General features: G+C 51.6%; 357 protein-coding genes across 357 annotated transcripts; 171 read left to right on the plus strand and 186 right to left on the minus strand.

Annotated features, from left to right (window-relative positions):
- Positions 1 to 6,577: 6,577 nt before the first annotated feature.
- Positions 6,578 to 7,615, minus strand: N7510_001034 (uncharacterized protein; the record flags this gene model as incomplete). Its single annotated transcript, XM_056972961.1, has 2 exons — positions 6,578 to 6,728; positions 7,482 to 7,615. The coding sequence occupies 2 exons, from the start codon at positions 7,613 to 7,615 to the stop codon at positions 6,578 to 6,580; spliced, it is 285 nt and encodes a 94-aa protein (XP_056838078.1).
- Positions 7,616 to 22,018: 14,403 nt separating this feature from the next.
- Positions 22,019 to 25,792, plus strand: N7510_001035 (inositol polyphosphate kinase VIP1; the record flags this gene model as incomplete). Its single annotated transcript, XM_056972962.1, has 3 exons — positions 22,019 to 24,256; positions 24,355 to 25,658; positions 25,720 to 25,792. Coding segments are annotated over 3 exons (3,615 nt in total), but the record flags the coding sequence as incomplete, so codon positions are not given.
- Positions 25,793 to 25,962: 170 nt separating this feature from the next.
- On the plus strand, positions 25,963 to 27,207 carry N7510_001036 (diacylglycerol/lipid kinase family protein; the record flags this gene model as incomplete). Its single annotated transcript, XM_056972963.1, has 1 exon — positions 25,963 to 27,207. One exon carries the CDS (start codon positions 25,963 to 25,965, stop codon positions 27,205 to 27,207), a length of 1,245 nt encoding a protein of 414 aa, XP_056838080.1.
- A 124-nt stretch (positions 27,208 to 27,331) lies between these two features.
- N7510_001037 (lipase ROG1 family protein) lies at positions 27,332 to 30,271 on the plus strand (the record flags this gene model as incomplete). The annotated part of the gene is made up of 1 exon (XM_056972964.1): positions 27,332 to 30,271. The coding sequence occupies one exon, from the start codon at positions 27,332 to 27,334 to the stop codon at positions 30,269 to 30,271; it is 2,940 nt and encodes a 979-aa protein (XP_056838081.1).
- A 90-nt stretch (positions 30,272 to 30,361) lies between these two features.
- Positions 30,362 to 31,373, minus strand: N7510_001038 (inositol monophosphatase family protein; the record flags this gene model as incomplete). The annotated part of the gene is made up of 3 exons (XM_056972965.1): positions 30,362 to 31,040; positions 31,108 to 31,189; positions 31,250 to 31,373. The coding sequence occupies 3 exons, from the start codon at positions 31,371 to 31,373 to the stop codon at positions 30,362 to 30,364; spliced, it is 885 nt and encodes a 294-aa protein (XP_056838082.1).
- Positions 31,374 to 31,692: 319 nt separating this feature from the next.
- N7510_001039 (protein HGH1) lies at positions 31,693 to 33,015 on the plus strand (the record flags this gene model as incomplete). The annotated part of the gene is made up of 5 exons (XM_056972966.1): positions 31,693 to 31,713; positions 31,773 to 31,818; positions 31,867 to 31,970; positions 32,023 to 32,136; positions 32,191 to 33,015. The coding sequence occupies 5 exons, from the start codon at positions 31,693 to 31,695 to the stop codon at positions 33,013 to 33,015; spliced, it is 1,110 nt and encodes a 369-aa protein (XP_056838083.1).
- Positions 33,016 to 33,373: 358 nt separating this feature from the next.
- N7510_001040 (uncharacterized protein) lies at positions 33,374 to 36,498 on the plus strand (the record flags this gene model as incomplete). The annotated part of the gene is made up of 8 exons (XM_056972967.1): positions 33,374 to 33,762; positions 33,817 to 33,875; positions 33,942 to 34,297; positions 34,352 to 34,711; positions 34,764 to 34,917; positions 34,982 to 35,489; positions 35,543 to 36,374; positions 36,430 to 36,498. The coding sequence occupies 8 exons, from the start codon at positions 33,374 to 33,376 to the stop codon at positions 36,496 to 36,498; spliced, it is 2,727 nt and encodes a 908-aa protein (XP_056838084.1).
- Positions 36,499 to 36,926: 428 nt separating this feature from the next.
- N7510_001041 (transcription factor IIF subunit TFG1) lies at positions 36,927 to 39,200 on the plus strand (the record flags this gene model as incomplete). Its single annotated transcript, XM_056972968.1, has 4 exons — positions 36,927 to 38,285; positions 38,347 to 38,637; positions 38,695 to 38,932; positions 38,980 to 39,200. The coding sequence occupies 4 exons, from the start codon at positions 36,927 to 36,929 to the stop codon at positions 39,198 to 39,200; spliced, it is 2,109 nt and encodes a 702-aa protein (XP_056838085.1).
- A 289-nt stretch (positions 39,201 to 39,489) lies between these two features.
- N7510_001042 (tetrafunctional fatty acid synthase subunit FAS1) lies at positions 39,490 to 45,804 on the minus strand (the record flags this gene model as incomplete). The annotated part of the gene is made up of 2 exons (XM_056972969.1): positions 39,490 to 39,957; positions 40,012 to 45,804. 2 exons carry the CDS (start codon positions 45,802 to 45,804, stop codon positions 39,490 to 39,492), a joined length of 6,261 nt encoding a protein of 2,086 aa, XP_056838086.1.
- A 1,038-nt stretch (positions 45,805 to 46,842) lies between these two features.
- N7510_001043 (trifunctional fatty acid synthase subunit FAS2) lies at positions 46,843 to 52,537 on the plus strand (the record flags this gene model as incomplete). Its single annotated transcript, XM_056972970.1, has 3 exons — positions 46,843 to 47,362; positions 47,426 to 52,368; positions 52,427 to 52,537. 3 exons carry the CDS (start codon positions 46,843 to 46,845, stop codon positions 52,535 to 52,537), a joined length of 5,574 nt encoding a protein of 1,857 aa, XP_056838087.1.
- Positions 52,538 to 52,845: 308 nt separating this feature from the next.
- N7510_001044 (tRNA (guanine26-N2)-dimethyltransferase) lies at positions 52,846 to 54,951 on the minus strand (the record flags this gene model as incomplete). The annotated part of the gene is made up of 1 exon (XM_056972971.1): positions 52,846 to 54,951. The coding sequence occupies one exon, from the start codon at positions 54,949 to 54,951 to the stop codon at positions 52,846 to 52,848; it is 2,106 nt and encodes a 701-aa protein (XP_056838088.1).
- Positions 54,952 to 55,315: 364 nt separating this feature from the next.
- On the minus strand, positions 55,316 to 56,361 carry N7510_001045 (MCP1 family protein; the record flags this gene model as incomplete). The annotated part of the gene is made up of 2 exons (XM_056972972.1): positions 55,316 to 56,103; positions 56,169 to 56,361. The coding sequence occupies 2 exons, from the start codon at positions 56,359 to 56,361 to the stop codon at positions 55,316 to 55,318; spliced, it is 981 nt and encodes a 326-aa protein (XP_056838089.1).
- A 157-nt stretch (positions 56,362 to 56,518) lies between these two features.
- Positions 56,519 to 57,223, plus strand: N7510_001046 (putative C2H2 finger domain protein; the record flags this gene model as incomplete). Its single annotated transcript, XM_056972973.1, has 3 exons — positions 56,519 to 56,527; positions 56,581 to 56,607; positions 56,660 to 57,223. 3 exons carry the CDS (start codon positions 56,519 to 56,521, stop codon positions 57,221 to 57,223), a joined length of 600 nt encoding a protein of 199 aa, XP_056838090.1.
- Positions 57,224 to 57,556: 333 nt separating this feature from the next.
- N7510_001047 (pyruvate dehydrogenase (acetyl-transferring) subunit E1 beta) lies at positions 57,557 to 58,906 on the minus strand (the record flags this gene model as incomplete). Its single annotated transcript, XM_056972974.1, has 4 exons — positions 57,557 to 58,028; positions 58,088 to 58,374; positions 58,448 to 58,571; positions 58,656 to 58,906. 4 exons carry the CDS (start codon positions 58,904 to 58,906, stop codon positions 57,557 to 57,559), a joined length of 1,134 nt encoding a protein of 377 aa, XP_056838091.1.
- A 333-nt stretch (positions 58,907 to 59,239) lies between these two features.
- N7510_001048 (metallophosphoesterase family protein) lies at positions 59,240 to 61,068 on the plus strand (the record flags this gene model as incomplete). Its single annotated transcript, XM_056972975.1, has 2 exons — positions 59,240 to 59,400; positions 59,451 to 61,068. The coding sequence occupies 2 exons, from the start codon at positions 59,240 to 59,242 to the stop codon at positions 61,066 to 61,068; spliced, it is 1,779 nt and encodes a 592-aa protein (XP_056838092.1).
- A 177-nt stretch (positions 61,069 to 61,245) lies between these two features.
- Positions 61,246 to 62,537, minus strand: N7510_001049 (enoyl-[acyl-carrier-protein] reductase; the record flags this gene model as incomplete). The annotated part of the gene is made up of 2 exons (XM_056972976.1): positions 61,246 to 62,287; positions 62,341 to 62,537. 2 exons carry the CDS (start codon positions 62,535 to 62,537, stop codon positions 61,246 to 61,248), a joined length of 1,239 nt encoding a protein of 412 aa, XP_056838093.1.
- A 298-nt stretch (positions 62,538 to 62,835) lies between these two features.
- On the plus strand, positions 62,836 to 65,246 carry N7510_001050 (glutamyl-tRNA(Gln) amidotransferase subunit HER2; the record flags this gene model as incomplete). Its single annotated transcript, XM_056972977.1, has 5 exons — positions 62,836 to 63,322; positions 63,578 to 63,691; positions 63,754 to 64,078; positions 64,136 to 64,311; positions 64,369 to 65,246. 5 exons carry the CDS (start codon positions 62,836 to 62,838, stop codon positions 65,244 to 65,246), a joined length of 1,980 nt encoding a protein of 659 aa, XP_056838094.1.
- A 126-nt stretch (positions 65,247 to 65,372) lies between these two features.
- Positions 65,373 to 67,241, minus strand: N7510_001051 (SPRY domain-containing protein; the record flags this gene model as incomplete). The annotated part of the gene is made up of 1 exon (XM_056972978.1): positions 65,373 to 67,241. The coding sequence occupies one exon, from the start codon at positions 67,239 to 67,241 to the stop codon at positions 65,373 to 65,375; it is 1,869 nt and encodes a 622-aa protein (XP_056838095.1).
- Positions 67,242 to 67,512: 271 nt separating this feature from the next.
- Positions 67,513 to 69,101, plus strand: N7510_001052 (snoRNA-binding rRNA-processing protein ENP1; the record flags this gene model as incomplete). Its single annotated transcript, XM_056972979.1, has 3 exons — positions 67,513 to 67,881; positions 67,937 to 68,181; positions 68,237 to 69,101. 3 exons carry the CDS (start codon positions 67,513 to 67,515, stop codon positions 69,099 to 69,101), a joined length of 1,479 nt encoding a protein of 492 aa, XP_056838096.1.
- A 1,037-nt stretch (positions 69,102 to 70,138) lies between these two features.
- Positions 70,139 to 72,503, plus strand: N7510_001053 (bZIP transcription factor; the record flags this gene model as incomplete). The annotated part of the gene is made up of 5 exons (XM_056972980.1): positions 70,139 to 70,353; positions 70,402 to 70,859; positions 70,940 to 71,224; positions 71,342 to 71,472; positions 71,916 to 72,503. The coding sequence occupies 5 exons, from the start codon at positions 70,139 to 70,141 to the stop codon at positions 72,501 to 72,503; spliced, it is 1,677 nt and encodes a 558-aa protein (XP_056838097.1).
- Positions 72,504 to 72,862: 359 nt separating this feature from the next.
- On the plus strand, positions 72,863 to 74,101 carry N7510_001054 (uncharacterized protein; the record flags this gene model as incomplete). The annotated part of the gene is made up of 1 exon (XM_056972981.1): positions 72,863 to 74,101. The coding sequence occupies one exon, from the start codon at positions 72,863 to 72,865 to the stop codon at positions 74,099 to 74,101; it is 1,239 nt and encodes a 412-aa protein (XP_056838098.1).
- A 748-nt stretch (positions 74,102 to 74,849) lies between these two features.
- N7510_001055 (uncharacterized protein) lies at positions 74,850 to 79,530 on the plus strand (the record flags this gene model as incomplete). The annotated part of the gene is made up of 14 exons (XM_056972982.1): positions 74,850 to 75,037; positions 75,088 to 75,603; positions 75,653 to 76,177; positions 76,229 to 76,444; positions 76,492 to 76,565; positions 76,614 to 77,288; positions 77,516 to 77,812; positions 77,860 to 78,144; positions 78,198 to 78,384; positions 78,439 to 78,817; positions 78,871 to 78,902; positions 78,954 to 79,071; positions 79,124 to 79,345; positions 79,396 to 79,530. The coding sequence occupies 14 exons, from the start codon at positions 74,850 to 74,852 to the stop codon at positions 79,528 to 79,530; spliced, it is 3,849 nt and encodes a 1,282-aa protein (XP_056838099.1).
- A 360-nt stretch (positions 79,531 to 79,890) lies between these two features.
- On the plus strand, positions 79,891 to 81,844 carry N7510_001056 (uncharacterized protein; the record flags this gene model as incomplete). Its single annotated transcript, XM_056972983.1, has 10 exons — positions 79,891 to 80,174; positions 80,243 to 80,417; positions 80,470 to 80,624; positions 80,675 to 80,699; positions 80,752 to 80,882; positions 80,930 to 81,059; positions 81,108 to 81,204; positions 81,257 to 81,526; positions 81,586 to 81,670; positions 81,727 to 81,844. 10 exons carry the CDS (start codon positions 79,891 to 79,893, stop codon positions 81,842 to 81,844), a joined length of 1,470 nt encoding a protein of 489 aa, XP_056838100.1.
- A 271-nt stretch (positions 81,845 to 82,115) lies between these two features.
- N7510_001057 (uncharacterized protein) lies at positions 82,116 to 83,950 on the minus strand (the record flags this gene model as incomplete). Its single annotated transcript, XM_056972984.1, has 10 exons — positions 82,116 to 82,199; positions 82,256 to 82,371; positions 82,426 to 82,453; positions 82,517 to 82,714; positions 82,771 to 82,985; positions 83,043 to 83,186; positions 83,246 to 83,577; positions 83,629 to 83,701; positions 83,757 to 83,770; positions 83,829 to 83,950. 10 exons carry the CDS (start codon positions 83,948 to 83,950, stop codon positions 82,116 to 82,118), a joined length of 1,326 nt encoding a protein of 441 aa, XP_056838101.1.
- Positions 83,951 to 84,381: 431 nt separating this feature from the next.
- On the minus strand, positions 84,382 to 85,455 carry N7510_001058 (uncharacterized protein; the record flags this gene model as incomplete). Its single annotated transcript, XM_056972985.1, has 1 exon — positions 84,382 to 85,455. One exon carries the CDS (start codon positions 85,453 to 85,455, stop codon positions 84,382 to 84,384), a length of 1,074 nt encoding a protein of 357 aa, XP_056838102.1.
- A 381-nt stretch (positions 85,456 to 85,836) lies between these two features.
- N7510_001059 (Major facilitator superfamily domain general substrate transporter) lies at positions 85,837 to 86,410 on the minus strand (the record flags this gene model as incomplete). Its single annotated transcript, XM_056972986.1, has 2 exons — positions 85,837 to 86,226; positions 86,276 to 86,410. 2 exons carry the CDS (start codon positions 86,408 to 86,410, stop codon positions 85,837 to 85,839), a joined length of 525 nt encoding a protein of 174 aa, XP_056838103.1.
- Positions 86,411 to 86,463: 53 nt separating this feature from the next.
- Positions 86,464 to 87,405, minus strand: N7510_001060 (MFS transporter; the record flags this gene model as incomplete). Its single annotated transcript, XM_056972987.1, has 2 exons — positions 86,464 to 86,965; positions 87,026 to 87,405. The coding sequence occupies 2 exons, from the start codon at positions 87,403 to 87,405 to the stop codon at positions 86,464 to 86,466; spliced, it is 882 nt and encodes a 293-aa protein (XP_056838104.1).
- Positions 87,406 to 88,104: 699 nt separating this feature from the next.
- On the minus strand, positions 88,105 to 88,503 carry N7510_001061 (uncharacterized protein; the record flags this gene model as incomplete). The annotated part of the gene is made up of 1 exon (XM_056972988.1): positions 88,105 to 88,503. The coding sequence occupies one exon, from the start codon at positions 88,501 to 88,503 to the stop codon at positions 88,105 to 88,107; it is 399 nt and encodes a 132-aa protein (XP_056838105.1).
- Positions 88,504 to 88,672: 169 nt separating this feature from the next.
- On the minus strand, positions 88,673 to 89,265 carry N7510_001062 (uncharacterized protein; the record flags this gene model as incomplete). The annotated part of the gene is made up of 2 exons (XM_056972989.1): positions 88,673 to 89,009; positions 89,105 to 89,265. 2 exons carry the CDS (start codon positions 89,263 to 89,265, stop codon positions 88,673 to 88,675), a joined length of 498 nt encoding a protein of 165 aa, XP_056838106.1.
- A 659-nt stretch (positions 89,266 to 89,924) lies between these two features.
- N7510_001063 (putative cytochrome P450) lies at positions 89,925 to 91,350 on the plus strand (the record flags this gene model as incomplete). The annotated part of the gene is made up of 2 exons (XM_056972990.1): positions 89,925 to 90,033; positions 90,083 to 91,350. The coding sequence occupies 2 exons, from the start codon at positions 89,925 to 89,927 to the stop codon at positions 91,348 to 91,350; spliced, it is 1,377 nt and encodes a 458-aa protein (XP_056838107.1).
- Positions 91,351 to 91,853: 503 nt separating this feature from the next.
- N7510_001064 (putative allergen) lies at positions 91,854 to 92,645 on the minus strand (the record flags this gene model as incomplete). Its single annotated transcript, XM_056972991.1, has 1 exon — positions 91,854 to 92,645. One exon carries the CDS (start codon positions 92,643 to 92,645, stop codon positions 91,854 to 91,856), a length of 792 nt encoding a protein of 263 aa, XP_056838108.1.
- A 2,755-nt stretch (positions 92,646 to 95,400) lies between these two features.
- On the plus strand, positions 95,401 to 96,210 carry N7510_001065 (putative extracellular soluble lytic transglycosylase; the record flags this gene model as incomplete). The annotated part of the gene is made up of 2 exons (XM_056972992.1): positions 95,401 to 95,543; positions 95,604 to 96,210. 2 exons carry the CDS (start codon positions 95,401 to 95,403, stop codon positions 96,208 to 96,210), a joined length of 750 nt encoding a protein of 249 aa, XP_056838109.1.
- A 366-nt stretch (positions 96,211 to 96,576) lies between these two features.
- N7510_001066 (uncharacterized protein) lies at positions 96,577 to 97,029 on the plus strand (the record flags this gene model as incomplete). Its single annotated transcript, XM_056972993.1, has 2 exons — positions 96,577 to 96,713; positions 96,771 to 97,029. The coding sequence occupies 2 exons, from the start codon at positions 96,577 to 96,579 to the stop codon at positions 97,027 to 97,029; spliced, it is 396 nt and encodes a 131-aa protein (XP_056838110.1).
- Positions 97,030 to 99,215: 2,186 nt separating this feature from the next.
- Positions 99,216 to 99,570, plus strand: N7510_001067 (transcription factor domain-containing protein; the record flags this gene model as incomplete). The annotated part of the gene is given in 2 exon segments (XM_056972994.1): positions 99,216 to 99,334; positions 99,354 to 99,570. 2 exon segments carry the CDS (start codon positions 99,216 to 99,218, stop codon positions 99,568 to 99,570), a joined length of 336 nt encoding a protein of 111 aa, XP_056838111.1.
- Positions 99,571 to 99,630: 60 nt separating this feature from the next.
- N7510_001068 (uncharacterized protein) lies at positions 99,631 to 100,856 on the plus strand (the record flags this gene model as incomplete). The annotated part of the gene is made up of 2 exons (XM_056972995.1): positions 99,631 to 100,133; positions 100,190 to 100,856. The coding sequence occupies 2 exons, from the start codon at positions 99,631 to 99,633 to the stop codon at positions 100,854 to 100,856; spliced, it is 1,170 nt and encodes a 389-aa protein (XP_056838112.1).
- A 1,413-nt stretch (positions 100,857 to 102,269) lies between these two features.
- Positions 102,270 to 103,706, minus strand: N7510_001069 (uncharacterized protein; the record flags this gene model as incomplete). The annotated part of the gene is made up of 4 exons (XM_056972996.1): positions 102,270 to 102,923; positions 102,974 to 103,359; positions 103,422 to 103,563; positions 103,629 to 103,706. 4 exons carry the CDS (start codon positions 103,704 to 103,706, stop codon positions 102,270 to 102,272), a joined length of 1,260 nt encoding a protein of 419 aa, XP_056838113.1.
- Positions 103,707 to 104,157: 451 nt separating this feature from the next.
- Positions 104,158 to 106,259, minus strand: N7510_001070 (NAD-dependent malic enzyme; the record flags this gene model as incomplete). Its single annotated transcript, XM_056972997.1, has 8 exons — positions 104,158 to 104,456; positions 104,549 to 104,916; positions 104,964 to 105,230; positions 105,283 to 105,416; positions 105,470 to 105,598; positions 105,649 to 105,852; positions 105,903 to 106,124; positions 106,200 to 106,259. The coding sequence occupies 8 exons, from the start codon at positions 106,257 to 106,259 to the stop codon at positions 104,158 to 104,160; spliced, it is 1,683 nt and encodes a 560-aa protein (XP_056838114.1).
- A 499-nt stretch (positions 106,260 to 106,758) lies between these two features.
- Positions 106,759 to 107,886, minus strand: N7510_001071 (putative C2H2 finger domain protein (Kin17); the record flags this gene model as incomplete). Its single annotated transcript, XM_056972998.1, has 4 exons — positions 106,759 to 107,424; positions 107,476 to 107,679; positions 107,731 to 107,743; positions 107,795 to 107,886. The coding sequence occupies 4 exons, from the start codon at positions 107,884 to 107,886 to the stop codon at positions 106,759 to 106,761; spliced, it is 975 nt and encodes a 324-aa protein (XP_056838115.1).
- A 432-nt stretch (positions 107,887 to 108,318) lies between these two features.
- Positions 108,319 to 110,425, minus strand: N7510_001072 (uncharacterized protein; the record flags this gene model as incomplete). Its single annotated transcript, XM_056972999.1, has 3 exons — positions 108,319 to 108,887; positions 108,938 to 110,339; positions 110,396 to 110,425. 3 exons carry the CDS (start codon positions 110,423 to 110,425, stop codon positions 108,319 to 108,321), a joined length of 2,001 nt encoding a protein of 666 aa, XP_056838116.1.
- A 272-nt stretch (positions 110,426 to 110,697) lies between these two features.
- nctB (negative cofactor 2 transcription regulator complex subunit NCB2) lies at positions 110,698 to 111,327 on the minus strand (the record flags this gene model as incomplete). The annotated part of the gene is made up of 4 exons (XM_056973000.1): positions 110,698 to 110,817; positions 110,872 to 111,131; positions 111,205 to 111,231; positions 111,306 to 111,327. The coding sequence occupies 4 exons, from the start codon at positions 111,325 to 111,327 to the stop codon at positions 110,698 to 110,700; spliced, it is 429 nt and encodes a 142-aa protein (XP_056838117.1).
- A 689-nt stretch (positions 111,328 to 112,016) lies between these two features.
- Positions 112,017 to 112,896, minus strand: N7510_001074 (SDR family oxidoreductase; the record flags this gene model as incomplete). The annotated part of the gene is made up of 3 exons (XM_056973001.1): positions 112,017 to 112,053; positions 112,112 to 112,482; positions 112,543 to 112,896. 3 exons carry the CDS (start codon positions 112,894 to 112,896, stop codon positions 112,017 to 112,019), a joined length of 762 nt encoding a protein of 253 aa, XP_056838118.1.
- A 749-nt stretch (positions 112,897 to 113,645) lies between these two features.
- Positions 113,646 to 114,343, plus strand: N7510_001075 (zinc finger CCCH domain-containing RNA-binding protein; the record flags this gene model as incomplete). The annotated part of the gene is made up of 2 exons (XM_056973002.1): positions 113,646 to 113,946; positions 114,015 to 114,343. The coding sequence occupies 2 exons, from the start codon at positions 113,646 to 113,648 to the stop codon at positions 114,341 to 114,343; spliced, it is 630 nt and encodes a 209-aa protein (XP_056838119.1).
- Positions 114,344 to 114,766: 423 nt separating this feature from the next.
- On the plus strand, positions 114,767 to 115,875 carry N7510_001076 (non-structural maintenance of chromosomes element 1 family protein; the record flags this gene model as incomplete). Its single annotated transcript, XM_056973003.1, has 3 exons — positions 114,767 to 114,884; positions 114,944 to 115,551; positions 115,609 to 115,875. 3 exons carry the CDS (start codon positions 114,767 to 114,769, stop codon positions 115,873 to 115,875), a joined length of 993 nt encoding a protein of 330 aa, XP_056838120.1.
- A 606-nt stretch (positions 115,876 to 116,481) lies between these two features.
- N7510_001077 (fungal specific transcription factor domain-containing protein) lies at positions 116,482 to 118,832 on the plus strand (the record flags this gene model as incomplete). The annotated part of the gene is made up of 9 exons (XM_056973004.1): positions 116,482 to 116,491; positions 116,565 to 116,679; positions 116,746 to 116,829; positions 116,883 to 117,077; positions 117,133 to 117,247; positions 117,308 to 117,732; positions 117,784 to 118,300; positions 118,355 to 118,434; positions 118,490 to 118,832. The coding sequence occupies 9 exons, from the start codon at positions 116,482 to 116,484 to the stop codon at positions 118,830 to 118,832; spliced, it is 1,884 nt and encodes a 627-aa protein (XP_056838121.1).
- Positions 118,833 to 118,873: 41 nt separating this feature from the next.
- Positions 118,874 to 120,720, minus strand: N7510_001078 (arylsulfatase; the record flags this gene model as incomplete). Its single annotated transcript, XM_056973005.1, has 2 exons — positions 118,874 to 120,225; positions 120,279 to 120,720. The coding sequence occupies 2 exons, from the start codon at positions 120,718 to 120,720 to the stop codon at positions 118,874 to 118,876; spliced, it is 1,794 nt and encodes a 597-aa protein (XP_056838122.1).
- Positions 120,721 to 121,186: 466 nt separating this feature from the next.
- On the plus strand, positions 121,187 to 123,253 carry N7510_001079 (sugar porter family MFS transporter; the record flags this gene model as incomplete). The annotated part of the gene is made up of 11 exons (XM_056973006.1): positions 121,187 to 121,266; positions 121,319 to 121,359; positions 121,419 to 121,448; positions 121,504 to 121,610; positions 121,661 to 121,740; positions 121,792 to 122,042; positions 122,093 to 122,159; positions 122,220 to 122,385; positions 122,444 to 122,637; positions 122,704 to 122,859; positions 122,920 to 123,253. The coding sequence occupies 11 exons, from the start codon at positions 121,187 to 121,189 to the stop codon at positions 123,251 to 123,253; spliced, it is 1,506 nt and encodes a 501-aa protein (XP_056838123.1).
- A 505-nt stretch (positions 123,254 to 123,758) lies between these two features.
- treA (alpha,alpha-trehalase treA) lies at positions 123,759 to 127,125 on the plus strand (the record flags this gene model as incomplete). The annotated part of the gene is made up of 4 exons (XM_056973007.1): positions 123,759 to 123,770; positions 123,828 to 124,766; positions 124,787 to 125,851; positions 125,908 to 127,125. 4 exons carry the CDS (start codon positions 123,759 to 123,761, stop codon positions 127,123 to 127,125), a joined length of 3,234 nt encoding a protein of 1,077 aa, XP_056838124.1.
- A 583-nt stretch (positions 127,126 to 127,708) lies between these two features.
- Positions 127,709 to 128,384, minus strand: N7510_001081 (uncharacterized protein; the record flags this gene model as incomplete). Its single annotated transcript, XM_056973008.1, has 2 exons — positions 127,709 to 127,929; positions 127,988 to 128,384. 2 exons carry the CDS (start codon positions 128,382 to 128,384, stop codon positions 127,709 to 127,711), a joined length of 618 nt encoding a protein of 205 aa, XP_056838125.1.
- A 699-nt stretch (positions 128,385 to 129,083) lies between these two features.
- N7510_001082 (cupin domain-containing protein) lies at positions 129,084 to 129,665 on the minus strand (the record flags this gene model as incomplete). The annotated part of the gene is made up of 1 exon (XM_056973009.1): positions 129,084 to 129,665. The coding sequence occupies one exon, from the start codon at positions 129,663 to 129,665 to the stop codon at positions 129,084 to 129,086; it is 582 nt and encodes a 193-aa protein (XP_056838126.1).
- A 763-nt stretch (positions 129,666 to 130,428) lies between these two features.
- On the minus strand, positions 130,429 to 132,604 carry N7510_001083 (transcriptional regulator family TF; the record flags this gene model as incomplete). The annotated part of the gene is made up of 2 exons (XM_056973010.1): positions 130,429 to 131,503; positions 131,556 to 132,604. The coding sequence occupies 2 exons, from the start codon at positions 132,602 to 132,604 to the stop codon at positions 130,429 to 130,431; spliced, it is 2,124 nt and encodes a 707-aa protein (XP_056838127.1).
- Positions 132,605 to 133,026: 422 nt separating this feature from the next.
- On the plus strand, positions 133,027 to 134,543 carry N7510_001084 (putative MFS monocarboxylate transporter; the record flags this gene model as incomplete). The annotated part of the gene is made up of 5 exons (XM_056973011.1): positions 133,027 to 133,065; positions 133,106 to 133,342; positions 133,383 to 134,177; positions 134,233 to 134,330; positions 134,390 to 134,543. 5 exons carry the CDS (start codon positions 133,027 to 133,029, stop codon positions 134,541 to 134,543), a joined length of 1,323 nt encoding a protein of 440 aa, XP_056838128.1.
- Positions 134,544 to 134,943: 400 nt separating this feature from the next.
- Positions 134,944 to 136,216, minus strand: N7510_001085 (uncharacterized protein; the record flags this gene model as incomplete). The annotated part of the gene is made up of 4 exons (XM_056973012.1): positions 134,944 to 135,364; positions 135,419 to 135,798; positions 135,856 to 135,963; positions 136,046 to 136,216. 4 exons carry the CDS (start codon positions 136,214 to 136,216, stop codon positions 134,944 to 134,946), a joined length of 1,080 nt encoding a protein of 359 aa, XP_056838129.1.
- Positions 136,217 to 138,044: 1,828 nt separating this feature from the next.
- N7510_001086 (uncharacterized protein) lies at positions 138,045 to 139,516 on the plus strand (the record flags this gene model as incomplete). Its single annotated transcript, XM_056973013.1, has 2 exons — positions 138,045 to 138,073; positions 138,199 to 139,516. The coding sequence occupies 2 exons, from the start codon at positions 138,045 to 138,047 to the stop codon at positions 139,514 to 139,516; spliced, it is 1,347 nt and encodes a 448-aa protein (XP_056838130.1).
- A 115-nt stretch (positions 139,517 to 139,631) lies between these two features.
- N7510_001087 (cytochrome P450) lies at positions 139,632 to 141,185 on the minus strand (the record flags this gene model as incomplete). The annotated part of the gene is made up of 1 exon (XM_056973014.1): positions 139,632 to 141,185. The coding sequence occupies one exon, from the start codon at positions 141,183 to 141,185 to the stop codon at positions 139,632 to 139,634; it is 1,554 nt and encodes a 517-aa protein (XP_056838131.1).
- Positions 141,186 to 141,477: 292 nt separating this feature from the next.
- On the minus strand, positions 141,478 to 143,282 carry N7510_001088 (putative serine peptidase, family S28; the record flags this gene model as incomplete). Its single annotated transcript, XM_056973015.1, has 3 exons — positions 141,478 to 142,738; positions 142,788 to 143,005; positions 143,058 to 143,282. The coding sequence occupies 3 exons, from the start codon at positions 143,280 to 143,282 to the stop codon at positions 141,478 to 141,480; spliced, it is 1,704 nt and encodes a 567-aa protein (XP_056838132.1).
- A 1,150-nt stretch (positions 143,283 to 144,432) lies between these two features.
- Positions 144,433 to 146,034, minus strand: N7510_001089 (uncharacterized protein; the record flags this gene model as incomplete). Its single annotated transcript, XM_056973016.1, has 1 exon — positions 144,433 to 146,034. One exon carries the CDS (start codon positions 146,032 to 146,034, stop codon positions 144,433 to 144,435), a length of 1,602 nt encoding a protein of 533 aa, XP_056838133.1.
- A 639-nt stretch (positions 146,035 to 146,673) lies between these two features.
- On the minus strand, positions 146,674 to 149,936 carry N7510_001090 (glycine decarboxylase subunit P; the record flags this gene model as incomplete). The annotated part of the gene is made up of 2 exons (XM_056973017.1): positions 146,674 to 146,729; positions 146,789 to 149,936. 2 exons carry the CDS (start codon positions 149,934 to 149,936, stop codon positions 146,674 to 146,676), a joined length of 3,204 nt encoding a protein of 1,067 aa, XP_056838134.1.
- Positions 149,937 to 150,373: 437 nt separating this feature from the next.
- On the plus strand, positions 150,374 to 150,562 carry N7510_001091 (uncharacterized protein; the record flags this gene model as incomplete). Its single annotated transcript, XM_056973018.1, has 1 exon — positions 150,374 to 150,562. One exon carries the CDS (start codon positions 150,374 to 150,376, stop codon positions 150,560 to 150,562), a length of 189 nt encoding a protein of 62 aa, XP_056838135.1.
- Positions 150,563 to 150,589: 27 nt separating this feature from the next.
- Positions 150,590 to 152,255, minus strand: N7510_001092 (putative phthalate transporter; the record flags this gene model as incomplete). The annotated part of the gene is made up of 7 exons (XM_056973019.1): positions 150,590 to 151,055; positions 151,107 to 151,324; positions 151,382 to 151,527; positions 151,581 to 151,698; positions 151,754 to 151,882; positions 151,938 to 151,977; positions 152,041 to 152,255. 7 exons carry the CDS (start codon positions 152,253 to 152,255, stop codon positions 150,590 to 150,592), a joined length of 1,332 nt encoding a protein of 443 aa, XP_056838136.1.
- A 2,236-nt stretch (positions 152,256 to 154,491) lies between these two features.
- N7510_001093 (dienelactone hydrolase) lies at positions 154,492 to 156,114 on the plus strand (the record flags this gene model as incomplete). The annotated part of the gene is made up of 3 exons (XM_056973020.1): positions 154,492 to 154,738; positions 154,790 to 155,227; positions 155,276 to 156,114. The coding sequence occupies 3 exons, from the start codon at positions 154,492 to 154,494 to the stop codon at positions 156,112 to 156,114; spliced, it is 1,524 nt and encodes a 507-aa protein (XP_056838137.1).
- A 2,190-nt stretch (positions 156,115 to 158,304) lies between these two features.
- N7510_001094 (uncharacterized protein) lies at positions 158,305 to 159,621 on the plus strand (the record flags this gene model as incomplete). The annotated part of the gene is made up of 4 exons (XM_056973021.1): positions 158,305 to 158,469; positions 158,571 to 158,946; positions 159,015 to 159,132; positions 159,189 to 159,621. 4 exons carry the CDS (start codon positions 158,305 to 158,307, stop codon positions 159,619 to 159,621), a joined length of 1,092 nt encoding a protein of 363 aa, XP_056838138.1.
- A 921-nt stretch (positions 159,622 to 160,542) lies between these two features.
- N7510_001095 (MARVEL domain-containing protein) lies at positions 160,543 to 161,156 on the plus strand (the record flags this gene model as incomplete). Its single annotated transcript, XM_056973022.1, has 3 exons — positions 160,543 to 160,578; positions 160,629 to 160,850; positions 160,914 to 161,156. The coding sequence occupies 3 exons, from the start codon at positions 160,543 to 160,545 to the stop codon at positions 161,154 to 161,156; spliced, it is 501 nt and encodes a 166-aa protein (XP_056838139.1).
- A 379-nt stretch (positions 161,157 to 161,535) lies between these two features.
- N7510_001096 (glutamine synthetase family protein) lies at positions 161,536 to 163,175 on the minus strand (the record flags this gene model as incomplete). The annotated part of the gene is made up of 5 exons (XM_056973023.1): positions 161,536 to 161,566; positions 161,619 to 162,299; positions 162,348 to 162,400; positions 162,452 to 162,714; positions 162,872 to 163,175. The coding sequence occupies 5 exons, from the start codon at positions 163,173 to 163,175 to the stop codon at positions 161,536 to 161,538; spliced, it is 1,332 nt and encodes a 443-aa protein (XP_056838140.1).
- A 465-nt stretch (positions 163,176 to 163,640) lies between these two features.
- N7510_001097 (Aldehyde dehydrogenase C-terminal) lies at positions 163,641 to 166,300 on the plus strand (the record flags this gene model as incomplete). The annotated part of the gene is made up of 7 exons (XM_056973024.1): positions 163,641 to 163,872; positions 163,926 to 164,152; positions 164,208 to 164,459; positions 164,789 to 165,133; positions 165,187 to 165,659; positions 165,710 to 166,133; positions 166,187 to 166,300. The coding sequence occupies 7 exons, from the start codon at positions 163,641 to 163,643 to the stop codon at positions 166,298 to 166,300; spliced, it is 2,067 nt and encodes a 688-aa protein (XP_056838141.1).
- A 764-nt stretch (positions 166,301 to 167,064) lies between these two features.
- On the plus strand, positions 167,065 to 168,075 carry N7510_001098 (oxidoreductase, short-chain dehydrogenase/reductase family; the record flags this gene model as incomplete). The annotated part of the gene is made up of 4 exons (XM_056973025.1): positions 167,065 to 167,114; positions 167,173 to 167,684; positions 167,742 to 167,778; positions 167,832 to 168,075. The coding sequence occupies 4 exons, from the start codon at positions 167,065 to 167,067 to the stop codon at positions 168,073 to 168,075; spliced, it is 843 nt and encodes a 280-aa protein (XP_056838142.1).
- A 52-nt stretch (positions 168,076 to 168,127) lies between these two features.
- N7510_001099 (Zn(II)2Cys6 transcription factor) lies at positions 168,128 to 169,809 on the minus strand (the record flags this gene model as incomplete). Its single annotated transcript, XM_056973026.1, has 2 exons — positions 168,128 to 168,955; positions 169,009 to 169,809. The coding sequence occupies 2 exons, from the start codon at positions 169,807 to 169,809 to the stop codon at positions 168,128 to 168,130; spliced, it is 1,629 nt and encodes a 542-aa protein (XP_056838143.1).
- A 2,699-nt stretch (positions 169,810 to 172,508) lies between these two features.
- Positions 172,509 to 174,420, plus strand: N7510_001100 (MFS transporter; the record flags this gene model as incomplete). The annotated part of the gene is made up of 4 exons (XM_056973027.1): positions 172,509 to 172,770; positions 172,791 to 172,909; positions 172,964 to 173,353; positions 173,413 to 174,420. 4 exons carry the CDS (start codon positions 172,509 to 172,511, stop codon positions 174,418 to 174,420), a joined length of 1,779 nt encoding a protein of 592 aa, XP_056838144.1.
- A 265-nt stretch (positions 174,421 to 174,685) lies between these two features.
- Positions 174,686 to 176,043, minus strand: N7510_001101 (putative acid phosphatase; the record flags this gene model as incomplete). The annotated part of the gene is made up of 3 exons (XM_056973028.1): positions 174,686 to 174,718; positions 174,780 to 175,802; positions 175,855 to 176,043. The coding sequence occupies 3 exons, from the start codon at positions 176,041 to 176,043 to the stop codon at positions 174,686 to 174,688; spliced, it is 1,245 nt and encodes a 414-aa protein (XP_056838145.1).
- A 787-nt stretch (positions 176,044 to 176,830) lies between these two features.
- On the minus strand, positions 176,831 to 177,650 carry N7510_001102 (GNAT family N-acetyltransferase; the record flags this gene model as incomplete). Its single annotated transcript, XM_056973029.1, has 2 exons — positions 176,831 to 177,087; positions 177,152 to 177,650. 2 exons carry the CDS (start codon positions 177,648 to 177,650, stop codon positions 176,831 to 176,833), a joined length of 756 nt encoding a protein of 251 aa, XP_056838146.1.
- Positions 177,651 to 178,357: 707 nt separating this feature from the next.
- Positions 178,358 to 179,613, minus strand: erg6 (sterol 24-C-methyltransferase; the record flags this gene model as incomplete). The annotated part of the gene is made up of 3 exons (XM_056973030.1): positions 178,358 to 179,252; positions 179,316 to 179,350; positions 179,410 to 179,613. 3 exons carry the CDS (start codon positions 179,611 to 179,613, stop codon positions 178,358 to 178,360), a joined length of 1,134 nt encoding a protein of 377 aa, XP_056838147.1.
- A 385-nt stretch (positions 179,614 to 179,998) lies between these two features.
- Positions 179,999 to 181,206, plus strand: slt11 (Pre-mRNA-splicing factor ECM2; the record flags this gene model as incomplete). The annotated part of the gene is made up of 2 exons (XM_056973031.1): positions 179,999 to 180,136; positions 180,190 to 181,206. 2 exons carry the CDS (start codon positions 179,999 to 180,001, stop codon positions 181,204 to 181,206), a joined length of 1,155 nt encoding a protein of 384 aa, XP_056838148.1.
- A 239-nt stretch (positions 181,207 to 181,445) lies between these two features.
- On the minus strand, positions 181,446 to 181,943 carry N7510_001105 (LYR motif-containing protein; the record flags this gene model as incomplete). The annotated part of the gene is made up of 1 exon (XM_056973032.1): positions 181,446 to 181,943. The coding sequence occupies one exon, from the start codon at positions 181,941 to 181,943 to the stop codon at positions 181,446 to 181,448; it is 498 nt and encodes a 165-aa protein (XP_056838149.1).
- Positions 181,944 to 182,166: 223 nt separating this feature from the next.
- On the plus strand, positions 182,167 to 183,563 carry N7510_001106 (putative ribosome associated DnaJ chaperone Zuotin; the record flags this gene model as incomplete). The annotated part of the gene is made up of 2 exons (XM_056973033.1): positions 182,167 to 182,460; positions 182,514 to 183,563. The coding sequence occupies 2 exons, from the start codon at positions 182,167 to 182,169 to the stop codon at positions 183,561 to 183,563; spliced, it is 1,344 nt and encodes a 447-aa protein (XP_056838150.1).
- Positions 183,564 to 184,384: 821 nt separating this feature from the next.
- On the plus strand, positions 184,385 to 184,618 carry N7510_001107 (kinase-like domain-containing protein; the record flags this gene model as incomplete). The annotated part of the gene is made up of 1 exon (XM_056973034.1): positions 184,385 to 184,618. One exon carries the CDS (start codon positions 184,385 to 184,387, stop codon positions 184,616 to 184,618), a length of 234 nt encoding a protein of 77 aa, XP_056838151.1.
- A 1,373-nt stretch (positions 184,619 to 185,991) lies between these two features.
- On the plus strand, positions 185,992 to 186,354 carry N7510_001108 (uncharacterized protein; the record flags this gene model as incomplete). Its single annotated transcript, XM_056973035.1, has 1 exon — positions 185,992 to 186,354. One exon carries the CDS (start codon positions 185,992 to 185,994, stop codon positions 186,352 to 186,354), a length of 363 nt encoding a protein of 120 aa, XP_056838152.1.
- Positions 186,355 to 187,310: 956 nt separating this feature from the next.
- On the plus strand, positions 187,311 to 188,777 carry N7510_001109 (SNG1 family protein; the record flags this gene model as incomplete). Its single annotated transcript, XM_056973036.1, has 3 exons — positions 187,311 to 187,431; positions 187,491 to 188,579; positions 188,629 to 188,777. The coding sequence occupies 3 exons, from the start codon at positions 187,311 to 187,313 to the stop codon at positions 188,775 to 188,777; spliced, it is 1,359 nt and encodes a 452-aa protein (XP_056838153.1).
- Positions 188,778 to 188,977: 200 nt separating this feature from the next.
- Positions 188,978 to 189,352, minus strand: N7510_001110 (Con-6 family protein; the record flags this gene model as incomplete). The annotated part of the gene is made up of 3 exons (XM_056973037.1): positions 188,978 to 189,074; positions 189,121 to 189,246; positions 189,303 to 189,352. 3 exons carry the CDS (start codon positions 189,350 to 189,352, stop codon positions 188,978 to 188,980), a joined length of 273 nt encoding a protein of 90 aa, XP_056838154.1.
- Positions 189,353 to 190,507: 1,155 nt separating this feature from the next.
- On the plus strand, positions 190,508 to 190,828 carry phoD (phosphate:H+ symporter; the record flags this gene model as incomplete). Its single annotated transcript, XM_056973038.1, has 2 exons — positions 190,508 to 190,606; positions 190,658 to 190,828. 2 exons carry the CDS (start codon positions 190,508 to 190,510, stop codon positions 190,826 to 190,828), a joined length of 270 nt encoding a protein of 89 aa, XP_056838155.1.
- A 2,018-nt stretch (positions 190,829 to 192,846) lies between these two features.
- On the plus strand, positions 192,847 to 195,004 carry N7510_001112 (uncharacterized protein; the record flags this gene model as incomplete). Its single annotated transcript, XM_056973039.1, has 9 exons — positions 192,847 to 192,991; positions 193,043 to 193,095; positions 193,158 to 193,430; positions 193,486 to 193,563; positions 193,620 to 194,015; positions 194,070 to 194,125; positions 194,174 to 194,463; positions 194,517 to 194,602; positions 194,660 to 195,004. The coding sequence occupies 9 exons, from the start codon at positions 192,847 to 192,849 to the stop codon at positions 195,002 to 195,004; spliced, it is 1,722 nt and encodes a 573-aa protein (XP_056838156.1).
- Positions 195,005 to 195,521: 517 nt separating this feature from the next.
- Positions 195,522 to 196,004, plus strand: N7510_001113 (uncharacterized protein; the record flags this gene model as incomplete). The annotated part of the gene is made up of 1 exon (XM_056973040.1): positions 195,522 to 196,004. The coding sequence occupies one exon, from the start codon at positions 195,522 to 195,524 to the stop codon at positions 196,002 to 196,004; it is 483 nt and encodes a 160-aa protein (XP_056838157.1).
- Positions 196,005 to 196,398: 394 nt separating this feature from the next.
- On the plus strand, positions 196,399 to 198,620 carry N7510_001114 (alpha-galactosidase D; the record flags this gene model as incomplete). Its single annotated transcript, XM_056973041.1, has 5 exons — positions 196,399 to 196,508; positions 196,555 to 196,853; positions 196,920 to 196,976; positions 197,031 to 197,829; positions 197,885 to 198,620. The coding sequence occupies 5 exons, from the start codon at positions 196,399 to 196,401 to the stop codon at positions 198,618 to 198,620; spliced, it is 2,001 nt and encodes a 666-aa protein (XP_056838158.1).
- Positions 198,621 to 199,647: 1,027 nt separating this feature from the next.
- On the minus strand, positions 199,648 to 201,545 carry N7510_001115 (S53 family peptidase; the record flags this gene model as incomplete). Its single annotated transcript, XM_056973042.1, has 3 exons — positions 199,648 to 200,361; positions 200,417 to 201,378; positions 201,437 to 201,545. The coding sequence occupies 3 exons, from the start codon at positions 201,543 to 201,545 to the stop codon at positions 199,648 to 199,650; spliced, it is 1,785 nt and encodes a 594-aa protein (XP_056838159.1).
- A 1,451-nt stretch (positions 201,546 to 202,996) lies between these two features.
- N7510_001116 (putative amino acid permease family protein) lies at positions 202,997 to 204,677 on the minus strand (the record flags this gene model as incomplete). Its single annotated transcript, XM_056973043.1, has 2 exons — positions 202,997 to 204,450; positions 204,512 to 204,677. 2 exons carry the CDS (start codon positions 204,675 to 204,677, stop codon positions 202,997 to 202,999), a joined length of 1,620 nt encoding a protein of 539 aa, XP_056838160.1.
- A 2,443-nt stretch (positions 204,678 to 207,120) lies between these two features.
- On the minus strand, positions 207,121 to 208,033 carry N7510_001117 (basic helix-loop-helix domain-containing protein; the record flags this gene model as incomplete). The annotated part of the gene is made up of 2 exons (XM_056973044.1): positions 207,121 to 207,648; positions 207,710 to 208,033. The coding sequence occupies 2 exons, from the start codon at positions 208,031 to 208,033 to the stop codon at positions 207,121 to 207,123; spliced, it is 852 nt and encodes a 283-aa protein (XP_056838161.1).
- A 1,524-nt stretch (positions 208,034 to 209,557) lies between these two features.
- N7510_001118 (NmrA-like family protein) lies at positions 209,558 to 210,543 on the minus strand (the record flags this gene model as incomplete). The annotated part of the gene is made up of 2 exons (XM_056973045.1): positions 209,558 to 210,229; positions 210,283 to 210,543. The coding sequence occupies 2 exons, from the start codon at positions 210,541 to 210,543 to the stop codon at positions 209,558 to 209,560; spliced, it is 933 nt and encodes a 310-aa protein (XP_056838162.1).
- A 1,674-nt stretch (positions 210,544 to 212,217) lies between these two features.
- N7510_001119 (uncharacterized protein) lies at positions 212,218 to 213,368 on the plus strand (the record flags this gene model as incomplete). Its single annotated transcript, XM_056973046.1, has 2 exons — positions 212,218 to 212,920; positions 212,974 to 213,368. 2 exons carry the CDS (start codon positions 212,218 to 212,220, stop codon positions 213,366 to 213,368), a joined length of 1,098 nt encoding a protein of 365 aa, XP_056838163.1.
- A 647-nt stretch (positions 213,369 to 214,015) lies between these two features.
- On the plus strand, positions 214,016 to 214,587 carry N7510_001120 (putative GABA permease (Uga4); the record flags this gene model as incomplete). The annotated part of the gene is made up of 3 exons (XM_056973047.1): positions 214,016 to 214,093; positions 214,173 to 214,425; positions 214,487 to 214,587. 3 exons carry the CDS (start codon positions 214,016 to 214,018, stop codon positions 214,585 to 214,587), a joined length of 432 nt encoding a protein of 143 aa, XP_056838164.1.
- A 596-nt stretch (positions 214,588 to 215,183) lies between these two features.
- Positions 215,184 to 215,707, minus strand: N7510_001121 (putative GPI anchored protein; the record flags this gene model as incomplete). Its single annotated transcript, XM_056973048.1, has 2 exons — positions 215,184 to 215,554; positions 215,599 to 215,707. The coding sequence occupies 2 exons, from the start codon at positions 215,705 to 215,707 to the stop codon at positions 215,184 to 215,186; spliced, it is 480 nt and encodes a 159-aa protein (XP_056838165.1).
- A 321-nt stretch (positions 215,708 to 216,028) lies between these two features.
- On the minus strand, positions 216,029 to 216,613 carry N7510_001122 (uncharacterized protein; the record flags this gene model as incomplete). Its single annotated transcript, XM_056973049.1, has 1 exon — positions 216,029 to 216,613. The coding sequence occupies one exon, from the start codon at positions 216,611 to 216,613 to the stop codon at positions 216,029 to 216,031; it is 585 nt and encodes a 194-aa protein (XP_056838166.1).
- A 129-nt stretch (positions 216,614 to 216,742) lies between these two features.
- On the minus strand, positions 216,743 to 219,332 carry N7510_001123 (glycoside hydrolase family 55 protein; the record flags this gene model as incomplete). Its single annotated transcript, XM_056973050.1, has 3 exons — positions 216,743 to 218,371; positions 218,420 to 219,065; positions 219,121 to 219,332. The coding sequence occupies 3 exons, from the start codon at positions 219,330 to 219,332 to the stop codon at positions 216,743 to 216,745; spliced, it is 2,487 nt and encodes an 828-aa protein (XP_056838167.1).
- A 1,380-nt stretch (positions 219,333 to 220,712) lies between these two features.
- Positions 220,713 to 223,244, plus strand: N7510_001124 (threonine/serine exporter family protein; the record flags this gene model as incomplete). The annotated part of the gene is made up of 1 exon (XM_056973051.1): positions 220,713 to 223,244. The coding sequence occupies one exon, from the start codon at positions 220,713 to 220,715 to the stop codon at positions 223,242 to 223,244; it is 2,532 nt and encodes an 843-aa protein (XP_056838168.1).
- Positions 223,245 to 223,635: 391 nt separating this feature from the next.
- Positions 223,636 to 225,150, minus strand: N7510_001125 (uncharacterized protein; the record flags this gene model as incomplete). Its single annotated transcript, XM_056973052.1, has 1 exon — positions 223,636 to 225,150. One exon carries the CDS (start codon positions 225,148 to 225,150, stop codon positions 223,636 to 223,638), a length of 1,515 nt encoding a protein of 504 aa, XP_056838169.1.
- A 356-nt stretch (positions 225,151 to 225,506) lies between these two features.
- N7510_001126 (anoctamin family protein) lies at positions 225,507 to 227,929 on the minus strand (the record flags this gene model as incomplete). Its single annotated transcript, XM_056973053.1, has 3 exons — positions 225,507 to 227,255; positions 227,334 to 227,782; positions 227,836 to 227,929. The coding sequence occupies 3 exons, from the start codon at positions 227,927 to 227,929 to the stop codon at positions 225,507 to 225,509; spliced, it is 2,292 nt and encodes a 763-aa protein (XP_056838170.1).
- Positions 227,930 to 228,885: 956 nt separating this feature from the next.
- On the plus strand, positions 228,886 to 229,179 carry N7510_001127 (uncharacterized protein; the record flags this gene model as incomplete). The annotated part of the gene is made up of 1 exon (XM_056973054.1): positions 228,886 to 229,179. One exon carries the CDS (start codon positions 228,886 to 228,888, stop codon positions 229,177 to 229,179), a length of 294 nt encoding a protein of 97 aa, XP_056838171.1.
- A 655-nt stretch (positions 229,180 to 229,834) lies between these two features.
- On the minus strand, positions 229,835 to 230,800 carry N7510_001128 (uncharacterized protein; the record flags this gene model as incomplete). The annotated part of the gene is made up of 1 exon (XM_056973055.1): positions 229,835 to 230,800. One exon carries the CDS (start codon positions 230,798 to 230,800, stop codon positions 229,835 to 229,837), a length of 966 nt encoding a protein of 321 aa, XP_056838172.1.
- Positions 230,801 to 232,658: 1,858 nt separating this feature from the next.
- N7510_001129 (magnesium transporter CorA family protein) lies at positions 232,659 to 233,867 on the plus strand (the record flags this gene model as incomplete). The annotated part of the gene is made up of 2 exons (XM_056973056.1): positions 232,659 to 233,197; positions 233,270 to 233,867. 2 exons carry the CDS (start codon positions 232,659 to 232,661, stop codon positions 233,865 to 233,867), a joined length of 1,137 nt encoding a protein of 378 aa, XP_056838173.1.
- Positions 233,868 to 234,045: 178 nt separating this feature from the next.
- Positions 234,046 to 237,443, minus strand: N7510_001130 (aromatic acid exporter family protein; the record flags this gene model as incomplete). Its single annotated transcript, XM_056973057.1, has 5 exons — positions 234,046 to 234,166; positions 234,239 to 235,047; positions 235,095 to 235,184; positions 235,208 to 236,947; positions 236,991 to 237,443. The coding sequence occupies 5 exons, from the start codon at positions 237,441 to 237,443 to the stop codon at positions 234,046 to 234,048; spliced, it is 3,213 nt and encodes a 1,070-aa protein (XP_056838174.1).
- A 1,556-nt stretch (positions 237,444 to 238,999) lies between these two features.
- Positions 239,000 to 241,336, plus strand: N7510_001131 (uncharacterized protein; the record flags this gene model as incomplete). Its single annotated transcript, XM_056973058.1, has 3 exons — positions 239,000 to 239,003; positions 239,093 to 241,027; positions 241,083 to 241,336. 3 exons carry the CDS (start codon positions 239,000 to 239,002, stop codon positions 241,334 to 241,336), a joined length of 2,193 nt encoding a protein of 730 aa, XP_056838175.1.
- Positions 241,337 to 242,777: 1,441 nt separating this feature from the next.
- Positions 242,778 to 243,194, plus strand: N7510_001132 (WW domain protein; the record flags this gene model as incomplete). The annotated part of the gene is made up of 1 exon (XM_056973059.1): positions 242,778 to 243,194. One exon carries the CDS (start codon positions 242,778 to 242,780, stop codon positions 243,192 to 243,194), a length of 417 nt encoding a protein of 138 aa, XP_056838176.1.
- Positions 243,195 to 243,590: 396 nt separating this feature from the next.
- On the minus strand, positions 243,591 to 244,394 carry N7510_001133 (class I SAM-dependent methyltransferase; the record flags this gene model as incomplete). The annotated part of the gene is made up of 1 exon (XM_056973060.1): positions 243,591 to 244,394. The coding sequence occupies one exon, from the start codon at positions 244,392 to 244,394 to the stop codon at positions 243,591 to 243,593; it is 804 nt and encodes a 267-aa protein (XP_056838177.1).
- A 916-nt stretch (positions 244,395 to 245,310) lies between these two features.
- Positions 245,311 to 246,003, plus strand: N7510_001134 (uncharacterized protein; the record flags this gene model as incomplete). The annotated part of the gene is made up of 1 exon (XM_056973061.1): positions 245,311 to 246,003. One exon carries the CDS (start codon positions 245,311 to 245,313, stop codon positions 246,001 to 246,003), a length of 693 nt encoding a protein of 230 aa, XP_056838178.1.
- Positions 246,004 to 247,008: 1,005 nt separating this feature from the next.
- On the plus strand, positions 247,009 to 248,783 carry cpdS (uncharacterized protein; the record flags this gene model as incomplete). Its single annotated transcript, XM_056973062.1, has 5 exons — positions 247,009 to 247,174; positions 247,233 to 247,378; positions 247,436 to 247,856; positions 247,907 to 248,623; positions 248,683 to 248,783. 5 exons carry the CDS (start codon positions 247,009 to 247,011, stop codon positions 248,781 to 248,783), a joined length of 1,551 nt encoding a protein of 516 aa, XP_056838179.1.
- Positions 248,784 to 249,516: 733 nt separating this feature from the next.
- On the minus strand, positions 249,517 to 249,966 carry N7510_001136 (YjgH family protein; the record flags this gene model as incomplete). Its single annotated transcript, XM_056973063.1, has 1 exon — positions 249,517 to 249,966. The coding sequence occupies one exon, from the start codon at positions 249,964 to 249,966 to the stop codon at positions 249,517 to 249,519; it is 450 nt and encodes a 149-aa protein (XP_056838180.1).
- Positions 249,967 to 250,886: 920 nt separating this feature from the next.
- Positions 250,887 to 251,337, minus strand: N7510_001137 (extracellular guanyl-specific ribonuclease RntA; the record flags this gene model as incomplete). Its single annotated transcript, XM_056973064.1, has 2 exons — positions 250,887 to 251,264; positions 251,323 to 251,337. 2 exons carry the CDS (start codon positions 251,335 to 251,337, stop codon positions 250,887 to 250,889), a joined length of 393 nt encoding a protein of 130 aa, XP_056838181.1.
- Positions 251,338 to 252,215: 878 nt separating this feature from the next.
- N7510_001138 (amino acid permease) lies at positions 252,216 to 254,222 on the minus strand (the record flags this gene model as incomplete). The annotated part of the gene is made up of 8 exons (XM_056973065.1): positions 252,216 to 252,622; positions 252,685 to 253,056; positions 253,109 to 253,203; positions 253,257 to 253,436; positions 253,487 to 253,644; positions 253,702 to 253,828; positions 253,881 to 253,992; positions 254,054 to 254,222. The coding sequence occupies 8 exons, from the start codon at positions 254,220 to 254,222 to the stop codon at positions 252,216 to 252,218; spliced, it is 1,620 nt and encodes a 539-aa protein (XP_056838182.1).
- A 1,146-nt stretch (positions 254,223 to 255,368) lies between these two features.
- N7510_001139 (putative nuclear envelope protein Brr6) lies at positions 255,369 to 256,865 on the minus strand (the record flags this gene model as incomplete). The annotated part of the gene is made up of 3 exons (XM_056973066.1): positions 255,369 to 255,731; positions 255,790 to 256,679; positions 256,754 to 256,865. The coding sequence occupies 3 exons, from the start codon at positions 256,863 to 256,865 to the stop codon at positions 255,369 to 255,371; spliced, it is 1,365 nt and encodes a 454-aa protein (XP_056838183.1).
- Positions 256,866 to 258,529: 1,664 nt separating this feature from the next.
- On the plus strand, positions 258,530 to 259,086 carry N7510_001140 (SRPBCC domain-containing protein; the record flags this gene model as incomplete). The annotated part of the gene is made up of 3 exons (XM_056973067.1): positions 258,530 to 258,583; positions 258,645 to 258,794; positions 258,856 to 259,086. 3 exons carry the CDS (start codon positions 258,530 to 258,532, stop codon positions 259,084 to 259,086), a joined length of 435 nt encoding a protein of 144 aa, XP_056838184.1.
- Positions 259,087 to 260,062: 976 nt separating this feature from the next.
- On the plus strand, positions 260,063 to 261,458 carry N7510_001141 (SUN domain-containing protein; the record flags this gene model as incomplete). Its single annotated transcript, XM_056973068.1, has 2 exons — positions 260,063 to 260,401; positions 260,457 to 261,458. The coding sequence occupies 2 exons, from the start codon at positions 260,063 to 260,065 to the stop codon at positions 261,456 to 261,458; spliced, it is 1,341 nt and encodes a 446-aa protein (XP_056838185.1).
- An 828-nt stretch (positions 261,459 to 262,286) lies between these two features.
- On the minus strand, positions 262,287 to 262,511 carry N7510_001142 (uncharacterized protein; the record flags this gene model as incomplete). The annotated part of the gene is made up of 1 exon (XM_056973069.1): positions 262,287 to 262,511. One exon carries the CDS (start codon positions 262,509 to 262,511, stop codon positions 262,287 to 262,289), a length of 225 nt encoding a protein of 74 aa, XP_056838186.1.
- A 1,269-nt stretch (positions 262,512 to 263,780) lies between these two features.
- Positions 263,781 to 265,435, plus strand: N7510_001143 (IST1 family protein; the record flags this gene model as incomplete). The annotated part of the gene is made up of 2 exons (XM_056973070.1): positions 263,781 to 263,848; positions 264,226 to 265,435. The coding sequence occupies 2 exons, from the start codon at positions 263,781 to 263,783 to the stop codon at positions 265,433 to 265,435; spliced, it is 1,278 nt and encodes a 425-aa protein (XP_056838187.1).
- Positions 265,436 to 266,185: 750 nt separating this feature from the next.
- Positions 266,186 to 268,268, minus strand: N7510_001144 (putative MFS transporter; the record flags this gene model as incomplete). The annotated part of the gene is made up of 3 exons (XM_056973071.1): positions 266,186 to 266,849; positions 266,903 to 267,368; positions 267,422 to 268,268. The coding sequence occupies 3 exons, from the start codon at positions 268,266 to 268,268 to the stop codon at positions 266,186 to 266,188; spliced, it is 1,977 nt and encodes a 658-aa protein (XP_056838188.1).
- Positions 268,269 to 269,078: 810 nt separating this feature from the next.
- N7510_001145 (arylsulfotransferase family protein) lies at positions 269,079 to 271,316 on the minus strand (the record flags this gene model as incomplete). Its single annotated transcript, XM_056973072.1, has 4 exons — positions 269,079 to 269,362; positions 269,420 to 270,902; positions 270,959 to 271,087; positions 271,188 to 271,316. 4 exons carry the CDS (start codon positions 271,314 to 271,316, stop codon positions 269,079 to 269,081), a joined length of 2,025 nt encoding a protein of 674 aa, XP_056838189.1.
- Positions 271,317 to 272,982: 1,666 nt separating this feature from the next.
- Positions 272,983 to 273,902, minus strand: N7510_001146 (sulfotransferase family protein; the record flags this gene model as incomplete). The annotated part of the gene is made up of 2 exons (XM_056973073.1): positions 272,983 to 273,695; positions 273,758 to 273,902. 2 exons carry the CDS (start codon positions 273,900 to 273,902, stop codon positions 272,983 to 272,985), a joined length of 858 nt encoding a protein of 285 aa, XP_056838190.1.
- Positions 273,903 to 275,862: 1,960 nt separating this feature from the next.
- Positions 275,863 to 277,657, minus strand: N7510_001147 (AP-2 complex subunit sigma; the record flags this gene model as incomplete). The annotated part of the gene is made up of 6 exons (XM_056973074.1): positions 275,863 to 275,964; positions 276,018 to 276,248; positions 276,352 to 276,381; positions 276,452 to 276,475; positions 276,525 to 276,680; positions 277,082 to 277,657. The coding sequence occupies 6 exons, from the start codon at positions 277,655 to 277,657 to the stop codon at positions 275,863 to 275,865; spliced, it is 1,119 nt and encodes a 372-aa protein (XP_056838191.1).
- A 274-nt stretch (positions 277,658 to 277,931) lies between these two features.
- Positions 277,932 to 278,928, minus strand: dph5 (diphthine synthase; the record flags this gene model as incomplete). Its single annotated transcript, XM_056973075.1, has 3 exons — positions 277,932 to 278,529; positions 278,611 to 278,735; positions 278,794 to 278,928. The coding sequence occupies 3 exons, from the start codon at positions 278,926 to 278,928 to the stop codon at positions 277,932 to 277,934; spliced, it is 858 nt and encodes a 285-aa protein (XP_056838192.1).
- Positions 278,929 to 279,605: 677 nt separating this feature from the next.
- On the plus strand, positions 279,606 to 281,523 carry N7510_001149 (transcriptional regulator SPT3; the record flags this gene model as incomplete). The annotated part of the gene is made up of 3 exons (XM_056973076.1): positions 279,606 to 280,583; positions 280,635 to 281,459; positions 281,518 to 281,523. The coding sequence occupies 3 exons, from the start codon at positions 279,606 to 279,608 to the stop codon at positions 281,521 to 281,523; spliced, it is 1,809 nt and encodes a 602-aa protein (XP_056838193.1).
- A 313-nt stretch (positions 281,524 to 281,836) lies between these two features.
- Positions 281,837 to 282,543, minus strand: N7510_001150 (blue light-inducible protein Bli-3; the record flags this gene model as incomplete). Its single annotated transcript, XM_056973077.1, has 2 exons — positions 281,837 to 282,262; positions 282,340 to 282,543. The coding sequence occupies 2 exons, from the start codon at positions 282,541 to 282,543 to the stop codon at positions 281,837 to 281,839; spliced, it is 630 nt and encodes a 209-aa protein (XP_056838194.1).
- Positions 282,544 to 282,695: 152 nt separating this feature from the next.
- On the minus strand, positions 282,696 to 283,642 carry N7510_001151 (uncharacterized protein; the record flags this gene model as incomplete). The annotated part of the gene is made up of 2 exons (XM_056973078.1): positions 282,696 to 282,784; positions 283,324 to 283,642. The coding sequence occupies 2 exons, from the start codon at positions 283,640 to 283,642 to the stop codon at positions 282,696 to 282,698; spliced, it is 408 nt and encodes a 135-aa protein (XP_056838195.1).
- A 526-nt stretch (positions 283,643 to 284,168) lies between these two features.
- On the plus strand, positions 284,169 to 284,807 carry N7510_001152 (U4/U6-U5 snRNP complex subunit SNU23; the record flags this gene model as incomplete). The annotated part of the gene is made up of 1 exon (XM_056973079.1): positions 284,169 to 284,807. The coding sequence occupies one exon, from the start codon at positions 284,169 to 284,171 to the stop codon at positions 284,805 to 284,807; it is 639 nt and encodes a 212-aa protein (XP_056838196.1).
- Positions 284,808 to 284,978: 171 nt separating this feature from the next.
- N7510_001153 (baculoviral IAP repeat-containing protein) lies at positions 284,979 to 287,637 on the minus strand (the record flags this gene model as incomplete). The annotated part of the gene is made up of 4 exons (XM_056973080.1): positions 284,979 to 286,932; positions 286,984 to 287,093; positions 287,164 to 287,442; positions 287,500 to 287,637. 4 exons carry the CDS (start codon positions 287,635 to 287,637, stop codon positions 284,979 to 284,981), a joined length of 2,481 nt encoding a protein of 826 aa, XP_056838197.1.
- Positions 287,638 to 288,072: 435 nt separating this feature from the next.
- On the plus strand, positions 288,073 to 289,584 carry N7510_001154 (phosphatidate cytidylyltransferase; the record flags this gene model as incomplete). The annotated part of the gene is made up of 1 exon (XM_056973081.1): positions 288,073 to 289,584. The coding sequence occupies one exon, from the start codon at positions 288,073 to 288,075 to the stop codon at positions 289,582 to 289,584; it is 1,512 nt and encodes a 503-aa protein (XP_056838198.1).
- Positions 289,585 to 289,874: 290 nt separating this feature from the next.
- Positions 289,875 to 291,246, plus strand: N7510_001155 (histidinol-phosphate transaminase; the record flags this gene model as incomplete). Its single annotated transcript, XM_056973082.1, has 3 exons — positions 289,875 to 289,960; positions 290,011 to 290,181; positions 290,238 to 291,246. 3 exons carry the CDS (start codon positions 289,875 to 289,877, stop codon positions 291,244 to 291,246), a joined length of 1,266 nt encoding a protein of 421 aa, XP_056838199.1.
- Positions 291,247 to 291,740: 494 nt separating this feature from the next.
- Positions 291,741 to 293,438, plus strand: N7510_001156 (putative integral membrane protein Pth11-like; the record flags this gene model as incomplete). Its single annotated transcript, XM_056973083.1, has 1 exon — positions 291,741 to 293,438. The coding sequence occupies one exon, from the start codon at positions 291,741 to 291,743 to the stop codon at positions 293,436 to 293,438; it is 1,698 nt and encodes a 565-aa protein (XP_056838200.1).
- A 568-nt stretch (positions 293,439 to 294,006) lies between these two features.
- N7510_001157 (DNA-directed RNA polymerase core subunit RPB5) lies at positions 294,007 to 294,847 on the minus strand (the record flags this gene model as incomplete). Its single annotated transcript, XM_056973084.1, has 2 exons — positions 294,007 to 294,684; positions 294,746 to 294,847. The coding sequence occupies 2 exons, from the start codon at positions 294,845 to 294,847 to the stop codon at positions 294,007 to 294,009; spliced, it is 780 nt and encodes a 259-aa protein (XP_056838201.1).
- A 256-nt stretch (positions 294,848 to 295,103) lies between these two features.
- On the plus strand, positions 295,104 to 296,610 carry bfr1 (putative nuclear segregation protein (Bfr1); the record flags this gene model as incomplete). The annotated part of the gene is made up of 2 exons (XM_056973085.1): positions 295,104 to 295,235; positions 295,390 to 296,610. The coding sequence occupies 2 exons, from the start codon at positions 295,104 to 295,106 to the stop codon at positions 296,608 to 296,610; spliced, it is 1,353 nt and encodes a 450-aa protein (XP_056838202.1).
- Positions 296,611 to 297,390: 780 nt separating this feature from the next.
- N7510_001159 (uncharacterized protein) lies at positions 297,391 to 297,824 on the plus strand (the record flags this gene model as incomplete). Its single annotated transcript, XM_056973086.1, has 2 exons — positions 297,391 to 297,442; positions 297,496 to 297,824. The coding sequence occupies 2 exons, from the start codon at positions 297,391 to 297,393 to the stop codon at positions 297,822 to 297,824; spliced, it is 381 nt and encodes a 126-aa protein (XP_056838203.1).
- Positions 297,825 to 298,859: 1,035 nt separating this feature from the next.
- On the minus strand, positions 298,860 to 299,810 carry N7510_001160 (alpha/beta fold hydrolase; the record flags this gene model as incomplete). The annotated part of the gene is made up of 1 exon (XM_056973087.1): positions 298,860 to 299,810. One exon carries the CDS (start codon positions 299,808 to 299,810, stop codon positions 298,860 to 298,862), a length of 951 nt encoding a protein of 316 aa, XP_056838204.1.
- A 630-nt stretch (positions 299,811 to 300,440) lies between these two features.
- On the minus strand, positions 300,441 to 301,094 carry N7510_001161 (uncharacterized protein; the record flags this gene model as incomplete). The annotated part of the gene is made up of 1 exon (XM_056973088.1): positions 300,441 to 301,094. One exon carries the CDS (start codon positions 301,092 to 301,094, stop codon positions 300,441 to 300,443), a length of 654 nt encoding a protein of 217 aa, XP_056838205.1.
- Positions 301,095 to 301,509: 415 nt separating this feature from the next.
- On the minus strand, positions 301,510 to 304,889 carry N7510_001162 (glycoside hydrolase family 35 protein; the record flags this gene model as incomplete). Its single annotated transcript, XM_056973089.1, has 7 exons — positions 301,510 to 302,837; positions 302,894 to 303,569; positions 303,624 to 303,758; positions 303,810 to 304,188; positions 304,248 to 304,550; positions 304,611 to 304,687; positions 304,755 to 304,889. The coding sequence occupies 7 exons, from the start codon at positions 304,887 to 304,889 to the stop codon at positions 301,510 to 301,512; spliced, it is 3,033 nt and encodes a 1,010-aa protein (XP_056838206.1).
- Positions 304,890 to 305,816: 927 nt separating this feature from the next.
- N7510_001163 (tRNA (cytosine-C5-)-methyltransferase) lies at positions 305,817 to 308,668 on the minus strand (the record flags this gene model as incomplete). Its single annotated transcript, XM_056973090.1, has 5 exons — positions 305,817 to 306,147; positions 306,201 to 306,703; positions 306,781 to 308,320; positions 308,404 to 308,588; positions 308,645 to 308,668. The coding sequence occupies 5 exons, from the start codon at positions 308,666 to 308,668 to the stop codon at positions 305,817 to 305,819; spliced, it is 2,583 nt and encodes an 860-aa protein (XP_056838207.1).
- Positions 308,669 to 308,937: 269 nt separating this feature from the next.
- Positions 308,938 to 310,188, plus strand: N7510_001164 (uncharacterized protein; the record flags this gene model as incomplete). The annotated part of the gene is made up of 3 exons (XM_056973091.1): positions 308,938 to 309,049; positions 309,256 to 309,318; positions 309,392 to 310,188. The coding sequence occupies 3 exons, from the start codon at positions 308,938 to 308,940 to the stop codon at positions 310,186 to 310,188; spliced, it is 972 nt and encodes a 323-aa protein (XP_056838208.1).
- A 321-nt stretch (positions 310,189 to 310,509) lies between these two features.
- N7510_001165 (mitochondrial processing peptidase) lies at positions 310,510 to 312,169 on the minus strand (the record flags this gene model as incomplete). The annotated part of the gene is made up of 5 exons (XM_056973092.1): positions 310,510 to 310,900; positions 310,956 to 311,650; positions 311,707 to 311,784; positions 311,838 to 311,963; positions 312,020 to 312,169. 5 exons carry the CDS (start codon positions 312,167 to 312,169, stop codon positions 310,510 to 310,512), a joined length of 1,440 nt encoding a protein of 479 aa, XP_056838209.1.
- Positions 312,170 to 312,370: 201 nt separating this feature from the next.
- Positions 312,371 to 313,342, minus strand: N7510_001166 (SDR family oxidoreductase; the record flags this gene model as incomplete). The annotated part of the gene is made up of 1 exon (XM_056973093.1): positions 312,371 to 313,342. The coding sequence occupies one exon, from the start codon at positions 313,340 to 313,342 to the stop codon at positions 312,371 to 312,373; it is 972 nt and encodes a 323-aa protein (XP_056838210.1).
- Positions 313,343 to 313,863: 521 nt separating this feature from the next.
- N7510_001167 (rRNA 2'-O-methyltransferase fibrillarin family protein) lies at positions 313,864 to 314,856 on the minus strand (the record flags this gene model as incomplete). The annotated part of the gene is made up of 2 exons (XM_056973094.1): positions 313,864 to 314,571; positions 314,635 to 314,856. The coding sequence occupies 2 exons, from the start codon at positions 314,854 to 314,856 to the stop codon at positions 313,864 to 313,866; spliced, it is 930 nt and encodes a 309-aa protein (XP_056838211.1).
- A 476-nt stretch (positions 314,857 to 315,332) lies between these two features.
- On the minus strand, positions 315,333 to 316,150 carry N7510_001168 (uncharacterized protein; the record flags this gene model as incomplete). Its single annotated transcript, XM_056973095.1, has 2 exons — positions 315,333 to 315,830; positions 315,887 to 316,150. The coding sequence occupies 2 exons, from the start codon at positions 316,148 to 316,150 to the stop codon at positions 315,333 to 315,335; spliced, it is 762 nt and encodes a 253-aa protein (XP_056838212.1).
- A 2,058-nt stretch (positions 316,151 to 318,208) lies between these two features.
- On the minus strand, positions 318,209 to 320,585 carry N7510_001169 (CCAAT displacement transcription factor COY1; the record flags this gene model as incomplete). Its single annotated transcript, XM_056973096.1, has 3 exons — positions 318,209 to 320,181; positions 320,232 to 320,399; positions 320,450 to 320,585. 3 exons carry the CDS (start codon positions 320,583 to 320,585, stop codon positions 318,209 to 318,211), a joined length of 2,277 nt encoding a protein of 758 aa, XP_056838213.1.
- A 339-nt stretch (positions 320,586 to 320,924) lies between these two features.
- Positions 320,925 to 324,732, plus strand: N7510_001170 (uncharacterized protein; the record flags this gene model as incomplete). Its single annotated transcript, XM_056973097.1, has 2 exons — positions 320,925 to 323,720; positions 323,785 to 324,732. 2 exons carry the CDS (start codon positions 320,925 to 320,927, stop codon positions 324,730 to 324,732), a joined length of 3,744 nt encoding a protein of 1,247 aa, XP_056838214.1.
- A 488-nt stretch (positions 324,733 to 325,220) lies between these two features.
- Positions 325,221 to 325,752, minus strand: N7510_001171 (U6 snRNA-associated Sm-like protein LSm7; the record flags this gene model as incomplete). Its single annotated transcript, XM_056973098.1, has 3 exons — positions 325,221 to 325,348; positions 325,405 to 325,476; positions 325,563 to 325,752. 3 exons carry the CDS (start codon positions 325,750 to 325,752, stop codon positions 325,221 to 325,223), a joined length of 390 nt encoding a protein of 129 aa, XP_056838215.1.
- An 841-nt stretch (positions 325,753 to 326,593) lies between these two features.
- On the plus strand, positions 326,594 to 328,475 carry N7510_001172 (Zn(II)2Cys6 transcription factor domain-containing protein; the record flags this gene model as incomplete). Its single annotated transcript, XM_056973099.1, has 2 exons — positions 326,594 to 327,209; positions 327,268 to 328,475. 2 exons carry the CDS (start codon positions 326,594 to 326,596, stop codon positions 328,473 to 328,475), a joined length of 1,824 nt encoding a protein of 607 aa, XP_056838216.1.
- A 682-nt stretch (positions 328,476 to 329,157) lies between these two features.
- Positions 329,158 to 330,288, plus strand: N7510_001173 (intradiol ring-cleavage dioxygenase; the record flags this gene model as incomplete). Its single annotated transcript, XM_056973100.1, has 3 exons — positions 329,158 to 329,394; positions 329,466 to 329,947; positions 330,018 to 330,288. The coding sequence occupies 3 exons, from the start codon at positions 329,158 to 329,160 to the stop codon at positions 330,286 to 330,288; spliced, it is 990 nt and encodes a 329-aa protein (XP_056838217.1).
- Positions 330,289 to 330,977: 689 nt separating this feature from the next.
- N7510_001174 (fasciclin domain-containing protein) lies at positions 330,978 to 332,634 on the plus strand (the record flags this gene model as incomplete). Its single annotated transcript, XM_056973101.1, has 2 exons — positions 330,978 to 331,862; positions 331,927 to 332,634. 2 exons carry the CDS (start codon positions 330,978 to 330,980, stop codon positions 332,632 to 332,634), a joined length of 1,593 nt encoding a protein of 530 aa, XP_056838218.1.
- A 276-nt stretch (positions 332,635 to 332,910) lies between these two features.
- N7510_001175 (PAN-complex poly(A)-binding subunit PAN3) lies at positions 332,911 to 335,532 on the minus strand (the record flags this gene model as incomplete). The annotated part of the gene is made up of 6 exons (XM_056973102.1): positions 332,911 to 333,938; positions 333,992 to 334,346; positions 334,396 to 334,587; positions 334,889 to 334,965; positions 335,016 to 335,164; positions 335,426 to 335,532. The coding sequence occupies 6 exons, from the start codon at positions 335,530 to 335,532 to the stop codon at positions 332,911 to 332,913; spliced, it is 1,908 nt and encodes a 635-aa protein (XP_056838219.1).
- A 405-nt stretch (positions 335,533 to 335,937) lies between these two features.
- On the plus strand, positions 335,938 to 337,555 carry N7510_001176 (clathrin-mediated endocytosis regulator UBX3; the record flags this gene model as incomplete). Its single annotated transcript, XM_056973103.1, has 2 exons — positions 335,938 to 336,066; positions 336,125 to 337,555. The coding sequence occupies 2 exons, from the start codon at positions 335,938 to 335,940 to the stop codon at positions 337,553 to 337,555; spliced, it is 1,560 nt and encodes a 519-aa protein (XP_056838220.1).
- A 176-nt stretch (positions 337,556 to 337,731) lies between these two features.
- On the minus strand, positions 337,732 to 339,137 carry N7510_001177 (uncharacterized protein; the record flags this gene model as incomplete). The annotated part of the gene is made up of 2 exons (XM_056973104.1): positions 337,732 to 338,553; positions 338,604 to 339,137. The coding sequence occupies 2 exons, from the start codon at positions 339,135 to 339,137 to the stop codon at positions 337,732 to 337,734; spliced, it is 1,356 nt and encodes a 451-aa protein (XP_056838221.1).
- Positions 339,138 to 340,286: 1,149 nt separating this feature from the next.
- Positions 340,287 to 341,616, plus strand: N7510_001178 (DUF2867 domain-containing protein; the record flags this gene model as incomplete). Its single annotated transcript, XM_056973105.1, has 2 exons — positions 340,287 to 340,536; positions 340,664 to 341,616. The coding sequence occupies 2 exons, from the start codon at positions 340,287 to 340,289 to the stop codon at positions 341,614 to 341,616; spliced, it is 1,203 nt and encodes a 400-aa protein (XP_056838222.1).
- A 715-nt stretch (positions 341,617 to 342,331) lies between these two features.
- On the plus strand, positions 342,332 to 343,951 carry N7510_001179 (uncharacterized protein; the record flags this gene model as incomplete). Its single annotated transcript, XM_056973106.1, has 1 exon — positions 342,332 to 343,951. The coding sequence occupies one exon, from the start codon at positions 342,332 to 342,334 to the stop codon at positions 343,949 to 343,951; it is 1,620 nt and encodes a 539-aa protein (XP_056838223.1).
- Positions 343,952 to 344,928: 977 nt separating this feature from the next.
- Positions 344,929 to 349,507, plus strand: N7510_001180 (pleiotropic drug resistance family ABC transporter; the record flags this gene model as incomplete). The annotated part of the gene is made up of 2 exons (XM_056973107.1): positions 344,929 to 345,577; positions 345,627 to 349,507. 2 exons carry the CDS (start codon positions 344,929 to 344,931, stop codon positions 349,505 to 349,507), a joined length of 4,530 nt encoding a protein of 1,509 aa, XP_056838224.1.
- Positions 349,508 to 354,371: 4,864 nt separating this feature from the next.
- Positions 354,372 to 356,201, minus strand: N7510_001181 (ferric reductase family protein; the record flags this gene model as incomplete). The annotated part of the gene is made up of 1 exon (XM_056973108.1): positions 354,372 to 356,201. The coding sequence occupies one exon, from the start codon at positions 356,199 to 356,201 to the stop codon at positions 354,372 to 354,374; it is 1,830 nt and encodes a 609-aa protein (XP_056838225.1).
- Positions 356,202 to 356,954: 753 nt separating this feature from the next.
- On the minus strand, positions 356,955 to 358,287 carry N7510_001182 (phosphotransferase family protein; the record flags this gene model as incomplete). The annotated part of the gene is made up of 3 exons (XM_056973109.1): positions 356,955 to 357,396; positions 357,461 to 357,966; positions 358,021 to 358,287. 3 exons carry the CDS (start codon positions 358,285 to 358,287, stop codon positions 356,955 to 356,957), a joined length of 1,215 nt encoding a protein of 404 aa, XP_056838226.1.
- Positions 358,288 to 358,956: 669 nt separating this feature from the next.
- N7510_001183 (putative 2-deoxy-D-gluconate 3-dehydrogenase) lies at positions 358,957 to 359,854 on the minus strand (the record flags this gene model as incomplete). Its single annotated transcript, XM_056973110.1, has 3 exons — positions 358,957 to 359,406; positions 359,456 to 359,671; positions 359,723 to 359,854. 3 exons carry the CDS (start codon positions 359,852 to 359,854, stop codon positions 358,957 to 358,959), a joined length of 798 nt encoding a protein of 265 aa, XP_056838227.1.
- A 581-nt stretch (positions 359,855 to 360,435) lies between these two features.
- Positions 360,436 to 362,703, plus strand: N7510_001184 (uncharacterized protein; the record flags this gene model as incomplete). The annotated part of the gene is made up of 3 exons (XM_056973111.1): positions 360,436 to 360,539; positions 360,603 to 362,162; positions 362,211 to 362,703. The coding sequence occupies 3 exons, from the start codon at positions 360,436 to 360,438 to the stop codon at positions 362,701 to 362,703; spliced, it is 2,157 nt and encodes a 718-aa protein (XP_056838228.1).
- Positions 362,704 to 362,872: 169 nt separating this feature from the next.
- N7510_001185 (SDR family NAD(P)-dependent oxidoreductase) lies at positions 362,873 to 363,769 on the plus strand (the record flags this gene model as incomplete). Its single annotated transcript, XM_056973112.1, has 2 exons — positions 362,873 to 362,928; positions 363,007 to 363,769. 2 exons carry the CDS (start codon positions 362,873 to 362,875, stop codon positions 363,767 to 363,769), a joined length of 819 nt encoding a protein of 272 aa, XP_056838229.1.
- Positions 363,770 to 364,163: 394 nt separating this feature from the next.
- On the minus strand, positions 364,164 to 365,435 carry N7510_001186 (NAD(P)-dependent alcohol dehydrogenase; the record flags this gene model as incomplete). Its single annotated transcript, XM_056973113.1, has 2 exons — positions 364,164 to 365,318; positions 365,379 to 365,435. 2 exons carry the CDS (start codon positions 365,433 to 365,435, stop codon positions 364,164 to 364,166), a joined length of 1,212 nt encoding a protein of 403 aa, XP_056838230.1.
- Positions 365,436 to 365,901: 466 nt separating this feature from the next.
- N7510_001187 (60S ribosomal uL22 domain-containing protein) lies at positions 365,902 to 368,288 on the plus strand (the record flags this gene model as incomplete). Its single annotated transcript, XM_056973114.1, has 10 exons — positions 365,902 to 365,982; positions 366,047 to 366,145; positions 366,198 to 366,429; positions 366,482 to 366,564; positions 366,623 to 366,904; positions 366,957 to 367,169; positions 367,295 to 367,402; positions 367,559 to 367,772; positions 367,893 to 368,080; positions 368,136 to 368,288. 10 exons carry the CDS (start codon positions 365,902 to 365,904, stop codon positions 368,286 to 368,288), a joined length of 1,653 nt encoding a protein of 550 aa, XP_056838231.1.
- A 358-nt stretch (positions 368,289 to 368,646) lies between these two features.
- On the plus strand, positions 368,647 to 369,366 carry N7510_001188 (putative haloalkanoic acid dehalogenase; the record flags this gene model as incomplete). The annotated part of the gene is made up of 1 exon (XM_056973115.1): positions 368,647 to 369,366. The coding sequence occupies one exon, from the start codon at positions 368,647 to 368,649 to the stop codon at positions 369,364 to 369,366; it is 720 nt and encodes a 239-aa protein (XP_056838232.1).
- Positions 369,367 to 369,927: 561 nt separating this feature from the next.
- On the plus strand, positions 369,928 to 371,501 carry N7510_001189 (VHS and GAT domain-containing protein; the record flags this gene model as incomplete). Its single annotated transcript, XM_056973116.1, has 5 exons — positions 369,928 to 369,973; positions 370,042 to 370,112; positions 370,167 to 370,208; positions 370,267 to 370,659; positions 370,740 to 371,501. The coding sequence occupies 5 exons, from the start codon at positions 369,928 to 369,930 to the stop codon at positions 371,499 to 371,501; spliced, it is 1,314 nt and encodes a 437-aa protein (XP_056838233.1).
- Positions 371,502 to 372,108: 607 nt separating this feature from the next.
- Positions 372,109 to 372,366, minus strand: N7510_001190 (uncharacterized protein; the record flags this gene model as incomplete). Its single annotated transcript, XM_056973117.1, has 1 exon — positions 372,109 to 372,366. One exon carries the CDS (start codon positions 372,364 to 372,366, stop codon positions 372,109 to 372,111), a length of 258 nt encoding a protein of 85 aa, XP_056838234.1.
- Positions 372,367 to 372,649: 283 nt separating this feature from the next.
- N7510_001191 (ankyrin repeat domain-containing protein) lies at positions 372,650 to 375,481 on the plus strand (the record flags this gene model as incomplete). Its single annotated transcript, XM_056973118.1, has 1 exon — positions 372,650 to 375,481. One exon carries the CDS (start codon positions 372,650 to 372,652, stop codon positions 375,479 to 375,481), a length of 2,832 nt encoding a protein of 943 aa, XP_056838235.1.
- Positions 375,482 to 375,493: 12 nt separating this feature from the next.
- Positions 375,494 to 375,976, plus strand: N7510_001192 (ankyrin repeat domain-containing protein; the record flags this gene model as incomplete). Its single annotated transcript, XM_056973119.1, has 1 exon — positions 375,494 to 375,976. One exon carries the CDS (start codon positions 375,494 to 375,496, stop codon positions 375,974 to 375,976), a length of 483 nt encoding a protein of 160 aa, XP_056838236.1.
- A 1,016-nt stretch (positions 375,977 to 376,992) lies between these two features.
- N7510_001193 (cation diffusion facilitator family transporter) lies at positions 376,993 to 378,495 on the plus strand (the record flags this gene model as incomplete). The annotated part of the gene is made up of 2 exons (XM_056973120.1): positions 376,993 to 378,172; positions 378,254 to 378,495. The coding sequence occupies 2 exons, from the start codon at positions 376,993 to 376,995 to the stop codon at positions 378,493 to 378,495; spliced, it is 1,422 nt and encodes a 473-aa protein (XP_056838237.1).
- A 542-nt stretch (positions 378,496 to 379,037) lies between these two features.
- N7510_001194 (transcription factor domain-containing protein) lies at positions 379,038 to 381,260 on the plus strand (the record flags this gene model as incomplete). The annotated part of the gene is made up of 5 exons (XM_056973121.1): positions 379,038 to 379,063; positions 379,121 to 379,249; positions 379,307 to 379,919; positions 379,974 to 380,471; positions 380,529 to 381,260. The coding sequence occupies 5 exons, from the start codon at positions 379,038 to 379,040 to the stop codon at positions 381,258 to 381,260; spliced, it is 1,998 nt and encodes a 665-aa protein (XP_056838238.1).
- Positions 381,261 to 381,511: 251 nt separating this feature from the next.
- N7510_001195 (GNAT family N-acetyltransferase) lies at positions 381,512 to 382,192 on the minus strand (the record flags this gene model as incomplete). Its single annotated transcript, XM_056973122.1, has 1 exon — positions 381,512 to 382,192. The coding sequence occupies one exon, from the start codon at positions 382,190 to 382,192 to the stop codon at positions 381,512 to 381,514; it is 681 nt and encodes a 226-aa protein (XP_056838239.1).
- A 613-nt stretch (positions 382,193 to 382,805) lies between these two features.
- N7510_001196 (MDR family MFS transporter) lies at positions 382,806 to 384,743 on the plus strand (the record flags this gene model as incomplete). The annotated part of the gene is made up of 4 exons (XM_056973123.1): positions 382,806 to 383,053; positions 383,122 to 383,425; positions 383,484 to 383,982; positions 384,037 to 384,743. 4 exons carry the CDS (start codon positions 382,806 to 382,808, stop codon positions 384,741 to 384,743), a joined length of 1,758 nt encoding a protein of 585 aa, XP_056838240.1.
- A 1,077-nt stretch (positions 384,744 to 385,820) lies between these two features.
- On the minus strand, positions 385,821 to 386,270 carry N7510_001197 (uncharacterized protein; the record flags this gene model as incomplete). The annotated part of the gene is made up of 1 exon (XM_056973124.1): positions 385,821 to 386,270. One exon carries the CDS (start codon positions 386,268 to 386,270, stop codon positions 385,821 to 385,823), a length of 450 nt encoding a protein of 149 aa, XP_056838241.1.
- A 995-nt stretch (positions 386,271 to 387,265) lies between these two features.
- N7510_001198 (uncharacterized protein) lies at positions 387,266 to 387,925 on the minus strand (the record flags this gene model as incomplete). Its single annotated transcript, XM_056973125.1, has 1 exon — positions 387,266 to 387,925. One exon carries the CDS (start codon positions 387,923 to 387,925, stop codon positions 387,266 to 387,268), a length of 660 nt encoding a protein of 219 aa, XP_056838242.1.
- A 304-nt stretch (positions 387,926 to 388,229) lies between these two features.
- N7510_001199 (uncharacterized protein) lies at positions 388,230 to 388,751 on the minus strand (the record flags this gene model as incomplete). Its single annotated transcript, XM_056973126.1, has 1 exon — positions 388,230 to 388,751. The coding sequence occupies one exon, from the start codon at positions 388,749 to 388,751 to the stop codon at positions 388,230 to 388,232; it is 522 nt and encodes a 173-aa protein (XP_056838243.1).
- A 664-nt stretch (positions 388,752 to 389,415) lies between these two features.
- On the minus strand, positions 389,416 to 390,216 carry N7510_001200 (MBL fold metallo-hydrolase; the record flags this gene model as incomplete). The annotated part of the gene is made up of 1 exon (XM_056973127.1): positions 389,416 to 390,216. One exon carries the CDS (start codon positions 390,214 to 390,216, stop codon positions 389,416 to 389,418), a length of 801 nt encoding a protein of 266 aa, XP_056838244.1.
- A 584-nt stretch (positions 390,217 to 390,800) lies between these two features.
- N7510_001201 (MBL fold metallo-hydrolase) lies at positions 390,801 to 392,035 on the plus strand (the record flags this gene model as incomplete). Its single annotated transcript, XM_056973128.1, has 2 exons — positions 390,801 to 390,892; positions 391,012 to 392,035. 2 exons carry the CDS (start codon positions 390,801 to 390,803, stop codon positions 392,033 to 392,035), a joined length of 1,116 nt encoding a protein of 371 aa, XP_056838245.1.
- A 499-nt stretch (positions 392,036 to 392,534) lies between these two features.
- Positions 392,535 to 395,452, minus strand: N7510_001202 (glycoside hydrolase family 55 protein; the record flags this gene model as incomplete). Its single annotated transcript, XM_056973129.1, has 2 exons — positions 392,535 to 395,120; positions 395,378 to 395,452. 2 exons carry the CDS (start codon positions 395,450 to 395,452, stop codon positions 392,535 to 392,537), a joined length of 2,661 nt encoding a protein of 886 aa, XP_056838246.1.
- Positions 395,453 to 397,242: 1,790 nt separating this feature from the next.
- On the minus strand, positions 397,243 to 398,932 carry N7510_001203 (aminotransferase-like domain-containing protein; the record flags this gene model as incomplete). Its single annotated transcript, XM_056973130.1, has 4 exons — positions 397,243 to 397,696; positions 397,752 to 398,137; positions 398,190 to 398,817; positions 398,871 to 398,932. 4 exons carry the CDS (start codon positions 398,930 to 398,932, stop codon positions 397,243 to 397,245), a joined length of 1,530 nt encoding a protein of 509 aa, XP_056838247.1.
- Positions 398,933 to 399,388: 456 nt separating this feature from the next.
- On the plus strand, positions 399,389 to 402,123 carry N7510_001204 (uncharacterized protein; the record flags this gene model as incomplete). The annotated part of the gene is made up of 2 exons (XM_056973131.1): positions 399,389 to 399,955; positions 400,015 to 402,123. The coding sequence occupies 2 exons, from the start codon at positions 399,389 to 399,391 to the stop codon at positions 402,121 to 402,123; spliced, it is 2,676 nt and encodes an 891-aa protein (XP_056838248.1).
- Positions 402,124 to 402,971: 848 nt separating this feature from the next.
- On the plus strand, positions 402,972 to 406,298 carry N7510_001205 (ankyrin repeat protein; the record flags this gene model as incomplete). Its single annotated transcript, XM_056973132.1, has 1 exon — positions 402,972 to 406,298. One exon carries the CDS (start codon positions 402,972 to 402,974, stop codon positions 406,296 to 406,298), a length of 3,327 nt encoding a protein of 1,108 aa, XP_056838249.1.
- A 426-nt stretch (positions 406,299 to 406,724) lies between these two features.
- N7510_001206 (RTA1 domain-containing protein) lies at positions 406,725 to 407,632 on the minus strand (the record flags this gene model as incomplete). Its single annotated transcript, XM_056973133.1, has 2 exons — positions 406,725 to 407,416; positions 407,482 to 407,632. The coding sequence occupies 2 exons, from the start codon at positions 407,630 to 407,632 to the stop codon at positions 406,725 to 406,727; spliced, it is 843 nt and encodes a 280-aa protein (XP_056838250.1).
- A 394-nt stretch (positions 407,633 to 408,026) lies between these two features.
- On the plus strand, positions 408,027 to 409,284 carry N7510_001207 (uncharacterized protein; the record flags this gene model as incomplete). Its single annotated transcript, XM_056973134.1, has 4 exons — positions 408,027 to 408,142; positions 408,196 to 408,578; positions 408,668 to 408,761; positions 408,825 to 409,284. 4 exons carry the CDS (start codon positions 408,027 to 408,029, stop codon positions 409,282 to 409,284), a joined length of 1,053 nt encoding a protein of 350 aa, XP_056838251.1.
- A 1,548-nt stretch (positions 409,285 to 410,832) lies between these two features.
- N7510_001208 (Hsp20/alpha crystallin family protein) lies at positions 410,833 to 411,978 on the minus strand (the record flags this gene model as incomplete). Its single annotated transcript, XM_056973135.1, has 1 exon — positions 410,833 to 411,978. The coding sequence occupies one exon, from the start codon at positions 411,976 to 411,978 to the stop codon at positions 410,833 to 410,835; it is 1,146 nt and encodes a 381-aa protein (XP_056838252.1).
- Positions 411,979 to 413,165: 1,187 nt separating this feature from the next.
- N7510_001209 (putative pyridine nucleotide-disulfide oxidoreductase) lies at positions 413,166 to 414,818 on the plus strand (the record flags this gene model as incomplete). Its single annotated transcript, XM_056973136.1, has 1 exon — positions 413,166 to 414,818. The coding sequence occupies one exon, from the start codon at positions 413,166 to 413,168 to the stop codon at positions 414,816 to 414,818; it is 1,653 nt and encodes a 550-aa protein (XP_056838253.1).
- A 135-nt stretch (positions 414,819 to 414,953) lies between these two features.
- Positions 414,954 to 416,824, plus strand: N7510_001210 (putative general amidase; the record flags this gene model as incomplete). Its single annotated transcript, XM_056973137.1, has 3 exons — positions 414,954 to 415,265; positions 415,317 to 416,604; positions 416,673 to 416,824. 3 exons carry the CDS (start codon positions 414,954 to 414,956, stop codon positions 416,822 to 416,824), a joined length of 1,752 nt encoding a protein of 583 aa, XP_056838254.1.
- Positions 416,825 to 417,684: 860 nt separating this feature from the next.
- Positions 417,685 to 417,909, plus strand: N7510_001211 (uncharacterized protein; the record flags this gene model as incomplete). The annotated part of the gene is made up of 1 exon (XM_056973138.1): positions 417,685 to 417,909. The coding sequence occupies one exon, from the start codon at positions 417,685 to 417,687 to the stop codon at positions 417,907 to 417,909; it is 225 nt and encodes a 74-aa protein (XP_056838255.1).
- A 1,230-nt stretch (positions 417,910 to 419,139) lies between these two features.
- Positions 419,140 to 419,540, minus strand: N7510_001212 (uncharacterized protein; the record flags this gene model as incomplete). Its single annotated transcript, XM_056973139.1, has 2 exons — positions 419,140 to 419,439; positions 419,490 to 419,540. 2 exons carry the CDS (start codon positions 419,538 to 419,540, stop codon positions 419,140 to 419,142), a joined length of 351 nt encoding a protein of 116 aa, XP_056838256.1.
- A 1,511-nt stretch (positions 419,541 to 421,051) lies between these two features.
- Positions 421,052 to 422,376, minus strand: N7510_001213 (uncharacterized protein; the record flags this gene model as incomplete). Its single annotated transcript, XM_056973140.1, has 3 exons — positions 421,052 to 421,357; positions 421,419 to 421,769; positions 421,822 to 422,376. The coding sequence occupies 3 exons, from the start codon at positions 422,374 to 422,376 to the stop codon at positions 421,052 to 421,054; spliced, it is 1,212 nt and encodes a 403-aa protein (XP_056838257.1).
- An 862-nt stretch (positions 422,377 to 423,238) lies between these two features.
- On the plus strand, positions 423,239 to 423,613 carry N7510_001214 (uncharacterized protein; the record flags this gene model as incomplete). Its single annotated transcript, XM_056973141.1, has 1 exon — positions 423,239 to 423,613. The coding sequence occupies one exon, from the start codon at positions 423,239 to 423,241 to the stop codon at positions 423,611 to 423,613; it is 375 nt and encodes a 124-aa protein (XP_056838258.1).
- Positions 423,614 to 425,083: 1,470 nt separating this feature from the next.
- Positions 425,084 to 426,335, plus strand: N7510_001215 (uncharacterized protein; the record flags this gene model as incomplete). Its single annotated transcript, XM_056973142.1, has 2 exons — positions 425,084 to 425,123; positions 426,097 to 426,335. The coding sequence occupies 2 exons, from the start codon at positions 425,084 to 425,086 to the stop codon at positions 426,333 to 426,335; spliced, it is 279 nt and encodes a 92-aa protein (XP_056838259.1).
- A 1,337-nt stretch (positions 426,336 to 427,672) lies between these two features.
- N7510_001216 (uncharacterized protein) lies at positions 427,673 to 428,299 on the plus strand (the record flags this gene model as incomplete). The annotated part of the gene is made up of 1 exon (XM_056973143.1): positions 427,673 to 428,299. One exon carries the CDS (start codon positions 427,673 to 427,675, stop codon positions 428,297 to 428,299), a length of 627 nt encoding a protein of 208 aa, XP_056838260.1.
- A 240-nt stretch (positions 428,300 to 428,539) lies between these two features.
- Positions 428,540 to 429,016, plus strand: N7510_001217 (zinc finger CCHC domain-containing protein; the record flags this gene model as incomplete). The annotated part of the gene is made up of 1 exon (XM_056973144.1): positions 428,540 to 429,016. One exon carries the CDS (start codon positions 428,540 to 428,542, stop codon positions 429,014 to 429,016), a length of 477 nt encoding a protein of 158 aa, XP_056838261.1.
- A 2,837-nt stretch (positions 429,017 to 431,853) lies between these two features.
- On the plus strand, positions 431,854 to 432,239 carry N7510_001218 (uncharacterized protein; the record flags this gene model as incomplete). The annotated part of the gene is made up of 2 exons (XM_056973145.1): positions 431,854 to 431,991; positions 432,039 to 432,239. 2 exons carry the CDS (start codon positions 431,854 to 431,856, stop codon positions 432,237 to 432,239), a joined length of 339 nt encoding a protein of 112 aa, XP_056838262.1.
- A 1,497-nt stretch (positions 432,240 to 433,736) lies between these two features.
- On the minus strand, positions 433,737 to 436,332 carry N7510_001219 (ATP-binding protein; the record flags this gene model as incomplete). Its single annotated transcript, XM_056973146.1, has 6 exons — positions 433,737 to 434,794; positions 434,847 to 434,892; positions 434,945 to 435,046; positions 435,111 to 435,989; positions 436,075 to 436,221; positions 436,270 to 436,332. 6 exons carry the CDS (start codon positions 436,330 to 436,332, stop codon positions 433,737 to 433,739), a joined length of 2,295 nt encoding a protein of 764 aa, XP_056838263.1.
- A 2,070-nt stretch (positions 436,333 to 438,402) lies between these two features.
- N7510_001220 (uncharacterized protein) lies at positions 438,403 to 439,305 on the plus strand (the record flags this gene model as incomplete). Its single annotated transcript, XM_056973147.1, has 1 exon — positions 438,403 to 439,305. One exon carries the CDS (start codon positions 438,403 to 438,405, stop codon positions 439,303 to 439,305), a length of 903 nt encoding a protein of 300 aa, XP_056838264.1.
- A 2,552-nt stretch (positions 439,306 to 441,857) lies between these two features.
- N7510_001221 (zinc-coordinating transcription factor SFP1) lies at positions 441,858 to 443,732 on the plus strand (the record flags this gene model as incomplete). Its single annotated transcript, XM_056973148.1, has 3 exons — positions 441,858 to 442,198; positions 442,314 to 443,367; positions 443,421 to 443,732. The coding sequence occupies 3 exons, from the start codon at positions 441,858 to 441,860 to the stop codon at positions 443,730 to 443,732; spliced, it is 1,707 nt and encodes a 568-aa protein (XP_056838265.1).
- A 1,630-nt stretch (positions 443,733 to 445,362) lies between these two features.
- N7510_001222 (transcription initiation factor IIA large subunit) lies at positions 445,363 to 446,971 on the minus strand (the record flags this gene model as incomplete). Its single annotated transcript, XM_056973149.1, has 4 exons — positions 445,363 to 445,402; positions 445,457 to 446,448; positions 446,701 to 446,802; positions 446,954 to 446,971. 4 exons carry the CDS (start codon positions 446,969 to 446,971, stop codon positions 445,363 to 445,365), a joined length of 1,152 nt encoding a protein of 383 aa, XP_056838266.1.
- A 573-nt stretch (positions 446,972 to 447,544) lies between these two features.
- On the minus strand, positions 447,545 to 449,371 carry N7510_001223 (WD40 repeat domain-containing protein; the record flags this gene model as incomplete). The annotated part of the gene is made up of 1 exon (XM_056973150.1): positions 447,545 to 449,371. The coding sequence occupies one exon, from the start codon at positions 449,369 to 449,371 to the stop codon at positions 447,545 to 447,547; it is 1,827 nt and encodes a 608-aa protein (XP_056838267.1).
- Positions 449,372 to 449,920: 549 nt separating this feature from the next.
- On the plus strand, positions 449,921 to 452,174 carry N7510_001224 (Kelch motif domain protein; the record flags this gene model as incomplete). Its single annotated transcript, XM_056973151.1, has 3 exons — positions 449,921 to 450,143; positions 450,205 to 450,291; positions 450,355 to 452,174. 3 exons carry the CDS (start codon positions 449,921 to 449,923, stop codon positions 452,172 to 452,174), a joined length of 2,130 nt encoding a protein of 709 aa, XP_056838268.1.
- Positions 452,175 to 452,626: 452 nt separating this feature from the next.
- On the plus strand, positions 452,627 to 454,276 carry N7510_001225 (glycoside hydrolase family 1 protein; the record flags this gene model as incomplete). The annotated part of the gene is made up of 4 exons (XM_056973152.1): positions 452,627 to 452,880; positions 452,947 to 453,419; positions 453,478 to 454,063; positions 454,135 to 454,276. 4 exons carry the CDS (start codon positions 452,627 to 452,629, stop codon positions 454,274 to 454,276), a joined length of 1,455 nt encoding a protein of 484 aa, XP_056838269.1.
- Positions 454,277 to 455,863: 1,587 nt separating this feature from the next.
- On the plus strand, positions 455,864 to 457,623 carry N7510_001226 (Zn(II)2Cys6 transcription factor domain-containing protein; the record flags this gene model as incomplete). Its single annotated transcript, XM_056973153.1, has 3 exons — positions 455,864 to 455,943; positions 456,005 to 456,951; positions 457,058 to 457,623. 3 exons carry the CDS (start codon positions 455,864 to 455,866, stop codon positions 457,621 to 457,623), a joined length of 1,593 nt encoding a protein of 530 aa, XP_056838270.1.
- A 686-nt stretch (positions 457,624 to 458,309) lies between these two features.
- Positions 458,310 to 460,349, plus strand: N7510_001227 (Amidase; the record flags this gene model as incomplete). Its single annotated transcript, XM_056973154.1, has 1 exon — positions 458,310 to 460,349. The coding sequence occupies one exon, from the start codon at positions 458,310 to 458,312 to the stop codon at positions 460,347 to 460,349; it is 2,040 nt and encodes a 679-aa protein (XP_056838271.1).
- An 871-nt stretch (positions 460,350 to 461,220) lies between these two features.
- N7510_001228 (uncharacterized protein) lies at positions 461,221 to 463,220 on the minus strand (the record flags this gene model as incomplete). The annotated part of the gene is made up of 3 exons (XM_056973155.1): positions 461,221 to 461,604; positions 461,658 to 462,065; positions 462,120 to 463,220. The coding sequence occupies 3 exons, from the start codon at positions 463,218 to 463,220 to the stop codon at positions 461,221 to 461,223; spliced, it is 1,893 nt and encodes a 630-aa protein (XP_056838272.1).
- A 664-nt stretch (positions 463,221 to 463,884) lies between these two features.
- On the minus strand, positions 463,885 to 464,716 carry N7510_001229 (putative DNA repair protein Dds20/Mei5; the record flags this gene model as incomplete). Its single annotated transcript, XM_056973156.1, has 2 exons — positions 463,885 to 463,974; positions 464,033 to 464,716. The coding sequence occupies 2 exons, from the start codon at positions 464,714 to 464,716 to the stop codon at positions 463,885 to 463,887; spliced, it is 774 nt and encodes a 257-aa protein (XP_056838273.1).
- A 220-nt stretch (positions 464,717 to 464,936) lies between these two features.
- Positions 464,937 to 467,609, minus strand: N7510_001230 (ubiquitin ligase complex subunit HRD3; the record flags this gene model as incomplete). Its single annotated transcript, XM_056973157.1, has 4 exons — positions 464,937 to 465,331; positions 465,383 to 467,308; positions 467,376 to 467,513; positions 467,570 to 467,609. The coding sequence occupies 4 exons, from the start codon at positions 467,607 to 467,609 to the stop codon at positions 464,937 to 464,939; spliced, it is 2,499 nt and encodes an 832-aa protein (XP_056838274.1).
- A 795-nt stretch (positions 467,610 to 468,404) lies between these two features.
- Positions 468,405 to 473,769, minus strand: N7510_001231 (DNA-directed RNA polymerase II subunit RPB1; the record flags this gene model as incomplete). Its single annotated transcript, XM_056973158.1, is given in 4 exon segments — positions 468,405 to 472,827; positions 472,839 to 473,242; positions 473,308 to 473,378; positions 473,430 to 473,769. 4 exon segments carry the CDS (start codon positions 473,767 to 473,769, stop codon positions 468,405 to 468,407), a joined length of 5,238 nt encoding a protein of 1,745 aa, XP_056838275.1.
- A 685-nt stretch (positions 473,770 to 474,454) lies between these two features.
- N7510_001232 (Set1-mediated histone H3-K4 methylation subunit Swd1) lies at positions 474,455 to 476,086 on the plus strand (the record flags this gene model as incomplete). The annotated part of the gene is made up of 5 exons (XM_056973159.1): positions 474,455 to 474,524; positions 474,579 to 474,640; positions 474,689 to 474,777; positions 474,831 to 474,971; positions 475,036 to 476,086. The coding sequence occupies 5 exons, from the start codon at positions 474,455 to 474,457 to the stop codon at positions 476,084 to 476,086; spliced, it is 1,413 nt and encodes a 470-aa protein (XP_056838276.1).
- Positions 476,087 to 476,782: 696 nt separating this feature from the next.
- Positions 476,783 to 478,098, minus strand: N7510_001233 (class I SAM-dependent methyltransferase; the record flags this gene model as incomplete). Its single annotated transcript, XM_056973160.1, has 2 exons — positions 476,783 to 477,716; positions 477,782 to 478,098. The coding sequence occupies 2 exons, from the start codon at positions 478,096 to 478,098 to the stop codon at positions 476,783 to 476,785; spliced, it is 1,251 nt and encodes a 416-aa protein (XP_056838277.1).
- A 573-nt stretch (positions 478,099 to 478,671) lies between these two features.
- N7510_001234 (WD40 repeat domain-containing protein) lies at positions 478,672 to 480,037 on the plus strand (the record flags this gene model as incomplete). The annotated part of the gene is made up of 6 exons (XM_056973161.1): positions 478,672 to 478,984; positions 479,044 to 479,143; positions 479,196 to 479,262; positions 479,326 to 479,663; positions 479,711 to 479,837; positions 479,894 to 480,037. 6 exons carry the CDS (start codon positions 478,672 to 478,674, stop codon positions 480,035 to 480,037), a joined length of 1,089 nt encoding a protein of 362 aa, XP_056838278.1.
- A 470-nt stretch (positions 480,038 to 480,507) lies between these two features.
- Positions 480,508 to 481,777, plus strand: N7510_001235 (zinc-binding alcohol dehydrogenase family protein; the record flags this gene model as incomplete). Its single annotated transcript, XM_056973162.1, has 4 exons — positions 480,508 to 480,622; positions 480,882 to 481,094; positions 481,163 to 481,533; positions 481,595 to 481,777. Coding segments are annotated over 4 exons (882 nt in total), but the record flags the coding sequence as incomplete, so codon positions are not given.
- A 334-nt stretch (positions 481,778 to 482,111) lies between these two features.
- Positions 482,112 to 484,825, plus strand: N7510_001236 (histidine biosynthesis protein HIS4; the record flags this gene model as incomplete). Its single annotated transcript, XM_056973163.1, has 3 exons — positions 482,112 to 482,961; positions 483,011 to 484,564; positions 484,626 to 484,825. 3 exons carry the CDS (start codon positions 482,112 to 482,114, stop codon positions 484,823 to 484,825), a joined length of 2,604 nt encoding a protein of 867 aa, XP_056838280.1.
- Positions 484,826 to 485,155: 330 nt separating this feature from the next.
- N7510_001237 (Cytokine-induced anti-apoptosis inhibitor 1) lies at positions 485,156 to 486,152 on the minus strand (the record flags this gene model as incomplete). Its single annotated transcript, XM_056973164.1, has 2 exons — positions 485,156 to 485,412; positions 485,519 to 486,152. The coding sequence occupies 2 exons, from the start codon at positions 486,150 to 486,152 to the stop codon at positions 485,156 to 485,158; spliced, it is 891 nt and encodes a 296-aa protein (XP_056838281.1).
- Positions 486,153 to 486,624: 472 nt separating this feature from the next.
- On the minus strand, positions 486,625 to 487,538 carry N7510_001238 (rRNA-processing protein UTP11; the record flags this gene model as incomplete). The annotated part of the gene is made up of 2 exons (XM_056973165.1): positions 486,625 to 487,383; positions 487,443 to 487,538. The coding sequence occupies 2 exons, from the start codon at positions 487,536 to 487,538 to the stop codon at positions 486,625 to 486,627; spliced, it is 855 nt and encodes a 284-aa protein (XP_056838282.1).
- Positions 487,539 to 487,923: 385 nt separating this feature from the next.
- Positions 487,924 to 488,488, plus strand: N7510_001239 (uncharacterized protein; the record flags this gene model as incomplete). Its single annotated transcript, XM_056973166.1, has 2 exons — positions 487,924 to 488,080; positions 488,226 to 488,488. The coding sequence occupies 2 exons, from the start codon at positions 487,924 to 487,926 to the stop codon at positions 488,486 to 488,488; spliced, it is 420 nt and encodes a 139-aa protein (XP_056838283.1).
- Positions 488,489 to 488,939: 451 nt separating this feature from the next.
- N7510_001240 (putative transcription initiation factor TFIID, 31kD subunit) lies at positions 488,940 to 489,833 on the plus strand (the record flags this gene model as incomplete). The annotated part of the gene is made up of 1 exon (XM_056973167.1): positions 488,940 to 489,833. One exon carries the CDS (start codon positions 488,940 to 488,942, stop codon positions 489,831 to 489,833), a length of 894 nt encoding a protein of 297 aa, XP_056838284.1.
- Positions 489,834 to 490,092: 259 nt separating this feature from the next.
- On the minus strand, positions 490,093 to 495,103 carry N7510_001241 (Fibronectin type III domain protein; the record flags this gene model as incomplete). Its single annotated transcript, XM_056973168.1, has 9 exons — positions 490,093 to 490,494; positions 490,577 to 490,665; positions 490,735 to 490,910; positions 491,014 to 491,058; positions 491,116 to 491,247; positions 491,433 to 491,527; positions 491,828 to 494,685; positions 494,737 to 494,930; positions 494,988 to 495,103. 9 exons carry the CDS (start codon positions 495,101 to 495,103, stop codon positions 490,093 to 490,095), a joined length of 4,107 nt encoding a protein of 1,368 aa, XP_056838285.1.
- Positions 495,104 to 495,595: 492 nt separating this feature from the next.
- N7510_001242 (putative lipin Smp2) lies at positions 495,596 to 498,040 on the plus strand (the record flags this gene model as incomplete). Its single annotated transcript, XM_056973169.1, has 3 exons — positions 495,596 to 495,704; positions 495,757 to 496,125; positions 496,179 to 498,040. 3 exons carry the CDS (start codon positions 495,596 to 495,598, stop codon positions 498,038 to 498,040), a joined length of 2,340 nt encoding a protein of 779 aa, XP_056838286.1.
- Positions 498,041 to 498,541: 501 nt separating this feature from the next.
- N7510_001243 (uncharacterized protein) lies at positions 498,542 to 499,435 on the minus strand (the record flags this gene model as incomplete). The annotated part of the gene is made up of 1 exon (XM_056973170.1): positions 498,542 to 499,435. One exon carries the CDS (start codon positions 499,433 to 499,435, stop codon positions 498,542 to 498,544), a length of 894 nt encoding a protein of 297 aa, XP_056838287.1.
- Positions 499,436 to 501,576: 2,141 nt separating this feature from the next.
- N7510_001244 (uncharacterized protein) lies at positions 501,577 to 503,366 on the plus strand (the record flags this gene model as incomplete). Its single annotated transcript, XM_056973171.1, has 4 exons — positions 501,577 to 501,998; positions 502,052 to 502,662; positions 502,715 to 503,085; positions 503,142 to 503,366. The coding sequence occupies 4 exons, from the start codon at positions 501,577 to 501,579 to the stop codon at positions 503,364 to 503,366; spliced, it is 1,629 nt and encodes a 542-aa protein (XP_056838288.1).
- Positions 503,367 to 504,405: 1,039 nt separating this feature from the next.
- N7510_001245 (glycoside hydrolase family 47 protein) lies at positions 504,406 to 506,090 on the plus strand (the record flags this gene model as incomplete). The annotated part of the gene is made up of 4 exons (XM_056973172.1): positions 504,406 to 504,632; positions 504,686 to 505,733; positions 505,783 to 505,957; positions 506,005 to 506,090. 4 exons carry the CDS (start codon positions 504,406 to 504,408, stop codon positions 506,088 to 506,090), a joined length of 1,536 nt encoding a protein of 511 aa, XP_056838289.1.
- A 550-nt stretch (positions 506,091 to 506,640) lies between these two features.
- N7510_001246 (PEX11 domain protein) lies at positions 506,641 to 507,500 on the minus strand (the record flags this gene model as incomplete). The annotated part of the gene is made up of 3 exons (XM_056973173.1): positions 506,641 to 507,021; positions 507,085 to 507,242; positions 507,311 to 507,500. 3 exons carry the CDS (start codon positions 507,498 to 507,500, stop codon positions 506,641 to 506,643), a joined length of 729 nt encoding a protein of 242 aa, XP_056838290.1.
- Positions 507,501 to 507,987: 487 nt separating this feature from the next.
- On the plus strand, positions 507,988 to 510,113 carry N7510_001247 (uncharacterized protein; the record flags this gene model as incomplete). Its single annotated transcript, XM_056973174.1, has 8 exons — positions 507,988 to 508,186; positions 508,248 to 508,355; positions 508,430 to 508,540; positions 508,623 to 508,728; positions 508,793 to 508,955; positions 509,009 to 509,091; positions 509,145 to 509,348; positions 509,405 to 510,113. 8 exons carry the CDS (start codon positions 507,988 to 507,990, stop codon positions 510,111 to 510,113), a joined length of 1,683 nt encoding a protein of 560 aa, XP_056838291.1.
- Positions 510,114 to 510,415: 302 nt separating this feature from the next.
- N7510_001248 (M20 family metallopeptidase) lies at positions 510,416 to 512,134 on the minus strand (the record flags this gene model as incomplete). The annotated part of the gene is made up of 1 exon (XM_056973175.1): positions 510,416 to 512,134. The coding sequence occupies one exon, from the start codon at positions 512,132 to 512,134 to the stop codon at positions 510,416 to 510,418; it is 1,719 nt and encodes a 572-aa protein (XP_056838292.1).
- A 916-nt stretch (positions 512,135 to 513,050) lies between these two features.
- On the plus strand, positions 513,051 to 514,166 carry N7510_001249 (threonine aldolase family protein; the record flags this gene model as incomplete). Its single annotated transcript, XM_056973176.1, has 1 exon — positions 513,051 to 514,166. The coding sequence occupies one exon, from the start codon at positions 513,051 to 513,053 to the stop codon at positions 514,164 to 514,166; it is 1,116 nt and encodes a 371-aa protein (XP_056838293.1).
- A 346-nt stretch (positions 514,167 to 514,512) lies between these two features.
- N7510_001250 (M24 family metallopeptidase) lies at positions 514,513 to 515,898 on the minus strand (the record flags this gene model as incomplete). Its single annotated transcript, XM_056973177.1, has 1 exon — positions 514,513 to 515,898. One exon carries the CDS (start codon positions 515,896 to 515,898, stop codon positions 514,513 to 514,515), a length of 1,386 nt encoding a protein of 461 aa, XP_056838294.1.
- Positions 515,899 to 517,498: 1,600 nt separating this feature from the next.
- N7510_001251 (uncharacterized protein) lies at positions 517,499 to 517,876 on the minus strand (the record flags this gene model as incomplete). Its single annotated transcript, XM_056973178.1, has 1 exon — positions 517,499 to 517,876. The coding sequence occupies one exon, from the start codon at positions 517,874 to 517,876 to the stop codon at positions 517,499 to 517,501; it is 378 nt and encodes a 125-aa protein (XP_056838295.1).
- Positions 517,877 to 518,815: 939 nt separating this feature from the next.
- N7510_001252 (uncharacterized protein) lies at positions 518,816 to 519,396 on the plus strand (the record flags this gene model as incomplete). The annotated part of the gene is made up of 2 exons (XM_056973179.1): positions 518,816 to 519,108; positions 519,162 to 519,396. The coding sequence occupies 2 exons, from the start codon at positions 518,816 to 518,818 to the stop codon at positions 519,394 to 519,396; spliced, it is 528 nt and encodes a 175-aa protein (XP_056838296.1).
- Positions 519,397 to 519,533: 137 nt separating this feature from the next.
- Positions 519,534 to 520,274, minus strand: N7510_001253 (superoxide dismutase; the record flags this gene model as incomplete). The annotated part of the gene is made up of 3 exons (XM_056973180.1): positions 519,534 to 519,641; positions 519,699 to 520,178; positions 520,227 to 520,274. The coding sequence occupies 3 exons, from the start codon at positions 520,272 to 520,274 to the stop codon at positions 519,534 to 519,536; spliced, it is 636 nt and encodes a 211-aa protein (XP_056838297.1).
- Positions 520,275 to 521,201: 927 nt separating this feature from the next.
- Positions 521,202 to 522,160, plus strand: N7510_001254 (oxidoreductase, short-chain dehydrogenase/reductase family; the record flags this gene model as incomplete). Its single annotated transcript, XM_056973181.1, has 3 exons — positions 521,202 to 521,317; positions 521,378 to 521,692; positions 521,746 to 522,160. 3 exons carry the CDS (start codon positions 521,202 to 521,204, stop codon positions 522,158 to 522,160), a joined length of 846 nt encoding a protein of 281 aa, XP_056838298.1.
- Positions 522,161 to 523,052: 892 nt separating this feature from the next.
- Positions 523,053 to 523,364, minus strand: N7510_001255 (uncharacterized protein; the record flags this gene model as incomplete). The annotated part of the gene is made up of 1 exon (XM_056973182.1): positions 523,053 to 523,364. One exon carries the CDS (start codon positions 523,362 to 523,364, stop codon positions 523,053 to 523,055), a length of 312 nt encoding a protein of 103 aa, XP_056838299.1.
- A 4,277-nt stretch (positions 523,365 to 527,641) lies between these two features.
- On the plus strand, positions 527,642 to 528,886 carry mdm12 (ERMES complex subunit MDM12; the record flags this gene model as incomplete). Its single annotated transcript, XM_056973183.1, has 1 exon — positions 527,642 to 528,886. One exon carries the CDS (start codon positions 527,642 to 527,644, stop codon positions 528,884 to 528,886), a length of 1,245 nt encoding a protein of 414 aa, XP_056838300.1.
- A 406-nt stretch (positions 528,887 to 529,292) lies between these two features.
- On the minus strand, positions 529,293 to 530,218 carry N7510_001257 (putative BAP31 domain protein; the record flags this gene model as incomplete). The annotated part of the gene is made up of 4 exons (XM_056973184.1): positions 529,293 to 529,671; positions 529,734 to 529,837; positions 529,892 to 530,026; positions 530,198 to 530,218. The coding sequence occupies 4 exons, from the start codon at positions 530,216 to 530,218 to the stop codon at positions 529,293 to 529,295; spliced, it is 639 nt and encodes a 212-aa protein (XP_056838301.1).
- Positions 530,219 to 530,860: 642 nt separating this feature from the next.
- dus3 (tRNA dihydrouridine synthase DUS3) lies at positions 530,861 to 533,132 on the minus strand (the record flags this gene model as incomplete). Its single annotated transcript, XM_056973185.1, has 3 exons — positions 530,861 to 530,942; positions 530,996 to 532,885; positions 532,936 to 533,132. The coding sequence occupies 3 exons, from the start codon at positions 533,130 to 533,132 to the stop codon at positions 530,861 to 530,863; spliced, it is 2,169 nt and encodes a 722-aa protein (XP_056838302.1).
- Positions 533,133 to 534,031: 899 nt separating this feature from the next.
- N7510_001259 (glycoside hydrolase family 31 protein) lies at positions 534,032 to 536,613 on the minus strand (the record flags this gene model as incomplete). Its single annotated transcript, XM_056973186.1, has 5 exons — positions 534,032 to 534,106; positions 534,313 to 535,328; positions 535,385 to 535,607; positions 535,665 to 535,777; positions 535,845 to 536,613. The coding sequence occupies 5 exons, from the start codon at positions 536,611 to 536,613 to the stop codon at positions 534,032 to 534,034; spliced, it is 2,196 nt and encodes a 731-aa protein (XP_056838303.1).
- Positions 536,614 to 537,677: 1,064 nt separating this feature from the next.
- Positions 537,678 to 540,638, minus strand: N7510_001260 (putative serine/threonine protein kinase (Kin4); the record flags this gene model as incomplete). Its single annotated transcript, XM_056973187.1, has 1 exon — positions 537,678 to 540,638. The coding sequence occupies one exon, from the start codon at positions 540,636 to 540,638 to the stop codon at positions 537,678 to 537,680; it is 2,961 nt and encodes a 986-aa protein (XP_056838304.1).
- A 1,879-nt stretch (positions 540,639 to 542,517) lies between these two features.
- N7510_001261 (senescence-associated domain-containing protein) lies at positions 542,518 to 544,103 on the minus strand (the record flags this gene model as incomplete). The annotated part of the gene is made up of 2 exons (XM_056973188.1): positions 542,518 to 543,419; positions 543,479 to 544,103. 2 exons carry the CDS (start codon positions 544,101 to 544,103, stop codon positions 542,518 to 542,520), a joined length of 1,527 nt encoding a protein of 508 aa, XP_056838305.1.
- Positions 544,104 to 545,130: 1,027 nt separating this feature from the next.
- On the plus strand, positions 545,131 to 546,303 carry N7510_001262 (serine hydrolase domain-containing protein; the record flags this gene model as incomplete). Its single annotated transcript, XM_056973189.1, has 1 exon — positions 545,131 to 546,303. One exon carries the CDS (start codon positions 545,131 to 545,133, stop codon positions 546,301 to 546,303), a length of 1,173 nt encoding a protein of 390 aa, XP_056838306.1.
- Positions 546,304 to 549,824: 3,521 nt separating this feature from the next.
- On the minus strand, positions 549,825 to 550,130 carry N7510_001263 (uncharacterized protein; the record flags this gene model as incomplete). Its single annotated transcript, XM_056973190.1, has 1 exon — positions 549,825 to 550,130. The coding sequence occupies one exon, from the start codon at positions 550,128 to 550,130 to the stop codon at positions 549,825 to 549,827; it is 306 nt and encodes a 101-aa protein (XP_056838307.1).
- Positions 550,131 to 551,367: 1,237 nt separating this feature from the next.
- Positions 551,368 to 552,462, minus strand: N7510_001264 (Ldh family oxidoreductase; the record flags this gene model as incomplete). The annotated part of the gene is made up of 1 exon (XM_056973191.1): positions 551,368 to 552,462. One exon carries the CDS (start codon positions 552,460 to 552,462, stop codon positions 551,368 to 551,370), a length of 1,095 nt encoding a protein of 364 aa, XP_056838308.1.
- A 793-nt stretch (positions 552,463 to 553,255) lies between these two features.
- Positions 553,256 to 553,948, plus strand: N7510_001265 (SIMPL domain-containing protein; the record flags this gene model as incomplete). Its single annotated transcript, XM_056973192.1, has 1 exon — positions 553,256 to 553,948. The coding sequence occupies one exon, from the start codon at positions 553,256 to 553,258 to the stop codon at positions 553,946 to 553,948; it is 693 nt and encodes a 230-aa protein (XP_056838309.1).
- Positions 553,949 to 554,157: 209 nt separating this feature from the next.
- N7510_001266 (Dabb family protein) lies at positions 554,158 to 554,595 on the minus strand (the record flags this gene model as incomplete). Its single annotated transcript, XM_056973193.1, has 3 exons — positions 554,158 to 554,251; positions 554,300 to 554,528; positions 554,577 to 554,595. The coding sequence occupies 3 exons, from the start codon at positions 554,593 to 554,595 to the stop codon at positions 554,158 to 554,160; spliced, it is 342 nt and encodes a 113-aa protein (XP_056838310.1).
- A 235-nt stretch (positions 554,596 to 554,830) lies between these two features.
- On the plus strand, positions 554,831 to 557,016 carry N7510_001267 (Zn(II)2Cys6 transcription factor; the record flags this gene model as incomplete). Its single annotated transcript, XM_056973194.1, has 3 exons — positions 554,831 to 554,982; positions 555,033 to 556,011; positions 556,063 to 557,016. 3 exons carry the CDS (start codon positions 554,831 to 554,833, stop codon positions 557,014 to 557,016), a joined length of 2,085 nt encoding a protein of 694 aa, XP_056838311.1.
- Positions 557,017 to 557,375: 359 nt separating this feature from the next.
- On the plus strand, positions 557,376 to 558,811 carry N7510_001268 (acyl-CoA dehydrogenase; the record flags this gene model as incomplete). The annotated part of the gene is made up of 3 exons (XM_056973195.1): positions 557,376 to 557,473; positions 557,544 to 558,392; positions 558,445 to 558,811. 3 exons carry the CDS (start codon positions 557,376 to 557,378, stop codon positions 558,809 to 558,811), a joined length of 1,314 nt encoding a protein of 437 aa, XP_056838312.1.
- Positions 558,812 to 559,391: 580 nt separating this feature from the next.
- On the plus strand, positions 559,392 to 560,350 carry N7510_001269 (uncharacterized protein; the record flags this gene model as incomplete). Its single annotated transcript, XM_056973196.1, has 3 exons — positions 559,392 to 559,796; positions 559,860 to 560,067; positions 560,142 to 560,350. The coding sequence occupies 3 exons, from the start codon at positions 559,392 to 559,394 to the stop codon at positions 560,348 to 560,350; spliced, it is 822 nt and encodes a 273-aa protein (XP_056838313.1).
- Positions 560,351 to 560,543: 193 nt separating this feature from the next.
- N7510_001270 (glycoside hydrolase family 31 protein) lies at positions 560,544 to 563,684 on the minus strand (the record flags this gene model as incomplete). Its single annotated transcript, XM_056973197.1, has 2 exons — positions 560,544 to 563,431; positions 563,480 to 563,684. The coding sequence occupies 2 exons, from the start codon at positions 563,682 to 563,684 to the stop codon at positions 560,544 to 560,546; spliced, it is 3,093 nt and encodes a 1,030-aa protein (XP_056838314.1).
- A 730-nt stretch (positions 563,685 to 564,414) lies between these two features.
- On the plus strand, positions 564,415 to 567,247 carry N7510_001271 (fungal specific transcription factor domain-containing protein; the record flags this gene model as incomplete). Its single annotated transcript, XM_056973198.1, has 6 exons — positions 564,415 to 564,450; positions 564,732 to 564,820; positions 564,885 to 565,510; positions 565,562 to 565,682; positions 565,749 to 566,006; positions 566,182 to 567,247. 6 exons carry the CDS (start codon positions 564,415 to 564,417, stop codon positions 567,245 to 567,247), a joined length of 2,196 nt encoding a protein of 731 aa, XP_056838315.1.
- Positions 567,248 to 567,406: 159 nt separating this feature from the next.
- N7510_001272 (fungal specific transcription factor domain-containing protein) lies at positions 567,407 to 569,566 on the minus strand (the record flags this gene model as incomplete). The annotated part of the gene is made up of 3 exons (XM_056973199.1): positions 567,407 to 568,798; positions 568,864 to 569,417; positions 569,497 to 569,566. 3 exons carry the CDS (start codon positions 569,564 to 569,566, stop codon positions 567,407 to 567,409), a joined length of 2,016 nt encoding a protein of 671 aa, XP_056838316.1.
- Positions 569,567 to 570,091: 525 nt separating this feature from the next.
- N7510_001273 (retrograde regulation protein 2) lies at positions 570,092 to 571,937 on the plus strand (the record flags this gene model as incomplete). Its single annotated transcript, XM_056973200.1, has 6 exons — positions 570,092 to 570,280; positions 570,549 to 570,774; positions 570,801 to 570,880; positions 570,937 to 571,323; positions 571,385 to 571,719; positions 571,790 to 571,937. 6 exons carry the CDS (start codon positions 570,092 to 570,094, stop codon positions 571,935 to 571,937), a joined length of 1,365 nt encoding a protein of 454 aa, XP_056838317.1.
- A 500-nt stretch (positions 571,938 to 572,437) lies between these two features.
- N7510_001274 (uncharacterized protein) lies at positions 572,438 to 574,509 on the minus strand (the record flags this gene model as incomplete). The annotated part of the gene is made up of 2 exons (XM_056973201.1): positions 572,438 to 574,400; positions 574,457 to 574,509. The coding sequence occupies 2 exons, from the start codon at positions 574,507 to 574,509 to the stop codon at positions 572,438 to 572,440; spliced, it is 2,016 nt and encodes a 671-aa protein (XP_056838318.1).
- A 396-nt stretch (positions 574,510 to 574,905) lies between these two features.
- N7510_001275 (uncharacterized protein) lies at positions 574,906 to 576,776 on the plus strand (the record flags this gene model as incomplete). Its single annotated transcript, XM_056973202.1, has 3 exons — positions 574,906 to 575,595; positions 575,655 to 576,237; positions 576,298 to 576,776. The coding sequence occupies 3 exons, from the start codon at positions 574,906 to 574,908 to the stop codon at positions 576,774 to 576,776; spliced, it is 1,752 nt and encodes a 583-aa protein (XP_056838319.1).
- A 632-nt stretch (positions 576,777 to 577,408) lies between these two features.
- Positions 577,409 to 579,502, plus strand: N7510_001276 (uncharacterized protein; the record flags this gene model as incomplete). Its single annotated transcript, XM_056973203.1, has 2 exons — positions 577,409 to 578,283; positions 578,344 to 579,502. 2 exons carry the CDS (start codon positions 577,409 to 577,411, stop codon positions 579,500 to 579,502), a joined length of 2,034 nt encoding a protein of 677 aa, XP_056838320.1.
- Positions 579,503 to 580,508: 1,006 nt separating this feature from the next.
- Positions 580,509 to 581,477, minus strand: N7510_001277 (bZIP transcription factor; the record flags this gene model as incomplete). Its single annotated transcript, XM_056973204.1, has 1 exon — positions 580,509 to 581,477. The coding sequence occupies one exon, from the start codon at positions 581,475 to 581,477 to the stop codon at positions 580,509 to 580,511; it is 969 nt and encodes a 322-aa protein (XP_056838321.1).
- Positions 581,478 to 583,605: 2,128 nt separating this feature from the next.
- On the plus strand, positions 583,606 to 585,161 carry gwt1 (putative GPI anchor biosynthesis protein Gwt1; the record flags this gene model as incomplete). The annotated part of the gene is made up of 2 exons (XM_056973205.1): positions 583,606 to 583,701; positions 583,758 to 585,161. The coding sequence occupies 2 exons, from the start codon at positions 583,606 to 583,608 to the stop codon at positions 585,159 to 585,161; spliced, it is 1,500 nt and encodes a 499-aa protein (XP_056838322.1).
- Positions 585,162 to 585,343: 182 nt separating this feature from the next.
- On the plus strand, positions 585,344 to 587,306 carry N7510_001279 (amidase; the record flags this gene model as incomplete). Its single annotated transcript, XM_056973206.1, has 3 exons — positions 585,344 to 585,471; positions 585,535 to 586,112; positions 586,171 to 587,306. The coding sequence occupies 3 exons, from the start codon at positions 585,344 to 585,346 to the stop codon at positions 587,304 to 587,306; spliced, it is 1,842 nt and encodes a 613-aa protein (XP_056838323.1).
- Positions 587,307 to 587,691: 385 nt separating this feature from the next.
- On the minus strand, positions 587,692 to 588,522 carry N7510_001280 (Cyclic-AMP phosphodiesterase class-II; the record flags this gene model as incomplete). Its single annotated transcript, XM_056973207.1, has 1 exon — positions 587,692 to 588,522. The coding sequence occupies one exon, from the start codon at positions 588,520 to 588,522 to the stop codon at positions 587,692 to 587,694; it is 831 nt and encodes a 276-aa protein (XP_056838324.1).
- A 35-nt stretch (positions 588,523 to 588,557) lies between these two features.
- On the minus strand, positions 588,558 to 589,286 carry N7510_001281 (Cyclic-AMP phosphodiesterase class-II; the record flags this gene model as incomplete). Its single annotated transcript, XM_056973208.1, has 1 exon — positions 588,558 to 589,286. One exon carries the CDS (start codon positions 589,284 to 589,286, stop codon positions 588,558 to 588,560), a length of 729 nt encoding a protein of 242 aa, XP_056838325.1.
- A 362-nt stretch (positions 589,287 to 589,648) lies between these two features.
- N7510_001282 (uncharacterized protein) lies at positions 589,649 to 590,193 on the minus strand (the record flags this gene model as incomplete). Its single annotated transcript, XM_056973209.1, has 2 exons — positions 589,649 to 589,954; positions 590,164 to 590,193. The coding sequence occupies 2 exons, from the start codon at positions 590,191 to 590,193 to the stop codon at positions 589,649 to 589,651; spliced, it is 336 nt and encodes a 111-aa protein (XP_056838326.1).
- A 463-nt stretch (positions 590,194 to 590,656) lies between these two features.
- On the minus strand, positions 590,657 to 592,337 carry N7510_001283 (SSH4 family protein; the record flags this gene model as incomplete). Its single annotated transcript, XM_056973210.1, has 3 exons — positions 590,657 to 591,429; positions 591,502 to 591,795; positions 591,860 to 592,337. 3 exons carry the CDS (start codon positions 592,335 to 592,337, stop codon positions 590,657 to 590,659), a joined length of 1,545 nt encoding a protein of 514 aa, XP_056838327.1.
- A 457-nt stretch (positions 592,338 to 592,794) lies between these two features.
- On the plus strand, positions 592,795 to 594,406 carry N7510_001284 (aminopeptidase P family protein; the record flags this gene model as incomplete). The annotated part of the gene is made up of 2 exons (XM_056973211.1): positions 592,795 to 592,915; positions 593,028 to 594,406. 2 exons carry the CDS (start codon positions 592,795 to 592,797, stop codon positions 594,404 to 594,406), a joined length of 1,500 nt encoding a protein of 499 aa, XP_056838328.1.
- A 240-nt stretch (positions 594,407 to 594,646) lies between these two features.
- Positions 594,647 to 595,584, plus strand: N7510_001285 (uncharacterized protein; the record flags this gene model as incomplete). Its single annotated transcript, XM_056973212.1, has 3 exons — positions 594,647 to 595,006; positions 595,056 to 595,386; positions 595,442 to 595,584. 3 exons carry the CDS (start codon positions 594,647 to 594,649, stop codon positions 595,582 to 595,584), a joined length of 834 nt encoding a protein of 277 aa, XP_056838329.1.
- A 708-nt stretch (positions 595,585 to 596,292) lies between these two features.
- Positions 596,293 to 596,706, plus strand: N7510_001286 (uncharacterized protein; the record flags this gene model as incomplete). Its single annotated transcript, XM_056973213.1, has 1 exon — positions 596,293 to 596,706. One exon carries the CDS (start codon positions 596,293 to 596,295, stop codon positions 596,704 to 596,706), a length of 414 nt encoding a protein of 137 aa, XP_056838330.1.
- A 1,031-nt stretch (positions 596,707 to 597,737) lies between these two features.
- Positions 597,738 to 600,120, plus strand: N7510_001287 (J domain-containing protein; the record flags this gene model as incomplete). The annotated part of the gene is made up of 6 exons (XM_056973214.1): positions 597,738 to 597,767; positions 597,830 to 597,914; positions 597,974 to 598,200; positions 598,254 to 598,919; positions 598,963 to 599,902; positions 599,963 to 600,120. The coding sequence occupies 6 exons, from the start codon at positions 597,738 to 597,740 to the stop codon at positions 600,118 to 600,120; spliced, it is 2,106 nt and encodes a 701-aa protein (XP_056838331.1).
- A 1,839-nt stretch (positions 600,121 to 601,959) lies between these two features.
- N7510_001288 (Zn(II)2Cys6 transcription factor domain-containing protein) lies at positions 601,960 to 603,236 on the minus strand (the record flags this gene model as incomplete). The annotated part of the gene is made up of 3 exons (XM_056973215.1): positions 601,960 to 602,797; positions 602,855 to 602,952; positions 603,030 to 603,236. Coding segments are annotated over 3 exons (1,143 nt in total), but the record flags the coding sequence as incomplete, so codon positions are not given.
- A 1,447-nt stretch (positions 603,237 to 604,683) lies between these two features.
- Positions 604,684 to 606,435, minus strand: N7510_001289 (D-arabinono-1,4-lactone oxidase; the record flags this gene model as incomplete). Its single annotated transcript, XM_056973216.1, has 1 exon — positions 604,684 to 606,435. One exon carries the CDS (start codon positions 606,433 to 606,435, stop codon positions 604,684 to 604,686), a length of 1,752 nt encoding a protein of 583 aa, XP_056838333.1.
- A 438-nt stretch (positions 606,436 to 606,873) lies between these two features.
- N7510_001290 (putative gelsolin repeat protein) lies at positions 606,874 to 611,880 on the minus strand (the record flags this gene model as incomplete). Its single annotated transcript, XM_056973217.1, has 3 exons — positions 606,874 to 607,129; positions 607,182 to 611,661; positions 611,727 to 611,880. 3 exons carry the CDS (start codon positions 611,878 to 611,880, stop codon positions 606,874 to 606,876), a joined length of 4,890 nt encoding a protein of 1,629 aa, XP_056838334.1.
- A 703-nt stretch (positions 611,881 to 612,583) lies between these two features.
- N7510_001291 (Small GTPase superfamily ARF/SAR type) lies at positions 612,584 to 613,417 on the minus strand (the record flags this gene model as incomplete). Its single annotated transcript, XM_056973218.1, has 4 exons — positions 612,584 to 612,715; positions 612,770 to 613,065; positions 613,121 to 613,137; positions 613,197 to 613,417. 4 exons carry the CDS (start codon positions 613,415 to 613,417, stop codon positions 612,584 to 612,586), a joined length of 666 nt encoding a protein of 221 aa, XP_056838335.1.
- Positions 613,418 to 614,558: 1,141 nt separating this feature from the next.
- N7510_001292 (GNAT family N-acetyltransferase) lies at positions 614,559 to 616,868 on the plus strand (the record flags this gene model as incomplete). Its single annotated transcript, XM_056973219.1, has 1 exon — positions 614,559 to 616,868. One exon carries the CDS (start codon positions 614,559 to 614,561, stop codon positions 616,866 to 616,868), a length of 2,310 nt encoding a protein of 769 aa, XP_056838336.1.
- Positions 616,869 to 617,495: 627 nt separating this feature from the next.
- drs1 (putative ATP-dependent RNA helicase DRS1) lies at positions 617,496 to 622,965 on the plus strand (the record flags this gene model as incomplete). The annotated part of the gene is made up of 6 exons (XM_056973220.1): positions 617,496 to 619,217; positions 619,269 to 619,947; positions 620,618 to 621,039; positions 621,330 to 621,717; positions 621,774 to 622,086; positions 622,140 to 622,965. The coding sequence occupies 6 exons, from the start codon at positions 617,496 to 617,498 to the stop codon at positions 622,963 to 622,965; spliced, it is 4,350 nt and encodes a 1,449-aa protein (XP_056838337.1).
- Positions 622,966 to 624,665: 1,700 nt separating this feature from the next.
- Positions 624,666 to 626,818, minus strand: N7510_001294 (uncharacterized protein; the record flags this gene model as incomplete). The annotated part of the gene is made up of 2 exons (XM_056973221.1): positions 624,666 to 625,510; positions 625,573 to 626,818. 2 exons carry the CDS (start codon positions 626,816 to 626,818, stop codon positions 624,666 to 624,668), a joined length of 2,091 nt encoding a protein of 696 aa, XP_056838338.1.
- Positions 626,819 to 626,912: 94 nt separating this feature from the next.
- N7510_001295 (uncharacterized protein) lies at positions 626,913 to 627,230 on the minus strand (the record flags this gene model as incomplete). The annotated part of the gene is made up of 1 exon (XM_056973222.1): positions 626,913 to 627,230. The coding sequence occupies one exon, from the start codon at positions 627,228 to 627,230 to the stop codon at positions 626,913 to 626,915; it is 318 nt and encodes a 105-aa protein (XP_056838339.1).
- Positions 627,231 to 627,617: 387 nt separating this feature from the next.
- On the plus strand, positions 627,618 to 629,006 carry N7510_001296 (uncharacterized protein; the record flags this gene model as incomplete). Its single annotated transcript, XM_056973223.1, has 1 exon — positions 627,618 to 629,006. One exon carries the CDS (start codon positions 627,618 to 627,620, stop codon positions 629,004 to 629,006), a length of 1,389 nt encoding a protein of 462 aa, XP_056838340.1.
- A 590-nt stretch (positions 629,007 to 629,596) lies between these two features.
- Positions 629,597 to 630,001, minus strand: N7510_001297 (uncharacterized protein; the record flags this gene model as incomplete). Its single annotated transcript, XM_056973224.1, has 1 exon — positions 629,597 to 630,001. One exon carries the CDS (start codon positions 629,999 to 630,001, stop codon positions 629,597 to 629,599), a length of 405 nt encoding a protein of 134 aa, XP_056838341.1.
- A 1,020-nt stretch (positions 630,002 to 631,021) lies between these two features.
- N7510_001298 (putative esterase) lies at positions 631,022 to 631,648 on the minus strand (the record flags this gene model as incomplete). Its single annotated transcript, XM_056973225.1, has 1 exon — positions 631,022 to 631,648. One exon carries the CDS (start codon positions 631,646 to 631,648, stop codon positions 631,022 to 631,024), a length of 627 nt encoding a protein of 208 aa, XP_056838342.1.
- Positions 631,649 to 633,498: 1,850 nt separating this feature from the next.
- N7510_001299 (uncharacterized protein) lies at positions 633,499 to 633,714 on the plus strand (the record flags this gene model as incomplete). The annotated part of the gene is made up of 1 exon (XM_056973226.1): positions 633,499 to 633,714. One exon carries the CDS (start codon positions 633,499 to 633,501, stop codon positions 633,712 to 633,714), a length of 216 nt encoding a protein of 71 aa, XP_056838343.1.
- A 1,103-nt stretch (positions 633,715 to 634,817) lies between these two features.
- N7510_001300 (Major facilitator superfamily domain general substrate transporter) lies at positions 634,818 to 636,906 on the plus strand (the record flags this gene model as incomplete). The annotated part of the gene is made up of 5 exons (XM_056973227.1): positions 634,818 to 635,210; positions 635,288 to 635,385; positions 635,460 to 635,810; positions 635,867 to 636,007; positions 636,072 to 636,906. The coding sequence occupies 5 exons, from the start codon at positions 634,818 to 634,820 to the stop codon at positions 636,904 to 636,906; spliced, it is 1,818 nt and encodes a 605-aa protein (XP_056838344.1).
- A 1,236-nt stretch (positions 636,907 to 638,142) lies between these two features.
- On the minus strand, positions 638,143 to 638,923 carry N7510_001301 (zinc-binding alcohol dehydrogenase family protein; the record flags this gene model as incomplete). The annotated part of the gene is made up of 2 exons (XM_056973228.1): positions 638,143 to 638,311; positions 638,379 to 638,923. 2 exons carry the CDS (start codon positions 638,921 to 638,923, stop codon positions 638,143 to 638,145), a joined length of 714 nt encoding a protein of 237 aa, XP_056838345.1.
- Positions 638,924 to 639,624: 701 nt separating this feature from the next.
- On the minus strand, positions 639,625 to 641,066 carry N7510_001302 (MFS general substrate transporter; the record flags this gene model as incomplete). Its single annotated transcript, XM_056973229.1, has 3 exons — positions 639,625 to 640,376; positions 640,431 to 640,804; positions 640,882 to 641,066. The coding sequence occupies 3 exons, from the start codon at positions 641,064 to 641,066 to the stop codon at positions 639,625 to 639,627; spliced, it is 1,311 nt and encodes a 436-aa protein (XP_056838346.1).
- Positions 641,067 to 641,337: 271 nt separating this feature from the next.
- Positions 641,338 to 641,547, minus strand: N7510_001303 (uncharacterized protein; the record flags this gene model as incomplete). The annotated part of the gene is made up of 1 exon (XM_056973230.1): positions 641,338 to 641,547. The coding sequence occupies one exon, from the start codon at positions 641,545 to 641,547 to the stop codon at positions 641,338 to 641,340; it is 210 nt and encodes a 69-aa protein (XP_056838347.1).
- Positions 641,548 to 642,228: 681 nt separating this feature from the next.
- Positions 642,229 to 642,537, plus strand: N7510_001304 (uncharacterized protein; the record flags this gene model as incomplete). The annotated part of the gene is made up of 2 exons (XM_056973231.1): positions 642,229 to 642,359; positions 642,411 to 642,537. The coding sequence occupies 2 exons, from the start codon at positions 642,229 to 642,231 to the stop codon at positions 642,535 to 642,537; spliced, it is 258 nt and encodes an 85-aa protein (XP_056838348.1).
- A 151-nt stretch (positions 642,538 to 642,688) lies between these two features.
- On the plus strand, positions 642,689 to 644,673 carry N7510_001305 (uncharacterized protein; the record flags this gene model as incomplete). Its single annotated transcript, XM_056973232.1, has 3 exons — positions 642,689 to 642,863; positions 642,919 to 643,071; positions 643,139 to 644,673. The coding sequence occupies 3 exons, from the start codon at positions 642,689 to 642,691 to the stop codon at positions 644,671 to 644,673; spliced, it is 1,863 nt and encodes a 620-aa protein (XP_056838349.1).
- Positions 644,674 to 645,428: 755 nt separating this feature from the next.
- On the plus strand, positions 645,429 to 646,486 carry N7510_001306 (urate oxidase; the record flags this gene model as incomplete). The annotated part of the gene is made up of 3 exons (XM_056973233.1): positions 645,429 to 645,565; positions 645,627 to 646,273; positions 646,350 to 646,486. 3 exons carry the CDS (start codon positions 645,429 to 645,431, stop codon positions 646,484 to 646,486), a joined length of 921 nt encoding a protein of 306 aa, XP_056838350.1.
- A 1,206-nt stretch (positions 646,487 to 647,692) lies between these two features.
- Positions 647,693 to 649,229, plus strand: glr1 (glutathione-disulfide reductase GLR1; the record flags this gene model as incomplete). Its single annotated transcript, XM_056973234.1, has 3 exons — positions 647,693 to 647,844; positions 647,896 to 648,731; positions 648,796 to 649,229. The coding sequence occupies 3 exons, from the start codon at positions 647,693 to 647,695 to the stop codon at positions 649,227 to 649,229; spliced, it is 1,422 nt and encodes a 473-aa protein (XP_056838351.1).
- A 749-nt stretch (positions 649,230 to 649,978) lies between these two features.
- pbs2 (mitogen-activated protein kinase kinase PBS2) lies at positions 649,979 to 651,829 on the minus strand (the record flags this gene model as incomplete). The annotated part of the gene is made up of 2 exons (XM_056973235.1): positions 649,979 to 650,347; positions 650,396 to 651,829. The coding sequence occupies 2 exons, from the start codon at positions 651,827 to 651,829 to the stop codon at positions 649,979 to 649,981; spliced, it is 1,803 nt and encodes a 600-aa protein (XP_056838352.1).
- Positions 651,830 to 652,324: 495 nt separating this feature from the next.
- Positions 652,325 to 653,209, plus strand: N7510_001309 (uncharacterized protein; the record flags this gene model as incomplete). The annotated part of the gene is made up of 1 exon (XM_056973236.1): positions 652,325 to 653,209. One exon carries the CDS (start codon positions 652,325 to 652,327, stop codon positions 653,207 to 653,209), a length of 885 nt encoding a protein of 294 aa, XP_056838353.1.
- A 421-nt stretch (positions 653,210 to 653,630) lies between these two features.
- N7510_001310 (uncharacterized protein) lies at positions 653,631 to 654,347 on the minus strand (the record flags this gene model as incomplete). Its single annotated transcript, XM_056973237.1, has 1 exon — positions 653,631 to 654,347. One exon carries the CDS (start codon positions 654,345 to 654,347, stop codon positions 653,631 to 653,633), a length of 717 nt encoding a protein of 238 aa, XP_056838354.1.
- Positions 654,348 to 657,246: 2,899 nt separating this feature from the next.
- Positions 657,247 to 659,039, minus strand: N7510_001311 (uncharacterized protein; the record flags this gene model as incomplete). The annotated part of the gene is made up of 4 exons (XM_056973238.1): positions 657,247 to 658,041; positions 658,099 to 658,658; positions 658,729 to 658,911; positions 658,976 to 659,039. 4 exons carry the CDS (start codon positions 659,037 to 659,039, stop codon positions 657,247 to 657,249), a joined length of 1,602 nt encoding a protein of 533 aa, XP_056838355.1.
- Positions 659,040 to 660,061: 1,022 nt separating this feature from the next.
- On the minus strand, positions 660,062 to 662,228 carry N7510_001312 (putative MFS monosaccharide transporter; the record flags this gene model as incomplete). Its single annotated transcript, XM_056973239.1, has 4 exons — positions 660,062 to 660,766; positions 661,160 to 661,371; positions 661,535 to 661,691; positions 662,043 to 662,228. The coding sequence occupies 4 exons, from the start codon at positions 662,226 to 662,228 to the stop codon at positions 660,062 to 660,064; spliced, it is 1,260 nt and encodes a 419-aa protein (XP_056838356.1).
- A 417-nt stretch (positions 662,229 to 662,645) lies between these two features.
- N7510_001313 (uncharacterized protein) lies at positions 662,646 to 663,753 on the plus strand (the record flags this gene model as incomplete). Its single annotated transcript, XM_056973240.1, has 2 exons — positions 662,646 to 663,319; positions 663,375 to 663,753. 2 exons carry the CDS (start codon positions 662,646 to 662,648, stop codon positions 663,751 to 663,753), a joined length of 1,053 nt encoding a protein of 350 aa, XP_056838357.1.
- Positions 663,754 to 664,499: 746 nt separating this feature from the next.
- On the plus strand, positions 664,500 to 664,936 carry N7510_001314 (uncharacterized protein; the record flags this gene model as incomplete). Its single annotated transcript, XM_056973241.1, has 2 exons — positions 664,500 to 664,535; positions 664,664 to 664,936. 2 exons carry the CDS (start codon positions 664,500 to 664,502, stop codon positions 664,934 to 664,936), a joined length of 309 nt encoding a protein of 102 aa, XP_056838358.1.
- A 1,112-nt stretch (positions 664,937 to 666,048) lies between these two features.
- On the plus strand, positions 666,049 to 667,443 carry N7510_001315 (anaphase promoting complex subunit DOC1; the record flags this gene model as incomplete). The annotated part of the gene is made up of 2 exons (XM_056973242.1): positions 666,049 to 666,517; positions 666,590 to 667,443. 2 exons carry the CDS (start codon positions 666,049 to 666,051, stop codon positions 667,441 to 667,443), a joined length of 1,323 nt encoding a protein of 440 aa, XP_056838359.1.
- Positions 667,444 to 667,722: 279 nt separating this feature from the next.
- On the minus strand, positions 667,723 to 669,191 carry leu2A (3-isopropylmalate dehydrogenase LEU2; the record flags this gene model as incomplete). The annotated part of the gene is made up of 6 exons (XM_056973243.1): positions 667,723 to 667,952; positions 668,053 to 668,680; positions 668,755 to 668,850; positions 668,922 to 668,990; positions 669,042 to 669,062; positions 669,141 to 669,191. The coding sequence occupies 6 exons, from the start codon at positions 669,189 to 669,191 to the stop codon at positions 667,723 to 667,725; spliced, it is 1,095 nt and encodes a 364-aa protein (XP_056838360.1).
- Positions 669,192 to 669,748: 557 nt separating this feature from the next.
- Positions 669,749 to 670,826, minus strand: N7510_001317 (CDP-diacylglycerol--inositol 3-phosphatidyltransferase; the record flags this gene model as incomplete). Its single annotated transcript, XM_056973244.1, has 3 exons — positions 669,749 to 670,117; positions 670,192 to 670,568; positions 670,637 to 670,826. 3 exons carry the CDS (start codon positions 670,824 to 670,826, stop codon positions 669,749 to 669,751), a joined length of 936 nt encoding a protein of 311 aa, XP_056838361.1.
- Positions 670,827 to 671,454: 628 nt separating this feature from the next.
- ptcA (type 2C protein phosphatase PTC6) lies at positions 671,455 to 673,205 on the minus strand (the record flags this gene model as incomplete). Its single annotated transcript, XM_056973245.1, has 3 exons — positions 671,455 to 672,416; positions 672,503 to 673,087; positions 673,145 to 673,205. 3 exons carry the CDS (start codon positions 673,203 to 673,205, stop codon positions 671,455 to 671,457), a joined length of 1,608 nt encoding a protein of 535 aa, XP_056838362.1.
- Positions 673,206 to 673,741: 536 nt separating this feature from the next.
- On the minus strand, positions 673,742 to 675,603 carry N7510_001319 (putative RNA splicing factor (Pad-1); the record flags this gene model as incomplete). The annotated part of the gene is made up of 4 exons (XM_056973246.1): positions 673,742 to 674,000; positions 674,059 to 674,538; positions 674,593 to 674,901; positions 674,954 to 675,603. The coding sequence occupies 4 exons, from the start codon at positions 675,601 to 675,603 to the stop codon at positions 673,742 to 673,744; spliced, it is 1,698 nt and encodes a 565-aa protein (XP_056838363.1).
- A 552-nt stretch (positions 675,604 to 676,155) lies between these two features.
- On the minus strand, positions 676,156 to 677,391 carry N7510_001320 (fatty acid alpha-hydroxylase; the record flags this gene model as incomplete). The annotated part of the gene is made up of 3 exons (XM_056973247.1): positions 676,156 to 676,309; positions 676,360 to 676,608; positions 676,661 to 677,391. The coding sequence occupies 3 exons, from the start codon at positions 677,389 to 677,391 to the stop codon at positions 676,156 to 676,158; spliced, it is 1,134 nt and encodes a 377-aa protein (XP_056838364.1).
- A 1,173-nt stretch (positions 677,392 to 678,564) lies between these two features.
- N7510_001321 (uncharacterized protein) lies at positions 678,565 to 679,853 on the plus strand (the record flags this gene model as incomplete). Its single annotated transcript, XM_056973248.1, has 2 exons — positions 678,565 to 678,727; positions 678,799 to 679,853. 2 exons carry the CDS (start codon positions 678,565 to 678,567, stop codon positions 679,851 to 679,853), a joined length of 1,218 nt encoding a protein of 405 aa, XP_056838365.1.
- A 657-nt stretch (positions 679,854 to 680,510) lies between these two features.
- Positions 680,511 to 682,132, plus strand: N7510_001322 (uncharacterized protein; the record flags this gene model as incomplete). The annotated part of the gene is made up of 2 exons (XM_056973249.1): positions 680,511 to 681,381; positions 681,438 to 682,132. The coding sequence occupies 2 exons, from the start codon at positions 680,511 to 680,513 to the stop codon at positions 682,130 to 682,132; spliced, it is 1,566 nt and encodes a 521-aa protein (XP_056838366.1).
- An 889-nt stretch (positions 682,133 to 683,021) lies between these two features.
- On the minus strand, positions 683,022 to 686,008 carry N7510_001323 (CeGAL family transcription factor; the record flags this gene model as incomplete). Its single annotated transcript, XM_056973250.1, has 5 exons — positions 683,022 to 684,528; positions 684,588 to 685,363; positions 685,417 to 685,497; positions 685,558 to 685,851; positions 685,913 to 686,008. 5 exons carry the CDS (start codon positions 686,006 to 686,008, stop codon positions 683,022 to 683,024), a joined length of 2,754 nt encoding a protein of 917 aa, XP_056838367.1.
- Positions 686,009 to 687,317: 1,309 nt separating this feature from the next.
- On the minus strand, positions 687,318 to 689,034 carry N7510_001324 (coatomer subunit delta; the record flags this gene model as incomplete). The annotated part of the gene is made up of 4 exons (XM_056973251.1): positions 687,318 to 688,221; positions 688,277 to 688,473; positions 688,527 to 688,970; positions 689,032 to 689,034. 4 exons carry the CDS (start codon positions 689,032 to 689,034, stop codon positions 687,318 to 687,320), a joined length of 1,548 nt encoding a protein of 515 aa, XP_056838368.1.
- A 472-nt stretch (positions 689,035 to 689,506) lies between these two features.
- On the plus strand, positions 689,507 to 691,942 carry N7510_001325 (uncharacterized protein; the record flags this gene model as incomplete). Its single annotated transcript, XM_056973252.1, has 1 exon — positions 689,507 to 691,942. The coding sequence occupies one exon, from the start codon at positions 689,507 to 689,509 to the stop codon at positions 691,940 to 691,942; it is 2,436 nt and encodes an 811-aa protein (XP_056838369.1).
- Positions 691,943 to 693,350: 1,408 nt separating this feature from the next.
- N7510_001326 (DUF803 domain membrane protein) lies at positions 693,351 to 694,827 on the plus strand (the record flags this gene model as incomplete). The annotated part of the gene is made up of 6 exons (XM_056973253.1): positions 693,351 to 693,360; positions 693,421 to 693,446; positions 693,538 to 693,628; positions 693,686 to 693,776; positions 693,839 to 694,291; positions 694,347 to 694,827. The coding sequence occupies 6 exons, from the start codon at positions 693,351 to 693,353 to the stop codon at positions 694,825 to 694,827; spliced, it is 1,152 nt and encodes a 383-aa protein (XP_056838370.1).
- A 676-nt stretch (positions 694,828 to 695,503) lies between these two features.
- On the plus strand, positions 695,504 to 698,496 carry N7510_001327 (uncharacterized protein; the record flags this gene model as incomplete). The annotated part of the gene is made up of 4 exons (XM_056973254.1): positions 695,504 to 695,723; positions 695,786 to 696,519; positions 696,572 to 697,896; positions 697,929 to 698,496. The coding sequence occupies 4 exons, from the start codon at positions 695,504 to 695,506 to the stop codon at positions 698,494 to 698,496; spliced, it is 2,847 nt and encodes a 948-aa protein (XP_056838371.1).
- A 161-nt stretch (positions 698,497 to 698,657) lies between these two features.
- Positions 698,658 to 698,888, minus strand: N7510_001328 (uncharacterized protein; the record flags this gene model as incomplete). Its single annotated transcript, XM_056973255.1, has 1 exon — positions 698,658 to 698,888. One exon carries the CDS (start codon positions 698,886 to 698,888, stop codon positions 698,658 to 698,660), a length of 231 nt encoding a protein of 76 aa, XP_056838372.1.
- Positions 698,889 to 700,062: 1,174 nt separating this feature from the next.
- N7510_001329 (putative importin beta-2 subunit) lies at positions 700,063 to 703,002 on the plus strand (the record flags this gene model as incomplete). Its single annotated transcript, XM_056973256.1, has 3 exons — positions 700,063 to 700,164; positions 700,229 to 702,841; positions 702,901 to 703,002. The coding sequence occupies 3 exons, from the start codon at positions 700,063 to 700,065 to the stop codon at positions 703,000 to 703,002; spliced, it is 2,817 nt and encodes a 938-aa protein (XP_056838373.1).
- Positions 703,003 to 704,412: 1,410 nt separating this feature from the next.
- On the minus strand, positions 704,413 to 704,908 carry N7510_001330 (CVNH domain-containing protein; the record flags this gene model as incomplete). Its single annotated transcript, XM_056973257.1, has 2 exons — positions 704,413 to 704,609; positions 704,776 to 704,908. The coding sequence occupies 2 exons, from the start codon at positions 704,906 to 704,908 to the stop codon at positions 704,413 to 704,415; spliced, it is 330 nt and encodes a 109-aa protein (XP_056838374.1).
- Positions 704,909 to 705,669: 761 nt separating this feature from the next.
- On the plus strand, positions 705,670 to 705,993 carry N7510_001331 (uncharacterized protein; the record flags this gene model as incomplete). Its single annotated transcript, XM_056973258.1, has 1 exon — positions 705,670 to 705,993. One exon carries the CDS (start codon positions 705,670 to 705,672, stop codon positions 705,991 to 705,993), a length of 324 nt encoding a protein of 107 aa, XP_056838375.1.
- Positions 705,994 to 706,243: 250 nt separating this feature from the next.
- Positions 706,244 to 706,997, plus strand: N7510_001332 (uncharacterized protein; the record flags this gene model as incomplete). The annotated part of the gene is made up of 2 exons (XM_056973259.1): positions 706,244 to 706,532; positions 706,612 to 706,997. The coding sequence occupies 2 exons, from the start codon at positions 706,244 to 706,246 to the stop codon at positions 706,995 to 706,997; spliced, it is 675 nt and encodes a 224-aa protein (XP_056838376.1).
- Positions 706,998 to 707,635: 638 nt separating this feature from the next.
- N7510_001333 (putative C6 transcription factor RosA-like) lies at positions 707,636 to 709,546 on the plus strand (the record flags this gene model as incomplete). Its single annotated transcript, XM_056973260.1, has 4 exons — positions 707,636 to 707,745; positions 707,803 to 708,108; positions 708,162 to 708,389; positions 708,439 to 709,546. 4 exons carry the CDS (start codon positions 707,636 to 707,638, stop codon positions 709,544 to 709,546), a joined length of 1,752 nt encoding a protein of 583 aa, XP_056838377.1.
- A 1,362-nt stretch (positions 709,547 to 710,908) lies between these two features.
- N7510_001334 (N-acyl homoserine lactonase family protein) lies at positions 710,909 to 711,795 on the minus strand (the record flags this gene model as incomplete). The annotated part of the gene is made up of 2 exons (XM_056973261.1): positions 710,909 to 711,706; positions 711,760 to 711,795. 2 exons carry the CDS (start codon positions 711,793 to 711,795, stop codon positions 710,909 to 710,911), a joined length of 834 nt encoding a protein of 277 aa, XP_056838378.1.
- A 412-nt stretch (positions 711,796 to 712,207) lies between these two features.
- N7510_001335 (putative 26S proteasome-associated ubiquitin C-terminal hydrolase) lies at positions 712,208 to 713,305 on the plus strand (the record flags this gene model as incomplete). The annotated part of the gene is made up of 3 exons (XM_056973262.1): positions 712,208 to 712,249; positions 712,315 to 712,409; positions 712,483 to 713,305. 3 exons carry the CDS (start codon positions 712,208 to 712,210, stop codon positions 713,303 to 713,305), a joined length of 960 nt encoding a protein of 319 aa, XP_056838379.1.
- Positions 713,306 to 713,567: 262 nt separating this feature from the next.
- On the minus strand, positions 713,568 to 715,652 carry N7510_001336 (uncharacterized protein; the record flags this gene model as incomplete). Its single annotated transcript, XM_056973263.1, has 2 exons — positions 713,568 to 714,344; positions 714,396 to 715,652. The coding sequence occupies 2 exons, from the start codon at positions 715,650 to 715,652 to the stop codon at positions 713,568 to 713,570; spliced, it is 2,034 nt and encodes a 677-aa protein (XP_056838380.1).
- Positions 715,653 to 717,160: 1,508 nt separating this feature from the next.
- On the minus strand, positions 717,161 to 718,805 carry N7510_001337 (Zn(II)2Cys6 transcription factor domain-containing protein; the record flags this gene model as incomplete). Its single annotated transcript, XM_056973264.1, has 2 exons — positions 717,161 to 718,667; positions 718,735 to 718,805. The coding sequence occupies 2 exons, from the start codon at positions 718,803 to 718,805 to the stop codon at positions 717,161 to 717,163; spliced, it is 1,578 nt and encodes a 525-aa protein (XP_056838381.1).
- A 558-nt stretch (positions 718,806 to 719,363) lies between these two features.
- N7510_001338 (uncharacterized protein) lies at positions 719,364 to 719,958 on the plus strand (the record flags this gene model as incomplete). Its single annotated transcript, XM_056973265.1, has 3 exons — positions 719,364 to 719,433; positions 719,502 to 719,848; positions 719,908 to 719,958. The coding sequence occupies 3 exons, from the start codon at positions 719,364 to 719,366 to the stop codon at positions 719,956 to 719,958; spliced, it is 468 nt and encodes a 155-aa protein (XP_056838382.1).
- Positions 719,959 to 720,253: 295 nt separating this feature from the next.
- Positions 720,254 to 722,339, minus strand: N7510_001339 (nonhemolytic phospholipases C family protein; the record flags this gene model as incomplete). The annotated part of the gene is made up of 5 exons (XM_056973266.1): positions 720,254 to 721,164; positions 721,218 to 721,604; positions 721,655 to 722,043; positions 722,096 to 722,178; positions 722,226 to 722,339. The coding sequence occupies 5 exons, from the start codon at positions 722,337 to 722,339 to the stop codon at positions 720,254 to 720,256; spliced, it is 1,884 nt and encodes a 627-aa protein (XP_056838383.1).
- Positions 722,340 to 722,921: 582 nt separating this feature from the next.
- On the plus strand, positions 722,922 to 725,292 carry N7510_001340 (multicopper oxidase-domain-containing protein; the record flags this gene model as incomplete). The annotated part of the gene is made up of 7 exons (XM_056973267.1): positions 722,922 to 723,327; positions 723,380 to 723,484; positions 723,548 to 723,876; positions 723,933 to 724,090; positions 724,141 to 724,341; positions 724,397 to 724,820; positions 724,924 to 725,292. 7 exons carry the CDS (start codon positions 722,922 to 722,924, stop codon positions 725,290 to 725,292), a joined length of 1,992 nt encoding a protein of 663 aa, XP_056838384.1.
- Positions 725,293 to 725,678: 386 nt separating this feature from the next.
- On the minus strand, positions 725,679 to 727,584 carry N7510_001341 (Auxin Efflux Carrier superfamily; the record flags this gene model as incomplete). Its single annotated transcript, XM_056973268.1, has 4 exons — positions 725,679 to 725,751; positions 725,811 to 727,042; positions 727,102 to 727,268; positions 727,332 to 727,584. The coding sequence occupies 4 exons, from the start codon at positions 727,582 to 727,584 to the stop codon at positions 725,679 to 725,681; spliced, it is 1,725 nt and encodes a 574-aa protein (XP_056838385.1).
- Positions 727,585 to 728,033: 449 nt separating this feature from the next.
- On the minus strand, positions 728,034 to 729,625 carry N7510_001342 (phosphatidylserine decarboxylase 1; the record flags this gene model as incomplete). Its single annotated transcript, XM_056973269.1, has 2 exons — positions 728,034 to 728,218; positions 728,284 to 729,625. 2 exons carry the CDS (start codon positions 729,623 to 729,625, stop codon positions 728,034 to 728,036), a joined length of 1,527 nt encoding a protein of 508 aa, XP_056838386.1.
- A 49-nt stretch (positions 729,626 to 729,674) lies between these two features.
- N7510_001343 (uncharacterized protein) lies at positions 729,675 to 730,555 on the plus strand (the record flags this gene model as incomplete). The annotated part of the gene is made up of 2 exons (XM_056973270.1): positions 729,675 to 729,740; positions 730,103 to 730,555. 2 exons carry the CDS (start codon positions 729,675 to 729,677, stop codon positions 730,553 to 730,555), a joined length of 519 nt encoding a protein of 172 aa, XP_056838387.1.
- Positions 730,556 to 730,634: 79 nt separating this feature from the next.
- Positions 730,635 to 732,251, plus strand: N7510_001344 (uncharacterized protein; the record flags this gene model as incomplete). The annotated part of the gene is made up of 1 exon (XM_056973271.1): positions 730,635 to 732,251. One exon carries the CDS (start codon positions 730,635 to 730,637, stop codon positions 732,249 to 732,251), a length of 1,617 nt encoding a protein of 538 aa, XP_056838388.1.
- Positions 732,252 to 732,915: 664 nt separating this feature from the next.
- Positions 732,916 to 733,379, plus strand: N7510_001345 (uncharacterized protein; the record flags this gene model as incomplete). The annotated part of the gene is made up of 2 exons (XM_056973272.1): positions 732,916 to 732,965; positions 733,190 to 733,379. The coding sequence occupies 2 exons, from the start codon at positions 732,916 to 732,918 to the stop codon at positions 733,377 to 733,379; spliced, it is 240 nt and encodes a 79-aa protein (XP_056838389.1).
- A 396-nt stretch (positions 733,380 to 733,775) lies between these two features.
- N7510_001346 (uncharacterized protein) lies at positions 733,776 to 734,672 on the plus strand (the record flags this gene model as incomplete). The annotated part of the gene is made up of 2 exons (XM_056973273.1): positions 733,776 to 734,280; positions 734,476 to 734,672. 2 exons carry the CDS (start codon positions 733,776 to 733,778, stop codon positions 734,670 to 734,672), a joined length of 702 nt encoding a protein of 233 aa, XP_056838390.1.
- An 829-nt stretch (positions 734,673 to 735,501) lies between these two features.
- N7510_001347 (uncharacterized protein) lies at positions 735,502 to 735,922 on the minus strand (the record flags this gene model as incomplete). The annotated part of the gene is made up of 2 exons (XM_056973274.1): positions 735,502 to 735,646; positions 735,756 to 735,922. The coding sequence occupies 2 exons, from the start codon at positions 735,920 to 735,922 to the stop codon at positions 735,502 to 735,504; spliced, it is 312 nt and encodes a 103-aa protein (XP_056838391.1).
- Positions 735,923 to 736,429: 507 nt separating this feature from the next.
- On the plus strand, positions 736,430 to 736,903 carry N7510_001348 (uncharacterized protein; the record flags this gene model as incomplete). Its single annotated transcript, XM_056973275.1, has 1 exon — positions 736,430 to 736,903. One exon carries the CDS (start codon positions 736,430 to 736,432, stop codon positions 736,901 to 736,903), a length of 474 nt encoding a protein of 157 aa, XP_056838392.1.
- Positions 736,904 to 737,331: 428 nt separating this feature from the next.
- Positions 737,332 to 737,724, minus strand: N7510_001349 (uncharacterized protein; the record flags this gene model as incomplete). The annotated part of the gene is made up of 1 exon (XM_056973276.1): positions 737,332 to 737,724. One exon carries the CDS (start codon positions 737,722 to 737,724, stop codon positions 737,332 to 737,334), a length of 393 nt encoding a protein of 130 aa, XP_056838393.1.
- Positions 737,725 to 738,056: 332 nt separating this feature from the next.
- Positions 738,057 to 739,570, minus strand: N7510_001350 (uncharacterized protein; the record flags this gene model as incomplete). The annotated part of the gene is made up of 4 exons (XM_056973277.1): positions 738,057 to 738,168; positions 738,238 to 738,834; positions 738,948 to 739,279; positions 739,361 to 739,570. 4 exons carry the CDS (start codon positions 739,568 to 739,570, stop codon positions 738,057 to 738,059), a joined length of 1,251 nt encoding a protein of 416 aa, XP_056838394.1.
- Positions 739,571 to 739,796: 226 nt separating this feature from the next.
- N7510_001351 (40S ribosomal protein uS8) lies at positions 739,797 to 740,431 on the minus strand (the record flags this gene model as incomplete). Its single annotated transcript, XM_056973278.1, has 2 exons — positions 739,797 to 740,056; positions 740,299 to 740,431. The coding sequence occupies 2 exons, from the start codon at positions 740,429 to 740,431 to the stop codon at positions 739,797 to 739,799; spliced, it is 393 nt and encodes a 130-aa protein (XP_056838395.1).
- Positions 740,432 to 741,749: 1,318 nt separating this feature from the next.
- N7510_001352 (karyopherin beta) lies at positions 741,750 to 744,603 on the minus strand (the record flags this gene model as incomplete). The annotated part of the gene is made up of 5 exons (XM_056973279.1): positions 741,750 to 742,051; positions 742,108 to 743,521; positions 743,580 to 744,386; positions 744,441 to 744,499; positions 744,564 to 744,603. The coding sequence occupies 5 exons, from the start codon at positions 744,601 to 744,603 to the stop codon at positions 741,750 to 741,752; spliced, it is 2,622 nt and encodes an 873-aa protein (XP_056838396.1).
- An 821-nt stretch (positions 744,604 to 745,424) lies between these two features.
- N7510_001353 (uncharacterized protein) lies at positions 745,425 to 748,320 on the minus strand (the record flags this gene model as incomplete). Its single annotated transcript, XM_056973280.1, has 6 exons — positions 745,425 to 745,840; positions 745,939 to 746,088; positions 746,148 to 746,214; positions 746,265 to 747,008; positions 747,059 to 747,975; positions 748,077 to 748,320. 6 exons carry the CDS (start codon positions 748,318 to 748,320, stop codon positions 745,425 to 745,427), a joined length of 2,538 nt encoding a protein of 845 aa, XP_056838397.1.
- A 489-nt stretch (positions 748,321 to 748,809) lies between these two features.
- Positions 748,810 to 750,676, minus strand: N7510_001354 (uncharacterized protein; the record flags this gene model as incomplete). Its single annotated transcript, XM_056973281.1, has 2 exons — positions 748,810 to 750,378; positions 750,434 to 750,676. The coding sequence occupies 2 exons, from the start codon at positions 750,674 to 750,676 to the stop codon at positions 748,810 to 748,812; spliced, it is 1,812 nt and encodes a 603-aa protein (XP_056838398.1).
- Positions 750,677 to 751,603: 927 nt separating this feature from the next.
- Positions 751,604 to 752,626, minus strand: N7510_001355 (uncharacterized protein; the record flags this gene model as incomplete). Its single annotated transcript, XM_056973282.1, has 1 exon — positions 751,604 to 752,626. The coding sequence occupies one exon, from the start codon at positions 752,624 to 752,626 to the stop codon at positions 751,604 to 751,606; it is 1,023 nt and encodes a 340-aa protein (XP_056838399.1).
- Positions 752,627 to 754,117: 1,491 nt separating this feature from the next.
- On the minus strand, positions 754,118 to 754,816 carry N7510_001356 (bZIP transcription factor; the record flags this gene model as incomplete). Its single annotated transcript, XM_056973283.1, has 1 exon — positions 754,118 to 754,816. The coding sequence occupies one exon, from the start codon at positions 754,814 to 754,816 to the stop codon at positions 754,118 to 754,120; it is 699 nt and encodes a 232-aa protein (XP_056838400.1).
- Positions 754,817 to 755,243: 427 nt separating this feature from the next.
- N7510_001357 (arsenate resistance ArsH) lies at positions 755,244 to 756,238 on the plus strand (the record flags this gene model as incomplete). Its single annotated transcript, XM_056973284.1, has 2 exons — positions 755,244 to 755,765; positions 755,819 to 756,238. Coding segments are annotated over 2 exons (942 nt in total), but the record flags the coding sequence as incomplete, so codon positions are not given.
- Positions 756,239 to 757,124: 886 nt separating this feature from the next.
- Positions 757,125 to 758,132, minus strand: N7510_001358 (uncharacterized protein; the record flags this gene model as incomplete). Its single annotated transcript, XM_056973285.1, has 4 exons — positions 757,125 to 757,312; positions 757,376 to 757,721; positions 757,770 to 757,874; positions 757,929 to 758,132. 4 exons carry the CDS (start codon positions 758,130 to 758,132, stop codon positions 757,125 to 757,127), a joined length of 843 nt encoding a protein of 280 aa, XP_056838402.1.
- Positions 758,133 to 758,865: 733 nt separating this feature from the next.
- N7510_001359 (arsenic resistance protein) lies at positions 758,866 to 760,226 on the minus strand (the record flags this gene model as incomplete). Its single annotated transcript, XM_056973286.1, has 4 exons — positions 758,866 to 759,522; positions 759,582 to 759,668; positions 759,722 to 759,864; positions 759,917 to 760,226. 4 exons carry the CDS (start codon positions 760,224 to 760,226, stop codon positions 758,866 to 758,868), a joined length of 1,197 nt encoding a protein of 398 aa, XP_056838403.1.
- Positions 760,227 to 761,099: 873 nt separating this feature from the next.
- N7510_001360 (arsenate reductase ArsC) lies at positions 761,100 to 761,507 on the plus strand (the record flags this gene model as incomplete). Its single annotated transcript, XM_056973287.1, has 1 exon — positions 761,100 to 761,507. The coding sequence occupies one exon, from the start codon at positions 761,100 to 761,102 to the stop codon at positions 761,505 to 761,507; it is 408 nt and encodes a 135-aa protein (XP_056838404.1).
- Positions 761,508 to 762,358: 851 nt separating this feature from the next.
- N7510_001361 (bZIP transcription factor) lies at positions 762,359 to 763,055 on the minus strand (the record flags this gene model as incomplete). The annotated part of the gene is made up of 4 exons (XM_056973288.1): positions 762,359 to 762,392; positions 762,471 to 762,586; positions 762,640 to 762,969; positions 763,029 to 763,055. 4 exons carry the CDS (start codon positions 763,053 to 763,055, stop codon positions 762,359 to 762,361), a joined length of 507 nt encoding a protein of 168 aa, XP_056838405.1.
- Positions 763,056 to 764,034: 979 nt separating this feature from the next.
- On the minus strand, positions 764,035 to 765,977 carry N7510_001362 (Zn(II)2Cys6 transcription factor; the record flags this gene model as incomplete). The annotated part of the gene is made up of 3 exons (XM_056973289.1): positions 764,035 to 764,958; positions 765,011 to 765,154; positions 765,204 to 765,977. 3 exons carry the CDS (start codon positions 765,975 to 765,977, stop codon positions 764,035 to 764,037), a joined length of 1,842 nt encoding a protein of 613 aa, XP_056838406.1.
- Positions 765,978 to 766,752: 775 nt separating this feature from the next.
- Positions 766,753 to 767,611, plus strand: N7510_001363 (uncharacterized protein; the record flags this gene model as incomplete). The annotated part of the gene is made up of 2 exons (XM_056973290.1): positions 766,753 to 767,033; positions 767,095 to 767,611. The coding sequence occupies 2 exons, from the start codon at positions 766,753 to 766,755 to the stop codon at positions 767,609 to 767,611; spliced, it is 798 nt and encodes a 265-aa protein (XP_056838407.1).
- An 851-nt stretch (positions 767,612 to 768,462) lies between these two features.
- N7510_001364 (uncharacterized protein) lies at positions 768,463 to 770,709 on the minus strand (the record flags this gene model as incomplete). Its single annotated transcript, XM_056973291.1, has 1 exon — positions 768,463 to 770,709. The coding sequence occupies one exon, from the start codon at positions 770,707 to 770,709 to the stop codon at positions 768,463 to 768,465; it is 2,247 nt and encodes a 748-aa protein (XP_056838408.1).
- A 703-nt stretch (positions 770,710 to 771,412) lies between these two features.
- N7510_001365 (uncharacterized protein) lies at positions 771,413 to 771,730 on the minus strand (the record flags this gene model as incomplete). Its single annotated transcript, XM_056973292.1, has 1 exon — positions 771,413 to 771,730. One exon carries the CDS (start codon positions 771,728 to 771,730, stop codon positions 771,413 to 771,415), a length of 318 nt encoding a protein of 105 aa, XP_056838409.1.
- A 361-nt stretch (positions 771,731 to 772,091) lies between these two features.
- Positions 772,092 to 772,433, minus strand: N7510_001366 (uncharacterized protein; the record flags this gene model as incomplete). Its single annotated transcript, XM_056973293.1, has 1 exon — positions 772,092 to 772,433. The coding sequence occupies one exon, from the start codon at positions 772,431 to 772,433 to the stop codon at positions 772,092 to 772,094; it is 342 nt and encodes a 113-aa protein (XP_056838410.1).
- Positions 772,434 to 773,395: 962 nt separating this feature from the next.
- N7510_001367 (uncharacterized protein) lies at positions 773,396 to 774,220 on the minus strand (the record flags this gene model as incomplete). Its single annotated transcript, XM_056973294.1, has 2 exons — positions 773,396 to 774,045; positions 774,100 to 774,220. The coding sequence occupies 2 exons, from the start codon at positions 774,218 to 774,220 to the stop codon at positions 773,396 to 773,398; spliced, it is 771 nt and encodes a 256-aa protein (XP_056838411.1).
- A 2,301-nt stretch (positions 774,221 to 776,521) lies between these two features.
- N7510_001368 (uncharacterized protein) lies at positions 776,522 to 776,851 on the plus strand (the record flags this gene model as incomplete). The annotated part of the gene is made up of 1 exon (XM_056973295.1): positions 776,522 to 776,851. The coding sequence occupies one exon, from the start codon at positions 776,522 to 776,524 to the stop codon at positions 776,849 to 776,851; it is 330 nt and encodes a 109-aa protein (XP_056838412.1).
- An 804-nt stretch (positions 776,852 to 777,655) lies between these two features.
- Positions 777,656 to 778,528, plus strand: N7510_001369 (nucleotide diphosphatase; the record flags this gene model as incomplete). The annotated part of the gene is made up of 1 exon (XM_056973296.1): positions 777,656 to 778,528. One exon carries the CDS (start codon positions 777,656 to 777,658, stop codon positions 778,526 to 778,528), a length of 873 nt encoding a protein of 290 aa, XP_056838413.1.
- Positions 778,529 to 778,829: 301 nt separating this feature from the next.
- N7510_001370 (CybS family protein) lies at positions 778,830 to 779,803 on the minus strand (the record flags this gene model as incomplete). The annotated part of the gene is made up of 3 exons (XM_056973297.1): positions 778,830 to 779,115; positions 779,181 to 779,247; positions 779,554 to 779,803. 3 exons carry the CDS (start codon positions 779,801 to 779,803, stop codon positions 778,830 to 778,832), a joined length of 603 nt encoding a protein of 200 aa, XP_056838414.1.
- A 1,440-nt stretch (positions 779,804 to 781,243) lies between these two features.
- On the plus strand, positions 781,244 to 782,902 carry N7510_001371 (beta-glucosidase; the record flags this gene model as incomplete). Its single annotated transcript, XM_056973298.1, has 1 exon — positions 781,244 to 782,902. One exon carries the CDS (start codon positions 781,244 to 781,246, stop codon positions 782,900 to 782,902), a length of 1,659 nt encoding a protein of 552 aa, XP_056838415.1.
- A 502-nt stretch (positions 782,903 to 783,404) lies between these two features.
- N7510_001372 (uncharacterized protein) lies at positions 783,405 to 783,614 on the plus strand (the record flags this gene model as incomplete). The annotated part of the gene is made up of 1 exon (XM_056973299.1): positions 783,405 to 783,614. One exon carries the CDS (start codon positions 783,405 to 783,407, stop codon positions 783,612 to 783,614), a length of 210 nt encoding a protein of 69 aa, XP_056838416.1.
- A 71-nt stretch (positions 783,615 to 783,685) lies between these two features.
- On the plus strand, positions 783,686 to 786,149 carry N7510_001373 (uncharacterized protein; the record flags this gene model as incomplete). The annotated part of the gene is made up of 5 exons (XM_056973300.1): positions 783,686 to 784,568; positions 784,629 to 784,658; positions 784,724 to 785,298; positions 785,363 to 785,481; positions 785,561 to 786,149. 5 exons carry the CDS (start codon positions 783,686 to 783,688, stop codon positions 786,147 to 786,149), a joined length of 2,196 nt encoding a protein of 731 aa, XP_056838417.1.
- A 674-nt stretch (positions 786,150 to 786,823) lies between these two features.
- N7510_001374 (Zn-dependent exopeptidase) lies at positions 786,824 to 788,261 on the plus strand (the record flags this gene model as incomplete). The annotated part of the gene is made up of 2 exons (XM_056973301.1): positions 786,824 to 787,523; positions 787,573 to 788,261. 2 exons carry the CDS (start codon positions 786,824 to 786,826, stop codon positions 788,259 to 788,261), a joined length of 1,389 nt encoding a protein of 462 aa, XP_056838418.1.
- Positions 788,262 to 788,657: 396 nt separating this feature from the next.
- N7510_001375 (MDR family NADP-dependent oxidoreductase) lies at positions 788,658 to 789,692 on the minus strand (the record flags this gene model as incomplete). The annotated part of the gene is made up of 1 exon (XM_056973302.1): positions 788,658 to 789,692. One exon carries the CDS (start codon positions 789,690 to 789,692, stop codon positions 788,658 to 788,660), a length of 1,035 nt encoding a protein of 344 aa, XP_056838419.1.
- A 765-nt stretch (positions 789,693 to 790,457) lies between these two features.
- N7510_001376 (uncharacterized protein) lies at positions 790,458 to 792,140 on the minus strand (the record flags this gene model as incomplete). Its single annotated transcript, XM_056973303.1, has 2 exons — positions 790,458 to 791,095; positions 792,089 to 792,140. 2 exons carry the CDS (start codon positions 792,138 to 792,140, stop codon positions 790,458 to 790,460), a joined length of 690 nt encoding a protein of 229 aa, XP_056838420.1.
- A 53-nt stretch (positions 792,141 to 792,193) lies between these two features.
- N7510_001377 (uncharacterized protein) lies at positions 792,194 to 792,616 on the minus strand (the record flags this gene model as incomplete). The annotated part of the gene is made up of 1 exon (XM_056973304.1): positions 792,194 to 792,616. The coding sequence occupies one exon, from the start codon at positions 792,614 to 792,616 to the stop codon at positions 792,194 to 792,196; it is 423 nt and encodes a 140-aa protein (XP_056838421.1).
- Positions 792,617 to 792,969: 353 nt separating this feature from the next.
- N7510_001378 (uncharacterized protein) lies at positions 792,970 to 794,016 on the minus strand (the record flags this gene model as incomplete). Its single annotated transcript, XM_056973305.1, has 1 exon — positions 792,970 to 794,016. One exon carries the CDS (start codon positions 794,014 to 794,016, stop codon positions 792,970 to 792,972), a length of 1,047 nt encoding a protein of 348 aa, XP_056838422.1.
- Positions 794,017 to 794,913: 897 nt separating this feature from the next.
- Positions 794,914 to 795,411, minus strand: N7510_001379 (uncharacterized protein; the record flags this gene model as incomplete). The annotated part of the gene is made up of 1 exon (XM_056973306.1): positions 794,914 to 795,411. One exon carries the CDS (start codon positions 795,409 to 795,411, stop codon positions 794,914 to 794,916), a length of 498 nt encoding a protein of 165 aa, XP_056838423.1.
- A 1,252-nt stretch (positions 795,412 to 796,663) lies between these two features.
- On the minus strand, positions 796,664 to 797,848 carry N7510_001380 (NAD(P)/FAD-dependent oxidoreductase; the record flags this gene model as incomplete). The annotated part of the gene is made up of 1 exon (XM_056973307.1): positions 796,664 to 797,848. One exon carries the CDS (start codon positions 797,846 to 797,848, stop codon positions 796,664 to 796,666), a length of 1,185 nt encoding a protein of 394 aa, XP_056838424.1.
- Positions 797,849 to 798,238: 390 nt separating this feature from the next.
- N7510_001381 (uncharacterized protein) lies at positions 798,239 to 799,665 on the minus strand (the record flags this gene model as incomplete). Its single annotated transcript, XM_056973308.1, has 6 exons — positions 798,239 to 798,605; positions 798,659 to 798,689; positions 798,746 to 798,813; positions 798,864 to 798,981; positions 799,033 to 799,429; positions 799,495 to 799,665. The coding sequence occupies 6 exons, from the start codon at positions 799,663 to 799,665 to the stop codon at positions 798,239 to 798,241; spliced, it is 1,152 nt and encodes a 383-aa protein (XP_056838425.1).
- A 922-nt stretch (positions 799,666 to 800,587) lies between these two features.
- Positions 800,588 to 800,815, plus strand: N7510_001382 (uncharacterized protein; the record flags this gene model as incomplete). The annotated part of the gene is made up of 1 exon (XM_056973309.1): positions 800,588 to 800,815. One exon carries the CDS (start codon positions 800,588 to 800,590, stop codon positions 800,813 to 800,815), a length of 228 nt encoding a protein of 75 aa, XP_056838426.1.
- Positions 800,816 to 800,967: 152 nt separating this feature from the next.
- On the plus strand, positions 800,968 to 802,440 carry N7510_001383 (Winged helix-turn-helix transcription repressor DNA-binding; the record flags this gene model as incomplete). The annotated part of the gene is made up of 5 exons (XM_056973310.1): positions 800,968 to 801,201; positions 801,259 to 801,385; positions 801,435 to 801,558; positions 801,616 to 802,073; positions 802,130 to 802,440. 5 exons carry the CDS (start codon positions 800,968 to 800,970, stop codon positions 802,438 to 802,440), a joined length of 1,254 nt encoding a protein of 417 aa, XP_056838427.1.
- A 154-nt stretch (positions 802,441 to 802,594) lies between these two features.
- Positions 802,595 to 804,720, plus strand: helA (putative DEAD box RNA helicase HelA; the record flags this gene model as incomplete). The annotated part of the gene is made up of 2 exons (XM_056973311.1): positions 802,595 to 802,968; positions 803,028 to 804,720. 2 exons carry the CDS (start codon positions 802,595 to 802,597, stop codon positions 804,718 to 804,720), a joined length of 2,067 nt encoding a protein of 688 aa, XP_056838428.1.
- Positions 804,721 to 805,169: 449 nt separating this feature from the next.
- On the minus strand, positions 805,170 to 806,695 carry adB (adenylosuccinate synthase ADE12; the record flags this gene model as incomplete). The annotated part of the gene is made up of 4 exons (XM_056973312.1): positions 805,170 to 805,880; positions 805,971 to 806,422; positions 806,512 to 806,580; positions 806,656 to 806,695. The coding sequence occupies 4 exons, from the start codon at positions 806,693 to 806,695 to the stop codon at positions 805,170 to 805,172; spliced, it is 1,272 nt and encodes a 423-aa protein (XP_056838429.1).
- A 615-nt stretch (positions 806,696 to 807,310) lies between these two features.
- N7510_001386 (uncharacterized protein) lies at positions 807,311 to 810,238 on the minus strand (the record flags this gene model as incomplete). Its single annotated transcript, XM_056973313.1, has 3 exons — positions 807,311 to 808,724; positions 808,779 to 810,084; positions 810,142 to 810,238. The coding sequence occupies 3 exons, from the start codon at positions 810,236 to 810,238 to the stop codon at positions 807,311 to 807,313; spliced, it is 2,817 nt and encodes a 938-aa protein (XP_056838430.1).
- Positions 810,239 to 811,271: 1,033 nt separating this feature from the next.
- N7510_001387 (Zn(II)2Cys6 transcription factor) lies at positions 811,272 to 814,490 on the minus strand (the record flags this gene model as incomplete). The annotated part of the gene is made up of 3 exons (XM_056973314.1): positions 811,272 to 812,165; positions 812,223 to 812,275; positions 812,336 to 814,490. 3 exons carry the CDS (start codon positions 814,488 to 814,490, stop codon positions 811,272 to 811,274), a joined length of 3,102 nt encoding a protein of 1,033 aa, XP_056838431.1.
- A 600-nt stretch (positions 814,491 to 815,090) lies between these two features.
- N7510_001388 (uncharacterized protein) lies at positions 815,091 to 815,279 on the plus strand (the record flags this gene model as incomplete). Its single annotated transcript, XM_056973315.1, has 1 exon — positions 815,091 to 815,279. The coding sequence occupies one exon, from the start codon at positions 815,091 to 815,093 to the stop codon at positions 815,277 to 815,279; it is 189 nt and encodes a 62-aa protein (XP_056838432.1).
- Positions 815,280 to 815,761: 482 nt separating this feature from the next.
- Positions 815,762 to 817,708, minus strand: N7510_001389 (MFS transporter; the record flags this gene model as incomplete). The annotated part of the gene is made up of 3 exons (XM_056973316.1): positions 815,762 to 816,563; positions 816,624 to 817,506; positions 817,612 to 817,708. The coding sequence occupies 3 exons, from the start codon at positions 817,706 to 817,708 to the stop codon at positions 815,762 to 815,764; spliced, it is 1,782 nt and encodes a 593-aa protein (XP_056838433.1).
- Positions 817,709 to 820,787: 3,079 nt separating this feature from the next.
- On the minus strand, positions 820,788 to 822,314 carry N7510_001390 (uncharacterized protein; the record flags this gene model as incomplete). Its single annotated transcript, XM_056973317.1, has 2 exons — positions 820,788 to 820,979; positions 821,937 to 822,314. 2 exons carry the CDS (start codon positions 822,312 to 822,314, stop codon positions 820,788 to 820,790), a joined length of 570 nt encoding a protein of 189 aa, XP_056838434.1.
- Positions 822,315 to 823,453: the final 1,139 nt, after the last annotated feature.

The raw sequence follows: 823,453 nt of genomic DNA on the forward strand, positions 1-823,453 counted from the left end.
TTGCCGTTCTCTGGCTTACACTATTGCACGGTGATTTGCAGATCCGGGGAGATAAGAGATTAGAATGCTGGGGCGGAATATTTCAGGACACCAACCAACTTTTTTCACCCAGAATCGCCTGATGGTTCACTCTGTAGTGCGCAACCATATAGTGTTGTTGGCTCTCTCTTTTAGAGTACTTACGGCTGCGCCATTTGTCGAGATCGGGGCCTAGTCCCGCCAGTTCCCGTCAATGGTTGAAAGGAGTGCAGCGTGCAGCTGATGGATCTCCATGCACTAGTACATACATACAGTGGTCCCACTCAAGGCGAAGCTAGAGAGTTTTGTCGTAATGATCTTTTGGTCTTAACGAGTGATACTACTGCGAGGAATGCGCCTACAGCACAGACTACCCTACTGAGTAGGCAGGGTACAGGCAAATTGTTGGTACGCCTCAAGGGCCAACTTAGGCATATTATCGGGATGACGGTTCTCCTTCCTAGTGGGCCATTAGGCCGTAACATTTCCCATATGACTATACATAGTGAAACATTGAGAAACCTATGGCTTATTATACGTGATGCGGATTTGCCCTATTTTTTGAAGAATTTAGCTGATAATCAAGGTAAAGATTTAATTATTTAAGATCGAACTAGAGAGTGTTTCTACTAATTAATACGACTCAATACTTATCGTATTCATTAATATTCCCACGACGCTTCCGATCCATTTATAGACTATAGGCAACGGATGTTTGGCTTAATCATTCTCTTCCCAGTCTTCTAGAATGTCCATGTTAGCCGTATTAGATTCATATTTAGCTTCGATAATTAGCTTTAGCAGCGTAATAGTCAATCTTAAATAGCTATTATATTTAAAAAGCCTTATTGATAGTAATAGATATCCTAAGCTAGGCGAGATATACGTCTACTCCTACGCTAGTAAGTATTTAGTATAAGCTATAGTAAAGGTTTATATAAATCTTGAGCTTATCCGACTAAGTTGTCTTTAGTTAGGGTAGTACTTTAGTCTATCCTTTACTTAAAGACCTTTAAAACTATTATTGCTATATATTAAGACTTTACCTCTCTATGGCGGTTAGGCATTAGGCTATTATCTCAAATAATCCTTAAGATTGTCATACAGACCTCATTCTAACCCGTTAAGACATAATTTACTTTTAGTTTTAAAGTACTATACTGTGTATTAGAGGTAGAGAAACGATAGGTATCCAAAGCTACTACTTCTGTAAGGAAGGGCTAGCTTTAAAGGAAGAGAACCATTAAAGACTAACATAAGTGGTGACAGATCATAAAATAACATATTAGCCTACTATTACTATATTTCAATTAATTAATTATTTAAAAATTCATATCTACTGGTCAAGTCTTAGTGGTAATAATTAGTGTATCTACACTACATAGTTCAAACTCTAGTAAAGGTAAAACTCATATGAACCTACAATATGTTGACCAAATAGGGCCGCTATCTAATCTTATGCGCATACATATGACATATGACTATTTTCTAAATCTCGTAGCGTTAAATAGCTCCCCTCTATGCTTATAGTATTAACATAATTAATAATTATAGCCTTTTGACTTGGTATCTGTTAGGCTTAGCCTTTTATATACCAAAAGATTCATATTCATCCATTCATTTAATATGTTTTATCAAGAAGGTAACTGCTTCTAGTGTAGAGTTTGGATCAAAGCCCACGAAGAAAATATTTTCGGACCAAGTATTAGCCGAATGGCTTTGGGCAAGGCGATTTCCGATACACGACCACGAACGATGCATTTTATCTTCGTATTTCCAGTCAACCGGGCAGTGGCACCGTTGTTCCGGATCTGATGCCGTATCTAGATGGTGACAGGGTTACTGTTGTGGGTGGCTCAATGCACGGCACTGTTGTTGATGCAAAGACCAATGATGATGGCCACCTCGCTCTTGATGTTCCGAGTGAGGTGGCCATGGTAGATATCTATATCATAGATCAGGCTTTGATGCTATATAGCGATTTTAAAAACCCCAAATAGCTATCTATATAGTATTATCCTTCTCATTGTCTTACTAATCTTAGAAAATAATATAATTGTGATTGAAGATTGTAATAGACTTTCACTTCTTCTATAAAAATCTTCAAACTAGAGAGAGAAGACAAAGGGAAAGCAGACCGTTAAATATACAAGTAAGGAAATTAGGTCTACTTTGGCACGTATATAGATGTTTAGTTAAACTAGTATCATATCTAATTCGTATAGCATAAAATTCTTATATCGGCCGACCTAGTTTCTAGGCCTAGATGGAGCCTTAGGGCTATCTAGCAGGCTAATAATAAAGCTAACATACATACTTTGATCATAAATATTAAACTAGGGTAGCTGTTCTTCTAAATAGGCTTATTATCTAAAATAGGCCTCCGTAGACGAAAAGTAGCTCTATCAGGTAATAAATATCTTTTCTGCTTATAAATCTACTATCTCGACTATCTAAGAGTTCTAATAGGGTGTCTTCTCTGAAATGCCCTTATTATCCAGCGTCTACTAAATCCTATAAGTAAATATTGGCTCTTCAACCATAGAATAATTTGAATATATAGGAGATAATTTATGCTGGCTAAATATAAAGCTAGATGAGATACCTATCAACGATTAACCTTATCTACACTATTCGTTAGACTATATGAGTATAAAGTTTCGATATATTAGAGAAGATAATCCCTAAATACTCCTCTAAAGAATTATCAATAAGATACAGGTATATTGAAGATTAATCGCTATCTATGAATGATATTATTAAGGACATTTAATATCTAACTACAGGATTGGGCTCATTGATCATGCTATGAATATGGACAATTTTCTAAATCATAATGGGAGATAACTAATTTACTAATAAACGACCTAGTTCTTCTCTACTAGATTCTCGTAACTAGTTAGTATTAAGGAAAATTAGGACGACGATCAGGGTGAGAGATGGGGTAAGCTCTGATGTACCCGCCCGCTGTAGCCGGACCCTCACCGCTCTCGCTGCTGAGGGCCAAGATCAGTCTAACGGGCATTCAGTTTAATAGTCATTTCTTACCCCCCAATATTTCTACCTAGTATTAAATAACTAACCAGCACGATATCCAAATTTAGTCCTGAAGTCGAGGCAAGAAATGCTGATGCTTTGAGCGCGTATTATGATCGTGGCAAGCCAAAACTCTCCCCCCTAGGCCAAGAATTTGACATTCCCTACAAACAGTTGTAGGGACACCTTTAGGGCCGCCAATCTCGTTCGGCTCCTATAGGACCAAATAGGGCACTTGACGAGGGCCAAGAGCAGGCATTAATTGCCTAAATACGTTTACTTGACCGTGCCAATCTCTCACCTCTTCCGTACGAGATTGAGTACGCTGCAAATGACATTTTGACGCGTAGTGGTTCCGATCGACGCGTTAGCAATAGTTGAGTATATCGTTTCATAAAACGCCTCCTTAAATCCTTTAAATTTCAAACCCAAAAAACTATCGAAGCGAAGAGGTTAGACGCTAAGAGACTACTAACAATAATTGAGTGGTTTCACAGATTGGTTAATGAGATAGAAGCTATCAAAGTCGGACCGAGCAATATCTACAACGTCGACGAAACCAGCTTCTAACTCGGCCAAGTAAAATCTTAGAACGTTGTGACTAAGTTTCCAGATAGGTTAAGAATGTCCTAACTAGTGGCATATGGGAGTTAGTGATAGCAATTAAGTGTAGTTAACTGTTATCGTAGTAAATGGTTAGGTAATGCCTCTAATGATTCTATTCGTAGGCATAGTCTATTTTAAGAGCTAGTATCGATATCAGAAAAATTTTCTAGAAGACTATGCATACTATTACGATATCCCAACAGGCTATAATAATAAAGTAAGGAATTATATTATTTTAGGGGGGAAGCCTAACAAATTTTTAAATTTAGGTATATGTATACTAATAGCTTCAAATTTTTAACGACTATATAAAACCACGGCTTCTATATCGCACGCACTATCGATTATTGATTCTTAATAGCTATACCCCCTATATAACGTACGGTTTCATGAACTTTTGTTAATAGAATCGGATGCTCCTATACTATTTCCCTTCTAATCTTACTATCTTCAACCTCTCAATTCTAAGACTTTCCTCGTATATGAGCACTACTATCGGAAGGAGAATAATTGGACTAAACGGTAGGGTAGATTAGTCACAGATAAGAGGGATTTTCTACGTAAAATCTATGTTTAAATGTAGACTTTCATAACTTTAACTATACGGTATGCCTTCAAACACTACGGACTTTAGCCCTTCGATCCTAAGGTCGTTTGCTAAGAGCTTCGACTAGATAATAGGCTAGATCTAGTCGTCCATAATAGGGGCGAGGAATATGAACTTCTAGAGTAGGATTTCAATTATAGTCGTCAAGGGAAAGGAGAAGTTAAAGGGGGAAGTCGAAGGGGATCTAGAAACACTAGAAATACTACCCCCCGCTTCAAGTTCTACAATCAAATCCCCACTAACAGCTATCGCAAAATTATAAGAAAAAAATACCGCAAAGGCAATGGAGAGCTTCCTAGATAATGCTATCCCGAATTAAATAAAATAAAGTGTCGGGTTAAGCGGATTCAGGAGGAAAGTCTTCTATAGGCCTAGCTAGCGGCTTAGGTATGTACCGATCTTATACGCTACTAAGAGAATTAGGAATTAGTTAATGCTGAAAAGTCTAAGGCCTAGTCATCGAAATGGGGTGCTCTACGAGTCAGGGACTCGAATATCCTCATCCGGAATAGGGATATCGTGAAGGGTGAGTAACAGGCGGAAGTATGAACGTGAAGCTAAACAGTTAGGAGATTAAATGAACGCCGCACCGAAATTAGGGAGCAAGAAAATCAGAGAAGAGAGGCAGAGCTTGAATCGGTCAATAGAGATGACGGCTAGCCACTTTATTCTATCGATAGACCCGGGGGGTGAGGGGGGACTTCCATTAAACTGAGTGTGAAGGCCCTCACCGGAGAGAGCGGTAAGGGCCCGACTTCTAGGGGGCGGGTATTTGGGTTATTTAGGGGAAATGGAAAATGATTATTATATTGGGTTCCCATACAAAAAGTCAACATTATCATAAGACTGAAATTTCATTAAACTATGAGGACCCACAACCGCGCAGCGTTGGAGGTCCGACTTTACGGACGGATTAGGTTTTTACATGAATTAATTTCTATAAGGCTCTATGACCATGTAATTTTGCACATAAGTCTTACTATAAAGAATAGAATAACCACTTAAGATAGAAACCTACTACTCTGGTAAAGAAGACTTAAAATAGTACTGAAATGGTATAACCGGCCTTTTTAAAAAATTGTAATTTATGAAAGGCCCCGGTTAGATAGGAAAGAGGTAATAGAGCGACTTAGTATAAGATAAAGATATACTAAATCTTAATGGAATTTGCATACGACAATAGTTCGTTTAGGCTTATAAATAAAAATAATAAGGTAAATATAATAAGTAGGTCATATAATATTACGTGCTTTAATGGATTATATAGATTGAATATATGGAGGAATATTATCTTTTTGATTTCAAAGCTATGCTACGACAATCTTTATAGCCTCCTACTACTCGGTAATACTACATATCTAATATTATAAAATAATAATACTTAACCTAGTCTCTATGTCTTATAGAACGGTATTTATAATGAATAGATAATTATTTTTCCTAGTTAGCGATGATAGGTACCTAAATTAGATAATATCTAAAAATACCTTCTTTTAGACTATAACCGATACCAAATATATAATGGTAGAGTAAGCCGCTCCTTGCCTAATGGGCTACAATTATTGCAATTATAGACGTTCTATATAGACATCATTACAACTATATAAAAATCAAGGCCTTATAGGTATATTGTAGGGCTAATTTACATACAATTTCTCAATATTTTCTTTTCTAGGTTTTAAGAATGTCTTATTTACTATGTAACCGGGCCTTGCATTTATTACATCAAATTCCAGGCCCTCGTAACGAGGGCCCGCCACCCCAAATTGAAAGATTTACCCACTGTACGATTTCAACCATCAATTATGAAACTAACACACAGGAAATATAGATTATTTGCATAGTGTATAGATGTAGTAGAAACAGGACTTAGGTATAGCTAAGAATTTCACTTCTGACGACATTTCTTAGCCCTCTTAAGCTTCCTGATTTGACTAATACCTTTTAAGATCTACTTCCGCTTTCACTTCTCGTAATTAGCTTTCTCGCTACGCTTATACTCTTTTCGCTTCATTTCTTTGATAGAATCTGATGATATGATTGATACCTATAATCTGCATAGTCTGACGACTAATATTATAGCGAGCGTGGCGGGTTGCCATAATAGCTTCTATCCGATCGAATCCCCCCTACAATTTGTAGGCTAATGTAGCCTATGCTTTAGCTCCTTTCACAAGCTTATCTAATGCCTCTTGGAAGCGATTTGAATTACGATTATAGAACCTAATACGGTCGCTTGTACGCCTAACTTTATTAGCTGTTTTCAGAGTGCTGGATTCCGTTTGTTGTGAGGTTATTGATAGTAGTGTGTTAGATCGAAGCGGTGTACCAGCATAGGTTATATGACGTCAAATCCTCTGTAATTAATTCAAAGCTAAGCTTTACCATATGGGGACGAAAGGTTTTAGCCCGAATTTCGCCGATTGTATAGAGGAGTTCATCCTTTGTAAAATTCAAGCATCTAGTTATAGTCAAACGCTATAATTGCCTCACTATACTAGTGTTTATAAACGCTAAAAACACCAACTTCGAGAGAGAATAAGATATGACTTATATGGGGTAGTAAGACGAATAGATTCTTCTCATAAAATCAGATGAGCTAACGCGATGAATGTGACCTAAAGTGATCGTATAGAATAATCTGCTTTGCCCTACTATACGACTGATTGTCTACTTATAGGATAGCTAAACCTATTAGTAGGCTAATTAGTCATCCATATAGGTTAACGTTAGTTAACTATGTGGCCGGATGTCAGATCAAGAAAGAAAATCAATAAAGAATTCAATTTGAGTACGTAGTCGACGGGAGATCCAAGTTGAGAAAGGGAAGAAGAGACCGAAGAAGAGTCTCTACTTATCTACAACAGTCTATGTCCTGTGTCACCTGTCAAACGCAGTCTTCAAACGCAGTGATGCCAAACGCGGTCCCGTCAAGCGCAGACCCGTCGAGCGCGGTCCCGTCATGCGCAGTCCCGTTAAGATCCCATCAAGTGTGGTCACAAACTAGTCAGTATTAGTAAGGGCAATATGCTCATTATCCTAAATAGCATTAGCCTAACATACTCACGCCTGTTTAGCACTAAGGATAATAAGTAGTAGGAAAACTATTAGTGGAAACGGCTTCTAAAATAGTCACAGATTCGCGATTTGTCACAGATCTATTTAACATCTTCTTCTTAGGCTCTCTTATGATGATGAATTAGTCTCGTCTGACCCTAATTTGGAAGCCTGTTTCATTAAATTTGTGAATATCCTTAGGGAGAAGCCCGCTCTGCTTCGCAACGCGTTTATAGTCTTCAAACTATCTCTCAGCCATAGTTCTATCCAATGTAGCACTCCTTTCGACATCAAAAGGCCTCTCCTACGTCGCCGGTAGTATTAGGAATGTCGTTTTAAAAAAGTGTTTGAGCCAACGGTCGCCGATCGTAGGAGGATTAGTTAAGGCGTCCGAATAGGCTTTTTCGAGAACCAATTGGCTACAATACTAATTTACCTTCGATCTATCAATGCTGTCACTTCATCAAAGTAGTAAATATAGTCACATAAAGCCCTTTCTTATGCAGTATAACTTTAGCTTCCGACCATTGGGTGATCTTTAAAATAGCGGCTTTCCTCTATACCATCTCCGGCGAAGCCGACCATTAAGAACCGCGAATGTTCGCGCAGTTTTCGCGATATGTGGATTTTTTTTTTGCTAGGATAGTGATTCCATAGCTTAATTGTTTAAGCCTCAATGTCTTGATTTGTTTTGGGCATTTTTATGAGGGTGGTTGATAGAAGAAGTGGGGCTAGGGTTTGGGAAATTCTTTCATTTGGGTGATCCCTTAAGATATATATATTCGTCGCATATACATCTGTCCTTTTTAGTAATGCAGTAGCATAATTTTTTTAATTTTGATTTTGATTAGTTTATACTATTTATTACACACATTGATAGCTTCATACCAATAATCAAGTAAAATTAACATATGTTGTTGAGATAAAGAGTTACGAAAATAATGAATGTATTTACTATGGTATTCTGAGGTGGCGCGCTCGCTTGTGGATTACATTAGCTTGATTCCTTAACTCTATATATAGCCTCCTATCTACCAAGGCTCATTATATAGGCTATGGGCTTAGTCCTTTCTTACACTTTAGTTTTTATACTACGCGTTCTATATGCAAAGTACGGTTTTCCTCCATAAGAATTGCTATGATATACATCGCAAGCTTGCATGCCTTAACATTTTGATTAAACACCCTATCTATAAACGTAGGGGAACTCTATAATCGACGACTAATTAGGGCCTTGACTAATAGAGCTATTCAATCTAATTTTCTAGGATCTGTAGGTGTTTGAGGGCTCTATGTGCTTGATCAGCTGTCTAGTCGACTACCTAAAGGGGTAGGTGTCCGAAGTCGAACATTACGCTTGTCCATGGCTGTAGCGAGATAATATAGTACTAAAATAGCCACTTCAACAGTATTTTGGATAGTTAATGGTTTAAATGCTACTTTATGGGCCTATAGGAATATTGTAATAGACAAGATCAAGCTTATCGATATAGTTGACTCCTACTCGGGCTTTAGCCCCAATTACCCCTCTATATACACGCTTTAGATGGCAAAATAGCCTACATCCAAAGACTATAATAGGTATAATGAATATAGAGGCATATAAATTGTAATAATATCCCTTTCAGACCATAGTTCAGAGCATGATCGATCAAAGCCAGGCATTAAATGACTATTATAGCCGACTAGAATAAGTGGTCGGACTTAGTACGACTAGTATAAAGGATCGTCATCCCCTTCCGCTTATCAAAGAGATAGTATAGAATATAAGCTACCTGTATGGTTCATAAAGCTCAATGTCATGGTAGTATTCCATATGAGTTGTATAAAGCCAAGAGAGGAATCAAAAATCGCCTTTCATACGTAGTATGGCCTTTTCAAACAGATAGTTACCCCTGTCGGCTTATAGGAGCACCTATCACCTTCCAGAGACATATTGTCTAAGTACTACAAGAGTACCTACACGACTTCGTCTTAGCGTACGTTAATAATAATACTATTATCTGATGGCCGGTCGACTCAGGGGAGGCCGTCGGACGTCACAGCGGAGACCTGGAGAGAGATCATGGAAAGGAAACGAACGGGTAGTGAAGTTGTATTGATCATGATTCATGATCTCCCAGAAGGGAAATCCTATCTATCTACGGCGGTGGGCGCTGACACCTCAGGCACCCACCCATCATTATCTACTTATATAGATCCCTTATAGATTGTCGTAGGAAAATAGGATAGGCCCTTTAGAAACTCTAGGATGTACGACTTTAGTATAATTTTAAGTCTAAATTCGAGAAATCGGAAGTTTAATATCTTATTCATTATATGCGTAGGGGAAAACCTCTATACTGACCCTAAAAAGGTTAATGTGATACGTGCGTAGGAGAGGAGTCCTTTATGCAACTTAAGAAGTAGGAAGTTTTATTAGGTTCGCGAATTTCTATTAATCGCCCCCTAAAGTCGGACTCGGACCCAAAACGCTGCGCAGCGTTGGGTCCTCCCTAATAATGAAAATTTTTCTTCTACCTACCAACTTCTGAAGATATTTAAAATGCTATCCCCTATCTGTCTATAGGATAAAGTGGCTAACCATCAGATATCTCTGTTAACCTGTTTAAGCTCCCCTGCTCTCCCCCGATTTTCCTGATCCCTAATTTCTGTGACCACACTTGATGGGATCTTAACGGGACTGCGCATGACGGGACCGCGTTTGGCATCACTGCGTTTGAAGACTGCGTTTGACAGGTGACACAGGACATAGACTGTTGTAGATACGTATCTCCAGACTGACTGACTCTTCTTCGGTCTCTTCTTCCCTTTCTCAACTTGGATCTCCCCTGGACTACGTACTCAAATTGAATTCTTTATTGATTTTCTTTCTTGATCTGACATCCGGTCACAATTTCCGCCTAGCAGATAATTTTAGCCTACTTCTATTTAGCCTCTTCCTACCTCTCGTCTTTGTTTCTCCGTCTATAGTATCCTAGGACTATATAAGGGTCTTTGGAGTCCCGCATATAAAAGACATTAACGCGGTCTATTATAGATAGTTTTTTTGTGTCTATAGAAAAAGGTATGTACGTTTATAAACGTCAACAGGCGGCCTCTCGATTCCTAATTTTGCATGAAATTTTTATATAACTCGCCAATTTATCTCTCTATTTCGTACTATTATCTCAGTCTAAACGCTTAGAACTATCACGTGCTTTACCTTTCTATTAATTTTTTTTTTTACGAAATATATTTGTTCACTAGATCTTTTGCTACTTAATTGATTAATTGTAGAAGCAAACAAGTATATTCTTCTTAATCTCAGGGGTAGTAGTTAAGGTTTGTATAGTGAAAATAGAAAAGATTATAATTCTCTCTATATACCTATTGATGCTTTCTGCTAGAGATTCTTCTTTTATACTTCATCTGTCTAAACTACGTCGTTTAAGCCCATTTCTAATATATTTATATTGTTTATACTATGTTCTATCTATATACATTCTTTCGATCTTTATATGTAATTAATTGCATAGTTAGGGTATAAGGGCTTAGACCAAAGACGGACTTGGGCAAAATTTGAATTCTATAGATTTTTTTGGTTTTGTGGGTTGGGGGGGGGGGGGGGGGGGGTGTTATGTAAAGAGTAAAGACAGCTGCTCATTCTATAATAATTTTTCTCCTTATTATTTTCGCGTTACTAAAGTATTCCTTTTATCCTCTTTCACCTTATCTCTTTATAATAATAATATCGGCCCTTCTCTATATGATTACTTTCCCTTCGAATACTCTGAAAGCTAGTCTACTACGCCCACTACTTATAAGCTACCCCACTATCGATTAAGTGCATTATACCCAACGGGGAATAATAATAGGCGCTTTAATCTAACATCTCCAAGATTAAGTTTATCAAATAGTGGCTTATAATTTAATATACGATAAAGCATAAGAGGAGAGAGCGTCCTTCTTGGGCAAAAGGGGCTGGCTATATGTCTAAATTATAACGCTACTTTACTGCAATTCTAAAGGAGTATTAGATTGTCAATGGAACTAAAGCTTTTACTATTAATAATGCATTAAATAATGGTATAAGAATCGCAAACCGAGGAAGGGACCGTCAATATGCCGGTTTTATCTAATTTCTATATATAGCGCAAATTAATTAATTAGTTTAGCCTAAACTGGCTACTTAGAGAGAAAAGGAAACCCTTAAATAATACTCTAGTCATATTTCAGACTGAAAAACATAGTAAAACCGCTAAGTAGAGATCTAACCAGTAAGATATTATAAACACTTTGAATAAGCCCCGTGATCTTGCGGTTTTTATTAACACGAGCCGTAGAGAAGAGAGAACTTAAGGAATTTTTGGCCTTTGAGCAAAAGTTAGTTTCAGTCGAAGATATCCGGATAAGATAAAACTCTCCTATCTAATGCGCTATGGGCTACAAGGCTTTTAATCTAAGCTGGATAAGTAAAGCCATTTATAAAGGTCTAGTATATAATGCTAAATTTAGATAAATAGCGACAGATTAACTATCTTCTTTGTCTTATACTAGTACACAATCTAGAACAATATCGCTTTAGAAGTGTAATAGATTAGAATAGTAGTTAAATGACTGTTATAACTACCTAGAGTAAGTAGTTGCAATTTAACCCTTATGTGACTACTAGCTTTTAGGAAAAATAAATTTCTAGCTATTAAAGCCTAATTTTCTCTATAGTCCTCCTATTAGGACTAATTTCAATTTGCTAATACTTAGGTAAATTATTATACCATGTATATTATTAGTATAATAACGGTCTAAAGACTATTATTTGGGGGGAGGGAAATCCCGTCATATCTACATGTTTAATTGATATAACCTATTCGCCGTTCCGTAGTCGTAGGATTAACCTCTAATCGTACTATTCGACTCTTATAATGACTTGGCGGTCAGGTATACTATAAAGCCTATATCGTCAAAATTGTAGATATCCTCTAATTAGATACTACTGTTATTAATTATACGCTGTGTAAGCTTCAACTATGGTAAAATAGTATGTATATCTTCAGTAATAGACTAAGATTTCTAGCCTACGTATAAAGATTGAGTAGTTTTAAGATATAATAGCTCAGACCTATAGTAAAATAATTATTTAATCTTAATTCAAGTTTATATTACTTGTTATAGATATAATATTATACTAAGTAAAAGATCTAGGAGGCTAACGTGACCTTAATACCTTTCTTTATTTGTAAGCCTAAACAAACGAAAGTCGTGTCCTAAAGCTTAATAAAATCATTATATCTTTTATCTTATACTAAGTCGCTCTATTGTCTATACTTTTTAGTACTAGTTAAAGAAGTCTTCTTCTTTACCTACGTAATAAATAGGTTTCTAGGCCTAATAAGTAGCTACTCTGTTCTTCATATTTCTAATTCTTCATCAAATTCCTAACCAAGGTAGCCCCTTAAACCTATAGCCACCTCCCTAGACCTGATTAATACAACAAACCCTAGACGAATTGATAGTAAAACCTACCAATGATATTAACTACTAAATCATTACAGCCTAAGCCTCTATACGTTTCTATTAGGACTAAGCCCTCTATTAGGGATCCTTATACGCCTAGCCTTTAGCCTAAATAAGCTAGTGGTACTAAGACTTAACCCTATTAATACCAGGTAATAGCTCATGGGTTCCTAATACTATTACAACGTTAGAAATGATAACCTAGCTCTAAGAGTACTAGAAAGAAGAATAACTTTTGTGACCAGCCTAGCGTGATTGAGGTGACAAACGCCAAGACTGTGCCTGGCGCGCGATATGGATTCTGTAGATAGTTGAGACTCTCTTTTGTTTCTCTTCTTCCTTTCCATCTCTAGCTTGGAAGTCCCGTCGACCATAGTACTCAGACTGAATACTATCGTTTTCATTGTTTTTTCTTGAACTGACTTCCCAGTCACAGCTTTATCTTAAAGGGTCATTAAAACGTTACGAAGAAACCAGCTAAAGACCTTCACTACGTAGAAGAGAGATTAAATTTATTCTATAATCCACATTAGAATATAACCACTATAATTGAAAGATTAACTTTCTACCTCTAATATGAATTTAAGGACGCACTAGCTAGGTTAGCTTTTAACATAATATGCATGGGGGGCCAAAGTATTAGCCCAGTCGCGTCGCGTTGCCCCACTAATTTCAACTGCCTATCTCTCTCTTAATATGCGTCGCTTTGGAACTAAAATTAGTGGAAATCAAGGGCTAAAGGCTGAATTATCCTGTGAGACACGCTTAGCTATCATTTATAGCCTTGCAAAAGGGATATCGCTAATAAGAATTGTGCGCGAGAATTATGTCTCCTATAGCTTAATTTACTAAAATAAACGCTTCTTTACTAACACTATAGTCAAATAAAGGCCCTAGAGTAGTTAGCCTTAAAAGTTTAATACTATTATAAGGCGCTATATATTTTAGCTTACGCGTTAGCACCCTCGGTAGACATATATAGCGCTCGGTGCAAATATACCTAGTATAGATATAAGAATGTCGAGATCTACGGTTAGACGCCTCGTACGGATACACAGACTTCAGAAATAGAAGTTAAAGAAGTGAATACTATTAAATAAGGAGATTTTTTTTTAAAAAAAAAGGTCGCTTTTTCCTATAAGTAGGGGGGGGCTTTAGGCAGTAGGAAACGTTCATTTTTCTAACGTAGCGTATAACGCGGGATTAAATTCTCTAATCTAATTCATCCTCCGCTTCTAGAATGAGGCTTTCTTAAAAGAGCTTGTGAACTTAACTGGCTACGAGCAAGATATTTCGCAAAAAATTTAGGCTATAATTTGGATTAGTGACTAGTCAAAGTTAGTGATTATAGAATACGATCTCGAAGCTCCTCGCAACGGATAATCCTCGATCTCTTGTATCAACGCTCTTAGAGATAGGTTAGTTAAAATCTATGTATCTGATTCTATCTTCTACCAAGACAATGCGAAAATCTATAGGTTAGAGCATACATAGGAATGGTTTAAGCGTCGTAGGATTCACGTCGTTGAATAGCCTCCGTGTTCCCTTAATTTAAACCCTATCGAAGTTGTCTAGTCGCTATTAAAACGCGAGCATTTTAAGCGATACCCTAGTTTAGCGAATAGTAGACCTCGTGAAATTAATTAGGAGAAATTAATTCCGGAATACGCTAATCGATTCATAGAATCATATAGGTTAAGGGTCTATAGACTAGCTTATGCTCTCTGTTCCTCGTAAAATCGCGGCTGTAAGAGCTACGTAGGGCTGCTATACACGATATTAAGATTTGACACCTGTTTAACTACTATAATTAATTTGGTTGATTTACTGCTAGTAGTAGAAGAGAGAGATTTTTGAAATGGGTACGTGATTATGTAAATTAGGAGCGTCTTAGTTAACTAACGTAATTCACAAGCGACTCGCCCACCAGATACACCATAGTAAATGCAATAAATGAAAACTCAATATCTCTACAACAATAGCTTAATATGGAGTCCTATAATATCCTAGTATTATTTTGATCATATCACGTCTCCTGATAATGTTTATAAGATTTAGAATATTAATAATGTTGTTCATGATTTGGATATATTTATCTGCACCTTACGTATGTGTATTTTTTGGTAAAGCCACAAACAAATAATTTATTCTGAAATTAAGTTGGTTCATATTATTCCTTATACCCATTAATAGAATCGTCCTAATAGTCAAACAAATTTAACCTATGGTTGTTGAAATATCGAGTTGTAAACATAATGCAATTACTATGGTGTTTTGGGGTGGGCGAGTCGCTTGTGAATTTCGTTAATACTTTTGACCACTGACTGCAGTAAGTTTCCAAAGTACCTAATAGGCGGTGTATATGAAATACTATCTTCTATGTATTTATTACCTTGAGGGATATCCAATAATAGGTATTTAGATATTGATTTTCCTAAAGTATTTAGTTTCTATAATCATATGTAGAATTTCTAAAAAAGAGGTAGAGTGTATAGATTCTTTACTATAATTTTATTAAGTCCTTAGTAGTTAGTATAAAGGTATAGTCCGCTATTATATAATGTAATTTAGTATACGAAAATATGTATTTTTAATCCAACTATAATAACTATGTATATTAGTCCAATAAGGAGATTGAACCTAGTAGCTAATTGATAGCCATTCTAGACCCCCTGATATCTAAATAGTCTTAAAATTCCCTAATTTGGCCACTCAGTTCAATTTAACAACGTAAGGCCCTTTAATAGTTCCTACTATAGTTGCTATTCGAAAACCTCTAAATTAGTCTAATTATTACTACTCTCCTACTCTTTTATAGTATAAGGCCCTCAAGGGATATTTAGGCGAGAGCCCTTTTATCTATAGGATCACTATTACCCTCAACAATCTTCTATTTAGAAGTAGAAATTCATCTAAATTTGTATAACGTCGATAACTAATAGTTACTAGAAGTGTATAATACTGCATTAGATTTTAGGAATTGGGGAAGACAGTAGTTAATCCTCATTTACCGTTATCCCTATAGATAATGCTTTATGGAGTAGTTAAGGCCTGAGCGATTATCTTGAGGGGTATCTAGTTGTTGTACGTATATATTCCTTAGTAGTTTATAACCTTTAATTAACCTATCGCTACTGTACTATCTCGCCTATCCTTATATTTAGAACATAGCTTATCTACTCTCTTCTATAGTAGGATTTCTATATTCAAATTATTTCTAACATAGGGGCTAATATCGACTAGTAGAATTTAATAGGAGCCATGTAATATACGTATATGATGGGAGGGAGGTATTAAACTCTTATATAACTTCAACTATAGTCTTATAAATAGCGAGATTGTCTACTACTAGAGCTACCTATTGGCTGAGGAGTCTATAAGTTTATTAAACCAGCACAACTAACGTAATCCACATGCGAGCTGGACACACAAGCGAGCTGGACACTAAAACGCGATCGCGCCCCAACGCGTCAACTTCTTCATCTCAACTACCCACCATGCCCCCAATTCGAAGTCAAAATCCAAGAAATTCTGTTGAGCAAGAGGGTAGGATCCTACTCGCGAACAAAGCCTATCAGAATAAGGAAATACACTCTATTCGCGAAACTGCGCGTCGATTTCAAATCCCAACTCGACTCTTACGACGCGACTACATGGGACTACATTTCGAAAAGCTGTACGCGCCAATAGTCATAAATTGACTGAAACTGAAGAGCAATCGCTCCTACAGTGGATTTTCTCTATGGACACGCGTGGAGCAGCTCCCCGACCTAGTATGGTAAGGGAAATGGCCAATATTCTTTTGGCAGAGCGCGGTAGTCAGACAGTTGGATTAAACTGGGTCTACAACTATACTAAGCGCCATGACGAGCTCAAATCGCGATTCCCGTCGATACAATTATCAGAGAGCAAAATGTGAAGACATAAAGGTTATTCAACCATGGTTCGACCTTGTCCGAAGTACGATTGATGAGAATGGCATCCAACCTGAGGATATCTACAATTTTGATGAGACTGGCTTTGCAATGGGGCTTATTGCTACTGCGAAAGTGATTACAAGAGCTGAATACTACGGTCGGAGATCGATTTTACAGCCTGGAAATCGCGAATGGGTCACATCGATCGAATGTGTGAGTTCTACAGGATTTGTACTCCCACCATGCATTATCTTTAAATCGACAACCTACCACCAAGAAGCGTGGTATACCGATCTACCCCACGATTGGAGAATCGAAATTAGTCCAAATGGGTGGACCACAGACGAAATTGGGCTTCGATGGCTCGAAAAGCACTTTATCCCTAAGACTCGCAGCCATACTAGGGGTAAATATCGACTACTAGTTCTTGACGGCCATGGTAGTCATTTGACCCCCCATTTTGATTGATTGTGCTCTGAAAACGATATTATTCCTATCTGTATGCCACCACATTCCTCGCATCTACTACAGCCTTTGGATATAGGCTGTTTTGCCCCCTAAAGCGCGCATATGGGGGGTTGATTGAGCGCAAAGCACGATGCAATATCAATCATATCGACAAGCTTGATTTCCTTGCGGCATTTCCACAGGCTCGCGCAGAAGCTTTTAAACCAGCGACTATCCAAAATGCATTTTCCGCAGCTGGTTTAGTACCATATGATCCTAAACAGGTCATTTCAAAGCTCAATATCCAACTACGGACCCCTACTCCCCCAGGAAGTCGACCAGGGAGCCAATCGAGCGCATGGTCCCCTAAGACGCCCCATAATATCAAGCAATTAAATCGACAAGCTTCATCGATTAAGGCATTGCTAGAAAGGCGCTCGCAAAGTCCTCCGACGCCTACAAACTTATTGTTTGATCAGCTTCTTAAGGGCTACCAGCTCTCACTACATCATAATGCACTTCTTCTCAAGGATAATCAGGACCTTCGCGCAGCAAATGAGACAAAAAAGCAAAAGCGTAAGAAATCGAATAGGCGCACAGCTCATACAGAGGGATTTGAGGTCTTTGAGGGTCTAGAGGCATTTAGTTGTCTTAATCAGACTAATGAGACTACCCCCGCGGAACCCGATGCGTCAGCTTCCCAGCCAACCAGACGCGCCCCCCCCGCGATGCAGTGACTGCAATCAAATAGGTCATACAAGAAGGAGTTGTCCCAATAGGTCTAATAGGTAGAAATTTGAAATTATTGGCGTTGGTGGTTTAATAAATCGATTCAAAATATTGGTAGTTGAATTAGTGTCCAGCTCGCTTGTGTGTCCAGCTCGCATGTGGATTACGTTATAGTTCTCACATTTATCCAGTTATTCTCATTATACTATTTAATTCTTAAATTAGAAATGCTACTACTAGCCCTTCTAAATTTCTAAATATATAACTTCGCTACTTCTTTAATTACTCAAGCGAGTAATTTATGAAAGCTATGGAGATTTATGTAGAAATACTGGGTTATGCGCTATCTCGATTTCTTAAACCTAGAAATTTCTGTAGTAGTTCTAGATTAGGTACTACCTAATATAGGCTAGTTTTATTATAATTGTAAACATAGTAGGACTAAAATAGGATATAAAAAAAGGAGATTTCTATTTAGAGCATCTTGACTCGATTTAGTATGGGATATAATATTATGGCGACTTTAAAAACGACCAATGTAATCCACCAGCGAGCGCCGCACCCCAAAACATCATAGTAAATACATTATTTTCGTAACTCAATAATTCAACAACCACAAGTTACCTTTATTTGGTTATTAGTATAGAACTATAAACACGCGTAATAAATAGTATAAGCTAATTGAAATACTACGCGGCTCGATTTAGGCCGGGAGCTAGCTAGATTAAGAGGATTACGCATTATTGTGAGATAAAAGTAGGTCTTATAACCTCTCTAAATCGAGGAACTAAGTAGTAGGATAAGAGGAAAGGTAGAAAGGATTTATGAATCATTAAAGGTTTGTTAAAATAGTAAGGAATTCTTTAAAGAAATTAGGGGTTCGCTAAGCGTAGACTTTGGCTAATCCAGGCTATATCAATTAAGGAAATTACTATAACTATAGTTCACTGATTAGAAAAAGGAAGATATTGATTTAATGTAATTCCCGGGTGAGTGGGCCAAAACACCATAGTAAATGGGATATCATACAACTCGATATCTCAAGAACCACAAGTTAATTCTTTTTGGATGTTCGGTTAGGTAATATTAAGAGGCATGGTAAATAGTATGAACAGCCCTAAACCTGAATTAAAAGAATGTTACCTTATATTACCAAAAAATACAGTTCCGGAGACGACAAACATATATATCTGAACCCACAAGTATTATAAACCTTTTAAACATAATAAATAGGCTACCTATGATCGAAAAAGTACTATCATTTTATAAAACCTCATATTAAGCTATGGTGTTGGAATATTGAGTGGTAAAATATCCTATTTACTATGGTGTTTTGGGCTGGCCCACTCACCCGAGAATTACGCTCGCCTAACATAGACTTATAAATGAAGTAAAAAGTAAAGTTTACTAGATTATATTCTATCTAGCTATCTAGCTCTATGTATATTTGAGTGGTATATTTTTAACTATTAATTCACTATAGCAGAAAAATAGACCTATTTGCCCTTTATAAAAGATAGGCTCTAGCTAGGAGGACCCAACATAACCAATACGGAAGGCCCGATTAAGTATAAACCTATTAGAACCGTTTCGCTAGTTGTTTACTTCTATCTTACTATCTTAGCTTGATCTGTTAAACACTTATATATCTAGAAATCCTAGTTTTAAGAGCTAATAAGAAGTCTTTATTAGAAAGCCCTAATTCTAGCACTTATATAGTGTTAAACACTTAAGAGGTTAGAAATATAATTAGATAATTAATCTAGTTATAACTTATAACGTTAGTAACTAGGGATTACATTATAAGTCATCTATCTCTACTATAGTAATAAATTCAGTATATATAAAAAAGCCTCTGTACTACTATAATAATTTTAGTATAAATTTATTAGGCTATTTATCGCCTATAAAGAATTGACGTAGAAATCTAAAGGCGAAAAGATTTCATCCATTTTGTAGTCCTTATAGCTTAATTACAAGAGTTCTAACTACAAACTGAACTTATTTGTTTTAAGGTAGTATATAAATCATTTAACGTTACAGTTCTTGAAGCGATTATGAATTAATTATTCCTCTAATGTTTTATAATTATCATAACTATAACGGCTCATTATGCCATAGTTTGACATTGTACGAGGCACAATCGACAAAAACGGTATCCAAACGGAGAATATCTACAATTTTGATGAAACTAGCTTTGCAATAGGGCTAATAGCGACCGCTGAAGTCATTTGTAATAGCCTAATACTATAGTTAGAGGTTGGTCCTACAACTATGGGATCGTGAATAGGTTATACCGATTGAATGTGTAGGTACGATGGGATTTGTACTTCCCCTAACTATCACCAAAGCTAGAACCTACTACTAAGAGGCTTAGTATGATAACTTAACGATTAGTTACAGAGTCGAAATCACCGATAATAGCTAGATTATAGACTAAACTATCCCTATGATTACGAGTCATACTAGGGATAAATATCGACTACTGGTTCTTAATAGCTATAGTAGTTATCTATCGCCTAATTTTGATTGATTATGTTCTCAAAACGACATTATTCCAATTTATATGCCTCCGCATATGTCGTATCTATTATAGCCCTTGGATGTAGGCTATTTGCCCCTAAAGCGCGTATATGGAAGGATGATCGAGGCTAAAACGGTGATGCAATATTAATCATATCGATAAGCTTGATCCCTTAAAGTATTCCTATGGGCTCACGTAGAAGCATTTAACCCATCAACTATCCAGGATGCTTTCGAAGTAGCTAGTTCAGTCCTATTTCATCTAGGGGGAGTCAGTTCAAAACATAATGCTCAACTTCGGACACCTACTCCCCTAGGTAGTCGACTAGGCAGTCGATCAAGCGTGTAGAGCCCTGGCACGCTAGCAAACTTTAAACAACTGGATCAACAAGCTTTATCAATAAACCCCTGATTATTCGACGAATACAAAGCTCCCTAAGCCCTATAGAGAGGCAGGTCGACTAGCTTACTAGAGCTACCTAATTCGCGATGCACAAAATGGCAATTCTTCGCTAGTAAATCCACGATTTACTGGCTATGAATAAGATACGAAAGAAAAGCGTGAGAGGTCTACAGAGCGCGTTACTCGATTCTAGGGATTTGATAGTTATGAGGGTAGGGAGGCATTCAATGGTCTAAAGCAGGCTAATAATGTCTGGGATGCCCCTCGCCCCCCTCTCCCCCACGATGCAGTGACTATAACCAAGTTGGGCATAAAGAACGTATTGCCCTAATAGGCCTGATAGGTAGGAATTTGAAATTGGTGGCCTTCTTCTGGGAGTCACTCTCTCGGCTGTCAGACAGGCCTGACAGCACTCCCGCATAGCGGCTATACATAAAGCAAGCTACATCGGGCAAATGAACATTGATTGATTGTTTGGTGGCGTTCATGGTCTAATAAATCGATCTAAATAGGTTATAGTTGGTTGGGTGCGGCGCTCGTTTGTGGATATATTTATTGGCAAAATGCGATTACTCGGTATAGAAAATAATGGAAACTCACTTAAATCTAAACTAAAGAATTATTTGATTGTATTACCGGAACATATAGCTACACAACCTATAGATATATACATCTGAAGCAGTAAAGATCACATATTTTTTTAAACATCAGAATTAAGTTAGATATGATCTAACTAGCACTCCGATATAATCAATCTCATATTAAGCTACTGTTGCTGAGATATCAAGTTGTAATTTATCGCATTTACGGCGGGTGGCTCGTACGGGGATTACGCTCGGCCACGATTAGTCACTAAGGCGGTGAATCCCACCGTTATCGACCTTATCTTCTTCTGCTTCCTCATTCCTCTTCACTTGACCAATCAATCGATCAATCCATTCATCTTCCAGAATGCCTGCCCCCCTACTGCATACTGACCTGCCTTAATCGATCAACTTCCTCCTACGACCTTTACTGGTCGCCCTGTTCCTCAATGGATCGCAGCAGCACCAGCGGGCCTTCCGCCGATCCCCTCCAGAGCGTGGTCGAACACAATTCCGTCGTCCAATCTACTGTTGATTCCGAGCCCAATGAACGAACGCCCACGGGACTTATCCCCCCATTCCCCCTATTGGAGAATCCTCCAGATCTGTTAAAACGGACTCGGTCTCAGATCCTCGCCCCGCAGGTCGATTTGGACACTCGACTCGCTCGTCAAGTCGCGCACTGAGGCGGTTCAGTGGAAGTACGGCTGCCAGCACTGCTGCGAGCTCAATCAGTGAACTGGAATCTTCCTCAGTGAAGCCATGGCGCATTGGAGTCTGCGCACTGGATGTCAAAGCACGCAGCAAGCCCAGTCAAAACATCCTCACTCGTCTCCAATCGAAAGGAGATTTCGAAGTCATTGTGTTCGGAGATAAAGTCATTTTGGACGAAGCCGTAGAGAACTGGCCAGTATGCGATTTTCTCATTGCCTTCTTCTCTGATGGTTTCCCGCTGGACAAAGCGATCGCGTATGTCAAACTCCGGAAACCGTTCTGCGTCAATGACCTACCGATGCAGAAGGTGTTGTGGGACCGGCGATTGTGCTTAATGATCCTGGACCACATGGGGGTGCCGACTCCCAGGAGAATGGAAGTCAATCGGGATGGCGGCCCCGTACTGGAATCACCGGAACTCGCACAGCACATCTACAAGCTCACCGGCGTCAGGCTGGACGGCCCAGAAGATGGGACTGGGGGTGGCGCTCCTCGAACCCAGGACGTTTCCATGTCCGAGGACGGGGAAGCTCTCATTGTGGACGGAAAAGTCTTCAAGAAGCCGTTTGTGGAAAAACCGGTGAACGGCGAAGACCACAACATTCATATCTACTTCCCCAACGATCAGCAATATGGCGGCGGAGGCCGCAAGCTCTTCCGAAAAGTTGGAAACAAGAGCTCAGAATATGACAGTGACCTCGTCATCCCGAGATCAGTAACCGAAAAGGATACGAGTTACCTGTATGAGCAGTTCCTCCGGGTTGACAATGCGGAGGATGTCAAGGCGTACACGGTTGGACCTGACTTTTGTCACGCCGAGACTCGCAAGTCTCCCGTGGTTGATGGGCTTGTGCGGCGTAATACGCATGGAAAGGAACTCCGATACATCACCAAGCTGAGCAAAGAGGAGGCGACCATTGCCTCGAAGATCTCCAATGGATTTGGTCAGAGAATTTGCGGTTTTGATATGTTACGTGTCGGGGACAAAAGTTATGTCATTGATGTCAACGGCTGGAGTTTCGTCAAGGACAACAATGACTACTATGATAAATGTGCCAACATCCTCCACCACACATTCTTGAGCGAGAGACGCAAGTTTGAGGAAATCGAATCCTCCGAACCACCCTCGCCGGACTTAGGACAATCCCGAAGAAGCACCGCTGGATCCCACAGGCAAGCACTGAAGACGTTGCTCAAGTCCCCGAGTACATCCCGGCTGTACGGCAGCCAGAGTACTTCAAAAGCAGCCGACAATGTCCCATCATCAGATACATCTACCGCTGCTCCCTCCCTCGCCTCTTCATCAGGTTTTGAGAATCCCGACCAAGGAACTCATTTCAGCACCACGAATCCATCGGAAGGACGCTCTAGTTCGCGTGGCTACAGTCCTTCCAACACGAAATCCCCGGCCATTTCACTGCACATTGCCAACGAAGAAGCCCCTCCGCCTCTTCCGGCCTCGAAGCACTCATGGAAGTTGAAGGGCATGGTAGCAGTTATTCGGCATGCAGACCGCACTCCCAAGCAGAAATTCAAGTTCACCTTCCATAGCCAGCCGTTTGTGGATCTGTTGAAGGGCCATCAGGAGGAGGTCGTGATCAAAGGAGAGGCTGCCTTGTCTAGTGTCTCGGAGGCCGTTAAAATAGCACTAGCGCAAGGGCTGGAGGATCGGGATAAGCTCAAACTGCTCCAAACCTCATTGGAGAAGAAAGGCGGTTGGCCAGGGACCAAAGTCCAGATCAAGCCCATGTTTCGAAAACGGAAACCGGAGGAGATGCGAGAGCAAATCCCCACCGTTCCGATAGCCTCGTCACGAGATGCTCCCTTGGAGGAACCAACGTCGCCCATATCAAGTGAACCCCCGGTTGACAACGAGAGCCTTCGCCGGTCACAGACCCGGAGTGACTCTATCTCTGGAGCCACATTCTCTCGATTCTCGGCTGCTGAAAATGACCTCATCCTGGACAAACTGCAGCTGGTCATCAAGTGGGGAGGAGAGCCGACGCATGCAGCACGTTATCAATCGCAGGACCTGGGGCTTAACATGCGGGATGATCTCAAGTTGATGAACAAGGAGGCACTCAATAACGTTCGTCTTTTCACGAGCTCCGAGAGAAGAGTGAGCACGAGTGGTAGGTTTCAGTCTACTTGTTACTTGAAATGTTTGCTGATCATGGTTGAGTAGCTCAAATCTGGGCTTGTTCTTTTCTTGATCAGAACGATTTGCCTGATGATTTCATTCAAGTGCGAAAAGATTTGCTTGATGATTCGAATGCTGCCAAGGATGTCATGGACAAGGTCAAGAAGAAGCTGAAGCTACTCCTGCGCGAAGGATCCGCACCGTCTCAATTTGCATGGCCCAAGGATACCAATATTCCAGAGCCCTCAGTGGTCCTTGCTACCGTGGTGGAACTGATGAAGTTCCACCGCAGCGTCATGCGGCATAATTTCGAGAAGCTCAATAGCTCTGCTCGCGGCTCACCGGACAGAAGCCCAGAAGCCCCGGGTCAGTCGAATCAGGTGGATTCGCAGACGGATAGCTCCCATATTTCTTCTATCCAGGGTCGCTGGTGTGCTGGTGAGGACCCACGACTCTTCAAGGAGCGATGGGAGAAGCTTTTCGCAGAGTTCTGTGACACCGAAAAGGTTGACCCTAGCAAACTCTCTGAGCTTTATGACAGCATGAAATTCGATGCGCTGCACAACCGACAGTTCCTGGAATGGGTCTTTGTGCCCCCGGATGATGACCGGGAAGAGGATGAACGGAGCAGCACCAAAGGCAAGGGTTCCACCAAATCGGATCTGGCTGTGGATAAACCACCCTATGAGGCCACGACCGAGAAATCCGAAGAGCGCTCAGAGAACCAGACCTTTGCCCACCGGCTAGGCTTGAAGAAGCGCGCGCAGGCCCTAGATTCTCTACCGCATCTTCGGGCACTGGATGATTCCTATGGCCATTATTTCAAGCTGTTCCCGGGCTCGAACTCAACCAACTCCAAGATGGATGAGCGGCTGTCCAAGCTGCGGGAGCTGTACAAGTTGGCCAAAGTTCTGTTTGACTACGTGACGCCTCAGGAATACGGCATTACGGACAGCGAGAAGCTGGAGATCGGCCTCCTCACGTCTCTCCCTCTGCTCCGGGAAATTGTGCGAGACCTGGAGGAGGTGCAAGCCTCCCCCGATGCGAAATCGTTTTTTTACTTCACCAAGGAGTCCCACATCTACACGCTGCTGAATTGCATTCTCGAGGGCGGCATCCAGACGAAGATTGCGAGAAGCGCCATCCCCGAGCTCGACTATCTGTCACAGATCTGCTTTGAACTGTACGAGGCCCGGGACAGCGAGTCGTCGATCAATTCCTACTCGATCCGTATCTCTATCAGCCCTGGATGCCATGCGTTCGACCCGCTGGACGTGCAACTGGATTCCCGACACTCGATCGGCTGTACGCCCCGACGTAGCCTGACGGCCCATCAGGATTGGAAGGAGGTCATTGAGACCCTGAAGGCCAAGTTTGACACGTCAGTGACTACTCTTCTTGTCCTTGCTTCTTTTTTTCTCCCCTACTGACCGAATGTTTAGGGTCAAACTACCCCAGTCATTCATTGCCGTCAACCTCAGCGACAAACATGTGTCGCAGCCCAGCAGCCCCTAGTTTTGTAATAGTTTTTCTTTCTTCCTTCTAATTCTTTCTGTCTTGTTGTATTATTACTAGAAGAAGGATAAACAAAAAGGACAAATCATAGATGTATGTCGTGATCAATGTGCAGGTTTTATCGCCCGGGGAGCCCGATAACACATCTTTCCCCCTCCATCCTTCCCACGATGGCGGACGTCGTAGACCCGGCGCTTCGATCTGGCGAAGACTGGATTGCGCGGGAAGACATTCTGGGAATCCTGCCCACGGCAGACCTGGCCTACCGGGTGCTGTTCTTCGACAGCGGCCATACTCGCTTGAAGACGGTGGTTATCCCCACCCTACCCTCGGAGCTGTCGTCCCTGCTGGTCACCGATCTTCCCGCCCACCTGCAGCACGGTTTGCTCCAGGTCGTCATCTCCGCGCGGTCTGGTACGGGGACAGCCCCCGCCGTATTCTCAGATCTGGTCCAGCCTTTTCTTGCCTCTCTGGGGCGGGACTACGAAGTCTATGAGACCGAGACCGAGAACACGATTTCGGAACTGGCTCGGACGAAATTCCTCGAGCGCGCCTGCCAGGGGATCGCGCAAACGATCGTCCTGCTCACCGGGGATGGCGGGCTGGTAGACCTGGTCGACGTCTTCTACAAGTCCGACCGCACGGTGTCGGTGCCGCCCACCATCGCCCTGATCCCCTGTGGGACCGGCAATGCTATGGCCAGCTCCATTGGGCTCCGATCTGGACCGATGTCAGGTCTACCGGCCCTGCTCCGGGGCCAGCCATCTTCCCTCCCCGTCTTTGCCGCCCAGTTCTCCCCCGGAAGTCGGCTGGTGATTGACGAGGGCCGTGGACGGGCTCGCATTGACGACTCCCATCTCTACGGAGCGGTCGTTGCCAGCTGGGGGTTTCATGCGGCGCTGGTCGCCGACAGTGACACGGCCGAGTATCGGGCCTTCGGGGCCCAGCGATTTCAGATGGCAGCCCAAGAGCTACTCTACCCGTCCGACGGCTCTGTGCCTCATGCGTTTCGCGGCCGTATCACGCTGACCTCGGCGGAAGGCAGGCAGGAGGAACTACCGGACCCGGAGCACATGTATGTGCTGGCGACGCTGGTTCCGCGACTGGAGAAGGAGTTCCTGATCTCGCCGGACTCGGAGGCACTGAGCGGGCAGATGAAGCTGATCCGGTTCGGACCGGTGAGCGCAGACCAGGCCATGAGCCTCATGACGCGGGCGTATCAAGGCGGACAGCACGTGCAAGACGAGACGGTGACCTATGTCGAGGTGGACGCGTTGCGCATTGATTTCCAGGAGGACGAGGAGCGATGGCGGCGGGTGTGTATCGATGGCCAGATCGTCGCGGTAGAGCCGGACGGGTGGATGGTGGTGCGAAAGGAGCCACGGCGGATGTTGGAGGTGTTGCGGGTGCTGTAGCTGTCGTAGGTGGTGGTCAAGTGATGGTAGTTCGTACTGTACCTACACTAGTAACTCTTCCCTTCTTCACCCACCCATTCACGCACCCACTCCCCACCCTAAATAAATATGGCCCCGTCCTCCAATGCTCGTCACGCCTCGAACTTACGTGGCCGCCCAGTCCGAACCCTGTGAAGGCCTGCTGCCGCGCTTCTACGCTCTTGCGGGCTGGCGCTCTTCCCCTGCCAACATGCTGCTCGTCCACCAGCTGGGCAGCGTCCGCGTCGGCGAAATCATTCGGTACACTGTCACCTACACACCCGCCGCGGACCCGATCCAGCCCATCCCGTCACAGCTCCATGTGCGTATCAAGAACACCTCCGCCATCCCCCTGCGCGCCGCCTACCTCCATGGCCCCTACACGCTCTACACGGCCTGCTATCCCGCTGCCTTCGATCCCAATCACAGGTACGACCGCGCAGAGATCGAGGGAAGCCCGCAGTTCGAACCGTACCTCAAGGCCGGCGGTAACTGGGACGCGGTCGTCAAGGTGCCGCCAACTCTCCAGGACGAGCCTGCCCGCAGCGTGACATGGGTGATCGAGATTGTCTCCCAGGTGCTCTTTTCAAGCAGCGCTGCCGTCCACTTCGAGTTGTTGGTTGGCCGCGACAAGAAGTCCGTGGACCTCTTTGGCGGACCGTGGACCGGTGGACGAGGCCCGGCAGCCAAGTTGCATGAACATTGGTCCCCCGAGACACGGGGTCAGCAGGTGCGGGCAACCAAAGGTGTTTTCTCCAAGTCGATCTTGCTACGCGTAGATGACACCAGCAGTCTATGGAACAATCCACCGTTACCTTCGGCCAAGGAGGTGGCCACGAGTACAGGGCCAGACAGGCACGATTCAGATCAACCCTTGCCGGACACCCAGGAATCCGAGAACGCGCTGGAAACATCTCCAAAAAAGAAGAAGATCCATCTGGTTGTGTTGACGCATGGCCTACACAGTAACTTGGGCGCGGACATGCTATATATGAAGGAAAGCATCGATGCCGCTACTAGAAAAGCCAAAGAAGAAAAGCTTCGTGATTCCGTTGAGGATGAAAATGACGAGGAAATTATTGTCCGAGGCTTCTCCGGCAACGCAGTGCGCACCGAGCGCGGCATCCAATATCTCGGCAAACGTCTGGCCAAATATGTCTTGCTGATGACATACCCAGATCAGCCCTACTTTCCCCTGAAGACCTCCAAGTCTGGGCCCTTCTCACGACCATTCACGTCTCGTAAGAAACAGACCGAGCAGCCCCTGGGACCCCATCGGGCTTCTGAGCCCAACGATCCGGAGTCTGACGACCACCCGTATCAGATCACCAGTATCAGCTTCATCGGACACTCCTTGGGTGGGTTGGTTCAGACCTACGCCATTGCATATATCCGGAAACACTCTCCCGAATTCTTTGAATGCATTCGGCCCGTCAATTTCATTGCGTTGGCCACTCCCTTCCTAGGTCTCAGCAATGAGAATCCAATGTACGTTCGATTTGCCCTGGATCTCGGCCTCGTCGGCCGCACCGGTCAAGATCTCGGGCTCAGCTGGACGGCACCCAAGGTCCGCAGTGGCTGGGGCGCCCTCATCGGAGGCCGAGGAGGGGAGCCGACGAATGATCAAAGTCATGCGGATCCCGGTTCCAAGCCGCTGCTACGAATTCTCCCCTGTGGCCCTGCCCACGAAGTTCTTCACAAGTTCCAGCACCGCACTATCTATTCAAATGTGGTTAATGACGGGATCGTTCCGCTTCGGACCTCCTGTCTGCTTTTTCTGGATTGGCGTGGCCTTGATCGAGTCGAGAAGGCACGGCGAGACAATGGACTGGTTGGAACCATGGCCGAATGGGGCTGGGCCGAGTTGACGGGGGCAAATTCGAAAATCCCACAGATCGCTCGCTCTGGTGGAGAGGCAGGCGTCGAGAGCGAGGTGGACGTCGATGGGCTCTCGCTCTCCCCATCCCCTAACCAGTTCCTGGCCAGACCCCAATTGTTATCTGCCAACGGTGGTGCGGGAGAGGGAGAATCCAAGGACAATCTCGGTCCCTTGGACAGCATCTTCTCCCTCTTTCGCCCGAAAGAGACAAGGGGTCCATCCAGCAGCAAGCAGGCCAAGATTTACAAACGTAGCCAGACCCTCAGCTCGATGGATTCTGATCAACCGCCGGCCATCGTGCGCGGCAGCTCCTTATACGAAGATGATGGGGTCCATACGCCCCCCAGAACGACTTTTTTTGAGTCCGCCGGAGATCTGCTCATGCCGCCACTGCCTCCCACGGACTTCATCCTAGATCCCGCGACGCGCCCCCGCACGATCTTCCATGATCGCATCTACCACCCCGACGACATCCCACCCCCGCTGCCCGTCAAGCGGCGGACATTGAGCTTCAGCCCTTTGCAAAACAAGACGAAGGCAAGTGCAGTCCCAGCATCCGCAACTCAACTGCCTTCTGGTGGTAGTGCCAATGGAGAGCACCGCGAGAGTGGCCTCAAGGTGGAGGAGAAGATCGCGCGAGCCTATCACCGTGATCTCCCTTGGCGGAAAGTGCTCGTCCGTCTCGAACCCGATGCACACAATAACATCATTGTGCGCCGTATGTTCACCAATTCTTATGGGTGGCCAGTGGTCAAACATCTGGTGGACACGCACTTTGGCCATACTCCTGTCGCCGAGCTGGATGATGTGCTGAAACAGAATGTGGAGCGGGCGAAATCACCAAACATTGGGCCCACGAGCTCCGGAGATGAGATTGAAGGCGCGTCCGACTCTCTGCGATCTGACACGCCGGTCGATAAGACCTGCCGGGCCGGACAGGCCTTGGGGCTGGATCCCCGTTCAGATTTCGAGCCATCGGAAGACTCCGCTTTTCATGGGCGGTCGGAGACATTCCCGTTTGATGAATCTCAGGAAACGGCCAGTGTTTACGGCGCATCTCATCCGCCTGAGGTCTGGCGACAAGATTCGGCGCGGTGGACTGACCGGGAAGTCGATGAGGATGACTGCGAGTCCGGCTTTGAGGAAACTACCTTTCGCTGGTCCTAGACTGTCCTGATTGGGGATTGTACATACTTTTTTTCTCTATATATTTGTGCACACAATAAATACTATGGTTTAGGTCAATCCGATGTTCGATCAATATTCTAGTTCACCCTGTACATGGCTCCAGAACTCTTCCACTAGCTCTCGCTGTCCGCTGCCATTGGGAGCGCCGCGCACAGCGAGGTACTTGCGCCCATCCAGGCGCGGCTCCCACCCTCCGGGGCTTCCGTCTGCCATGATCCCCCCGGCCTCGGTCAGGATGACCCATCCGGCGCAGACATCCCACGCCCAGCAGCCGCCTTCCCAGTACAGGTCCAGCGTGCCGTCCGCAACGGCGCAAAGGTTCAGCGCCGCAGAGCCCATGCTGCGCATTGACCGAACCATGGCTCCGCCATTTTCCTTGGATTTGCCCAGTTTCTCAAACGTGCGGATCTTGGTGTCCCAGTTTTTCCCATTGCGATCCGAGCCCCATTCGACGCCGATGAGCGCATTCTCTAGGCCGGTCAGGGGTTCTGTATTATCGCCCTTGAGGGGCAGGGGAGTCTTTCGGTTGAGGAAGGCTCCCTGGCCCCGAATGGCAGAATACAGCGTCTGGGTGGATGGGTTGTACACCACACCTACTGTCGGTATTCGCCCCACCGCGAAGCCGAGAGAGACGCAGGCGTAGGGGAAGCTGTGGACAAAGTTGACCGTTCCGTCGATTGGGTCCACAACAAATGTCGGGGCGTCGGTCAATGGACGCGCCGGGTCATATGTTTCCTCGCCGTGGAACCTGGAGAGCTCGCAAGAGGAGCGCATCAGTTCTTTCCCGCGGAGGAGAGGATGAGAATAATACCTACTCGTAGTCCGGATACCGCTCCTTCAGGGAGGTCGAGATCATCTTCTCCACTGCACGGTCATACTCGGTGACCAGATCGGCACCTGGTGCGGGATCAGCTCATTCATGCCTGGTTTGTTGATTGTTCGATTTGGAACACGGACTGTTTTTCTTCGAGCCGGTGCCACTGGTGTCGGGGAGGGCATTGGTGATAATCTCGCCCGCCTGGAAGGCAAGAGACACCAGAAAGTCGTGGATCTCGGGCAGGATTGGAGTGTGGTCGACCATGGCGGGCGGTTAAAGGAGGAAACGTGGGGGGGGAGGGGGATGGATCCGCGCTAGATGGAGGGCCTGTATGGTGGGGAGAGATCTGACCTATGTATAACAAGAGGTGCTAGGTATAGATAATGATACCTACCTAAGTTAGGTAGATAGGTTGGTAGTACATGCAACGGAGAAGGGAAGTAGGGAAGTAAAAGAGAAAGGGAAAGGGAAGCGTGGAGACGGAAGGATATGACGTGCGGTTGGGCGGAAAAAATTATAATGTACATTATTGTTCACTCTTCTCTCTCCATCACCACCACCACCAACACTACGCCCACCCACCATGCCGACCGAACTGGAGGAGGTCAGTTCTCCCTCTTGGTAGTTTGACTGTCGAGTCACTAACATCAATCAATCAACCAGCTGGTGGAATTCCTCCACCACGGCAACACCCAGATCAGACAGATCGGTATGCGTCTCCCCGACTCCGACTCCGACCAGACCTGACTCCCCCTAGCCTGCGAGAACCTCGTTGGGTTTTCCACCGCTCAGCCCGACCTGTTCAAGCGACACCAGCTGCTGCCTGTGCGCGACCTGAAACTCCTGGCCCGTGACTACCCTGTGCGTGCAAAAACCAGCCCTGGTGACTCTATCCACTGATGCGCCTGGATAGCCGATCGCCAAAAATGCGTTGACCATGCTCATCAATCTCGCGGGCGATGAGGAGGTGTTGGCCAACTTGGTCGAAGATGAGACGTTCCTGGAGACCTTGCTACTAAAATTGACGGTGGGCATGTACTCCCTCATCTCCGGTCGTGACACTGACCTGAGAGGGCGGTAGAACGTTAAAGAGCCCAATGCCGACGAATTTACGATGCTCCTGGCCAACATGGCCAAGTCAGATCGGCTACAGAAGTTGCTCACGCTGAAGCGCAAAGCCCCCGAGTCCGTGTCGTCGTCCGAGAATGCCATTGACCAGCTGATGGATTGCTTTGTCAAGGGCGCCGAGGGAGCCCTCAATAAGAATGCCACCTACGACTATCTGTCCTACCTGTTTGCCGACCTGGCGCAATCGGAAGCGGGCCGGGCCTATTTTGTCACGCGCCAGGAGTACGATGGGGTGGTTCCGGTCACCAAGCTGACGGTGTTCACCGAGCACCAAAGCGACATTCGCCGCAAGGGCGTGGCGTCCACTATCAAAAATATCTCGTTCGACGTACCCTCCCATCCCATGCTCTTCGCCGAAGACGAGGTCAATCTCCTTCCATACCTCTTGCTCCCGATCACCGGACCCGAAGAGTTCTCGGAGGAAGACTCGATGGAGATGCTGCCAGATCTGCAACTGCTGCCGCCGGACAAGAAGCGGGATCAGGACCCCAGCATCATGACCACCCACCTGGAAACCCTGCTGCTGCTGACCACCACTCGAGAAGGACGTGACAAGATGCGGGCGGTAAAGGTGTATCCGATTATCCGCGAATGCCATCAGCAGGTCTCGGACGAGAATTTGCAGGAGGCGTGCGACCGGCTGGTACAGGTGTTGATGCGTGACGAGGAGGGCGAGGGTGACAAGACCGAGGGCGAGCTGGCGCAGGCGCAAGCAGCGGTCGAGGGGCAGCCACCAGCGGCGGCGGACGAGGATGAGAAGGTGGTGGAGCTGTTTTAGATAATCATACACCGTATACCTAGGTAAATATAGAGATCAGGATATCGGTATACCTCCATACTGTCTACATCGTGAGAGAAAAGAAAGCAAGGACTCATAGTGGGGCCGACTGGCTGGCTGCGTGGGCGCACGGGCACATTCTTATTCTTTGCTTTCTCTACACTACTGCAGGAACAGAGTAGTCCTCTTTCTTTCACCACGGCCATCCCCCTTCAGCCACGGAGGCCCTCTTGTCCCAAGCAGCAGCAGCATGTCTGGGCCAGAGTCCTCCCGCCGACAACGATAATGATGAAGGAAACGCTCTGATTCTGTCGACTGCCCTCCCTCCCTCACCCTGGCCCAGCGCCTGTGGGCCTTGATGTCGCGCGCCCCTCTGCTGCGCTCTTCGCCAGCCCTGGGCGCCTCGTCCTACGGTGCTGTGCGTTTTCCATACGACCCCGATGACCCCGGCCCCTCGGCCACGAGGATCCCCGCCAAGAAAAGATCGCGTTCGTCCCGCCGCCGACGGAACAGCGGCTGGCATGCCCAAGCGCACCACCGACGACCCTCGTCGGCCACATCGGACGTGGGCCTGGGCGCCGACTCCAAGTGTTCGTTCGCGACCGGGCTGGCCATGCCGGGTAATTCCGCCTTTCAAAAGACCCCGTCCACGTCGCCCGACATGACCAGTGACGACGATGAGGATGTTCTAGACATTGATGACGAGGATGACAAGTCGACGGATGATGATCCTCCAGACAATTCCCCGTATGACTGTTTCTGCCGAGTGTCTCGTGGTGAATACTAATTGACAACCATTAGTTATGCCCAAGTGCGTGCTTCGGTCCCGGCGACAGATGACATTACCCTTTCGATCAACAGTAACTATGCCTTGCCCAAGAAACCCTTCCTAGAATCACCTGTCTAATATCAGTCACAATTTATAGCCCCTCGCATGTGGATCCTCGCGTTGATCTTTTCATTAACCGGCTCGGCGGCCAACCTGTTCTTCTCCCTACGCTATCCGAGTGTCGCAATTACCCCGATTATTGCTTTGGTCTTGGTCCATCCACTGGGCAAGTTCTGGGATTTGCTTCTCAAGCGGACCGATGACCCTGTCGAGGTCTTTGAGAATGGGACTCTCCACCACCGGGAATCGCCTGCGACTGACCTCGAGCTCTCTAATATCACCTGGACCTCTCGTTTCAGACTCTGGCTCGCCCAAGGCTGTTGGAACGAAAAAGAGCACGCCTGTGTCTATATCAGCAGCAATGTCTCCTTCGGATTTGCTTTTGCAACGGATGTAGGTGTTTATACATACCTTTCACATCAGCCTACCATCTCACTTCCGTATTAGGTCATTATTGAACAGCACAAATTCTACAAGCAAGAGGTCCCGATTTCATACCAACTTCTGCTCATAATCTCGACCCAAGTTCTCGGCTATGCCTTTGCGGGCCTCACTAGGCGATTTCTGGTACGACCATCGGCCATGATCTGGCCGGGGACTCTAATGTCCACGGCCATGTTCTCCACCATGCACAAGTCCGTCAACAAGAGAGCAGATGGATGGCGAATTTCTCGATACCGGTTTTTCATCCTAGTGTGGGGAGGTGCCTTTCTCTGGTATTTCGTCCCGGGGTTGCTCATGCCGGCGCTGAGTTACTTCAATGTCATCACTTGGCTAGCTCCGAAGAACGTCGTGGTGTCGAACCTGGTAAGGCTTTCCCGATCCTCCACCGCAGATCATCTCTGATGGACCATCTCAGTTTGGCGTGGCCTCGGGCCTCGGCATGTTCCCTTTAACCTTCGACTGGGCACAGATTGCGTACATAGGTTCTCCTTTGCTGACACCGTGGTGGGCGGCCGCCAATATTGTGACGGGATTGGTCGTGGTCGTCTGGTTTCTCTCTCCGATACTGTGTAAGTGTATCAATTCCTTGTCTACCATAGACTGACCAGTAGGACTGACGCGCCCACATGGCAGATTATAAAAATGTTCTCTTTTCCGCATACATGCCGATCCTCTCAACGGCGGTTTTTGACAACACTGGGCGGCCATACAACGTGAGCCGCATCTTGACCAAAGATTTCTTGTTCAATTGGGAAGCATATGAAAAATATTCTCCGGTCTACCTTCCAATCACTTACGTGCTCTCCTACGCTGTCCAATTTGCAGCGTTGACATCGTTGGTCACACATACAATTTGCTGGTATGGAAAAGATATTTGGAATCAAACCAGAAAAGCCTTTAATGAACGACAAGACCTACCGAACTTGGAAACATACCAGCCGTTGAGTGGAAACCGCGGGCCTGCTACTGGTCGACAAAGCTATGATCTTTCCCGCAATAGTTCTCGCGACAATCCTCGGGAGAGCTTAGGCGTGGAGGATGTTCATTGCCGCTTGATGCGCCGTTACAAAGATGCTCCGTTGGCATGGTACCTCATTGTGCTTATCTCCATGGTGGCAATTGCTATTTTCACCGTCGAACAGTACGTACGCCCTGCCCCATCCATCCTTTGATCTTGGACTGAGATGTGACTAGCTACCCGGTGCATCTGCCCTGGTACGGATTGCTTTTGGCTTTGGGCGTCACCGCTACATTCTATGTTCCGATTGGGATCATCATGGCAATCACCAACCAGCATAGTAGTCTCTATCTGATCTGTCAACTTCTCTGCGGAATTGTTTTTCCCGGACGACCGGTGGCGAACATGATATTTGTGACGTACTCCTATATCAGTTCCGCTCAAGGGATCAAATTCTCCGCAGACCTGAAGCTAGGCCACTACATGAAGATCCCTCCTCGCATTCTTTTTGGTGTGCAGATGGCAGCAACCCTGATCTCAAGTCTGACACAGATTGGGGTTTTGAACTGGATGTTTACCTACATCCCGGGACTGTGCACTGCGCAGGCGATCAATGGCTTTAACTGCCCCATTGCTCGTGTCCACTTCAACGGAAGCGTTCTCTGGGGCGTTGTCGGGCCGCAACGTTTCTTTGGACCCGGAGGGTTATATCGACCTCTTGTGTGGGCGTTTCTGGTCGGTGCAGCTGCTCCTTTCGGTGCATGGCTGCTCGGGCGTCGGAGCAAGAAGAGCTTCTGGCGCAAAGTCAACTTCCCCATTTTGTTCGGTAGCCTCAGTTGGATCCCTCCGGCCACTGGGCTCAATTTTTCCATCTGGGCACTGGTGTGCTTCGTGTTCAACTTTGTCATCCGGCGGAAAAAGACTGCCTGGTGGGAAAAGTACGCGATGACGCTATCGGCCGCCCTCGATTCCGGGCTGGCATTTGCCGTTGTGGTTGTTTTTTTTGCCTTCATCTACCCCGGCTGGGCCGAGGGGCTCCAATGGTGGGGTACTGAGATCTACAAACAGGTGAGTTGATCCATGTCTTTGTCCTGTCTTGTTGCTAAATCTGGGATACAACTAGGGCTGTGACTGGATTGCCTGTCCGTACAAACCACTCGGGCCGGGCCAAAAATTCGGACCTTCATCTTGAATAGCCGAGCGAATCAAGCCCAATAAATATCATGTTTTTGTAGAATCCGAAATATAGTTATCCGTCTAGGTCAGCTATTTATACTTCTACTGTACTCACTCCACCACCCACGCCTAAACTGCTTACTCAGCGTGCCATCCGGCCCGTTCGCCTTCACCTCACCTCATTCATTCATTCATTCATTCATTCACCTTCCCCCCCTCCGTTATTATTCTTGTCTTCCACGCCTTCTCTCTGTTAGGCTCAAATCATAATTGTTCCCTCCATACCCCGATTGCTGCATCAACCCTTCCCTTGGTTCTATTCTCCCTGCTCCCTTTCCCATCCCGTGTCCCTGGAGGGCTGACTCGTCGATGCGCCCCGGCGATCACGTCGCCTTCGACTCCTCGCACCGCCTGTCGCCTGATCTCCTTCTCTGACCAAGGAGAATGTCGACCCCTAAAAACCCCATGAATGGTCGAACCCCAACGGGGTCTAACGGAGCTCCGCCGATGAGAATTCGCCGCCCGAAAGTGGCAGACCCTTTGGTTCGACCGAAGAGAAAGCCCACTGCCAAACCTGCCGGGACTGCACCCTCAGGTAACGCGACCGCTACGAAGACCCTGCCTACGCACCCACCCGCATCGAATGCCCAGCCACCAGCGCAGCCGGAGAAGATTCGTCTTCCGCCTACGCAGAACAATGCCGCTGTGAATGGATTCAGTGGCCCCTTAATTTCCGAAAAATATGTCGACTACCCGCTTGTGACAACTAAGCGAGCTCTACGGGAGGGGCTGAAGCATCACATTGCGAGGTTTGCCTCGAAGAAGAGTGTTGACCCTCGAGATGAGTCTCAGTTTACGCGACCAGTTCGACTTCACCGCCGCGATCCGCGATCCAGATCCAGTGAAGTAGACAAGGGCCATGGCTTTGGGGATGTTGGACCGGATGGCCAGCCGTTAGCGTTGAACGAAGCGGAACGCGAAGCTCTTGATGCGAGAAAAGTAGCGCGCGAGAAAGAGCGTGCTGAAAACTTGGCCCAAATCGCCCCCGCTGTTGGAATGGGCCCGAAACGATCGAATGGCCCCAAGCAAAAGACACAGCAGGTGTACAAGTCAGACTTGACTCCTGAGGAGGTGGCGAGGGCGCGACTCAAGTACGAAGAAGCGCTGCCCTGGCATCTCGAGGATTTTGACAACCGCAATATTTGGGTAGGAAATTACGAGGCAGCCCTGTCCGAGACCCACGCGATGTTTGTCCTTGAAAATACAGGCAAAATGAGGATGGTCCCCGTGGAGAAATGGTACAAATTCAACGCCAAAAGCAACTTCAAGGCTTTGACGATTGAGGAGGCAGAAAAATACATGGCCAAACGGATCAAAGATCCAAGATGGTTCATGGAAAAGCAGCAGGAGATCGCCCAACAGAAGGAACTAGAGCAATTTGCGAAACAGCGCAAGGTGTACGCCGGTAAGCAGGGCGTTGCTGCTGGGGGTGGGGAGGGCCTGGAGGCCGGCGAAATGGACTTCGAGGAAGACCGCTTTGCCGACGATGAAGAGCACGACGATCTTTTCAATGATGACGAGGATGCCAAGGCTGCCGAAAAGCGGATCAAGGAAGACCAACTCAAAGCGAATGTCTTCGATCTCAAGGAGGAGAAGGATTACGAGAACGAAGAGCTTCGGGAAAAGAGGGAACGAGAGGCTCGTCGCGTGCTAGGGAAGAAAGTGCGAAAGGCGCTTAAGAAGAGAGAGAGAAACTACGACTACAGCAGTGGGTCGGATGCAAACCCCTATACTGATGACGAGGTAAAGGCTACTTCCCTTAATGACCAAGGATCAACTCATATTAACGAGTTTGTTATTTCAGAGCTCCGATGACAGTGAAATCGAGCGGCTGAAGGAAGAAGAGCGCAAAGCAGAGGAGGAAAAGAACCAGAAAGAATCGGCGTCGTCTTCCAAAGGAACCAATACCCCTTCTGGCCGCCCCAAGCATACGGACGCCCTGAAAAAGATTGCTGCATCTCGCAAGCGTCCTGGATCACCAAATGCCTCCGATGCTAGCGGCACTGATACCTCGCGGAAGAAGGCAAAGAGCAAGCACCAGACCTCTCAGCCTGCATCGCGCCCTATGTCTCCCTCTAATGCTTCGTCAGTCCAGGTACGTGTTTTGTTTCCCGTTCGGAGAGATTAATTTGGCCCCACTAACCCTTACCAGACTGGCAAAAAGCGTGTCCGGAACATCCCACCTGGTGCATCTGGGTCTGGGAGTGATGTGGATGGAGGCGCCGGATCTGCAGGGGAGATGAGCGAGAGCAGCAAGACTAAAAAGCTGAAGTTGAACCCTCCGGCCCCAGGATCCCGAGGTGGCACCCCCAGGGATCACGAGCTGGAAGCCCTGCAGGCGGTGGCCGAAGCTTCTCTGGTAGCCGTGCAAGCAGTCCTGGTAAGATATTGTTTGTGAGAGCTTTCTCTTGGACACTCCATACTGATTCCACGTTAGGTCAAGGTCGGTCAACCCCGGTACCAGCTGGAACATTCCCTACACCGGCGGAGATCCATGCGGCCATTCCACCGACAGGAATTCTCAGCAGCGATCTCCTGAGGATTTTCCGTCCACGCATTGGAGACGACCACAAGAAGTTCATCTCCATTGTCAAAGACGTCAGCGTCTATGGGAAGGAGGACCGGATGCTGCGGCCTGGTCCTTGGAGAGAGACTTAAAGACTGGATATGCGTACATACTTCTACACCCACATTTTGAGGAAATAGATTTTGTTACCGTCTTGCCTTCATTCTACTCTAGCGATTGTTTACAGCAAGGAAGTCACTTGACAGAAGGAATTGAATTATTCAGAATTAGAAACATGTACATGGATTGCAAAAAAAAACAAAATAACTCCGCCAGCTTTAGACATATCACATCATGACCCACTGACCAGGTCTCTCTATGGGAAGAACAACACAGCAGGCATTATAGACGATGGTTAATCAAGACGCAAGTACAAAAGGATCAGGCCGTGGCCCGAGCCTCGTTGCCCTCTTCATACTTGTCCCAGTTCGCCAGGATCGACGCGATGCGAGGCGAGTTGGTGAGCCTATAGACATCTTCAAAGTACTCCTTGGTGATCTCGAAGGGACGGGCCGTGACGTTGGGGATGTACTTGCCAACCAGTTTGCTGGGATCGATCGTAGTCTTGTTAATCTTCTTCAGCAAGAAGGACCGGAAAGGCTTGACACCGGAGCGCAAGAAGGTACTGTGGAAGGGCACGTCGATACCCTTCAGCGGGATGGTCGCGAATCCACGCTCCAGCGAGATGGGCCGGGGCTTGGCCTCGGTCTGCTTGACACACTCCTGGATGATACTGACGAGGTGAGCCTTGAGGTCCTCCAAAGACATGCTCTGCATGAGAGCCGGAATATCAATGTTCTGGGCTTTGAGGAAGTTCAGTAGGTTTGTGAGGCAGTCGAGAGCGCGCAACTACAAGACAGTTAGCAATGAGAATCATAGGAGAAAGGGGAGAGAAAAGCTTACATCACCCGCAGCAACGTACTGCATGTTGGCGACGTTGTAGTTGACGATCTCCAGAAGCCAACCGGTCACCTCCGAGATGTTCTCCACCACGTATTGTAGCGCCTGCTCGTTGAAGGTCTTGGAAATGCGGCTGGGGTTGACGGCACACATCGAGTAATTAGAGCGGCCTTGCTCGTCGCGTTCGACCGCGACCTGCATGGTCAGACCGCGGTAGAACACCACGGACACCAAGCTCTCAATTGGCATGACATCGGCTAGGGCAGCAAGGGCCGAGTATTCACCAAGCGAGTGACCGGCAAAGCTACTGTCGCGTTGCACTAGGCCCTTGGAGCGCATGTCCTCAAAGCTGGCCTTCTCCATCAAGGTCAGAGCGGGCTGGGTGAATTGAGTGGCGGACAACAGGCCTGTCGGCGACCGGTAGGTATACGAAGCAGTGTTCTCATCGATCCCCTTGAAGATCTTCTCCGACTTGATAGAGCCATCAGCATTCACGGACTCGAAGGTCATCGCCATGTAGTTCTGGCGGATGGCCTTGCCCCGTGGGCCACCGAAATAGACGGTGAGCTCCTTGGGGTTATTCTTGACGATGTCGATAATGGAGAGACCGTAATTCTCAATAAAGTGGCGATCGGCCCGATCCCAGACCTCCTTCGCCACGGGGCTGCTGGCGTAGAGCTCCATACCCATGCCCTGCTCCTGAGAGCCCTGGCCGGTGAATACATAGGATGTTACAGGCTGCTCAACCTCCGCCTCACCTAGCAGGACCTTCTCTTCACTGTCCTTGTTGCTGGCTTCGACCTTGATGATCTTGCGACCAGCGATCATGCCAACATGCTGGAGCTTGACGGTGATCATGTCGTTCGGCAGCACCATGCCGACCAGCGAGACGTGGAAACCACGAACGCGACCGATGTTGTTCTCTGCAGCCCAGGTCTCCACGAGACTGCGAACGGCGGCGCTGCTGTACATGCCGTGGGTGATTGTGCCGGGCAAGTTGGCGTAGCTGGAGAAGACACGCGAGACGTGAATGGGGTTGTAGTCACCGGAGACGCGGGCATACGTCTCGTTAGATGCCGGGGCACGCAGCTCCAGAGCAGTCTTGCCGCTGAGCGGAATCGGGTTCTCAAAGTAGACCGGCTGCTCGATTGACGTGCCGTTGCGCTGGAGGTAGTCAATCACCGGGTTGCCATGGGAGTCGCCGGCCTCATAATCCACGGATGCCACCTGGATGACCTCCTTGGTGGGCAGCTCTAGCAGAACCTGACCAATGGTCTGGACGTTGCTGAAGACGGTCTGGTTCTTGAAGCGGATCAAGCTCTGCAGGCGGAACGTGAGGGTCTGGCCCAGAAGCTCGATCTCAGACTCATCCATGCGGAACCACTCCTTGGAGCGGAGAATGGCCACATCGCGGCTGGTGGCGAGGTGGACCTGCATGGGTACCTCATCCTTGCGCTGGAAGGTGTTCTCAAAGTCCGAGTAGGCACCACGGTACAGGAACTGGCTCGTGACATGCATGATGGGCTGGCCTTCCCGCTTGATGGTGCCACACACCTCGACCATCTTGCCCGACTCCTGATTGATGACGGCGTTGATCTGAGCAGTTGTGTCCAGGACATCGCCAACCTTCAGGGGCTGAGCACCGGGGACCATCTTGAATCCATTGGACAGATGGACCAGCTTGAGGAGATCGCCGTCGATGGTGCGAGGGAAGATAGGCTTGGTGATCGCCTTCCAGCCCGCGACAATAGCGAAATCCATGGGAGCGAAAACCTCCTTGCCTGGGCGGTCAACGAAAGCCTCGCCAGTGTTACCAACCGCGTGAACGAAGTCCGCAACAGCTTGAGAGGAGATAGTCTCTCGGCCACCGTTGAAAGTGGCAGTGGTGGGGGTGTCAAACGGCACATCCTTGTTGCCAAACCAGATGCGGTAGTAGAATTCCTTGATGCGGTCGTTGCGGTCACCCATGACCTCGCGGATAGGAGCGTATCCCGTCTCCGGGTGATAGGTGAACAGGAAGGTTAGGGGCACCACGCCACCTTCAGCAGTGCGTCCTTCGAACAGAGTAAGGCTAATTTGACCATTCTCGTTCATCCGAGCCTCGACAGTCTTCACCAGCTTGCCAGATTGGTAAGGCTCCCGCACGCTGATGACGGTCTTGGTCGGGTCGCTGGGATTCGCAATTTCTACGTACATGCCTCCGGTAGGAGCCACGATCCGCTTCATCGGGTTGGTCTGGAAGCGGTGGCCTTGGACAAAAACGTCCGCTAGGAAAAGTGCGTGTCTCCATGAATAGGAGTCGCCAGCCAAAAGGCGCAGCCAACGGTCGGAGTCTGGCAAGGCGGCGGAGGGGGAGGATGACAGCCGGAAGCTGATCTTGGTTGGCTCTTCTGAGATGGTGAGTCCGTCCAGCTCTGGCTCTTCATCAGAGGTGGGAATCTGTCCCCCGAAGTACTCGATCAAGGGAATCTTGGATTCGTCACCTCCGTAAACATCCTTGATTAGACCAGCGATGTGCCCGTTGTGGACGCCATCGAGGATGTCCTTCACGGGCTCGTCAATGATATTAGAGAACCGGGCAGCCATGGGACCCTGCAAGATACAGGTTCGGCCGACATCCTGGCCGACAACTGCCTCGAGATCTTCACTCTGCCATAGCGAGTCTTTCTTGAACCAGTACTCGAAGCTTTCGTCAAGCGCCGGAACGAAGGGAACAGGCTTCTGTCCCCTGCGTTGGCAGAGCAGCAGGAAGTGTTGCGCATCCTGTGCGTTGATCAGCTGAGATGCTGCCTCAGGGTACACGGCGAGGATCTTGTCCACAGCGGGATACGGGGTATCGAGCTCAGAATAATTCTGCAGCAGGGATGCTTGGCCCTCGGTAGTGGTGAAACGCTCCTCGACGCGGCGGAGGAAATCGCCCGTAAGGCGCTTTAGGGAGTCATCGATCCAGCGGGATTCATGCTTGACGTACATGAGATCCACCATGCGGTGAACCACTTCGGTGTAGGTCATATCCTCCAAATCCACCGCTTCTCCGGCAGCATTGCGGCCGAACCACACTTTGTGGAAGTCATCGTTCAATTTCTTGATGATGTAGTTTCGCTGCTTCTTGAGCTCAGGAATACGCTTGGCCTTGTCCAGCTTGAAGATCTTCTGGTCCATTTCTTGCCAGAACAAGACACCGCGGGTGGCAAGCTTGTGAATGGGCTCGCCCATCTCAGACAGAACGGTGACAACACCACCAGCAGCACCCTTGTAGGTCTTCTCCCAGTCAGCATCATCCACACCCGGGGCATCAGCGATAGCCTTCTTGGCATTGCGGGAAGTGTGGGCCTCTTGGGCGATCATCATGCGACTGCCGAACAAGCACCCATCGAAGGGCATCGAAGGATATCCGAACTTGGCAGACCAGGTACCTGAGAGGTAGGGATAAGTGTCCTCGGAACCACCGAAGCCACTACCAGCGACAAGCACAATGTTGTCTTGCTTGCGGATGCGGCCATACATCTGGAGAATGGGTTGGTGGAAATCCTCAAACGAATGATGGCCACCACCACGACCGCCGGTCCACTGAAGGATGACAGGGAACTTGGGGTTTGCCTTCGCAATATTGATCACTTGCTGGATCGCATCGACGGAGCCGGGCTTGAAGGCAATGTGCTTGATACCAAGAGTCTCGATATACTCATTGGCAACCTCGATGGAAGGAACACCAGCACCAATGGTCAACCCTTCGACAGGCACACCATCAGCGCGGAGTCGCCCGATGAGAGGGATCTGCCAGGCCATGGCACGGGGGTTGACGTAGATCAGGTTGACCGTGATGCCACGACCCGGAGGAATGGCCTTCTCGATCTTGGTGATGGCCTCGGTCATGGTCTTCGCATTGTAGTAGCCACCACCAGCGAGCTCAACATGATAACCGGCCTGCATTGTGGCTGCCACGAAGTCCCATGGAACAGTAGTGGGGGTCATACCAGCCACCATGACGGGGGGAATGCCCAGCAAGCGGCTCATTTTGGTATCCACATAAGTCTGACCGGTGGAAGTCTTAATCAGACGCGGGCCATGCTCTTTCACCCAGTCCACGGCGTATTTGACCGAATGCTCATCACGATCAAATAGCTCCGGCGAGTAGCCGACCTCCGCATTAGTGCCATCCATCTCACCGGCCAGAATGACCCGAACGCCAGTGCCGTCTTTGTTCCGGTTGGTGAGAACACCCAGACCCGAGATGCCACCAGGTCCGAAGTCAATAATATGGGTGGCACCCGGGAAGACTGTGGCTTGTTCCCAGTTGACAGGATCGTGCGTGATCATGCGCACGAGGGCGGGCACCACGTTCTCATCGCCGAGTTTCCGGAGATCCTCTCCCGACTTGGTGTTAAAGACGGCAATGGCTAGCGATTTGGCAGGAATATCGATGTCCTCAAGATCTTCCAGGATCCGGACATAGGCCGAGGTTAGGTACTGGCTGTGGAAGGGAGCGGTGATGGGGAGGAAGCGGTTGACAAAACGGATCTTCCGCTGCGTGAACGGAACGCGGTTCTGGTCCAGGCCGGTCGGTGCCTTCACCTTGCGCAGACGCAAGTTCAACCCGTAGAGAGAAATGGGCGGACCCGTCACCACGAAGTTGCGGGCACTGTTGACCAGGGAGATGGCGATATGCCGGTCCTCGGGCAAGTGCTGGTTGGTGGCATCGATGTGTTCCTGCACGGCAGCACGCGAGAGGTCGCGAATGGACAGCATCGGGGTGGGAGCGCCCTCACCATTCTCCATCGAGTCCTGCAGAACGGACGGGGCAATAGAGGTGCGCGGGTACGCTTGTTGGCTGCGCAGGCCGATCCAGAAGAGCATGGTCAGGGCATCCCGGGCGGCCTTGCCGAAAGACTCCCAGCTGGTGGCAGTTGCGATGGCGGCCGCAGTCACCACGCCCTGCGAGTGACCCGTGGTGCCGCGAAAGCGATCGAGGATCTCACCTGGCTGGCGGCCCAGGACCTTGCAAGTGACCATGTAGTGGGCCAGCTGGACCAATCCGATCAATGGCAGGCTCACGGGAGCAGAGACCAGGTATTCGGTATCTGGCTGATTATCCCGATCCTGTAGCCATTGAATGATATCCAAGCCCTTGGGGTACAGCTTGCTGGCCTCGGGTTCGCGCGAGAGCGATTGCAAGAGCTCTGCCGAGGATGTGATGAGGTCTTCGACAAAGGATGGGTACGTGGTGTAGATGGCGCGTAGTTCATCAAAGTATTCCTCAATGTTTCCTTGGCCGCCGAACACGGTGTAGATGCCCGCCGCGTTGTCGGAGGCAGCCCGGAACAAGGCCGAGTCGTATGGCTTGGTGGGCCGACCAGCGGCGGCTCGACCAGCGTAGTAGGCCTCGACCACTTGAAGCTTTTTGGCGACAATTCCCGGAAGGGCGGCAGCAACCGCATGTACATCATTACCGCGCATGAACGCGCGCTCGAATTCGTTCAGGACGAGCTTCAAGACCTCCAGGCAGGTGCCCTGGGCGTCGTCCTCGCCCTCTTCCAGCTCGCGGGCGACATGACCGATATAGCGGGCGACCAACTCCGCCACGGACGATGGCTCGTCGTCCTGAGCCAATTCATCTGTGGGCTCGGGTAATGAGCTGGTGAAGCTGTCTTTCAATTGCGAGGCGTGGAAGTGAAGCGAGGTGGGGACCAGGAAGGAGAACTCGAGGGAGCCATGCGAAAGGATGAGAGGGCGGAGGGATTGGGAGGAGCGAGGGGTGTTGATGCCGGTCTGGGGACCGGTCGAGGTGCCGTACATGATGGGCGGGCTGATTGATCACTGGAAGTCAGTCTTGGGGGAAGAACAAGCTGGCAGAGGACCAGTCGTACTGTAGGAATCCTCAACTCAACTCAACGCAGCCCGGACACACACAAGTCCAACCGCGCAAGAAATATCACAGAGGGAAAGAAAGAGGATTGCCGGGAAGAAGAAAGAGGATTATTGGGACATGGGTGGTGGGAATAATACTGGAATCCGGAGAGTCGACGGAGACAGAAAAAAAAAGACGATCCGCTGTTGAACCGCATCGGGCCCAATGGGGTCTAGCGTGGCATGAGACCCGCCCCAATGGCCAAAACGGTTGGGCTGGGTGGTACTGGTATTACCCAGAAGAATACTTCCGGGGATTCTTGAAGGCCACCTTGGGCCCAGGACTCTTCGTCGGTTCAGACCAATGGAAGAAACCTCCGCATCGTGACAAGAGGTACCAGGTCGGAGGATGCATACCTCGAAGTGGTTGCTGCTCCCGGATCATCTGTAGCTCTCCCGCCTGCACCAGCGCGGGCGAATCAGTTGCCGGGCCCAATAGATGGTGGCCCACCCCAACGGCCTCACCACTTCTACGATGAGTATTACAAACGATGAAATTATGTAGGGATCTTCTTTCTCTCTCTCTCTGTTTCTCTCTCCCTTCCTCTCTATCTCTCTCTCTCTCACCTCTCTACACCCACTCCAATTCCCACATCCGCCCACCCAAAGTCAACGGCGGTCCGGTTCCAGACATTCGTCACAGTACCGTATCGCACGGCCCACCCGATCAAGGATCCCACTTTTTTTTTCTTTTCGGTCCCTCGACACCTTCCATTCCAGTCTGAGTGATTGATCCCTGCTGGCCATTATTATCTCTCTCTCTTTCTCCTCTCATATCCTTCCCTCCACTCTGGCACTGGCGGAACTCTTGATTGTCGGTTCTTCTTTTCTTTCCTTCCGCCCTTCCGTCGCGTCCGCAATCGCTCCAGGACGTGCTTGCGGCCGCCTGCACCTGTTCTGATCAATTGATACCCCCCGGCGGCTACTATGCGTCCTGAAGTCGAGCAAGAGCTGGCTCACACCTTGCTGGTGGAGCTGCTCGCCTACCAATTCGCCTCTCCCGTCAGATGGATCGAGACACAAGATGTGATCCTCGCCGAGCAGCGCACCGAGCGCATTGTCGAAATCGGTCCCGCAGATACCCTGGGTGGAATGGCACGGAGAACTCTAGCGTCCAAGTATGAAGCCTACGATGCAGCCACCTCGGTGCAACGCCAGATTCTCTGCTACAACAAAGACGCCAAGGAGATCTACTACGATGTCGACCCGATTGAAGAGGAGCCCGAAGCTCCTGCAGCACAGCCGGCCGGTACCCCGGCCTCAGCCGCAGCGCCCGCTGCAGGTGCTCCTGCAGCTGTCGCACCTCCTCCTAGTGCCGGGCCCGCTGCGGCTGTGGAAGATGTGCCGGTGACGGCAGTCGATGTGCTGCGCACACTAGTAGCACAGAAGCTAAAGAAGAGCCTCGCGGATGTACCGCTGTCAAAGGCCATCAAGGATCTAGTTGGAGGTAAGTCAAGCTCCTGCCAGGAATGAAGAGATCGCCGAGATTAACACGACGCGCTTCGAACAGGTAAATCCACATTACAAAACGAAATTCTGGGAGACCTGGGTAAAGAATTTGGCTCCACACCAGAGAAGCCCGAAGATACACCGCTGGATGAGCTGGGTGCCGCGATGCAGGCCACTTTCAACGGCCAATTGGGGAAACAGTCGTCTTCTCTCATTGCGCGCATGGTCTCGTCGAAGATGCCCGGTGGGTTCAACATCACTGCCGTTCGGAAATACTTAGAAACTCGATGGGGCCTGCAATCCGGCCGTCAGGATGGAGTGTTACTGCTCGCCATCACCATGGAGCCCGCCTCCCGTCTCGGATCGGAGGCCGACGCCAAGGCCTACCTCGACGATGTCACCAACAAGTATGCCGCCAGTGCTGGGATTAATCTTTCCGCCCCAGCCACTGGTAGTGATGGTGGTGCCGGTGGCGGTGGTATGCTCATGGACCCCGCAGCCATCGACGCCTTGACCAAGGATCAGCGGGCTCTGTTCAAGCAGCAGCTCGAAATTATTGCCCGTTATCTAAAGATGGATCTCCGCGCAGGAGACAAGGCCTTCATCACCTCCCAAGAAACTCAAAAAGCACTGCAGGCCCAGCTGGACCTGTGGCAGGCGGAGCACGGCGATTTCTATGCTTCCGGCATTGAGCCTTCATTTGACCCACTCAAGGCCCGTGTCTACGACTCCTCGTGGAACTGGGCTCGCCAGGATGCCTTGAGCATGTACTACGATATCATCTTTGGCCGACTGCAGGTGGTGGATCGCGAGATTGTCAGCCAATGCATTCGCATCATGAACCGCTCCAACCCTCTCCTCCTTGACTTCATGCAATATCACATTGATAACTGCCCGACCAACCGGGGCGAAACCTACCAGCTGGCCAAGGAATTGGGCCAGCAGCTCATCGAGAACTGCCGGGAGGTGATGGAAGTGGCCCCCGTGTACAAGGATGTCGCCATTCCCACTGGTCCTCAGACTACCATCGATGCTCGAGGAAATATTGGCTATAAAGAGGTTCCTCGTGCTAGTGCGCGTAAGCTGGAGCACTATGTCAAGCAAATGGCGGAGGGTGGTCCGATCTCCGAGTACAGCAACCGCACCAAGGTCCAGAACGATCTGAAGAACGTTTATAAGCTGATCCGCAAGCAACACCGTCTCTCCACGGCCTCGCAGCTTGAATTCAATGCCTTGTATAAGGATGTTCTGCGCGCGCTTAGCATGAATGAGAACCAGATCATGCCCCAGGAGAATGGGCATGCTAAGAAGCCTGGCCGCAACGGCATCAAGCGCAATACGGCACGCACAGGCAAGGTGGAGACGATTCCCTTCTTGCACTTAAAGAAGAAGAGTGAGCACGGCTGGGATTACAACAAGAAGCTTACCGGGATCTATCTGGATGTGATGGAGACGGCCGCTCGCGCTGGCCTCAGTTTCCAGGGCAAGAACGTTCTCATGACAGGTGCCGGTGCAGGTTCTATTGGCGCTGAGGTTCTGCAGGGTCTGATTAGTGGTGGTGCCAAGGTCGTCGTCACTACGAGCCGATATTCACGTGAAGTGACCGAATACTACCAGGCCATGTACGCCCGCTACGGTGCCCGCGGTTCCCAGCTGGTCGTCGTGCCCTTTAACCAGGGCAGCCAGCTGGACGTGGTGGCTTTGGTCGACTACATCTATGACACCAAGAAGGGCCTTGGTTGGGACTTGGACTTGGTCGTTCCCTTCGCCGCCATTCCCGAAAACGGCCGTGAGATTGACTCGATCGATTCCAAATCCGAGCTGGCTCACCGGATCATGTTGACCAACCTACTCCGTCTATTGGGCTCGATCAAAAGCCAGAAGCAGACCCATGGCTTCGAGACTCGTCCTGCCCAGGTCATCCTGCCCTTGTCCCCCAACCACGGTACCTTTGGTAACGACGGCCTTTACTCCGAGTCCAAGCTTGCCCTGGAGACCCTCTTCAACCGCTGGTACTCTGAGAATTGGAGCAACTACCTCACCATCTGTGGTGCTGTTATCGGCTGGACTCGTGGAACGGGTCTGATGGGCGGTAACAATATGGTCGCCGAAGGTGTTGAGAAGCTGGGTGTTCGCACGTTCTCTCAGCAGGAGATGGCTTTCAACCTTCTGGGACTGATGTCCCCTGCCGTCGTCAACCTCTGCCAGCTCGATCCGGTCTGGGCCGATCTCAACGGCGGTCTTCAGTTCATTCCAGATCTCAAGGGCTTAATGACCAAGCTCCGGACCGACATCATGGAAACGAGTGATGTCCGCAAGGCCGTCATCAAGGAGACCGCCATCGAGCACAAGGTCATCAACGGCGAGGACAGTGAAGCTCTGTACAAGAAGGTTGTTGCGGAGCCTCGCGCCAATATCAAGTTCGAATTCCCTCACCTTCCTGATTGGGAGAAGGAAGTGAAGCCCCTCAACGAATCGCTCAAAGGCATGGTCAATTTGGACAAGGTGGTCGTCGTCACTGGTTTCTCTGAGATCGGCCCCTGGGGTAACTCTCGTACGCGATGGGAGATGGAGGCCCATGGTAAATTCTCGCTTGAAGGCTGCGTTGAGATGGCGTGGATCATGGGCCTGATCAAGCACCACAACGGTCCACTCAAGGGCAAGGCCTACTCTGGCTGGGTTGACGCCAAGACGGGCGATCCCGTTGATGACAAGGACGTTAAGCCGAAGTACGAGAAGTACATTCTGGAGCACACTGGAATTCGTTTGATTGAGCCGGAGCTGTTCAAGGGCTACGATCCGAAGCAGAAGCAGCTGCTCCAGGAGATTGTCCTTCAAGAGGACCTGGATCCCTTCGAGGCCTCCAAGGAAACGGCAGAGGAGTTCAAGCGCGAACATGGTGAGAAGGTCGAGATCTTTGAGATCGCTGACTCTGGCGAATTCACCGTCCGTCTTCGCAAGGGCGCTACGCTTCTGATCCCCAAGGCACTTCAATTCGACCGCCTTGTTGCCGGTCAGGTGCCCACAGGCTGGGATGCTAAACGGTACGGTATCCCTGAAGATATCATTGAGCAGGTGGACCCTGTCACCTTGTTCGTCCTGGTCGGCACTGCCGAGGCCATGCTCTCTTCCGGTATTACTGATCCGTACGAGTTCTACAAGTACGTCCATCTCTCCGAGGTCGGCAACTGCATTGGTTCAGGTATTGGAGGTACCCACGCTCTGCGTGGCATGTACAAGGACCGCTACCTGGACAAGCCCCTACAAAAGGATATTCTGCAAGAGTCCTTTATCAACACCATGAGTGCCTGGGTCAACATGCTGCTCCTGTCCTCCACCGGCCCAATCAAGACCCCAGTTGGTGCGTGTGCCACGGCCGTGGAGTCTATCGATATCGGTTATGAAACCATTGTCGAAGGCAAAGCCCGTGTGTGCTTCGTTGGTGGCTTTGATGACTTCCAGGAGGAGGGCTCCTATGAGTTCGCCAACATGGGGGCCACTAGCAACGCCGAGGACGAGTTCGCCCACGGCCGTACTCCCCAGGAGATGTCGCGGCCGACCACCACGACACGCGCTGGCTTCATGGAGTCGCAAGGTTGCGGTATGCAGCTTATCATGAGCGCTCAGCTCGCCCTTGACATGGGTGTGCCCATCCATGGTATCATCGCCCTGACGACGACCGCCACTGACAAGATTGGCCGATCCGTTCCTGCTCCGGGTCAAGGTGTCCTCACCACCGCTCGTGAAAACCCGGGCAAGTTCCCTTCGCCTCTGCTGGATCTCAAGTACCGTCGCCGCCAGTTGGATCTGCGCATGAAGCAGATCAAGGAATGGCAAGAGTCCGAACTCCTCTACCTACAGGAAGAGGTGGAGGCCATGAAGGCTCAGGCCGGCGAATCCTTCAACGAGTCGGAGTACATGCATGAGCGTGCTCAACACATCGAGCGTGAGGCTGTTCGCCAGGAGAAGGATGCCCAGTTCAGCCTTGGCAACAACTTCTGGAAGCAGGATTCACGCATTGCTCCTCTGCGCGGAGCTCTGGCCACCTGGGGTCTCACGGTTGATGATATCGGTGTGGCCTCCTTCCACGGTACTTCGACTGTTGCCAACGACAAGAACGAATCCGATGTGATTTGCCAGCAGATGAAGCACCTTGGCCGTAAGAAGGGCAATGCTGTGCTGGGTATCTTCCAGAAGTACCTCACCGGACACCCTAAGGGTGCTGCCGGTGCCTGGATGTTCAATGGCGCCTTGCAGGTTCTGGATACTGGTCTGGTTCCTGGCAACCGCAACGCCGACAATGTGGACAAGGTCTTGGAGAAATTCGATTACATCGTGTATCCCAGTCGTAGCATCCAGACCGACGGCATCAAGGCCTTCTCCGTTACCTCCTTCGGTTTCGGACAGAAGGGTGCTCAGGCCATTGGTATCCACCCCAGGTACCTGTACGCCACTCTTGACCAGGCCCAATACCAAGCCTACAAGACCAAGGTGGAAGCTCGCCAGAAGAAGGCCTACCGCTTCTTCCACAATGGCCTGATCAACAACAGCATCTTCGTTCCCAAGAGCAAGGCGCCCTACGAGGACAACATCCAGAGCCAGGTCTTCTTGAACCCAGACTACCGCGTGTCAGTCGATAAGAAGACCTCCGAGCTCAAGTACTCGGCCACGCCCCCCAAGATGGAGAGCCCGAGCGAAGAGAGCACCCGGCAGATGGTCGAATCCCTGACCAAGGCCAACGCCTCGCCGAACTCGAAGATTGGTGTTGATGTGGAGAGTATCCAGTCCATCAACATCGAGAACGAGACCTTCGTGGAGCGGAATTTCACACCGAGCGAGCAGGAATACTGCCGCAAGGCGCCTTCCCCTCAGGCTTCGTTCGCGGGTCGATGGAGTGCCAAAGAGGCAGTCTTCAAGTCCCTGGGCGTGAGCAGCAAGGGTGCTGGAGCTGCCCTCAAGGAGATTGAGATTGGAAGCGACGCCAATGGCGCCCCCGTGGTCAATGTAAGTGATGACTACCTTGTGTCTCCTAATGAATTAGTGACTGACCGATTCTTTCTAGCTCCATGGCGCCGCTGCCGCTGCCGCCAAACAGGCGGGCGTGAAGCAGGTCAGCGTCAGCATTAGCCACAGTGACACGCAGGCTGTTGCCGTGGCGGTCTCGCAGCTTTGAGATGCGCGTACATTCGTGTTCCATAGAGATGTTTTGTGACTTTTATTTTGAGACGTGATGATTGTGATTTATGTTAGATTGCGGGCCAGTTCCGTCTCCTGGCCTGCTTGTTTATAATGGGAGTAATGACATTTTCTTCTTCGTGTTCTATCTATATTAATCTGGACGTAGATCAAAGAGGCAATAACCCCTGGAGCCACATAGATTTTTGCATCAGTATGATGTCGCCTCCAGCCTGCGGTTAACTACTATCGAATTTCGTTTTTAATTCATTTCTTTGCATTTGAGATGGGTTACATGTACAGACGTTACTCAGGTTTCTTCGCCGTGACCGCTGCACGATTCAACGGTCCCCAGTTCTCTCGGGGATTAATCTGGTACCGCACCAGCCGTCTCTTGGTATGCCTCTCTGACGCCTCCCGGCCCAGAGCCTCATCGAAGACGACGTCCAGCTCGCTTGGATGCGGCCGCTTCGTTCCCCGTGTTACAACCGGCGCCCCGGCCTCAGTAGTCGGTTGGACTTTTGGATCGGGACCTGTCTCCTTCGAGACAGCGCCCGCCCAAGCTTGTCGCGACCCAGAACGATACAGAGTAGCTTCCACGTGAGTGATCAGATCTTTCACATCTTTTCCTGCCTCAATGGCAGAAAGAAGGTCCTTCTTTAGCAGAGAAAGCCATTGGTCTTCGTCATGCAGCTTGCGCAGGTTATCGCGACTCTTGCCCATGATGGCAGCGCCAGGGGTTCCGGTTTTCAGGGAAGTCTCCTTGATGGGCGATCGTTGGCGAGCCCACTCACGCATGATCTCCCAAATCACGTCCCAGGGCGCATCGGTGCGGATCGAGTTTGGTTTTGCGTGGCTGCGCGTGGAGCGGTAGCCGAGGCCGCGGAGAGCGCCTTTGAACTCATTAATTGGGATAGTGGATGTGTGCAGGACCTTGGAGAGGAAGCTCAGAGAGAAGTAGAACGGATACGGCTCTGAAACAGCGGGGTCCATACGGGGAATAATCGCTGGGTATTCCGCATTTGTGGCGCTAGGAGCCGGCGTCTGCTCTGGAGAAGGCTTAGAAGAGAAGGAACTCAAGTCCAGATCTTCCTCGAGGGCTGTGGTCAGCATACCCTCAATCCGAGGAATGGTGTGGTAGAGGTCGCGGTCAGCGCTGGGGAGCATGTCCAGCATCTTCTGGATGAAGTGAGGGTTGTGCAGCGGACCTGCCCACATGGGGCCACCCAGATGCGTCTTGAAGCCGCAGTGCTCGCAGTTGGGGCCGGCCACTGGCCCTTGGGACACCCCAAAGTGGTAGACGGGATTTCCCTTGCGGTCGAGCTTGCTCTTAGTCGCACCGAGGGACTGCGTCGACCAGGCACCACATCCGGCGTCACAGTTGTAAACGACCATCGTATTTCCGGCCAGGAACTTGACCTGCGCAGGAGATCGATAAACGCGCACAAAGACCCGAGCGTAGAAGTCGATGGATAGCGAGAGCAAAGGCTCAATGGCCAGTCCGTATTTGGCGGCGGACATGGCGAGGCCATTCAAGATCAGTCGCAGGCCGCCTTCGTGACACTGTGAGCCTTTGAGTGGGATGCCACCATAGAGAGAAAATGCCTTCTCCGAATACCCCGTGGAAGCCCAGACACCTGCGTCGGTGCAAGTGACACAAAGCAGGCCGCCATCCTTGACTCCCAGCACTGCGGCATCCATGAATGGGGCGGCGGTGCCATAAGGGTCCAGATCGATCACATCGAACCTGTTCGTGTTATTGCGGCTGTACATATAGGCGCGTGCATCACCGAGATTTGGCTGGATGCGGTTTTCAAGCCCATTGTACTCGATATTTGTCTTCATGGAACGGATCGCAGATGCCGACAGGTCATTGGCCACGACTGTCGTCACGAATGGCAGTTCGGAGGCATAGCGGAGCGCACGCAGACCAGTTGCGGACAGGGCATCGAGGATGGTAAACGAGCTGGTCCGATTGGGATCGGACTGGATCTCGGGGTCATTCTGAGCCGGAGCTGGCTGCTCGCCGGCTTTAGTCTCTCCCTCGGTCACCGGTTTCGAAGTCTGATTCTCTTCCTCTTGTTCACTTCGCTTCCTTTTCTTCCCCTTTGTCTCATTCCCAGCCGGCCGCGACTTCTGCCTCTGCTCTGCTTTCTGCTTTTTCAGATCCACCAGGTGCTCTCCGTAGGCGCGGATGGCCAGAACACTCAAATCGCGATTGAATTGCTGGATCGGGTTGTAGAAGACCGACTGCACCTCGTCATCGTCCTTGAGGTCTTTCTTTGTTCCCTTGGAGGCGGCTTCTTGGGAGGGCGGGTTCAGGATATGGGCCAGGCCCTCTTTGATGGCACGGTATTCTGTGCCTTTGTGTTGCACCATCTTGCTGGGTGTTTCCACCGTAGGATTCTCCATGGTGCGAGCGGTATTTGAAAAGAAGGATCTCGTCGTGAAGGATGCGGTAATGGAGGATTGGAGTGCACAGAGATGACAAGGATGCGCAAGGCCGATGAGACTGCGGGAATTAGAAACGCATCGTGCGGTGAAACAAGAGGCAGCGGACAAGGACCCAATAAGGCTCATGGACTCGGAGGTTGAGTGAGCATGAGAGCCGGGGTTGGTTGCGGGAAGGAAAAAAAAAAGAGGCGGCAGAACGGACCGACCAAGTGGATCGAGAGTACAAGTATATAGTAGTTAGTAGTATTTAGTATTAAGATTAATTAACTATTCTATCACAGACAATAATAACAATAAGAGATAAATACAGAGATCACACCCTTCATAGCCAGTCGCCAATGACCGGCACCTGGCTGTACATCTCGTTCCAGCCCTTGGCCTCCCAGCCCGCGCCATCGCCTGCCCGGCCGACAATCCCCAGCGCGCCGGCAAGCCAGAGGGAGGCGCCCAGGGCCGTGATGCCATTGACCATCCACCACATCTTGCGCTGCCGCTTGGCACGCTCCGGGTTGTCCGAGTGGCCGAGATAGCCTCCCAGAGAGCCCTCGTTGCTGCCGCGCTCCCTCCGCGCCGTAGTCACCTTCCAGCCCATCCAGGTCGCCCATCCACCAACAAAGTGCCAAACGCCCGCCGTGACGAAGAACAGATAGAACAAATTCCAGAACGTAGGGCTGCGCGCAAAGCCATGGGCGACATATCCTAGTCCAACGCCGGAGCTGCCGCCATCGACAATCAATGGGGTGGCGCGGTTGACGAGAACATGAAGCCCGATGAGCGGCGCAAGAAAGTATCCCGTACGGGCCTGGACAGAGATCCTCGGCCAGAAGGACAGTAGGTGCCGCTGCGCGCGAGTCTCAGCACCGTAGAGCCGGGCTCGCCGTGAAGCACGGATATTGCGCAGAGCAATTCCAGAGGCAATGTGCGTCAGGATGGGGATGGTGAGAACGAGATGCTCGAGGCCGGGGGCTTGATAGACGGGCCGTGTGAGCAAGAGGTACGATTCGCTGGCAGGGACCGAGCGAGTTGCCAATGGGATGAGCGAGGTATTGACAAAATGCAACACGGAGAATGCGGTGGGAGGGTATGTCGAGTATCTCTGGAGGGCCGATACTGTTGTTGGTTGATTCAATGGTCAGCGTTTTCAAAACGATTGGGGGAGTGGGAATTGCACATACACCAGGTATCCCACCTATTCCCTCGCAGGCCGAGCTTGGAGATGGGAAATCCTGGCTCGGGGGAGGTTTCTGAAAAGTACTCGCCGCTCTCCAGATCCGGGCTCAGGTCGTCGACGGGCGAAGGATCCAGCTCCTGCATGGAGAAGAGGGACCGCGCATCGCCGTCGTCGGTGGAGAGTTTCTTGAGATCCATTGTGTATTCAACAAAAGAGAAGAAGAAGAGAAAGAGGAAATTCGTCAGTCGTGCATTATTGTTGTTGTTTGTTGGTTGGGGAGGGAAAAAGGGAAACAGAAGACTTTCACTTTTCTCTCTTGCTCCACCGCCAACAAGCACAACCAACCACCCCAAAATGCCCCCAGTATGTGATATTAGTATCATTAGTTGTCTCGCTGCTAATTACTGCGCATACAGAGAGGCTTCACGAACCCTGCCCCCAAGGTATACATTCTCCACCCCAATCAAGCCTGACTTAACTAACCGCCGCAAACAGACCGAGTCCGCGCGCTCGGCGCTCAGCTCCTTCACCTGCACCCTCTGCAACAAATCCTACTCGCGCCACCCAGAATATGAAGCGCATATTTCCTCCTACGACCACCAGCACCGCAAGCGCCTGCAGGACCTGAAGCAGCTCTCGCGCGACCCCAACGCCGCCGAGAAGGCCCGTCGAGCGGAGCGCAAAGCCGACGCCGACGCCGGGCTGCGAGTCATTGATAAACCCGGGGATACTGCGGCGTCAAATGATGGGAAATCCGCCGGTGGTGGCAGAGGAGGTGGTGGCTTCAAGAAGGGGGGCTTCAAGAGCTCGTTCGCAACTGTCAAGGGCACCGCGGCACCTGCATCTGTCACGAGGAAGAACGTACTCGGCGACGACGGAGATGGGGATGACTCAACGAAACTAGCAAAGAAACAGTTGGCCTCATCTAAACCTGCGGTAGGTTCCAATCTCGCTGGTGACGCGGAGAGTGATACCGACGAAGATTACTACGATCCTCGACGGCCAACGGACTGTTTCGCCGGATGTGCAAGCATGCGGACAGCTGGAGCGGCGCGGTGAAAAGGATGGGCAGATACATCGTGGGGAGTTACGCACAGGCATTAGATGGGAGCATGGCGTTATGGATAGGATACCTCTTTGCAATCAAGGTTCGGATTGTCTATATTTGCAAAAATCAAAGAACCAACAGGGCCGTTACGCTGCGCGGAAAGAAACAGATCCTAAGGATGTAATCGTACACGGCTTTCCAAGAATCTGTCTAGGAGAGAATAAACGACGCGCACATAATGAGACACACAACCGATATAAAAAAATAATAAGGACAGAGGAAAGGGTACTAGGCACAGGGTTTGATTAGGGCGAGCCGCTCACTCGCCCTTCCGCCATTTTCACTCACAACCGCAGCAGCTTCGCAGCCTGGCCGACAACAGTGTCCTCCTGGGGGAAGGCCATGTTCTCCAGACCGACGGCGTACGGGGTGGGCACCTCAGCACCAGTGACCCGGACAGCCGGGGCGGTCAGGTAGTCGAAGCCGTACTCCATGGAGAGCGCCAGAATTTCGGACGAAAGACCGAACATGGGGAAGCCGGACTCGACGACCATCAGGCGGCCGGTCTTCTTGAGCGAGGCGATGATGGTCTCGACATCCAGAGGCTTGACGGAGCGCAGGTTGATCACCTCCGCCTCGACACCGTACTTTTGCTTGAGCTGAGAGGCGGCAGCCAGGGACTGGCCGACACAGCGGGAGATGGAAACAATGGTCAGGTCCTTGCCGGGGCGCTCAATCTTGGCCTTGCCGATGGGCAGGACAAAGTCGCTCTTCTGGGCGGCCTCGCTCATCGGGAAAACCTGGCCGTACATAAGCCTAGCGGGCGGAAATTAGTTCCCCGGTCCAGCAGATCTCGGAAAGGGCCCGTCACTTACTCGTTCTCCAGGACCACGACCGGGTTGGGGTCCCGAATGGCAGCCTTCAGCAGACCCTTAGCATCCTCCGAGCTCCATGGAGAAACCACCTTCAATCCCGGAATGCTGCCGTACCAGGCCGAATAATCCTGCGAGTGCTGGGCGGCCACACCGGCGGCAAACCCGTTGGGGCCGCGGAAAGTGATGTTGCAGGGCTGGATGCCACCGGACATGTAGTGGGTCTTCGCGGCCGAGTTGATAATCTGGTCAATGGCCTGCATGGCAAAGTTGAAGGTCATGAACTCGCACTAGGTGCGGTCCGCAATTAGCACAGGCTCTTCCGGAATACCCTGGGGTTCAATCCCAGACGAGAGAACTCACAATCGGGTGTAGGCCAGACAGAGCAGCTCCGACAGCCAGACCACAGAAACCGGCCTCCGTGATGGGGGTATCAATCACCCGCTTGGGTCCGAAACGGTCCAGAAGTCCTCGTGTCACCTTGTACCTGTAGCAAATGCACAATGTCAGCGATCCAGTCATTCCACTATTGGTATTGCCGCCAACTCGGCCATAAGATCATCAAACATACGCTCCGTTGTACTGTGCAACCTCCTCACCCAGAATGAAGGTCTTCTGATTGCTCTCCAACTCCTCCGCCAGGGCCTCGTTCAGCGCATCGCGGACGGTGACCTCCTTGACACCACCCTCGGTCGCATATCCCCGGGAGCGCAGAACCGAATGGGCGCAGGCGGATTGAGGCAGGGCCGGGCGGAGAGAGGAGGAAGCAAGGCGCGAAGACAGCAGGCGAGCTGCTGGGCGGAAAAGCCGGGGAGCAGCCATGGCAATGAATTGGTGGAAGACGAGAGAGCAAAGGCGTCTACCAAGGAGAAAAAAAGAAAGACAGAAAGAAGTGGCAGGGGGAGGTCGATAGTAGATAGAATAATAATAGTTAGAGGAAATCTTTCTTTCCTCTGGCGACAATCCGTTGGGCCCGCTGACTCAGCCGCAGCTCACCGGCCGCTGCTTCCGTTTCGGGATTGTAATGTCACTTACCATCTCCCTTTCTTGTCTGTCTGCTCTCCTTCTTCTCCGTTTACCTGTTCCTATTCCCATACGAGGAAGGAGGTACGGTCGCTCCCTCTCTGAATGTCATCCCCATAGCCTGCCGCCCTGATGTTGCTGCTGCTGTGGCTGCCGCTCTTCCCGTCGGCGCTCGCCGCCCAGCCTTCGGCGCCCGACCCCATTCCCGCTCCCCTGCGCGGGCTCGAGTTCGGCCAACTCAACTTCCTCCACACCACCGATACCCATGGCTGGTTGGCCGGCCACTTGCAGGAGTATGCTCCCGAGGGTTGACCCCCTAAGGCCCTACTGATCCCCGTCGCAGACCATCGTACGCGGCAGACTGGGGAGACTATGTATCGTTCGCAACGCGCATCCGGGAAAAGGTGGAGGCCCAGGGTCAAGACCTGCTGGTCATCGACACCGGCGACCGAGTAGAAGGAAACGGCCTGTATGATTCGTCCGAACCCAAAGGCGTCTACATCTCGGAGATACTCCGTCACCAGCACATCGACCTGTTGACATCGGGAAACCATGAACTGTACAAGCAGAACACATCCGAGGCCGAGTTTTTCACCACCATCCCCAACTTCCGAGGCAACTACATCGCGTCGAATATTGATATCTTCCGTCCCGGAACGGAGGAGCTGGTTCCACTGGCCCCGCGATACAAGAAGTTCACCACTAAACAACAGGGCATCCGCATCACGGCGTTCGGCTTCCTCTTTGATTTTACCGGCAACAACAACCGGACCGTGGTACAGCTAGTCGAGGAGACCATCAAAGAAGATTGGTTCCAAGAAGCCATTCGGGACAAGGACGTGGACTTGTTCCTGGTGATCGGCCATGTGCCGGTCAAATCGCAGGAGTATCAGGCAATCTTCAAGGCAATTCGGAGCATTCGCTGGGGTATCCCAATCCAGTTTTTCGGTGGACATCTCCATATCCGCGATTACGCTCGCTACGATGCCAAAGCGGTTGGTGTGGCAAGCGGCCGGTTCATGGAGACCATCGGTTTCCTGTCCATCGACGGGCTCTCCACCTCCAAGCCTGTGTTCAAGCGCCGGTATATTGATAACAATCTCTTCTCCCTCCGTCATCATAGTGGGCTCGATGAATATGAGTTCCCTACGGAACAAGGCCGAAACGTTTCGCGCCTCATAGCCGAATCGCGCAGTGCCCTTCATCTGGATGAGGTGCACGGCTGCGCTCCGCGAGACCTATGGATGTCACGGGTCAAGTACCCAAGCAATGACAGTATTTATACCTGGTTAGAATCGCAAGTGTTGGTGGATTCGCTGAAGGACGAATCTCGTGGTGAAACACCCGCGCTGGCCATTATCAACACGGGAGCCATCCGGTTCGACATTTTTCAAGGCCCATTTACACAGGATACAACATTTATTGTCTCTCCTTTCACGAGTGGATTCCGTTATGTGAAGGATGTCCCATATGACAAGGCACAGCTGATTGTGGAGATCTTGAACAAACAACCCCAAATTTTGCGCACTGCTCACTTTTCGCCTCTCACCACCTTGGCGCCTCCCGAGCAACTAGCTTACTCGAACGATATCGTGGCCGACCTGACTGTCGGTGCTTCCAATCCACTGCAGGTCCCGCTGTCGGGCCAGGAACCGGAGCTCATCCCCGGGTACACAACAAAAGATGATGCAGGCACTGATGGCGATGATACCGTTCACTCACCCATCTCCTTTTACCGGGTACCGAACTGCATCCAGGCCCTGGTGGCTGCCAATGCCTCTGCGGTGCCAGAGACGGTTGATTTGGTCTACATTGATTTTATCGAGCGACATGTGGCGCTGGCCGCCAAGTTCGCTGGTCTGGACGTGAATTTTACGCAGGAGAGCGAGGTGTACATGCCGTCCATGACCCTGACGGACCTCATCTTGGACTGGGTGAAGACGTATTGGAAATGTGAGTGAGTGCGATCTAGACCGAACATAGTCCATCTATATCGAGCCATCTTGGATGGTATAATGCATCTGAACGCGGTATCTACTTCCTTTCCTGATCAAGTAGAAAGCTGCTCTGCAGTGGGAATCACATAAATGTCGCATAGACAAGGTTCTCTAGATATAATACAGCCGCGCCATCTCCCTTCAGTCACCGCCAGTGAAGGTGAGAACGCCCTTCCCACTGCGATAGCCACCCAGAGTACCCTGGACACTCTCTGCCAGCTCCGGTCCCTCGGTGTCCCACGACCACTTGACATCGTCGACGGGGATGTCCTGGAACCGGCCCGCCCGGGTTAACTGCAGCACATCCTTGATCGTGTTCTCCTTGAGCTCGGGATGCTTGTCCCCCCACTTGCTGACCCAGAATCCGTCAAAGGCAAGATTCTTGAAGATCAGCAAGCCCGAGGGCAGGGCCACCGGCTGCTTGGACATGGCTCCGTATGTGACCATGTGGGAGTTGGGAGCCAGGGTCTTCGCCAGGGCCGTGGCGCTCTTCCCGCCCACGCAGTTCAGCGCCAGACGAATAGGTTCCCGGCCCTGGCGAGTGAGCTCGTGGACCATCGCCCGGAAATTGCCCGTGAGCATCTCCTCTTCCGTTACGACAGCAGTCGCGCCCAGGTCCTTCAACTCCTGCTTGAGCGCCTCTGTCTCTTCGGGCGTCTTCCTCTCGCGAACAACATTCAGGGTCTTGATACCCCATTCCCGACCCAGCTGGATAGCGGCGCGACCAACACCGCTGTTGGCTCCGTTCTGGATGAGCCATTCCTCCCCGGCGCGCATCCAGTCCCATTCACAAAAGTCACGAATCATGCGGTAAGCCGTGACGGGGTTGACGCTGACAGTGCCGATCTGCAGCGGCGTCAATCCCTCCTTGTTATCGATCTTGATCAGCTGCGACTCCTCCAGCTGCGCGTGTGTCCGCCAGGTGCCTTGTCCCGTCCGCTTCATGATGACCCAGTCATCTTTGCTCAGGTTCTTGACGCCCGCACCGACGGAAATGACCTCGAACGCGCCCTCGTTGCCGCCCACGGCGGCAGGCTCGGATGTGCCAAGCGTGGTCTGAAATGGCGGTTTGCTTGGGTAGACACCTTGTATCTGGTTGACATCGGCCGGGTTCATAGGCGCCGTGAGGAGGCGGAGGTTGACTTGCGTGCCATGTGGAGCGGAGATCGAGTGCTTGTGTAGACTAATCGTAGACGGTCAGTCGTTTGGTGTTCTATCGGGTCGGGCAATACCTACGAGAGAACATCCTTCGGCTCGCCGTATTTCGAGTAGATGAGCGCCTTCGCCTGTGTGTAGCCGTATGTCGAGATCGCTCTCCGGCCCTCGGCCAGGGAGGACCGGGATGCAATTAGCGGCGACCAGGCTGCAGCTCGAGGTATGCCCGGGCTGCGAGCGCCCTGGGTGACCGCTCGAAGAACACCGCGCGAGAGCATAATTGAAGAAAGATGGAGAAAGGGGGAGAGGGAGGAGGAATGGAAAGAGAATGATGGAAACAGCCGAGATGACGTTACTGCGCTCGGTCCGAGATCCACCGGGTTAATATGTAGTTTGCAGTGTATAGGTAGTATTATCTATGTAATAAATCAATAGTGAACATATAACCACCATAATACTACCTGGGGTATGTCGATAGACAGTATGTAATCCGATGTCGTCTGTCAGTCCCCTTTGCTCCCCTTCCTCTCTTCCACCATCCCTTGTCCACCTACTTCCCTCTTCCACCCCTCCACCATGGCCAAATCGAGCTCCGACATCTTCATGAGCATCAAGCCAGAGCACATGAACAACATCGCTTCGGGCGCCAAGAACCATGAATATCGGGGCTACCTCCTCCCATCGAGCGTGCGTCGCATCTGGTTCTATAGCACGAGTCCCGTCAAGCGCCTTGAATATATCGCCCACATCTCACCAGGGAAAATTCCTGGGCAAGTCCCAGAGGATGGCGGGATCGGCAATGCAGACTTCAACGCGGGCCGGAAGCAATCCAAATACGGCTACGAGATTCTCCAGCTGTGGCGGTTACGGCAGCCGCTCAGCTTGGAGCAGGCCATCACGAGAGGGATTCTGAAAGGGGCGCCCCAGAAATATTGCTGGGTGTCGTGCAGTCTTCTCCAGAGTTGCCCGCTGGACCGACAGGATCTCCTGATTTCCAAATTATCCGAGGAGCAACCTCCTAGCACTCTCCCGGCCCGGGGGGGGGATATAGATCTATACCCGAGTATATACAAAGACCATCTACTCGAAATATATCTACAGGGAATTTTTGACTCTAAACCATATTGTTTGTTCCATCTCCAAAACACAGAGCTTATATATACAAGGGCTAGTTGTAGTTAGTTATATTGTATATACTAACCCCTCGTTGTGTGTACATGAAGCACGGGCCACCGCGGGAATCCACCTCGTTCTTGTTCTCCGACTCTTTTGAACCAACTCCTTCACCCACTCTCAATGTCCCTTCGTCGCGAGGCAGAGAGATGTGTCGCTAATCAACATGCCCTCGGCCTTAATGCCTTTATCACTCCATTGCCACGCGCAGGCCAATGGCTGGACCGCGTGAAGGAGGCTGATCTGCGCAGGGAGCAAGGTACTGGCGAGACCACCACTTTCCCTGGCGCAGTCATAGCTAACGAAGACATGGTGATTCAGGGAACCCAAGGTCTTTCGTTGATGGCCGTCTCGTCTCTATCAAGGACAATATCTGCACCCGCGACCTCCCCACCACGTGCGCGTCGGGGATCCTGGACAAGTTCTCCAGTCCGTTCAATGCCACCGTTGTCGAGCAACTCGAGGCCGCTGGGGCCGTCATCGCGGGGAAAACGAATCTAGACGAGTTTGGCATGGGATCACACTCAGTTCATTCACGGTTTGGTCCAGTGAAGAATGTGCGACAAGGCGGGGATGGGCAGGCTGTCTCCGCCGGTGGTAGTTCCGGGGGAAGTGCAGTTGCTGTCGCTGCCGACCAATGCTATGCGTGAGTGATGCGCATTCTCTCTTCGCCACATTGGCTAATTGGGTGAATGGTCTACAGCGCACTGGGAACAGATACGGGAGGCTCTGTCCGCTTGCCCGCTGCATACACGGGGACAGTTGGGTTCAAGCCATCGTACGGACTAATATCACGATGGGGAGTGGTCGCATATGCCAATTCTCTGGACACGGTTGGAGTCTTGGGGAGAAATGTATCTACTGTCCGGCATGTCTTCGGTGGGTTCTAGGTCGTTTCGATGTGGAGGACCTCCCACACTAATCAATTCCCGATAGGCATCGTGAACCAATATGATGCGCGCGATCCTACGAGCCTCTCATCTTTCTCTCGGTCACGGATCATGTCGCACCTCCAGACACCCCGATTGGCCTCCCGATTGACATCTGCTCCCCTTCGAATCGGCGTGCCGGTGGAATATAACATTTCCGAACTGGCCCCTTCCGTTCGCCGTGCCTGGCTTCTCTCTCTGGCACACCTGCAAGATCAAGGTCACACCATCTATCCAGTCTCATTACCAGCAACGAAACACGCCCTATCGGCTTATTATGTCCTCGCACCTGCCGAAGCATCCTCGAACTTGTCAAAATATGACGGTGTGCGCTACGGGACTCGCGCCAACGGCCCAGACAGCGATGGCCAGCCAGATGGCTACCTTTACGCCAACACGAGGGGCAGCGGGTTCGGATCAGAGGTGAAGAGACGCATCCTTCTAGGCACTTTCAGCTTAAGCGCAGATGCAATCGATAACTACTTCATCCAAGCACAACGGGTGCGTCGACTGGTCCAGCAGGACTTTAATGCCGTGTTTACAGCCAAGCATCCGTTGGCCGCGACCGATACGCAGGACACAGAGCGCCGTCCTGAGCAGCCGGATGTGGACGTGCTCGTGTGTCCGACGGCCCCCTCTGCGCCGCCAAGGTTATCGGATTTCACGAGACCGGCCGCCGAGTCGTCACCCCTGGACGCGTATGTCAACGACGTGTTCACAGTCCCAGCCAGCTTGGCTGGTCTGCCCGCCATTTCTGTGCCGGTCACGGTGGATGGCTCCAGTCAGGATCCGGATGTGGCGGGTATTCAGGTAGTAGGCCAATACGGAGACGATGACCTGGTGATGAGCGTGGGCGAGCTGCTGGAGGGTCGGAGACTGAAATAATTGGATACTTGTATAGCACCCACCCTCTTTCGATACCTATATGTATGACTACGATGAGAGAGACTAAATTTATGATATTCGAAGCCTTGCAATTGGTATATTCCTGCCGAACGCCTCATCCATACACTAAGACATTTCTACGTCGCCGTCAGCCTCTGTTGCTACAGGAGCGTCCGCACCGACAGAAGGATCCACGGCGTGGTGGGGAGTGCCCGCGCTCATCGCATCTTCCAGTGGCGGGTTCCCTGCAGCGTCGCCGGTGGCCGTCGGCGTCTGGTGATTGCTGTTGGCTGCCGAGTCGGACACCCCAGCAGGCGTGGGAGCAGACACAGCCGAGTCGAGCGCAGCGCCGACACCACCTTGTAAAACCTCGGATCCACCGACCACACCAGACCCAGGCCCGTCCGGGCCCTCGGTGCCGTTATTCCCAATCACGTCGCCGTCGACACCACCCCAGGTGAACATGGCTTCCACTTCATCCACAATATCGGCCAGCACATCCTCAACAATCTGCTCATTGTATCGCTCACCCATGGCTCGGATAGGCTCTCCAGTCTCGGTGCGCTCAGGGGGACCAACCCACCACGGGCCTTCAAAGCGGCATTCCGCCGCACCGCCGCCGTAACAGCTCACAGCGGGATAGTAGCCAATCATACCGTCATCAGCATTCTCCCGCTCGCCAATCCCAAGATTATTCGTGCCATTGGCGAGACGACTCGCTGGAGGTAGGAATGCATAGAGTTCCTTGAACGGCGTGCCCATCTGGACGCCATTTTTAAAGATGGTAATGCTAGAGCCGGGAAGTGTCCGAAGGGAGGCATCTTCACTATTCAGCGGAGAGGGCGGACCGAAAGTTGGAGTTTCCTTGAGATTAAACGCATAGTCACGGAGCTGTTTGGTCGCAAAGACATTGGACTGTTGCCAGCAAAAGTCGGTTTTCCAATGGAAGGGGATGCGATCTCGAATGAGATTAAACGCAACGGGAGACTTTGTTGAAGAGCTGGAGCTGCCGTCTCCATCCACAGCGGGGTCGAAGGTGCCTTCGACGATTTTCTTGTGTAGAGACAGCGGCGGGAGAGTGATAAGCATGCCAATGACATCGCCTTCGTTAATGGCTTCACCCTTGGGGAAGAAATACTCGCACCGCATCCGATTCACCACTTCTCCGTTCACATCTCGAATTCCATACCCGTAGCAGTCCACTCCGACGTTGACGTCGAGATCGGCTTCGCGCCGAGCGAATCCAAACCGAACATGGCCTCGCGGAGCAGTACCAGGACCGCCGTTGTGCGGTGTTGATTCAGAGTCTTTGACCATGCCACTAATGATTCGCGCCTCGTAGTAGAAAGTACCCTCTCGTGCGCAAACATTGGCCCTAGCTGTGTGCCATGAATCGTTTGTCGCCACCGCCGTGGCGTCTTTCGAGAACGAGATCGCGGCTGGGGAATCCTCGAAGCTGAATCGTGCATGGTATGGCCGGACATCTGTCTGGCGGTACTTAATATGCGGAAATCCAGGATCCGCAATGGCGTAGGTATATCGGAATCCATTCTTGTTTGTGAGTTTATCCACAACTTCATAAAAGTCCCAACTCTGGCCCAGCACCTCTGACCTCTTGCTGGTGACAAGATTGAATTGGCGAGTAGGAGGAGGAAAGCGATCAGACTGGCGAGGTTCGGCGAGAAGGAGTGGGCGGAGAATACTGAGATCGGAGCTGGGGAGAGCGGTGCTGGGAGCGGCGGTCGCCCGCTTTTTGGGCGGCGGTGCGTCCGGATCTAAGCCTTTGGCTTCGCGCTTCTTGCGACTGTCCCGTTTGTTGCGTTTGGCGCGAGCCGTGTCGCCTTGGACCGATCCAGTGCTGGCTGGGGCTGGCGAGGATCTGGCGTTGAGATCTGAGAGAGGAACGGGGAGTACCGGCGCATTCCCAGGTGCCAAGGTCGGAGAATTGATATTTGACGAGGGTGCAGAAGACCCAGGAGCTGTGCCGGAAGCCATGGCATGAACTTGGCTGGTGACAGAGTATTGAGTATAATGGGTGTTCCCAGCTCTGGTCGAGGAACAGGAAACATGGGCGGTCAATAGATAACACCAGCAGATCAGAAGGCGGTGGATGGATTAGAGGCCACCGCCAGGCAGAAAAAAAAAGAAAAGAAACACGGATCACCTGACCCAGAAAATTATCCGCACTTTTTCTTGCGGTCAAACAGCCACAGAGCTCCTTCGGTCGGTCTGGCATTTCTTGCAACAGCCAGAGATCAGATTCAATATGCCCAAGACCCCAACTTCTCGTGCTGCTGCGGCGGCACGCAGACACAACCCTTTGGCTGAAGATATTGTGTCCGCGGGGCATCTGCGGACCCAGAGCAGCAAGAAAGGCAAACGCAGAGAAAACGACGAGGAGGATGGCGAAAATGGCGAACGCTACATCGATGCGAAGATGTCACGGAAGATCTTGCAAATTGGCCAGGATTTGGCGGACGAGGATGCTGCCGAGCAAAAAGCCATGGGCTCGACGGAGCCCAAAGTCAACACCGCATTCGACTTTGACTCCCGGTTTGACGATGAGGAACCCATGTCCGACGACGAAGACAAGTTTGGCGATGAGGAATGGATTGATGAGGAGGTTGAGGAAGTGGTAAGGGTTCCTTGACGGTCACCGGTGTTGGTTGCAGTTCTAATCGGACATACAGGAAGTTGATCCCAACGATCTCGACATGTTTAACAAATTTATGCCTGGCCACGAGGAGGACCCTATTTTCCACCCGCAAGAGCCTGGCGCCGGTGGCCAGACCACAAACTTGGCCGATTTAATTCTGGAGAAGATCGCCGAACATGAAGCAAAGCAGTCCGGCCAAGGCGGGCCGTTTATTCAAGGTGGTGGACTGCCCGAGGATGCGGTTCAAATTCCTGCCAAGGCTGTGGAAGTATACGAGAAGTGAGCCATTCTTGCCGTCGAAACTACCTGCGAAGCTAACGGTTATCTCTGCTAGGGTCGGCATGATTCTCTCTCGCTACAAATCCGGCCCGCTTCCCAAACCGTTCAAGATCCTCCCCACCGTTCCGAACTGGCCGACCCTCCTGGACATCACTCGGCCCGAGTCTTGGACCCCCAATGCCGTCTATGCTGCAACCCGGATCTTCATTTCGTCCAAGCCCGCGGTGGCCCAAGAGTTTATTTCGACGGTGCTGTTGGACCGCGTCCGGGACGAGATCCACGAGACCAAGAAGTTGAACGTACATACCTACAACGCGCTGCGCAAGGCTCTCTACAAACCGGCCTGCTTCTTCAAGGGACTGCTCTTCCCACTGGTGTCCAGCGGTACCTGCACCCTGCGCGATGCCCACATTGTCTCATCGGTCATTGCTCGTGTCTCCATCCCCGTGCTGCACTCCGCCGCGGCGCTGCTGCGCATGTGTGATCTGGCCGCCGAGCAGTCGCTGAGATCCCTGGAAAGCACCGGAGCCGTCAACGTCTTCATCCGGGTCTTCCTGGAGAAAAAGTATGCGCTGCCGTACAAGGTGATCGACGCCCTGGTGTTTCACTTCTTGCGCTTCCGCGCGACGGACGACGATACGATGACGGACGGACCGACGGGGCTTCACTCCAAGGCATATAAGCTGCCGGTGCTGTGGCACCAGTCGCTGTTGGTTTTCGCCCAACGCTACCGCAATGATATCACGGAGGATCAGCGCGAGGCCCTTTTGGATCTGCTTCTGGTACGCGGACACAAGGACATCGGGCCGGAGGTGCGGCGGGAGCTTTTGGCTGGTCGGGGGCGCGGCGTGGTGGTGCCGGACCCGGAGAAGCAGAATGCACTGGATGCCGGGGATGATACGATGGATGTGACCATGTAGATGGTGGAAAGGACTCCGACCCGATCCGATTCATGATTCGTTTCCTTTTTGTTTTGGGAATGGCGTTTTGCGTTGATGTCTGCATTATTGGTTGTATATACTCCTTATTCCCTCCCTTTCACCCTGTCTCGAAACCAATCCCAAAAGCATGACGACGACGATGAGCCCCTTGGCCCCTTTCTCTGCCCCTCATCCACCTGTATACCTTTTCAGGAGTGACCCCTGTCCGTGAGTAGTTAGTCGACGTACCTGCATGGTAGTGTAGGATCGGATTGCCCCTCGGTGGATCCGCACGTTCCCTCGCCTTCTGGTGACTTCGGTCGTACTATTATTATTAGCAGAAGATATTCCGCCAATCTGGACTCAGGGGGGGGCCACGGGCATTTGGCGGGGCGCCTTTTGGGGAGCCCGTTGCGGCGGGGAGATTGAACGAATCCACCGCTGGGTTCCAGACAGAGTGAGACCACCCTCCCTCCTCTCCTTTCTGCTCGCAACCATTCCCCTGGCCAAGACCACAATCAATCCAATCGCATCACCTCCAAAACGGCGGCCATCGACTCCAGAGCGTGTCACGACGAGATCCACCGGGCGGAAAAGCATCAATCCAAGAATAACCACGATGGCCCCAAGACCCCCATGTGGGGGCGAGGCAACAACAAAGAGGGCTGTGTTTCAGCCCCCGACCCGGTATGTGACCATCAGCTGAGAATGCTGTAATTTACGTCCGGGTCGCGTCACCACCGGCGTGGACTATGGGTACGGTGGGTCACACCGGTACCGGTGGTACCACCCCTTGCGACCACGCTGGCCTCTACTTAAACCGGGTCGGTCGCCCCATCCAGACAGTTGTCCTTTGTTCACCATCCTCCCTCCGGCTGACTCATTCTCCTTCTTTATGGTGTATCATCCCCAGGATGCCAACGTGGCCTTTGTCGGCGTGACTACTCTCTAGTAGACGTGCGTGATTGAACTCATCTTTCATCCCACCACTACACGCTATCCTCCCTCCACCCATCCATCCACCCCCACTGGCCATGATGGAATCCCTCACCCCCGAACTCGACTCCCTGCCATCCACCCCGGCTCCCCAAATGCCCTTGACGGTGTCCCCAGCAGATACCTCGCTGAGCTCGCCGGAGCCCAAGGTGGAGCCGCTGGATGACGAGGACGACGAGGCGGAGAAGAAGCCGACGAAGAAGAGAAAGTCCTGGGGCCAGGAGCTCCCAGTCCCCAAAACCAACTTACCCCCAAGGTACGACAGCACCACTCGACGATCGACTGCAGGCACTAACGATACCAGAAAACGGGCCAAGACGGAAGATGAAAAGGAGCAGCGCCGGATCGAGCGGGTTCTGCGGAACCGCGCCGCCGCGCAGACCTCCCGGGAGCGCAAGAGGCTCGAGATGGAGAAGCTCGAGACCGAGAAGATCCAGATGGAGCAACAGAACCAGTTCCTGCTCCAGCGGCTCTCGCAGATGGAGGCCGAGAACAACCGCCTGAGCCAACAGGTGGCCCAGCTCTCCGCCGAGGTCCGCGGATCTCGCAGCGCCACACCCACCAAGGCCGGCTCCCCCGTGGCGGACTCGCCCACCCTCACGCCGACCCTGTTCAAGCAGGAAGGCGACGACCTCCCCATGGAGCGCATTCCGTTCCCCACTCCCTCCACCACCGACTACTCCCCGACCCTCAAGCCCTCCACTCTGGCTGAGGCCTCCGACGTGACACAACATCCTGCTGCGGTGTTGTGCGACCTGCCGTGTCCGTCGCTGGCCTCGAAGGAGCTGGAAGCGCGCTTCCCCTCTTTGACCTCGAGGGTCCCGCTGCAAATGACGTTGCAGCTCCTCTTTCTGACGATGACTTCCGTCGCCTGTTCAACGGTGATTCACCCGCTGAGCCACATTCTTCATTCCCTGAAGACGGGCTCGCCTTTGATGTTCTCGACGGAGGAGATCTATCAGCATTTCCCTTTGATTCTATGGTTGATTTCGACCCCGAGTCTGTCGCCCTCGAAGGCGTCGAGCCGGCCGGTCTTTCGGATGAAACTACTCACCAGACTGCTCGCATGCAGCCCAGCCTTGGCGCGTCCACTTCGCGATGCGACGGGCAGAGCATTGCAGCGAGCGGTTAGTGAGTCGTTTTCTCTGCAGGGCTGGTCGACCGATGCCCCCGAGGGTCGGCCAACCTGGGCGTCGTTGTTGACCATGATGTGGGCGATCGATAGTCTCGACCGGTCGCGACAGAGGCAGACAACAACAAGAAGAAAAACATCGGGTCGGCGACGCAGTTACGGAAAGATGACTCGGAGTACACGGAGTTCCTGGCGTTCCCGTTCGAGCGAGACGTCGGCGTCTTGGCTCACGGGCAAGCCGTTGTGAGGCTTTTATTTGGCTGTATTATTAGTGTCTAGATTAGCATCCAGGATTGATTGGCTTTTTTGGACCTTGGAAACTCCCCCCAGTATTATGATCGTATTATTTTCGTAAAGAGGTGGGACATCCTCAGAGCGAGGCAACCCAGTCTGGAGCCCAGACCGAATGCGGTCAGTGACGTTGCCACCACTCATGTTCTCTTCTTCCTTCTCCACCTCCCCGACTGCGCAACACCAATATCAACATCAACAATCTACCACACCTGCGGTGTCTGTACTGTGTCCCTCCCCCCCTCCCTGTATCATCATGGTCCGCAAAGATCCCATCTTCGAAGCCCGCACAAATGTTAAGGTGTGTATGGTTGCCTATCTGCCCCTCTTCCCCCGCCACCGTCCTGTCCTGTCCTGCCCGATTCGGCTTCCTGGCTGACTTTAGCCTCGTCCAGTTACACTCCAATCGGCTGAAGAAGGAGGCCGTCCGCGCAGAGGCGACCTTCAAAGCTGAGAAGGCCAAGGCCGACAAGGCCATGAAGAATCGCGAGTTCCAGATCGCCCGCATCCATGCCGCCTCCGCCGTGCGGGAAAAGCGACGCCAAGTCACCCTCAAATCTGAAGCCGCCCGTGCCGATGTGATCATCAACGAACTTAAAGCCGCCCAGAGCACGCGGGACACCTCGCGGACGCTCGCTCTGGCCTCGCGGGGCCTCGACGCGGCCTCTAAGAGTGTTAACTTGGAGCACCTGGTGGCGCACGCCAACAACTTCCTAGCACGGTCGGAAGACTTCAAGATCGCCAGCAGCGCGATCGAGGATGTGGCTCAGGGTGTGTCGATGCAGGAATATGGGGCAGAGGGCGAGACCGAGGTGGATCGGCTCATGGAACAGTTGGCGGATGATGCAGGCTTGGATATGCGCATGGTTCTGGAGGAGGATAATGTACCCAAAGAGCAGCCAGCCAAGGAACCGGAGGCGAAGAACGCCGAGGTCGAAGATGGACTGGATGTGAGACTGCGTGCATTACGGGCCGGCGACTGATCTCCCGCATTTACGACATTATGCTCTCGTCTTTTCTTTTTGGGGTCTCTGCTATGTTTCTTCTGTGGGAGGGCGTACTACTATCATTATCTGTATATGTTGGCTGAGCGCGACAAGTCCAGTTCACTAGTTAAGCGATGATGTGACTCGTCCGTCGGCACTTTTGCCCCGAAACACACGCCCCCAGGCCAGCTCCGGCTAGCGGGCTTGGCTGGACCCTTGGCGATGGATCGCTGCGAATCACGACGGGCCCTGCGCTCAAGTCTTTCATCCTGTTACTTATTTATAACTCAGGCAGTTCGGCCTACGCCTGCCGCCGCTCTCTCTTTTTCCTCCCGGACACATCCTAGGGTTGCACCATGGCACCCTCACGCTCATTTTTGTTTTGCTTCTTGTCACTCGTTTGGACTCCGGTCGTTCTTGCTGCGCCATGGATTGTGACGGACGACTTTGAAAAGGTGGTCATGACCAATCACCCCTACTACTGGGCGTCCACCGAGGTCGAGGTGATTACCTCCATCGAATCCATCAGCCCGACGGCGACGGTCATGCCCGATGTTCTCTCGACTATCACTTCGACGGGTAGCGGGTACTATGCCTCAGACGTCACTGTGATCGAACAGTTGTATCCCACCGGCGCCGGTGTGCCAGTGAATGATATTCAGCTCTCCGCGGACAATTTCTACCGTACCACCGTTTACTATGTCAACCTGGTCTATACTGCCTCTGCAGGCTGCTCGACGCAGTTCACTACGACCACCTCTGCCGTGGTGACTCCTCCGGCCCTGGTGGGCAGTGCGCTGCCCAGAACCTCGGTGTCGACCTCGACCTCGGTGGACAATGCCCAACCATTCCAGCCGACGACATGGACCATCGACCAGGTGTGGGTGGCTCCCACGCAGGTTCCCACCCGCACCCTGGCTTCATTGAGTGCCGAATACGCGCCCACTAGCCTCTACTACGACTCGGGCTGCCAATACACGCCGCCGAACGACTACCCATACTACTATTCCGGCTATGATGGAGACTACAACGAAGAAAACTGGTTCTTCGACCCCTGGGGGATGGGCATCTCCTGGTTTGCGATCGTGATGATCTGTATCCTGGGCTGGTTCGGACTGATCCTCATCATTGGGTTCATCGAGGCCTGGGTCCGCTTCCGACGCATGATGACGGGCTGGCAGACCCGCAGGGGTCTGCCTGTGATGTGGGCCTTTCTCATCTTCCCCATCACACTCCTGTTGCTCATTTTCCGGCGGAGGGGCTTCCGGGCTCGCACGCAGTCGGAGTCGGCGGAGCTGAAGAAGAAGTGGGATGCTATGAGTGGATGGACGAAGTTGCGTCTGTTCTTCGTGTGGGGATTCCGGTACAAGTATCCGCCGATGCTTGGCGGCCCTCCTGCTCGTGTCAGCAAAAAGGCCGTCAAAACATCTGGCCCGCCCTTGCTGCAGGAGACACCGGCGGCATCGCGGACAGGATCGGCTGATGGTCCGTCTGAAAGTACACGCCCTGAGATGGGTGAGGTGCCGCATGCCCAGTCCGCGAGGCCCGAGGCGTCCGGGGCTCGGTCCGACGAGGAAATTGGGCGTGCCCAGTGATCGATGCCATAATCGTTGATGGGAGGCATGGAGCTGGAGATCAGATGGAACCGATGTTGTCCCAACAACATAGTATAAAAAGTGTACTTAATCTTAATCAAGGATAGAAACAAATTTCACTAACTTCGAGTCAACTAGATTCCTTATACAAAAAGATCGAGTAATTATTTGCTGGACGGCTTTGGTATTATATATTGTGTGTCCATCCCATCATTATTGACTTCTCACTTACCAACTCAAATGTCCATTCAATACTACTGTCTCTTAGAAACAAAGGACAAGAAACTGACTAGAGCTATTAATAATTTCATCCCAGCATCGAGAAACCATGCTCCAGCATTAAAAAATTTTAACCAAAAAAAGATCTCAAGTTGAATAGGAATAGCCGAACGCGGGGGTCGAACCCGCAGCCTTGAGATTAAGAGTCTCACGCTCTACCGATTGAGCTAGCCCGGCAGGGCTTAGCTGCAAACTGAGGATCATGATCCAACTACCGAAAATGATGGGAGGGATATTCAATTATCAGGCTAGATGGGATGTGATGATGATGTTGGTGGATATCCGAGCAATACTCGTTACCCACTAAAGCCCAAGGCCGGAGTTGAACAGGAATCAACCGGGAGTACGCCGACGAAGTCATTTGTCGGGCCTGACTATTGTGATTATTCTTCCCGTCCCTTGCTAGTGCAGCCCCCATTTTCATCCACCTCGGCCGGATGGAGCCCGCGGAGACACCGCCCATCCTATAATGGAGGCCGATACAGCACGGCCACCACAATCGCAGCAGGGCAAGCAAGCGGCGTGTCTGAACTGCCGCCGGAGCAAAATCCGCTGCAACCGCCTGCCCGGCGAGGCGCGCTGCGAGAAATGCAGACACGCCAATGCCGACTGCATTGTTCCTAGTCACCACCTAGGGCGGCAGAAGGGAGTCAAGAAGTATGATTCTCGTGTAGTTGGCAAATAAATGAATGCTGATGGTTTTACAGTAAACGAAAAGGATTGGAGAAGGCCATCCACCAAATCGAGCAGGCTATCAAGCGGCCGCGGGTGGATTCTGGGGATGGTCCTGGGACCGATGATGCCCAAAGGGCGATTTCGGGTTTGCAAGAGCTACTAGATAAAGTCCAGGGCCATCTAGTACAGAACACAGCCAGTGAATTTGCCGACAGTTCTCATCATCTGCGCAATTTGCCCTCTCCCCAGCGAGACACCCATGCAGATGAGAGTCTGACTCTCGATGATGCAGAGAACCCCCTGCAGCTTCTTGCGCGGGCCTCTGATCTCCAACTCTCTCCATCAGAGAGGCACCATGTACCCAACACATCACCATTGCCTTCTGTGGCGCTGCCGACACTGCCACCGGAGACCACCGGCGTGCTTGCGGAATCGAGCGCACAGCCGTTTTTTGTTCAAGCGAGAGCGAGTTTGGATATAGGTCCGGAGCTGGACCCTGTGGATTTGGGACTCGTCACATTTGATGAAGCAGAGTCCTTGTTCTCATTGTAAGTATCTCCCCCGGTGTTTGGAATGATGACGCTGATTCTCGAGCAGTTTCTATCAGAGTCTGGCACATACGCGATGGGGCCTGGATCCTTTAATACACAGTGCTTCTTTCGTGCGCTCTCAGTCTGCATTCCTCTTTACTTCCATTTTAGCCGCATCAGCCTTGTTTTTGCCATCTGCAGCTGCGTTGTCCACGAGGTTGTCGAGACATTGCAAATGGCTCGCAGAGCGGGTGATCACGCATCGACATCGATCCGTCGAGATTGTCTTGGCTTTCATGGTGCATGTTCCATGGATGGCTCCCGGTGATAGCCTGGGGGATGATGATACTTGCTCATATCTCGCCATGGCACTCACTGTGGCTTTGGATCTGTCCTTGAACAAAATTGTCGTACCGTCCTCGAGCTTTGACCAGGGATTGCTGAGCCGGCTCGCAAAAGCGGACTGTATCGACGCTAAACGGGCATTGCATATGGATGGATTCGATGATATCGATCCGGCCTCGAAATGGGGGAGGCGATTGCTTCGACGACGAGAACGGACCTGGATTGCTTTATTTGTCGTGGAAAGGGGGTAGGCCTTCTTCCCAATCAGCGAAATAACTTTTCTCTAACACAGATTTAGTGTCTGTCTCGCTCGCGGAAGAAGCTATACTGTGCCTCCAACGGCACTCATTGAGCATTGCGATCACTGGCATGATTCCGACGTTGCAGATTTACGCGATGGACCCATGAATTCCATGGCTGTTCTAAGAAGAGACCTGGATGATCTATTCAGAAAAGCCAAGTCGAGCTGTGATAGTTATCGTGTTGTTGACACCGGGGCTGAGGCGGCGCAAACGTATGCTCTACATTCTGATGTCCAGATGGTTGCTGATTATGATACAGAATCAAGAAAACCATTGAGAGCTTCTACGAGCAGTGGTATGCGACATGGGCATTAGCCATTGGTGAAGGGGAATGTGAGTATGATGCTCCCTTCAAAAGACATGGTGCTCATCAACAAACAGCTCGGTCGCTACCGCCATACGTTGAGATCTTGGTTACCCATACTCAGCTCTCCACATACGGCGGTGTCATTAACCACCCCACGGCTCCCGTTGAAGTGAAGCGCTTTTTCCGGGCTGCCGGGCTTTCTTCCGCGTTGAATGTTCTCCGAGCCGCTATACAGGGCGAATCCCGACTCAAGTCTATGCCCAACAATACTGTCATCATGATCTCCTTTGCTGCATGCTCAGCTCTCAGTCTAAGCGTCACCCCAGGCGACAGCAGGTCCAGCTTAGCACCCAGCGTTCGAACTCTCATTGAAGAAACAGCTGGTGTCCTAGAACGGATTGGGGCCACACCAAGCCATCGAAATGGGGCTTCGGTGCTTTATGGAAGGTTTCTGAGGGAATTGATTCGACGCGCACCTGCAATCAACCCCAATTCTCAACCCCGACTCGATCAACCAGAAACTGTTCTCCAGCCCGCTTGCTTGGATGATAACCATGATCCTACATTGCCCGTCGCTCAGTCCTCATTATTACCCCCCGAAGATCTTTGGTCGGAGCCGTTGCAGTTTTCTGCTATGTCAGATGGTCAGATCATTGATGCGGTCAATCGAGCTGGTACTGCGTTTGGAGCATCTATTCCCGATGTGTCTATGGATAATATGCTTAGCTGGGATTGGCTTGACTTTGTCAGTACGGATTTTGGTCTTTGAGAGTGTGCTAGCTAGCCTACCTCGAATATACTCTGTATTATACGGCAAGGAGATTTATTATGCCTTGGTGATATGACGTCAAGTAAATCTTGATGCCGAATGTGCTGGTCCCACATTCGGCACCCAGATCTGGCCCCGCCGTCCGCGCATGGCAACATATTAAATCGCGGAATTTCTCTTTTTGCTTCGATGATCTTTTGCCTCCAGTCGTAAATATGGCAACCATGCGCATCTCAACTGCATCTCTGTCGCAAAGAGTGATCACCACCTGCCGACCTCGATTGTATCTTGGCGTTCGGTGCCGAAGCGGGCATTCCTTTGCGCCGATAGCAAAGGCGCGCGATGGCGACCGCAAATACTCGACAACCACACCAGCTCCGTCACTAGCGCCAAAAGTCGAACGCGGTGGCTCCAAATTGTTCAAGGATGCTGACGCCGCCGTCGCCGACATCAAGAGCGGATCCACGATCCTCAGCTCCGGGTTTGGACTGTGCGGGGTGGCAGGTATGGTCAGTGGAAATTGTGCACGAGAGAGAACTGACCGGAATCAGAAACGTTGATCAATGCGATGCACCGCCGAGGTGCCGATCAATTACACTCGCTGACCGCGGTCTCGAATAATGCCGGTGCCGCGGGCAAGGGCGGCCTCTCGACGCTGTCACAGAATGGCCAACTGAACCGGCTGATCCTTTCGTATTTGGGGAACAACAAGGCACTGGAGAAGAAGTACCTATCGGGAAATATTGCCATTGAGCTCTGTCCCCAAGGCACCTTAGCTGAGCGTTTGCGGGCTGGAGGCGCGGGTATCCCGGCATTCTACACTCCGACTGGTGTCCGTTAGTGGTCGTGTCATCTCGCGAATAAAGTTCTCATACTGATTCACACATAGGCACATTTATCCAAGAAGGCAAAATCCCTGTCCGCATGGATCAGTCGGGCAAGGTGTTGGAAAATGGCAAGCCGCGCGAGACGCGAGAATTCAATGGCAAATCGTACTTGATGGAGACCGCACTGACGGGTGATGTGGCGATTATTCGGGCGTGGAAGGCAGATGAGGCTGGAAACTGCGTGTTCCGGTACGTACACAAGTGTAAATGGGCTGATGATTGCTGATTCACCTGCTTGGTCAGGTATACAACGAAGGCCTTCGGTCCCATTATGGCCAAGGCAGCGACCCTGACTATTGTTGAAGCTGAGAATATTGTACCCATTGGTTCTATTGACCCGAATGATGTGGATCTTCCCGGCATCTTCGTGGACCGTGTTGTGCCGGCGACCGACGAGAAGCACATTGAGATTAAGAAGCTGCGCACGAACGAACACAGCGCGACTGAGCCCACTCAAGACGCAGCCTTGATTGAGAGAAACCGAATCGCGCGTCGGGCGGCCAAGGAGCTCAAGCAGGGGTATTATGTCAATCTGGGTGTCGGAATTCCCACACTGGCACCGTCGTACTTGCCCAAGGATGTCAAGGTCTGGATTCAGTCGGAGAATGGTATCCTGGGAATGGTAAGCCGATGACTATCGGAATCGGTTCGAGTACAGACACTAACTAGATGAAGGGCGAATATCCCACAGAAGAAGAATTAGATCCGTAGGTATTCCAGTCTGGCTATTGGCTTCAATTTTCTAACATGAGAGGCAGGGACATCATCAACGCTGGAAAGGAAACCGTCACACTTGTTCCCGGTGCCGCAACATTTGACAGCACTGAATCATTTGGTATGATCCGTGGTGGCCATGTGGACGTGTCTATACTCGGTGTATGTCAATTACCCCAAGCGTGAAGCTCTTGAACTAACGGACGCTTCGTAGGCTCTCCAAGTTAGCGCCAACGGCGACCTGGCCAACTACATGATCCCCGGCAAGGTGTTCAAGGGAATGGGTGGAGCCATGGACCTGATATCGAACCCGGAAAAGACCAAGATTGTCGTGGCCACCAGCCATGTGGCCAAGGACGGCTCCCCCAAGATCGTCCAGGAGTGTAGCCTGCCGTTGACGGGTGCCAATGTGGTCAGCACTATCATTACTGACTTGGTAAGTGAGAATTTCCCAATTGTCAAAGAAGTCACTAATGATGATCGCAGTGTGTCTTCCAGGTCAACCGGGCCACTGGAGAGCTCACTCTGACCGAACTGGCACCGGGGGTGGAGGTCGAGGAGGTGCAGCAGAAGACCGGGGCCAAGTTTAGCATTGCTGAGAACTTGGAGATCATGGAGTAAATGTATATCGTGTTAAGATAGCTCGTATAGAATCAGACTGCATTCCGAATATTTCCCTAGAAGTCAGTCATATTACTCGGACTTCCAATTTCTTACTTTCTCTTTGCCTCTTGGCACGGGTAGCAGATCTGGCCCCGACAATTCCCAACACAAAACCCGGGGTTTTGCGGGGAAGCACCAATAACCACACACCGAGGCAAGCTGCGCGGGCTCTAGAAGTGGCCGCCGATAACTAGGGGGGTTTTCACTATTTGTCGCTTCTTCAACTCCTCCACTCCTGCTGCTGGTCACTCTGTATTATTCCCTCCCTTGCTGATTGTATTCCCAAGGACCTCTGTCTCAAAAAATCAGTTCTGAACAATGGAGCGCAAATCCAGAACAGTGGAGCTGGAGGAAGCCAAGCAGGCGCCAGTGCCGCTGGAGCGATTCGGTGATGTCGCGCACCAGGAAAAGCTGACGCGACGGCTTCTGATGAAGCTCGACTTCAGAATCCTTCCGATACTGGCTCTCCTTTTTCTGTGCTCTTTTCTCGATCGCACGAATGTGGGAAACGCCAAGATTATCGGGCTGGAGGACGATATCCATATCTCGGACCACGAATATGATATTGGTTTGACGGTGTACTACCTGTTCTATATTTGCAGGTGAGCTGTCCCCCCCTTTTTTTTTCTTGTTTTCCCCGACTTGCGCTAACAATTGACACACAAACTAGTGAGGTGCCGAGCAATCTCGTGCTCAAGAAGGCTTCGCCTAAGATCTGGCTTCCATTCCTGACAGTCGCGTGGGGTATCATTACGATGTGCCTGGGGTTTGTGCGGAATTATGGCGGGTTCGTGGCGGTGCGGGCTATGTTGGGTATTGCGGAGGGTGGCCTGCTTCCCGGCATAGTATGCGTCTCCTAAAGGGATTTCCACGATGGGAAAATAACCGCTTGCATAGGTGTTATATTTGTCTGCCTTCTATAAACGGAGCGATCTCGCACTACGCATTGGTCTGTTTTATATAGCAGCCTCGCTGTCCGGTGCCTTTGGGGGGCTTCTTGCGCGCGGGCTGGCTGCGATTGCCCCTAGAGGCTTGGCGGAGGGTTGGAGATGGTGCGGTAATGAAGCAGATTGTGTGAAAGCGTTCGCTAATTTATCGATAGGATCTTCATCATAGAAGGACTCTTGGTGAGTGAGCTATTGTGCTATCAAGGCGAATCCTTGTACTGATCATTGACAGACTGTTGTGTGTGGCGTGTTGAGCTACATCCTCCTTCCCAATTCCTTGGAGACATCCTCTTTCTTGACGGCTGAAGAGCGTGAGTTTGGTCGGGAGAGGTTATCGATGGATAGTCCTCGAACTCCGGATGGGTGACTAAGCCCAGAAACCTATTGTAATTCCTTCCTAACCAGAACAGGGTCCTGGTCGCCGAGCAAGAAGCTTTCAAGTGGTCCGAAGTGCGGCGTGGCTGCTTAGAGCCGCAAGTGTGGCTCTCTGCGTCGGCGTATTTTGCTGTTTTGTCCGGACTTTACTCATTTGGCCTGTTTGTATGTGTCCCGGCTTGAGGTTTCTGGAACATGTCTAATACTTGGCAGCTACCGACCATAATCGAAAATCTCGGGTTTGCTGGGAACGCCAATGACGTCCAATTGTGGTCTGTGATTCCGTACGCCGTGGCATCTGTCCTCACAGGTAGGAATCTCTAAGTCGACTTAGATTCAGCGGCATACTCACTCGCTTGCAGTTGTCGTCGCAATTGTCTCGGATCGACTTCGCCTCCGAGGAATCGTCATGCTTTTCACGCTCCCAATCGCCATTATCGGTTATGCCGTTATTGCCAATATTGACTCACCTCTCGTTCAGTATGGAATGACTTTTCTCATGGCCACGGGGATGTACGCCAGCGTGCCCTGCATTCTGGTCTGGATGGCAAACAACTCCGCGGGCCACTACAAGCGGGCTACCACATCGGCGCTGCAGCTGGCGATTGCGAACTGCGGCGGGTTTGTTGCGAGTATGCGTATTCCTTTCCAGAAACGTGATCAGATGTTCTGACTCCCTCTTCTATCACAGCATTCAACTATCCAACTAAAGACGCCCCACTATTCCACAGGGGCCATACGATTATTCTGGGACTGTTGGTATTTGCTTGGTTCATGTATGTTTTGCTGCAACTTTCTCAATAGATCGTCTACTGACAATTGATATTAACAGGATTTTATTCAACGTGCTCTACTGTATGAAGGTCAACCGTGACAAGAAGAACGGGAAGTATGATCAATATGCAGGGTATAACGATGATCGCAACCCAGAGTTCATCATGGTCCTATAAGGCCGAGAGAAACAAGAACTATAATGACCAGGAAAAGGAGACCGTGAACTATGTTTCGGTATAGAGCAGCACGAAGCAAGTGACAAGCAATGGTAAGCGTTGTATTTGAATGTACCGTTGTTGACTCTCTTCTATGTCTATCTTCTATGTTCTCTCTTCTATGTTCTATCTTTTATGTTACCTGAGTACGAATCGAGGGCTGGCTGTATCCCGGTAACGATCTAAAAAAATTACAAGCCCTCTTCCTGCAAGGTGTGATGCTTTCCAATCATTACACATCATTAGCACAAGACCAACTCTGGGAACCGGAGTCGTTGTGAATCGCGACTCCCGACACGTATAGACCCAATCCGCACTAGAAAAGTCAGTCATGAACTGGGGTGGAAAATAGACAAGCAATAAGAGACTCACAATAGCACAGGCAATGGCTAAGATCAGAATATTCCATATCGTCAAAATAGTCTTCCTGATGTTCCGAAAGTATTGGCCTTGGTTCATATGTAACCAAAAGATGGCAGGAAGTCCGACTATTCAGTTCAAGTCAGCATTAGTTTATACATCGAAAGGGGTCTCGAACATACAGCTGAACCAGCTTCCGAATAGTGCACTCTGTGGGTAATCTCTACATTAGCCAGCGTTTCAAGTCGGGGTACAACGTATCTCGAGACATACAATGAGACTCAGAAGGTCATTAAAAACAGGGATCGATTCCGCAACGACCCAAGAGACGACCCAGACTGCGAGACAAATCGCAACCCAGGACCCAATTGATAGGAAACTTCGGCTGTGCATTTTGTCGGAGCCGCGGAAAAGGCGCACGTAGATGTATTTACACGCGACATGACCCAAAACGACACCGGAGAGGATGGTCTGTACTTATTCAATTAATGGGCCGGGGAGATGCAGATTATTGGTCAAGGACTCACCGTCGGGATGGCTAGACCCCAGGCGATCTTGCTCATCAAGGGACTCAGAGATAAGATGGCAGGCGACTGGACATCGGGTCCCACGTAGCGATAGATTATCAGTGCGCTAATCAAGTACAGGACTGTGTCGACAATTTGAAGCATTGCAAGCGACTTGTTGAAGGTGCGGGGGTCTTCCGTCTCGGACATGAAGCCAAAGTACGCAACATGGGCGACTAGAAGATCAGATTAACTTGGTCCACTTGGCAATAGTACAGAGTATTTCAACTTACGGTAAGCGAAAATGATGTTGGTCACCGACAGAAAGCCCTCACGGAAGCCGACTGTCGTTGTGGCTTGGAGCGGAATATGACCTTTTGTCTCGACACCCGCAGCGATCATGGTTACCACCGTCGCAACGAAAACGCTCAAGAATGCTGAATGCAGGTCAGTCAGACTGCATTATCAGATGAGGACTTTTGAAGGCTGCACTCACAAACAACAGACATCCAGTAGACTTTATCCATTGTACGTGGCAAGGCGCCTAGGAAGCAAATGACCAGTCCAACGACACCAAAGACCAATGTGCAGGTGCCGTGATTTGTCAGTACATTCATCAAAATGTTAAACATCAAGATGTTGCTTGCGCAGAGAAAGATCAGCAACAGTAGCTGGCCGAGACCCAGCAATTCGCGGCCAAAACGGCCCATCAAGAGCTCGCCAGCATCGCCCATGCTGTGAATCTCGGGATGGCGGAGTTTGAATTGGCCAATCGCATAGCCAGTGTACCATGAAAGAGCTGAGATGAACAAAATCATGATTGCAGCGCTGTATTGAAATGTTAATCAATGTGCCTTCAAAGAGGAGAAAGATACATACGGAGCCATTCCAAGGGTGGCCACTGCAGAGGGTAGAGAAAGGATTCCCACCGAGACATTCTCTGCGATCATGACTGTGATTTTTGTTAGAATTCAGGGGTTCAATGGCAGGTGATTCTTAGAGCTCACGCATTCCACAGTGCCTTATTATCCATGATTAGCCTTGACAATATTTCGGTCAACCAGGAGCTGGCCACTCACCACCACTTCATAGTCCGGTACTTGACCTCTGCTGTCTCCTCATTGCCAAAAGGCTCCAAGTACTTTCTGTCCGCATCCTCTTTGAGGAATTCCTCGGCTCCATTTGATTCTTCGTCACTCATGCTGGGCAAACTTTCTCCAGTTCTTCTTTAAGTCCGGATTTTTGGCGAATGGCAGCCCGAATGAATAAAGTGATAGAATTATGCCAGCATTAGCCAATAGCACCGATGTTTCAGAGACTAGGCTTCTGCAGAAATGTATGCAACAATGCCATCCCGGCTAAGCCAAGAAAAATTCTGAAGAAAGCCTTCCGGGGAGCTGGGTGGGGCCCGGATTTTTTACCACCTGCCGCGTGGGGACTTGACATTGTCGGACGGTGCCGAACGAGAATTTGTTCATATACATCTATTCCTATCTACCATCAATTATTGCTGTGGTGTAAGTGTAGGTAGGTGTCGAAAAGGAGATTTGACATGGAACTATGTATAACAAGCGCCGGCGCCAGACCCCAAGCTCAAATTCCAAAAGCGAAAAAAAAAATTTCAAAAAAATTTCAACCCCACCATCCACGATGCTTCCTCCAATCCTGACTGGTAGCATCCTTGAGATCATCCGTACTAATCACATCGACGCCCTCCTGCACAAGGACTTGCCAAACGTGATTCCGCAGGCCACGAGGCCAGTTAGGCGTGCCCCAGTACCGTACCTTCAGTCCAAGGTCGTGCGCCGCCTTCACCTGCCTGCGGAGTCGCACGAGCTGGCCTTGTGAGAAACGATTGAGCGCGACGGAGCCTATTGTTTCGCGGAAGTCCGCTGAGGCGTAGTAACTGTTGAGAGGGGTGTAAGGAACCCCGGGGGCGATTTTGGAGCGAGAAGCTGCACTCGATTGAGCTGGTGGAGAATCCAGTGCAGTGCTCAACTCATCGAGGGGAGCATCATAGAAGACATCTCTCGGAGTGTTCTCTAAAACATGGTTGAATGATGCGTTGCCCGTTACGACAACAGTGATAGGCCGCTGAATCAGGTCTGAGCCATTTACATAGCTAAGAAACCCGTCTTGTCGCAACGGTTCTAGCTGCTTTACCAGATGAGACCAGGTCTTCTCGCCATTGTCTTTGACATCGACCAGAAGCAAGAGGGTCTGGGCAGGATCCGTTGTAAACACACCCGCGATGTCATCGGTACTCGTACTCCGGGTAACATTTTCGGCCATCGCATTGTGTTTGTAGAGCATCCGCCTTAGTGGCTCGAGATACAGTTTGCGCAAAGTCTGCTCTGACGAGAGCGTGTACTGGGTATGGCCGACCAATAGTTCATCGTCGGACAGCCAGACATCAGTCTCGACACTGATACAACCAGCGGCGAGAGCGGATTGTAGCGGTACGCGACGCCAGTAGTCATTGTGGGAGTGACAGGGTACAGGGATCACGCCGTGAGTCGACCAATGCGGGAATATGGATGTGTCGTACGAAAGAAACAAGGGCTCCAGGTGAGCGTCGAGGACGGGGAAGAGAAAGACGAGGCCGTGCCAACTTAGGGCTAAGATCTTGAGGAGGCCGCTGCTGAAGATGAGTTTTCTGACCTTCTCACAAGGGAAATAACATACAGAAAGAACACCAGAGCACATAGCGGTCGCAGCACTGCTCGACAGAAGAGCGCTCTGGTCGACCAGGGTCGGGAGTTGCAGCGCTCATGGGAGCATTTCCACCACGAGGAGCGCGGCTGCTTCGTCCAGAGCGGCACCGGGTTCATCTCCATTGACCCCGGCTCTTCCGAGATGCGCTCTAGGGGAATGAAGACATGAGTGGAAGCCATGGCCTGGAGAACATCGCCCAGCGCGGCCACAAAGCTTCGTTTGGCTTATACATACTGGCCCCTAAACTCTAAAAAGCGTCTGCCTAACTATCCCAAACATAACGTGCTTACGTGGGTGGCTCGAACCATTGGAAAATGTCAGAGGGTAACGAATCCTTCGGTTTCTATTTTGGACCCAAAAACCAACAGGGTCCTACCGTCCTTCCTGTTCCTCATCCTGCTCCGTCGGCTTGCGCTTCGCGGCCTCTTTGCCCGCAAAGCTAAAGAGCATCCCCAGGTCATAGATCACCTTCAAACAACCCGCGATAATGAACGAGACACCGAAGAGCTGGTTGCGTGCCAGAACGCCCGTGATCAACGGCCCCATGGTCTGACTGAGTGTTTTGACAACATTCACGGCGCCCATGATCGCCGTGCGCTTGTCCGCGGGCAGCGCGGCGGCCAGGAATGCGGACCGCGGGGCCACATCCATGCTTTGTGAGCATGCTCGCAGAATCAGGAAGGTCAGTGCCAGCGGCAGTGAGGGCATCACCGAGATGAGAGATAGACAGACTGCCGATGGCAGGTGCGTAAAGACCATGGTCTGTAGTGAATTAGAATCAAAGGTTTTTAAGGGCAGTCAACTATCGTACCTTGACATTGCCGATGCGCTTGGCAATGGAAGATGCGACCAGCATGGACGCCGCCGAGATGAGACTGCTGATGGAGAAGATGGTTCCAAGCTCGCCCTCGGGCAGGGAGAACTTGCGCTTGAAGAAGCTTGTCATCCAGGACCTAGCCCTTATTAGCAAGCAGGAAAAACGTATTGTAGTGTTTCCACTTACTGCGTTGCCAAACCGGACGCGAAGGCATCCAGCCCGAACAGGATAAACAGCCGGATCACGAGCGACAAGAGGTCTTTCTCAATCGATTGGAAGAGCTTCTTCTTTTTCGGTGGGGCTTGATCAGACTGGCTCTGGTCAGCCAGCAACGGTCGGGTTTCCGAATTCTCCTGTCCCTGGTCTGGTGTCTGGGCCTGCGCCTCTTGGTTCTTTGCTTTCGGCGCTGCTTCCACTTTGTGACTCAGGGTCAGGGTCAGAAGGAGCTTGACCACGCCGATGCCCGCGTAGACCAGAAAGAAGGCGCGACACGCAGGAATAAATTCCCAACCGTGGATCGACTGAAGCGAAGTCAGGATCCATCCGCAGATCAAACTGCCCAAGGCCGAGCCTGCGGTGCCGATGAGGGAGTACCAGGCGAAAACATCGCTCAGATGCTCCTCCGGCGTGAGATGCGCCAGCGTGGACTCCTCGATGGCGCGGAAGGGGCCAATTTCACCTCCACTGCCAGGCATCAGCCATTAGTCAACCACCAAGGAAAAAATAGTCAATGACAATACATACCTGGGACTGATCACACCAAGGACCGCGGCCGCCAACAGTACCCAGTAATTATTGAATCGTGCAAAAACAACCCCGCTGCCGGCCATGAGGATGGAGCCGAGCGACAAAACCGCGCGGCGACCCATGGCATCGGCACAGAGGGTGAGGAAAAAACTGATCACGACATCACCGGCCAGGGTCAGCGTCATGAAGAGGCCGATGCGGTCGTCCGAATTGCCCATGGCCGACAAATATGAAACTAGAATCAGCGTGGAGCCGAAGTAGGCAAACATGCGCACGAAACGCTGGGCACACAGCAGCTTGATGTCGCGCGACGACTGCCACATGGTGACCAGGCCCAATTCGCCTAGGATTTTGGCGACCATATTGTGCTCGGTCATGGTGGGCAATAATGATGGGGAGAATGAAGGGAAAGGAACGCGGGATTTAAATGAAACTAGAGCAAAAGCTTACTTATCTACCGGTGGAGACGACGACGACGACTTCACAAGAGTTATTATTGTCAAAGTTCGGGCCCTCACGGCATTTCCTAATTTTGACTAGCCGATGATTACAGTAGTTAGTTCCGCCCTTAAATTGTTGGGCATTCTTAGATTTACGACCTCGGGGTTTAACGACCGTCCCTGCTACCCAAAATTATGTGTCCAAGATAAAGAACGGATTCACGATGTACGAAACGTCGCCTTCCTATACAATCCGTTGATGATAGGAGGAGACATTATTAAACCCGCCGATCATGGCTTCAATGATATAAACAGTCAGAGAGTGAGTTCAGAAGAACAGGGCGACATCTTTATTGAAGATATGGATACGGCCTAATTAGAAAAGTAGCAACGTTATGCAGTTTTCGCTATATATATACCGCCCGGCTGCTCAGATGCTAGGCGGATAAAATTTGTATTAATTGGACATACTCTATGTCCCACATTTGGCCCTCTGATGGGACCGGTGACGATGCATCGGTCTCACACCCGATCTCAGCATTCCGCCGGATGTCTGGCGGGAGCAGAAAACCTCCCTTAATACACGACCAGGGACTAACCCCCCCGAGCTGACGCCACGTCCGCCACCCAGAAGTGCTATGGACAGATCGGCGTCTCAAAATGTTTGAAGACGACCGCACGACAAGTGGAATCCGTGGGTTGGCCCATACAGAGCACCGAGCCCGACAGGCCTTCCATGTCGGTGTCGTCGAACATGGCCCGCCAGAGAAGGGCGAAGGACTGGGTACGCGCTTTGCGATCCCATAGATACTCGGTCCTTTCAACAAAGGCCTTCTGCAAAGTGCCAAATGGGTCTCGTCGATTCTCCTCCTGGGGCTGTTCGCTGACAGCATTGAGGGCCATGGCGAAAGCAAAATGACCTTCCAGGCCGTCGCGATAGTCACCCCAGCCGACAAATCTCGCTGCCCCTGGGGGATTCGACCCTTTGGGCAGCCGGTCGCTGGTGACGACCGAGGTGTCATGCTCGATAGTCATACCTCTTTCGGCTCCTCGACGAGCCACACGCTTTTACCTAGGGGCGAGTTCTCGGTGGATTTCATCTTCACCACGTCTTTCACATTCATCGATGCGGACCTGCACAAGATGGACTTCAACCGGGCTTCCCATCCTGAAACCTTGTGCACTGTCTTCTCTTGGGGCGTCTTCACATCAATGAATCCGTGTGTGAGCACAGCAACTCCTTGCGAACGGGATTGCCGCTCCTCACCACTGTCTTGGTGGAATAATGCACGGCGACATCATATCCCAGTCGCAGGAAGCCAAACGAGGGCACATATCCCTCCAACCACGACGCTTCGATATCCTTGCGATTCTGAATAAGACGATCATGAATCCGGAAATCGACACCCAGAGTTTGTTGCCAGTCGTCTTGGTCGTCTTGAACATAAAGGGACACGGCGTCGGCGAGCGGTGGTGCGTGCGATGCAGGCGTTGATTGCTCAGCGTCACAAAGCCCTCTTGCAGAGCTCTGGCGGCCGCCTCTTCTATGGCGCATCACTCGTCGGAGGTCGCTTCTGCAGATCAGGACGGAGAGTGAGCACTGATTTATTTTGCTACATACGCTACTTTTATAAACCGACTTGACACCAGACTCGACTCCCGCGGCGAGTGGCTAGAACCCACCGGCAGCGTCCCTTGTCGGTCCACACAATCGGCGGGGATAGGTGGGTATGGGTATGGCTGCGCCATGACGATGAAATCCTTGCAGGCGGCATAAGATGAGCTACGAATGGACATTATGATTCGCCTCCGCCGGCACATATCACCATGATGTCAGTTTCCTAGCAACCACCGGACCCACCGAGTCCGAGCTCATAGTCGACAGCCCACACACGCCTTGACGGGTTGATGCTGATAAATCGAATTACCCCCATCGGGCCAACGTGGTGTGAATGTGAGCGGTCAGGACTCGTTTGAGCCGTGGAGAGCTATCCCTCGTGCAACCCGAGGCCTAGCTCTGCAGAATCTGACGGCTGACAATTGTGAGGAACCCTATTGTCTCAGTGGTTGTACTACAGCCCGTAGTGTCTCCAGATGGCTGCAGATGGGCCCTCGGATAGTCTGATGGTCTGCCAATCCCGGCTAGATCAGCGCCCGCCAGTCTGCGCTATTACACCACAATCGCGCCGATCTCTTTAGCTAGGCCGAACCTGTCGATGAACGATGGAGCCCAGCCGAGCGCCAGATCCGCTCGTCCCCCAATCAACGAGGCTGTCACGATCTGTGGCCGATCGGGTCAGCCTGCCAGCTGAAGATCGGTGAAAAGCTGCCGGCGCTTTAAGCTGGCCTGCCCGCCCCCTTTCCTCCCTGGCTACTTGCAGTTTACTACATCGATTGGGTTGTCTTTGCTCCCCCAGTCTGTATTCTAGAGCAAAAAAGTCTCCCATATCCACATTATGCCCAGTGAAATCCCACAGCCGCCTGGTGTCCCGCTTCTGGGCAATGTGTTCGATGTCAACCCCAATGAAACATGGAATTCGCTAAACAAGTTGGCCAAGCAATATGGTAAGTGGCAATTTCGTACCATCTTTGGCTCAATCGATTAATCGGACAGGCCCTATCTTCAAAATCAACGCCCTGGGCACGCAAATCGTCTTTGTCGGTAGCGTGGCCCTTCTTGAAGAGATCTGCGACCAGAAGCGATTCCGCAAGTGCGTGACCGGACCCGTGGTGGAAATCCGATACTCCGTACACGACAGTCTGTTCACCGCATACGATGATGAAAAGAGCTGGGGCATCGCACACCGGATCATGATGCCGCACCTCACGCAGTCCGCGACCGACGGTCTGTTCAACGATATGGCAGATGTGATTTCGGACTTGACGAAAAAGTGGTCCTCGGGAAACAAGAAGAAGGTTTTGCTCACAAACGACTTGGACCGGATGCTCATGGCGTCCTGCATGCAGTGTTTCTTCGGCCAGCGAATCAATGTCTTGGAAGGTCAGGAACCTCCCCTGCTCAAGGCCATGGACGGTGCCACCATGGAGGCGATGAAGCGGCCTACTCGACCCAAACTTTTAAACTGGCTGGTGTACCAGCGCCGCTTTGAGAAGGACACAAAGATCATGCGCGGTTTCGCGGCCGAGGTTGTGAAGACCGGGAAAAAAAACCCGGAGATTACTAGCAAGTACTTGCTGGGTTCACTAATAAATGGCACGGATCCCGAGAGCGGAAAGAAACTTGAGGACTCACAGGTGATCGATGAGATTGTTACCGTTTTCATCGGCGCTGCGACGGCACCGAACCTCGTATCCTACGCTCTGTACTACCTCATGCAGAACCCGTCCTGCGTTACCAAGGCCTGCGAGGAGATCGATTCGGTGGTTGGACCGAACAACAAGATCGACCTGGCTCACCTCGAGAAGCTAAACTACGTCGAAGCCATCCTGCGCGAGTCGATCCGTCTCTCTGCTACAGCACCCGGCTTCAACATCGAGCCTATTCCCTCAAAGGACAAGAGCCCCATACTCCTCGCGGGTGGTGAGTACCAGATACCCCACGACCAGGCTATGATTGCCGTCCTCAATTCTGTGAACCGCGACCCAGCCGTTTTTGAAGACCCCGAAGCGTTCAAGCCTGAGCGTGTCCTCGGCGAGAAGTGGGACAAGCTCCCCGCCGGAGCAAAGAAGGGCTTCGGTAACGGCAAGCGCGAGTGCATCGGCAAGCTCTGGGCGTGGCGGTGGTCGTTCTTCACCCTTGCCAGTATTCTTAAGGAGGTCTCGTTCGAGCTGGCAGATCCGAAATATGATTTGCACTCCAACGGTGCGTTCAGCATCAAGCCTCTGGATTTATATGGTCTGGTCAGCCCCCGGCAGAAGTAATATGCCCCTTCGCAATAAATCTTCATTTTTCCATCAGCAAATACGAAACTGTCATTGATGAATCTGGCAATTGAGCATTATGATAAATGTCGAGATATCTCCTGGAATGGAAACATTAGTCGGCTTACTTCATGATCGTCTCAGGTTCAGGCCAATGGAATTAACCTTGGAACTACTTGAAGTGCATTGCCTCTTATCGTAATGATTGCGTATGCGATGCGGTCATGAAGCGCCATATTTGAAAGTTTGGATATTGCAAGTCTATTTAAGTAGCCTGTATCAATTTTGAGACAATACTCCCAAGAAAAAAGAGGATATATTCTCTTTAAAAAGCGAACGACATTGGTATATATAAAGATCCAAAGGCAAGAAATGAGAATCGACCCGCGAAAGGACCAGCCTAGTCTCAAGGATATATATTCAAATCGAAACAAAATCCATACCAGCTGGGGTCAAACATCCACAGTACAATCTTTTTTCATGTTAAAGGGAAAGAAAACCGCTTAGCCGCTGTAGTCGAGGGTGACGGCGAGACGGACAGCGCCGCCAGAGATGTTGCCACCGATGCCACCGACATCAGTCTGGGCAGTAGTGTAGGCGTTGTCGACGGAGGCAGCGTTCTCAGTCATGGAGGAGCAGGTGTTGGAGAGGATGTCGCAGATCTGCATGCCCTGAACCTCGAGGCCGGCATTCTGGGCAGCGATGGCAGAGACGTCGAAGCCAGACCAGCCGCTGTTGCCAGTAGAGCCGAAGTCGAACTCACCCCAGGTGGAGGCGTAGCCACCATTGGAGTCAGTGGGGATGGAAGAGCCGGAGGCGGCAGCCCAGCCACCCTGGGAGTCGGAATCGAAGGCAACGTACGTGGTCTCGCCAGAGGAAATGGTAAAGGTCTGCACGGCATTGCCGAACCAGCCGTCCATCTGGCCGTCGGGGCCGATCTTGTTCCAGATGGCGACGGTCCAGGTGCCAGAGCTAGGGCCGTTGAACTGAGCAACGTACTGGTACTGGCTGGCGTCCGACTCGGACACCTGGATGATATTGCTGCCGTAGGGGTTGCCGACGTTACCGGCGTAGCTCACGCCACTGCCGGAAGAGCTAGTCTGGCCGCCGAAGCCCGAAGTTGAGTACTGGCCACTCGAGGGGGTCGAGGACCACGAGCCACCAGCAGCAGAAGATGAGGAAGATGGCGTGGCAGAGGCAGTAGCGCTGGCCTGGCGGCGCTCGAAGCCCTTAGGAGCAGCGAGGGTGCCGGTGGTGATGGCTGCCAGCAGCAGAAGAGACTTGGAGAATTGCATTTTGGAAAGGATTGACCCGAAAGTGAGTGTGTAATAGAAGAGAGAGTGGATGGGTGAAGCCCTAAAAGAAAGAGTGTCTTGAAGGAATTGAAAAAATGAGTGTAAAGAGTGACTGACTTGTTGTCAAAGAGAGTGTGGTTGAACAAGAGAAACCAAAGGCAGACCAATCGAAGAAATAAATACCTTTTGGACGGAGAGAACAGAATCTGCCGGCCCACCACCATTGCCTCGCTGACGAAGACACGAGGATATGACCCAGTCGCTTTCCACGGTGCCTGGTGCCTGGACATTCCATCCTTGGGTCAAGAGCGGCGGATAGAGAGGGACAGCACCGTCGGCGCCAGAAAGTAGAAGGGGACGCCCTTGGGTCCAGAAGGGCCGACACCGCGGTTGGAGGCGTGGCTGTAGATGTGCCATTGGAGGCTTCATAAGGGGAGGCAGTTGTCCCAAGGATTGGCGCGAGAATTACAACGGTGAGAGGCGTGATTGGCCCTGGGTGAGCAAAATGCAATTCTAGATGGGCAGTTCATCATTGGCAGCGCCGCCCTGTCATCATGTGGGCCCGGCGGCGGTCCAGAGGCACAGGATGGACCCAAGATCCCACTTGAAAGCATTTCAGTTCGGCAGGACTCGACGGTTGGCAGCCGAACTGGGGCTTTGTGACGTTAGAGGCGCGGTCGATGGCTGGGCTGAAAGAAACCACAAGTGACCGTTTACAATGCGGTCCTTTGATGGCCACGGAGGTTGACCGGAACTCAAATTTTGATCAAAGCAGACACAGCAGTGGGGTCGTGCTTGGCTGCGATGGGGCTGGCGATATAATCAGTCTTTGTCTTCTTCTTTTTTTTTTAAAATCAGTTTTTCCCTGCGTTCATGGCCACCGAGCAGCTGAGTCTTGACTATTTATGCCCGGACTGTGCTCCCCGGCACTCAATGTTCTTTGACTGGAGTTCACACACAAAGCAAACTCACACACAAAAAAAACACACAAAAGGGGGTGAAATTGGCTGCCGTTCCATGGTTGACCTAGAGGCGGTCCAGGACCAGTTGGGGAAAAAGCAATGCTATTGGCCTTGTAGTAAAGAAAAGTGGGTAAGTGTCGTCAATAGCCACCAATCAGAATACAATTCCGATTCTTGGCAGGGCAAGGTCGCCTCTCGACGAATCAGTAAAGACAAAGGACCCATGGACGGTTTGATTGTGCCTGGACCCGTGTCGTGGCCCTAGCGCTTGGCGACACTTACAAATAGAAACAGTTCGGAACGAAGAATAAAGTATCGCTAGCTTGCTACAAAGTTCTAGACAAAGGCCGTGGATACCAAGATAGGTAGTCCGCCCGGTGGTGGGCTGGTGTGAGCCTCTGTGTGTCGCACACATTATTAGCGGTCTTGTCGATTTATTAGAAGCTCCCCGACAGCCCTTATCTTGTCAATGGTCTTGGTCTCCCTCGGTGGGGGTGACTCGTAGACTTGGCCTCCGCATGGTCCCACCGAGGCGTTGGCGACTGTAGTCTAGGCGCCAGGAGAACTGAGATGGAAGTATTATAGAAATCAAAACCTGTGGTGGGAGCCAAGTTTGCCCATCTTTTGCGCTGAGGCATCACTATAATTGGACCTCGCACATATGAGCTGTACTTGAAATCCCAGTCGACATTGATAAATGATATTCATACAATATTTTTTCTGCTATTGTTGACAAGAAAACACAAGAGGAATTATCAGAATGAAGATTTTGAATCATTAAACATTCAAAACGAAATAATCTTCATGTAGCGCGATTTCCTTTCCAATGTAGATACCCACTTTCAACAAACGTGCTGCTATACACAGCAAACCTTGGTGCCCAGTCCGACGTTTTTGATTCTCAATTGCTGATACACTCTGCGTCTCAGCTTAGCACGTTTGGAAGCGAGTGACTTTCATTCCCTATTCGAAACAACAGCAGCGCAAATTTATTTTCCGCTCTTTTTCGCTAGACTGTACACCACCTCTCCGTCTGACGGCTCTATGAGTTGATGCCACTACTAAAACGAGGTTTGATATTATAGAAAGTTGGAATATAAAGGATATCAGTATTGGTTATTTGTCTTGTCATATTTGTCACTATTCCTTGTTCCTGACGTCGTTGTGTGGACAGTGACTGACCCTTGCCACCCGCCAAGAAGAAAAAATGCATCAGTTCCGTAATCCTGGATGAATTATTCGGCAAAAATAATCTCTTAGGAGCATCTTGCCTCTAGACTCGCCGCTTCGTTACTGTTGTAGACCGAGAGATTTGATCGACAGACATTGCGCCTTTAACTTTTAGCCCAAACACTAGTAGCTTCGCCTTGCATCAAATCGCCAATCAGTGGCCTTCAACCATCATCTACTGGAGCTGCTCCCCGGTCATGGTTGCAATATAAACAACCCCATGAATAACTGGGCCAATGAAAATTTCTTGGGATGGTACTGCTGTAACAGGGACTCTGGCTGTAACAAGATCGTCGTACCTTGCGGGGAAAGCCCTAGTTAAAATGCTTCCTAATCGAGAAAATGGTTCTTCACGTTCTTCGCCCCTCACGCCTTTTTGCATGACAGCAGTTACTAGATGTAGAAATTCGTCTGAAAAACAATGAGGTTGGGCTATTAGCTTACTTTTTCATTTTGGACTAGCAAGATTGACCATGTGAGTGGATTTAAAGGCTCACCATGCCCCGGCCTGTAAGTTCAAATCACATTTCTGCATCAGAAATAATTCCCCACTAACTTCCGAAATGGTCGTCTTCAAAGTTGGTATTATCGTTGCCGTGGCCCTTGCAGCCACATCCAGTGCCCAATCTGCCAACCCTGGTGTAGGCATAAACCCCAAAGCCCAAGGCGCAACCACCGACGTGACGGAAAGCACCGGTCCCAATGGGTATGAGCAACATGTTTTAAAGCAAATAACCTAAAATTCAAACGCTAATTGAGTCTCCAGATCCGAGGATTGGCTGAATACTGGAATCAAGGGCGATGGCTGGAACCCTCCCTTCATGACTCTGGAAGACATCTATCATATCTCGCTCCAGGATTTCTATAATGGTACTGGAGCGCGGTGTGCACAATATGATAAGTTCTTCCAGAGCGCAGGACTCAAGTACAGTGTTGACCCTGTCATCTTGGCCGTGATCGCGATGCAGGAATCTTCATGCAACGCGCATGCTGGTGGGCCGACTCCAGGTCTCATGCAGGTCTCTTGCGCCAACTATCCCAACCACATATGCACCAACTCGACTCAGGATAACGTGGATGCGGGTACAAATTATCTTAGATCGCAGATCAACGCGGCTGGCGGGAATGCCATTCAGGCCTTTGGCGCGTATAATGGCTGGTTCACGGCGGGCAGTGGGCTGAATGGCAACAAGGGTCTTACTCAAGATTACCCTTGCTCGTCAGAAGGCCAGGCCAATGGTGAGCCCCAGAACCTGGATTACTTGCATCAGGTTCTGAATGGGTGGTTGATGGGATTGGATGTGTACGGGTCTGATGATTGGATCGGCACTTACAAGTGTGATCAGTCCTGCAGTGATGGAAGCCTCTGTTAGATATTGAACAGTACAAAAGATGGATGATTCTATTTATAAACAGAATTTTATGACACTCATGATAACTCCACCGTTTGGCCACTCTTGTTAGTCAAACTGAGCCTGGTCGAATATTTGAGGGATTAAGCCAACCCCACGCCGAGGTGCCCTAGACCATCAAATACCTTTTGGCACCACACATACTTCTCCTGGTGTTCATGAGAAAGAAAGAAGTGAGCAGCCTTGGAATACTAGTTTTTGGTGGGTAAAGTACGAATGGACTGTGCGTACTTTTGACGTCGACTGCTCATCTCCCTTTCCCGCTTCCCATTCACTCCAGAGCAGCGAGATTGCCCAAGACGCACAGGCTCCGGACAGGATCCCAAGATGGACCAGAATTGGCAGACCATTTCTCTAGATCGCAAGGAGACTACTGCTCCTCTCGAAAAGCTCCACGAATGCCTCCTCAGCCAGAAGGCGTCGCTTTTAGTGCCTCTTCTTGCCGTTCCTGTGATACCACACAGGTTTGTGAATTGAGTGTGACCAGCCAGACTACTATCCCACTGATGACACGTGCCCAGCCATGAACATGTCGAAGGTGTCCCGGGAGAGAAAGTGGAAGACGAGGACGACGATTTGGAGTATACGAAACGCCGACTGAAAAATGGGCTCCTCAAAATCATTCTAGCAAGGCAGCTAGAATCGAACAGCACAATGAAGTGGACAGCAAGAGTGATAGTGTTAAAACGAAGTCCCTTTCAGGCTGCTTGCCATCTGGGACTCATCATATTATCTCTGGGAACTTGGAAACCATCGAAGATACCTTACAGCTCAGCTTAGTGAATCGATATTTCTGGGCTCTCGGTTTGACACATCGAGGAACACATTGTGGCATCGCTAGCTTTCTGGGCAGGCGAAGAGATTGTGTGCGCCGGGGTTGCTCAGAACCCGGGGACTATCCACCAGGGGTCTTGTTATGGTGCTTATGTCCCAATAAGAACTGATTTATTGTCACTTTCAGAGTCGAACAACTATAGGTGATAAGGAGTGAGTCAATATCAGATTCAAGTTCCAGAAAAGATTAGTATATTAGAAGCATCTGAGACACCTGGCTAATAACATTAAGGATTATCAAACCGAATGAAGCCAATTTCAAGCCATTTATCGGCATGTTTGAGGAGCCTCGAGGGAGCCTACATCACCAATTTAGCTTCGCTACTGACACAAGACCTCACATACTTATTTAATAGAGCCGGTCTTACGCATTACAGGAGTCACAAAGAGAGTCAATTTCATGCAGTTGTTACAGATAGTGCTCATAGTTGGGAGGTGACACAGGGACTTCTTCATAGCGCGGTGGATTGCTTTGACTTAACACCTCGTCTATGTCGCCATCGGCTTTGTCAATAATTTGAAGAGGAAAAGATGCATTTAATGCAGTCCGTGGCGGTTTACGGTCTACCAAGTAATGATTGTAGACGCTGAATGTATCCTCAGTTGTCAAGATATCGAGTTTCAGTCGATGTTCAACAGTGAGCATCATCTGTTCTTGTGTCGTAGAAAAAAGCATTCTTGGAGAGTAGTTGGTAATGAATCCGCTGGGTTGAAGAAAGAATTGTAGCAGCCCAAATCAACTTCAGATGTTGGAGCTATGGCCCTAAAGAACGCTATCTCAAGCGGAATTTCAATAGAGGAATCCATATGCCGTGGCAAATGTTCCGTTGTGGTGAGGTTTTGTTGTATTGTCCAGTACCCTTTTTGGAATCCGTTGGATATTTCACGTACGGACGATCGGTCTTCGACTGGGTGATATTCCGGAGAGCTTCTGTCTTGACATTCGGGCCGATTGAAGAGTTTGGTAACTTCTTCTACGCGCCATCGAATTCCGCGGACTGCCATACACGTGTATTCGGTAGAGCGAACGGCAGGCGTAGGCGGTCGGACGAACACTTTCACGTTGAGAGAAATGTTTAACCTCGTAATAGAAGCGATATCCTGTGTAAGAATAATCTTGGTGACTAGAGATGACTTTGGATACGTGCGAGTGTGCTGAATTGAATGGCGCTCGGGTATGATTCGACGGGAAAAGGTGATCTCCTGACTCGTACTAGAGATTGTCCCATTCGCTGTGCTCATAGAAGCGACGAGGAAATATGATATGTGCCCCAAGTTCGTGGCTGACGTGCCAGGTATGTTGGCTGAGATGGGCATATAGAAGGGAATCTTGTAGATTTTTCCTCCCTCTAGAGAGTAACCGATTTGGCTATCACCGCCGAGAAGGGGCACATGCAGCGTCAATTCTTCAATAATTGAGCAGATTCGCGTAGTGTTGGGGACACTTGATTTTGAACTTGCCGAGAGCCAGCGGTTTAACCGACTCAGGAAACTGACACTGCCATGTATGTCTTCTCGATCTGTGCTCGACAACACACGAACAAGACAGATTCGGAGCCGACTCAGGCCAGCCAATTCTGTCTCAGTGTGACTTGTGAGCACTACTGTTGCAGGGATAGGTCGAGGATAACTGTCTCCTATCAAGTTGAAGTATATATCATGCTGTGATGGGGACTCCAATCTCAATTGTATTGTACCCATGGCTGTGATTGTTCACGATAGGGGGTCGAGAATGCTACATCTATAAATCTCGCCACGAACGTGTCACGCAAACCACATACCATCATACCCTGGGACTATTAATCAGCAAGTATATCAAAGGGGGAAGAGCTACATAATTGAGGGTAATCGCGCTAGTCTTTCAAGGGCAGCCAAGGTCGGCGAACAGAGTCCGATCTTCATAACGTATATGCATCAGGCCAATCTTCAAGGAATGATTCCCGATTTGTCATTCCAGAGTGAGTGGGCAAGGTCGTCACTGGAATATAATATACACCAATCATCGTTCTTGGCGATGGCCGACCGCTTCTTGGCTTCCTAAAAGAGAATAGGGGATTTGGCTTTCCGAAGCGTCGTTTCTCTAAGTTAAAGAATCTTTAAGACTAGAATTTCGACAAGAATTTCTCCCTCCCATGAGTACTTTCCTGGCTTTCGTGACAAAGTTTTTTTTGGAAATTGAAATCTATGAAAGAAATCAGCGCAGCCCCGTCATCTACTTCATGTTGGACGTGTCGCCGCCGCCGCGTGAAATGTGATCGACGACTTCCCAGATGCCATAAGTGTTCCTTCTCGGGTGAATATTGCCAAGGATACAGCGAAGTAAAGCCCTTGAGATGGACCAATGGCGTGGCTAGTCGAGGCAAGCTGACGGGAAAGTCTTTACCAATTACTGATGGAGCAACTGCTCCGATTGCAATGTTGCTTTTAGACCCGGTTCTTCAAGACTTATCCCCAACAGATCGGCGTTATATTAAATATTGTACGTGAAATAGTGAGGATCTCTCATAGGAATTGCTGACTTGAACTTCAGTTGATCAACATTGCTCCATGGAGAGCGTCCTCTACGACTCCAATTCAGCCAACTCTTTCAGGGAATTTATGCGGCTTATTCCATCAAGCTCGGCGCTCCTTCATACGATCTTATCGATCGCAGCCTTGCACCAAGCCCAGCGAAAAATTGATGGCCGTTACATCAAATTTCAGCAGCTACTATACATCGAAAATGGTACTGTTCTAGAACGCGCGACGACCACGTCGGAACAACCATCTGCCATATACGACGCTTTGATGCATAAGCAACATGCTTTGAGACATATGCAAAAAGAATTACTAAATTCTGACTTTTGCAATTTCGATGGCACAATTGCTTCAATCCTGTTATTAGTGTGGCAGGACTTGATGGAATCTGGAATAGATTCATGGAGATATCACTTGGATGCACTGAAGGGAGTTGTGCAGAAAAGGAACTGCTCTTCAAAAAAACAGAATACGAAAATGCAGGGCTTCGGTTCTCTAAGCCTTTATGAGCATTTTGAAATGACGTATGCAACGTATGCGTCTCTTTTTTCAAAAACCCTGCTTTGCTGCCTTGTCCTAACTATCACAGTTTTCAAGTTCTAGGCACGACTTTTGTGAGAACCAAACAATCTTATCATCCCTTGTTTTCTACGACCCCTACAATTCAAATCATGAAACTCTCCGATGGCCAATCATGGGCCGGATGCCCAGCAGAGCTTCTCTACGTCATTTCCCTTCTCAACAACATTACAGGATCCCAGCCAGTAACTTCTGGTTTCAAAACACACCTTTTGTCTACCTTCGAGGATTTTTCGCCGATGAAATGGGCAATTGCAAGTGAAAGCCCTAGTCTCATGAAGCCCAGATATCATTTTGCAAGTGCGTATAAGGAAGCCGTTGCTATTTACATGTATCAGGTTATGCATGAGCTATGTGAAAGGAATTCTGTTGGAATACCCATCGCGGTTTCAATTGATTCAATCATTTTACATATCCGATCTCTCTGTCATGAGGATGCTCATTTTAAGTGCTTGGTATGGCCTGCATTTGTTATTGGAGCGGAAGCGCGGCAGGAATCCCAAAGGGTGGCAATTATTCAAGTGTTTGAGCACCTTTGGACTATTTGGCGTTGTCAGAATGTGAAAAATGCATTGAATGTGCTTACGGATTTGTGGGCTCGACACGATCAAAGAGGATATTCTGGCCCGTGGATCGGCGATATTCATGGATGGGGGATGGATTGGATCTTTATTTAACATTTACTCATATCAAATTTCAGATATTTGTAGCATAATGCAGTGTTAAATTTGCATCTGAGATCTCCACCGCTGACTATGTATTCATTCTAGTTGCGAAAGCAAAATCTTGGCTCAGCATTCTCCCAAATTTTCATTGTCTAGGGTCTCGAGGGAAATTTGGGTAGGGAGCAAAGAAGGAAATAAAGAGCGAAAGAACAAGAGAAAGTCGAGGGAGGGCCCCTTGATATGGGCCGGGCTAGGTGACTTCACCCTAACGTAATCCACAAGCGAGTGAGCCACCCCAAAGCACCTTAGTAAATGCATCATTTTGACACCTCTTAGCGAACTTCCGGTTCTCAACAGGACGGTAAAGATCGGGTTGGAACTCTCCCCTCAAAGGGAGGGAGACGGAACTCGGCAGTATTGACCTTTGTCAGAGGACCGTAGCATTCAGTATACTGCTGCACAGATCATTGCTGCACAGATCATTGCTGGATAATCCATTGGTGTTGGCCTCTTTCAGGTTTGCAGCATCACTTGTCGCTTCAGGGCTGGCCACTTTTGGGTATGAGCCTCAGCTTTCAGATGTATCAGAGAAAAAGAGCAGTGAGATAGTCAAGTTTCTAAGCCTACAAGAATGATATGTTTCTCAAGATAAGTGCAATTACGATCGCTACAGAAGAGAAGCACAAAAGAAAGACAGACTCCAGCACTCATCTAGTCTAGCCTGATGATCGTTATCTTCGTCGTCGCCGCCGAATTTATGGTGGTGGACTTGGAGATCGGCAGACTGGATGGCCTAGCCGGCGAGAGAGAGCTGTAAGCGAGGTGTGCGATCAGAATCAGCGGCGAGATTGAGTCAGGTATCGGCGTGGGGTTTGCCTGGAACTCTTGATTCGGGGTGGCTGTTGGTCCCCGGAATTGGGAACGAAGGTCGTCTCCACCTTTTCTGTCGTCCGCATGAATTGGATTATCAAGGACAAGAGGAAGCAATTATGTCATCTCCCGGGAGAATTGTAAACAGTTTGATGGACTGTTTCATTGCTAAAATTTCTCAGAAATCGCAGTACGGTTTATTAAGTACAAAGAACTAGAATCATGCCTCAATAAGGCAACGGTGGCCTTGCGGGCCCATCAAGAAGGCTGCTTTGATGTGCATGTCATCTTCCGTCATTCCTTCTTTTGTGGAAATGTAGGCCTGAGGGAAGGCACGGAAAAAGAGGGTCGTGGCCAGGCGTAATTCCATTCGAGCAAGGTGCATGCCGATACAAACTGACATGAATGTTACCAATCTGATAGGCTCTTTCTCGGGCAGCATGGATGGCTTACTGCGTGATCCACCCCCGAATGGCATCCACGATTCCTTCATTGCTTTTGTAGTATTTTCCCATCTTTCAGGTGTAAAGCTGCATTTTTTTTTCAATTAGTAACTTAGAATAGTAGATTTGAGAGGAAGAAAGCGGCCTGCCTTTCTGGATCAGGGTAAACCCCAGAAACACGATGAAGACAGTAAGCACTGGTCGACACCGTCAATCCACCCTTGATATAGTATCCATTGAATTGAGCACCTTCTGGTGGGACAATTCTTGGCAATGCACCAGGAGCAGCAGAGTATAAACGCAGCGTTTCGTCAATCACATGGTTGAGATATGGAAGATTTCGGAGGTCCTTGTCCGTATACTCTTTTGGGAGTTTCTCCAACTCAGCTACGAGTTTGTCCCGGATGCGGGTATCACGACAGACGGCGTAAGTGAGATACGTGAGGGAAACTGCGGTAGTATCACTACCAGCGATAATGTAACCCTGAGCTTCGTTCTGGATATCTGTCTCGGTCATACAACTCTTTTCAGTGTCAAACACCTTCGTAAACAGAGTAAGCTTTGCGTTTTCCGGGTGCTCCGCGAGAATCTTTTTATATCGCTCAATGCATTTCCTAGGATACATAGCGAGTCTCTTTCCGGATGCAGCAACTTTGTTGAAAAACGGGATAGGCAGATAGCGTCCCATCTTGATCAGATTAGGGAAGACCACTCGGAAGGGCTGGATGGCCGAGATCTGTTCTAGATCCATAGAATATTGGTTTTTCTAAGGACCTGTTAGTAGCTGGTGCAGTTAAACTTCTTTTGCTTCCCTACCTCACCCGCCTCTAGCATTTGGAACGACTCCCCAAAGCTCAGCTCGCCGATGACATCAGTCGCAAGGAATAACCACCACTTGAAAACATCGGACACGCCCCGTGTCTTGAGTTCTCTCATGATTCCATCAACAGCCATGCTGGCTCGCATATGGACCAAGGGTTCATGGCGCGTTAGCGACGAGTCCGACATGGCCGTTGCTAGCAGTCGACGACGACTAGCATGGAATTGCTGATTGGCGGTGGAGAAGATGTTCTCGATGTTGTTCGCAATGAACCGGCGATACAGGTCTCCTTTCACAAACGGAGTGTTGGTTTTGTGGATTTCTTTCGCGTTATGATAATCGTTGATGTCGACCTGGAATGTGTTGATTCGAACGATAGGCCCTAAAGAAGACAGGAAATATGAGCGAAATATTTCCCCAAGTTCAAATTCTATAAGCACCCACCATACTGCAAGTGAAGCGAATGGATATAGGGCAGGATCTCGCCGCGGAGCCAGTAATACCAATAGACCGCGTCTGTCCACTTCGAGATCTCGGGACCCGGTATACTCGCAAGAGGATTTGTGATTCCTTGGAACAAAAATTTCTGATATTTTAAATCCAACTTAGCTAATTATAGGTCCATATGAACCTAGAAAAGGCTTCACATACTAGAATGATTAGTCCCAGCACCCCGTAGAGGACTACTGAAGGGTTGTGAACCACTGCTTCAATAGTTGGCTTGATCATCGTGTTTTAAGCCTGTGTCTTCGGATGAATCATCCGGATCCATCGTGGAAGACCATCCTCTTCTTATACTTAAATTCTCTGTAGGGACGAGAGGCAGCAGCCTCGTGCATTTCTCGCACTCGCTGTTGTCCGAATGCCGATTAGTCCGTGACCCACTTTTTGCACAACACATTGTACAAGTAGCACAGACGTGATTGGCACGATGCAAGTAGGGATCATCCGATCGACGCGGGGCATCGGATTTTGGAGACTCCGATGTTAAAGGCCGATGAGAGACCGTGTCCGATCAGACAATAATAGATAGGCCTGAGATGTGCTTGGACTAACTAGCAGAAAGGAATTGACAGCTGTTTAGGACAGGAAATCTGACTACATTATCAAATGTAAATTCCTCCATACGTTGCTGCTGAAGCACTCCGACTTCACAAATACCAACCACCGCGACCGATTCTTATACATTAACCAGAGGCCGATAGGCAGCATCCCACATTTGTACCCGGATCCATTCCTTCAAATCTGCCTCATTTGTTGGAATTCCATCCTCCTGGGCAAGACCCTCATCCACGGCGCACTTGATCACAGCCGCGGCGATGTCGACACTGATCTCGCGCACATCCTCAACGTCGGGCAACAACGGTCGATTGGGGTCTTGAAGAGCGGGTGACTTTTCCTTCAGTGCCTTCACAGCGGCCACAAGCATCTTTTTGGATAATATGCGGCACCGTGACAAAACAGCTCCAAGACCAATTCCTGGAAAGCAAGTGGAGTTGTTGCACTCCGCTATCGCAAGAAAAGGAATAATCGAATTATAAAGTGTTCTCTAAAAGGATGAGGGCCCTTACCGATCTCGTGTTTGACGCCCTGGTATTCCACCGGAGGGAATGGACTGCCTGTGGCGACCAGAGCTCGACCTTCGGTCCACTCGTAGATGTCTTCGGGTTTTGCCTCATGTAGTCGTGTTGGATTGCTCAGTGGAAACACAATTGGACGTTCTACATGCTTAGCCATTTCTTGGACGACGTCCTGTGTGAATGCTTTCGGCTTCGTGGAAGTTCCAATCAGCACATGGGGCTTGACATGCTTCACCACTGACAGAAGATCAAGCCCTTGGCCTTCAGGCCACTCGCGGTCCTCGCGTGCAAATGGCTGTTGGGCTGGGGTTAGCTTTTCTCCAAGCGATTTAACGAGCAGTCCAGGTTTATCGATGCACCTAAATATGGTCAGTGCCAGTCACCAAATGCTCGAAAAATTGCGTACCATATCTGGTTGAAAGCATCCGTCTTAGACTTGTGAGTTTCTGTTGCAATGGCGTCGGCAATTTGGTCCGCGATTCCAGTTCCCGCTGTGCCGGCACCAAAGATCACGACGCGGACATCTTCCATTTTGACCTTGCTTACGTATAATCCTGCCATCATGGCTGCAAGCGTGACACATCCGGTGCCCTGAATGTCATCGTTGAAGCAGGGAATCCGTGAATGGAATTTGTCAAGGATTCTCTTTGCGTTATCCAGCCCAAAATCCTCGCTGATATCATTAGACATATTCTTAAGCGAGGTCGACGAGGTATTCGACGTACAAATGAATCAGCGCCTTAGGAAAGCGCTGTCGGGCAGCCTTTACAAATTTTTCCACGAAGTCGTCGTACTCCGGCCCGCGGACCCTGCGGTGACGGAGTCCCAGGTATAAGTCGTCATTCAGAAGCTCCGCGTTCTATGATATCATCAGCTGAGTTGTTAATAATAGTATTGTGGGATGTATCTCACATCTGTTCCGCAATCCAGCACCACTGGAAGCTGTCGTGAAGGATGAACTCCAGCGCAGATGGTTGTAAGCACTAGCTTGGCGACCGAGATCAGAATGGCACCGACACCCTGATCTCCAATGCCCAGGATCTGCAATTGATAGTGAGCATGCTCCATCTACCTTCAGATTCATCAATTACCTCTTCTCCATCGCTGACCACAATATAGTCAACATCCTCCGTCCTCTCGAATTGGGCCAAACTTTCCTCGATTCGATCCTGATCCTTGATGTTCAAAAAGCATCCCTCCGGCTTTCGAAACAATCGCGAGTAATTTTGAATAGCGTCACCTTCAGTCGGTGTATAGATCACACTGAACATCTCTTTGAGATGGGTTTGCAGAAGCTAAACTACCATTTAATCATATGTATCTGAAAAAGACGAGACAAGCTCACCTTGTAGAAAAGTACTTCATTCTGGGTCTTCATGCTCGCCATGAACGTATTTTTTGATAATTCGTCGGGCCGACTGCTGTATTGCTCGTATGCGCGCCGAACCTGCTCATCCAGGGTCTGGATATTTGGCGGGAGTAGGCCGTGTAGCTTAAATGCATCACGCTCTTTAGTGGGAAAGGCAGAACCTTTGTTGAACTGAGCGTTTGCGAGGAGCGCAGAGCCCTAAGAGAATCTTAGTATATAGCTGCTTGCTCACACACTGTCCCCCGCACGCTCAGTGAAAGAGAGACATCTCACCTTGTAGGGGCATCTCAACGGCCCTGATGCCGCCCGAGGCAAGTGGCTGAATTTCGCCATGGGCAGAAAACCAAGGGGACACACTTTACCAAAACCAATCCGAGAAAAAGCAAAGAGGGAGGAGGGATGGAGGGAAAAAGTGGTCTGGGTTGGGTGATGTCATCGCAGCCACGTAACTGGACGCCATGTATTTATTCTCTTTCTGGACTAGGTACAACAACCATGGAAATACAAATAATCGTTTCTAGTTAATCTCCCTAATCACATGCATGGCAGGTGAAAAATGCAACTAGTACGTTCTCCTTGAGGTCATATGCATGATGTATCTATCCAGTCTCTAGTAGGTAGAAAAAAATCAAGCCAAAAGGAATATTAACACTGGGCTGGAGCGCCTGTGACTGTCGGATCCTCTGAGACTTCCTTGAACGAAGCAGACCAAGTCGTCAAATCAGACACGGAGGTTGAAAGAGACAATTCTGGTTGAGATCGCTCGCTCGCGGCCCGAGCTCACTGCGGAGGGGTTGGTTGGAGAAGATTCTATTCGTGAGACTGGTTATTTTCACGAGATCTTTGGCCGCTTGGGATTGGTAAATTTAGAATCCGGACGAGGCCGTTTCCGCTCCATGGCCTCCATCTCGGCCTTCATAATTCTCTCCTGCTCCGACATCTTCTTGGGAGCAGCCAAAACAGAACCTTTCTTTCCTGCCAGTGGGTTCTTCTTCGCTGAAGCAAAGACGTTTTTCGGCTTCTGAGCACCAAGTGACATCGATAGTTTCACAGGAGCCTGGGAAGTAGGCGCAGGAGGATCCGTGCTGGACATATCCGCTTCGGTATCATCCTTGGACTCGGGGGAATTCGTCGTCGGTGGCGAGGGGAGCTTGTCGATGGCTGGCTTAGACCCAAACCCAATATTCAACTTCACTTTCTCTCCTTCCTTGCGCTGCAATAATTTCGCTTCCGGATCCTCGTCTTCAGTCTTCTCCGCATTGCGCTGAGCCCGCTCGATTTGCTCCTGGATCAACTTCTGTTCCCTCTCTTCATCACCCTTATCCTGTCGCTCCTTTTTCATGATTGCTTCGCGCTTCCGCATAGTCTCAGGGCTGTTATCGATCCATGATACGAATAGTCCTTTCTCTGTCTCCTCGACCCGACAAATCCCCTCCCTCCCGAGGTACGCGGCGAACTGGGATAGTGATTTCCACTCGGTACTGTTCATGTGCACGTGCTAGAAAAAAAAGTTAGCATATGGTACCCAATATAGACCGTAAAAACTGACTGTTTTTTCTGCAATGACTTGTTGATAGAAATGGTTTATGTGGACCTGTTTTTCCCCGTGGGTCGTCCGCAGCAAGTCGATAAAGTTCTTTTTGAATTCGTTTGAAAACTCCCGGATTGCCTTCCCAGAGTTTTCGCCGATGAGCAACATTTGTCTGACATGGCTTTCGCTTTGAACATGACACTTGAAGCCATTCTCGTCTCTCTAGATGGGCGTTAGCTAGACCGAGGACAGGATAAAGCATGAGAGACTGACCATTTGACGTTCACTAGAGAGGTGTTAGCAAGACCGGGGAAAAGAGTTGGCATGAGAGGCTCACCAGGCTTGGCAGTACCAGCGCAGTCGACCTAATCCCTTGGATTTGATCTTATTGCCCAGATCTTTTGTACTTCCTATCTCAGCGCGGGGCATTTTGACAGAGGAACGTAGCTTGATTGAGGTGAAAGAGGATGTGGCGTTGAAGAGTTCGGGAATGAGTTCAAGATCGACAGTTGGGCGGAGAGATCAAATGGATCATGTCAGCATAGTCACGTGATGTGATAAAGACTCGGATTCAATCTCCAGGCAGAAGAGTGAATTAATGCGAAGCAGTGGGATGAAATTGAAACTCGTATAGATTCTGAGATTGAAGATAGCTGCGAAGAAATTTGGCCAAACTCCCCGGATCCTGCCTACCGACACAGCTACTGTGCTTTTCTAGAGTGGGCATCCATAGCATACAGTACAAAACAGCAACACATAAAACAAGTTCTTTCACGCATAAGCCAACTTCGCCTTTTCCAAGAGATGAAGAGAAAACAGTCAGTTTGTGCGTTTAATCATTGAAGAGAGGTTGCCACCACGTTACAGGACGAATTCGTGGATTGCCGATGGTCCATTCTCGTTGTACTCCACACGACTCATGTAGCCTTTGCTGAGACCCTGGTCGAGGACAAAGAAGACTTTGGCAGCCATCTGAGCGCCAAGGAACACGGCCTCCTCCATGCCTCGACCCCCCTGGGATGCTCCCGGTCCACCAGCTGCGCCGCCCGCATTGCCGCTAGCGCCAGGAGCGTTGCTGTTGCCCTGGTCCTTAAAGTCGGGGAAATATTCGGGAGGCTTGAGGGTCTTGACAGAGTTTGGCGTCTGGGAGTGGCCAGTCGAGCGGTGATGTGATAGATCCATCGATGGGGTGCCCGGGGTCATCTGGGGCATTCCCGGATTGTTGTGGGTTGCTGCCACCAGGAGCGGGTTGACACCATGCGCGGCAGGGTGATACATGGGTCCCGGTTGGCCCATCGGAGCCGGTGTGTTCGTTCCACCGGTGGGCATGGGAGTGGTGAAGGTCGAGGGGATTTCAGATGTGAAGATGGTCCCAGACGGAGAGAGCATGAACTTTTGGGTAATGACACCAAGCAAAGCCTGGGTGAAGCCTGTTTCCAACATTAGCCGACATCATAAGAAGTACGCAAGGCAAACCAACCTCTGACTTTGCTGCCGTTTCCGACAATAATCAGGGAGTCCCACAGCTCGCTCCGTTTTGTGGCGTCGGGGACGGCCAGAATGGTGTGGTGGATCTGGGTTGCAATGTCCTCCAGGATGCCGCTCGTCAGACGGTCTTCAGATTGCTGCCGAGGTGTCGCAGTCAGGAAGCGCTCGACGCTCACTTCAACTTCCCTCGAATGCCGGATGTAGCGTCGGGAACCATTGACCACCGCATCATCTCCCTCCAATGGGACGAACTCTTCAAACTGGAAGGACGCTTTCTCCTTCTTGGAATTTGGCAAGCGAGCTTGCTTCGGCTCCACCGCGCCCTTTTTGTTTGTGGCCTTCTCTTTCTCCATATTGGCAAGATATTCGGTGGTATTACCACTGACAATGGCTGCGACATCTAACACGCCTTCATCGTCCTCCGCATTATTATCTTCGGTCCCAGTTTGAGTGCCCTCCCCGGGGCCCCGAGGAACGGAATCAGTTGTGCCATCTGCTCCTGTCGATGCAGCTACAGCTGGATTGGCGCCCTGTCGAGCAGTGGCTGCATCGCCAGGGATCGGGGTTCCCGGAGGGAGAATCTCGGTGATGTTGCTCCGTTTGAGTTGCTCGCACATTTCCCTTGTGAACCCCTTGGAACCAAGGAGCTCCACGAGCCGGTCAGTCATGGCATCTCCTCCACAACCTTCCAGCGCGATTCCTCTTCCGTGTTCGTTGACTGCAAAGTCCGTTACGGCAGTCACGTCCACCTTGCCCTTTCCAACATCGATGATAGTTGCAGTGGAGGTGCCGTAGCCATAGCAAACGGCGAGTGCAGAGTCCATGAGACTGAAGGCGGGGGCCTTGAACTTCTCAAAGACGAATTGGGTGATGGCCTCGCGATCCCGGGCGGACCAGACAGGTTGGGCGATGAGCATGATGGGGGTATGGAAAGGCGGGCTCAGGGTATTATAAATATGTGTCAAATGCGCAAAGAAACAGGGCCAGTCGACGATGCGCCCGTTCTCGATGGGATAAATGGCGCCTTGGTCGGACGTCACGTCTTCCTCATAGAGGATCTCTTCGACGGTCTTGGGCTCTTCTTTATTTTCAGTCTCGCCGGCACCTTCACTCTGCTCTGCCCCTTCAGTGGTCGCGGGCTTGTCGCTCGGCTCGCCATTGGCCGTGCCTTCTTGCGCAGTAGGCTCGGCGTCTTTCATCTCCACGTCCTCCTTGAGCCTGTCCGTGCCATTGCTGATCTTGACCTCCTGGCGCCTCTCACGGATCCGATATGGCTCGTATTCACCCTTCTGCTCGGCAGGGAACATGCGCGTGGGGAAACGGAATCGCGCGGGCGTGAACGTTTCGGGTAGACCGAGCTGCGCCAGGGTCATCTGTGAACCTGGCGCAATCAACTAGAGAGAGGGTCAGCGATGTTTGAGGAAAGGACAGGTGAACAATCCACACGCACCAGAATATGCTCATCCTTGAAGGGCGGCATCCTTGAGGCGGGAAGATGGGAAGGGCGCAAAAGCTCCGTCGGACATGGATTGAACCAGACGAAGGGGAGGCTGGGCGGTGAATGGATTTACTCATCCTGGACCAGTTAACACCACACTACATCTGGATATACTCATACGCATCGTGTCATTATTAGTAGATCGAGTCCACATCAAAAGAGAAACCTAAGAAAAAAAGAAAGAAAGACTCCAGCCCAAATGCAAAGCGCCCCTTTTCTCTATGACCAGCAAGAGACAACCATCCTCATCGTCTTTATTCAGGCCCCGCGTTGTACTTCTCCGTCGCCGACCGGAACAATTCCTGCTGCTGCCGCATCAGTTCCTCCTCAGACAGTCCGCTTTGCTCCATCTTGCTCTGCTTCTTTTCGCGGGACTAGTCGGCAGGTCAGCCACACCATCCAGCGCACATCCGGGGCCAAAAACCTACCTTGAGCTGCTCGCGGTGCTCCTCCGCGATAGCAAGCACGCTGGGAATATAATCCCCAAACCCCAGATCTCGCAATGCTTTCTCCACGTGCTCGCAGGCAATCGTCTTCTTCGCCTCCTTCTCGCTGATGTCGTTGGCCTCGGAGGAGATCAGAGTGATGAACTCAACGCAGCATTCCATCAGCAGGTCGCGCGCATCCTTGGCGAAGGTTTGCCCAGATGATGGGGGTAGGATCTCGGTGATGATCTTTTGAACCGTCGCTGGAGAGAAAACCGTTAGTGAACCATACTCGAAAGAATCAAGAAGAGAATAAGACTGGGTTTCCAGGCGTACCTTTGGGAAGCGACAGGTCGTCGTTTGCTGTGGATAAAATCAAGGCATGTCAGTAGAATGCCGCGCACACGGGTCATGGCAAGCGCTGAGATCCGACTTACAGCTGAACTCTCGATCGGACATGATGATGGATAGTTGGCGTGTCTGTCTTTTGTTCGCGTCCGCCGGTGGATTGGTTCACTAACTATGTCACGGCAGAATGACACCGCCCTCATCCACTTTATCAGGGTTTTTCCTTTTTTCTTCTTTCCTCTTCTTCTCTTCCCACTCACCTTTTTTTTTTCATGAAAACATCACCTCAACACTAATAATTACTCAAGGTATGTTCTCCCATTCTACTCCTTCTACCCTCATTTTACCATGATGAACCTTGTTGTCGCCCCTATCATACATACTATGGTGACGTTACCTGTCCTAGCCAAACGGACGAACTGATAATTTTGCTTTCCATCTGCTGTGCATTTTGACTCCTCTGGTGTTGCTCCTTGCTGACTATGAGAAGAATTCTAGGAAATCAGTCTCAGATGCTCTTCAATTCCCCATAGTAATACTAACAGGTATGCGAAGACTTTTTTCCATCTCCCTCCCTTTTCCCCTATTCAATGATGATCAACCTACATTCCATGCTAAGTATGAAGGTGCACTGCACCTAATGCTTCTAAAATGTAATGCTTTTCATCTTTCGGCTGATTGATAACACACTATTCTCATGTTGAAATTTGGCATTGATCCTTCTCTGGCAATTGATGCTAATTTGCTGTACAGTGCGACCCTGGGAGACCTTTGCTAGATCCAGAATATATCACCCTTATTTATGCCTGAAATGTCTCGAGCTCCTTGTCATTCCATCTGTAGGCGTGTCAGTAAAATCAGTAAAGTTCACCGGTACTCATAGGTTATGACATACGATAGAAAGCGCCCGCTGAGGTCCATGGGTGCATCCAGCACCAACTTGGCCATGACATGGCCCGGCTGCTCGGGCTGGAGAAGCTTTCCGTCCTTGTGGACCGTCGTAAACTTGGAGTGCATCTCGTTATCCAGAGTGGTGGCATGGTCCTCTCGCAACGCCCGTTGCATCTCGGTGTCTACCATGCCAGGTCGAATGGACACCGACGTCACGTCGGGTTCCTCTGAGCCCAGGCTCATGGCAAAGTTGTTCATTGCCGCCTTGGTGGCAGCATAGATAGCCCAACCCCTGTAGGCATTGACCGCAGCGCCAGACGAGGTAAAGATGATTTTTCCTTTGGACTGGCGCAGAGCTGGGAGAGCTGCTTTAGTCTAGAAGGAGAGATCAACAACTAGATTCTTCATATGGAGCAAATTGGACCAAATACTCACAAAGGCGACGAGACTGATGAAATTGATATTAAAGCCTTCCTGCCACTGCTGCACCTCCGTGTCGGCGAGCTTGCCCACCTGGCCCAGGATGCCGTGGTTGAGAACCATGCCATCCAGCTGGCCGAAGGACTGGAGGGCCAAGTCGACAGCCTTTTGGGCCAGAGAGAAATCTGCCAGGTCGCCGTTCAGGACCTCGACCTGCTTGCGGTACTGCTCCTTTAGCTTCTGTAGAGGTTCCACGCTGCGGGCGACGACCACCACATTGTGGGATTGCGGGGCGGAGAGCAGGTACTTGGCTATGGCCAGACCGATGCCTCTTGAGGCTCCTGTGACGATGATGGTCTTGGCTGCCATTGGTGATATCCTGCATCGCAGGTTAGGGATGGGTTATAGTACAGGCCCGGCGTTCTCCATGTCTGACCCGGGGTATCTGGCAAAACTCACACACAAAATATACACAGGATCAACAGACTTACTTCCACACCTGATTTGTTTATCGTCTTCCCGGGAGCGTTGTAAGGAGAATGTTCTTCTCAGTGCGGGGCTTAGTCAGTCGTGGGGTGGCACTTCTCATTTCAAATCCACGTCATACAACGGTGTTGTCTGTAATTGTAGGTAAATACAGCATACATAGCATATCTGTTAGGATTGTTGAATAGTGATGAAATCCCTATTGGGGCGAGGAAATCATTGGACTGAGTAGCAAACGTCGTGTCGTTCTCGAAATATATACATATTTTGCATATAGGTCACGCAACTAACTGTTGACACTTTCCCACCTTCAACTAACAATCCCAAACAGGACAGACAAGCCCGTGGGCTAGATTATACCGGTGATACTCCATCACCTTGTTCATTTCTCTTCTTGCACTGCACTTGGCTTCCCTCGAGCATAGATCGGATGAAGGTTGTTCCATCGCCTTTAGTCAGCGCCGCGGAGCTTCCAGAAACTTCAGGCATCGGCAGTCCCGAGTCGAGCTGTCGTTCTCTGCCTTTGCCTCTTCACTTCTTCACAACCAACCGCCGCCACTCCCTATTCCTTCTCGTCATTCCCATCTCCTGATCATCGACCCTCACCGTCCGACCACCCACCACCACCCGCCATGGCCAACTATCTCGCCTCCATCTTCGGTACCGAGCAGGACAAGGTCAACTGCTCCTTCTACTATAAGATTGGCGCATGCCGCCACGGCGACCGCTGCTCCCGGAAACACGTCAAGCCGTCATACTCGCAGACCGTCCTGATGCCCAACATGTACCAGAACCCCGCCTATGACCCCAAGAACAAGATGAACCCGAGCCAGCTCCAAAACCACTTCGACGCTTTCTACGAGGACGTCTGGTGCGAGATGTGCAAGTATGGCGAACTCGAGGAACTTGTCGTGTGCGACAATAACAATGATCGTAAGTGGAAGCTTCTGTTCCCCTCCGCCCCTGGTGGCGTTTGCGCTAACGTGTACTCTTGTCTACAGACTTGATCGGCAACGTCTACGCACGGTTCAAATACGAAGAAGACGCGCAGAAAGCCTGCGATGCACTGAACTCGCGCTGGTACGCCGCCCGGCCCATATATTGCGAGCTCTCACCCGTGACGGATTTCCGAGAGGCGTGCTGTCGTCTGAATAGCGGCGAAGGTTGTGTGCGCGGCGGGTTCTGCAACTTCATCCACCGCAAAGACCCTGGCCCGGAGCTCGACCGGGACATGCGACTATCGACGAAGAAATGGTTGAAGGAACGGGGCCGTGATGCACGAAGCGTTACTCGGAGCCCGAGTCCAGAGCCGACCCGGCGGATGTATTAGCGGGTGCCCCTGGTCAGGAACTTTCTAGAGTTTGTCTATTCCTTTTTTTGTTTCATTCTCGGCGTTGGGCGAAGACACTGGGTGATTCGATTCTACTTTCCTTTGCGCGGCGGGAGCGTCTAGGTCGGGGTTTCTCGGTTCTATCCTCTGGTGCCGTTGATTGACATTTGTATTATGATGATATCAGACCCGCAAGCAATTATAGGAGACTTCATTGCCTTAGTTGGTCCCGCGTGATCGTGTAGATGTTGATGTTCGAAGTGAGTCTTGGCATCCACTTTGTACTTTTCCACGCCAAAACGCGAACTTCGCGTCCCCCACTGCCTCGAACACCACGACACATTTTCTACCCAGCGCGCAGGATCTGCCCTTCCCGGTCTTGAATCGCATTAGACCCAGCTTCAGAGCAACTTGCTCTGCATCATGGACAATGTCGAGTACAACGATGCCAACCGCGCCTTCATCCAGGCCTTCATGGCGCGCTCATCCATGACCTTGCCAGAAGTCCAGCCGGTCCTGGCAGCCATTATGTCACTGCACGGTACATTTCTCCGACTCTATAAGGTGAATATCAGTTGCTGACTCGACCATTTTGCACAGAGGGTCGTCCAATCGAGCCCGACGATGTCACCACCGAACACCTCTCCTCCTTCATTTCCGCCGCCAACTCGGCAATATCCCCCTTTGACCTAGAAATCCGCAGCTCCCTACATCAAGCCTCTCAAGCAAATCCACAGGGTACCACCGACCCAACGCCGGAGCGGTTCTACGCGCTTGTTAATACAACCAGCGATGCTCTAACGCAACTTGCGACAACTCGCTCCGCCGACGAGATTGCCTTCGTCAAGAGGATTCTGGACTACATGTTCGATACAAATAACACCCGGCGGTGTGAAGGAATGGCCATTTCAAGCATACAGGCTATCCAACAGGCCAAAACTTCAGGTGATACTAGTCGGCGGCGGTCTACGAATGTCGGTGGCGCGCAGGCGAACCAGGGGGGAACTGCACAACCACTGAGCATGACACAAGCAGAGAACGTTATGAGGCAGCTGGTCGATGAAGGCTGGTTCGAGAAGAGCCGCAAGGGGTTGTTTACCCTCACTCCGCGGGCGTTGATGGAGCTGCGTGGCTGGTTGGTCTTGACGTACAATGACGATGTCACGCGGATTAAGAATTGCGCTGCGTGCAAAGAAATCATCACTGTGGTAAGGCATTATTCTTCTTCGTGAAAGAGCAGACATAGTCTAACCACCGACTGCTAGGGCCAACGCTGTGGCGACCTTGATTGCCCAGGTCGTCTGCACGACCACTGCATGCGGAACTTCTTTCGAATGCAGCAAGCAGAAAAGTGTCCCGTGTGCAAGGAAGAGTGGCCTGGTGACAAGTTTGTGGGTGAGAGAGCCATAGCTGCGCAGCAGGGCCGACCACCGACTGTTGCTGTCCAGCGCGAGACCGCACCCCCGTCGAGCATGCCGAATGGTCACCATAATGCATCTGAAGTGGAAGATGGCGATGAGGATGAAGGGTGAAGCAGCCAATGATAGTGACGACATTGACGATCTGAATTGCAGGACCAATTCATCCGCGGGTAATACTGGGGTCCAAGGGCCGCCCCAATCGAGATGACCCAACAAAGTGCGATATCATGGGATTAACCCGAAATGGAGGAAACATAAGCCCTCCCATGAGGTGGAACCTGGCCCTCTCGCCTCTTCTAACTAGCTCCTTCTGCGAGCGTCTGTTCGACTGAAGTACCATAATTCTCTCTGGGTCAGTGACCAGCCCAATCTCAGCAAGCTTCTTCCAGCCGGGAAAGAATATTCAACATAAACAATTGAATAAATGTATCTAAATCCTCTAGCCTTGTAGTTACTTAATAATGTATCCATATTATCTAGCGGATGTCGTTTGCTCCGGGAGCGTTTCGTACTCCGCTTTTGCTTTCTCTCCGGCCCGAACGGACCTTCTCATCTACACTCGGGACAGCAGCGATGCCTGCAACAAATAAATCCCGGCCCGGTAGGCACTCTCTCCCACGCCCCAGGACATGTAAATTGACCAGGTTAGGCTGTCTCATCTGCAAAGCACGCAAAGTGAGTATCTCATCTCGCCTTCTCCCAGCCAGACCCCTAATCATGAATGCAGGTAAGATGCGACCACCCATCTGGACCTTGTCCCCAATGCAATCGCTTGGGCTTGAGCTGTCCGGGGCTATCAGATGAAAAGATGACGCATCAGGACCTGCACGCGATCGTCGAGAATGCCTTTCAGCGTGCGGGGCGGCGGCGACGGGTGCAGGGCGCCTGCCACGAATGCCAGGTTGCCAAAATGCGGTGCTCCCGCGGCAAACCCAGTTGTCAAAGGTGTACATTGAAATCTCTGTCTTGTAATTATTCCAGTGAACGGGGCAAGCGACGGCGCGTCGACCAAGAAGGCACGGAGGAACTGCCCGTCCAGGAGTCTCAAAGCGATGACCGACAACGGTTTGTGTGTCGTTCCTGCGACCCTAGAATTCCTTCTCATACATCTGATTTAGGGAGTCTCCTTCAAGTCTCCCCGATGACCCGGTTCATCTAAGAGAACTTGTCGAGTCTTATTTCGTGCATGTCCACCCTCTCCGCTGCCTGAGTTTTATCCACAAGCCATCTTTTATTCAGTCATTGGACCGGGGTGCGGCAGAACAGGAATTTGGCCAGGCGTTGATGTGTATTATCTGTGCCTTTGGAGCTCGGTGTGTCTTTCTAATCGTCTGGCGCTTTTCCCTTCTGACCGTTATTGCCACCTAGACATTTGGACTCTTCTTCACAGGTGGAGAACGAACGACTCAGTTTATCATGGGCAACCAAAGCTCAGGAACTTGCTTTTCTCAAGCTAGGTAATCCGAGTATCTCCAATTTGATGGTGAGTTGAAAACAAGAAAAGCCCCAGTCCTAGAGACATGGCTAACCCACGTGTACACAGGCATTGGTTCTCTTATGCGAATGGCATATGCAGTTTGATCAAGAGAGTACGGCGTTTATGATTGCGGGTACCTGTTCACGCTTAGCCCAGCTGCTGAGACTCGACTCTGAAGCTACTGACCAGAGCTTGACGGGAATCCCGAAGACATTACTGACCGCAGAGAAAGAGGCAAGGCGCAGACTGCTTTGGTCTTGTTATATCCTGGATGTGCATATCAGTTCCGGAGTTGACTTGATCTCCAACTGGCCTTCATTACCACAGACACGTCTACCATGCTCGATTAGAGATTTTATACTGCAAACAGAGCTTGAAACAGGGACCCTTCAAGAAGGGAGCGATTACATCGATGCACTTACTCGGTCAACCAACATGTGTCTTGAGGCTTATATTGTCCATGTCGTGTATTTCCGGAAACAGGTTCTGCGGTGAGTTCAGCATCTTGTGCCAGAAATTCGCATGCTAACCGCAAGACACAGCCTGATTCGACGTTCCGACCCTAGCGTGCTCTCTGATTTTACCCAGCTCATTACCCAACTTGAAAAATGTGGTGAAAGCTTCCCCAGACACTTGCATCTCAACGAGATCAACGCATATGTCAATGAGGAAAACAATCAACTCTCGTCCTTCTATTCGCTCCATCTACTGTACAACCAGTGCTTCTGCGATCTGTACCGAGTCACTCTCCCAGGATATCGATTTCCTTTGTCCGCAATCCTTACAGAGCAGAGGCCCGATAGCGTGCGAACCCTGCAGAGTCAGTGCGCGTACTACGCTCAAAGGATCACAGCAATTCTCCAGAATGCGTTGAGCCGAGGGACCAAAGGATTTGGTGATCCAATATGCGCAATTTGTGCCTATGAATCTTCCAAGATCCAGATTGTATATGCTCGAACCTGTGCAAAGGAGGACAAGACTGCTGTCACCCAGAACTTGGGTATCAATCTAACTGCCCTGGACATTATTACCCACTGGGATAAGAAGAGGGTTGTTTTGGTAAGCCTACAGTCCTTTTTTTTGTCTTGCAGTCCGTCTAACTGCTTCTGTCAGGTATCCTCACTCGCGAAATTACTCCAAGATTTCGGATTTTCGGATTTAGCCGGTGAGTGGCTGTCACGAAACAAAATGAGGTGAGTGTCCACAACAAGCACGCAATGATAGCAGCCCCATTAATATTGGTTCTAGATCTCAAAGCAGCGATGATGCTCCACCAGAAACGCACCACCTACACCCTTTGGCCCTTTATCGTATGACTTGGAAGGAGATTTCATGGCCACAGAGGATGGACACTAGTATCGCGTCAGCTTTATCCCGCCCAAGTTACTGGCCTGATGCAGGTAATGGCGATAATCGAGTACAGCAGAATAATCCTCACACTTCTGCTCAAATGGAGGAATTGCCTTTCGATCTGGAAGGGATGCCTTCAGTAGAGGATCAGCTGCTGCCGGATGTGGACTCCTATCTACAAATGGCGGATGATTTCTCGAATTACCTTACTTGGGATCCGTGGAACTTTGGCTACTCTTAGGATAGAAATCTAACAGTTGACTGATTGTAACTAGTTCCTATCTAATGCGGAATCTTGTCTGCGTATTGTATAGGGACATCGCTTTTGCCAATGAATCGGATCCAGCGACCAGTATCTTCAAACTCGTCCGGAACACTTGTGATAGGGTGTTTGCCCTCTTTCAACTCCCCTGCCAGGCCGACTACGCCAACTTCCTCAGCGTAGATATTCCACAGTCTGAGCATCTCGCTGACCAGCTCCGGCGCCTTTTGGCTGAGGTCATTTGTTTCACCGGGATCAGAAATGATGTCAAATAGCTCCCACCTCTGAGGGCCCCGAGGCAGCGGCACATATGTGATCTTATAGCGACCCTTTCGCAACGCACCGCTCCCCGCGATTTCCCAGCCCGTGACATGATCTTCGTCATGGATGGCCAGCATATCGCCATTGGTTTGCGACCCGCCACTTGCCATTGCATCCAAAAATGGCTTCCAGCTGACTCCTCGCACAGGAGCAATTGATCTTCCCTTGTATGTGCTCCCCGGATGCTGTAGTCCGGCATACTCGAGGATAGTGGGAACAATGTCCATGACCGTACAGAACGAGTCAACAATGCGACCGCCGGGGTTCTGGTTGGCGACCGGCTTCACAACCAAAGGAACTCGGCAACCACCCTCCGTCGAAAACATCTTGTACAGCCGCGAAGGAGCCGTTGCCGCTTGCGCCCAACGACTTCCATACCAGACAAAGGAGTTGCCTCGGCCGATATTCTCCAGCGAATTGTCGTAGTACCGGTTAATGTGGGCCACAATGTCATCACCAACAATAGCTTGTGCTTCATAGCTAGCGCCTTCTGCGCCATTGTCTGACATAAAGCAGATGACTGTGTTGTCGTATTCGCCCGTGTTCTTCAGATATTCCAGAACCCGCCCGATGTTGTCATCCATGCGGCTGACCATACCTGCAAAAGCCTCCATGGATCGAGCAGACTTCGCCTGTTCATCGGCAGTCAGGTTCTTCCACTCATCGGGCTCCCCGGGGACCGTGACAATTTCATGAGGCACCACGTCCTGCGCTACCATACCTAGATCCTTGAGTTTCTGCAATCGGCGCAGTCGCAATGATTCCGGTCCATCTTCATAAATACCCCGGTACTTGTCCATGTTCTCTTTCGGAGCCTGCAGGGGCCAATGTGGCGCAGAGAAGGGCAGATAGGCGAAGAATGGCTTGGACTTGTCACCCTCAGACCGTTGTGACAGAAAGTCGATCATCTTGGAGGCATAGTAATCTGATGAATAGAAGTCGTCTGGCAATTTATTGATGTACATCGAATCCTCCATATGCAATGCTGTTACTGCTGTCTCAAAGAAGCGAGGGGGCTCTTCCGCGATATTTTCGTACTGTGGCTCATATCCTACAAACACAATTACTTTCTTCTTCCCCCAATAGTCATTTAGTCAGACATACCGTAGTGATTAGCACAGCCTGGCAGCAGAGCAAATGACCGCTCAAACCCGCGCATATGCGGACCATATTCTTTCTTGAGACCAAGGTGCCATTTGCCCGACATCACAGTGTGATACCCGCCCTCACGCAGCAGCTCGGGCACGGCAACCACTTTATCTGTCAGGTATCCTTCATGACCAGGGGCACCTTGGTGAGCAGGAGAGTTTCGCACGAGCTCTGACAGCTGTCCGAGTCCGGTCAAGTGGTGATCCGTGCCCGTCATCAGCATAGCGCGCGTGGGCGAGCATGCCGCCGCAACATGGAATGACGTGAATCGTAGACCCCCTGCAGCTTGGGCGAGAGAATCGATATTAGGCGTGTTGATTTCGGAACCGAAACAGCTGCAATCGCTGAACCCGAGGTCGTCAGCGACGATAATGAGGAAATTGGGTCGGGATGCCATTGTTGAGGTCTGTCCAGGAAATAGAGACAAAGGAAAATGAGGACCTGGTACATAGGATGAAGGAACAAAATCCTTCCCCCAGCTCCCTTTTTACACCTAAAACATACATTTCCTGAGCCCCCCCCCCACCGCCCACTTTGTTCTAAGGTGTGATAAGCTGGGGTGCGCACAACAGAAGACCCGCCGGGGCTCGGCATTCGGCAGGTCGTTCTCGGGGCTCGGCTTCGCCTCTCGCCCGGCTTTCGCGAAATTCCATTTAGCCAGTCTACCCCAGATTTTGAATTGATCAATAGGATATGGGTCTCAAAGGGCAGTGGAGACCTTGAAGTATGCTCATCCGAAAGAGGTATTGCACCATCAGCCTTTCAGGAGTGGTGGTATATAAGCCCAATATGATCTCCCGGGCGAAGGGGCTAGGATTTTGTGTATGAGCACTTTGCCCCAAGACCCTCAGCTTTATATCAAAATGGTAGTAAAAGCGCAAGACGGAACCTCCTTGAAGGAGCGCTTGTCATGGTTTACACCAGTGACGGCTTTTCTGACTTTGTACTTCTCCCCAAGCGCCTGTGGTGTTGTTTTGCTGATACCGATTTTGCAGTTACCTTTCCCTGGCAGCACTGAATTTCGGCTATGATGTTGGTATGTATAACTATACCTCGCCTCATATAAGGGAACCTAGCTGACGTATGTGATTTTAGGGACTTTTTCTGGGGTTCAGGCCATGGATCGTACGCTACGCTAGTTTCGTTGCTGCATGAGAATGGCTTGCTAAAGTATAGATAGCGTTTATTCGTCGTTTCGGTTCATACGACAAAGCAACTCAGGATTATGTGATTCCGGGTTACTTGGCCTCGGTGATGAATTCGACTCCTTTCATTGGAAAATTGATTGTCTGAACCCTCAACTTAGTTTACGAATAGGCCGTTGACAATTCCCACAGGGAGCTTTGGCCTGTGGCATTATCACAGAGAGATGGGGACGGAGAAGTGCGGTTGCCGTTATGGCATGTGTTTCTCTTGTGTATGTTATTTCCTATAAACTCCTTGAGGATTTGGCGCTGACTCTTACAAGAGGAGTCACTCTGCAAACATCGGCAACCACCGCAGCCCAGTTCACCCTCGGCCGCATCATCAACTTCGGCATGACGGGTTTCTGCATCGTGGTGACACCTATCTACCAAGCAGAATGTTCACCACCAGTGCTGAGAGGACTGATCTCATCTACAGTACAGTTCCAGATCATCCTGGGCCAGCTTATTGCGTCGCTGGTTAATTTGGGAACGGAGAAAATAACCTCGAACTCTTCATGGCAAATACCTATTGGTACGCGTTTAGAAGCTTACGGAAACTGATGATACTGACTGCGGTTTTAGGACTCCAATTTATTGTGCCCGTCTGTATTCTGGCGCTGTTGCCATTCATGCCAGAATCGCCGAGATGGTGAGTAATGATTTTTGAGAAGCGTACTAAACAATTATATTGACATTATTATCAACAAAGGCTAGTTTCTAAAGGCAGATATGACGAGGCAGAGCGGTTTCTGAAGACCCTTCGACCAAAAAGTGCGACAAGCGAAGAGATCTCGCTTGAGATCGAATACCTACAGCACTCAAGTGCAAATCAGGGCAAAGGGTCGTGGAAAGAAGTGTTCGACAAGAAGAATCGGGTACGTCGACGTCGAACTAGCGATTCCCACGGTGAACTGATTCAAGGCAAATATATAGATCCGTACCGCGATCGCTGTTCTGGTGATGTTCTGCCAACAGATCACTGGCCAGGCCTTCATCTCTCAGTATGGCGTTGTCTTCTACAAACAGCAAAATATCAGTGACCCATTTTTATTGAGCGTAATTCAGACGGTGATTAGTGTCGTATGCAGCGTGATCACGTTGCTTTTCGTGGACCAGGTGGGAAGACGGTGAGTTTCTATCATACTGGTTGAGTGTAAAAACCCAAGCGCTAATCGTCCATGCCACTGATACAGGATGATAATTTTGACGGGCGGCACCGCGATGGGATTCTTCCTGCTCCTGGTAGGAGGAATGGGCACGCTGAAGAACCCTGGGCCTAATGCCAAACGGACAATGGTGGCATCTCTGATGATGTATGGGGCATCGTATGCTCTGTCATGGGCGACCGTGTACGTCCTTTTATGTCGCCTATACATGAGCTCAAATCTAACGCGACGCAACTAAAACAGATCCTACATTATCCTCGGCGAAGTGGCCAACAGTCGCGTCAAGGAAAAAACGAGCGATCTTGCGGTGTCGATTTCGGTGCTCACCACTTTCGTGGTGTCGTTCACTCTCCCGTATCTGTTGGACGCGCCGTATGCCGACCTGGGACCCAAGGTTGGATTTATTTACGGCAGCATCACGATCGTTTCGTCAGTGGTGGCGTACTTCATGGTTCCCGAGATGAAGGGGCGCTCGTTGGAGGAAGTGGATCGGCTGTTTGAGGCCCGAGTGCCGCTGAGGAAGTTTCAGCAGGCCAAGTTGGAGGAGGATCTGGAGCCGGAGAAGAGTGGTGCTTGAGGGATGTAACTCAAGATTTGGCCCCTGAACCCAGACCTTTAATATGTATGCATCTTAGGGTTAGTTCGTTATGTACGTTCATTTAGTCAAATAATCAAAGCAGACTTTGTGGAACTAAGTATTAACATTGCCGGACAATTGTCGGGGATTAACTAGGTTCCACCTTTTCGCCGCTGCCAAACTCTCCAGAGTCGATGACGAGGCTGCCCGGCGCACAGCCGGTCAGTTTGCCGGAAAACATCGGCTTGCCATTGGGATTGACCGGGTTCCCCACACAGGATTAAACGGGGACCAGCCACAGACAGCCCCCTACGCCATTACCCACCTTCCCTGACGGGCAGCTCGTATTTCGCCGCCGAAAAAGCATCTAAGCTTGGACGACGATTATTATTCCCCACAGTCCGACCATGGCTGGATCGGCATAATTAAATATTTTGTGTGCCCCGGGCGCGGAACGCGACTTTCTGTTTCTTCCCCAGATTTTACCCAAACAACAAGCGGCAAGATGCGGTCCAAAGTAAGTAAATTACCCCCGCAGCGCGAAGAAATGGACTGACTGACGTCCTTGAATCAGTCACTGACCCGGGCAATCTTGCCCTTGCTTCTGTCGCTGGGAGCTTCTGTCGAAGGGTCTTCCCCAGCAAATAATCGCGTTCGCCAGGCTTTCCGTCGACACACCGATTCGGTAGCCAACTCGAGCCAGAATGTGTACCAAACCGACTTCCCCGGAGTCACCTGGAACGAAGAGCACTGGCTTCTCACGACCACGAATATCCAACAGGGTATTTTCCAGGCCAGAGGTTCTGTGGCTAATGGGTATTTGGGTATCAACGTTGCGAGCGCTGGTCCCTTCTTTGAACTTGATACTCCGGAAGACGGCGACGTGATCAACGGCTGGCCTTTGTACTCCAGACGCCAGACCTTTGCGACAATCGCTGGCTTCTGGGATTCGCAACCTACAACCAATGGCTCCAATTTCCCCTGGCTGTACCAGTACGGAGGCGACAGTGTCATCAGCGGCATTCCGCACTGGAGCGGGATCATTTTGGATCTGGGTGGTGACAATTACCTGGACGCGATGGTGGACAGCAGTGCCATCTCTAACTTCCGATCTACTTATGACTTCAAAGCGGGTGTTTTGCTCTGGTCTTACCAGTGGACACCAAAAGGCAACAATGGCTCCTATCAGATCACATACCGTCTGTTTGCCAACAAGCTGTACGTCAACCAGGCTGTGGTGGATATGGAAATTATCCCATCCACGCATGCCGAGGGCGAGATTGTGAATGTACTAGATGGCTTCGCTGCTGTTCGCACCGACTTTGTCGAGTCTGGTCAGGACGATGGCGCTATCTTCTCTGCGGTGCGACCGAATGGAATTAACAACGTCACTGCCTATGTCTACGCCAACCTCACTACTGCATCCTCTGGGGTGGACTTGACATCTCGCAAGCTTGTCAATGACAAACCATATGTTAATCAGAACGCATCATCCATTGCGGAATCTGTTCCTGTGAAGTTCTCCCCGGGCAGGCGGTGCGCATCACCAAGTATGTTGGTGCTGCGTCCACGGATGCCTTTGCTGACCCTAAGCAAACGGCTAAGCAAGCTTCACGCACGGCTCTGACCAATGGATATTCCAAATCGCTGCGCTCACACATCGCTGAGTGGGCAAATATCATGCCCGAAGACTCGGTTGACCGCTACTCGTTTCCTGGAAATGGTTCATTGCCTGCAGATAGCAACATCATTGACTCTGCAATCATCGCTGTCGCCAACACCTACTACCTTTTGCAAAATACCGCGGGACAGAATGCAATCAAAGCAGCTTCAGGTGCTCCAATCAATGAAAATAGTATCTCTGTGGGTGGTCTAACCTCCGACTCATACGGGGGACAAGTCTTTTGGGATGCCGATGTTTGGATGCAGCCCGGCATTGCTACCTCCCACCCACAGTCGGCACAGCGAATTACCAACTATCGCGTGGCCAAGTATGAGCAGGCGAAGGCCAATATCAAAACTTCTTTCGCTGGCTCCCAGAATCATACCACCTTCTCTCCAAATGCAGCCGCGTTTCCCTGGACAAGCGCACGTTTTGGCAACTGCACGGCCACCGGTCCATGCTGGGACTACGAGTACCACTTGAACGGTGACATTGGCATTTCGTTCGTCAATCAATGGGTGGCCAGCGGTGATACACAAGGCTTCAAGGAGACACTTTTCCCTATCTACGACTCGGTCGCCACTCTGTACGGCGACCTGTTGGTGCAAAACGGTTCTTCTTGGACTTTGAAGAACATGACAGACCCTGACGAGTATGCAAACCAAGTCGATGCGGGTGGATATACCATGCCGCTAATTGCCGAGACGCTGATGCACGCCAATGCCTTCCGCCAACAATTTGGGCTTTCTCAGAACGAGACATGGAACCAAATGGCTCCTGATGTCCTTCTGATCCGCGAGAACGGCGTTACCCTCGAGTTTACGACAATGAACGGGAGTGCCCTTGTCAAGCAGGCCGACGTTGTTCTGAACACTTATCCCCTAGATTATAGCTCTAACTACACCATTCAAGACTCACTGAATGATTTGGACTATGTGAGTACTGCATGATTTCTCCTTTCGAGCTGGATATGTACTTACGCACTGAGTAGTATGCCAACAAGCAGTCGCCTGATGGACCGGCCATGACATGGGCTATCTTCTCGATCGTCGCCAGCGAGGTGTCACCTTCCGGATGTTCCGCTTACACGTATGCTCAGTACTCGTACAAGCCGTATGCTCGTGCGCCGTTCTTCCAACTCTCAGAGCAGCTAATCGATGATGCTACTCTCAATGGCGGTACCCACCCGGCTTATCCTTTCCTGACTGGTCATGGCGGTGCCAACCAGGTCGGCGTATTTGGCTACCTTGGATTGCGTTTGCTACCCGACGACTTCCTCCATGTCGACCCCAACCTGCCACCGCAGATCCCTTATTTGAGCTATCGGACTTTCTACTGGCGTGGATGGCCCATTTCAGCTTGGTCGAACTATACGCATACTACCATCAGCCGTTCTACCACAACTTCGCCTCTGGATACTGCCGATCAGCGCTTCGCCAACCAGACCATCCAGGTTCAGTCTGGAGCGGAGACAAGGACAACTGTCTACCAGCTACCAGTGATAGGATCTGTCGTCATTCCCAATAGACAGATCGGATCACAGAACACGGTTGCCGGCAACCTTGTGCAATGCCAGCCTGTCCAGTCATCTGATTCATTTGAGCCAGGCCAATTTCCCATCTCAGTGGTGGATGGTGCCTCCTCTACCAAATGGCAGCCTTCATTTGCGGTAAACATGAGCTCTGTCACCGTTCCACTCCCTGGGGTTGAGGTTGGCAGTATGGTCTCGGGCTTTTTCTTTGACTGGGCACAGGCACCTCCAGTCAATGCTACCGTGATCTTCCACAACAAGACCATCCAGGACCTTGCCTCGGTCTATGCGTCCTCCACCAACAGTTCCGACTACAGTGTCGTCGCCTCTCTGTCGGAAATCAAGCAGTCCAACCCTTACACGGCAGACACCACAAACATTGATACAGTTGCCATTCCAATCGGCAACACGACCAATGTGACTCTGTCATCTCCAGTGCCCGCCGCTCGCTATGCTTCATTGCTCATTGTGGGCAACCAGGCTCTTTCCCCGGTGGATGTGAAGGCTAAGAATGGTACTGGTGCAACTGTTGCCGAGTGGGCTATCATTGGTCAGAACCAGCAGTCTCAGTCAAACTCGGGCAGCACCAAGCGGGCCATGAACCGGCGCGCTGCGGCAGCAGTTGCTGGCTCGGCTGGGACTATGCACCAGCGGCGTCAAGCCCTTCCTCTCAACTGAGCGAGAGATAGTTTGGATGAGAACATTCGTTCCACAATGTATTTGAGTATTTGTTTACATAGTGATGCCTTCTCAGTACAATATATTTTCCCTTTGAATTAAGTATCTTGCGCCGAATCTGCTGCTTTATGATGCACCGCTTTGAAAGTGTAGATCTGAAGACTAAATATGAATGGCTGGCCTGTATTAGTATGGTTATAGCATAGATATGAATATGATGAGGGAATCAATCATCGAGAGTAAACTGATCTAGAAAATTGAATGTGTGCAAGCCCCCCTTGATGCCATCCGTAAACATGTCACCAGCAGGTTCTGCAACATAGACGCCATTTCAACCAGAGGGCTTGGGATAGGATAATTGATTATTTACTCTAAGGAAAGACGTGATACTACAGGCAATTATTGGGTGTGGTACTCTATATATTACTGGCCCTTGAGGCTCGCCTCGACGGGTTCATCAAAGAATCTGTTAAAAATATTCGTAAGCAGTCTGAGTTCCATATCCTCGTAGGAAATAGATGTCTTCAAAATTTAGATATAAAATGAACTGCAAAATAGAGAATATGAGAAGAATGTATTTCGTTCATTCCAAAGACCGAACCATTGAAGTGACTCCCTCAATCGTCGCGGTAGGATCACTGCGATCCACAAAGCCGAATTTCTCATACAGAGGAGCACCATCCTTACTGGCATCCACATACGCTTCTAGACCCCTTTGATCTGCAATCTTGCATCCCCAACCGACAAGCAATGAGGCAGCCCCGCGTCTTCTGTAGTCAGGATGAGTGGCTAGCATGTCTAGATCTGGACACCGAAGCTTATCAGCATGATCAAGGATTAAAAGACTAGGCGGATATCATACAAATATGATTCTTATCCCCCATAATCCTTGCCCTCCCCCTATCCAATCCTGTAAAGAAAGCATCGCAGTCTTGTCCAGGCATCTCAGCATGCCACGGAGGAAACCGACTACCGCGTTGTTGGAAGTCAACGGCCATATCCCATTTGGCATAGGCGACCAGTTTAGACCGACCATCTTTGTCAACTAATTCTGGGTCGACAACCTTAAGGTATTTCTGGAATGGCTTGTGAAGGAGGTCATGCCGATTGGCATCATCCCACCATTGTCGCACACTCGAGGTATCAGGAAACAGATGACGCATTCCAGGATCAGTGAATGCAGTATACCATAACTCAGTTATAGCAGGAATATCCTCAAGAGCAACAATACCCAGCTGGAGGGAATTAGCTGCTGACATCCCGAGTATGCGTTGTTAGACAATGCCACTAAAGGTCCAGAGAAGCTGCTTGTATGTGATTCTGCAATTGTAAATTACCAAATAGCGGTCTGCAGATAGTCTCTTAAATAGGTTGCTGCAATGCAGTCTTCCATCGATTTCGATCTTGGCTCTGCCTGGTCTTACATGCCCCGCACCAACCCCTGCTGACCGGACAATGTCCGCCACCACATGCAGTAAGCGAGCAAGTAAGACCCGAAAATTCAGGGTGAGAGAAACGCTGGTACAGTTAAAATAACAAGATTGTATACACATAAACTTTAGTGCGAATGCAATTAGTAATTCGGGAAAATGACAAACCCCGAGCTTTTGCTGCCCTTCATTTGTTGCTGGTTCACACTCTCGCCATAGAGAACCACCCTTGGGCATCATTGGGCTGATAGAATGGGCTTGCAGACAAAGAAATTAAGGATGCTGCATGGTATTACGCTGACCCGTATGTGAAAGCTCAGACTATCAAGGATCATGTGGCATTTTGTAAGTATTTCCTTCATATTTTGATGGTTTGCTGACCGATACCGTTCAATCTACCAGACAAGACTAAGGCGGACGTGACAATCCAAGAATGAATCAAATGTTCGCATATGAATGGCACGAAGGTACAAAGGTCTAATTACATCTGAATTGCAATTTAAGACATCGGTTGATGCAACAACCGTTTCACTGCCCTTGCCTACCCCCTTCACTTCCTGACTTCTCATAAGGTTCATCGTAAACCTCTGTCTCCATAGGTTTGCCTTTGATAGTAAGTTGCTGAATTGGCAGAAAAACAAATAGTAGACGACACCACTCCGTGTCACTGCTATTCCGAAAGGCATGAGCTGTCCCTCTTTGAACACTGACATCTCCTCGGTGAAGGTGCCGAACTGAACCAGAATCCAGAATCAAATCGACCTCCCCTTCCAGTACAACACCGTAGTCCAGACTCACGGTTCGATGCATTGGCGTCACCTTTCCCGGACGGAGATCGATCAGCCGAAATACTGTTCCCTGGCCCGTGGTAAGCCCAGGTGGCTGGTGAAGAAATTCATCGTACATAGCTACATCGGCTTCATCATCGATTGATACGGGAACACTAGTTGTTGCGTAGAGGAGGGCGATCTCGCCATCTTCTCCAGCAGGCTTGGATGGGATATAATCGGGAATTTGGGAATGGGAGACAAACACTGCTTCGCCGTCGGTACTGTGGGTGGTGATATAGCGGTGGATGTAAGGGAGGTCGTTGTCCTTGTGGGGGGGCATTGTGGATCGACCGAAATGGCATTTGGAATCTATGAGAGTTATAGATAGACACGTGTGGGCTGATAAGATTCAAGTGAATATATATAAAATATTCTTGCTCTCTTTCTCGGTATCGGACCAGAAGTCACCTCATGATGGCATCACCTCAAAACTCTGTGAAATACTTCGAATGATTTTCGTGACGACATTATGGAATAATTACTTGCAACTCAACCAATAATAATAACACACTTGGTTGTCTACCAACTAATTCTCATATTAGGGTCTGACAGTGAGTACATCGAAAGTCTTTAGCGACGTGCCTTGTCCAAGATATTAAGCTTGTTCCCAAGATGATTCTCCACCATGCACTTGTGTCCATACGTGGTTTTAATTCTATGCTTCATCTGACTTGCCGTCTTTTCGATGCTTTCATGCAGGCTTGTGCCAATGTCAAACTTGGACTCATTGGATTTGGCCACCAGAACCTCATTCTACAGAGCTTCCCAGTTTATCAGTCCATCCCAAAGCATCCGCCAGTTTGTGAACACCTTAATACGCGTGGCTTCTCCATTTTTGATAAGGTCCGCGATACTTTGGGTGTCAGAATTGGAACTTCTATCTGTAGATCGATAAATGGTAAGACAAGCCATATTTTCAATTGTTAAGTGGTAATTTTCCATTGTCTGACTATGAAAGCTTGGGCCTATTTTGATTAAAAGCAACGCGCCATGACAGGTAGTGGGGCTTCGAAGGATGTCTATACAAAAAACCATATAACGACTCATTCACATGGCAAAGTTGCGTTGGTCAACTCGGTCAAAAGATCTGTCCAATCGGGTGTATCCAGTTCAACCTGAGCACTTTCTTCCAACATCTCAGACCAAATATCCTCAAGATGCATTGAAATTGCCTCAGAACCTACTCCAACACCCAGAATTGGCTGCGAGTAATCATTCTGAACCGGTTGATCTGAAACTTCTTTCCTGGATCCTGAAAGTGTCGCCTGTTGTTGTTTTGAAATAGGAGCAGTCTGAACCGGAATCGGTGAAGGCTCAGATTGAAAAGCACCAGCTAGTGGTCGCTTTTGCAGCTTCCAATGCCTTTGTAGAATGGCCATCATGGCATTGATTCCTTCCTTCGCAATAGAAGAAGACTTTTGAGCTCGGTTTAGCGTTCGACAAGCGTCAAGCACTTCTTGCTTTCTTTTTTCGGCTAGGATATCATCCCAGTTGAAGCACACATCTATCAGCAGAATAACGGCAGCCATGAAAACATGATGCATGACTGACCACACTACTGAGCTATGTGGGGTAAATTGAGGCTCTTCTTCATCCATAATCCGCTTTACCTCCAGCACTTTTCGCGCAGACTGAAGACACACGACATGCGAATAGGAATATCTGGGGTCTTTTGAACCTCGAACAAAGTAATGGCGGTGCAAACGACAGAGCCGAGAATGATACCCTTGTTGCAGCAGAGCCCTTTGATAGGCAATAGTCGGCCGCTCGCGATAGAAGGAAATAAATTCGCGTCGGGATGACTGATCAAAACGGAAAAAGTTGGGAACTTCAGCGTATGCTTGCTGGATTCTGCGATCAAGGTCAAGGATTTTGTCGTAGGGTACATCTTGCCCGTGGAAATGTTCGAATGCCGTCTCATCCACAATTTGACGGCATATAACAGCTAGCTTTAGTCTTTGAAGGGTGTAGGACATGGAAGTTGGCGTGCAGAGAGGCATTCCGTTGTCGTTTTGCTCGAGATCATCATCGTCGAGATTCAATGGCTCTCGAACGTTCATGTGATGCATATGGATAGTGTATGTCCACTCCTGGGGCCCACTAAGAAAACCTAGCAACCTATAGTGCCTGTATTAGGTGAAAAGTAATAGTTTCTGTTCGGGAAACATACCATTCATATGATACTAGGTCCCACCACAGTCGTCGCTTTAGTTCAACGTCCACTTTGTCGAATCCAGTTATTCCACGTTCTTGAATAGCCCGAGGAGTGTCCAAAAGATGCAATCCAAGGCTTTTTGCCTGGCTGACCAATGATCCATGCAAAAACAAGCCACTGACAGACGGGTTTGAGCTCATACTGGGTAAATGATGGCCAAGGATCATTGTTGCTTGCAGACCCTCGACAGTCGGATTTGCAATATGATTGCTTTGTATTAATGCAGCACCAGTCAAAAAAGCAAGCTCTTGACCGCAAACTTCTGCATATTCAGAGGCTTCGGTCAACAGCTGGAAGAAAGTGGATGTGGAAATGATGCTGAATATCAGAGCTAAGTGATTCAAATCGATTGACTCATTACGAGATACCTTTTCGTAGATGTTCTCGATAGATCGTTCCACACGAGCAGGGATTATCAAATGGTATAGATAATCAAGAAAATTGCAGTAGTATCGGAACAGACTGATCGTCTCCGTCTTTGGCGGCAAATAAGAGGGCAAGTGAATGGTAGACGGCTTTTCGCGAGACGCAAGGTGACCACTGTGAATAATTGCTAGTAAACTACTGGTTATTCCGTTGCGCCGTTGTGATTGAAGGCGATTGTCAATATGACGTTGTTGAGAAAATTCTTCTCTTAAAGTCGGTGGGAGAGCAGTCGGTACACGGTGGCTCATGACAATATTCTCAAGCCAATCTGCAGTAATCAGGGGTTCATTTCCAGCCTGAATCTGGGAAGCGGAATCTTGGTTTGTCTGAGGTGGCAGAGACATCTCATTATTGTTTTGAGAAGGCCTAGTCCCCTGCACCCTAGGCTTGACGATAGGCATCGTTACCCGTGGTTCATAGCTGCAGGCTAGCCCACGCGCTGAGCAGCTACTACACGGAAGTTGCCGGTCACATTTCAACTTTTTCTTCCGACATGATTCGCAAGAGACCGGGTCCTGTCTAGACTGTCTTTTAGGAACTGCTGGCGAAGGGATATCGGCTCTTGATTTTCGTTTCATGATTCTCTGCAGATAACATGGGAATTCTCGAGAGTTTTCAAGATGTGTGGCCAGAGAAAGAGCGCACGTCAAAGAACCGAACTGAATCTCCCAGTCGTAAGGAGAGCATTCCTGAGCCTGCAATCACGGGAAGTGATAAGTGCCCGGACGGTCCGCGGATACTCCGGCCAGTCATCTGTGATTGGCTTAACCTGTTAAAGTGGGTCTCATGTACTACGTAGCCAGAATACTTCGGAGTCTCCGTAAGACTCGGAGACGGACAGCTTTTTTTGTTTACATTCATTCGAATATAAATATGGATCATCATACGCTACATTCAACTTTGCCGATATTAGAAACACCTATCAACGGACTGAAGAGCCCTGTCCATAATATTGCGGCGTGATTGCTTGTTTCATCATCGAACAACTAAATACATCAAAATGTCGACCGAAGACAAATTGCCGAGCGAATATACGTACGTATTGTCGGTAATCATGACAATATTATTATAATTATAAGCTGAAAGCACGTTATCTTAGGTCACGAGCATGGCTTGTCATCTTCGGAGCTTTCACAAGTCTCTTTTGCACAGTGGGCTTTTTGAACTCGTTCGGAATCTTTGAAGAGTACTATGCGACAGTCCAACTTGCTCACAAATCATCATCAACTATTGCTTGGATAGGAGCTATATCTATATTTTTCTTATTTGCGATTTCGGTCGCGTCTGGAGCTATGCTTGATATTTTCGGTCCGGGGGTAAGTCGCTCAATATCTACAATGAGCAAAAGCTTACTAGAAATCACGAGGTTGTCAGATTATGCTGTATATAGGAGCAATTGGCACCGTGTTCGCAGTCATGATGACTTCTCTTTGCAAAGAATTCTACCAATTTCTGCTCGCTCAAGGTATTCTCCTGGGAATTAGCATGGCGCTGGTGACCTGGCCCATGCTGGCTCTGGTAGGGCAGTATATCAAGCGCAAACGTGCCGCAGCCATGGGAATTGTCATTGCCGGATCATCGCTGGGCGGGGTGGTATGGCCGATTGCCATTGACAAACTACTCCACAACCCTCGCATCGGCTTTCCGTGGACCATGCGAATCGTTGGGTTTATAATGCTCCCGTGCTTGCTGCTCTCTTGCATTTCAGCGAGGCCTCCTGCTAAACCAGAAAGTAATTGCATGGAGCAAGGAACAGGTCTTGGAAGCGTCGAACCCAAGACAGAGGAGAAGGGTCCTAAACCAGATCATAAGGCAGAGGCATTGAAGCTATTCAAGCAACGGCCCCTACAACTGTTGTGTCTGGCCATGTTTATCACATACTTTGGCATGTTTTCCCCATTCTTCTACACCACATCGTATGCAGTGCACAGAGGATTTTCCCAAAGTCTATCATTCTACACGGTTTCGATCATGAACGGCGCTTCCTTCTTCGGTCGCATCCTCCCGGGCATTCTGGCCGACAAGTACGGCAAGTTCAATTGCTGCATTGTGGCATCGCTATCTTCTGGAATCGTTGCACTGTGTTGGACACAGGTGTCTTCTGTGGCTGGTTTGGTAATCTGGTCAGCCGCATATGGATTTTCGTCAGGGGTGAGACGATTTCATTCCCTCTATCTCAATTCAAAATGCTGACAAAAAGAGATAGGCCATTCTTTCACTTCAGCAAGCTTGTGCCGCCCAGATAGCGACTCCCGATACAATTGGTTTGGCAATTGGGAGCGTTGTCGGTTCCACAGCACTGTCGTATGTCATGTCTTTCCTATTTGACTACTAACCAAACTAAACTAATCTGCGTTCCTCAGGGCCATGGCTGGTGTTCCTATAAGCGGTGCACTTGCCGGAAAATACAGTTACCTTTCGCTGTCTTTGTATTCAGGGGTGTCATTAATACTAGGCGGCGTGCTTTTAATAGCCTCCCGTCTGGCCCAAAACCGACGGCTTCGAGCTATAATTTAACATGGGCGTTTAAGGTTGTCACATTCGGTTTCAGTGGTTCCCAGTATAGATTCGCCTTTCAAATAGACTTATATGATTTTCAAATTCGAGGCAGGTGCCACTGAAGAGAACCTATTTTGCATGAAGTGGTTTTCGCAGTTTTTCAACCTTTGACGAGTTGCAGAACCCTAGGGGTGCGGGGCAGCAGCATCTTAGTGGGGATGCGCGACATTCATACGTGTTTTTCGAAGATGAAAGCCATGCCATGAAAGCAATTGCTCTACAACTATTATACAATTTGTCTGTAAAGCATAGACAGTCCCATAAAGCAATCTGAAACATTCCGTTGTACCAGAATAAATTTACCAATGCACAAAATAACGCCGAGTCCATGCCTCCTAACTGGGTATATATCTGTAACTCATGCTCTTGATCCTTCCGGAGACAAATCCCGTAATGCAACAGAGTCATCATTCTCATTATCCAAACGATAGAATTTTCCTTCTGGACTTAGGGAGTCACGGATCCGTGGCCGACCAGCTAGGTTCAATGAACCAGTCCCTCTAAAGTGCGTAGTCGGGCCGTCTAGATCAGGTATGGGAATGTCTCTGCGTTTTCTGTTCGGTTGACTGCCTGAGGATGTTGATTCCTTGTTGTATTGCGAATTTTGCAAGCGGAAGACCGAAATTATGAGTGGTCCCAGGGTCGGAAGGCAGGCAGCGATAATAGAACAACAGGACTCGACGCTGGTCCATAGGGAGACGCGAGCGACGCCATAACTGGGATCCGACATGTCAAATCCGGGGAAGCAGCTGAGGCGGACAACAGAGATGACACAAACACTGTATGATAAAGGTTAGCAGGTATATATCAAACAAAAACAAGAAGAATCATACAAAGTACCCATGCCGAAGGCACCCGAGATCAGAATCTTTTTTCTCCGCGAGAGTTGTAATGACCAGACCATCGGCACGCTGAGCGCAACAACCATGATATCCGTTATCATGTTGAAGCTACCATTTGCAATTCCGAATTTGCGCATGTCGATGCAAGTCTTGTTCTTTATCGACGTGTCCCAGAGTGCCTTAAGCGGAATGCAGGTGAACATAGTCGCAAAGAAGCATGATATCCACCAGGCAATCACGATACCGCCAGCAATATATGCGGCAATGCGGAACCGGGGATGGACGCTAAACACACGGTAGTATAGGAGTAGTACTGAGACTTTCGTGACCGTCTGTGTAAGAAAGTAGACTTGTTGGAAGGCAATGAGGTTCTAAAACATGAATAGATAATTAGCTTTTGTTACCAATTGAAACTAATTGGAGTTTACCTTGGCAGTTTCGGTGCGCTGCCACGGAGTAAGGGCTTGGATATGGTGGCCCGCATCCAGGTATTTGTCTGCGTAGAGGATGCCGATGCTGAGTGAAAGCTCGCAGACCTGGTTCGGCAAATGTTAGTCAAACCCATGAAATATAAGCCTCCGCCCAATTGCGATGCGATAGCGACAAAGGCAATCATACCATGGCTGCAAAAATAGTCCAGTCATCCCACCAGAAATTAACCTTGGCGTAGACCCTTGATGCGACGCGCAAAAGCACGACGACGAAGGCGAGCACGGTCATTATGATCACCGCAGGGAAGGTACCCCCTGAGTCGTTCTGTGCCAGATAGGCTGGCGTCAGAGCAGCCATGGCGGGGATGGCGTGGAGAAGAGATGCAGGGCGAATTACATTCTAGTCTGGGAATATTTGCCAGTCGAAACGAGGAAAAGTAGGCAAGAAAAAGAATAATGAAAGTCAAATCAATAATAACGGTTAGTAAAATTGTTAATAATAATAGTGAAGGGTGGTATTTGTTACTTAGGGTCGCTAGCATGACTTCATAGCGAACTAGACACCAACAAGTTAGAGCAGCGTTCTTGAGGCGCGCTCGGAAGGAACTAACCGGAGCGGCGGGACACAGCACGCGCAGTCACTGGATAGGAGGGGAGTTACAGTTCTAACCTTTCCCGTCCCTGGAAAAGGAGGTGTCCGGTTAACAAAGCAGCGCTCCACCTCGTGGGATTTCTCCACCCGCCCCCATCTTGTATGGAAGACTGTTGAGCAGGATATTCGATCCCGATTCCTGCTTGAGGCTAGTGGCAATCGACAACCCTCTCGTGGCCGACGCTCGAACCATAGAGACAATAGTACTAGGTAAGGGTTGTGAAAATCCTCGTCCCGAGGTTGTGGCTCACTATCTCCTAAATCTTGTCACATGGCGATTGTTGGCAAAATACCAAAAATGGTTGCTTGGCAAAAGGTGTAAGTGGGTCTGCCCCTATGCAGCTCCCAATTCTTAGCAAAACATAATCTCCGAGTTGCTTTACTGAGTGTCAATTCAACTCACAAGTCGGACTGCTAGTTAGTACATAGTGCTATACGGCAACCTAAGCCATATGTAGCATGTGTCATCTTGACTGGGACAAGTCATGGTTGTGGCTTAAAGCTTGACGGAGTAAAGCGCCGGTTTGCCGGCCTTTCTCAGAAACAAGGGACTTACAGTGCTGGCGTTCCCCGCACATAGGCATGGCTTTGTCGACTTCCATGGCTGGCACAAAACGTCGAGTTAATATTCAAATGATTGGCGGAGCTACTTTTGGCCCCTGCATGTTGTATAAACGCTGCACAGTAATTAGTTAGTGGGGCCGGTGTGGCTGTTGGTGAAGAACGGCGTTGAAGAAGGCTTGGATTCGAATAATTTTAACCAATTACTACTGTGGGCCAAAAATTGTATTCCGACTCGTAAATATTGGCGGTGGCTATCCGGCCCAATACTTCTCGAGTCACGAGCGCAAAAATGCCTGGTGAATCGTCATTGTGCGCTACCATCCTATCCAGATATGGCCCGTGAAATCAATTTGAATATGTTCCAACGATCCATTTGGGTCTACTCAGGAATCTTCGAATTTACGGTTGGCTTCGAACAAATTTAGACAAGTTACGGAATACAGTTCGCCTTTTATCAACCGTGTCTGCTGGACCCATGGCGCCAATGATGTTCTGGTCTTGGCCGGACACCATCCTCTTACATGCTGTCTCAATAAACTGGTCTAGAGGCATACCTATAGCGCGTTCTTTCCTCTCGTCCGATATCTGCGGTGGCTCTGATGAGCAGGACGTCTTGTACTGGAATGACAACTGTTTTGATTTTAGGTGAAATGTGGTATAGGAGTAGTTGTGTTTTAATTTTGTTCTCTGTATTGCAATGAACGAAGCAAATATTTCTACACTCCATCCCAGATGTCTTAACTCCATGCTGTTAGCAGCTCTATAGCGAAGAACAGGGCAGGCTAGGTATCAGCCAATGGATGATACGCATTGCCTGTGCACCCCACTAAGCGTCGAAATGGTATCCCAAAATGGTTTAACGTGTGGCAACCCCGGACCACTTAATAATAGTCGGCCATCACGTTAACGTTAGTTAGCAAGCTATCGCATCACCAGACTCCGATGATCTCTCTCTCTCGGTTGCAAGCCCATGGTGTTTCGCGGAAAGCCATCGAAAGCGTGCGAGAGATGTCGAATCCGGCGCTTAAAGGTAAGAGCAGACCCTCTCTCTTTTTTTTTTTTTTTTTACAGAACAGAAGTAGTTGAACATTGGAACAGTGCGATTTCCGCCCAGAGGCTTGTAGCCCATGTCGCCGGGCCAAAGTTGTCTGTCATGGCTATCGCGATACGCAGCAGCTTCGCGTCCACGATGAAACCAAATCCGTCCAGCACAGGGTTTTTCTGCCTCGGTCGCTGCAGCAGCCGATCGAGACACAAGCGCGCGACGCATTCCTCGCCCACTACGTCGCGCCCGTCCTACGCGGCTGGGATTTCCTCGCGCCCGTCTCCGTCACTACCCCATCCTATCTACTTTCCAGTCTGGATGCTGTGAGCCTAGCATATCTGGCCCACCTACAGCACTCACCGTCAATCTTGGGTCGGGCCAGGTCACAATACTCGACTGCACTGCGTTTAATGAATAAGGCGCTTCTGCCATCTTCAGGTGCAGCATCCAAGCACAGCATGCTAACGGGCACTATGCTATTAGATCTCTTTGAAAAGATCACTCATTCTGGTCCCAGTAAAGTGGAGTTTTGGCGCAGCCATATTGATGGGTCGCTGGCCCTGATCCAGGCTTTGGGCCTAGATTATTTCCGAGACTATCCGTCCTTACGCATTCTGTCTCGGCTTGTTACCAACTGCATTATCTCGTGTGTGACGAGCGCGACTGCTGTACCGCAGCAGCTGATTGAAGTGCGCGCACACCTTACTCGACAGATGAATCTTGAAGACCCCAAATGGAAGCATGCTACTATTATGATCGAATATGCAGCCTTTCGCGAGGCACTCCAAAAATCAGTTTGGACTATACCGAAGTACATTTTCGTCGCCCAAGATATTGACCAGAGACTTTTGGATCTGTCCCAGAATATGCCAAAGGGTTGGGAGCCCGAGGTACACGTTCTAGACATGTCTCTCGAGATCCCCAGTCGGCTGCTATTCTACCGAGATCGCCACGTCACCCAAATGGTGAATGCTCTACGGCTAGTCCGAATTCTTCTGAATGAATTTCTTCTAGAAAGTTATCAGAAACAAGATGGTATTAACAGTCGACTTTTCGAGGAGCCTGCTATCCGTGCAATCACATCATTAATCGATGACATATGTGCCAGTATTCCGCAATACGTGCGCTGCCAATGTCAATTCTCCACAAGACCTCAGCAGCATTCACCAACCCAAACTCTTGACTGCCAGCGGCTTCTTTTCCCTCTCTATGTTGCTGGACGATCAAGATGGGCTTCTCTGAAGCAAAGAGCTTGGATAATGCAGCAACTGCGTCATATTCACGCCCACTTTGGTCTTCACAACTCGTCGGTCTTGGTAAAGCTATTGGAGTCCCAAATGAAAATTGATCCGTGGAATATATATGCCATGCTGGGAAGCTATGGATTCGCTGCGTGAAGGATAAATGCGAGATACGAAATAACATTATAAAAACATTTCATTCGCTGAACTTCTGCTATTTGCAATTCCATAAACACATAATGGCCAGAGACCGAATACAAATTTTCATGATCTAAATCTCATCCGACGCATATAACTTGACGGGCACACCCAAATCATGCATCATCGTCAAATTCGATTGCTTGATAGGTTCCTGGCGGGGGTGCGGATCCGCATTTTCAAGGGAGTCAAAGTGCTGCATGAGGCGGACCACTGTGTAACTGGCTTCTGTGAGGGCGTATTGCTGACCAAGGCAGATGCGTGGCCCGCCGTTGAAGGGCAAATACTCCCATCCATGCTTAGCGTTCTCCTCCCAGCGCTCTGGCCGGAAGAGGCGCGCGTCGGCGCCCCAGAAGTCGGTGCGGCGGTGCATCGCGTAGACATTATACATGACCATGGTTCCCTTCTTGATATAAATGGGAGACCGCTGGTCAGGCCCACCTCCGACGGGAAGGGAGGTATCCTTGGTTGCGACGCGGAAGTTGGCGGGCACGGGAGGTTGGAGACGGAGAGTTTCGTTCAGTACATATCGCAGATAGGGAATATCCTTCAGCTTCGTCTGAGTGATTTCCCGAGGGTTCTTGCTATCACCGAACATATCAACAATCTCGCGGCGGAGACGACTCCAGACGTTCGGGTGGCGTGCCAGATAGAAGAAAACAGAGCTCAGCAAGCTGGCGGTGGTATCGCGACCGGCAAGCAGGATATTGAGCATGTTGTCGCGGAGCATCTTTGGGTTGTCGGTCTGTGCAGCCAGCGCCTCGAGGAAAATGTAGCGACCATTGGGATCCTTCGATTCCGGGTGACGCTTGGATTCAAGGGCGATGTTGACATAGTGGTCGACGACCTCGTGCACTTTGTGAACAGCATCGCGAAACTCTTTGGGGTTGACGACCCAGTACAGACTTTGAGCGCGCGTGCGGGCGGAGAGCCAATCTTGCGCGGTATTGAAAGCCTCCGCAAAACCTGCGGCATTGCCGACAGAGTATTTCTCCAGAACACTAGTGGTCTGGCCCGGCGGAGACATGCAGCCAACCGATTCACCGAATAGGAAGTGAGTGGCCGAGTCGAGGGTCAACAGGAAGAACAGGCGCTGGATGTCGAAGCTGCTCCGATCTTTGGGGATCAGATCAATGAGGTTGGTAATGTGGTCGTCCAGAAGGGCTAGATCTGCGACTTGATCTCTTGTAAACTGCGGTCGCAGCAGTCCACGAGCATGCGTCCACCCGGCACCATCGAGCGTAAAAATGCCGTCTCCGAGGAAGGGATAGAACTGCTCGTGGCGAGTCCCCAAGCTAAAATCCTGGAACTGAGTCGCTAGAATTGCCTTGACATTCTCCGGCTCAATGGTTGAGAGCATACTCCGCGAGAGGAAGCGCAGGTGGAACGTGTAACCGTAGACGGCGTACTGGGACGCGACATGCTCGATCCAGCGCTTCTCACGCACGGCTTTGGTGAGGCGGAGAAAGGCCGGAATCCCCCATAATGAGGTGTCGCCGGGGGTGGAAGGCTTGCAGTGCAGGGCTTTCGCATTCCGGCGGTGATGATATAATTGGACAAAATAGTTGATGGTCAGGAAGGTCGCGTACAAGGCGGCGACCAGGGCGACAAGGGGCGTGGCCAACATGGTGAGGTGATACCAGATGTGTGTAACCTCGACCCCGGACTGTCCCTAGGCGTCCGAACTATATATCATTGTTTGTTACATATCGTCATTGCAGATGATGCGGCAAGCGGGGAGTGGATCAAAGGCCTCGGTAGCGCACGTGAGACAGCTCGCAAGCTGGTCTGAATCGGGTTTAGCTACAAACAAACTATGCACAAATATGTATTGAAGAATCCCCCCGAACTCCGACTGCTGACTGACGGACTCAGGCTCTCTTCAACCCCCATACCCACCCACTGCTCCAGTTCCCCGACTATGCATTCCCGTCTCCGTGGCTCTTGGTGCGGGGCTCAAAACAGGGTAGCCATTCCCCCAAGGCTCGGTAGAACAGACTGCGCGACGCATTGCCCGGCTCAAAGTTGGGGTCAAAGTCAAAGCAGTGCTCCGCGTTAGGCATGATATACCCAAACAGAGTGTCCTCACCCGTCTTCACATTGCACTGAGGAATATCCGTGGAGAATGTAACGCCCTGTGGGGCCCAACTTTCCGTGGCGAGGGGAGACAGGGTCCGCCACGGGTCGAATTGGCCGCCGCTCCAGTACACATTGGACGGGCGGATCGTCCAGCCGCCAGTCCGCTTGTTCAACGCATCCGTCTGGGGCTGTTTTGGGAGAAGACCAGACGCAATGCCGTCCGGGAACTGGCGGTGACAGGTGTACAACCAGTACTCCAGCGACTGGTACTGGGACAGCAGAGAGTGAGGACCGAGGTTATCGCTCTGGAAGTATCCCCACTCGGAGCAGAACTGCCAAGTCCAACTGATATCATCCGGAGTGGTGGAAGGCGGGTTCAGTACACACGACAGCGGCTGTGTCGTGTTCAGCCCGTCACAATTTGTGTTGTAGTTGAAGTTGATCAGCTTAGTGAAGACCGGCCACGAGGCATACCGCATTGCAACGTACTCATTGCCTCGGCTAGATGCAAACCCTTCTGGTCCGGCGATACTGTTGGTATCTGGATCGGTTTCTAGCCATTCGCAAAAAGAGCCCAGACTGCCCTCGCCGCCACCCATGCCGTAGGCTTGCCAATAGCCGTAGATGCCTGCCAGCGCTGCACTGAAGTCGCCATTGTTGTTCTCCTCGGCCCCGGCTCCGAAGAAGATCGTCTTGATGTTTGCAGCCGACGTCTCATCCCTGGATAGCTCTTCATCGATGTACTTCAGCGCGGCTTTGATGTCATTGGCGCAGTTCTCGTGTCCGTACCCAAGCATTCCAGCATAGACCTGGTCGAAATAGATACTCATGTCAATACGAGCCTCCACTGGCGCTGAGGAAGCATAGGAAGCGAAGATAGTATCCGGGTATTGGTCACGCGTGAAGGCTGATCGAATACCTGAGTAAGAGCCTCCGACCATGACCCAAGGCGTTGTGTCCGGCGACAGCTGCTGGCCGTTGCGAGTGAAGTTCTGGGCAAAGTATGGGATATCCGCCAGAGCTTGCTCGGTGGTCAGGTATTTGAAGTGCTCAGGCGGAGTGCTGTTGCTAATAGGGAATGGCAGAGATTCTCCATAGTATCTACTGCTGTGTTAGCCCAGATATCTGAACAGCGGCCAGGTGAGCAGACCGATGTTCCCAGACGATGCCCATGCCATTGAATTCCTCCAAAATCTCCGAGAAAAACGAGGTCTTGTTGGCAGCCAGATATGCCATCGCCGAGTTCTCAGCACTTGCTTCGCCTACATCGTACACGAAGATCGGTCCTCCCGGCTGATAGTAGTGCTCGCTGACCCAGTAACGGTTCTGGTAGGTGCCGACAGACTCGTCCTCGTGGTCAATGGGAATCTGCAATGGCATCAGAATAGTTGTTCAACCTCTGTACCCTAATTAAATTCACCGTCGTCCATTCCGTAGCAACCGCGGCCTTTGTCCGACCCATAAACATGGGCAGATGCACCCGTTCACGGTTTCCATATTTCATAAAAAGATCAGGGCTAATACCCAACTGAGAAGCAAGCGACAAGTCCTTGCTAAACGAAGCGGCAGACAACCCCAGGCCGGCCACTGTGCCCGACAACACCGCCAGAGTCAGAGTCGCCAGACTGATGAACGAGGAATGCATGGCTGAAGTCGAGATGATTTCCAGACGATCATCATGGACGAGAACATGCCGTATATAAACACATCACAAGATGGGCAAGGCATTCACCGCGGTTCCGAGAACAATCGGGGACAATACTATGAATGTTTGCATTCGTGAAGCTGCTGCGGGCACCCCGAGTGGGTTCGACGATCCTAATCGGGCCACTTGGGCCTGCCAGGCACATCCGAGACAGATCCATTGCGTGCGGCACCGGTGGGTCTACGCCTAGAATCTCTGCGCGTGGCTCTGGCGTTCGATGTAACACCTCACCAGGGTCTGCAGAGAAGAGGCACCTCGAACCATTTTTGTGAGATCGTTTTACACACCATTGGTTTCTGCCCGTCGGTCGCCGTCGGCCTTTGGTTGCACAGGCAGCCATCTAGATGACAATTATGGACCATGGTCGGGGAATTTAGGACAACATCATTTACAGTCAATTCAAAGCCGTAGTTTTCATGAGACTGAGAATGTTTTGTTGATGTTTACTCTTTCCGGAACGGGGAGTTGAACAAACAGGCTTCCGAAACCAGAAGTATGTTTCGTGCCTATGTGTTCTCGCTTGTCTAATTGCATGTTCGAGGCGGAGATTAATTTACTATTATCTGACAAACAGAACAATGGAACGCCATTGATATTGTTCTTCTGCATTTTCTGCCAGCTTTCTAGATCCCGCAATTAAACCGATCCACAACACGAACCAGATAAGTGTTATCGGTGAATCAGTAAACAGGGGTTTCGCCATTCCTGGAATCTTCGGCGCCATCAAGGGATGGCGGCTGAGTGCGGCGATCAGGATTGATTGGAATGCGTTTAGCCGGCCGGAAATGTGCAGCGCCCAGCGTGAGACAACAATTCCAACAAAATTACTGCTCTTAATTAAACGCGTTCCGAGTGGGTGCCTTCGCAAACTAGGCTGCAGCGATGGTTCTTGGCCGGATTTTCCTCATGCGCGAACCATGGCTTCATCACCTTCTTTTTCAGTCCTGGCTTCACTGTGTGAGCTTCCAGTCCACTATTACTGATATGATATGATAGAATGAACTTCCAAACAGTCCAATTGTTCTATAATGATGTATATCTTTCTTCGAAATCTGAACAGGGCGAGACGAAAAGTCGCTGAAAATCAATATCAACCCCGGGAATGCACCAACCTCCCCCCAACCCAGACAGATCTCACGTTGCGATCATCTCCGCTCCAAACCCACTTTTGGATCTTCTCCTCCCAAGTCTCCTTGCCAAAGAGATCGACATTACCCATCGGACCAGGCTGCACAAGGCTCTGACCAGTTCCATGGCTACTCTCCACAGCGGAGTCGAGCGGGCTCCGATCAGCCTCCTTCACGCTACCTAGTTGAATCAGCTGCGTGTCCCATATCATGCCCTTTTCAAAGCCGCCAATATCATTCGCCATGTCAACGACGGCTGCGCCGCCGCGCGTAGCAAGGTACAAACTTTCTTCAATAGACAGTTTTTCTCTCCCATCCGACTTGGGGTGCGAGTTTGTACATGTCTCTGCTTGAAAATCGGCCGTATGACCCAACAGCCTCGAGGCAAGACAGGCCTGTCGGGCTGCCTCCAGGATACTGGGGCTGTAGCCCCCACTCACGTCCGTCCCAAGGCCAACAGTCACACCTTCGTCGATATAGGCGCGAACAGGAGCGATGCCTGATCCAAGGGCCGAGTTGGAGGCGGGACAGTGCGAGATCTTAGCGTCCCGCTGACGAACCAGAGCGCGCTCGTCTGGTGTGAGATGGACTGCGTGCGCGAGAATTGTCCGCGGCGTGAGAAGCTTATATTCGTCGTAGACAGCCGCGTAGCTTACACACTCAGGGAATAGTTCCTTGACGAGAGCAACTTCGTTCTTGTTTTCGGAGATGTGAGTCTGGATGTGCAGTGGTGGGCTATACGCCGCAGCGAGCTTGCCCAGGTCCTCGAGAGCGGGTCGCGTGCAGGTAGGCACGAAGCGCGGGGTCACAATTGGCTTGATGAGACTGCCCTTGGGGTCAAGGGTGTGGATGTACTCGATCGTAGACTTCGTCGCGGATAGAGAGTCTGCAGCGGAGAGATCCTTGTAGTAGGCCGGGCAGAAATCCGGATTGTCCATGCATACTCTGCCGATGAAAGCGCGCTGGCCGCGAGTATAACACAGCGCAGCCAAAGCGTTAGTAGCGGGGACATGCACGGTTGCAAAGTATGAGGCGCAGGTCGTGCCGTGGGAGAGCGTGCGCGCAACGACTTGATCGTAGACGCGCTGGGCAGAAACCGGTGCATCTCTGGGACTGAATTTGCCGTCCTTGTGGTCGGATTGAGACCCGAACCCCGACTCGACCGGGAACGTGTATGATTCCAGCCAGTCGAGAAGAGTAGAGGAGCCGAATAACCCGGCGTTGGGGTATTGAGGCGCATGGATGTGCGTGTCGATGAAACCCGGGAAGAAGAACTCATTCAGGTCATCGCTGGCAGTCACAATTTTCACTTTGGTCTGTTGGCCCGAATGGCCATTGACTTGAGAGTCCACATCCACCCAGCCTTGCTTCTCCATCAATCGCCGAAAGGCATTGTCGTCTGTTGCCTGCCAATCGAAGTCGGCAATGCGGCCATCAGCAGCAGAAACCCACAACGCACCGGTGTTTCTCAGCAGCACGGGTTTCTGGCCGGCTGCAGGGTTGCGCGACAATTGAATGAACGTGCCACGGTAAACCGTGAAGTCGTAAGGTGATGCAGCCATCATGTAAGAAGTGGATATAGAACAAGTCTAGAAGGATGCGTCTAGATGCAGCTGCAGATCAGGGTCCACTAGCGACAGGCATGCAATAATGACAGAAGGATTGGTTTCTCTTCCGGGCAGTCGGACAGGTCAATATATGTCTTCTCTGCCGCTCTCATGCTCTTTCCCGAGCGCGAGGGGCGGACGAGAATGTCGACGGACAGAGCAATATCGATGTGCGGAGTGTCCAGGCTGTTCCTTCTTGATTTGAACGTCGGCTCTGCTAGGTTTTTGGGGAGGAAGGACGTGGGATCAACAGGGCGAAGGTGATTGATTGTGCCTGGTCTCGGGGATCGGCCGTCTCCGATGGAACAGTGTGTTACTGTATTATACTCGGACTACGCTACGATAAGGAATGGTACCCGTCACATCCTGTACGCGGGCTGATAAGAGGCCTGATAAGCCCTTGGGCGGCGGCTTCTAAACCCTAACGACAAACCGTCGAGGTGGTATTAATAGCACTGGAAAGATATGGATGGCAATGGAAAATAATGTTGAATCCTTTATTCTAATCAAAACTAATAACCATCGTCATCATCAAAAATAAGAAATGTTGAATCGCGTATACACAGAATTAACAGCGTGGGTATCGTAGATCTTTCTCTATACAGTGTCCTCGACAGGGCCGCAAGTGCAGAACAGGTTCTGGTCACCGAAGGCTACGGAAAAAAACGTTAGCACAGGTAGCCAGAAGAAAAGGAAGGGGATAGGAACATACCATCATCAACCCGCGTCACCGACGGCCAGAACTTCTTCTCCAGCAGCAAAGGCAAGGGGTACGCCGCGGTCTCGCGCGTGTACGGACGGTCCCACTCGGTCGACAGCAAATCGCGCTGGGTGTGCGGCGCCATCTTGAGCACGTTGCCCTCCTTGGGCTGCTCGCCACGCTCAACCTGGGCGATCTCGTGGCGGATGGAGATCAACGCGTCACAGAAACGGTCGAGCTCATCCTTGTTCTCGGACTCGGTGGGCTCGATCATCAACGTGTTGGCGACGGGCCAGGACATGGTTGGGGCGTGGAAGCCGTAGTCCTGCAGGCGCTTGGCGATATCAATGGCCTCGACACCGCAGGTCTCCTTGAAGCCGCGCACGTCGAGGATGAACTCGTGTGCGCAGCGGCCGTGGTCGTTGGTGTACAGGATTGGGTAGTGGGGCTTCAGGCGCGAGAGGATGTAGTTGGCGTTCAGCAGAGTGATCTTGGTGGCGTGTGTGAGTCCGCGGTCACCCATCATGTTGATGTAATTGAAGGTGATGGGAAGGATACTGGCACTGCCCCAGGGAGCGGCGCTGATGGGCGGCGATGAATTGTCACCACGCTTGGACTGCAGATACTCGCTGGTCGGGTGCGAGGGCAGGAACGGACGCAGGTGCTCAGCCACACCGATAGGACCGACACCAGGGCCACCGCCACCGTGAGGGATACAGAAGGTTTTGTGCAGGTTCAGGTGGCACACATCAGCGCCGATCTCGCCGGGGGAGCAAAGACCGATCTGAGCATTCATGTTGGCGCCGTCCATGTAGACCTGGCCGCCGTTCGCGTGCACTAGTCGACAGGCCTCCTTGACACCAGGCTCGTACACACCAAAGGTACTGGGGTAGGTGACCATGAACGCGGCCAGTTCGTCCTTGTGCTTCTCGCACTTGGCCTGTAGGTCCGCGAGATCCAGGTTGCCGGTCTTGGTGTCACACTTGACCGTGACAACCCGCATGCCGGCCATGGCGGCACTGGCAGGGTTGGTGCCGTGGGCGGAGACAGGGATCAGGCAGATGTTGCGCTTGGAGTCGCCCTGAGCCTCCTGGTACTTTTTGATGACGCGCAGACCGGCGAACTCACCTTGCGCACCCGAGTTGGGCTGCACAGTGACCTCGGCCATACCGGTGATGTCGGCCAGCTGCTGCTCCAAATCATCGATCATCTGCGTGTAGCCCCTGGCCACATCAGCAGGCGCAAACGGATGCATCTGGGAGAACTCCGGCCAGGAGACAGGGATCATCTCTGTGGTAGCGTTGAGCTTCATGGTGCAAGAGCCCAGAGGGATCATGGAGTGGGCCAAAGAGAGATCCTTCGACTCGAGGTGGCGGATGTACCGCAGCATCTCAGTCTCGGAATGGTAGGTGTTGAAAACAGGATGGGTCAGGTAGGGCGAAGTGCGCTCCAGGCTGGCCGGCACAGATGCGAGGCCGAGAGTGCCATCAACTTCGACAGGGGCGAGAGACTTGTGAGCAGCGAAGACATCCAGGACACCCTTGACCTCTTCCCGGCCGACAGTCTCATCGAGCGACAGGCCAACCTTGTTGCCACCCAAGCGACGTAGGAAGATCTTTTGAGCGCGAGCCTCGGCCATGATGGCATCGGCCTCGGCAGCACTGGGAAGTTCAACGGCCAGGGTATCAAAAACAACACCGGCATCAGTAGCGTTGGAGCTCGCGGGAGCATTGTATCCCATGGCGACGAGCTTCTCGCGAAGCAGAGTGGTCATGGACATGATGCGCTGAGCGATGGACTTGAGACCAGTGGGACCGTGATAGATGGCATACATGGATGTCATGTTGGCGAGCAGAGCCTGGGCTGTGCAGATGTTGCTAGTAGCCTTCTCGCGACGAATGTGCTGTTCGCGAGTCTGCAGAGCCAGCCGGAGAGCGCGATTACCAAGGCGGTCCTTGGAAACTCCGACTACACGGCCGGGAACCTTGCGCTTGTACTTGTCGGCGCAAGCGAAGAATGCAGCGTGCGGGCCACCGAAGCCCATGGGAACACCCAATCGCTGGGCGCTACCGAACGCGATATCAGCACCGAACTCGCCGGGTGCCTTCAGGACAGTCAAAGCCAGCAGATCCGTAGCCACGCTGAAGGTACCGCCCTGGCCGTGGATAGAATCACTCAGGGACTGGAAATCGAAGATACCACCCTCGGTGTCGGGGTACTGAGCCAGAACACCAATCAGGTGGTCACCCTGGTCCTTGACTAGCTTGAAGTTATCCGCCAGAATGTCACCAACCACCAGGTTGATGCCAAAGCCCTCCGCACGCGATTTCATCACGGCAATGGTCTGCGGATGGCACAGGTGCGAAACAACGAACGACTTCTCGGCCTTCTTCTGCTTCGAGGCCGGCATGGTGGCAAAGGACATGGTCATGGCCTCGGCGGCGGCGGTCGCCTCATCCAGAACCGAGGCATTGGCAAACGGAAGACCGGTCAGATCGGCAGTCAGGGTCTGAAAATTCAGCAAAGACTCCAGACGGCCCTGGCTGATCTCCGGCTGGTAGGGCGTGTAGCTAGTGTACCAAGCCGGGTTCTCGAGCACATTGCGGAGAATGACCGGAGGCACGATGGTCGGGTAGTAGCCGGTGCCAATATACGTCTTGCCGGAGACATCAATGTTCTTGCGGTAGGTGTCCAACAGCTTGAGCATATCGGTTTCGCCCAGGCCACCTTGCACGGGGGAACGGTACAGGCTGATATCGGCGTGGGGCTGGGTGACCTTCAGGTCCTTCTTAGACATCACGTCCGCCGGCAGGACTTGCTTGACGAATTCGTCCAGCGAAGCCGCCGGAGGGTCCAGGACGGCCAGCATCTCGCCGGCCGCATCGGGAGACGGACCAATATGGCGGCGGGGGAAGGTGTCGAGGGGCTGGAAGATATCCTGGGGGTGGGGGTCGCCATGGTCGGCGACAGTGCTAGTGTACACTCCTCGGCGAGTCGAGGGAGACGGCTGTTGCTGCGAGGAGTTGTGCAGGCAGCGGCGGCAGGCGTTGAAGGGCGACAGCGATGCCGTCCGCAGCGAGACCGGGGAAGGGGCGGCGCGCAGACGCGACCGCAGCACGAGCTGGCGGCCACCGCGCAGGGCAAACCAGGATGCCGCCATGCTGGGAGAGGAGCTAGGATGAGGTCGGAGGAAGAGAGCGGCAGCCAGGAGGGCACTCAACACAGCTCAAGGAGACAAGATAACGAGAGGAATGAAAAGAAGAAAGATTCCATTTATGATTTGCAGCTCTTTTTCTTTTTTTCTTGTCTTCGTTCCAATCTTGGTTCCTCTTTTTCGTTTGACCTCGGGGCGCGGGCAACGGTATCGGAAAACCAGATAGCAGCGTTATCGGACGAATGAACGCTGCGTAATGGTGTCACCATACGGTACTGAATACGCCGACGGAGCACTTTCCCGTGGGAAAGCGGCCGTTCAAGGGAAACCAGAGTTACTTTCTCCACTACTCGTTAGATGACTAGGACAATGGTATTCACTATTGAGTCCAGTTGGGAATAACTGTCGGGTGAAGAGGTCGATGCATGGGATTGTTCCCATCCATGGATGTCTCGGTGCACCTCGAACGATACACCACCGATGCCACCATGTCAAATGGTATAGCGAAAGTCCGGAGAGCCCTCAATGACCCGCTTTCCTTGATCAGCCTGCCGGTTACAATGCCGAAACCACACACTCAGCACCAGGACTATCAGAATGATGAGGATGTTACACCTATGCTTCCCAATTAGCACCGCTTGCAATCCAGGCGGAAACACCTACGCTATGGCTGCCCACATGCCCGGCCGATACTCCGGAGCGTCCTGATCGCGAAATACCAGACTACTCACAATGCCCCCAATCCCGCCGAAGCCAACCAGCGTGGCGCTGGAAAAGGCTCGGGTCCATTGTCCGCGCACATTGTTGGCCTGGTACGCCATGCAGGCGGGAATGTTGGCATTCGCGCCCGCGACGGTGAGGAACACGCCCGCGTAGCGCGTGGCATTGCCCTTGGCGAACCCCATCAGCGGTAGTCCGATGATACAGATGAGGGCGTTGACTATGAGGATGGCGCCCCGGATGCGGTATTTGTCGCCGACCCAGGCAGTGGCATACATGAGGATGCCCGCCAGACCATACGGCGGCGCCACGAGACATTCAGACTCCCCCACGCCAAACCCCATGCCGTCACGGAGGATGATAGGCAGGAAGTAGGCGATTGCGTAGGTGACCGTTGTGAGACAACTATAGAATGTTCAGCTGCGATGGATCGATCGGAGAGAAGTTCTTACGCACAAGAAGATCATAGCAAACCCCCAGATCTTGGGGTCTAAGGACGGTTTCAAAAACTTGCCGAGTGAGAACGCCTCCAAGTCACCGTCTCGACGGTCCTGGTTGATGCGGCGGATAATGAATGCGCTCTCCTTCTCATTCAGGAACCGCCAGGACTTGGCTGCTCGGTCCGGAAAGTCGACCAGGAAGACGAAGCATACCATCCCAATGACACCCGTGATCTATTCCATAGTTAGTGGGATGGATTTCTTTCCACCGTCAAGGTCAACCATGCGCACCACGCCCTCTAGGATCAGGATCCAAGACCATCCATTCAGCCCATGAGCACCGCTCAGTTGCATCAGGCCGAACGCAAGAATACCGGACAGTGACCCCGCGACACACCCAATCAGATAGAAAACAGAGAACCGCTTCTGCACATCATCTGCCGGGACTGTGTCAGAGCATGTTTCTTCAATTTAGAACTCTATCACCTACATCGAGTATACCAGCAAGATAACAGGTAAACGCAACCGGGGAAATATCCTGCCTCTAAGACACCGAGAAGCACGCGCAGGCCAACCAGTTGACCAAAGTTCTTCACAAACCCCGTTCCCTATAGACGACCTCGTCAGCACAATCTCGATAACCCACTGTGAAAGGTTTATTACAATCATAATGACAGCCCAAGATATAATGATGGTTGACAAAAAGATCCTCGGCCCAATTTTGCGGATGAGAATTGTCATCGGCGGCTGGAAGATAACGTACGGCACGAAGAACATGAGGACGACGATGGACTGGTTCACTGTCAGCCGTGGAAGACCCCGCTCATAAAATTCCACAGGTACTAACATAGCGATTGTCCACATCGAGCTTCAAATCCTCAATCATACTATCGCGTTCAGAGTGGTCAACAATCCCATCAGCAGCCCCAACACGCATGGAGCTGTCTTACCCAGCGATGGCGGCCATGCTCAGGTTGGTACGGTCCATCAGCGAGATGCAGTATGCCAGACCCGTCATGGTGACCAACCGACGATCCACCCGGCGGATAATTGCCTTTTGTTCTTCGAGTGTGAACTCTTCATCTTCCTGACTACTGCTGGGTGTGTGCTGAGCAATGTCCTCGATGCGGTCCACGGAGGGTGGTTTGTCATCTGGGACAGACATTTCCTCCTATAGATGAAAAAAAAAATGGTGATAGACTAGAACTGATAATAGGGTGAATGTCTTTGGAAATGGTTCAACCGACTACTTATTCCACCCGCAAGGTGTCAGCTATATGTAGACGCAGCCGTGACAACCATACATCCATGATATCACTAGATTACTGGTATTACGCTCGGGACGCTCACACCACGGCACAGCTGATTCAGTCTACAGTAGCCGACAGGAAGTGGGCAGATGCCTCGGGTGATTGGCAAAATACAGTAGTGAGTTGCAGGAGATGCAGAGCCAAGTTCCCGACGGGGAGGGGACGTGTTAATAGTCCCCACAATCGATGGCTCTGCCTGCATCGATGTTGCTGGGTTATTTGGGGTTGTTTGGACAAGAAGATGGGGCTCGGATACTCGCCACGACGATCTGGGGAGGGAAGGGGCATAAATGCGGGGAATGGGAGCTGCTTGGCCCTTGGCAGCTTGACGCAGGGATCTACTGCCTCATTCTGTAGCAGAGTGGCTTTTTTTTTTCTCGTGTAGCTCCGCAAGAATACCAGTCATGTGGGACGGGACTCGTCTCGTCGTGTCTCTGGAGTTGAAAGAGCTAGCCACGTCGCCCAGAGTGAAAACTGTACAACATGATATTGGGTACCATCAGCAAGGTCCCGCTAAAGAATCCTGTAGCAAGGAGACAGTTGAGTATAAAAGAGACAGGCCGCCCGCTGAACACGACGCAAGTAACTCTAATTTTTGGATTTGATCCTGCTACTCTGGAGGCAACTATCTGGCCAGACGCACCAAGTGGACAAGGAAACCAGAATGAAAGCCACCTAAGAGCTAGAACACATGAACGGACCACCTTCTCCACACAATGTGAGGGGAGGGGTATAGATCGGACGATATGCAAGCCCCACGTTTAGGATGCATAGGAAATGCAAGATAGTTAGGTGGTCTGGTCTGGATGCAAGCCAGAAAGGGAAAGGCTATTGACTTGATGGACGTTCTCAAGGTCATGATTCGCTATGCTATTGAGGTTATTCGCGCTAAGTACCATGACACAATTTCCAAATGACCATCATTGCAATGCGAGCGCTCAGCACAAAGTCCAGATATCTTCAAATTTCCTCTCTTCATCTTCCACCGGGATCAAAATCTCGCGCTCGTACCATTCGACTCATCTTGTTCAGCGATCAGGATAGGCCTAAATGCCACAAAGCCTAACAAATGCATTTCTAGACGCGAACAGCATGCGAGGACAGTGGCCACCACCTGAGCTATACAAAGGAGCACAATGGTCTATCAATCATGTAGCAGAACAACATACCCATCCACTTCCCGCTCGAGTGTTTGTACGCAGATTCCTACACCATTGATCTTTCACGGGGACAAGAGAGGTGGGTGACTCTAGACCATTGTAGTTGATATTGCGAGATGAGATAAGATGCAAAAGCGACATTGCACAATTTGCTGAGCAGGAGGACCACGCGATACCAAAGGGCATTTGCGGATGCCAAGAAGAAGGACGCTTGTGGTGGAAGCTCCGCTTACTTTCTACCCCAACAAGACAGGGGTAGTTAGCTTGTGGCACGTTTATTGTACTCAGATGATATGGGATGTGATAGAGTCTTATATCATTCACAGTATCAGTATATGAAATATAGGACTCTGTGTACTAATTGTAACACCACAAATTCTATAAAGCTCTTTGGAGGTGAACCAGAGGAGCAGCAAGAGGATGTCTAACATAGTTCAATGCAGACACAATATATTATTGGGCCTGTATACACAATTGAATCTGAACCTATCCCTTCGACGGATGTTCATCAGTCTGTAGATCAGGCAAATACTCCCGAAAAAAACGTTGAACTGACAGATAGCTTAATTCACGATCGGCAACAAGTACGTGCGGTAGCAAACAGCTTGTTAGGCTAGCATTTCATTCGATAATCAATGAGCTATCCTGCTACCTAGGGACCAATAGCAAGTATTATTATCCAATACAATATCCACAACTAAATTAAAGAATAAATTAAAAGTTCCATGAATTGTGGCTGCGATGACGTTGGCGGAGAAGGCAGTGACGTAACTGGCAAGGCTGGCCCGGATTCTCTTATTTGAGACACCCACTGATATTCGCTTGAGCGCCTTGAATTTTATTCTTGATTATTGTCCTGCGCCAACAACCAGAGAGACTCGACAGTTGCAGTGGTCATCCTGTCGACCGCGCACAGAAGTAAATAAAGAAAATGGCCACCATATCGATCAGCGCGCCTGGCGCGAGCAACGGGTTCCTCTACAACAACGGCTCCAACAATGCGCGGCTGTGCATCACTTCTGAAACGGCAGAATTCGACACGGAGATAATTCAAAGCTGGCAAGATGAAGGATTTGATGTTCTCTATATACCCTATAATGGAGGTGGAAAGGAATACGAGTCTCAGTTGAAGTCAGTCAAGGACGGACTGGGCGTAGGCGAGAACTACGCTGTGATCGGTATGTGCTCATGGAGTGGAATATAGCGAAATGGCTTCTGACCTTCCAAAGCGTTCGGGGACGCTGCCAATTATTGCCTTGACTATTACCTCAAACCTATCCACGCCGGCCGACTTTGCGCTCTTGTCGCATACTATCCGAGCAACATCCCAGACACCCGGTCTCGATTCCCAGCCTCGTTGCCGGTCCTCGTACATCTGGCTGGAAAAAAGGTTGATGTGACTACTGTTCCCACCGCGCTGGGTCTTCAAGGAAAGAAAAGGCGCAAGACTCGTCCCATCAACCCGGGCATTGGAACGGGAGAACGTCTAGAATTGGCATATCCGGCATACACCTATGATTATGCTCAACCAGGGTTTGCGGAGGCCGATTTGGAAGAGTATGATCACTTGGCAGCTGGCCTGGCTTGGACCCGTACTCTGCATGTTCTGAGAAAAGGGTTCTCAAGAGAAGCAGACCTTGAGAAGCGATGGGAGGACCACCAAGAAGGCAAGTTAACGCACTTATTTGGCCAAAGTAGAATCTAACAGTTTGTAGCTAAATTTTTTGCCTCCAACCTGTCCAAAACCATGGATGGCTACGTCAAGCATAAAACCCCGACGGTTACTTTCACCTCGACCTTGAGTGGGGCAATTGGGGCCCAGGCACTTAGACGCTTCTATGAGCACCACTTCGTTGGAAAACTGCCACCATCCATGCGCCTTCGCTTGCTGTCGCGTACGACAGGAGCGGATCGGGTTGTCGACGAGTTGTACGCAGGATTTGAGCATACTCAGGAAATCCCATGGATGCTGCCAGGAGTACCTCCGACCAACCGGCGCGTGGAGATTGTGCTGGTCAGCATTGTCAGTATGCGCGCAGGACGACTCTACTCGGAACATGTCTACTGGGATCAGGCCAGCGTATTGGTGCAGGTCGGCCTTCTTGATCCCAAACTGGTTCCTAAAACTGCCGTGGGGGTTGACCGACTCCCTGTCGTTGGCCGCGAAGCCGCTCGTCGGATTCTGAATGAAGATCCGGAAGTTGAACAGGAAGACTATCACAATCGACTGATTCGCCGTGCGCGTGCTCGTGCTAAACGTGATCGCAGCTCGAGATCGTCGCAGCTCATGGAGGAATCAGCTGCCGAACTTAGGAGTGAAGCCGAGGCGCCATCGCTGCCAGGCCAAACGGGCAAGGGGAAGTCGGTGGTGCGGGATCCCCGTCCTGCAGGGCCGGAGCGGACTGCGACAGAAACGACTGGGTATGAAGAGTCGCATGAGCAGGCTCCGGAAGACGATGAGGGATTCGCAACCGAAACTGAATCTGGCGCACCATCGAAAGCTGCTTATGTTGAGGATGGCGATGGCGACAACGATAGCCCGACTCAGCAATGACGGTTATCTTCTGTGTGCTGGGAGGGAATCACTAGAATCCTGCCTTGGATGGCGATGAACAGGTGGATGGTGATACGTATGGACGCTGTGGTCTGGGAGTCTCTGGTTGGGTGTTTGGTGGACTTTGTTCTCATTATGAGTGATGTTCTTTCTGCGGATATCTTCTGCTTGGGGCTAGTTATTGCGAGCCTTCCTGGTATGTTCTGCCATTTGACTGATCTGTTTCAGGAGCTCTTTTGTGTATATGGTTGAATCAGCAGCTGTCTAACTTGAAAAATGACAATTGTGCTTAATTTTATAACATTCATATTCCAATTTTATTCTGTCTCCCTCCAAGCGGAATCCTACCCAGGCGCTTACGCTACACGGACATTCACCCACGATAAGCTTCTTTCTTACTATGCGAGTACAACACGCGTCAATATCTTGGTTAAAAGTTGAATAACAATACGAATTGGACATACTTATGGAAATAATACTGTTGAATCAAAACATAAGCAACTCCGGGGCAGGTCAGCCATAAGAAACTCGGGTGGACATCCCAAGTATGGCTAGATCGAATCTAAGAACCGAAGTCACTCTTCCAAATTGACAAAAACACTCTTCAGTCTTTCCGTCCTTCTTTTGGGCGCCTCTTTTTTTCGCCTGTTTCAGATTCTGCAGGCCGAGGGGAGAAATAACATTGTGTTATTCCGAGTAGATAGTTCGGATTGCGACTCTTGAACGCATCGTCGAGATCTTGTGCAATTTTTTGCTTCTTCCCTGCAACAATGTCAAGTTTGTGGACATCTGAACAACATGCACAGTGTACCGTGCAGTGTCCAATTCCTTGTCTACCCTGAAGTGCGGACGACGCACGTTCCTCGCAGCAGCCACAGGCGCGGCCACAGCATCCTCCTCGTTCTGCACAATCTTCAATCAGTTCCTTCTGGAGATACCATCTCGGGCTTTCTCTTATCGAATAATAGATCAGTCTTATGAATCCAGGAATCGTCTCTTCCGCTTCGGATAGCCAGCGCTCTTGACGCCGTTGTTCTATGCGAAGACTTTTCAGTTCCCCTTTCCACCGACAACTATTCATACAGTCAGCCCGGGTTTTCGGGGTTTTTTCTGCTCCCATTAGCTTCTTGTGCAAAGCCTCCTTTCGCTGAACGATTTCACGGAGACGCGTGTCGGCAGCAATAACGGAATAGAACGGGTAGCCGGCGATTTCATTCATGCGATAAAAGAAAGTTCTTTGGCCCCAGTGAGTCCCGTAGTCTTTGTTGGCTATAAAAGTACCTTTGTCTTTTGACATTCCGGCGTGTATCGTAGCCGATGAAGCTAAATAGATTGGTGATCACTTAACGTAAACGGTTGGCGTGGGGAGTTGTTGGTTCGATCTTTAGTTAATCAGTGGTCGGGATGACCAATATAAATTGTTGAGAAGATTATTATTGGATGATCTGTAGGAGAGGAAAATTCAAGGGGTTGAAATCGCCATGACCTACCTCTTGTGGATGATGGATGAGCCGCCACCAGATTAGGACTAACTCTATTCATGCCCGCTGAATACTACCTAGGCTGTTTTCATTCCGACATATAGTAAGAAGCTACCTATATGATTGTTGAGACGGAAGAAGTGGCAAAGGGGAAATCCTAAACGACACTATCTGAGTCAGTATCGAACTTTCTTGACGTTCTAGACTCAATGTTTTACAGCATCATACCAGCAATAGGACTTATGCTGTTCTATTTCTCTGAAAAAGGACTTGCTATCGTCCTCTTTTCCTTCTTTCACCGATTGTTGAGTGGTATATATCAACATTTTCTGATAGTCGGGGTCAAACAGAAGCCCTTATTGTGGTGTATATCATAACGGACTTCCCCGCATTCAGGAGGTCAGATCCTTTGAGTTCACAAACAAGGCCAATCATGATCTCTCCTATTACAGACCAGGGTTTAAGCTTCTAGTAATCTTTGGATGAACTCTGGTGGTGCCAGCCTTTATCACTAATTTGCTCCACTTTTTGAACACGAGAAGCGGAGACCTCCGATGTGCACCCGTTCTCCCTAAGATGGACTTAATTTCGATTGAGATAGAATATAACTATATACTTATTTCTGCGTGAATTCTCCTTCCTCTTTTCACTACGCAATGATCGCTGTGTTCCCCTGGGCTTGGGTGATCCCAGTCCTTCTTTCATCGCCATGCCTGCCACCGGCGCGGATTCCGAATACGACTCTGGTCCACAATTACTGAGAGATATCTGGGCGCTTGCAGCCATTGCTATTATTGTCGTCAATCTCAGAATATTTGCTAAATTCAGGATCGCGAAATCTGGATGGGATGATATTCTCATGGCTCTTGCATTGGTTAGCAACCCTTTTATTTGTCCAATCTGTTTCCGATTCCAGTGGCTTTCTACTTTCTGTCTTCATCCTAGAGCAGAAATTAACCATTCATTATTGCATAGCTTCTGGCAATTGTCGGATCAACCATGGCTACAGTGGCCGTGAATCGCGGCTTTGGTCACCAAGTTGGAACCTTGGAACCGAGCGATGTCTCCAGAATCATCGAGTACGACTACTTCACACAGACCTTTGGAATTGTGGGTGGCACACTTGGGCGCGTCGCTTTTATCGTTTACGTTATCGGATTGCTTGGTGTTAGCACATCTCACAGAGTTACTTTGTGGGCCCTTGTTGTGCTCCAACCCATCGTCAACCTTGTCTTTATCCTCATAATTTTTCTCCAATGCCCAGGACACGGGTCTGGTATTTGGGCGCACTCTGGAAAGGTGAAATGTTGGAGCCCTCGTGTTCAAGCATATTATGGATACTTCCAGGGATGTAAGAAAGCCTGTCCATGTCCGCGACGCAGCTCAACCTGTGTATACTAATGATGTGGTCTGGACTAGCGTTCAACTCGGCAACTGACCTTTATCTCGCGGTGTTCTCGACATACATATTCTGGAGTCTTAATTTGAAAGTGAGAGTCAAGCTGGGTCTGATAACTCTACTCGGGATGGGGGTCTTGTGAGTGAACATATATCCTTGCTGAGTCTAGGCTAACTGAAAACCATTATTTATAGTGCGATGATTGCGTCTATAATAAAAACGGTACAAACCCATGTTCTTGCAACAACAGACAAAGATCCAACTATTGCAACCATCAACCTAGATCGCTGGTTATATATTGAAACCTATCTGGTTCTCATTACGGCATCGATCCCTTGTCTCCGGTCCCTTGTCCGATTGATCAAGAGCCAGATATCTAGCACGGACAGATATACTCATGAACTGAGTTCACCATATACTGAAAACACTCTCTCGCTATCAAGAGCCAGAAACAGAGTCTCGGTTATTGGGGGTAGAGGGATGAAACGAATTGCAGATGGAAGTGACAGTGAAGATGGTGATATCGGCAGCAGCTCCCATGGCCAACTCTCTAGATCTGAAGGAATCCATAGACAAGTCGAAGTATCTGTCACAGTAGGGGAGGAACACAAATCCAGTATTGTATAATGAAGAACACGAGCTCTTTCTTGGTATTACTGTTCCAAATCCCTAAGACGTAGAATCACGCAGAGATACAGGATAGTTTGACTGAAAGGTGGTCTAGTCGGTTGACTCGGGATCCATATTTCGCCCTAAATCCAACCAGATTTCTGAACCTTAACCATGATAAAATCGCTTTAGCAAAAGTGCTTTTCCTGGGAATTTCCAGAAACTCAAGAAGAAGTTGAGCTGTCTATTTGAAGTAAAAAATGCTTTGGTAATAATAATATTCTTTGATTAGGTTCAGGATCTCTTACATAGGAGAATTGTGGTATACGGTGCCAATAAAAGCGCTCACGCACAACTGAAGGAGCAAAATGGTGCACCACCAATTCCTGTTGGGATCTAAAGATGACATAATATCATTTGACGAGCGGTCTCTACGCGATTCCTCTTCCATCATTTTGAGAAAGACTAATACAAATTGGGGTCGTATGGCTAAAAATAACTTTGAAATCACGCTTGATGCAAAGACTTGAATGTTGTCACGAATCAAGGTTAACTAACTGCAGGGCTGAAACATAAATAGAACCTGAATGAGTTGGGCTGGATAATAACCTGCAGGTATTTGGCCCCAAATATATGGCCAGTTGACGATCAGAACCACTATCGGAAGAGTCGTCGTTGTTGGTTGGCTAGGGCTCACTCTGCGGGCGGTTAGCGGCGAGGCTCAGCACTTGGCGGCCCCCTTCGTGCATCTCAAGGCAGATCAACCCTGGCTGTTTTTTGGGTGGTGTATCTTTAGTCACTGAGGCTCTCGCAGAAACCTAATATATTTACCCAGCCTTTTTTGAGTGATAAATTGGCATCCAGCTTCCCATCCACTGTACTCAAGACGATCACTTACTTCAACACCCACACTGCGAAGAAGCATCTAAACTTATCAAGATGAATCTAGGTTCCGCAATTATTCGAGGATTCCAAGTAAGGAACTGTCCCTGCTACTTTATTTTCAATCGCTAATAAGCCAATAGTTGATCTTTGGGATTGTCGTCCTCGGACTCTCAGTGACTCTGGCCAAGAACCAAGTAATTTATGCTGTACCTGCAGCAACAGGCTATGCAGCCTTTACTGGTGGTATTGGTATTGTTTCTGCTCTACTGGGAATTGCTTCTCTGTTTGTTGAGTCACTTGAGGGTCTTATTAGCTGGGCCGTTGATGGGCTGGCAGCACTTGCACTTCTTGCCGGGGGAATTGTATGTGGCATCCAACTTAACTTGCTTTCGATGAAGAAAAGTCTGACTTTGCTTTCCTACTAGACGTATGCCGTTCTTCTCCGCGGGACCAACTGCTCCAATCCGGAAACTTTATGGCAGAATACTATTCTTGGCGGAGGCTGTACCACTTACAAAGGAACCTTTATTTGCGCATATGATGGTAACCCGGGTAAGCTGGAGGAGCAGTGCAGATCGGCGACGGCTGATACTGCCTTTATGTTCATGACATTTATCATGTGTCTCGCTGCTGCCGCTTTCGGTTTCTTCACTGCCGGCAGGCGCTGAAGAATATGAACCTATCAAGTCAGCCGTACGATCCACCAGGGGAGTTTTTGTCATGGACAGCATGAGATCAAAGTATTTTGGGAATGCATATGTTGTTCAACTTAGCCTGTTTCTTTCATGTCAGGGAAAAACGTCGTTCGCTATGATTAATACCCCATCTGGTTCTATGCAATATAAATCATCATTCCTTTTGGAAACTCAAGAAAGAAGTGTTGTCTGGTTTCCCTTTTATCCCAGTGAACCTATTTGCAAACGACGAAAACATAAGATCTTGAGTAATAAATTGTTCTTCACATTTATCAGATATACCATGTGAGTGTCAAATCTTATTCTTAGTGTAATCCTAATTCTGATGTGATCCATAGCCCCCAATCTCCTCCTAGACAATTTCAATATACCTCTTAAGCTCCCTGTAACCGAGTCAGTCAATGAATTCACAACCAAAAGGTCCATAAATCTTACCAGTCAGTCACTGCCTCCCTCCAGAGACCCAACTCATGCTGTCTAGTCGCCGTAAAGAATTCGACAAACTCTTCGTCCAAAATTTCCCGAGCAATGCTATTCGGTGCTGAGAAACGTACTAGAGCCAGATCTAGTGTATTGGGAAGTAGTTCTGGGCGTGGGTCACCCGGTCTTCGCGCTGACATAGGTGGCACTTTGATCTCCAGTTTCTTCTGGACCCCACGCCAGCCTGCTGAAAGGACAGCACTAAGTGCAAAGTGTGGATGCAGATCCGCGCCGGGGATGCGCACTTCAAAGCGCGTGGCACCAGGCTTGCAAACTGGAGGTGTGATCAGACGTATCGATGCAATGCGGTCCTCCAGGCCCCAACTGATGTGCACCGGGGCCCAGTAGTTCTCCACAAGGCGTTTGTATGAGTTTACACTCGGGGCGAATAACGGCATAATATCAGGGAGAGCTTCAAGCAGGCCAGCCAAGAAGTGCCGACCTGTATCAGAGAGATGGGCGATGTCGGCCCATCGAGGATTTTCTTCTGGTGTCTCCCTCGCGAAAAGATTCTGGCCATGGTTATCGGTAAGTGAAATGTGGATGTGACCAGAGCTACCAGGCATCCCCTGCATGGGTTTTGCCATGAAGCATGGTGTTACTCCATGGTCAACGCCAAGAGATTTGGTGAGGAACCTGAAATAAGATTAATTTTTGCTTCAAGATATTTGAGAGAATGCCCACTTGAACATGGCCACCTTATCAGCCATCTCGCTAATTTCACACACTTTTAGTGCCTATAATAGTAATTAGATAGGAACCACTCCAGCTGGAAACAAGTACTATACCGCCTCATATACGCCCGGCCCACCCTCAGTGTGCCATCCTTCGATTCCACAATTTATCTGGGCGCAGGTATTAAAAATGTCGTAGAAGTATTTCTTGTTGGCAACCGGACGTGTTGAGCTGTAGCAAAACATGCCTTGAGTCAACGGCCGCAGAGCGTTAGGCGCGTTCTTCTCAAGGAACGCGGCGAGGTTAGGGTGTTGTGAGACAGAACTGCCGTATCCGTCTTCGGAGGGAGTCTGAAAGTTCATGAATTCGAGTTCGACTGTATCGCGTTAAAATTAATTAACTCTCATCCAATAGAGATATCGTGGGACCTGCCTCCTGCCAAAGCCTGGCATCCGTTCTCTGCAAGCCGGTCACAGATGCTCTTCAACATGCTCCTCCCGTCCGCCGAAACGGGCTTTCCGGCATTGAGAAACCGGACCAGAAAAAAGGAATGTTCTCTTCCCATGGAAGGCGGCGAAATGAATTCAGGTCTGGAACAGCTAGGAAATCCGCATATCCCGACTCTGGAGGCGCCACGCGAGCATCGGTCGTCCATAGCATGTCATGCATATCCCAGCCGAACACAGCGGAGCTAAATCCAAAGCCGGTTTTCATTATGCCCAAGAACTTTTCCTTTGACATGACTTTTCCTCGTAGGACGCCATCACTGTCGATACCGGCGACCTTGACTTTAATGTCATCCGCAAGCAAATTGGGGAGAGTCTCGAGAGTGATCATTGTGGGAGTTAACATTCTGCGCGAAGCATAGATGACTGTTCAGGGAAGTTCGAAAATTAAGGGAGCAAAATGAAAAGACCGCTTTTGGTGCATGATTGCTCCGTTTTATGATAACCCATCGTGCGGGTCATCTAACCTTGCCATCCTTCCCGAAAGTCGAAAGCCTACGGGCACCAGTATCGCGCGCGCGGTAGAATTTGAGTGCTACCGCGCACTGTATACTATCGGCGCAGTTGATAAAATGTCCACAATGCATTGCGAAGGAGCCGATTCCCTGCCGTCGGGTACCATTTGCTTCATGCGACGGGCATTCCCGCGGTCCGCGATGGTGGGGCAATGCGCGGCTGTCCACTCAGCGCACCAGAGCCGCGATGGATCAGGAACATCCATAAAACGGCTGTGCGAATAGACACATATGAGACTTGGACATAATTAGTGACTGGACTGACTTGGTCGGCAACCAAAATGACACGCACACTTCGCGTTGCTGTTCTCGAATGCGACACTCCAATTGATCCAGTGAAGGCCCGATATGGAACATACGGAGATTTGTTCAGTGGTTTGCTGCAAGAGGGCTTCGATTCACTCTCAGACTGTGCTGCCAATATAGCCTTGCATACCAGCAAGTGGAACGTGGTGGAGAACCCAGTTTATCCTGCCATTGCCGATTTCGATGCCCTTCTCCTTACTGGAAGTAGTACGTCAGTAAAGAGTCCGGTTTATAACTCACAAATCGTCTAACCTCACTAGAGCATGATGCTTTTTCCGATGCACCGTGGATAGTTAGTCTCACCAACTACATTCGCGATATTTTTCAACATCAGCAGAAGCCCTTGATTGGAATCTGCTTTGGACATCAAATCATAGCTCGGGCCTTGGGTGCGCGGGTGGAGAGAAGTACGGCAGGGTGGGAGATATCAGTAGATGAAATCAGCCTAACCGATGTTGGGAAACATTTGTTTGAGAAAGATACACTAGTAAGTCCGATTTTCGTCTCAAAAAAATGCCCTGTGAGCTAAATTATTGTTATAGTATTTACAGCAGATGCATCGTGATATAGTTCACGATGTGCCGAAAGGATGTGTGAATCTCGGGCATAGTCCTCGTTGTGGTGTCCAGGGATTGCACATCCCTATGAAAGTCTTGACAGTTCAAGGTCATCCCGAGTTTAATGAATTTATCATGTCTCGAGTACTGGAGACGCGGCACAAACAAAAGGTTTTTGATGACAGTCTATTCCAAGACGGAATGTCCAGAGCTGGAAAGCCGCATGATGGGAGTCTGGTAGGAAAAGCTATCTGTAAATTTCTCCTGCAGTGAATAAAAGGATTTGCCAGTTGTGTGGAATGAGGCTTGAATTGTAAAAACATGGTGCACAAGATTACCTCTAAGACTTGGGTAAACCTTGAGCGATCCTAGCGCGTGGAAACAATGACCGCGCTGAGAGGCCTACGGTCCCACATAGACTATAAAGTCCGCTCAGCTTGCCCACTTGAACTACCCCAGCACACCACTTTCACTAAGTCCTTTAACCGTGAAAATATTAAAAACACAATATGTCGAACCACATTCGTACCATCTGTCCGTCGACTCATGAAATCATCTACGACCAGCCAGGCACCTCTTTGGAGGAAGCCATCCAAGTCGCCTCCGCATCTAAAACTGCGTTTCAATCGTGGCGGGCTGAGCCTCTGAACCACCGCAAAGCAATAGTATCCCGAGCGCTGGACATAATTGACAATCGGAAAGATGATCTTGCCAGGGAACTGACTGCGCAGATGGGGCGGCCAATCAGGTACTGCGGTGTCGAAATTAAGACCGCTCGTCTTCGTGCTGAGTACCTACTTGATATCGCTGAAGAGAGCCTGGCAGATTTGCCCGGTCGCCCTGAAGCCGGTTTCCGGCGCATGGTCAAACGCGTGCCTGTCGGGCCGACGCTTATTGCAGGTGCATGGAATGTAAGCATCCTTTGGCACAGAGAAAAAGAAATGGTTGTTGATAATCAGCATAGTATCCGTACCTGACCACTGTCAATGGTCTCATTCCTGCTTTATTGGCGGGCAATAGTGTTATCCTCCGTCCATCACCACAGACCCCATTGTTCGGGAACCGGCTACTCGAGATTTTCTCGGAAGCAGGGCTCCCAGCTCATGTACTCCAGATCATTCATGTTGGAAGCCTTGATATTTTGGATCAGATTTCCCAAATTGGTGACATTCAATCTATCTCATTTACCGGTTCGACAACAGGCGGGATCCGTCTGCGCGAGGCAACTGCCCGCCACATTAAGCCGGTAAATCTTGAACTGGGTGGAAACGATCCTGCCTATGTGCGCGCAGACGTGGACATCAAACATGTCGCAGAACAGCTGGTTGATGGGGCTATTTTCAATTCTGGACAAAGCTGCTGTTCTATCGAGCGGGTCTACGTGCATGCGGATGTCTACGATGAATTTGTTCGAGCAGTACAGGATGAGTTGAAGTTGTGCGTTCCTCTTTATTCTTGAAAGTCGATTTCTCTAATAACTCCCATAGGTACAAGCTCGGTGACCCTTTTGATGAGACAACAACCACTGGCCCGGTTATTTCCCAGGCAGCAGTGCGAAAGATCAAGGAGCATGTTGATAACGCCCTGGCCAAGGGAGCGACAGACTCTACTCCAGGAAACTCGAGTTTCTCTCTGGCCAAAGCGTCGTCTAATCAGAAAGGAAACTATGTCGCTCCAATTGTTCTGACCAATGTCAATCACGAAATGCTTACTTTGAAGGAAGAAACATTTGGTCCTGTTATGCCAATTATGAAAGTGGCCAGTGACGACGAGGCCATTGCTTTAATGAACGACAGTGACTACGGACTGACGGCTAGCGTGTGGACGAAGGATATTGCCGTGGGAGAAGTGCTTATTGACCGGATCGAGGCTGGAACAGTGTTCATCAACCGCTGTGACTATCCAAGCCCGGTAAGAGACATTATCATATAATTATTGCTTGAAGCTAACATTCCTCAAAATAGGATCTTGCCTGGACAGGTTGGAAGACATCCGGTTTGGGATGTACCCTTGGGCCGCGTGGATTTGATGGATTCGTGAAGTTGAAGAGTTACCATATTAAAGAGGCGTCCGCATGAATGAGCTATTATGTACCTTGAAAGCTGCAAATGCTTCCTTAACTTTCGATTGGAATGAGATTATCATTTGTGTTCACTTGTATATTATAACAACGAAAGTTCAATTGAATAATCAACCCATCCAGTGACCTGGACACCACAGCATATTTATATCACCACACACGGATACCTGAAGGGCGATTGAATATACAAACTGTAAGGTTGAGTTATTTCCACGCGTTGCTATTGTTACAATTTCATGATTTACTGGCCATCTTCCTCAACAGTCATATGCATCTTCTGCAAGATGCTGACTGGATCTTGTGGGACCCACATCATCGCGGTCCCGGACCGCGCTGGACCAGGAACCAACCCTCCAGAAAGTGGGATCCAGCTACACCCACACAATATTCAATTATCGCCCCCTCATGCCCCGCACTGATAGAAAGAAAAGTGCTGTGCCGCCGGGTATAGACCGCGTTCGGTTTGTGAAGTGATAGACCAAACGCAAGGCCGTCGAACAGTACCTAAGACCGCGATCATTTGCCCATGTGGAGAAACACGGTGCTAGCCATGGCGGTACAGCTTGTAGTCGCACCAAGCTGAGCTATCGAAAGATTCTCGGTGGGGTAGGAAAGAAGAGAAGGTCATGGGGTAGAAACCAGAATATTTAATGAAGAGCTGCTTTCCTAAGTCTTTCCATTGCCAGTCTTTCACCAAATACATTCTTCGAACTACCCAACACAAAATACAAACCCTACAGATCCATAATCACATCTGAAACAATGGTAGGGCGACTTGCAGGCAAGAACGCCGTTGTCACCGGCGCAGCCGGGTATGTCGTCCCTCATCCCACATAACTCAAGGGGACGAGTCTAATAGTGGATAATTAGTGGCATTGGGCTCGAAACAACAATTCTCATGCTCCGTGAAGGCGCCTCGGTTTTGATGACCGATATCAGTGATACAGGACTTAGCACGGCCCTTAGCAGAGTGAATGAGATTGTCCCACCAGCTTCCCGTGCCGGGAAGGTCGAGGCCAAGGTTGTTGATGTCTCGAACGAGTCCCACATTGAAGCCGCAGTTGCATACCTTGATTTATGGGGTGGATTGGATGTCATGTTCAACAATGCAGGAATCATGCATCCCCGGGACGGAGACTCGGAGGAATGCCCCGAGGAGATTTGGGATCGGACAATGAATATCAATGTAAAGGGGGTGTGGTTTGGATCCAAGCACGCAGTGCGCAGCTTTCGAAAGCACGGGAAGAAGCGCGGTAGCGTTATCAACACAGCCAGTATGGTTGCATTGGTTGGAGCTGCCACGCCGCAGTTGGCATACACCGCGAGTAAAGGCGCAGTGTTGGCCATGACGCGGGAATTGGCTATTGTGCATGCACGAGAAGGTAGGACCTTAAATGTGGACTCACAAATGGACACAATGCTGACGTGAACCATCGCAGGATTCCGCTTCAATTCGCTTTGTCCTGCCCCGCTCAAGTATGTGACCATCGGATTCGGAAAAAGACATGAAAAAGCTGACAAAATTGCAGTACCCCTCTTCTCCAGGACTGGCTGGGGGACGACAAGGAGAAGCGATTCCGACGTGAGGTACATTTCCCCACGGGTCGATTTGGAGAGGCGATTGAGCAGGCCCATGCCGTCATCTTCCTTGCTAGCGATGAGAGCAGCTTCGTCAATGCAGCAGACTTTGTTGTAGACGGTGGATTAACCAAGGCGTATGTGACGCCGGAGGGCCCGGCGACTCAGGCTCCGAAAAACTCAGTCCAATCATAGATCGAGTATATGTGATGTTGGTATATAATTCCATCCAGAAATCCTGCCTTAATCAGGCGAATGAGATCCAGATTTGGTTTTGCTGCATCGCTTGGCAAATATTCCATGGCCCGGATTGAGCTGCTGGTCGTTGCCACATGGCTTCAAGTAGAAGTAAAGTCCGCTGCATATTACCAAGGCCGAATTTGTCAACCATGGCATTCAACCTTCGTTTGAGACCGTCCTGCTGCTCTGAGTCCTTAAGACACGACCCAACTACCGCGATTGGCCAACATAAGCCAGAGTTTATGCGAGCAGTAGGTGTCAATTCGTCCAAGTAAACCATTGCCTCGGTTGCGGCGGCGTTGATTAGCCCCTGATACATTCCGTCAGGTGTGTATCGAAACCCTTGCAATGACATGTAGAGGTAGGCAAGCATCGCTTGTTGGAAAATGAGGCCAGCTAGATGAACTTCTGGCGTAACAGAGGGATATGGCGACCAGCGCAGGATCTGAGCTTGCAAGGATGCAAACATTGCAATGTCATCTGCGGTTGGCACAGGAGCCTGTGCATCTTCCATCATCCATTGTCGGCCGAGATCAAAGATGGACGGAATCAACAACAAAAGCTCTAGCCAGCAGCCGCACAAATTCCCCACATACTGTGAAGCGAGAAGGTGGCGAGCACGTTGTTCGAGGTCGAAGTTGAGGAAGAGCTGTCCACTGAAGCGAGCATCAATTGAAATCATGCTCACGGTCGCTGTGTATGTGTAATATTCGATTACGAAATCTTTCAGATCTCGGGGAACTGCGGCATCGCTTTGTTCGAGAAGCTTAACCAGAAGTGAGTGGGCTGCTGACAGATGATCAAAAACAGTTCCGTTCACATCTCCTTTGGCTGTCTGTTGGACTGTCAGCAATTCACGTCGACAAAATCGCGGTTAATGCGCCATACTTCAGTAAAACACATCACGAGAGCTCCCACTAGAAGCATCAACGGATTGGATTCTTTGCCGTCGATAAATTCTGTCACACCACGTCGAAAAAGCTGAAGAGCCTTCGTGTAGTGACTGTGGGCGATAGCATCGGACTCATCTCGATGTCGGAAGGCGCGATGTGCTGCACTTTGGGTGAGCACTAATTGCAAGAGCAGGTCGCTCGTGAACGCAAGTGGCACAATCTGGACTAAGAATGGATTGATAGGTGTCGAGCCATTCGCCATGCAATCCGCTGTATTGGCTAAGTAGTGGCTCAGAAGCTGGTAAGACTCAGAGTCATAGCCAGGTAACATAGATAAATTCCGGGGCAAGACATTCCCCACAGCCATGGAAGAAATGAGTCCTCCATCGCTGTGACTTGCATAGCTAGCGATTGAAGGACGTCGGTCCGCGAGATTTGGTGAGGCGGTTTCATCCGGCTGGTCGCCAGTGTGGAGAGATTGATTAGAGGCGAATGAGATAGCAGATTGTCGCCTTGCGGTTGAGGCCCTAGGCACCTCAATTGCATCAATGTCATCGACGCTTTGAAGGATATCAGACTCCTGTCCATCGGCAGCAAAGCCTTGCATTTCTTCGGGTGGTCTAGATCCTCTTTTGCCGGGTACAGTCGTGGGCCAGAGACAGCTTAGGTCATTGCGCGTGCACCCACCGCAGATGGGGCGGACTTCGTCGCACTTCTTCTTGCGGCGCCTGCAAGACCAGCAGCCGGTGCGCACGCGAACTATGCGCTGGGTGCGGGTCTGTCGATCTGGCGGCATCGTGAATCGACAATGGAAGGATGCTAGGGAGATCCGACGGGGTGAATTGCGAGGAAAAGAGGGGGCCAGGGAAGCCGCGCTGATACCGATGGAACGGGTGGAGAACAACAACTCTATTTAAGATACAGCGGCAACTGTAGGCAGCACGCGCTGAGTTACAATGTGGGGATTTTAATCTACAACGATATCGTATTACATCTAGTGTTGCGCCTGTTGAGGTGATTCGCATTATCTATTAACACAGTGGTATGAGGAAATCTCCATTCCTCAAATCAACAACACTCGCATCTCCGATTTGTTGAACACGGAGTCACGCAAGATGTAGTCACTTTAGAGACCAGAACTCGTGCTTCAGTGAGTGGAATGTAGATGTGCATGGCTTTGGTTTTGTCCGCCAGGGACCTGGACGATCCTGAGCCCCATGTTATTTTGACAGTTAACTAGGGCCAATAATGCAGTCCTGAGCTGATCCCCAGTAGCAATCTTCAATACTCTGTGAAGTAAGATTCTAAATAAAGGTTTTCGATTTTGCATACCAAGCCCGTCAATGAGATGCGATATATTGTGATGCCAGAAAGACCGTGTAGGAGATTCTGTCGCATCTGAATAATGAACTGGGAATCATTCTCCTTTGTCGAATCCAAAAGGTAATCATGAATGTTGCGAGGGGCTCTCTTGCTGGAGAAGGCCTTGATTGCAAAAATCTCCCTCTCCCTTCAGAATCTTGAAATCCTCGGTACACGGTCGTGTATTTTTCGGGAAATTGAATTGCGTTGTCTTGCCCCAAAGTCCCTTGGACATTTAAAGGTTTAAATATCCGTAATATCATGATTAATGTCTGCTAGACTGTAAAGGTTCAAAAGGACGGCGAATTATTGGGCTGAATACATAGTGCCTGAAATACATGGCAAAGATATGAAACGCTGATAAATTTCCGGGACGAAGTTGGCTACGACTTTTAGTAGTGCTATAGACTTCTACACCAATCTTTTGCAAAAGCTTTAGGCAGCTTTAATGGTCCCTGTAAGCCATATATGTTCAAGAAGAATGCTCTGGAGGTTTCTTGCCAGCAACTACTTCTCAAAATAGCCGCATTATAGGGTGGTCTGCTGACAGTCTTACCCATCTGACTGAATAGACAGGATACTAGCTGTCCCTATAGCTATGCTAAGTTGTCCGGGAGTGGGTGAGTGCAACATGTGGCTGTCTTGAAGCTCGCGTCACCAACCCCGAAACAAGTTTTAGACGGCCTTTATAACCATCCAAAGATCAGGTTGGGTACCGTTCTTAGATTATACCTCACTGTGCCACAACCAAGCCACTAGCGTGGTCGGGAAGGTGTTGGACCGGCCCTTTCATTGTCCTAGGGCCCGGTTCAAATCACCCGACTATAAGTGGATACTATATCCAGGCTCAGGGCAGCCTCATGCTACGAGTTGTTGTCTGAATTCTAAGCCTCCGGGCGCAAATGATATAGGTGGTTCGTATAGTCTGGCCTCAGATACCAAATAGAATGTCGACATAATAATAACTGATCAAAGAGGCTGTTACTCGTCATATCATGCTGCCCAAGTTCCAACCAATACACAATGATGGCATCTTGTGATCTACTATCATTGTGCTAATCATTAAGTGGCTCGCAAAGACTTTACACAGAGTGTATCTCCCACCCTAGGGTAAAAATTTGTTTGTTTCACATGAATATGAACATGGAAGTACCAGTTCTATAGTATTCAATGTTACAGAATGGTTATAATAGGAGCATAACACTCAAGAAGAAACGGCATTGTCAGCCACATGAGACGAATGTCTAGCAGTTGAGCTAAGGAGCTGATATCCACTTCGTATTGAACTAACTATTCCACTTGAGCTATTAAGTTCACGAGGCATGGGCGAAGAGGTTCTGAGTTGGGTAAAGATCCGGCGTCTACTGAGATTAGCCGGAGCAAAAAGCATTGCACATGCATGGCATCTAATTTTCAAGAATCCACTCAACCTCCTTTCTCTTTTGATATAAGTGTAAAGGCGCAATTGAAGTGACCATCATGCGGTTAGTAGATGGCGCTTATGTTGAGATGTTGGCCCAATATGCCTGAGGTGTCCATCTGAGCGCCTGCTTTTGTATCTGGGTTTGACTACAGGAATTCTGACCAGAAATAGTCACTCATGCCCCAGGACGTATTATAAGTTATCAACAACCTCAGGCTTCTTTCTTATTATTATTTTGCCTCCTCTCTTGAGATGTGCTAAGATGTTACATCCATCTCTAGTATGCTCACGTGATCTCTTGTGCCGAGTCCCGAGTGTGAGTAAACATATTTTCCCTCTTCACATCACTTGGACGGGATAAGCCGCCGCAGTAGGGATTTTATGCCCGTCAGGTTGCCCCTCCCCATGCCTGGACCAGTCCGGTTTTCCGTCAATCTTCACCGGTCCGCCAATGATAGGCTCGAAAACTGCAAAATGCTTTCATGGCGAACCCGCCCATCGGTCTTAAGTCTCTCTTTTTAGTATCGCCGTTTGTTATTTTACAAATATGCTCACTGCTGGAAGTGCATCGGCATGGAAATAAAATCTAATTGTTTTCTCTCTCTTTTCTCTCTCCTTCCCGTTTATAAGTGTCGTGTGCCCTTTTTCGGATGTTTAGACTCCAACCTCGGCCCGACTAAAATCGTTGGTTCTGTGCATACTTTGCAGTCATGTCTAGAGAGGAAAGTGAAATTGGCTCGGCCAGATCACGCTCTACGTCATTATCCAGCTCTCGTTCGGACGACCAAGTATCCCGTACTGAGTCCCGTCAGCCAGGTTTGGCCGAGTCCATCAAGTCGAAGTTAAGAAAGTCGAGGTCCAATTTGAGCACGGCTCGTGTGGACCGAGTCTACTCCGCACCTCACCTGGACAACCAGTCCGTATATCACAGCGATGAAGAGGAAGACGTTCCAGCGACAGACGATGAGAAAGGTATAGACTCCGCCCTAGAGTTGAGAGGGGGGTGGTAAACGAGCAAGATACGGATGTGGAAAAAGGAAAAGCACCTCAAACTGCGCTAGAGAAGTCGCAAACGGCAAGATCAGCCAGGTCTGCTCAGGACTCGAAGCTGGTATGTTCCCTTCCCGCTTCTTAAATACAAACAGCACGATATTGACCGGTACAGGTTACATGGACTGGTCCCGATGACCCAGCCAACCCGAAGAATTGGCCGAATAAAAAAAAATGGGCTGCCACTATTACCGTTTCTTGCTTTACATTTATCTCCCCGGTGACTTCGTCTATGGTTGCTCCCGCTTTGCAATCGATGGCATCCGATCTCCATATCACAGACGAGGTTCTGTCTCAATTAACACTGTCGGTCTTCGTTCTGGCCTACGCAGTTGGCCCTCTGTTTCTGGGACCGCTCTCTGAGATCTACGGCCGAGTCATTGTGCTACAACTAGCCAATTTGTTCTATCTCGTCTTTAACATCGGTTGCGGTGTGGCGCAGACCAAGGTGCAAATGATTGTTTGTCGGTTCTTCGCCGGACTAGGAGGCAGTGCTCCACTAGCGGTAAGTTGACCTGGTCAAATTGTTTATAGGCATTCTATGCTAACATGTAGTGCCTATAGGTTGGCGGAGGTGTTCTTTCTGACTGCTTCAGAGCTGAAGAGCGTGGCAAGAGCATCGCCATTTACAGTCTAGCACCGCTCCTAGGCCCAGCACTGGGCCCAGTTGCGGGTGGCTTCATTGCCGAAAATACGACCTGGCGCTGGGTCTTCTACTCGACCTCCATCGTCGACGCAGTCATCCAAGTTGCTGGTTTATTTTTCCTGCGAGAAACCTACGGCCCCAGAATCTTGCGTGACCGCGCCAAGAAAATGCGCACAGAAACAAACGATGCGAACTACCAAACCGAAGCAGAACGACAGAACAAGACCCTTCCCCAGGTCCTCCGTATCTCGCTCGTCCGTCCATTCCGTCTGCTCTTCACACAACCCATCGTCCAAGTCCTAGCGCTGTATATGGCCTATGTCTACGGGATCATGTACCTTGTTCTCTCCACATACCCAGTTCTCTGGACTAGTCCCGCGTACTACAATGAGTCAACGGGAATAGGTGGACTGAACTATATCTCACTAGGTCTGGGATTCTGGCTCGGCAGCCAAATATGCGCCCCTTTGAATGACCGCATATATCGCCGCCTCAAGGCACGGAACAACGGCGTGGGTCGTCCGGAATTCCGCGTCCCACTACTTACTGCATCTGCCCTCCTCATTCCAGCCGGGCTGTTCATCTACGGCTGGACAGCTGAAAAACATTCGCACTGGATTGGGCCGAATATTGGCGCTCTCCTATTCGGTATGGGCAACATCGTTACATATCAGTGCATTCAGACCTACATGGTCGACACATACACGCGCTTCGCTGCGAGTGCTCTGGCTGCAGCTGCATTTACTCGTTCACTTTGCGGATTCGGATTCCCTCTCTTCGCGCCATATATGTACGATGCGCTTCACTATGGCTGGGGGAATAGTTTGCTGGCATTCATTGCCATTGCCATTGGGTTTCCTGCCCCGATATTTCTGTGGAAGTACGGTGAGAAGCTGAGGAAGATGAGTCCTTATGCTGCTGGCTAAGGTGATGACTGCACTCCTGAATATTTGCATATATTATGCTTGCACTTTTTCTATACTTGCATTTGGCCGATGGCCACCCTGCATTCAACATATATACTGATCATGATCATGTCAAAGGGAAGGTTCTTTGGATGTTCTACAAATAATTTCTTCGATTATATGTTCAAAGTGAGCTATTTTCCATGGATTCAATATGCATTACATACAACTTTTAAAGTAAACATATCGATATACCGACCTGCTTAGCACCGTAGCAACGTCACCGCTATGCGGTGATACCCCTTTCCTTCCTGCCGTGCTATTGTTCAATATATGTCAGCTTGTGTTCAAAAGAAAGTCAGTAAACGATTGAAGCTTACCACAGTGCGGCTGTAGTGAATGCCAACGTTGGTTCCGCTGACCGAGTCAAACGGAATTGGGCTGGTGTAGTCGTAAGTGGGCTTCAAGCCACGGTAGGTCTTCTTAACAATATCAAGAATACCGTGGCCAGCAGTGCAGCGTTCTTCCGTGGTCGGAATAGGCCACTTAGGGGAGTACGTGGAGTATTCGTTCTCGGACACAGGGCCCGGGTAAGTCTGGTTGATATAGGCGTTGCTGGTATCAACCTCCCAGTTGACGTAGCCGGTCTTCTCAGCAACCTGCTTGAGAATGTTGGCACCGCAGTCCCAGCGTCCGAGAGAGGGAAGGCCCCAGTTGGCGGACAAGGAGGCAATGACGGAGTAGTGGGTGTAGAAGGTGTCATCGGTGGTACCCTTCAGATGCTCGGGAATAGCACCGCCAAGCAGGAAGCTGAAAACACGGTTAGGCTTCGTGTAGTTGCCAGTCTCGTCGAAGGTCAACAGGAGCAGGGTGTCCTTGTTGAAATACTTGTTCTTCAGCAGCGGAGGGATAAATCGGGCAGCCCAGTCACCAGCAACGGTGATGTTGCTATCGTGGGCATCGTTCGTCATGTTCGGGGTAATAAACATGTACTGGGGCAGTCTCTCGTGCTCCAGGTCCTCGTAGAAACTGGTGAAGTTCTTGATCTGGCGCAGGCGGGTGTTATCATTGGTGACAGAATCAAACAAAATCAGCGGGTTGTGCTTCCGCATGTATTGGTTAGCGTCGTTGTTGGAATAGCTGTAGCCCTGATAGCCAGCGTAGGGCATGTCCTCCTGGTACTCGCCCCAGGCGATCCTCTTCGTATCGAAAAGATCCGCAATGGTCGAGATGTTTGCGGGCATCTGGTGGAAGTCATCATTGTCCATGCCGAAGTTGTCACCACTGGCCGAGGCGCAGTAGTTGGGCTCGGATGGATGAGTGGTGGCAAAGTAGTTGGTCAGAGTAATACCCTCCTTGGCCAGCTTGGCGAAGTTCGGGTCCAAAGAAGCCGTCTCATAGTCCTATCATACCCGTTAGTAGATGTCCTCTAGCAAATTCCGAATGTATACTTACGGTGTTCTCGATCCAGATATCCACGAACCGGTCAAAGGCCAGGCCCCTTACATTGGACACCGGGGAGTAGGGCAGCACCGAGGCACGGGCGGCCGCAATCTCCGCCGGGGTGTAGGTCTGCTGGGGGTTAGTCTTGGCATTGACGAGGGAGAGAGCCCCGGCCAGGGTGAGGATCTGCTTCGTGAACATGATTGCCCGCAATTATTGGGATTGACGCTCGATGAAAAAAGGAAACAGCAGGACGATCAGGACAGCGCACGAGGCTTTATAGCCCTCGAGCAGACGCTAAGCAGCGCAGCCATTTCAGCGAATTTCTGAGAGGACGAGTGTATGAGTGGTTTGAAGTAAGGGCACGTTGCTGTCTACTCGGGCTGACTGGTTGATGGGTTGATTAAACACAACCCGCATTGGGAGGTTGGAAGCGGGTCGTGCCGATGGTGTGCCTGGCAGTAGCAGCACGTGGGTGAATAGCCGTCCACGGCAGGCCCGATTATTGCATACCACCCGAGCAGCAGCCCGACGTGCTAGACTAACCGAAATCACAATAAGCCACAAGTCAATGCACAAGCTTTCACATTCGCGACCTTTACTACCTTCCATATCGGAAACAGAGTGATGCGTTTTTGGAGCAATATTTAGTATACCGTCCGTCAGACTCAGGAGCAGGTAGATCTTTAGTATTACTGTTATTACTATACGGTAACCATCCCCTTCCTGCATAAAGTTTCGATAGGCCACTGTAAACCGTTCATCCTACAAACAAGGCAAATAAGGGGGGGAATCTGTCCAGTCAGCCCGGCCATCTAGCTAGAGTCTGAATTCCAGTCTATCAACCTCAAGGCGGAGTTTTTAGTTAAATCTGCTGTATGGGGTACAATCCTAGTAGATTATGTTTTCCGCTTCGTGTGACAGACTTGATTGGAGACTAGCATCTGCTGCTCCACAGCGAAGCTGTATCAAAGAAACAAACGCATGGTTATAAGCCCTTCCAGTTGACAAGTACAAGGGACTTCGTTCCTCCACCTCTGCTCTCAGAGATAGGCGCCCAATCCTTCAACGTGCAGACAACCTCAAAGTTATTTTTCTCGAAGACTCTGAGACTGCCTTTATTCTCAACAAAAGCAGAAGCCTTGAGTATCTTAATATTCATACGCGGCACACCCCAGTCTTGGAGAACCGTTCGCATTGCGTACGTCATGATCCCCCGGCCGTGGTGAGAAGGAGCTAGGAAGTCTGCAATGGGCCATTAGAGACAAATCATCAATAGTAGGAATAAAGAGAAAAGAGAAAGATTTACAGCCTGTTCCCCAAACAATCCTCTCGTCCCCAGCAGGTAACTCCTTATTCAATCGCTGCGCCTCGGCTCTCTCCTTACTACCACGCTTATGTTCATAGAACACAGATCGATCTATCCCAATGTCACCAATCAAGATATCCTTAAGCGGATCCCCAGTCTTAGGGTCCTGCTCTGTGACCTCACGAATAACGGTGAAAGGACAGAGATCAAAGAACTGTTGCTCCTTGACCGATGTCTCGAATTCCACGCGCAGGGCACTGAGAACTGGCTCTGCCGCTTCGCATTTCGTTTTTACCCATTCCTCTTCATGTTCACGGAGATAGGGGTACGGAGGGCCACTAAGTTTGAGGAAGATTCTGGGGTCATTGAGGAGCTGAACTTTTGCATCGATTGTTTCTTCTAGTTGGTTCAGACGGTGGGGGGTGATGATTATGTTGGATAAGGGTTCTGCTAAGCGTAGGTACAGCTCTTTTGTGTGGGTGTTGTAGTGGACGGGCATCTTGGCTGGCTAGCTTGTCCAGTAATGACAATTGGACGTTATTTGGTACAGATTTCTACGGAGAGCTGGAAGATGTTTTTCACTCGCGTTGATTAGTCATATTGGGACGCCTTAACTGTTAACTAAATCCACGTATCATAGGCAGTATAGATGAGACATTGCTTATTTCCAAAACATGTCATTTCCAGGCACTTCATATACTAGGTTTCACGCAGCATGTGATTAGGGTTTGAAAGAGCATCTTTGTATCAGATATCACCTTAGAGGATCAATATGAGGGGCGCCGAGTGTTCCATCTTGAGGGAGGCACACGTGAGTATGCTTCGTCACTTTGGCTTTCCGGGCGTAGGCAAAAGGTGAGGGTAAATGTGGAGTGGGGGAGGGAGATAATGGACAGAATAATCGAATCCTTTGCCCGTGAGTCTTGACTCAATGGCTATTACATATCTATCTCGACAAAAAAACAAGACCCAATATGAAAACAGAGACATAAGAAGAAAAAGAGACGGGTCGTCAACAGATAACGGCACCAGCTCCCCTATCCAACAGACAACGAGTGTCAAACAGGGACGGCAAGAAACATCTCGGCGGCAAGGGTAATTAAAATGACATCCAGAAGGGAAGAGAAACGGAGGGAAATCAGAAAAAGCCGCGAGATCAGAGAAGTATTTGTACAAATCAGTACCGCATCCACGCTCGTGGCAACTTTACTCGGGCTTGCGGCCGACCATTAGGTACATGGGAGTGAACAGATTCTTCTGAGCACCCTCAACGAGGCAGTCAGCAGCCAGGGCCAAGCTGTCGGCGGTCTTCTGGGAGCCCTTGGGGACAAGACCGACGGTCTCACCGGCGCCAACGATGCGGTGGACAATACCACGGCCCCACCAGGTCATACGGACGATGGTGAAGAAATCCCAGATGGAGCCCATGTGCTTGAAGGATCCCGCCAGCGGGTAGTACCAGGGCACAGCATCCGGGCGGGCAGCCAAGTCCTCGTGGTGGAGAACCTCGAAGCCGGCATTCTTGAAGGCCTCGAGGCCCTCCGAGATCCGCACCATGTTCGAGATACCATCACCCTGCTCGATACCAAGACGGATGCGGCGGTGGTCGGGGTTGTCGTTGTCATACTCGTCAGTCATGAGCCACTCGTAGACACCAAAGGTACCACCGGGTTTCAGGACGCGGAAGATCTCCGAGTACACACCCACCAGCTCGGGGGCGTGGACGGTGGCCTCAATGGCGTAGACGGCGTCGAAGGAGTTGTCGGGGAACTTCATCTGCATGAAGTCGCCCTTGACGAAGGCCATCTTGTCGGATAGACCCTGCTGCTCCGCATAGTGGGTTGCCCGGTCGATCTGGTAGTCGTTGTTGTTCAGGCCTGTCACATGCGCGCCGGTGAACTTGACCATCTCGCGCGCAGGACCACCGACACCACAGCCGACGTCCAAGACCTTCATGCCCTCTTTGATACCCGTCTGGAGGGCGAGGTAGTGCTCATGGCGGGCAATGGCCTGGCGGAAAGCCTCACCATGGGCGAAGCGGCAGAAGTGGAACGAGGAACCCCAGCCGTACTCGTAGAAGTCGGTAGCCAGGTTATAGTAACTGGAAGAGAATGAGCGTTAGGGATGCACCGAATCGCAAGGAGGGATAAAGGGCAAAACATACTGCCGAGTCAGGGTAGCATATTCCGTTCTCCGAGCCTATCGTGCCACAGCATTAGTATCATCGTAGTCGCTGGCAGTATGCAAATCCAGCTCACCTCACGAATGGCGTCGGTCTCCTCGGCAGAATCCTTGTTGTCCCAGTGCTTGAAGTACTCGTCAACGGCAGCCTTCTGAGAGGCAGCGTCCTTGCCGCGCATGGCAGCAAAGCCACCCTGGGCCTTGGCCGACTTGCCGTGAAGGGCCTTGTTGAAGGCCGCATCACGCGCGACGTCCTCACGTTCGAGAGCAGAGGGAGCCATGATGAAAGAAGGAAAAGGGGTCGCTGGGGATGGGGAAGCGTGGAGAGATGCGAAAAAAAGGTAGGGAAAGAGAAGAGTGGAAACAACTGGAGAATGTGGAGGGGAGAAGAAAGGAGAATAAAATCATATGGCGACCAACTTTTTGGGTCAGCCCAGGCCAATCACACGCCCCTGAATCGCGCGGGATTGCTCCTTCCCGGGCTGTGGCGGTGCCGGAGTCTGGCTGACCCGGCGAGGGAAAAAATGGCCTGACGGGTCATGTGACGAGATTGCTCGGTCAGCCACACGCCGCACGCCACAGTCAGGCAGTCTTCTATCGATAGTTAATAATCACGAACTCTCTCTTGCAACACTCACCACACACCCACACCGTCTCTCTCTCATCATGCCGCCCCAGGTGAAGAAAGACCTTAACCGCTCCGGCTGGGAGTCTACGGACTTTCCCTCTGTCTGCGAGACCTGCTTGCCCGAGAACCCTTACGTGCAAATGCTCAAGGAAGACTACGGCGCCGAGTGCAAGATCGTATGTTTCTGCGGTTCCTCTGCTTTCGGATCGAATACTGACCCCCTCGCTAGTGTACTCGTCCATTTACCATCTTCCGCTGGAAGGCCGACCGTACCTCCCGCCAAAAGCGAACCAACATTTGCCTGACCTGTGCCCGCCTCAAAAACTGCTGTCAATGCTGCATGCTGGATCTCTCGTTCGGCTTGCCGATCGTCGTCCGCGATGCCGCCCTGAAGATGGTTGCGCCGGGTCCGCAGAGCTCCATCAACCGAGAATACTATGCGCAGGAGCACGAGAAAGAGATCGAGGAGGGCCGTGGCGGAGTCGAAGAGTACGAAAAGACAGACGACAAGGCTCGGGAGCTGTTGCGGCGCTTGGCCAATAGCGAGCCTTACTATCGGAAGCCACGACGCATCGAAGGGCCCCCAGCCGAAGGAGATGACGGTGAAGAATCTACGAAAGCCGACCAACCGCGAACACAAAGCCGCTATGGAAACGGGCCTGGTCCCGTTCGCACCAGTGAGGGCCGCCTTGGAAACCGGCTACCAGGGCGTGGAGGACGAGGCGGCGGCCGTGGTGGTCGTTTCCCTGGTACTGCTCAACTACCGCCATCGCAAGAGGACATTCTTCCTCCAGCAGACCCGAACATCACCTCGCTGTTTGTGACGGGCGTGGAGGACGATTTGCCCGAGCATGCGCTGCGGACATTTTTCACACAATTTGGCCAGCTGCGCTCGCTAATCTGCTCCCATCGGTCTCACTGCGCCTTCATCAACTACCTCAATCGGGCCGACGCCGAAGGTGCGGCCCAGCAATGTCAGGGAAAGGCAGTCATCCAAGGATGTCCTCTCCGGGTGCGCTGGGGCAAGCCGAAGCCTCTCGATAACATGAATGACGAAGAGAGAATGAAGAACGCACGGGAAGGTCGCCAAGCCGCGGGACCGGCTCCCAAGGGTCCGCAATCCCGACAAAAGGCCATCACGGCCGCCGGCGCGAATGCAGACCAGGAAGAGAATCCTCGCAACTATACCGTGGCGCCGCCTCCGGGATCTGGCCCAGTTCAGTACGCAAGCATGACGGGCGAGTAAAAATATAATGATGTGGTTGCATGTAACTTAAGCTATGGAGCGGGCGTTCACATGGTTTGATCTTTATTTCTATGCAACTCGATGTATTTCCAGAAAATTACCCCGGGGACGCCAAAAAGTACACAAGAGTCGGGTATATTATAATACAAATCCACTGAACAAATTCGATCCACGTGCTCTGCGTCGGGGCATCGCTTCGTGAAGATGTGCAGTAGCGGGATGGATGATGATAGAGTGGATCATGACGAACACGCCTTGTGGATTTTGACCGATTTTCCATCAACCTTGATCGATTCGTTGTCTCCTCGCTCGATTTCGTCGTGGATCCGAAGTTCTAATATGAAGTTATCGATTAGTCCGGTCCAACCCAGGAACAGCACAAGAATTCCTAATTCATATAGGAGAGTAGTTAAGAACATACGCCATTTCGCAGACTCATCTTCCGCCTCTCTCGCACCCTGCACGAGGTTATGGCGCAGGATATTGGCAACCTCAATCGCGTGGTTTATTTGCATGCCGGTATCAATGCCAACGCGGCGGTTTTGGTCGAAATTCTGGCGAGCTTCCTGGCGTGCGGCCAGCAGGACTCGGTGGTCATCTAAATAGAATGGTATGAGCATGCGTCGCATGGTTCCAGGTAGAAGGCGGAAGAGAGACAAACTGTGAAAGGCGACTCGGGTGGCACGGAGGAGTTGCCGGTAGGCACTCCTTGCGGAGAGAGCAGTTGGGCCTGCCATGAGGATGCCGTTCAATCCACTGTACTAATTCCGGGGGAGGTCAAAAGACGGATAAAGCAAGACTCCTCGACAAGAGTAAGAGAAAGAGTTGAAGCATCCCAGATCGGCCGAATGTTGATTGGCGGTAGTCAAGGCGGGGATCTCTGGCAGAAAAAGGTACTGCAAAAAAAATCATCGTTTTCTCCGCCAAAATCTACACAAAACACAACCACTCAATTCCACAATGGCCGCTGTGCAGACTGTCAAAGTGACCCTGCCCTCCCTGCCTCAGGGCTGGAGTGCTGACAAGGACTTCAAGCCTGTTGGTGCTCTGTCCGCTGCCACCCAGCGGAACCTGGAGCCTGTTGGCCCGCACTTCCTGGCTCACGCTCGTCGCAAGCGTCACCACCGCACCTTCTCTGAGGATGAGCGCATCCAAGCCCAGCACAATGTCAAGAAGACAGAAGATGAGGACGATGGGGAGATCTCTGAGCCGGAAGACCCCATGATGCTCACCCGCGAGGCCAAGGACTGGAAGGTTGGTCTCATTGTCCTCCTGCTTCATATATTTTCAATTCTGACCCGTTCTAGGCCCAAGACCACTACGCTGTACTGGGTATTACCAAGTACCGCTGGCGTGCAACCCCCGAGCAGATCAAGAAGGCCCACCGCAAGAAGGTCCTGCGTCACCACCCGGACAAGAAGGCCGCACTAGGTCAAACCGACGAGAACGACAACTTCTTCAAGTGCATCCAGAAGGCGACCGAGCTGCTCTTGGACCCGGTCCGCCGTCGCCAGTTCGACTCCGTCGATGAAGCTGCTGAAGTCGAGCCGCCCTCGAAGAAGGCCGTCCAAAAGGGCAACTTCTACAAGCTGTGGGGACCCGTCTTCAAGGCCGAGTCTCGCTTCTCGAACAAACAGCCCGTTCCACAGCTGGGCGACGAGAACAGCGCCCAGGAAGATGTCGAGACCTTCTACAACTTCTGGTACAACTTCGACAGCTGGAGGACCTTCGAGTACCTGGATGAGGACGTTCCCGATGACAACGAGAACCGTGACCAGAAGCGTCACGTTGAGAAGAAGAACGCCAACGCTCGCCGCAAGCGTAAGACTGAGGACACTGTCCGTCTTCGTGAGCTGGTCGACGAGTGCCTAGCCCTGGACGAGCGAATCAAGAAGTTCCGCCAGCAGGCTCGCGCGGGCAAGGACGCCAAGCGTAAGGCGAAGGAGGACGAAGCCAAGCGTCTCCAGGAGGAGAAGGAGAAGGCTCGTCTGGATGAAGAGCAGCGCAAGAAGGAGGCGGAGGAGAGCGCCAAGGCCGATCGCGAGAAGAACAAGAAGGCGAAGGAGGCTGCCAAGAACGCCGCGAAGAAGAACAAGCGTATTCTCAAGGGCTCCGTCAAGGACGTCAACTACTTCGCCGAGTCCGGCGAGCCTTCTGCCTCGGATGTGGATGCCGTTCTGGCTGATGTTGAGCTCATAATGGCCAAGATCGACACCGAGGAGCTGGCTGGGCTGGCTGAGCGTCTGACTGGCGCTGGCAAGAACAGCGCTGCTGTCAAGTCCGTCTACACTGAGGAGGCCAAGAGACTTGTCGGTGCTGGCAAGATTAAGGAAAGCGAGGTCAAGATCTTTGTTTAGATGTCTTTCTACTTCGTTTCTACTAGATCTGATGGTCTGTTCTGCATGTTATAGAGAAGATGAATTTAAATAAATAACGTTCTTTGGTTCCCAGTCCCACATTTCTTTGATGCAGTAATTCTCTTTCTACTAACCTCCATGGCCTTTAGTACTCCCCCCGGACCCACACCGCGACGTTGTGATGGCCCGTGGGGGCGAGTATGGTTATATCATAGCCCCAATCTGTATGCTTTGTCCATCTCAATCCAAATTCCGGTTGTGTACTTATACTCCGAATCAGAAAATGGTGGGTGCAAAACACTATCCATCTTGTCCGTTGCGATCTGCCGCTCTTGGCCGGTGATGCATTGAAGACTGTTCAGATGGGATCAGCTACGTGAACAGTGTTGACGAAATTCTTGTCGGCCTTGTCCTCTGCGACACTAATGAGAAGACAGGTTGGGATCCTGTGACAAGCATGAGACTCGTGGTGCCGTCTGGATATTGAACCCATAGGGCCGTGTGGAATTCTGCTGCTGTGTCATTGTTTCTTTCCTTAGGGTTCTTGAAGAAAGTAACTCAGGTTCTTTTAAGCATATTGATAACTTATCCCGAGCTTCCAGAGACACAGGCTGTTTCTGAATTAAAATGCACCTTGTTCTTGTGTAGCCTTTTATAGGAAAGACAACGCTGTCTATAGATCATGAGCTATATATTCCCTTATTTGTTTCACAGGATGCATGGGAGGCTTTGTCGGAAGAGCAGCGGATGACCACTACGAACGAACTCCGTGGCTATATTATGCAACTGCGCGCATTTAAAAGCAACCACATCGGCTGATCATGGCCCAGTCCTCGTCCACATATGCCGCGGAAGAGGCGGGACTATTTCACAATGAGGAGCTGTTCAACAAGTACATCATCTCGAGATTACCACCAAAACTGCTAGATACATTTCGAACGACAACTAGGGCGACATCGTGTGCATATCACAAAATTACTTTCACACACGGTGACATCGCGCCTCGCAATATCATGGTCGATGATGAGGGGGATATCACTGGGATCCTTGACTAGGAAGATGCCGGATACTACCTAGAATAGTGGGAGAACATCAAGGCGTATCGGTTCTGGTACTATGTTCCCGGTTGGGAGATGTACCTATCGATAGTACTCCCACCCGACTATTCAGCGGGGTATCTTGCAATGGCTTATATATTTCTCAAAATTCACCATAAAAACGAGAGACAGCATGACCATGGTCAAAATACATCCAGATAGAACCGACAGAGTTTGCTAGAGGTGCGCATAGATCACCGAGTTGATCTGTGCTCCAGGCGATAAGCCGATCTACAGGCACGGGTCAGTGGAGGGGAACTCCGATTTAGGTTGCAACGCCAACGATGTGACCAAGTTGAAACTTTCTATAGCCCATCTAGAGGGCCCAAGTGCTGTGAGAAAGGGAGAGATGTGGCTGTGGAAATGAAGGGTGTCCAAAAAGGGGCCTCTTAACCTCAAACCATTCATTCATTGTACCTGGAACATAGAATAGCGACACCTCAAGGGAAGAACAATACGTATCCATTATTTAACCACCGATCGGCACAGAATGCCCCTCATCGCTTCTAAAATTGTTGTCTTAGGGCTCGGAAAAGATATCTTAAATCTTGAGCGGTCGAAGAATATGTTGCATCCATCGGAATATCCATCGACCTTGGTTGCAATACACCAATGCAGTATCAATCCCCTCACCAAAAAACCTCATGTGTACTCCGTAGACTTCACCCTGTCTGATGGTCTCCGAATATTTCCTAAGCAAGGCGACTGATATACGTGGACTGCTACGTAAGACGGCGGAGCGTGTTTCATTCGCCCCACAACTTTTCCTTAAATAGAATAGATGATCGCCCTGGCCCCCCGGCATGGGATCATCCGAAGAATGGCCACTTATTGCCGTCAGCCGTCGGCCGTCGGTGCTCCCCGGTGATAGGACTGACGTCCGTTGTTGCTAGGATCGAGTCGCACTAATAAATGTGACGCCGGTGGGGAGAGCGGGTCGCAGCTCCCAAGCGCGATGTATACGTAGGCCCTTCTGTCTCTGCAGGAACGTAACGGGGGCTTGGCATTTGTTTGGTTGATCCCTCAGCATGAAACAAGGTGGCCATTTAAGAGGTCATAAGCCCCCATCCTGGTGGCGGATCGGGGCCAAAGTCAATCGAAAGGCCAAGTATATAGAGCAGTTGGACTTCCAAGACCGGTCTGACAAAAGGCTGAATACCTCGCCACGAGTACCAATCACAGGGTATGTACACCTTGTCATCTAATAATGATGCCCTGCAATGGCGTGATCCGGGGTAATTACTGACGATTTCTATCGCAAGATCAGACCTGCTATTTGCAATCTATACCATTGTGCCCGGCCCTGGCCGTAGGAACTGTTCAATAATACCATGTCTTCCTTCTCTCGTCGAGTTTGCCTTGTGGCAGCCTTGTACTTCATTGGCGCCTCTGCGTTTCCCATGCTACCTCGCAATCCGCCATGGTCTTTCACCTTATATCAAGGCACAGACTGCAGTGGGAACTCCAGTCTCTACGAGGGCACTGGCGGCACTGGCTGCCGCGCGGACCTCATTGACGTCGCCCCAGCCTATATGCTGCACTCCCAGATCGGGGACGGCTGTCGGATTGAATTCTTCGACAACACCATGTGTGACAGCTACGAGATCACCGACATCGCAGGGCCGAGGAACCCTACCGATATGTGCAAGGCCCCTGGTCGTCATGTGGGTTCATACCAGGTCTCCTGTGATTAAAAGTTTTTTACATTATCTCGATCCTGGGCTGGCTCCCAAGTACGACAAGGCGGCTTTTTACGAGTTTTGTTGTTTTCAAGTTCAAACGATGTGGTCACAGCTGGTTCCATTCTGCTCGCTAGATGACTGTGATTCTTCGGCGGACCAGTATACGATATTAGAAATTGATACCCCTAGAGTTAGCGAGATGAATTTATGCTTTTGGTGTTTTTGAACCTGGATATGCGACATGTAATAAGTCAGTACTTCGGTTGATATCGTCCGTGCGTTGCCCAGCGCAATTACTACCTGGCAGGGATCATGGCAACTGTCCCCGTTTTGAAACATTCGGCGCCCATCCAGTCCGTCGCCGTGCAGATTGCGCAATACTATTGCTCTTATCATTACGCATGGTTGTCTCCTAGTTTGATGTGTCCCTGGAAGGCGAAAACAGACTCCTGCAACCAGAAACAGGGTTTAAGAGTAAGGCAAGGGATTGACGCGGGGGAGCCTGGACACCAGGCCCTGCTACAATACTTACATGGAAAATGGATATACAGTACTACAATATAATTTGCATATTAGATGTACAAATGATCTGATTCTCAAACAGTCCAATGGGAGAAATTCTCAGATAAAACACTCTGCTTTACCCGATCTGTCGAGGCCCTTTTGCAGAATGGCGACAGGTATATATTTCACACCTGGAGATACAGGATATGCCACAAACAATATTATTTGGTCGGTCGGAAAACCAGCAATCAGTTGTCCTTCAAGTCACTAAAATTTGCTTCTTTGCTTCGATCAAGTTTTTTGCTGAGATCGACATTGCCGAAAGCAGCAAAATGCCGACACTTTTTTCTTTCCCCATTGAGAATGGATCGGCTTTCCCCGGATGCATCCAAGCAACGCAGAATCGCTATAAAATGACCTGCGCGCGTCTTGACATAATCCTGGCATATTATTAGTCGTCCACCATGCAGGCTCAGAAAGTTGAAGGGCTTGAAGAGAGCGCCCAGTCCCCCGCACCGGTATCATTTTTTGATCCGGCGCTAAAGGAGGTCCGGCGGCGCGTGTTTGTGCAATGGGGTCGCACCGGTGAGTGGGAAGCGCCTAGGGATGAGGCAAGGGGTTAGCTGAAAAACATGACGTTCTAGTTCTGATTCTTTGTGTCTTCATCCTTGCTGTCCTCTCCATCTTCTGGGGATCGCAATTCGGCGTTGAAAACAAATTTGGGGTGCTCAAGGTCTGGGTTGTCGACTTCGATGGCCAGATAGGCCCTTATGTCACCAACGACACTATCGTCGGCCCTGTCGTCACCGATGTGACCCGACAAACCCTTCAATCAAATGTTCCTTCCCTCGGGTACACCATTAGATCGCCCGCCGACTTCGACTATGACCCTTGGGCCGTGCGCCAGAGCATCTATGACGAACACGCCTGGGCGGCCATCATCGTCAACCCCAATGCGACCAGTCTGCTGCGCGCTGCGGTGGCCCGCGGCAACACAACCTATGATCCAACGGGCGCGATCCAAACCGTTATCATCTCGGCACGCGACCAAAACGCCTATCCGACCTATATCCAGCCGCAACTCTCGATTCTCCAAAATGCAATCCTGCTAGAGTTCGGCCCGCGGTGGGCCCGAGAACTAGTTTCGCAACAGTCGTCCACGAACCTATCCAAGGTACCTCCACAGGCCATCAACCCGGGAATCGGGTTCACGAATATCGATCTGCGCCCGTTTGTGCCGTACGTCGCAGTGCCGTCTGTGACCATCGGCCTGATCTACTTGATCATTATCTCATTCTTCAACTTTCCGTTCCTGATGCCCATCCACGCGCTGTTCATGAAACCCGAGGGTCATCCACCACTGAAGGCGCCGCAATGGATCATCTGGCGAATATGTTCCGCGATCCTCGCATACTTCTTCCTCTCATTGTTCTACTCCTTCGTCTCATTGGCCTTCCAGATTCCCTTCAGCAACCCGACGGCTTCGGATACCCAGCCGGCCACCAATGCTAATGCCTATGGCCGCGGATCTTTTGTTGTGTATTGGATGTTGAATTGGGTCGGAATGGCCGCTCTGGGGTTCCCCTGTGAGAATATGGCCATGGTGCTGGGTTTCCCATGGAGCTCATTCTTCTTGATTTTCTGGGTCATCACCAATGTGGCCACTGGATTTTATCCCGTTGAAATGTCCGCTGGATTCTTCCGATGGGGCTACGCATGGCCATTGCACCGGAGTAAGTTTTCTTTTCCGTCTACCTGGTAAAAAAGTCTAACTATATACAGTTATCGAGGCTATTCGCACGATCCTGTTCGACACGCACTCTCGCATTGGCCTCGACTTTGGGGTCCTGTTCGCGTGGATCGGCGTCTCGCTTGCATTTTTCCCCGTTGCGACGTTCATCATGCGCTGGAAGGCGAAGCGGGGACTGTAAATATGAAACCGGCTCCAATTGTTCTACTTTGTACATTATGTAACCATAGACGGCCGCGATTACTGGCACCTGCCAAAAACACCACCACAGGCTTTGAATTCAATATAGCTACATATACCTGATCTACACATGCGCAGTATGATCCACATGTACATGTATATTCAAGCCTAACCACATAGTACATACATAACTCTTCCTTCTTAATCAGCTGGCTGTTCCGGGTGTTCACCCATTGTCTCCAGCTTCTCGCGCGCCTGCTGCCTACCGACATCAGTGTTGTTGGGGTTGTGCATGGCACTATGACAGTCAGCTTCGAACGCTCTCTCGTATTGACAGCACTTACGCCTTCAGACCGCGCTTGACGTTGCCTTCAAATCGATCATCATCACTCTGGGTACCCTGGTACCGATCGAGTTCCTCTCTTGCGTGGGACTTAGCGGGTTCTGAGACTTTGGGGTTGGAGATAGCGCTGGAAGGAGATGGTCAGCAATCCGGATTTGCGGAGTAGGCCGAGACAAAACATACGCCTTGTAGCCCCGGAGCTTGTTCTCAGCGTTTCCGTTCGCACGACCCATCGCGGATATTTTGGATTGGACTGTCGTGTCGAAAGACTTAGTAGTATTCACAAGTGATACGTATAATAATATCCTTGTTCGGTACCGTTGAGCGAGCTTTACACAGCGATCTATAAATACGGTTTCTGGCGTGCCACCCGTGGCCAAACCGTGGCGTTGTGATGTTTCCATGACATCGACCAGTATGCTCCCGCAATTGGGTGGAAATTTCATAGACTACATACCGAAAATGCTACTTGAATCGGCTCATTGCTATTCAAATGGAATGGAGTAGTTTTGAGTGTCGTAACTTTACACGAGACCAGGGCTGAGTATAATGGCTCTTATATCATCCTTTTACTACTTAGGGATATATGACTCTCATAGTAATGGACTGTCTGCAAACCATCCGTGCCCCCACCGGATTCCTCCTCCGATTTTGCCTCATGATATTGCCATGACACCATGGCCGGCGGTCTCGATTCCCTCTTTTCTCCACGGCGGACGTAAATCCCGTAGCCTTGCACGTGCTTGTATCTGTCACACTTCCCATTCAGGCAGACAGTCCCATGGGCTTATCTCACAGGCATAGCTGGGGCAAGCAGGGGGCGTGGCCCCATTATGGCTCTCTGATTTGTCAGTTCCAGATGTAGATGTTTTTAAGGTTGTTGCAGTATGATAGCTTGGCAGGTACATCATAAACCATACTACAGCTGCAGATACACCATGTACCTTTGCAACCCTATGGTCTGTGTGACCTTCATCTACCCGGCAGGCAGGAACTCGATACTCTCCGGTTGACTAGATCTTCTCCATGTATTGTCCTCCTCCTCTTCCTCTTCCTCTTCTTATTCCTCTCTCTCGCCTCCTTTCTCTTCTACCCGCTCACTACCCGACCGTCTTCCTTGCACTTCCTCATACACTCCCATCACCCACGTTCACATTAATCCCACTAAACAATCAAACTACACAAGATGAATAGCAATGGCGGTTTGTTTGCGGCCAATAGTGATGATATGTCGACTATGACTGATCCTTTCGAGCGCCGTCGCCAGGCCCTGGCCCAAATCGACAATGCCAGCTTTGGCTGGCGTCACGTCCGGGCTGTGATTGTCGCTGGCGTTGACTTTTTCATTGATTCGTATTGACATCTTTGCCATCAACCTGGCCGTGAGCATGCTGGGTGTTGTTTTCTGGCAGGGTGCTGCATCGGGCCCTGGCAAGATCCCCTCCAGCTCGGACACTGCCATCAAGGTTGCTACTTCGGGCGGCACGGTCATCGGTCAGCTCTCCTTTGGCTGGCTTGCGGATGGCATCGGTTGGTAGGGCATGTACGGTATCGAGCTTATGATCATTACTCTCGTTACCCTCGCCCAGGCACTTTCTTCGAGCTCCCGCGCTGTTTCGATCACTGGTCTGCTCATCTTCTGGCGCAGTATCATGGGCATTGGCATCGGTGGTGACTGTCCCCTCTCATCAATCATTACTTCGGAGTAAGTACCTGGATCGGAACGTCATCGAATCCTACTCTTGAAATGACAATGCCAGGAATCTTGAAAGAGGCATACCCAATGAAATGACATTGAGGACAGACAGATGAAAAGCAAAACCTACATAGTCTAGGCACGCGATGTGAGCTGGTCCTCCAGCTTCCTCAGACACATCTTCAAGGGCGTCTGAGTGGCTACTAGCAAAGAACAGGAAAAGGCGACCGACGATGGCATTGATTTCTTGAGCGGAAGTACAAAATGAGTTCTTTGTTCTAAAAAAGTGTCTGATCCCTGAAAATATTGATCTGATGTTGAAGAATATTTTGCCAGGATTAATTTATGCTTTACGTGGCGGACTGTTAGCGCGCCACTCGCATCAGCGGCTCGGCTCACTATTACATAGTAGTAATTATCTAACTGGTAAGGGGTGCAATTCGATCTCTAGAAGTAGGGGTTGTCCACATGAAAAACGTAGTAATTTGATCTATGAACGAGGCGTGCTTCACGCTTAATCGCGATACCGATGGATCCATTGAAGCCGATAAAATTTTCACGAGTTATCTTGATCAAATCGGGATGAAGACGGTAGCCTTCCAATGTAAAACGGGCGGCGGCCAATTTTGGTCAACTGGAGTCGAAATGACAAGACTGAGGATGGTGTGCAGTGTACGATGCATTTACAAACAACTACTACATACCGAGGCCAATGCCGGAGACTAACCGAGCCCCATTTACAAAGCGACCCATGGTATATCATTTAGCGTATATAACTTAGCGCAGCTTCCGTAGTGCGGCGGCACCGGGACACTATTGTACTCCGAAGACTAACCGGTCGAAAAGCGGCAGGGACCCCGACGCCGCGACAACATGTCCCAGGTGCTTCCGATGAATGACCGAACAGATGTCAAGACATCTGTGGGGGCTATTTTCAGGGATGGGATAACAATACATAACGGGACAAAATCCCGCATTTCGGGAAAGTTGGGTTGGTTGCACAGTCTCCGGTTTACCCGGAACTATCGTACATACGTACTCTGGTGCTCATTTACCAGCTGCACTTAGCCCGGAAATGCAGAGTCGTCGGCAAACCCGGTCTTCGATCGATGCCGATTCGTAGGTTTTGTTAGGCTAGGCTGGCGCACGGGAGGGGCGTTGGGCGGCGTATGCAGCAGGGGTGAATGGTGAACAGGCTAAAGTAGGGCCAATTCATCCGGCGTTGCAGGGCAGGTCCAAGTGTGGAGAACCAGGTTTGTCTATCCCCATTTCTCCATCCGGAGTTCGAGTGGACCCGAGTCGGTATGCACAACCAATGATGAATGAGTCTTTGAGCCGTCTTTTTGTCCCATTTGTTTCAACAAATTCGGGTTCGGCCTACGGCTAAGACCGACCACGATTCACGTTTGGTGTCCTGTGTAGGAAGGTGACAGACACGTTCAAAGCTTGTTGGCACCATCCGAGTTATCCATGGTTTTGCAGGCGCCATGGCTGCCGAATAACCAACGCGGATAAATTCTGCCCACTCTCAAACGCGTACACATCTACGCGCGCCCCACAGTCCCCCCGTCCTCCATATGTCCAACATCCAGTGATATGACCGTATCGGTGACGCTATAGAGTCCAGCCATGGCCTAGCGTCCGAACTCGAAGTACCACCGAACGTGGTGGGGCTTCGTCTACGGTGGGTAAACGGACACAAGCGACACGCTTTGTTCAAGCTTGGTGCTTTAGAGGCCGAAACTTGGTACGCACGGGAAACCGGGGTCTGATGCCATTACGGCCCCCCATGGGGAGGGATAAAGTCCCGGGGAGACTTTATCCAGTGATTCCGATACTCGTCGCAGCCGGTGCCAGCTGAATAAATAGATCTGCCGATCCCGGTTGAGATCGAGACCGGTTGGTGACTTTCTATAATTCCTGTCTAATTCATTTTTCTCTTATCCTTTCCATTCCATCTTATTATCCTCCACACTATCTCTGTCGTGGGTGTTCATTCTCTCATCGAGTGTGTGCCACCCGTGATCAATCATGGGCCTTCATGTTGGCGGAGAGACGGCCATCTCGGCCAAGCGTGCTGAGTTGGCGGGCAAGGGTGGTATCCAGGGTCTGCTCAGTAACAAGAAGACCTCCGCCATCGGATTGTTCGCTTCACTGGGAGGTCTGGTGTACGGATGTAAGTGGGCAGATAAAAAATACCACCACGTACGCTGACAGCAGCTGGCAGATAACCAGGGAATGTTCTCCCAGATCTTGACGATGCACTCTTTTAGTGATGCTGTGAGTACCAGACCGATTGGAAAACCTGGGAACTTCAATGCTGATAATTGTTCGGGGTGCAGACCCAACAATTCGCCGCGACTACGGGTATTAAACAGGGTCTATTGACTTCTATCCTCGAGCTCGGTGCCTGGGTGGGAACGCTGTTCAACGGATACCTGGCTGATGCGCTGGGTCGTCGGCTCACGGTCGTGGTTGCTGCGGTGGTTTTCTGCATTGGTGTCATTGTCCAGGCTTGCACCCAGAATGCCAATTACGTCTTCGGAGGTCGATTCGTCACCGGTCTGGGAGTTGGAAGTTTGAGTATGGTCGTTCCACTGTACAATGCCGAGCTGGTGAGTTGCACTCGCGAAACATCATGTATAGAACAACAACTGATTGGTTTGCAAGGCACCTCCAGAGATTCGTGGCTCGCTGGTCGCTGTGCAGCAGCTTGCTATCACTTTTGGAATCATGATCAGCTTTTGGGTAAGAATTGGCACCCCGACGCTTAATATCAAGCTTCCTCTAACTGACTGTATTAGATTGGTTATGGAACGAACTACATCGGCGGCACGGGCGCCAACCAGGCGGACGCTGCGTGGCTCATTCCTGTCTGCATTCAAATCCTCCCTGCTATCGTCCTGGGAGTTGGTATTGTACTCTTTATGCCTCAATCTCCACGCCATTTGATGAACACTGGCCGCGAGGAGGAGTGCCTAAAAACTCTAGCTCGCCTCCGCAGCGCGTCCACCGATGATCTTCTGGTCCGCATCGAGTTCCTGGAAATCAAGAGTCTTTACCTGTTTGAGAAGGAGACTTCCGAGAAGAAATACCCTGATTGGCAGGACGGCTCGTTTTCCAGCCGATTCAAGATCGGCGCTTCCGAATATCTCTCACTTGTCACCAACCCTTCTCTGTTTAAGCGAACTGCCGTTGCTGTATGTCTGCTTGAAAATATTAAAGGCACTGGACATTTGCTGACCATTTCCCAGTGTCTGATTATGACTTTCCAGCAATGGAATGGAATCAACGCAATCAACTACTATGCGTGAGTACCGGCTCCCAACCCTCGGGATTATATACTGATTATTTAAAGGCCGTTCATCTTCCAGAATATGCACCTGCCGGGCAACACTATCACCCTGTTGGCCACGGGTGTTGTTGGTATTTTCGAATTCGTTTTCACCATTCCAGCCGTGCTGTGGGTCGATAAGATTGGCCGCAAGAAGATTCTGATTGCTGGAGCCATTGGTATGGCCTCGTGCCATTTTATTGTTGCTGGTATCCTGGGTGGCTTCAACCACAAATTCGACGAGCACCGTGCGGCCGGCTGGGCCGGTATCGTGTTTGTGTGGATTTTCGTGATCAACTTTGCCTATTCATGGGGTGAGTGACATACTCTAATCGACGTAACTGTACACCGCTAACAAACTGCTCAGGTCCCGTGGCATGGATTGTCGTTTCGGAAGTTTTCCCTCTTTCCATGCGTGCTAAGGGTGTCAGTCTTGGTGGCAGCAGCAACTGGGTGAGTATTCCTCTGTGTTGCATCACCAAATATTTTGCTCATAAACTTTTCATACAGCTCAACAACTTCGCCGTCGGCCTGTCCACTTCCCCGTTCGTCAAGACGAGCCCAATTGGCGCTTTTATTTTCTTCGGCTGTATCACCACCATCGGCGTGGCCTACGTGTATTTCCTGGTCCCCGAAACCAAGGGCCGTACCCTGGAGGAGATGGACGAGCTTTTCGGAAGTACTGGTATTGCCCAGGACGATGCGCTCCGCAAGGCACGCATCGAAAGAGAGATTGGCCTGCTTGCTCTGCTGGGTGTCGAGCACGCCTCCGACGACAAGCTCGTTGTGGCCGAGACCGCTGCCCACAAGGAGGAGATCAATGAGGAGACGACAGAGCCCAAGACCGAGCTTTGAAGCTTTCCCATGACACAGCGGAGTGTTGATACTCTGGCTGCGATGTAATCAATATCATCTAGATAGTATACGGAGTTCGCTTTACCCATTCGGGTCAGGACTAGACGCATTTTGGACTCGTAACAATCTGTGCTTGGTGTGCTTCTTATACTTTTTAAATCAGCAATCAATGATTGAATACCCATCACATACGCCTGACCTCGATTCTGGTCAATTATTTAAAGTAAAGTTCTGCCATACAGTAGTTAGGGCTGTCTTGTATAGCAGAACAGTGGAGGACTACTTAAATGTCGTCGGGCATGAGATCCGAGCACCAGTCACAGGCCATTTTCTTACCTAGGGTTATGCTTAAATTAAGAATCGGACGCACCTGGATGCCTTGTTTCCTATCTTTTGCATCTACTTCAATCATCATCTCTCCGTCATCCGCACTTCATACCTCGTAACCTTCCCGATGTTCGACTTCGCCGCATACTTTCAAATTTCACCATAAACTCCATACGACACTCTGTTCAAAATGGCTGCCCCTAGTACTTCGATAGCTTATCCTCCATCTTCGACTGCCTCCAACTGCAATGCCGCGAATGTTTGGAACCCCCCTAGCGGCGACCCGGCCTGCGCGTCGCGCATCACTGGCAACATCACAGACGTCTTCAACGACTGCTGCGGTCAAGCCACGCCCCACACGTACGCCAACGACTGCAGTATCTATTGTCTCGCCCAAGGCCAAGACATTGATAAGCTCCGCTCCTGCCTGCAGACCAAGAGCGATAACCATCACGACGTCTTCTGCAACACCGCCAACGCGAGTGCTACTGCTACGGACGTCGGCGTAGGAAACACTTCTGCCACCAAAGCCCCCAAAGCTACCAAGACCAGCAGCGGCTCCTCGGTGTCTCATACCGAAAATGCGGCGTTGGCCAACCAGCCCGTTTCCAAGGCTGATCTAGGTGTCGTTGCGCTGGTCTTTTGCTCTGCTCTGATGGGCCTTTTCGCTTAAGTCAGGTGTTTCACGGTGTTATTTAATGAGTTAATGATGAGATCGAGACTGGGATGAGATTATGGGCGCTTTAGCTTTCTTATCACTGTTTTCTTAACTGGAGGGTGAAAGTCTCTACTGGAGTTGCATTTGTTTTCGTATTAGTAGTCCTCGGTTGTGCTTTCTTTATTGACTATTAGGTTGCGATGCAAGTAACTAAGGGATCCAAATGAATTACATCATCCTGTTTGTACAATTCCCTTCTAGGAAATTTTCCGTCCTCTCCACTTTGCAGCTCGACCCCGCGACTTCGTGCGGGCGTCGAGACGGTACTCCAGCGGAGAGAACCAGCTATAAATACCTACCTTAAACACAGTAAATCATTGAATTGCTGCAATAGATACAAATCATCACAATGCTGCCGATTTTTTTCCCTTTGTTGGTTGTGCTGCAGCTGCCCATCAGCTCAGCTTCCGCGCTGAGACCTCAAAACGACAATGGTGTTGCAAAGACACCTCCCATGGGGTAAACGCGTTTTTACTTAGTTTTAAATTCTTGCTAAACTTTCTAGATGGAACACATATAACCACTACTCGTGCTCCCCGAACGAGAGTATTGTTCACTCCAACGCGAAAGCTCTAGTTGATCTGGGGCTTGCTCCACTCGGCTATCGCTATGTCACTACCGATTGTGGCTGGACGGTCCTGGATCGAACATCTGATGGCTCTTTGACTTGGAACCATACGTTGTTTCCTAGCGGGTTTCCTGCATTGGGGCAGTTCATTCACAATTTAGGTCTTTATTTCGGAGTGTATGAGGATGCAGGGATTAGATCTTGTCAGACGACTATTCCGCAGGCTGGAAGCTTGCGTGAGTGATCTGTACATCCTTGAGATAAATTACAAAGTGTTCTTGCTAATATACGGCTTACCGCAGACCATGAACCGCATGATGCAGCGACCTTTGCCTCTTGGAAAGTCGATTCCCTTAAGTGTAGGAATCATCTCCAATCCAGTTTCTTTTGTTATCTTACTTATGCTCCAACAGATGATAATTGCTACTCCGACGCCGCAGCTGGATACCCCGATGCGGATTATACTCCCAGCACATCGCCGAGATTTCGATATGCCAACATGACCAAGGCATTGGCAGCTCAGAACCGCTCCGTGTTGTTCCAAATTTGTGACTGGGGTGTCGACTTCCCTGCACTTTGGGCTCCAGCCCTGGGTAATACATGGCGTATCAGTAACGACATCATTCCAGACTGGAGGACCATCTTCCGGATCCTTAATCAAGCCGTCCCGTCGACTTCATTTGCGGGACCAGGGCAATGGCCTGATCTAGACATGCTCGAGGTTGGCAATAATGTCTTTACAACACCAGAAGAGCAGACTCATTTCTCGATGTGGGCTATTCTAAAGAGCCCGCTCACTATTGGCGCGGCACTGAAGGATGATTTGACTGCTATCAGCGACGTCTCCTTGGAGATCTTATCGAACAAGGACGTTATCGGCTTTAACCAGGATTCTCTGGCGCAGAGCGCGAATCTCCGTCGACGGTGGTCCGAGGCTGGATACGAGGTTTGGAGTGGACCATTATCTGAGGGCCGGATGGTGGCTGCATTGATTAACTGGGCCAATGAATCTAGGGAATTGACAATGGAATTACCCGACATCGGGCTGCAGCATGCAAAGATAGTCAAGAATATCTGGGCGAAAGAAACGTTGAGGAATGTCCGCACAACTTATTCAGCTACTGTGGATGCTCATGGCATTATGTTGCTAGAGCTGGAAGACGCTATAGAGGCAGGGCTTTATCCCAGCAGCCTCTTTGCCACTTCAAAAGGGTAAGTAGTCCATGATCCTTGTGGATACTCAGCGATTCGTGCTGATTATCTCCAGCCACACTACAACTTTCAAGAATGTGTATGCAAACACCACAAGCGACAACTATACAATCACTGTTTCTTTCTCTAAAGCTGCTGGCACTTCAACCAAGTTTAATCTGGAAAGCTCTTCAAGCTCACAGAGGAAACAGGTTAATGTGCCAGCTTCCAAGCGCAGCGTTTCGTCAACAATTTCCTTGAGAGCCGGATCCATGAACCAAATCTCAATCGATACTCTCGAGCCCATCGACTCTATTCGAATAACCTCCCCTCGGGGAAAGTACTATCCTTGTACTGGATTTTCTCTCTCCGGCTCTGCAGAGCTCGAAAAGTGCGGCGCGGGGTTCTGCCACCCTGTTGGCTCAAAGATCGGCTATATCAATGCCACCAATACCGCACGAGCCACCATTCCAGCTAATGTGTTGCACTCCAACACTTCATCAAAGTACCTTGAGCTGGATTACATTAACAATGACATTGCTTTCTCCACTTCATGGGGCTGGGGTTCCAACTCGAGGAATATCACTGTGTCTGTCAATCACGGAACTCCCGTTCGAATTGAGGTACCTCTCAGTGGACGGCACAGCGAGCTTTTTGGGCCTGGGATGGGATGGTGGGATAGTGCAACCCTGGGTCTTTTGGTTGACGGGTGGAAAGATGGGGATAACGAAGTGGTGATCGGGAATGAGGGCATCATCGATGGGTTTACATCTTGGGCAGCCGATTTCGTGGGCTTACGGTTTTATGACTGATTTGCCTGGCATATTGCATACAGCATCCATACAATGACTCTCGACCAGCTTGCTCGAGTAACTCGTCTCTATAGTTCATGTCCACGTAATCTACCTCCGTTGTATGTATTGATAGGGTGCAGGTCACTTTGTTTTTCTTCAAGATCTCCATCCATCGCTCGACAACGTTGATCGGTTCGGAGCCTTAAGAGTGGCTTTAGAACCACCGCCCCCACCCTTTTGTCGATAAAAAATTTCTACTCTCCTGCCCCTCGAGCCGTGGAAGTCATGGGCGGTTGGAAAAAATCATTTTCGAAAGATCTATCTCCACCTGGCGCCCTGATGGTAGGCGACGACCAGGAGAACCAAACACATGGCTCCCTTTCCCCTTCGATATTATGGAAGCGGGATATACTCATGGGCATGAAGCAGGGGAGGCATCCCGTGGGCTGTGGTCCAATTTCGCGCTTCAACTTTGGGAGGAGCACGTTAAAGATATCCAGCGGTTGACTCCAGGGGAGGCGATACCCCCTACAGCACCACCATTCAAGTAAATTATCCTCATCCATTCTTCAAACGCCCATGTCCTTTATTCTCCAGCTTGCACGTCACGTCATTTCCAGAGATAATCATTCAATCGATGTCACTTTGTGTTTGGATTTCCGTTTGTTTATTCTGAAGAGCCCGGCTGACGCGGCTGATTGCAGCATTTTGAGTGATAAGTAGGCTCGAAATGTATGAATGAACTATGAAACGTAAGATATTATCTTCAGATCATGAAGTGCAATCAGAATTAGGATGTCTACATTATCTATATCTGCGAGGCGAAGACTTCTCTAAACTGGTGCTTAATTTCCCCGACCGCATTCATAAGCTCAATTATGTCATATTGTGTGTAAAACAGAACGCGAATAAAGATCAATTTATATGTATTTGCAGAAATCCTAGGTGGCAGCTATGTGCACCCTGCGTGAGAGCATCTACACCCTATTATTCTAGGAACCACCTGCCAATTGACCGGAGACCGACATAATCAGAAATGCAACATCTAGTTGCCAACAGCCACGTTCTTCATTTCCGCAAAGTTCGGAGTGCCGAGACCCGTGACAGGATCCCAGCCCTTAGTAGCGTTCCAGCTGGCATATGGAACGTAAGGGCTGCCATTGACGCCCTGACCTTGGGAGCAGCCAGTGCTACCGCCAGTAGTGATGTCGTTCAGAACGGAAGCCCCGTTGGCATAGAGCCAGGGATTAAGGAAGCCCATCACAGGCTTTTTTGCGCGCAGACGGGCATCGTTGAGCAGAGCAATAACTCCAGCAAAAGTCGGAGAAGAGCACGAGGTGCCTTCCAGGCTGATGAGAGAGCCAGCGCTATACACGGCGTAGTTTACGCCCTGGGCGGCAACGTCGGGGAAGGCCCGGCCCTTAGGGTTAAATAGACCAGCCCACTGGTCGCCCAGATCCTCAAGGTAGGCGCTGACTGCGTCGTTCTGGTAGGATGGGCGCTCCCACAGATCTGAGAATCCACCCGATGAGAAAGAAACGGCGGTCTCGGGCGATGTGTGGGTCGTCGCACCAACCGAAGTCACCCACGGACAAGCCGCGGGGAACTGTGGAGGGAAGTGAGTACGGTTGGAGCCGTCGTTGGTTATGCAAGCTCCTCCGACACCCGAGTCGCCAGACGAGAAGAGGACGGAGACGCCACGGCTGCCAAGCTGTGTGAATAGGTTGCACACGCTGCGGGCGTACTTCTCAGGCACGCTCTGGAAAGATAGTCAGATCATAGCTGCCCCGAATCGCTTCAGAGAGATATCTTACCTGTTCATCCTCCCCGTACGAGGTGGAGATAACCTGCGGCAAATCATCCTGGTCCATTTTGAGCACATTTTGTAAGAAATCCAGGTACGGCTCATTCTGGTCATCTTTCTGGCTTGGTTCCGCCGCGTCTGGGACAAGCGGCGCACGACCGCCAGTACTGAACTCAGTAACCGGAATAGGAGAGCTCACGCCGATGATGTACTGGGCGTCTAGGTTGGCTTCGCTAGAATCGCCGGTGTAGCTCTGATTGTTCTTGCCGCCATTATAAGTAATGACCGAAAAGGAATTCTTGGCATAGGGAGCGATGTTCTTCTCGAACAGCTCCAAGTCGGAGTAACGAGCGTACTGCTCAAGGTAACTGGCAAAGCCTACTTTGCTGCCGCTGCCAGCATCGGCCTCATAATCATCAACGCTGTACAACTGCTTAAGGCACTGCGGAGTAATAGAGTTGTTGCAATCTCCATCAGCAGTAGCCTTTCGGAATGACTCCGTCGTGCGCTGAGGTTTGATATGCATAGTGGAACGCTCTGCATGCAGCTGACCAAAGCGCGTGGTAGGGGACACAAGATTGATATGGGAAGTCAGGGAGTCCGGGATCGAGTATTCCAAAGTGCGGAGACGCTCAACGTGCTTCACGCGGTTCATATAGTATTGGAAGTTCGCGTCCAGCAGCTCATTGGCAGTGTTCACGGTGGTTTCAAAGGTGATCCAATCGGCGTCCTGCTCGATCTGCGTAATTCCGGCATCCTCTAACCATGCACGAACCGAATCCACAGCATCGCTACTCGGCTGCAGCATGCGCTTCATCTCCTCGTGGGTCTGGAAGTGGTTGCCATAGTTTGCGTTGTCAGGGGTCGACATGTCCATCACGGCCTTCTCAAATCCGTCGACATCGCTCTGCGCCAGGGCAATCTGCAGACGAAGGGGTTGATTGCCACGAGGGCTGCGGGAGTGAACCCATCCTATATAGTGCCAGTTGCTCAGTACGGATCCAACTCGAAAAACTCTCCACGAACTCACCCTGCGGCACATGAGTCAACTTCTCAAAAACATCCGCGGCGGCGGAGGATGTCATAAGCGACATAACCGCCAGGGACAAGGCCCTACGGTTCAATAGGGATCCAAGCATGGTAAAGGAGAGTAGGTAATACGCTCCCCCAAATTACTTGCGAGGGATAAATAAGGCCAGTATAAAACGAAATAATCAATTTGAACGAAGGGCAACAATCGGTACTCGAACTATTTATTATTTATGGTTGCATTGGAGAGGGGAATGAGGGACCATCAACGGAATGCGGTGCCCAGAGAGTCTAACAACACCCATTGAGGACACTGGAGTATGCCTCCAAGGTCTCCGGCCGCACTGCTCCGGTGGGCTATTGGGCGGATATCCGTCGGCCACCCCTCCGTTCAAACTTCTCTGACAGGGATTGGATGCCTTGTTTGATCGGCTGCCGTGGAGGTCCAACGCGTGAGGGGACATTGTTGCACCAGAGCGGGATGGCGCCGAGGTGCAGCCTGTGATGTGATCGGTATGGAAGCATCTCCCTGCCTGCGCTGAAACATTGCTACCCTGTCCTCCGAAGATGATGGTGCAGCGTCCCTGATGATCGGCGGGAACCGTCCCCTCGTCTGGTCTAGGACAGGAAGGGATTGGCAACGGCGCGACGCGTAAATAGAACCAGTAATCAATCAGTTAGCGTGGGTCGGGAGCTCGTGCAGAACCTAGAATCAAACTGCACAACCGCACCTTCCACAGCAGGCTAAAGTCGGCCTCTTATGTTTGTGCTGCAAGTGCTCAGGAAACAAAAGACACCCGAGAGTAAAGGAGTCGATGAAATCCGGAATGCGACCACCTGTGCCTTGCCAAGGGGATAATCAACTTGGCGAAGATCTCTCGACCAATAAGCCAATGTCTTCCCCACCATGAGCTTGGTGAATTCTCGGAGTCCGCGATGAGATTCCAGAGATCCAGCATTTTCCAAGGTTCTCGGATCGGAATTCGCAACCCTAAGCTATCGTCGGATCTAATTGGTGCCAGGCACCAGTGATCTCATGCATCGTCTTATAAGCAGAAAATCGCCGTGGTCACTAGGAATATGCATTCAGGGCGCGTAAACAATTGTTTTTTTTTTCGGGTCCACTGTTGCTCTCGAGTGACCCCCATGCGCGCTCTGACTGATATAAGAGCTTATGCTGCACGAGACGAGGGCGTGGCATCACCAGCCTCGCTGCATGATTATACATTCTGCACCGTTTTGGGCGCCAAGTCCGCAGTTCCATAATATTCCGAGACGGTGTGTCCAAGAGAGGTCGTGTGGTGGTGGCATGAGACAGCAATTGCAAGTGACACAGAAAAGTACCTAGGCAGTGAACCAGTGATCGTAGATTTACAGCATATGTCCACATCTACTGTTTCCTGAAAGATGAATACTCAAGAATTGGTTTTATACACATTTCCTAGGTACTAGAACGGATTGAAATTATAGAGTACTATTCAACGCCAGCCAACAGCCCATGCGTAGATACAACATCAATATACACTGCCAATATACTCTCCACTGCCATAAGCGCGCTCATCTACTCCTTGGAAACAGGTGGCTGCACAGGCTCGGCGGCGACTTCCATCTGCTGCGCCATGATTATATCGGCGATGGCGTCCTCCGTTTGGAGGTATGTGCGGCTACCCCGAATGAACCAAAAGGCAATGGCAATGACGAGCATGACCCCAAACACAGCAATTGCGTAGTTCATGTCGGCCGGTGAAGGGTTAGGGGCTCCGGGGAAGAGGAAGAAGATGGTCGTAATGATGCAGTAGATGATGCTGACCCAGTTCAGAAGCGGGCCCCAGCGGCCCAGGTGGAATGGGCCTGGCTTGAGCTTGTCACGGCCGACTATGAGTAGGGACATAATGGGCATGGCGTAGGAGACGGTCAGCGCAATGGTGCTGACACTTAGAATAGCCTCGAGCACAGTGTTAGCGAAGAGGTACAGGACGCCGACTAGGGCAATCAGGAAGCCCTGGAGCCACAATGTCCGTGCAGGGACTTGCCAGACTGGGTCGACGTGGCTGAAGTATCGGCTCCAGGGAATGCCGCCGTCACGGGCAAATCCCCAGGTCAAACGAGAGCCGGTTGTCAGAATACTGATACCCTGACCAACTCCGTTCCAGATGAAGAGGGAGAGCAGCACAGTGGCGCCCTTCAGACCGATAGTCTGGAGCATAAGCGTGATGAAAGGCAGGTCTGCGTTGAGAACCTCCTTCACGTTCTGGATACAGAACAAGCACACTACCATGAAGATGAACCCAGTCACTGCACCGAAGAGCACCGCCATCCAGATAATGCGTGGGGCGTTACGACGCGGAGCAGGGATCTCCTCCACCATGTGGATGACCGAATCGAATGCGGTCAGACCGTACGCGGCCTGCACTAGGCCGGTAAACCAGACCACCCCGTTGCTCCAGCCTGTCTTGTTTATCCAGTTTCCAAAAACGAAGCCAGCAGGCTGGAAGGATAAACCGGGTTTCACGCCAACCGTGATCAGGAGCGCCAGAGAGAGGACGACGAAGAGACCCGTGAACCAGATGCCGACGAAGTTGTTGATCCACGGGAGCACCTTGTCTTTCCGACAGCCGACAACATTGATGACGGTCAGCAACAGGGTCACACCAATGTAGACCACGAAATTGAGCCACCCCTCGTTGACGCCGGCCCAGTTCGGCTCGAACATGGTCCTCATTCCCAACATGAACTCAGACATAAAGGCGATCTGGGAAGCCGACAACGTCCACCACCCAAAGGTGTTGATCCAGGCACACATGTATGACGCAAATCGGCCAAGTGGTGTGTTCCACAGCCGGTATACCCAGTAGGCTTGGCCCAGAGCCGTCGGCATGCTGCTGGTCAGCTCGCCCAGCGACAGTGCGACACAGAGATTACAGGCGGTGACCAGCACCAGACCCCAGAGAATCGTGATAGAGGCGCCATTTGTCAGGCCACTGCTGAGATCCTGGGCGAACGTGGAATAAGTGCCTAGGAAAACCAGGTTAGTATGGAATTGACGACCGTTTTTTCAGGACAAGTAGGAGCATACCCAGCACACAGAAGGCGAGCGCCAACATGCTCCACATATCGAATTTCCGCGTCAAGGCCTGGTCGTGGCCCAGCGCCGCAAGATCGAGCGCATCTTGCACATCTTGGTCAGTCGACAGCGACGGCTTGATAGGCTCAGCCAGTTGGTTCGACTCCAGATCCGTCATAGTTTTATTCCAGCCGGAAGCGTTAAAGAGCAATTCAACGGGCAAGCAGGAGGGGGGGGCACTTCCATTTTCCACTGAAAGATAAACCTGGGGAAAAAAGGGGATAGACGAGCGAGATGACGGATTCTATATAGTCTTCGCGGTCATGATCTCGTTCCGCGCTGGGTCGAGTCGAGCAAGGATCACCCCCCTCAAGGAGGCGTCGTGTCAAGCAAACTTAATTCCAGCCAGAAAAGACCGGGGCAGTGAGATAAAGCTGGGGACGAAAATGGAGCGACCAATGACAGACACCACAGAGACAACGAAAGTTGTGGGTTGTATCAAAGCGATTGGTCACAGGCTGGGGTGCGCTTGATAATGGAAACGATGAGCACGAGATGGATTTTGTGGGATTTTTGCGGGGATTTTCTGTGCCGTTCGGATGGACTTCCTCGAAGTGGGCCTGGCTCTGGTGGTTGTGGATGGTCCTCCCCACCAGGGGGATGGGTACAGTTTGTATGATCCGGAGAAAGGACCAGGCTAGCCTCGATCAATGGCTGTTTCCATAGTCATAGAATAGTTCTTTGAACTCCATGATTGTGGCGGGCGGCGATGTCTACTCCTAATCGGAAGGATCGGAATTCACGACATTGCCGGAAAGGAAAAGTGAGCGAAATGCGTCTTTTCTTCCTCCCACCAGTTCGAGAGGTCTCGAAAAGCCTCAGATATGCAGCCGCGATGCACTCCGTGCGCCATCGGCCAGCTACTGTCAGCCTCTGTACTCCGTAAAGCCAGCCGAGTTCATCGGTGGCGACAACTTGTTCCCGATAAGGAAAGTACATCCGACGAGATAAGCCACTCGAGTCCTGCCACAGGGAGCATTAGCTATCAAATCTACCGGAAAGCTTTCATATCTCGAGATTCGAGATACTATCTGACTATCTCTAGAGTGGTGATGCGCGGGCTTCACGATGACCCGAGATTTCCCTTATGCACACTCATGTCGTTTGAATGGACAGAAAATTGGAGCATCGCGATAATCCCCGGCTCCTGCAAGCTGCTGAGGTGTGCAAGTAGTGACCCAGGATAATCAGACAAAAGGGAAGCACGACACGATGGGGTTCTAGCTGACCAGGCAGCAGCCCTGTGTCGCTCGAAGCTGTCGCGGAACAGAGGCGTCGGGGTTCGCCTTGAACAAGGAGAACACCGGATGTCGCGTCGTTAGAGCTTGGCTGAATATGGCGTCTACATACAACGATGCACTTGATGAGAGATATCTCTGTCCCGCTGCGAACGCCGATGTAGAATCGCTATTGGCCTGTATCGCCGGGTCTCGGCCCCAAAGTCTCTTTCTCTTTCCCTTCTCGGGGACGGGAGGTGGGTTTGGGTCGGGAACTGTTGCAATTAGAGTAGATTGGGACGCCTCCCCGGGATTATTGAATCGGTGGAGTTTCTGTGACAATTGGTTTCTCGGAGCATCACTAATCGTGGGGAGATAAACAGCTGTTACAGCGTGTTTTCATAAGGGATCTTCGGGGCCTCGGGTGATATTCAAGCACCGGATCAGCACCCCGACCCCGATTGGGGAATTTGAGCCTCGCCCGTCTTTAAGGTCTGATGGACGCATTCTGGAAGACATCTAGTCTCTGCATCCCTCATCAATTGACCAATAGCTCATAGTGCCGGAAGCGGGTTGGTTCCGCGAGCTGCCCATAGCTCCTGTTTAACTTTTTGCGGCTTTTTCGCGATTTCGAGGTATGACCATTTCGAGGTGTCATCAATCCGAGGCCGGAGGGTCATGCGTAAAAGTATTCGTATCATTCTACAATAATGTGTGTTAAAACTCGGTTATGCGTGCCGGAGAGGACACATCAGTTCTCATCAAAGTGTCTGAAATGATGTGGGTATCTTGATTGTCTTTGTTCTTACCAATAGCATCGTTTTGATGGGTGTGCACACCCGTCGAATCCCAAGTCCCGGATGGCCTCAAGAAAAGCTGCCTTACTCTGGACTGCACTTTTTTTAGAGGATAAAAATGTAGAAGACAAAATTTGAACAGACCTTTATATGCAAGGTGCACATAAGGAGAATGGCCCCAGTATATCCCTTTTGGGTATGTGTCGCGCCATCGATGACAGAGCTCCACACCATAGGTGAACATGTTATAGGTACATCCGGCTGCACGTCATGCCTTGGACTTACTTGATTGGGTGAGACCGCAGAGAACAGAGCAGAGTTGAGCAGAATCAGCCCAGTATCAGCTATTACATCATTATTTGACTATGGAAAATGAAATTGACAAGTTTAACAACAACACAAAACAGAAGACTTTTCTGTCGTCAATAATCAGGATTGGAGAGACCTAACTACGCCTAAACTCCGGCCTCCATGTCCCTTGGAACGCCAAAAAATAGAAAATGACGAAAACATTGTCCATGGCTCACAAATTCGCAATGAGTCGATTTCAAAACGGATTGGAATTCTGCCACTGCCTTCCCGGCAGGAGATTCTGTTTCAGCAAGCCCAATTCCTTGCGCACAGCCTGGTTTTCTTGCTGCATGTTCTCGATATAGGCGAGGGCATTTGTGAGAATCTCGGATTTCTTCAAAGAACTCGCCCCACCCTTGGGGCCATGCTTCAGAATACTTGCGGGGGAGATGGATTTCTCCAGCGAAATGAATTTTGCATTCATGTTTGAGCGGTAACGTTTCTCGATGATGTTGTGGGCGGCGCGCTTGGCGGCATTGCGTGTCTGCGGATCCTGATTGCCGGTAGACAGGCGATTAGAAGGATTCTCCGATGGACTGCGAGATTTGTGATTTGGTGTACTCTGGTTCGTTGAGTCTGAAGAGGAGGCCCGACTTTGTGGATGAGCATTGTATTGGGGAGGAACTGTCTTCATCACTTGGGCGACGGATGGCTCAGACTCAGATGTGGTTGAGTCGAAGGACGGGTGCTTGAAAGACCATGTTTGATCGTCACTATCAAACTCCTTCCTCGGATGTCAGAATCAATATTTTGATTGAGAAAGAGCTGCATCTTACTGATAATACCGAAGCGCTATCCTCCGCCACGGGCAATGTGCACCCATTTATCCCAACCGGAATGGCAAAAGGGTCCATAAAGAAACCCTTTGACTCTTTGTCGACCAACTTGTTAAACACGTCAAAAGAAAGTGGATCAGTGGCCGTGGAATTCAAGGCCAAAAGATCGGTTGCGTTGTCGTATGTCCAGTTGTCGGAAAGAGGATCAAAAAGTTCTTTGGTCACAGGGAAGAAGTCAACTGGTCGAGTCTGAGGACTCATCGGTTGGCTGGTGAGAAATTTCTCATCTTCCTGCGAGAGACTGGAGAGAGAACTTGGTCGAGAGAAATCCATTGTGATGATGCTTGAAGATGCTCTACTCAGACCGGAGTGGGCAGCAGGGAGACCTTTAAAATATGGTTCAAAGAAAAGGCACGGGTCATCTGCAAAAAGGGTATACGGTACTGTGGCAATATATCGGATATCAAAAATAAAGACAGCAGGCTACCACGGAATAGAATTGAGTTTACGTCGGCCGCACCACAACAATATTATATATGGGCAAACACCAACTTGTGAGAAAAAGGACAGGAGCGTTCATTCCCGAGTATCACCCGGAGACTATCAATAGAGATTCATGCTTGCCGCTCCTTGGCTAAAGTGACAACCGAGAATTAGCTTGTGATGTAAGGCATTGCCATTTCCCAGCAAAAGCCCTGGATGGCTCCCAGTTCAATGCCCACGGAGAGCTCGATCCGAAGTCACCCCAGGCTGGACCCTATAACGGTGGCCGGCTCCGATGCCAGCCACCAGAGCTGTGGACCCAGTCAGATGTCAGAGGCGCAATTAAAAACAATGAAGAACTGCGGGCCAGCAATGAAATGAGTGAAAATCAGCAAGTGGCTGTGGGGCCGTTGGATCAGCAGCCGCCGGCCGAGACTCGGAGCCGACGTCTAGTCAATGATGCATGTCCACACTTAACCAAGTACTAGTACCTTTGTACGTTATTGTTTGCCTCGCAATTATCGTTATTCTTTCCTCTTATCCCTAGTGACCCAACAATGCCCTGTTCTACTGTAAGCATAAGCCACGACCAGCACGCACAATACGAATCTAATTTAACGGGTTCCCTAAAATCATACTTCAGTTTCTCGACGGAAGCAGGTTGTAATGATCTATTCTTGAGCATATTTTCTTTGCATATGGATATGGAAGATGTGTTTGGCCGACCATCATATTTCTCACTAGGGTCACTGCAGAGCATTGTGGAACACATATGTTTGATCAGCTGAAGTACCACCGTCCGGCCTCGACACACTAAAAGGTCTTTTCATTTTAATGTCCTCAAGTAGGCGGCATCCGCGCATTCAGCCGTGGTGTCATTTGGGTCATGATTTTCTTTTGCCCCGAACTTGCGCTCCTATTCAGCCCGATGTCTGCTGACTTCTGAGTCAGATGGGCCCCTAGCTGTATCTGCTATTCTTTCAAGATACATGATCGAAATAGGTCTACTACAAGTTTTCTGAAGGGCTGCGGAGTAGATTTGCTCAAATGGCGATTGGCTAGCTGTGATCACCAGCTATGGATCGATCTAGAGTAATAGGGGAGGGATAGGATCTTTGCTGTCGACAAATAATGTTGTCTAAATTTGGCTCTAATTGCCCCCCCCCACATAATTCAAGGTCTCAAGCTTTGCGATCTTGTTATCTTGATCCATATTGACCAGACCCATTATAATTGACATGGACTTCTTTGGCAATCACGGCACCATGTCTTCTGGAGAGGCAGCAACTTCCATTGTGCTGAGGATTTCTGTGTTGCAAACATATCACTTTCTTCCCCCTCTCCTTGCAAATTAATTGCAAGTTAAAATATCAATTATTCTAATAGTGCCTTAATGGTTGTCTCAAAGTCCTCGGGCTCTCTTCCCAAAATGTTGGCAAGAGCTGGAGACACGACAGCAGTTTCTCCTTGCTTAATAGCCTCCCATGCTGTGGCCCACTCCTTCGACAAATTCACACTATGATAAGTATGTTTCTTACCAACCTGCGGGAGTAAGGCATACTCATCCACAGATATTTCACGAACTCTGAGAGGTTTTCCGACTGCTCGGCCCAGAACATCGACGGTGTCGGAGAGAGAAAGCTCGCGTGGTCCAGAAAGAAGTATCTCGCCATTCAGGTAAGCGAATCCCGACGGGTCCTGGGTGTACTGTACGATGAGTTTGGCAGTCGCTTCGCCCAGTTCGTCTTTTTTAGCCCATGCTACACCTGGCCCACTACCAGGGTGCGGAATTGTAATCTCATCAGCTGGGTTCTTGAGATCAAACCACGCAGTGTAAATGGGAAAGGACTCCGAGTACAGCCCTTCACGGACAGCTGTGTATGTAAGGCTGCCCGACTTTTCAGAGAGATATTTCTCGGTCGCGATGTGCGCTCCCATCACATGCGCGAGGCTCTGGTCCTTTGAAATACCGGCAAAAGCTAGCGACGAGTAGAAAATATGCTTCACTCCGCTTTTAATGGCAGCGTCGATCGCCAAATGGTGGGCCTAGGGAGATTTGGTTAGACCTTGAGAAATTATTCCGTCATTTTCATGCATACGTTGATTCGGTGCTGTATCTCAAACGACGCATAAGAGATGAGCATCAGCGTTTCGACCCCGTCAAATGCCTTATCCAAAGTGGATGGCTCATCATAATCCGCCTGCCGAACGGTGGCGCCATTTCGGCTAAATTCAGACAGCTTCTCGGGGTGCCGTGCGATGAGAATGAGCTGTGAAGCGGGGACCAGTTTCGTTAGATGATTGACGATGCTCGTGCCCAATCCGCCCGAAGCGGGGAAGATGCCAATCTTGGCGCTCATGTTGCGATGCAACGCTGTATGTCGTAATAGGCAAAGTGGGACTTGAAGTCGGTAATGCAAATATCGAGAGTTGAACGCCTTGCCGAAACTGTCGGGTTGGAGAAGAGTGAAAATAGCCAGATATGATGTTCCTGGATGTCTTATATGCTAGTCTCTTTCTTTCGGGCTTGGCGTATGTTGATCGGCTTATAAATCTTAATGGATTTTCGGCATTGATGAAAGCTGGCGCTAATGACGTTAACTCCGTCGGTAGAATCACAAAAGGTTGCTCCACACTACGTGCTCTTCATGCTGTGAACTCAGAAGTGCGAAAATGTCCTCATTTCTCGGTGGGAGCACGATATTGCTTAATATACACTGATATTTCTTAAACAATAGGACAGAACTTCATTGAGTAGAGGTGTCATACCCGCGTTGGAGCCCATTACGGATAAGCGTCCTCCAATGAGACTCTCTTTACAATCTGATCATTATCAATCTGATAGGGTTGATGGACTCGCTGTGAATACGCAGATATGGCAGTCAATTTGTCCTCTGAAAGACCAGCACGCGATGGCCGTAGTGCGATTATAGGACTGTCAACATGAAACTGCTTAATTAAAGCACTTAACGATCATAAAAAGTTCGTTCCGGTATAACCGATAGAATGAACGCTGAGCCTAGCTCAGTCAGGACACGGACGAGAATGTTTAGGAACGTGTGCCGAGGCCGAACAAACGAGTGAAAAATGCCGGTCGCGGTTGTCTTTCAATCACAGGCCTCCAATTACTGTGCATTAGGAGAGCTCCCGAGCATACTCTCCTAGCACGTGCTAGGCTCTCTATTGGTCCGATACTAAATACCCTAGGCGACATGGTCGACTAGACAAGCCGAACATCGCATGAATTCAATATATTCACTCAAAACGGTATGTCCAAGCTTTACCCTGCTGGTAAATTTTGGACCCAGTGATTTCACAGTTAAATTTTGAGTTATGACCTGGTCGCTATCCTTGGGCTTGCCAGTCGCCCAGTGTTCCTGAGAACCATTTCATCGGAGGGCCTGAGATGGTCTGTTCCCTGAACGAATTCCATGGCTCCAAAGGTGATAGGAAGCAATTATGGTGTGAATTCGCATATGGCGCTGCTAGACTCTCCGATTTCTGAGCGTTTATTGGCAGATCGAAAGATTTGATTCAAGGAGTGACTTTCTCTCTATGACCCTTTTAACCTGAATAAACACCCACAGTCCGCTCACTAGCCAATTAGAATAAATTTTCTAACCCGAAAAAGTGGAGTGTCTACATTGGCAGCCCAATGACGTGCCAGCGTGGGTATTCTAGACAGACCCACATCGCCGTTTCCGGCAACTGTTGAATATTGACCTCACCACTCGGAAGAATCTTCCTCACTGTAATGATCTGTGTCTTAGCCTCCCGATTGGGGAGTGTACCTAGTCCAGTCTAGTTGGCTCCAGGGATTTAACGACCCTCGTTCGCTCAAGGTCCCGAGCCAGGCCCTGATCGATGATACATGGATCGAGATGTGACCCTCTGCAAGCCAGTAGTGACGTCTGCGACAACATTCTGTTCCTACCTACTGTGAATTAAATAGTGCTATTAGAGCATCCCGTGCTTTTGCAGTTAAAAAAAATCGTGTAATCCACTCCGCCTATTGCTGCCCCCAGATCATCACGATGGTTTTGTTCAAAAAGCGCCAGTCGGTCGATCAGTCGACTCTTGGGCCGACGTCGACTGGTGGAGGATCGACTACTGGGCATAATGGTGGACGTGGCCAGCTTCCCATGTTGCAGTTCCCGGACAGCATCCGCTATAACATCCTCTGTGTCTTCGGAGAGTTCGTCGGCACTTTCCTGTTCCTGTTCTTCTCCTTCGCTGGAACCCAGGTGTCCATGACGCCCAAGCCTCCGGATGGATCTCCACCCAACACATCGAATCTGCTGTACTCTTCCTTGGCCTTTGGCTTCTCGTTGACGGTCAACGTTTGGGCATTTTTCCGTTTCACAGGCGGGCTCTTCAACCCGGCGGTATGGAACGAATTGATCTTAGTTTTTATAATCCTCAGGCTAACAATAACAGGTCACCCTCGCACTCTGTGTGACTGGCGGAATGCCCCCCTTCGCGGCCTCTTTGTGTTCCCCGCGCAACTTGTCGGTGGCATTGCCGCTGCGGGTGTAGTGAGCTGCCTGTTTCCAGGACCTGCCAACTTCGGTACTCGACTTGGTGGCGGTACCTCCATCTCGCAGGGTCTATTCATTGAAATGTTCCTGACCGCACAGCTTGTTTTGGTCATAATCATGCTGGCTGTGGTCAAGCACAAGTCGACCTTTCTGGCTCCCGTGGGAATTGGCCTCGCCTTCTTTGTGTGTGAGATGGTCGGTAAGTTGTCATATAGACTGCAGGGTGAAACACTTATTAACAACTGATTTCAGGTGATTACTACACTGGTGGCTCCCTGAACCCGGCACGATCCTTGGGCCCCGACGTCATCAACCGCTCGTTCCCGGGATATCATTGGATCTACTGGGTCGGTCCGCTGCTTGGCTCCCTTCTTGCCTCAGGATTCTATAAACTGCTTGTCTTTGTCCGTTGGCAAAACATCAATCCTGCTCAGGACTTAGAGGAATGGGAAGCCAAGCTAAGGAAGGGGTCAACAGCTCCTTCCGAGCATACTGTCACAGATCAGGGTCATGGACAGGACCAGCGCCAGTTTTACGCTGATGTCCCCCGTTCCAATGGTGGCAATGAAGTCCCCCATCCTAATAGTGGCAATGAAGTCAGTGGAGCTCAAATGCGCCGCGAGTTGCCCCCCGATGAGCAGGTTTAAACCTGCATGGCTCCTACATTTCGAGAATGTTTAACATTTATCTTTGGGATGAAGAACCTGACAAGGCTTTGAGTTGACTTGAATATTGAAAAAAGTGGATGACTCTGCTACATACACGGTAGAGTGAGGATGTATGGGAAGGTTGAGGTTGTAACTGGTTAGGACATTTTTTATGAAGGACGGCTCGTGCAGGCTCGGCATTTATTATTTGTCCATACAGCATCAGTATTCGTTAATTTTTTGTATGTTCATGAATTTTCAAATATCGATACCATTGCTCTTTATGTGCCATTGTAGCCATATTATTTGCTTTATTCCACGGCCAAACAGGGGTGCTCTCCAACACAACACTTGGATAGTGGCCAATATCGGACTATACCGTTCGAAGGCATTTTATAGACAGAATTGACCCCCTGATACGCACCAGCGTACATACGTGCACGACTGGGACAATTAGGTATTGCTCCCTGGGTTTAGGCTTAATCTATCCAACATGCAGGGAGGACCATTTATTGGGATCTAGCCAAACTGTCGCCTACAGTTTGATCCACAGCAGCGCGATAGATAAGGCAGTAACACAACTGAGCCAGCATCGGATTGTGGTATGATCGAATGCGGCCTGTGATTCAAAGGCTGCCATCTCAATCATGAAGACACTCGAAACAACAAGGAACAAGTGCGTACCAACTCGGTCTCCACCGTCAGAACGGTCCATCCAACAGTCTGTGTGTCCGGGCTCTAGATCGGAGAGAAAGATTCGGAGGCAAGTTTGATTCGTACATTCTGCTTACTTCCGACACCTAGAAACGCCACCGAGGTGATGGTGCAACAATCCTGGCCTGGCACGCGCAGGGACTGCAGGGAGAAATCACTCGTTCGCAGCAGGACACGGTGCAACAACGCATGGGCAGACGCATGTCATCCCGGTCGAAACTCCCCGAAATCGGGGGGTTTTACACGGGACGACTGAGCAAATCAATTGCGTATGTTTCGGTCGCGTATCTTGTCTTTGGCGTCATTTTGTCCATGTTTCCTACAATGGGACCGAATCCATCGCGTATGCCACTTTTCGTTCAGTTTTAAGTCTGTGAGAAACGCTAATTGACCGTAAACCACAGCATCTGACATGAACTACACCGTGGTTATCAACGGCTTCGTGTGGTCTAGTTGCATGGCCTACTACTTCTTGTTCGTACACCGCTGGTATTCTGGTCCATAAATGACAGTCGAGAAGAACAGCCCTGCCAACCCGGATAACACTATCCGTGCAAGTGTGCCCCTTCAGGACGTTTATCGCTCTACGTCTGAAGGAGAACCTGTAAAGACGGATTGGTTTTGCTTTTGCATCTCTCAGGTGCATTGCATGATACTTGCTATATATTCTGCATGTTTCAAGTTCCGTCTACTACTCTGAGGACCCTGGGCAAACTCCGAATGAATCGGTCTGGCCATTCTTTCGCGTTTGGTTGCATTTTCAAAGCAATGATTTGCGCATTCATTAGCATTCGCGATTAATATACTCGTGATTTTCCGGTTTGAGATAAATGTTAGTGGCTTGGGACAGGTATTTAAGAAGTTGACGGGATTGTGCATGGACAAATTGTTCAATTGTACAACCGAACTATATATATACAGCTTTCCAAACCCCGTAGGTAATATAAACACCATCCCATCCCCTCTCTTAGGGGGAACCATGATAAAAAGCGTATGAACACACAGTCAAGGAAAGTCGTGAAGGTATAATAATAATATCAAGGTCCGAGATCAAAGACATTAGGATTCTCGGAAATGTCCAGGGAGAAGACCAGACACCATTTACAGGGCGGCCATAATCCCGAGCATACCGGCCATACCAGCAACAGCAGCACCGACGGCAGTAGGGCGCGCAACGGCACCATTGGTGGTACCACTAGGGCTGCCAGTTGAGCTGCCAGTTGCAGAGGCGGAGGGGGTCGTGGTCACCTTGGTGACCTCGGTAGCGGTGGCCTGACCGTTGGAGTTGGTCAAGGTGGTCTGGCTGATGGCAGTGGACCACTTGTGGGCGATCTCCGAGCCGGCGGAATTGAGGTCTGTGACACCCGCGCTGTAGGCGCTCTCGGCGGCGGTAGCAATCTGGGCAGCTTCGCCGGTCAGAGTCTTGACGGCGTTCTCGCCGCCGGTCTTGACCTCCCCCAGATCGAGGTAGCCTCGGCGGGAAGGTCGGATATGTCGTTGATGCCTTTCGAGATACCGACGCCAGCCTGGGAGAGGATCGAGTTGATGTCAGGAATGTCGGGGTTAGGGTTGGCCATAGCCGCAGTGGCCAGGAGAAGGGCGGAGGAGACCAGTGTGAACTTCATTTTGCTAGTGGGCTTGGTAGAATGAGGTAAACTTTGGAGGTGGAAAAGAGTAGTCTCAGGTGGAATTATTTGATCGATATGGAATTCAATAGTCCGGGGGAGAGATGGCCCCTTTATGTATGTGTAGCGTGGATCCAGTAGCAAGGAAATTTCCCTGAGTATTCATAGTAACGGGGCTTAGTTAACCTCTGACCGGATGCCAAGCAAAAAAGGGCATCTGGTGGCTGTGGCGACATCATTTCAGCCCTGTCAAAATGCTGCGAAAATGGAGATCGGCGACATGGTGCCGAAAGGGGATGCATGACTTCGCCCCCGAGAGCTTCAGGTCCGCTCCATAATCCTGGAAAGCCAATCGTCATTGCATCGGGGTCCACCAACGGCCGACAGTCTAGCTGTGTGTCTCTCACGTTGGGACCATTCGTCCGTGTTCTGGGGGAAAGAAATTAAACTATTGGTGGTAATATGCGCGATGGAGGTTAGCACAGCCACTATTATTATCGGCTCCGATTTTAGAAATGTGGCATACAATGCCGTTAACTCTGCTGCCTTCTGGAAGCGTCGGAAGCCTCGGCAGTCACCGCCCCAGGAATAGGCAGGCCCCTTGACGCCTAAGGGGAGACCACCCCACAGATCAATTGCCAGAGGCTGTCTCAGTGGGCGTTGGGGTGGATGTGGATGGGTCGCCCTTGCGACTTTTCCCGAATACCGGTGGGCCAGTGACTTGGTCGGTAACAAGCCTCTTGGGGCGGGCTTGATCCTGACATAGTAGTGTAGTTTCATGACGATGATGGGAGCCAAGCGCCGTTGCACATTGATGACGTTGGAATAGTAGCTAATTGTATGATCATTATTGACCTGCTCAGTGTGAAACAATAATGCAGGAAAGATAATTGAATCCTCAAACATTGGTACCTGAGGGTAATAAGTCACGTGCTGATCTAATAAAAGAAACCAAAAACCAAGGTTCAGATTATTCTCTAATTGGTCTATCATATGTGCAGCCAACTAGTATGTATAGATAATAATGATTATTGTTCACCGGGTGGCAAACTGTCGATATGCCTGGATGATGGCCTCCCAACCGCCGGGATGGCTCCTCTCGGGCGGATTCGTCTTCCCATCCAGGACCATGACCTCCGTCATGCGCGTGCTGATCGAGTACCAGACCAAGTTCTGCGGCGCACCAACCACGCGCAGCATGTTTGCTTGGCATTTGCCCTTGCAAGGTTCATTGTACTTCCCATTCCACGGTCCATCAAAGAAAGCCCAGGCTGCCGAATTATACAGCGCGATGTTGGACCCGCCGTCGACATTGGTGGCCAACGCAGTGCGGCATTTCTGATCATCTGTTGCGCACCATGAATAGTCTGGATCGCCGTACCGTGCGTTGGCAGTCCAGGGCGCTGGTGCTGCCTGGAGCTCTCCAGAACCCTGCATGTACGGGGTCTCCGATTGCAGCATCCCGGCGTAGACGTTCTGCGCGTTGTGGAAGTTGTAGTTGTAGAGCCAGTGATGCTCCGAGCCTGTGCCGGTCAGCCAAGTGCCCTTGGTCGACTCCACGAGGACTCCGCGGCCGGTGGAGATGATGGTGGTCAAGTTGCTGTCCAGATTATGATCTGCAGTCCAGCCCCAGAAGTTCTCGATGTATGCCGACGAGCTCTCCGTCAGATGCATAACCATGAACGCGGCCATGCAGTCCTTTGGGTCCTGTGATGTGCAGGCGCGGGAAATGTTCGTGTCGGCCGTGCCGCCTACTGTCACCATCGTGTTCCATAGTCCCACATCTCCAGGAGTTTCGCCGGCGGCGTTGACCTCGACTATTTTGGCCCCGGGGAGAATCTCGCCTACCGCGAAGCGCATATCTTGAATCTCAATTAGGCCCACATCGCCGGGGTTCCCGACCTTCACGACAGGTTTAGGGTTATTGGCATCACCAAAAGCATCGCCGTACCCAGAAATAACGGACCACGCTTCACCCACGATTCGAGATCCCACCGGAATCAGTATGGTATTCGTGACTCTGTAAATTCCAAAGGGGATATAGCTGATCTTGCAGTCGGCGGCATTCTGCGCCAAGATGGCGTTCAAGGATGCAGTATCGTCTGCCAAGCCATCGCCCGAGACCATGTAGCCGGGAACAGTCTTGACATTGACAATTTGGTCGCTATTGAAGTCACCATAGGTGGGCTGCCTTTTGGTGAAATATTTCCCGTCCACAAGAAGATTCTCCGAACGCGTGGTCGTCCAACTTCCCCCAGTCTGGTATCTACCGGGGGCAATAGTGCCCCAGTTCCAAGTGTCGACATGGCGGGTGGCGGGCAGTCGGACATTGCCCTCAGCGTCAACCGCAATAGGAGCGTTCGTATCATGTGCCAAATTTTGAATGGTGAACTGGCTACTTCGGCCTCCTGGATCGTTGGACGAGTCATAAAACCTGATGACAGGGCCCGAGTTTATCGATGTCGAATCGAGAAGCACCAAACTCCCCAGCGAGTTCCCGGTCATGTTGATTCCAGTCCCACAGTCATTGAAGATAGCACCTTCGAGCAGCACCGTCCATCCTCCCACCGCATCGAAAGCAGTGCCGCAGGACTTGAAATAGATATCCTTGAAGTTGACTTGCTGGTTCGAATTCTTAATGCCAACCGCGCCACCGGTTATGTACTGTGTTTTGTTAGGTTAATAACCCAAAGATAGCGCATTTAAACTCACCACATCCGTCACAGCAATAGTCGATCCGCCATTAATATCAATTCCAGTATGCCCGGTCGAGGTTATCGGCATGCGAATTTGCACATTTGTCAAGCCAGACCCCTGCGCGACTCCCCACTGCAGGGCAGTAATGGTACTGTTGGCGTTGACAGCTGTGGTATCCAAGATGACATTCTTCATGAGCGTCATAAAGCTGGTCTCCGGGGGTCCATTCTCTTCATCATATCCCATGAGGAGATATTGGCCACGAAAGTTCGCAGCGGCGGCGAGGATAGGCGGGTTCAGAGGGTCTCCAACAATGATAGTGCCCACTGTCAAGTTCAGTGTGCTTTCCAACTGATACGTACCACCAGGCAAGAACACTTCAGCAGGAAACCGCGTTACACCTTTTCCTTTGCGGCTCCCACCGTTGCCGTCGTCGTTGATCGCTTTCTGCAGGCTACTTGTCTGGTCGCCCGAGCCGTCATTGACAACTGAGTAGTCCATGACATTGCGATAGACCGGGTATCTGTTCGTCGTATTGGCGTAAGGTGCGAATCCCGCGCCATCTCCGCTATGATCTTGATCATCGAGCCAGTATGTACCCGACGAGACTGCGGGACCGGGGCATGCTTTCGTGGCGGCCGCGAAACTGGGACTGTTCGAGCTGTAGGTTTACAAATTAGCAAATGAATGCTTCATTTTCACCACAAACAAGATACATCACATGCGAAGACGCCGGAGCTGAATTTTCATGAACGTAAGGATTCAGCCAGTCCGGCGGCGAGGGGATTGATCGAATGGGAGCATGAATAGATCGAATAGACTCGGGAATAGTTGGGATGAACTCGTAAATCGGTCCAATGGGAACAATTGCGCTCGAAGCTGTAACAATAACCGCTGCGAACGCAGTGAAGGAGAAGGTGTTCCACATCCTTTAATAGTCAGTCCTCAATCACTCCTCGTCCTCGCATCAATCCCAATCCCACATACGCCACAAGAACGAGAGAGACAAGAAGTTTGTAGAAAAGAACGAATGACAAAACTCAAAATATTTTTGAGAGCCTCGCAACAGAGAATCATGGAACGTGACTACCACGGGTAGCTATGGGCCTGTCAAGGTGGTGATTATCTTGGATCTGGAATGCAGGCTGGGGGGTTGGGCCGATCGTCGCCCCTTGCGAGAACCGGGATTTTTGAACGTGCCGGTGAGAGGTGGGTGCAAAGCCGAGGGTGTCAAATAATTGGACTTCAGCAAGGCTTTTCCATTTATGTATTGGATCTATGTAGTGTGCGATCTCGTAGCATCATGGGATTTGTCTTGGCTTATCCTTCTCCAGATTAGGAATATCGTGTCTGGGCGATTGATTCCTTCCTTGTGGCTGATTTAAAGTAAAAATTTCCTTAAAATCACACGAAGGACATATCTTTAGAGTTTACAGTAATGATCAATATTGACCTTTAGCGATGGCGAAACTCTGAAAAGCCACATGGCTACGGCTAAAATTCGGGACGTGGCATCGACCGGACCAACTCCTTGCGTCAGGGGTTATGTTTTGTCCTAGAAACGGGACAAGCTAAAATAGCATGCCGTAGAGAAGAACGCACCAGCCAAATATGTGAACATACCTACCTCCACTTACAATCCACAAGAAGCAAAGAAGTGGGCTTGTTCCGTGTTCGCCCTAGTTCCTTTTGCCAAAGCATCTGAAGGCCGAAGATACTGCGAAACACAAACAACTGAAAATTTACAATTGGCTTAGATTTTAGAAACTCGTGCATCTTACAGGCTGTCACTAAATTTTCTCCAGTAAACTATCCATCTGACTTGCGGACTGTCATTCCGATATAGTGACGTTAGCATCGAGAGCCGTGGGTCGTGCGCGGCAACAAAGCATAAACTTCTATAGTACTTTCCGCACATATTGCCTCAATGAGCTCATAACAGTGAAGAAAGTATATTGGTAAACTGTTGCTCTGCTACTGCTACTGAAGACTCCTTAAACGACTCATCGATCGCTTTGCAGTCGGTCTGGCCAAAGAAACACCGCTCTATCATATATTCATTAAGATCTCGCGCTTACGAAAAGGACGTCCTTGGACTTCGAGAACAAAGTAAGTGTCATCCCTCACATCGATCATTCACTTGGCCACGGATCGTGGTGATAGAAATAGGGCCTTCCGAACAAGGACATTGACGGCACATGGTAAGCGGGATGGTGACGCAAAAAACCTCAGCTTTCTCAGCTTATTCTTTGTAGCGAAAAACACCCGATGTTGAACCAGTGAGGCTACGGCAGTTCCTGTCGCCTCCATGTCCGAGCAGGAAAGAAGCAGCGAGGATTCATCTATCCACAATAGCAGCGGGACACTGAGAGACCGAGATCCCGAAAAAGCGGGATTTCCACCAGGAAACCAAGAAAATGGGGATTCGGAAAACAACCAGCCGGGCGAAGCATCTCGCATGCCGCGTGTCCGGTTTCGATCAAATGCCAGTTTCTCTCGAGAGGCGCCTCGAGGTCCTCCGCCAGAGGATCTGCATGCGGAGTGGGATAGATCGCAGCGCGAGGGACTACCACATCGGCCAACCATGCCTTACTCGCACGAGTCTACGGATATCTCAGATACGCCGTGGCAGGATCGGACCAACCAGGCTGATGGGACAACAAACAAAGAAGACAAGGCTGCTGATGAGAAAGCACCGGAAGAGGACAAGAAACCAATCTATAATCCCGAGCGATGGGCGCCGTCCAGCGTTAGAGATCGGTGCCATTCAGTAACGAAATCCATCAAACACAGAATGACAAGCATACTCAACGTGCTGGGACGTCCTGCCGCTGATGGAGATGATTTACGACCCGGTCTGTACCGACCAGAATGGGCGTCTGGAGGAGAAGTTCCTCTGTCAGACGTCACAGACAACAATCAAAAGACTGATGAAGAGAAGCGGCAGCACCAGGGAGCAACCAGCTCCGAAGCTCATCGTCTGGTGCGAGATCTGACACAAGATCACTCGGCCAAGCGTCGCAAAGGTCGCGGTAGACCGTACCCCCAGTGGGGAACCGAATTCAGCGGACGAGAGGATGAGTCCGCCCTCGACTCGGGGCTTCGATATCGTTCTGGTGGTGGTGGGATTTTGTCGCAGTTGATTAAACTCAATAATCCCAGCCAAGGCCAGAAGGGGGCCAGTGGCACCGGTATGTCTCGAACATCAAGTCAGTCTTCTGTCGATACTTCGACACCGCGCGGTCCAGCGTCGGGTGCTACTTCGACCGCGGCGACACCCAGCAAGCGGGATAGGCCTAAGTGGTATAAGAAACCACCGAATGCTTCGACGTCAACTCTGATTGGAGCCGGATCGGGAAACATCAGCGGAGCAACAACCCCGGTGTCCAGTGAGGTTATGTCGGCAGCGTCCAAACGACAAGGAAAACTTTCGAGCGGGAATATGAGACTGGAGGATGAGATCCGAGTGACGGTGCACATTGCCGAGATCATCGCTCGACAACGGTATATCATGCAACTTTGCAAGGCCCTCATGGCTTTCGGGGCGCCGACCCATCGACTGGAAGAATACATGCAGATGACCGCCAAGGTGCTGGAGGTGGATAGCCAGTTTCTCTACTTGCCAGGCTGCATGGTCATGTCGTTTGATGATCCCTCGACGCGCACAACGGAAGTTAAACTAGTCCGCGTTGCCCAGAGCGTCGACCTCGCTCGTCTCTCAGATACCCATCTGATCTATAAAAACGTCATCCACGACGTGATCGGCATTGAAGAGGCAATCCAGGAACTGGACGATATTCAGAACAGAAAGCCTCGATTCAACAAGTTCATTGTCGTCTTGGTGTACGGTCTGGCTACTGCAACCGTCGGCCCGTTCGCCTTCAACGCTCGACCCATCGACATGCCCATAATCTTCATCAACGGGTGTCTCGTAGGCGCGATGCAGAACGTTGCCGCACCACACTCGGTGCTCTATTCGAACGTCTTCGAAGTGACAGCCTCAGTGCTGACATCCTTCCTCGCTCGAGCCTTTGGCAGTATCCCACGCACCGTCGTGGATGGGAAACGACAGGGAAACTTATTCTGTTTCTCAGCCATCGCACAAGCCTCAATTGCATTAATCCTCCCCGGGTTCTTGGTGCTCTGCAGCAGTCTCGAGCTACAGTCCCACCAAATTATCGCAGGTTCCATCCGAATGGTGTACGCAATTATCTTCTCCTTGTTTCTTGGCTATGGCATCACCGTTGGCACAACCCTCTACGGACTCATGGACGACCACGCCACATCGTCCATCACCTGCCCGCCAGAAGGCGCATTCAAGAATCCCTATCTGCAGCGGTTTCCTTTCGTAGCCATCATGTCCGTCTGGCTTCTGATCATCAACCAAGGGAAATGGAAACAAGGGCCGCCGATGACCATCATCGCAATCTCGGGGTATATCAGCAACTACTTCAGTACGAAGAAGCTGGGCTCGAACTCGCAAGTCGCGAACACGGTTGGCGCATTCACGATCGGCATCATGGGAAACCTGTACAGTCGTCTCTGGCACGGACACGCTGCAACCGCTATTCTACCTGGAATCTTCGTCCTGGTGCCATCAGGTCTCGCGGCGACAGGCTCGTTGATCACAGGCGTGCAGTCTGCAGATCAGATTCGGCAGAATATTTCATCGAAAACTTCTGCGAACTCTGCGCCTGGGGCGGGACTGTCTAGTAGTTCGATATTTAGTCTAGGTTTCGGTATGATCCAGGTTGCTATTGGGATTACGGTGGGACTCTTTTTGGCTGCATTGATTGTTTATCCGTATGGCAAGCGGAGGAGTGGATTGTTCAGTTTTTAAGTTGATGTTGGTGAGCTATCCCGAGTTGAGTGCTTGCTGGAACTGGAATTGATTGTATATACATTGGAAAGTTCATAAGAATCAGACTGGTATTTCTTTAGAATCATGAAGGACGGGATGGATATCGGATATCCGAATATGACTTCATAAAGTATTTTCAATGCCCTACAAAGGGACTCTAATTTGACTACAGACCTGCTGAGCACCACCGATAATAATCTGACATGACATAAATAAACACATGCCCCATCTATACAACCCCAGCTAAACAACACAACGCTATGCACGGTCAAGAAAGACGGGGAACCAGCCACGAGGTCGCTCAAAAAGCGTCCAACAAAACGAAGGTTAACAGGCGATATAAGACATCAAGTTAACCCCAATTTAGATATCATACATGATCTATCGAGGTCGCTGATGTGGATGTGGATGTAGATGTGGACGTCGTCTGGTCCCGCCAGGCGGCGTACCCCAAAAGCTCTAGAAGGTGTCGTTCACGATGCACAAATGCAATGTAACCGTCCGTAACAAGGAATCTTTTCGCATGATCCAATAGAATTTTGGATCGAGAGGGAGATGTGGAAAGGGCGATGAGGAGGGGAGGCGACAGGAGAATCTCGTCACCAAGGGGACCGCGTCGAGCGCACTCTGACAACATTCCACGGGTGTTCTTGTCACAAGCAAGTGACTCGCCGTACTGCTCCAACATTCTATTTCTCGTTATAAATTGCAGGACCGACTCCAGCGAGTCAGTCTGGACAATATTCTGTGGTAAGGTGATCTCTGCGTCTGCGAGAGCCCGCTGCATGGCGATAGCGTACTCCAAATCCTCGAACAAGGGTGTAAGCTGCATACTCGCAGAGGACAAATCACCCAACACAGGTCTATCATAACCCAGTTTCTTTCTCCAGAAGAAATTGCACACGATCAGTGAGACGATGCATGGGATCAGGACAACATATCCCCACCAGCGCTCAGCCGTAACCATCGACGCGGCGCCGGCGACCAGCCCATTAAGCCCATTCACAAAGGCATGCCATTTAAAGCAGCTAGACCGAACCTGCAGCCTGCTGCGAATAGTGTCGCTCGGTTTCTGGGCGAGGATAGCCGCGTCGTGGACGCGGAGCCGGTGCAGAAGGTACGCCGACCAGATAGCGTTGACAAGACCAAATATCGCGGCCAGCGCGTTGCCAATATACCCAGACAAAAGATTGCTCGCCTTGTAGACTCTGCGGTCCGCTCCGCCGATCGCCATCAGCGTCCCAATACCAACAAGAACCGAGCCCGCGCCCATGAGCACATCCATGACGATGCGGTCCACGACCTCCGTGCCGAGTTCACGAATCCCAACACCCAATCGACTGTCAAACAGGCTCGCCAACTCAGGGTTTCGTTCATGATAAACCCGCAGTCGCTGGAGATACTCCCTCTCCGCGCGCAACAACTTCACATTCCGCCACGAGAGTCGAAAATCCTTCACCGCGACAAGGGCCATCCCCAACGCAAACGTGCCGCCAATGCCCATCAGCACAGCAGCAAAGCGCGGCACGGGGATCCGGTTCCAGACATTAGCTGCGAAGTCGCCTGCATTCGCTAGCTCGAGGTATCCCACGCTGGCGAGGAGACTATTTTTGAACTGCTGCTGTTGCCAGAGCCGAAAGCGACCGCCGCGGCGGACCAGGACAACGGTGTCTTTTGTTGACTCGAGGGATTCACGCCAGGTAAGGTCACTTGCTTCGCGGAGGAGTTTGGGGATTATCGGCTGTGGTGGAGTGGATCCGAGGACTGCGAGTTCCACGTCGGAGTCGTCCATGGTTTTTGAGAAAGGGTGGGCGATGTGAGCTTGTGACGAAGGGGTGATGAGAGTGTCGCAGGAGGAGGAGGCGGCGGGTGTCGTCGTCGCCATGGTGAGAAGGGGGAGGGCATGTGTTGGATTTGGGAGGATTTCACACTCCGGGAGACATTGTTTGAGTGGCACGACGAAGGGTGAGGTGGATTTGGACAGAAAGAAGGATTTGAAGCAGTGGATGTCCACGTAGGGAGAAAGAGAGTGTAAGGGAGGAAGAAGAAGGCAAGAGGAAAGTAAAAAAAGAAAAAGAAGAGAAGAGATGGGAGGAAAACCACGGGAGCAAGTCTGATAATAAGGCCATAAGGATCGGCATTAGCCGGCTTGGCAATCCCGTAGGGCTGAACACGTACAGTACACAAGGCAACCACATTTCAACTGACATACTTCTACAGTAGTAAATATCTAGAACTAATCTATGCAGCTTTGGACATTTTTTGCGCATGCCCTGCGGTTCTATGCGTATTCAGTGCGCGGATCAGCTTGACCCCCGCGTCCGTCATATCGGTCGTGGTCGAAATGTGAGTGTGTTTAGGCCCGTTCCAGAACTGGGCCTCACGGTCGGATCCACACAGGACTTCGTCGTGCGAGAGTTCACCTGTTGGTGATGGAGTGCCATCTGGCGAGGGTTCTATAGCTGTCGTGGAGCAGTAGACGTTGACTTTTTCGTTGAAACGCACGCGGTGCCGAGGCTTGGTGGTCGACAACACGAGGGAGCCGGGGGCTCCTGCTTCTGCTGCTGCGGTGCGTGCTGTGAGGACGCCCTTGCGGACTGCATACCGCCGGGCCTCCTCGCGGGAAATGGTATCTGAGAAGATCTTTCGCAGAGCGGTGGCGACCGCGAAGCGGGTGGCCAGGTAGGCTTGCTCCGCGATGAAGATCGTTAGTAGGAGGTAGGATAGGCGGACATCGGAGATAGGTCCGCGATAGAGATGCACGATGGCTGCGGTGGAGAGTGTGCCCAGCCAGGCCAGGAACTCGAGCCCTAGCAGCGAGGGGCCGATGGAGTCCGATCGGATGGGGGGCGGGCGCTGGCACTCGAGAGTCAACTTGAAGAAATCGCCACGCAGTTCGAGCCAGTTGTTGAGCAGAAACCCCAGGGGCACCAGGGGCCACGCCACGCCAAACAAGGCCAAGTATCCGAACTGCACGCACATCTCCAGGATATCCTCCTCGACATTGTATTCGTCGGCATCGGCCTCGGCGCGCACGCGTGCCAAGAAGGATGCTTCATCTGGCGAGTCAATCAATAGGAAATTGGAGAGACTGGCCGCTCTGGATAAGCTGCGCTTGCGGCCCATTTCTGCTTTGCGGTCGCTGTAGCTGCGCCATTTCTGCCATAGTGTCTGCTTGACATAGGGCAGCACCACTTCTTGGCCGAAATTGAGGACCTGTGCCGTCATCGACAAATAAACCACTTCCTTCTGAAGCCGGGTAGTGTCCACCTGAAAGTCGGTGTATGGTTTGATCGACTTGGTCTCGAGGCCGATTCGCCGCAGGAGGTCCAAATGGGGCACGATGAATGCCCCGAATGGGACATAGACATATGCAGTCAGGATGGTAGGGAGAAAGGCCGTAATGAAATGCATGACAAAGGTCTTTTGCGTTTGGGCCAAATCGTACTGGTCCTGCGTGCGGTAGTTTTCGTAGTCGGTCAACCACGTCGCCATGTTGGTTAGAAATGGGTTAATGATGGGGAGGGAGAGCGAGAAGAGAACCGTGGGCACGAATTCCAGGTACCCCTTCAGTGGCCCATCATAAACTTCTGAGATGAACACTTCCGAGGCAAAAGTGACCACAATCAACGTGCCGAGAGCCAGGGTCGCGACAGACGCAAACGGGATCAGGAGTAACTGGCGCAAGAGCTGCTTCCACGCCGGAAAGATTTGTTCGAGCTGGCCCGTGATCGGATCTCGGATCTCCTTCTCCCATTGGTACTGGACACGATTGACCTTGAGCCGCGCGACGCCCTTCACACCCCATCGCAGGCTGAGATCGGCCTCGCGAATCTTCCAGTACTCGACGAACACAATACACCAGAGACACAGAACGGCGCCATAGAGAACCGAGTACGGGCCCAGATACCTCCAGCCAATGACTCCCAGCACCGCGGGCACAATGAGGAATAGCGAATAGCATTGAATGAAAGCGTAGTAGAATGCAACCTGCAAGGACGGGATCGTCCAGCATTGTTAGTGGGACAAATGCAAGGGCAGCAGACGACGAAGGCAAGAAGCAACAACCTTTTCACCAAATAATGCTCGAATGATATCCAGATCCTTGGCGGTCAACACCGTTGTTTTGCTCCATTTCCTGAGGAGTTCGCCACAGGCGTCCTGGTCGTGTAGAGGGAACGAGGCCGTGACGTTCTTCCACTTTCCGAATTTGGGCGTGACGCCGGCCCCGCCGAGTTCTTTTTGCCAGGTGATTGTGTGGTAGACGGAGCGAAGCTCTTCCGCGGGCGTGTCTGCGCCGGCAGTCGCGTTTTCGTCGCCCACGGGCAAGCTGTGGGTGATTCCACACAGCCAGTCTTTGAGTCTGGCTTTATGGATCATGCGGCCTAACTGGTCGCGCGGGACGCGGACGCAGACCAGGAGAGATGCACCATGGCCGTGGCGGACCTGGACGCGAAGACCAGCTTCGGTCAGGTCGTGGATGAGAGTGCGGTATTCTGCAATGGCCTGTTCCTGGTCTGAGGGGTCCGTCAGTACCAGTATATGCCAATTGTTGTGAAGAGTAATGTACCAATGTCACCAAACTCGTACTGCAGCACCCAGTCGACGCCGAGATTGTCGTTCTCCTCATCGGCATCCTTGCCATACCCTGCGAGCCAAGACATCTTGGGTCGGGGGATGGGCAGTGGAAAAGACGGTGAGACAGAGTGGAGGGAAGACGGAGGGAAGAAAGAAAGGGAAAACAAAAGCCGGCAGGGATGTGGGGGAAAATAAGCACAAGGGTTCCACCGTAGAATCTTCAAATGAGCATAGTTGTCGGTCCAATTGACTCGAACTTATTTTCTGTAGTTTGTTTAAGATTGCGTTTAATTATCACATCACATCCAATCCTACTTCCCGGACTCTCCCTCCGGCGGTCTGTTTGTAGAATCGATCGGACCTCACGCGGACCCACGATTAAGCTTCAGCCCTACGGGAGCAGGGCGGGATGTTTTGCTCGCCACCAATGGAGTTTGCTGATCGTCGCAGGATGCTGCGTTGGTTGGTTCTGTCCGTTATTTGCTTGCTACCGTGGTCCCGGTCAAGAAAAATTCTCCAATGGGTGGCAGACGCATGCTGGCGGCACTCGGGGTTTTCTGTGTAACCTAAGCTCGCGCAGGGCCCCACCCACTATGCCTGTGGGTGGAAAGCAGGCCACGAAGTATAATCGGATGCAGTGGAGGGGAACAGGGAGAATCGGCAAGAATGGAGGATTCTCTAGGATCCTTAGTATGTGATATTGTTCATGCAAAGTCGACATGATGATGCTTCGCTATGGAATTGAGGGATTACTGGCGGACTGGGGAAAATGCTGCTGCCTGACTAGGCCAAGCGGGACTATGGAATATGATTATTATCACCTCCTGGCCAAACAATGCTGCCGTCGCGGACTATGATTAGTGACAGAGTTAACTAGGCAATCAACGATGTGTTATTCTGGAAATTCGGTTGCCTTCTCGCAAGGATAATAATGACGACCACCACGCAGGCACCAGCATTTCAGCCACACGGCAAAGCCACGCCGAGGCGGTGCCGGGACCTGCATTCTGCAGCGTCCAGTATATACATAGTTCATTTTCAAATGGGCTTCCAGCCGGCCACCCGCAACTACCGACACACAAACACAAAGATACTGTCGATGCCCTCCTCCCCCATCATCCTTGACCTCATGGCTCAGCGCTTCCTCAGCGGCCAACATGCGGCCATCGGCCTGAGCCTGGTCCTCTTCATCTTTATGTTCCTCCCGACACTGCTCATCCTCGTGGCGGTTATTGTCTTCTTTGCGTTCTACTACCCACGACTGAGCAGGTCCTATGTGGTGGATCGAGAGCATGGGGAGCACTCAAAGTCAAAGCAAATCGAGATGAGCAGTTGATGCGAAAGTAAGTATGAAGAGAATCAATGTAGTAGAGTAAATTCTAATTGCGAATTCCAGGTTCTTGAGTTTATCTGCATACAGTCTGTCTCGAACCCGGTGTCACCACCCACTCTTTCATTGTTTCTCGAACTGTAATGCCATGACCAGCTAGTCTACGTTGGGAGTTTTTCCGGAGTACCCCTGTCGAATCGGACGTGTATTGCTTCTTACGTCGATTACTTACTACTTGTCAATTATGTATTAGCTTGTAAATTCAGTACACCTGGCACCACCATACCCCACCCCCAAGACAGCCCACCCTCGGCGAGGGAGGGGAGACAGCCCCACCCGGGAGCTTAACAATCAATCACCAGTGGTTGTACCAAGATGGCCCCAAATCTAGCTCCCTCAAAGCATGAGCTTATCTACGACATGATCTACAGTGGGGAACTATCTATATCGCAGATGGCGCAGGCTGCTAGCTGTAGCAAGAGAACCATCTTAAGAATCTTCTCTAATATACGGATGTTTGGCAGCGTTAAAGCACCGCCTAATAAAGGTGGACGACCCCGTAGCATCACTCCTATGATGCTCGAGGCTTTGTGCGATCGCCTGCTCGGAAAACCTACTTTGCTCGTTGTACCTTGGCTATATGAATCTGGTAGTGCATTACTCAAGCATGCGCCTTGGTCTGGGCGTCAATCCAATCCCACAATTCCGTTCCCTTGCCTTTCTCTAGTGCTTCGTGGATATCCTCCCTCGGGTTGCGGGCCTGAACTCTCCCCCACGGGATGATGAGCCCGCCCTGCTGCTTCTCTGTGATCTCCGGGCTGAGGCCTGCATATAGCTCGGTATAGCCGCCTAGCTTTGGTGGATGTAGCAGCCTGTTTACGAAGAACATCGTGAGTTTGGTCTGGGTGTTGTAGATCTCTGTCTTTAGGTTGCCCGGATTCTGAACCACGCTGATGATGCCGTCTTTGCCATAGCGCTTCCCGGCTTCGTCAGCAACTATCCAGTTTGCCGCCTTAGACACCGCATAGTTGACGAGAGCGTTGTTGGTCCCGCCCTCCTCGATGTCCTTGAGGTTGTAGCCACCCTTCGGGGATAGCAGCTCTATAGAACAGGAGCTGGTCCAAATAATGCGGACGCTATTCTTTGGAGAGGCTACCGCCGCCGCCTGCAATTTCGGGAGGAGGAGCTGAGTGAAGAGAAAAGGACCAATGACATTGATTCCCATATGGGCCTCGAATCCCTGCTTGGTCTTAGAACCGACCTTCACACCCCCAACCCCGGCGTTATTCCATATGATATCGAGGCGCGACTCCTGCTCAGAGAATGTTTTGGCAGCACTTCGGACCACGTTGAGGTCGTCGAGGTCGAGATGGAGGAACCGAAGACGCGCAGAGCCAGATGGGTCCGCAGAAACGATGTCCTTGATGGCTTGTTCAGCACGTTCCTTACAGCGGCTGGCCATGTAGATGACGGCACCGGTAGGGTAGAGCATCTTGATGAGCTCGTACCCAACGCCCTGGTTCCCGCCGGTGACGATGAACACGCGCCCCTCTTGGCTGGGGACATCTTTCTCGGTGAAGGTCGGTGACGGCGGCCAGTACTGGGTCAGCATGGAACGGAGCGCCATGGTGGATATCTGTCTCTAGCTTATATGTGAGTAGTGTTGTCAATCTTCACGCCCAAGGTCGTATTGAAGTCGTAGCGCACCTAGTCGGTGCTCAGAGTCCTTTTATAACTCCGCAAGATTCTATCCCGTAATAATGACCCCGTGATAAAGGGTTTATTACGTTCAGCTGAGGAAGTAAGTTGCCTTTTCCCTCCAATAGGCTGCTTACTATAGGCTGATTGGGGTAGAGATTACCGAAACGCCTTAGCTTGCTTACTTTTTCACTCTTGTCCCTGGGGGCCTCATTTTCAGAGGGTCTAATCCCTCGCCTTGTCCTGGGGGGGCCCTAGGTAGAAAGCGGAGCAATTATGCTAAACACAAAAAGGTAAGGCGCGCAGGTCCATGCGGCTGTCGATAAGAAAAGCGAGCAGTAAGCATGCTTATACACGCGCCGTTGCAAACAGGGCGATGACGATATCCATCCATCAATTACATTTGAAGTATACGACGACCAGACATAGAGGGTGATCTCTCTAGAAACGATCATTTATAGATAACATTAAGGCGGTATTATCTAGCCTAACTCGTCGGCTACGGGCTATCTTCCGTCGTGGAATACTCGCGGCGTCCTCCTTGATCTGTTCCTAATAAGAAATAGGTAGTAGAGTTAGGTCTTGTTCTGTATCCTTCACCATGGCTCGATGTTTTATTTTGACTCTCTATTCGATCTAGTAGTAAATATAGTCTAGAAATTATTTGTCCTAAGCACTTGTATCTTCGCGTTCAACCGCGGGATGAAAACTTAGTTGGTCGGACGTACGGTGGTGTAAGGAGGGTGAACATTCACCAACTATAGCCTTAGCATCGGGTGAAGGGCAGATCACTCATGGCGCCTATTCGTGGTTAAAGTAACCGGGGGTAGGGGTATATGAGGGATTCCGTTCCTAGAGATTATATTGTTTAGTTCGGTAGGTATTATCATCGTTGAAAGGAGCATAAGTCATCTCCCCAAGGCATATGATGCCACTAAGGAGTCTAGTAACATCATTGTGTGTTAGCTTCTACCAAGGGGTGTCACAGAGCGTAAAGAGAGCTGTGGCTGACAGGCTGAGTAGTGTGATAAGCAGGTTCATGAGTAGTCTGCAGGTAAGCAATGAATGTAAGTCACTATTTGCAATGTCTAGTACCAAGTAACTACCCAAACTGTCACTTAGACACAGGAAGTGGGAGAGGAAAGCGACCTTGCCAGATTCTCGAGGCCTCTCAGGCTCTAGTTATGACTTGTTTGCATTTTCATGGAAAATTCTAGTTGCCTGGGATCGCCAATTCAGTTACAAGACAGAGAAATGTATTATAAGTAGAGTAAATCACTGTATTGATTCTGACACAGGAATATTGATATTCCGAAACCATTCCTAATATAGACTAGCGGATATTGACATTACGGTTCAGGAAACAATGAAAGAGTGTAGGTGGTGTCACCAGTTTCGAGACGGACTGTAACATTGCGACGGAGTCTATGGGAATATCAGCTGGAACTGTGGACTGGCTCTTCAGATGAATGATGTGTAATGAAATAATCGATTCAACAATGACACTGCCCGACATCCTACCCCCATTATTATCTTTAATCTGCTCACCCAAACGAAGCTGCCTAGCACCTCGACTAGTCTCCACCGGCAACGGATAGGGCTGAATGTCGGGTTTTCCATGCTTGCTCGCGATATACTCTTTCCTGGTTTTTATTCTCTCTCTCCTTCCTACACAATCTCTATGACTGTTCGACACTTTTCGCCATTGCAGCTCGCTCCGCCTTAGAATCGGCTGAAGACTCGAAGGATGACTACAGAAACAACCAGACCTCTCTCACCAATTCATAATGAAGAAATCACACACCCACCGATCCACCACCCAGAGCCGGCGCTTCAGTTTCTTCTCCTCCCAGAACCAAGAAACCATCACCTCCTCCGTCTGGGAAGACCTGAAGGGCAGCTTAGACCACTTACTCCCTGGACGACGCCAAAAGAGCCTCCCAGACCCCAACCAGCCCGTCTGGTGGCTCGACATCCATGATGCCACAGATCAGGACATCGCATCCGTCGCACAGACACTGTCCATCCACCCGCTGACGGCGGAGAACATTGCAACCCGTGATACAGGCGAGAAGGTCGAGGTGTTCCCGAACTACTATCTCATATCCTTCCAGACGCTCGTGAGCTCGCGCTCATCTCGGAGCGATGACGACGGCCACCGCGCGGACATCCCGCCATCGACGGGGCTGTACATTTTGGTCTTTCACTACGGCGTTGTGACCTTCTCGCCAGGTGGATGTGGCCATGTGCATCGTGTGCGGCATCGGATGCGCAAGATGCACGATCCAGCGATATTGTCTAGTGATTGGATCTGCTATGCACTCATGTATGCCTTATATTCTTGCCTCTCCTTCTAAATACATCATATTAACATTGCTAATTAATACTCCCCATGCAGAGACGACATAATCGACAGCTTCGAGCCCTTCATGCGGACCATCGAGCGCGAGTCCGAAGCCATCGAAGACCAAGTCTTCATCGTGCGCATCGACGACGTCAAAGCGCTCATACCGCAAGTCGACTTCCTCCGCAAGAAAATCACACATATCATCCGCGTGCTACACGGCAAAGTCGACGTGCTGAACGGTTTCGTGAAAAGATGCCAAGCACCGGACAAAGGCGGTAGCGTCGACGCCGTCTTCCCCAACGGAGACCTGCTACTGTATCTGGGCGACGTACAAGATCACCTCGTCACAATGTTGTCGAGTCTCGCGCACACCGACGAAATCATCAGCCGGTCGCGGGCGAATTGTCTGGCGCAGCTGAATGCCACGAATGTCCGGGTTAGTTTGGCGATCAACTCCACCATGAGCAAGGTGACTCTTCTCGCGGCCATCTTTGTGCCCTTGCATCTGGTGACAGGGCTGTTTGGGATGAATGTTGAAGTGCCCGGGCAGCTTTCCAGTGGGTTATCTTGGTTCTTTGGGATTGTGGGTGTGTTTGGTGCGTTTGTGATTGTTTGTATTGCTATTGCAGCGAAAATGAGGTTCTTATAGATTTAGATGGGATGACGGTCATACATGCAGCAAAAGAGGTCCGGCAATTTGCATATTGACGCGGTATGGCTCAAACTGTGTGAAATTTTCAGGGGCGAGGCAGTAACGTCGTCCGCTGGCGACAAGAACCCCTTCAATTGGACTAAGTTTGTATCTAAGTATACAAAACTATATAGAATTACCTGTCCTCTTCCTCTTCTTCATATGAGCTCGACATCAGTCTCGCCGACTCAGTATACCGCTGCGTCTGTCGAAAAGTGAAGTCAAAGTTCAGCTCACCGACCAGCTTCCTCACATTACTATAGACGCGTTAGTACAGCTTCCATTTCAAAGCATAGAGTACACCAGAGAGGTGTAGCAGAACAACATACTCAAGTAGCTCCTGCAAGCTGAAGCTAACAACCGACCGAAGCACCTCCAACGATGCAAACGCTGAGAACGCCGGGTCCTCCACGTGTCGAATGTTTAACAGCTCACCATCAATCCTCCGCATCTGGCGCGCAAGAGGAAAGGAGTCCGGAATAGACAAGTACGGCGGCAAGGGTTGGGCATTCATGATCGCGGCGGATAAGTGGCACAGCAACGAAGTAATCTGGTGGGAGTTGAAGTCTGGCGATTTCAAAGCAATCTCTGCAAGCTGTTCCATCCACTGACCGTCACTCTCACGCTCTGGGTGCTCCGAGTCTATCGACAGGGCATCGAGTTTCTGCGTGGTATGCGCCATTAAGGACATGCTTGTCAGAATGCGCTGAATCTCCGAGATGATATTGTCATAGACCTGCTTGGGGAACTTGCCTCCGATCGGAGGCTCAAAGGTGCTGAAATGGCTGTGCATGCGCAGAGCAGTTAAGAGCATCATTTCCTCCTTGAAGATTTTATGCCGCGAGGCCTGAAGTTTGTGTGCGGGCGAGTGAGTGTCTTGAAGTTTACCTAGCTCGCCGCTGAACCAGAGCTCGATCGTCGCATGCATGCAGCTGTAGAATTCGGCAAGCACGAACAGGCTCCGGCCGAGGAGCTTGCGTAATTGGGATTTTGCTGTAATTGGGTACGGGAAAATCACCCAGAAGAATGAGATGGCGCAGCCTGCTGCCACCGCTGCTAGTTTGTAGGGGCCGAATAGGTAGATTGGGTAGTATGGCTGGCCGTTGGAGGTTGCCTCGTCCAAGCCGAGTTTGCGAACCTTTGTGTTGTTAGTTAGATATGAGCGAAACGAGGTTATAAACATACCTGCAGCTCATAGCCAACAATCACATTCAGGGTGACGATGGAAATGACAGTTGCGCCAAAGTATTGCGGCACCTTGACATAAAAGTAATACTGGAGGTAGTCAGTAAATGAACGTCATACAGTTGTGTTGGAGTACATGCCTCGAACACATTCGCTAGATACAGGAAAATAATCACTCCAGCCGTCTTGCCGTCAACTATATACCAGACAATCAAGCTGAGAACGAGCGATATCACCGTCGCCACTATGCGCGCCACGAACCCGAACATGGTCTGTCCGCTGGTCGGGTTCATGCCGATCACAATGACAATCATAGCCCAGATACATCGTTGCCGAATAAAAAAGTCTTGCGTCTGGTGAAGAAATGCCAGTATCCCAACTGAGAAGGACGCGGCTGCCACCCGGAAACCAAAGCTACTCTGGTCGGATTTGATCATATGAGAGACAGCTCGCAGTCCCACACTCAATTTTTCGAAAACATTCGCGGGCGGCAGGTGTTCGGGATCTGGAAAGGTAGCGTCATATTGTGGACGCTGGACCGTCGAGGGATCTGCATGCGGAGGTTGGCGACGATCCGATTCCGTATCGGCAGCTTTCTTGTCGGTGCTGAGAGACAACCATTCGCGAATGGATTTCTGCTTGGGGAAAATCAATCGGCCATGTTTTATCGTCCCATCGGCAATTTTGCTAGCTGCAAACTGCACAAGCTGCAGTGTCGCGTTAAGCAGATCACCCTGCAGATGGCCCATGTACAGAATGAGGAAGAATTCCTGGCGCACATCGCGATCCACGGCAATAATCTGCGAGCCAGACTCCGTGGGGATGGGTTTTTCAGAGGCTGAAAATGCCTCAAGGGTCGCGAGCGCTTCGGGCAGGTGCTTCCAACGCGAGTAATAGTTGCGCAGCTCATGTTTGTACCTCTCCACAAAATCGGGTTGCAGTGGGTTGAGTGTCTCACCCCTTGCTTCCTCATCCTTAGCCTGCACTCCACCCTTGCGAGTCTTTTTCTGCTTGTCCAAATGCTTAGGCTTGATAAGCTCCAGGGACAAGAGAAAATAGTGGAGCCCCAGCTTGACAAGGTTAGACGCGCTGAGCAAACGCTCGTGTAGGGTTTGCGCCACTTGTTGGATTTCCGAATGTTTGAGGCCCCTTTCGTCATCAAAACCGTTGTCCCCGTCGTCGTCATTACATGAATCGTATGGTCCTTCATTCTTGATAATCATCTCCAGGATTTCCGGCAGCATCGACATTCCAGACAGCGGAAGCAACAGACTCCTAAAGAGCGAGGCAATAGTGTTAAGATCTTCGGCTGACAATTTCCCCCATGCAATTTCATCCTTCGAGTAGAACAGATCGGCATGAAGCTTACTATGCAGCCCGTTGAGCTTCGCCATGGATGCCTGCAAGTGCTTTTGTTTGGATTCCACCACATCCGGCTCGCCCTCGATCTGCATGTCCCGCGTACGCATCGCAGTCCATGCTCGACGGAGCAGGCTTCTCCTCGTCATCAGTGCAGTGGCTGAGCTGTCTTCCACAAATGATATCTGGGACTCCAGTACCCCTTCGACGGAAGTCGCGTAGCCCTTGATGTCGTGGAAGACGTTGCCTCGACTCGTGATGGGCAAGATCAGCAACGACACACCAGTTGCAACGGCGAACCCAATCATGAATCCCTTGAGCAGTCGAGATATGAACCCGAGTCCTTCGGCTAGTGTGGTAAACATGCCTGCACGGGTGATGGTAACCGAGGCAAAAATGGAGAAGGCAACCATGGGGTCCTGAAGCTCCATGGGTCGCAAAGCACGAAGAGAATTTGCAGCCCTGTGCATACAATCAGTAATGTGTTCAGAAGACTTGGGGTTAGCATGCATACCAGATCATGAAAATCAGCCACACTGCGGCCACGGCACAGGCATCGCTGTTGTACCCGTTTCGGACACTCTCGCTGGCATTGGCGGGAGCGTTGTGCTCTCTTGCTTTGACAGAGCAGAACACTGCAAGACAGCAGAGAGAAGCAGAGAGACCGGTAGAGACCAGGTCGAAGAACATGATTTTCATGAATTTGGCTCGCGGCATCAGACCTTGAGCAACTATCGACATCAAGGCGGATAGATAGCCAATAGTAGTGGTGATATTAGAGATGGCATCAGTTTGATATCTGTAATAATGTTCAGCAAAAGACACCAATATATGGTTGATATGGCTCGGTACATCGCAATCACAAGGGTCGGGATCAATGCACCCTTTAATATCATAAGCACAGTACGCGAATCCAATTCCAGCCTGGACCACCAGGTCATTGGATTTAGATATCTGATTTACGTTGTTAGCGTCTCTTCGTGAGAACATGGATATAGGTCCTCACCCGAGCATCCCAGACCGAGATGGCCCGGACGCCTTTTGAGTCATCGTCCTAGTTGTGGCCCAAATAGACTGCACCGTATCGAAACTTAAACGACAGTCAAGCAAAGGAGAACAATTGGCATGGTGTGGACAGAAAACTCTCAACAGGCAGGTCGATCTGATTATCGTGGGCTACATGCGGATCGGGGTCGATCGGGATGCCGTGCCGAGACTAATGCCGATCTGAGGGGCATATGAAGTGGACTGACTTTTGACACTTCATTCGGCCAGAAGCAAAGTTTGGTCTTAGAGATCCTTCGAGACACCGGCATCGCCCATCGGCATTAACCAGAACTGAGAGCCTCGATGTCGATGGTTCGTGCTCACATGACGCCGGATCGAGAGGCGTATTTCTATGTTTGACTGTCTAGTCTGTGTGATCTTGATATTTTGTTTATTATTGATACTCTCGAATGATTTTGACTCTCTCTCTCTCTCTCTCTCTCTTTCTCAAACAAAAAAAAGATAAAGGGCTTCTAAATGGATGAGAGTGGCGACCGCGGAAGAGAGATTTGCCGCCTTTGAAACTCACTTGTACAACAGCGGGAGAATCTGATTGACGACTTTGTTTGTCTCCATGACATGGCTAAAGCAGTCAAAAGATTGGGATTGTTTTGTCAGGCAATTTTCTATGTTTTCTGCTTTGTCTGGGCCTTCAGCTGCAGAACATGTGGGTATGGACCATGTCCAAGTTGAAGATATATATCATCGCAGTGAGAGAGATCTGACAGCCACAACAAACCTTATAATCTTGCTCATACATACTGGAGTAACAAGAGCCCAGCCTAATAAAATGAATACTTCAAACTATTCCCCACTACGGAATTTGCGATCTTATCTCATCGTGATCGCATTATTCTACCCAGTCCCAACAAAATCACAATACCAACCGATTCTGGGGACTCAGCCACATTGCGGCGGTTGCGGAGAGGCAGTGGGGCTCGCATCCATGGCTCGATTGGGATCTGAGGCAGTGCGAGGCACAACAATGGCTCTTAGTGGATTGTACAGTCATTATCCGATGGACTAACTGTCACAAATGTATAATGACAGCCACAATGCGTTGGCCAAGATCCCAGTCCACCTCGGTCGGTTACAGGGCTCATACGACCTGGCCAAGGACGCCACCTCACACCAATTACTGCGATCGGCACCGTGGCCCTATCTGCGAGGGTGGTGGTGTTTTTAGACAGTGACATCATGAAATAAATACAGGGATACAGCTGACGCAGCGAACGCGAGTCCGAGAATGTGTCGGAGTGTCAGGGTACTCGTCATGCATTCCAATTGGATCAGATCGTAAAGGCCATCCTTTCAGTTTTAAATAATGGGTCACGCCAAGCTGCCAAGCTCAGCAATCAATATTCGATCGATCCGGTTTTGTCTAGTCGGCCATCCTTCCTTCCTTTTAGTCCGCTTCCACGTTTTTTCCCTTTTCTTCTTCCTCACCACCCCCCAGGCTTCTACGCCTTCTTCCAATCCACATTTGGTTTTCCTAATACATGCGTGAGTGACTCCATGTCGTCGTCATCTTCCTATCTCGCTGCGATCTGTCTTATCTCGTATCGTTGACTGACTCTGCTGTCCCCCGACAGACCGTATTAACTCGTGGGCGAAAGCTCACGCAACGGCTCGTGTTCCCTCCAACCCAGGTTCCTCCAAAAGGGCGAGTCAGATCCCCGAGAAAACCTCTTGTCAAGATGGACAAGTGAATCCGTCCACCCCGGGCGCGCCCATAGCTCCCGATGAGTCCAACAATACCCCCAAACCAGGCCTGGGCCTGCGCATGCGCAACGGCTGCATCCGGTTCGGCAATCATACCAAGGACGCCCTCTTCCACAGCTGGGTCAATGTCCTGCTGATATTTGTGCCTGTGGGTATCGCGGTCAAGGCGGCCGGCCTGAACTCCGGCGTCGTCTTCGCGATGAACGCAGTGGCCATTATTCCGTTGGCTGGTCTGCTGAGCCACGCGACCGAGAGCGTCGCCAGTCGTCTGGGTGACACCATTGGTGCGCTCATCAACGTCACCTTCGGCAACGCCGTGGAATTGATCATTTTCATTATTGCACTGGTCAAGAACGAAATCCGGATCGTTCAGGCGTCACTACTAGGCTCTATTTTGGCCAACCTGCTCCTGATTCTGGGCATGGCTTTTCTGCTGGGAGGTCTCCGCTTCCAGGAGCAGATCTACAACAGCACCGTCACCCAGATGAGCGCCTGTCTTCTGAGTTTGAGTGTGTGCAGTCTGCTACTCCCGACTGCTTTCCACGCATCCTGGTCGAACAGCAACGAGGCCGACACCGAGACACTCAAGGTCAGCCGCGGGACCAGCGTGGTTCTTCTGCTGATGTACGTCCTGTACATCTTGTTCCAGCTTAAGTCGCACTCGTACCTGTACGCGAGTATACCTCAGCAGATCATCGACGAGGAGTCGCACCCCGGTGTGCTGGCGGAATTCTTGAACAGCTCTTCCGATTCGTCGACGAGCTCTAGTGATGAATCTGTCGATACCACCACTTCGTGGACGACGGCCAAACGAATCAAGCGGGCAATGAAATACCGCAAACATCGCAAATCAAGCACGAGCTCCGACCAGTCAAACCAAAGAAAAACGATGGGCGACCGAACATTGTCGACTGAAAACCAAAGCTCCTCTGTTGGTAACTCCATCGCCGATCCCAAAGATGATAACCAATCTTTTGCAATTGATTTCGCCGATGATGGACCTTATGATGCCGATGAAGACGGTCGCAAGGGCTCTGAGGTCCGCGCGCGTGACTTTGGACAGGCGCTGAGTCGCATTGCAAGCTCCAAAGCCGACGAGAAGACCAAGAAGCGTGAGAGGAAGAAGCGCCGGGCTGAGCGGCGACATGCAGAGAAACAGGCAGCGAGGCAGGCCAAGGCTGCGACTGCTCAGGTTGAAACTGAGTGTCGTGGCATGACGGGATCCGCCACGGCTCCCAATTTAACTCAAGTCCAGACTGAGCTCGACATGGAGAATGGTGCTGCGGGCATGCCCAAGAGAAAATCCCCCTTCGGACCTATTCCATCGCTGTTGTCCAACACCGTCTTCAGCTCTCAGTCGCCGGGGAATTCTCCTCACATTGGGACCGGCACAACGCGCCCGTCCCTGGCCCGGAGTAACTCATTGCCTGCCCATATGAGCCCACGGCCTCCACCAGCTGGCAATCCCGTTCAGTTTGCCCGTGGTGCTGCGCGCCAACCCGGTGCGACAGATGATATTGTGGTAAACCCAGTCATCGAGGAGCCAGAGCCACAGATGTCTCGTACCGCAGCCGTTGTCATGCTTCTGATGTCCACTGTCCTTGTGGCTGTCTGTGCCGAGTTCCTGGTCGATGCCATTCCCACCATGATTGCCAACGGGTCACCGGTCAGCGAGGCATTCATTGGTCTTATCATCCTGCCCATTGTGGGTAACGCGGCTGAGCATGTTACGGCCGTCAGCGTGGCCACGAAAAACAAGATGGACCTTGCCATTGGCGTTTCAGTGGGCAGCAGCATTCAAATTGGTACGTCTTCCGTGTTTACCTTGCTCAACGCCCAGTCCTAACTCATATCTTATAGCTATCTTCGTCACTCCTTTGGTGGTAATAATTGGCTGGTGCATGGAAAAGGATATGTCCCTGTACTTCACCCTCTTCGAGACGATTTGCCTTTTCGTCACCGCATTCGTGGTCAACTTCCTCGTTCTGGACGGCCGTAGCAACTACCTGGAAGGCGCGCTATTGATCGCCGCATACGTGATTATCGCCCTGGCTGCCTTCTTCTACCCCAACACCAATGAGTCCAGCAAGCTCGCCGGCTCGGAGCCCAATTAGTCGGGACGGCCATGCTGATCGGTGCAGCTCCTCTGCACTGCGCATGCAGCAGCGGGACGGCACACCCGCTACCGCTTGAGTGGCTTAGGGTTTGGGGCATGTTCAGCCGGCAGGATCACTTCTAATTTAATGTCTTGTGGGATGGGAATCAGCTGCATTTTTTGTCCTTCGCTTCTGTATCTTCTTGAATACACACTCTTGTCGATATGGGGATGGGGACCAACCCCATCCCAACACCCCACCAATTCTGCCTGCCTACCTAGGAAGTACCTAATAAATTCTGACATGGCTCCCGAGTAGCGATACCAGACGGGCCCCAGAGTCTAGTCTACTTGTGTAAGAAGGCTGCCGATCTCTTAAGAAGCCATTGATATCACCACCTTGGTCACTATAGACGGGACCAGTAATCACATACTTGAGATATTTTGGTTAGCATCTCTCTTGCTGCCGACCAGCGTCTTTGTCTCGGCCGTCCTGACTCGGAGCTAGACGATAATGCCCCGAGCGTAGCAAGCAGTGTATCAGGAACTAAGGAGCGACACTAATTTCGGCTGCGCCACGTGTGTCACTGCGAGTGGCTGTGTTTCGGTCCTACTGCTGCGCCACTTGTTGATACCCGAATCATCCGTACGTAGTAACCAAGGCACCTAATGACCCAGCAGAACGGAAATTCCATGAACTGTTGTTATCTTCTGTCTGACCTGATTACTGACACACCCATAGCATAATTGAATATGATTCCCAGTCAGGGGAATAATAATGACAATCCAGCACAGACCATCTGTCGAAATAATCAAGCAACGGCCGGTGTGGAGTCTAGCCGCTCAGGAGTTGATCAGCTTTACCGGTGCTTTGTCCAGGGGGCAGTGGAGAGAGTGTGACACCCTAACCAACGAAATGTCCGTCTTACGGTCACACACTGGTGCGGTCCCATGCCCCCACAACTGAAACTGCAATGCGGTTATCAACTGACTATCAGTTGTCTCTCAGGGGTTATTGCATCTGCCTAACCGGAACGGAACGGCGCGAGAATTCATTGCGCCCCTCCTTTCATACTGGCCTACACTACTACTAAGCTAAAATCCCGCAAGACGGACCAAAATGATGGCAGACATTGGTGCCGCCGCCCCTTTTCGGCACCGTTTAGTTACTATTAGTCAATTTTTAAGCTTCTCGGTTCGACAAGACTAACGTGTAATGGATAACGATCAAGTACTCTATTAATATGCAAGCTGCATCCTTCATGCCCGCAATGTGAGAGTTTCATTGATCTTACTGGCATTGTTGTCCTTTTTTTCTTTTTCTACTTATTGCTTATAAAAAGCTGCCCCTCTTACTCCACCACACACTCATCCTACTACTCTCTCTCCCTCTCTCCCTTTCTCCTTCTCTTTTCTCTCTCACCATTCCTCTCTGAATACCTTCTTCCTACAATATCGGAATGGCCTACGCTCCACCCTACGGTGACCCCTACGCTCGCCCTCCCTACGAGCGCGGTTCGTACGGCGCACCACCACCGCTCATCCGACCTCCCGCCATCCCCCCGCCGCCATTGCCCCCAGGCTGGAGGCAGGAGTGGGAGCCCAGTGTGCGCCGCGCCTTCTGGGTGGAGGAGGCCACCGGCCGCTCGCAATGGGAGCCGCCCTATGTTGAGCCCGCGTATGCATATGAAAACCGAGGTCCTCCGGGAGAGTATTACGCCGCGCCGCCTGGCCCCCCGCCCGTTGTGTATGAGGAACGTACCGAATACGTCGAAGAGAAGAAGAGCAGCAATGCTGGGAAGTATTTGGCGGGTGGTGTTGCGGGTTTGGCGGTTGGTGGTCTTGCCGGCGCTTTTCTGGAACACGAATATGGTTAGTTTTGTGTCCATGGGTTATTCATGTACGAGGTCGTACTGATTCTATGTATAGATGAGCATGAGGAAAGAGAGGATCAGGAGGAGCGGGATGACGCCTATGAAGAGGGACGTGAGGATCAGTCCTATCAGGACTACCGTGAAGATGATGGCTGGTAAATGCGGTGCTTGAAACCTTGCGGCTTTCTTTTCTGTGTGCTTTGCTCCATTGCACTGTTGTTTATGCTCTGGGATACTCTTTCAACGCTGAAGCCGATGTTTACTTTTCTGATGAGCACTTTCAGCATTCCTTTCGTTCGATCTTTATGCTTGTGGAATAGGGCTTTATCATAACTGCAATTCCTTCAAAGATTCCACCAAGGTACTCTATACTCTCTACGCATAAGTTTATTTAGTTTGTTACTCTTTCCAACACAGAATCTGCCCGTGCAGCATCGCAAACCAACCATCTGGATCCTCCACCCAAGTCCGCCACCCCGATGCGATGTTCTCCAAGTCCTGGCGGCTCGCATAACCTTCTTGAATAGACATAGTCGTAAACCCAGAGGACTGCGCCCTCTCCGCCATCGACCCGCCCCAATACGCCCTCTCCTCATCACTACTAAAGCACCAAGTCCCAACACTTTTCTCAATCTTCTGCCTCGCAAAGCCCGCCTTCGCCGCCCAGACATGGATCATCCTCCCGGGATGAGGATTCCCGCCTTTAGTACGCTGCATCTTATCCACTACGTCTTTCCACGCGGCAATTCCTTCATTCTCGGGATACCACTCAAACGTGGCAGAGTCCCGAGCGGCAACAATACCGCCGGGCTTGACAACGCGCCGCATTTCTCGTAGAGCCTGCACGGGGTCCGCGATGTGCTGCAGGACCTGGTGCGCGTGCACGACGTCGAAACTGTCATCTGGGAATTTCAGTGCGTGGATGTCGCCCACTTCAAAGCTGATGTTGGTCACCCCCGCAGCAGCGGCGAACTGCCGCGCGCCCTCTAGTGGGTCGGGAACGTATTCTACGCCCACGACCTCTCCGTCTGGGACATACTTGGCGAGATCCGTGCTGATGGTCCCTGGGCCGCAGCCCACGTCGAGGATGCGCATGTTGGGCTTTAGGTGCTGGAGCAGGTAGGGAGCTGAGTTGGAGGCCGTGCGCCAGCCGTGTGTGCGCATGACGGAGCTCGAGTGGTCTGTTGTGTAGACTTTGGCCATTTTTTACTCCTTCCTTATGTGCTGTGCTTGAGTGGTTCGGTTGGAAATGGTTAGAGGGGTAAGATTGGGTGTGTGGACAGGTATGGTATTTAGAGCTGAGAGTCGCCCCTCACATCACTTTGTGTTCGGAGTTTCGGATTTAGAACGTGTTCCGGTAACCTTTTCTGTCCCAACACATGAAGTCTCAATCATCACTAGGAAGGAAAGCATGTCAGAACTGTACATGCGCTAAATTCGCTAGATCACTTGGGTATGATACAACTGAATCTCAACATGTAAACCGGGTAGAGTTGACGTATAAAAAGTAATTCACATTTATTTGATCATAAACATATGCTTAACATTTCTCTGCTTATCGTAGCGGCGTAGGCCCATTCACGAGCAACTGGTTTCCAAGCATATGAATGTAGTTGCAAGCCAACGAAAGCCCAAAGTTTCAACGAGAAATGGCACCTCAGCAAAGAGTGTATCAAACATTTGCTGTCCCAAGTACCGCGCTAATATCCAGCCGATCATTAGCGTCTAAACCACTGAAAACTACTATTAACGGTATGTCCCTTATAAGGAGGCGGTAAAGAAAGGTACTTTGGAGCCAGACTTTAGCACCGTCCAACGTAACTATAATATTGATACTGTGAGTACCGTCGGGACGATACTAATAAGACTGGTGGAAGTAGTTAGCTAGCTAACGTGCGGGCTCAATTAATAATGCAAGACTAATTATTTGTCCGTCTAGTCCAGCTGGTGGTTCGCCTCCTTGGAATGTTCGGTGATCCGACAGTCCATGCGACCCTGCCATCAAAGACCCTTTATGACGTCATGGACTAGGAGCTCTCAGAAAGCTGGCCCTGAATTTTAATTTTTGTACTTTTGCATCCTCTTAGATCTTTTACTAGCGAGGGGGCTTGATTTCAAGATGGTGGGGTCAGCGCTTGTGGTTATCTTCCAAGCGTTCAACACCCTCGACATCACAGGTCCAATATCCATTCTTTCCAACTCAAATTTCTTCATCACAATCGCCGCAAAAGATGAATTCACCACATCACAAGAAAACATCATTGTTAAGAGAAACATTTCATTCTCCGAAGCCAAAGAGCACTTAGCAAATTACGACATCCTCATAGTCCCCGGCTCACGATCAAGGAACATCTTGCCCTATGTTCAACCCGAGAACGGGCAGTTACTGGAACTCCTCGACGTTATCATAGACTTTGCAAAACCACAATCCCCAATCCAAGCTGAACAGAGACAAAGGACTATTCTCTCTGTTTGCGTGGGCGGATTACTCCTCGGAATTGCAGGCATACTAGACGGGCTCACAGCGACAACGCATCGCCTGGCGACGAAGGCTCTACGAACCGCGTGTGAAGAGTACATCATCAAAACGCCTAATGCAAAAGGCACGCGGATACTTCCCGAAGATCCATTGGATACCGTTTCATATTGCGATGCAGGGATAAATGAATCTGGGGTCAGGGTTATTACCTCTGGTGCGGTTACCAATGGAATTGACGCTGCGTTGCATTTTGTTGCACTTCGCATGGGACGATCAGCTGCTGTCGAGGTGGCAGAGCTCATTGGACATAATTGGAGGGAAGTGAAGGCATGAGAAAGACTATGGTGAATGGAGGGAACAAGTGGAATAAGCTTGATGTCTATAATTTTAGTCCATTTTAGGAGTGTTTGCCAAATGTGTTGCATACGAACGTTCAATTTGACCACCCTTTAGACTACTTTGGAAACCTTCTAGACCACGATCTCAGATGCCATCGATGACCTTATCTCAGATTGAGGGCCAGATGTGATTTTAACTTTTAAGTAGTATAGAGTGAGACCAGATCTAAAACCAAGCTCTTTAGGTGCGAGGATCCTCGGGGGCCAAATACTAAAATAGGGAGGAGATATGCATTTGTTCTCTGCCAGTGGAGAACCTCCTGAGTCAGGGGTCTAACTAAACCACTGCTGCCTGCTGATAGTCTGCGCTGAAGCTTTGCACTGTGCTGATCCTTATGTGGAGCCTATCGCGGACTCGAAATTTCTTCAAGACACAGCCTCAATCGAAGACTCGGGTTTCAATTCACAGAGCCTCGTTTGTGTCATCGGGCTTCTACGGACTCCGTGTGCGTGGATTAGCTGGGTCATGGCTAATAGGCCGGATGAGGAAGGTCACTATGACATGACTTGATCTTCAAAATTATCCAACAATCATGTCTCATTGCGAAGGCAGCAGCACAATTTCTTTGCAAGGTTCTGTCCGATCGACCAGCCAATTATCTTATTTAGGCAAAACTACTGCATTGATTCTTTATCGGGACCTTTTGCACGGTCGGTTATTTCGTGGTCGCCCTGAGCGGAGTGCAACCCTCATCAACCCCGCAGCACGGCAACGAATCGTGAGCTCTTCTCCAATACGTAATTGTCGGGTTGCTCCGCTCAAGTTACGACCGTCGGAGATCTGCAAGCGCCATTAACAAATACATCAGTTTTCCCCACTACTCCGGTTGTTTTATCTATCGGAGGCCGTATCTTCTCAAAAATATAAAGCAATGGCAGATCTGCTATTTTCTCCGCTTTTCAATTCAAGACACAGTCAATAATCGGACACGAGTAATCCATGATGCGTGTCTTGGCTTCTATTACGTTATTTGTGGCTGCGGCCTCAGCCTTGCAGAGCCCTCATCGCAAAGCCGTGCAACACAAGAAGCCTGCTGTTTCGCGGAACCACAAAACTCCATCGTCTGGCCAGACGGAGCATCAGTACCGGACTAAGGCAACTGAGAGTGCGTTACAGGATCGATTCATTTTGAACGAACCAAGATGCTGACTTCCTCTTGCTAGAATTCCTGGTCGACGGCGCCAGTTTCCCTCAGGTCCCTTTTGACATTGGCGAGAGCTATGCTGGTCTCCTGCCTAACACTCCTCATGGCAACTCTAGCTTGTTCTTCTGGTTTTTCCCCTCTACTAATCCAGATGCCAAGAAGGAGGTAGGATAATGCTAAGCGATCATCACCACGAAAGATTAAGCTGACTTCTGCATCCAGATTACGATTTGGCTTAACGGAGGCCCCGGATGCAGTTCTCTTGATGGCTTGCTCCAGGAAAACGGGCCCTTCCTCTGGCAGTCTGGAGTTTACGAGCCGGTGAAGAACCCGTACTCGTGGACCAACCTGACCAACATGGTCTATATTGACCAGCCTGCTGGCACTGGTTTGTCACCAGGCCCCGCCACTGTCCAGAACGAAATTGATGTCTCCAATCAATTCAACGACTTTTGGAGGCGGTTTATCGAGACCTTTGGCATGCAAGGCTACAAGGTTTATATCACTGGCGAGAGCTATGCCGGACAGTACATCCCATATCTTGCCGCCGGAATGTTGGATCAGAAGGATACCACCCATTTCAACCTGAAGGGTATCCAAATCAACGACCCATCTATCAATGAGGATAGCGTTATGATCTATGGTAAATTCTCATATACAAACTTGAACTTCTTTGACGTTAACGCAAAATAGCGCCCGCTACGGCGGCATTGAACCATTTCTCTAACGTCTTCTCACTGAACGACACCTTCATGACCGAAATTAACCAGCGCGCTGAAAAATGCGGACACAACAAATTCCTGGAGGCGACCTGGACCTTCCCTCCCCCGAAGGATTTCCCGCCTGCGAACGCTGGACCTGGCTGTGATACGTGGGACGAGATTGTCAAGGCAGCCACCTATATTAACCCCTGCTTCAACATGTATCATTTGACCGATTTCTGTCCCTTCCTTTGGGACGAGATGGGTTTCCCCTCACTGGCTGGTGGCCCGAACAACTACTTCAACGAGTCTGCCGTTCAGAGAGCTCTCCACGTCCCACCTACCAACTACGCCGTCTGTGGTGGAGATATCTTCCCCAGAGGAGATGGATCCGTCCCTAGCGCTCTTGGACCTCTTCCTAGTGTGATTGAGCGAACGAACAATGTACTCATCGGCCACGGGTGGTATGACTATCTACTTTTCATGAACGGCTCGCTGGCCACCATTCAGAACATGACGTGGAACGGTGCACAAGGCTTCCACCATCCTCCTGTTGAGCCCCTGTTCGTTCCATACACCGATGCTTTGAACGCAATTGCCAATGGTGATGAATCGTCTCCATTCAATGCAGACGCCGGTGGTGGACTACTGGGAACAGCACACACCGAGCGTGGGCTGACTTTCAGCACTGTGTATGGCTCTGGTCACGGTAAGCACAATCACATTCATTCAATCTCAAAATCCGGATTCTAACTCATTTGACTACAGAAATCCCACAGTATGTTCCGGGCGCTGCTTATCGCCAACTGGAATTTTTGCTTGGCCGCATCGAGAACCTTCAGCAACGGGGACCCTTTACCACCCAATAGAAACATAGTTACTTTAGGAATGGCTTACTTGGTGTCTGTCATTTATAACATTGAGAAAGCCTTACCTTCCTTTTAAACCGATTATTGCTCATGCACCATAGTCTCTACTATTACTATGGTCCATAATTTGCTTGATAGAGCTACCATTTTAGACCTACCATCTCTACTTCCGCGTGTAGTACGCCACATTCCAGAATTTTGACGTTGTCCAAAGATTTTTCACAAGATATGCTTTCCACAATGTTGATCTTCACAGCGCTATCCCGGCCTCTACTAGATGATCCATGGAAGCTCACCTTGCTTAGGGGAAGTCTGATGCGCTTGCTACAATATTGGGCCATTGCATGCATCGTCACCACATGTTCCAACGCTGAGGCTTTACTACAAAAACGGACGATCAATGGAGATCGTCAGACACGAGCGGGATCGAGGTCGACGTCCAGACAATTATCATCCAGATCACGGCGATATGGCTATGTCTTTCGTTCGCTTGAAAGGATGGACTTGGGACGAGCTTCCCTAGGGTTGGGAGTCTTGAGAACCGTTGTTGACTATGACTTCACTCCGCGTTCAATGTCTCCTTTTTGAAGCAAGCATTGCCCTTCTTTTGGTTTACTTCCATTTTGATTAAGCAGTGTGACCGCTACCCATACACTATGGAGCAAAATTCAGCAAGCGACTGTCATAGAACCAGCCTCACAGACAGCAGTCCCTCACAGAAATTATTCCCTTCTTAAATATCATCAGCGATAGCATCAACCTCGATCTCAACAAGCATATCCTTATTGATAAACCCATTCTGAACAACAATCATCGTAGCTGCAGCGCCAATCTGACCATTTTCGCAGGGGTGATGCTTCCCAAGTATATCTCTAAACCCTTCTCCCACTGCTGTACAGTCCTCATGGCGACTGACGAACATCCTCACTCGAACAATATCTTGAACACCCTTGCCACCGACAGCTTTGATAGCCTTGATGCACTCTTCGATGGCTACACGTGTCTGTTGTTTTGCGTCGCCTGGAAAAAGGATTTGTGGTGAGCTGACTGGCGATTGAGGATCAACGGCAGTGGTGCCTGAGACGAAAATGTGATTCAGGCGGCGAACTGCTCGATAATATCCAATGCTTTCTTCGTAAGGTGAAGTGGTGGCATGGCATTGCTTTGTATTTGTAGATGACATTGAGCGATAATCCTAACAAGCGAAGTAGGGGAGAGAGAGGTAGAGAGATAGAGAAGACAGTGGTTCTGGTAATTCCGGAACTTCCTTATTGAACTGCTGGTCTTCGTGTGAGAATCGGATTTGCAGGCAAGATCGTATGACTCATCATACCGTATAGTTGGTATGCACTGAAGCCCTACCTGACACTATTTTCGGCCTAGGAGCACGCGTACCCCGCATTCGAGCAGGGCACAAAATCCTTTCCGCCATAAAAGGGTACAAATACCCCTGTTCCCCTGGAATTCCTTTCATACTTCTCTCTACTGAGTACCCCTGCAATGGTGGGACATGGCCTCAACAGCACAACAGAGAGATCACTAGCTATCAAGCTTGAAGGTCTAGTTCTCAGACTATACCCTAACAGTCCGATGTAGCTCGAACAATACTTGATCTACTTCACGTCCCACCATTTTTCGAGGCCTCTTCTTGCAAAGTAGTGTCTCGTCCACTGAAGCAGAGTTGAAGTGCTCTTGCAATCGGTGCGATAGAGGTGAATGGCTAATACGACACCACTAGGACTCGGTGAGATGTAAAGGAGCAAGATAATTTGGTCGAATGCGCTCGCTCCGTGTCATTAAATTAGGTACGTCTCTAGCGTGGAATGCACCGGCTTTATCATGCCATTGTCATTTAGAGGGTACGAAACCCCGGCAACGACAAGGACCGACGTTTTCGCGAACGTGCGGGTGTCGATTGCTGTTTGCCTCTACGTACCCAAATCAATTGTGAAGACCAAACAGCATGTCGGCATTACATCCCATGTGTCTACATGAAAGTCGGTCTCCCACATTCTAGTTTAGATAGTTAAATGTTCATTGTCATCTACATCTATCGCGATCACCACCAACCAAAAAAGCCATGTTTCCTAGTCTCCTTCTAGCTTAGGAAGTGCATTCCTTGAAATCGTCACCGCTAGCTCCAGTATGTGTAATCAGACCAGCCAACTCATCCTGCCCGTTGAAAACAACTCGATCCGCACCAGGTGAGCCGCTCGTAAAGACTTCGCCAGAGCTCATGATAGGGTACTCATAGTACTCGCCCGAGACGGGGAAGTTGAATCCCTCGTAGTCGTGATACTGGTGCGGGTAGTCGTCGTTGGTGTTACCGGACTTGTACAGCTTGTAGCCTTCCGCCTGGGCAGCGGTGACGGAGCTGTTGGTATAGCAGTTGCTGCCACAGGTATAGGCACATGAGCGAGTGGCTTTGGAGGTTGGGAAGGAGAGAGCTGCCTGGACCAGGAGGGCAGCAACGGCGAGGAGCTGGATAGCATAAGCAATTAGGTTGGTTTTATACTCTGAACTTGGGTCGCGGCGGTACCTTGGTGTACTGCATGTTGACAGAGAACGGACCGGATTTTATCGATAGTAAATCCGGGAGAACAATAGTTCCAGATCAAACGCCAACGGGACTGGTTTGACTTCTGTTTGTCCATACAGGGTGGAATTCATCCAGTTTATATAGACGATCCGAACCCTGTTGCCTCGCCTGTGCCGTCCTGACCAACTGTGTCTGGTTGTGAGCTCTCCGAAACGCCCGCAATGTTTGTTCTTGCGATGTTACATCTGCCACCTTGCAGCGCGTCCCACGGCACATGCAGTATATATTGACCAATAGAACCATGTAAGTCCAGTAGAATCGCCCGGTTATCCCGGATCAGGGTCTTCCACCGATCTGCAGGTGGCAGACTGATAGGGGCATGAACGAGGTACACAGGATCGTTGATTGGAGGCACCCAGTCGGTGTGAAGGATTGCTTGGTTCGGGTCGTATTGTTAGAAAGCGGGGATCAAGTCTTCCGCGATGATCGACATCTTACGTGCGCATTCTATTATTCGAAGGGGTCCAGAGCTTATGCAGATTTGGGTATAGATCCCGTGGAAGTTAAGTTATCGGGCCAATAATAGTTGACCTTACGGAGAACGTTGCTGACTTCGAACATGGGATTGGTTTGGAAGGGGTTGGCGAGAAATAGCAACTCGCATCTGAGAAAATGTCATGCACGGGCACAAATGACTACTAAAAACAAATCTATGAGCTATCTATCATTTCAAAAGACAGCTACTAAGCCTTGGTCTACGCCGATCACACCCCCAAAACTGAACGCCGGCTCTCCGACGGATTCCGCATCAATCGCTATCTCGTTTCGAGTAAATATACATAACTGATCTCGCTCGTGGGGGATTATATTCCACATGAAATAGAAAGACTTAATTATCCTACCACCACATTAACAAGGCGAGACCACCACTCAGGACGCTTCTTGGCCAGAGACTCATCCTCCGAATCCACAAACTCTCTTCTCCCTGTCCAGATATCCATTTCTTTCAGTTTGACCACCTTGGTCTTGTTCCAAACTTTATACACAACCGCGAACAACACAAATACCGGCAGCAAGATATAGTTGATAACAAAGTCTGTCGCGCTGAATGGATCCAAGAAGCAGGTATATCCCTGGAAGAAGATAAGGAAGACATTGGCTGCGAGTGAAAAGTAAGTCCCCCACGGATAAAGTGAGGCCCGGTATGGGAGTGTTGAGGGATCCTGTCCTTGAGCAACCAGGGCGCGACGGAAGCGAATATGGGCGACACAAATCACGGACCAGACGATGAAGGTAGCCACTATACAAAAACATGAGCATCAAATATCATAGCGTAGTTATGTCGGAATATGGATGATTTACCTCCTGAAAGTGTAATCAGTGCAGAATAGACCTTACCCGCGCTGGAACCCTGTGATAAAAACACGATGCACGAAAAGATATTGGAAAAGATCAATGCCACCCATGGTACTCCTTTGCTATTCGTGCGACCGATGAAGCGGGGGGCTTTGCCATTCCGAGACATGAAGAGCAGGGTTCTAGACGCAACGTACAAAGAGCTGTTGCCTGCAGAAATGACGCTGACCACGATCAGAGCATTGATGAGATGAGCAGCGGGCAGGATGCCCGCTTCCGTGAGGGCGATTGTTAATGGAGAACTGGCTGTTTTCGAGTTTGAACCCAGCAGATGTTTGTCATTGTAGGGAATAAGGATGCCAATGAAGAACATGGTTCCTAGTTAGGGCAAAAGTCAACATCTGGCCATTTGAATCAGGCCTTCACTTACCAATATAGAAGATCATAATCCGCCAAAAAACCTGTCGAATTGCTATTGGCACAGCTTTTCGAGGATTAGATGACTCTCCAGCAGTAATTCCCACCCTAGATGCCATTAGTGATCCACATTTGCGCCTTTGAGATAGTGGTAAGCGTACATCTCTGTGCCAGCATAGAGGGTTCCCGCCACCACAAATGTTTTGGCAACGCCATTGATCGAATCCGCAAATGCTCCCGGATCATGCCAGTATGCAAATCCAATTTTGCGCGGTCCAATTGCACCAGCGCTGATGCAAATTGCCAAAATAAAAAATACAATCAGAGACAACACCTTGATGCTAGGACTTGTCAGTACCGCTCTCATGTTGACAAAGATCGAGGCACATACAGAGAAAGCCAGAATTCCATCTCCCCGTATGCTAAAACACCCAAATTGGACAGACATAGAAAAAGCACCCAAAAAATAAGAATCCAACCCCATTGAGGGACAACTTCGGTCCAGTATCCGATGACAAGCGATATCGAATTATATTCGTTGGCCAGAACCTAGACACGTTCTCCATTAGCATAGATCCAACCAAAACTCCTCACGAAATCCCTTACCGTCACCCACAGATACCAATATGCCCATCCCAAAGCGAATGCAAGAGAATCATCGACAAAGCGCTGCGCGTACTCGACGAACGAGCCAGACACGGGGATGATGGTCGCCATCTCACCCAGAGCTTGCCTATTCAAGCATTAACGTGTGCTCAAACTGCAGAGCTAATGCGAGCAATTACATGACGAAGAACACGATGATACCAACCAGGGAAAAACTGATCAGAACACCTCCTGGGCCGCCCTCGTTTAAAGCAGTACCAGACCCGACCAGCAATCCAGGACCAATGATTCCTAGAGTAAGAGCATAAATCAGTTTCCTTTTCTCGTTGGTCTCAGACGACAAAACACAAACCTCCGATCGCAATCATCTGCAAGTGTCGGGACTGCAATTGCCGCTTCAACGGCGCATGCATAGGGTCGACGGCTATCTCCTCGTCGCACGACCGGAAGCTCTTCGCATCCCCGTCATTGTTGACAGGCGCCCCGTATTCTTCTGCATTGTAATTAGTTTTGTCCGTCATTGACAGCCACGGTTAAGTTCGGAGACAAATTGACGAGAGGAAGGATATTCCACGAAGCGCAATTGGGGGGTAAGAATATTTCATAAATTGACATTCCTCACGAACATCATTGTGGCGCGGGGACAACAGCAAAGGACGCCTAGCAGCTCGTGAGCAGCCTCGGGATCCACCACCCATCATTTGCTGGCGATGTCGTGATAAGCCCCGAGCGGAACGTCATCGAAGATCCTTCAAGCCCAATTTAGTGTATCGGCAATGTGCCCAAACTGTTAAGGGTTTGGAATCTACTTCCCCGCAAAAGTGAGAGGTATGCTAGAAGTGAAAAACCATTAGCCGGCTGTTTGACGTTTGATTCACTCACATCACTGAACTCGGAAGCTAGATCTCATCTGCAGCGGGTCTCCACCGTTAACCACTTGGCGGGGCCGTTGCTGATCTGGTGGATGTTGCAGTCGCACGTCAAAAGGTAATTGATGGTAACACTGGTGTCGGCAGAATCAACCTTGCACATTTCTCCGTATACCATAATGAATTCGTATCATGAATTCATCAGTGGCTGTACGCCTCATCCTTCCAGCCACAAGAACCGCGTGAGATAAGCTTAAATCTCGCGTGCAAACAACAAAAGGTCAGCTGATCACAAAAGAAATTTAAGCAAAATGTGAGGCCTACATGAAAACAGCAGCAGCATAGTTAAACTTTACTTTACTCAAAATCTATACAAGTATACTTGGATAATATCTAATCCCTTTTTTAACCGGCCCTTGATTTCATCAACTTCGTCTGAGAATCTGGGAATTTTGTCATCATCGTATCAGAGCCAGGTGTGTCTATGGACTCACTTCCTTTCCGACGGAAAACAAATTAGTCATGTAAGATGTACCGGTCAATCACAAGCCGTGTCCGGAAAAGGGCAAATGCAGTCAGATCAAGGTTGTTTGGATGAGAACAGATCAGAGCTTTCATGGGCTTCATAATAAAATTGGTTCAAAACAGATACCTAGATACAAGAATAAGAAACACCATGGCTATGGTATAGATGCGACACTAATTTCAACCCCAGACCAAGTCCAAAAAGCCCATCAGTTATGCTGCCAGACCAATTCCGAAAAGATGAAGACGCCAAACCCAAAAGCTTCCTGCAAGCTAAGCAAACCTGCGGCCACGCTTTGCTGGGCTCGGGCTCCGCAGGTGAGTTTCCCGTTCGCGACTACGTTCGGTGACAAAATCCATTGACTGCGTGTTCTCAAGCATCAAGGGAGCGTCTTGTTTCTCTCCATACGGAGTTGTCGGGGTCTGTCGTGGATCCTGTTGGCTGAAGTAGCCAAAGGTAGGGTTATTCTGGAGATGCAGTGGCTGGCTATGCATAGCCTGATTTTGATGGGGATGTTGGTGGGTGTAATTAGGAGCGGGTTGCGAGTAATCCTGTTGGTTAAAGCGGCTTCGAAATGAGCGGAAGGACCAATTGCTGACGACAGTCACAGTCGAAATGGTCGCCAGAAAAAACAGCTGCAGAAAGAATTAGTGAGATTCAAGCCAATGGCTTAGTTTTGGTGGCTCAACGTACAATCGCTTTCCAACTGATTGGATCGATGAAACTGTTGATGATGATAGCCATAGTATGCGCCGACACCTTGGCTCGCCCGACTTTGGCGGGATCGCGATTCATGCATCGCTCCCAGTTCTCACACACGGTTTCTAGTGCGGGTAATCGGTCACCTCCTCCACATTTATTGTCCACATAACTTCTGGCGCAAGTTGCCATCTCGGCCAGAATCGTATCCGATACCTCCTCTGCCGCCTGCTCAAACTCGGAGCGAATCGCCGACACAAACCCGAAGACCACATACACGGCGAGGGAGAACAGTGACAGGTTCACTACCAGCTGAGCCCACCATGACAGGATGCTGGGGACATTGGGATGTGCCTCAAGGAGAGCGAAGAAATCTGAAAATGAGGACATGCGCGATTGACCTGCGCCTTGGCTCTGTGCTTGTTTCACAGGCTTCTCTCTTTTCCTTTCGCTGCTGCTGGGCCGGTCACTCTCGTAATCGCTGTCTGTCCGAATCTTCCGGTCGAGCTCCCGATCTCGTCGCCTTCTTTTCTGTACTCGGCGCGCAAGTGCATTTGAATAGTGATTCACTCGCGGGATTTCACCTCGGCCTGGCGCAAATCGGCCATAGAGGTTGAAGAGTGAATTCCGTTTCCCTGACTTCATTGGCTGCTCGGGGGTATCCTCATTGTCCGCATTCTCGGGAGACGACATGTTTTCGGCGCCTGATGAGAAATCCACGTCGAATTTTCGAGGGGTCGTGAATGCTGGTTGGCCGAAGACTGCTCTGGGGGAGTCTGGCGCGCGCTGGGCCCGCGGTTGCGAGAACAGGAAGGGCTGTGAGTTCGGCTCGCGCAAGGCGGGTAACGGTTTCTTCTCTGGTGAATCAAATACACTGTGTGTACCTGTGGCCATGGGTGAGTGTTAGAGAGCTTCTCCGGGGTTCCCGGTCCATCTGGAGTGGTGCTAGGTCACTCACGCTTCTTGTTGTCATGCTGCATGCCGAGCTGGTAAAACGGCGAGGTCACGTCCCCGGGGGCTCGTGTCTGCCATTCAAAGTCCATGGGACTCTCTGCGGACCGCTTGTCCATCTTTGCAGGGTCCACCAAGGATGCGCGACAGATGAGGAGGCGATAGCGTGGAGGGAAAAAGCGGGATGGCGGAGGAGCGAAGTTTTGTTTGGGAACGATAAACACCCGCAACCTTGGCAACGGACGGACTAATCAGGCACCACCACAACACGATTACGCCTGTCATCATAAGAAACACCATGAGAAGTGAAGAAATAATGACTGATCTATTGAAGACACTTCCAACCAATTGTATTGACAGAATATACAATAGTAGGTCCAGGCAGAAAGCAGAAAAAGGTAGCAAACGCGGACGTCATTCACCCTGTTTGCTCTCCGGCTTGGGCCTGTATACCTCTCTCCCTTGCATGTCCACCACTTTCTCTTCTTTCCTCAACTGTTATCCACTGCATGATTTGTGGCTGCCTTCTGCTACACCCGTTGTATTGTTTTCGCGGGCATGGTCTACTATCTGGACGGCGAGTGGTCTAAAGCAGCATCACACTCCGCATGAGCAAAGATACGACCTATTCTGTTCGTGAGCAAGGCGTTTAGTGACTAGAAGGGTCGTAGACATCATAGCTCCGAGCTAGAAGTTGCTTGTGTGGGAAAAATCGTTTGTGGGGTTCCCCGACATTCATTTGCTTGACCAATTACGCGAATGGCCTCGGTCTGACGGCGCTCGAGAAACAGGTGAAAGCGAGATCAGCCATCGAAGAACCGATTATCCACGCCCAATGCACTTCGACCCATCAAAGTCACTTAGATGTAGATATGAAAGCTCCGTTCTCGGAGCATCGATCGGGGCTCCAATCCGAGATTGCAGGTGCCAGAGGCCACCAACAATATCTTGTACACGCATTACCCATCAAGGTTAATACCAAGCATCAATCATGAAGCCAAGCTTTCTTGCACATTTCTTGGGCGCAAGCCAATATCGAATCTTCAAGTAGATCACGATTCTTACAAGCGAGCATGGTATATGCAGCACATTCATGTGTTAAATGAATCTGTCCTACCTCAATTGCAATTCTATTTCTATTAATTTAGCTTCGAGAAAAAATGTCCGCAACAGGCCTGATTGTTAAGGCATAGCGTGGCAGCCGGTTCGGATTGGGCTACGCGGAGATTGGCTCTCAGAGTCCATAATAATTGCCAAGGACCTATGCTGATCAAAAAGTCTAGAACACTAGCAGATGCCCGGCAGTTTGATTAGGATGGACAGGCCACCTAGCTACCGACGAGCAGGTTTTCACCGAGCAGGTTTTCACGGGATAGTGGAGGGAACATGGTTCCGAGATGAAAAAATCCGTGACAGGAATTGTAACGTCACGATGAATCATGTAATGATAATGCTTCTCCGCAATACCTGAATAGCCACGAGTGTCCGAGGAAAGAAAAGTCCGTGAAGGCTGAGGTGGATAGTCAGTCGGTCATGAGTTCACAGTGCGTTTGAGGAGATTGAGTTGTTGGAGAGAAAGAAGGAGGAGGGAGAGGAAGCAGTGCGAGGTCGGCCTTTTTATAGGGAGCATTACACAGTTACTGAAGCAAACGATAGTCTTCTTTCACGTTGCGGTCGGGGCCAGAAGCAAAACCAACTTTGCCAGTGTTGTCGTCGCCTTTTCTTCCCCTTTCCCCCTTAATCTCGATTCTCTTCAAAATTCGTAACTACCGATTCCTACAAAATGATCGAAACTCGGATCGAAATTGCTGCCCCGCCCGCTAAAGTGCGGGAAGTTGTACGTACTAGATTAGCAACCTCGAGCTAATAGTGGTCGCTGATTGTTCCTTAACCAACAGTTCCTCAATTTCTTAGCACACCCAGAATGGCACACGAAGTGGTTGAAGGAAGTCAAGCCTGCTGACGACTCCAAAACGGGCCTATCACTTGTGCCGGGTGATAAAGTTCATGTTCAAATCGGAGACATGAAGTTCACTGCTGAAATCAGGGTAGGCATGCATAGAGAAGCATATTTTATATCAAAAGGGGCAATGCTGAAACCTAAGAAAGGAAAACTCCGAAAACCTGTTCCAATGGCAAGGTCCTCCAATCTTTACCGTGGCCGGCCTCCATTCCTTTCACATAGAACCGACCAACGATGGATCATCCACTATTTTCAAGCAGACTGAGGACCTCAAGGGATTGATGGCTTGGCTCATGAGTCCTTATCTTCTAGGAAGATCCATGGCCGCTGATTTCGATGCCTTTAACAAAGATCTCAAGGCTCGTGCTGAGACCTAATATAGCGGTGTCTCCGATCGCTAGGGGATGAGTTTCAATCTCGTTGTTACTATCGTAAGTGTTGTACCTTATTGTAGGTTTCATTAAATTAGCATATCTGCCTCTAGTGCTTCTACACCTCTAAACGCAAATGTAATGTTTCTCATAGTAGATAATTGTGATATTGCTCTCGGGCCATTGGATAGTGCTGATACTAATTTTATACTATCAGTCCAGGGATTATAGCTCGAGGTCGAAGAGTTTCTTCCGGCTTTAATTAATTCATGTGCTCCTGCCGGGGCCACGCAGTGGTCAACGGCTGTTCCACACGAACTTCGAACGGCGCATACCTGTTCCACAAGCAATAATCGACTGATCTGTCCGGCCCCACAGTTATACTCGACCGCCGATATAGTTACATATAGTGATGGTGTGATAGGCAACGCCAGTGAGTCAATCTCTGAAATCTCTGCTTCGGGCCTAGAAACCCAAAGGAAATAAATACGAACATCAAGCTAGCGTGCCAAGGATGAACCGCCGGGGTACCCTAGCCCATCATTGGTCGGGGATGTTTCTGTTCCTGACGCTAATGACTGAATGGGTCCATGTGGCGGCGCTACCGGAGGTTAGGGGCTTTGACCCCCCCGGCGTTGGTTGTGATGGGAACCACATGGGCCCTAAGTCGGGGCACCATTAGCTTAGCGCAAATCTTGCCCTTTCGATGGAAGTCCGTCCCTCGGTTGGGTCCGGTCGCCACGGACCCTGCAGGTTTTACACAAGGCTATGTTTTCATGGGGCTCATCGCCCAGTTCGCTACTTTCTCTCTTCTCGTCATCTCTGTGAGCTTTCGTCTTCTTACCCGGCCTACGGCCTGTCACTCGTTTAAACCTGTTATTCTTCACTTCTGTTACTCCTTTTATTGGTAATACTCTCGGGTCGTAACCCTAGGGTCGCGCTTCTACGAAAATCCACACCCCAAAACAGACACGTTCACACAATGAAGTTTGAGATCACATCATCCGGCGCCGCTGCGCTGGTTGCACTCATTGCTGGTGCCGAGGCTGCCCAACACGGTCATCACCACCACCAACATCACCATGAGGTTCGCTCCGTTCCCGAGGTCGGCACAACACTGGTGAAGAAGAGCGGGCAATGTCAATTCCCCACGGATGCTGGTCTGGTTGCCATCACCCCCAGTGAGGAGAATGCCGGATGGGCCATGAGCCCTAACCAGCCCTGCACGCCGGGCAGCTACTGCCCGTACGCTTGTCCCGCTGGTCAAGTGTCGATGCAGTGGGATCCGGAGGCGACCTCGTATACCTATCCTCTTTCGATGGTAAGCTATCCAAACCTCAAATCGTACGAGAGGTGATATCTGACTTGGATTGTAGAACGGTGGACTCTATTGTAACGAGAACGGAGAGATCGAGAAGCCCTTCCCCAGTCGACCATACTGTGAGGACGGCACTGGTGCGGTGTCGGTCATCAACAAGGCTGGCGCCCCTGTGGCCTTCTGCCAGACTGTGCTCCCTGGAAATGAGGCCATGTTGATCCCAACTCTGGTTGAGGACGTGGCCACTCTCGCTGTGCCCGGTGAATCGTACTGGTGCGGGACCGCTGCGCAGTACTACGTCAACGCCCCTGGCGTCCCGGCCGAGATCGGCTGTGTCTGGGGTACATCTTCCAACCCGATCGGTAACTGGTCCCCGTACACTGTCGGCGCCAACACTGTCGCCGATGGCAGCACCTACGTGAAGCTCGGCTGGAACCCTATCTACCTGCAGCCCAGCACGCCGTTCCGCAGCGTGATGCCTGATTGGGGTATTTCCATTGAGTGTGAGGGTGACGGTTGCAATGGTATTCCATGCTCCATTGATCCGTCGGTCATCACCACCGTCAACGATATGCTTGGTGACGCCGTCACTGGTGCTGGCGGTGCGACGGGCTGCACGGTGTACGTTCCTGCTGGCTCGAAGGCCAACTTCATTGTCCACCGGAAGGGTGACGATGCTGGGCCGCTTCCCTCCAGCAGCGCGGACCCTGTGGAGACTCCTACTCCTACTCCCACCTCCACGGAGACTCCTACGGAGACTGCAACCTCCGCCTCCACTGACGAATCAAACTCGAGCTCGACTACTACCTCGATGTACAGCAACTTTTCAAGCATTGGCGCGCCCATGCCCAGCCAATCTATGACCATGGAATACAAGCCCCATGTGCTGCAGCCGACTGGCCCCGCTCAGATCACCCCTGCCGGGTCGAGCTCGGGCTCGGACTCGAGCTCCACCGCTGCATCACCCTCGGCCACCGGCAACAGTGCCGCGAGCGCCACAATCTCCAAGCTGAGCCTGGGGCTCGGAGCTGTGGTCGCCGGTGTGTTTATGAACCTTTAAATCAATCCAAACTCCCTAACGGAGCCTACACGCCCGCTGAGCATGGGTTATGTCTGGTAAACATTTTCAACCCTCGGGCAACCTTTTTTTACCACTTCACTTCTCGATACCACACCTTTTGGCCTATTCTTTTTATACGCATCTACATGTGGATGTTTGCATTCTTCTTCTTGACGACTTTCAACGCTTCCAGCTTTCCAGCTTGATGACGACTTCTTTTTATATATCCCCTGGCTATTCAGCATTGCTTTTTTCTATTCTATTTCACCTTTTCTAGATATCCCCCCTTTTTTTTTTACTTTTCCTTCCTATATGCATTGGGTCTCTTTCTTGGGCATGGGAAAACAGGGGTTCTTATAAATAAAATACGCTTTTTGGACCTATGTACTTCTAGGGCGGATTTAATCCGGCCTTGTAGAGTAATTATTCATTGTAGACATTGACGTTTGATTAGGGCTACCTCATCAAGTAACACTATATGCTTACGAATGAAGCGGCGGAGGTCTATATTTGAGCCTCACAACCGAATTTTATATCTGGGCACTCCAACTCGACGGCTGCCAGCCAGCATTCTTAGGAATTGAAAGGATAATCAAGGGACACTGCATAAATGCCAGGCATATGCAACAGCCGGTAGTTTATGCACCGAATGAAGTCGAATTCGATTGTAAAATATTCAGCACGAGAATCCCGTTCCAGCCTTCCATTTATGATGAACCTGATATGCAACCCAATTCCAATAGACAAGGGCATATGCTCCTGACCATGTTCTCAATATATATGTTTCATTCCGTATTGAACGCCAATAATATGAATTTATCCCTTCTGCTATACCTCATCAATTGGTATAATCATATCAGGCCTCCGTGCCTGGACAGCCATTGTATTGAGGTTGCGCTGCCGTAATTGACGCATGTAAGTCTTCTGTTCTCGCGACATGTCGGGGAGTGAGTTGTCTTCGATGCCATGGTACATGGTCCATACACCGAATCCGATGAGAATGAAGACGACACAGCCGACAATAATGAGGAAGACGTAGAGAGCGAACTCCATTGTTTTTGGGGGAGGAGTTGATTCAATTCACCTGTTTTGCCAGAAGGAGGGGTAAGTTTTGGTAACAATTGAAGACAGATTTGATCGTATACACACACTGCTAGCGAGGAAACTTTTTTTCCCTTGATAAACTGTAGGGTTCGAGTAAGAGATTTTGGGTGTCGCTTACGATTATTGGAAAATCAGTGCGAGAGCCCTACATATAAGGGGGGCCCCAGCAGCAGGGCAGGATCTATTTTCTCTCTCCATAACTTAGGGCTATCTCCGAAGTATGTGATCCAAAGATAGGACCGGAGTGAGCCTTGAATGAAACATTTCTATACCGCATCTTACCCAAAAAGGAATGGCGCCCTGAAAAGCGAGCGCCAATGACATCATAAACCGAGCCGGCCAATCACCATCGCTGTTGAAGCACTTCTTGGCAGCTTAGTCATGGGATCTGGAGCCCATTGCCATCAATCCATGGATTAAAGAAGAGCCCCTCCAGCTTCATCGAATGCCGCTGAAATTGCGCTAATGTACCTGGAAGTGCCTAAGATTCTCAGCTAGCAGCGACTTGCTTATTCTCCACTTTCCCGTTTCTCCGCTAGCAGGCCGTTTGTTGACAATCATGCCTTTTTTCTCCCTCCAACTCTCCAACTAAACTAGTACTGTAAGAAGCGCCATCCTATTTCCTGCCACTGTCTTAAAAACACTGGCAGGCACACTGGCATAAACATCCCCGCAATACGTATGTTGATCATATTGTCTAACCTTTAGGAGGACAACCAAAATGCGGCAGCGGATGCCATAAGAGGCCAGTGCCCTAGTTGTCCAAGTGATCTAAGGGGATTCCAAGAGAATCAAAGCTCCAACTGCATTTAATTGCGCCAGTAGGACTCCTTTCTAGCCACATAAAATGCATTCAATGCCAGCCTAAAAGTGGGCAGTTTGGTTTTATCTTCTGGTCTACACTGCAACTACAATAACAATGGGACTTGCAACCTTCCCTCATTCTAGGAATCTCCTACGAGACAACATCTTTCTGTCGGTGAAGACAACATTACAAGCCTAGGTTATGCCGGTGTGCCCTCTCCGACACACCACAATAACCACCACTATTCTTGACCACATCCGGCGATTTGATGCCTGGCCACCTACCCTCTAACAACAAGTATCCTCACCGCAAGAGCAAACCAACCTCAACATTGTCATAGTTATATAAAGTGGGCGTTCTTATATACGGCTGACTTGTTCTCGAAGCACTCAGCCAGATCAGAAAATGGCCAGATGACTTGGCTTCCGAGCTCATTAGGCTGTCTGGTCAATCCATTGCGAGAGTATCCGGCCTCGTTCAGGTGCGTGCTCTGGCGATTTGGCTCTTTGTATAGCTCATCACCATAAACGTGGTTGCCTTAGGAGGTGAAGACAAAAGGAGAAATAAATGTACTGTTGGTTATCTCGTCTTCCCCGCCTTCCTCTTATCTTCCAACCACAGTTTCAACTCTCACTCACACTCGACCTACCTCACTCACTCACTCACCACTCACTATGCCGCCCTTAGCGCAGACAGTAAGTCTCCCCTCACACATATCTTCTTCCATCCCCCAGACTACCATCCATCTCCCTCCCTCCCTGACCTGCCCTCTGCCTACCCCGCACCACCACTACCACCACCACCACCACCATCTCAATATCCCAGCACCCAGCTGACAACCAACGCCCCAAAGACGAGACTCGTCTCCACACTCCGCCTATTAATCCCTCGTCTCCGCCTCCTCCAAAAGAAAGACACAGCCTTCTCAGTCGTGCAACGGCGCGAGCTCGCCCAACTCCTCAGCGAAGGGCGCGACGCGTCCGCGCGAATCCGCGTGGAGAATGTGATCGCAACGGACATCGCCGTAGAGGTGATGGAGATGGTGGAACTTTACTGCGAGCTGCTGCTTGCGCGAGCGAATGTGCTCGACCAGCTCGCTTTCAACGAGAAGGGGACACGTGCGCGAATGCGCGCGAAGGAGCTCCTTAAGAAACAGAATCAGGCGCAGGCGGGGGGCACGGCAGGGTCGGCTACCGCTGGTGCTAGTGGAGGGGAATCTACTGGGTCGAGGTTTGGGTTCTCCTGGCTTGGAGGGTCTGGGGGAGGGGGCGGGCCGAAGAGAGAAGGCACGCCGCCCAGTACAGCTGCTCCAGAAGACTCCGGTGCGGCGCTCTCCGACGAAGAAAACACCTACATGGACACCGCGCTCGACGAAGCAGCTGTCGCAGTCTTCTACGCATGGCACCGGTTCCCGCATGAATTGCGCGAGCTGACGATGCTGCGCACGATGCTCGGCGAGCGATACGGGAAGGAGTTCATGACCTTGGCACAAGATAACAAAGTGGAGGGCGTCACGGTGCCTGAGCGACTGCTCAAGGGTCTGCGCGTGCGTCCGCCGACACATGAACTCGTGGACAGTTATTTGCGGGAGATTGCGAAGGCATATGGTGTTTCCTGGCCGGAAGGAGAGGCCGAGGGACAGGCTGTGCTGGGGAGTGCGCCGCCGGAGTTTGTGGATGAGGAGACTGCCACTTCCAATCATAAGGGAGATCAGGATGACGATGGGAATGAAGGTGGAGGTGATGTGCTTCCCTCGACACCCAGCAAAGAGTCCCAGGCTCGACCAACCCTATCCGAGGCACGGCGTGCGTCTGAAACAAGCGAGCTGAATAAAGCGACGCCGCCGCGGGGATCGATGGCGGGGAGGAGCCCTGTTAGCGTTGCGCCGCCAGGCCCGAGGAGTGACAACCCCAATCCAAGGGTGAAAGTCCCCGGGAGTGAAGAGGAGAAGAAGGACTCTGGCTCTGTTGCGAAGAACGAAGGAGCTGCGAAGAGCAGCAAAGGGAATGGGATTCCCGAGCTTGATGAACTGACTCGACGATTTGCAGACCTGAAGAGAAAACCTTGAGAGTAGAGGAGCTAGAATGTCGGGAGATAGTTTATCTTAGCGTTCGTTTTGTGTCAAATATCTTGCTTGTTGTCTTCGATCTGTTGGAAACGAGACTAGACTTGATGCAGATGCAATTGCAATCAATTACAGCTATTGGCTGGCCTACTATGAACTATTGATTCCAAACCCTGAATGAACTGAAATGATCTATTATTGACGAGCATATAGTTATAGCACACGAGGCAGGATCCGTCCGACATGAAGAACAGACCTCCCCCAACATAGATAGATACATCCAATCCGTCTATCTTGTGGCAGCGGATCATCGGGGTATGTTATCAAATCAGACGGTAACAGACTGCCCGGACCAGAACTCTATATTCTAATGATCGCACGCAGCCGCTCCATCCCATCATCTCACCTCACTTCATGATGACACGAGTGTGGAAGTAAAGAGAACAGGACGGCTCTCAAAACAAACAAGCAAAAAGCATATCAACAGGGTAAAATTGCCGAGAGCAGCGCGTAAGATGCGAACAGAACAAATGGTATCCAAGATAGGACTCAGCAGGGAGAAAACTGAGAGTGGGAGTGGTATTCCGCTTGTCCTGAGAGTGAGATCGAGAGATAAGAAAAAAAGCCAAAAAGAACCCAGACCGACACCGAGTGACATGCAAGAAATGGAAAAGAAATTGTACAACGCAAGATTTGAAGCCACAACACTGGGCGCATGCGCACACATTATTACATCAGCCTCACAGAGGCGCCTCAGTCATGGTAATCTTCCTCCTCGCCGGGAAGAGTGATTTCATGTCCCGAGCCCTCGTACACGAAAATGGCAGCCACGCAGCCAAAGATGGACACGATGGCAATAACCCACCAGGCAAAGCCGACCATGCCCACGTCCAGACCGTAGCCGTACCAGGCACCGGAGAAGATGGGCCCAATGGTTCGGAAGGCAGAGGAGACGGACTGGCCGATGCCGTGGATGGTGCCGAGGACGGACGGGTGCGGGGAGCAGTTGTTGAGCAGGATGATGGAGGTGGGCAGGGTGAAGGTCCGGGCGGTGACCTGGAGGAAGAGCACGACGATGATCCAGAACCAGACCCAGGGGCCGTTGGCCTGGCCGGGCGGCGGGATCGTGGATGGGGCCAGTGAGATGTATGGTGCTAGGGCGTAGGCGAGCGGGAACAGGGACAGGAAGTACTGGTAGCTCTTGGCTGTGCCGAGACGGCCGTTGATGGTTGGGTAGATGGTGAACTGGAGGAACATGCCGATCACGCCGAGGATGGCAGTTGCGAAGCCGACACTCTGGGGCAACATGCCCAGGCCGCCGGTGAAGATGAAGGGGAGTTTCCGGGCAGGGCTGGCGGCGTCGGTGGGGTCGTAACGGGGAGTGGACAGGAAAAGCAGCCAGAGGTTGTTGAAGGCGCTGTGGTTGTTGGTCAGCATTTGTCCAATCTTTTGGTCAGGTCTAGTACTCACCCCATCTGGAAATCGAAGAAGGCCTGTGCGATCAGGGTACACAGCACGTTCTTGGTCCAGATCCTCCGGAAGGGCAGCACGCGCTGAACACGCATGGGCTTGGCCTTCTCCTCGAGCTCGTAGCTTTCCGCGCGATCCAGCAGAGGGCCGTCCTCTTCATAATCACGGAAGGGGAGTCTCGTGTACAGGGGCGACGTGGTGGGCACGACATTTCTCATGCCGCGGCCGAAGAGCTTCATGAGGATCGCACCAGGACCAGGCTTGCCCTTGCAAGCCGCCAAGGTCTCTTCGAAGCCGTACGCCACCAAGCCGGCGCAGAAAGTCAGGAAGAAAAAGTTGGCCAACATGGGCAGGGCATAGGGGTATGTCTGTAGCCACTGCACGCCTTGTTCGCCTCCAAACGATGAGTTCGGCCCAAAGAGACGCGGATAGGCGATTACGGGGTCGGAGAGCATCCCGCCCATCACTTTAGAGCGTGTTAGCGCAGACTCACTCTCTTTAGAGACGGGGACAACCAACCTGGACCAAATAGCGAGGCGATGTTGAAACCAATGGGCAGGATCAAGAAAGCACGGGAATGGTATTTCTTCTCCTTCACATTCTCCGCAATGCTAGTCCGGATGATACCGACGGTGCCGTTAATGGCACCACCGAACGAACGCCAGAACACGGCCTGCGCGAACGACGTCGAGAACGCAACCCCCAGACATGAGACCGCCGTGCCAAGCAGACCGACCAGCAGTACGAATTTCCGGCCCCCCCACTCGGCATCAGCGACCCGGCCCCAGGGGATCGCGGTCGCGAACTGGGCTGCGGTAAAAGCGCCCTGGAGGATACCGGCCTGGGTTGCGACGTCCGAGTCGGAGAGGTTAACATCGAAGGATTTGAGCTGGTAGAACATGTAGGCCTGGAGGGAGGCGATCTGTAAGAAATCAAAGACTCGGCATAACCCGAGCACGGCCAGCTGGCCCTTCCGGGGCAGGGACATCCAAGTCACGGCGGCGGCCCGGGTGGTGGGCGGTGGTGCACTGGGCGAGGCGGACAACTCGGCCTCTTGCAGAGCCAGAATCTGCGCCTGGCTCTGCGACCGGCTCCGCGCATGCAGGCTGTTGCGGCCGTCCAGATCCATCGACGTATTCCTCATCATGTTGGGGTCATCGAGACCAGGAGGACCCTCGGTGACGCTGACGAGGGAGAGATTGGATTCGCGGCGACGGCGGGTGGGAGGAGGGGGAGGGTGCGAGGAGGGACCCGGGTCGTCAGTGGTGGTTGAAGTGTCCTGCTGCTGGAGAAGGTGTTGATAGCCAGTCGACCAGGAAGTCGTACGCGCGTGGCGGGCTTGATCGGTTTTATTCCTCGTCGGCATGGGGGACGGTTTACGTCAGGTGTATTTTTGGTATTAGCACCACTTTGGCCCCCAGAGACGGAAAAAGATGGATGATGATGGGAGTGTCAAGGGAGAAAGATGAGCTGGTCTACGCCTCGGCCATGGTTCGATGATTCGCTCGCGGTCAATTCGTTCCCATCTGATTGTAAATTGACTAACTATTTGATTGAGGTCCACAAAGGGGGGGAAATCCCTAACTAGTCATCCTCATGGAATGTATTTCGTACTCTTACTCTTACCAGATCGACACTACCACTGTCTTGGCAAATTGAGATGAACCGTGGTGGATTCATTTCGGTACCTTTTGACTTGACACAGCCTTGAAGCTTTGCCGACACGAGATCCCCATGGCCCCCGCGTCAGGCACATTCGGTGGCTGTGACGGATCTTTTTTTATCTCACGACGGAGACGAAACGAAGGCCATCAACACAGCCTACCATCGTGGCAATGATCTGCCGCTGGAGTCGTCTAGGGTAGTATGAACTATGCCTGTCACCACCAAAGCAAGAAAAGTCTGCGACAACCCGCCCCGGGATTTGCAGTGGGCCCAGTGACGGATGGTACGGTATGTAATTTTGCGTTAGGGCCGTACCGCGTATTTCCGTATCGTATCCATTGCCTCTTACTCGTTTCTTTTTTCTCTCGTTCCGGAGGGACGCCGGACGACCGACTCTTTTAAAGAAGAGAACAAGACACATACTCAATAATCTCCGATTGATGCAAATTATGTGTGACCTCCTCCCAAATGCAGTATATCGCCAACCTATATGTACAGTGTGTAGAATATCTCATTCCATCCGCTCCCGCCGGGGACTCCGCTCCGACAGCGGGAAGTAGTGCGGCTCGTCCTCCCCGGTCCACCGGCGCCAGTTCCACCAGGGCATATCCGTCCGCAGTGGGAAAGGCTTCCGCTCAGCCATGCCGTTCAAGGGCTCGGCGGACTCGTCGTGTGGACGAACGGCGAACCGTTGCTGCATTTCCCGCTGTCGGCGCTGGTAATAGCGGAGGCCGTATACGACGATGCCCGCAAGGGGAACTAGCACAAGAATCATGGCGCCCCAGGCGAGCATGCCTGTAACAGAACAGGGTTAGCGGGTGGCATCGGTGTAGACAAAGAAGAAAAACTTACGGCCCATGGTCCAGTTCTTGTGGTGCGAGTAGATGCTCTGCGGGGTGCTCGATGGCTGCGACCAAATATTTGGGTTGTCGGGATCGATCCAAGGCACGGTGTTGACGCCCGCGGGTGGGATGGTAGACGAGGCGCTGTCGTCGCCAGGGAAGCCGTATCCCGACGCATCCCGACACTCCTCGTCCTGACAGAACTCGCGCAGCTCGGGCGATGGGACAAAGGTGTATTTGCGTGCCGAGGAAGCAAGGACCTCGCCATTGCGATCGATAGCTTCTGCCTTCGTCCAGGTATAGAAACTCGTGTTGGTATATTCGGTTTCGAACCCGTTCTTGGCGACCTCGTCCAGAAACGTATATGGACCGGTCATATTGGCCGCACCGTAGAACCGCCAGCTCTTCACGCGCGTGGCACCATTCCAGCTCACATAGAAAGTTGTAGGGGAAAAAGGATCGGCGGAGCGAGAATAAGTCCAGAGAGCCGGGGAATCGGAGGGGTCAGCGTCCCATTCGAACTTCTGAGCGCGGTAGTTCATGACCGTATTCGTCGCAAACCTCGCCCACATGATGAGCTCACCGTCCTCGGTATGTTCCGAGATATAGGGGTTATTCCCCCATCCCATGACAACATTGCGGTTCGGCAGGAGTTGGAGATTACCCTGGCTAGAACTCAGCATCCGATTGCTAGGAGGCCCGTAGTCCCGTAGCTGTGTGGCGGTATTCTCAACATGATCGATGAGAATGATCATGCCGCTCGAATAAGTATGCGTCTGGTTGTAGCCATTATAGCCGTTATTGTAGAGCGAGACCACGGAATGCGTCGCATTCTCATAGAGCCACCGTGCGTCGTGTTGTTGCGAGAAACTAAAGTTGATGTTCTTGAACGATGGGTTTGCGCCATGCAGTCTCCAGATCACACTTCCGTCCTTGCCGGAGATCTTATAGATAGCGCAGGTGTGGCGCGACGACACCAGATAGTCACCGTCGGCATTCTTGTCAATCGAATTGATGTGGAAATAATCCCAGGGCTCGGCGACATGCAATCCCGTGCCGGACGTATCGGTGTGCGCGGGCCACGTATAACTCATTGAAGGGTCGACATGGTCGAGCGCATGCCATTCAAATAGCACTTTGCTCGTCTCCACATCGACTTCCTGGAATATACTCTCCATCAACCAACCGACCCCGGTTTTGATGTTCCAGGGGGTCATGTCGAATTGGCGCTGCTGATACACGGTCATCAGGGCAGTTTTGCCATCACCAACAGGCCGGAATTCATGCATATCGCTCGAAGCCATTCCCCCGCCGGGCTGCACAGATCGTACGATGCGGTACTGTTTGTCGAGGATCACGCCATGACCGCGACAATAGCCCTTCTGTTGGTTGCCCTGGAAGAAACAGAGGTGGTCGGCGCCCTGATATTTGCAGACGTGCATGCCATGGGCATTTCCAGGTCCCGAGTTACCCCAGCCGCTCCATACGAGTTCCTAAATTCCCGTCAGTTTTCTCCACCTTTGTCGCGGGGGGCCAATATGCGGCGTACTCCATCATTATCGAAGATATACGGGCCCGGATTCTTAGCCTCGTAGGGCGTGATAAAGTAGTACCCGGGACTCAGCTTCTGGGGACTGCTTTTTTCGATTGTAAAGACGGGAGGGTAGATGTCCGGTCTCTGCGCGAAAGAAGTGCCGAGGGTCAGTAAAAGAACAGTAACATGAATTGAGGACCGAAAGCGCAAAGGGCAGGGAGAGAAGGGCCAGATCCCAACGCACCGACTTGTAAAAGGTGGTATCCTCAGCGTTCGCGCCGGAGATCGCGCAGAGCCAGAGCGCCACGCCCAGTAGGACGAGTGCCGCGGGACCGAGCGGCCTCACGGCGGAGGAAAAGACGACGGCGACCATGGATCCTCCTTCTTCAGATCATCGCAGAGAGGATGGGGATAGGTGCAGGAGGTGTTTAAGGGGGAAGCAGACACCAACATCGAAAAACTGGGACATAGGGGAATGATCGGCGAGCACGGAGAGGGAGAGATGGGAGCGAGTACGGAAACTCGCCCCTTCATTCTAATTGGCCAGGAATCCGACGGGGGGGAGTCAGCGGCTATTGGTTCATCCTGGATCGTATACATGCATGGTCAATGTATTTCTAGGAAACGATCCAGACTAACTACAGTTGCTGGATTGAATATCCAACTTGTCAGGCGAAGGTTTCCCAGTGTTCAACCTTCGGGGTTGTGCGAGCGATCGGTAAGGTTCCCCAGGGGTGGCCCAATACAACTCACTATACGGTAATGGTATTTCGCTAGGGGCCGCGTCAGTCCGTGAGGAGGCAGAATTCGAGATCGATCTAGTCTACTATACAACGAGACAGTAGGATGAGTAGCTTGAAGAATATTCGAATAATCTCACACCCATAAAATACCGGATCCTGCCAGGCGAACACCTACCACGGTTGCGCCCGTCGCACCGATACCCATCTCCGGCGACCGCCATGTGCTGCACGGACCCAAGTCATTGAATCATCTTTCGCCCAGGGTAACATTATTCAGATCTCTGACTCGTACTTACCAGAGATAGTGATGTATACGAATATCATAATCGCAGGGATCATGAAGTATTCAGGCCGAACACCAAATACATTGCTATCGCGATACATTGATAATTACCTGGGCGTACAGGTCAAGTCCATGTCCAATAATCAATTATACTCAGCCATGAAACGCATCCCCGACATGAACGGAGACACACCTAATCTAGCACGGACCCCAAGTGGGGTTTACAGGAACTAGTAGTGGAGGGGAAACGTCAAACAAGAATACGTACAGAACGGCCCCCTAGTAGCAGTGGTGTACGAGGCGTTCTGTTCGAATCACTTCACCTTTTCAGCATTTCGTCAAAGGCCACCCGCTCTAGGGCCCCCAAGGCATTTAGCACAGCCGCCATACCGGCAGAGATAAAAAAAGAATTCTCCAGCAGATGCACAGACGCCACTAACGACAGCCAAGGCGCTAGGGTGGCCAAGCATCTGGTTTGGTGGCTTGAGTACCGTACGAGTACGAAGTAGATTTGGGGTAAATCATCCGATTCCTGATGGCATCTACTCCGAGACAAGATATATGCTTCCAAAAGAACAAAATAGGTATACTGTACTATCTTCATTTTCATGCTCATCTCACAACTCTCACTCCATGTGCGCCTGGGCCGGGACGAACGGGGTCCGTTTGTACCAGGCTGGATCAGATCCAGCCAGCAGGAAGCGGCCACTTTGCCTCCGGCGATGCACAACGTATATCTTTTTGGGATGATCCAACAAACAAACAGTCCTTCCTGATGTAATGATGCCTTCCATGGCACAAACCAGAACAGTGTTCCCGAGCAAAAAGGAAATAATTGCAAAGAGAGAAATGCCAACACACACAAAAGATATATACTGAAATAAAAAAGTAACAGAAAAAAAGAAAAAAGGGGATATTAGAAGTAAAAGTATGGCGAGGTTGCAGTTCAATGCAGACAGAAGAAAAAGATCAAAGCAGTGGGCGCCCGCGCCTCACTTGAAGGAGTGAATGATTTAGCGGGAGAAGCGCTTGAAGGCCATGGTGGCAGCCAGGCCGGTGGCCAGCAGGGCACCACCCATGGTGAAGGCCTGGAGGGCGGCGTTCATCATCTGGCGGCGGTTGCGGGTGGAGCAGCGCTTGTAGAAATCGGCCATGTCGTTGCCACGGGGGAAGGGGTGGTCCGGGACCTCCTCCTCCAAGAAATCGCAGAGCGGAGCCCAGCCGTCGTTGATGTTGTACTCCAGCAGGCGCTCGGGGGGCACGAGGCTGCGGACCTCAGCGACGTGGTCGTTGTAGACCTCCTTGCCCTTGCCGGGGAAGTCACCGCGGAAGAAGGTGTCGAAGAACTTGTTCAGCATGGGGTAGTACATGCCGGCGGCCCAGGAGAAGTTGGAAACGAATTTGTGCTCCGGGTCGGACACGCGCCAGTGGACGGTCTTCATGACGGAGGCGTGCCACGGGTCGACGTCGCGGGTGGTCAGGATGACCTTGGCGTTGGGGTAGGCCTCGATCAGCTCCTTTGCAAAGGCGCAGGCGGGCCAGTCGCACACGGCCTGGCAGTCACCCAGCAGCTGGTCCCACTCCTTCCGGCCGAACTCGCCCACGCCGTCGTACTTGGCATTGAGGGCATCGTGCCACATCAGGCAGTCGGGCGGGTTCTCAACCGAGGCGCACATCATGTGGTAGCACTTGGTGTATCCGAGGCGCTCCAGAGCCTTGCGGAGAGCTAGAAAGAGATCAGTCAGGATGAATGCTCTTCCATTTTCGGTTTTACAGAGCAGAACTCACAGGCAGTTCCCGTGCGGCCAACACCCAGAGCCAGCACCTTCATGGGCACCGTCCGGTGGCACTTGCGACGGTCGATGCATGTGTCTTCGGTGAAAATGTCAGTGGCGGGCTGAGGAGCCAGGTTATCGGACAGCATCATCGACATTGTGATTGGATTGATATGCTAGATATAGGGATTGTAAAGAGTGTATAGGATGAATTGGAAAGAGATAAGGGAGGAAAAGGGAACCAAAAAAGTTATCGAAAGGGGGGGGAGGTTTTTAAGCCGGGACGATCTTGGGGGTCGATAAGTTAAGGGGGCGCGGACAGGAGAAGGTATGTCTGTTCCAGCGCCCCAATAATAACCGGTGTCGAGAGTGGCGATGTTTCCACTCTGCCTTGGCCCGGGTGGACTGCCAATCCTTACCTCCCTGGATTCAGCCTTTTTTTAACCCAAACCACTCTTTCTGCTGCGGCGAGGCAAATCATGTTGCTGGCCCCCAAAGTTGGCTTTCTGATCTCCCTGCTTCTTCAGCGATCAAACCCGCCACCTGTGAGGGCCAGAGAACGCGTTTCAAAAGGAGACGTCACGGCTGACGTACATTACGGAAGGCCAGGGGCGGAGCCTGTCTGTCTGTATGGTATGTATGGTATGGCTGTATGTATCGTATGTATCGTATTGCCAAGACTCAGCCGCGTAATGATTTTGACTCTGAGTGGCCGATTTGCGGCAGGAACACGCGTAGTGCTGAAAGACTCCCGGACGGTATTGCAGCAAGCCGATTTGTCGACTTGTCAGTGAGAGTCGCAGTACTAGCCATCGTACAACTGTTGCATGCCGAATGCGCATCGACGGTTATCACACACGTTCCCTCTTCTGCTCATGAAACTCCGTCGGTGATCGTCCGATTCATGGCTAATGAGTGGCTGTCTGTCCGCCGGAGAAATCCAAAAAAATCCAAAATGGTCAAAACGCCCCGGTCGGTCCACCGACCCAATCCCACAGATTGATTGAACAGTGGGGTCCCCTGTTGCTGGGTCTCGACCGTGCCGGATTCGTCCATGGAAAATTGCCAAGAGAAGCAATTAAACCCCCTTTCAGCCGGTGAGATCGTCAAAGTGAAAATCTGGTCAGGTACGAGGCGCCACCTGGTTGATGGAGTCCAGACACGAGGGGGATGAATATCTCTTGCCCCTTTGGGGTTGAGGGGCTTGAAGGCTTGAAGGCAATTCTCGTCATGCTCGTCAGGGGCCGGAGCGCATGTATTGGATTGGGCGGAGTGTATCTATGTGTGGTGTTGTGACGGGTGAGAAGGACCATCAGCGTAGGGTCACTTGTGGGTGTCGAGTGGCACTGGCACTGGAGGTGGTGGTGGAAGGAGGATGTATGGCAGGGAAGAAAGTAAGTAAACGTGAGGCTGTTGTTTCAAGGGAGTGAGTTGGATGTTGTTTGGTGATGCTGGTATAGAGTCATCATGAGGTAGTCAGTAGTTAGTGAGTTCGAATCCATCATTCTGGCACACAGATATTAAAAGAATGAAAAGGCACACGAGAAATAGAAGAATGTGTCCGTCTTTTCAGTCGAAGAGAAAAAAAATCACCACCGACAGCAGGAGCGTGGTAGGCACTCCTTAAATGTGCCATGCCAAGCCCGCGTGCTCACCTTCGCCATCGATGTCGCGATCACCTCCATCTCCGCCGGACCAGGGTCGAGGTTCAATTAAAGATTAATCTTATCTGAGCTTAACAGGCCGAAGAAAAGACATGGCCCGTGGTATGGTTATGCTGGTGCCTGTCCCTCCCGCCGCCTCTACGGCAGTGATTGTCGGCAGTTGGGGGCTACTGTACGACAGACCCGGACGTCCAGGGCGGACAAGAAGAATCAAAAAGGGAAAAGCTTGGCATAGGACCCTGGATTGGGCGGTGATCTCGACATTGAGCCAAGGAATGATGGCATCTCATCTGGAGCAAGTGCAATTTCTTTTTTTCCCCCATGTACACAGACAAACAATAGATATCCCCTGAACCCGGAACGCCATGCAATGGATGGATGACTGGAACAACGGCAATGTTCTAGGCCCGCCATTATAGTAGTAGCAGTGATAGTGAAGCTGACAGGAATCAAATCACTCTAGCTTATCCAAATGTTCTAGCCGGGTCAGAACGACCTGCTTGCTCGTCTCTTCAATCTCGCCCGCGAGAAAGACCTCGTCCAGAATGGCGTAGACCTGGATGAGAGTTAGTACATCCAAGAGAATATGTGAAGCCCGAGCGAACACACCTTGTAGAAATTAAACACCAAGTCCAGCTCACACACATTCCCAAAGAACTGGTCCAGCACCTCGACAAAGAAATGGATGGCCTCCAGGTATGCCAGCTCGTTGTCGTTGGCGTCCACGCAGACGCAGAAGAATAGTCCCGCGTACCGGCGGTAGACGATCTTGGTGCTGCGGCGGAATTCGACAAAGTTGGACTGGTATTTCTGGTCTCGTGGTGCGACCAGGCGGTGGACCTGAGTAGGTGTTAGTGTGGGTGTCTGCAGTGAGGAAGTGGGCTTGGGCGTGGTGGTGGAGGAGGAGGAGAGGGTGGTTGTGGTGATGACGGGTGGAACGGACCTCGCCTTTGAGCTTTACTTTCTCCTCATCCTGCCGCTGCGGTCAGTACGATTGTCTCTTCGAGGGGTCCAGATGGACACTCACGCTGTACGGCGCATACCACTTCGCCAGTCGAGTCTTCCCCCTTTTACCGGCATTAGTATGGACTCGAAATATGTCCTGGGGATACTCACTGGCGGTTCTGGACCAGGATAAATGAAAGAACCATCGCGATAGAGATCACCTGGCCGGCATCTGTCAAGCTCGGGGAGTTGCAGAGTGTCGCCGTTATCAGCAAGAGCTCCCCCTCGCATACTGCCGAGGCTCACCGCCTTTGTCGACAGTGTATCCTGAGAGAACAGTAGAGGGTGTAGTTAGTCTGCTGGAATTATTCTTGTTATTGCGCTGTTCCTGTGGGCAGAACGTTTTAGGATCGTATAGGAATGTATTTAGGTAACCAATATGTAATTGTGGTGAATATGTAGCGCAATATATAGACATTCATAAGGCATTGAATTCGTCAGACCCGAACACATGTGCCAAAGACACGCACACAGACCCAAAACTCCATTGCTCAAAGGGGATAAAGCCCTGCAAAAGGCTGGGGTGTAGCCATGGCCCGGCACGATCAATCGTTGGTGGCAGTGGTGGACGTGCTCAGTCGGTTGAAGAACTTGGTCAACCGAGACTAAACAGATCAACAATTAGCATTCATCCAGCCAGACTGAAAGTCCAATAGAAGCAAACTCACAGCAACACTCCGCGGGGTCCCTGGGGATCCCGGCTCACTGGGCGGCTCATTCTTCTCACTCCCGTAACTAACATCATCAAACTCATCCTCCTCCTCTTCCTCCTCGGAAGGAGGATACCAGCGCTCCGGATCCCCATTATAAACCAAGTGCCAACCAATCTTCTCACCAGGCGCAATACGATCCCTCAATTCCTCCAACGCAGCTGTCTGGTCCTTCGTCAAGCCCGAGCCCTGCTCAACAGCATCCTCAATATTCTGACCAGGCCCTATCCCCGCGGGGATCTCGCCGCCGTCAGGGATGGTCAGCACGCGTGCGCCGACGTATGCATAGTCCTGGCTGACGGTGTTGCTGGTCTCATCGGCGGGATCGTAGTACTCGATGAAGCGCAGCTCCGGCAGGCGAGGCATCAGGTCAGCCTGTGTTTTATTGAACGATTCGAGGAGGAGTTCCGTCGTCAGCGGTTGCTGGAGGTATTCGGCTGCCGCTTCTTCCAGGTTGTGTAGCACGATGTACACGCGGATACCGGTAAACCCTGCGCGGGGCCAGCGGAAGCCGTGGAGCATGTAGACGGGCATTGTGGTGGTGGAGGGAGAGGATGAGAGGCAAGGGTAGAGAGCAATCGTGGGTGGTGTGCGGAAAGGGTGTAGGAGTCAAGTCATTCCGACATGGCTGGGGTTGACAAGGGTTGGTGATACATCGAATTCGATCGGATTGACGTTTGGCCCGAGCTCGACTAGTTGATCCACTAACCACCGAGATCAATTGGATTACTATACAAACAATAGTAACTAGTTAATTGTTGAGGGTATTTTGATTTTATTATCTAGCATCACAACTCCTGTGAGATCATCACAAACTATGCCCATACCCCTTCTGATAGCTCGCATCAAACGTCCCCTGATCCACCGCGTACGTTCGAATATAGTCCCTCTCCAGATCGTGCGTCCGGCGCCCCAGCAGCACAAGACTATGCAACGGTGCCCCCATCTCCACCTGCGACAATTCCTGTAGTGTCCCAACAACCATTTTCTGGTCCGGCGCGCCCACGCGTGCCGCCCCGACCGCCAGACTGTCCGGCCCGTACACACCCTCTTTGCGCTCCTCCTCCGTCTCCAGCATCTGCGCCGCGCACTGCGCAACAGTCATGTATCGCGGCGGCTCAAAGATGCGCCGCCCACGCGCGAGGTTCTCGAGCGACTGCTCCTTCACCTTGATATCCAGCAAGACCAGGGTGTGCAGGCCCATCTGCACGTTCTCCTTGACACGGTCGTAGAAAGAGGATGGTTTCCAGGTTTCGGTGAAAAAAACCATGCTCACGGTTTGGCCGAAGTTGTACAGCTGCAGGCCGGTGCAGCCGATGCCGGACATGATGGAGGCGTTGGGCACGACGCGGGTTTCGATACCTAGTTCGCGGGCGCGGAGGACGAGGTCGGTGTGTGTTGTTGCTCTGGATATGGATCAGTATGGGGCCGGTCAATTGGAGAGCAGAGAGAGAGAGAGAGAGAGAGAGAGAGAAAGAAAAGCATACCCGAATGGATCGCCGACCACTAGGAATACCACATCCTTTTGGTCTGCGCCGGCCAAGATGTCATCGCTGCCGCTCTCTACCAGTTCACGGTCGGCCTCAATCACTGGGCGGCCATAGAACGCTTCCTACTGGCCATTGGGCATTAGATATCGGGAGTTGTATAACAAGATCAAGAACACTCACGAGCTTGGCCTTGTCGACCAGCAGAATACTGGTGTATGCTTCGAGGTAGACTCGCTCGGCCTTCTTGACAATCTCCAGTCCGCGGACTGTGATGTCGGTCTCATCTGCAAGACCCAGGCCTACCAAGTGCAACATATTGGCAGAATTGAGGGAATAGAGAGAACATGAAAATCAAGTGTAGGAGAGAACGAATCGGGCGGGACGCGGAACAACCTTCTCCCGGCTATCTGGATCTCCCTATCTGCGGCCATCTGTCGCGAGGTACTTCACATCGTCAGTTTGGTGCTGTGGAATGTGTCGCGAGAGGTTGTTGGTTCCCTACGCTGATTAATTGTCGCGGCGCACTGGTGTCATTCTCTCTGCTCTTCTCTCTTCCCCTTCTCCCTACCATTGACCCTCCACCGCCATCATGAGCTCAGATCGTGCGCCAAAGTATCGGCAGGAGATCCAACAGGTGAGTGCTCTCTACCCTCCTCTGTGTCGTCAGTGCGTCAGTGTCTGGATGTCCTCCTGGTCTCGCAAATAAAATGCCTGGACCATGACTGGTGTGGACGAATCTCGCGCAGGCACCTGGTGCCAGGGCATTGCCTGCTATGCCTTCTCAATGAGCTGGTGCATCTTTTCATGCGGTGCTGCTTCGGGAATAGCCAAACAGAGAGTGTCTTGTTAGGCCTTCTGCTATCTCGTCTTGCTGCATGCCCAACCTGCTTCCCTCTCATCCTTTCTATCCGCTTCACAACCGATCACACCTCTCTCTTCACGCACCCCGTTCATTCTTAACTCTCTGCTTCTTATCCTGTATCCTTTGCACCATGTATGTGATGGTCCAGAAACCGGTCAAGAAGAAACACTGCTCGGAAACTCTCTCTGCGAGCTCGAGCTTCGAGATCCTGCCCACCGAGTCTGAGGTCACAGACACCGGCTCTCCGACAGAGAGTGATCGCGAGATCATGAAGGCTGCTTGGCGTTTCATGAGGGATTACTTCCCGGGAGTTGAGCCTGATCTTGAGGATGAGAAAGATGTCCCCTACGAGGCCGACGAGGAGTCTGGTGATGAAGGTGTCCTGCCCTGGCACGAACAGCCACCTACCCCGGAGCAGGTCTACTACCTGTCCGAGTCTCCTTCTACTGCCTCTACCAAGAGCGAACCGGGCTCTGATGACAATGCTCCTACCCCAGGAGATTTTGGCCAAGCTGCTTCGTCCCATGAATATGCGTTTGCCGAGGAGGCAGAGGAAGAAAAGGAAGACGATGAAAGCTCCGATGACGACGAACCAACTCACATGGACGGAGATTCCAACGACAACGGCGACTCTTCTGACGACCAGGCTGGCTCAGGCCTTGGTGGAAATGCGGCGATCCCAAAGGGAGACCTCCAGCACGATGCTCCTGCCGCTGACCAGGCTGGTTCGAACCGCGATGGAAAGTCAGCAGGTCCAAAGGGTGGACAACCCAAGCCTCTCAAAGCAGTTGGCCTCATCCTCACGCCTTGTTTGACTAACCTGCTTCTGAGTCGCAACCCGGGCTATGGAGATGAGAGCGAGTTCGCTGCTTCCGAGAATTTCAACGTCGACCATGAATCGTCTGGTTCAGATACCGATTCCCAGGATTCTAAGGACACCCAGGAGGACATCCACACTGACGACAAGACTGACACTGAAAGCTTCTTCAAGGAAATGCTTGCTGATTTGATTCAAAAGATGATGTTTGTTTCTGGTGAAACTGCCGAGCCGTCCGCCGAAACCACCACCCTGATTGAAGAAATCACTCGCCAGCAGGTCATCGAGATTGTAAGAATGCCCCACCCCATTCTTGTATGTTCTGCGCTAACCCACTCACAGCTGAGCCGCAGCACCCAGCTTGCTACCCGTCGTGGCGTGCGCTCAATCTCCACTGACGATCTCATCTTTCTGATTCGCCACGACAAGGCCAAAGTCTCGCGCCTGCGCACTTTCTTGTCCTGGAAGGATGTCCGCAAGAACGTCAAGGATTCAGATGACAAGGGCGGTGGCGATGCTGCCGACTTCGCAGCTGCTGATGACACCATTGCTGGCGGCGTTGCCGGTCCTCAGGATATGGCAGCCAAGCCTAAGAACAAGCGTGCCAAGGTCGGCCTTGCGTGGGATGTTAATTCCTTCTACTCCATCCAGGTCCCAGAGCGTGAGGACGAGGAAGACGAGGAAGAGGAAGAACAGAACTACGCAACCCTGCAGCGCCTTGCAGCTGCCGACGAACGCACCAAGTACATGACTAGGGAGGAGTACGTCTTCTGGTCTGAGTGCCGCCAGGCCTCCTTCACCTACCGCAAGAGCAAGCGTTTCCGCGAGTGGGCCGGCTTCGGCATCGTGACTGAGTCCAAGCCGAATGACGACATCGTCGACATCTTAGGTTTCCTCACCTTTGAGATTGTCCAGACCCTGACCGAGGAGGCTCTGAAGGTGAAAGAGCGTGAGGATCATGAGAAGAACCGTGGTGGTGGTGACAGCGAGAACTCTAAGAAACGCAAGCGCGAGACCGGTCTCTTCGATCCGCCTGAGGAGGGCCGCACTCCCATCGAGCCTCGCCACGTCCGTGAGGCCTATCGCAAGCTTCAGGCGACTCCGCAGAAGCAGGTCGCCATGCTGCTTCACAATGGTCGGGTGCCAGCTCGTCTGCCTCTTAGACTGGTGAGTTTTTTATTTTCTCATGTCATCTACTTTCCCTTGCTTACTGACATTGCTACAGATCTAAGGTGCGTTTTCTTTTTTATCTTATCAATTGTTTAAAGAGGTCTGGCGTTTGAGCGATATGAATTCAACGATACCCATGGTCCAAGGGGGGTTCATTCTACTGCGATTGAGGTGCATTGCTTTTACTGGTGACTGATGGGGAAGGGAAGGGGGAGGTTCTGCACATGTTTGGAGTATCAGACTGGGCACATACGTTACGGGGGACAAATCCGGTATTCTTTTTGTTTTCGATATCAGAATCCAAGTCTTGTTCATTTTTATTTTAATAAACCCCATTCATTCAAGAACAACCGATAAATGATTCTTCATCCATCTCAATGGCTCCTCCTCCACTCCGCAAACTCCTCCTCCGTAATCTCCCTAATAGAATTAATACTGGGCACATCCCCTTTAACAGCCCCCTTGACCGTGTCAACCGCACGCCCCAAAATCCCCTTCTTCGACGCAACATGCGTCGCCAGCTTCGCCTCCAACCGAATGACACCAATGCGTGGATCCGTGGGCCCGCCATCGTGCACCCCGTCGCCCATGTCGCCCAGCCAAGCCTTTAAAGCGGGCGAGTAGTATTTTTCCACAGTTTCTGGGTCGGCGAGCACGCTGGCGGATCCGGAGATGCTGGCCCAGCCGCCGCTGATCGGGTCGAGGAAGGACATGTTTGTTTCTCTGGGGTGAGTTGTGAGGTCCATTGTTTTGCCGGAGAAGAGGTTTGTGTGGAAGATTAGGTCGATGCCGCCATGTTCCTGGAGGGCGAATACTGGTTAGCTCTTGTGGGAATGACAAGAGGGATCACTCAAGTATGGAGGAGATATCACTATACCTTTGCGGCTAGTGCCATGCAGCGCGAGACCAAAAGATCCCCATTCGACTGCATGGTAGTCAACATGCCGAACTTGATTTCCGAGATGAAGTTGACTAGGTCCTCAATCTTCTGGGTCATTGGTGGATTCTCGAAGTTCTGTGTTTTGTAGGGATCCACGGAGTGCTGGCCCGTGGAGGTGTTGATGGTTGAGTCGGCGGACATGTTGACGGTGGCGAAAATATGTAAAAAAGGTAGCGCAGTTCACTCGACAAATATACAGGTGTAGGTTGGTATATAGTTGTATGTAGTAGTTTTCCTGCTAGCTGAAGTGGTCGCATCGGTATTCTTATGCAGCTGCTGGCGTCGATGTGACGTCAGTGATAGATCAGGTTCTCAGCTATCAACAACGGGTCATTGCTGCCCTTGCGTGATGTGCTGATCTTATTGATGACGAAGTATAGATCTGGCCGTTGCATCTTGCAGTTAGTTGACATCTTCATTGAAAGTTACATACATATCATGGTAGAGCTTACTATTGCGCTGGGTGTCCCAGTGACCAGCTCACAGGAGGATCAATAATGGTACACACATAGATAGTAATACCTCGAGGGCACTGGATTCTGGAACATAAAATAGTTCCCAGCGATCCAGCCTTGTCTCAGTGAGCAGTTGGACAATATCCCCCTAATTGGCCATCCTGACAGGGACAAAAAGTCAGCAATTCGTTCATACGAAGAAGGACTATTCCACTCTGACCTCTGTAGAAGACACCACAAAATATGTAGTAGAGCAGACATAACCCCGATAACAAGTGCTGTGAAAACCACAAGTATATATCAGCCTCATACATATCCCCAACAACAACAACCCCCAGATCAGTGAACCACGAACCTTCATACCCCCACGCCCTTGAAAGCCTCGCAACCCTCCTCGAAGCCTTCCCTTGAAACCACCAAACAGGCACCTGCCGACAAGTCCTCCCCTCAACAACCCAACACCCACCCCTGGTGGCGCGACATTCCAAATGGCGGCGGCGGCGGTCCATGATCCTCCGAATGCGCCAATTACAGAACGACTCGTCTGTGCGGAATGAGCATTGCTCCATGGGGCACTCTAGTTTGCGCTCGAAGCGCTCGACCAGCCAGTTGACTTTTAAATGCACGCCTGTGTAGACTAGGCGGTAGAAATGGCGGGAGGTGTGTTTTAGGGCCAGTGCGTCTGGGTAGGAGAGGTAGGTGGTTATTTGGATGTGAAGTTCGGATGGGAGGGTTGTTAGGCTTTGCTTTGCGAGGGTCGGAAGTTGATTTGGAGGTTGGGCCATATTGAATTGTAGTGATGCTGCCTGGAGGTGTTGTTGGGGGGTGCTTGATATATGTATGGAGGGCTGGAAAGTCGGTGCCTGGTTTGCTTGTCCGGGTGAGACTGCCACGATGACTGTAGTATCTAGGATTGTAGAATTCCAGCAATAATGGAAAGTATGTCTGCTCTTTCGATACTTCTCTAACGGCCTATTTAGTTATGTACTGTGTGACGGGACCATCACCTTGAGGCTGAGCAGACCCCAGCCCCGACGCCACAACATCAGCACTAGCTAACTATTCCTTCCCAGCATAGGGAGCAAAAAAATGATAAAACCAAAAGAAATATGTTAATGATCGTTCGCACCGTCATTTACAATAATATAGCTATAGCTCCTCGTACATACAGCCCTCATTGCTGGCGCTTACTAACCCACCCGCCACTCGAGCTCCAAGTTCCTTTCCACTGTATCTTTTCCTGTCCAGACAACCACCAACACCAACACGTTCTCCAAATCCCTGTTCGCAAAGCCATAAAAACCTATCAAAATGCCCAAACCCACAGCCGGCGACTCCGACGTCTCCTTTCGCAAAACATGGGACAAAGAAGAATACGCGCAAAAAGCCGCCGACGAAGAAGCACGTCGCAAAGCCGAAGGCAAAGCACGATACGAAGCAAAGCTACTGGGCAAGAAATACCATGCCCCAGTTGACTACAGCGCATTGGACGCAACGAGCGCACGCAGTCAGCGACTGGATGTGTACTCGCAAGTGGGCAAGACGACGATCGTGGCGGCGGGTTCAGCAGTGGGCAAGAAAGGACGAGGCGCCGGGTTCTACTGCAAGGACTGCGACCTGACGTTCAAAGATAACCTGCAGCTTGTGGAGCACTACAATAGCAAGCAGCATTTGATTGCGACGGGGCAGAGTGGCGAGGTTGCCCGGGCGTCTGTTGCGGAGGTAAGGGAGAGGTTGAGGATGTTGGCGCATCGGAAGAGGGTGAGGGAGGATGAGGAGAGGAGGGCGTGGCAGCTTGATCTTGGGGAGAGGTTGAGGGAGCGTGAGGAGCTGGAGTCGAAGGAGAGGGAGGAGAAGAGGCGGAAGAGGAATGAGAAGCGAAGGAAGGGTGGGGAGAACGGCGTGAAGCAGGAGGATGAATGGGAGGGACGGTTGGGCATCATTGCCTGATTTTTATGGGGGAAAACAAGTCATAGATACCCGGCGTTTTTGGAAGGGCTTTACTACATATTAGGTGTTTTGCGTGAAAGGCATTCGCATTGCAGATTGAAATAACATCATATCAGATTAACGCCGATGTCCATATTCCCCAAAAGAACTAACGCCTGGCAATGTTGCAACTCAGTCAATGCACTCGATCGCGTCCAGCCGCCGCATGGCGCGTCCACCTTCTCTTTCGAACACGCCGACGAGCCTCTCGCATTCTCGCTTCAGCCGTTCCTCGCCATTCTTTGCATTCCACATAATCCATTCCTCCACTGTCATCTTCTTCTCCGGGCTGGTCAGCCCTGCTTTCGCATCTTTGAGAACTCCGGCCAGATCGGCGTTCTCTTTGTCGCTGGCTTCGCCGGAGAGGATGAAGTCAACGTCCACCGGAGTCCACGGGTGTACCGGCTTGGCGGAGATTTTGCGTTTTGATGGCAAAGGCGTGGTAGCTGCCAGCGGGGTGTGGTCCTTTGGTGGCGATACGACAATTGGTGGACGTGATGCTGAAGGCCGCGCAGATGGTGGCCGATTCTCGGCATCTGAAGACTGCGGTGACATTGATGGGGTGCTTTGATGAGCTGCCGGGGGAGGCGAGGCAACTTTCTCAGCCTTACGCTGCTCAGGAATATTATGACGCGACTGGGAACTAGTCAGGGACTCGGCGAGGTGCTTCTCGGCTGGGATATCGCTATATCTCTTCGTGGTCTTTGCCGGCACATCGGATGTTGTCCAGTGTGAGCGTTGGGGCGTTGGAGAAAGCTGCTGCGGAGGCGCTACCATCTCGACTTGGTCAGACATATCCTCTGGAGTCTGGAAGTTATCGTCATCGTCAACTTGGACGGGAGACTCGAGGACCTCCTCTGGCTCGACCGGCTCCTCATGGCGTGTTGTCTTCTTGTCAGATTTCTTGGACTTCTTCGCCGGGGCATCCTTCTTCTTGGTTCCCTTCTTCGACGCAGCCTTGTTGGCCGGTTCAGGTTCAGGCTCAGGTTCAGACTCTGGCTCTGGCCCCCGACTTGGCTCTGGGTGACGGTTGATAATTTCCACAGACACAAAAGACTCATGGCGGTCATGATCATCAGCAACAGACTTGGCACCGATTGACTCTCGCATATCTTCCGCCTTGGGCTTGGTTTTCTTGGTTCCCTTCTTTTTGGGGGCTTTCGCAGTCTTCGACTTGGCTGGTGATTCCTTGACCGGTGAGTCAATCTCCTCCAGTGCCACGGGCTCTTCGCGATCAGCATCTTCTTCCGTATCCTGCGCTTGCTGCTCGGTTTTTGTGGCGGCCTTGGATTTCTTGGTCGATTTTGTTTTCTTCAAAGTACGCGTCCCCGCGGGCTCCGGTTCTGGCTCAGCTGATTCCTGGTCGTCGGCTTCTAGACCTGCTTCGATGGCCGCCTCTATCTCCGAATCACGCGGCACTCGAGCTTTGGACGTTACTCGGGAAGCTGTAGAAACATCGGAAATCTTTCGACTCTTCGATGCATCCCCCTTCTTCGAGGCCTTCCGACCCTTTTTGGTCTCTTTTTCAGGGACAGGCTCATCCACTGGCTCAACATCCGGCATGGCGTAGTCATTGGTCTCGTATATTCTTGGTTGCGCGATGCTGCTGCTGCGTGTTTTCGTGGCACGTCGCTTTGCAGGAGGCTCCTCAGGCTTTGTGTCTTCCGGTTCTTCAATGCTGACAGGCTGCGCGTTCATCTCCTCGCTGGCTCGCTTCTTTCCACGAGTCGCTCGTTTTGGTTTCGTTTTCGGTGGCTCTGGTTGCGCAAGTTCGGTGCTCTCGACATCTATCGCCTCGACGGGTTCTTCTTTCTTGCTCTTCGTGCTCTTTCCTTTGCCCTTAGTAGACTTCTTGGTGGACTTGGATGATTTTGTGGTAGCTTGCGAAATGATGCTCTGGTCCATTGCGTCGTCGACATCCATCTCGGGCTCCTCAGCAGCAACTGTGGTAGCAACGGACTGTGTCGACAGCCGTGATATTTTCGAACCACGCGATTTCTTGGCTTTGGATGCCTTCCCTTTCTTGGTTGGGGGCTGGGCAAAGACGAAAAAGGAGCAATCCGAGGAGCGGCGGTGGTGTTCCTCACTGCATGACGGTTAGGAGTGATGCTCCAAGAAAGCGCTATGGGATACTTACAAAGGATCATCCTTGGGCTCCCAGCCGTCGAGAGACAGTTTACAGTAGACACAACTGGCCAAATCATTGCTTTCTTCTGTCGGGGCAAAGAACCACCCGCCTTGGACCATCTGTCGCGCCACGCGTTAGCATGAGCTGAGAGTGTGTTTGAGACAACTCTACCTTATCTGACTGACACACCCATCCTCGCTTTCCATCGTGAGGCCATGTCGAGCCAAAGGTGGCAAGTCGCGCTTGTGTGACGCGCTCGCCTGTCGGATCCTCGATCTCGGCGGGGTTGGAGCTGCGTTGTTGGATATCCATCATAATCGCCCATGCGCAATCCGGCGCATGCTTGAGATGCTCGTCAATCGGGTTATCCTCCTCTTCCCAGCCATCCAGTGCTCGGTGGCAGTGGAAACAGGTCGTGTTGTCGGGATTGGTCTCGTAGGGCTTATAGTAGAAACCCGCATGCGCCAACTAGGAATTCAGCAAGTCAGGGATTAGACAACAGTTGGAAAAACATTCTGAGCATACATCGGCGGGCGAGGGACTCTTGTGAGGCCATGCAATGCGCTTGGAGCCTTTTGTGGCGGACGATCTCCGCTTCTCAGGCTTCAGCACTATATCGAAGCTGGCCAGGCGGGCAGTGAAGGTATCCATTTCGGAGCCCATGATGTGGTGTCGAGAAAGGGACAGCTTGTCCCAATGCCGATAACTGAAAACAAGGCCGCGTCCTGGGGGTGGGAGGTCAAATGTGCCGGTTCAAACAAGCCCGTGGTGGTGTCTGTTTACTCGGTTGCCGGGCATGTCAACACACGCCCTCACGTGACGTGCACCGCATTACCTAAGCCAGCCCAAACAGGAAGGCATCTCGGAAGCACGTCAGAGGGAAGGAGCCAGTGCGACATTTGTTTCCTCCATTCTCGCCCACACATTGTCCCTGCCCACTGCCTGAACCAATCGCCGATGCTCTCTGGTCTGCTTCGTTGCTCGCGCCGTGCGCTCCGTCCCTCTTCCCGTTCCGAATTGCAGCCATGCGAGAAGTAGCAGTACGCACTTTAGATCACTTCTAGCGAGGCCAAGAATACTGACCATCCGTTCTTCTAGATGGTTGCTTATCGGAGCGCTGGCCCCGGCTCTCTCTCGCGCGTTCGGGTCAATCTTTCTTCATTTCCGCGGGTGTCCGCTTCAGCCCGCTCCTTTTCGACCGAATCCCGCCCGATCTTTCAGCATGGCCGTCCCGGGTTAGTGGGACACGGATTGTCTAGCAGCTCCAGGCTGTCCCTGTTATACGGATGTACGAGGACATCGTCGGCATCATTCTCGACCTCCCCATTACTAGCGGATAAGGATTGGGATCACAACCCGAACCTGTCGATCAGCAACTTCTCCGAGCTTCCGTCCAAGGATTTTGGCGTGAACCAGCACATGATAATCAACCAAGAATTCAAGGAAGCTCTGCGGCAGATTCTCTGGCAATTCCGAGCACCAATTCGCTATGCTTTTGCTTATGGATCCGGGGTCTTCCCACAATCCGGCAGTGCGAGTCCATCGACCCCCACACACCCGTCCGCCCCGGTAGCTATCCAGCAGATGCAACAAGGGTCTGGGAAAATGATTGATTTTATCTTTGGGGTCTCTTATTCCCAGCATTGGCACTCTTTGAACCTGGGCCAACACCGTGACCACTACTCCGGCTTGGGCTCGCTCGGCTCGTACGTGGTGTCGCAAGTGCAGGACCGCTTTGGGGCGGGGGTATATTTCAACACCCATATCACGGTCAACGGGACCTTGATCAAATATGGCGTGGTGAATCTGGACACGTTGTGTCGCGATCTCACTCAGTGGAATACCCTGTACCTTGCCGGTCGTCTGCACAAGCCGGTCAAGATCCTGCGGGACCACCCCAAGGTTCGGTTAGCCAACCAGATGAATCTCCTGTCTGCTCTGCGAGTGGCACTGCTGCTGCTCCCAGAGCGGTTCAGCGAGTTCGAGCTCTACAGCACCATTGCCGGGATCAGCTACAGGGGAGACCTGCGCATGGTCCTCCCGGCCGAAGATCCCAGTAAGGTGCGCAATATCGTGTCTGGTCAGATGGCGCACTTCCGGCGACTGTACGCGCCACTAATCACCAACCTCCCCAACGTCAACTTCCAGGACCCCCGCTGCAGCCAGAACGACTGGATCGATGATCCCGACGCCATCCTGGCCATGGCCCAGGACATGGACCCGGTCAGGCGCGGCAACATGGTCCGGCGTCTCCCTGAGTCGTTCCGCGAGAAACTATACTTCCAGTACCAGGGGCGCTATGCAATCCCGCGGGTGGAGTTCAACAAGATGATGGAGGAGAGCACCGACACCGAGCAAGAGGTCCGGCGGCCGCAGGGAGGCCCCTTTGAACAGCGCATTGCCAGCGACAGCAAGCTCCCGGAGGAGCTCTCGACGACCATCATGAAGACGATCCGGTGGCCCAGCACGGTGCAGACCATCAAGGGGCCGTTGACGGCGGGTATTGGCAAGAGCTGGACCTATATCAAGGAGAAGCGGGAGAAACACAAGAAGGCGCGCAGCAATGCCGCGGCAGCCAGCGAGCCGGAGAAGAAGGAGAAGAAGGAATGAGTAGTTAGGGTTTCATCTACATGTATAGGGTCATTGGGCATATGAGGGCGTTGTGATTTTGGCATGTACCAAGAGAATATCAGCATACATAAAACTTTTACTATAACAGTGCCTCTTTATTATTGCCTCCAGGGATCTCGTACCCGGAAAGGGTGTTCTACTCTATAGTTGTCCTGACTCATTCCACCTCCCATTATTCATTCCGCCCGATAAAACCATCTCCCCGCCACCCCACCAACTTTTTCCCTCGACCTTCCTTGACTATCCTGGCACATATATACCACTGCACAATGGCAGCACGAACATCACCCTTCGACTTGTCAAAATGTGCACGGCCGAATATCCTGCAATTGCAGCCCTACCGCTGCGCCAGAGAGTGTGTCCGCCCTGCTCCCCCGATACCGGTGGTCCGCGCTAATGAGTCAGTGACTACAAAGATGACGGGACGAACGTGCTCCTCGACGCCAACGAGAATGCCTACGGGCCCGGTCTGGCCTTGAATAGCGAGGGCGCATTGCAGGCAGATGGCGCGGGAGTCTCAACAGGCGCATCGAAGCCTGAGATCGATTTCCTGGGGTTGAACCGGTACCCGGATCCGTACGTACAAACCCTCAACAGAAGACAAGACCACATCCATCTGATTTTCCGTCAAGGCACCAAGTCGAATTGAAGCAGCTCTTCTGTAACCTTCGCAATACTCACCACCACACCCCCAAGACCCTCCAACCGGAGAACCTCTTCGTCGGCGTCGGATCGGACGAGGCTATCGATGCGCTGCTCCGGTGTTTCTGCGTGCCAGGCAAGGATAAGATCCTGACCTGTCCGCCCACATACGGCATGTATAGCGTGAGTGCGCAGGTCAATGACGTTGCGATCGTCAAGGTACCTCTCGACGCAGCCAATGGGTTCCATCTCCAGCCAGACAAGGTCAACGAAGCGCTCTCGGCAGACCCGTCCATCAAGCTGGCCTACATCTGCTCCCCCGGGAACCCGACGGCGAACCTGATCCGCAAGGAAGATATCCAGGCGGTGCTTGAGCATCCGACGTGGAACGGGGTGGTGGTCGTCGACGAGGCATACATCGATTTTGCCGACGAGGGCGCCAGCCTCGCCGAATGGGTTACGGAGTGGCCGAACCTGGTAGTGATGCAAACGCTCAGCAAAGCGTTCGGACTAGCCGGAATCCGACTTGGCGTGGCGTATAGTTCACCCGCGATCGCAAAGCTACTCAACAGCCTCAAAGCACCATACAACATCTCTAGCCCGACCAGCGCGCTTGCAACGGCCGCGCTGTCCGCGCCCAACATGGCCGTGATGCGCCACTACCGCACGCAGATCGTTGCCCAGCGCGAGCGGCTCCTGCGCGAGCTGCCGCTAATCCCTGGCGTGGGCCGGTTCCTTGGCGGGCACGCGGCCAACTTCCTACTCGTGCAAATCCTAGATAAAGATGGGTCGCCCAGTAACGTCACCGCGACGGCGACTTACGAGGCTATGGCGGAGAAGCGCGGCGTGGTCGTGCGCTTCCGGGGTAAGGAGCTGGGCTGTGAGGGTAGTCTTCGGATTACGGTCGGGACGGAGGAGGAGGTGACTACGTTTTTGCGTGAGTTGCGAGCTGTCTTGGCGGAATTGCATGCTAGCCAGGGGATTGAGTCTGTTCGGTGATGGTTATCATGATTCTGGTGATGAGGGTTTGGCCGGACCTGGCGAGTAATGATAGACATAGAGGGCAGGAGTCCGACGGGTCTCCTATCAATTCAGGATGCAACATACACTGGGGCGCAGCCATTCAGCAGTCAAGCCCGCGGGTGGGCCGTGCCGTATTGATCCTTGCTGATAGGGATCTTCCTACCAGCACACCGCAATCACGAGTGCCCAGGGACTGGACTTATCATTGCGCGATTAAAGCCCTAACGTCACTGGCTGGACTCGACCATGTTATCGTATAACTCTCTTTGCTTGTGCCCCGGGTCAGGCCGACCCCCTCTCGCGTGGCTGAACCTTCATTGTCATCTATCTCTCGTTGGATGATTACTCCCTTACATATACCCGATTACCTCTCTCTTCTCTCTATCACGAGGAATTCTCATCTTCCTCGCCCACGACCGACCCGAATCAGGCCCACGACAGCTAGCTATGTGAAGCACCGACCACCCGCCATGGCCGGCCTTAGCCTCTCCCCCAGCCCGCCCGCCAGCCAGACCCGCGAGCAGGTCAATCCGACCCTGATGATGAGCTGGTGGGCAACCGCCTTCTCACTCGCCATCATCGTCGTCCGGCTGTGCGGGCGCTACATCCGCATCGAACGCTTGTTTCCCGAGGACAAGGTCATGATGGCCAGCGTGATCCCGCTCGTCATCCGCATGGTGTTGGTGCATTTCGTGCTGCTCTATGGAACGAACAACACAACCACCGCGGGACTGTCGGCGGCCGATATCCATTCGCGACAGCTCGGCTCCAAGCTCGTTCTCGCAGCCCGCATCTTCTACGCCATCTTCATCTGGACGGCCAAACTGACCGTCTGCGAGTTCCTGAAGCGCGTTACGGGCTTGGTCTGGCGCCGGTCTGTCATGGTCTTCCTGCGCATCGTCCACTTCTTCCTCGCCTTGACCCTCGTGGCTGTCGTGTTCGCAACCCTCATCGAATGCCACCCCTTCGACCACTACTGGCAGGTCGTGCCCGACCCCGGACCCGCCTGTCGCGCCGGGTACGCGAATCTCATCACAATGGGAACCTGCGACGTGATCACCGACTTATTGCTCATCGCCTTTCCCGTGCCCATCGTCCTCATGGCGCATATGCCAATCAAGCGCAAGATCTCGCTCGTGCTCCTCTTCTGCCTCTCGTTGATCCTCGTCGGAATCACTTGCTACCGCGTGCCCTCCGTGATCGAACACCGCGGCTCGCAGCAGTATCGCTCGCTGATCGCCTCGTTCGAAATCCTGGGCGCAACAGCCGTCTCCAACTGCCTCGTCATCGGCTCCTTCGTCCGTGACCGCGGCGTCAAGAAACCAAAGTATAAGCCTCAGCAGGGGTCCGCCTCTGTCACCGAGAGCATGGATCACTCCTCCGTCCGCAGAAACACCGTCATGCATAACCAATGGGGCAGCGACTCCGACCTCGCAGCGGACCTGGGCATCCGCCTCCATCCAAAACTCTACTCGTCGGCTTCATCCGCCCTGTCGGACCTGCCCATCCCCCGCCCTGCGCCGCCCGTCGCCGCTTATGCAATGGCGCGCACGGGGACAATCGACCATACCTGGTCCTTTGCGGCAGATAGCCAGAAGAGCAGACCCTCCGCCGACTACCAGGACAACGACCACGACGGTTACTGCGCTGTCTCTCCAAAGGAATACATCCCCACCATCCAGTCCCCGCGCGAGAAACCCCTTCCCCAGCCGTCCTCAACCTCAACCCTCTCCTCCTCGCGTCGGTTATCTTTCTTCGATGTCGGTGGGCTATTAGATCCAACCCCACACTCGCCCGTCCGTCCACAGACCCTGGCGCCAGACCACGATCTCCTCGAGCCGCAGCAACGGTTCCGGCATGGAAGTCGTGCGTTTCTAGAAGATATTGGCGGCATTACACGTGTGGCTTCTTCGCCGCCTTCTGCTGTTGTTCCGCCCGCTGCTCCGGCTGTGGCTGCTACGCAATTCCCAGTTCATCCCTCTCAGCAGGTTCCTCCCCTTCACACCCACCCTTCTTCTCCTCTTGCGGCTAGCGAAACGGCCGCTGCTGGTGCGCTGCCGTTGCCGCCGTATCGGCCGCCCTCGGACATGTCGATTCGAGTGGGCGCTGAGTTGCAGGATGTTGGTGGGCTCTTGTCTGAGCATAGCGGCTCGAACAAGAGGGGGTGAGCATTTATTACATATGTTAATACGCCATGCGTGACGAATCTTCTTGTTCTTGTGTTTCTTTCTGCCGGGTGGGGTTTGGTTTGCTTAGGGGTTTAATTTCTGGTCTGGGAGTTTGTGTCCTGGGGTTTGTGTCTGGTATATCCCCGTGGCTTGTCTAATATTGGAGTTGGCTGGGTTGGAGTTGGTCTTCAACGGACATAGTAGTCTTGACTCTTGTCATATACACGACCTCACGACAGACACGAATTTTGAACATGTAACCAATTTTCAAAGACAAGAAAGCATCAGAGACATTTCCTCTAATTGATTGATTGATTGATAGCGACAATGGACATTACTATGTAGATCAGAAAAATCCTCATCCCCATGTCCCACAATGAATGTCGGAGACACGCTTCGCCGGTACGCCATGCTGCCCATAATACAGTATTTTCTTTCTTTTTGCTCCTGGTCGCGGTGGGTATCCATCTCTTTTTCTCCCTGAGGTATCATGTCATACGTGGGGTACGACTTCCACTCGAGCAGACGCAGACTCGACAAACCCTGCAGTAGAAATCCGATCCCCGTCCTAAATCACCCAGCGATAACTGGCATACCGCCCAGCCGTCTCACTCTTCCGAATAATCTTCACCACCTGCCCCCTCCGGAGACCCAGATACCTTGCCACAGGATCCGACACCTGTATGCGCGGCAATTGCGACTCCTTCAGGCGGTACCGCTCCAGCAGACGGGCCTTCTCCTCCGGACTGAGGAGCACATGCTTGGGGACCAGTTCGTGGCGGGTGATGTTGACCAGCAGATCCTGCTCCTGGAAGTGCTCGCAGATGCGGCCGGGGATGCCCGACAGTAAACGCACAGCCGAGGGCGAGATGGGCGTTTGCGTGATGAAGATGCCGGTGTGGTAGTTGTTCTCGTCGATGAAGTGGTTGAAGGTCCGCACTTGCTTGGTGCCCACGGCTGTCGAGTCGGGGCAGAAGTCTACGTAGATCAGGCCGCAGTCGGGCTGGGGGTCGGGGTTGGATTTGCTGGGGAGGGGTGTATATTTCTGTTTCATGAGCTCCGTGGGCCGCGCGGAGGTTTTCATCTTGTTGCGACTAGGACGGGGGCAGGGTGGATTAGCGGGTGCCTTTTGTTGCGTCTTCTTTGGATGGATGGGTGCATACTCAGGATATCCCAGTGGATCGGAGAATTTGTCCTTGAACTGGTCCAGTGTGATCTTCAGTTCACCCTCTGTGATTTCATAGCCCTGCGTGCCGAATCGCAATAGTCAGCTTTGATCAAGGGCAGTCGGTGGTTGTAGTGCCTACCCGGTCGACCAGCAGCTCCAGCACTGTCTTCCAGGTGCGCCAGAGACGGATCATCTCCGTATTGGCAGCATCTGCATTCTGCGACGCAATATCTCCATCCATGGTCGCGGTGGTGGAGGGTGGGTGTGAAGGGGGAAAAAGGTGAGCGGCAGGCGTGTTACAGAACAAAAATCGACTGGCGGGAACATTTAATTCTGCCCGTCCATTAGTTAAGCGGAGAACCAGGCCGAATCATCGAAAGGGGAATGGCCTCGCCGGTATTATTATTTTTCGCTGTCCCGTCTTCGTTTCTTTCCTCCCTGTGTTCCTTTCTTTATTTCTCTCTTCTTTTGAAATAATTTTTTGGGTTTCTTTCACAATGGCTGCTGTCGCTGCTGCTGATGTCCCTGCCTCAGAGGCTCGGGTCAAGCCGTCCAAGCCCGATGAGGAGGCCTACAAGGCCAGTCTCGCACAGGCAGAAAAGGAGCACACGGCTGCTCAGGAGAAGCTGGTATGATCATCCACTGTCACTGATGGTCTCATCATATTTTGAGCCATCAATTCCACTCCCATCACTCATGCCCTCACTCGGGACGGTGTGCCCTCGTGGTCGGGTGGCCGCAGTTTTTGCCCGGTCGAGTCAATGGCTAACAAATTCTTCTTAGGCCGCCGTCAAAGCCAAGCTGGAAGGTGCCAAACCCAACAACCAGGACTCCCCCGTCGCCAAGAAGCAGCAGGAACTCCGGACCGAACTGTCGGCGATCCGCCAGAAGCAACAGGGTTTCAAATCCTCGCGGTCCAGCACCCTGGAGAAGATCAATGCGATCGAGTCCACTCTGAAGGCCCGCATTGCGGAGCAGAACAACTCGCGCGGCAAGATGTCGTTCAAGAGCGTCGACGACATCGACCGGGAAATCGCCCGTCTGGAGAAGCAAGTCGACTCGGGCACCCTGCGGCTGGTGGACGAGCGCAAGGCCCTGTCGGACATCTCGAACATGCGCAAGCAGCGCAAGAGCTTTGCGGGACTGGATGAGGCCCAGAAGGGCATCAATGACCTCAAGGCCCAGATCGCCGAGCTCAAGAAGACCCTGGACAACCCGGAGTCCAAGGCCCTGAGCGACAAGTACACCGAGATCCAGAAGCAGCTGGATGCCATTAAGGCCGACCAGGACGGCGTGTTCAAGAACCTCAACTCGCTCCGCGATGAGCGCACCAAGCTGCGCAACGAGCAGCAGCAGAAGTTCGCGGCTATCCGCACCATCAAGGACAACTACTACAAAGCCCGCCGTGCCTACAAGGAGTACGAGGATGAGGCCTGGCGCGTTCGTCGTGAGCGCCAGAAGGCCGAGCGGGATGCCTTTGAGCGCGAGAAGCGCAAGAAGGTCGCTGATAAGAAGCTGGAGGAGGCCTCGCACCCGGCTTTCTCGGATGAGATCCTGACCGCGCACGGTCTGATCCGCCACTTCGACCCGGCGTACAACTTCTCCGCGCTCGGTCTGGATGACAAGAAGGACCAGGGCAGCAACTTCCGCGCCGAGGTCGGCCGCAAGGTGGACGACTCTGGTCTGAAGGGCGTGCGGGTTGTGCGCAAGGAGGAGCGCGAGGAGGACTACTTCGCCGGCACCGGCGGCAAGAAGGGCAAGAAGGGGAAGAAGGGTGGCGCCGCGGCTGCTGCTCCCGAGGCGGCCAAGTTCAACATGAATGTCGGCATCATCGAGGAGTTCGCCAAGGTCAAGGTCGATCCGCCCATGAACCAGGCCGACGTGCCCGCCGTCGTGGAGAAGCTTGCTGCGAAGATCCAGGAGTGGAAGAAGAACCAGGCCAGCAAGACTGAGGAGGTAATTAAGCCATTGTTTCCTACCCGCTTCCATTTTTGCGTTTGCTAATTCTATGCACAGAACATCAAGAAGGCCAAGGAGGAGATCACCCGCCTGGAGGAGGAAGAGGCCAAGATCGCCAGCGAGCCCAACGGCCGCGCCACCGATGATGCGAAGAAGCCCGCGGTCAAGAACGGCGTGAACGGTGCCCCGACGGCCGAGGCCGAGCTGGCGCAGGAGAAGGACGCGGTGGCTGATGCTGCGGAGGAACTGAAGAAGGCCTCGCTCGAGGACCAGGCATAGTCTGTCTATAGCATGGACACTCTGTATTTTCGTGTTTGCGCGCCTGTGCATTATTCCATATTCCGGATTGTCTCATACGTGGACCGTTGCGACTTAAAAAGTCTCGCCTCAGCGAATGTGTCATATTCCAATCTATAGCTTTCTTATCATCCTCCCAACCGACCTGCCTCTCGCAGTATAGAAATTGGTGCCTCAGGCACCAATTTTCAGGCACCAACTCTTACTTATCCGGATCCCCGGACTGCCCAGTTGACGCGTCACCTGCTGTCACTTCTCGGCGTTCTCGGCGCTTCCCGGTTTCACCTCTTGCCGCCCTTGCGTTTCTTCTCGAAACCTTCGATCTCTCACTCGCTTCCACCTCCTCTATTCTCTCGTATCATATATACCAGCTCCGAGCTCCAGCTGTGCAAGGACCACGCCTTGACGCCCCACAATTCTCGGATCTGCACGGCAGGATTGACAGCTTCGCTCGCAGCTCCACATCCTTTCTATAGCTATACCAACATGTCTTTCAACAAGCCGGTATGTGCACACCACATCCTTGCAATGACCTCCCTTCATAAATATCTCATCCATTCCGCCGCGAAATCAATAATCAGTTAGACTAATACCCATGAACACCTCAGACCAGCCCACCCCCTTCCTACCAAGGGACTGGCGCTTACGGCCAACAAGGCGGCGCCGCGAACGACTACTACGCGCAACAGCAGCAGCAGCAGCAGCAGCAGCAGCCGTATGGAGGTTATCCCCAGCAGGACTACAATTATGGTGCCCAGCAGCAGATGGGCGGCGGCTATTATCAGCCTCAAGGTCAGCCCATGTACTATCCGCAGCAGCCGGGATATCCACCACAACAGGGATACCCGCCACAACAGGGATACTACGCCGATGGGAACCGCGGGAACTCCGGTGCTGGTGGTATTTGCGCGGGCATCATGGCTGCCCTGGCTTGTTGCTGCTGCTTGGATATCTTATTCTAGGTAGCGTCGTCGGCATCCATCCTGCTTGACCTGGAAACGGGTTGGCTGTTTTTCGGCTAGGCGTGGCGGCTTCATAGATATTCCTATGCGTGTGTGTTGCACTGTGAGATAGGAGGGATGGATTCGGACGTTGCTGTGGAAAATCTAGAGCCGGTGCTGGGTTTGGGTTCGGGATTGTTTTTGGGCTAATGGCGTTCGTGTTTTGTTTTTGGTGTTGCTTGGAATGGTGGTTTATTGGTGTCTTCTTTTGTTGCTATTTATCCTTCCTTTGTTGGTCTGCTGTGCTTATTCTTAATATACATACGGGACTTGTTCATTTCGTTTCTGTGTAGTTACTTTCCCACCTGTCACAAATCCTTAGATGGATGGTGCTAACTAATAGTTATCAAGGTCTGACCCAATACCATCCCGCAGTTGCTAACCATGGGCTCTACTGGTGAATCACCACTGGACGGTCACTGCCGGCCCAGCATAATCCTTTCGTCCCTTGGTCATGTATATCACGAGACTGATGATGAAGACAGCTCCAAAATATAACCACACTCCAATTAAAGTTGTCCAGCGTCACTGAGGTATTACTTGGCCACAGTGAAGAGAACAGCGCGAAATAGCAATATACCAGCCTGATCACGTTCACAGCCAATCCCCATCGTCCCATATCCCATCGACGAGGTGGAAGGGTATCAGGATGCCAAATCTTCCGGTAGATAATACAGCTAATCGAGATAATGTCTGTGGACATAAGCGCGGCCACATTGAGAGAGATAATGGCATTGATTGCAGTTGCGGATCCGATGTTGATGAGAGAAAGCGCACAGCCCGTGCCCTATACGGCGCAGCTCCGATCAGTCTTATAGTGGTCACTTTAGGTGGAAACCCCTTATCCTGTTAGTATTTAGCGGTCCCAATGGCTGTATTTTGGAACATTCTCCGTGACTAGAAGAGAGAGAAAATGCGTTCTTATGTGGAGAACGAGATAAAGGAAGTAATAATGCAGAATACTAGCTAGAAGACGTCCTTGTCGATACAACCTCTTCACACCTGTTTTGCGTATTTAGACACGAATGCCGAGACTTCCCGCATAAATCCCTTGGGGTTTTCTTCCGCAATGTAATGAGCAGAATCTTCCACCGTCGCAACCTGTATATGACCACCATAAACCTCGGCCACCATATCCCTGGCCTCAGAAGCATGCCGACTTTCCGCACCACTTAAAATAAGCACAGGCCGCATACACTTGCCTTTCAGACGTAGCAATTCGACATTTTCTCTGGCATCCTCTTCAAAAGCTCGATATACTTCAAAGGCACACCGAAGGGCTCCCGGTTGCGAATATTGCGAGGTGTAATACTCGAGGTCAGAAAGTGATATGGCGTTAGCGTTAAAACTTTGCTTCGAGAAAAAATGATTCAGGTACATCTTTTCCCTCCCACTGACAAGTGATGGTGCCAAGTCGTCAGGCGCGCAATGGAATATGAAATGGAACTGCTCCGGCATCCTTTTGTTTGATTCGTAGGTAGAAGTTCCGGGAAGCGGGCATTCGCCCCAGATAACACTCGCTACATGTTGCGGATACAGTGAAACATAAGCATGTGCGATCATGCCACCGATGTCATGGCCGACCAGATGAATTTCGGACGTAATGCCAAGATGGTCATGAACAAGGGTGAATAGATCTCGAGCCATCGTTGACTTTCTGAAATCGTGAGATGGATGCGACGATTGTCCAGCCCCGCGGTAGTCTGGAACTATTACACGGAAACCTTTATCAGCAAGTGGCTGTATCACATGCCGGAATTGGTATGAGGTTTGGGGGAATCCGTGGATTAGGACTATGACTCCCTTCGACGGCGATGTGGCTGGCGGTTCGCAGTCGATGTAGCTGATCCGGATCAACTGGGAATCATCCTCAGAGGTTTTGATCCAAGCATTGTGCTTTTTCCAATTGGGAGGGGAAATATTGAACTGGTTATCACTATGATTCATGGCTAATGATTCCGTAGTCCAAAATTTAGTAGAACAGAAAGAAGCAAACTGGCTTCATAAAACAACCACAATATATAGTTACTGCTCGATAGTTAACTATTCGTAGGTGGATTTATAATCACTTCTTATATAAACATTCCATTGTTGAGCCGGATCCATATGACAGAGTAACTATGATATCATAAATCAAGTTTTGCCTGAATAGAACACCGCGTAGATAGAGAGACTTTACGAGTATATGCCCTCGATGATAGGCGGGACGGAGATAATTTCCTGATGCATTGAATTTGGCAGGGTCTGCCCCCTTTGGCTATCGAGAGTTACGCGAAACCGTAGTAGACATCAATAAAGACTATGCGGAATGGAGGTTACGACAATCCAAATAGTGTAGCGTCTTACTGAAAGAAGTCTGTTTTCAATAGATCGCATATCATATATAGTTTCAGTATCTCGAGTGAAGAAGATAAACCAAATGTACCTCAGAAGACTCATATCATAACAAGACCCAGATACATCAAAATCATCACGCATAGCATAGCAAAGCAGAGCGGAGTATAAAAGCACAAAATGGGTATCAGTAAACTCCGATCCTAGCCAAAAAAAAAACAAAAACACCACTAATACAGAGAATCACCGATACCGACTGGCATACGAGCTCCCACCTCCATACTCGCGGGGATCAACACTGCGATAAGCACCCCTCCCACTCGAATTGCGCTGGTGCCTCCTCGGCACAGTGGATACCGACGAAACCACCGAGGATTCTTCTTCAACAACCTCCACGAGATCATTCTCATCTGTAGTCGTCGTAGCAGTGACGGACTCCTCGACAACAATGCGATCCGAGTCCCGCTCGCGACGGTATCGTGACGACAGCGGCCGGCGACTATCGCGCTCCTCAACCACCTCGACGACATCGCTGCGGCGCCGACGGCTGGATGGACGGCTTGAGGATAGCGTTCCGTGCCGGCTGCGTATGACGATCTCTTCGTCGACGGATAAGCCTCCGTCTCGCGCGAAGCCGCTGGGATTCAGGGCAATGATGATTAGGTAGAGGAGGAGGACGAAGCCGCCCACGCTGCCGAGGACTATTCCGACCACTGTTCCGGGAGATGTGTTCGAGTTTTGCTGGCCGTAGGTGCTCGGGATCGAGATTGTGGTATACCGGCGTTGGTTGGCGCTTGAAGAGGGGGAGGCGATGAGCTCTTCGCGTTTGAGGGGGAGGGAGAGCGGCGCTGCTTTTTCGGAGGATAGGTCCCCCGCGGGAGGAATTATGGGGTCCATTTTGCTTTTTTGGAGCGAAGAAAGTGGTTTGGGTTTTGTAGAAGTGAGGTCGATGGTTGCCTGGGGAACTTCGGCTGATGGAGGTTGGGCGGAACTCCGATGGCGATGCGTTGGTGGGAGGTGGGAGGTGGATTCAGCAGTCGATCATGGATGAAAATGAGAATGAAGGACAGCAGTCGTGACCCGAGAAGGGCATGGTAGTTAAAACAAAACAAAAAACAAGGCGAGACAAGGGAGGAGGAAAGAGGAAAGTAAGTGCAAGGAGAGGCTGGGATGATCGGCGCTAGTAGTAGTTCCTGTGATTATCGATAAACAAACAAGCCCTAAGTATACGGGATAACCACACCACACTTCTTCTTGATTCACCACTACCACCACTAGCTATTATATACACCAATCAATAATAGGTAGATAATTAATATGCACCCGCTCGCTTCTCCCACTTCGGCTGCTCAACCGACTGCACCTTGCCCATGCCGGTCAGCACCGGCGTGGTGTTCACCAGCTCGAAACTCTCCAGGTTCGCACCGTTCGACTCCTGCGCCCACAGCGTCAAGGCCACCCAGTTGGTACCACGGTAGTTAAGTATGCCCTCTGGAACAGGGTAGCTCGTCTGGGGCCCGATGTTGTTCACATACTTGCCAAACTGGTATCCGTTGACAAACAGCTGGGCACGATACGCGGACTGCGTGGTGGAGGAGTTGCCGAAGTTGAAGTACAGAGGAATATCATAGCCCGACGGCAGATCTAGATCGAAGCTAGCACTGTAGAAGCGGATACCAGGCTCCGATAGACCTTCCAGTGGACTGCCAGAGTTCCATCGCTGCGATGGCGGCTGGGGCTGGTGGAAGCCCTGGCGTTCGGCGTACATCCCGCCCTCGTTTAGCGGGCCACGCACCTGATCGCGGTAATCCTCGCCGCCGAGGTTGCCAGACATCTTCCAGGTGATGGAGCTGGCCGGGCGGCCGGACAGGGCGTAGTCCAAGATTCCGCGGGGGTCTTTCATCTCGTCCGAGCCGACCTCGTTCTCCTCCAGACCCATGTTATCGACGACCACTGTGATCACGTAGGACTTGCCGGCTTGGAGCTTGGGTAGCGAGTATGTGGAATTGTAGTCCGAGTAGACGCTCGTTCCAGCCCACGAGCCGACGTAATTCTCGTTCAGCCAGACGGAATGGCCGTACGCCAAGCCGCCCTGGGTGTGCACCGAGAAGCTGTCCTCCGTGCCGGTGGCAACGAAGTGGCCGCGATAGACCAGAGTGCCTACATTGAAGCCATAGTCGCACGAGTAGAGCGAGGTCGGCGTCATGAGTGGGTTGACACTGTTTCTGGTGAAGGGCTGGTTCGCCGCCGGCCAAGCCGAGTCGTCGTACGAGTTTTGGATCTCGGGGAGCGAGTCAATGTACTTCCAGTCGAGATCCTTGAGGGTCGGGATCTTGAGCTTAGGTGCCGAGTACTCGACATTGGTGGACCAGATGCCGTTCTTGTCAACTTTGACATGAGCCTTTTGCCCGTTGATCACCAGGTTCTTGGCCTTAGATGGAGCACCAATCACTTCAATAGGAGTAGTGGCGTTGAAGTCCGCAGTGATATGGAGATCACTGCCTTGCAGATAAGCATTCCGCACGAGATAGCCGGCCTTGATGATGATCGACGAGGCAGTGGTGGTCTTGGAGCTGTAGCCGGGGGTTGTGCCTTGGGCTGGGAGCTCCGGAACCCAGTAGTTGAAGGCGGAGTTTCGGTCTATTAATTACATTAGCTGTGAATCAACAACTCGCATAGCCTTGAAAGAGACTTACCAAGGAGGAAGATCTTCAGGTCGCCCACCTGGACAATTTGACGAGTGGGCGAAACATCCCATCCAATGATGACGGATTTACTATTTTGCTTGGACGCAATCTTGGACTCAGAGCCCTCGAGGACTGACATCTTCCCATCCACAGCAACCTCCAACTCATGATGCTCATCAGCACCACCGTACAGAACGAGAACCTTGTGGTCAGCGAACTGCTTCCAGGTGAAGATTTCAGCCGTCGAGTAGATGATATTCGTGCCGGCCACATCGTAGTCAACAACATGAATCTTCGAGTCACGGCCATTGAGGCTAAGGTTGCTGTCACCGAGTTGCGGGATGGTCAATTGGCCAGCGCTTGTAGGGACCTTGAGCTTGTACTGGTCGGACGACTCGCTGGAGTAGTCGGTGTGTCTAATCACGAAGAACGACGTATCCGAGCCGTTGCTTCCAATCAGAGGCGTCACCGTCAAAGCGGCATTGTTCGTGTACGTGGTCGTGGTGAGGTTTCGGGGCTCCGTCAGAAGGTATGCCGGAGACACTTTCATGAAATTTCCAATCAGCTTGAGCTCGCTGTACTTCTCCCGGGTGATGTTGCGCGACTCGGCAATCGCGGAGCCGTAGTCATAGGACGAATAGCCACCAGGATGGCCCAGGTTGCCCCAGTTGGAACCACCAAAGATCTGTAAAAGTCAGGAGCTGGCCGTGGACACGGAAAAAGCTGGGTATCTCCATACCATGTACAGATTCATGATAGCAACGCGGAAACTGAAGTTGTTCTTGTAGAACACTCTCTCAAATTCGCTGTTCAGAAGCTCGGAGCAGGCGAAAAATCCATCGCCACCCCATGGATCAAACGAGCCACCTTGGAACTATAACCCCATTAGGCAAGCTTACTCCAAAAACAAAAGACGACGACATACCTCATTGATTGAATACGGGGTCGAGGGGCTCTGCTCCATGTGCAGGGTGTAGTAGTCCGTGGGGAGGTCACCAGAGGGCCAGGTGGTGGGGTTCGCACAGTCAAACCCAAGGGGATAGCCATCATGGCCGTAGATATCGACCGCACCAAGGCCGCTGCCAGGAACATTGTGGCCGCCGGGGTAGGCATCGTTACTGATGAGAGGCACGACGATGCCGGCATTGCGAGCCTGGTCCTCAACATACTGCATGTACGCGCCATTAGGGAAATCAACGCCACAGCAGGAGCTGGAGTACTCGTTTTCAGGCTGGTAGAGGATGACCGGGCCGCCGTTGGTGATCTGCGCTTTGGCAATTGTCGAAGCGACGTTAGAGACGTAGCTAGAACCATAAGTAAGCAGCTGCAAACAGCTGGGGATGCGAGCATGGAACAAACATACTTGTCGGTGGCCTTCAGATACGCCGTCTGGTTGGTCCGCAGAGTGGCATTCACGCGTTGAAGCCATCCCGGGAACCCACCACCAGAAGCTTCGGCATTGATGTACGGGCCCGGGCGAGCCAGGAGATAAATACCCGCCTCCTTGGCCGCTTCGAAGAAGGGCTCCAAATCGAACACGCCCTCAGCACGGTAGTGGCCCGATTTACCTTCCAGCAGAGCCCAGTGGGTATAGAACGAAACGCAGTTGAACCCCAGAGCCTTGACCTTCTGGAAGATATCAATCCACAAGGACGGAACGGGTAGTCTGCGGATGATTCATGTCAAAAACATTTTGCTCCCAATCGAAGTTAGAGACCGCTCATACCGGAATGGATGAACTTCACCGCTGAAGATCATGAGTCTCTCGCCATTGATAAACAGCGAGTTCTCGTCCCAAGTCACCTAGACACATACAACCGCTGCGTCAGTATAGTTCCGACATGCCGCAAGGGACGAGGCCGAAACGTACGTGTTTCTGCAACAGAGCCCTCTTCGCCGGGTCCGAATGCTCTCTGATCGTAAAGCCATTGAGATTATGGGTAAGTGCAGCACCCGCTGCCTGAGCCGCCAGACAGGCAACAGCCCAAGTAGACAAGAGCTTCATTTTTTCTTTCTTTTCCCTCGGACAACGACAAACAAGGGATCGTCGGGGGCGGGGGGAGAAGAATGAGGGACGGATCCCTACCACTAATTTATAGATCGGTCCGGAGAGAACAAGCAATATGGGAGATGCAGGCCGGTCCCTGCACAAGAATTCATTTCATCATCTCATCATCGACAGGGGCATGAGGCGGGGGCGCGTCTCCCAACGCACCCACCAGTCGCTGCGTGCCGATGATGTCGAGTGTCGCAGGGGATGTGGACCTGCGCCAGCTCACTCGGGGCAATTACACTGAAGATCCCCCAGCGGCGAGGCTGTCTGGGGAGCGGGGAGCCCACTGCGATTTTTCCACTTATTGCAGGTCGTGCACGGTTATCAGGTTCTGGTCTTTTCGTCGGTGTTTGTTTCAACCGAGTTCATGTTGCTACGCTCTGTCGGTCCTCGCCAGGCCCCCCCCCCCAGTTGCTAGAGTTCACCAGCATGGCTATACATAGCATCCCTCTCCAATCTTGCCGGATACTGTAACCATGTCAGTGGACATGGCCTGAATGAAGAATAATCAAGACGAAACCCATCAATCTCCTGCGGGGTCACAATGACCTGATCAAAGTCGGCAAAGAAACTTGATCAAGACGCCGGGCAGGTGGCTGAATTTACCCGGTGCACTAGCTAGGTCATCCACTTCAGAGCTCCATCCAATCCCCCACTATGTAGGCCGAGTATGTATGCCGACGATTCTCCGACCCAAAAACAACCGCATGCAGATCGCTCCACCAAGCGGAATCGGGTAGATTATGTTATGAAAGAGCCGGCGATTCGGGGAATTATCCATGCAGAAGAAAGTAAGTACTTTTTTTTTAATACATTGACCACCATCAGTCATCGTAAATAATTGTAAAAGAAAACATCTGGAAAATCCAAGTTCAATGGCTAGACCGTTGTGTTGAAACGGTCCTCTTCGTCGCCTGCCTTTGTCCACGTCTCCCGCGTGTCAACTTGCTCCTGCTCATCCTCGGCCAGCTGGACATTCTCATGCATCATCGCGACGTCCTCGGCTTCGACGGCCGGCTCGAGAGTGGGAGTCTCAACCGCCGACGTGTCTGGGGTCGAGATGTTACCCTCACGTTGCATCTTCAGCGTGCTGTTGATGAGAGGCGTGTCGTCATTGAAAAGACGCAGCAGCATGGCCCGGCGCTCCTCTTTGGGCAACATGAGGTTCAACGAGTGCAGAGACCGCCACAGGGGCAGCACCATCCGCTCACTAGATCCCGATTAGTACAATTAGAATTGAACTCCAAGAATGAAAAGACCTACCTGATGCCATCCTCAGCGTCGCTGGCTTCAATGCGCAGAATGCTGCATCCCATGGGAATGTCCTTGACCTGCTCACCGATCTCACCGAGAGCCCTCCAGCCATCGTCATCCACCTTCGGGAACATCTCCACGAGCAGCCGGTGCAGAGTAGGCTTCTTGGTCAGCGTGATGGTTCGAGCGGGGCCTAGCGAAGCCTCTATGATGCGCAGCCCGTCTGTCTGGATGCGCCACCGGCACACATTCTCCCGCTGTGCGTCTTGCTTCACAAACATTTTCACACCGCAATGCACGAACTTCATGCCCTGGCGCTCATTATGTGTAAGAATGTCGCGCGCCAAGGCACTGGTGTAGTAGACCGTCTTCGTCGGAATTCCTTGGGCGTTGCGGACCATAAAGCGGTCTCGGGGGAACCGCTCGGATAATTGATAGAACTCGTAGATGGGCAGAAGCACCTCATGGTTGGGGTCGAGATACTTGAACGGCTCCTCCTGCTGCGGGCCCCTCTTTTCAAGGGTTTCTCTGTTGATGCTGTCGCAGCGGTTGCAGTAGCAGTGGGCGTCGAGTCCCCAGGCGTATCAACATGCTCAGTTTCGACTGTATAGGCAGGCCGATGAATGGGCCGGTCTCCAATCAGAACCTCCGTGCCGTCATCAAGCTTGGTTTTCTTAGCCGGGACCTCATCTTCGAGGTTGTCGTCTCCCACCCGCTTCGCCGAGGTAACAGTATTCGAAGCGTCAAGGGTCGCGGAGTATGGAAGCTGGTGCGAGGACTCGGCGACGGTTGCGTTCTTCGAAGCTTCTTCCTGCGCTTCCTGGTCGGGAACAACAAGATCATCCAGTGCCTGTAGCTTCTCCAGAGGACGCCCATTTCCGTTCTTGTTCTTGTCAAGCTCAGCAGCGAGGGCCGCCACTGATGCCTTCGGGATGACATTGCTGTTCTCCGACTTGGCCTTGATCTCGGAGGTCTTCTCGAGAACCGTGATGAAGAATCCACCGGTATCCTGCATGTGAGGGTAGATACGGATGCACCGTTCGAGCGGCAGGTCAGCCGTCTCTCCCGTCGGTGCGAACATGCCCTCGGCGAGTCTTCCCAGACCCTCAATGCCTTCTTTCTCTCTGTGCTCCTCAACCTCTTTCCAGCTGTTCCAAATACGACCTTCACGGTCCATCACCTTCCAATTCCGCAGGCCGGAAGCCCTCTTTAACCCGGGCAGCTCCTGGCTGCAGTCGATGATTTTCACATTCGCTCCACCGCCGCAGCGCTCAATTGCACTGGCGACCACAGCCTCGTTCTCGACGGGGTTCATACTACACGTAGAGTAGACAACCCGACCGCCAACCTTGAGCATCTGCAGGGCGCGAACCAGAATCCGAGCCTGGGTGGCGTACAATCCCAGGGCGTTGGCCGGGATCCACTCTTTCCAGACACTGATATTCTTCCGAGCAGTACCGTCTCCAGAGCAAGGAACATCAGCCAGGATGCGGTCAAACTTCAAGTATCTGTTCTTCTGCTTATTGCCATCCTCCGCAGGCAGCTGCGGCAGCTTGATGGACGGATACATCGTAGCATCGTGGTTCGTGACAATCAGATTCGCCGAGCTCAGTCGCTTCAACTGGTGGATCAGCATATGAGCCCGCTTGCTGTCGCTGTCATTAGCGATCAACAGCCCAGTGCTGCGGCCGTCATCATCCAGTCCCTCCGGGCCCAAGGGCTCCGGACCAGCATTGCCGCTCTCCAATTGCTCCCGGACCTGCAAGATAGAATCCTCCTCACCAGCATGGATCATTTCCATAAGCTGCGCGGACTTGCTTCCCGGTGCGGCGCACATATCCAACACCGTCATCCCGGGCCGCACATCGATGAGCAGCGGAGGAATCATACTGACAACCTCCTGGCGGCTGATGTTCCCGACGTCCGTCTCGGCGACAAGGAACTTCTGGAAAGCGGAAAATGGCGCGAACCGTCGCACCACATTCTTCGGGGTGGTCATCGACCACGCGAGCTGGTCCGGGTACCATGAGACTGGGCGCGGCGGCTCGACAAACTCGCCCTCGTACTGGATCGAAGTGATCTTGGGAATATAGAAATCCTTGAGACGCTGCTGGACGGCGAGCGCATGTCTGTAATTGTTGCAAACCTCAATTAGCTTCATTGTCTGGAAAACAATTATCCACGTGTGGAAGGTGTGGTACAAGAGACATACCCTCGCGAGCCCGTAAAGCGGAAGCTGTTAGGGAGATCTCTTCGCATGGTAGTCCAGAATTGCTCCCGCTCCTCCTCCGGAATAATGCCCGGCTCATTGTAATAGCGCTCGAGCTTCTCGTTGCTCTTAGGGATATCTTGGTAGGCCGAAGGCTTGCGCACCCCACCGCCACCACGGCCACCGCCCTGTGAGAAAGATGGTTAGTACTTGTTGACAATTAGTTAATAGTTCCGCATCTCACTTTTTTGCCGCCTCGTTTGCCCATGGTGTTCAAAGCTGAAGACTGGTGCAGTTGTGTAGCGCAGACAAAATTATCAAACCAGATCGGAGCTGGTTCGGCCCGTGCTTAGCTAATCGTTACCGAATCGGGCTAAGCGGCTTAGAGACGAGTATGAGATGAAATAACCATTATTCTCTCCGACATCAACACCCCAAATCTCACAATTCTTCTTGTCTGCAACTGCGATAACGCTCGCGAATTACAAACTGATTTTTATTTTGCCGCTATCTCAGAACTACCGGCATCGATTCATCATGTCCACATCGGACATCTCCTTCACAAGCCTGGGCTTAGTAGTCCTCGACGAGATCCGAGTCGCAGATCAAACCCCTTTAACAAATGTAGTCGGGGGCTCTGGAGCCTACGGTTAGTTTGCAGTCTTTTGTATCACGACATAAATCTCCACTGACATTGGAGCCAACCACATCCTACATATGCAGCTACACTCGGAGCTCGATTATTTCTTTCCCCTCCACAGAGCCGCTCAATAGGCTGGCCGATCCATATTGGAAATGACTTTCCTGTATCTGTGCAACATTGCCTGGAGAGCTGGGGTACGACGTTGTTTATAGAGAAAGAGACGGATAAGCCATCAACTCGGGGTTTACTCGCGTACGAAGATACAACATTTGGACGTATGATTCACCATTGCCTACTACAAGTCTTGATTGCTGTTGATGAATTCGTACTAACTTACTAATCTCCTAGCCAAGGATTTCAAGTACACTACACCCGTCCTCGCAGTTCAAGACAGCAGCATAGCGAGCACGGCACTTCTGGGTTCAAAAGTGTTTCACTATCTCCAGGCTCCGCACGATATCATATCTCGCATCGAGAGTCTTCTTGCTCTTCGTCATAAGGCAAGTATTACGAACCGCCCTCTGATAATCTGGGAACCTGCGCCCCCGTCCTGTCAGCCCGAGAACCTACAAACATGTCTAGAAGCCGCAGCGCTGGTCGACGTGTTTTCTCCAAATCACCTAGAATTAGCCGCTTTCTTTGGAGAATCACTCTCACCATCATCTTCGGCTTCAGCTTCAGCTTCGGACAAATATCCAGAAAAGGATAAAACTAAAACCAGAATCGACGAATTGGCATTGAAATTTGTGGATAGCGGTGTTGGTCCGTCCAGAAACGGGCTTGTGCTCATCAGAGCTGGAGAGCATGGATGTCTACTTCGATCACGCACTCTTCCTTCTCCGATGTGGTTTCCCCCGTTTTATGACCTCAGTTCCGACTCCAGGCCGCAAAAGCAGCATGCGAAGGTAATTGATCCAACCGGAGCCGGGAATGCCTTCCTCGGTGCATTTGCGGTGGGCTATGTCAAGACGGATGGAAGCGTCGTTGAAGCTGCGTGTTATGGTTCTGTGGGTGCATCTTTTGCTTTGGAGCAAGTAGGTATGCCGAAGAAGACCGAGGAAGGAGGCGAAGAGCTGTGGAATGGGGTTACTGCGTTTTCGAGGTTGAGGGAGTACATGTCTAGAAGTAGGGTAGATGTCAGATGAGCACAACGGAATTGAAGCTACGTTCCTATTATGGAAGATGAAATAGTATCAACAAAGGAAAGAATCCAATTCCCAACAGGAGAACTAACTCGACAAAAGAAACAGTCTGCTGTCCCTCCTTTCGGAGAACAGAACAGACGATATAAAGCTCTACTGTGGTACAACCAATTAACTGCTATTTCACACAGGTTGGGATCTAACAACAATCTCCAAGGGCAATGATTGATAATACATTCAAACACAGACACAAAAACCACCAACCACCTCTCTGGTGGCAAGCAGTCCAGTCAGTCATCTTTCACACGCAGGACAAGAATCAAATCACGACAGCATGCGGGTCATGTCGTTACGGATGCGCTGGTAGTCGAGGACACCTTCGATGCTGCCAACGGCGCTCATGGCGAGGTCCTGATCCCACAGCTTGCGGGTGGCGAAGTCCATGACGTCCTTCTCAGAGATCTGGCCAACGGCGCGCTCGATGTCCTCGGGGCTGAGGCGGCGGCCGGTGGTGATGATCTGGCGGCCGATGTCCTCGGCAACGGCAGTGGTGCCGTCCAGAGACAGGAGGATGGAGGCCTTGAGCTGGGCCTTGGCGCGCTCAACCTCGGCGGAGGTGACGTTGTTGCAGAGGCGGGACCACTCGCGGAGCGTGAAGTGGACCAGATCATCCAGCTGGGTCAGGTTCTCCGAGACCAGGTAGATACCCCAGAGACTGTTGGTTGCAATATTAGCAGCAACTTCAAAATTTGAGATGGCGAGAAACTTACCCAGTGTCGCTGTAGCTGGTGGAAAAGCTCATGAAGCTGTTGGCAAGGTTGTGGTTGTTGACGTGGGCGCTGAGCTTGCTGCCGAGGAAAGGCGACTGGCCCATGGCACGGTCCCAGTTGCCGACGATGGCCTGAGTGACCAGGGCAGTGAAGTAGTCATCATCCTTCCAGCTGACACCCTCGACGGCCAGAGCAATGTGAGCGGAGCCGATAGTGTCATCACGCAGACGGACCTCGGAGCCAATGAACTCGGGGGTGCGCTTCTGCTCGGCAGTGAGAGCCTGGGCCGCGGAGGTCGGGGCCTTGCTGGGGAGAGCGCCGAAGTGCTGCTCAGCCAGACGCACAAGCTGCTCGTGAGGGATGCCACCGGAACCGACCAGGACCATGCGGTCGGCAGTGTAGTTGGTCTTGATGTAGTCGGTCAGGTTGTCCCGAGAGATGGTCTGGATGTTCTCCTTGGGGCCGAGGATGGTGCGGCCCAGGGGCTGGTTCTGGAACGCGGTGGCGTGCAGGTGGTCGAAGACAACCTCCTCGAGCTGCTTGTCAACCTCCTCCTGCTCGCGCAGAATCACGTCGCGCTCCCGCTCGATGGCGGCGGGCTCCAGCTTGGAGTTCTGGAGGATGTCGGCGAGGATGTCGACGGCCTTGGGGACGTCGGCGTTGAAAGACTTGGCGTAGTAGACGGTGTTTTCACGCTGCGGGTGCCATTAGTACCTTATGAGGGGGACTGGTTTGGGTATTCTGGCCATACCGAGGTGTAGGCGTTGAGGTGAGCGCCCATGTTCTCGATCTCGAGTTCCAATTGGTGCTGCGACCGCTTGTTGGTGCCCTGTAAGACATGTCAGATACACCATTCGCGGTGGGAGGTTCGTAGGATCCGACCTTGAAGGCAAGGTGCTCGAGGAAGTGCGCAGTGCCGTTGGTCTTGTCAGTCTCTGCCCGGCTACCGGCATCGATCCACACGCCGACGGTGGAGGTCTGGGCCCATGGGGAGTGCTCAGTGGCGATCTAAGTTGTGTTAACGAGATTGTCATGCCATTGAGATGGCGTGCGGGGGGACACACGGTGAAACCGTTGGAGAGGGTCGTCGACTGGGTGGTGGACGGCAACGCAACGGGCGACGCAAAGCCTCGCTTGACGGGCTGGATGGACTTCAGAGCCGCACGGCTCCGCAGAGCCTGGTTGAGGTTGAAAGCGAGGCGGCGGGAAGCCATTGTGTGGGAGATGGCAGGAAGGAGAGGGTGGGAGGGAAGGGAGAGATGGAAAGAGCGATTGAGTAATGGGGTGAGTTGAAGTTCGGAAGGCAAATTGTTCGCAGCCAATCATGTGACCCCCATTATACTTGTCTTTCCGATTACTTCCTACTTCTGCTTTCCGTCCTGTCGAGGACTCAACAATTCGTTTATATGATAACCCTACTGTATAAACCCGCTGGCAAACTGCTGAATATTCTCCAGCATCCCTATATCCGCCGCAAAACCCAGCTGGAACGCCCGCGCCGTGTCAAACTGCGGCGTCCACGACTGCACGATCTTATCCGTCGCCGCATCGTACTTCTCCTCCACGAGGGCCCGTCTCTCCTTGCCCCCCACCACCTCCAACGCATCCAGCATCTCCTGCACACTAACCTTCAAGCCCGGGAGGTTAACAGACCGCGACTCCCCAAAGGCCTCCTTCGGTACATCACGCGCATGAAGCAAGTTCTTGACAATTGTATGCGGCGAGCAGATCCACATCTCCGTCTCCTTAGCGACGGGGAGGATCGCCTTCTTGCCATGGAAGGGTTCGCGGATGATATCACTCGCAAAACTGCTCGCCGCCTGGGTAGGCTTGCCCGCTCGCACTGTGACGGTAGGGAGACGCACGCAACGGCCGTCGAGAAAACTGCGGCGCGAGTAGTCATTCAGTAGGGTCTCAATGATCAGTTTCTGGGAACCGTAGGACGACGATGGCACGGGCGCGAAGTTGGACTCGTTGATAAGGAAGCCGGGTGGTGCGGGCCCGTAGACGGCCAGCGACGAGGTGAAGACTACCTTCACGCCGAGCATAGTGGCGCGCAGCCGGTCGAGGATGTACCGTGTTGCGTCGAGGTTGACCCGCACGCCGAGCTCGAAGTTCGCCTCTGAGCCGCTGGACATGATCCCATGTAGGATGTAGACGGTCTCGTAGGGATGCGAGGCGTGGATCAGCTCGTCGACCTCTTTGGGGACGGTTAAGTCGGCGCGCACGCGCTTCAACCGGCTTGCGTGTTGTGTCGCTGACTCTGGAATGGCTGGTTCGACGACGTCGGTTATGGTCACGGTGGTCGAGGCTGGGGTGTTGGCCAGAAGGGCAGAGGCCAGTTCCTGACCGACGTAGCCGCCGGCGCCAGTGATGAGAATCGACATGTCGGTGTAAGGGAGGGTGTGGAAGTGATACCGTATACTAAATTAATTGACGGAGAAATGAACGATCCCGCGCCTTTATAGTTCCTTCGTCCTTGCGGGGTTGGCCGAGAGGTCCAATGCCCCCACGCTTTCTCTCCATCATTTCGTATCCACCGATTCCGAGTTGGGAGTCGTGGTCGGTGGGAATTCCGATACCCGACTGGCCCCGGAGGTGGATGATGAAGGACACGGCGCAAGTCCGAGGGTTCAACACAGATGTGTGGGACTAATTCTTTTTACTCAACTTTACTTCTGAAGAAGTAACTAACAGCCAGTACGGTCTCTCATATTCTAGACGGCGTAGACGACGGACACATTCCAGCGTGTAGATTTCAATCAGAACAGAGACCTAAATTTTTGCGACGAACCAACAGATAAGAAAAGAAAAAGTACATGGGCAAGAAACCTGTCGGACAGAAAACACTGGACGCCGAGAGAAGAAAGCATAAATGAAATAGACATGAGAAACAGCCAACCCGTATTTATGCAGACCGCTTGTAAAGACCGGCGACGATACAGTGATCACGCTCGAACGGTTCCAGGGTCAGCTGCTCCTTGGGCTTGATCTTCTCCTCACGCATCTTCTGGACCTCACGGGCGAAGACAACCTCGGGCTTAGCCGTGGAGTCAATGCAGTTGGCCTTGATGGAGACGATGACACCACCCTCGGCCTTGAGGAACATGTGGGCGTTCAGGCCCACGATACGAGCCTGGTCGGGCTGGGCCACGTCGGCGAAGATGACATCGACCATGGGCACGAGCATGCGGTAGCGGAGCGGGTGACGGGCGTCCTCGACGATGGGGATGACGTTGGTGCGGTGCGTCGCCATGCCGATCAGATCACGACCGGATCGGTGAGAGAACTCGACCGCGTAGACGTTACCAGTCGGGCCAACGATATCGGCGACGTGGCTGACAGAGGTACCCGAGGCAGCACCCAGGTACAGCACCTTCGCGCCGGGCTTCATGTAAATGTCGTCCAGACCACCCAGGATACCGGCCGCCAACTTGCTGCGGAACGGGTTCCACACGCGGTATTCCACCTTGGTGACAGCGCCGTCCTCAGCGGGCGACTCGACCGAGATGCGCTTCTCGCCGTAGACGGCCTCGCCAGGGGTCAGGTTCTTGGAGACGAGCAGATCCTCCTTACCACCACGGGCGACGAATACACCGGCGTGACGGTGGGGTTCCTATACAATGGGTGTGTGGTTAGCGACTATTTTTTTTCTTGTCGTCGAAAATCCAGCACTTACAATGATAACCTTCGCACCACCCCGAGCACCACTCGCGCCGCCACGGCCTCCACGAGGAGCACCACGACCACCGCGGCCGCCACGACCAGGGGGGCCACCACGACCACCACGACCACCGCCGCGGCCGCCAAAGCCACCTCGGTCTCCAAAGCCACCTGAGAAGAAGAAAAAACCAACGGTCAGCACACCAATCTCCTTCAATTGCGTCCGCAGACAAGACATTGCATGGTCATTGAGCCGGTAATCTTCGCCAGCGACAAATGCCCATACGTCGAACTGCTGCAGAAATCGACTGGGTAAAACAAACCTCGACCACCACGGCTTCCACCACGACCGCCACCACGTCCAGGGGGGCCACCACGGCCTCGAGGAGTAAAGGCCATTATTGTTGTGTATGAAGAATAATGTCTGTCGAAGGAGCTGGGTCACGCAGCTGGGAGGGTTGAATGGACTGCGAGCTCTGTCTGGAGTGTCGGCGTCGTTGCTGCGGCCGAGATTTTTTTTGCTTCGAAAATCAGAACAACGCTAGCCTGACATGGTTAGTGTTTTTTGCTTTCTTCTGTTCGTGCTGAGTCATGATGGTCACATGACATGTTGAGCCCTTTCCTTTTACGAAGAAGAAAGAAATTCGTAAATTATTCAAATACTACTAACTAACTATAGCCTCCCCTTCTATATACAGAGCACACAAAGACAGACTAAGATGATCCAAAGAAGTAGTAGTTGGCCGAGTATTGCATGGTAAACGCAGACGGCATGCCTTTGCACGTCGTGGGCGGGTTGCCGCCAGCCGTGTTGACCCGGTAGACACTCTTGTAGTTGCCCACCGTACCAGTGGTCGCAGAGAGATAGAGCCACACAACGGCTCCATACTCGCCCTTGAACGCATCCGAGGGCGGGTTGATCGAATCCTGCTTCTTGGTCATGGCGATGCCGTACTGCTTGCTGGTGGAGGTGTCGAGGTTGAACTCCGGGGTGGTGGAGTCGTAGAAGAAGTGGTGGCCCATCAGGTCGATGTTGGCCGGTGGGAGAGCGGTGTACTCAAAATCCGGCAGCGGAATGTTGTATGCGATGTTGGGCAGCATCTCCATCAGGTCAGGGAAGTTAGCTGCGATGCAGGTGGCGTTGTACAGGTTAGCGAGGGCGCCGATGGACACCGGGATGGAATTCTCGGTCGAGTCTGCACAGGTGTAGTTCTAGGAAATACGACTGTTAGTGCGCGACTTTCGAGGATGTTGAGTAAATGACATACCTGTGTGCCTCGTCCAAGCGCAACGTACATTGGTGAGAGGCCAGTGGGACTCGGGAGGCCAGACGCATAAGAGGGTAGCGTGACTGCGGACGGGTTGCAAGCCATGGACGGGCTGGACTGATGTTTGGCGTTATTGATGTGCTCGCTCACTTTGCTGTAGAATTCAGCCAGATTCTCTGAGTAATTGTAGATATCGTCGAAGAAGCGGGTCGGCTGAGCCAGGGAGACTGCCGCGAGGCAGACGAGGAGAGATGGCAGACGCATGGTGGTGACTTTTGGAGGGCAATATGTTCAATGGGTAAAGTAAAGGAGATAAAGGAGGTATTATGTTCGTTAGCTTAAGGCTGTCCAGCAGATCCGAGAAAGAAAGGAGTGAAAGTGAACAGCGTATGAAGGAGAGATAGACATCGCAATCGGACTAGGGAATGACGGGTAAATATAGAGATGCGATCCTTCAGTCCAAGCTCAAAGGTCGAACTCGAAACATCTATAAACAGGATGCTGGCGGCTGCAGGGCGCTAGCAGGGATGCTGTCTGGGCACAGCAACATGATTGGCACGGGGCCGGCGGTTACTGCAGTCGCACCAGGCCAGACGGCGATGTTATTGGCGCCCGATCAATATGGCAACGCGCTAAGCAAAACAGCGAGTCCTGAGAGGGCGTCTCGCACCGGGGGGGTGTTGCTAGGGGGAAATTCTCCGGACTATTAATAAATCTGACTGCTCTGCCATGTGGATTCGGCGGTTACCTGGTGCTAACTAAAGGAGTTGCGTGCCGAACTCATGGTCCTATCAGGGTTCGCGGAAATTCGATCAAAATAGATGTTCTTCTCTGCTTATGGGACAGCATCGGTTGCAGCTACCCTGGTCCTTTCACTGGTCTGGCTATTATTGCGGGGCGGGCAGACCCATTGGATTCTTTCTTCCCCATTCGGCCTCTCGTTACAAGGCATGGCGCATCACTCACTTCTGGTGCATAGTCCTTAGCGCATACTGGTCATTCTCACTAGGCAGCAGCTGTTTGCTATCTATATCGATCTATATCCAGCCGACATTGGTGAGGAGAAATTCTACCCGAGGAGGCGGCGTCGATATGCCACAGATCTATATCTGGGGACGCTAATGTACCACGCGATCCCACAACCGTGCCAGATATACAGAGAGCCACGGCTTATCTACCCATTATCGATTGGTGTGAAATTGTTGTTTGCGTGTTGTTTGTTGAACAGTGAGGGGTAAGTTACTCTGTGATATATACGTTTCTCGCCCACCTTATGTAGATTCCTCATCCACACAAATAAAATCACTCAATTATCTAACATCTAAACAACTACAGATGAAAGTAGCCTTATTTATTGAATACTAAACAAAGAATAGCTTAATACTCCAAACCACAAATCCTCACGGCTAGTGGTATTATACGCGCTTAGAGCAGTCTAAATTTCCAAGCACCCTGAGGTCCCGCTCATCGGGCCTCTTACTTTCTCCTTTGTTCTTTTTGCTATTTTTACACGGGGAGCCAAGTTATAGGTTTACGCAAGACGAGGGCGAGGGTAGAGGATGGAAACTTTTGTTTTTCTCTTATTTTTTGGATGTGTAGGGCAGGTGCATCGGTGGATTCTGCTTGCTTGATTTGGACGAAGCCAGCCAGGCCTTTTCTGTCTTTTTGGAAATAAATTTTTCTATTTTAATGTCATGTTTATTCAACAATGCATCTTAAGAAATTTACTGGATGCTGTTCAGAGAATATAGTTGTTGCAATTGCTGATCATGACATGGCCTGGCGTTACTTGGAACAGAAGACTTTCGAGCCCAACGATCTACAAAACTAGGTTGGTCAGTTTAATCTCGAGATCTATTCAATCATCTCAATTAGTTCATTTAGCTAGAATCTATCCAAAGGAGGTGGATAGTATCTTGCACTTGTTGATCATGACATACTCCAGCGTCACATCAAACACGAGACGTTTGAGCTTTGAGCTAGACATCAAACCCATCCAGTTATTTGCTAGAAAAAGTAAATGTAAGAACTACAAAAATACATCACACCTGACCTGATGACTAGAGTGCATGCAACAGGGTCATCCCAATCAAAATGGAACAGACAACGATACAGAGTAAAACATCCAACCAACCCAAGGTTGAATGGCACTCAACTCTGTCAGTCCAAGCGCCGAGATTTGATCAACAGAAAGTTTTTTTTAAAAAAAAAAAATAATAATAATTCCGGGTCCTTCGCCATTCCAATATCAGACACATTCATCCATGCTAATTACTTTCCTCAGCCAGCTAAATCATAACTACAGATGGTATACAGCTCATCTCAGCCTCCACGGCTGAAGCCTTCCTGCTGCCAGTCATCACCGTGCAGCTGACTACTCCCACTACCGCTGCCAATACCACTGCCGCCACCACTACTCCCATATGCGGCCGCGGCGGCGCTACCTACGGCGCTCATGGCGGTATGTTTCTCGATCTCCATCGTACTCATATAGTAGAGCATGGTGAAAATGAGAATATGAAGGGCGAAACAGTATCCCGCAAAGAGGTTTCGGCTGGTCCGGTTCGCGAGGATAACGCGGGTAAGCGAGAAGACGATCCGTTCGGGAAGACTCATGCGCTTGTACGCTCGTGCGGATTCACGGCCGCGGAACGCTGCAAATGGCGAGATGCGGGCCTCGTATGCGGATTGGTACCGGTCAAGAGATAACCCTGAGGGTGTATCTGCGTTGTACACAGATGTCGAGCTAGGTGCGTTTGCATAGGATGATGCAGATGTCGAGGCACCTTGGCCTCCCCGGCTGTAGGTCGATACGTACCGGGTCTTTTCGTAGAGACCTAGGTTGTCTTTCTGGAGAGAGGCAACTTCCTGCCGAAGGGATTTGACTGTGCTGTACATTTTCGACAGCTCCTCCTCTAGCTCGGAGTTCTTTTTCTTGAAGCGATCTCGCTGCGCTTGGACCATGGGTAGGATGCCAGACCCACCGCCCACGGCCTCACCTGCACGGATCGCATCCATTGTGTTCCCAGACACAGCGCTCTGGTCGAAGCCAGAGATGATAGATGAGGTGGGTGATGTCGCACCCCGACGCGACGGGTATCTGGAAGAGTAAGTGCCAGCGACAGACATTGCTGCTGATGGGAATGTATTGGCCGCCTCTTGCTGCACACGGAGCAGGTCATTTTCGAGAGTGCTCGAGAGACCACGAGACTTTCCGAGTTCCGCCTTCGTCGTCGAAAGCTCGCCACGCAAGCTCTCGAGTTGGCCCTGAAGATCACGGTGCGATACCCGCAGTAGCGTAAGTTCGTCGGTCAATTTCTTGTTTCGAGCCAGCAACAACTGCTCCAAGTTCTTGTCCTTGGATTTCGTGGCAGCACCGTTGGTGTTGGCTTGCTCTTCAGCTGCCTCGCCCGTTTCGTCATCATCGCCCGCAGTGAATTCAATGGACTTGATCATCTCCAGCTCCTGACGAATATCCTCGTAATCAGACATCTTGTCCAATCGTGATCGCAACTCGTCTCTCTCGGCTACGGCCTTCGAGCTAGTCCGCTCCGACTGAAGGAGCTTGGCTTCCCACGAGTGTCGATTAGAGTCCTTATCATAGCGTGCAGCATCCAGTTTCCGTAAGAGAGCCGAGTTCTCCGACTGAAGGCGCTGGTACGCAGGGTCATCATCGACGGACGTCGATTGGTGCGAGTGTGATACAGCTTGGGCCAACTCGAGCCGCAGCTGCTCGTTCCGTGCCTCCACTTCTCCTAAGCGCAAGCTTGTTTTTTCCAGATCAGCAGAAACAAGCTCCAGCTCAGCCGCAGCTGCCCCGCCCCGAGAGTTGTCATCGCCATCGCCATCGCCATTGCCCAGACGTTCAGACACTTCATAGCTCGCTTTGATTTCTTTCAGCAAACGCTCCTGATTCTCCACTTTCTCTTCCAAACTCTTTTCCTTAGCGGCCCAGTTGTTTGTCTTTTCTGACAACACTGCTTCCCAGGATGCTTCAATCTCCTTAGCCCGAGTCTCCTGGGTTTCCTCCAACTTCTTTCGGGCAGCACGCTCTTCTTGTAGCCTTTTCTCGGTTTCCTCTTGCTGCGTGGTAAGACGTTCAACAGACCGCTGCAATTGGTCTTTCTCGGAGGTAAGTTTAGGGACTGTATCTTCGGAAAGTACGAGGGAATCGACCGAGGCTTCGAGGAGTGGGTATGGATCTGGTGCTTCGGATAGAGAGGAGTACAGTTGCAGGAAGGAGGACGAGGATGTTTTCCCTTGGTTGGTCAGGACGTCGATGAAAGACTGGTAAGCTGTGGATGTGTTAGCTGCTTATTCCATGTCTGCGCATATGTAACCTCACCTTTTATCAGCCCTTTGTATTCCGTCAGTTTGGACTGATCGTCGAGTTTCTTAAAGTCCTTCGTCTTTTGCGCGAGGTCTTTCCTTTGGACGAGGGAGTCCCGCTGCTGCGCAACGATATCCGAGGCCGTTGTATCGAGCTTGGCGATTGTCGCTGCCAAATCAATGCCTAGCCCAAGGCGTCAGTGGCCGCTCCAGTGTAACTTGCGGAGATCTTACCTCTCCAGGCGGCAATCGCGCGTTGGTACTTAGTAGTTTCCTCCGAGAGTTTGGCAGAGACTGGAGGTTGGGATTCCTGGCCATCTTGTGCGATCTCATCAGGCACAAGGCCGTCTGTGATGGCGAAGGAGTCCATGTTGACCCTGCCAGGGAAGATGGAGACCAAGTGTCACTGCGCGGAGAACGGGACACGCGGCGCCCGGACCGACGATGATCCGATGATGGCGATCGAGCCGGGATAGTATGTAGGTTAGGTAGTATTCACGGGTATTCACGGAGAGATGGCAAGAAATAGATAGTAATTAGGGAATCAAGGTAGGAATCATCATATACTCCGTAGTTAATACTCTCGAGGCAGTGCCTGAGTAGTCAGCTCCCCTGAGGCTGACTGGTCTGACCGCCTTCGCGAGCGGGAACTAGGCCCCATCGATAGCTGTTTCCCCGAGCTGCCTGTCTCACCACTCATGCCACCACCATGGCTCCGCCTGACGATGGCTTCGGTCCTCGCAAACGGCGGAAGATTAGTCCGAAGGGAACCGTACCATATATCCTGCGGACCCTGTTCGACCAGGTGCCCTTGACCACCGAGGAACACAGCTCCGAGGTGCACATCACCTGCGTGGAGTACTGGAGTAAGCTGCCCGCACCGAACAGGAGGGAGGAGCTACCACTAACCCAATGGCTTGAAGATGAAAACTTATATATCGGCACATCTGCGGCAGAGATCCTTCACTTTGTCTGCCTGCCAGCCTCTGACGAATCGAACGAGCCCACCTTTATCCTGGCATCGCGGCTGCCGATCTTCTATGTGCAAGATGCTGGTCAGCCAAACAATCAGCCCGGTGTCCAACAGATGGTCATTCTGTCCTCGGTGAATAAAGCATGCGTCCTGTGCAATGGCACGGTCACGTTCTACCTGTTGCCGGAACTTAGCCCAGCCTTCGATTCGACCAAGGTCAACCCCTGTCGCTGGATCGGTGGGATGGATCTGAACCGAGACCCAATGGACGAGGAGCCCCCAACAGTGATGATTGCTATGCGGAACAGGATAATGTTGGTCCAGATTGGTGATGAGGCGAAACGAATCAAAAAGATCGATTTTCCAAGCTGTTTGGTCGCGGCTCGAAGAGGGACAATTGCCTGCGCAGCCGATACGCATTCATACTCGCTGCTGGAGGTGGAACAGCGGCAAAAGATTTCGCTTTTTCCAATATCCTCTTTGAGCGAGGTCTTTGAACCGGGACAGATGGAAGAGATGACGCCGGCATCCCACACCTCTCCGAGACGATCGCCATCATCATCCTATCCAAGCTCGCCTCTCACGGATGCACAGGGACACGCCAGAAGCACCAGCCTTAATGCGTTTGTGGGGATGCTACAGCCCCAGGCGCAAGCCAGCCAGCAGGATCGAGCGTCAGCGGGAACGCCGGATCCTTTTACGTCTTCGGGGACTTTGAGACGGTCGAGCTCAGAAGAACGTGACGAAGATTCCAAACAGGTCACCGAAGAGACCGAGGTTCCATCTGCAGCTACCGACAGCTTAAAGCCGTTACCGCCATTACCGAAGCCAATTACGAAACGACTACTCCAACCTCATGTGGCGTCTCCAACTCCTTCTGAGTTTCTTCTGGTGACTGGTACGGATGAAATGGAACCAGGCGTTGGAATGTTCGTGGACATGGACGGCGAAGTCGTCCGAGGCACCATCAATTTCCATAAATATCCGAAATCCATTGCGGTCGATACGGGCGAGGATGATCATCTGCTTCAGCCAAATGACGAGAATCGCGAGGAGTGGATCCTTGCCGTGATTGACGACAGTGAAGAAGAAGCATCATCGCGATACCTACTGGAAATGCAACGGTGGGATGACGACCCCGCCGAAATCGAGCGCAACAAGCGATGGATAGAAATACCCTGTGCTGCAGAAGCAATTGCAGCTCAAGTGGGCCTGGGCCATACCATCAGTCCGAGCCATCTCGAACTGGATGACATCGGCAAGATCCTGCAGATGGTCCGTCTCAAGACGTCGACGTTATTGCCCTATATCCCAGACCCCGATCCAAGGACGCAGGCATCAATCGAACAGATCCAACGAGAGAAAGATCTCCTCGAGTCTCAAGAATCGACTGACTCTGAAGGGCCCAAGAAAGCAGAGAGAACATCTTCCCGAGACTGGGAGACTCAGCGGATTGCTGAAGAAGCTAGATTCGCGCGCGGACTGGGCAAACTTCAAAGCAGTCTTCTGGTGTGGTCAGGTTCTCAGATCTGGCGCGTGCTGCGCAACCCCTTGGTCGTCCAGCTCGAGGATAGTCTGCAGAATGCCCAAAAGGATTCAGTCTTAGACCGGGACGCGGTCGTGGACTTGATGATGTCGTTTCAGGACACTGAGCCCAAATCCGAGGCCGAATTCATCGGCTTGGGTTATATGAGGCAGAAAGCAAGTTTGCTGCTGTACGGAGACTTGTTCTCGATGAAACCAGAGAACCGCAGCGACGCAGTCATCGACACCACGGAACGAGCACTTTTGATTGGCGACTTGGATCCTCGCCTGGCATTATTGTTCATCCCACTGCTGCGATGCGAGGTGTTGCAAGGCCCGCAAGGAATTTGGATCCACGCTGGCTTGGCGACTGTTGTAGAAAAGTATATCGAAGCAGTCGGCAAAGTAGACTATGCATCTTCTCGATCATCTGTCTTGGACATGGTGAAGCGCTTCCTTTTCTCTTGGCAGCAAAAGAGAGGATATGGGAGTATCACTGACGAAGATTATGTCTTTGATTCCACCGACGCGGCGCTCTTGCATCTGCTTCTGGAGCAAGATACCAACTTGACCGCAGGGCACCGGACGAACTCCTCAACTCGCACCGAACTAAACAGGCTCGTTGATAACTGGAAGGGAAACTTTGAGCGGGCAGTGGCGCTTCTGGAAGAATACCAGAGACTTTTCCTGCTCAGCCGTCTTTACCAGAGCCAGAAGATGTCTCGCAATGTGCTCAAGACATGGCGCAGGATTGTCGACGGAGAGAACGATGCCGGCGGCGAGGTTACCGTGGCTAGTGTCGAGGCCCAGATGCGCCGGTACTTGGTGAGGATCAAAGACACGCAGTTGGTCGAAGAATACGGCGCGTGGCTGGCGGGGCGTAACGCCGAGCTGGGAATCCAGGTGTTTGCAGACAGTTCGAGTCGGGTGAGAATTGATCCTGCGGATGTGGTGGAATTGCTCAAGGAGCGAGCCCCCAATGCGGTCCAAGTTTACCTGGAGCATCTGGTTTTTGCCAAAAACGCAAGTCTCGACCAATTCTCTTCGCTATGCTTGTCTAACTTTCGCGCAGTACACACAATACGCCGACGACCTCATTTCTTACTACTTGGATACCGTCCTCTCAGTGCTTCAGTCTTCCCCTGCCGCGCGAACCTCTCTTTCAGAATCCTACTCAACCTACCGAGCCCTGCGCCCTCCGAAACCAACCTACCTCAACTTCATCACCGAGAACACCCCCGCCGAACGCTGGTGGCAGTCTCGTCTGCGTCTGCTCCAGCTTCTAGGTGGCAGCTCGGGCACCCAATTCACCACCTCGCCCGTCCCAACCGGAATCAGCTACTCAATCCCCGCCGTTTTGGAGCGCATTGAGCCTTTCCAGGACGAGCTCGTCTCGGAATGCATCATCCTCGACGGACTACAGGGCCACCACCGCGCCGCGCTCCGCCTCCTAACCCACGGATTGGGCGACTACGACTCCGCCATCCGCTACTGCCTATTCGGCGGGCCGCGCCACCAGGCTGGCAGCAGCGCGCCGCCCGAACTTGCCGAGCACGGCCTGCAATCTACACTCTTCCGACACCTGCTAGACGAGTTCCTGCAGATACAAGACCTGTCCGACCGCATCGAGCGCACAAGCGATCTTCTCGCCCGCTTCGCGGCCTGGTTCGATGTTCGCGAGGTACTGGATCTTGTCCCCGAGGCTTGGAGCGTGGATATCGTCGGCGGGTTTCTCGTGCACGTTTTCCGGTCCCTCGTTTCGCAGAGCCGTGAGGCGCGCGTGGAACGCGCGCTCAGCGCGAGCCTGAATCTGCGCGTTGGAGTGGAGTGCATTGATGGCATGGAGAAGGCTGGGCCGTGGGTTGAGGAGACGGATGGTGTGCGGCGCTTGAAGGATCTGACTATGCGTCCTTTGCCGAGGCCTCCTGGGGAAGCAGAAGATGATGATGCTGATGGAGAGGGCGGTGATGGAGCGGCGGATGATTATGGGGATATGATGCAGCCTGTTTCTGATACATAATGTTGTGCCGTAGAATTTGGGGATCTGTACAGAATCTGTGATACCTCCGTGTCTATATCTTCTTCAACTGAAGCGTTCTGACTATGCATATTTTCCTTGGTGCTGGTTAAGTCTTTGTTCTTGCATTTGCTCATTTTTTTGATAGTGGTCTAGGTAGTTATATCCTTGGGAATTTTGACGTTGAAGTGTTCAGCAGTGAACGACTTTCTATCATTCGAATCCCGTGAATAAAAAGAAACCCCGCACCCAACAATACGCCCCTCCATTCCCTTCGTACATAACCGCTGAGCCATTATTTTGGATGGATGAGAAAGAAGGCCCAACAAGATGCGGGCGCCTCAAACTGGCAGCTCGCTCGACTGGAATGCGAGCTGATAATGAAAAGAAACCTTTTGAGGAACGTTGCTCATGGCGCCGAGGCAGCCGCGCCAAGAATGTAGTGAAACCAGTGAAAACCTTGACCAGAGAGTACATAGTAGATCAAATATTTACTCCTCGGGCTGCACGAACGGATTGGCGATCTCCTCGCTGCCGTCCGCGGGCGAGATCAACACGATCAGAGTGCCGCGCGCCACGATCAGGCCCAGCGAGCGGGTTGTTTGGTTGCCCTCGTCATCTGGCATCAGTCAGTAAAAAAGTGAAAAAAAAAATTGAACTACAGAGATGACGCACCACGCATAGATTCCTTGACGTCGTCGAGAACCAGATTCATGAGCTGGTCGTAGCCCTTGAGGGTTCCAGAGACTGCCAGAAGTAAGCAAGTTAGTGACTTACACTCATTAGATGCAGTGAAAATCAAAAAGGAAAAAAAAGGAAAAAGGACGACATACCCTCGCGACCACCATTAAACTTCACTTGGACCTCCTTATCCATGTACTTGTTGAGGTCGAGGATATTTTCCTTTTTGGGCTTCTCCTGCGCACCGCCACCACCGCCACTTTTCTGCTGCGAGCCCTGCTGGCCGCGCGGGCCTCCGCGGCCACCACCACGGCCCCCTCGGAACGATCCTCGTTCGGACATGGCTTGGCTGGTTAGCAAGCACGTCACAAAAAGCACACAAATCAAAAAGGGGAAGAGCCGCGCAGAACGGTTCCAGCTGGGTTTTTTGGAGGGGGGGGGGGTGGGGGTTTGGGCAGTTGTGCCCTTTCGTCGCAGGCAGCGGGACAGCGGACCAGTAAGGAACCAGGGAACCGGGGGAAAGTGAGATAGTGGAATGAAGATGTATGAGGGATTTTCCGCTAGGACAGACAGGCAGACATACCTAGACTGGATGGACTAGCTAGATCAAGCGAGAGGAGGTGAATGGAGGTGGAAAGAGAGCGTAGAGAGTGGTTGGATTCCCGCCCCGGCTGTCACAAATACGTCCATCCATACATACCGCCCCTTTCACTAATCAAGTTGTTCCCGCCGGGGAGTGTACCAGGCAGCTGCAATACCACAAGCGCTCGATCGACGGGCCGATTACGCCATCTTCTGGGACTGTGCGCCATTGTCGATGGGGTGCGAAACACGCCTTTCCACTGGTTCGGTCAGGGGGCGCCTGTAATCCTATTCAGGGTCTTTCCCACCGTCTAACGTTTAGTTGATAGCACTAGGAGGACCCTGAAGGGAAACTTACCGTTACCATACCCGTACCCAGCGGAGGCGGGACTCCGCTGGCACATCAGTTGTCTCTCACTGTCTCTGTCTCCCTCTGTCTCCCTCTCCCTCTTCTTCTGTCTCTCCTACTCATGGTCTCAGGCCCATCTTCCCCAGCGGCAACCCCCGCTTCTCCTCAGCCCTAACACGCAGTTCCTCCGTGCTCTTCTCTCAACTCTTCACATCTCTAATCTCGGCCGATACTGGACCGCCCTCGCTCGCCATGGAGTCCCGAGTAGAGACGGCAGAGCCGTCGAACAAACGCCCTCGGTCTCCCACCAGTGACTTCCCTCCCCTGACCGCCAAAGCTCCCAAGACGCACTCGAACCACCTCCAGATCAACTATCTCGCCCGCCAATATCCCGACAACCTCCCGCTGGTATCCGTCGACGACACCATGCCGGCGATCATCCACCTGCTTGGTGAGTACGACGGTGTGCTGCACCGGCATGAGAGCATCGCCGGCAACCTCGGCGCATGCCCGCTGGGCCCCATCCTGATTAAGCGCTTCGAGCGCCTCTTCGACGGGCCCCCGCGCGTGCTCAAGACGCACGGCAAGGATGGCCCCACCGTCACTTGGCTCGATGTAGTCGAGTTCGCCAAGAGCAAGCCCGAGCAATTCAACCTGGAGAAGCAGCGCGACGGCGTGCGCGTCTGTCAGTTCTACACGAAGCAGTGTCGCGTGGAGATCAGCGAGGAGGACTTTGTGCTCATCGCTTCCGGCATGCCGCAGAAGATGATTCCGCCGCAGCCGATTATCGAGGATGAGGAGAAGGAGCTGGGCGCGCTGGAGATCTTGGAGAAGAATATGCAGCAGATAATCCAGATGGCCGATCAAGGTGAGTCGTGGTCGCTCCGGAAGATGTCGATATCAAACCCTAATTTGCCCATCTATAGTTTCGGCGCGAGCTCGGCAGCTGAACCACCGCATGAAGAACCGGCGAACCGCCATCGTGAGCCGGCGAGAGAACGATGCGTCTCTGAATCAGCCCCGCTCTGCCGGGGAGCCCTGGCGTGAGGCGAACGGTCACAGCTCGGGGTCCCTCTACGCCTCCTCGCCCTCGGCTGGGTTTGTCGCTGTCAATGCGCATCGCCATGATGAGGAAGAGAGTCTTTCGTCGCAGTTTATGTTTTCTCACTCTAACACCGACAATGTCACCATGATCAACGGCACCTCGATCAAGGGCGCATCCCCCACGACGCGTGCCGAGCTGATGAAGAAATTTTTTACCACGGCAGACCGCCAGGCGCGCGGCTACGATGATCCATCGAACCCCAACCCGCCGCCCGCACGGCCGCGGGCACGGGTTTCCGATGCGGCCGAGTACAGCCTTTACAACACCGCGGTGAACCCGGTCGCCATCCCCAGCACGCCGTCCTCGCTACTGCCGCCACCAAAGGCGAGCTCTCAGGAGAAAGAAGATGGAGGGCTCTGGAAGCTGGAAATGATTGCGCGCATGAACGAGTTGAAGCGCGGGGAGCGTCTGACGCCGCCTTGCGATCGGTGTCGGCGGCTGCACATGGACTGTCTCAAGAACCTGACGGCGTGCATGGGATGCACCAAGAAGCATGCCAAGTGTTCCTGGCGGGAGGTCAAAGAGGAGGAACTGCTTGCGGTCCGACCGCACATCCTATTCCCCTCCCGCTCAGGCGAGGAGTCGCCAAGCGGTCTTCCTACGACGGGCGTACATACCCCGAGTAGCGCCCCGGGGCCCCTGGAACGCTCCGAAGGGTCATTGGCAGACACCCACCATCATTCGCATCATAACCGGCACGAATCCGCCCCGAGTGTTCCGCATATCGAGTCCGGATCGACCGCCGCGATGGCCTCGGACAGCTCACCCCGGCGAGCCCTGAGCGAGAGCGATCAACCCTACCACCAACGGCGCGTCGCAGCCGGAAATACCCGCCCACCACCCCCACCAGATGACGATGATCCCGACGCAAACCAGCGCCTGATGCAGGCTATCCTCGACACGGTGGATCACCACACGCGCGTGGCGGCTGCCGTTCAGGAGAAGGAGCGGGGCGCCGAACGGCCCGGGGACGGCAGCACTGACCGGGATGCCGAGCGCGATCGGGAGCGACGGCTAGTGCAAGCCTAGTGTGGGATATTTGTCGCCGTGTGTTTAGTGTGTACAGTGAAAATGAGGGCTTTTCTACTTTTTGATATGTTTTGTCTACCAGCGCTTGGAGTTTTGTTTTTGGATGGAGTGATGGACCGACGGGATGGGATTTCTGCGGGATGCATGGAAATAGTTCGCATTTGGGCCATTCTTGTTTTTATATTTCTATACCAATTCTCTATACCAATTGAGTTTGGCATGTTCAGCTGCAAAGGTACTGCGTAGGATCGGATCCATCCGAAAGGAAGAAGTTATAGCCGAGTGATGTCCCACAAGAGGGCGGAATGCTTCCTAACATTGGTCATCACCCGGTGGGGTACGTAGTTATGAACTAGGAGAGCTGCATAGTTTTTGTAGCTGAGCGCATCACAGGCGGAACATGATTTACCAGGTAGATCCTGCTCAATTTGTGTGAACTAGGAACTGCTCCGTAATTCCGTGCTCTGCATTGGTTGACTGGCGGGGGGTCTAGCGGGGTGTGTGTTCTATGTTAACTAGTTAATTATCAATCTCTGAATCATCGAAAACGGGACTGCGGGGAGACGCCAACTGCCGAGTTCAACGCCGGATATCAGTGATTTAAATAAGAAGCAGCCCCTACCCCAGATTCTTCATTTTTTTTTTGTTGTTGATCTGATTCCCTTCCGCTTTTGTTGTCACCATGGATCCCTCGCAGGTCAAGATCCCGCCGATGAAAGATCTCACGGCAGAGAACATCACCGAGAATGTCATCACCATCAACTCGCTCTGCGAGGACGAGCGCATGAAATACGTCCTCGAGCGCCTAGTCACGCACTTGCACGACTTTGCGCGCGAGACCCGCCTCAGTAGCGACGAGTGGATGACGGGTCTGCGGTTTTTGACGGAGGTGGGACAGATTTGTACGGATGTGCGGCAGGTATATACCCACCCCATTGGCATATATCATCATTAGAATAAAGAGTATGTTTTAATGTGGGTGATGAACAGGAATTCATTCTCCTCTCCGACATCCTCGGCCTCTCCATCCTAGTCGACTCAATCGACCACCCCAAACCACCGGGCTCAACAGAAGGCACAGTCCTAGGCCCATTCCACACACACGATGCCGAAGAAATGCCCGCCGGCGAGTCGATCTCGCATGATCCCTCCGGCAAACCACTGCTGGTCGTGTGCACCTTGCGCGATACAAATGGGCGTCCCATCGAGGGCGTCAAGATCGATATCTGGGAGACGGATTCCTCGGGTCATTATGATGTGCAGTATGCTGGGCGCGAGGAGCCGGATGGGCGTTGTGTCATGCGCTCGGATAAAGAGGGTATTTTCTGGTTCAGGGCTATTACCCCCGTGCCCTATCCTATCCCCCACGATGGGCCTGTTGGACGGTTGTTGAAGAAGTTGCACCGTCATCCGTATAGGCCGAGCCATATGCATTTTATGTTTGAGAAGGAGGGGTATGATCATTTGATTACGTATGTTTCACACTCTCTTCCTTCCTTTTCTATTTTACTCGAGGGAGAGAGAATGCTGATGATGTGATAGCGCACTCTACCTCCGTAACGACCCCTACGAAACCTCCGACGCCGTCTTCGGAGTCAAGGACTCCCTCACCGTTGACATCGGCAAGGCGGGCCCGGAGATCGCGAGCAAGTACGGCGTGCCGGAGGGCCATGCCTTGCTCACGTATGACTTTGTGCTTGTTTCTGATGCGGAGACGTCTGAGTTGCGCGCGAAGAACTCGATGATTGCGCTGGATAAGTTGGGACGGAAGGTGAAGATTGTTAATGGGCTGCCTGTGCCGGATTTGGATTGAACAATACACACAAGTAAGTGTAATGAGGTCCTGGGGCTGAGTTGTGGCGAAGTATTTATAGGTGGATGATGGATGCAATTCTGTATATACCTTTTCGTTTAGTCAGTTCATGAGATTTTGAGACTATTTGAGGGAAAGCCATGTAACACATAATCCGAACGTAACGCACCAGTCCTGCCGATGATTGTCGACGCCATTTCTCATAATTGCTGCACCATACCGTCCATATCAGAATATACGCCTCATCCATAGAGATATAACTAGCTGATTGACTTGTTTGTCGTGTCACAGTGCAGTGCTTGGTTGGACTAGGTGTGACGCACTGGACATAGAGGTACACACCTAGGCAGTATGTACCAGCGTCGCACCTCTTTCTATATAGAACTTGGAAGTGTCTAATGTTTTAGGTAGTACGGAACCGGTAGTATGTGCAGCACAATGCACGAGACACATCTGACCGAGTACGAAATCTCAAATATTGATTGACTCGCAAGCAGGTTGTTGCGTCTTGTCCCACCCTCTCCGGACAAGGATCTCCGCCCTTCCTAGTTAGCAAATGAACATTTAGTTATATAGCTATATAGTAATGAGCACTCGACCTGTTTGTTTGTTTGTTATCCTACCTATCCTATCACATTTCCATACTTGTTGTTTTGTGCCTTGTCTTGCCCATATTCCCCCCGCCCACGATGCGGTTCTCTCACCTCTTCCTCCCAGTAGCGGCTGTGGCACCGCTATGCTCTGCATTTGTAGTTCCGAATGAGAAAGTGCTAGGCCAGCTTTGCTTAGAGAAGCAGCAGCCTGAACAAAATGCTGCAGAGCTGGGTGTTTCTTCTCATGGTGTGGATGTCGAGGAGGACGATATTGATACTGATCTGTTGTGGGCTCTTTCCATGATGAAAGATGAGCAGGACTCCACTTTGGATGTTGTGGATTCTTATTCTTATATCACCACCCCGGAAGAGAGGGTGTATAATACCCCGGAAGATGGGGAGGATGAAGACGATGGTGATGATAGTGACAGCGACGATGACAGCGACGATGACAGCGATGATAATGAGGATGACGGCGACGACGACGACGACGATGGAGAGCACAGAGCCCCCCACCGCCGTCCTCGTCGTCCCCACCCACAACCACGCCCAAACCCCTGCCCAGGCTCAGCTCTCTGCCCTGCAAAGCTCACAATCTGGGAACTCCTCAACGAAGACCGCCAAACGGCTCACCTAGCCGACATCCTCTCGTCAGATAAAAAGCTCGTCACACTCCTAAACAGCAGCGCAGCGAACTACACAGTCTTTGCACCGACAAACCGCGCCCTCGCCCATTTGCCGCGCGAAGGGAAAGGAGGCAAAAAGCCATCGCGCAAGTTCCTGAGCCGATTACTGCGGTACCATGTTATTCCCGGCAGAGTCAGTGTTGAGGAACTTGTTGCTGCTGGACTGCAGACGCTGCCGACACTGTTTAATGAGTCTGCGCTGGGGAAGAATTTGCCGCAGAGGCTTGTTGTCTCCAGGGGGTTTGGGGAGGACGTGGTTCTCAATTGGGGAGGGAGGGTGGTTGTTGGTGATATTGTGAGTATACCTAACACCTCTACATCTGATGTATAAAGAAGAAGAGAAACTAACCATTCTACAGGCCGCAACAAACGGCCTCATCCACGCCGTAAACACACCTCTCCTCCCACCCCCACTAACCCTAGCCCAGCTCGAGCTATCCCCCGAAAAATTCAGCACATTCTCATTCGGCCTCTCCAAAACCGGCCTAAAGAAGAGCCTGGCCAGCCTGGCTAACAAGAAAAAAAAGAGTCACAAAACCGGCCGAGGTGGAACGACCTTCGTGCCTACTAACGAAGCATTCAAGCGTCTCGGCCGGCGCGCGAATGCATTCCTGTTCTCCAAACGGGGGGAACACTGTCTCCGTGCGCTGCTGCAGTATCACCTTGTGAGCAATCAGACGCTTTATTCCGATGTGTTGTATACATCCACCGGTGGGGTTGAGGTGCTGAGTTCCAAGTCGAAAATGGGGGGCGATCAGGGGGTGCATCTTGTTTTGCCGACGAGGTTGGGGAATCGGACTGTCAGCGTTGATCTTAAGTATAGACAGCATGGGGATGTTGTCATGCGGGTGAATGGGTTTGAGAGGATTGTGGACTTGGATCGGATTGCGAGGGATGGGGTTGTGCACGTTCTGGATCGGGTCTTGATTCCGCCTAAGATGGTGGGTGGAAAGGAAGTCGAGGCGAGTGAAGATTCGGGGGAGATGACTCCTGAGGAGTTGGAGGAGAGGCTGCTGGGAGAGTACGAGGTTGAAGCAGAGCAAAACAGGATTCATCCGGAGTTGTGATGATGACCAGAGAGACAGATCAGATTGCATTGGAATAATTCTTCATTCTTTGAGTTATTTGACTGTATATCCATCGAACGGCAGCTGCATGCCTCGTAAACCAAAATGCCTGCCTTCCACTCGCAAAGCCTCGCGGCTACAACAATACCTCTTCTCTTTCGTTCCCTTCCTTCGTATTGCTTGCTGTTCCGAGAAAACCAATAAAAAGCAATCCCAAATTCATATAATCATAGCATAGCCACATAGTCCAAAAAACCCCCCTCCCGCCCGGAGTAGTTAGTGCATTCGCCGCGTGGGCTTCATCAGCGACTGGAAGGACGACTCGAGTGCCTTCTTGATCTCCTTGTAGCTGACAATAAAGCAATTCTGCTCGTCCCGGCTGATCAAGGTAATCTTCTCATCGGTGCCAGCGTCCAGCTTGTTCAGACAAGCCAGAACATGTCCCAGATCGACCACCGGATCACCCTGAGCATCCACCTGATGGAAGACGTAATCCCGGAAGATCTTAAGGAAATATCGCTCGCCGGTCTCGGACCATTGCCGGTCATGTTCGTATTCTGGCCGCTCGTTGACAAAGTTCAGCTTGGTCATCAGGCGCACCAGACGCCCGTTCTCGAGTTCGCGGCTGAGATCCGATGTGAGCTGGTCGTCCAGATGGAGTGCCGAGTCAAAGGTCGACATCAGCTGGGACGAAATGCCCGTAATAAATATATCGATCGTCCGATCCTGGTCCTTCTGAAGCCCATTCAACAGCCAGAAGACCGAATTCTTCAGTTGTGGGCTGTACGCCCGGGTAAAATGCTCCATGGCTTTGGTCGGGTTGTGCATCACATTCGGCTGGTTGGCACCGAGGGCCACAATCAGTTGCCCGAAATTGACCAGATCCTGCCGCTGCAAATCGGCCACCGTCCGCTGCGAGTCAAACTGCACCACATCCAGAACGCCACAAGCGTTCAGACGAATGCGGTTTTTGCCGGTCAACAAAACCTTGCTCGGTTCGAGGACGCGTGCGGCAAGGCCGTTGGTGTGGATCGATTTGACAGCGTTCGCAATCTGAGTCATATAGCCCCAGATCACCTGCTCGGGGATATGGGTGTTCGGCCGGTTTTGGAACCGCTGACCAGCACCCAGGTGCTGCTCGGCAAGGGTTTTGGACAGCGGATGATAGTCCGTCACAAAGATCAACGAGCTGTCTTGGAAACTTCGACTGGTAAATGCATCATGCAGAGTAACCACACTGCCGTTGCACACCCGCTTCCAAGCTTGGACGGATCGGATGGCCTTTTCGTTGGTCAACCGGAAACCTGGACCGGAGGTTAGTCATGAGTTTCTTTGCAAACTAAATAAAAGACCATACCTTCTAGTCTTCGGAGGGCATAAAAGTTCCCATCTTTACTGGATTGCGCTTTATACACCCAGCTGGGGTAGCCAAACGTAGCCGCGTTCTTCTGGTGAGTGAGATCCAAGGGGACGAGGGAATGGAAATAATCGACTTGGGAAGGCAGTTGTGTGTCTAGTATGCTGTCAATCTCACTGCGCTCTCGAAGGCAGAATGGGTCCAACGTACTGGGTAGGGTTTGCAAGGTGGCAGCAGCCTTCTTCTGGAGTTCTTCGCGGAAGTCACTGGGAAGAAAGAGATCATGGACATTCCGTTGGTAGCCCAGGGTGTTCTGGTTGTGAGGGCCAATCGGGGCATAGAGATGGTACTGGACCTGCAGGGCGTCAAATCATCTTCCGACCAAGATTCAGGAAGTAGCATACCGGTTGCTGGAAGCCAGTCTGGTTTCCGAAGAAAGCGGCTCCCCCTAAAGCGGCCGCAGGATCGTGAGAGTAAGGGTTGGTCGGCACGGGGCCCACAGCACCTGGAGTGCCCAACGGAGTCGAGGCACTGACAAACGGATCGAAGGCGTTCGAGGCTGTGAGGCCTCCATTACCGTTACCTTGGAGGGGCGCCTGAAAGGACGGGTCAGTATGATAGAAGAAATGAGCGTGACTTGAGCTGTGATGTGGGTAGTCGTATTGTTCGGGAGGCTGCCACGCCCATGTTATCTTTGGGTGTGGATCAAACGGGTCTAAGGTAGAAGGGTCCATGCGATGGGATGGACGTGGTGGCACGCAAGACACAATGGGATCAAAGTCGTCCGCCAGAGCATTTAAGCTCCGAGTAGAGCGATTGGAAAAGGATCCCAGCATTGTTTGTTGAAGGGAAGGGACGAAAAGTGTTGTACTGAAGGAAGGAACCAGTCAAACTTACCACGTCAAAGCCCTGCGGTACAAACTCCTGCACATCGGCCACTGTCCAGTCGGGCGTCGCGGTTTCATGTCTCGCTGCTGGGGTTGATTAGCACCAATTCATCTCGATTCTTCGGGCAGACTCATACGGGATGCCGCAGTGCGCGGCTGGAATGGAGCGGCGTTGGCGGCCTTGGGCGAGATGGTGGACTTCTTGGGGGTAGACGCGCCATTTCCCGACAGCAGCGACGGGGTGAAACTAGGCGAGTCCACGTTGAATCGTTTCTTGTTCGCCGCGCTGATGATGGTCAGTTTTTAGGGCGTCTCTGAATCATGTTGGGACGAGTCTTCACCTCTCGGCCTGAGCTTGATGTGCGGCATTCAACTTCATCGGATCGTGGTTAAAGGCACACCCTAACGCTCGAGTCAGAGCCATTCAATCGACACCCTCGTCAAGAATACCTTTATCCTCATAGCGACATCGTCCATATATGGTTACATTGCGGCACAACGTATCTTTCGCGTTCTCTGCTTTCCACCCCCAATCAGTCACTCTCACAGGTCTTCCAGATTGTTCATCCATCCGATCTCACCTCGTGTCTTCATCTTGGGCGACCCCGTGGTGCGACGCGCGTCGTCCAGCGGCGGCTTCCCGGTGGACGCCATAACCTGGGATGACTGATACCCACAAAACGGTACGGATCAGCGCAGTAGGATCTCCATTGACATCGGACTCGGCAAGACGAAGCGGATCGGTCTGCTTGGGATAAGCCGCATTCCCCTATGATCCGATGCCTCGCGAAACAGGTACACGGCGCGCGGCGGCGGGTCAATTCTGGACGGAATCCGGGACAGCGGTCAAGGGCAGACCGGCCGGAGTAGGTGGCATGCGCTTTCCGATAAAAAAAAGGATATAATAATAGTCGCGAGCAATTATGAGAGAGTCGAACGAGATGACGCGGGGCGAACTCGGAAGGGGGAACGGAAGTGCCAGGCGGTGAGGGAGCTTGGAGAGAGGACAGCTTAGCTGCACGTACTACGTTCCGTTGAGTACTTTCCCTTGTCATCAACATGTCTGACCTCGACATCGGCCAGCTCTCCGACAGTGAGAGGTCCGCGCTGGAGACCTACACTACCCTGACCGGCCAGGAACCTGCCGAGGCTATCCCATTACTGCGTCGGTCACAATGGAATGTCCAAGTGAGTGGTGGTTGGCCTCATACACTAGTAGCTATCATGCTGATACACCACTCCACAGATCGCCGTCTCCAAGTTCTTCGATGGTGAAGGCCCCGATCCCGTCGAGGAGGCTCGCTCGGCCCTGAACAACCCTCCACCACCTCCACGGCCAGCCCGCCGCACTCAAAACCTCATGTCGGACGATCTCACGGGAACCCTATCACCACCAGCCACTCGTAGAGCCGACATCGCACCCCGAGTCGACACCCAGCCCGAAGACCAACCTGTCTACCGCCCGCCATTCATCCTTGCCCTACTCTTTACCCCCTTCAGCCTGGTCTACCGACTCCTCGCCAGCTCATTCCGGCTATTTGGGACGCTCTTCCCATTCCTGCCGCGGCTATTCACCGTCACCGTCAACCCCGCTCTACAAGGCGCGCGCCGGAACACAACCGGTCGGCGAGCACTAGGCCCCAAGGACACGGCGGCGCGGTTCATCCGCGAGTTCGAGGAGGAGTATGGCTCGCACGCGATTCCGTTCCTAGAGAACGGATACAACATGGCGCTGGAGAAGGCGCAGCGCGAGTTAAAGTTTCTGTTGGTGATTCTCATGTCCCCAGAGCACGATGATACCGCCGGCTGGGTCAGGGATACGCTGCTGGCGCCCGAGGTGGTCGAGTTTATCAATGACCCCCAGAACAACCTGCTGGTATGGGGCGGCAACGTCCGAGATTCCGAGGCGTACCAGGTGTCCAACTCGCTGCGGTGCACCAAATTCCCTTTTGCTGCGGTTATTGTGCACACGCCCAATGTGTCCTCGACCGCCATGTCGGTGATAGGCAGAATCGCAGGCACCACCTCTTCGTCTGAGATGGTGACCCGACTGCGGACCAGTATATCGTCCAATCAGGAGCCGTTGGAGCGGATCCGATCCTCACGCGCCGAGCAACAGGCCTCCCGCAGCCTGCGTGAAGAGCAAGACTCCGCCTACGAGCGATCGTTGGCCATTGACCGGGAACGAGCGCGGCAACGCCGTGAGGCAGAGGCGACGCGGCAGCGTGAGGAACAGGAAGCGGCAGACCGACAAGCCGCAGAGGAGAAGCGACAGCGTGATCTCGCGCAATGGAAAGCCTGGCGCACACAGTCTCTTCAGCCCGAGCCGGGAGCGGATGTCAAAGATGCCGTGCGGATTAGTGTCCGACTTCCATCTGGAGAGCGACTCATGCGCAAGTTCGCACCAGACGCAGATATCGAAGAATTATACGCTGTCGTAGAGTGTTACGAGATACTGCAGGACGAGGCACGGCCAACAGATGTGTCTGCCCCGGAAGGGTTTGAGCATCAGTATGGTTTCCGCTTGGTCTCTCCTATGCCGAGAGCGGTGTTTGCGGTCGATGACGGGGGCACGATCCGTGATAAGATTGGGAGGGGTGGTAACCTCCTGGTTGAGCCGATTGTGGATGAGGAGGATGAAGATGAAGAGGAAAAGACGGAGGAGGAGACGGCATGATACTGTGCTCTGCCTTCTCTTCCGTGTATTACTTGTTTAGTACTTTGCGTTCAGCATTCTGGTGGGCTTATGAGATGAATACCACGTACTTGATGACAATTGTCGAGTCCTTCAAGTAGTTTAAGCCTGGTCGTGTTTTCCTTACGTATTCTTTGCTATCGATCAGAGCAACTATATCAGCAAAGAGACTTCGACTCCCCTGCAAAGTCCCGAACGACATCCAAAAACCGATCAACATCCTCTTCCCTATGAGCCAGATTCAGCGACACAAACCCACGCCGACCAACCATGATCCCGCGTTCCAACATGTAGAAATAGAAACAGTCCCGTAACGTCTCAGTATTCCCACCTCCCCCAAAATGAATCCCAACCGCGCTCCCCATCCCCGAAAACTCGATCCCCATCCATTCATGCTCTCTCGCAATCTCATTCCCCCGTTGACGCAACCTATCACCCAGTGCATTCAACCCCGAAAGCGACTCCCTCGTCACGAGCTTCGAAGCCGCCAGCGCAGCACTCATAGTGAAAACATTATTGTTAAACGTACCAGAGTGGGAGAGCACACGACCGGTGCCGGGCGTGCCGACAGCGGGATCAAATTGAGACATGATATCCGCCCGTCCGCCGAATGCACCGAATGAGAATCCCCCGCCGATGTACTTCCCCAGCGTTGTCATGTCCGGGCGTATCCCAAAGTGGCCTTGCAGGCCGTTGTAGTGTAGACGGGAGGTGATGACTTCGTCGAAGATGAGGACGGCGTCAATTCGAGTGGCTTCTTCGCGGAGAAAAGTGAGGAATTCTGCTGTTGCGGGTAGCATCCCCGCTGCGCCTTGCATTGGCTCGACTAGTATGGCGCCGAGGTCTGAGGTGATTAGCTGCCGGGTGTGCTCGATGTTGCCGTATTCGCCGAGGATAAAGTCGAAGGGGAGAGTCATGGGGTTTGTATCGTTGGCAAATGTTAGAGTACCTCCATGGTATCCGTTTCGAAAGACCAAAACCTATGTATGTCAATGAGCGAGAGAGTAAGCGGGAAAAGCACATATCATACCTTCTTCCTTTCCGTAAAAGCCAACGCAGCAAGTAGCGCAAAAGTATTAGCCTCCGTGCCGGAGTTACAAAACCTCACATAATCAATACTCTCAAACCTCCCCTTCAGGATCTCCGCCAGCTGCGCCTCTTTGTTCGAGACCGCGCCCATGCTGAAGCCATTCGACAGTGCTTCTTTGACTGCGTCCTCTATCACGGGGTGCGAGTGGCCGTATAGCGCTTCTGAGAAATTGGACGTGAAATCCAGGTACTCTTTTCCGTCGAGGGAGGTGAGATATTGCGCTTTTCCACTTTTCATAGTCAGAGGGAATGGAGTGGAGCTTAGGACGGATCGCGTGTTGCCTCCTGGTAGAGATTTGCGGGCATTGTTGTGGGATGCACGGGATTGTGGGTTTGTGGAGATGAAGTTGTTTATCAGGGTTGAGAGCTTTGTTTGGAGGTTAGCAGCATTGGCATCTGTGTCTGCTCCTGGGGGTGGCTGCGGGGTGGTGGTGGTGGTGGTTTCGGGGTGAGGTACTGCGGTGGTGTTGTTCATTGTGAAGATTTGGATGGAGGGTTCGATTTGGATAACAGTCTTCTCTCGTATAGGGACAGGTAGTTTGGATGACTTTGTTGCCTGTGCTTAGGGCTGTTGAACATGTGTCTTGCTGAGAAGACCGATCATGTCCAAGCCCCCGCAGGTGGGGTTGTGGAGTCTTGTCGTTGAACTAGTCAACTCCTATCCAGGTGCGTATAGATCCAGGGTTTAGTTTCACGATAATCTCTCTGATTCTTCAGAATATTGGCATTAGATTAAGAGTTAGTCAGCGCATCATCCCAACATGCCCTTGTATATCATCATGTAACAGGTCCAATCACCGGGGTTTATTTCGTTGGGACCCTTTGACTATACCTCGGCAAACGGCATTGATCGTCCTGCTGGATGTCAAAAGTATGTGCCATATCTAAATCGGTCTCCGACATCAGTCCGTGATCAGTCCGTGATCAGTCCGTGAGAGAGACCATGCGGGGATGTGAGTCTGCAGAGATGTCGGTCTGCGGCGACCTCCTGTAGATCCTTTTTACATATTTAATTTGCCATCCTCTTTGAACAATAAATCCGCGCGCCTCTTCGCAGCTGGATAGGTTCCGAATATCAACATGTATCCTCCTACCCTTCTTGCTTTTGCCTTTGCTTCAGTGGCATCTTCAGTTGCCACAATTGCCAATCCAACCCTAACCATCAACGGGGTCTCCTTCGCTACCCGCGCGCATTGGATGCGTCTCGCTAACGAAGCACTTTCCCTCGTCGGTGGTTCTTCCTGCCCATTCGCAGCATTCGGGTCCGTAATTGTCAACCACACACAACATCCAGATGGGCTGGGAGAACTAGTGTGTATGGGTGCTAATTCGGCGAGTCAAACCGGGAATCCGTCATTGCATGGTGAGATGAGACCAATAAATAACACAACACAACCCTTTTTGTTTATCTCTAATTGCAATATCTGGTACATATCCTAGGCGAGATGGCCGCTATTAAAAACTGCACCGCTATTCTCACAGACCCGCGCGGCAAATTTCGGATGAGTCCGACAGAAGCTCAAGCTGCATTCACCGATCTGAGCTTGTACACGAATGCAGAGAGCTGTCCGATGGTAAGCACCATTAGCAACCCCTATTCTATTTTCATCGAGTCTTGGAGCTGATGTATATACACAAGTGTGCCTCGGCCATTCGCTGGTCCGGGTTCCGGGAATATATCTATGGAACTTCCATTGACACGCTCATCACAAAGGGATGGGGTCAGATCCGCGTGGCCTCGGTGGACATCTTCGAAGCATCTTTCGATCTCCCTGATCAGGCTCGATTGATTGGGAATGTCTTGACCAATGAGACGGATCCTTTCTTCCTCTGGCAATATGATCCTACCTACCCTTGTCCCAATGGGTGTTCGCGTACGAGCGATGGGTCGAGTTGTCAGTCTAATGAATCAGAGACTTAAACAATGATACTCCTTTGTAGGCGCACCCATCTCAGCGGAGTAAGCAAGTCTCCTTACTACGTAATTCAGAAAATAAAAAGTGTTCGTTGATTACATGAAGTTCGTCCCGGAGTTACGGCACTCGTCGTTGGGCGCGCATGACTGCTGTCAGATTCCACGGAAGTTTACGGGCAGCTTTCGGGTACCTTCGGACATACTAGTGACCGAGACCACCGAGACCAGAGATCAAAACCTCGATAAAAGAGTCGCAAGCGCTACTGTTGTCACCCCTTCAATCCTCTTCCTTGCTATGTTGATACATATTCCACATAATTTAACGCTTTCTTCACTGCGGCTTACCAGTCAAACAAGGCTTCGCGTCGCCATAGCACAAACTCGACCACGCTCTCACTCGCCTCTTTACTATATCCCAGTTTCACATTCTTTGCACACTAGCTCAGCACAGGGAACAAAAATGCTATCAGCACCCGTTCGTGCCGTCTCCTTTCCAAGTGAAAGCAAGCTGGCATCGTCATATAAATCCGCTTATTTCGTCGACGCATTTGCCGTGTCCCTTCCAATACATAAGTCTGGAGAATACAGCCCAGATGCCCTCGCGCGAGCTTTGTTTTGCGAGCCACCTGCCTGGTTTTCACTGCTGATGTGGATTAGAGATCGAGTCATGTCGATCTTTGGCGTGAAGCGCTCCACAGAGATACAAGCAGCAGCTGAGAAAAAAGGCATCGATACTATTGCAGTATTCCCTGTAATCTCGCGCACGGAGAATGAGATTATCGTGGGAGAAGTTGACAGTCATCTCAACTTTCAGACTTCAGTTCTGATACGAGAAGATCAGCATATTGCAGCGGGTCATAGGGACAGTAATGAAAAAGGCAAGGAGATGGTCGCGACAACGGTGGTTCATTGTCATGGGCTCTTTGGGAAGGCCTACATCATGATCATTAAAGCCTTCCATGTCATGATCGTTAAGAACGGTTTAGCGAGGGTACCTAGGAGGATTAATTCCAATAGATTGCCAGGTGGAGAACACTAGGCGAATTGCCTCTCTGTGAGAAATGAGGAAGGTCTACCAAGTCTCTCACCTCGAATTATAGTACTGTATCAAAATGTCAGAGTCCCCTCTTTTTTCCCAATCATACTAAGTTCGTGTACATCATTGTGTACTATGGTGTGGTTTGCTCATGACGAAATCCAGGCAGTTCGATAAATGCTAATCGCCTCGCCTCGGGTCAAACAAACAAATAGCAATTTATCGAGCGTTCCATGAACAGACCACAAGCCTATAAGCGGTCATTTGAGAATGCCATCGCAAACTCTCATCTTTTCTTCAGCCCGCCATTTAGGTTTTGCTCGAAGCTCCGCAGGGGCAAAATCGGTTCGAGAGATCCTTGCCTCGATCATCTAGAAAGAGAAGAAAGTTGTGGCAGGGGAGTCATTTATAATAATGCCCCCCAGCGTTCCCTCTGTGATTCCCGGGGCTTGTGATTTGCTCGCTGCTTGGACGACGGCACCGGCCCCGGGGTCCCTTCCAATTGGACACATATTCACCAACATTATACTATCCGCAAGCCGATCAAGGGCCTCGATATCACGTGTTTTAGGCCGACAATTGTATCATGTATGTGTGCCTGATGTTTTGATATCCAGATGCAAAGTTCCCTTCCAGCACAATACCCGAGTCCAGCTTCAATATTTTTTGATCAAGAAAAAACTTGTTATAGCGACGAGTCATTCTTTTCCCTTACCTCATGTTATCGCCTCCTTCTTCTTCCCTTCTATCTCGCGCAGTTGTATCCCCATCAACGGAGGAGTCGCCATACTCATCCGCCGGGTTGGGACATGCCAATAACTATGCCCCACCCGAACCCCAAGTTCCACCGTACGTATCTAGGCAAGCACGAACCTGGGGGAGTGCGTCCGTATCAACACATGAGGGACCGTGCCATCGTCTCTGTACTACGAATCGTTTCGAGGGGAGCCGCCCCTTCAGTGTAGAGCCGGTCCGCCGAGTGCTGCGGATCTCCAAGGCACGACACCGTCCGGGCCCGTTACCAAGGCCTGGTGAGCCAGTAGAGCCATTCCTCTTCGTCTGTGGACTCTTTGAGGCTATGTTCAACACCCTCTGCTGCGTGTTTGGCCAATGGTGTGATCAGTGCGGACAAGCTGGTCTTTTCTCAACCAAATCCTCTCTATGCCCTCAAGGAGTGCAGTTAGAAGTGACCACCGGCCAAGAGGGGCTTGTCAACGCATGCCTTTGTTACAGATGTGCGGTCACTGCGCTTCCGCTCCAGCCAGCAGGTCTGGTGGATCGTCTGTCTTGGGAACTCAACATTCGCGCTTGGGCCTGCCTGGAAGCCCGCGCATACGCAGGATCTATCAAGTGCTTGCTCACTTCCCAGGGTAGGGTTCGAAAAAGTCCTCCCAGTGCCTCCCATTTTGCCCAGTTCACCAAGTGGTGTTTCAACAGCGCTGAGGCTGTGGGGGTAACGGGTTTACGACTCCCTTCGCCTCCTGCGTTCCTACCCATCACAACAAATACGTCTGCAAGAGACTCTTCTTCGTCTGCATGTCTCACTCTCACAACCAACTCTCGTCAGCAACGTCGCCTCACACCAGCCCTTGTCACCCTCCACAGTGCCATTGACCGGCTAGGCTGCCCAATTGGTGTTTATTGGGCAACGGCCGGTTATCTAAGCCTGCCGGATTATACAGCAACCGTGGCTGGAACTGACGTTATGGGACCGATGTGCGCAGCTTCCTACTATCTCTTTAAGCAGTATCTCTTTAAGCAGTACGTCGGTCGCACCACAGGCCTGCCAGCCTCCTCTGCTAGAATTTGGTGGAATCTGGCTACCCAGAGTGATAGTATAGGGTGGCTCGAATGGGGCCTCAAAAGTACGTGGCCACTTTCCGCTGATCTGGATTGTGAAGGTGGGCTCGAATGGATGGTCTGGCGTGTATACTCCACTGTCTTGTACGAGTGGTTCAACCGAGGTGGCCGGCGGAGGCAGCTTGTGTGTTCGCCTGGACAGGTCGGAAAATTTGCCTTCGACTTCACTCGCGCTCTCGACTTTGGTGACACGGACATCTGCGTTAGCTCCTATCTTCACAGGTTCAGTCATGCTCCATCCGCCCTAACATGTCAATGTGATGCTTGTGAAACTGGCCGCACCTCAGTTGCTGGGATGTGTGTCTTCACTGGGGGATATAGCTACGAGGCGATCACTCATCCAGGCCTTTGGGCTAGCGTTGAGCGTCATGCTAGTCACATAGTCGATGCTTCTCCTCTTCATCTGAAACCTCTTGTTCAGGCGGCTATCGATCACACAGCCAGTCGTTTCCGGATTACGGCCCAGAAACTTCCATGACCGTCCCGCTCGGCCTCGTAGCCGCTAGAGACACTTGCACCCTTGCGTATGAACCCTTACCCTCACTACGTTCGTTTCGGGGTATGGAAAACTGTGCTATCAGTACAAGCAGAGTTGCCAGAGTTGCCGTACTTCGGAATTATTTTCCGGGAATGAAGTCGCAAGAGTGTCGAGGTATAGCTGATTTCGAAAACTACTGTATGATTTCTTATCAATGCATCCAACCTAACGGAGACGGCGCAGTGATGGTGTGGCCTGCGACTGGGCTGAAATCAGGTTGCCGCAAGCAGATGAGGCGTCCAAACGCGTTGTGTGGATAATGCACTGCACAAATTCCGCTGAGTCATGATCTCTAAAATCTCAACCAATCGGATGCTCTGATCCCGGCATCCGAGACGGCAAAAAAGCATCCGCCCTTGTTCAGCCTCGGAAGGGGCGAGTCCCGTGCGGTGCACGTGGACCAGAACATGGCAGATGCATGTCGGATTTTGGATGAGTAAGTATGAGATGGAGTGATGGATAGGCAGTATGACGAGTCCGATGAAACAAATGATCGAATCATAAGAATATCAACGTTCTTTTCTGGTCGATCCAGGTCCACCACCTTGTATACTGGTGGGAACGGGAGTGTGGCTTTCCGCTCGGCTGCTTATCTCCAGTTCCCCCGTTTTCCTTTTATGGGTCTCGCCTCCGGAGCCAAGACTCGTCCCGGACCCGATTCGCGATGCAATCGATTTTTTCTTCTCGTTCCGTCGTGTGTTCTTCGATTCTTATTTATCCCTACATCCTGTGGCGCTGACACTCATTTTCCCTTCTTTCTTTCTCGTCATTCTTTCAGATCTTGTTCATCTAAACCCTAATTTTTTTTCGTGTTCTATTCTGGCAGACGCGACCCACTGCCTGCCCAATTTATGGTGGCATAATTTCTATAAATAATCATACACCCCCTTTCCCCTGACTGAGGGTCGACGGCCATCATGTCTCTCCTGGGGACGATCAACCCTAATTTCAACCCGGAGTCAGAGCAGACTGCCGCGGTTGAGGCCCGACGACATGACCCGGCCGGCAGCGTGAGCTCCGACGACACGGCCCTCGACAAGGTCGACAAAATCGGAGATGAGCAGGTCATTGAGGCCGAGGTCACTCGCCTGGCCCGGCAGTTGACTCGACAGTCGACGCACTACTCGGTTTCCGGCGAGGACGCAGAGAACACGTTCGCGAGTACCAAGGAGGACTCCACGTTGAATCCGGCCAGCCCTAATTTCAAGGCCAAGAACTGGATGAAGAACCTGCTGGCTATCACCTCGCGTGACCCGGAACGCTTCCCGCAGCGGAAGGCAGGCGTGGCGTTCAGGAACCTCAGCGTCCACGGCTTCGGCAGTCCGACGGACTACCAAAAGGATGTCTTCAACTCTGTTCTGCAGATTGGAGCGCTGGCCCGTATGCTCACCGGAACCGGCAAGCAGAAGATCCAGATTCTGCAGGATTTTGATGGTCTGGTGAAGAGCGGTGAGATGCTGGTCGTTTTGGGTCGGCCTGGCAGTGGTTGCTCGACTTTCCTAAAGACCCTGACTGGAGAGATGAACGGAATTTACAAAGACAAGAATTCCCACATGAATTACCAAGGTAAGTTACTTATAGAAAGCTAAGGGACTTATATCTGACCGAATCCTAGGTATCTCGGACAAGTTGATGAAAAACCAGTTCCGTGGCGAGGCAATCTACACGGCCGAGACGGACGTCCACTTCCCGCAGCTTTCCGTGGGAGACACGCTCAAGTTCGCGGCACTTGCTCGCGCCCCTCGCAACCGGCTACCCGGCATCACGCGCGATCAATACGCTGAACACATGCGTGATGTGGTTATGGCCATGCTTGGCCTGACACATACCATCAACACCAAGGTCGGCAATGACTTCGTCCGCGGTGTCAGTGGTGGTGAGCGGAAGCGTGTCAGTATTGCCGAGGCCACTCTGTGCGGCAGCCCTCTTCAGTGCTGGGACAACAGCACCCGTGGTCTGGACAGTGCGAACGCGCTCGAGTTCTGCAAGACACTCAACCTGATGACCAAGTATGCCGGTGCCACGGTTGCAGTGGCCATCTACCAGGCTTCACAGAGTGCCTATGATGTGTTTGACAAGGTGACGGTGTTGTATGAGGGTCGCCAGATCTACTTTGGCCGCACAGATGAGGCCAAGGGGTTCTTTACTGACATGGGATTCGACTGCCCAGAACGTCAGACGACCGCCGATTTCTTGACTTCCTTGACCAGTCCGGCTGAGCGAGTTGTCAAGCCTGGCTTCGAGAACCTGGTCCCGCGGACACCGGACGAGTTTGCGACTGCCTGGAAGAACAGCGCCGCTTATAAGAACCTGATGAAAGAAATCGACGAGTACGAGCAGGAGTTCCCTCTCGGGGGCGAATCAGTACAGAAGTTCATCGACTCTCGTCGGGCCATGCAGGCGAAGAACCAGCGAGTCAAATCTCCCTACACTATGTCCGTCTCGCAGCAGGTCAGTCTCTGTATGGTGCGAGGATTCCAGCGTCTGAAGGGTGACGCGAGTTTAACTCTGAGTCAACTCATCGGCAACACCATCATGGCCTTGATTATCGGTTCCGTTTTCTATCAGTTGCAAGACACCACGGACAGTTTCTATTCTCGTGGTGCTCTTCTGTTCTTTGCGGTTTTGCTCAACGCCTTCGCTAGTGCACTCGAGGTAAATTTCATTGTGAAATACCGCTCACCTATACATATGCTGACGGATTACCAGATTTTGACCCTCTATGCGCAACGTCCAATTGTCGAAAAGCAAGCTCGCTACGCCATGTACCACCCGTTTGCTGAAGCAATAGCGTCCATGTTGTGTGACATGCCATACAAGCTCCTCAACGCCGTCACTTTCAACATCACGCTCTACTTCATGACCGGTCTTCGCAGGACTCCCGGTGCCTTCTTTACGTTCCTTCTTTTCTCCATAATGACCACCCTGACCATGTCCATGATCTTCCGAACCATTGCTGCCACCTCGCGCACGCTGTCTCAGGCTCTGGTGCCCGCCGCCATCCTGATCCTGGGTCTGATTATCTACACCGGCTTCACCATTCCGACTGGCAACATGCTGGGTTGGTCTCGATGGATGAACTACATTGATCCGATTGCGTACGGTTTCGAGTCGCTTATGGTCAACGAGTTCCACAACCGGGCATTCAAATGCCTACCCTCATCTTTCATCCCTGCCGGTCCCGGCTACGAGAACGTGGGCGCAGAAAACAAGATCTGTTCATCCAAAGGTGCTCGCGCAGGCCTGAGCGTTGTGTACGGCGATGACTATCTTCATGACGGCTTTAATTACTACAACAGCCACAAGTGGAGGAACCTGGGTATCATGCTCGGCTTCATGTTCTTCTTCATGGCCACGTACCTAGTCGCCACCGAGTACATCTCAGAGTCCCAGTCCAAGGGCGAGGTTCTTCTCTTCCGTCGCGGACATGCCCCCGGAAAGCGATCTGAAGACGATATCGAGCAGTCCGAGATTGTGAGCCCGGCCGAGAAGACGGACGAGTCGAGCGGCAAGGAAGTTACTGCCAACATCCAAAAGCAGACTGCTGTCTTCCATTGGCAAGACGTGTGCTACGACATCAAAATCAAGAAAGAGGAACGCCGTATTCTGGACCACGTCGATGGCTGGGTTAAGCCGGGTACTTGCACGGCTCTCATGGGTGTCTCCGGCGCTGGTAAAACCACTCTTCTGGATGTTCTTGCGACCCGTGTCACCATGGGTGTTGTCAGCGGCGAGATGCTTGTCGACGGTCGTCTCCGTGACCAGTCCTTCCAGCGGAAGACAGGTTACGTTCAACAGCAGGATCTGCATCTCCACACGAGCACCGTCCGCGAGGCTCTTCGCTTCAGTGCTATTCTCCGCCAGCCGGCTCACGTCTCCCATCAGGAGAAAGTTGACTACGTGGAGGAGGTCATTAAGCTGCTTGGCATGGAACACTATGCCGACGCCGTCGTTGGTGTTCCCGGTGAAGGTCTCAACGTTGAACAGCGCAAGCGTCTTACCATCGGAGTCGAGCTCGCTGCGAAGCCGCAGCTGCTCCTGTTCCTGGACGAGCCCACATCCGGTCTTGATAGCCAGACCTCTTGGTCCATTCTCGATCTGATTGACACCCTCACTAAGCACGGCCAAGCCATTCTCTGCACCATCCACCAGCCCAGCGCCATGCTCTTCCAGCGGTTTGATCGTCTCCTCTTCCTTGCCAAGGGCGGCAAGACCGTCTACTTTGGTGAAATCGGCGAGAAGTCTTCTATCCTGGCCAACTACTTTGAGAAGAACGGCGCACCCAAGCTGCCAACCGAGGCCAACCCGGCAGAGTGGATGCTTGAGGTCATTGGTGCCGCCCCCGGATCCCACAGCGACATCGACTGGCCTGTTGTCTGGCGCGAGAGCCCCGAGCGTCAAGGAGTGTTGGAGCACCTCGCAGAGCTGAAATCGACCCTCTCCCAGAAACCCGTGGAGCCAACCAACGACGACCCGGACAGTTACAAGGAATTCGCCGCTCCCTTCTCCGTGCAGCTGTACGAGTGTCTCGTCCGTGTCTTCGCGCAATACTGGCGCACGCCGGTCTACATCTACTCCAAGTCGGCGCTGTGTATCCTGACCGCATTGTACATCGGGTTCTCCTTCTTCCAGGCACAGAACAGTATCCAAGGTCTCCAGAACCAGATGTTCAGTATCTTCATGCTGATGACCATTTTCGGCAACTTGGTGCAGCAGATCATGCCGCACTTCGTGACGCAGCGCTCCCTGTACGAGGTCCGTGAGCGGCCCTCCAAGGCATACTCGTGGAAGGCGTTCATGACAGCCAACATTCTCGTTGAACTGCCCTGGAACACGCTCATGGCCGTCCTCATATTCGTCTGCTGGTACTACCCGATCGGTCTCTACCGCAACGCAGCACCGACTGGCGAAGTGCACGAACGCGGCGCGCTGATGTTCCTGCTCATCTGGACTTTCCTGCTTTTCACTTCGACCTTCGCACACATGGTTATCGCCGGTATCGAGCTCGCCGAGACAGGTGGCAACCTGGCCAATATGCTCTTCTCGCTGTGTCTAATCTTCTGTGGTGTCCTCGCCACTCCACAGGCCATGCCCCGTTTCTGGATCTTCATGTATCGCGTCTCGCCATTCACCTATCTGGTCTCGGCTATGCTCTCCACGGGTGTATCAGGCACAGAAGCCGTATGCGAGCCCATCGAGTACTTGAAATTCAAGCCGTTATCCAACGAGACTTGCATCCAGTACATGGAGCCGTGGATCAAAGCTCGTGGTGGTTATCTTCAGGATAACTCCGCTACGGATGAGTGCTCATTCTGCACCATCTCTTCCACGGATACTTACCTCGCTGGCGTCGGGAGCTATTACAAGGATGCATGGCGCAACTTTGGATTCATGTGGATCTACATCGTTGCTAACGTCTTCCTGGCCGTGTTTATCTACTGGCTGGCCCGCGTGCCCAAGGGAAGCCGCAGCAAGAGCAAGAAGAGCTCCACCTAATTTCTTCATCCTTTTCTTTTAATTATACATAGGTCCTTTCCTTTCGTTTCTTTTCTTGTTGCATATTTATTCCCTGTCATTTTCCTTGTCTCCCTGCATCTTGCATATGTCTCTACTCAACCACAAGATCCTCTCCGGTCTTCGTTGCGCATTATCTCGGTTATTTGTATTTTTTTTGATCTGTATGTGCAGTGGACAAATGGGGGTTACATTAGAGATAGAGGATGGAGGGGTTCCTCAGAATAATATATATGAGGCATGATACAAGCCAGACTCTTCCTTCTTTTCTTGATAACTAGTTCACGGTAGAAACCAAGACGGATGTAAACAGCCCCCTTTTCCGTCACTCATCCTTCCTATCCAAAGACCTTTGCCAGCAAAATTGGAGCGAGCAGCCTACAGAAAAGGCCAAGCAAACGACTTCTTAATGCACTCAAGGTTGTATCTGTAAATCACGCGGAACGGGCCGCCTGGAGCCTAGTTCTCGGACGATATGTTACCTCTACTTTCCCACACGGGGAATAACATCCTCTATCTGTGGGCTTATTGACCAAGGTGATGTGCTATAAGCGCTGACCACTAGCAGCGACGGAATGTTACTGGTGGATTATAAATTATGGTCTTGGCACTCGCTACTCCATTTCTCTTGATATAAATCCTATCCATAGGGCATTAAACAGGAGTCCTTCCGAGTCGAAACCTAATAAGCACCCCCGTCTTTCTCGCGTATAGATTTCCAAACACTGGCTGTGAAGCCTTGCTAAATCAACTCAGTGAGTAGGACCCACAATTGGAATTGCCAATTGTGAAGGTGCCAGGTTCTCCTAAGTAGGCGATCTCAACGCTATTGTTTGAAGGATCACAGATGGGGTCGTTTGGGATGTTCAGTAAGCAGAAAAACAAGTTAAAGGCATAACCGGAGCAGGTCCCAGGGTATGTTAAACAATCCACGCAGCAGTCATATGCATTTGTCGCAGGTGCAGAACTGAACGACCCATTAACAGGATTCGCTGAGCTGAATCTTTGACCATAAATATCACTGATTTGGTTGTCTGGGCCGCAAGCTGCATAGTAAGTTGCCACAGGAACTTCCACAGTAACAGTGTCAGTTATAGTCTAGTAGATTAGGTTAGTAACACATATTGAGGAGCTTTGGCATATGAGCTTACCTGTGTGCTTATCGTGGTGGTTGTCACTGTGGTCGATACTATTGCACTTGTGCTAAATGTGAGTATTGTTGAAGCAGCAACTGGAGTACTCGTAACCGCTATTGTGTATATCTTAGCGTATATCCAGGAACAAGCTATAAAAGTCTCTTCTTTGAACACTTACTTGACGTAAATTCAGTTGTGACAATGGTAGTTTTGGCAGGTGGTGTACTAGTCACTGTCAACGTCGCGGCAGTCTTAGTTATCGTACTTGTAGTAATAACCCTGACAATGCCAGCGCATGTTACTGCAGTAGGGTAGATAGGAGGGTTGACGACAACACGAGCAGTTTTTTGGTCGGAACGTATAGACATATGCAATGTATCTGCTCTGTGAGTGACTGCGCCTTGCTCTGTGGCAGCCGTCTGCCTAGGTCCATTGGTTGACTGGCTCAGTGCAGAAGCCGGAGTAAATCCAGCAGAAGGTAGAATAGTAGTTGTGGTGGAAGTAGTTGAAGTAACCTATTCAATTATTAGTAATGTGAATCTAATAAATTGAGCCTCAAATGTGCTGATGATGGCCAAGTATGAAAGCCATATAAACGGTCTCACGTAGGGAAAACAAATACGTACCGTAGTATCACTCGTAATAGTTTGTGTATTTGTAAGGGTGTCATAGTTGGTTACCACACTAGTCGATGTAAGTGTTGTTGAGAAAGTGTCTGTACTCTGGTCTAAGACGCTTGTAGAATATACGGTATCTGTCACTACCGAGGTAATAGTCGATGGAGAAAGAGTTGATGTTTTGATAGGGGTCGAAGTTGTTGTGAGAGTGGCATGACTAGAAACAATTTTAAGTTAAGGGGTCTGCAGATTACTCGGAAACATCAAGTCATAAGGAGCATACCTAGTGATAGTAAGGAATACACTCTTAGTGCTTACCCTACTAGTTGAGGTTCGGCCGTATTTGGTCGTACACTCATCTAGTAAGGTGGAAGTAGAAGCCGTAGCCAACGCTGTAGAAGCCACAGCTAGCAATACAAACCAATTAAAAAGAACAGTTGCCATGTTGCCAGGTTGTCGGATTTGATCCACTACGGAAAAAAGGGAACAATCATTCTATATAAATAGCGAGTATATTAATAAGGGGAGTATAAACCCTTTAAATAGAATTTACACAACCTTCCAACGCCTTATGTTTGACGTTATGTCGAATATAAAAACTACTATATTACCTAGTCGAACCAATAGTGCTTTTTGGTCTAGCGGTATAGCATTTTTAACACGTTACACTTGAGCAATCCATATTAAAGTATCGTAGACAGCTACCAATTAAATAATTTCGAAGTGATATTTCAAGTAATAAGGCTGCATTCCACACAATCGCATTCTCCATTTCCAGCATTTTTGTCTCATTGCGAAAAACTTTATGCTTCTGAACATTATTGAAAATGGCTCAAAAATGAATACTTTGGTCGAGCTAAATCTATCTGTCCCCCGAAAGATGGTGAAATTTGACTACCAGTTAAATACACCACGGTGTTTCATTTTACCTCCGAAACAATCACCAGGGCGTGTAAATTTCACTACTCTAGGAGTAGATCAGTTGATTTGGCCACCTTCAACCACATCTCAAGCCCCCATTCTACCTCGGCAACAAAGACCAAGGCGGCTAAATTTGACCACCCTGTAGATATGTTACAACATACCATTCCAATCCATTCCACCGCCTCCCATGACTGATCGGGTTGATTAACTCCGTTACATTTTGAGAAATTATCGTGAGTCGATACCCAGCGCGCCAGTTTCCTATTCCAGTAGTGTATTGGAGATAGGCATAGTGTGAGGATGAGCGGGGCCTATCTATCCAAGGTTACCTTGATGATTCTACGGAGCGATTTACCTTCCAACTTGAAGGCGAAGAGCCCTCTGAGGAGCGACGCATACTAGTCGCTATATCTGACTGTGCCTGTGGCAAAGTACGCGATGTCAAGAACTACCTGGAACAATCATCCGAAAAATCATTTTTCCTTCATGGCCACAATCATCACATCGGAGAGACGTGTCTCATTATGGCTTCCCGAGGGGAAAGCCCATCTATGGTTTCTCTCCTTCGATTATGGCGCTAAAGTAAAGCGACGAACAAGAACGGAAGACTGCTCTTATGGAGGCATCCCTTTGTGGTAAACTGGAAATTGCAAAGATACTCCTTTCTCGAGGCGCAGATCGAAGTTTGTACGACCCAAAAAAATCCAACGAGCTCTCGATCTGATCCAGCCATCTCGCGAAAATCGCAAAGAGAGACACGCAGCCGGAGGTGGGGTCTGGACCGATCCGTCAAAGGAGCCCATTTACTAGGATATTCTCAATCGAGATACTGATCGGCGAGAAATTGTGGGGATCCTTCGTTGGGAGAGAATTATATTCTAGGGCAGAATGCGAGCCACAAGAACCGGAAACTGCCTATCACTCGTTCAAAAGGTCCTCCAATGGCCAATCAGTAAGTCAGTATGGTCCGATTCGAAAGTACCCTATTTCCAACTCTTTGAAAACAATTGCCGTGCTAGAAAGGGCCAGTCCTTTTCCGTCTATAGCGGCAATGAATGGCTGGGGACACTCGGAATGGTCTTCGGCCAGAGTGAGCAGCAAAACTGGACCGAAAAGGTCTTAAAGTTCGCCGATATTGCTGGTCGTACTTTGGCCGTCCATCCCATCAAAGATCAAGGAGACTAGGGGCAGTTTCATGCATCCCACACCGAGAAGCAGTTGATCGCATATTTCGTCGACCGGCATGTTTTTCTACAAGAAGATAAGACCCTAAATCCGCGATTTGAGGAAACATTCGCGCCTCAAGAATTGGAGATCAAGGAAATGGCTTCTAAATATTCCAACATCCATAAAATCTATCAACCTGAACACGACAGGAAGAATCTTGAACGTGAACTATGAGACAAAGACGATCAATCACTCGGAGATGAACATGTTGAAGGAATGGTTCGGCGCTTGAAATCAAAAGTTGCACGTCTTAGTGGACAAATTTCCGTCCCCGAAAACCATCCTGAAGAGGAAATGAGGGCGCGGGAGAGTCAGATCCGATTGTACGAATGGGAAGAAAAATTTCATAGCCGCCTTAACCGTATGTCAACAAAGGAGCCAGAAAGGACTTCGCGACGGGCAAAGTTTTCTGGCTAAGCAATGTCTGTAAAAGGAGGCGGGTTTTAGCGGGATTATCCACTTCTTAAACGAAAGGTAACGCCTCGGTGAGGGCCGAACCTTGCTCGGCCCGCCACTTCTCGGGCAATTTTAGCGGTGAAACCACCTCAATTAGACAATCAGGCAGGGTGAACACAATGAATGCATTAACATCCTACTGCAAGGAATAACTTCAACTTTAGTAAGTAATTTGCAGTCTCGGAGAGATCGCCTCCCTTGCCGTTTTCAAATATCCGCACGCCCAAATCTTCAACAAAGGGGCCTTTTTTGCTTGAGGTATAGAACCACAACACTAACGTAAGGGAACACAGAACTACATGCAATATTTGATTAAGAGAACTCCCAAAAAATTAGGCATAAGGTAAACCCCTTCGAAAATCGGGCATTCATTCAACTGTAGTAGGGAACAAATAATAAAAAGAGATAGTACCTCGTTGATCAACGATATAGACATTATCCCTTAAGTAAAGAACAATCTAAGTCTACCCCCAGAAAGAAAAACATCTACCACGTAAAGGCCTCCTCCACAAAATCTATCACAGCGCCTCGTCCAATCCTGTCCCTCGCTGCATCCCGAACCTCATCCGCAAATGCACCGGGTCCACAAACCGAAACAAGGGTAGCACCCACATGCACAAGAAGCACTTCGTCAAGAACAACACCGGGACGACAGCGTCCAGAAAGCATCTGCACCGACGCAGACGGAGACACAATATCGGCAGCGCGACGCGGTTTCGAGACGAACAGCTTGACAACCAAAATCTCGCGCCGCATCGGCAGCCGCAGGATTTGGTCCATGTATGGACGGATCCATTCCAAATGGTCTGTTGAGCGGATTGACCAGATGAGGTAGATTTTGCGTGTCGCGGCGCGGGAATCTGCGGCGCGTTGGATGAGGTCGCGGGTGTATTGCAGGTGGTGGGTTATTCCGGCGCCGGCGGAGAAGAGCACTGTCGTGCCGTAACTGGTTGTGTTGGCTGGGTGGGAGCCGTACGGCCCTTCGAGGAAGCCTGTCATGCGGATGGTTTGGTTGGGGGAGGCGTTGGCTAGGTTGTAGAGCTTGCGGGTCATGCCTTGGCGGGCGCTGACGATGAGGGCTATTTGGGTGTGTCGGGAGCTGGGTGTTGAATGGAATGACTGTTTTTCTAGTGCTGATGGGCTGATATCTTTGTATTCTGGAGATAGCGCTTTCTTGGTGTTTGGTTCTGTCCAGGCGATGGAGAATGGGTGGGACATCCACCACGATAGTCGCGGGATGTAGGCATAGACATGGCAGCCGGGTTTGACCTGCACTAATTTGGGGAGGTGGAAGGTTACTCGGCATGCTTCGCCAGGGAGAGCTTCGACAATCATATTGGTGAAGCCGTTTGTAGGAGACATGTTGAGGTGGATTAGTCGAAGGAATCGGGCGCTTCGTTCGAATATCCAGATGGCCGCAATGATATTGGCCCAATACTTCTGTGGCAGGCTGTCCAGATTCAAATGGAAATAGACGCCGAGAAAAGCCAGAAACGCCAATAGCTGATGCAGATGCAAGAAAGTTTCGTAGAATGCATGGCGGATAGGTGATAGAGAATGCATTGACATAAAGACCACCGAAATTGTTCCCACCAGGCCCCAGCTAAAGAACGGCGTATCTCGCAGGCGCATGAGCATGTCAGCGAAACTCTGCTCATCGGAGGCGTTGATAGCCCAGGCAGTCGTGTGGATGATGACTTCGAGCACAATAATCCGGCCCAGCCAGCGGTGCAGAAGATTGTAGGTGTCGAAACTGATATGCAAGAGAGAAATCAAAGGGTTGTTGCGACCAGCCAGAAGGAAAAGAGGCACCATGTTCAAGACGGCCAACGTTCCAGACCGGCCACGAAGCTCGGCAACCAGTGCTGCCTTGACGTTGACTCTGTAGTCAAGATAAAAACAATATGCCAGCTGACTGATTAGATAGAATATGACCAAAATTGCCTGGAATCGGGATGGCAACGTGCCCATGCTGATAGCTGACGAAAGCTGGATTTCGCGGTTATGTCTCTTCTTGCCCAGCGGCGCGTATAGCAGATGTTTCTTCGCTTTTGCCCACAAAGTAGACTGCTCCTGGCTCCAGAATGTCTGTTGGCGCCTGTCAGCCGCCGACGAGGTAACCTGGCGAAGATAGGCATGGCTGATTTGGGCGATGCGGCCACAGAAGACGCTCAGCGCGAGGAGAACGACCGAGGTGTAGATAATGCGAGTAAACAGGACGTCGAGAGGGATGTTGACACCACCTAGGCCTCTGGAGTATTCGTAGATGTAGGTGACATTTGGCCCGTAGGACCGCGGTGCTAGGTGGGCAGCCATCGAGGTTGGCCACCCTCCAGCGGGTGGGATGCGAGTTGGCCGACTGCAGTTGTTCGGTGATAGGAGTCACCTTGAGAGCTGCATGGATGGATGTTTACATGTAGAATATGTGGCTGGAGAGAGGAATGCGAGACAAGATGGGATGAGATCATACAGATGGTTGGAATGTTGATGACATCCTCTCAACAAAGAGCTATTCCCATTGTCTGGAACAAAGAGGGCAACAATGACGATCATCCGGTAGGGGCTGAAGGCTTGTCTTTCAAACCCGCTCCGAAACAATTAAACATAATGCATCGTCTCTTAAATAAGACCAACGGTTGTCGAATGAAACAATGCAATTGGCGAGACGCCGGCCTGTAGTTCCACTGTTTCAAGCGCATCGGAAACAGCCCTGAAACGCGGCGCTTGCACAACTCGACTCATCGACCGTGATAGTTTCTTGATTGGACAGTGAATAATAATTAGTAATAACAAGATACGGTGCGTCTCGAAATTGGTGTCACCACCTACACACTTTCATTGTTTCTCGAACTGTAATGCCAAGACCAGATAATCTATGTTCGGGAGTTTTTCCGTAGTACCCCTGTCAGTATGACATGCATTGCTTCTTACGTAGATTATACATTCGACATGCAGGGTTAGTTAAGTAGCCGTGAATTTCTGAGGCTAACTAACCAATTTCTATGAATGAAACGTTCCGCTTGCACAAAGAATAACAGCAACTTCAAAGGCTTGCAAGAAATCCATTGACTAGATGGGAGCTCTAGCTTCCCCGACGGTTTCCAGAGAATGCTGCACATGAGCAAAGAGGCATGCAAGTTCCGAATTATGAATCCATTCATAGTCCTTCCTCCACGAATTGACTATGATCTCTTTTCCAAGTGTCGCGACTTTCTCGATTTGCTCGGACGTACCCCATCCCGGGGAGATGGTGCCAAAGCTGAGAAGGTGGCATCCGACCTGAAGAATAGTTCTCCAGGCGCGACTTTCAGTTTGCTCTCCCAGACCCTCGGCATAGCCTTGCATCATCCAAAGCCCCGCATCGATCTGCTTGTATAACCACAGGGCGTACATTTCTCCGATCATTTCGCCATGGTCCAAAGCAGGGACTCCGAGCTGAGCCATCTCCCAGTCTACCACAAAAATAGCTGTTTCTTTCTCTCCATCGAGAGGGACATCCTCAAGCAAAACACTACAGAGTAGGATAAGCCTAGAGCTCAAGTCGATAGCACATATCCAAATAGTTGACTACTTACTTCCCAGTCCAAAAGTCACCATGAATAGGTACAAGCCTCGGAGAGCTGTTCTCCAATTCCTTTTGTGCCATTTCCTTGACCTGGACGAAGATGTCTCGTGCCCCATTTAGAATATGCGGGAAATCCTCAATACGCTGTAAAAGCCAGTCATAGTTGATCATATGCTTCAGATTTTGCATGTCCTGGTTAAGCTGCAATGTAGCGAGAAACTTGCGCTCCTTCAGCCCTTGCGGCACACCATTGTGAAAGGCAGTAATATATTGGGCTAGTGCTTTTCCCAGCCAATGACATTTCGATCGTAAACTTTCTGCAGTCGGCGATAAAAAGTTCTTTAGAGAGTACTGTTTCAAATTTATGGCGCCAGGAATATACTCCAGTATCTGATTATTGGTCCTTTCGTGATATAAATAGCATCGTGGCGTCTTGATGATGAACTGGAGCGCTCTCTCATGATGTAAAGTGAATTGGAAAGAAGCAAGCAATCTCAGACACTCAGTCTCGATTTGCTTAATGAAGTCAGCGAATTAGCTAATTAGACTCGTGAGGACATGGTTTCTTACAATCCGGTCAATGCTAATTTTGCTTTCCGGTGCCACAGCCATATGGCCCTCGCCGTGTTTGATGACCACATCTCTTGTGCCCTCCCGGAGGGATCTAAATAGTCGCGCTCGAAAAACAAAGTTTGATGAGCCTCCGGATAGAGTTTCAAGCGAGGAGCATGCATATGGGGTATCTCTAAGCCACAGCAGTAGCTCGCGTTCTATTTCAATTGTGGTTTTTGGGACTCCCATCTTCAAATTCGCATCAGGGAAATTAGAGACACTCATCTTATGAACGATTTATACAAGAACCCGAAGGTAGCTGCCTGGTTCTACAGGAAACTAGGCTTCCTAGGCTGAAACATTCCCGTATTGTTTGTTTTTTTTTTTTTTTTTTTTGTCAAAAGCACCGAGATAAAGACAAATAGGCACCAGTGACAACATCAAAGCTAATACAGACTAGCGGATATTGACATTACGGTTTGAGGAACAATGAAAGAGTGTAGGTTATGACACCAGTTTCGAGACGGACCGTACAGCAGCAGAGTAAACCAAATCCCCAAGAGAGGGATGTGAGGTGACGTAGACAATCAAAGCGGCCGGATGTGCAACATACCCAACGGTGAATGGCTGATGTTTCCATAGCCTGGGTCCCAGGCAGGTGAGCTTTTTGCTTTTGCTTTAGGATTCTAATTTACTTAGTCGGAGGCGAGACTGGCTGTGCATACAATTTATATTCGAGAAGACTAGTGACTTAAAACACATCAGTATTATACCACTTAGTCCCTGCATTCAATTAGATTACGCTTGACATTACTATAAGATACTTGAGTATTTACAGACATTTGCTTTCTATTTTTGTATACAGGTCATGAACTTCGCTTCGCTCGGTGACTTGAACCTATACGCGAAAGCGCACACAGTTCATACTATAATCTCTAGATAGTGTCTCTTTGGCTACCGTCCCATCCACCCACCGTCCACAGTAATAACTTCACCAGACACATATCCACTCGCCGAACTCGCCAAAAAGACAACAATCCCCTTGAAGTCCTCCGGCTGACCCCAGCGACCCGCAGGAATACGCGCCATGATTGCAGTGTTACGGTCAGCATCATTAATGAGCGCGGTATTCATATCCGTAGCGATATACCCGGGCGCAATCGCATTGACATTGATTCCCTTGCCCACCCACTCATTCGAGAGCGCCTTGGTCAGCTGTCCGACGCCACCCTTGGAGGCGGCATAGGCGGGCACGGTGATGCCACCCTGGAAGGTGAGCAGGGACGCGACGTTGATGATGGAGCCCCGGCGGGCGGAAGGGAACTCGGAGGCATCGCGGGCGAGGAGGTAGGCGCCGAATTCGCGACAGAGCGTGAAGACTGAAGTGAGGTTCACATTGATAACCTATCACAGTCAGTAATTGTGGAGTGGTGGTGAGAAACAAGAGACAAACTTCATCCCAGTCCTCGTCGGGAAACTGGTGGCTCGGATGCCGTCGCTGGATGCCCGCGCAGTTCAGCAAAATCTGCGGCTTGATGCCCTGGCTGACTAGGGCGGGCATGATGCCCTTGATGGCTTGTCGGTCGGACAGTTCGGCGACGTGGATCCAGGCTTTGCGGCCTAGACGACTGACGATCTCGTCTCGGGTCGACGTGTTGGACTCGTCTCTCTAAGGGACAGCGGTTAGCTTGAAATCGGCTTCTTGATGCATGCCACGTACCTGGATCAGCACGATGTCTGCGCCGGCTTCCGCCAGGGCAATGGCCATGGCTTGGCCGATGCCGCGCGTGCCGCCGGTGACGATGGCGGTCTGACCGGCCACAGAGAAGAGTGAAGCGACTGTTGCTGTCATTATTATTATTATTGTGTGTTGTGTGTTCCAACAGAGACAAGACGCAGGTTCAGATCTTTTATCGGGGCGACTCCCCCACACGCGGGGTATTCCCAATCGGGAATGCAATTGCCGTCGGCGATTGAAGATTTGTGTCTGTTTGGGTGTATATCAGTTGAAAAAAAGAAATCAATTCCTGCATTGTAGGTATTAGTACATATTAAATGTTTATTTATGTCAAATTGATCAAATTCTTTCAAATAAACTGCTAGATATGCTGTGTTTTTGTCGCCAGCGTCTCGAACGGTCAATAGCCGACGGCAATTGAATCCGTCCAACATCGACGACATCAGGAGCTGCGCCCACCGCACAAAATACTATTAAAATGGCCAATTCAAGGCCCCAAAGTATTTGGGAATAAGTAATCAATAACGTCTACGAGCCTACATTCAAATAAATATCTCAATAGCCCTAATATACCTGCTAGAATCTGATGAGTAATGAACCCTGCTCGTGTGGGTCTGTGCCATCCTCGTGCTTTTGTACAAGAATTGTGGGCGACAACCAACTACTCCCTGCTATAGCCCAAACCTGAATCCTTCATGGAGCTGGAGTCACCACAAGACCTGTCCCGCTCAGATCACATCGCCAAGCGGGTATCCCGCGCGTGCCTGCATTGCCGCCAGCGTAAATCCCGATGCGACCTGTACGTTTTGCGGAGGGTGTTTCCCCGGATCTTCACAGAGACAGACTAATCACCCCGTGACAGAGATAGCAACGGCAATCCCGGTAAGCCGCCCTGCCAGCGCTGCGTACGCGAGAACCGCGACTGTGTTCTGGGCGGCTCCAACCGCGGCGGGCGCCGTATTCGCAAGAATAAAATCAAGAACTTCACCCCGGGTATTCTGTCGCCCGGAAAGGACTCGGATACGTCTAGTCCCGATAATAGGAGACATTCTGCTTCTTATCCCGGTCCTGTGGTCTTTTTGCCGCCGAATCCGCCTACCTCTGCCGGTGCTGTGGTGGACGATGATGAGACCGCTTCCATCGGCTCTGTCCCGCGCAACCCGTCAGATGCCTGGCAGTGTCTGACCGGTATTGCTACTCAGGGCGGTGCAGACCCTGCCGCTATATCAGCGCACACCAACCCTCGCTCAGGTAGCATTTCCTACTCTGGCCTGCGCAATGGGGTTCCCGACTTCACTACGCCCAGCACGGGCATCAGAGCATACCGCCTGGTCCATTCGCGTTCTCTGGACCCGGAAACTGTGTGGCAACTTGTGATGCGCTACGAAGCCAACTTCCACCCGTATCTGCCGTTAGTGCCGCGCAAGTATTTCCAACGCCCTGCGCTGGATGACTTTGCCACCAACGAAAAGCATCTGCTGACTGCCGTCCTGACCATCGCCTCGAAAGATCTGGTCGATCGGCCCGAGATCCATGAGTACTGCTCGAAGTATATGCACGAGCTAATCTCAGGTATCGCAGCTGGTGCCGAATGCGATGTCGAAGCCGTGGAAGCACTCCTCTTGCTGGCCGAGTGGGAGCCACAGGGTCTGCGTCCACGCATCGAACGCGTGGGACGAGGCGAAGAAGATCGCGCGGCGTGGATGCACGTCGGGCTTGCACTGCGGTCCGGCTACTTCATCGGACTGGATCGAACGTCTTTTCGAGGCGATCCTTCTGGGGATCAAGAAACGGAAGCGCGTCGGCGACTGGCCTGGGCCAGCTGCTATGTCTCGGATAGGTTAATCTCCGTGCGAATTGGGCGCGCATTCTGGTCTCGCGGACCAGGTCCAATGACTGGGTTGTCCAGCCAAGATTTCCCGTCGCTGCAGCCCGTCAAGGATGGCGATGAGGATTATGCAAAGATCTTTCAGGCTATGCTGGATCTGACGCAACTATATGGCAATGTCCACGAAGTGCTGTACTCCGGCATGCGCGCCAGCAATCAAATGATGCTGATGGGCGACTACGTCAAGTACGTGGATGACTTCCGGCTTGCCATCTTACGATGGAAATCACTCTGGGGCTCGTTAGACTGTTCTCCACCGATGCGGGCGACGTTGCAGCTGTCTTACGAGTACCTGCGTCTATACACGACTGCTTTCGCCTTTCAGGCTGCTATTTCTCAGTCGCTGGTGAAACCCAAGAGCGACGGAGTGTCTCACCGCGAACAGCTGCGGGCTACGTTTCGGAATGTGGCGTCGATGCAGGATTCTCGCTTCATCTATGAGTCCGTCGATGCGGCCAAGGCATACTTGACTATTCTCGTGGACTCGGTTGATCCAGAGAGACATTTACATTTCATGCCGTTACGATTTTACCTGTGAGACCTTTTCACTTGTAACAGCAGGATCCAGCTAATCAAATCCAGGTATGCCATCTACTCCGCCGTCTTTCTGTATAAAGCGCGGTCGTTCGGCATGATGGTTCCCTCCGAGGAAGCAAAAGTGCAAGGCCTAGTCGCACGAACCACCGAAATCCTTAAACAAGCAAGCGCCGGACCAGACGATATTGGATCTCGGTATGCGCGGCTGCTCGAGCTTCTCTGGAAATCCAAACCGCCAATGGGCAAGACCTCAGCAGAAACACCACAGAGTAGCGACTTTGCAATGCAAAGCGCGCTCTCAAATCCAGTTACCGAACACAGTAGCTACATGCACTTCAGTCCCGCTAACGATTTCTCATGGCTCGATCTCGAGGCCGTGGGCGACTATGTGTCTGGCGACCAAATCCCCGGTGCGGGCATGCTGGGCTTCGATGCGTTCCAGAATGCCAATGCCGAACTGTACCAGTCTGATCAGAATCGGTCACAGGCATGGCAGCCTGCGTGGATGGGTGATCTGAGCAGCAATCTCCTCTTCTGATGATGCTGAGTGTCAATATCGGCAAATGTTTTCGCCCTGCGGGGCAGGCTTTGCGGGGCCATATCCACCCGGCCATATTCTCGGCGGTCCGCCCGATATGCTGATATAGCCGAGGACAGACATGCGTTTAGAACTTCTACTCTTGCATCCACTTGTGATTCAGCGCAAAATGTCCCTCAACGAGATCAAGGGGCGTCTGGCTCTAATTACCGGTGCTTCGGGCGGGTAAGCTTCACCTCTTCAGCTCATCACACAGCAAAAGCATCAAGCATCACTACAGAACAGGACTGACCATGCCTCTAGAATCGGCACCGCCTGCGCCCGGCAACTCGCCTCCGAAGGCGTCCACCTAGCGCTCACGTACTCAACGAATCTAGACGCAATGAACACGCTAATAGAGACACTCAAGTCCGTCCATGCAGACAAACAGCTCCGCATCTCCACACACCAAGTAGATGTCGGTTCCGCAGAATCCATTGGGGCAATGTTCACAGAGATCGACGCACAGCACGGTCAGCGACCGGACATCCTGGTCTCCAACGCCGGGTACGGGAAGCGCTTCCCGAATGTGTGGGATATTACCCTCGAGGAGTTCGACTATACGCTAAACGTCAACTTGCGTGCGTCGTTCATCCTTGTAAAGGGCGTCGTTGAGCATATGAAGGCTCAGCACTGGGGCCGGATTGTGCTGATGTCTTCTATCGCGGCACAAGGCGGGGGCATTAATGGATGTCGTATGCTGGCCTTCTCCCCTCCTTTCTTTTTTAGATGTGACCGACTAACTTTGGATTTAGATTACGCCGCATCAAAGGGCGGTCTTACCGGCATGATGAAGAACCTTTCTACCCGTCTTGCCGAGTTCAATATCAGCGTCAACGACGTCGCTCCCGCGATGATCGGTGACACAGGGATGATCCCCAACGCGGCAGCGATTCCTGAAGTCGCGGCCAGCATCCCACTACAGAGGCTGGGCACACCGGAGGAGACGGCTAATGTTGTTACTATGCTGTGCAAGACCGGGTATATGACGGGGCAGAGTCTCCTGCTGGCTGGGGGACTGAAATAGGGGAGTTTAAGGCAGGATATACGTGATATTACGTGGTGTTCAAGATTCAAGTGTCTAGCAGGAATCAGGCCCAACTTTAAGCATGTCATTACAAGTACCTAAACTCTATCCCATAATCAGAGCAGCATCACATATATGTTCAATCCATTCTGGACCATATCCGTGTTCCCCAAGGTACCCCCACACATGAACAACCTTGAACTTGCCAACTCGGTATTATATATGACTTTACAAGGGAGATATATAAATAGCACATGGTGATGTGTGAATCTGACTTTTACTACTTTTGATATTTATATTTTCGAAGGGCAAAATTAAATCCATGCTCTGATATATTCTCAATATATATATCCGACATTTCCATTTTGGTGGGTATACATGCATACAAGCGCAACTAACTCTCAATCACAACCTTGACTACTGGCTTCCCCATCTCATCAACCCCCTTACCAGCAAGCTCGAACGCACGCTCCCCATCCGCAAGCTTGATCCGATGCGTAACGACCTGCTCCTCCACCTTGGCCATCTTCCCACTCGCCATCAACGCAATAGCAGCCGGGTACGCATACCCATCATACCGGAAGACGCCAATGATATCGACCTCGCGCAGCGCCGCGGCGCCAACGGGGAGTGTCTGGATGGGATTTCCCATTCCGATCTGAACGAGGATGCCGCCTGGTGCGGAGGCGTAGATGCCTGCCTGCACGCAGGCTGGCACGCCCGTGCAGTCGTAGACGCGACTGAAGCCGGGGACTGGAAGATCGTCGCCGCTGACAGCTGCTGCCGTGAGTGTGCCTGCGACGCGTTGGGCATTCTGTAGTGCGAACGCGATCTGTTCTGCGTGCGGAGCATCCGGCGCAGGAGGCGGATGGGCAGGATCACCGCGAGGAATCAGCGCTGTCTTCAGACCTAGACCCAACGCCTCGGCAATCTTCAATCGCGAGGGGTCGATATCTGCCACTACGATAGAAGTAAACTGCTCTGATGTAGCCAGCGCAGAAGCGAGGAGTAACCCGATGGCACCCGCGCCAAACACCAGCGCCGCAGTTCCCTCTCCCGCACCCTTCGACAGAGCCACCTGCTCGGCCGTCGGCGGCCTCGACCGCCGAATAGCATGCAAGCACACAGCCAACGGCTCAACCAAGGCTCCACCGGCATCAGACACATTGTCCGGCAGGAGATGGCACATGTTGGCGGGATGATTCGTCCGCTCCATGAGCGTACCGTCCAGGTGTGGGAACTGCTTCGCGCTGCTGCGGAACTGCATCGCAGTGCAGATATTGTACCGGCCCTGCTGACAGAGGGCGCACTTGCGGCACGGCAGACCGACTTCTAACGCGACGCGGTCGCCGACCTTCAGGTTCTTGACGTCGCCTCCAACGGCAGTGACTGTGCCTGAGGACTCGTGGCCTAGACACATTGGCTCGCGGACGACGAAGTCGCCATTCCGGCCGTGGGTGTAGTAGTGTAGGTCGGAGCCGCAGAGGCCGGTGGCTTGCACGGCGACTTGGACGGAGGTGCCGGTTGGGGCGGGTACGGGGCGTGTTTCCTGGGGGGTGTTTGTTAACTACCTGTCTTGGGTTTAATATCAAGATATTCTTTGTCTTACCAGGCGCAGGTCCTTCGCACCGTGGAGGACAAGCGCATTGACGGATGTGTCTGTCATGGTGGCAGTGTGTGTGCGTTGTTTGAAAGGAAGAGAGTCGAACAAGAATTGACATGATGTGATGATTCCCCTCATAAACCCCCACTGTTTCTCGTGGGGGATCCGGACTTGGTCCGTGTCGGCTATCGAACCAGATGCCGCATTTTCAATTGCCGATGCCGTGGGATGATTGGGGGTGTCCGTGTTGGTATTAATCGGACAGAGGATGAGAGGTCATAGAATCCGACTTATTCAAAGAGTAACGAGAGGAGAGATGCAACTATATGCCCTAGGCACAGACCTAGCCCTAAGTCATCAACTATAGTAGAACTCGCAGTTAGTGTACTTCCAAACACCGTACTCTGTCATCTCGGAATTCAGGCTCCACCTGTGGGGGTTATCTATCGATAGTCGCGGGGTTCATCTCTTCCCTTTAGCCAGTTCTTCTCTCTTTTTCGCAACAATATCCCCAAAAGCAACCGCCAACATGCCTTCCGCTCTGCTCATCGGCGACATTATACACGCGCGCAAGGAATGGGAGAGTTTCTCCTCCATCCTGACGCTCAAAGTAACGTCGCCTAGTTTATTTTCAAATTTTAATTTTTTAAACTCCAATTTCTAATTCGCAACAGGAATTCCCCAGCGGCGGCAGACAAGCATTCATCCAGAACTGCCAGGCCGGCCAGTACGACGACGTCGTTGCCATCTACCGGTCCAATACGTCCAACAAGGTGCGAACGAACCCTCTCTACAAAAGGTCATTGGCTAAACGCGCGTCTTTAGCATACTGGTCCCTTTAACTCGGAGTTAGTTGCCGTCCTCCCGCAAACCCTGCGCTACATCTGCCACAACGGCGCGGGCTATGACAACATCGACATCGCTGCCTGCTCGCAGCGCAACATTGCTGTTTCCAGCACGCCAGTCGCAGTGAACAACGCCACCGCCGATGTGGGCATCTTCCTCATGATTGGCGCATTGCGACAGGCCTACGTGCCACAGGCGGCTCTTCGCGCTGGTGAGTTCATCTGTCTACGCTCAAAATAATTGCCCACTGAAAACAGGAATAGGAACCTGGCAGGGAAAGACCACATTGGGCAATGATCCCAAGGGCAAGGTGTTGGGGATTCTGGGGATGGGGGGTATTGGACGGGTATGTGGATGGATTTACTTGCCTTCAGACAGAGCTCTGCCTAACGAACGGGAATCAGGAAATGGCAGTGCGAGCCAAAGCCTTCGGCATGAAGATCCAGTATCACAATCGCTCGCGGCTGCCCGCTGACCTGGAAGGAGGCGCGACGTACGTCTCGTTTGACGAGCTGTTGGCGAATGCGGACGTGCTGAGTCTGAACCTGGCGCTGAACGCATCCACGCGCCACATTATTGGTGCGACGGAATTCGGCAAGATGAAGGATGGTGTAGTGGTCGTAAACACGGCGAGGGGAGCCTTGATTGACGAGAAGGCGCTGGTCGCGGCGCTCGACTCGGGCAAGGTATGTATCCAATCTTCCCGGAGGAGAGTCTGGAAGTTAATGATGGCCAAAGGTGCGCTCTGCCGGTCTGGACGTGTACGAGAATGAACCCGAGATTGAGCCTGGGTTGGTAAATAACCCGCGCGTGATGTTGCTGCCGCATATTGGCACGATGACCTTCGAGACGCAGCGGGAGATGGAGATTTTGGTGCTGGATAATCTGCGGTCGGCGGTGGAGAAGGGGGAGTTGCTCACGCAGGTACCAGAGCAGAAGCGGCAGGCCAAGGTATAGACGGGAGGAGGATGGGCAGAGTACTTCAGTTAATAGAGACACGATAAAATAAATGCCTGAGGCACCAATATTTACTTACATAAGACAAATCACCTGACACGTTTAGGGTTCTCGCTTAGCACCTGACCTCGCAAAAATCCACACTCGAAGAATCCGCGACCGACAGCGGAACCCATCACCACCCGACAAAGGACCATCGACTTCCTCTCGCCAACTCCTCCAAGATGGTGAGTCTGACTGCTCTCTTGCGTCTCGATGACAATTCCTCTGCCCAATTCCTCTTCGATGCCGCTCCCCTTGTCACCACTATCGGCTCGTCTCATCATCTTGAAATTCGTCAAATTCACAGACGCACCAAATGCTAACTCCCTCTCTCTCTACAGGTCCGTTACGCCGCCCAGGAGATCTCGGCCACGAAGAGCGCCCGCGCGCGGGGCTCGTACCTGCGTGTCAGCTTCAAGAACACCCGTGAGACCGCCCAGGCCATCAACGGCATGAAGCTGCAGAAGGCCCTCACCTTCCTCGAGAATGTCACCACCAAGACCATGGCCGTCCCCATGCGGCGGTACGCCGGCAGCACCGGTCGCACTGCTCAGGGTGAGTGCTTCCCTTTTATTTTATTTTGGGTGTGGGAAAAAAAACTTGTGGGCGTTTTTTTGGAGCGCACGATTGCAGGATGAAATTGATGGTTGAATTTTTTTTCTGACAACCACCCAGGCAAGCAGTTCGGTGTTAGCAAGGCCCGCTGGCCCGTCAAGTCCGCCGAGTTCCTCATCGATCTCCTGAAGAACGCCGAGGCCAACGCGGACACCAAGGGTCTCGACACTGGCAACCTGGTCGTCAAGCGCATCCAGGTGAACCAGGCTCCCAAGGGCCGGAGACGCACTTACCGTGCCCACGGTCGCGTACGTTTCTTGAATCATGTCCCAAAACACCAAACAATAAACTAACTTTCTCCAGATCAACCCCTACATGACCAACCCCTGCCACATCGAGCTCATCCTCACCGAGGCCGAGGAGCAGGTCGCCAAGGGACCCTCGGATGCCCTCAAGCCCCGCCTGTCCTCCCGCCAGCGTGGCTCCCAGATCCGCCGTGCCCTCACTGAGGCATAGATAGATCAGTGGATGGATGTGAAGGAGAAGGGGCGATGATATGATGATGCTGTGTGCCCAGAAAAAGAAAACAGTCGCAGTGAGCGGCGATTTTCTTCCCGCATCTCGTCTCTCTGTGATGTCTGTTGGACATGGATCATACGATTGATTGTTTTTTAAGGTCATGGCGCCCAGCACGCATGGAGAACAATTTCAAAAAGTTCAAATACCACGATATCATTCTGTAATCTACTAGGTTTTTGTATTACAACAATATCGGTAGGAAACAGGGAATAATCTGCTGCGGGGCTATTTCTTTCCTCGACAACCATTCCTCCGCTACCCATCACCTAGTAGAGGTATATACAACATCCACACCATGTCCCACCTCAAAGACTACCGCCTCCTCTGCTTCGACGTCTACGGCACCCTAATAGACTGGGAATCCGGCATTCTCTCAGCCTTACAACCTCTCCTCTCGAAAAGCACCACTGTATTCCCCAATGCGCACCTGCTGACCGTCTACCACTCCCTCGAAAACGCCCAGCAGCGCCAAACCCCGGACATGCCCTACTCGCAACTGCTAGCAACCATCCACCCAACCCTCGCCTTGCAACTAGGTCTCCCACCCCCAAGCCCCGAAGAAAGCACCGCATTCGGCAACACCGTGGGCAGCTGGCCTGCGTTCCCAGACACGGTGGATGCGTTACGCCGACTGGGGAAACACTACAAGTTAGTCGTTCTGTCCAATGTCGACAGGGAGTCCTTTGCGCGCTCGAATGAGGGCAGTTTGCAATCTGTGCCCTTTGATCTAGTCATCACGGCGCAGGATGTGGGGTCTTATAAACCCGAACTACGGAACTTCGAGTATATGATTGAGAAAGTGAAAACCACCTTTGATATTCCTAAGACAGCGATTCTGCAGACGGCGCAGAGCCAGTTCCATGATCATCAACCGGCCAAGAAGATGGGGATTAAGACTGTTTGGATTGAGCGACCGGGGGCTATGATTGGGAAGCAGGGGGAAACAGTGTTTGATTGGAGGTTTGATACACTAGGGGAGATGGCGGATGCTTTGGAGAAAGAATCGGGTCCATAGTATGCCATCAGGAGTAACTAGGTAGTAGTACGTATTATGTCATTGTTGATGTTGTTAGGGAGGGATTTTTGTTGTTATGGGTAGGATCGTAGTTCGTCGAGTTAAAAATAGATAGATTGATGATCCAGATGGCCCCAGACACGACGATCACGTTTCGTGATATGGTTTGAATATTAGCTATAGCTTCCATGAACGGTCTAGCGATATTATCTCTGGTTTAGCCATAGTTCATTGTAGCTCGCCTTGACCGTGCACTCTATCGCTGCTGACTGCTAGGCACCGACTTGTGCGGCAACATAGTTGCAAGCTGACGCAGCTCAACCAGAGAATAACCAACGGCGACCATAGAAAACCCCCTTAAACACGTCAACGGACATCTGCGCGTACAACCTGTTGGCAGTGTCTTCGCTTGGCGGGGAGGCTGAGGCCTCGCTTCTACTCCGTGGCTTTAATGGGCTCTGGCCCCCATCAATTATTAGTACCTGTGTTTTTCTTCTATTTTGCTTCTTAACCTTCGCTTCGCTCTCTTCCTCCCCTGCTTTCCCCCAACCCACCACCACCATGAAGCGCTTCCTACGTCTGAACCGGCGAGAGAGTGAGCAAGAGAGTGAGTCGGACTGCTCGTCTCTTCCCATCCCGCCTCCTGCTGCAAGGAATGCTGACAGGATCACCCAGGCCCCTCTGGTTCCGACAACGAACCATCCCACCCCAGTGACTCCCCCGAGGGCATTATCCTAAAAGAAATTGTGTGTTTGTTGAGATTGAAAGAACAAACTCATCCCGACTAACAATAAGTCCAGACAGCCTTTTGCGAAACCAGCGGTGCCCCACAACACAGCTCTGTATGTACTCAACCACCGCCATCCTCCCACTTCATACTATGTACATTCAACTGACAAGGCCCACCTGATACAGACCGCCGGAGATGAATTCGTCCACCTGCCCCTCATCGTCGAAACCGCCGAAAGCAGCCCCGTCGCCGCCAAGGAGGCCGCCCATCGCATTCGCAGGTACCTCTCCGAGCCAGGCACAACCCCGAACCACGTCCAGTACAACGCGATCATGCTCATGCGCATCCTGGCCGACAACCCGGGTCACACGTTCACGCGCAACATTGACGGCAAATTCGTGGCCACGATCAAGACCCAGCTCAGGCAAGGGCGCGACTGGCACGTGCAGCACTATCTGCGCCAATATCTGAGCACGCTGGAGACGCAGCGCCAGTGGGACCAGGACCTGGCGCTGCTGTTACAGATGTGGAGTAAGGAGAAGCACAAGGCTACGCAGTCATGGGTAAGAACCTGTTTCTTTATTTTTTGAGAAAAAGGCGTAGCGCAAGGCACCCACCCGCTAACCACAGTCTCTCGAATTAGACGGACCGCCGGCCGATGGGAGGAGCGTATCCGCCGCCGAATCCGCAGAACCCGCAGCAACAGAATTACAACTACTATTCGCGTCCGCAGGCACCGCGCAACGTGCTGCCGGGCCCGGAGGAGCTAGCGGCCCGTGTCACCGAGTCGCGCAATTCCGCCAAGCTGCTCACGCAGTTCGTGCAATCGACCCCGCCGACAGAGATGGAAAGCAACGATCTGATCAAGGAGTTCACGGACCGCTGCCGGACCGCTTCGCGCGTCATTTCGGGCTATATGCAGGCGACAAACCCAGCGCCCGACGACGAGACGCTCCTAACCCTGATTGAGACGAACGACGAGCTCTCCGTGGCGCTCTCGCAGCAGCAGCGCGCAGTGTTGAAAGCGCGCAAGGCCCGTGGCTCTGTCAGCCAGAGCCCCAACAATAACTCCTCCCGCGAGCGCAGCCCGCAGTCAAACAACAACAATTATGTCGTTGCGTCCGGCGCTATTGGGCCCATGTCGGCGAGTGCAGCGCCCCGCTTGAGTAACGATGTGCCGTCGCCTTTAATAGATATAGATGATGCCGCAGAGCCAGCGCCCAACTCGGGACCAACTGCCCCCCGAACTACGAGCCAGCGGTATGAGTATAACTCGGATGAGTTCCAGGTGCAGAACCCCTTTGCGGACGACTTTGCTACGAATGACTCCGATTCGAATCATCCTCATAGCACGACTACGACGGAGCCCAGTGGTCGTGTTGGGATTGTGCCTACTGAGCATTAGCGTTGAAGAGCGGATGGTTGTTGAAAAACATGTTGGGTTATAAGCTTTCTTTTTTGGGGGTTGTCTTGCCCTTGTTCTTGTCTCTCGATAAAGCGTTTTGTTGCCGTTGTCTGCATTCACCCATGATACCTCCGTGAAGCACCATTTCTTATATTTACTTGGATTATATGATTCTTTTCGTTCGAAGCATGCATACAGAGTCTATACCCGCCATACGCAGCCCAAACAAGATCGGTTGTATGGAATATCTGAGTACAGCAAGCCTCTCGAAAGTTAGGAAATCGTTGGTTTATCTGGCATTTCGTCTGATATTACTTCAACGACAGTATTTCAGGATCCACTCTTGTTGAAGCCAAGCCCAATTCTGATCAACGACCTGTAGCCTTCGCATGTAGATATTTAGAAACAGTACTTCCAGAAATCGGGGTCATCACCTACACACTCTCTCTTCCCCATGTCAGGGCACGCCAAACCATTTTAGCAATAATCTAATATAATATCCCCGATTGGGGCCTTGTACCGTAAAAATCCCGAATCATTTTATTATACTAGCCTATGTTTATTACCTTTCGGAGCTGGACAGTGCTACTACCCCTGTACCCCACAATTACTCCCAATACCAAATAGCGGGCTGTGGGTTCTGCCGTTTGTACCACGGCAGCCGGTAGCCTCTCCTTTGATAGCATTTGACGCTATAAGGCCGCAAGGCTCCTCGTGTTCGCCAGTGGTCCACGGGGAATCTAGCGAAGAGAACAAGTACATAATCGGTGCCAAGGTTCAGCGGTCGATGGTCATCTGATCGTGGGGCTGAGGTCGGCCTTCCGTTTGCTAGTGGTTGGGACTTCGGCTCTGCTAATAACAGCATCATTGTATGCACCGCCTATTGAGCATGAATTCAACATCGTTTGGTCATGCAAACGCGGGGTTTCAGTTTGGGGCCAATTATGGACCGATCCACATCTCATCCGGTACGTTTAATGAAGCATTTTCCAAGCCGGGCCAAGTTGACTGAAAGCCACTTTTCGACCCAGACCCACCAGATAACCCACAGCAGAGGATAGACAACGGTTCGAATCGCTCCATATCAGTCAAAGAGACTATCACTAATTATAGTGGTAGAGGTGCTTGGGTCTCTGGCATTCCCGCAGATGCTAGATCGGAGAGACAATATCGAGCCATGTCATACAAATACCTGCCAATGGATTTTGGAATTGGAAAAGTACCAGTCTTGGAGGAGCCAGTCCCGTGGCTTACTATGGATTAAGGGCAAGCCGGGTGCGGGCAAATCGACACTGATGGTGTTCCTGCACGACAGACTCAAGAGATTACAGGACAGCAGTCAGGGTATTCGGCTTGACTTCTTTTTCACCGCTCGGGGCACGGAGATGCAACGAACACCGCTCGGGATGCTCAGATCGTTGCTGAACCAGATCTTTATCCTCGACGAGACCGTGCGCCCTCAGGTGCGCGAGACCTATGAACAACGATGTAAGCAGTTTGGATATGGTGAACGTAAGTGGGAATGGCCACGAGTGGTGCTAGAAGAGTTACTGGCAGGTGCGATCGTGGCATCCGCCAGTCGACAGCAAGTGACGGTTTTTGTCGATGCACTGGATGAGGCTGGGACTGAGTCTGCTCAACAGCTAGCAGCATATTTCCATCGACTTATTGATCGCGCAGAAAAAAAGAACGCGGCAGTAAAAATTTGTATCTCATGTCGACACTATCCCATCATGGAAAGTGCCCGGGCTATAGAGATATATGTCGAAGACCATAATCGTGCAGATATCGCCACATATATCAAGGACATCCTTGCTGACACAGAGGTCGGAGACAGTCCTAGTGATGCGGCGGGGGAGGTGCTAGTGGAAAATCTGATCCAGCAAACCAATGGTGTGTTCCAATGGGCTCATCTCATAATGCCTCTTATTAGGCAGAGGATTTTCGAAGGTGAATCGTTTGACGACATCCGTTGCTGGTTACACGAGGTCCCAGCCGGCCTGGAAGACGTGTATATGTACATTCTAAACAACGTGATAGAAGCAAGGAATCGGGATCAGTCGTTCATGTTGTTTCAATGGGTGTCCCTGGCCGAGCGACGACTCACTGTGACAGAAATGCGGTATGCCTTGGCTGCTAAGAATGCCCAAATAACGCCTTCCCCACAAAAATGGGAGAAGATCCACGGTTTTATCGAAAGCGATGCACGCATGAAGCGAAGAATCAAGGCTCTATCTGGTGGGCTAGCCGAAGTAGTCTCAAGCAGTGATGACCGAGAGACTGTACAAGTGGTACACCAGTCGGTCAATGATTTCTTGCGTGCGAAAGGACTGGGGCTTTTGAGTCATCATATCGGTGCCAACACGTCACCTATGGATGGCGAGGAGATTCTATTCCAATGCCAGGCAACTCTCTACAGATCATGTCTGGTTTATCTAGCCAGAGTACACATGCCTCGAGAAATTTTACATAATCTTCAGATGAAAAATAACTTCATCCAGAGTTGCCCATTGGTTATTTACGCCACTGTCAACCTCTTCATTCATGCGGAAAAAGCTGCCGGGCGTCGAGCGAACGTGCTGCGGAATGAACAAGTTATCCTACAGCAAGTGATACATCGATGGGTCCAGATTTACCAGATGCTAGATCGGTATGATACAGCATGCCCACCGACAGGCACAACACTCTTACATATGGCTGCAGCTGCCAATCTGGTTGACGTCATAGAATCAGCGGTGTCGAATGGTGAAGATGTCGCGAAGGAAGACGGAATTGGAAATACAGCTTTCCATTTAGCAGCTCGACGAGGTCATATAAGAGCGGGCAAAATACTCTGGAGCAAGGGAGTCGACCGCGAGGCAAAAAATGAAAAGGGAATAACACCATTAATCGAAGCGGCCGGATGCGGGAATGTGAAATTTGTCGAATGGCTCCTGCATGAAGGAGCCAAGCTTGAAACAACAAGGCATAGGAGTGGAGGTGCGCTACAGCTAGCTTCATTGGGAGGTCATCAGAGTGTGGTGAAACCATTGCTTGCGGCCGGTGCCGATGTCAATGCCCAGGGTGGTGAATACGGCAATGCCCTACAGGCCGCTGCATATAATGGACACACTAAAATAGTGCTCATTCTCCTTGATGCTCACGCCGATATCAACGCCCAGGGTGGTCAGTACGGCACTGCCCTACAGGCCGCTGCATGTATGGGACGCACCAAGATAGTGCGGATTCTCCTTGATGCTCATGCCAATATCAATGCCCAAGATGGTAAATTTGGCAACGCCCTACAGGTCGCTGCATGTATGGGACGCACCGAGATAGTGCGGATGCTGCTCGACGCTCATGCCGATGTCAATGCCCAGGGTGGTAAATTCGGCAATGCCCTACAGGCCGCTGCGTTAAGAGGAAGCACTGAGATAGTGCGGCTGCTGCTCGACGCTCACGCCGATATCAATGCTCAGGGTGGTGAATTCGGCAACGCCTTACAGGCCGCTGCATGTATGGGACGCACCAAGATAGTGCGGATTCTCCTTGATGCTCACGCCGATATCAATGCCCAGGGTGGTCGATTCGGCAACGCTCTACAGGCCGCTGCATGTAATGGATACACTGAGATAGTGCGGATGCTGCTCGACGCTCACGCCGATGTCAATGCCCAAGGTGGTGGATCCGGCAACGCCCTACAGGCCGCTGCATGTAATGGACACACTAAGATAGTGCGCATTCTCCTTGATGCTCACGCCGATATCAACGCCCAGGGTGGTCAGTACGGCACTGCCCTACAGGCCGCTGCATGTATGGGACGCACCAAGATAGTGCGGATTCTCCTTGATGCTCACGCCGATATCAACGCCCAGGGTGGTCAGTACGGCACTGCCCTACAGGCCGCTGCATCTACGGGACACACTGAGATAGCACGGTTGCTACTCGACGCTCACGCCGATATCAATGCTCAGGGTGGTCAATTTGGTAACGCCCTATAGGCCGCTGCATGTATGGGACGCGCCGAGATAGTGCGGATTCTCCTCGATGCTCACGCTGATGTCAATACCCAGGGTGATCCGTATGGATCTTCTCTTGTGGCGGCTGTTCATGAGGGCCATTTTGATCAAGTTCAAATTCTTCTTAACACTGGCGCAGATTCGTTGCTCGCAGATGAACTCGACCAGACTCCTCTTCATACTGCAGCTTCGAGAAACATGCTCCATATTCTCTATCGATTTCGGCGTTTCACCTCGACTATCAACGACCAGGACAAGCTGTTACAAACCCCTCTCCATCTTGCTGTCTGTCTCGGTCACATCAGATTCGCTATTATGCTTCTCAACCTTGGTTCCGATCCTTGCCTTCAGGATGGCTATGGCAGAAATATCATGGACTGGGCACTGAGGCACGAACTCTTGATGCACCAAATCCGTAAACATTGCCCTCAGACCGTCTTGACCCCTGATCAGATCCTAGAACAGGGGGTTCGCTGATCGGTCCTGCAAATCTCAGATACGTTTCTTCGTTTCAAGCTAAACTCTCCATGGCCTCTTTTGCAACAATTGGGTCGCTATTTCTTGTTTCTCGACGACGTGGGCAATGCGCGCTATCTATTTCAGCTACATTTGTCTCAGAAGAATGTCTTCCACACTGGCTTATGCGAAGTTATCTGTGATGCTTGCTTGTAAACGTTATATCACCGAGCCTCGTTTTGTGTGCAGGACCTGTGCCCATGTGGATCTATGCTCGTCCTGCGTACATAAATACCCCTAACACAGCCGATTACACCCAAATAAAGAGCATAAAACATTTGAAATATCCGGTGTGCCTGATAGTGAATATCGACTCACTGGACCGGCATCAGAGCAATTGAGCTACTTGTTGAGCAATTTTATACAGGGACGCCCTGTGCCAAACAATCAAAAAATTAAGATAGAGCCATCAAGTGATTCCATGTCTTACTCGGTACCGAAAAAGGCAAGTCTCATTTGGAGGACTATTTTTGACCCAACAACAAGAGTCTTTACTCTTCTTTTGGAACTTTTAGCGGTTTTGTTAGGATATTGGTACTTTTAGTTCTGTTTAAATACATTTCTCTAGTTCATAGTTTCTCGCTTGGCGTTGCCTATACAGTAAAGAAACATGATGTCCTGTAAAGTAATGACACCGGGATATGGTAGCTGTTCTTAATAGTACAGCAGGACTTGGCACGAGGGTGAAGAAACAATGAAGAAATTTAGGTGGTGACACCGATGTCCGGAAGTACTGTACAACTATATATTGTTGACTGTTCGTACTTCTATAATCAATTGTAGAGAATAAAAAGATCATTCTTCATATTTCGCAATCAGCATTCATTCAAGGTCTAGCTACGCCATAGTTACACCCCTCGATAAGATAAGAGCTACGTAGAGCTCTTCCCCCCAAAAGTTGAACCAACCAGAGAATTGCACGACCCTTGCGCCACCATTCTTCATTCCAGCCAAAGGAATTCTGGCAGACACGCACCATGGAGGACCACCTGCGCCAAAGTATCTCCAACCACCCATTCCAGCATCGACACCACGGTAACAGCAACTCCAGCTCACCGCACTCACTCCAGCCCTACTGGTCCTCCGAGACCAGAATGACGCCACTCTCTATCAACGCGGCCACCACGACAGCCCTTGAACACGATGAGTCTAGCATGAGCCGACACCCGTACGATGAGGATACTACCACTGAGGATGCAGAGGGACAACCTCCGCCCAGGTATACACTTGAGAACGACCCCTTCCAGCTCGCGTCGAAGATCAAGTCCGAAGAAGAAATCCGCCAGATCCAGGCGAATATATCACGCAAACGCGACTCCACGCAGACAAGCAGCAATGGCCAGAACGTGGTGGATCTCGTCAAAGCACCGGGCCTGCGCGGCAAACAAGCCCTAACGACCAGGAAACTGCAAGGCTTCTACGAACGCCAAAATGAGAATATTCAGCGCATGCTCAAGCCTGTTGAGGAACATGTCCGCGCCGCGCGCGAGCTCAATTCTGATAATCGCCTGAAATACCGCATTGCCGTGTATGGAAGCTTCGCGGCGAATATCATTCTCTCTGTGGTGCAGGTGTACGGCGCCGTGTCGTCGGGATCGTTGTCCCTGTTCACGACAATGGCAGACGCCATCTTCGACCCGATGTCGAATCTGACGCTTTTGCTTTGCAACAAGGCTGTTAACCGCGTCGATCCGCGCAAGTTTCCCGCAGGCAAGGCGCGGATCGAGACGGCGGGGAATATCTGCTTCTGCTTTCTTATGACTGCCGTGTCGTTTATTCTGATTGCGTTTTCGGTGCGTGAACTTAGTGCGGGCTCAGAGGAGGAGACGAATTCGTTTCATCTCCCGTCCGTCATCGCTGTTGCTCTCGCCTTTACTACGAAGCTTGTTCTGTTTCTTTATTGCTGGACGCTGCGCAATCGAGTCTCGCAGATTCGGATCCTGTGGGAAGATCATCGCAATGATTTGCTGATTAATGGATTTGGTATTCTGACTTCCGTCGGTGGGAGTAAGTTACACTGGTGGATTGATCCTATGGGCGCTATTATGCTCTCGGTGCTTATTAGTTGTTTGTGGTTGCATTCTGCGTACGGGGAGTTTCAGCTGCTTATTGGCGTTACCGCTGATACGAAGATGCAGCAGTTGATCACGTATATCTGTATGTCCCCGCCTTCCCTTCCCATGTTTTCTTCTGCGCACTGTTTCTGTGCAGTTCAAGCCATAATCTAATCAACCACAGCAATGACCCACTCCCCACTAATAACAGCAATCGACACCGTCCGCTCTTACACCTCCGGCCCGCGACTTCTCGTCGAGGTCGATATCGTCATGGACCCGACGGAGTCGCTGCGTGCTACGCATGACGTCGCGGAGGAGCTGCAGATCAAGCTTGAGTCCTTGCCCGACGTGGAGCGCGCTTATGTCCATGTGGACTATGAGACTACCCATAAACCGGAGCATTTCCTTAAGAAGGAGCTTTAGAAGTTTGTATGTGTGTCTTTTTCCGAATGTTTTTGAGTGAAGACCTTTATGTCCCGGTGTTGGTGGTTGTATTTCTGGTTGTTTTGATTCTGGGTTTCTTCTTGCTTGTAGATAGAAAAAGCATTGCTACTGGGCCTAAAACGTCATTTAAATTATTCATAGAAGATAAGAACTTAATTAACCTGAGCCATTATAATGTATATCCTCTCACTCAAGATAGTTGCAGACGCTAGCATCATCATCCTCTGTATCCATTGGCATTTGTTCTAGCCAATAATATTACAGTCGTTTTTCGTATTCGGCATTTTGTCTTGCCGTCTCGACCGGCAATTTTACACTTGGCCGATGTTTGTCTGGTTTGCACTGGCTCACGCGCCGTGGAACGAATACCCGGCATAAGTTGGACCCCTAACTGGATTTAAGGGCGGCTTCTGTTAATAACGCCTTCATGAGCCTCTTGTTTCTTTGGTGAACCGACAGGGAACAGTGCCCAGACTCGAAATTGGTGTAATCTTTCAAAATCGGATCACTATCCAGCAACAATGGGTCCCAAAAAACGGTCTATTGCGTGAGTACAAACCCAACGACCTATTCCAACCGAGTGACTAACTCACCTGGACTCTAGTTGTAACCGGTGCCATGCCCAGAAAATAAAGTGTTCGGGGGAGACACCTTGTTCACGATGCTGCCAAGTTGGACAGGGTAGCGACTGCCGATATGTTGCTCGCGATCGCAAAATCCGAGTTGATGAAAGGTTCGTCTTTCCTCTTCCCTCTATCCTCCTCGGGGCCACTTTGACACAACAATCCAGTTACTTGGAACAACTTCTTAGCGACAGCAAAGAGCTTCGCAAACTTCGCAGTACTCTCAGTAACAGTAGCATTGTCGACGCTACCGACACTGATGTTAAGGGTCCTGCGGTACCACAGGCGTTTTCAATAAGTCGATCATCTAACCCTCCCACCTATGTGAGCGAGGCAGCATGCCCAGCTTTTGCAAGCCGTCTATGCAAGTACCTCCAGCCTTCCGATGATTCGGCAGAGAACCTCCCAGAATTGCGCTATACAGATGAATCAACCCTGTCAGCTCTGCTAGACATCGACATCCAATGGCCCAGTCTGGCATATGCCCAATTGCTAGTGCAAACGGCCCTCGGCCACGTCAACCCATCTTTCCATTTAGCACTGAGGAAAGAAACCCTCGATGTTCTGCAAACCATTTACCAAAAAGGAACATTCGACGACCCGACCCTAAAATGTAAATACTTCGCTCTCTTTGCCCTGGGACATGTTTATACTACGCCTCGAGACTCTTCGCGGTCGGCTCCACTGCCTGGTGCTGGCTACTTCGCGAAAGCACATTCTCTCATTCAGTTCATTCCCGAACGGGCCAGTATAATTCATGTCGAGAGTCTTCTCTGCATTGTATGTCGATCTAACTATGACGAGACAGAAACCAACGCTGATTTACATTAACAGGCATTTTACTGTCAATTTATGAACAGATTCCACTCTGGCTATCGGCTAGTAGGGACCGCATTGCGGGTTTGTACCAGTCTCGGTTTGCATCGCCCCGTCGCGGAGAGTCAATCCTTGGAACGAGAACACTGTTTACGATTGTGGTGGACTGTTTACGTGCTAGATCGCTTTTGGGGACTAAGACTAGGGTCTCCTGCGCAAATTGACGATAAAGATGTACATCTCGACCTTCCATCAGAATCTGTTTCGAAGATGCACCACGAACAATTCGCCGATAGTACTTATCAAAACGCTACCATCGGACTGGCCAAAATATGCGGGAAAACGATCAAGGAGATCTACAGACGGCCACACTCGCCTGCAGGCTTTTTGCAGCACGAGCAGAAGATTTTGCTTCAACTTAGGCACTGGGCCCGGTCTCTTCCTGAAAGTATGAAGCTTCAACAGGGAAGGTCCAATCCTATACACCTTGTTCAAGCGCATTTGCAATTTAACTTTGTAAGTTTTTTCTTAAATAGATCTGTCATGTCCACGTTAAGCTAATGGTGACTACAGTGTCTCATTGTGGCAATTCGGCCTGTCCTGCTCTATGTTCTCTATGAGATGCGTCCCGGTCATTCAGATAATTGTAAAGTCTCATCAATTGCGACAACGTTGAGCGAAGCATGCATCCACACCGCGAGGCAATCTCTGGCCAGGTGTGTGGAAGTGTGGACCACTGGAGCTGTAGCGATATTGGGCTACTCATTCCCATCCTTTATCTTCTCATCTGCGCTCATATTGATGATCTCAAGCATCTTGCCATTTGGAAATTCAAGCGATCTCGCTTCTGCTGAATCTGGTATGGAGATTCTTAGGGTTATGAGTCTCTCTGGGGATATCCTGGCGAGGAATTCTTATGAGCGTCTTCGATATGTCCGGCAATGCTTTGAAAACAGCACAGGATGTGCTGGTCCGTCTTTTGCAGACCTTAAGGCAATCGGTGGTCCGGATGAACCGACGGCAGCACACTTTGCAGACCATAAAGATATTTGTGGCCCCGACCAATCACCTGCAGCATCTTGCTACCTTCCACAAACCACTCACTATTCAATTGGCCACAATGGTGAGTCTGCACCTGTCGGTGATGCCTCATATGCAGTTCCCGAGCTGGCTCTATACCAGCCAGACCTGCAGGCATTCTTGGAACTAGATCAGTCAGGCATAGAATGCGATTCATTAAAGGACGGCGGGCTGCTTGCCGATATTGATGTCTCCTTTTTGTGGCCTCCAAGTCCCCAGTTCTGAGCTACCTGCAAAGCCGATACCCTTTTGTCATCTTATTTCGACCAAGTCTTTCTGTGATGTATGCTTAAATAGCTCCGTTATTAATACATTCAATTTCTGGAGAACGTTTCCAGACAGCTAAAAGTGTACAATGTGGCAGAAGCCCCGCTTGATTAACCTTAACTCTTAATCAAGTATCAACTCCAAATCGATGTCATTTAGTTCGTTGTATATTAGCTCCTTGTGTCAGCCCTTAATGTAAGGGCTTGTCCCTATTCACGGGATATGCGATACATCATGATAAAACCTGATCGTTCTGAAAACTTCGGCGTGCTCGTATCCGCGGGTAGTAGATGAGCATCGCCGTTGGCAAGGAACGCTTCTTTCAGTGCACACCTTCCTACCAGAAGGAACCCAATACCCTCATATAACTTCACCGCCGCGTGATTACTGGGCTTCACCATAAGTCGTACCTGGACGACAGACGGCTGGGGACGATAGAATTGCAAATAATCGAGCGCTTCTTGACACAATTTCTTCCCCAGACCTTGGCCCCGATATTCGGACAGCGTGAACAGGCTTAGCATTTGCCATCTTTCTTCCTCCGTATCCCACTTGGGGGCCGGCTGGCCCGATTCCGCGGGAAGAGTAAAATCGGCCGGTGATAATGGGCCCCGGATGCTGACTTGGCCGACCCATTTAACATCATTCAACCATGGCTGATCAGCATTTTGTGATGTGGCGGCGCAGATAAACACCTCGCGGCCTGGGATAGTCAAAAGATTGACCCAGTCGGCTTCTGTATAGGCTGCTTCGAGTTCGTATGTGGAGGAGAATGAAGCAGGGGAGGATTTGAGGGCGTTCAGGCGCAGTTTTCGGTACTTCTGGGCAGACAATGCCACTCCTTCGGTCTTGGAGATGCGGAAATAGATATAGGTGAATTTAGATGTCATAGTGGACAGAGTGAATGTAAACGTTAGAACTCCGAGGCCAGCTGGGATTTCCTAGTTACTTCGTGGGTTTTTATAGTACTTTGTAAGTAGTGGGCCTTCTTGCGTACCCACTACGGCTAAGAATCAATTCGCCGATCCGTTTTCACAGCAATACTCGAAAACAGATTCTCTGCCGGAGTCTGGATTTGCGTATCCACTAGTAAATTACTGGATAGTGTCATGTGACAATGATTGAAAGCGATGGTATTCAGGTCTAGCTATCATGTCCATATTTATAATAGAGAAGCGGAAAAACCTATACATACAGGTGCAATCTTTCCACATCGGGGCACAGTTTTCTGATTGGGAGAATGCCAGGCGAGTCAGCGTCAGGATGCGGCAGTTGGATAAATTACCCTAGAGCCATTATACTGACAAATCTCTGTATAGACTAGTAACGAATGCACCTAATGGGGCCGAATCGGAGGTCACGAATTGTCTAATATCGAAGCTATCTAGATTACCCCTATTGAGAATAGTAGGATCCTGGCGCTGCTGCCTGCTTGTCCGTCCTTAGCTGCCGTCCACCTCCCAAGGCGAAAGACTTCATGTACACGGAAGCTTGCCAACCAGAATGTCTCCGATTCCGTCTGCGGAGAACGAAGTCGCAGTGACCGATGTGAGGGAGTCTACTGCACACGAAGAAGCTCAGGAATTGGAGGATATGAGAAATCATGTCAAGTTCTCAAGTTTGGTCTTGATTTCAATCGTACTGTGCTTGGCGACTTTGTGCGTAGCAGTGGACAATACGATAATCTCGACCGCTGTCCCTCGGATTACCCATGACTTCCACAGCATCGACGATGTGGGTTGGTATGCAGCGTAAGTTTTCCATGATCCGTCAATTCCGAAGTGAGGCTTTTGGAAAACACTAACGGATCCTTGAAAAGAATCTACCCATTGACGTCCTGCGCATTCCAACCTTCCTACGGCAAGATGTATACGCTCTTCTCCAGCAAACTCGTCTTCCTAGCAGCGTTGCTGATATTCGAGATCGGAAGCGTTGTATGTGCTACCGCACCGAATTCTCATGTTTTCATTCTTGGACGCGCATTAGCAGGTCTGGGGTCTGCTGGGATACAAGCAGGTACTACACTCATTCTTGCTGAATGTGTTCCGCTACACAAGCGACCGACATGGAACAGCATCATTGGTAGCATTTTTGCAGTCGGGAGCGTAGCTGGGCCTTTACTGGTATTTACATATTCCTTATCCGTACGTAATTCGTTACAGTGATTGACTACTGGAGCAGGGAGGAGCGTTCTCAGATTCAACTACCTGGCGTTGGTGTTTCTACATCAATCTCCCAATCGGAGGCGCTGTCATGATCTTCATCGCCTTTTTCTATGACGGTAGCCGCGGCGGCAAGAGAACATTTGAGTCGACCGGATTTCGCAGCCAGATCGCACGCTTCGACTTGGCTGGTACTTTCACCTTTGTGTTGGCAACGGTTTGTCTTCTCCTAGCACTCTCATGGGGTAGGACCACATATGCATGGGACAATGCCCGCATCGTAGCCCTGCTGATGGCTGCTGGTGTCCTGTTTTGTTCTTTTGTCGGCGTCGAATACTGGAGGAAAGATGGCGCCATCATTCCTTTGCGTTTACTACGCAGGCAAAGCATACTTGCAGCAATCTGGTTTGGCCTCTGCCTTGGAGGTGTGTTCTTTGTACGTGATTCCAACGCAGACTTCACAGTACATCTGGCTGACCAAGATACTATAACCTTCCAGGTCAATGTTTTTTACATACGTGAGTATCGAAAATAGTTGGGGTGGTAAAGATAAATACTGACCTAGATTTCAGCGCTATGGTTTCAGCTCGTCGATGGTGTTTCTGCCGTCGAATCCGCAATCTTGTTCATCCCATTCATGCTTAGTGTCGTTGGTGGATTCATGTTCGCAGGCTTTGGGACCGCTGCAACGGGATATTACACACCTTTCGTCTACGCTAGCTCAATTCTTATGTCGATAGGTACTGGCTTTTTGATGACTGTTCGGCCTCAGTACACCTCGAGAGCCAAATGGGTCGGATTTCAGATCCTGTGCGGAACCGGAATTGGCCTAGGAGAAGAGCAAGGACTATACATGGTGCAGACGACGCTTCCTGAAAATGATGTGGCAACTGGTCTCGGGATCATCTTGTTCGCGCAGACGTTTGGCGGAGCCGTCTTCGTGTCAGTTGCGCAGGCAGTCTTCTTGGAAAACATCACCAAGACACTAAAAACACTGGCCCCGAACCTGGACCCTCGCTCTGTTCTAAGCGGCGCATCGACGGCCCTACCGGGCTCTTCTCATGCTCAGGCATCACCAGAATTGCAGGCAGTCTATGGCGTGGCGGTCAAAGACGCTCTTCGTGTTGGGCTTATACTAGCAACGGTCTCCAGTCTAGGTGCCTTGTTGTACGATTGGAAAAGTTTGAAGACTGAGCTCGATAATGGAAGGGATGCACGTACCAGTGATCATGAGCTGGAACATGTAGCGGAAGTTCGAGCAGAGGGTATAGTGAAATAAAGACCAATATTAACGTGCGGAACAGGCGGAGACTATAAATGAATCAATTCAAACAAATAGATTGCTTGTCTACAGTAGTTTTCGACATCATTTTAAATCAACATTCACACGACTTGATTCTCGGAATACATCCGAAAGCTACTAATCTTATTTCAGGTCACCGCTTTAAATTTTTGAAATTTCGGCCAAATCGTGATATTAATGACCTGCTACACTCGGGTCACGTCAAAACAGTCTCAGGGCCGATTACATCCATGCACACATACACACACACTGCCTCTCTTTCTCAGGGCTGGGGTGTTACTATTATAATTTCAGCCCTAAAAGCAATAAGAATACGCTATTCTCTGTAACACCACCTGAAGAGCTATATTTAGAAAAATGGGAGGCTATAGAGGAGGCTATACGAGCCACTCCGTCAACATTTAGTGGGGTTAAGTAGATAGTCAAGTGAAGATCCACAAGGAGGCTCAGCCTCTGCGCTAGAACCAATTCATATTCCTATTTTAGATAAGGTAGTCATGTCATAGTAGATCAGGCAACGATTCTCACATGGGTTGCCTAAAGAGGCTATAGGCGAATCCTGAACACAGACAGCTTGGCTTGTCTTGGCACGAACAGACTAACTGACTCTCCACAGCCGAAGGGATTTTCAATGATTCTCTTTAAGGCCGATACGACACCATGTCGGCCAAATCTACAAAAAGATGAATCATCGTTATAATACCGTTATGCCCAATGGAATCACGCTGAAGCGCCAGGTAGCTCTGTTGATTTGACAAAGATCGTCCGCCGACTTTCCCCTTTTCCTTGACTGTCACATTTTGCTCATTCGTCTTACGCCCACTAGTCAAAAAATAGAAGGCTGTGCCTATGCGGTAGAGAGCAAAACTTGGTATGTAAAGATGATATTGTTTTCTATGGCTTCTGCCAATTGTGATTACATTTCAGAGACGACTTAGAGCCCTTATTGTCGATGATATTAATAGAACATACCACAACTCGAAATACTCTAACCATCCCCCTGGCTCCTGCGGTAGCCAGCCAACAAACAACATCTTGTCAACCCCTTCCTAATCACAGTACGAAAAGACCAGCAAGGACTGCAGCACCGCCTATCACCATTTCTTGAGCTGTGGCAATCGGCATGGCCGCATTGGTGGTGGCAGCTGCAGAACCCGAGCTTGTAGGAGTCGCCTCGTTGGTCGCTGGAGTTGTGGTAGCACCTGCTGCAAGCTTCGATGATGCCGAAGAAACCTGCTCTGAATAATCGCTCGCAGTGAAGGGGATCTTTGTGAAGCAACCGTCGGAATTACCCCCGCTTGGCATACTCCTTGGTAAAACATTTCTGGCTTTCATGTTGGAATTCGTGCTCTCAACGCAGCAATATTTATCGGGGCCCAAAGCGACCAGGCCGCCAGGGCAGCATTGGCCGTCCCAACTGTTCCAGTTCGCGGGGCAACTGGCTGCCGTTGTAGTGGCCGCGAGGGAGAGGGCTATGAACAGAAGATGCTTGAATGATGGCATTGCGAGTTTCAGATGGACCAGATGAGGGTAATTATGAATGATTTAGCGTGTTGAGGGACTCTGAATATGGATTGTGCTTAACTTTTATAGACAATATGGATGCCACGCAGCTTGCTGGGACTGAGTCGCCTTGCGCACGGAGCTACGATAACTTCCTTCTTGATTAGTGTAGAGACTCCGAATGCGTTCCCTTAACGAGGAACCAAGGACAAGGCTGACTCTATCCAACCTATTCGTGACTGGGGGGCCTGGACGGAGAATAGGGGGCCTGGACGGAGAATAGGGGGCCAGGAAGAAGAATAGGGGGCCTGGAAGAAGAATAGGGGGCCTGGAAAGAGAATGGGGGGCCTAGAAGTAGAAGGGGGAGCCTAGAAGTAGAAGGGGGGGCCTAAAAGTAGAATGGTTGGGGGCTGGATAGTACTTGAATTGGGACACGCGATACATGAAGATCCAAAAGCGGGGAACCACTATTAATAGGTATTAAGTGCATAGGAGTTTCATGTAACATACAAAGACTATATGGCTCTCTACACCCACACACAGCGTTCTTGAATGTAGTAGCGATATCATTCAATGCAAAAACTCCTGTGTTTTTCAATCCTGTAAAAAATTGCGTGTTGATTTTTCAAATCTTGAATTCGACTTGTCTTCAGCAGAATCCAAGCCTTACCAGTTGTGTCACGTGATGAATCAGCGACGAGGACGCGCCATCTGAACAATGATCATCGTTAATTTCAACTAATTTGATTGGAAGCAATCGAATCATTTCTTCTAGCGAAAGTTATGTATCATTCATTACGCTGTAGCTGAGCAGTCGAAGAATGGAATTTTATCGTCTGTTGTCTGCCAAGTTCATGGCTCGCAACCAAATCTATAAATCCCTGGTAGAGCAGCATTTGACAAATAATACAGAATTTAGGTTAGGTCTGATCAAATTTGCAAAAAACCTCGTTAATCCCGAGGCTAAGTAGCACAAGTTTTTTTATTTATGTAGATCAAGCAGAATTCGCACCAAATACAAGAGTCGGGGCAGACAGTAACCCTTTCTGGACCAGTCTGTCAACGGTCGCCTCAATACGAGCAATGTTGTTCTCTTGCTGAGGCCCAGTATGCTTGATTTTATGGTAAACAGTCTGCAGAGGAAAGATAGTCGAAGCTGGACCATAAAGCTTCATCTTATCTTGCAGAAGATATTCCATGCTGGAACATGTCTGCCCCGAAAGCTGGAAGATATCCTCCTGAATATGGCCAAACTTGATGCCACTTGACGAAATTGATTTTTTGGAAATGAGAGATGGAAACCACGATACCAGTTTCTCAAGCTCATCTAGACAGATGATTTGGAAAGCCCAGAGATGAATGTATACGTTGGCAATTGTGACGTTAGGGAACCACAGAGCGGGCTTTTTAGGTGATGAAAGGTCTGATTCAGAATCTCGCATAACAGGCCAGTGAGGAAGTGTCACAATTTTCTGCCGTAGCGTCACTTCCCACTTCTCAAGCCGGGAGAGTACATCAACAAGTTGATCGATAATGGTTCCAACGTTGGAAGTGCTAGCTTGGTATGGAGCCTTTGGCAGATGATCAATCTGCTCTAGAACGGAAGGAATAATTGCAGCCTGACTGAGAAGGTCTTGCATGGGCGATGGCTTCATTGTGGTGAATGGTACACGTATCCATTTTTCTAAGGCGAGGAATGTTTTTCGACGATCCTGGAAGGCTTTGATTACCTGACAGTTCCGAATCAGCCTAGTTTTCATGGAAAAATTTACTGGGTCAAAATCTTATACCAAAAGAGGCCTGAATCCAACGAAAAGTTTGTGAAATACTCCCAAGGTACACTGTTCTGGGCCACGGGCCTGGAATAATTGTGCAACACCTTGGATATGTGTACCTATACCAGGGGCAGAGTTCGGAAACATCAACTAACATATGTGTAAGCAGGCGTCGTAGAAGGTTCTAACTGAGCTTACTTACCTCTGTCAAGCTGAGACACATTATGGCTGCTGCAAATTCGGCGTGGAAAGGGCAGTCAGTAGCATCAAAGCCGTGCCTTAAAGCCTGGATGGCTTTGTGATAGCTATGTGTAGAGTCGATGATGTGACCATTCCGCTGAGGGTTCTGATGCATAAGTGAAGTTGCCAAAGACTCTATTGCCGCTGGCAAAACGCTATCCTGGTTAGTTTGGTTGCTGAGTGTTGGCAGCGCTTCCACCCAAGCGCCGCATATTCGAGATTGCTTGTCGTCAGGACAGTCCTTGATATAAGGTATCTCATCTTCCGGAACGTAGTTCTTCACAAGTATTGCGATTTGATCATCTTTTTTAGATTGAGCAAGACTTGAAAGCTGTAGTGGGGCTTGAAGGACCTCATGGCCGGCATTTGAGATTTGTGTATTATGCGATTTCTTTCCAGGGTCACCCTGGGTCGTCACTTGAACCCGAGTTCGCTTTTTGCGAAAGGAAGTTTGCGACACAAACATGAAATCCTTCTGATATCCATCACATTTTCGACCCGTGAAAACGCATTGGGTACAACCCGGACGCTTTCCATCGCACTAGATGGACGTTGGTTCTATCATCCTTTTGAAAGAGCAAATATAGGGGCTCTTACTCCAATTTTCCGAGTCCTACAAGTCTGACAGACAGATTTCTGTTTGACCTTCATCTTCAATAATAAGACATGACATACTGTGACATGTCAGCCTTGGACCACTCACTGACTCAGGTTTGAGCGTACTGACTAGAGTGTGTTAAATATTGTTGATAGTCTGATCCTTTGATTCTTCGGGTGTCAGTGGCATAGTGGAGCCGCCTTAGAAGAATGCAGATATCCAAGAGGGGAACTCTTGCTGGACGATCGAGCTAGATGGGTGGCGGTGATCTCGACGCTGCTTCCCGCCACCATCCGTGTGGAGTGGTAAGTCAGCCAATCATCAGGATTGAGGAAGTCTTGGCGGAATATAGGACCAAAAGCGGTTAGTATATGGTCGCGAACTATGAACACGGCTGAACTACGTTTCTCCCTGGATTCCTGTTTTTCATGGTGGCGATTGGCGTTTCAATTCTGTCGATAAACTAGCGGTAGGCCCACAAAAGAGCAAGGAAAACTAAATACGTTTGCACAGATAGACCGATTGTTCTTGATTACAAAACCTTCTGGGCTTTTCCGGGTACCAACCAGTGCACCTTATCGTTGACCCCCTCCTCAATCAGAACCGACTTGAGTTCTTTCCCAGCTTGCTTGAAGTGGCCCCAGGACTCGAAGTGCATAGGAACGAGGACATCTGCCTTGAGTTCACGGAAGAGACGGGCGCCTTGCTTACCGTCCATCGTGATCTGCAGGGGACCATCAGGAAGCGGTGCGTGCGCGCTACCCAAGTTAAGGATAGCAGCAGTAATATGCCACTTCTCAGGGATCTTGGTCAGCTCCTCGATGTAGACCGTGTCACCAGAGATGTAAACGGCATTGGGACGGCCGTCAGGGCTAACACCAAATTCCTCTGTTGTCAGGATAAAGCCAGTACACTCTCCGCCAGGAAGATGCTGGCATGGGGTGCCAGTCACCTCAAACCTCTTTCCTCCGATAGCCAATGTAACGGTTTCCCAAGGGCGAAGACCGCGGACACCAGGACGAGGAGCTAGCTTCGTTGCGCCATCCATAGTAGTGAGGACGTGGCGGCCATCCAACAGTCGGCGGCCGACTTCGTCCAAGTTGTCAGGGTGGTCTTCATGGCTGAGTAGAATAGCATCAATTGGCGGCAAATTCTCAAGACCAAGGGCCGGGGTGTCCGTATTTTTGAGGACAACGATACCCAGATCCCATTCGGTGCCGGCAGGAGAGAAGAAAGGGTCTGTGAGGATTTTGACACCGTTGATGTCTAAGATAGCAGTTGCTGTACCGATATGGGTAATTGTGAGAGAGATTTTGGTGTTTGAAGAAGCCATTTGTCTGAATGAGGAGTAATCAACAGATATAAGTTGTTGTTGAATATTTAGTGGTGGAGTCTTAAAGCAGAAGGTAAAATTTCGTAGGAATGTCGGGCCTCAGTACTCTTGAAGAGAAATCGAAAGATGCTCTGGGCTCATGCCGCTTAAATAGATCATTTCGCCTTTAGGCCTTTACAAATGCATGTGGGCCTTGATTATTCAATATCCGTCCAAAGGATGTAGTTAATCATATTATGATTATTAAGTTCGAATCCTTGGAACAGGCCCAGTAATGTATCAAAGGGCCCAATCTGAGAAGCACACGTAAAAGTGCTTCGAGAATAACCCAAAGGCTGATTCCTAATATGGCGTGAATGACATAAAGCGCTAACCGTAAATGGCAATATTGGCCGCCAAGACTTGAAGTCTCCAAGTCTAATTCCGAGCCAAATTGGGTCTAGTTTCCTTGGTGTTTATCTATTATGGCCTGTTTACGTTTGACTCATCGACTCTTGGTTCGCTTATTGTTAATTCATGATCGGGCGCGCGCTCTTGACAGTTCACAAGCAACAGCATCTGTAACTATTTAGTTGACAACAAAGATGGCTCAACATACGTATTCGATGCCCAAATCGGAGTATCCTATTCTGCAGATCCCAAGTGGCTCGACAGTGAACGTCTCAGTCATCGATAAGTACGTATGAATATCGAAAGAATTCTGAAATTCTAGAGATGAATGTCGTTTAAATGTTCTGTAACTTGACATGGATGGGCCTCCCTACCAGAAATCAAGGCTAATGAAAAACATCGAAGCTCTCGCATGCGGCTCCCCTGCTCTCACCTCCTCACCCCACTTATTCCGCAGCACGAAATGCTCAATTTGCCGTCTTTCTCCTTCCTGATCGAACACCCTACGACAAAACGTAAGGTACTATTTGACCTGGGTCTCCGGAAGGACCTATCAGCGTTGCCCCCTGCAGTCCAGACTTTTCTCTCTGAATCTGGCTGGGACTTGACTGTGACGAAAAACGTCACGGAAATCCTAAAGGAGAAAAATGTACTTCCGGATGCTATTGAAGCTGTGGCTTTAAGTCACCACCATTTCGACCATTTAGGCGACCTAAGTCAATTACCAAAAGATACCAAGATCATAGTCGGACCTGGCTTCCAGGAGGCATATTTACCTGGATGGCCAATCAATCCCGAATCGTCTCTGATCGACAAAGACTGGCAAGAACACCCTATCCAGGAAATTGCCTTTAGTGACAAATCTACAAGCCTTTCAATCGGCGAATTTCAAGCCATGGATTATTTCGAAGACGGAAGCTTTTTTCTACTCAATGCCCCTGGACATACAATTGGACATCTTGCAGCGTTAGCAAGAGTGACCGCGGGCTTCCACTCCAGTTCCAAGTCCAGCGTTGAACATCACCCGAATGACACATTCGTTTTTTTGGCAGGGGATATCTGCCACTATCCTGGAGTGTTTCGACCAACGCAATGGCTCCCTCTTGATTCTAACGCTCACTCTATTATAAACTGCTGTCCACAAACGTTTTACCACGACATCCATCCAAAGAAGAGCCATGTGATGCCGTTTTATGAAATGCCAAAACAAGCAACAGTGGATGAAAAAGCAGCGAGAGACTCCATACGGAAACTCTATGTTTTTGATTGGAGTGAGGATGTCTTAGTGATCATTGGACATGACACGTCGTTGGTTGGGAAAGTAGACTTCTTTCCGAAAACTGTCAACGATTGGAAGAGCAAGGCCAACAAGAGTAACCTGCAATGGAGCTTTCTGGCCGACTTTGGCAGTGATCTAATTAGTTCCTAGTACCCTAAACCTTGACATGGTTCAACGCCTAAGTGTAACTATGGAGCAGGCTTAGTTAGTCATATTTCCGCTACATTGGCGCTGTCGGACTAGATAGCGGCTACCAGTATCCGTTGGAGTGTAGTTGTTTACTTAATTTATCCGATTGCATTCATCGCAAAGCATGTATGTATGCCATTGCCTCAACAAGTTAATTCTATTAATGATGATCTCATAAAACAAGAAAAGGCAAGGTAGGGGGGGAGAAAGTAAAAAACCGAAGTGGATACAGAAAAAAACGAGGTATCAAAAGAAAAATCATCCGATGCAAAAGGTTAACGAGATTGGAGATTTCACTTTCTTCCCACAGCCCAGTCAGTTCACATCCACTATCCTATCCTCGTATTTGATCCCGGGTATGCATCATATGCAAGAATCATAGAAACGGAATGAGTGGATGAGTAGTAGACGAACGAATGCAGTATGCAAAATGGGAGAGAAACCAGCGAATCCAAACCCTTTAAGCAGCGAGCAACTGCTCAAAGAGAGCGATTGTCGAACAGTAGTTGCTCGTGTTATCGGACTCCGGCACCATGCCCTTACCCTGCGACGAGGTGACCATATTGACGGCGGCCTTGGTGCTCAGACCGTAAATGTGGACATCGGAGCAATCGATCTCAACCATATTCTGCTGGCAATCCTCAGACCGAAGGCAGCTCTGCGCGTAGTTCTCGAAGAAGCTGTACAGACCCGCGCCGTAGATGTACAGATCCTGCGAGCCCATCACGCGCAGACCCCAGGACTTGCGGCAGGAGTTTGTGGTGCAGGTCTCGAAGGTGGGATCATTCCACGAGGACTGGGGTGTGAATGGGGTCAGGGCGTTGGGGTTTGATTGGTAGTAGGGTGTTTCGGTTTGGATTAGACCCATGAAGACGTTCTGGGCGTTCGAGACCTGATAGTTGTATAGCTGGTGGTGCTCGGAGGCGGTTCCCCACATCCAGACTGGGCCTTGAGATTCGATAAGCACACCGCGACCAGTGTAAACGTTGATCTGGGAGTGGTCGGGCAGGTCGAGTTCGTGGTCTGCGGTCCACATCCAGGCGTTTTCGATATACGCACTCGCTTTCTCCGTGATATGCAGAAGCAGGAACGCGGCGATGCACGAGGCCTTGGGCTTGGTGATGGCGTGAGGTGTCTTGGGGCAGTTGCTGCTCTGGAGCTCGGTGCCAGCGGCACCACCAACGCGGACATGGACGTCCCACATACCTGCCGAGCCTTGGGACGACGCGGCGACGTTCCATTCTACGAGGATCGCGCCGGGGGCGGGACCCTTAGTCGTAATGATCAGGTCACTCATCTCCACGCTGCCGACGTCGCCAGACTGGCCGATCTGCAGCGCGGGAACGGGGTTCTGCTCGTCCTGGAAGTTACTGCCAGACGCCATGATCATCGGCCAGACTTCACCAGTCATCTTGATGTTCTTGGGGACCTTCAGCGTCGAGGTGATGACGTACGCGCCGTGGTCGAAGTACACCACCTGGCCATCCTGTGCGCTATCCAGGATCTTCTGGAGGGCTGCGGTGTCGTCTGTGGTGCCATCACCTTTGGCGCCGGCGGATTTGACACTAACGAATGACGAGGCAGGTACAGTCTCATAGAGGGGCTTGGATCGTTCAAAGACAGCACCGCCGCTGAGGAGGTCAGCGGGCTTAGAGCCCGCCTTGACCGCATGCTGAACGCGAGCCGAAGCAATGGCCTCGCTTGCACCGCAGGTACCAGTGCTACCGCTAGAGCTGCTGCCAGAGCTGCCACTATGTCCATGGGAAGAGCCGCTGTTGCTGCTCTGGGTAGGCTGGGCAACAGGTGTGCTCTCGACGACGGGATTGTTATCGGGAGTGACCTCACTAGAAGGAGCGGAAGCAGGCGTGGCATCCGGAACGGAGGCGTCGGGGACCTCTGTGGCGCTCAGGATAGACAACCAGCTGTTGTCAAAACCAGGCAGACCAGTGAAACCTTTGGGAAGGTCTAGCGTACGACTCTCGCCAGTAACAGTGGGAACGGGAGCAGGCTTGGCAGCGGTTTCGTCAGGAACAGTGTTTGCCGGTGCTGGAGCATCAGTGGCAGCAGGGATGGCAGTGAGATGAGTATGGGTCGCAGGACACGCCATGATAGTCTTCATGACAGTCTCAACAATAGTCACAACTTCGGGTTCAGACTCGGCCTCAGCGTCACGCTTGCTGATTGTCTTGGAGGGCGAGTAGGCATTTCCTTGCATCCAGTTGTTGACCACCGAGCCACCGGCCAGGATTTCATCCCCGTCAACGCCAGCAACGGCCACCTTTGCTCCGGAGAAGTCCACATTGTCGAGGACAAGAACGCCACCACCGATGGGGATACTATCGCGGTTCCAGGCGGTCACCACACCGATGGGAGTGTCGGTGAACTTGCTATCCAGCATGAGGACCGAACCCACGGTCTGGTTGGTTGGCGAAGTGGACATGTTCAGCCCAACCTCGCAGTCATTGATACTGACAGACTTGAAAGTCCACGCCCAGTTCCAGTTCATGAAAATGGCCGTGTTGCAGTTATTGAATATTAGGTTGCGAGTCGTGAACTGCTGGTTACCGAGGAACATGCCGTAGTTACCACCGTTGAAGGTAAGATCGGACATGAAGCCTCCAGAGCCATTGTCCATGAAGATACCCTGCTGCTTATTCGCTTCACCACCGCCCTGGACCATCTCGAACCGAATATTCTGCAGAGACGTAGCCTGGCCAACCTGCCAGTGGATACCAGCGCCAACGGACTGGGGCATAGCAGTGAGATCGATAACCAGATTGCGAATGGCGCGGAAGAAGTTGTTCTGATTGGTGTACCAGTTCGCACCGTCGGCCTCGTACGGATCGGCGTCGATGACCGCCATCCCGGCGAAGCTGGGCGAGGCTTTGATCACCGGCAGGTCGGTGGCATCTCCCACGATCTGGGTGTAGTAAAACTGGATGATCGGCTTGGAGACCACGTACGTGCCCGGCGGGAAGTATACCAGAGCCGGGGTGGTAGTGGATGAGTCGCAGCCCTTGCCGCACCGGTTACCAGACGAGATAGCCTTGTTGATCGCAGCGGTATCATCCGTGGTACCGTCACCTATTCATTGTAAGTTTGGATCTTGATCGTCAAACATGAGGACATACCCATGGCTCCAAAATCCTTGACATTGCGAAACACCTGATAGTTGGGTTTATTGGCGAAGGGCACGATACCCTGGTGCTTCATATTGGCAACCCAGTAATCGGACGAGTCAGACGCCCTCGCCGCAGCGAGCACTTTGTGGTTCACATGGGGAGAAACGGGCACTGCGCCGACCAGCGAAGCAGGCAGACCCAGCAGCAGAATGAGATGGGCGAGAAACAGCGCCACAGTAGTTTGTAAAAGAGCCATCTTCAAGATGACAGTCGCTGAGCCCGCAGCGAGACCTGGAGTTCTAAACGAAAGAAAAGAAAGTATTCAGTCACCCGTACCGAAAAAGAGGAAGCTCGAGTCGGCGCTTAAAGCAGAAGCGACGGACCCAAACAAAAGAAGGGAGTGAACGACTGCTTCCGCACAAAGATTGAATGCGAAGGCAGAAGAAAGGAAAGTGAATGTAGCCCACCAGGAGCAAAAAATGACAGAATGAGGCAAAAACAACAATGGGAGAAAGAAAGAGAAAGAGCAAAGGGAAGATGGTGGACAATAAAGCGGTCGTACTCACGGTAACTGCGTTGTAACACCTCCGTATGGTCCCTGGCACACCGACACAACCACCAATCAAACACACCCTCGCCCGCCACCAGCCAATCGCAGACCCGACCGGTGTATTGGCGTTGAAAAGTGAAACGCGCTGGGAGTATGCTGAAACGCTGAAGGAGGTGATCGCTGGGCCGAGCGTTGCAGATTAACCGACAGTTAGATAGGAGGGGGAGTGTGGACGGGTTGGAGTGGATAAAGCACTGTCCCAAAGACTCCAGAAGAAGGAGAAGAGCAATGGCTGGACTGGGGTCTACGACCTATATACTGCCTATGCGGCAAGCCCCTTTCGCGCCTAAACGGGGTATGCCGGTTTGACGGATCGTCCATTCCATCTGTATCTATCTGGATTGCGAGAGCGCATGGTGTCGCGGAGCGGATGGGTCGGAGGAAGGGGGGTGGGAGTTGGTCGGGAATGGGAGAGGTATCTGGGCAACTGTTAAGCGCGAGGTCAAGGAGCAAGTGGAGCTCCCACTTCTAGTGTTGATCCCGACTCAGGGGTTGTGGTTTCTTAATCACTGAGGGTGTTTGATTATTACCAGGCACTGGCTTCTAGCAGTGCTTTCCCTTGTCGAACCTTCTAATAACATCCTACAATGATGGTACAATCGAACTCATCCATCCACGCTCCCGTTGTCAGGGATGCCCAAGCAACGAATGGATAAACATTCCAGGGCGGGTGGGCCAGTGGACGCGGGTAGGTAAATTCCTAATGACGAGTGACAGGCACCACCAAAGTAAAAGAGCTACAAAAAGGCCCCGCTGGACGACACGGAATCTGAGCGCGTGCTGCCTGGTCTAGACTGAAACGAATTCTTGTCGAAGGCGAGCAAGAGGATCGACGAGATGGACGAAGTAACTCTCTTTACATACTGTCATACTTCAATAAATGGCAGGACCGGCAGATGCACGCCACAGAACAGCCAAGCTTCGGGTTGGCCCCAGTTGGGGTTGTGCTTATGTAGAGTAGTACAGTAGTTTGTTCCAGGTTAATTGGTATTATTGTCAGCCACTAGGTTCTTAGTAGCCGTGTGCATGTACTCCTGGTCACTAAAGAGATCAGATACACGGTCAACTGATTTGAAGCATAGGATTATATATCTCTCTCGGTCCCGTAAGTACGGTCTGAACACGACTCAGTACTCACACCCGGCCCCGAGCCAAAGCCGAGTCAGCGGATCGTTCGGCATCTTCCGTGCTCGGCCCTAAAAATCCCACATTGAGGATCAGACGAGGCGCAGTCCTTGCATCCCGTGTATATATATCATTTGCCACTCTCTTATATATATCCCTTCTCACTGCATCACTATTTACCACGATGCATTGGGACGGTGTGGCAGCGTAGTACTACATACACGTCCAGTCCAGTCCCGATTCCGGATCCCCGGCACGGACCGGCCGACTGGCTCCCCTGGCCTGACCCGTGGTCCTGCGCCACCACTAAGTTACTTTTGCACTCGGTCGAGAACGCGCGCCAGTCTACGCACGCCCTCGGTCAGGTGACGCGGCTCTTCCCACGCAAAGCACAGGCGGAGGCAATTGTCAAATTTACCATCTGTCGCCGCCGACGAGTCGCCTGGGAGCTGGAACATATTACCCGGGGCGAGGCGGAGGTTCTCCGTGCTGGCGGACAGTGACACAATCTCCTCTGCTTGCAGTGGAGCAGGTAGCGCAATCCAGATGAAGTACCCGCCTGCAGCGACGGGGGAGAGCGCGGGGAGGGTCGCGCCGCGTGGAAGGAGGTGCTCTTCGATTGCGGTGCGGAGGAGGTGGTAGCGCTCTGCGTAGGCGGGTTGAAGAACATCTGTGATGTGATGCTGCAATCCACCCGTGGGGAGTAATTGGTCGATGATGGCGGAACAGAGCTGTGAGGGTGCGCCGCCTGACCGGGACGAGCCTCTGGATATCTAGCATGTTAGACTGTGGGACACAATATTTCTACCGGAGGACATACACTTGCGACAACCCGTAGGCAAACTGCTCCGTTCCCTCGGCCCATCCAGTCCGCACCCCGGGCCCAATCAGCTTGCTAAAACTGCCGTTGCTCATTGCATTGCCCCATATGTCCTGCGGCCCGCCGTCCAGATGCCGGTCGACATCGACCAGGCGCGGGAGGAAGGACTTGTCGGGTGCGGCGAGTTTGCCCGTCGCCGTTGTTGCCCACTGCAGCATGTCGTAGACATCATCCGCCATGATGAGCGCATCATACTTGCGCGCCAGACGGACTAGGCCCTCTCGGCGACGGAGGGACATGATCTTGGTGGAGGGGTTGGAGAAGGTCGGGGTGGTGTAGATGATGTGTTTATAGATCTTCCGCCAGGGCTGCGGCGATTTCATCTTCTGCGAGACAGTCAATCTTGGCTCTCCATTATTCTCATCTGAGGGGAAATACCGGCTCTGTATTCCCCTCCTGCTGTGCCTTCTCCTCCGCGGCAAGCAACCCACTCTCCAGAAACTCCAGATCGATCCCCTCATCATCCTCAGGAACCGCGCGCAACCTCCCCGCGAATCCGGCATCGTCCATAGTCCGAAAGGCCAGGTGATACGTCGGCGAGACCAGCCACACATTGCGCGTGTAGACAGGATCCGTAAAGACGTTGAGGGCACAGGCTAGGTTCTGGCTCGCCCCGCCGGTGATGCAGATGCGCTGCGGCGAGATCGCCTCCTGTGGCTGATAAAATGCCGTCAGCCACTGGGCGATGTGCTCCCGCAGCGGCCCGTAGCCCTCATCGGGGCCGTATAGCAGGGCTGGGTCTGCAATGGCCGGGGTGGTCAACACGGTATCGGCGGAGCTGCGTAGATCTCGGGCGGGGAGGAGCGTGGGGTTGGGCCAACCAGTGGACAGGTCGATCGGGGAGGCCATCGTCGTCGTGGCGCTGGTGGCCAAGAGAGGGCCATTGGCAGGGGTCGTCATCATCGGGTCGGTGGATGATGTGGCATCATGGGGGATGGCGTGGATTGGAGACAACCAGAGTTCGGGGCGAGTGCGGAACCACCCGACGATGTCCTGGGAACCGTGCCTAGCAACTGTGCCTAGTTACCGAGGCGATGTAAATAAATCTTTCCCTCCGACCAGGATGGCGCTCCTGAAGACATGTCATGGCGATCCTTCGTTCGAACACTCAGGATCATCATCGTGCACGGTCGGGCATGAGTGAAGATATGCTTAGAGAGATCCTCCGCCTACTCTGATGCCTGGTCTATCGTGTCTCAGGGGGGCCCACCCTGCCCTGCACTGCCATAAATAGGAATGCAAAGAACCCGATCGAACTTAGCACCGATTTCATTACTTTTTTATGTCGCTGAGAATTTTTTTCTCTTGGTCTATATCATAATTCCTGATTTATGAAACCACCCACGCCCCCTGATCCTGCCTGACTGTCTCTCTCATTCTCTCACTCTCTCCCTGCCATTCTTGCCATCCCGCCGATCCATTCCTGCTACTGGTCATTCTTCCATGCGTTCCTGACCTCACCCACTCTCTCCCTCCCTCTCTCTCCCTACCGCCCATATTCCCCTTCCCACCTTGACCGTCACCTTCATTATCCACCCTCTTCCTCTCCATCCTCCTCCCCCACCAGACGAAGCACGATGCTGTCTGCTCCGGTCAAGTCAGCGAAGCGCATTTCGTCTCTCTTTTCCCTGGGCTCGCACAAAGACCAGGCCTCCCCATCATCCCCCACCTTCAACGCATCAGATCACATTCCCAGCGAGCGACGCCGACGACAAAGTACCTCCCGGCTTACTCGTCATGTCTCGACCCCAACGGCCCTCTACTCGGAACCCCGAACGGTCCCCAGCGAGGGTATCGACCGGCTCGACCTGGAGGGCTTACCACCACCACCGCCCTTGTCCCACGTGAACAGTGATTTCTCCAGCAGCGCCCCGACCTCGCCCGTTGACGGCCGACCGAAGAGCAGGGGGCGCGACTTCAGTAGGCCCTCCAGTTCGGCTGGGTTGGCCATCCCCCGCACAAACACCGATTCTCGGCCAGGGACACCATCGAAACGACGAAGCTGGATGCCGGGTCGCTCAAGGGCCAACTCGGTGGAGAAGCGAGCGTCGATGATGCCAATGCCACAATTGCCGGGGGCGTGGATTGCAGGGTTGGACCAGAAGATTGTCTACGATCTGGGACCATTATCGCGCGGAGAACAGGTGTGCCCGACCCAGAAATACCGAACCGCCGGGTGTACCACTAACTCTGTTGTTGCCAGATTGCCGAACTGTGGAACGAACAGGGCGACACCTATGTGTACCTTTTCCCCCAAAACACCGGTCGTCCGGCCTCATTCAAGATCGATTCGACCATTTTCGCCGAATCTCCCTCCCTCACCTATCTGGCCCGTGGCACCGATGCCAACGCGAGAATCCTCGAGAAACCGACACGCACTCTTTCGCTCAACAACCCAGCGTCCCCGCCACTGGGTGCGCAAGATCATTTGGCGGACAATGACAACGATAGTTCGGGCAGTCACCGGATGGACTCGTTTGATGACGGGCCGGACGAGTTCCAGGAACTACACCTCTACCTGCCGATCCCTCTCAACAGCGACGTCAGCCTGCCCCAATTCCAACTGACCCAAGAAGACACCGAGACCTTGCTTCTGTTCCGAAACCTGTTCTCCTTTTTGATGGGGCAGTCTCTGATCGCCACGCCCAAGTCTTCCTCTCTCTTCACCATTTTCATGGATATTGCCGTGCTCCTGGCTCGCTTTGAGTTCTCCAATCTGGACGGCTCGAACTTTGGCGAGACGGCCACCTCTAGCTTCAGCAACTACTGCGACGAACTGCGACTGTCAGACGTGCGCCGGAGTCGGGAGAAGACCATCGAGGCCATTGTGCTGGGTGAGCGCCTGCGCTACTATCCGCTCTACCTGGAAGGGTTTGTGCACGGAGTCGGAAAGCTGGATGAGCTCAAGCAAATTCGCAGCCAGAAATACCAATTTATTCATCCGATCACCCAGAAACGATTGGAGCGCGGCTTCATCGATCTCGATTCGCGCCTTCGTGGGCTGTACGGCAAGCTCCAGGACTTCGACTTCCCGTCGGTTTTCTCAGGCATTGCCAACTCGACCACGTCGCAGGCAAGCAAGGTGGTACGGTTCAAGATCTGGAAATCGAGTTTCCTGGAATTCCGCCGCTTCACCCTGCAATACTACCGCCAGAAGTATGGCGCGTGGCCTCCCAAGGCTCGGTCCAAGAAGAACGAGTTTGAGGAAAGTGGGCTTAACCGGCTCCTCGCATTGGATCTCTACCACGACTTTACCGATCTCTACGACCTGTTGGTGGACCGCACCTCTCTCACTACGCGCACCATGGACTCGGCTGCGAGTAACGACCCTATCTCCTCTGATCCAAAGGAGGTGGCGCTCCGCTCCCTGCGCCAAGTTCTCAGCGAGTACGACCGCAGCACTCCGCCCGTTCTCCCCCCGATTCCATTCGACATCCCGCAAATGCCGTCTGTGCAACCGCTGCACCGGAAACCCCTTGACCCTAAGAAGGAGGCTAAACAGCGGAGCAAGAAACTCAAGAACTCGGACATCAACGCTGTGCTGATGAATTCGTACACCCGGGAAAGCATGCGACCCACGCCGTTCATCGAGAGTTTTATGCAGTTTGAACGGCGGTGCGCAAATGGCAAGAGCGTGGACGATCTCATTGACTTGCGCTGTGGACAGTGGATTTTCTTGTACGCTGTCATTCAGTCACTGCCCATGCTCGTGGTGGATGTGCCTGAACTGCATTACACGGAAAATGTGGAGTATTTCCTCTGTATCGCCCCACGGGGTGGTGCTCCCTGGATTCACAACGACACCAAGACCGCTCGCAGCTGGTTTGGTGTTGCAGGCGGTGCCGGCGTGGTCAGTCTCCCGTCGGACGTGGTGATCAACGGTGTGGAAGGCGTGTATCGGCGAAGCCATTGCTGGCAGGTGGCTGAACAGTGGGCGGGCACGGACCAGCTGATCGAACCCCCCATGATGGAGGATGCCTTTGAGGAGGACGAGTCCTCGATCTCATCTCCCTACCAGGCCCATCAGTCCTCGGCCGGATCATCCTCGGATCATCCGCAGCCGACTCCAATGATGATGCCTGGCGGCGGCCTCACTCCGCCTCCGCCCGCTATTCCGCGGACAAGCTCACCTGCGTCGCGATCACGAGCTGACCACCGACACTCGATCTATCCGGGTCTGGAAGCGTTGCCATTGCCCGCAGGCATTGCTCCCATCGAACCACCCGCCCGACCTATCAGTCGGTTCAACCCGAACATGAGCTTCGACGACATCCTGAGAGAAGTCCCTCCGAAGAAGGGCAAAAAACACTAATCTTTCTCCCTTTCTTTTCCTTGGTTCGTTTGATTTCGTTTTGTTGATAGGCGCATATTGTGGTTGGTACATGAAACAACACCACTGGGCTTTGGAGAATTGGCGTGCTTGCACAGGGAAACACCAAAAGCAGTCTGTCTTGTTTAATCGATTTGATTTACCGGTGGAGAGAAAGAAGGGAGCATGCATGGAGCGAAAGGACAGCATACAGCACCGTCAGCATCATCATTATCATCATCATCATAATTATTTTCAGCATATCAACGTCAGCAATCTCCGCGCCGGAGGAACTGTGGTTGGTCTTCGTTTTTGTCTTTGTGTTGGCTTTTCTTTCTCTACTTCGTGTGTCTTCTTTTCCTTCTCCCTTTACCCTTTTCGCATCTCTTTTGTTTCCCATGGGAATTTCCCATCATCCCTATTTTTTCGTAATTCTGTGCTCGACTTTTTTGTCCTGGGCCGATAGAGGAATATAGACACTAATGTTTGTACAAATGACGGTTCGAGATTCTTGATCCGTGGTTCACTTGTTTATCTTATTCTTGATTTGTAGAGTAACCACCCAAGTTCGTCCTCTATAGTACCTGAGTTCTGCTGAGAGCAGATGGATACGAGATCACACCGGCCTCGATCGCCAGGGCCAAGGCTAGACCAGGGGAGGCTAGTAAACTCACTGTGAAGAAACTTAGAGCGAGGCTCGTCCTCCAGCTCACAACCTCCACACCAGGCTTCTCTACTGCCTGCCATCCTCGGGGATTTCTCAACATATTAATAATGGATTAACCAGATCAAAGGCCGATACGCTGTCCATAGATATTATCGCCACACCCGCCTGGCCACACCACCCCATCATGGCCCGATCCCGACGCTCCAGCGCAACAAGTGACGGCCACGAGCGCCTCGAACCCCGCCTCCTCCGCGCAGTCGAGCAAGATGACCTCGAGTCCCTCCGGACCATCATCGGCCTATCCCGCGAACATGGCCAATTCAGCGACGCATTCCTGCGCGTGGGGCTGATGCGCAGCGCGGATCGCGGCAGCGTGCGTGCCACGGAATTCCTCCTCTCCCTCGGCGCAAAGACAGAAGTCACCGGGAATAGGTTATCGCCCTTACTCCGCGCCGTCGAGCGCAATCACTACGAAATCGTAAAATTGCTGCTCGACCACGGGGCGGTGCTGGACTCAGCGGATAAGGAGGGCCGCACGGCGCTCATGAGCGCTGCGTGGCGCAATCATGCCGAGACCTTGAAACTGCTTATTGCACGCGGTGCGGATGTGAATGCGCGCGATCTGCGGAGGAGGAATGCGCTGCATAATTTGGCTGCCGATAAGGAGTGTCGCTCTGGTTGGGGTGATGATATTGTGGGACTGTTGCTGCGGACCGAGTGTCAGATTGATGGACCCGGGGGTCAGGATGAATTGGGACGCACGCCGCTGCATTGGGCGTGCGCAACGGGGAATCGACGGTTCGCTGAGTTGCTGCTTACACGACCGGATGGACCGAGGGCGCAGATTGATGCCGCCGAGCTGAGAGGGAAGACGGCGCTGCATATTGCGACGGCGCATGATCGCGAGGATATCGTACTGCTGTTGCTGCAGCATGAGGCGGCAGTTAATGCCTGCAGTGATGGTGGCTGGACGCCGCTACATAATGCGTGTGAGAGGGGCTCTGTGGCTATTGTGAAGACGCTGTTGCGCGCCGGAGCTCATATCAACAGCCAGCTTTTGAACGGCGTGACGCCACTGCATCTTGCGGCGCAGGGTGGTCATACCGAAGTGGTGGAGTGTCTGCTGGAGAGACCGGATCTCAAACGTCGAGTGCGGGATAATTTCGGGAGCACGCCGTTCCTGCGCGCGGCGCAGTTCAAGCGCAAGGATATTGTCCTGCTGCTGGCGCCGTTCAATAATGTCGAGTCTCTTTCCGAGGATGCACGGAATGCCTGTCGGGCATTCGATGCCACTGTGGTTGATTTCGGTAACTTCCATAACGAAAACCGCGTCAAGCGCATCTCTGTATTTGAGCTGCTCTATGGCAAAGACGCAGAGAATCCACGCAAGCAGGCCGTCACAACTCTACCGGCTGACAGTCGAGCCACTGATTTCCGCTGGATCCATCTCCCGGCTAACAATATGGCTTGGGTGGAGGCGCTGCTCACCAAGTCGTTTATTGAAGAGGGTGCCCACGACGTCGATGGATTCAAAGGCCTGGAGAAGTCATTTAATTACCAACACCGCGGCCAAAGGACTCACTCGCATTTCATGCGTCCGTTGTGCCAGAATACTCCTCGCAGCGCACGGCGTCGAGAAGAGGAGAGCAGCTGCGAGGAGCAGGCGTCAGATGCTGCTCAAGCTAAAACGCCAGATCCTGGTCCCCTGCCCGCTGGTCGCAAGCAAAAGGAAACCGGCGGGAAGCCCAAGCGGGTCGATTCATATTCTCTCGATGAGGGATCGGTGAAGAAGAGCAAGGGGAATCAGAAAAAAGCCGGCGGCAAACCAGGCAGCGGTCCCAGCACGCCCAGGTCTGAGAATAGACCACAGCAACCAAAATCATCGCTCACTACTTCCACGCTATGTAAAGACCCCCTGGTCTCTGCATGCAACGTCTGTGTCTACCTACCATATCTGCATTTCGAGACCGCAGAACGACGGCAGAAGATGCAAGAGGCCATTCAACGAGCAGAAAAGATGGATTCTCTTTTCCAGCCGCGCGGACTCAGCAGGGCTCGTACGAGGGATGAAATGCTGCTTGACGCACATCTGTCGTCTTCGTCAACTTCTCTCCATGTCCGCCGCACGCTGGACCAGTTTTTTTACCCGAACATCGATACCCAGAGTCGTGATCAGGATCAAGTGGTCTACCGCTACCAGACCAAAGGTCCCGGCCGCGCAGGATCAGGCGAGGATCCCAAGATTTTCATGGTGGATCAGTTGTGGATGTGGGTGTTGGGCACGAATCTGATCGTCACTGGGTTTCCGCAGCGGTGGGATCAGCCCAAGAATGATCCGCTTAACGTGCTCGACGGGATCATCGAGGATATCAACTCCAAGACGCGCGAGCCTGTTAAGTCGCTTTATGATCTAGCGATTATCATTACCAACCGATGTTCGGGCGTATTTGATCGTCACCGCTTGGGCGATGATGAATATCAATTCCTGGATATGTTCGAGTCGTCTATTGGCATTGCCACGGATAAAGAGACGGTCCTCTTCAATCGGTTTAACCGTGCCTCCTCACAAGCATCGGGGTGGCTCAAGAGCCATCGCAAGTTAAACAAACCCCTCCGCAACTCATCTCGCTCTTTTTCGGGCAACCCAGCAGACGAGGACGACGCCGCAGATGACGATGACTTGGAGAATGACGAGGGCCAACCGCTCTTCGTCGACAGACTGCTGGACATCGGCCAGGAAACCGATCTTCTAGCCGAGACCAAGGACATCCGCGACGAGCTCAACATGATCCGCACAGTGCTCGAACACCAGAAGCACGTCCTCGCCGATTTCCAAGAAGTGATCTGCGAGATCTATTACGGGCAGCAACGCTCTCAGTACGAGGTAAAAAAACGGTTCAAGGACCAGCAGCGCACAATCGACATGCACCTAAAGGACATCGACCGCATGGACAAGCAGGCCGAGCGCATCTACCACTCCATTACCGATCTTCTAGATCTCAAACAAAAACACGCCAACGCCTTCGAGGCCCGCTTCGCGCGCGACCAGGCCGCAGGTACGACGCGACAAAGCAAGACCATCATGGTCTTCACCATCGTAACCATCATCTTCCTACCGCTATCCTTCATCACGTCCATATTTACCATTAACATGAAAGAATTCCAGAACCTAAATCTGGGCTATGTCGCCAAGTACACGTTCGGCGTCGGCTTCGCCATCTCCATCCCCCTGATTCTGGTTGCGCTCTCAGTCGATGATATCAGTGACTTCTTCGGTACCCTCCGCGGCCGGGGTTGGCTGTCTCGGCGGAGGAAAGCAGCTGAACTCTCATCTGCAGGTGACTCGCTGCAGGCGCTGGAGATTGAGAAGATCCTGAGCTTGGCTCGCTCGCGCAGAAGCGCTGAGTTGGACTATGGGCCTAGCTTGTTGCCTATTTCTACGCGTGGCAGTGCAAGGCCATCGACCTTTCAGCGGACTAGCGTGGAAAATGCTAGATCCTATCAACGATAACATGACATACCTAGTATATACGGCATTTATTGTGTTTTGAAAAAGCGAATGTCTAGTTGCACTATATCCCTTATATCGCAATAACGGACGGCTCTTGCTGCATTCCGTCTCTCGGGCTCTACTTGGGCAGCTGTGTTGAGAATATGTACCCAATGCCATAAGCCTAAATCCACAGGATCTCCCTAACCGAACCAATACAGCATATGTCGCCTACTTTTTGAATCACTCTAACCATTTACAGCGTCGGCTCAGTCACCCTATTCATGTGTATCTCTCTGTCCCCTTAGGGCTTTCCCTCTTGCTCGCTTGTTCCATTGACTTGTGACTATTCTGATTATCAATGATTTAGAGGTTTAGGCCTGAAATGTGCCATGGAATGCCATTCGGTGACATACCGAAGCTGTCTTCGTCTATAGTTTTGGGAATTTACAATTCCACCGCATCCGCATATATCTCCCTCCCTCCCTTCCCATCCCCCAAAATAGTGGCGGGATGGTAAACATTCATAATCACCATCGCCGAAAACATAAGCAAAGCATCAAAGCCATACATAAACGCTTCGTGGGTCATGGGGAACCCATTAAACCCATAGAGATACTCCACCAGACGGAAGATAGACCGAACCAGAATCAATGCGCTGACCAGATACAGTGCCAGGAGCACCGTAGCCCAATTGCGCTGCCTCCATCCCTGAGCACGGGTAATATCGCGCTCCGCCTGCGCCTTGGAGGTTGGGTTGCGGTTGATGCGGACGTGGAACACGGCAGCGGTGATCACGAAGAATCCGAAGAAGACGAGCTGGATCACCAGGCCGCCGACGACGACATAACTTCCGATTTTGCGCGAGTTGCCGCTTCCCGCCATGAGACCTCCTCCCGAGCCCTGCGTCAGGAACGAAAGCACGTCGCCCGACACAAAGATCTTGGTCATCCATCGCACATTAACGAGACTCCGCTCTTCGGCATGGAGGTACGTCGTCAATCGGCCTAGGACCATGTACACTGAGGCGGCGTACATGGGCGGCGCAAGGAGGATGAAGAGAGACTGCATTGCGTAGAGAGGTACCGAGGCGAGGTCATTGTGCCCTACGGCGCGGCAGACGTAGCCGATTATCTGAACTGTGTTGTTGCAGGGTTGTCAATCAGGGCTGCCTTCGTTCTGGTGCGGGGAGAGATGTGCTTACACACGCCGCCTACCACGAATGGGATGAAGTACCAGCATCGCGCCTTGGTGAGCTGAATGCCATGGTAGGTGGTCGAGCAGGCGAAGAGGATGATAAAGATGACAGCTGCTGGGATGGAAGGCGTGTAGCCGTACAGATTCCACTCGTTCATTTTGTTTTTCCTACTATCTATCTGACATGGCGGAGGGGACCGCCATATTTAAACGCTCGGGGTGCTTAGGCTCCAGGCTAAATCGGAGGATAGGGAACTAATCGCTACTGGCGTTGCTGCGCCTAACGCAGAAAATCTCAATCTGACACCCCTGTGGGTCCGACAGTGGAGCCGTGTTCGAACTCGCTTCCGTGTCCGTATTCGAATCCGTTTAACCATCTACAACACCCGTACGGCGCTATGGGCCCACGGAGATCGCATCGCAAGTCGCGCAACGGTTGTCGAGAGTGCAAGACACGGAGATTGAAAGTCTGCTGGTTCTACCCCCTTTAGCACCCACATTCTAAATAGAGACAGTGCGATGAACAATATCCATGCACCAACTGTGTCAAGCATGACATTCCATGCAGCTATGTCGCTCCAGTTGAACCAAGCGATGCATCTCCAGCACCATCAACACCAGCCGAGTTGCCAGCCACCCGATCGCAACCTTCACAGCCCCAGTCCCAAGTAACGACTCCACTCGGACTTGCTGCCTGGACAACAGCCTCTTCAGAAAACAGAGCCGATCTGTTGGATCTTCTATGCACCTCGCCAGAGGGCACTCCCTCCAAAGAAGACTGGGCCCTCGACCTAGAGCTGATGCACCACTTCAGCACTGTCACCTGCAACACCATCGCCGTCCGCCCTGACGCCCGGTACACCTGGCAATATGTCCTCCCCACTGAGGGCTACTCCAACGAATACGTCATGCACGGGCTCCTCGCGATGGCAGCTATGCACTGCTCTTATCTCTATCCCGCCCAGCGAGACCGGTACAGCAAGGCATCGGCCTATCATCAGGCCGCAGGATTAAAGGAGTTCCGGGACCTGATCGCCTCCCCCATTGACGCGAGCAACTGGCAGCCGGTGTTCTGTTTTGCATCGATGATTACCGTGCACGTGTGTGCGTTGCCGCTGCGTCTGGGTGTCGATCGCTGGCCAGCGCCAATCTCAAATATCGTGGAAATGTTCTCAGTTATCACCGGGATTCAGACTGTTCTGGAGCCGTTTATGGCGTTGCTGAAAAAACCAAGTGGGCGCCGTTTGTTTTTTCCGTTTGGATTGAGGATGAGAAGTTGCCACCAAAGTACGTCTGCCTTAAACTCTTGACTGTCAAAAGAAAGGATTAGCTGACATGGTTCCTTGGAAGTCTGGCGACGCTTAAACATTCCCTCCTTCCGCCAGATACATGGACACAGATCGACCGACTCCGACAATTCATCCAAGACTATCCCTTCCCGCATTCATCGAGTACATCTCACTCTAATCAGTATCAAGACCATGACCGGCGCAACGACTACAAATCAGCACTCTCCTCTCTCGAAAGCTCAATCCGCCAAATTGAGCTCGCCGGCCCAAATATTGAATTCGGCATGCCCATTCTATGGGCATACCGGCTCTCAAAACGGTTCCGCGATGACCTAGAAGCGTACCAGCCCGTAGCATTGATTCTTCTTGGGCATTGGTGCGTGCTTCTGCACTTAGTGGATCATTACTGGTTTGTGAATGGAGCGGCTCGGCAGTTGTTTGAGGATATTGAGAAGAAGATCGTCCATACTGGGTTTCAGAACTGGTTGACCTGGCCGAGACAGTGGGTTTTGGAGAGGTGAATGGTATAAGATGGTTCATCTTTTGAGATATCTCTCGAGAGACAAACATCAATAAGCTATACCAACCCTGTCTATAGAGTTCTATAGAGGAACAAAGACAATGGAGGCTGGACACCTCAGGCCTACAGGCACCCACATAATAGCCCGCGTATATAAATCGTTGTTTATCCCTCTTTCCACTTCTTCCTTTCTACACTCCCCAGAATACCTGCAGAGGACAGCGCCATGAACCCACAAGAATCGAAGCGCAACCCACACACACTTACCAGCGTATGTTGTCTTCGATACATTTATCGTTTGATTACCACTAACCTGAAGTCAGACCCAATAGAATGAGTCGCTGAAGCTGGGTTTAGTTCCAGGGCTGAAATCCCAAAACCGCCCACGAACAAACCTCCCAACATCGCTATCCATGGGACTATTTCTGGGACTGAAATATGACAAGTCAGTTGCGAATCAAGACAATCAACTACACAGACGAAAGCCCCGTAGAGCTCTCAAGTCTGTACCAGCGTCCATGGGTCAAGAAAACACCTTAAAGAGCTTCCTCAGGCTCGGGGTTCCTCTGGAAAGACTTTTCTTTCTCTTGAATCCCGTGTGCTCGAGCAGGTCAAGGACTACTCCAAGAACCTGACAGATTTGAGTAGTGACAACCCCGCTGTTCGATATTGTGCCATCCAGTACTTGACAGTCTTACAACCAATAATGAAGGTCCCCAACGACCGCAAACATGGGCTCTCAATCAGCCCAAATCACCCCGCAACCCCGAATCGAAATTTTCTACCAATTGGGGCGTTTCTTCAACAGGTGGCGGAAGGCCGTTGTGTCCATGAATCTATCAATCTCCCGCAATGCGTCTTGGGATTTTTCAAAATCGCGATCCTTTGTTTTTTGGGAAGAAGTCTCGATTTTATCGGCTTCCAATCATTCTCCTATGCCCACCTTGCCCTGCCGTCCACTGACAGTCTGGCACCATTCGAACCAGTTCCCTCGTGATATGAGTTTGGGACCCCAAAAGACTTGCTCATATCCCCGATCAGAAACGCCATCCAATTGTCCAAGGAGTCCGATAACCTCTTGAATACGTTTCTGCAGGGGTTTGAGGACTAGCGGCTGTACAGGCAGAGCCTCAAAGAGTTCGGCAGAGGATGGCCGCAAGTTGGAAAGGCTTCAAATGTTTTCAGAAACCCGGCAGAAAAAAAATAGGATTCTACTTAGCTACTAAAAGAGACCTAGGAAGCTATGCTAACTCGATGGCCCCACATATCAGGACCACCATCAGATCACTGTGAAGATGAGCAGTGATGCATCATTTGCCGACCATCGAGATCGACGAAGCTCCTTTGGCTATATATGCCAATTGGACTTTTAATAAAGCGGCTACAGGAAAATGATAAAAGATGGACATGTATACCATTTCGAGCCCCGGATAGGCCCGAATGGTTGCAATGAATTTTCAAAAACAAGGAATCATAACTATAAAACTAGAATCAGAACGCCGGATAATTAAAAACATTAGAACCTTAAGTAGTAGATAAAACTGGCTATTCACTGCACAGCAACCTTGACATACTCCCTCGCCTCGCCTTCCACATCGCTACCCTCAGACCCTTCATCAGGTGTAGCAGTCTCGCTATCGCTCTCATCCACAGGCATCGCATCCTTCTCATTCACCTCCTCTTCAACAACAACAACCTTCTTCTTGCTCACCTCCGGCTCCTGAACTTTAGGAACGGTAACATTAAGCACACCATCCTCCAGCTTCGCGGTGATCTCCTCGACAACAACAGCAGCCGGAGCCGTGCGCGTGCCGAGGCGGACCTCGCGCTCAAACACGCCCACTTCGCGCGCACGCTCTTCCATCACGAGCCCTTGGTGCAGATCCTCGTTGATACCGGGGCGGTAGACAACACCCGCCAGACGCAGCACGGACTCGCCGGCATCATAATCAATGCTGAGGTCTTCTTTCTTTGCGCCGGGGAGAGAGACGTGCACGACGTATTTGGTTGCCGTGTCGAAGACATCCACTGTTGGTACGAAGTCGACGCCCTCTGGAGTCTGCGCTGCGAAGGGGAACCCGAACTGGGCGCCTAGGTTGCGTAGGAAGTCGAAGTCTGGGAATCCGGGTCCTCCCCGTGCGAACGGAGGTGGTCCCCCACGGTGATGGGGATGAGGGCCACGGTGCCAGCCTCGCGGTCCGCTGGGGCCTCCTCGGCCTCCGAACCAACGGCCTCTTGGTCCACCGTGGTGGTGAGGGCCACCCCCGCAAGGACCTCCAAAGGGACCTTCAAAAGGACCGGCGTAGGGATTTCCCCATCCCTGGTGGTGATGGCCCGGTCCATGCTTGCCCTTGCCGCAGCCCTTTCCACGAGCCTTGCATTTTCCTTTCCCACCGCGCTTTCCGTGACGGTGCTTCTTCTCGTCGCCCGAGGGCTCGGAGTCTGATGATGAGGAAGAGTTATCCTCGTTTTGTTGCTTGTCGGACGGCCCAGCTTGCTGTTCCTCGGGCTGTTTAGGGACGTCCTCGGCCTGGGGTGTAGCTCCCCACCCTCCGAACGGATGCGGATGAGGACCACGGTGATGGTTATGCGGGTGGCGACCCTGAGGAGCAAAGAAAGGATGCTCCTCAAGGGCACCGGAGATATAATCCCAAAGGGGATGGGGAGGGTTATTGAGGTAGTAGAGATTCGCCATATTGATAGAAAAGTATACCAAGTACTGGAAGAATATTCAAATATTTGTGGGTATAACAGCAGAAAGCAACGGATGGAAATGTATGCCACTTATATAGACCTCCGGTATACTTTTTGCCCCCAGGCAGCCGTAGTATTTCGTCACAGCGAGCCCACGAATGGGTGTACGTACAACCATGCTGCCTTCGGGCCAAACAACTCTCCGAACGGCAGCTACCCTGCTTTCGGACTTGGAACTGGCCGAGAATGATCAATAAAGTGTATGAGTCAGATGGTTGATGCGCGAATGCTCTGGAAATGTATAGAAAGTAAGTAGATCGGGCGAAGGTCCGCGACGGGTAATTCCTGACGTGGTAATCTACTCCTAAGTCCGAGGACGACGGGGGCGCCACGCAACGCCACTTCCTTGTAGTGGGTTCGTAGGGACCTAGATTGTGGTCTGGTATATAGGAAGCTGTCGAGAAACTTGGTCAAAATTGTGATTAGAAATCTATGGAGGAAAGTTAGATGTCAAGTTACATCTCCCAGACGGAGTTGATTGATCATCGACCCAGGAAAGTTCGATGACTAACATCGGGTGGACTTCGAACAACGTGTTGATTATCGTGGTTGAAGGGGAAATCTAGCTTCATGGCTTCTGTATCATCCTTCCTTGCGCAGAATCCACTTTAGAGCTCGCCTGAGTCATCTGAAGAATACTCGCCACTCGCCTGGTTTGTGTGGAGGGACATCACGTGACCATCCCTATCGTCTCCGTGTCTGTACTTTCTTGTCCCCTTGACTGCAGTACATCCTAATTATTGCTTTCTCTCCCTGACCCCGTCAACCATGGATGCAGACTACTGACCTGGGGAATCTCGCTCACAGCCTGTTTCTCCCGATAGCCTCCCGAGCACGTGCTACTCTTCCTCACGACGCTCCCGAAGAGTTCCGGCTCGCGCCGTGGGCTTCAGGCAGTTCTACTAAACTTAATGACGGGAGAGATGAGCACCTGCTGCCGATTGGAGCTCAGTGGAGCTCCAGATAGCCTCAACATTCCTCTCCGACTCTTTCCTTCATGGCCCTGCCGAGGATGAAGTCATGGATGTGTCAGAAGGAAAAGTCTATTAACCACAGCTGCGATTATATACCTACGTACCCTAAACCACGATTAACAATGCCGCATTACAGCTCTCAGATCCGTGGAAAATGCATCCCTTGTCGTTGAGCGTGGTGCGGTCTCCAACCCACCATGTCTTTTTGTCTACAGTTCGGGTCCACCTTCCCAAAGCTGTCACGCGGAGATGCTTCGCAACCCACGTCGGACCTTCCACTGCCACCGGTGAATCTGGTCGCCACAAGGAGCGCGTCGTCATTCTAGGTTCGGGCTGGGGAGGCTATACCCTGTCGCGCAAACTATCACCCAAAACCTATGCACCCATCATTATCTCCCCTCGCTCATACTTCGTCTTTACTCCTCTCCTCACTGATACGGCCAGCGGATCCCTGGATTTCTCTAATATCGTAGAACCGGTGCGGGACCACCACGCCAAAGTTGACTTTATCCAGGCCGCAGCGCGTGCCATCGACCTGAAGAGGAAAACAATTCTATGCGAGGCAACCGTCGTCAAGAGCGGGGTGACCGAGACGCCGCGGACGGATGATGAGCGACAATTCGAGGAAGGTTCTCTGAAGCCAGCGGCCCAACGTCAATGGGAACAAGGGGAGACATTCGAGGTTCCCTATGATAAATTGGTCATTGCGGTCGGTGCCGTTAGCCGCACGTTTGGTACCCCCGGTGTGCGGGAGAATGCGATGTTCTTCAAAGATATCGGGGACGCCAAACGGGTGAAGCGCCGCGTACGTGAATGCTTCGAGCTGGCCGTCTTGCCCACAACCACCCCGGAGATGCGGAAGTGGCTGCTGCATTTTGCTATTGTGGGAGCTGGTCCCACTGGCACCGAACTGGCAGCATCTTTGCGCGACTTCATCTATTCGGATATGATGAAAATATACCCTGCTCTGGCAGGTATTCCTCAAATCTCGTTGTATGACGTTGCGCCTTCAGTCCTGTCCATGTTTGACCAGTCGCTCTCACGGTACGCGATGGAGACGATGAAGGCCGAGGGGATTGACATCAAAACATCTCATCATGTCCAGAGTCTGCGCTGGGGGTCTCCAGGAGCTGAGCCGCCGTATGAGATGGACCCGAAACACTGCCTCACGCTCAAGACGCAGGAGGAAGGAGAAGTCGGCGTCGGCCTGTGCGTGTGGGTGACTGGAAACGCGATGACCAACTTTGTCAACGAGTCATTGGGGTCTATCGAAGCCTTCCCGACGGAGTCGGCGCGTCTCAAGAATGATTCATCCGCGAACATGCAGTGGCACTACAAAAAGGCCCCCAAAACCGCCGCATTGCTGGTGGACGGCCATCTTCGCGTACAGCTGGAAAACGAAGCCGGCCACACAGCCGTGCTCCAAGATGTCTTCGCACTGGGCGATACCGCCATGCCCGAGACTGGGGCGCCTCCCGCCACGGCCCAGGCCGCATTCCAGGAAGCCAAATGGCTCGCAGCCCATCTGAATCGCGATGACCTAGCCCACACGCCGCCCTTCTCGTTCCGAAATCTCGGCACACTGGCTTACATCGGCAACGCGCGGGCGCTGATGCAGATCCCGCATGATCAATCCAATGGCAGCACGCGCAACAAGTACCTGCCCGAGGGATTGACGGGCCGCACGGCCTGGTTGGTGTGGAACTCGGCGTATCTCACGATGAGCATTAGCTGGCGTAACAAGTTGCGGGTTGGGTTTCGGTGGTTGTTGAACAATTTGTTTGGGAGGGATGTGTCGCGTTTTTAGCTCACTGCCTAGACTGATGTATCGGCATAGATCCAGGAGCAGCCGAGGTTTCTTCTCCACACTCCCCCGCAGCCGAACAACATCAAACCAAACTTCTTTTTCTTTCTCCTGATCATCTTACATCCATCATCCACCATGCTCGCGTCCAAGGAACCCGCCTATGTGGGCGTCGCACAGCGTAAACAAGCCCAGCTCTCTGCATCTATCCCAGCCGAATGGCGCCTACCCGCACACCTCATTCCCGCGGGGATGCTAGAGCCCGCTGAATCCATCACCGACGGCCCGAAAAAATACGGGCGCGTCAACGTGATGGAAATCCCGCGCACATGTGGACTTCTCAGTTCCCAAGATCTAAATATTACTGAGAAGTTCGATGTGCGCGGATTAGTGGCGGAGATGAGCGAGGGGAGATTGAAGGCTGAAGAGGTGGTGCAAGCGTTTTGCAAGGTACGCTTTTCTTTCTCCTCTTGTGGCTGGTTATACTAACACCTATGCTAGAGAGCGGCCATTGCCCACCAGCTCACGCGCTGTTTGACAGAACCTCTCTTCCCGCGTGCATTGCAGCGAGCGCGTGAGCTGGATGAGCACCTCCAGCGCACGGGAACCCCCGTCGGCCCACTGCACGGCCTTCCCGTGTCCGTCAAGGACACCTTCTGCGTAGAGGGTGTGGACTCGAGTATTGGGTTGTCAGCACTAGCATTCAAGCCTGCGTCGGCCAACGCACCACTCGTCGACCTACTGCAGTCGCTCGGCGCGGTGGTGATCGCAAAGACGAACATCCCACAGACCTTGGCCACGCTGGACAGCTGCAACCACCTCTTCGGGCGCACGCTGAACCCGCTAAACCGCCAGTGGACCGCTGGCGGCAGTACAGGCGGCGAAGGCGTGCTAGTCGCTATGCATGGGTCGATGGTCGGCTTCGGCACAGATATCGGCGGCAGCATCCGTGTGCCGGCTATGTGTCAGGGGATCTATGGGTTCAAGCCCAGCCAGGGACGTGTGCCGTTCGGTGGACAGGAGAGCGGACAGATACCTGGAAAGGGACGCATTGCGCTGCAAGCCGTAGCTGGGCCACTGGCTCGGTCGGTGGCGGATCTCGACGCCGTGATGGCGGAGATTGTCCCTCGCGCCGAGCTGTTCGGTGAGGACGGCATACCGGGCTACTGGCCGTCTCCTTCCACGATCTCCCTGTCGCCTCCACGGAATTTCACCGTGGGCATTTTAAAGACAGACGGCCTCGTCACTCCCCTACCACCAATCACACGCATCCTAAACGAAGTCGCAACCCTTTTGCGCCGCACGCCAGGCGTCGAAGTCATCGATGTCCCGCTCCCACCTGTTCTCCCCAAATGCCAAGCCCTAGCCGGCCGCCTCATGGGCGTCGACGACGGATCTAGCATGCTCGATTTGATCGAGGGCATGGGCGAGCCTCTCATCCCCTGGCTGCAGGGCCGCATGAAGCGCGGCAAAGCCCTGCATATCAACCAACTAGCGGCGTTGCAGGCCCAGCGCGCAGAGGTCGAGAAGGAGATGATGAAGATGTGGACTCTGTCCTCTTCCTCCAAGCATACCCGTCGCATCGATGCTATCATTTGCCCCGTCGCGCCGCATCCCGTCCCTGAACTGGACCGCTACAATGCTGTGGGCTATACGTCCACCTTCGTGTTACTGGATTACCCGGCTGGAGTGGTCCCCGTGCGGCCGTTTAATGAGAAGGATCTTGAAAGTGGTCGTGAAATGGATGCGCCGGTGCTGGGGAGCTGGGATAAGGCGAATCGACTGTTGTGTATGTCTCTTCCCTCTCTCCCTTTTTTTCCCTTTCTTGTGATATAAGTATACTAATAGATCGACCAGGGAACGAAAAAACGGTCGACCGCCGCGTATACCTGGACTCTCCGCTCAGTGTCCAGGTCATCACGCCTAAGCAGCATGATTATGATCTGCTCCGGGCGATGGAGATTGTGGATCGTGCGGTGCAGGGGCAGAGTGTGAATGCGAAGCTATGATTTCAATTTGAATGGCAGTATCAGTTACCTGGAGCATGTAATGTATACATAGCAACCTTCGCAGACTTATTCATAATGTGACCTCCCGTATTTAAACTCAAAGAACTTCCTTGGTTGAAAGGCCTACATAGTAAATAAAGGTCTAGATGTGCTTAAGTAGTCTAGAGATTAATCTACTTCGGAAATTGACGGCTCCAAGCGATAGGCAAGGCAGTAAAACATTGATCTTAACCGTTTTTGAGGTTCGTTGTGGTCACCCACACGCCGCGTGTTTCAGTAGATTCCGAACCAAACCAACCCTACCATTATTCAAGGGGAGGCGGTGGGTGATAATTAGTCACCCACCTTCGCCTCTTACAACAGACTTCCCTCCTCAGTAAATTCCAGATATGGAAAACCGAAAGAGGGGTAACTGTAACCCTTATCTGTCGGGAGGCCAGGGATTATGGGTAGCACTGGGAAAGAACGGAAACCCAGAGAAACAAAACACACGGAAGGGATCGGAGAAGAAAAGAAAAAGCTACAAAGCAGCCCACGTTTCCCTGAGCCAACCCCCCATGCCTTCAGTAATACGTTCCCGTGCTCGATGTATCCGTTGGTGACTGGTGATCGAATGGACCCGGGTTCTCGGTCATTGACGGGTCAGGACCGCCAGCAGCCGTAGCAGGCGGTTGAGCTGGACGGTTCGAGGGCTGAAAACCCCGCGGAATAGCCTCGACGGATGACATCGCTCGTCGCATCTCCTCCTGTTCGTTAGATGTGAGCACCAGCCGGATCCGCTGGCGACCGGGCGTAATAGGGAGATCGTTGATATCAGGTGTTGCGGACCGTAATTCGGAGAGCTGACGAACGGTTGAGTGATGGGCTCGCCGTTCCGCTTGGAGTTCAGCCCCGAGTCGGTCTCGGGATTCCAGCATCCTGTCCCGGTCAGTCCGAAGCTCGTTCAACTGTCGCTCGGTGCCGATAATGAGGGTTTCCGCAAGATCTACCCGATCGGAAAGATAGTTATTTTCGGTGGTCAAGACCTCGCTCCGCTGCCGCATCTGCTGCAGCGAGGCATCGCGGACGGCTACCTGTTGTCGTAACTCTTGAACTGCCTGTTGGTGCATCCGTTCAACGGTCTGGCGCTGCGCAATCTGTAAGACACATTGAGTTTGCATGTCATGGATTTGCGGGTCGATCTCCGTCGGAGCCGTAGCTGTGGGAGCTTCATCCGGGTGAGCCATACCCTGTTCCTGCAATAGGTGTGCGATCAGTTGTGGGCGGGCAGTAGTTGAGAGTTGGGTCGCTTCATTGGGTCCTGCTCCGCGATACCGGCCAGTCGAATCCCGTCGAGTCGCTGTGACATTACTTACCCGCTTACGGACTGTGCCTTGAACGGTGAGGTACCCCGGATGCTCGTAATGGTTCGCGTGGAAAAGCCAGTCATTGCCAGCATTCGCCCGGCGCACCCACTCTGGATACCGGTATGGGCAAGTGAACGGCGTCATCGGGGCATTTGGATCGGTAGTAGTAACCCGGCGCTCGAACAAAAGACCATGATGTGCTACCCTCAGCAACCGATCCGAGGGTCGCCAGTAAATGCCTGACGGGTCGACTCTTCGTTGGAGTGCCCGTGAAAAGAAGAATGCGTGCCGAAGCTGGGCTTCTGTCAGAACTACTCCATAACCCGAGGGGAACCCTGCGGGAAGGTCCTCCACCATTCCCTGCTCCTGTATGTCCTCCTCAGGAGTTGGTGAGTTCCTAACCGAAGAAGTGTGGGCAGGAGAAAAGAAACCCGGAGGAGAAGACTCAGTGCTCCGAACCTGAGTGTCCTGAACAACCATGTCCGGCACCCGTACGTACTCGCTTAGGGCTTGGAGGAACATAGCTAACCCACGACGAACGACTTGGTCCGGTCGATAGTGAGCGGCGGCGGCCACAACGGTTACCGCAATGAGCGTTCCAATCACCGCGAGGACTACGGGGCCTGGGTCCGTCAGGCCGAAACGAGTCCCCCCAGGATTCATAACGATCGAAGGCCCTGGGTAAGGAGAAAGGGTGCGAGGGGAAAGTCTCGATCAGTCCAGTCGGGAAGATGTGTCGGTACTGCTTCTGCCGTGCTAAGGGCTACAACTCAGAAGAACCTTAAGGCCTCGGTTGTTGCAGCCCAGAGAAAAGCCGTATCAGGTAACCAAATGATACGGATCAAAAGTCAAATGTTGTGGATAGGTAACAGATGGAGGAAAAAATTGGGGTGAGGAGAAGAAGGAAAGAGAAAGAGGAGACGAAGGAAGAAGAAGTAGATATCAGCTTCCAGTCTCCCAGGCGGCCGTCTACCAGTCATCACCAGCCCTAGTTCGATCCTGGCCCTTGTCGTTCCCCGTGCTGACTGCCCACAGCAATTTGAGGTCTTTCCCGGTTTGACGGTCCCACTTCGTCTTCCGGTATTCTTTCATGATGGCCTCAATTTCTGCGTGTTGCTCTGATGTTCGGCGCGCCAGCCGCTGTGCCTCTTCTAGACCATCTTCTGATCGTGAAACGAACGGCTTCAGAAGGTCGAGATGATATTTGCCGAGAGTGAGGCCTGTATTTAGTTCTTCAGGATGAACGATCTCCTGCGGTTGAGCACTCTCCTAACTCGGAACGGCCTACACCAGCGCGATTCCAGTTTGCGGCCATGAACATTCTCCAGCTCCGTCCGCCAGAGCAGCACCAGATCATCCTTCTGGATCATTTCAGCGAGGATCCGTATGTGCTTGCTCAGCCCGATCCTGATAAAGGTCCTGGGGGCGTTTGTCTCGAGCCCTCCAATGCCGACAAGCGGATGGTAGCAGCCGTATTGTCATGATCCTCCTTTGCTGGTTTCTCCTGTTCCGTCCAAGCTTCTTCAAGTGCATCTGCAATGAGTTCGTCGCCGGGTGATTCTCGATCTGGAACAGGAACGCGCCGACACCCCGGCCTGATGCATCTGCAGCCAGGTGATATTGCATGGAATGGTGGTCGCCGGTAAGCTGGATCCGGGAGAGGTAATGCTTAACCGTCACGAACGCTTGCTCCTGTACCGGTCCCTAGTCAAACCCGACCGTTCGTTTCCCTTTTCCCTTCCCAGTCGTACGGATTGCCTCCTTCATCATTCGGGTAAGATCAGAGCGGCCAGGGATAGACGCCTTCATGAACGGAAGGGCGTATAAGAATCGCATAAGCTCTGGTTCATTCCTCGGCCGTGGCCTGTCACGGACTGCTGACGGCCGTAATTCTGTAGTTGAGTATTCGTGTCCGAGGATATCAATGCGGCTCGTGAAGAAGGTTGTTTTCCTTGGGCTCAGAGTGAGCCCACTCCAGGCCAGTCGTGGAAAATAGTGGTTGTGTAGAAAGCAGTTTTGTAGGCATGGTCTGTCGTCAACGGCACTACCCAGTATCCATTTGCCGCATCCGCTTTGAAGAATACTGCCCAATTCGACTGACAAAGGTTATTCATGATGGGTTCGATCCTTCTCATAGGATAATCCATCTTCACCGCCACCGCGTTCAGTGAGATATACTGATGAACCATCCATAGCCGGCCATCGTGTTTCCGAGGGAATTTCGTCTTGGCCGACTAAGGCGATACGCATCGTTCGATGATTCCGGCATCCACCATCCCAGGTATGTGATTTTGCTGCCATGTTTCTTCCTCTGGAGTGTACTGAGCCAGTTTTGCCGCTCGAGGAATAGCGCCTGGCAAGGTGGGGATCCGGTGATCGACTAGCCGGGTTTACGGCATCTGTTTGACATCTTCCACAAACAGGTCTTTCCAGGTGTAGAGCAACCTTGCAACAACTGTGAACTCGGCTATCCCTGGCCACACTTGGTGGCCGACTAGTTGGCGATGAGCCGCCATCTACTGACATGCTTGCTCGTGATCGTGCGATAACTCTCTGCGGTGGAACGCTGGTCGATCCGTAGTCGGGTATCCCAACATCCTCATATGGTATTGCCAATGCACCATGAGACGAAGGCTCATCTTGGCTTCACCCCACCTAAATGAGGCTACTGCACTCCAGCACCGCATTGAGGTGTGAGCCATTTTCGCTGGAGGGGGCCGAGCGGCGGCCCGTCTAAAAATAGTAAGTATAAGCGTTCTTGGGAACGTACCTTAAAAATGCTGCTTTCCGTTATCATATACATATCGTAAGCTATACACTTGCCCCCTCGAGTGTCAGCGTGAACGAAATGAAACAAAAGCAACCACGGGAGACTCATCTTTCAGTAGAAAGTAGGCCTGGGAGCCTCCCCAACGACTTCTTTGAGGAAGACACAACGAGCCAGCCACTTCAGCCCTTCGGCATGCTGGCGTCGGCCTTCTGCACCGAGCGTAGTTGAAAACTTACGCCATTCAAACCCTTTGTGATGACCCCAATAGTGCTGGCGCAAGTGAGGCATCCGATCGTGACGGATCGGGTACTCGCAGCCAGGGTATCGGCAGTACTTCTCGTGATGGTAGATCACGGCATCGGCAGGGTCGATTCGGGGGAGAAGCTTGGCGTCCTCGGCATTCAGCTGGTCGTATACCTGAAGACCGTCGATAATGAATTCATTATCCACAAGAGACTTCTTCAGAAGTGTGGCTTACCTTCGGACCGTTGTCCGACCCGCTCGGAACCTCTTCGATCTTCAGGTAACGCCGCTTCGGAGCCGGTGCCTTTGGCTTTGGGTCCCGCGAGATCGCCGGATTCTTCGGGCAGATCTTCTCATGTCGATCACGCGCATCTTTGCGCGAAAAGCTCTTCTCACAATAGCGGCAATTCAACGCAGCTTTGCGGTCCTCCTCGTTTTTAAACTCATAGTGCTTGTGGTTCCGATGAACAGCACGAAGCACAGAGTTTCGGAGGATCTCGAGACACCCATCGATACCGCACACATATCCACGGCGGTTATAGTCCCAGCCCTTGTGGACATTGCGCTGGTAGGTGTGCTCGTTGGCCTATGTTTAGTTAGTTTGTCAAGGACATGAAAAGTCTTTAGGGCTGACTTACTAGCCGCTTTCCAATCGCTTGGATGACCTTTGCGCTATGGATAATGTCGAATTTCTCGACGAAGAGCCGGGTAGAAGCGAACGATGGGAAATTCTCATCTTCGGCGTCAAGATCCCCTGCCATAATGGCGCAGGCCTCGTTGGGATCGACGTCGTAGAATTTCTCTTCATCGCAGTTATTGACATCGTCCGCATAAATGCGCAGTCGAACTGCAACATTCAAATCAATTGCTCTATAAAAGAGCCTCTGGAAGGTGCCTTGGTGGGTCGTGAGACCGTCCCATCCAGCGACAACAAGGAGAATCTCGCAGTCTTGTTCAAGAGCCTGCTTGAACAGAAGTTCAAAGCGATCCATCAGATACCCAGCCTTGGGCCAAGGCCGGTTGGAACTGTGGACGAACACGAACCTCTCGAGAGAACGGATCCCAAGAGTACCATAGGTATGCTCGTGCTCGGCAACCACAGGATCCAGCGAAGTCAGCAACCATGCCTTCTTTTCATCAGTGTTGATGGCAGCGCTGGCTCGAGCAACGAAAAGAGAGATTGTGTCCTTCATTTTGAATGAAATTGATGGGAAATGGGATGAAACGAAGGCACGAAGAGAGTAGAGGAAACAGCAGTTGCCAGCTGCACGTATATCCGGTTCATCTCTTGGCGCATGATATCTTCCTCTGTGCAGCCATACCCATTGAAATGCTCAGCACCAAATAAGAAGGAGAGTATATTATGAATTATATTGAAAATTGATCTCCTCAGAATTTGTTCCATTTCCCTAAGCCTGATGACGAGATTGCGAGCAGATGGTTGACAGGCCCAGCCTTTCGAGCGTGTTCGAGACACATCATCATTAACAACACTCGGACTCATTGAAATGACGAGCATGTATATTGCTTTATGCTTTTTCATCATGGGCCTTTCCCAACGTAAAACCGATCTTCAATGTGGCATTTTGCCTTCCTTTCCAAGTATAAAGCTCTTCCTTCTGCACCCCCTCGTTTGATGAATGGGATTGGCTCAATTGGGGCTTTTGAAACAAATTGCCTCTCTGAAACATACCAGATGAAGAGGAAAGAGAGGGACTGTGTTACCTGTAGTGGCAAGTCCTGAGGCTATTCAGAAGAGCGTTTTATATGGTCACATGACTGTTAAGTGAGCACGCTCGATGGCCGCACAATGTCGACGAATGCTCTATATGAATTATTGAAGGCTATGCATGTATAAAGAGCCAGTGAGCTTAAGTAATGGGACGCGTGCCGATGGTCAGACGCGTGACAAGATGAAGATCGTGCTGCACGTGGTCGCGACTTGGTACCTGTATCACTCGCGTTTCATCCATTGAATTCGAATTGAACAAGAACAGGAACAAGAAGAACAAGAACAAGAAGAACAAGAACAAGAAGAACAAGAACAACATCAGCATGGCCGTCGATAAGATTGGCGATCACCCAATCACACAGCCCGAAAAGGGCAAGAAGGACGACAAGAAGGATGACAAGGGCGAGAAGAATGGCCCTGGCAAGATCACCAAGGTAATTTCTAATCTGATTCAGTATCTTGAGAGGCTAATTCCCACGTACATAGAATCGCCACCGGTCCCGTGGAGTAACCTGCCATCTCTGTGGCCAGAGGGGCCACATTGCCCTCCGCTGCCCCGATGCCTGGCTGGCCACCATGGGCATCCGCATGCGCGGTTTGGTATATCGAATTATAATCTAAAATTATTCTTTGAGGCTAACATCATACAGGGTCTTTCGTTTGACCAGGTGGTATGTACGAGCAATGTCAGAGTATGACAGAAATATCTAACCAGCAAGAGTAGCTCGCGGCCGGCCAGCAGGGCCGCCAGTCCTCCGCCAAAGCCGGCGAGGGCGAGAAGAAGACTAAGAAGTAATGTGGCCCTTTCTGCGATCTCCCAACTCAAGGTGCTAATTATTATATAGGAAGGACGATGGCGAGAATAAGAAGTGAGGGGCATTACTACAACTATTATTTTTACTATCACTGCATTTATTAAATTTTGTATATATTAACAATGTGACCAGATTCTCTCCCAATTCAAATTTAATTTTGGGTTTCAGACACGGTCTTCCTCGGCGTTATACATTTGTTCACGACTCTATGGACCGTTCTATTCCCAAGGCCCAATAGTGAAGTACTCCTTCGAAGTGCTCGAAGAAGCTTAGAACCAAAGCCATGGTGTGATTATAGTTTAAATAGCTAGGAGGCTTAGTCTAACAGGAGATCTAGTCAATTTGTCGATTATATATTAGATGTTGGGTTCGCACAGGAAATTTTAGATACTAGCATCTCTACTCCGAAGAACCAACCCTACCCTTTCTTTCTATTCTGGGCTAGACATAGCTAATATCTTTCATATTATTGATTAGCTGAAATATAGACAAGGCTGAGACTAGTAAAAAATCGAGTAGAGTGGTCTGTAAAAGAAAAAAAATTGAAGTGGACGAATGGCGGATCGAACGCCAGACCTCTCGTATGCAAAACGAGCGCTCGTACCGCTGAGCTATACGCCCAACAAGTCTACTCTCACCGAGAGAATAAATCTCTTGTGTTTAATGAATCCTGCGGACATCGTGCATGTTGGGTTACTCTACACACAACCCCTGCTTAGCCGTATCGCTCCTCCGCGCGTATCGGGTTTCAGCGTGCAATGAATCATTGTAAAATACTGGAAATCTCGATTGAATGTTCTACAGTAGGCGGGATTCTCGAAGCGGGGAGTTTTGGCGATCGTGCTTGATCCATGCCCACCAGCCTCCCCTTCTTGCTTTTCGTCCGCAGCCTATGTCTTCATCGATGTCATGACGAAAGACGTGCTATTGCTGTAGAAGACTATTCGTAAATTAACATGGTTCTCGCTTGTGTTCTCCCATGGCTCTTGCTCTCTACTGCCGCTTCTAAAATACCGGCCACTCAAGCTAACGCAGAACCCCAGGGCGTTGGTCGTATATAGATATGAGCGAAAGCCTGTATCACGTTGACTACATCTCTTAGCCCAAAGAGCTCGAATCATGGGAACAGGATTCACAATATGCCATAACGCCGGGATACTTCTCGGGAAGATTCCGCAGCCACATCTGGCTGGCGTGGCGATTTGCTGTCATTTTGTCTGTCTTCCAACAGATTCTATATTGAGACACGCTGCTCTTGGAGTAACGTTGGAACATTGTTGCTGTTTGAGCATAAGAATAAGTAATTATGAAAGTAATAAACGAACAGATATACCTTCGAATCGCCCCGCATACATGATCACATTTAGCAGAAGCAGCATCGTCGACTTCAGCCGTTCCAAGTTTGCCTTCAGCTGATCCAGGCTCGGTTCAAGCAGTACTAGCCGAAACTTCCGGGTGACTTGCTGAAAGCGACTCTTCCCAGGATGGTCGTAATTATCGACCACTCTCTGGATTTGTCCAGAGACGTCTCGACACTGATTTAAGATACAGCTCAAAGTCCGAAATACCTCATTTGAACAGAGTTTGGACACCTCCTCTTCTTTCAAGTTTTCGCCCAGCTCACGCAAAATGGCACTGACAAGTGCAATCTCGTTTGACAAAAGCTACATAGACTCACCGGCATTTTTGACCTGTCGGTAGAGGGAGAATAGCTTGACGGATAATTTTGTGCTCAAGTCTGCGACCTGTATGATACTGGCCGCGAGACCCAGGGCTTCGGCGCCAGACATGATAGCGACAAATTAGCAGCCAACTACCGAGAAGGCGAAACAAATAATTAATATACATGAAGTGCCAGCAATTCTAGGAAGACTCGATTACTAGTTTAAGGAGCTATATCCAAGTTGCTAGACCTCCTATAGCTTATCTATTCCGAAAAGCACATTAAAGAAGCTTAAAGAAGATATCAGCGAGATACGTGAAAACTTGTCGTTGAACTAAACGTCGTATAGCCCAATAGCCAGAACTAGATTAAAGATAAATACCAGAAACTAAATCCCTACTTAAGCGGATAAACACAAGCTAGATCTCTCTCTCTATCTATAGCTACCTTATAGCTCCTAATATATTAGCTAACCATCATAAAACATACGCGAAACGCCATCTAAACACTAACAAGTACATATCACCGATTGCCCTTATCCCAATCCACAAGAGACCGATTCTTGATACGGATTCCGGTAGTGGATTGTCTGATTAACCACTCTGTACTGACTTCTGTACCTGGTGTCTATCGTGGACCCACAAGCGCCCTGCTCACCAATACCGTTCCCGCGGTAAAGACTTCATTTTGGTGACCGACGCAGGGGGCGTCTTTTCCCTGCAGCTACTCCCTGACCTGTTGCTCCTGGTGCGATCGCGATCGACGGGGACAGACGCTAGTAGGAGCGCGGCCGTGTGCGTGTTCACACCCTTTTATCCTGACCAAGTTTGGGGAAGGTACGGCTACGGCTTGTTCCAACCCGTAACCGGCGAATCGATTTTCCGGCTGCGGCTTATGAATACCGAGTCAGCCCGCTCCGATTGGGTCGATTCTTCGTCATGAGCTTCTACTTCCGTTTCCCTACACCTAATTGGTGCCGGTATAGGTCACAGATCCAGTTCTGAAGAACTTGTGAAGAACTTGAGGAACTAGCTGATTTGGCAGACGAATTCCGCTACATTCAGCTAACAAGCCCTAGCTTGTTTCCAAGAACTGCAACCTCCCAAGGGTTATCACCAGATCATTCTGTTTCCTCGTATGATACTGCAACAAGGGATCCAATTCTTACACCCGAACAACCAGCTCTATTTCTGATTCCATCTACCATACCCATACCACCATCAACCATTTCACCGTTACGCCGTCCGACTACCGGTGAGTCGCTCTCGTGGACAATGGGCCCGTAGCCAACCATCGCTAGGAAGACCGGTGAGGACGTGGAGCTCTATGTAAAACAATGTAAGTTTTTGTGGCTCAGGACAAGTCACCTAAGCAAGGAGGAGCAGAATGAAGTTATCGCTATGTCGCTGGCATCGGGACTATAAGGATCTACTGCCTAGTATTACCGGCTGCTGGCAAAGGACATCCGCACCGATTAGACGAAGCTTGCAACTAAGCTCGAGAACAATTTCCGATGATTGAACTAGAAGATCTAGAAGAGATCGCTTAGGACCGAATCCAATCCTTGAAGCAAGGGTCTTGGCCGTTCGATGAATATTGTGATGCGGCTACCGATTTGAAGCATCAGATCCCATAGAGTACGCACGTAGAACTCGCCTGGGCATAGGCCCGTATGGCGGACCCTAACCTCGCTTAGATCCTTTTGGCTACCTAGTATTAGATTAAGGCCTCTGGATGGCCCATTACGGTTGAGAAGACAGTCGAAATGGCTCAGGTCTGCCGGAGTGAGCGGGCATGTGACCACACTTGATGGGATTTTAACGTGACTGCGCATGACGGGACCACGCTCGACGGGTCTGCGCTTGACGGGACCGCGTTTGGCATCACTGCGATTGAAGACTGCGTTTGACAGGTGACACAGGGCATAGACTGTTGTAGATAAGTAGAGACTCTTCTTCGGTCTCTTCTTCCCTTTCTCAACTTGGATCTCCCGTCGACTACGTACTCAAATTGAATTCTTTATTGATTTTCTTTCTTGATCTGACATCCGGTCACATAAGATCCAAGTTCTTTCATTACATTCTTTCCACCATCGCCGCACAGCTGTACGGACGCTACTTCATTGAAGTCTACTGTCCCAGCTCGCCTTGGTGCCTAACAACTCTTTCGAACCCGACGTGACAGCCACGATAGCGCTGAAGAACCCGAACCGAACAACGAACTACGAACGGCGCTAAGAAGGCGGCCTCCCCCGAACGAAACGAAACGAACCAGGGACCATGGCTAGGTCATCGACTACCCGAGCCCAGAGCGTTCCTCGACCCGAGAAATCACCCCAAATCAACGATGAAGAGGGTCCTGAAGATGCAAGAAGCGAAGCATCGGTCCCCTCTGAAACCATCCCGGTGGAAATCACCTACCCGAAGCTCCCACGTACCTCTCTAGCCGCTGAGGAGGGCCGACGAGAGTCCTTCTACGTCTGCGCAGTAGAGGACAACCCCGATCCGAGCGCCGGCCCCCAGGGGCTCGGCGAGCAGTTGAAATATACGCAACTTACCCTATCTGAGTTCAAGAAGGCCTTCAGGAAGGACCCCGATGCCCTCTTTGACATGATCTTAAAGAGGGAACGCCTTTGGACAGTGTACGCCAACACTAAAGATCAGGAAGCGCGTACCGCGCCTCCCGCTACGACTAGTGGTCACGAGCAAGAACTAGAAGCGATACAAGCCGAGTATGAAGACATGAAATTACGCCTTGAGACTGAGCGAAACAACTACGCGCACCAGCTCCTACAGAACCAGCGAATAGCGGTCCTGAAACCCAACGACTTCGGAGGCCGACGATCTGTTAAGATGCCTGACGCTCCGATCATGGACGATGGCAAGGATATGGATTTCGAGGTCTGAAGAACCCAAGTGGAGCGGAAGCTAGAGGGCAACGCCGACCACTACCCGACGTCTACCCTCCGGATCAACTACGTGGCCAGCCGATGCGAAGGCAAGGCCTTGAAGCATATCGGCCCTCGCCTACGTAGGGACGCGCCGCTTCCGTATGATGATGAGACCGACCTCCTCGATCACTTATAGGAGATTTTCTCAGACCCGAACCGCCGTGCGAAGGCCCGAATCGAATACACACAGCTAAAGATGAAGCCGAAGGACAGCTTCGATGACTTCCTGATCGAATTCGCCCGCCTTGCGGAAGAATCGGATACCCCTATGAGTGTTCGGAAGGAGGATCTCTACACTAAACTACCTTACCTCCTCCAAAATCAGGTCATGAGATTAGTTCACAACGACCGTGTCTCCTTCAAAGACTTCGCCTCTGAGTGCCGTGAATGCTCACTCCTAATCGGACAGCAAGTCTCTTCCCGTTCACAAGGCCGTACGACGAGCGGAGGAGGAAAAAGAGAATCGACTACTGGAAGCCCGGCTACCAAGCGAGAAGCTGGCTCGAGCCCTACCTCTACCGACCGGGTAGCCCTATTGAAGGAAGGTCGATGCTTCACGTGTCGAGAAAGGGGTCACCTTAGCCGAGACTGCCCAAAAAAGACAGCAGTTGCTACAGTGAACACAGAACAGCTCATCGAGCTTGAGGAAACTACTGAGACGGGAAAAGCCTGAGCCTGGGAAAAGTCTCCTTCTCAGGTGGAGAAATAGTGTCTTTACATGCGCTTGATTTGACAAAATTGATTGGACAAAGGGATCTTGTTTTTAATGCTCAGTTAGCATTCAATGGACATTCAGTCAATATCTCGGCTCTCGCAGACACTGGAGCGAATGGATTTATATTCATCGACACAGACCTTGCTGTTCTACTAGGTCAACAGTTTGGACTTCGCACGATTCGCTTGCCTCGTGATTGCCCTGTAAAGGGATTTGACGGGCAGAAATCGCAACCGATCACCCATGCGGTAGAGCTTACCCTCCACATCGATGGTCGACGAACTCTGGCATCCAGTTGGCTACTTCTCGAAAACGATGCAGATAGCTGAGCAGAACTACGAGATCCATGATAGGGAAATGCTAGCGATCATCCGTGCGCTTCAAGAGTGGCGGGCAGAACTCTCTGGACTACAACGCTCCGAGCCCTTTGGGATTCTCACTGACCACGAGGCGCTCCAATACTTTATGACGTCGAAGAAATTGAACGGTAGACAAGCTCGTTGGAGCGAGTTCTTAGCACAATTCCACTTTATGATCAAATATCGGCCAGGGAAGCGAAACGCCCTAGCTGATACTCTCTCGCGCAGAGACCTAGAGGATCAGAGCCCCCCGAACGAACGAATCCTTCTCCCAAAATCACGCCTCGATCCTAGAATCCTCGATGAAATCCAAGAAGCCCCCTCCTCCGTCGCCCTTGTTACCACTGAACCGATCACCGAACGAGTAAAGACAGCGAACCGCCGCCACTACAGCCTGCAGGAAGGGAGGGATAGAGCAATGAGTGGAGGAACACAATGGAGAATGAACGATGGATTGCTGCTATACGAAAATCGGCTGGTTGTACCAGATGAGGGCGATCTTCGTGCAAGACTCCTTGATGAGATCCACCGCCAGCCGTCTATGGCTCACCCTGGGCAAGAAAAGCTACGCAAGCTCGTGAACGCACGATACTATTGGAAGGGCTGGTCGGTGGATGTTGATCGATATGTGGACAACTGCCGAGTCTGCAAGCGAACGAAGCACTGGCGAGACAAGACACCTGGATTATTACACCCACTACCAATCCCAGACCGACCATGGCAACACCTTTCAATGGATTTTTGTACCCTCCCAAAGGACAAGAATGGCTACGACACGATCCTTGTAGTCGTTGACCGGTTCTCTAAGCGCCCAATATCAATTCCTTGTTACAAAACGATCACCGCGAAGGAAACTGCCCAGTTATTCATCACACACGTCTACCGTTGGGTAGGGATCCCGGATTCGATCGTCTCAGACCGGGGAGGACAGTTTATTTCTGAATTCTGGACCGAATTCTGCCGTCTCCTAGGCATCAAACGAAAACTCTCAACAGCCCGGCATCCACAGACCGACGGACAGACAGAGATTATGAACCAACATATCGCACAACGCCTACGCCCGTACGTCAACTACCATCAGGATGACTGGTCAGAGCTATTGCCGATAGTTGATTTCGCTGCAGCTGCTCTGGCACAAGATTCGACGAAGAACTCACCCTTTATGATTGAGAGGGGATACGAGCCCCGCACATCGTTCGATTGGCAAGAGCCATCGCCCCCTCCATCGCAGGAGCTGTCGACCGATGCCATCGCAGCACGCGACTATGTCTCCCGACTTGAGAAAATTTGGAAAGACACCCAACAACAAATCGTCCGCGCGCAGGAGAGGCAACAACTACAGGCAAACCGACACCGCAGACAGGAAGATTTTAATGTCGACGATGAAGTCTTTGTGACAACGAAACACTGGAATACAGGACGCCCAAGCCGTAAACTGGCCGACCTATCCGCGGGACCTTTCCGAATCATCGAAAAAGTTGGCAACTCTTACCGTCTCGAACTACCCAACTCTATCAAGGTACACCCCGTCTTCTCACCAGACAAATTACGCCGAGCAACGAAGACGACGCCATTGACTGGGCAGCACATCGACCCCCCGCCCCCAGTGGAGGTCAACGATCATGACGAATGGGAAGTTGATGAAATCCTCGACTCACGACTATACTACCGCAAGCTCAATTACCGCGTCAAGTGGGTCGGAACAGATGAAGACATCACATGGTACCCAGCCGGGGACTTCAAAAATGCCCCGCAAAAGCTAATCGATTTCCACGAACGATACCCCGACAAGCCTGGCCCGCCCGCCCGCCTACAGGAATGGACAAAAGCTGCCTTGGACGACGAATTCCTAGACGATCATCCGGATGACAACAAACCAGCATCAAGGGACTAGATGCTCTTACAGAGGGGGGTAATGTGACCACACTTGATGGGATTTTAACGTGACTGCGCATGACGGGACCACGCTCGACGGGTCTGCGCTTGACGGGACCGCGTTTGGCATCACTGCGATTGAAGACTGCGTTTGACAGGTGACACAGGGCATAGACTGTTGTAGATAAGTAGAGACTCTTCTTCGGTCTCTTCTTCCCTTTCTCAACTTGGATCTCCCGTCGACTACGTACTCAAATTGAATTCTTTATTGATTTTCTTTCTTGATCTGACATCCGGTCACAGGGCAGAGGTACTTGATGTGGCGGTGATGAAATTAAAGGAGGACTTGATCGTGGAGGCCCTAATAAGTCAGAGAAAAATCCTGGAGCGACTTACGGATCGCCTCCAACCCTACCCGCATTAGGGAGTCAAGCAATGACGGGTTCTTAATCTGGAAGCATAGACTGATTCACCGGTCCTCGCTGCTAGTAGGAACCCGCCTACGGCTCCAAGATTCCTACTACGAGACATGTCGCAGATTATCTGCTTCCGCTATGGTTGATGATCACAGTCGAAGGAGCAACCCGTGTCGCAGCGTTCTTTGTGATGGATGGCCGCCCGTCATACCATCCGTTCATCTTGAAGGGGAGTACCGGACTGGCCGATATACAATCCTTAGCGATCCCGACCACGCTACCGGTCAGGCACATTGCATAGAGGTAGTCCGTACTCATGATGTGCGACAGGGCGGTGTGGGTACGACTCCGTCCTGTGTTCAGAAGGTTCGCCTAGATGAATCCGAGCTCGTTGATCGAGTCAATACTGGGTTGACCAAGCGATCCAATCAGCTTACCCAGACAGACTGGGGGGACGACTCTACGGATCATGGGTCATTTTCGAACCTGGTCAACGAGGCGTTGAAGGAAGACGCGGAGTTCGAGGACTGAGTCGTCTTTCTCATCGAAAAACTAATCCCGTCCATGACGGGGACCCCAGCCGCTACGGACGAAGGAGTTGAGGGGATAGCGCAGTCGGAGGAGGGCGTTGAGGAGGCACGAGGTGCGAACCAACTTGACGATAATGAGTAAATGAATGATGACAATAATATTAACGAGTCTATGTTGTCGAAGTTTATGAACCGCATTTCCGATTTGGCGTTTGTTGATTGCGTATCTTTAATCCAGAGGGAAAATGGTTTCGGATAAACGATGGGGAGTGTGTATCATTCAGTATTATAGGGACGGGACCCATACCCCATACGGGTGGAGCTGGTGCAGAACTGCTTATGGAGATTGAGGTGAAGGGGGGTAGCCCGTTCATCTCTGTCAGTTCACGTTTTTCCATTTCTTTTTTTGAAAAAAACTGGAAGCTGGTCTACAAGTATACAAAGGAGGCATCACTTAACGTTACTGTCGTATGTACTGGCTTCCAAATTGCAGTCATAAACATTCTGATCATTTTCTAAGCTGGGATTGGGCGAGAAGAGCCCATAAGAACATCTCTCATCCTCATATCGAACCATCTAGTGCCCTGCACAGAGTCTCTGAAGCCTTCTATAGCAACTTTTAAGCCCTGCATACGAGAGATCCGGCGTTCGATCCGCCGATCGTCCATAACTTTTTTGCGTTTTTGCAGACCACTTTACTCAAATTTTAGCTAGCCCTAGGGAGTTTTGCCTATATTATCCGGCTTATTAATAATTATGGAAGATGCTCACTATGTCTAGTCACTAGAATAGAAAGAAAGGGTGAATTTAGTGCTTCGGAGGAGAGGTGCTAGTGACCCTGGCATTTTCGGCTCGAATGCAACGCCTGGGAAATAATCAACAATTTCTCGTATAGGCAGGCCAGACGTGAGTGCCTGCAAGTCTGAGGTGTCCATATTCCATTGCCCTTTGTTCCTATATCGTTTTTTGTTCGTGGCCGAGTTGATTCAAGCGTCCACTTTTTGAAATATATATATAGTGGCAATTGCACGAGCGAAAATTGTCGTTGGAAGCAACAGGGGGAAGGAAGAGGAGAAAAGCATGGTTTGAATATTTAGGCACGCTTATTAGGTCCCTAACCCCATATTCAGTAATAGACTAGGACCTAGAGTTAGTTCAACAAGGAACATGCCCCCGGAATGGCATGCCCGAACTACAAATCGTTAGAGCGCGGGCCCGCATAGAGATCACGTGACTCGATACAGATTTTCCTTATTCAGCTTATAGTTAGCTGGGCCCCCAGGGTCCCCTCCAATTGGACACACATACACCACAGTCGTAAGAGAAGAATGAGGACCGTCCACATTACTCTCTAAGAGTACTTAGGCTAGATAGAAACCAAAGTAGATTTTCTTCTAGTGAATATCACTATTCTATAAGGTAAAATGTGATCCGGAGCCTGACCAGAAGACAAAACGAAGAAAGGATTCAATGTCCATTGTTTCTCATCATCGGTTCATTACCTCGTGCGTCGGTCTACCTCATTATCTGCCCGACGGTCTCTCGTTAACCCTTCCAGCTGCTCCTGGAACTCCCTCGTGATCGACAAGACCTTCTTGAAATGGTCTTTCCGCAAGCTTCCACCCTGTCCATTGCTGCACGCGAGCGCATGGGCGCTGTTGACCAGGTTTCTGATCTGGCGGCCGTTGAGTTTCTGCTCCGAGCCGATCTCTTCAACCCAATCATCGATGTTCTCCCGGTTGGAAGGCGAGATGATGTTCTTGTCCTTCTCTTGGAGCTTATTCAGGAAGCTGCTGAAGACTTGCTTCTTCTGCGCTTTGGTGAGGTCCTCGTAGCGGATAGCGAGATGGATACGCGACTGCACTGCGATATCGAGCGAGGTGATTCGATTCGTGGTCAAAATCATGATTCCCTCGTAGTACTCGAGCACACGCAGCAAAACGGAGACGAGAGCGTTCCGGTTCGGGTCACCAGTGCTCATACGAGACTCGAGGAAAACGTCTGCCTCATCCACAAGGAGAATGGCCTCCCATGCCCCCGCAAGGTGAAACATGCGCTCGAGATTATTTTCTGCCTTGGAGGCATTCAGGCCAATTTCAGCCACGCTGACGATCAGAAGCGGCTTCCCGGTCGCTTCGGCGATGGTCTCTGCGGTCAAGGTCTTTCCTACGCCCGGAGGCCCGTGAAGGAGAATGACGAGACCGCGACCCTTGCCCTCGATCACATCCATGTCTTTGCGGTTGGTTTTGGAATCATTTGTCTTGGTATGATTCTCCACCAGCGCCTTGATCATGTCTTTATATACTTGGTGCAACTGCAGGTCAGTGTCGAATGCCGTCTTGATCGTGACTGGCTCAATTCGTCGCACTGCGTCGACTTTGAACTGGCCCCAAGTCTTTTGTTGGGTCGAGTAGCCCAGGACCCGAGGAGGGCACAGAAGAAATTTGTCTCTTTCCTGTTCTTTACTGACGATGTCATAACTCTCTGGTTTTTCATTGGGATCTTCCACTTCCACGCTGGTGTACTTTCCCAGCGGATATGAGCCGTTGCGGGATCCTGTGAGATGTTAGCCACTTGCAATAGCAAGTGGGGATTGTATGTGACTTACCGTGCTGCAGGAAGGCGCCTGCATCGACGATGAACTTACCCCTGACCTATATATGGATTAGAAAGAGCTTGGGTCGTGTCGAGCAAAGCGGTACTCACAGCGACGGTCTTCACATTATTGTCTTCTTTCCCTGTCGCGGAAATATTGTGTTCGTAAAATTCGTCTTCCTGTGTGGAACGTAGCGTGCGATTGTCATCATCCTAAAGCAAAATATGTTCCATTAGCCACGGATGTGTCCTGCTGGTGTTCTTTGGGCGGTCTCACATCTTGGACCAGCGACCTTGAAAGGCTCCCGCTGGCGAGTAAGACAATGTCATTATATTCAGACATCTGCTTCGAGCCTTTCTCAACAGTGCACAATTCGATAAACTTTTCGCCTCTTTTAATTAACTTCTCCCGAAGCTCTTTCAGCTGGCCGTCTTCCTCTTTCAGATAATTGATAGGGTAGCAGAAGAGGCTGCTGATGTCCTTTGTGCCACGGAAGTGCTCAATGTCGAACTCGTAGTACGTTTTGACCTGTGACTTGCTGTTGTAATCGTAGCACCAGCACGGGATCGAAACTTTTCGTCTCTCGTAAGGGTCGGGAGAGTACGGAACCTCGAAGATCTGCGGGAGGTTCAAGAAAGGCTTCGCGAAGACTTTGGTCTTCGGCCGAAAGATGGTCCAGAGGAACTCGTAAGTGATGACGCCCGTATCCATGTTTGACTTGCGGGTCTTGAAGTATGACTCTAGTTCCGTCGAAGCGCGGATGGAATTCATCATCTCATCCAGGTCTTCGCGGGCCTGCTTTTTCTCCTCGCTGTCCCCTTCCTTCGGTCCTATCTCGGCACTCAGCTCTTCCCAGTAGTGCACCACAGCCTGAAAAGGACCGGGTATATAGACGCTAGTGCCATCAAAGCTTTGACCAGGATAATCTCCGATGACGCTCCTGAGCAAGTCACGTAGTCCCTGCGATTCGACATCTATCTCCGAATACGCGGGCTTAGTCTTCTCATTGACCCTCATCACAGTCCGAAATACGAAAGCGATATCCTGGGTTTTGTCGCCCTTTGCCGTGGGAGCATCGACGTCTTGATCGACATTGCGGCCTTGCTGTTCGTTCCAGCTGCTTATAACGTTGCGCACTCGGGATTTCTTCTTGGTCTGTTGAGAGTTAGGTTTTCGCAAGTTCTAGACTAAAGACGACACATTGATTCTCGAGTCCTCTTTGAAATAGCAGCGTATCTACCTTATCTTCCTGTTTCTCTTCTGCGTCGTTTTCGTCTGCAGCCCCGTTCGCCTTTGTCTCAGCAGTTGCATCGCCATCTTGAGCAGTAACACTGCTTGCATCAGTATCCGGTGGGTCTTTGGTCGGTAGTGTTGAGATTTTGGCCTCCTCGAACAGTCAGTCTCTGGGCAATTAGGAGTGAAGCGTTTGACGTACCGTTACGGCGGAGGAGCTAATCATGCGTTCAAGATCGGCAATCCGTTGCTCAAGAAGAGTCATGTACTTCTGCTCCTTCTGTCTTATTATATTGCCAATTTCGTCATCGGATGGAGCCTGAACAAGAAGTCAGCAGGATCAGTCATCTCCCAGGCCTAATATACACACGCCAGCGCCTCCGGTATGTTGTTCTTGCGCCATTGCTCCTTAATCGTGCTCAGTCGCTAGCAGGTAATTAAAGCTTGACGAGGAAGGCAAAAGCAGTTGAGGAGTCGACCGGAAACTCTGAGCAAAGCATGTAATAGACAAGGTAGCAATTTAATCATCACAGGGTGTTCATGTTGATGAACGTTGGCCCCCCCGTGCACTGCCACCACCTAGACCGCCATTAACCTGAGTAGGCGTAGACTGTCGCTTTGACAATGGCGTTGGCAGACTAGAGGCCACGGCTATTGTTAGCTATGTCTGCGGGGTTGAACGCCGAACGCGATTGGGCTCTACGCAATTGGGTCTAATCATCGCGCAACAAATAATGACATGGCCATAAGAAAACCCCTGTGCATCTCAACCCGCATGCAACAGGAGATTACCCGATCCCTCTCAATTCCGGAGGACACTGAGCCCGGTAAAACATCCTAGCGATCATTGATCGCTTCTGAATGAAGCCGTCAACTGCGGCTGAAGAAGGGGGCGGGAGGGGGGGCGGGAAGGCCCCAAGCGCCCGACGGGCCGTCTCTTGCTTAAGTCCGTCGAATCATATCAATAAGATAGCCAAATCCTGTTCTCTATCTGCTAAGCATGTCTAATATTAGCTTGAATCTTACGTGGCAGGTCCAGACTTCGGGTGCAGTAGTGCTTAGTTTAGAAGCCGGGCTTGCCCATCTACTGGGGTGTTGCCGGTAGAGGGATTCTTGAGCAACAACCGCTGCCCAGGTGCTCGATACTAGGCGACCGAGGAGCTCGCCCTCTGCTTGGAAAGGAAAGAGTGGTCTGAAATCCCGGTTTAGCCGCAGCTCTCTAAAATTCGATTGGAGATGGCGTTAGACAATTCAGTCTCGGAGCCAAGATGGTTTCAAAGAGGGAAAGCAAACAACGAGTGAGTGGCCGTGTGCTGTTGGTTTCAGTTTTTTTGAAAGTATAAGATTGTTACGTGGTAACCCAAAACCTTGAGACTAAAAGCATTCACTCCTCATAGCAAGCTTCTGAGATCCCATCAAGATGTGAGCTCTCAGTATGAAAGTTTCAAGGAGAGAGTTTGCAGCATCGTAGGCCGAAGGAATGTCGACGGCCAAGTCAAACATTCCAAAGAAGAAATCGAACAGCAACTCCAGGAATTGGATCCCCGTGAGCTGAAGGAGCTCGGTGACAGGAATCTGCGGGACTCGAAATCAGCGAGATTTTCCTATCTGGAAGAGCGGACCAAGGGCGCAAAAAACTTTGGGAATGGTCTTCAGAAATTTCTTACTAGCTTTTCCAACTACCTTGCGGCGTATTCGGGGATCGTAGAAGTTGTCAAACAGGCGGGCCAACCGTATGGACAGGTGGCATACGGTGCTCTTTCTCTGCTTCTTATTGTATGATCCCTTGCCATCCTCACCGCTTCTGTGCATGCTCACTAGCTAGGTTGCCGTAAACAAATCCGCAAATGAGGACAAGATTGCAAGCGCTCTGGATGACCTCTGCAGGTGGTATCCACGGCTCAATGATCTGACGGATATCTACCCGGAACCAAGGCTGGAGGCGTGCGTTGCTGAGGTCTATAAAGGCGGAATAATGTTCGCACAAAGTTCCGTTACGTACTATACAAGCTCATCTGGTGAGGTCGTCGTTTCGTCCTGATCTTAATATCCTTCAGGCTGACTTGAGGTGAACGTTTAGTCCGGTTTGTAATGTCCGTCAAACCCTCAAAGACGGAACTGGACGCTGCCATTGCGGCTATACAAAAGTCGCTCGCGGAGGTGAACTTCGAAAGTAGGATTCTACTTCACAAATCAGTCAGGTCAATAAGTGACCGAAACGATGAATTACTGAGAGGCAATGAAGAACTGAAACGGCAGATCGAGCAATTGCAGCTAAGAAACGATGAGCTGAGGAAAGAAGTTCAGAGTATGTAACAAAGCCCTCTGTAACATTATGATGGTAACATGGAACCCAGCACTCAACCAAACAGCATCGAATAAGCAAAGGGAAGAAGATTGGGAAAATCTAGAGCGCTTCAGGAGGCTCCTGGGCGTGCCGGACATGGACCTTTCTCCAGAGGTCGACCTTCTTTTCTGCCGAAGGACCTTGGAGAAGGCTTTTCAGAAAGGAGACCTCAGTCCCAGACTTGGCAACTCATTCTCACGGATGACGCTCAATTTTCTTGAAGAGGACGAGGTGTACAATCAATGGATAAGCACCTCTCATTCTGCTCTCTTCTTGATCAGCGGCAGGACAAAACCCGAGTCCCGCGACGGGCATAATACTTGCTCCTGGCTGTCTATGGCTTGTATCCATGTGGCTGAAAAGCTACGTGCAGACGATAGCTTCACGCTGTTCTATTCATGTCATCCCAATCTCCGTGCCGACGACTTCGTCCCATGGCAGGCGCCACTCTCGGCGCTGGCATACCAGGCGCTAACCCACAGACCGGAGGTGCTTCGGCACGACAATCAACATCTACGATCCCTGGTACACCAGTGGCAGGAAGAGAGCTACGACCGGAAGAAGCTGAGCAAGATGGTTCAAACGCTGCGCGAATGCCTCGCGAACGCTATTGTCGACTCTCAGAAGCCGCTGTACGTCATTCTCGACAGGGTCGATCTTTGCGATGGCTCGAAGAGTCTGAAACGGCATTTCCTAAAGGAGTTGGTGAGTCTGGCTAGCGACAACTCCTTATTTGTGAAGGTGATGCTCGTTGTGGACTCGACCTTATGGGAGGGCCTGGATGATGTGTTTGACGATTTGAAGGATGGAGCAAAAGACCGCCTGCTCGGGAAGCTGGGATGGCATCAGAGGGAACATGCTCAGCATTTACCCTCTCCTGAGTGGTTGTAACGGTGTCTGCTAGATGGGTATGTCCGTAGGACTCAGATGTACAGTTGGCGAACCGTTTAAGTGCCTCTGTTCTGTTGCCGAAGATGTACTGTACAAACCGTCTAACATCCTTTGCTAAATGTATCTCACCCACCAGAGTCTATGGGTACCCTCGAACCAGCGCACTTGCATTATTGTTTGATACTAGGAATACGGACGCTGCCTCGAACACATGCTGTTGTAGTTTCTGTGCATGTTGTTTCCAATATCAAGCAGCATAATCTAGGAACACATCCTGTCCGAGTCGAGTCTCAAGCTCTCCTCATCACCGGAACAATTGCCGCTCTTGAAGTATTGGTTTGATGGCGCATGAGTTGCTCGGCAAACGATTAGCCTAAATCGAATGTTGATCAACGAAGGGAGAATTCATGGGAGTGGGCTTAGTGTCGGCCAGCTCGGTCACAGACCGAAGTCGAAGGATGTCGGCTCTACCACACTCCGCTTGTGTGGGTGTCCTCATCAACATGAGAGGCTGGTTAATTTGTTCAAAGGGTAAAAGGGACATATGACTTCAACAGGTCCCACCTGGTAGTGACGTATTAGTGACACACGTTAGCTTTGACTAATCATAACACTATGGAGCACTAGGGTATGGATAGTATCTAGTTTATGGGTTGCAGAGACCATCAGTTGGTCATTTGACAATCAATAGTTTCATGAAGAGGACGATAGATGATTATATAGTTCTATATAAAGTAATTACTTTACGCTAGTAATATGCAAGCCGTTTCCATTGGTAGTGTTATAGTGCCGAAAATAAGGGGAGGCTGCATTTGCTGGGACTCTGGTCTCGCACGAGAGTGGGTCACCGTACCAGATCCCGAAATATTTCGGCGCCACACCGGATCGAACAGGAGAATAGGGTGGAATGTGACCTCGCCAGGACAACCGTAATCAAAACAGCGAAAAACAGCGAACGCGGAGTACGCGGAGCTCAAACGCACCCCAGTTGACGACCTCATCATCTGATGGAACTACAAAAAAGAAGGCGGTGTGATGAGAGCAGGGCGGGCGGAAGGAAAGAATGGGCTTGAAATCTCCGGACGACGCTAATTGATCGAAATGCTTCTGCGGCGGTTCTAGCGCCGAAGCCAAGACCCGATGCCTCCCGCTGTTGTTGTGAGGGCGGCAGGATCGCGATGATGGCTTTCTTGGGTGCGACGGTTGTCTGCCCTGCTGTAATGATAATGCCGACCCGCACGAGGGGGCATTTTCAGCTGGATCTTCAGACCGGCGAGATCAAAGGGGGAGGGGATCGGCTTTCAGGTCATTGTGTGCGAAATGACACCCCGGAGAGCTTGCCATTCCGACCGGTTTCCGCGTTTTCCGCCACTCATATCGTCATCCTGGGTCCCCCTTGCAGACCCCAGATTTACAGTGCAATTGCTGAATCTATACGGCAGGGAATGTCATATGGAGATATGTAGCCAGATGTATATACCTTCATCAATCCAATTCACACCAGTGGTTGGTACTCGGAAGGGCTAAAATAGGGGCTCCAGCCACTCTGCACGATGAACCACGGGTGGGCGCCGTCCGATATGTAGTATGGGAAAGCGAGCGGCTGGCGGCAGCTCCACCTGGGCGGGTGTGGGAGAGTGTTGGTTGTCCTTTTTCCTCGGAGGGAGCAGTGCTCTTCATTGCGAGTGTACAAGCAAGTCCACCGCCGTTGGCACTTAGCGACATGGCCAGTCCTAGTAGACAGTCATCACATCATCACCATCATCATCATCATGGGCCGACCAGATTAGTCACTAGTTCGGGGACCGCTCGGTTTTCGGCGTTCTGTATTGACCCTGCAAGCGGTGTGGTGGTGTCATCGTTGCAACGATCTCCCCGGCGGGGAGAATAACGGGATAATGGAGGCCAACAAGAGTAGTGAGCAGCCTGGGTGACCTCACTTGTTGTTGCAATTAGTTTGTTCTTGTCGGTAGTTAGTTCGTTAGTTCTCGAGAGACGGGGACAGAGAGAACACGTGAGGTAATACCGGCCGATACGGCGCCTAGCCCAAACCGGCTTTGCCTCCCCGATCATCACTTGCTCTACTCGACTCGACTCGACTCGACTCCCTCGACACTTCCCTTCCTCAACGCTGGACGGTCCCTTTCTGTCATTCTCTCATTGTTTTCATCGCCCTCTCCCGTCTTGGTTAGAAGACATCCGAGACATCAACGTCAACGCCGCCTTCCTCGACTGGTACCAGAACGGTACTGGACATCATCCGAAGGTGGACTCCCTGGTCTGAATCCGCCCAAAAACGCCAGCCCACTTAGTCCACCCATCTTTCTCAAGGGTCGTTCGTGGTCGCCTGAACCCTTTCCTCGTCTTCACTTGCTCCCCCCTGATCGCTGTGAGCGAGAGAGCGTCTCACTCGATTATCTGTCATCAGCACCTCCCCTCCCCCTCCCTCGGGTTGTCGCGCAGATCGGATAAGGTGATACGGGCTTCTTTGGCGATTCACGACAAATCGCCTGTCTGACTAGCAAACCCAACACTTAGAGAATTTCATCATCATGGCCGGCGCTACTCCGATAGACATCGCCACTCGCCAGTCAACCTCGGTCTCCCCGCCGGGCCAGCAGGCGTCGAATCTGACATCCGCTTTGCAAAAGGCGGGCACCGGGGAGCGCACCAGCAGCATATCGCATCACCCGGGCGGCGGACTTGGGATGTTCAAGGCCCCTCCTCCTCGTAAGGATTCCATCGGCACCGCTGCGCAATGGGGCAATGGCACCAAACCCATCTCCATGGCAGGATCGGCCCGCGACAAAGGACGCCGGGAGTCGCTCGCAGGAAGTCTGGTAGGCGGAATGAGCTGGGGTGGTGTGTCTGTCGGCAGTTGGATTCGAGATGAGTAAGTGTGGCCCAACAGATCGAGAACGCGTGCGCGGGGGGAAATCCTGTGCATTTCCTTCTGTCGCACCGCATGACAGAAAAAAATAAAAGACTGACCGGAAATTTCCGTCTAGCATTATTATGACTGGCACATCACCATTCACCTTCCAGTCGCCATCATTTCACTCGTCGTCGTACCTGCCGAAACTCGAGGCCAACTTCATGCGGGACTTTTCGTGCTGCGGTGTGACGTTACCGACCCTCCACGACCTATTACAACACTACGAGGAAGCGCATGCTACCAAGTCGCCCAACCAGGGGCACCGGCCGAGCCAGGGTGAAAATCGAGCTGCCTTAGCCGCCGCCGCGATCGCACAGCAACAGAGCCAGCAACATGGCAATGGACGCGGCCTGCAGCCTGACCGGACGTTAGACATGCGTAAGAGTCAGAATCCATCCACCCCCCAGCATGCGGATTTGGACACGATCGATGACATGGAGTTGGACGAGCCTATGGGAGATGGGGACGACTCTACCTCGCAGTTGTTCTCGCCCCAGTTACATGACGGTGGACAGGGCGGATTTGGCAATTCCAACCAGAGCAGCCAACTAAGTCTAGGCATGCTCCCGACTCCTCAAGGCTTCAACCAGTCGTCACAACCGGGTACGCCGATCGGATCCGGGCTCCCACTTTCTTTGCAGAACAACCCAACCGTCTCTTCCGTCAACACTCCTACATTTACGGCCAACCCCCTCCAAGCGTCCCAGTTCCGCCATACACCTGATTCCTCGGGACCCGGTACACCGGCAGAGATTGATGAAAGCATGCTCAGTGGATTTGGCGATTTGGCAATGCAGAACAACGGAATGGGCCAAAATCAGGGCCAATTCGGACGCTTCCCGGGGAATAATAACGATATGATTGATCTCTGCATCGATGAGCCGGCCAAGCGTCTATTTAGCCCCAACGGCGGCATGGGATCTCCCAACGCCCACTTCAAGCTCAGTGGAGCGCAGTACGGGCCCAACAGCGATATTGCACGACGGATCCGGGAGCAGCAACTAGCTGCTGGTGTTCCAGATACCACCACAATCCTCCCCAACGAGGAGCCCAAGCCGTTCCGGTGCCCTGTCATCGGATGCGAAAAGGCATACAAGAACCAGAATGGCCTTAAGTACCACAAAGCTGTATGTCTTTCCCCAACACTTGATTTTCTTTCCAATTAACACTGTTTATCTAGCACGGACATAACAACCAGCAATTACACGATAATGCCGACGGCACGTTCTCGATCGTCAACCCAGAGACATCAGCCCCATACCCGGGCACCCTCGGCATGGAGAAAGAGAAGCCCTACCGGTGCGAGGTGTGCGGCAAGCGGTACAAGAACCTGAATGGACTGAAGTACCATAAGTCGCACTCCCCACCCTGCAACCCCGACTTTCAGCTTGGAGGTCGTAATCTGAACCTAGGCGGCGGCGTGATGCAGGGACAGAACATCAACGTGGCTGGAGCTGGCCTCCCTGGAATCGGCGAAGAAGGTCTTCTATGAAGATCGTCATCTATTTCCTCCTACCCAATTCTCTTTTTGTCTTCTTCGACCTAATTTGACCGACGCGACTGATGATATGAACGGCCTCTTTCTTCTCTCGGGGAAAAAGAGAAAACAGGCCACTTTTCTTATCTTCTGTCTTACTTTCAAAAGGCTCGCTCCCGCACACGATTTCATGACTTACTGGTTCCGGTGCTCTTGGAGTTTCTTGGAGATTTTTGGTTTCTGGTCTTCCTTTTTCCATCCGTGTGTTGGGTATGGGTACATGGGCTTACTGGCACTGGCATTTCCACTTTTGTCTTATGCTCGATATCTCTCCCTTTCCAGAACCACGTTGGGTACTGGCAATAGAGCTCTTGAAAGAAAGAGGTACTTCTGGCCATCTATCGGTCTAGAAGAGGCCAACCTTCAGCCGGACTGTTGTACTAGAGTGTCGCACGACAACTTGTGACACAACACGCCAGGCTTCGGTGAGAAAGCGAGGCTGGGCATCATCTTCTGCTTGTTTTGTACGGTGTGCTTTTTCTGATTTTTGTGTTTTGTCTCTTTGAAAGGGTTGGCTATTTGCTCTTTTCTTTCTGTTTGAATTGCTCCCTTCAACATCAACAACAACCCCCCACCAAAAAGGCGGCTGCCCCGAGAGTTCTGTCGAATACAGCAGTGCCGCACCAAAAAAAAGGAGACGACGATTGGGTTTTGATGATGATGATGATGGACCATGGGATTTGATTGGTCTGCGAGGAAGGCTGGTCTGGGGAGGTCTTGCTTGATTGCTCGATCTCCTTCCTCGCTCCCACACGACCCGGAGAGATGATGGGGTTGGTGGGTTGGTTGTCTTTCTTCGAGGAAAAAGACAAAAGAAACAACAAAAAAGTACGGTTTTTACTTTCTCCGGCGTCAGATCGTGTAGATATGGTTTATTCTTTGTCCCTTGATACACTTTGCTTTCTTGTCTATCGTTTCTCACTTTATTTCTCATTGATTGATTCTATTTATTCTCTCTATACTACCGATGTACCACGTAGCAAGTGCTATAGTATATTAGGGTGCAGATCTACAAGACACTAGCACTCTAATAGAGGACGAGGACGGCTCATTTCAAATCAATTTCTCATCCATTGAAGACCTATGTGTGGATCGACCTTGCATTCTAGTACACAATCATCATAAGGGCGCGCGACGATGCACGCAAATAAAGACAAAGTCTGTTTGAAAAAAAAGACAAACAGATGGGAAAAAGTGGGCTGCCAGGTTGACTTTCAACTTTCAAAAGGGCCAGGCGAGAAGAAGAGACGCGGCGCGGTAGTCACAAAAGGCAAGGCATGTAGAGAGAAAAAAGGGTGGAAAAAAGAAGTACCTGGGCAGCAACCAAGGACAGCAGAGACGTTTCGGTTGCTGGGACCAGTCGTTTCAAAATCACAGGATAATTTTTTCATTTTGGGGGGGGGGGGGGGGGGGGGGTGGGCGACCCATTCAAAGCTTTAGAGGGAGGCATGAGGAGGATATCTGAGAAGAGAGGTGGTACAGGGGAACAAGAGGGATGAAGAAGGGAGGGAAGGTTTCTCATCTCGGACAACATGGGAGGATGTGCACATTGAAAGATGGAAGAGACAAGGCTTGGTTGTGTTGGTTACCACTCGAACTCGCCCTGGCCTTTGTGGAAGACGTATCTGCACCAATGTTAGTATAATTATGAATGGCAACAAATGGAAGAAAAAACTCACTCCTTGCCACCTGAGGTCAGGATGCCGTCCTTCAATGTGCACTTCCACTTATTCTTGACCCGTTGGACCTTGTCGTATGTGCACAGCATGACCTGGCCATCTGGCTCATCGTCGTCCTGCTCTCCGGCAACCAGATCGTCCGGGTCATCCAGATCCGAATTAATGGCGTCTTCGTCTGCCTCTTCCTTGACCTCGCCATCCGCGCCGTCAAACTGTCCCGGAATGCTCGGAGTCACTGACGTCTCGGCGGGCATGTTTGCGGCCAGCGCGGGGTGAGCCGCACGGGAAAAGGACTCTGGCTCGTGTTCATCCAAGGGACGAAGGAGACCACCCGCCTCCATCTCAAGCATTCGCTGCTTCACCTGTTTACGGAGAAAACGATCTCCTTGTCCGTTCTGTGCCGCGGCTGCTTCTCGCCGGCGAGCGACCTCCGCTTTCCAGTCTGCCAGTCCATCATCTGCGCCATCGGTCTGTCCCATATTGGGTTGCGTGGTTGCGGGATAGCCCGGTTCCGTTTTGATCGCGGGCATCTGTCCATTGGCGGCATATTGAGCGTGCGGGTGCATCTGGCCAGGCATGCCCATCGGACCGGGGTGATGGTTCTGCATTTGGTTCACGGAAGTCGCTGCTGCAGCACCGTACTTTTGCTGGATTTGGTGGACGGCGCGGTCACGAGCTGACTGCGGGTTGAGTGTGTGCGCAGGCATTGGGTTGTTCATGTGAGGCAGACCGACTTGGCCGTTGGATCCCGGTTCAGTCTTGATGCGGGGCATCTGGGCCATATTCGCAGCAACTGCGGGAGCCGACACGGGCGGCAGCGACGCGGGAACATGTTGTTGGACCTGGGAAGGATTTGGGCGAGGAGCGTTGGATGGCACAGTAGCCGTGGCAGGGAGGACGGAGTTTTGGGACTGAGGAGGAGCGGGCTGGGGTGGAGGAGGATCCCATGGGAAGTGGGCGACGTTGACCGAAGAGAGCTTCTTTTGCCACGTCTATTTTCGGAGGGTTAGCAAAAAGCCAAACAACATAAAAAAAGTGGTTAGGTGAGATAATCGACCGGGGTGGTTGAGACGGCGCTTGGCGGGTCAACAAGGCCGGCCAACGGTATAAAGAGGCTGTGCACCAGGCCCGTCACACCCATAAGCAGCCGCTTCCCGCACCCCTCCGAAGGCCCCCCGCTTTGGGTGATTCCATCTCCAGATCCACGATAGGAACACCTAGAAGAGAAAAGATGTTCTGCTTACCTCTTTCAGATCATGCAGTGTCTGCTGGTCGACACCACTCTCCTCAAAATCAACTTGGGAAGCATCGCAGACTTCCTGAATGACGCGTTCGAACACCGGTCCCTATGTGAATCATCTGGAGTCAGCCAAAACCTCACAATATCCCTTGATCGAGGCAAGATAGCAGATCCACCGAAGCGAGAGGGACAGGAAACATGGAAGGAAGTTTTCCGGCCAGACCGGGTAGGGTAGGTTGTCGCAAGACCGGACGTACCACTTGACTGTTGGACATGGCGAGGGGATGGACCACACAGGGCAGGGTAGGCGAGCTTCTGGAGACCGAAATGAATGATCTTGGACGTCCTGAGAGTTCAGCGGGCTTGGTTCGAGGCGTGAAAGGAGGCCTTCCGAACGGGCAAGCCGGAGCGCAGGTGGATCGGCACCTCACGTATGACGCAACAGCAAACCACTGGTGTGCGAAGACTGTTCAATGATAGGGGGTCGATGAAATGAGAAAACCACAAGGACAGAACTGAGAGGAAAACAAGGGATGGGCGGCCGGGGAAGGATGTGGCCGATGAGTTGAGGAGGGACAGTTGAGTGACTGCGGTCGAAGTGGAAGGACTGCGACCGGCGCTTAGTCAGCAGCTGCCAAGGTCAAGTATAAAGGAACGAGGCACAGCGGACAGGGTGGATAGAGAGATAGCGAAAATGAAAAGAAGAATAGCAGTAAGAATGGTATTTGTACAACCAGCTTATAGAAAAACTAGGTACAATGAACAACACCTCAACTCCAGCCAAACGATATTAAAATCAAAATAGTTAGTAGTTAGTCCTTTCCAAAACGCTCCATGCATATCGATATCTACCGAATGGTCATGGACTTGGTCATCTGGGCCTTGCTGCCCACACCTCCCTCCCGAGCAGCTGAGGCACTGGTGCCAGCCTTGCGCTCAAACACCTTCCAGAACTTCAAACTCTCATCGGCGGCGGCAGTGGCCAGCATCTGGCCATCAGGGCTAAGGCAGCTGTGCAGGACACGAGTCTCGTGGGCGGGGATCTCGACGTTACGCACCAGGGTCGGGTAGCTCCAGATGCTGAGCGAGTTGTCCGGGAAGCCACTGGAGCTGACGATCTCACGGTAGTGGTTGCTCCACCGCAGGCTAGTCACCTGGGAGCCGGTGTCGATGCTGTTGGTGCGGGCACCGGTGGTGGTGTTCCAGAAGTGGATGTGACGATCGTAAGACCCACCGCCGGTGGCGAGCAGGTTCAGTTGCCAGGGGCACCAGCTGAGGGCCTTGACGGCAGCACGGTGGTTGGTCTTGGTGAACTTGGGGGCAGAGAGGGAGCGAGCATCCCAGATGTTGACAAGGTTGTCATTGCCACCAGTAGCCAGCTGGGCTCCGTCGGAGCGCCATTCCAGACCGCAGACCTCGGAGGTGTGAGAGACGAGCTCGGCAACCTTGTGGTCGGCAATGCGCACATCGTGGTTGAACACAAGTCCGCTACGAGCACCAGTGGACAGGGTGTGCTTGTTCCAACCCATGACACCAACACGGGAGTCATGACCGTACATGCTGCGGAGCTTGGTGCCCTCCTCAACGTCCCAAATCTGGACCTCGCCGGTTCCAAGACCAACACCAACATAGGCACCGTCACCACTCCACTTGACACTGCTGACGTAGGTGTCGGGGGAAGTCTCAAGCAGAGAGCTCACGGTACCAGACTCGGCAGACCAGACGTACACATTTCGCTCCAGACCAATAGCGACCTGATTTCCAGAGCTCCAGTCGAGAAGGTTCAGGTAGTAATCATCCAGAAGTCCGGGGGCATCAAGAACCCGCTCAGGGGCAGTCTGCACTCGCCGGCGGAACTGCGTAGCCGAAGACTTGGCGGGCTTGAGGGGCCGGTTGTACTGAGCACGAAGATCAATGGGCTTGGATGACTCTGGAGGCGGAGGCTTGAAGGCAAGGATGCGAGTGTTCAGGTTCACGCCGCAGGCGTTGGCCAGCGACGACTCGTAGGCAACGGCATCGGGAGCGGGCCGAGAATAAGCAGATGATGGCTCATTGTCATCCAGACCCAAGTTCTCCAGAGCTGCAGTGAGATCCTCATCGGATCCACGGCCACCAATGTCAAAGGCGCTGGCTGCGCTGGCTAGCACAGAGGACCCCTCGCTACCACTGGTCTTGGGACGCTGATTCTCGTCCGGCTTTGCAGTTCCATTGGTGGCCAGACCTTCGCTGGCGCTGCGGTTGGGAATAAAACGATCACCAGCGTTGTGAGAAATGCGGACGGTAGTCTTGCTGGGTCTTGTCCGGGTGGGAAGTTCCCGGCGTGTGCGCTCTTTGGAGGGGGATTGTGTGCAAGAAGCGCCAGTGCCAGTCAGAGTCCAATCGGAAACGCCCAGCTCGAGGTGCTTTGGCGACTTGCGAATCCGGGCGATATTTGACTTGGGGGAATCACGGTATGTCCGCGAGGTCTTGGAGACCGACTTGGCAAAGTAGGAAGACAAGTTACCCCCATAGACGGACTGCCCAGATGTGCTCCGTCCTGCATCGGCCTGACGAGGAGGAGTGAAGGGAGAGGCGTGACGAGGCGAGGGTGTTAGCGGCATTCGACCACCAGCAGTCTTGGAGGAAAAGAGGCCATGATGGCTTTTGACAGGGGTGGATATCGATGCAGTTGCCATATTGACAGATACTGCTTGACTATAGGGTGACGCTCACAAGGAACAGAAGTACATGCGATAGGAAGATGCAGTGCAAAAAGATGCAGGCAGTGGTTGACGAGAATATAGAAGATGTAGAGAATAAGGGAAGACAGAGAAGAAGAGAATACAGGGTCAGAGGAAGGTCAGAGCAGGGGGCGAAGGCGAATAAATAGAGAGTATAGAGGTGAAGCTTCTCCCGGGCAACGGTTACCGTGAGCACCAACCACGCTAATCCCGATCGGGCCATGGTATGTCAGCAACTTTGGATCCGCCTCTTACGCCTTCCCGTTCAGGATTTTCGCTCATGACGAAACCAAGCGGGATGTTCGCTTTGTGAGCCTCACCGTACAATGTGGGGGTGTCCCATCCATATTTTCCAACACTGATCCTTGATTGATGGCGCACTCTCCTTCTACATCCTCTCCTCCTTCCACCCCCCACCGCAACGCCTTATCCTTCTCGCAGGTCCACTACGACCCACTCGCAGGACTATCTTCTGCCCGAGCGGGATCTTCCACCACTGCCCCCATGCTCTCTGGCTGGAGCCCCTCGATAGTTTCTCGGATGGAACAAGACGCATACCTAATGCCAGCCAGCCCGGCTGGTGGTCGCCGGGCCAGCGCGGACTATCGCCCGAGCATCAGGAAGGCCCAGGGTCATGTTCCCGCATGCCTGGTGAATGCCTCGGTAACATACTGCAGCAATGATCAGATCTATGCCTTTGGAGGGTTCGACCAGTACACCGATGAAGGTTGGTATCCGGTGTGTCTACTGCAGGAAATGATCCGCCGCTAATGAGTCTCCTTTTATAGTCTACAACCACGTTCTCAAATTGGACTTGAACGCTCTGCGATGGGAACTGGTCGACAACTATGGCGACATTCCAGGAGTGCGAATGGGTAAGCCCTGCCCCATTCTTCTGGCACCTAATCGATAGAACTGACTGTGTGCTTGCCCTCTAGGTCATACGGCCACGCTGTACCAAGGTGACAAACTAATCGTGTTCGGAGGAGAAAATGAGCATCGCGAATACCTCTCCGACGTGGTCATCCTCGACCTCAACACATCCACTTGGACCCAACCCGAAATTCGTGGATCCATCCCCCGGGGACGGGCACGCCATGCAGCAGTGATCCACGATGATAAGCTGTTTATCGTGGGCGGAGTGACTGGCGAAAATAATGTCATCCTGGACGACCTGACTTATCTAGATCTGACAACTTGGACCTGGTCTCGGACATGGAGTTTCACCGCTCGATTCGACCACACGGCGTGGGTTTGGGGCAACCGCCTCTGGATCTTTGGCGGATTGGGGCCGAACATGGAGCGGACAACCGATATCTACTGGCTCGACCTCAAAGGATCACCGTCTCTGTCTGGAATCAACAGTTCCCAAGGTACCGTGGACTCCTTCGACGCAGCAAACAACGTTACTCATAGCCCAGGCTCCATTTCTAGTCCATCGCAGTCATTGACCGGCCGCGCGGGAAGCTATGCCGCCAATTCTGGCAGCGTTCAAGTGCGCAGTCTTGGTCGGCGCAAGCCCCTTGCTCCCGGGTCCATCTCTTGTCTTCGATTCCAGTCTGGGCCTCATGTACCTGCCCTGTTCTCAGGTACCCACTTCCAGTCCTATGCATCCGGGGTTCTGCTCGATTTGATCACACCGTCGGAAACCGTCAGGTCGCATGACTGCAATTTGTCGGCCTTAGAACTGAATTCCCTGCGGTGGCAGAGGCTGGCCGATGGACAGGAGATTTTCCGGCCCGGTTACCGGTGGCACTATTGTGCCGTCAATGAGAGTGGGACCAAAGCGTGGCTGCTGGGATGCAGTCTTGACATTGGGAATGCGCCCGGGGGCGGTGATGATAATCACATGAGCGAGGTACTCTCCATTGACTTGGAGAAGTATGGGCTGCTAGGCAACGACTTGTCGGCAGAAGCGCCCGAACAGGATGCGTCTTGGCAATCCGATCCCTCTGGACCCTCATCCATATCTGGGCTGGGAGCTGACCTCTCTGCTGTCTTCGACCAACCTCCCGAGGCAGGAAGCGGCAGTGATTTTGTCATCACTGCGGTCCGCGATGATCATGACGGTTCCTGTTCGGACGATATCCCCGATACCCCGTCCCCTTCCCCATCTCGTGCCAAGCCGACCTTTGTCGAGCCTGGTCCCTCCACATCTGCCCCCATCCATGTCCACAAGATCATCCTGCAGCTACGGTGGCCTCACTTCAAACGGCTGTATTCCGCGCAGATGGCGGAGTATCACACGAAGCGGATGCACATCCCGGAGCCTTACTCGGTTGTGCGCGCCTTCTTGTACTACCTCTACACAGACAGCATTGCCGGACACCCGGAGTACTGCTCCGACGTCGTCGACGTGGCTGGGATGCTGGTCATGGCCAACCTCTACGACATGCCGAAACTCCGCTTGCTGTGTGTTAACCGACTGAGTCGCGAGATCGACGTTGATAATGCCGCGATTGTCTGGGAGCGCGCAGGACGGACAAATGAGCAGTGGCTGATGCGACGAGCCGCACAGTTCTGTCTGACCCACTGGGGTCGCGTGGTGCGGACAGACGGCTTCAAGTCCCTGAGCCACCAAAGCCTGATCCAGCTGTGCGAGGTAGTGGACACGGAGGGCCGTATCATTGCGGGCCCAGAACTGGAGATGGAGGAGGGTCTGGGTGACCGAGATGTGAAACGCTCGCAGTTACGTCTGGGGTCTGCGACGGATGACCTGGACGAGTTGGACGACGAAGAAGGAATGGAACTCTCATGAATCGACGAATTGATCACGCATAGGGCGGAGTTGGACAAGGCTGGGGCGCCTTGGCAGGAATTACGAAACGTCTTAGAGCTATGGCCTGTTATTCTCTGGATCTTGGGAGTTTGTCCTTATCACTTAGAATGCATTATATTTTTTCGTATTTTTTCCCGTATCGGTTCGGAATCCGGCCCGTCCAGAGCGTATCCCGGTCAGCCTGTGCCACTAGACCCATCTGGTTTAAGTCCGCGTTGGTGGAGCCGCCCAACGCTCTCGACGCGGCGTCTGCTCCGGATCGCGGAGAGACATCCTGTCACGATCAGGAAGCTCTAGAAAATGCTCATCCACTCAGCCCTAAGAGGCATTGGCCGTTCCACAAAAGAATAGGAGACAAAGGAAGTATAAATAATTGCGGACCGCTGCAAAAATGTTTTGTGTCTACAGCGAAGCGCTCATCGATCACCACCATGGGCTCCATACCCCAATCTAGTCTTCCGTCTGACTTTGTCTGGGGGTTTGCAACAGCTAGTTACCAGATTGAAGGCGCTGCGAACGAAGATGGTCGCCTGCCTTCCATCTGGGATACATTTTCAAAAATCCCCGGCAAGGTCGCAGGCGGCGGGACCGGCGAGGTGGCCTGCGATTCGTACCACCGCACCCATGAGGACATTGCGCTGTTGAAGACTTGCGGTGCAATGGCGTATCGGTTTTCACTGTCATGGTACACTCCCACTCCGGCTTTGTCTAATTGGAAATAAAAGACCATCGCTGATTCGGGTTAAATCAGGTCGCGAATCATCCCCCTCGGCGGCCGCAACGACCCCGTTAACGAAGCAGGCCTGCGACATTACCAGACATTCATCGACGACCTGATCGCAGCCGGGATCATGCCGATGATCACCCTCTACCACTGGGATCTCCCCGAGGAGCTACAGAAGCGCTACGGCGGCCTCCTTAACAAGGACGAATTCGTTGCTGATTATGCACGCTACGCTCGCGTAGTGTTCGAAGCCTTCGGTTCGAAAGTCAAGCACTGGATTACCTTCAACGAGCCCTGGTGTAGCAGCGTGCTCGGATATAACCTCGGCGAGCATGCCCCCGGCCGGACAAGTAATCGAGCCAAGAACCCTGTCGGTGATGGCTCGACTGAGCCGTGGATTGTCGGGCATAATATCCTCGTTGCGCATGGGACTGCTGTGAAGATATATCGGGATGAGTTCAAGGCGCGGGATGGTGGTGAAATTGGCATTACGCTGAATGGTAGGTAGAAAGAACTTCCTCTTGAGAGCTGCGACTAACTAATAGATGATATATAAAGGCGACTGGGCTGAGCCATGGGACCCTGAGAACCCAGCCGACGTCGAAGCGTGCGACCGCAAGATCGAGTTCGCCATCTCCTGGTTCGCCGATCCCATCTACCACGGCAAATACCCTGACAGCATGACCCGACAACTCGGCTCCCGCCTGCCGAGCTGGACACCCAAGGACCTCGCCCTCGTGCACGGTAGCAATGACTTCTACGGAATGAACCACTATTGTGCGAACTACATCCGGGCCCGAACAGGGGAGCCCGATCCCACCGATGTGGCGGGAAACCTGGAGCTGCTGCTCGAGGACAAGAACGGGCACAGCATCGGGCCCATCACTCAGTCGCCGTGGCTGCGGCCGTGCGCCATCGGGTTCCGCAAGCTGCTCAAGTGGCTCAGTGACCGCTATGGATATCCCAAGATTTATGTCACGGAGAACGGAACGAGTATTCTCGGCGAAAACGATTTGCCGATTGACCAGTTGCTCGAGGATGATTTCCGCGTGCAGTATTTCAGGGATTATATCGGAGCCATGGCTGATGCATATACCCTGGACGGGGTCAATGTGCGGGCATATATGGCGTGGAGTTTGATGGAGTATGTGTTTTCTTTTTTTCCTATTGCTCTTGGATTTTAGAGAACGTGTGGCTGACCATGGATCCAAATAGTAACTTCGAATGGGCTGAGGGCTATGAGACTCGCTTTGGCGTCACGTATATCGACTACGAGAAAGACCAGAAGAGAGTCCCCAAGAAGAGTGCCAAGGCCATTGGACAGATTTTTGATAGGCTTATTGAGAAGAAGGCCTGAGGCATTCGCGGCGTTACATTTGGGCAATGTCATTTAACGGATGTGCAGGCTACTGAATGAATTTGCAATACCAAGATATATGATCCATTTGTAAAATCATAGCCTAGAAACAACAGCAGCCTTCTTGGCATGCCTCTTCAATGGTTGAAGACAGAGTCCCCCAAGACAGATCTCTGACTAGAGTTCCTCCACATCATCCGTTGAGAAGCTGGATCCACCGGATTCCTTCGTAATAACATGACAACCACTCAAAGCAGCTTGACACAGTCCAAGAGGTTCAGGTTGACCAATCCTCCCTAGATGACGGTTAGCTTCCGGCACGTAAACCACAAAAAAGTGAACATTTTACCACGGATTTATCAGTCGAGCAGCAATAAGCATCAGCACTGCAGTCATCCCCGATGACTTGGACAAGGCAGTCAGCCCCGCCGTCACAGCAGACTTGCTTGTTGCCCGAGGAGCTGCATTCGTCGGCAGCAACCGGGGAGGTCAATGAGGTGGCTGCCACCAAAGGGATAGCCAGAAGAGCCAGAATGTAGTGCATGTTGGCGGGATAGAGGTGGATTTGCGGAAGAAATTGTTTTGATATGATAGCAGGTGTAGAAAACTTGATGGATGGAAATGATCCAGAGGAGACTGAAGGAGTTCTTTATAGCTTGGCGGAAACCAACTCCTATCTCCTACCTAGCGAAACCCCAAATGACTCTTTGGCTGAGGAATGTTGATCAGTGTGCTATGTGATGATCACCACGGAGGATGACGTTGCGCTGGGCAAAATTCCCGTGGCTTTCCTGAAGGAGAATTCCTGTTGGCTCTATCTAGAGCTGGAACTTGGTCTCAATCCGTGACTGATCAGCCGGTCGAGGTTGTCTTGCGCCCTGGTTTCGCCGGGTCTTGATTTCATAGGTCCGTTCCATGGCTATACATAGTTAGGTATGCAGGTAGGTCCCTGATGACTCTGGCTCCGGTGACGAGGGGGAATTCCTTAACCTTGCACATGTAGAAATATTTTCCGGTACATACTACATGGGGTATGCGGTAGGGGTTTTCGGACAGTTGTCATGTCCATGTGGGTAAGGTGATGGGGTTTTCCGAGGTATTTGCTTCTTGACTTATTGTAGGAGAATTTGTCATCGATTCAAGCTTAATTAACATCATCACGAAAAGCAACATCCATCGTGTCAGAGCCTGTAGCCACTCTGCCTCTCGCCATGTCCTTGTTATCCTTCACAGTGCCTCTTCAAGATCTTCCGTGGGCATCGCGAATATAGTCAAGCCGTAATAACCGAAGAAACAGACAGTAGATATTATCATTTGTCAAAGTCATGGTTACAATTTACGATATCTTCTAGTACACGTTATTAGTCGCCGAATTTTAGACTGCCGAGGGAAGGAAAAACGAGGAGAGCTGCTGATGAAGTCAGTCTTCTATACTCCGATTAATGCCTGGTTGATTAGGCATCAATATTGATCGTCTAGTGGAGTTGACGGAATCCCACGATCCTCAGCTTGCAATCTTTGCCATGCTGCACTCCTCGCACAGCTGGAGACTCATGCATCGATAACACGGGGCGAAAGACATGCGACATGGCCCTGGTCCAGCCACTTCTTCCAACCAGCCGGCGCGTTGGAGCTTCCAAGTCGCGGTCCGGATGCAAAACCTGCAAGTAAGCCTATATCGGATCGCCCCAAGATTGTTTCTCTTCGCAAACCTAAACTCTACCACAGAATTCGGAAAGTCAAATGCGGAGAGGAAAAGCCAGCCTGTCTCCGCTGCTCAACCACTGGACGCAAATGTGAGTATGACGGCGGAGTCACGTCTTCTCCCCCCGCTTCCTCGACCCAGTCCTCTCTGATTGTGACCCGCACTCTATCTTTGTCTCCAAATTCAGGACGGCGGGAGCGTCGCGCCTTTGAGTACTATTTCCAGCATGCTGCGCAGTTTCTTGCCGGTGGAATGGATGTGGATTTTTGGACAGGCGTGGTTCCCCAGATCTGCCGCAGCGAGCCTGCTGTGTGGGACGCGATGATCTCCATCAGCGCCCTGTTCGAAAATCCGGACCAGTGCCCAGATTTCACATTTTTAAGGCAGCAACAAACGGGCTCTCTCACACTCCCGCAGAATCATAAAGATGCCTTGATGTGGTACTCGCGTTCGATGTCTAGCATTCACGAGCAGATTGAGCGCGGCACCGCAGACCCCTACATCGCCCTGATTAGCTGTGTGCTATTCATCAGTATAGAGATCGTCCAGGGGCGTTTGGAGGAGGCTCTCCAGCTCTACTGGCAGGGCGTGAGTCTCATTCAGGACCTACGGACCAATGCTCATTTTGCAGCATCTGCCACAAAGGCGGCTCTCCTCGAAAACACTATCATTCCTCTATTTATGCGTCTGAATACCATTGCCCTCACTATTTCTGGAACACCAGCCAGCGAGATTCTCACATTTGCGGAAAGCCACATGGTCCAGGGATTCACCTCTCTAGACTCGGCTCGACTAGCCATTGTCGCTCTCTCTGCAGAAGCAATGCTCTTCGAGCGCGAGACATACTTGCATATCATGGCCGTTGCTGGTGACTCTCGAGTGGACCCTGAGTTTCTTACTAGACAACATAATCTCCAAGCTCGTCTCGATCACTGGCTCCGCGCATACACCAACTTGGTTGAGGCTCTCCGTCGCGAACCTGCAACACCACCAAGCTCACCCACTACCACCGAACCTCTTCTTCTCATATACCATGGCGCTGCATCTATATTCGTGTCAACTTGCTTGACATGCAGTCCCCCTCAGCTACGATGCCCATCTACCCACTTTTCAAATGATCGTCGAGCAAGCCAGTCTCATTCTCAGCATCTCGGCGGGACCCGACGGTGCTCAGCCTCCTTTTACGTTTGAAATGGGAGTTGGTCTTCCACTCTATTTGACCGCATTGCGGTGCCGTGATCCGATCCTCCGACGGAGAGCATTACATCTACTGCGCCAGTCGCCCAAGGTGCAATCTTTTTTCAAGTGCACGCCAGTTGCATTGTTTGCAGAAGTCATTATGAACCTGGAAGAGAGATACAGTGCGTCGCTACGCAGTACAGGCTCAACAGACCATGACGATAGTTTGGCACCGCTATCAAGTCGTATTCCGGAGGAGGCTCGCATTATTTCTGCTGGCGTTTTTAAACCACAAAATGGCCCCCCACATGGGTATCCCGCCGATGAATTCGCAGAATGGCTGGAGGGTGAATTTCGAAACTGGAATCGGAATCCGGATCAACTTGTCTTGAGATTTTGCAGGGGCCAGCACTACCCAGAGCATGACACATGGCGCTTGACTTGGGAAAATGTGCCCATTTGATAGTAAGCTAAGCCAAGTTCATAAAGGAAAGTCGTTTCACGAACGAGTTCATCAAAACTATGACTTGCGCGCAAAAAAGGCATTCACACTGTGACAATGCCAGCAGCATACAGCGAAAACCACATGCCATTCGTGATGGCTCGCTTCATATGGTCCGCCACCTTGGTTATATATTCTTTAGGAAATCATGCTATCATTGCCGAAATGATAAGCTCCCTGCATACTGCGAAGAAGCTATTCAGCTTGCGTTATCGGACGTCGAATGATAGCAGCAGACTCGAACCCGCCGATGAGCCTTGGCCAGTGGAGACTCCGGTGGAAACTAGAACGATCCTTGAACTACTAACATTGAAGTCCATACAAGATTTGAACTTGACTGAAATTTCAGTATAATCAATTTTTAATCGTCCATGTCGCTCGGTACTTCCCCATACATGGATCGTGGCGGTCTCCACTCCAGGGCTTAGTAACTTGTATGACCAGCGGACTTTTGTCCGCTGGCGATCACCGGTCCACATCGGTCCCAGCCGGGGAAAGTGAGCCGGCGAGAAGCTGCTATAAGACTTGTACAAACATCTCGGCTCTGTCTTGGAAGTTCGCGTCATCCTAGAAAGCATCCAATCAACGAATAGTAGGCGCGCTAGCTACCAAGTCTAATACGACGGCTAACAAGTATACCAGAAAACATGGCCCAGCAGGCAGATAACTTCACCCTGCTCGACGCAAGCATCTCGGAGCTCCAAACTGCGCTCTCCTCAGGATGTCTAAGCAGCGTCGACCTAGTGTCCCGCTACCTACGCCGCATCAGTGTCTACGACGCCAACGGACCAAAGCTCAGCGCCATCCCGATTCTCAACCCAAATGTCTTCGACGAGGCAGCCGCTTCAGACGCCAGGCGCGCAACGGGTCTTCCCCCGCGTCTGCTGGAAGGTATTCCCTACCTTGTCAAAGATAACATCAAGGTAAAGGGGATGACGGTTGCTAGCGGATCGCCTGCGTTCGAGAAACTAGTTGCCACAGAGGATGCGGCGTGCGTGCAGGTCCTGCGGGAAGCTGGCGCGGTGCTTCTGGGACGTACTAATATGCCGGCCATGGCATATGGAGGCATGCAGCGTGGATGCTACGGGCGTGCCGAGAGTCCCTATAACAGCGCGTATCTCGCTGCGGCTTATGCATCGGGCTCGTCGAATGGATCCGCCGTCGCGACTGCGTCTAATATGTGTGCCTTCTCTCTCGGCACCGAGACTGTTTCCTCCGGCCGCTCACCGGCCTCGAACAACGCTGTCGTCGCCTACACGCCCTCAAAGGGCCTGCTTCCACTACGCGGCGTGTGGCCACTATATCCGACATGCGATGTCTTGGTGCCGCATACCCGCACCATGGCAGATCTGCTTCTCGTCCTCGATGCCCTGGCTACGTCTGACCCGTCGCCACGCGGCGACTTCTACAATGAGCAGACTATCGTCCATCTGCCTGCAGTCAACACTCTCCGACCACAGTCCTTTTCGACCCTGCAAGACACCAACTCGCTCCGCGGGAAGCGCATCGGCGTGCCATCAATGTATATCGGAGGCGATGATTCCTCCGTGCAGGCCGTAAGCAGAATTTTTACCCGACCTTCTATCATCAAGCTCTGGCAACAAGCCCGACGAGCCCTGGAAGCATGCGGTGCGGAGGTTATCGAGACGGACGATTTCCCGCTTGTGACAACCTACGAATCCAAAGCGATGAACGGCCAGCTCGTCACTGTCGCCGACTTACCCGACGGCTGGCCTGCCACAGAACGATGCGAGCTGGTCGCACACGCATGGGACGACTTCCTGGTCACAAACGCACAAACGGGCCTCGAGTCCTTAGCACGCGTTGATCCAGCAACGATCTTCCCACCGGCGCCAGGTTCTTTGGCGGGAACGCCCGACGCAGCGAATGCACTGAAATGGGACGAGATGGTGCGGTATCCGTCTCGCAAGCCTCCTTCCATTCATGAAATCCCTGGTATTCGGCAGGCCATTCAAGCCCTCGAGAATGCGCGCAAGGTGACCCTAGAGCAATGGATGGACCGGCTCGGTCTGGATGCTGTGGTCTTCCCCGCGAATGGTGATGTTGGTGCTGCAAATGCAGACGTGGACGAGTCAGCGTCGCGGTTTGCGTGGAGTAATGGGGTCAAGTACTCGAATGGGAATAGGCCCATTCGCCATCTCGGGGTGCCGACCATTTCTGTGCCGATGGGTGTCATGGAGGATACGGGGATTCCGGTGAATCTTACGTTTGCGGGCAAGGCGTACGACGATAACAGTCTTCTGCGCTATGGATTTGCGTTTGAGGCTGCTACAAAGAATCGTGTTATGCCGCCTCTAGTGCCGGGGCTGGACTCGGATTGTTTTGAGATTGGCGGGAGTCCTCGGGTATTGCCAGCAAAGAATCCTCCGGAGCTGGTGGTTGAGTCTCGGGCGAAGAATATTCATGGGTCTGAAGTTGCTGTTCAAGTGCAGGGGTCTTTGAAGCTGGGTGGTGCGCAGTTGAAGAGGCTTTCGTGCTTCGTCAATGGGAGACCTGTCCAGGTGGCGGTCGAGGGCGAGAGATGGTCCCTTGGCACCTCTTACCCTGTCTCCGAACGCGATGCGAGCTGGGAACGCTGGGCAAGTCCTGCGCTGAAGCAGACGATTGTGACTATTACGGCGCATACAGATGCTGGCCTTGCAACGGGCAAGTTGATTCTTCTCTAATATACTAGTTGGAGCATATTTCTCAGACCCTTGAAATCAGCTTCTTGAAAACTACGTATCTGTCAGTGGTCCAAAGACTAGTTTCTTGTACAGTCTTACGGAGTCCATTAAAGCACGCTTAGAGATTGGCTGGGCATTATGACACATTCATGCTTCTCATTTTGAATAGTAGCTCTCAATCCATCATGATAAGATATAAAGCAAGGAGGAGTAGGAAATCCTGTCGCTAGGCGGACAGACGATAACGGGACCGAAGGCTTTGTAGATATTTCTTGCGTGATCGAGTTTCTTTCTTCTTGTCTCTAGAAGAACTAGGGTTGAAAGCCTCCTGACATACCTACTAACCCTGGTTCTAATATCTGCGCGCCCACGTAGTTATTGAATACCTAGCCTCTGTATACATCATATCGCGGTGTGGAAAGACAACCCCACCAGCCCCCATTCAGAAGAATAAAAGCACTGCAGGCCCATCTAATGCTGTTCTCAAAGAAGTCAAAATTCCCTTTTCGATGTAAGAGATTTTGTAGAAGGAACGGCGGCCCCTGTCGATCGGCTGACAAAGAATTTGCCTTCTTCCCGGCTCCTATTCTTCACGAAAGTAACTGCAAGAGTTGGTCGCATTTCCAGCCCTTACGGAGTACTCTGCAATTAAACTGAGCCCTTCGAGAGTGACGGCGAACAGTATATAAGCCCCGTCTACTTCTAACGCCTTCTTATTGGCTAGTCGTATTAAATGTCAGTAATTAGAGATACTAGTGTAATTATTGAATTATAACATGCACCACACTCCTGGGGTATCCTGTGCTCATCTGTACATACAATAACCTTCTCACAATGGAGATATAGAATCCAAAAATGTTAATGTTAGACATTATAACATGATATCCATGGGGACTTCTGATATCTCTGTAATCTGTAGAAACTCTCCGTACATTATCTCCTCAATCATGTCTAGGACAGCACGGTGGAGGTACCTCTTTTTCAGTTGCTCCAGATAAAACTCAGCGTCTTCAATCGAGACTGAGGATCTTGCGCCGTAACGATCCACGCTGGTACTGTCCAGCACCTTCTGACGTAAGAAGTCGAAGAGCTTCGTATATGGCAATGCGTCGGCCCAGCGGTTTGCAAAACAAGACAAGGTTGTTGCACAAGCGGGAATAGCCTCCAAAGAATACGATTCAATGTGACCTTGTTGCCGCGTTGTCGACCAGACAATGTAAAGGAGCATAATACCCGCCCGGAACTGGAACACGAGCTAAACCCACAGTCAGTAATGATAGCTATCTCTGTACGCTGGAGTTTACTTACTGCAGACCAAGTATAACACATAACATGGCCCTCCTCCTGCAAACGCCGGAAACTTAGACAAACCTCTACGATAGCAGACAGGACGTCCTCCGTGCCATCGTGCTCAAGGAAGTCTCTCTTTTCTTCCATGAGGATGAGAACACTATAATCATATAATTTCGCCATCCAGATGGGGTGAAGGTAGCCACTGGGCCCGATTTCACTTCCATAACGCGGTATATCCTGCCGCCAGACATCCAACGCAGACTTGATAGAAGATTTGTGGTCATCGTTCTCTAGCAAACGGTGGCGTGGCCGGTTTTCTCGCAATCTTCTAATATTTGCTTGGATCTTTCGTAGTCGGAATAAGTGGCTGAGGGCTGGGCTTGAGTTGTCTGGTGACTGAACTGCATCTCCCAAAATACGCATCTAGATGGTGGTGTCAGTAGCTTCCTGGCAGCATCCACAAGGGGCACAACTAACATCATCGTCCACAGCCCTGTAAGCAGCTGATACAGGCCTATCCCATCCAGAGACGACAATCTCATTCAGCATGTAGCAAGTAATAAACATACTCTCTGCCAGCGACTCATCTGATCCGGGCATGGTCGTCGTGCTGTCCCGGCCTGCCGAGGCATGCTTGCGGATTTCGACCATTGCAGCGGTGCAGAATGGCATCACTGAAGAAACGCTCGTGGTCAATTCTTCAATAGATGGGGAGTGCAGAGTATAAAGAATCATAAGGATGGATGCTTGGATCTGCAGAACCGTGGAGGATTGCGCGACGACATGCGGGTAGAATCTCATCGCGGAGGTGTAGAGTTCCTTTGAGCGAGCTGAGTGCGCTGGGTCTCGCTGGAGAGTGCTGCAGAGTGATGCACCAATGGCATAGACCATTTGCAGAAAATATACCCTCCAGTCTTCGTCTTGTCCCGTTGTGAGCCACTCGCTATGCCAGAACTTCCACGCGCTTTCGTTCAGAAAAGGCCATTCTCGGTTGGAGATGCTGAAATAGAGATTTGTGTAGAGCTCAAGCAGCCAGGGATCGTCGCCATTCATAGTTGGATACAATGGTCCGGTGCCTATGTAAGGAAAGTTGATTGCAGCGTCTTCGAGTAGCGAAAATGGGTCTGCAAATGAAGACCAAGCCGCTGAGGAGCGTCGCGATCTTCGGTGAGGATAGGATTCAGGTAGAGGGACCAATGCGCCGTCATTTTCAGAGTCATCATTCCAACTGGGAGGAGCATCTGGAGATGTACTCCACGGTATGCGCAAAGCACTGACAGGTGTTTGCGATTGTGAGCGGGAAACTTCACCATCCACCACCGCATCCGTCTGCACAGCCGCATCGCGCATGGTCCCAGCACATCCCGGATCAAGTTTCGCCACTTTCTCTTCTAGCTGTTTGAGGTATTCCAATGGGATGGTGACAGTCTCGCCCGTCCGGTGAGACTTGGCCGGCAGACATTCCGCGCCTTTGCGACGACATTCGCCACAGACGGGCTTGACGTGGTCACATTTTCGCTTTAGGCGGAAACAGCGGGCACAGGCTATGTTTCTCGCGTTCTTGGAGGGTCGAGACATGCGAGGGTTGCTAGCGCGGTGGGTGAGCCGGGGAGTTTACGGAGCAAAGTTGGGGTATGCGAAGACGATTCGGAACAAGACCGAGATAGGACTGCGGTTCGCCCCGCATAGAGAGATAAGAAAGATATGGGGCACGATCGTGTGTGGCCTCATACGAGACTTCTACCCATACAAACTAATAGTACCATGGGCCTCTGTAAAATATAGCGTACTTCTCCCTATGTATTCCGATCATCTTTCTTCCGGATCTCTCTTTTCTTTTCTCACCTCTTTACCGAGTTCTTTCTCGATAGATGCGCTAGCAATCGATGGCATCCCCGCACAAGGCACTGCGATTTAGGCTTACCACGCGCGTACGGCATTACATAGTCGACTCTCAATTTGGTATATTTTCAGGCATCGTGTAGAAGAGAAGTGGTCGGGGAATCTTATAATCAGACTCGGGTTTTAAGTAAACTTGGGACCGTAATAATAATGTTTGAATTGGTTTTCCAGCCCCGGTTGGCCGTTTTGTCGCCTGGGAGGGCTGTTCAGCTCAACCTAACCCCAGCCCATAGTGATAGACCAGAGGATAACTAAACGGACGCGAGTACATGTAAAAATAAGAAGTGCTCAAATCAAACCCATTTCAACCATGATCAAACTCCTAGATCCCAGCATAAAATCAACGGATCCACTTCTGACCCGACACATCAAACCCAATAGTCGCAGCCTCGACATTGAGCATCTGGAGCATGAACGCCATTGTGAACTCCTATCCCAGCATCGATTAACATTGACCCCATATTCAGTAATAAAAGCAGAACACCTACTTCATCGTCCTGGACGGACTCCTGCTTCTCCGAACCCCCCTTCTGCGGAGAGTCCACATCCATATCTCCATCGTAACCTTCCCCTTTACCCTGGTTCTCATTCATCTGCTGCCCTGAATCATCCCACGGCGCATTACCACCATTCGAGCGCTCTCGCCAGACACCCAGACCACCCATACGCGCGACGCGGTCCCGAGCACCAAGGAAGACTTCATTGGCTGCTTCCTGGCTGATGAAACGCCACTTGAAGATCAAAGCTTCCAGTTCTGCGCCTTTGCCTGAGGACTCAAGCTGTAGAGCCTGGCGCACGGTATCGAGTTCAGAGCGAAGAGATACGATACGAGTCTGGAGAAACCGTTGTTTCTTCTGTAGCTCGAGGACTTTGGGGTCTGTGAGAGGGGATATGACGGGTGTGCTAAGGGTCATGGTTGCAGGCTTGCGTTTGCGGAGAGGGGAGCCGGAGGCTGGTAGGGATGATTTGAGGAGTGAATTTGAATTACCTGGTGTGGCAGCCGCATTCGAGGGTGATTCGTTCTTGTGCCTAGACGCCTCGGGTGTAGTTGGCTCTGTCGCGGAGGGAATGGGCGTTCGGCGACGCAGAGGCGATTTGAATGGCTTGGAGAGCGTGGATGCTGCGTCCAGGCGACGGCGCTTTTGTGCACGCTGCGTGTCAGGACCAGACATGACGAGTACTCAGTTGGAAGTGGGTGGATGGGTGTCGGGTGCAGATGGTGGGAGAAGAAGAGATGAGAACTGACGAGGTGAATGCTGGCAAGATGGTCACCCTCACCACGCCTTCACTCTACTACGGGCCAGAGGATAGAACCAACAAGACAGTATCATATCTACAATTGTATACCAAATAACATGCGACTCCAAAATGCAATACACGACTCACTATACATCAATGGCCAACTCCACCTGCAACCCACTGGCGAAAGTCCGGGTCTTCAGGCCGAGGGAACACGCCTCGGTCATTGTGGTTTGCGTTCGCGTTATTGTCGTTCTGGTTCTGGGCCTGATTGCGTCGCTGCTGCTGTTGTCGTATGTAGACAAGCACCATGAGAACGGCCGCCAGTCCCACAATCAGTAAGCCCTCGAGCATGCCCTCGTCGATATCATAATCCAGGTCATCGTAGTATCCATCTTCGTGACGATTGTCCGACTCCAGTGGACGCGCACCCGGGAAGTCTTCATCTTCCGGGGTTTGCTGGTCGTAGAGTTCACCGTAGTACTCCTCTGCGTCGTTTTCGATAAAGGCTGCAATCCATTCCTTGAATGTTCGTCGCGGTCTTTGGTCTGGGACTGCTGTCAGTATGTAGATCCAAAGAAGGGACTGGCTTTACTTACTTTCGTCCTCACGGATAGGGTTGATGTCTCCGTTCGTAATGCGGTTCCAGTATCCCCGGGCGCGAAGCTTGAGCAGACTAAGTTTCACGGGCAGATAGGCTTCGCGATTCGTCTCCAACGCCAGGTCGTAGTAACGCTTGGCCATGTAGAAATCCTGGTCAACAGCGACACCATTCTCGTGCATCCAGCCTAGATTCCAGTACGCTTGTGCGCTGTGGTGGGCTTCCGCGGCATTGTGATAGCAGGTAGAGGCCTTCTCCGCGTCGGCAGTAATGCCGTTGCCAGACAGGTAATAGTCACCCATCTTGACCAACGAGTCGATGTTGGCTTGCTTCGCAGACCGGGTCCAGTAGATCAGCGCGAGCGCTGCGTTGCGGAGCAAGGATGGCCGCGTCTTCTGGGCCCAGGGTAGGATCGAGCTCAACGACAGCAAGGACCGCTGCTCATCAAGGAGATGTGCCACGTTGGCTTGCGCGTGCTCGTACCCTTGCTCTGCGGCCATCATGGCCGGAATGAGAGCGCCTTCCTTGTCACCAGCCTCGTAGGCAGCGTTAGACTCTTCAAAGGACGAGTGAATAAGCTCTGCTCGTTCGGCGACGATCTTGTAATAGGCTGCGGCCACGCCGCAGTGTCGCTGCCTCCCGATGCCAAAGTTTGACATCTCTGCGAGGTAGTAGAAGGCCTCCATTGCGCCCCAAGTGGCAGCCAACTCGAAATAGCGTGCTGCGGTGGCCACATCCCCTTGGTCCAAGAAGAGCGCACCCAGGCGGGTCTCGGCCGCGGGGAGATCCTGCTCTGCTGCTGCTTTGAAATAATTCGCCGCTTTGAATGCGTCCTGGGGAACTCCATATCCGTGGAGATACATGAGTCCCATCTCGTGCTGGCACAGAGCATCTCCGTTTACCACGCCACGCTTGAACCAGGATAGGGCAGTGGCGAAGCTCTGGTCCACACCCTCCCCGCGAAGGTACATCAGTCCAATATAGCCCGCCGCCTTGGCAGCCAGCTTATCGAGGCCAGCCTGATGGTTCGGATTGACTGACCCGTCCTTGTGCCAGTACTTCTTAGCCACGGTCTTGAAATATCGCATGGCGAGACGGAAATTGCGAGGCAGGCCACGTGCGCCCTCATAATTCATCTTCCCCAGACCAAAGGTAGCCTTCAGCTCACCCTTACGCGACATGAGGTCGTAGAATTCCAGCACATCTTCCAAACTTGCCTCGGTGGACTGGGCCACGTCCCGCGCATTTCGCCCAGAGCTTGAAACGCTGGCGCCTTCGCCGTAGACACCTCCCTCATCATCAGCCCAGCGATAGGACTCTCTGCCCATGCTGTGGCCGCCTGGTGGACCAGACCGGTAGTACTCAATTGCCTTGTCCGCCACCTTTTTGTAGTAATGGAGCGCGTGATCGCAGTCCTTGGGAGTGCCAATACCTGCGTGGTAGCGATATCCCAGCGTCATTTCCGAACGTGTGTTGCCGCCTTCTGCTGCAAACACATGGTACGTCAGCGCCTTGGCCTGGTCTCGCTCGACCGCGTTGCCGATCCCCGTCGCGTACATGAATCCGACCATGTGCTGAGCCGTGGTATTCCCGTTCAGCCACGCCAGATCGTTATACCAGTGAAAGGCTTCACGGAGGTCGCGTGGGTATGTGAAGTTGCCATGGAAGCTCATCTCCGCCAGCAGGAACATTGCGTCCGGGTCAGCGTCCTCATCAGCGGCCTTCTTCAACTCCTCCACAGCTCGCGCGACATCGGGCTGGACCTTCCGACCGGCTTTTTCAGGTGATGGGCCGTTTAGAAATAGTATGCGAAATGCTTGTCGGCCGTAATGTAGGGCATTACCGAGTAGGCCGGTCGGCTTTTCGGTTCTGACAGTCGTGAATTTTGCAGCTCGAAGGGTTTTCCACGCGTTTTCGACTCGTGCTGTAGATGAAAAATCAAGTAATCAGCAAACACCCTACCAGTGACAATGTTGACCGGGTCTACTGACGGCTAATGGGGCGAGCTTGATGAGCCTCGCCGAGCGGAGACTGGGAAACAAGTTGGTCGCCATTGTCGATGACAGCACTCGTAGCAAATTCATCTGCTGGAGGCTGGCTTGACCCGGCTGCTATGGTCTGTGATAGCACTGGAAAGGGGTCAGTGCCTGTCGCGATAGCAGACAGCGCGGAGAGATGATCTTACGTAGGGCCAGTGGCAGGAAGTGAGAAAATGGCGTCCTCATGATGGCTGCGATATGTGAGAAAGTAGTAGCGGTAAGAGGCGCATTGCGACTCCCGAGAGCTCGATAAGAAGGGTCAGAGTGGGACAGGTGGCATGACGAGGGAAGGTGTTGGGAGCCGTTGCTGGTGATGTAGAACGAACGGCCACTTGGCTCGACGGAGCTTCATTTCGCCGATCTTGGCCCGCCTCGACAGAGCAACTACAGGTACCACACAATCTACTCGTTCCAGACAGCTATATCTACGGGCAATAACACGGAAGGCGAGAAAAAAAATTAACGTTCTTTTATTCTACTCCACTGAGCGAATCTGTGTACAGAACTGAGGAAATCACTGAAAATACACTCAACCCCGAGGCGCTCTCCATGCAAAAATCATAAGCCTGCAGGGGCAGGGTTCTCCCTCGATCACTCTTGGGAAAAGCCCACACCGCAGACCCTGGAAAGGAAAGGGGTTTAACACAAGTCGTTCGCAATTTCGGAGAATGGGGCAACTGAAACTCAAAGGGTGCATCTCGGGGCGGAAATAATAAAAAGTAAAGGCTGAAGCTGTGCCAGAAAAACAGATACAATCGAATGGGCGATAGACCCCCAGATCGTGAGAGAAAGATGACCATCCAATTCCGAGATGTCGAGCGCAAGATGTTTTTTTTGTGGTTTATCAAAACGCGGGTGTGATAGTACAATGGTACAGCACGAGCCGGAGGCTGGCTAGCCATGTCTGGCCCTGCTTCACTGACGCGGCGACCTGTGCGGCTGTTAGAAATTGCTTTGTCTGGTATTCAGCGAAAAGAAAACTTACGTAGGACTGTAAGCCGGAGAGGTCGGGCTGTATCCTGGAGACGTCGGAGAACCAGAAAAGTTGGGAGAAGTAGGCGAGTAAGACTGCGGACTCGTAGGAGACCAACCAGGAGAGGTTGGCGTGTACTTGGGGGAAGTTGGGGAAGTAGGGGACAGTCCGCGGCCAGCACCACCAATCGCAGGACTGGTGGGACTGTAGCTGGGGGACGTCGGGCTGAAAGCCGGCGAGGTCGGGCTGAAGCTGGGCGACGTAGGACTGTAGTTGGGCGAAGTGGGTGAGAACCCAGGCGACGTCGGAGAGTACGACGGCGAAGTGGGCGACGCCTGGCCATAGGCGGGCGAAGTGGGCGAGTAGGCCGGGGAAGTTGGCGCAAACGACGGGCTTGCAGGCGAGAACCCTGGCGAAGTCATGAAGCGGGGGCTCGTCATGCCCATTCCAGGAGAAGTCGGGGAGTAACTCGACGAAGGAGAGTAGCCCGGCGAAGTAGGGCTGGTGTTGAACGGACTGCTCGGAGAATAGCCGCCAGGGCTGCGAGCACCCGGGCTGAATCCACCAAAGCCACCAGAGGGCTGATAGTCGGTGAACCCACCAGGAGCCTGAGACTCGGCCTGCCGGATAGGCGAGAAGCTGGCATCCGGATCGCCATCGGCCATGTAGGGAGTGCTTGCCATGGGCGAAGCAGAGTCGTACTGAGTGGCAGCACCATCGGGTATGATGGCGTCCTTGGCACCGATCGCTCCCATGAGACCGAAGCGTGCGTTGTTCGAGACAACCGTGTTGAGCAGAGTCTGGTCCAGATAAACGTCGAACTCTCCCGTTCCAGCGGGCGCCATCTGACCAAGGATCAGGTTCTCCGACACACCACGGCAGTCGTCGAGCTCTCCGAAAGCGGCAGCCTCCAAGAGAATCTCCACAGTCTCTTCGAACGAGCAGCGCATCAATGCACCATTGTCCGCGCGGTTGATACCATGACGAGTAACGGGAGTCAGGTAGCCGCGCACAGTCATCACATCGACCAAAAGGGCCAAGTGACGATGGTTAACATAGGAACCGTCAAAGGCAAGCACCTGGGTCAACTCCCGAAGCACAGCGGTACGAGCAGCTTCGATGCCAAACACTTCAAAGATCTCAATGAACTGATTGGAGTATGTGCGCGTGGAATCTACACCAGGGATCGCAAGGACCGCACCCAGAGATGAACCACTGGTCTCGAGAACCCATTCCTTGCATAGGGGATCTGACTTGCTCGCGATAAGCGTGCCGTCCTCCAGAACGCGCACCTTGCTCTTCTCATTGATGAAGGCACGCTCAACACCAGGAACACCACGAAGGGTCAAAGTATCGAGAAGGTGCTGTTCAAGCTTCTTGAGAGTGACATCGTATTCGACATCGTCATCTTCATCGTCCTTGTAGTCTTGGATCTGACGAATACGAATAACCTGCTCATCGGCGTTGTTATCACTGAAGATGACGGCGATATCCCTCGGATAAGCCTGCTTGATCTTGGTGGCAACGTCCTGCACCGTAAGGCCCTTGTCAAGCAGTTTGGGGCGGCTAAGGACGATACGGAGCAACCACCTGGACTGCTGGGATGCATTATCGGCAGCGTCCTCGGGAATGATGAAGTATGACTCGACCATATCCCGATCGTTCTCGATGACAGTGGTCTGAATGTCGGGATCGTAGTAGATCTCAGTGGCCTGCGTGACAGAGCGCAAACTGGTGTGCTCGACGACGCTGCGCAGTTGCTTCGCACCCTCCTTGTCATAGGTCTTCGCACCCTGCTGGTAAACAGTCATGGACGGGGTCTTGATGTTCGTGGCGACGTTGAGAATTTCCTTGAGACGCGGCACACCAAGGGTGACGTTCTTGGACGAGACACCGGCAAAGTGGAAGGTGTTGAGGGTCATCTGAGTAGCGGGCTCACCAATCGACTGAGCTGCAAGGACACCGACCATTTCGCCAGGGTTAGCCCCCGCACGAGCGAAGCGGTTCTCAACGGCACCAAGCACGTGCTGGAAAGCAAGCTTGTTGAGTGAGTACTCGGTGACCAATCGCCGGAAGGCAAGTCGGCTGCGAAGTTGCGCCTTGAACAGAAGGGTCGCATTATCCTGGGCTTCACGCGAGATTTCATCGTTACCACGGACAACCAGCAAACGATCAAGCAGAGCCTGAACCTGAGGAATAACCTCGGCGGGATGCAGGTCACTGATGGTGCCTTCGCGGATTCGGAAAGTCGAGCGGGCCATCTCCAGGATTCTCTGGATGTTGATTGGCAGCTGCATCATTTCTTCGTCCTCCTTAGCCACGGTGCGGAGGAAAGCGCGGTCCTTAAGGAGCGCCTCCCATTCTTCGTCGAGGTATCTCTGAACCTCAATGTCACCCGCAATTTCAGTCGATTGCTCCAACACCTCCGGGCCGAGAGATCGCTCCGGATCCATGACATCCACGCGGAAGCGGTCTCTGAATTTCTCATCGGAGCATCGGATGACGTCGACACGCTGATTCTCAATGTGCGCACCATCCAGACCATCTTCACCGTAGATGAACTGAATAATGTCACCCAGGGAGTTGCGCACGGTTCCGTCGTATTTGACCATGACTTCTTCAAGAGCCTTGACCAGCTTACGCTGAATGTAACCTGTCTCGGCTGTCTTGACAGCTGTATCGATGAGACCTTCTCTACCAGCCATAGCGTGGAAGAAGAATTCAGTCGGGGTCAGACCACGGAGATACGAGTTCTCAACGAAGCCACGCGACTCGGGCGAGTAGTCGTCCTTGGTGAAATGCGGTAGAGTGCGGTACTTGAAACCGAAAGGAATACGCTTGCCCTCGACGGATTGTTGTCCCACCACGGCAGTCATCTGGGAGATGTTGATGGTGGACCCCTTGGAACCGGAGCGCGCCATCTGGATACCATTGTTGAGATCTTTCAAACTCTTCTCGGTCGCAGCACCAGCTTCGTCACGGGCATTGTTCAGAGCACGCGAGACCTTGCTCTCGAAAGTCTCACGTACGTTCATACCAGGCAGAGCCTCCAAGGTGTTTTCAGTCGCACTGGCAGTGATCGACTCGACTTCCTTCTTCCGCTCACGCACAGCCTCCTCGATCTTTTGGATCGTGTTGTAGTCAGGGATCGTATCGCCGATACCGATACTGAAACCGTTGTGCAACAGCCAGTAGTTGACGATCGTCTGTGTGCCGTTGAAGAAGTTGACAGCAGTGTCCGGTCCATACTCATTGAAGATGGTGTGGATGACACCTCCGCCGCTCGCGCCGACGGTCTTCTTGGAAAGCATTCCGTACATCAGCTGGCCACCGTGGATAAGGAGGCCACCGTCAGTAAGCGGACTGAACTTCTCGGAGAGGGGAGAGTTGTCCTTTTCGACACGCAGCAAGTTGAGACCAGACGGGAATGCCATGCTGATCATCTGCTTTCCAGTCCACCGCGGACGCGGCTTCAGAATAGCGGGTGGAGGGATGACACCATCCCAATCCGGAACCCACAGCATGATGTTCATGACCTGCTCCTTGGAAAGGAACGTATCGCGGCGGCAGATCTTGTAGACACCGCAGAGGGTATCCTGCACAATACCCATGAGGGGACCATTCCGCTGAGGGGACACGATGTTCTTGGGAACCAAGGCGAGCTCGGAAAGCTCCGCACGAGACTCCTCGCCCTGCGGGACGTGCAAGTTCATTTCGTCACCATCGAAATCAGCGTTGTAAGGAGAAGTGACGGAAAGATTCATTCGGAACGTAGAGAACGGCATGACGCGGACACGGTGACCCATCATGGATTCCTTGTGAAGCGAAGGTTGACGGTTGAACAGAATCACATCCCCGTCATCAAGGTGGCGTTCGACTTTCCAGCCATACAGCAGTTGCTGGGTACCGGCACGCTTCGCATGGCGAAGGTCAATGCGCTCGCCGTTGTCCCGGACAATGTACCTGGCACCAGGGTGCAAGTTCGGTCCGTTGGAAACCAGCCACTGCAGCTTCTCGATATTGTACGGAGTCACCACCTCCGGATAGGTCAAGATTTTGGCGGTCGAGATGGGCACACCGACCTCGTCCAGCGACAGGTTCGGATCACCAGTGATGACAGTACGGGCGGAGAAGTCCACACGTTTGCCCATCAAGTTCTGGCGCAGACGACCTTCCTTACCCTTGAGACGGCTGCGAAGAGCCTTGACAGGGCGATTTCCCTTCTGCATGGCCTTGGGCTGACCGGCAATATCGTTGTCCATGTACGTGGCGATGTGGTACTGGAGCAGGGACTCGAATTCGCGCACGACGTGTTCCGGGGCGCCTTCCTGTTCGCATCGCTGGACGTTTTGGTTGGCGCGCACGATTTCCGCAAGCTTGTAGGTCAGATCATCTTCACCGCGAGCACCACTAGTGGCACCCATGACAACGCTGGGTCGGACAGTTGGGGGGGGACGGGGAGAACCGTGAGAACCATCCATTCCGGGCGGGCATAGTCATTGCTCAGGCCCATGATACGAACATCCTCGTGAGAGATGTTCCGGAAGATCTGCAGGGCCATCGCAGGAGTGATGACCTTCTTTTCGGGCTGTGCCATCTCTTCCTCCATCATGCTCTTAGAAGGCTTCCAGGTGCCAACCAGGGTGATTCCTTCCTTGCGCACCGTCGGCTGGGCGTTGCCACACCCACCGTGAGAGCGTCCCTTCTGCGAGTCCTTCGAGAATTCATCGTCATCCGGAGGAGGATCGGCTTCGCAGATCAACACATCCTTGGAGAGTCTCCAAATATGGTCGAAGCGTCGTTTCGGGTCACGCATCCGAAGAGCTTCCAAGAACTTGGAATCGGCCTGGTTTTAAGTAGTGTCAGCAAAATCGCCATTCCAGATTTGCCATCCCAAAAGGGATGACTAACCGTGTTGGCCTTGATCTTTCCACAGTTGTGGCACACAGTCTCCAGCAGCTTCTTGATCTTGGTCAGGAAACCTGGGGAAAATTAGCATCAACAAACCGATATCAAGGAAGGTGATGGCATACCGATGTGAAAAACAGGAGAAGCGAGTTCGATGTGACCGAAATGCCCAGGGCATTCCTTGGGGCCTTCCTCGCAAGTCTCGCAGTTGTACTGGCGGTCGATCGTGCCCAAGCGCGGGTCATTGATGCCCTTGGTTCGTGGACGCTGGCGTTGATCATCCTGGGATGCGGTTAGTCTCGCTGCGATGGCGTCGTGTTTCTTTGGATTACCAACCAGGGTCTCAGGGTACTCGATATGGACAACGCTCATGCGCTTGATTTCCTCCGGGGCGAAGAGGCCGAACTGAATCTCCTTAACGGTGCGCAGCGGCGCCTTGGAGTATGGGAAGAAAACGTTCGACATGGTGGCGGTCTGTTGTCGCGTGGAAATCGGACTCGTCAGGGTCGGTCGGCTCAGGCGGAAACGAAGGGGTCTGGATTCGTGAAATCGCAAAAAAAGAGGGAGAAGGGGTTCTTGAAGGCCGGAAGGTCAAGATTCACCAGAAGCGACGATGGAAACGAAGGTGGTGTGGAAGCAGCTGGCTGGCTAGGCCTTTGGCAGCCCTTGCCACGAGGGCGCCCAGGCGACCTGGAGTCCCCGGACGTCACGAAGCCCTAGAAAAGGAGAGAAAAAAGGCGCGCAGTCAATCTTGGCGTGTTTCCTGGCTCCTGAAGAGATATCGCGATGCAAGACGCGATATTCTTGGATGGGAGGACGATGGGGGAGGGTTGAGTGTCGGGAGGATGAAAGGGAGAGAGCGAGGTTGCCTCACCCGCGATTGGGCTCGAGTTTTCTTAGCGCTGTTTATTCTGCACTCAGGATTGGGCGGTGAGACGCGATGGGGCGGGCGTTTTAAAGGGGTGTCGGGGTTCACCGCCTGTCATTCACTTCTTTCTGCCATCCGCTCATTCACCATAATTCACTCTGCTCTTATTGTATTACTGTTCTATTGTTGCCCCCGCCACCAGTGAATACCCAGACTGCTGGATGCTTGCCGCCCAGCGAATAGCTTGGCCTTTCTCTCAGGCTGGGAAATCACCTCAGCGCAATGAATCTGTCGCTCATTGACCCGTTTGTCCTGGCACAGGACTACCCAGACAGCTTGACAGAGAAGCTGAGTATGCATTTCTCAGTCTCTGTACGAGAAGACTCTACTAATTAACATCGTGTAGGAAGTGGCCATGCGACTTGTTTACGATTCAACCACAAGGGCGACTACCTAGCCTCCGGACGAGTTCGTGCCCTCCTGCAAATACCGTGAAGCAGAATTGACCAGTTGCAGGTGGACGGTGTGGTGGTGATCTTCGATATTGAAACAAACGGGGTATCTCGCAAGCTGCGTGGTCACACGCGCCAGATCCAGTCCATCAGGTATGTATGGCATAACTACAAAGAACAGATTCAACCTCTGACAGGCTTGACAGCTGGTCGCGGGACGGCCGATATCTCCTCACCTCCTCACAAGACTGGAAGTGCATCCTGTGGGACTTGAAAGATGGCTCCCGCGTGCGCACAGTCCGGTTCGAAGCGCCGGTGTACATCGCCGAGCTACACCCATTCAACCAGTACGATATTCATTCTCCAAAGCGCGTGAGGATGTTAGCGAGAGCTAATTCTATTGTCATCCAGTCTCCTCTTCGTGGCCTCCCTCTTCGAAGACCAACCCATCCTTGTAGACGTCTCCTCCCCGAAACCAATCAAGCGCATCCTCCCCTCCGCACCGCTCCGTCCACAACCCACCAATGGCGACGAAGTCGACCCAGCCGTGGCAGCACGGCAAGCCGCCCAAGATGCAAAACAGTCGACCTGCGTAACGATCTTTACGGCGTTGGGGAACCACATCATCACCGGGTCCTCGAAAGGGTGGATCAACATCATTGAGACGCAGACATGTTCAACGATCCATTCCATGCGACTATGCACCGGAGTCGTGATCCTACTCCGCCTCGCCAGCAACGGGCGCGACCTGCTAGTCAACAGCTCCGACCGCGTAATCCGCACAGTGCTAATGCCGGACCTATCACGACTAGGCATCGATCTCGAGCCATCCAGCATCAAGCTACAGGTCGAACACAAGTTCCAAGACGTGGTCAACCGGCTCAGCTGGAACCATGTCACCTTCTCGGCGACGGGCGAGTTCGTCACAGCGACCACGTTCATGAACCCAGACATCTACGTTTGGGAACGCAGCCATGGGTCGCTGGTCAAAATCCTCGAAGGCGCGCGCGAGGAACTGGGCGTGGTAGAATGGCACCCTTCGCGGCCGCTGGTGGTGGCCTGCGGACTGGAGTCCGGCTGCGTGTACATATGGTCGGTAGTGAGTCCCCAGAAATGGTCCGCGCTGGCGCCGGACTTCGGCGAAGTCGAGGAGCAGGTCGAATACGTTGAGCGCGAGGATGAGTTTGATATCCACCCGGCCGATCAGGTGCATCAGCGCCGTCTGGACCAGGAGGACGAGGTTCCCGATGCCCTCACCCTGGACCCAGTCAAGGGGTATATTAATCTCGACGCGCTGGATAGCTTCCGCATGCCTGTCCTGCTGGACATCACTGACAGCGAAAGCGGCGAGGATATCGTCGCCGTGGGCCCGGGAACTATGCGTCGCCGTACCCCGGGCGCTGGGACTGGTGATGCCGATGCCAACGGCGCCGCCCGCGGCGCGGGCAGACGTCGGAGATGAAGGAGTGTTTACTTTTTACATTGGGCGTCGGATAAATCTTATTAGCATGGACTGGCGTTCAAAAGGAATCGGTGGTGGAAATATGGTTGACTACAGTTGGCGTTCAGAACCTCTTTACAGACTTGAGGATGGGTGGGATGAGTTTCACAGCCAATAATTGCACATGAATATTCTAGGAACCATGAATAACTACATCTTGCAGATGCGCATTTTCATATATGTAACCAGTGGACGGTTTGATTTCAAGGACAGAATTACTTCTCTGGCTAGCAAAGATAAGATCTCCCCGGCGAAACAAGCTGGGTATATATATCACACACAGAGACAATCTCAACGCCGTAAAAATGCTTGAGACGGTAGACACAAAAAAGTAAGCCGTGAATGGGTGGGTTCCATTCTCCGTCAAGGAAAACTATTGGAAATCCCTCGCTGGCTGTCGCGTGTAAACGTATTCAGAGTTGATCAGAGTAGTTGCTTGGGTTTCGTAGCCCAGCCGCTGATAATTCCTTCTTCCTTTTTCCACAGTTGCCAGGACCTGTCTGGCAACCCGTCCTTTGCCCTTTGATATCCAAGGGGAGTTTGTGTGAAAGTGCAATGAGATAGGGATTCGATTTTAAGAGCCTAAGTTTCAGGTGGGTTCGTCATAAATCATGATGGAAAGGCTCGGAAGAGCAACTTGCTCCCTGCTCAGCAGGGTCAATTGGCTGTGGCTGTGGCTGCGGCTGTCGCTGTTGCTGTTGCTGTTGCTGCTGGCTTCCGCGCCTGATAGATGTGAAGGATATTATAGCAATGGAGATCCTTATTGAAAGCCTCCGACTTGACATCTGCGGCCAGGCGCTGGATCTTATCGACAGGCCACTTGTAGATCCGGCTGAAGGGAGCCAGACTGAGCGGCTCAATGCTCTCGGAGATGGCGAGGTTATACCAACGGGCAACCTTGCGCTCATGTTCGTCTTGGTGCCAGGGATTCAAGGGCAGTCCGACCATCTGGTGATCGATCTCGGTGAACCCTGCTTCCTGTAGATTCCGGATCGTCTCACGGGAGCTGTGTACGATGGGGCGCGAGCTCGCCTCTGTGGCATGCTTCAGCGATTGATACCAGTGACGCAGAGCCAGCCCGCTCAGCGAGCGGTCGTCACAGCGCGGCTCGAAGTCGATCTCCACCTGCTCGAACCACGCGCCCGGACGCAGATGCGAGAAGATCCGTCGGTAGAGACTGGGCCAGCTCACAATGCTGCCACTGCCCATCTGCATGTGGATGAGATCCCAGGAATCCTCGCCCAGCGTCCAGGGACTTTCGAAATCAAATGGTGCGTAGAAGTCGCAGTTCTTCGGATGGTTCTGCGGTTGAATTGGTGCCAGGTCCACACCCACCACGAACGATTCCGGGTACTTCTGGGCCACTTCGATGCTCCAGATTCCCGTGCCGCAGCCCAGATCCAAGATGCGGGAGCTGGGCGGGTGCGGCGCATAGATCAGGCCATCGGACACGCGAGCGACGGTAAAGAGCTTGTGGAAGATATCGAGGCGGTCCTGTTCCTCGTCGTCACAGGGGAGCAGGTATACTCCTTTCCGATAGCCATGGTATGTTCGTCCGTTTTCCGAGTAGCATGGATATCGCTCGGGGTATCTGCACATTGATTACCGCACAATCAGTCATTTGCCTCAACAGACCTTGAAATGAAGAAAACATACTTGCGACCGGGCGTCAGCGCGCGTGGTGAATGAGATGATGGCTGGGAGGGATGCGACGCGACCGAACCATTGCTGCTATACCAGCGGTTTTCGCGGCGCTCTCGCTCGACGGGATCTTTATTGGTGATGGAATAGATGTCCATGGCCGTGGAGGTCTGTCGGGAACGGCCCGATTCACTTGGCTGGGCCGATTGTGAGAGGTAGTACCGTGAACGACCCGCGTCGCTGGACGGGAGCGACTCGGACTTGTAGCGCTTGGGCGGCGGCGAGTCCATTGGGGGCAACAACCGGTGTTTGCCCTCCCCATTGGTAGGCATTGCGAAAGGGAAGAGAGGGTCGGTTTCCGGCGAATTCCAAGGTGCGATGGGGAGGGGGTCAGTCGCACAAGAGACCTGAAACGAGTGCAGCACAGAGCATCTGCGAGGATGGAGCTGCAATCAACCGACGAGCCAAACTAGTTGCGGATGAGATCCGAATAGGAGGCGGCGAGCGCGCGCCCGCTGTCGTGGGCGGTCGTCACGACTCCCAGCGCCGGGAATTGAGAGAGGGGAAGCGGCCGACACCAGAGACCGGAGATAATAAGGGTTGGGTTGCCTGAGTCCGGGCCCCCAGGGGAAGGAACGAGTGGGGATGACGGGAGGTGCGTGTGTGGATGGGGGAGAAGCAGGAGCGAAGGGAAGAAAGAAGAAGAGAAGGGAGCAGCAGGGGTCCAGGTATGTCTGCAGAGTAACTAGTCGAGGGGGGCCAACCCTGCGGCTTGGTGCTCTGGGCCTCACTAGTAGGACATAAGTACGTACAGTTGCGACAATGGACATGCATGACTAACGGAGCTCGGGTGGATTCCGAACGGGAACTATTGGCCTCTTTTGTGGACTTCGCATTGACCGGCGATGCACACCCTGACGCCCATTGCGGCCTCGTCCCTGTCGCTGCCGACGGACAGCTACATCTACTCCCTCACCCCCGCTGCGCCAGGTTCCTTCGCGGCCATCTCCTCGGATGACTCGCTGCGCGTGTTGGATGCTGCCAACCTCGATCGCGGGTCGGTGATAGCTCGCAAAACCCACGACGGGGGCGTCACGGCCCTGCGCACCTACAGCTCGGGGGATGCCCAGCTGCTAGCCACGGCGGGTCGGGATGGCCGAGTGAGGCTGTGGGATGCTCGGGCCGGGAATGGCTCGGCGGTGGTGGAAATGGAGACTGGTAGGTTTCACGCGCGTGGATCTGAAGAAAATGACCCCAACCAAACTCATTGACGGCAGTGAAACATGCTCCCGTGCTCTCGGTAGCCTGCAACGCAGAGACGACCACCGTCGTCGCCGGCACAGAACTGGTGTCGTCGCAGGCAGTCGTGGCATTTTGGTAGGTTCGGGGACCTTGAATTTCGCCCTCTCGCCTCTAACACCTCCGCCAGGGATATCAGATCTCCGGCCGCGTGCCGGCTACAGTACGTGGAGAGTCACAACGACGACATCACTGAGGTAAGCATCCATCATCCAGTGACTTATTCCCCGAGGCCTGGTCGGTAACACTCACACACCCAGCTCCAATATCACCCGACCCGCAGCAACATCGTACTCTCCGGCAGCACGGACGGACTAGTCAACATCTACGACACGACCATCACCGATGAGGACGACGCCCTCGTGCAGGTGATCAACCACGGCTCGGTCCACCACGCCGGGTTTCTGTCCGAGCGCACCATCTACGCCCTGAGCCACGACGAGCTCTTTTCCGTGCACCCGGCCACGGACCCGGACGAGCCCACGCAGGAGCCCGAGCCCGTGCACTTCGGGGACGTACGTCAGCCGCTTGGCTGCGAGTACATTGCGCAGCTGTGCATCGGGAGCCAGGGACCGTACATTGCTGCTGGGAACAAGGCGTAAGTGTCCCGCGGAGAGAAAGAAATTGGGGCTGAATGATTTATAGTGATCAACGCCTGGATTTGATTCCCCTTGTCTCGGATCCGACGTGGCGGTTTGACCAAGATAGCCTGTGGCGCCTCCCCGGCGCCCACGGCGAGGAGGTCGTACGCTCGGTGTATTTGGATGAACAGGTATGTTGAGGCACCAATGGCCCCAGGCAGCTAGCTCATGTTGTTGTGTCTTGCAGAGCCAATCCGTGTTCACTTGCGGCGAGGACGGATTTGTGCGGGTGTGGAAACCGGCAGATGAGGATGCCCAAGCTCCTGCGGAGGCGGCAAAGAGCGCACGGCCCAAGGAGAAGAGGCCGAAGGATCGCTTTAAGCCGTATTGAGAATGACAGGTGGGTGAAGCTCTGGGTTGCAGTTCTTTCTTCTGCTGTGTAGCGTTAGGAGTTGGCAGGACAAAAAATAGACGAAATGGAATGACTTTGATGTATTTGGCCTGGGATGGTTCTGGTGTTGATTAACGTCTTTTCCATGTTAGTATTGTGTAAGTTTAGGGCTGCAGTTGGCCAAGATATATATCCACCAGGTTGTGTAATGTAATGAGCTCGGCGACATTTCAAACAAATCGTTTAGTCTCTAATATTTCAGGAAGACAGGAGTTTTCAATATACCGGCCAACCAAATCTATGCATCTATCTATATTGCATAAATTCTCCTCTGACAATGTTGATCCACTACTTCGCCCCAGAAAGTTGCCCCGGAGCGGAGACAGCTACGTAGGACCAACTGTATTTGTAATCTACAACTCTCCAGAATCAATTTCACTTGTACACTAAACATGACTTCCCTAATAGTCCGTGTCCCAGAGGGCGAATCTCCCAGACTATCCCAGGAACAACGCCCGCTCCCCCGTCCCGGCGCCGGACAAGTCCTCGTCAAGGTGTCGCATGTAGCTCAGAATCCAACGGACAGTATGTTATATGTTACGTATTGTTGGTTGAGGATGATATTAATGTAATTTGTATTCCGTCCAATGCTTCGACGTAAATGCATTCGGGGACGGCGCCGTGCTGGGCTGTGACTTTGTCGGCGAGGTCACCGAGCTGGGTAGCGGAGTTACTCGTCTTGCCAAGGGGGATGTTATTGCGGGATTGATTTGGGGAGGTAAATAAGGTCCTTCCAGTCCAAGCCAGACTGACTATATTATTGGATTCTGACTGCTTTTAACAGGGGAGATCCTCGGACTCGGCGCGTACAGCGAATATACTATCGCAGACGAGCGGATCTCGTTCAAGGTGCCGACCGCCGGTATCTCCAAGGCGCAAGCAAGTACGGTGCCCTTGGCAGCGGCCACCGCTTGGCTTGCGCTGTTCTCCAAGGAGTGCCTGAACATAGATCGCTCCCAAGCGCAAGGGACCAGTGTGCTGGTATGGGGTGGTAGCTGTGAGTGCACCATCCAATATGTATCCCAGATGATGAGAATAATCAACTAACGAATACTTGAATTCCAGCAAGCGTCGGTCTCTACACCATCCAACTGGCTTCTCTTCTCGGCTTAGAAGTAGTCACAACCTGCAGTCCTCGCAACGCCGACCTTGTCCGATCCCAGGGCGCCAAACATGTCTTCGACTACACCGACGCAGACGTAATTGACCACATTACCGAGGTTGCACCTCACCTTCAGTACATCTTCGACACCATCGGCAACGCCGAATCCTCCAGGATTGCGTCCGGGGCGTTGGGCGGCCGCGTCGGCCATCTCTGCACCGTTAGACCGGGTAAGGCTAACACGGAGCATGTCGCGCCGAACACGCATGTCACGGATGTGCTGGTGTGGACGGCCTTCTTGAAAGATCATAGCTACGGCACGTTCCATTGGCCGGTGAGTTATTTTCTTTTCCATGTTATTCTTCTTGAGAAATAGGCTAATGCGGAAGGAATAGGCCTCCAAGGAAGACCATGAGCTGGCTAGCGAGTTGTTTGAGAGTCTACCAGCATGGATAGAGCACGGACGGATCCAGCCAAACCAGCCTAAGCTGTTTCATGGTCTTGACAGTGTGGTCCAGGGCTTCCAGGAGTATCGGGATGGAAAGATCTCTGCGTACAAGATCGTCTATGAGGTCTGAATAGACATGGCCAATTAATAGCAAGTCGGGGCTGCATGTCAGACCATCCCTGCCATACCAGCAGGTATTATGCATCGAACTTAGTCAAGTAGGCAAAATAGAGAAAATATAGGAAAATCCCTTTGATGGATGTATGTGTCGGGCGATAAGTGAATGAATCATCCCGCCGGCATCGGGGCGGGAAGGAAAGGAAAAAAAAAGCAACGGGAGTGACAGTGACTCAACAACACCACCTAACGAACTAACTACGCATCCCTATTCCCTGCCCCGGTCCAGGGGATTCTCACCACTCTCTTCCTCTCTTCCTCTCTTCCCACCACCCACCACCAGCATCATGGCGACTCCCTTCCTTATCGCCTACGACCCCTCCACCCCCACGTCCGGGCTCTCCCTCAAGCAGATCGCCTACTTCGGCCGCGTACTGATCAAGCCCTCCAACCTCGCCCAAGCCGAGCACTTCCTGCGCCAGAACTTCCGTCTTCTCGATGTCGTCGTCGACGCGACCGGCATACCCTCCGCCGGCGACCTGGTCGATGTCCTCAATGCTGGCGCCGTCAAGATCCTGATCTCCCTCGACCAATTGACCACCCTCTCCGCGGAGCAATCCGTTCCCTCGTCGCGGTTGATCGTCTACGCTACATCGGACGCCCAATTGAACAGCCTTGAGCAGTGGATGTTGGCCAATGCCAACGAGCGGGACAGTGTCTGTGTTGCCACGGAGCCTGCGGCTGTCTCGGCTGCAGCGGCGCAGTTGAAGATCCCCGCCGACGCTCAGCGCATCTACACGACCCATAAATCCGAGAATGTCTCGGAACAAGTGATCAAGCAGACCATGCAGAATGGCGCAATTGCCATCCTCCCCTCACAAATACTCACCGTTGAGCGCAACGTCGCCGACAAGATCTCTGCCGCGAACCTTCTTGCGTCGCGCCTCGTGACCGACCAGGCGAATGGCCTGTACGCGACATCCGTCACAGACGAGCGTGGCTCGTGTCTAGGCGCTGTCTGGAGCAGTCACGAGAGCATCGCCGAGGCGCTCCGCACAGGGACGGGTGTCTACCAGAGCCGCAAGCGCGGATTGTGGTACAAGGGCCAATCGAGCGGCGATGTGCAGGAGTTGATCCGGATTGGGTTTGACTGTGATGCGGACTGTCTGTGCTTTGTGGTTAAGCAGATTGGGCGAGGTGTGTACCTTTTTCTTTCGATGTTGTGTCTATGCTAACCAGATAACAGGCTTCTGCCACCTCGGTACAGAATCCTGCTTCGGTGCCTCTACCGGTCTTTCTCGTCTTCAGAAGACTCTCCAGGCTCGCAAGGTGGACGCTCCTGCCGGGTCTTATACGGCACGTTTGTTCAATGAGCCTAAGCTCGTGGAGGCTAAGATTATGGAGGAGGCCGAGGAGCTGTGCCGGGCCAACACCAAGGAGGAAATCGCCTTTGAGGCTGCGGATCTGCTCTACTTTGCCCTGACCAAGTGCACGGCTGCTGGCGTCAGCTTGGAGGATATCGAGCGGAATCTCGACCTGAAGAGTTTGAAGGTGAAGCGGAGAAAGGGCGATGCGAAGGGTCCTTGGGCTGAGAAGGCTGGTCTGACTGAATCCAAGCCTGCCCCTGCCAATCCTGAGCCACCGGTGAAGGAGGACCGCACAACGCGCCTGGAGATGAAGCGCGTGGTTACCGCTACCACGGCCCCCGAGGTGGTCACCGAATACCTCAAGCGACCCTCCCAAAAGTCCAATGATGCCATTGTCAGTCTCGTCAAGCCGATCATTGAGGATGTTCGGGACAACGGCGACGCTGCAGTGCTCAAGTATACCCATAAGTTCGAGAAGGCTACATCGTTGACCTCCCCGGTCATCCAAGCGCCCTACCCACCCGAGCTGATGCAGTTGACACCCGAGGTGCAGGAGGCAATTGACATCAGCATCGGTAACATCCGGCGTTTCCACGCCGCACAGAAGGGGGGTAACGAGGACCTCACGATGGAGACCATGCCTGGTGTGGTCTGCTCTCGCTTCTCGCGTGCCATCGAGCGTGTTGGTCTGTATATTCCTGGCGGCACGGCTGTGCTGCCCTCCACAGCCATGATGCTGGGCGTTCCGGCCATGGTGGCCGGCTGCAAGAAGATTGTCCTCGCCTCGCCCCCTCGCGCCGACGGCAGTATCTCACCCGAGATCGTCTATGTTGCGCACAAGGTCGGTGCCGAGAGCATTGTCCTAGCTGGAGGCGCCCAAGCCGTGGCCGCCATGGCGTACGGCACTCAGAGCATCAGCAAGGTGGACAAGATCCTAGGTCCCGGGAACCAATTCGTGACCGCCGCCAAGATGCTCGTATCTAACGACACGTCGGCGGGCGTCAGCATCGACATGCCCGCTGGGCCCAGCGAAGTCCTAGTGATCGCCGACAAGGCCGCCAACCCAGCCTTCGTGGCATCCGACCTACTGAGCCAAGCCGAGCACGGCGTTGACTCGCAGGTGATTCTCATTGCCGTGGGTCTAACCGAGACCGAACTGTGCGCTATCGAGGACGAAGTCGACAAGCAGGCCAAGGCCCTGCCCCGCATGGACATTGTCCGCGGCTCCCTTGGGCACTCTGTCACCTTCGCCGTGCGCGACATCACCGAGGCCATGGCCCTGAGCAACGCGTACGCGCCTGAGCACCTCATTCTGCAGGTGGAGAACGCCGAAGCGGTCGTTGAAACGGTCCAGAATGCTGGCAGTGTGTTCATCGGCCCCTGGACCCCGGAGAGTGTGGGTGATTACTCGGCCGGTGTTAACCACTCCCTGCGTAAGTTCTTCTCTTCTTCGATTAAGTATCTTGATAGCTAACTGGAATGGACTGGAATTAGCTACCTACGGCTACGCGAAGCAATACTCCGGCGTGAACCTCGGCTCCTTCTTGAAGCACATCACCAGCTCGAACCTGACCCCCGATGGCCTGATGGGTCTGTCCAAGACCGTGGAAACGCTCGCTGCGCTCGAGGGTCTGGATGCCCACAAGCGGGCGATCAGCATCCGTGTTGCTCAGATTCAGCAGAACGGGGCATGAACTATGTGTCGTGTCATGCACGATGCACAATGAAATGGATGGAATATTCATTTTCTGTTCAGAAAAGTTGTGGACGAGACTTGGCTTGACTTTCTTTTTAACGATTTGTTGATGATGACTTTCGATAGCAATACATAAATAGAACCTGTTTGGAAGACCCCAAAAGTGTCATAACGGAGACTGGCATAGTACACGCTGAATGATCTCTAGCAACATGATCAAAGTAAATGTAGGTCAAAGACAAAAAGCAACATGGATACCCTTTAATATCAGCCAGTGCAGCCAGTAATCAATCAAAACAAGCCAAATGCAGAAGCAGAAGCAGACAAATCAGAACTGTGCATCATTAAGAATCTGCACCTCCTGGCCCGGCTTAAAAGCTGGCATACCCAGATACGGACAGCCATCACAGCGGAACGCATCACCCAGAGCACAGCTCCCGCACGAGCCCGTCTTGCCCTGTACTGTGAAATCGAGCTCGTTCAGATCATCTGACTGCAGCTTCAGCACGTTCAGATCTTTATCAGCTTTCTCGCGCCGCTCTTTATCTTCTGCTTCCAGCCGGTCTGCGAGGCCGCATGTGCAGTCTTTGCAGGGCGGCGGCGGCGGCCCGTTTTAGGTTGGCATTCCGGGGCTGGATGGATATATTTGTTAGTAGTGTATGTTGATGAGGAAGAGGAAGATCAAACGTACGGGGCATGATGGGTCGTGACAGGTCTTCATCGTCCAGAAGGGCATCCTCATTAATCAGCTCGTCGTCGTTATCGTTGTCGTCGCGGTCATTATTATTTGTAGGGTCATTGATACCCATCATTGGCGGGGCAGGAGGAGTGGTTTTCTTAGGGATATTTTTCTTCGCGCCAAAGCGCAGCGGTACAGCCGCCGAAGCGTCATGGTTCGGCTTCTCAAACCCAGACGGTGTCTGCACCAGTCCCGCCAGAACAGCCTCCATTGTCTCCGCCGGCCCGAACCCGCTATCCTGCGTCTGTAGCTTCGCACCGGGCTTCATGGCGGGGACGAGGGCAGCATAGACGCCCCGATTGAGCAGGTGCAGTGCCTCGGTTCGTCGGGAGCCGTCTGTGCCTGTCAGAAGGAGGACGAGGTCGTATGTGTTGGTGGGTAGGGAGACCACGCCTGCAGAGAGACGGTCAAGCATTTGGAGGTCGGTGGTGGTGCGGTCGAAGGTTGTGAAGAGGGCGTGTAGGTTGGATTCTTCGGTGGCGATGGAGGGGGGTGCGAGGAGAAGAGTGCGCTTCTGTGGGGTTGGCGCCGACGGGATCGCCATGTCGACGTCCGAGGCGTCGATGGTCACGACAGAGGGAGCCATGGTGTTTTATAAAAAGAAATGAGAGACTTGGGAAAAGATGAAGAAGGTAGAGGGGTGGCGGATCTTTCGATAAGAGATGAGTCAGCGGGGATTATTAATTCAACGTTGCTGGTAACTGACTTGAGGAAGAACAGACGGGGCCTTTTTGAGAGGGAGTAGATAAATTAAAGGTGCGAAAATGTGAATATCCTTACATTCACTAACTAGTATTCAAGTCTGGTGGACATACACTGGTACATATCCTGGACTGAGAAGGACTACGAGGTACTGCCCCTCCGGTGCCGGAGCCGACGGATTATCAATCGCAACTCTATGAATGGCACCATCTTTACTTTAATCCTTGGGCTTAGTTAGCCTAAATGAGAATAGCCTAGATTGCTTTTTGGTTACACCATATACCGGAACGCCTATTGGTGATGCAAGGTATCAATATGTACAGCCCAGAAGGTCATCAAAATGTAGAGCGTAAGGGCTAGCGCTTGCGCTCCCGGATCTTCCATTTGATGCCATGCTTATTCGTGCCTCCCACCGAGTTGTCCATCCGCGCCCGCTGCCAGTCCAGTTCCTGCTCGGCAGCTTGGATCTCTGCATGTTGTTTGCGCAGCGCAGCCAGTTTACTCTCACGGGTCTCAGCAGCCCGTTTGCGGAGTTTGCGAGCCCGTCGAGCCTCGACCAGTGCTTGCCGCTCCTTCTCGAGCTGCTTGGGTGTCTTCCGAGGAGTTGTCTGTTCCTTTTCGTTCTCCTCATCTGTCCCATCATCCTGCAGCCGGTGTTTTTTCAATGCCTGCTGTTGTTGCCGATCATCCGCGAAGACCGTCTTGCGCGGCTTCTTCGGAGCAGACCCAACGTCGTCGAATCCATCAAACTCGTCCTCGTCCTCCTCAGATTCATCGTCACGCTGATCCTTCCCGTCTAGTGCCTCGCTCATCCCACCCTGCAGCTGCACGTCGCGCTCCAGACGCTCCATCTCCCGACGCACCCGCTCCCCAACTGTGCGCAAATAACCCTTATCCTGCGTCTTGAGCAGCTTGATAGCATCGTGACTCAGTCCGCGCGCAGCAGCCGAGTCCCGTCCCACACCTTTCCCTCGTCCGTGCCGGCCCTGCACATGGTTCCGGTCTCCCATCATGCCAAAGGCGAATTCATCCGGGTTGCGATCGCGCGCCTTTTCTTCCAGGCGCTTGATCTTGGATTTTTTGGCATTGTAGTCTTTGGCGCGGAGAGAGTAGTCCTGACAAGTGTGCACAGTTAGATTGCGTTTTGTAGGAAGATTTCGAGGGGAATAGGTACCTTGTGCTTCTCGAGAATACCCCATTTCTCACGCCCGCCGAGCTGGCCACGCTCGCGGTGTTGCCGTCGCTGGACGGCATTGCGCATGGAGGACATGTTGATAGTTGTAGGTATGCAGTCGAAATAAAAACGGGGTAAAAAGGCACAGAATGGGTTGTTGAGAATTATGCGTGGTGGATGTCAGGACTGGAGTGTTTGAGTCGAGAACTTTTTTTTGCCGCCTTTTTCTTCTCCGCCCTACAATCGGTTCTGCGCTCCGCATCAACAGACACAATTCAACCAACCGCAACAACCTCTCGGTCAGCCTCATATTCTACTACACCTGGCAACTTCTGCTTTCTATTACAAGCTCGGCCTTGCCTCATCCAATAACCAAGCCGCTGATCCTTCCATCCACCACCCACCACCCACGCATCACCTCACCTCTCCTCACTCTCACTCCCATCCTCGATACCCCCCAATCGAGCCAATTCAACCCCTCATGGCCACATCATCTACGTCCTCGGATGCATCTTCCACATCCTCAACCAAGAAATATAACCTCCGCAATCCCCTCCCACTCTCTGCCACCCAGGAACAAGAAGTGAAGCAGCTCTACTACAAGCGCGTACGGGGACATTGCGCCGATGAGATCAAGGGTATGTATGCCCTTCTATTTCTCCATCAATTACATTACCCTCTCCCTCAAATGACCCAATAACCCCAGATCTTCACAATCTCACACCTCTGTAACAACAAATCAAACCAAACCAAACCAAACCTTGCTAACATTGACAATGGCAGCCTTCGCCCAATGCGCTGTCAACCGCACCGTCACAGCAACATGGGTCTGCCGGCAACAGCGTCTCGCCATGAACTCATGCATGCTCGCTCACGCCAAACCGGAGGAGCAAGACCGCGCGCGCGAGGAGTGGTTTGCGACCCATGGGGAACGGCGACGTGCGAAGGAAGAGGAGCTTTTGCGCGTTGAGCAGCGGAGGGCGGAGGTGATTCGCATGATGCGTGAGGATGAGGAGCGGAGTCGGCAGGAGAAGGCTGCACGGTGATTGTTTTCATCTGTGTGTTCTCTGCTCTGCTCTTCTTTGATTTTTCCACCTCTCTTTCCCCCCTTCTAAGCCTTGGACTAGGACGTGGCTTTGAATCTGGCCCTGACTCTGGCCCTTTTGGCGTACAATGGGATACAACTGGCGTTTATGGCGGGCATCTTTAGTCTCTTTTGCGTTGCATGGCCATCCTGTTTGAAGCGATGGATTGGAATTCTCCGATTTATGTACATTACAGTATACACAGATGAATTGCATGGAGATAAACTCATTCTCTCATCAGTGAATGACCTATAAGTATGCCTTATCAGTGAAAACAGAGATCGAAGCCAAGTCAACTTGTAGAGAGGATTACCCAAAGCGGTTAGTGCCTTCGAGCTCCGACCGCCAACTTATCACCTTCAAGTATCTCTTTCCCTTCGCCTTCTTTCCTCCTACCCTTCAACCCCCCACCATGGCGTCTCCCAGCCAGACACAGGGCTCAGCGCCGCCGCCAACCACTCCACCCGGCGATTCAGGTCCGGCGAACGGAGCCCCTGGCCCCTCCACCTCGCAGGCTCAGGCCAGTGCGATCACCACCACGACCACCACTTCAGCCCCGATACCCGCGACAACCACGCAACCACCACAAATCCCCTCGACCTCCCTCCATGACAGTGGCAAGTCTCGCCGACCGCGCGATGTGCGCCTCGTGCACATGCTCCTCGCCTCGCTGGGGGTAACAGCGTACCAAGAGCGAGTCCCGCTCCAACTCCTCGACTTCGCATACCGCTACACATCGAACGTCCTCCAAGACTCCGTACACCTCGCAACAGAAGGGTATGCCAGCGCCAGCGAAGGCACGACGGGCAAGGGATCTGGCGGCGAGCTCGCCAGCGTGACTCTGCCCGCGTTGCGGCTTAGCATCGCCTCGCGCTTGCACTACCAGTTCCAGGCCGGCCTGCCGAAGGAGTTCTTGATGGATCTCGCATCGGAGAGAAATCGGATTGCGTTGCCTGGTGTGTCGAGGGGGTTTGATGCCGCTGGGCAAGCGGGTGGCCCTGCTGCTGCGGCCGCGGACCAGAGCGTGATCATGGCTGGTATTCGACTGCCGCCGGAGCGCTTCTGTCTTACTGGCATCGGATGGGATATGAGGGATGAATGGGATAGTGAGGGCGAGGCTGAGGAGGAGATGCCCGATGCACTGGAGAAGGGCGGAGCCGCTGGTGCTGGTGGTGATGCGACGGAGGATGCCGAGGAGGGTGGTGATGATGATGATGAGGATGGGAAGATGGAGGATATCTTTGGTGAAGATACCGCAATGGGTGAGGCTGGGGAAGATGAGGATCGGAAAATGACAGATGCTTGATTGGATTGCGGGATAGGCGGAGTTTTACTGGCGCTGGGTGTTTTCGGGGTGTGGCATCTTCTTTCTTTTATGAACATTGGGCTAGATTACCTTCGGGTTTGCCTAGAGAATACCATGGAGCAAATCTTACATTCTGTTAGCCAATTGTATATGCACTACATTGGTAACTGGCCGCATACGTTGATACAGAGCAGAGCTTGGGAATATACAACAATCTCTTGACTGACAGTAATTCCCTGAGTAACCACTACCTGTCCGGTCACTGCTCAACAGGCAATTTCCCAGGCGAGTTCGACAGAATCCATGGCCTCCTATCCCAGAACTCATCCTTGATGATATCAACATGATCAACCACAACCCTAGCTTTCCGGCGCAATTTCCGCAGCTTATCCTGCTGTGACCTCGATGGTTTAGACCCTGGCACCGCCGACGAGGCCCCACTACCACCATCATCATCGGCAGATGTCTGCACTGGACTGGGGTCCTGCAGTTCATACTGGATAGGAGCAGCGTGTATCAGATTATATGCAGCAAAAATAAAGGACACACAACGTACCTGGCGGTAGATAACACTACCCTTCTTATAGATCTCGAGTTCATTATTGTAGTTCATTCCGAACCGCTTGAAGAGGATCTCGTTCTTGTCTGATGACACGGTTCCCTGTGGTCGATCCGGTTCGGTTAGCTTTGTGCTTTGTGCTTTGGAATTATGATCCGATCACAAATGAGTCTAGCATGTATACCTTTAATTCCTGTTCCGCATCCGTATTGCTCATTCCACCTTGTAGGACCATTGCCCAAAAAGTTGTATTGTAGAGGTTATTGATATGGCCTATGTAGCCAATCATATCGTATTATATTAGCGGGATATAGGAGAAAAGAAATTGCGGGTAGTACTTACAATCAACCTGTCTCCAGCTCATATAGTCGCGCAGAATGCGAGTATTCGGGTAAATAACCGAACGCCCGTCGAACGAAGGCAAATACCGCGGCTGGAGGGGCGTTGAGGGGAAATAAGTGTTCCATTGATGGATGTAGTGTGCTGTGAATGAGGAAACGATGGTGGTGACCAGTTTTCTGATCGAAAGCAGATTAGATTTTTCCATCCATTCGTTAGATAGACAGGGAGAGGAAGGAGGTGGATAATGGTTTTCAAAAAAAGGTGATAAGGATGACTTACGAATTCCGTCGCTCGAAGAGCTCGCAGCTTGGATGGAAGACAAAACTATGAAATGTATTAGTCCAAAAAAAAAACACACAGGCTGAGCCGGGTGAGACACACCTGTACTCGTCGCTGACGCCGTAGGCGATGCATAGATCTGGTAAGTCGTTCATGACCTCGGCAGCAGCAGCGTTCATCAGGTCCAGCGCGCGGCGGTCATTTGGTTTCGTGAATGCGTAGTAATCAGACAGTCTGGAGTTGTCAGATATATGCATCAAATCCCGGTAGGAACAAGGGCAAGCGCAATATTCAATATTTGCATGGCTGTGAGTCAGTGGACATAGACAGGCTGATCGGATCAACCATCTCTGCTCACTGACAGTGAATATGCAGATAATATAGACTCTACTCATAAAAGAGGATGGAGGGCGCCTCACTTGTGGAATCCCCTCCCATCAATCCGAACGACAATCCATGTGTTGGGCAGCAGGATGTCTGGCTGCTCGAAGGACTTGACATATTCGTATCTGAGCTTTGGTCAGGAATGATACAGGCGAAGGAACGTGCTCGTCGTTTCTTACTTTGAGTTTGCCATCTTTTCTTCCTCTCCTTCTCTGTCTATGGTTTCGGGATGGAGGAATGTGGATGATTTACTGAACCGGGTCACATGACCTGATTTGATCCAACCCTACCATTTTTCGAACTACAAACTACTGGAGACGAATACTACTTGGGGTGAGTTGGAAATTCCAATAACAGTCATAATCTTCCGTGTGCATCACTAGAGTATAAATCTCAGTTCCTAGAAATAAGACAAAGCTCAGGTTGTCACCTCCTCCGGGATCTCCTCATCACCCGTTTCACTGGCGAGCTCGCTCGTCTCACTGGCCTTGTCGGATTTGCGAGACTTGCGGGAGAAAAATCCCAGGCTGCTTCGAGTCGACTTGTCTGCAGACGGCACACTGGAGACAGTGCTGTCCACGCTCTTCCCGAGCTGGGCTTCGCTGGCGCCATCCTCATCAATGTCACCCTGCGAAGACTCCCCCTTCTTGGAAAAGAAACCCGAGCGATCTTTCCACGAGCTGAATTTTCCAGAGCTGCCTTTGCGAGTGATCTTACGGATGAACGACTCCTTCGAGGCATTGTCCACGGACGTGCCGGAAGGCAGGCGCTCCAAAGACTCGTACGAGTCGCCGGTGAAATGAGACAGGGACCGAGAATCGCGGGACATGCGAGAGTCGGACGGGGAACCGTCTTCCAGATCAAAGGAGGATTCGGTTTCCTTATCCTTGTCCTTGTCCGATTTCTTGCCAGTGAAGACCGTCCTGAACGTCGGGGCAGCCGGGTTCAGTTTCGGATTCGGCGTGAGGGGCCGGTGGGACGAGGAAGGGCGAGTGCCAATTGGAGCCTGGAGCGGCCGATGCTGCCGTTCAAACGAATCCTCGACAAAATCAGGCTCCCCAGTCAGCCCCAACGGGAGGTGGCCAGACGATCCATATGAGATGGAAGGCCGACGGGAAGGGGCTCGAGACCAAGTAGACGGAGAAGCCCAATCAAGACCAAGAGGACTGGTTCGATGCCCAGCTTTCTCGGTCGACGGCCAACCGAAATGTCGGTTGTCCGTAGAGGGGTGAGGGAGCTGGTTGTCAAACGAGAACGTAGACGACGGCCGTGGAGACAGAGAACCACGTCGGACGCCGCCGAGAAGTGAGGAGGGATCAATGGGGTCATGTCGCGGGCTGAATTGATCGTAGCCATCGGTATTCGCACGTCCGGCATTTCCAAACCCAAATTTGCTGGTAGAGAAGATGCTCGAAAACGCAGCCCGCCGGGAGGGTGGGTGGTCAGACGAACTGTCTGCGGTGACTCCGGCAGTGTTGCTTCGCGGGAAAAATGACATCGGACTTGCCCAATTGCCAGTATAGCTCAACCGCCGACGTCGTGAGCCAATCGGGTCCATCTCATCGATATTGCGCGGGAAGGATTGACTCTGTCCTGGTTTCAAAGTGCCCAGCATAGGCGATTCGTCTGCCAGAGTCTTCCCTCGAGGTCGATGAAAGCCGAACAGGCCTGAGAGCCGCCGAGAAGCGCTCTTTGGTGGCTCTGACAGTTGACCGGGCTCAGAATCCTGTCGGGTTGAGGTGCCGAGTGGGCTGGCGAAGATACTTCCAGGTCGACTGCCTGAAGAGACTGGCGATACGGGGCCATGTCCAAAGCCGTCCAGCGGAGTGGGGTTTGAGTCAAACCGTGGTCGGGTAACAGGGCGCGGGAATTCGGGAGATTCTTCGTCCCCGAGGAGATCAGATGGCAGAAGAGCATCAGCACGAGGGCTCATCTGAGGGTTATTGAAAGTTGTCTCCATGTCTGAGCGCATGATCTCCGGCGGGTCTAGACTCGGCAGAGCCATCCCGTTATGAATGTTGAAGAAGGCAGAGTTCGGAGCAAAAGTTGGCGAGCTAGTGGAAGGTGGGTTGTAATTGATGGAGAATGATGGCTCGACGCTGGGGAAGTTCACAGGGGACGAGACATTGCTGTTGAGAGAGCTGCGATGGCGGCGGGGCCGAATGGTGGCAGTATTGGACAAATCGAGATCCAATGGGAAGGGGCCTGCGCTGCTGGGTCGTTGGGTGGAAAGCCACTTGACTCGCTCCTGGGCTTCCTGATACTGCTGCTGAGCTTGCGTATGAATGTTGACGAGAGTAGCATAGCGCGCCTGTAAACTGGCCAATTTAGCCTCCCACTGGCGGGCCCGCTCGTTATCAATTCGGTCCAATTCTTTGCCATCTTCAGTATCACCCTCCTGGAATCTTGTCCTTTCTTCCTCGAGCTTCTTGATGCGTCCTCCTTTATCCTGGATCTCGTCATCGATAGCCTTCATCTCCGCTTGCTCATCGGCAATCTTCTTTCGAACTTCATCCGCACGGGTTTTGCCATCCTCTTCCAGACTTATCTTGTCCTCCTTGGCCTGCTCCATTTCAACGGTCATGCGAGTGATCTTCTCCTGCCATCGCACAATATCGTTCTTGCGCTTCTTGCGCTGGGCCTCCTTCTGTTGAAGCAGCCTCACACGCTTCGTCTTTTCGCTCTGCACAGTGCGGTTGACGCTTTCCAGCTTGTAGACGTGTTTCTTGAGATCACCGCTGGCCTCGTCCTTCTCCTTAACACTCTTCTTCAAATCGTTGCGTTGCTTCTCGAGATCTTTGAGCAATGCGATGTGTTCGTCCTCCTCCTCTGCTGCCTGCTTTTCCAAGTTATCGTTCTCCTGCTGCAGCGACTTCAGTCGATCGGCGAGTTGCTCGAGGGATCCATTCTTGTCGTTCTTGACCACGCTTCTCTGCGTTTCGTCTGCATGGCCAGTCTCAACTGTTCCGGCAGCAGGTGATAGCTTCCGCCCTGTCGAGGGTCGTTTGCCCGGCAGTGGACCGGCACTGTGTTCACGGGACATCACCGGAGCCGAAGGAGTGGGCAGGCCTGCGGTCGAACGGGGAATCGATGCCCGAATCGTGGGGCCGTCGCCGGGGGCATTTTGTTGTGCCTGGGAGAGCGGGAGAGATTTGGTTCGCACATGAAGGACGGCGCTAGGTGTTTGAAAGTTCGCGGCGCTCACTGAGAAAACACAGATGTGATAAATGCTGCCTGGTATGAGATTTAAAATCTCTACCGCCGTCTCCGCTCGTTTCGACTCGCCCACTAGACAGTTGTCAGCGCCAGCCGGGAGATTCGCGCTGATTCAATACAAACCTTTAACGTTGTTCACTTGGATGATATGCTTATGTATTGAGTTGTGGAAGTCTGGTTGTTTCCAAGCAAGACGGATCTCACGGGCGGTGATCTCTTCGAGGGTGACCTCTGGGGGTGGAGGAATATCCAGGCCCAATTTCTCCACTAGGACATCGTTGGGAGTTTGGCAGACCTGCCATGCCCGGTACAGGAGCCTATGTGCGACGAGGTAAGTCGCGGGTGTTTGGGCGAGCAGACATAACGGGACTCACCAGATCAGGGCCCACAAGATCGAGGCCGCCAGGAAAAGCGCCATGACGCCTCGCACCCTCACTCGGGGTATGACAGTTGGGTATGTGTCAAAGGCAAAATACAGCGGCTCGTACATCCCAGCGTCGGGCACCCATGGACGCGGGCAGCGGGGGTGGGTGAATGAGCACAAGCAGAAGCAGAGAGTGTCTGATTCGACATCGGTGGGACGAATGGATCAGGTGACCGGTACTTAGTCAGGGTCCAGTGCTGATGTAAGATGCCTCGGCCCCAACCGTCCCGGGTGTGTTGGGTGGTTGAATGAAGCAAGATCTAAATGTTGGGTTGACAACTCTTCCTCGACCAACGCGTTCTGACTTACTTTAGTTCTTATCGCGGTGTTTCTGGCTCTTCACCACCATCCTGCCACTCTTTTTGTTTCTTCTTCCCTTTCTGGTTATGAAGCGGCCGGTCCTCCCTGTCGGCTGATCACATGGGCCGTTTGGCAACGGGCCAAATTCCGACTCCCAACGACAAGCAATCCTTTCCGTCATCTTGCTGATCACTTTTGCCCTCAATCCTCCCCCCTCCTGTCGCAGTCTTCTACGGTGTTGCGACACCCCTAGGCGACATGCAGTACGTCCGGAGCATCAGCGGCTCTGTCTCGAAGACATGGAACTCAATCAACCCGGCGACCCTGAGCGGGGCTATTGATGTGATCGTTATCGAGCAGGAAGATGGTATGATATTATGAACAGAATTACAGGGAACAGACTGACAATCTCATGGCAGGCACTTTGGCCTGCTCGCCCTTTCATGTCCGCTTCGGCAAGTTTTCGCTCTTGCGTCCGTTCGAGAAGAAGGTGGAGTTCAAGGTCAATGGAGTGAAACAGGAATATGCGATGAAACTGGGTGAAGGTGGTGAGGCCTTTTTCGTGTTTGAGACAACCGACGACATTCCTGCATCCTTACAAACATCCCCGCTGGTATCCCCGGCTGGTAGCCCAAGGCCCGAGAGCGAGGAGGATCTGCCATCTTCCTTGCAAGAACCAGAGTACCTGGATTTGGACCGATCCAACACGGATGCTCTGTCGGAGGGTAGAAAGACGCCACCCAGACTTGGGATGCAGCAGAATACGGGAAGGGCACATACGGATTTAGGTAAGAATGGGAACCTAACTACCTCGGAGATTTGTTGCTCATTGTGCGCTTAGGTGTGATTACACCTCTCTCACGATCTCCCGATGAATCTGACTTGCGCCACTCCCGTCACGACTCGTTGGCTAAGCTACCAGTGTTCGAACACTCTATGTCCGAGGATGTACTTTCAACCAGCGCTCTTCGATCACCTCCGATGGAGCGTTCTCCCCTCAGTGGCTCAGCTGAAGCGAACGACGAGGGCATTGGAACAGAAAGTCGTTCCCGCAGTCCTCCCCCGATGTCCCCCCGGGAGGCTGTCTCCCGGGCAATGAACTTGTCCAAGAAGCTATCGGGTTCAAATATTCCATCGCATGTCACTGATACGGGGGATCTGATGTTGGATATGACAGGCTATAAGAGCAACGAAGAAGATGCACTTCGCGCAGAGGTGATTGCCCGCAAGATTCTGGCTGAAGAGCTGGAAGGCAACTACGACATCGGTGCGCTTATTGGAGCTGACGAGCATGGAAACCTCTGGATCTACAGCAGCGAGGAAGCCAAAGAAGCAGCCGACCGAAGGGCGACTATCAACTCTATGCGGCCTAATACTGCGATGAGTGAAGATGCGGTCTCGGATCCAGGTTATCACAGCGAGGGTGAAAATCCTCTGTCAGAGACGACGCTGACACGGCATCACCGAACTAAGTCAGACGTCCAGCCCGGCTTTCCAACCCCTCCTCATTCGCCCATGCACGATACGTTCGCCGCCGAGACCCGCAACTACGCGAAGACGCTGCGGTTGACCAGTGACCAGCTCAAGGCCCTGCAGCTGAAACCAGGCGCCAACATCATGTCGTTTAGTGTCAACAAAGCGACTTGCACGGCCGCGATGTATCTTTGGAATGGCAACACACCTATCGTGATTTCTGATATTGATGGTACTATCACCAAGTCGGATGCCTTGGGCCATGTCCTCAACATGATCGGGCGCGATTGGACCCATGCGGGAGTTGCGAAACTGTATACCGACATCGTCAATAACGGTTACAACATCATGTATCTCACCAGTCGCTCTGTGGGCCAGGCAGATACAACACGTGCTTATCTCCATGGTGTCTGTCAAGATACTGGGTATCGGCTCCCCAAAGGTCCTGTTATCTGCAGTCCGGATCGCACGATGGCGGCGTTGAGACGAGAGATCTATCTGAGGAAGCCGGAGGTTTTCAAGATGGCCTGTTTGCGAGATATTCTCGGCCTCTTCTCTGGAAAGGAAAACCCCTTCTATGCCGGCTTTGGAAATCGACTGACAGACGCCCTGAGCTATCGCTCCGTGAACATCCCATCTACGCGGATCTTCACCATCAACTCCAACGCCGAGGTGTCTCTGGACCTGCTGAGTCTCACTAAATACAAGAGCAGCTATGTAACTATGCAAGAGCTTCTTGATCATTTCTTCCCTCCAACCAGTCTTCTCGTGCAGGCTGGCGGTGAAGAGTACACGGACTTCACCTACTGGAGGGAGACACCGCAAGAGTTGGCAGATTTCTCTGCAACAGACAGTGAAGATGAGGAAGAGGAAGAAGATGATGATGAGGTGGCCGACGATGAAGAAGATGAAGAGGCAGATGATGAAGAGTACGAAGACGAACTGAGTGATGGCGAGGGCAGCGAATACCTTGACGATGAGACGGGAATTGCACAAGAGGATGCCACGGACTTGACTGCGAGTTACATGTCTCAAGATTCGGTGGCCATCTCCAACCCGGCCGGCTCGATCATTGAGTCTGTGGAAGGCGGTCCGGACTTTGGAGAGGATGTCACCCCCGTGCAAGTTGAGTTGGAAGAGCCCATCGGCGAGCCGATTGTGCCAATATCCACCGACGCTGCGCGTACGACTTCTCTTCCTCTCCTCCCCAGGTCACCACGAGAGCCTTGATTCACTGTCTTCGGCTTACCCGCAAAGAGTACTGGGGTTCTGTTTCTGCTCATAGATACACGTTGTCACTGTGCGAGTTTTTTTGTCGAGCCAGACCTGCATTCACTCTGTCCACTGTCGTGTGGCAGTGATATACCCCTGTTCAACACTTTTGCATGCAGAATGGGCTTTCCATTATACACGGCCACTCTGACTGAACTGATTTTTCGCATTGATGGCGTTTTGCATTTTTGGGGGAGTTGTACATTGAAGATGGCGCATTGAGTGGATGTATGGATTTTGATTCCGGGGGATGGGTGGGCAACGGAGGATCTGGCACTGAGTTTAGGATCGGAGGTACTGTAGTAGCATGCAAATATTCATTATGAACTTCAGGGTATCTCTCTATGACAGAATAGAAGCCAGCGTGCCATCTATCAAAACGACCACACCAAGGCTGGCTGACGGAATTTGGCTCCTATAGGTATGCTGTAAAAAATCAAGCACGCAACACAATGCAAATCAGACATCTTTAGACTCGGATGTCTTCTTGTCTTTCTTGGACTTTTTCGTCCCCTTGGATTCGACATCCGCCCCGCTCTCTTTCTTCTTGGACTTCTTGCTCTCTCGAGATGTCCGTTTCTCTTTGCTGTCTTTCTTCTCCTTTGTCCGTGCAGAGTCGTCGTCCGTCGCAGTAGAGTCCAGTCGGCCTGAGTCCGAATCGGTGTCTGTTGACATGGGTGTGGGATAACCTTCCTCGACGGCTGACTGCTTGGTGTTTTTTGCTTTCTTTGCAGCATCCACTGCACCGTCGCCGTCTAATTTGCGTCTTTCTTTCTCCTTCTTTTCTTTCTTCTCTTTCCGCCTCAGTCGCCGCTCCTCTTTGCTTTCCTTGCATTTCTCTGAGTTGGAGGTCTCACTCGACGACTGCGTAGAGCCAGTCTCTGTAGTTCCATTCTTGAGCTCGCGGCGCTTCCGTTTCTCCTCTTTGCGAGCAGCTTTCTTCTCTTTCTTGGCCTGGCGGTCCCCATCATCTTCGGCCTCCCTCTTCCGCTTTACCTTCACCTTGGCTTCAGTTTTCTGCTTTTCCTTTTCCCTCTCCGCAATCGTTCCAGCCAGCCCTGTGCCCCGCACGAAGAACCGGTACAGCTCGCTGGTCAGCGCATTATTCGAACGCTTCGCGTCAGCATTTTCTTCGCCGATGCCCTTCAGCGCATCCTCGAATCCACGCAACCACCACTGATTCGTCGGATCCTTCGTCGTCTTTTTGCCCACGCCGTGGTTGTTCTGTTTGCGGGCGACGAGAATCGGCCGTGTGAGGCCCAGTCCGCCGTGTGGACCGGGTCGCTGGTTCGGGTTCAGAGGGTTGCCGGGGCCGGACCAGCCGTGACGTATTAGGTAGGCTTGTGTATCCATCGGGTGATCGGTGATTGTGTTTCTTTGTTGGGCGGAGGGGATTGGAATCAAGTCAAAAGTTCTTCGGGTGGTATTTTTGGCTCCTTTTGTAAGGGCGGAGGCTAGCTCGGCTTGACTTGAGAAGAAAAATGGAATGCTGTTTATGGTTTCATTTGCTCCAACTCCTTATAAGTAACCGACAGGAGAGGCGTACATGGAAAATGGTGCGTTGTTGATTGTCAAAAAAAAGTCTGGATCCGCAAAAAGTTGGATGGCAAGTCACGTGACTAATAGGCCGAGGAGTGGCTTAACTTTTTGCATTTCTATTGCTAAGTAACTCAAGAAAGTAAATCTAAATGGTTTATCGACAATGGGACATGATTCGGTTTGACTTTGAGGCGACAAAAAATAACCGTACAGGGAGACCAAGGTCATTATTATTGCAAAAACATTGATTAGGCTGGGGTTCGATCCCAGGACCTTGTCGGTGTGAGCGACACGTGATAACCAACTACACCACCCAACCAATTGCTGACGGTATTTGTAATTTTCCGTGATATGGTTCAATTTCCTTCGACCGATTCAAATTGCCGCAAGAGCTTTATTTGGCTCGGAGCAAACATGAACCACTTCGTGGCTTTCCTCTGAAAGTAGAGACAGTGAAGTATAATAGAGATCCAATTGGCCTTTTAAGACATATTCTAACCCTAAAGCGGTGTTATTTGACTGCTCCCACCAGAATGCCAAAGCATTGTTCCTCGTCACAGAACTCCCTGAAATATGCCCATGTATACTACTGTATCGGCAAGTGTCAGTACTTTTGGTCCTCTAGATTAGTTTCCGGGGCTTGGTATGTTAATCAGATCCTAACGCTAATGACCGGCTGGTCATCGGTATCAATCGGTCGGGAACATGAAGCTCCTATGGTCCTTGCTGCACGAGAAGATATTCTTCAACAAATCACAGAAAATTCAGATGAGGAGCCGGCAGAAAGCGGACAAATCTTCCAGACACCATTGTCACCTACTACGAAACTTTTGAACGATTTTATCAGGAAGATAACGCTTTCTTGATGCCTGGAGTGAGAATCATTGGCTATGGGTAATCTTCAGCCCCAGGCTTGGGCGAAGGTAGAGCAAGATTTGCGCAGTATTTACAGACGACTTCCTCTTGCCAGATTTCTTCTAGTTGATTAGTATTAACATGAAATATTAACTATGCGCATGGCTATAGTCAACCGGACCATCCATTCAAGTTTGCCGAAAAGGATCCCAAATGTTAGATGGAAAACCAATACACACTTATGCGCGATGCAAGTCGGATATACAATCCTTAATTGGTGGAGATATAGCAGGCACTTTAGTTTGTACTTATGGCCCCTGGTCCCACTACGAATGGAGAACGCGCTGTAAGCAACGTGAAGAATGTAGAATTGCAAAGGTCTGATTGGAATCTGCCGGAGGCGGATAAGGCCTCACCCCACCAATTTAAGAAAAAGGCCAGGTCTAGAATAGAGGGGTAGCAGGATGTGGAGAGCTGAATATACTATCTACATACATAGAATCTAAAACCATGCGTGGCGATATCCAACATCAGCAGTGGATAATCACAGCCCTAGACCCGCTCGGGCCGGTGGGTTCACTACCCGATTATCCACAGATCCCGTTGAACTTAGTCGGCAACCCGATAAAACTTCTGGTCCTACGGTCGCCATGCCTGCGCAATGAGAGATTCTTTGAGTCACTAAACGTAAAAATTTGTAGGGAAAAAGAAAGGAATTCAGGTTTAGATTTCCTCCTCCTCTTCTTTTTGAACCAGGGAAGTCCGAGTGATGAGTGCTGCGTAAGCCCTTGACCTGGTGACAAACGTAGAGATAGCAGAACCAGAATTAGTTGATGATTACCTGAATTGCGCTATCAGAGACCCGATTTATTTTTTAGACCTGCAGTATACTGCATGCGCAGCGGATAAGCGACCAGTCGATAGAAAAATCAACTCCCCGTGCGTGGGTCCTCCCAAAAAGAGCTATACCCGCTGCCCACTTTTTAAACTGGAGCGTTTGAAGAATCTGATTCTAGTTCAGAGTTTTTGCTAGGCTTATAGATGTGCTAGTGGTACGCGTAGTGTTTTCTTGTTCAATTTTTATTCCAGCAAGTCCCATAATGTCTATTGTTGTCGATTACTTCAGTAGTCGACCTCGGACTCATAAGCAAAATGGAGAAAAGGATGTTGGTTTTGGTGACATTCCCAAGGTCATTGAGCCTACAGTTCTTTTTAGTCCCGAGTCATCGGCGCCGGTAACTCCTTTGCCTGAATTAGCATCCCCGGCTGGAAGTGAAGATCCTATTCTCTTGGAAAAGCTCCCGCAGTTTGGTCGCTTAGCTTCATGGAAGGGGTCTCTGATTTTGCTTGTGACTTCCGGCTCTCAATTTCTTGATAATGTGTTCATGACGAGTTCAAACATCGCTTTGTCTTCGATTCAAGACGAATTTGGTGTGTCCAGTACCGACTTGCAGTGGATCATCTCAGCATACACCTTGACGTTCGGGGGGTTCCTGCTACTTGCAGGAGCTTTGTCAGATCGGTAAGTGTGTTCTGATTAATTCAGTTGATGCACACATCTTCTAACTTGCGCAGGTATGGGAGGAAGAAAATACTTTGTCTCGGTCTCCTTTGGCTCTCTATTTGGACATTGGCTATTGGGTTCGGACAATCGTTCATCCAACTCACTGTATTTCGCGGAATCCAAGGTATTGGAGCTGCTATGACTGTGCCTTCAGCGATTGGAATTATCAGTTCCTACTTCAGTGGTGTTGATCGTACCCGAGCCCTCTCCATCTATGGGGCCTCGGGAACTCTGGGGTTCTGCACCGGGCTCATATTTGGTGGCTTCCTCACCTCATCCTTGGGATGGAGATATATATTCTATCTGATTGTTATCATTACCGGTGCACTGGGAATCTTGGGTTTTATTGTTCTGCCCAGTGATTTACCATCGCAGAAACAACACGAAAGGATGGACTACTTTGGTGCCTTGATGTCTACTGCCGGTCTGATCCTTCTTCAGTTTGTGCTGTCTAGTGGCGGTACTTACGGCTGGGATCAGCCATTTATTATTGTTCTATTGCTTCTGGCCATTGGCTTGCTGGTTGGGTTTACTTTCCTTGAGAAGTACATCAGCAACCCGATCATGCCGTTGTCCCTGTGGAAGGTTCGCAATTTCGCGGGTCTTTGGATTGCAGGTTTTGGTAGGTATTTCTATCATCTGTTTCATGCTATGAACAATACTAACAAGACCAGCTGGTTATGGTACCTATCAGAACGTCATCTACTATATCGTCTTGATGGCCCAGCAAGTGGACGACCTCTCTGCTGGAGATACCGCCCTCCGCTTTTTACCCATGGGAGCAATTGGATTCATCGTCTCTTTGGGGACAGGAAAATTGCTTGAATACATGAATGGGAAGCACCTTCTCATCGTTGGACTGGCTCTAGCTGTGGTCGCTCCCATCCCGAGTTGTATCACTTCGAGTCCAGAGACAAGCTTTTGGGTCAATGTTCTTCCTACATCATTGATCAGCATCTCCGCTGTCTCTTTCATCTTTGTTACGACCAGTACGGTGGTGTTGACCAGTGTGCCCGTTGAGGTCAAGAGTTTGGCTGGTGGAATGGTGGGTTTATCCGGCGCTATCCTCAATCTCAAACTATACTGACCGATCTAATTCAGCTGAACACTGCATTCCAGATAGGCTCTGGTGTCGCTCTGGCTATCTCTGCTGCAGTAACTGAAGCTGTCGATATTTCCAAGGGACAGAGCCTTGCAAGACAATACTCCACGGGCCTTTGGTGTTCTGCCGGACTTGCCGGCGTTGGACTAGTTGTTAGTGTTTTCGCGGTTCGGCAAAAAGGAATTGGACCCAAGGATCGATTGGGGGGCCCGGTGGCCCTGTGATTTGGTTCGGATCATTGGTTTATTTATTTGCATTGACTATAGAGATTTCGGCATGATTGGACTACACTATGATGGGCAAGGCTTTTACATATTTGGAGGTACAGAAGGATACATAGAAGCGTCGGGCAAATAATAATGTTTAATATTTCGGTCTTAATATACTTCTAGACTTTTAAAGGAGTAAAAAAACCCTGAGTGTGTAGGCCCACTGGGAAATTCTTCGGCCCATGGATAATGCTCAACGACGGTCTCATTTTTCGGATTCAGATTGCGAGGAGAGACGTACTATAGTTCCCCTGCAGCTATATACAGTTGCTAAAATGTCCAAGAAAACCAACGCTCGTACTACCCTCGGTTAGGACTGGCCGTCCCCAATCACGAGAATATTGAGCCCTGAGAAACCCATCATGCTTAGAGTCAGCGGCATCATATGGCACACTCTCACTCTCCGCCCCAATCGTATCGATCGGCAGCTGCGCCAAGGTAAGGCGGCCTGTCGCCAAGACCAACAGTTGCAACTCTTATTCATCAGAGTCGGATTGAATGACTATCACGTGGCAAAATATGGGCTGGAAACAAATTAAGTGGCCAATGTTAGGAAGAAAAGGAACCAAAAATCAATCTCGGGAATAGCACATTATTTCAACGCCTAAATACAAATTCCGTTTCAGATTTCCAGATCCTTTTCGGGTTGCGGTTCAAATTCAAAGAAATGCCTGTAGGTATACGATGGGGCTAGTGAGCGGGACGTTGCACGAGTCAGGCCCAAACAGGACATTCCCTTCCCCTGCTTCCCTTGCAGATCACACCCACCTCCCCTGCGTCGAGAATGCTCGTCCAACAGGCCAGGGTCGCCTCCATGAGGCACCGCCATCATTCTCTTGGCTGGATGCTCCTCCCTTATTACTGCGTGCCCCCGCAATCCGCTCCTTGAGTTCTTTTGTTTACACCTGTGCCGCACTCTTCGCGAGAACGCCGAGGACGAGACATATTATTTTTCCCGTCCTTATCCACTCTTTACCGCGTCCTCAGCATAACCATGCGCGTCTCTCCGCTATCTCTCTCTCTATCGGCCCTGGCCTTGGTTGGGCCCGCTCTCGCAGTTCCCCATAGCGGCCAGGCGGAGAGTGTGCGCAACCAGTCGTCCAGCCAAGGCAGGGCCGCCGCGGTCAAGGAAGCTTTCCAGCATGCCTGGACTGGATATATGAAATACGCATTTCCTCATGATGAGTTACACCCGGTCAGCAATGGCTACGGTGATTCCAGGTGAGCGTTGCCTCAATTGTGCTAGACGCGATTGAAACTAATGCCGATTATAGAAACGGATGGGGAGCTTCGGCTGTCGATGCCTTGTCCACTGCCATCGTGATGGGCGACAAGCAGGCCGTGGATCAGATCCTCGAGCATATTACCAAAATTAACTACCACTATACCCCTGACACGGTCAGCCTATTTGAGACGACCATTCGCTACCTCGCTGGCATGCTGTCCGGCTATGATTTGCTCAAAGGCCCTGCCTCGGGCCTAGCCAGCAACCCCAAGCTTGTCGATGCGCTGCTGTCCCAGTCGAAGAATTTGGCGGATGTGCTCAAGTTCGCATTTGATACCCCGTCGGGTGTTCCGTACAACGACATCAACATCACCTCGCATGGTAACGACGGCTCCACCACTAATGGCCTTGCGGTGACCGGAACGCTCGTGATGGAGTGGACGCGCCTCTCCGACCTCACGGGCGATGACCAGTACGCCAACATAAGTCAGAAGGCCGAGTCCTACTTGTTGAATCCACAGCCGTCTTCTGCTGAACCGTTCCCCGGCCTCGTAGGCAGCTATATCAACATTTCGAACGGCGAATTTGCCGACGGATCTGTGACTTGGAACGGCGGGGACGACTCATTCTATGAGTACTTGATCAAGATGTACGTGTACGATCCCAAGCGGTTTGAGACCTACAAGGACCGCTGGGTATTGGCGGCGGAGTCGACAATCAAACACCTGCAGTCGCATCCCAAGTCTCGCCCGGACCTGACCTGGCTGTCCTCATACAACAACGGCAATTTCGATCTCAGCTCGCAGCACCTTACCTGCTTTGATGGCGGCAGTTTCCTGCTGGGCGGTACCGTTCTCGGTCGCCAGGATTTCATCGATTTCGGCTTGACTTTGGTGAACGGCTGCGAAGACACATACAACCAGACACTGACCGGAATTGGCCCGGATTCATGGGGCTGGGACCCGAATTCTGTGCCGAGCAGCCAGAAGGCGTTCTATGAGCGTGCTGGCTACTACATCAGCAGCGGCATGTATGATCTTCGGCCCGAAGTGATTGAGAGCTTCTACTATGCCTACCGTGTCACAGGCAAGCAGATTGTAAGTATTGACCACACTGTATGACTGGATAACGCTAATGGTCTGCCAGTATGCCGACTGGGTATGGAATGCTTTCAAGGCAATCAATGCCACCTGCCGCACCGACTCCGGCTTTGCGGCAGTGAGCAACGTCAACGCGCCCGGTGGTGGTTCCAAGTACGACAACCAGGAGAGCTTCCTGTATGCCGAGGTGATGAAATACTCATACCTTACATTTGCAGAGGGTATGTCAATTTCATGCAGTCAGAAAACTCATACTGATAGCCTTTAGACGCCCCATGGCAGGTCAAGACCGGTGGCGACAACACCTTTGTCTTCAACACCGAAGCACACCCGCTGCGTGTCTCGCACACTTGATTTGGCGTTTTGTGCAAATTCCTAAAGCCTGTGCGTATCAGTACATAGCGTGTCCAGAGCTAGAGCGTATTCTTAGCATTAGATCAATGGACATATTTTCCCTCGAATCTCATTTGTTGGATTGTAGTGGGTTCATTCGTAATAGACACGAGGCTGGGATGATCTCAACTCCCTTGTCTGGTTTCAGATCTCACGTGCTGTCCCCCTAGCAGCTGCCGTGTCCATGCAGCTGGGGTTTATGCTGTTGCAGTTGGGCATGCATTTTGCATGGCAGAATGTCTCAGCCAGATCCACACAACATAATAGATGGCTGGGGATTACTGGAACGAACTTCCTGTCAATCACTAGTCTTAGTTACAAATTTTTTATAATCATCGATTGGATACCTTATTGTCTTGTCCTTTATCCAACTAGCCACAAAAAGAGTCCTTAGAAACATAACTCAATAATGAAACCATAACCAATAACGAGACACTGGAGATTCTATGATATATATCTAGCAGTCTATATCGTCTAACAGACTCACCCTTGCTCACCACACCCGGAATGCTTACTGTTGAGCTTTCGCCCAAGCAGTTGGCCAGACAAGCACAGTGCTCACCAGCATTGCCATTCCAATTCCCAGCGTCTCGAGGGGAATCCATCCCAGGAAAGACCCAGGAAGTGTCAGATCCAAACTGTCAATGACAATCCGGTTCAGTAGGGATATAGTCGATAGAGCTGGTTTCGAGGGAGTAATTTCCTTGGCCTTTTTCTTTTTCTTTTCATCTGTACCTGAAGATCCACTTGCAGTGCTTGGTCCCGCTGAACCAAGCACGAGCTCCTTGGATGTCCTTGCGATTGATATGCAGATAGCATAGAACCAAAACTTGTTGGCTTCGAGCAGGATGGGCATGTACCAGGAGACCAAGTAGATATTCATGTCATGCAGCTATTATAGTCTCAAGTTAGCATTGTATACCAACGACTGTTTGGGATTTGAAGGAATAGTTACCATAGTCAAGTCCTCTAAAAGAAAATAAAGCCCTAGGCAGCTGGATTCTACCACCTCTAGCATCATCATCATGGTTCCGGCCGAAGAACCTCCGGCCAGGAGGTCTTGGACATTCTGGAAAAAATCCAGAAAACAGAAGAACCGGAGATACCGCCTCGCTGGATGGTATCAGTACCCAAGTCGCAAACACTTATCCAGGGATACCGAGGGCAGGCGATAAACTAACCGAGTGCTAGCTGGGACGCCGCTATCGCACACTTTGTGACAGTAGTATTATCAAGATTCAGCTCTGCCCCAATCAGAACGAGAGCATGGATTAGGCGTAGAGTCAAATCGAGGCCGGCGGTCGAATTGGTGAAATTGGCCAGTTGTTTGGAGAGTGACGCCGTCGAACGGGCTGGATAAGTGTGGGCCATTATCTGGACAGCCCTTGGTAATTTTTTGTGGAGACGGTGATATGAAGGAGCTGTTGGTTAAAGGTGGCTTGTCTACAGGGATATATCTTTATCTTGTTCGGATCCAAGAAAGTGCGCGCCGAAGCATTCTTGGAACCCTAACCCTAACCTAATGTGGTTTCCCGCGGAAAGTCAGTACGATATCTAACACGAATCGCTAGTACAATATCTTACAGATCGGCGCTATACGATGTCAGAATTGTGGGGTTCACGAAGGAGGCGCCCAGTGGGCAATATGATTCGCCAAGATGGATACGGCGCATCTTCCTCCGGTTTAACATGATGCGGGGATTCGAGATAACTGCCGGATAAGAAGTTGGCACAGACGATAGCAAATTCGTGCATTCCTATAATAAGAGGATTCCTCGGATCCTTTTCCCCCTTACGAGCAAGCAATGCCAGCGTGACCAGTGCATAACATCTCTGTTCCTGAAACAGAATTGAAGCTATGGAATCTCCTGCGTATCCCGACAAGGTCGGTGGCCCGACCAACACCTTCGACGCGAAGGATCGTGACCCAAGTCTAGATGGAAAAGGCGAAGAGGCTTTGCCTGCTGAGCTCATCTCCGCTGGCTCGGAGCACTTACACAGAAGACTAGGAGGGAAGGAGATACAGCTGCTTGCAGTTGGTGGCGCAATTGGAACATGTACGCAGCAAGTAACCTGAGGTTAGATGAGAATCAAGCTGATTTGTTTGCTCCTTTACAGCTTTGTTTGTGCAAATGGGAGCTACTCTCCCGAAGGGTGGCCCTGCAGGGCTCTTTTTAGGATTTATTGCATATGGCTCAATTATTTTTTCTGTCAATCAATGCTTCGGTACGTTCGTGTCCACTTTGATTCCTCCTCTATTTTTGGAATTATAACCATGCTAACAAAGCCATACTCCGCAGCCGAAATGGTCACATATCTCCCCATCGCGTCGCCATTTATTCGATTAGGCGGATTCTGGGTTGATGACGCCTGGGGCTTTGCGTTGGGTTGGAATTACTTTTTCCTTATGGGTATGTGGTACTCAAGTCTTTTCAGCAACTCCCATGATTAGTTGCATTTGTCTGACTTTTCTATTTATCATCTCCACTACAGCCTTCGCTATCCCATACGAGATCACGGCAATCAATGTGCTCCTTACCTTCTGGACAGACAAGATTCCTGTCGCGGCAGTTGTGGTGATTTGTTTAGTGATATATGCGTGCGTTCCCCAAAAAGCCGAGCCAAACCTGGATTAACAGGAACTAACTAACTTATGATTGAAGTGGGCTCAATGGACTTGCAGTCCGGTACTTTGGAACAGCCGAGTTCTACCTGGCCATTTTTAAGATTTTCCTCATGATTGGACTCATTTTCTATACATTTGTCACCATGGTCGGTGGGAATCCAGAACATGACGCCTACGGTTTTCGCTATTGGAACAAGCCTGTAAGTGGACAACATCCATCCTTTCTCTCAATGGACTAATTAAACGCTTCTAGGGTGCATTTGTCGAGTACCTTGCACCTGGGAACACGGGACGGTTTCTGGGAGTACTTTCATGCATGATCCAAGGTTCTTTTACGTGAGTATATTACTGTAATCATTGAGTACCATTTGACTGATTTAATTATGCAGCATGGTTGGCCCAGAGTATATTTCCATGACAGCCGGTGAAGCAGAAAATCCTCGTAAACTGATGCACCGAGCTTTCTCTTCATTTGTCTGGCGTCTTTTGTTTTTCTTTATTGGAGGCGCTCTCTGTGTGGGGATCGTTATTCCGTATGATGACAAGCTCCTGACCTCCTATCTCTCTGGAAGCAAATCCGGAACTGGAGCTGCGTACGTTTATCCTCCTTCCCTTCTCCAACTTCCAGAATACTAACTTGGAGAATTAGATCTCCCTACGTCATCTCTATGGTCGAATTTGGAATCAGAGGCCTTCCTTCCTTGGTCAATGCCTTGATTATGACATCTGTTCTTTCCTGCGGAAACAACGTTGTATTCTCTTCTATCCGTACACTGCATGGTTTGGCAGTCGACGGGAAGGCCCCGGGTTTTCTTGCAAAAGTCAACAAGCATGGTATTCCGTACTACGCAGTCATTACATCTCTGGCCTTTTGCCTTCTCGCCTTCCTGCAGCTCAGCAAGTCGTCTTCCACGGTCCTTGACTGGCTCGTTGGTATTTGCACCGCGTCCTATCTGATCAATTACTTCGGAACCATCGTGACTTATCTACACTTTTATGCCGCCCTTCGCAAACAAGGGATCGACCGAAAAACACTGCCATACCAAGGAGTACTCCAGCCATATCTGGCCTGGTACGCATTGTTTGGTACGTTCATAATGACTCTGATAATCGGCTATACCGTTTTTATCAATGGTGAGTGGGATACTACGTCTTTTGTGACGAGTTACTTGATGGTTGGCTTCTTCCCTGTTGCGTACCTGTTCTGGAAGATCATCAAGCGCACGCGTTACGTTCGGCCAGGGGACGCGGATCTTAAACTTGGTAATGTCAAAGATGACATTGACCTATACGAAGCGCTTTATGAGGCGCCAAAGAGGGGGAAAATCTCCGGTTGGCTCAACAGTTTCTTCGAGTAACATAATGGTTACTATTTGCATTGGATTAGTTAGCAATTGGTCTTAGATATACTGGGATTTGCTTTCGATTTATCATAGCTATAGTCATCTTGATAAATAGAATCATTGGATGAACAATGGGGGAATATGCTTGCCATATTGCACGGAGATCTAGTGTAATATATTTAAAAGAGCTAAGAGACGGATAGAAATTCTAGTTTTAGTATAACAGCCAAGACGCTGCTAAGACTAAGTTGCATTTGACTACGACTTCCAACATATCTCGAAACAATATGAATAAGTGCAAGGTGAATTGATTTCCTCTATTTAAAGTCAACAGCATCATCTGCGTTTAGGATTAAACTCGCGAAAAAGAGCGGTTCCCTTACAAATTCCTCTGCTCTAATAAACTCATCTGTAGTATGCGCTCGGTTCAAATTCTCGACCAAGTTCACAGGCGTGAATCTGTAAATATTTTTGGTTAAAGCCCAGTAGAACTTGGTATCGGTGTTGGCTGGCATTAGGTAGGGAGTGACAATAAGTTCATCATCTGGGTCTATTGGCTTCAGAACATTTTTAATGGTCCCGGACAAAATTCGGAAAGATTCAGCTTCAACTGGCGAGACGGGAGCTGGCTCCAAGGCATCAACTCCAAATAGACAAATTTTTCGTTTTTCTGGAGAATGACACGGGGATTGAAAGCCTTCCAAGACCATACCATGCTTTTTTGCAATGGGTCTAATGAGACTCTCATAGTGCTCTTCAACCTGGGAGACGGATGTTTCCACTGCTAGCCGCAAGTTGATCAATGTCGATGCGGATTCGGGGATTGCATTGATTTTGATACCACCATTGATCTTTCCAACAGACTGGCTTGTCCTGAAATAATATCTCATATTATCCAGTGTTTGGGCCAATTTATGTTGAGCCGAACCATCGCCGTGAGCCACCTTGCTCAATTTGTCCCTGACCGAAATGGGGAAACTGGATTCCGGAGCATGCGCAGCAGCGCACTCCAAAAAGCCGAACATTGGATTCTTGGTGGTCACTTTTCCAGGGAATGCGTGATTTTCAATTGCCACCAGAATTTCCGATAGGATGCCAATGACATTGTGATCGGGCGGATTGCTTGCATGGCCACCGGTAGAAGTGACATTAATCCCGACATCGAGATAGCCCTTTTCCGCGACCGAGACCATAGCAAATGATTGATCAAATTCCTTGTGAATACCCATGGATCCCTCGTCCATGATCAAGAAGATACCGTCGTCACCATATCGATCATGAAGGAAATTCGAAATAGGCCTTGCGCAATTCTCTCCGCTGATTTCCTCGTCGCAACCAAAAGCCAATATAACCGTTCGTTTTGGTTTAAACCCGCTCTTGATCAACAGATCCAAGCTCTCAATGATGGAAATAAGATAGCCCTTGTCATCAGTCGCACCACGGCCCCAGATAATCTCACCATCGTAGTGGCCCTCATATGGCGGATGGGTCCAGTCTTTGACATTCTCAGCCAGTACTGGAACCACATCTTGGTGTGCAAGCATGAGAATTGGCTTGGCCTTTGAGGCTGGAACGCTGCCTTCCCATGTCAGGATCAAGCCGTGCGTATTGGCATGATCCAGCTTGACGTTCTGGAGGACAGTTGGGTAGTTGGATTGGATGTAATCCTCCATTTGGTAAAATATATCCCATCTTTTGTCTTCGCCGATGGGCCCTAGCTCGTCATAACTTTCAGATGGAATTCGAATCATGCCAGAAAGCTTGTTGATGATTTCTCGGTGATATTCCGGTGATTCTACCTTTTCTCGAACATATTGTTCAGCTTTGGTGTTCTTTGGCGATAGCTTCGGCACCTGCTGGCATATGCCAGATCCATTTCCCGGGGCATATTTGTCCAATCCAAATGGGCCAACAAGCTTGAGCGGCTTGTCGAGGATTGCGACAAGCGCTGATACCAGACCAAATGCAAGTGCACCACGAATCAACCAAGAAATGGTGGTGACCTTATCTATTTGCTGATTGGTTTGCTTTTTCATACTTGGAAATGTTGATAGCCAAAGAAAATAGAAGGGAAATAGGAAAGGGACACTAAAGTTCAACAAGGGGGCTTGACTCGTGTCCCGGCAATTGATTTATAAGCCGGTCCAGATATTAGTTAGTTAGTTACAGGGCGAACAGATATCTATTAACCTCCACATACTCGTTTGGAATACTTTTAGTCAATGGGAAACAAACACAATCATTTTTCGGTCATTGCGGCTTGTGGAGCCTTTTACGAAGGACAAGGTTTCAAATACTGCGCGATCAGATCCAGTCATCCCTCTCCTAGAACTGTCATTTACATGATCTCTCCGTTTGCCCGATTTTTAACTCTAAGCTTGAAGTCTAGGCCATTCATTCTGTTGCTTCTGGCTGATAGCCCGGTGGGTATGTCTGGGTGATGGGGAGATAGAGGGCTGAAACTCGGGCCATGATCCGACCCAAAAGCCTGCGGGGAAGCAGGAATGATACGAACACTAAATTGGTATTTTTTACCTGAGCTTCCAAATTAGGCTTAGATTAGACCTAGCGTCCAAGCTTATCAGTATTATTACATGCCCCAAAAGCAGCGTGAACATAGTAGCCGGCACCGTAACTCCGGATGATTGACAAAATAAGTGACAAGATAGGCGATATGATTCCGCGGGAAAGATTGGTTTATTTCCTGTAATACAAGAAAGGAGCAGTTGATTCGAGTCCACATTTTCAACCCCAAAATTGAACCCATTGTGATGATGTGGCCATTTCATAGATCGCAGTCATGTCCGATATGCCACCTGCTTAGCAAGACCCCGCTGTGGGGCAGTGTATGTAATTCTCTAGGTGTCATCGCCAGCCATCCAGATTTTTCCTTCTTCAAAATCGACCATACTGATAGACTGAACGAGTCCGCACGTATCCAAACTTGCAAAAATGGCGGATTCTAAGCTATCACGAGCTGCCAATGAATTCCGAAGTGACACTTTCACCACCCCAACACCGAGCATGCTGGAAGCCATGGCAAACGCTACTATGGGCGACGATGTCTATGAAGAAGATAGTACCACAACCGAATTCCAGAGAGAAATTGCTCGATTGACCGGAATGGAGGACGCTATTTTCATGCTGTCAGGGACTATGGGAAATCAAATTGGAGTCCGAGTCCATCTTAACCAGCCTCCGCATTCTGTGCTGTGTGACTACCGCGCCCACGTGTACGCTGAAGAGGGGTCTGGATTGGCGGTATTGTCTCAGGCAATGGTTACTCCAGTTCATCCCGCAAATGGCATATACTTGACCTTGGATGATGTCAAGAAGTGGGTCACGCTGGGTGATGATATTCATACTGCGCCGACAAAAGTTATCAGTCTCGAATTGACAATCGGAGGAGTGTTGACTCCGATGGAAGAGATTCAAAAAATTTCCGAATTCGCACATGCCAATAATATCAAGATTCACTGCGATGGCGCTCGCCTGTGGAATGCATCTGCGGCCTCTGGCTATTCGCTAGCCGACTACTGCAAATACTTTGACACTGTTTCAATGTGCGTTTCGAAGGGACTTGGTGCACCGGTTGGTGGAGTCCTTGCAAGCACTAAATCGAACATCAAACAAGCTAGATGGTTGAGAAAACAACAGGGGGGTGGTATTCGTCAGGCTGGCGTTCTGACATCTGCTGCTATGGTGGCACTGAAAGAAGTCTGGCCAACTATGAAGCAAACCCACGAAAAAGCAAAGAAATTGGAAACCGACTTGGCAGCATTGGGCGTTGTACCTCAGATTCCGGTTGACACCAATTTCTTTTTCATTGACGCCGGGAGATCGAAAATTGATATGGGGGTATTGTTGGAGCAATGCAAAAAGTTCGATGTGAAGTTGATGGATGAGCGAATCGCTTTGCATCATCAAATTAGCGACAAGGCAATTGAGAACCTCAAAGCTGCGATCGCGGAAGCCGTGAGAATCACGAAAGATTTGCCACCAGGTTATGTCTCCCAAGTCCAGCCAGCTGGATATGGTAGCACTTCGAAGATGAACGAGTATAGCTAGATGAGAGTTCTCTGCATAGGGTGCCACCATATCAAAAGTTGCAGATACATTGATGATCTTTATCTTTGCTTCTTGTATTTTGAATGATATATCTGTTCTTTTTCTCCGTTCTCTTACTTTTGCAGACTATTAAGAACTCGAGAGAGAAAATCTGTATCCTACCATTGTGACCTTTAATAGCTCTGAATCAGGTTGTTTGCAAGACACTGCTGCCTGTGGATGGACCATTACTAAAGAGGGTAATTCCAAGAGGACCCAGATAAATTAAAATTTCTGTAATAGATAGGAGCCAAGCTAAGGATAAACTAGTACAGACTAAGATCCAAGGGGATATCGAGGCAGATGTTTACGAGCTTTGGGTTGGATCACCAACTGCAGCAGCTGGCGTGTAGTCGCTAAAATCGTATTCAACGTCGTAGTCTTCTTCATCAACGTCTCCATCGCTCATTTCGACATCTTGAAGATTCTCGCCATTGTCAATTTCGTCAGCAGTGAATCCGTAGTCTTCCTTACGAAGCTTCTTCCAAGCTGCAATTGTCTGTCTTCGAGTGAGACAGAAAGGCAATTTGGACAAGGGAACACATCCATCTTGAGTAACCTCGACTGTTTGGCCAACAGAGCTAGCAGTGTCGGTAGCTTTGTCCATCAGAATAATATGAATGAAGAAAATCATGCCAGGCTTGGCCACAACATTCTGACCGCGCACAAACATCGGGAAGTCCATCCAGGTCGGCGAGAAAGTGGCACCTAGACTATACCCACAGCTGTTGAAACGTTGGTCTCGAAAGCCATTCTCGTCTGCAGCTCGAGCATAAGCTTCGAAGACATCGCCGATCTCTCGACCTGGTTTGAGGGCCTCCATGGCTGCCTCCATTTGAAGAACATTGATTCTATGCATTTCTCGCGCAAGCTTGGTGATGCCGCCAATTGGAATAGTTCGCATCAGACAGGCGTGGTAATGCTTATAAGAAGCAGCATGCTCGAGCGTAAGCTGGCGATCGATCTTGTCCTTTCCAGTCGAATATCGAGTCAGAACGGCTTTGTTGCCGGAGACAAGGATGTTTTCATTGGCAGGATCGTCACCACCACCTTCATAGACGGTGCCAACAATCTCTCGCCACAGATCGCCTTCATAGGCACCCGGCTTGGCCAACTTGAGCGTGCGAACGAGGGCGAAATCGGCGAGATAAGCGGCTTTTCGAACCTTGCGCATTTCGGCCTCGGTTTTGACAATTCGTAGCTCTCGGGTAAACAGGTCGCTATGATCTACCAGAGTGCAAATACCTTCCACCGCTTGTTCTAGGGCCTTACCCAGGCGATGGGTCAACGAACAAGAGTCTGGTTCATAGCCGATTCGCTTGGACGGGGAATCAATGCCGAAATCCGTCAGGACCTTTGGAACCAATGAAACAGGATTACTTCCAGCATCATCAGATCGAATAAGGACATCCTTCTGCTCCAGAACCGAGGTGTAAAGCGCCTGGCGCAAATCGGGAATTCGAGTAATCAACTTCATAGAGCCATCGCTGTGGAAGTACATGGCTTGGAAAAAAACATAGCCGAAAGTGTCGAAGCCAGTGAAATAGTACAGCGACTCCTGCTTGGTCATTAGGAAGCCATCGAGTTTCTCCCGTTTCATGAGTTCCAATGCCCGGTTCCGTCGCTCTTGAAACTCAGCTTCACTGAAGTAGAGAGCTTTCTTGAAGGGCTGGGCTTTCTTCATAGTGGCCATTGTGTTCAATTCGAGATGGGAAGAGAAGTCGTGTTCTAATTCGCTTTGGCTTTCTTGGAAAGAACAGCGAACAAAAACAGCCCTTTATATTTAGGTGCAACTCCTACGATTGGCACACGTTGGCAGGCAACCCATCGGTTGGACCTGAGTATTGCTTTGAAAAAGTTACATGCACATGTATTGTTATGATTGGAGTGCTAGCGCAATACCGAGTTCAGCCCCCGTTATCGGTTCCATCGGTTTGTTTTTCCACAGGTAATAATCATGCCGATTGGGTGGTGAAAGTGATTGACAGATGCACAAGCGTGGATCCATGGATCCATGCGGGGTTAAGACTCCAGAACACGAGGTACATAACACGATCCTGGCTACATAACACGAGCTGATAACAATAGCGGGGCCATATACAATACTAGGAGTTTCCCGAGGAAAACACAGATGATATACCCAGTCTAGAAGTCCGGACCAGCATAGATCATTTGATCCTTATCATGTACTCGACGCGTCCGATCCCACGAAACTTCCTGTCGTCCGTCAGGTAGTCTGGGCTGCCCCTGACTTGAAGCAGGGTCGAAAAAATTCCCAAGAAACTATAGAATTCAGTTTATGCCTGCAATTCCAAAGCTTGAATGAACAAGTAATAGCTTGCTTTCTACACTGGCTCTATCAACTTTTGCTATGTGGACTATCTTTGTTGCTCTGTTGCTCTATCATATATTTCGCGTTCTTGGTTTTAGTCCGCTAGCACAAATTCCAGACCCTGAGCCCTTCTCATTGACAAGCTGAGGCCCGCGAAGGAGGACTATCGAGGTCCACTCATACGGACAATTTATTGCCTCCATAAAGAATACGGCCCGCCCGTTCGCGTGAGTCCTAATGAGATCTCTAATCGATTTGAGTTTCAGTCACAGTGGTGTAAAAGAGGAATATCTGATTTAACGAGATCTGTGTCGACTAAAGGTGATTCCTCTAAGAGGTGCGTGTCCGTGATAGCTATTTCCCGCGAGCAATACTACCTATGGTAGTTATAGAGATTGGGATGTAGTGAAAGCCAAAAAGGTTGGCCGGCATCTTGTGACCATATGGATGAATTCCAGCAGCAAAGCTATAATACTATAGAGGTTGTGTTTGTAGATATTAAGCCGCACTAGGTTATGTTCCTGCGTAGACAAGGTCATGCGGGAGGTGAGACGACACTTGCTAGAATAGCTTCTTGAGATTTAGTCAATACCGTACTGAATATGCAGAGGAGTGGCTGTATTCTAAAGCACATGTAGTTAGTTATCCTGAGAAAGAGCTGCTGTCTTTGTTGGGGGCTACATGTTGCAGGTTGATTAATCTGCGGTTTGGGGAGAAATGATATTGTTTAGTCTGCTTGCCACCTTATCTACTGCCGTAGTATGTACTATTAAAATGGGAAGCCTTGGAGGTATATAGTGGGCAGCCTTGCTAGGACCTTAGCAATAGTGAAATTCTTATAGGGACTTTAAAGAGGTCGCACGATGCGGTATCTATTGACAATTAAGTCTAATCTACATACTAAGATAGAAAAGAAAGGTTTGCCCAGGTGCTTAGCGTATATTTGAGTAGTAGGATAATTTCACAGATCCGAGGAGTCATACTCTGGAAGTGCATCAAAATCGCATTCTAAAATGCTTCTGGTTATCATCACTAATTCCTTCTTAGCGTGCTCCTCCGAGATGCGCATTTTACCCCTCTTCTGTTCCCAGGTGATAGCTTTGATCTTCACACTACTACTACCACTGCCACTGTCGCCTGCCCTCACAACAAGTATATAGTGTTCTAAGCCCGTAGCGCTTCGAGCAAGGTGGACAAAGATACTACCGCTCCCACTCTGATCCTTAACTGAGACGTGCCATTTATCATCTTGATCCTGAGGTTCGAAACCGGCTTTAAGCTTCTCAAAGTCCGCGTCGCTAATGCTTAGACCCCATAGTGCTGTAGCAGGCTCCTGCATAGCGTGTATGTAATCTGTGATCTGTGATTTGTTTTATACGTGAGTATAGAAACGCCTAGATGGAGTTCTGAAGTTGGCACGTACCTCTGAGTGCTGTAGAAACTGGTTCTGCTTAGAAATTATTGAGATAGGAGAAAATAGAGGACGCCGTATACAAAGTATTGTTCGTGTTGTGGCTTGCTTATCTGCAGCAGGGCAGCTGAACTCGGGCAGCAACCATGTGTGTTTATATTAATACTGATTGCCTTCCGATTCCTTGGCGGAGTGAGCCTCTAGACCCCAACCTCAGAGTGAGGTGAACACCCTGCCCCCAAACCCAACCCCGCTATGGTGGGTATGCTAGATTATAATTTTAGAAGTGTAATGATATGTGCACTAAGTACTTATACTAGTATTTCCTTAATTAGCATTTCACAATTTAGCTGTAGAACGGAGACTCAAATACGGCACTAACCGAATCTGGATTGGTGGCGCACGTGATAATGGTTTGAAAGAGCTTCTCTACGTTGTCCGACATAGAAGGCGATAGCGTTCGCCACTGTACAGCATTTCCATGCGATTTCAGAAAGATAATATATCATTGTCAGAATGTAAGCATCTTAATCAAGGAGCCAAAACTGCCTCAAAAGAAGTCCTTTGGTCAATTGGGGTTGCTTGATCCACTCGACCCACATGCGCAGATTTGAGCGAGAACCCCACAGATCCACCCGGATCAACGAGAATATCTGCTCGATCCCACTCACCAGACACCTTGGGAGATACCGAGAACCTTGGTGGTGGGGGTATTGTTACCTATATAGCTGAGAGGTACAGACTTCAGGATTTTGACCTCAATTTGCACAGCTGAACATTAATTGTTTTATATACACACTTCATTCTCTCTTTGAAATTCATGATACCCTATCTGCTTGCTGCATATTTCTAGCGATATAATTTGCCATGTGCGGGGGTGAAACCGGTCGACCAAGCTTTGGAGGCACGATCGCTGTGCTATTCCCTCAAGAGAATGACCTAAATTCGAGTATCTCATCCGAGGCGTCGTTACCCTCCTCACCAAACTCGGTTGTCTCTTCAGCTTCGACTTCTTCATCAACCTCATATATATCCTCATATTCTCTTTTCTTCCGGGACACTGATAGAGTGCGTCAAACAACCAAGGCGATCTTTCAGACAAACGATGCAAACACCTACAATGCACTTCGGGGATGCAAATATCTTGACATGAGGATAGAGTAAGTTACTCTCGTTATTATAGAAAAAAAAAATGGCTCATGCGTGCAAATAGAAAATATGGAGATCTATCGATGGCCACGTCTGCTTCGCCTCCGCTTCACCATTTCCGATTGGATGTCGCCCAGGATGAGGCTCACCAAAGCCCCAACTCTCAGGCTCAATTGGAATTCAAGCTTCCGCAGTGGCTGGATCTGGGTGTCTCGGAGAAAGGCGTTGTTGGCCGACAGGTCACCGTAAGAGAGGAAGGAGGTGCAGTTTTGGGTGTTGGAGTGGTTGGATATAACTGATCGGATTCGAGCCTCTCATCACTACTACATGGAGTTTTCAAAAGCGCGGTAAATACTTAAGCATATCCATAAATTTGGAAAGGCCCGTAAGATTCAATATTGTGATCTTGCAATAGACTCAGAAGCACCAAATACTCTTAGAGCTTGAGCAAGCTTTCCACACCAGCCGTGTAGCGCTTTTCAGCTTCTGCCCAGTTAATGATATTCCAGATACCATCAACATATCCGGCTTTGTTGTTGAGATACTTGATATCGATTTCTGTCAGCGTATTGGAACATAGATAGGGGGCCTACATGCTCACCTGGAGATAATACGCATGTTCCCACATGTCTACGCCGAATACGGGCACAGCAGGCCCAACAATCGGGTCCTGATCCTTGGTCGTGGTAATTTCCAGTCTTCCACGAGGACCTCCGGTGCTCACCAGCCAGCCCCATCCACTGCCCTGGAGACTAAGCAACTGGGTGTTGAAGGCCTGAATAAAGGCAGACTCTGAGCCCCATTGCGAGACAACAGCTTCACGAAGCGTCGGTGCCGCACTTGAAATATCATTTCCCGGCGTGTTAGGCGGAGCCAGATTTTTCCAGAACAAGGAGTGGTTTATGTGACCGCCGCCATTAAAACGAATCTTTTGCTGCAGGCTGATCAGAGCTGAGACATCGTTGGCCTGGGTGGCCGAGATATGAGCCGAGAGTGCCGCATTGAGGTTATTCACGTAGGTTTGATGATGCTTCTGATGATGAAGCTCCATTATCTGCTTGGAGATGATGGGTTCTAAGGCCTATGGACATATGAGCGAGCACTGTGATGGAAGATCAGACATACTAACATCGTAGGCATAGGGAAGGGATGGAAGAGTGTGGGATTGTGAGGCCATGACGATCTTTTACACGCAAAGAGAGCTTGAGGTGGAATGAAACCGGTGAATAGCACTATATATTCTTGTCCACAAGGTCCTTTTACGTTAGAGAGGAGGTAGGTCTATTCCCTACAAAGCCCGGCTAGTACATTCTGAACGCTAATCATCCCCTAACAAATTGGCCACCAAGGTTGATACCCACTCTGGATGAGCACATTTGAGCGGAAATCTGGAGCACAGTGCATGTTGAGCCCTGATGCGTGATATTGAGCAGATTTTCGACTCCTGAATCCATGGAGATAGTTGTGTCCCGATATATAGATTTTGAGAGTCGGAATCAAATAGTAAGTGGCAATGATTGCAATTAGTTTCCTTAATTGGAGGCTAATGACCCTTTTTTCGTCAATATCCTTGTTCCACTGTTCTCTCGAGCGAGAGTGGCTCTACTAGCTCGACAAGGACCTCATTCCATTTAATTCGAAAGGAATAAAAACACCAAAAATACTCCAATCAGGTAGTTTTTATAAACGAAGCAACAAGTTGCTGATCGGAAGAGATGCCCGTTCCCGTTGGCGGCAGTCGGAAGGGGCTCATGGCGAAATTGTCCACCTTCCACCTACAGATCATTCAAAAATAACGCGGTCCTGTCGATTTCAGGGGATAACCACCATTTTGAGGAAATTGCGAATTATTTGACTCCCTGAATGATGGATAAATGCCTAAATCGCCCCGTCGAAGAGAAAGTGATTATTAATCCTCCCAGTTTGCGGGGTCGTTCGGCAACGGGAACCCGCCAGGTTGAGGAGCCTCGGCATTCTCAGTAGGAGCTCTCCAACCTCAAACAAAAATCAGTTATCTACCCTCCCAAGCCCAAGAACCACGAAAACCCGAGTCAAGTTCAATCAAACCACTTCTCTATACAAATTTGTCCATTTGTCCACCAGAATGTCTGCCGAAGATCAGGTCAAGCTCGACAACTTTCCAGGCATTTTCGACCTTACCGGCAAAGTTGCCGTAGTGACCGGCGGATCGCGAGGTCTGGGTCTTCATGCTGCGTCGGGGTATGTTCAATGCTTTCAGACCTGGCAATTCTTCAAACTAACTCGTTCTTACGGAGACAGTCTCCTCCAAGCCGGCTGCTCCAAGGTCTATATCACCTCGCGTAAGAAGCAAGCTTGCGATGAGGCTGTTGAAGCTTTGAACAAAATCCCAAATCGTCGCCCCGGTGCCAAGGCAATCTCCGTGCCTGCTGACAGCTCGCGCATGGACGAGCTGGACCGGTTGGTTGCGGAAGTGAGCAAGACAACTGACCATGTCGATATCCTCTTTGCCAATGCTGGAGCGACCTGGGGAGAAAAGTTTGACACGCACCCTGAGTCGGCTTTCTCAAAGGTCATGGACCTGAATGTGAAGAGTGTGTTCTACAGTGTCCAGAAGTAGGTTTTTCAACGGTATACCGTATTGAGGACTTTTACTCATCTGCTACTAGATTCGCCCCTCTTCTTACTGCGAAGGCAACTCGTGATGATCCATCTCGCGTGATTATTACCGGCTCTGTCGCCGGTATTGGAATTGGCACTATCGGTGAAAATGCCACACCCAGCTACTCCACCTCCAAGGCCGCTGTGATTCATATGGCAAAGAATCTGGCTGTTGAACTGGGACCACGGCACATCCTGACCAATGCTATTGCCCCTGGGTTTTATCCATCCAAAATGGCCTCTGGTTTGATGGAACTTAAGGGTGGCGTGAAACATCTTGAGGACTTTTCACCCAATCTTCGTTTGGGCCGGCCGGAAGACATTGCAGGACTGGTTGTGTTCTTGAGCTCCCGGGCGGGTAGCCACTTGAATGGAGCAGTCATTGCGACAGACGGGGGGGCAGTTCTGAAAGGGAGACTGTGAATGCTGCTGATCATAGCGAGGCATAGCGATGGGTGGTGCTCTGACCCGAAGCTTTCCCTCATCGCCTAGGGCATAGAGAAATTGAAGGTCGAGTGAAAAAGGCCGCATTTAGCTACACTCTCGAGTAGAAACAAGCCCATTTCCATAAAGAGAAAGTGACCTTCTTACCTCCACGTGTACTGTGTACCAAAACGACCCCCACATTCTTAACCCAATCACAGTCGCTCTGTTCGTATTGAAGGAACAGGAAGACGGAGCCTAGATCCTGAGGGGTAGGGCCCCCAAATCCCAGTGGGAAAATCGAAGATCTACAAAATTAGAGCTCACCGATCTACTCAAACAGCAATGCCGGTCAACGGGGTTCCACTTTTCTTGCCAGCGTGCCCCTTTCAACACTAGACACCGGTCAACAGGCAGGACACAGAAACCAATTGTGGATTTTCAATAGGACTTTTGGCAGGATTAGCAGGACTGGCAATCATGATATTGTGGAACAATGATACGTACTCATTATCAGATTTTACTAAGACATGGCTGGCAATCATCCTGGTAACTACTTAGCGAGTGTTGAGGTGAGACCTTCCTCGCGTGGGTCAGCTTACAATTACTGCATATTGAGGGTGGAGTAGAACTACACCGAAGGATTTCGCTAGTAGTAACTAAATGATAAATCATATGTTTCTCCTCGCTATCGAAATTGGTAATGTTCAATAGTCATGAATAGACTCAAGTAGCGCCATGAAACCCCGTAGTGCCATTTTCCCTCCCACCATGGTCAATCGGTTGTTACCCGAGATGCCAAAGCCGTAAAGTGAAATATGAAAAAGAAAAGGAAGAGACTAAAGATGCAACAATCGCTTCATGATAGGAATACGTGAAGTTGAAGATATGTTCATGTCCGGGCGATTTTGGACCGGCCGTGGCCCAGGTAGAGAAAATCGCTTGGAGAAGTCGAGGTAGTCTCATTCAGCTGAAAGTCTGCTGATGATGTAGACAGAGAGCTGCTGGGTCGGCGCAGAGTTGAAGGCACCAGAGTTGGGCTTTGGTTGGAGGGACTCGGTTGGGACGGCTGGTCTTCCCAGGCGCGAGGGTCTGGGCCGGATTCAGTGGGAGACAGGACGAGGAACCTGTGGCTGGAGGCCGCTGGGGTTGATTCGGGGGCCGAGAGGACCAGGAATCGGTGAGTAGGGGTGTAGGTGTACATTTTTGAGATGGGTTGTGTCTTCGTGGTAAAGGAACCGGACGCTGTTTTGCCTTTGAAACTGATTTGTAGACAGGCTAGGGAAAAGACGGCTAAGAACCGGGAATCGAAGGGGGAGATTCGATCTCAATTATATATCCACAGAGACAGATGGGCCAACTAGGAACCTTAGAGGGGAGGGGCAGGTTGGTATTATTCATGAGCCCGAATCATGCCGATCCAGCACATCATTCAACATCATGGTCCACCGAGGGAAGAAAACAGTAATATAGGAGGATACCCGACTGTCACGCGGGTCAGCCTTCCCCAGTCGATAGCTGTGAAAGCTTCACATGTAGCTACCTCGCCCCAAAAAAGGGGGATCCTGAGGCGGCCAAGACGTCACTATTGGGTAAGTCTCGCACATTTCTTTTTTTTGGGCTCTTGGCTCGAATTTTTAGTCGTACCAGGATCGGTCCAGGCTGTCCCATGATCATTCTCAGAGCCATGGCAAATATGTGATACGGCCTTTCAAGTGTCAAGCAATGACTTTTTGGGAAAGAACAAGACCCGTCGCAAACCGAAACTCTAGGACCTCGGATGCGGGGCCCTGGACCCGACGTGCGATAGCAATGGGTTCTCACAGGCTCCGGCTATGCAGTAGCTGATTTCAGCTCCGGTTTCTTGTCGTCCTGCCTCTAGGCCAATCAATCCGCCCGCGTTGCGCCCATTCATAGGTCGCATTCACGCTGCTGCGCCGGCTCTTTTCCAGGGCCCCGCATATTTTGTTTACGTCTTACGGAAAGGGGTTGTCATGACATCATGTTTATCGAGAGTGCTCGCGTCTATGCCCGAGTGCCAATGGCTGATCATGGCGTCCCAAGAATGAACCGCATGTGAGAATGGGAAAATAATCACAACTCGTGTTCTGCTTTCCTCGTCGCCAAGAAGAAGCAGCAGTTGACTCACGTGGCACACCGCTGCGCAACAAAACCAACTGAGAAACCAACGGCGCTTAATTTGGGCCAGGGATTTCCTACTTATACTCTCTGGGTGCTCCCACAGAGTCGATCTCCGGCGCTAGAGTGGCTGAGCGCGTAGGGTCAGGCCCCATCTATGCCAACCCCTCGTCCTAGGAACAGTTCATAGGCGGGGAACATATCCTTTTTTATTCTCCGAGCAGCGCCATTATACTACCAGGTCTAGACTAACAAAGGAAAAATAAGCCTCTTGGCGATATCGCATGCAGTTAATGCCGATGGGCATTCTCAGAATAATAGGAGTGGCCATGGCTTCGCCCTCTTTCCTGTTTTAGCACTCGGCATATTATCTATGCCTTCCTCAATCATTTCAGAAATGCCTCGTCACTATGCATCCTGCAGCACTTTGATCGCTTCCAGCCTGCAGATTCCGCCAACTGCACCGTTGTGTGTTCCATTCGTTTGCGCATCAAGGGGGCCACGAGGTGGTCGATTTGTTGTAGCGTTTGAAAATTCGGAGTCCGAGCTTTGACTTTCTGTTGGACCCTGGACCCAATCGTAAGCCTATTTATCTAGCCAGTTTGCTCTAGACCTGTCGAAGGTGGTTCTGCGGCTTTTATAGTTCCAAACCAAGGAGGCATTCGATAGTTCTATCGACAAAACATCCTTGGTTCACTGAGGTCTGATTGATGGCATCCAGACGACATTGACAAGTCTCATCCTGTAAAGTCAAGGCTCCGCCATGGGGGCAATGGTAGATAGGAGACATCTGGCTTTGGTTATATCTCCTATTTCTCGTACTATAGCATGATATCGCCCAGTGTTGGTCTGATGTGCAATCTGATTTGCCAGAAGGCGAGATTGTTGGTATTTCTGCATATGAACCCCGGGTATTGCACTAAGCATTTCAGGTATGATATCAAGTGCTCCCTCAGGGGAGACCAAGTCGGGCCTAGTTGGCCAACTATATTCCAGCAATTCATCGGTCCCTACTCTGTTCTTAAATTATCAGTCAGGGCCTTGCACACCATCTGCCATGACGATCAGCATAGCCTGCAGTCTGCCCTGTTGGGATGGGCGCCGTGTCCAAAAGTTTCCAATTAAGAAATCTTCTATCGCATCACAATGTTGGACGAGGAGGCCACTGACTCGCTCGTTAAATATAACAGCACATGTGCACTGGCTGGAGCGCCTCGAAGAATTCGGCCATGGATGGTCCGAGCCTCTAATCCTTAGTCTATTTCCGGTTTGGACCGTCCGTTGCCCTACGCCCCATAATGTGACTGCGCCGCATAGTCCGCCGATTTAAACTGCAGGCACAAAGTCTTATAAAGTCAGACTTTGGTCCCCTCCTCGAATTTTCCTTTGAGCCAACCTACGCATTGATCACTTGCTTCACTTTGCGACCCCTTGCCGGGAAATCCAGACCATTTTAAACAGCTGCTTTCCCCTACCATAATGTGCTCCGTGTACATCTACATCTATGATTGTGGCTGTGAGAGAAAACAAGGGTAAGATTCGAGAACTCCCTTTCTTTTCAAGCTGATAGTTAATGCATTCAAGGGGACTTATTCGTTGTGCAAAATACGCAACGAAAGATTGCCCCGGCATCAAGGAGCACATCCGTCGAAGAGACGGGTACAACTGCCCTTGGCATTAACCATGGTCAGATTTGAAGCGATCATCTTGTTCGAATTTGCGTTCGCTAACAAGACAGTTGAGGCGCCAGAAGAGTTGCATGTGCGGGGTTATAGTCTGCTCGAGGCCGTTTTCAGCGTACTTACGACTTGTCCTACTCGTGGCCTTCGAAAATGTCTGAATTGTTTCTGTTGCTAGCACTGAGTGGCTTGCAGGCGGCGTTTCCGTGTCTGTTGTGGCTTCGCTCTTTTCCTACCTCTTTAGGATCGTCTCTTGTTCTTTCCTGCTCGAATGCATTTTCAGGGACTAGGTTAGCGTTTTTAGCTTCGATTCTTGTGTTTTCATAATCTAAGGATTCATAAAAACTTTTTTTATTAGGATGCCTCGTCTGTTTACTTCTCAACATGGTTCTTCCATTTTATCTGGCTTACAAGTCGCTGCCCATCCACTTTCTGGTTCATATTTAACCGTGTTGAAATGAAAAGCCGAAATAGCGGAGACGTCCATCACTACTGTTCTGCCACCAGATCGCACGAACCAGCTCGATTTCGAGCCAAGTTAATTTGAAATTGTGATTCATCCAGGTCCGTTGCCGTGATCAGCGATGGATTACATTTCAATAGCAAATCACGCAACTTGTGGAGGGCATCTTTGGCGGGAACTGCCGCGGGCAACACTATGTGTGAAGTAGCAGGGGTATTCGCATTACGGCTGTTAGGCGTCCAATTGGATTTAAGAAAGCCGGGTTCCGGTGGGGAGCTGACGAATGCGCAGCCAGGAGAAAGAACAAAAAGATTCTGTGGCTTATTAGCCGCTGCAGGGATCTTTGGATACCGATCTAAAGCCAGTACGTAGACCGTCAAGGTCCGCGATCTACGCAGTGGAGTGAGCAAGGGCCATAGAAGTGCCGTCAGAAGTTCACTGCCTCCGAAGGATACTATTTGTATATGAATAAGAGGATGTTTTAAGAGGTACGTCTCCTTCCAGCATGTGTGCCTTCTTTGTTTCCACTGACTAGATCGATCTTAAACACTCAAGAGGTCTCTGAACTCATAATATTGGCGATCGACGCCAGTGACGAGGGTAGTTTAGTTAACGCCGAAGCCCCGTGCACTAGCTTGGGTCGCGACCACCTTAACATGGGGGGGGGAGGAGTCAAGGAACAAGGAACGACAGGATTGTTACCACTTTGAGAAGGAGTCAAGATCTTCTCTTTGTTTGATGTTTGGTGATGACTGTATTGAAATTTGGCAAAAGAAGGCAGCGCATGGTACCCGCATACGCGACCAGTCAGCTGATATTGGGATTAGAGTATTTATATTGAGCTTAACGCTCTGATGCTCTCGGAAATCGGTGCTCATCTTCATGTTCCCTCCTGTGGAGTTGATGCGAGTTGAAAGTGAGCAATGCGGTAACTATACTTCAAATATACATCCAGAAATTGCCTCGCGTATGTACTAGATACGGCTCGAAGAGTCTTGTCTCTTAACATGATTATGATTAACCAATATAACCATTTTATCATTCTATCTTTCACATCATGCAACCTACGAGCTGCTGAAAAGTAGCGATGGCTGTTTTTGTTTCTTGGGTGAGCAGTCACCTGCCATCACGTGTTCCGGCGCGATTTGAGTCCCCCAAGCTCCGCCGCCTCGACGATCAAGCTACACCCATGCAGATGTGATGTCCATCGAAGTCGACTGGGGCGCCGCCACCTCTGGCCCAGACGGAGAAGCGCTGGCGGAGCGCATCCGCTCGTTCGTCCACGACAAATTCCAAGAAGTGCCTCTACCGCGCTTCATCCGGTCCGTGCAGGTGCACTCGTTCGAGTTCGGGACGATCGCGCCAGATCTTGAAATCAAAGACTTCTGCGAGCCATTTCCCGATTTCTACGAAGAAGACGACGATGACACCGATACCTCTGCGGCGTCTGAGGATCTCAGCTCCGAGCACGTCCACCAATGGACGGGCCGTCACGCTGACCTCCACGATTTCGAAGAAACACAATACTCCGGCAATGGATTCCAACCCTCCGCACTCCGCTCCCCGCTACCCCTGGGCGACCATTTGAATCACCATTTCATGCCCCGTGCCGGTACACCGGGTATCCCCGGCGGCACGTCGACGCTCGGGTACCACCTGATGTCGCTGGGCGGGCTATCAGGCTCGCAAACACCACTCGCGGCCGTTGCAGGCGGCACCCCGTTCGCAAGCGGGTGGTCCGACTCTGGCGCAGGGAGCAGGAGACCATCGGCACCCCGCACGTCCAATATGCGAAACGAAACCGATATCGACACGTCCAATACCTCCGCATCGCGGCCCTCCACAGCAAACACACATCAGACAAGCAGTAATGCCTCAAATCGCAACAGCGCCGACATGGGTGATACACAGCAGCAGTCAGCGGAGTCTCTTCCCGGAGCAGGACAGCAGCTCCCTATTCCGCCGCGTATGCGTGAACCGCGACCCGAAGACTTCCAGGTGCTCTGCCACGCCAAATACGCAGGCGATGTGCGCATGTCACTGACAGCAGAGATTCTACTCGACTACCCGATGCCCAGCTTCGTGGGCCTGCCCTTAAAGCTAAACGTCACTGGCATCACATTCGACGGCGTGGCTGTCGTCGCGTATATCCGCAAGCGCGTCCACTTTTGCTTTCTGTCCCCGGAGGATGCAGACGCGCTGCTCGGCTCGGAGGCCCAGAGCCAGAACCCTAGCGAAGATGGCCGGCCTCGGTCTGGCGGTGATCAGAAACGGCAGGGGGGTTTACTGCAGGAAATTCGGGTCGAGAGCGAGATCGGTCGCAAGGAGGACGGCAAGCAGGTCTTGAAGAATGTTGGCAAGGTAGAACGCTTCGTGCTCGCGCAGGTGCGCCGCATTTTCGAAGAGGAATTGGTCTATCCCAGCTTCTGGACCTTTCTTATTTGAACCTCCTTATTCTTCTTCTTCCACACGATTCTAGATCAACCGATGTATTAATTACGAATAACGCACGTGGTGTTTATGACCCGAGATTTTATTTCCAGAATGCAAGATATTCCCCTCCATGTCAACTATCTATGCATCTTTGAGAAACGCGAGGATGACCTCTGTATCATCCTCCAGCCTACAACACAAAACTTCAGCCTCTACCGCATCCTGAACTCCCCTATAGCAGCGAACAAGGCCGTAATCCATCAACGGTACTTATGATTCGGTTCTCCAAGAAGATCCGGTCGTTGGTGGACAAGAATCTGAACTCAAGAAAAGCGTACATACTCTTTGAGATCGTAACGGGAGCCGATATCCGATAATTGTGCACAATATCGTAACAGTGCAATTGACAAGAGGATCTTTACGAGTCCTTCTTGTTCTGCTCGCCCTTCTTGCCAGCGACCTGGTCGCCGAGGTTGTGGTATTCGCGAGTCAAGCCCTCGCACTGCTTCTTGAGGGTCTCAATATCGCGGTCCTTGGTCTCGATCTCTTTCTTCAGACGGCCAATCTCACCAACCGAACCAGCCTCCGCGACGCGAGCGGAGTCCTTGCCGCCAGCGTTCTTGTCACCCTCCAGGAGCTTGACGCGGTCCTCCAAGCGAAGAACCTCAAGGATCATGATGTAGGTGCGGTTGAGGATCAGGGAGAGGAAGAGCGTGAAGCCACACAGGTACATATTGCGCTGCGAGTAGAACTTGCGGGCTTGGACCTCCATGCGGTCAGTGCCGAGGTGAGCGGCTCTGCGAAGCGGAAGCAAAGAAAAGTCAACACGTGTCTCCCGATAATAAGATGCACTGCTTACCCGAGTCCATGGCCGTCTTTGGCGAACGCAGACAACTCCTGCTGCACCCGGTACACGCGGTTGACGCTGTCAATGAACAGGATGAGAATGAAGATAAATGTGATCTGGAACTCCTGTCAGAATTGCTCCATATAAGGTACATAGCAGGTAGTTATTACCTTCAAGCCATATTGCAGTTTTGCAATTATTGGACTTTCCGAGATGAAGGCGAAGAGCTTGCGCTTAACGGTGAAGGGTAGAGGGATGATGAGTGCCATGAAGACAACCATCTCCACCACCAAGAGGAGGAACACCTGCGAAAAACGAGCAGTTAGTCAATGGTTCTGGAGGAGAGGTACGAGACGTGTCCGTGTTCGTGGAGCATGCCGCTGCGAACGCCAGGCTACAGCGATAGCCGGTGAACAGGAAGAAGGTACTGGGCGATGGGAAGGGAAAGATTCCGGGGGAGAGTAGGCGACACATACAAGACTGTAGTAGAGAGTCATGGTGTCGCAGGAATAGGTCGGACGTTTAAGCTTGAGGTTGTGGTTGGAGCCAAAGGGGGCGGGGGTGGAGGGAGCTTGAAAGCTAGAGGACAACAAGTAAACAAAATGCCCAAGAAGAGAAATGGGCTGGCAGAGAGGTAGCCACACACGAACCGTTTGGAAGTAATACAGTGCTGGTCGTGGTCAGCAGAGGCGTGGGAGAGAACTGCGAGGTGGGAAGAAAAGCAGGGAAGCAGAAAAGGTGATCGTTGATGGGAGAACTTCCACAACTTGGCCAGAAGACGTCATCGTCTGGAGATGCACGTGACTGTGAACGTTTTTGATCTATAATGCACCGATTTATGGAATCGTGGCCAATATAAATCTTATGGTATTTCAGACTGATTATTAGTTACTCGGTTGACTTATCACAGTATTTCTATGTCAACAAAGAGACTTATCCTAATTGATCCTCCTAATTGATCCAGGAAAGCAGACCAATGGAATTTGTTCTTTCTTTTGAAGCTCTTTTGCTGCTCAAAATGTTCTCTAAGCTTGAGCTCTAACGGTAAGACAATGCTCAGTGAGCAGGCCGTACACATGAAAGGTCATGTATCCTCTAACTCGTCAGTTTGAATTTGGTATGTATGTACACGACCCATTTTAACCCTCTGCCTCATACGAATTCGACTTGTGTTTGGGCTCAAACTTGAAGTCCTTGTGAGCAGGGCCCAGGAACATCTCCCTATAACATCAGTTAGTATCGAGGCCAATCCTTCCAATTGGCAAAAAACGTACGTGATCTTAATCCAGTCCTTGTAGTTTCCACTGGCCATGAGCGTCTCCAGCTCATTCCGCCCCTTGAAAGCCGGGGGTCGGTCGTTGATCTGCGGAGGAAGATACTCGAGTAGACCGATGGGGGTGTAGCGATAGGCAAAGCTGAGCCACTCCAGCAGGAAGCGTCGGGTCGTGCCCACGCCATGCTCATCGGATCCCCACGCTTCCAGACCGTACTTGGCGAATTTCTCGATGAAGCCCAAGCGCTCAGAGGCGGATTTATCCAGATACTGACCTGTCTGGATCTCCTCGAAGATCCACGGTTTGATCAGTGCACCCCGGGCTACCATTACCGTGTCCACGCCGGCATTGTTGACATGGTTATCATAGTCCACGTGGGAGTAGCAGTCACCATTGCCGAGGAAGTATGTCTTTCCTCCATTGGGCTGGTGGCGCGCGTCTGGCTCGCGGATCGTGTCGGTGACAATGTCCTTCTTTTCGCCCAGACGCTTGATGAGCGCGGCACATTCCGCGATGTATCCCCAGTCTGCCCGTCTTGTGTACCGCTGCTGTCTGCTGCGTCCATGTAGAGTAATAGCTGCAGCCCCGGGAGGCCCAAGATTCAGGACACTTGACTCGTAGCCTCCCAGAACAAGACGCTCGACAAGTTTCTGTGCAGTAGGAGCGTTGTCTTTGGTTCCCATCCGGATCTTGACAGTGATTGGAATCTCCTGCGACACGGTGTTCATACCGCGAATGATCTTCTCCAACTTCGAGTGATGGTCTAGAAGAGCGGATCCTGCTCCGTCGCGGAAAACAAGCTCGATAGGGCAGCCACAATTCAAATCAATGACACGCAGATGAGGAGTGAACTTGGACAGCACCTCCGTGGCCTTGAGGGCCTGCCAAGGCTTATTAGCGGTAATCTGCGCACCAAATTTGCAGTCTTTGGAGTTGTCGTAGTCCTGGACGATGTTGTCGCCGGGAGTGATAGACGGAGGAAGCATTTCTGACTCGTGCGCCTTGAGCAGAGTCCATTCTGACTTTGAGCCTTGGATCAACGGCATGCTCATCGCCATCTCCGAGTAAGTGAATTGCGCTCCTAGATCCCCGCACAGCCGCCTGAAGGGCATATTGCCCTGCGTAGTCAAAGGTGCCAGAGCAGGAGTCTCCGGGCCAAAGTAGATACGTCTCTTCTCTGAAGGTAAAAAAGGCGGTTCGGTATACTGAGCCCGAAGCTCCTCCATTTCTTCCTTTGCTTCAACTTTTTCAGTCCCTTCCTCAGCCTGGGGTCGGCTATGAAGCTGTTTCTCCAGCTCGCGACTCGTCTCGTTGAGAAAATTGTTGTAGGCATCAGCACGAGGTGTCTTCTCCCTCTTTCTTGCCAGCGCAAGCTTATCATCGTACGAAACGATATTCACCAGCCCATCGGCCGTCGCATATGGCACGCGTGGAACTGCCTTTTGCTTGCGCGCTTCATCCTCCACCAGAACCAATTCCTTCCGACCATCCGCAGTATCTCTCTCTTTCGAGTGTGATCCAACCATGCGGCATTTCCAGCCGGAGTAGCATTTCCCCAGTGCATCCCAGACCGGACAGAGGCCATCGAACGTCGTGAGGTCCTCCCGCTTGTGTTCTTTCAAGTATGTGCGCAGGTCATGTTCGAGTCGGCAGGTATCACCAAATCTGCATTCACCTGGCGAGAATTCGGGTGCGAATGTCCTCGAAGCACAAAGTCCCTTTGCGTCCTCGGACCTGCCGAAACTCCGGTTCGTGTTCTGGCCCTTTTGTTTGTTCTTTTTCTTTCCCTTCTTCCCATCCTCGCGGTCTGCATGCGACGCAGCTTCTGCTGCATCGTCGGCGGGGGCATCTTCGGCTGGTTGAGGTTTGGGTGTCGAGTGAATTAGGTACCTAGGAATTGTGAGTAACCGTACACAATTCTGGAAGGTCGAATAATTTACTCTTTTTTGATAGGCGCAATGCCTCGGTCGCGCAGACTGCGAGTATCCTCCTTCACCTCTTTGTCGTCCAGCCGGGCCTTTTTGGAGGGAGGCTCTTCGACACCGGAGTTACCGTTGGCAGCGTCGTGCTTGGGGGTATCTGCGGGCGCAGCATTGTCGACCGCCGGGGGCAGCACCGGTGCAGATTCGGAGACCATGGCTGGCGGACCTGTTCGTTGACAGTTGAAATACAGTCGTCGGAACTGTAGAGGCACGTAGGCACGGCGAAGAGATTGGCTGTTGGTTATCGCCAAAAAACTGAAAAATGTGGAGAGCTGTTTGCACTGTTTGCATCCGAACTATACATATTGGCAGTGGTCGACAGGGACTCTACCACACTTGTTCCTCTTTCAATATGGAATTTGACAAAACTCTTTCTCCCGCGCCTCCGGAAGGAGACCACTCTACTGTCCTTATCACGGAACAAGTCCTGCCATTTCAGCCTCGTCCGACTAAGAACTGGCGGAGTTCGAGGCGGGCCAATCTCGGATATGAGCCTTTTTCCATCGCGGATTTGCCTGGAGTGAAGAGATTGCCTTATAATTTAGTTTCTCTTATCTTGTGAGAAATCGTAATTTCATCTCCTAGTAGCCCCAGTTTGTCTCATTAAGAACTTTGGCTAGCACTCTCCCTGCAGACCCAATACTTGGTGAATAATCCTCAATTCAAATAACTATCTTTCGCTTGCCTATTTGAAGGCCATTTGTATTGTCACTTTTTTCCCCTGAGGGAGTATCTATGAAAGATTTCAGTACCCCTGACCTCCGGGCTTTCATATAATCATTGTACAATCTCAACGAGGACAAGAGAATAATTCCAAGAATGAAAAGTCAACCATATACCGTCAGTTCCGTGGTACAGAATATGAATAGACACAATGCAATTAACTAAACATAAGGATCAAATACATCCATGGTTGTTCCGAACCCCTTCTTTCCTATGTTACGAGGAGGGTCATAGAATGGATTTTCCCCGCCCTCGTATAAGAAATCGTCAATTTCCCTATAGTTCGGCTTTTTGATTCGCGATTAAAATGCTAGATCCACTAGTAAGCAAGTTATTGACTCATATATCTAGTATCATTAACTGCGATACACTCCTCGGTGGTGTTGTCAAACCATCGAAAGAGAATCTGGCGGATGGTAAAGATAATGAGTGGTGCAACCACGGAGCTACTATCTGCATTCATAGACTCGACGATAGTCACTAATTCCCGGTTGGTATCTGTCCTACTGCGCATGACGGGACCGCGTTTGGCAGCACTGCATTTGACAGCACCTCGGTTTCCTGCTATCTGTGACTATGCCTCTATTTCTCAGACGCAAAAAGACTCTCCACCCCGGAGACAGAAACACTGCCCGCCTTGTCCTCCAATGACACCCTCTTCACCTCCTTGCCATAAACCACCAACGTCGCCGACACTCCCAGGGCTCCATGGGAAACAGTCACTTCACCCTTCTTCCGATCAGTGCGCATCTCAATAGAGACACCCTCATTTTTCGTCTGCTCTCCACCAAAATATTCAAATTTCGACTCCTCGACATCCCAGCTGGGGTACACCTCAATGACCACATGAGGCTGCCAATGCTTCACCCACTTGGCGTTTCCCTGGTAAATATCTCCGCGCGGCACAATGGCTCCTTCGCGGACATAGACAGGAATAGATTCCAGATTGTGCTGAACACTCGCCGTGCTCCCACCCTCATAAACGGCCGTCTTGTTCCAATACTCGAGGAACCGCGTGCCGCGCGGGAAGTAGACGTCTCGCTGGCCGCCAGCTGAGATGATAGGCGCAACCAGGAAGGACGGGCCGAAGGCGTACGAGTCCGTCGCGTTGCGAACAGCCAGACTATCATCCTCGGGGTATTCCAGGAACAAGGCCCGGATAGCCGGGATGCCTGTCTGGGTTGCTTCCCAGGTACACGATTTGATATAGGGAATGAGCGAAGTGTGGAAGTTGGCCGTCTGCTTTAGGATGGCCACCAGTCGCGAGGAGTAGTCGTACCAGGGTGTGTGACCCGTTCCAATCATGATCTCGTACACAGGCGAGAAAGCGCTAAAATGCATCCACCGTGCCCACAGCTCCTCAGTAGGTTCGTTGCCCTCGCGCACGTAGCCGCCTGTGTCAGAGCCCCATTGTGAGAAGGCGATGAGGCCCGCTCGGATGCCGGATGCGACCGTGTAGGCCAGTCCCTGGAAGTTGGAGTGTGAGTCGCCGTTCCAGACTGCCGTTCGGGCACGGGAGCGGTCAAATGCTGAGCGAGCGAAGTTGTAGAAGTTGTTGCCCCAGGTGCGTTTCATGTTGGTGTGGACTAGGTCCTCGAAGAGCGGTTGTTGGATGTTTTGTTCGAAGACTGTGATTCTGATGAGATTGGGAGATTTGGAGGTTGTATTTAGAGGAGTCACTTACACGGCATTTCTCCCTCCTCGCCGCGGTCGATCTTATACCCTTTCACGCCCAGCTCGGTAAAGGCGGAAAGACGGTCAAGGAAGTAATTGTACGCATTCGGGATGGACAGATTCAGGGCTGGTCCTTCGAAGGTCTCTGCGGTATAACCCGGGAACAGCCAGTCGTGTGCAATAGATGCATTGTATAGTTCCGTATTGAGGAAGGCTCTGTTGGCAGCCCAAACCTAGAACATCCCGCATTAGACTCATCGCATTCTGGTCTTTGCGATATGCTAACCCACCTGGAAATCAAATCCCCACGCGGTCAAATTGGCAATGAACTCCTTAGGAGTAGGATAAAACTTGGGATCGAAGTCGAAATTGCCCCAGGACATATTTCCCGTCCCAAACGGCCCTATAGCAAGAATTCATCAGTGTCTGAATCACACTTACCAACCGACCAGATATAGATAAACACTTACGATCCGCAAAAAACGAAGTCGCCCTGATGCGATTATAGTAGAGATGATTAATAACATCATAATAATTCTCCTGGGCATTATGCACGCCGCTATGAAAGTCTTCCTCGAAATCATCCGACCAAAAGGTCGGCCCAAACGCGGCGTCGGGTGGCATTTCGATCCTCGCCGAGAGGGCCGTATACTCCTTGATGACAGACTTGAAGTCACCCTTAGCAGCGGGCATTATAATATAGTAGACCAAGCTGGTGGTATTGAAAACGAACTGGGCCTGGCCTGGAACTGAGAAATCGAAGGAGCCCATGCGGTTCGTGTCGGCGTAGACGCCGTATCCGGCTGATGTGAGGAAAAAGGGCGCGCGGGCGTTGGACCAGTTTATACCTACCTCGTTGCCGACACCCAGGAGTTGGAATTCGACGCCGTTGTTGGTTATTTGTTCCGACCATGGGTATTCCCAGACGCCGTAGAAGAGGTCGGAGGGCGCAGTGGTGAACCGGGCTCCGGTGAAAGAGGAGGTGCTGTTGACGGTGACTTTCACGACTTGCGGGGTGAGGTGCTGCCATTGGATGTGGCCACCATTGTGTGCAATGGTGCCTGATTCAGAGGCAGAGATGGGGACTGTAGAGGTATTCGATGGGCCCGCTAGAACTGCCGAGTTGTGGACTGTGATGCCATTGTCGCGGAACTGGAGCGAGAACGGCTTGTTTGTGCCGCTGGTAGCCCCTAGATTGGCACAAGACGCTGCGAGCAGAAGCGTGGATAGGAGCCCCATAGTGTTTGCAATTGTGTGGAGAGCACGTAGTATCAGGGGAGTGAGTCGAGCTGTATAAATAGAGCTTGGGTTTTCGGGTTCTACGTGATAGGCAGGGGAAATGAAACTCCGTCAGACCTGAGATCGACAGGTATTTTGCATGCTTCCAGTAAGTTGGGTGAGAAGCCTCTCGAGTTTCTCCGTCGGCATAGATCCGACAATGCCTCGATCGAGGTTCAGTAGCTCCACTGTTGAATCCTTGTGCGGGGAGACTTTTGGGCCGGGTTGATCCAGCGATGGAATCAGCCTGAATGCATTACCCGTGCAGATCATCTCCATCCATAGGCGTGATTACAAGCACGGGGCTGGCTGGAGGAAACAAGGTCTTGGTAGGCAATGGATTCCTTCCTTTTGGGGAATTTCTTGGGTTCGGTGGATTAAGACCGAGGGGGAAATTGAGGTTCACGAGCTCGATTCAATTATCCTGACAGAATCCTCTCGTATGAGACAATTCACCTACATAAGTTAAGAAAGGTACACAAAGCCAAACACAGAGGAAACTAAGAAATGCTCTCTGAACAACTTAGAGAAACACACAGAACAGGCTCCCACTTTACAGCCAGAGGATAATAATGATGACAGGAGAAGGAGAAAGGAGATGTAGGAGACACACACACGAAAAGAAACAATGGACATTAAAAGCAAGGGGAAATGTATTCAAACAAAAGAAAAAAATGAAAAATTGACACAGGATGCTAGATAATTAATCAGACAATCAATCACCTCGGACAAGGAGGCAAATCGATATCTCCATGCATAGACGAGACAGAACAAGGCAGGGACAAAAGCAGTTGTGGGTATCACATGGTATCCAAGCAAACTGGGGACGAGGAGCTTGAATTCTGGTTCTGAGAAGATCAAAGCTTAAAGAAATTGCTGGGCCCATGCAGCCATGTTCCGAGGTAATTGGCTCTGTGCAAGTCGACTGAGATGGATGCTCCGGTCTTCTGTGACGGAACAAGAACAAAGGCTCAACTCCCTGGCTCCGGCAAAAGACTGAGGATCCAGGTCAAGATCCAAAGAATCTACCGGTCATCACCAGCCCTCGACTTGGCACGTCGCCGGAAGAAATCCATAACTTTGCGCGCTGCGCCAGAGCTACCCGAGTGATGTGACGGATCGCGCTCATACTCATAGGCATCGGCGAATTTGCGGTTGTTCTTCTGCAAGACACCAGGCCCACGACCATACCGACCAGCCTGCATCGACTGGCGGGGCAGACTGTCATAACCGCCGTGGTAGTCGTCGTAGTAGTTCGGTGTCGACTGGTAGGTATAGTGATTGCCCGAGTATTGATCTCTGTGAACGTTTTCCTCCGACACATCCTGGTCGTTAAACTGGGACCCGAGCACTGCGAATTGTTGGTCGATCTGAGCTTCGTAGCTGACCGGCTCGTTGGTCGATATATCCTCTCCGGGACCCTCGCTGACCATTCCCATAGCATCTTGCGTTCCGTAGCTGGTTGCACGGTTCCGAGTAGACTGGGTAGGCCCCGTTGCTGGTCGTTGCTGGCCACTAGGATCCACAGTGCGGGGTGTCTGGTATGGATCTTCAGATGTTTGGGATCGACCAGAAGAGGAAAGTCGGAAGGAGAAAGATGGTGGAAGAAGGGAGAACCGCCGAGAGCGACCCTCAGTACCAGCCTGACTGGTCTTGCGGCTATGCGAATATTGCATGGAGCGCCTCGAATCCATGGACGATCGAGAATCCTGACTGGGAAGAGCTTCCTTCATGCTGGTCGGAGGGTAGCGCTTGTCATTCCGCGTACGGGGTGCACTCTGTTGTGGACCGCGTCCACTCAAGATCGAGCCGGACCGTCCGAATAATTTCTCGCTAATGCTTGAAACAGTGCTCGACCGCTTGTGGCCCTTGGGTGGGTCCTGGCGAGGCGTCGGGTTGAAAGAGGATGGCAACTGCTGTACACTGGGGCGGCCAACCGACGAGTCTTGAAGATCCATTAATTGCTTACTCCTTGGCTGTGCCAGACGAGCCTGTGTGTTAGTGGCAGTGACCGTGGGTGCCACGGGTTGACCGTAAGAGCCTCGAGATGGCAAGCGACCAGTATGGAAAGAGGCCATCGAGCCACCTGTGGCGGGCCGTGTTTGCGCTCCAGTGGCTGTAACATTGTCCGAGGCTGCATGAGGCAAGACAGGACGTTCTGAGATAGTTGTTTCGTCCTGCGGTGAAGCTGGGCCCCGACTCGAGGACTCACCAAACTCTCGAGCAGTCTGTGATTGAGGGGCGACATACTCAACCTGGACTGTTCTCCGCTTGGCGTCTCGGGGTGTCTTGGATTTCTCGGTTGGGGATTCCTGTGAGACATCTCCCGAATGATGGCTGAGACCACCAACGGGTGCCACGTTGCTATGGTGAGTCTTTGGTGGCTCGCGAACGGAGGCACTGCGATTGAGAGACGGGGCTTCTTGCGATTCGGCAGGTACTGTTGAGGTGGCAATGTCCGCAACGTTGGTTGTACTGCTAGTGATATGCGAAACGATATGCGCGTACTCGCTCAGCCAGCTGTGGCGGGCAACCTCGAACAGGTCTGCTCGTTTCCGCGGGTCAGGGACCAATATCCGTCTCAAAAGATCGCGAGCGTGCGGGGTGACATATTCCGGGAAGGTGAGAGGTGTGGTAACGATGTATTTGTACAAAAGATTGATGTTGTCGCCGTCTGGGTTGGCCGGGTCGTCGTCGAAGGGGAGATATCCAGCCAACATGGCGTACAAGATAACACCACAGCTCCAAACATCGACTTTGCGGCCGGTGTACAGCGAATCACTGACGACCAGTTCGGGGGCCGCATAACAGGGACTACCGCAGCTCGTTTGCATCAAGTCGCCTCGTCGCAGGCCATTGGCATTAGGTTTATCCAGCCGCTTCCGCTTGACGTATTCTTTGTTGGTGAGGTTGTATTCGATTTCTTCGTCAAGCTGATCGGCTGGGTCGAATGTATTGGCGAACCCAAAATCAGTGATGATGATGTTGCGATTGCGGTCGAGCAGCAGATTCTCCAGCTTGAGATCTCGATGTACGATGCCCTTCTTGTGCAGATATCCAACACCCGATACCAATTGTGCAAACAGCCGCCGTGCAGAGTTGTCCTTGAGATACCGCTGGTTTAGGATGTAGTCGAAGAGCTCTCCTCCCGAAGCGTACTCCAGAATGATACCAATGTGACGGTCCGTTTCCACCATTTCATGAAGGCGCACAATGTTCGGGTGCGAAAGATCCCGCAGAATCGAAATTTCGCGGTAGATCTTCGGTAGCCGGGAGGGATTGGACCCCAAAGACTCTCTCCGAATGAGCTTGATGGCCACCTGGATGCTGCCGTCGCGCCTCCAACCCAGTTTCACCTTGCCAAACTCACCCTCACCGAGGGTTTGTCCGAGAATGTAATGCCCAAAAGTGGTCTCCTTGCGTTTGACGGTATTTCCATTGTTGTAGTCATGGCGGCTGCGGTGCCCAGCAACACGGCCACTATCCTCCGAAACAGCCTGTTCAACAAAGCCAGCAGGGGATGCGCCAGCTTGGCGCACCTGTTCTCGCTCTCGGTCCACGACAGGGTCACTGACCACCACGGAATTGATTACTGTGCTCGACTCCTTGATCAATGGCTGACCAGAGGCGTCCTCCATGTCGGGCTTGGGGCTCCTTGTATTCCCACTAGTCTCCCGACTCGACTCCAACACAGGCTCCTGCCGCCGTGACCTGCTCTTCCCATTCCAATCCTCGCGTGAGCGGTCACGGTTTTCCTTGCGGTCGGAGCGGCTCTTGCCGTGTCGGGAACCGGAGACCTTTTCCGACGAGCCGGCCCCGTTCGAGCTGCGATGGTGGTGGGTGGACGATGTTCGCGGCGGCGGAACCGGCGGCGCGCCTAACAGGTCGGGATAATTGGGACGTGCATGTTTAGGGGAAGAAGCTGAGGAAGAAGCGGGCGATGTGTGGGCGGGGAGAGGCAAGGCCGGCTGGCGCGGAGTGCTCATAGCCGAAGAAGCTGCTGGGACTGGCCGGGAATGGCTGTGGAGAAATTAGCGACCGCGTCCCGCGCGCGTCGGCGCCTCTACCCGTACGCACCTTGTCTAGTACTCCGCAAAGCGCTGACGAGACCTGCTTGTCTGACAGTCCGCAGCTTCTGCGAGCACTCGGCACGGAAAGGGGGGCGGGAGCTGGCAGGCCGACGAATGTGCACACGATTTCGGCGCGTGGTTTGAAAAAACACAATTCCTCCTGTAAACGAGTGGCCGACCACACTAGGTGAACGGTCGAGTCGTCAAGTCGTCGAGGGCGCACTGCACATGGCCAAGTTTCGCACGTCAGTAGAGCATTCCCGGTGGGGATCTTATCGGCAAGAATGTGGAAAAATGCCCCAGGATATCAAGCATGAGGGAGACTGACAGGTCACAATCGATCGGAAGAATTTCTCATACACCAATGGATGCAATGGAGAAGCCGCAGCAGCGATCAGGGTGAACGAAAACGCAGAGCGCGACCGGGACCAGCGAACGACGCGTCAAAACAAGAACCGAAAGAAAGAAAGAAAGAAAACAGAAACCAAAGAGACCGGTGGAGATTCCCCCTTCCTAGACGACAAAAGTGCCACGGCAAACGCTGCAGGTGTCTTAGACGCGATTGCGACTCAGCGATTGCTCAATGGGCATCGTCGAGGGGCGGGAAACAGGGGGAGGAAGGGCGGCGGAGAAGAAAAGGGGGAAGGTGTTGGCGGATACAAACACAACAAAAGAACCCCCGGCAACGAAAGGAAAAGAAAGGAAAGGAAATCGGCCGATGATGGAGAGAAGGGGAGGGAAGAGAGAAGAGGGAAAGGAAGAGGGCGAGAGAGGGAGCGAGAGGGAGGGAAGGAGAAGGAGAAGCGATCCGAGCCAGGGAGGGAGCGCCTTAGTGCCGGTTAGTCTGGGGAGAGAGGGTCCGAGTTGGGATGGATTGTTTACTCTCAGGCACACTCGGTAGTGGTGGACGATAACGGCCGAGTATGATCAATCGACCAAGTCCGACACTGCTAAAATGATCAGTCGACGCTTGCATAGCAGGATGCCTCCCTTGCCTCGATTGTCCGACCGAGGCCTACGTCGGTGTACATGTGTCTGATGCAGGGCCAGACTCTGATTGCACTGACCACGTACTCGAATGAAACAGCAAGAAGCAATCCAGTGAGAATAACATTTACCCTAATCGTCACCGTAATCATCACCATCACCACATAAAAGGGGCATCGTCAGGGCTGCACCGGCGGTTTCACAGTGGTGCAGTGGACACCGGGGCCGATCGTCATCTGGATGGCCGAACTGGTCGATTGTTTTCTTTCGAGGTTCTGCTAAGCTCGCTAGCTAGTCTAATTGCCAATAATAGTTCTGGGCTTCATCGAATGAATCATCCCAATAGACAACTTCCGCATATCTTCTTCAGATATCCCGATCGATTTTGCATGACCCGCAACCCACGGGAGCCAGCGCGGCCGACCCAGCGGGTCCCCCGATACCGATCCTTGGCGTGTGAGCGTCATCTGTTCAGTGTTGTGGGCCACAACGGACAACTGTCAAAGCGGCTGATGGCTGATGCGTTGGCACGCTGGCTGTCTGACCAATATGAATTGCATAACGCCCTGATCGATCGGCGATCCAGGGCCAATGGGTGATGAGCTGGTCAACGGCCGGGCGGGCTACTGGATTAGGGTTAAGTAGCCGCCAATGCAATTGGGGGCGCGTAGCTCTGCCGAAACAAGGATTCTGATTTCCTCACTGCACTGCAAAATCAACGCAGAACATACAGACAAACAAAGAAGAAAGTTGCCGCCCTGGAATTTGCTATGGACCCGCTAACCACCGAACGAATCAACCAAGTGAACTATCGCTTGCTCCCCGACAGAGGCGTCCCGCCCAACGACAGCGTTCCCGAAGCATCGTACGCAGGAGGCGGCGTGGGATTCGGTGATGGACGGCGGGCGACTGGGTCCGCTGCCGCTCTCAGGCCCGAAGGACCACTTTCCATCTCGGGGTGAGCACCAGAGGGGCCCTGTCCGCCATCACCGCCGCCGACAACCACCTGCTGTCCGTCGCGCATGCGGCCCACCACCATGCCCTTCGCCACGGACTTGAGCAGCGCGCGCCGGCTGACTCCGCTGGCGTCAATGTAGACCAGACCCACGTTCTTAATGCCGCCTGTGAGGCTGGAGGCGACGCTGCCGGCTTCTGCGCCGTAGCGATGGCCGACCATCGAGCTGGCGGCCGCAGTTCCGGAATACAAGATTGTGCGTGCGCTCTGCTCGAGGCCGTCGGCGAGCGTGGAGAAGGCGATCATTGACTTGTTCAGCACGCCGGGCTTATAGTCTAGTGGTGGATTGCTCTTGTCGAAGCGCTTCTTGTTCGAATCCTTCTCCTTGCTCCGCAGAGTTGCGCCAAGGTTCTGCGCAACCTTGCCGACTTGTCCGACGGTCCGGGAGGAGAGATCCGCTGCGCCGTTCGAGAAGGTCCCGATCTTGCGAATGCGTGTATGGGTGGTCTCGGAGAAGGTCAATGGCTTCGGGTTCGGTTTGGTCTTCTTTGCGAAGCTCTCGGCTCCGCTGGCAATGACATTGGCTAGTTTCGATGTGCCGGTGACTACGAGGCGGGATGCCATGGCTGATGTCTGGACAATGGTCGAGTCCTGGTACGCTGGATGCCGGGACATGGCCAGATATTCTTCCGACACGTTGCTCACACTGACTTGGTTGCCTTCTCCATCGGAGGGCAGTTCGATTGTCACCGGTCCTGCAGGACGAAAGGCTGTTAGCTGCGAATAATGATGTCTGTCCCTAAGATATACTCACTCTTCGATCCGTGCTTCACATCCGGGTCCTCCACCAGGTTATACCCCTCTCCCAGCTCGCCGACCACGCTTCCGTCCTCCTCGTCCACCAACACGATCTGGCCGTGCCCTGTCTCGGGACTGACATCCGTATCCGACGATATATATCCTTCACCCGGCTTGTAGTCGGCGGGGTTGTATGCAGCATGTACACGACCCTTGGGCGGCGCGGCGCGCTCCAGGAAGGCAGTACACTGTGCCAAGATCGTCTCAAACGTATCGATTTCATCTTGTGTCACCTTATCGGGCCCTGTGCCCATGCTAGGGAATTGGATGCGAATGAAGGCGCCCGCGTCTGGTGCCATATCCCAGCGGGGGATCAGGTAGCTGGTAGGCGGTTGGTGGTAGATCTGGGTGGTAGCGGGCAGGGCCAGGTCTAGCTCGGGAGGGAGGTACAAGTGAAGATAGAAGTCCTCCTCTGGTGTCTCGGTGCCTGATGTCATTGATGTCGGGGTGTTGGTAGGGACCATTAGCAAGGACAGAGTCTGAGGGCCTGATGGCGTGAGTTCCTGCTCTTCGCCATCTTGTAGGTGGAATGCGCGAATGTTGTTGACGCTGTACAGCAGGCGGGGATCGTGTGTCGCCATGGTTAACGGTGGAGGGGCGAGTGTCTCGGCCAGGAAGTGTTTGTTGATAAGGCGGATAAGGCGATGACGTCGTAGGCCGGATTCACTGCGCACCCAAGAAGAAAACCGGAGTATGGGAGAACAGCCCAGTCAAAGATATGACAGAAACAAGAACAGCCAAGGCCAAGGAGGGGTTTTGTACTTCCCTGGGCGCTTAGATAACACCCGCCACAACGGTGCACTGCCACATTCACCATTCCTGTTTCCCCATTTGCCCTATTCATCACCAGTGGGGGTGGCCCTCCAGATCCTGTCCGATCTGCATTTGAAGAGCCCCCAGCGCCCACGACCTGTTCGAGATCACCCCCAAAGCCTCCAAACTAGCCCTCCTAGGCGATATCGGCGTCGTGAAAGACGCCGGAATACTCATCTTTACGCCAGTTTTGTGGAAGGAGAAAGGGGGAAACAGGTTTTTAGCAACCAGCGTGGGTATTATCTTGCGTAGTTGGAGGGGTTTGGTCCGAAGATGGTTGTTGATGTTTGAATGGGAATATCGGCGTGCTGGTCGTACATATTGGGTTCATACTTGCGCCCAACAGCACCGCTCCGACATAATACATAATGCTTCTACGAACCCGTAGTAATGTTTTCGATTAAGACAAAACAGTTGCAAAGATCAACAGTTACAGCGATATTCGAAATCAGATATACCAAGATCCTCACACGGAGTTCTTCCCGAACCCTAACCTGAAACACGCTATATCCCAACGTGGTGTAGTCGTAAATCCTCCGCTTCCCAGAATAGATGTCGTATTTTACATGACGTTAGCGAGACTTTTGCAGGATCTATATTACACGAAAGTGCTATACGCTTGCTGCCTGCGTGCCCTCTCCTTGGCTGCTGTCGACCCCCCAACCAGAAGCTTTCTCCCCTTTACTTTTCTCAACGATTCGTACTTCGCTCTCTCAGTTCTCTCCATTGCTATTATATTCCACAGTCAACTTTTACTCTTTCTTTTCATCCCACACCTGAAACAACTGCTACGCCATGGCTGAGCTGCACGGTTCCTGTCATCCTGCTTTCAACTCAGTGCGAGACCTTTTGCAGCAAAAGATTGCTGATGGTGGTGAAGCGGGTGCTTCCCTATGTATCAATATCGACGGCCAAGATGTCGTAGATCTCTGGGGTGGCTATGCAGATGCAAGCTCGAGCAAGCCGTGGGAAAAAGACACTATCACTGGAATTTGGTCCTCCACCAAGATTCTCACTATCCTGGCCGCTCACATCCTTGTTGATCGGGGTCTTTTGGATGTCAATGAGCCAGTGGCGAAATATTGGCCTGAATTCGCAGCAAACGGCAAAGAGAATGTTAAGGTCTCCCATATTCTAAGCCATACCTCTGGAGTTGTTGCCTTTGATGGGGGAATTACTATTGAAGAAATGCAAGATGAGCAAAAAGCAGCTCAGCGCCTTGCTGAACAAGCTCCTTGGTTTACTCCAGGATCGCAGAGCGCATACCAATACACCAACTATGGTCTTCTGGTGGGTACGATTGTCCATCGGATCACAGGAAAGTCCCTGGCCCAGTTCATCAGCGAGGAGATCACTACACCTTTAGGGGCTGACTTCCAGCTTGGTGTCTCCGAGAAAGATGAGGCTAGGACTGCTGATACCATCCCGTTCCCACCGGATGCTATTCCTTCTGCAGAGGGCCTTGATCCTACCACTAGTATCCTACTTCGGTCTCTCATAGGATCTTTGATGGATGCTTCAACTCCCAACAACCCTATATTCCGAAAGTCTCAGAATGGGGCTATGGGGGGATTTTCCAATGCACGTGCCCTAGCATCTGTCGGTTCTATTGTTGCTCTTGACGGTACCGTCAATGATAGACAGTATCTTACTTCCCACACTATTGATGAGATGTTAAAGGAACAAATCAGATCAGCTGATCCAAACATCATGACGAACTCACGCTTCGCCCTCGGCCTTTCACTGCCAGCTACCGACGGCGTGTTGCCTTATATTCCTGACGAGGATGGAATTTGCTTCTGGGGTGGTTTTGGTGGATCTGCCGTCGTCATGGATCGCAGCCGGAGAATGACTATATCATACATCATGAACAAGATGGAATTTCGGGTGGTTGGTAATTCTCGGTTTGATGTCTATTTCCCCGAGATTTACAAGGCTTTTGAGAAGTACAACAAGCCTTCACCGTAGATTTGGGGCGGGGAGAGGGGGTGCGGAGGAAGAGGGGCCGAAGAGTCTACCTGCTACTTAGCTACACTTTTACCTCCTAGCAAAACCTCCTTTTGGTACTATAGATCCAGGTCTAACCCTAATGTATGTGTAGTGCGTATCATTGTGATAGGACGATACCATAAAATACAGGTGCTCCAACAAAATTTGGGGGCCGTTTAGCAAACTTGATGCGACTGTACATTGGGGGCGAGGGGGCCAAAACGAGAAGATCACATAGCCTATATAGCAAGAGCGTTAAGCGATCAGGGGCAACCTATAGACAACACTTGTCATTATCATATATACTCGCCCCCAAGTCGTCAGCTGTTGTGGTTCCTCCCCGTCGTAAGGAAATTTGATCGGACTCTACCTTGATGAGATGGTTGTCTTCCTTAGGGATTAGTTCCACACCCTGGCCACAACCTCCAGCATTAGAGGATCCCTTGTCGCCGAAGGTTAGTCGAAAAAGACTGCTCGGTAGCAAGTTAGGAGCGAGATTGCGACTTACTAGAATACAGCTCGCACAATTTATTAGAATTTCAGTCAATTTACCTGGTGTACGTTGATGAATTTGGATGAGATAAAAGAGTTAGATTCAGGCGAATAGGCTGGTGTTACTGTTTTGAGTAGATGCGTAGTTACTAGATGTAGCATTTTGTGAGGGCCCCTGAGCTGTTTAGTATTGTTGCTATGTTTGTTTTGGAACGGTTGGGTGGAGGTGGTTTGTCGGGGTGGAGATACCTTGGTGGGACACAGCATCAACCCTTTTGGATCGGAGTCTACACTAAAGCCCTCCAGACCTCCTTACCTGCTACATTTCTAGCCGCGCTGTTTCTATATGTATGAAGTCCAATTTTTATTGCAGGTCATGAGATAATCTATATAGCTGAAGCTACATTATATACGAGGCAAGCTCCAACAATGTTTGTCTGTCGCTGTGCGCGGAAAAGTACGGTGAAAAGATGCTATATAAGGTTGATGAATGCACACTGCGGAATGGGCGCCTGGTGTGCTGCAGGAAGAGGCTGAAGCAGCTGCCCCTGGCCCTTCTCATCGACGCCCTATGATGATCAGGGCTGGGGGCTAATAATGAGTATCCACCGAAGGCCAAAGAATATATCGAGACCCACTGGCAATGTATTGATTGCGGGCTGAAGGAATTTAAGCTCCACTGAGATACTTGTAACACGCCAATCGGAATGTCTTGTAGAGTAGGCAAGCTTCCTCAAGGAACAACCACCCTTATGAATAGTTGAAGCTCTTAGTTACTCGCTCGCCTCTAAGCTTGTGTATTGGTGCTAGGATGATCCTGCTAGAGCGGACTGAAATAGAAAAAGGGGGGCTTGTGGTGGAATGAGCCCTTCCAGAATAGCTGTGGACCCTTGGACCACATGTTGGGGCCGGCCCTGATTTAAACCTCAACCACTTACCTTGCCGAAGTGCAAATTTTCGTCAGAGCTCTATTTCCTCTCCATCACAGCCGAAGGCGCCATCAGTAGAATTAAATCATTTTCTCTAGAATCAAATAAATTTCTCTCAAGGCTTTACCACCACGGTGTGGTTGTAAGGAGTTGGGTTCTACGAGATTTCATTCTTCGGCAGCATGACCCTAAGTTCAAAGTTGTACCAGCTTCGAAGGCACGAAACATGAAGGAGAGGATAGGCATCATGGGACATTTAACAAATGTTTATCTCAATCAGGAATCGCTTATGCACTCTAATCTTAAGAAGCGTTTATCGCAATCTCGAAGGACAACGACGTCTTCGCAAGGATCAGGATCGGAATCCCAAACGTGCCGATAAGGCACTACTGTTCCAGAATGCTATCTACTTCGAACGTTTCGGGGTGTACTCTCACAGTGTGTGTGTCCATCACGTGATTAGGATTTGAATGAGTGTCTCGACATTTCTGGCATGGAAGGTAATAACGGTCGTCCCTATAAACACCTTTACGAAACCTCGGCTTCTTCGAGAACCGATGGCAAAAGCTCGACGAACACTGCAGACCTAGGGCCAATTCCAGGCGTGACGTCTTAATATCGTGGATTATCTGCATTCCCCTGAGATAGTTCAATCCCCTGGGAGGATTACTGCTGAAGGATCGTGCTGATCCGCATTCCAGGAACTAAACCGAATTTTACCCGTTGTGGTTAAGCGCAGGCCCCGTGGCGCACACTGGCGCAGATCCGGGGCCAACTACTTTTGGTCATTGCCTCACACTATCAAAATCCTTTCCTGTTGGAAGGAGTCGAGGAATCTCTCAGTCACGTCTATAAATACGCCCGCCTGCACATCTCACATTGACTGTCATTCAACGGCAAGCTCCTTGATTCTTCTCGCGTTCACATTCAATTGCCTCTGGTAGGCCAGACCACAGCAACATCGTCTTTATACATCAACTATAAAGCTTTGTTTTTGTTTGATTATTCTCGAATAATCATTTCTGTTATCATCTTTTCTCCCTTCTTCTCACGATGAGGTACGCCGGCTTTGTCGCCGCCGGGCTTTTGGGCTCTGCTGTGGCCCTACCTGCCCAGCAGGTCGCTGTGGATCAGAACTCGCCATCTGGATCAGGAGCTGGTTCCCGTGATCGTACCGGCGCTGCTGGTGCTGGTACTGGCTCTGGTGATGTCGTTGGCTCTGGTGCTGGTCTCCGGGCGCCATCATCTAAGATTCCCATTGTTCCTGGTGCAACTCAAGTTCCCGGCTCGTACCCTGCTGGTGCTGGCAATCGTGCTGGTGCCGGTACTGGTACTGGTCCTGGTGATGTCGTTGGCTCTGGTGCTGGTCTCTGGCCGCCATCATCTACCCTTCCCATTGTTCCTGGTGCAACACATATTCCCGGCTCGTCCCCTGCTGGCCCTACCGATGCAGACCCCGCCGACGCAGACGCCAGCCTTATCCGCCAAATTGTGAAGAAGTTCTCATCTTTGCTCCAAGAATTGAGGGAGGTTGACCGTGGCATGTCCGGCTCGGCTGGGCCCGGTGCTCCTGCATCCACCCGTTTGCCCTCCCCATTCGGTACCCCCCGCCTCCCGTCTAGGCCACCGGGTGTCACTGCCAAACCTGGCGTGAGCGCTTTGACTGGAGATTCGGACAAGCCAGAGCAGGACGGTCTACAGAATGGCGTGTCCGAGGGTGCTCATCGCGAAACCGGTCCTAGGGAGAAGCGCGAGGAGAAAGGCGATTGCGGACCGAGTGGCAACTGTGATTACTTCCCTATGGGAGGCTACGAATCCACCGCGGGCCAGTCTGTGGCTCCCCTGCCAACGGTGACTAGCGCATTGCAGGATGCCTTTGATGCTGTGGCTGGAAATATAGATGCGAATGGTTTTCTCATGTCGATGTCGATGCCCATAGAGATTCTGCGCCGAGCGAACACCCTGGAGCATATTAACGGCAATAATGTGGGAGCAGGAAATGTACCTGCTCATGCAGCTGCTACTTCGACTCCTGAGCCTTCGACTCCTGCCCCCAGTGACCAGCCTTCGAAAAACGTCCTAAGCCACTCTGCACCTCCCACTCCCACTGGCTCTGGGTCTTCGGTCGTCTCCGGCGATGCTCATGGCGATAGCCACGAGAGCCACGGTAGTGGTTCTCAGGACGATTCTCATGGCGATAGCCACGAAGGCCATGATGGTGGTTCTCAGGACGATTCTCATGGCAGTGACACCAATGGTCATGGCAGTGGTCCTCAGGGCGGTCCTCATGGCGGTGACGCCAATGGGCATGGCAGTGGTCCTCAGGGCGGTCCTCATGGCGGTGACGCCAATGGTCATGGTAGTGGTCCTCATGGCGGCCCTCATGGTGGCCCTGGTGGTGCTCTTGGCGGCGGCGATGGTGGAAACAAGCCGACACCGACAGGCTCTACGGTCTTGCCATCCTCTTCGCCGTCTAGCACCACTACTCCAAAATTGATCCATGAAGCTCCTGCATCTGGCGGCGAGAGGCGACCTGCCGCTCCGGTGCTTCAAGAAGAAGCTCCTGGATCTGATCCCTCTGGTGAGGCACGACGACCTGACATTCACCGTGCGAACTAAAAGCATAGCTCTGCTCCCTCAAGTGCTTTGAACTTCCGCTATGACATTTTATGTCGACGCGATGCAAGTCAGAAGTAATCGAGATGGTAGAGTTTTGCTTAAACGATTTTTTTATATTTCAGACCAATTTTTTGTACGATTCTGATAGAAGGAGCGGCAGCTACTCGTGCCGCTGTTACTAAATATAAGTTTATACGTTCCGTGTCATGCGCCATCATTCTTCTACAATGTAACAATGATCAAGAAGAAAAGACATATGATATGAACTATCAAGATAAAAATACTCCTATAGCATATTATCCTTGCCTCCTTGGGTGTATAATCAACTCTACATACAAAACCATTAGCCAGATGGAATGTAGTACCATGACTGAGGTACTTTTGAATAGCCTACCTTCCCTCTATTTAGGAGAAGTGCTCAATAATAACTGAGGCGGTCATATCCAGTTGGTGACATCGCACCCCCGTTAAAGTGCACGAGCTCGTGTCCGCCATGGGTTGCACTGGACGAGGAGCAGATCGTCAACGCGGCGAGATTGCTAGCGCAGACAGCGCACGAGCAGGAAGTATCCATTACGCTGGCAGAGTATGAGAAATTGCTCACTCGTTTTTCTGGATGGTTTGACAGGCGCCGCAAACGCAAATGGTTCTGGCGGTCTGGGCGCGTGTTATTATTGCTTTTAAATTGGAAAATCGCCTCACTCCAGTGCAACTTTTGTGCATGTTAATGAGCTTGCTGTTGAGTCAATGGATATTGGAAGACTACTCACTTGTACTGTTGCTGAGGCGAGGAAGTAGATGTGGGAGAAGACGCTTGGGTATCGGATTATTGATGTTCATAAGGAGCGTCGCTCGAAACTTTGAATGGTAGAAAGGGTGGAAATTCGATTATATATCATGTTTAAGCTGTAACACAAATTTGATATTGTACATTGCGAGGCGTTACGCTGTGAAGACCGTGTTGGTTCAAGATAAATGATAGATAACCCAATTTATCCTGCATTTAGCTGTCGACCCGAGGCTGTACCTTCAAATGCGCAACGTTTACACGATCTGCCTCCTTATTCAAAGCCTCAATTTCCGCCTCGGCCAATGGAATTCCTTCCGATAACCGTTGCTCCTCAGTGATCATCTCAATTTCCCCAGGGAAATAAATTTGCTCCACACCAGCCGCCTTTTCGGAGTTGACGACCCGCTGATAGAGGTACTTCATCCTCGACTTGAACTCATCCATTGTCATAAAAAGATCCGGTTTGACGGCAATCAGAAAATGACCGACGTCAGCTGGTTTGGACGGGTCGTAGGGATTGGTAACATGGCCTGCGAACGCAGCCCCCGAGAACACGCCAGAGAAAACATCCATCATAATGGCCAAGGCGGAGCCTTTTGGTCCGCCCATCGGCAGCATGACACCTTCAAGAGCCTTTGCAGGGTCATCAGTCTGATTTCCCTCTCCATCAAGCGCCCAGTCCGTGGGAATCTTCTCGCCACGCCGAAGGGCCTTGTACACTTTGCCGCGAGCGGCCACAGACGGCGCCATGTCAAGAATGAACGGCCGCCGCGGGTTCTCAGAGGGAGCGCCACAGGCAATTGGCGACACGCCCATCAACTTCTCTTTGCCGCCCCAGACCGGCAGTGCGGGAGACGAGTTCGTAAATACCAGAGACATCATATCGGCGTCCAGCGCCTGCTTGACTAGCCAAGCCGACATACCGAAATGATTCGAATGCTTGATGGAGACCATCCCAATGCCGAACTGCTGCGCCATTTCGATTGCGCGCACCATCCCTGCATGCGCTGCGACGAATCCGAACCCGTTGCGGCCGTCGACCTGTGCTACGGCTGGCGTCACTTGCCGAAGCTCCGGGGTGATTGTGGCGTCTAGTGCTTTGCGGCGGATTCGTTCCATGTATGAAGGGATGCGATTGCTACCGTGGGTGTCGACGCCGCGCAGATCGGCTTGCACGAGGCAGTTGGCTACAATTCCCGCATGCTCAGTGGAGGTGCCATTGGCAACTAAAATTTGTTGCACGAATTCCTCGAGATCGGATGGTTGGACAAGGCGTAGAGATTTGACGTGCTCTGCGGAGGCGGTCATGCTGTGGAAGAGTTGGAGCCGTGTGGTTGAAAGGTGGAAGGTCGAGTATTGGTTGTTGGAGTATTTGTACCAATTACTCAAGGCGGATGGGTGCCGCATCGGAACTGTCCCGATGGTGGAGAATGGTCCGTGCGATGCTATTCCATGGAGAAACACGGTGTGGCTTCGATAAAGATAGTTGTTATTCTATTTAATCATCTATCCTGTTCTTACAAGGTTCTTTAAAGGCAGACGATCCAGCCTAGATCCGCTGCTCATCGCCCGGTCCTACAGAATACGAATCAGTAACCAGCTCACCGGGACCAAAAGAAGGCACACTCACTATAATGAACATCAGCATGAATATCAACGTAAACTTCACCATGGCACCATTGTACACACCACACAGGCCCCGTCGTCCACCCATGACATCCTTGACAATCTCACGGGCAAAATCTACAGGTGCTCTTATTCTGGACATCCTTCCCGAGGCCGAGCGCCTGGATCTCCGGGAGCGCCTTCTGATAGAGTGAGTTGTCGGGCAAGGTCAATCGTTTAAGTCTTATTCATGTTTCGTAGTATATTCATTGACTCATCAGATGTTCCCCTTGTTGAATTTCCATCATTCTTTATGATGTAAACAAGTGACTGCCCACCACTTATCAAACCGTTGGCTATTTAGTTGATTGTGAGCATTTCCGAGCCAAGTCTTCCACCATTGGGGGCCATGTCTCAGCCACATTTTCGAATAGCTTGGTATTTAACCCCGCGACTAGTCTTTCAGAAAAACAATAAGCAACTACCGAGCACAGTCATGGCGCCCTTAAAAATCACAGTGACTGGCACATCATCTATTTTCCGACACCCCGAACGCGGAATATTGACCATCAACGTCTCAGCTCGCGGCTTTGCACAGGAAGTCGTGGGGAAAGAAGCCACCGAGACTTTCAAAGAGCTACATCAGTTATTCCGAGATCTGTCGGCCAAAACAGAGGACGGTGAGGTGAAGCCTGATGCTGCTGTCATAAACTTCTCCGCTGGCCATCTGCGTACCTGGACAAGAGACACCAATGAAGAAAGGGGCCGGCAGAGGGAGCATCGCGCCGATATGAATATTCAAGTCGTCTTCCGTGACTTCACCAAAATGAGCGAGGTGGTCAGCAGTCTCGCTTGGCGTCCCAATGTGGAAATATCGGGCATCAATTGGCGCTTGACTGAAGACACGGAAAAAGCATTGGGCTCGGAGTCGCGAAAGGAGGCTATTCGCGATGCCATTAACAAAGCTAGGGATTACGCCGAGGTGGCTGGAGTTGAGGTCGTCCCCGTGGATATCCAGGAGAAGGCCACTCACTCGATGATAGCGACGAAGCGAGGACGGAGCATGGACGGAGGCCTCACTTCGTCACTTGCGGGTGGTGCTACCGATTATGAGAGTCAATCCCTGGATCTGACGCCTCACCAAATTCAGTTTACAAGCGCTGTAGTGGTGGAATTTATGGCGAAATAAGGAAATGGGATGCTCAACGGGTCAGTTTGTTACCAATACCTGAATACCAAACCCGTGCATGTCTGATCCACATAACATACCGATATGAATAGGAATGGACTGCTCAGGAAGCATTGGGTCTATTATCCAGATACTGTAGTGTAGTCATGCTATACAGAATTCAGAAATCATGACCCTGAGATTGTTTTTCTGCGAAGAGCCGATCGGATCTAAAAGCCCAGTAATGACTCATCTGCCTGGTCCACCTCAAAGTCAAAGCGGACAAGATCTTCCTTGTACGGAATAAAGAATTTACTCGTTACTCTAGATAAAGTTAGACATTGTATGGCCCCTTGGGCAGGAGAGTCTCACCTTTCATGCTCACTGCTTGCATGGTATGCATCCAAAGCCGCTCGGTCTTGGTGGTAGCTGACCAAGGAATAATGAAATCCTTTACTTTTTTCCACTGGAAATGTAATTGATGGCCCACCCACAATGAGTCTCTGGTCTTTGACAGAGGACAGAGATTTGAGTGTTTTGATCTGTGAGAGGAACTCTTGTTTGATTTTGTCGCCGACATCAGCGCGGAATTTGAATAGGACTATCCGAGCATTAGTTAGAGGACTCAAATAAGGGGTTTATTACCGACCTATGTGAACAATTGTCATTGTGTTTGATTTGAACTGATGTTGAGAAAAGGTAAATCAGGAAAGAGCGCTGCCTTTATACCGGGAAACTCGGATGTCTTCCGTTCGGCGGGACCGCCCCGCTTCTTCCCGTTATTCTCATCTTTGTCAAAGATTTCTTCTTTTATATTGCCAATTCATTGGTCTGTACTGTTAGTCACCTGCCATTCTTCTTTTCATTTCACAAATCAATTATCGTCATAAGTGTATGAGTTACATGGACTCCCCACGCCGTCCTCGGAACCCTGCCGCCTGCCGCCGCTGCCAGCGCCGGAAAATCCGCTGCAACGGAGCCCTGCCTCGATGCGGGTCATGCGCAAAGGCCAATGCCACTTGCATAAATGATGGCAAGCAGGAAGTCAGCCGCTCGTAAGTAAAAGCAAATTGACATAACAGACCTATCCGCTAACTGCAGTCAGATACATTGCCAATCTCCAGCAAAGAATACAAGAGCTAGAGTCATTGGTAAACGAACAGGGTTCAACCACCCAGCTCGAAAATAATCCCCAATTAAACGATTTTTCCCATATTGGAATCGCAGTGGATGGAGTCAATCAACATGACGAGACCGCAGTTTATAATTCTACAAATCGTCGATCACCAAGTCCACAGCAAAGTAATGCACAACCATCCCGGACAAGCTCTAGACAAGCCCATGAAATTGGCCTAGTATCTCTTTCTGCTGGAGGTGAACCCAGATACATTGGCCCTTCAAGTGGATACTTTCTCGCAAACCTCGTCTTCTCCAGTGCTGGGCGTCGAACACGTCCACAAAGGAACAGAGGCAATGTTAATGAGCCAATTTCCTTGTCAGCGGAGCTATTTAACAGCCCAGCATCATTGCCTACCCACAAGGAAGACGCCATCGAATTAACCTCGAAATATTTTGCTACTGTTCATCTCATCTACCCATTTCTGCATGAGCCATCTCACATGCAGCGGCTGGAGGAGATGTACTCAATCGGGGCAATTGCCCCCGACCCTTCGATGGCGTTTCATGTGTATATGGTGCTTGCAATAGCAGCGTCGGATCTATCTCGGCGTTTCAAGATCCGTCTTCCCGCCGAGGGATATTATACAGCCGCGACACAGTTCTTTGATCAGGCATATGCTGAAGGTACATTGGAAGGACTCCAGAGTTTGCTGCTTCTTATGGTCTATGCTCTACACAATCCGTCCTGCGGGGTCAATATATGGAGTCTCAATTATCAATGTCTGGGGTCACTAATTGATCTGGGCTTGCAACGCGATGTCCGTGCATCTTCGACGTTCCCCATATCCTTCCTACAGCAGGAGATGAGAACCCGGATCTTTTGGGTAGTGTATACGCTAGACCGAACACTTGGAACAATGATGGGACGGCCCATAGGTGTCCGGGATGAAGCATGTGAGCTCCGGGTAAGTTTCAAATTAAGCTGTGAAAGAATGTTTTGCTCACAATAATTTCAGTTCCCATCAGACATTTCAGACAGCTGTCTCACAGAGACAGTGGCTCGAGAGAGGACAAACGACAGCCCACCCTCACACATGACCTACTCCATTCACCTCTTCAAATTAGCGCGCATGAATTCCGAGATCAAGTATATTATGCACAGCATCTCCAGAGACGTTCCGCGTTATGCATTACCCCCAATTCCAGACATCCACCTCTGGCAATCCGACATGATAAAGCAGCTCGAGTCATGGCATTCGGAAATCCGTAGCTCAGCTGGCATGGAGTCAATCTCCAGGATCTGTGAGACAAAGTACCACGAGATGATGATTCTGGTTTTACGACCAAGCCCCGGCATTCCAGACCCTTCGGAGGAGTCCCTGTCACTGTGCTTCACACATGCAGTGGAGCTTGTTCGTGCCTTTGGTGAGCTCTACCGAGAAGAAGCACTTCTATACAGCCGGCTCATTGTGCACTCGCTCTTTCTGAGCACGTTGATTATACTTCATACCCTGTGGCGATTACCCCAGATCGCCGCGCGGGTTCAGATCGATGAGGTTGTTGCCGATACAGGGATCAGTTTGAATATTCTCAGCAGTATTGGAGAGTATTGGACTGAAGCCAAAAGGGCGAGGGATTGTATTCACGAACTGACGGGAGTTACTATCCAGCGCTTAGTCAAAGTGCGGAGTGCAGGGGCATCGTCTGCTGCACCTTGCTCAAGCAGAACCTTTTCTTCGAATACCATGGCCGGTAGCATCAGGCGGACACAAGATAAGGATGTGATTTTGGACGAGACAATTCAAGCTGATTCTGGTATGGGACCAATGACTAGCTTGCTAGATGGCGAAGACTTGAACACCGAATCTACGAGCTGGTTGAATGATCTGATGCCAGGAGGATTTATGAATTTTACTGGAGCGCCGAATTTTGATAGTCTCATGTGGGAAGTATATAGCGGCACACAATAAACATGAAGAGTTCAACAACGGGCAGGGCAAAAGCTCTTCGTTTGAAAAGAGATACTCTTGACACCCCACAATTAATAGCTCTACCACGGAAAAACAATAGCTGCTCCCATAATCATTCCTGCGGCAGTGATTCCAAGCACCGCACCAATTCCATTCCATGAAACTTGGTAGTCTACAACCAATCTTCTGCCTCAGGCATCAATTCTTAGGCCCCACCAATTGATCGTTTCCCCAGTCCGCCGCCGCTAGCCGAGGTTGTGCTACTCCCTTGTGATTCCCTCTTTCCTATGTTTTTGCTCTTTCTCTCTTCCACCAACTATTCGCTACTGCTGCACTGACTGCCCTTCCCCTCACTCTCAATGGCCTCCATCGCCCGTGCCCTGCGGCCCCTGTCGCGCACTGCCACCTCGGCCCGGCTGGGCCAGCGGCCACTAGCTAGCCGCGTGCCGCAGCAGAGGTATGATTAACACCGAAATTCTAGTCGGGGGGTTTAAGAGTACTCCATGCTAACCCATCGGGGCCAACAGTAAATATGCTTTCTCGACCACCTCCCGCCGGCGGGAGGTCGACCTGTCCAGCCTCACGCCCACCCCAATCAGCCTGCTCTCGGAGACGGAATCGCTGATGGCGGAGTCAGTGTCGAAATTCGCCCAGGAACAGATCGGCCCGAAGGTTCGGGACATGGACGAAGCCGAGACAATGGACCCGGCCGTGGTGGAGGGGCTATTCGAACAGGGTCTGATGAGCGTGGAGGTGCCGGAGGAGTTCGGCGGAGCGGGCATGAACTTCACGGCGGCAATTGTGGCCATCGAGGAGCTCGCACGCGTCGATCCCAGCGTCAGTGTGCTTGTGGATGTGCATAACACTCTTGTCAACACTGCTATCATGAAGTACGGTGACGCACAGGCCCACCGTACTTGGCTGCCTAAACTGGCTACCGGTACCGTCGGCTCGTTCTGCCTGTCTGAGCCGGCGTCTGGATCCGATGCTTTTGCTCTGCAGACTAAGGCCGAGAAGACTGCCGATGGCTACAAGCTTAATGGCTCCAAGATGTGGATCACCAACTCTATGGAGGCGGGTATCTTCATTGTCTTTGCCAACATCAATCCGTCCCAAGGCTACAAGGGTATCACTGCTTTCATCGTCGAGAAGGATACCCCTGGGTTTTCCATTGCCAAAAAGGAGAAGAAGCTCGGTATCCGGGCCAGCAGCACATGTGTGCTCAATTTCGACGATGTGGTCATTCCCAAGAGCAACCTGCTCGGTGAGGAGGGCCAGGGCTACAAGTATGCCATCAGCGTACTCAACGAGGGTCGCATTGGTATTGCCGCCCAAATGACAGGTCTAGCCCTTGGCGCATGGGAAAATGCCGCCAGGTATGTTTCGCTATCACCGTATTTGCATCCCCCGAGCTAACATGTGAAATAGCTATGTCTGGAACGACCGCCGCCAGTTCGGCCAGCTCATTGGCGAATTCCAAGGCATGCAGCACCAGATTGCGCAGGCGTACACAGAGATCGCTGCTGCCCGTGCGCTCGTTTACAACGCTGCGCGCAAGAAGGAAGCGGGCCAGGACTTCGTCCAGGACGCCGCCATGGCCAAGCTGTATGCGTCACAGGTTGCCGGCCGCGTGTCCGGCCAGGCTGTTGAGTGGATGGGCGGTATGGGCTTCGTGCGTGAGGGTATTGCTGAGAAGATGTTCCGCGACAGCAAGATCGGCGCCATCTATGAAGGTACCAGCAATATTCAGCTGCAGACAATCGCCAAACTTCTGCAGAAACAGTATACGAAATAGAGGCTCGTCGATCATGATTCTTGATGACTGCTTTTCTGTTCAAGAGCGCATTGCTGTATTTTCTTGATGTACAGTTTCCAAGAGTTGATAAGGTTGCAATCGATGATTTTAGATTGAAAATGATCGAAAACAAAAAAATTATCACGTTTCCGCACTAGCCTTATTCTTCCGATCCCCGCCGGAACGGAGTCGGACAAGGACACGGACCCGGACTCGGGGATTTTGAGGGGGCGCGTAACTCAGGACCCGCCGGTATCTCTCAACCTGCACGGCCCAAGTGCTGCGGCCCCTTCATTCTCGATCCTGGGAGTGGCCAAATACCAAAATGCAGAGCACAATGGAATGCTTTCTGTACCAATTTGGCTAGGGATTGGGGTCAATTTATTGATCCCGGGACCGAGTCTGCATCGTAAAGTGACACTATCTATATTTGTACCAGATGGCTATCACCGCCCTCCTGCCCCCTGAACAAGACCTCGCGCCGATAGAGTCCGATGACCGAATCTAGCGTCGACATATTTAAAGCTAGCAACAAGACTTTCTGTCTCTCTTCCACCCAAACCACTACCGTAAAATCAAAATGCCGGCTATTATTGACAGACTGAGCCGCGTCCTGCGGGACCCGTCCCTCGAAGGGTCTCAATATTTTCGCAACGCCCTTATCTTAGCTGCTTCCGTCGCGCTGGGGACAGCCATTATCCTCCCAACCGCAATCCGCGACTATCGCATTTTCAAATCCTACGGCCAGGGCGGACCCCCGAGCAATGTCCTCGGCTGGATTGTCGTGCGCGGCCTGTTCCAACCCTTAGGCCGGGAAATGTTCAGCACGGCCGAGTACGAACGTGCCGAACAGCAGCAACAAGGATTCCTGGCTCTATCGGCAGAGCAACTCAGCTCGAGGAGTGTGTCTGACCGACCTGTTGTAGGACCGCATGTTGCGCCGCAGAGGCAGTTGACGCAGATTCCGGATCCTGCCATTATGGATGTATGTTTATATCACTCAGCGGTGCTATCATTACAAATAGATTGATAGCTAACGATAACACAGATAATGCGTGAAGAATTCTTCACTTTCGCAAAGCGAAACACCCACATTGTCAAAGTGTCCGAGTCTCTGGCGGAGGGGCACACAGAAGCAATCTTCCTCGCTGATCATATGCCCGCCTCGCCGATTTTCAAAGCTACAAGAGGGGAGATAGCACATGTGCATACGGGCAAAGATCATTCATTGCACATGGTTCTGTCACCCGTTGATTGTATGTATTTCTACCTCATCCATTCCCTCAATTGGTTCCAAGTATCTATTTCTGATACTAACATAACTATCAAGGCAAAAAGCTTATCGAAGCAGGATGGGCCCAGCGTCACGCTTTCTCTGGTGCTTGGGCAATGTCTCTTTTGAGCTTTGGGGCACGATCAAATATTCCCTCCGAGTATATATTGATTTATGCGCCGCGTACGGAGGCGGAGGTTGAGACTATTATGGCTATCGTCGTGGCGAGTGTTAAGTTTGCTACTGGGACACATGACATAAGGTGATTGTATTTTGTCGGACTTTGTAGTCAAAGAGGAAGGTTGTTGGATAGCTAAATCTGTTTTTTTCTTTAACTCCCTTCGATGGATAAAACTCAACTCGTCCAATGGACTTGTTACGGCGGCGATCTAGACAGATGCCCCACCTTGAAACCCTGGAAGTTTCTAATAGGAATAGGCGGAGTCCGCTTGATATCACTCAACATTGATCAATGTTGACCGAAAACTTGTGTGTTAAGGGCAATTCCACACTTTGCGTTAGTGTTTGCTTTGCCGCATTGTGTCCGCCACACTTTGACTCGGCGACATCAAGCAGCTTGATTGCGGAGATCTTTACACCCGGTTGGTAGCCAAAACTGCCGTCCATTTCCAGGACACCCTTGTTATAGCTGAACTGAAGTAGACTGGTTTCGGTGGGCTCCAGAGAATCGCCGTCATCAAGATACAGGTCTCCCGAGGCACGCCCATGAGCATCAGGAGCGATGATGAGCTCAAAATCTTCTCGCCGGAGTGCTGTTGTTGTGTAGGCACTTTTGGCGCGCATGGCGATGATGTTGCCACCTCGGATGTACACAGGAATTTCAGAATATCCGACATTATTGCGAGTTATATTAGCTCCCTTTCCCTCGATCTTTTCAAAAGTGTCAAAGTCATAGAATGTGTCCTTTGGCATGTAGAAGGTCACGCTCGTCTCGTTAGGCGTCGTGACGGGACACACCAAGAAAGCATCGCCATGGAAGAACTGCAAGTCAATGGCGAAGGTGTTGGCATCATCGGGATACTCCCACATCAACGGAGTCAGCATCGGAGTGCCAGTTGTGCTCTGCCGGTGAAAGTTTGTGTACATGTAGTCGAGGAGCTTATATCGCGTGGCAATGGCTCCGCGAGCAGCATTCGCAACAATTGGCCATCGGTAAAATTCTTGGTATATGGTAGTCTCCTCTGCGTGGTTGCGGTAGAACGGATTCCATGCTCCGAGAACCGCCCAGCGCGCACAGAGGATGGGGTTGGTGTCGTAGTTGAAGCCGCAGACGTCGGAGCCTACCATTGGCACCTGGAACATGGCGACGAATTGGATCATCTGGATGATTTGGAGGCGGTAGTCGCTGTCAATGGAGCGGTTGTCTCCGAACCAGTGCCTGAGGATGAATGTTAGTTCTGGAAGAGAGGTTAGATACGGGTAAGGCTTACCCGACTCGAGCAGAATCGCCAGCATAAGTTGAACGCGTGATGCTGTGCAGAATGTGAGCAAGGACAGCTTCAAATTATCAACGTGTTCGAGAACTAACATAAGCGGCCTTTTCCCCGGTCGACGTTTTATCAACGAATTGCGACTACGTCTGCCCATCATGCTCCCGTAGAAATTATGGACATCGTACTCTGCTAGGCCATTGGCGTGGTGCAAGTTGGTCGGCAGGGTTTGTGAACTCAGTGGGCCGAAATAAGCTCCAATATCGTACGGCGGAGAGATCAGATCACGTCCCGGCAAACCCTGCATGGATCCTTTCGGGTCGGAAGAGCCGTCATCCCTTCTCACACGGTGTGACCGATTTAGAGCATATTGGGTTTCAGGGACGGCCACTGCGGTTGTATTAGGGACCGTCCAGTGATCTGAGACTGAAGCCACTGAGCCACAGTCTTTTGTTTGGATTGTCCGATTTTGTGCCTCGAATATGTAAAGACCCTCGTGTGTATAGAGAGGATACGAATATGTAACCTTTGAATTCGCAGGCAACTGAACCGTGAGATTCCAGGTCCCATTCGTGCCTTGCATGTCTGGCGCATAGAATGGCGTGTCGTTCCCTATCGATAACGCACTTCCAAGTAAGAGGAGGTCATCCCCGTTTGGAATCTCAGAGTCCACCATGAAAGTAACAGTAGCCATGCAATGCGGCTGAAAGTTCTCAGGAAATCCGGGAATCTTGTACGGCGAGTACATTCGCACCGGAGGTGGACGTGGCGGGTCCCGGCTCTCGATAGAAAACTGCTTTGGATCTGGGCATGGATAGTCGCAGAAGTTGGATGCCTCATTCATGTCTATCCAAAGCCCATCGATGTCCACACCGCTAGCAGCGTTGAAGAATGTGTCGAACTGCTGGTCCCAGAAGGCTTGTGCGTTGGGTGCAAACCAATCGGGGAAGTTAGTCGGTCCCGGCCAGACAACCCCTGTGTATAAGGTGCCATTGTCCTGCTTCATGAACGCGTCTTTGGCCATACCGTCGTGGAAGGGTGGATAGTCTCGAGAGGCGACGGCAGGGTCTACCATCATGATGTAGTGCTGGTCATGGTCATGAAGATAGTTGACGAACTGTTGCATTCTGCTCAAAGGAAATCGCAGCGGGTCCAAAGAGAATGTGGAACGGTAGTCCATATAGTCGATGTCGTTCCAGATAGTCTCCAACGGGATGTTTGCGGCACTGTAGTTTGCTACTACAGCGGCTGTCTCATAGGTGTCTTGGTAGCCATATCGACACTGATGGAAACCAAAGCCCCAGTACGGCATTAGAGTCGGATAGCCAATTATTTCAGCGAACTGGACTGAAACATCTTTTGGGCTTGGTCCAGAGAGGAAATAAAAGTCGAAAACGCCTCCAATAGTGTTATATTCCAGAAACTCTTCTGTATCCGCGCCAAGATTGATCTTCATCCCGTTTGAGTTGTGGAGATATACCGCATGAGTACCCTTGCTGCCGCGATGATCGTAGTAGATAGGATAAGAACCATACAAATTGGAATTTTGCGGCATGAATGGTTGACCAGAGTTCCAATCGACGTGCGAGTAGTTCTGAGGATCATGGCGGAAAGGATCCGAACTCTCGCCCAGGCCATAGATATTTGGATTACTGGGCAGCGAGGTTCGAAGCCTGAGATACTGTGACTCGAAAACGAGCGTCTGGCCGGTAGTGTTGAAGAGGACTTGGCCGTTGGACTTGCGAGTGACGGAAAACGAGAAGGGTGCGTGCTGCATAGAAAAGACCAAGTCTTCAGGTTCTGAGAACTTTTCAGACTCGGGCATTGCTAGCAAGTCATTGGGAATCTGATATACACGCTCATTGGCATCGTAAATTTTGATATGCAACCGATTCCCTTGCCGGTCGTTAGTTTACTGGACATTTGTTATCAACCAGTACCCACCTGTTTGGTATTCAACAAGCAGCTTCAAATCCTTAATGTCATCCCCATACGCGTTGCACGGGCTGCCGTCTAAAGTCAAATCCGCAGTTATTGTCTTGTCATAGTGCTTTACATTCGCGGCAGCGTACCCAGGACAGCTGCTTATGCCTTGAGCCAAGACAGCAGTTGTCCCCAAGGCGGCACCAAGCCAGAAGAAGCGCATCATGTTGGATTGCGTAAGAAGACTATCTTCGCCGGCCAAAAATTGTGTATATTTATTTTACCCCTTTATTTAACTATACATTGGGTGTTTTGTAACCTGCCCCTCCTCGCCTGTATTCATTCCGTTCACCGAGGCTCTAGTGTAACATGCCCCTCTTCCCCGCGGGGAAGTAGATCCTTCAAGTAGACCGACCTCGCCACGACCCTGAACTGCAAAGTTTCTTTTACACCTTTCTTAATTAGGATGAATAAACTCAGTGACGTATACATTAACTGACTAACGAACTACTGTCTTTTATACTTCTGTTTGGCATGTGTCACTATACTTCCACTATTTTTCATCCACCTATGTACTTGGATGGGGACCCTCTCACTGGAAAATCTTAACCATTGTCTCCCGCGAAGGCTGCTAGTTAGCGGTGTTTTAAATTTCTGCAATTCGAACGGTTTCCTGCTTCAAAGAATTGCCTGCTCTCTCAATATGGAGAACCATACCCATAATCATGTTCACAGATGGATAAGCCATTGGAACAGTGTCACGGTTTGAGAAATTATGATTTTCGTACTTGACGTCGAATATTTCTGCCTATTCAGCGTTCGATTCCCAAGACCGAAAATAGCGACTTATGTTTTTTGATCTGTGTAAAATACTACTGAGTGATTGTTCATTTACAATTCCTAAATTCGACCAAATCCCCGCACAGGCAGGTTCGAGTTGATTTAGTAAGGTCTACATGCGCCCCAACAGATCGCATCCCCCCGATGCCAAGGTGAGGGGGTAGTGATTGGGGCCAGAACTTGGTGGAAGATCACTAATTCCTTTGAACTTGTTAAATTCCCATCTTTCAATGTTCTAGAGCTTTTCCTCTGCCGGTTACGGGCAACGGGCGTTGTGTGGGGAGCTTAATGGCATCTCTACTTGACTTTGGGCAAGGTCTTTCCCCAATGAGGTACCACTCACGTCCAACCCGACGATCAAAGGTTCATTCTAGACCACCAAGCGATCCGCTCCTCTCCCACACAGACGCAGAAATGCTGATTGGATTTATAGGTCTTCCATGCAACAGATAGCCAGAAAGGTCTATATCGGCGCGGATCACGAATTGTCTCTGGAAATTCGAAGTCCGCACATCGCGGCGAGTAAGTGTCCCTGTCCGCCGTACCTAAAGTGCCTGCAAACGCTCTGCGCTGACCAATTTTGCAGGCCCTATTCTAGACCAAGTATCTCGGGGATAGATAATACCGATGCATACGCTTCGTATGAGACATCGGCTGACCGACTGTTGGGTCTCCTGGTTGGAGACGAATTCGACTCTTCTGGGAACGTTAGGACAGGAAGGAATCCGATTCAACAATATAGCAACACTTCGAAGGAGATCAGTCTGGACTTTGACCTTTATGATGCATCCTGTTCTGACGCTGCGATCCACTCGGTAGATCACTGCGTTTCCATCATTAAGGGGCTAGACCCTGGTCTGCGAAGCTATTTACTCGAGCAATTTTGGACACGCTCCAACTCGTGTATACCCGTTGTGCACAAGGGGGCATTCCTAGCTAGCCTAGAGGAAGAGAATGGAGAGTTCTGCTCTCCGGAGCTTCATCTCGCAGTCCTCGCCATGGGTTTTCGACGCGCGGATCACAGGCGCTCAGATGTCATGCAGCTTTCCCTTCCTGATTGGGATTCTATTTTGCACAAGAAGCTCCGACTGGTTATAGATAACTTGTCGACACGAAAGGAGCCACGGAGTAACACGCACGTGCAAGCTGTCATTATTCTTGCCCAACTCGAGTGGGAACGAGGACGAGACCACTCAGCGAGGCTTTACCTAGGTAGGTCTTCATCTAACGCGTGGTAAGAAATCCAGTATTCATGACCTGCAGATACTGCTTTCACTATAATTGAAGAGATCCAGAATCGTCAACATGATCTTGATACGCCAGTTTCGGATGACGAAATCATTGTTCAGCGGATTGCCTTGCGTGCGGCTAGCCTTATTGATAGGTGAGTTATCCATGCGTACACTCCGGCGATCCTTTATGTTGAGTACTCTCGCTCGTTAAGTCATAGGTCTCTCTTCGAGCACAACTTCAACACCACTCTGGGCGATCGGTCTAGGGATTTGCACTTTGCTACATCTCACCACCTTCGCAGCAATCCACCATCGTTGACGATAAAGCAGGATCTCAGTTCACAAATCTACAATGCACACTTGGAGCTCATGAGCATTGCCACGAATGCCATAGAGCAGCTTCATTCGCAACCAATCCGCTCCGCTGAAAACCCTTTCTCCAGGTTAACAGAACTACACAGTCGTCTACAGAGCTGGTATAGCAGTCTCCCGAGTCACTTGAGCTGGAGCTATCAAACAACGCAGCCTAATTATCCAAGCCTCTTTCTTCTCCAGTAGGTGTATACCAACCTTTCGACCACCTTTTAAGGCGAAGAAGGAATAAATGAAAAGTGATTAAGCAAAAAACAGCTAACAGGATTACTCTTACAGCCAACAATTTCATGCCGTCCTGATCCTACTATATCGTCCTTTTGCGTCACAGGAGACATTAATGAGCATTATGGACAGCTTTACGGGTGTCAACATCAACCAGCTATCCGAATATATTTGTAATATTCTACTTACAAACGCTAGACGGATAGCGGATCTCATTTTCGAGTCTCGCGCACACTTTGAACCTGGCGCCATCTTTCCCCTATCGGTTCAGCAAGGCGCTCTTGCAGCTGGAGTTCTTTTAGCCCACATGTCACGCATAGAGGGCAAAAGCATAGGAGATTCGGTTTTTGGACACTTGAAAACTCTACACCAGTTTTTCATTGATATGTCTGCGTTACAAAGACCAGCTGAGAGATTGGCTAGGACTTTGCGGGATATCACAGTAGTGATGAGCAGCTGTGGCAGCCCTACGGAGAGATGGAAAGCTCGCACCCCCACGCAGAGCATAGATATCACAAATCCAGACAGAGAGCAGGTTGAAACTTCAGTCAACCGTCCCAACGATGCAATCTGGCTAAACAGAGATGACGAAATTGGCGAAGGCAACCTGCCAGGCCAGCACCACGATTGCGCAGCTCAAGAGCAAGACGCCGCTGCTGCGACACCTTCCAAGAATAACGAAGGCCCTGTAGACAGAAATCCCGATGGATTTGATCCAATAAGAAATTCAGACCGCAGAACAGAATTGCCACTGTCTGCCTCAAATAAATCTATCGGACGCCGCCCTCACAGCGAATCCTTACTCCGGGGCTACGACCCAACGGATCCAGAAAGCGTGCCTTCTTCGAATGCTATCCAAAAAAGTCCCACCCGCCTAACAGCTGTGGATATGTCCTTGGAATCAGGAGGGTCATTTGCTCCTCAGTTCCCCCTTGGAACAGACCCCCTGAGCTTGCCCGTGGCCGGCCCTGAGTTGGACGCATGTGACAAGGATGCTGTTAGCGTGTCCTGGTCTGATACATTCAAAGCGCTTAGAGCAGTGCATGAGCGACCTGGATCTGAGAAGATGGTTGCTAACGAATTCGGTGATGTGATGGGGGGCGTCTTTAAGCTGTGGTGATAGGAATTAGGAGAGATGTATAGGCGCTTTGATGAGCGTGATGCAGGCTTTCTGGGTCAATGTTGCATTCACACATTTCTTTTTTCTCTCTCGCCCCAACCATCGCTATTTTCCCCCCTTTTGAGCAACGGCGTAGACTTTATGTGGTAGTCGACAACTTCAACTCTCTGCAGACATACGCGCGATATTGAACCCCCCTAAGTCGTTGGAGGCCACTTGATCGTAATGAGGCAAGCTGAAATCGAAAAGATCATAGTTGGGTGCTCCCTCGAAGCACGATTGCCAGAACATCTTGTCGACTCCAGTGAGAGATGAAGACTCAAACCCACAAGCATCTTGAATCTCCGCAGCTGTAGGAGGCGAATTCCATGGCCTCATCAGCATTGGCTCCACTCCGGGATCACGTAGCTGCTGCTCGACATCCCCTGAGCTTTGCGCTACGATGTGCTTCATACGTGCTGTTTGCTGCCCCTCAGAGACAGATAAGTCAACATCGTGCCGTTCTGCTGCCCTCAGATACTCTAGCGCTTCAACCTCAGTCCCATAAGCACCCCTCAGAGAAAGCAAAAACTGTTTACACTGCTGGATACCCTGGACAGCGGCCTGTCGGACCGTCTCATCCGGCGACTTGGTATCCAGTAAATGTATCAGTATAGCCGCAACGACGCTGCCGACAGCCGTCGTCGATAAGTATGGGGATAGACCGGCCAGATAGAGTCCCCAGTTAACGTTCGTTAGCTCCCAGGCGGCATGACGGAGGATGCGCTGGGAGGCACCCTGTAGCTCATCGTGTCTGTTACACCAGGTTGAGCTGGGGGATAAGGCTTTGAGGCGGTATAGCGCGCTCACTGCTACATAGTAGACGACATGGACGGTTGCTTTGTGTACGATCAGGCTGCGATCATGCTGGATATTGTGCTGGCTGGACAAGGTGGCACGGGCTTCGTAGCGGAGGTTAAGAGGCATTTCACGATACCACCTGGCGAATTCTTGCGCGCAGTAGTTAAGGCGACTAGATGGGGATGAAAGCGGATACTCGTCATAATCCTCTCGATTATTGCTTTCCACCTGCTGGCGGCTTTTGAAGGTCGTGGTTAGAAAAAGAGCGATAGAGACGCATAGCTTCATGTGTTCTATACACAATCCAGCCAATGCATCCTGCATCGTCCGGTCTTCAAGAAAACTGAGATACTGCATCTCTTCTGGTAGATGGACACCAGCGGAGACATCTATCTCATCATCAAAGTCTTCGGGAGTAAGCATCGCAACGCCGTAGTATGTTGTCCTGGCTGGACGACCTAAGGCTAATGCATTCTTCTGTTCGCGAGCAAACGTGCACCACCACACGCGGCGGCGAAGATGTTGCACTGGTGTTTCGAACCGCGACTTATCGGGCTCCAGGTGTAGCCCAATCGAGTAGGCCAGAGAAAGTGCTGTGCCCGCCCAGTACCATGGATCTTTCTTTTCTTTTCCCGGATACCAAGTGCTCATGAGTATTGCGGTCTGGACGGCGACGAATGTGTCTGGCTCCGTATTGCAGTCAAAAAGGATCTGGAGAACTTATCAGTTCCTTGACAGTCGAGAATATTAAAGAAGGAATAGCAAGTGAGTCTCACCTTGGCCCGATTGAAAAATGCACGACGAGCAGATTGTTTGGAATCAAAACCTTCTTGTTTGATGATCTCGTTCTCCACAAACGTAACTCCCGCACACATGACGGCATGAAACAGGAGAAGGGCCATTGGTCTCTTGCCCCTGTTTCCCTTGTCCAAGATCGATACGACCTGGGTCTTGTCCAGCAAAGGCAAAAGTGGATGGGTGAACTCAAGGTAGCGTGTAAGACAAATATTGCGGAAGGCGACCGTAGGCAGCGAGAAAGCATTTTTCTCGTAGAGATATCGCAGATCAGCTTGGTCCAAACTCGAGGGAAGAGGTATGATGAAGCTCGGTAAACTTGGACAAATGATGTTCGTCAGAGGGTCTATTGTTGAACCGGAAGGTGCAAGCCTTTCCTCTGCTAGACTGACATGGCAGTCATTCGCAGGGCATGGCGTCTCATCTTCCGAGTTTATGCGATTCTCATGTTGGCCAGTCTGGGGTGAGATTATTTCCGGGGCACTCTGTCCACTTTCCCTCGGTGACAGGACGGCAGTGGCAGCGGACTTGCTAGCTTTTGACACTCTGTGTCATCCGAGCCACAATCAGCTACGTCGATCTTTTCAATGTCCAATTTCGCCTCCGATACATACTTACGGCGCCTGCTTCGGGGGACGATGCATTCCAGTGAATCCAAGTGGCAGTTGGTACATGGAGGTCCATTGCGAACCACATCGCACCGCACTTTGCGAGACCTGCACAATGCGCAGGCTCGGCCCGCGCGCTTTTTGACCCTTCCATCGACAGTTCCAAGCTTCTCCATGCTGACCAGCCGCCCTAGACGACCGTCACTTACCACGGGAATAGGCGTGTGGTTGATGTGCGGAGTTCGCCCGAAGTACCGACGAGGACCGACAGCAGTCACTAAACTCAAAAAGGCATAGTTAGTTCGCAAGCGCTATGCAACGGAAAGCTAACTTTGATAGCCGTGGTTATCTAACCAAATCTACATCATCCAACGTTCGATGTGGAGCATAGGATCACAAATAGATAACCGAAAACGAATCAAAGCCTCGTCGTCCGGAGCGGATCGTTTGGAAAGGAAAGGGTTGGTCTCGCATAAGATTACCCCAGGAAAGAGGGGGTTCTGGGGCCCCGCATGTGTCTAAATCTAATATCATTATATACTGACCCGCGCCATGTTTCTTTTCGTTGTAATGGAGAAAGAACAAAACACTTCGATCGAAAATGACTTCTTCAGTAGAGGACATAGCTACAAAGTCAGAGCATGAGGAGAGTCTCTCGGAGCGCGAGGGACAGGTGGATGCACCAGACCAGCTCGAGGTGAAACGGATCAAAAAGAAGATAGATCTAAGAATCTGCGTTGTGCTGGGAGTGATGTATACCGCTTCATTAGTCGACCGTGTCAATTTACCTGTGAGTGTCTCCTGCTCAAGCAGCTTTCAGAAAACACCGACTCAGAAGAACAGAATGCGTATGTCCATCTGATGTCGTCGTCCCCAAGATACCAAATCTGATCATCGAGAAGTTATGTCGCTGGAATGGGTACAGACCTTGACCTCAAAGGAAATGCTTATGTTAGTCTTTCACTCATCCTTATGGCGTTCGGAGATACTGTACTGAGCCCAGATGCTTCAAGTCCCTTTTGATCCTCCTATTCTTTCCGTTTTATATATTATTTCAGCCGCCAATGACTGCAATTGCCCGAAAACTTCGTCCTCGCCGTTTCTTATGCGGAATTGTGATTTCTTGGGGTTTGGTAATTGTTGGACATGGCCTTGTTCAAAGCTGGCGCTCCATGCTTGCCTTGCGATGCTTATTGGGAATTTTTGAAGCAGGGTTCTTTTCTGGTTGCGTGCACCTATTGAGCTCTTGGTATATCAGAGGTAATCTTGCACTGTGGAACAAAAGTAACTCTTTCTAACCTGGTCAACAGCTGAGGTAGCAAAACGAAATGCTGCGTTCTATCTTCTAGGGTCTTTTATTGCTGGCTTCGGCGGTATCTTGGCATATGGTGTAATTAAAGCCCATGCAAAACAGTTCTTCGGTTGAGAATGCTAAAATTGTAACAGCTGTCAAGAATGAATGGCGTGGGGGGTCATGCAGGCTGGCGATGGATCTTCCTTTTGGAGGGTACTATCACCATTGCCTTCGGTCTCGCAGCCTACTTCCTCATCGTCGACTTCCCAGAGGATGCCCACAAATCCTGGAAGTTCCTCAAAGAAGACGAAATCCAGACTGTTATTGATCGAATCAACAGAGACCGACAGGATGTAACAACATCTCCTTTCAAACTGGGCTCATATTTGAAGAATGCCTTGGACTGGAAGATATGGTTCTTTGCTGCCAACTTTGGTCTCTCGTCGGTGGTCACATACGCTGCCGCTTACTTCCTTCCTATCGTTCTACGTGAGGGGCTCGGGTTTTCTGAGGCCGCAGCTGAATGTTTAAGTACTCCGGTAAGAATTTAATAAGCGTCTGATGAGCGAAAGTACAATGCGGCTGATCAAAATATGTCAGTGTTATGTTGTCGGATCAATTCTTGGATTTGGCGAAAGCCTCCTTTCCGACAGAATCGGACTTCGAACACCGTTCCTTCTCTTTAACTGCGTCATCGAAGTAATCGGGGTCGTTGTCTTGGGGTTCGCAAAACCAAGCGGTGTGAGATACTTCGGAGCTTTTCTCATTATCGCAGGATCCAACTCAAATATTCCCTTGTGTTTGACTTACCAAGCCAACAACATCCGAGGCGTGTGGAGACGCGCCTTCTGTTCAGCAACCATCGTTGGCGCTGGAGGTATCGGCGGTATCATTGGTTCCTTGACCTTTCGGGACCAGGATTCGCCAACATACAGGTGAGCTTTTACACCGGATCTTGAGAAGGATTGAGTCTAGTTCGTGTACTACATGCTAATGAGCCGGAAGACCGGGCCTATACACATGTATCACAGCTGGGTGCCTGACCTTTCTTTCAGTCTGCACCACGACGACGTATTTCTTTGTCCAGAATAAGAAGCAGAAAGAAGGAAAAATTGTGATTGAGGGCTTGGAGGGCTTCAGGTACACATACTGAACGACACACATATCCGGGGTCCAAAGAAATATTGCGGTTATAGCAGTTGTGGCAAGTTGCGGTACATAAATATAAGAGATTCGCGTTTGCCTCTGGTCTCTCTTTTCAGAGCAAGATGTTCTTACACAACTATAAAACAATACTTTCAATCAGAAGATACAGATCCCCTGTAGCAAAATATGAGTTAACACCAGATAATACCAAATTCATCATGACCTCCGTTACACCCTCAATCGCAATTGGGTCTTCAGATGAACCGTCGCGAGGGTTGCCCATAGTCTCCACCAATGGGATAGGGAGATAGTCAAACAACGCAGAGTGAAAGAATAGAAAAAAAAAGCGAACAGAATCAATATAGCATTATAAGTTCATGTAATACAAAAGGAAAAAAAAGATTAAAAACGAAGAAATCGTCATTCATGAATTGAATACTAGCCTCGTCGATGCCAATGTCGAATTGTTACCTTGAAGATAGATGCACTCAACCCTCAGCTAGACCCTCACAACTTTCCTCTCAATTCCACCTCGCCTTCTGCGTTTTCCAATTCTACGAGTAGCATGCCTTCAGCGACATCTTCCTCTTCATCCTCCATCTCATATACCCATTTGACCTTGCCAGCTCGAGGACTCCTAACTTCCAATTCCATCTTCATCTGCTTGACAAATGCTAGAACCTGATTGTCGACAACTTCCTCTCCCTGCACAACCAATATTTCAATAAGTTTGCCTGATAGAGGTAGAACAACATGTCTCGGATTCTTTGCATCTCCTCGGCGGTGTGACGAAGAGACCAGCGCCGAGGCTGCAGTAGAAGTTGTATGGAGCTGCATCCGATAAGGAATCGCGGTTTGCGAGGCCGGGGTTGTGTATTCAATCTCAGCGATAAGAGAAGTAGGGAATTCATTGCGTAAGACACGCGAAAGACGCAAATGATGTGCGACCTTTTCCGGAAGTTGAGGCTTTCCAAGCGCCTCTAGTGTAATGGACCATGCATCTCCTTTTCTGAACAAAAGGCTAGAGGATGGCACATTACCCTGAACTGTCGACTGTTGCGAAGGGCCAACTAACCCCTTCTGGTCTCGGATCATCTTTGATATGCTATCCCCTAGGTGAAGCACTTCTTGAAGCTTTGATCCCAGCCACTGCGTGTGGGTTTTGCCCGCAATCAAATCGCCGTGAGCCACGATACCTCGCAAAAGGTTGATATTGGTCTTGACACCGCCTATACTTGTGTCGATCAATACGCGTTGAGCCTTTCTAACAGTTGCTTCCCAGGTAGATGCGGTAACGATGATCTTGGCCAATAGGTTATCAAAATTAGGACCAACAACCAGTGCATTCGAGCCGGAGATTATATTCGTGTCTACTCGAATGCCATGTCCACTAGGAACAGTGAACTCAGTCACCTTACCGATGCTCAAGGCGAAATTATTGCTCGGGTCCTCGGCACACAGGCGGAGCTGGATAGAGAAACAATTCGCAGGTGGAGGTTCTCGTGCGCTGACCTTGGATCCGTGACCGATGTCATCTAGCGAGCGCCCCTGAGCCAGTAAGAGCTGTGTCTGTACTAGATCAATACCGCTGATGGATTCCGTAATAGTGTGTTCAACTTGGAGACGCGGATTGATTTCGAGGAAATAGAACTCTCCTCGTAGTTCACTGACAAGAAACTCGAAAGTCCCAAGTGATCGATATCGAATGTCTTTTGCCATCCTCAATGCTGAGTCGATAACTTGAGTAATCAAAGCTCTGTCTTGTAACGTTATCAACGCGGGAGCATATTCAACCACCTTCTGAAATCGTCGCTGCACGCTGCAATCTCTCTCCCACAAATGTCGGACTTGGCCTGTACCGTCGCCAATGATTTGGATCTCGACGTGATGAAATCCGTCCACTGCGGCTTTTTCAACAAAGACTGTCCGGGAAGGCGACTCGCTAATCGCACGTTGAATGCTATTATCCAACTCCCTGTCCTCTCGTACGAGCCGGATTCCTCGGCCGCCTCCTCCGTCCACAGCCTTAATCATAACCGGGAACCCGACATGTCTAGCAAAGACTCGTGCTTCTTCAACATCAGCCGTAGGCTGGGGCATAGCTTTCAAAACTGGGACACCACATTTCTCTGCTAGCTTTTTTGCCTGGAGTTTGTCCCCTGTGCGGGCGAGGTTCTCCCACCCAGGTCCAATCACGATAGCCCCAGCTTCGTGCCACATGCGGTACGCAAAATCGGCACTTTCACTAAGGAATCCGTATCCTGGGTGCACGGCATCAATAGAATGCTCCCGAGCGAGATTTACAAGGAGTGATATATCAAGATAGGACGATGCCGATGGGATTTGGATTACATGATGCGGTCGCGCCAGATCGCAATGAGAACGGTCGTCTGATGTGTAGAGGGCGAATGTCTCGACTGGACCGGGTAATTCCCGTGCAGCATGCAGAATGCGAACAGCAATTTCACCTCTGTGGTGAAATAAATGAGCTACTTGAATATTCCTGCATTAAGTGGAATGCCATACCTGTTGGGGACCAACAGCCGTTTGATGGGCCGCGAGTCCGGCGATGGTGACATCGGCGCGTGAGGAATTCGGGTAGGAAGAACAAGGGATGCGGAAGCAGCTTTGCATGGACAGCGCCAAGCAGGTAATTGAGAAGATAACAGCTGCCCGGGGATAAGTATAATGGAAGTGAAAATTGTATACAACTGAACCATTCGTACCTGTTTCCTTATACCTTGTTTTTGCAATTCTCGGCCCTCGGGAATGCCATACTACCTACCCTCTTGTATAACCGCTACTGAATCATCTGGACTGGCTTCCATCTGGCTTCTCTAAGCTCCTCGGTACTCGGGAAGGTCAACCATCCCCTCAGCTGACAGAAAAATGCCACGTCTTTAAAATCAACGTCGATGAGGAATGAGGATCTAATTAATTACGGAACCAATTTGACCAAGAACGAAACTGCGAATATGGCGGCAGACGGCGACGCACCGCCTCCAGAAGGGAGCAAAGACCAAGCCACCGAGCGGCTGAACCAGGTCTCGTCGCATATAGCACCATCGACCGAAAAACCGCAGAAGATAAAATCAAACTCGAAGGCCGCAGCTTCCCGTCTCCCAGCAGATTACTCTGATGTTTTAGGTCAAATTGCCACCCTCCGCGCAATTGCCGCAAAGCCAGACCCTAACCACCGTGGCTATGTACGACAGAAGCAAGCCGGAAAGCTGTGGGTTCGAGAACGTATAGAGCAGCTTCTCGATCCTAGCACATTCCAGGAAATTGGTTCTGTCTCCGGAACAGTGACATGGGAGAAGACCGCGCCTATGCGAGAGAAGCCGGTTTCGTTTGTACCAAGCAATAACGTCCAAGGAGCGGGTATGCTCCGGGGCAGAAAGGTTTTACTCACGGCAGACGACTTCAGTATCCGGTCTGGGCATGCAGATGGCGCAACTGCTGGGAAGACGGTCTACGTCGAGAAGTTAGCGGTCGCGCTAAGGTTGCCAGTCATTAAGCTAGTGGATGGCAGCTCCGGTGGAGGCAGCGTAACGACTATCCGCAAGGAGGGATGGAGTTATCTTCCCCATGTGTCTCCATTTATACCAATGGTACAGCAATTGAACATGGGAATTCCGAATCTCGGTGCAGTTGTCGGACCTGCTGTATATCATTCCAGACCTCCTTTTGTGTCCTATGAGTGTATCGCTAATATTTACGTTAGATTGGCCTAGGCGCCGCGAGGGTAGTCTCTTGCCACTTCTCCGTCATGGCAGCAGATATCGGCTCGCTCTTCAATGCTGGTCCTAAAGTCGTGGAAGGCGCAACATTCGAAGAGGATCTTAATTTCCAGGACTTAGGAGGACCGATGGTGCACTGTACAAATGGCACTATTGACAACCTAGCTGCCAACGAAACCGAATGTTACGAGCAACTACGTAGGGTCTTGAGTTACCTTCCTAACTCTGGTAGCGAAGCACCTCCTGTGATTCCTTCTAATGACCCAGAAGACCGTGAAGACATCGGATTACGCAGCATAATCCCACGGCGGCAAGCGCGCATGTATAATCCCCGCACCGTCATTCAATCCGTGGTCGATAAAGATTCATGGTTTGAGATTGGAGCCTTATGGGGACGAACCGCTATCGGTGGACTCGCACGCCTCGGTGGACGTCCTATCGGTGTGATCTCGCTCAATTGCGAAGTGAACGGTGGTGCCCTAGATGCGGCCGGTAGCCAGAAATTGACTCGGCTACTAAAGCTGTGCGATGTCATGAACTTGCCTATTCTACAGTTTATCGATGTCCGTAAGTGATATGTCTATCAACAAAACCTACATATTTACGCTAACTTTCTTTATCATTTAGCGGGCTACGCCATTGGTACCGTTGCTGAGCGCACCGCCACTATGCGCTGGGGGGTAGAGCTCGCAAAGGCATACTTTAGCACCACAGTGCCGGTCTTCAACCTCGTGACGCGGCGCGCATTTGGGGTAGCCGGCGGCGTCATGCTTTATTGTCGTGATCCTGTCATGCAGGCTGCATGGCCGTCCGGTCAATGGGGCTCACTTCCTCTAGACGGGGGTATTGAGGTCGGGCATCGGCATGAGCTTCGTGAGGCTGAGAAGGAAGGTAAGAAAGAGGAACTCTATAAAGAGCTGGAAGAGGAGTATCTTCGCCTAATGAATCCAGTCCGGACGGCCAATGCCTTTGGAGTGGAGGAGATTATTGACCCTAAGGACTCGAGACGGGTTTGTTGTGCTTGGGCTTCGCATGTCTACGAGGTGCTTATGCATGAACGATTGCTGGACCGGGCCAATGGCAAAATCCGGCCTTCTTTTGCTTGACCTGTTGCATAGGAACGACATAAATACTGTTATGGCCCTTTAATGCATTTGACTGATCAGATGCAGGTCCTCCTGACTTAACTTATGTATATTTCAAAGTTTTAAATCGTTTTCCCAGACAAGCCCCCAAAATTGAATACAAACACCTTTACGCTATATAACAGCAGCCCAGAAAAGGCTGACCTCATTTATAATTCAGCACCTCATTTTCCAATTGACTAGTAGTTGAATATATGTTATTGTTGAAGACTATCGGCGCAGCTGCCATTAGTACAAAGGCGATCCTGCTACAGCTCCGTAATTAGTTTTTGGCGGGGTGGCTCCTAGGCAAACATGCCCAAATCGTGGACTTCTGGCAACAAGTCTTTCTACCACAATACCTGCACTCGTATGTATATTGCGTAATTCTCAGGTAAGTATATCCACTTATTAGCAAAGCTGCTTGAGATGGCCTAAGTGATAATATGTCAAAATCAGCCTCGGCGCGGCCGCCTGTATAACCGCGGCTATACACTAGGGGCCCCATCCCCGCTTGGAGAAGACAAGAGGTCCCTTGTTAATTAGGAAAGCCTTTATAAATCCGTTGAGTGATGGTCTGGCTACATGCTTATAATTTAAACCCACATACGGAAATGGACGTATTGCCTAACGCGATAGTGGGAAGCGCCGCCTTAACGGCGCTGGCCATGTACCTAGATGCGAAATTCTCGGTAAGCAGCGACTTAGCCCAGATTCGAAGCGCACGACAGGGTCAAGAGTTTAGCAAGGGTCTGTTTGAGAAACATGGGCAAGACGACTGGTCATTCTACCATATAGTACATGCCTCCCACGCAGTACGAGCCACAGTCGGCTCGGACGAAGCGCTTCAATTCGAAGGGCGAAGCTGGTCATACAACGAGTTTAGACGAGAGATTGGGCGTGTGGCCGAGGCATTGGCCAATGCTGGTGTCACCAACCGAACGGTAGTGTGTCTGTTCATGGACAACTCGCCGGAGTTCATCTTCACCTGGTGGGCGTTGTTCAAACTCGGGGCCATCCCAGCCCCGATCAACACCAAGTTTAAATCCGAGCATATCAGACACTGCGCTAGACTTTGTGAATCCTCGTTCTTCATCTGCACCACAGAGCTTTGGGGCGTGATTCGAGAGGCATATTATGACAGTCGTGATAGCGTGCCGGATCATCGCCAATCAATCATCATCTACGATGCGGGAACATATGATTCCCCGCCGGAATCCTTGCCGGAGGGGGTTGTGTACTGGGTGGACGAAAAATTCCCTCCGGCCAAACCTGGAACCGACGACTACCCAAAGTCCCAGAGACCTAAGATTGGTCCCACTATGCCGGTACAGTATCTGTTTACTTCTGGAACAACTGGCCTACCCAAAGCTGTATGCTATCCCGCTGGCTATTGCTCTATGCTCGCCAACCACAGCAGATGGCCTGGCATGTTTGATGTACGTCGAAGGTTTTATATCTGTCTGCCTATGTTCCATGGCACAGCACAGTAAGGATACATACTAGCGTATTCTATGGAGTACTGGCATATCTGACTACGTGTACACAGGGTAGCAGCAATGCCCGCGGTGCTGATGACATTTGGCACTGTCATTCTTGCTCGCCGGTTCTCTCGCCGCGAGTTCTGGGCTGATATTCGGAAATCCAACGCGAATGCAATCTTGTATATCGGGGAAATGCTTCGATACCTCGTCCAATCCCCGCCGGACCCCCGCTTCCCAGATGAAAAGGACCATCAAGTCACGTTAGCGTTTGGGCTAGGACTCGCACCGACTGTCTGGAAGTCGTTCCGCGAGCGGTTCAATGTGAACTGGATTGTGGAATATTATAGCGCGACGGAGGCCACGACATCACTGGTCAATTCGACCCGGAACAATGCAGGTAATGGCAAGGTCGCCCATTGGGGTCCTCTGATGAGGCGATTTGGGCAAGATACATTCTATATTGTCAAAGCAGATCTGGTTTCCGGGGAAATTCTCCGAGACCCGAAGACTGGATTCTGTATTCCGGCTAAGACGAATGAGCTCGGAGAAGCAATCTGCCGTATCAACCCTCCTATCCAGCGGAAACATGACTATGTCGGGAATGGAGGGGCTGAAGCTACAGAGAAGAAGACGCTGCGGGATGTGTTCAGCAAAGGCGATGAATTTTTCCGGCTCGGTGACGCACTATTTATGGATGCTGATGGCTATATCTCATTTTCTGACCGCCTCGGGGATACCTACCGGGTCAAGGGTCATAATATATCCACGACGGAGGTTGAGAACTGCCTCAGCCGCCATCCTGACATCGCATCGGTTAATGTCTATGCCATCCCTATGAATCAATACGGGTATGAAGGCCAATTGGGCTGTGCAGCCATTGAGTTTCATGCAAGATCATGGGATCGGGCGGACAAAATCCTCGGCGGGCTGGAGCAGTGGATGATAAACTCTGAGCACGGCATCCCGGCATATGCCATCCCACGGTTTTTGCGCATCATCCGCGACGGTGCCAGTGTAGCGCCTGGCCAAGGCCCCAGTCGTGGAAATGAAACCGAGCGAGTATCAACAATCATGAAGAAAGTCAAGGTTGGACTCCGCAAGGAAGGATTCTCGCCTGTCGGATGTGAAGATCGGATGTACTGGATTGAGAAAGAAGGCTCAGGGTATGTTCCACTGGTTGAAGACACTGCACAATCGCTTCGTACGGGGCAATTCCGGTTGTAACTTAGAGATACTGCGTCGATAGGATGGGTACGTCCGCTGCATGTCCTTTCATCCCATCTGTAGATAGTCTAGATCCATTGAATGCAAAACGTATATATATCATATGCATGATAAGTACACATATAAGACAACTCTCAGCCCTAATCGGCAAAGGTAACAACATATCACCCCGAACATCCCACATCCGAATCTTCCCCTTCTGATTGGCCACGGCCAACTTCTCCAAGTTGGAGAAATGACCATGAATGAGATGCGACCCTGTGGCATGTTAGAGGTATTCCAATTGCGGTACACCGTACACAATGGAAGATGGACTTCATAGTGTTTGTACTTATTCCCGATTCATATGGCTTGAACATATACAATACTAAGGGAGTAGAGACTCGTGATCTACCGCAGGAGTTTTTCTCCAGTTGCATATTATGCAGAGATACTTGATATTCTCTAAGTAATGCTAGGCCAATAAAGTCTTATAATTCTAATTATTGATACATCACATCATCGGACTCGTTATAAACAGAGCAGGCTTGGTCAGCTGAGTTCCCAGCAGACGCGAGGAGCATATACTCACAGCAGCCGCTGGGAGAGGAACGAGGCTTAAAACGGATGCTACAGACTAAGCCGCTTTCTGTAGATAATTTCGACTGAGGGGTTGAAGATTGTCAGACGTTAAGACTGAGCGCAGTATTTCAGCGGGGCATCCGCTGTGGAAGTTATCTGAGCGGCGACATGTCTGGCTCTTGTTTGCCGTTCGTTTGCCAACGACCTTAAGAAGTTGAGGCTTTTAATGGTCTGGGTATGTATGTTGTGCCAGGGCAAAGGCCAATACAATATGGTCTAGGAAAGAGTCAGTGGGAGATATTATTGTCACGGTGGCCACTACCAGCGCAACCTACAATCACGTAATTTGTAAATAGAGTTCGTTCATCCAACTGTCGATGGAGACGTCTCTCAACTGGATATTCCCGTGTCGTCAGATTAGACAGCAGGCCTCACGCCTCGACACTCAAGCCTGCGGAGCCCAAGGGTATCCATATTGGTGCTGTTCTCGTTGTGGTGGTTGGGCCATTGGAGGTTGATACGCGGGACCCGGCTGCTGGTAGGCTGTAGCAGGAGCCTTCTGAGGCGTTTGGGTGACTTTGGGTACAGACATGGACTGGGCGTGATGAAGGTACTGGGGACGTGTTTGATCGGGAGGATGGAGGTCATTGACAAGTAGGCGTTGTGGATGCTCATTTACGGGGTAGTGGTGCGAGAAGGACGTGTCGGAGGATTGTTGGTTGGCGCTAGCAGTGCTGCTAAAGCTCATTTGAGCAGACGGAGCGGGCACTGACGGCGGGACCATGCGAGATCCCTGGTGAGGTAGTTGGCCTTCTATCACGTACGGGTCCAGGTGGCCGGAGAACTCTGCATCGGACGAGTCACAGAGAGATGGTGAGCGCGTGTGGGCCATCTGTTGCCATTCGTGAGGGTGGGATGACCGACTCGATGTTGATAGCCTCGAGGATGTCCGCCCCGCTGATGTTGGGTGTGAGGTCCCTGAGAAATGCGGCGAAAGCATCGGTCCGGTTGAGGGGTTGCTTGGGTCTGCAGTGCTGGGGGTGTTTTCCATGCGCCATCCAGTCCGAAAAGGACCTGTCTCACCACCAGCAGCAAACCCCGGTCCTCCGGCGATGGCAGCGAGCTGATGCTTGAGGCGGCTGTTCTCTTCATCTAGGGCTGTATTTCGCCGTATGAGTTCATCGAAACGCTCGCTCCGGGTCCGCAGATCGGTGATTTGGCTCTGGAGAGTGGCCACTTGACCCTCGAGTTGTTCGATATGCTCTTTGTTCCGCTGACGGATCGACCGCTGGGCCTCCCGATCATTCGCACGCTTGCGTTCCAGCTGTTCGGCAGAGAGCGATGACACCTTCCGCGTCCCTGGGCGAGGCTCCCGCTTCTTTGACAAGCCCAGGTCGTTGCCACTGCTGCTCATGATGTTCCTTGTCCGGCCCAGGCTGGACGCGGTGCGAGACCCAAGACCAAATCTGTTCCACTTGTCCTGCCCAAGTAATGGACGATTGGAAACCATCAATTCTGTATCCGAAGACAAAACAAGGTCCAGGATTCGGACAACACCTGACCGTCCAAGATCCGGGCATGTGGCGGAAGGAAGCCGATTTAACGCAGATCCAAAGTAGGAGAATAGACGGGAGGACGGATCCTGAATCCAAGGCTGCAGATCGAATGAGCCTCGTTAGGTTGGGGGCCCTCTTAACGGTGCACTTCGGTGTCTCATTCTGAGAAGAGGGGATCGAGTGCCTTAAAATAAAGTCGGGTTGTCACCGACAGTCTCGATTACGTCCGCTTCTCCAGATCGTCGCTAGCAACCTCCTCGAGGCAAGACAAACTCCCGATGCGGCGCAACCAACGGCTTAACAACGGGTCCGACTGGTCCAATTGGGGTTCGATTTTGTAAGAACGATGTGGGTATCCTAGAGCTATGGGAATAGCGCGGTTCCCATGTGCACTATGATGGGCCGGCCCCATGGGCAGTGCGCTTCCGGATTACAAACCATTCGCCAATAATGCCAGCCAAGGAGAACTATGTTTAGGCAGGACCCCCTGCTGTAGAAGTTGGTGTTGGTGATTTGGATTTCCTCCATGGATTTTTACGCTGGGTGTTGGTTAGCCACGGCGCGTCAGCCAAGTCCGCTCACTCGCTGAAGCAGGGCCGGAATAGCGAGCGCAGTTTTGTAGCCTTGCTCTTGATCAAGTAGATCCGGAGTTAGAAAACCATATGACGATGGCTCCGAAACTAGTCCAACGTAGCTAGGGCTTCCCCCGTCGGTGACAGCAATGGTGACTCCGAGCCGGGCAGACCGTAGGATAATCTCCAAACCTCGGTGCGGTCAGGCAACTCCTCTTAGGGCCCCGAGCGCTATCTCGAGATCTTGCGAAGAAAATCCCGGGGGAATGGAATAGAGTTGCATTATTGTAGGCATCGATCAGTAATGAAACATCGATCTGCGCCCGTAGTGACAAGATGTCATTTCAATAGTCATCGGGATGCCCCAGGACCCAAAATCCTCATCGGGGTGGAGAGCAACAAACTTGCGGGTACCGAACGTTAGGCTTCGAGTAGACTGAGACATCCCAGACCTAGCTCGGACAAGTATAGAGCCTGACTATCGCTATAGAAACCATGTTATAGGGGCGCATAATAATAGCAGGTGACAGAGATAAGACTGGGATGCCCGGCAAGGCTGTACCGGAAGACGCCCCCAAGAATAGCTCCACGCCACCGTTTGCCGGCCCCCATGGCAGTAATTTTAGAATCCATTCCTTCCAGAATCCACACGTCTGGTTGCTCAAAACCAAGCCTTTAACCGCGTTGCAGAATCGAACATCTCGAAGAACTTCATTGTTCACCTCTACGCCGAACGTTGTTTGGACGCAGCTGATCTCTTGCATATAGATACATAGTGCATACGTACCTCCTATTTGCTCCATGGTCGATGAGCCGCGATTCTTGGATATGACCAATGGGCAAGGGTTTTCTAGTCTTGAGAGTTTCAGAGCAGGAGTTGGAGACGAGGGCCGATCCTTGGTTGATCTAAATCTAGGAACCACATCTCGCGTGCCAATCCAAAGTGCCGCTCGGCGAGGGTGCGATCCTTAAAAGTTAGCTCGCGATCGACAGTCGCAAAGACTTGTAGCAGTGATTTCACCGGAGAAGAGCACGTCCGACTCCGATGGAAGGGAGGACGCCAGATTGCGATTGTATATGGTAGCACAAAGCGATAGGGCCGAAGAAGGCACATCTGCTCTGCCGATGTCCAGTAGGACTCCAAGAGGGGAGATTGAATCCTGCCCTGGCTATTTTAAGCATATTCAAGGCTTTCCAGCTACGTAGGTTGGAGCCATCGGCAGCGTGGCAGGCTCTTGGGTTGGCTTAGACAGAGCTGGTAAATAATTAACAGAAAATATCAGGTCTTGATTGTTGTAACTACGGACAATTGTTTGCAACGGTTCGGGTTTGTGTACATCAGGTGACCGAGCGAGGAAAGTCGCGGGATGATGCTTGAACGCCTCACCGTCACCGACTTGGACACCAACGCACCATGGACCCGAGCTACAAGGCTCGCAAGGAGGCCTTCGTCTCGAACCTTTCGGGAAGTTCCATCCTAGAAATCAATGCCGTCACCCTCGTCGCTTCGGTGGGATCCCCCCTTGTCGCGCGGTTTGCAACCTGAACTAATCCCATGTCCATCAGACATCCGTCCTTCTCTGGTCCGCGCTCCAGTCCCGATTGTCCTTCTTCACATCTGCTAGCCCCGCCGCCCTCGTAGCAGACTTCCTTCTCAATGTACTAGCCATCTTGTTTGCAACAACGGCTTATTCATCGGCACCATGGCTGCTGAACATCCTCCTCGTCTCCCCCGTTCTACTCCTCGTTTTGACGCCATCGCCCGCGCGTACCAAAAAAGCGAAACCTCCACGCAAGTCCACGGCCACGGAAAATGATGAAGTTCAAGATATTCGAGAGAGGGCAGCATCCCTGCCCATCCACCCTTTCCTGACGACATATCGCGCCGCCATGATGATCGTCACCTGTGTCGCCATTCTGGCTGTCGACTTCCCCGTGTTCCCGCGTCGTTTCGCCAAAGTCGAGAACTGGGGTACATCTCTCATGGACTTGGGTGTCGGCTCGTTTGTGTTTTCTGCCGGCGTGGTCTCTGCTCGTGCGGTTTTGAAGGGTCGCGATTCGCGATCTGCCCGGCCAGCTCTTCCCAAGAGACTGATCGGGTCTGCTCGACATGCAGTCCCTCTCATTGTGTTGGGCCTGATCCGGCTCTGGAGTGTCAAAGGGCTTGACTATGCGGAACACGTCACGGAATACGGCGTGCATTGGAACTTTTTCTTCACTCTCGGCTTGTTGCCCCCCTTTGTAGAGATCTTTGACTCGTTGACAGCGGTAATTCCGTCCTACGAGCTTCTAGCACTTGTCAGTGCAGCCCTCTATCAGATCGCTTTGGAATCAACCGATCTCAAGGGCTACATCCTCGTCTCTCCCCGAGGTCCGGACCTCTTGTCGAAGAACCGCGAGGGCGTCTTCTCGTTCATTGGATACTTGGCCATCTTCCTTGCCGGTCGGGGAGCTGGAATTCGTATTATACCACGCGGAATATCGTCCTCCAAAACCCCACAGCAGGCGCGCAGATCCGTGCTAACAAGCTTGGTGCTCCAGGCCTTGTTTTGGTCTACCTTGTTCTTTTTCAATTCCACTTACGCCTTCGGCTACGGCGCCAACATTATCGTGTCGCGCCGGTTGGCCAATATGCCGTATGTGCTCTGGGTCTCCGCGTTCAACAGCGCCCAGCTGTTCTTGTTCTGTCTGACGGAGACTATGTTCTTTCCGTGGATTCACCGGTTATCCGGGAAAGACGGCGAGGTGGAGCGCGCCTCTTTTGCGACGAGCAGGATCATGCACGCGTTCAATCGCGGTGGTCTTGGGGTTTTTCTCATTGCAAACCTGCTGACAGGCGCAGTGAACTTGAGCGTGCGGACTTTGGATGTCCAAACGCCACAGGCCATGGGCATCTTGGTGGCCTATGCCGCGGTCGTGACTGGTGTCGCGCTGGCAATGGACCGGTATAATATTCGCCTGGCCTTGTAAATATAGAGAGTGTCACAAAATGTACTTTATCAATTATACCTCTATCCTATCACTTTTATACATTTCTACGTTCGGTTGTGCAATTGTCACATGTGCTGACGTCGGGACTTCTCCACTTTCCGCAACAGCTCGGCTTCCTCAACTCCTTCCATTCACACCTCTCAAACACAGCGATAGGCAGAATGAGTGCAGAGGACCGCAAGTTCCTTAACTACCCTCCACCCCGCGAGGGGCCCAAGGTGCCCTACAAGAACGAGACACAGTCAATCCCCGTTTTCCGCGGCATTCCACTGGCTATCGGCGCAACACTGTAAGCCGCCACAAACAGCTAACCCTGAGATCATTATACTAATACAGCACGCCTGTATTTCAGAATTCATAATGTCGGGTTGATCCAGAGCCACTTCTGGCGCAATGCGGGCTTCGATGTAATCCGCCAGATCCCTCAGCTCGACCAGTATGCCGCGCGCAACGACCCCACCGTCATTCCAGTCGACGACCACAGCAAGGATGAACCAGAGACATGGACGGTCACCGTGGCCAAGAGAACGGGAGGCAAGGCCCATTATACCTCAGCTGACTACCAAGAGCTATATCTCTCCGGTGACTTGACCCCTACTGCGGTCGTGGAGACGCTTCTCCCTCTGATCCGGCGCGACGTCGTGCCGTCAGGCAAACATTCTACTGCTTTCCTTGAGTCTCAAGTCGAGAGAATTCTTACAGCTGCAGCGGCCTCGACGGAGAGATTTAAGAAGGGTCAGGCACTGGGCCCACTGGATGGTGTGCCCGTCGCGGTGAAGGATGAGGTGCATATCACCGGATACAAGCGCACCGTGGGGACCAAGTTGGATTTCAAGGGTGATAGTGACGACACTTCGTGGTGTGTCAAGAAGTGGGAAGAAGCTGGGGCAATTGTTATTGGAAAGACTACTATGCATGAGCTGGGGCTAGGTGAGTTCCTGATGTACTTCAAGCACAGAACGCAGAAGGACTAATGCTGAACTTCCAGATACAAATAATAACAATCCCAACTATGGGACCCCCAGAAACCCTCACAACAGGAACTACTACTGCGGCGGTTCATCTGGTGGGTCCGGGTACGCTGTCGGCGCGGGCCTGGTGCCCATCGCCCTCGGCGCAGACGGCGGAGGCTCCATCCGCATCCCCGCGTCGTTCTGTGGCATCTGGGGACTGAAGCCGTCACACAGTCGCGTCTCTGGAGCGCCGACACTCAGTCTAGCCCCATCTGTGGGTGTCCTCGGACCCATGGCATCCAACATCGACGACCTGGCATACGCCTACCACCTCATGTCCATACCAGCACCAGCCTCGCAAGACCCCGTCTCCGCTCAGTTCCCAAAACGCGGCAGCACCCCACCAAAACCCTTCGCCCCGCAAACAAAAACCATCGGCATAGTCCGCGACTGGAACGACCGCGCCGAAGGTTCCGTGCGCGCTGTTTTAGACAACGCACTCGACTACTACCGCCAGCAAGGCTACACAATCATCGATATCACAATCCCTTACCTACCCGAAGGCCAGCGCGCGCACGTGCTAACCATCATGGCGGAGATCGCCTCCGGCGTGCACCCGAGCCAGATCTCGAAACTCACCGCGCCAAACAAGGTGCTCGTCTCGATGGGAATGTACCAGATCACGGCGCAGGACCTGCTCGCCGCACAGCGTCTGCGCAATCTCCTAATGACCCACCTCGCGCACCTCTTCCAGTCGCATCCGGGCCTGCTGATCGTCTCGCCGACGACCCCGATCCCCGGGTGGCACATCGACGGCGAGAATGACTTGTCCCGTGGTCTGTCGGATGGCAAATCCTCCGTTCGCAACATGGAGTATGTCTGGCTGGCCAATTTCACGGGCTGTCCGGCCATCAACTGTCCCGCTGGCTATGATCCTGACTCCGGAATGCCTATCGGCGTCATGGCGATGGGTGAATGGGGTACAGAGGAGGATTTGCTGCTTTTCGCGCGTGATCATGAGCCTATCCTCGATCTTCCTGCTGCTCTGCCTCCTGTCGCAAGTGGGGATGGTGATGCGTCTGGGACAAAGGGCCTGCGTGCTCCTGGGACTAAGGATGCTGTTTGGGAAGATGTTATTGCTAGGGCTAAGGAGAAGATGGCTTCTGCTTGATTGGATCGGTGATGTGAGTTGATGACTAAAGGGGTGTTCATATCTGTAGCCAGTAACGTTAGTTTCAAATGATAGTTATTAATATGATACTCAATAAATATTGTTATTCATGTACCCAGATCCTGCCACAGTGTTATGCAACAAGGGAATAGAAACGTACCGTAATCCATTCCGATCTAAGCTCAAAACTACTATGAATAAACGCCAAAGCGGACAGTGACGGAGGCAGTAGTCTCCATCCAAGAAACTGATAGATATGCAGATAACACCACTACCTACCAATATAAAAGAAACCATAATAACCGCCATGCGTCAAACCCCAAAAAAACGAAACCAGCCTTCATCCTTTTGCAACACTCCACCATCCCCCTTCCCGCTTCTCTTTTCAAATCCATATCCCCTGCAAGGGATCCGGAATAAAGAACTCACACCCCAAACTTGCCGCCTCGCCGTGCCCTCGTAACTCACGCAAGATCCGATCCCCAGGCGGAGGCCCGTCGGTGAGATGATCCTTGATATGGATAATATAAATCGACAGTCCCGCCAGCGGGAGAGGGGTTGAATCCGCCCAGCTGGCGGAACTAGGGATCAAATTACCCGCAGTAGCAGCACCGTGGCTATCGGGCAGAGAGAATGATTCAGCCCTCGCACTGATGGCAATTGTTGCGTCGGGCATGTCTTTGTCGATGATGGAGTTATTGCGGGATTTTGAAGAGCCATTCGCATTGACGTTCACGTTCATCCCGGAAGCATTGCTCTGCGAGCGCTTCGACTTCGGACTCACTTGCTCGGCAGGAATTTCGCCAGCGCCGCTCGTCTCACTGCGTTTGCGCTTCTTATCCGTTTGCGCGGCTGATTCGCGCATGTCGACGACCTTCGCTGCGAGTACGGTGAGTTCCGCAGCGAGATGGCGCGGGCACATGTGTCCGTAGAGGTATGCGTCGTCGACGCTGTCATTGTAGGAGCATTCGATGAAAATTGCGCGCAGCGTGCCGGCTGCGATTTTGGGCGCTGCCGTGTCCCATACGAGCTTGTTGTGCCCTTCCAGGGATACGGAGTCGGGCTCTACGTCGCCGAAAACGATGATCTCGTTGCCCGTGCGGTGATCGCGAAGGAAAAATGCTGAGCTCTCGACCGTTGCGAGAATAGGTTCTTTCTGGTTTGATGGGAGGATTCGGGGAGAGCGGGCCGGGGAGTAGAACCTTGATCGTAGCATTAGTGAGATTCCTTGACTTGGGAGGTGTTTGTCGCTTACGCTCCTCCATCTGTGTGATCGACCGATATTGCCCTCGACGGAATCATTAACTGGTCCCCTGCAAAGACCGCGCTGCCCACTCGATGATGCGCTCCGCTTTCCGGATGGTATTTCTGTTTGCACCGTCCGTGGCTGACACTGAGACATTTGGTCAACAGGCCATTGCAAGCCCGGACATATCCTCTTCCTTCATCACGACCAAACCTGGGGTTCCCTCCTTCGACCAAACGCTGATAGGTGAGGAGACCAGCTCCACCGTCTTCATCTGAGAGGTTAGGCCAGATGACATCGTTGAACATATGGTTTTTGATAGCAGAGAGCACCGACGGTAACGCCGCAACGGGTTTTGGACCACTTCCAGCCTCCAGGATCGGCGTGTTGATCGCCAGCCCAGATATGTGGTCGAGGTGGGCGTGCGTGATCAGGAAGGCACCGATAATCTCCCGAAAGATATGCGCTGCATTAGCCTCTGCGGTCTTGCAGGGAAGTTCCAGGCCAGTGAATGGTCCTTTCTGCAGGACATTCTGCTCATCTTTCGACGGCATGTATTCGGCAAGCAACCGGATGATGCCAGCAAGGAGAGTCCCCGCATCGACGGCAACGACTGAGTCGGGAGACCATGCGGTCGATGTTGACCGGACAAGAAGGCCAGTGACCCGGTCTTCACGGGGCCCACCGCTCGGTCCCTGGGAATAAGGGGTTAGCTTCTTATTCCAAACGGGCATTTCAAACCCAGCCCACGAGTATACACGTTATTGTAGCTAAAGATTACCTACCAAAACAATAACTTGGAACGCAGCCTTGTCGGCCATTGTCCTCACTGCCCCGGGGTCGTGCTGTGAAACAAGGGCAATCAGGAAGCGCAAGGGCAGGTGGAGTAGCGGAGAAAAGGAAGAAGTGAGACACCCAAGCTTCCTCGATGCTGTCTAAGTGGATCGTATTGTCTCACAGAGTCCTCCTCTGACAGCCTGTCTTGTGTCGTGCGGCTGGAAGTAGTGAGAGGCGGTGGAAATCAAATGCGCGCACAGGGTCGCGATCTTGATGAACAACAGGCGCTTCCACTCATGGATCAATTGATGTCCCACTGCTACTCATACCAGAGACACGCCTCAGGGAAGCAGTCCTCTGCAGACAGACGTACGGCCTTGTCCCTCCTGGGGAGTTTCCAGTTCCGGTTGACCTTTCCCAGCCCGTACCACAGTCGCAGCACCTTGCGCAAAGTAGCACAGGTGTAATTGTGCCAAGGCCGGGATGTTGAAGGGGAATAGAGGTCTGCCGGTACGCGAGCAAGCGGGGTGTCTGTGTTGATGCGCTTGCTAGTACTTGACTGGTAGAGCGACGCGCGGAATGGGGCGAGGCTAGATCGGAATTGCGACAGAATGCCGGTGAAGGCCTATATTCAATACAACATGGGTGGTTAGCCGCTTGCAGACTCGAGGGAAGCTCCAGGTGTCTCACGGGCCAGAGAGTTTGCGAAGGTTGCAGATGGTCCGGAAGGAAGTGCGCTGAAGCGATCAGAGCTTCTCGGAAGTTGGGGGCTGTTCTCCTTGGGGATGCCCACGCGAATCTCCGTCAGCAGCGAGGGTTCCAGCTGGGGCTAACGAGTGGAGAGGTGCTGAAAAGAAGGGCCATTTGAGTTTGCAGGCGTTGACAGCGGTCCAGATAAGCGATGAAGTCAGAGCGGCTATCGATAATCGGTCAATGACGCCAGTGGAGAATAGTGGAGATGGAGATAGATCGTTCAACCCCCATGGGGATTAGTAAATAGTGAGGTCAATAATAATAATGGCAGTCTACAGATCTTTGTTCTCGTCAAAGAGAGAACAAATAGGAGATTAAATGAGTCAAAATGATAGTTGCCTAACCCCGTATACGTGACTTCATGGAGATTGATGAGAAAGAAAATAACCACCCGACACGAAAATCCCATATAGGTATCCCAGACAATCCCACCCTTTCCCTGCCGAGCTGAAGAAACGCCATCCGTGAAAACCCGCTAATGAAATGACAAAGAAATGAGAAAGTCGCCATGATCGCAAAGTATGTTCAGTGCCCAGAGAGCCAAACGACTACAGAGGATGCCGTACGCGCGTGTTCAGGGGTCGGTTCCGACCACGGTTTGGTAGCTTGGGAGATTCTGGGTATCGTCAGACCAGTCGTGGGGAGCCGCAGGCTGGGACTGCCGGGCAGGAAATTCCAAGGAGGCATCGCTGCCTCGACGACTGCTTCCGGGGCTCGAATACTCCGGAGGTAAAATGCCTTGCTCGTCCGGGGCCCCAGATAAGGGCGTTGGGGCAAGGCTCGTTGCGTTTTCATCATTGGTAGTAATCCGGCTGGACCCCTCACCGGCATCCTCGTTGGAAGGGATGTGGGCCAGTTGGGCAAGAGAGATGTCGGTAGGAGATCGGGCAGGGCCGGGGCTAACGGCCGGAGGGATTCTGATACTGGAGTTCGTCGCAGAAAAGTTCGCGTTCTGATACACCCGTTGCGAGATCTGCGAAGCGCTCTCGCGGCCCGCTTCGAGTAAGATGCTGCCTTGCTCGCTTCCATAGGGTGGGGGCGGGGCCAAACTCCCCGTCATAGGCGCCAGACCCCATTTCTTGACGTTGGCTTCGATAAACACGAATCCCATTTGCCCAAAGTTCACATGGACGCTGCAGGGACCGTTCGCGCCGATTGTAGGGAACAGGTTCTGGGCGCGGTAGTTGTGTGCCACGTCTTCGAGTCTCTTACCATTGCGTGTGAAGAAAACCGTGCCCGCTCGAGGTCGATAACCAACACCGATGACATCGCCTTGAAGGAGCGGGGGCCCGTACGGTGTTGGATTGAATGGTTGGTTGTGTCTGCGATGGCCAGTCGACTGATAGGCTACCGAGACTTTGTGGAAGCCTAGCAAGGTGTCAGCTGATATAGACGATCACGGAAATCAAGTGCACCTACCGGGCATGCGGAAGAGAGGATACGGCTTGGTGGTGAGGCCAACACCAATCGTCGTCGACTCCGGCTTATCGTAGATCTTTGCCTCCCAATAGTAGACCTCGTTCTGTTTGGGGATCGGGAGGTTGGTCTGGACACTGCACTCCGAGTCGAAGAATTCGATCTCTGTCCGACCTTCGACAAAGCAGTTGGCGATCTCTAGTTCGGGTTGGAATTCCCACGCAGAAACACCCTTTTCTTGGATGGCGAGGAACTGCGACAGCGAGATATCGGTTTGCATCGACTCGGCAGGATTCGCTTGAACGAACGCTGCGACAGTTAGCATTTCCCCCTCGGTAAATACACTGGCTGTGGGCTTTACCTTTGGCTCGCAAGTATTCTGACCGCGACAAATCATCCATCTCCTCCAGCGCCGCCTCCTCCTCGCGCAGGAACGCCTGCTCATCATCGTACTCGCCCGGTCGGCCGATGCGATCGAGCATAATCCGCCCACGGCGGGTATACTTGAAGAAAAAGAAGACCGCGAGGATGACCACTGCAACTGTCGCCGAGCCAAAGGCAGACAGGAGCCCGATCAGGATGCCTTTGCCGGTCGATCCGGTGGAGTTGCCACTGGCGACCAGGCGGTCGCCCTGAAAGTCGAGCGATGAGATACCATTTTGCAGATTTTCTAGGATTTGTTGCCGTGAAGGCGATAGTCCGGTCGGTGTAAGTGTGGGTTGGGACTGTGAGGATGCGAAGCCGATCGGTGACGTCGCCGGGTTGCCAATCACCACCGTTCTCAACGTCGAGGGCAGGTCAGCGATCGCACCGGAGCCCGACGCCTCCGAGCCCTGCATGGTTCATTTGATATGAAGCCAGAAGAGAAAGGATGCAAAGAAGGTGGATGGGTGGGAGGGAGGATGAAGTGGGTGGAGGGAGGTGAGAGAGTGAGTGAGTGAGAGTCGGAGAGAGAAGGGAAGAGGCGGTCGGGGTTATCTAAGACGCTTGCGGCGTCACTTTCCACCAAACAGACAGGTCTCGGATGCAAGGTATACGATTACTCCTCTCCGTTTGCCCTCTGTATGCTTCTTGGTGTTTTCCATATTCTTAAGGGCTCATCGACCTTGCCGACCGAGAATAATGAGGCCTGTCCTACCTATCGTATAGCGCATCCCTAGTGAACTAACTGCCAGCCTCCTCTTCTCCTCCCCTCCCCTCTCCTCTCGGCCTCTTTGCCCTTCTTCCTCCCTACCCCTGCACTCCTTACGGCTCCCTGCTGGAGGTACTTCCTCCTGCTCCATCCACACGCCCACAATGCGCTCGGCTGCAGCTTTTCGAGACCACTGCGCAAGCTTGACCGACGTCACGATCAACCCGGTCGACTGCTATCGGATCCACCTGGCAGTGACGCCCACGTCTTGCGATAAATACCCAGGTCAGTAAGCTTCGACTTCACCGTAATTGACAACCGCCCTACCATTTTCCCCTCCATGCTCCTCTCTCACCCTACTGGTGATCGCGCGACCGTCAAGCTGACCGGCATCCAGCGAAACAACATGCACGCAGCACTGCCCGCAAGCTCGGCGTCTCAAGTGGACTCATCTTTCTGGCCGGAGAGCCCACAATCAATTGGCGCGACTCCGACCAAGGGCGTCCGTTTCGACAGCGCCGATACTTCTACTACCTCTGCGGGGTAGAGGAGCCCGACTGCGCGCTGACATACGATATCGAATCGGACGCGTTGACACTGTATGTTCCGGACTTTGACCTTCACCGTGCGATCTGGATGGGACCTACACTCTCCCGGGAGGAGGCACAGGATCGCTACGATGTGGATTACGTTCGATATCAGGCATCGCTGAAGGGGGAGTTGGAGTCCTGGCTCGGCTCACGAGGGAAAGACAGCCTGCTGTATCTGCTGCATGAATCTGAGAAGCCGGATGGCCTGTCGGTGAGCTCATCGCTGGACGTGAAGCAGCTCCTAACGGCCATGGACGCAGCGCGGGGAGTCAAAGATGAGTACGAAATCCGGATGATCCGGCAGGCCAACAAGGTCTCAGCGCTTGCCCACCGGAGAATTCTGGAGAATATTCAGGGCATGTCGAATGAGTCGCAGATTGAGGGTCTGTTCCTGAATACCTGTATCTCCCACGGGGCTCGGAATCAGGCCTACCAAATCATCGCTGCCTCGGGGCCCAATGCGGCTGTCCTGCACTACCAGCGGAATAATGAATCTCTTCGCAATAAGCCTCTTGTCTGCCTGGATGCCGGTGCAGAGTGGAATTGTTATGCCAGTGACGTGACGCGAACCTTCCCGCTATCGGGCGAGTGGCCCAACGCCTACGTCCGGGATATTTATAAACTGGTGGAGCGCATGCAAGAGGAGTGCATCAAGCAGATCCGCAAGGGCGTTCGGTTTTTGAATCTGCACCGTCTGGCCCATGACATTGCTATCGACGGTTTATTGGCTCTCGGGGTGCTCAAGGGTGGCAGCGTCAGTGAGATCTACAAGTCGGGTGCATCCCGCGTGTTTTTCCCACACGGTCTCGGCCATCATGTTGGACTGGAAGTCCACGATGTGTCCGACAAATCCATCATGGCCATGTATCCGTTCATCGACCGCGGCTACTACGGCCCGATCTTGACCTCCACCTATCTCTCCCCCTGTACCTACTCTGCACCGCTGTTGGAGCCGGGCATGGTTGTTACCGTGGAGCCGGGCGTCTATTTCTCGCCGCTCGCTCTGGCGGATGCACGCAAACAGTCCTTTGCCAAGTATATTGACTTCGAGGTTGCGATGAAGTACGTTCCCATTGGTGGTGTGCGCATTGAGGATGATATCCTGGTCACTGCCACTGGCTACGAGAACCTAACTACCGCGCCGAAGGGGGAGGAGATGCTCTCGATTATTCGGGGATCTACGTAGGAATGCGTGAATGTATATATGATACCATACCCAGCAGAGCATCCGGTACCTGCATCTCAGTTTCTACAGTCACAAATAGAATGAATCCCCGAATTCACTGGCAGATCGCCAACAGTTATGCACATAAACCGGATCCCCCCAGTCCCGGACCGTACGTCAGGATGTGTCGATCAATTGGCGTTCCCCGCAGACATGTATAGGTCTGGCAGAGTCCTTTTCCGTCCTCCACCACCACTCACCATGGAGATCGCTACACCGCAAGCACCCATAAACGAGGGCGCCACCTCCCCGCCCCGAAATGTCGACACAGATCTGATATTCTGGAGACGGCCAGCGGACTTGCGCCTAGTCTCCGATTTCACCAAAGTCGGCCGGGAAGAAGGCGTGGCGGCGATGAAGAATCTCGAGGAAGAGCATCGCATTCACGTTCACGACCTCCACGGCCACGAGTCGGATTTCTCCTTGCACCAGAACGGCTTCCAGTATGTCTGGCACGAGATCCCCGAGCTCGGCAGCGCTGCGGATGAAGAGCAGGTGCAGAATTTCATCATCCCTCGAACGGAGGATTTGGTCAAGAAATTGTATGTCGGTATTTTGCAAGTAAGTCGTGAGCATCTAGCTAAGGAATCCAACCACGCAACAAAAACAGAACCGGGGCATCGCGAACCAAAACATTCAAGCACCGGGTCCGCTGCCTAGCCAGCGGACCAGCCATGTTTGCCATAATCGCGCCCCTGCACACAGCGTGCACTCGGACTTCACCGTCGCCGGCGCGCTGCGCAACCTCGCCAACACGATCCCCGATTCAGAAGAGCGCGAGCAGCTTCTATCCAAGCGGGTGATGATCGTCAACATCTGGCGGCCCTTGAAGACCGTAACCAGAGACCCGCTGGCGGTCTGTGACTGGGGGTCCCTGAATCACAAGAACGACGGCATTGCCAACCGGCTCGTTCTGCCGGGGGGTGGAATGAGCTGGGGAAGTATGCTTTCAATGAGTCCCAGAAGTGGTATTATCTGAGTGGTCAGCGGCCGCAGGAAGCTTGGTGTTTTTGCAGTTTGATAGTGAGCGGGCCGAGGAGGGTGGCGTTACCGTTCCTCATACTGCATTTGTGGATCCGGCGTTTAGGGATGGGCCGCCTCGGGAGAGTATTGAGATTAAGATGTTTGCGTTTTTTTAGTCAGTCTGCCTCGCTGCCTTGAGCTATTTTCCGTGACGAATTCCCTTGGTTTGAGGCAGCCGGATGTCGTTGCCTAGTCGCCTGATGGCGTCTCCGTCCGGCCCGAGCATGCCGATCGTCGCTGCGACAATTATTAATTATTGCCCCGGCTCCGACGGCCATACTTGCGCGTTATTTTTCGTTCGTCATGTAAAATGCTCAATCGTTAGCGTCTAGACGCGATTTGCAATCTGGCATGCCATCATCCATCAGCTGAGGCGATCGATCGATCGGTCATGGGCATTCCACGCAACCCGACCTCGATCACGCGAGTCCACGGCATCGACCCGTGGCCTTGACTCAATAGATTGCGTCAGTCAAATGACACCATTCCATAATCACGCCTTTTTTTTTTGTAGGAGTAAACTATCGAGCGGGCACCATTCCTCGCCGCGATAAGGTGATCTGCCCACCCGGTCCGGTTGCCTGAGTGGGTACCTGCCTACTGCCGTGACTCACATCGCCGGGATCTATAAAATCTGGATGAACCCTGCCGCACATCTTTCCCTGCTCTTCTTTTTTCTCGGTACCTCATCTCATCCTGGCAAGGAGGTGATGGTCACTCCTCTCTCCTAAAAAGTTCTTGTGCTTGTGATTGCCACTGTCATTTGCTTGATTTCTCTCGTTTGGACATACACTACTACCTACGCCACAGCCATCCTCCCGAGGATGGGCCAGAGGCACAACAGACGTCGCACTCGTCCTCGCTCTCGCAATAGAAACCAGCTGCCGCACGATCAAGACACAACCACTCCGACGCCCGTCTGCCCGGGTCCTGGTTCTCCATTGGCGGTTCCATTATCATCCATCTGGAGCCCCCAGTCCACCGACGCAGAGCCGACCCCTATACCCGTCTCTGCCGTATGCTCATGCCCTTCACGCGGACCTGCGGGCCTAGGAACCCCCGCCCCGACCTGGCACTATGGGTATACGACTTGGCAGACCCGTGAAGGCGTGCGCGACACGAGCAGCACGGTAGAGGCGGCGCAGTGTCGTGTGTTCGGTGGAGAGCCGGGCGACGATGTGGCTTTATGCGAGCGCATGCTGGAGTATTTTGGTGGACTCGACTATATCAATTCGTGAGTTTGTTTGTCATGCCTTCTCCGCGGCACGTTCCTGACTGTATTTGTGATCAAGAACACCGCACACTACTCTCGGTGATTGAACTCCCGCCCATCCGCCAAAAGGAGAGTTGGGTCCGTGTGGCTATTGCCTTCGCGGCGAAGCTTGCGGCATAGATGGAGAGAAAAAGAACGAACGTACTGTGATCAGCTTTCGATTCGAAATTCCATCAACAGGCCTCGCAGTAAGAGGACGCTCCACAGCGTCCTTCTGCTCCGGATCGATACCGGCTGCGACGGCGAGAACACCAGTGTTCCCATGGACAACATCCGGGTCCCACGACTTGTAGCAATGAAGATACCCCGATGCAGGGTATTGGATTGGTCCACCTCGACCCGGCCATGGGGATTGTTCTGGGTTGCTAGTCCCGCGCCGCACCGTGGATCGTCTTCTGACTATCACCAGCCTCTGTGAAGTTTATGTTGATCCAGGATTGGTCGAGTTCGCGTCTCTAGTTAAAGTGACGCTTGAGTTCCCGATCTTGGGCGCATAATAAGTCACAGAGCGCAGTGCGGCGCTGGGAACGAGTGCTTCATGGCTAGACAATTAGTCATTTGGTCCGCAGCAGCTGTTCTAGCCAATTCCTTCCCCGCTTCCTTCCTACAGAGTAGTATAGTGGCAGAGTGACTTGCAGAATATAATTCACGTTGCTTCATAGAATGAATTTCGTCAATAATAAGTAGAGACTACGATACTCACCGCCTTCGGGCCCGGCAGAACTCGCGGGCGGTCAGACCCTTAAAGGACACCGTCTACTGACCCAAAGTGGAAGTGAATCGATACTCCGTTCCTCCCCTGCATCGCTCCTTTGTTTCTCTCCACTATTCCCAGGGCCAGCTTTGAGGTCGCTGATTTCTAATATCTGATTTCTCTTCTCTCCCACTGTTCCCCCGTCTCGCCTGTCCAGTGTGGCACCAGCCTTGTCCAAAACAACGATCGTTAAATTCCGCGGACAGCGGCCGCCGCTGTCTGTACCCTGAACTCGCCTCAGGATGTCGTCAGATTACACCTACGATGAGCAGGTATGGTATAGCTCTTCTTCATCCGCGAAGAATCCGCTAACCTCGTGTCTTCGCGCCATCAGGGACAATTCTTCCCCTTCTTCATCCTGACGTTGACTGGCCTGGTCACCCTCCCTCTCACCTACAACCTCCTCAAACCAAGCAAAGGTAGGCTGACCTGGGCGCTTATGAATACCTGGATACTAAAGTCTATGCGCCACATACAGAGCTCGAAAACACCGCTCCCCGCATCAAATCCGACTTCAAACCTCAACATGGCGACCTCATCGAGGCACAGAAGCGCAAACGCCTGCGCAAGGAGCGCCGGATCAAGCGTATCGTCACGGTCATCCTGGGATACTTGGTGATGGCATGGATGGTGTATTTGATCCTCGTCACGGCGCGGACAACGCCCAAGTTGTACGATCCGTATGAGATCTTGGGGATCGCACGGGTGAGTTGTGGTGGTGATAGCCCAGCATTTCAATACTAACTCTTCTATTCAAGAGCGCCGACGAAAAAGCCATCTCCAAACACTACAAGCGCCTCTCCCTCATCTACCACCCCGATAAAATTCGCCCCGATGCCGCCAAGAATGAGACCGTCGAGATGCTCAACGAGCGCTTCCACGAACTCACCCAGGCCTACAAAGCGCTGACCGATGAGGATGTCCGCAACAACTACCTCCAATATGGCCACCCGGATGGCAAGCAGAGCTTCAGCATTGGCATCGCGCTGCCCAAGTTCATTGTCACGGAAGGCAATCAGAAATACGTCCTGCTAGTCTACGGAGCCCTGCTAGGTGTTCTCCTTCCGTACATTGTTGGCAAGTGGTGGTACGGCTCCCAAAGATATACCAAGGAACGTGTTCTTATTGCTACCGCTGGCAATATCTTCCGCGAGTACAAAGAAGACATGACAGATGGTGATATCGTTAGCGCTCTCTCCTCGGGCGAGGAGTTTAAGGATATGCTTCAGGGTGCCCAGGCAGATTATGGACTAGGGAAACTGGAGAAGAAGGTGCTGGCAGACGATTCCTCGTTCCTCTCCGCCAAGGACCGCGAGACCCTCAAGAAAATCGACAACTCCGCTCGCCGGAAGGCGCTGGCTTTGTTGTGGGCGTACCTTGGCCGAGTGGAGCTGGATGATACAACTCTTGATGCTGGTAAGTTTGTTTTGTTTTATGATTTTACGGGTAGCGCTGACTCGTCGCCAGAAAAATACGAAGCTGCTCCCATCGCCCCTCTCCCTAAGCGAGGCATTCAATGCTATCGCGCTGGCCTTTGGTAACCTGCGACCTATTATTGGTGCTTTCCAATCATCTCAAAACCTCATCCAGGCGGTCCCACCGGGCTCGTCGCCGCTCTTGCAACTTCCCAACTTCACCAACGCCGTCGTCAAATCCGTCGAGGGCCAACATTCCAAGGATCATCTCACCGTCCAAAGTTTCATGAAGATGCCCGAGGACCAACGCCGCAAACTTACGGTTGGTGCTGGTCTGTTGTCGGAGAAGCAGTACACCGAAGCCCTCACAGTCGCACGGCAACTGCCTGCGCTTGAGGTCTCCAAGGCATTCTTCAAGGTTATGGGTGAGAAGGTCATCACACCGAGCAGTCTGGTACAGCTAGTCGTGAAGGCCCGACTCATCCCACCAGGATGCACCAACGTGCCGGCGGTTAATGAATTGGACCTGGAGGACGTCGACCCCGATGAAGACGACCTGGACGCACTGATGGGGCGTAAGGCGGCGAAGAACAAGACCGTCAAGATTGTCGACGGCAAGAAAGTCGAGACCAAGTTGGAGACAATCCAACCACCTCTGGCCCATGCTCCTTACCTCGCTCGCGACCACTCTCCGCGCTGGCACATCTTCCTGGCAGACGCCAAGCAGGGCAAGATGGCCGTGCCGCCGTTCACCTTCACAACGTTCGACAAGCCGCTCTTCGACGAAGCAGGCAAACCCACCTTCAACGTCCAGACACTGAAGATGCAATTCCAAGCTCCCCCGCAGGTCGGCGACTTCACCTTCGTCATGCACATGCTCTGCGACAGTTATCTGGGGCTAGACAGCAAGGTGGAAATCACCCTGCACATTGACGACCCTGCCAAAGCGGTGGCCGTGGAGGAGGACGATGATATCAGCGAGCCAGACGAGGGTAAGCCTTACTCTCCTTCTTTTTTTCTTAACTGTGACCATTCTAACCCCCTTCTTCCAGACTCCATCGCCGGCCAAATGCACGCCCTCAAGACGGGCAGCGTGCCCAAGAAAAAGACACAAAAGCCCTCCGAAGACTCCAGCGAGGATGATAGTGACACCGACGGCGACGCAGGTGATACCAGCGACACCAACACAGAAACGGACGTCGAGGATTAATTTACCCGAATCTACGCTGCATTGCGTGGCACTTTGCATTGATTGATGAGGTTTTTCGTTTTTCTGCTCGGACCTTTCCTGTGTCTGTGTGTATTTGTGTGTGTAACATGCGAGGGGAAATGGGCCTTGGGCATGGGCGAGGGGATCGGATCTCTCTCTCTGTGTCTGTCTTCTTGTCTCTATCGGGTAGCCTCAGGGGATCCTTTTCCTTTTTTACACTTGTTATATCGTTATACTATCTGTGTCTCTTGTTTTCCCCCGTCTATTTCTGTTTCTCCTATCCGTCCGACGTTACCCATAGATGTGGAATTACAAAAGATTTTTTTCTTCTTCCTCTACAAGGATTTCCCCTGAGTTCGCGTACCCATGTCTTTTTCTACTGGTGTATCATGTATCATTCCTTCCAAGTCTCTGCTGGGTATCTACCTGGTGCCATATACTCGATCTATGGGTATCCATGCCCTAGCTACCATAGTCAGTGGTACCAAGGCCATGGCCATGACCATGATTCCTTCGGGGTTCTAGACCTGGATGGACCGTGTTGATGGATAGTTCTGTGTATCGATCCTGTATGTCGTCCTCGCCCCCGAGGATGCATGTCATTTGAGAAGACAGCTATATAGAAACATGCAGAATCACAGGGAGCTTGGATGAATTGATTGAGAGCTAGGTTTTGTTGAGATGCCCTGTCCTGCATAAATAAAATAAATACATGTACGCCTGAAGGCTAACTGATAATATTGCCATACATGACTATTTTGGACGTAACTTTTCGTCCTCTTCCAAGAGCATAGAGGAGGATATCAACCAAAAGGACTAAGTCAGCAAGGAAAATGTATGGCAATGATAGAGTCAGTGACCTCTTCACATAGTCGACGGATTGATTTAGATCCTAAGAGCAGAGAGACAAAACAAAGGTGTCTGGGGTTCTCTGCAACTTTGCATTAAGGACATAATATATCGCCCTTTTATATGCGAGTGTGTATCCCTGTATGTCTTAATTTGCTCCAGACTACCCAGGAAGCAATGCAGAAAATACGTCAATAGAGATTTATCATGCAGTCAACGTTCGAAACCAAGAAGACTGCATCTCCATTAAGTCACCAGGTATATATATAACTGATCGGGACATCACCGGAGTTCATGATCTCGAATACATCCATTTCTAAATATATACCCAAATAAGTCTACCTATCAACCACACACAACCACTCTATAACCAAAGGGCCTAGATTGATAGGACGGTTCTGAGTCTAGATATAGGCACCAGTGAATCGAACCCAAAAGCGGAGCAGTCTGTGCCCGGGAGCGAGTGAAAGATTCTTGCCAAAGTAGAATCCCGAATCTAAATCCTAAATGGGGAAAAGTAAGTAATGAGAGACTCAAGGAAATAAACACCGTTCCTTCTCCTTGCAAATGCCAGTGCACATGCTCGTAGCTATGCCAATTCCTTGCGATTCCATCTTCAAGTGGTAAACTCCATCAGAATCAAATCAAATCAAATTCTAACCTGAACTGGCCTGCTTTGCCTTGTCCTGCCTGCCTTGCCCCGATGTGTGAATATGTGACCTGTAAATATAACCGTAACTGTAAATGCAAAAGGGGTATTGAGATATTGGATAAATAAGTCAAAACACCAAAATACAAAACAAGATCCCTCTCTCTCTTCTGTTCATCCCATAGAGTGAAGCAAGTAGAGCGAGTGGAAAAAGTTTCATATCGGACCGAGAGATGGAAACCAGGCTGCAAAAATATAGAGAAGAAGCGAAGAGAGATAGACTCATTGTGGCCGGAGCATGCAAACACCAGCTAGTCTGTGTGTCTACCCCCCTGCACCGATCAACCCGCCGGGAAAGTCCAACCAGGCGTAAATTCGTGATAGAACGAAGCCTCCTGATTTTGGTAGTGATAAACACCGCCAAGCATGTCACTAGACATGCCACCGCCGGAGAGATGCTGGGGATGGGGATGCGCATCGGCCATTATGCCGATAGCAGGTGGAACACGCTGCGTGGCGGGTTTATTGTTGGCACCACCTGGCACTCCTCCATCCGAAGTATCCATGTAATATGGAAAAGCCGCGGAATCATGGGACACGGACGATCCAGCAGACACGTCGATATGGGACGGGATCTCATTTGGTGCTAGATCTGTAGCAACATCTCCTCCTAGGGAGTTGCGCTGCGCGGCCATCATATCATGCTGGAATCCATTTTCTGGGTAGCTGTGGTGATACGGAGGCTGATGGTGAACGGGCTGCATCTCCCACGACCAGCTGTGTGACTGGTTGCGTCCTCCCGGGAGGGAAGGGGTTGGCACCGGGACAGGACCTGGGTTGTTGCAAGTGGAGGAAGATGGAGAGGAGAGCACTGTTGGGGAGGGCTCCGGAGGAGTAGCTGGTTCAGGGGACGGTTCGGCCGTGGCGCTGCATTCAGTTGATGTGGATAGCAGGCGGAGGTAGCGCAGGTCCTCGGAGTCCTCGTCCGGGTCATCTGCGTTTTCTTCGGCTTGCTTGATCAGCCCTAGGCGGTCGAGGATCGTGTGTGTTAGAGGATAGCCGTCTGGTGCTTCGGCAAGTGGCTCGCCGGGGAAGCCTTCGTTGTTGATGCAGAACTTGTATAGTTTCTGGAGTGCCTTGACGACTAATGAATGGTGGGACTCGAGCATCTCGACAAATCTATTTTCAATTTCATAAATATTATTTCCTTTGATGAAACGAGGTTCGAGTACGTACCCCCGAGAGTAAACTTTCGTCTGCGTGGCCTTTCTCTCGCGGAAGAGACATGGATGGTTGTATATCGAGCAGCGGCTGCAGGGCTGTTTCCCATCACACTATGTAGAGACAACATGAGCACGAGCAAGAGCATGGCGCATAGATAGATTTCTCCCCCGGACACGACAAGACAAACCTTAGTCTTCTTCACGCGACACCGATCGCACGCCTTGAGAACATGCTTGCGCTTGACCCGGAACACGCGTTGATCACGTTTGTCCTCTACGTTTCGGGAGAGGTGCTCCAACTCCGCGAGGGAATCTACGGCGGCGAAATCGTTCAAGGTATGCGGGAAGCCCTTGGGACGGAGCTTAGGCTGCCACGACATGGTCGGTTGGTTAGGGCTAGGCTTGCAATAGAGGAAGACGGAAATTAAGGGTATAGTTGAGCAGAGCGGGACGAAAATGGGGGGAGGTGGGGTGGGTGATAAGTGAGGTTCAGTCAGTACTTGGCCACGAGAGATAAATGAGCTACTACATCGTGGTTAGTTGGCAGTGAAGCACATAGTCCCCTCACGCCTCCGCACTTAAGAAGTGACGTGGGCGAGGGAGCGGTGTCAGGCATGGCAGGGCAGGGCAGGGTAGGGTGTCAGAATGTCAACTAGCAGGGATGTGTGTGTCTGTGGCAGGTACAATAATAATACCATGTAGAAGGCTTCACTTTGTTTCCAAGAAGCCAAACCCCACCCCCGGTCGTTCGGACAGCGAAGAAGGAAAACAGCATCGTCTGTGCGCGGGATGAGCGTGTCCTGGCTGGCTGGCTGGCTGTCTGTCTGTCTAGCAGGCATTTGCTGTTCATTTCGTTGCATACGGGCTCATGTCACATGGTACATATACATAGATCTAAGTAACCCAACTAACTTAACAAAGAGACTCGGATAGATTCATCCGCACGCACACGTGCGATGCTAGCGGCTGAAGGAACCGAGCCCGTGTCCAGTGTATGCATGGTAACCCAATCAGACACCCCTGTCTTTGCTGCGGTGGACGCTCGAGAAAAGAAAGAAAGGCGACAAGACAAGAAAAGGGGAGGCCAGTGCTTTGCTATCTGTCTGTCGGTGTAAAGGAATAATCACCCCTTCCCAATCATCACCTGATGGGCGACACAGGTATTTTTACTATTGTCTTACTATTTTTACCGTATGATGCATGTACAGACACGACACGACAAACACACCACCCAGCCCATATCGGAATGGGCTGTCGATCGTGTTTCTCCAGTGTGACGGCGGTAGAGACCCTGATACATCCAACAGCATTCATACAGTATTGAGGCCTGATTTCAGCGTGGGCACAGGGGCCCGGGGTTAGGATAGGTAGGAAGGAGAGGCGGGAGAAATAAGGGAGTGGCTGAGTTGGGGCTATATGCGCACTGAGCAGAGGAAGCAAGCAGAGCGGAATGATAAGCATCTCATCTTTAACTAACGTACGTATCTACAGTGGTAAAATAATTCCATGCTAGATCAAATCTAGCTCGGCCAAAGGCGATCAACGCCCTCTCCTCTCTTTCACTTTCACTGTTCATTTCCTCCTTGTTTATCTCCGATAAATTCGCCGGCCTGCGCCGTTTCAAGAGCCCGAGAATCCCCGGACGCATATTGGCAATCAATATTGATGAACCAAGAGCAAGATCCCCTTATTGGCTCCCCGGCACATACTCGCCCAATGACAAGCATTCATCACCGCTGGCACAATCAGCGGGATGATCAGCAGGGCATCGGGTAATCCACCCGGCGAGAGAACACTTTTTGCGTGGCTTCCTTTGCTTCTTTTTCATTCCATCGAATCAAATCACGCAGAGGATGATCCCCCCGGCAGCACGATGCTAGCTTCGCCCTTGGCAAGCAGATCGAAGCTCTCCTCGCTCGTGGCTGTGGTCGGGGAGCTCGGCGGGTATTCTGATGACGCGACTGTTTTGGACTGGGCAGCAGCCGTTCCTGGCCGCCCGTCTGACGGCACCTGCCAGCGTCGATCGCCGACCCATTCAATCCCGTCACCTGCGCCGCTGATTCCCAGCTTGCGACGCTGGCGCTCGCGCTCGAGGAGGGGCAGTTCGTCGTCGTCGCGCTGGTTAGGGTCATGTGTCTGCTCCAACAGTCCCAGATTGCGGCGGTGCCATTCGCCAACAAACAGGCCATCCGGGTCAGCCTCTTTCCGGACGCGCAGCCACTCGTCCATATCGCTCCCGTAAAGCGCGAGCAGCTCGTGCGGGCCGCGAGTCGTAAAGTTCTTGGCCCAGTGCGGGCGCGCGCCCATGTCCCGCATCAGCCACTCGAAAGCCTCGTAGTAGCGCTCCTTGCAGGGCGGGTCGCGGAGGTATGGCCGGTAGAGCGTTGCGTTGAGGTAGAGCGTTGGTCCCGTGCTGGAGGTTGGGTCCAGGAACGGGCGCGGGTTGGTGTTGAGTGTTGAGTCTGACACGCGCACTTCGATGGGGCAGTGTACCCACAGGCCCTGTACGGGGAATGGGATGCGTGCGGTCTCTGCGTCGCCGTTCAGCCATGCCGACAGCCGGGTTATAGCTTCGGGGCCCTTTTCTAGAGGGAGGGCCCACTCGTTCACAAATTGTGAGTATAGACAGTTCATTAGCAGACCTGTCCGAGCGGGCTCGACGGCTTCGGTGATTGTTGACCCGGCGCGGAAGCCGTACTGCATGCCGAAGACGAACCACTCGACCCACGGCAGGATCCGGGGTACATAGTTCGACAGCGCGAGCAGGTTGTGGTAGATGTGGTATCCCAGGGACTCGCCGTAAAAGTTGATGGGAGGAGGCTGCAGCGGACGGTCTGTTTTATCGGCGCGCCAGACAATAGCGCCGCTCAAATACGGTAGCCACCAGACGCGGACAAATTCATGCGACGTCCACAGACCGGTCGACCACTCGTCCAAAACCTTGGACAACGGCAACCGTTCCTGGCGCCAAGCGATGTTGAAGGTCGGCCTCGCCTTGAAGGTGACTTCAACGATGATCCCCAATGCTCCGAGCGACACCAGCGCTGCGCGGAACAGCGCCGGGTTATTCGTCGCGGTGCAGCGCACGAGCTGGCCATTCGCCAGAACCAGACTCAGCGCCTCGATGCATTCAGAGAGCAGTCCATGACGTAGCGAGCTGCCATGCGTACCCGTCGCGATGACACCGGCAATGGACTGGCTATCAATGCTGCCCAGGTTGGCGAGGGTGAGCCCATGCTCTTCCAGCCTCTCACCCAGCTCGCTGAGCCGTATCCCCGCCTCAACAGTAACAGTGTGTGTAACTGGATCGACGGCCAGGACACGATTGAAGTCGTCGAGGTTCACCAGCCATGACGAGGTGCAGGTAAGATCGGAGGGCGAGTGGGCGCTGCCGACGGTGACGAGACGACGGCGGCAGCGGCGGGCGAGGGTGATGAGCTGCTGGATCTCGGGGATGGAGCGTGGGCGGATGTACAGCTCTGGACGAGAGAAGAAGGTCTTGGCCCAGGTGTGATGCAGGTGGGATGTGCCGGAGGTGCGGAACGGCACCGCGGGATCGAGCTTGGAGAGCTCGCGAGAGATCGTGGGGTCCATGATGTCGTGAATTTCTTTGTCCGAGGCGATCACGGCATGCTCGGATGTCACATTGCCGTCGGAAGGGAGGGGGATGAATTATTGCCAGGCCTTCGGAATTGTTGGGGGAGGAAAAGGAAAGGGGAAAGATAAGTGACAGTCTAACGGGGGCGCTAGAAAAAAAATAGTTGATGGCGACATCACGATCCCTCGGCCCACCAGTGCCGAGAATTATAATATACATGGACTAATTCTCCGACTCAAGACATCCTCAGGAGCTGATCGATCGATCGAAATGAATGCAACATAAAACAAATAAATTCCTTAGATGCACCTATGTACGGCCTGTGTACATCATCCCAGATGCTCCATCCACGCTGTCTACAAAAAAGACTTCTCTACCTCGACGAATGTGCTTTGTACAACCCAATATGCACAACGAAAATAACAGTAAAAATATCAAGACGACCCTGGGGGAGTCCGGAGAGCTTCAATCGCCACATCCAAAGAAAACACACACGGCGCGCGTAGGGCGTGCGGGTCCCATTTCCGGAAGGCTGCTTGGCAGCGATCCGGAATACCGCCCAGCGCGACGAAGCTCTTGGGGATGAAGGGCCGGTCCTGGAGTGAGGTGGCTAGGATGCCGTACTCGTGCGCGAAGATCACGGCTGAGGAGAAATCGGCTGATTTCTGCGTTGCTTGTTCGCCGACGATTCTGTTCCAAGTAGCATCAGTATCTATGTCCAGAGCAGGTAGACACGACTTACACGTAAAGTTCAAAGAAGGTATCCAGAATGTAGATGTCCTTGCCAGTCAGGTCCTTGTAGCAGAAAGGTTCAATTTCCTGAACGGTATCGTTGGGCCGAGTCACCGGCGACCCGGAGCCGGGCCGGCGCATCCAGAAGCGTGGCGCCTGGCCTAGCTCGTGGTCGACGCGCAGGAGCCGAGTACCAAAATGGTCAAACTTCGGCTTGAGTTGCCAGTAGTCCGATGCCATGGTAGATGGTGCAGACACACGGGAGCCTGCAAACACATCGAAGAAGCTCTCCGGTTCTTCGTCCTCCACTACCTCCTCGAACTCGCCCGTCAGACCGAGATCCATGCTGATGAGCCGCGCGGCGCCGGTTTCCTCGGGTCCGCTGCCTTTGCCCTTCCACAGGTATAGCTTGCCGAAGGGCGCAGAGATGACGAACGGAAAGCCAGAGCACAGGTGGCGGAGTGAATAGTCGACCTCGTCAAAGGCCATTTGACCCAAATACCTTCGTCCGCAGAGCATGTACAGAGCCGACGAGCTGGAGCGGGAGCTTGGCCCTCGACGAGTGATGATAATCCCGCCGAGTGCTTGGATGAACCGCGCCGGCTCCTTACCTTGTCGGATGAGTTCCAGCTTGCAGCCATTCTCGCGGGAGACTTTGCGAGCGAAGAGCTGTGTGTCTTCGAACGCGGCCTCTCCAACGTCGTCTCCGCACCAAAGGTATACTTCGGTGGTGGTGTTTCCCTGTGTTTCAAACACGTGCACGCAAAGGTACATGCTGCCCTCATAGAGTATGTACTCCTGATTGACTGGGAGCTCTTGGCGCCTGCCGTCGCCGGTCATCTCCCAGATTTGCTTTTTAGTCGTCCGGATTTTCGGCTCGGCCGGTTTGCCGGTCAGCATTAATTGGGGGTCGATATCCACTCGGTCCCGTTGGTTAGGGAAGGTCTTGAAGAAGCCCGCAACGACTTCCCGAGCCTCCGCTGCCTTGGCTACCAACGAAGGGGCAGACATCTTGCGGGACAGCCGGTTGCGCGGGTCAACAGGTTTATCAAGCGAGATATCGAACCGCTTGGGGGGAATAGGGGGAGAGGCGTGGCTCTTCATCCGGGGAGAAGGGTCATGAGTCTCGGCCAGCGCCACGCCAGGGATGCTCTTGGGTTGAGGCGTGGTCGGTGCATCCATGCGGTTCTCCCTGTAGCTGGTCCGGAGTGGAGACGGAGAAGACGAACTGTGTCGCGTCTGTTGGCTCCATCGTGGCTTGGCGGATACAGGAGGCGATGAGGACGGAGATGGGCTAGGTTTTGGTGGGATTGGCGGTTTGCTCAACGGGCTCACCTCCTCCGCGGAACTTTCAGGCTCACGAGATGCACCTTCAAGACTGCGAAGAGTAGCCTCGTTGGATAATACCCGCGGCTTCGGCGGAGGCGTTTGAAGCCTCGGTTCAAGTCCGTTGTTCAGCAAATCCTGGAAGCTGTTACGCTTCTTTTCTGGCACTGGTTTGGGCGAAGGTTTGGCTGGTTGTGTGGGACAAGGCTGCGAGAGGCTTTCTGCACTCTTGTCCGAGTCAACGGGTACAGGACCAGGCTGGGGTTTCTTGACTTCAGGAGGCGAAACAACACCAACCTCTTTGGAATCCCGCGAAATCGACGGGGCGCTGCCTTCGGATGCACGGCTTTGCTCAAATCCGTTGTTGAGCAAATTCTGGAAACTGTTCCGCTTCTTTCCTGACACTGGTTTGGACGGAATTTGGCCTAGCTTTGGGGAAGCAGGCCGCCTGAGGTCCTCCGAACTCCTGCCTGAGTCGACGAGCATGGGACTAGGCTGGGATTTCTTAGATTCCGGAGACAAAACGGCAGTAACCTCCTTGGAATCCTGCGAAGAGGGTGGAGCACTGGCTTTGGGCGCGCGTCTCTTGGGACCTTTCGCACGGCTCTTGGTCATATGGGTGAGAGGCGCAGAGGACGAGGCGGGGGAAGTTTCCGTGGAGACAGAAGACATCACCGGTTCCTTCTTCGGACCCTCTGCCGCAGCAGGAGGACCTCGAGACAGGAGCCCAGCTAAAGCGGGATTGATTCGGCCTGCAAGTTTCCCTTTAGCAGCCAGACTAGGAGGCACAGTCGTTGCTGGAGCGGTGGCTCCCGCAACAGCAGCCGATGGCAGGCCACGAACCGGTTTGGGGGCCTCGTCTGCAGGCTTCTGTTTTGCCTCCACACTTGCTTCAATAACAGCATCGCGAGTGTCGGGATCGGTGGGGGCGGGCTGTGACACTGGATCGGCCACCTCGGATGGAGGTTTAGGCGATTCGTCTTCGGCCGTTGGTGCTGGCGTGGGGTCGGGCACGGTACGCGGAGTAGCAAGATATGGGGAGGATCGCGAAGGCTGCTCGTCAGATGGTTTTCCCCTGATGCTATTTGTCTTTGCCATATTCTGCCGCTTCGCAATGGCCTCCGGCACTGCAGTTGCCGGGCTCGACGGCCTGTCGTCCTCACCGGCGGTGTTTCGTCTCACGGAGCCGCCACCGGCCTTCATCGCCTCCTTCTGCTTCAGAATACTCTCCTTGAATTCATCGACTCGCTGGGTCTTTTTTGGACCACCGGTCAGGTTCAATGCCGCCTTGCCTCGTAGAATATTGCTCTTGAGCTCGTCCGGCGCAACGTAGTTCTTGGTCTCGGTCTTCTTGAGCCTGCCGAATACATTCTTGAACTCTGGCTCATCCTTGGGCCCAGTGTCTTGAGCCACCTCACGTTTCCGGAGGTTGGCTCGGAAATCAAGCGCAGGTGATCGGGGCTTCGGCTGCGGGGAGACAGGCTCTCTAGAAGGCCCTGGCGAAATAGAGAAATTCGGTTTGGGGCTCAATGCAGGGGGTGGCGCCTTACGAGTCTTTTCAGGCTCAGGGGTGCGTTCTGGCTCTGGCTTCTGCTCCGGAGATTGCGCCATTCGCGCTGGAGAGATAGGTTTGTTTTCCTCTTCTACAGGCTTCATCGGCTCAGAATTCTTGTCGGCAGTAGGCGAGGGTGACTCTGGCACCGCTTCCTTTGACTTGGCCAAATCCGGGCTGGCATACAGAGAGGGAACTCCGCTGACGCTGGGCTTTTTGAAGTGGGTACCGGGAGGAGGTGTTCGCATCAAGCCCACTGGATTGACTTCTTTGAAGTTTTTGACGCTGCCCATGTCAACGCTACCCCTGGCTTGGCGGTCCTTCATCCACGATGGCTGCTCAGATGGCTGCCGGTTATGGCGTGGGGAGTCGGGTCGATTCAGTGCGCTCTCCAGCCAGGAGGCCTTGGTAGGGCTCCACCGCTTGGGATCCATAGTCCTAGAGACAAACGGAGTAGACTGATTGTCCTGCTTGTCTGTAGTCATCGAGCTAGTGGATCTCGAGTGCGAAGATGGAGGTCGCCTTGTAGGACTACCAGTTGCACTCGTATTATCAACAGGAGCACCAGCGGTGACAGGTCTGGCGTTGGACTCCGTTGGTTGCACTGTAGTTGCCTCGCTGTGACTCGAGCTGGGTCGTTGGGGTTGTATGTCTCGTCCAGATCGAGAACCAGTGGAAGTTGTCAGATCACTGACACTTGCATTCAGGGTTGGAGGCGCAGCACTGCTGAAGTTTGAGACCACCGAATTGGATCGGCTAAGCCGTTGAGGGACCTGAGTACTCCACCGCTTCGAAACGCTATCTGACCGCCTCAACATCGCACTCTGGACAAAGCCACCAAGGCCCTTGGTGGGAGAGGTTGAGCGGGTCCGCTCTGGTGACATCCGGCGCTGTGTCGGGGATGGAGGGACTGAATCGTCCTCCGATGTTTCAGGCACTCGGGGGTTCAGCTTCGGGGCACTCGACAACGGCACCGGCGAGCCAAGTCCCGCGACCAATGTGGAAGCTGTTCTCGGCGAGGAAGGAGGCGCCTCATCAGCCGCCTCTGCCTTCTCGGGCTCGGCGGTCGACTCTCGGCTCATCCCCGGGAGTCTGCGGCCGACTCCCCAGCCTAAGGGCGTGCCGGATGATTCTTCGGTGGCCTTGCGGTATGCCGGTGAACCCGTTCCTCGGTCTGGAGTCTGTCGGAACCACGAGGGATCCTTTGAGCCGAGCGATTGCGCGATCTGAGCGCGCGACAGTGGTTGGTCCTCCCTGGAGGCTGTCGACGCGTTTCTCAAGTGGCTGAAACGGGATGGAGAGGTCGACGCAGGAGATTTGTTGCCCGAGTCTCGCGAGGAGGGGCGTTGCTGCCAGGACAGAGTGCCGGCCCGACTGCGCGACAGCGGCGGCTGGGTCGGTGAGAACGACTCCATCTCGGCGTCCTTGGGCGATGATCCGGGTCTCTTCTGGTCTGTGTTCGGTGACTCTGTGTCTTGGGAACTACCCGGTCTGTCCAGATCGAGCGAGTGCGGCGTGGGCTCCAGGTGTTCTGGGGGTTCAATGGAGGCGCTCATTCGGAAGGCATTGAGAGTAGGTGAGTCCTTCTGTGGGGAAATTGAGCGAGCTCGCTCTGTCGAGGGCATCCATTGTGTTAGATCGATCTTTCCCTCTCCTTTGTGGTGTGTCATAGCTTACCGGCTCGGCGGGCCTGTCTCTCTGCGCGGCCCTGCAGGATCTCCTCTTCGAGACGCTTGGTGCGCTCCTCGTCCTCCTTGTCGCGTCGCTCGCCGAGTTCGCGAATGCGCTGGAGAAAGTCATTCACGTCCTCGGAGGCGGCGGTTGACGACATGGTCAGTCGAGGGTGGGTGTGAGAAGAAGAAGAAGGGAGTGAGTGCGGATTGCGGGAACAACAAGGATTCTCCGCCCTTCAGTCACGAGTGCCGTCATCGGCCTGACCAGACATACATCGTCCTACGATCACGACTGTGGTTTGATTTACTTATGGTGTTTTCTGCATCTACCCATCCAGGCATCATCCGTAAAACCCTGAGTCTGTCCTGCGTCCCGTAGGACAGCGAGGAAAGGTGTGGTGTTGTTTTGTTTACGTGTGGATCGGGTCCCGCTTGATCGGGTCGCGACTGTGGATGGTCCCTATTAGCGATCATTATCGTTCGGACGAACCATTCAGGGCGTGATGAGTGCCAATTAGAAAAAGAAAACCGCATCGTCGGAGGTGTCACATCTGAAGGGTCTGATACTGCCAAGTGACGGGTCACTCCGTTCCTAGGGGAAAGATGACTTCGGGAACTCCGGTTCTTCAATTGCCGTAGGGCTAGATGGAGCATTGCCGAGAATCATCGCGATGTGAATAACGGTCGCAACTTAACTACGGGACCTGGAGACTTGGTGTTCGTCACTCGTGGGGGTATATTGTGGGATATATCTCTGACCAGCCCGGCACATGCAAAATTCCGTCCTCCACCCAACCCAACTAGATCAGATGCAGAATGACACAGCACAGATATCAAACCCGACCGCATCTCGTTGGGCCGTCAGTAGAGGAAAAGCCGGTCCTTGGCGTCCTGTACCACCCACGACAGGCCTTCCTTCAGATTCTTGCCCGTCATAGCACTGCAGGGCAGAATAGTCCATTTATGGGTTTTGATCGAATCCAAGCCCAGTCGCTATGGCAGACACAAGTCAGCAATGGGATCCAGTGATTCCATGCGTCGACTTACCTCCCGGACCTCCTCCTCGGTCATGCACTCTTCCACGTCGGTTTTGTTGAGAAAGACCATGAGACTGGCTCCCATGAGCCGCTGTAGGTACCCAGCTGCGTCAGTGTGGATGTTCCGGGACTGTAGGAGGGAGATGGGATGTTCTCCTACCTCTTCCAGGAGCAGACCAGTTAGCTCCTGGCGGCAATCCTCGACACGCAGGCGGTCAGTGGCGTCGACGACCCAGATCAGCGTGTCGGTCTTTTCAAAGTAGTTTTTCCAGTAGGAACGGAGAGTTCTCTGGCCACCAACGTCCCCTGGAGTGGGTGGTCAGGATGCTTGTTAGCGTGGTTGACTGGTGGGCTCACAGACAGATATTGAGTTTGTATCTGTCTCGCCGAGTCAGTTCACTGTCTGACACAGGACGCGAAGATGGGTCTGGTCTCACCCATTGAAATCAATGGTCTTGATGATGAACCCTAGCGTGGGGCTGACGGTGGTGATGTCCTCGTTCATGATGCGCTTGACGATGGTGGTCTTGCCGGCATTGTCGAGTCCGCTGCCCGATGCGATCAGTATGTGCTGGGACAGAAATCCGAGGGGGATGTACAGCATTAATATCCGCATCTCCTTATCTTTTAACCGAGCCTTGCGCAGGATGGACAACATGGTGCCTGAATGGTGGTGAGTGCATGATTGGTTGGAGTGGAGTGTGAGCGAGTGAGCGGCAGAGGAACCGTTCTGCCGCTCCTGATTGGCACGACGAGAACAACCACCACAACAGGATGATTGTTTCCATATCTCGACCACCAGAGATGAAGATATATTGCATACTGCCGTTCAACCATGACTTGTTTTCGCCTGAGGTATCACGCTATTACCCAACCGGGCACGCCAGGAGTTCTTTACCTCCATTCTCCTTCTCTTCTCTTTCTTCTTCGACGCCGACCCGACCACTTCTTTTCTTTCGTGAAACCCCTTTTCTCTCTTTCTCTTCCCTTGTTTGGATTGTTTTGCAATCCTCTGGGCTTTTGCATATTCCTATTTCGTGGAAAATAAGTAGATAGACCCCCCAGTACAAGGTCGGAACATGCTGAAAATCAGATCGGTGCAGACCCTGACAGACCTAGCAAATATGCAGACCACACTGTCCTTTTCGCAGACCATGCTGGAGGAGCTGGACCTGGGTCCACAGAATCTGGTACTAGTGTGCTTGCCGGGTGAGTGAACCTTGATTCCTGACTTGTGCAGAACTGAACTGACCGCGATAGCCGTGAGCAACTATGGCCTCCTGTGTAGATTTCCTGTGAACAAAGCGATACCTATGAATCCGCTGGTATGTGATCGACCGACCAACTGTCTACAATGCACCGATATGGTTCGTTAACAACCCAGCAGGTTCTCTCTCGAGAGATGCATGATATTGAGTGCATGCACAGCCTGCTGCGACTGGTGCATGGTGAGTCCCTCGGGGTCCTTCTGTTACTACGGCGATGTCGACGTCCTCCGATGCCGAGCCTTTTGCCTCCCACCTTCCATCCTTTCCTTCCTTCCTCTATATTATCCTCTCCATCCATCCCAACACCTCTCACTTCGCTCTTTGATCCCACTCATTCTTTCAGCTGACCCCCCGGACTTGAAAGATATTCTCCCTGAACCCTCCTCGACCCCTGGGACCGCAGCCCAGAAGAAACCAAACACGATCGAGAAATCGTTCAAGAAAGGTAAGCAGCCTTGGTTTTGTTCGCCTGATGTTGGCCTGGCCAGGCTGGCTGACCTGCATCCAGCACGCACCTCGAAAACCCACACCATGGTTGGCCATCAGCCAAAGACCAGTGGCGGCCATCCACTTGGCGGCTATCGCTTGATCATAAACCAGGCGCAGGAACTCGAGGCGCCAAAGACCAGTGGCCCCCCGAAGACGAGTGGTAGCCAACCACCTGGTAATTTTCGCTTGATCACTAGCCAGCTGCAGGAACTCGAGACGCCGAAGACCAATGGCGGCCATTTACCTGAAAAATCTCGTTTGACCACCAGCCAGCTGCAGGAACTCCAGATGCAGAAATCCGAAGAAGAAAGAGAGTCTATCCCTGGTATACCCGCGATCGAAACAAGCATGCCTTGGGAGATGGTGCCCAAGGTTCTAGCTCATGATTTGTCGCGGGACAAGAACCAACGCGCCGCTGATGCCCGCAGCAGCCTGCCTGCTTGGAGCGGACAGCGCACCGGCGCTCATGACCCCAACCCGTTTGTTAATGATGGAAATCGGGACGTGAAGAGCCCACCTGGCTCTGCCCTCTATATTCCGCCTGCGAATGCGCCGAGTGGTGGAAATATGAACCCTTTTGCCGGTCCTTCGGCGAAGAACATGAACCCTAGTCAAATCACCCCCAGCGACCTGACTGGAGTTCCTCTTGGGGACACCGTTGCTACGGGAGGCACTGGGCCGTTGGGACCACAGGACTGCCCCTGGGACAACTATGATGAGAAGTTTGCGGGCCCTAAGGTGGAGATTCGTCGGAACAACATCATCATCACGGACCAGACTCGGCGCACTGACAGCGCTGGCAATGACATTTGCACTGAGAAGGGTCTCCTCACTGCTCTGCGAACCGGCACGATGACCGAAGTGGAGGTCAAGGCTCACATCAAGCAGCTTCAGCAGCCGATCATCGATGAAGCGCGCCTGCATGTTTTCCACCGGATGCAGGAGCCTTGCGGCGCTTGCACCGAGGCGCTCCCCAGCGTCCGCACCGGTCCTGGCACCGACTTGAACGAAGAACTTTACCACATGCTTGGTGCTGCGCGGTACGCGCACGGAGTTGAAGCTCCCGAGGTGTGGGCTGAGAATCCGCCCGACGTGATCCCCGGTTTTGGGTATGAAGAGGTCGACCCGGACGTGAATTGGAAGAAGGTCCGACAGGGAACCGCCATGTTCTATGCTCAGTGGGATCGATACGACGAGTCTGCGCGCGCATGGCCCCAGCTTGTGGAGGGAAAAGTTTCGTTGACCGCTGGACGCCAGAAGGGCATCATGTATGAACCTCTACCCTTCCCGCATCTCCCCCAGACTCTTGGGTTCAGCGAGATCGCCCCGGAGAACAGAGGACCGTGGACTGCGAATTGGAACTTTTGCCCTTCCTACAACGGCGACCGCGAGGCCTTCTTTCGCGTGTTCTGGCGCTGGTTGGAGATGATTCCGGAGGAGTGCCAGGTTGTTGACATCTACCACACCAGCTTTTTTGATGGCACTGCCAGCTCGGACGGAGGCTTTTCATTGTTCATGCAGAACATCAAGCATTTGCCGACCCCTCGAGACATGCAGGAGGAGCAGACCCGACTGCACTGGCACGAGACTGCCACGGGCTTCATTCACAACTACAACTATCATCTCGCAAAGGAGAAGAAGGCCGAAGCAGCCAGAGAGAAGGAGCGACAGGAACAGGATGAGCAGCGAGCTTTGGCTCTCATGAATTTGCGGGTTCCGAAGGCTGTTGAGGCAAATGTGTATCTGCGCCCTGCCGAGTTCAGCGACATCCCCGGTCTGCAATACCTTTTCAACTGGTACATGGAGAACTCGCCTATCAGCCCCGAGAAGCATCCTCTCGCAGAGGCCGATATTCGGAGCCTGATTGATGGCGCACGTACCACCCTGCTGCCGTTCATTGTCGCTGTTCAGCGCCATTGCCGCAACAACCCCAAGAAAGACCGAGCTTCGACGGAGAAGATCCTGGGCTATGCTTTCGTTAAGCATTTCAACGAGAGCAACAGCGCCAACAGCAACATTGGTGAGATGCGCGTGTTCGTTGATCATAACCACAAGAAACAGCACCTTGGTCGCGCTCTGGTTGACCGAATCCTGATGACTGTGGACGTCACGCACCATGGTTCGGGAGGCCATGATTTCCAGCCTGGCGAGCACTATCGCTCGCTGCACGCAACCCGTCCATTCACCACCATGATTTGCGCCATTGCCTACCCGGCCGACAAGGAGGCCAACTACACCTGGACCAAGCAGTGGTTGATTCGCGAGTTCGATTTCCAAGTGCAGGGCGTTATGAAGGGGGCGAGACTGAAGCTGGGTGACCTGTATGTTTTCTTCCACCCTCCAAAATCATGATTTGACTAACATCTCTGATAGACTTGACGTCTGCTATGTTGTTAGACACATGTTGGGTTACCACTCGCGCCCCAAGCCTCGCGAGTACATCTCTTGATTTGATTGCCTCTTCTGGGTAATCAGCCAACATAGATCATTGTGATGGATAGAAAAGAGAAAATGAATCGATCATGGAATAGAAGGGTGGAGGAGCATTGCGAACTGATATTAGGTGGTGGGACTGGCGAAATTGCAGGAATTCAAAGGAGGAATTTTGCATTGAGGATTGACTTTAAAATTGGGGAGAAATTGCGAGGAAAAAAAGAGGACAAAATTATGCTTCATATCGGTAACCAAATTGCACCATGTATCTAAAATGAAAAAAATCAAACCAGAAGTTGCTCTTCAAATGAACCTAAATTTTGATGTTGAAGATCTTGGACCTAAGTTAGAAGTGCTGACTAACGATACTGGCTCACCGCCGGCGCGGAGCCGGCAACTTTTTTTTTTCTGCGGGATCAATTTTTTGCTGAGCTGCCTCAGTACAACAAGCGCCAGGCCATTACGAAGTGGGTGCGATACCCAAAGACATTGTGACAACCAATAAACAGATTCACTAACTGATTCCAATTAGCAATCTACATCGCCATGGCTCCAAACCCAGCCAACCGGCGCTCCTCCGCCAAGGAGGACGACTTTGTGCTCACGCTCTCCGACGACGAAGAGACTCCTCGCTTCGACGACGAGGAAGAGGATGTCACCGAAGTACCAACGTTAAAGGACACCAAGAAGCGCAAGCGCGAGACCACCGAAGCACCTGCCAAAGGCAAGAACAAGAATAAGAAAAGCAAGACCCAATCAGCCGCTAAAGCAGCAGCCGAGCCCTCTGACGCCGCTGACGAAAGCGAAGATGACGCCGGCGAGGAAGATGAAGCCCTGGATCCGGACTTCGAGTTCGATGTCGGCGGCGCGACGAGTGGTGTTACGGAAGGGTTTGATGGGTGGGGGATTGGAGAGAGTGACAAGCAGCAACAGCAGCAAAAAAATGGCGACAAGAAGGCTGTGGATATTGATGATATTATCTCGCGGAGAAGGGAGAGGAAGGAACTTCTTTCCAAGAAGAACGCCAAGAAGGTTGAGGAGGTGGAAGAGGCCGGCAGTGGTGATGAGGATGATGTGGTTTCTGATGCTGGGGAGGTTGATTTTAAGGATGATGAGTTGATGGCTGATGATGCGTTCGGTATGGGCGTTGATGGTGAAGAGGAGAGTGAGGCTGAAGGGCCTGAAGTTGGTTCTGGGCCTGAATCGGACGACGAGGACGAGGACGATGATGAGGACGATGATGCGGCATCTGATAATGATTCCGTTGCTACACCCGTTGGTCACCCTGATGATATTGGATCGGATCGGGGCTCGGATGACGAGAGCGAGGTCGACGCCGAAGAGCAAGAGAAGCGCAAAGCGTTCTTCGCCCCCGAAGAGAAGACAGACGCCCAAACAGCAGCAGCAGCAGCCAAGAGCACCTTCCAAGACTTCAATCTCTCCCGTCCTATCCTCCGCGGGCTGGCCTCAGTCGGATTCACCGACCCAACCCCCATCCAGCGCAAGGCCATTCCCGTCGCTCTTCTCGGTAAGGATATTGTCGGTAGCGCCGTGACAGGATCCGGAAAGACGGCCGCATTCATGGTCCCCATCCTGGAACGACTTCTCTTCCGCCCTCGCAAGGTTGCCACCAGCCGGGTTGCAATTCTGATGCCAACGCGTGAATTGGCTGTGCAGTGTTACAATGTGGCCGTTAAATTGGCCACTTTTACGGACATTACATTCTGTCAGCTTGTTGGTGGATTCAGTCTGCGTGAGCAGGAGAATATTCTCAAGAAGCGACCGGATGTTATTATTGCTACGCCTGGTCGTTTTATCGATCATATGCGCAATTCACCTAGCTTCACGGTGGATACATTGGAGATTCTGGTGCTCGATGAAGCAGACCGAATGCTGGAGGATGGATTCGCAGACGAACTGAACGAAATTCTGACAACTATCCCGAAATCGCGACAGACGATGCTCTTCTCTGCTACCATGACCGACACGGTGGATAAGCTCATTCGCGTGGGTCTCAACCGACCCGTGCGGCTGATGGTTGACGCGAAGAAACACACAGCCGTGACGCTAGTTCAGGAGTTTGTTCGTCTGCGACCCGGCCGTGAAGACAAGCGTCTTGGATATCTGCTCCACCTGTGCAAGGAAATTTACACGGGGCGGGTGATTATCTTCTTCCGACAGAAGAAGGAGTCGCACCGCGTTCGCATTATCTTCGGGCTGTTGGGCTTGAAAGCGGCTGAGTTGCACGGTAGCCTGAGCCAGGAACAGGTATGTTACTCCGGATTTCCCTCCCACTACGATCTACTAACCCGCCTCTAGCGTATCAAAAGCGTGGAGAACTTCCGGGATGGAAAAGTCGCCTTCCTCCTGGCAACCGACCTGGCGTCGCGTGGTCTGGATATCAAGGGCGTGGAAACGGTCATCAACTACGAGGCCCCGCAGAGCCATGAAATCTACCTGCACAGAGTCGGTCGTACCGCGCGTGCGGGCCGCTCCGGTCGCGCATGCACTATCGCCGCCGAGCCCGATCGCAAGGTCGTCAAGGCGGCCGTGAAATCGGGCAAAGCGCAGGGCGCCAAGATCGCCAGCCGGGTCGTCGACCTGGCCGTGGCGGACGACTGGGCCCAGAAAGCGGAGGATCTGGCGGATGAAGTCGAGGAGATTCTGCAGGAAGAAAAGACCGAGAAGCAGCTCTCGCAGGCGGAGATGCAGGTGACCAAGGGCGAGAACCTGGTCAAGCACGGCAGCGAGATCATGGCGCGGCCGAAGCGGACATGGTTCGAGACGGAGCGGGACAAGCGCGCGTCGCGCAAGCTGGGTGCTGAGGCGCTCAATGGGCCCAATGCGCGGAGTAAGAAGGATAAGGGCAAGTTGAGCAACAAGGACAAGAAGCGGCTGGATGACGCGAAGGAGCGGCACGAGGGCACGATGGGGTGGAAGAAGGGGAAGAATGAGCGCGAGGCCAAGGAGGTGAAGGGGAAGAAGAAGGGCAAGAAGGGTGGGAAGAAATAATGCATTGTAATTAGCTCTTTGTGTGATAGATATCTAGAGACTGGCCAATGCCCCGATTGGGGGGTCTCGACCAGACTTGACGATCCCAACGACGTCAATACTATGAAAGTTGCATTTGGTCTGGTCCCCCCGCGATCCCGCCCCACTAAACCCTAACTCCCTCCCTCTCCCCGAACAGAAAAAATCATAATTCCCCGAGGCTTCCCCTTCTCTTCATCCATCCTACCCTGATGAACTGAACCCCTGCTCTCCCTCGATGGTCGTCGAGGGCTCTCCTGGCATGGCCGACGTGCCCACGAAGAGCAGTCTCCCCCGAAAGAGCGCCTTCTCCTGCGAGGCGTGTCGGAAGCGCAAGGTGGGTTTTGCCTCCCGGTGGCTCTCGGCCAGACTCCGAGCGCTGGGCAGTTGCCCCTCCCGATCAATCCGCTGACTCGCTCTGTGCCTTGTGCCTTGCAGGTTAAATGCAACGGGGCCAGTCCGTCGTGCTCCCGGTGTGCCGCGCGCGGCGAGGCCTGTGTGTACAGCTTGTAAGTTCTCGTTGGTTCTCGTTGATCCCTGATCATCATGCATTGTTTCTTCATGCCTCTCGCTCTACCGGCTCCTCCCGTGGTCCGGCTCGCGGTTCTAGCGCTGATCCCGGATCGACCAATACAGAGCCCCGACGCTTTCCTATACCAAACAGCTCGAGTCCCGCGTCGCTCAGTTGGAGGATGCGCTGTCCAAGGTGTCGAGCCCGCAACATCAACAGCAGCAGCAATTACAGATAGAACATGAGACGCGCAACAAGGCCAGCAACTCGCCTGCGTCCGTGGCCGAGTCCGGCTCCAGCGCGGGCCGGAAATTCCACCCCGAGGAAGAAGATCCCCATGAGCTGGCGAGGAACTTTGAGGGCCTGAATATTGAGAATGACGGGCGCATCTCGTTTCATGGGCCGACGAGTTTGTTTCAGTTGCCTAGTGGCATTGTGAATGAGACGGCGTCGAGCTCGCATTTTCTGCATGAGCTCGAGGCTAGGAAGGAGAGGTTGATTAATAGTGCCTGGCGGGAGAGGGCGTTTGAGCAGATGGCTGCGATGCCGGTAAGCAGGTTGTGATTAGGTTGGTTGGTGGCGGACGATGGCGGCTGACGGATGGCCTTACAGGAACCATTTCAATATCTTCTTGATTCGCACTGGTGTTGGATTCAGCCGCTGTTCAATTTTGTCTATCGACCAGCATTTACTCGTCTGTCTTGATCCTGATCTTTTACCATTGGCAAATAATGAACTGATGCGGGAAAATAGGTGATATGAAAATAAATGGCTCATACTATTCCGACACACTACTGAATGCCATTCTCTCCCACTCCGTCCGGTGGTGCAAATCAGAGCCCCAGATTGGGCCTTTACTCGATCAATTCGATGGTGGGGACAAGTTTTTCCACCACGCTGTGACGGGACTCTTCGACTCTCTACCAGTCGGCTACGCGGGCATCCCGACCATTCAGACCCTGCTTCTTCTCAGCGCGCAGGAGTGCGGGCGCGGAAATCGCACCCAGGCCTGGCTGTACAGCGGCATGGCATTCCGATTGCTGGATGACTTGGGTATCTCGATCGACAGTCGGAAATACCATGGAGCTGCGCAGTTGAACGATGAAGATATCGAGATTCGCAATCGGCTGTTTTGGAGTTGTTATTTTTGGGACAAGGTCGTCTCCTTGTATTTCGGTCGCTCGCCGACGATGCAGCACTCGCGAGTCAGCCCGCCGCGCATGATCAGTAAGTTGTCAAAGCCAACCTTGCATATTGCATATGCTGACGGCCTTCGCACGCAGTGGACGACACCTCTGAAGTGGAAATATGGACCCCTCATGGTGTTGAATTTCCAGATGGTGCTCATTACCCGCCTACCCAGGCCCATTCGACCTCATGTTTCATGAAAATGTGTGGCCTAGCAGAAGTGCTCAACCAGATCCTCATTCACGTATATGACCCTATGCGCCAGACTACCGCTTCGGAATTATACGACTGCATCCAAGAGCAAGCAAGATATCTAAGCGACTGGTGGGACGACCTGCCCGATTTTTTAAAACTTGTGGCAACAAACCTACCCTCATACTGTCCACCAAGCCACATCATGATCCTGAAGTATGGGCTTTTCCCTATCTTCATGATGAGTTCTTGTGCTAATCACCTCACAGCTGCATGTACCATACCATTAATATTCTGCTGCATCGTCCCATCCTGTGTTCCCGGGAACTTGTCAAAACAAGACAAGAGCAGTACGACACGAGCCATCTAGTTCAATGTATGGCGTCGGCGACATCGATCTTGTCTCTGTTTGACCTGTACCGCCGCACCTTCGGCGACAGCCACGTCGTGCTCTCCCTCGCCTACAGCATCTACACGGCGGCATCGATTTTCCTGCTGGAGATCCAGGCGCTGAAGTACGCTGCGCCAGGGACGCTGGATAAACTCAAGTTCTGCATCTTTGCACTCGAAAGAGTCAAGGTGTCTAATCCAGTTATGACAACTGCCCTCAGCCTCATTTATCAAGAACTTCAGAAACTTCAAATCGATATTCACATAACCACGTCCGCCCCGGGCCCAGAACATAAACAGCAGCAGCAACAACAGCAGCAACAACAGCATCCCCATTCGCCATCCGTGGATAGCGACACGCACCCTCACCTCTCACCAAGTCACCAGCCTGGACAACACCCCAACCCACAGAACCAGGTACCACCACCACCACACCCCAGCACTTCCAACCCCATGATGCCTAGCTACAACAATACATTCCCCCAGCATCAAGTTGCAACCTTCGACCTCTCACACACACCCGACCTGCCCCAGATGCCATCGAACCATCTGCTGGGTGGCATGCCGAACGCCGTGATGACAGTCGACGATCTGGGCTCCTATCAGATCACACCGGAAGTATTTGAGGCTTTCTCGTATACGCAGCCTATCTCGACGAATATGACGCCGGCTTTTGGTTCTGGTTGGAGCACACCGCCTGCATGATTAATTCTCTTTTGAGGGGGTTTGTTGATATCCTCGAGCCTGATCAAGGTATAGACTGGTGACATAGACTGGTGATTTTTGTGTTGATTGGCTTTATGTAGAATTTTGTATACTCTAAATTGGGAGGCTTTGGTGGTACATTTTGTGCAATGATATATATGACTGCTACATTCAAAAACAGATTCCCCCGCATACACTTATAGTTTGTTTTCAGAACCCTATCCTGAAACAAGTCAGTCTGTATTAGGTTTAGTCGTAGATCTCTTTCTCACCAATAATAGACATCTGTTTTATACATAACGTAAATTATCGTATTTGACAGGAAACTCTTGAAACGCTTGCAACTCCATGCCCTTCCCCAAATGTCCGCACGCCGTAGGTATTCACCCACTTACTGCCTGGAGTGTCGTCCAAGGTGGTCCACGCAATATGGCACCAAGATTACCGCTTTCAAGCTACATTTGATTCGTGATATGATATAGAGCCAGTCGCTAACCACGTCTCAAATGGCTGAAGAAGCTGAATGTAGCGAGCGTACGATCAAAAATGTTCGCAGAAACTTGCAGCTGTTTGGAAACGTCCAGGCCCCCCCAAATCGAATCGGTCGGAGATGAACCATGACACCGTCGATGCTCGAAGCACTATGCGATCACTTACTCGAGAAACCCACCCTCTACCTGGATGAGATGGCCGTCTTTCTCTAGGATGAATTCCAGACGGTAATAACGACTTCTAGTATGCGGAGGGCGCTCCGCTAGTCTAAAAAGGGAGCTCGACAGAAAGCCAGAGAGCAAAACGCCGATTTGCGGGAATATTACTTGCACAGTCTATCAGATTTTCAGTCGTATCACCTTGTATACGTGGACGAATCCGGATGTGATAAACGGGCAGGATTTAGACGGGCAGGATTTAGACGGGCAGGATTTAGACGGGCAGGATTTAGACGGGAAGGATTTAGACGGACAGGATGGTCACCGCTTGGCAAGGCTCCCGTGCAAGTCTCATAGTTCCACCGTGACTAGCGATACCAGACACTTCCCGCGTATGCACAGGATGGGATTGTTCTCTCACGTGTCTTCCGCGGCTCAACTGATGCGGCAGTGTGTGAGGAGTTTCATCGCTGAGCTCCTTCGGCACTGTGGAAGGTGGCCCGAGCCTAAATCTGTTATTGTAATGGGCAATGTATTGTTCCACCACACTGAGAAGATTGCTCAGATGTGTGCCGATTCGGGAGTCAAATTGGTTTATCTACCGCCATACTCGCCGGACCTTAACCCGATTGAAGAATTTTTTTCTGAACTCAAAGGTTTTATCAAACGTAACTGGGGCTACTTTAAAGATGATCCCAGCCAAGGATTCGATTCCTTCCTCGAATGGTGCGTCAAGGTTGTTGGTGCAAAAGAAGAGAGCGCCAGAGGCCATTTTCGGCACGCAGGCCTTAAGGTAGAAGCTTGGGGTACTTAATACAAAAGAATTGGGGCAGACAAGTGCAATGCCTATCCGGCTCCACCACCAGGATTAGTAGTACGGGCCCGCTCGAAATCATTTTCACCATTTTACTCACATAGATTCTTTCTGGGAAAGGGTAAAGTTATTGAAGAGTTGACACAAGTTAATTCTTACTATCTCCCTATCAATCGATCTTTCTGGCACCACCTCTGTCTTCTACTCCCACGGCAAACTCCCAGGGAAAGAACCAATTACCATTCCAGCTTGCTGTTCCCAGACTCTGTTAAATGATAAGATATCTCTTCTCTGCTCGACGTTTTATCTTGCAGGTTTTTAAAGAGCGTTGACCCGTACAGGTTGTACATTTTGAGCAGACCGCCGGCAGCAAGCAGACTCTCCTCGATTGGATCAAGGTAGAAATGGAATTGCACATCCTTACATTCGATCACCCTCCTTTGCACATCAATGGTCAGCTTGATGCCTTCCTGAGCAAGGTCATAGAACCTGTCGTGCTGCACCTTGATTCCCAGTAAGCCATTATTTGCTTGATTTCGCCCGTAGATAAAAGCAAAACTTTTCGCTATGACTGCCTTGATACCGGCAGCAATCAATGCCTTTGGAGCCTGCTCTCTGGAGGAGCCCGTACCAAATGCACTCCCTGCAACAAGAATTGTAGCTCCGGCTTGTGCAAGGTCGTAGAAGTCAGGCTTGCGATGGAGAAATGCCCCATGAGCGAGTTTCTCCGGTGTGGGGTCCAGACATATCTCTGTTGGGGCTATTGAGTCGGTATCAATGCTGTCGCCAAAACGTTGAATGTTGCCCTGAATGACATTTGGTAAGGAGGGGGATGTTTGGGCTTCTTCAGCTGATGGTGTATGAACTGCACTATTCTGAGACAGTATTTCAGCACGACCGGTTGGGAAGGGCTCCACGTAAGTTACATGCTCGGCGACGAAATTCGAGTCTGCAGAGTAGTTTCGCAGTCTGTCGTATTCATTAAAATCAATTCCATTCAGTAGTGACTGTGGACTCCGAAGTGACATGGAGAAGCTTGATGCCGCCACGGTCGCTGCAGACGCAAGATTTGCGATTGATCCTGTCGATTCAGGTGCATTAGGATTCATTAAGGACCTGGCATGTCTGGGGAACGCTTCATACCTGGACCCATCCTGTCTCTGTAGTTTCTGTTTTGCGATGATAACCATACCTCGCCATTTCCAGCCTTGTCGGCACCCATACCAACACAGTAGCTACATCCTGGAGCGCCGACGACAAACCCGGCCCTTTCGTAAACATCAATCAGACCTATGCGTCGAAGTTTCTCTGTGATTGCTATGGAACCCGGGGTCACACGGCGTATGCCCCTAGCGACGGGATCCAGACCTGCTTTCAGTCCTTCCCTTAGCACAAGACCCCCAAGGATCAGGTCTTCCTCAGTTGTTGTACATGCGCCGATGAAGCATCCCTGAATCTCCGGGATATTGGCCTGCGACACAGGGATTACATTATCCGGGCTGGGATAAAGCGCGACAAAATGTTCCAATTTCGAAAGGTCGATCTGGTACTCTCCTGCGTATCGTGCATTTTTGTCCGGTCTGAAAAACAGAGCCTCTGACTTGTGCTTTCGCTCTGGTCGCCGGGATATGAAATCAGCAGTGACCGCATCGGGCACAGCTAGCGCACCGATTCCACCAAACTCGGTCACCATGTTGCAGATTGCGAATCTTGCATCGCAGCTCAAATATTTCATCCCTTCGCCCGTGAACTCGACGAATCTTTCGGATGCCACCGTATTTCTCCTAAGTTGACCCAGGACACCCAAGATGACATCCTTTCCACCCAATCCGAGGGGTGGTCTTCCCACAAATTGAATGCAAATGACTTCTGGCATCTTGATAAACGTTTCTCCAGTGACGATCTGCATAAGCACGTCAGTGCCCCCCATGCCGACTGCCAATGCTCCAAGTCCACCGGCACTGCTAGTGTGACTGTCAGCGCCGATAACAAGCTGACCTGGCTGACACCGCTTCCGATAGAAATCGGTATGCATGATCGTCGTGTTTGGCGGGTTGTAGTTGTCGCCAAGCTCCATTTCTCTGGCGATCCGCTCGCATTTCTCAATAACGGCTTTTTCCCGTGGCTTATGATTCACCCGAGGATCCACGATATGATCCGGCGCCAACCAGAAGCGGTCTCGGCGATGGAACGAAGGTCGACTGAGAGCGTTGTAGTTTGGCTCCATGCTGTTCCACGCCGCCTCCGAGCAAAGAAGCCACGATGGTTTCAAGAGTAGCATCTGGTCTGTACGTATAGAGCCACCGGTCAAGGACGAGCTAACAGAGTGGTGCAGAACAACTTTTTCGCATGCATTGAGGCCATGCTTATGGGCTGTCGCATCTGGCATCGTGAGATTTTGACAATGGAACCTGTCCGGATGAGTCTCTTTCTCTCCTTGGCCACAAAACTGGATCTACTCTGCACAAGAGACCAGTGGTCTCTCAGCTGCTCTTCACCAATTTATGTCGCTTGTCCACGGCTAATCGCATGCCGTGTCGGGGTTGTGGGGCCATGTGGGCAGGCAAATCTATTCGCAGTCGAGTCCAGTCTGGTTCAAGATTGTGAGGGTGATTGTGGGGCTTCTCAATGTTCCCACGGGTGGAAACCGGGATCATGCCGATATCCGCGTTCCCAGGACCCGGAGACCCAGGACCCGGAGAGGTGTCGAAGTGGACTACCGAGAAGCTGATGAACATGAACAGCGTATCTGGATTCGGAAGATCTAGATTAACGAGGTATCTCAAGGGGAATAGACGCATAAGTGACATTACCTAGCATGTGAACATAGACGAGTCCATCCTATCTGGCTTGGAGAGACTCGGTGAGACACGGGGTTCCCCAGGTGCAAAAAGGCCGCTAGTGCGGTTTGCGTGGGAACCAAGCACGGACCCAAGAAATGAATATCTTTTGGGGCGAAGATCCTTGTAAAGACGGGACGGGGTTCCAAGTCAACTACCGGCAATGAAGAGGGTATTCCAAATGACGCGCCGCTCAATGTGAAAATACACCTCTGTCTCAGCTGCTTCAGACGACCCCTTTCTCCGTCTCCAACTCTTCATTGGATTTCAATCAATATTAACAGGACATCTGTGATCATTTCCTCTGGTTTATTGGGTAAACTGCTTCCATCCTACTCATCCTCGGAGATGATTAGCCCTGAGCGCAACACGCCCATAGCGGCGAATTGGAAATGCATCCTCATCTGTCTCCTCGTCTCCTTAGCGAACTGCCAGTATGGGTTCGACACAAATGCAGTGGCGGGCTTTCAAGCTATGCCTGGCTTCCTAAGGATTTACGGCTACAGAGATCCGCAGTCCCCATCAGGCTGGAATATTAGGACCACGCCACAGCAACTCATTAGCTCCTTTTTGAATGTTGGAACTATCGTCGGAGCTATAATCTCTATCTTTTCGGCTCATAGATTTGGTCGAAAGCCTGCGATCTGGGCGGGATGTATCCTTTCTTACGTTGCTTGTGGAATCCAAATCGGAACGACTACATTAGGGGGACTATACGCGGGCCGGATCCTCCTCGGCATATCTAATGGATTGATCATCACCTTTTCCAACGTTTATACGACAGAGGCAGCTCCGCCGCATCTTCGTGGTATGATCGTGAGCTTCTTTGGCGTTTGGGTCAATGTTGGCAGTGTCCTCGGCTCGGTTTGCGACGACTACACCAAGAACTATCAGAACAAGCTCTCGTACCAGATCCCGTTGGCAGCACTGTTTGCTATTCCCACCTTGGTGAGCGTCTTGATGATCTTCGTCCCAGAGAGCCCTCGTTGGTTCCTCGTCCAGAATCGAGCAGAGCAAGCAAAAGTCGCACTGAAAAGACTTAGAGGAACATCGTTGACCCCGGAGTTACTTGACGAGGAGTTCGTCGAGATGAAGCAGGCGATTACGGAGGAAGTGGAGCTCGTGTCATATATCTCAATTTTGGAAATGTTCAAGGGCACGAATCTTCGGCGTACAGCTATTGCCGTTGGTGTTGTCGTCAGCCATGCCGCAACCGGCTTGTGGTTCATCTTGTCTTTTGGAACTTATTTCTTCCAAGCAGCCGGTCTAGACAAGCCCTTTGAAGCATCCGTTCTTGGAAATGTCCTGGGACTTATCGGCGCTCTGATTGGCTTAATCCTCACACAGAAAGTGTTTGGCCGCCGAGTGATGATGATGATCGGCGCTCTTGGGTGTGCATGCTGCATGTTAGCTATCGCTGTAGCCTATACTGCCGGTGCGGAAACACTCGGCGCTGGCCGTGCCTTGCTTGCATTTTCCTTGATGTTCTACTTTTTCTACAACGGTTTTGTTGGCACCGTAAGCTGGCCCATCGCGGGAGAAATAGTCTCATCCAAACTGAGGGTGAGCACAATTGGATTGGGTACTGGAATCAACTACTTCTTCAATTGGCTAATCTCCTATTGCTCGCCCTACTTTATCAATGCCAACGACTTAAACTGGGGCCCAAAATATGGATATATCTGGGCGGGCTCCAACTTTGTTGTTTTCGGTACGGACCTAAGTGAATCCGACTAGGTCTATCAAAGCTAATGAAAGTTTACAGTGGTCCTTTTCTTCGTTTTGCCAGAGACAAAGGGAAGATCTCTTGAAGAAATAGATGAAATGTTTGAAAATCATGTCTCCACTCGAGATTTCAAGAACTACCATTGCATATCGTCAGAAACTGCCCGGGAAATCGCAAGAGAAAACATGAAGTCAGTCTGACAAGTCTTCATGCAATATGACCATGCACATGAAAGCCATTTGACGTTGTGACTGACTGAATTCAAACGGCCCATCTTCTGTGCAGAAACAGGTCATATCCGGCAGGTGATATGAAGGACAGAACGTATTCGGAATGGGAAGACCCAGGCTTCAGTCTTGCTTGTACTCATTCAGTTCCCAATTCAAATCTTATCCTTACGAGCCAAATGGAAATTTATATATTCGCTCCTGCGTGTTATTAAATTACAATTGCAAAAATAGAGGTTGAATCGCGCAGATTACAGAATATATAAGCAGTCCCTTCCATAATACTTCAGAGGTCAAACCGGAGAAACTGAGCTTAAAATAAACCAGACAAAGCAAAAACGGATCTTCTAAGACCCCAAACAGTGTATTTATACCTAACGAAAGGCATGAGATCGAGAAAAAGGAAGTCCGTCCTGTGGAAAGTCAACGATCCACTGATGGATCCTGTCATCGGCCATATGATACAAACCGTCGGCAGTCCCGCTTGTTAATTTTGACATGTACCGCGCTGGTTTGACCTTGATCGATAGACAATGACCTACTATCTCGTCTTCGGGCTCCGTGGTGATACTCGCTTCGCGATTCAGAATATAGGAATGGATCTTCTCGATGAGATCGGCGTCGGATAGGAGGGCGTCGTTGACTGAGAAGAAGACGTTGACCCAGTACGAGGGCATCCTGACGGTGTTATTTTGCTGTGTTGGATTTGTTTGGTGAATAAGAATATTTTTCTCTGTATTGACGCAGGAAGTACAGTCGCGACCGTTATTGCCTTCCATGTTGGAAACACTGAGATGCTCTTTCAAACCCTAATTACAGGATGCGCTAAACCTAATGTTACCTGCCTGTAAATAACATGTTTTGTTAATATTGTTCAGTCGACGAACCATGGCTGCCAACCTAGCCAAATCTACGCTCGTATTTATTTACGATATGATTAACAGCGGTGAACTAACGACCTCCCAGATAGCTGAAGCTGCTGGCTGCAGCATCGCATAAGCTCATATACATGACTCCAAGTTGATGGTCGTCCAGTAATCTCTTCTTCTGCATCAATGTGTGCTTCGCGCTCAGCCAGCATCCGGCTGGTTGCTGAAACACGACCTCTCTTTTCGACTCTTCTTGAAGAAGGCATGGAATGACCATCATCATCCTCGCGATAGTTGAAGGCAATGTCGATTGTGAGCTTCCTGCCAATACGTAGCAAGTTGCTCCATTTACGAAGCTGCTTCTCGACTGGTTTCCAGCTTATATTAGTGGAATTATAAATTTTTTTCGAGATTTCTCTGAGACCGGTCGTTCGTGACACCGTTTTTCGGAAGTACTGTAGGACAAGTATACATGGCTCTCCACAAATATCGTGAGGCGCATGGAATCACAGATACAGCCATTACCCGCACCGAACAGCTTCACCCCCTCCCGTGGCAACAGGTGAAAGACAATTTAAACCACTATGCACAGACGTCGGATGTAATTTGGTGTCAAGAGAAGTCTCTAAATGATGGTCCTTGGGCATTTGCTAAAACTAGATTGGAGACCATTTTCGATACAATGGAAAAGCACAAGGGGGGTCGAGTGCGATTTGCAGGACGTGGAGCACCAGCTAGCGTGGCTACGAGCTTTATGAAGGCACATGCGGCTCAGGAGGCTGCTTTCACATGACTGATTGTACTTGGGATGACTATTCCATGACTTCCTTGAGTACTGAAAACCAGAAGTCATTCAAGTCAGCATCTACCAGAAAACGGAACTCTCGTAGGACCAAATTTAATCCCTAAAAAGATACGGAGAGGCAAAACCTAATTTTCACGCTTTTTGAGGAAGTTTTTCACGGCGGCCTCTTGGATGCTACCGAGCCAAATCTCGGCCATTTTTCTGTAACCCGCATCACCCGGGTGCGTACCATCGACAAGATCCTCAAGTCTAAGTCCTTTATTGGTATACATGTCCGCGAGTACAATCCTGCTCTGGGCGGCGGTTTGTTGCTCAACCAAGGCCCGAATCTGGTCGTTGACACGTAGGACCTGTGAATTCGTTTCTTGGTCCGCGTTGATCAGCAACGTCGATAGGATAACAGTCGAACCAGGAGATGATCGCCAAAGATACTCAAGCATGGCGCCCATGCGCTTCCCAAAAGCTTCAATTTCAAACTTCTGGATACAATCATTGGATCCGGCATTGACCGTGAAGATATCTGGCTTGAACTTAGGGACTGACTTCTTGGCTTTCCTCTCGATCTCATCGAGTCTGAACCCACGCCATCCCTCATGCTCATTGCCTTCCATAGAACCGGTCTTTCGTGATCCCACCATGCGGATATCACAGCTGCAGGACTGGATCATCTCAAAAAGATGTTTTCTATAGCCGTTAAGATCCGAAGATCCGACGCCTTGCGTGATCGATCCTCCTAATGGCATGAGATACATTGAAACGGCGGCCAAAACTGACGACGAATGGCCTGGGGCAAAATGGGGTTAGCAAGTTCCGCTGAGAAATACGTGCCCTGAGCCCATGAGCCCGGCGAGACTGTCACTGGTGATCAGAGCCTAGCAAGTTAATTGATGCGTAACCAGTCTGTGGCAAACTGACCATGAGGTGTTGAGGACGAATAGTAGCAGTGTTTCCCAGGGGTCGGGTAATGAGTATACTTCAGCAAGAGACGGTGGCGGGCCAAGATAGCTAAGCTTGGAGGTGCAGCTCGCCGCCAGGTAGTCAACGAAGTCGATCGAAGCATTATGCCAGTATGGTGGACCGTTGCAGGCTCAACGAGATGGTAGAGAAGTAGAAGAATGATAAAGATCTGACTGTATGCAACCTTGAAATTTTGACGGCGGTAACATCCCAATCCCATCCGTATCGTTAGGTGAAAACAGGCTAAGTGTCGGCGTACTTTCTAACCTCTTGAGTTGCTTCGCGGAAAATGTATTTTCCGCCTACTCCGATTACAAACAGGGAGGAGTATCACTTCCTAGAACGAAATCAAGAGCTTCCCCGAGGCATGTCGGGCCCTAATTATTTGCCCGCCACACGCGTGGCTGACGCTGTCCTTTAGCGTCTTCCGTTCTAACATTCAGAGTAACACTAGGCCAACGGCGGCAGTCACCCTCCGACTCCACGTGTGTACGTATTTTGTTTACCGCCTCCCCGGTGTGAACGAACCGCCCAATAAAATGTGTATGAAACACACTGATTCTTGAAGGAATCAAGTGCGACCAGGCCAAATGCATTCTTATAATTGAACCGAGATATAAGAGACCGGGGTAGGATCAGAGAGACATGACGGCATCGAATCGTGGGGTATTCGCGCCGTATTCGCTAACTAATGCCCTTATTCCAGAAGACCACAAAACTTCCGGTCACCCCGAAATCCACACATGCAAAGGACTTCAGGGCAATGGAAAAAGGATTAGCACGTCGTCGATGTCTTGGTTGTCTACATTTGCCTAGCTCACAAGAAATGAATACGAGCCATCTTGTGGAGGCTGGGTCTTAGCAACACGGGGGGTGCTCGTATACGGCCTCTGATTATTTTATGGAGAGTAGTTTGCAATAGCGGATATCACCGGGCGGAATCACCCCCAGCTGCGGTTAGATGAGTCTCAATTTGGAATCTCCAAAGTATGAATGTCCGTCGATCTCCACGGAAGCTGACATGGGGCACACTCTAGGAACTCTGATTGCATGTGGAGATGTCCCAAAGCCCATATCTCATTGATTACATATCTCAGCCCGAGTCTGAATCATGGGAACACGACTGGCAGTATGCCCCGACTCCTGGATCCTTTCGCAGCCTCTACACCACGCGATCCACTTGCAGTCCCTCTTGGATCTGGACCCGACTTAACGGGCCAAACATGGCCAGATGATCCAACGCCTGTGCATAATCTTTATGACACCGTCCATCCAAATCACACTCTTAGTCGACAAAAACTCATTCAACCCTCGTCTGCATTAAACCTCCCTCAACCACTATTCTTCACCCCTCCATGCGGAAGAACAGGCTCATCATGAATAGTCATACTGTTGATATGCACAGCACTAACCTGATAAGCTGAGAACGAAACCACACTGAGACTAGACTTACCCACACCGGGTCCTTTTAATCATCGCCAATCCCATCCGCAGATCCGCTGTAGACACGGACGCCGATAATCCATACCCGCTGCTATTCACGAGGTGGATCGCTTCGTCCTCGGTTTCGAATACCTTGCAATCGGCTACCGAGGTGAAGGCTTCTTCTTACCACACGGCCATGTCCTCTTGCACGTCGCCCAGAATGGCTGGGGCGAGGCGCACTCCTGCGTTGGCGGGGACCTTTGTTTCTGCGGAGCCGGAGATAAAATTTGCACCCGAGACTACGGCGCTGGAGACTAGTGCTTCGACGCGGGTCTTAGAGGCAGTGTTTACGATGGTCGGGGGTAAAGCAGAGGAATCTGCGCCGGTGAGGGTGGCTTTTAGGACTCCAGTGAAAGCTGGAGTGATCGAGGAGTGAACGAGGATACGGTCAGTTGCTATGCAGATCTGGCCGGATTAGAGAAAGGCAGTTAACATGGAGCTTCGAATTTGACATATAGGCCGGGTTTTTCTGCAAGGTGGTCACGAAGAGCGTCTAACATCACAGGAGTGACACCTGTTGAGCGGCCAGGGGGATTGGAGGAGAGCTGGGGCTGCCAAACAACCGCATATTCTTGCGTATGTTAGTGGTAGAACGCTCACTACACTTCGCAATCCTAGCCATTTGTGATGTGGTGAGTCTGTTCCTGCTGCGTATCATATGGACTATGATATTACGCTACCAGGATTCGAGGTTTCGTGCCATTTTGCAACGGGTTCAGAGGTTTGTCGGTGCCTAAATTCGGACGCCGTTGTTGAGACGACCCAGGGTGTGGATATTTTTAGATCTATAATAATACTAATACTTTACAGGTCACATAAGCTTTAGTTCTGTTTGAGATTTAGTAAGTGGTTTCTAGTCAGTGCTTTAGTTTGAATCCAAAAATAGATAACAAAGACAATACCAAGTAGAAAAAGTCCAAAAACAAGTCAGAACCTAGTGAGATTTCGACGCTCAGGAATCTTCTCAAAGGCCGCGAAGAGCCTCTGATGAAGTGCAATTTACACCCGGCGCGTCAGCCCTGCCTACCAATTTACCCTGCAACCTGCCCCCCTCCCCATCTCAAGGCTATCAAGTGCGTTACAGATTATTCTTTCCTTAACAAAGAAAAGGAACGATATGTTGGCTACGAGTACGAGGCTCTTAATGTTGACTAGCCTGGGGGATCAATTTAGTCACAATTGGAGCATTATTGCACAACTGAAAGCATGGTCTGTGTGTCATACCGGTGGAAACTGAGTACCCGTTATTTAATTCAGACCTACATCGAAGCCATTGATCAGCTCAGTACTAACATATATCATATATTAGTACTCCCGCTTTTAAAACTTCCTCCACTACATACCTTCGCAAAGATGTCCGACCCCCGAGGTGTGGAGAAGCAAGCGGCTGCATCAAGTGACTCATATGGGCAATAATATTAAATGCCGCCCCTGCTCTTGATTATCAATCAGCCAACCTCAATAACTAGCTACACCCAAATGGAGCTTCGTGCATTACTCGCCGGCAGGCGCGAGATCTACAGACACGACATCCCCGCTATATATAACGCAGCCCAGAGCCAGCCCACTGCCTTCCCCCTTCTCTTCATACTTACTATCTCAATCATGTCTATAACACAGACGGTTTCATCTGAACTGAAATCTCCTGCTCTATCTGTTTCATATCCTGCATCGCCGCCCTCTCCTCTGGAGAACTCACCCCCGACCACAGCAGCGGAAAACCTAGTCCTAGAAGCGCCAGATGGCCCCACCAGTGAATCCCGCACTCCAAGGGCTGGCCAGCCAGTTTTTGAGCAGCTGCCAGCGATTAGGGTCACACCTTGGCATCGAACGGTGATCACTACGTTGCTTATTTTGGCAAACCTCGTACAGGTAAGCACAGACGCCTCCTTGCCGGCCCCTTCCGGTCAAGCCATAGCGGCCAGAATTGCTAAAATTAGGCTGGTTAGATGACAGTAAACTTCGCCGGTATTGCTGGTGGTAGCAGATTGAGTCAGTCAATGGGGGTCAAGAAGACATATGCTTCTTGGATTGGGGCCAGTTACCCGTATGATAATCACAGACTTCTCATCCACATATCCCATACTCCAAGTATGCAGGGCTAATGCTGATCTCTCCCAGGCTTACCCAGGGGACTTTAGTATTGATTAGTGGTCGATTGGGAGATGTGTACGGTCATCGAGAGCTCCTGCTCGCAGGCGGCGTGTGGCTAAGTGTAACCACGCTTGCCAGCGCCTTCTGCAGTCATAATTTCTTTGCCTTTGTCGTCATGAGGGCTCTAAGTGGTCTTGGGGGCGCCTTCATAATGCCTAACGCAGTAGCCATGATCGCAAGTACTAATCCCCCAGGACGCATTCGGAATCTTAGTCTGGGGCTCTTCGCAGCGTCAGCGCCCATGGGAGGTTATTTCGGGGCTCTCTTCCTTGGCGCCTTTATGGAAAAAACGGAATGGAAATGGTTCTTTGTCTTCATGTAAGTCAGGAGTCCCGCAACAGTGTTATGATGCGATTCTAACTCTCCCATTGCAGATCTTGCCTCGGCTTCATAACATCGATCGCACTTTGGGGATTAACCTTGCGCGAGAAACCTGTCGACCATAACGGAAAGATTGATTACATCGGGTCCGTTTTGGGTGTGAGCTCGCTGGTTCTCTTCAACTTCGTCTGGAAGTCAGTATTATTACCCCATAAATTGGCGGATGGACCCGAATTGATATTTACCTTGGTGACATAGTCAAGCCCCAAGTGTTGGCTGGGCCACTCCATATGAGATTATTCTTTTGATTGTCTCAATTTCCCTCTTTGGAATCTTTCTGCTCTGGGAGAAACGATATGCTGAGTCTCCCATCATGCCACTTGAGATATTCAAAGCCCCGTCTTTCCTCATTGTGATCCTTGTCGTCCTACTAAATTACATGGCTGTGGGTACACTGATCTGGTATCAGGTCCTTTGGTTACAGGAAGTTTGGGAATGGTCGCCTCTGGAATTCGCCATTGGTTGGACACCTTTTCTTATTTGTGCAATCGCAGCTGCTTCCCTGGCCGCTTGGTTGGTACCTCGTCTAGCAGCACAATGGATCCTTGCCATTGGGACCGTGACAATTCTCGCATCCAATGCACTTATGGCAACGGTGCCTCTGCATCAGACATACTGGGCTCAGGTTTTTCCTTCTGTGGTTCTTTTTGCTTTCTGTCCAGACTTTGTGTATACTGCCGGTCAGATCATTGCAAGCAACTCCGTTCGCCGACACCAGCAAGGTATTGCAGGCTCAATCATTGGCACACTTAACCTCTATGGGAACAGTTTGGGGTTGGGATTTGCCTCTACCATTGAGGTCCAGATTGCCAACCGCTCTGGAAGCCAGATAGCGGGCTATAGGTCAGCGCTCTTTTTTGGCGTGGCGATCAGTGTGTTGGCCCTCGTTTTGGATGTTGGCTTTGTCCGGATGGTCAAAGATGATCGTGAAGGGTGGGGTGAAGAGGACCGCGTGCAGATGGATGAGATAGAACTTTCGCACCTTGCGGAAGCGACTGGTGCAAGTCGACATGCGGCGACTGAAAGATCATAGTTGATTGTTGGTACTCGAAACCTAACTTCTGTCTAAACTACTGACAAGTAGCAAATTGTGAGTCTATATGAACTTTACAGCAAGGCAAGGAACGAAGAGAGATAACCAGATTATCGGACACGAAGGCAAAGACGCTCCTGTTTCAGTTAAATGATCACCTACTTTCATAGATTTACCAATAGAGACAACAGAAAATATCGTTCAAAGGCACATCAGTCATCGCAGGTCAATTTGGTGCTATATACCTACATATGTGTAAGTACTCTCATTACTTTACTGCTGGCGCCCCGGTTACTGGTGGGTACTAGAACTCCTCAACTAGACGACATACCTTTCCAGGAAAATACAATCAGATGAAATGGGGCTGTAAGCCGCAGTCTAAGAAGTTTGCTATCGTCTTGGGCCCGCAAAGTGGACAATCGAGAGAAACAGTTTCAAGCCCGTCCAGGGCTCGGTAACATCCTCGATAATCCTTATAACCAGACTATGATATCAGATATTACCGATCCAGCCCTACGGACAGCCTTAGTGGATTTAATGATATCTGGACTAACAACTTCTTGATCTACATCACAATTATCCACTTTCACCTTTTGTAATATATGATAATTTGCGTGTGATGATATCGCAACATATTGAACGTGGACGAGATCTTCATCCAGCCGAACAAGAGCTTAAGCTTGACACACATCTCAAGAGCTCTAGTCCAAAAATACATAGTCAATGTCGCACAAGACCCTGATATTCTGTCTGGAAGATCCATTTGGAGGCACAGGACCAAGATCCTTCTTTTTTAAACAGAATAAACCAACTTTCTTCCACTTACCTTCCCTTCCCTCAGGCAATCTAGGCCCTTTAGAACACCCTCAAATCCTTTCCCGTGAAGATTGAGAGTAAGAGGATGGTTTTTCAGTTTTACTTCTCGGATAAGTTGTTCCGCCAGCTTCATGATCATGATAATGAATTGGTGATCCTCTGGAATAGGAGGAAACCTAGTCCCCTCAAACAGAAACTCTTCTCCAGAGAAAGTATAGCCAAGAAAGAATTTCTTTTCCACCGGTATAGAGGTTGACAATGGCAGAGTTGGGTCGAGAGTGCAAGCATATATGGCTTTCGGTGGAATTGTCGAACCTGCGATGGCTGGACTCATGAAGGAAGCAACGCAAATGGCCGCTGTTTCATCGGTAGCTATAGCGTCCAAGGCATAAATCAACGAATTCGAAGTTGCTGATGCAATCAGGCTGGATATATTTGGGTCATGCTGCTCAATGAAATCAGTGACTGGATCTCCCAGATGATAGTTATAAGACAGTGACGGACGTAGTCAAACCAGATATCCGCTCCCATATCGCGCACCAGATCAAAATTGCGAGGAGAACAGGTGGTGACGACTTTCAGTCCAGACCTATAGCTCTATATGTCAGCTCTCAAACTAAAGATTAACTATTGGATTATTGGATTGCCAAACTTACAATTTTGCAAATTGAATAGCCAGTGATCCCGTTGCCGAAGATCCTCCATAAATCAAAATCCACTCCGGGTCGTTGTTGGATACGTTATCAGAGCCAGGTAGTGGAAGGCCTATTTTTTGATAAAGACCCATACTCGCCGTGACCACACCAACACCCATAGACGCCGCGTCTTCGAGGTTCATGTTCTCCGGAACTTTCATCTGAGCGTCCGCTTTCACGAGGATGTACTCGGAGAACGCTCCATAGTCCGGATGCAGAACATTGCACCCGTGCGAAATGCCTGCCACACGGTCCCCGGGTACAAATCCCTTGTTCACCTGCTCGCCGACTTGAACAACGGTCCCTGCGTAGTCGACCCCGACCACGCTGCCGATGTACTCTTCACCGTCGATATCGGTCCAATCAGCGGGGTTGAGAGCAACATATTGCGTCTGGACGAGCATGTATCCAGGGGGCACGTCCGGCATAGGCATGGACGTGATGACGGCTTGCCCAGGGCCTTTCTTGAGGATGGCCCGTCTGTGACTGGGGAGTGTAGAACCCATTGTCGTGCCAGTTAAAGCTATCAAAGGATTGTCTGATTCTAACTTAAATGTTCAAAAAATTTTCTCGAGGGGAAGAGTTGAATAAAACCCATTTACACCTTGATGTTAACTTTTGCATTATTGGATTTATAAGCTGATGCATTGTCGATGGAAGGATTCCCGAGGCATCGTGTGCTTATGTTGGTGCCTGAGGTGTCCGCACTCACCACCCGGATGACTTGGTTTTCTCCAATCAGATTATAAGCAGAAACAGGATACGAGCCCCGGCTACGACGATCTAGATGGAATCATCGACGCGAAGACACATCTCTATGTCAGAGCACCTATATATTTAGGCTCATATTTACAGGAAAAATCTATGAATGGGATGGTAGAGGCAACAACATCAACATTGTTTACAAACAAATGACCATTGACGCAGCAGCAATTTCTATTACCAAAAGCCGTCAGTTTTTTCCTGCATTGCTTATTTTGCACGAAAACTCTCATTGAAAATGGATGCATGTACGGCGACGGGAAGAATGGACTTGTTGGAAGTCTTTCCTAGCAGTAGGCTAGGAATAACTCTAAGGGAACTAAGCGTGTAAAACCTAGCTGCTTGTGGCCCCGAAGGCTAAATTGCTCGTACGGCGCATCTGATGAAACTTTTCCAACACATTGTTATTCACAAAACCGGAACTGGACGCCGTTGCGAATCATCCTCACACTTTCGCGAATGGCTTCCACCCCCCTTGAATGTTCCGACTGATCATCATGGTCAATCCTCCGGCGATCGACACAACACCCCCGAATATCCACATAGAGTTAAATCCTTTGCTCTGCAGAATAGCGCCCGCTGCAGGTGTGCCGACCAACATACCGACTGTCATGGTTGCATATCCCATACCCATGCGTGTTCCGATTAAGCTTCGATCTGGTGAAAGCTTCACAAAGCAAGTTGGAGGCAAGGAAACAAAAGCCCCTGAAAAGAATCCGTAGAAAAAGGAGATGACCACTATACCAGCCAAACTGGACAAGTTTACCAGGGCAAACATCAATCCGCCACATATGACGGTACACGAAAAAACAATGTTGAAGGGGCCCACCCTATTCGCAAAGAAATTTGGGAATACTCGCCCAAACACAGAGCCAGTAGTAATGATGGAAAGAAGGTAGAATCCCAGATCATGAGTGGAAATTTCCTTGCTGATGGCGTAGTATTGGATGTAGAAGAAAGGGATGTTCAGGGACACGAAGGTAAGGAGACCTCCGAGAACGAAGAAAGTATAGGCTGGTTCTTTGAAAGCGGCTAGGTCCAGCAATCTCCTCTTGTTCGGAGGCACAACTCGGACCCTGAAGACTAGAAGGGGAATAAGCAATGTCACGAATATGACAAGTCCAATTGCCCGAACGGTCCAGCCAAAGCCGATTTCATCGCACAATTTGTGGAAGATTATTGGATATATAATCCCGCCTAGAGATATATGAACATCAGTTGTTGTTCAAAATATTGCTTACTGAAACTTACCCAAGCCACTTCCGGCCGCCGCTATGCCATTTGTAAGGGCCAATTTTGAAGTGAAATAGGTTGACAAAAGGGCAACGCCAGGGATGAAGATGAGACCAACACCGATACCGATGCAAAACCCTTGTGCAAGCAATGATTGATAATATTCATGACAAAGGCTCGTCATCATTTGTCCCAGAATGATCATGAATGATCCGCTGTATAAAAGAGGATAGAAATATCCAGCATCGTACAGTGGCCCAGTAACTAGTCCGAGGATTAAGAGCAAAGATGATTGGACAGACCCTATCCAGGAGATATTCGAGGAAGATGCGGCAAACAACTTTCCTGTCTCATAATACGTCTGATACGCCCCAAATGTATTGAGAATGCCCCTTATTATCGGGTATATCAGCAATCCTTTTCCCAAAGAATTTAATAATGAAGAATTCATGGAAGGGAGAAAGCTTACCAGGTGTTAAAAAATATGAAAAAGGTTCCAAGTACCTGCAGCCAGGCCTTCAAACCACCATTTGGAATGGCCTGGGTGTCATTGGCAGAAGATTTCGGCAGATCGTCAAGAGCTTTCTCGTTGTCATATTCTCGGCTACCCGAGGGCTCCGATCGACTAGAGAGATTTACCTTAGCTTCTTCCATGCTTAGAGCATGTGAATATGTCAAAGAGAGAAATTTTTTGACTACACGAGAATCGAGTCCAAAGAAATGACATATATGAATACTTGTACTAACCTAGCCCGAAGAAATACGAGCACGTAGCGTAGTCAAAGAACTATCGGTCGCCGCCTTCTGCCAGTTTGAACCCCATCATTTCCGAAATGCCGAAATGCCGAAGGTACAACTTGGCATATTGACCTCAGTCCTTAACAAGTCAGCACGGAGGTGACCGAGAATCGCTATCCTACAAAAGTTACCATAATTTGATACTGATTCGCACACTTATTCGACGGCTGCCGCCGCTTGTGTCTAAACGTTCGTGTTTAAACGAGGCGGAGGTGGCCGATGAATGCGTTCCCGTATCTGCACCATCCACTAACGGATAGATCCTTCCGTTCCCGTTATGGAGATCCCGGTGACCAGATCCTCCATTATGCAGGACGAAGGAGGTCAAAGGCGTCATGCGGAGCACTCACAATAAACAGTGCCCTCCACCTTGCGGGTAGATCCGATCGCTTCCACTATGGAGGTCCCCGGTGGCCAGATCCTTCATAATGCAGGACGAATGTCAAGTGCGCCTTGCAGGATTCTCATGATAGATAGTGCTCTCCACCTTGCGGGTAGATCCGCATCCTTACACGGTAGCTCGCCGGCGATCAAATCCTTCACTATGCGCAAGGATTCACTTTTTATATGCTTAGCGTTGAGACAAGTGTTCGATTCCTGTAAAGCCTAGAACTGGTTTCGAATGCTCGTGTTCATGACCTCTGTATGGGCACAACTAGAGTTTTTCCAGCCAGATCTTTAAGAATTCTTTAGCTCTATTCCCTTTGTACAAGGCCGTGAAAATGAAAAAGATTTGCCAATGTTCCTACGACTTTCGACATTCTTGCATGATAGGATTCCTCTCATTTTTATTGATACGTAGCACCAACTTTTCAGCTGTCCCCACTCTCGTGGCTTGTATTAATACCAATGGCTGCTTACAATAATCTGGCTCGAAGTATAGAAGAATTATTTCGCTGTCCCTTTCGTGCTGGAAAACAAATGACACAAAATCCTCTACGATCATAATCAACCTTTGGCTCTCAAAGAGCTCTCCAACATCCCTGCACGATCAATACCACAGAGACGACGAGCATCCATGGAGTTATATGAGAGGCTCCACAAGTATATGAGACGAGATTTGGACGGCCGTACTGTCTCGATGCACAGACACGAGGCTTCGGCACCAGAAATAGATATCGCGCTATACGCTAATGCAGACATGAACCAGTGAGGTTTGCCCAGCTGGGCAGGGCAGATTTCATCGCTAAGAAGGTCCAGAGCTCATTCTATACGAGCTCTCAACGGCCATAATATTCTCCTCGGCAAAAGAATTGCGAAGGGACTATACGACTACACCATGGCGCCATCGGTTCTTGGCGTTATGGATTTCATGGGCCGAACCTGAAGTGCGAAAATATAAAGGTGGTCAGTCCGAAGCAAAGAGGTTCGGTTTTTTCTTTCACTGGCAACGCAAAGGCAAATCCTGAAACCAAAAAAAAAAAAAAAAAATCTCCTCAAACCCACTATACGGATAGTATCCTATTGCCCCCTTCACCATGACGATCAGAACCTACCAACAGGCTTCGGCCTTCCAAACCAAACGGACCGATGTCATCGTTGTTGGTGCTGGCCCTGCTGGTTGCATGGCTGCTGCGACTCTACAACGATATGATATCGACTTCCGCTTAATTGACAAACGTCCGACGAGGACCCAAACGGGACATGCGAGTGGTTTGTGAAATCAAGCATTCTCTAGTTTGAAAGATGATGCTGACCGAAAGAAAAGCTTTCCAACCCCGCACCCAGGAAATTCTGCAGACAATGAACCTGCTCCATGAACTTGATGGCAAGGGACACCGCCTCACGGAGACATCTTTCTGGATGCGTGATAGCGTGGGGCTGTTGGATAAAACCTTCACTGGTGCTGAGGTAGTTCACGGTAATTGCTCGAGCCTCTTAAAAAATTGTATGATTTGACACCGAGCTGATAATCACATGAATCAAAGCTACTCCTTATCAGTATCTGTTTAACACGGACCAAGGAATGACAGAAGACATTTTTGAAAAACATCTCCTGTCGAAAGGACAAAAGATACACAGATTCATGGAATTGCTCCACTATGAATACAACAAAAATATGCCCGAATGGCCGCTCACGGCATACATCAAAAACAATGCCACCGGTGCCATTGAAGCTTGGCAGACAAAGTACATTCTGGGCTGTGATGGAGCGCGAAGTGCAACGCGTCAAATTACAGGTGTCAAATCATCATCGCAAGGTGGCGAGGATGTTTGGGCCGTGGCAGACGTCTACGTTGACACGGATTTTCCCGATTATAGGCGACGTTGCGCGATCCAAACCTCTGACGGTGGCTGTATGCTCATACCACGCAAGGATGAGGGGCTTCGAATCTTCCTCCAGGTTGATGCGAAAAATAAGGAGGTCCTCGACGCAAGTGGAAACCAACCCCGTGAACATCTCTATGACAACAGTGCCTTCAAGCTCAGCCGCACCGTTCAGTCGCACATCAACAACATTATTCACCCATACAAAATGAACATCACTGATATCCTTTGGATCAGCAAATATCATGTGGCTCAGCGAGTGGTTCATAACTTCCATGACCAAGGTCAGCGTGTTTTCCTCCTAGGAGATGCATGTCACACACATAGCCCCAAGGCGGGGCAGGGCATGAATGTTAGCATTTCTGACGCATATAATCTGACCTGGAAATTGGCACTTGTCATGAAAGGCGTTGCAAATGCCGACTTGCTCCTAACATACGAGCAAGAGAGACTTTGGGTTGCACAGAAGCTAATTGAATTTGACGCTGTTTTTGCCCGTCAATTTGGACAGAAAGAGAAGCTTGAAAGTCAAAGCCTCCGCGAGACATGGGAAGAGGGACATGGATTCACAAGTGGGTGTGGATATGAATACCCTCCAAACCTACTTGTTGACCCGACTGTTCGAACGCAAATTAACAATCAGGCGGTGGAGCCACTGGTACCAGGGAAACGCCTGCTACCGATCAGTCTCGTTCGACACATTGATGGAAACCACGCTCAGCTACTAGATGTCATGCCTTCCAACGGTAGATTCCACTTGTTCGTTTTTGCTGGTAATCAGCTTCTTTCGCCGACGATCCAGAAACTCGCGGAGTCTCTGAATTCTTCTCAATCTCCAATGAGCCTTTTCAACTTGTTGCCATTGGAGCTTATCGAACGTTTTCGCCATGAGGATATTGCAACAAACACAGTATCCTCTACCAACAATTCTTATCTCATTGACCTTTTCTTGATTCATTCATTGGATCATTTGAATATTCAATTGGAAGAACTTCCTGCTCCATTTTCCACCAAATGGCCGATGCGTGTATACTCTGATGCCAACGGGGCTGCTCAGAATCAGTTGGGCGTTCCCGAGGACTCCGGTGCTTTAGTTGTGGTGAGACCAGACGGTTATATTGGTTTGATCACCGGATTGGACAGACTTGAGGACGTGACTTCTTATTTCAGTAAGTTCATGGTCAGACGGGTTTAGATCCGGGACGTTGATACACTGAAAGGCGGGGCGATAAAGGCTTTAAAAATGGGGTTTTGTATCTTTCTTTGTGCTTCAATATAGTATGTCTTCAAAAAGAAAAAGGAAAAGACAAAAAAAAGAGACAGCGAAAAAATTAGTGTTCTTGGTTTCACCACACAGAATATAGACTCAAATTCCTTATTACAGAAATACAAACACCAGCGGAATCTTCCCATTGGAATGAGGCTTATTTGAATAAACACATCGTTTTGTTTAAGAAAACCGACTGCTTCTCTGAGAACGAATGAGACAGGGTTTACAACATATAGCGAGTCTTTCAACGACAGAGTTTTGATTTGGAAGCACTTTCCCTTTTTATGTAAACCTTCAGATGGACTCAATCTGGCATATATGGTAACTAGGTCCATATCGTTGCTCATGCATGATGGTGTTGGGACCAAATGGTTTCAGTTCAAGTATTTTTGCTGGATACGACCATTGTAGTATTTGTTCTAAGAATTTTATAACATTTGTACTATTACCCCTCTTTTTGATGAGCTCAGGCAAATCGGTTACAGCCGAATGGTAGTTTTATACCCGGAAATCGGAGCTGTCCGAGAATAGCTGAAAGCATTCGGGGGGCTTCGAAAGACGCACATACATAAAGACCTGATTGCGCGGCGAAAAGCATTGGAATCTGTTCAGAACATCTCGATCACAAGCTAAACTCTCTCAAATTGTCTTTATTTTGGTCAAAGTCTTGATCAGACAAAATGTACGAGCTCTCCGACGCACAGTATGGCAAGGACAACGTTCGCCTATACAAAGTCCATCGCAATGCAACGACAGGTGTTCAAACAGTGTACGAACTGACAGTTTGCGTCTTGCTGGAGGGAGACATCGAAACTTCGTAAGCTTCCCGCTGGTAAATTCCTTGCAAATCATTTCATTTTGTTGACATTTCTCTATAGTTATACCAAAGAGGACAACAGCGTGCTTGTTACCACTGATGCGATCAAAAACACAGTTTACATCGTCGCGAAGCAATACCCTGTGGACCCTCCAGAGCTGTTTGGCTCCATCCTTGGAAAGCATTTCATTACTAAATACAGTCATATTCATTCTGCCCATATTGATCTCACCTGCCATTCTTGGGAGCGAATGGCCATTGACAACAAGCCACACCCACACTCGTTCTTTCAGGATGGGAGCGTGAAACGGCATGTTAATGTGGATGTGCTCAAGAAATCTGGATTCAATATCACGTCTTCAATTTCTGGTTTAAGTGTCTTGAAAAGTACCAAATCAGAATTCTGGGGCTATATTAAGGATGAGTACACGACACTACCGGAGACATGGGACCGCATCCTGAGTAGTGATGTTGACATCAAATGGAAATGGAAACACTTCACCGATTTGTCCGATGTTGAATCTCATGCTTCCCATTTCGACAGCGGATTCGCATTTGCGAAGGACGCAACCTTCAGGATTTTTGCTGAGGACAACAGCATGAGTGCCCAGGGTACTTTATACAAAATGGCTGAGCAATTCTTGAAAAGTGTTCCTTTGGCAGAAAATGTCCAGTATTCTTGGCCCAATAAGCACTACGTTGAGATAGGTGAGTCATCAGAAAGCCCTTTGAGGTATGTTTTCAGCAGAATGTGGCTAACTTTTATGTACCTGATCTTTATTAGATCTGAGCTGGCATAATGGAATTCAAAATACCAATACGGATGCCGAGGTGTACTTGCCACAATCTGCACCGAATGGCCTGATCAAAGGGACTTTGACGCGTTCAGCGCTTCGGAATTCCAAAACAGCAAAGCTATGAACAGCTTTGGGAGAACCTCTGATCAATCGATGCAAGTTTATTGTAATTTCGACTTGTCCTGTACCAGAGAAGGTAGAGCGGTATATAGTTCAATCCGAAGATGAGATCTAGTTTATAACCTTGTATCTCTAGCTATTCGCCTATATACAAATGCGAATTCTTATAAGTCATAATAATGGTGACGTAGATTAATATTACCTTTATTACGTGAAGCTTCTTTAAACTATATTTATATGGGAGACTGTAAGTTGGGCACAAGTTCAACCTATGCCAGGGCTGTCCACCAGACGGACCAGATCCCCATTCGATTCAGCAACAAGATAAACTAGGTATCACAACATGCATGGCTGATAGTTTCGGAAAGGCGGGAAGCCCCGCAGACTAGCTGATTTTGGTAATAGTGGCGCTGTAGTTTAGACGGCGTCCCGGTTGGTCTCCCCTCCTATCATCTCTCGCTTTACCAAACAAGGACGAGAGAAAAGAAAACATTGAAAATAGCCAGCGGTTGTTGTAGATATGTAGAGTTGGTTACGTTACAGCACACCCATTTGGGTTTGAAAGGTCTTCGATGGGCACTTTCCACCCGCGCATGTCTGTTCTTAAGGGTCAACAGGCGTACAGAGGTTCGACATAAGATAGGGGAAACTTCTGTAACTTGAACGTCACAAATATACATTCTTCACCGACTCGAGCGTGGATCGTCTCGACTGCAAAATCCAGAAGCCATCTCAAATAACAGGGAAAGATTTTTGCTTTGCTAAGGAAGAATTAAAGCAGGAAAAGGAAACATATGCCCTACAAGAGCACTGCATAGTTCGCGTGCACGTGACTTCAAAACTCATGCCTCAGGCCCCACGAATAGACCGCTCTCGTCCTCCATTTCTTGCTTTTGTCAGCTTTTGTTCTCCGACTCCCCCGCCGGCCTGTATATAATTAGCCCTCTTTCTCCCCTCTTCCTCACCCCTCTCTCTTTCTCCCCCCATGATCTCCCGCTCTCTTGTCATCCCTTCATCCCGGGTCAGCTATCGAGGCTCTTCACTCTTGAACCGATTTTGCCGGACTTCCAACCTTCATACCGTTACAGGTCGACGTCCGACCGCCGCCGATCAAAACCTGGCGACCACCCGCACCTCCTCCACGCCTTCAATTGCTCTTGCACCTCGTCTTTCAACTATCTCTAGACACCTTTCATCCTCCAGCAGCAACATGGCTCCCGTCGAAACGAAACAATATGACTACATCGTCCTGGGTGGTGGAAGCGGCGGTAGCGGCAGCGCTCGCCGTGCTGCCGGGTGGTATGGCGCAAAGACGCTAATTGTCGAAAGTGGACGTTCTGGGGGTACTTGTGTCAATGTTGGGTGAGTTCTATACCTTCCTCTACGTGGCACACGAACTAACCCGGCCCCTAGCTGCGTACCAAAGAAAATGACTTGGAACTTCGCAACTATCAATGAAATGATGGAGATCGGCAAACACTACGGCTACGACATTCCCGAGAACATCAAGATGGACTATACCCATTTCAAGAACACCCGCGACGCTGTGATCAAGCGGCTGAACGGTGCCTACGAGCGCAATTGGGGTCGGGAAGGAATCGACCTGGTACATGGCCGCGCCAAGTTCGTCGACCGCAAGACCATCGAGGTGGCATTGGCCGACGGCTCCGGCGCCGTCCGGTACACGGCGCCACACATTCTCCTCGCGACCGGTGGTCGTCCCACCCTTCCCGACACCCCCGGTGCCGAGCACGGGATCACCAGCGACGGCTTCTTCGAGATGGAGGAGCTACCGCCCAAGGTTGCGGTCGTGGGTGCGGGATACATCGCCGTTGAGCTGGCGGGTGTTATGAACGCCGTCAATGTCGAGACCCACATGTTCATCCGCGGGCAGACCTTCCTGCGCAAGTTTGATCCCATGGTCCAGCAGACTATGACGGATCGCTACGAGGCTAATGGCGTCAAGTTTCACCGCGGACACACTGGTTTCAAAGAGATCACACTCATCCGGGACGGCAAGGGCAAGGACAAGCTCATCAGGCTGGTTAGCGACGACGGCTCCGAGGTGGAAGTTAACGAGCTGCTGTGGGCTATTGGTCGTGTTCCCGAGGTCGAGGACCTGCACCTGGATATCCCTGGTGTTAAGCTGAACCCCGCCGGCTTCGTCGTGGTCGACGAGTACCAGAACACCTCTGTGGAGGGCGTCTACGCCCTGGGCGATGTGACTGGCCAAGCCGAGTTGACACCCGGTAAGCAATGAAATTCCCGGAATAACACACCCAACCAACCAATTATACTTACACGATTTCGCAGTTGCAATCGCCGCCGGCCGCCAACTAGGCAGCCGCCTCTTCGGACCCCCCGAATTCAAATCCGCAAAGCTCAACTACGAGAACATCCCAACCGTAGTCTTCTCGCACCCCGAAGTTGGATCCATCGGCCTAACGGAGCCGGAAGCTCGCCAGCGCTATGGTGACGACAAGATCAAGGTCTACCACACCAAGTTCACGGCGATGTTCTACGACGTCATGCCGCCAGAGGAGAAGGCCAAGAACCCCACCGAGATGAAGATCATCTGCGCCGGGCCACAGGAGAAGGTTGTCGGTCTACACATTCTGGGCCTGGGTGTTGGGGAGATGTTGCAGGGTTTCGGTGTTGCAGTGAAGATGGGCGCGACGAAGCAGGACTTTGATAGCTGTGTTGCTATCCATCCTACCAGTGCAGAGGAACTGGTTACGATGCGGTAGATCTCTCGAATCTGTGCTGTGTGCGTCTGTTTTGGTTTTTTGTTACCTAGTGGCAGATCCAAATATCTAGACCCTGTGCTAGATTAATAACATTCCCTAGACTGGCTACCACCGTGTTACTTCTTTTTGTTGCCTTATGGGCTGGTTGGTTGGTGGGCATTATCGGTTCACCTCGGCCCGTTAATTTGATTCTATGGGTGGGTGTTGTACTTGTTCCGAGCTGGAAGCCCTTTTGGATAAACCATATGAAATGATAACAGGGATTCTTCGTGATGGGACATACATCTACGGGGACACAGGGGCAGCTTATCATTGCATGTCTTTGAGTGTGTATTCGACAATGTATAGATAGATGTATGGCTGAAGCAAAACAATTGCACAGGTGTCTTTTCGATCTGTGCTTTGCGAAGAGGGCCTGCGGTGGTGCAGGGAAGAAGAGCACCGAGTCCGAGGTTAGCTGTTCTGCATAGTCCAGCATGTAGCGCGGGACGGTCTAGAACCCTGGCTGTGCGATGAAAAGGATGAAAATTCCGCAGGGTCGTATTTGCGACAGCGGAGTGGCCCCGTTACAACCGAGAGAACGAAAACCGGAGATAAAAAGCCAGATCGTGTCTCGTATATCGCTGGCGATCATGGTGGACGGCGACAGAGCCGTAGATAGTGTTTGTACTGCTGATCGGAAAAGACACATCACCGTTTCGGACGAGATAGAGAAGAATACATGTTCCAGGTAATCACAAGAAAATCTCTCAATCTTGCTGCGATGAGGTGGATGGTTCTTCGTGAATCGGACTCGTGGCCACCTTGTCCAGCGCGACGGCATGCAGTGCGGGTTTCTCGGCATCGGGATGGAGTTTCTGCGCACGACGTTCCTTTTGCTTGTGCACCCAGTCTGCAACTTCCTTGTCCTCCGTCGTGGCGGAAGCATCGCCAGACTCAGAATGCTGCTCGGCTTCGCTTGGGGGTTGCATGAGAGATGCAAGCCATGGATGGCGGATCAGTGTGCTGTAGGATGGTCGGTTCTTAGGGTTCTTGTCCAAACAGGCGCGGATGAAGTTGTGGGCGTCTTCTGAGTAGCCTGTCGAGGGCAGAGTTGGAGGGTCACCGTGGACGATAGCCTGCACGTATTAGAATGGAAACACTGAAAGAAAAAAAAGAACACTCACATGGAGTTGGCTGAAAATGTTGTTGTAGGTCTCCGGGGGGTATGGATATCGGCCCATAGCGCACTCGATGATCGACAACCCCAGACTCCAGATGTCACTTTGCACACTATAAGTACCACCACCACTGGATGCCCCAGCCTGCTGCATCCCGCCACCTGCAATTCGCTCTGGAGCCATGTAGCTTTGGCATCCGATATTGGTCTTGGCAATGCTGGCCACCAAGTTTCCACTGACACCGAAGTCGCAAATCTTGACCTGGCCCTTGCTGTTGGCTAGGATATTCGTCGGTTTGACGTCGCGGTGAATGATGTTGTGGTCGTCCTTGAGTGACTTCAGTCCCATCACCGTCGACAAAGCCACCTTGCGAAGGATATTTTCAGGAACGCCACCCTCGTAGAGCTTGTCGATTGACCCCCCGTCCATGTACTCGACACACATGTAGACCGCACCCTCCTGAAAAAAGGCTCCGTAGAAATCAATGATGAAAGGCGAAACGCAGCGATGCAAGATGTCCAGCTCCATAATGATCTGCGCAAATTTCTTCTCGTCCAACTCCAGTCGAATTTCCTTCATCGCCATGATCACCCCGGAATACTCGCCAGGGTCGGCACTCGCATCTTCCTGACCAGGAGGCCGACTGACAATTCCCTGTAGACCCAGCCCGGGTTTCCGCATCTGTGCCCGACTGTGCCGAACCTTGTATACTGTCCCGTAGTTGCCCTTGCCCAGTTCATCCAAGCGATCCACTTCGTCCAGGGAAATTTTGAAGCTATGACCCGAGGAGAACTCGACGCCGCCTCCATGCAGAATAGCTTTGTTCTTGAAGTTCAACGTCCCTGCTTTCGTGTCGATAAACTCTGAGTATTTGCTGAATGCCGAGTCACCGTTTGGCGCGTCTGTTTTAGAGGGCTCGCTGGTCGGCGCCGGGGTTCCCGTGACATCCGACAGTTTAAGACCAGGCTTCATCCGCTTAGCGGCAAGGCCACCAGGCCGAGGAGACGCGGGGGATGATACTCCCGGGACTACCGGAGAAGAAGTCCAGTTCTGGTTGCTCGGTCGCCCGGTGGAAGGAACACGACCAGCGAGAGCACCGCCTGCACCAATTTCCCGAGCGGTCGGGACGGAGCCCGTTGAGGCATGGTGTTGTAAAGGGGCACCCTGCCGCGACAGCGAAAAGGCCTTCATCTTGGCCATGATATCCTGGTTCAACCCGCCACTCCCTTGGGCGCTCATGGAGGCCGGAGGGCGCGGCGAAGTGCCCGCACCTTGCCGAGCGGCATTGACCTGGCCCAGATGTGTGTTGGAGGCCGAGATTCCGGGCGCAGGGGTGTGGAGGAGGGCCGGGGTCGAGGCAACGTGGGTGAGGGCTGCGGGGGACCTGTCGCCTGGGTTGCGATCGTCCTCGGCGGGCGCAGGATCCCGATCGGGGTCCATGGTGGCGATGGACACACACGGACTAGCAGGAAGCCAGATTGAGTGGGGTGGGACAGAGAGAAGGCAAGAGAAGGAAAGGGGGAAAGTGTTGGCGGGGATGGACGAGTGACGGGAAGAGGAGAAAGAAAGGGAGTGAGTTGCGTAGAGAGTGTGGCCGGCCAGGCAAACACGGCAGTGGAAAGCAGCGGGGCACTTTGGACTCCAACTACTACCCCAATGAAAGATATGATGTTAATTTCGTGTCTGAAATAACGGCACAGATCATTACGATTATGTCCCGTGCAGGTTGTGCTCTTGCCCGGGTTGCTGACCCAATCAGGACCTCGCCCTGGCTGCCCAAAGCAGGTTTTGCCCCGTGACAGGATTCCGGCACGATAAGGCCTTGTCTCGGTAGTGCCGGCACGGATCGACCGTTGGTTGACCCGGGGAGCTCCAGGTAGGGCTTAACTTCCAGGAGAGCCGAATTGACGCCAGCCTGGGATTCCCGCGGCAGCCATGGACACCCGCCTGGAGCTGATCCGCCAGCACATCCACCTGTACGAACCGGTCTCGTCGGCGGCTGCCCCTGACTCGTCGCCCGCTTTGGTTATTCTGTGTACCTGGGTAGGGGGCTCCACCCCGCGTCGCATCAACAAGTATGTTGCGCAGTATCGCCAGATGTATCCCGGCGCATGCATCCTGCTGCTCACCACGTCCTTCTCGGACATGTTTCGGCCTTTCAGCATGCTGCGCGCCCGTCTCAAACCTGCTGGCCGCGCAATCCGCAGAGTCTTGACTTCGCGAGGGTCGCGCGGCACCTTGTTGCATCTTTTCTCTCACGGTGGAGGCAATATTGCCGTGCAACTAGCTTTGTCCCTGAAAGAGGAGGAAGATGCTGGCACCGCGTTCTTTTCCAGTCTTCGAGGGATTATCCTCGATTGCTGTCCCGGCGACGATACCCTCCATCGAGCAATCGGGGCTACTCGCATGTCAGTCCCTCAGACAACTGTCGCCCAAGTCCTGGAGAGAGCGTTTTTGTCCCCCACAGTAACAGTGGTGAATCGGCTGCAGCATGCTGGTGTCCTGCGCTCAGTACGTGACCTACGCGCACTGCTCCTGGATGCCTCCACCTTTGGTACCAAACCACGGAGACTGTACATCTATTCCAAGGAAGATGTCATGGTTGGCTGGGAGGATGTACAGATGCATGTCGAAGATGCACGCGCACTAGGCTACTCGGCCCAGGAACTTGTTTTTGAACATGGCCAACATTGTGGCTTGGTCATGGAAGACCCTGATCGATATTGGACTGTTGTCCAAAGATTCTGGCGTGGCGAGGATTCTGAACGTGACGCTGACCATAATTCAAAGACATCTCCACCTCTGCGCAGTCGCCTGTAAACGTGTCCACTTGATACTCAGCAATCGCGTGGCCAAATTAATCGCCATTTACCATATTCGCAATGAGGAAGCTCGCACCGCCTAACTCAGGGGAACCTTGATTGCCGACGACCACCATATCTCTTCCATCCCCTCCCATCTATCCATCCTTACCTCGGCTAACGAGGCTTCCATCTACATATCGTGGCCCACCCACTTAAGTTACGCGTGGATTGTAAATTTTTCGTTGGATTTCGTGCATTATATATACGCTATCATTTACGTGGTGTTGTACATAGTTGGTCCTGAACATAACCGATCCATGCAGATATATTTCCCATAGTTACTTGGTTATTCATCAATAGGAAAACAGAACACTTTCATTCATTACAATTCTTCAGCCATATAATCAAACAAACTCTGGGAAAGATGAGCTCAATAATCAATTATAATCAATTGAGTATGGCCAATTGTTGAGGTTCGGAAGCTCGTTCATGACCTCGACAATGAAGAGGGCCTCAGTCCCAAGCTCCGCGCCACCCTGGTCGTAGAGATCTGGCTCACTCAAACCATCGGCATCCATGACGGGGATGTTGATAAAGTAGCCGTTTGGCAGGGGGTCGTACTGGGACGTGAAATCCTTGACCATGTCGGTGGGCGAAACATTAGGGAAGTATCCCGAAGAATTGAAGTAGTTGTCCTGGACCCACTCCGCTGCCGTAGCCATAGTGTACAGATCGAGCCCATAGTTCCCGACATCTGACACTCCGGGAGTACCTGAATAGTCACCCCAGGCATATGAGGGTACCAACTCCTGGCTGACCATAAAGAAGTAGGCAGTGCTCCCATCAGATGAGCACGCGCGGGCGCCATCAAGTTTGTCGAGGTCCATGTCACAGGGAGCTGTACCGGAGATGTCGTCGGTACGCTTTGCAATAAAGACGTTTTGCTGAACCCAAGCAGCAGCCACGGCACTCGAGTTGATGTACTGTGTGAGCTCGCCGCTCAGGATATTATAGCCGTAATTCGGCAACTCCACGGCGAACGAGCCGTTCTGCATGAGGTACGGGGCGCTGGTTGGAAAATCATACCAATAATTTCCAGTCTGCGATCCGCTATTATCGGGGGCAACATTGATCGCGTTCTCGACGACCATCATAGTAGCGTTTTGCATTAACACGATAGATCGTCCAATCAAGTCCTCGATAGAGCTATAGGTGTTCAGCTCATTTTGTAGCCTACCAGGTAGTTAGAATATGCGTGAAATAATAGGGAAGATAGGAAAAATCAAACTTACAGCTGTGCGTAGTTTGCTTGCATTGAGCTTTGTGCACCATTTGCAAAAGCATCAAGACCACTCGCGGCCCCGGCAGCAGCTGAAGCTCCTCCGCTGATAGGCCCTAGAAGACCACTAATCCCCCCTAGAAGTCCGCCGATCATCGTCAATACTGCAGATGCGGAGTCCTGTTAAATATGACAGGTCAATCCAATATCCAGTGTAGGTTAGGATGGGGTGTCTCGTACGCCGGACGTGTCATGAGGTGTAAAAGTTGTGACAATGCCCATGACCTGGGTTTGGAAATCGTTCGCTTGTTTTTGAAGCGCATTGTTGACACCTGAGCCCCAGTCGAAAAGATTCTCGCAAGCGGAGAGTGCGAAGAAAAAATTGGCGTCCACTCGGGGTCTTTTTCACAAGCAGCTGTGTCACTAAGGCCGCCGAGATGGCATTGTCCACTCCCCGCTTCGCAATGTACGTTTGAAAGACTCTTGGTCTGAGCAGCCAGAAAGTCTACCCAATCTGTGCCACTTGTGACGTTTCCACCGTCGACCGTCATAGGGTAGGTGGAAGACCTGAAGACAAGTCATTACAACGGGCATGTAGCAAATGGCTCATCGCTTTCTTACCAGTAGTCTAACCAGTAATCCATTTCATATTTTACCCAGTTATCACGAGTAAAGCCATTGTTGCACAGCGCATTCTTGTTTGTTTCTTGTGCCGGGCTGAGGGTAGTTGTGGTTGTTGTGGAAACCTTGGATGATGAAGTAGGCGTGGAGCTAGATTGGGGCGGCTTGGTCGTGGCTTCTCGCCTACCAACGTGGAGAGCGGACGCCTCAAGGGCTAGAGCTGATGGTTAGTTAAAGGAACTCTATGGAGGACAGGGAAAGACTGACCGAAGAGGCCCAGCAATGCAGTGTACCTCATATTAGGAGTTAAGCAGGAAAGAGAATCCTTAAGTGGCGGAGAGAAGTTGGCTTGGAGAGACCTGCTTTAGGTTCTATTGAAGGGAAATATCACGCTTTTATATCTATAACTCTTGAAATGGTTAATTGCCCCCACGCCCGAGGCCCGATCTCAAATTACGGAGTAGAAGCCGGATCGTTCAACTACTATGATAATCAAAGACTGCGTTCCAGCGCTAAACATGGGATTGCGGGTATCTCATGGAATAACAGACAAAAGGCGTTTCATAATTCTGGGTAAATACTATCTGATTGGATTGATGTAACCAAGTAATGTCGATCTATGCGATGGTTGAGGCGCAAGGCTGGCTAGAATCGCGTGGACCCCAATCTAGTGGAGTTTTATACTCAATCATGCACTAGGTACTCGTGCCTGCTCTTGATCATAGCTCACGATAACTAGCTGATGTGGAGTTTCCTATTTAGCATAGCCAGCCTTGGCTGATGGCTCGGTCCTAATATTTCCCACCTTATAATTCTTGCCTGATGAGTTATAATGGCCACTTCACTCCAGAAGCCTTGTACATTCTATGCTTTTCGAGAAATTCTTGGCCTCAGCCAGGCCCTTGCATAAATGCAGTTCTTTTTTCGGGGGCCAATGCAATGTCTGACTCGCATCCATGTAAATAAGGCAAGTGGGTGGTGATGTGTGCATGCGGCGAGACAAGGCTGGCAACGCTAGCTTCTGAGCAGACTCACTACAAACGAGGCTTCAAGTGGCGATGTTACAAGGCAGTGCTATCAGCCACCAATTTTGGGTTAGCAGACTCGACGATCTAGCATCCGAATCCTGGAATGTCACGCTGCGGTGGATCGTGCAGCCAAGGATAGGTAAGCCTACCAGCTAATCACGACGGCAAGATCTACCAAGCTTCAGCCCCCAACGGCGTGCATAAGCTTTCGGGTTAAAATTGAAACACAATCTCGGCATACGTTATAGGACATGGATAGCACGTGGATTATTGGACGATCAATTACGTTCTTCGCCTACGTATCCCTCTATATTTCACACTTTGTAGAGATATTTACCGGTACATGGACATACTAAGTGGGTCTTTCGGTCCCCGAGGGGCGGTCCCTATTTAGAACAGGTGCAAAAGTTCCTGGAAATATACCCAGACGAGATCTCTAGTGTTTCAGGCCGTGGTTAGTGCATACGCAATCACTCAGGGAGTTTCGACGAACCCGTGCCATAGACCATGCCGTAATCAAAGAACGTTGAAGAACTGTGAGAGAGGAAAAAATGTTGACAATCCTTCTCTCACAAGGCTAATCAAGGCTGACCAGGACTGATTCTCGTTGGAATTCTAATACGCGAATCTCGATACAGGGAAAATGGTCGAAGTAACAACATGCTTGCCTAATAATAAAATGTTTACAGGGTATGTGGTATATCAGCTCAAAAACGTGGCAAAGTGTGAACGTATGCATCAAAGCTTGATTGGCAGGAAAGGACGGGTGGCTTGAATAGATCATAGAAATAACCTCGGATGTTTAGATCGCCTCCCCCACCGTTAGTGTGTTACAGCGCAAGCCACCGTCGCAGCCGTGCGATCCGAAGGATTTAACTGCGTCAGGACCCGATGTCGATCTTCATGGAAACTTGTTCCATTCGACATGCCTGCGATATCCTGTGGTGGGGGTGGGGTTAGGGTGGGTGGCCCTAAGTCCGCCCCCACGTGGATCGGCCTGCGCTATCCTGAACTGGCATGAGTACGCATGAGGTGCGGATATGCAATATGCTATAATGGGTAGCGTTGATAGCCTTTCTCCTGCTCTGCTTTTCAAGTCGAGCGCCGAGTCCAAGCCCGAATCATTTAGCTTGATCTTCTCGCCTCACCAAGCCAAATATGATACAGCAGCTTGCCAGCATCTACTTGTCTGACTGCCGAGTGCCTTCCACCGGACTCATACCTCCAACTATTCTCCCACGCTGCTTCAAGCCTATCGACGCTTTCCCGCGTGTTCCAGCCTGTTTGTTGCTGAATCTCTCGCAGAATGTGGACGCATGCATTTCGCTCCGGCTCTACCACGAGACACTGACCCGCAATTGTAAGAAGTTGGACGGCATTCGCCCATGCGATGGAGCATCGATTCGTCAGCGAGTTGGCGACAATCTGGCGCGCGTAGGTCTGTGCTTTTTGAGTCACGTCTGGGCTGGAGAGCACTGAGAGGCGACACGCCTGCGAGCAAGGCGTGCAAATGGTGAGAATGAGAAACGCGGTATGCAGCATTTGCCATGCTGCGGACACGGGACCGTTCAAGTAACGCACAGACTGGAAGGGATTGTCCTCTCCAATCGGAGGTAGAATACTGAGAGGTGAGCACACAGCTGGCGCTTGACTCTGGTGGCGCACCAGCTCAGCTTCAAGCTCCTTCCATCGGGCAGCGTGAAGTTGCGCCGCGTGTTCGTCGGTGACATCGGGAGTGCGACTCCAGAAATCGTGAACCATCCCGAGAAGGAAAACGACCTTTTTCTGCCATGATTCGAGCGTCCACGTAGCCAGATCAGGGAATACACCGCCGGGGATCCATTCCTTAGGCTCTAATGCTACCAGCTTGCCATCAGAGAGAGAGGCAAGGATAATCATCCTGCAGTAAATCCAGAATGACTGTGTATGAATATTCAAGTTAGCCAACATAATCACAGTATGAAGAACAGGACGTACCGCCTGTGCCAAACCGCCGCTTGTTCCGTGCCAACCATGCATCTTGAGAAGATCTCCCGTCCCCTTGAGGTGCAGGCCCCAATCCGTGGACTTGCTTTCGACCATCTCGCAGTGAGCTATAAGCAGACAGCTCGCAAATACCGCAGAATCTGGCCCGCTATCTTGTAGCCGCTTGGACAGTAGGTTGATAGCCGCGTTGTAGTATGTCAAAGCTTGCTCGTGACTGTGTTGCTGTTGTTCATTGACGAGGGAGTACTGGCGGGCTGCAACGGCGACACATGCTAGCAGGACAAGCTTGTCGTTTAGCGCAAGCTGCGGTACGACTGTCGAAAAATATCGTGGTGCATCATCGAACATGTCAAAGCGCGGACCGATGTAGTCGACGTATCGCCAGAGAAAAAAGGCGTCAATGGGATCCGTGATGGGGTTAGCGTGGCCGGACAGTCCAGGTCGTGGCGACAGATGCTGATGCTGGTCTGATGAGACGCTCGAGGCCTCATAGCTCGCTCTTATGACCTGGTATAGGTCCGAGACCTCTTGCGTTTCATCCACAAAGGTCGCTGTTACTCAGAAGGCGTTAGGCCGATGATTTTTCTCGCGGTGAGAGCCACCCTCGTGGCTATGGCTAACCTGGATCTTTTACTGTCTTTGAGGAGGCAAAATCCTCTAACAGGTAACCTGCTGGTGCTTTGAACTCGAGCGCGGTGAAAACAACCTCTTGACCAAGGGAACACTCAATCCCTCGTCGCTTGCATAGAGCACAAGGTCGTGATTGATCACACTTGACGTGGCTCTTGCGACACTCCTCGCAGGCTTGACATCAAACGTCAGCGTCCCACTTAGGAAAGATAACGGTATCTCATGTCTCAATGCCTACCTAGCTTGGATCTCGAGCTAGGCCCTCGCACTTGTTTCGACAAGGCTTCCCGAAAGGTCGGCATTGCTGATAGCGCAATTTTGCGTATTTGAACGTGTTATATATTACGATCACAGATCGGTGGAGTCGTTGTCTCCCAATAATGCTGGCTTTCTTGGATCCACCTAGCAGAGAATCGAACTGGATGCGCGGACCAGATTTAATATTCTGGTCCGTGCAAAAGAAAAAAAGCTGCGGTTAGTCCGAAGGCATGAGAAAGTCCAGAGTTAGCGACAGGCTTCACTTGGATCGAAATCAGCGAGTGGCTTACAAATCACTCACTATACCAATTTTCCCATTTAACACGAAAGTCAAATAAATGGTCTTCTCCATTGCACGTAGAATAGTGGCCATCTCTTTGGTTCAACTGGCATGGGTATGTATATGCTGGGCCAATTGCTTGGTGCCTAGCTGAGCATGTTTGAATACCTTTCGGATAAATGCTTCAAACAACAACACCTTGCATTCAGCATCGGCATCATCAATTTTGATTATGAATCTATGTACTCTCTTCTTGGCTTGACGGAATTTACTTTATCTCTTCTCTCTTGCTCCTCTTGTTCCTATGTTTGAGAGGTAACCGACCCACAGAAAGTGATCACTACTGCCTGTGCCTGCGGCTGTTCCTTTCGACCATCTCAATGCTTGACTGAATGCAGCTGCTTTTGTCCATTGGAGTGATCCATGATACAAATTGTTTTCAACAAGGAAAAGCTGCTCTCAATCTGACGTCTTCGCGTCATGATCTAGTACTTCAGCGATACTAGTACTCTCAGACAGCCCAAGGATCCTCCGGGCCTCCTCAATAGGTATATTGTGCGGCATCGTCTTTTCTTTTTTGACCGGGTCACCACCCGCAGCGAAGATGACATCCTAGAAGCCAAAACATTAGTTCACTAGGTCTTTTCATGGGATCCCAATTTCAGTTTTCACTCTTCCTCCCTCGGTGGTACTCACAAGCTCCTCGAGACTTCTCTTTCTGGTTTCAACTAGGAAAAAGTAGATGATGGGTATGAAGCAGGCATTCAAGATGGCAAAAACAATGTACTAGACACAGGTTAGGTTGAACACGGACCACAATGCACAAAAGGGCAGACTTACCGTCTTCCAGCCGATATTCTGGAAAGCGGGCGGGATGATCATGACCACCACAAAGCAGAACAACCAGTTGGCAGCGCTCGCCATGGCATTAGCCTGCGCGCGGCATCGCAGGGGTGCAATCTCGGCGCTGTACAAGAACGGCCCTCCAACCCAGGCGAGACCAAAAAAAGTATTGAAGAGAAAGAGGAATCCAGCAGCGATCAGTTGGCAGGTGCGCGAATCTGTGCTTTGAAGCCCAGCGATGATGGCAAAGCAGCAGGACATGCCAATAGTAGTCCACAGAAAGGCTCGACGACGCCCGAGTCCTTCTATGAGCAACACTGATAGAAGCGAGCATAGAGCATACTCCAAACCGCCCATGGCAGCGATAAGGTGCGATGTGCTGGCGTCGAGGCCGAACGACTCCTGCAGAATCTTGTTGGCGTAGGTCGAGACCAAATTGATTCCAGAAATTTGCTGCGCCGCTTGCATGAAGACTCCAATGGCGACGCGATGGAACGTCTTGTTCTTTCCCATGTCCAGCATTTCTCTGTAGGAGAATGGAGCGAGTTCAATCTGCGCTTCGAACGAGGCGATGATTGCCTCACGTTCAAACACTAGTTCCGGGTGGCTGGCATGCAAGCCCCGAAGCTTTGACAGGTTGTATGTGCCCTGCAAGCATTGTACTATCAGCGAGACGTCTTCGCTATCCAGAGAAGCGTGGGTACGGCAAGCAAACAAACGAAACGCACCTCTTCAACCAGGCCATGTTTGATCAGCCAACGTGGCGATTCAGGAAGAAAATTAATAAATATGAAGACGATCAGGGCCGGAAAGAGCTGGATGCCCACAGGTGCACGCCACTGTGCTTGACCTTTTACAAAGAAGAAGCCATAACCAACGAGCTGGCCACAAGCCACGCCGAATGTCTGTAAGCCACCCTCAATCATGACTAGATCAAGTCAACCATCTAGTCCTCGAATACGAGAGAAAGGGGAAGGACCATTGCTTACCCCAACGTCCGCGACTATGCGCTTTTGCACACTCAGACTGCCATGACGGCACCGTGGCTACCTGTAAGCCGAGGCCGATGCCGCTAATAACGCGACCCAATACCAGCTGAGATATAACCCACGCACTGGTCTGTAACGTGCCGCCGATCAGCATAAAGAGCATGCCGAACCAAACGGTCAGACGACGACCGAGGCGGTCGCCAAGGTCCAAGCAGGCGAGGGCACCAATAAGGGCACCGAGTTCAAAAGAAGCGATCACGATGCCTTGGACATTGGCGTTGTTCATCTCGGGAAAGACAGCTATGAAGGATTTTTCCGTGATGAGTCCGCCCTGCATTTGCTTTTAGACTGGGCGTGTCATGTGGGAAAGCTAAAGAAAGGCAGTGTACCATGATGCTCATGTCGTAGCCGAAAAGCCAAAATGCACATGCCGCAATACCGGCAACGAGCATGTTGAGCTTCAGACCCGATGCGCCCATGTGGGATGTGTATTTGGTCAATGGGAAGATAGCCATCTTTGCGAAGTGGAAAGCGAACGCGGTCTGGGTATCCTCTCGGTTTGAGGTAAATTTGATGGATTTAGACTTAGGACATATCCCATAGCAGCAACTTGAACGTCCTGATTCCAACTTTGATTTATAGGTTTTCAGAATAGGATTTGATGAGGCGTTGTGAAACCGTAGGCCAAGTCCGGGGATTTTAGACAAATTCACCCGGAAGGCATCCAGCCCCGAGAACCTTTCACAGCGGGTCAAAAAGGCTAGGGGGTGGATGGCTTTGTGGGGAAAGTTCTCAATAGGGTTGGATATTGCGGAAGGCAGTCATCCCCGAGAGTAGATCGCCGTTACTGGAGTAGGGAAGCAACTCTAAATGCATCGGACTCAACTGCCTTCCGGGGACGATCCTCTAGTTGGCTGTCCACGCTCGCCCCGTACCCCTTGCCCCCACTCTTCGGGGTATGTCTCCACAGGTCCATCCTGACTTGGGTAACTTCCGAAGATTCCCAAGAACCAAAGGACCCCAAGATTGCGACGGGAAGTGCGGAGATGGCAGTAGGAATGACTCTGTCCCCGGAAGGGAACCGAGTCCGATGTGCCACTGTTGAGGGTGAGTTGGAGCATGATTTTGTCGAGATTTCTCTCGACAAGATATATAAAGCATGCAAAGCATACGAACGTGTCCGTTAGTTGTGTACAGAAGAATATTTATCTCCAAGCTCTGTGTCTCAGGTTGCGCATTCCCCTAACGCTGGACCATACGATGCCTTCCGCTTTGAACCAGTTCACCGGTAGCCCACTGTAAGTCTTAATACCTGCATAACATGCCTCTCAAGAACATCTTGTCCTTAAAACATTTCTATAATATGGCTGAACTCCCAACAGTTCTCTTAAGGTCGTGGGCCACAATGCGGGAACGTCCATGGACGGGGTTGACCTCGTTCATGTCCACTTCACCCAGGATAGCCCGACAACGCCGTTGAAGATGCAGCTCTTGCACTATGGAGAATACCCGATGCCTAAAAACTCAAGGAAAGAGTCATGAAGCTCATTAAAGAGAACACCACGACGCCCGAGGAATTGGCCATTGTCAACATCCAGCTGGGTGAGGTCATCACCGACGCCGTCAATTGGTTTGCGCAGAAGAACGAATTCAGCGTGGCAACGGACGTTGACCTGATCGGTGGCCAGGGCCAGACTATCTGGCACCTACCGCTGCCGGAGCTCTTCGAGGGCAACCAAACCCGCGCCCATCTTGACATGGCTGAGATTGCCATCATAGCCGCTAGAACCGGCGTCACCTCGCTTGGCAACTTTCGGGTGTCAGACATGGCTCTCGGCCGGCAAGGCTGCCCGCTATTTGCGGCTCTCGATTCCCTCCTACTGAGCCACCCAACGCTCAACCGCGCTGTACAGAATATCGGCGGTATCGCAAACTTCTCGATCTTACCCCGAGGCGCTGTCGAAGAGTGTTACGACTTTGATACGGGGCCTGGCAACGTCTTTATCGACGCGGCCGTGCGGTATTTCACCGGCGGTCAACAGGAATATGACAAGGATGGTGCCATGGGCCAGAAGGGCACGGTTGACCAGTCTGTTGTAGATAAAGTGCTCCAGGGGCCGTACTTCGTGCATGATATACCGAAGACTACTGGCCGAGAGACGTTTGGGGATCGGATGGCGGAAGATATATGCGATGAGATGCTAGCTCGTAAGTCTGACTGCTCTAATCGAGACAGGGTGTTTGACTGAACAAACGTGGCATTGCAGGGGAGCTACGCCAGAGGACTGCGTCGCTACCATAACTCGCATCACAGCCAAGTCCCTGGCCGACGCCTACGAACGCTGGGGTCCACCAGGGGGTGTAGACGAGATCTACATGGGCGGCGGTGGATCGTATAACCCCAACATTATCAACTACTTGAAGCAGCGCTTGCCGAAAACTCGCATCGTTCCAATCTCCGAGATTGGAATCCCTATCGGCGCAAAAGAAGCTCTCGGCTTTGCACTACTGACGCTCGAGTGCTTCGTCGGAAGACCCATGATTGTGCCTAGGAGGACCGAGTCGGACCGTCCAGGGCTGGTGGGCCAGATCCAGCCGAGCAGGAACATGCATCGCATCCGCCAGCATGTTGCTCAGGTGAGTTGAACATCACCTCTCCCAAGAGCCATCGAGGTATCGTGCTCGGTAATCTGACACTGACATTGACGACAGTTCTGGGGAGACTTTCCTGAGGAGGATGTGAAATGCACCACAGAAATGATTCTTGTCCCTTCTCAATGCAACGCGTAGTATACCGGGGTGGGAGTTCACTCATTGGAGATGATGGCGGCTTTGTGCCTCCGATCAGTCATTGCTCAGGCCACGATAATAGCTGCTCTCAACAAAATGCAAGGAAATAGCGAAGATTAAAGGTTTTTTCTTCGTCACCAATCAGGCAATTTACTGTCAAGTCGAGACTACAAGAACTTGTCGGAACGGCGAAATTTGGTAATGCCCAGATGAAGAATGCGAAGAGCCTTGACACTCTGGATATACAAGTATCTTATTTACTTCTTACTTAACTAGACAAATATGATTACTAAATATTTCCACTGAACTAGGCCCGTTAGACTGCAATAGATCCTCGTACGGGATTATATTTACACGTACTGTTCTGAACTGTCATTGAAGGGGAAGGGTTCCACATATTTAACCATGATAGACACTTAATCATAAGAATGACATCTATGTATTCTTCTTGACGAGATCTTAAAAGAGGGCAAAAGGTACGGATCAAGTTGCTACGGATTTCCTTATTGAATAACAGCAATTTCCTTCCTTTCCTGACTCTTACTCGTCTAGCTGCGAAACACCACCACCATCGCCTGAACCACCGCCTGCATCGCTAAGCTATGGGAGGCGAAATCCTTGATCCGGTTCAGCAGATGGTTCGGTCAGAATTGTACCTTCCTCGGAAATTTCGTCTACATTGAAGACGAGCATTTCAAACGGGATGAGGTTCCTAGACCGTCAGCGGAAGTGATCGAGATGGTCGTCGATATAAGACATACCATAGGCAAACCGAAGGCTCGGCTCTCGTAGTACGGAAATCCTCGCTGTCGACGCAAATAAGAACTGTACCATCTTCCTTCGTCTGCGCGTCCATGATGACGAAGGTGTACGCCGCATTGAAGCTTCGCTCCCCGTCATCGGCACGAACAGACTCTCGGAAGATGGTGAGAATCTCTTCCGCCGATTTACCAAGGAATATCTTCGGGATCTCTCCGATCAGGCTCTCTTCGTGAATGGAAGGTCGTTCTTCCGACCGCATAACCGCGAAGCCCGCTAGATCCGCCGATTGCGGTATTGCGTGGTACCCCTGGCCCTGCAAGAAACTATTCACGGCCTGATTACTGAGTATGCGCACCGCATTTCTTGGGAGATTTGTGAAGCTTACCGAGATGGGGACGTCTGCTGTGATGAAGGTTGAGAAAAGGAAGCGCCGCGGGGGACGATCTCCATCCACGCCGAGGTCTTTCAGGCGCTGGATCTTCTTTTCCTCTTCCGTGGTGATCTCTTCTTCAGTACGTGCCGCGACTTCGTGCAGTCGTCTCTCCCGCCGAGCCTCCTGCTCGCGGAGTTCTTCTTCGGTTCTACTGCCGTCAGCGATGCACCGACTGGGTTCTCGACACGTCCTTACTGCCGCGACGGGTTTTTCCCGAGACTGATAACCTCTCCACCATAGTTCAGGCAGAGGCAGATGACTCCCATGGTCAAATATGCATGAGCTACGAGGCATTAGCACCTGTTGAAGTTGGCAGCCTGAAATACTTACCATAGCCTTCTGGTATTCGTGCATTGAAGTAGCTTCGCGTCCCGTCAGTCGCGTACAGCCAGGGCGCGGGCATCATCGACGTGTAGCGCCCTTCTAGAACAGGCTCTTCGAACGTCTGTTTGGAGGAAATGTTACGAAGTCGCGCCTCGCGACTCCATTCGATCCGGCAGTCATCCATGTTTCCAAAGGCAATTCGCCAAGATCAATGGGAAAATCTGTGGAAGTGCGGAATAGGCGTATTCTCCAATAAACTACCCGGTATTCAGATCTGACAATGATGAAAACGTCAGGTTATCTATCATGTCTGTCATTATTAGGGCAGAGAAGCGGAAAACCTCTGCGAGGTGGAATTGCCCTTGGACGCCTAATTCCATAATGGGAGGAGATCTTTGATCGGGATGGGGGCAGATGGACCAACCAGTAAAATGTTAGTGGAGTTTTTACAAGACAAATACTATAATTAGAGTAAGTCACGGTATTGATACTGATACAGAGTGTAGGTGGTGGCACCAGTTTCGAGACTCACTGTACATAGTAGCCACGGCTGGCTAACCGGATCGGGCAACGAGCTGTCCTAGTAAACATCCATCCGCAAACCACGGTTCTTTCTCCTACTTGCAACAGCCATGCCTCGTCACCTCCGCCGTCACAGCAGAGACACAATCCAGAACAATGGACAAGACACACAACTCCCCAGCCATTTTCAAACTCCGCCCTCACGCCACACCCCCTCTAACCCCACCCACCGATATGATGCGCCCACCACCACAGGGCCACAAGCACTCATAACCCCCGACACGGTTCCCGTCGCAGCGGGTGCGCCCGCTGCGCGCGTTAACCCCTTCACACTCTTCGGTCCCTCCGGCCCAGATCCCAACGCGCAGGAGATGGTGGACGACGAAGACGAGTTCGACGACGATTACCACCCGCAAGCGCCTGCGATGGGCATGGATGCCCCGCTGGATCCCGAGGATGAAGAAGACGATGATGATATAGATGACTCGGAGGAGATTGATGGCGAAGAAGTGGAAGATATGACAGCGGATCAGCTGGACGGCGAAGACGACGACGCGGATGAAGAGATGCACGATCGAGGTACGCTACCACTTACTCCCCTTGATCTCCCATTTTGTTTGACAGACTGATGATGAGAGGGGGAAAAAACAGAAAGATCACCCTCCCCCTTACCACCAAACCTCCGCGAGATCTCCTCTCTTGCTTCCTGGACCGTCTCGACCTCCAAACCGGGCTGCGGCGTCGCCGCCTTGCGACACCCGTCCCCGTCTCAATACTGGCAATCCGATGGACCGCAGCCGCACACGCTGACGCTACATTTCTTCAAATTAGTGGCCGTGGTGCGCATCCGCGTTTATCTCGACTTCGATATGGACGAAAGCTACACACCTACGAAGATGGTCTTCCTGGCGGGCATGGGCGGGAACGATCTCGTAGAGTTTGCTACATGGGAAGGCGATACGCCGTGCGGGTGGGTGGATGTGCCTCTGGAGGGAGTGGGAGGGCGCAATGGCGGCTGGGTGAGGAGTGATGTTATCGTAAGACCGAGGCGTCGGACTAAGTCGTCCGGACGGACTATGGGATCGCATCGGCGCGACGGTGATGAAAATGCCATGTGGGAGACAGCTGCGAACGAGCCCGAGAACGGCAACCACTTGGACGAGGACGATGAGGACCGCCAACAGGATCCCTATGCGGGCAACGTGCTCAAGGCGATGGTCATCCAGATGCGCGTGGTCGAGAACCACCAGAACGGGAAAGATACCCATGTGCGCGGCTTCCAGGTCTTTTCGTGTGATGATAGCCGTCGCCGACTGGCTGCTGCCCCGTCTGCCTCGGCGGATGACCGCCATCGTCGGCAGAGCGTTCGCCAATCCCTTCGCGCCGGCGTCCCGGGTGCCCTCGGACATGACCCGCTTGGCAATGAAGAGGTCGAGGCAGGTAGATTGTCGTTGACTTCTGGGCTGAGCGAACCAGACTGGATGGGTGAGCCGGTGATTCGATAATGAAATGGAGACATCCATGCATGCGCAGGTGTTTAGGGGGAGTTGGTTGGCTTTACTGGTACACAAATGGGGGTCATCATTCTGCAGTTGTTCGGAGTTGTGTTGCATCAAGATACCCTTTGGTTACTTTATATGAATTGAGTCCGGGCCATGCCTATGACATTAGATTTATCTTCATCACAGCGAATGATTCAAAACGGGTATTCATTTTTTAGATCTTCCCTCTCTACACTGAAATTCTTTTTTATCATATACTGCACACACACACACATTCAGAGCTTAGAGCAACTTCTCCAGCTCAGCAGCAACGGCATCGCCGACCTCCGAGGTGGTCGCCTTGCCGCCGATGTCGCCGGTGCGCACGCCCGCCTCGATGACATTACTCACGGCCTTCTCAATGATGCGGGCCTCGTCGAACCGGCCGAAGGAGTACTGCATCATCATGGCGATGGAGAGGATAGCAGCGACGGGGTTGACGATGCCCTTGCCGGCGATGTCAGGGGCGGAGCCTAAGCAGTGTTAGCATTGACCAGAGAATCAACAGTTACAACAGAAGAGCAGAACGTAAGGGAAGAAAGAAGGAATAACAGGGTAGCGTCAAAAACATACCGTGAATAGGCTCATAGATACCATTCACCCGAGTCTTCCCATCAGGCACACCACTGAGCGACGCACTCGGCAACAGCCCCAACGAACCAGGAATCACGCTCGCCTCATCACTAATAATATCACCGAACAGGTTGCTCGTAACGACAATGCCATTGAGCTTGCGAGGATCCTTTACCATGAGCATCGCCGCGGAGTCAATAAGATGGTGACCAAGCTGAACAGTGGGGAACTCCTTCTCCATGACCTCAGTGACAACCTTGCGCCATAGCCGCGACGTGGCGAGGACGTTCGCCTTGTCGAGACTCCACACGGGCAGCGGCGGGGTGTGCTGCAGAGCAAGGTGCGCGGCCAGCCGAGTGATGCGCTCGATCTCGGCGCGCGAGTACGGCTCCGTGTCCATTGCGAATCCGCTGCCGTCGTCTTCGGTGCGGTCACCGAAGTAGATCCCGCCGGTTAGCTCGCGAATGATGTTGAAATCCACGCCGCGGCAGACCTCGGCTTTGAGGGGGGATCCATCGACGAGAGAGGGCGCGGCGAAGTTGCATGGTCGCAGGTTGCCGAATGTGCCCATTTCTTTGCGCAGCTTCAGGAGGCCCTGTTCTGGGCGGACGGCGCCGGTGCCCCATTTCTAGTTTTTGGGAGGAATGCTTTAGTTTGGGTTGCTTTTTGAGGAAGATGGGGAGGGAGAGGGAGAGATTGTACCGGGCCACCGATTGCGCCGAGCAGAACGGCATCCGCGTTCTTCGCGGCCGTGAGGGCCTCATCCGTCAAAGGGGAGCCGGTGGCATCGATAGAGGCCTATTTTGTTAAATCCGTCCGTCAGCATTGTACCATCGACTTGGTTGTGAAGTGCGGTGGGGGATGCTCACGCCGCCCAGCAGGTGGTCTTGCAGGTTGAAGCTGATATCACCGCGTTTCTTCTCGATGACCTTGAGGATCTAGAGGCGTGTCAATTCGGTTCTGCTCTTCATCACATATAGTCGTCGCACCTTGATGGCCTCCTTGGTGACCTGTGTCTCTGTCAGTACTGCGTTCAATTTGACCCCACGTCAATGCGGGAACATTTTCTGGGGAGGGAGTGAACGCACCTCCGGACCGCAGTGGTCACCGGCGAAGACGACGACGTTGAAGGAAGACATGTTGCTAGAAGGTGAGGTGAGGGTGCAAGGAGAAGAGGAATTAAATGCAGGGGAAAGAGTCAGTGTGTCAATTGGAGCTCCGGAAGCAGATGCGGTCGAGGAAGAGCGGGTGAATTATTTGGGCCCCGCCAACGCCGAGATCGGAGTGCCGCGGCCAGAGTTAGGGTTATGCGCGAGACGTCATCTACGGATGAGGTGGAACACGAAGATATGCATTAAAGATGTAGCTCTCAAGGATAAGAACGAAGAGAAAAGAAAAGACAAAAAGAGAAGAGAACGCAAACACGCAACAAGAAACACAACACCGTGTGTACTGTACAGGCACAAAATTACCCATCCTGAAAACCAAGGGCCTTCCCGGAGCTTCCCAAGACACGTTCATGATACATAGGATCTGAAAGACCCTTCACCCCTAGACCAACCATCCGTGCGATCCGCTCGCCGATCCTGAAATCACAAACCGAAGCTCCGAAGCCATGCATCACGAGAGGGAAGGAGGGAGAGAATGTAAGAGAAGAAAACAAGTCCGTTCGCCGCGGACAATATTGGACGGTTGATTATTTCTTCTTGTTGGCGCGGCGGGCCTCCACGTCTCCCTCCGCCAGCCACCGGCTGGCATTGATCAGCTGCACCACATTGACAAACTGCTTGAACAACATGACCGGCGCCGAGATGCTGGTAACCACCCACGGCCAGTAGCTGTCGATTTTGTTGGCGCGCGCCAGCTCGAGCGCACCGGCGCTCCAGGGGCTCGCGAAGAGGCTAGCCGGCGCCGGGTGCGCTGGGTTCCCGGGCTGCGCCGAGGACGGCTGGGCGTCGGGGACGGGCTGCAGTAGCGAAGGGGAGAGAGTCGGCGAGGAGAAGGACAGGAGGTACAGGCCGATGAAGAACAGCTCGTTCAGCCCGCAGCAAATGAACAAGACGACCTGCAAAAAAAGGTGTCAGTGAATAAAAATCAAAATAAAAAAGCGTGGAGCTTCCACCAAATGGACTCTCTCACCTTGCTGTGATAGTACTGGTAGAGCACCCAGTTCCGAGTCGCCTCTACATTCTTGTGGCTCTTGTTTTGGCCGCCCATGGTCAGCATCGCGTACATGTGCATGTAGTGACTCGCCAGGTCGAGGGAGATCAGCCCCTGGAAAATGATCGCCCACCGGGGCCAGGCGGAACTGAGAAAAACGAGCAGACAGGCGGTGCTGCAGCGGTCCGTGACCATGTCCAGCACGGCGCCGAAGGTGGTCGACTGGTTGAAGTACCGCGCCGCGTAGCCGTCCAATGCGTCCAGCAAACACGACACGCTGTAGAGGAGGGAGCAGGTCCGGGGGTGGAGGGGCATGTAGTAGAGCGACGCGATGGCTAGGACAATACGAGAGTATCCTGGGAGAAAGAAAACACAGTGGTTAGAGGGCAAAGCACGTAGACTGTATGGACGGGGGAGCATCTACCGATCAGGTTCGGGGCGAAGAGAAACACGTTCTCCCTCTTCTTCTCTTGCCGGATGGCGGACCGGCTTCGCTTCTTGGACGGTGTGCGCTTCTTCGAAGGCGTCAGCACGGCGCCATTGCCGTCTGGCGATTCGTCGCCTTCCGACCCCTGCGCGGCGAGAGCTTTTTGCCTTCGTGTTCGTGCACTCATTGTGTTTGTTTTTTTTTGGAGGGGGAGCTTTGTGTCTTATACAGAGCGTTCAGTTCAACCGATCAAATCGCGATCAGTCGTGGCGTAGGTAGGTATTGGAGTTCGTCGAAAGCCTGGGTGTCCCTGGATAGATGAAGCAATTGGGGTCAGTCGTGGTGTTTTGTGTTGGGGACGGATCAGAGTTGTTGCCGACGAAAAGAGGACAACAACGGGACCAGGGAGGGATCCACACCCACCAGTTCCAAAGCAAAAGGGGTTGTCTGTGTGTGTATGTGTTTATCTGATAAGAATGCGAGACGGAGTGGATGGTCAGCAGCGGACTGTGACTGGGATTATTAGGCAGTGAGAGTTGGTGAAGGAGAAATTCCCGGCGAGCGATAAGGGATGAGAGAGGTGATAAGCGTATTTGTTGTGACAGGGGGCTTGTTGGAGAATGTACCGGGTATCTACACGAACAAGTGGTGGCCTGTACAAAGGCTAAAGTACCGTAGGTGGTCTATGTTAATTCCATAAACACTCTCTATTGATGCACCGGGATATTTACTACACCCCACCAGAAACTATAAGGAAATGGAACTAAATATGCCAGCCCAAATATGTACAATCCACCCTTCCATCCATCACCATATCATGTCCGTGACCTGCGCGGATCCGTAGCTTCTTGTTGCCGCCACTCGCGAGACTCTTTCGTCCCTAGGCTTCCCACGCCGCCTTCAAGCCGGCGCTCCCAGCCACCGAGCCGGATGACCAGACAGGTGGCATTGTCGCCTTCCTTAGTGACTTCTGTCGCGAATTTGACCACGTCGGTGGCGCCTTGGTCCGGCGTGCGGGCCTCCTTGATGATATCCACGACTTCCTGGTCGAGGAGCGTGCCGCTGATGCCGTCTGAGACCATGACGAGGAACGAGAACTCGGCGGGGCCCATTTCGATGCGCCGCAGCTCGGGTTCGGCAGAAACGCCGATGCGCTTGGACTGGACATCGCCAAATGCTCGCGTGTTGGCAAGCCCGCTCATGCGCTCCTCGCCGAAGGAGTCCGTCACGAAGGTGGCCGCGTACCGGCGCAGTCGGCTTGCTTCGATGGGTGATGAGGGGTGGTGGTTGGAGGTGAGTGGGATGGCCTCGCCCGTGGTGGTGGAGCACAGCAGGATCCGCGTGTCGCCCACATGCGAGATCAGTAGGCTGGACGGGCCCACGGGGTGCCAGAAGGGCGTCGGCGTCGGTGTCGAGATCATGGCCACGCTTGCAGTGCTGCCACCCTTGAATCGCGCGCGTCCGCCAATCTTTATGGACCGAGTCTGGCTGGGACTATGCAGGATCTCGTCCTCGTTCAATGGTTTTTCGGCCTGGACCAGATCGTCGTCCCGCTTGGCCGCTTGCGCTTCCACGAAGTCCATGTCTGCCCGTAAGAACGCGTACTCCATGACCTCTTCAATTGAAGCGCAACCCGTTGCGCGAGCGTCTGCCGCAGACTCGGTCCCGTAGTAGAAGAAGTTCGACGGCTTGAACCGTTTGAAATAGCCGCCCACTAACTGTCTCCAATTCTGGACCAGGGTTTTCTCCAGATCACCGATGCGCTGCCGATTCCCCCCTGCATCACTGGTAGTGACGTCGTAGCCATCTCTATCTCTGCAGTTTCTTCCATTCCTTCCATCACTTTGGGCGCCTGTATCGTACGCAGGCTCGACTGGAGCTCGAAATCGGCAGCCGCATTCTGGATGTACTCGTGTAAATTATCTCTCAGAAATGTACTGCACTCGGCCCCGCCGTGGCCGTCAAAGATGCCAAAGTAGAAGACCTGCGGGTCTCCGCTGGCAGTCTGCGCGCCGCGCGACTCTCGGCTCTGATCCTCAGCATCTCGCTTGATAGTCAGCGATGCGGGCGGTCTTTTGGCGAACGCAGGGATGTCGATGACCCCAGCTTGATATGTGTCTTCATTGCTCAGGCGAGTGCCACGGGCACTGACGGCCCCAAAGTGATGCTTGGCGCTGCGCAGGGGAACGCGTACCACAGTCGTCTCCCGGCCAACTAGCGCCTGGAAGTTTGTCGGTGATCGGGGTGTGTCTCCAGTGTGCGGGATCGACGCCGAGCGAGGCAGTTTATGGAAAGAAGAGGTCGGGCCGCGCGGATCGGGATGGAGGGAGGAACGTGGGATATGCGTGACGAAGTAGTCGTGGAACTGGCGGCGTCTCGCTGCGGTTGGCCGGTCGTGGGATGCTTCAGTGGTGTAGCGCAGTCGTGCTCGTCGCGGGAAGAGGAAAGCTGGGTTTGTTAGCTGAGGTGTCTAGATGTCGACCAGAGATCACATCAATCACGTACAGGAGGACTCGGCCAAAGACCTGGCCTGGCCCGGTGCGCGCCGTGCCGAAGTGACGATCATGAAGGGGGAGGCATTGAGAGGAGGCGAGAGAGGTGAAAGGAGAGGAAGTCAAGGCGGACCAAGTGGCCCGTCGAGGGAAAAAAGCGTGGGGGGAACAAACAGTCCGGCCCGAGCGCCGGCAGATAAGGACGGGAGGACTCGCAAGTTATTTTGGGAGTATTCTATGACCTCTGGGTGTGATGGGCATATCTATCGTGACTTGATGCACTCTTTGGCTCCATGGATTTTTATGATTATTATTAAGTTGTAGCTCCCAGCCGGGACAGCCTTATGAAGCGGGCCTACTTGGACATACGCCTCAAGAGAAAAAAGAAATGCATTGTACAATTGAACTCAACACTAGAGGGAGCAACCATGGCAGGAGGAATACGTTCCTAGAGACAAAATCATTTGGCGAGTAGCAGAGGGAGGATGCCCACGGCGAACAAAAAAGTGCTGGAGACGATAAAAAAGAGAAGAGTTGGCACCTACCAGGGGCAGATTGGTGATCATGATCTGCCTGCAACAGGATGTGCCAGAAAAAGAACAGGCAGAGGTTAGATGGCTTTGGTGCGCGAGAAGAGACTGCTGTAGACGGCATCCACCACAGGCTGGGCGGTGATCTGCCTGCCGCCGAAGAAGCGACCATTCAAACCCTTGATGGCATTTTCGCCGCCCTGGACGCGGTCGAACTTCAGGTAGATGTCGCCTTGAGAGTTGGGATCTAGCGAAATGTGAACAACGTGACCATATTTCTCTTCGCACTCGGAGCGGACGTCATCCTCCAACTCTTTGATCCAGACGTCTCCTTCTTCTCTGTACGGCGAGCGGCAGTTAGCATGGTGAAGAAGCAGGGAACAGGGGAGGAACTTACTCGGCAACATCAAACATATTGCGCAGCAACACACATCGGCTCGCCATGTTGACATTGACGGGCAACGGCTTGGTCTCAGTCTTGGGTCGGAGCATCTTCTGCTGGTCATCGACCGAGGGCTCGGGTTCATCTGTTCGTGCAAGCTTCCTCATCAACGCGTCCCTACTGTAGTTGTTGAAATTCACACCGGCAACATCTGTATCATCGAGGGCGCTGGCGCCGCCGCCCTTTTCGGCTTCTCTGCCGCCAGCCCGGTCAAAGTTGTTCGATCCTCCAGCTTGGACGCCACGTCCTCCATGGCCGGAGAATGATGAGCCCTGGAAACTCTGTTGGTTTGCAGAAGCGCCCTGCGGGCGATTCGTGCTGTTCGATTCTGGAGTGAACTTATCATTGCCAAGGCCAACGCGAATGGCCCGTCCCGCAAGGTCAAAGCCATTCATCTTCTCCAAAGCATCCCGGGCTTGATTAGGGTCTCGAAATCTGGGTTGGTCGGTTAGCCAGAACATTCAAGGAGCGGGAAAATAGGAAACTTACTGCACGAACGCATAACCCTTGCTCCGGCCCGTTTCATCTTTCTGCAGTTGAACAAATTCAAGTTCGCCAAAAGGCTCGAAGACATTCTGGAGGTCACTTTCAGTTATGCTGAAATGGACGTTACCCACATAAAGTCTGTGAAATGGCGCCGAATGATTTTGGCCCGAGCTGGCCTCTGGGTTGCGAGCCTGGCGGTTCTTTTCCGCTTCGGTCAGTTGAGCGATGATGGGGATGCCTAGAAGCTTTTGGCCGGTAAGCTGAATCGCCGGAGGCACGGACTCCTCGCTCTTGAATTCGACGTAGCCGACGCTAGATATTCTGTAAGCAAATGAAAGAAAAATGACAGTGAAGAAAAACGTACCCTTTCGACCGTCCGCTAACACGATCCTTGACAATTTGAGCCTCTTTAACAGGGCCAACCTTTTCGAAGAAGGCCATCAGTTCTTTGGTTCTCAGACGCGCGGCAAGCTGCTGCACAAAAATAGTCCGTTTATCCCGTTCATCCTCATTGAGCTCAGGGGTTTTGGCACGAGGGCCGGGGCTTGGGCGGCGCCCTTCACGATCACGGCGCGAACGTTTTTCATCCTCGCGCTCCCGGCGAGAAGGGCGGTAGTGGCGATCATCGTACGGAGACCGGGACCTAGTACGCGTCTGTCCTCCACCACGATAGAAGTCACCGCTAGAGCGGTGGTCGTCGCCGCCGTAACGGTCTCGCCTAGCACGACGCCGGTCGCTCTCACGACTCCGGCTCCTCTTTCGGCTTCTATGGCTTCCGTTAGCACTGCCATGATCGCTGCGCGGGCTTTTCATGTCCTCATCGCCGTCCGCATCTCGTTCACGGGGGCGGTCCCGGCTGCGGTCGCGGCGACGGCGTCTGTCTCGAGAGCGGTCACGGTCTCGCGGTTCGCTGGCCTCCGCGCGAGAACGGTCATCGTGATCGTCTGGTTTGCGGGGTTCCTGTGCTGGAGCAGCGGTGGACTCGAGGAGTGCTTCTACATCAAGGCCGGACATGGTGTGGAATGAGGTAGCCTGCCGTTGGGATGTGGTTGAGAGAGTCCCGAGGGGGGAGGGAGTTATCACTTGGGTTTCAAGTCAGAACGTGGAACTAAGGGGGGCAGACTTGACGGTCGAACCCTTCTTGCAGTTTGACAGACGGTTCTGAGATCTAGGCCAAAAGAGAGAAACACGAGGGTTGGGGGATGTATCTGAAGTGAGTGAAGTGTTACGAACAGTCCTCGGATGATACTCATTTGAGGCAAAGTCGGTCACGTGATGTTCAAAGTTTTTTGTGTGGCCGGACCAAAAACAAAGCCGGATGCAGAACAGTGTAAGGGACAACTTTCATAGGAGATAATTGGAATATAGGTAACTTCATTATGATTATCGGATAATGTACTGATAAGTGATACTGGACAAAAGGATAGGTGAATCAACTCCGCCCGGCCACACTATGTGTTCAACAGGGTAGAGTGCGCTGTACATGAAATGAACCCGTCAACGGTCAGGACAATGCTAATCCAAAGCAATAGAATAACCTTAGATAGTGAACTGAGAGCATAGCATTTATTGAGCCTTGGCACCCTTAGGAGGCGGAGTCTCTAGCTCCGTGCCAAAGATGCGGTCCCAGAACCGACTAGTCACGCCAAAGCCATTCTCAAAGTCGGCGAAGTGGTGCTGTAGGTGGTATTTTTTGAGTTCCTTGTAGTGCAGAGGAAGGCTAGATAGAGATTAGCCTTGAAACCAAAGGTGAAGAAGGGGGAGACTCACTTGCGATGATGGAGGAAGTAATGAGTCAGGTCGTAGCAAATGTAGCCGAAAATACCACCACAGTAGACGGTCACAGCTGCATACCAATTGTAAAAGAACACTGCATGCGCCAACTTCCAGAATGGGGCGGCTAGAATCACAAACATCGTGGGGGGCATGACGAGTCGGTATTTGTCCATGGGCAGATAGTGGTGGATGCCGTGCAGCAGGAAATGAAGGGTCAGACCAACGCGGTTATCCGGAAGCCACCTGAGTAGAAGGTTAGGAGACTGATATACATAGAAGAGGTTGGTGGTCATACCGTTCAACGTGGAAAAGGAAGCGATGCAGTATGTACTCGACCAAACTCCAGAGAAAGAGACCACCGATCCAGTATGTGGCAGCGGCAGCCGGGTTGCCCAAGCCTGCAAATCCGAGCATGGTTCCGTAGGCGACAGGAGGCAGCCAGAGGATGGGAATAGTATACCACGACGTTTTACTAAGTGGCTCTAAGAAGTTGCCAAAAAGCGGCGCGGACTCGCCTCCCTTGTAGTGACGAGGCCGGTGCACCTGTTGGAGGTAGAATTCCTTGGAGAACCCGCCAAACCAGAGTTGCATGAGCAGTGGCCTGTTGAGATCCAGAAAATGGTGTGTCTTGAAATCTTCCGTATAGTCCGTGTCGACGGAGAGGTCTTCTTCGCGCGACATGCCGGTGGTTCCGTAAACGGCCCGTGATGGTTCACCTCCCACGTCTGTCGCAGAGCTCTTCCCTTTCGTCGGGACAGCCGTACTATCCGAAATCACGAAGCCGACATGGCAGTCCGCCAGGATCTCATAGGCGGCGTCGCTGTGGGTATGGGAGACCTCGTCCTCCATGATCTCCTTGACATCCTTACCCGCATACTCCAAGATCAGATCCCCTCCACCGGGATGATCGTTTATGAAATCGGTGACATCGTAGACATTGCGGCCGAGGGTCACGTAGCAAGACTTGGCGCTGTTATGCGATTCGACCTCGGCGGGGGTGAAGGTCGGCAGAACCCGTCCAGGCATGATCGCGAGAGGGACAACAAACTGGTCAATACGACAGGGTCAGGTTGCAGTGAGTGTGAAGAGAGAGCACGCGAGGGTGTGGGTTGTTGTTTGTTGAGCAGACGGACGATAAGAAATAAAAGTTTCAGGGGAGGGCCGTGTGGCGTGAGGGAGCCGAAGGACCCGCTGGTTCCGGCAACTTCGGACGATCACAAACTGCTAATCGCCACCAAGGCCAGTAGTCGGACGAGAAGGGAATGCGAGGATCGAGAGAGGAGCGAAGTAGATCCGACAGTGGAACAGCAGAAGAAAGAAGGGGAGAAAGAAAAGCAAACAAGAACTCGATGCATTACGATTCAGGCATTATTCTGACGCTAACCTAATTCGGGGCTAGCCGGCCCATGTGACTGCTTATATAATGGAGCGTGAATCTCCTACAAAGTATGGATCACGTGCAGTCACATGATCGTCCCCAAGACATTTGTTTATCGACTCCACTACGAGTTAATTAGTTAGTTTACAATACGAAACTCTTTCCGTCTTCCAGGGGGATGGCTTGTATTGTCAAGGTGATTTCAACATCACAATGCTGATTCTTTTATCCTTCTATGGCACAGGATCATATTCCTCTGAGTATGTCGATGCAACACAATGATAATGGATACGGCTGCAGAGACTGTGGAGTGGATGGTCGATCCAGGATTGCGTCAGTGCAACGATCGACTCGTTGCAAATCGTGATACTAGTCGATCGTATTACTGGTTTCTACGAGCATGTACATGTAGGCCTAACAAACTGTCCACGTCGTGCTAAATAGTGCGGCGTAACTAGTGCAAAGCCCCATCGTAACCCCCCATCTCGCTACGATCAACGATTATTAGTGTTTAACCCCCCCCCTCACAAGGGCCATTGTCTCCGAACGCCATTATTGGCCACAGTTCATTGTAGCCGGGCGACTGATCCGCCAGGAGCCTTAACCAAGCATGTTGTGGATCTGCTCGCCATTACGACTCCTGCGGTGGGGGATGTTGGTTGGGAGGAAACTCTGGGCTAATTCTGGTCCAGACCTGTTTCCCCCGCGCTAAAGGATCGAATTCGTTTATAACTAGCCTGCGGCTCCATCTGATCGATCGTGGTAGTTTGTTTCCTGCTCCTCCTCCATCAAACATACTCCCTCCCTTCCTGTCATTCAAGATGACGACCGTCGCGCCGTCGTTCGCAGACAATACCATTCTGGCCTATCTCCAGACATTGGTGGCCACCAAGCCAGGACTACCTCACGGGCAGCCCGTCTGTGTGCTGACAGGGCACAATGTCAATGACTCGGAGACGCTGGTCCAATTGGCCGCGGACCTGGGTCCTCACATTGCCATTTTGCAAGTCGGCGCAGAGCTCGTCAATGACTGGACCGATGGGACAATCGACCAGCTCACCTATCTGGCGCGGAAGCACCGGTTTCTGCTGTGGGAGGAAGCAAGATGATGAACTGCACCGTCGACTTTGCAGCCCAGATCAAGGAATCGCACGCCGTGCGCAACACCATGCGCGACCTCATCCAAAAGAAATATACCAGGGGTACCATCAAGTTGGCGACGTGGTCAGGTCTGGCGACCTGCTACGCTCCCGGGATTGCTGCTTCAAGAGCAGGAGTGGACATTCTGGTTTCTTCGCTCAGAGATGCAGCTCGGGACACCGTCGCGGCGACGCTGAAGAACATCCAAACAGAAATCTCCGCCGAGCAGACGGGCAGCGGGTCCTCTGATGACGGCGCTTCGGTGGAAGAGAGCACGGGTAACGTCCAGCAAATCGATTCCTGGGAAGAACTAGCCGCGAACAACCTGGGCGTGACTACGCGCAAATTGTCAACCATCTCGCTCACCCAGACGATCACCCAGCACACCGAGACCATTGACGACGAATCCAAGCCGAGTGCGGATCCGCGCCTTCAGGAACTTCTGCAGAGCCACCTCGTTTCCGCTACTGAGGATGGCCCCCTGCCGCCACCACTGCTGGCACGCGGCATGGTGTATATCATGCCTGTTTCGGAGAACTCGTCCTTCAAGTCGGAGTACCGCCGGGCTTCGATCGAGTCTGCACGACAAAACCAGGACTTTGTCTGTGGTTTTGTGTCTGCCGAGCCCTGGTTCACCAATGGCCGCGGAAATGATCTGGTAGACCTAGACGCAATGGATGAAGAGGGTCTGCCGCTCCCGGAGAACAAACGCTCGCCCAAATCGACCTATCTAGAGAAGTCTCATTCGATGGCTCTGTTCTCACTTGTGCCGCCGCAGCTGGGTGTGGGTGTGCCTATGGAGGACCATGAAGATACACAGTCTCGATATGCATCCAAGCTAGAATCCATCATCGGAAAAGCCGTTCAGCTTCGGGAGGTCAACTTGAGGAAGAGGGAGCTTGAGAAGAAGAGCACCGCAGACAAGCCGGGGCTGAATATCTTGCATGTCCCAATTGTTTCGCTGCCATGAGCGGGACGTTGTCCGCTATGTCTAATGATGCCCTGTTATTTTGCAACGTGATGTAAGCTTTCTTCTTTTCTTCTTTAGATATGATGACCACTTGATTAGTTCGATTCTTAGCGTGTTTGAAAGCTGTCTCTTAATGAATTTACTCTTTTTCACTGCTGTACTCTAGATATTAAGCCATTTCTCAAGGCATTTCCTAACACATTTCCTGAATTGTTCCCTCAATCCTTCGCACCTAGAGTCCTAAAATGGTAAAATGCATGTACTCGATGCAGGAGCTCGCTGCCTGGAAAGGCAGGCGCGAAGAAATCCAGACCACGTGCCAGTGCTGAGTCACCATATCAATAATCAATTGGGAAAGAGACGACTTGCTCTTTGATTCTTGCACTGCTCGGATCCTGCTCATTTTGACTTTGGTCAATACCAACGAATGACTTCACGGTTTACTTTGTTTGCCGAAACACCCAATTGCACATAAACCCCCGCAAAGAGCTCATCGGTGAGTCTGATCCTAAACAGAGGATCTGCTAGAGTCATCTGCTCACACAGAAATGTAGGAAAGACCTAGGTATTCAGCATTTGTCACCTCAGATGGGCTTTGTCCATAAAAGCCCATTCTGGGGACCTTCTGAATGCTGAATCAGCGAAGAACCCTCAACCATGGGCTCTGAATTCCCTCCCCTGCCCCAGGCCCAGAGCCTTGGGGTTCAGGTCACAGGTGTAGCGCTCCAGAGTGAGGCAGAGAGTCTGTTCACCTCACTTCTGGGTGGTTCTTCTGCTGCTGGGGCGACCGTGACCAATTATGCGAGCACGGTCGTGGAGGACGGAGACCTGGTCATTGAATACATCAACGATCACGGTGGCCCGCCCTCGAAGACCACCATTCATCGGTGGCAGGTGAATAGTAAGGACCTAATACAATCCAGTCCTTACTTCCGAGCATTGCTTGATCCAAGCAAGTTCGCAGAAGGCAGACAATTCCACAACCAACAGAAGGCCTTTGAATCATTTTCCGCCTCATCCTCGCCTGACGCGATGGCCACTGACGACGAAGCTGAGGTCCCAGTCGTTCAAATCCCCACGGATGAGACCACTCGATTCGTTGGCGTGGATGTTTTGGAGATGTTCTTCCGCATCCTCTGTATGGATTCGCTTACAAGCGAAGACCGTCATTCCTTCCAGAATGAACTACGATTATTGTCTCCCGCGCCGATCGCTAAGCTCATTGAAATCGCCGATCGGTTTAACTCGCCCGAGGTGGTACGGAAAGCACTTCACAACATCAACTATCGCTTTGGCAACAAGCGCCCCGCCTTCTTCGCTCAGTTTCGGGCGTGGGATTGGAAGACAGTGGCTGAGGATCGCATACGGCAATATATCTATATTTCCCTGTTTCTCACGCTGTGCAACTGCATCCAGGTCAGCTCGCATGCCTTGGTAGTTAAAGGCTCTCAGTCCTGGGTCGACGGTGGTCCAGAACAGCCCGCCCCAACTTGTGGGCGATGGCGCTATCTTCCTGATGGTGTTGAAGGTAAGATTTATTCGTATAAACGCCTCGCTGGGAAATAAGTACTAATTTTCCAACAGAGGAGTTGTATTACCGCCGTCAATGTGTCATGAACACAATCACTGATTTGCAAGCGCACTTCCTTCGCCTCTATAGAGCCCTCGAAGACCCTAGTCCTCCTAAGCACCTGTATACAACTGCACCACTCATGACTACATCTACACATCCCATTCAATGCCGTGGAGGCCTAAGCAACTCCCGAGAATGCGATATTTTCCAGCTTGGCCAAATGATACGCTTCTTCTCTATGCGGTCTAAGACCATGTTTTTAGGGTCTACTCTCCTCGACCCAGAGTTCGACATTGAGAACCACCAAGATGGGCAGACAAATACCACACCACCGTCAGATATCACCAGAATCATCGCTTCTCTCAAGCAATACCCAGATTACCAGATCGACACCAACCACTCCGGCTGCGGCATCCGACGTCGCTTCCTCCCAGCCCTCGAATGTATCGAGAAGTACATACTGGATGGCCGTGGTCTGCTAGGCATCAACCTGTCTCCCATATCCCAGCATCAAATGTCAAAAGAAGTGTCATGGTCATATTCAGCTTCTACTTGGACTCACGAAGCCAAGATTTCCCAACAGGGACTTGTTGGTGTCCGGCACTTGTTTTTCAGCAATACCATACCCGCAGCGCCACCTGAGCACATATGCGAGGATGCCGGACGCATGGTTTTCTCAGCCAAGAAACGAATTTGGGAGGCCTGAGCAGCATAGGACAACTCGCCCAATCCTTTCCACCTTCGTACGCTTACCAAAGACTTGATTCTAATTCCGCCCCCTTTTTCTTGAGCGAACGCATTACCGACCGTACACATCATCGCGGTTACTTTGCCGCAGTGGAGAAAAAGGAACACACTTGGCCTACGTTCAGCCTGTCAGGGCTGAAATGACTTTATGGTGCTACGAAATGATGATGTTATATTCCATTCCCCAAACGCATATACACAAAGACTGGTCTAGACCCTCATGCAAAGCCAGAGTGCTGTTCCGGTTGGCCCAGATCTGGAGTACCTGGATCTAGGTTATCTAGGATAAGAGCTTAGCTTAGCCTCGTACGTATTTTGATGCCATGGATGACAATTATGTAGAGGAAGATGATACTGGTTACATATTCGGTGCCAGATGATTGGAAATACTGGCACTGTTGGTTTGTGAAGACTATCTTCTCTTTTTCTTTTTGTATGAATACCCAGTGGGATGACAGCTCTGAATACAATGAATATGCCGATTGAATTCTTCCTGTGTAGCTTTTAGGGGGATAGATATTCTTTAGACGCACAGGCGGATGTAAACTTTTTTTTCCCTGTATAAAAAAAGGAACATTCTATTCAAACAAGATCGATGAACACAGAGAACAAATGTTAACTTTTCCTCTGCTGCACCTCTATGACCAGCTGCAATGGCGATTCTGTAGCTTTCATCTTCTTCACCATAAAAGCCAAATGCAGAATACAGACACAAGGGAAGTCCAATTTCATCTTGGAACCATTTTGATCTTAGTCTCATCAATGCCAGGCACACAGACTGCTGTTTTAATACAACTTTCTTTCTTTCGTTTGCGCCCTTTTAGTGTACCTGACCAATGTAATCCCTTTCAGCAAACAGGATCACCCCAGAAGTAACCCAAATCAAGATCCAGGTTTGGTCCCGTCGGGAAGAAAGAACCCGTAATCTGGCCAGTGGCCGGATCACAGGGGAAGTACTCCTCGTAGGGGCTGCATCCAGAGACGGATTTCTCCGGCTTCATAAATTGATCGAGCAGATCTGACGGCTCCAGGTTGTAGGTCACACCCATTTCCAGGGAAGTATCTGACTGGACAATTGGTGAGCAGCCGATGTAGTTTAGCTCTGCGGCAATGGTGTCAACTGCGGTGGCAGTGGAGTTAGGTATGGTGGAGGCCGGATTAAATGTGACAAAGTCGTCTTTGTCTGTAGCGGTGGCGAGCTGTTCTTCAAGGAGTGTAGCGGGATCAGTCGCGTGTTCGGCATCCAGGACAGAAAGTGCCCGGACCTCATCACTATCGGGAAAGTCGTTCATGTTGATACAGACGTGAGGCGCGAGTCTACGCAAGAATCTCTCACATAGCTTCCAGGCTCGCTTGGAGGCCATGTTTGTCTTGGACAGAGCAGCCAGCCAGTCCAAGGATTTCTTTGCTGCATTGGGGACCATACTGACCTTCTCTGGGACATGCTGGACCTTGAGTGCGAGCTCCAGCAACAGAACGGTGGAAGTCTGCATGAGATAGTGGAGAGTGCACCACCACGGCGACATGCGATATAGCAGCGCTGCGTCCGGGGTGTCCGGGAACAGAGTCAGCATGTGGCACGCAGCCTCAACACATTCAGCAGCAGTTTTGCTGCAGAATTCGTGGGTGCTTCCTCCCTCTTGGTGTGAGGGATCCAGACGACACAGACACGGCCGGGTGATCCCGATTTTGGTGCTGTAGAAAAGGAATGCGAGGCCGATACGTTGGCCGACGGGACACTGCGATGTCTGCGTCGAAGTGAAATCGTAGGCTGCAGGCAGATTCATGAACCATGAATCTATCTCGAGCATTAGGCTTTGGATGATAAATTCCGTACTGGCCCAGGGTAACTGCTGTGCCTCTGGGCTGTAGAGTTTGACCGTCATTCGCTTCGCGATAGTGGTCAAGGAGGTCAGCTGCAGGAAATATAGTGACATGCACGGCGGTAGGCTCTTCAAGTAATCTGTTCTGCTCATCTTGGTATCGGACTCCGCCAGTGCAGTGTTCCCATCCGAATCTGCAGACGAATTCAGGCTGGCTGCGCTGTTGTTGTTGGCTGGGATTCTGTCCAGATGGTTTGTGCCACGTCCCGCGGTGCTGATCAGCTGGACCACTTCGTCCCTCTGGAAATCACATTCGTCGAAAGGAATGGGCAGCGGCGTGGTGCATGAGCTGTCGATGATGCAGGATGGCCGTCCTGTTATCACGGCGAGGAGATGATCGATCGTATACAGGGACCACCACACTCGGTAGCGTATCTCCTTGGATGTGTCCGAGGTGCACATTCCCACGTTGCGTAGATGTAGGCCAAGAGCGAAAGCGCCTCGAACTGCACTGCCGGAAAGCTTCCAGGCTCTGAGCAAAACGAAGTTTGTGAGCATGGATTTGACGCTAAGTTAGGGCTACCGACATACCGGTTTATATAGCCGCATGCAATCAGGTAGAAGGAAGCAAGTCCTTCCACCTGCAGTTGCTGAAGATCAGGATGGTGCAGCAACTGATCTTCCAAGCTCAAAGTCATAGCTCTTGAGAAATAAATCTGATGGCTCTCCTCGCCTTCATTGAAGTCTGCATTGGTCAATTGCTCATATTTCGACGCGACTGCGAAAATCAAGTTCAGAATCGCCAGCCACTTATTTCCCGGTTTCAGGGATGGCTGGCTGAAGAAGACTTGAAACTGGGAAACAAATGTCGATATTCCAATTATTGGGAACGACGGATGCACAGATGTCAGATATGAATTCAGCAGTTTCCCAGCTGTCTCGCGCGACGGAATATCCAACGTATCAACGTGCGCTGCGGTGGGGATTTCCAGATCATCAAGGTAGTAGTTCGAAGACGCTACCCAAGGGTCACCTCGATTCTCAGGGCGCGGCGTCAACGTTGGGGAGGGTAGGGTATTTTCATCGGCATTGCTCGAAAGGGCCGATGACCACGCATCGCACTCACTGCTAACCTCCTTGCTCAGCATCTGCAGCCAGGTGATCTCAGAACTCTTTCCAATATATCCAGTCGCTCTCGCGGTCTCGTCTCTGTTGAAGTCTTCTTCGGTATGGTCGACCAGCTCCAGAGGCGCAACTGAGGATGATCGAGAAGGCGGCGAGTCAGACCCAGACCTCCAAGAAAGTTTCCGGTCCTCCATTGCTGCAATTGGGGCGTCGGGGTCCAGGGTAAGGTCTGGTGCCGAATCCTACTCCCATCTTAGACAAAACTCGGTTGTCGGTGACAGGGTGGGCTGCCTACCACGGCCAAGGCAATGTTGACGAGCTGCTCGTCGGAGACGCCAAATCGATTGCTCAGTTTTTTGATAACGTCCTCGTATGCCTGTACCTTTGCGGACAGACTTGCCAGTTGCCTTTTTTCTCAGGAGAGGAACAAGTCAACTCTTAAGCTTCCCAAGAATTGGAGCGGTGCCGCCCACCGTTTGGATTTTTCTCTTTTGCCGTCAGTATAGCAGCAGATAATGCCGGCTTCCCGGCAGTTTCGACACCCAGACTTGTCCCCAGTGCATTTTGTCTTTCTCTGTCTGCAAGACTCGCACGCACGGCTGACATGTCGACGATGAAATCTGCCTGGAGAGGTGAACGCCGACTCAGCTCCCTCTGCAAGGCGCGGAATGGCCATCTTCTTGGTCCCCAGGTCAGACTCAGTTTGCTGGAGGTTAGGCATCTGGCTCTCCTGTTCATAGAATGAGGAGGGGGTTGAGAGCATAGGGTCAAGACCAGCAGACCGGGCTTACCACACTAGACAATTGATTACATGTATCAACATCCGCGCAAGACAGCTTGAACAGACTCTGTTGTTCATTCCATGACGGGAATTGGAGATTGGCCATGTTGAAACATGCAAACAGTATATCAAGTTACGAAACAATAACCTCTCGCAGCATGTCAGTCAAAAGATGCAGCTCAAATACAGATTCCTGATTCTCAAGACTCACCTCAGCATAGTAGAGCTTAATGCATCTGGCATTGGCTCTCACAAAAAAGTAAGCACTGCTTTTTTTATCCGGAGGCCGAGATCCCTGGAAGATCGAATAGGGTTGTCAGGCGGGGGAGGGTAACCATAGGGTTTATAAGAAGTCGAAGTGGACCCAGCCTATAAACAGGATAGACTAATACCCAAAGAGATAGAGGAGATGGGAGCTCAGAAAACATGTCTGGGGTTGGGTCTGGACCTGGACGTCTAAAGTCTCTCCTGGATGTTGTGATGACATCGGATACCGACATACGAATTGGCCACCAAACATAATCTAAAAAAGCGCTCACAAGAGCTTATACTTCAATTTGCCTCACTTGCTAAGAGGCGACTTGTGGGGGCGTCTTGATGATGTGGAATTGAATTGGTGAATGAGCACACCATTCGCCATCAACCATACCTCAGCGGAGCCGTTACATCAGATCCCACGTCAAATGCTATCAAGCATTTGCCCAACCGCCGGTTCAGGGACCGAGGATCAAGCTCCGTCTACTTCGTGGTTGGATTTCGGTTTTTAGAACCGACAGCCTCAAGGCCCCGGTCGAACGACCAGACTTGAGAGGTCATGGAGAAGAGATGCCGGAAGTGCTGCAACAGGGTGGTTTCAGGCCTCTCGAGCTGAGAGCTTACCCTTGTTAGCATTTTAGCCTATTCGAGAAGATTAATTGGAACACCGTAACCCAAAAAAGCCCTAGGTCATAAAGTGAAAGCATTCCTGCGGTGAGTGTGTTAGATCGACTGCAAAGGGTCCAGACCGGCAACAAGTGATCAATCTGACGTTGGAATGGCAAGCCCGTCCCTGGGCGACGCGGCCCCGAACCCATGTTTTGACAATGCTTAGCCTAATGGCAAAGCCCATCAGGCCAATCCATTGAGAGCGAGCAAGGTACGATAACCATAGGATCTCTACGGCATGGAAGTGGCAGTCCATAATGTTGACGTCGGGCATTACGTCGCAATGACCAGGAAGGTGGTAATGTTCAAACCCGTTCTTTGTTTGTCATGTCTAGATACGGCTGTCAATTTTGTCGAGGCTAAACACAGTCCGTGAAGAAGAAAGAGGCAATGGCTTGGAAAAAGAGCATCGGCTAGCAATATCAAAACAACCCACAAAGTCGACCATTAGTGAAAGGAAAACCAACTCTATACACCCTCAGACCCAAGTTTTATTCAATCAGGAAGTTCTCGGCAACGCTCTTGATGTCCTTGGTAAACCCGGTAGTTTCGCCTTCCATCTCCAAGAGGGAGACGCTGGTGACATCGACATCGACGAAGGGGCGGGTCTTGGAGAAGCGCACGCTCATCGGGAAGAATTCGTCCTCATCGCCGTCTGTCGACTCAAACTCGAAGCTGCCTGATGGGTTGGATTCATCGACAACGCCCAAATTCCAGTCAAGGCTGTCCCCGGAGACCTCGTAGATTGCATCGAAGCTGGACACCGCGGGCTCAGTCGCGCCGAAGGGAATCGTAACCACAACATCCCGTAGACTGTCCGTGCCACTGAGCTCGTACTCCACGGTCACAGTAGTCGAATCAGAGCCCTTGTTCACCCACACCGTGAAGGTAATGGGAAGAATGTCGGTGTTGTCAGTCCCTGTGCTAACTACTCGCCACCGCAGAACGGCAATAGCATTGTTAGCAGGGAATCGCTTCGAGGTATCCTTCAGCTGGATCGCCGATGAGTTGGTGAACAAGGCCTTGTCGACATTAGGGTGCGTCCGGAACTGGGCATTGTGTGTGGCGTTTGCCTGGAGCTCGAGTCGGAGTTTTGTGAAGGAGGGGTCGGTGATGCGGAGCTGAAGGTCACCCTTGGCCTCAAACGACTTCAAGGTTCCTTCACGGGTGAGTGAAGCCGAGATCTGCTCGGAGATCGTGATCTGGACAGGCTCCCGGTCCGCAGTAAGGGACTCGCGAGCAGACGACGGCTCTTGCACCGGGTTCGAGATCTGTGGACTGAACAACGGGCTGGCCTCTTCTTCGGGGCCCAAGTCGCCCCGAACCTTTTCGTAGATATCGGTCGCCTTGGACTTCTTGCCGAGTTGCATGCCCTTGCCGCGGGAAGGAATGGGCCTACAGATCATTTGCAGTTAGAATCAGTTGACAGAATAATCTCAAATAGACATACTTGGCAAACGACTTCTTCTTCTCTGCCTCATAGGTATCATAAGTATCCGGCGCGGACGGGCGAGAGGGAGGTGTGTAGACGGGGTAGGAGGGAGTCCGAGGCGCAGCACCACGACCAGCGCGAGCAGCTTCCTTGCGCTGCATCTCCAACTGCTTAGCCTTCCGCTTCCGCTCTTCGCTGGCTTCCAGTTCTTTGTTCTGTCGAGACATGTTAACCAATCATTCCACCCGTGATCTGGACCAAAACATACTCGCTCAATGATCTCCTGGATTCTTTCCTCGTGACTCTCCATTTCCAAGAAGGTCTTGATCTGTGACAGAGAAAGATTCTCCCGGTATCCCAGCGTCACCAATTCGTCAAAGGCGCTCAGCAGCTCAAAGGCATTGCGCAGAATCTCCCGCTCGTCCAAGCTCTTGCAGATGCTGGCGGTCACTTGCGCAAAGAGATGCAGGCTGTCGATGTCTTGAAGGATATTCGATTGACGGTTGGTAATCAGGACAATGTATAACTCATCCAATGGCTGGTACACGAAGCGCACGTTGTCCTGCTCGACGGTGGTGTGTTGGGTGCCTGAATCCGCAAGCTTGGGGAACGAGGCCAGCAGGGCCTCAATGCGAGACCTAGAGATTTCTCGGAACTGGCGCGAGAGGACAGCCTTGCCCCCGCGGGTACATATCGATGCTGCCAGAACGACCTGTTGTGCGGGTGGTGGTCAGTCCAGGGCTCCCCCACGTATTGGACAAAACAAAGCATACCATGGCGACCGAGCACGAGAATCAAGGAAAGCGAGCGGTAAGCAGAAAGAAACAAGCAGAACAGATGAGCTGTCTGCAATGGACAGCAAGAAGTGGTGGGGGTGTAGAGAAGTGTCGAGCCCCTTGTAATCGATGTTGATGAGGTGAATCAATGGTCACTCTGTTCTCTTTGGCCTGGTCCGTGCACGTGCCCTCGCTTAGTCGTCAACTCTTTTCCTCGCGCGTTTCTTCTGCTTTCAACCACTTCCCACCACAGCCTCTCTTGCTCCATTCCCCTGATTCCTGATGACTCTCTCCAGTACTACCTCAGAGACCGTCTATCTCTCTTTTCCTTAGTTATCCCTCTTTCGACTGACTACCGATTCCATTCCTGGGTTGCCACTGGCCTACCCTCCCGACACGTACCCGTGGCACGCCCGACCATCTCCACGCGTTCCATGCCATGACAGCCGCCTCTCCCTTAGCCTTTTCCACCATGGAAGTCCCTGCTGTGGACGATACGATGGAAATGGCCTCGCCCTACCAAGGGCAGGCCGATGATTTCGATATTGATATCGACCTCATGGAGGACCATCCTTCGAACATAGACAGCGAGATGATGGGAGCTGATGACTACCTCGCCACTTCTCAACCTACTGACTATAATCCCGATGCAATCAACGATGCGGATATGGTTGACGGTGTATCAGAGGGCTCGATGGTCGATGCCGACGAGACCTACGTGGAAGAAGACCACGACATCGATGTCCAGGACGGAGGCGAACAACCATACGAAGCCGAAATGCAAGAAGGCGACCAGGGCGATGGCGCCAAGACCCCCGTTCCCACAGTCCACGTTGAAGGTCCTGTCGAAACTGCACAGGACACAGCAGCAGATGAGACCTCAGTTGCTGCGAAGCCAGTTGAAAGCGACCAGGGATATCCCCAGGGTCTAGAATCAGAACCCCACGTGGAGAGCAGCGTGCAGGAACTCGAGCAGCAAGACCAAAGCGTTCCCTTGGAACCTAGCAAGCCCGAGCAGGTTCAGGATGAAGAAATCGAGAACATCGAAAACGATCTCAACATTGAGGAAGAACATCTCGGCGCAAAAACTAATGAAGCAGCACAAGTCAGTGTTTCCGATGCCGATGATGCTCTTGAACATGTTGAAATGCCCGCCGAGATCCAAGAACATGGCCAAGCCAAGTCGGTCGTCGGTGAAAATGAAGCCGAAGCTGCGGATCATACTGAGCTAGAGCATGCACATGAGGCGGATGATCAGCATCATGCATCCCTGCATCCGGTGAAAGTCATCTACCAGGAGAACGTGATTTCTCTTTTTCCGCCCCTGGAAGGCGATTCATCCGAGACCTTCTTTCTCCACGATGAAAATGTGGTCTACGACGATGTTAGCAAGGTATTCAGTGCCTTGCGCGAGGTGCTCCAGGATAATGTGGCGGATAACGAAGTCCTCATTATGGATCTCGATCCTCTAGGTATTCAAATAATGGAGGTAAGCCAGATTCTTTCCCTTTTTTTCTCTCTCCCACCGACCGGTATGCTGATTCATTCCATCCAGGACTCTTCGTACACATCCAAGGTGTCCTTGCACCAGATACTGGATTTGTATCTTAAACTTTGTCACAACGATGGTTCCAATGAGCCTGAAGCTTTGTACCTGACACTGTCTACCAAAATGACGGTTTCGGCCGAGATTGCGGATCTTCTTGCTGCCGCCAACGAAGGAAAGGGTCTTTCCGAGCTCCATGGGTGGGACGAGACTAATAAGGTGGCTCCTATTTCTGAGGGAGTTGCCGACTCTCATGAGACTGAGCATACTGAAGAGACTTATGAGTATCAGCAAGACCAGTCGACCCATGAAACCAACAAGGCCCCTTCAACCGTACAGGAAGAACCTGTGGCCAGTAATGAACCTAGTGATCAGGTGCCCGAAGTCCATGCTGTTCAGGAACAACTATTGGAAACCCATGGCGATGAACAGCATGACCTTGATGGCCACGAAGTCGAGGCTGTTGAGGCTGTCTCTAAATCCGAAGCTGCTCCTGGGAAAGATGAGGTACACGAGGCTGAGGGATTGCATCACGAAGAACATGTGCTTCACGATGACGAAGAGTTTTACGACTCTGAAGGCCACAAAACTGAGTCAACCGCTACGGTTGCTGCACCATCCGGTGCAAAGGAGCCCGAGGCGCCAAATGAAGAGGTGTCTGCAGATTCTACGGACCCTATCTCAAACCATCATGGTGAGCTGTCTGAAGGTGAAGATTTTGGTGATGAAGATATCCATGAACAAGGAGATGAAACCCATGGGCCCGGCAACGGTCTTGAGGAAGAGGAATTTGAGGGTGACTACCCTGCAGAGGACAACGGTGATGAAGAAGCCGATGGCATCCTTCATGATGACTTAGACCCGGCTCATGACGAAGAACACATAGCTGGCCCTGATGGTGGCCCTCAGGCTGGCGATGCCGCCGCCGAGATCTCTCAAGATCAACCGCACTCCATGTTGGAGGACGCGCTGCAGCACGTTTCTGCACACGAAGAGCAAACCCCCGAGCCTGCAGATGATCTGCTTGGCATCGCTGAAGATTTGATGCAGACTCCTGCCAAGAATGACCCAAGCGGTGATCTTGAGCACGCCACGGGTGCCGATGAAGATGAATTTCCCGACGATGAACTCCTTACTCCCCCTCCACTTGCCGGAGATGCCCCCGATGAGCATCAATTCGATGATGACGACTATTTCGACCTCGAGGCTTCGGGGGATGGCGAGCTCCACGAGACCGACCTGGGCCTGACTGAGACTCCATCGCACGAGAACGGATCCACCAAACGAGCGCGGGATCTCGAAGACGAGTGGGACGAGGAAGAAACTACAACGCCTGACACCAAGAAACCTCGATCCTCGTAATTCACCCTTCTCGTCACCCGCTGTCTGCCGCCTCTACTACGAACCCTTCTTTCCTTTTCCAACGTACGATTTGTGTCCTGACTGGCAGCTACTCCGACTGTACGTCGACGACGCTGCTGGTTCTGGGGCGTCGCCGCTCATGAGAGATCCCTTCCACCCTTTGACTACTAATCATTATCAGCCTCCCTGTCCCTGCAGCAGTATCGACTCTCATCTACGGATGGTATCTTCGAGCAACGTTCAATGGATACCCAGCAGGTATGTGTCATCCTTTCCGCGTTTGCCTTCCTGCGTCCCTCTAGGCCCCGGGACTTGTGTTTTTATTCCCATTGTGCTTTCCCCCGATTTGCGTGCGCTGCCTTCTGGTTCTTTGAATCTTCAAAAATTCACCCTTTCGCCGTTGTGTATGTCCACCCTTTTTTTTGCACCTGAGTGATACCACCTTCGGTCTTGTTTTGTGTTCGGCGTTGATGGAAACTGTGTGTGCATTTGAGCTAGTATTCGTCCACGATGGAGTTGAAGTTCCTTGTAGGCATTGATTAATGTTGAAATGACTTGTCTTCGTTCCTGCTTGCGTGATTGTAGTATCTGCCGAGGCAGGTGAAAAGCTAAAGCCGCTCCATCACAGGGTGACGATCTGAAACACGGGACCCAGGGTCCGGCATGATTGTGCGGTATTTATAGCCTGAAACCACGCCGGAGCCATTGCAAGTGTTGTGAGTAAACCAGGATGGAGTAACGGATAACGAAGTCAAGATGATATTTCATTCGGAGCAGGAAGAGCAAGAAGAGCACGTAGTAGGTAACGAACTATTGTCGTCCCAGTAGACCTCAGTGACACTCTCGTCTTACGCGTCGCCATTTCAACCAACCCCACCGCAGCAGGCACCAACTAACTTAACCTGATACCTGGCCTTACTTCCTCACTGACCCTTCTTGCCATCCTCAAACATCCAAATCTATCCCTGTTCGGTCCTTTTTCTGTTCTCGCCTCTTCACTTCCGTCCCACCGCAGAAATCTCGGGCTGGCTCATTTTTCTGCGCAGTCCTGCCTTCCCTTCCCGCCCCTCCCTCCGCCTTTCGCCTCCCTTGCGGACCCTCAACTCAGCACATCTTTCACTTGGATGTTGTGAACACCCGTCCACCCCAGCCACTCGCTTGCCACCTCCCACTCAACACCCTCTCTCTCTCTGTCTCATTTTCCCGATCCATTGCCGGCGCTGGACTTTTCGACTGTAGGAGCAACTCGCTCCTGTGATACCGCATTCCGTCATGATCCCCGACAAGTACGGCCCACCTGCATCCCTTCCCGAATCTCGCCTCACGGCCACATGTTCTGGATCGCTGACCGCAACGCTCTGTGCACTATTCTAGATATATTGGGCTATGTTTAGCCATTATATCCACCATGGCGATCGGTACGTGCGATGCGACCCCCTTCCGCGCGCCCCCGGATGGACTGCTAACAGCGTTTCCAGGGACGAGTTTTGTGATCACGAAAAAGGTGCGACGACCTCGATAGAAACCAAGCATGAGGATTGTGGCGGTCGGGAATCATAAGGGAGCAGAATGGCTAATGGGTGTTTCTTGCGCAGGGTTTGATGCATGCTTCTGAACGGCACGGCTTCGAGGGCGAGGGTTACTCGTACCTCAAGAGTCCCGTCTGGTGGAGCGGTGTTTCTACACGTACGATCATCTATCATCAGCCGGTCGGGTTTGCTAGGAGCTAACGGAATATCGCAGTGGCTATCGGAGAAGTCTGCAATTTCGCCGCCTACGCATTCGCGCCCGCCATCTTGGTCACACCTCTCGGCGCATTGAGTGTGTTGATTGGGTAGGCAAAAATCGCTCTGCGACACAGCTTTGGGTGAATCACCGGCTAACGCGAAAACACAGTGCCGTTCTCGGTTCATATTTCCTCGACGAGCGATTGGGGGTATTAGGAAAACTGGGCTGTGCGATGTGTCTGTTGGGATCGGTCGTGATCGTCCTCCATGCGCCTCCAGACAAGCCGGTAGAACGCATTGATAAGATGTTGGAGTATGCTCTTGCTCCAGGGTTTCTTCTCTACTGCCTCGCCGTTGCGATCTTCTCGACGGTGATGGTTTACCGGGTTGCCCCTGTGTACGGCAGAAAGAACCCTCTTATTTACATCTCGATCTGCTCTACTGTCGGCTCCGTCTCTGTCATGTCTGTGAAGGCGTTCGGTATCGCGGTGAAGTTGACTCTCGGCGGCAATAACCAATTTACCAACGCCTCGACCTATGTCTTCGCCATCGTCACCGGATTCTGCATCCTCACGCAGATGAACTATTTCAACAAGGCATTGAACTCGTTCTCGACCTCAATGTAAGGGAGACACCCTCAAATGGTCAACGCGGTACTAACATGAGCTTTGTAACAGCGTGAATCCTCTCTATTACGTCACCTTCACAACCGCCACACTTTGTGCCTCGTTTATTCTGTTCAAGGGCTTCAACACTACGGATGCGGTCAACACCATCTCGTTACTGTGCGGCTTCCTTCAGATCTTTACCGGTGTCTATCTCCTGAACCTCTCGCGACACGACCCGGATGGGCGACAGATGCTCAATACCAAGTTCGATGAGGAAGGTGTCCCGACGGACGGTATCGCCAGCTACCAGACTCGACTCTCAATGCAGTCGCGCCGCAGTCGGAGTCTATCGAGCTCCACGTTCCTCAACGTCAACGGGCACGGCGATCGCGAAGGTCTCATGCACTCGTACGACGTTGAGAACAATCACGACGGGATCGGGCTGTCCGACCTAGTCGAAGAAAGTGACGGGGAGCCAGGTCCGACCTTCAAGCGGAGCGACGAGCGCGCTCGGATCACCGCAACCCATACCAAGCGGAACAGCCGATAGGATTTTGAACCTGGTGTTTGGCTCTGTGTGCTACTTAACGAGGTTATTGTCGCGACGTCCCTTCCTCCCACCCTCTACCACCACCTCTTTTGCATTGTCTTTGAATCCTCAGCCTCCCGGCCGCTCCCTCTCTCCGTCCCCGACATACTTGTATTTTTACTTTTATCTTCAAGTTCGAAAATGCCAGAGTGGATTTGGGACTCGGGCGCTCTTCTATCAGGCACGGGATATGCCCATACAAACGAATTTTGGATATGACTCTGGGTATTACTTTTGGTCTCTGGCTGGCTGGATGAGCTTTTAGTTTTTTTTTTTTTTTTTTTTCCTTCCTGCGGTTTCTCCTGGTCTCTTCTTTTTTGGTGATTTGCGCATTGGCGAGAGGAGAAAATCCTTTGGTGTATATATTTCCATCTACCGACATTTCAATAGATCGCTTATTGGCGCGGAACATCACCTGGTGGGGTCAGGCCACCGCCGTCCGATGATGTAGTCGCATCAGCTGTGGTGGAAATCTTGCTTCTGACCAGTTGCCATGTTGCCTGTCAACACGAGAGAAGTGTTGTTGTCGGTTCCACTACTTGCACAAGTCGGCGTTGTACTACTGACTCTCTGCTACCCGCTCTAATTACTCTCCGGGCTCTGAGTGCGACACACCCGCGGGCAACCTACGAGAATAATGCCGGCTTTGCTGCGGAAACTGGTTATTGTCGCCGCCGTCGACGGCCTGGTCCTCTGTGCACAAGGCGCCAATGGATCGCGCTATAATAGCGCAAGCAACAATGAGGCCTCGTCCATTCGCATTGACTACAAGACGAACCGCATCACCGCGCTGCCGGCGTCGGCTCCGGAGCTGCTCGAGGGAAGGGATAGTGGCCTAGAGGCCTACGGACTGGTGGGTAAGTAGCAGAGGAATAGAATACTCTGCTGCGTTTAAAGGTTAACTTTTTATTCCATCCAGGCCTCTTATCCGTCGCGTCTTACTCGTTCCTCGTCTCCATCACCCAGCGCCAGCAGGTCGCGCAAATCCAGGGCCGCCCCATCTACGCCGTGACGAATGTCGCTATAATTCCCGTCTCGTCTCAAGCCGACGCAACCCGCGCGATCTCCCAGGCCCGCAAGGATGTCGCACAAGATGACGGCGGGCTCGACGAGTCCGCCTCCGAGGAGGAGGATATCCCCGACGACAACGGGACCGACGAGGCCGCCACCGAAATCAACAGCGCACCGGCATCTCCCAACCGCGAGACATTTCACCACGCCCGCGACGCCAGCGTGAATAGTATCGCCGAAGATGTAATCGGGAAGAAAGTGGGGTTTGGCCGCTTCGCTGCGAACTGGTTGTCGCGCAAGAATTTGGGCCTGCCCACCAGGCCTGCGGCGCTGAAAGAGGAGATTCCGGAGTCGCCGTTTGGTGATAATCCCAGTCCTTCGGAACAGTGTGCTAAGGATGAAGAAGCCACGGAGGCGCCTGTGCCTGAAGACGCTAATCCGCCTCAGGTGGAGAATAAAAACCAAAGCCCCCAACAGCATACGCAGAAGGCGGATCTGCTGCCGAAGTTGCTGCGGTATACGAAGTTGATATTTGCATCTCATAGCTTCTTTTTTGCATATGACTATGATATCACAAGGTCGTTTGGCGGTCAGGAAGCGCGGAATGAGCATCTGCCGCTTCACAAGGTTGTGGATCCATTGGTATGCTTGGAGATCCGTATGCCAGAAGAGTCGTTTAATAACTGTTTTACAGTACTTTTGGAACAGACATTTAATGTCCACGTTTATTGATAATGGCGCTCACGGATTCATCTTGCCATTAATGCAAGGATTCGTTGGCCAGCGCGAGTTCACAGTTGCCAGGCCCAGTCCAAAGGAAACCTCAACCGAGGACACACCCACTGAAGCACTGGTTTTGGGTGAGAAGCACGAGGTGGAAAATGTCAAAACAGATGCTCGCAAGCAGGATTTTCTTCTTACTCTGATCTCTCGACGATCTGTCAACCGACCCGGACTGCGGTATCTGCGACGTGGCGTAGATGATGAAGGCAATACGGCCAACACAGTGGAGACAGAGCAGATCCTTTCGGTGCCTGACTGGGACGCTTCCCGTGAGGTGTACTCCTATTTGCAAATGCGCGGGTCGATCCCATTGTACTTCTCCCAGTCTCCATACTCGTTAAAGCCTATCCCGGTCATGCATCACTCGGCAGATACCAATCAGCTGGCGTTTGGGAGACACTTCCGAGAGCTCAGTCGGCGATATGGGAAGATCCAAGCGGTCTCGCTCATAGACAAACAAGCTGGCGAACTGAAACTTGGTGAACAATATGAAAGATACACGGACGGTTTCAACAAAGCTGGCGGGATCGATGGCACTCCCTTGCGTTTGGAGTGGTTTGACTTCCACAACGAGTGTCGCGGGATGAAATTCGAGAACGTGAAACGGTTGGTGGACCGGTTGGGGGATACATTGGCTGAATTTGGCTACGCCATAGTCAAAGATAACACACTACTTCACTCGCAATCGGGGATCGTGCGGACTAACTGTATGGATTGTCTCGACCGGACGGGAGTTGCGCAATGTGCTTTTGGGCAGTGGGCCCTCGAGCACCAGTTACAGAACGAGGGCATGCACATTGATCTGGGAGGGGATTCGTCCACACAGTGGTTCAATACCCTCTGGGCGGATAACGGGGATGCTATTTCCAAACAGTACTCATCCACCGCGGCGCTGAAGGGAGACTACACTCGCACCCGGAAACGAAACTATCGCGGCGCCCTCAACGATCTAGGGCTGACACTCTCCCGGTACTACAACAACATCGTCAACGACTATTTCTCCCAAGCCTGTATCGACTACCTGCTGGGTAATGTCTCGACGCATGTCTTCGACGAGTTTGCCATGGAGCTACAGACCACCGACCCCGGCATCTCCGTGCAGAAACTCCGCCAAAACGCCATCGACACCAGCTGCAACATTGTGATCAGCGACCCATCCGAAGAGTTCCTGGGCGGATGGACGATGCTAACCCCCGCCAAACGAACACGCTACGAACCCTCCCTTTCGAAGAATCGGTCCTCCTCCTCACCGATGCAGCAATATACAGCTGTCGCTTCGACTGGGAAACTGACAAAGTGCTTTCCTTCGAACGGATCGATCTGCGCTCCATCTCCCGCATTCACTACGGCACCTACATCACCTCCATCCTAACAGACAGCCAAGCAGACGAGCGCAGGAACGTCGGTCTGGTAGTCGTGTACCGCGACGGCGACGAGAACCTACTGAGAGTCAACACCCGCTCCTTGCAGAGCAGTGTCCGTCCCGCCACGCTGGACGCTGCCTCCAACAAAAACGAATGGGACCTTGTCTCGTGGCTGCGCGGCACCAAACGCGCCACGACCCGCCTCCTGGCTTTCAAGAGCCTCCCGCTGTCCAACTCGGTGACGAGTCCCCGTCTCGGTGCCGTTCCGCCCGCGGGGAATGTCCGTGAGCTCGATCGCGTGCGTTCCATTTGTCAGGATATTGAGCGCGCTATGCTTGCAGGCGAGGGTCGTCATGATGAGTCTTCGTCTGTGATCGAGCAGCTAGATATCATCTCGCTGGCGGATGCGAAGAAACGCACGGGGATCTTGGAATATCTGGTATATGATATCAAGAAGATGGTCTGGGCGTAGCGTTCTTCTTCTGATGATGATGATGACATTAATGATCCAATACATTATTCAAGCATACATAAGAAATGGCACTATTGGAACTGCGTCCATGATGAGTTCTGCATATTCTATCCAACCCACCCGTTCCATTTGAGACATACCTAGATTCTAACCCTATCTACTTATTCCACCGGTGTGCACAAATCAGGTCTCCCCACATTGAGAGCCAGTGTATTTATATTCCTTAGCCGTACTTTGCGCATGTATGCTTTCTGTTCCTGGGAGAATCCCGGGGGCTCGGTATCTTCGATGCCGTGGGCTGCTATCCAGATTGCGTAGGCGATGAGGACGGAGATTACGCAGCCGAGGATGATGCAGAAGACGTAGAGGGAATATTGTGCTGCGGTGCCCATGTTTTGTTTCGTTATCTAATTTCTGAGTAGTTGTTTTTTATTAGCAAGAGTTTATTGAGGTGCTAAAAAGACCCCTTCCTAAATAAGAGTTTGGGGGTTGTTCTGCTCACTTTTCGCTGGATGGATGGATTGGTTTTCTTCTTGGGCATGATTCTAGTGGGAACAAGTATATTAAATAATAGAGGAGGTGAGATTCTGCTATGAGTCTTTCAGACTATCTACAAAACACCAATAGCCTCCATTGAAACATGCACTAGGTAGTATCTCTCCTCCGTAGGCTGTCCAGAAGGGGAGATTCGCAATCCCTAGGCCCCTCTGATGATATCAGAAACCGAGCACACCAGTAAGATTCTGCTTTGAATATGTCAGACTAGCTACAAAATTATAGCCTCCATAATTAGTGAAACAAGCAGTAGCCACCTCTAAGCCTTCTATAAATGGACATTGGCAATCCTCAGGGCCCCCCTCTGATGATATCAGAAACCGAGCACACCAATCAGAGCCGAGGAAGTGAGACCAAAAAACCCCCTTGACTATTATAGCCCCAAGGCCACTCTTCTGAAGTAGAACTAGTTCGAGGAAGCCGTCTGCTTGCTTGGTTCTTATAGTTGTACTTGCCCTGACTTGGTGACTAAAACGATGGCCCTGAATGGTGAGTGTTGTTCTGGCCGTAGCCACCCATTAATGCTAGCGATTTCCTTGCTAAATTCTGGCAAAAATAGTGTAGTTTTTTCAATTTTTATTTCTTATGTCCATTTTGGGAGATGGTGGAAGATGCACTGGCGATACCAGGGAAATGAAGCAGCCCCCTGGGATATTTTTGCTTCATTCCTCTGGCAAGATGGGTGGATGAACAAGTGCTTTCGTGGATATATCTTCGGTCACGCTGGCCTACCGCCTTTTCCCTCGGGTGACCCAGTCTTTTTTTTTTGCCAGCCATCTCGTCGTCTCCTTGGGCCTTTCCTCTCTGCGATAGACAGCCTGCCCTATTCCTGGCGTCAATTCCCAGGCTGCGAATTTCAACAAAAGGTCAACCTGTGGTCGACCTGCGTTTCTGGGGAACCGAAGAAGGGGCCCGTTCCCACACCCTCGGCGGGGCTACGTGAGCCACACACTTTTCCACCGATTTTCCCACGGTCGCTTGACAGCCTTCACCCTGTTCCATCGGCCCAAAATGGATTGGCAGCCTCAGGAAGAGCCATTGAGGCAGCTGGCCTGCTGTCTCCGGGACTCGCTCAATGGGCAAGACCGGGCAGCCCAGAAACAGGCTGAAGAGGTGCCCTCCCCCTCTTATTCTGCAACCTCAAGTCATGATGAATCAATGGACTAACCCTACGTAGATGCTTGTTCAGGCAACGGCGTCTCCCGACTATGTCAACTACATCACCTACCTCTTTTCCACCCCGCAGACCCCTCCCGCGGTGGCCATGGACAACAACACCTATAGCATGGTTCGATTTGCCGCCGCCATGAACCTCAAGATCAAAATCCACGTGGCCCATTCAACTATCCCGCAGCCGAGTCTCACCTACATCCGGTCGGCCTCGATCCTGTCTCTTAGGGACGCCGACCGCTCGGTCCAAAAAGGTGCCGGCAGCATCATCACCGAGCTGGTGCGTCAGGGCGGCCTGCTGGCCTGGCCTGATCTCCTCCATGAGTTATTGAACCTGGTCAGCAATACCTCTGGCGACGTGACTCTCCCAGCTCAGGAGGGAGCCATGTTGGCTCTGGCCAAGGTCTGCGAGGACAATCGCAAGATCTTGGACAGAGACTATTCGGGCCAACGCCCGCTGGACGTGATCATCCCGAAACTGCTGGAATTCACCAGCAGTGAAAGCTCTAGAATCCGCGTGTCTGCCTTGACCAGCATCCATATCTTCCTCCCGCATCAACCCCCTGCTCTGATGGCTTCGCTCGACCTCTTCTTATCACAACTGTTCCAGCTCTCTAGTGACAAGGATTCCGAGGTCCGCCGCATGGTTTGCCAGTCATTTTCTCAGCTCGTCGAGTTTGCCCCCGAGAAGCTCATCCCGCACATGGAGGGCCTGGTTAATTATATCCTTCTGCAACAGCAGAACACGGAGGATCCGGAGCTTGCGCTCGACGCGGCCGAGTTCTGGATCGTTGCGGGAGAACAACATTCGTTGAGGACTGCTCTGGCACCCCATATGCAGAAGATCGTGCCCGTCCTGCTGCAAAACATGGTGTATGATGAAGACGATGTCATCCGGTTAATGGACGATGAGGACGATGCCGAGGCCGAAGATCGTGCGGAGGATCTCAAGCCACAGTTTGCCAAATCCAAGGCCGACAAGATTGACACATCCAAAACGGGAGATCAGGCGAACGGTGGTAAACAACAAGCCGAGGAGAACGACGATGACGACCTCAGCGAAGGCGAGATCGAAGATTCAGAGTTCGGCGACGATCCTGAAGATGAGTGGACTCTGCGCAAGTGCTCCGCTGCCGCCCTGGACGTGTTCTCGAATGTCTACCACTCGCCGATCTTTGATGTCATCCTGCCATACCTCAAAGAGACTCTGCGACATGAGAACTGGCCCAACCGTGAAGCTGCCGTCCTTACCTTGGGCGCTGTGGCGGATGGTTGCATGGATGCTGTCACACCGCACCTCCCCGAGCTGGTCCCGTATCTGATTTCGTTGTTGAACGATGCTCAGCCAGTGGTGCGCCAGATTACCTGCTGGTGCCTTGGACGCTACTCAGAATGGGCATCGCACCTTAGTGATCCGACGCAGAAGGCCCAGTTTTTTGAGCCGATGATGGAGGGGATCCTGCATCGGATGCTGGATAACAACAAGAAGGTGCAAGAGGCAGCCTCCTCGGCATTTGCGAGTCTCGAAGAAAAGTCGGACGACAACCTGGTTCCCTACTGCGAGCCTATCCTTCGCCAGTTTGTCCAGTGCTTCGGCAAGTACAAGGACCGCAACATGTACATTCTCTACGACTGTGTCCAGACACTGGCCGAGTGTGTCATGGGCGAGCTTGCCAAGCCGCACCTGGTGGATATCCTCATGCCTGCTTTGATTGATCGCTACAACCGGGTATCAGATGATTCGCGAGAACTTTTCCCTTTGCTCGAGTGTTTAGGCTACCTCGCCGCAGCGTACGGTGATGCATTCGCGCCATTTGCCCCTCCTCTCTTCGGACGGTGCAGCAAGATCATCTATGAGAACCTGCAGGCATACATGGCCTCGGTAAACAACGAAGCGTTCGAGGAGCCCGATAAGGACTTCCTGGTCACCAGCCTGGACCTTCTCAGTGCCATCATCCAGGCCATTGACCCGCAAAAGAGCGGCGAGCTTGTGGTCAACTCCCAGCCACCGTTCTTTGATCTGCTGTGCTACTGCATGGAGGATCCCAACTACGAGGTCCGGCAGTCATCTTATGCTCTGCTAGGTGACTGCGCCATCAGCATCTTCCCGCAGCTGGAGCCTTTCCTCCCGACTATCATGCCGACTCTGGCCAAGCAGCTTGACCTGGATTTGATCCGGGATGATGACCGCCACACCGGATTCAGTGTTCTCAACAACGCTTGCTGGTCTTGCGGAGAGATTGCCGTGAACGAGAAGGCGCAGCTTTCACCATACGCCGACAAACTCTATCATGGACTCGTGACTATCATCAACAACGAAGAAGTGATTGAGTCAGTTAACGAGAACGCCGCCATGGCCCTTGGCCGGCTGGGACTCTGCTGCTCTGACCAGCTGGCACCCCGGCTTGGTGAGTACGCGAACTGCTTCCTGACATCTATGCGCAAGATCGATTTCACGCGCGAGAAGGCCTCTGCCTTCTTGGGCTTCAATCAAGTGATCATGAAGAATCCCCACGCCATGGAAGCGAGTCTTGCAGACTACTTCCAAACCGTCTCCGCATTCCCGAACAAGGTAGTCACGGAAGAGGAATACCGGGACGTCCAGAACTCATTCCAACAGGTACGATTGTTTTGGGCCTCACAGCTTATCATCGACTAACTTTTTTTTTTTCGATGCAGGTCCTGCAAGGATATAAAAACATGATACCCAATTTCAATTCCTTCCTCTCGCAGCTTCCTGCTCATGTGGCTCAGAAGCTTCGTTTGCTCTACCAGCTTTAAGCAATACGTTCGGATGACGACTTCTGCATGGTTGCGGTTGCTCAGCGGGCTTGCCCGTGGTTACGGCAAGTCTGGTCTTTTATTTTTTCTTGATTGTTCAATGCCATTGTTCTCCGTGGGCTTCAATTTTGCCCAACGCCTGTCATGTATTTTCTCTTTTGCATTGTCTACTATTCTACATGAAAGAGGAGGGAAAAGTAGGGATGGAACGGGATCTGTGAGCTCTTCTCCAAAGAGCGAGGAAAGAAAATACTTGGTGCGCGACTGCAAATTTTGGACAGTGACATCTACTCTACCTCTTATGTGATGACTGCAATGGGCATGGCTGTCTGGCATGACTTTACTTTTCTTTATTTTTGTTGCATTCCTGTCGATATCACCGGGGCCGGATCTCCTTCGGCATTTGCTTTTTCCTCGTGTGCTCAGCGCTGGCTTTTGACTTCTTTTCCGACATATTCCTAGATAGATAGATTAGATAGATTCTCACCTTATTTATTGTCTGCTCCCGTATGGTTAGGGAGAGAGAGACCATTCATTCTTCCCCAGCGAAGGATGTAGCATTCCACTCGTCCGAGTCCGAGATCGCAAGAAAATCACCTCTGTGCAAGTTTCCTGGCAGCGGTCGATCCCGCGGCGCGGGGCATCACATTCTCCCGGCTGGTCCGACCACCATTTTAGGCCGACAGGCGCAGCTCTAGCTTCAAAATTCCTCCGAGACGATGATGCCATCAACATTTGCTGGGCGCTCGCTTATTTGGCGGCCCTCGTCAGGATTGGCTGCTCTGAATAAACTATTAGCACTGCCCGGTGACAGTAGCGGATGGAAGGGAAGGTTGATCCCTGCCGCACGGACCGAAGGAATGGATTCAACACCAAGACGCGCGCCTTTCCTTTAGAGGGTCTTTGCACGATTTTTGCCTTGCGCTGTGCCTACTATCCACCTGATGATTCTTCGTCCCTCTCGATCCCTCCCCCCACGCATGACTTCCCCCTGATTGATGTACATACCCTTAGCCCGTTTTAGTAGGAGGCTATCCTGGACAAGGCTGACTTGGTAGTTTGCCCAGTACATCCGTGTGCGATGACGGACAGGACAGTAGCAGGCTTGGCTCTTCATACTGAACTATACCTTTAGAGGTGGCATGCCACGAGACAATAATAGAGAAAAGTGGATAGTTGCTGTCAGCCGCAGTATTGAAACTGGATGTTCAAGTAGTATATTGCGGTGTGCGATACCCCGTAGAGGTGCTATTCCCCGAATGAAACCAGATAATCTCGGCAGTGCCCGAGTTGGCAGGGAAATTAATGTCTCTACACTACTCATCGCAATCTAGAACCTTAACGCCTACGCGAATTTCACCCCGAAACTCAATCGAGAAAAAAAAAGTCTAGGTCCCATGCGTATCATTTCTAAAAGCAATCCATGTACCGCAGGTGCCCATCCTCGTTCTTGATACAGTCCGCCAGATTCACCTTATCCTCGCGGCAACCCCCGGTCCCATCGTTCAGCCGCGCATGCAGGATCGGCTCGTGGGTTGGGCCTTCGAGTTGGAGTTCCACACCTGCTGCGTGGTCTGCGAAGTTCTCAGCGCTCCATGTAAACTTGCCTACAACCCGGTCAGCCGTCCCTGGTTAGCTGATGATGCGTTTGTGGGAGGGGTAGGACTAATAGTAGTATAACAGGAGTAGTGAGTAATAGTGGTGTGTGTAATAGGAGTAGCGGGTGAGTGAGTGTGTGGGGTTAGCAGGGACAATAAAATAACCCTTACTGACCCTTCTTAGTCCCCAGGAACTTATTCAAATCCAGCTCCGAATAGGTCGCCTCCCCAGTCGGTCGACGGCAGTAGGCGCATAGAAGATGGTTGTTCTTGAGCTGGATGTCCATGGATGATTTGTGGAAGCCCATCGTTGCGGTTTTGGCACGCTGCGCTGCTCGAGACAGAGAGCGTGGCTGTCATTGCATTAAGAGGTAAGATAAGGAAGAAGGACAAAGACTCTCCGGTGATACACAATTCTTTGCCGTACGTTGGTCCTTGCCGTACGCTGGTCGGGAATTGCCCCTGATGACATCGCTATGGTGTCGCCGGGTATGCTGGTGGGCCATTCAGAGTGGCTGGTTGTGCAGGTGAATGGCGAGGTGAGAGGTGGTGGCTCTGCATCATGGTGCTCTCATCATGACTTTAGGGCTTGAGTGTATAACTTGTAGTTATTTTACATGCCTCCGAGCTTCTACTATTTCCTACGGGGAATCATGTTGAACTCAGGTTTGGAAGACAGTGGTGGTTCGATATAGTCGAGTAGTAGATCAAGAATAGTACTACTAGCAGATAGACGGGACTACTATTAGACACCGAAAGCATATCTTCGCCGACACCGGCTACTCGACGTACGGTTAAAGTTAGTTTTTTCTAAGCTATATTACTCCTTGGTGATGGGAGCTTGTACCACGGCAGTCCTTCACTGCCATCCAAGATCCAGCCCTCCCCTCAGCCATCCAGCCATCACCTCCGCCCACCGGCTCCCGTTTCCTAAATATAAAAACGGTGGCGTGCGGCTAAACCTACACCAAAGACTGTAGTCCATTGTCGAGGTACAGACCGGTGAGTCTTGCAGACTGCAGGGATTCGGCGTTTTGCAACTGCGCCCTGCACTCGAGCCCCTGCGTGTATGTGGATATCTCTGATCCCCGCTGCGTGTCGAATCTCGGGGATCAAACCAGACCACACCAGACCTCCGAACGAACGTTGGGCCGATCTCAACGACTTAGCTACCGGATCTTACCCAGCGATCACTGAAACTGGACCCAGCAGATCGGAAGATGTTAATTTGCTGCGGATCGGCGGGCCCAAGTCCGTCAATGGACCAAACAGACCCGCGCGTCTAGGATGGCCCTCTCTTGGCGGGTTAGAGTTGTGTAGTGCGGCCAGATCCCAAGGATCGCAGGATGAGCCGAGCGCTTTGTTTTACTCAGGCGTGGTGGTCGTTCACTAACTAGTACTAGTGAGCTTGTGGAACTACCCGACCATCATGGATTGTCTCACACGTCTGAAACGGCCAACCGAGAGCCAGTCGATCGTGGGTTTTAGCCCCCGCGCTAAACCCTTCGAGGCGCCATGTCGCGAGAAACGAGCAGACGGGATGAACCCGCAACGTTAATTAGCATCCCAGGCTGCGACCACGCCACGTGTGGGTGACAGGGATGCCCCAATGATGGCCTTCACCGACTCGGGCGTAGTGCTGGATGCTCGACACAGGAGCGCACCGGCCGCCATCCAGCGGTGACCTCCTCCAAGCCCTGGACCCCAATCTGGGTGACTATTCCCTAGCCCCTGGACCCTGCAGGACGGTTGGCAGGTCGGCATGGACAGTATGTATCCCCCTCTCCACGCGGTCCCCGTTCCAGCCCAATGGTTTAACTAGCTTCAGCGGTAGGGAAAATGATTTCCGCCGGAGTGGACGCCTGACACTTGTTTCGGTTGTATTTACCGAGTTCCCCCGGGTAGCAACGGTGACGCCGTTCTCTGCTGCTGGTGCTATCCAGGACGGAGTGCAATCCGCCCTAAACCCAACTTGGCATACAGTGTCTTGACGTCTCGATCCACAATCCAGGGTCCCGAGATCGCTGGCTGATGGATCCGCCTTGTCGGTTCAATCATCATCGCCAGGGATATGCTTTCTTCTTCCGCGATTCCGCCCCCCTCCCTTTCGCTGACATTCCTGTATCACCGACGCCTCACCCTGGTGCGTCAGGCGAATGGGGGCCCGGCTTCTGCAGAAAGAAGCAGAGTGTAATGAGCCCAGTCCCATCTGGGCAGACAAGGGTCTGGGCAACTATACCAAAAACAGCGGCTCCGGGTGTCCACTCTGACCCAAGGCAGACCAGATTCAGCCCCCAACGAGGCAAAGCGCTCTCGCCGTCGCTCCGGGACCCTGCTTGGTCCTTCCCAAACAACATTGCCCTCTCTGCAAGGCCGACCAACTCAAAACAACCCTAATCCCAGTCCCCACCTAAACCTTTGGAGGCAGGTGAAGGGCGCCCCGTCAAATTAGACTATGCTCCCTCCGGAGAGAATGACTGGGCCCAAGCCCTATGGTCTCCCGTCCCCCAGGCCTAGGGTGGCCTCCCAGCTGAAAGGGTCATCGAGGGCACAACTATGACTGTGACTCCCTTCCTCGCTCCCCCCTGCGCAGTGGGAACACAAGAAGAGAGGCTCAAAACCCTCGATCGTCACTGGGGCTTTTTCCCAGCAGCGCGGCCCCGTGAAGACTAATAGCCCCCCGTCGGATCCATCATCGCTCTCGGGCGATCGTCGTTTGGACTCTGACTCTGCGCCTCTTTCCCTCTCTCTCTCCTGGCACTTCTTCTCCCGCATTATTTCTTGGCCCCGACAGTCGCTTGCAGGGCTGATTCGTATTTCCCACGTGCTCTGATAGCGTCCAGGGGAATCTTCTCATGCGCGCTGCGGCTTTGGAATCTTATAAACATCATCGACTGCGCCAGCCGTTCCCCCACGCTGTGCCTGAGAATTTACTCTTCTTCCGTCACTTCTTGCTCCCCTCGATCTCCTCTGACAGACGCGGATTCACTGTGGAACCGAGTTGATCATCCCTCCAAAAATCCAAGATAGCCAAGATGCCTGGTCCAGGTGGTGGCCCTCCACGCAAGAGCCATACCAAGTCCCGTAACGGTTGCAAGACTTGCAAAAGGAGGCATATTCGATGCGATGAGACCTTTCCTCAATGGTACTATTGTCTTCTCTGATTGTCAGCTGCGTAACTAGCTAACCCGTACCCTGTTAGCCGCAACTGCACCAAGCACAACTGCCGCTGTGACTACCAAGATGTCGCCGCCGCGCAGGGAAGCCCACCAGCCTCCACAACACGCGGGCCCGACCTGCTCATGTCGCCCGAGATCGAAATGGAAATCGACAACTGGCATCGCACCGGCGTCCCCCCATACCCTGAACTGATCCAGTGTCCTCGCTCCGGCTGGTCAGGCTTGTCCAAGGCGGACCTGCGCTTGATCCATCATATCATCGGTCTCTCGATCGACCTCCACCGACGTGGCCTAGCTGGCTGCACGGTGTGGGCACAGAAGATGCCCAAGTAAGTGGCTGCTTTGTGTGACATCGTGTCCCTCATTATTAATGGTCGATCAGTCTCTTGGCCATCTCGCTGTCGTATGATTTTGTGATGAGCTCGATCCTAGCCCTCTCGGCGTTCCATCTTGCGTTCATCACTCGAGATCAAGAAACCAGGCAACTGGCCTATCACCACCGGGGAATCGCTCTCCAGGGTCTTCAAACCGCTCTCGGATCATTCTCCAAGGAAAATTGCGACGCCATCCTGGCGGCCTCCATCCTCTTGTTATGGTTGGCGGGTGATCAGTGAGTGTTACTTTCTTGTATGGTCGGGCTCTCACTAATACCTTTCAAGTCAAAGCTGGGCGTCCCTCCAACAAGGAATTTCGACCGTGCTCGAATCCATGCACCCATTTTGGAGGCAGCAGTCGGAGCTGGCGCGGTTCGTGGAGGATCAGCGAGCACTGAACATTACAGACGTCTCACCAGGGGCCAGCGAGTACCAGCCCATAGAAGAAGAGATGGTACAGCTGGACCAGACAATCCAAGCACTCAAGCTCACTAAAAAGCGCGTCTCGCACAACCTCGAACACTCACAGCGGCTGGGCGAGCTGCTTGATTTCCTAGAAAAGTTCCGCGAAGATCTCCCCACCCAGACCCCCGAACAATCATTCGAGCGAAGCATAGTCCTGCGCCGGTGGCTATTCTGGCTTCCACCATCTATGCTCCGCGGCGGCGACTCCGAGGTCACCGCGCTAGCAATCATCTCCCAGTTCTTCGCCGTCGGGATCACGCTCGACCGTTTCTTCCCCGAAATGGGCGGTGCCTATCTAGGCTCCCTCTCTGTCGGACCCATTGAGGAGATGTACCGCATCATCGTCGCCCACAGCGCCACAGATCCCTTCAGCGCCGACCTCCGTCTAGCACTGACTCTAATGGATATGCCCCGTCGCGCCGTCGCCCGATATCGCAGCCGCTTGTCCTGGTCACCACAGGGTTCCACCGGGGAGCACTACTCACCCAGTCCGTCAAGCCCCTACCTGCACGCTCTGCATGACTACCCTCTCGCTTCATCTTCCTCACCCGTTTCCGCATCCCCCTCACACGCCGCCTACACGCCCCCACTCCAGTCGCCGCCCGCCGTCACGGTCGCTGGCTCACCGTTCCATTTATCAGATGGTGGCTACATCACCGCCGCTCCCTCGCATCATTCTCTTTACCCTCCCTCCCCACAACTCCAGCTCGACACCAGCGATGCACAGCTGGGTCTGCCGGGACTGGGCCATCATGCCGGCTCCATCTCGCCCTCGTCAGCATTTACCCCTCCCTACGCGGACGATAATCTCTGCGCTGACATGCCACGCGCAGACGGCACTCTGGGGTTGAATATGATTTATCCACATCCGCAGACACATGCCTTTGAAATCCCCGGTCTGGTTGCGCCAGAGTCGTGCTGGACATGAGTTGCTTCTTTTGTTTTCTCGCAAGTTATGAAAAATATCGGGGCGTGACTTATTATGGAGTACCTGATAGGACAGCTCCATCTCTGCCTCCTTCACTTGTTCTCTACGGAACTGTTTCTGTATACTGACTTTGTTTATTTATGAGTTGGATCTTTTTGTCTTTTCTTTTTTGTTTGCTTTCGGATTGAGCATGAGCGTTGGTGTGTGAAATTTTGATTTTGATTGGTCTGTTTTGTTTGTCCGCCGCAAACCCAAGAAATGGCTCGACATCGAGAGCCGGTGATATACCCAGACCTTCCTTTTTTTTGTCTTTTGGAGGCTTGTTCGGAAACCTAGTACCTAGTACTCTCTGAGATAATGTCGTGTAATGAACGGATCAGATTGAATCCGAGTGCATACAGTTAGTACTATACCACTGTATAGTATGACGTATAAGTCCTAGAGTCAGTCTACTCCCAAAATAAACACTAGCTCTAACGACAACATTATTCTCTCGCATGGAATGGTCTAAGGACAAGATAGGTCTGTTTTCCGTTCAGATCCCCGGGAAGACGGACCGAAAACATGTCTACGCATACTACGAGTAGACACAACCGCAGTCACAACAACGCCAGTCCCCACTATCTGATTTAGTGACGAAACGACCTCACATCCCACCGGTCCACCGGTCCGGCCTCCGGAACTGAGAACCTGAAACTAATAGAATAAGAAGGCTGTGCAGTTTCATGCATGCGGGGTCGATGGATCGTCATGGACGTGCGTGCAGCTACATCTGGCTGAGTGCATTAGTCAGGACAAGTCAAAAAAATAGTAGCGTCGGCATATTTATTCCTTTTATTACTGCAGGATGCGGATGAAGGTGGCGATGCAAGGCGTATCGTCACTTCTTTTTTCCGTCTTGATTAGCAAGCATGTCCTGAACATGTAGTTCACATGCGTAGAACTTCGCAGGGGGTGACCGACTTGCTGCTGCTTTGGGGTTTCTACATTTGTGTATCGGGCTGTGCAGAAAGCAACCTGTTTACAGTATGGAGAGCTTATCTCCTGCGATTATTAGGGTTCTTCGTATGACGATTGAGCATGCTTGATTTGAAGTATGTTTTTAGTAGATTTGATTTTGCCTGAAGTTGTGGTTTGTATGAGCATTTTGGACTTTGATATCTTCGGAACCCACGAGAAAAGGTGTAATTCTGCCAACAAATAGGGTAACCTGAGAGGTTTATGAAAATATCAATTCCATCATAATTTGATTGTCCAGCGTCATGAATCTGGCACGGAGATCCGGTGATAGTTAAACCTAAAGATCACATTCTGACCTATTCCATTTTCCGTGTAACCACGTCCTCAAACCTATCGCATTCTTCAAGTTAAATACTTAGGACTGAGCGGAAACCCCTTGAAATAGCTCTGCTCATGTCCAAGCAGAATTCTTCCTTTCTTGATATTGACAAGATGCTTCACATAGTCCCAACTGCGATGCCACGCAGCATAGTCACGCATCAGAGATCCCTGAGGCCGTCCGTCTTCCCAATTTTCTTTTACATGAAAGAGATCCCCCGTCATAACAACAGACCCTGACTCCTGAAGCATGAGCTCCATGGAAATAGACCCAAGGGTGTGGCCGGGGGTATGGTGCAGTGTGATCCCAGACCAACTCTCAAACGTCTCTCTATTGAATGTCTTCCAGTTGAACCGGTCGGGCTGTAAATAGTGAGGCACGTATAGGTCTCGATCGATACCCGTCGCACAAGCCCAGAAAGCATATTTCAATTCTTCCTCATGGCACCAGATCTCAACATCTGAGTCAATGAAATGCTCCAACCCACCGGCATGGTCATTGTGGAGATGGCTAAGCACGACAGCCTTGACGTCGCGAATAGTCCCCGCACCCGTAGCGGCGATAGCCTCGGGCAGGCCGTGGGTACTCTTGTCCCAGATTCGAGGAGTGCACTCGTTCAACTGGGGCTTCCAGTTGGTGATGACATCTTCGCAGCTGCCAGAGTCAAAGAGGATCAGGCCTACGTCGGGGTGATGGATAAGGCCTGCGATCATGACCAGCTCGCGGCGGTCGTGCTTTTGAGGCGGGAGGTGAGGTGCCCATACATTGGCGCCTGTTATGAGGGCTGATGCATCGACGTCGAGGTATCCAAGGTTGAGAAGCTATCAGACGTCAGAATAATGGACGTGCATATAGTAAAGCTTGGCGTTCATACCCAGAGCTTTGAACCTGGAGGTAAGGTTGTGGCCATTTTTGATAGCTGGGTTGCACGTGGAATCGAGCAATAATGTTTTGCACTTGGTCAACTTGACCGATTTGGGAGACCCCGCCTTGGGGAGTGTGTTGACGACGTTGGACTAGCGTTTCGGTATACCCGAGGTTAGTTAGGGTTATCGATGATCAACATTTAGCAAGCCCATGGCCTTGCTCATACATATTCAAACACCTTCAACTACTTTATCAGTCCATTCACCATAACTAACGATCCAAACATGCTCTTCACTATTAACATTCACTTGATTCCATACGTCTCAATCAGGTATAGTGCAAACAAGCGGGCAGAATGACACCGCCCTCACTACAATGACATAACTGGCTGCAAGCTCCAGCCTGAGGAACACTCGGACAATCCCATCGAGCAATTGCCCTGCACACCCACGAAAATGGCTGATACTGGTGGCTGGAGCACCATCGAGTCAGACGAGGTATGTCATTTTTAACCCATGAGTACCGAAATCGACCCAGCAACCCCCCAGCTAATTCCACACAGGGTGTTTTCACCTCGCTGATCGAGACGCTGGGCGTGCAAGACGTGCAATTCGAAGAGCTGATCTCTCTCGATGCCGACACAATCCGTTCTTTAGGGTATGTACTTACATTCCTCCCCCTCCCCATCAACATATCAAGAGACAGGCGGCCAACTAACCCCCACTTCCAGCCCCGTCTACGGTGTAATCTTCCTCTTCAAATGGACCCGCGAAGCAGCCGGCGCCCGCCAGGAAGCACCCATAGACGGTCGCTACGACACAAGCGCAATCGACAACACCAACCTCTTCTTCGCAGCGCAAACCATCCAAAACGCCTGCGGCACACAGGCCATCCTCTCCATCATCCTAAACCAAGACCACCCGCCAGCCCCCCTTCCTGCGATCTCGCTCGGCACAGAGCTAAGCTCCTTCAAAGAATTCACAACGGGATTCCCACCCGAGCTGCGCGGCGAGGCGCTCTCCAACTCGGAAGCGATCCGCAGCGCGCATAACACCTTCTCGCGCGCGAGCCCCTTCGCCGATGAGACGGCCCGGCCGCAGGACGAGGAGAATGCCGCAGACGTGTATCATTTCATTGCGTACACGCCTGTGAACGGGACGCTCTACGAGCTGGATGGACTGCAGCCGCATCCCATTAGCCATGGGGCCTGTGATCTGGCTTCGTTCCCGGAGACGGTGAGCGAGGTTCTCCAGCGCCGCATTGCGCGGTATCCGCCTGAAGAAACGCATTTCAATCTTATGGCGGTTGTGCGCGATCCGAGGATTGCGGCGCGCGAGATTGGTGATGCGGATACTCTTGCGCGGGAGGAGAGGAAGCGCGCTGCGTGGGCGTGGGAGAATACCCTGCGCAGGTGGAACTTTGTTGGGTTTATTGGGGAGATGATGAAGGGTGTTGTTGCTGAGAAGGAGAAGGCGGCACCAGATGGGAGGGCGTATGAAGAGTGGGTGGCGGCGGCTAAGGAGACGCGCAAGAAGTTGGAGATGCGTCGGTAGCCTTTTGGTTCGGTCGTTTTTCCTTTCTGTCGTGTCGTTTTTTCATGACCTCTTCATTCTTGATGCATCGCATGCTTACCTCGCCTCTGACGATATCCATGGATACCCACCCCCTTGTGATAGGCCTACGTCAATTCTTACTTTCTATACTTGTCTTCTGGGAAAGTGGTTTATGAAACATTGAATACACTATCATCAAGGTAGAGAGATACGTAAGTTGCTATATACAGCCATCCACATCGTAAACTCATCAACATGAACCTCAATAGTCCAGCATCCGCGATTTGATATGTTCAATCATCGGTGCAGGAAGCTCCTCCTTATTGACAAGGCCCAGCGCCAGCATATCAGACCAGAAGAACATGGCGCGGTCCTGCGCGTAGGCAAGATAATCAAACTCTTCTTCCTCGTCGACATCCCCATCCACGGCGGGCGTCTTGGCGCCATTTTCGTGGTCATCGCCATTCGCGTGGCTATTGTGTGCGTCGTGCGCGTCTGATTCAGCCGCCGCCATTTCGGCGATGCCTTCCTCCATACCCGGCGCTTTGGCCTGGACAATACCCCAGGCCACCCACTGCGCGGAGTTCATCACGCGCCACAGACGGGTGAAGTGCAGGAGATGTCGCACCTCTGCATCCAATTCATCCTGGGTTGAAAACTCTGCGTGCAGTTGCTGCGCGCCGAGTCCGTCAGGCCCCTCGTCGAGAGAAAGCGGTGTGATGTTCGTGGCGGTACGCGCGCGAATAGATGGAGTCCCCAATGGGGAGCCGGGAATAGCGGGACGATGGGTAAGATAGGCCGATACAAATCGGTACTGCTCCTCCGGCGTGGGATACATGCGGTTGCTGCAGGCCCACGACCGTTCCTCGTCGTGGTAATTGTAGCACCATTCAGTGAAGTGATTCGCAAATTCGAGAGTGGGCGTATTAGCGGATGAGTATTCGAAGTCGATGACGACGAGTTGTTTATGCTCATTGGCCGGTAAGAGCAGCGGCGACTCCGTGGCAGGCTCCAAGCGAAGAAGGTTGCCATATTGGGTCTGGAGGAAAAGTTAGTACATGAGATCTGGCGATGGAGTGGAGATACGCACATCATTGTGGGCAAACACCAGCTGCTGCTTGATTTCTTCGATTCCGCCGCAGCTGGCAATCAACCAAATCCGATAGCTATCCACGGCTTTGCGGAACACCGCCCAGGGCACGCCGCACACGAAGCCGCGCCGACGCCACGGTTCCAAAGCGGCTTTGGCCTCATTGTGCGAAGACATGATCTCCTTGTCTAGCCACGTGGTGACCTGTTCGCAGCGATCCACCCACTTATCCCAGTTCTTGAAGATCATGGGGCCGCCTTCTCTTTCCTCCGGAAGAAGCTTGATGCCATCATGCAGCTCTCTCATGCGCTTGGCGATCTGCTTGGCCGTTTCAGGAATACGCAGTTCCCGCGGGGTCAGCGGGCGAGCTTCGAAGTACTCTTCAAATCGGCCGTTGATGAAAGTCCCCAGCACACGAGGGCCAATATTCTTGCGCCCAAGTCGGCGCAGAATCTGTAGTTCCTGCTCTCGATCAATGAGGTGATCAACCTGAGGACCATACACGCGCAGGAGCAGCTTCGGCGGAGGTTTCCTCGGAGCCAGCGCCGCAGATCCATTCTCGGACCTTGGGGCAGGGACAAGTTTCGGTGGATGGACCACGTACACGGCGTTCGTCAGAGCGCCACTAAGCCGGATCACTTCAATCTCCGCCGCAGCGTCCATGGAGACTTTACGCCATCCTTTAAGCTGCAGCGTATGCGCAAGGCGAACGATCTCGGTCTTGAAAGTGACCCAAGCTTCTCGGTCCGCGGCGGGTTTCTCACTTGCAGCATCGTCTTCCTCTGCTGCAGTGCCACCAGTGTAGGTGAGGGTCTTTGAATTGTCGAGAGCCGCATCCACACTAGGGACGGCGGCCTCAACATCGGTAGTATCAGACTCCGACGCCGACCCTCTTCGCAAACCCTTGTGACGGCGACGGTATGACCGCCGAGCGGACTGAACGTGGCCCACAGCGGTTCCATACCGCGAGTTGCCATACTGCACAAGAATTTTCTCCAGTTTTTCCAGGGAGAAAGAGCTTTCCGAAGGCACATGGTTGGACCCCTCTACCGGGCCATCGACATCTGCAGGAGCATCCTCTTGCACGCCTAGCTCGGCTGATTTGCGCGCTTTGCGGGTCTTCCGTCTTGCTTTCTCGTGCTGCAGCCAATCGTACACCTGTTGAAACAGACCGGACTGAGGGTCCTCCTCCGACTTGGTCAAGTCCTCCGTGGAAGCATCCGGCTTGACGCTCGACTGGGTCGATAGGGACGGCATGACCGATGGTGAATAATGTGGTGGTCGCGCGGTCACTTTTTTGGCGACGGAAGGAGCACGGGGCACTTTCCACAATGTTCCGTCTGGTGGGGAGCCGGCAATATTGGTCCCACTTGCGCGCACACACTTTCGTAGCGAAGGAATATGCAACCCCGTTCCCCGAATAGACGGAGAATCTGTTTAGGATTAGCAACAGGAATCCGATATATGAAGTGTATAGGAAGTGTGCCACATGGTCAAAGCAGGGTGGGATCAAGCCTGATAGCTCCCCCTGATAGGGGGCAAGATCGGTTGATCCTTACGTGGGGCAAATTCAGGAATGCGGAAAATCGATATCTATGTGCCGAGGGCTGATAAGACAAACTAGAAAAACGAGACAACCTACCTGCTAGTTCGGGGCCGGGGTTATCATTGTCTTCGGCGAAGGATGGCATGTGCAAATGAGATAGCCCGAGGGCCAGCAAATTCGAGGACCTGGGAGAGCTTCACGGGGGGCACGAAGACCAGATGCGCGAGAACTCTTTCCTTCCCGTACAGGTTTCAGGGAAAAAGCAAAGGGATCAGGCAGCAAAGATGAGGCAATCGTGGAGGTGGGGGATGATGTCGGGCCCAGAAAAGGAACGACGGAAACGTCCCAGAGGTCAGGACCACTAGTCGAATAGGCCAAACTCAGTCCAGGCTTTGCACAATAATGGAACAAGCTAGAGACGCGCATAAGCTCATGCAATACTCTGCGACCACAAAAAAAGAGCAGAGAGCAATGCGACTGCAAAATGACATAAATATTCCAGTGGCAAAAAGTTTGCGGTAGGGGCTTATCGGTCAGGTGACCTGTGATTGATGCCTGGCGGATATGGCATATTGTCCCCGCCTGGCGGAACCCGGGGAAGGGAGGCGCGACACGGTCCCCTCATACATAGTTGCAATCACCTATTGCCGGAGAAAGGATGTGGGAGGCACACGACCACTTACGCGTCGGGGTCTGGTGGCGTCGTACTCCGGTCCCAGTCGGGATAGACAATGTGGTCGCAAAGGGATATGAATTCATATCAGCAGTATGTTGTCGCGCCTGGAAACGGGTCGTCCATACGGTAATTGTACACATCGATACATCGTACACAGAGAGAGAGAGAGTAGGTCGCAGATGGCATGGTTTGTTGCATGTGGGGTGATAAGTGTTTGGATGGGTTTTCTTTGGCGCCATGGGTTGCGCTGGACCACTGCTGGGCCAGATAGTAGCTCGCTGGTTCAGATGAGAATCGGCTAAAGCAAACATGATCACGAGTCACGAGAGGGGCCGTGTTAGGTGTCTTACAGACCGAATACCCTGGCAGACGGAATAATATATTCGATTCTGGACAGGGATGAAGAGTAGAAGTTGGGAGGGGAGACGTTGGGCAGAGAGAGTAAAGACAGAGAGGGAGGGGATGTAAGTTACGGTTGTCAGGGAGTGGTAAAAGTGGTATTGATGCCTGAAAATTATGGTGATCGCGTGATGCACGCCAGCCCTACTGAGTATTGACCAGCGCCGGCAGTCGCACGGATCGTTGGGAAATCCAGATTGACCCGTCAATGTTCAGAGCGCGGAGTGTATAATTCAACCACGGCTGTGGCTCCCCGTGTTCGTCTTCCTGTGACGAGACCATGAATCCGTCGATGCGCTCACGAGCAGTCGGGACCCGGCCAGGCCGTCGCAGCAGATCCTCTATTGACACGATATCGTCTAGCGATATCGTCGAGTCTTCCTCTAAGGCGATGATTATAGCCACGAGCCGAGAGGTAGGAGTGCACATATACAAGCCCTGCACGACCGGGGCTTGCAGCAGAAACCGCAATGCCTGGCGTCGCAGCAGGGGCGTGCGACATTTAAGCGCCGTGATGAAAAGAGGAAGGTAGATTCCCATTTCAAAAGTAAATGATGGTTGTCTGCCGTCTGGGTAGCATGTTGACGCGATCGCGGCGGGAGCGTAACCGAGGATCTGGATGAACTCGGCCTCGTACTGGTCGAATGTGGTCTGACAGGGGTTCAAGCAGGCCCTGATTTCGACCAAGATGCTGAGGTAGGTCATGAGAAGGGTTGCAGTGGCACCGTCGATATTACCGGTACTTTGTTGAACGGGCTGGAGAGAGGTGAGAAGCTCGTACCAAACCTGCAGCTGCTGGAGCAGATGTTCTTGTCGCAGTATGAGAGCTGGCGAGTTTCGTAGGCGATCATCAATACATTCATGCCAATGATCCTTAACATCGGTATTGAGTACCTTGAATTCTGCAACAAGACCGCAAAGGACATTTCGGGCCTCCCCCAACGAGGTGAATTGTTCCGTCATACTATCCAGCCCAGGGATCCAACTATCATCACGAACGCCTTGAATAATGAGCACCCAGGTACTCAGGCGCTGGAAAAGATGCCTAACCGTGGACAAGAGTGGTGACGATGTCATTTGACCACCTGCTGCCATGCCACTGGTCATAATCTGCGCCCCCCGTTGATACAATGTCATGGCAGCATTGCGATTCCCTTGCAAGAGTTCAATGGCAATGAACAAGATACAGCTGATCATCGACACCGTAAAATCCGCCATGCCGCTCTCGATCCGCTGCCGCAAGGCAGCCAGTGAGCGCGAATACCAGACCAGGGCATCATGATGATAGCTATGCCGCACTGCAGCCGGACTTTTCAGCAGTGAAAAGGGAGGTGCTTCGCGAACGGGAGGGCGCTCATAAAGCGCACTCAGCGCGATCACCGCATCCCACACTGCCGGCTCCAGGCGACAGATTTGCAGAACGGAACCACTCCAGAAACCGAGGTCTAAGACCCCCGAGAGAGCTGGACCGGCTTGGTGGAAGTAGTACTCAAATGCGCGCCGTTCGGGATGTGAAGACTGCCCATAGTTGTCTAGCCGGGGCAAAGTCTGGACGCTGGCTGCGGGCTGGGCGCGGTAAAAACAGCGCCGACCTGTGCTGGTACAGCGCAGACAAAACGGTCGCTCCTCGCCACACCGAACACGGCGAATCCTGGGAGAATCATGTAAGTTATTCTGCCAAGACGATGCAGGGAGTGGGGGTAGCTCGTCAAGCTTACTTGCAGGTATCGCAGCCTGTTCTGGACTTGGTGCTGCCAACCCGGCCGGACTCTTTGCGGGGTGTCGTCATGCCAAGGGCGAGATCAAGGCGATTATAGCCTCTATCGACTCTCAAATTTCATTGTCGGGTCGTGTTGTATCTCCCCTTGCTGCCCCATAAAGGGTAGTTGTGAGAGAAAGAATTAAAAGAGCGGAGTAGTGGGTCGGCGGTCAAGTACATTCGGAAATAAGCGCGTCTCCGGCTGGTGTTGTTGGGGCGAAATCGTCCACTCTTCTTCCTGCAGGGTCTCAGGTACACTTCAGTTACTCATTTGCCAACTCGGACATGAGGCTAGCTGTGGCAAGAGATCAGCAGGTCTCATCCTCGTTGGCATCAATCACTCCACCCCGACGCCAAGCAACGAAATAACCGATGGTCCAGCAGTGGAGTGAGTGAGACACGATCAGCCACTGTGAGAGATACGATTTTGCAAAGTTTAGTTAAATTTAGGGTCTTGGATCTCTGGAGGAGGCGGAGGAGGACCCTACGGATACAGTAGTCATAAACTATATAAGAGGCTTTCTTCCACTCCGATTTAAACTGCTCCCCCAACAGCCATTCCACTTTTCTCATTCTAAAATCCTCAAAATGAAGCTCTCAGCAACACTCCTAACCTCCATCCTAGTTACCAGCGCCGCTGCCTTCGACAAATGGCAGCGTAAGTACCCCCTCCCACCCCGATACATAGTCCACTTCCCCGAACACACACTAACCATGATCAATCAGCATGGGGCAAACGCGACTACGCCTGCGTAAACGTCTACCAAGGAATCCCAGACCACTCCACCGTTAAGGCGGGCCAAACAATCCACCTCCGTTTCAACCGAGAACCAACGACGCACTGCTCGGACCCGCTGAACAAATACCCCGGCGACGAGTACAGCGTGTGGCTGTACAACAACCCTGTGCGCCACCTGGATACCATCTCGTTTGACCAGTCTATCAAGATTGTCACTGGGATCCGCGAGGCTGACGGTGCGGTGGCGGTGAAAATTCCGGAGCATTTGCCGAGGGTTAAGAATGGCGATGCTTGGTATTTGAGGTTGGATACTGACCTGTCCACGGCGCCACAGGTATGTATTTTTTTCTAAGTTTTTAATTTGCGGACTGGTGTTGACTTTTGTTGGGATAGATGCCTACGATTTATAATGCTGCGGGACCGTTTACCATCAAGGCTGCGTAGATGTGTCTGGGATGTTGATGCTGATTGCAAATCGGACGTCGTATAGACCAATACCGGCGAGACAGAAATTACATGCATACAGCCCCAGGTTGTGCAAACTCGACTACAACAAGTCTGCAAATTGCTGAGAAAGAATTTATCACAATCACAGCCTCATAGCATCAAATTAGGGTATCATAAAATATGTATTGACTCTAACTAGTCACCTCTTCACTTGCTATGTGCATGCAACACTGTAAACATGCCTTCTATATATGCAACACTCGGCAGAAGACGCTACTAAGTACTCCCTCACTTAATCCCGATAGGACACACTCCACACTGCGAAGCCATTCGCGGGCACGTTGTGCGTCTGAGACACACTCAGAGACCCGCCCTGGGAGACATCGATATACGCACTGCCCGCGACATACTGCAGAGAATAGCCCTGGCCAGCGCCAAGGAAAGTCACTTTCACCTCCGCAGCATTGGACGACTGGTCACTGGGAAGCAGCTTGCCACCGGCTCCAAGCCAGCGGCCATCCAGTGCACTCGAGATGGTGAACTGCTGGCTCTCCTCATCGCTGTTGTAGTGAATCACCCAGCGCTGGGACTTGGCGCCGTGGTTGGAAGTCGCAGGGCTGCTAGACAGATTATCACCCCGGCCCGGGTTCGTCAGAGCGGACCCGCCCTTCTCAAAAGTCAGATAGCGGCCTTCGGTGAGGTAGCCCACGACCTGCTTGTAGCCTTCTTCGAACCAGAGGGAAGACTCCTCATCACCCTGCTCGCCGTATGGAACAGGAGGGCGCTGCGAAGAATACTTGGCCTGGCATTGAGCCGAGCCAACGTAGGTACCCTTGCTGTTCGTCACGGGGGTCGCAGCGACGGGAATGTTGGGAAGAGAGTAGTCCGGGTTGTCGAAGTCGAATGCATTCAGCAGATTGGACATGTGGGCACGTCGCCACGGTACCATCTCATTTGTCACGACGTTCTTGTAGCCACGAGCTTCCAACCACTGCTCCACGAACAAGATCTGGGAATTGTGGTCTGCGCGCTCGGTAAAGACCTTGCCCCCACGGGTCCACGGGGAGATCAAGTAGAAGGGCACCCGGAAGCCAGGCCCCACGAAGATATCACCAAACATGCCCAACGGATCCTCCATCCAGTCGCCAGGCGTGTCCTTGGGAGAATGAAATGGAGTGACGTGATCGCCCCAGCCGCCCGTCTCTGGATTGGTGTTAGGAAACTTCTCTCGAGCCGAGGGTTGGATGGGTTCTTACCGTCGTAACTGATGATCAACAGTGTGTTATTGTATTTGGGGCTGTTGATAACCGCGTTGGCCACTTGCTGCTGCAGCCAGCCGCCGTCCTTGGGCTGGTACGGCGGGTGCTCAGACAGTTCCATGGGACCAACGATGAAGCTGACTTCGGGCAGCGTTCCATTGCCAGCTCGGTTGTAGAAGTCATCCAGTCCAACGTAGGACATGCCTCGCTGGGTGAGCGGAGAATCCTTCGAAGCGTTCTGGTACTGCTGGAACCAGGCCAGCGGGTTGTCGTCAAAGTTGTCCTTGCCCTGGAAGAGCTGCCAGTCGACTCCAGCATCCTGGTAAAACTCGTAGATGGTCTTCCACTTGAGCGGGTAGCAATTGACATCTTTGCTCTCGCAGCCTGATCTATTGTTAGACGCCTGCACAATCCTAGACACAAGGCTCGCTCACCTGGCACCTCATTGTTGTCAATATATACTCCACCCTGATCCGGGGTCTGCGGGCCACCCGCGACGTTTATGGAGCCGCTAACTAGCGTGACACGATTAGGGTTGGTTGCGGTGATTTGACTCTCCTGATACATGTCGCCTGAGGTCCAGCCCTCTGCCAGAGCGAATTGAACGGGGATATCCTGCCGTCTAAGATGGCCCCAGCTCCAGGGGGTGTTGTTCCGCGCCCACATATTGTTCAGCTCGTGGTTGAGGGCTGCCTGGTTGGCCTGGTAGCCGTTGTCACCGGCCGCCATGCACTGAATAGCATCAGACCAGCTGCCACCCTTGTAACCTAGGTAGAAAGGCAGCAAGAAAGTGGCATTGCTGGACATGCTCGAATCGACGTATCTTAGTTTCGCGTTAGAATGTTTTCACCAATAGGTGCTACAACACCACTCACTGATACCACACGGATGTCCCGTCTGCATTCACCTGAACATTCGGGTCCTGGAAGCCGCGGACTCCAGCCATAGTCCCAAAGTACTGATATCATTAGCTTGGATCTATCATCTTCCGAAAGTAACACGTACGCTGTCGAACGCGCGGTTCTCCTGCATGAAGATAACCACATGCTCAATGTCCTGGAGAGAGTCTCCGAAGACTGGAGTGCTGGTCAACAGCACTGCCAGCGCAGTCGCCAGCATCGACCGTGTAATTGGAGCCATGAAATCACAACCGAGACGAAGGATGGGGGGGGCGAATGAGACTATAGAAGGAAGGAGGAGGCCAGCAGTACTTTAAGTAAAGCCACATCTTTCATCCAACTCTCGCGTCTCCCCACCGTTTCGAACCACTATGTGATCGAGATGCTCGCACGGTCCTAATTTCCAGGATTGGCAACATTCCCAACAGGGTCCGTCCTTGCTAAAGATTCGTCGCGGAGAGAAGCAAAAAGGGGCCAGTGGGGCGCATCCATCGTGCATGCCCCATGTCGATGAATCATGATCGAATGCGACAGCACCAATGGTCTTTCCACGTTGACAATTGCGCTGGGTCGCGTCTATCCGCCGGGTCCGATCGGAAGTCGAACATTGTTGATGCAAAGGCAGCTGCACCTGCAGGTTTCAAATCAGTGAAGGTGCCAGGGGCACGTGGGGTCGCATCCCCTGCATCGATCCACTCAAGTTGATAATTCCCCTCGCTTCAAGGTGATCGGCAAGGGAACGGTGACATGCAGAAGTGTGACGAGAAAGCGGCGCGTCGCACCTAACTACTCTCCGTCCGCCATGGAGAGCAGGCGTCGGAGAACCCCCCGACCGGAGGACCAGATGCGACGACCGCGCGAGAAGCTGGAAAATCAACAGAAACGCCCTGAACAATATCGGCCATGGCCTATTCTGGGCTGGGCGTTAGTCGCGTGCGCCTTGATTGTGTTGGCATATCTTCAAGGACCGGGGGAATTCTCGCTCGACCGTTTAATCTCGCCCATTCAACATCCACATCGCCCTGGACCTGAACCCGATAACGCAGCTGCTCTCCGCCCTCGAATTGAGCTTCACCCAGAGGAGCATACCTCCCGTCCAGCCGGAACACAGCATCGGGATTGGCGCATCAGTTCGGGGAACCGAAGGCCAGATGGTGTGTTGAAGCCGGTCTATCTGATAAACGGTGAGCGGGACTGTCCTACCCCGGGTAAGAGCAACCAACTGACCGAGACGGGCACGAGCAAAAGACCTATTTCCAGGCCCAACAATCGAGGCTCGCTCTGGCGATACTCTGGTCATTACCGTTACCAATGAATTGCAAGAGGAGTCAATTGCCTTACACTGGCACGGTCTCCATGTAGCCAGTGAGTTTATTTAAAGTTGAGACATACGAGATATACGAGCCACCCGCGGCTAATCCCGCACAGATGCCATGGATGGCGCGGCGGGGGTATCACAGTGTACCATCCCTCCCGGAGGCCAGTTCGTCTATAATGTCACCATCCCCCCAGACCAAAGCGGCACGTTTTGGTATCACGCGCACTCGGGAACCTTGAGAGCGGACGGCTTGTATGGCGGTCTGGTGGTTCATGCTCCGGCCCCCAAGTCTACTGTTCGGGGGCTGATTTCCCGTGAACGTGGCCGTGGCGAGTCGAGCTACGATAAGGAGCTTCTGCTTCTCATTGGGGATTGGTATCATCGGCGATCTGGTGACGTTCTTGCTTGGTATCAGAACCCAGGCAATAATGGAAATGAAGTACGCTATATTCGCCGTTCCTCTCCGTTTCTCCCATTGTTTAACATTGTCTCTAGCCTGTTCCTGACTCCCTCTTGGTCAATGGAGTGGGCCATTTTGACTGTTCTATGGCCGTGCCTGCTCGTCCGCTGGACTGCGTGACCCAATGGGTCAATTCATCGTTCCTGGACCTTGAACCGGGCCCGAAGTACCGGATCCGCGTTGTCAACACTGGGTGTGTATCATACCTCACCCGGGGACTTATTTAACTAACGCGCGTGACAGTGCACTGGCTGGGATATCCCTCACATTCGACCAAGAGCATTTAGACCTCATACAGCTTGATAGCACCGACACGGCGCGCTCTGAGCAGAAAGATGCTAACTCGATTGGCATTCTATACCCCGGCCAACGCATGGACTTTATCCTTCACTCGTCACCCAAAGCCTCGAAACAATCGTCTATAATGATTTCCCTAGACGAAGAGTATGAATGCCCACACCTTCATAACACAAACCCATATCACTAACAAACCACCCAGATGCTTCAAATACATCAACCCAGCTCTGACACCCGAACAAACCTTCCTAATAAATTACCTCCCCTCATCCTCATCCCCCGAATCCGAGGCAAAGGGTAAAAAATCCGAACCCACCATCCGCAACACCATCAACCTCGACGACATCCCATCCTCCCCCTCAGTCCTCAAAAACCTCCCTCCAAAGGCCCAGGAGACGCACGTCGTCTACACGAAGATCCAAAAAATGGCCCGCAACTCCAATATGCCATTCGGATATTTCAACCATACGTCCTGGCGGACACAGCAAGATCCCCGCGTGCCGCTGATCGCTCTGCCACGGAGTCAATGGGATGAGAATCAGTTCTCGATTACGACTGGAAAGGAGACGCAGTGGGTGGACCTTGTTGTGAATAATCTAGATGAGGGACCACATCCTTTTCACTTGGTTAGTACATTCTCTCCGTCTCTCCCATTAGTCTTATATACCTATATACCTTACCCAACCTACGCTATAAAATTCTGGCTTTATCATACTAACATTCCCCCAGCACGGCCACCACTTCTACATCCTAACGATCCAAGAAGCGACATTCGGCTGGGGCTCCTACAACCCCTTCGTTGACGACTACCCACCAGGCCTAGAACCCGACGAAACTACAGACAACACACACACAAATACCTCCCAAGAACAACCCTACGATCTCACCCGCGCATCCCTCCGCGACACAGTCCAGATCCCGAGCCGCGGGTACGCTGTGCTGCGTTTTCGCGCGGATAACCCGGGCGTGTGGATGCTGCATTGCCATATTCTGTGGCATCTTGCGACGGGGATGGCAATGCTTATTGATGTACAGGGTGACCCGGGGGGAGTTGTGGCTCATGATCTTGGGCGTGGGGGTGGGGTTTGTTCTGGTTGATTTCTTGGTATTCCCATTGATGTCTACGTGTTGGTTGGAACAGTTACTCAAGCATTGTACAGTGCAATTAGATTTCCGGAAAGAAAGTGTCATCTTGCTTTCAAGCAGGTCTTTCCAGGGTAGAATAAACTAGACTCTCACCTGTTCCAAGTAATGCTTTTGGTGTTGACGATAACGACATATCCTTAGGACGAGTAATGCAAAGAATGGATCCGTTTGGATCGAATATGATCCCAGCCACCAAAGAGCGCATATAGCACAACGCCGAAAAAACACCATTCCCGGTTAAAAGATGAGAGCAAGAGAGTAACAAGAAGGCAAGAACCAGCTTCGCCATTTCAGATTCATACTCGTACAACGGAACGAAAGTGAGAAAGTAAGTTTCCTTAGGTCGCGGCGGAGGCCCATTCCACTACTTCCAAGGCGCACACGACGAGGACGAGCGTGGATGGGAGGATCCTAGAAGAGACTCATAATCAGCCACAATTCATATTGAAGGAGGGGGGGAAAGAACATACCAGACGACATAGCTCTGGAAAAGCAGCTTAGACATAGCCCCGACGTAGACGTTATTAATTTGACAGATCTGCGCCAGCTGCAGCGCGGAGGGTGCACCAGCCAACAAGAAACAAACGATGATGAAGATGGGGTCGTCGAGGATGCTGATGGGGACGTACTTGGCCAGCAGAGCCAGGAACGGTGCCATGATAAGAGTTGGCAGGAGCATGCGCGCAATCAAAGAGGCGATAATGAGCTTGCGCTCGTCATGCGGGTGCTCCATGTCAGCTCGGGCTTCTTCAGAGAGGGTATTGCGCGCGAGATTGGCGCCCAGTACAACAAGGATCAGCGGCACGGCGACCTGGCCGTTCTGATCGATGGCACGGGTGACGGAGTTGCGGACGAAGGTACCGTCGTCGAAGAACAGATTTTGGAGCACTGGGACAGAGGCAACAATAATTGCGACCAGCATCGCCCACAAGGGCGGGTTCATGAAGTCCCATAATCCGTGGAGGAAGCGGGTTGCTCCACGAGTGAAGACTGTGAGCCCCTTCTGGGCATGAGTTGGGAGACGCTGATATACTGCGTTTGTTCGCTTCTCAAACCCGCGTCGGAAGCGGTTACTATTTCGGCGAAGAGAGGTTTTCCAGTGCTGGAGGCGGGTCTGTTCTGCTTCGTGCGCTTCTCGTGCCGCCACCTCGACATCTGGAAACGATAAGATATGGCCCTGGGAGCTCTCACGAGGTAGGAACGGGCCTCGCGGCGGTGGGCCGAGCAGCGACGGCGTTTCTTCATGATCAGTATCTTCATCCGCCGCATCGTCGGAATGAAGCGCGGACAGCTTCGTGTATGAGTACGTTCGCGCCGTCACAGGAGTCTGATCTCCAGACTGGAACCCGCCGTCATGATGCTCCACATCATCCGAATCACGGGTGCGCACCAGCGGCTCGTCCGGTTCTGTCGGGTCGGGATTATCGGTGTAATGCGCCTGGCCCTGCTCGATGCGCGTGCGTCCGATATCCGCGCGCTCGGCCTCCTCGAGGAATCGTTCCTTGGGCGCCAACAGAACATGGTATCCCCAGCTCCAGCGGACCAGCTGGCCCAGCTGCTGGAAGATAAGCAGATATAGAATCCCCCGGGCGGCTACCTCATCGTCGTTGTCGTTCGGGATGCGGTCCCAGTGGAGGCCTTGGAGAGTCTGCGAGAGCGAGACCACGAGGGATATGGGGAGGGAATTAGAGTTGCCAAACACCTGATGAATAGGAATGTCAGCCAAGATAATTCTGCAAGTGATAATATGATAACACTAACCGCCATGGCAGCGACGAAGTTGGACTTGCGCTTCTTGAATCGGAAGCATCGTGAGACAAGGAAGGAACAGGAGTATGAGACGACGGTCTGGACGACAAAGATCACGGGGATGATGGCCAGGTCGGTCAGCTTTTCTGCTGTCAGTTGGGAGCCGAGCTTGATGAAGACTGCATTCGTCAGTCAGAGTCAGTAGGTGGGCGACTGTGATGATTCGAGAGTGTGGTTCATACTAAGACAGGGAGTGAAGAGGGTCACGTTGAGATTGGCCAGCAGTTTCTGGGCATCTGCATCTAACATGCCCTGGCGGGCAGCGATATAGCCCGGCAAACTGACGCAGATGACTTCGAGAACGGCCTCAAAGACCAAGAGGACTAGATGGAGGAAGGAGGGATGACTGGCATGGTCGGAAGCGCCCATTGCGGTCAGGGCAGAGGAGAGCGCGTCGCCATTCTGGAAGGAACGGGGCGCTTTAAAAATGGCCATGGACAGAGAGCAAGCGAGATAGCGATGAGGATGAAGATGATGGAGGGGCCTTTCCCTGGGAGAGAAAGAAGAGAGAGTTGGCCGCTCCTTGATAATAAGCTTTATCTATCTGCCTGGATGGCTTGGACAGCTACGGTCGGGACCACCAACAAGAATCGTCAAAAGTAGTGACGGCGCCTGCTTCGATGTACGACCGGAAAATGAGCCAGGGAATTTCAATCAGGTCATGGAATAAATAATAATCGAACTGTCTTGGTAATTCTTCCTTGTTATTCCCGGTGACGCAACCGGCCGTTATCAGCGCAAATCAGGAATGGTCAGAGCGGTGACACAAACAAGTATAGAATCATGATCGAGTCGAGTAACTTATGTAGTAAGACTCAGGTGGCAAGCAAATACTGGTATAATACACATCATCTTTTATCGTGCAACTACGAGCTCCTTTGGTTTCACGCTTCCTCCACAAACCCTAGCTTCTCGCCCACCTTGATGCGCTGCCCTTTCTCAATGGTCCAAGTCCAGCCGTCGCGCCGATGCTCCTCCGGCCAGCCGGCATCAACCGATCTGCGTATGCCTAGTGGAGCCTCAAAGACCATCACGATCGTGCTGCCCAATTGGAACCCGCCCATCTCCTCTCCGCGCTGCAGGGGGTGTCCGCCGAGGGCCTCACTGGCGTGTCGATAGGTCGCCTCGACGAACCCAGGGTATTGCTCCCCCGCTTAGCGGCCAGGGCCGCTGCCAGGTCTGCGGCACTGTCGGTCAGCAGGCTGTTGGTACGCAGTTCCGAGTCGAAATTGATCTTGATGGATCCGACATTCGTGGCCCCGACTGGCGTGTAACTGAAGAAGCCCCAGCGCCAGCGGCCCAGGAGGGCGACGCGCTCATTAAGAGTGAACAAGCCAGGGAGGTGGCGCTGCAGATATGGCGACACGGAGTACAGTTCACCGGCGAAGTGCCGCCGGCTCTCGACCACCCACGCGGCGGGCGAGTGGAAGCGGTGGTAGTCTCCGGGCGCCAGGTAAATCACCACGTAGAACAGTCCGTGGTTGCGAGCTTTTTGGGGGGCATACCACGGAGTTCCCTCCCCGCGAGCCAGCTCTTCTTGGACCTGGAGCTCGGTGGTAGGCTTGGACGTTGTAGAGGCATCCAGGGAGGCCCGTCGCGTCGCGGGTTGTCCCGGGTCGCCAGAAATTAAAGTAGGGAGGGTGTAAGAGATGCCGTTGACGCGGGCAAACTCCTCGTCCGAGGTCAAGGTTTCCGCATCGTTTGAGGCCGGCTCCGTGATCTGATCCGTGAGTCGTTTGGTGTGATCGGCGTGCGAAGGCGTGGCCGACCCTAATAAGGCATCTAGGCTGTAGGTCATGCCCTTGACCTGCTCGACCTCGCCCCGCTCGATCATGCCAAACTGCAGGATGCGGCCATCCGACGGCGCCAACAGCGCACGTGGATCTGGGTCCAAGGGCCGAACGCCTGGCTTCAATTTGCGGTAGAAGAAGGCCGCCAGGTTGGGGTAGGTGTGCAGATCAGGCTCCGCGACCTCGCTGAGGTTGACTCCAAAAACCCACGAGTACAGCTTGAAGCCCGGCACCCGGAAATAGTACGGGAGCTCTATCTCGTTGAACCGACCCCAGAGCCGCGACATGGCCTTCAGGGGTAATGTGGACATGATCTGAACCTGCCAGGATCCCGTGGGCACAATTCGAGGGCGGCGTGGTGGCCGCTGGCCATGCTCCCAGCCCTCCCCACCAGCATCTCGAGCCTGTCGCTCCTTTTCTGCTCGTTGAGCCTTATAGAACTGCAGCAGCCCTATGAAGCCAATACCGAGTCCGACCGGAATCGGGTACCACTCCACCTTGGTATTCCGCAGGGCAAATCGGAGGCGCGACCCAAATCCTCCTTTGCCGTTATTGTTGTCATGATTACTGTCTTTGTGGTACTGTCTCCACGATCTGGAAGACGAGAAATGGCGAACGCTGGCCGTGTGCCGAGCCGTTGCCCTGAATGAAAAAACCTCCATCGACGACGCGACGCCCCGGCGCATAGGGGCAAAATGACACGAACAGAGAGATGAAGTGAGGCGCTTGGCCATAATGCTGCCAGAGCTTCAATCCATGGGCATCAGCCAAGAAGCATACATCGGCAGAGATCAGAAGAACGTTTTACCTCCATCCCAAAGGGGAAATGGCTTTTTTGTTTGGACCCCAGCCGACTCACCGCCTACAGCTTTACCGCCCGGCAGATATTCACGTGCCCCAGCCTGTAAGCTCACTCATCCTCCTCTTCGTTGCTATACTTTCTTGTTTTTGTTCTGCACTCTGCCACACATCCTTCCTCTCTTGTCAGACTCATTATCAAGCCTTGTTTCCCGCTGCTTTATACGTGTCTTTCGGTGTCTACCCGTGATCGTTCTACCTTCTGCCGACACCCTGCCCTTCGTCTTATCGCCAGCTTGAAGCCAGATATCAAGATAGCAGCCACGCGTTCGGGGCAGCTTCTGTGCTCAACGAGGCTGGGGTAGCCGGTGGCAGTGACCGTTGGCCCCATCGTTCCCATCCCCACGCAGACCACCTACAATAGTGTCCTCGCGAGGATTAATCCTCTGGTCATCGGCGTAGGAAACAGCTCAAGCCCTACATCCGCGGAGATGGCATCCACCCTTCCACCCGCCGCGTCGCCTAAGGCAAATATGAGCCCTACGACGATCACGCTTCATATTCTCTGCCCTTCGCTCGCCCCTCACAATCGCATTACCATGTTGAATTTTGCGCTCTCAACTACAATTGCGCAGTTGAAGGATAAACTGGCCGCGGATATCGCAACCCACCCCGCGCCATCGACGCAGCGCCTTATCTATGGCGGGAAGCGCCTTGAACAGGACGATGTGACTTTGGAAGCCGTTCTGGCTCCAATTGATGTAAGGTTTCTTGTGTTTTGTTCTTGTATTCAGGTCACTGAATTCTTTCCAGGGTAACCAATACTCCATCCATCTTGTGCTACCACCCGGACCTCCTGCACCTCCCACATCTACTACAACGGCCTTTTCGACATCTATGAATCATGGTTCTTCCCACATCCCTCGCCTGCGGCATCCACAATACACCGACAATCCGATTGGAGACGGGCTGTACGACCTACGTGGGCCCGATCCGGCCCGCATGCGACAGACAGGTTCACACCCAAACGAAGAAGCGCCATCTAGGCCTGCCACTTCAGGACGAGGGATGCCTACGGAGCTAGATCATGAGAATCGGGGGATCGTCGGTCCAATGCAGCAGAACGTTGAAAATGCGAATCAACGTCAGCTAGTCTGGCCTCCTCCTCCAGGCCATGCAGTGTACGCTGCTCGTGCCATGTACCCCGGACGGCAGGAGGACCCCTTGTACCGTCACTATCAAGTGGCCCTTCCGAGACGCCGCAATGACCACCCTCCGCCTCCTTACTCTTCTGAAGAAATGCCGCCGCCAGCAAACATAAACGCCGAGTCTTCAGCGGCGGTTGGGACAGCCTCCCAGATGTCTTCTACAAATGCAACCTGGCCTGGCCAAGACAATTCAGCCTCCCCTCGGCTTCCCCAGTCAGAAGCGCCCCTTTCTGTGGAGGAGGAACTTGCCCGCGTGCGCCGCATTAGAGAGCTACGTGTTGATATCGAGAATACTGAACGCCAGCTTGCTGTGGGTAGCTTGCCTCCGATGGATCGCATCATCCAGATGCGGAACGAGCTGTTCCAGATCCAAGACGCACGGTATCGCAACTACTTTGCTGCTCGGGATGGCGAGGTCGAGTCGTTGATCACTCGCATCTGCAACCTCTACCAGCGCGTCGACCAACTCCATGTCGTCCAAACCCGGTTCCCCTCCTGGCCATTTGACAATCCGTCTGCCATCCCGATCCGCCGGGCCTACCTGGTGACATCGCCGAATGGATTCCAGGGGATTCTCACGCCTCCCGTTGCCACAGGTACAGTTCAGGCACCACTTTTTGCACCGCATACTTCTACCCAAACGGGCCCTGCTCCGGCTCCTGGACCCCAAGCGGGAATTGTCGGAAACGCCGTTCGCCATGCAGTCCTCGACCAGCAGCGCCGTCCCAACCCCGCCGAGCCACGTCGTGGCCTTGCCCGGCATCTGCGCCGCATTTGGCTCTTCGTGCGACTGTATTTCTTCTGCTACATGATCAGCGACCCGGGAACTTGGACTCGTATCATCTTTGTCGGCTGCGCGTTTCTGTTTGCTCTTTTCTCTGACACAGAAATCCCCCAGCGGCTCCATGGAATGATGATTGCGCCTATCCAGCACCATCTCGAAGGACTCGTGCACCTTGGTGAACCTGGCGAGCAGAATGGTCAGACCCAGGCCCAGGCGGGAGCCGCCCAGCCTGCTACACGTGACCATGAGCAGGATAACAACGTGGCTGGTGGCATTCAGCACCATATCCGCCGCGCTGAACGCTCGGTCCTCCTTTTCCTGGCAAGCCTGGTTCCTGGTATCGGAGAGCGTCAGGTTGAGGCCCGCAATGCTGCAGAGGCCGCTCAGAACGCCGAGCGTGCCCGTCAGGAGGAAGAGCAGCAGCGTGAGCAGGCTGCCCCCGAGGCTAACCACAATGAGAATACCAATGCCAACAACGCCCAGCCCGCCCAGGAGATGCCTGGCGCTGGCGACATCGCCTAAATCACCATCACCACTGACCCACACGCGGATCTGTTGAGAAGACCGCTGAATCTACCCTGACACCCTTTCTTGTTTGCATAGACTCCTATATAGGAGTACACCACCAGCATCTGTTCGAGTGATACCCCCCTGTTTTTGTCCTTTCCATTTCCCAGCAGCCATTTTTCACGGCAATCTAGCGCACATTCATGGAAGTGGTTACCCATGCTGTCCTTCTGCTTGCTCTTTACAGCGCCACCATCGCCTTGCATTTGCATCGCCTTCCATCCATCTACCTGAGCGCTTCATTCTCAATTCCTCCGTTATGTATGAAGCCATGTATGAATTTCTGCCAGATTACCATTTTTTCACCATGTGCGTTTCCATTCAGTTAAATTTTGTGTGTTTTTCTTTTGCTTTTCACCACAACGCTAGGTGACGGAGCTATCCAAAATTGAAGCTACACGAGAGGAGTTTAGACTTGGAGACTTTCTTACCCCGTTAGCAACAGGCAATGCATGAACTAAATTACGGATATACCTCGATTTTCCCTAGTCTTCGTTCTTTCTAGTGTCTACTACTATGTATAAGGGAACAGGAACATGGACAACCTTGAAGGTATCCCTCCTTTACTATTCTGGTCGGTTGCACGATACGTACTTATTTCTGTTGGTTCCGTTCCACGATGCTGGAAAGTATGGGCATGGAATGCAGCTTCCTCCTACAGATAGGAAGGTGCGCCGTAGCCTTCCTTTTAAATCTCCCATACCTTCTTTCAACTTTTCCAACACTCTTCGCTACATACACATTCCATAGCACCGTCTCCGCCATTGTTCTTTTCCCCCGACTCGAGAACAACCTGCATGTTACCACTCAGCTGCAAATCAACAATGCATTTTCTATTTCTCTCTTTCCCTTCTTGCAGTGGCCACCAGCGTTAATGCAGCGCCAGCCCTGAGTGCATCTCGCAATGAGGACGCATGGAAGCAATGCGAAGCCCGCCTGGATGGCGAGCTGCCGTACTACGTTCCTTCGAATTTCAGATTCTCTGGAAATGTTCGTCGCTACTATGTGGCGGCGGAAGTAGTTCCTTGGGATTATGCTCCGACAGGTAGGTGCTTCCGGAAGATCACAGAATTGTTTTTCTAATCGACATATCCAATGAGTAGGCTGGGACAACTGGCTTGGTGTCCCAATGGACGATTCCTTTCGAGCCCAGACATGGGGATACATTCGATCGAACACAAGCATCGGCACCAAATACGACAAGGCACTCTACAGGGGGTACACAAATGCCACTTTTGAGGAAAGATCCGAGCAACCTCCCTGGGCTGAGTTGCAGGGCCCAATTATTCGTGCTGAAGTTGGTGATATGATCGAAGTCAGTTTCACCGTGCTCTTTTACCTTGGGCCGTTCTTCAGTATACTAATTCCACCAGATCATGTTCGTCAACAAGATGGACCATTTCTATTCCAGCATGCATAATATGGGTCTGTTCTATACCAAGGAGTCAGAAGGTAGCGTCTACTACAATGGGACCAGCAATGTCGCTATTGGTGACGCAGTTCCTCCAGGTGGATGTTTTGTTTACAAATGGTGCGCTGGTTCCAGTTGTCATCAATCGTCCAGCATCTTTGAAGACTGACGATCAATATCTATACAGGCTTGTTCCGGAAACCTCTGGTCCTAATGGCCACCACGATAGCCGAATCTTGGCCTACCATCCATACGTCAGCATGTACCAAGATCAAGATGCGGGTTCCTATGGACCTGTTCTCATCTACCGTCGCGGGAAAATGGAGACTGTGATGCGGCAGAACCGTGAATTTGTCCTTCTCTACGCGGACAATCAGGAGTGGAACTCGTCCCTCGCGCTGCATAACGTCCAGAAATACCTTCCTGGTATGGTGTCGCAGGTCACGAATCTGTCATACCAGTATCCACAAATTTCTCATGGTCAGGGGAATTTTAGTCTCTGGTATCCCCAGTTCATCAACACACCGATGACCAACGTTACTCCTGCGATGGCGGCAAATTTCTTCCCCGTGAGTTATGTCTCTCTTCTCTTTTTACCTGTCCTTTATAAATACCTGATATGTTCTGAATGCACAGGTAAACGGTTACATCTACTCAAATAACCCACCTTTCGAGATGTGTCTCGAGGATAATGTCATCTGGTACCTTTATGACATGGCTTCGACACACATGTGTTCCACATGCACGGCGACAATGTCCTTGATCCAGTCTCCGGGGCCACTTTGCCCACTGTCACCCTGAATCCCGGGCAAATGACCACCGTCTTGATGACTGCATTTAACCCAGGTTGGTGGCAGCTGATCTGCCACTTTACTACACACCTGAGTAAGGGAATGGAGGCCAATTATATTGTATACGGTGGGCCTTACGGCGAATGTCCTCTTGAGCCTCTGGAGAAGCCCTAATCGGGTCTTGTCCCATCCCACTAGCATGCGTTTGGGACTTCATATTCTGACCGGCATGGGTTATCCTTAGCTGAGGCCTACTGTTGAAACTATTATCATTAATATTGATACATTCCAGATTGATTAGTATAACCGCTCAATGGTTGTAGTGGTAGTGGTGTGTTCAATGAATACTAACGGCTGCTTGGTCTAACTGACAGCTTTGTTTCTTTAATTTATCGTCAGTGCCCCGCAAAAGGACGTTGGCAGCGAAACATGAGTGAGGAGGATACTTAATACTCGATTAGTTTTGCTGCCCCTGATTCGACCAACTGCTCTAGGTAAAACGAAGTATACAAATGTTCTCTCGTATAATGCATATAGCCATATTCGAAAACAGTTTACCCCATATTCTCTCACGAATTGTTTCCCAAGCCCTGACCTGAGACTTGCTAGTCTACATGTGGATTAGCTGTAGATCACCCCGTTTCGAAAAATAGACCCTATATTTGACATAACGATTGTAAGACCTGTCATGATGTACATATTTTTCACGAAACTGCTATACGCTGGTACATTTGTGCCTCTCCTGCCCTGCTATCCAACTGTTAAGTCCCTGGCTTTTTAAGCGAGAATTCAAGCTACGCCACACAATATGGCGCTGAGACTTGCTAGAATTCTATAGGATCTCGCAGAACCTTGTGTTCATCCTTTTTGAAAGCTAACCTAGGCAACTGGGCTGTGAATATAAGCCCCCTATATACATAAAGAACCTATCCCACCGCCTAATTATGACTTTACAAAAAGACTATACGATATAGATCCTCACAAAGCCACCTGTCTTCGCCTATCATTGCCGCTCCTCCAGATAACCGAGCGCATTGGCAAGTATTTCCGTAAAATGGGACGACGATAGCACTCCGAACGGGTTTCCATATTTCCTCTTTGTTTTCTCATATATTGCGAGAAAAGTGGTTAAGACCAGAACGTTGAAACTGTTGTCATACGAAACGTAGAGTTCGACAATGGCGCATTTCTCAGCCGTAGAGGTCGGTTTATGGATGATTGCTACGTGGAGACCTGTATCATCTATGAGTTTCATACCAAGACCAGAAGACCACATAGCCTCCGGCCGTAGAGCGGTAGATGTAGTAGCCAATTGGCTTGGCTCGTTGGGCGGCAACTGTGCCTGTGGATGAGGTTATGGCTAGCGGGTTTGGGTCTTCAGCCTGGTATGCCGGCGGGGCTTCGTCATTACCGTAATAGCTCATGGTTGCTCTGGATATTGCGGGAGAGTGATTTGGGTGCTAGTCTGACAAGACCACTAGGACGCACTCTTTCTTTGTTCCGTCTGGATGGTACATTCTACAAAATTCTATGGCCTCTTTTCGTACTATAACAATGACTCATTTGTGGCTGAAATTATAACCAAGTGTATTATTTCATCCTCGGGCATGGAGATGCGCGTGCTACCAAGATAATTGCCTGAGGTTGAAGAGAAAGAAGGTTATTCCAATGTTAGCATCTACATTGTGGCATTTTGTTGATTGATTGCAGGGCATTCTCATAATAAGCGGAGTTTGGCCGGACTCACCTTGCAGTCAATAGCAAGGGGTGGAATAATCTTTATAAAAAAGATAGATTCTCATTACCTAGAAAGTAAATTATACTGCACAGGTGATTACCTCTTTTGCCAGTCGCCGCGACGATGTGAATAAGTGAGGCGATGACTTGACATCTCCCGTAACCATGATTGCTCTCTTCATTGGTCTTACGCAATGAACGGTAGCCCCATAACCCAGACCAACAACCATGCTATCCACGAGTCCTTTCCTGGCGATACCATGCTGGCCGCTTCATGGGAACGTGTCGGAACAGCTCCCCCGACGGAGGATGGACCCCCTGCTGGGAACGACTTCGGCGCCGCCGCCGCGCTGGAGGATGAGCTTTCCGGGAACGAATTCGTCGGTGATGCTCCGTTAGAGGACGTACTTGCCGGTAACGATTCCGTCGGTGCTACCTCTGTTGGACTGCTGGCTGGCTCTGAGGATGCGCCAGAATCACCACCTTCGCTTGAAGGTTCGGGCGTGACCAATGGGGGTGCGGTTGTAGTGACAGGTCCATCGGGATTGAAAGATAACGACGGCAGGAAAGTCGGTACGGGAATAAGGCCGGTTTCGATACAAAAGCTGTCGCCAGCCGTGGGACACGCATATCCGAATGGGCAGCACCCACCGTCTTCGCAATCATGACCGACGCACGGCTCATCACATCTGGGCTGGCCCCTAACGAATGTGCAGGGCGCGCTGGAAGGGCAGCATCCGCCTCCAACGGTGCAGTATATTTGGTCCGCTGGACACAAATTTTCTTGTCGGGGTATAAGAGGACCGACGGTCGTGAGAGGAGCTCTAGGATTGGCGAGCTGAACGGCACTGGTCAGGCTGGAGCCCAGAAGAACAAAAGACCAATGAATATACATTGTGGTTTAAACCTTGAGTTTGTCTGGATCAAAGTATTAAATAATGAGAAACACTGGGGGGTGCAAGCCTCAATTATATAACTGTGGAATCTTCTTGAGGAAACATGCCTCTTGCTTCGTGGACGACATTAGCCAAGATAGACCCTCGTGTTCGGTCGCTTTTCGTTGGTTAATTCATACAGCGGCGAACTAGCGATGTATCTAAGGATGTTTGTAAAGTGCTAGGCTAGACCGGCAAGGTGCTAAAGCGGACCATGTTGCGATGGCAGTGCCATGAGGCGCCTCTTCGTGTTGGAGCCGAGCCAGCGACGCTCGGGCATCCAGTGACAGGCCTGCCAAGACAGGCCGTCCGAGAAAAGAGGCGGAGTCGTCTGTCCTGAAAAGCCACCAGCAAGATAGATAATTGACTGGGTGGGCAGGGCTTTGACTGTCACTACCCGTACTCAGAAGGGAATCAACTGGGAAGGAGATGGCCCGTTTTAGAGGAGGTACTATGCATCCTAGCAGATAGTCGCCTTGGACAGATCCCGCGGGCTTGCCCGTAAGCTTATCCGCCAAGATTGAGGTCGGTAAGCTTGAGCCAAGAGCCGCCATGCCTGAGCGAAGAGCCGAGTCTCTTTCCGTTTCGGGGGTGCCAACAGACTGCTCAGAATCGGAAGCGAAAATTTTGGTATATACTAGTCCCGAACGCAGCCAATCATTCCAATTGTAGAGGTCACGAAATGTCTGATTATGAAGCTATTGAAATTACTTCTATTCAAGAGAGTGTTCTTGGCGGATATTGCCAAGGACACCCTCAACTTCCTTAGAGGCGCCTGGTAATGTAGTTGTTATGAATAAGTATATAATCATCAATATCATGTGATTTGTATTTAAAATATGCAGTATGTAGTATATCGACCCTCTAGAATGGATGTAAGCAGAGACTATAGCTTGGTCCCAGATCTACTGCTTTCAAGAGTAGACGACAAGCCGGAAGATGTATCAGATGGTGGAGCCATAGGTCCTGTATCGAAGCCTTCCTCGCCGTTGAAGTGCCTGCCACGTTAATCCATTAGTATGGGCACTTCTGCAGAAGAAAGCGAAGGAAAAGAAAAGCGAACTCACCATCCCCGCTCAGCACCACCACTCAAAAAACTACAATCCCCATTCGAGACACAGTCCCACCCACCACCAACACCGCGTCCATTCGGCCAGTCCGGCACACCGGTTGATCCACGCAGGATCTTCGTGCCCCCAGCAAGATTCCCCTCCCCCTCCTCACCTCGTTGACCATGCCCACTCTTCCCCATATCAACATCTATACCCACACCCCTCCGGCGGAAAGTACTCAACCCGGCTGTAAAAACCGCAAAATCCTCCACAGAACTATCCTCCGGCATGCATCCCGTCAGAGCCCGTCCCATAGCAATAAGCGGCGCAGCATGCGAGCAGATCAAAAGCGACTTGCTGGTGCGTTTCTGCGGTGGGAGATCCGCTTCTATCGCGGTGATTTCGGCATCAACATCGGCGATTATTCCCTCCAGTACTGTGGCGAGGCGGTTGTGTAGTTGGATTATCGTTTCGCCGCGCGTGGAGGGGTAGAGGAGCGGCTTATAGGTATCTTTTCCTGGAGGATGGACCAAGGTTGGGAAGTGCTGGTGCATCTCTGCGGGAGTTGGGTGGGAAGGGTGCGTGAAGAACGTTGTTGGGCCGAACCATTCTCTTCATCGTCTTGTTAGTATATATGTTATAACTGGTATATGAGACGGCTGGGAAAAAGAGAGAAAAGTCGAAAACCAGTGTAAGTACGTGCGTGGGTATTTGGGAAAACTAACCCAAGTCCATTCTCAAGCCTCACAGCCAACATAGCACCCTCCTCTATCCCCCCCTTTCCATTTCCTTTAGAGCCATTATGCCCCTGTTCAGCAGCAATCCGCATCAAAGCCTCAACAGACGGCTGAATCGTCGCCAGACACCGATAAAACGGACTAGAATATACCCTGAATGGCTTGGGATGGAACTCCGGCGCGGACATATGCGCAGCCAGCTCATGCGACTGTCTCACGCCATGAGAGGTTAGTGCCGGATCTGCTGGGTTCCCTGTCGGTGTGGGGAATTGGGCTCTGTATTCGCCGGTGCGGAAGTCGATTGTCCAGTTGAGGCGGTGCTGATGAGTGGATGTTAGTTCTGCCATTCAGGCGTAAAGGGTATATAATTGGTGTGCGTGTGTAGGTAGGTATAGACTTACGCCATGACGAGTGAGGTATATCGTGTCTAGCGGCATGGTGGATGAGAAGTAACTAAGACAGCCCGGAAGACGAACATCGGTCCGCTTTGCGGGGATGGTGGCAGAATACTGGGCGGTGAGTGGGGGCCTCGGTCCAGTGGTACAGGTAGGAGAGCCCGGACGGCTGCGAGTTACAGATGGCTGGTAATCTACTACTTCTCCTACCTTCATTACGAAGAAAAGAAAGGTGGAAAAAAGGTCAAGAATCACCTCGCAGTAGATTCGACACGAGCGACTCACGTGCTCTTGTAAACGAAGGGGGGTATAATACTCCACAGGCTACATTCCCAGCACCAGTCCAGCCCGATTCAACAACATAAAAACATCGTGCAAAGCGATGAATGAAAAAAGAAGGGTAACTTTTTCAATTGGTTTTTTTATCGCAACTCAACTCCATCTAGTAGAAGAAGCCAAGGAGCTTGCCAGCAACGTGCTTGCGGCGAGCCTCCTCGTGGTCCATGATACCAGCCGAGGTGGTCAGGACGACGTAGCCGAACTGACGCGAGGGCAGGAGCTGGACAGCCCACTTCTCGATGTCCTTCAGCTGGACGGGGTAGCGAGGGTTGATGACACCGCACTTGTTGAGGCGGCCGTTCAGCTGGATGACGATCTTGCCGGAGCGGTGGTCATCGACCTCCTCGAACTCGCCGATGTAGCCTTTTGAGGTCATGATGTCAGTATGTTGCAAAGATTTAAAAGTCGCCAAATACAGAAAAGCGCTTCGGAAACATGTAAGATCTCCGCCATTTTAATATTTCGGGCACTTAAAAGGCAGACGTCGTGGGATGTTGAGACCGGCCGCCTAGTTATCAGCCCGAGGAGGGGCCTCCGCATTTCCGAAGCGCTTGTTGTGTTCTGCTTTTTGACGAAAAGAAAGAAAAAAGAGATGTAAAACATACCGTGCTTCTGCATGACGGTGAGGAACTTGACGATGACCTTGGACGAAGGCCGGATGAGGACCTGACGCTTGCCAGCCTTCTCGGCGTTGTTCATGGCGTTGAGCGCATCATTGAGGACGGAAGTCTTGACCATGGTGGCGGTTGTAGTGTCGAGATTCTCAAATCGATCGGAAAGGATATAAAGATATGAGGTATCTGTTGGATATGCGGCAACAGGAACACCCCATGAAGGGCATTCGCATTGTGCCAGTGAAAAGTCAGCCACCAGTAGTCTTCGAGCGTAAAGAGTGCCCCTTCAATTGACAAAGGAGTTCTTCAGCCCGTGCCGGGTTGGGAGAAGCGTATCATGATGCACCCGTAAGTACCCATGATTGCTTACCCAGACTAGCTGAGAGGCCGTTGAAGGGGGAGGGCGTAACACATACCTCGAGCGAAACTTGTCGGTCGGGGGTGGTTGAAGTGAGTGAGTAGCGGCTTAGGAGAGGAAAAAACGGAGTTGGATGGGGAGCACGGGTTTTCCCGCACTGTGTGTTAGGGCTGCTAGCCCTTATCACAATCACGTGGTGATAAGAAAGTTGGTGCCTCAGGCGGGAAAATAAGATCAACCTTGTCGGTGATCATTGCTAGTCTTGCATGGAACTAGAATCTCCAACTTAACTACAGGAACAGCTCAATGCATTAGAAGGGATAACGTCCGCCTTGCTGTTTCACCCTCTTTGCATTATTTGGGTTGTCGCCTAGCCTGGACTTCTCTATACATGTGTCCAGCAGAAAGTAAAAAGAAATGATAGTATACGTTGGAGAGGAAGAAGAGAGGACTCGAACTACTTTTTCATGACAGCGACTCATTTCCGGGAAGGGTGGGCATAAGACAAGGAGAGGAAAAGGGGATACATGAATTCTTGGGCTACATGACTGGCAATGCTATAGGATGCGGGGGTGGTCTTTTCTAATTAAAACAAAAAACGGGGTAGAATTTCTCAGAAAGGGGAAGGGGAAATAAAGTAGAAGTGTATCAAGAAGAAGATGAAAAGGGGCCAGGGGCAAGGGGAGGGAATGGAAGGGGACGACGGATTGCTTTCGTTCGGATGGGTGAATTGTCATCAGGGTGTATGTAGCACGAGGGAGGAGCAAGTGCCAGCTAAAAGGGGAAGAGGAAGGCCGAAGGGGGGTGAAAGCGAGGTCAAGGGGAATCTCAAGTCGTGCAGGGGAATTGGGAGGGGAGAAGGGGGCATTGGTGACAAAAATAGCCAAACATTCAGGTCAGTCAGCCGCAATATGCAGCCGACTGACTTGTCTGCATGTCTCGGACCAGGTCGACTCGAAGCTGGACCAGCAACACACAGGAAGTTGGGTTGAGCGTCACTTTCCTCGCTCCCGACGACCAGAGCGTCGCTACGAGCGGTGGCGAGGGGAGGCAGCGGGAGCCACTGGATGAGTGAGCATCATATCTATGCCATGGCGTTCATGTTGCCAGTGCTCATGTTGATCTGGCGCTTGACCTGCTCACGAGTCCAGCGAGCGGTCTCGATCGTCCGCGCGCTGAAGTGTCGGGTCGTGCGGGTTTCGCGGACCAAGGTGGTGACCCAATCATTGCGGAAGTAAGCAGCCAGTTCGCCGTTGGGGAAAGCATCTGCGAGATCACCAATCACGCCCATCGAGGATCGCATAAGACCTTCGCTTCGGTTACCCTCCTGGGAGATGTTGTGGAGAAGCTGGAAGATGGACTCGACAAAGGGTTGGATTTGCGTAACTGAGGAACATTAGTCGGCTGGCGGTTGCAGAAAGGGAATAGCATGAAAAACTCACTTTGGGGCTTGCCCTTGTAAGAAAGGAGGATACCACCCCAGGCATCCATGATACCCTCGCGGAGGGAGACAATGTAGTCCACCATGTCGTATGGCAGGTCAGAGCTGGTAGTCACAGAGGACGCCTGCTGGAGGACCTGGCCGACGACGGGCAGGTAGGTGTCAAAGTTGGTTCCAATCGCCTGGGCAATATCACCGAAAGTCTCCAAGATGGCAGGCTTGAGCTGGTTGGTAGACGTGCGAAGGATGTTGAGCAACAAGTTCATGAAGGTATCGCAGAAAGGCTGGACCTTGTCGTTCAACGCACGCGAGATGTCACTGACCAAACCGATGGCCATGGCGCAGATAGCAGGCTCGTCCTGGTTGCCCAATGCGTTGTAGAGGAACGGGCTGAAAGATTCCATGTACTTGATGAAGTCCTCTTCAAGAGCACTGGCAACAGCACCCACCGTGGCGAAAACGACATCCGGCACACTCGACTTGGCACCAACAGTGTTGAGAACTTGAAGCATGACGCTCATGATGCGGTCAGACTGCGGCTTGATCTCGGTCTCCAAACGTTGAACAATAGCCAGAACCACGCTAATCAAGCTGGTCTGCATCTCTTCCAGGAGAATCCGGTCCTCGGTACTGACAACCTGCTGCTGCATGGGAATTGTCTGCTCCAGACGTTGGATAATCACATCCGAGAGACTGGCCACCATGGGCAGACTGTCGTTGGCCGAGTTGAGAACAAACGAGTTGAGAACTTCGTACCCGGCGGTACGGAGCTGGTTATCGGCATCTTGACGCTCAGTAACTGCGAGAAGCGACTTGATGCTGTTCTCGAAGTGCTTCGACAGAGGGTTGGTCTGCGAGCCAGCGTCGCCAGCGAACCGATCGGCCACATTCATAAGAGCCCAGCAGCAGGAGCTGGCGATCTTGGGGGTGCTTGCCAGACCGTTGAAGAGGCAAGAGATCAGCGGCTGCAGGTGAACATCCGGGTCAAGGACCTCGGGGCAGCAGTCGCACACGCGACCCAGAGCGTACGCAGTGGAATCCCGCACCTGCACCGAGCTATCCTCCATCATACCCAGCAGCACCGACAGGGCCTGTTTGATCAAAGGCTCCAGCGTACTGGGCTCGGGGCCCTCCATGATGGCACCAAAGGACGCCACGGCGGCATCCCGACGGCGCCAGTCTTCGCTGCGAATGTTCTCCTCCACAAAACCCACGACGGGCTGGATTACGTCACCCTGCACACACTGAGCGTAGAGCTGCAGCGCCTGGTAGGCGGCACGCGACACGTTGTACTCGTCGTCACCGGCATCCTCGTCCTGGCGGCACATGGCTTGCAACAAAACAGGGAGAACCTCACGAGTTGCGATGCGAGCAAACCCAAAGTATGGCCGGGCCTCTGAGCCTTCCTGTTGAGCCTACATGATGAAATTAGCTGGAGATCAGTCAGATATGGATTCGAGAGGTCACACATACCACCGCGTTGTCGTCCTCAATAGCAATCTCTTCCTCGCAAACGGTGCACCAGAATTCAATGGCCAGCTTGGCAACATCTTCCTCCTCGCTCTTCATGCCCATAATGCTCAAGCCAAACAGAGCCTTCTCCATGTAGAAGCGCATCTTATCGTAGTAAACACCCATGATACGGTTCAGGCAGCCAAACGCGCCAGCCTGCACACGGACCTCCTCAGCCTGAGTCGCCTCGCAGACGACCTGCATAATGTAGTTGCGCTCTCCCTCGTTCTCCATGTTGGAGCGCACGAACTCCACGGCGTCACTGAGCGCCGCAATAGCAGCAAAGCGAACATCCATGTTCTGCTCCTCGCGGCGGGCGCCCTGCACGACAGCAGTCAGAATGGCATTGGAGTGTGCGGTCAAGCTCTGGCGGAGATCAGGGTCTTGGGACTCGCAGATGAAACCGATAGCAGCGAGCGACGACTGCTTCAGGGCGTCGGTGCCGCTGGCCACATTCTGGACCAGAATACCCATCAGATCTTGCCACTCATTGCGAGGCAGCTCGATCGCGGCGATGGAAACAATCAGCGTCGCGGCGGCATTTCCAGCTCGGGTATCGGCCGAATGCAGGGTCTTGAGCGCGAGCTCCTTCACCTGCGTCTTGGTCTCGGGGGGAATCTGCTGGACCCATCGCTGCTGCACCTCGCGCAGCTTGGCTTGGTCTCGGAAGGTGAAAGCGTTCTTCAGGGCGATACCTGCAGCGACTCGAATGTGGGCGGGGCTACTGTCGTTGGCGAGCTCCTGGCCCAGGGTGACAAGGTAGGCAGCCTATATCCCAGAAGTATTAGCAACGAGTTTTTGGTTAGTAGGGGTATCACGTACAAAGTCGACCTCCGCCGCGTGAGCGAGTTGCTGCTCAGCATTGGTACGTTCCGCCGCGTCTACAGGCAGCAAACTATTAGCGAGGGGCTGTCCACCATCTCAAGGAACAAGAAGAACACTTACCTGGCGACAAGGTGCTCTGCAACACCTGGCGGGCATCCATAATGTGCAAAGACGAACGCGAGGAGCGTAGAAGTGGGGTGTGGGAGGGAGAAGGAGGAAAAAAAAAAGGGAAAAAAGGATGGGGAGAAAAGACTTAAATCCCTCTAGCCTTTCCCGGATTCAATGGAGATTTCGAACACGGGCAGGCACGCAAGTCACAGTCGACGAGGGCAGGGTGGATGTGGAGAGGAAGGGAGAGTGATGGGGTGGGAGGTGGGAAGGGACGGGTGTTTTTGTGGATATGAGGCATGCACCAGAAGAGCCAAGTGCGCCTGGGATGGACTCGCCGGGAGGCAGAGACAGGAGGAGGGGTCGAAAGAAACGTCGAGGGAGCGAGAGTGTGGGTGGCCAAACGACGAAGAGAGAGATATTGTTTACGCCAGCTCGACGCGGTGTGGGAGAAACAAACCGGACAGTCGAAGGACACACGATGGGCAGAATGAGGTTGCACGCTGCTGATTGGTGGGGAGATACACTGAGTCAGCGATTATGTCAGTGGGTGCCTGAGGCATGACGCTGTGTTTGGCCGTGAAAATGTCTCGTGCGTGCTAGTCCGTTTGGTCAGATATGGCCGAGACCTCGCAATCGTGTCGGCCTTGCAGATAGAGGTTGATTCGTGTCCACCAGTTGGCCCTGTGCCCGTCCACCGTGTGCTTGTTTTGATTTTCCTGCTTATAGAAGCGCCCACGGTGCACCCTGTGGCCCCAGCGACAAAACAGTGGAACCTGGATTGAATTACTTTCGATAGAATGCAATGGAAACACACAACAATAGTACGTAGTTGTATTCCAACACCGAGAAAACGACATGTAAAAAAGGCTTTTATCCACCAATCTCATCCTCATCCTCATCCTCCATAGCAATACTACTCTGCTCTCCTTCCCCCTCCTCCTCCTCCTCAAGCACCAACTCAGACTCCAGATCCAAAACCTCATACCGCATCGAATCCCCATACAGCACACACACCGCACGTCGATCCTTCCGTCCATTGACATCAAGATGGACAGGTCTGGATTTAGGCCCCGATGCAGGAAAGACATGCTTGATGATTCCCGCGTGTGGGGAGGAGAGCGAGGAGAGGTCGAGGAGGATGGGTTTGATGGTGGGTGTGGCGGTTGAAGAGGTGCTGTCACAGTCGATGTAGGGGATTGCTAGCGACTGGGGATCGGACTCTTCTTCTGCGTGGGATTGGAGGGAGAGGGGTTGGATGGGGAAGTTTAGGAGGCAGGAGGGTCCTTCTTTTGGGGGGTTGTTAGTTATTAATTGGGTACTTGGGATACGACTAGGGCTGGGGTATAATGTGGGCAGAAGTAAAGGAATAGATAGATGGACGTACCGCCAGAAGACCACAGGACCATGAGAGTGTCGTCATCGACGAATTGCAGTTGGCGGATCTCGCCTTGTTGCAGGGAGAGAGCGGCGGCGGCGGTGCGTCTTGTTGAGCTGACGCCGTTGACGGAGTCCAGCACCACGCGGTAAATGTAGACTGGTGGCAAGGATATTAAATCAGCAACCACCCGAGCTTATTGGAGGTATTTGACCAACCTAGGTGTTTCGAAGTGCTCGATCGAGCAGCAATGTATGTAGAACACGGATGTCCTTCTTCGGCATCCTAGCAGAGGAGTCAGCTGTGTGTATTGCGCGTCAATAAGAACAACTCACCTCGTGGCAGATCGTCAGGTCTGCAACACTCTGATCACAGTCCGAGTGCAGCGTAAGAGCAGAGCGATGCAGAATGCCCCGCCGCTGCGTCAAGGCAATCTCGCCGAAGACAACCTCAAACTGCGTCCCCAGCCGCCTCGTCAGATCATTTAGCTTAGGTGCATCGACCGCAGTACCATCGCCGCCCTCACCCCGACTCTGGCGCTGCTGCTGAAGAAGCGATTTGAACGTATCATAGAACGAATGATCATGGCCATCTGAAAGCCACTTGTCCGTGACAGGGGGCGGCGGCTTAGCCACGCCAACCATGGGAAGCTGGCGGATGAAATTGCGCAACTGGCTCTTCGTCAATGCGCCGGTGATATACTGGACCGTTGGGGGCACGTCGAGCATGTCTCGCTTGTCCAGTAGCTCTTCCTGGGTCTGGGAGAGTGCTTCGCTGTTTAAGATGTGGATCTCGAGTTGGAGCCATCTGGAGAAGGCGAGAAATTCGGTCAGTTCTTCGTTGGAGTGCGTGATGATCTGATGAGCCATCAGGTGGAGACAGTCGAGTGTTTCAACAATGGCGTTGAGCTTGGGTGTTTCTAGACCGAGGACGTCGCTGAGTTTGTGGAATTTGGACAGGCCGATCAGCCGGCTGAGAAGGACTTGGCTTCTCTCCAGTGCGGGTAAGAGACATTCATGCGTCAGGCGGCGGATGCTTTCGTACCCGCCGGCGACGGCTTTGTCCCATCGCTTGTGACCCTATAGATTTATAAATATTTCTGTCAACATATTGGGCAAGGAGACCATACCCTCTCTCCGACGATGTCCACCAGGAACTCCTTCAACGGCTCGAAGCAATGCCCTGTAACCACGAGATGATAAGCCGCTGTGATGAAATCACAATGGCACTTTTCCTGCAGGTCTTCATTGACACTCCGCAAAAATCTCGCGGGCAGTTCTTGAGTATTCTTCCACTCGAGCTCGATCTGCCGCTGCACCTGGCCGATATACCGGAGCAGATTCTGGAGCTGGGTTGTCTTTGAAGCAAGGAGGGACAAGTAGCGACCCGATCGTGTGATGAAACGAAGATCCAGGGTGACAAGACTGAGGGACGATGCCGATGCCACCAGCAGTGCATGTGTCGAGCTTAAGGGATGCGACGCATGACGAAGAATATTGCACGAGCCCGGCTGTCCAGCCGAGTCAGCGATTGGGAAGGAGCCAATCTCGAAGCAGTCAAAGATGCGCAGATGGACACTGCCATCATCATATCCGACAAAGAGCACATCCACCGAGTCGCTGGTATCCTTTGCGGACGAATGAAAGATGGCATCGATAGACGCGCGCGAACTAAAGAGGTCGTCTTCGCTGCCCGTCGCCGGCAGGGTACTCAGTTTCGGCAGCGAGCTCTCGATATCCATCAGTGCCAGCTCGCGTGGTAAATCCGCTTTGATCAGCGCGGCCGCTTTCGACGAGTGCACCGATGAGCTCAGCAGATCCTCGATGGAGAGCTGGCCAGCCGACTCGCGCAGATGCCGCACGGCCGCGTAGCTGTCGGTGAAATTGACCCCCCAGCCCAGGCACGTCGCCTTGGGAGAGGACTGTTCTGGGATGGGGCTGGGGCCATCGTCCTGCGCATAGGTCGAGTAATGGTGCACCGTCTTCCCACTATACGAGCTGATGATGCGCACTGTCCCATCTCCACACGCGACAGCAAGCAGCCGACCTGTAGGCATCGTTAGAGTAACTGTCAAAAAGAACAGCAGAGAATTCATCGCCAAATCCCCAACCGCGCTGGTACTATACAAAGGGATCAATTAAACTCACCATTCCCCTTCCACGCCAACGCCCTGATCTCCCCATCCTCCTCATCCTCGCCGAGGTACGGGTCTCCGCCAAAGGAGGCCCCGAACACGCGCTGCCCATTCAGTCGGAAAATGCGTAGTTCCTCGTCCTCGGTGGCCAGTGCGATCAGGTCCATTGTCGGACAGTACGCCAGCGCGCCGGGCTTGCATTTGGCCGGTAGGGATTTCTCCCCGACAGGGGGAAGCTGCGGGCCGTCCTCGACCATTTTGGTGGGTGGTTGTGGGCTGGATCAGGCCATGATCGGGAGAATTGTGACGGGTTGATGGTTGATGAAGATGGTGTTGATGCAGGTGGATACCGCGAGGCTTGGCGCGTGGGCGGCAGATGAACAACGCCCTACAGAATACTCATCTCTACTATTATAGGCGAGAATGGGATTTCCTTTGCTGATGTGGTGTTTGGCTGGAATTTTATATCCATGAAGTAGCATATTGCATGTCTGGTCCAGTTTATTGGTGAAAAGCTGAAATATATATCCTGCTCAGACCATACAGCTTCAGTATTTACATTCAGCCGGGAGCAACTATCATTCAGCACTTCTTCCCCCTAACGAAAAACGGCAGATGATAATGAATACAATATATTGCACAGCCATATCCTCCACTCTAAAATACCTATACACATTCACGACACCCCAGCGACCAGCGCTAGAAGTGATACATAGACCAATAGTACACCCCCCCAACCCAACCACCTAAAACGGCTCCCCATCCATCTCCGCCTGAATCACATTCTTCAAATAGCTCAACTCATCCATAAGCTCCTGCATGGTGGTCTTCCCATGCTCCGCCCCACCAGGATGCAGCGACGCCCCGACAGCACTGGGTCTCAGTGACCGAATCTCGCCCAGCTGCGGGCTATCGCGAATAGTCTGCTCAGCGGCACCAAACTCCCTCTCCTGCTCTTCCGAGAAGATCATCGGGGATGAGCTCCGACTGCGCGCGAGCGCAAGAGCCTGCATTGATTCGATGGCGCTGAAGAGCGCGGCGTGTCGCTTTGGATTCCTTTCTACTTCGTCGAGGTTCTCGATGCCCAGACCGGATACGACGTCGACGTCGAGGTTGGCTGCTTCGGAGAGGGAGACTGCCAGTTGCGGGAGCGAGGAGTTCCACGGTGGGATGTCGTCTAGTGCGGAGTTGGGGGACGAGGGCTTGGAGTGCACGGTTAGGTGCGGTGTGTTTGGGTCGGTGCTTGTTGCGAAATCGGCAGGGAGGGAGAGATCTGGTGTTTTCCAGGTGCTCGCTGTTTCCAGAGCGGGAGATACAGGACCACCGTAGGTGTGGGTTTTGTCGTGGGCGCGGACATCGTTGAAGGTCAAGGCGGACTTCACGAATTCGGGCGAGGCGTGCTCCTCTGTATCCGTACTCCATTCGGAGAAGCGGCTTTGTTCCGCCACGAACCGCGACTGCGTTGAACCTTCGACAGTTGTCAAGCTGGAGAAGTGACTGCGGAGCACCTCGGCGTTCATCGCCTTGTCTGTCTCGTCGATGGCGCGCACCGCCTCGTCCATGACAGACGATGGCGTGTTCGGGAGCGTGGGCAGTCTCTTTTCCTTGGTGTCCACGCGCGTCGGGGTTGACAGACCGCCAGAGGACCCTTCATTGGAATTGTTGGGCTGCTTGGGCTGCTGCTGCTGCTGCCCGCGGGTTTCTACGGTCAAAGCAGCTCGACCAGCATCCCCAGCGCCAGCTTTCATTGCGCGACGACTTTGGATCGTGGCCGGAACGTGGGTTTCTGGACCGACACCATTGCGGTGCTCGTCCACCGCGCCATTCTGCAGAAGCGCCAGGCTCTGCGCATTGACCTGCTGAACGGGATCGGGTCGCTTGGGTGTATCTTCATTGGCATTTCGAAACGCGGAGCGCAGACCCCGCGAGCGCGGCGGGGAAACAGAGCGCGCGTCCTTGTTCCCATTTTTCCTGCGAGCCGCGCTGCTCGGCTGGGACGCACTCCGGTGAACCATATCCGCATTGCGCGGCGAGGCCTTGGTAGCGGCTGTGGCAGCACGCTGCGGCTTGGACGTGTTGATCCGGGGCAGAGTGGGCTTTGGCGGCTTGCGCGGGTTCAGATACTTGTCCTCCGGGTTCATTGTCCGATAATCGAACTTTTCCGAACTGTTGCTCATCGACCGACCATGAGAGCGACTGTCGGGCAGGATAATGGGAACGTTCAGGACGTTGACGGGTTGGCCTGGGAGAAGAGGGCATTTGGTGGTGACGGGCTCGGCTTCGTTGAAGTGTTCGACGTCGTCGTCCAGCAGGTACTATATTCCCCAGCTATTAGTTTACCAGCCATTGACGTAGACAGGAGACACCCACATAGTACCAATAGGTAGCCCCCATCTTCAACCCTCCGGTCCGCCACTGCGATTTATCATTTGGCGGCCCGTCGCCCATGATATCGGTGAAAGTATGGCACCCGCGCCACACACCGGCACCGACGCGTCGGTCGCGCTCCATGGCATAGGGCTTGGAGAAATTATCCCATGACCCGAGCAGCTTGACTGAGCGGACATTGGGTTTGGTTGTGAGTAGAAAAGTCATGAGGGTGGTCGAGAGCATGGAAAAGAAAACGAGAGAGAGCGCTGGCCGAAACGAATGATGGCGCAGCAAGAGTGGACAGAAACGCAGAAAATGCAAGCAATGCAATGCAATGCAATGTAAAGAGCGAAGAAAAGAGCACAAACAAGAAACGAAGGTATAGTACAGTGGATGAGAATGAGACGGAAGTGGAGGAGCCCAGCGCAAGGTTAATATAAGAAAGGCTGCCAGACAAACAACCAAGGCCGTTTCTAATTTTACCGATTGTTGTGATTCTCAGCTCGGGTTTCACGACCCTGGGCCATGACCCGAAACAACAACAGTGGCTGGCGGCGGCGGCGGCGGTGGTGCCTCAGGAAGCGCGACGCTCCGGGCTAATGTCAGGCACAGTGCAGGGCGACACGCCGGGCCAATGGGCGTGGTGAGTGGGTGTGACGGGGGGACGTAGTGTCGGCGCTTAGGCCGGAACACGAGATAAGAATAGGTGAGACGGTGGTGTTGGCGCGACCGATGAAACGGACAAGAGAATGATTGAGGACAGGGCGGATGTTGACGAAAGAGAAAGAAACAAAGAAAGAAAAAAAAAGGTAGGCAAACCAAGAAGAGAAAAGATGCGTTTTCCGCGATCGGCGCCGCGGGGGAGCTGTGACGACTGCTGGGGGGATCGGACGGCCGATCAGGAGAATGAGGTGGTGATCGGGGCGATAAGAGGAAGAGCAAGAATCGAACTCTACTACGATGACTACGATGAATGAATTCCTGGCTGACGTTCCCCCGTTCAGGGGTAATTCTTGATTCTTGCCATCAACATGCCGGGAACCACTGGAGCCGTGGTTCGCAGTGGAGCTGCAACGCAAGGTACGATCAGCAGGGGCGAGCAGTGACGTCTATCTCCCGAATTAGGCTATACTAGAAGAAAGTAATCGATAATAGATACAAACAGAATCACTACACCCTCGTCCGATCCAACTTCTTATGCACCGCCCCAAGCACACACTTCAAGATCCCATCCGCGTTCAGCGTCTTCCCTTGCCCTCCCCGCCAAGGCACCGTGTCAACGATGTCCCGCATCTTCTTCCGGTGGCACCAACCCCCTAGATCATCATCCAATTGCTGCAGGTACTTGGTCGCGCGCTCATCATTCCCAATCTGGAAGAACTGCACCCCAACCTGCCACGGCAGCGCATTGCAGTCCTTACCATCCAGCCTGCGAGCAACCTGAACGATAATGCTCTCGGCATCATCAGTAAACTCGCCGTCCGTGATCGCGATGATATTAATCGGCTTCGGTTTCTGGGCGGCCAGTTGCGCAGCTCGCTGCCCGTCGCCGCGGCGGGAGGCATTGGTTGCGGCGTGTTCGAGGCGCTCGAGTTCCGCGAGGTACGGAGTCAGGATGTTCAACAGGCGCTTGCCGACTGGTGTTGCGCCGCGCGGCCGCACGCTGCTGAAGATCTGTTGTACCTGCGCCGCGGTGGTTACGTTCGTGTAGGCACCCTCGTTCGTATCGTAGACGCCCTGCGGAACCTCGCGGCGGTGGTTGAGGAAGAAGATGTCGATACCATCACCGTCGTACTGCGTGCAGATGGGCGCGATGGTGGCGATGGCCGCTTCGGCTTCTTGCCAGCGCTCGCCGCGCATGCTGGAGCTGTCGTCTACCAGGAAGATGGTGTCGAAGTCCTTCAGGAAGGCGTAGCGCTCGTCGCCGTCGGCTTGGAGTTCTGGCGACTGAGGCTGGCTGGGGCTGCTCGCGTTCGGTGTGTAGGGCGGCGGCGACCAGACTGATGATGACGGTCCGACGGAGCTGCGTGAGGAAAGCGAGCTCTCATGGCTCCGGCGCTGCATCCTGGAGCGCCGGTTGCTCATCATGGCCGGACTGCTGGGTGGGGTTTGCTCGGACTCGCCACGGCGATGCATGAGTCGGCTGGCAGGGAAGGAGGACCACTTGGGTGGCGGGATGACTTTGGCAAACATTGGTATGGTATGGATCTACTCGGTAGGGTTGTGGGAAAGTATACTCTCGATGATAGTCGACTGACAGCGTTCCAGAAGGAGTTTGGAAGGTCTTGGTAGACTCTTGGTCACCCCGGACACATCCCCATCTTTATATCTTTTTCACAGCCTTCTCTCAGGCGGCCTCAGCGTTAGCAATAAAAGGTCATAATGAAACCCTTGGAGTAACAAGCCGCGGATATTAGGGCTGAAACCAAGGCGGACCGGGGGTTGCCTCAAAAGAGTTATTGATAAAAAGGCTGATGGTCATTACCAGGGTGAGGGCAGATCAGATCACCGACACGCCTCGTGTGAAGAACAAAGACGGGGTAATTATTCCGACGAGGCGGATTTGGTTTGGCGCCGCAGGTCCTGACGCAAAGCGGCAAGTTAAGCGGTGTTCAAACGCCTCGCGCATCAGAGCAAAACAGCCTTGTGCGCTAAACCAGAGGATATACGCTCACTAACAAGGAGGAGAAGAAGAAGTGAGTTTGTTAGTTAGACATGACCACTATAAATGATTGGCTTGTTCGTTGTCTCCCTCGTATAGTGTCGTACTTCGCCTTGGTGGCCCAACGGGTTTTCGGAACGGAAGGCTGTACGACAAAGTTCCTCAACACGACTCAGCCCCGCAAGCGGTAACAAGGCGCAGCAGTGATACAGCAATATTCGAAATTATTTTACCCCTTATTTATATTTATATGTGAGCAGATAGGCAATTTTAGTATAGGAAGTAACATGCATCAAGTCAAAGCTCATTAAATCATCTTCTGTCCATAATACCTTTGAATTTGCACAATCAGCTTTACATAAATATTTCCTCATCACTAATCCGCATACCAGACCACAGGCCTCGGTTTACAATTTGACTTCGAGATAGGCCATGGTTGTCGAGATGTCAAATTGTAAAATATTCCATTTGCTATGGTGTTTTGGGCTGGAACGCCGCCCGCTTGGTGCCGCTCGTATAGGAATTACGTCTGCTCAGTTTCCCGACACACTTAATACCGCCCCCTCGCGTAACGCCTGTGCTTATTACTTGTTTCTGAGATCTTCTGATACCTCAAGGAACTTCTCCACAATATGAGATCCGCGGACCAAATCCTTAAGCTGCTCAACAAACAGACCCCTTGTTGAGGTCGCATCTTCCCTTGCTGACACTCCGGCTTGTCAGTTAGGCTCGTCGATCACCAGTCTAAATATAATACATTTCTCTGTCTTGTAACTGCATTGGCGATCCAAGGCGATTAGAAATTTCCATGGCTATGCAAACAAGTCAAACACCAGAGCCAGAGAGGCCTAGGGCCTCGAGAATCTGGCGAGGTCACTTTCCTCTGCCACTTCCCGCGTCCAAGTGACAGTCTGGGAGGGTTACTCGGTACCAAACAACGCAAATAGTGACTTAAAAAGTTAATCAGCTACTTATCTATAAGAATCATAGTCCAATATTTTGCTTTCCTCTTTGCGTATTTGTCACTTATCGAGTACATCGAAAATTGACATATTCTTTACCATGCAATTTGATTCCGAGTCACAACCAAGTTCGGATCGCAGATCATGGATATCTGGATAGTCTCGCAGACTTGCTATGATTCTAGCCGCATTCTCGCAAGATGTGAGTTGCCCTATATTCGAGGCGCCACCAACATCTTGCGCTTTAGACACGGTTTCGGCTGTGCGGGAACTGAGTGCAGCCGATCGCTCTGCACTCGGGCCTTCGATATTGTGACCGATATATCCTTTTGTACCTGACCTTGATAGAGAACGTTGAGCCCCGGCAGTAACCAGCTCAAGTGGCGAACTGTTTACCTCCCGGCTAGGAGATGTGCGTGCATCGCGGCATTTCATAAGAGGATCACCTGGCACCACAGTCGAGTGTGAATTTGTTGGCGCCAAGGAGCTTATTGGTGGAATATAGGTCGCCTGCGATTCCAGGTATTTCTTGATTTCTTCCTTTGAGACGCCGTGGTATATCAGCAGCGATCGAAGGAGGGCATTCTCTTTTGCGACTTTTCTCCCTGCCTCTTGAACTTCCTGCGACGCAGCTACACCAAGACTCTGGAATGACCGTAGTTGTTCCTCAAGGTGCCGGGTGTACTCCTTGCGCCGTGCACGAGAACGCCGCTGGTTTTCGCGGATTCGAGCCAACGCGGCCGGGCGACACTCTCTCATATTTGCAGTGGTCCCTGTCTTTATTCTTGTCAGGACTAGGAAACAATATCCTCGAGGGTACGAGTATAGATAAGGCTGAAAGCAATTCTCGCGCCTTGCATCGATCCGAGTAGGCGAGCCAGTGAAGTTTTGACTGCTTTCTCCGGCTCGGAGGTATAGTACGTCGAGGGAATTGATAACATAATCAACAGCTATTCCGCATTAGTCGCCACCGTCCGCAGACGTGCATCCAATCATCATTCGCCGGTGACATACTAGCATCTATACTGATAAGAATGTGCTGAGGAATTTTTTTTCTCATCTCTGTTGTTTTCTTTTACCTAGCGCTATGCTAGTTGTCGGCTCTACAAGATTAAATTGCTTTACGCCAAATTTTGTTTCGACATTCAAGCTATTGCCTTACTCAAGACTACCTCTGCCTCGCCAGAAATCTTCGGTGTTATTTTCCACAATTCCTCAACAAGTGGTAGCAGATACCGCCCAAACTGGCGGCCCAGATAGAGTCCCATGGGTTTCTGGTTACCGAACTTTGGCCTTACGCTTAGGTGAAGATGATTCCAATATTCGTCAAAAGTACCGGCCATTCATCCTGAGCGACAATACATCAGAAGACTGGGTCGATGGTCTCGAGCTGACCACAGCTTTGGACATTGCTGAGAGTAGCCTCAAAATTGCGAATGCAAGGGTCAAGGTCCTAGTACTTTATGGCAGTCTCCGGAGAAGATCATATTCGCGGCTGGTTGCTTTTGAAGCTTCCCGAATCCTTTTCCGACTCGGCTGTGATGTGCGTATCTTTGATCCTGAAGGTCTTCCAATGAAGAATGATAGCGACCATGGACATCCTAAAGTACAGGAGCTTCGAGAACTTAGTAATTGGAGTGATGGGCACATCTGGGTTTCACCCGAGCAGCATGGGAATCTGGTTAGTAATCCCTTTCTTTTATCCTTTGTTTTAAGGTTGATGTTATAAATACTCATTTTGTTTTTATTCTTCGACACTAGACTGCAGTGTTCAAAAACCAGATTGATTGGATCCCTTTAAGCACTGGAAGTGTCCGTCCGACTCAAGGCCGGACGCTTGCCATTGCTCAGGTGTGTGGTGGATCGCAATCGTTTAATGCGGTTAACTCCTTGCGTATCCTTGGTCGCTGGATGCGTATGTTTACTATTACGAATCAGTCCTCAATTCCGAAGGCGTACACACATTTTCCGGATGAAGGTCAACCAGGGGATCAACGGCTCATGCCTAGTGGTAACCGGGATCGTCTGGTGGATTGTATGGAGGAATTTGTCAAATATACAATCCTGATGCGACCCCACCTCGAGCTTTTTGCCGATCGTTTCAGCGAACGAGAGGAGAAGAGACTAAAGGAAGAAAAGAAGAATCCTCATACGGTTGTAATGAGTCAAGATATGTTGTAAATAGTGGATGATAAATAGCCGTATAGACAGTCGTAGTAAAATAACTTTTTGCGGATGCCTTAAATTCGTCCTCTATCTCATTGTTTCCTTTCATAATAGCCCGAAGAGAAAAGACAAAATACTTTGGCCAAATAGACGAAGCGTACTCTTCCATTAATGGTTGTATTCTGATCAAGGCTTGGACCACCGTTTATGCCCTCGCTCCAAAACAACGCTCTTAGGAATAGACTTGTCTCGCCTATCAATATGACCTACGCGTGCAAGAGCTGGGGTTTGAATCATCGATCTTGAAGCCCTCACACCTATCAGCGAGATGTTGGAAGCATATATCTAGCACCTCTGGCTCTGGAACAACTTTCCATTCCAACTTGAACAAGAATTCAGGCTCTAGCATTGCCAATTCCTTCGCGCTGATTCCGTCTATTCGAGCATATGTCTTATTGGTCCAAAAGCTATCACTCAGGCCTTTGCTGGCGGCTGTCGAACTAACAATTAGAAATCGATGGATCGACAGCGGAAACTGGGAACTCAGGGTATAATATGCAGAGTCATTGAAGATAATAGACCATGCCGAGTAGAATCGGCGGTGAGAGTTTAGCATGTGTAGTCAATCGCTGAAGGTATTATCACCAGCAGGATTCTGTTTAGCCTGCACTATTTAGGTATTAAATAATGAAGTCTCATGATTCACAACTCAAAGCCACCTAGATATCCATTTGTCACTCTAAACTATGTTGAGTAGTTTATCTTCATCAGGAGGGAGATTTATGGCGTGCGTTCAATTCGCGGTTTTCTCAACCTTGAGTGTCAGGCTTTATAGCAAAGATTTTGAAAGATCCTGGAGTGGAAAAACCGGATTTGTGATCAGCGGTGCATCTTTAGTGACTTATTTGCAGGTTATCTCACCAGTCCAAAAGTTGAAATCTACGTCTGGCAATTCCTCTGTCTCCATAGATGAACTAAGTCTCCCAGAATCACAGCACGAGCCGGTGGAGCCGGAGTTATTAGCCTTTTCCGTTTGCCACATGTCCTTGTAGATATTCAGGTCGCTGTTGGTGTTCAGAATCAAGGAATCTGTAAACTTGTGTCAGCGAGAGATCAGTTTACAAAAAAGAAGACAATTGATAGAGTTAGTACCTTGAAACCCCGCATCTTTTAAGTATCTTTCATAATCGCTGACCTGGCTAGCCCCAGCTATACAGCCAACATACAAGGAGAGGTCTTTTTTTATCTCCATCGGAAGTTCTCTCGTTGCAAGAATGTCGCTGATTGCAACTCTACCCCTCGGCTTCAGCAAGCGAAACATCTCTTGAAACACAAGGGGTTTTTCAGATTCAGGCACCAGGTTCACCACACAGTTACTTATGATGCAATCAACGGTGGATGACGGTAACGGGACACGAGTAATGAACGCCTCGATAAACGACGCATTAGAGGCCCCAGCATTTCTTGCGTTTCGACGTGCCAATTCTAGCATATCCTGCTAGGATTTGAGAAAAACCAGCTATTTAGCGGAGAATGGTCGGCATACCTTCGTCATATCAATACCTATAGCCTTTCCTTCCGGTCCAACCTTCTTTGCGGCGAGCAAAACGTCAAGACCTCCGCCACTACCTAGATCAACCACAGTCTCGCCCTATTAATAGATATCAATATCAGTAGAGGAGGACGATCACTGGCTATACCGTACCACACGAATATTGGCCGTTGCTAATGGATTCCCACAGCTGACACCTAGATTCGCATTGTTGGGAATAGAGCGTAAATCCTCTAAATCATACCCGAATGCGGTTGCGACGTTTCGTTCATAGGCTCCCTGATTATCAGGGAGAGCATGATTCGCAACATCTGCGTAGCGCTCTTGCACAGAACGGTAGGTATCTTCGGAATTCATCACGTAGGTATCTGCTTCAGCAGGGCAGAAATGGGGAACTTGGTTATGCAAGTTCAAATATCAAACAATTTGCTGTTCAAAAAGAGATTTCCACAACTCGACCGTTTGGGCTTATTTATATTACTCTATATTGCTCAAGATTTTAGTGATTCAGTGTCCATAGCGCCAATGTGGAGATGGGTGGAGGCTGTTCACCCGCTGATTGGGCAATCTACTTTTTTGGTATGTCACCAATTGCCAAGTCGATGTCACCAACTTCACCCGCAAATAGAAATGATTATCAACAAGATTGTGTTATAGAGAATGGCAACACGCTGGGCCGTAAAGTAGACTGATAGATAATAATATTTAGGTCTATGATAATTCTAGTACGCTGGGGTTGATTATCTCGAATGAATAGTCGCATCTCTTTAGGTTTCCCGGAATTCTTAGCGTGTAAGACTACAAACCACGCTGACTTGTAAGTATCTGCCCGGAGCAAACAGTAGGGATACGGCACATCGATATGTCACCAGAATCATCTGAATTAGAAATTAGTCCCTGTCACCTGGGATGTCATATGGAGCATGCACGGGCTTATTCAGACAAATTTTGGTGACATTTTGAGTATTATGATTGCCTATTACTGTACGCTGGTAAACCTCTGCCCTTATATTATTCAGAATAGCTTTCTCTAATCGACAAATGGATATGAAAGCAACTCCCAGGACGGGATGTGTGCCTTAACTGACTCTCAGTCCTTCCAGCCCGCTCGCTTGGCTATAAACTTGACAACATAAACAAGGCCAAGCAGTACCGGTACCTCAATCAACGGCCCGACAGTGGAGGCAAGCGCTTGGTTGCTATTAGCACCGAAGGTTGCGACAGCAACAGCAATAGCAAGTTCGAAATTATTGCTAGCAGCGGTGAAACTTTGAGTGGCAGCCAACTTATAACCAAACCCGAGCTTGTAAGTCACAAGAAGAGTGACGAAGAAGACAATGATAAAATAGACGATGAGCGGAGCAGCAACTCGGATTACTGATACGATTTGATGAACCACCTGGTGACCCTGAGATGCGAACAACACAAGGATTGTAAAGAGAAGTCCAAGAAGTGACCACGGGCCTGCCCACTTTAGGAAGACCTGGTCGTACCAACGTGGGCTAGCAATCTTTCGAAGGGTGAAGCGGGTAACAATTGCGGCACCTAGAGGGATGCCAAGAAAGACTGCAACACTCTTGGCAGCAGTAGAATAAGATAGTGTGACTTGCCTGCTCGAGTGGCCAATGACTTTGATAAAGAAGACAGCCAAGGGAGCAAAGAGCACCATTTGTAGCAATGAATTGATTGCGACGAGAATTGCGCAGTATTCACTATCGCCGCCAGCGAGACCAGTCCAGATAAGAACCTATTAGCAAGGATATATTAGTTTTCTTCCAGCACAACATAATGGAAGGGTAAATTTACCATGGCGATACATCTAGCTAATCCAACGAGAATCAAGCCCTCTCGAAGTTCTGGCTTGTCTGGTAGGAAAGCCCATGCCAATGCTAGCTAGAATATACCATATCAGTAAACGTTACCATAACGAGTCGAAAGCTTCTCACCATCAAGAAAGGAGCAATAATCCAATTTACAAAGATACTGAACCCAATCTGGACCCAGATCCCCCGCTCTCGGAAGACATGATGTAAAGATTCGTACCGCACTTTGCAGAGAATGGGGTACATCATGACCAGGAGACCAATCGCTTGTGAAGGTTAGCCGGCCGCTGCATTGCTAATAGGTTCGAAGATACATACCGATTGGAATAGACACCCCGACGAACTTGCCCTTTTGAAGGGCGGGACCTACATTTTCCACAAAGTTCCCCAGGATGATTCCAACAGCCATCGCAAGGAAGATCCATACGGCTAGAAAACGGTCTAACCAGCCAAGACTTTTGAAGGCGGATTGCTTAGCCGCGGTTTCTTCCGGCTCGTTCCCCTTTTGCTTTTCGACATCCTTTGCTGTATCCTCGACTGGAATACTTGCCAAGTGATCATTCAATGTATTATGATGAGATTGCGGTTGGGCCTTTTGACGCAGATCTGTCTGAGGACTTGTGGCCATCTCTAGGACCAGCAACCTGTGTATGAGACACTTTCTGGGAATGCGTTTTGCTCGATGAGAAATTCAAAAAGAAAAATTGAAAAATGCGAGAGTGATTTCCGAAGATTTAACAAGCACACGAGAGCAGCCAGCAAAATATATAGAACGTAACGTTTTGCTTTGAAGTGAAAGATTATGCGCTATTCCTAATTTAGCAAACAGAGGCAGTTCAGGGTGGCCAATCACGCTGGACGAGTGACAGTCTGCTAATCTTGGCCAATCATAACCAGGCAGTGACATGCTCTCAATGCTCTGTCCGGGCTTGCCCCTGCTTTGTCATCGATGAAAATGTCAGTGTTTTTCTAGTGGCCAGTAGCAAGGCTGGAGTGACATACATATTGCATAACAGGGTAGGACAAAAGATATGTCGAACTATCCGCCTACAATAGAGTCAGGCTCTGCTGTGCCAATTGCTCGCTACCGAAGATCTAAAACTACGATTTCGAATCCTGCAATAAGAGCTTAGCTCTATTTAAGATGAGACCGCTGTATACACTGCGACTACGATTCGCAAAGTCCCCAAGTCAACACTTATAATAAGTCATGGGGCAATAAACAACCTTTCCCTAGATGGGAGAATGTTCTAGATCAGTAGGTCATTAGTTTTCTTCCCTTGCAAGCTAGCACGTGGTATATATAAACTCCAAGGGCCCCTTCTATTTAGCCTCTTTCGCAAATTTGACAAGAATTGAGGCATAGGCGTACGACTATTTTTCTCGGGTCAAGGCATTTCCCACTCCTCCTCGCCAAGTACTGTTTCCTGATAACCTCACCCCTCACATTCAACGAGCTGCGCTGCAACGACCGCCCAACCGATCACTCGAAAAGCATCTTATGGCTAATAAGCCCAGTGTCTTGTTCGTTTGCGTCCATAACGCCGGTCGCTCCCAAATGGCCGCCGGTTACCTTAATCATCTCGCTGGTGACACCGTTAATGTACGCTCTGCCGGATCTGCCCCAGTCGACTCCATCAATCCCGTCGTCGTCGAAGCCATGCTCGAAGAAGGTATCGATCTCAGCAATCAAAAACCCAAGATTCTAACCGCCGACGCGGTTCAAGCCAGCGATGTTGTTATCACTATGGGTTGTGGCGACGCCTGCCCCTTCTTCGCTGGCAAGCGTTATCTCGACTGGCAACTTGATGACCCCGCCGGCGAGGGCCTAGACGCTGTGCGAACTATCCGTCGCGAAATTCGTCATCGCATTGAGAGACTTATTACTGAACTCCGGACCTCTTGCTGATGTCACTTGAAGAGGCTGCACAGAGGGTCGTAGTCGTGAACCGCACTTCTAAATATAGCATTATGGTGGTATGGCTCTTATTAGCGGGTTTGCTGAGTATTATGAACAGCTGCTGTGCCTGGCGGCTTCATGTACTGTATTCTGTGTTTCATACTAGTGACCAACTTCGCGAAGAATTGATATCATTCGAGTTAGTTTTCGCGGTTCCGTATTAGAAAAAAGGCGGTTACTGAATCCTTTGGTCAAGTGTTTTAGTTTCTTACCTGTGACCGAAAGAGGTCAGGAGGATCTGCTGAGAGCCCGCCTTCGCTTAGATTCCCAAGAGGTTGCGATGTTGATTTTCGAGATTTCATTCGTCCTATTGGTTCTGAATGGATTCTATCAAGCCAGGCCCATGAGTATGCCATCGAGGCTACAACTATTTCAGCTCAAACTCTACGTGCGCAGTGCTTTACCTAGTCCATAATTTCTGCAAGGAAAAAGTTGAGTCCATTAATTCTACATGTAACAGTAATGGCGTAATAAGTGTTAAAGTCAGAAATAATATGCAGAGCTGCACTCTTACTTAGGAACATATATGCTGATTTCACACAGGTGATACGGTTGGCCGTCATGACGCATCTGAAAGAACCGTAAGCAATAGATGATAATCAACCCGGCATCCCTCCCCCGGCACAAGGCTGTTTCTGTACCCATCTCGGAGCCTCAAGTGAAGGCTCATTAAATCCGGCTTTCTTCGGACATAGCTGATCAATAGCTTGCAAGCCTCCGAACAAGAGACGGTGGGTTGGGCGATGAGGGCCGAATTGTGAGAATTCCAGTCTATCGCCGGACATCCCAAGGCTGACAAGTCAACCCCCTTCGAGCTCGAAGCATTGTAGGGCCCTAGCTCCGTTAGCAGGCGATATAGCGATTCCAATAATTTCTGACATACGTGTGGGTAGCTGTGACGGATACAAAAACCGGTCATCAAACAAGAGACTTTCAGGCAGACAGGTATTTGACGTCGTCATGCTTCCTCCTCGCAGAGATTCATTATTGCTAGCGATAGAGCTGGAGCCCTGCAGTCCACCCATTGCCTATGAGCGGTCAGAGAGTATGACACAGTATGCATATATAGGATCGAACTAACGCTAGGCATTAAATTAGACGTGTTGCCGTAGTCTGGAGATAGAAGAAGATCAAATCCCCTTTCTGACCCAGTGATCGCTCCGCAAGCCTCGTACGATAGGGGGAGAGGCGTCCCAAACGCAAAATCCGCCATAGATGTTATGGATTCCACAAAGTACTTTAGGAGCTGATTTTCGACCGAGAGCAGATCTATCTTTTTCTGCAGGTCACTGAGCTGAGCGTTCTGCGCAGTCTCGTAATGTTGCACTTTCTGTTCTAAATAGTGAATGTACTCCTTCTGGCGCGCACGGCATTTCCGTTGATTGTTACGCACTCTAGCAAGGTCCTCAGCCTAGAAGACGACGGTCAGAGATTCCGCAGCCGTTAACTCGTCCTGCGCAGAGTACTCACCTTGGTTTTGACTTTCATCCGGGGCATTCTAGAATAGGGAGGAGAGGCGAATATTTCTCAGAGTTCGTCGATCAACAAGATATCTCGCTTGTAGATGGAAGATCAATCCAGTCAGTCCCTTTTACGTTTATGAAAGGTGGGGTTGGGTTTACGTCACTACGATTTGGCTGCGCTAGTTAATCCCACTGCTGAGCGATGTGAATCAGTGCAGGGTACTTTGTGAAAACACGGTAAAATCTAGTCGGGCTATTGGAAAGGTATGACGGAATCATTGAATATCTTGGGGATATAGTTTTCTGTGAGAAAACAGTATTGAAAGTGATTAATAGGTGACATACCGAAGCAATACACGACCAACTGACAGGGGTACTACGGAAAAACTCCCAATGCAGACTAGCGAGTCTTAGCATTACGGTTCGAGAAATAATGAAACAGTGTAGGTGGGTGCACCAGTTTCGAGACGCACTGTACTGCTCCTAGGATACACAAGCACTTTGACTGCGGCTCTAGCGGTAATGATCCTGTTGAAGTTGCTTACACGTTACTAGATTGGGTTGAAGGATCCGATTTGATGCCATGGGATTGGCTCACACCTACAGTCCGAACTTGACACAAGATCTTAGACCAATTGTTAATCTGATGCTAAACCTGATTCCTCAATGTCCGTCCTGATTATCAACGTAAAGGCATGTCCTGTAATTAAGCTCCGTTTGTCGCTGCGACCGCGGCCCAGGACTTGTTCAGTTCAGGCTGTGGGGTTGGACCGGCAGGGCCAACAAAGTATTTCAGCAACGCAATTAAAACACTCGACAAAGTCAGCTATTGTGAAACGCCGAAAATTGATTGCAACAAAGGCGAGAAGTAATTTCGAATATCGCTGTAATAAATTTGAACAAAAAATAGTATTACTTCAGGATATATATCATTAATCATTTGACCCCGGAAAAAACTCCAGTCCCAAAGCTAGAATGCAGACCATGACGATAGACAGATTAGGTACAAGTATTTACACCGTCGACGGGCGAAGCTCTCGGTACTCCCGATACTCGTCTCGTGACATCAGATGATAATGCGGCACATGAAAGACCGAAAAAGGAAGCAGGCCCGCCAACCCAGTCGCCGGATCAGCCGCATCGCCGTATATTTCTGGGGAATGGAACATGCCTGGGTCCGCGGATAAAATGTCCATAACCGCCAGGGCCTGGTCGAGCCCCATCGAGTTCCCAATCATGGCAAGACACTTTATCGCCCATTGACGCTGCGGATGAAACGGCCCCTCGACCATACCAGCCAGATACAGGGGCCAGAGCAGCATGAGACCGCCCAGGTAGCTCTGTGGTGGTATGGTGGGTACTTCGGCAGGGACCTCTGAATTGCAGGCGCCCAGGTGAAACGGGACACTGCGGCAAATGTCGGCGCCTAGGCGACTGGTGGTCGCGCGCAGGGACTTGCAGTGTAGACGGAAGTCTTCGGATAAGGAGTTGTTGGGTGAGCTGGCGGACAGCTTGTGGACATGCGATAGGATGATCTCGCTGACGAGGATGCGTGCGCAGCGGTAGTTGGACCAGCAATTGCAGACCCAGAGCTCGGGGTAGATGTGGTATTCGTTGTTATAAGGGAGAATCCCGCGACAGTGGCGGTCGAAGGCGCGGTTCTGCGGCGTCATGGTGTGGCTGGTATATGTAAACTCGGGTGGCAGAGCGGCCAGCCAGGCGATGAGATCAGCTTCGATTGCACAGGCCGCACTTAGAACGTCCTGGGGGTTGCTAATCACTTTCGCGTGGATATCTGCACGAAGGTTGGACAGATTGCCGATGATCACGATCAGTCGATTGCCAAGGTCATCCTTTGGCTGGAGGTACATGATGAGCTTTGTAGACTGCATTAGTGACTCGGGCACTCGCACGTCGCGCTGGATACAACTGAGGATCTGCGAGTGGGTTAGCCTTTTCCTCCAAGAGGAGAAGAGTAAAGACACGCACAATCTGATATCTTAAATGCATGAACAGCCGCATTCCTACGAAGGTCTCCAGCTGTTTCGTCCCTCGGAGCTCTAGGAGGGCTGCGGCGCCACGGATATGATTTGACCAGCCCTCGATGCCCTGTGGAGATCTCGTTGTGACCAGCTGCCGAGGTTAGCATTGAACTTGGTCTTTTTTTTAGATTTAAGCTTACTTCGTATACAGACAGGAGAATAACCGCGCCCAGCGCCTGGTTCGTTTTGGCCTCCTCCGCATCGGCAAGCGCCGCATTGACCAGCTGGAGCGCAGATCCATACTCCTGGCGCGCTGTTTGCCTTAACGACGCAACATTGCGAACCCGCGAGAGCAGGGCGCTGGCAACCGCCACGAGACTAGATTGCATAGCCTTTTGGCTCACCGATCCATCATCCTTCATGAGGAAATTGGCCATAGAAGCCGCCGTGAAGATGTTCCCGGGGATGTCATGTGACTGGAGGAAGTACGAGATAGCCTCTTGCTTCGAAGGTTCCAGTGTGGGCTGGAGCATCAGCGGGGATTGCCGAAGCTGATGCATCAGGAACTGGTGCTGGGGATCGGAGTTGAAATTAAATTCAAACTCAGTGTCTGCCACCGACCATGCGGCGATCTCCTCACTGTCCGCTAGGGACAGGGTGAGATCGGTGGTGCTCGGAGATGCATTACTATTCTGTTCTGGGGAAGCGGAGCGAGGCGATCGGAACGACGATTGGCGTTTCCTAGAGGTCACCGTAGAAGAAGCCGGAGAAGCCGAAGAAGAAGATTCTGCCTTCGCCTTGCGCATGACCGATTTGCTCTCGTCGCGGAACATCAGCGACAGCTCATCGCGATACCCGGGGCATTCCCGGCGGGCCCGCGTGCATTGCGAGCAAACCGGGCGGGCCTGATCGCACCGGATCTTGCGGGTGCGGCACTGGCCGCAGCCTTTACTGGGTTTGCCGCAGTAGACCATGCTTTTTGAACATGCGGCTTTAGCAATAATAATGGCGATAAAACGGCAACCACTGCGAGAGTGGGAGGATCGGGCCAGAGGAGATCCTGGGGCTGACGGGGTTGGTCCGTGCACCCTAAACCCAAGACAGACAGCAGTGCGAAAATAAGTGTTTGGTATATATGTGGCAAGGGACTCGACTGTAACGTATAGATAAAAGGGAAGAAAGAAGGCTGTGCATTCTCAGAATGAAAAAGAATCCACAAAAAAGATGTGGATAGTTTTGGAAGTGGGTGTTCGGGGCAGTGCAAAGAAGCTAGTGGTTCCCAATATGCCAACGATTCCCATCAACGCGAAGTCGTCGGGGATGTAAGTCTTTCGTTGATGAAATCAATTCTTAGTGACATTCAATTTCTCTAACCTGCCTAGTTGTATCACCTCTAGCACCAATAGTCATGGTCATCGCCATATGTGGTCCTCACCCTTTTAGTAGGTTAAGGACTGACAAATCCGTTTTAGCCTTTGAACTCGTTAATTCGAGATATTCGGTAATAGGTACTCTTCTCATTTTATTATTCTGCCTAAGAAGAAAAAACTGTTAGGGCTGAAAAGCTTGTGTTCAGCTAGCCGCTAAACCCAAAACGGAAAGCAGTGCGAAAATGTATGTTTTTGTATACCTGCTTGGGTAGAGGCTCGATATGAAACCAGGCAGCGATCAATTGACATATATATAAAGGAAATGGAATTGCCGTGCATTTTCAGAATAACAAAGTAACTACAAAGATAATATTTCATCATGGGTTCAGTCACCTACCGCGACGGCATCTCCATCCTGGAATTGATCGTTTATCTGCCGTCTTTTTTCGTGGCCGCCTTCCTAGTCTCCCGTCATGGCTTTCGCAAAACCGGCGGCTTTATTTTCCTGGCCATTTTCACGATTTTTCGTTTAGTCGGCGCATGCTGTGAGCTAGCGACCATCAACAAGCCCTCAACGGGCCTCTATGTCGCGGCCGCAATTTGCAGTTCTATCGGACTATCTCCGCTATTGATGGCATGCTCGGGCATGCTCTCTCGAGTGTAAGTTTTCCCTTGTCTATGTTGCTTCCATTATTTCGTTCTCTAACAATGTTTGAAATAGAAACGAATCTATCGAAAACAACACGACTCGCCCCGTTCTCCCTGAACTCGCCTTCAGCTTCTTCCGCATTATCACCATCGTTGCCATGGTTCTCAGCATTGTGGGCATTACATCAAACATGTCCCTCGAGGGCTTGAAACACCCGGATATCGAGGTCAAGATCGGCATGATCTTGTACCTTGTCAGCTGGGCGATCCTGATCGCATACCTAGGAATTTTCTACATGCGACGCTACTCAGTTGAGAAAGGCGAGAAACGTAACATGGGAGCCGTGGCCATCTCGGCGCCCTTTTTACTTGTGCGCATCATTTACGCCATGCTGGTCTGGTTCATTGACAACGACACGTTCGATATGCTTACTGGAAATGTTACTGTGCAGCTGGTCATGTCTGTGCTTGAGGAGATTGCCGTTGTCATCGTTTGCTTGGGTGTTGGGATGACCTTAAAGGTTCGGGGAAGGTCTGCGCGTAAACATGAGGAGGCCAGGGTGGGGGGCTATATGCTTCAAGGTCGATGATATGTCCTGCGCTGTTGAGAGTGGAGTTTTCTGGGTGGTTGTCTTCCCTACGGAGTTATGTAGATCCTTCTGTCTGTTACTTAGCGTTCCATGTCCTATGTTCTTAATGTCAAATGCTTCATATCTTGTAATTTTGGGCTTCCTTCTCCGCTGATCCCAATGTTGCGACTACAGAATTCCACATTTTAGTTGGCCAATTTGCATCAACTAGTGCATTGTCCAAGATGCCTGCTGTTACTATCACATTTGCCCGGACCAGGTCGAGCCTTGACCGCTGTCTGTCGATCTACAGTGCTGTATAGAAGAAAATCATGCCACTCTGGACTGTACTTTTGCCAGCAAGCTGTTTAAGCGTACAATCAGATGAGGCATATTCTCCTACGAAGGGTCATAAACAGACAAACCAAATGGACAACGTATTCGTCGTAGGTCGTACAGGGCATCACTCATACAACCCCCTCCCACCCCTCCATCCTCTCCCCGAACAAAAAACTGTACACATACAGGGGGGTTCCAGGTGTCCCCAGAGCAAACAACAACAGTAACCCAGAAAACGTCTGGGCGACCACCTGGAACCGCCCCCCCCGGGCGGACAGCTGGGAAAAGACCGGCCTTCTCACGACGCGACCCGGCCCCTCATTCGTCCCTGGCCACGCCCTCCGCAACGCCCGCGTCGTTGTGACTGTCTAGCTGCGCGTACGCCCTCTCGAGCTCCACGAGCAGGGCGCACTTCACCAGCTTCACCTCCACCCGAAGCTGGGATAGCAACTGGGCAGACTCGCTGACGCGAGCGTCCCGGCTGACATAGTCGGAGTAGAGGGACCGAAGGTCCGTCCACGCCTGTAAGGGAGTTAGCTTTTTAATTCTTTCTTTCGTTGTGTGTACGTAGATCCGAGAATGGAGAGATGGGAGGGAATATAACATACCGACAGCAAACTTCTCCGTTCGTCCAGGTCCATCTCCTGGACCAGCATCTCCTCGAGGGCCTGGAGGCACGCTTGTACTCGGCGTGGCTCCACATCGCCGCCCTCACTCACCACGCGTGTTGCCCTGATGCGCGCCGCCGGTCCCTTGTAGTGAGGGTGGCCGGTTCGTGGGATGAACGAACCGGACCTGACGGCGCGAATGCGGGGTTGTGAATCCCGCTCACCGGGGAGGCTAGTCGAGAGGGCTGGGGCAGTGGTTGATAGATGAGGCAGTGAAGGCGCACGACGTTGGAGGCCCACGCCTAGGCGAGGCAGTGCCGCCGTCGAGGCAGAGGCGCGGATGGTCCGTGCGAGCTTATTCCTGGGTTCCTTCCGGCTGCTGCTTCTTCTGCTCCGCGAGGTCGTGCGAGTGTTGACAATCTCGAATGTCGGGTCTCGCCGTTCGGCCCTGTTGCGCGAGAAAACGTGGCGCAGGTTACCGACTAGACCCGCGCTACGGCGCTCGGTGACTCGGGCGACATTGGTCTGGATGACTGTTCCATCGATCTCGGGGTGACGCGTGACGATGTCGTTAAATGTGAGATTGCTACGCAGTGTTGGGATGATTGCACTGGTCCCAAGAGCAATGGGCCGCCCTCCTGACTCGGTATCGACAAAATCGAGGAGGGGGTTGCGCGATGTGGTGCGAGAACGGTGCTGAGTGGTTCCCACTTGACTTGCAGAAGCTGCAGTCGAAGCAAGATCCTCAGGTCCAGTCGGGCTGCTACCTTGGTCAACGACAGGGCAGTTGTTAAGCGTGGCACCTGATGACGTCTGCGGCAGTTGTTGGGAGCTGGGTGAACCACGAGCCAACGGAGGTGAGCCACCACTGCGTGGGAACTTGCTCGGAGGACTTGGAGAAGCTCGAGGAACCTGCTTTCGCCGAAGAGGCAGTCCATAAGATAACTCTTTAGGCCCAAAAGACTTGTCGTCGTGACTGAGAGTCTCAACTTGTGGAGAGCTTCGAGAAGATGTCACAGCAGACAGTCGATAAGTCGGCGGCCCAAGGAAGAGGTCTTCACTTTCAGAGGTCTGGCCTCCACGGCTCTGATTCTCGGTATCCGAAGCATATGATGAGAATCCTGCAAGAGGTCGACGTAAGACAATAGGACTCTCTGGAGACTGGCTGTGAGGGTCTTTATGCCAAGAATAAACAGAGCCCTGGGTCTCGGCAAAGCTCCATCGAATTGGCAGGTCAATAGGCGGCGCACTGAATGGATCATCGCTCGCAGAAGACTGGCCACCGTGATTGCGAGGCTCCATGCCTGAGAGGCGAGAGGGATTCCCTACCCAAGGCCGACGCGGAGAAGAAGGGAGCTTTGGAGATAGGTCACTGGATGGCGGACCCTGAGCGTCTGGAGGATGCGAAGAAAATCCCAAAAATGGCCTACGTGGCGGTCCAGCAATAACGGGTCCCAGAACAAGCCGACGCTCCATGACGTGCTGCGGATTATGCCGAGCTGCTTGTCCTATTCCAATTCTGACGCCAGAGTACGAATGACCAGGAGAGATGCCATGCTGGGGATAAGTTTCGTCATCATTGGAGGTTCGAGGGATGTTATGAAGGCTGTCTGGAGTGGACAAGTGCGGCTCGTCATCGGCATCGTACCCAGACTCTTGGCCGATGCTGAGACCACCACCGTCTTCGGTCTCATTGGACGGGCTGTCTGCCTGGATGACACGGGGATAATAGACGTTGCCCGATTGATAAGCCTCAGGCCGAGTGTGAGGGCGACCAGTTTCATGGCCCAAGATGTAACGATCAGCCGAGCTGGAGATGCGCACTGTTGGACCTCTGCGGATGGAAGCAGGATCTGAATCGCTATCGTGTGAGATGGAGCCAGTGGAGCCAGCAAGGACATCCAGGCTTTTCTCGGAGATGGTTGTCAGTTTATCGTGATTATCGCCGCCTCTATGCGGCTGGCTCGAGAAGCTGGAGTAACTGGAAGAGCCACTGAGGAGCCTGATACCTCGAGTCTGCACACTTGGAGAATCGGTAGAGAAAGATTCCTCCGCCGTGGTAGTGTCTCGGCGGACACGAATGGGGATGGCACTCCGACGTGGAACAGGAGAAAGAGGAGCAGTGGTATCAGGAGATGAATCGCGACACGATTCACCGGGCTCTCGCAGCATCCGAGTCAAGCCCGGCACGCGTGGAATACGTGACCGCTCAGCACCATGGTGAGAACTCGCTTGCAGGAAGTATGAAAGATGAGGAGCAACTTCTGCTTTGTGTTAGCCCGAGTGCGCTCGAATGAAAGGAGCTGGGACCTACCACGCTCTCTAGGGGAGGTTGAAATGATACCCTGTCCTTCGGTCATAGGGTTGTGGGGTTGGACAGACTCTGGATAGGGTTACTCTGAGTCTGCTCTTGAGAAGGCTGGGAAGATATACCTTGTCCTTCAGCCTGGTCCATGGTGAATGGAGATGTCGCAAGAGGATCCGGGAAGCGGAAGGGAACAGGTTCTGCTCTGTATGCTAACTCAAGCCCACTGCAGGCGGGGGAGATCTTGTGTGCAGACATACCTTTTTCTTCGGTCTGCTCCGAAGGGATATGGGTCGAATGAGAAGAGTGGGAAAAGATGGACGACGTGAATTCTTCATCGCGTGAGTTTGTATACATGGGTGTTGGAGTGGCATGGATGCTTACCTGCTTCAGTCCGCTGTGAAGCGACGACGTGTTGATCCTCAGGTGGGAAGTCCAAGTAGGTGGAAAGGTTGTCAAATTCGTCTGGTCCACGAGTTAGCCAGCAGTTCCTGTCATGAAGCGAGTGTGGGCAAGAGACAGTCGTCTCTGCCACGGATAGTTTCCAGTCCGTGGTCGACGAGATGCATATCAAGGCCAGAAGAGAGGGTGGTGTGTGTGGTAGATACCTTGGCTGTCGGCAGACACACCCTCGACGGTATCGAGTGCCCTTATCTGCTCGCTCGTGAAACTCTGGAAGCTCTGGGAACTGGCCCAGCGCAGGATGTTGAGTGAGCTGCGAGCGGCGAGGGACGAGATTCCCAGAGGGAAGGAGAACTGGCCTTCAGTGCTAGATTCGTCTGAGGCGGCGAGATAGGAGAAGGAGGAGGATGGCGAGAGTAGGGAAGGAGAGGCAGGATTATCGGGGGAAGGAAGGTAAACAACAGACTCTTCTTCAGCGTGGGTCATTGCCTAGACAGGGGAGCTTCTCGGTTCGTACGCAGCTACGACGAGGTCATCGCGGCTGGGGTGCTCGGCGTGAGTGTCAGCCGCGGTGCACAAAGACCAAGATCCGGACACGCTGCCCGAGCCCTCATTCACAGCTGATTGCCACTAGGGGGAACATGAGCCTTATTCTCCCAAGTGTATGAGAGATCACTTACCATCCCGCTCCAGGCGTGGCCAGATTGCAGCCTGTCTTTGATGCGGCCGGCCTATACAAGAACAGCATGGTCAGCCATCGATGTCTTTGTGCCGTGGAACTCTGCCTCACTCCCACAGCCGCGTGTGAACTTCACTTCAGCGATAGATGAATGACAACTGATCGATATTAGGCATGGATGTGACTTACAAGTGATCGGTGCCGGCCTCGCGCCTTGCGAGCCTGTTTAACCCGCCGAGTCTGACGCCGCTTCTGGAGCATACGCTCCCAGAAGTTGGTTGACTTGATGCCAGCCGATGGCAGCGTGCCACTGCGCTTGCAGCGCAGTTTAGGGGGCTCTGGGGCGGGCGGGTCCCCGGTGGAATACCGGTTCCTCATTAGTTTCCCCCATTCATCCTCCGCCAGGAGTTGGGCAGGCACCGAAGGAAGCAAGATATCTTGCTCCCTGCGGCTCAAGCCCGCATCCAGGGGCAGGGGGTACGGGGCCTCACAACGTTCGGTAGTTGCCATATTGTGCGAGCCCTGTGAAAGATATCAACCCCGTATCCGGTGATTAACGAGAGCAACATACCCTCTTATTAGAGGAATACGTCAAAGGCGTGTGCTTTTCGCTTTGTTATGCGAAGGCTTGCGCAGAAAGGTAGTGCTTCCTGTGCAGTTTCTTTCATATCAGCCCTCTTTCCCCCAACCGAAGGATATCAGACTGGCCATCCAGCTCACGGGAGGGACGCCTGGTGTGAGATCCAGTGGGACTTACGGATTTAGAACGAAGGTGAATGTTGGGACGATACCAGGAAACGATGGGGATAGAGAAAGAAGGTTGTGTGTGCAGGAATAAAGGTGAAGAGGTGAATATCTACACGACAACAGAGACCTTCCCAATCGGAAGGCGGTTGACACTCTTGGGGCTCGTTTATCTCCGGCAATACTCAGGCAGTGAGTATCAGAATGCAAACACGCAAACAATACAGACAGGCAGGACTCTGTGAACCGGAGATATCGGCTGGATGGACTGCTGGCTGCTCCTACACTGGCCACGGGCGAGGGAAGTGCAGTCTCCTTGACCATGAGCAGATGCTTTGCTCTATAATGATCTACCCATGGCCGGTGAGGAACTACATCTGGAAGTATGAACTGCGTAAACTACAGGAGCTTGATATTGATATCCTTTTATCTACAGGATCCCTTATAGAAGTTGGGGCTGATACCTACCAAGAAACTGATACAGGACCAATGCTGACACTAACTAATTCCAAACCAAAGAAGTGTCTTGAGATAGTCTTAGCCTGAAAGAATAGTTTATAAACAGAGGAAATTCCATAGTATTTGTCATATCGTCAGTATTGGACGATATCAAACCTGGAATTCAACCCCCGGAAAGAAAAGCTATTGAAGATACAACCCCTCCAGAACATCCACGATTTGTAGTACTCAAGTCTTAGGACTCGGTCCGCTTCTGTAGAAAACCACCTTCAAGTATCTGCACGCCGTCCTCTCTTCCTCTTTCCCGTGACATGTCCATCCGAATCCTCCTGCACAAGCGCACCTGTGCCATCATCATGCCACTCGCTGATCTCCCACTCTATTGAAGTCGACTGGTCGTCACTGACTCCCATCCCGCGCTGTTGGTGCATGTACCGACCCAGCCGACTGCCTTCCACCATCTCCTCAAACCAAGGAATACCACCCAGTGTACCGTGTCTGTAGCTCCGTGTAAGGCCCGGTGTATTCCCAAAAGATGGCACAACCACAGAAGAAGATGTAGTTTGTGAAGATGGTGGTACAAGGGCAGAAGAGGAGCCTGCGGGGGCATTAACTGCCTCTTCCTCCAGGTCCCCCGGCAGCAGATCAAGATCTTCGAGCACGTGTTGATCCTCGCCAAACAGGGAACCGACTGTCACAGACATGAAATTGGCTTCCGATTCTGGCTCCTCGGTCCAGAGTGTCAAGGGTGTGCCGCAGAATCCGCAAAAGATGCGCTGGGACCGGGGTGCGGTGTGCGGTGTGAATGAACGCCGAATCGAGGCGTGCGTCTCGTCTGGGAAGAGTGATCTGGTGTAGGACTGGTACCAGCTGAGAGGTACGCGGAGCCAAGCGGTCAGAGGCGTGCCGTGGAATCGGCCTAATACGGATTAGCAAGCTGGATACATTCGCATGCTCCTCCATGCGGACTCACGGTTGTCGCGACTACTGTCAAAGTAGACATGTGCGTGCTCAGTTGCATCATTGGGGATTTCGATGCGATACTGATTGCGACCGCATGAGCATGCTCCGCGCAAGTGTTCGTGACTGGCCATGTCGGTGGCAGAGAGACTGGGACGAGCCGAAAAGGGGAAATATTGAGCCAAATGAGATTTCTCGAGGGTCACTAGGCACGAGGGCTGTCGATTGAGACAATTAACCCTGTTTTCGAGATCAGTCAATGCTGGAGAACTGAGAGAGAAGTGGTGGGGAAGGAAAAAGAAGCAGTAATGCCGAATCCGTTCGATGACGTTGTGCTTGACGCATCGGTCGGCTTATCGCGCCTTATCTGCTTAGCCCTAAAGGAATGTTCAACTATACCGACTTAGGGTAGATGAAAAGATCCAGTCAATAATTCAGGTTCCTCCAACTATACCCAGCTGCTCCCTAACTTGCTCTACCCCCTTTGTACCTCGCAATTCAGGATACAAGCGAAGTGCAACATCGAGTTGTGTCCTCACAGCCGCGATATTCTCCTCTGTCCGCGCACAATGCATCTCAACAAACCTACGATGGATGCCTTTGTTATGGAACGCTGCTTGGAAAAAGAATCTCTTTCCAGAGTCGCGCCGCAAGGTCGAGACCGTAGGAGGCAGATTTTGCGAAATCTCTTTCTTCCTAATCGCGGTCTCAAGGAAACAACGATCCTCGGCGAAGATTTCTCCTTCTTTCACGCCACCATTGTTCCATCCGGGAATATCGGTTACAAACCATGGATGATGTATAATGGCCGGTAGTGGCGCCGTAGATATCCAATCCCAGTCAACCACCCTATAATTGAATTCATCTGTCAGGAATCTCTTATGCAGAGCACACTTAGGTTGGCTTACCCTGTTAAATGAAAGTTTTCATCTCTCATTACATTATATGCATTGAGATCCCCATGTGAGAAACCAATAGCGGTGTACTTATCAAGCCCAGCAGTATACTCCGGGATCATAGATCGCATAATCAGATAGTTAACAGGGCTGCCCCAGCGAGCTGTTCCATTGATTCTCCGGAGACCGCAGTCGAGACTTTGCGTAAGCCAAACAGAATACGGGGAATTTTGCGTCAAAGAAAGATCTGGCGGAGCCGGAATGGTCAATAGTTGCAATAAGAATTCTGCAAGGTCATCGAGAAGCGTTTCACGTTTAATGGCAGGGATTCCGTGGTTCCAAATCGCTAGCGGCTCACCCCTAACCCATTCCGAATACAGGACAGGATGTTCCTCTCGAAAGAAAACATTTGGCACTCTGAGTATGGGGCACTGCTGCTTGATGTGTTGAAAATGTTTCACAGCACGTAACACGTATTGCCAATTATCGAAATTGTGGCAAAGTCGAGCAGCCCATTCAATTGAGTCTTGGAAGATGATTTTGTACACGGTGTGCGAGCAGCCATGGCGGGGAGCTACTTGGGCAAATGAACATGAAATTCCCTGACGAAGACGACTGGCTTCTGAAATAATATCGAGTGAGCGTTCCATTGTGTATTTTGAGAGAATTAAGATGGCAACTGTATTTAGAAAAGTGATGTGACCCATATCGTGAGTTGTGCCTTTTTAAATCTGCCCTTGCTGCTCAGCCAAAGTATGTACAAACTACTCAGCGAAAAGGACGCAATTGCAAGCATCTTCGACCCCTGTGTAGGTTCTGATAATTTCCTTCAGTGTAATGGCCTACTGTAGATAAGTGGTGAATCAGCAGAGAGAAATGGTACAGAATCAGAGGCGAACAGGAGTAGTAGTCACAATTCCAACAGCATGCATGCCTGACGGAGGTTCTATCCCAAAGACTCTTCTACACCAAAGCTCCTGATTTTTTGATAGCATCCCTGTGCTTGTATGTCAGCCATTCCGTAGCCATTTCTGCTTGAATTCCGTTATACGCTCGACCCCATGTTCAGAATCGGTTGCAATGACGGCGCATAGTTCTATGAGTGCTCGCTTGTGGATGCTGTCCGATAATTTTATAAGAACCAAATATATAAACCTTTAATCGATCCAACGATCCGCTTACGTAGAACATATTTCTCCCGGCCTATACTACTGACTGTTATATAGTAGAATGACGTTGGGCAAAGCCAGTCGCATCTCCGCACAGCCGATAAGCCTCCGTCCCCACATCGCTTTTCCTCCTCCACAACATCCCTGCCATTCGTTTACCTCTCTGCGCATTCTCTCTCCTTGTCCCTTCTCGTCTCATGTTCGATCACTAGGGACTGGTGAGAGAAGAACAACAACCACTACACGAAGTTCCCATCCACCGCCCTCTCTCCACCTTCGCTGCCTCCCTCTTCTACCCGCCCGTTCAGCCGAGTCTGCGACCCCAGCCAGCCACACCCCGGACCAGACCCCCCATACCCCAGACGCAAGCATGAACGACCGCGATGACCGTTCGTCATCCACCCCGACCGGCATATCGAAGCAGGGCTCCGCGGCCGACAAGGAGAAGCCGCGGCTGACAGACCAAGAGAAGAAGAGTAATCACATCGCGTCGGAGCAGAAGCGCCGCGCTGCGATTCGGGAAGGGTTTGATCGATTAACGGAATTGGTGCCCGGGCTCGAGGGCCAGGGCCGGAGTGAGAGCATTGTCCTGCAAAAGACGGTGGAGTTCATGCATCTGAAGCTCCAGGAACGGCGCGATCTCATCGCTGAGATTGAGAGTAAAGGCGGGCGGGTGGACGATTCGCTTCGCCCGTCCTAACTCTCTGATCTGATCGTCTTGAGCATCTTTTCGATTTACCTACTCTCTCTCTCTGTTGCGGCGTGGTGTTGCCCTCGGCTGCCGAGGTTCGGACGCCACGCCCCAAACACATGACCCTACGCCATTTCGTGATGCATCTCGCCGCCTTATCCATCGGACGGTTTTGTTGTACGGCCAATGATCCTATTCTTCCCGTCTCGCTCGCTTGGTGGATGCCCTGCTGGTCTCTACGCATCCCCCTCGCCACCAACCCCCTCTGATCCAATTGCTGGCTAATTGGTTTTTGTTAATCGTTGATCTGTGTGTCTTTCTGTTCCCCTGTACATTTTTATTTATTTCGGATTTGTTTGGGCTGGATCTCGTCTTGTCATGACAGAATGTACGTGGATACGAGCTGTTGCTGCGAAGCAACCGGGGCGTTTGTACTGGCCGGCTACTCCATGAATTGACTCTTTTCCCCCCCCTCCGTTCTTCCACTTCCATTCATTCAGGGGTAAGGGAAGTAACTATGGCTGAACGAGAAGCCGAACCATACTTGCAGGCCGTCACATGATACGGGACTCACCGCTCCCATTCTGCCCGAAGAGTCAAGCACTTGACATACTCGTTCAACTTTTGTTCCTTCTCGCCTCGAATCTTGACTGGCTTGTTCAATTCTTCCAGCCTCGGTGCATTAAATCTAACAATATCCTGCACAAAGTTCTTGGGATGCGATAGCCCAGAAGAGTCAATCTCCCCGCACCACAAGGACACCAACTACCAGGTTCTCTCTATCGGAAAGAAACAGACAGCCCACCGCACACCATGGCAGACTCCAAACAAGCTCTCCTCTCAGACGTCGACTCTGCCTCCGAGACACCTCCCTCCCCTCCACCCGCCTACAATAATCCCCTACCCCTCAAACAAACCCCATCCGGACCCGCAGCAGGCAAACCACCCCTCCTACGCCCACCACCTCTCCTCCTCCCCATCCTCAATACCCTGCGCACTCAGCGCGTGATCCTCGCCTCCTCCTCACCACGACGGCGGCAAATAATGGGCTATTTAGGCCTCCCGAACCTAGAAATCATCCCCTCAAACGCAGAAGAGAACCTGCCCAAGACGCTATCTCCATTTGAATATGTACTCGGCACAGCGACCAAGAAGGCGCAGGCCATATACGCGCAGGAACTGAATAATGAGGAAAAGGGCGAGCCCGCCCTCATCCTCGCCGCGGACACGGTCGTTGTCGACCCATCCTCGGGCCGCATCCTGGAAAAGCCGCGCTCCGAGGCTCAGCATGTTGCTATGCTCAAGGCGCTGCGCGATGTCAGGGTTCATAAAGTCTACACGGCGCTCGTGGCGATGTCCCCACTGGCTAGCGCGAGAGACCCTGGGTATGCGATTGAAAGCACCGTTGAGGAGACCGCTGTGACCTTTGGCGAGGATGTGACGGATGAGCTGATCCTGGCGTATGTGCGGACGCGCGAGGGCGCGGATAAGGCTGGTGGTTATGGGTTGCAGGGGCTGGGGAGTATTCTTGTTGAAAAGGTGGAGGGGAGCTATGATAATGTTATTGGGATGCCGCTGAAGGCGACGCTGAAGCTGATTGAGAATGTCATGGCCAGAGCGGATGATGATGAGCGCCTGCCGGATGATCCGGTTTTGATGGACGATAGTGGGGATGATGAGGAGTGATCCTTGGGCGTTGATACCACGTATATAGAGACCTATGAATATGCATTTTACGTCTTGATGCGCATGATATGTGATATCTACTCTCATTTGACGACCACTTTGGAAAAGAAAAGAACGACTCTCGTACACTGTTAATTCCTTTTCTATAGCTCAACATGAGCCCTGAATTCAGCATCGACATTCGTCATGCTCACAGACAAAAGAGATCAATCAACGGCATATACATAGGCGCAACGCCTGGAAACGGGGGACCAAGACATAAGAAAAAGTAGAAAACAACACGACACACACAACCCCAGATCTATGCTGTCCACAAGCGCCGCAGACCCTCCGTTAGACCGACATCGTTGGTCTCAAACTCGTACAGACCGACGGCGGTGGTGAGGGTGAAGGCACGCAGAAGCCAGTTGAGGAACGTCCGGGTCTTGGGAACGCGCGCAGCGGGGAAGTAGTCGATTATCGAGGCTTGGAAGCCGACGTGCGAGTGTGCGACGAGGAGTGAGCACAGCACGGCGTCCATGACGGGGTTGAACGAGCCGGCTGCGAAGGGGGCGATGGTCACAGGGATGAGACCAAGGCAGACGAGTCTGGGATTGGACGTGGATTAGTGTTTTCGCTCGGTGATAGCTGTGGTTTTTGGGGAACAACACACCTCTCGAAAGACCAGTGGTAGCTACCCTCCGAGGGATGCGTCTCGGGGATGGGAGCAGGGTCGTTCACTAGAGGGCAAGTATGTCAGCGTCGTACGCGATAGCGATGGGCGGAGAACCCCGGAGTTCTGCGGCTGTATCGAGGGAAAACAACAGCAGCCCCCAAGAGTCCGGGGCCATAGGACAAGACGCGAGTGTCGAATGGCTGCGTAAACGCGGCGCGGAGGGGGGTTGGTGCGAAGACGTACTGGTGCCCGGGATGGATTCTGGTTGGAGAGTAGGAGTGTTAGCCGGCACATCAAAAATCCCCATGGGGCCCTCCAATTCTCCCTCTCTTCCAAATATCCCCCACCGCAATGAACGGGTGTTACTTACGAGGCAGCGGAGGCAGGATCTGCTTCCGGGCCGACGCATGGAAAGCGACGAGCTGCGACACGCCGACATTCTTCGACAGGAGCGGCGACCGAGAGGTCGCTAGGGACTGCCGGAGCAGGGGAGACGAGCGCACAATCGAGGCCATGGTGATGGGACGAAGAGGTGCTGTGCGATAGTGAAGAGGTGAGGTTGGGGGAGAACCTCGGGATGGAGCATCGGCATCGGAATGGCGGATGACATATCCCGTCATGTGATTGGCTGGGCGGATGGGTGCAGCCGAATTTGGCCGAAAATGTAGTTGTGGGTATAGGATCAGGGTTTACTATTTGTTTACGCATCGATTTAAATATTGAATAATGTGTAGAATGAATAATAGAATAGCTGAAAATTGACCGTGGGCTATGCTTCGTTGATTCGACTTTGTCAAAACACTAACATGTCTTTACCCGTATGAGGACATTCCCTCATAGTTGTCAGGCTCACCGATCTTTTTGAACCACACTACAGAAACCCGCTGATTGCTTCCTCCAGCACTATGCACTGCGACAGATAAAGTCTTTGAATTCGTTCAAAATCCTTAACCTCGGGTTCTCTTGTTCAAAGGACATTTGTCTGGATATCTCTCCACTTTTAGCACGCGAACATTATGATGTATGAAGTACCCCATGAATTTATTGAAAAACAGTTTGTGAAGTGAATACAAACCGATACACATCTTATAGAATGTTGTTTGCTATGGTCATCATTGGAACACTCACTCTTGTTGCGAATGGTAGAATTATCGAGATGTTTAGTGACTCCGGATCCCGCAACGTCTGGCACAACACTTGCGCCACTGGTACCGAAATTCCAGTCTTTTATAGCCACTACAGCCGGAGGTAGTAATCAGACAGTTACTACATGGAGCCTGGACGCGTGTGCGTTTAATTCATTACATGTAGCTCTGCGCAAACGGTTGGAGAGTGTCAGTCCTCTTTCCTTCCCAACGGAGGAGGGAGAAGTAATGCTAACATTTCAGATACTCAATGCAGTTACGTTTAATTGGGTTTGCTACATTAGTTTTATGAAGGATAACCGAGTTACAGGTGTGAGATGGCATACAATATGGTTGCTTGGAATTTCAGAACATGTTCATGTACCTGAGGACCCTAGCTGAAAGGGGTTAACAAGGAACTCATTCAATCCTGATTCCAAGTACCAAGCAAAAGTAGCCCACTGCTGTACCCTTGCAGTGTTGATCAGCAATGCCAGAAATCATCAGCCTAAATAGCTGCAGATATTCATAGTGACCCCTCACGTGAAGTTGAGTTCCTTTACCTGATAAACTTCACAAGTCGCGGGAAATTGTTTTCCGCCGACTGATGTGCGAGCTAACGTCTTGGTCCGAATGCGGGGAAGTTCAAAGCAAGCCACAGGGAGTGTCGAACTGGCATTTTGCCTAAATACATCTATTATATATTCCTGTTTTTACTAATAATTGTGGGATTCTGAATTCAGCGTGGTTTATGTCTTTTTGGTACTCTACTCGAAATTGGGCTTCAGAAAAATAGCTTTTTGTTTTCTGGAAATGCAGTCTCTACTATCTTCGCTCATTATATTAGCGACGGTCCTTCAGGATGGGGTATTAGCAATTCCGGCTGAAGGTCGAATTGGCCCAGTGGAGCCGACAATCTCGTTCACGTATGCCTCAATGCTTCCCAACCGTTATGCAACTCCCTTGAATTCACCGCTGTCAATTCCTACACCTTACGCCCCCCCCTTCAGCCAGGCGTCTCATCTTTTGGATCCTCTAATCACGTATACCACCTATTCTTTGAATCCAAAGGCGACAAAGACACATGATGGAAAATATGGTCAAAGTGCTTATGCGGCAATGTGGGAAAGTGCAAGCTTCACCTATGCTGATCATCCGCCTTTTACGACAACGGCCTCGCCCACTCCAGTATCGACTAATGAACTGGTCTTTCCTCCAGCGCTACCAGTCAAGCCAATAGATGCAGAAAAGGTGACCAATCTAAACCTTCCAGCAGACTTTGTTTGGGGAGTGGCGAGCAGTGCATGGCAAATCGAAGGTGGTCTGAAGTTGGAAGGGCGAGGCCCATCAGTCATGGATAACATTGGGGCTTTGCCGTCATCTGCCAATGACTCGAACGTCGATGCGATGTTCTATTTCTTGTATAAGCAAGACATCAGGCGGCTATCGGCCCTTGGCATTCCATATCTGTGCTTCTCTATCCCTTGGTCGCGCGTGGTTCCCTTTGGTGTTGCCGGATCTCCGATAAATATACAAGCCCTTGATCACTATGAGGATCTGATTGACGAAGCGATTGCAAATGGAATCACGCCTATTGTCACTATTCTCCATTACGACCTGCCAATATCCGTTTCTTACAGTGATCCAAGGTTCAGCGAGCATTACTTGTACTATGCCAAGCAACTGATGACCCGATATGGTGATCGGGTTCCTTATTGGGTTTCTGTGAACGAGCCGAATCTCCAGCCCGTCAACAATGCTCTGACGAACATAATGGAGGCGCACGCGAACCTCTATGATTGGTACAAGCATGAACTTGGGGGCAAGGGAAAGATCACTATGAAATTTGCCAACAACTTGGCCATCCCCCTGAATACCAATAATCCAGCCGATGTTGCCGCTGCTGAGCGATACCAGGACTTCAGCCTTGGAATTATGAGCAACCCTATGTTCCTCGGCAAACAGATTCCTCCTAGTGTGCTGACAACTACCGGTATACAGATCAGTCCGCTGACGGAGCCTCAACTGAAACTCATTCATGGAAAAATTGACTTCTTCAGCTTCGATCCGTACAGCGCACAGTACGTGGCTTCGCCTCCGGGAGGAATTGAGGCGTGTGCAAGTAACCAGTCGGATCCTCTGTGGCCAACCTGTGTTGTTACCACGAATGATGCCGCCGACGGCTGGCTTATTGGTGATGCCAGTTCCGTGACGTACAGCTTCATTGCACCTGAGTATGTTCGGGCGCAAATGAACTATGTCTGGGACACTTTTCGGCCAGCTGGCGTCCTGATTGCTGAGTACGGATTCCCTGCCATTGGTGACACCTTAAGGGCGCTGGATGCACAACGGTACGATCTGGAGCGAAGTATCTATTACCAAGCGTTTTTAACCGAGGTTCTACGAGCGGTTCATGAGGATGGTGTTAATGTTATTGGGGCATTGGCGTGGAGCTTCATCGAGACCAACGAGTTCGGTACCTTTGACAGCCACTATGGATTGCAGACCCTCAACCACACCACATTCGCAAGAACTTACAAGAGAAGTGCGTTTGATTACATTGATTTCTTCCATGACCATGTTGAGAGACGTTGAATGCCTTGGATGTCTGGTTGCTCAGAAAATGGGCATTGCGCTGTTTCTTCCGGGGATAACAAGCTTCCTGGTGGGGGAATCGGTTCTCTCTCAAAATCGATCATTCCCTGCTAGCCTCAAATCTTCTCTCTTAGCAAAATTGTTAAACGCATACCTTGCAGACTCTTTCCATAGATAAAATTAAGCAAACTAAAGAAAAGTTGTACAAGCTCCCTACTTGCGCTTCTAGTATGTTTAGTTCCCCCCAATAACCAGGGAAGCGTAACAATCTGCATACTAAGTAATCGCCGCGGCAGCATATTTTTCGGGTAATTATGCAAAGTTGATCCCCAGATTGGCCGATAATTATCCGAATATTGAACCAAGCTATATGGTCGACAGTTCCGGTAAATCTGCAGTGCGGGGGGACCCCTCAAGCTTATGATTTAAGAGGGTCAAGATACGGAAATTTCGCTCCTGCAACGTCCTTCCTCAGCTAGGTGATTAATTTGCAAGAGCAGTTATGCCAGTTCAATTGATTCGGCAGGCCACTGTGTGGTACTCGCTGCTCCTGCTTTCCCTGACCGAGGCAATACCACCAGACTCTGCATCTAACCCAAATAGAATCTGGGACAATTCGGCAGCATCCAGCTACGGTGATAATTACCCTATTGGCAATGGCCGTGTTGGAGCCATGGTAGGGGGAGCGCGTCTTCAGAGGCCATCCAAGTGAACGAGGACTCATTCTGGTCCGGACGCTTGCTACATCGGGTCAATCCAGACGGATATAAAACCGTCAAGCATATGCAAACTTTGCTCACGGAAGGCTTCTTGCAGGATGCTACTACCATAGCGGGTTATGGTTATCAGGGCACTCCCGTTTCCACGCAACATTACCCGGACATGGGTTACCTGACCCTTGCCATGGACCATACCGAAACCGTCACTGGTTACGAAAGGTGGCTTGATATTGAGGAAGCCACCGCTGGCATGTATTACATGAGTGACGACGTCGAGTACACTCGAGAGTATATCGCAAGCAACCCGGACGATGTCATCGCTATACATATTACAGCAAGCCAGCCTGGTTCTGTTGGCTTTACGATTCATCTGGATCGTGGTGCCTCCCTCAATAGGTTTGAAGCCTATAGTGAACCCCTTGACAATAACACCATCCTTGTTGGTGGCGGCTCTGACGGCGTGACTGGCATTGACTGGTCAGCTGGCGCTCGCGTGGTAAGCTCTGGAGGATCAGTCTATACCCTTGGAGATTATGTCTTTTGTTCCGGAGCAGACGAAGCAACCATATATTTCACTGCCTGGACAACATTCCGTCAGCCTAATCCTCAAAATGCAGTGCTTTCTGTCCTTACGAAGGCTGCTGGAAAGAGCTACAGTTCAATTCGCGAGACTCATGTTGCCGATCACCAGAAATATATGTCAAGGGTCTCACTCAATCTTGGAAACTCAACAGCAGCCCAGAAAGCAATGAGCACTCCCCAAAGGATGGCTGCAATCAATAACACGATGTTTGATCCCGAGTTGGCGGCGTTATATTTCCAGTTTGGGCGATACACATTGATCGCAACCTCGCGGGAAGGAAGTCTTCCTCCTAATCTGCAAGGCATATGGAATCAAGACATGGATCCCGAGTGGGGTTCCAAGTATACAATCAATATTAACTTGGGTCAGATATCTTCTCAAATCGCTCCCCTCTCAGAGTGAACCGGAGCCTAACTGGATATAGAAATGAACTACTGGCCGAGCTTGACAACCAGTAAGTATATTTATTTTCTGAGATTTGTTCTCGGTTCTTTGCGCTGATGGAAAAAAAAAATAAAGACCTAGCTGATCTGACGACACCGCTCAATGACCTCCTGAACGAAATTGGCAAGCAAGGCAGTGTCGTCGCACAGAAGATGTATCACGCTTCAGGGATCGTCACTCACCACAATACTGACTTGTGGGGAGACTCGGCACCACAGGATAATTACCTCTCTTCAACCTGCTGGCCTATGGGAGCAACATGGCTGATCACTCATCTCATTGAACATTATCGATTTACCGGAGACAAATCAACCCTCAAGTCGAACTATAACCTTCTCCGAGGTGCGGCTCTCTTTGCTCTCGATTTTTTGACTCCTTATGGACAATATATGGTCACCAACCCCACGCTCTCCCCGGAGAATCTCTACTACATTCCCGGCTCCACAGAGCAGGTTGCAATTACGTACGGATCAACCATTGATAACTCGCTGCTGTGGGAACTATTGGGTGGATTGCTAGATGCTCAGAGAGAGCTTGGCATAAATGATCAAGAGCTGGCAGACAAGGTGACGGCTCTAAGAAGCAAATTGCCCCCGTTGCGCGAGAATCAGTACGGCGGCATTGCTGAATGGATTCATGACTATAATGAGGTTTGTCTCCTCCTTATGAATGGAAGGGTATTAAGTATCTAGATGTTAATCACAACCTTGGCAGACTGATCCTGGCCATCGACACTGGTCCATGCTCTGGGGCATGTACCCAGGCTCACAAGTTACTGCTTCAAATCAGACCACTTTCAACTGGGCAATTTCGAGCATTCACCGTCGCCTAGAGTATGTCCAGATCAATTTTCAGCCAATCTCAATTTCTTAATATATATCGACATTGACTAATTGATATTACTTTGGACAGCAATGGTGGCGGTTCTACCGCCTGGTCTCGCGCTTGGTCCATAGCTCTCTCCGCCCGAGCTTTTCTTCCGGATCTAGTATACTCGAACTTTGCTCAACAACTGGCAAACTACACCACTGGGACTTCTTTTCTGGCCACTGGTCCTCCAGCGCCCTTCCAGGTTGATGGGACTTTCGGGGGCCCCGCTGGCATGGTCGAAGCTTTCCTCCAGAGCCACGAGACAGTGTCAACGGATAAGGAAGGCAAGCTCGTCGCAGCCCAGACAGGTGATGAAAATAAAATCCACCTGATTCGACTTCTTCCCACGCTTCCATCTGCCTGGGCCGCAATTGGAGGAGGGGGTTCCGTTTCAGGACTTGTGGCTCGTGGCGGCTTTGAGATCGATATAGCCTGGTCGAGCGTTGGGGAGCTAACTAAAGCTATTATTACATCGAAGGTAGGCAATCAAGCATATGTCACCTTCGGTAGCTCGCCAATTGGAGCCACCAATGCTACCAAGATCACGGTGGACAACGAGGGGACTGGCGGGTTTGTACTGCTGCCGGCAAAGGAAGGGCAAAAATTTACCGTGTCGCTTGCGCAAGGATGACAGCCATGTTTATGAAATGTCAGGTCAATTTCCTGTTTGTGACAGTAGTATCCGCTAAAGATGCTTTACATCACTGTATTACATCTACAAGCATGATTATTCATCTACATCAAGTTATAGTTCTGAATAAAATCTATCTGATCCCTCAAATTTGGTTCAACTTGGGGAAATTCCTGCAATGTCTTTTCTTTAAGTCTAGCACACTAGGTATGGGAACGTTTTGTCAGCTAGCTGAACTCTCAAAAACAAGCTTAGCCCTTCCAGGAACGCAAAGTGCGCTTGAAACACTAAATGACCGAAATAAGGTCTTTATGGACGCAGCAGAATGAGGGGGAATGAAATGGAACGATACGTACTCGGTACTTCATAGGTGTATACCCAGCCAGGACTCAGCGCTAAGCTCCGGCCCCCTGTTTGGCGGCATGCTTAGCCATTAGCACCTTCCTTTTTCGGAACCCCGATAATCCTCAACCCGATACACTCTTGTTCCCCTCTCGATAATGGCGGCTTAAGCCGTCCGAGGCGCTGCTGAGATTGCTACATAGAAACAGGCAGCGGAGTTACACGAGTATAAATGTGCAGGCTACAGACGTTTTGAAGCATGGGAGATCGCCTCCATTTAGAGCGCTGAAACCACCACCTATACTCCTGAACACCTTTCCCTCTCTAGAATCATGGTGTCGCAAGCGCTTCTCCTCTTACTAAGTACAGCTACAGCCCTCGCTAGCGAGCTTTCTTTCCCTCCACCTGCCACATTTGCCAGCAATGGCTATGCGAACTGGGGTGCTGGGACCTGGCCGCCAGCCAGCGTCGGAGTGCCGCTCGTCCCGCAGACAACTGACCCAGAGATTCTGTCACTAATCTCTCAGATTGACCCTGCCCGTATCGAGCATACGATCACGACGCTCGTTAACTTCGGTACGCGGCACACAGCGTCGACGACGACAAGCCCAACTCGAGGTATCGGTGCAGCCCGCAATTGGCTACTGAAACAGATGCAGGAGTATGCTAAGCCCGCGAATGGCCTGATCAAAGTCTCAATGCCATGCTACTTCCAGCCCGCTGAGCCAGAAGAGGGACTTCCCATTGGCGTCGACGTTTGCAACGTCCAGGCTGAGATCAAAGGCGCCATCGACCCCAACCGCACTATCGTCTACACGGGTCATTACGACTCGAGGAGGATCAACGGCAGTGATTATGAGAACGATGCTCCAGGAGCGGATGACAATGCGAGCGCCGTATCGATTGCTCTGGAGATGGTGCGCATTCTTGGCCTCTCGATGGCCAAGAACAAACCGGCCTCGAGCATCATCATCGCGGCCGTTGCTGGAGAAGAACAGGGCCTGTACGGATCCACCTTCCTCGCAAATACATGTAAGTAGTTCGCCCCCACCCGACTGGACTGGTGGTTAACGTAGAATAGTAAAGAATGCTTCGGTCAATGTCGAGGCCTCATTCAACAACGATATTGTCGGCACTGGCTCCAATGCGCCTTTCAACAAGCTGAACCAGCACACAGTCCGCATCTATTCCGGCGGCACCGATATTCTGGATCTCCCGGAAGCCACCATCGACGAGATCATTTCCACCGGTTACCAGGATGACACGCCGTCGCGCAACATGGCCCGTTTCATTCAAGAAGTCAACGCTGGTGCAGCACACACGACCGACATGGAAGTGGCCATCCTCTACAAAACCGACCGCTTCGACCGCGGCGGCGACCACGAGCCCTTCCTGGAGGTCGGCTTCCCCGCCGTGCGCTTCACGGAGTCGAACGAGAATTTCTTTCACCAGCACCAGGACCCGCGCGAGGAAGACGGCGTTGTGTATGGTGACAACATTGAGTTTGTGGACTTTGACTACACAGCGCGCGTTGGTAAGGTCAACATGCTTAGCATGCTCAGTATGGCCAATGCCCCGGACCTTCCCAAGAACTTCACTTATGTGCCATTGTATGGGTTTCTCGCATCGGACGAGCAGGCGCCCGTCGCTTCACTCGATAACGTCGTTAAGTTGAACTGGACCACTGAGCCGAGGGATCCGTTGCTCGATCACTTTGAGGTCGTCTGGCGCTCTATGTCGAGCCAGCAGGTGAGTTTTGCATTAAAATGAGATAGTGCAGATGCTGATTCGAATATAGTGGACGCACACGCTAGATGTTGGAACGGCGAGCACTGTCACCCTTGATATTAGCAGGGACAACGTCGTTTTTGGACTGAGAGCAGTTGGCAAAGATGGAAAGAAGAGCCCTGCCGTCCTTGCTTTACCAGATTCCTTCTAGTTGAATTGTTTTAGGAGAAACCTGTGACGCGTTGGAGATGGTCTTTCTGCTTTTTCTCCCTCATGTTTGATCACTCAGCTTCAACACTGCCAAGAATTGGATCTATGGGCTCAAGCGCTACTAGTTTAGGCATTATCTGAAGGATGGAACATATTCACTAGTAGATGAACAGATTTTACTTTCTGTTCTATATAGATTCATGCTTAGTAGCTATCATATCCTCATCACTAGAACTTCAGCACAGCCTTGCCATAGTTCTTGCCATAGAAGAGCCCAATCAAGGCCTCGCTAGCATTGTCAATGCCCACAGTCTCATATGTGAGAGCCTTGAACGATCCATCCTTGATCCACTTCTGCACCTTCTCCTGATGCTCCTTAGCGTACAGGGGACCCATGTTGGCATCGCCGACAATAAACCCGCGCATATCCAGGCGCTTGGTCAGAACGTTGGCGATATTCGTGATCGGGTATGGGGCCGAATTGTACTGCGAGATCATACCGCACACAACCACACGGCCGAAGTTGTTGATGGCATTCAGCGCGGCCTCGAGGTGCTCGCCGCCGACGTTCTCGTAGTAGATGTCGATTCCCTCGGGAGCAAGGCGCGCTAGAGCATCGGCAGGCTTTTCCTTCTTGTAGTTGAATCCGCCATCGAAGCCCAGCTCCTTGGTGATAAAGTCGAGCTTCTCGTCGGAGCCCACAGATCCAACCACGCGCAGACCCTCGTGCTTGGCCAATTGACCGACCAGGGCGCCCACGGCTCCACTGGCGGCAGACACAAAGATCGTCTCGCCCTTCTTCGGCTTGCCAATTTCGTACAGCGATGAGTACGCCGTCAGGCCGGGCATACCGAGCGCACCTAGGAACACACGGATGTCTTCGATGCCAAGCGGGTTCTCCAGCTTGCTGATGGTGCCAAGCTGCTCGCCAGGCAGCGCAACGTATTCCTGGACGGGCAAGAATCCAATGACGACTTCACCCTCGGGGAACTTGGAATTGTTCGAGCGCACGACCTTGGCGATGCTCCGACTGGTCACCGGCTCGTTGAGAGTGAAGGGCGGCGAGTAGGACTTCACTTCGGGCGCGCGCATGCGGCCACGCATGTAGGGGTCGAGACTGGTGTACAGCGACTGCAGCACGACGCCGTCGGCGGGCGCGGCGACGGTGGCGTCATAGGCGGCCGGCTCGGTGACGAGGTGCTCCCCCGCGACGGGGTAGCCCTCAGGGACTTTTTTGAAGACGAACGCTTTGTTGGAAGTCATGATGGAGGTGTTAGGGTGGTGTAGTGTGTTTAAGAGGAGAGGAGACGAAAGGTGTGAATTAAGGAGTGTTTTCTGGAACACGACCTCGGCACCTTTTATAATCAAGAATGTACCGTAGGGTGTGCGGACGTTATTTCCAGGCGGGGCAACTGCAGAACCTCGGATGAAGAAACTAACCCAGTTTGTATTATAAAGCAATAATCATATTGCGGGTCGGTGGCCGGAGAAGCTTCTCGAGAGGGACGAGATTGGTCCACCCGGTAGCATAAAGCTCAGTCTCTGCTCAATAGCTCTGCACAACGATGGCGAATCCATGGGTCGGTGCGATCTCTGTGGCAACGCGCAACTTTGACGTAGTGGAAACTCGGAGGAATTGATATCTTACCGCGCCGACGGCGCAACGCTCTTCTAGGCAGGAAATCCGTACTGTCAGGATTGATTGTTAAGCACGGAGCTTGATGCCTGTTGCGGCAGTTAGCGGGGTGCGCACGTCAAGCGAATCAACGGCCTGGCTTTCGATCGGATCAGCAGTGCTTAACCACTGATGAAGAATTAAAATCTGACATACGGCCAATGGTTCATATTAAGTGGGGGTGATCGTATAGTTCAAGGTGCGAATAGTAGTGAATAGTATTTCAAGAAATGGTTTTTGCCAAGGAAGAGTTTTGTTTTTGTCGTATAAAAGCAACAAGAAATCCAATCAAGTGTGTTCGTTGATGAGAAATTCAGTGATATGCATACCTGTATACGTTTTTCGTAGAGAAATTAGAAATACATCAAAGCCAAGGACATAACGGAACAGATAATAATGGCCTCCCAATACAATGGACGAGGCCAGCCAGGAGCCCCACTATCGTAGCCGATGTTCATGGAATTGTTTCCAAATCCCACCGTTCTGAGCCAAGTAGGCGTTGTGCTGGTGTTGACCAATGTATCCGAGTGGTAGGGATCGATGACCCCGAAGAAGGAAACCTTAATCTTTCCCTGTACCTCATCCGGGCCTATTTGTCTGTTTTCGCCACCTTCAGTATAGGAAACCCGATACGGAAAAGCAGCGGCATATCCATTCACAGTGAAATTTGCTGTTTGGCTGTCAAATTGTAGGTCAACTGCTGGATACGTCCAGTTCCAACCAGCATTATTAGACCAGTCGCGATCAATGAGCGATATGTAATTTTGACTGCTTTCAGTGGAAGTATTGCAGGGTTTTAGATCCATATCGAAAGTATCTAACATTTCGTCTGCGTCCTTAATGGCGCCTGTCAGATTGTATGGAGCTTCCTTGACGCCATACGATAAGGTTAAATTGAAGATATCATTGACGGAATGATCGGAGGGCGAGTCGCTTTCAGTCGTGGTGTGGTTCGCATAGATTACCCAGCTATAAGGAATTAGATAGAGAGCTTTACTGAGTCATGGGTAGAGTATGGCTTACGGGGCAGACTCGAGATACCATCGAAGGGATGATGAGGTCCATGGAAACTGGGTGTTAGAGTTTGAGAGCGATGAAAGATTTGTGCCCGAGTTCCAGAGTGTCAAAAGCGCATTCACTGGGTTTAAGCCCACATTATAAGAACCTCTTTCGGTAATAGCGAGGAAAGATTGAAACTCCATAGTGAACGTTTGGTCTTGAAGATTTTTGCATACTGATGTGTTGGTTGTCGATCCGATCTCGGGTGTGAACTCTATCTTCGTCGTGGCATTGTAATACCTGTACTAGGCATTAAGTAACGGCGAAGTAGGGAATGACCTTTGACATACGATCCAACCCAAAGATAGATATCACTTAACCCTGTCACATTGCTTGGACGGAATGGAAGAGATGCATTATATTTCGGATCTGCTTTCGCGGAGACGCTTAGGGGGTGAATAAGGCAACAAGCCAGGACCTGCAGAACTTGTCTCATCGTGCTATGCCGAACAAGAAAAGTAGATATTGACGCGAAGCTTTTTTCCAAGTTCGAACTAAATGTGCAAAGAAGAAACAACTAGAATGAAAATTGCTGGAGAAAGAGCCAGTGCAGGAACTAGCCGAGGACCGGGGTCACGTTGGGCGCGCGACAGCCCTAGCAGACTAGGGCCGGATGGTGGCTGCAGGGACGATGTAACTCTAGACAGTTGGGGCTGATACCTTTTTTTGTCAATGACTGACTTCCTACAGCCCTAAATCCCCGCTCTGGGGTAGATTCATTTGCAAACACGATTGAATGCTCTCTACCTTTATATAACTACATAAATGCGCCTCATATTAACAACATCCATCACCTGCATCCGGACTTGTCCCATTGTAAACAATGAAAGGGTTCCACAGCGAATCATCAGCCCCTTCATCTCGGCAATTATTGCAGCCATTAATGGTGATATGACAATTGTCACTAAGGTATGTGCTTCCGCACGTCTTGGCGTGGTCATTAGCGTAGAAATATTTAATCCTGGCAAGGAAAACATGATTAGCTTCAACAGCCCATCCTCTAGATAGTTAACAGTACGTAGGGAAATACTCACGCGTCCTTAATCTGCGCCCCTGTCATTCCCTGCGTATATGCATCGCTGTTGTCACATTCCCAAATGACAGTGCAACCATAATTAATCCCAAAGAAATCCTCAATGGCTGGCCCGACGACAGGGAAGATTGAATTGGCGATATCTGCTCCTGTGCTGTCGGGCCACACAGCCGAAGTGTACTGATGATAGATGGTGGCATCCTGGAATCGCTGGGCAGCAGCCTTACAGGTTCCACCATTGATTGAAAGGCAGATCGATGAGCCATCATTGTTACCCGATGTCTGGCTAGGGGTCGGTGGAGGAGGTGCATAATAGGGGTTTTCAACCTGGGTGCTGGTGGCCTCACTGCAACACTGACCGAAAATATTGTTCCCTAGTAGCAGCAGATAGGCAGTGATGTTAGTCCCGCATATTTTCATAAAGAGCAGGTGTAAATGTGAAAAACAATCCTTGCAATATAGGGTGGCGGAACATACCACTGGCATCGTAAAGACAATTATCAGCACCAAAATATATGTCACCATAAGAACTGGGCCAAGATGCAGACAGTTCACAACCAGGAGTTACCTCCTGATCATTTACATCGCTGCCATCAAATTCGGCATAAATGGTAGCTGTTGAGTTGAAGGAGTCTTGGAATGCAACATCTATAGTACATAGTCAGCTTGCTGTGTGTCAATTAGCGTTGTCATATCTCACTGTAAGGGCTGCCACCCGCACAACGCGGACTGTTATTGATGGAGACACAGCCTTGATTCACATTCTGTGTTTATTAGTGATTGTACCGTCCAATGGCCTCATTTGTGAGGAGACTCACAATATTGGTGCCTCCTGGGTTTGGGACAGGAGTGTGGAGAGACGTCGGTTTCGAAGTGGATGAACTGGATGTAGTTGTACTCGAGGCCGATCTTGAGCTTTTCCCTGATCCGCTAGTTGAGGTTGGCATGCTAACGGATCCTGTTGATGTTTGCATGTCTGCAGCTACGAGAGCGACAATTTCAGACTGCACAAACGAATCGGATGCCGCTACGTCATAAAGGTCATCAACATCAGCCAAACCCAGTGAGATAATAGGCATTGATGTGGCGGACGACGAGGGTCGAGACGTAGATTGAGGTGACGATGTAGAGTGAGGTGACGATGTAGATTGCGGTGACGATGTAGATTGGGGTGACGATGTAGACTGAGGTGACGACGTAGACTGAGGTGACGACGTAGACTGAGACGACGTTGTGCTGCTAGTCGATTCGCTAGTTGATTCACTCGCTGTTTGAGAGGGATCAGGTTGTTCCTCTTCCGATGGAGATTCTGGAACTCCATCGGGGCCAAGCACGAATGGTAGCAGTCCAGGTAAAGCAAAGACTTCTAGCAGCGCAGCATCGGATATTTCTCCAGCGACAGGACCTAAAAGAGGGCCTAGACCCAAAACTCCTATGAAACCGGCTCCTGTCATGATCACCGGCACTATGGTCGGACCGCCCCCACCTGAGGATGTCGTTGTGACAGTGTTGCCTGTCCATGATGGGTTTGAGAGTGACTGGGTGCTGAAACCGGAAAAGCTGGAAATGGTAGTTGGAGTCCCCGAAACCACTTGGCCATTCGTATTTGTAGCGATGATTATAACCGGCGTGGTGCTCCCTTTACGTGGAGTGCTGCTAGCTGTAGGCGGTGTTTTTGGGACGCTTGCCGGATTGGTGCTGACCATTGAAGTACTTGGCTTTGTCGTACTGGGGATTCTAGACCTTGAGCTCAGCGTGGTCTTCGACTGTCGAGTATCCGCCCCCCTGCCCGGCTTGCGGTCTAAATCCTCACGATTCATCAAGTGCATCCCCTCCGACAGTGCATCATCCTCTATGATGTGGACACCGTCATGTGAATGATGGGGGGGATGTATGTCTTGATTGTCTTCTAATAAAAACAATGCTTCAGCCGTTCTGTTCCATGTTCGAGTCAGGGTCTTCGGACATACCATTTGGAGAAACTAGACGTTGCCTGAAGTCGCGCTTCATAAACGAGTTTGGTTTCTCAGAAAAGCCCTGATACCAATCCCACTGGTCCAGGTACATCATAATAGCAAAATAATGGTAATTGTCCGCGTTACGGATTGCCAGAGCGGAACCACCCCTTAGAGCAAGATCCGCGCAGTTAAAAAATCCGTACGTTCTGGTATCTGCTATCGGCTTTTTTTTGCCATCCAAACGTGGCTGATCCTCAACTGTATAATAGCCAGTCAATCATTAAGTTATCAATAGACCTCATGTGGTCGTAAACTCACTTGGGTCCTTGCTACTAAGTAAATGGCTGAGTTCGTGCAGATGATAACCTGGCAAAGACTTGTACAACTCAATGCCGACTTCCTTTCCAATGGAAGCTTGGTCGTTTTTCACATCGGATAGCTTAAGTTTGTAATCATCCCTAGCAGTCCATGATGAAGGGCAGAATGTAATCATTCCAGGATAATGTGCATTTGCTCGTCGTAATGTGTAAGCACCTGTTTTCTGATTGCATTTGTTCTGGGGGTTCATGTAAACAGTAGGAAAGTCGTGACTTCTTAAGGCACCGTTCGGCCATTTTGCTGCCGGTAAGGCTAGTATTAGAATGGAACTGAGCTCTTTGAAACTTTCACTTACTTTTGTCAAGCTCTTTCCCGCTAGGGGTCGTAGTCGTGAATTCAACGTGGGTATCATCGCAGTAAAATATGTAGTCTCCCGCAGAATTATCTTCGGAAGAAAAGTCGATCATACTTTGGTACGTGGCTAATAAGAGTGAGCGTCGTCAGTATGAAATAATGAGAAACAAAAGATAAGATGAGTCTGGAGGACTTACCACGGACAAAGGCCATGTTCTGGGCAGCAGTGGTGGACATCGAACGAAATCCACCAACTTCGATCCCAAACATCGTTTTGAGTGCTCTGGCAATACGGAGGTTTTTGGAGGTTGGGAGCCAATTCATTTTTGTACCTTGGACCTGGTCAATTGCCTGAACTGCTGCTGTGGCCATTGCAATAGCGTCATTCCACATGTTGTCAAAATTATCGTTGAGAATTTGGTCGTCACATGCCCCGTAGCTGTTATGAAACACAGGATCATCCGAAAGCTTGACATACATAGCCTTATCATGACCGGCATGGACTTTCAACACGATCCCAAAAAACACAAGAAAAATAAAGGTTGAGTAGTAGTTCATACTCCCACTAAATGTTCGAACCCGCATTTTTGCGGCGCCCGTATGACTATGACTGCCGGTGTTGTATCGATTGAAAGATCTGGAATAAACAAGAGAGAGAGAAAATGTCAAGAAGCAGAGCAGGTACTCGTATTTAAGTCAACATCTATATAAAGTTTTACATAAAAGCGAACAGATATTGGCAGTGATCTTTCCTTTCCTATCAACCCGGGTGGCTTGCCGATCATACTCTTTCAGAAGAGAATCCACTTGCCTAAAAAGTGATGCCAGCCTTACCCTCCGTCGCACTGCCCATCTCAGCTGAAGAACGGCAAAAGATTATTGGAGAGAATAATAGTATTTTGGCCCGAAACCTTGGCGAACTTGAAACATCTGAACATAGCCACTGTCAGGAACGCGGCTGACAAAGCTGCCTCGTGCGCTAACTACATATAGCAGTCGCATGTTACAGATCTTCATCGTAGAGAGCTTCGTTTCGCTTCTTTTCGGCAGATTGGTTTAGCTGGGTAGTACGTGTGGGGGCGAACGCCTCATAGCCACTACCAGCTGATATGCGAGATCTGAAACACATACTCACTCTCCTTAAGGGGATGGTGCTATCAACAACAGAGGAGGCGAGGTTCGCCAAATCAGAATTGGAGGTATATTGCAAGTCGAAATAAAAAGGGAGATTGGCTTTCTACTGGCGGATTTCTTAAACAGCTTGACTGAACCAGCCATAATCAAGCGCCTATTTTGCGAGGATTCTCCTATTCAGGCGTAGATTCCTCATTGCCCGAACCACTCGCCCCCAAGCAACGGCTCTTCCGCATAGCCCCCAAGCCTTTATTGCGATCATTGGCCCAAAGGCTTTGGCTCACGGTACCATTTGGCCCACGATCTACAGCCCATGGCTCAGCTAAGCTTACTGTCAGCCAACTGACGGCCCGGCTGGATCACTGACCTGACTGGCTAGTGGTAATCGTACCTGGTGGAACCTAAATGGACTAACTGCCCCTTTAGGTATACGCTGAACATGGACTAAATGCTCAGTAGATCCCGCTGAGGAATCTCTGAGTAATCAGAGATCTGTCACGCGATTTCTATTAAGAGCTCACTGAGCCTGAGCCCGGACAGAAATCTACTCATGGAGCCTGACTCTGAGCGCCATCACTAAAGCGGCGGCCCCTAAAGTAGGAAATAGAGGTACGTACCTAGCATACTCTGGGCATCAATCAACAATAGTAACAAAATATTATAAGAATTGGATATCATAGACATTATTCCCTAATCTCGATCATCATTTCCCCCCAACAAAAGACGCCGCCTTGGGCACAAAGAAATCCTTGCCCTTGATCATCCGCACCATGAAGCTCCACGGCGTGATGCCGAACATCTGGCCGGTTCCTCCAGCCTCGCCCACAGGCACCACCATCATGACCGCATCGCCCTGGTTGTAGACCTTCCGGCCACCCTTGCCCAGGATATCAGCCTTGAGGTTAGTCGCCACGACGCCGGCCTGTTCCACAGCCTTGAAGGAAAACCGCTGCCAGTTGTTGGTGATGTCGCCGGCCGCATAGATCGGCAAAGAAGCCTTGCTGTCATCCCCTTGCACGCGCAGCTCCTTGTCGACCTTCACCCATCCGTCCTTGTCGAGGAACGGCGCCGGGATGAAGCTATTGTTGGGGAGCACGCCCGTCGTGGGGAAGTACAGGTCCGCGGTCAGCTTGTCCCCGTTGTCGAGGGAGACAGTCCACGATTTCTTGGTGCCGTCGCTAGGTGTCGCCTCCTCCACATCCGTAACCCGCCGCGAGGTGATCACTTTGATCTTCTTTTGCTCCAGCAGCTGCTTAGCAGCGGCGCTGCCGCCTGTCTTCAGCGATGGGAGCACGCGGTCCGTCGCCGAGACCAGTGTGATGGAGACCTCGCCGGCCTTGCCGTTCTGCGCGGCCGCCTCGGCGAGCTCACCTGCGAGCTCGACCCCAATGGGCCCAGCGCCCGCAATGACAATCTCCTTGGCGTTCTGGATGAGCTGCTGCGACGCCTCGATCAGCTGCTTCATGTCATCGCGGCCGGTCTGCTTGAACGGCAAGGGCGTGCCGGTGATCCTCCCCGTAGTGGCATCGGTTGTGCTTCCGGATGCAATGACGAGATAGTCATAGGACACCGACTTGGCTTTCTCGCTGTCGGTCTCCGTCACAGAGACAGTCTTGGCTGTCGCGTCGATGGCAGTGGCTGTCCCGGCGATAAACTCCACTTTGTCGGAGGGATATTTGGCGAGGATGTCCTTGATTGGAATCAAGTACTGCTCTGCGCGGAAGGCAGTGGGCTTTGCTAAGATCCTTGGCGCGGCGATGGGGAAGTACCAGCTCGGCGACGGGTTGATCAGCACTATCTTGACATTGGGCACATCCTTGAGCAAGGCGTGGGCGATGTTTAGGCCGGCGAATGAGCCTCCGACGATGACCACGTTGACGGGAGCCATGGTGGATATTATTCAGTATGTGCTGGTGAACTGTGAAACACAATGCATATACAAAAAGACAGTGTGTAACTAAGATTTTTATGCGTAGGCCCGGGTCTATATAGCCATTCTCCAAGTGAACTTTATTTTCGCGGCAAAAATAATCCGATGACAAACCGGGGCCCCTTGCTTAGAAATTGGCCCGAGAGCCGCTGACTTACCCTGCCAGGCCCTCGTTTCCGAGATCCGTCCATGGATTGACTTTTTGGGACGGTCGTTGATTGGATTTGATCTGGTCTGACCTGACAGGACAGGACATGATAATCCATTCACATTAGCCGCGACGGAAACAACCAGCGTTCCCACTATGATACACTCCTTGAAAGTAAACAAATCCAACCCTCACAAACGTTAAGGATACCACGACGCAGGCGGCTTCTGCACCTCCTGCGACCGCTCATATTCTACAGTGACATTATCCGTGCGCCGAATCTCCGCCAGCGGATGGCCGCCGTTCTGGAACTCCTCCGACCGCAGGATACTCTCCTGGCTGCCGTCCTTGGTCTCGCCGATGTTGGTGGTCATTAGGTCGTCATGGGGCTTGCGCACGACATAGTTCGGCTTCCTTGCGCCGTGGTCTGCAGACGAGGAGCGCAGCTGGTTGCTGCTTTTGTAGTACCGCTGGTGGGAGCTCCAGGAGCGCTTGCCGCGGATCATTTCGTAGACGGGGCCGAGGGTTGGGATGCAGGAAGCGATTATGATGATGTTGGATTCGATTCTATGGGGGGATCAGCGGGTGTTCTATAGGGTAATTGAGAGACTTGGACTTACGCAGTCCAGATAACGAGGTCGGCCGTTCCATCTGGGGTCATGTTAGGTGGATTCAGGACTCATAGATTGCACTGCGTAGGGACTTACACGTCGGATCTTGTTCATCGGCGAGGCCTGGCAACTGCAAACACTTGACGATGGCCATCGCACAAGCACTGAGGAAAAGTCAGGGCATGATCCGAGAAGTTCCATTATCCCAACTTACACGGCACCCAATCCCAAAGCCGCACACAGAGCCAACTTCTTTTTCAGCGTCATTTGTAGCTTTATCAATACAATCGTCGGGTAGAAGGCAAGGAATAGATCGACGAAGGCGGATACAGCTAGACACAACATTAGTTTTCATTTGGCAAATCCGATGTTGGGCAACATACCCCCCGTGAAGATGGCATAGTCCACAAGAATCGAAATCGGGCGACAAGTTGCGCCTTCGTTGACTTGCATCGAAATCAACCATAGCGACTTGGGAGGATTGCACATGGTGAAGAGGACGATTATGCAGATAGTCGACGCCACGAAGACCAGCCCCGTCAGGAACCAAAGCATCACGCGCTGCCATTTACTCGGGTTCAAGATGCGGTTCAGCAGAGCGGCGATGGCGAGTTTCGGTGTCGTAAAAGACATGATTCCCAATGTGAAATCGATGTAATTGATGAGTAGGATGTTCTCTAGTAGGGCTTCGCCACCTTTTTGTTCGATTACTGCGGCATGAGTTCCGTAGCCCAGGTGGACGTTCACGGTTGTGACCGTTGTGTATCCTGCCAGTAGGACCTGTTTTTTCCACCAGAGGGTATTAGCTATGTAAGAGATCAACCAACCTCCGAGACTTTACTCACCATTGACGCTACAATAATGTAGTCATCTGGTCCGGTATTCCTCAACATCCTCGCTCGAATGTACAGCCTCGCAGAAACCATGAGGAGGCTCACGATGAAGAATGCCCAGAACGTCCCCAAAATCTGGGGCCCTTTACTCTGGCTCACATATTCCGGTGTGAGCTGAGGCATGGTGACATGGAGTTGGTAGGAGGTCGAAAGGACCACGGGCGCTGAGGACAGAGAACGTCTTGCTATCGAAAAATGTGACAGGCCACTACCCACCGACACTTAAGAACCGACAGGGATATCCTAGGCACGGGAGTGCTAATCAGTCTGAGCGCCGTAAATCCCGGATAATAGGTAAACCCAACTAACGTTACTGGGTAACTAATGATAACCGATACCTCCCAGGTTGTTTACGGGCCACATACGAATCTTTAGCCCCCAATTGTAGGATGTGGAGTGTCTCATGACGAATTATGTATTGATGTATTAGTTAGTTACCCCCATAAGGACCAGTTATTATTGCTAATAAGATCTTGCAGGGTATGGAACCTGGCATACAGAGACTATTTACTGTACATGGCTAGTCCACGCCCGATCAACCGTTCCTTCCGATGCTGTGGGGCCGCCACGATAACTATGCTGAATGCATTGGTTGTGCCCCCTGGGAAGTGAACTCCATCGGCTTAGGTGTGCCGTGCCCACGTCAGGCCTAGCCAGGTGTCGCAGGAGATGATCGATTCCTGGAACAGTATAGTTCGTCACCAGCTTGCAGCCTTGCGGTGGGGCATTGAACGAAGGATGTAAATCTTGTCGGATCAAACCGCTCCCTGCCAAAGCTGCAGCAATTGGAAGGGATCAATCGCAATGACTGTATATCAATTTCGGTCAAGAAGAGTCCGTGTGCGCCACATTCCCATCGGTTTAGCTGCGGGTAGGGGACAGGTGGGCACTGTCCAGTCGTGAAACGATGGCTTGACAGGGATTCGCGTCGCTTAAATTTAAACCCATGACAATCCTTTCTTTTCTTTGTCGGACAATCGGTGGGTCAGTAAAGACACAATACTCTTTCATGTCAGGTCTCAGGGTGGTTCGCCGTTGGGAGACGATGCTCGCGGCCCGGCGTCCGCCCTGGCGGCTCAGTGATGCGCAATGCCCCAAACACGGCTCGATCATGATTCGGTCGTTTGAAGGGATTTGCATCCCTACCAGCTGGGTACGCGGCATTACTGACATACTGTACCGTAGTAGTAAGTTCAAGCGCAGGTGGGGGCTTCTGCCGATAGTGAAATGCCGTCTTACGCTCCGAGTCGAGGCGCACGAGGAGGGCTACTGATAGCTAGCACGGGAGGATTCGCCCGAGTCTGCCCCCTCCACTCAGGCTATTGTTAGGCTAGGCGATCTCCAAGCCCGCGGGGTTTGTCCTCCAAACCGATACAACCATCTACAACCCGCCATAGAGGCTGCATTGCATTTAGTTCCAGAATCATGACACAATCCAACGGCACAGTGACCAACGGTCAAACAATTGACGTGGAAAAGCTTGCCGTCTCCCCCAATTCCCCCCAGAAGATCGCGGATTTGCTTCAGCAGATTGCCTCTTACGGCAATGAATTGGGCAATGACCCCCAAGCCCGGTTCAACTTGCTCGAAGCCTCTCGAGCGCTGACTTATGCGTTGGAGACACCACGCGAAGCGATTCTGAGACACTGCTGGTCAGAGGTATGTTTTTGTTAAGATTTGGCGGAGACAATTCGGATTGACAATCTTCTCAATTAGTCTACGACCTACGCAGCGATCCACACCGGCGTCGACCTGGGTCTCTTTAATGTTCTGTCTAAGGATGACAAGCCAAAGACAGTTAAGGAACTCGCAGAGTCTACGAGCGCCGATCCGGTCCTGCTCGGTGAGTTGCTTGTACTTTGAGCTATCCATATCCTCTAACTGGCAATCAGCTCGTATCATGAAGCATCTTGCTGCCATGGGAGCGGTTGAGGAGACCGGCGCCGATGAATACTCTCCCAGTGGATTCTCACGGGTGCTGGCCATTGAGCGATACAACGATGCTTTTCCACTCATGTAAGGCACCAATCTGCTAGTATATCCGGCAGCAGACTCGCTCACAACTGCTGCCAGGACTGGTCGTTTCACCAGGGGCATCCTCGCTCTCCCGGAATTCTTGAAAAAGAACGGGTATCGCAATCCCACCAACCCCACCGATACTGCCTTCCAGCTGGGATACGACACCGACAAGGGCTTTTTCCAACATGTGCAGGAGGAGCCGGACACTGCCAAACAGTTTAACAACCACATGTCAGTGTATGCCCAGGGTCGGATGCGATGGATGGACCCCGGCTTTTACCCGGTCCAGGAGCAACTGGTCGATGGAACCGCGATCGGCGACCAAGATGCATTGCTGGTCGACATGGGCGGCAGTTTTGGACATGACCTGTCCGACTTTCGGCGCAAGTGGCCCAATGCTCCTGGTCGACTCGTTCTGCAGGACCTGCCCGAGGTCGTGTCGTCGGTCAAAGATCTGCATCCGTCCATTGAGGTGACGGCGCACGACTTTTTCACGGAGCAGCCTGTCAAAGGTACAGACATAGAACTTCCAGCTTGAACAAACCAGTACTGACAATAGTCCTGCCAGGTGCGCGTGCATACTACATGCACTCAGTTCTCCACGACTGGCCTGATGAGCTTTGCCGCAAGATTCTGACACACATCACCGCGGCTATGCGGCCGGGATACAGCAAAGTGCTGATCAACGAGAATGTCATTCCCGACACGGGTCCGTACTGGGAGACGACGAGCCTGGACTGGATCATGATGATTTTGGGGGCTTCTGAGCGCAGTGAGCGCCAATGGCATGCGCTGCTGGAGTCTGCAGGGCTCCGAATTGTGAAAATCTGGACGGCGCAGAAGGGCGTTGAGAGCCTGATCGAGTGCGAATTGGCGTAGCTTAGATAAGATAAACTCCGTTGATAAGATAGACAGTCAGGTGATCAGTCCTATTATTTTTTTCGTTTTTTCCCCTGGCTTTTGCCGTCGGTATTCGCCTTCACCCATCCTTTTCTTCTTCTTTTTTTATCGACACCCGATCAGCATCTTGAGAATGCTGGGTGCTGTTCGTCGATTCGGCGTCTCCAACGTCCTGCGAGCCTCTGCGCCGCGCTCACTATCCGCGTCTACGCGCTGGAGCTCGCAACTGTTGAAATGGCAGCCTCTCTCCGCGCCAACGTTCCCGGCCGCTGCGCGCTCGTTTCACGCTTCATTTCCTGCTTTGAAGGCTGCGGCTGCAGAGGCGCATGAGATTGAGGATGACTCTGCGCAAACAGAGATCATCACCGAGTTTCGCGATTTGGAGAGACAAGGACTCGTCGACCCGGCCATTATTCGGAATATCACCGACAGTAGACGGATGGGATTGACGACGATGACCCCTGTTCAGAGCCAGACTTTACATGAGGTTTTGGGAGGCGGCGATGTGTAAGTTCATTGACTTGGCTGTGAGAGACCATTGCTAACTTTTCTCGGGATTTGTCCAGCCTGGCTCAAGCCAAAACGGGAACCGGCAAAACACTCGCTTTCCTCGTTCCTGCCATGCAGAATATCCTGAACGATCCCAGCCTCCGCCAGGATCAGCGCGGGCGATACTGCGACCCCACGGACACCCGCGCCCTGATCATCTCTCCTACCCGAGAACTCGCGGAACAGATTGCGGTCGAGGCGAAGAAGCTTGCCGCGGGCACTCGTCTGCAAGTGCGGACCGCAGTAGGTGGCAGTCACAAGGCCTCCGGCCTGCGAAGGATCCAAGAGGAGGGCTGCCACCTGCTTATTGGCACCCCCGGTCGTCTGAAGGATATCCTTTCGGATCCAAGGAATGGAGTCGAGGTTCCCAAGTTGAACACTTTGATTCTGGACGAGGCCGATCGGCTCCTGGACGACGGATTTGCGCCCGACATCATGGAAATTCAGCGCATGCTTCCGTCCGCGCAGGACGTGAATCGCCAAACGCTCATGTTCTCGGCCACTGTTCCTCGAGAAGTTATGACTATGGTGCGACGCACGTTGAAGCCGGGCTTCAACTTTGTCAAAACCATTCGCGAGGATGAGGTGCCAACGCACCTCAGTGTCCCGCAGAAGAGCGTTGTTCTGAGAGGATATGAAAACGCCCTGCCCGCCATTCTGGAAATGGCCAAGAACTACAAGGCCAAGCAACGAGATGACCCTTCCCTGCGTCCCTTCAAGGCTATCGTTTACTTCAACTCCACCGCCGAGGTCCGCATCGCAGCCGAGGCCTTCAATAATCTCTCCGACCCTCGCAGACGCTCCCATTCTCCTCTAGGTCGCATGAATCTTCTTGAACTACACTCGCGCCTCAGCCAGAGAGAACGGACCAGGAATGCCGAAGACTTCCGTCGTTCGCCAGAGGCCATCCTCTTTTCGTCGGACGTGTCAGCCCGTGGCATGGACTTCCCGGAGGTCACCCACGTTATCCAGATTGGCATCCCCCAAACCCGAGAGACATATGTTCACCGACTCGGCCGCACAGCGCGTGCCGGCAAGACCGGTGAAGGCTGGCTTTTCCTCCACGACGCCCAGTACGGCTATTTCCAGGACATCCTGGGCGACCTCCCCCTCACCAACGACTCAACCTCTATCCCCGCAGCGTCTGCGCGTATGACCCCATTCGTGAAGACGGCGTCCGAAGAAGCCGGAGAAGATCTCGCCGCGAGACCCGACGAGACAACTCCGGAAGAGACAATCGAGACTATCAAGCAGATCCAGCAAGCCATGACAAATATTCCCGCCAGACAGCGAGAAGATGCTTTCCAGCCTCTGATGAGTAACCTGAAGAGCTCTGTCCACAACAAGCGCAAGCTGGTGCAGATCGTGAACGACACCGCCACCATCGGCTGGAGTCTGCCCGAAGCGCCGGGCGTGTCCCCTAAATTTGTCCAGCAGCTAGGCTTCAAACGTATGCCCGATCTCCTCAAGGTGAATGAGTCTCGTCGCGGACGCGATCGCGACTCCGATGATGATGCATTTGGCGCCATGGACCGCAGATCTGGCTTTGGGCGACCATCCAGCTTTGGGCGACCATCCAGCTTTGGGCGACCATCCGGCTTCGGGCGGTCATCCGATTTTGGACGATCATCGTCTCGATCCAATTTTGGAGATTCTGGCGATAGGCGCAGGGATTCCCGGAAGCCTTCTTCCTACGGCCGTCGGTACTAATCGTCTCCCCTCCCCTAGGAGACGAGGACATGAGGAAGATTGCGAATCGGCCATCCTTGCTTGCATTGGGTGGCGTTAGTGTCTTTTCTTGATCGTTTCGATCCTTGTACTACCACTATTTCTGTTGACTTGTTTGTATTACTTGATCTTTGGGCGCGGATAAACAAGAGGCCATATCCTTCTATTCATGTACGGTATATAAAATTTGTCTGACCAATCTCAACATTCTCACACTTTCGAATCTGTCTACTTTCTTGGTCCTCTCTTTCCATCTAAACTCTAGCGTGTCCATTTTTTGATGGGATATATACCTTTAGTGGCAGAAAACAAGAAGAAAAGAAAACATGTCCCTCAAAAATACTGCAGATTAGAAAGACCAGAACTCTCAACTCAACTCATAAAAGGGGGGGAAAGACATAATCAATCACTCGGAACCACAAACCCTGTATCTAATCACGGGCAATCATGTGTTCCCTCGCAGGACCAGTGCCAATCCACTTGACAGGGACGCCGCCGAGCTCACGCTCAATGAACTCAATGTAGGCACGGGCATTGGGAGGGAGGTCCTCGTAGCGGGTAGCACCCATAGTGCTGCACTTCCAGCCGGGCAGAGTAACATACTCGACCTGGATCTTCTCAACGACCGACGCATCGGCCGGGAAAGTCCCAGTCGTCCTCTTCCCATCAGGGAGAATATACGCAACACCGACCTTGATCTCTTCAAAGTCATCCAGCACATCAAGCTTGGTCAGGTTAAGCGCAGTGTAGTGGTTGATAGCATGCGAGTAGCGACACAGCACGAGATCGAGCCATCCACAGCGCCGACGACGGCCGGTCGTCACGCCAAACTCCCGCCCCACGCTCTGCAGCTTATCGCCGTCTGCGTTGAGCTGCTCGCTCGGGAACGGGCCCGATCCCACGCGCGTCGTATACGCCTTCACCACTCCGATCACGGACTTGATGCTCATTGGGTTCAGGGCTAGCGCTTGCACGGCGCCGCCTAGGCCTGTTGATGACGATGTCACGAATGGGTATGTACCGTGGTCTAGGTCCAGCATGAGTGCGTTGGCACCCTCCACTAAGGTGTTGGGCGAGGACTCGTGTTTCTGGAGGAACTCGAGTTGGTCGACGACGAAGGGTTTCAGGCGCGCGCGGTATTCCTGTAGATCATTGTCAATTGCTGTCATTTACCGCGTATGCAATTGCAAAAGCAAAAGAAAGAAAGGGAAAAAAAAAAAAAGGTAAAATACCTTAAACCGCGCAATCTCTTCTTCAACATCATACGCCAAATCCCCAAATCGCAAGCGGTACGACTTCTCCAGCGCACGGAGTTTCCTTTCAAAGACCTCCTCATCCAGAATCTCGCCGACGCGCACACCCCTCCGCGCCGCCTTATCGCTGTAGCAGGGCCCAATACCCTTCCCAGTAGTGCCGACCTTGCGGCCGCCGAGACCAGCCTCCTCCAGACCATCGACGACAGAATGCAGGTCGAAGCAGACGTGGGCACGGTCCGCGACGAAAATGCGCTGGCTGGCGGTGGTCAGGCCCTTTTCTTCGAGGGAGGCCAGCTCCTTGAAGAAGCTGGGCACGTGGAAGACCGTGCCGGCGCCGATTAGGTTCACGCATGAGGGCGAAACCAGGCCTGAGGGCAAGATGTGGAAGTCGTAGGTTACAGACTTGTGGACGATTGTGTGGCCGGCGTCTATTTTGGCAGAGCGAAAATTCGCGGCGTTGGTTAGTCGACTGTGTCCGGTCTGGTTGGATAAAATGAAAGACAAAAAAGAAACGTACTGTGACCACCTGCGGCGCGGCAGCAGAGCGTCGCCTGCTGCGACAGCATATCCGTGATCTTCCCCTTGCCTAATTGTCGCTGTTAGTCTCGTCCGTTCCTGTTTCTCATCGGCGGCGGCGTTCGCCGGAGACGGCTCTGCGCACCTTCATCCCCCCATTGACTGCCCAGCACGATGGTAACCATGATGACGCAGACAGAAAAGTAAACCGGGAGGCTCCAAAAACCAAACGGAGAGGCGTATTGCGATCAATTGACTTGCGCGAGTTGCGACTTGGCGAAGTTTGCGGAAGAGAGAAGGCGAGTCCGATGACCGGCGGCGGGGCTCTGGATGCGTGCGTCAGTCAGTCAGGGATTTTTCTTCCATGGGCCAATTGCACCACAATAGGGCAATGGGAAGTATCTCACATACAAGTAGACGAAAAAAAGAAGCAGAAGAAGAAGAGAAGGAAGGGCAACAATTTATCTTGCAACGAAATAGATGGCGTGACTCACGCTATACTGTGTTTAAAGGTATTTTAATGTATTTTAATCGGTCATTTTGCGTATTGGCGGGGCAGATAATGATCATGCCTGAGTGCCTAAGTGCCTTGATGCCTGAATACCTGAGACAAAGAGGGTTAGGGCATGGCATTGAAGAAATAGAGATGGCTCAGATTCAGGGTATTTCATCTAACATAAAATCCAAAAAAAAATTACAAATGAAGCGGAGAGAGGGCCCCACCAACGCCCCAGAAACAAAACACTCTAAAAAGAGAAATGCTAGGCAAGATGCAGCAAACGCCAATGTCCGTCCTATCCTCACATCACCTTCCCTCCATTGCGGATCCACTCTCGCAGACGGCCCAGATCCAGGATACACTCGCGGTGCATCTCACACGCCACCTCCCAGTGCTTGCGCACCTGGATATCCTCCTCGATTCCGCGCAGATACGCGCTGAATCCGCCCTTGCCACTGCCGGGGACGAGCGTCTCCTCGCCCTCGTTTCTGTCGGGGTCTTCGATGATTCCGCTCTGGGGATCGTCGCCATCGGCGCCGTTCAGATTCAAGCGGGCACTGTCGCCAACGGCGCTGATCCAGCGCGGTGCGAGCCCGGTCTCAACGGCCTCCTGGCGGGCATTGAAATGGAGAAGCATGCGGCGGTTAAATTGGTTCCACTCGCGCATATACGTCGTCATCTCCGCCACGTAGCGGGACCACTGCTCGCGAGGAAGAGCGAGTTGCTGCGATCCGGCACGAGCAGGGGCCGGCTCCGGTGCGCGCGGCCGTTTGGGTGGGTTTGGACAGTTCAACTCTCGAGGCCGGATGTCACGCTTCGTTGTTGTCGGCTGCTTCGCCCGAGATTGGAAGGGAAGTGTGTCGCCCATCTCTTGTAGATTCTCAATGCCGCCGTTTGCGCTGCTGAACGGGGCTGTGTTCCGCAGATTATCAAGATCGAAGAGCGGTGCGCGACTCTCTGCGCTCGAGGTATTGCCCTCTGTCCGAGACTGTGATCGAGGCTTTTTGGTCGGCGTGGGTGCATCCTTAGAAGCCTGTGAGGTCAAGTCGGGATAGCTTGCGGTTCGAGGTTCTCCAGCGGGCCCTTTCTCGGGCATGGACGACAAAGGCGGCGGGGGAGAAAGATCGTCATCTAGATCCATCGCCTCAACGTCCGCCGGCGCAGCGCGAGTGGACTCGGGAGGAATGTTGCCATTGGCCGTCTCTTGTACTTCCTCCGCTTCGGTTGCCACGGTTGCTTGTTGTGGCGCGCTTCGGACTTTGATGCCGGGTCGTGGGGGTCTTTTAGGACTTCGAGAATGCGGGATGTTTGCCGAGGGCCGGGACTTGTCTGTCGCGGGCATATTCCACGAAAGGTTCTGTAACTGCTCGGACCATTGGTCCACAGAAAAGGTTGCTTTCGCGAACGGAGTAGGTGGCTGCTCCACTGGCTGGGCTTTCGGGTATTGAGAGGTATCAACAAATGGCTTCGCACTAGCTGATGCAGCCGACCGCGCTGGCTGGGTAGATCCATTTTGAGTCGACGCCCGTGGTCGGTTCTGGGAACTTGTCGGCCGGCCGAACACCTCCTTGTCTGGAGATTGCTGGCCCAAGAAGGTAAACTGGGTCAGATGATCTCTCCAGTCCTCGGCGGAGAACTTCTTATGTAGGTTGCTTGGGCTGTTACGCCCAAATTCTCCGAAATGAGGGTTTGCCGTATTGGAAGACGCATCGGTCCTACACAGGTCACGTTAGTACGGTCTGGTCGATGGGAAATGTCGAACATCATACCTAGTGCTAGAACCCTGGAACTTGGGATACTGATCCGGTCGATATGATCCTTTGGGGAATGCCGCGCTATCCGAATTATGCCCTTTTGCGTCGTCACTGTCAGCAAGTGCATCATACATCCAGGATCGAGGGGGATTCCGTGGTCTCCAGGTTTGGGAGAAATCCGGCGGCGGAGGCGGGGAGTACGAGTGCGTAAAGTCTGAAGGGGTCCATTGGGGGAAGGGGTCCTCACCGGGGCTGGAATCATCCTCACGATGGAAGTCTGCGAATTTCTGGTGTGGGCGAAGGCGGCTCTTGGGCACGGCCTTTGGTTTGAATGTGCCGGTGCGGCCAACGTTCACCTCGTCGGAATCGGAGTCGGATTCGTCGTCCAGATCACTGGAACTCGATGATATGGAGATGTTGCGAGATCGTGTGGATCGGTCCTTGGGGCTGGCACTGTGATGGCGTCCCGGTTGGCCGGATGAGGAGCTGGGGTGATATGAACCAGAAGGAGTGCGCATGGTTGCGGACCGATTAAGCTTAGGGCTCGCAAAGAAAGTCTTTTCGCCTCCGGTCGTGGCGTAGCGGCTACTATATCCCCCCATGCGGGATGGCTCAGGGTCGATATAGCTGAAGGGCCGGTCCGTCCGATGATTAGTAGTATAGGCAGAGGTACCGCGGGCCATGGGCTCGTCCCCTCCTGCAGTTCCCGGTGCAAACCCCTGCTTCTTCTTTGGTGATGTTGAATTCGACGCTGTCGGTGGCGGAGCTTTAAAGTATTCATATGCAGATTTAGGGCGTGGACCCTGCTGCCCGAAAGGTGCATTCTGTCTCGGCGCAGCGCCAGATGGGGGAGTTGCGTGTCCAGTTCGAGGATCAAACTGTTGCCAGCCTGGCGTATTGTTGTTTCCTCTCATACCTTGGAATCCCCGGAAAGCATCCGCCCTCGTCTGCGCCTCATCCTGTGCTTTATGCCATTGTTGCGGTCCCGCTCGAGCATGCGATGCATATCGTTGGGCTCCAAACGACGGTCCATTTGGCGGTCGCTCATTTGGCGGGGGCTGTGGTTTGCGAGAGTTGGGGGGCTTCTGGCTCTGCGATTTCGAAGCAGAGGTAGGCGCACGACTGCTCGGCTGAGCTTTCCGCGGCGTATTTGCCTTGGGCGGTCCATAAAACTTTCCATATCCAGCGCGCAAGCGGTCCGTGTCATATTTCAATCGTTGTTGAGGGTCACCAAGGATCTCGTTGGCTGCCTGGATGGCCTGGAACTTGGCGTTGAACTCGATTTCTTTGCCCGGGTTTCGGTCGGGGTGGTACTTCAGTGCTACAGACCCCCAAGAAGTCAGCGGTGGCTTCTAACTACTGTCTCGGTCACACGTACCTAGTTTCCTGAACTGCTTCTTTATGTCCTCAGCTTCCGCGCTGGGCGCGAGACCTAGGTCCGCGTAGTAATCCCTCCGCACATCCGCTTTCACCATGTTGATACCGTGCCGACGGTGACTCTATGGAGTTCTTTGGTTCTCAAAGTGCATAATAGATGGTTAAGCGGGTGATCAACTATTTCGCCCATAACAAGTCATAGAAACTTGGCTCAGCAATATGACATCCGGCACGCCACATTCGCATCCAAGCCGAATCCGATGGGGTACCTGCGGTACTGACGCGACAGACGCGAAGGCGACAGACAGTCGAGGGTTGGCAACGTGCGCCTCGCAGCAAGTAACGTAGAGAGAAAGCGTCTCGAAGCAAGGAAGAGCCTCGTTCTGAGAATCACAGTATCACGAGGGCTCAGGCGGCTAGCGGTGAATGCTTTGATCAGGCGCCGACTCAGCAAGGACAAGGGCAAATCGGTTCGGTGGCGGCTCAGTGAGATGGCAGTAAACTGGGGCGCACGCTTCCTAACCAGAGAATGACACGTTTTGTTAGTCTAGAAAAAGAGTGACAACAGCACAACTGCGCGCGACGATCGTAGAGATTGCCGATCGAGCGGGCAGCAGCTGATGGCGTTACGGTCAGGCAGAATGGCCCAAGCGTAGGGGCAAAGCGACCAACAAGAGGCGGTAGATCCCACCCGTCACTGAATGGACAAAGGCATGCAAAAGAGGTAAGAAGGTTTGTGCGTTGGTCCTGTGGGAAGAGCGTGAGAACGAGAGGGAAAAAATGATCAGATGTTTGTTTGGGGAAGAGTCGGTTGCCGCCTTAGGCACCAATAAGGAGTATACCGCAGTGTCTATAGCAGACAACCACTGCAACGTCTCTAATAAAACAGATTATTGTATGTATAGCTCTGTATATGGTATCCAAACGCAGACAACCACTCAAAACCAAGCCAGATCAGAAACAGACCCTTGCCCCAGAACCCAGAACAGCCCTTTTCACCTGTGAGCCTCTTGAACGATGCCCGATAAACGCAAAGCAATAAAGGAAGGACAGTAATGAACAAAACACAGATCAAGAAAATAAATAAGGAGGGAGGGAGGAAAAACGAACAACCCAAAAAAAGAACATCATCTAAGCATCGCCACCAGCAGCGCCTGCTCCCGAACCGCCAAAGAAATAGCCTTCCAAGAGATCGTAGTTGGGATTCTCACTCCAGTCATGCTGGAAGTCGACTGCCATACCGAAACCCAGATCAATCCCCACGTTCTGGCCCAAGTTATGGCCGAGAGAGGGCATGTTCGCCAAACTGTAATCCGCATTGACATCGGGGTCCATGCCGGGCGCGTTCTCTGCATCCCCGGACCCAAAGTCCAAGAAATCGAGGCTGATGCCTGCTTGCTGCGCGTCGGGCTCAGTAGGTGGGACGGCGTGGGGCCCATGGCCGGGGTTGGCGGCTACACTACCAGGAGAACCAGGCGAACCCCCATAGAAGAACTGTGGAGGGGCCTGTGGAGACCCTGGGTTCTCGTACTTGAGATAGTACTCCATAGACGGGGTGCGCTGACCGAATTGCCGAGAAGAGCGGTCAGCGGCGAAGCCGGGAGCCGATGACTCCGTGAACTCTGAGCGAACAGGGAAAGATGGGCCTCCAGGTCGAGACCGGTCGGCAAGCGGAGTATTGTCGTTGAACAAGTCCGCTAGGTTCATGTCGAATTTGGGAGGCGGCCGAGTGACGCGGGTCTGCGTATTCCGCCGAGCCTGGCCCTGGCCGGGGTGTGGCCGCTGCTCCATCGACTGTTGCTGTAGTCGCCCAGACTGGAAAGAGCCGCCTGAACGCGTCGTGGCCTGAATGCGGCTCATGTCGACCTGCGACCCGAAGCCGGTGGTGGACAGGCACATCTGAACAGTGGCCTTGCTCATGCGCTCAAATGCATCTCGGCAAGCCTCTGCGGGAGGACACTTATGGAACAAGTCCCCAAGAACTGAGGTCGCAGCAAGGACAGTGAAATCAACTTCGTCGAGTGTCTGAGGAACAAATTATAAGCACAAGATGAAGAGCTAAAGGATGATCGAGAAACGTACCAAACGGCTTCGCACAAGGGGCGAATGCCAGATCGCATATAAAAAGGAAATACCTAGATAAATAGTGTTAGTGACATGACAACGAACAAGAGATGGAGGTGTATCATTCGTACCAGCCATAAAAATATGGTGGGTGGCAAGATAAGTGTAGTTGACCAAGCGTACCCGGTGAAGTTGACGATAAATTCGAATCACCTTTTGACCAGCCTCAGCCACGTTAAGATAAACGTGATCCTCCTCGTCGCCTTCATCCACATTTGAGAAAGACGGACTAGAGACGTCGTCCGGAGTCAACTCGCTTGCCAGTTCAGCGGGCACAGTCAAACTCTGTTGATACAGCAGAATAATAGCTTGCCAATAATTTAGCTCAAGCAATTCGATAGAGAATCGCACGCCAGTGTCGGAGCGTGTCGGGGCGGACTCGAGCCATTCCACTAGACGACGATGTACATCGTGGCGCCAGGAGCGGAAGGAGTCAAAGCCCTGGAGGAAAGGAGAGGTAAGTTCGGCATGAGGGAGGATGACGGTGGTGCTCGAAGCTCTTCTTCGTACGGCGCGCGCCTGCTGAAATTGGAGGACATCGTGGATTTCGGATTGGAGGAGACGAAGCTTGAAGTAATGGAATGCGACGTGCTTATATGTCGGGGTGCCATCGGGAGGTGTTAGGAGGCCAGCTTTGGTGATGAACTTGTCGTCCATCATGGACGGGAACTCGGTGCTAATCGCTTGATCGCTGATGCCGAACGGCCGTCCAACACAGGTCGCAACAAGACGGTCGAAACTGTAAACGCACCACCACAGACGACGGCGGAGGTCACGTACCCATTCGCGTCGGCCTCGTTCGCGGGCATCGATGCGCGACTGGTTTTGGTTGCCATCTTTCGCACCCGAATCGATGCCTACTCCATCCTCGTAGTGAAGTCCGAGGTCCACAGCCAAGCGCGTAGCAACTCCGACGATGTACCAGAGACCGGGAGCCACCGGCCGCAGCAAGGCAAAGCTGGCTAAGAGAAGCACTGCTTGAAGCTCCTCTAGCCCGCCGAAGCCTTCGCTGGACGAGGAACCAAGAAATGACTCCAGGTGAATGATCGCAGATGCGTGGTATTCCTCTGGTTGATACTGATGGCTTGAAAGTCTCGGTCTTTTCGATGTAGATGATGACCGGTCACGGCTAGAGCGATTTTCGTCATCTGAGCCTTGGGATTTGTCGTCGTAAATGATGCCCGCACCGATGGCAAACACGATATTGAGTGTATAGAGGGCCCGGGGAGATCGGTTCTTCTCTTCTAACTGATATGACCGATCCAAGAGCTCCATGAAGTCGCCTCGATGGAGAATAGGCATCTGAGGATTCGCGTGTTCGAAATACAGATCAACTAGCCTCTCGGCGAGTTCTCGGTCTGGGAAGGCAGCGCATTTCATCATCGGTCTTGTTTGCAGCCCGAAAAACGAATCCCGCATCGAGCCACCCCCGCCAACGCCGGCAGCACCGGCAGTGCCCTGGGGCAGACGTTCACTCGTGCGGATCGTGCTGCGGTCCGGCATGTTGCCTGGGAGCGAGCTCCGTACGGCCGCAAACACAACTCGCGCGAACGAAATCCCGGATGTAGAGCCCAGGTATCGAGGATCAGAAGTTCCTTGCACCGAGACCATGCCGATGTTCGACACGAGATTGTGCAGTCGCCAGTTCTCTTCGTCTCCATCTCCATCACGGGCCGCATCACCGTCGACTTTTTGGTCGGTAGACTCTTCTTTAATTCTTGGATTTCGCCCTTGTGCCTTATCCACAGCCGAGACCTCGCCGGCTGGGCCATCACCATGGTGGGAATCGCCTTCGGTTTCGACTTTGACCGCTTCTTCTTCGTCGAAAGCTACCGCTTTCTTGAATTCGATATTATGCTCAGCCAGCTGCTTCTCGAGATAGGCGACCCGGGTCTCCAGGAAATAGACATAACTGCGCGGGATCTCTCGCTTGGTGATGGGGTCGTAGCCGACACAGCGCACCCCTGCCTTCTCGCAGGACTGGCACCGGGGCAAACGCTGGTCGCAGCGATTCTTGCGCAGACGGCAGCGGTTGCAGGCCGAGACATTGCGGAACGAGGAGGACGTCGAGGACGAGGTCGTGGTGGACAGGGCGGGCGAGGTGGAGGGGAGATTGGTTGCGGTGGCGGGGTTATTTGCGGTATTGTCGGACTGGGTTGGAGGGGTTTCGCTGGAGGGATGCGGTCTCTTCTTCCCCGAAGATGGCGGGGAAGGGGGATTCGGCATGGTGACGAACGAGTGTTGAGTGCCGCAAACTTGCGATCATCTCTTCTTTCGTGGTGGAGTCGCTATTGCGGAGACGGCGGTCGGGAACAGCTGGGCCGATCAGCGGGCATGATAGATAGTGATCCTAGTGAAGGTCGCGCAACGCAGACGGTCGGGTATCGCGATCCCACAGACGAGAAAAGGAGACGGCCCGCAATGGTTACGGGAACGTGGCGGGTCCCAACTTTGTCGCTGTGCTGCTCTCCGCGGCGCAAGTGCCGCTCGGGGGCTGATTATCCTCCGAGATGGGCCGAGTCGGGAGATGCGCGTTGATGCGATCTGCCACGGTCCTTCGGCAAACGCGACGAAGTTGAGCGGAAGATGTTCGATCAAGTAAAGGTCGTCCGAGTAGAGGAGGGAGGTCGGAGGGCAGTCAACCTCGGAAGGTTACATGGTGACCGTAGTTACGACCTAGGGCACTGGTGGAGTAGATGGCCAGTCAGCAAACCAGACCGAGTAGTTGCCCTCGGGAACCCTGGATACGAGACACCACACCATGTTCGGGTTCATTCGGTTTCCCCAGAATCGTGGCAGATGTGCAAGGGGAAGGCCTCCGCGATCATGAAGGACCTGGTCGAGTCATCAATGACCGTTGTCCGGCAGTTAGCCATATCGTTGGAGGGGGCACTTGTCCTCGGGAATGGCATCGCAGGCTGGGTGGACCCGGCCGGGATTCTTGGCCAGTCATTGGTGGAGAAGCAACCAAGTCTGGGGTTCACAGTTGAGACAAGAGTCTGGGGAGCGACTTAAATCGAGACTACATATCAGGCTACATCGTGGCTGCGCACCGGTGGAGCCCATGTGCAGGTACAATTTCAGATGGCATATGAATAGCCATAATTGAAGTGCTTAAATGTCGGAGACATGTAGCACATGCTTGAGTGTATAACAACAACGCGGAAATCACAAAAAGCCTCCCAGATGCACATGAGTATCGTCAAAGTGTATAACCAGTCCATGCTCCGGAAAAAAAATGAGAGAGAAAAAAAGGGAAAAAGAGAGACCCGAATGTCATGCCTTTGCAGATGCATCCATCTATATCATTTGCGCCGTAGCCCGGTCTCGAGAAGAGAAGAAATCATTCATCAAGAGGAAAAGGAAAAGAAAATAAAAAGTGGTATGTCAGGGAGAATGGAAAAAGAGAATCAATCCCATGTTGAGATGATGGTACGCAACAGCGCCAGAAATGAACCTGTCCTGCACGGAAGGACGAGGAGGGGAAAGATGCGGATCTAGACGCGGGCCGCTGAGAGATCGGTTTCGGACCGAGCGAACCTCTCCACGGCAGTCAAGTCGAGAGTCGAGGCGTCAAAGTCGTGATCAATGCTAGAGCGCAGAGAGAGGAGCCGTTGCTCCTCCTCCGGCAAAGTGGTAGAGTTTCGTGGGGTGAAATCGGAGAGGGCGTTTTGCTTCATCTCAGACTCGTTGACTTCAGATTGTTTGAACCGATCCGGCATCGGTGGCTCCTCCATCCAGAAGCTCTCAATGGCACCGATCACGCAGACGAGACCGCATGCCCACCAGGCGAGCACGGAATATCCGCTATCGAGACCTTTGGAGTGCAACAGGCCGGTTATCGTGGGACCAAAGGCCCGGCTGAGGCTGGCGACGGAGGCCGCGGCGCCGTTGATGGAGCCCAGCACCTTCGAACTCGGAGCAGAGTTGGCCAGCATGATGGCGGTTGCGGGGAAGGCGATGACATGGAAGGTGATTTTGCTGATCAGTGCCACGTACGCGGCGGGCATTTGCAGCTTGGCTGGTAGCAGGATGAGGTAGGGCACGGCCATGTAAAGCGGCGGCCAGACCATCAGCACGAAGCGGAACGTCCGAAGGGTGCCAAAGTGCTTGACCACGAATGGGAACAGCCAGAGCTGAGCGATCATCGAGTACACCCCCTGGACGGCGAGCATGATACCAATGGTCTTGGTCATCAGGCCAAGGCCACCAGTGAACTTGAGAGGCAGCGCAACCCTGTCATCCGATTTGGGGGTGCTCAGGAAGACCGGCATCAGCTGGTCAAACGACACGCTGTGGCTGCAGGCAGGGTTTCAGGTCAGCATTACTCTCTCTGCAGTGGCGTTGGGGCCAACTCACTATGCAAGAATCCCGTAAGCCACGATGGTTAAGATGACTTGTCGGGTAAATGCCTTGGGCGTAGGGCGCTTCTGCCCTTCCAGATCGGCATCCGCAGGGCGGTCCGCCACAGAGCTCATGCGCGGTGTTGATTCGGCGCTGTCATAGTCTGGCGGGACGTCACCGTACACGAAATACTTGGTTTCCTCGGCGCTCACGTCGGAATCGTCGGGAAGTTGGACCCGCGAGCCACAGCATTGGCTGACGAGCCAGTGCCCGAGCTCAAGACCAGGGTCACGACGGTGCTTCTTTTCCGGGTGCGTTTCTTCCAAAAACAGGAAGCCGACCACAACGCCACACACCAACACGGTGATGCACACCAGATTGGGTAGCAGGAAGGGGAATCGGTCGAACAGCGTGTTGCGCGCAAAGAACGACGGGTAGTTCTCGCACGGCTGGGCCAAAACACCGCCCAGAGCCGGCCCAATGATGGAGCCCAAGCACCACACAAAAGGCATGATCGAGTAAGCTCGCGGCTGGTGCTCCTTGACTGTCACGATCTCTGCCACGGTTGTCTGCAGAACGCCGATGTTCCCGTTCAGCAGTCCACCCAGCGCGCGCGCAATCATGGCCGTTGCCAGGTTGGGCGCAAATCCGAACACCACCATGCTGATGGCCGTACCCACCAGGCCCATAATCAGAACGGGCTTGCGGCCGATGCGATCACTCATACGACCCCAGAACATGCCTGCCGAAAACTCGGCAAAGGTGAAGGACGAGGTGATCATGCCGGCATACAGCGCAATCTTGCCGTCGTTATCCGTAACATGGAAGGACTCGACCATGCGATAGACGTAGGGGAAAATCGACATGAACGCGATGGGCTCGCAGATGCGGCAAAGCGCTGGAAAGCACAGTTAGTCAACATGGTCATAGTTGTTGCAAAGTCCCCAAAATCCGGGGTTATTGTTCGCATATTTGGATCGCGTTGCAAAAGTACTGGACTTACCTAAAACGAACAATTGCCGGACAGGAAATGCAGACCAGTCTTCGCCAGCGCCATTGCGCTGCCTCCGGCCCTGCAAACAGGACGGCCGTTGGAACATTTTGTGCAAAAACAAGAAAGAAAAGAGGGAGAAAACAAAACAATCACAGTCCTCTAGGGAGGTGTGACGAGAGAAAAAAAAAGTACGAAAGGCCGTGCTTTTGTCTCTGACAGTTTCCCCAGGTTAATGGGACAGGGCTCGGAAGGGAGAGAATGCAATTGGTGTGGAGGCTGGCGGTATATCGGAGCAAGGAGCCTCTTTTTTCGAGGTTTAAGGCTTCAGCATTGCTCCCCCTGCGGTTGAACCCTATTCGGGGCGATAAATGAGACACCAGCAAGGGAGGGTCTTCACACAATAATGACTTCGGAAGTTTCTAGAGGCAAATCAAGGAGACGGCCCCTCGGAGGTTTGGAGGAAGGGCGAGGGAAGAATGGGGAAGGGATCTATGAAGAATCTTGGGGAAAGGCGTGGGAGGTTCAAAGGAAGACACAGGTTAATAATAAATTGCGATGAGCAGATCACAAAGAAGAAAGGGAGTTCATTCCAACCGGTCCGGAGGGGAAAGGGGAGGTTATTATATGAAAATCCCAGCCGGGTGTTTTACGGTGGATAGGTTCCATCTATAGAGTCAAGCTCGATGAGATCGAGCGCCACAGAGCCCAAACGTCAAAACCCCATGAATATTTTGGTTCCAGCTGTACAGAAGCCGCAGGATGCAGAGCAAAAATGTTGGATTAGGGTCATAGAATAATAATAATCGGACCCACTCCCTAGGAAAAATAATTTATTTATTATTTTTTTGATTGAATTTTCTTTCCGTACCGTAATCATAATTCCAGGGAAAACACAGATCGGGGCTATCCAATTCAAACACCGCCCAAAGGGGGCCGGAAGAAGCACCCTGGAGGCAAGGACCAGTGGAACCAATGGCAAACTTGAAATCGAAGCTGATCTCCCCCCAGTATCGTCATCTGTTCACTCGCGGAATCCCACGGTGGTCTTCCGGCCAGTCGGCGGCTGTGGAATCGCTGCCCAACTGCTGACCGGGTTCACGACCTGGCCGCATATTATAATATTGCTGAAGGCGAATACGTACATCATAGTCAACTGTCAAATACTTTGGTATTCAACCGGCCCCACAGATCCGGTCAGAAAGGAAGGGGCCGATACTTGCCTTATTTTGTTTAGCGGACAAGTGATGGATCCTGAGCACCGGGCCCCCGGGGAACAGCAGGAGGCGGTTTCCCAGCGCGCTAAATCATCCGTCTTAGTTAAAGATGATCGGCGCTGGTCCTTTTCTTTCCAGTGGTCTGGTTTTAGTGTGATTTAGTGGGATGATAGATCTCGCATGACTTCTCCTTAATTAAAAAAACCCCCGGAGAAGAGAAAAAAGAGCCATTGTCATCGTCATCAGACTACCGCGCCCCCCGATCCACGATCTGCCCCGCCGCTAACTAGGGAATTCTGGAAAATCCGCCGGGTTCTGTCCCGCGCGATGGTTGGGAACCACCCGCGGAACACGGAAGAGGGAGTTAAAAGGATGGCTGCCGGTAAGCTCATGATTGGTTAAAAAATCACGGGCGAGATTTCCGGCACCGAGGCATATTCTCTCAATAATCAACCGGAAACAATGGCACTTGTTTCGCATTGGCGACATCCAACTTGCGGTGAACCAGGGTGGCCAACATTACAACAGGGACCTAAAAACGGTCACTGCAACGCGACTACATACTCAATTTTCTGTCACCCCGTGATCATCATTTCCAAGGCAGTGGGTCGGTTAATGGTGCCTACTACTTCCACTCAATGGCAGTGGCTGGCTCAATGCATCGCGTATGCGCTTAAAGCCTACGTTGCGCTGTCTGTAATATATACGCGAAAGGGGGCGGGATACCAGAAAGGAAACGGCTTGCGGTGATCGTCCTGTCATGGTCGGAACTGGCGGTTGTGCACAGAAATGTAGCGCAAGGATGAGAGACAACAAATTCACCGACAGTCCGCGGCTTGTCCAGTCACCAACGTCCTACGGTGATCGCCACGCCCAAAGCCCCTCTTCGATAACCCCTTTTCAGAGGCGACAATCAAGTTTGCAGTTGATGATCCTGTCTGTGGCGCTGGCTAGCAACATGAATGGCTGTCCCCCGTTGTAACTGACAGAGCTGCCATAGAATCCACCGAAATGTCGGTAAACCTAGTGCCGACCCAGCACAAAGGACCAAACGCGGCAGAGACCCAGGAAATTGGGAGAGAGAAACCTTGCCAAGTGGGCCATTATTGTATCATAACCGTGTACAGTACGAAGTATACCAATACAATGTCAATTTAAAGGGGCCAGGAGTTCGCATCCCAGCGAGTTTCAAAAAGCCGGTGAGACCATAGCTACCCTCGTAGGTCGACGTCATGAACCCACAAAGAAGCAAACATTCCGAAGACAATGTTGACAAATCCTTCCATGCATTGCGTGCATAGAAAACAAACGCCATGCATCGGACTGAACTACATACATTGGCGGAGAAGGTTCGAGACAACTACAACCATAAGCAGCCCACCACCAAACAACAAGATTGACCGGCGGTGACGCGAGCTGTTCTTCCATTCGCGCTCTTCAAATCTTGTCACGCGGGCGATTCGGGTGGCGCCGTCCTGTACAGTAGCGCCTATCGGTCTTCGTGTCTAGAGAGATAGCCATTCGGACTGCGCGGAAGGATATGTATAAATGCGCCCAACGGCGCCAGTGAGCGGATACCAACTCATTGCTGTTGACGATCATCTGCGTGAGCTTGATTCTCAGCCTGCAGTCAATCAAATGATGCCATGTTGGCCCTGGTCACTTCCTGATTGCCAGCAACGTACAACCAGTAGGATGTACTCTCGTTGCAGTCCGAGTGGAGAAGAAAGACCAGCTAAATTGCTGACACTGAGCGGTGAACTACTTGGCTGCAGGCGATGCTCGACTACAAGTATAACATTGAAGGATCATTGGTTCCTCTGCACTTCTCCGTGGACTCGGAATTCGCATCTGCACCGCCGGTAGCGAAGGCCAGTCATTGAGCATGCATCTAGGATGGCGTAATCGACGTCTATTGTCCTCCTGACATCGGGCAACAAAAGACGGTGAACAATAACAAGTCTGAAGGGTTCAAGTCTCGTAAATACCCCTCACCTCGATATCGCAGATCTCGAAAGCTTCGCTCCTCGGTCGCGTCCGATCGACCTTTCGCCAGATCGGGTATTCGCCTGGCCTCACTACTGCAGCATCAGATTGCACCATTGCCGGGCATTCTTGAACACACCTATCATTCCGCAATGAGATCTGTTCGCAGGATGCGAACTCGCTCCCCTTTCCGAGCACCTGGTATGTCTACACGGCTAGCCACTTTACCTTTCGCTTAGATCCGTGAACTCAATGCCTACCGAGCTATCCCACCATTCCTGAAAAATGCCGCGACGAGCTGAATCGGGCAGATCCGGGAATATACATATTGTCCAGGTCCCTCGATCGGCAAGACGCTACAAATAGACAAAAGAAGACTCAAGCTTGATCGACACCACGCCTGTCGTCCCGTATTGTCGGGTTCTGGCACTAGCATTGTACATCCATACGGCCAGGGGTGCTTTCATGACGTCTGGAATCGCGAAAATGGGCAAGACTAGGAGATGCGGAAACCATCTCCCGTCATATAGGAATGCGCCGTTCGTTTGTGATCAGTCACCTTTTGCGCTCCCACATTCCCGCAGTGGTGATAAGATGGCGGGAAAGTGGAGAAAAACAAGGGTTCAATTCATACTCTTGGGTCCGAGCGAGTCGTCTACAAAATGCAGATCCTCTCTGGCCCTTCCATCGCGATCGGACATCTCGATCCGGCAGGCGTCGACGCAGGTACTCGGGCCTTTTCTAGTGCGTAACTTCCCGCGCCCCGATCGGGTCGCCCGTCGAAGTTAATCGCCGGGTGTGAATGCTTGTGTGCCGCCCGGAGCAAGAACTTTTCGCGCGAGCGCTTGAGCGCAGTCTCGCATTGGCATTGCCACTGTGATAGTGAGCTGTATCACCTTGCTCGGAGTCCGGCATTATTCACACAGCATCACACTGGCCTCTAGGCGAACCAATGTGTCACTCTTATTTTGGAATTGACAGGTCGTCGCGCTACTCTTCGCCCCCCCGCCCAGATATGGTCCCGATCTAGACCTGCGATCTAGGCGTCGTGGAAATTTCTGACACCTACAGTAGTTCTGCGCGGCAGGGGATCAGACATGCATGGGGAGCCGGACCAGAAGAACGTACACGTACTTTTCTTGAGCAAATGTACTTGATGTATGCAAAGTACGCAGGACCAAGGAGTTCGTGGCAGCACAATTCTTGCCGATCGCCTAGAAGTTGACCTAGGCTGTTAAGCTCACTGGCCACACCTCCACTTTGTGTGTTACAGGGGCGAAGGATGAAAAAGTGGCCCGGCTGGGTGTGGGCGGCCGCTAGACTGAACATCCGCGCTCCAATCAGAGCCCTAAACAGCCAGTTTCCGGGGAAGTCGGAAGCACAAGTACGACCATGGTACTGTCGGTTCTTAGATTTCCTTTCGAGGATCCACTCGAACCGTCTGCCTTCCTTTCCACTTTCTTGTTCATCTAACAGGAATCGCGGTTCCACCCAAGTGGCGCGAGTTACCATCATACAAAACACCGGGACGCAGGATCCGATGCCGCGACGGGGAATAGCAGGCAAAAGTCCCAGTCACAATTTTGAATCCCTGCCCCGATTTTCGCACTATTGGATCGGTTCTTGGTCATGTGAAAATCTTCCCCTGGCTCTTTTTCTTTCCTTTTTTGAGCTTCTTTTGTTCCACATAGAATTGAGCCCGCTCCTTGTCTGTCGCCTCCTGCGCCAGCGGAGGACGAACTAGTGCTTTGTTTGACCGATCGCACTCCTTGTGCCTTGAGCGCCAAGTCCATAAATTGTACCCCGCCACTCAGTTTTAGTGTCGCGCTACGTATCCCATGGGCTTGGTTCGGTTCAGGTGAAGGATTCCATGCACGGCACTCCACATGGACGGACAGTATGTGGTACTATTGTACCCACAGGATTTAGAACTTGTCAAAAAGTACAATACATAGTACTTGGTAATGTACGCGGGGGACTGGTGCGACTGGGTGATAGATACACCATCGCCGCAGCACCTCTCCCTCGCAACCATCGTTGCCACATGTGATGGTATTGTATGCAATAGCATTGATACTTTTGCGCTAGATAAAGGATATTGAGGTGATGGAGGTCTACACTCTACATAACCACATATTCAGAAGGACCATCCAATAAATCTTGTAGACTTCACTTTCATGGAATGGTGCTTCAAATCTTCAAAGTAACGGGTACATTATAACACTCATTGTTTTTGTGATAGCCTTTTCTCCAACCAGAATGCTGCACCAACCATCTACTATAGCAGGGTTCTCTTGCGACGTCAATGATCTCTCAATTCCAGCGACCTCTTGACTAGGGTCCATCCCAGCATGATTCCAAATACGCAAGACCAAACACTCAGGGGAGGGAACATACCCTATACTTCTTAAAGCCGGCGGTCGGCATTGCATGCATGTCCATCATGTATCTGCCCGTCATCTGCAACCATTGATCGTCCTGCATCTACGTCTGTCTGGGGTGCTGAAACACTATTGCGGGCTCTGGACGAGAATCCCGGGCCGCTATAGTCCCTATCGCTGTGACGTGTGCCTCTGGGCCTACAAACAAGGATTGGGCAGCGTGAAAATAGTCGATATCTAGTCGGCAATTAAATGCACATCCAGACACTT

This window comes from Penicillium lagena, assembly GCF_028827675.1.
Source record: "Penicillium lagena strain IBT 129212 chromosome Unknown utg000001l_segment0_segment0, whole genome shotgun sequence".
Lineage (NCBI taxonomy): Eukaryota > Fungi > Ascomycota > Eurotiomycetes > Eurotiales > Aspergillaceae > Penicillium > Penicillium lagena.